Source organism: Colias eurytheme, chromosome 5 (genome assembly GCF_061535395.1).
Source record: "Colias eurytheme isolate Ceu_HAF_F1 chromosome 5, ilColEury1 Martin Lab GWU primary, whole genome shotgun sequence".
In the NCBI taxonomy this organism is placed as follows: domain Eukaryota; kingdom Metazoa; phylum Arthropoda; class Insecta; order Lepidoptera; family Pieridae; genus Colias; species Colias eurytheme.
In genome coordinates this window covers 2,109,490-3,233,944 of record NC_142984.1, presented here as the reverse complement: position 1 = coordinate 3,233,944, position 1,124,455 = coordinate 2,109,490, and the positions used below count along the sequence as shown (strand labels likewise).

The 1,124,455-nt window shown below is 33.5% G+C and overlaps 26 protein-coding genes, 12 long non-coding RNA genes, 3 other non-coding genes and 1 pseudogene across 110 annotated transcripts; 16 read left to right on the top strand and 26 right to left on the bottom strand.

Annotated features, from left to right (window-relative positions):
- Positions 1-1,300: 1,300 nt before the first annotated feature.
- Positions 1,301-51,466, bottom strand: Doa (CDC like kinase darkener of apricot). 8 transcript variants are annotated; one of them, XM_090101819.1, is made up of 14 exons: positions 51,310-51,450; positions 50,717-50,754; positions 48,884-49,023; positions 19,397-19,523; positions 9,312-9,393; positions 8,691-8,757; positions 7,584-7,697; positions 7,164-7,254; positions 5,783-5,962; positions 5,006-5,135; positions 4,240-4,384; positions 3,654-3,759; positions 3,175-3,322; positions 1,301-1,679 (listed from the first exon to the last, which is right to left on the bottom strand). In XM_090101819.1, exons 2-14 carry the CDS (start codon positions 50,717-50,719, stop codon positions 1,609-1,611), a joined length of 1,404 nt encoding a protein of 467 aa, XP_089957945.1. In that variant the 5' UTR covers positions 50,720-50,754; positions 51,310-51,450; the 3' UTR covers positions 1,301-1,608. The 8 variants fall into 8 exon arrangements, with proteins under 8 accessions (XP_089957945.1, XP_089957944.1, XP_089957942.1 ...); XM_090101818.1 differs by lacking the exon at positions 50,717-50,754 and having other exon boundaries at positions 51,310-51,466; XM_090101816.1 differs by lacking the exons at positions 48,884-49,023; positions 50,717-50,754; positions 51,310-51,450 and adding exons at positions 25,168-26,316; positions 27,483-27,599.
- A 5,346-nt stretch (positions 51,467-56,812) lies between these two features.
- On the top strand, positions 56,813-124,626 carry LOC149908356 (progestin and adipoQ receptor family member 4). The gene is made up of 6 exons (XM_090102259.1): positions 56,813-57,177; positions 74,618-74,842; positions 115,283-115,386; positions 117,837-117,974; positions 123,948-124,088; positions 124,355-124,626. The coding sequence occupies exons 1-6, from the start codon at positions 56,862-56,864 to the stop codon at positions 124,418-124,420; spliced, it is 990 nt and encodes a 329-aa protein (XP_089958385.1). The 5' UTR covers positions 56,813-56,861; the 3' UTR covers positions 124,421-124,626.
- Positions 124,627-134,681: 10,055 nt separating this feature from the next.
- On the top strand, positions 134,682-145,008 carry LOC149908355 (scolexin B-like). Of its 2 annotated transcripts, XM_090101811.1 has the most exons (7): positions 134,692-134,822; positions 136,960-136,986; positions 139,145-139,310; positions 141,573-141,726; positions 142,039-142,191; positions 142,544-142,681; positions 143,725-145,008. In XM_090101811.1, exons 1-7 carry the CDS (start codon positions 134,729-134,731, stop codon positions 143,881-143,883), a joined length of 891 nt encoding a protein of 296 aa, XP_089957937.1. In that variant the 5' UTR covers positions 134,692-134,728; the 3' UTR covers positions 143,884-145,008. The 2 variants fall into 2 exon arrangements, with proteins under 2 accessions (XP_089957939.1, XP_089957937.1); XM_090101813.1 differs by lacking the exon at positions 136,960-136,986 and having other exon boundaries at positions 134,682-134,822.
- Positions 145,009-147,171: 2,163 nt separating this feature from the next.
- drn (zinc finger AN1-type doctor no) lies at positions 147,172-175,906 on the bottom strand. Of its 6 annotated transcripts, none has more exons than XM_090101806.1 (6): positions 175,786-175,906; positions 173,635-173,785; positions 163,182-163,521; positions 159,945-160,109; positions 153,864-154,005; positions 147,172-148,759 (listed from the first exon to the last, which is right to left on the bottom strand). In XM_090101806.1, the coding sequence occupies exons 3-6, from the start codon at positions 163,278-163,280 to the stop codon at positions 148,611-148,613; spliced, it is 555 nt and encodes a 184-aa protein (XP_089957932.1). In that variant the 5' UTR covers positions 163,281-163,521; positions 173,635-173,785; positions 175,786-175,906; the 3' UTR covers positions 147,172-148,610. The 6 variants fall into 6 exon arrangements, with proteins under 6 accessions (XP_089957932.1, XP_089957931.1, XP_089957935.1 ...); XM_090101805.1 differs by having other exon boundaries at positions 173,635-173,772; XM_090101809.1 differs by having other exon boundaries at positions 159,945-160,094; positions 173,635-173,772.
- A 3,799-nt stretch (positions 175,907-179,705) lies between these two features.
- On the top strand, positions 179,706-193,102 carry beta-PheRS (phenylalanine--tRNA ligase beta subunit). Its single transcript, XM_090101804.1, has 12 exons — positions 179,706-179,917; positions 179,997-180,052; positions 180,202-180,356; positions 180,818-180,974; positions 181,529-181,705; positions 182,168-182,347; positions 183,088-183,263; positions 183,838-183,987; positions 184,701-184,833; positions 185,505-185,715; positions 191,504-191,650; positions 192,861-193,102. Exons 1-12 carry the CDS (start codon positions 179,860-179,862, stop codon positions 193,010-193,012), a joined length of 1,752 nt encoding a protein of 583 aa, XP_089957930.1. The 5' UTR covers positions 179,706-179,859; the 3' UTR covers positions 193,013-193,102.
- Positions 193,103-193,445: 343 nt separating this feature from the next.
- LOC149908352 (uncharacterized) lies at positions 193,446-195,791 on the bottom strand. Its single transcript, XM_090101803.1, has 2 exons — positions 195,396-195,791; positions 193,446-195,249 (listed from the first exon to the last, which is right to left on the bottom strand). The coding sequence occupies exon 2, from the start codon at positions 195,215-195,217 to the stop codon at positions 194,159-194,161; it is 1,059 nt and encodes a 352-aa protein (XP_089957929.1). The 5' UTR covers positions 195,218-195,249; positions 195,396-195,791; the 3' UTR covers positions 193,446-194,158.
- A 645-nt stretch (positions 195,792-196,436) lies between these two features.
- On the bottom strand, positions 196,437-197,668 carry LOC149908351 (uncharacterized). The gene is made up of 2 exons (XR_016456724.1): positions 197,428-197,668; positions 196,437-197,101 (listed from the first exon to the last, which is right to left on the bottom strand). It is a non-coding gene; the product is annotated as an uncharacterized LOC149908351 (long non-coding RNA).
- Positions 197,669-201,059: 3,391 nt separating this feature from the next.
- Positions 201,060-204,819, top strand: gfzf (GST-containing FLYWCH zinc-finger protein). The gene is made up of 6 exons (XM_090101802.1): positions 201,060-201,178; positions 202,678-202,831; positions 203,229-203,362; positions 203,784-203,850; positions 204,007-204,210; positions 204,657-204,819. Exons 2-6 carry the CDS (start codon positions 202,691-202,693, stop codon positions 204,810-204,812), a joined length of 702 nt encoding a protein of 233 aa, XP_089957928.1. The 5' UTR covers positions 201,060-201,178; positions 202,678-202,690; the 3' UTR covers positions 204,813-204,819.
- Positions 204,820-206,554: 1,735 nt separating this feature from the next.
- LOC149908349 (liver carboxylesterase 1F) lies at positions 206,555-214,522 on the bottom strand. Its single transcript, XM_090101801.1, has 12 exons — positions 214,301-214,522; positions 211,884-212,077; positions 211,678-211,742; positions 211,123-211,260; positions 210,705-210,873; positions 210,240-210,364; positions 209,957-210,026; positions 209,366-209,515; positions 208,845-209,069; positions 207,669-207,806; positions 206,966-207,269; positions 206,555-206,843 (listed from the first exon to the last, which is right to left on the bottom strand). The coding sequence occupies exons 1-12, from the start codon at positions 214,486-214,488 to the stop codon at positions 206,600-206,602; spliced, it is 2,010 nt and encodes a 669-aa protein (XP_089957927.1). The 5' UTR covers positions 214,489-214,522; the 3' UTR covers positions 206,555-206,599.
- Positions 214,523-222,905: 8,383 nt separating this feature from the next.
- On the top strand, positions 222,906-688,507 carry LOC149908338 (uncharacterized). Of its 50 annotated transcripts, none has more exons than XM_090101743.1 (7): positions 222,906-223,055; positions 223,142-223,376; positions 223,464-224,021; positions 224,105-224,179; positions 468,523-468,647; positions 469,035-469,115; positions 469,569-469,748. In XM_090101743.1, exons 2-7 carry the CDS (start codon positions 223,166-223,168, stop codon positions 469,731-469,733), a joined length of 1,215 nt encoding a protein of 404 aa, XP_089957869.1. In that variant the 5' UTR covers positions 222,906-223,055; positions 223,142-223,165; the 3' UTR covers positions 469,734-469,748. The 50 variants fall into 50 exon arrangements, with proteins under 50 accessions (XP_089957869.1, XP_089957886.1, XP_089957872.1 ...); XM_090101760.1 differs by having other exon boundaries at positions 469,035-469,138; positions 469,569-469,617; XM_090101746.1 differs by lacking the exons at positions 468,523-468,647; positions 469,035-469,115; positions 469,569-469,748 and adding exons at positions 526,882-526,989; positions 527,597-527,844.
- LOC149908348 (uncharacterized) lies at positions 231,000-244,908 on the top strand. Its single transcript, XR_016456719.1, has 2 exons — positions 231,000-231,278; positions 241,737-244,908. It is a non-coding gene; the product is annotated as an uncharacterized LOC149908348 (long non-coding RNA).
- Positions 302,374-310,557, bottom strand: LOC149908347 (uncharacterized). Its single transcript, XM_090102168.1, has 2 exons — positions 308,590-310,557; positions 302,374-302,625 (listed from the first exon to the last, which is right to left on the bottom strand). The coding sequence occupies exons 1-2, from the start codon at positions 310,519-310,521 to the stop codon at positions 302,374-302,376; spliced, it is 2,184 nt and encodes a 727-aa protein (XP_089958294.1). The 5' UTR covers positions 310,522-310,557.
- Positions 492,837-494,981, top strand: LOC149908346 (uncharacterized). The gene has a single exon (XM_090101792.1). The coding sequence runs from the start codon at positions 493,742-493,744 to the stop codon at positions 494,894-494,896; it is 1,155 nt and encodes a 384-aa protein (XP_089957918.1). The 5' UTR covers positions 492,837-493,741; the 3' UTR covers positions 494,897-494,981.
- On the bottom strand, positions 506,673-507,556 carry LOC149908345 (uncharacterized). The gene is made up of 2 exons (XR_016456720.1): positions 507,295-507,556; positions 506,673-506,862 (listed from the first exon to the last, which is right to left on the bottom strand). It is a non-coding gene; the product is annotated as an uncharacterized LOC149908345 (long non-coding RNA).
- On the top strand, positions 573,601-574,926 carry LOC149908344 (uncharacterized). Its single transcript, XR_016456759.1, has 2 exons — positions 573,601-573,842; positions 574,092-574,926. It is a non-coding gene; the product is annotated as an uncharacterized LOC149908344 (long non-coding RNA).
- On the bottom strand, positions 591,694-671,803 carry LOC149908340 (uncharacterized). The gene is made up of 2 exons (XR_016456722.1): positions 671,500-671,803; positions 591,694-592,278 (listed from the first exon to the last, which is right to left on the bottom strand). It is a non-coding gene; the product is annotated as an uncharacterized LOC149908340 (long non-coding RNA).
- On the bottom strand, positions 627,385-631,633 carry LOC149908343 (uncharacterized; annotated as a pseudogene).
- Positions 646,828-649,768, bottom strand: LOC149908342 (uncharacterized). The gene is made up of 2 exons (XR_016456723.1): positions 648,693-649,768; positions 646,828-648,431 (listed from the first exon to the last, which is right to left on the bottom strand). It is a non-coding gene; the product is annotated as an uncharacterized LOC149908342 (long non-coding RNA).
- On the bottom strand, positions 653,711-656,309 carry LOC149908341 (uncharacterized). Its single transcript, XM_090101799.1, has 2 exons — positions 656,030-656,309; positions 653,711-655,657 (listed from the first exon to the last, which is right to left on the bottom strand). Exons 1-2 carry the CDS (start codon positions 656,252-656,254, stop codon positions 655,424-655,426), a joined length of 459 nt encoding a protein of 152 aa, XP_089957925.1. The 5' UTR covers positions 656,255-656,309; the 3' UTR covers positions 653,711-655,423.
- On the top strand, positions 673,081-684,429 carry LOC149908339 (uncharacterized). The gene is made up of 3 exons (XM_090101798.1): positions 673,081-673,420; positions 683,054-683,326; positions 683,590-684,429. Exons 2-3 carry the CDS (start codon positions 683,080-683,082, stop codon positions 683,859-683,861), a joined length of 519 nt encoding a protein of 172 aa, XP_089957924.1. The 5' UTR covers positions 673,081-673,420; positions 683,054-683,079; the 3' UTR covers positions 683,862-684,429.
- A 6,012-nt stretch (positions 688,508-694,519) lies between the features above and the next one.
- Positions 694,520-699,747, top strand: LOC149908337 (uncharacterized). Of its 4 annotated transcripts, none has more exons than XM_090101796.1 (6): positions 694,520-694,597; positions 695,514-695,671; positions 696,910-697,114; positions 697,439-697,702; positions 698,578-698,736; positions 699,380-699,747. In XM_090101796.1, the coding sequence occupies exons 2-6, from the start codon at positions 695,546-695,548 to the stop codon at positions 699,577-699,579; spliced, it is 954 nt and encodes a 317-aa protein (XP_089957922.1). In that variant the 5' UTR covers positions 694,520-694,597; positions 695,514-695,545; the 3' UTR covers positions 699,580-699,747. The 4 variants fall into 4 exon arrangements, with proteins under 4 accessions (XP_089957922.1, XP_089957920.1, XP_089957921.1 ...); XM_090101794.1 differs by having other exon boundaries at positions 694,560-694,695; XM_090101795.1 differs by lacking the exon at positions 694,520-694,597 and adding an exon at positions 694,684-694,819.
- A 33,179-nt stretch (positions 699,748-732,926) lies between these two features.
- On the bottom strand, positions 732,927-736,172 carry LOC149908336 (uncharacterized). The gene is made up of 2 exons (XR_016456721.1): positions 735,934-736,172; positions 732,927-735,740 (listed from the first exon to the last, which is right to left on the bottom strand). It is a non-coding gene; the product is annotated as an uncharacterized LOC149908336 (long non-coding RNA).
- Positions 736,173-739,808: 3,636 nt separating this feature from the next.
- Positions 739,809-741,916, bottom strand: LOC149908335 (uncharacterized). The gene is made up of 2 exons (XR_016456718.1): positions 741,681-741,916; positions 739,809-740,877 (listed from the first exon to the last, which is right to left on the bottom strand). It is a non-coding gene; the product is annotated as an uncharacterized LOC149908335 (long non-coding RNA).
- An 18,668-nt stretch (positions 741,917-760,584) lies between these two features.
- Positions 760,585-771,904, bottom strand: LOC149908334 (uncharacterized). The gene is made up of 3 exons (XM_090102195.1): positions 770,982-771,904; positions 770,122-770,400; positions 760,585-762,592 (listed from the first exon to the last, which is right to left on the bottom strand). The coding sequence occupies exons 1-3, from the start codon at positions 771,121-771,123 to the stop codon at positions 761,787-761,789; spliced, it is 1,227 nt and encodes a 408-aa protein (XP_089958321.1). The 5' UTR covers positions 771,124-771,904; the 3' UTR covers positions 760,585-761,786.
- A 34,645-nt stretch (positions 771,905-806,549) lies between these two features.
- On the bottom strand, positions 806,550-808,459 carry LOC149908333 (uncharacterized). The gene has a single exon (XM_090102258.1). The coding sequence runs from the start codon at positions 808,439-808,441 to the stop codon at positions 806,852-806,854; it is 1,590 nt and encodes a 529-aa protein (XP_089958384.1). The 5' UTR covers positions 808,442-808,459; the 3' UTR covers positions 806,550-806,851.
- A 5,349-nt stretch (positions 808,460-813,808) lies between these two features.
- On the bottom strand, positions 813,809-815,681 carry LOC149908332 (uncharacterized). Its single transcript, XR_016456745.1, has 2 exons — positions 814,463-815,681; positions 813,809-814,062 (listed from the first exon to the last, which is right to left on the bottom strand). It is a non-coding gene; the product is annotated as an uncharacterized LOC149908332 (long non-coding RNA).
- A 5,439-nt stretch (positions 815,682-821,120) lies between these two features.
- LOC149908331 (uncharacterized) lies at positions 821,121-824,515 on the bottom strand. Its single transcript, XR_016456744.1, has 2 exons — positions 824,108-824,515; positions 821,121-821,588 (listed from the first exon to the last, which is right to left on the bottom strand). It is a non-coding gene; the product is annotated as an uncharacterized LOC149908331 (long non-coding RNA).
- A 1,296-nt stretch (positions 824,516-825,811) lies between these two features.
- Positions 825,812-825,882, bottom strand: TRNAG-GCC (transfer RNA glycine (anticodon GCC)). Its single transcript has one exon. It is a non-coding gene; the product is annotated as a tRNA-Gly (tRNA).
- Positions 825,883-861,687: 35,805 nt separating this feature from the next.
- On the top strand, positions 861,688-863,846 carry LOC149908329 (uncharacterized). The gene is made up of 3 exons (XM_090102194.1): positions 861,688-861,894; positions 862,343-862,502; positions 863,587-863,846. Exons 1-3 carry the CDS (start codon positions 861,688-861,690, stop codon positions 863,844-863,846), a joined length of 627 nt encoding a protein of 208 aa, XP_089958320.1.
- A 38,359-nt stretch (positions 863,847-902,205) lies between these two features.
- Positions 902,206-955,599, bottom strand: Scp2 (Sarcoplasmic calcium-binding protein 2). Its single transcript, XM_090102257.1, has 7 exons — positions 955,513-955,599; positions 943,350-943,374; positions 909,625-909,689; positions 909,376-909,428; positions 908,958-909,077; positions 904,057-904,269; positions 902,206-902,825 (listed from the first exon to the last, which is right to left on the bottom strand). The coding sequence occupies exons 3-7, from the start codon at positions 909,680-909,682 to the stop codon at positions 902,715-902,717; spliced, it is 555 nt and encodes a 184-aa protein (XP_089958383.1). The 5' UTR covers positions 909,683-909,689; positions 943,350-943,374; positions 955,513-955,599; the 3' UTR covers positions 902,206-902,714.
- On the top strand, positions 947,603-947,673 carry TRNAG-GCC (transfer RNA glycine (anticodon GCC)). Its single transcript has one exon. It is a non-coding gene; the product is annotated as a tRNA-Gly (tRNA).
- A 40,511-nt stretch (positions 955,600-996,110) lies between the features above and the next one.
- On the top strand, positions 996,111-1,022,235 carry CCHa1 (neuropeptide CCHamide 1). Of its 2 annotated transcripts, XM_090102255.1 has the most exons (8): positions 996,111-996,150; positions 1,003,357-1,003,470; positions 1,008,132-1,008,209; positions 1,014,901-1,014,936; positions 1,019,212-1,019,300; positions 1,020,664-1,020,752; positions 1,021,016-1,021,130; positions 1,022,040-1,022,235. In XM_090102255.1, exons 2-8 carry the CDS (start codon positions 1,003,371-1,003,373, stop codon positions 1,022,061-1,022,063), a joined length of 531 nt encoding a protein of 176 aa, XP_089958381.1. In that variant the 5' UTR covers positions 996,111-996,150; positions 1,003,357-1,003,370; the 3' UTR covers positions 1,022,064-1,022,235. The 2 variants fall into 2 exon arrangements, with proteins under 2 accessions (XP_089958381.1, XP_089958382.1); XM_090102256.1 differs by lacking the exon at positions 1,008,132-1,008,209.
- Positions 1,022,236-1,036,600: 14,365 nt separating this feature from the next.
- CCHa2 (neuropeptide CCHamide-2) lies at positions 1,036,601-1,063,882 on the bottom strand. Its single transcript, XM_090101738.1, has 6 exons — positions 1,063,841-1,063,882; positions 1,051,722-1,051,798; positions 1,039,738-1,039,808; positions 1,038,021-1,038,147; positions 1,037,365-1,037,438; positions 1,036,601-1,036,701 (listed from the first exon to the last, which is right to left on the bottom strand). The coding sequence occupies exons 2-6, from the start codon at positions 1,051,789-1,051,791 to the stop codon at positions 1,036,642-1,036,644; spliced, it is 402 nt and encodes a 133-aa protein (XP_089957864.1). The 5' UTR covers positions 1,051,792-1,051,798; positions 1,063,841-1,063,882; the 3' UTR covers positions 1,036,601-1,036,641.
- A 4,953-nt stretch (positions 1,063,883-1,068,835) lies between these two features.
- On the top strand, positions 1,068,836-1,068,908 carry TRNAA-AGC (transfer RNA alanine (anticodon AGC)). Its single transcript has one exon. It is a non-coding gene; the product is annotated as a tRNA-Ala (tRNA).
- Positions 1,068,909-1,069,298: 390 nt separating this feature from the next.
- Positions 1,069,299-1,070,273, bottom strand: LOC149908323 (uncharacterized). Its single transcript, XM_090101629.1, has 2 exons — positions 1,070,206-1,070,273; positions 1,069,299-1,070,003 (listed from the first exon to the last, which is right to left on the bottom strand). The coding sequence occupies exons 1-2, from the start codon at positions 1,070,221-1,070,223 to the stop codon at positions 1,069,485-1,069,487; spliced, it is 537 nt and encodes a 178-aa protein (XP_089957755.1). The 5' UTR covers positions 1,070,224-1,070,273; the 3' UTR covers positions 1,069,299-1,069,484.
- A 3,617-nt stretch (positions 1,070,274-1,073,890) lies between these two features.
- LOC149908322 (uncharacterized) lies at positions 1,073,891-1,074,881 on the bottom strand. The gene is made up of 3 exons (XR_016456743.1): positions 1,074,840-1,074,881; positions 1,074,617-1,074,746; positions 1,073,891-1,074,187 (listed from the first exon to the last, which is right to left on the bottom strand). It is a non-coding gene; the product is annotated as an uncharacterized LOC149908322 (long non-coding RNA).
- Positions 1,074,882-1,078,803: 3,922 nt separating this feature from the next.
- LOC149908321 (uncharacterized) lies at positions 1,078,804-1,088,458 on the top strand. The gene is made up of 4 exons (XM_090101731.1): positions 1,078,804-1,079,177; positions 1,086,670-1,086,898; positions 1,087,562-1,087,732; positions 1,088,179-1,088,458. Exons 1-4 carry the CDS (start codon positions 1,079,024-1,079,026, stop codon positions 1,088,456-1,088,458), a joined length of 834 nt encoding a protein of 277 aa, XP_089957857.1. The 5' UTR covers positions 1,078,804-1,079,023.
- A 1,997-nt stretch (positions 1,088,459-1,090,455) lies between these two features.
- LOC149908320 (uncharacterized) lies at positions 1,090,456-1,091,872 on the bottom strand. The gene is made up of 3 exons (XM_090102193.1): positions 1,091,820-1,091,872; positions 1,091,263-1,091,491; positions 1,090,456-1,091,006 (listed from the first exon to the last, which is right to left on the bottom strand). The coding sequence occupies exons 1-3, from the start codon at positions 1,091,870-1,091,872 to the stop codon at positions 1,090,842-1,090,844; spliced, it is 447 nt and encodes a 148-aa protein (XP_089958319.1). The 3' UTR covers positions 1,090,456-1,090,841.
- Positions 1,091,873-1,092,648: 776 nt separating this feature from the next.
- LOC149908319 (CDK5 regulatory subunit-associated protein 3) lies at positions 1,092,649-1,099,915 on the bottom strand. The gene is made up of 9 exons (XM_090101728.1): positions 1,099,707-1,099,915; positions 1,099,215-1,099,628; positions 1,098,847-1,098,999; positions 1,098,077-1,098,304; positions 1,097,539-1,097,664; positions 1,096,929-1,097,081; positions 1,096,415-1,096,608; positions 1,095,609-1,095,780; positions 1,092,649-1,092,777 (listed from the first exon to the last, which is right to left on the bottom strand). The coding sequence occupies exons 1-9, from the start codon at positions 1,099,710-1,099,712 to the stop codon at positions 1,092,706-1,092,708; spliced, it is 1,518 nt and encodes a 505-aa protein (XP_089957854.1). The 5' UTR covers positions 1,099,713-1,099,915; the 3' UTR covers positions 1,092,649-1,092,705.
- A 2,305-nt stretch (positions 1,099,916-1,102,220) lies between these two features.
- Positions 1,102,221-1,103,729, bottom strand: LOC149908318 (uncharacterized). Its single transcript, XR_016456742.1, has 3 exons — positions 1,103,157-1,103,729; positions 1,102,968-1,103,029; positions 1,102,221-1,102,893 (listed from the first exon to the last, which is right to left on the bottom strand). It is a non-coding gene; the product is annotated as an uncharacterized LOC149908318 (long non-coding RNA).
- Positions 1,103,730-1,106,628: 2,899 nt separating this feature from the next.
- LOC149908317 (leucine-rich melanocyte differentiation-associated protein-like) lies at positions 1,106,629-1,118,409 on the top strand. 4 transcript variants are annotated; one of them, XM_090101732.1, is made up of 6 exons: positions 1,106,629-1,106,781; positions 1,115,351-1,115,470; positions 1,115,551-1,115,691; positions 1,115,940-1,116,050; positions 1,116,483-1,116,632; positions 1,117,069-1,118,409. In XM_090101732.1, exons 1-6 carry the CDS (start codon positions 1,106,756-1,106,758, stop codon positions 1,117,307-1,117,309), a joined length of 789 nt encoding a protein of 262 aa, XP_089957858.1. In that variant the 5' UTR covers positions 1,106,629-1,106,755; the 3' UTR covers positions 1,117,310-1,118,409. The 4 variants fall into 4 exon arrangements, with proteins under 4 accessions (XP_089957858.1, XP_089957860.1, XP_089957859.1 ...); XM_090101734.1 differs by having other exon boundaries at positions 1,106,648-1,106,785; XM_090101733.1 differs by having other exon boundaries at positions 1,106,663-1,106,822.
- A 71-nt stretch (positions 1,118,410-1,118,480) lies between these two features.
- On the bottom strand, positions 1,118,481-1,123,839 carry LOC149908316 (immunomodulatory peroxidase-like). Its single transcript, XM_090101737.1, has 12 exons — positions 1,123,117-1,123,839; positions 1,122,459-1,122,702; positions 1,122,016-1,122,221; positions 1,121,488-1,121,661; positions 1,120,980-1,121,173; positions 1,120,467-1,120,668; positions 1,120,110-1,120,307; positions 1,119,720-1,119,903; positions 1,119,344-1,119,571; positions 1,119,202-1,119,265; positions 1,118,929-1,119,127; positions 1,118,481-1,118,750 (listed from the first exon to the last, which is right to left on the bottom strand). Exons 1-12 carry the CDS (start codon positions 1,123,310-1,123,312, stop codon positions 1,118,554-1,118,556), a joined length of 2,286 nt encoding a protein of 761 aa, XP_089957863.1. The 5' UTR covers positions 1,123,313-1,123,839; the 3' UTR covers positions 1,118,481-1,118,553.
- Positions 1,123,840-1,124,455: the final 616 nt, after the last annotated feature.

Sequence of the window (1,124,455 nt, the reverse complement as noted above, 5' to 3'; positions counted from 1 at the left end):
AACCATTTTTATCTTTTATAAATTTTACTTTATTTTATAGGTTGGTTAGTCCTAATTCAAATTTATTAGTTCTCTTGCCCATTAATTTATCTGGATGAAACCTGACTATCTAGTGCGAGTACTTTTGCGTTTATTGCAGATTTAAATTATAGCCGTTATTTAGTTTTTAGAATTACATAATATCACCTAATGGCTAATCTCCGTCATAAAAATTATAATTGAAACCTGTATGGTTATTGAAAATTAGCACATCACCTCTTGCAGGCAGCTTCACTACATTAATTCCAACAACATTAGTTCTACAAGAGCAAGAGTGGGTGCAAGAAGTGCTAATTTTCATTAACCCTATACAATGTAGTGTGCAAATCTTCAATTGATACGGACAATTTTGCTCGTCTTGATGCTAAAATTAAAAGTTTGTCGTCTAAGCAAACTATTTTCGCGTCCATGTCGTGGCCGTATCGTATAGAATATAGATTGTATAGTCGTATAGATTTGCTCACTTCATAAAATATTCGATAATTTCATGAAGCGGTCGCGTTTCATGAAATGATTTAAGATCAGCAGATCAATGGTAAGACATTGTTTCTCGATATGGGCAACAAAACGCGCTGCTTCATGAATTGACTAAGATTATATTTTGATGTTTTAAATGTGTGAAGAGAAATGTAGGGTGACTATTGTGCATTGTATGGGTTTTTTTATATTACTTTTTGTAACTTTCTACCAAAGTGATAATTTCTAGAGATGGGCCGAATATTCGTTTTATATTCGTTATTCGGTAGCTCTACCGAATATTCATATTCGGCTGAATCACCGGCACGGCAAAGTGCACAAAGTTTTTACTGTAAGACCCGTGTATTATCATGATTTGAGTGTAGTGTAATGAGGTAAGTATTTTAGCGTGTAGCTTTCTGATTTTGTCGTCACTGAAGCTTTATTTTCAATTATAATAGGTTGGTAAAAAGACAATAACTCAAGAAAATAATATAGGTATCTAGCTGTACCGAATATTCGGCCGAATGTTCGTATTTGGTGAAACCCATGTTCGGCCCATCTCTAATAATATTTTCTTAAAATAGATATGTTACACTAACGATTTAATGATCTGGTCAAACTATTTTGCCCACATCATGAAATGCGGCCATTTCATGAAGTGAATGAAGTAAGCTACGATATGGCCACAATATCCATATACATAATTTGTGCAGATGTAAAATGCATGTTTTCTATGTATCACTGAGTGTAAGCGTTGAGTATGTTTATATTATATTATGTAGGGTAGAAAATCAAACGACAGTTTAACTCAGACCAACAGTCTTTATTTCGAATATTTATTTATAAATACAAATTGAGAAGTACCGATTCACAACAAAATATTACCTAAAATTAACGTTCGACAAAATATATCACTTATCACTTCATTAATGTACAAGTTTATGATACATCGACAGCGCTTGGCGCGGCGTCGAGGGCGGGCCCGACACGTCGCGTCGCGTCACGTTACGTCACGTCAGTGCGCGAGCGCGGCGCGTCACGTGACGTCATGTCACGTGCGCGTCACGTGGCGGGCGCCGGGGAGCGGGAGCGACGTTGCCGCGCCGCGCCTCACCTGCTCAGCGAGTGCGAGCGCTCACGCGAACCGGAGCTCTCGCCGTTGCAGCGCCCGCGGTCATTGCCTGTACATAACATAACTTATTAGTTTCACATCTACAATGATAAAGTATCTCGCAAAGCACACATTTAGAACTCAAAGAAATAATACGAAGTCGATTCAATAGTTTTTGATATGTTTCTAAACTTTACAAAATAATGTTCTGTAGATTTTGCCATTACTTTTTCAAAATTGTTTATTACAACATACAAATGTTAAAAAAAATTACAAAGCTAGAATCTGTTTTGCAAGTAAACAACATTTAAGATTCTAACTTGAACATTGAACCTGCATTTAACAAATAAATGCATAAGGACAAATCTTTAACAAATACTGAACATGGTTACGACGAGGTACATGCGAAAAGAAATAATCAAAAAAATATTATATAACGAAAACAAAATCTAAGACTCAAGCTCACATTATAAGAGAAATAAAAATGTTATTCAACAGAAAGTATAATAACAATAAAGCCCAAATTATAAACACACTGACAACACAAGAAACAGTTTCATGTCATACTATGCTTTCAGTATGAATAACGAAACTTAATAAGCGTCTAACAATGATAATGAGTCCTGACCTAAGATACGATGCCCTTGTATACGGGTGTCCTATAACAAAGAATTTAGTATCAAAACTGCGAACGGGAATTCGCTAATCACTGTTTAAAATTTCAAATATTTTATCACAAGCTTTTTCTTTTGATAACTTAGCTCTAGTACCATGCAAAAGCAATGGTTAATTGCCATGTTTAATTTATTAGGGCGCTAGACAGGCACACATTTTTAGATCAATTATGATCTTACTAAAGACAATAGAATTACTGTACAAAGTTGATTGATATATAAATAGAATATGTATTATGTACAAATATTTCATATTAAAAAATTAACTCTTAAGAATTTATTTAAAATCTATATTGTTGTTGTATACAGTGGCCGGCGTGTATAAAATATTGATGAAACAAATATACAATGCGCGTACGCACAATCATGTCGACCAATCAAGCGACAGCTCAAGCAGAGGTTCGTGATCCCCACCAAGGTAGGATGCCCTTGTGCATGTTGCTACCAGGGTGAAACCTTCCGTTCTCCCACGCGTCCGCGTTAAGATTTAGTAGCCTTTCTGGCTAACATTTGGTTAACAACGGTTCTCTAACTACATCTCCATGACGTCATGGTACCGTCCATTCGCGCGGCTGTCGGGTACCGAGCGTGTAATAAGATCCCAGGCTGATAGATATAACTTTGCGTTCCGTACGTTTGTATGAAGACGGATAATGGTGTCTTCTAGAATATATTCTGTCTGCATAGAATATGTACTTTAACGCGACATTTAAGCATGTGTGCTCGCTCGTAAAACCACTTACGGCTATGTATGCGTGTTTGGCTCTGCTTGGGGCTGGAGCGTGTACACGCCGTGTACTTCGACGCCTTGTGATTAAGAAAAGTATCAACCCTACTACGTTGCGACCCTCCCGTACAGTGTCACGGGTCAGCGCCCAGGGAGACAGTTACCTAGCCGCTGGTGCGCGGGCAGTTTCGCAAAGAAGGGGTGCTTGAGCGCGTCCCGCAGAGTGATGCGCTGCGCCGGCTCGTAGTCCAGCATGCGCGCGATCAGGTCGAACAGCTGCCGGTGCTCCTCGCTGTTGCTCTGCAGGTACCTCTGCCGAAACGGAACAATAAAGTGTAAAATTCATACTCAATTAAAAGAAACGAGTGAAATAGCATATCGGATCATGAACCGATAAGATCATTTCCTACCAAAAAAGGTATTTTAGAAAGACAGCAGAAATTGGACACAGAGGTAAATTTTTAAGTCTAAATTATCACTAAGGCTACTTTGACCGGCAGTACAGCGCGAGTGACATTGCGGATAAAAAAAAAGGTTCATATAAATATTAAGTTGGAAAGAAACTGATTATTGGGGAAGAATTTTACAAACATATAAAAAAAAAAAAAAATTAAGAAAAATTAAAATTGAGAAAAAAACTTACCAAAAGTGGTTTACAATTATCTCTAACATATCTGCCCGCCGACGATTTTTCGTCCCAATCTAACTTGCCGTGGTAGAAATATTTTGTTCTCGTTTTCCTCGCCATTCTGTAAACAACGTCACACAAAAAATATAACTTCTAAAGGTCTAATTAATATATTCTACATATTATTTTAATTGTATTCATGGTTTTATCTCAAAATTGCTTAGCTTTTGTTTATCTTTCCCGTAGTAACGGAGCCACGTAAATATATTTATTCTATCTGGAGTTAGTCAGGAGGCTAGAGAAGGACGTTGACTATTAATACCATAGTGAAACCTCTCATTCCCTTGAGCGTTTCCTCTTTCCTCGTGAACCAAGGCGTGGGTAACAACTTCTATATATATAAAACTCAAATGTGACTGATATAGTGATCTATCAACGCATAGCCCGAACCACTGGACGTATCGGGCTGAAATTTGGCATGCAGGTAGATGTTAGGACGTAGGAAAGGATTTTCCCAAAATTCTTGCGGGAACGGGGAAAAACGGGGATGCACGGACAAAGTCGTGGGCGGAAGCTTGTTATATATAAAACTTATACACACCTGTAGGGTATAGGTCCGAGGATCCTCTCCATCATGGCGAGGTGTTCCCGGTTGTCGTGCGTCTGGAACAGCGTGATGCCGAGGTGCAGCTCGAACATTATGCACCCGATCGACCACACGTCGCACGGCTGCGACCACCCTAGTTCTGCAATGCACACATATTATAGTGTAACATATTGAGGATAATTAATAATAAAAATATAGTTATATGGTTTACGGTTTAATGTTTTTTTTGGAATTCAATAGATATTGGTCGACGAGCTGTGGGATTCCGTAATCTATAATATAAAAATGAATCGCAAAATGTGTTTGTAAGCCGCATAACTCGAGAACGGGTGGACCGATTTCGATAATAATTTGTTTATTATATTCCTTGAAGTACCAGGATGGTTCTTATATAGAGAAAACATAAATATGTACCACGGGCGAAGCCGGGGCGGACCGCTAGTTTTAAATATATGAGACATGAATCGAACACAAAAATATGGTTTTCACAATCCTAGTTTGCTTTATATAAATAATAAGGTGCACACAATTTTACTAAATCTACAAATTATAAGGCACATTTAAATCGATAACTTTAAAACACACTAAGACTAGCCTAATAATATCACTATCACTACAAATTAAATTCCGTTAACCGTAACAACACAATTAATACTCTTAATAACTCAGGCCCCGGAATCACAGACACAATAGAAAATTTATTGTGTCGTGGACCGATCGGGCCTCAATGGGTTAAAGTTTAAACAATAAAAAAACCCACCTAATATTACTTCAGGCGCCCTGTAATGTCTTGTGGATACTATAGTGCTGTGGTGTTCGTGGTCGAACGTCGCGCTGCCGAAGTCTATGAGCCGCACGTCGCTGCGTTTCACGCGCCGCAAGTCGTGCTTCTGGAAATAAATACATTATTCATATTAAATTATCTAAAAAATAACAATAATAGTCATTTATAACTAAACTAGAGGTCCGCCCCGGCTTCGCCCGTGGTACATATTTCGCAATAAAAGGTAGCCTATGTCCTTTCTCGGGTATCAAAATATATCCATACCAAATTTCATGCAAATTGGTTCAGTAGTTTATGCGTGATTGAGTAACAGACAGACAGACAGAGTTACTTCGCATTTATAATATTAGTATGGATTAAAGTAATTAACTAAAATACTGAATTGACTTTATCATATACTTCAATTTTATTATTGAAGTGAAACGTCTTTAGGTGTGTTGAGAATAAAATTTCATGGCAATACCGTCATGTCATTATGGTATCTTTAAATGTGAGATGACGATTTTGGTATGTATTTGAATCTTGCCAAAGAAGTTTCACTTCTGACATGTATGCTCGGCACACACACTCTCTTTTACTTTTGAGTAAAACTTTCGATAAAGTAATTTTCTTTCGCGGAACTAGATTTTTCTAAAATATACAATATTTTAGTAAAATACTGTTCTAAGCAGGGATATTGTATGTTCTATAATTTTAATTTGAACCGTTTATAATGTGTTATTATATAATAAGTCAATACTATTCTGTACGTACCTTCTTAGAACTACTATATACAGAGACGAGCTCATAATCACTATCCACAAACAGTATGTTCTCCGGCTTGAGATCTGTGTGCGTCAGTTTGTTGTCGTGCAGAAACAGCACGCTGTATATCAGCTGGTAGGCGATGTGCCGCACCTGCTCGAGCGGGTACGGCTGGTAGTTGTTGTCTTTCTGTTACAAACGAATATTATACGTTATTTTATTTAATACACACTATGATAATACATGCCAGTTTGATATATCTGTTCAGCACATAATAGGCACGTTATGTTATACAAATTATACATACTATAATGCATAGCGATCGATAAATGTACATTTGTAACATATTTATTCATTTTTTTTAATGGGCGCTCTTCACAATGGGCAGCATAGACCCAACATATAATGGTCGAAGTTTGCTGCCATTACGGCGATTTTGAATAAACATCTACAATGACGGCCGATCACCGACATTTAGTCCCTCTACAGTCTACACTATAGTAATTGCCTTTACCCCAATGGTGCCTATTGTGAAGAGGGCCCATAAAGATAAACTTTAGTCATTTAAGTCCCTAGTCACATATACTAGCTTTCCGCCCGCGGCTTAGGCCGCGTAGTAAAGGAAAACGGTTGGATTTCCGGAGAAAAAAGTCCTTTCTCGGGTCTCGAAACTATCTTTGTCCCAAAATTTCATCCAAATCGTTATTTAATGTAATGAGTAATTATTACTCGTGTTTATTCAACCCGATATAGCGCTGAATCATTATAACAGCTTGTTTGTGGCCTATAGGGACATGACAAGCCTATTATAAGGTTAATGCCAAGTACAGGGACAAATGTCTATGATGTTAATTAACTAGTTTTAAAAATAGGCTAATTATTTGAAATTTATAGTTTTTTGCACGCCTCATAAGCGAAGCGTTGAGGTGGGTACTACTGTCACTTCGCGCAAAACATCTGATTTTTCAAACTTTAAATGTCTTTATGTATCATACATTGCACTTGTAATTTAAATAGTGTTTGGCGAAATTAAACTTCCACTGTTGATTTAGAAATAGGCTGGAGAGAAAGTATGAGATTATACATAAACTTACTCATATTTTGAAGAATACGGAAGTCGAATAGATTCTTTTGTGAAGTTTGGTTAGCAGAAAAAAACCATGTCCCAAATTTAAAGTTTAAAATTAATACACTGTTATTTCCGTCCCATTTCGTAAACAAATATAGCATTCTGTCTATTTATACATCGCACACCTAGCGAGCGATACACATTCGCGCCCGCTTTTTGTGCGATTCGTTCGTCAACATTCTAGTCTAAACACGAGCGAAAAATATCAAACGAACCGGCGCGGCGCATTGACGCAAATGAACGATCGTCGAACCGACTCACCAGGAAGTCGAACACACTCTGGCCGAGCATCTCGAACGCGATGCACATGTGCCCGTGGTACTCGAACCAGTCCAACATTTTCACGCACAAACTGCAACAGATAAAATACAATAATCAATCACGGCGCGTCCATAAACACCGAATCGAGGCTATCATAGAGATTTATACGAAATTCTTAGAGCATAATGGCGAGCGGCAGACGGTATTTTTGTGTTTTCGTTGACATCGACTTCTTCGTTGGCCGGCCGCCAGCGCGGGCCATAACGTCGCATATAAACGTGCAAGGTCAAATATTGCTACATTCGCGCGCGATATACTGTAATGTCAGCGAATTAACAACACATCGGGTACAATACACGCAATACCAAAGTTCAACTGCACGAGTATTGTATAATTTTTAAGTATTGAAAGCGTACTTACTTCTTACAGTCTGGATCTATATCAGCTAACTTTTCTAATACATTAATCTCTAGTTTTGCAGCCTCTCTGTACTTCTCAACATTCTTTATTATCTTCAGAGCCATTCTGTGCTCCCTGAAAAAGAAAAACGAATCGTTTTTAACATCGTTTATTCATTTTACATATACAATTGTAATGCTAAAACACACCTGTGCGTCTACATTCACATAATCCAAAAATATACTTGCACCGGAGCGTTACGACATATCTAAAAACTTTAAATAAATTTTGCACAGAAAATTACTGGCCAGTTTTTGATGATTTGTATAATTCCAAAGCGTTATTTTCAGAAAGCCAGATATCATTTCATAGGTTTGCATTCATTCAATACAATTCAATTACAACATTGAATAAATATTATTGTATCTTATTGAATATTAATTTTAACTCTTACAAATATAAACAAAACTGAATATCAAAGCGAAGACAATCAAGTTGCTGGGGCAAGGGTCGATAAAATTAAATCCATTCTATATCGAGTTTGCAAAACAAACTGAATGCGGTATAAATAAATTTGCTATGCTGCCAAATGTAGGGATCAGTCTAAATCAATTTTATTGCAAAGCTGACGAAAGAGTTCAGTCTCTTTCCTTTACATAATGAAGATTCGTGGCTACAATGTGCTGTTGTTTTGCTCTGATGTTGAATGTATAACAAAACAACTGGTTACATTATTGCTAGTAAAGAGCACTGTTAGATGTATTGTGTAAACGAGCAGGTAATCCATACTAATATTATAAATGCGAAAGTAACTCTGTCTGTCTGTCTGTTACTCAATCACGCCTAAACTACTGAACCAATTTGCATGAAATTTGGTATGGAGATATTTTGATACCCGAGAAAGGACATAGGCTACCTTTTATTGCGAAATATGTACCACGGGCGAAGCCGGGGCGGAGCACTAGTCACAAATAAAAGTATATAAAAAGATATCATAACTGCACAGCTTAAGATATTTTATTAAAGCCTTTCATTAAATTTCATCACACAAATTATTTTATACTTCTTAATAAATATAAATCTAGTATATTATTTTTATAAAGGTATAAAATAAGCAAAATAACTTACATTTCCAAGTCTTTCACCTCAACCACCTTGCCGAACGTGCCCTCGCCAAGTGTGTCGATGATTTTGTCTGAAATTAATCATCGAAACGATTACTACATTGTTTTTCAAACAAAGTCATGATAGAGATTTGTCATTGGTTTACCAAAAAGTTTAACAAAAAATAGACAATAAATATAATAGAAAAATACAAATAGAATAATTATCATAATAAATTTTCAAATGCATAAATAAAAATCATACCAAAACCAATGCTTCCAGCTCCAACATGACTTTTAAATAAAAATTACTTTGTTTCTTGAAAATTTTTTAAATAAAAATAATAAAGCGTGAAAATGTATTTTTAAAATCTTCAGACACGAATATCTGATCTATGGGAGTTTAACTGTGGGATATATAAAAATAGTTCAATGATTTGATGTTTTACAAATGTGACACTTTCTGTTATGTATAAATGGATAGTTGTTCTAATCGTAAAAAGTGTAACGGAAAGATCAAATGGTTGTGTCGTGTGTGATGTGTATCTTCAGTGTATGGTGTGTGTGTGTTTGTCAGTGTGTACGTGCGTGTGTGTGTAATGTTACAATACATATAGCCGGTTATAGTTATGCTGTGGACACGAACATCTCGCTCCCATGACATAGCCGGGCCAGTAGACGAGGTGTCCATCCTTGTCGTCCTTGACGGAGGAGCGTGCCCGGGAGCTCTGCAGGCGCCGCCGCCGCCGCCGCACCGCGAGCGAGCCGCACGCCGCACCACGCCACGCACCAGCCACATGCCACGATGAAGCGCCACGCGTTCGCCACGACCCGAGTAGTGTTGTACCCAACAATCAGACAATGGAACGGTTGCCCGTCAGACAAGCGACATTTGGTATTGAGTGTCGTACATGCTGTTAGAGGGCGGACGGGTGGGCGCTGATGCGGTCACGCGCTTAGCGGACGCCCGAGCCGAGCGCACCGCTCGGGCGTCCCCCAGCTGCGCTGCTCGCGAGGATCGGGACGGGAGGGATGGGACGGGACGGTGCCGCACTTCACTCACACATCCATCCATCACACGACATCGTCACACATCATGGAATACCAGTGTCCACCCGATCGTTAACTATTATAGATTACGTTATAATTTTATCATCACCAAAATCACTTTACTAACTTTATCATTCGATGCTTCGACTGGACTCATTTTACGTTTCGAGTGTGAAAACACTTTCATACAGAATAAAAACATGTTAGACTGAATAAAATTCACGAAAAAGTTAAAAACATGCACTATCATTGCATTATTACTTCACTCGTAAAGTCGTCACTGAGTAATTGCAAACTGACATATTATACGTTACAGAGTACCCTCTCGCGATTTATTTTTTGTACACCTCAAATATTGACAATTTTTAACTTGAATTGCATGCATTTAAAGCGAACCATTCATATTGGATGAGTAGTAGTTTGATTTCAATTAAAGTATAATTCAAGTTTAAAAAAAATATTTTAAAATGTTAAATTTTACTTATTAGGAATAGGTACCTATGTAATAAACTTTTTTTTTAATTATTTATGCAGTAAAAATTTTAAGCTTGACAAAAGTCCAGTATTAAAAAAACACGGACCAGGTATAAATGTTAGCAGCACACATATGCGAAGGCGATTAGCTTGTGCTTACAGGCGGCGTGGCCGCGTGCCTCGTCAGGTGGCGGGGTCGCTGCGGCCTCTGACGGCTTCTCAACTCCGGCGGTAGTGCGACAACATCGCCTACGCTTATTGGTTCGGTTTTCTTTATCACCGTCGGTGCTTTTGATATTCCGTTGGGTTCCTTTTCGGTGATCCGACCGTAAACTTCATCTAAGTGAGCGTATTTCATTATGAGGCTCTGTATCTCTTTACGGCGTGTTTCGCGGTCGTTCAGAATCTGATCACCGACAGGCGTTTTGTCGTCATCGTCGTCGTCTTCATCGCTCGATGGGAAATATATTTGCTTTTGCCTTCCTATTTCTTTACTGGGCGAAGATGCAGGAGTTTTTGTAACATTTGTTTTAGAATCTGCATTCATGTGTTGAGGTGGTGAAACCAAATCCCTAGCACCACTTTGCAAACTAATATCCACAGGCCTTAAGGAAAGTTTATTAGTTTTTCGTTCCGTTTCACTTTTTTCAGCGCGTAGAGATCTTCTTTGATGTTTCCTGTACACGCTATTCCTATCTTTGCCAAAATTGGTACGATCTTTATTACTCAAGTCGAAGCCATTTTTCATTTCAGTTTTCTCATTCTGTTTATGAGAAGATAAACGTCGATCAGTCGTGTTTCTAAACGGCGTTTTGTCCCTAGTCTTTTCGCGGGAATACATGTTTCTTTTAAATGAATTTTCACCAAAAACAGCAGTTGTCAAACTCCTCATTAATCCCCTGCTAGAAAAGGCTGGCTCAGGTTCTAATGTTTTTTCTCGGTCTTCTATTTCCTTACGCGCTTTCTCTTTTTTCATTATTGCAATTTTGTCTAATACCGATGAGTATTTATCCTCTAAACGACTTCTAGTGCTCCCCAACATAAGTGTACTCTCTATATTATTGTTTGTTTCTTTCAACGGATATCGTTTGACAAGTGGCGATGACTTGTCTTTAATATGAGCTCTACGAAATGAGTCACTGCGGCCCAGAGCACTAAAACCAGACGCACTGTGAATGGGAGATGTTTTGACATGAGTTTTGGTCGAACCTAGGTAATTAAATGTGCGATCGTCACTCAATTTCTTTGTGGTCGATGACAAACCAGATGAGTAGGATTTATACGGAGAAATGTGTCTATTGTTTTCGTAGCGTCTTACATTTGTCAACGCGGGGTTTTTGTTTGTAAGCAAATTGTCATCATATCGAGTGCGTGCAGAACTTGTAAGCTTGGAATCAATAATCGGGTCGTTCTTTTCGGAAGGTCCACGCCGTGTGAGCCGATTCATAATACTCGAATATCCGTCGGAGAGCAATTGAGTCACACTGGTGGTAGAAGCCCGGGTGTATCGCTGCCGGCGTGGACTCGTCGCTCCACTTCCGCTCGTACTTATGCCGGCCATTGTAATTTAGTAATAAATCTTCAATTGTAATGAAACACCATTCACACAGGAATAAACACTGAATTCTTTCCAATCATTGTTACATGATAAACATATTCTATAAAATGGCACTGAGCGTGATGTATCACAGATTTTATAAGACAGAATCAAAATGGGACATAGCACTAGCCTCACTGTGGACCGGGAGTGGGCCTAAAGCGCGGTAGGTTTTGAGAAAGATCACTAGCGCAGCTGAGTACGGCCGTCGGTGCCAAGTAATGGTTGCGAACTAAAAATATCGGTAACCCGTGGGAGCGCCCTCCTGCGCACTCCGAGGTGCCGCGGCACGCGCATTTTCGTCGCATTACGCCCGTTATAAACATATTAATAATGTTTGATAAAACAATTCTGTATTTTTTTTATTCGAAAGCGCTAGCCAAACCGTCAATTATACTTTTACCTAGATATCTCAATTCATGAACTTTGTTATTTAAATTTTTAAATCATTTAGTCGCAAATAAAATTTTCAAATGGTACGTTTCTTTTAAACAACAATTTACAATTTATTAGCGATATATAACTTTATTTTTTTTTGCATAGACAATATGGGACAGTTTGACCCTTGTTGACACGAATGTGACGGGCATTTCCCCGCATGGTGGATCCGTGAGCCAAGTCTGTTTTGCCAATGAGCGAACGCTAATTGGGTTAGTGGAGCGCGTGTGAGCAATGAACAATACCGATATGCTTCGTATGCGCAAGCGGCATCTTTTCCAAGACATAACATTGCATCCCCGAGCCGATGTTATAGGTTAAGCGATTGAGTGAAACCTATTGATAGTAGCGTCTCGCTTATCGTTATAATAGATCGGACAAACAGAAACAATGAGGAACGGATGCGGGTATAAAAAAGCATCATGCGACGCGATGCGTGTCTGATGATACGTAACACGAATACTCTGCGTGCCATCTCACGCTTATCGTATTATAAACAAATATATGCAATTATTTATTTTAAACTTACTAACAGTATAATATTAATATTTACGGAATTACTAATATAAAATCTAATGTCAATAGCTGTTTTAAATGCTCACCGTGTTTTATTGTATTTCAATACTTAATTAAAGATATATATTTTAACGTTTAAAAGTGGAATGTTGTGCATTAATTTATACAAAGATAATTCATACGGTTTATATTATTAATTTATACGCTTGAGATCTCGGTAAAATCGTTCGGCCACCGTCGGAGGAACTGAAATATCACATTCTTCACGTAACAAAGTTGCATGCAGCAACTTTCACTTCTAAAGCAAACATTTTTCAGCTACATGTAACATTTTCTGTAAATACCGTCCTATAACGGCCTCGAAGTAATTGCTGATCAATATCAAGACATTACTTAAGCGAACACTTGATGAATTATTCTCGAACTGAAATAGAATTCACGTAATTTGCAAATAGGTATATAATAGCATTGCACTGTTATTCTTAGGAGTCAATTCATACCTCTGATATATAGTTGTCTTCATCCTCGTAAATAACAATAGAAACGCACGTGTAAAATAGATCCACTAAACCTTGGAAAATTTTCGAAACGCGTAATTTCATATTATTTACAATCCTATATAGGTTTAAAAACATGAATATCACAGATTTTATATGTGTATCACTATTATTCATAAAAGAAGAAACTTTATATAAAACTTTCATTCCGTCTTGAACTCCGTCAACGTACTAAGTCAACGGGTACAAATTTTTGAGCCAGCTGTACGAGACAGGGATTAACAATGACCGAGTAGTGCAGGTAAAAAGGGACGCAAAACTGGTATGCCGATTCCTTTTCACGCAAATAATAACTAAACTTTCTCATCATCAATGGACCAACAAAGCGTGACGTTATTAAGATTCTCAATAAGGTATTTCGATAGAATTATTTTTATTACGTTATTATTTTTTCGATGTACGGGTATTGATGAATAATTAAAACATAATATTTTTTGTTATCTGGTGACTATGAAATTAAATTGTCAATGACACGAGCGGGTACTCTTAGACGTATTTTTTATCAGAAAATATTCAATGATGAAACTGACCTTGCCCGCAATTTTACAACACGCACCGTCTACATCGAAGAAAATCTCCGCGACCATGTTGAGGAGTTTGGCTACATCGTGCCACTTGCAGCCGTGCTCCTTCAGGAACCTTTTATACAGTTCATAAAAGGACGCGAGCCGGAGGGGCATCCGCATGCGATCATGTTTCACTACCAATTCGGCCATTACCCTTGCACTTATCACTGCACTACACTGCACAAACTAAATCGGCGCACAGGGGGCGAGCGGGTAGAATGCCGGTTGATTCACAACTGTATTATGAAACCGTACGCTAGTAACGTGCGCTCCACGGTTCAACCGTATGACTGGAATACGATTATGTCATGTAGAAATATTTACTTAATCGGAATAAAAACATTTCAGTTCAAAAAGCTTCAGTATTATCAAACGTTTGCGTGTGACACTTCGCGTTGGTCGATGTCTAAATGTGAACTAAACCGACCGACACTTAAACAGACCAATTAAAAGACGAGGACAATCTGTAATGCAAGCTTTCGGTTGAAACAGGTTTTATCCGCGTATTGTTGAACAGTAAATACTCGTTAATTAACAACTATTTCCCATAACGCATCCAAGATGATGAGTAATTATTTCGGTGAACTAAAATGATTTAACTATAAGTTCATTAAACTTTGTTGTTGATTTTCTTAATTTTTATTTGATAACATCGTCTAATTTAACTTTTATCATCTTTCTTGAGATAAAAATAATATTTATAAAACGAATCCCGATAAACGTTATTTTGTAATAGTTGTAGTGTATGACCCGTACGGAGGTCCCCACATAACTGGTGCTTCATTATCGCTGCTAACAAGACAACTATACGTGATCAGAGTCATTCAAGCGCACTTGATGTGGGTTTACAGATGCATGCCCAACCACTATAGTGTATACAACACTATATTATCTAACTATAAATTGCAATTTGCACGAGCTCAAATATCTTTGCGTCATAATGAACTTAGAAAATACTGTGTTAGTTCGATGTATTGTTATGCTTATAGAAACTTTATTAAGTAATCTATACTAATATTATAAAGCTGAAGAGTTTGTTTGTTTGCTTGTTTGTTTGAACGTGCTAATCTCAAGAACGACTGGTCCGATTTGAAAAATTCTTACGGTGCTGGATAGCCCATTTATCTAGGAAGGCTATAGGCTATATATATCATCACGCTAAGACCAACAGAAGCGGAGCCACGCGGGTGAAACCGCGGAGCGCAGCTAGTTGTTTATAAGTGGTAACTACAGCCATTTTGCAAGCAAATCCATCTGTCATCGTATAAATGATGAAGTACGAAATGTATCGCGATAATTTATGGGAAAGTTGTGGTGGCGATGCCAACAGTTTAGGGTACAGCAAGGTCGGGCGGAAGCAATCGTTTCCAGATAGGTGTGTTTCGGTCGGGCGCAGCACATTTATCTCTCGCTATCGGCACATCGCCCGCCTTCGCCTCGCTAACGACTTTCGATAAACCCTCTGTCGCAAACTTGACCTCCACTCGAAACTTAATCTTTCAAAAGTTTTACACTATTTGCGATATGATTAATAAATTGCTATTCGGTTGTTTTGTCATTATAACTTTAGAATTCCAGTAACTTTCTAAATGCTCAACGATCACAAATAAGGTTTTATTTATTAATTGCGACTCACATAATAAATTAAATTAAGGATATAAATATTTTATTGGTCTATGGATATTGGATATTACGAGAGATTAGTCATATTAATGGAATGCTTTTTAAAATCGACATTCCTTTAAGGCCGCAGTTCGGAATCAAGAAACTGAATCATTTGTGAGTCCAATGTGAACTGAACTGGCTCTAACAAGTTTCAATCTAATGATTTTGTTTCACAATTCAGAACAATTGAAGACTACCAACACATTAATGAGAGTAGATTAGGAAAATGTTTTCGCGACTTTAATAATAATTTATGGTGTTATTATCTGTTTTGTTTTTATAGTATACAACCATATATAGTTTTATTATATGACGATTGACTGATTTATTTGCATCGTTATCTTTTCAGGTTAAAAACCAATATTATACTAGACGCCGACATATAAGTCTTTGTCTTCTTAAGAGTATAATAAATATGATTTATATGGAAACAATTTAAGATTATCAGAACAGTTATAAAATATGGGCGCGAATTGGATGTAAAGATGAAATATGGCAAAATATGGCACAAGGAACAGAAATAGAATTGAAATGCCATTTTTCCGATTAGCTAAAGTTAAAAATTCATTTATGGGTCAAGGTATACGCTTTTACAATAGAATTCCTCATAATATTAAAGAGTTTAGTAGTTCTAAATTTAAAACTTATATAAAAAATGTACTAGTTCAGAGAGCGTACTACAGTATTCAGGAATATATGGACGATAAAAACCCATGGAGGGTTGTCGCGAAAAAACCACAGGACAGTTCTTTGGCATGTTATTATAATATATGATGTTACATATGTATTTTGTAAAATTGTAAAACTGACATGATTTAAAAGAGCAACTATGGAGTTTCTTGCCGGTTCTTCTCCGTAGATACTGCTTTCCGAATCGGTGGTAAATTTTAAAATATGTAATGACGTTTCAAAAGTGCTTCTATAAGAAGTCTAATTGAATAAATAAATGTTTGAGTTTGAGTTTGAAAGAACAGCAAATTAGTGAAGAATCGATTTGAGGTGTACAATAAAAAATTTGGCGAGTTTGATTCAAAGCATTTGAAAAATCATAACAGTGAACAAGAAGAAGTATCGGCTAGGTGAAGGTGATCGTTGCTATTTCTGTGCGCATGCGAAGTTATTCGTTCAACGGTCATACAACTAATGCGTGGCGCCATCTAGTGATCGCCATTGGTATGGAATAGATGTGCCAGCTGCTGATCCTATTTCTGTCTTTATACACACTTTTATTAGCGTGATATTCATACAATACAAAATTGCGTTTTATATAATTTCACATCAACAATCGAGCGCACCGTGCAAGATTAATTTCATTAATCGATGCAATCTCAACTAATTTTTTTCCTTTTTAAGTTTCTAGATTATTATCTCGACAGGACAGTGTGTTTGTTTTTGAAGATGTAGCATAGACACATAGTCATTTTAGAAAATAAAAATTTAAGTGTTACGCTCTAACAAGAGAAACGCGGCATTAAAAATGATTTTTTTTCTTAGATACAGATTGGTTATCATAGAAAAGCCTTAAATGAACATCACTATCAAAACACTAGGTCGCACGCATAATTGTTTGTTATTTTGTAAAAAGAGCAAATAGCTGACCTCGACTTCTTTCGGTTGTTTCTCTGGTTTCAGTTGTGAGGGCTGCTGTGTTTCAACGAATGAACAAGATGGCTGTGCTTCTGGTATTTGTTGGATTTTGCTTTGCTGGGGTGTCTTCGATCCTTGTCCGACGTAACTCGCTTGTCCATCAGAATTTTGAACACATATTTGTGGTACACTTTGGTAGGTAATGTTAGATGTCGATGTTTTAGTCAACCAAGCGGGTGGCACGGCCGGCGGCTGCGGACGTTGCACCGCTGGTTTGAATGGTTTCGAATGTGGTACTTCCTTTGACGATATTGGGAATGAAGCGCGATTGCTGTGACAAATTTGATTGGTCGTTTTATTCAGTTCACTTAAATTCGTCACTTCATTTTTATTATTTTGCACTACTTTACTAACTACTAAATTTTCATTCACAGCCGGTATCTCTTGGTGTTTAGGTGGTGGTGGTGGAAGATGTTTAGGTGGTTCGTTCTTTGTCGGAACGGTGGCTTGTTTATTATGCCCTTCGTTACAAGGGGGTAATGGTCCATTGCATTCCAGTTTGACTTCACTTTTCACTGCCTTATTATCTTCTATGCACACAGGGGAAGGTTCATCTCTACTTTGGGACAATTCAGCACTATCACAAGATAATTCTTCTAAGCTTTGAGCTAAATCGAGCGCGGACGCTTCATGATAATCCGTAGAACATGTTGATGTATCCTCGCTGGTATCATCGGTACCACGTGTGCGTCTAGGCGAACTTTTACTACTAGGAACAAATGCTAAACTACTAGTTACATCAATAGATATATCACCATTTAACGATTCTTCTTCACTTCTAGTCGATGATTCTCTGTTAGGTAGAGTTTCTACATTACTTTGTTTACTGTCTTCGTTTAAGTGCAAAGGTGAAGCTGGTAATGCATCTGAAAAATTTGGCGTTTGAGCATCTTCATAATTATCGGTCATTGTCTCCGCACTTCCTGTTGTGTTATGAGTTGCATTATCACTATGTAATTCTTGAACTTTTCCTGGATCTACTATCGGCAAATTCATGTATTGAGGCAAAGCACAATCCAAATCATTCAATCTCATATATTGCACACCTTCTTCCAGGGGTATATCAAATTGAGGTGAATAGTATTCTAGTGTATTATTGTTGTTGCCGTAAAGTGTCCAAGGGTCATTAGAAGGAATTAACGGTAGCCCATCATAATATATACCGGTATTCATATCTTTATCCACTAATAGCTCTGGTTTATAATCCCAAGATGGTACGAATGAATCTTCGAACGCCATGTAGTTTTCAGGCATCATTACCATATTTTGGTTAATCTGAGAAGGATCGTAAGCGTAAGATCCGTCATAAAAGGGATTGTTGAGTACGAGCGAAGGTGGACATTCTATTGAAGAATTTTGTACCAAAACATCAGTTTCAAGATAAAGCTCATATTTAGATAAATCTGGTTCCGATCGCCTATAGCGGAATACGTTGTTGTTTTCATAATTAGCAATAGTAAGATCTGATATATCAAAACTTCTGGCACGGCGAAAGATATTGTGATATGAAAATTGCTCATCAATTTCATCTGGGATGTTTTGTTTAACACTTTCGTTGCATTGACTATCCGAAATCGGCACTCCAACGTTATTTATTTCTTGCAAACCATGCGGATAGTTAATTGATTCAAGGGCAGCATTTGGTGCTGCATTTTTTGCCACACTGTCACATGATAAATTATTGGGTATAAGAACTATGGGTGGAAGTGAAGGCGGAGGTCCACAAAAAAGCACATTGTTTGGAGGTTTACGCGACGGCTGGGCAGCCATGGCTCGCGCTGGCCGCCCGCGGCCGTGTTCAGCGAATAAACTTTTCACACCGGTAGCAAAACGCGCTGGGCGGCCGATTCAACTTTGCGACTGACTGAAGGCGAACAGAGTGACGAAGGCGAACGCAAATAGAACAGGCGCAAGCGTGAGGAGGTCGCCGTCTCTCGCGCACGTCTTCATGGACGAAGGCGCATGCGCACGCGCACTCTGATGCCAAACCAGTCCCCGTATTATCGTCCAAACAGGCACTGACGTTTACGCATTATTCTGGTTCCGGACTTTGCTTATGACATTATTTATATACGTACATAAGTTTATTACAGTCAGACAGACAGGTTCTCGGGTGGACACATGGTAGGTAAGTGATAGCGAGCGATAGGTTTTAAAAAAACATACATTCGTGCTTTCATACATCCACATAAATAAAGTGAACGGAAACGGTGAGACTCACCTGTTCAGGGGGTGACCGGGGAGAAGACTCGTCGCGATGATGTCTTCTACGCCGGTGCGAAGTTGGTGATCGCCGGTGATGTGATCGCTTAGATCGCTCATTTCGCCGCCTCCAGGAGTGCTCCGAGCTGTGAAATCAGCGATCGGTAGGCTATAGGGTTAGTGGTAAGGGGACACAATATTTAAGCGTACTTATAAAATACGAGGCAAGTTCTTGAATCTAATCTAGGAGTAAAATTCAGTTATTTTACTAACGTTAGCGACCGTTCTTCATAAGTACAATGTGGATCTATTTGGTTGTTCAAGTTGTCGGGCGGCGGCATGCAACATGCTAGCAGTAGAGCCCTAAGGGCAGGCCAACATCTGCGCGCCGTCCCTATGATCTTTATTATAGGCAGTTTTAATTCGACTTATGACAGCTTATCGTTTATGTTTACATCACATAATCTTAAATTAAACGTCATTTGTTAATTTAATAATACATATATTTAAAAGTCTGATATATTTCTTTAATTAAAAGCGAAAATTAAAATTGCAAAATAGTCGTGTACAATTGCGAGGTCGCCTTTAATAGCAGGTCGTGGATAGCACTTTTCTCAAAGGTAAATAACGATAAGATAAACGCTTAGCAAAGCAGCTGAGCGACGATGTTTGCAATGTCACCGTCAGGGACGAACCGCCGTGGACCACGATCGCGAACTGACTGCCAAGAGTTAAAAACCCGTGTCGCTCGCGCACTAGTTACAAGTTAAAAGGCTATGAATTATATTTTTTCACAACATAGCACCAGAACAATCACTCTACGTCATTCATTCTTATGATGATTTATCATTTGTCATTTATTTGCTACAAAAAAATGATATGCCTTAAATCGTATTTTTTACAACTCACCGACAAATACGAGAGGCAAATGGTTTAGCCACTTCAACAATTCTAATAAAACTTGCACTTTTTCCTTTCCTAGCGGGATATAACATAATATATTGATCGGAATTAATTTTGTTAATTTAATCTAGAGGATTATACCGAATTTCTATACGCGAGTGTTTGTGTCTTTACCCAAGATCAACGACGAACTGCGACAAGCCTATCACAGTATCAAAGCTAATGGTATTATGTTCCGCATAATTGGTTTATGTGATGCAAGAATACTTTAAAATATATGCTATTTATAAAAAAACGAATAATAATTATATAATCAAGAATTCACAACATGAGTGATGTAATTTAAATTATAATTACAAAAACAAGATGTTAGAATGATAGCTTGGGTTTGATAGAAATCAATGATAAGGAAATGAAGCTAAATTTAAAATGTTTATAACGGATCATAAATTACTCGTTTCAATAGATTATTCAAAAAAAAAATCAAAGCGGGACAAGTGTTACAAGTACGGCTGGTAAATAGGTCCAACATACATACATAAATAATGTCTACACGAGTGGGTGTATGCCATTTGCGAGGTGTAGTGTCACATTGTTTAGCGCCAACCGTGGACACGTTGAACTTGAAAGCTTCCAACGGACCTTGTAGGTAACATGTGATATATGGATAATGAGACATGTTAAATTCAATGCTTTGATCTTTTAGAATATATCCTTCTATACGCTCCTTGAGAAATACAGTTCTTAATTGAAATCGACTAATATTGTCCATAAGCTCTAAACAGGAAAATACATATTCTGGTTAATAGTGACGCGTACTAACTGTGATAACTAACCAGCAAATATGGAACACAGGAAATTCCGGCATTTGTTTTGCCTGAGGAATGTCATTTAATGTTTTGCTATTAAATAAATTTAAGTCCGAAACAATAACAAATTACGCGGCTTTTTGGTAAATCTTTTATTTATAATCTCATCTTATCTGGTTGAAAACCACATGAGAGCTACACTAACTACAACAGGAAAGCGTCACTAGTCTTAAAAATATCGTTAATTTTTCCCGGCTATTAGGTCAGGAAGTTAGCAGACTCATTTGAGTAATCTATGTATTAATAAGCAGAGGGTCTCCTCATTAGAATAATATCATAGTGAGCGATGACGGTGTCAAAGTCTAAACAGGCTACGCACGTCACACGATCCATCGCGAATAACAAGCAGCGGAACATTCACTTTCGACGACCAAACACATTTGTATTATAATGCGAACTCTGTCTTATGTATGGTTTCTTCGAAAACCGGCTAGGAGTTTTCTCTAAACGAGTCCGAGGGATTTTCAACACGATTCATCATCAGTTGATAGTAAATTTGGAATATTTAATACGTCATACCAAATTATGCAAGTAGGTATAAAACCCACTCAATTGAAATGCTGATTTTTTTGGTTGTGAATGCGTAAACAACATAACAACGCCCCGAACAAATATTATTTCTTTGTTTCCTACCTTTTACTGAATACTTAATTTTTATGACTAAATAATCACATAACAATCGCACTTAATTATATGAGTAATGAACATAATAATAATGAGAAAATATTTAAATTTTACTTAACCCTGAATTGTCAGATCTAGACTTTTGTGTTAGTAGGTGTCTAGGAAAAACGGAGATTTGACACAATTATAATAAATGTATGCATAACTGGACTGAAATTACGTTAAAAATAACGAAACAATGGCCGAATGCGAAACAAAGTCAAACTTTTTGCACAATTTCTACGGACTGTAACGCTTCTCAATGAGTAATTGTTTTGTTTTCTTTCATGCAATACTAAGGAATAACGGAATTCTTAATTACTTTTTCTAGTATAACAGGACTATTTCAGCATTAACGTTTTTTGTTTTTTGAAACCCAGATTAGAAAATGTAATTATTTAATCATGATAATGTTTATCTGTTTAAAAAGCGAAGTGAAATTATGTACATGTATTTTTAATGAATGTGGCACTAAAAATTACGAAATGAATATTATCCTGTGTCGTTAAATGGCGCTTACGAAATAATAATGAAAGGTGAAATCGATTTCAGGTGTAATCCGCGAATCGTGTTTATGTTGTCGCGACGGCCACTTTCTGTTCGTCTCCGCGACGATGGCTTTAAAGCTGCTTTACGATTTGTCAACAATACTACCACTGTAACATTTCTAAATCCACACGCCACTGTGAATGTAATACGCGGCGTATAAACGGTAGCTTTTCAATTAATCCACTGAGTTTAATTTTAAAGCGAGATCTATTTATGTACTACTAAAATGTGCAATCGTTACGCGGGCTGCCATTAAGTAAATTGAGCAAATGCTAAACTGAAAGCATTACTGAGGAAACGTTAATTTTCAATGCGGTCAACGCTCAACCGATATGTATTACGGTATCCCACAACGGTTCTTTATATTTAGAAACAACGAATACACGTGGTACCGCATTGAATCATCTCGTGTTCTGTTTACAATTCAATATTGGAGTTTCCTCATGCCATAACTGATCTCTTACTTTCTGAAGCGTTTCGGTAACGGAGAACATTTCGCGATTGCAGTCAATATTTTTGACATAAAGTGGAAATTTAGCGCGCGGTGACACTGACGGTTGAGGTGTCTCGAGCTAATAAGACGGCACTCAAAGGTCGTCGAGGCCCCGCGGTACGCAATCTCTACGCTAACTACGAGAGTGAAACGGCTGCAGCACAATGGCCAAAATCGATCGGACGACCGGTGCAGTGCGGGCACGGTTACGAAATCGAGAGGCAAGCTCTTTAGAGTGACACGAGCCATATCTGGTCAAGGACTTTGGTGTCCGAGACCCTATCGTTTATTATTTTTTTATGTTATAAATAATAACTTCTAAATTTTTCAGTTATTTGGTTCATGTTCATTTATGCTATTCCGGCTATAGGTAAATATACGCACAGTAAATATATACATGTTGTTAAATAATGAAATAAATAAATGTTATGGTGTGAGAGCACCGAATAATTAACGGGTCTGCGTCGGCCGTCGACTGTATGACTGGCAAGGCTACACCGGATGAGCGATTACTGTGAACCATGTCAACACTGCAGCCGAAACTAATAGCACGCCCGCGCCGCACTCGGGTCAATGACAACACTAACTGCCTTCTAAATGATTAAAAAGAGCCAAATCAAATTTAAATCGACTCCGTTTATAGCTGCTTGTAAACAGTCGAGATTAAATATTTAAATTATTAATCTATAAATTATTAATGTAAAGCCTAATAGGGGTATTTGAGACAATTTTGTATTGTCTAAGAAAGATGGCCAACAGTAAGCGAATACTTAAAATTATCGAGGCTCGCGGCACAATACTACTACAGAGAAAGTTGATTAGCCTGCGTAACTACGAGTTTTTACATTTTGTCAGATGTACGTGAATTGACCACTAATGTCGGTTCGTTAAAACACTTTGCATTTTCATCTTTACCAATTTATTTACGCAAATTGTGACACTATGTAAATCGTACCGACTTAACACGCTCGTCATGTTTGAAGAAAGTTATAATGGATAATAAAAAGTAATTTAAATGCAGATTACGATCGGGAGTCGGGACGTAGCTCGAAATAATAAATTATAAAATCATATGATGTAAGTGATATACCTATTAGTAATCACGCAATACAATGTGTTTATGTAAGAAAACTTTATTTCATTACTATTACACTGAGCACAAAAAATGTGTCATAAATAGTAAGTTAGTAACATAATATTATGTTACAATTACAATTTATCTACAGTGTGGATCTCTTTCATAATTTAATGTATAGGGTATTGCAACAAGTCGGAAATAGTCGAGAAGTCGCTTAGCAACAGGAATTCTGTCTAGAGAAAGACATAAAAGACAATAAGAATGAATTACGTCATGCCAACCACGTTGACAAATCCTTAGCGAGTGTTTAAACCAGGACGGGACCTTGAAACATTCACTAAAATGCTATCGAGACGAATCTTTTATATTATAGCTGCGAGCGCCCACGGGTTGCAAATACTTTGCTTATTATGTTAAAGTCTTAATGCCTCTATTATCTCTTTTGTTTTTAAACAGTTGAATATACGTATTACTATGTATTTGCAATATTAACTTATGATTTTCTCTTAGGTAACGTGTCCTAGATCTTTGGGACATTCGTTACAATGACAAGCTTGTCGATTGTAATCCTGATAAATTTTGATATTCAACTATAAGCGATAATGACTACAATAATGTAGCAATAGTTAGCGGGATGGAATAAAGCTCCGGCGTGGTGACTCAGTACCGCTTGTGCAACGCTTTTGCACAACCGGTCCGCAGACCCTAAGCTTGCTACTGTCAAAGTGCATAATGTTATTGATAGTTAAGATTCTATGTAGCTTTGTTGTAAAGCGAATTAGATTTATTGGCAAAACGTCCATTGGAATTTATTATTAAAGGATATTTAAATTATTATGCGAAATAGATATTAGTGGATACCGTCGAATTATTATTATTGAAACATCACGATCGCATTAGGAAGCTTTAAACGACTTTGCGACTAAAACGCAAAATATACAACATTTCTGTTCGCCAATGCCATCATTAGCTTTTACCGAAATGTTCATAAACGAAAAGTAAAAGTTCTAAAGTAGTTTTCTCTCTAAACCAGTAGTTACGCTGATGCACTCGAAACGTGGTCTGGCGTGTTTTATTTTATTATACTAATTATACAACTACGTTTATGTTACCGGGTTACTTAACTGAATTTATACTCCTTGATCGGATCGACGAAAAGTAGTTTAAGCTGACGTGAGGGATTGGCAAGGTGTTAGTAAAGGAATCGGTGATGCTATCTCCGGTATTGTACATACGATACGCTCCACTCGTGCTCGCGCATACTCTTCTGGAAAGCGGCGGACTTGGGCGTCCACGAGTCCACGCCGAGGTAGAGCGCCGGCAGCTCGGCCACCTTCACCTCCAGGCGCTCGGCGAGGCGCTGGTCGACGAGGGACTTGGGCCCGCTCGTGAGCGGTCTCTGTTGTTCCTTGCCGCTTCGCCGTTCCGCACCACTGTAACCGTTTAGTTTCTCGCCGTTGCAAGACGTCACGCTTTTTGGACCATCTGTGCTGAGCAATTTGCTCTTAACGGTGTCCACTTTACCGTAACTTTTATATTGCACTGATTCTGTTCCATTCGCGACTCGCGAATATTTCGTAGAATCATATGTTTCGCCGTTCAGACTTGATGAATATTCGACGTTCAGATTGATGTCTTCGTCTAATCGTTTCGAAGTAACGTCATACCCATTTCGTTTGGTGTAACGATCTTCATTGATATGTTTTATAAAACTACTTTCGAAACTAGTTTTACATTTAGGAACATTGTTAAGATAGTCGCTAAAACTTAAATCCTTATTGTGTAATCCTTTATCACAGTTATTCTTTAATGTTTCCTGAATATCCACACCGTTTCCGTTGTATCTTCCATAAGTAAAGCTAGCTGGCTGGCCGTTATCTATCCTGTTCAATTTATCCGTCCGTTCTGCTTCTTTGCTTTCAAATTCATGTTTGACGAGTGCAACACGCGAAACTTCTTCACTGCTCACTCCGTTTTTAAAGGGAGATTTTGTGATAAATTCGGCAGAAGCGATGCCAGCCCTACTGTGTTCAGATGGAACGGTCCAGGTGTCATGTTTCTTTTTGTCACTACTTTTCGACGACCACGCTTTGGCCAGCGCGGCTTTAAGCGCCTCTCTTCGTTCGTGCACGCTCACCCTCGGGTACTCGTGAATGGGAACAATAGCTGGAGCGTAAAGAGTCGAACGCGGTGTCGCTCGCGTTATTCGAAAACTTCTGAACTCCCTGTTGAACTCCGAATTCAGAGAATAGGCTGGTATTCTCGAAGTCACCATGTTGAGATCAAAATTTTCACTATCGGTAAAACTATGAACTAATCAATGTTTAATGCTCACAAAAAGTCCTTTTGTATAAACGAGCTCACTAAACACATGTCGACTCTACCTGAAACGATATGAGAACAGTGGAAACGTGTTGAACGACGTGGAAATAACGTAAACAGTTAAGTTTAAGGGAGCGTGACGCGATAACAGAAATGTTTATTTTCCATGTGATACAAACATGGGATTGTGTCAGTGATGGGCCGCGACCTTCGAGGTGGGCGGTGGCGTGGCGGGACAACGCACTGGTCAACGAACCGCCCCGTCCTGCTCGCAGCTTGCATAATGCAACGCAAACGGCTCGCCTTCCACATCTCTTATGCAGTAATGTTACTGGTCACGTTTACATTGCGTACATAATTTATTGTTTTCAACCCGAACATGATTCAATAGCCCGATATTTATTATGATAACGGCCGAGTAAAAGATGTAAGTATTCTGTAGTAAATATTGATAAAACGGCACATAAACGCTGGTTAAATATGTGGAGCAGTAATGCCGTATAAGTGCAACAAGTGTCGCCTTGATGTTGTCCCTAATATGGCTAGTCGCGGAGCTGCCATATGGCCCGCAGCCGATACATCCTCGCCAGTTTCCACTGCTGCATAGGGGGTCATTACTTTTTATGTAATCCAGCGATTAACCTCGTCGCATATGTAATGCACCTTGACATTAAATTTTCTGCAGTTTAACTTTTAAAGATAAAATTCAAGTTGTAAAATGTATTCATCATGAAATACATATTTGTTAAATAGAATTTAATATTTTTAAGACATAAAATAATCATAAGAATAAAAACAAATACTTTTCATAAATCAATAACACACAGACTAATTACTTATGTAGGCACTTGCATAATGAATACAAGTTATATTTAATTAAGATAACACAATCCCCTGTTTGTAAATGCATCAGCTATTGTTATGAGGCTATCAGTGAAACGTTAAAGTAAACATTTAAATTAATTAGTCCAACACGTTTCCACTAAGTGAAGATTCCGCTGAATCTCGTTCGACACATATGTAACTTAATCACACGGACGTAAACACCGATAAACACAAACATCTGCCGCGGCCGCGACTCGGCGGCTGTACATATTTCGTATCGTGAAGAAGTTTCACATAAATGAAACGCGATAATTGCGTCGGTATCGAAGGAGAGCTCGAGCAGGCACCGGAAGCGAGTGCAAGAGCGTCGGCCACAAGAGTATTGCGGTCGCGACGTGCATACCTTCTCGTTGCGCGCGCGAGAACTGCGTGCGGTGTGCGTGCACCGCTCTGACTGAACTGACTGAAGGGAGGCAACGCACGCTCGCGGCTCCGCGGCCACCGAGGACCCCACCGCCACCGCCTCTCTCGAGCGGTCTAGCCGGTCCGCCACAAGTGACTCTATCGCGGAGCACTACGGCCCGAATCGCAGGAGCACTGACCTTCGTACCGTGCCAACTTCTAAGCCAGTTTCGAGTGCAACCCGTGCTCTACTCACATTTCCAAGTAAACTCCCCCACAGACGATATAGCTAACAGGATCGTCAAGGACAGGAACGGATTCCTTGCCAATCTCAACAATTATCTTGATCGTTTACCGTCAAATGAAAACTACTTTTCGTTTTAGTATATACCGGAAGAAGTCTTATACAGTCGATAATGACCTAAATTAAGTTATTTTGTTGAGAATATCTTAATTCTTTATTTTATGTCTTGTTTTTAAACTTCAAAACCTTACCTCGTACATTATACGAAGAAATTAAATCAAGTTTATTACCTGAAACAAATACAATATATCATTAATATTAAAACATGAAGCCGTGATAAGAATTAGTGTACATTAGGTCAATTGAATTTCGAAACTACTCCATATTAATATTGTAATATTATGCATCTGGGGCATTAGAAAAATTTAATAGTGTGTGTCAAAAATAAACAGAAACCTAATTATTATTCTTAAGTAAATAACTAAATAGCTATAAACTTTGTACGGTCTGGAAGATTGTTACAATGTTAGTCTGTTCGAAATAATTAATTTATTGTATTTCCTCAAATCGGGACATTCAGCGCCTGCGGTTATAATACCTTGATAACAAATCACGTTTAAGGACAACTCAATGCCGACCCAATTAGATACATATTTTTAATGTTTTGCACGGTGAAAGTGGAACTTGCGAAACAATCCTTTAGGCAATTGATTACACTTCGAAATAAACATAAATCGTTACTACCTACGTGTACATCTGACGAATTAAACAGTATCAGGGTCAATACATACTTTCTTATTTCATATAGTAATGAAGCATACTAACTAGCGGCCTGTTGATATACTTTATTTATTTAACTTAAAACTTCTTTAAAAACGTATTCGCCGTAAATGTCTCTATTTGCTGTGAGAAATATAAACACTGCCTAGGCCAGAGCATTATTGCTAATTCATTGGTGAAGTGTGTCACTGCCAACGATTACATTATGCTCTTATGATTTTATTCCCCTTGGGGCTTTAAGTGCAACACTTGTGACCTATATGGTTTGACCATAAATAGATAAACTAAAAGAATTTTGCACTGACATTTGCAAAACATTATAAGACATTCTAGGTTACTTGATCTCGAAATTTCTCACGCGTTACTTTTACACTAGGAAAATTTCGGAACCAGTTTCTAAATTTTTTGGACAAAATTGCGCAACTTGCAAATATATATTCAATCAATTAGTACATGAGTAAATTTTATGAATCAACATCCGAAACAACCGTTATCTTTTTGATTCGTACCTGCTCTACGTGGAAAGAGTGTTCAACTTAGTTTATAATTTTTAATTCATCGCACGTTTTTATTGATAAAAAACAATCATGATAATTCAGTGAAACTAAGCAAATACAGAAAAGATAAAAATTTTGTCTTTTACAAGCAGGTATACCGTAATTTACAAAAAAATGTGTACAATACACAGGTTTGTTTTATAAACATAAGTACAAAAGTGATTGTAGCGAACTGCGTCAGTCACATCATTTGCCGGCAAAAAAACAAAGACACCGGAGGCGAGCAGCCGACAAACGGCGAGGTCCAATGACCCAAATGGTTCATTACTGGGGCGCTAAGACTAACGAAAGAAAAATCGGTCACCACGGCAGCGATGCTTGGTTCCGTTTTTTGCATTCTTTGTTAGGGCATATCATTCGAGACTTTAAACCCAGAATAAATTATACTTTTTTTTATTAAAGTATTTTACTCTTAAATCTACATCATATTTAACGCTGATACAGTGAAGTTTTAAAACATTGCTCTACAAGTATATAATATTTAGTAATACAGACGCAAATCGTCGTCCATATAAGGTGAGACCACCCGATTAATGGCGTAAAAAACTGAACAACATATGTAGCTCTATATTATCCGAAACATTTTAAACCATATCCGCGTCATGATAGCTACGAACGCATAGAATTAGTTCCAATCCGTAAATGGTACCTTAACCTGATCCGGCAAACACGAACTGATAATGAACCGAACCATTCTTCATGGTACCTTTAAATGGACTTCCCGAATATTGATCCTTCGAGCTTACAAATTATAAACTAACAAAAATCATATTCAAACAGTCACGTTTCGCGGTAATTAGGCTACATTAGCATACGGAGATGCTCATGTATTTCAAAAGTTAACACAATAATAACCGAGTTAAGAGTAACGGTCCACATTAATCATCGAGGTCAAAATTGGTCATACACCGAATACATATAACACATACATACTTTATTACTCCGATATTGATTCATCATCATTACGGGGACCGATAGTCATTGTACGCACTAGTTTCCACGCAATTAAGGTCCTGTGTCAATCACCTTTGAGTTTTTTGACACGATACGGAACTATTGCACAATTTATTGTTTAGTGTCATACCCGTTTAAATGTTCTTTCATTTAAAACTGGTACCGGAATATAACGTTTACATTCATAAACGTATTTGTCACTCATAAGGCTTTATCGAAACGACAGCGACATTAACACGGGCCACATTGTGACTTAGAAATAATATTATAAGTTAAAACGTTTAATCGTAAGCGGGACAGGAGAAAACAGTCCACCGACTTGCATTAAAATACCTTTCCCACAAAGACATACCCGTTGTGCTTCTGAGAAGAACAACAAAGATCCTGTACTCGTTTGTGATTCACGCTTCAGTCTGGTCTCCAAAGCAAAATAATACAAAAAGCTCCACTTGTGTCCAATAATATGGCATAATAAAGTATCGGATTACGAGTGTTTGCGCACTCTAGATTGTGAGAAACATTAAATTAATGGAATATTTATAAAGAATGCAGTATCATACTTTAATGTTAATAAAGCTATTCTTGATATGAAATTTATATCAGTCTGTTAAGCCTTTAAAAGGAACTTAGATTTATGAATCTTTAAGTATATTAATTTAAAAATAAAATTGCAGCGGAAAATTTTCTCTCCAGCGAAGTTATTTAACACTATTCTAATCCATACTGAAGCTAAACAGATTCTTCTTTTATTTTCTTCTGAACTTCCTTTGACGTTGGGTCAAACAAAAAACACCATTACAATAACATACATACAAAGTAGTTTTTTTAATTGAATACTTATTAAAAAATGTTAATAGATATATTTTTTGTCATCCTTAATCCTTCCAGTGAATTAGCTTATTACTTAACTAATGGTCTAAGGATAACGTCATCTAAAAAAGCAATAGCAATTAGGAACAGTAATTTCTCAATTAGTAAATCGTTTCAGCTAAACGAGAACTACTTTTTATGACAATTAAATTTGCGAATCTAATGGAGGCATTCCATCAATTAGGGCAGAAGGCTGTCAGCTTCGGGCTTACAGTTGGTTCGACGAAGCGGCGTGTAGGTGTTGGCGGGCCACATTACAGACTCTCATACTTCAAAATCACTTGATCCTATATGTAATTTACATTCCAGGTTTTCGGAACACTTGATCATATCGATTAGAATGCGTTACAAATTGATGCACACGTGGGCGATGTACAAAATTCCGAATCATCATTTAATAGCAAAAAATGTACTAAATGCTTGTTATTTATTAAGTAATGATTTCATGATGTGTAGTTACATTCTACACATTCATAAATTTGTGATGATTATCTAAAGCGATTATGTTAACGTTTAATGAGCATCGAAAGCATAAAAAACTAACACGCATTAATGAATAGGGTCATAAAAGGTACATGATGAATATTTTACCTATGTTTATGGTCATTGCCCTATCAGTAATTAGCACCTGCGTGGGCAGGTGACTCAGAAATCTTTTACTCATAATAATTAGAATAGAATAATTGTAATGGAATGGATTAGTTAAAGAAATGAATGTAATGAACATTTTTCAAGACCACTGTTTGACAAAAATCAACTTAACCTTTACCATCAAGTAATAAGTATATCAATTTTCAAAAATCGTTTATATTCATACAAAAAATACATACCACCTAACCAAGACACAAGCTTGTTAATGGTTTCTGATAAAAAAAGCAACTACTGGATGAGTAAGGCACACTCATTTACCGATAAACGGAAGAAGGTTTTTGTTCAATAACGATAGATTATAATATATTTCCTTTTACGTCATAGTGTAATTAATAATAATTAAAACTAGAGGCCGGAATCACGTCCAGGTGCAAAGGTAACTTTCGCTTATTAATATATCTCTGATAAAAAGGGAAATCATGTCACGTCCGATGACAAACGACTGCAGACAATGTGCAGCCACACGGAGGTGGATTATAATCAAGGTCACGGGCCGACACCGCTTCCAAAGACGTTTGAAAACAAAAGTGAACACGCTTTACGCACCGTGGATTTATTGCGATTACGCAAACAGAAAGCCTCCAGTTTCGAGGGTAATAGAACATTGACAACCTACGCGTTTCGACGTTCCACCTTCAACAATAAGTGTATATTGGATTTATGAAACCATACCTTGGAAACGCATGTACTTAAAGGTCTTGAAATAATAAATATGCTTATTACTATGCGGGTGAATTAACCACTTCATTCCGCGTGTCATAACTTAAAGAAAACTGTGCTACAATTAGCGCGCGGTCATAAAGCAAGCTCAACCACTTACCGACGAAAGGTGAACAATTCATAACAATTACATTCTGCTTAAGTTATGATTAACAAGCGGTCAACATAAAGTAAACCAGAAGCGGATAAATGCTTCCGCGTACGGACGAATTATCGAAAGATCGTTTGCAGTGTTTTAGTGCGACGACGCCTCCATCGATTTCAGCACAATACGTGGGCGGTCGATGCATTGCCGATCCATAAACGGAAATCTTGTTTACCTACTTGTCTTCCCTTTAGGATAACTGATATCGATGATCGGCGAAGCTTCTCATTAAATACCTTTACGTGAAATATTTGGAATCCTATATTTATTGTCTTAATATCCGCATACGCATAGATACAGATCGTCCTCGGATGTAAAATCTCACAGTAAATGTGCATTCGAGTGATGCGGGCTTATTACGTTATTGTATACGTTAGCGTTGCATGTAGAAACAACGACGTAAATTGGAGCCTATTATATTCGTCCGAAAAGGAAACAAATAGATCGATTAGCATAACCGACAGAAACCCGCCGCAGTGTGCCTTTATTTAGCGGATTAAACGAGTGAGATTTGCTAGCTCATACATTTACATGTATTAGTATAAGCTAGTAGTTACCTACTAGTTTTGCATATATTATCAATAAAATGTCATATCCTTGCGTACTAATCGAGCTAGTACAGAGACGCATATATTTCACAGTTTTATTTGATGCTAATGTGATAGAAGGAGAGGGTCAAAGTCATTGCTAACACATCGTTTGGTCATCTGCATAACTAACACAAAGAATTATCTATGACTCAGCTAAAGTACTTCCACGCTACTTCCTGACCGATGGAAGCTCATGCGCACGTGCGGCTAAAAAATGCGATAAAAAATGAATGATTGCAAATCGAAGACATATTGCTCATTATCATAAAATTTTATTAAACTAATTCTCATTTTATGGAATAAAAGATACATTTAAAATAATGATATCTGCAGCCAATTATACATTCAACGTATAATTGCAATTCTTGGCCGTAAGAGACATTTTTATTGGTGAAAGTATTTTATTATACTAGTGTTATTAAATCTTTGTTTTTATTATATTACAATAGCGCGCAAGTGTTTTTGATAATTTAGAATTTTGGGTTAGCACCAATCATTTGGCCCTGACTCAGCCGAGACTAACTGTATCAGTCTAGGTACCGAGTTTGTTCTAATTACCTACTTTTCGAGTTCAAATTACCTACATTCAAAACCTCTGTATAACTCAATGTCGCACTAGTTCATCTTTTGTACAAAGAAGGCTGTGATTATAGTTAAATGCAGGTCACCGTCGCACACATGTGTTTTGATGGCAGAATAATTGTAGAGGACGGCACGCCTTTGAATGGATTCGGAATATAAACTATAAATTAAGAACTGTAAAGAATACCTTACCAAATCGCATTTAATTCAATTCGAAATAACTCAGAACCGAATAGCCAATTTCGCATCATTTCGATGTAAAGATAATAAATTAAATGTTTTTATGCTGTTCTCCATTTGACTATTTTTATTATTTTATAGCACCACCTACACGTCTCATTACATATTAAATACAACTTTTTCTTTTAATTGCCCACATATAATTAAATATAAATTTTATGAATTTGTACCGCTTCAACGATACTTATTTAGTATCGACGTTACTGACGACATCATTCAGGTCTTTGGTGGAGCTACGATTTATTTTATTTGTTGTTTCAATCAAACGTTTAAAAACTGAATTGGATAAAAAGTAAAACTTCCATTCATGTGTCACAGCAAAAAAGCCTATGTGCTATTGAAAACACTTTCACGGCTCATAATATACGACAACAATGGCGGCTTTGTACATTTCGAGTTGAGCAGAAATAAAAGCAGATATTAATTATCACATTTGTGTCCGTGTGACCCACTTGTGTGAGGCACAGAGTACAGACATGAGCGCCCACGTATCCTCGCCGCAAGACAATGCTATATTGTGAGCGCGTCGGTTCTGCGAAACCTAATACATAAACATTACAAACCCACCCTTTAACTTGGCTCCGATCTTTCGATTCAAGCTTATTATCTCACCATAATATCCATTATTACTTTTCGCAAGGATTGTAAATGGCAATATCTAATCTGGCTCAATGAATGCGAAAGTGCTCGGTTGACTGCAGTAATATAAACAAAAGTAATACCTGTGGGTTAATGTTAATAAATGGATAGCTTAACATGATGTTGCTTCGCATTAACTTGGCGGTTCATAGCGATTAGTAAAGATGGATCTCATCGAAATATTATAACATTCATATATCAGAGATCATTGGGTAATCCATCCCATCTTTTTGAAACTTGTTTTAAAATAAAATGAATTCAAAATCAGCAGAATTTATAATTTCCTAGGAATATTTTTGTTGATGTAACATTTACAACTATTTATAGCTTTTTTCATAACACAATAAAACAGTATGTTTTTACTAATAGATAGCTTAATGTGGAATATGTATAAAGTCAACCGAAAATGTGATTACCTGAACACTTCGTTTTAGTACATAATAATTAACAATTAGGAGCCTACATGTCTGAAGCGACTAGACGGCTAGCCTTCGAAAACGCCTCCTTAGCATATGTGGATATACCAACTTGGTAACAAGCATTACGTAACTTAGTGTAATGCACTTATAGGCGGTAGACACTCGCGTACTGAACTCAACCAATATATTACATTAACAGGTATTTCTAAATTGGCAATAAAGCCAATCCGAGAAATTCTTGAATTAATTTACATTCGAACGCAAGACTTTAAAAAATATATCATCTTTTCGTTAACAACGTACCGTAAAGAACACTATTTCTAAGATACTTATTTATAAACGCTTGTCACGAACATAGTAACGAGATGTCCACGTAACCATGTAGCTGGTCTGATTAACTAGAATCTATACTAATATTATAAAGCTGAAGAGCTTGTTGTTTGTTTGAACGCGCTAATCTCGGGAACTACTGGTCCGATTTGGATAATTATTTAAGTTTTAGATAGCTCATTTATCGAGGAAGGCTATAGGCTATATATCATCCTGCTACGACCAACAGGAGTGGAGCCACGGGGGTGAAACCGCGCGGAGCTACTAGATAATTATTGAAAAAAAAAGTGCGAGTCGGACTCGCGCACCGAGGGTTCCGTATGTGATGTAACTAAAAATTTATGGTTTTCGTAATTTTTCCTTTATCTATGCTATAAGACGTTGCTTCGTACCAAATTTCAAGATTCTGAGTTCACGGGAAGCACCCTGTAGGTTTTGATTCCCTTGCAAGTGTCGAAAATTTGCGGCATAAACGGCTGTATCTTTTGATTGCGTTGGCTTAGAAGTTTGATTTTTTCACAGCTTCAAGGGACAGTAGACCTGAGTAATTGATATAAATTTCAGCTTCATACCTCCACGCGTTCCTGAGAAAAAGGGTCTTGACAGACGGACGGACGGACAGACGGACAACAAAGTGATCCTATAAGGGTTCCGTTTTTTCCTTTTGAGGTACGGAACCCTAAAAAGTAATAATACCAAATCATACAACATTTTTTTTAACAATGAACGATCGGATGGACCATTAACTTATGCGCATACTCATTTGGCACATTGGTTTAGCTCTCATATGAATACAATGACAAAACGCCTGATGACTTTTTCGATATTATTTTACAAGTTTTAGTTCAACCGTTATATTGTGCCCACGTACGTACAAGTTTACGTTACAAGCTTTTTATGTGATTAATTGAGTGGAATAATAACAGTGGAAATGTTTTGTTTTCTTTGTAATACTTTATGATATTGTAGTATATAAGTGAGGGTAGACACAAATAATATCACCGATCGTGTGTCAGTTTGTTGCCGTGAATAAAAGTGATTGCATCATCATTGTGTTTCAATATAAATTAAGCCTCAAACACCATAATTGGCGACCAGGATGATATTAAGTTAATTCCCCCACATCTTCGGTTAAGTTTTCTCTAAGCTTGAAATTCCCAATGAGAAAATATCGACATCATTTTATAATTCTACGAAATTAAGAGTAATCAACAAAATGCTATTAATTATAAATTTATGCGATGCGATTGCCAGCCTCTGGTAGCTTTCACTAACGCCCACCTCCTGGCGCAGGAACGATTGTATTACACGTATTAATTTACCTTCAAAATAAATATACAACGATAACACTATTTGGATTCTTTGAATTTATTTTCGGTCGGTTCCATTACGAGAGGACTTTGTTTTTACGATTAAAAGAGAGATCAACTTAATGCGCTTTTCAATTGAATAACATGTTACTTATATATTAAAATACGCGTTGAATATAGCATTCAAAAATTAACTGTAGTCATTACTGAAAGTAATACATAATAATGAAGAAAAATATGAGCATTGAGCATGTTGCAAGTTTCGTACAAAATTAATTAATTAGTCTTTTAATTAAAAATTTCTTTTCCAAATTTGATTGACATAGTAATAGCGAAAGTAAAAATTATGATACGGTTTATAATTCAAAGACGGAGAAAGGTTGTTTCGCGTCTTTTTACATATTTTGGCAAATTGCATCGCTGCTTAATTTGGCATTTTATCCGAGTTAGTTTTGGAGCTTGAAATTTAATTGAGGTTCAAACCTGTATAAACAATAAACATGCAGTTTAATTAATATTGCTTCGCTCGTTTTGTAAAAGTTTGCATGGGTCATTTCAAATATGAATTTGAAAGCATCAAAGAAAATATTGACTTGACGTTATTTATATTCTATGCACAATTTCTAGGTAGCGGTTAATGAAAAACCTGCCTAAAAGCTGAGACAAACAAAATTTTAACTACAAACTACAAAGCTAGTTGTATTAAAGCTCACTTTTTATGGTTGCCAATATTCTTTATTCAACCACCTGTACATTTAAGCCAATTTACTTTCCAGTATGATACGAAGTTCCACAAACAGATCATGTATCGAGGTGTGCAAACGCAGCAATAACAAGAAGCGGTTAGTATCCAATAAGCAACAGACACCTAGAACAATACGCTTGTGTTTTACCCGTTCTTGCAGCCGGTACTTTCTACAGGCCCCGCCCGTTCAACAATGAACAATCACATTATTATACTTTTTCCTTATATTAAGTAAAAGTAAACATTCGTCAGTTTTTAGAGAGCGTCTTGAAACACCTATTAATAATGCAATTTAGCTTGCAGCGTTTCTATAAATTATTTTGCAAAACTAAATCAGAAATATAAGATTTGAATAGCTTTATCATAACTAAGATTAATTCTTAGAAACGGACGTCGCTTTGAAGATCTTTTTCTTCAATCTGTGGAATAACCACTATGCAACACCTCTGCCATGACATACATCGATTTTTTGTTTAGGTACGTTCCACAAATCCTTTATACAAACGGCAATTAAGTAAAATACACAAAAGCACGAATTCGTCGAACACTAAATTTGTACTTATTTGATGATCGTTTTTATGCGACGAAGGTTTTTAAAGTGTATTTTATAAACAAGTATTGATATTTTAAATATAAACACATCTGCGTCGGGTCCAATCCGCTTTAATGAGCACTCAGTGAGCGTGAAACGATTCGCGGAGACAAAGGTTACTCATGTGTGTAAAGTGTCCAAGAAAAAAAAGCCCAACTTTTTAATTATAGAAATACTTTACGCTGTCAATATTTCTACAATCAGCTAAGCCAAATGTCAGTACGATAACGTACAATAATTTTTAAATCACGGTTCGTTTAACTCTCCAGTGAAAGGAGCGCGGTGTATGCCGGCAAGGTTCCGAGGTGTTTTTTGCCGTCGAATCCTTTCTCCGCGTTATCTTCAAAACAAATAATTAACCTCGCAAAAAACTGAGATTATTAAAGCCTACACTAGCTTTCGTGTCCCAAAATGGCGATAGCAATAACGATGAGTAATGAATAGAGAGCTGCTTTAATTCGCGCCGCTGCCTGCGCCCACGCTCAGCCGTACGCCGTGCATCCACTCGGAACAATGCTTACTGGTTTACTTTCTCGATTGACTCATACTGATACATTGTACAATTCTCGATATTCGAATTAGATTAATGCTCCTAATTACGGTAAAGTTCAAACCATAGGTCAACCGCTTTCCTGTATCGCTTTATAGAACAACAATCGAACGAGCTTTACGCATGTCATGTCAACTATTCAAGCGTAGCGAATGGTAAACGAATAAATTACCTGCCCGTAGATCATTGGATTGCGTCGTGTGTGAGTGTAGTTCTGTATTTGTAATAAGGTGCATAAATAAACACGGGTAGGTGTTTTGATGCCGTCGAATATTTAAATATGTAAAGTTAAACATTTTTGTTTGTTTGTAGATTTAAAAGGCGATACATTATAATATGAAAGAGTAATTTATTGATATGTTTAAAAATATTGCTACCAATAAACCTTCGCAGTGACCGTGGCAAGTACGACGCCCTGTGAAATCTGTTCATCAACAATAGGCACCGCGTCAGGTGAGAAATGAGTATTATTTATCGATCGTTCGAGATAGCGAGTAAAAATAAGAAAACAAACATCCGCGAGGACACAACGCGTACAATAACACGAACACGAAAAGTGGCCGGTGCGGAACACAAAGATTTACAGCTTCCGCGATGAGACCTTCGCCCACCGATCGGTTGGCCTTCACTTGTGAATATCGAACTGTTATCTAACTAACGAGTTTTCTTTATACGTGATTAAAAGTGAAACGTAAATAAATACTTAACGTTTGCATAAAACGATCGTAGCTTTTTAAGATTTACATAAGCTTGGATACTGGTTTTGTGTGATCGGAGATCTTTCACAAATAATAAGTTTAAATGTCCAAACGATTCATCGATCACCTTCTTTCGATCATTTAATTTCCTTACTACAATTATGAATACGTGTGTTTGTCTTTATTATGCTATGATCATTGTGTCTGAATGAGAAGATGAACACATCATAATGCGTACATATTTGAACCACTCCAAATTATTGAAACATGCGGGCTAGTATTTATATTTCTTCTAGTAAGTATATTTACCAAATTGATCATAACTAAATCTTAAATTACCGTGCAACAATTTGCTTGATATCAGACAAAATTGTTAAGCTAATAATTACGTTATTAGACTGAATTAACGTTTAAGTGTTTTGAACTTTATTAGTTAAAAACACTTCATTGCATAACACAATATTATAGTTGAAAAACAAATGACCTTAAATTGCATTTTCTAATAGCCAACCTTCATTTACGTGAATATCGAATAGCAATGGCCGACCACAAGTATTTTTTTACTAATGAATTATTTCGGATAATTTTCGTTTAATTAAAATATTTGAGTAGCTATTACAGGTAATCATTACATTGATCTAAATATGAACTAGCAGAGATATAGAAGTGATCGACGCACGCGCACGAGTGCATGCGCTAATGAACGCATGTCTCGCCGCTGACCCCCGACCCACGCCGGGTTCAACGACCCCCTCCCCCTGCGAGCCCTCAGCATGCACTATGCAGTGAGCACCAGGACAATGCGAGACAGCTTTATCATATCTAAACGAGACATTTCTCCCTTTCTTGTTGCGTATAAGATTCCAGTTCTTGTATCGAGTTGAATCTTGGAACTTTTGCGCAGGTTGCCTGGAACACGACTTTTTGAAGCATTTTATTTTTACATGATTCACTGTTGCACGCCTCATAAGCGAAGCGTTGAGGTGGGTACTACTGTCACTTCGCGCAAAACATCTGATTTTTCAAACTTAAAATGTCCTTATGTATCATACATTGCACTTGTAAGATAATACATACACACACATATTAAGAAAATAAAACCGGCCAAGTGCGAGTCGGACTCGCGCACCGAGGGTTCCGTACAAACCTGCAAGGTTTACAAAGTTGATTTTGTTACAGCTTAAAGGTATTATAGACCTGAGTATTTGTTATGAATTTCAATTTAATACCTCTACGCGTTTATGAGTAAATGGGTAGTAAGTGTAAAATTATTAAAAAAAAATATATTATGTGATGTAACTAAAAATTTATGGTTTTCGTAATTTTTCCTTTATCTATGCTATAAGACGTTGCTTCGTACCAAATTTCAAGATTCTGAGTTCACGGAAAGCACCCTGTAGGTTTTGATTCCCTTGCAAGTGTCGAAAATTTGCGGCATAAACGGCTGTATCTTTTGATTGCGTTGGCTTAGAAGTTTGATTTTTTCTCAGCTTCTAGGGACAGTAGACCTGAGTAATTGATATAAATTTCAGCTTCATACCTCCACGCGTTCCTGAGAAAAAGGGTCTTGACAGACGGACGGACGGACGGACGGACAGACGGACAACAAAGTGATCCTATAAGGGTTCCGTTTTTTCCTTTTGAGGTACGGAACCCTAAAAACACTATATTTAACGTTCATGATATTTTTGATGTCATTTTTGTTATTTAAACTAGTTAAAAAACAGTTTAAAAAAGTTATGTCTTGGACGTCCGTGTGTCTGTATGTGCGGATCCTTTTTCTTGTTAACACGATAGCGACCGAAATACTTTACTAATCGAGTCTTTTTTTTTCTCTTACGCTTGAGTATGCTCAGGAATAGAACCCTTTCATTTTTCAGGGTCTGATTCGATGTGGTTTAATTGTTATTAAATAAACAAAAACAATAATTAATAAATATTTATTAAAAAAAATTATGAGGCGTGCACTTTTGGATTTTCCAAATTATTTTTGATATTCTATTGCTGATTTCTATAGCAGTTTTTCAAGGTTCTAGGATACTTATGATAAACTTAAATGAATGTAATTTCAAATGATTCTATAACACAACTTTATTGGTGTGCATGGAGACGCCGCATTTTGTACATTATAGTCTTAAAATAGGTATGACCCTTTTTATGGTTATTTTTAATTTTGCACCAATTTTATCACCGGGGAAAAAGGGAAAGGTTTTGTACAAAAATAATTGAAGCGGAAGCGGTTTGACAACGACGCGGAAAATAATATAAATCTTACGGCCGCCGTAATACTTTAATAAGCTAGTTATGTGTACCATATTATCGTTAAGGTGTTGTTTCATGTTGGAAAGTTTTCCGTACATAATACGGCAGTCCGTACACTTAACTGGAAATTAAACTGGTACGAAAGCGTCCGGAAAAAAGTTGAGAATCTAATCTTGTTTATGGTTCCGTAGTTAATATCACACGGACAGAACAACAGCTAACAGTTAACCCTGTTCAGAAACAACATTTGTTTAAAATTTATTAATAAAGTTTTGTCATGTTGTTGTCGTAAAAAGTAAAAACACAACAACTTTTTTTTTGTATTATTATTGAGGAAAATATAAGGATCAAACTAATATTATGTGCTGTTTTTAATTTTGCTTGCTGATAGTTATGTTTCATTGCATATAAATTATTTGATAAATTGGTTGTTATTGTTGTGTTCCAGATAAAAATGAACACTGCGGAACTCCACCGAGATGTTTCCTAGGTATGCATTTACTTGCAGGTAGTGCTGCCGCACCTGCGACCAATTACACACAAACGGACATGTGCATTTAAAATAACGAGACACCGGCACAACCTGTCATCCGCCAAGTGAAACTTAGACGTCTTGCTGTTTTTGTAAACACCATCCAAGAAAATGCGACACCAAACGTGACTTTTGTTTACGAAAGTGTGAAGAGAGATAACTCCAGCTCGTTGTAAGTGCAGTGCGCTATAGGAACGAAGATTTTATTGCGACATTGTATAGGCATAAGTTCAACAAGGGCGCTGGTTTGGATACAAGGCGATCGTGTCCACAAGGCGCGGGGGTGAGCCGGGGGCTGCGGGGCGGGCGCAATAGCGAGAGGCACAATTCGCGATCGTAGGCGCAGGCGGGCCGGGAGTCAACGTACTGGGACCGGTTCACTAATCGCTCCTACACCGCACTCCTGTCTGCACCTAAACTCCGCTATAACGGCTCCCTAGTAACCGGCCACCAGAATTGCAACAATTCCAACTGCAGACAATGCAAGCGTTGGATTATGCATGAAAAAATATACCTTTTCTTATAATCTTTTTTTCAAAATATATAAATATGTAACAATAAAATTTAATTGTTACCTTAAACGATTGTCAAATACCAATAACAAAGTGATAACGAAACGTGGTTATGAAAATATACTGAACTGTATTTTATGAGCAAACATTAAAAATACAGTAACAAGAGATCGATATCGATACTTTTCATAGTTGCATAATTTGGAGTACGCAACAAAAAGCGGCGGACAATACCGCGTATTGATTTACCGTGGTCCATTGTGCAAGCTCTGCGGTGACGGAGATTGACGGTGACAACTGTCCACTATATCATTATGTCAATGCACTGAAAGTCGGACTGGACCAATTGTTCCGAGTTTCACTAAAACGAGCGAATTAGGCGTTCGACGGCGACGTCGTTTTGCAGAACGTGACAATACTTTATTGTCTGAATCACACGCTCGCTGGTGATAAGAAACTCGCGGAAATTGATGTCAACGAGTCACATATTATAAATCGTTCTTTATGTGAAAGAACAATACGCCCGATAGCGGACTGAATTCATTAGTCCCTTGTTTGTACATAAGTGATGTACAGAATTAATCGACAACACAAAACTTCGGCTATCTTTCTCCATCTCAATAATAAAGCAATCATCGGTTCAACGCTCACAACTATAAGATTCACAAATAGCTCTATTAATAGAATGATTTTTACGTCTAAACTCTGAACGTTTTAGATGAAGATTGAAACACCAATCGACCTATAATTTGGCAACAACTATCGTCTAAGTTTAGTACAGTGAAGTCGGTAATAGACTTATTTATTAATTGCGTACATACGGTGGAATATTTTGAAAACATTTATAATTAATCCAAGTATAGTGTATACTATTAGCGATATTGTTTTGATCAAACAATAGATTTTGTTAATTGTTTGCGATCACAAAAATTTGCAAATTGCATCACCATATCTACGATCTATGTACGAGTTTATTACAGACTATAACAGAGCTATACAGACATACAACTGTGATATTGGTATTACTTAAGTACACAACTTTTACGTCCAAACATATTTTATTTATAAATATAAAAATTTGGAAAATCCAAAAGTGCACGCCTCATAATTTTTTTTATAAATATTTATTAATTATTATTTTTGTTTATTTAATAACAATTAAACCACATCGAATCAGACCCTGAAAAATGAAAGGGTTCTATTCCTGAGCATACTCAAGCGTAAGAGAAAAAAAAAGACTCGATTAGTAAAGTATTTCGGTCGCTATCGTGTTAACAAGAAAAAGGATCCGCACATACAGACACACGGACGTCCAAGACAGAACTTTTTTAAACTGTTTTATAACTAGTTTAAATAACAAAAATGACATCAAAAATATCATGAACGTTAAAAATAGTGTTTTTTCTTAATATGTGTGTGTATGTATTATCTTACAAGTGCAATGTATGATACATAAAGACATTTTAAGTTTGAAAAATCAGATGTTTTGCGCGAAGTGACAGTAGTACCCACCTCAACGCTTCGCTTATGAGGCGTGCAATAAGGACAAAAACATTTGGACAAGCGAAATTTACAATGAAATTTATATCCACGGAACCAGACGGCCAGCCGCCGCGCCGGAACACTTATAAAGCTCTTATTTTATATCTAAAAGTGTTCAACTCGATCTTAGCACAATTAAAAAAGTGGTGTGCAATAAAAAAATATAGTGCAGTCACGATATCCTCGAGATAATTCGATATTATATGCGTGTCGTTCGAGACCATGATGGTACCCACAGAGTGAATTTAGCGATTTTGAATAGGCCTTTGTTAATTTAACAGGATATGAGAAACGACCTCACGTCAGTAATCCGATGCGTTCGTACGGGAGTAGGAAACGATTCTCGTAATGATCAATTACCTTGCGATCCGTGGTGTTTAGACAAAGGCGCGTCGAGCATAAGGGCACGAAGTAAGCTGTGAGCAATTAGGGAAGGTTAATGATAATTATCTACGCGTGACTAATCGTTTATCATGAAAACGTGAAACACCATGCATAATAATACAAAGACTAAAAAAGATACACATAAATTAAGTGAGCATAAATAACGAATCAGTCAGTTTGGGAATTTCCAAGTGTTTGGAACACAATAAATTTCCATTCGTATCGTTCCCAAACTGATACTGCACATAAATCGGACTTGCAGCGTACTGCCTCGCAACATCGAAAGCGTTTCTTGTTAAAACTCTATGCAGATCTCTCGACGGATAAAACAATGCTGCCCATAAACTGTAACGAGGAATAATAAATAACAGGATAACGAGTCTTGTGACAATCTAGTTTCGTGTGAAAATGAATACTTTTATCTATTTCACAAATAACCGTAAACCGACCTATCCAATTTATCGATAGTGTACGAGACAAGGTTAACAATAAAAGGTAAGTTCCTTAGTATCGTATCACCGTTTACATTGTTCCGTTAAAAATAAATTACAACTAATTTTATACCCCAAGGTTATGTCACGTTCGGTTTCCAATTCCATAAAAAGCTGACTGTGAAGGACTTTCAACTAGTTCAATAGCAGTTAGTCATTTGTTAGAAACGAGTTGAAATTTGAAACCAAAAAAGATTTTAAATTTTCAAGCCATATAATTTCCAAGTTAAATAAGAAGTCATCGAAAAATATATAATGCCACAAACTGCAAAGTTTCAAGCTTGTACAAATGGCGGAGCAAAAGCTCGAGTTACAGATGCGAGAGCTACGCTAGTCTCATTGCAAAAAGCTCAGCGTGGGTCGCCACTGCACCTACTGCACTTCTAGTTTTACTGTGTCAAGAACAACACCTCTTGTCCCCACCACGCGTTCATGCCACACAACTATTTTGTCACCTGCTTGTAAAAACTTCGATAAAAGCTAAATTCGCAAAGCTTCTATTTATTTCACTATGTTAATCTCAATTTAAAATCTACCCACGCTTGATATGTAAAAGATAAAAAGACAGTAATGAAGAGAATTAGAGACGAGAAAGCATATCAATACTCAGTGCGCACAGCAAATGTATTTTACCCATAAACCTGTAATACATGAGACCTTTCTATGACAATTTTAAACGTTTTCCGACACAAGTGCATTAAGCTTATAAAGTACCGTAAATACAACGGTACATCGCGCTGTAAACTCAAGGAACGTCGCCCTTCAGCGGTCAGTAATATTGCTTTCATTAAACAAGTATGTTTGAACCCATCCGACTTTCAAACGTATCGTGAGCGATGACGTGATTACAGTTAACAAACGCCAAAATAAAACAGCAAACCCAAAGATAACATAAAGATTGCCTTTTCGGCGGGCGACCTTCTCCAGGTCCTTGACATACACTGATTGTGAAAGAAATGACAAACCAAAACATGTCTAATGCACAATGCAAATATTGGAATACCTATTCGTGGTTTATTCCGAATCGGAACGTGACTCCGTGCAATAAATTACAGCATTCAGTCGCTATCGACAATTCTTGTAATTTACAGTTAGGCCCAATATCCTTGATTCGCACTCCAGCTGGCGATTAAAGAATCATTTTCGCAACACACATGCACGCAAATTACGGCTAAGTCTCAATTATAGTTGTCGGACCTTTGTCTGGCGAATAATAAATGAACTTTAATATAAAATCCATCAGGGATTTTATGCCTGTGATGAACACTAATTAACTTTACAAAACCTATTGTGGAATTCGTATTATATTACAGGTTACGTATGCCTAATGTTTCCTCATATGATTATTTGCTTTATTAAATAGACCAATTTATAATCCAACAAAAAAGGCACTACCATGTAGGGTCAACTCGAAATTTGTTCCGTGTTTTATTTGGAGTAGATTACGCATCAACATATCATATTGACAGATCGACAACACGAAATAATACAATACATTTACCATATTGAATTAGTCGACGGATACAATTTATTGGATTACCAAATACGAATCGCGAGAGGCGCCTCGTTTTTAACTTTATGCGTTTTTAGTAAAAACTTCCAACAATTTTAAAGAATGTTAACTGTGAACGTACAAACTGATAGCTTATTTATGTTATGCTTGTTAAATTAACTCAGCCTTGTTTAAATGCAATTGCGTATTGCGAAATATAACGTGCCCGTTGTTAAAACTTCGCCAGGGACTTCAAAACGAGTTTTATAGGCACGAATCCAAGGCTTGCGAGCGGTTAGGATAACCTGCCCTCGCAACAAACAACACAACCCAATGAAGCCATTTTGTACATTTTTTACTTCTCACACGTCTGACATTTATCATTTGTTATTAATTAAGTTTTATTTAAAATTATTTAAAAACACATAAAAACTCGTACATAACTCGCTTTGCTTGTTTAACTGATTGAGTGCGAGTAATAAATTTTACATTTAAGGTAATTTTGAGGGAGGTTTAATTTCAGGTCGTAGTTAAAAAGCAATTCGGGTATAAAATGGCTGTGTTAATTGGATTTACGCACTATCACGTATGGCGCTATAGTAATTTTTCCGTAAAAGGAGTGACTTAAGGAAACGTTTAATTTTTATGATGCGATATTTAGAAACTTGCAACTTTTACGTGCAAGTTATTAAATTACCGTGCCAGTTTCAACAGAACCGGAAATCTATTAAGAACCTTGTCTTAAAACTGGCGTGGTGAGACAAACAACGTTGTAACCTAATAATGTGACTAAATAAATATTACTATACTAACGTCGATGAAACCTAATCTTATGATTCATCTATTTTACAAATAATTGCACGTCGATAAAAATTACATTCCCACGGAACGCGATCCAACAAAAATACACAAACCTAATATTACAATTTGTAGCCGTCCTACCTTAATCATAACTGATTGACACCTTCGACAGGATCACAAAAACAAGCCCAACTTGAAATTTCGTATTCGCAGTTTTTATATCACAATAAATGACTTTATCCTTTGGCAGTGTGTCGTGGCCTGATTCTTGCGCGAATAAATCATCGCCCATCGATTGCAAAGTACGTAATTTTTAACTCATTTTACCCTTTTTCGATAAAGAGGGCGTGAGATCGAATCTTAACGGTGCATATAAACAATCTACATATATTAAGCGCATGTCGAAGTGATTACATCGCGACACTAAATTTGTATGGCAATCGCCAATCAGTACTTTGTTTACACTCATTTATTTTTCCTTATATAAACTGTCTATTTTAAGAAACGTGTTTCTTGTAGGGATAATTTTTACGTAACTTTTGCAATAATATCTCGGAGACAAGCAGAATGTAAATTGGTGACAATAAAACGCATTCGCGACTTACTTCAAATTGTTAAACAATATTTCTATTCCTTTCTAATATTATAAGGTGCGAAAGACGAAAGTGTGTTTGTTTGTTTTTCGTTCACCTAGCAACAGAGCGATATGGAGGTATGATTTAGTGTTTCGAGATAATCAGGAGGATTGACAGTGATATAGGATTCTTATACTTGTTATACTACGGTAAAAACCTCATTCCCAAGGGAGTTAGAATTATAAAAAAATCTTATGAACGTTCGTTGTTATTGTGAATTTCGGTTAAAAATAAAAAAAAAATCAACTAAACCAGACGTTTCTGAGAAATATTAACATCGGAAGTATTGTGTTCGATTGAGCAGGCCTTGGATTACGAGGAAAATCAAATCAAATATTAAACTATAAATTATTACTATATGGAATCTTACATGCAAAACTTAGTATGTATTGTGTTTTATCGTAAAGCTTAAGACACACAAAATCGCAAACTCATACGCGGGAATCGAACACAAATGTGCGAAACAATTCTTTCTATAGCTACATAGAATATTCTAGAATATTGAATAGTATTAGCGCGTCATTGACCGGCGGTAAGGCCGACCGGTTCACCCGGCACGTAGCCCCAGCCTGACTCCTGCCCCTAGTTCTCCAGTCTCCTACAATAGCAATGCAATTCCCGATACCGTAGTGCAAATATGGATTTACCGTATATGGACAAGCTTGTTTATAAATACATTTTCTTATTATCTAATCCTAATTATTTTGAAAACGTTCTATTATTACTTTTACTATACATATAATACTTTAAAAAATATATAAAAAAATTGCTAATGATGTCAAGAAATCTGAAACATTATTATTTTCTCCTACTTTCATTTATGTATATCACATTAATAAATAGTAAAAGATATAAAATGTTGAATTTAAAAATCTCCTTTTACTTTATTATATGCTAGAACATACATGATAATTATTATTAATTAGCACATTTCATCTTAAACTACTCAATAGTTAAAATTAATGATAGCGCCACCTATCGCATTATGAGCGAAGCACGACAACTACGACCAAACAGTCAACATATAGTTCACTGCGTCTCCCAACAGGTGGCGCTCACATCAGTGGCGCATAACTAAACCGACCTTGAGGTTTCACTATCACACCATATGCTACACACAACACCGATAACTCACCTATCACGTTCGCGACTTCTGCTGCGCTTCCTGTACGATTCCTCGCGCGGCTCGTCGTCCAGACGGCGCCGCTTCACCTCGCGCGACCGGGATCTCGACCGCGAATGCGAGGCGTAGTGCTTCCTTCGTGTGCGCGGCATCTGCAAACATTCGCAACACAATAAGAATATATGTATCTATAAAATAATATCTACTAGAACCCCAATGTACCATGAAAATGTATTTGATACTGTTAGCCATAGAATATTAGCATTTTGCAAGATTTGATTGCAATCTATTCTAAGTAAGCGATTTACAATTTCATGTATATTGCTGGTACTAAATTACTATATTATGCTTAAGCCAACAAATGTTACAGCTATTTAGTAACTTGATACAGCCAATATGTATTTGGCTTATGAATTGCAGTTATATAGAAAAGTTCAAAATATACCATGTTTGCAGATAGATTTGCAAGTAAGTGTTATAAGAGCCAATTAAGGAATGTTTTTCTTCCAAAATGCCAATAAAAACAGAACCGCTGACACTATGGAATGAAAGCAGTTAATGTTTGGCTTTTAATTTCATAATATCACTTGATTCCTGAGAACCGAATTGAGAATTAAAATAACTGATTTGTATTCGCCTAAGTCGATCCACAATAATTTTTTTTTTTTTTGATATAACTGCGACCAGGCAATCTGTTTGGTAACAATTGGCCTTTATGATCCACAATAATAATCATCTTTTCATATTATTTTAGTTGATGAGAATGCATTACATTATCTTTAATATCTCAGACTTATTAAAAAGATATAATAAAATACAACACACAAATACACAACTTTGTTTAAAATTAATTAATGACATATTATTATTATCAGGCTCAGGAATCAAATGCAAATGTATACAGTGCAAGCAAATTATTGAGTACACAAACAAAATACAAAGTTATCTAAATTATTCCTATACAAGAGACACAAACACAAAATCAAATGGCCTTCATGTTGAACCAGTCTTGCTATTGTCTATAAAAAATTAATATTAGATAAGCATATGTTTCTATCTTTCTGTATTTATAGTTTTCTTAAAATTCTGTTTCATATGCGCAAGTAAGAAACTGTATAATTTTGAGGTTTTTTGGACAAATAAAAACATTACAAGTCTGCACATGTATTGAAACCCTAAACCTGAATTTTGCAAGTGAACAGTTCCCTCGATAATTTTTCTTTAAATAAATGTAGCTATTAAGCAAATTTACATCTTTATATTCTCGGCACTTTAAGCAAAGCTTCACAGATGTAAGATTGTGTGCAAAACAGAAATTGTGATTGTATGTATTGATAAAAAATCATGTAATTAGTTTTTAAAAATCTATATTACGCAGTAAATATGTAATGAATTATGTCTCTATATTAATAGCTATTAAAACACACAAACAAGAAAATCATGACAATCTTTTACACATTGCGAGTAGTGATTATTAAAAAAGAAATAAGCAAAATGTATTTTCTTCAAGTAGATTGTGCGAGTATTAATGAATCACTAACATGCAAACTAAGAAATTAGTCTTTTTGTTTATCCAATTATTAAATAAATTTTTACATTGCAAAATGAATTGTTTAAATGTTGTGTTTTTCAACTGTGAAATGAACAGTAGGAAGTAAGTAATGACCTATGTGCATTATTGTTTGAGTTGCACAGTGTGACATTGAGATTAGTGGAGACTTCAAGCTATAATATGTTCTCCGGTCATGCAATGCTTATGCTTGTAATTACACCATCAATGCATTTGTCAATTCTCAGCATGAGATTATTATCAAATAGGAAAGTACCACATGTACTTTCACTTACCATTAAAATGTACCAAAACTCGTTCGAAGCAGTTTAAGCTGAAAAACATGAAATTGTTTAGACCAGTGTTTGGTCACGGTAACCTGCATAGCATATTTATAAACCACATGCACAAACTGCTCATCATTTTACATGTTATATCAATGCTTCAAAATAAATGGACGCGGATAAACTTGCGAGGCGGAAGAATAAAAATAAAACTGAACCATAGGTGTCATTTGGTTTCCTTAAAATGTTAACTTCAATAATCGTGTGTGTATGTATATTATAATTTAATATTTAATTAAACTTGTACGCAAAATATTGTTCTTACTAGTTACTATATAATTATGTACCTCGACAGCTGTAAATTATAGAAGCAGTAACGAAAGTAATAAAACTATAAACATTCCTACCAATTATAGCACCAATATTAAGTGTAAAGTATTATAGAAAGTATTTCCAGAACTCATTCAAAACAGTTGTCCGATTTACTACAATAACTAAACTAGATGTCACTATGTATTTACATGCTGACGCCATGTTCGTTCTACAGATCAATGGAGCCCTACGTACGCTAGTGATAAGAGAAAGCAAATAAATAAATAACTTACCCTCAATTCACGTAAATATTTTAATTTACACCAAAGCAATTGCGTAAAATTAGCAAGGCAATTCCAAGTTCGCGATGCAGAACCCTGAAGAATGCTTCTTCGCAATAAAGGCCCGAACATCGATCCAAACGAAGACGGCCCAGTATTTTGAAGGTTGGCAGCCGTGTCGTGACGTCAAAAGAATCAATACTCTTTCCTGTCAAATTAAATTTATCGTAAGCGTAAATGAATAAGACATAAAATTATTTTAATATTAAAATAAACAAAAAAGAAATAAGCTTTTATAAATATTGCATAAATCAGTTTAATTCTGATTAAAAAATAAATGAATACTTTTAACCGGAAGTAAACTTGACACTTGCCGCCATGTTTGATGCGTTCACTCTAACAACGTTCGGAAAAGAAAAGATGCGTTCAAAATAAAATTGCAATACATAATATATTATAGCAATTATATAAATATTGTATACTTATAAAATGTATAATAAAAATGTTTTTATTATAATATGAATAAGATTTCAGCATTTTAAATATTTCAATTTTATTTGTTTGTATGGCTGCCATGCGTCCTTAAATTATAAACTAAGGATATAATGATTATATGATGATTATAATATTCATTCACCTTCTTTTTTTATATTATTAACTATTATACGACTAGTAATTAAGTAATCCATAATATGCCCCTACTTGTAGTCTTACGCCTATGAAAATGTTCATGAGCAGTGGTAGCCTAAGAGCAATAAACCTATAGAGTACTTGTATCGAGCGTATACAATTTACATATATTTGTTTCTCTCTATCTAAAGAAAACGTCGTATGAAAGAATGAGATAGCTATAGACTACAAGCTACGTTTCAACATAGTCATGGCACCATTTTTAATTTTTTACTATAGGTACGTATTTAGATAGATAGAAGGTGATAGTGATGGGATGTGCTTCAATCGATAAAATCGTGAATGCATTTTGCATTTACGGTTTCGTGAAATAATAAATAATAAAAAAAAAACAAAATTAATCATTAATTTCAGTTGAATACATTATTTGTTTAATCCTACGAATATAATAAATGCGAAATTATGCGAGAATGGATAACTTTCTCTTTCACTGCTGAACCGATTACAATGAAATTTTGTACATACACACATAGGATAGGTTTTATACCGGAAATCCCACGTGAACGGGAACTGTGCGGGATTTTCTTTAAAAACGCGGGCGGAAAGCTAGTATATTTTAAAATAAATTTTAAAACTTGAAATGTAACTAATTTAAAATAAAGATGGAAATGATGATAAAGTTAAAGGAGTGAGGAGAAAGGCACAGTCAGCATGAATTTTAACAAGTTCATAAAAGGACAGTCTTAAAGAAAACATTTTCCTTACATCCTACTAATAAAGCGAAAGTTTGTGAGGATGGATGTTTGTTACTCTTTCACGCGAATACTACTAAACCGATTACAATGAAATTTGGAAAAATTACTTTTGATCCCGTAAATCCCACAGGAATGGGAACTATGCGGGGTTTTCTTTGAAAACGCATACGTATATTAAGTATGTATTTCAATAGTAGTTTCTCATCTATGAGAACTGTCATTTAATCAACCGTTTAATTTTCACATAGTTACACATTTAAAATAAATGTGTAAAAAAATTTCCAAATAAAAATTCACTCACACACAAATGTATTTATTATCTATAGGAACAAAAAAAAGCGTAAGCGTAAGATTGCACAATTCTTCTAGAGTATCCATCTTGAGAACACGCAGGCTCGAAATGCAGTGAACACAATCTACCAAATTTCGACGGCGTCCAATCTACACGTCTCATGTTTTATACCCATTTTTTATTTAGCTCTGGAAATCTAAAACAAAATGAATTTATTAATAATCTAAAAGAGAAACAACAAACTAAACAGATAAGTCAAATAAAACAACCACGTGGTATTTTTTATTTTCCTGCTGTAGAAAATTTACATCTATTATTTGCAACAACAACTACATATAAATCTGATATAAGAAACAAAATAAATAAATCAACGTTAATATGAAATAGATTTTTTGTCATAAATCGATAATATACGCTAGATGTGTTACAACACTACGGTGGTAAACAAAATGCCAAACGTGATAATATTGTGACATTTTTTAAAAATTATTTAATTCTTTTGTATTCCATAACCCCATAAAGTGGGTAAATGTTACAGTTACAACATAAACTTATAAAAAAGCGCTTGATAAAACCTTCAAATAGGGTTAGAACATAAATATTTATCAATTTGCTGAAAATCACTTACCGATGGAAAGATATTTTTTCATTGTTTTCATCCAAAACTCCCATTCGACTAGTAATAGCCGATAGCTAAACATACAATACTCATTTTAGCACACTGACAAATAAAAAGAAACACTATACACTTAATATTTTCTAAATATTTCGTTAAAAACACTTGACGCACTGAGCCCACCAGCTGGTTGGAAAACAAACTGACTGCCGGCGCGCTACGTTTGAAGACAGTGCAGATACTCTATCGCTATCTCAATCTGACTTATGCTGTTATTGACTAAGAGTAAGTAGATTAGAAAATATGTATTTTGTTCTGTCTCAATATAAGTACTCTATAGGTGTATTCCTCTGAGGTGGTAGCGTTTACCATCAGGCGCCCCATTTGTTGATAATATCAATTAATATTATTACTTACACAAAATAGCGCAATATTTACATAATATATATTTTTTAATTTTAACATTAGTTTTAGTAGTTACGTAGTACTGCTACCTACTAAGAATTTGTGATTTTACAAATGTTTTATGAACAAATTTTATACAAATGAACATACAAATTTTATAATAATTATTATCTTTACTAATATTTTATAGCTAAAGAGTTTGTTTGTTTGAACGCGCTAATCTCGGGAACTACTGGTCCGATTTGAAAAATTATTTCGGTGTAAGATAGCTCATTTATCGAGGAAGGCTATAGGCTATACATATCATCACGCTTCGACCAACAGGAGTGGAGCCACAGGGGTGAAACCGCGCGGAGCAGCTAGTCTATATAATCTTCTTTATCTCTATAATATAAAAATGAATCGCAAAATGTGTTGGTAAGCGCATAGCTCGAGAACGGCTGAACCGATTTCGATAATTCTTTTTTTATTATATTCCTTGAAGTACGAGGATGGTTCTTATGTAGAGAAAACGTAAATATTATGTACCATGGGCGAAGCCGGGGCGGACCGCTAGTCTTATAATATAAAAATGAATCCCAAAATGTGTTGGTAAGCGCATAACTTGAGAACGGCTGAACCGATTTCGTTAATTCTTTTTTTATTATATTCCTTGAAGTACGAGGATGGTTCTTACGTAGAGAAAACGTAAATATGTCACGGGCGAAGCCGGGGCGGACTGCTAGTCTTATAAATAAAAATGAATCGCAAAATGTGTTGGTAAGCGCATAACTCGAGAACGGCTGAACCGATTTCGATAATTCTTTTTTTATTATATTCCTTGAAGTACAAGGATGGTTCTTATGTAGAGAAAACGTAAACATGTACCACGGGCGAAGCCGGGGCGGACCGCTAGTATATAAAAAATGAATCGCAAAATGTGTTGGTAAGCGCATAACTCGAGAACGGCTGAACCGATTTCGATAATTCTTTTTTTATTATATTCCTTGAAGTACGAGGATGGTTTTTACGTAGAGAAAACGTAAATATGTACCACGGGCGAAGCCGGGGCGGACCGCTAGTCTATAATATAAAAATGAATCCCAAAATGTGTTGGTAAGCGCATAACTCGAGAACGGCTGAACCGATTTCGTTAATTCTTTTTTTATTATATTCCTTGAAGTACGAGGATGGTTTTTATGTAGAGAAAACGTAAATATGTACCACGGGCGAAGCCGGGGCGGACTGCTACTTTTCGAATAAATGTGGAGTGATTGAATTGTTTACCTCAAAGCATTTTGAAAATACTAATTATTTTAGTCAGTGCTAACAACTTAACTACTCGTAAGTTAAATCTACATAATATTAGATATTATGGTTCGTTTTTTTTACCGACTTCAGTAAAATGAAGAGTTTTTCAATGCGACTGTATTTTTTGGATTTGTTACCTCAGGATAAGCCTTTTGCATGTGTCAACCGATTTTGATAAATATTTTTTTATTTGAAAGTTGGTGCCGACTGCCGCCTATGTGGCCCTATTTCGTTTTTGACGATTTGGAGCCGGTTAGTTTCCTTTTACTAATAATTATTATTTTTAATATAAGTATACCTAATATTACGGTTTACTTCAATGTTTAATATGATAAATATTATCATATTAAACATTGAAGTGGCTGACTGGCTATATTTAATCAAACAAACCCGCCATCCTGTTACAAATGACCCGAAACACTGACACAAAATTTCGGGTAATTTGTAACAGGATGGCGGTTCTACAGGGGTCTTAGTACGCAATGAAAAAAAGAAAAATGATGGTCAGAACGCTGATACCGGATACCTTAAGATACTGTAAAAAAAACAACGTTGAGCTAGCTTCTTATATTTTTAGGCTTGAGAATAGTTAAAAGTAGTAGAAGCCAGTTAAAATTAAAAATACTTACTAGAAGTTGTTTGATATAATCCCATAAGATTACACAGATTCACTTAAATGTAAGATATGGATAAGATGGCTATCTTATGTATCGAATGTTATTTATCGAATATTATTATTTAAACAAATGCCATCATTGTTAAATTATTAATACACAAAATATGTAGTATAATTTTAAAATAAGGATAAATTAAATTACTAGAACGAGTGCGCTGTGATAACACAAAATATACTGTGCAAAAGATAAAACATTTGTATCTCTTTACCTTTTGATAAGACGGTTAAATATACAGTCTAATTTGACGAAAAATTTTGATTAACTTATATCTCATAAATAACCATCAGAACGGGACATGCTTAATCTACGATATATTGTATTCCATAACAGTCTCGGTCGTTGAATGTTAAATTAAATTTATGAAATTTTTTTCAACATTGTAAACTTTTATTCAATATGAGAAATAAATCTCTGTCATAACTCATAACCCTATCAATCAATCATGAAAACAATATAAATACACACGACCACGTGTTTCCAAACCTTTTAAATTGATGGCTATTAACAGTGGAGCGATTTTAGGAATTGCAGATGGTTCCTGGCGGGAATCAGCTGATAGGGTTTGCGCAGTGCGCAAATCTGCGGGGGAGGGTGTACGGGGTGGGCTCAGTGCGGCGGCGCTCCGCGGTGCGCGCCTTCCGCCCGGCTTACCGTCGCGCCGCTCGCACCCTCGCCACGCGTGCTCCGAGCCTCGCGCGGGCACATGTCACGCGAACGCTCCCGCGGTCACAGAACACCCTCTACATAATCCCTGCGAAGCCCCAAAGAGAACCCGTCTCACCCCCAAACTGTGATATGCCACTCTCACACACCGGAACATGCAGATAGCGCAACAAAATTCTTCCGCTTCTCTTGGCGGTCTCACTGTGATGTTATGAGATATTTATATTTAAGCGAAGATGTTTGAAATGTCAATTCAAGAGTTAAACGGGAATGGGCCGAAGAAGAGGAAAAAGTCGCTGGAGAATATCTGTGATAATGACGGGAAGGGAGTGGAGTTGAATGGCGAGGAGAAGGTGGAAGGGAAGAGAGATGGCTGTGAGCAGAAGGCTGTGGGCACCGAGGGTGTGGAGCTGCTGCACTGGCGCGACATGCCGCAGCACTTGCAGTTCAACCCGTACGTCCTCACGGGCTACCGACCCCTCCAGGACTGGGGCGGCTGCATTAGAAGTCTATTTTACTTCCACAATGAAACAATCAACATTCTGACTCATGGTAATGTATAAACATGTTATATTTCAATGTATTGTTATAGATGTTTACTCAAATAGTTACGTATTAAGTCTTGGTCAATCAAAAAACCAGTAGATTTCAAGTAGATATAAATTTCTTTACCAAGCAGTAATTTTTGTAAAAAATATTATTCACGTTTATCAAGTTTCAAATAAAACTAGAAGTATTTGCTCTTATTTCTAACTTATTTAATTTAGTGTATTGAAAATCAATTCCTTTTTAGATGTAAGTAATACAAATCTAGGAATTTGACTACAAGTACTAAATTACAAATATTACTTCCTTAATACAAAATTATGACTCAAGATCGAAAGGGTGAGTAAATAAGGGTGAATTAGGGAGGGTTGATAATATTGAAGGGCTAAATAAACCTTTAGTTTTATAAGAGTATTTTCTGCCTTCCTGTATTGTTAAAATAAACCAGGCATAAAATATCTGAATTAATTGACCCAGTGAACTTCGCACCGACCGCCGCGACGGCGGTCTAAGACTTTTCTTTATTTTAAGATCGACAAAATAAATTTGTTAAATAAGAACAAATTTAACATAGTGCAATCAACTTACATATTATTTAACTTACAAACTGTACATACATAATTACAAACCTTTCTTCTTTATAATATTAGTATAGAAGTATAGATTAGTATTTAACCCGAAAAACATAAATACATAAAACTATAAGTCACATGAAAGGTTATAGACGAATTCATTGCTATTTAGAGGTAAAATACGGCTACGCGTATTTACGGGCAATAAATTGGTAGCATTCGTAGCAGTGCTACGGGAGGGCACACTACGTTTAATGCATGTCGAGCTACGAGTTACGAGTACATTGAGAATCGTATTTATGGACCCTATTTCTTTCAAAGCAATATTGCATGGTTTTACATGATTTGCTATTGATAAAATGATCAAAGGATGTTCGATGAATGTATTGAGCAGCCGCTTAGGGATAGAAAATATTTTACACTTCCTGGAAAATGGCTCTATGGGAATTTAAACAAAATTGTCTTTTATTATTCAACTGAAATTCAGTGCTATTAACAGACAATAGCTGTGGCTTAGATTAAGGATTGGTCTCCGCGCGCGCGCTACGACTAGATACCGCCCCACCTAAAAACAATAGCTCTGTGAGTGCGGCAACTCTTTTCTGTAGTGTGTGTTAGGCAATTTGTAAAGACGCTAGTGTGTGTGAAGAATTGGGCTGCCAGCTACATAAATTTTACCTCATAAATGGGAAATCTGGCATCTTGAAAAGAAGTTTGAAAAATATTTTTTTCATCCTGACCTGGCTTGGAATCGAATCCATGAACATGTGACTCAAATCCACTTGCGACGCTACTATACTATAGTCACAAAGGTTGTTTAAAAGTAAAAAAGCGGAAATAAAAAAAAAACATACATATTATATGAGTCAGTTAAACATGGTTAAACAGAAATAAATTATTGTATTATACTTTTTTATACATGTGTTAGTAATAGTATTGAAAAAAAAAAGTTCAAATTATTGCTAAAATATTTCCTCAACCACGTGTATTTTTTTGGATATGCAATACGGCAACACTGAATGGCGTCGTATTTTCGTAGAAAAATTTTTCGAAGTAAAGGAGAAATTTCGAATAATACGATACTTAGTGATGGTACGTGATCCCAGTGTCTTTCTTATTTTTTGATGTATTATTTTTAAATAGTTTTATGACACAAATAGGCATTTTACTTCAGATTTTGTTCAAAATCTTTATAAATTATCGGTTCACCCTCTCCACACAATGCTTGTGACACGACTGGCTTGGGTTAAGTTGGGTACGCCGAATTCGGCGTACTATAAGTTGCCGCATTTTTCAAGTACGCCGGCGGTATCTAGTCGTAGCGCGCGCGCGGAGACCAATCTATAATCTAAGAGCTGTGGTCTGTTTAAGTTTTGTATTGTTCTATGCATTATAGTATTTTCTAGTGTTTGATTTTACGCGAGTAATACATTTAGAAATTAAAGACTTTTTAACGGATTTTAAACGCGATTTATTCATTATATTATTTTCCCGACGCTTCGAATACTTTACAGCGAGCGTGGTAACGGGGAGACTCTGGGAATTGTTCTATGCAATTAAATAAAAAGTAGAAATGCTAGAAAGATTCAAATTGCATCGATGATTAATTATTCTGCAGTTTGCTACTTAGATAACTTGAATAAAGGAAATATGAAAAGTAAAATAGCTATTTTAATATTTGAAATGAAAGCTTACTATTATGGTAATACGATAAATTCATCAAGCTATTACCATAAAGTTATTTTGTATTGCTAGCCTTAAATATTTGTGACAGAATTGCCATTATTAAAATGATTTAACAACAGCAACACCGACGCAAATTGAGTTATGGTTCACAATAATCGAGTTCAGCTATTATTTCGTACAAAATGCTCGTTTTAATGGAAATGGTCAGCTGTACAATAATAATTGTCTTTGATGTAGAAATACAAATTATACCATTTGTATTTCAATCTGGTAAAGTGGTTGACGCGTCAGCGTAAAACCGAGAGGTCCTGGGTTCGATTCCCGGTGGAGACGAAAAAAAACAATTTAAAAAATAAATTTAAAACGAAGAACAAAATGTAGTAAATAATTACTATTATTTTTATATAAATAAGATTTAAAATTGATTAACACGCTCAGTGGTTCAATGCCGCAACAAGACAGTTTATCGAAAACAACGATCAGCAACGATAATATTGAATTGATTTTGTAATTTCTATTTATTTACTTGATGGATTTTTAATTTGAAATAACTATGGCTACACGGTGTTAAATAAACTTTTTTGAATCTAATAAAAATACCTAATAATAAATAAAGAAAACATAAATAAGTTTCCTTGATCAGAGGGAATTTACGACTTGGTACTACAACAAAGACTACAAACACTGGACCGAGTCCGGAGACCGGAGTTACTTTCCTTTCCTATTATGTATTTCATTAAAAATCTCATAAAATATGAGTAGTGTTTATAGGTATTTTATATTCTTCTTTATTATTTTAAAGGAAAAAAATAATAATGTTATTAAAAAAAAATAGAAGCGCTTTAAGATAACAACAAAGTAAGTCAAACAAAGCTTACCTTAATTTTTATGAAAATATTCATAGAATTAAAAAATCAAAGAAACTAAAAATAGGTCACCCTTATCTCCCAAAGCAATGTCACGTAATATAAAGCACCGCTGTCAGGTTACCGCGGCGCAAAAATATTGGACAATTCTGTTGTCCTTAGATTACCTCAATGTTGGACCTTTCTGTCGCTCCGAGAGTAATGGAAAGCTTAAGAACACTTATTTACAAATGTACAAGATAAACTGCGGGTTTATTTCTCAATTATATTGGAATATTCAAATATTACTAAAATTCGTTGCTCTTACGTGTTTATTTGGAAGAGCAGTTCTGTTTTTTAGGACATAAGGGAATTTATTTCATACCTTCATTAGCCATCTGGCCTATGTGTTTAGGTTTACATGAAGGTCTGTGTAAGCAAGCTTTGGTTCTACGAAATTCATCAAGGACACGATTATAACATTCGATTCGTGCGGGTGCATGGAAACTGCATCTCTATCTATATATACAAAAAGTATATAATTGAATAAAGCAAATTTTAACTTCGTAGTGTTTCCTCCCCCAAGTGTAGCACCGACGTCACAAATATTGACCCTGCGCTTTGGGAATTGGCTATTTTCGCTTGCAAAGCTTGATAGCCATTAAAGGAATGGAAGTGTGAAAAACAAATATGATCTTTATAACCATTGATATAAAGCTGTTAATAAAAATAATGTGCGATTGCAGAGGACTATTTTCACTTCTTCGTGTAACAATAACACTTCATAAATATAAATTATGTCCCATGTGGATACAGGATCAACATCCTGTACTCCCTTAAATTGAATTGTTGAGTTTCAGCATTAATATTAGTATTTATAGGAGTAGAGATAAAAAAATATAGTAAATCTATAATTTCAAGAGTAAGATTCAACTTTTTAAAATAAGTATATAAAGTTTAAACTTTAATGTTAAATTTACTGATTTACATTAAAAATATTAAGACTATGATTAAGACAACGCAAAGATTACTTATTGACATAGCTCTTTCTTTGTATTAAATCTACGTAATAAATAATATCGACGATTTAAATATGTAGTACATTTTTTGCTATAGTTATATTAGCAAAAAACCGCCATCCAAACCTTAGCAAAAGTAACATTGATTTACATATAATATTGACTCAAAAATATAAAAGTCTTTCTAGTACCACCTTATATCAACACTACGGGTGTCTAATAAAGTATAACTCCTATGGCCCTATACCCTTATTTCAGCCTTGTGTGCTATTAACTACCTAACATCAACTCAATTATGCAGTGCTGTTCGATGAGCAAACAGCAGTCACACTACCGATCCAATTTATATTCTTGATAATCACTAGCTGACCATTGTAACCTTTCAGTCATAATGCCCTGGTCGATTACTTTAGTGACGCGTGAAAAATTGATTGATGCCTTACAATACTTTTTATTACTATGTTTTATGTAGCTGATTTCAAAGAAAGGCCTATTTGATATGTGTGTTTAATGGATAAAGGATGATTAATTTACGAACTAATGAACAAGAAACTAAGGTCGAATTTTATCGATACATGTATTGTACATTTGGGTACAATTTATCATAGTCAGCATACAGTATGTAAGGAACTCTTGATTTATGGCGTACACATGATTCAGTTTAAATATACATGCTAGAACAAATTTGATTAAAGATTATTGTAGGTTCGTGAGTAGATTAGTACCAAATACTATCTACTTACTTATATGTACGGTTCTGTTTGCCTTTACAAAATCAAAGAGAAAATATATTTTCAATTTATAATATAGTCAAAATTATTGGTACCAAAATAATACGCCATTTTTTACGTAGGCTTTTACATGCAGGGATGATTTATCTTCGCAAAGGAAGCGTATACAAGGGGCTGAAATGTAAATCTGATGCTCAGCTTGCGCGGAAATTTATATATAATCAAAGAGCTCTTTTATCGAGAGACCTGTTATCAATGAAATATGGTTTTTCATCTTCAGGATTTGTTTTCACTCCGCTGTACTTATTTCCGATTCGGTAAAGCAAAACGCGATTAAGGAAAGCAAAGTTATTCTTCGTAATTCTTTTTATCCTATCCCAACATTGAACGCAACAATTTATTTCTAGTTATGCAAGATTTTTCTCGCGATATTTCCCTGAAATAGCTTACGTTTACCCTTCCGCTAAACTATTTATGAGGCTACGTGAAGGCACCTCGACCATGATGTTATTAGAATAATTTACTTAGAATCGTATAATCTTCGATTGCGAGAACTGTTAGCATTTGAAAGCACCTTAATAATATTTGCGTTAATAACAAATATCTTTATATGAGCTCCTATCATAATATATGCAAAATAAAATCTTTGAATCTAACAAAATACGTTCAAGAAAATGTGTTTCGTATTGCACTATGAATAAATTTTATTCTCAAGGAGCCGCCAGCAATTCACAATATTATTTTGTATTCATAAGACCGGAATAAGGGCCGAGAAAACAATAACTATTGTTCTTCTCACAGCTTTTAGTTTTTTATACAAATGGCCTACGGTAAAATTGACCAAAAGCGTTCGGAAAATATCGCTGTATTTGCACAACGCTCCCGATAGTATTTTAACGATTATTGTGCTGCAGGGGAAAGCCACTTATGGTCTTATATTAAATTTAAATATATTCAAAGATACAATTTCAGAAAGCATTTTGTTAAAACCCTTCCGAAATTAGATAAAAAAATTATATCAAATAGGATTTGAAATTTTCAGCCAAACATAGAAATGATAATTGTTTTTTATTATGTTTATTGTAAAATAATAAAATAAATACGCTTGGAAAGACAAGGTTTATTTTTCAGCAAGACAAAGGTTGTCAAAAATAGTTAAAACTGTTAAGAGATGAATGAAAAACTTTAATTCTCACAATTGCGCACCACGTAAGACGAAGGTAAGGTACCTAAATACAAAAAATAAATAACCCATTTAAGTTTTCAAATGGTTGCGGAAAATTCTGGTATTCTTGTTCTAGATAAAATAAATTCCAAAGCATCCTATTGAAAAATTGTGCTAGATTTAACTTTATCTCCTGGCGCTCACTAGCTAATTGTCCACCTACTTTAGTATTTAATGTTCTTTTATTTCCGTACTTTACTATTTTTCGTTATAATGAAACAGTTTCAGATTGCGTGTTTTTGGATTACGGCTAATCGATTCACAGAACTTGAACACGTGAATCGATTAGATGAAGCGTTTCTCAGAATTTCAATACAATTTTTTCGAATTATTTTCTAAATAGGCTACAAATCTTCATCACATATCCAATGACACATTGACTAAAAAAATATCCTAGTCTATCTAGAACATGAGATTTCTAATTATAACTAGGGATGTAACGATACATGATTTTGCCGATACGATACCGATACCGATATTTGTGGTAATGTATCGGCGATACCGATACCGATACCGATATCGATGGCTTGGTAGAAAAATAAATAGTGAATTATGCATAAAAAGTTACCAACATTTAACAGAGACAACTGTTAATCGTATTCTTTTAAATAAAAATGCCAAATCAAAAAACAACAAAACCATTTATTTTAGTATTATTATTTTACAAAGTCAGCTAAACTTTAAGTAATACACATACAATCAGTACCTAATAAAAGCTTACTATTGGTAGAGTTTTTTCAGAAAACAAAGTGCGCACGCGCGGGCGGCCTCCGGCCTCCCGCATCGTTCATTGGGCGCGGGTTTTTGAATTTTTTGATATCAAAAAAATTGGTTGTTTGTAAAGTAGGTTTACGATCGAGAAGTTTACGTACGTGATAACATAATGCAGTGGCAGCGCTCGAGATGAGACGGGAGATCGGTCCGTCTCTCTCTCGTTATACCTGCGTTCGCGCTCGTGAGGTTTTGATGTGACACAAGTTTATGAACATGTCACCCGACTAAAACGATTTTAAAAACGTTATCACGTTAAAAATTAAAAAAATTCAAAATTATTTATTTCTTTCCTTTACATAAACAAAGGAGATGGTCCAAAAATGTGTGGACCAAAAACCCAGAGTCGATTTAGACAAATTGGTTATCATTGGCTTTATTATATTGCACAATTTACCCCACCGAAAAATTAATGCCCATATCCATGGGGTATAACAGTTATAGGGTAATAAAGTATATATGGAAAAATCATGAGTAACTTGTTATTTTTACCACTTTACAAGACAAGTAGTTTACAATGTAAGTTTGTGTATGTGTCTGCATGGGTGTGTGTGTGTGTGTGTGTGTGTGTGTTTGTGTAGCTCATTGTACAGTCAACCGCAGAAAGATTTGATAACAAAAATAGACATTTAATGATTTAGATTTTTTGGACACTTATTAGTTCCTTTTGGTGTAACATCTTTTTACGGTTGGCTTTACCTGTTTTGTCTCATATTATTTTTCAGTTATTTTTATTTATTAAAAAAAAAGAAAATGGTGGGAAACATATTTATTTATTTCAATTATTTAGGCTCCGAAACTACTGGACCGATGGCGATGGAGAGAGCTATGCTTGGAGTTTCCCTCCGTGATCGAATTAGGAATGAGGAGATCCGGAGACGAACCAAAGTCACCGACATAGCTCTCAGAATCCCAAACCTTAAGTGGCACTGGGCGGGGCACATTGCTCGCAGGACCGATGGCAGTTGGGGCGGAAAGATCCTCGAATGGCGGCCGCGAATCGGAGGACGTAGTGTTGGTAGGCCCCCCACAAGGTGGACCGACGATCTGGTGAAGGTCGCGGGTAGCCGCTGGATACGGGTGGCACAGGACCGATCGCGGTGGAAAACCTTGGGGGAGGCCTATGTCCAGCAGTTGACGTCCTTCGGCTGATGGATGGTTTAATAGTATACTGCTGTTGTAAAAACTGGTAAAAATAACAAGTTACTCATGATTTTTCCATATATACTTTGTTAGCCTATAACACTCATACCCCATGGATATGGGCATAAATTTTTCGGTGGGATAAATTGTGTAATATAATAAAGCCATTGATACCCAATTTGTCTAAATCGACTCTGGGTTTTTTTTTGGACCATCTCCTTTGTGATTGGAACACTCCTAGTAAGCAAATAAAATGCTTGTGTCAGGAGGTTCCGCTCTTCCTTAACACTATTACAGAAACAGAAATAAAACAATATGAATGAATACAATGCAAAAGCATAAAAGAAAAGAAAGAATTTAATAAAAAAATATCGGTATCGGTTGATTTATTATCGGCGATACCGATATATCGGCTTTGCCGATATATCGGCCGATATATCGGTATCGGTATCGGTATCGTTACATCCCTAATTATAACCATGAGCGGAATGAATAAAATTACCGACTTAAGAAATTAGAATAGTCAAGTAACACAGTTATAAGTTTGTTAATGTTTTCTTTCAACATCATAGAGACAATCAACGTATTCCCGTGTGTCCTATAAAATGTAACTATACGGTAACAAAGTATTGCTATTAAAAGGTGTCACCATCAACATTTATTCTAGTAATTTTAAGTAACAACAGGTGACTAGCAATTTCCCAACAAGAGCAGTGCAAAGTTGGCGCCGCGCCAAACATTATGTAAGCAAGGTTTTAGGTGAAGGCTGGATTCATTATTTGCGGTCCAACGATACATATCAGCGAAAATGGGATACATCCAACAATTATTCCATCTGATTGTGACGAATTTTATTTAAACATTTCAATAATTCCGATGTATTTTGTACGAAGTAAGTACATTCGAATACTTCGATCGTCTTCGGTCTTTGGACGACGTAAGTAGTAATAATACCTACGTATAATTTACGAGCGTTAATTGGGTTCGATAATGCCTTCTGAATATTTGTCACAATTAAATTATAGCAAATATTCAGTAGGTATTTCAGCAGCCAATTAAGGCTCGTAAATCAGGTGCCGTTTAAAGTATAAATTGTTATTGTTACGATGGTATTTTAGAAATGAGGGCGAGTAAATGGTTTTTTATAAATAAGGGGGAGGAATAAGCTTTTTATTAGAAGAGGAGGCAAACGCGTAGTCGTCTAATGGCAAGTAATCAGCGCCGTCTGTGAACACCCACAAACTTGCGAGTTGGGGATATGGGCTCCTTGAAAATTACAATGTTCCAAAATAACATAACTAAGCTGTTTCTATAGTTACATAACGGAAACTTTCTTCAGAAAATTATTATGGATGATCGCCAACTGTCAAAAGCGAAGCGGGAACCGACATATCTTCAATCGCGTATTAACTTTAAATATATGTATTTTGGAGTTAATTTCTTAATTAATACGTTATACTACACTGTTCGATTAACAAATCGTTGTACACATTGTTCTAAATAGCGCATAATAGCTGTAATTAGTACGTCTATTAACGCGACACTGCTGTGTTTAAAGTTATGTATGTAACCATCACATTTAACGACATTTTCAAAGTGACGATATAACATACAAAACTTCTATGGATTAATCAGTTTGATAACTTTTGGAAACAATTTATGAAAATTGCTCTATCTTCATACTAGCTTATAATATATTTTTAGCGTTTTGAGATTTTGCTTGAGGGTTACGATTTGATTTTCGAGGAGCTTTCAATAGATCTTTTGTTTGATAATATTTTAGGTTATCTTTTGCTTCAGTAAAATTAAGTGCATAAAATTTAAGCCGATATTTTATAATGCGATATGCAATTCTAAATCTTGTTTCTTCATTGCAATATATGTGTTTTGTATATGTACCATGGAAAAGAGGCTGGCTATTTTATATATAGAGAAATAATAATCAGTGTGTTACTCCTGTGTAGAATGAATATTGATAGAATGCACTTACGCTGCTCATATTGAGCGGGATTGTCGATATTATAATATAAAATACACATAGCCAGTGCATTACAAGTTTAGTCACGCTCGCCTAGAGATGTACCGATATCGATCCTAAACTTCTACGAATTTCATAACATGTAACAGAATTCTGTAGAATTTCAATCAAAGGGACACATTTGGTGCGGAAAGATAGGGATATTTATGGATATCCATTCGCATTGACAAGTTATGATATTGTGATTTTCTGATGATAAAATGTATTAGAGTTGTGCTATTTTTGGTATTGTCGTCCCTAAATAAAGCGTGGAGTTATGTGACTGTGATAGAATATTATATTTGCTTGTCATTATTACATACATATATATTACTAGCAGTCCGCCCCGGCTTCGCCCGTGGTACATATTTACGTTTTCTCTACGTAAGAACCATCCTCGTACTTCAAGGAATACATATAATAAAAAAAGAATTAACGAAATCGGTTCAGCCGTTCTCAAGCTATGCGCTTACTAACACATTTTGGGATTCATTTTTATATTATAGAAAGATTATGTAACACGTGTACTTATTGAAATATATTTCTGAACTACTGCATTCTATCCAATACATTTAAGACGAGCATTTGATAAGGTCTTTGTCAAGGTCTATTAATTCCTTTTAGCTAGTAAATTATGTATTGCATAATTTAAAAATGTCCTTTATAAAGTTTTCAAAAAGCGCTCCCTTAACAAGCGCACGTTCTAAGCTATTATCATCCAACTTATATGCAGGAGGAGAGTTGAAAGTTTTTACGGACTTCAGAATGGCATAATAGCCTCTACAAGTTCGCTGGAATTGCAATATTTCGCTTTTATTGTGAGCACCGAGCGTCGCTCTACACAATGTTCTACTGGGTTTTACTTCTCACTGAGCAACTCGAATGAGTGTTACTAGTGCATTACAAAGATAGCGTCCTACATACTGTCGTAAATATTTATGGCTTGACGGTCTTTTGTAAAATGGTCTGAGCAGGAGCGCAGTTGTCCTGGGCTAAATCGTTTATAGTAAAAGGAGCTGATTTCCTATTTGATAGAAAACTGAACAGTGAAATATATGTGTAATATTTCTGGCTCATACCCTACAATATAGAATTTCATTAAATAAATGAGATGTTAACGGAAGTGATTGTCAAGAGCTCACGAAAAATCTCTCAAGAAATTGTATCAATACATTTTATCATGCTATTATCCAAAAGCCTTGATACCTGAAGCAAAAATATTTTTCAATTTCAAATACAAATTACGTTACCCTACATATGTATAAGTCTTTCTATTTGCATCTTCTATGCTCAGCTAATTAAAACCAAACATTGGTTTCATGATATGTTTACCTACGTAGGATCGCTTATAATATCTGATACTAATATTATAAAGAGGAAAGGTTTGTATGTATGTATGTATGTATGTATGGTTTTCACGCATAAACTACTGGACCGATTTTGATGAAATTTGGCACAGATAATCTTTAGACCTTGAGAAAGAACATAGGCTAACTTTTATTGCGAAATATGTACCACGGGCGAAGCCGGGGCGGACCGCTAGTTCTATATATGGACATGTATTCCGTATTACAGAAATTGATTATTAATATGATATATTTTTACCTGCGTTAGGCGCATTAAGTTAAGGATTGGTCAAGTCATGCTCTGAGATTCGCCTATTTGACGGAAATTCGGTCAAAACTATAATTATATTAAAGACTGCATACCTGGTCAAATAATTGTTTGGATATTTCTAATAACGTCACGGATAAATGTATATTTTATGAGAGGCAAACACGCAAGCACGCAATCCCTCAATTCTGTAGTCCTCAGGACCTCGCATAGAAAATATTGTATTCATCATTTTATTGAAAATGCTTAGTTTCCGCCATATTCATTTATAGCGGTTTGAAAACTCACTTCACTCTCTTATATTATGAACTAGATTTCCATTTTCCACCCGCGGCTTTGCCCTTTTTGTCTAAAATATAATAAATTATACCTTCCCCTTGAATCACTCTATCTCTTAAAAAACTGTATCAAAATCCGTTACGTAGTTTCTAAATATAAGCATACACAGGGATTAGGGACAGAGAAAGCGACTTTGTTTTAAACTAGGTATGTAGTGATGATTATCTTCTTATTATAAAATAATCGAAAAGGGGTTAAATTCGATATATGCCCTTTTAACTAATAACTAAAGAGTAGCTCTGTCCTTCCTTACTCTGTAATTTGTGATGCGCTTGATATTATCAAATTATTGTCCCCCATTTTTACGTGCCAACAATGTTTCAAATCGACACGATGATTAGAAACGGATGGGTTTTTAATGTAATAACTAAACTATAACCTAATACTATGTATTAATCGTTGGAAGCTATCGGTTAATAAATAGCATATTTAATTTACTTATATAGAAAAATAAAGGGTTCTATCGTGTTTTTGCTTCATATTTTCTGTTTTCCTTATGTTCAACAACACAAAATCCTTACATAAAACTCTACATTAAAATTTTCTACTCAAAAAACTTGAAACTGGAACAAGTAAAAATCACAAGTTAAAAAGAACAGTTGTATCCACGTCGTAACAGTATAAATTTCACATGCAAATTCGCGACAGAATGAATATTCGTTCAGAAACTTGGTTAATGAAATTCTACGTTTATACTGAATATCAGTTTAGGAATTGGGCTCTCTTGCAAATAACGAGCTAACGAAGTAACGCTCAAATCTGTGCGGTTGCTATTCTGCTACATGGCTTCTGATTCTGTTCAATATTGTTTTGAAATTTATGTTTCAATAGTGAATATGGAACATGCCGTAGGATTTGGGTCACGTACGCATTGTGGATTAAAATGTAGAAGGCACGATTTGATGTGTTGTCCAAACAAGGAACGAAAAATAGGAAAAATAGGAAGGATTTATTTACGTGTTCATATACATTAGAAGTGACACAGAACATTCCGGACTTTCTTCAAAAATAAATTTCAAAATTAATCAAATGCTTATTTAACTACTTTATTTCTATCCAAAACTATACCTATCTAAGTTCTAACGTATATTTCCGATTATATTCCTAGTTTTATATGCATCAAAAGAAACACACTTCCTCGTTATTTCTCCAATTAACGAAACTAGGTAACTATTTAAAAAAGCAGTTCATAAGCGAAAGTTATAATATGCTAAAGCAACTTCTGCACATGCATCGGAATATAGGTCGTGGAGTTCAGTTAAAATGTTCTTAACAAGTTTTAAATACTAAGCTTTGAAAAAAAATGAATGAAAGTTTTTCAATTCCACATTAACGCTACTTTTGCTTTTACATTGGTATATACTGAATAAAGCGTACTTTTATTAAAATGGTTTCAATGAAAGGTAGGTAATAAATAAGTTTAATCAAAAAACCAGCTTTTACCAAAGCTTTTATTGCATTTTACAAAATTCATACAACGTATAAAAGAAATTAAACCACCATTGGCGAAAGACCGAAACGGCAGCAGATATCACATTCTAAAACCATTGTTAAACCCTTACTACTACCTATATCTTTACCTATATTTGGAATCTCTTTGTTCGCTTTCGGATTTTAACGAACCACTCATATGTGCATTCATGTGAATACATAACAGGATAAATCTTCTAAAAACATTCAATGTCTGACGATAAATCCTCGGCTTATCGTACAAAATTGGGAAATCCCATGTGCGTACAAACCTTTTATGTGTATAATTGGTTCTTTCTGAATATAGAAGTTAGAAGTGACAGTAATCTGTGGTCGCCTTTCAGAGATCACTGCATATTCATAAGGCCGCAATTTTTGCTATGTTTTATTTTATCCTCTCAGGTTTTTGTGACATAAAACAAATAAATAACCCTATTAATTTTTTATTTTGAACGTATATATCTTTTTTCACTTCACTTCTTTCATCTCTTCACTTATTGCTAAAGATCTGTCTTCAGCTAAATGGATTTAAAAATAAAAATATTAGAAGCTTATCTTCTGCATAAAGACAATTATAAAGTGTCATTACGTAATCAAACACTACACTATGAACCTTGTAATTATGGCACAACTTACAATACAACCTACATTCCTAAGTTCAATCGATAATATTATATGCAAATTGCAAGCATATTGTTATTTATTATTATAACTTTTTTTTTAAGTTTTTTGTGTTAGGCTATTAATATACAAAATCATGCAATCTGCTGAAATACGGCATCGTTGTAAAGAAAATGAATGTAGTTAATTTCCATACCTAAATAAAAATAAAAAAATAAACTCGGTATTAAGAATACTTAGGTTTCTAAATTCTAGAATAATAATTGCGCTTCCCATAAAAGTATTGTCGGAATTGGAGCACACAATAAAATAAAACTGAATACTCGTATACAGTCATTAACGCGCCAAACAAAACAGTAATAAATAATTAAACTTACATACCCTAAAGTCAAATAGTCGAGTTAATTTTTAATTGGCATCCAATTTGTGGTCTTGAAGACCACGCCTGTTGAATATTTAACAGTTACTAGACAGTTTACATGTAACACGCCCATGTTGTATAATCGTTAGCATATTCGGCGTTAAACTGTGTAATTAATAAATATTAGTTTAAATACTTAATTGTACTAAAATAACATCACTAAATATATGTCTTGACTCTTCACTCTTGTCGGTTATGCAATCTCTATCATACAACCTTATGATATAGGATAAAAATGTCACGTTTTATACAATATTTTTTTTTACGTTGTCTTTTGTATTTCTAGTGGAGAATTTTGTAGAAGCTTAAAACTTTTTCGTATTCGTTACGTAATCAATTCACTGAACTGAACCGACACCATTGTGGAGTATGGACTAGATGCATTTCACATTTGTTTCACTAATCGATTCTTTGTTCGAGCAACGATAATGAAACTTTTTGCTTCACATAGAGCTTTGCCTTTCGTTAGTCTCATTTGGAGATAAAACCAGGACCCATCGGTTCTACTTTCAACTTTAAATCCTGTATATTATATTGTGCTAATAATCGATTGATATAATCTGTAGTACCTATATAAAAATATAATGCTAAAGAGTTTGTTTGTTTAAACGAACTTATCTCAGGAACTGCCAGACCGATTTCAAAATTATCTCAATAGATAGACTTGCAATGGAATTATGAGCAAAACTTTAGTCAAATGATTTGACGTCATTGAGTAAAAAATATTCATTCTCATCAATAAAAAATAAATAGATTTTATGGCATTTTGGCTCGATAATATCTGCCTCTTTGAGATATCATGCCTCTTATAGTTATTATGATTGCTTGCGGTTTTCCTGATTCAATGTTGCAAGTCACGATTAATTTCAAGTCGTGATTATTTTATTTAGTAATAACAAAAAGGTAACTGTAAAAAGCGTCCTGATGGACTTTTGGCGTGAGGAAAAAGATATAAACATTACTGTACAATGTTAAAATTGCGATGACGCACTAATGAGTTTATAATTTTTAAAAGAGGATCTGAAAAATTGTAATGCATCATTTAGGAGGACATACATATATCACTTATAATAAGTTATCGATTAGGTTCCTTAAGTTTAATAGAAAATTACGTAGGTACGATTTATTAAAAAAAAATATTCTGTTCTTTTCGAATTATAAGAGGTAATTATTATTCCTTTCAGATTTAAATTGGTGAAACGGTGCTTTGACAAAAATCTTTCCTTATAATGGAAACGTATTGAATTTTAATGATTTGATTTTTTGTTAAGTGCAACATTAATTCAGTGCTGATATTATAAAAAACTAGCTGTGCCCTGCGGTTTTACCCGCAGTGCTCTGCTCCTGTTGGTCTTAGCGTGATGATAATCGTCCTCGATAAATCTAACACCTAAAGAATTTTCCAAATCAGACCAGTAGTTCCTGAGATTAGCGCATTCAAACAAACAAACATACAAACAAACTCTTCAGCTTTATAATATTAGTATAGATAAACCATTTTTACGAAGACATCTTTTAGTTGTAGTTATTTATTTCCACTAATTGATTTGAATTACTGGATCCAATTGTTCGCCATCTTATGCTAAGAAGTAAAGTAAAGAGCTAAGAAGTAAGAAGTGTAAGAATGTTTGTCACTCTTTCATGCAAAAACAGCTAAATGGATAATGATAAATGAATAAATGTAATAATCTAATAGTCTGCTAGTAAAAACTAACTATATCTCAAATTCACGATACTTTAAAGAATACTTTAAAGAGTAACAAATATCATTATGAATATAAACTAAATAGCGAATTCCCGTTCATCCGTTTATAATGACTAACCTAATTTAATTAAAAGCAGCCAGACAACAGTTCGCACTCCGTACTAAACTGAATTATCCGCTACTCTAACATTCTAGTGTCGTTTTGTATATTTAAATAATTATTTCACGGTAACTAAATAGTTATTTATTATTTCATCAAATTGATATATCTCTCTAGTACAGTAAGGTGTTTTAAATAGCGTATTTAAAATGAATAAAAATACATATTTAAAAATTATATTCATCACTATAAATCTTCACAAAAAATATTATAGGCAAAATATAACAATAGCGCTTTTCTGCAAAACCTTGAGCAACGAGAGCACACATTCACGCTTTATATTCTTAAAGATCATTGACGAGAAAAGCATCTTATTCTTTTCTAACAGCATAGAGGTACGAGCTGCTTGCCCCGGCTCCGACCAGGTTCATCTGCAGTAGAAACAAAAAAAAAGTCCCTCTTATTTAGGAATAGGAACACCTTCTGACAATGAGAAAAAAAAACATGCATTTAGATGATTAATCGAATGAATATAGATTGGTTTGAAAAGCTGTATCCAAGGGAACGGCAATAAAGTCGATAGCTTCTAAATCCATAAACCTTGGTACACACTTAGGCTAGACCGTTATCGGTATCAAACCCTATTAGCTTTGACTTTGAACTTTACAATAAAAGGGAAAAAACGTCAAAGATCATTCGCGTGAGGGCGTCGCTTGGGGCGTCGCGTGACTCGTTTGGCAATTCGCAACCCTCCTGTCACTTATCACCCTTTTCACTTGCTCTAACTGTTGGTGTATGGATCCATTAAAATGCTAACAATGTAAGCAACGAAACTAGGCAATGGAAAGTGGATTTTCCCATTTAGGCACGAAAAGCTCGGCGTAGATTGCTAAACCCTTTTGTAAGTTATGTTTATTCGTTTTATCGTACTTTTCTAATAGAGGTCATAAGTGAAAATTCTTTTAAAAATAATTATACATTATGTAATGATAACAAGTCTCAATACCTTGACATTATATTATTACCTATAATACCTATACAAAATAATTTCAAATACAAAAATACCCAAACCTTCTGACATCTATTGCAATAACGTACCTATTACAATATCTATTTATTCTGAGGTAGATGCTATTCAGACAAATTGTAATTGAAAATCGTTTCCAGGTGTATCGCTAGTGTTCATAGTGGCGGTGCTGCCAGGCCTGCTCCCGTGGGGCGGCGGTGGCGGCTGGGCGTGGTTCCTCTCGCTCTGCCATCTCCTCGGAGCCCTGGCGCCCTGGTGCGGCTCCTTCCTGTACCACCTGTTCATGAACCACACGAGAGGCGCCAGCTTGTACCATAGACTGCTGCAGCTGGATATGCTGGGGATTTGGGTCAGCCAGAGCATAGGTAAGTGGTACTGAATTTGTGGTTTATTGTTGTAGTACAAAATGGGTTGTAATATCTTTCGGAAATAATAGTAATTCACATTTTTGAATTTATTTAAAAGAATCAACTAAATGCTACATAAAAAACGTCGCTTGTACGATTTACAAGATCTAAAAATTATTATAATTATTAAAAAAAATGATTGTAATGCAGTGTTTTTAGCGACTTATTATATTTCATAGAATGTTGAAAATGAAAAGATCTCTATTTTCCACAAAATAACTAACTTGCCAAGCAAAAATTTCGACAAATATCATTTCAGTTTGTTTTCTGTGTGCAAAAATATTAATTAATAAAGTAACCAATGAAAACATTAGGTACATTACGTTCGTTCAATTAACTCGACACTTGTTTATTTTCCTTCCAAGATGCTGCAGTTTCGTTTGAACAGAGGTCTAATTAATTACCTTCTCCGTGACAGTTCATTTAATTAAAATTGTTAAATTTGTTATGAAGCTGGAAGTATTTAAATACGCAATAGAAAAGTTGCAAATTTAAATTAACATTAACTTTATTTATGTAGAGCAAGGTAAGGAAAAACACAATTATTATTTTACGAAATGAAATCATAAGAGGTATGAGAAGGGTATGAGTGACTATAAATCTGTTTCTAGAACATACGAGTTGAAGGAATATTTTTCCAGGTTTTGCATACTTACAGAGCCCCAAATTTGTTATTCTATTAATAAAAGGTACTTAATAGGTATTTTCTTCAGGCTGTAGACGATATCGGTAGGTATAATCCTTATTTATTTATAAATCAATAATATTCTATTTATAATCTGTGAACTATGATTACGAATGGTGGAAAATAATATCTATTGAATTAATGTGTTATTTGTGTAACTAAAATCCAATTAAAGATTTAAACTGAAATTTCATATTATTAACATGTCAAATATTATGTAAATAACAGTAACATTCTAGTTATACATTCCTATCGTCAGTGTAATATCTAGTTCGTAGTTCCTAACTCATGGAAACCGTTTCAGATGTAACGACTCAGAGAACACGCTCAGCAAATGTACTTGTAAATGGATAACTGAATTTCAAGTGATTTATATCCGTTTTCAAAGGAATGGCTTCAGTAAATATATGCAATATATGCAGTATATGCAATACGCGAATATTAATGTAGAAACTGCAAGAAACGAATAATTCTGTTTGTATTATAAATATATTTTAAACAGTGTCATATTAGTATATTTTTGTAAATCAATGTCTCGTCAGTTATATTTTAGAATAACTTTCAAGATAAGGATTATACTATACAGTGTAAAGTACTATTAGTTGTAATACTAATATGAATTAGATCTCTTTTATATAACGTAGCATCTCCAACGTCCCCAATAAAATGTCAGTCAAAATGGATTCCAACGTAATTCAAGCTAAAGATTTATTTAGGAGCTAACATTAGCCAAAAATATCAACGCTCTACATGTAAAAATAATATTATCTCAGTAGTGCCTATATATAATATCTGTGATAATACCGGCTCAGAATACCCTTCCCAGAGGATATAATGCGGGTAGCCGTAAAATGAGTACTTAATATTAAACTAGAAGGGTTCATCCTTGGTTCATCGCATTTGCGCTGCGGTCGTGGATGTTAGCGTATTTCTGACTAACATAACATTTGCTTTATAACTATATTTTTTTTTGAATAAACGAATGATTGCCGGCATAGACTGTTTGCAGGGCCAAGGCTATTCGCTTAGTGGGAATTTGATTTGTTTTAGTTTAGAAACAGTAATGTTTAATCAATAGTTAACAAAAAATAAAAAGCTTTCTAAAAAGCGCAGATTTTAGATAAACAAAGATTTAACATTTGACAAAAATTTAACATAAATCTCAAAGAAAGCTTCCTTAGACAGTATCTATGGCGGTGTTTGTGATTCTGTAAATCTGCAATATAAAAAGCTTTTTGTCTGAAAATTGTCTAAAAATTTCAAGTCCGGTGGTAGACAGGCTGTTTTGACATGAGAGGAGATCAAGCAATCAAAAAATTTAAGTGCCATGAAAGAAACGTTACTTTTAATATAAAATTTTTCACTACACTATAAGGCAATTTCACTATTTCACTTTTAATTTCATAAGCGAGCTCTCAACTATTTCTGTGAGCGTACAAAAACTTGACATTTTGCTTATTTACCGCTTTACATAATGAATACGAACTGTAGCACGGAACGCTCTTGACCTGACATTTACGGCACGTGCTAGCCGCCCAAAGAAACCAGAATTGGCTTACTTACAGACTAACAAAATCTTTAAATCCTAGGTACTAATATTATAAACGAAAGTTTATGAGTATGGATGTTTGTAACTCTTTCACAAATAAACTATTGGACGGATTTGGATTAAACTTTACAGTAATAAAGGTTGTGTTTTCATACGTTTCAATTTACGAGAGTATTACACATTTATAAATTACAGAGTATAACGCAATTAAATCGCGTTTAAAATCCGTTAAATTATTTATTTTACTGAATGTAATGAAGGTCATCAGAATAACACATGAAGATAGAAATACTTCATTTTGCCCATATGGTTTCGTCCGCGCGGCACAGCTAGTAAATTTATATAAAGGTTTATATCAAACAGTATTTATGTCTGTTACGATAACGAACGAATCACTGATTGGGTGGATATAGCGTGAGACGGGAAAAAAGGTTTTTGTCGCAAAATGAAACTAGAAGGTAATGAAATTGGTGATGGAGATTAGTGTAGAGAAAATAATCAAGAAAGTGGACATTATCTTTTTCAATATGTGAAATGTACATGATAAATCTACCAATTATGTATTACAGTATTTTATGAACTTACAAATTCTGTAATAAATTAATATGTATTTAAAAATTCTGTTTTGTTTTCAAACATGGATACTATTTTAGTTTGGTTATATTTTAGGCTAGGTAAGATTATATTTCAGTAAGAATCAGGATATTTATAAAGATTATCATATTTAAATAATATAATACTTATAAATAAAAACCACATCACTGTTTTGTTCGTGTTTCAATAACATGTCTTTCTAAGTGTAATTAGGATCTATGTTCGACTCCCGATGAAGACCAACTAATAAAAATCAAGTTATTTCACAAAAGTTATGTCACTTCAAGTTTTTTTATAGATGGTTAATGAATAATTATCTATAATAGGATAAAAGGAAAATCAATTTGTGAAGTCGTACCAATGATCGGGCTTCACGTAATCCGTTGAGAATATTTAAACTTATTCATTACCTTTATCGTCAGTTTACATTTAAAAATACTTTTCACAATTTATACGTAACTGCATACTTAAAACGCAATAATTTATTAGATTGTTACTAAGAGGGCCCTACTACTCCAAATTGTGTAAAATTTAGAAAGGAAATAAACTATTTTTATTTTATTTATTTATTATTGCAAAGTGTTACAACAATATTTAATATGACTTCAAAATATTGCTCAAAATCTTATCTTTAAGAAAAACTTTAAAAATAAAGTTAAAAAACGCGTAGATATACAATAAACCTGAAACAAAGGAACTACTTTCTAAGAACAATAAAAACCATTAGTGAGGTGTATTTTATAAATTATATTTACAAAGGAAAGTCGTTAACTACGTAATTTAATATTAATAGAGTTCGCTTTACAGTTTTATATAACAGAAAATTATCCTGCCTGCTACGGAAAGCTTTAAAATTATCTTCATTGTTTCCATTATACAGTGTGTGAATAAGTCTCGTGTCCCCGTAGTGGGGTAGGGGGCAGATGCATTATTCATAATACATCTGTTTCACTGATCGATTTTTCTTTAGGGACAAGTAGGTGATCAGCCTTCTGTGTCCTGCCAGACCGAGACATTTTTTTTTTTCGTCTCCACCGGGAATCGAACCCAGGACCCCTCGGTTCTACGCTCACGCGTCAACCACTGTACCGAGGAGGTGGTCAATTATACAGTAGTATGATATTAATAAGTGTATAATTTTGCAATTTAAAACGTAAAAAGATGGTCTGGAAAATTCGGAATTTTTTCGTATCAGCATTAAAAAAAACATTTTTAATTCGGATATTGATATTTTTTCTATTCGCTGTTGAATACGTTACCTACTTTACCCACGTCAACAGTTTATTTTTTTTGCGTATTTACCTCAAAAATTACCAACATTTCATATAACTAAACAACGTTTATCCGTTGATGTCTTAAAAATAAAGTTGTGTTGAAAAATCTTAAAATAAATAAGCTCGCTGACCCCAACGAGCCGTTGTATTGTCGCTGACGTTCCCGAGTTTCGTTCCAAAATAAAAGAGCCACGAAGCAGGGGAATGACTGAATGTAGGTCAGCTTAGCGCATCACTTACATTAGTGATGCTACCCTAACTTCTAATTAAGATTGTACAAACATGATGTTGATTCTACGAGATCTTGAAATGCCAAGAAAATATTATCTTTAGTAACATTAAGATTTGTGTAAATAATGTATATTTTGTAAATGTGTGAGTGGTGGTAGAGTCCTGAATAATTTGTTTTAGAAAATAAAAGAGAATTTTCGTATCCCTTCATGATTGACTTGTATTAAAGGAATGTAGCCCCGTTAAACACGTTTTTGTCACTCTTTATAATTAGTTTTTGGGACTGTTTATTTGAAATGACTAAAAGGAATTAAATATTTGCTATTTAAAGTATATTCTCGGCAGATTTCTGAATTGAGAATTGATTTGATTGTGGTTTGAGAAATCTTGTGAAAAATATTTTAACTATATTAGTTTCGTTTATAGAATCTTCACTTGTACTGATTTTGCTCTCTTTTTTAATAAAAATTTAATATTACACGTCTGCCCACAGCGTCTGCCCTTGACAAGTGGTGCATGCTGCTGAAAAAAAGTAAACAATTCTGATGAAGCCGCATTTTCACCCTTGTAATATGTAGTTTAAAAATAGTACAATACATATGTGGATTTAATCAATATCATAACTTTATTTAATAAACACTTGAGCATAAAATTCCATAGAATTTTAATAACATTATAACATAGTATACTTCCATACTTATTTTAATCTTTTGTGTGCTTAGTTTTGATATTTCAATAATGGAATTCCCCAAAACAATAATTATAAATACTTATTCCCTGTGCAAATGATTTTTCCTCAGAGGTAATTAATTAGATCATAAATACGAATATTGTAACTTATATAGACCGGGAGATACTGACACAAAATTTCGAGTCATTTGTAACAGGATGGCGGTTTTACAGGGTTCTTAGTACGCAATGACAAAAAGAAAAATTTATTATTAATTTATATAAGTGAAGATTTCCAACACCTAGATCTTTGAAATTTTGTATTTATATTCGTTGATCCTCAAACTTACAGGAAAAATAAGTGCCATACTGTTACAAATCGTTTGACTTTCGCTATTTTTCCGACGAGTTCGACTAACGCCCACGCGACTAACCCACCGGTACCAGCGTTCACACCATCATTTTTCTTTTTGTCATTGCGTACTAAGACCCCTGTAGAACCGCCATCCTGTTACAAATGACTCGAAATTTTGTGTCAGTATCTCCCGGTCTAATAGGATCATCTCGTTACTTAAAAGCTCAAACATCAAATTCATAAGCCGACAACACCAAAGTATATGTGATATGTCATAAATACCAATTATAGAGCAAATTAATGTGAATAAACAACATAATTTAGGGAAAAGATAAGCAGGCAATTATTAGCTTGGAAATTACGTGAATATAACGTTTAATCATAAATAAATTACATTACATTACATTATTTTAAGTAGGTTATTAAGTAAACAAATATCTACGATACCAAAGCAAATATAGTAAAACAATAAAAACTATTATCATAGGTAGGTATACATATCTAATATATTCTATGGTGGATAATAAACAACCATCGATGTTTCTTTACTTTCTACTTTCTAGATCTATTGTATTGTTTACGCAAAAATTTATGAATTTATAGATGTTATTAACTATTTCAGACTAGATAAAAGCACTAAAATCGTAAATATTTAATACTTAGCTACAGGAAACAGGAATATAGCCTGAAATAGATACAGAAGTGAAATCTAAATTTACTTACAAGATTTATTATAATGGTAATGTGATGGTGTATGGTAGGTACATATTTAATTTTTTTCTAGGCATCTAGGTATTTATTTATCAATTTATTTTTGAAGAATATCATCCGATTTATAAGGCTGGCTGTAAGGTATCTTATACTAGATACATATATTTATTATAATTTATTTAATATTTATGTACATATATGATATAAGGTATAGGTACATTTAAATTACCCCTTTTTAAAGTCGTTTAAACATAACCATCAGTGGTCACCACAGACTAATAATAATATACTACGTATACAAGTGGTCACCCAACTAAGCCTATATAACGAGGCACTTGTAAACTCGTGGATCGTAACTTTTATGTTTCGTTTTATTGCCATTGTTTGAGTTTACTTACTTTACTTAGTGTTGACATTATATTCTAGGCGAAGAAAACTTTAAAACCTGCATTAAACTTTACATTCATCGTAAAAAGTTTTTAATATAGTCCTAAGAGCGTTGTTTTTATTGTGTAATAAATACTTTTTTTATACATAGTAATTACAACTACGTTTAAAATTTAATAGTTTATACCTAGTAGAAAACTTTTGGGTAATATAATAAAATAACCTTTAAAACGGAATGGATAATAATTATGATTATATAAAATAACTATAATATGAGGTTGTTTATGTAATCACTGTAAATTATTAGTTTGTATAATCTATGTGAAAAGGTATTGATTTATTTTCATACACAGTTACCTAATTAAACCTACCATTTGTAGGAAAATACACAACTCTACAAACTACACAAAAAGCTTCACATTCAGTCATTATTGTGAGGAATGAAAAATGTCGCTTCATTCGCAGTTCTCGCTTTTACACAAAGAATCAGAGAGCAAAACATTTTACAACATTGACTAGCATTTTTCAAATAAAAGAAACATCAAACTGTCTTCAGTTATTAATTACGTAATTAGATCATTTGTTATCTGTTATGTCCCATTTTTCGTTGTTCCTTACCTGGCATGATATTTTCTACACTAATATTATGAAGAGGAAAACTTTGTTTGTTTGTTTGATTGTAATGCATAGGCTCATAAACTACTGGACCGATTTTAAAAATTCTTTAACCATTCGAAAGCTACATTATCCACGAGTAATATAGGCTATATATCATCATGCTAAGAGCAACAGGAGCGGAGTAATGCGGGTGAAACCGCGCGGCACAGCTAATATGTATTCCTTATAGATAAAATATAAAACGATTTATTCGAAATTTAAATTGAATGCGACCACTATTTTATGTCCGTTGTCGCTGTTATAAAACATGAAGGCCGTAAATATCGTATGCAGTTAATAGCTTGAAATTGATCTCTCTACAACTTATTTTTTCAACGCAATTATAAATGTTTTTTTTAGTGCAACTATGGAGTTTCTTGCCGGTTCTTCTCTATAGATACTTCTTTCCGAATCGGTGCTAACTAAATGTTAAAAGTATGTAATGACGATCAAGCGCGGATCCAGGGGGGGGGTCACGGGGTCATGACCCCCCCCTGGGCTAGGTCCACGACCTAAGTGGACCACTAATTTAATATTAACTTTTTTAAATTAACAAATTAATACTGTTCAATATGATGTTTTTATTGAATTTTGAGACAAAAGTAATATAGAATAATGAAATCAATTACAAACAGTAACGGAAGAGAATATAACAAAAATTATAGAAAAAGTTTATTAGGGTCGACCTGTGGTCGTAATTTAAGGACAAATAACATTTTTTTCGATTTAAAAAAAACCATAACTGCGGAATAAAGTGTAATGGTAAAGTTGTATGCAATTAATTTTTTTTTCTACAACTTTTGCTGTTACACTTTTCACACAAAACCTCAAATATCGAAATATCCCAGTTCGTGGATAAGACATAAAATAGCAATTTTTTTTTTCAAATGAACACTATAAAAAACAGTCAAATTACAACAAAAAATCGGCCAAGTGCGCGTCGGACTTGCGCACCGAGGACTCCGAGCAAACAAATTTTTTCATTATGTTGTATCTTACAATTTTGTTTAAAGGATTTTTTTCTTTATCTGTGCTTGTAATTGCTTAAGTCGTTGCTTTTAACCAAATTTCAAGACTGTGTTCACGGGAAGTACCTTGTAGGTTTTGATTGATGATACCCTTGCAAGTAGTTGCGAATTACAGAATATGCGGCTCTAATTGCTTTTTCTTCAGATTGCGTTGACATAGAATTTGAATTAGGGCCGATTTTTCAATGCTTGGATAAAACTTATTCGTCGAATAATGTATAAAACTACCATTTTAAAAACGTATTCTAATTGCCCGTATTTGACAGTTTAAGTGACATTTTAATATTATCGTGTAATACTTTATTGGACGGATAAATTTAATCCAAGCATTGAAAAATCGGCCCTTAAATAACAGATTTAAGTTATTATAGACCTGAGTTCTGATGTGAATATCAATTAAGTAAATACATGTAGACGTTCATGAGTAAAGGGATTGTAAGTTTAAAATTATTTAAAAATATATTTTTATTTAATTTAATTAAATAATTAGGGTTTTCGCAGTTATTACTACATCTGTGCTATAACACGATACTTTTTACTCAATTTCAAGACTGTGTTTACGGGACAGGGTGCAGCATTGATTCCCTTGCTAATGTCGAAATCCTACGGTCTACGGTCCCTTGATGCTGTGAAAAATTAAACCTTTTAGCCAACGCAATCAAAAGATGCAGCTGTAATGGCTGAAATTTTTCGACACTCCCTAAGAAATCAAAACCTACAGGGTAGTTCCCGAGTACACAGAGTCATGAAATTTAGTACAATCAAACGTCTTATAACGCAGACTAGCTTACCACCCGCGGCTTCGCCCGCTTTCTCTAAAACCTTATAAATTATATACTTGAATCACTCTTTCTTTAAAAAAACTGCATGGAAATTCGTTGCGTAGTTTTAACTTTTAAAGATTTAATCATACATAGGGACATAGGCACAGAGACAACGACTTTGTTTACTAATTGCGAAAAGCATGAATTTTTCCTTAGATTATAATATAAAAAAATATTTAAAAAAAAATTTAACTTACAACCCTGTTACTCATGAACGCTGACATGTATTAACTTGATATTCATACCAAAAACTCAAGTCTAAAATACCTTTACGCTATAATAAAATCAAACTTCTATGTCAACAAATCAGAAGATACAGCCGTAAATGCCGAAAAATTTCGCAAATTTCGACATTCGCAAGGGAATCAAAACTCAAAACCTACAGGGTACTTTCCGTAAACTCAGAATCTTGAAATTCGGTACAATGCAACATCTTATAGTACAGATACAGGAATAATTGCAAAAAATATATATTTTTCAAGTTTGTCTGCCTGTGAAGACCCTTTTTCTCAGGAACGCGTGGAGGTATCAATCTGAAATTCATACCGAATACTCAAATCTAACGGTTCCTTATAGTTGTGAAAAAATCAAATTTATAAGCCAACGCAATCAAAAGATACGTATAATGTTTGTACGGAACTCTTGGTTCGCCAATCCGACTCGCACTTGACCATTTTTTTAAATCTACGTATCAATTAAATTACCAAAATATAGCTTTTGAAAATTGACCACGTCTATGTGACCCCCCCCTGGCACTAAAGCTGGATCCGCCCTTGATGACGATTCACAAGTGATTCTAGGAGAAATCTTATTGAATAAATAAATGTTTGAGTTTTGAGTTTTGAGTAACGACTTTAGGAATATATGTATAAACAGTACCTAATTAAAAAGCTTATAGTCAGTCGCTACTCGCTACGCTATTTCTTAGTATTTTTTCAAAATCCAAAAATCAATTTTAAATTTTCAGATACATTTTTTAGATCTTTTAATTTTATAACTTTTATGTATTACTTAGTTTTATTTCTTAGGCCTTCACAAGCTTAAATTTATGTAAATTTGATTCGTCCTTTAGAATGGATCAGTTCCCTTGGGTTCCTATTTGACTACTTAGAAACTAAGTGACTAAAATCCACGATTGGAGAGCCCACTTTACTAACGAAACGACCGCTTAATGCCTACATTTTAATTAAGAATGAATTTTATAACTTTTTAATTCTCCTGTACCTATTATGAATGAATGAAAATACTTTATTTGCACCAAAACAAGGAAACAATACGAAAAAACACATACAAACCAACACGTACAAAAAGGCGGCCTTATCGCTAAAGCAGCGATCTCTTCCAGGCAACCTTTAGTCGAGGATCATGAGAATTACGTATTATCATAATTTACTACAGAAAATTACGGCCGGTTTGGCTACTTGCATATAGGACCTAGATAAGATTTGATATCCCTGTCGTATAGTTTCATACACTATCTATCATTTTAACTGACAGATAAGCCAAACAGAACATATCCAGAAGCTGCAAAGGCAATAAATCTTCCAAATACCTATGTATTACGTTTGCACCATATTACCATCTGGCATGAATCAATAGAAAATTATTTCTTTTTGGTTGAGAAACAGTTATGTTTAAAAAAAATCTTAAGGTAGGTACTTGAAGACAATACCAACTTGATAAAATGAAAATTCAAAAGAGATTCTAAAAGTATTTATATTAAGGATCACTTTGATTTGATTTATTTTGACTAAAAGATTAATTTTAAATTACACCTAGACTTAGTACGCACTCGACATTATTACAGGACAGTGAAATATTTCATTAGTTTGAATTTTCATTCCCACAGGGTTGAGGATCCTAATAATAGGTTTCCCTGTGTAAATACATAATTTAAATTGTTATCATGTAGATTACCTACTATGGCGACTATTATTTTGATAGGATATGAACATGCTTTTCTTGGCAATAAGGAAAGCACATTAAAAAATACCGCGTTAAGATATAATAATCAATTCAAGGTATAAGAATGTGTATTTCGTAGTGAATATTATCTGAAAATCTTTTGATGCAGACTCTAAAATATTCCTTATATAAAACTATTTCCAACGTTCGTATAATAAAAAAAAATCACATTTGTCATATCTGTATACCAACATACCAACCATATACCAACACAACATTTAGGTTGTCAAAATAAAGCACAGACTATAAATCAACGTCACTAAGGTTCAGGCACTGTGTTCAGGCATCTCCTAGACGACCTAACCTTACAATGGAGTATATAAATCGACTGTCACGTACCGAGCTTTCTGCTTCGATACCTTTTTCTATTATTTACTCAATATACAGGTTAATAAGCGTAGTATAGCCACAGATTACTAAATAGTTACTAGTATATGAATTAGTATTCACTCCAACGATATTACATTATTTGCTTATATTCTCGACAGTAATACATGGATTCTAGAATAATCTTTATAACAATAAATTAAAAACCTATTTTTGGCTATGAGCTATTCACTAATATATCAATGATCTCTTACGATAAAGATCTATCAAATAAGTACATATTATAAACTATTTCTGTCATAAAATTGTTTCATTCCATTAGAACCTAATCTCAATATTTTGACTAGCCTATAGATTGCGTATATAATAACTACAGGATAATATGTTAATTGTTACACAATTTTCTTTTATGTTTAAAACATATTAACATAACAATATTAGGTAAGGACATAACGAATGTATTTTCCTAAATTAAGCAATGAATAACCGCACCTCGGGGTAGAGAATTGTACATTTTGAGGAAAAGTTATTCTAAGAAAGAGATAATATTTGTCTTACATAAATATTTCATCATGTGTTATTTGTTATTAATAACAATAAAGTACCATATCTTCGTGCGTGAGTACTGTTTATTGTATACATTTAACCCACGTGTCGTATAATAGATACACGAGCCAATTATTTATTTCCTAATTTAAATATACGTGCATAACTTGAAAGTCACTATGTTATTATATGCAGTACAAAACTGAAGAATCATATACCACTAATTGTAACTTTGTCAAACTAGGTTCAGTTTAATTTTAAATTAGCCTGTATATGTCCTGATAAGTTTTATATTATGTTCAAGAAGCAGTTTTTTATATCGTTCCTTTTATCAATCTATCATTCTACTCATAAAAAGCTCACCTTATAAAATATAAATTTAAATCCAATGTTTTGTTACTGAAAAACTATTTTCATTAAAACTGTTAAGCAAACACGACTCAGCGGGAGACCGATATTAAACATTTACAGTTATCTCCCACGAGCAATATATCTTCACTACAAATGTAATAACTTTCATAAGCTTGGAAACTGTTATTTACCGCGATCTTATAACATAATATTGTAAACTTTATAAATTTATTAAGAGATTGGGTTGGGAGCGAATAAGTTGAATAAACGATGGACATAATTAATAAATGTTTATTGTTACACGATAATTTAGTAGAATGAATCATATAAGAAAATATAACTTGTAAGCTTCCTCTGTTACGGATAAACTCCAAAACTATTTAGCTGATTTTTTAACTATATTTTTTTAGTATTTATTCCGTGCTCACCCGGGCGGAGCCTGCGAGCGTCATGTAGGCTATATATTTTGTTGGCGTAAAATAATCACAACAAAAGGAGCTAATGAAAATTCACAATTACTTTTAGCTTTGAAATCTGGGTACACGATGAAGGATGATAAGGGTTAGGGTCGTTCGGATCGCGATATGTTGGAATATTTATTATTTATGTTTTCGAATCTGGGCTCTTTTTGAACATGAAAGTAGGTACCTACCTATATATCAAAAGGCACAAGCAATTAACGCTATTTTAAATGAAGTCTAAATGCTACGAAAATTAAGTAACACGTGTCGACTCCGTTAATTATAATTAGACGATAATTATCTTGATTGAACACATGTTGCTTTGATTATATCTGTATTTAATTACTCCTTGTGTGGAAGTTGTGACACGCATGAGCTAAAGCGGAGAGGAATGAAGCTTTCTTAGTTTCTGAGAGATATTGTATTCAGTTATTTTTATTTTGAAATTGAAATAATGATTATTGTTTTAATAAGCATAAAGTTAAAAATAAAGATTATTTTCCAAAAAGAATTTCACTTTTATAATTAAAAAAATTTAGGCGATAAAATATGTTAAGTATGAACACCTAATTTTACTAATTTTTGCAATTATTTACAAAACCTTTAGAAATTACCTACTATCGTGGGCTATATTTGTATAGATACCTACTTCATAATATATATTTTACTGTAACATTCTGTAGGGCAGGTCTTTATTGTTAATAACCACCATGCCCTATAAGGCTATATCTGAGAAAAGACACGAGTGATAGAAACAAATTACTTCATCTGAGATTGGAAATATCGGCTCTTTAGAAATAGAAAATAAAAATAGCAGTATCGAAGTGAAAATTATTATTAGAAAAGTTGCAAGCTAAGCATTTGGAGGCTTATGACGTCATCGTCTGCGGCTTTGGCATTGAATCTATATCGAGCAGGGTTGGGTCAAAATAGATCTATTATGTATTTGAATTCAATAGATTTACAACACAACGGCATGCGATAGTTACTAAGGTAATAAAATTGGACAAAAGCTTTTGTTCCTCTTATCTATACATATAATAAAATCGTAGGAAAGTCAAAACTGTACATTGAATATTTTTTTAAAAGAATACTTGATCCATGATCTATAATCGATATAGAAGCCAAAAATATAGTTTTTAGAATTTTTGTCTGTTTGTCGGTTTGTCTGTTTGTCTGTTTGTCTGTATGTATTTCCGGGCTAATCTCAGAAAGTACTGCATAGATTTACTTCAAATTTTGCATGAATATTCCTAAGAGGTCGGGTGAGGATAGTTTAAACATATTATCATGATATCACCTTCGCGGGAGGAGCTGTGAACCTTTATTTTTCTTACATATTCCGTGTACTACGACAGCGTACAATCTAAAGACTCATGTTTAAATGTTGGTTTCGAGTAAGCCATGCTATTATCTAGCTTTACAAAATAAAAACTATGTCATTTACGTAATTTGGGCAGAGAAACAGTTTAATGAATTTAGTAGTATAAAGACAAATTTGAAACAGCGCCATCTATGAGATTTCGTAAAAATCAAATCAATTTACATGTTATCACTACTGAACAACTGTTGAAAATTAATAATTTAAATATTCATGTTATTTATTTAACTCTTTAACCCATATCTTCCCTTCCCTATAAGGTGCGCTTATATTTCGTGTGAATATACTACATTTTTAAAAGTGAGGGTAGATGTTTATTATTTTAAGTCAAACTAGACACCATTACAATTAATCTAATATTGATTGTGTTCATTGGTTACATTTTTAATCTTCGTGTTTTATAAATTTATAAAGAATAGAAAAAATTCGATCACGAGGCGGGACTCGAACCCACATAATTTCGTGATCGAATGTTTCTATTCTTTATAAATTTATTATTTATAAATTTATATTTATAAAGCATTTGAATAAATAAATAAATAAATAAATAAAATTAAAATAAATGTCATAAAACCAAAAATATCAAATTCAATCTTCGTGTTTTGTGAATTTTCACCATGCGTTCCCACAAAAGGTAAGTTGTTACTTTTATAGGTATTTATTTTTATAATGATAGCAATTCATGTTTTTTATTGGTTTTATAATGGTTTTATATTACACTTTTAGAATGAAATAATAAAATGATGAATTCTTTTTGACTTTTACAAGATTTTGAGGTGCGTTGGGAACAGTAGTTTGTTGATAAAATTTTATTTGTAAGTAGCTTTTTTTATTGATTTACAATTATTAACGTTTGATTTTTTATTTACAGATTCAATGTTCATAAAATTATATCGCCTTTGGAAGACTATTTCTGCTGACAATTTTACAACACCACTTGAAAATTGATGATTTGATGATGAAGATAGTGGCAGCAAGGATTAAGTGGAAATTAGTAATCATCCGCTTCGTCAATTTTTGACTGAAGTTAATGTCCAACGTATGGTTCAATCATTGGAAGTATCTCGGGTAATTTTGGAGGATATTTTTCAGGAAGGAGAGGAGGGGCAGCCAACCACATATCAAACTACTACGTTTTAGTACCGAAAAAAATGTTATTGCCAAATGAAACATAAATTTTGCACTCACAACTGTACAAGTTATGATTTTTATTCTGACTTTGCTGTTATCTGATTATAATATTTATCGTTATGGCTATCGAGGTACCGACCGTACTGGGATGAGAGTACATGATATTATACCTACTCATCATCCAGGATTGCTTAGAGCATTTTCACACTGAAAAAGATGTTTTCTTTGAATCGTAGTTGCTTCATTTATTTATTTTTAATCATTTTACATAATATGTTTTATATTTGCCCATTTTCATTATATTTTATAAATAAAATGGAACCAACATAACTTTGTTGTGTAGGTATCATTTCTCTATTAATAATCCGTAGGCATATTTTCCGAGCACCCCATTTAAGGTGCGGTCCTGAAATTATAAAAAGTTAATGTATACTTTTGCCTAATATAAGCTCAAGATCATTTTTAGATAAAAATAACAAAAAGAACTTATTTATTAAAATTTAGTAGATAAAAGAAATTATGTTACGATTTTATAAGAAAACACAGTATATTTATTAGGCGGCGGTGATCTCTTCCAGGCAAAAGATATTCATCAGCTCAATAAAATTGAATAGTTGTTGTTAGTTATTCTTTAAATTCACTGATTGTAATGAGCATTTCCGCATGCAAGTTGTATCGTAGTTTAGATATATCATAGTTTTGACACATTACAGTTCCAACAAAACCCTCAAATTTTTGAGCAGAGTTGAGCAAGATAATTTAAAAAATGTGCTGTGTTAAGTATTATAGAAAAGGTTAGTTCGTTGATAATTATCATTTCTTCATCATTTACATGGGTGTTGTTAAATGTTAGTAAAAATAAACTTTGACTGTTAATACTTTTGTTCAGTATTTACCTGTATGATTATTGCTTGGTAATTAATATGTATATTTTCATGTCGTATAGCTAATTATAAACATAAGTGTGATGTGAAACTAGCTGGATTTATTTTTACACACTCACAGCCGATTTTATATTAAAATAGTGTAAATCATAATATTTTTTCACAAATAAAAATATTTCCTTTTTTCTGATGGTGTTGGCATCGAATTAAACCGCGCTGTCGTTTCGTTCACTAAAAGTGATGTTATGAGGACCGAATATGTAGCCGCCTCAACTTACGGAAACGAGAGTAACCTGCGTTGTCTGTTAGTTATTGTATAGTCGAATTTAACGTTACATGGAAATTGGAATCTAAATATATTATGTATACTTAGGTATATTAAATCTGTACATGAAATATATTTCCTAAATAACTATCACGGGGTGATTAGGGATCGACACTGATGCCAAAGAAGCAAACAGTAAAATTTTTGTCCGTATAACCGGTATAGAAACAAAAACTACTCGACGGATTTAAACGAAACTTGGTACAATTATTTTTCATATTCCTGAGCAGAGCAGTAACTCCATTTTTAAGCTTTCGTCGCGTGTGCAACCTTAATGGTTAAAGCTACACAGAAATCATGTATGAAAGAAATGTTCTCCTTATTATATAAAAAATATCTCCCGACATCATAAATGTCTATCTTTTATGGTTGACTCACAATAACACGTGTAACTTCCGATAGCTTAGGAGTTCGAAGCTTTCTGATTATATTTGTCTATAACACTCTCAGTCCGTTTTAACTCAATTTTTATTTTCATGCATCAGTGCCACCTAAAAAATCTTTATCTCGAAATTCGAGCAAAGCTAAGAAAATGAGAAATAAGAGTTCTCAAGAATCGTTAGAGGTATACTCTAGGCCGAAAACAACACGTGTTATGCCGAGAACCTGAAACCGCTTCACAACGAGAATTGCGGCTCACAGCTGACCGCGAACGGCATGTACTATCCCGTGAGACCGAAACCTTCACTGAGAGGGTATAACGTCTCACAGCTGATCACGGCCGTCACATTTTATCTCGAGAATCTGAAACTTTTACTCAATATGAAGACCGTTTGACAAATGATAGGGTGCACCATAATATTATTCGATCTCTTGAAGATGAACATGAGCATAAGCAATGACTAGAGTAGGGACGCGAATATTACAATTAATTGAGACAAAAACGATTATTAAGTTTGTTTAATGAAAGATTAAGAATTGAAACTATTCGGTCTCTGGAAACGGACGAATAGCGAGAGGCCCCTCTTACTGCAGACAGATTTCGCATAGTCTTAATGACTTAGAGGTAAACATAGAAGATCAATCTACGAATTCGGTGGTGGGGTCCGACAAATATAAAAGTGGGTTTTCTTATAACCTCACAATTGATTACAGATCATCTTCTGTATAGGCGATATTAACGTAGTATGTTATTTTTGTAATGCTTTAAAGTGGAGTAAGGAGTCGGCTTTCGTTTGAAGATACACCGGAACCTTTGAAATCACTACTTTTAGAGGAAGATGACGTGCAATCTAAACAGTTCTTAGACAATATTCGCTCTTATAGTAGTGCGTTTCAAATGATCCTTTGGTGCTCAACAATTATCAGAAGGTCCTTTCATGCTTACTTTTAAGATACCAGGTCAAGTTTACCATTTGATAGGATCCCTTTTGCCTGAAGGCCAACCTAAGTTTCTTTAAATATATTTTGTATTCGACTACAACGAATAGTCGAATACAAGAATTATCAATATTTCTCGAATTTAAAACTGAACTCATTTCACAATTTTAGAACATGTTTCATCAGGTTAATTCGTATGTATGCAGTTTTAAATCGACATTAGAAGCTTTTCCTCAAGATGGTGATATTTGTTATAAATGCCGATAGACGGACGTCTATCGGCACTCAGGAACTCCCTGGGCGTGTATAACGCCCAGGCCACAGTATTACAATTTTTCCTACAGCAGGGCGACGAATGTATTTTCGCATAGCAAAGGAGGGGAACTCGCGGGGGGTCAAGTGACGCGGGCCACGTACCATTAACATGCTTAGTTTGTGGTACCGAGCGCGAAAGAAAGTCATCGTGTTTTTGTTTTGTTACTATGTAAACTAACGTAATTTAATACTTAGGTACATATTCTATAACGGTGCGCTCAAACTGTTAATCTACATTTAATTTAGATTATTATTTGAAATACTAAGTAATGTAGAATTTAAATCACATTCCTTCATGTTTTCCTCAGATTTTCAATTTTCTCCGATTTTAAGATTTTCAGAGTGTTCAATTTTAATGTAGTTAAATTTTATAAGAGACAATTAAGAACATTCAAAAATAAAGTGTCACGTATTTTTTTTAAACGACGAATGACCTAAAACGACGTAATCGCGGACGAAGTCGCGGGCAACAGCTAGTAACTTTAATAATATTATAGTTTACCCATCTGATAAGTAACTTGACTGGCTGGTTGGCTTGGTTGGTAGTGGCCCTGCCTTCAAAGCCAGAGGCCGTGGGTTCGATCCCCACCCGGGGCAATTATTTGTGTGATGAACATAGATGTTTGCTCTGTGTCTGGGTGTTAATTATCTATATAAGTATGTACAAAATGGAATTTGTTGTCTATATTTTTAGGCAATTATTCATTTTCATTCAGTCGAACTTTTCCGGGATTAAACTCAAACTCAAACATTTATTTATTCAATTAGACTTCTTCGAGAAGCACTTTTGAAACGTCAATACATATTGATTATTTTACATTGTAGCATTCATATTATATTGAGCTATGTTTTATATTATAACTTTATTTAAAATAGTCTTTTCACAACGAACAATACAAAAACTCAATCTTAAGAATCAAGATCATTAAGTTCGCATCATTAGGAGAATGGATGGCGCCATGCCAAAACTTGCGCGGGAAGAAATGAACCGCTCTGTGAATGTGTTATGTTTCTTAAGGAAATTAGAGAGAAAAGTGTGTCGAAATCCCAGCGTAGTGTTACGTAATGTGTTCATTTATATCGAGACTATTTACACATTGTATAAGTATTTTACGGACCAAGTAATTAATATGGGTTTTCTTAATTCCCGAGTTTACAAAGGGCATACAAGTTAAAGTCTATATAAGTAGGTTCAAATACCCGGACATTAGGTACCCAAACCCTCCCCAGCAAATAATTAATCACCCCCTAAGCAGCTTATCAATTTATAATGCGTGGGCTGTGGGCATTATGAAATGTTTCATTTTAAACCTTGATCTCTGGCATTTATAAAATTATTTCAGTTGATGAAAATAAATCTGATTAAATTAACGAAAATATGGTTCAGTTATGATATAGTTATGTTAGTTTTATCCATTTGCATCCACACAAATGGAATTCTATTTTTATAATCTGATTTAGTTTGTAGGATGCAAAGTATAAGAAGGATGAGGTATTCATCTAGCTACAATATCTGATTCTTAATTCATCTAACTCTACGTCTAATAAGTTTTTTTATAAGCAATAAGTATGTACATACGTTGTATAACTGGATCTATAAATAAAAACTAGATACTAAATGTGAACAGGTAAGTAATTCTTAATTAAAACCAATATTTTTTCCTTATCAATTTAATATGGATAAAATGTGTATTATTATTGACTTGGAACAAGTGATTGAAATGTCTTTGTTTTTTTCAAATCAAGTACCTATGTCTTCTCAAGCTTTTGCTATTTCCTTGATGCGAAGGCAAATAATGTTCTTTCTTAATTTATCTATTTGCCTTTCTTCTAATGGTGTAAAGTATAAAAAGCAAACTACAATAGAGCCAGCTTATTTTTTAATTATTATGACGAGTTTATGAATCATGAATGAGAAACATCTGAGTCCGATTTTAAAAATGTTTATTTAATACTATATTATATATAGATACTAGCGGTCCGCCCCGGCTTCGCCCGTTGTACATATTTACGTTTTCTCTACATAAGAACCATCCTCGTACTTCAAGGAATATTATAAAAAAAGAATTATCGAAATCGGTTCAGCCGTTCACACGTGATGCCGTGACAACGCGAAACGAGTTTCATTTTTACACGCTTTATATTAGCTTCACCTGTATGTTTGTATGTTTGTAACCGACTTCTTTGGGCGCGATTTTGACCCACTTTAAACGGCCAGATTTCGTTCAAACTTTGTAGATTTATTGAGGACCGATGACAATTTACACTAATTTGATAAAATTATTCCATTTTTTAGTTCGGTTTCTATAAAAAGCGTGTTTTTTAGTTTTTTTAAACTATTATTATTATATATATATTTCAACAACTACGTAACAAACCGGACAAACAGTTCCGATTAAATTTAACAAAGTGCAAGCCCTCACCACTCCGAATAAAAGTAAAAATAAAGACATGGTGCATTAATATTATTTCTTGTTTCTGTACCCGTTATAATCTATGGTCAAAAATGGCTTACAACTTTGGACATTAGGAGTATGGGCATAGATAAGTAAATAGTTACTACGCTAAGTTACTATGTACGTGTATGGGCAGAGTAAATACAGACTGTATGGATTTAGCGACTAGGGAATAAGGGCTTTGTGCGTTCTGGTCTTGATTAATGTGTTCTGCGGAAAGTTAATGGTCAGAAACGATCGAAATCGACACTTTTGCGACATTTGCGATTGACTAAGCGGGCTATTCTCGTGAAAAATCGTGATAAGAGTATTAAATTGCAATGGAACAAAAAGGAAGTTACAGGTTTCGAGTTCCTGCTATGAGATCAAAAGCACGTTTATTAGAAGGCAAAAACATTGCAAATAAGATCGTGGCTCATTTATTTCGTACTAGCGGTCCGCCCCGGCTTCGCCCGTGGTACACGTTTACGTTTTCTCTACATAAGAACCAGCCTCGTACTTCAAGGAATATAATAAAAAAAGAATTATCGAAATCGTTTCAGCCGTTCTAGAGTTATGCGTTTACCAACACATTTTGCGATTCATTTTTATATATAAGATTAATTAGTATGTAAGTTTTCTGACTTCCAGACTATTCCGTACGACCTGTGGTACGACTACGTTTTCTGCTTATATATAATTATATAGTCAGTCCAGATGGAACTTTGGCATTATTTATTTACATATACAGCTGTAGCTATCTACTTTCTGTATGTTTTTTTTATCTTGTCTCATTATTTTACACGTGCCGTTTCCTTATACTACAATATTATTTCTTCTCAAGTCTGGGATTTTTTTATTCAGTTTCCACTTAATATTCATTCCGTATACAAAAGAGCATAAAATTTTACTACTCTATATGTATAAAGTTTTTCAATTTACATTCAATATGGCACGTAGGTAAATCCTTTACCGAGTATATTATGAGTATTACAATTGAGAACTGTGGTTTCCTAAATATTAACTCACAAATATATTATTACTAATTGAATTTACCAAAACAACCATACAACCAGAAAAAATCATTCCAATTTCTTAATAACGCAACCAAATTTCTAATTGTCCTGTCCCTATGAATGCTTAGATTTTTAAAACTACGCAACGGATTTTATTTATTTATTTATTTATTTATTTAAGGTCAGCCAACAGTTATCACATCAGTACAAGCATACAAAAAAAGATTACAAAATAACTTACATAAATGTAATAACTACTTAAAGGCTAACACCACATGCGAAATAAAACGGTTTACGACTTTACGGTTACATATTATGACAATAACTACAACGATTAATTTGAAAAAAATAAGTTAAAAAGAAAACAGTGATAGTTAGTATCTTACATTTAAATATTGCACGCCTCATAAGCGAAGCGTTGAGGTGGGTACTACTGTCACTTCGCGCAAAACATCTGATTTTTCAACCTTAAAATGTCTTTATGTATCATACATTGCACTTGTAAGATAATACATACACACACATATTAAGAAAAAACACTATTTTTAACGTTCATGATATTTTTGATGTCATTTTTGTTATTTAAACTAGTTAAAAAACAGTTTAAAAAAGTTCTGTCTTGGACGTCCGTGTGTCTGTATGTGCGGATCCTTTTTCTTGTTAACACGATAGTGACCGAAATACTTTACTAATCGAGTCTTTTTTTTTCTCTTACGCTTGAGTATGCTCAGGAATAGAACCCTTTCATTTTTCAGGGTCTGATTCGATGTGGTTTAATTGTTATTAAATAAACAAAAATAATAATTAATAAATATTTATTAAAAAAAATTATGAGGCGTGCACTTTTGGATTTTCCAAATTATTTTTTTATGTTGAGAACTATGAGAAAACAAAAAAAAATGTAAATAATTAACTTATAAATCTTAATTGACTTAACATTTAAAATTTATATAATAGTAAACACACAAAACTTGACCGAGACCAATGATGTTAATCATGAGACAAATGAAGCAACAACATTATTTTTAAATTTTGGAAGACTGTCTGAGAATATGTCTATGTCTATTGCACGATCTTTTGACAATTTGTTATACTGTTTTAAGAGCCTATTTATTGTGGCATTCTGACCCAGGTTGGTTTTAGATATTTTGGTCGAAAAAGGGGCGTATTTATCTACACGGGGCAACCTCGAAGGTGCGTTAATATTTATTCTCTCAATAAGAAACGGGCAGTCCAACAAACCATTAACTAATTTGTACAAAAAGCTCATGTCCAATAACTGTCTCCTGTCCGATAAACGATGGAGATTAAAGTGTTTTAATTGATTTTCATACGTCGGTAACAATTTTGCTTTATTGCATTGATACGTTAGGTGCCACAGGAAACGTTTTTGGATTTTCTCTAGACGCTTAATATGTACCTCGTAGTGCGGTGACCAGACTTGAGAGCAATATTCAAGACCGGGTCGAACTAGAGCCGAAAAAAGTTTGATCTTAGTTTGTGGTTTCCTGAATTCTTTTGTGTTTCTGATTACAAAGCCTAGCATTTGAAAGGCTTTATTTGCAACAGTGTCGATATGGGTGTTAAATTTAATTTTATTATCAAAAACAACTCCGAGATCTTTAATAGTGGTTACTTCTTCCAATATCTTATTATTTATAGTGTATGTCTGTGTGTTACTGAGTGTACTTCGCGAAAAACGTATATACTTACACTTATCTGTGTTCAGAGCTAAACCGTTTGTCAAACACCAGTCCACCAAGCGATTTAAGTCAGCTTGTAAATAAAGAGCATCGTCTTTATTATTTATTTGTTTTGCGAGTTTGAGGTCATCTGCGTATAGAAAACATTTACTGTATTTAAAAAGTGGTACGACATCATTTATAAAAATATTAAACAGGATTGGGCCCAAAACCGATCCCTGGGGAACGCCTGATAGGTTTGGAAAAGGTTGAGACGAATATCCGCCAACAACCACCCTCGAAATCCGACCGTTTAAGTACGAGGAAAACCAATTCAGCAAGTTTCCTGTGATACCAAAAGAAGAAAGTTTGTGAATTAGAGCCTTGTGGTCTACGGTATCAAAAGCTTTGCTTATATCAGTATATATGGTGTCAACTGGGATATTAGCGTCTACTGAATCCGTCAAAAAGGTCGCAAACGAGGTGAGGTTCGTTGTTGTGGATCGAGCTTTGTGGAAACCAAACTGTTGGTGTGAAATCAATTGTTTTATGTGCCACGTTATTTTTGGTCTTATCAAAATCTCGAACAATTTGCCAAAGACAGGTAGTATAGAAACTGGCCTATAGTCCGTCACAGATGTTGAGTTACCACATTTGGGAATGGGAACAAGACCCTAGACTCTTTCCATGCACTAGGAAAGATACCAGAAGCTATTGACTTATTGAATATAATTGAGAGGGGTAAGGAAAGGGCGACATGACATTCAACTGCAAATAAAGAAGGTAAACCATCGGACCCGGCTCCTTTATTACGGTCTAACTTTTTTAGGCCAATACGTACGTCACTTTCCGAAAAAGACAATTCAGCTAGAATATTGACTAATGAAGAACATTGTAAATTGGAATCATGATAGTGTAATGAAGTGGTAGAAGGCGATTTATAGACAGATGCGAAAAAGGATGCAAAGAGATTGGAGATGTCAGAACCATTAGAGGCCTGCCTGTCACCTAGATACATTGAAGAAGGATAGGTACTTTTATTCTGGCGCTTGTTTTTCATATGTGTCCAAAATAATTTTGGATTTTTTGATAAGGAATCCTCAATGTGCTTTATATAGTTCTTATAACAAGATTCAATTAATGATGCACAACGCTTTTTCAGTAGCAAAAAAGAAAGCTCATCCAAAGGATTTCTGTACTTAATAAATCTTTTTCGTATTTTATATTTTTCATTAAGCAATTTTATAAGTTCTCTGCTATACCAACAGGGATATTTTTTATGTTTGGTCTTACTTAAAGGTACGTGTTTCGCGATGGCACTTCTTATTATTTTATAAAACATGTTTACCATATCGTTTACGTTCGTTAGATCTGCGAATTCATTAGTCCAAGATATATAAATCTCTTTCCTTAAAAAGAAACCGTGCCAAGGCCAAGTTGAAAACTGCACAAACGGATGAAGCGCGGGCAAAGTACAATAGGATACGTAATCGTTGCAACGTATTGTGCAGAGACGCTCAGCGACGCCATATCCACAAATCCCTTGAGAGCGGTGATTCATCATCAAATTGGAAATTTCTGAAAAGCTTGGGGATTGGTAAAGAGTCTAATGCTTTACCTAATACCGTTGATATAAGCCAACTCAATATACACTTTACTTCATCTTCCTCGCTTGATCCTAATTTGAAACACCGTACTCTCAAAAATCTCTCCTCTCTTCCTACCCCTACTTATCCTCCTTTCCTTTTTAAGCAAGTCTCCGAACGGGATGTTAAGAAACACGTATTGTCCATCTCATCAAATGCTGTTGGCTGTGACCTTGTTAGCCGTACTATGATCATTCCCATCCTTGATATCATTATTCCCTCCCTCACTCACATTCTGAACTTCTCCATGTCCACTGGTACACTTCCTACTATTTGGAAAGATGCACAAGTCATCCCTTTACCCAAAAAATCCAACCCAAATTCCTTTTCAGATTACCGTCCAATTTCCATATTACCTTTCCTATCCAAAGTCCTTGAACGTGTAATACATCAGCAACTTACCTCTTTCCTGAACAAACATAATATCCTTAGTGATTTTCAATCCGGATTCCGTCCAGGTCATAGTACGACTACAGCCCTGGTCAAGGTCACTGACGATATTCGTGCTGGTATGGACAATAAGAAGCTCACAGTACTTACTCTTTTAGATTTTAGCAACGCTTTTACAACAGTGGACTTCGACGTACTGCTGGGTCTGTTGCGTGTACTTAACTTTTCTCCTTCGGTAATTGACTGGTTCCATTCCTACCTGCACGGGCGGAGGCAGCGTATCTTGGTGGATACTAAGTACTCATCTTGGTGTGCGGTCTCTGCCGGTGTTCCTCAGGGCGGCGTTTTGTCTCCTCTCCTCTTTTCCATCTTCATTGACTCCTTATGTTCCCGGCTGACGTCTCTGTACCATATGTATGCTGACGACTTACAGATTTATACCCAGTCCACCCTTGCTGACTTACCTAAGGCTATACATTTTTCTAATTCCGAATTAGCTAACATAACCAGCTGGTGTAACGAATTTGGACTAAAACTCAACCCAGCTAAAAGCAATGTCATCATCATCGGTAGTCCTTATCTAATTTCGGAAATAGACTGGGGTATTTTGCCAAACATCAAAATCGGTGACGTTGTTTTACCTTACAAAACGGTAGTCAGAAACTTAGGTGTGCTACTTGACCAAACTTTGTCCTGGACTCACCACATCCAGGAATTAAGCCGTAGGATCTATGCTGCTTCTGCTTCGCTCCGGCGGCTTCGTAACTTCTTGCCTATTCCTACCAAAATTACGCTAGCGCAATCCCTTCTCCTTCCTATACTTGATTACGCGGATGCATGTTTTCCTGATTTAGCAGTCGAGCATCTTGATAAACTTGAGCGTCTTCAAAATTTCTGTATTAGATTTATTTTCGGCCTTCGAAAATATGACCATGTCTCTTCTTTCAGGAAAAAGCTCAAGTGGCTCCCTATCCGACTTCGCCGGGATCTACACTATTTGCAACTACTGTTCCGTATCCTTTTTAATCCCTCTGCTCCTTCCTACCTCAAGTCCAATTTTTCCTTCTTGCACAATGAAAGCTATTCACTTCGCTCTGAGGACAGACTTATCTTGCGTGTTCCATGCCGACGCACTATGGCAAGTCATTCGCAGCAATTTCCGTGAAGTTATGGAATTCTCTGCCGTTAAACATTCGACAAGCCAGGACCGCTTCGGGGTTTAAAAATCTTGTGAGACAACACTTTCTCTCCGCTGTTGATCCGGATCAGTAACATTCTTTTATTATTTTACATGTATGTAGTAGTATGTGTGGTATTTATGTATAGATATGCATGGCATTTATATATATAGGTATTTTATCTAATATCGGTGTGTTTCCTTCAGAATATGATATATAATATTTATGTATATATATAATTTGTATGTATACCTACTTATCTTATTTATGTATGCGTCTATTTAGATTTATATTTATTATCTTTGTACATGTATGTAAGTATATGATATTATATATATTTAGATATATATGTATTAATTTATGTAGACACATGTTTGTATGATAAAAAACTCTTCTTTTCTTGGTTTTTCTTGCTATTATTATTATTATTTTATTTTTTTTCCTGTTCTCGTCCCGCGTACCTTTTTGCTCGTTACCTTTTACCGTGGTTGCCTGGAAGAGATCACTACGTAGTGATAAGGCCGCCAAGTTAGTTGTACTCTGTTTTTTAGCTGTAAGTAATTTTAAGTTTTCCTGATTGTACAACTAATAAAGTGTTAAATAAATAAATAAATAAATAAATAAATAGAGTTGAGTTCGCATATAATTTTATCGAAATCTGCTTTGTGGAAGTTATATTTATCACCAGGAGCTTGGGATGGAAGACTTGGACTACTGTAACAAGACAAAACAAACTCCAGGGGGGGATGGTATTGGTCAATATTGCTGCTAAGCACATACTTGCTTTCCTGCATATACTCAACGGTCTCCGTCGATAGAATTAAGTCCAGAATTTTACCTTGGTGATTCAATACTGTATTATATTGTTTTAAATTATTTAAAGCGGCAAAATCGATTAATGTCTGCCCTAGTGGACCAGGTAGAGAACAATACTGAGATGTGATGTTTTTATCATTAGGCCATAGTACCGAACTTAGATTAAAATCACCCATTATTAGTGTATTCTCGCGAGATTCTAAAATACGATTAGTGTTGTCAATAAAATGCTCAAGGATATGTTTTTGAACGGGGGGAGGTATATACACAGCACATATGCATAACTTATTTGAACAGTTCCGATTTCTATACAAATCAAGTTCAACCCATAGATCTTCGCAACCGCTCTCAAGCTGAGTTAATCTACGAGACTGGAAGCGCTTAGATATGGCAATCAGAACGCCACCACCTGATTTATTTTTGTGATATAAACTAGTTTCTCGGTCACGTCTATATGCCACATAGCGATCGTCAAATAATTCCGAGTCAAGTATTGTGTGGTTTAGCCAAGTTTCACATAGTACAATAACATCATAATCACAGCATAAAACGTTTCTATACAAATCTAATGTTTTAGTGCGCAAACCTCTAACGTTTTGAAAGTATAGGTACCTTTAGGGACGAGAATTTAAACAGAATAAACAATAATAAACAAATGATCAATTTAAAAAAGAATAAATAACCAGTTACAATGCATACAATTACTGATTACACAGACTATCTAGAGTTCCTGCCCCCCTATGCAAGTGGCTTTCTGTTAGCGTAGCGTTCAATAGAATAGACTACGAATGTATGAGATTGACGTAAGACGTATCTACAGCTTACGTCAATCTCATACATTCGTAGTCTATTCTATTGAACGCTACGCTAACAGAAAGCCACTTGCATAGGGGGGCTTGGCTGCGAACATGGATATATTCTGACGTATCGGTTTTACGCATAAATATGCGGCCGCTGCGCACCCACACGTGTTTATAGTTCAATTCCCTGGCTTTGAGGCGAGCTGCAGCATGAAGAGCCTTGTTCTCGGGGGATAAATTTTCGGTGACGTATATAGCCGACTTTTTATTTCCACCAAGACCCAAAAGACTGGAGTTCAATTTATTGTCAGGGTTTTGCTTGTTGTATTTTACGGTGGCTGCTAGAAATGCATCACGAAGACGGGGACTGCTCAGCCTAACCAGAATAGCACGGGGCCTCAAGCTTTTAGGGTCTTTCTTAGCGATTCTACTACAGTAAGATATGTCTGTATCGTTTATGGGGCATGCCACTACTTTGCTTAGTTGTTTTACTACTGTAATCAGGTTTTCGGACTTATGCTCGGGTACACATTGAACTTCTAAATTTGACGATCGCATGAGTTGGTCCAGCTGGATGCATCGCGCGGAGATGGTTGAGAGCTCGCTTTTTAATAATTCATTCTCTTTCTTTATACGTTCGATATCAATTTTGTATGACTTTATTTCGGCATTTAAATTTTCGAAGTGACTATTCATAAAAGAAATCGATTCGTGAAAATTTCGAATATCATCTTTCATTTCGCATAACTGGTTATTTATATCACTCTTAAAATCTGCAATGCAATTAGTGACAGACATACGTAGCTCTTCTTTTATAATACTACGCAAGTCCGAACGCGATATACAAGACGATCCGCAAGTATTCGCATCCTTATTCGCGCGTAGCTCAGTAGTAGTACCGCGCTTAGCAACGTTGATGTTAGAACGCGAGCCAGGCGAAATCGGCCGGATTTTGCTGTCCGAACATTGCATTATGGGTGCTATAACAGTTTTTTAACAAAAACCGCTATTTTACGGTACAATTTTAACTCAAACCACTTACACGTGAGAACAAAGTAATATCTTAATTTAAAGATAATATATTCAGTTCTACGATCATCTTATAAAAATTGTACGACGTCATACAAAATTGTCACTGAAATACGATTTTCCCAGCACAATGATCGCATAAAATGCAAAAAAATGGGGTCTAAACCGGTACACTTTTAAGAAAATTAAAAGCCTAATCTATCTTCTTACCTATAAATTATTGAGGGATATATAGTCCTTTATAGATTGTGATAATTTTTTTGTATCTAAATCAAAATTTTACTTCAATTATAAGCTAAATTAAAAATACTTGTCGATTTCTTCATACATTTTGCTCTCGCGGGTCGTCAGACCGCGCTCAGAAGCGCTCTTGGAAGGACGGGTGTATCGCTCCTCGTCCCAAAAATGAAAACGAATTAGAAAAAGATTATTGTGCGTATACTGTCGTTTTCGTGATTTGAAATATTTGATACTTTATAAGAGTAAACTGTATAAGTTTCATATTCCAGTTATTTGTAATTTAAAATTATGTTTTAAAAATTATGTTGACTGAGATCCTCTTTTTTTATGGGTTGTTGAACGGATTGGTGGGGTAAAGCAATTTGACAAAACTTAAATCCAAAATGGCGCCGACGAAAATTTGCCATCTTTTCGTCATGGGTGTCATTTTCATGGTTTTTGGGGTAGCTAATAACCAATATGAGGTCAAAAATAAAATCCAAGATGGCGCCGACGAAAATTTTACATCTTTTCATCATGGGTGTCATTTTCATGGTTTTTGGGGTAGCTATTAACCAATATGAGGTCAAAAATAAAATCCAAGATGGCACCGACCAAAATTTTACATCTTTCCGTGATGGGTGTCATTTTCATGGTTTTTGGGGTGGATATTACGCAATATGAGGTCAGAACTAAAATCCAAGATGGCGCCGGTGAAAATTTGACATCTTTTCGTCATGGGTGTCATTTTCATGGTTTTTGGGGTAGCTATTAACTAATATGAGGTCAAAACTAAAATCCAAGATGGCGCCGACGAAAATTTTACATCTTTTCGTCATGGGTGTCATTTTCATGGTTTTCGGGGTAGCTATTAACCAATATGAGGTCAAAAATAAAATCCAAGATGGCGCCGACGAAAATTTTACATCTTTCCGTGATGGGTGTCATTTTCATGATTTTTGGGGTGGATATTACACAATATGAGGTCAGAACTAAAATCCAAGATGGCGCCGGTGAAAATTTGACATCTTTTCGTCATGGGTGTCATTTTCATGGTTTTTGGGGTAGCTATTAACCAATATGAGGTCAAAAATAAAATCCAAGATGGCGCCGACGAAAATTTTACATCTTTTCGTCATGGGTGTCATTTTCATGGTTTTTGGGGTAGCTATTAACCAATATGAGGTCAAAAATAAAATCCAAGATGGCGCCGACGAAAATCTGTTATTTTATTTTAGTTTACTTCTTTATTATTAAGAAAATTACACCTATGACGAAAAGATGTCAAATTTTCGTCGGCGCCATCTTGGATTTTGGTTTTAACCTCATATTCGTTAATAGCTACCCCAAAAACCATGAAAATGACACCCATCACGAAAAAAGTCAAATTTTCGTCGGCGCCATCTTGGATTTTGGTTTTAACCTCATATTCGTTAATAGCTACCCCAAAAACCATGAAAATGACACCCATCACGAAAAAAGTCAAATTTTCGTCGGCGCCATCTTGGATTTTGGTTTTAACCTCATATTCGTTAATAGCTACCCCAAAAACCATGAAAATGACACCCATCACGAAAAAAGTCAAATTTTCGTCGGCGCCATCTTGGATTTTAGTTTTGACCTCATATTTGTTAAGAGCTACTCCAAAACCTTGAAAATGACACCCATGACGAAAAGATGTAAAATTTTCGTCGGCGCCATCTTGGATTTTAGTTTTGACCTCATATTGGTTAATAGCTACCCCAAAAACTACCCACACTTGCAAATGTGTTTGCTACGTAGGAAAAGTTCAGATTTAAGAGTATCCTAGGTAATGTGTTTATGTGACGAATACCTATAATTTATTTCATTCCGACTATTTTTCGGAATAACATACATTTACTAAGAATTGTATACAATGCCGGATTTAATACAGTGCCGGTAACATCATATGTATGATAATAATTCTACATTTCTTAAAAAGCTTTGATATTGTATACAATTCATAGATTATTATTCAATGAAATAATGATGTAAAATAGTCACACTTTTTTAAGTTGTTTGAATATACTAACATACTTATTAGGATCGTACCTACTAATAAAAGTAACAAAATGAATTTTTAAAGTTTCTAGTAATCTTCTGGAATCAATTTCAATAAAAATACATAATATCAAAAATTAAAAATAATATCAAGTATGAAGATGGTCTATAAAATGGAATGCGCTATGTTTACGTGAGCGTGATATTGCCGCGAACAAAGTTACGTCGTTAGATACCTAAATTTGAGTAACGCAGATTTGTGACAGCGTCCTTATTATAAAAATGTAATAATGTAGAATTACTGATACTGGTACCGATGACTCACTTGCAACGACGCGGACGCAACGATGATGCTTACGCAGAGTGGAGGTGCGAGTAGGTACGACGAATTATTTCTCGACACAGCGGCAGCCCCTCTCGTTTACTCGAGGTGAAGAGGAGCCTTCCTCCGCAAGCACAGCGCGTCGAGTCGCGCGCAAACGTAGTGATTATATTATCCTCTTTGTCGCGCTCGCGGGAAATTTATTTGCAAATTGAATTCGCGATACTACACAATGATATTATATATAGAATAAAATATCATTGATACTACACACCAATGCAGAACTTATTGCGAAATAAAGATGGGTTAAATTCGTATCCAAAATTTAACTAATTTTTAAAAAAGTTCCGAAACACGTCCGCTCTCGACAACGGTTGAATAGGGTTTTTGATTTTGATTTTATGTGTAGATAGAGACTAGAGTGGTTCAAGGATGGTTTTCTAGCCTTAGAAATCTAGTCATTTCAAATATTTTCGTATTATACGAAACATATTTTTTGGAGTCAATAATAGATTTTTTTATACATATAAACCTACTTATTCATAGAATAAAACTATAAACAGGCATAATAAACTTTACAATCAATTATATTTATCCTTCCTGGTTCTAATCCCAATAGAATTTCCTTGAACAATAAAACAATAAGTTGGTCTTGTGTTGTTTTGGTGTACGTCTCCACTACACAGTAATTAGTGCATTTCTATAATACATTCAGACAATATAATGGAAACATGTTAGTAATAAGACCCCAATAAAATCAAAGAGAAAGCAAAATAATAAAAATTACGATATAAAAAGTATAAAAAAAAAATGAGAAGTAACGTTCTTAAAAAATACATCGAGAAAAATACTTTTACTCAAAAATAAGGAATAGGATGTTATTTATAAAAAAATAAGCATAAAAGCTAGCGAGATAAATTTCAGAATTCATATAGACTACAAGCCCGCATAGGACAAAAATATGGGTCAAATGAACCACCATCTATCTATATCATGGACTGATTGCATATAATTCACATCTTTTCGTTCATAGCTTTTTTATTAGTTCATCAATTTAACGGAGTCCATTCCACCTGACTTCGACTTTCCAAGGTGATAATTAACCACCTCGAGCTTATTAATATTAATGTATATTTATATTTTATTATAAAAATATAAAGCAAACATTTCGTTATATGGATTTTTTTCTTTTTCAGATTTTTCCCCTTTGAACCAACGAAAATGTACGGCACATGAAAAAATATTATCTATGCATAAAATACTTTAAAAATAAATTTATTTCGTGTTGTGTCAAATGACCCCCTGGAGTGGGGAAAGAGAGGGGATTACAACTCTCGATTTTTTCCCCTTGTCCCCATGATTTTTGTACGGCGTTGCGGAATAATGGATTAAAAGCAGTATAGCAATAGTATGACACAGATGCCGTACATGGTCAAATGACCAAATTTACCCCCGGTAACTCTCGGAAATTAAATAAAAATTCCGACTTGGTGGACCACCATTTTTGTACGGCACTGAGCGGTTTCTTATTATTTTTAATGGATCTATCGATGGTTAAGAATGCCGTACAAAAATATATGACCAAAATTTACCGAGTCTACCTGTACTTTTCAATTCTCATCTGCACTCAGTTGGACAGCTTACAAGTGACGGCATAGTGATGAATCTTATTATTTTTTGCTCTGCTATCGTTCTAGATATGTCCCCTGGTGGTTCATTTGACCCATATTTTTGTCCTATGCGGGCTTGTAGTCTAATAGCACGTGCAAGCCTAATTGAACTCGCCTTGTTATAATTTCAACGTATGAAATTTTATCATATTATGAGTTATACATAATATATAGTATATTCTATTTATATAAAGTCTACGTCATGTTAGCTACGTCTCTGATAACAAGAACGTTTTTCCTAATAATTCTAGGATCTTGCTTAAAAGATCTAAGCATATGTAGAGCCAGACAGACAGACTACGGGAAGCAATTTGTTTTATTCTATATAGTGTTAGTGATGATGTACCGTGATAATTTTTCTTATGTGTGGAGCTTATCTGTCAGTTAAAATGACGAATAATTTACAGAAATAAACAGCACTTTATTGCGTTGTGAAAATGGCCTTTAAAATGTTCACCGCTTGTTTTGTTGTCAATATAAATAGAGATTGTGTATTTAGCAGTCAGGTAGTGGAAACGAACAAAAGCAAACGAGTAACAAACATTGTCCCGTTGTTTCAGTCGCACTGAATATTGTATCATGTATGAACAGCGAGTGTTCTTTAATTGTAACGAATATCCTCTGTATATTTACTAATCCATGCCTGTACATACAAAACCTGGTGGCTACTATGATGTCTAAAAGCAGTATTAATTCCAGTGTGATAATAATAAATCTTCAGTATGTTTTAAATACGGTTTTAAAATGTTGATACAATAATTTATAAAACATATGGAAAAAAGACGTGTGGCACTCCGGGACTGCCGCGGTAACGTGCTGGCCACGGACAATTCGCTATAGCGAAAATTCGCGCGGCGCGACCGGCGGCGCGTCTTGCGAATGAATCAAGTGTATGGAAATGTACTGGGCATGCCACGCGCAGCGGCGACCAGCGAGACGACCGGCGAATTTCCCCGAGCGAATCGCGCGGCACGACTAGCGATCGAAACAAATGTATGAGTTATTACGGCGCAGGCCACGGAGTCGAGCGTCAGACGCGGCGACTACTGCCGGAGTGAACTTAATTTAAAATAGTTTGTTTTTTTTTTCGCGAAAATGGAGACGGAAGCTTTTATTGCAGAAATTCTAGCTAGACCAGCTATTTGGAAGTCTAGCCACCCGCAACATAATTTTTCATCATGCCTATATTTTTCATATTTTTGTTGGAATTCTCCGTCTGTAACACGATTTCTATTTAATTCGTGTACTCTACTATATCTTCCAAACATTAAATCTTGAGCAAAAAAGCTGCTAATCTCCAAACAACTTCGAGCTAACTTTGATAAAGCCATCTCGTCTCCTCGTCTACACTGGTCGCGGCGGCCGCGGCGAACGCAACTGCCCGTGGCGTGCTTACCGCGCCGCGCGAATTGCCGCCCCGCCCGTCGCGCCGTCGGTCGCGCCGCCGGTGTCCGTGGCCAAGGTGTAAAGCTATTGCATGCTATGCCTTCAAGCCTCACCTCCGTGCCCGTCGGAGTGAGGAGCGTGAGGTTTTGTCGTTACGGAATTTCTGGATTAGGTTCCCGAGCTCAAGGCCCGCGATAGAAGCTATGCAATAGCTTAAAAAAGCCACATAGGTCATCACTTTCGCACACTGGAGTTAATAATGCTTTAAAATTTAAGACATCTGCATGGTAGTAGTTTATAAGTAGCTTATAAGGTTTATTAATATATTCATTAAAATTCCTGATACGGTGTGTCCTTTATATTGCAACTCCCTAATGCCATTTCGTAATACTTTTTTCACGACAAAGTTTCCGAATTGCATAGCAATTTCCCGTAACTTCGACACTGGTGGCTGGAGAATAACAATTATTTCTCGTTGTATTGTTTCAAGGTATCTGAGCTTAAGGGGCCAAATGAATGACTGAAAACCTCAAATAGGTACACTTAAGGCTTCTACATTACAAATGTTGGTTGTTTTTGATACAATTAAGTTTGAATTGCTTTATATCAGTCCTATCCAGTCGTTCTATTATTGCCATAGACATATTATATTGCTATTTATTAATTTTACGTTCTATTATTGCTGTATATTTTTTATATTTATTATAGCTATATATTTATTTTACGTAAAAAATTATAAGTAATATCTTCTCGTATATTTTAAAATAAGTTAAAACTGAAAATTTTCCATGTATATTTACTGCTCGTTCGTATTCTAGTATTTATTGCTTCCATGTTCTTTTAAAGATGAATAATTATTGTTGAAGGACATTGAAAGGAGATTTAAGACAGACAAATAGTTAGTCATTAGTTTTTAGATAATTTTTGTGAACATCAAATTTTAATTCTCAATTCCCAACTGAATGGACTTCCATTGTTGCAAAATTCGGCCATTTTAGTGTGAAGTGACAATAAACACGTAGCTAAATAATGGCGATTACCCAGTTGAGCAAACAATGTTAAGCTTCCGTATGTTTGCGATTTATGGGCTAATTTACATTCATAACAAATTATACTGAATGCCTAGTATGTACAAGAGTTACAATGCCATAGTTAACGACTTTATGTATTATACAATGTTATTTTAGCAACAAATATCTGAAGTACACTGCCACAAACTTATCTGACCCGGTGAAAAAAACTGGAACTACGTGCCGCCAGTAGTAAAAATCGACATCAGTGACACCGTCACCGGGTCAGGTAAGTTTGTGGCACTATACAATGGTAAATATTTTATGACAACTTATTTATTTTTTCGAAACCTTATGTATAAAAGTGCATTTACATCAAACGAGCGAATGCTCATTCTAACCCCACTATGTCAAATTCCTTTAGTGTAAACAAGCGTAGAGCAGTCTTTCGTTGTTCGTAGTGCGTTCGAAAAGATTTTATGCAATGTACTAAACAACACTGAATACGAGTTTTCGTTTACACAAAAAGATCACGAAAGAATACTCTTGCTCTAGCTCTAGCTCTATGTTCTTTTAATGTAAGTGCACCGTTATATGCATGTCAATTATTTTTTGTTATTGTACATGAGTGTTGAGCGCATTTTTTCCTTATTATAAGTTTAACTATCGCCTACTTTAAACTATTTATACTTTTCACACCATTGCATAAAGGTAAATTTGAATTTTGTAACAAATTCTGATACTTTATACGAAATCATACAATTCCGAAGAGATATTTACAGAAGAATATCAGATATTCAGAACTGTAACTAGATTTAAGATTACGTCTCCGTCGCAATTCAGCACTGTAAATTTATCGGATCCAACAGTGGTTTCGACAAACAAACACCTGAATCACAATGTTAGCTCTGTACACTATGTAAATGACTTGTTTCGCTTCACAGTTGCTTCTAGGTTCTATTTCGTACCCATATTTTGTACTATCCGCCCACTCTCAAAGAAAATAAGTCATAAAGCGCAGTGCGCCTGTAGCAATGGACCAAGATGTAACTCACAACTTTTTTATCCTGCGCTAAAATGTGCGAGGATGGTTGTTGTATTTGATTTGCATAATCGGGGTTATGCTTTTCTATAGAACTTAAAATGTTAATAATAATTTATCACTTTGGTTTAAAAAGAAAGTAAAGAGAGTTAAAATTCAGTCCTTTTGCCGTAATATGCGAACTATTTTTCCCCCGTGAGAACCAGGCAATACTGTAAGAGCACTAAATACCACGCTAAACTTAAATTTTATTCTTCCAGACCGTCTTGCTAAATTTACGAGGCAATAAAATGAACTTGTAAAAATGCACATAATATTGATTCCAACGAGTTTATAAGCTCAGCTACAGTGAAATGGAGTGCACTTCTAACATATAACTGTCCTACATTCCCAAGAGTTTCTGTGTTGTAGAAAATCCGAATGAAACGACTCGATAAGAGGTTCCGGGTTCCGTTACAATTTATTTATTGACACAACTTCTGAACAACACTTCTACGTATGCGAAAGTTTATTTCAAGTAGCGTTTGGATTTATATCTAAACTTATGTTTATAAAAGTACCTATACGGTAGGTGAAGCTGAAAATTTACAACGTGAATTACAGTTACGTTTGTAATGCATTCTACGAATTCAATTATACTTGTGTTTGGCATATGAAATGATGTCCAACTTCTTTGCAATCCTAATACACAATGCATTAACACATCTCAAAAGCTTTTGCTCTACAAAATCATATTTTATACCTGTATTCAACACCAGAAAAGGTCCAGCAATATACGGTTCAAATGGACATATTTGTTTCCCCGTCACAACCAGGAAGCTGCCCTGATTGATGCGATGTGAGCAATCACTTGCAATCGAAACTACTCTGGGCTGTCAATGGTAATGGACAAAGGTTCAGGAATAGTTTTTATTTATGGTTATGACTTATGGCTTATGGAATTTTCGGTGTTGTAGGAAATATAAGAGGGATAATATATAAAGCATATACGTATATAATACTATATTATAAAAAATAAGACGGGTTTTCCTTCCTGACGCTATAACTCCAGAATGCATGAACCGATTTCCACGGTTTTGCATTAGTTGGAAAGGTCTCGGGCTCCGTGAGTTTTATAGCAAAGAAAAGGTGTCTCCGGTGGCGAAACGGAGTTCACCCGGTTTGCTAGTACTTGATAGGTAAGGTATCTAAGTATAAGCGGTCTGAATATAAAATTTATAAAGAACTAGCTGATTCGACAGACGTTATGTCTTCGCGAATATTGTCAAACCCGTATAGTTTACTTGGCCGTTATTTTTCGCATTTTCTTAATTTATGGCTGAAGATTCTTAAGGTTTTCTTTCTTAAAATCCTTCTCCTGACAATAGCGAACACATAAATATAAGAATTATCGAAATCGGTCCAGCCGTTCACGCGTGATGCCGTGACCAAGGAAAATAGGGATCCATTTTTAAATATAGATAGAGATTTATAAATAGACAAGAAGATACATATTACACACATTTTCGTATGACAATTGTATGGAACAAGCCTTATTCTAAAACCTAAAATGCGTATGAGTAAAAATCAAACGTAATTTATGTTAAAATTTCAACATACACATTGTACAATCAAAGGAAGGATAAATGAGAATATTAGTTTAGAACAAAGTCATTCAGCATGACAAGTGGTTTCATGGTAAATTGAGAATTACATCAGAAAACGAATGGAGTTGTTCTAGAAAATGTCCACAAAGACGCTAGTTTATTATACCTAGATGTTAGTTACCATTATAATACAAAATATACTACTACAGTTCAAAGACATAATATATTATGTTTTATTCATTTTTTTTATAGGTACTTATGCGAAAATGTAGTATTGCTAAACAACCTTTGGGATTCAAAGTAATCGTATTATTTAAATCAAGTACAGTTATTGCACCGAATTTCATTCAAATCTGAAACGTATTTTCACGTGATTCCCAGATAGAATTCCCAATAGAACTTTGTTGAACAGGAATTATCTATTTATTTTATGAGAAATTTCAGTTTTAGTTTCAGAGGTGACAAGTAAAGCTTGTAACAACTGATCATTGTAAGTTGTATCTAGGTTGTATCCTACAGCAATCATTTACACTGGCAACATGCTTTCCTTTTTGTGTTTTTAGTTTTGAGGGTTTAAGTATACAAAAAAAAGCCAAGGTAACTAACAAAAAAAAACACTAGATAAATTTTTAATTTATGCAATTATTAGAGCTTATTATTAAAAGAAGATTAAGAAAAGTTATAATCGTCTGTGGCACCGGTCCAAAGGCTTAATCCCTCAACCCTCTCCAAAGCCCATCTTACCTCTTTTGAACGTCGTGCGAGGGATCGGATAAGCGTATCAGTAGGTACTTTTATACAATTTATAAATTTCATTTGCAGATAGATTTATTATTCTCTTCTCCATGCGATTTATACATTTTCCATAGCGAATGGGAACAAGAGTATAAATAACTACATATAAAAAAATAAGAGCGTTCGTTTTATTTTACGATAAGTATTATGTTTTTGATACTATTAATTTATAAAAACATGTAACCAATATAAAATTACAAAACAAATAAAGTAAGAACAAGCATTATATAAATTGAAAAAATATACCAATTTGCGCTTCCAATCGAGCATGAAAAAAATAAAAAGATTACTTACATCAGAATGAACCATTTAAATGGCTTGAAGATGAATTATAAAAATGAATTTCGTCACATGATTGATGTTCATCGCTTATTGGAAGGCTTATGAAAGCTGAAAATGATTTAGAGGAATTTCGAGTCTAATTTATCATATCCTTTATCTGAAACCGCTATTATTATATGAGTTGAAATTAAATTTAAATTATAAAAATATACTGGCCGATTTCAGTACCTCCTCCTTATTTTGAAAGGAGGTTCTCAAATCGGATTCGGTTAAAAATAACCACCAAATTCATGTAATCCTCAACAATTTAAGTTCTGTATTTGTAATTATTATCTGTTTATTAAATTAAATAGGGGAAAATTCCAGTTACTGATAATATGCATAGTACGTTATTATTGATTTCATAAAATTCTGCGAATACACAGTATCTCTTAAGGGGATCTCCGATAGCGTAGTGAGTAATAATCGTCTATAAACAAATTTTAAATGAGCATGTAAAACACTAGCTGTGACCCGCGGTTTTACCCGCATTGCTCCGCTCCTGTAGGTCTTAGCGTAATGACCTTTCTCAATAAATGGGCTATTTAACACCGTAATTTTTTTCAAATCGGACCAGTAGTTCCTGTGAATAGCGCGTTGAAACAAACAAACTAACTCTTCAACTTTATAATATGAGTATAGAAGTATAGATTAACTGTTTACATATTATTTTAGTAAACTTCAAACTACATTAATTATATGAACTTAGGTAATTCTATCTTTACCATCATCGAAGATCTGAGAAAAGATAGGTCACATTTAATTTACACTAGCTTTCCGCCCGCGGCTTCGCCCGATTTGTCTAGAACATAATAAATTATATACTAAAACCTTCCTCTTGAATCACTCTATTAAAAAAAACCGCATCAAAATCCGTTGCGTAGTTTTAAAGATTTAAGCATACATAGGGACAGAGAAAGCGACTTTGTTTTATACTATGTAGTGATGATATCCAAAAAAATCAACGTGCGTTTTTGGCTAACATGCATTGTATACCGTATAATTTAGATTTAACTGATTTATACGTATTGTTCTTAAAAATTTAATTATCTTTTGTTAACAGGAGCAATTCCCATGGTAACTGCGACGGTATACTGCGCCCCCGCACCGTTACGATACGCAGCTCTCGCCGTGTATAGCCTTGGAAGCCTTCTAGGACTGTACAAGGTATTTATTTTTCGTAATATCCTAGTGTTATGCTTAATCGATGTGGAATTATAATATACAATATGATACATTGTTATTCCTGTATGCTTACAAAAGTTATCGCATAATATCAAAACTTCCGTAATGAGAGATTTTGAAAACTTTTGAATGTTTTACTCATAATAATTATGAGTCAAGTATTTTAAAGGGAAAGGCATAATTAAACTTTTATACAATCACTTAAATATTAAACAGGAAGGAAGTAAAGAAGGAAGAAGGAATTCCTTACACCAAAATTACCGAAAATTTTAGCTCGAAATGACGTCATACAAAGTATATCTGAAAATAAATTGGAACGGGTTTCTACGATCGCACATCGTGTCCATGTTTCGTCACGGAACTCTTCAATACGTAATTCTGACGTAGATGGAATAAAAAAAGTACATTTGGGATAAACAATATCAATATTGTTTTCAATTTAACGGGTTCGAATGGGTATTTGGACAAACCGACATAAAGGAATATGGTTAAGCCCCGTGTCCCTTTTTGGAATTACGGCCAGATGCATATGGTGGGTATCTATTACACCGGTCTATTTTCTTGATCTTGAAAAGCTTTAGGTAGAACCTATAGCTTTTTTTCCAGTAGTAATCCCTCGAACTTTCACTTGTATATTGGTCCTACATTATACCTACCAATGTGCCGAAAGAGGGATTTTCATATGATTTTCATCGATTTTTTGAAGTGAAACTTGAGAGTAAAATTTCAAGGTCGCGTCATGGCAATGCCGTCACGTCATAGTGTAATGTGACGATTTTGATATCTTTGAATCTTACCAAAGAAGTTTCACTTCTGACACGTGTGCTCGCTCACGCTCTTTTTTTTAATCCTCTTAACTGTTGAACTATTATGTATCTAATTATAATCTAGAAAAAATTTAAACGTCATTAATACCCATTCCGGATGTAGCAATTAAACAATGACCATTTGAACACATACCTACTTATCATTCATATTCACAACAACAAAAAATCTCTATCGCCAAAATATTATCACTTGATTTATGACCTTAGATGATGACGTAGTTATTTCAAATAATGACGTTCACTCTGGCATTTTAAAAGCACCTCTTATTAGGATAACATCGTTCATGTTTATTGTTCAAAAAACATGTATTTTTATCAATAAAAATTAGCATATCAGATGTTTTTCTCACAATTGCCTATCTCAATATTTTTCCTTAAATATAAAATAATTAAGTTACATGTAACTATTAATATATTGATTTAAAAAAAACATGTCCTTTATGAACCAATTACCTACTATAAAATATCAAGAACATCCAGATTTGGAAACCAGCTGATTTTTTGTAAATTAAATATCGCAGTGCCGTTTAACCTTTCTTCCTTGTAAAATGAAAACCTGACATTAAACAGCAATAGGTAAATACCAACAAAGATTCGATTAAGCTCAGCTGATAAGTTGATTACTTCCTAGCCTTTGAAGATACTTTATCAAAGGAAAACTGCTAAATGGCCCAGAGTTCAAGATAATTGAGTTTAACTCTTCATTGCACTTGGGAAAGTAAAAATAAACAGTAATAATTATATTGAAACAGCTTAATTAATAAGTTGGAACTAACTTGCGTCATAAGTGAATGCAGGCTTACAACTGCGACGTATATAGAAAAACCAGCTTTCCGCCCGCGACTTCGCCCGCGTTTTCAAAGAAAAACCCGTTCCCGTAGGATTTCCGGGATAAAACCTATCCTATGTCCTTTCTCGGGTATCAAAATATCTCTATACCAAATTTCATGCCAATTGGTTCAGCATTTTTCAGCAGCAGCAGCTTTCGCATTTATAATATTAGTATGGATAAGAAAGTAATCATTGGGTATTTACCACGTATATTTACGGTAATAAAGGGCATTATCTATTGTATAATATAATTTTGTTATAAGGAAATCTAAATAGTTAACTGTATCCTGTTCTCCAAACTTATTGTAGCATTAGACAAATCAACTAATTTAGGATTAATTTGAAACGATCAAAACAGGCAAATTGAAGCAAATATTTTTTTTATATTAAATAAAAGGATGTCAATAGTTAATAATGTCATAAGCAATAATGATGCAAAGTTTGTCAACTGTTTAAGCTGAGAACTGCATTTCCATACCCGAAGACTAATAAATACAAATACCCTGTCTGGTAGAAGACAGAAGACTGATTACCTACTTGCAAAAAAACAGAATCTGTAAATTAATTTTCTAAATAATTTATAGTATTATTTAAATGCTTAGATAGGTACTACACCAGGACTCAAATATAAACAATTTGCAAATAATTTTTAAAAGGCTCTAAATACACATCCATGGTTTTGTTTAGCAAACGCGTCTGTAATCTTTTAACTTTTTAGACCAATAACGAGTACACAAATTATGAAAACAAGTTCAATAATATCGTTCCTTGCAGGCAATGCGAGCATGGTCACCATGGGAACGGCGACTATGCTTCGCCGCCCCATTCTGCATGCGGTTGCTGCTCGCCGGCGCAAGAGCGGCCCGGGTCGGGGGCGGCGACCCACATGCTATCCTGCATGTCTTCCTACAGGTAAAGTAACAGATATAGACTTGATTGTAGACAATATGAAAAAGTAGGACAATCCAAAAAATGAAAAAGAAAATGTACGCTATTTCACTAAGTAGTCAGTAGTAGAATTTACCTTGGCCTTTCTCTTGAAAAAGAAAGAAAAAACAAAACGAGTATAGTATGAAAATCATAATATGTACAACATTTTACCAATGATTTATCATAAACATTAAAAACTGAAAATCATCAATCTGGTTGAACTATGAAGATGCGCGATTTATCTTATGCAAATTTTATGATGTATTCGTCTTCATAAAATTCGCTTTAGGACATATGAATTTAAATTCCATTAAAGTTAAAATGATGAAGAGTTATAGTTTGTAAAATATAATGATTATTTCATATTTCCAAAGTAAGTTAAATATCCTATATAATTCAGGTAAGTTAATAATTTTGGAAACAGTAGAAACGAAAACGTCCTAATTTACTTTGGATGAATCATTACTCTCCTATAATTTCAAGAAAAGTAATTAGTACTATATTGTATTGATTATGACTTTCTCGTTCCATTCAACTTTCGAGTTTTATTCCTTTTTGATAAAATTAAACGCTAATAGCTCTTCCCACGCTTTCAATATCCAAAAGTTATTTAAGGTTAAGCTTTAATTCAGTTTAATTTAACATTTAAACGAAAAAGTTATTGGAAATTAAATTGACATCATCGATGAGATGTTTCTCTATTTCTTATAAGTAATTAAAATAATACGTTTTGTGTTAGTAAATATACATAGAAAAAATGCACAGGGAACTGACTTGAAACAAAAATATTTTTACACATTACAAAGGCTGTAAACCGCATTGCTACATAAGTATTGATGTGTGGACAGAATGAGGTCAACAGTTACGTAGTGGCCTGTGGCTTAGTTCAGTGAACCAATAAGGAGGAACAGTCACGGGACCTCCGGCTGGCGGAGGGCCAAACATTTCGACCTTACCCTTTGAAGACCCTTACATAACCCGAGTTCACCATGCACTTCAAATTTGATAATGATCTAAACACTACATGTCGTCTTTTTTTGTGTATTGATCGAAAACTAGAATTATGAGCAGATAGTATGCATCGTTTAGTTCTTACTATAGAGAATTGTTTGTCACTGTTGTTAGCTTTTACTCATCTAAAAGATTGAATGTGTGTTACTCATAGTCTTAAAACCCTGATACCATCATTGAGGCAAATAGACTATTGCTAAATCGGTAAATTTGCGTTTCGGTACTTAAAAATGATAGACTGTGCCACTGTGGCGAGTTCTAGCAAATGCAAGGGAACATGTCTATTTTGATCTGACTAATTCATACACTTAAATAACTTCGGAAAATCGACTCTTAACATAGATATAAATAGAATAGGGAAAAGGATAAAGAAGATGATCTCTTTGTCGATGGTATAACCCCTGATGACGTAAATGTGTCATAGTACGGTAAATATAGTACCACTTTAATATCTCCAATGAAGGTGCGGTAACGAGGTGTGCTAACTACTGTTTGTTTAAAATGAATTATGGCATGTGGTGTCCATTATATTGCCTGACATTATTACCGAAAATTCATATTAACACAAACGAAAGGGCTCGGTCACCTAGTAAAATATAAAAACGAAGCAACCGCCCAAATGTTCTTCCCAGAACTAGTCTCTAGAAAAAAGTTTTTCACTTATTATCATCACTACATAGTATAAAACAAAGTCGCTTTCTGTGTCCCTATGTCCCTATGTCCCTTTGTACGCTTAAATCTTTGAAACTACGCAACGGATTTTGATGCGGTTTTTTTTAATAGATAGAGTGATTCAAGAGGAAGGTTTATATGTAGGTTTATATACATCCATTAAATAGTGGAGAAGTACTGTTATTTTTGAGGTTTCTAATGTGATGTCGTAAAAAATTACATTTTTACCGCTTACATTGCAAACGCAGGCTGAACCCTACGAGTTTTATCAAAATAATGTACTAAGTATTATACACATTGAAAAGGTCTACAGAAAAGTCCGCGATGGTATATGTCTATCTCTTATGGATAACCCACAATAACTTTTTTTTGTCATTTACTTTTTACGACAAATAATGGCTAATTTTCGAAGCGATTTTAACCAATACAGCATTAATCCTTAACCAATTAAATACCTTGAATACATTGTTCATTTAATATAGATCTATATGGCCTTTTACACCGTATGATTTAAGTGAATATTTTCGAAGATATTACAGATTTAACAAAAACCGGCCAAGTGCGAGTCGGGCTCGCGCACAAAGGGTTCCGTAGCAGCAAATATAATAAATTACAGTTAAATCAACCTATCTCAAAAACTATAAGAGATACTTTGATCAAACCAAAAATCGTTGAAAGAGTTAATTAGCATGCATCACCTCTATTTTTTTTAGAATTTTATACCCCGTAGTTATAAAAATAGAGGGGGGGGGACATACTTTTTACGACTTTGAGAGCTGATATCTCAAAAACCGTTCACTTTAAGAAAAATGTTTTTTAGAAAACTTTATATCATTTTAAAAGACCTTTCCATTGATACCCCACACGGGTATGTACATCGAAAAAAAAAATTTCATCCCTCAGTTACATGTATGGGGGGCCCCACCCCCAATTCTTTTTTTTACTATTTAGTGTCATATTTTTGTAGCGGTTCATACAACACATATTCCCATCAAATTTCATCACTGTAGTACTTATAGTTTCCGAGTAAATCGGCTGTGACAGACGGACAGACGGACAGACGGACAGACGGACATGACGAAACTATAAGGGTTCCGTTTTTGCCATTTTGGCTACGGAACCCTAAAAATTGCGGGACGTAGGACGTAGCGTTTGCGGCGGTACCGGCCGGCCGCCCGGCTATATATTTTATACCCTTGCGAAGCCGGAGCGGGCCGCTATGTTTTTATATACAACGCGGTTCACAGTTTTTCTGTAGTGTATTTAGTATATTCTTTGGTATTTAGTATCAGCATTGCACCCGTGCGAAGCCGGGGCGGGTCGCTAGTATTTAATATTCCAGAGTTGGTATCTTGACAAAAAGGTCATATAGTCAAATATTCTTCAGACATAATTAAAAATACTCCATGAACCAAACTGCTCTCAGTTGAAATATAGGTAATTAATACTTTCCTCCAACAAGTTCAAACTCTACAAATAATTCAGGTATAAAAGTTAAAAGAAAAAATTTCTTTCGCATGAAAAATTATAAACTCTTTTTTAATAACGATTATTATTCTTTTATATGCAAAATTTTAACCTAATTGATGTCGTTTTAATGAATTAGGTCACGAGCTAAATTTTTAAAGTAAAATTGGAAATTGAATGTAGGTACTTTTTAATTCATTGAAATCGACGAACGAAAAATAAATTGAAAAAGTTTTACAATTCCGTCTGAAACGGCAATAAACTAACTAATATCTTAATTAAACTGATATTTTAATATATAACCGTTGAATCGAATAAACAGTTTTAAATGGCTTATTAATATCCGAATTAATTATACAATATACTGAGAGTGAAACGAAATTTGGTTGATGATATCTACGTGACGATACTGTTATATTATATTTTGATCATAGTTTAACATACACATACCTACTAGAAATTACTTACCTACCTATGCTTGTAATTATTATAAATCTTCATATCTATTATTTTTAATTAATAATTAATTTTACAAATTAAAGATTCTGAACACATATGAGATCATAAGATTAAATCAATGCCTTTATAGTATTAACTTAAAACAACTTACGATTTTTGCCATAGATGAAACGAAAAGATCCTCTGCATCATACACTATGAATACAAACTTCTAACCAGAACTTTACGTAACAGTTTTAATTGGAGTGAAGTTGCTGCTCTCCTCGATACTCCAACTCTTAAGTGTTGTTAGAATCGTTCCGTTCTCTGAATACAAACTATTTTATGAAAATATCTTTATATACTATCTTAGGATTGATAGATATTTGTTGATTCAATAAATAGCATAGAAAAGTATACTTGAAAAACGTTTTATTAGCTAGAGAATTTTCAAATTGCCTATTGAATAAAAAATTCTTACATCAGTCCACAGGCAAAAGGAAAATTTCTAAATTTGAAGCAAATATTCATGAATCAGAATTCAAAATATAAGTTGATGTAAATCCATATAATACTACAAAGGAAAGTCGCCCAAGGGATCTTTTGACCTTTAAAAATCCAAAATATCCCCGAACACTGTAGCGGGAAGCATCCATTATTAAGCAAGTCATGAAATATTAAGGAGACGTCATAAAATGAAACAGGTGCGTCTCAACTCGGCTAATGTTTAGTATTCACTGATCAAATTTAATGCCCCGCTGAGTAAGGAATACGGGACCCTTGTCAACTTCACGTTTGGCAGTATTAGGCATACCACAACCACTAATGAAAATAAACGCATACAAATGCGTAAATTTAACAGCCAGTAACTGGCTCCATTATTTTATTTTATGTTTTCTTTATTTGATTCTTTTAAAACAATGTTGAAAATTATATTATAAGACTTATAGCTTCCGCCCACGACTTTGTACGTGCATCCCCGTTTTTCCCCGTTCCCCCAAGAATTTCGGGAAATCCTTTCTTAGCGGATGCCTACGTCCTAACATCTACCTGCATGCCAAATTTCAGCCCGATACGTCCAGTGGTTTGGGCTATGCGTTGATAGATCACTATATCAGTCACCTTTGAGTTTTATATAATATATAGATAGATATGTTTTCTCCGAATATTAACTCGGATATACTTAATATAAGGAAGACACCCAGTGATATAAAAATTATTTTTTCTAGATTACTGGGAAAGGTAGATTTAGTTGTAATGAAGGTAATTATTATTTCAATGAATTAGGGTTTCGAACAAAAACTTCTTGTGTACGAAGATGCCATCACGTTCTCTGCAATCTATAGATCGTGCTATACAAACCACAGAGGGAAAATACAATGACGTCATATCCGCATATGTCAGGTGTATCGTGCATTATAGGAACTTGCACCAGAGGTAATTAATGTACTGGAATCAATTTTATTTATTATGTGCATTTGCTGTATTTGCCACTGTTTAATGCTATTCTAAATTTTTCCATATTGGAAGTCGTCGCAGTTTGCATTTTACCTAGATGTTAGATCCTAGACATACCCTGATGATTTTTAAAACTTTTGCAGAATTCCTGTAAGGTAGAATATAAAAATAGAAACTAGTATACTTTTATTGATTAAACATCGTTATTTACTTTTTTTCCTTGTGTGAAATAACTCTGGCCACAATTTTTTATAAGTTAAATTGTCCTTAAATTGTTTGAGGAAGCATATAAAAACTATTTGGACAACAAAATGTATACACAAAATCCCACCAAATCCCTTAGGGAAACTAATTGTGCACCGTAGGTAAATGGACATAATTCGCATAATAAAATCCCGTTTTGGGTCACAGGAAGGCAAAGGAATTCAGATGACGACATCAGCATACATTATAACTGTTTTGCTAACGTCAAATACCTAGTTTCAGCAATTCCGATAAAGACAGGAAATATTTGGGTTATTAATGGATATTCACCTTTTCATAAAAATGACAAACAATATGGTTTCTCTGGGAGCGTAAAAAGTGCTTCAAGAGCAAACTTAGATAAACTCATAAAAATACTAAGTATAATATTTCTAGAGGAATCTTTATTTACACGTAATATTTTAGAACCTAAATGCGGATCCTAGTTTATCTGAATACTTATCCAGTCGTCCAATGCACCACATAATAGTTAGCATTAGACTGAATGAGAAAAAAGGACAAGAAAGCAGAGCTTCTCCTCACAGTTTTTGTTACCATCAAGAAATATGTATTGGGTTACCATCCCTACAGTAGAAACGGATATTTACTCAACCATCTAAAGAGATAGAGAGACAAAATCTCTTTATATGAACCATTTGTTTCCAGGATGCAGTGTCCCTCGGAGGCGGAGTGATCGGAGCCCTCCACATCCCAGAGAAGTGGTTCCCCGGCTCAGTGGACCGCTGCTTGAACTCTCATAACATTATGCACGTTCTGGTTGTGCTTGCTGTGTACTCCATGCATCAGGTAAAATGTGTTACAAGGAACCAAAATGTTTGTATTTCATTAAATTTTCATTTAAAGGATCTTCATTTGCGATCATTATAAAACGTTTTAATTCATTTTTTTATATTAATTAAACAAAACTATATAACAATTTCACGAACTCTACTAAAGCTCTATTATGTAGGTACAGCGCTACACAATATGATTAATTACGATAATAAATTATATTATAAATAACAATAAATGCGATACGAAGATTTTTACTGGAATAATATTGTTTCTTTCAGGTGACAACACGAGACCTTGCGTGGATGTCGCGTGTGGACTGCCGCAGCCCCTTACGCCAACTCTGACGGTAGTTGGTGCTCGCCTGACTTCCCTCCCTCACCAAATCGAATCATCCAAGCACGATTCACCAAAATAACGAATAATTAAACAATAATGGGTAAAATGATAAATCTATACTTGTTAGTATAGGTTTGTCATTTTTACAGCGAAAAATAAATGACAAAAATGGAAAAAACTATTATAACGCCATAGAATAGACAGTTTGTTAGAAATGTTGGCTGTCCCAGTATCTAAGATACATTAATTTAAGTGATAATTACAAGAAATATTATTGCTAAGATTAAACAATAAAAATACATAAACGCATCAAACCACAAACATTACCGATTTTGACAAACATTAACCGAAAGGTGCCGAAAGTTATGAACAACGTCATATCTTTCTCACTTCATTTACCTCCAAACAAATGATGTAGTTCAAAAACGGAACTTGTAGACTCATTTACGCTTTTAATAATAGAATAAGGAAATAAAGCAATATTGTTTAACATTTAGAAAGGATTTAAAATTGATATTGTGCAATTAGTTAACAATATTTTTTAATAATGATAAGTTTTAGATGACAATATAATGGCCTAGGAATAGCCTCGTTGTTTTTAAATTCTTTCTAATGTTTTAAGTAATTATGGAAGCCACAATAAATATATAGTTCAAAGTCGCGGCGTAATAGCTATAGTGTATTGATAAGATTACACGTAAGGTATAAACATTAAATTGTAGAACATCTCCCGGAGACAAACATAACTTACATGTGTTAATTCGTCCAAAAATGCGTGAACAAATATTACAAAAAGAATAATAATAACGCGTGCTCAAAATTGCAATATATTAAATTGGCTTATCAATAAAATTAAACTTCCTCGTAAATATAAGATGAAATTAAGTATGAAATAACAACAATAAGGAAAACCGCTTTAGTGATTAGAGTCATAAAAACATGCAAAATAACACGTTTAAAATAGTTATACAATTTAGTGAAATTTAAAATTGTCTTCTTAATATTAGTCTCGATCTCTTAACTAGGTATCAATTTTATAAACGACCAATTGGTGTGTTTTGTAACGTAGAAAATTAATCGCTTGACAATCTTGAAAACATTTTTGGCCATAATTTTTTTATAGCTATATTAGTGTAGCCCTAAGTCGCGTAGTTAGATAGCAAAAGCAATAAATAGATTTTATTGTTAAGAAGTTTGACAAAAGTAGAAATAGCACACCCAATACCCATTACATTTCATTATGCCTATAACATTCAAGTGTCCTGAAATGAGGTGCGGTTAATAAATATTTATTACGATATTCCATGTTATATTATATCTATAAAACCTACACCTACATGTCAATATAAATAAAAAAATACTGAGAGCTACATTTCGCGCTTTCTGGGGCACCATTATTGTAGCCACACTTAGTTGGATCCTGAAAGGTTTATTAATAATACAATACTTTTGTCAAAATTCGGTTGTTTTACATTTTAATAAATAATAAATTATTATACATAGGTATATATGTAAGAAATGGCATAATTCAATGAATTTAGCCATCATTCCATGTCCAGTTTACGCAATCACTATACTATTACTTTGTGCACTACTATTGAACTAAAACTTGTATTTTTCGATCATATTAAATATTTATTTATAACGTTCATTAATCACAACTTCTTATTGTATTTTCAAAGTGGACATTTTATGTAAAATAGAACTCAAACATTTCAAAAATGTAATTTACAAATGTAGATTATTAATTCTTATTAAATTATTTATTAGACAAAATACCTACTTTACATTATACTGTGACAAGTAATTGTTGTAATTTATTAAAATTATTTAGGTTAAATATATGTTAAATTTTATTATAATTATAAAAACAGAAGCAACGACATGCTAAAGTAATATCGCAAAATACCCACACTAAAGTTTCAATATCTATTAATTTATTAGACTAAAATTCGTTTAAAAGTATTGAAACTCCAAGGGAAAAAAGACATTTGGAATACTTTCATAAAACTGACGGTTTAAAGAGGTTTTCTTTATTACCATAGTTATTTAATAAAGTCTCTTATGCATTGAGATAATATTACTACGTATGGAGGAGACACCACGAACAAAATCTGTGCGCCATTTTTTTGCTCTAACTAAGTTTTAAAAATTATTATCTAGTTAGGTACTTAACGATGAAAGTTATTCCTTTGCACTTTTCCGTATTATTTGTATTATTTGTGCAATATCGTAACACACACGAAGGCATGTTTGATGCGTTTCACTTTAAAACCATTAAAAAATACCGCTCAACATACGTCACATGACGTATGTTGAGTGGAACATAAGTGATGTAGGCGGTGTCGTCTCCATATTAATATTATCTCAATGCTCTTATGTCATATTTTATCTGTTCTTATAAAAAATGATGTGCAGCTTTTACATAAAATTAATGGTTTAGCTAATCTTAATATCTATATATAAATCTCGTGTCACAATGTTTGTCCTCAATGGACTCCTAAACCACTTAACCGATTATAATAAAATTCGCACACCATGTGCAGTTCGATCCAACTTGAGAGATAGGATAGTTTAAACATGTAGGTACCACGGGCGAAGCCGGGGCGGACCGCTAGTTGTAGATATGTAATGAGTCCCCCAGTCATAACTCATGATCATACGATCTGATTCACATTACCAATTCAAGGAGGTCTAATAATATGTAATTAAAAAACATCAAGTCACGTCCCTAACGCTTGCCCGTAACGTATTATCGGGTACGCCCATGACGTCTGATTTTCTTTCCGCGTGATGAAATAAATAAAATCATTGTAAATTAGAGGTATAGTGACGTACCTATACCGTATACCATCGTATATAATATCTCATACCTTGCATCATACCTATTTGTTTCCTTTTTCTGACAATTAACAGGTTGTTCGTGACAGAAATCAGGTTCCACGCAATATCATTGACCTCGAAGTTTCGTGTTGGAATAAATACTGATTTTGGCACTCAAAACTTGTATCAAGTTTCATATATAGACCAAAACATAGAACAAATGCAAAAACAATGACGTTTAAAGTTAGTCCTTAGAATCTCTGACTATTTTTAATGTGCTCATGCATTTTTTTTTCATAATAATTATGATAATGAATATTACAAATTGCGATTTAAAATCTATACTTATATTATAAAGCTGAAGAGTTTGTTTGTTTGTTTGAACGCGCTAATCTCGGGAACTACTGGTCCGATTTGAAAAATTCTTTCGGTGTTAGATAGCTCATTTGTCGATAAATCGTATATATATATTTATATATACGATTTGAATGAATTTCAAATCGTATATATAAATATGTAGGTAATAAATCACATTTACGATATTAATATTTCCATTCACAAATATAATAATAACAATAAAAATCCTTGAATTTATATTCAAGAACAGTACCTACATTAACATTGTGTTGGTTCCGGTGATTAGTCAAAATGTACTTACCTACTATAGACTTCGGAGAAATAATTGGCGAATAATACGGGAAAATGTGTCAAATATATCCTCGAAATTTGACAGGCGGGAAATTCTTAATCGTGACATGGCGATTTTTTTTAAATTCCGAAACCACGCAATAGAAACATCTACCTATGGTCTATACGTCTGCCAGTTTAGTTACCTACGTAGGTAGTTAAATAATAAATAGTATGGTTTCCTCCTACCCAAAATTGAAGTACCTACCTAGTATGTTTTAATAATTAATTTTATCGTTGAATGAATACGCTTTAAGAACTTTGTGTTAAAATAAAAGAAAATATCCTTTTTTACTAAACATTGTTATGAATGGAGATTAAACGAAATAAGCCTATGTGGTAGTTTAGCAATTAATACATTTCATCTCAACCAATTGTGTAAAAAGATATTAAAAAATAGAGAACGTATAAGCCCAATATGTATATCTATAAAGTAATCTATCAACGCACAGCCCAAACCACTGGACGTATCGGGCTGAAATTTGGCATGCAGGTAGATGTTAGGACGTAGGCATCCGCTAAGAAAGGATTTCCCGAAATTCTTGCGGGAATGGGGAAAAACGGGGATGCACGTACAAAGTCGTGGGCGGAAGCTAGTATCCTATATACATGGCATGTCTTAAAAAAGTATTATTTTTTTCCTTCATTTCGGTGGATGTTTATGGTAGTCACACGGTAGATATTATTCAGAAGTAGTCCCGACCTTGACAATGAATGACTAACAAATATCAACAGACTTTACCGCTAACCTGGGTCTAGACTTTATACACTGACTCAATGCAACCACAATATACAGACTGACAAACAGCCACGCGACAAGCATAGTAAATAAAGGTAAATATGACTAATAAAAACTAAGTCTACTTTATGGTATTCCGGAAAAAATCGGATAGAAAGCAATAAATAAATATAATTTGGAAAATCCAAAAGTGCACGCCTCATAATTTTTTTTTAATAAATATTTATTAATTATTATTTTTGTTATATTTTTGTTTTTTAATAACAATTAAACCACATCGAATCAGACCCTGAAAAATGAAAGGGTTCTATTCCTGAGCAAACTCAAGCGTAAGAGAAAAAAAAAGACTCGATTAGTAAAGTATTTCGGTCGCTATCGTGTTAACAAGAAAAAGGATCCGCACATACAGACACACGGACGTCCAAGACAGAACTTTTTTAAACTGTTTTTTAACTAGTTTAAATAACAAAAATGACATCAAAAATATCATGAACGTTAAAAATAGTGTTTTTTCTTAATATGTGTGTGTATGTATTATCTTACAAGTGCAATGTATGATACATAAAGACATTTTAAGTTTGAAAAATCAGATGTTTTGCGCGAAGTGACAGTAGTACCCACCTCAACGCTTCGCTTATGAGGCGTGCAAAAAGGATGCATAAATTAATTCAAATTACAATTAAAAGATTGGTAGACTTTTTGCTTTTTATTTTTGATTTATTGGTTGTAGAAAAAGAATGATAGTAGAACGAAAATTTGGAATAGAATAAGGTTTTATATATCTAATGGCTTTTTTATCTACACTTTGCCCGATTATTCATAAGAGTACCTTTCTAATTTAACTTAAATTATAATTTCATTCCTAAAAATAGGTCAATTATTAGGTAATGAACTTATTTACCTATTTCCTAATCTTATGTTTTAAAAAAGAGTGAGACTTAGTTAATAAAATAATAACGGAAATAAAAGCTAAAGGTTGTTCGCCCCTGAGGCCTTGTTCACAATAACAACTTTACAAAATTTTCGTCAATATTGATGAGATTACAATAAGGATTAAAAAGATATTAAATAGGAATTTAATCAATGGAATGGGCTCTCTGGATCATTATTTAAAAAAAAACTCTTAAATTCGCTTGAATAAATTTTAAACCTGGATAAATATCCGACGAAGCATATTGTGTGCTATAATGTCTTAATTTTAAATTTAAATATTATGAAAAGACATTTTGAAAAATAAACACTTGAAAACTTTACTATCAATATTATTATAATGTCGAGTGACACTTCGTAAATATAAAATCTTGATTGACAAAAGGGCTGGAGCCATTAGGAAGAAGATTGACAATTAAAAGTAATATCTTAAATATAATTTTGACTATGCGTTGTGAAAACTTACCGACGACTATAATTTATAATGATTATCTAATGAAAATATACTGATGCATTAAACAGAATAACATGCAGTTCTGATCATAGTAGTTGAATTATAGTTATGTGCATTAAATCCACGAATCAAGTATGTAATAAGGTGATAATCCCAATTACACTTATAAAGTTATAATTATTAATTATAGCATAAATATAATAATGAAATTAAGTGCATAATGAAACATGAATTCGGTGGAAATGTTGATAATGTAGTTGTTCAAGCACATTGTAATCCCTTTAGTCACTTATAGAACAAAGAACGACTCATCTTCATCATAAAGTGACTCACAAATTAATCAAGACATTGAGGTGCTTTTCCACTAATAATGTGCGAGGATGTGTAGTTGTGTTTTAAAGAACCAATCATATCGCTTCATTTAGTTCGAAGTTTGAAGCGTTTAACGTTTGAAGCGATACTATGTATTTACAAACACATTCCTCGCTACACACCCTCGCACATTATTGGTGGAAATGCACCCTTATTCTAAAAAATATAAATATAATTTGTAAAACACGATGAATCCTCTGAAACTAGTCATAGAGCTTGTGTATTGTGTACTCATGTCATTATTGAAAATCCATATCTTTGTAACACTTATGATTAGACAGTATGAAGCTTATAACAAAGGCAAACATTTTTATTATTTTTTTTATTTTTTATTTTAGAACTACGAGATGTTGTGATGTTCATAAATGTACTCAGAAATTTTTTGTAAAGTAATTTGGAATAACTATGTATGTGATACAATATAAATAAAATAAATCAAGGTCAATTTATTTTAATGAGCATGGGCGATAATGTAAAAGATGTGTAAAAGTTTGTACTTAAGATGATTAATGACTTACTTATTGTAATATGAAAATTTACTAGTTATGTTCGAAATAAAACTCTATATTAAAACTGAAAAAAAAAACACCAAAATAAATACTTATATATAGTAAAATCAAACATTTTAGTAAATTCACGTCTTAAACTTTATATTTTTCAACAATGTTTGTATTACGTATTGTAAAATGTTAAGTTAATAAAATTAAATGCTGTATTATGTTATGGAACAAGTAAAAAAACGGAGTAATTTTCATAGTATCCAATGTCACAATGCCCTCTTCCAGAGCTCCTATATCTATGTCGTTTTAAATATATATTCTAACCAATCTCGACTCAAGGGTTAATGTTTTAAACTCAGTAGCTTCCCTATAAAACATGCAATACATGAAATTATTAAAAATGCCTCTATTACATATTAACTTGATCCGTAACATACGTATATTAGATAACAAAATGTAATGTCAAATCAAAGCGACTATCTGTGTCGTCAGTTTTATGATACTCTTGTCTTGTCTTCACCTATTAATTATTGTTATTGTGTGAATTTAATTACAATACATTTCTTCTAACATTCCAATACAATTATCTTTGTTGTCGTTTTTCAATGTAATTGTAACACAATTCAAGACAAACTTGTTCTGCAGTCGATAACCACTATTATATTAATTTCTTATTCATTGCAGTAAGGGCCGATTTTTCAATGCTTGGATAAAACTTATCTGTCCAATAAAGTATTACACGATAATATTAAAATGTCACGTAAACTGTCAAATACAGGCAATTAGAATTTAGAATACGTGGTAGTTTTATACATTATTCGATGAATAAGTTTTAACCAATGAAAAATCAGCCCTAAGGGCCGATTTTTCAATGCTTGGATAAAACTTATTCGTCGAATAATGTATAAAACTACCATTTTAAAAACGTATTCTAATTGCCCGTATTTGACAATTTACGTGACATTTTAATATTATCGTGTAATACTTTATTGGACGGATAAGTTTTATCCAAGCATTGAAAAATCGGCCCTAAATTATATATAATTTCTTACATAGGTGATATCTAAAAGCAATATATGCAGTATTACTATTACTATACATGTTTTATGTATCGTTACAACAAATCATTCAAATACTAGTCTTTAATCTGTAATCGATTCTCTCATCGTAGGCGTTAAAAAGGGTATTAAAGTTTATTTGAATTTATATTTTGTTTTATTTACTCTGTATTATTTCCTATATTACTTATCTATATAAGTTGAAGAATTCATATGACATTTTTAACACACATTTGGACAGTGCAACGGCGATGGTTGCAATAAAGGGAAAACCGTAATCAACTGAAATTACTACATTTTCAATATCCAGAAAAATAGATATAATTTGTGCAGAAATATAGGTAAGTAAGTACCTAATCACAGTACAATCTCAAAATGAATGAATAAAATAAAAATGAATCGCAAAATGTGTTGGTAAGCGCATAACTCGAGAACGGCTGAACCGATTTCGATAATTCTTTTTTTATTATATTCCTTGAAGTACGAGGATGGTTCTTATGTAGAGAAAACGTAAACATGTACCACGGGCGAAGCCGGGGCGGACCGCTAGTGAATGAATAAAACAAGAAGCAATTTTAATACCTACCAATTAGTTTTGGTCTGTTACTAGGTATACATTGTAATCGTAACATGAGTATCAATAGTAGGTATTCACTATTCACTTCCCAACTATAAAGTCTTCTGCAATTACTGATAACATTAACATTGATAAGTACGTAATTACCGTTATTTGCAGAAAGCGGAAAACTTTACATGATAAGAATAACATTATACATTGGGAAAAAACATTCAAATGTGAATTAGGTTTTCACGTTATGGTTTAATGGACCATCGACAATTGAGACGAGGATATAAATTGCTTTAATAACCAGAAATATATTGAAAGAAAATTCATTTTTATACGTTTTCAATGTATCACGCTGATAATAGCTCTTTTTATGTCAAGTAAAACTCTGCTGGGGCTTCATTGGTACAGTGGTTACGCATGAACGTAGACCCGAAGGCAATTAAAACTTTAACTCTGGCAGAGCACTGAACACTGTCCTAATGAATAAGAAAATTAATAGTAAAGTCAATCTCAATTGACACATATTTCAATTAAGTAAAATCAAAGAAAAATCTACCAAAGACTACTAACGAGGCGCAGAAAGTGCACACACATTTCTCAAAAGAATTTAAAACTTTTACAAGCAGTTCTTTCACCAAATCTTTTCCTTCCTTATCTTTAAGGTAAGTTTAAGATGTGTCAAGGAAATATAAAAAAAAGACGGGTTGGACTCCGGGAGTGCCGGCAGAAGTGAAAACTTGATTATTAACGTTGAGCATGTTTGATATTTTGGAATGGTATCCGTCTTACGCTTTTCCGATCAGGTCACGTGTCCTGACGCGAGTTTAAGATTTTATACCCATTACAGAAAAAGTGCTCAACACCGCTAAAGAAGTTTTCACTTCAAAAAACTTGAAAGTATAATTTATAGATAACTATTTTTTATATAACATTAAATTTTCCTTTAGGGGTAGTAAAGATCCAACAATTAAATTGTGTTAATCTTTGACACTTCAAAAGCTTACTGAAAGCTGAAAGCTAATCGCACATTGTTTTGCTACTTATAATTAAAAAAATGTGCAGATGTTGCAAGGGAAATTTAGAACATACTGGCTTGCTATATAAATTTGAATGTTAGTACAATTCACAAAAATAAATTTAATTTATTTGTTTATTTTATTTCTTTAACACTTTATTACACATACAATACACATATTATTTTTATAAAATTTAAAAGTAAATAAGTACTCAAAATCTCACAGTTATTAATAAAATATAATTATGTAAATGAAACAGAGTTAGATATGAGCTTAATAAATAAAAACAACAAGAAATCTAGATACGTAATTTTTCAATGATATCTAACGCAAATTCCATTGGCTAATTTAGTTATAATTTATTTATTTTACAAAATTATAATAAAATGAAGTTGTAAAACAAGTGATAACTGCGTTAAAAACAACCGACTTCAAACTTGCACTTGCAACATTCACAATTACAGACAAAAATGCTCATAAAATAAAAACTACTGGGCCTATCCGAATAAAAATTTTATGGGACCAATTCGACACCATCCCGCATCGAACAAAAAAAGAATCACGTAAATCGGTTAAGAAACCTCGGAGTAATCGGTGTACATACATATAAAAAAAAAAAAAAAAAAAAAACATACCGGCCGAATTGATAACCTCCTCCTTTTTTTTGAAGTCGGTTAATTACTGAACATAGAATTTAGAAATTATAATTTAAATCCGAAAAACAGTTTCAATCAGTCGATATTTTTTTTTACGAAGAAGTAGATAATAAATATTTTTTTTATCTGTAGGTAAATATAATGATTTTAAGTTATAATATAATTTACAGTTTATAATTAATTTCGCTCTACATATTTATTAATTATCAAAAAATAAATAAAAATACCAGATCATGACCAGATCATAATTTACTCATTTCACACAATATTTTTAAAAAAATTTTTAATCTATATTTTTTTTATCCTCATTGTCAAAACGCGATACACAAAAAACGACACAATTTTTTCAAAATAATGACGGTACAATTTAATAATAAACATTAACAATCAATACGTCCTAATTAACCGAAATGCTCATTAGCGTTATCGTATATTCCTACGACATCGGACGTATATAATAAATAGCTTGGTATAACATACGGTGAACCAGTCTGTGTTGAACAACAAATAAAAATGTATCGGACAGCAGTGGTCGTGTTTATTGCGCTGGCGTCTTACGTGTCTTGCGGCGCGCGAATCAACCGGGTCCAACCTTTGGACAAGCCTTGTGAGTACATATTGTGTCTTCAGTGATAGTGAATGTGTAGTGGTACTTATCAACGGTAACGAGGGTGTCATCGTTTTGCATACGATATCCGATGTTAACGCAATTATGTGTATTTAACCCGAATAACGTGAAGGCTGAATGCCAAACAAATATTTTGTTTTTATTTTTCGTTTAGATTATAATATAGTGAAGTATTGGTTTAGGCGTAGTGTTACAAACACGTATAAAATAGTTAATAGATACTTAACGCCTTTGTCTTTTTAAATAATATTTAAATACCCTCTCTAAATTATCTACGTTCGATTTGTCAATTTAAAGGAACGGTTTGGCAAAATTGATTTCTTGTTGATATACTTTTACTCGACATGCTTATTTGCTAATACACAATAAAATAAGAAACTGTATCATTAGTTCTAAATTTAACGGATGCTTATAATAAAATATGACGAATCGGTACACATCAGTAAATATGAATAAATAATAAACAAACCCACTCGTGTTACAGAACACGACTATTTAAGGGCAACGATGACTCCACTGTTTGAATACTAACTTCTTTGTTGTTTAGTGATTTATTATGAATCCGTTAGGAGTTAGGACATTGTTTTGCTAATAAAAATAATACGCTACTTTAATTTTAGAAATTTTTTCCTGCAACCTAACATAACGGTTAATATTTGACTCTATTCAACTGACTACATGTGCATAAATAATAAATAAACACTTTATTGTACAATGCACAGATATAAAATACAATAACATACAAAAGGAATCTTCACCGTACAAATTGGCGGCCTTATCGCTTTGAAGCGATTTCTTCCAGGCAACCTTGGGATATAGGAAAATGAAAAGAGTGAAAAAGTGCATACAATCTATTGTATGAGTAATTTTATTATTCATATATACCGACAGTTTCTTAGATATTATGTAATGTGTAGTTTAAAAGTAATAAAATATAAAGATGGTTATTGTTATTTAAACTAAAAATATATTATTAAAGAAGTCAGTCTATCTTTGTAATAAATAATAATTAATTAATGATCGACGTCGATGAGGAATAACCTATTTTGTCTTTTTCGCCAGTTTTGTAAATTTTACTAAACTATGAAGCCATCATCAAAAAAATAACTGCCGTATTTACAAATTGAATATAATTGGAAAATCCATAATTTATTATGGAAAAAATAATATTATGACCTCTCTCTCATAGATTTTCATAGAAGTCTATCTGATAATTATTCATAGTACCTATTTAGATAATTGTAAAGGTTTGATGTAGACTACTAATCACAACATTCATTAGCTCAAAGTAATAATGGTTAATTGAAAAAGACATAAAATATTTGGAATCAATTAAAACAAATTCGTGTAATAGGATGATACTAAACTAAATAAATATTTAATTGAGAATACTATAGACACTAGAAGGTAGACATTCGTGATAGGTACCATAAAAAAAACAAAAAAACAAAATGTAAAAAATAACATAACTTCTGAAATAGGTCAATCATTTTTGCGGATAGTATTTATTAGATTTTTTTTATTTAATATGTATAGTATTATATTATCCGTAGTTAATATGTTCATTTGAAATCAAAATAGAAATTTTTACAAACAATTAAAAATAATTCAAAAAATTTCCTATAGAAAACACGCTACGACGATTAAAACTAACCATCAACTTGCTATGTAATCTGTGACAATTATAAGTATGCTGTCGTTACAGATCAATTATAATGCTATCAACGTATGCACATTCGAGTTTTTCTTTTAAAAGAAAAAAAACTTCTTAATCTTCTTCTAATTACTAACGTATTTTGTCTTAATTAAAAAGATACGAGTACATTTTTTATGGGAAATTCAAAAACAAGAATAAGTATATTTAGACATTTTACAATCTGGGTAATCTGAATATTTTCTGTAAACTGTGTATTTTGAGGAATAACTTTCTATAATGAAATAACAAACATAATTATACGCACTTTAACTACTTACCTTCAACTTTTTGTCAAGCTAGACTAAGCAAAAACGCTCCGAAATATGCTATAGGTACTTCCTCTTTTCTTATCCTCTTGTTAAAAAGTTACATTTATGTACAGTATTTCTATATAAAATGTATATTTTCTTTTATTTCTAGTGGTGGGGGTTTACATTATTCAGACTCGTAAGTTGCTTTCTGTGTTCTTTGGTTCTATACTAATAATACTTAATCTTATATATAAAAATGAATCGCAAAATGTGTTGGTAAGCGCATAACTCGAGAACGGCTGAACCGATTTCGATAATTCTTTTTTTATTATATTCCTTGAAGTACGAGGATGGTTCTTATGTAGAGAAAACGTAAACATGTACCACGGGCGAAGCCGGTGCGGGCCGCTAGTACTTAATATATCTACTTTCCATATTCTTACTATATCCAGAAAAATCCGAATATCACTACATAGTATAAAACAAAGTCGCTTTCTATGTCCCTCTGTCCCTTTGTATGCTTAAATCTTTAAAACTACGCAACGGATTTTGATGCGGTTTTTTTTAATAGAAAACTTTAACTTCAAGAGGAAGGTTTTAGTATATAATTTATTAGGTTTTAGACAAAGCGGGCGAAGCCGCGGGCGGTAAGCTAGTACATATTTTTTAATAGAACTTTAAGCCTTGAAATACTCTTAACATTGGATTTTTGCAACAACTTGCAAACTTACCAAACCTGATCTTATAAAATAAAGCTCTAGTCAAACCAATGAATATTGTGGTTGTTTTACAATTATTATTTGTACATTAACATGTCATCTAGTGCTTATTAATTTTAACAATTAGTAAGTTCATTATATTGTACAGTTTATTAACTGGATACCTCACATCGCAAGCTTTTTAATGTACTAATTATAGGACATGCATGTTAACCTTTTTTTAATTCTAATCCATCAATCATACTACATTATTTGACTTCCCATTGTTCACTAATTTAATAATACCGTTAAAAGTAAATCTAAAATGTATATAAACGATAATTTGTATGTTTGTTTCTCTATAAATCGAAACGGTCCTGAAACTGAACTTCATGACTTATTTCATTTGAATTATTATCTTTATGCATATTATAACGGTTCATTAGATGAAAACATTTAAGGAAATTTTATTTCAATCTAGTTGTTTTGATTACCTACCTAGGGCTAACTATGTGCTTTTAATTTCCTACAATATTTTGAAAAGTCTTCATCCATATAATCTGTCCTATAATAATATTATAAAGAGGAAAGGTTTGTAATTATGTATGTATGGATTTCACGCATAAACTACAGAACCGATTTCAATGAAATTTAGCACACATATAGAGGGTAACTTGGATTAACACAAAGGCTAGGTTTTATCTCGGAAATCCCACGGGAACGGGAGATACGCAGGTTCGCGCGCGAAGCGAAAACGCGGGCGAAGCCGTGGGCGGAAAGCTAGTATTCATATAAATAGAAAACGATCTAAGACACAATTATTGAAAATGATATGAGGATAAATAATTCGATAAAAATCTATATTTTTAATTTATTCTTTAACTAAAGCCAAAACGGTTTCACTGTTCACATGATCACGTTAAGTCTTCCAAATATTACCCAATACCGGTTTTTGTGAACCGCAATTAGCAAGAAACACGAAAGATACTGATGATCACGACATTGAAGTTAATTCTTGTTTCCCTTCGCTTTTCTCGAAAAATTGCGAAAATATCTCAAGATAATCGACAATGCTACTCTTAAGTTTGGACAAGCGTTGTTATTATTTTGTAAACTTTTAAATATATTTTTCCATAGTTGATATTTAAAAGTTTACAAATAATAGTTGATGCCTGCTCTTAGATTGTATTCTAAGAAATATATACACAGCAGTAATTAGACTCGACAAACACCTGCAGTTTAGCTTAGGTACTCGCAATCACAAGTACATCTCATTTGAGCATAAACGTCTCCATAATAACATTAGACAGTATTTTATCAATTATCAAAGAGAAAATCCAAAATAAACTCGATATCAATTAATCATAAGTGATAATAACTCGCCTATCGCACTAGTATCTCAAAATGTTGTTAAATTACACCATTATGTTTATAATATATGGGAAGTTGAATTATTATTTTGAAGCCTATTTTTCAAAAATCATCTCTCATCAATCATTTAGATTTTCATCATCTTCGTACAAACCGTTTACAACAAAATAAGAACCTTGCAAGTGAACCATCGCTAACAAATAACTCACCATTTTCTGTTTGACTTATCTGATAAGGGGCGATTTGATTTATAAATTTATTATAAAACTAGTATTTATATTTCAGGTTTACACGTAAATAAATGCAATCCGGACAAAGTCCCGCATCCCGTCCTCCCGCGGGACGATCTAAGCAAGCCTGTGAACGAGAGATATCCGTCAGCTGTGCTCTTTGGCAAGACCTGTGGGGGAACCATCATTGGTGATAAATGGATCTTATCAGCTGCTCACTGGTAAGTTTCATACTAATATGATAAACTAGCTGTTAGCCCCGGTTTTTTCACGTTTCGTTACGGGAAAACAAAAATAGCTTATGTTACTCGGTACATGCTCGGTACCAATATAAATTGTCCGATTAGATATTGAATTAAGTCGTAACAAATAAAAATATTCCCTCTATATCAAATTAGTATAGATACACATAATATATTGGCCAAAACATGTATGTATTTGTGGTACAATACAATTTCAAGGCTACATTAACGAGACGAAAATAATTGAATGTCATAATATGTAGCAAGATTTCATGCATATCAAAATGAATACTTGTAGGTACATAATATATGGTATATACCATACGAAAGATACATTTATCTCGAATGTATATTGAATATCAATACATATTAACACATTTGAGACGCATTTAAGTTAGATTATTGACTACGTCAGTGGTTTTTCCATGTTTACCACAATTTATTGATCCCACGAGAATGGAATAGTTATGTAATTTAATTAATTTATGTGGTCAATTATATTTATGTTTAAGTTGAGGACAATTTATTTATGTACCTATTTTTGAAATTATCCTTAAAATAAGGACAAATATTATTAAAAAAATATTTATGATGTACAAATTACATACTAAAATTAATTCTAAAATAAGATTTATTCCTGTTTGTCGTTTACACCTAAAGATATAAATGTTGCGGACTTATTAGAAGCGAATCAACCAAAATACTTGAATTTGCATTGAAAGAAATAGCAGGATTAGTACCTAATAATCAGTCAATAACCTTGTTGTATATATATTATAACACTAAAGATGAGACGCAGAGCATCGCCGGACCTTTCGATAAGAAGTGACCTTATGATAGCTTTTTCTTGGATGCATACAATATTATGTTAGTTTATCTTGAACAGGATAGTTTAAAAAAAATAATATACATAAACGATCGAACAAGGAAAACAATAACTGTATAATTACCATTCCTATCGTTCATAAATATACCGGCAATGAATAATAATTTAATTTACAAGATACATATTATAATTTATACCTGTTCATACGTTGCGTTGTATTTGTCGCAGTCAAATTGTAATATTTCGCCGATTACAAATGCTCGGCATTATGTAAAATGCTGAGGATTAACTTTTTCCAAAATTCTACAAAAAGACGGTCGCGAGCGGACGGAGCCCCACTTCTGTGTAGTTAAAAAAACACGGACCTAACCTAACCCACCCCCTTATCCAAACGAAAAATTTCTGATTACGAATTCTCGACATATTACAAAATGCCGAGTTTTGTAAACGGCGAAATAATACAATTTGCCTGCGACATACATATATATGACAATATATGTCGCAGGCAAATAATATTCCTATTCATTATATTATGTAGAAAAAGTAAAAAACACTTTGGTGCACAATGCACACAAAATTACCATTACAACAATAATGGTTTAAAACAAATGTACAATTTGGAGGTGTAAATTCATTCCAAGGCTTTTATGAACGTGTTTATTATGTATCCTTGTAAAAGCTGTAGCAAAAATAATTATAATAATATTACAATTAGTTATTAGCTTCTGTTGTGTATTATTTTCCACATAGGCATACCGCATAGAGTTATGTAACGTATTTTTTCTAGGTTAACTGAACATGCCAGTTTTATTTTCTATACAATCTATAAGTCCTCATCTGTAATCGCAACAATTTAAAAAATCACAATACACACAGACATGATGGTCCTAATAAATTTGGCAATGAAAAGCTGTTTAATCGACCGTAAACGAGGATATTATTAAATAAACTGCAGATAAAGCAGGTTGCTATGTAAAATAGGTTTCCCTCATTTTCATATTGACTAAAGGGTTTTATATGGTAATAGGTACTTGGAAATAAAACAATATTTACTGCAATCTATGCATGTTGTTATAATATGGAAAAAAATAAATAGTTAAAAAGCTATGATTTTAAGATAGTTTCAGAAAAAGTCTGACTAATAATGATGATATGACATGGGGAGTATGGCAAAAGAGGCGAGCTCGAATCCCACATCGTAATCGATATTATTCTATTTTTTTTTTAATGTCTCATTTACAAAGCATTAGTTAGAATGCCATAAAACTATGCCTCAAATACATTTTCGGAACGAAGTTCCGCGTTGTGAAAGGGGGCTAGACGGAAAAAATTGCAACTCACGAAAAGTTGCAACGACACTTTTTTACATTTTTTATAAAGGCTCGGTTATAGATTCTTAGTTCTATTGGTTACAGTACACTTTTCACAAGAGGGCGTGACATATTGGCGGGAACAAACAATACTGAAAATGGCAGCGGAATCAAAGCCCGCGTAAAGAAACTGCACATTCATCCGCGATTCTCTGTTGGCCCGTACTGGCTGAATACAGATAGCTACAACATCAAACAGGTATTTTATAATTTTACGGTTATTGGTTCTAATGACGTTCCCGGATAAACCAATAAATTATTGAATTCTTTTTTTTATTCTCATTTTTCTCGAATATTTTTTTTAATTATTCATTTCGAGGTTTTGTTGCCAGCTAAAATAAATTGGCTCTTCAAGATATAAATTTCCATCCAACAGAGCTTACCATACTCGATACTTCCTAATATTCTTTTTAGGTAAGTGAGATAGAAAATAATTATAAAACTGAGAAGCAAACAGATATCGAATATTATATTGTACGAAATTTATAGAAATATTTTCATAATCTTTTAGGTAGCTGCGCGATGGGACTTCCTGCTGGTCGAGTTAGAAGAGCCCCTGACCCTTGATGGCAAGATCTTAGCAGCATCACGTCTAGATGACGCTACGTACCACCATCCTGGAGAAACTGTTGGCTTTGCTGGCTTTGGCACTGCTACACATGGGGTGAGTGATAGATATTCAAGTGTTCTTAAGATCTGAGACAATTTTTACCGTCTAGAATTCTATCTTCGAGTTTTAGGTCTGCAGAAGGTATGGGGAGCATGCCAATTTTATAATGTTTGATTTGTTTTGAAGTCGCAAAGTTATTGGTGTTTTGAGGTCTATTATTTACAATGTGATCAAATAAGGATAATTACATAATATGTTTGCATGGTGTATCCATTATATTTTTTTTTCCTTTGCCTTACGGATCTAGTCGTGCATTAATGTGCCTACTTATAAATTCAATAGGTATAGGATATTCTATTTATTTATTATTTATACATACTACAATTATATATGTATATAATTTCAGGACGTAATGCGACCAGACATGCACGCGATGGATTTAGAGGTGCTATCTGACTCGGATTGCGGAGAACTGGTGGAGTACGATTCACAGGACATGCTCTGTGCCACGGGAAGACCACCTCGTTATGACACTGCTTGTAATGTAAGTACAGTGCCACAAACTTATCTGACCCGGTGGCAAAAACTGGAACTACGTGCCGCCATTTTGAAATGTCACATTTTCACAGACTTTTCATACGGAATATTTTGTTTATATAAAAGAAAGCGACATCAGTGACACTGTCACCGGGTCAGATAAGTTTGTGGCACTATATAATATCTATACTCTATACTTAAAATGGGAAATTTCTTTGGCAAGATTCTTAGACATCAAAATGCCATGACGTGACCGTTAAATTTTACTTTCAACGCGCCTAAAGAAATTTCACATCAAAAAGTCATATAATCATCTAATAATCTATACTAATTTACAAAGCTGAAGAGTTTGTTTGCTTTAAGGTACTAATCTCAGAAACTAGGTACTGGACCGATTTGAAAAATTCTTGGATTTTTAGATACAGATAGCCCATTTATATAGATCAAGGTATTTAATACAATCATCATCAAAAGAATAGCATCCACCAATAAGACGAAGCACCGCAAGATACCTACAGCTAATAAGAATTCTTATGTTCTCAAAACTTACACTGGCCTCCTTTGAAGGTTAATAACCGTACTGGTGATGTGTTGTTTGGTATATAATGCGTTGTCAAGACTGGTTCTCAAAATGCCGGTTACATCGCGATGACCTTCATTGGTGAAGTTGTGATGTGAATAATGTATGCAAAATTTATTTAAACTTCGATTCAGATTGGTATTGACTATTGATAGCCTAGTCTGATATTAATTTTTACTTGAAGTTTAAACAAACAAACAACACCAATCCCTAAATATTCCATGAAAATTTAGCGCAGGAATTGCGACCAAGCAGTTCAAACTGACACATTGGGGCTGATAAATACATAGTAATATTACATTATAAAATTTTTAAATCCGTTAGTGAAGCAGTTGCAAACCTTTTTATTATTTTTCTCTTTTATACCAATAACTTCATAGGTACTACTTATTTATATAGATGTGCTTTTGTATTATGTATATAACTAGGTATGTTATATTATATTAATTATGTTTCATTTTCTATTCTAGGGCGACAGTGGTAGTGGTCTAATCGACGAATTAGAGAAGCTTATTGGTGTAGCTTCATGGGTTGAAGACGACGCGCGTGAATGTAGACCGAAGGCCAAAATCTACTTCTCCAGGGTAGCCGCTGCAAGACCCTGGATTAAAGAAATAACCGGCATTTAAACAGAGTCTATACCAAAGATATAAAATAGTAATTTAAATATTTTTCTAGATTAGCGATTGCCAATGAAGGCAAAAAATTGTCTACGTCTTAACTGCATTTGCAGTCATATGACATTCCATATTAGGTTAACTTAAAATAATTGTTATATTAATTGTAAGTGACCATAAATAGACGTACAGCCATATTTTCTGTTAAAATTGACTACTACATGAATACGAACAAGTACTAGTTATTGGTTCGCTGTTGCTTTGTATTGTAAGAAAGTAAGCAGAACTCATGACATTATGAATTATTATAAGTTTAAAATTTTCGGAGTTGAGGTGTTCTCATAACTATGTATTAAATGTATTAATGTAAAACATATCGAAGTACATATTTGTTGTTTATATTGCGTAGAAGTTGGAACTAGCTAGTCATTTAAATTTCACTTAATTATATTCGAATCCATTAGAAACAGTTTCTATTTAGGTATAAGAAATCTATAAACACGTAAACCAGGCTTTACAAGGCTGTTTTTAATACAAATAAAGCTTATTATTGACATTTTCGTGGCAATTAAATAATTAGCCAAATGCGAAACAATTTTTTATATAGAAGTTGGTTAAAATTCCATTTTAAATACAATATACCTAGTACATTCGGGGAAATCCGGATGTCGGGTAATTTGTAAAATTCTGAATACCAAACCACGTTAGTTTCATCGTTTTATTGTGTGTATAGTGAATATAGTGAAGGTATCGCATGGAAACAAACATCTATCTATACATATTTGGTTAATTCATTTAACTACGTATTAATTACATTATTGCATTTACCCCGTCATCTGGAATTACCCTAATGAACCTGATACTATCTGACGCATATATAAGTACAAATGAAGGAGATTCTCTGAATCTCTGATACACTGAAATATGTAGATATGTTTACTATGAAGGTACCAATATCTTCTGTTCTATGTTATAATAATTATTACGATAAATATTTCGAAATTTACTACTTAAAACATATCAATGTTATAAAAGAAACAGATACAAAAAATCTTATTACTTATAAGTAATAAATAGGTTTGTACAAATTAGTTACATATTAGTTATTAATGATTTATGTTAAAATAAAACATACGTATTTATTTGACTATTTTATTTGAGCCCTTTGCATGTATAAGTAATAGGTTAACTGTACATAATCATATTTTAAATGGAATATTAATTTAATAAGAGTTCACATAACTATATCTGTCTGATGCTTTTCCTTTCCTTTTTCCATCCATTACCTATCTTTTTTTTCTTCGCTGAAGACTGAAGAACAGAACTTTACATTATATTATTCAATAAATAACACTGTGCTAACAGTACTTCGTGAAATCTCTGGTATTCTCATTTTACTGCAACATATTTCTTCCACTAACTATGTAACATACACGCACAGACATAATGTTTATATATCTGTGCATATACGTAACATATTACCCGAGGCTTCCCCTTGCTTTCCCCTTGCGTTAAGAAGTTGCCGCCAAAGAAGTCTCACGGTTAAGATAGGAACTAAATTTGACAGGTCAACCATATTATTTATGGACAGGAGTTGCCCCTCTACAACCGTGACTTGAACTCGATACAAAAATATGAGCTATGATCGTTGTTCAGAGGCTGGCATAGAAATACTTATACATATAGTTGTATATGTATAGTATACAACTCAAACTGGACTATGGATGGTAAATAACTGATAGAAAACCTAAATGTTATCATTGTTCTTTATCTTTTCGATACTCTTGTATAACATAAGTAAAGAAACATCCCTTTTCCATACCACAGAATACATAATAGTAGCTAAACGCTACTCAATGAAATCAATGAAGCGGCATTTTCTAAACCCTTTTTTTTTATTTTTAATAATTTCCCCATTTCTAGGCGCATTTGAATAAAATAACACTGGCACTGACAGCGCCGCGTCTACGAGACTTCTTTCGTGACGCGCGGAACTCGAAATTCGAAAATTAGCTTGATAGTAAAGTCATAGAAATGATCCAGGTATTCGGGAATAGCTGTGGGGAATAGCCTAGCATTCTAGATATTTTAAATATTACAAATTAAATTTTCTTTGATGAGCTAGCTATCCTACGGCCGGTTGCAGAGCTTCACCGAACATCAGTGCGTATGTCAGTCGCGCTTGTCATATGTATGGAAATACGCGTGAGTATGGTCGGTCTAGCTATGAACGGTTTTATGAATTTCCATACGTAGACAAGCACGACCAAGAAGCTTATATCTAATACACTGGAGATTGCACTATGACCATTAACTTGTCACAAGAAAATATAACCTTGAATGACGTCAGTGTTGTTTTTTGTCTCTTTCTGTGGGTGACCACACTGGTTTGTATATTCAGGATTTTTCGAAATAAAAAAAACTAAAAATCATGGTCTATAAATAATAACGACATATATTTTTAACAGTATTTATATTATAATATTAATGGTCAACTTACATGAATAATTATCATCTTTATAGGTACATACCATTTTAATTGGTAGAGAATGATAGTTTTAAATAACGCTTGATAACTTTTGATCTCATACTACGATTTTTTAATTAAAATGAGTGCTACATAGCCTTGGGAAAACTTCGTATTAGCAGTGGCAATACCAATTTAGGTGTGAAAGTGATAAAAAACAACAATTTTCTTGTTACACGTCAAATGTTCATACCGAAATCTCCAGTGTATAAGATATATAGTGCCACAAACTTATCTGACCCGGTGACAGTGTCACTGATGTCGCTTTCTTTTTATATAAACAAAATATTCCGTATGAAAAATCTGTGAAAATGTGACATTTCAAAATGGCGGCACGTAGTTCCAGTTTTTGCCACCGGGTCAGATAAGTTTGTGGCACTGTAAGCTTCTTGAGCACGACTGACGTACGCACTGATGGTCGGTGAAGCTCTGCAACCGGCCTACAATGTGCCAAATCAAGCTGTGAATCAAGATATAACCTTCTTGGATATAACATATTCTAGTTTTATGAATGCACAAAAAAGCAACAAATCCTGTCTATGAGATATCAGGAAAACATACAAAATAAAACTCATATTGCATTTATAGTATGCAACAGCTAAGCAGTTAAACAATGTGGTTATTTCCGCGGATGCTAAGCTATGTGTAGTTAATGTGCTATGAAGAGTCGCCGCTACGCCCCAAAGTATCTGCGCAAGCGATAAGGTCCATTATATCGAGTTCTTGTCTTTTTCTTGATGAGGATGAAAGGTTTCACGCAATAAAACAAGGTATGTTCTTGGAAATTTAATGACTTTAATAGAAGAATAACTAAATTAAAACAGCAAGATAGAAGAAAAATCATTCATTACTAACATCTTTATCTGATTATTTATCAAGCAAAAAGACCAAAATTAATCAATGACCTAACAAAATATACAACAAAAGTCATCAAATAATTAAGTCCAACCGATCGTGTTAGTAAACGTGGACAGCGATCGAAGCGGTACATATCTATTATCGTATTAACTTCACCACTAAAATGAACGAGTTACATAATACAACTTACAATTTTGAATAATATTGTGATTAAAATGAAAAAAAGCTAAATAATTCTTTCCTACTTATATAATGTGTAATAATATAAAGTGTCCGCTACTTATAAATGTATAATCTATCGATACGCTTACTTTAAAATTTTCACACACGAAGCGCGGCCCCGAGCGTGCGGGCTCCGCGCGCTTACCGACACACACAACGCGCTAACTCTACGCCTCACGCAGGTCGCAGACTGAGCAAGCGCTTCCCGAACCGAAAGTAAAGTACTAACAATTTGCAACGTCATCAAATCCCCGAGTCGCACGTGTCGAGTGTTCCGCGGAACACGAGTCAGTGAGCGCGTCACTTCTGTACAATTTACAAGCGGGCGACTCCCGCGCTTAGCTGGCACTGTCGAACCGGAACCGCGGCCGGAGCCGGAACAATGCAGCTTTTTTTGGAGTTTTACTTTTTTACAATAATATATAGTATTTATTTGTATCTATAATTAATTACATCTAATATTTACAATGGAGGTGAATGGACATATTCATCGAACTCTACTTATTATCTCGAAAAATTAACATGAAATTCCTACCCGAAATGAACATTATCTACAACTTTTTATAGTGACGAGATTGAGCAAGTCGTGTGGAGACAATCGGGCCATAAATGAAGTCTATACTACGATGTAAAACAACTTATAACTAAGGTGTCGTATGGAAGAGTTACTCGTTGAATATAATATTATAATATAGAAATATTTCAAATGCGTGTCTACATCTAGAATTTTAGAAATCTTTAAGTTCGTTTATATAAAGCAAATCAGTGAAGGCGAGTCGAAGGGTAGAGTTAAAAAATTTAAACACTCGAAAGATTGCATTAATAATAATTATTAACATGAATAGACCATTTGAAATATCAAGCGTCAAGACAACGTCATAGGAAAACAATATTAAATATTTGTGCTTCAGAACCCGTGGTTCACTTATGGCGGACGATTGCCCAATCTCCAAAGCAAAACTCGCGACAAATTAATCTAACAATAATGGGATCGAGTCTGCGTCTCTAGTGTACAGGGGTCCGGCCGGCACGAGTGCGGGGTCCGCTGGGTCAAGCGTGTGCCGGCGCGTGTCAGAGGCGAGACAGAGGCTCGATCCGTTAGCAGAGCGGGGCGGGGGGGAGGGGGGGGGGCTCATATCTTGTGTATCTTCTGCGAGACCACCACGGGGTTGTTGCGGCGGATCTCCTGCGCGCCGAGCTCCCGGTAGTCGAACGAGCAGTCGTGCTTGTCGCTGTACCGGTGCACGGCGCAGAACAGCCCGCCGCAGCGGCACTCGAACCCTGCAAATTTTAATAGTCACACATTAATATAGCGTACAGGCTGGTTGGAGGTACCTCCAACTTTGCACGGCGGTGTTTGCTTACATATGCGTCATGTTTATATGAAAACTGAGTGTGTAGTGTAGCGTGGAATTGTCATCCACTCAGCCATTTTTTGCAACGCGTTTTAGTACTTCAGAAGCTATCTAGACAGATAAATATTGCGAAAATTATTAAAACATTTTATTTTTTCATGCGTTATCTATTGAAGTAACTGCTTCGTTGATGTAGCGGTCGCAAAGATACGAGTGCCTGGATTCCCGGGATCAATAACTAATATCATGATAATTCTATTCATTTGCAGAAACTGTAACTAAGTCGTATGTACAGTCACGAGCAATAATATATGCCTAGGGGGCGATGTGCAAAAATATCTGTCACTAGAACTAATTCATTAATATCTGTCTGCCCGTATACAGCAAAAATATCTGACATTAGTAGGCAGCATAATAAAGTGGCATCAAAATTATGTGACGAAAATGTTACAGCAAATAATTGTGACAACCTCTCACGGCATAAATATGTGACATCAACTAGGAAGCAATAATATCTGACACAATTTCATATTTCTGTATTTTGCATCGATTCCTCATACAAATCTATACTAATATTATAAAGAGGAAAGGTTTGTTTGTATGTATGTATGTATGTATGGTTTTCACGCATAAACTACTGGACCGATTTTGATGAAATTTGGCACAGATAATCTTTAGACCCTAAGAAAGAACATAGGCTACCTTTTATTTCGAAATATGTAGGCGAAGCCGGGGCGGACCGCTAGTCATAAATATGTGACATCAACTAGGTGGCAATAATATCTGACACAATTTCATATTTCTATATTTTGCATAGATTCCTCACAAAAAGCATAAATATGTGACATCAACTAGGAAGCAATAATATCTGACACAATTTCATATTTCTATATTTTGCATCGATTCCTCACAAAAAGCATAAATATGTGACATCAACTAGGAAGCAATAATATCTGACACAATTTCATATTTCTGTATTTTGCATAGATTCCTCACAAAAAGCATAAATATGTGACATCAACTAGGAAGCAATAATATCTGACACAATTTCATATTTCTATATTTTGCATCGATTCCTCACAAAAAGCATAAATATGTGACATCAACTAGGAAGCAATAATATCTGACACAATTTCATATTTCTGTATTTTGCTTCGATTCCTCACACAAAGCATAAATATGTGACACCGACTAGGTGGCAATAATATCTGACACAATTTCATATTTCTGTATTTTGCTTCGATTCCTCACACAAAGCATAAATATGTGACACCGACTAGGTGGCAATAATATCTGACACAATTTTATATTTCTGTATTTTGCGTTGATTCCACACTAAAAGCACAAATATGTGACATCAACTAGGAAGCAATAATATCTGACACAATTTTATTTTCAATTTAATATTGAATTAATACAAAATAAATACATTTTATTTTAACTACGTTGTTTTAAAACATTATTACCATATTAATTAATATGTGCCGTCGTTGTATACTACATATTGTATGTCTAGATATTACATATATCCTACTAGTTTAACACCCGCGGCTTCGCCCGCGTTTTCAAAGAAAAACCCGCATAGTTTCCGTTCCTGTGGGATTTCCAGGATAAAAGCTCTCTTAAGCTCTCCAAGTTACCTTCTATATGTGTGCTAAATTCCATTTTCTCTTTTATTTGTGTGAAAGAGTAACAAACATCCTTACATGATACCTACTCACGAACTTTCGCATTTATAATATTAGAAGGATATCATATCATGACAAAATTAAAGTATTCTTAAACTTATATGAATGCCCACTTGGGTAGATCTATTTTATTTGAAGGTTCAGTGTAACCTTCATGTATTATTTAGAAATTGTTTTGTCACATGTTTTGTTATATTTGACGTTAGCGGCGTTTGACACGATTGCTCCGTTATTCATTTTCATTTACCTATAATTAGCCTATAATTTTATAAAAAAAAAATATTTACAAAATATAATGTGTCTTTTGTTCATATTCTTACCCCAGCAAAATACATAACACTAATTCAATAAATAACGTTTTGCCTTTTTTAAATCCTATCCTATCTTATCCTACTAGTCCTACTATAATCCTACTTCCTATCCTACTAATCTAGTATTATTAATGCGAAAGTTTGTGAGGATGTGTATGTGTGTGTTTGTTACTCTTTCACGCAAATACTACTGAACAGATTACAATAAAATTTAGCAGACACATAAAGGGTAACTTGGGTAGGTTTTATCCCAAAATTCCCACGGGATCGGGAACTATGCGGTATTTCTGTGAAAACGCAGGCGAAGCCGCGGGCGGAAAGCTAGTGTCACATATTTATGCATTTTGTGAGGAATCAATTATATTTTACAATACAGAAATATAAAATTGTGTCAGCAGATATTATTGCCTCCTATGTGACGTCACATATTTATGCTTCGAGAGGTTGTCACAATTATTTGCTGTAACATTTTCGTCACATAATTTTGATGCCACTTTATTATGCTGCCTACTAATGTCAGATATTTTTGCTGTATACGGGCAGACAGATATTATTGAACCCGTTCTTATGACAGATATTATTGCTAATCTGCAAATGGTAATATATTTATGCTTCTGACTGTACATTGTTACATATGTTATAAATAAAAATAAAAGATCTTTAATTATAACATTTTTATGACTTTTATTTTGAGTTGAAATAAGCTGGTTTTCCGTATAAAGTAATTAATACATCTTCTACTCATAATCTACACTCTTAAAGATCCCATTATTATAAGGCCAAATAGTTTTCCACCTAATAAAATATCCACATATTGTAAAAAACAAAATCACGTTTCGATACGAGCAATTTAATTAAAATAACGCAAAGCCGATTCAATTGGCCAAGTGAGCATTATCAATGTAGAGTAAACAGAGCATAGTCGTGAATTGATAAGCACTACTGGATGAAAGCGTTATGACGATAACATTATACGGCTGCCACGTGAGTCATAAAATATATATTATAATAAGATACACTGGAAGTTTTAATATCACGACTTGACTGTACCATGCAGGTGAGTCTAATGTCGTCTCTGTTACCAACAAACAATACAGAACCTCTTTGCTAATTGACGAGATTAAGAGTATTTTTAGTCTTGGTTCATTTGGCAATGTTGATTTAAGAACATTTAGAATAAACACGTTCACTGTGCATGACCTATCGGTGGGTCAAATCGGGTAAAAGTTCGCACGTGTATGACCCACGGCTGGGTCATACGTTGTAAGAAAACTTACAGATTTTATAACCTCAAACACGTGTATTTATTTACACGTGTTAACAAAAAGAATTAACATAAAACAAGACAACAATTTGCATTTACACTTATGGAGTAGTCTCCCTCATTTTAGATGCTCAGTGAACATGGAATATTGTAAATATATGTCATAATTTTTCAATCCTCTTTACGCACCGAGATAGTAAAGTTTCCATGGCGCCAACACTGATACGATTTAAATTGTCTAGAAAGTACTAAGTATAACGTCTTCCTGTAATCATGCGAAGCGTTTAATGATCGTATACCGTTGCAGCTGCATAAACGCACATTACTCGTATTAAAAACATCAATAACGAACAAAACTTTCCTATTAGTTAAGGTAACGTTAGCAAAAAAATAAAAGGGATACAGTGCATTTTACTTCGATATGAATCATTGCAATTCCTTGTAATTTCGCACGCTCTAATGCGCCTCTTAAATACTCCAACTGTTCGATAGGAAACGATCAAATTAAATATCGTTGGTAATCGATGCGTACCGAATACAAAACGCGGCGTGTTAAAGTAATAATGTGTAGCCTGAAATACTAGATATAGGTTTGCAAGTAAAATCAATAGTATTTTTATGTTCCTTGCACGAACTGGTGATGTTAGTTATATTATATGCAAATAAAATGCTCACAATTTATAAAGAAATCAAAAACTAATTAAAGTTTCCGACTATCTAACTTGTAGTCCTTTCCTTAAAATATGTATATTGTTTTTTTTTATTAACACTAACTCTGAACTAATGCTGTTATAATTCCGTAGAACGCATAAGTTAAGTGTTAAAACGTAAAACCAAATGAATATTTACTATATACACATAACATATACACACATAACACGATTACTTTAACATTGCATGACTATGTTACGTAAACGCAAAAAATAACTTTTCGATTATATTTTGCGAATTATGAGTTTAACCTAAATCTATATCTATTGCAAGTTTTTCAAGTTTATAATAACTAATATATGTAGTTATATTTAATAAAACGATTATGCCTACATTCACAAAGGTAGATTCATACTAATTTAATTACTAAGGAATTCGTATTTTTTATAGTTTAACAATTCTTTGGTGAAATAACCTAAACATATTACTTTCGCTTTTTTAAGTAGAAACGTAGCATTGAATTGAATAATCAATAAGATGTATGTATGTAAAACCAGCGTTGAGATACAATCTATCCCGTAAAAAGGATTAACTGCCCTCGAAAAAAAAAGACGGGTTGCACTCCGGGAGTGCCGGCAGAAGTGAAAACTTGATTATTATTAACCTTGAGCATGTTTGATATTTTGGAATGGTATCCGTCGTACGCTTTTTCGATCAGGTCACGTGTCCTGACGCGAGTTTAAGATTTTATACCCATTACAGAAAAAGTGCTCAACGCCGCTAAAGAAGTTTTCACTTCAAAAATTACGAAAAGAGACTCGACAACACCCGACTCGTAGACCCAACCCAGGACGATCAACGCACCATACAACAACTTTTACGACCGCTACAACCAATAGCGCCAAACAAAAGGGCAAACCGTGTGGAATGCGTTATAATATTGAATACAATTTAAAAACTAAAAATCACGCATAAGCTCAAATACAAACAAATTTTGTTTTGTCACCGATTCTTGATAAATGTACAAAGTTTTAATCAAATCTTTCCGTTTAAACTCAAAATCGAGTCTACAGGAGTCGTTCACATTCAAACATATGTAGAAAAAAGATAATTTACCTGTAAGTCCAACCTTCTTGCGGCACACGGCGCACCTGTTCTTTTTCTTCTTGTCCTTGCTGGGATCCTTGTCGTCCGCGTCAGTGTCCGACGCGCCCGTGCTCGCGCCGCTCGTGCCCGCCGCACTGTCCTCTTCTAATTTCTGCAAATAATTATAATTTATCATGAGTATACGTTATCCTGCATTATTTTCTAAACTATCAGAATATTCTCTAGAAATAATATCTAGAAAGAACCGGCAGTACCAGACGAAGTCGTACTATTCGTTTGTACAGATTGTTGTAAAATAATATCGGAGAGCTACTAAGCTCTTTTGTTGAGGTTATGTTATAAACCGTGTAATAATTGCATCATTGTAAGCCTCTTATTATTTTAATTAATCTATTTATAGACTGGATCGATAAGATTGCCGCAGAAAGTTCAAGATACAACAATGTAAACTGTTTAGTTATGAATATTTCGACTTTGAAGAGATAAGAGTGATTGACAAACCCGTTTTAGACTCTTTTTGTCACCACCTATATCTGTATTCGGTTCGTCTTTTACTGGTCGCGGTGAAGTTCTCAATTTAATATCTTTCGAAGTGCTCGTGTTCTCCGGCGGCGGATACACGAGATTGCGATCCTCCTGTATCTCGACAACTTTCTCTAGTCTACTCTCGCGGGATGGCCCATTGCGGTTCACAGACAGCTTGGTCGGTGGCCTTGTTTTATTTTCAGTTTTTGTTTTCGTATTGGCGCTATTCGATTCCGCCGTTTCTTTGGTGCCGTCTGGCGTCGGTAGTGGCGTGCTTTCGTTTATTTCGATGGACAATCGTTTATTCTCGAAACTCTTGGAACGTGACACGGCGACGCTGTCGGTGGCGGAGCTTTGGCTGTTATTGCTAGATTTGCTGCTCCTTCGCAACGCTTTCTTCAATATTCTCTTTCCCTTCGACTCTTTTTTATTGGGGTCATTTTCCATTATTGGTATTTAAATGCTTTTCATATTTGACATTGTGACTGAAAAAATATTCAATACACCAGTCTAGGTTACATGTTTACGTAAATATTTGAGAATGGAACGTGGTTTACCAGGTATGTATGTATTACAAAAGCGGCATTATTGCTCACTATTGTAAAATAAATGTTTCAAAAAACTGAATTGGCTTCATTTTAAAATATTTCAAGTTAGAAATTCTGTGAAAAATATATGACGTGTATAAAATATTTTTTAATTTTGTGATGTAAATCAAGACGTCATGTTGGCATTTCTATTTTCTAAATCTTTGCGACCAGCCATATTTATTATTCATGTATTCAGCCATTCCTAAGCGTCGAAATTATTTTATGACCTTTTTTTTACAATTTAACATAAAATGAATTTATCTGCATGTATACGCAAAATGGCGGAAATATAAGATAGAATCTCAAGTATAACAAGAAATGATTAACATCTACATGTATTATTACGAAATGACTGACTGGTAATGAATATTTAGCGAGATGGCGCTCGAGGTTACAATACAACCTTGCACATATAGCATGTTTATATTTTGGCAAAATATCTAGTCTTTGATCCAAAATTTAGACATTAATGACCCCAAAAAAACAGGAAATGTAAACATTATGTAAACTATTTTTAGAACTGTTTTTAAACATTGAAATCTGGATTTTAAAAGCATTTCTGTTTTTTTTTTCTCAAGATTGTAACCAACCCCTTGTAAATCATATATTCTCCCTTTTCCATCTAGTGTAATCCACGTCATATCTGGGTGTACAATTTAAATGTTTATTAAGGTTCATCATAATCTTATTTACCTACACGTGTATTTTAATAAGGCTATGTTTGTATGACTTACTTATTTGCAATAAACAGCTTATTAGACAATTTTAAAAAGGTCAGTTCAATTGATAATCTGTATAAATATTATTATTATTATAACAAATAATACTTTCAGAACTTGATCTAAACAAAAAAAATCATGATATGAGATAGATAAATATCACCTAATCTCTTATTGCTAAATTGGCGATTACTTTAATAATATTCTAGATACTTATCGATATTTTTTTAATTGCCTATTCTTTAGGAATTAACAATTTAAAAATATTAGCCTTCCACCATCTATTATTATCGAAAAATAAAATAAAATGCTAGACTTCAATAATACTGAAGAATAACACAGTGTAGCAACTTATATGTAATAATACATATGTATGTATATTGTATATGCTATATCTTACCTGATCCACAGACTTTATAGGGTACACCACCATTATGAACAAAGCATAACGATTATTATTTTCTTACTAACTTATATATTAATACTAACTATTATATAAAACAATGTAAGTCTCGATAAAATCCATAATCTAACAGTAAATTGGTACTTGTAACGTTCTTCAAATACAGTTGAAAGATATATTTTACTAAACTAAATGGATCACATTGTAAGCACAATATAAAGCTGTTTTCAACAGTTCTGTCTGAAGAGTCCAATACTTAAAAATGAGCGTAGGTGTAGCTCAGTTATCTACGCCAACCCACTTCAATGTCAACGTCCTTGTAACGTATTGCTCTAAAATTAATTTACTTTTCTCAACTAGAAATTTGCTAATAATCATTAGATATCACTACATGGTATAAAACAAAGTCGCTTTCTCTGTTTGTATGCTTGAATCTTTGAAACTACGCAATGGATTTTGATGTGGTTTTTTTTAATAGATAGTGTAAGTCCACACTGCGAGCCTAGCGCGGTTGCGACGGCGGGCGCGAAATATCAAACGTATGAAACGCGCTTTTGCGTCCACATTGAAATGACTATGGCGGAAGCCTAGTGCGACGGTAATGAGCGAGCCAGCGCGCGTAGTTTTCAAACTCTCCTATCCGCGCGTTCTGGCCACACTACGGGCCTAGTCAGCAAGCGACCCAATGCGCGGACGGCGGGGGTATCAAACCAGTTCGGTCTTGTCGCTCGACTTCTTATATTATATCCTTTATTGTTTTTCGTAAAATAGCGGTAAATACTTAATTGTTGAAGTGAAACTTCTTTATTTATAAGTGCGAGTCAATCTAAAACACTTATATACACCACAGTAATTTTGTAGGGTATAATCTCAATTCTTCATATAAGATTCACCCGTTATTCCTCTGTTTTATTTATTTCGTGTACAACTTCTATAATGATCTCATCTCAAAATCGGACTGTCCAGTAAAAATAGCAAATCGTCCAAAGTTTGCAACACCCGAAAAACGTCGAATCGCTACTTGAGCTCGCGCGTCGGTGTGGCCACCGAGAGCGCCCGCTCGTCGCGCCCGCCTAGGCCGCCGCCACCGCGCATTCAGTGTGGACGCACACATAGAGTGATTCAAGAGGAAGGTTTTATTATACAATTTATTAGGTTTTAGACAAAGCGGGCGAAGCCGCGTGCGAAGCCGCGGGCGATAAGCTAGTAGATTATAAAATGTCATTGTTTTTCTATAAAACACAGAGGTTCTAATATACGATTCTTGCTTTATAACTTTCTAGATGTATTTTTTAAGCTGATTGGGCACCATTATATTATGTATAATAAACAGGCGCTTTATCTTATTTCAATTGATTGATAAAAAACAAATTATTCAAAATAAAAAAAACAAAGGATTCGTGTCGTGAACGTTTTAAATGTTACATTCTTGGCAATCAGGTGCACCTTTAGATAAAAATCAATTCGTTGCATAATGTTTAACGACAAATTGCTGTTAATAAATAAATTTATTTTACTAGAAAATATTTTGACAGCACGAAAATGCAACACTATCTCATGGCGTTAGGATCAAAAAAGATAACTGGAATGTTTAAGCATCTGCCTAAATTCTGCCCGTTCCTAATTGATTCGGAGTATTGTTCCTCTACCTCTATTAAAAATAATTCATGACGCAATGTTGTGAAATTCTGGCCTCTAAATAGACATGTAGTCAATCAAAGGTTCGTTCGTGGCGATTAGGGATTTTATCATATAATGAACGTCTTAGCTCGTAAACCAATTAACATAATATATTTTCTTAACAGTAATCTCGTTACTAAGCAACAGCTATAGGCTAATTTCGTACAATTTTACAGTTAACGAGTGACGCGGTGTAATATCGACGGCGTGAAATTGAATCCACATTGGAATGGTGTCATGGTGTGACGTAAGAGCTTTACTAAACAGAAACCTCAGAGGAACATTACACAGGGCTTTTGAGTAAATATCATTTCTATAATAACATAGACTCTTTTGTGCTCTTTTATGTACATGCATCAAGGAAAAATGCACCGATTTGTGTGAAATTTGGCATACAGGTAAATATGGGTAGGTTATCTAATAATGGTTAATTTTTTATCACGTGAACGCAAACTGAGCTTGTTACTAAGAAGAATACAATGATAAAAGGGAAGATTTATTTAACTGACTACACGACTGATTGTTAACCAGATATAACTGGCATTCTTATCAATAAGCAAATCGCCACATAGAATATTATGACGTGATATTTGTTTCATATAAAGTTGTAAATACATATATTTTTAAAGCAAATTTATATTCGAAGTTAAAATTTCAAATCCATACTAATATTATAAATGCGAAAGTAACTGTCTGTCTGTCTGTTACTTAATCACGCCTTAACCACTGAACCAATTTGCATGAAAGGAGAATGGGCATTTTACTATGGAAGTTGGGCCTGAACCCTTGAGTTGGACCAATACACATGAGATATTGTTTTTATAATAGATCATAACACATACATAACGGGAAAAATATATATAAAAAAATAATCAAGCGGGTTTTTGTACAGTCACATCAAGTTTTATTTCTTTGTGTATAATTTTTTTGCAATAAATAACTGTTATAAGACAATGACAATATCTTTATGTTACTCCAATTCACTTTCACTTACAAATACGTACTAATCTTAAGCCTTCTAAAAACCGAAATACACTAATATTATGTTTTGTAACAGGTACCTATACCGTGTTTATTATAATTTAACGTAGTTAGACGTTTTTTGTGGTTAAACTCAGTCACTCCAGTGACATTTAGATTTATACTTACTTCACTCGAATTAAAAACACCGTTATTGTGCGCAAAATAATAGCCAAATAAATAAAACTTTTTGCCTTGACTGTACAAGAACCCGGTTGATTTATTTTTTATTTTATTTTTTTCGTAAGGTATGTGTAATGATCTATCACAAAAACAATATTTCGTGTGTATTGGTCTTAGCCCAAGTTTCAGGCCCAATTTGCCCATTCTCCTTTGGTATAGAGATATTTTGATACCCGAGAAAGGACATAGGCTACTTTTTACCCCGGAAATCCCACGGGAACGGGAAATATGCAGGTTTTTCTTTGACTGCGCGGGCGAAGCAGCGGACGGAAAGCTAGTCCAATATAAACGAGCCATTCGCATGTTCGATACGTGTGAATATCTCGTGTAGCGTGATACACACATCGGGTCATTAATTTGCAATGGCAGGCGGCGAGATAGGTAAAAGTTTTGCAAAGAATTTTACTTTTCATCAACAAATGTTGCCAAAGCGAACACGCCTTTCTAATGTGTATTGTATACGCGAGGCGTTCGCAATTCTGCGGTCTGCCACTGTCGTCGTGAACGATTACCAACAACTTGGCTTAGCAGTGTTTTTAACTGTAGGTACGTTACAAATCCCAAGCAGTTCCCATTTACCTACCTCTTTTTTCTTGATTCAAAAGAGTAAAAGGTAAACTAGAGCGACGAAATTCTATGCCGGATTAGGACATATTTTTAAATTCTCGTCGCGTTTTAATCTCGACCTCAGCATATACCAATGTGAATAAATCACTGTTTGCATGTGTGGGTCTACAGTGTATCCTTGTTTTTTGTATATAACCATGTCTACTCCAATGTGTACGAGCTCATGTGTGTGTGAGCGTCTTTAAGCCTGTGTATGCGTATGAGTATATTCGTGAGTTCGTGTGTCTACGTGCGTGTTTACGCGTGTTTATTTGTACATGTGTGTGCGTGTTTAGGTGTGTGTTGAGTGCTCGTATGACATATATGTGTGTGTACAAGCAAATATAAACAAAAGCGGCCTCACATCAGTCAGCGTCTGCGTCTGTGCGGGCAGCGTCGGCACGGTGGGCGCGGCGGCGGCGAGCGGCGTGGCCGGCGCGGGCGCGGGCACAAACGTGGAGGCGACAGGCGACGGCGTCGTCGCCGGCGGCTGCTGCTTCTTTTTCAACGCCTCCTGGAATTCCACGCGCTTACTTAGATGTAACTTCGTGCTCAATATCAATGCCTGAAGGTCACGGATCTACCCTACCTCTAAAAAAATAAACTAACGCTAATGGTTGAGTACATAGCATAGAACATTTCCCTAGGATACCAAACATGTGCATGTTTATTGCAACCACATCTATAGCAAAGCCACGGTTAGAAGTCGAGTATTGCCATTTGCCATTAAAATCTAAATCACAGCTTATACAGAGAAATGATAATACATAATACAGTAGCACCTCTATAAGTCGAATATCAAGGGAGACGCCAAAAAATTCGAGTTATAGAGTTTTCAACTTATGGAGGATTTCGACAGAGTTTGAGGTCTATTCTTAAAAATTTTGAATTAGAGAGGTAAAATAAATTAAAATTCAACTTACAGAGGTGACAAACATGTTTTTATTTATGACAAATCAACATTATTTCAAATCATTTTAAAATAAAAAATATGGCATTAAAAAAAGTATTTATTATATTATTTGCTTTAGATAATTTGGTTGTTCTCTAGCATTGTCTAATCTATAAAGAGCAGAAAATTCTTCTTCTTCAGAGATACTGGTTTGCTCTATAAAATTTCGTAAGGTATTCAATTATTCAATGCGGTTCTTGCCTCTTTGATGGAAACCTATAGAGCGCATGTACTATTCACATCTTCTATGTCATCTTAATCATTAGTATCGGTTTTCTGAGGACTTATCGGACTTAATGCAAACACGTGTTTACGTGAGTCATAAATTTATTATCGTATACTCCTAAAATGTTTTCTAAGAAACAATAGTGTAAGTACTTGCACTGTCGGCAAGTTGTTAAAGTCGGTAACTTATTATTGTTCGAAAATAGAGGTAATAAATTCCAAATGATCGAGTTATAAAGGTTGTAAAATAAAACGTTGCTACGTTCGAGATACAGAGGTCAAATTTAATTTTTCGAGTTATAGAGTGAAAATATGTACCAAAATGGCTTGGAGGGACTCGGTGATAATTTCGACTAACAGAGGGTCAAGATTTCAAGTAACGGAGGTTTTCGGGTTTGAAGGGAAGGGAACAAGACATTTTTTCGAGATTTGGAGGTTTTTGACTTATCGAGGTTCGACTTAACGAGGTGCTACTGTATATAAAAACACCAACTAACTATACCCGACTCACTAGCCTGTGACCGCAACGCAATCTTGTTTGTGGCCGATTGACCAGTGAGGCATTTATAAATTTTAACTACAGCCAAATTCCAAAGAGTAGCCAGATGGACGCACTCAAAATATCTGTCGTCATACTACTTATCACAAACAGAGAAGAGCTACAAAAAAACAAGCATTTTGTGTACATGAGCGTGATATAATCATTTTATAAATTATATTCTCCTTCACTTACTTCCTACATTAGAGACAAGTACTACCTACACAGGAAATGAAACTTCATTGAAACCATCATGCATATGGTGTTATCTGTTAACTGATTTATCATTAGTTGCCTTTTTTTTGTGTAGTACCTATATGAATTTTAAGTGTGTTGTGTACCGATGACAAGCCTACAATACAAGACACTATCGTACGAACACAAAGTAATATGTATTGAAATCATTCAAGTTGGCCATGGGAATTTTTGCATTACCACATATTCTAGAGAAACAAAGAAAATAACAATGACTACAACAATACCATTCAATATTAACATTTCAAACAGTAAAATAAGGCAACAGCATCAACTTTTAATTACGCATTTAATTTTATACTGATGCCAGTTCCGCACGACTATATTTTTTTTCCGTTGGGAAGTAAGAATACATTTTCGAAACGGCAAAAAAGCGTTAGCATTGAAGCTACTACGCATCAGCTGTCGCAATTACAAAGATTGTGGTTCGTGAACACCTTCCTGATCGTATAAGGCGAAAAGTCATCTATTTGGTAGCGCAGCCGCCTTGTTTGTTTTGCGTTCAGTGCCAAGTGAATTGTGCGTAAATAAAGCTACTGGCCTCAAAAAACAAGACACGCTCACAGAAACATCTAGAAATATATCGGGGACATACTTTAAACGTTAATCACTCAATTAAATGTTAAAAATCTCGAGAAAGCAGCTTGATCGTGTTTATAAAACTATTTTCGTAGGAAGTAGGCACTTATCGCTGCTTGGTAGCTTATACGTCATACCATGACTAATATTTTTCATCATAGTGACGTTCATGTGTTCATATTCTGGTATGTAATAACTTAGTATGACGTCATCGGGCGACATCACAGTGGTCAATTTACTGCTATAGTAGTAAAATTCAGTTATCTATTGTTTATCGTATATTTGAGCTAACTGAGTACCAACGCTTTGTCTATATTCAAACTTATAAAAACTATGGTCCCGACCCTTGAAGTCGATATTTGCTTTGGAATAATTTAAATAAATTTATATTTCTTTTCCTCCTAGTTCCAACTTGTTTATATGAATAGTACGCGAATTTATTGACGGTAAATGCTGTGTCATTTCCTGATTTTAAAAAGAGTGCTTGCTTATGTATTTAACTAAGCTGCGTGTCCTTAACGCAACACATCATGAGGTTAGTTGAATTATGATCTACCCTGTCACATGAAGCCATAGCCATACGTTATGTCTAAGGGTGCACTCACACACATCAGTCACCGTCAAGTCACCGATGACTGATCGGTGACGGTTCGTGTACGTATCCACAAACACCAGTCACCGTCATGTTGTCCGTCAGTCACGTCGCCGGTTTGACTGAATCATTGAACACATACATCAGGTTAGTCAGTGATTAGACGTGTGTCACGCTAGAGAACATGTAGCAATTGACGGTAGCACGACGCTGACTGAACTGAGACGTGACGGCACCGGGTGAGTGGGGATAAAAGTATGATACATGTATGGAAAGATTATTTGACGTGCCTGACCGGTGACGTCACTGATAGATTTCGTGCCGGCGACTGTCGTGTGGGAACAGAGTCATACTAGAACTATTGATACATATTTTTTTTTAATCCTGTCCGGTGACGTGCCGTGACGGTGACTGATGTGTGTGAGTGCACCCTAAACGAGATCAATATAAGTAATCTTACCTTAAAGCAAACTGAGCAGAGCCCGTCAGTGGACGGGTTTCCGTAGAAACCGCAACCTGAGCGGCACAAAGCCTCCATTGGATTCGATTCTCGCTCCATGGTTGCACAATTAATTTCACTTTTAATATAAAACAATAAACAAAACGTGTCCTCGTCGAGAGTACGATTGCACTATCAGTATATTGCACTTGTTCGTAACACAAAGTCTCACAATCACAATGTTCGATGCACTAAATGTTACAATTGAAACTCGATGATAACTCTCTTGCTGTCTTCACGGTTAGCGGCTGCCTCAGCCGATGAGCTGCGACTACTTTCTGTGTCAGGATCGTATTGGGCCCTGCGACAAACGAAAACAACAAATTAGCATCTCCGACGTAAATGAAATCATTATTATCTAATTACCGTGCGTTATAGGCCAAGCGATTATAACAGATTGGAACGATGTTCCGATGTCAATTTTATATTACCTACTGTAATTATGCCTATTAATAATTTCAAAGCAGTGACCCTCCCATGAGGGTAATAACTATAACAATATAGGATATGCGGGCATTTTATGAGTACAATAAGATATATTGCATGTATCATTCATCGGACACACGAAGACTCGTACCATCGAGCTATAAAATTGATTGTATTATAAGAAGCGTGTAGAATGCAACCGATTATTCCAATAGAAAGTGGTACCTAGGCGCTGACGGCTGAACACGATTTCGAGGCAAAACATAATATGCATAACGACAGGTTTACATAACAAGAGAGAGCTAAGGCCAAAAGTGGAACGTGAAACGGAGCACTAGGCCTACGTACAAGGTCCCATCGGCGACACCCGGTGACGATACCGTCTGTCTAGTTGTAACTAACACTCAAAACCTTTCCACGAAACGAGTTGATAGTTGTTACGTCATCTGCTTTTAGCCGATACGTTGCGGCTTGTATGCTACATGTATGTACATAGCTGTTAATTGATTGCGGTTAACCATACTGGTTAGTGTCGTTTGATAGTTTCGATCAATGGCTATGATAGAGCAAAAATTGATTGTGCAAACTGCTGTACCACTTACAAATTGATAAATGATAGGCTGTGTGGTTTCTAAATAGTTATCTGTCTGGTAGTCACATAACTACAGACGAAAATCGTGCGTAAGTTCGTTCACAATAAACGTCACCCAAAACAATTCGAGCTCCTGAACTAAAATCGGGAACAATCAAAGGAGATAGATATTAAAAAGTGTGGAATGTTAAAAGCGGTGAGCTATGAAGTGCACCAATTATCGCCACAATAATAAGTGAAGTGGAGAGTGCAGCAGACGAGGTCGTTACACTGGCCGCAGCTGGAGTCATCGACCGGCCGCACGGGGGTGTGCGCACGCGGCGGGCACAACTCTACACGTTATAGGCACTAATGTGGCAAAAAAACGTAAACAACAAACAAATCTTATATCTCAAATTCACAACAATTTTAATGCTGGTTGAAAAAAAAACAAATCTGACGCTAATGTACATAGGTATTGAGTTTGAGTTTATGGCATACGAGGAACATCTACTCTACACGTAAACATAGCGGCACTTCGATAAACATGATCAGTGATGCTAGACAAACAATGCAATAATGTATCTCGTATACGTGTTCGTGTACCAATAATAAAATAGGGAAATAAAAACAAGTTGTTTTTAAAAACACCGTATCACACCAACTCCGGGAACGTAATAAATAATGGTCATAAAACTGGTATCTTGTAGATTTTCGTACCGAATACTAAAACCCTTCCAAACTAATTACCTTATTAACATATTGGACAAAGTATAATAATAATAAAACAAAAACGATACCGACGAAATATTTTTAGAACGATGTGGTGCATAAAATGAAATGTTGAAAACCATACAAATTACAATTGCTCATTTATTTAGCTAATAATACGAAATATAGGAATTGTATAAGAATACGAGCAAGATAGCTCTGGACTGGACAAAGTCCGTTAGGTGACGCCATACACATAGATGCGTTATCACCGACCCCTCCTCCCGCTGATCGCGTGTTTATTTACGCGCAGCAATTAGCAAATAAAGAAACATCCAAGCCGCGTCTATGAAAAAAAACTTGCAATAATACTAGCTCATTTTCCTTCGATTTACAAAGATTTTCCTGTTGTCTTTTCAAGTTAGAAAAATCTACATAGTAGAATATTCATACTGGTGTCGAATGTGTTAACTTGAAACTAAATACAGTAAAAAAACGCAACCTACATCTTTTTATGAGCAAAACCACATTTTCTACCTATGAATCGTTAAAACTTAAAACAATATCAATTTATGTAGGGTCATTGCGCCTGTTCGCGTCCACATGCCTATTCGCGTCCATTTTGCGGATATCTTTTAGAAAATTCACGAAAATAAGTATACTTTAAGTAAAATTGTAATAAGAAAAATTTCCGATAATACCTCAATGTATAAGAGACATGCACACATATTCAAAATATGCCTGCGCACCGCCTATCCTATTTAAAAAAAATATTTAATTTTGGTTATTAAACGAGAGAGCTAAAACGCGCGGGATTTTGAGAAAAAAATAGTGCGCAGCGTCGCGTTTGACGGTAAGTATCTTATTGTTAAATGTGAATTTTTGAATATGTAACTGTTTCTTTACTTAGCTAACAAAACATGGAATAGTATGGATTATAAATCAGCTTATTTCTTTTACAATTAATAGCTAAAATAAGGTGGACGCGAATTACTACACCGAATTTGTACAACTTCCATTTTGCGTCCACGGTGGGCGCAAACTATACCTATAGTGCATAACAATAGAACATATTGCGTCCACATTGTTTTTCATTAAGTAGCAATGAATTGTTTGTTAAAATATGTAATTTAAAATAGATTGTAAATTTTTGACTAAGACTACAAGTTGATAATTTAAATTTTCATTCAAATTAGCAAATTTTATGCAATTTTTTTCATTTTAAAATGGGTTTTCTAAGAATGAGACTAGTATCTTTGAGAATGAGAATCAATAAGTCTGTGGTTAAGAAAATAATATAAACAAAAAAGAAATTGAATTCATTAGAAACTAAAAATAGGGTAGGTAGGTAATCTTAATAGAACTGATTATTATTTATTTACATAACGTAACTTTGTTTTTTGTTAATTTTTTTTAGTTCTATTAATGATGAGAAGATAAATATAAATAAGTTTTTCCAGTTTCCTTACAGTGAATTATATTAATAATAATGTTGATTTTAGGGTTCCGAACCTCAAAAGGAAAAACCGGAATCCTTGTAGGATCACTTTGATATCCGTTCGTCTGTATGTCCGTCTGCCGGTCTGTCTTTCTGTCAAAACCCTTTTTCTCAGTAACGCGTTGAGATATAAAGCGGCAATTTATATTGAATACTCAAGTCTACGGTCCCTTGAAGCAGTGAAAAAATCAAACTTAAAAGCCAAAGCAATCAGAAGATACAGCCGTTTATGCTGCAAATTTTCGCAAATTTCGACATTCGCAAGGGAATAAAAACCTACAGGGTACTTTATGTGAACACAGACACTTGAAGTTTGGTACGAAGCAACGTCTTATAGCACAAATAAGGTAATTATTGAAAAAATAATCATTTACAGTTAAAACATATGAAAAAAAACAGTTTATACAGGAACCCTCGGTGTGCGAGTCCTACTCGCATTTGGCCGGTTTTTATTAAATAACTATATTCGTAAATAAATAATTTATTAAAATCTAATTTTTATTTGCATTTATCTGATAAAATATCACCCAATATACTCTTAATTCTTTTTCTAAGCTGGTGGACGCGAACTGGTCCATGCGTGGACGCAAACTGGAATTTTTGGACGCGAACTGGGTAAAACGCCTAATTCTGCTATTTGTCTAGATAAATAAAAACCACATGATATTTCCAACACAATTGATAGTAAATCTTAAAATAGACTATGTAATGAACACGTTACATAAATTTTGCGTTGAAATTAGTTCTGGAACATTTTTATTTTCTCCTTCAAACTTTCCAACTGCACTAAGTGGACGCGAACAGGCGCAATGACCCTATGTCACGACCGCACTAAAACAACGTAGTCACACCACAACCAAAGACACCTACCAGCTGCAACCGATTTCTTTAAAAAATAATAATATTGCAGATACAAAATTTTAAAGTAGTTAATATTGTTCCGAATTAACTGTGCCAAGGTAACCAGCGCGATTAGTTGAAAACGTGATCTTCGATAATTTGTGAACTAGCATTACGATACTAACGTATTAGTTAAATTGTTATTTTTTACGATTACACGCCACGATTTTTCAATAGTTTTCGTAAGGATAATTGCCTCGTATACCTGTTGAATAACTTTAATTAAAAATATTCCTTTGTTACAACAGAAGGTTGCTTACGTGCAAGTCATATAAAGAAAATGCGTAGTCGCTTCAAGTAACTACGCAAATGTAAATATGAGAAATTACGACGTTTTCAAGATTTAAGCATGAAATTGGATTAAAGAAACACACTAAAAAATACTTTATGAAATGTCATCTGATGAGAAAACTCTTTTAAATTCTACCCTCTTTCATTATGACTGGCATGTGTTTACATTTATAACCATAACAAAACGGGAGCCAGAAGCTCTCGTTTCGTTTTTTTGGAAATATTATCAAAAAGCGCTAGTGATAACTGATAAGCGAAGAATAGTTGCGAGATCAAATTCATATTGTATTTTGATCTAGAAAAAGTGTGAGGATCTTCAGATGACGGATAAAAACTCTGCAGATGTTCCAAGCTGCGATGAATGTAGGTCAGTTAAAAACTGTCGTCTGCAAAGCGTCTTAACCGAATTATAATCAGATCTGTTGTTCGGAGAGACCTTAACTCTTAAACAAAATCCTTTGTGTACTAAGTTTTAAGTTTCTGGCACTTGGATTTATTATAATTTATAATCAAAAGCTGCCAGGACAGTTCACACAGACATAACTGTAAATACGAATAGAAATGACGCATTAAGAGAACTAGATACCTACCTGTTGCCTGTTTAAACGTGTAAATATTCAACAGTAAAGGCCGCTGCATACGTGACGGGATTTTACCCGGACGGGACGTGACGGGAAGTTTTGGAAACATCGTTGCATACAAAATGTATCCAAATACGCATATGTCACGGGAACATCGACGGGACGGGAACGTGGACGGGAAAAATATCGTCGCCGACGATGTTTAGCACGTCCCGTCCCGCACGTGCCCCGTCCCGTCCGTGATTTCGCTACGTATGCACAGTCGCTCCGTTCGTGCCGGAGAGATTAGTAGTGACGCCTTCCAAGTATCGAAAATGGACGACGAAAAACTAATCGAATGTGTTCGCTCATATCCAGCGTTGTATAGTATAGCGAACCCACAATATTTAGATATTTAGATATTGTGGTATTCCTAACTATACTTAGTCCTTTTCACCTATGATGATTCCTGTGACACTTCATCGTGTTCTGAATTACGTAGGTATTTTATGTTTAAAATGCCAAAATAATTTTAGTGCATAATATTTTTGTTTTATGGCGGCATTATTACCAAAAATATAAAAATGAAACATCTTAAGCTTATAAATCAAAAACAGTATTGTTTAGTTTAAATTCAAATTCAAATTTCTTTATTTGCAGAATGTAGATTACAAAGATGTTAATGTTTTCTTGACGGTCGTAGCTTCTTCGTCATCTAGAGCAATAGCAATTAAAGCCAATTCTTGAATTGAAAAATCCATCTTTCGTTGTTCACAACACTAGCACGTTAGATCAGAATCACGTCACGGTGCGTATGCGTTTGCTCCACGTTCCCGTTGTGAACGAGGCAATCACGTGCCCGTCCCGCTCACGTCCCGTCCGAGGTATTTTCCCGTCACGTATGCAGCGGCCTTAACTCAAACACGTCTTGTTTGATCAAGAAAAGTATCTAAAAGCCCCATAAGGTGCATTTTGGAAGCACATATCAATCGTTCCTTAACAAATAAATACATACATCAATAGCAACAGGACGCAAAGAACAGTTCCCTAGACGATGAATGCTATCTATAACTTTAAAGGTGTGCATGTGTGCGAGCTGTATCGTGAACGTCGGCGATGTGTGCGCAGTGGCCCGCTGACCCAGTTGCGAAGTGCTGCTACGCAATTCGAGCACGACTCGCTACCATTGCACTGGCATCGCATAACTAACGCCAAACACATGTCCCAAGCTATCCCAACCGACTCACACGTGTGCTAAATGTTTGAACGTGTGTGTGCATCCTCAGATATCGCATAACAGGCGATACCCCCCACGAACTTTGTTTAAAACTTTCGAAACTTATTCTTGTAATTGTTACAAGTGTAGAGTCAAGTCTGAAGTCAAGACCTCAGAACTATAAATGTGCCAACAGCCTATTTACGTCCTACGTCTATTGAGTAATAGATGCGACGCGACTGTAATTCCGGCAAATTAAATTCTTTATATGGAACACATTGTTGCTTCTGGACATTGATGATTGTTCACTCGTTCTATCAACTAGGAAGCTCAAGGCTATCGTTCCGCAAGACGAGCACGACACAACAGTTTACTTATTTCACATCAATGTGTACAATTTGAGTAAATGTGTAAAAAAAATAAAGATGAATAGTTTAATATTATTGTTAATAATGAAGAAAAAATACCAAAAACATCTCTATCAAAAGAACAAAATCTACAGACTTAATTAGAAACAACATCGTTGCACGAATAATTGACTTCATTACCTAAACATACTTATTCCAGTGAGTAGTAAAACTACTTTCGAATGCAATGTAATATAAACTATAAATAAAGCGTGAAAATCTAGCATGGAGAAAACTTGTTCCTTTTCATTAAGATACCGAGTTTCAGCGTACATTCATAACTATTTTAAAAATTTATTGCAAGCTCATGTTTAGCCTGTTTAGAACTAGATCTTTTTGATAATTATTAATTATGTACCGTAATAACTCCAAAAAAGTAAGAAAGTAATCAAACAGCTAAGAAAAAAAATGGTTAAACTCGAAATAAACATAGGCAGGAATCGTAAAATGATAACTGACCAAAATATAGGTCACGTCACGCCAGAACTGGAGCACTCGTGAACGTTATCATTGGCTCAATTGATCAAATTTAAAGCGGTCGAAACAAAATACAGGTCTGACCACTCGCACAACGGTATTCATAACGGTTACGGCAAAAAATCGTGCAGAGCAAAGAGAATCCTAAGAAAAATTAACGGGAGAGCTTGGAATCCACATCCATAATACATTTAACTTGATAAAATCCAAAGTAAAAATCATTCAAAATTAATCAGAAACGAAGCAAATTTCACTGATGCCTTCAATTTCAAAACAAAAATCCCAGAACTCGAAGTAAGGGGAAAACAACATCAATTTGTTATTAAACAGAAACGCAGAATCAGAAATACGCGGAACCTGTTTGGATGGGTGACGTCACACACTCGAGGAAACGTTTCTCGACAGTCTGTGCACATTCAAATAAAAAATAAACATTCATCGATCCTGTCATTTCGAAATAATCGTACGTGTTTCTCTAAGCTATCGTCGCATACTAAAAATAAACACGTCAGGGTCTCACGTTTAATCCCTTCCGCATAGTAGCAACATGGAAGTAAAGATGGGAAAATAAGGTCAGAGCTGACTGCACGGATTTACAAACAAAGTGCAAAACCAGAACAGGAAGGACAATGGCATTATCGTTTAGAGAATGCGTCACAACTAACAAATGTGCACAATGACGCTTCACAGACAATGGATCGCGCACGGCAAGATGGCCGCCGATCTGTCAGCTGATTGTGCGCACACGCAGCGGTAGCCGTAGCAGAGCTGCGAACTGTTCTAGATATCGCTCTCTCTTTCAGTGATGTGATTAAGCACTTTTTCAAAATTATTGTTTATAATTCTATGTACATTTAAAATTAAAATACTTCTTTATACTAGCTTCCGTAGTCACTATAAAGCTGAACTGAATCTACTCTACATCTAACGGGCTAAAAATGTTGATACGTACATTTTCTGCGTCCTATTTAATTCCAATATAGAGCTGACTGCAATAAAAAAACATCCTTTATTTCATACGCCGTATCATACATTTTTTTCTAGATTTTTCATTCATACCTAAATAACAGTAAAAATGGACTCGGTTGCTATTTCGTTAAAATAAAAAAATACTAAATAGTAAATAGCAACTTATTAAATTGTCATACCAATTTACAACAATTTTGTCGTGGACTGATAATGTGGTGGTACAAAATGTGTCAAGATAACATTATCAAACTTTTGATAATACCAGTACCACAAAATCATTAAGATAATATCTTCATAATGGGCGCCTCTATTTTCATTGGTTACTGCGTCGCAAACAATCAAATACATTGACATTGATCAACTTATTTACGTGTGTGGGTTAAATAGAGATCTATTTAGAAAACAATTCACAACACACATTTAAAAGGTCAATATAAATGAGCTGTGTATATTATATTTCAGTAAGAACGCTCGCGCTGCCGAGTTTTTAGCGTGTACATTATACACATGTGATTATATTATATTGTATTTAATCTGCATATTATAATTATGAACTACGCATAAACACATTTGAATTGAAAATGTAAGTCGCCCGTATAAAATTAGGAATCGATTTTCATGGCATTTAATATTGAAATATAAATCTACGGGGAAAACTGCATGAAAGTTCAAAGCAAGAAGGGCAGTGACCCTCATACACCAAGGTCATGGCGGCGGCCTTCAAACAACCTCGTCTAAGCTAGCACACAGCCTGCCTTCGGTGCCTCCTCACGACGCAAACGCATACAGGTATCACACACTCAACCACAAACCAGCATTACCTTCGAACAAAACAGTGAACCCATGGTCATGTAATCACATTCGAAAGCACTTCACAAACACGAATCACATATCACTGACGCATTTATGTGTAAAACAATGGCGTACTAATTGGCACTATTATCTGGCGATAAGATTGCTTTAGTTGCACCTGATATACTGGTATCGGCTTCGCAAAGGCGAGCTCCTACGCGCACGGCGTGCAGGCATGAACTGAGTGAAACAGTTTGCTCACCCGCACCCGACGTGCCGCCATATTCGCGTCACTATTCACACGCGCACGCACTCATCGATACAAACAAACCCAACCAATATTACAAAGCTGATAAACACATGCTACGCTCGTTCACATATCTCGATTCTCGACACTCAACAATCCTCACAACGACGCACATAGAAACCACACCAACCTCAGTTATGTGTTGCGCAGATACGAATGCTAATAATTTAATGACACACACTCTCGTGATAAATAACATTTTTTTACCAGAAATGAAAAAATAGAACTTCAATTATAGTAACTCCCACATAAACAAACGTGATTTTCCAACAAATTAAGACAATTCAAATGTGATGCTATAAACCGGGTATATTATCGTAAGGCTCTTATTATATTATGTTATTGAATTAGAATAAAATTTAATAAATGCAAAGACAAAGTTCATTATTGTTTTGAGAAAACAAAACAAAGTGATAAAGGAAGATAGCTCTTATAAACATAGGCATAAAGCCAAGATATTGGTATGGGTGCGACGAACGCAGACAAAGCCGCGACGTTGCGAGTCGTCGATCTCCCCCAAATTAGTCCTGGGCTAGGGCGCTGACCTTTGTCGGCCGCCACGCGCCCGCCACCGATTCTGATGTGAATAAATCTTTGCGACAGCCACCCCAAGTACCCACCTGGCACCATCCCTTGATTGATTCAATTCTATGTAAACAATTGCAATTAGGGCCCGTAAAATCCGCGCGGAACAACGACACGACTATCAACAAGGTCAATGAAATCGGAGCACGTGAAATTTTAATTTTAATATACTACGAACGACGTTGTTATAAGGGAACATGTGTATTGCGTGTTGCATGCATGTCTGCCAAAATATTTGGCACTGACAAGCTGCCGATATATCTGACACACAAAAGCCTGGCCAAGAGCTCTTTGATATAGTTTGAACTTGAAATCTTTATTGTTGGGTTAGTATATTTAAACTGCAAGATGAGTTAATTTCTTTGTACATATTTTAACTATTTACATGTCATCCTTGCAGTATTAGGGTGGAACAAAAGGACAAAGAGAGAAATTGAAATGACAATAAAACCCTCTGTCTGCAAGTTGGTCCAAATTTAAATATAACCTTTTAGTACACAGTATCTTATTCCTATTTTTGAGTCTTTACATGGAATTAATAAATAAATAGAAATGAATTTTTGTTAGATTAGGTTATTATAAATCTATAATCTATATGATATATCACCATTATAAAACCAGTTTTGAAAGGAAATTTTAAATTTGTGAAGTGATAATAATGTAAAGTTAATAATAAAGCTTGGATATTACACAATATTACATACCTGATGTTGAAAAAGTGAATTCCGTACTAGACAAATGTCTTTCCAAGTGCGAAGACCCTTCAGCTCACAACTAGGCGTCACCTCGACTGTGCAGTTAAAGTCAGCATCCAACGGCATCACAATGAATAGTTACACCACCTAAAACAACCACCTTCATGAGGACAAAAAATACATGTTATTACTTATTATAATTTATGATTTTTTGTTTAAATAAGGACCTTTGGAAACAGTTTAAAGAGGAGAAATCAAAAGTCTCTTCAAAACATTTACAAGATCATAATAGGGATTGGCCTTTAGATTTAAAATTACTTGATACAATAGATACATATTTGATTGTATTCAAATTCAAAATAAAAATATGTATGAAAAATCCTGATGACCCTGTTTAAAAAAATATTGAAATTTTAAACTTCCTTGAAATAAAGAGTACATGCATTTAATCCCTCAGCCCGCGGAATCACAGACATATAGATTTTAGATAGATAGATTTTCTATTGTGTCGTGGCCCGATCGGGCCGCTTGGTGGTCAAGGGGTTAATATTAAAGAGAAAATTGATAATCACATAAAAAAGTACAATATTGTTTACGTATATATTAGAAAGATAACTTAGACCCCTAAAATCCCCATTTGTTAAATTAAAAAGTTTTTTTTATCCAATCACAATATATCAGCTGACAGAGAAGAGTTGACAAAACAATAGGATAGGAAAACAAGCATGCTATATTTGTCAATAGTTTAAAAGGAATGAGCACTACACATTGACACAAGTCTCATGAATAATGACTTGTTGTTTCCTTCTATGCAAAATAAGCACAACAAAGATGAATTATTATTGACATATTTATAACAATGCTAGTACATTAGAACATCTACAATACGCTTTTTCCGATAAATGCAATAAATGATGCAATTAAATAATAAAGTTAATCTAACAAAAGTTTTGTGATATGATTGAGCAATGTGCTATTATTGAGAAATAATATTTAAATGCTGCATAGGTATTTAAAGTAAAAAAGAAACATAAAAAAATTATAAATGTTTAAATTTCTCGGTAATAACTCAGGCCCCGGAATCACAGACACAATAGAAAATCTATTGTGTCGTGGACCGATCGGGCCGTTCGGGGCTCAATGGGTTAAAAGACAATATTCCAAAGAAATAATAAATATTAAACAAGGAAAAACTATCTACAGTTATAGAATTATAATTATATGTTTCCTGTCAAATAGGACTTGTTATTTTTACAACTATTTTAGGTTAAATCAAAATACAACACAATAAAACCTAAATCAATAAAATATAACAAGCAATATGAGTCACTGGGAATCATGGGTAGTTGTTATGTTAGATTTCAATAACATTCTTAGACAAATAATATAACAGAATACATAGATTATAATAGAATTTAAGACAAAGCCTACCCTTAATATTGTGACTGTCCAATTAGCCAAAAAGAAAGAAATTTCTCCATTATATTCACCTACTCAAATGACTTCTAATTTAAATTAACATTTAAAACAAAGGCTTTATGTAATGAGTACACATGAGTCAGCCTGAAACTATAAATAAGTCCAAATAAACTTTGTTGGTTTTAAACATACAAGTTATAAACTTTTAGTGTGATATTGCATTAAAGAGGAAGTCTAGAACGATAAAGATTAAATTCTTGGGAGAATTCATAATTGGTTCACTCAATTCATCAATTAACCACTATCAAGTGCACTATTCAACGAGCAAGATTTCTACGATAGCATGCACCAAAGTACCATATATCCATGCAATAATATACTTAGCATGAATGCTTTTCAGAAGGTGGTGTCATGATCATAATGCGTGCAAATCTACCAATCAACATAAAAGCACTGTCATATCTGAAAATTATCTTCAAAATTCCAGTTACCACAAGTATAAGGTGCATGCCAACTATTGCAATGTTTATTTATTCCCCAGAAGCTGCGCTAAACGTTAGGATATCAAAAATATTGAAGAATATCGTTAATTGGCATTCACGAAGAAAATGGCGTCACATCACACAAGTCACGGAACAAGGTACAATTTCGTCATATAGAAACACATGTCACAATCACAGCAAAACACCACATAAAAAAGTATCATGCGAGGTTAGTCAATTTTCTTGATAAATTACTCACTTTGAATATGAATTCCAAAGAAAATCATCCAAAAACTTTTAAGACTGATGACAAGGCACTCCACTCACCGTTTGCAAAACCCAGACTACAAATCACGTGACCAAGACTTTTAGTATTGCCAGCTGTTAACTAGTGAAGTCTATAAAAATCGGTAATCGATAAATATTAACGTTAAATAACTATTTTTTTATAATTTATTGTTTGTTGGTTGTTTCCCCTTTCATGCAATAATTTTCAAATATTATAATCGAGAATTTAAATTTTCGTTGTCCTTTCCATTTACTTTTCCCGCCCTTTTTGCTGCAATTCTATTAATATTTCCATTCCATTTTTTAGAGTAGGTATTTTGTTTTGAAGTTAATGTTTATTTTTAACATATCTACCTAAATACCTAGTCTTGTACCCAGCACAAGACTAGGTAGTAGGTACAGCCATGGGGCTTCGCCCATGTAGTTTAAGAAATTTTATATACCTATAATAGCCCATAGCACCCTCTAGCCGGACACAAAAATTATACTATGATATCCCTCCGTTTGGATGTGAAATAGTGAAAGGACAAGCAAACACACTATCGTATTTATAACATTCTAGTAAGTATGTATTATGAATAGTATGTGGATTATTTACTCGTAATTATTGATTTATTTTGTTTCGTTATAAGGTTAAGTGTTTGTGAGGGAGGCGAATTACATTTATTTCAGTTCCGTATTTACTTAAACCCAATAAAACTGAGGCGAATCCATTATACCTATGCATTTGGTCTCCATAGGAAAGCATTTCTTCTGATATCTTAACTGAGGCATTGTTAATGAAGTGGTCTTAGCATTAACTCTCTTTTTTTTTATGCCATAGGATAGCAAACGAGCAGACGCGTCGCATGGTGTTAAGCGATACACGCCGCCCATAAGCATCCACTCCACTAGGAAGTGGATGTGTTGCTGTCCTCAAAGGGATTTGGAAGGAGTTAGGTAGAAGGGGCGAGGATGGGAGGGAATGAGGATAGGGAAGGAGAGGATGGGTAGGGGATGGGAAGGGATGTGGGCCTCCGGACCCCTCACTCACCGTACGGAACGCGACAGTAAACTGTCACTATGGCGCCGATATTCTGTGAGGGTGTGGTACCTTCCCCGGTGCGAGCGTGGCCCAATTCGTGCCAAAGCATGCTCGACTCCCACTCCTAATTAATATTGGTCAAATTTGCTTGTAACTTTACAGAAATATAACTTATCTTATACAATAGAATAACACATGAGCTATAGAAATACTTTTTGCCTACATACATACATTTTGCACGCATTACTTCCAAGTGTAACCGCGTGGCTTAGCAAGTCATACATAGTAAAGATAATATTCAGGGTTTAATGGTATATTAATATTAATAAAAAAAAGAGCGTGTGTGCGTAGCACACATGCCAGAAGTGACTTATTTGACAATATTCAAAGATACCAAAATCGTCGCCTTATGGCATGACGTGACGGTATTGACTTTACGCGACCTTGAAATTTAAAAAAATTACGTCATATCATGTATATTTGGTTGTTAATTATTCTCATGTGACTATTTCCGTCAATGTGAACACGTCCCTACTAGGGTTGTTGAGGATTCCTCTTCCGCTTCCTCATAATGAGGAAGTTCCGCAATATTTTGGGTTCCTCTACCGTTACCGCATCCTCAAAAATGAAAATAAAAAAATCCTCTTCCGCTATCGCTTCCTCAAAATTTAGAGGAAATTTATGAGGATGCTGATCCGATCGGGCGGCAAATTTACAAAGCCTATTTAAACTATGTATTTGAGTTACGAGTCGGACTCTACTAACTAACAAGAGTAGAGTCTTACCGCTATATTTATATCTGCGCCTAACATAATAATATAACATTTTCTCTCATACTCAGAAGAAACATATTTTACCAAATAATGTTTGTCAAAAGTGATTTTAAATTAAAAAACAAACAAGTTGTTTAAGCTTACATAATAAGTACCAGTTAGTTTTTTTTGTGGAAATCGCCTAATGTCGCTTCTGGCACTGATATAGATTAGGTTTTTTCTGTGGGTTTTTTCGAGTAATATGCATAAACAAAAGCTCATCTGAGTCCGGCTCGTGACTCAAATAGTATAGTACTTACAGGCTTCGTAAATTCGCGATCAGGCGAGCTAACCTCCCCTTACCTTAAACATCAATATGTAGAGACAGGAGAATGGCTTTTGTTTTAATTTTTAATTTTAAAAGTTTTTGTTTTTTAATTTTGATTATAATTTCCTATCATCCTCATCCTCATCCGCTTCCTCTTCCGCTTCCTCATCCGCATCCTCTTCCTCAAAAAAATATCCTCTTCCTCATCCGCATCCCCTAAATTTGTGTGTGAAAATTCCTCTTCCTCCTCCTCTTCCTCATAATCACTTCCTCAACAACCCAAGTCCCTACAACATAGCTGACACGACCGGCGCTTACTTAGCTTATCTACTACATATTATATACTTTCAAGCTACAGAAATTAATTATCGTACGTCTTCATTCGGTCGATCAAAAGCTATTGATGTTAATATGATAACCAGCGATATGAAATGCCCAAATCAAAATTATGGCGTTTCAGTGAGCTTATAATTACTGTCAAACATCGACCACACAACCACTAGACGCCTAATGTTAGCTTGTATGTACTAAGTTCAATCTGTCAACAACTTGAGGTATGGTGAAGCGGGGCGCTGCATTCTCATTGGCTAATTCAAGGTCACCAAATGTCCTAGAGATGAGACATAGTAAATTTGTATATCGATATATTTTGTATTCACATACTTTATCGATATAGGTATTTTGTATACACATACTTTATCATTGGAAATTGAATACGATGTTAATACATATTAATAAAAATAAGGCCAGCGTGAGTCGGACTCGCGACACTGAGGGTTCCGTACAAACAGGCTAAAGAACAACAAATCTGCAAAAAATCGGTCACCCATCTAAATTATGCCCCTTGCTTAACCTCGATTTTCATTTTTAGTGTTATAGTATTCATATTATTTTATTACAAAAACTTAACATTTTATATTATAATATAACTATGTTATGCAACGTCATTCATGTCATTAATTATAGTATAAAATCGCGAACCTAAATAGTTTTCGATAATTATTATTATCGATACAATTTACAATCACAACTGGTATGTCACTAGTTACACGTGCCACACCATAGAAGAAAAGGGATGCGTAATCAGGTGCATACGAAAGAAAGAGATGCAAATATAATCGACGCGCTTTGTCAATTGACCAGTACCAGCGTAAAAAGAACTCCGATAAAATATTGTTCGTAATAATATTTAAATTATACGCAAACAAACTATTTAAATATGAAAAGTAATCCCGTCCTTCTGCAAACTTGAGGTTTTACTCGTTTTACCACACCATTTAATACTACAAGGAGCCATTGTTTCTTTTTTTTAAAGGTTTTTTTCGGACGTGTTAACAGATCACGGAACTGGCCGAAACTGATAGTTGCGTTTCGTATGGCAGCGGTTATAACTTATAAGTCCTATTAGACACATGCGTTGACAGAAACAGTTCGTCTGTTATTAGGCGTCTAGTGGTTGTGTGGTCGATGCTGTCAAATAATATCTAAGGGCGTATTCAGAAAGAAAGCTTGAAACTTATAAGCGCTTATCGGCGCTTGTCATGTTCATATATTTTCCTGCGCGGGTTACCAGCACTGACAGGAAAATATATGAACATGACAAGCGCCGATAAGCGCTTATAAGTTTCAAGCTTTCTTTCTGAATACGCCCTAAGCCTTTAAATTCAAAATATATTATGTATTTAGAGATTTTTTTTTCGTGATTATCGGATTTTATTACATACATCTCTTGAAAATAGTGTCAAATATGACATACGTAAGATGACTGTTGTGATGTTGTAAGATGCAGTAATGTCAAACGTCAAATTCAAAAATACTTGGAAATAACCTAGAAAAGTACTCAGTATTTTTGCTTTTAACACGAATTAAACATTCATAAACTGAATTTAAGTGTATGTGAAAATATTTTAATTATTCTCAGTTAGAACATAAGTTTCCAATATGCCCACTATATCCGTTAAACGAGATTCTTTATTTGCTGCACTCGGTAGAACATACAGTAAGTTTAGTTAATTTAATGTGAATAACTTGTAATAGTCAATAGCCACTAATATAAAAATAATCATATCATTTTTCAGCCGATGACGAATTTCAAGAATTATGTTTTGAATTCGGCTTGGAACTCGATGAAGTCGTAAGTGGTTACAATTTATTACATCTAAGTTATTCTATCCCAATGTTATTTATAATTTTATCAGAATATATGTTATATTAATGTTCACATAATTCAGTCAAAAACTTCAAATTCTCATATGAATAATTTGTGTTATAATAAATTTTCAGACCACTGAAAAACAAATGTTGATGAAAGAGCAAGGAGACCAAGCTGGGGCCGGAGTATCGGAAGATGTTTTGTATCGGATAGACATTCCAGCAAATAGATATGATTTATTGTGTCTGGAAGGTTTAGTTAACGGACTACTTGTTTTCCAGGGAAAGTAAGCTATACTTAATATTATTAAAATGATGGGTTTTAGGCAGGAAAAAGTAAAGATTGATAAATAAACTTGAGATACTTTATTAGACGATATGCGTAGCACACAGGGTAAAGGCAGAAGAGAAAAATTATATAATGACAAATAGGTATTTGACATACACATTTTTTATATAAGTAAACTCCTTTCACCAACATAAAATCCCTATTTTTACTACCGCGATTTGATACCCTAATTTAAACTAATAATATAAGGCTGAAGCATGTGTTTGTTTGGTTGAATGCACTAATCTTAGAAACTACAGGTCTGATGTGAAAAATTCCTTCAGTATTAGACAGCCTGTTTGTTGAGTAATCAGTGAGCTATAGCCTTTTTATTGTCACACTTAAACCAATAGAAAATCAATGCAGGTAAAACCACAAGGCATAGCTACTTATAGAAATAAAATATTTTAAATGTTCTAGAAAGGCACCACCACAATATGAAATTAAGAAATATGAAGATTGTTACTCGCTACACCTTACACCCGCCACTGCACAGATAAGGCCATATGCTGTGGCCGCTGTGCTTAAAGGAATCACCTTTACTAAGGAAAGTTATGATAGTTTCATTGAGTTACAGGTATGTAACAAAAATTGATCTTTTAAAAAAGTTATAAAATTTTGAATGCATTTCATCAATGATTTGTCTAAAATGTAATTATGCAATAACATTGTCTACAAACTGTGTTTGATATTCCTTAATTAATCATTGATCATAGTAGAACATTCATTACATTATAATTTTTGATGAAAAGTGGCTGTGCTTAATTCATTAATTTAATAAAGTGAGGTTGTGTTTACTCGTTGCTATCTGCTGTCTGTGCTAATTATCAACTTGCTTACCGCCCGCGGTGTCACCCCCTTTGTCTAAAACCTAATAAATTATATACTACAACCTTCCTCTTGAATCACTCTATCTATTAAAAAACCCCTCTTAAAACTCAATTTCGTAGTTTTAAAGATTTAAGCATACAAAGGGACATAGGGACAGAGAAAGCGACTTTGTTTTATACTATGTAGTGATGCCATTACAAATCTCTCTCCAATAATAAACATTTAACATCTATAGTAAATTTTATTTCATCAAAATACTTTAAATCATAACGTTCATACTTACTACTTACCACATTCCAGGATAAATTACACCAAAACATTTGTAGAAAAAGAACTTTAGTGGCAATCGGAACCCATGACTTAGATACAATAAAAGGCCCATTTGTGTATGATGCATTGCCCCCAAATGAAATTAAATTTAAAGCACTAAACCAGCAGAAGGAAATGACAGCTAATGAGCTGATGGAATTATACTCTGTAAGTATAATTTTCATTTCATAAACTTTATTAAGTTTGGTGTAGTATCTCAGTGATGTTATTCCTCATAATTACGGTAAGTTTAATTTAACTGTAACTCTTAGGTCATGCTTTCAACAAAATGTTTCTAAAGCAAATACTTAGTTTATTACAGATAAAATTTGTGTTTGAAAAAATTGCATTTCATGTAACATTATGTGAACAAAAACCTTTCAAGTAATCGAAAGAAAAAAATATGGAGAAAAAAAATTATAATAAAAAAAATTATGTAGGAAAATAACCTATCGCATCCATCGTGATACATATTTTCAAAATTGTGTAAACAGGAATGACCCATCAATTGCTATATATACATAACTGTGTAAATTAAAAACATAACTAAATTTATCCTGGCCATCACAAGAACCTTATTTGTGAATTTCGCTCCAAAACAATTTCAAAAACTCATATTTTTTATTTCAGAGTCACGCTCAGCTAAAACAATACCTAGGTATCATCAGGGACAGCCCTGTGTATCCTGTAATTAAAGACAAGAATGGTGTTGTCCTCTCTATGCCTCCTATCATCAATGGAGATCACTCGAAAATAACATTAAACACTAAAAATGTGTTCATTGAATGTACTGCTACAGATCTCACTAAGGTATTTTTTTGCTAATTAATTATTATGGGTTAGTGGAAGTTGATAAAAAATTAATGATAAATATTGTTATTCAATTGTTTTTGTTGATAAAATTCATCTCTCGTGGGTAATATGCAAGCTTGAAAGTATTGGATTACAAACCAGAGAATTAAAAATAGAATTTAGCTAAAAGATAAAGTTTTGTCCCTCATAAATTGTAAAAAGACTTGTACCCATATTAATATATGTCACGTTTTCGTGATATGAACAACATCTGTGCACTAACCACATAATACATAATCTGAATAAGTAATCTATATAAAAATATATATAAAAACTAGCTTACCGCCCGCGGCTTCGCCCGCTTTGTCTAAAACCTAATAAATTATATACTAAAACCTTCCTATTGAATCACTCTATCTATTAAAAAAAAACCGCAACAAAATCCGTTGCATAGTTTTAAAGATTTAAGCATACAAAGGGACATAGGGACAGAGAAAGCGACTGGAATGGAGGTGTTTTTTTTATTTTATTTCTTGAAGTACGAGGATGGTTCTTATGGAGAGAAAACGTAAATATATACCACGGGCGAAGCCGGGGCGGACCGCTAGTTCAATAATACATCAGCTTCCCAACTTTACCCCATTGTGTAATCTATATAAACATTTGTTATATAGATTACACAATGTATATATATTGTGCATTTGTGATGAGAAAAATAAATAAATTTAATTTAATTTAAATATATCTTAAACTTTCAGGCGATAGTAGTACTAGATACAATTGTGTGTATGTTCTCCGAATACTGCACCAATAAATATGAAGTACAACAATGTAAGGTATTCGCTCCTGATGGCACATATGACCTCTATCCCAAACTGGAGTATAGAGATGAGATAATCAATGTGGATAAAGCTAATAATTATATTGGAATTGAGTAAGTTTGCTTTTAAAATAACTGATTTAATATGCATCAAACTGTATCTAGATAATCTTAATATATATAAATCTTGTGTCACAATGTTTGTCCTCAATGGACTGCTAAACCACTTAGCCGATTATAATAAAATTCGCACACCATGTGCAGTTCGATCCAACTTGAGAGATAGGATAGTTTAAACATGTAGATACCACGGGCGAAGCCGGGGCGGACCGCTAGTAAATTATATTCATTGCAAGTCAATTGTTGAGGCCACTAATCTTCTGACTAATTAGTTGGAAACACTAAGTTTATATTAAAATAAACTTCTATTTGTTGAATTTTAAGTCTATTGTATCACTCATAAGAAAACTATGCCTATACGCGTGTAGGCAGAGTTTCGCTGTGGACAATTTTGTGCGTGTTTGCGAGTGTGGTCGTTTATTGTACGTCAATGACCTTAATTATGTAAAGGAAGAATTATGCAAGAAATATACATCAACAAAATAGAAGATTTTCAAGATGTTTAATTATTCACACAAAGACTGTACTTAACAAAAACCTTCATTACTATTTATTTCGTCAATTTCAGAGAAGACGGTGACAAAATAGCCGCTCTACTATCTCGTATGTGCTTAACAGCTAAACATGAAGACTCGTTACTAACAGTCCGCGTGCCCCCCACCAGGCATGACGTCATACACGCGTGCGATCTGTATGAGGATATCGCTATTGCTTATGGGTGAGATTTAAAAAAGATCTGTTTTTAGTTATATTTTGGAGTTATTTTTGTTGTATGTTATTTGATATTGTATGGAATAGTTATTATATAAATCATTTCGTGTCAGTACAACTTCTATTGTCAATGTAATTTAAAAAAAATAATAATTGTGGTTTATTGCAGTTTTTAATAACCTTTTACAAAATTAGCACCCCACTTAATTTATTCGTAACGTAAAATGACGGTTTTCAGATATGACTCATTGTTTTTGTTTAACATTTTCACCTTGAAAATTACATGAACACCATTTTGATGATTTTTTGAAGTGAAACGTTGCGTTGAGAGCAAGAAGCTTATATCTTATACACTGGAGATTGCACTATGACCATTAAATTGTAACAAGAAAACATGACGTTGAATGACGCCTGTATGTTTTTTTATCCCTTTCACACCTAACTTGGCAAGTTGGTGTGAAAGGGATCAACCAAGAAGCTTATATCTATATAATACAATCTCCAGTGTATTATATAGATATAAGCTTCTTGGTTGAGAGTAAAATTTCGAGTTCGCGTCATAGGAATAACGTCACGTCAACGTCTGTAAGGCGACGATTTTGGTATCTTTGTATCTTGCCAAAGAAGTTTCACTTCTGATACGTGTATTCGGTACACACGCTCTTATTTATTTTGTAGTATACTGTATAACATACAATTTTATTATTTTCTTTCCTACAGGTATAACAACATACCCCGTAGACCATCATACGTAGTATGCGCGGGCGGTCAGCAGCCCGTAAACAAACTGACGGAACAACTGCGGGCTGAGTGCGCTAATGCGGGGTATACAGAAGCACTTACTTTTACTCTTGTAAGTTTATAGAAATGCATGAAAAATAATTTACAAAACAATTGGTTGTCTGTAAAGTCGGTTTACTGACGATAGTTGAACGTGACAACGTCCGATTGTGCTTCTTTGTCGCTCGTTCCGCGATCTCGCTTGCACTTCAAGCCATATGGAACGCCTCAGAGCGAGTTAACGCCGCATGAGTCATGTTTATTCGTGCGTGCAGCCGGCTATCGAATTAAAAGACGTTGTCACGTCAAAAAGGACCTATATAGACTATCCAAAAAATTTGATGCAATTATTTTTATACATAACAAGCAACACTTATTTAGGTACTCCTTATTTTAGACAAATAAAAATAAGTAGATGGCCCGGCGAACTTCGTACCGCCTAACAGTCAATGAATATCGTGTTACCTGTGTATGAATTCAACATTTCATTCAAATTACCAGATTTCTCCAAATTACTGAGTCTATGATATTTCTATGTTGCTAAACATTTTTCGGTTACGCGCCATCTTTTTCTTATCCCTACCACGCGTGATTCGACGTATTTTTCTTACGTGTGTACACTAGTACACGCACACATTTTTTATTATTTACATTAATATTCTTCAATATGAAAATAATAAGAATAATGTGTTGCATTTATTTATTAATGCCTATATTATTTTTCATCAATAATATTTTTTCCAGTGTTCACGAGAAGATGTAGCAACCAAACTTGGTACAACCATAGAGGAAGTACCCGCGGTACACATTTCTAACCCTAAAACTTTGGAATTCCAAGTGGTCAGGACATTACTTTTGCCGGGATTATTGAAAACATTAGCCGCTAATAAGAAAATGCCACTGCCTATGAAGATATTCGAGATCAGTGATGTTGTTGTGAAGGATGATGAAGCTGGTATGTAGAATAATAATTTTGCTTTTTCTGTTAGTGAACTTTGAACCTTAGAAACTTTCTCTTTATATTTTGATTGATAATTAATGTATACAAATAATAAAATTGGTGTCTCTATTTGTAGTGTGTAACCGATTTTTACGTATACCAAATTTACAAAAAGGTGTAATATGTGTGTTAGAGGATAACTTCCTACTGTTAAGTTTTGATCTTTATGATCTTTAGTCTGTACCGTTTTTATTTTTGTGAATTACGAGGTTTCCAATCGCGGCTTCACATGCGTAGTGATACTAAAACCTTCCCCTTGAATCATTCTCTCTATTTCACAAACGGCACCAAAAACCGGTGTGTTGTTTAATAAAGATGAGATTGCATAGGGACAGCGTCTTTGTTGAATACTAAGTAATGATGTTAATTTATGTTACCATGAGTGTTTTATTTATCGAAAAATCGTGATCCGTAAGATACTGCTAAAATTTACCCCCATATTTTTTTGTATAAGTATTATAATCTATCGAAGTACTTATAGATAAAAAAAATTATCAGGAAAAATTATAAACATTTTGGCATATAATCATGGTTGTATTAAATAATAATCAATACTAACGTCAACTTTCGTGAAACACTATGCCCAATATTACGATACTAGCTTCCGCCCGCCTTTCGCCTTTCGCCTTCCACCTTTGTACGTGCATCTCCGTTTTTCCCCGTTCTCGCAAGAATTTCGGGAAATCCTTTCTTAGCGGATGCCTACGTCCTAACATCTACCTGCATGCCAAATTTCAGCCCGATACGTCCAGTGGTTTGGGCTGTGCGTTGATAGATCTCTATATCAGTTATCTTTGAGTTTTATACAGGGTGTAATCGTTAAGTGTGCACAGGCGATTATTCTGTAACTATTGCAGATATCAAAAAACTTTAAACTGATATCGAAAGTACTTAACCTAATGAGTAAAATGGCTATAATAAATTTTTGAAAATAAAACGAGTAATATCCAAAAATGTTACATTAAATGCTCCCATACATTTTATTTCCCATACATTTTGTATTCATAGCAGATTATCAAAGTGACATCCTCATTGTGCAATACAATGAGGAGCTCTATTTGCAGTTTCGAAATGAACTTCCCTTCAAATTTGCGAAGTAATTTAAGCAGAAAACCAAAAAAAGAAAGGAAAAGCTAAAATTTTTCATATTAAATGTACTAGGTTGATCCAAAAGTAATGATAATTGGGTATTTCCTGTGTACTTACATAAAAATATAAAATAACTGTTTATTGCTTGCTCATGTACTCACTAAGTTATCACAAAAAAATCATATCAATAGGCCACGTTTCCAAGTATTTACATTAATTTGGGGTGTCATGGCCATATAACACCTATTGGCCAAAGCCAACCTCACCTGCTCGTGGTGCACCCTGCTGGTCTACAAACGAGGCTCTGGCGATTAGTTTAGAGTGGTAGAACTACAGCTGCATACAGTCTCTGTATGTAGCATGAACGGGCTGTAGTTCGTCCGGGGCAGGACCACTACCTCACAGGAAACCGGCGTGAAGCATAAATTTGCGTTTCGCATTGGGTAAGTGAGGCATCCGGAAGCCCATCTCCCCCCCCCCCCCCCTTGAAGCATCATGGCAGCGGTTTTAAACAGACATTTACCCCAGGAGGGTACCAGCTCCATCGATGCTGGAGAATCCCTCCCTGAGCAATCTTGTTCAGGCCGCCCTACGTACTCTGGGGAGGGCAAAATACCGCTCGTTACTTCCCTACCAGGCAAAAAGAGCAGAAAGACCAGCGCACCCCTCTCCACGCTCCGCGTTAACTTCTGCAATATCAGGGGTATTCACTCTAACATCAACGCCGTGCATTACCACCTCGAAACGGCGAAGCCGGCCTTACTGTTTCTAACCGAAACTCAGATATCTTCACCGTCAGATGCATCATACCTTAGTTACCCTGGCTTCAGCCTGGAGCACAATTTTTTACCCCGCGCTGGTGTATGCGCATATATCCGGGAAGATATCTGCTTTCGTCGCCTTGGTCATCTTGAAGGTAGGGACCTTTCCATCCTTTGGCTACGTGTAGAATGCGACGACCACCCGCGCATCTATGCGTGCCTTTATAGGTCCCATAGCGGAAATGACGAATCGGACCGACTCTTTGAGCACATTCAGTCGTCGGTTGACACCGTGCTTAATCAGACTCCTGCTGCAGAAATTGTTGTCCTTGGTGACTTCAATGCTCATCATGCTGAATTTCTCAAGTCACGAACAACCGACCACGCGGGTAGATCTGTACACGACTTCGCTCTTGCCTATAACCTCACGCAATTGGTATCATCGCCCACGCGAATTCCAGACATTGAGGATCATACGCCTTCTTTGTTGGACCTTCTGCTGACTTCCCACCCGGAAGGCTACCAGGTAAATGTCGATGCTCCTATGGGCTCTTCCGACCACTGCCTAGTCCGGAGTTCAGTGCCAATCTTGCGCTTACCTCGGCCTCCACGTGCAGGCCACCGTCGCGTTTGGCACTATAAGTCGGCAGATTGGGATGGGATGCGTACTTTCTTCTCATCTTATCCCTGGAGCCGAGTTTGTTTCTCCGCGAGTGATCCTAGTGCGTGTGCTGACTCTGTCGCCGATGTGGTGCTTCAGGGAATGGAGCTCTTTGTTCCAAACTCTGTTGTTCCCGTGGGTGGCAAGTCCCAGCCTTGGTTTGGTCGCTCTTGCAAATCGGCATCGCGCCGTAAACAAGATTGCTTCCAGGCCTGGGCCAATGCACTCGCGTCTAGTGATCCAAACGCCCGAACATTGAAAAGAGAATTGAACTCGGCCTCTAGGTCCTTCAAGAAGGCTATTGCAAGAGCGAAAGCAGAGCACATTGCTAAGCTTGGCGAAAGACTTGCCCTACTTCCTTCGGGAACTCGAGCCTTTTGGGCCCTCGCTAAAGCTGTGCAAGGGAATTTTTGTCAGCCGTCCCTACCATCTCTGCGCAGGGAGAATGACTCGTTGGCCCACACAGCAAAAGAGAAAGCCGACCTTCTTGGCTCTCTTTTTGCTGCTAATTCGACGTTGGACGATACAGGGTTCTTGCCACCTACCATCCCACGATGTGAAGCATCCATGCCTGACATTCGTTTTAGTCAGAGAGCAGTGCGTAAAGCACTCCTTTCCCTGGACGTCCATAAGTCAAGTGGCCCTGACGGTATTCCTCCCATTGTGCTTAAGATGTGCGCACCTGAGTTGGCTCCGGTTCTGACGCGACTTTTCCGGTACTCCTACTCTACAGGCGTTGTCCCGAACTCATGGAAGACGGCTTTAGTGCATCCGATCCCGAAAAAGGGCGATCGCTCGGACCCGTCCAATTATCGACCCATAGCTATCACTTCTTTGCTCTCCAAGATAATGGAAACCATTATCAATCGCCAGTTGCTGAAATATCTGGAGGAGCATCAGCTGATCTGTGACCGTCAGTATGGATTCCGTCACGATCGGCTGGTGATCTTCTAGTATATTTAACACATCGTTGGGCGGAGGCGATAGAGAGCAAGGGTGAAGCATTGGCGGTCAGTTTGGACATAGCGAAAGCCTTTGATCGGGTCTGGCACAAAGCGCTTCTTTCGAAGCTTTCTTCCTATGGGCTTCCCGAGAAATTTTGCCGATGGGTCGCCAGTTTTCTCACTGAGCGTAGTATGAAAGTCGTGGTCGACGGTTCATGCTCCGAACCTAAGCTCGTGAATGCTGGTGTACCACAAGGCTGCGTTCTGTCTCCCACACTGTTTCTTCTGCATATCAATGATTTGCTGCGCGTTAGCAGCATTCATTGCTATGCAGATGACAGTACGTGTGATGCAGTTTATGCCGGCCGAAGCAATATCTCTCGGGATCGCGTCATTGAGTGCCGGAACGATCTTGTGTCCGAAATCGAAACTTCCTTAGATGAAGTCTCGAATTGGGGTCGAATTAACCTGGTCCAATTTAACCCCAATAAGACACAAGTCTGCGCATTTACCGCTAAGAAGAATCCCTTTATCGCGACTCCCATTTTTCAAAGTACTCCCCTTAAAGCCACAGCCAGTATCGGAATTCTTGGTCTCGAAATCACGAGTGATGTGCAGTTCTCTTGTCATCTGGAAGGAAAAGCTAAGTTAGCTTCCCAGAAATTAGGTGTACTCTGTAGAGCGGGGCAGTATTTCACTCCGAGCCATCGCCTTAACCTTTATAAGGCGCAAGTCAGGCCGCATATGGAATACTGCTCCCATCTCTGGGCCGGTGCACCTCAACAGTATCTCCTTCCATTTGACCGAATCCAACGGAGAGCTGTGCGCCTCGTTGGCGAGCCAAGTCTAACCGATCGGCTTGATTCTTTAGCACTGCGTAGAGAAGTCGCCTCATTATGCGTCTTCTACCGCATTTATCATGGGGAGTGCTCTGAAGAACTGTTTGGAACACTGCCTGCGGCTGAATTCCACCACCGTACAGCACGTCACAAGCTCAAATTCCATCCATACCATCTGGACAGCTGGCGATCAACAACAGTTCGCTTTAAAAGAAGCTTTTTGCCTCGTGCTACGGAAATTTGGAATCTGCTCCCGCGGGCAGTGTTTCCAATGAGATACGATTTGGGGACCTTCAAGAAAAGAGCGTACACTTACCTTAAAGGCCGGCAACACACTCGCCATACCCCTGGTATTGTGGGTGCAAGTGGGCGACGATGTTCACTTAACATCAGGTGACCCGTCTGCTCGTTTGCCTGCTATTAACATAAAAAAAAAAAAAAAAAAAAAAAAAAAAAAAAGAATGTGAACCGTGCGTGCCAGAATTTTTGCCGACAAAAAGAAGAAACAACAATTCGACATTTAGAGGGTGAATTTCTAAATTCTTAATGAGATCAGGATAATTTTTTGGCACGATTTGTGACCATGGACATTACCCGGGTTCACCATGTTTATGCTGAAACCAAGAAACAATTAATGGCCTGGATGCGAGCTTCCAAAGTGACGATGAAGAAATTCAAAGTGAAAATTAGTGGGATAGATTAAAGCGGCAGTTTTTTGGGGCGCCGAAGTAATAATTTTGGTGGAATATTTTAAGAAGGTAGCCACTATGTTGGGCTCTTACTACACAGACCATATTAAAAGATTGCGGGTAGGTTAGTAAGGAAAAGAGACATGGCAAACTGCGGGCTTGAATGTTATTTCACCAAGACCACGCACCAGATCACAAAGCGTCAGTTGCAATGGCTGCCATTCAAAAATCGGCATTCCAAATGCTTAAACACCCACCCTGTTTATTTGCTCCTAGTTATTTCTATCTCTTTCCTGGGCACAAAAAACACCGTCTTAGCAAAAAATTTTAAGACGATAGCGAAGAGATGGCCGCGTTGAGGGGTTTTTACGGATGAAGTCAAAGATTTTTTTTCTAAGTTTTGGAAAAAAAATATCGAAGTATATTATCTAGTTAGAAGACTATCTAGAGAAATATTTTAACTGTAATGACCTGGTTTAATATTGATTATAATTACTTTTGGATCAACTCATGTACATGGGATAGTCATATCTCATACTAAATGTATGGGAGGGTTTCAAGTGAATTTTTTAAATATTTATCGTTTTATTTTTAAAAATTTATTATAGCCATTTTACTCATTGGGTTAAGTACTTTCAATATCAGTTTAAAGTTTTTTGATATCTGTAATAGTTACGGAATAATCGCCTGTGCACACTTAACGATTACACCCTGTATATATAGATTACGACGTTATAACTATAAAGGCAATGCTACACAGAGACGGGCGCCCGCAACGAGCGGCGCATATGCGCGGTGTACAGCGGGCGCGCGGGCGGCTTCCAGTTCGTGCACGGGCTGCTCGACCGCCTGCTGGCGCTGCTCAGCGTGCCCTGGCGCACTGCGTACTCGCTGCGGCCCGCGCAAGGTGAGCCCACTTCCAGTTCGTGCACGGGCTGCTCGACCGCCTGCTGGCGCTGCTCAGCGTGCCCTGGCGCACTGCGTACTCGCTGCGGCCCGCGCAAGGTGAGCCCACTTCCAGTTCGTGCACGGGCTGCTCGACCGCCTGCTGGCGCTGCTCGGCGTGCCCTGGCGCACTGCGTACTCGCTGCGGCCCGCGCAAGGTGAGCCCACTTCCAGTTCGTGCACGGGCTGCTCGACCGCCTGCTGGCGCTGCTCAGCGTGCCCTGGCGCACTGCGTACTCGCTGCGGCCCGCGCAAGGTGAGCCCACTTCCAGTTCGTGCACGGGCTGCTCGACCGCCTGCTGGCGCTGCTCGGCGTGCCCTGGCGCACTGCGTACTCGCTGCGGCCCGCGCAAGGTGAGCCCACTTCCAGTTCGTGCACGGGCTGCTCGACCGCCTGCTGGCGCTGCTCAGCGTGCCCTGGCGCACTGCGTACTCGCTGCGGCCCGCGCAAGGTGAGCCCACTTCCAGTTCGTGCACGGGCTGCTCGACCGCCTGCTGGCGCTGCTCGGCGTGCCCTGGCGCACTGCGTACTCGCTGCGGCCCGCGCAAGGTGAGTACACTTCATAAAAAATAATCTATACTAATTAACTTTTTTGAAGTGACTTCTTTAGCGGCGTTGAGCACTTTTTCTGTAATGGGTATAAAATCTGAAACTCGCGTCAGGACACGTGACCTGATCGAAAAAGCATAAAACGGGTAGCATTCCAAAATATCAAACATGCTCTACGTTAATAATCAAGTTTTCACTTCTGCCGGCACTCCCGGAGTGCAACCCGTCTTTTTTTCTTTCTAGGAATTGTATGTAATTCCCATAACGTATGAAGAGATATATAAAATGAATGCTTTCTGTGAATTAAATAAATAAAACACGTTGTTAAACTGATAATCAAAATAATCATCAGGATGTAGATTTTTAAGGAGCAATTTATGTTAAATCATTGCTTGTCGCTTCGCTTCGCTCCTCGCTGACCCATCTTTACACTATCATGTACATTTCCGTTGTTATTTAGGAAATGTATTGATTTCCTATTCCTATGATTCATTTCATACATTTCCAAGCAATTTTAGGAATTACATACATATGTTACAAACACTGTAAATTTAATCTAGATATTGCACCAATTTTGTATTATGAAAAAACATGCAAGTAAATAAGTGTTTAATTATTACAGATCCAGCATACTTTCCAGGAAGATGTGCGGAGGTTTTACTCCATGGTGATGTGATAGGGAAAATTGGAGTCATACACCCAAATGTCTTAGCGGCATTTGAACTAACTAACCCATGTTCAGCCGTTGAAATCAATATCGAACCATTTGTTTAAGTTTGTAAATGTTATATTTATGTAATATATGGGATAACCACATAATTTTGTCTATTAATTATCTCAAAATATATTTAATTTATCTGTTAAGTAGTTTTTGTAATCTCCTAAATTTTTACATACTCATTACATTAATAGATAACAACTGTAAACATTTAAAAAATAACAAGTATTTCAAGCTTATATTGCAGAATAATAATCTCTCCAAAATCGAAAATTCTCTCACCAGAAGAAAGCTACTTCTTTGTAAGTGACAAATGCTACATTTATAACCTTCAATTTTGCTTCAAATTGGGCAGAAAATATCAATTAATTATGTACTCAAATACAACTTTTTCTATTTACCAATTTCCAGTATTTTAGTATTAAGTAATTCAGATTTAATTTAAGTATAATTACATACACTGCGAAGGGGTAACATCAAAACACATAGTATCTTAAAATATTTAATGTAGATATAATAAACAACACAAACATAATATCTATAAAATCAAATTATGTATAAGTAGGCACTACATGTTAATTCGAAATTGTTGAATAAATAATATAATTTTTGATCTCTCTTTATTAAATCTAAACATTTTAAATTTAAATTCATAATCAATTTTATTGTTTCCTTATTAAGGCACTTTTAATTGACTAATTGTACACTATAACATACTTTTGAGGTTTTCTGAGATATACAAATGAAGCAAGTCTCCATGTTAATTAATACTTTTCAAATACTGAAATTAATATAACATTGAAACATCAAGTGTTAGTATTTTCATGCATCAAACTTTACATTCATTGCGTTAGGCCGCGTTTCCATCTGCAAGAAAACTTCCGCGAGAAATGTCCGACAGTCTGTCTGACAGCAACGTGCAAGTCTACTTGCAGGTGGAAACACGAAATTAGACTTGCAAGTTACTGTCAGACAGACTGTCGGACATTTCTTGAGGAAGTTTTCTTGCAGATGGACAGGCGGCCATATAGTTATATTAACCTAAATTCATATCGATGTCATGTCAAATATTCAATAATTAACATACTTTAAAATCGGTATTTTAAATACAATCAATACAACATTGTATCTAATGAGGTGGACGGATCTAAGTTGCTTTGTTTTATTGACAACCTATTTATAATGAGGTCAGATTAATGAATTTAATCTAGCAACAACTCAATGTTAAACATTTTTTGTAGCTCACTCCTTTTAAAATCTGGAGCAATTATAAATGGACACAGATAAAACGATAACTCTTTTAAATTAGGTGCACTAGTTTTTATGGCTTTCGCAACTTGCATTGTCACATGCAAACATCGGGACAAACTTAAATATGTCAAATACTGAAACTTATTATTCGAGAAGTATGCTAACAAGGCATTTGTCGAAAAATATCCGTGTCGCAATTTCAAAGAATGCAAGTTCTTTAATCTGTACAAATGGTGTAAACTTGAGTCAAACAGAGTTTTACATGTCATTATATGAAGGACCTGTAGAACCTTGCAGTTTGATATTGAACACACAATATCATCATTTAATGTATCTCCATATATGTGTAAAGCTCTCAAAGTGGACTGCTTGGTTCTTAACAACGATTCTAAAAAGTCTGCTGGTATATTTTTCATTTTTTCCATATTAATACTTACTAAATTCACACACAATAGCATACTATACAGACTGCTATGAGTCAATGCAAAGTTCGATAAAATTAATGTTTCTAAATACTTCAGTTTCTCAAATGGTAAATGATATACAAAATTACCGTTAGCATTTTCTGGATTTTGTACTATAAGAGAGTTTCGGAAACTCAAGAATTTCAAATGGGGCCAATAGCCAAGATCATCAAATATACAACTATCCACCTGAGATATGCTTATTTCTAAATGAGTTAAGTTAGGGCAGTAACTGATCAGGGAAGCTCTAACTTGGGAATATAATTTAAAATACTGTAGTTTTACATTTTTCAAGTATTTAGCTACAAAAGGTACAATGTTGTCACTAATTCTAACATAGTTCTTCATACATACTATAAGTCTAGTGTTATCCCAGATGCATGGCGTGAGACACAGTTGCTGCCACCTCACACAAACTTTTGATACAGCTAGCAGTGATTCAAAATCGATCATAGAAAATATATAGATGAGTAACTCATTAGGCAGATCATTTATAGTGAGGGTGTGATGATATGACTGTATATCAGTCATTTCAAGGTGCACCATCCTTTATTATTTCAGTTCCCACCTCGGTAGTCCTGAAAACGAGAACAACATAAACATCAGAGAAATACATCAACATAAAAATCTGAGTTTTTAAAGCATACTAAACAATGTTAAATGCCACTTATTGATTGTACATGTTGAATAGATGAATAGAAAATACAAATAACAAGACGCATACCTTGGGATTACCTTGCTTCCTATTCGAGAAAATTTTAGTTTTTGCCTGAGTAAAATCATAATTTTACCAACTGATTTTGACTGTTCAACTATGTATGTCCGTTTCACATGGTTAATTTACTGGTATTTGTAAAAAAATGCTTCATTTTTAGCAGCAAAACGACACATTAGGAAGAACTTTTCTATGGAATATTAAAAATAACTTTCATCGTTGACTTTGATCATTTGATGCTATTTTGGTTAGACGTTTACGCATATTGACGTTGACAGATGTCAGATTATTTAGTATTTATATTTTGAACGCATCGGTAAAGGCTCATCTTCACAAGCAGATGTTTAACTTAAAATTTAAAAAAATAGTTTTACCTGTTGTTAATTATTATCAATAAAATTAAGTGAATAAACCATAATAGTGCTAGCAAATTAATATATATATATAGTTTTATTCCATTCATGTTCCCTTAGAAAAGGCATGCTAGTAAAAAATATTTAAAATATAATTAGTTAAAAATAAAAAATACTGTCGAGAATAGTTCGAATATTATGGTTGAAAACTAAGGTTGAAAATTTCTCAGCTTTATCGATTTTGTTGTAGGTACTCAGTATATATTATGTAATTATAAATTAACTCGAGCAAAAACCATAGCCTTATAATTATTTACTGTTTAATTTAATAAGTAAGTATGTATCTTGTAATTTTTATGAAGACGATTTTATTGCTAATTTTGTACTTATCTATTACGTACTTACTTAGTACTTTCCGTCGCGGCTTCGCCCGCGTTTTCAAAGAAAAATCCGAATAGTTCCCATTCCCGTGGGATTTCCGGGATAAAACCTATCCTATGTGTTAATCCAAATTACCCTCTATATGTGTATTAAATTTCATTGCAATCGGTTCAGTAGTATTTGCGTGAAAGAGTAACAATTAACATACACATACACATCCATCCACACAAATTTTCGCATTTATAATATTAGTAGCAAGTAGGATAGTCGGATGGAAGCACAGACATACATGATGGAAGATTGACTCGCAGATAGATTAAAATATGCTTATATTTATTCAAAGTTCAAATTAAGTAAAAACAAGATATAAATTTTGCTTTTTGGACCTTTATTTAGCTTTTTGTATAAATAATTCGCATATTTTGTACGTCAAAACTTTGTGATGGTGTAAAACATCACTGCAGTAGGTACAATAGAGAATTTCTACTGAATTTAAACATAAATGTTGTTATAGTCTTAAGGATCATGAAGTAATAATAAGTACATTTTTTTTAAATTGGTTTCGAAAAAGTTCTAATTTTTTTTTTAAATTTTTTCAGCCTTTCACTGTAGCGCAGCGTAGATACTGCAATTTTTTCACCATAGGTATCCTTGCAATACGGTTAACCGATACACATCAATAACTATTCCTTAATTATCATCGCCAATCCTTTCCTTAGCTTTTATTCCTACGGCGGGTACGGCCTACGAAGTCACACAGGTAGCACTTAGCAGGCCAAACATCTTCAAATTTTCATGGGCTGTGGTGATCGCCAACGACAAGATATAAATGTTCCAATTACGAACTTCCTGAATTATGAATTATATTAATTGATCTTATTACTATAATATTCTTATTTTTTTATTTTATTCATATCCAGACACGCATCTCTTCATGAAGCCTAAGCAGAGATTACTGCAACAGTCCTCATTATTATTGCACTGAAAACAAAAATGTCAAATGTTGTATTCAGCTATATCCGTACAAAGATAAACTTATTTATTAATTTATAGTATTTTTATTTATTTATTGAAGAATTAGTTACTAGTGAAATTTGCACCTGAAGCTTGTTATACAAAACCTACTTACGAACAAATTCTATATTCTGAAAACCAGCAATTTTATTAAATTACGCGACACACCTTCAAAACTTCAAAGCGATTTTATACAATACAGTTTTTCAACTTATAATTAAAAATCTGAACAAGATCTTTAGCATGCAATAACTACTTAATAAGGCAGAATAAGAAAATAGTTAAGCACTTACAAATTCTCCAACTTGGGCACATCTGAAACTTGGGAATATATTGAAAACAAATATCTCAGGATATCTCATCACTCTATTTTCGTTTTTATTACTGACTTCTAATTCATTTGTCTCTAAACCAGCATCATCATACGGGTCATTTAAAAGTCTTCCATTTACACATCCAAAAGCAAAGATGCAAATAAACAACAAACAAACAGCACGTGGTGTCATTGTGAGCAATACTGGAGATATACTAAATAAGTAGGTACTTAGGTAAAATAATATTGCAAACACTATGATTCATATAAAAGAGGCTAGTAAAGTGTGTATTCGCTTGGTCCTCCGAAGGTTCCGTACGGTAGGGAAATACGTTTAATTTGAGATATGTTTTCGCAAATTTAAGAATAACAAAATAAATCAAATTGCCTAAATGTTGATTCACAAATTGATGATAATTGATAATGAAGTTAATTTTAACGTAGGCGTCGCGAAACATTACATTTTTGCTATTAAAATAGACGTAGGAACCTAATTAATATAATAATGATGACGTAACCATGGGCGTAGCCACGGTGGGGCAGGGTGGGGCGCTTGCCCCACCCTGGCTCTGACCTGGAAGGTACCTAACCAAATCTAAAAAATTTAGTTATCTAGGTACCAACTACAAAACTTAATATCCGTTAAAATATTCTCACTCGAAAGTTGCAGTCGACACAAACAGCTTGCGCTTCTATGTTGCATGACTTAAACCGCCTTTGGTGACAGAAAAAGTAGGTAGTGTATTACCGTTACCCCAAATAAAGCTGTTTTTATTTAGCCAAATTCGCACTAAATTTTCCATCCAATTTCACTTTTGTTTTAGGCTAAGGGTCACTTACTGACCATAAAAGCACAAAAAGCTGACAGATCCAGGTGGAGCTTCGCTCGCAATCTTAAATAAAAGTTTTTGGCCGATATCTCGGAAACTATCCACTTTAAGGCAAAAAATATTTGGATTTTTTTGAAGATAGTTAAATTTTACATCTTTTATACGTTGTAAACTTTTTTGTAAAACTTTTCGTTTACGATTTATGGCCTATTTAATGAGCCGGTTAATCGTTTTTGGAAAGTAACTCTTTAAATATTGGATTAATCAATGAAATGCATACATCCATGTTTTAAGATTACTTTATTTGAAACTTTTTAAAGTGAAACTTTTATTACATTGTCCCAAACTTTTTGGTCTGTGTAGCGCATGTCGCGTGACGGTCGAACCATACGATAATTATCGTACAAATACGATAATTTTGTGCCTAAGTTTCACTTTTACCGTGGTTTCATAAAACCACACAACATTTTTTTTCTAATGCTTTTTATTTAACGTTTAATGTTGGATTACCGGGCGAAAAATAGAAAAATTTCAAGGTAGGTATGTATGTTTCGTATATATGTATTTCGTACAACTAAATAATATTGAGTAGTTATTTTATATTGGATGCAAGAATAAAATGAAATGAAAGGAAAATATTTAAAAAAATGCACTAAAAAATGTCTATAAGTAAAAAAAAAAGATGTGTGGCACTCGGGGACTGCCGCGGTAAAGCTATTGCATGCTATGCCTTCAAGTCACACCTCCGAGCCCGTCGGAGTGGGGATCGTGAGGTTTTCTCGTTACGGAATTTCTCGATTCGGTCCCCGCGCTCGAGGCCCGCGATAGAAGCTATGCTATAGCTTAAAAATCTAAAATTTTGCCGTTTCGAAAACGGCGAAAATCCACTTGCATTGGAAATTTCTTCTTCGTTTTCATTACATCCGTAAAAATCTTTTGGCCTGCCACGTCACCCGCCGAGCGGCGGCATTTCTACATTGAATTGAACGTACAACAACTCAAAAAATATGGGCACTAGGAAAAATTTCAAACGAAAGTTGACGTACATGCATTTTATTGATTAATCCAATATTTTACGATTTATTATCCAAAAACGAGAAACCGTTTCATTAAATAGTCCATAAACCGTAAGCAGTGAGTTTTACACAAAAGTTTACAGAATATAAAAGATTCGAAATTCGACTTTCTACAAAAAAGTCAATGTAACTTTTGCCCTAAAGTGGATAGTTTTAGAGATATCGGTCAAAAAATCAAAATCAAAAGATGAGAAGCCGTTTTATGCTGCAAATTATCGCAATTTTCGACATTCGCAAGGGAATCAAAACCTACATTGTACTTCCCGTGAAGACAAAGTCTTGAAATTTGGTTAAAAGCACTAGTCCATTGAAATGTTACATTTTTTAGGCATAACCTTGCGTTTTTTAGAGGACGCAATTTTATTTTTTTGATGTGTAGATGTGTGTTAATCGTTTTTGGAAAGTAACTCTTTAAATATTGGATTAATCAATGAAATGCATACATCCATGTTTTAAGTGTGAAGCTAAAACCAAGTTTGTGGGGTCGCCACCCTTGTCCCACGGCCGCCATCTTGAAAATAGCGGTTGAAATGGTTTTTACGATTTATCTCAAACTATTTATATGATAAAAAATATCGTTAACATTATTTGTTGCAAATTAAATTCTCTACAACTTTGGTGCAGAAACTTTTTGTCGTAGAACTATAAATATAAAAGTTATAAGCGAAATTGTTCAGAAATTAGAGCTATTTATATCTTTCAATAAATTTTTTTTTTATCATTTTACGAGGAAATGATATCAGACCAAAAATAGTACTCACTTCGGAGCGCTGTAAAACCTTAGGTATTTACTTAGTGAAAAAATGTTGAATATAAAAGTTGTTCCTCGAAAAACAATCTACAAAAATAGTCTGATATCATTTTCATCGTAAAATTATATAAAAAAGTTTTATTGAAACGTATAAATATCTCTAATTTCTGAACATTTTCGCTTATAACTTTTTTATTTATAGTTCTACAACAAAAAGTTACTGTACTAAAGTTGTAGAGAATTTTCAACAAATAACGTTAATAATTTTTTTTATCAAATAAATAGTTTATGAGATATATCGTAAAAACCATATCAACCGCTATTTTCAAAATGGCGGCCGAGGGACAAGGGTGGCGACCCCACATACTTGGTGATAGCTTCGCATTGACCCCCCCCCCCCCTACATATAAAAAAACAAAATTGCGTCCTCTAAAAAACGCAAGGTTAGGCCTAAAAAATGTACACATCACTAAAATAAAATTCGCGCTTGGCCGGTTTTTTTTTTGCCCCACTCTGTGCCCATGGCTAGCTACGCCCATGGACGTAACGTAAGCTGCAGGCTGCTATCAATGTAAATAGGTAAACCACAGGATGGAAGAACAATACCTACAACTATTTTCCTTGCAGATCGAATGCAAGCAGACGGACATTAAAATAATAATAATTACCTAATACGTAACTACTTATGACAATAATAATATAAGCTCGCAGATTTCAGACTTAAGTATATTTTATTACTCGAAGACTTTTATGGTCTATTTCATAGATGGAAAATATTTATAGACCCGTAGCAGATGCTTAAATTTTAATAGCTTGGTTTAAGTAGGTATTACTTAAGGAATTTCTTCAAATAGTATCGAGATAAGAGTGCCTAGACAATTTTGTTTATATTCGACACTGAAATTAGAAAAAACAAGAGTCTATTTACAATAATAATTACTATCGCGTTACTTGTAGATTCACACGATTGAGCACACGAAGCAAGTGAAAGGCATGAGAAGTAGTGAGTTGGAAGGTCTGCAGATAACCGCACATATCTGTTGTTCATTTAAAAGGATTGTTTTATTACCAAAGGTATGTTTATAATGTTTAAGTATATAATCAATTTTGTTAGCATTGAAACACCCTTTACGAAAGAACATTTTACATTTTAGTGTAGGAGGAAAAATACCTTCATTGTCGTAATTTTTTATCTCATATATTTTGTGACCACCGAGTATAAGTAGGTAGGTACCTATTTAAATATCCTAATCCTAATCCTAATCTATACTAATATTATAAAGAGGAAAAGTTTGTAAGTATGTATGTATGTATGTATGTATGTATGGTTTTCACGCATAAACTACTGGACCGATTTCAAAAATTCTTTCACCATTAGAAAGCTGCATCTTTACTGAGCAACATAGGCTATATTGCATTTTCAAAAAAATTAGAGATCCTTACCAAAAATGCAATAATGTAACCCAAGGTGTAAAAAATTCCTCAATAAAACTTCTGTCATCGCGTGCGCTGCGGAATCTATTGAAGATAGAACAAAAAAATGTTCTACGGTATTATAGAATGGATCAATATCTACAAGAAAGTCCGCGATACCATATGTCCATCTTCAGTAGTTATGTTACTACAACAACTTTTTTACGTTTTCAAAGTAAAATGAAGTGCCGACAGTAATCAAACCATGTTTAAATCCATACACATATATTAATCCTTATCCCATTAAATGATGTTTTATTATAGACTGTTTCAATACCAGCAAAATACTTTTTAAATGAAAAGAATTGGATATTCCATTCAAAAGATATAACGAATTTTTAAAAGTGTCAATCTACAGAAAATAGTAGGTATACTGTTCGAGTAGGCCGTAGTGCGGGGGTCACGGAGGAATTCTACCAATATGCGTCTTGACGGAACACAGTGGGTTTTTGGTCGGTAGGAATCCGACATAACCCAGAGGCCGTGGGTATCTATGAAAGATTTCCCCACTAAAAAAAAAAAAAGGCCGTAGTGTGGGACGGGGTAAAGGTGATTTTCATGTGATTAAAAATTAAACCTATAGTCCGACCTATAGTAGACTTTTCACTGTAACGATATCGCTATCTATGCGGGTGAAACCGCAGGGCATTGCTAGTACTATTATAAAGGCGAAAGTTTGTATGTATGGATGTTTGTTACTCTTTCACGCAAATACTACTGAACCGCGGATTACAATGAAATTAAGCACACATATAGAGGGTAACTTGGATTAACGCATAGGATAGGTTTTATCCCGGAAATCCCACGGGAACGGGTTTTTCTTTGAAAACGCGGGCGAAGCCGCGGGCGGAAAGCTAGTAATAAATAAACATCGTTAATAATTACTTATACATCGTATTACTATTAAGTAAAACCTACTTGTTCTGCAAAATCTAAATATTTTACTATCGCAGGCTGTGTACCTAAATAAAGCAAAAACCAAATTTCTACCCCAACGTTTAATTTAAATTATGTATTTTATCAGCTTATCAGTACACTGAACGCCGGGTTTATTCCTGTCTCGTTAGCTATATTGATAACAAAAACTGTGACTATTCCAGGCATTTTATCAATATGGTGCTGAAACTATACGCTGTGTCTGATGGTCCACCATCGCTGTCAGTGCGGCAGGCGCTAGCTGCCCTGGATATACCATTTGAACTGATGGACACCAATTTTGGAGCTGGCGAACATATGACGGAGGAATATGCGAAGGTATCTTAACATTTGCCGGTTCTTCTCCGTAGAAACTGCTTACCGAATCGGTGGTAATTGGTAAAACATTATTAGTCTGTGGTAAAACTATGTTATGGTTTTAAAAAGAGCTGCTAGAAGAAGTCATATTATTGGGAGTTGAGTATTAGAGCTTCTATAAGCTTATTTATTATAAGAGCTGATTTAGAACAAATATTGAAATTGAAAAACTTCGCTACAAAATGTAACAAGAGAGAGGAGATGCTTAGGCCTAACAAAGTGTTAGATCTAAGTTATTCTTTGTTAAACCTTCATGATTACGGGTATTTGAACCACTCACAAATTTTTAATATAACTAAGTACATCAGATATTTTCGTGCTTCTGGATCAAGTAAGGAACCCATAAAACGTGTTTCAGATGAATCCACAAAAAGAAATTCCCGTTCTGGACGACGACGGCTTCTACTTGAGTGAAAGCAACGCAATTTTACAATACCTGTGTGATAAATACAAACCTCAATCTGAATTGTATCCAAAAGACCCGAAAGCAAGGTATTTGAAGATTACCTACATATTATTTTCAAAGTCAAGGTTTGAATACAAATGAAGTTATGGATAATAACAAAGAAACACCAAAGTAATGATTGCCAAGTACAAAACCTAATGTTTTATCAAAATATTACTAGACACAGTTAATGATCTAGTTACGTGTACAAATCTTTATCTGAGTCTTTACCATGTCTTTACCTATGTAATAAAGACTGCAGGAATAAAGAGATAATCTCAAGCGTAATTATCAGGCAATCCTTTATTTGCGAATGAAATCCTGAGCAAAGATATAAATCTAGCAGATCATAAATGATATTTGGAAGTTAATTTATGTTAATAATTATAAAAATTAGCCTGTTAGTATTTTTAAATTACATTTTGAACAAATAACTATCAAGCATTTTACATTTTCATTTTTCAACAGGGCGATCGTAAATCATCGTTTATGTTTCAACTTATCAACGTACTACGCAAACATATCGGCATATACAGTGAGTTTATCATATTTTTTTAAGTATAATGAAGAATGCAATTTAATTAGAAGTACCTACCTACATATGTCACGAAAAAATAACATCCCCTCTAATCCTATTTCACGCATAGAGTAGAGTAAGAACTACAAACTGCATAGAGTTATTTATTTTCAGATGGCGCCAATATTTTTCGACTACCATCGCACAGATTTGGGCTTGAAGAAGGTTCATATCGCTCTTGATGTTTTCGAAACGTATTTACAACGATTGGGAACCAAGTATGCTGCAGCAAATCAGCTGACCATTGCTGATTTTCAACTAATTAATTCCACTATGACTTTGGAAGCTATTGATTTCGATTTTTCTAAGTATCAAAAGGTATGTGTAAGAGCGTATACGCACTATGCGGGTAGCCGCATTGCGGGTAGCCGTCCGGCTGACCGCAAGCACAATTATGTACGTAATATTCATTTCTATGCGCACTGCGATGCGGCTACCGCAGACCGCACAGTGCGCATAGAAATGAATATTACGTACATAATTGTGCTTGCGGTCAGCCGGACGGCTACCCGCAATGCGGCTACCCGCATAGTGCGTATACGCTCTTACACTGTTGTAGATACCGTCATAACGATTTTTCACCAATTAGAAATTAAAAAATACATTCGTTAGGTCCCAAAAATATAGTTCATTTAAAATTGCTCAATATTTTCAAAGCTATTGAAAACTTATGAAGCATATGGAACGAGTAGGTAACTATCAGAATAAATAAAACAAAAGTATTTTCCTGAATACATGATCATTTATTTTTAACATTTTTACAGATTCATAAATGGTATAATACTTTTAAACAAGAGTATCCAGCATTATGGAAAATCTCGGAAGATGCCATGAAAGAAATACAATATTTCGCGGCAAACCCACCAGATCTATCCCACCTTAACCATCCTATCCATCCAATAAGGAAAATAAATAAATAGAAACCAAGTTTAGTAATAATTGAAAAGCCTATGTATATAAGACTTAATATATCACAATAAAATATAAAAACAGTTCAACCTTCAAGAGTTTTTTGTTCAAATTTAGCCAGATCCGGAAACACATCTCTTCATATACCCTAAGCATGAGTAACTGCAACAGTCCGAATGATATGTGCACTGGAAAATATCAATAGTTATAAAATTATCAATTTAAATACATAATCCACTACACTGTGTAAAAGTAAGTATTATAGTTTATGTATATTAGAGGTATATCGAAATTAAACCACAATAGGTAAGTAGTACCTACTATACAGCAACATAATAATAATTATCATCTTATCGAAACTTCTAAATACGTAGTAATTATATACTAAAAATTCAAAACACAGAAACAACAGCACTGATTCAATTTAAATCTGTAAAAAAATCCTAAAACTAAAACATCTATTTTATAAGTACTACAATGCCTAATTGTGAATGGGTAAAAAAAGCTACTTACAAATTCACCAATTTGGGCACATTTTGCATCGGAACCAGCAAATACTGGCGGAACTTTTACTTCATTGCTTTCGATTCCAATATCTGACAAATCTTTTGTTTTAAAACCTTGGTCATTATTTGGGCCCCCACTCACGCACGCAATAATAAGCACACACAAAAATACTACACGACACATCGTAGTGACTGAGACTAGTAAGTAGTAGGCAATATAAAAAAATTCCGATTTATAGTAAATGGTTTGTTTACGATGGGCATACCTCACATACCCGCATATGCCTAGAATAATTGATAAGATTACACAAAGACTAACCACAGGCTGTACTAAACAATAACAAATTGACTTTCCTTATGCAGTATTGCTCATTTAAGAATTTTATAACTAACATCGTAGTCAAATTGTGGGCATTTTCAAAATAACTGAACAAAGGTATTCAGATTTTGTAGTAAAATGTATGCAAGTATGTAAAATATGTAATACTAAACGTGTACTTAGTTACGAAAATTATTTTATTTTGCCGAAAATTTACAGCAGTAGGTACTAAGCTGCTTTATAAAAACGAAATGGTAAATAAATAATAAAAAAGAAAGCGAAATAATAATAGAAATATTGAACATGCTGTATCTGATCTTGTAATAGATAATTTCTTTCTATCAATTAACCTCATTTCGTTTTGCAATACTTTTGTTTCCAACATAATAACAAATAAGTACTGATTTTTATTTCGATGACTAACATACATATTATTTGCTTACGCTTGGTAATCAAAATGTGCAAACGTACTTACTTAACCTTATCATAACACATTATATTATCTCGGTCAACAAATTGAAGCATTTGTCAGTATTTTGCGAAGTTATAAAATTTATAAAATTTAATAATAATTTTAAAAAGTTTTAATGTATGTATTTTTAATGTCAGAGAACAAGCAAATGGGCCACGTAATGTGTGGTCACCACCGCCCATAAACATTAGTAAGACTAGTCTCTAGTGGTGTTTTATCTTTTTCAGGTGCTTTGCCACCCTAATATGATTGAAAATACCTATGTTCTATCTATACAGCTTCGTATATTTAATGAATAATTAATTAATGTAGGTGCTGGATCGTAAAATTACATATTATGTAGACGTTAATTTTTTCAACTTTTTGTAATGTTTTTTTTTTGCATGTGATTTATGACTAGTTTACGAAATGAATCAAGAACAGCAGTGACTAATAGGATTTTAAATAAAAAAAAGGTTTGCATAAAAAATATTTTATTTTCGAAATTTTTAAGTTTTAAATTTACATTCCAAATGGATTAATATTTCCTAATCCAAATGGAGAGCTTTGAGGTTTTTTGGTCTTTGGTTTTTGATTTAGAATGCCCAAGCCATTATTGACGAGTGGAATGTTTCCAGTCTGGTCTACTTGCATAGCAATGGGTTGGAGTAACGTCGGCAACTTCAGAATATCACCGAAGAAATTCTTACAAAGTGCGTCAGATAGCCTATCAGCAATATTTCCCCAGAGACCTATTTGGCAGAACCTGAAAATATTAATAAAATGGTTAAACTATGTTCAAATCACATAAGCTAAATTATTTGGATTCTCAGTTCTTTCAATGATTATTTCAGCGAAACCGAAATTAAATAAAATAAAAGTTTTTACCTAAAGTTTTTATCTAGCGACATTGTTTCGCCGATCTTCAAGTACTGTTCACCTTCAGGCGCCATTGAAAATGGAAGGAAATCAAAAATTTTATTGTCCTTTGTGTCGTTTGCTTTCAAGTTTCTCGCGAATTGAGCAAACAGTCCAACAAAGCATTCTCGCACTTTGGCATCGGTTTGTGAAACCCTTTGCCCTAAGGACCTGCCATTTTCATCTAGAGGCTCAAACAGATAGGCCAGTTCATCTCCATGTGCTGGGCCTTTTGCTTTTTGTGGTTTGTTACTTACAGGTTCATCTCCATCCTCTGCGAGGTAAAAATTTTACATATAAATAAGAATACTACCAAAAGTGGATGAAATAGATGTCAGATAAGCTTTTAAAATGGATCTTGTAATAATTAATTCTATTAACTCCTTACGCGTGTGTCAATGGATTTATTTAAACCTCTAAACTTTAGAGTCTAAAGAGTAATTTATCAGAGAAAATACACATCATTTGTAACCTGTTGCCGTAGACTCTATAGTCTAGCTGCTAGCAGAAAATATATCCAAATTTAACTAAGGAAAACAATTGAATAAGAGATTTTTTTATATAGTCCCTTTTGAGTTTTGGCTACTTGCTAAAATTTACACCAGAATAGACAAACTTTCATGGGGAAGCGGTAATAAATATCATAAAAAACCTCAGGTAGCTAAAAACTTACGAGTTAGAGCGATGCCAGGTACGAAATGTGATCCCTTGCTCAAATTGCCGACATGCTCGAAGCTGTACATGAGTGCCGGTGCACCTGCTTTCCATTCCTTGACACTTTGGTATGCAGGGAAGTTGAAAAGGGCGTCACCTGTTGATAAATTCTACCTTAAAACTTACTATTTTTTAACTTCGAAAATCAAAGAATAGATTTTAGAAAGGAACTTGCCCGGGCTTCATTCTGGTTAAAACCGGCATAAAGCCTATGCTACTCGCACATTACTCGTTAATGTTTCTAATGATAAAATAATTTTTAAGGTCGAACTAGTAGTTTTTGAGATGAATCGTAACAAACAAACAAAATATCTTTCATCTTTATAGTACCTACATACCTACATATTTTTCAAAAATTGTGTGAGTAATAAGAGTTGAATACTTATTCAAAAAATCCACTTTCAAGTCGGTTTGAAAATTAAAAACTTAACTAACTATAAGCATGATAAAAAACTTAAACGTGCTCTTAAAAATATTGTAAGCCGAGGTACCTACTCGATAAATATTTAAATAACAATGGGTGTAAAAGGGTCCATACCCCAATTTGAGTCCCTTTTCGACCCCTATTTGGGACCCTTCCCAATTGAATATAGAATAACAATCGAGCGTAACGTAACAATATATGTACCTACCTAGCTGTCCGTTATTATTAGAAATTGTTCAAAAATACATTACTAAATTTTATAAGTGTGCAAAAATACATTACTTACTAAATTTTATAATTTTTTAACATCGAGATAGTATGTACTACGTACATATATCTCGATGTTTTTTAAGAAGTTGCATTTTGGTAAAAAAATAATACATATTAAGTACTAATGGTAATTTTAATTTTGCTTTTACTTTGTTAAGTTTAGGCAAATTAGTTAGGTAGGTATTTCTTAAACTTACCTACTAATTTTTAAAATTTTGACTATTTTCGTGAATAAATTGAAAACCTATAGTATTGTATTGTACCTATTGGTATTGTAGGATGAGTGAATACCTACACAATGTCGGAGTATATTGTGGAATATAGTCCTTACTAAGTGTTACTAAATATGACCGTCTCCGATACAGTTTTCGACTAAATCTCCCGATTTTTAACATACCTACGTTATTTCACACACCACATAAATTATTCTTATAAACTGACCTGTAGCTTCAGCAATCTCAGTTAACCCGTCAATAGTGTCCAGTGACTTATCAAACAAAACTTGATAATAATCAGGCAATGGAAGTACACTTTGCACTCCGGCTAATTTGAGAGGGTTCAGCGCTTGTACCTCTTGCAGTGTGTTCTTGAGACCTCCTATAATATCCTTCTTTATAAAGTCTTGGACAGATGATAGTTGGTCAGTGAGGAACTTCGCGTATTTTCCTGTAAGTTTTTTAAAATTGTTTTTCATTTTATCACGTTAAAGGTGTGCTTACCCGTAATTTAAATACGTAAGTACTTATGATTTACTATTGTACTTAGATATAAGATTACCTATCCATTAAAAAATATGTATCTAGTTGTTAAGCATTTTTTACATAAACAAGTTAAAATTTTAGACACTCTAAGACTCTAAGACTTTAGTCGCTTAGATTTTTAAAGCAAAATAAGGCTAAACATTAGTAAGAAAACAATTGCGAAATCATATTGCATTTTTTTAATAAGATTATTATAATTACCAAAAACAGCTCTCGATGTTTCAGCCGACGTGACACCAGTCAGCATGGGGCCAACTTGATGCTTATTCTTTAGAGCTGCTCCTGGATATTCTTGCACAAAGGTTGGGAGACCACGGTAGTCCTCTTTACCTTCTACACGCACACCCGAACCTATACATTTGTATCAATAAATTAATGAATAAGTTAATTTTAAATTTAGATAAGTAGGTATATGTTCTATATTCCACAAGTCTCAGATTATTGAAATTGAATTTAAAACATATTCAATAGCATTATTCAAACATAAATAATGCTATTGAATATGTTGGAAACAAGCCTAAAGGGACAGAAAAGCTGTTACTTTTAATTAAAATGTTGGAACGAAGTTTTGGAACGAAGTTCCTTATTGCGCGTTATGGGGGCTAGACAGAAAAAAATCTCAGGAAAAGTTGTAACGACACTTTTCCTATAGTAAGCTATTGTTAGCTGTGCGGCGTGCGCACTGCGCATGTTTCTCTGACACTCCGACTGAACTTCGTTCCATCCGGGTGTCCCTTGACACCTCTCAATTTTTTATAATAATTATAGAAATGACTATTTTCTTATTCTTACCTGACCTTCCAGATATTTCGTCCAAGAATGCTTGTGTATCGGGCAAACTCATTGTAATTTCTTGGTCAGCCTGTAACGATTTAAATTTAATGTCTTAGCGCTATAATTACAATCATTTTAAAGGTTTTTCTATTAAAATTATTTACTCGTATTTATCGCTCTTACTAACTAGGTACTATCCTTCCCTGTATTACCATAAACATTAATATCTTAATTAAAATAAAAATAAATAAGGTAAACCATTATCTTTTAATATCAATATCATTGTTATTTACAATTTTACCTGAATAATCTTCTCATAAGGTAACTTCCTGAGACACATGACAAGTCTTTCAGCGGGCTCTGGTGGACAACCGGTGCGTTTGGCTAGCTCCTCCGCATGCTTCTTGGGGTCAGATTTAATGGCGCCTGTTAATAAAATCGTGGCTTATTGTTTCTGCTGGATCGAAAGGTACTTTTTTTAAATAATAGTAGTGTTAAAAATGCACACCTAAGTTCTAATAATTATGTAAACAGTCAAAGCAGTATAATAGATGTAACAAAAAATAATTAAATCCCTTAAAATGAAGGCCGTAATTGCCACGAGAGTACGTAAAAATACGTAGAATGTAGACGTGGATCTTTTTTTACCATCAGAAACGCGATTTTTTGAGCAAATGATTGATACCTTACAATCAAAGTTTAAAAATCAGTATGGAAGACACTACGGAAGAAACTGCAGTATATACCTGCATTCCCGATACATTACCTGGTGAAAGAGGAGCTCCAGACAAAGCAGCTACGCCTGTAGCTGCGCGACCCTCTCTTGGAGTTTCTGATGATAAGCCCAGGAGTGATGCAGCCCTACCACCAGTACCTTGACCCATAACTACCATTCGGGAACGATCACCACCAAAGAATTCTATGTAATCGTTTATCTGCAATTGTAAATTTGTGTGAAATATATTCCTGGTAAAGAAAACAGCCGCTTCTGATAGAATTATCATATTTCAATATTATAAACTACAAAATAGGGATCATAGCCATTTTATTGTTTTATTTAACTGCCGTTATTGATCGATTTTTTAACTTTTAAATCCCTAATAATTAAAATATCAAAAAACAGGTTTAATGTTGAACAAAATAAGAAAATTCAAGTAGGTAAGTACATAATAATAATTCCTTACCCACGTCATAGCGGCGCGGAGGTCGAAAATACCAGTATTACCAGATGCATCTCTTTGTCCAGTACTTAGGAACCCTAGGGACCCTAAGCGATATTGAGCTGTGACTAGAATTGTGTCTTGTTGAACAAAGTGTTGACCCTGGAAACGAAAAAAAAAAGAATAAGAAACAATATTTCTCCAATTGAAATAACACAGATATTATAAGAGTCATTAGCTAAAGACAACAATATGTTTTCTTTTTTGTGAAATTCCATAGAATTAATTTAACATTTTCTAATCATCCTATAGGTACGTAACTATAGCTATTATAAAACGGATAATAATAATATACTACCTATACCTAATTATTAAAAAATGTTGTGTGGTTTTATGAAACCACGGTAAAAGTGAAACTGTTCGAACGGTTCCGAACACTGCTTTGTGTAGCGCATGTCGCGTGACGGTCGGCTGCGGAGTAGGTATACCTACTCGGCAGCCGCGATACACGCGACATGCGCTACACAGACCAAAAAGTTTGAGACGATGTAATAAAAGTTTCACTTTAAAAACTCTTACCCCATAAGGCGAAATGGAGCCTGTTTTATAGTTACCGCCATGGACGAAAAATATCACCGGGCAACCTGAAATAGACATTATTCAAATTCATAAAAAAAAAATATTGTCCTACTTAAAAGAATTAGCTACATAGTTAATTAATAATATTAGCGTGGATTCTAGGTGCTTTAATAATCTGTAAAAAAGAATTTAATCATGAGCGTTACCTTGTTCCTCTCCAGGCATTTTCGGCGCAAAAACGTTAAGGCACAAACAGTCTTCATTCCCAATGATCCTTCCAGAGCCCCTTGGGTCCATCTGGGGACACGGCGGACAATTGCTCGTAGCATTGATCTCGCCAGCTAGGTACCTTCTAACTGGTCGTTGGAACCGTCTAGGGCCGACGGGAGGTTCTGCATATCTAAAAAAAGTTAAAGCTATTTTGAGAATGATCTAATACCTAAGGGATTTTATGAATTATTGAAATCGTTAATTGAACGAGATATTACTACACAAAAAAGTCACCTAATAAAGATTTCGCGGTGTTTCACTTTCCTGGAGCCTGTGCCTTCCCGATACAGTACAAAAACTAAAGTTTAATAAATGACCTAGTGAAGCTTTAGATGTTGCAATCGCATTAACTTCCACAAAAAAAATCTGGTCACATGCTGTTTAATAATATGACGATAGTGACAGAAATTAACAAATTTTTAGTTCAAAGTGATAATATGAATTCTAAATAAAAAAATCGCATATCTATAGTTGGTCCAAATGTAATAAAAGGTTTTAGATAGGCGAACAAACTCCGAACAGCGGAAATGATTAACTATCAGTGCTTCCGTTTAAATCTAATAATTTGTGAAAAAATATCAGAACTGTTTATATATTTAAATAGATTGTTTAATTTAGTAAGTAGGACCAGAATAAGATGATTTCAATCGTTATTTTATAAATAAATAAATATTTCTGGACAATTTGCACACACGGCACGATCTGATCCCATACTAAGCTTTCGTTTGTGTTATGGAAACCAGATGGATGATAAACATACATATATATAATTTTAAATAAATAATTATATAGATAATAATTAACACCCAGACACAGAGCAAACATCTATGTTCATCACACAAATATTTGCCCCGGGTGGGAATCGAACCCACGACCTCTGGCTTTGAAGGCAAACGGCTTCGAAACCAAGCAAGCCAACCGGTCAGTCAGTTAGTCAGTTATAATTTTTAAGATTATAGTATCTTCAATATCTATATCCATACTAATATGTATTATAATTGCGAAAGTAACTCTGTCTGTCTGTCTGTTACTCAATCACGCCTTAACTACTGAACCAATTTGCATGAAATTTGGTATAGAGATATTTTGATACCCGAGAAAGGACATAGGATAGGTTTTATCCCGGAAATCCTACGGGAACGGGTTTTTCTTTGAAAACGCGGGCGAAGCCGCGGGCGGAAAGCTAGTATCTTATAATTCAACTAGGCACATTTAAATTCACCCCGGATCATTTAAAAGACACGAGCTACTCTCCTAGTGAAAAAGTATGACTACAAACGGAGACTAGAAAAACCAATCTATCCATTGCTCCACCGCTTTAACCGTTTCAATTTAATAAAATTTAGAATTAAAAGACAAAAAAAATCTATCATACTCACAGATCATACTCAATTACTATTTTAATATCTTCTTACTCTACTTATATGATATATCATAATATGTCTAAATTTAAGAACTTAAAACTTAAGTAGGTAAATCTCGTCTCTTCCGCTTGCAATCAATGTTAATTGTTATCTCTCATGTTCGGTGGAACCCTGGTGGAACCAAATAAGAAGGTAAGTGCTGCAGTATAAGTAGAGTTTAAGTACTAACTCCTGTCATTACGTATGTACATGAAAAAATATAAAAAAATCCACAGCCTCATTTTTATAATTTTGAATGAGATGCTTATTTACATATGAATATCATTATTGGAAAAGTAGCTGAAAAGTGACTTCGTGATTGGACGAAGTTCCCATGGAGGTGAGATATTTCGTCGCATATAAAACCTACATTCGTTACCCTTCATTGCCCGTCCGATTAGGGCCCTTCTGGCCTCCTCCACTCAAGCGACAGCCCAAGCCGAGGTTCGAGATCCCCGTCAAGGGGGGACGCCCTTGTGCATGTCGCTACCAGGGTGAACCTTCAGTTCACCCCCGCGTCCGCGTTAAAATGTAGAAGCCCTTCTGGCTAACATTGAGAGACACCACAAAAAAAATACCCTTCATTTTTTTTTTACATAAAAACATCATACCTACAGGTATGATGTTTTTATACCTGTAGGTATGATGTTTTTATGTAAAAAAAAACAAAAGTGTTTGGAAATAAACGTAGAGGAAGAAAGATTTGTTAAGTAATAAACACACTTTCGAGTTTCGCATAATTTACAAAATAAGTAAGGCACGAAGAAGAAGCGTTAGTAAGGATTGGTTAGAATAGCATTACTTCTCCGTTAAATATATTTTTGAGCATATCATATGAACCTATTGGACTTTCCAGTACTAAAGAACCTCTAGCCTCTTAAAGATTTACTTTCAATTGAATTTAGAACTAGTTATCAATGATTCTTAAATTAGTTATTGATTTAAAATACCTGATACCACTAAACGTGTAATAACCGAGTCGATCGTCCTTATTCCCCTCGATCCTTGCGCTGAAGCCATGCCGCTGTGTGAACACCACTGCAGCGTCAGGTTCAGGCGGCGCAGCTGGGTTGCCGCCGACCACCGCCTGCGCAGGCGCAGACAACGCACACACCAGCACGCACAGAAGCCAAGCCATCACTACAGCTTTATTTATCCTTCGCCTGCGGAACTCGCCCACGCAACTCAATTGCATCCCCAAATCTGAGCTTATCATTTGCGTGTACACATCGCAAATTTGAAAGCGAATTTATATTTGATACTGTTATGAAATAGGATATTTCTATTTGATTCACGCGCTGAGTTCCCTGAATAATTTAGATCAATACCTTTCTATTTATATTTTCTTTTTACAAAATCAGTATTATAACGTTAGGTTTTACCTTTTAGAGAATTAGGAAAAAATTTCGGGCCAAAAATTATCCATCCAGCCACCAAAGCTTGTCTCACAAATAAAACAAATCCAAAATACGGAGGACCTCTTAACCCTTAAATACATCAAGCAGTTCAAGTTGCAGAGCGCAAATTCTTATTTAATTCATTTATTTATTTATTTAATTATCTATTGCACACACAGAAGAAATAGATATACATACATAAAGAACAGTAAAGAGGAAAATATGTACAAACGGTGGCCTTATCGCTAGGTAGCGATCTTTCCTTTTTCTTGAGCAGTCGGATAAAAGGATGTTAAATGTGCACAAAATAAAGCTCTTACACATTTGTCATTATCATTACCTACTCTGTGTTATTTAAATCATTGCTCTTTCATTACTCATGGCTCTGTATTATGTAAATTTATTTTCTTGGTATTTAACCACTTAAATGTTTATCCTCTGAGGTGACCTTCTTTTTTCGCAAGTCGCAACCGTGATTATCTTGAAGGCTCCAGCTGCCAGCACACCATTATGATTTACATAGGTTTTTTGTATGTGGTAATTAAATTACAAGTATTTTATAGTTTATTTCTCTTATAAAGTTTCATTTGGCACACTCATCTCGAAGACATACCTAATCAGAAGAATCCGAAATGGAAAAAAAATAAAATTAGCCCCTAATACCAAATCACTATCACTACATAGTATAAAACAAAGTCGCTTTCCCTGTCCCTATGTCCCTATGTCCCTATGTCCCTTTGTACGCTTAAATCTTTGAAACTTCGCAACGGATTTTGATGCGGTTTTTTTTAATAGATAGAGTGATTCAAGAGGAAGGTTTATATGTATAATAACATCCATTAAATAGTGGAGAAGTACTGTTATTTTTGAGATTTCTAATGTGATGTCGTAAAAAATTACATTTTTGACGCTTACATTGCAAACGCAGGCTAAACCCTACGAGTTTTATCAAAATAATGTACTAAGTATTATACACATTGAAAAGGTCTACAGAAAAGTCCGCGATGGTATATGTCTATCTCTTATGGATAACCCACAATAACTTTTTTTTGTCATTTACTTTTTACGACAAATAATGGCTAATTTTCGATACGATTTTAACCAATACAGCATTAATCCTTAACCAATTAAATACCTTGAATAAATTGTTCATTTAATATAGATCTATATGGCCCTTTACACCGTATGATTTAAGTGAATATTTTCGAAGATATTATAGATTTAAAAATTGCGGGACGTAGCGTTTGCGGCGGTACCGGCCGGCCGGCCGCCCGGCTATCTATTTTATACCCGTGCGAAGCCGGAGCGGGCCGCTATGTTTTTATATACAACGTTCACAGTTTTTCTGTAGTGTATTTAGTATCAGCATTGCACCCGTGCGAAGCTGGGGCGGGTCGCTAGTAAAAAACAAATAAATAAAAAGCCTTCCCTATTGAACGCCGAGAGTGAGACAGCACGCTAGTTTCTATATAAAAAAGAGACATACATATCCAGCATATGAGCATAGTCCTTCAGTCGAGGGCTTATATCAGATCGATTGATCGATTGATTGATTGATTGAATGATCGATTGATCGATATATCGATTGATCGATTGATCGATTCTTGATTGATTGATCGATTGATCGATCGATATATCGATTGATTGACTGATTCAATGATCGATTGATCGATTGATTGATCGATTGATTGATTGAATGATCGATTGATCGATCGATTTATCGAATTGATCGATTATTAATTGATCGATTGATCGATTATTGATTGATCGATTATTGATTGATTGATTGATTGATCGATTTATCGAATTGATCGATTATTGATTGATCGATTGATCGATTATTGATTGATTGATTGATTGATCGATTAATCGATTGATTGATATATCGACTGATCGATTGATCGATTGATTGATATATCGACTGATCGATTGATCGATTGATAGGTCGATTGATCAATTATTGATTGATTGATTATTGATTGATAGATTGATTGATCGATTGATTGATTGATCGATCGATCGATTGATCAATTGATCGATTGATATATCGATTGATCAATTATTGATTGATCGATTGATTGATCGATTGATTGATTGATTGATTGAATGATCGATTGATCGATATATCGATTGATCGATTGATCAATTATTGATTGATCGATTCTTGGTTGATTGATTGATTGATTGATCGATTGATTGATTGAATGATCGATTGATCGTATTGATTGATTGATTTGATTGATTGATCAATATATATCGATTGATCAATTATTGATTGATCGATTATTGATAGATCGATTATTGATTGATTGATCGATTGATCGATCGATACATCGATTGATCGATCGATTGATTGATTGATTGATTGAATGATCGATTGATCGATCGATTGATCGATTGATTGATTGAATGATCGATTGATCGATTGATCGATTGATTGATCGATTATTGATTGATTGATTGATTGATCGATCGATACATCGATTGATCGATTGATCAATTATTGATTGATCGATTATTGATAGATCGATTATTGATTGATTGATCGATTGATCTATCGATACATCGATTGATCGATTGATTGATTGAAAGAAGAAAGAAAGAAAGAAAATACGTTTAATCACAAATACTTTTACAAATTTTTGACTTATAACTAAACACTTAACATGGAAAAAAATAAATCTTAAAATACAATAAATACATTCAAAATATCTTAATATCGTATTCGTGATTAGGCGGACTACTCAGCATTTGCCTCTCCGTATTAGAGGAGAGGCGCCGGTTTTCAGTAGTCCCCTCGACTTGCTACGCTTGGAGCATCAGAACGGTCTTCTTGATTAACGTAATTGATTGATTGAATCATCGATTGATTGATCGATTGATCGATTGATTGATTGATCGCACGACGTATAAAATAATATCACCGCAAATGCTACGTCCCGCAATTTTTAAATCTGTAATATCTTCGAAAATATTCACTTAAATCATACGGGGTAAAGGGCCATATAAATCTATATTAAATGAACAATGTATTCAAGGTATTTAATTGGTTAAGGATTAATGCTGTATTGGTTAAAATCGCTTCGAAAATTAGCCATTATTTGTCGTAAAAAGTAAATGACAAAAAAAAGTTATTGTGGGTTATCCATAAGAGATAGACATAATATACTATCGCGGACTTTTCTGTAGACCTTTTCAATGTGTACAATACTTAGTTACAATATTTTGATAAAACTCGTAGGGTTCAGCTAGGGTTGCCAACACTTCATCATCAAAATATAGTATTTTCCAAAATAAGGTGTAAAAAATATAGTACATTTAAAAAAAAATAGTATTTTGTGGGAAAAACAAAAAAAATAGACAAATATATATTTATTTTTATAAAAACTATATTTTTTAAGCTATTGCATAGCTTCTATCGCGGGCCATGAGCGTGGGAACCGAATCCAGAAATTGCGTAACGAAAAACCTCACGCTCCCCACTCCGACGGGCACGGAGGTGTGGCTTGAAGGCATACTTTACCGCGGCCGCGGCAGTCCCCGAGTGCCACAAGGCTTTTTGCACTTCTTGCACTGTGTAAGGCGATTAACACACGGTGCCGCGTGCCGCCGCGGTTGGCGGTGAAGCGGTTCTCAAGTTGCATTGGCTTCTATTAAATCCGTTGATACCAAACACTGTATGTGTGTTTGGTATCAACGGATACCAAACACACATACAGACCGCGCGGTCGCGACCGCCCGACCGCGCGATCGAACGGTCCGTTCCTCGTAGGGCTTCACTGCCAACCGCCGCAGTGCGCGGTGCCGTGTGTTAATCGCCTCAGCTTTTAAATAATAGTGTCAAGCTTTGTCACATTCAATTTTTAAATTTATATAAATCAAAAGCTCATTTTTTATTAATGATACACTACTTCTGTTTCTTTCCTCTCGCCACTAGTATATGCGCAATAGGTTATATGACTTAGCCATCTTAACAATTAAAAGGCGCGTTCTTATTTCTTTTAATGAAGGATTTGTTTGTAACATTTGTCGGTGTTGAAAATATAGTATTTTTGCGTACTATATATGTTTTCAACAGTATATAGTACGCAGACCCGAAATATAGTACAATACTATATATTATAGTACGGTTGGCAATCCTAGTCATTCAGCCTACGTTTGCAATGTAAGCGGAAAAAATGGACATCACATTAGAAACCTCAAAAATAACAGTACTTCTCCACTATTTAATGGATGTTATTATACATATAAACCTTCCTCTTGAATCACTCTATCGATTAAAAAAAACCGCATCAAAATCCGTTGCGTAGTTTCAAAGATTTAAGCGTACAAAGGGACATAGGGACAGAGAAAGCGACTTTGTTTTATACTATGTAGTGATAGTGATATCGCCCCTTTTACCCATTATATCGTTGCACTAGGGTATATTTTATAGTTAGTTCTTAACATACCCGTATATATTATAGTAAGTACTAGCTTTCCGCCCGCGGCTTCGCCCGCGTTTTCAAAGAAAAACCCGTTCCCGTAGGATTTCCGGAATAAAACCTATCCTTTGTCCTTTCTCGGGTATCAAAATATCTCTATACCAAATTTCATGCAAATTGGTTCAGTAGTTAAGGCGTGATTGAGTAAAAGACAGACAGACAGAGTTACTTTCGCATAATATTAGCAATATTAGTATAGTCGAGCCAATTTAATAGGCAACATTTGACATCTATCAACTTTATCTTCCATGAGAGGTAACCTGCTTAAAAACATCGATTAAAGTGAATTAATCGATACGGATTTGAAACATTTGTAAATCGAATTTATTAATTTATGATGATTTTTGTTTACAAGTAATCAATGCATTCGATTCTAGATGTCAGATCTCGATTTTTAGAGTAACATCTCTGGTATTTAAAAAGAAAAAAGGTTTATTGACACAAAATTGTAGCGACGTCAGTTTTTCAATTCAGAAATTGTTTATTATGTTTAGAATGGTTCATCAGTAAAATGAAATCTTAAAATTACTTGTATCGGTCATTATTATCACAGATAACTATATATTAGTCAGAGAAGATTATTATTATAAATATGTAATCATTATTGAAAAAAGTTAAGCAAATGTGCAGATCTAACAGAAAGAAATATCATGTTATTCTATGTTGTCGTTACTAGGTTACGTTGTTGAATTTTGTTGAACTGTCAAATGTTGCCTATTAAAATGGCTCTACTATAAGTATGGATTGCTCTATGGTTCTTAAAAATTAAAAATAACTAGCACAAAAACCGTAGGTTAAAATTTGCACGATTTCGTGACAAAGCCGGGAAACTGACAACACTTGTGTGCAAAAATATTTTATGTAATATTAAACCTTAAACGTTTGGAATAAAGTCGAATATCACATACATTCCAATAACATTTGCACAATATTGTCCATCTCGTTCTGAATGCGAGGGATTTATATTTCATGAGTTAATTTAATTTGTATTTATTTATTTAGTTTGGTTAAAAATTGTTAAAACTTAAATATTTGTGGATTTATAATTTTAAATAGGTGTTATCAACTTTACCCTACTCAGCTGCGTATTTAATAAATAGGTTTGGTATAAGAAGTATAATTCAATTACTTATTGGAATATTATGTAAACGAAATTTAATTAATGCCTTTGATTGTGTTAAATCAATAAAATTATAAATATATGTATATATTCTTAAATTCTTATACCTAATTATTAATTTAAAAATTATTGTTATCAATGTAAGCAAACTATCTAAATGAATAAAAGACCTTATTAAACTCAATCACATTTATTGTAACGCTTAATCTACATAACCGTTCATTACATTATTACATACCGTCATATCCTCCAACATTGCCTTTCCAGCCTATCTTTGCCCAAATAGAAACTTTAACTTTCCCGAGTGTTTATGTGGAGTAGCATGACATTTAAGACTTGTTTTGTTTTTTGGTAGAAAATTAAAGTCTTTTCTCGCAACACTGATCAGATAGCACATGTATAACGTCAATCAGTCTGCTGCTACATGTCGACAAAAAAGCAGGTGTTTTGGTGGTGCCAAATTTTTCTAAAAAAACTTGTCTCTGATCTCTGGGAATCAATTATTAGAATACGTGAATATTTCTTATTATTTATTAAACTAGAATATAAAAAAGGAGGTTATTTGTTATTTCCAAGCAGAAATACGTAGTATTATAGGAGTTTTGTCGCTGGGCAATGTTAGGTTAATAAACGTAGTGTGACCTATCCCAACATTGCCCAATCGTTTTGAGGTGCTAGGGCTGACACATTTTTAACAGACTTCTCAAATAGGTAGCAAGGTAATTTTTTTTAGGTATAAATTAAGTACACAGCATGTTTTTTCTTTTAGGTACCTAGGTAGGATTGTACGAGTATGGATGCCTACCTAGGTACTTTTAAAATGTTTAGTAGAAGTTACGTATAGGTACATAAATATTCATAATTTCAGTTTCATTTTAAAGATATACCTAGAAACATGGACGTATAAAAAAAGACGGACGCCGTATTACGAACAAACAACGTGAAGCCACCATAGTAAGCTAGCGATCGTGTAAAGACAATAAAAAAAACACGCACACACTCTCACCATAGTAAGCTAGTCGGCCGCCATTACGTCGTGAACTACCGACTGATTAACTGCGTCACTGTTTCACAAAAAATATTTAAAATGCTGTCTTGCGTGGTTAAATGGTGTCGCAACAGTACAATTTTAAATAACAAAACACGAGGGATTACATTCCACAGGGAAGCAAGTTATTTCTTTTATGTTTTAATGACAAAATTATTACGGCAAAATTTATAGAAAAAAATACAGCCGCCATTGTCAACAGGACAGCTGTTGCCATGGTAACATGGCACACACACATGGATGTTTCGCCGCCATTACTAGGCCTCACTCAATGTTTAGGCGATATACCGTCCGTCTTTTTTTATGCGTCCATGCCTAGAAACAGTACGAACACAATATTATTGCATGTGTACCTACCTATTACTTGTTACCCACCTACATATTTTATTAAACTTAATTTTTTCATCCTTTACCTAGTTGATTTTTTTGTGACAACCCTAAACCCTACAGATTTTTGTATGAAGATTGTGAGAAAATTACACCTAACTTTGCCCATACAATTTAATGAAGATCTACTTATTTTGGATCATTTTTTGTAAGAGATTCGGCATCTTTGTCTTGTCTTGTACTTTGTCTCTTAAAAACAGCTACGTAAGTCTTAAAATGGCTGAAATATTAAAGGTGGGCAAAGTTGTATACTTTTCCACCTTACTTCGCCCACCTCTTTCTTCCTTATTTTTAGAGAAACTATTATGCTGGGGCCACACTAACGTCTAATGTCTAATGCCCTTTATCGCGATAATTATTCCGATAATTTTTAAGGCGTTAAGTGGGTGGCTACACTTGAACGGTCAACGTGAATGCCGATTGTTGGCGATAAAAACGGCGTTAATTTTACTAAAATTCTAGCAAGATGGACGTAGTGTGACCGCTTCATAGCGTTAATTCTCGCGATAAAGCTATCGCCTCGCCAAACGGCAATGTTAATGCCGTTGTTAAATAATACTGGCTACACCTAAAGTTAACGTCCATTATCGCGTTAATTAATGGCATTTCCCGTTAGTGTGGCCCCAGCATTAAGAATATGATTATTTCAAGCTTATTTCAAGTATATCTATTCATTCTAAATTCAATTCCCTACTCAAATAACAGCATCAATTCTGTCCATATTTTGTTTTTTCAACAACCTAATTGTCAACTAAACGCACTAGACAATATACACAACTAAAAATGATTTAATTTGTTTGTAATTGGGTTCGCTATATAAATATAATATTCCAAATTAGTATAGCTACTTCGAAAACTGTTTTGAAAACCATGTTCGAAAACATCTATCAGAAATTAATTCTTTTTCAAAAGCATGCTACATCACCTAATGTCAAAGTGACAGTGGCTGAAATTAAAATACTTTGAATGAATAAAATAAATATTTTATACTGCCTCAAACGATGTGCATTGCAAAACTAAACGTAAATATATTTTTATTATAATATTTTATATTATTTAAGATTTTTTAAAATATTTCTAAGTTTCGTGCACATTTTAACGCGTATTACCACCCTGTGACGACACACAGTACGTCGTTTTGCGTCATCATATAGCAAACCGCAGTCAAACCGGGTGGTCGTGGGATGAAATATTCGTATTAGAAACTTTATATTTTTTTTTCAAATGTTTCTAATATCAAATATATAAAAAGTACAAATATTAGGATAGGTACGTTGCATTGTGTTGTTTATATTGTTAATAGCAGGTATGTGAATTTGTGATGTGATTATTTACGGTATTGTTCTTTGTTACAGGGCCCTCTAGCGCACGCCGCCAACATGGCGTCGGACGAACAATTTTCGCTATGTTGGAACAATTTCCATGCGAATATGTCGGCAGGCTTTCATGGCCTGCTGTCAAGAGGAGATTTAGTAGATGTAACGTTAGCTGCCGAGGGCAGATTATTACAAGCACACAAATTAGTTTTATCAGTATGTTCTCCATATTTTCAAGAAATGTTCAAAATGAATCCTACTCAACATCCCATAGGTAAGGATTATTTTAATCTGGCAAGTGAAGTGTATTTTCCATCTTATAGTTAATGCAGTGAACTAATGTGATTTTCTTTGTTTTCAGTATTTTTAAAAGACGTTAGTCATTCGGCTCTAAGAGACTTATTACAGTTTATGTATCAAGGTGAAGTTAATGTTAAGCAAGAAGAATTAGCTACGTTTATTAGTACCGCGGAACAACTTCAAGTTAAAGGTTTAACCGGTAATCAAAATGAAGAAAGTTCCACGCCATCCAAACCAAAGCCGACGTCGAGGCCAGGCCCGAGGTCGTCACAACAAAGGCAACCTGTTATGACTAAGATAGAGACTGAATTAGATTCTAAGCCCTCCTCAACTCCAGTAGCAATTAAGAGAACAAATAGGCCATCAATAGCGTCAAATAACTCTTCATCATCTCAAAGTGGACCAGCGAAACGGAAATGTGTCGATCCCTTGGAAGCAGGACCTTCGGGTTCAGCGAAAGAGGAATTTGTCACGATACCGGACGAAGATGAAAATAACGCTGTGGCACCGAAAATGGAACCTGAATTTGTTAACGAAAGTATGTGGGATGAGGACGAAGATGGCGCTAATAATGACGAAACGAATTTCGGCGAAGATGATTCGAATATGGAAATGTCTGGTAAGTTGTTTTCTCATAAAATGTGAATAGTCCATCAGTCGTATATTGCTTTACATATTTCTAACAAACATTATTATTTGCAGGATTTGATGGCTCGGCGACAGGAGATGGTACCTTGACTGGGGGAGGGGAGGGTGGTGCCGTAGGCGATGCACAAGGTAGGTTTTCAGCCCTTCAATAAATAGAAGCTACAGTCATTTTTCCTATGACTTTGGCTTCTAAAGATATGTTACATTTTAGCGAATGGATCTTTTTAGTTTTTTTTTAATTTTTTAAACTTAAATTTTAACCATAGATTCATTTGCCCCTTAGAATAGTGTGAAATTTGTAAGTTAGATATAAGCTAGTTTAGTTCATACATACAGTATATTTGTGTTACAGGTATTCTGTTCTGAATAAAGGTCACGCTTTATAAAAGCGTGGTCTTAATTGATATGGTACGGTAACGGTGAAAGGTAGTTCAGTTGCGAATATCTACAGGTAAAAAGGTACGGTTCGAGGTAAGGTACGGTACAAGTTAAAATAGTACGGTACAAGGTAAAATGGTACTTGTATAATGTTTTGTAAAATGGTACTTTTGTGAATGAAATGGTATCTATCTGGTAAAAGTAGAGTAAAATTTGTTCGATAAGTTGAGCAAATTTAACTCTAGGTAGTGTTCCAAGCACACTAATAACTGAAATGCAAAGGCGTGTACAGCATCTTTTCGTACCTACTACAAATGCCTGTTTTGGTAGGTATGTTACGGCAGTTTTTAGGTGCTGTGCATACTCTTGCCCCTTTTGGACGGTATTTTGAATGTAGTGTTAATAGGTAAATATCTAGGACGGACCTAGGAACAAAATTAGTGCAACCTACTATGGTATGTGTAGGTTTGTGCATTTTTTGTAGATCCGGTAGGTAAGTGAAAGTATGATCAACTAGCGGGACAAGCTGGACTTCAAAACGAAATAAGTGGCCTATTTGCTACACCATTTAGGCCGCTTGTTGAAAGTGAAACTTCTTTATCGGGGTTGGACAAAAATTGAGTGAAACATTTTTGCGTTACGCCTTAGGCGATCCTCACACTGCCCCGCATCACGCTGCATGTTGCATGTCGAAGCACCTACGCGCGTTCCTGCGGGAGTGCAGATCTGCATCATCGTGCGGGTTTTTTGCGCACTCACGCGCGTAGGTGCATTTGTAGATTCACGCACGCGGCGCGGCGGCTCTCATTAATCATTTATTCGCCGTTCTCTGTGGTGTGAGCATCACGATAGTTTTGATAAAAATGGTTAATAGTGTGGAACTCATTCAGGACGCTGCCATTATACTAACTGTTTGGTTTTTGTACAGTCAAATTAAAAGAAATCGTGCCTATAGAAGATACTGGGTACATCCTTATTTACAAACAAGATTTTTAAATGGGTCATTTGTTAATAAATCGATCGATATAGAGATCCATTTTCTAACACATACGTCACGCCCATTCAAAATCACGCGCGGCACTGCGGGATTCGGTGTGCCATACCTTGTGTCTCGCCCCGCACCTACGCGCGGGGATGCATGTTTCTCCGCGTGTATGCGCGTGACCCGCATGAACGCGCGTGGTTGCATTTTCAGTGTGTTGGACTGTGCGTGTTTTCTATACAAACGGAGATACTTACAAGTAACGTTAAACACGCAGTCACGCAACATGCAGCATGATGCGGGGCAGTGTGAGGATCGCCGTACCTACGCGTGACATTTTTGCGTTACGCCGTACGCGTGACATTTTTGCGTTACGCCATACTCTTGACATTTTTAAGGTCATAAAGAAGTTTCACTTACGTGTGTAGGTACACTAGTACAACCTTTACAACGTTATCTTGAACCTTACGTTAACCTTACGTTATTACGCACTGGCGACTCTGGCCCAGATTCACAGTCGTGACTTTAGGCGATCCTCACACTGCCCCGCATCACGCTGCATGTTGCATGTCGAAGCACCTACGCGCGTTCCTGCGGGAGTGCAGATCTGCATCATCGTGCGGGTTTTTTGCGCACTCACGCGCGTAGGTGCATTTGTAGATTCACGCACGGCGCGGCGGCTCTCATTAATCATTTATGATTTATTCGCCGTTCTCTGTGGTGTGAGCATCACGATAGTTTTGATAAAAATGGTTAATAGTGTGGAACTCATTCAGAAGGCTGCCATTATACTAACTGTTTGGTTTTTGTACGGTCAAATTAAAAGAAATCGTGCCTATAGAAGATACTGGGTACATCCTTATTTACAAACAAGATCTTTAAATGGGTCATTTGTTAATAAATCGATCAATATCGAGATCCATTTTCTAACACATACGTCACGCCCATTCAAAATCACGCGCGGCAGTGCGGGAATCGGGATTCGGTGTGCCATACCTTGCGTCTCGCCCCGCATCTACGCGCGGGGATGCATGTTTCTCCGCGTGTATGCGCGTGACCCGCATGAACGCGCGTGGTTGCATTTTCAGTGTGTTGGACTGTGCGTGTTTTCTATACAAACGGAGATATGTACTTACAAGTAACGTTAAACACGCAGTCACTCAACATGCAGCATTATGCGGGGCAGTGTGAGGATCGCCTTACCGCAAAAGAGTCTTCACAAAGTAAACCGAAGTTTACTTTCAACATAGGTATTTAATTTCAGAGACAATTGCTTGACTTTCCTTAGAAAAGTACGGCCTCAAAGTAAAGAACAGGCACACCCCGGACACTCCATACAAAATATCGTTTTGACAGTCACACTGTAGAGACTGCAAATGTGTGTTAACGCTTTATGGTTGGCACATTTTTGACTAGCGTAAAAAAAAATCGCGTTTTTCTGATGAAATACATCCGTAAACAGCACAATATCTAACCAATTTCTACGAAAAACGATAATCACAAATCCAAAATAATAAAATTAAGTACTATAAGTCAATTTGATTAATGTTGTCAATCTTCGTTGCGTATCGTCCCTGTAGAAAACTCATCAAAGTGCACATTTTGCGATGTGCACTTTGAGTGGAGATTTGGAAAAATTGTTTAAAAATGAAAGAATCTTTTGTTTTGCGTAGGTTATTTTCTTAAAAAATATTATCAACCTTTAAAGTAGGTACACTGAGGTACACTCTTACTCAAATAATTTTCTATGATCATAATATAAAAGTCACCCGAAAGTATTAAAAAAAATTGTGAGAAAGATTTACCTAGTTACTGCAAAATCATTATAATTTTAATTAAACTGCATAAACACTACATTTTTTTTTTAATATAAAAAGTCCCTCGAAATCATATTCATTATCATTAAATAAGGAAAAAAAATATTTTTTAGCAAAAAGTTCATAATAAAGATATGATTGTAATTTTTCTTACAATTTTTTTTAAAACTTTCGTGTGAGTTTTTATATGATCATCGAAAATTGTTTAAGTAAGAGTTTACCTACAAAGGTTGATTGTATTTTTTAAGAAAATAACCTACGCAAAACTAAAGATTCTTTAATTTTTAAACAATTTTTTCAAATCTCCACTCATCATAAAAAGTGCACATTTTGCGAAGTGCACCAATTGAGAAGTGCACCAGTTGCGAAGTGTACCATTTGAGAAGTGCACCAGTTGCTGAGTTCACCATTTGAGCATGGTGTACAAGTTGAGAAGTGCACCAAATGCGGCAAACCCAATACATCACATAGCTTGAGTTGCGCATCTTCCTCGCACAGCTTATTTTCCAGGGCGCCTCTGTAACTAAACGCAGCGATAAGCTAAACGTAAGCGTGCTTTTCCTCCAGAGATGTGCGCAAGTATGCTACAAAAAGGTAATAGGTATGCTATGAAACTATATGACAGTTTCCACCAATGCTAAGTAATCTATGTAGCGGTGCGAATGATGTGCTATGAAGATGCGCAGGAGGCATGGCTATGCCATGTATTGATAGTAGGTGCTCTGCACATAACTGTACCCATAACACGCATCCATAGCACGCATCCATGGCAAGCATCCATAGCACACATCTATAGCAGTTAGCACGCATCCTTTCAACAAAAAAAAAAAACATATCTAGCTGAACCAGCGTTAAAGACATTCCTCGGCTCCTCGCTACATATCCTCGCACATTATTGATGGAAAGGCACCCTTATCGACATAGCTACGATTAGCTGATAGTAAGGTATGTAGACTAGTCCATTGAAAAGTTACATTTGGGGTTGCAATTTTTAGAGGACGCAATTTTATTTTTTTTGATGTGTAGGGGGGGTAGGGTTGCCAACACTTCATGATCAAAATATAGTATTTTCCAAAATAAGGTATAATATAGTAAAATATAGTACATTTAAATTTTCAAGATGGTGGCCATGGGACAAGGGTGGTGACCCCACAAACTTGGTTTTAGCTTCACACTGACCCCCCCTACACATCAAAAAAATAAAATTGCGTCCTCGAAAAAACGCAAGGTCAGGCCTAAAAAATGTAAAATTTCAATGGACTAGACCGTTTCCACTGACAGTCTATTTATCGGTGCGATAAGATGTGCTATGAGGTTGCTTTTCTACCAAAGATGTGCGATTATGCGTAGCGATGTATGTGTACCCTACATTGAAATGCTTATGGAAGCGGAGCATTACGTACCTATATGTCTCCATTAGAAATTAGAATGTTGCACATAGATATTATGATCGAGGAAGTGATCAAGCCATGAAGTTATTGTTATGTGTTACCGGTCCTTGATAAGTTTATAATGTTTGAATATAATCTGTCCGTTAAAAGTGGGTCACAGTCAAGTTTAAGAGAGTCGGTTACATACAAATATTCAGGGGGAGTGTTAAAATGGGGAATTCTACTTTTAAATAAAAATTAAAACAGTAAAAATTGTGTTTTATTTTGAAACTGATAAAGGCCCTTGCCGGCAACAGACTCCTTGAGGTATATGTAGTATTTAGTGTTATTGTATAACATTCAACATGTTTTATTAAAATTGTCAAACCCACCTGCCCGTATATTTCGCAAATTTTAGCCAAATCGGTTAAAATAAAACATCTATACGTATCCTTACTACATAGTATAAAACAAAGTCGCTTTCTCTGTGCAAGGGATTTTGATGCGGTTTTTAAGCTATTGCCGTAGTATATTATTATTAGTCTGTGCTATTGCATAGCTTTTATCTCAGACTTTGAGCGCGGCGACCGAATGTAAAAATTCCGTAACGAAAAAACCACGCGGGCCGCGGCAGTCTTCGAGTGCCACATGTTTTTTTTTAATAGATAGTTATTCAAGAGGAAGGTTTTAGTATATAATTTATGAGGTTTTAGAAAAGCGGGTGAAGCTGCGGGCGGTAAGCTAGTAATATTTTGTTTGATTGTTTGTTTGTTTGAACGCGCTAATCTCGGGAATTACTGATCCGATTTGAAAAATTCTTTCGGTTTTCGATAGCCCATTCATTGAGGAAGGCTATAGGCTATATAATATATCATTACGCTAAGACCAACAGGAGCGGAGTAATGCTGGTAAAACCGCGGGGCACAGCTAGTTTATGACTATAATATAGTTAAATAAAGATTAGCTTACCTCGTTTAATATTAGAAAAATTCTGAAATGGTGAAAATGGTAGATATATTTTCATTGTGTATCTCTATTAGAATCGGCGATCAAATGTTTTGTTTGATGATATATTTGCTTCACTATAGTTATAGGTATTAACTATATAGCTATAATCACAGACTAATAATAATATACTACGTATACAACTATAATTGAACTGAAATCACCAATAAATTTAAGAGGACTTTCCTGAATGGAAATTGAAATTTAGGAAAAAAATACAAGTTTTATTTTACAAACACAATTCCTATCGGTTCCATTGACTCCACTAACATTTTCACTCGATTTTACAACCGGTTCCGAAACATCGTAGGATTTAATATTTTATACAAAAGTTCGCGGTTAGGGTAGGTGAAAAACTTTAGCGATAGATTATTATTTATTATCACATTAATAATAATTATTATAAGTATGAAACAGATTCAAAATTTTTAAAATATCTATCATCGAACTTAAAATTAAAATTCTGTCAAATTAATTACTAGCCGACGAGAGCCGAATATATAGGAATAAAGGCGATAGAATATACATTGGCCATAGAAAAAATAAATTTCTATTAAAGATTATAAATACATAATTTAAATAAGGAATGCTTTAATGGCTTTATAGAAATTCTTTATTATTGACTATTTTATTTCTTGCTTATTTAAGCACATTAAAAGGAGAAATACCTATTAAGTGCATATAATAATAAATATTAATTAAATATAGAGAGTAAATGCGCAACACTACATACATTATGTAATTTAATATTAAATAGGTACTTAATCTATTCATCGCTAGATGGCACTACGTGCATAACAGCCGAGGGCTTTTATATAAAAATCAAATTCAGTAGATAACAGTAGATGGCGCTTAATTTAGAAATAGGTACATAACTGCGTTACTTGTATAAAATTTTGCCTTATTTTATATTTTTATTTATTTTATTCACAAGAATCTGACATAATAATTATTGTGTGTATCCACTGCGTATCGCTAATTTTAAAATAAAAGTTAGTTTACTAACTTTTTTTATATTTTAGATTAAGAAATATATGTATTTCTTTTGTTTAATTTGATACCTTTAAATATATTTTGTCAAAGTTGATATTGTTATTAACTTAGATGTACTTAATAATTATTATCAACTTATTTTTCATATAAATTTAGGAAGCTTAGAACGTGATTGATTTCACATTGGTTGCATTCGATAAATTAAAATTTTGAACGAAATAAAATCGATAACAAACTAAATAATTCATATAGGAATGATCACAGATCACTGTATCCATTCCACAATTCATCTCATTCAAATTTTAGAGAGTATTATAAAATTATTATGTGGTGCGTAATAATGTATCATGCGCGTAATGGAACTCAATTCCGTTATTTGTGGTAGTCGTCTAAACGCCGTGAATCTATGGTAGTATTTGTGTCACTTCAGATTGTTTACTATTTTGAGTATTATTTCTATTGTAACTATTTATTTTGAGTGTATCATCTCTAAATACAAAAAGAACATTAAATAAACGCAGCATATTTATCGTTTTTACTGAAAATCTATTGAATTTTGCATATGAGTGAATTATACGTGTGAACGTGTTTACGTCTCAAAGTTTGGTGTTGTTTTGCAAATAATTGAAGTGTTTATCAGTGAATGGGTGAAATAGTGAATGTGTTTTATGGATACCCTTTGGGTATGTAGAAATTTATTTATTTATAGATCTGCATTAATGGGGAAAGTCGACGAGCAAGTTGACGACATGCAAAGGAATATACATGTTGTCAATCTGAGAATTATTTCATTCTTATTTTATTCTAGAAGTTGTTTTTGTTGACGAATGGCTTCTCTTTCGTGTTCTTATTAAATTTCTTTTACGATAGCTACACGTATTGAATCAACCTCTAATATTTTCTCTAAATACTTGTCAGCTTGTAAACATAACCTACAAATGACCATTATCATTTGAAACTGTATGAACTCTTGTTTTTGTTAATGCTACTTTCATGCTTAAATTTTTTAATAAATAACTAATTATTTGGTAATATTTTAACATAATGCTTAATATTGGCTCAATTAAATAGTAGTACTCGTGATTTAGGAGGAAAGATCTGTAAAGTCGTCTCTTTACACTGAAGTGATAAATAAGTACAGTGACACTGTATTTTATTTAAAAAAGGCAAATACAACAATATACACAAAATAATACAACCTAGGTTTGCCTCTCTATAGCTGTAACTGTATTTGTATGACAAGTGTCATAAAACATGAATTTTGAAATTCTAAACAGTAGGTAGTAAAATACACAATTTGTTTGCTTATTCTTTTATGAAAGCATTTTTTAATATTAAAGTTTATTCAATGATTATGAAATATGTTGAAACATACAGTACTAAAAATTTTCATTAAAAAAAAATCAATGCAACCATTTATTTATGTTATATTCATAGCTTAAATAATCTTCTTCATATAGCAATCAATTTAATGTAATTTAATTGTTATTGAACCATACCTAATCCTTGAAATCTCAGCTGATAATATCAATAAAATCTATCTTTAAATAAATAATAATACAAAATTAAGATCTTCCCATACTAATTACTTAACTGTTTATTTTGTAGTTCAATAACATTCATGAATCATGACATGCATTTTAAAAACCGTAAATACATACATACATACAATAAATATAATTTTTATTTAGGTTAATACTGTATTATATTTTGATGTAGACATATTATATAAATAAATAAGAAAATAAATATCTAATAACTATCCTGAATATCAAAACCTACACAGGTTAAGTAAATGAATAATTAATTATTATACCTACATATCTACTTTATAAAAGTTTCACGGAGTATCTTTGGAATTATCCGACAGATTAGATCTTCTTGGTCTTACGCTCTCTCCAAATCTAAACTATAAAACCTTTATTGAATCCAAAGCAAGTGTTGCAGCAAAGAAGCTAAGTATACTTGCCAGGGTAAGACAGTACTTTACACCGGAACAGCTTCTGAATCTCTATAAAGCACAAGTTCGGTCGTGTGTAGAGTACTGCTGTCACCTATGGGCTGGAGCTGCAAATTACCAACTGTCAGCACTTGATTCAATCGAAAAACGAGCGAAAAGGCTTATTAACAATGACGTATTGGTCAATTCTAAATTGACCTGCCTCGAGCATCGTCGTAAGGTTGCCAGTTTGTCGGTATTTTATAGAATATTCTTTGGTGAATGTGCCGAGGAGTTACACAACTTGATACCGGCATCACCTTTTCACCATCGAACAACCAGACGCCGAGCAGATTTCCATCCTTATGTTGTAGACATCCCTAAAATTCGCACAAAGCGATTCACGTCATCATTTCTCTTGCGAACATCTAAGGACTGGAACTCTCTACCGAATACAGTTTTTCCACCTTCTTACAATCTATCCAAATTTAAAGCAAATGTGAATAGGCACCTTCTAGGTAAACATGTTCCAACCTAGGACGCGTTGTCACTTACCATCAGGTGAAACAGCGGCCAAATGTTTACCTATTCATGAATAAAAAAAAAAAAAAAAAAAAAAATAAGTCAGGTATTCCTTCCTGACGCTATAACTCCAGAACACACGAACCAATTTCCACGGTTTTACATTCATTGGAAAGGTACGGGCTCCGTGAGGTTTATAGCAAAGAAAAGGTGTCTCTGGTGGCAAACGGAGTTCGCCCAGTTTGCTAGTTAAATATAACACAGCAGCTTAAATTTTAAGCTGCTGTTTGTTCATAACAGCCAGGGCGGCTACAATACCATATCCATATTTGTCAACAGTGAGTTTCGCTGTTGGTCACTTTTTAAAAAAGAAACACCTTTTCTGATTAATTTGAAATCTGGCTTAGGGATAGAATAATAGTCTGGATCGGTAAATAGTCTACTTTTTACGAAGGTACCATGCAAGTTACGCTAATGGTTCTAGCTAGTATCATGATATTAAATGAAATAAATATATTTGTTCATTTATGTTTTCCATGAAGTTCAAAATTTTATAATGTACATTAACAATTCAAGTGAAAATTGTTGAACCAATTTAAAATCTTCTTTCATCAGCAGAAACAATACATTATTTCAAAGTGATATAGGCATTTTATTGTGCTTTTCCTCATTCCTCAGCCTGGTTCAATCTGGGCGGAGCTGGGACGAGCAACTAGTATTATTATATTAATTTAAAGTGTTATGCTTAACTTTATATCTTATTCTATACTAGCTTTTTGCAGGTGGCTTCGCCCGCTTTAAAAAAAAAACCTGCATAGTTCCTTTGGGATTTTCTGGATAAAACCTATCCTATGTGTTAATCCAAGTTACCCTCTATGTTCTAAATTTCATTGTATTTGTGTGAAAGAGTAACAAACGACCATACATACATACTCAGAAACTTTCGCATTTATAATATTAGTAGAATTTTAATTGTTACATTCATAAGTATTAAAAAGAACATTACATTCAGATTTTAACTGATAAGTATAAAAAAACACCTAGAAACCTATTCAAGGTGTCATGACCTTTATATTTGAACTTTATTTGCATTTATAATACTTAGAAGATGCCAGGAATCATGGGATTACAGTTAGTTTTTTTTAAGATAAGAGCACTCTTTTAATTATATTTCGAACTAATAATATATTGTAAAGTTGAAAAATTGTAATAGAAATATTGTACATTTATATGAATGTAGACATTTGTCATGGGTTCACCCATAATTTTTATAATAAAAAAATATATAAATATTCTGGGTCTTCAGCTACCTACATCGCAAATTTCATTGTAATCGGTTCAGTAGTATTTGCGTGTAAGAGTAACAAACATCCATCGAACCATCCCCACAAACTTTCGTATTTATAATATTAGTAGGGATAGATGTTACTTATTAAATATATCTAAGCTGTCCAATGGGAAAAAGTTAAAAATCAATCAAGTAGGTTTGAGCTAATTTATAATGAACTAGCGGGCGGCCCGGCTTCGCTCGTGGTACATATTTCGCAATAAAAGGTAGCCTATGTTCTTTCTCAGGGTCTAAAGATTGTCTATGCCAAATTTCATCAAAATCGGTCCAGTAGTTCCAGGTCCATACATACATAAGAAAGAAAGAAAGAAGAAAGAAAGAAGAAGTTACAACATTAAGGAATATATGGAAGATAAAAAACCCATGGAGGGTTGTCGCGTAAAAACCACAGGAAAGTTCTTTGGCATATTATGATAATATACAGTTACATATTTTGTAAAATTAATTTGTAATACTGACATGATTAAAAAGAGCAACTATGGAGTTTCTTGCCGGATCTTCTCCATAGATACTGCTTTCCGCATCGGTGGTAAATGTTAATAATATGTAATGATGTTTCAAAAGTACTTCTCGAAGAAGTCTAATTGAATAAATGTTTGAGTTTGAGTTTACCTTATATAGAAAAAGTTTATGAGCCATTCCAACCTGTAATCTATCTCTGTCACAAAATTCCAATCTGGGTTTTATATAAATACTAGCGGTCCGCCCCGGCTTCGCCGGTGGTACATGTTTACGTTTTCTCTACATAAAAACCATCCTCGTACTTCAAGGAATATAATAAAAAAAGAATTATCGAAATCGGTTCAGCCGTTCTCGAGTTATGCGCTTACCAACACATTTTGCGATTCATTTTTATATATAAGAAGAAGATGTGAACAAATCGAACATCTACGCATCCTCTAAATCCTATATTTATTCCTTACAGCTTGTTATCCTTTTAAAAAACGACCAATCATCAGAAACTTTATCGAAACTTATATTCAATAAGAATAATAGGCCAAGATTTATTGGTTGCTGGAGTACTGCATGACTCGATAAGAGGCAAGAGCGCAACGAACGTAGTTTATAAAGAGATTTTAAAAGTTATTACTTATTTGTAATGTAATTGTTAACTCGAAATTTCGGTAGGAAAATTTTAAGCTATTGCACAGCTTCTATCGCGGGCCTTGAGCGCGGGGACCGAATCCAGAAATTCCGTAACGAAAAAACCTCACGCTCCCCACTCCGACGGGCACGGAGGTGTGGCTTGAAGGCATAACATGCAATAGCTTTACCGCGGCAGTCCCCGAGTGCCACACGTCTTTTATTAATTTTCTGTAAGGTTAAATGAGATTTGACTCAACTTCCGCCCCCTAAAACATCTCACGTAATTTATGGACGCCCCCTTACTAGCTATATGTGCTAGCAGGTGAAGCAATGGTGTAGCAAAGCAATATTCCATTGTTTTTATCACTCTATAGTTTTGATTATTTTTATTGCATTCTTATCATCCTTACTTTTTATCTAATGCCGTTGAATTAATCCATCAGTTAATTCATAAAATATGTTTGATGCCCATATTCTTAATATTGCTGTAAATAGCTGTATATATTTTTTATTTTATTGTGAGATTTATCCACAATTCTAAAGACAATTACAAAGGAATTCAAATTCGATCTATTCATTATTTTATTGAACTCTACAAAATTTTGTTTGCTTACGTAAATTTCTCCATCTATAATTATCGCGTACAATCAGGTAATAATACCATGAAACTATCAAATTCTGATCAGTTTTTGTTTGAAATTTATTGATATTTTGAACTAAACATCACGATTTGCCGGGTACTAGTTATAGGTATTTTACGTTTGTATGCCAATTAGGGCCGATTTTTCAATCCTTGGACAAAACTTACGCGTTATAAAGTAATTCAATTTATTTTATAGACTACAAGCCCGCATATGAAAAAAATATGGGTCAAATGAACCACCACGGGACATATCTAGTACGAAAGAAGAGCAAAAAATAATAAGATTCATCACTATGCCGTCACTTGTAAGCTGTCCAACTGAGTGCAGATGAGAATTGAAAAGTACAGGTAGACTCGGTAAATTTTGGTCATATATTTTTGTACGGCATTCTTAACCATCGATAGATCCATTAAAAATAATAAGAAACCGCTCAGTGCCGTACAAAAATGTTGGTCCACCAAGTCGGAATTTTTATTTAATTTCCGAGAGTTACCGGGGGTAAATTTGGTCATTTGACCATGTACGGCATCTGTGTCATACTATTGCTATACTGCTTTTAATCCATTATTCCGCAACGCCGTACAAAAATCATGGGGACAAGGGGAAAAAATCGAGAGTTGCAATCCCCTCTCTTTCCCCACTCCAGGGGGTCATTTGACTAAGTACGGCTTCGGTTCCAAAACATTATCTAGCACTCAAAAGTACTATTAAAAGCAATGCCGTCAAAAAATAATTGTTCTTTTAAATGTATACCAATAATCATCTTAATTTCATCGAATTCTTGATATAAAGAGCTGTAAGGTCATTTGACCCTGTACGGGAACTTTTTTTTTAACATGATATTGTAAAATTCAATTGTTGTATAGTATTGCCGTTCAAAAGAAACCGTTCTAAAAAAAGTTATAGAGAAATGCAAAACCAGAAATTTTGTTAAAGTTTAAACATCGTAGATTAGTGAAATATAATAGTTTTCTTCACTTTATTCGTTGTTTTAAATAGTATTAACATAGATAAATTAGGAAAAAACGATGCCGTACATTTTTGTGCAGACCACATCTTTTAGGCTGATGAAAGCGACGAAAGCAAAATTTTAAGGGTGCTTTATGGCCATTTGATACAGTACGGCATTAACATATTTTTACCCAACTACGGCAAAGCAAAAGGAGGGTTATGGTTTTGACAGGTCATGTATGTATGTTCATCTATTCCCTCGTAACTTCTAAACTACTTATCAGAATTCGACAAATGACATATCATTAGAAGCGTCTGAATTGTTCACTGGATAACCAGCGACCAGCTAGCTAAAGGCTATATGGGGTTTCACAAAATCTAATGTGGCGCCCTCTAGCGGACAAAACATACAGAGTAAAAAAATAAAGTTAAGATAAATATGCCGTGTTTGGTATCATTTGAAAGCGCTTTACTTGTACATTTTGAATATGTATATATTACTAGCATTTGTTTGTGACTTTACCTGTATTCATGGACTGATTGCATATAATTCACATCTTTTCGTTCATAGCTTTTTTATTAGTTCATCAATTTAACGGAGTCCATTCCACCTGACTCCGACTTTCCAAGGTGATAATTAACCACCTCGAGCTTCTTAATATTAATGTATATTTATATTTTATTATCAAAATATAAAGCAAACATTTCGTTAAAAATAATAAAAATGTACGGCATCGTTTTTTCCTAATTTATCTATGTTAATACTATTTAAAACAACGAATAAAGTGAAGAAAACTATTATATTTCACTAATCTACGATGTTTAAACTTTAACAAAATTTCTGGTTTTGCATTTCTCTATAACTTTTTTTAGAACGGTTTCTTTTGAACGGCAATACTATACAACAATTGAATTTTACAATATCATGTTAAAAAAAAAGTTCCCGTACAGGGTCAAATGACCTTACAGCTCTTTATATCAAGAATTCGATGAAATTAAGATGATTATTGGTATACATTTAAAAGAACAATTATTTTTTGACGGCATTGCTTTTAATAGTACTTTTGAGTGCTAGATAATGTTTTGGAACCGAAGCCGTACTTAGTCAAATGACCCCCTGGAGTGGGGAAAGAGAGGGGATTGCAACTCTCGATTTTTTCCCCTTGTCCCCATGATTTTTGTACGGCGTTGCGGAATAATGGATTAAAAGCAGTATAGCAATAGTATGACACAGATGCCGTACATGGTCAAATGACCAAATTTACCCCCGGTAACTCTCGGAAATTAAATAAAAATTCCGACTTGGTGGACCAACATTTTTGTACGGCACTGAGCGGTTTCTTATTATTTTTAATGGATCTATCGATGGTTAAGAATGCCGTACAAAAATATATGACCAAAATTTACCGAGTCTACCTGTACTTTTCAATTCTCATCTGCACTCAGTTGGACAGCTTACAAGTGACGGCATAGTGATGAATCTTATTATTTTTTGCTCTTCTTTCGTACTAGATATGTCCCGTGGTGGTTCATTTGACCCATATTTTTTTCATATGCGGGCTTGTAGTCTATTATAAATGGCAGTGCTGCGTTGCCACAATCCATACTAATATTATAAATGCGAAAGTTACTCTGTCTGTCTGTTACTCAATCACGCCTTAACTACTGAACTAATTTGCATGAAATTTGGTATAGAGATATGTACTTTGATACTCGAGAAAGGACATAGGATAGGTTTTATCCCGGAAATCCTACGGGAACAGGTTTTTCTTTGAAAACGTGGGCGAAGCCGCGGGCGGAAAGCTAGTTACCAATAAAGTATTACACGATAATATTAAAATGTAATCTGTAAACTGTCAAATACTGGAAATTGGAATACATTTTTTATATGGCAGTTTAATACGTTATTCGACGAATAAGTTTTAACCAAGATATCTATACTAAGAGCTAGCGCACACGAGCAACTTTGTCTCCGCAACTATTTTGTCTCTCCCGTCAATTTGTATGGGGAGTTGCGTCGCTACGTGCGCGCACTTTCATACTAGCCCATGGGTGGAGAGACAAAATAGTTGCGGAGACAAAATAGTTGCGGAGACAAAGTTGCTCGTGCGCGCTCGCTCTAATATTATAAAGAGGAAAGGTTTGTATGTATGTATGGTTTTCACGCATAAACTACTGGACCGATTTTGATGAAATTTGGCACAGACAATCTTTAGACCCTGAGAAAGAACATAGGCTACCTTTTATTGCGAAATATGTACCACGGGCGAAGCCGGGGCGGACCGCTAGTAAGAAATAAAATAAAAGGTAGGCACAAATAGCAGTTATTACATATTAAACAAGTCTGTAAAAGCCAAAGTTAAAACGAACTGTTTTGTACTGAGCTTAAAGTTAGAGAAGAGCGGTGTCCGGCGAACACTGTATTATACCGTTACGTGTAATTATGATTATATTTCCTACATTCGTAGTAGTTATTGATCGACATCTTAAAAAGAAGTAAATGATTTTTTTTATTAAATATAACTTATGTAATAATCAATGATGTGATACTATGTGTGTTTTGTTCCTTTCTTATTTCAGAGAAGAAGAGAATTACGATCGAGATTGAAACATGAATATTTTTTTTCAATGTTAATTAATCTATACTAATTATATAAAGCTGAAGAGTTTGTTTGTTTGACCGCGCCAATCTTAGGTACTACTGGTCCGATTTGAAAAATTCTTTCAGTGTTAGATAGCCCATTTATTGAGGAAAGCTATAGGCTAGCTATATATATCATCACGCTAAGACCAACAGGAGTGGAGCACTGCGGGTAAAACCGCAGGGCACAGCTAGTTAATTATAAGGTTGATATTTAATCCAAAACATATTCCTCTGAACCTTCTATAAAGTTGAAGTTTACTTTAAGCTTATAAATTACTTAGCAATAAATAGCCGATTTTTTTCGTCGTTTTATTAATTGAGGTAACGACGAAGTGGATTGTTTTTAATAAATGAAAGGCGTAAAGAAGTAGAAATAGCACTAGACTGTACGCTCAAATTAGAGGGATTTTGGAATTGCACGTGTTGTGTATTAAAGTTTCCTTATTACTAAGATCGAGAAGATATGCACCCTTATCAGAAAAATTCAAGACCTAAATTATAACTTTATTGTATTTATTCATAGATAGATAAAAGATAGGTAAGGAAGGTAAAAAATATACCTTTCTTACAGAATGTAAATGGCTCGATCAAATTTTATTGGTCCGACGGTACACGCATCTTGTCCCTGAACGATAATTAATAAACATGAAATCATAAAGAGTTAAATTGGTTTTAATTATTTTCTTTTTAATATTTTCTAGCTTTATTGTGAACAATATATTTTATTAATTTGTGCGTAGTTTCATGGTTGTCCAAGAGACTAAATGCTATTTTCCAGTACTTCCCCAAACCACAATGCATTAACAAACTTATCACGACCATAAATACTAAATAATTTGGAAAATCCAAAAGTGCACGCCTCATAATTTTTTTTTAATAAATATTTATTATTTTATTATTTTTGTTTATTTAATAACAATTAAACCACATCGAATCAGACCCTGAAAAATGAAAGGGTTCTATTCCTCAGCATACTCAAGCGTAAGAGAAAAAAAAAGACTCGATTAGTAAGGTATTTCGGTCGCTATCGTGTTAACAAGAAAAAGGATCCGCACATACAGACACACGGACGTCCAAGACAGAACTTTTTTAAACTGTTTTTTAACTAGTTTAAATAACAAAAATGACATCAAAAATATCATGAACGTTAAAAATAGTGTTTTTTCTTAATATGTGTGTGTATGTATTATCTTACAAGTGCAATGTATGATACATAAAGACATTTTAAGTTTGAAAAATCAGATGTTTTGCGCGAAGTGACAGTAGTACCCACCTCAACGCTTCGCTTATGAGGCGTGCAATACACTTCTTGTTTCAGTTCATAATTATTGACAACAACACATACAAACAATTTTTTTTATTGGATATAATACGATTTTCAGGCATTTTACTTTTGTCTCTCGGACAACCGTAATTTAGTTATGTAACCAAAACACAGATGGCGCGGTCGATTCCTAAACAACAAGCCAAACACTTAACTGTCGGGCTCAAACGCCGTTTTGATTTGTATAAAATCACGGCAACAGTCGTCCGAACGATGTTGGTGAGTGTGGGTTGGCTCAGCTTTATTGTCAGTTCGTCGGACAACTGTGATGTACTTGATGCAATGTTATCAATTATACTACACGAGATGAGCTTTTATCTATATTTTAGTGTAAGCTGATATTAATATATAAAATAGCAATAGTGAGTCATCAGGCTCAAAATTTAAAAAAATGTCCCGAGGACAACAAGTCACTTGGACAACCAAAGTAGTTGTCCCATGGACAGTTTGGTTGTCCCTGGGACAGTAATTATTAAAGAGTAATTATTTAAAACTTACTTTAACAGTTAAATAGTTCTTCTTCTTCTTTCTCAGCCCGGTTTAACCCAAAGTTGAGTATAGGCCTCTTCATGGGCACGCCAAATAAAATAGTTCATGTTTTGTTTATTACTCGGCTGTTTCGGGAAAACATTTTTATTACGCGATTTTATGTCTAGTTTAATTGTAATTTTTACATTTTTTAGATAAGACAATGGGATTGTTGGAGGAAAGAAAATCAAGACGCTATAGAGAAAGCCTTAAAGCAGACCCAGATAAATTGGCTGAACGGAGAAGACAAAAAAGGGAAAGTTATCACAGAAATAAAAAGTTGGTTGCGGATATGGAGCTGGAGGAAAAAAGAAAGTGCAGAATAATTTGGAAATTGCGCAAACGACAACAAAGACGATGAACAAAAGCTCTTTGCAATATTATTAACGATACACCGCCCAGTTCTCCATCCATTTTGCAAGAAATCAATTTACCTCAAGATCGACATAAATGCACTCCACCACCCTCTTCTCCTGCTGCGTCTTTGAACTCCAGAAATAAAAAAAGAGGAAGAAAAAAAAAATCTAAGGGATAGAACCAAGTTATATAAAGAAAACTTGAAACTAAAAAATTAGACAAGACAACAATTATGAAGGAAGGTTTGGGGTTCGCAAAAAGGAAATTTCAAGCCAAAGATAACATTACGCAGAGAAGATTCAGAACTTAGAAAAAAATTCAATGTTTCTTTTTGAGGGATGATGTATCGAGGAATACCGCTGGAAAAAAAGAAACCTAACTAGGGGCAAAGAGAAAGTACAAAAACGTTACCTTTTGGACTCGTTAAAAAAATTATTCAAGGCTTTTAAGGCTGAGAATCCGGGCGTCAAATGTTCATATTTCAATTTTACAAAACACCAGCCCTTCTACATACTTAGACTGACAATAAATAGAAGAGAAATATTGTGTCTTTGTAAAACACACCCAAATGCCGAACATAAATTCAAGGCATTAAGACGAAAAGGAGTCATTAATGCAATAGTCACTGGCGCACTGATAATGGAAACAGTTTGCAACAGCAATCAAAAAGATTGTATGTATGTATGGAGTCTGTGTACAGTGTCACGATAAAGAAATAAAAATTAACAGCGAAAATGTTAAAGGCAAAATACAATGGTTGGAATGGGTGCGAGAAGAGGAAATCTATAGTCTATAGTTATGATATAGTATGATCTATAAGTTATGAGAGTAAACTATTTGACTGATTAGTAAAAGCTGTTTTATTGTGAATTCTAAATGTGAACCCTGATAACCATATCAAATGTCAGTAAATTAGGTATCTTTATATTGTTTTTCATACAACACAATAATTACCTTCTAATAATATAATATTTCAAGGTTAGATGGTGGTCATTATTGTTTGAACAAACAAATAATGTCCCATAGACAACCAAATATGTCTTCCTGACAACTAAGATGTCCCCATATGTAAATCACATCATTCAGTTCATTCATTCAGTTTTATCGAGAATCAGTTCATTTTAATTAAGTAAAATCAATAATACAATACGTAACAACATCGCCTTAATAGTTTTTTTGTAAAAAATATCACTATTTCCGCTTTACTGAAACTTTTTGAAGTGAAACTTCTTTATCGGGGTTGGAAAAAAATTTTGTGTAACATTTTTCCGTTACGCGCCATCTTTTTCTTATCCATTCTTACTTTACAGTACATTATGTGATTCGACGTATAGTACGACGTATAGTTTCACTTCTTACGTGTGTACACTAGAACACGCACACATTTTTTATTTATGAAACATTATTTGGTTGTCCAAAAGACATCATTCGTTTCGATTTTAATAAAAATATTTCGTATTTTGCATGTACATAGAACAAATATCAAAATATTTATTATTAGAAGAATTTGTAGTACTACTGTGTAAGTTGTCCAAAGGACATTATTTCCCGTGAAAAGATCGGTTCGTGAAGTTAAATCCACAAATGTATTTAATCAACATCATTGCTGCTTATATTATCTTAATCTACGAAGAATCCTCTTCTAAATGAAATAGTAAAATGCTGAAAATGAAGTAAAAAAAATAGGAGAAAATTATGCTCGGGAGCTTTAAAAATTGATTGACCCAAAGAAATAATAAATTGTTTATTGTGTAAATTTATTTTGTAGTGTTTTAATTTGACAAACGCCTTTAGATAGTATAGAATAAACAATAGTATAGTATATATAGTATATAGTAGTAGGTAATACCCATTGCTAACAGGCCTAATATGAAGGGTGGCACTGGATGAAAAAATAGACGCCTTTTGCTGCCAAGTAATGTTTGCCTATCGTTATTGTTTGAAGTGAACCAGATTTGTCAATTACTGTGATACTTTATGCCTATTTTTGTATCGCATAGAATATAGATAAAATTACAAAAACTTTGACTTAAGTTTTTGTAATTTTATCTATATTCTATGATATATTGAAGACGTTAGTTGTGTAAGTACTCTTATGCTAGGCGTCCATTAGAGGCGGATCGGGCCGGGCCGCATCGCAACGGGCCGTCTCTAATGGACGCGCTGTTTGCTCCTGCGTCCACCTGTACGGGGCGCGGTGGACCGCCTAGGCGGATTTTATCTAACAGACGCTCGCCGCTCACATCCGCCTGCCTGCGTCCACTAGACGGGTCGGGGCGGGCCTGGCCGCAGCGCATCGCCGGCAGAAATCCGCCTGCGAAGCGATATCCGCCAATGCGTTGAGGCCCGCCCCGGCCCGATCCGTCGCTAATGGACGATGTTTCATACAAAACATAGGCCGGCGTATTTTTGCGTTGCGATGCGGCCCGGCCCGATCCGCCTAGTGGACGCCAGCCATTAAAGGTACGTTGTTGTATTGTAGAATTATGTTGTGTTAATATTTTTTCTCATAGACTTTAGTTAATAGTTTAGATTTAGACGTCCATAATAAATAAAAAATATTTTTTCTTATAGATTATATTTTTACTACTACATACTTACTTTTTTTAACTATGTACTTAAAATATCTATATAATATAATTAGTACATATTTACTTTATTTGTTAAAAACGTTTCATTACTTTAATTGTAACAATAAATATGTGTTTAATACTACGAGCTTTGTTCAACAAAGCTTTCTATTTCTATTCAAGATAGTCATCATTAAATAAAATATTTAAAATTTAACTTCCTTTTACCATTTTCTTCCATTGTCTTGAAATACTTTAGGGCCGATTTTTCAATGCTTGGATGAAACTTAATCGTCCAATAAAGTATTAAACGATAATATTAAAATGTCACGTAAACTGTCAAATACGGGCATTTAGAATACGTTTTTAAAACGGTAGTAGAAAAATAAGCCCTATGAGAGAAAAAAGAAAAATAATAGTGAGATAGAGATAATAATATATCGGATGATTCATTCATACATCTGTCGTTTGATTAATTATGTGAAACGTTCAATATATATTTATTTATATAAAATTACAATACAAATTGTATTGTACTACAATATCTATCAGCGATTTTTTAAAATAAAATATTTTATGATATTAAGTATGTAGTTTTATTACATTTGCAAAAAAAATCTCCTCAATAACTTTTGGTGTATTTTCAGCAATAAACGCTAACGTGAAAATTATTCAGTTTTAGGTACGGTAAATAGTAATAACAAAGGCGATCTGCATTTCATTCAAACGAAAAGTGGACACCTTCAACTGATCTATGAGCCCTATATTTTTGTGACGGACAGCGTGCGGAGCGGACGGACCTTCTGGCGGTGCATGGAGTACGGGAAGAGATGCCGAGCGAGAATAACCTCTAAAAACAATATCCTTAAAGTTACAAATCCGGTTCACAATCATTCTGACAATCACATGCGGAAAATCGCCCGAAAATATGATCTCGGTGAAGTTGTCACTTGCCCTTCCGTGTGATGACTCTCTTATTTACATAGCAGCATTTCTATCTTCTTTTATGTATGGATTATAATTTGTGTGTATTTAAGCAAAACAAAATAAGCATGTAAATATTTTGATGCTGTATAAAAATAATGTTTTCTTTGCCTTCTATCCTCTGCAATATTATTTATTTCGAGTGAATAAACGGAACTTGAACATGATAATAGTCAGATCGTAGCTTTAAGCATTTAAATCGAGAACTGTGTAATTTTGACGAGTTCCGTTAATTAAAGCAATACAGTTATGAATTACCATAAACTTATGAATGTGATCGATTAGCATAATAAATGTAGTTTAAGGTAAATTTGTTATTTGGGTAGTTCTACAAAGTATGGAAGAAACTGAGTCTCATTTCGGCCCACATTTTTTTAAACGTTCTGTTTGCGGAATTAAGTCTAATGACAAGAGTACAACGTCTCTAAAAGTATATAGAGCGGAACAGACAAAATATCTAATAGTTTTCGATTTATGACCATTTTAAGGAAATCAAGCCACAGGAAACTGAGCAGGTCACCAGGAAACTGAGAAAAACAACAAAAATCGGTAGAGATTAATGAGATCAACGTTTATTTATCATGTTTTACATGAATTTGTATTATTAAATAAATTTTTAATGGTACTAGTACCTTTAATAATAACGAAAAATAGCTTTATCTTGGCTTACATACTAATTCTATATTTAAAGAGTCTTGAACAGGAAGTCTATTCATCAAATGATCATTGAGCATTAAGAATTAAGTAAAATCTTCTTAAAGATAGTTAACAACATGAAAATAATGAAGTCTGAGACTTAATGACACTTCAACCTAGCATTGTACTTAAATCTAGTAAAAGAAAATAATAAAAAAGGTAGGTATTAATAACTTTGGCGGTTGAAATTGATATTTTTTATGGCATTCAAATGCTTTATAAATATAAATTTATATTTCTATTCTTTATAAATTTATATTTACAAAGCATTTGAATGCCATAAAACAAAAAATATCAATTTCAACAAAAAAAAGGTCGTGTTCCATCGTTACAATATTGTATTCACTGAAAATTGTTTCATATTGGTTGAGATGGTTGTTAATCATCTCAATTGATGGCGCACGGTGTGTCCCTTAGACACATAAAACTGAAAGAATAGAATAAATTCGATTGCTCTGGCGGGTCACGAGTGGCTGAATTGGTCAAGCATCCGCCCCGGAAGGGCGCGAAAGGATGAGGTTTCGAGTCCCGCCTCGTGATCGAATTTTTTCTATTCTTTATAAATTTAAACTTTGGCGGTTTCAATACTATATTATTTTTATGCTAAATTTTAAAATCACAGTCAGCTGAGGAGTCAGGGCATGTGAACAATATAGAATCGCCTTTAATGCATCCATCATGTGCCCAATTATTGCATACTAGACACTGGAACCAGTCATTTCCTGTAGTATCTTCGCTGTGAGACCACCATAGATAAGGCACTCACAGTCACTGTATTTATTTTCCTTTCCATTTTTTGTTTCATTTTGTTTGCCTCTACATTTCTTGGAATTCAATTTTCGCTTCTGTTTTGAGTCTTTTTTTTATCGTAGTCTGTATTTTTTCTTTTTCAGCAGCCAATCTCAGGGGATCTATTTTTATTTTTTCATACCTCAATTTCTAGCTTTCCTTTGGTTTCACATTTTTTTCTGTACAACAAAATATCATATTTAGTGTTCAAAATACAGTGCAATGCAACCAACTTTATTTTACACTTACATGTCTATAATCATTGTTATTAGACTATTAAAGACATATAAGTTAAGTTGTAGTATAAACACCTACAGTCAAAATAGTACTAGGAACTGCCAAGATCGGTAAAAGTAATGTTTTATGCTTTTTTCCGAAGTTTCTAAAAGATTACGTGCATACTTTAAGATGACCATTACCAATACTAATTATCTGTAGATATTTAATTACGACAGCTACTCAAATGATTTATTTCATTAATTTATACGTAGTTTAATATTTATAGGTAGAAAGTTTTAAATTATCTTACGCAGAAACAATGTTTTAGTGTGAACTTATCAGGATCCTGGATGGTCCTCAGTATCCTGGCTTTCAATTTGACAGGAACCTGAGACCAGGATCCTGAGAATATCTGTCTAATATTAAAAAAAACATATCAATTTACAACATTTAACCAGAATTAAGCAAAACTAGGCCTTTGCGTCAGCATCTTACGTATCAAAACGCTATATTTCCTAATATTATTTATTAATTACGTAAAAAATATCTTACCAGGATCCTGGGAACTTCACTGATTACGACACCACTTTCCTTACTCACCGCGTCGGGCTGATTGTACTACGCGCTAGGTGTGAATAACTAGATGATATTCTTTGTCTCTTTCGTACGTCTGATTGACTCAGCTGAACGGCAGCATCGCACGGCAAAAAACCTAGCTGTTATTTGCTTATTTTACATGAACCAGGATCCTGATATGAAAGCGTGGGGACAAAATGTTGACAATATTTTTTTAATGTTTTTTTGGGAAAATAAGATAATAATTATTCTACCTAGCAAGAAAACACAGTAAACTCACCGATTTGGCTTTCAAATTACCTTGATACAGAAAAGTAAATAAATCAGGACGAATTTAAAACCAGAATTTGTCCGAGGGACAGTTCAGGATCCTGAGAATTTGACACTTTGAACAAAGATTTCGTGGCATAAATAAATGTTTTTTTTAATTGTTTTCAGTGACCAACAAGAAACAGCTTTAAATAACAGTATTCCGTACAAATTAATTACTTTGAAACGTTTTTTTAGGTATAATTTGGCTGAGCCGCTAAAAATTCCTTACTTTGTAGAACTACCCATTTATTTTGATCGGGCATATCGCTCGCGTGTATGTCACTACGGTAACACGACAGGGAGCGCAGGGGGCGAGGAGGGCGACGTGCGGTACACGGTGACGCAGCGCGGGGCGCCGTGCCTGGTGATCGACGGCTTCGGCTACGTGGCCCGCAAGCGGCGCGGCCCGCGCGTCTACTGGACGTGCCGCGGCCGCCGCCAGTACGGCTGCCCGGCGCGCGCCCTCACAGCCGCCGGCCACCTCGCCGGCCGCTTCACGCTGCACAACCACCCGCGCCAACCCGTCGCCGAAGCCACCCGCATCGAAAGCCTCATTGAAATCGTCCAAGTCAACAAGTAACACGCGGGCACTCGATTGAATCTTTTGAGTCGTCAATAAAGAGGATACTTTTGCAATCAGTTTTTTATTCATCCAACATTTCCCCTATCGTGAGAATTGTCAATGCATTCGTTTGTATCGAACTATCGTAGCTTATTGCATGCTGTGATTAACATATTAACACGTCGCATGGGTATATGGAAAGTGACCGGGTTGTGTTTTGCAGTTGAATTCGTCATATCGAACCGCGGCCGGCGGCATATGCGTCTCGGTGGGTTTTCGTTTTATGCGGAGAAAGTTTTTCCGGAGAAGAACAAGGTGCGTTGGCGGTGCACGCGGCGGACGTGTCGCGCCTACGCGCACACGCTGCACGATCGCATCTTCGCTCTGAGCAATGTGCACTCTCACGAGCCTCCGGCGCAGCTCCCGCAGACCTTTCCCACTAACGCTCACCGCTCGTTCACGCATGCCGCTCTCGCCACGCAGGCCAAGGCTATCCTCAATGACTAAGACATTCCAATTTCCATGATCACAATCGACTTATATATGTCAGGCGGTGGTGTGATGTGTGTTGACTTTGCTATGGAATCGTGTATATTTAGCGTATGTAGAAACTAGAAATCTGACGGACGGTCTACTAGGTTTTAAAGACACCGAGAAATCCCTTTTAATATGACAAAAGTTTATGTGTTCAAATGCTATTTGAAAGTCAGTTATATTTCACGTCTGGTATGTTACCTTTTTAGGTTTCTTTTTGACGATTTAATGATTTATTTTGACATTTAATGGATAATTGCAGGAAGATATAACATGCACAAAATGCTCTTTTTGAATACTCTAGTCAAATCTAGTCAAACACGCTGTAGTTTAGTAGATATTTAAATTATTTATTGTAATCGACTAACATCGTACTAAAAGGTATCTAAATCTAGTTTAAGTGGTATAGGTTGGATTGCTATTAACAATATGTAAACATTTTGTAGCAATAATGAACGAATTTCATCGAGTTACTCACGATAATAATATAACAAACTGCATTTGTATTACAATAAAAATAATCAGTAGATACGTAAATAATGTAATTAGTATCTATTTAGAAAATAATTGTAAATATTGAAATAAAAAGTAATAATTAGTTATATCACCACGTAATATTTGGTGATATTCGCTTAATGGTTGTAGACAGAAATTCATAGTTGTAAACTAACATATTAATAATTGTAGTTAAAGCATTCTCACTCAAATAAACAATGTTGCGTTGTTTTAATTTTATATTTACTTTCATACACGACAAATCATATCAGATTTTGTTATGAAAATCTGTAAACGTTTTGTATATGTCTAATATATATTGGATTTTCAGAGAGTTACGTGCGTTTATGTGTGGGGCCGGGTGGACGGCCGCGGTTGTGGGTCAAAGGCAAGAGTTTTTACGCCGCCCATACGATGCGGTCGGGGATCGTCCGCTGGCGGTGTACCATGGGCGGGTGCGCGTGCAAAGCTTACACACAAAAGGGGAAACTGCATAAGCTAGTCGGCGAACACAACCACGCCAACCGATGGAAACGAAAGCCCACAAACAAAACGGCCGGCCCGTACTCCGGCACGGGATACGTGGCTAACTCGTACTCACTCCCGCACGTACCGCAGCTAGACTTCGACAACTTCGATCCTAACGCCTGGGTGACGCCGTACTAGCATCAATTGTGACCATTTTTGATAATCGTAGTATACAATATCGTCTCGAAATTATTTACGATATTTTTATAGACTAGTCATAGGTTAAGGGAATTCGTTGACGAATGGACGTGCAATCTATTTAGAGTCTAGACGTTTTTTAAATATTTTATAAATAGATCGATTTTCAATAGTACTCTATGAAATACGTGGCGAAAGTCGTACGTCGTAAGTAAAGTATTCGGCTCAAGTATTATTTTAGTCATAGTGGTATATTTCCGAAATGTGATATATTGAAGCTCAGTTAAAATGATCTCATGTTATTGAACAGATAGCCATAGTGCCAAATATTGAATTTGTTGATTTGTTTGCACTGCCATATTTGTGTGGAAATGTGATAATAATTTCGAATGAATTACTTTCTAGTAAGAAAATCTATAAATTTGATATTTATTTATCCTTTAAAAATCATGTTTTATCAACTCAGAGGGAAGAGGAATATTGCCATTAAACAAAATAAGAGATGCAAAGATTAGACGATGTATCCGAAGGTATTGTCGTGCTTCCTTCCCACTTGTATCTATTTTATTGTTAAATTATCGAGTAAGATTATTGTCTCTTAGGTGTGCCATTTATAAGAATAAGGTTTACAAATTATGATGCCAAATGATTCTTTTTAGAAAATTATGTAGTGCCAAAAGTTTTCGATACCATGAATTTAAATTTAAATAAATTAATTTTTAATTATTGTTACGAACTTTTTTTGTCTTGTCTTGTAATTAATAGGCTAGTAGAGCAAATTTCATTGAGTTACTAAAAGCTTAATAAATAAATTTAACTAAATGATTGTTTTATTGTACATTATCCAGCTTAAATATAAAATTTGATAAAAATTTCGTGTTTTGTTTTAATTTTACCTGTTATTCCTTATAAATAAATGTGTATTGTGTATTTAAATGTTATCATCCAGTATAATATATCCATATTTAAGTAGTAATAAGTAAAACGTTAGGTATAATTATGAAAATGCCTTTATTTATTGCGATAATATATACATATTTTAAAAGCATTTTTGTAATAGCTTTTCAACTTTTTAAGGGCACAAATTAAAATGATTGTATTTTTCAGCTCGTTTCATACGTGCCGGAAAAGGCAGGCTGCTTCTCCACCGAGGCTATACATTTCGACTGAAAAACAATCTAGCGCACGGACGCAAGCAGTGGTACTGCTCATCGAGGCTCACGTCGCGATGTCTGGCGGACGTGAACACCGAGGGACCGGAAGGGTTCGAGCGCATAGTGCGCTCCCGCTACTCGCACAACCACGCGCCGCCCAACGTGCGCCGCTTCGCCGACGGCCGCTACGTCGTCCGCACGCCGCACCAGAGCGGCCACCGCGCCCCGGCCCCCTACGACCCCCACAACCAGCTCCTGCAACTGCAGCACGCTCTGGCTCTGTACGCCGCTCACGCCACGGCGACGGCCACGGCGTCGGCGGCCGTCAACGCGGCCACCGGGGGCAACGGCCAACAGCCCTCCCCCAACTCGCTCCCGGCGTCCACCCAACACGCGGCGACGGCTAAACCGCTGCTCGTCGATACTCCCATCAAGGAGGAAAATTAATCAATTCGATACGAATGGCGATGACTCGATGATTTTTAGCTCTCTTCGATTTCGTCACTTTAATGGCTCTAGATCACAATGCATTATTGCTATTTGCTATAATTATCAAATTCGAACAACGGATATTTTAGAAACGGTTTTCAAACGAAATTTAGTGTATAATTAATGATAGAGTAATTTTATTATTTCTTAGGTTATATGGGGATAGGAAGGAGTTAATATAGAGAGATGGCTTCGTTGGATAGTTGATATCGGTAACGTGACTGTAAGTGGAATCTTTCATGTCGGATTTAGATGTTGTGGTTTTGAATGTTGCGACTTGGTGAACAACTTGTAAGTGGTTAATGTCGTAACGTATTCTAGGTTAGGCGGTCTTTTCGAGGTCTAATGTTATCCGTATAGGTGTGGGTTATTTATGAAATGGATAGGAAATCGAAAGCGTATGTGTAAAAAAGATTTGAATGTGGATATCTAAGCATGGCATTGCCAATAGAGTTAATCATTAAACAGTCTCAGTGCAAGTACCATGGTTTGATAAGAGCTGGGTTTGTTTGAATGACGTGGACTTGTGCTGGATTATTGAAGTGATAAACAAAACAGATATGTGCGATTCAATGAGTAATACAGGTGAACAGCAATCAGGTGATCGAAATTCGCTTAAGATATTCCACATTCAAAATGTTCGTATTCGTGTCAAGTTTAGGTAGATGGTTAATATCCGGAAATGGCTCATTTTGGCGTTTGATTTAGAAATTTGGCTCAATCCACCTGGGCAGCATCATAAGAGATGGCGCTTTTGGACGTAGGACGGTAAGGCAAGTTGGACAACGTGAGGTAGGTAGTTTCTCGAGAAGGACCGTAGACAATTTGCGATCGGAACGGGTGCGTAGGCAAAGTCTGGCGGCCGCGGTGCCGTCAGAGACGTGAAGGCGACTGATTACGCGAACTCGGTTCAGATTAAGCGATAAGGATCCCTCGACTGTACTTAGAAATATTTTATTTATTTTGAGAGTTTATAACTTTACACGTTTCAAATATTGCTACTTAGACATTAGACGTCCGCCTCTTTATCTATAAGAAATGCATTAGTTATTGTAAATGTTGAATGTTCCAAACCTACCTTCGAGTGCTGACACTTGCACGACACTCGCTGAGCGCAGACGTCGACCTATGTTGTACTCCTTAGGATGGATTTAAGTACTTAAGGTCACTCATCTACCTCTTCACTTTTTATACGGGTTTTACAGATTAGTTTAATTATACAATTTTATATACATGAATAAATACTCAGAAGCTTTACTCGAGTAAGGTGTTTAGGTAAGTTAGGCTAGGTTTAGGGTAAAAGGGCGCGTCGGGGCGGTTCGCTGCGCAGGGTCCGGCGCGCTGCTAATTATTATTATTACCTTATATTATTGGAACTCATCTACCTCTTTGAATAGTTTTAACTCGTACTGGAATGTTTGCTGTTGATGTCTTAAATGTGAATAGGCTCTCGAGACTGTTGTCTAATATATTTTATTGATTGTTTTCGAATGATAATTTGTTACTTATCGAAATAATTTTTCAATAATATAATTGTCATACGTATTCCTAAGACTCTGATTTAAGTACAAATTTTACTATTTTTTTTTATTGTTATTTAAATACTTTAGGTTTTACAGGGTCTTTGCCCATTGTGGACGATACAGCCTCCAAAATGTTTTATCTAGACTTATGTAGTTGTAGTTCGTGTCAAATGGTGAGAAATGCAATTATTGTATGATTAGATATTAGATTTAAATATAGACCTAACAGTAGACTCGTTTCAGCGGCTGGTGTAATAATAATTTGAGACTGAGACCAAAAAACATAGAGTTAATTAGAATTAATACTCCTGCACTTCACATAGTATACTGTTAATTAATAATAAATAATTAATGACCGTTTGACACGTCCTATCGTACCTGACCTACATATGAATACCAAACAACGACTCGGGCTGTGGCGAAAGTTATTACGGGTAGCAAAATGTAATATTTTTGTATTTATGCAAATTAATAGTTAATGAAATCATGTTTGCAGTTTCTTGCAATAAATAATATACAAATCAGAACCCTTTGCTTATGAAATAGATAGATAAAATCATGTTTGTGTATTTATTACGGTGGGTGACTTAAAAAATACGTTATTTGTCAATTAAGTACGTGTGACGGGCCGTACGGTGAAATGTTCCAAAATGTTGGACGTAGTTTCTAGTTACGAAGTGTTACGACTCGCATACCTTAATTATATATTTCACGTGGAATGTATATAATATTCAGAATCTCATAGAATGTACTTACTCACATTCGCCACAGTCTCCTACTTAGGGCCCAGTTAATGTAATTTATTGCGTCTACTTTATCTACCTCATTTAAATCGTTACTCTTTGTACCTTCGAGTCTTATAGTGTAATTTTTGTATTTACCATTATAATATTAAGATTTTTTGGGTTTATGTATGGGGTATGTTTTGTGAAATATTAAATCGTACTTATAAATAACCGCGAGTTTTATTTACATTAAACAATCGAGTGTTTTATTATTTTCCTCGTGGTGGTGGTAATCTTAATGAGGTGGTTTGCTGGTTAAATTCTAACTATGTTGTATGTAGCAGGGATTAAATACTTGAAATCGCGGCGAGGCAAGATAATAATGATGGTAAATACGTTTCCGTTCTGCGAGGAGTCGAAACTGCGGGATAAGGTGATATGGAGGTGCACGTCGAAGAAGACCAACTGCAAGGCGCGTATTCACATGCTCGGTGCCAACGTGGTGGCAGTCAAGGGCCTGCACAACCATCCGCCGAGAGCCTCCACATCTTGATGGATTATTGAAACTGTTTATGACCTGTCCATAAAAACTGTTGTCAGACTCAGAATAAACTTTTTCTGCATCGTATAAACTTTATCAAAATATCGGTTTTAGTGGTCAGTTTTGATATTCATGTTGTAATATTAATTCTCTGTAAGAGTAATAAACTATATATTTTTGTAAACGTAAATTTTGGTAAAATGATTGTTGCGTATCTTATACAAATTGCTCATATTGTTACAAGATTTTCCGAGGTTTTACACCGTCGTAGGTATATACGAGACGGATATTACTTGTTATTGTTAGTGTTTTACATAAAATTAGTAATCATTTTTTATCTATATTTACAATATTATAAATGTTTAAGATAAGACAATAATGAATGAATATATTAAGATTGTGATTTAGCTGAAAAGACATCCACCTCTAAATGTTTAGTTAATTTTAGGCATTGGATTATTTCATTCCATTTCGAAGATAATATTTGGGTGCTGGTGATAGGTAGGACTCTATAGATGACGTACTAAGTGCGTGCATCAGATTTTTGAAGTTCATGATATTTATTTTCGATAATTAATTAATATAAATGGCAGTGATCAATATTGATGGTCAAAATATGATGTTTATATCGTACGAGGTATTAAATTTAAAATTATAAATTGGTATATAAGATATTACTTCTAATGTACTTATGATATTAATCTCGGTTTAAAAATTATGTTAATGTAGTGTTTACGTAAGTGCCTTATGTGGGACCATATATCAACACAAATTGGAGTTGTGTACACGATACATTCCTTACAAGTTTAACTTCGGCTTTATAATATGCATTATCCTACGATTTAAGTTTTAATATTTTAATATAGAATAGACTTCGTTGATTTTAATAAGAGTATTACTCATTAAGGATTTAATATTAAATATAATGTTTATACATAGTCGTCTTTTTTATTTTTTTTGTGTATGTTTTTTATATCCCACTCATCTATTTAAAAACTGCATGAATAGAAGACGTTAAATACTGAATTCGATTATTTATGTCTGTCTTGGTTTGTCCTGTTTTCAATTATAACAAAAAATGTGAAAATATAAAATAAAAAAAACATATACAATTTCATTCTTCACAAAAATGACTCTATTTTTATAATAATCATTTTATTTTTATTTTGTGAAATGTGTTCTTTTTAGAAAATATAACAGCAGCCTACTTTTCATCTGGAAAAGGAGGGAAGATACTAGTTCTTCAGGGTTACACATTCAACCGAACGACCAAGAATAACTGGAGTTGTTCCCAAAGGAGACATCGTAAGTGTACAGCTAAAGCAAAAACTAATAATAAAGGAGAAGTGATTGACTTCAAAAACACACACACTCATCCAAAACCGAAGTTCTTTAAGAAGAGTACGGGAGACCCTATACAGATTTAGCAGCCAGCCTCGGTTCATAGAAATTAAATAAAAAGTTCGATTTATGTAACGGTGCATTTACATCAAACGAAGATAGAGCAGGGGCATTCTTTCGTGATCATATTTTAATGTAGGTAAACGAAAACTCGTATTCAGTGTTGTTCAGTACATATAAGAACATTGTATAGAATCTTTCCGAATGCCCTTTGAACAACGAAGGAATGCCCTACGCCCGTTTACACTAAAATAATTTGACATAGTGGGGTTACAATTAGCTCGTTTGATGCAAAAGCACCGTTAGATAAAATGTAGAGCATATGCATCTTTCGAATGTTATATATTGTGGAGCAATTAAACAATGTGTGTCACGGTTTAGTTCAGGTTAATTCAATTATGCTTTTTATATATTAAATGTTCATACAGACTGCTCGTGTATTTTTTATATAGAATTACATATAAAGAAAATTTAAATTGTTAAGAATTTTAAGGATTTTCAATATACAATACTTAATACATAGAGACGTGGTTGTGGTGCTTAATCGAAGCAAACCTCGTTTTAATAACTAAGATTTTGTGTCAGCTGGATGTTGACTGGCTATAAAAATCGTTTGTGATGGTACAAATGTCACCCATGTAAAACCCAAAACCTATCTACATATTTATTAAAGGGTATTTAAAAATGACAATAAAAAGTAAACTTTATCATGATAATTTTATGAATACTTTTTGTAGTTTCGATTGCGATCACCTATATTATGTAGCAGGAATGTTTATTTTACACTTTTTTTTCTTTTAATATTGTAATTCGATTTATTTAGTACATATCTAACTGTTTTTGTGTTTTCGGTAAAATAGCACTGTATGAACATGAATATGAGGAAAATTGTATCAAATAGAATGATTGTTGATTTATTGTTATAATACGTCGGCAAATTTAATAAGCGACCGATAGTGTGATTATAGAAATGACGCATATAATGTAAAATAATGTTTTGTTAATGTACGTATCTATGATTTGGGAATTGGCTGAATGAGAAATATTCATTTGTGATACATTGGTTACAGGGATTTAGGAACATGCTCAAAAGAGTTTAGAAATTATTTTTGGAATAACTCTATGGTTGAATTGATTATATCTCAATTTTTGTATCTAATTATAAGTACCTATTAACATCATGTTTATATAAGGAAAAATAATATCGTAGTTTCCTGTAATCAATGACTTGATTCTTGTTACATCCCGAGGGCGGAAATCACGTTAAACATTTGTTTGGTTTAAAAATAGTCACACGATATTGATGTTATTTTCCTTACTTGGTATTATTTTCAGTAATAACGTGTATTCATTTCTACTTTTGGACTGTGTGAATTCTATTACATTTATTTTTTCTTCATACATTTTCTAAATAACAAAATTAAATAAATTTTCTCATGAAAATAAATAACTGATTTGATTTATATTTTGTTCAAAATTACACTTAGAAGATCTCGGGATTATATCCATTGGAAGGAAAGAGTTACGACATAGACCCTTACGACATACAGTATGTTCAAACTATGAAATGGAAATAAAATATTCCGGTTCAGACTTTAGCACTTAATTTACTTTCTCGTTCTTCTATGTATTTAATTCTGTGCCTATTGTAACAAATGTTATTATATTTCAGAGGCGTTCTTTTTACCGTCTAGAGCTGGCAAGTCCGTGCTGATATTTCGCTCCAATAAATTTTGGGTGAACAACCAGTACAGGGATAAATTGAACTGGGCGTGTCGGGACAAGGACGCTAAAGGGTGTCTCTGCAGGGTCCAAACCACGTTGAACGGGAGATTCATACGCATCAAAGGTGGCCACAACCACGAACCAAACTTTACCCCCCAAAACTTCGACTCTCCTAACCCGGCTGAAAAACATTTCTCGAGAGTAGAATCAGCTTGCATGAAATACCTCATGCAGCAATAGTCTCTAAGTTATTTACCAAAAATAAGTCCTACACATAAGATAGTATAAGTGTCGTAGGTATTAGAGAGAGTTATTTTTTGATACTACAGTGGCTTCGAAGGCTGTGACACAGATCCATGATCAGAATTTCCGAAGATGACGCATTCCTTTTGTAGCTTTAAGATCTTGTGTTTTGTATTAAATTATTTTAAGGAGTTCCGTATTAATATTATGGAATGATTGGTTCCATGTTTTAATTCACTCTTAAAATTTTAGGCGATCCTGGTCTATGATTTTTTTAATGCACGATAAAATAATGTAATATATATATACAATATAGGTATATTCACTTTATATTTGGAAATCAAATGAAATGAGATTTATGAGTTAAGTTATCCGGAATAACACGATATGTTCAATATACTTAAAAGCCCTTGTTAGCAAAATAATTTTTCAAGTGTGGATCTTTAGTATTACTTCATTAATATGCGTGTTAAGCAGAACACGGCCAATTAAAAGTTTATTACTTATTTACTTGGAATCTTGCGAATCGATAAAAGTGAAAATTTATGTGAAATCTGACAAAATGTGCAAATCATTTTTAAATTAAATCCATCGATTCATAGTAGTTATTATTTATTTAGACATTTTGCATTGTGTGTTTATAATAATAATGTTCTAATGTTGTAATGTTATAATAGATATTCTATGTAACAATAAATAAACACAATTTATAATTGTAAGTAAAAATAATTAATGCGTCAAAAGCAACCAGGGTCAATTAGTTATGTGGAATCTCGTAGATAAGAGTATATTACGAAATATAATTTTGTGTAGTTTTTTATATAAACAAACATTTTTATCAATGTCAATTTAGTGTTCGCTAAATTCAAAGGAAATTAATAATAATATTCCGTAACAAACAACGTAGGAACTGATAATAATTAATTGTATAACTTCCTCAATAAAATACGCGACTTTACCCACTGTTAGCATTGATTCGATCAACGTGATTTTTATACCAGGGGAACGGACTTTTTGTCTGAAAATAAAATATTGAAATAACAAATAATGTTTTTTTTGTTTGCTTTGAGAATCTTTTAAATTTTCCGAAATTTAATTTGACTACTGTATATTTTAGAAACAATCTTCATGGACTTTACCTATTTCGTTTGTAAAATATCTATGTGATCATATTTCTATCAAATCAGATCTCTTATAAATTGTATTTTTTATTGCGATAATATAAAATAGTGAACTTTTTAAAACTATTTTATTGACCACGCTATTTTATTGAATCATGTTAAAATTGATTCATACAATTGTTGAATATTTCTATTTTATCTGATTTATTACGCCAAATAATTTGATCACAAAACATAGAAATTGAAAAGTTTTAGTAGTTACAAAGACAAATATCAGAAAAATATTACAAGTGAAAGAATTGGGTCTCGAGGAGATACAAGAGAAGGCGACGTTAAAAGCCAAAGCGACGCGAGGAACACTGTGAAGAGCCGCCTGCGCATGAGTCAATTGTATGTACATACATATTTGTTGTTCACGTAATTAATGCATATGGTGTGTGGAAACTGATAGAACTCATAAAATTATACGATAAATATTATTTGTATCGTTTTGGTATTTATGGATGTGCTAAAATAATATATCATCATAACTGAGGTTATTTTTAATTTGGTTACTTATTTCATTATGTACTTACTAACATATTTTGATTGACTAAAAAATATTATAATAAGGAAACCAATGATTTTTAAAAACCAATAGAATGTCGTTAACTTGGTACTTAATCTATTATTTTCTCCATTTTATAAAGGCCGCTGCGACTGCTTTTTCACTGAGATTTTGAACTATTTAACTTTTCGAAAATATGCTCAGACTTTCGTAGATAAAAAGTCAAAGAGTGTGATTACAGTGTACTGGACGACGTCGAAACTCGGCAATCCGTTGCTGGTGTTCAATGGAGAGAGGTTCAGGCGACGGGGTCCTATCGTAGAGGGTAGAGGAAACTGGCTCTGCATCAAGTCAGATAAAGGGTGCAAGGCCAATGTCACCACGTATCTCAATCACATACTTTCCTTCCGCCATTCGCACGTGAACCACGACATCATCGGTTACAAATACAGAAAGAAACCCCGGAAAACGCAAAAAGAACATGAAGCGAAAGCAGCATTTTGCAATCAATGTTTCTGATATTATTGGTCTGTGATTTTTTAGAGTTAAGTTTTAGTCATGTTTGGGACACTATTGTAATATTGTTTTTTAACTGAGTTGTATAACAATTCGCTTTGAACTCTAAATTTTATTAATGTGATTATTTTTATAAAAGCTATTGAATCTTGAAGGATACGCAATTATGTTTGTATATTTATCGGTTTATTTCCGTGCTTACCAGAGAAGTTTCGATACTATCGCACGAGAAAAGGGAATCAAGGTATCCAAGTGGGCGCTCACAGGTTCAGCTTCAGCGGTCGAGCCGTGACTGGCAAAATGCGGTGGAGGTGCTCCCGAAGCGTTCGGTGCTCCCAAAACGCTCGGTGTCGCGCAGCTGTTCATACATTCGGCACAGAATTAGTGCAAGTCAATAGCGACCATACTTGCGGAAATGCGTCTATGCATTGAACATTTTTCTTGGTATATATCGGAATCAGAACGTTTTATTTTTTTGTATTTTATAGATATAATATTGGAAGGCAAGAGAAGCCAAACTAGTCTACTTACATGTTTTAATAAAATACAACTTATGTCTAAAAACGAAAATTTTTATTTAATTAGACCCGAGTAATCCTATTAATAATATAGAGAGTAGATAGTAATTTTTATTTTTAACCATATAGCTGTTACATGAGGATTCTTAGTTGCAGGTACCGTAACTCCGGCAGAGACAACTCCAACTTTGGGCCTACCGTTTCCGTTCCCATGCTTCCCCGGGCAGTTTCGCTACTGTCTCAGCAAACGTGGGAAGCCAGCTATAGAGGTCGGCGCCCACAGATTTTGTTTCAACGGTCGAGCCGCCAGCGGCAAGGTGTGGTGGAGGTGCTCCCGGAACCCGCGCTGCCGCGCCGCCGTCCACACGTTCGGCCTCAGAGTCGTTCAGATGAACAGCGCTCACACGTGCGGCGTACGTGCCACTCCCTTGAGACCCATGTTCTAAGTATTAATAGCTCTCTATATTTTAAGACTAAACGAGTCAATTTATCTATCGACCGCCGGTACAATACGATGTTGGCACGGAATGTATTCTCTTTGTCTAGATCTCGATGTTAGAGTTGGTTTAAGAAAGGCTAGAATTAAAATTGATGAAGTTATTTTTAGCGGAATGTTAAATATTGCTTTTGTGCCTTTCTAACCGGCGGTCGCTCTACGCTTTAGGTATACGATTTAAAGGGTGTAAAGATCGTTCTTCGCTCTTTACCGTCTCTTAACTATACGCTCTCCAAAGAGATTAAATTACGTTAATACGAGTATGTAGCTTGTTAACATGGTCAAAATGAAGTATACGAATCTATTAGATGTTAGGATATGACCGTTTGTGAATTGACTGATCTCGGGCAAGATTTACCTCATATTTTATTTACGCATATTACAAAACCTTGCATTATGACCGTATTTTTCTAGGAGAATTTAAGAGGCAGCTGTATTCATTATATTGTAAAATAAAAATTATATTTTATTCAAAGAAAATTTACATAGATGTATTTTTAAGAGTCTTGCCTATCTCAGTGAAGATCTTCCCGCAGCGGTCCTAGGTGTAGTTCGATGTACAAAGTGATAGTTTCTTATGATATCCTAAGTATTTTTATACATTACTTTTACATATTTTTTTACAATTTTTCGTGATTTGTATATATATATGATTGTTGAGTCTTTGAACTCCGGACGGTTGGTTTCGGTTGCGGTTATACGAGGTCGGTAGTTGTTTGTTCGCGAAGAAGTTGAATCGAGTCATGTCAAGTGTACGATGTTAGGATTTACTGTCACTATTTGTTATTGTAGATTGCATTTATTGATCTATTTAATTAATCATAATACTCAATGTATACGTTGTAGATTTAAGTTTTTGTTGTAGTGAGATTTTTTATATTTTTAATTATTTTATTTTTACCCCAAGTATTTAAACAGTTATGGTACTTAATGCCTCGTTTTATTATGAATAAAGTTTAACGTACGGCTGTACTTACACAAAGATTTATATGGACGTGTTTACCAGATTTGTGTTTACCATTTTCTATTATGTACCAGTTAACAAATGTATACGACTACTGTGAAGTATTATTTTTGAAGTATTATTTTATGTATTGTGATAAGATGTTTTATATTTAGTTGGAATGTATAAGATAACGGATAGAGGTAGTGGAGGCGAATGTCGCCCGAGGAGAATGTATACGCTATGTAGTGAGTATGTAAGTGAATTACTTCACTGTATAGGTACAAAGAAATGATTATATTGTGCTGATGTAAGACGGTTTTTCATTTGATATCTACGATCTTCTAAATTGATTCTATTTTATCTTTGCTTCTCGCAAAATATAAGATAGAATAATACAAACCTTTTTTCGATCACTATTAAGTACAACCACCTAGAATAAAACAAAAAAATTAAGAGCGAGGCCATCTAGATGTTATATTTAGTAGAATAAAGTTCGTGCTAGAAAATGTGTCTCGGTAATTTTTTTAATTTTTAATTAGCAAACTTATTACCAGGTAAATACATTCTGACTCTACCTTATGTATTGGGCTTTTATTTTAGCGTATTTCAGGTTACGTTCATATAGTCATAATGGTGATTGTTCCAGGGTGGTTTTACATCCGCTCTGCTCGAGGCGGGCTACATTTAGTCGCCGACGGCCACATATTTTACGAAGACGGTGGTTCCCACCCGAGGCGCGTCACCTGGCGATGTGCTCGTTCCTATCAAAAGGCTGAGAGGTGCCAAGTAGCGTTATGTTTAAGAGACGGTAGGCTTGTATACTTTCGGGGCTCCCACAACCACCCGGCTACGTACAACCCAGTGAAACACGAGTCTAGAAGGTTCGAAGTGGACCCGATGGGCAAATATAAGATAGTGGAGAGCTGCGCCCCCAGAGTCGCGGCCCCGTCTATACAGATTCCTAGCGTGCCGCACGCCGCCCTGTTCCTATAGGCCTGGCGCGACCTCCTAGTTCGCGGTCTTCTCGATGGTAGACCCTGATTGCGTCCTAGGAGCGTCGCCGTCTTGATTTAATCTAGTAAGGCGCGTTTCGCATAGTTATCGTTCCTCATACTGTACTCTCTATATTTTTCTCGAGGTCTGGTATGCCTCTGATTGTTTATTTACACTATTTATTTTATCTACTAAGCTTTAAGTCCGAGGCGTCTCAAGATTCCTCTCGATTGCCTTGTACCGATGCCTTAGGGCTGATATATTAGGGTGTTATGTAAATTATGTAATCGATATCTATCGTGGGTGTGCAATATTCTCTTACCAAAAATTTTAGATTATGTATACAAACTATAGCTTTAATGTTAGCGTAGCCGTCTTGTTAAAGCTTTTTTATAAAATTCTATTTATTGTCCGCGGTGTAGGGTGCGGCAAGACTGACGATGTTATTAAAATACTGCATTATTTATTAACTGTATTTAGCCGTTGACGATACTATGTAGATGTAATGTATACTGGCTTACGAAGAATATACGAGCGATAGTTTTTATATTAGAGTCTTATACGAGTATATATACTTGTCAAAGTGTAGATGTTAGATGGAGTAGCTTCCTGTTACTCTCATATTTAGTGATATAATGTATTTGTATGATCTTCCACCGATTTCCTAATTGATAATATTAAGGTATTAGTAACAACATGTATTAGATGCATATTCTCGTTTGCTCTACGTACCAACCGGTATTTAGTGATTAAACTATCTACCTTCCTTTATTATAAAACTGTTACTTTTGATATAATGTATTGCTAGTCTACGAATATTATTTTGAATTTATAAATGAAATGAATACTCGAAATATTTGTTTCATTTATCCTAGTATTATTCTATAGTTTGTTACCTTTAGTTATGTTGGCAAATGTTTGATGCAGTTTTGTTTCCGGGCGCGTCACTGCAAGAGGGAGATTCGTTGTTGAAGATGGGAGGCTTCTGGTACAAATTGGATAATTGCTATAGGACTAAGAGAAGATGGACGTGCGCACGAGGTTGTGGAGCTAGAATTCATACATGTGGCAAGCGTGTGGTGTTCTCTGGTCTGCGACACCGTTGTAGGAACGTTTTAAACAATAGTATATGATATATGACGCTTATATGGTACTTTGTAAGTGCAGCAATTTTCTTGGCGCAGGGTTGCGGAAACCAATCGGAGTGGAATGCTAGTGATTGTTCGCTTCCGTAGCTCTGGGTTGGGGTAAGCTTTAGTGGACTATGAGCTAATGTATAATTGCGGTTGTTACGTAATTTAAGTTCTGTAATACTCCACGTGATTTGATGTTAGCATTAAATTGCATGTTTTTTATGAATATTTTTTTACAAAATATGTTCTTAGAGTTACGATGTTATGGATTGATCCATTTACCTCAATATATAAAAGTGCCTTTTTATGATTAAGGTTATAAGCTTATATAATTTCTTTAATCGTATGTTTCTGATGTTTAGTTCAATTATTTTTATGTTTCGTTGTTATACCTCCTCGTATCGGATATTGAGTGATTTTTGCAGTATTCTAAATTCTTCTTTATTGTATGTATTTTGTATATAACATATATGTTATAAAGAAATACAGTAAAAGCAATTTAAATCTTGTTTGTTTCACATTCACTTGCATTTCTAGCTGGTAACAGTGTCTATTTAATTGAATATAGGTAGTATCTTTAATTAATTTGTACATTTAATTCAAATTCAACAAAACTAATACAGTTGTATGTTACAGTTCAAATTATTTACAACACAAGAGGATACCCGAAGTTGGTCTGGGACGGGTATACCTTCAGAGCGCACAATGTGTATCGAAATCATCCGAAGGTTTTGTGGTATTGTTCCGGGAGGGGCAAGTACCATTGTCCTGCGACTGTGAGGACGTTCAACAGGGAGCTGATCAGCTGCAACGGTGTGCACAACCACGCCCATTGATAGTTGCAAAGCCTATGATGTACAGATTGTAGGTTTCTGACCTTTTCAGGCCTATTCCCTGACTGTAGAAGCAATGGTCACGGCTAATGTCGTTGAAATTACTATAATAATAGAAAAAAGAGCGTTTGTGCCGAGCAAACGTGTCAGAAGTGAAACTTATTTGGCAAGATTCAAGGATACCAAAATCGTCGTCCTGCTCCATGAGGTGACAGTATTGCCATGACACGACCTTGAAATTTTACTCTCAACGTGCCTAAATAAGTTAAATTAAAAGATTCGAAAGTTGATAAAAATAACATTGATTCCGTCTCTTTATAAGGTGTATGTAACGCTCAAACGGTAGCAAAAGTATTTGTTCAATTTGTGATCAATATAACGTACAAGGAAAAGGAGCGATTAATTTACAAGTCATGGTTATAACATCAAATTCGACCAAGTTTTATTATTGGTTGGTATCATGCACGTTTTTGCGATGAAAATTATCAGAAGTAAGAATTTAATTCATAATGTATTTTTTAATATCGTGTCGGGCCGAACCTTGTTAAAAATTAATGCAGGGTTACAAAAGTCAAACATAACCTTTAATTTAAGTTTATACTTTTTTATACGTCTTGTATTTAATTTATATGAAAAATTTTATTCCTATTTCAATCATGAAAGTCGTAACGTAATATATAAATATTGTTGTACATATGTAAATTCGAATTAAATGATTTAATTGAGTCCAGTGTTTGAATCTAAACCGTATCGTAGTGTATGCAAAGTCATTTCTGCATGTTGATTATGTCGAATGGGTTCAGAGGAGGCGCCGGCGGTGTACGTGCCGTCGCGGACCGGCAAGTCGCTGCTGTTGCACGAGGGCTACACGTTCTACCTGAAGAACCTGCAGTCGTACGGCAGGAAGCAGTGGTACTGCTCCTCCAGGGACATGGCCGGGTGCCGCGCTGACGTCATCACGGCTCCAGCCAGGAGCGGCGAGGGGGATATCCTCTTCCTTGTCAGAGGACGACATATACATGCCCCCCCTAGTTACTATTTCACCCCCGATGGCAAGTACGTTAGGCGTAAAGATATCTATCATAGGTACAGGTAGCGCGTAGTGTTTTTTTTGTCGATTTTTTTTGGAATCTTAATATCATGACAATTTTTTTTATTTTTTGTGATAACTTTTTTTGATCTACTTATTGTTTATTTTTTTCTCGATTTTTTTTATATATTATGACGTATTTTTTTAATGCTTTGTATCTCGTGCTAACTGTAATTAATTAAAGTACTAGTTGGAGACAAATGTGCGGCTGTAAATAGAAGAAATATTGTTACGGTTTTGAACCTTATGAAGTTATGACTTACGATGTATTTCATCGCATAATACCTAGAGTTACTTTTACTAAGCATTGTAATACACAAAAGTTCAATTAAAATAAACATACAAACTTGAATAAAGTTTTTATTCGTTAATGAAAACATTTTTTCTTCCACGAGCGTTATTACCTATAACGTTTTTAATTTGGATTTATGAATACCGCATACTCATGTTTACGTTTCAGCTTAAACGTAAACTATTATAATTAAATGCTTAGAACGTAATATAAATAGGTCAACATTTAACGCAATCGAATCACGAAACGCAGTAGAAGTAATTCACCGTTCTCCGTCTCAAAAACACAGTGTAATGGTCGTAAGGGCCCATTAAAATTGAAGTAGTTTTGCCGATACGGTTGCAATATCATTTATATACGAGGGGATATGAATTGCGCAGTTGTGATGGATCAATACGAGCTACAAAGTTATGAAAGAAGAAAGTTCGGCAGGGCATGGGGATCGCATGGGCGTAGCCTGCTGTCTCCCGCGATACAGCCTAGTTACGCCCTGTATGCCCTAATTTTGACGTACGGCCCTTTCTTGGGACGCTTGTGTGCGTAGGCCGAGAGGAAAACGTTCCTCTACACGCTACTTCCGTATTTTCGACGATTCCTACGAACTTTAGTTGCGTCATACGTTGAGTACGAAATGTGGGTCGGCTTGAATGTTTATGAAATGAATAATAATAACAAAGTGTTACGCTTTTTGATCGCTGATATTATTCTATGATATTATTATACGATAGCAATGTATGCTTTGTTGTTAACTGTACTGTGTAGGTGGTCGGTTTTGAATGTGTTTATTATGATTTGAATGAATTTATGAAAGGCTGAAAAAGTGTTTAGATACCCATTTGAAATAAGCTTCTTTATACATAACAAGAAATATTTATTGAGATTATAAAACTTGGATTTATTTTTATTATTATATTTACTTTTACAATTGCTATATTATATTTGAAATGAAAAGCAGACCTCGAATATTATATCAAAACATTGATCAAAACATAAAACATTAATCTTGAGCATTCCTGCAGCCGTAAACTAAAGATTTTCTCTGAAATGGCGCATTACATAAATCAAACCGTAGTTATTTGTAGATGTGTATGAATTAGGGGGTTGTCAGTAGCGATGGCCTAGGTCGCTGCGTAGGCCGTAGGGAGCCGGGTGGGCGGTGGATAGGGCTGCCACATTATTAAATTCAAAATTATGAATATTAATATTTTATGAAATTAATTTCTTTTTTTCAAAACTTTTTATTCAGACCTTATTTAATTCACAAAAGAATTTTTTCTTTAATATTTATATTTAACTACACTAATTATTTTAAAAGCTACCACTTACAAAATAAATAACACTGAAATCAATGTATCTCACAAAGCAATAAAAATACATATAATAAATTTATTAAATCTCGCAAGTGGCAGTCCTATTGGTAGCACGAGCTCGCGGGCACGCGAGGCATGCGCGACGCGCAGTGATGGTGAATCGATAACCAGCATCCCACCGCGCCACCACCCCAAATATACAATAACGCTTCCGCGTCTTTAATGGACGCTATAAAAATAACTTTTTCGCGATGCCTATCTGTGCATTTTATTTGGTTTTTATTTTAGTAGGCGATGAAGCGGTTTGAGAATAGAGCTTGAATATAGATAAATATAACTAATGTTTGACTTGATTTTAATACGCAATTTGGTTTTTGTAAATGTTAGTTTATAGAATAATTATACTCGTGTTACATGCCCAAGTTTTAACCTTGTAATATATTGAAACTATAAAAACATGTGAAGTAAAAAAAAGGTCTAAATAAATAATATCTAAAAAAATACACACTTATTTTTTACTTAAAACAGGAATATTATTAGTGCCTTCAACTGACGCACAGATCTTAGTTTAGTTTTAAGTATTATAAAAAAAATTGCGTCATGTTTCCGGCCTAAGATTCCACGCGGGTCTAGAACCGGATCACTTATTAATCTTTACTTTCCATCAAACGTCTTAGTGGCCAGTTTAAAAAACAAAATGTTCGATTTTGGAACGCATTTATTTTTAAATTTCGATCATAACTGTTATTATAAAATAACTGGTTGATATCTGTTCTCGTTGTAGCGGTGTGAAAAAAAACAATAAGTTCGATTTTTGAACGCTTTTATTTTTAAATTTCATAAATGTTATAAAAAGTAACTGGTTATGTGTTATTGTAGCGATTGTTTGTGAATGGCGGCTTCGATCTCGATGGTTGGAGTGGCGGCATTGGTCAGGGGTGAAGGTCCATTCTCCCAGCTGTAGTATTGGTGTGGTGTTGCTGAAGGCCTGTGACTGCTCGCTAACCAGCCAATTGTAATGCCTAAAACAAGAAGAAGTTCTATATATAAATAACCTTTCGCCTGTTCCTAGAACAAGAAGTCGTTATATGAGTTACTTTTTACCTGTAATATCGATAGACGGGTTATAGAAAATAGATGTAGGACAATTTTAGGGTTGAATTATGAAAGATTTGTTAGTAAACACAAAGTTTAGATAGCGAAGTTATTGTAGTTCCTGCTAATCACGTACGGCTTGAGAATAAGGGAACATTCCGTCCTTATTTTTGTTTTTACAGCTATACTGGAATAAATAGTATCTGCCCTCGTTATATTTTTAGCGAAATCTAATTTTATAAGGCTTAAAATATTATCTTTACCAGTTTTTTTTTTAACTCGTTGTTACTTAAGATACAATAGTTTGCATATTATCAAATCGATTTTCGAATAAATTAGCTAGGCTTGCAAATATATGAGAAATTAGTTTTAAATATATTATTCAAGTTTCACATGACATTTTTTAAAATACTTACTGTTTATTAAGTAATGAAACCACAAACCACATAACACTTATTATAGGTACATTCATAAGATATAGTTACGTTAATTTATTTTAACATTAAAAATGATAATTCATAATAAAATTATCATATTATACATTTTTTCGTATCATTTGGAGCAATCTCGAGCCATGTGAGATTTAAATAATGATATGCCTATGATAATTTTTTCTGTTGTTTTTAGAGTTTTTAGTCAGAAATATTAGATTTATTATAGTAAAATGTTTAATTAACAGATTAATTTAATCAAGTCTTAGACTGGTTGGCTTGGTTGGTAGTGGCCCTGCCTTCAAAGCCAGAGGTCGTGGGTTCGATTCCCACCCGGGGCAAATATTTGTGTGATGAACATAGATGTTTGCTCTGTGTCTGGATGTTAATTATCTATATAAGTATTTATTTAAAATTATATATGTATGTTTATCAGCTATCTGGTTTCCATAACACAAGCGAAAGCTTAGTGTGGGATCCGATCGTGTGTGAAAATTGTCCTGAAATATTTATTTATTATTTCCCACTTTATTTTGAGTGACTCTACTCTCTATATTATTAACCTACATTATTAGTACTGAAATACAGTTTATTTTCGGTTCATTATAATACATGCTTTGAGGAATAGTTTTAAAGGGCATCGCCCTAGATACATAGACATGGGGTTATAAGTAAATCCACCGTTTTAAATAAGTATTTAGTTAAGTAAGAATGAACGTAGGTTTCGGAAAATTTGCTGCTTTATGTTTTATAGGTGTCTAATAAAATAAAATAAATATCTAATATATCTAATATATATATTATAAAGGCGAAAGTTTGTAAGGATGTATGGATGTATGGATGTATGGATGTTTGTTACTCTTTCACGTAAAAACTACTGAACCGATTACAATGAAATTTAGCACACATATAGAGGGTAACTTGGATTAACACATAGGATAGTTTTTATCCCGGAAATCCCACGGGAACGGGAACTATGCGGGTTTTCCTTTGCAAACGCGGGCGAAGCCGCGGGCGGAAATCTAGTTTAAAATAAACTCACGTTACATTAAAAAAAACTCGTAAAATTGAAAAAAAAACTTAGTGTCCTTTCTACAATTACTGCTACTTATAATGTAATACTAAAACCTTCTCAGACCTTAAACCCTTTAGAAAAAATCCTAAATTGTTCTGAGTTGTAAGTACACAAATGATAAAATAAAATACAAATGCGGCATTCTTCAATCTATATTATCTTATTGTAGAGTGAAATTTTTCTTAGGATCTGTATCCAACATTATTGTATGAATAATAAATTATAATACAATACAAGATTGTATATTTCCGATGAATATATAGAGAGAATCAATTCCGCTCATTCAAAATGTGTACTTCCTATTTTCTCTTTTGGTCCTAGACAAATAAACGGTCTCGGGATTGTTTGCAAACTAAACTCAATAAATACTCATTTTAATAACAATTTCATTTCTTTCGGCTGTATAAACTTAACAATATGAGACGAGTCGAATATAAATCATACAAATATTTATTTATTTATCATTAGGTACATCAATTACTTTTATAGGCTTAACCTAATGCGGTATTGACTTACACTAAAAATTTACACAAAAACTAAACTAATACCTAATAAAACAACTTAAACTAACAAACTAGATAGTAATCTAAGAAATAAATTAACACGATAATAATATATGTAAAATGGTACATCTATACTAATATTATAAAGCGGGAGAGTTTGTTTGTTTGTTTGAACGCGCCAATCTTAGGAACTACGGGTCCGATTAGAAAATTTTTTTCGGTGTTACATAGTCCATTTATCGTGGAAGCCTATAGCCTATATATCATCACCCTAAGACAAACAGGAGCTGAGCAATGTGGGTGAAACCGCGGGGCACAGCTAGTGTAACATATTACCTTTGTAAGAATATCATGTTTTTTTTTTGAAAATATCAATTAGATATGTTATGTGGTTTGTGGATACAGTTAGAAGAAAAAAATCCTATATTATCTTACTTGGAACTTGTCTTAGGGATGATTTTTCAATCCTTGGTTAATACTTATTCGTCGAATAACGTATTAAACTACCATTTCAAAAATGTATTCTTTGCCCGTCTTTGACAGTTTACGGGTGACATTTTATATATTATCGTGTAATACTTTATTGGGCGGATAAGTTTTAACAATGGATTGAAAAATCGGCCCTTAATTAAGAAGAAATAATTCCTTATTTCGTGTTTTATTTAATGTGAACACAAGAGTTTTGTGTTTTTCAATGTTACATGATCATTAGCTATAAATATAAAAGAGATTAATTTGCTTAAAGCATTTGCCATAATATTATGTTAAAAATATTGTAATAAATTATAATATTATATTTTATATAATTGTCCTATTATATTTTACTGATACTTACAGTTTTAAGCAGTATTATTAAAAAAATAAATGAAAATATCATTTAGCTATGTATGAAAGAAGTTTTATCAATGTGATGTTAAAATACGAGTATATCATTAAATGAATACATATATATTAAAAGTACCTGCATAATAAAATATTTGTTTTTAAGTACTTGTCTTACCTATTTATTTTCTCTACATTTCTATACTATATACAATATTATATCTCTGTTATACAAGTATCTATATGAATTTGAATATTAAATCTATTCCGTTACATATAACTGACTATACTCTCCTACATATTGACTGACGAAGTATTACTTGTAGTTACTTCAGTTATACATAACTAGATCCAATACAATATATCACTAACTTATTTTATAAGGTAGGTACACTGTTTCAACAAACTCCCTTCAAAATGAACTATAACATTCAATTATTTACAAGGTGGTGCTCGCTACCTATACACGCCGCGAGGGGGCAAGCTATTGTTCTACAAAGGTAATACCTACTTCGTTAACTCTAGAAAAAAACAAGAGAAGGCAAGAGTTCTGTGGTACTGCTCGTCGAGGAAATCCCGCAGCTGTCCAGCATCCATATTAACCTTACATGACAGGGTGTTGGGCCAACCACCCATGCACACGCATCCACCGAAGATGTCAAGCATGTATGTAAGCGAAATGAAAGATTGTAATTCATTATCGTAACAAACAAGGAATTAGCTTTTTATAAATGTGATCAATTTGCTAATTGACTAGGCGTGCCGTTAATGTTAGTCTGCTAGAAGTAGGCTATGTTTTGATTTCGGTAATAACGAATGTCATTTTTGAGGTCGTTTAACTTGAGTGTTGTGTCATCTACGGAATTTATTTTATGGAAGAGTAATATTTTAATGTAATTCATTTTTATATGTGCCAAAGTAAATTGTGTTAAATAGCTATGTTTTAATACGGGTAGTTAGTTGGGAAGTGGGTTTATATTAGATAATGTAATTCAATGTTCACACCGGATCTAGTCACATTTTCTTCGAATTTTAACGCCGCCAAATACCTATGTCACAGTATTACAATATTATGGGAAATATGGTAATACTGTGCCTGTGTTATGTAGATACGATGTTGTTGAATTGAGGTTAATTTAAGTAGTATACATTTTAATTCCAAATATTTAAGCTAGTCAAATGTTTTCGTGGTTAACATGTATAATTAGATTTAAGGAAGATGTTGTTTATATTAGATAGTTTAATAAGTAAATAATGTAAGTCAGTATTTTTTCAAATTTTCTGCTTATTGTCACAAGTGGAACCTTTTATCTGAGTTTACTATTATTTTCTGTATAAACGTGCCAAAGTTACCAAAACATTAAACATAAAAGAATCTTCTAATGTATCGTGACGCAAGAAATACTAGTTATTATAAATTGTAATATATTTATTTTGAATACGATGTTAATCGTGAATAAATCATTCTTAATATATACCTACATTATCATTGTTTACCATATTTATATTATTTACCGTTTAGTAAAAAGGGTTTTTGCCCAAACATTATACTTTACTGTATTGCAGATGCATGTGATATATTGTAGTTCAATTTGTTAATAGACCTTATAAATGATTACATATTATGTGCCAAATTGTATGCCAAAAACTTCTTACATTCGATTATAATTAAATGGTTCAATGTATGAACATTTTTATTTCTAACCCTCACCAAATGTCCTATTGAAGAATTTTACCTGCGTATACTGGGTATAAAAAAAGATGTCTAGACATCCTGGCTTTTGATGTGTTTCTATTTGAAGTTTTTTTGATGAATACTGTGATTGCTTCTAGGGTCAGATGCAGGTAGGGAATCCCTTGCATCCCTAAAATAGTACTTTATTCACTGGACCTAAAGACTTTCATTCGTTGGGATCATTCTAAAGGGACTAGTTTTTACCTACGTAGCCTTAGGCGAATTATGCTATTGAAATTTAAATACTGCATCCGAAACATGGTTACAATAATTGGGCTATTCATTATTTTTGTAAGTTAAATTCTAGCTATACGGGGTATTTGATTTTTTGCAGATTTAAAGTTGACGATATTAAGAATTCCTTGGAAGTCATTTTTTTGGAGTTCTTTAGAAAATAATATTTGTCTATGTCTAGCTCGGTTTATGTTGTATGGTTACCTATAGACTCCAATATTTTGTAACTTCTAAATAGTATGTACATTTTAGGTAACTGTGTCTCATTTAGAAATCAGATATCTTATAATATTTTTCATAGCATCACAATATTTCCATGATTATTTTTATATAAATAGACCCTGGAGCTATGTTAAACATCAACAATAACAACTTATCTCATAATCGTAAACAATATAATTGAGTTTATTCGAAAAATGTTGGAAATTATAATGTTTCTTTGTCAAAATACGTGTAGGATGTAGAAAATATTCTATTTCTTGATGTTACAGCTTGGACAATTATATTGACATAATTTGAATTTCATTTAAAACGTAATACTTGTAAAGGTTTTGAAATTAAGCTTTTCTGTAAGGGTTTTGAAAGGTTCATTCATTATGTAACAGAGGTTAAATTATAACTGACGCTTCTGTACAGGTTGATGAATAAGTTACTATGGTTTAAGAGATTTATTTAACCCATTGACCACCGTAAGCCCCGATCGGGCCACGACACAATAGATTATCTATTGTGTCTGTGATTCCGAGGACTGATGGATTAATATGAAATCAATAGCAAGACTCAAGAGTATTAAAGGAACTTAGTAACATAGCTTTCCGGCCGCGGCTTCGCCCGCTTTGTCTAAAACCTAATAATTTATATAGTAGTTTGATTCGTATTTTTTAATATATAGAGTGATTCAAGAGCAAGGTTTCTCTTCTATCTATTAATAAATACGAATCAAAATCCGTTGCGTAGTTCAAAAGATTTAAGCATACAAAGGGATATAGGGACAGAGAAAGCCACTTTATTTCATACTATGTAGTGATGTTCGTTTGACAGAAAGTATTCAAATAAACCGTGTGTATCGTTCCATGAGAATGCCGGCGAGTTATTAGTACCGAGGCATTCACATCAAGAGATCCGTTACTTCTTGTTCCACATACTCACTTGTTTCATTAAGATGACGTGGAAAATCGACCTCAAACACCATGAATAATTAAGTCGATTTACGTTGATATGAGTATCTTTGTACCCCGCAAGGCCGCAAACAATCTACAGATTGTTATAATACATTATGAATTGTTTAAGTTACGTTCTGTATGAAGGAATTGTAACTAAGATAGTATAGAGATTTGAGATGAACTTTTATGGGTTTTGGTGGAAATGGAAAACAGCGCCCTCGAGCGACGGTCGGCGAACCATCGCTGTAAGATGTTGAAACTGTATCGGCGACGAAAAAACGCATCAGAATTTAGATAGATGGCGGCACCTGTATTTTAAGAGCGTGGTTTTGCTTTGATTTCGGTTTCTAGCTCGAAGGACTTGTATGAATTAATGTGTTATGTATAATTTTGTCTTTTAAATTGAAACTTTTATATCTATGTACATCGTGAAATTAATCATTTATTACTATAGGTACAGATATATCAATGAAAAAATAACTGTTTTAAAAGTAATGAATAATTTATTTAAAATACAAAACTTGAAAGGTCCAGGGGGGTAATGTGAAAAAGATTAAAATATTGGAAAATTATTTTCAAATTATTATCATAAGAAACAGAAATACAGGACTAGCTTATAGCGAAACAAAAATTATTACACAAATTGTTTTTCTGTGAATAAGTACTCTAAATGCCAATTAAATAGGGATATAATATAATGTTTAGTCAATAATATCACTTCAAGATCAGTAATAAGCCAAGTACTTTTAGGTTTCCAGATCGTCATATCCCGCCGCGGCAATCCCATGATAATCCACGACGGTTTCAACTTTATCCGCGAGAGGACGTCCGGCGTCCGCGTGAGGTGGGTGTGCGGTAAGAAGCGAAGGCACTCCTGCGTGGCGACCCTCACCACGGTCGATGGGATCATCGTCAGGGCGTATGGGATGCACAACCATAGCTAGCATTGGGCCCTATTCAACACGCATTTATTAGCTGCTATAGGCAAATATCGTGTTTATAGGGAAATATACAATGTTTGAGTGCTTGTAATCAACTCTCTTAATATGGGTTTCTACACAATAGGCAGCATTGGCCCAACAAATCGTCGATGTTTGCCGCCGTTTGACAATTATGAATAAACATCTACAATGACGGCCGATCATAGACATTTAGGCATAGACATTATAGTGTTTGCCTCTACTCGCCCAACGATGCCCATTGTGATTAGGGTTTGACTCGGTTTGACTTTAACGGAGAGTTAATTCAATATTTGTTAAGGAGAGACAATACAGTAGTTTAATCATGTTATTAAAGAGTGTTATTTTAGGAAATATTTACAATATTATTATATTGTTACTCGGAATTGCTTTTAAAAGTTTTATGTAGGGAACGTTTCTGCGTGAAAAGGAACGGAATTGTGGTGTTTTAGAACTTAGATGATAATCATGCAGTGCCTCTGTAGATGATATTTTTGTAACTATAAAAATCACACTAGTATTGTACTGTCATGTTGACGAGTTTCTAATATTAATTAATGTAGATAACTTCATTGGAATCCACAAAATTTCAATTTGCGAAACAGATAAATCCTAATGACTTTTCTGTTTCTTTCTTATGGAAATTTTAAAGGATATTTATACAATTTTTTATCATCATAATGTACATTTGTCGTCTTATTGCGTTTTTTCATGATCATAATAGATGACCATCAAATAATATTCTTGTAAATTGTTTGTAAATATGTAGTTGTTTTCTAGGATGATATTGTCAATTTGCTTAATATCACATATTGGAGACGAAGTTGTGAATATTTTTTTACATTCCATTTCTTAATATGCAGCTGTTTATATTAAATTGTAATAAAAACGAGATAATATGTGAACCTAGAATATAAAGCGGCGTAATATAATGCAGGGTTTATATGATTAAGGGCCGATTTTTCAATGCTTGGATAAAACTTATTCGTCGAATAATGTATAAAACTACCATTTTAAAAACGTATTCTAATTGCCCGTATTTGACAGTTTACGTGACATTTTATAATATTATCGTGTAATACTTTATTGGACGGATAAGTTTTATCCAAGCATTGAAACCATAACTAGAGTAATTTTAAGTAAATTGTTTAGTCATTAGATGTCAGATCAAAATATATTTATGTATGTATCTTTTTATACAAGTTAATAAATATGTATTTTAATTTGATTTCATTTGGTTTGGTTTTAAATTGTAACTAACAGAAAAGTGTATGTAATATTGTTGTATATCTTTCTTCTTATATATAAAATTCTCGTGTCACAATGTTAGTCTGCATACTCCTCCGAAACGGGTGGACCGATTCTCATGAAATTTTCTGTGCATATCGGGTAAGTCTGAGAATCGGCCAACATCTATTTTTCATATGTACCACGGGCGAAGCCGGGGCGGGCCGCTAGTTTCAATATAAAATGAATTAAATGCTTGTTATATTATTATACTAATAAGAGAATTGTACATATGTAATTTATATTTTTAATAAAATAATACTAAAAACACAGAGTTTTATTTCTTTTATCCATTTTAGATACAAATGTAGAGCAAACATTTAAGTTATTAAATCCATACAAAACTGCTGGACCGATTACAAAAATAATTTCTCCATTAGAAAGCTGGATTGTTCTTAGATGACATATAACGGTGCATTTACATCAAATGAACATGGAGCTAGAGCTAGAGCAAGAGTATTCTTTCGTGATATTTTAGTGTAAACGAAAACTCGTATTCAGTGTTATACAGTACTAGCGGACCGCCCCGGCTTCGCCCGTGGTACATATTTACGTTTTCTCTACATAAAAACCATCCTCGTACTTCAAGCAATATAATAAAAAAAGAATTATCGAAATCGGTTCAGCCGTTCTCGAGTTATGCGCTTACCAACACATTTTGCGATTCATTTTTATATATAAGAAGACAAGAAGAAGATTAGAACATTGCATAGAATCTTTTCGAACGCTCTAAAAGAATTTGACATAGTTGGGTTAGAATAAGCATTTGCTCGTTTGATGTAAATGCACTGTTGGCTTAATTTAATTAATTAATTAATTTTTTTATCCTGAAAGAACCGCGGGGGCGGGGGAGTTACAACTCGATTGCCGTTAAAATGAATAATGCTTTTAAGCATTCTAATTTATAGAAAGAAGAGTAGTTATGGCGATCTAGAGATCCTATCCTAGGATCTAGAGATAATTTCTAAATGATGATGATTGAAATATTTTTTTATTTATATTATTTAAGATTTTATATAACCATATGTAATTAAAATAATTAAATTATAATTATCCAGGTAGAGACAAAAACAAATTCAAATCATTAAAATCCGTTCAGCCATTCTGGAGTTATAACTGGTGTAGGTGACTAACAAGATTTATATGTACCTACTTACTACTTACCACTTTAAAATTAAAATGAATCTGCATATAATCTACAACAGATTAAACAGGGGCCTTAGACAAAGTAACAATTAAAAAACGATATCGAAGTTAGAAAAGGCAAAAATGTATGGGATTGACATACGCCGCGTTAGATCACGTGGTCTATCTAATTTCAATCCCATACATTTTTCCTTTTCTAACTTCGTTATCGTTTTTTAATTGTTACTTTGTCTAAGGCCTCAGGTCACCTACGAAGACTACCCTACCCTTATGGGTTTAGTATTGTTACTAGAGCGGTATAGGTATTCCACCGCCCTGGGTAGCGGGTATACCGATCGGTACGCGATTAGAGTCTCTATAATATAGTATGTAAGAGATTTAATCGCGTGCCATCGGGATACCGCTACCCACGCCGGTACGGATACCGCTGTAAAAGCCGCTGTAGTTTGAATTGGCCTTTAAATTTAAATATAGTTATAGTTAGTATTTCTTTAGGGTTAATTGTAGATTTTTTTTTTCAGATTTGAACGATTTCGTTCGAGGAGTGACGCGTAAATTTTGTTTTTATGATTTAGAAATGGCACTTCATCATTGTTCAAATGATTAAAGAACCAATGCATTAATGAAAAATAACGTTAGGTACCTTTTTTGTTGGTACATAGTATATTAAGATATCCTTAAGGACTGATTTTTCTATCCTTGGTTAAGAAATCATATTGGTCGAATATCCTGTTAAACAACCATTGTAAAAATTTGTTCCGATTGCTCATTATTTGTCATTTTTCAGGTGATATTTTATATTGTTCTGAAATATACAGGGTGGAAAGTTTGAATGGAATGAAAGAAAAGTACTTGAAATATTAGAGGTAGTAATTTTTCATCCTGTAGGTATATTTTATCGGTCGGTTAAGTTTTAACCAAGGCATGAAAAATTGACCCTTAATAGTTAGTAATTTAAAGTATTTTTGAATTAAAACTGCTTCTGTGATAATCGTTATAGCTTGACAATAATGCAATTGTGAATTGTGATTTTTGAAGAAATTTTGCTTAGTATATAAGAAATTAATAAATAGATTATTTATGAAATTACGGGATTCATCTGCATGTAAGATATAATTTTTGAAATAAAGCCATCTTGTCTTCTAGTTCATTATACGATTTGATATATTTTTATAGTATACTAATATTATAAAGCTGAAGAGTTTGTTTGTTTGAATGTCTTAATCTCAGGAACTACTGGCCCGATTTGAAAAATTCTTTCGGTAGATAGTACATTAATCGAAGAAGGCTACCTATAGCCTTCTACCTATATACTACCTATAACCTATAGCCTCTACCTATAGCCTACTATATATTATCACGCTAGGACAGGAGCGGAGCAATGCGGGTGAGTCCGCGGAGCACAGCTAGTACAAGATAAAACTTTGTTCTTACATTCAGTATTATGCTTATACCGCTACAGGCTTAGCCTTATATTTATTATATTCCGAACACAGTAGGGTAAAAGTGGGATAGATGCCCTACTTTTTGAAATAGCCTCATAATTTTAAATACATGAATCTTATACGAACACTTTGTATGAATATAGCTAGGTTAATTATCTGTTTTGAATTACTATATATATTTTTTATCCTATCATTTATAGATAATGTGTAATAAATATTTTTGTAGAACACCTTTTTTGAGGATAGATGCCTACCTAGTTGGATAGTTGCCCCACCATGAAAATACTAAGGAGGATAGATGCCTGCAGAGTGGGATAGATGCCTTACATACTCTATAAACGCGAAATCTAATAAAATTAATATGATAAACCAGCAAATGTCATGTTAACATAGTTGTTCTGTTGTCCAAGAATATACTTGCGCTCGCACTCCTTCTTTTCTTTTGTAATTTCGTGGCGTGGTTCTCCTACAATCAGTATAAGGACAGATCATTAATAAGTAAAAATACATAACAAAAAAAGCAAATTAAACGAGTAAAATCGGTTAATATAGAGAAAACCTCTGACGCAATCAGGTAAAAATATAAACAGTACTTGTGATTATCGATAATAACATGTACATATGTATTGAGGGATAGATGCCCTTAGAGGCCCCTAAGGGCATCTATCCCTCGAAAAAAAGGGGCAACTATCCTTTTTGATAAGGATAGCTGCCCCAGTATTTTTTTTATTAAATAAAAACAAATGAGCCACTATTTTCACTTAGATTTGTACTTAATGAACCAGTGTATAGATATAATAAGAAATATAGTGAAATTTATTAATACTTATAAAGTTATGCAAAGGCAAATATCAACCTTTTTAAATTTTAACGTGTTCGTGAAGTTCGCCGCGGATATTATAACACGCACTAGCGAAACACGTCTTCACCAAACAACAGCTCATGCGTACGCGAGGTGCGGGATGATAGGAGCTCCTATTTAAATCATTAATTCGTAGTCACGACTCTGGGAAGTGAGGTTTTTTGAAAATGAGGCATCTATCCCCGTGCGGCATCTATCCCACTTTTACCCTATTGTACTTGCCAGAAATTCGTGTTTTTACTAGAGTTTTTACTACAAATTATATGGTTTTATTGAAGTGAAACTTCTTTATCGGGGTTGGAAAAAAATTAGTGTAACATTTTTTCGTTACGCGTGACATTTTTCCGTTATGCGCCATCTTTTTCTTATCCCTACCACGCGTGATCCGACGTATTTCTGTAAAGTTGCATATAGTAAATTATTTTTTGAAAAATAAGGTCATAAAGAAGTTTCACTTCTTACGTGTGAACACTACTACACGCACACATTGTTTATTTTAGATTTAAGTGTATAAGGGACTTAATACATATTGTAAGTTGTAACTGATAGGTATTTTTAAGTACATTGGATGCAATAAGATTTTTTTATCTATACTAATATTATAAAGAGGAAAGGTTTGTATGTATGTATGTATGTATGTATGGTTTTCACGCATAAAGTACCGGACCGATTTTGATGAAATTTGGCACAGATAATCTTTAGACCCTGAGAAAGAACATAGGCTACCTTTTATTGCGAAATATGTACCACGGGCGAAGCCGGGGCGGACCGCTAGTAATAGATATGTTTGAAATGTAGGATTTGAGAAAAAGGCAAAATAACATTAGAGGCATTTATTTCGTGAAAAAAACTAAATTACTTATTATAGGTAGTATAATATAGATTATACATTATTATCCATAGTTAATCAGTAATATTATAAATTCGTGTTTGTCTGTTCGTGTTTGTCTGTCTGATACGCTTTAATTAATAAACTACAGGACTGATTTGGATGAAATGTTCAATGAAAATAATTAAAGGGTTGTGCGTATTTTTTTAAATAACTTTTGGTTTGGTCCATAGTGCACAACTAATTAATTTAAGATATAGTCATATTTGATTATTACAAATGTAACTGATTTAGTAAAACACCGAAGATATCTAGTCCTCGCAATTTATTATTAGTTCCTAAATTACTTATGTAACGCCATGTAAAATATATTTTTTTTATGAACAAGTGCCAGTTTAGATATATTGAACAATTATTTTAATGTACAAGATATAGCTATTTTTATATTGTTTCATATGTGTTGTTTTTTATTTGTAGAGCTTATAAAAATAAAAATGAAAGAAATATGAATTGTTTCTATTTATCCTATTCCTACCCAAACTAATCAAAATATTAAATATTAAAAGGGAGTTATGACGATTACAACAAAAACTTTATTATATATAATGCATTTTTAAAGTCCACCAATTGTTTAAGTTGCAAAACACATTTTAAATAAAAAATAATAATACCTAGTAGCAGTAGAGGTACATAGTAAAGTTTCTCTTGTCAGAAATAATAATTTTGTATAATAATATTAATTAGTTCAAGGGTATACTTTTGTTGATATCCTACCAAAATTAAAAGGAGACGAAATAAATGTCTACTGAACACTGAATAAGGACTCTCTTGCATTATTGTTTAAGAGAAATCAATCTAAAATTGTAAAAAAATACATGCAATTTCACTATGAGCAATCCATTAATACCCCCATATTTTTCAGAGTACGAAATCTTAACATGTGAGCCTCAACTATCAGCGTACATGGCTCGGCCGAAAGTCGCCTATGTGATGAGCAAACGGGGGGGAAGACAGCTCATCAGAGACGGCTACAGATACCACCTGAAGAGGAGGAACAAGTATGGTTACGTCACCTGGAGATGCATTCATAGAGGAGTGTGCAACGCCTACTGCATAGTCGACAGTGACTCAAGGTTACTCAAGGACGTTTTTATACACACGTGCACGTGATTTTTACTTTTTTATCACCCTGTTTATATATTCTGACTTCACTGCGTCTTTAAGGGCCGATTTTTCAATGCTTGGATAAAACTTAATCGTCGAATAATGTATAAAACTACCATTTTAAAAACGTATTCTAATTGCCCGTATTTGACAGTTTACGTGACATTTTAATATTATCGTGTAATACTTTATTGGATGGATAAGTTTTATCCAAGCATTGAAAAATCGGCCCTAAATATGCAATAGAAGTGCCCCGTATTCAAGATAAACATTTGATGACAGTTGATCGAAAATGTTTCTGGAAGCTTTGTTCAAGATACGTTGTCAACTCAGCTACACAATTTAACAACAAGGTTAACAACATGTTTTTCAACTTTGTTGTTAAACAAATATTTACCGTGAATAAGGGCAATTGGTATGCTTTAAACTTTAAAGTGTTAATTTTGATCGGTATAATATGGTACTAGTTGTTCGTTAGTTTTGAGTCTCGTTGTTTTAATGATTATATTAGGTGGCATGAGGCATAGGCCAATGGAATCCTGCCAATTTTGGGAGTTGTATAACCGGTTTTTTAGATATTGTTTTAGGGTTCTGAAGATGAATCTAACATCAGTTTATACGTATGTTATGTACATGTATTTGTTTTTATTTTTATTGGAGAAAGATTTGCAAAACTGTTCTATAATAAAATGTTCATTTTTTGAATAGGAAAGGCAGGAATTTATTAGACGCGTACTTACTAAGTTTTCACTAGCAATGTTAGAAAGCCCTTAATCGAAATATTATGTCACTCTTTAATAAATACATATTAAAGAGTAAAATAATAATGACAACGTGAAAACATTGTCTGGCAAGAAGTACTTCGTTTCCATAAAGCCGGCGACTCATGTACCTGCCGCAGGGGCAATATTGGAACAATCTCGGTTGGTTGGAGCAATTTCAGTTGTTCTCTACATTACCCCTGCTTGTCTATACACATCACAATTAAGGAGCCAATTAAGGCAATTCCAATATTGCCCCTGCCGCAGGTAGGTGAGTAGCCGGTTTAAGACATATAATATAACTTATAACGAGTTTAATCATTTAAACATATCCTTTATAATTATTGATTTATGAAGTTTAGTATTTTTATACGACATGTAATTTTTTAAGTTATTTGTATCAAGATTTAACTGTATAGTATAGTACTACTAATTATTATAAAAGATTTTTTATTGAATTCGAATGTTAAGGTTTCGAACAAAAGATTAAGTTTTTACATAACTAATGCAAGTTTTTATATAACAATCTAGATTCTCGATTTATAAATACTTTATTTACAATATTATAATGAATAAAATACTATTATAAAAATTGGTGGTACTTCTGAAATAATGACAATTAAAATGGTTGAATCATGAGTTATTAATTAATCCAAATATGTATAAAATATATATTTAATACTTTTTTTTTATATTTGTATGCATAAGTTTATGTTAGGCATAAAATATAACTTCATATAGTTATAATTTCGTTGTGATAAATTGGCCCTTTATGATGAAATCATGAAATGTTAAAAATCTTTTGAATTTTTACGTCACTTTAATGGTTATAATTAATATAGTTTAGAATAATTAATTGAATATTTTAAAACACTCGATTAAAGTTTCTTATTTTATAAATGTGCGTTATTACTGCTAAATCTGCCTTAATATTAAATACGTTTACGTTTTCTCTACATAAGAACCATCCTCGCACTTCAAGGAATACAATAAAAAAAGAATTATCGAAATCGGTCCACCCGTTCACGCGTGATGCCGTGACTATATATACGTATTTAATATTATATTATACAAAATATATTTGACAGAACCAAAGCAAAATTGAAAACCTTTTAAAAACATATCATTCAGAACTACTGTTTCGGATTCGCATACTTACACATAGATTCAAATTATGAATTATTTTTAAGTGATCATTGTGAATCAGATTCATAATATTATGATCATATTCACCGAAAGTGACCATTTTATCCCCGCTATTCATTTTTTCGTCGAGCATATAATATAACAGTACACTTATTACAGAAGACATAGTGATGATACCGACACGTAGAGGTAGAAACATTATAATGTACAAGAAGTATACATTCTCGCAAATTAACGACTCTATGCATTGGTACTGTTCCTCAAAAGTGACGGGCTGTAAGGCGAGAATCCAAGTCGCGCCAGGTGGGGAAATATTACGAAAGCACTTAGAGCATACACATGCACCGCCAAAATATATTATAAGGAACGAGATGTATATTAAGCTATAATTAAAAAAAAATTAGGATATCTTACGTGATTGATGTAGAATCATTTAGCATGAATATTGGTTTCATATGCAATTTAATTACAATCGTAATTAAGTAAAAGTATTTCCTAAATAGTGTAGTTGTACCTAGTGAGTGTATGATTGTGTGAATTTCAAAAAGTTTACTATTTAATTTTAAGATTTTATATTTGCCTCAAATAAATCCTCACATATAAATAAAAAGTCAATACGCATTGAAGTTATTTTATTTTCAATTCATCTATAAATACCTGTGAATATGCGCGGAATGCGTTGCTAAAATTTGTTCACGTTACAGATGTGCAATTCATCCCGACAGAAAAGGGGAAGTATATTCTGGTGCTAAAGGGTTTCACGTACTCGCAAGTCGGCGGGCGGTTCTTCTACTGCTCCTCGAAGCATATGGGCTGCAGAGCTCGGGTGAGGTTAATATCGGGGCGGTTGGTGGCCTCCTCCGACGCGCACAACCACGCGCCGCCGTCACACGCCCGCTGCGGCAATGGAGCCTTCGTCCAGCTTCGACCGCGCTCCCAAGCTCTCACAGTTCCTTCGATAGCAGCAGCCATCCTCCCATCTCCTCTCACCTCCCCGAGGGCCGCCTCCCTGGCGCTCCACGCCCTCAACTTCCCCCGAATCGCCCCTAAAACTGATCTCTGGCATCGGAGCGCCTCCGAAGAGAAGAAAGAGTAACGGTGCTATCACAACTATAGATTAATGTTTTTATAGTTTTATATTAAGTTTTGTAATTCGGTTCACCATGAAATGGTCATCCTCAGAGTATGTTATGATCCGAAGACTTGTGATGTGATGTTAGATTGTTGTTCGTTAGGATGACATCGAGTTGAAGTTAACTTATTTGATGATCTCTAAATTTTATCCTTTAAAAGCTACGCTGTAATAATAATAAGCTTAGCTTTTAGTGATATCTCAACGATACGTAATTTCGTGATATTTTTAAAGAATTATTATATATGAGCCTTATTCCTTCTATAGAATTTTTATAGGTAGACGTGTTATTTTTATTATAGTCTGTATATATTTATTGTATTGTTTTATTATAGACTGCTTCTTATTAAATTTGCTTGAATCAAATTTTGCGTGTTTTTATTTTTCCCGGTATGGGACCTATGATTTTTTTTTATTTAAAACTGTACTATTTTGCAGTATGATTTGAATAATTGATATTTTTTGAGAAAAATAACCGTAGTTTAATGGACTTATAATGTAGAGTAAAAATAATTTTATTTCATAAATATATTTTATTTATTGAATTAACTACCAAAATGTTAAGTACTTATTTGCATTTTTATTGTATTCAGTGTATTCATCTGAACTTCTTCAGATAGGAAAAGATAACTAACATATAAGCGTTGGAAAACTGTCTGTATTTTCATGTTTAATTTTTAATACATGAAATGTTAAAACTGTCGATTGTTTCAAGGACTCGGCTACTTCCAACCGAACGGCAGAAGCGGCAACATCGCCCTCATGTACAACGGTGAAAAGTTCTTCAAGAATTACGAAAACGGCCAGAGAATCTCTTGGAAGTGCGGCAAACCACGGTGCATTGCGCGAATAAAGACCTATGGGAATGAGATTGTATGTGTGAAGAATGAACATTGTCATGTTTAGACCATATGTTTTTCTATTTATAAAGCACTAGTTGTGCTCCGCGATTTAACCCGCGTGTCTCTGCTCCTGTTGGTCTTAGCGTGATGATAATGAGCCTATAGACATCCTCGATAAATGGGCTATCTAACACCGAAAGGATTTTTGAAATCGGACCTGTACTTCCTGGGATTAGCGCGTTTAAACAAACACGCAAACACTTCTGCTTTATAATATTAGTATAGATTTATTTCTCAAGGCAGGCAAACTTAAGGCAGGGTTTAACATTAAGCGCGGGTTCTCTTTAATCTGGTTTTGTTGTATTTCACATAGGCAACTATTAAAGAGGTTAGACTAAGGTTAGACTATGTTTAAATTGTTTTGTGGTGAGACAATAAACATCAAATCCATTTATAAATGTATGTACATGACATGTAAAAGTTTACATCAATAAAAAAGTTTTCGAGATTAAATATGTTGTGAATAATGAATGAATGAATGAATGAGAACTTTATTGTACACACCAAATTACAGACATTACATAAAATAGAATACACATAAATTGCACAATGGGCGACCTTATGGCTACAGAGCCATCTCTTCCAGGTAACCCAACCAAGGAAAGCAATGACAAAAACAACGAATACAGGTAGGTGGTGTATACTGAAGCACTGAAGCAATAAAAAAGATAAAAAATAAATAAATATGTATAATACGTACTAATAGATAAGAGAAAATACATAAATATATAAGGTCATCACTTAATTAAAGATATGTAGTAATTAAAAAGCAAGTTTTTGAAAGCATCGATGGAACTCGCTTTGCGTATAGCTATTGGTAAGTCATTCCATAGTCTAATAGCCTTCACTGTAAATGAGGAATTGAAAAATTTAGTTTTATGTATGGGTACATTAAGGAGATAAGTATCACTGGATCTCAGATTTAGTCCGTGGTTACTTGCGTACTCAAAGTTGTTTTTTAAGTAGGGTGGGGTTCTGGGATCGAATAATATTCCATACAACAGATGCAGCACATGAGCATCCCGGCGATATCTGATAGGCAGCCATTTCAGCCTGCGACGATAAGCAGAGACATGGTCATACTTACGCAACCCGAAGATAAAACGGATGCACAAGTTCTGAAATCGCTCAAGCTTATCGAGCTGTATCTCAGTAAGGTCACAGAAACTGACATCGGCGTAGTCGAGGATAGGGAGAAGGAGTGATTGTGCTAACAAAATTTTGGTCGGAATCGGAAGAAAGTTTCGTAATCGCTTAAGGGAGTGGTATGCCGCAAATAGTTTTTTACTGACATTTTTCATGTGTTCATGCCAGGAAAGTGTAAGGTCTATATGGACACCGAGATTTTTGACAGACGGACTGTAAGGGATCTTAGTGTTGTCAACGTAAATGGAAGGTAAATTATCCCACACGATTTTAGACATGAACTGCGGACTACCGATAATAATGGTTTGCGTTTTGTGGGGATTAATTTTAAGGCCGTACAGCTTGCTCCACCTAACGATAAAATCGAGATCAGTATTAGTTGAGTTTATGGCTGTAGGCAAATCAGACAGAGGAAAATGCGTATAAATCTGAAGATCATCAGCATACATGTGGAACCGGGATGAGATGTTGTTCGTAATGGAGTTAATGAAGAGTGAAAAAAGAAGAGGAGAGAGGACGCCGCCTTGTGGTACACCTGCAGTCAGATAACTCCAGGATGAAATGGATTCGTCTAGCTTTATCCTCTGCCGGCGACCATACAAAAAGCTACGGAACCACTCTAACACCGAAGCAGAAATATTAATAGAACGCAGCACACTCAGAAGTACGTCATAGTCAATACAGTTAAATGCATTACTAAAATCAAGCAAAGTTAGTAACGTGAGCTGTTTATTATCCATACCTAACCGGATGTCATCAGTTATTTTTACTAAAGCAGTAGCCGTACTATGCCCGGGGCGGAAACCGGATTGTAGAGGATTGAGTATGGAATTCGAGTTAAGGAAGATACTTAATTGGTGATGGATAAGTCTTTCAAGAACTTTAGAGAGGAAAGGGAGAATGGAAATAGGACGGTAATCGGACAGTGAGCTAGCATTCAACTTCTTTGGGAGTGGGATAACATTTGCATCTTTCCAAACTTCAGGGAATGTGCTGGAAGAAATAGAGTGGTTAAGGATGTTGGTGATAGTAGGAAGGATGATGTCAAGGATAGGAACGATCATAGCACGGCTAATGTTATCACAACCGACAGCTTTAGAAGATATGGATAATATGTTCTTCTTAACATCGCATTCGGTGAAAGGTGAAATGTTGAAAGGTTGTTTAGAAGAAAGAGGTAAGGAAGAAAGGAAATCAAGGGTAGCCTGTTTATCGACACAATCAAACAGAACGGGAGGAGTGGAAAAATGTGTATTTAACTGGTCGATATTCAGGTTCGTAGACGAGGCTTTAGGTTGTTTGCCTACTCCAATCGTTTTGAGAAATTTCCATACAAAACATGGGTCACCATTTTCAATGGATGTATGAATATGGCGGCGCTGTGCATCCCGGCACACAGTATTGAATAATTGCATTGTATGAACTACTTCAGAGCTATAAATGCCCGAATATAAGTGTATTTTATCACAATGTTTCCCGATATTTCAGTCGCGTCCATATAAATAATCTTCCCTTTTATTATCAAAAATTCTGACCATTTCGTTTTTATTCCATTCACTGTTTTATACGTTGTATGAAATATTTTCATGAAAGTATTTTTTTTTATTTTTACTTTTGAGTGCTATTTTGAATTTAATGTTGCTCTACTCTAACGACTCCATTTCTTAACTATTCACTACTTATGATTTTCTTTTATAAGTTTAACAAGATGCGTTTTATCTACCCTGTGCTTTCAGGAACGGTATGGTTCTCGAGAACCCGCTACGGCAAACCCCTGATGTGCATTGGGTTGTACAGGTTCTGCGTGCACCATCAGCTAGCTGGAAAATGTACGTGGCGATGCAACAAGCAGTCCAAGGGGTGTAAGGCGAAGGCCTTGACTGTGGGCGATCAACTGGTCACCTATGAATTTAATCATAATCACTGACTCTCTTGTGCAATACGACTATGTACTCTATATGAAAAGTGTTAAACGTAATCACTGTCAGCTGTTATGCTGAAGTTAATCATAATTATTGACATTCTTGTATAATGTACTCTATTTGAAAAGTGTTAAACGTAATCACTGTCAGCTGTTATGCTGAAGTTAATCATAATTTTTGACATCCTTGTATAATGTACTCTATTTGAAAAGTGTTAAACGTAATCACTGTCAGCTGTTATGCTGAAGTTAATCATAATTATTGACATTCTTGTATAATGTACTCTATTTGAAAAGTGTTAATCACAGAATTTTTCGGGTATTTTTATATAATGAGACTGGGTAGGTACAATATTTGTTGTGTGTGTGTTTTTGATTGGTTCTTTTGGATTGTCTGAAATACCGTTTTAAAACGGCTACAATTGTAACTTATTCGTAATAGCCGAGTTAAGATCGTTGTGCAATCTACCTTCGTTGAAATTGTTTTTGTATATAGGTAATTATGTTTTAAAACATAATATAATTTATAATAATAACAAAACATAATATATATTTCCTTTTCATTGGCGTATTGTTGAATTATTATGTAATTATTGTAAGAATATATGTAAGGATTCAGAAATAAATATAAGACTTACAGTATTATTTGACTCCCAAGTTGCTTAATAAATAATGATTGTGAATCAATAGACGGTTGAAATAAGTTACTTTTTAATACGCATTCGCAGAGAGTAATCGAAATCTTAAACATATCTTATGTAAGTATTACAAAAATTACATAATACAAAATTTCGAGTTTATTTTTCTTTTATTATGCACTAGTTTTACTATTTTCTAATATTCTCCTCAATCGTATTTCATCTTTCAGATTTAGACTCTGTTGAGTATTTTTACAGTTCAAGCAAGCGGGGCAATCCTGTGCTAGTTATAGGCAAATATAGATACAAGTTGACAAAGAAAGTTGGACTTCGTGACCGCTGGTTGTGTATTAGAACAAATTATAGATGCAATGCATTTGCTATTACTCACGATATGCAGTTAGTGAAGATGGTCAATGCACATACTCATTGATTGTAATTTGGGTTTGATTTTACGCGGGCATTAGTAGGAATAAAAGACTTGACGGATTTTAAACGCGATTTATTCGTTATTTGTTCAGAGGTTTTGAACTCTACATAAGCGTGGTGAGATGTTAGACGTCTTGACGGTAGTAAAATATTGGAACTACCTCCATCTATTTCTTTTGCAGTCAGTAGGTACGTCAAAAGTCTTCATTTCTAAATACTAATTGATGTAATGATAGATAAGCCTTTCGAATTTAGCATTCCATTAAAATATAAAAATTATATTTGTTTTGTTTATTAATTAATATGGGTATTTTAAGGAATAACTTTGTTATATTTGTGGTTTTGTAGACACGTCAGTACTCAAATCTGACTGTCCTAAAATGTATATTATTTGTTGCTGATGAAAAATTTGTTTATAAGATTTATGTTATGATTTTATAAGTGTTAAAGTTTGTAAATATTAAAATAAAACGGTCCAACCGAATCATTCCATCCCTAAATATTTTATTATAATAATCTTTTGAAGGTACCAATTTATTATTGAAATATTGAACTAAAAAGCATACAAAATTGTAAAAATAATTTTTGCATCTAATTACCTACGTATAAGAAATTTCATGGCTATATTGGCTCATAAAGTTTTTATAACGAAATCCAGTAAAGTTTTTCATTAAAAAAAATTGTGTAATTTTCACTATAACTACAAATTACTTTCACTAATGTAACTTTTACCCCATCATTTAACATATTTAATACCATATATAGGTCGGGTCATGTAAAAAGAACGCTGACGGTTAAGCTGCGCATTGGCGATTTATTGGTCTATTTGGTGTTATGAGGTGGTATAAGAATAACAAATATGAAGTTGCGAAGCCACGACTCGAGAGCCTACTTCAACAATAAAATAAGCAGCAAATAACTTTCGTGCTAAACTCAGTACATGCCAAAACACACCCCATCACTTTCATCCAGCGTTCTTTTTACATGATTCGCGTTATAACTTAGGGTACGCGCAGACAGAGAGCGTTCTGCGTTCCGCGTTCTGCGTTCTGCGTTCCGCGTTCTTTGTAATGTGAAGGATCTATAGCGCCGGCGCACACAGAACGCAGTTAGACCGCGGCGGTCATTCGGAACGCTTGCGTTCTCGCGTTCTCTGTACAGAATTACAAAGAACTCGCGTTCTCGCTATGGCTGGTCCGTCTTCTCCAATTGGTATCTTGTTTTTCTATTTCAGATTTTACATAGTCATGTAACTCATTGAAGCTATTTATTGTCATTCGAAAATAAATACAAAATCTCTCTTCGTCTTGAAGCAGCTCAGGGATAAGAATACTAAATTCTCCCATATCATCTCGTTTCGTGTTGATAGGGTGTACCCAACATTTTCTATTTTTTTTGACTCCTCTAGACTCCACAAAAAGCAAGGCTTCATCTTCGGAAGATGAACTTTCGAGAGACATGTTTCACGTGCGGAGAGTCACGAAATAGAACGCAAATGTCTTGAACGGCTCCTGTGTGCGCTAGAACGCAGAACGCAGAACTGACGAACGCAGAACGCAGAACGCGTAACGCAGAACGCTGTATGTCTGCGCGTAGCCTTAGACAGTATGTTTAGACAAGCATTTTACAATACAAATTTATTTCAGCGTTCGAGTCGGCAGACGCGATCAAATTCACAAAAACGAAATACGGTAATCCCACTATAAGTTGGGGCAACTTCAGGTTTATAAAGAAGCTAAGACGTGGCATGAAGACATGGTGGGAGTGTTCTGCTAGGAAGAGCTCTGGATGCAAATGTGTTGCAGTGACTGTTGATAATAGGCTCATGAAATTAAGCGGATGGCATAATCATTAATGTATTGGTAAAAATAGAACGCAGATCATTTAATTTAAAATTTAGATATTAATTAAAGCTGGCTACTCATGTACCTGCTGCAGGGACAGTATTGGAACAATCTCGGTAAGACGGCGGTCAGAGTAATTTTTTTGTTCTCTAAGTTGCCTCTATTTACACATCACAATTATGGTGCCAATTAAGGATACCAATATTGCCCCTGGAGCAGGTAGGTGAGTAGCCGGTTTAACAAGACTTATTTAGAACATTGAGATAATATTACTACGTATGGAGGAGACACCACGAACAAAATCTGTGCGCCATTTTTTTGCTCTAACTAAGTTTTAAAAATTATTATCTAGTTAGGTACTTACCGATGAAAGTTATTCCTTTGCACTTTTCCGTATTATTTGTGCAATATCGTAACACACACGAAGGCATATTTGATGCGTTTCACTTTAAAACCATAAAAAAAAACCGCTCAACATACGCCAAATGGCGTAACATAAGTGATGTAGGCGGTGTCGTCTCCATAATATGTATATCTCAATGATTTAGAAGAGGTTTCGAATCGCCAAATAGGAATAAAAATATTTCGTTTAGAATATCTTTTGAATCTTCGAATACAAAATATGATTTACCACCGGCTCGGAAAGCAGTTTCTGCGGAGAAGGCAAAACTGCGGAAAAGATATTGTAATGAACATACAGGAAGAGATTTTGTTTGTGATTTGGGTGAAATTTTATTCAATACTCATGATTAATGTGCGTTTATATTATGAACAAAGTTAGATATAAGTATTAAGAAGAGATGAAAATAAAAATCATTTATGTTGTACAAAATCAAAATGTTAAGTATATGTGACAGTTTTAGAAAAAATATAGCTCTCTTTAATAAAGTAAGTTAATTTTTAAGATGAAATTAACTTATCTATTAAAAGTTTCATGGTAGAAAGCTGTCTTGACACGACAAAGTTATAAATGCCATATGCATAAATATAAAAAAAAAAAATAGATTTCATGTCATACAGTCATAGTACCCATTATACAACTTTTGAGTTGTTTTATTGAAGTGAAACTTCTTTATCGGGGTTGGAAAAAAATTTAGTGTAACATTTTTTCGTTACGCGTGACATTTTTCCGTTACGCGCCATCTTTTTCTTTTCCCTACCACGCGTGATTTGACGTATTTCTGTAAAGTTGCATATAGTAAGTTATTTTTTGAAAAATAAGGTCATAAAGAAGTTTCACTTCTTACGTGTGTACACTAGAACACGCACCCATTTTTAGATTGAATTAGAATTGATCTTATTGCTATATGACAGTAGTTTTTAGAAAAATATCAAATTATCATGACCCTGTCTTTAGGAAACATGTTTTAAAATATTTAAGATTAAGGATAAGAATCTGTCCTCACGAACTCTGTACCTACTTACTAATTGATTTATATCATGTACAAATTTTAAATATTTATAATAAATAAATAAATTGACATTCCAATTAAATGCAGTGTTATTTTTAGTTCATGTGAGTTTAATAGTGGTAGTTTTATCTAATAAATTTATAGGAGGACCCTTTTTAAAATACCAGGACACTTTTACGTACATATAATATTTTATAAAACAATATTGTTTCATATTTTTCATATAAAAGAGGTAAAAATAAAAAAAAGTTATACCCCTTATTTTAATAATTTAATTCTAAATATTATATAAATAATCTAGAGTAATAAATTATTGTATAACGTGAACAAATATTACAAATTATTATTCGTCGTTTGCAGAACCAATATTCGGGCTATCTCAACGTGGTAATCTCGTAGTACAAATCGGTGAATGGCGCTTCAACAAACACGCCTGCTGGGGGTCCAAAGTCCGTTGGACCTGTATCAAGAAGAAATCCGGTTGCACCGCGGCTCTAACTACAGTGGACAACGTTATTGTGAAGACCCTTGGCGCTCACAATCATTAGGCTTACATTACTGCTTATGTTACTCGCTTTGAAGAACTGTAACATAGTATAAAGAGAAACGTACACAAGCTTGACGCACGCACACAACGCTGCTCGGTTCCTACTCATGGACCGGTTTCGTGAGGGCCGCGCCATTTCTATCAGTGGTCGGTGTTTGTTTATACAATTATTTAAAATATCAATATGACAAGTGACAACTCTGCGCCTCGCGAGTTTAGTCACCCTGCGTTCCTAAACGCCGCGAGTCGGCCTACTTCTCTCTTTATACTATGACTGTATGCTATAGAACCAGCAATGGTTGATGATTTAGAAATAGATACGTCTATAGTGGACTACAGTGATTTGTGTGGTAGGTAGTGGATTTTTAGGATACGCATTTTCACCGTTTAATAATTGTCTATATCTCGTTATTCGTTCTATGTTAAGAATAAAAACTAGGTACCTATAGTCCATTGAATGAGTCCCTCCAAGGGGGGTCTAGAGTGCGTGAGTTAGTAACGTAAGATGTTTCTTCGGAAACATGTCAAGAGTCCCTAGGTAATAAACATACTAAAACCCCGGGACACTAGGAGGAGCCCCGGAGTGGGGGGAGGGGGGAAATGAGTCCATTTTTTCATTTTTCGCTTAAATCTCAAAAACGGTACATGTTAGAGAAAAACTTTCAAGGAAAAGTTGAAAGGCCATAAAGTTATCTACAAGTTGTACCTAAATCATTTTTTCCTATATCCTACCGTTTCTGAGTTATAGGCAGTAAAAAATGATTTTGGCTCAAACAATTTCCCCATACTACACATCAATCGATCAAAAAATATTTATTTCTTCCAAAAAACTCAAAAGTGCAACTTGTGACCGGTACTGATAGATTGCTCTTAATTAGGTCTATAATTGGTAAAATAAACACATTGCTCCATGGAAGCCTTTAGGAGGAATCGATTGTCAAATATTATATTAGGGTAGTTTGAGTTACTGAACTTGAACTTTTTATTTTTTTTTCTTCCAAAAAACTCAAAAGTGCAACTTGTGACCGGTACAGATAGATTGCTCATAATTAGGTCTATCATTGATAAAAATACTAGATTCCACCACGGAGGCGTTTACGGGGAATTGAATTTTATTAGGGTAGTTACGATACTTGAACTTTTTATTTTTTTTTCTTTCAAAAAACTCAAAAGTGCAACTTGTGACCGGTACCGATAGATTGCTCATAATTAGGTCTATCATTGATAAAAAAAACCAGATTCCACCATGGAGGCGTTTAGGAGGTATTGAATTTTATTAGGGTAGTTACGATACTTGAACTTTTTAACTAACTGTCCTAATAAAATTCAATTCCCCGTAAACGCCTCCATGGTGGAATCTGGTATTTTTATCAATGATAGACCTAATTATGAGCAATCTATCGGTACCGGTCACAAGTTGCACTTTTGAGTTTTTTGGAAGAAAAAAAATAAAAAGTTCAAGTATCATAACTACCCTAATAAAATTCAATTCCCCGTAAACGCCTCCGTGGTGGAATCTAGTATTTTTATCAATGATAGACCTAATTATGAGCAATCTATCTGTACCGGTCACAAGTTGCACTTTTGAGTTTTTTGGAAGAAAAAAAAAATAAAAAGTTCAAGTTCAGTAACTCAAACTACCCTAATATAATATTTGACAATCGATTCCTCCTAAAGGCTTCCATGGAGCAATGTGTTTATTTTACCAATTATAGACCTAATTAAGAGCAATCTATCAGTACCGGTCACAAGTTGCACTTTTGAGTTTTTTGGAAGAAAAAAATAAAAAGATCAAGTTCAGTAACTCAAACTACCCTAATATAATATTTTGACAATCGATTCCTCCTAAAGGCTTCCATGGAGGAATGTGTTTATTTTACCAATTATAAACCTAATTAAGAGCAATCTAATAGTACCGGTCACAAGTTGCTCTTTTGAGTTTTTTGGAAGAAAAAAAAATAAAAAGTTCAAGTATCGTAACTACCCTAATAAAATTCAATTACCCGTAAACGCCTCCGCGGTGGAATCTGGTATTTTTATCAATGATAGACCTAATTATGAGCAATCTATCTGTACCGGTCACAAGTTGCACTTTTGAGTTTTTTTGGAAGAAAAAAATAAAAAGATAAAGTCAGTAACTCAAACTGCCCTAATATAATATTTTGACAATCGATTCCTCCTAAAGGCTTCCATGGAGGAATGTGTTTATTTTACCAATTATAGACCTAATTGAGTATTTGAATAAAAAAAAATTATTGTTTTTTTTTATGTATTTTGAAACTTTATTATTAATAATATTGATATTTAATGCAAATAACTTACAAAAAAAATTTTTTCCGTTAATTATAAGCAATTAAAAATTGATGAAATTTAAGTTAGAATCACGTGACTAAAAACGCGCCGTGACTGGTCACCACAGTTGTGACGTCATAATGTTATAGCTATTATTAACTGCAGTACATAGCGTTTACATACGATTTGTTAGTTGGTTCCGAATTATGTAGTTATTTATTTATTTATTTATTAATACTTTATTGCTCTTAGAATCATTACAATAATACTTAATCTAAGGATACATTACAACAATTGGCGGTCTTATCGCTATTCAGCGATTTCTTCCAGACAACCGGACGTACGGAGAGAAATTAAATTAGAGGAAAGGTGAAGGGTAGAGCATAAAATATATATATATTTATAAAAGAAATAAAACAAATATAACACTAAATAAATTACCTGCGTAAAGATATGTCCATATAATATATATAATAGATACAGTATTAAATATATATTCACAATCAAATAAGAATATGTTACTTACGTAACAATAGTATAATATTCATACATATAATATAAATAATTTATATTAAGTACAGCGAGAGAAATGATAATTACGCACCAATGCTTTAAAACTTGATAAGGACTGTGCATTAGTTAGTTAGTTACGAATAATATTCTTGATGTTGATATATTTATGATCACCGATTTTTGTCAGGAGTTGCCTTTGTAGTATTCGTACATAATGGTACAAAACGATAACTTTTGAGGTTCGCCATTTTTAATATAAATTTAAATAATATAATTAACAATTAATATAATTAATATGTAATTTAATAATGACAACAAAATTAAATAGATCAAAACACTGTATTTATTATTAACACGCTTTTATTAGCTTCACCTGTATGTTTGTATGTAACCGACTCCTTTCGAAGTTTCGACTCGATTTTGACCCACTTAAAACTTACGGATTTTGTTCAAATTTTGAACACTTATCAAGGTCCGATGACAATACAATAATATCATAAATTTATCCTGATAAGGATCGCTAGGATCAGCTTGAAACATATGTTTGTAAGTAACCAATTCTCCTTTCGATTCGATTTAGACCCACTATAAACCGACGGATTTAATTTAAATTTTGTATACTTATAAAAACCCGGTAACAATACAATAATTTCATGAATTTATCTTTTTATCCTGTTTAGTTTTTCAAACTATATTTAATTTTCTATCAACTGCAATGAGTGAAAACTAACATTATGACGTCACACGCGCTCGGGTGACGCTTCGGGAGTTGTCGGCGTGTCTTCGGTACTGGATTCAAAGACTAATTTTTATTTTGAAATAACTTTTGAATTATTGCAAAAAAAATAAAAATAAAAACAGTTTTGTTATAAAACTAATATGTAATCTTTCCATTTATCACAAAAAAAAAATTAATTCAAATACTCAATTAAGAGCAATCTAACAGTACCGGTCACAAGTTGCACATTTGAGTTTTTTGGAAGAAATAAATATTTTTTGATCGATTGATGTGTAGTATTAGACTAGAGTAGATAATTTTTGAAACAAAAAAAAATCGCAGTTGGATGAAACCCATTAGAAAAGGAGGGGAATATGATAAAAATGTAAGGAAAAATAAATTACGGTCAATCCGAGTTCGGGAAGCGGGAGGGGGGAGCTTTTAAGAGAAAAAAATGGTTTCTCTCGATTTCCGACAAAACTACAAGTCCTATAGAAAAAATTTCAATGGCAAAGTTGTAGGTAATTAAAAGTTCTACAACTTTTGTATTCACAATTTTTTCACATAACCTAAAAATTTAGGTGAAAAATTCAAAAAACCAAGTTTTTGGTCTTTTATTTCTATCTACTTCAAAATTTATTTTTTTTCTACGAAATTTGGTGGAAACTTACTTTATTATGTCTCAAATACACTGTAATTTATTTGATTGAAAATATTTATTTTTTCGCCTTATTTTGAATTAATACCAAAAAAACAACCTAATTTTCAATCGAAAAGTCACCCGTCAAAATATCAGCTTTTTTCAAAAACTTGGGGTGCCTTTTATTCATTGAAATCTCTACTTTCATATGGTGTAAAAAAAATAAACACCACCATAGTAAATGTTCTCAGGAAATGCATACAAACAGTCTGAAAATTAGCTTTTACTAAATCAGGCACACTTCTGAAAATTAGCTTTTACTAAATCAGGCACACTTCTCGAACTACCTGAAATGTTTTTATCGACATCATTTTGCTTTTGAATATGCTGTTAAATATTAAACTTAGAACAGATAATTATTTTTCTTTTGAAATATTACCGAAAAGCCGATACAAGAGAAGATATAGAGTTCGAGAAGTGTGCCTGATTTAGTAAAAGCTCATTATCACACTGTTTGTATGCATTTCCTGAGAACATTTACTATGGTGGTGTTTATTTTTTTTTACACCATATAAAAGTAGAGATTTCAATGAATAAAAGGCACCCCAAGTTTTTGAAAAAAGCTGATATTTTGACGGGTGACTTTTTGATTGAAAATTAGGTTGTTTTTTTGGTATTAATTCAAAATAAGGCGAAAAAATAAATATTTTCAATCAAATAAATTACAGTGTATTTGGGACATAATAAAGTAAGTTTCCACCAAATTTCGTAGAAAAAAAATAAATTTTGAAGTAGATAGAAATAAAAGACCAAAAACTTGGTTTTTTGAATTTTTCACCTAAATTTTTAGGTTATGTGAAAAAATTGTGAATACAAAAGTTGTAGAACTTTTAATTACCTACAACTTTGCCATTGAAATTTTTTCTATAGGACTTGTAGTTTTGTCGGAAATCGAGAGAAACCATTTTTTTCTCTTAAAAGCTCCCCCCTCCCGCTTCCCGAACTCGGATTGACCGTAATTTATTTTTCCTTACATTTTTATCATATTCCCCTCCTTTTGTAATGGGTTTCATCCGACTGCGATTTTTTTTATCTTTTCATTATTTTCAAAGGCTTCTACCCCAGTCTATATGGGGAAATTGTTTGAGCCAAAATCATTTTTTACTGCCTATAACTCAGAAACGGTAGGATATAGGAAAAAATGATTTAGGTACAACTTGTAGATAATTTTATGGCCTTTCAACTTTTCCTTGAAAGTTTTTCTCTAACATGTACCGTTTTTGAGATTTAAGTGAAAAATGAAAAAATGGACCCATTTCCCCCCTCCCCCCACTCCGGGGCTCCTCCTAGTGTCCCGGGGTTTTAGTATGTTTATTACCTAGGGACTCTTGACATGTTTCCGAAGAAACATCTTACGTTACTAACTCACGCACTCTAGAACTTTTTATTCAATGGACTACTACGTATTTTGACATTATAACTTATAAGATACTCTTTTAAAATAACGAAATTAAATGAGGAATGCAAATAATGCACCGATTCTAGTGATTAGTCAAAAGTAAAACAATATTGAGAGTCTATCTCCAATATCCTTGGCTATTTTTATATTTTTGCCTTAATTCTATTTAAAATTGGTAAATTAAGTATCTACTGGATTACATTATTAACCACTAGCGGTCCGCCCCGGCTTCGCCCGTGGTACATATTTACGTTTTCTCTACATAAAAACCATCCTCGTACTTCAAGGAATATAATAAAAAAAGAATTATCGAAATCGGTTCAGCCGTTCTCGAGTTATGCGCTTACCAACACATTTTGCGATTCATTTTTATATATAAGATTTAGGTACCAAAATTAACGATAAACACATTTTAATTACATAATTCTATATTAATTCCGAAATTAATCGTTGAAAATGTTGTTAAAAAAATAATTGAATTTTGGGAAGCAAAAATTTTTGTCAAAGACAAAATAATAATTTCAGTGATTACACATTTTGTAGGTCGATAGAGAAGAATATAATATTCTGCTTAATGTTTATGGTTAGTCGATAATTATTATATTCAGGTACACATATTTGCACGTTTTTTCGTATAGATACTATAACAATAGTATTATAATAACTAGACAGCACCATAGCCACTTCATATTAACTTCTTAATATTCCAAAAAGAGGTTCATAAACAATTTGTGCGTTATATACGATGATATTGTAATTAAAAAGGTGTATATAGGTAATGTGGCTAATCAGCCACATTTTACTACACTTGTTTCTTTTTTGCACACGACAATTCGCATCGTGCTATCTCACTCCGACGTGTAATAGAGTGTGCGTTAGTGTCCCGTTTTGAAATACCTTTTGCACGCCTCATAAGCGAAGCGTTGAGGTGGGTACTACTGTCACTTCGCGCAAAACATCTGATTTTTCAAACTTAAAATGTCTTTATGTATCATACATTGCACTTGTAAGATAATACATACACACACATATTAAGAAAAAACACTATTTTTAACGTTCATGATATTTTTGATGTCATTTTTGTTATTTAAACTAGTTAAAAAACAGTTTAAAAAAGTTCTGTCTTGGACGTCCGTGTGTCTGTATGTGCGGATCCTTTTTCTTGTTAACACGATAGCGACCGAAATACTTTACTAATCGAGTCTTTTTTTTTCTCTTACGCTTGAGTATGCTCAGGAATAGAACCCTTTCATTTTTCAGGGTCTGATTCGATGTGGTTTAATTGTTATTAAATAAACAAAAATAATAATTAATAAATATTTATTAAAAAAAATTATGAGGCGTGCACTTTTGGATTTTCCAAATTATTTACTTATACTATCATTGGTTGAATAATTATAAGAAGTAGATAATTTTTTTCCTTGTGTTTTTTAGAAGTAATTTAATTGAAACTGTTCTAATCGAAGGGTCGATTAAACTGCTTTTTTATTTTTAATTTAAATCATTTTTCTTATTTTTTAAGATTAGCGTTACGTTTTAGTGGTATATTTAGTTTTTTATTTGTAATGTTATGTCATTTATTTCAGTATGGCCAATTGGCAATATGTTGTCGATATATTTGTGAGATTGTTGTCCTAGATTAGATTTATTTGTTTTAAATGTAATTAAGATGATATGTATAATCCTATCGTATATGTTGAAATATACCTAATCATTGATCAGCAATAAAAATTTACTTGAATATTATTGTTTCACTTATATCATAAGTTTTAAACGGTTAGTTGCAAGTTGGTGATATGCATGATTGTTTATTAAAAATAAATTAAGAGACGAGAGAGCTTTAGATTTTATCCAGAGTTTTTTTAAAATCATATCTGAATTTCAGCTCTACATTAGAAAGATACTTCATTTTAATGAATAATCTTGTAATTTTTCAGATATTTTTATATCTTCTATTACTGCTAGAAATCTATATTTTATATGTAAGTATCTATACTTATATAAGTAAGTTAAATCACATAAATTAATACTACGACATAAACCCAAACCATTCACTATGTAGAGACCGTATCGATCAAAAATAATTGTAAAGATTTATAAACCACCCTAGATTAAATAAATTATAGAAATAATAAACAGCAATTCATGCTATCACCAACTTTGATTACATATTATTCGAGCAAGTATTAACATGGATCTTCGTTGCAGATTTGAATCCAGTGTTCGCACAGTCGCAAAGAGGGAACCCAGTCATAATGATTGGACAGTTTAGGTTCAACAGAGTGAACAAATACGGGAGTAGAACGAGATGGGTCTGTGTGAAGGCCAAGGCTGGGTGTAGAGCGTCCCTGCACACTATGGACAACGCTATAGTACGAGTGTGGGGCTTCCATGATCCTGTCGCACATATTAGTGCGAATAGATTCTGAATACGAGGACTGAAATACCATATTTTCAATAGTAGGGGGTAAGATTGAACAATGTGGAAGCTTGGAGGCGCATCTCGAATGTTCTAGAAGAGTACACTTTATTAAATGAACTTGAATACGAATTCGATATTGGGGCAAGATTATTCAATGTCAGAATCGTGATTCTCAAAAATCAAATATTCAAGAACAATTTGCGATACTATCTATGCACGTTGTTCGTAGATTTAGTACATGAAAATGGTATATTTTTTTGCTAGATATTAGACTGATTAATTATGTAAAATAATTTGATTCTTGATCTTACCGCATAATCGAAGTTTGCAGAATCGAAAGCATATACATACCTTACTGTAGGTATAAGTAATGTAAATAGAGCAGTTACTCGGAATTCATTCTGAATTCTGAACTGATAATTAGGACAATTTGAAAGGGGGCTCGATCATATGTTAATACTCCATATTGTTTATAGCCGATATAGTTATTTAGTCCTATAAAAACTTCTTAATTAGATAATAAGGAAACGTAACAATAATTAGTATCAAAGCAAAGCTGGGATTTATAGTATTAACTAGAAATATATTTGGATGTTGTAAAATGTTTTGAAGGGTTTAAAATTATGTGCAAGTGATATTTGGTACATACCTGTTTTGTTATAACATGTTTTTAGTAGGTGTGTAAATTTTTGTTTGGGGAAAAGGAATAGAAATTATTATGTCAATTTAATATTAGGTATAATTATTAAAAGCAAACTTGAGAGCCATAATTAGTGTTTATGTTGCATATAATTTGAGATAACTTCAAACAAAATTTGTTCTTCAATGAGGAACTACTTTGCAATAATTATATAAAATGGTGCTTTGTATATCAAATTAATTAAATATAGAAATCAGTGAGAGGCTCGAATAAATTGAGTAATTAAAGTTCTTAAGCTTTATCAGCAATTAGATTTAAAACCAATTTGAAATACTCCAAGCAATTACGTTAGGTTTAAAGAAGGTAGTGTAAGCAAAATTTCCCTTAGAACGTACTAACACACGGTAGAGGCTACTTCAGCACTTGTCGCAACTTGCCGTTCGTCTGTTAGAACGCTTATATGAAAAAGTGAATTTATTTTTGTTACTTTATTTAATAAATCAGAGAAAATCATTAGTTTTAACTTTTAAGAGCTATTTTATAGGTTTATAGATTTTTTATATTCATCCTAGTTATCAGTTGTTTATTATATACGTCCTAGTTTATGTTACTTAGATTTTGGTGATGGATACTTACATAGTTGATAGAAAAAAGCCTTTATTCAGTATTTTTCGTGAGTAATGTTTAACACGTCTCACGTTTTATTAACCGATGGTTAAATAAACTTTACGTTTTTGTAATATTTTTTTATTCTACCGCCGCACCAAGTAGTTATTTCTATGTTTTACTTTTGCGTATTTACTCCAGATTATTAAAGAAAATAAAATGTCCCATACTTCATAATTTATTTATGAGGGTCTTTCGATAACTGGCTACTATATCCCACTTCATTGGGACCTTTAAATTTTATTATAGTGAAGAAGTTCGGGTGTTTCTTAGAGAAAGCTGTACTATTAACTTTGCATGAAATAGTGACAGGGGCTCACTATCTCCAATAAAGTGAGCCCCTGACACTATTTCATGTAGTTTAGCTATTTGGTAAAGCCTACATGAAGTGTCAAGGAGAAGTTATAATATTTTTTTCTTTCTTTCAATTGCTGTTGCATAACTTTCTATTTTGATGTTATGATTGCTCTGGTATAAGGTAATAAAATTCCAGTGAAAAGTATAACGTCGAGGAGAGGGAAAAAGATGTTGGAATTCAATGGGTTCCGGTATTTTCTATCCCACGAGTATGCGAGGAAAAAGCGTTGGAGCTGTGCCTCTCGTACCCACCGCAGATGCAGGGCGCACCTACTGATGTTCGATGGCGAGATCATAAAGTATGCTTTGAAGCACACCCATGCCGCGCACTATGAGGATTGAGATGATATTCTGACACCAGGGGAACCTTTTCTTTCTTTTATTTGACTATTATGCAATTAGAGAACTGAAATTGCTCCGAAAATTGTTTATAAAGAATAATTGTTTCGTATCTTGGGTATACACAGAAATTAGTAAGTTTTTTTTTTATTGCATGTAATAAATAAGTAAAGAAATATTTGAGCAATTTCCAAAGGCTTGGCATGATTGGTGTTTTTATAGGTAGGTAGGTTTCAGTTTTCAAACCAGTTTGTTATAAGATATTAATAAATTGAATAACATTTACTTATTTGTTTTATTTAATATATGTAGTTGAAATAAATATTAATAATATACGCAATTATATAGATGGAATATACGTATATAATATACAAAATTGTGTTATTGTATTTCTTCTTTACCCATTATGTATTTTTATTATCCATATGCTACAATTATTTATGAATAGAAATAACTAATATTATTTTTCAGTGCCGGTGTTCGGGAAAACTCGTAGAGGCAATAACATGATAATCATTGGGCAGTATAAATTTAATTTGGTATATAAGTGTAAGAGTTCCGCGAAGAGGATGCGGTGGCAGTGCTGTCGGGTCGGCAAGGGCTGCAAGGCGCAAATAACAACGGACAATGACGTCATCGTACAGACTAAATACGACCATAACCATTGACAAAACCACAGACGAAATAAGAATAGACAACGCAATAATGTGCGGCAAATTAGGTTAGATTTTGATGTGAGGATATTTTTTTTTGTTCGTCAATCGGCAAGTAGATTTTTTATGAAAGTATTAATTATAAACTATTTAGGTATTACTATGCTAAGGCCATGGACGTATAAAAAAAGACGGACGCCGTATTACGAACAAACAACGTGAAGCCACCATAGTAAGCTAGCGATCGTGTGAAGACAATAAACACGCACACACTCTCACCATAGTAAGCTAGTCGGCCGCCATTACGTCGTGAACTACCGACTGATTAACTGCGTCACTGTTTCACAAAAAATATTTAAAATGCCGTCTTGCGTGGTTAAATGGTGTCGCAACAGTACAATTTTAAATAACAAAACACAAGGGATTACATTCCACAGGGAAGCAAGTTATTTCTTTTATGTTTTAATGACAAAATTATTACGGCAAAATTTTTAGAAAAAAATACAGCCGCCATTGTCAACAGGACAGCTGTTGCCATGGCAACATGGCACACACACATGGATGTTTCGCCGCCATTACTAGGCTTCACTCAATGTTTAGGCGATATACCGTCCGTCTTTTTTTATACGTCCATGGCTAAGGCCTTAAAATTACCTTGGAATATATACTAAAGTAAACTTAAGTAGCCTAAGTTAAATATCACTAAAGATAACTATATATCTTATTAAATGATTATTTACCGTCAAATATACATTCCATATTATTTTTTTGCATTTTGTGTTGAATTGTCACTTATATTTTATAGGAATTAAATTAGTGTCGTAAATACCAATGCGCAAGCGGAATTTCTTAAAATAAAATACTTAATATTAGTAAAGAATAGATGATAATTAATGAATGATGATATCGTTGCATTTGAGATTAAGCTGTTGAGGAAATATAAGTTTAACCATAGAGTTTAACCATATATAAATGTTGAATTTATATTTTTGGTTTTATGGCATTCAAATGCTTTATAAATATAAATTTATAAAGAATAGAAATATAAATGTACAAATTATACCACAAGGCTATGCTATAGACAGAAATAGTAAATATTATATAATAAATATATTTTACAATAAAGTTCTTTACATAAATAATATTAATACAGGGCAGAAATTATCAAATATGCATATTGCATCAAATATGCATAGGTAATATAACTTACCAAAACAAATATCATAATGTATAAGTAAGTGTTTTCTTTTCAATGTATATGACAATCTATATTATAATTTTTGAGGGTTATTATTATATTTAAGTTTTAAATTAGACGAAAAGATTTTTTTTTTTAGTTTTGAAAGTAGCTTTTCATAATATTATGTTTGGACTATATCGAAATATCTTATGACTATGCGTAAAAAATGTAGTTTAAGAGTCGACGACTTTCAAAAAGACCATCAGTTACCAGTCTCAAGTGAATAGACAAATTTAAGTTGTAAACTTTAAAAACCAATTACATTCCATGTTTAATTTTTAATTAGTAGGTACTAAAAAGTAAAAACTTTTAAATTTTATAAAGGCCTATTCAGATAAGAGTGGTATCCGCGACCACCGTGGGTATAGCGGTATTCCGATGGGCACGCGATTAAGGGGAGGCTCCCTAAATTTTATGTGAATTTGCATTAATATTATGAAACAGGCACACATACAATCAAAATGGAACTTTAGTATATGATTTAATGGGTCTTTTTCTTTCGATGTACAAGACAGTTACGTAATTGTAACATTTATTTATTTATTTATACAAAACCATTCCTATCATTACAGTTTACCCAATGCGATAGGGAGGTCAAATTTACAATACAATTTTTCATTAATACAAAAAGAAAAAAAAAAATACATTAATTAAGATTATAATATACAACCGCTACAATTATGTTTGAAATTCTAGTCAAATATTATAATGATTAATACATTATATATAAAGCTGAATAATTCATATTTTTTAATAATGTCAAATTTAAAACATATTAAATTAAAAGTTAAAAACTAAATTTAATTCAAAAACGCAATATTAGTACATAATATAATATAACAGTATCACAACATTGATTTAAGTACACTTAATACAGTTTTAGATAATTTCCAATTGAAAACATAATAATATTCCATTAATAGTCAGAAAATAAAATTCATTTATAAATCCAATATTAAAATAATAAAACAATAAAAATACATCAATTTAAATAAAGCCACTCATTTCTCAATAATTTAAATAAGTTGTAAAATCTAACACTGTATAATATGTTAGATTTTGGGACTAGGAGTAAGCAATAAAATTTAAAATAATCTTTGTCAATTCACTAAAATTATTTGAAAAAATGTCAGACTTACTGTGCACCTCATTGACAACATGGATGGCCTTTGTCAAAGGGGCTCTAGACAGTAAATTAGTTCTGGCCTGGGGAACAAGTAAAAGCGGCGGGCTTCGACGTTTCCATACATATGCGTCCGGTACACAGAAACTAATGCTTCGTAAAACTTGCGGGTTCTGGTCTTTGCCCCGTAGTATACGTATCAGTATCAGTGCAAGTTGGCACTCCCTTCGCACTTTTAAATCGTAATATCCTACCATTCCGAGAACAAAAAGAGTAGGATACTGCAAAGGATAATATGGGTACACTGCATAAAGTTTCATGTATAAATATCTTAAAAATTTATTTTGAATTCGCTCCAACATAAACGAATATTTTTGTTCATACGGAGCCCATACAACTGAACCATATTCAAGATGGCTTCTTACCAGTGCATTATATAGTGATTTGATAGTTCCGATATCGGTAAATTCCCGTGATTGTCGCAATATAAAACCTAGGTTCCTATAAGCCTTTTTGCAAATGTTTACAATATGATCAGAGAATGTTAAATCAGAGTTGAAGTATATCCCTAGATCTCGTATTTGAGAGACTCGCTCTATGCAACTCGACTCAATATTATATTGGTGAAGTAGCGGTGTTCGAGTGCGAGTGAAACTCATTACATAGCATTTAGTTGTGTTAAAATAAAGTTTATTGCTCTGACCCCATTGAACAATTCTATTAATGTCGTTCTGTAAAAGTTTACAATCCATATAGTTTTTCACATTCATGAATAATTTTAAGTCATCCGCAAATAGTAAGCAGGTCCCGTGTTTAATCACTTCCGGTAAATCATTAATCATTAATAAGAATCCAAGAGGTCCTAAATTACTTCCCTGGCTCACGCCTGACCTAGTGTAATATGGTTCAGATAGAAAGCCTTTGTAATCTACATATTGTTGCCGATCTCTCATGTAACTCACAAAGAATTCTAATAGCTTTGGGGTGTATCCTACTTCAGCAAATTTTTTTAAGAGGATGTCATTATCGACTGTGTCGAACGCCTTTCGAAAATCAAAATATGCAACATCCACCTGGCCTCCAGCATCCACCGCCGGGATCAACTGAGTCATGAAACTTAGGAGGTTTGTGGCAGTGCTGCACGCTGGCCGGAACCCATGTTGCTCGTCCGAAAGCATTGGTCTGATTTGCTGCTGTATTCCACTATGGAGGGCTGCCTCAAATACCTTCGCAGGTGTCGACAATACAGCCACGGGCCTATAATCTCTTACACTGGATCCAGTTTTATTTTTGGGAACCGGGATGACACGTGTTATTTTCCAACGGACCGGGAAAGTAGCAGATTTTAAACAAATATTAAATATATAGAGAAGGGGTTCGACTAACACTCTGCTGCAATCCTTGAACAGAAAAGCAGGTATACCATCAGGCCCTGCAGAATGCTTTGGCTTCAAATGTTTTAGCGCATCACTTACATCTTTTTGGCTAAAAGCCTCCACATGCACTCGTGCGCAAGATACTCCACTGGTCGCCGCCGCCGCCGCCGCCGCCTTGGCATCTAATCGTGGTGGTACGCTGCTATACACAGACTCAAAAAATTTCGCAAATTGTGCAGCACATTCCCCATCGTCTAAATGTTTGTTATCCTCTATAATGACTGTTTGATTCGGCGTGCCTCGTTTAGACCGGATATATTGCCATAAAGATTTCGGATCCCTTTTGAACTGTTTTTGAATTTTATCCCTATGCAGTTTATGGGCAGTCTCTATTGCTGTTTTTATTCTAGATCTATATGCAGCAAATGCATCATAATCGGTTTTTAGTTTGGATATTTTATATTTTCTATGTAACCTAGCCTTAACTTTAATGTCATGTATAATATTTTTCGTGTACCACTCCGGATATTTATATCTCATATTTGTTTTGAATTGTTTTTTCTTGGGAACACATCTATCAAAAATATCATACACTTTCGCATAAAAAAAATCTAGCGCCTGTTCTACACCTTCCATTTTATATAAAGGATCCCACTCAGTAGACGTTAAAAGTGCGTACATCAATTGAAAATCAGCCTTATAAAAGTTCCATTGTAATCGGTCATTTGTGAACCCGGCGGAGGCGGGCTGGGTGGTGGGGGCGGCAGCAGCGCTCGCTGCAGAGGCGCGCGCGCGCAGCCGCACCGTCAGCGGTGGATGATACGCGTCCGCAGGCACTAAAACTTCATCCGCTGCAACTACCTCAATTCCATCGCTAAAACCCGAGCACAGAACCAAATCCAACTGTCGACCTAAACAATTACATGTTGAATTTTTTTGAGTGAATTGACAATAAGTCATAAAATATTCATAATAATTATTTATATTTATTGAACTAGAATACAGATTAAAGTCACCTAACACAATAACTTTTTCATATTTACAACATAATTCCTCAATTTTCTTAAATAATACCATATACTCATTTTCTGAACTACTTGGAGGAATATATACAACACAACATAAAAATAACATTTTATTACCTAAATGTACAGTTGCACAAACCATCTCGAACACGCAGGAGTCTATCGCGACGCCGGGCGCGCGCACCTCACGTAGATCCAACCGCTGTGTGGCCACGAGAAATACGCCGCCTTGCTTGCGTCCGTCATTGCGGTCGCAACGTAGAATTTGATATCCGGGGGGAATAATTTCTCTATCTTGTATAGACGGACTACACCCAGATTCAGTTATAGCAAAGAGATCTGCATTCAATAATTCAATATTCACTCTAAATTTATCCAATTTCGTACGTAAACCCCGTGTATTTTGATAGAATATTTCAAACTCAGAACTTGGTTTATTCATTCGCTTTTTTATTGGATTTTCGAAACCAAATCCATTCATTAAATTCAACATTTACAGGCCAAATTTCAGCTTTATTCAATTTATCAAACATCTGCTCCGGTATGCTGATAATAAAAGATGCATAATCTCTCTCGATTTTATGTTTGATTTTTTCAATTTTTATAGAAACATCAGGACCACATACCGATTGCACGTAAGAAGTTATGTTTTCAATAGTGGTATGAGAGTGTAAGCGCCACACGTGTAAATGTTTCTTACGTTCAGTGCCCTTTAACGCCACAATTGACTCGTTATTACCTTTAGTCACATAGTTCTTGGTTTGACGTCGCTGAGTATTTTTATACGGCATTGATTTAAAATTAGTATCCGCGCTTTGTTCCATCATGTGCTCATCGATTACATCCGATCCATTCATAGATAAAGCCGATAAAGTCGCCGGTTTAGTGGCCACACACTTATTTGTATTGAAAACATTCGTACTTTTAATTTGACTTGTTATTTTGTGACTTAATTGTGGGCTATTTTGCTGATGGACAGTTTCAGCGAACGAACGAGAGGAAATCAGATTTTCCATTTCGCGCGATAATTCACAATTTTGATTATTTATTTTTGTGATGATTTTATTTTCAAGTACCTTCATAATTGCAATGATATTAGTTAAATCAGTTGTTGTTTGTGTAACTACATCTTGCAAATGCTTTAGTGTTTTTTCGTGGCTATCTAGACGGGTTATTATATCAGAACGTAGTCCTCTCAACTCTTCTAGTAGCTGGAAATCCATGCAAATAGTGGTAGGAGTTAATTGTGAATTAGTGCCGCGTTTAGTGTTAACATTACTTTTTGGTGTTGTGAATAAGTCTATCTTTGGATTCTCATTCCTTACCGAAATATTATCAACATTAGATTGTCTAGCATTCGAATACACACACAGAGGACATGCCCATTTTTTTTTGAATTCATGAGGAAGCTCAGTGTAGGTGGTTAATTCCATTTGAAGGCATCTGATATCATATTTTTTCTTACATTTATTGTTGGAGCATTCCAAGAATAAGTTATCAGGTATACATTCCCGACACATATTACAATTTTTTTTATTAGACATATTTATATTTGATTCACACAAAAACACTGAGACAGCTGTTAACCGTGCAATACTTTGATAGGTGGATTTCACTATTCCGGGTGAGTTTAAATCGTGGTTATGCCCTTTTCCAGACTTTTTCGTTGTATTCGATGCTCATGATTTGGTGAAATATTCAAGTAAGAGGAATTTTGTAGATAATTTTCAAAAAACTTTTAGCATAAACTTTCGAGTTCAAACTATTTGCTTTCACTTCGCCAACACCAATAACTGATAATGTACTTTATAGATATAACACTTTACTTTAACTTGTGACAATTTATATGAATAGAAATACTTTATTTTGATTTTAAAACTTAATTTTTATTCTGAAGCTGATTATAACGAACGTTACGCTAACGCGCCCTCTAGCAATTTTCGCTCGATTCATTTTTTATTCAAAAATTATGCCTTTTTTAAGGATTAATACATTTTTTTAAAGATTTACTTGGAATTTATGTCTAAAATAAATGTTAACAGTAAGAAAATAGAGTTTACTATCGAATCCCAAGATATGTTTTCTCTAGATCAATTATTACTTTAGTTATAAACGAAATAAGAATTGAGACTTACTTTTCGAGCTCGAACGCGATCAAAGAGCGCACGCGATATTCAACTTTATTACATCTTTATTACGGCTCTTAGTGTCAAAAATTATGTTAGGGAGCCTCGTCTTAATGTTGGTATTTTCTTAGTATTATGTTTTTGAATACTTTAGTGCCTTAAATAAATGGTATGAAGGAAGGCTAATAGATATTTGATAAATGGATATCTTATTAATTTGTTAGTGTTTAAATTCCGATTCGTTAAATATGGACATGACTATATGTTTTTTTTAATATGATGTGGTCTAGATTATTCAGAATGTATTTTTTTATGAGAAAATGTGCTTAATATTTTGTAAGTTTTGCTGTCTTGGATTAAATAATAAAAATATAATGGACGTTTTATTGTCATACTGAATGGATATGAAAGTTTAGAAAGAAGTTTTTAATAATAGAGATAAGTTGTTATAAATATAGGTAATGATAGTGGATCCCACGGCTTTAAACTAAAAATATAAATATTTTAGTAGCAGATAAAAATAATTCAGTTAGATTAATGAGATGAAAAATTCTTAATTTATGAATAAAACCATATTTTGACTGTTGAGCTAAAAATATGTTATAATTTCATATATTTCTTGTTTAAAATCTGTAGAAGTCAAGTACTTAGATACATTATTATTTGACAATCAAAGAGATGAAATGACAGGACTGAAGACAATAATTAAAAAAAAAAATCTAAAACGATTTAACGATTCAGATTTATTCAAACGCTTAAGGAACATCGGTTGATAGCTGATAATATTATATAGATGATAGCATAAGAGAGATACCCGACTGAAACAAATAAATATTTATACTACAACAGGCTTTCTGCATAATATTTCTTATTGACGAATATTTATAGAATTTATTTCAGATGTACCAGCAAAGTTTTCAACATCCAAAAACGGGACGCAAGTCATAATTATGGGCCCATACAGGTTCAATAAAGTTCGCAGCGCTGGCCCACAGTTTAGATGGAGGTGTACGAAGAACCCTAAAGGGTGTAGGGCACTAGCTTATACATATAACAATAGGATCATAAGAGCTGATAGGAATCATAATCATTGAAGGTGAGATGTTTGTACGTGTTACCTCAGATTTGCAAGGGTGCTTACAATTTAGTTCTGTTACTCATGATTAGAGTGAAGGAATAAGAATGATATTTTGTTAAACTTATAATTTTTTTTATTAGGTCTGGAGTATCATTATCACCGTCCGGTTTTTTAGTTAAACGAAGGCAAATTGTGACTTATGAAAATTAATGAATAAATGCGTTTTGCTATCTCAATAAAATGTTTTATACTAAATGTTAAATATATTGATTGTTTAAATAATTTAGTTGTTTTATTTAATTTCCCTTATTTTATCAACCCACCACGACCGGCGTGAAGGACTGAAAATGTTATTAATTGGAATAGTTACTTGATAACAATTTTTACATATTCTTCTTTCCACAAATTTTGTCAAGTTTTATGTTAGTTGATGCAACAGCGATGTGACTATAAATAATATAATGTACATTACTTACTTCTCTTATAAGCAACTGGTGCATCTATCACTGCCACATTTCAATATTGTTTATATAATACATATATACTAAAGAACGAATATTATATTCTCTTAAGGGCCGATTTTTCAATGCTTGGATAAAACTTATTCGTCGAATAATGTATAAAACTACCATTTTAAAAACGTATTCTAATTGCCCGTATTTGACAGTTTACGTGACATTTTAATATTATCGTGTAATACTTTATCGGACGGATAAGTTTTATCCAAGCATTGAAAAATCGGCCCTAAAACAAATTGGAATTTAAAGATTTATATTTTCAGAAATTACGTTCGTACCCTCGAGAAACGGTAAGAGCATATTATGCATCGGTAAATTCCGATACGGTGTGCACGGGACCCGCGCGAGGGACCATAAGATAACCTGGCTGTGCACCAAGAAGTCGATGGGCTGTCGGGCGAAGGTCGTCACCTTTGATGATGAGGTCATCTCTATGACCACTCATACGCACGATTGAATGCATTGAATGTGTAAAGCTGAAATTATTATAACGCGCTTCATTAAAGAAACGAATCTTCAATGGCGGCCACAGCTGCCACTGACATATTATGGTAGGGTCAGTAAAAAAGAAAATAAAAATAATGTAAATGGCTAATTATTTTATTAATTATTTCAAATTGTTTATTGACAATCTTTTTTGTTATTGTATTTGTGTATTTATATGAATTATCATATTAACGTGTACAGAATGCAACAAAATCCCCATAATACTTGTAATGAGCCCATAAAACTGAACAACTTTTCCCAAAGAACATATTTTGTCAAATTCCAATAAAACGATATTTACTATCGCAAATACATAATTGTCATTGTAAATTTATGATAAAAACTATTATAGGGAAAATCAAATACGTGATTTTACTTTTCCCTATTTTTTGCATGCCGTACGGCCGTGCGTAAGCGAGAGGGCATAAGCGCCGCCATTTAAGATTAGTTTCTTTAATGAAATGCGTTATAACTTATACCGCGTTACCGGGAATTAAAACTTTACTTTTCATAACATTATATTTTTAATCGGGTAGATGACGTGGGTAGTTCCATAAGCACTTAAACCAGAAAAAGTAATAGTTTTTTGTTGAATTTATGTTTTTAATTTGTAATGTTAAATAATGTTTGTTTTATTTAGTGTACAGTAGCATTTTATTTAGAAAATATTAAATGTTCATGAATGCATGAATGAAGGCACATTTTTCATGATTAGTTATGTAAATAAAACGGATTTATTATCAGGGAAACGGATTAATTTTATTACTTTGGTTGCATACAAAATTAGTAAAAATGCTTAATTGTAATAAATAATAAATATATTTTTGACTATATCTGTGTATTGATATTTTTGTCATTAAATAAAGCGCATCACACACGGTGAAGATAATGTAAAATATATATTATCTTAGAGCATAAAGATACTTAAGATACTGTAATATTTTATATTAGAGAATCTTAACATAAAATATTATAGTATCTTCACCGTGTGTGATGCGCTTAAGAGTAACCAGGAGATAGAAATGGTACTGCTTTTTTGCGTTCTTCTATTCATTGTGTTTGAAATTATAAATGTGTTCTTCTTGCACAATTTTCAGTATATTTCGATTCTACAAATAGAGGCAGTCAAGCGCTTTGTATGGGCCAATATAGATACAATAAACACAGTTCGAGCAAGATGCCAAAGTCCCGTTGGAACTGTGTTAGAGCGAAGTTTGGATGCAAAGCAACTGTTCTCATGATAGATGATGTGGTTATAAAGGTTTTGAATGATCATAATCATTGAGCGACTTTGGCGCGTCCGTAGCTTGAGTTCAGCATTGTACAATAGACGAGGAGCTGCAATCGTTACAGTATGTTGCCACATGCATATTATGATTTATTCTAATCACTTACGCCCTTGGTATTTTTATATGGAGATTCCACGCTGCTGAAGTCAGATAGACGAAGCGCTGTAATCGCTTCCGTATGTTGACACATGTGTTTAACTTACTCATGATCAAATTTTACTTTCACACAAGTAATACTGAAAATATTGTTCTGCTGCTTGTTAAAATAAAACGAACAGATTTTTTAATATTAGTCAAAATTAGCTCCACATTTTGCCGTGGATGTAAATAGTAGGCTTTAGGGTACGGTAGGATACGTAGTATGTAGTAATCTTCTTCTTATATATAAAAAGGAATCGCAAAATGTGTTGGTAAGCGCATAACTCGAGAACGGCTGAACCGATTTCGATAATTCCTTTTTTATTATATTCCTTGAAGTACGAGGATGGTTCTTATGCAGAGAAAACGTAAATATGTACCACGGGCGAAGCCGGGGCGGACCGCTAGTGTAGAAATAAAAAGAGTGAGTGAGTGAGGTAAGAAGTTATTCAAAAGTAATAAATCTGAAAAATTAAGTAATAAGTAAGCGAAAATATGAAATGTAGTCAGTATTGATAAGTTTAAGTTAAAAAATTCTAATGTTCTTGAACATTTCTGCATTTGCCATACGATCTTCACTGTAGGTACAACAACACTAGTTATGGACCAATTAATGTTTTTAAAAATTTAATGCATGCTATATTAGAGTTTCGGAGCTATTAATTGAACTCATATGGAAGTAGCACTGTTTTTATTTGTTATAAAATTGTATTAATTCATCGATTAATATTTATACCAATGTATAATTAAAATGGACCCCAATTATATTGTGCTATTATTGCGAATATTGTATTTTTTTTACAACCGAACCCATTTATAATTCTGTCAAATATATCATACCAATCAATTCTGGTTTCAATATTTTTTTTTTTTTTATAAAATCGCCCCTAATACCATTTATAATTCTGTCAAATATATCATACCAATTAATTTTGGTTTCAATATTTTTTTTTTTATAAAATCGCCCCTAAAGATACTTTACTAACAAGCTATTCCTTTACAGTGAGATTCGAGACCACCCGCTTCGGCAACCCAGTCATGGTGGTCGGCAAATACCGCTACAATAGATGGAGCTACAGCAGAGGCAGCCACGTGCGGTGGACCTGCGTGAAGAACCAGGCCGGTTGCCGGGCAACCGTCACCACCGTGGACAACGTCATAGTCAAGCTGAAGAACTTCCACACACACATGTGATCGGGGATGTAGTAGCGACAGCTGTATGGAATATATTCAATATAAACAGTTAAGACTCAAAAAATTAAACGATCAAAAATGTTCGAGCGTTGTGTAACACTAAACATTTTATTCGGCAATCCGTTTCATGCAAATTTGCACCTTATTTCGTTGCAGTAATGTTCAAAGTCTATTGAGTACGGTCATTAGATAACTCTGCCTCATAGTGTAGGTAGAGTTTTGCTTTGGACATTTTTTGAGCTTGATTGTGAGTCTAGTTATTTATCGTTTTTCAATGATAGAATTCGAATGTTTGGTGAATGTTTTGTTTTGGAGATGAGGTGGCGTTGACCAATGGCGTTTCGCAAATTTATTATATCGTAGTATTTTGATAAATGCTGCTCATCTGTTGGTCAAATATGTTTGTGTGTGTGTATGTGTGCAGTCACAACTATCTTTAAGATATTTTTTATTATGATAGCGGATTCTATGGTTTGTCTACGAAGTAATATTTATAAATGGTAACTATTATTATTCAAAGTATCATTTTATAGTCTTTTATTTGAATCACAGGTTGTCGATTTAAGTCGCTGTTACCGATAAAGTTGTCTTTTTTCCTGTATACATAATTATGTGACTAATGTAATATTATATTTTTTGTATTTTTCTGGTTGTCAGCAATAACTATAATTATGCTCTTTCAAATAATCAAGAATATTTTTTTTGAGAAATTTAAATATAAGGGTAGCATTTGGGTGTAAGTATATAAATTGCTTTAAATAAATGCAAGATATATAATATATTTTAAATGTAGTATTTCATAATACTAGCAATACTCAAAATGCTTTTACACAATATAATTTTAAGTATGATGTAATTCTAAACAGCCACATTATTATCAAGTATTTTACTGTAAATTGTAGGTATTTGTGATATTAGTAGATTTAGGAAAACCGCAAATATATTAGACATATATTTTAAAGTTCAAAATAATTATCTATGAGTAATATAGTCAGTTTTTCATACTTTTTGATGCTATTAGCGTTAATTGCATTTATTAGTATTTTTAATTGTCTAGTTAAGCTTATATTAAATAAGAAATAAAGTTTGATATTTTAAAACAGTATTATAATCATATAAGAATGAATATAGAATAGTAATGGATAAATATATCTAATAATAGTGATGGGGTGAAATCTTCCTTGCCTAGTTCTGTGTAATTTGCTAAAAAAACTGTCTCATTTTGTATTGTCATATGTATCGAAATACGCGTGAGTATGGTCGGTCTAGCTATGAACGGTTTTATGAATTTCCATACATATGACAAGCGCGACTGACGTACGCACTGACGGTCGGTGAAGCACTGCAACCGGCTTTACATTTATACAGTCATATTTATATTTGCACCATGTAAGCATTGTGTAAATTTAATGCTTCCAATAAGTACGAAATAAGTCAATGTTTTTAGTCTTATTCAGAGGAAAGTATTCTTTTATAAAATCGTTCTATAAATCGAAACCCTGGTCTCAGAGATGCGGATAAACTGACTCACTAGATAATTTGATTGAATAAGTAACGTGCAATTTAATAAGAAGAAAATCGCATGGTGGGTTTTAAGGAATGATATCTAAAATGATTAAAACAATTTGAAAAATGTAGATTGTGACGATTTATGTGTACACAATTAATATGTATATTTTTATGTGAGACTAGGCCGGTTTCACACTTGCTGATAGTCTATTCGACACTTTTTGACATATATAATACCATAACACTATTATTTATATATACATATTTACAAGCTAAATATAACATATCCAGAAGTTGTGACTCCAGCCATAAAGGTCTGTTTCTCACTTCTCAGTCATTTTCGTAAACCAGCAATAATAGAATGTAGCTCTATCTCATGCTATTCGGAACAAAAGAAAGGGACAACTATACTGTTAGCTCGAAATTTGTAAATTATTTTCTTAGAATTTGGCATTGCAGGACAATGATGTTTCATGCATGGTAATGTGATTATGCTTTTACTAAATATAGTAAAACGAAAAAGTGAAATAAACATTTGAATATGTATTTGATTTGATTTTGATTTCATCTAGGTATTCAAATGTAAAGATCCTATAATGCTAGGCGTCCATTAGAGGCGGATCGGACCGGGCCGCATCGCAACGGGCCGTCTCTAATGGACGCGCTGTTTGCTCCTGCGTCGACCTGTACGGGGCGCGGCGGATCGCCTAGGCGGATTTTATCTAACAGACGCTCGCCGCTCACATCCGCCTGCCTGCGTCCACTAGACGGGTCGGGGCGGGCCGGGCCGGCAGAAATCCGCCTGCGAAGCGATATCCGCCAATGCGTTGCGGCCCGCCCCGACCCGATCCGTCGCTAATGGACGATGTTTCATACAAAACATAGGCCGGCGTATTTTTGCGTTGCGATGCGGCCCGGCCCGATCCGCCTAGTGGACGCCAGCCATAAAGAAAACGAATCAGACCTACATTTGTGTTGTAATTTATTAAGTTGTTAAGAATTAGGAAACAAAACTATAATTTAAAGATTTCTTACTGACCGGTTGGCTTAGTTGGTAGTGGCCCTGCCTTCCAAGCCAGAGAGTCGTGGGTTCGATTCCCGATCGGGGCAAATATTTGTGTGATGAACAAAGATGTTTGCTCTGTATCTGGGTGTTAATTATCTATATAAGTATTTATTTAAAATTATATATGTATGTTTATCAGCCATCTGGTTTCCATAACACAAGCGAAAGCTAAGTATGGGATCAGATCGTGCCGTGTGTGAAATTTGTCCTGAAATATTTATTATTATTTTATTTGCTTCATTATTTACAAAGATTTTAATTAACGAAATTGTCGTTTTAGGTGCAATTTTCAGTATCTCTCGGAGAGGCAACCCAGTCATACAAATAGGCGATTACAGGTTCAGTAAAGCGACAGGTTGTCACGGACCAAAAACAAGATGGGTCTGCATTAAAGAAAAATCAGGTTGCCGAGCCAAAGTTTATACTATAGAAAATCTGATCGCTAAATATAACAGTAATCATAACCATTAATATTGATCGATACTATGTATTTTCTATTTAATGAAAAACTAGTCTTAATAGCACTGTTATTAAGCTATTGCATAGCTTTTATCTCAGACTGAGCGCGGCGCGGCGACCGAATGTAAAAATTCCGTAACGAAAAAACCTGACACGGGGGGTGTTAGGTTTTTTCGTTACGGAATTTTCCAACCGGCACAGCGATGCGATGCTATGCAATAGCTTTACCGCGGCAGTCCTCGAGTGCCACACGTATTTTTATATATTTTAAAGAAACGATAGACATGCGCCTTATGCGGCTAGAAAACAATTCTAATTGTATATCCATACTAATATTATAAATGCGAAAGTAACTCTGTCTGTCTGTCTGTTACTCAATCGCGCCTAAACTACTGAACCAATTTTCATGAAATTTGGTATGGAGATATTTTGATACCCGAGAAAGGACATAGGCTACTTTTTATCCCGGGAAAATGACGCAATCCCGGAAATCCCACGGGAACGGGAACTATGCGGGTTTTTCTTTGACTGCGCGGGCGAAGCCGCGGGCGGAAACCTAGTATTATATAATTATCTACATTATTTGTATAATTTTTGGTAATGAATTTTTGATCGTTATTTTGTGTGTATCTACAAATTGGAATAGTAAACAAGAATAAAAAACTACAAAATGATTTAATACTTATTATTGCAAACCATGATTTTACTATTTTTTTGAGAATTAATTTGAGAATTGATTTCAATATAACCTATTATAATATAACCGTTTGTTTTAGTGATATTCACTACATCTCTGCGAGGTAACCCACTTATACAAATAGGTGATTATAGATTTAAACGGAAAACTTCATCTGGAGAACCCAAAATAAGATGGGTGTGTATTAAGGAGAATTTCGGTTGCAGAGCAAAAATACTAACAATAGATGGTGAAATAGCTAAATATAACAGTATTCATAACCATTAAAGATTATTGTATCAATATGTGTTTCTTGTTTTCGTTTCTGTTTAGTACTTAATTTGGAAGTAACTAGGATGTTTAGAACACCACTTACGCTTAAACGAAATAATAAATATGTAAGTACATATATAGGAATTCAAAGAATTGTACAAAGCTATATCTATCTACTTTTATTCTTCTTGATTATTATTGATTCAGTAAAATATGGAATAAGAATATTATTAGGTAAGCAGGCAAATAAATAGGTAACAGATAAGGGTGTGGGTTAGGTTAGGTTCGTGTTTTAAGTACATAAAAAGGAGCCCCGGGGCTCCGTCGCCTCGCAACCGTCTTTTTTAGCACTATAGCATCCACGATGCAAACTATACACGATCAGTACGCCACATTCGTGTATGCATTGTAATAACAGATTTCAAAACAGCAATACAATAATATAAACGCGAGCAATGGAAAGACGGCGCGCTTATTCCGAAATATACACGATTAGTCCGCATGCGTACTGGCGCTGTATGTTTTGGAGCGCTATTCTTACTTACTTCACTACAAAGTATACGCGAGTATTTGCGTACTACTGTTGTATATATTGTAAGAACTTTGTAAAAAAGTTATTTTCAAACTATACGTGATTAGTTTCACACCGTTGCGTGCTGGCCTTGTATAGTTTGGAAATACGCATCGTTGCCGAGTATTCCATCATTATAGGCGTTGTTAATAATGTTAATAGTAAACTATTTAAGACGTTGTAATGAAGACTGCTATTTGTAAACTAACTTTGATTATTATTATTTATTAGCTTCAAATATTCTGTATCAAAAACATTAACTACGAGAAAATTAATTATGTTAATACTTACTTAGATGTTAGTTTATGTGCCTATGTTTTTTACCTATAATGTACCAATTGTTTTAGTGATATTCACGACATCCCAAAGGGGTAATCCAATTATACAAATAGGCGATTATAGATTTAGAAAGGCTAGTGGATGCAAAGAACCTAGAGTAAGATGGCTATGCATTAAGAATGGAGTTGGTTGCAGGGCAAAAGTTTTTACATTCAATGGTGACGTAACTAAATATAACAGTACACATAACCATTAATTTTATTTATTTTTTTCTGTTTTTTTCTGAATACGAGTAAAATGTTAACATTTATATGGACGATGAATTTTTATTTCTTGACTAGCTTTCCGCCTGCGGCTTCGCCCGCGTTTTCAAAGAAAAACCCGCATAGTTCCCGTTCCCGTGGGATTTCCAGGATAAAACCTAGCTTATGTTACTCGTGGATAATGTAGCTTTCGAATGGTGAAAGAATTTTTAAAATCGGTCCAGTAGTTTATGAGCCTATTCATTACAATCAAACAAACAAACAAACAAAGTTTTCCTCTTTATAGGTAATATTAGTGTAGATTGGTGTAAAAGATTGTTACAATAACTGGAAATATAGATGTGCCTTATTGTTATTAATTTGATTTTTCTTTCTATTTTTATCTTCAACCTTTCCTGATTCTGTAACTATTCTATTGTAATAGTAACACAGTCTGTTCATAAACTTCTGTGAAAATCTGATACCAAAAAATATATCTTTCCTCTATTAAAAACGCCAAGGATTCTACGAAGTATTTACTATAACAATGTTGTTTTAGGTGCGATCTTTGCTACATCCAAAAGGGGCAACCCAGTTATCCAAGTAGGCATATACAGGTTCAGGAAAGCGTCCGGCAGTATTGGAGATAAAGTAAGATGGGTCTGCATCAAGGAGAATTCAGGCTGCCGAGCCAAAATGTGCACAATCGCAAATGAGATTGCTAAATACAATTATAATCATAACCATTAAATGTTTTTGTACAATTTTGTCGTTTCCTATGTTAAATAAATTGTTAATCTTCTTATATATAAAAATGAATCGCAAAATGTGTTGGTAAGCGCATAACTCGAGAACGGCTGAACCGATTTCGATAATTCTTTTTTTATTGTATTCCTTGAAGTACGAGGATGGTTTTTATGTAGAGAAAACGTAAATATGTACCACGGGCGAAGCCGGGGCGGACCGCTAGTTCATAATAAATAGTATCTAACAAGTAACAGTGCTTAGAACTTTTTGACGTGACAACGTCTTATAATTCGATAAAGCCGGCTGCACGCACGAAAAAACATGACTCATGCGGCGTTGAGGCGTTCCATGTAAGGCTTGAAGTGCAAGCGAGAGCGCGGAACGAACGACAAAGAAGCACAATCTGACGTTGTCACGTTCAACTATCGTCAGTAAACCGACTTTACAGACAACCATTTTTTCGTTGATTGTGGGGTCAATCAACTTTTTAACCGACACTACCATGTCCCAGCTGCTTTAGGTCTCAAATTACAGAAAATTAAAATATTTCTTTAAAAATATAATTTACATTTAGGTTGATACATGAATAATTATTATAATGCACAGTCAATTTTGATAATAAGCATTAGATTTACAGAAAAAAAATATGATAACTCTGTATACTATTTCTCGCCTCCCATGTAAAACGGAGCTGTCCCCAGAGAGGATTTCGATAAAGAGGTAAATATTTTAATAATAATCAAATTAACTTCGAAGGTTGTTGGGTTTTAATTTTAAATGGTCAGGATAAATTTACCATGTGATGCGACAATTAATAGGGTGTTACTTAAACAATGTCTACTGAGTTACTTGTATGCTGCGTTACTGAAATGGTAACACTAGAGACAAATTTGGTAACTCCTGAGACAGTAAATGAAATTGTGATGTGTTTTGTGTTTTATGGTGAGGTATTAAGTCACGTAATTACTTTCAGATTACATCTACTATGGCAGTATGGCGTTAACGGCGGCAGAAAAGCAGAAAAGATATAGAGAGAAACTTAAAAAGAATCCAGAAAAATACGAAGAGGCTAAAAGAAAGCACAGAGAACTGTATCATAAAACTAAAAAACTGGTTAAGGACTTGACTACAAAAGAAAAGCGTAATGCTAATATTATTTGGAAATTGCGACAGCGGCAATACCGCAAAAACAAAAAAAAACTTTAGAAAATCTCATGGCCACCACACCTCCCAGTTCACCAGTTTCCAGTTTACATGACATTTTAGTAGAGCAGCATCAACAAACACCACCAGCATCACCGGTAGTAGATTCAGCTAAAGTTAGGGGTCGCAAAAAAGTAAGGAAAGACCGAAGTAAGGTTTATAGGGAAAATGAGCATTTGAAGAAAGAAATTTCAGATTTAAAAAGAAACGTTGAAAAATATAAGAAAAGGGCAAGTAGAAAAGCAAAGACAGATTCGGGAGATTTAAAAATATTTAAACGAATCAAAGAAATCCTGTGAAAAATATGACATTTTGGCTAACAGCATCAAGAAAAGCTATAAAGAGATTAAGAAACGAAGTTCTAAATAATTTTGTCTCTGGAGTTACCAAATCTGTCTCTAGAGTTACATTTTGTCCCATAATTTATAAACAGTTGTAATGATAATTAATGTATTGTTGATTTTCTAAGAATTGTTATTTTATTTTAATCATAATAGTAGAATATTGCCTTTGATCTCAGAAAATTTAAGCAAGTTACGGTATCTTGAAAAGATACAGATATAGATAGAGAAAATAAGCATGTTTATGTAACGTTGGTAACGCAGCATACATGTGTTGTTTATAATTTAAGGTAAAACAGGTAAAATGATTACCATGGCATAGGTGCCAAATGATGTGATTTTGCATGAGAAAATAAATACACTAAAAAAATATATTAAAATGATTTCTTTTTATTTATAACCTGATCAATTTTTTAGTAACTATGAAAAAACCATATTCCATTATGAAAAAACACAGAAAAAAATGTTAACCTATTTTCAGTGTCGGTAAAAAAGTTGATTGACCCACATGAGATTTAGTTTTTTTTTAAAATTGAGTATAGTAAGAAGTCAATTATTATTATACTGTTACTTCAGCCAAGTAACAATATGACTGTGTAGTTGATTTGGTCCTTGATTAGAATAACTAATTTCGTCAATTCAATAAACAATTTCAGAGTGCGTATTCGCATTGTCCAGTCGAGGTCGTCCCATTATGAAGGTAGGGAGGTATAGGTTCAACCGATGGGGTGGCAGCAAGGGTGCTCTCACCAGGTGGATCTGTGAAAAGGACTACCAGGGATGCCGCGCGAGGATGACGACCAGTGGTGATGAAATAGTCAAGAGCCTAGCTAAACACAATCATTGATGTTTGGTTTAGTAATTATAGAATTAAATTGACACGAGGAGACAGTCTGTTATTTTCAAAATAAATAAACTTTTCTTTCTTTCGAATCCCGTTTTTCTATTGAATAGTGTTTTTAATGACCCCTTATTTTATGAAAAAGATTGCACTTTTATGTGTTGTTGATTTTAAGATACCTAAACGTAAATTATGTCAATGTACACGAAAATTTCTGACAAGAAACAAACAAATAAGATTAAGTTGACAAAAGCTTATAAAATTGAACAATTTTTATATGTATTTTCTAAGTATATGCAATTGATTTCAGATGCTGTATACATAAGCTCTAGAAAGGGTAATCCAATGATACAAATTGGAGTTTATAAATTTAGAAAAAAGAATTCTCATACCCCAGCTAGGTGGGTTTGTAATAAGGAAGATTTTGGATGTCGAGCGAAACTTTCGACTATTGGCGAAGAAATCGTTAATATGTATAATGTACATAATCATTGAGTATACCCTGTTGCATGTAAATACAGGCATGTTTTCATTTAAAATTATTTTGTGAAAATGTATGTTTTATTGAACTGTTTGCTAACTACTGTGATGAGTGATGGAACTGCTTATAGGTTATTAATCTTTTAAATAAAAGCACATGCGCATAATAAGTTCTATGTACTTAGTCACCTTAATGTTCCAGGACCTTTATTTATGCTTTCGTTTCGGGGAAATCCTGTATTATTGTATGAAGCATATCGGTTTAATTCCAGTACAACAATAGTAATAATAGCACCTTAAGAAAATTCTGCGAATCTATGAAAGTAATACTCATCGAGCATATAGCATCGTAGTTTAAAGGGTATATTTTATATCAATTTTTAACCCACGCGTAGGATGATGATATTCTTCAAGATTTAATCAATCAATACCAAAGTAGATATATTAAAGGCCCAGGATGCAAAATACTAAAATTATACAAAATTAATATTTTTTATCTCTGCCGATAAACATGTTTCGATGTTTCAGAGCCAATATTCGACTCTTCAAGGAATGGCAGACCAGTGATAAGGGTAGGTCCCTACCGTTTCAACATGTGGAGCTTGAGTAGGGGGAAGCCCCGCGTTCGGTGGATCTGTGTGAAAGTGCACTCTGGTTGCCCGGCAACCATCGTTACATTCGAAAATGAGATCATTAAACAAACACCCCATAATCACTGAAGATTTGCCGGTTTCAGCTACTGGATATGTTATGTTAAGCTTATTGTGCTTTCAAAATGTTAAATATGTACTTATTATTACGCAGTACAAAACTTTGTCTTCGGGACATAAGATGTGATAACGTAATATTATACGGATAAGATTTCACCTGATAATTTTTTAATAGATCCGATAAAATTTGAAAGAAAAAATACTAAGTAAAACTACTAATATAATATTTATCATGGAATTAAGCCGAAGGAGTCTATGGGTGGAGAGGATCTATAGAATGCAAATATAAAATAGATCGTAATATAAGTGATAAATGTTTAGAATGTTATAAGTGAATGTTATGTTATAAGTGATAAATGCTTAGAATATATTATTTTAGTAAGTGAAGTGTCAATTGTTGTGAAGCGTTTGTAATGTGTGTTGACTAATTGTGAATAAATCCTGGTTGAAATACTCGCAAAAATGGAATATGTGCTCTTAAATCTATACTAATATTATAAAGCAGAAGAGTTTGTTTGTTTGTTTGTTTGAACGCGGTAATCACGGGAACTACTGGTCCGATTTGAAAAATTCTTTCGGTGTTAGATAGCCCATTTATCGAGGAAGGTAAGGCTATATATCATCACGCTACGACCAACAGGAGTGGAGCCACGGGGGTGAAACCGCGCGGAGCAGCTAGTTCTAGATATGTACTCATACATATTTATAATTTATAGTGACTCAATCAAATATACAATTAATAAATCTAGTTTTTTTATTTATTAACCGCTACAGTCTATCCTATTTTCTTAAAACAATTGGCGATATATTAAATATAATGGTGATCTTTTTCTTGTATATGACCAAACTGACTTATTGCTTGTCCGACTTGAATATGACAATACCGGAATATAGTGGCGAATGCAGTAATTCCAAACAGTTGATAATTAACTATTAAAAAGCGATGCATCGTGCTAACTATAATATTATTTATCCAGTACAAGAATTAATAAATAAAATATAAACAATTTCAGTTGCCGCTTACACCCTATCACGGTTCGGCAAGCCAGTGATCGAGTACCAAGGACACAGGTATTACAAAAACTCCGGGAGTCGAGGGATGCGACTTCTATGGCGGTGTGTGAAAGCGAGGAGCAAGTCATGCAGGGCAACGATACATACTGTGAACAATATCATACTAAGCCTAAATAACCAACATTCGCATTGATGTTGCACGAAATTGGTAGATAGATTGTATTCTTATGTTATGAGACATTGGAATTGTCGCTTAAAGGAATTTTTGTCTCGATTTTGATCTCGTTGGAAGGCCTCACAGAGCGAGCAAGAATGCGCAAATGCTTTCTCTCAAATAAAAGTGAATAGATCTAATCGTATCGGGTAGTAAAATCCGTATTGCTTCGCGAGGCTGCTCGCTCTGTGTAGACCTACCTTTTATTCACTTTTATTTAAAATAAGACAGTGCGCGCACGAGCAACTTTGTCTCCGCAACTATTTTGTCTCCGCAACTATTTTGTCTCTCCCACCTATGGGCTAGTATGAAAGTGCGCGCACGTAGCGACGCAACTCCCCATACAAATTGGTGGGAGAGACAAAATAGTTGCGGAGACAAAGTTGCTCGTGCGCGCTAGCTCTAAATGTTTAAAAGAATTATTTTTACACATTCAACATATTATATGTATATATTGCTATGTAGTCATTGATACACCAAAGAATTGATTAAGGAAGGTAAATATTTGTTTATGAATGTTCGAGTCTTAAATGTTTGATTAACAAATGTTTCTCTATACATAGTTCTCAGATTTAGGGCTGATTTTTCAATCCTTGGTTAAAACTTATTCGTCGAATAATGTATAAAACTACCATTTTAAAAACGTATTCTAATTGCCCGTATTTGACAGTTTACGTGAACGGATAAGTTTTAACCGAGCATTGAAAAATCGGCCCTTAGAGTGCTATTTTTATTTATGGATCTCTTTAAGTTAGAAATTCGTCATCGTATTCTGAATTGATAATATGATAGTAAAGTGAATATAGCAGTATTAGTTACCAAAATCAATGAAACCATTCCAGAGACTCGATATATTTTGTTTATTGTCAGTATTTACTGAATTATTTTTTTTGAATTGATAGTTGATAATAAAAAAAAACAAGAGATGATCACCTCAAATATTAGGTATTCAGAAATAATAAGAAGTCAAATAATGTTACTAGTCCCAATGTGAATTAGAAATTCTGGCATCAATTATTTGTAAAATTATTGCCAATAGTGTAGTGTAAATAAGTTAGATGTTTAGGTTTTTAAGTCGAATTTATGTGAATATCTAGTCATTGAGTTAAGTATTATTTATATAATTTTACTAGTGGTCCGCCCCGGCTTCGCCCGTGGTACCTACATGTTTAAACTATCCTATCTCTCAAGTTGGATCGAACTGCACATGGTGTGCGAATTTTATTATAATCGGTTAAGTGGTTTAGGAGTCCATTGAGGACAAACATTGTGACACGAGATTTATATAGATAAGATTGTAAGTCAAACTTGTCACTTGCATATTCTGCAGTTAAAAATATTTTAACATTCCTCTTTTTGACGTGACAACGTCTTATAATTTGATAGAGCCGGCTGCACGCACGAAAAAACATGACTCATGCGGCGTTACCTCGCTCTGAGGCGTTCCATGTAAGGCTTGAAGTGCAAGCGAGAGCGCGGTACGAGCGATAAAGAAGCACAATCGGCCTTAAGACGATGTCACGTTCAACTATCGTCAGTAAACCGACTTTACAGACAATTAATTTTTAAGTTTTAATTGGTTTTGTAATAAATTTCTATTGCAATTTCATTTTGTTGTTCTTCTTTCAAGTTGGTACAATCCTACAGCATTTTACAAATCCCCTCTCCCTCTCCCTCTCCCTCTCCCTCTCCCTCTCCCTCTCCCTCTCCCTCTCCCTCTCCCTCTCCCTCTCCCTCTCCCTCTCCCTCTCCCTCTCCCTCTCCCTCTCCCTCTCCTTCTCCCTCTCCCTCTCCTTCTCCCTCTCCCTCTCCCTCTCCCTCTCCCTCTCCCTCTCCCTCTCCCTCTCCCTCTCCCTTTCCTTTGGAGGCCTTTGTCCAGCAGTGGACGTCCCACGGCGGAAACAAGCAAGTGATATTATTTCATAATTCCTTTCAGCACCAATGTTCACGTTATCATGTAGAGGTAAACCCGTGCTGGTCTTCAGAGGCTATAGATACGGTATACACACTCGAAGAGACGAGACCGATATCAAAATTCGCTGGGCATGTACCAGCTCCAAAGATGGACGACGCTGTAGGGCTTTTATCGTCACCTCGGATAACTATGTTGTCAATTCTGGCGGGAAACACATACATTGAATGTTTATTATATATTGCATCACAAACAAATAATTGGTGATTATACGAACTTACCTGTAAGTGAAGTTCAATCGAATTTTCATCTGGCTTCGTCTTTCGAGATTAGGCTTGCCAGGTGTCCGGCTTTAGCCGGACATGTTAGGCTTTTTGCAGTCGCGTCCGGCCAAATATGTACGTGTTTGGCCTGTCCGGCTTTTGTCAGGCTTTTTGTCAGAGTGGCGATTCGTACGACGATGGGCGGACGAGCGCCCGACCTGAACGAAGATGACTCTGACTTTAAAAAGCTGTTGGCACATCAGAAGTGGACCTCGTATTTTAAATCATTTAATAATGAAGAATTTTATTCGGAACTGCTTAAGTTGGCAGAATATTATTTTGCAATACCAGGCCACAATGCCAACGTTGAAAGAGTTTTCTCTTTAATAAACGCCCAGTGGACAAAGGAACGCAGTAGACTACAAACAGATACAATTGCTAAGATGATGTTCTTGTTATGCAATTTAAAATTAACATGTAAAGAATTTTACGATATGATTTCTAAGGAAAACGAAATTCTTGACAAAGTAGGTGCAAGTGCCAAATATAAGTATAACTAGATTTTGTTATTTTTTAAAGATTTTAAATTGTTCTATAAATACCTACTATAAAGTAAATTCTTACCTAGCCGTAAAATTAATATTATCTTTTTGTTACTTTCCAGAAGAATGATTATTTTTATTTGTTTTATTATATTTTTTAGTTTATAGTATTAAGAATGCCAAAAGAGAGCTATATTCATTTGTTTTTTAGTTTTAATAATATTTAATTATCTACAAAAGACTGATGATCCATTTGTAAGTAAAACTGTAATAGTGTAACTTAATAAACATTTCAAATTCGTAAACGAGTTTTTTTATTATAAATATTATGTCCATCTTTTAATAAATATCGAATATCCTCACTTTTCACCACGTATAAATACTTTTTTCAACAGCCCAGCTGTAAAAACATTATGTTTGGCAATAAAAAAAACATGTTCGGCTTTTAGGCTAAAATGTCCGGCCTTATATAGTGCGCAGTCCGGCCTTTGCATTTTATGGCCTGGCAACCCTATTCGAGATAAGCAAATGCTATTATAGTACATGTACTTAGTAACGCCCAGCGATCGCCATTTGCTAATCTCTCGGACGAAGCCAAGTGTAAATTCGATTGAACTTCACTTACAGGTAAGTTCGTTTCACCAATTATGTTTGTGACGCAATATTGTTATGTAATAAAGGATGTTTTTGTTATGGCCTTGAATTTGTACTTATTAAGTGGCTTCAATTTGCGAGAATCAAGACTTTTGAATGGATAAATGCTACTTCATTTATATCTTAGGACGAGGGAACTCTCTAACGTTATTTTCACTCTTTTTGTTGTTATGTTATCTAACTTATATTTTATTTCACATTGTTATAAGTCTATCCATTCTAAAACTGTATTGACATCGGATACCAAAGAGGATAGAAGAGAAAATAACACATTTAAATGTGTAAAAGATCCTGGACGTTGATATCACTATGTTCTGGGGACCCTTTAAGGTTATTGATTTTGTTGATGATGATTATTATTTTGGTGCTTTAGAAAAGTTTTTTATTAATAAACAGTTTCACACCAACCAGTAGCTCATAAGATAGTAACTGTTCTATTGTTCTAGAATTGTAATCTATACATTGTTTACAGGATCTACCCTCGAGAAGACGGCGCGCGGGAATCTGGCTAAAATCTATAACGGGTATAGGTATCTATTACATAATGTCAGCAGTAACGGCTACAAGATGACGTGGAGATGTGACAAATGGAGGACCGCTAAATGCCGAGCGTATTTTACCACGATTGATGACCAGGTCATCAGAATACGGGAGAATCATAATCATTGATGTGGTGTTTTGTTTATAGCTTCCTAGGGCCGGCGCAGATATGGCAAGGCGCAGCGAAGCGTATTTCCCATTGTTAAACTATTATCGACATTGATCTCATTAAAATAAAATTCAAAATAAAATAACAACAATTTATTTCGGGGAGCATCGAAGCGTGACACGCGAAAAGTAGCGCGCTGCGCTTTTTTGAAAATTATTTCAATGAGGACAATGTCGATAATAGTTTGACAATGAAAAATGCTCTTATAAATTAAAGACCCCAATCGCGTTTAAAATCCGTTAGTCTTTAATTTCCAAATGTATAATACTCGTGTAAAATCAAACACAAGAAAATACAATATAGATTATAATTATGAAATCGTCGCATATATTTTTGATCGTCTGGTTGTGGTGGTGATGAAATTATTCAGTAAATTTTCATGCACACGAGTGTAGTTTTTAAATCGGCTCTTTAAATAAGTTACATTCATGAATATATTATTATATTCATGAATGTAACTTATTTAAATATAAATTATTTAGTTTATTATGAAAATGTTTTATATGAATAAGTATTTATTGCTATAAAATTATTTAATTTTGTAATTAAATATAACTCGAATTAAATATATTTACACTATATATTTTTTAAAGTGTAATAATTGTTTTATAATGTAATTTTTATTTGTGACGCATTATTTTATATTAATACTGCATGGATTGTAATTAAGAAGTTTTAAGTAATATGTAATTTAGTTCAAATAGTAGTAACTTTCCAGAATTATAGTTACAATTATATAAAATTATATTGTTTGAGTTCGTTTGTTGAAAGAGTGTAAAATAAACATCTATTGCAATACAAAGTACATTTTTTTAGTAATACAATCTTTATATGTATTTTAAGTTCACTATAATACCACATTTCGATACGATATTCAACATCAAACAAAAAAAAATACTAATACAGTATTAACTTTGTAGCTTCTCAAGAAAAATCTACTAAATCTATCATAATTACCTGACGGTAAGAAGCACAATTCTTAACCACCTTCCTATAGATAATAACAAGGAGACCATACTAAATTGCTACAAAATCTACTTCATGTTACAGTGGTAGAATTCCAAGTGTCCAACCAAGGCCATCGAGTACTATATTACCAAGGCTATCGCTATAACAAGCACTATACATCAAAAGATAACCTGAGGACCACGTGGATCTGCGTCAAGAAGAACTACGGTTGCCGGGCAACGGTATTAGTTATGCAGAATGTGGTCATCAAAGCCGTGAAGAATCATATATGCAGTCACCTGCCCTGCATCAAGCCACATGTGCAGGCAATTCTGAACCGTAGTAGTTAGGTGATAGAGTACAATTTTGCTATGTGTTTAGTGTGATACATATGCTGTTTTGTATTAAAGTGCATTGTCGAATGTAGAATTGATCTCGAATTTTCGATTTGATGTTTGTAAAAAGTTTGGGTTTCGAGCTTTGGAAAAGAAACGCACAACGGGCTCATTAATTAGCAACTACTTTCTTCTTGATGAATATTTTCATTTATTTCTTAGGAATGTTAAAGTTAAACTCAAAAAGTTAAGTTTAATATTAAACTCGGTTTAAGATATGTACTTTATTATTAAGCGACAAAATAAATTATTGTAAGATTGTATTTATATTTGTTTGTTAATAAAATTCAATTTAAACATGAAGTTTGTTGATTTAATTATATTACATACTAGTGGTCCGCCCCGGCTTCGCCCGTGGTACATATTTCGCAATAAAAGGTAGCCTATGTCCTTTCTCGTTTATCAAAATATTGGTTCAGTAGTTTAGGCGTGATTGAGTAACGGACAGACAGACAGAGTTACTTTCGCATTTATAATATTATATATATAGTATGGATTGTATAAAATTTACCTATACATTACTTAAATATAAAACATTTAGAGCCTGAAAAAAATACAGCTCATATAGTAATAGTAAGACATCGAAATTAAGAAAAATAAATCGTATTATTTAAAGCTCACAAGAAAATCTTCAGTAATACGAATTATATAAAACTTATATTTTGGTTGTATTATTCAAACCTACATTTTACAATTTATCTGAAAAAGTATATTAAAAATGTAGTAAGGATAGGAATTGTTTACTCAGTCATACCAATAATATTTTAAATAGGTACATCGTTTTCAGCGAGTTGAATTTCAGGTACATAATATAATAAGCATTTTCGTTTATTGTGCACTTATGTACCTACCACATAATAGTGTGCATGTGTGCATGTGTGACTCCTGAAACGCAAATTACTTCGAAAATAACAAATTGCTTAATTTGCTACGACCGCTACACAACGCTACGAAAATTTGCTACGTAAAAAGCGAAATTGTATCTCAGTTTCCATCATGGAATTTTAAACCTTATTACATCTAAACATATGAATAATAATACTCATCAAGTTTATTGTTGCCAGATATAAAGTTTATCACGTCGAAACACGGGAGACCAGCCCTTATGTACAAACAAGTAAAGTACAATTTGGCTCGCAGCAGTGCGAAAGGGGAGTACTGGAGGTGCGTCAAGAAAAGCAACGGCTGTCCTAGTACCGTTCACACGTACAAGAAGGTTTTAATCCGTTCTAAGGAAAAACACAATCACGGGTAGGGATAAGGATTAGTTTACATTGTTTTATGATTTTTGTGAAATAAGATACGATTTTTTTTGTTTGTGTTTGAATTCAACGCGCGCTTTTTATTGAAGGAGGTTTTATTCAACAGAACCTCCTTTAATGTAAAAGTCTTCTTAGTGTGATAAATCTAATAATATATGTTAAAATTGTTTGATGAGATTGATTTCATTGATTCATTCGTTTTGTTTACAGTAATGTTACTTATCCTTTAAAATTTAATATATGAAACAGGGAATACAATAAAATCGTTGTAATTGATTGACGTAAGATGTTTTATGTCACTATGAGTTTTTGTATAATTTAGTTTTAAAACTATTATATTACCTTGTAATCTAAGTTACCTATTATTAGAAACCGGTGCTTTTGCAATTGAAACGTAAGTGTAAGAAACATTTTTTAATATCTTATTTCAATTCGCATAATTAAAAAAAACATACCTAATAACCATCTATATTTATTTTATTTTATATCAAATATCCTTTATTTCAGAACCGCACTACATTCAAACTCGTAATGGGAGGCCCATACTGATCCTAGGCCCTTATCGCTTCCATAGACACAGTAGTTATAGAGAGGGCCACCCAAAATGTCTGTTTGTTTGCGCGAAATGGGGCGTGGGGTGCCGCGCGTCTGTCACTATATATGACGACATGATTGTAAAGCAGAAGAGAGAGCATAACCATTAATTTTGATGTAAGAGTGCTTTTTCACCAGAGATGTGCGAGGATGTGTAGCGGGGAATGTGTTTGTAAATAACCAATAGTATTGCTACGAACGCTAAATGAGGCGATATGATTGGTTCTTTACAAACACATCCCTCGCTACGTATGCTCGCACATCTGTAGTGGAAAAGCACCTTTAGGCGCCTGTTTATATAATGAACAAATGAACATCGATGTTTGCCGCAATGACGGCGATTATGAATAAACACCTACAATGACGGCCGATCATAGACATTTAGGCGCTCTACAATATCGGGATTGCCTCTAGTCGCCCAAAGCTGGCCATTGTGAAGAGGGCCCATAAGAATTTAATGGTCTAAATATATTTTGATAGATGTGTGCAGTGTGTGTATATAAATGTACGCTTGTACTAGTGTATTACGTAACCGTATGTCATATTTTGATAATTTCATATTATTTTGTGTGTGGTTTACCGGGACGATATTATTTTACTTTGTATTACATTTTTAACGATTTAAAAAGCCATGAAGGATTATTTGTATTCGAAAAACCCGTTAATTACATATTTATTGAATTCGTTATATATGCATTTGTGCTAATGTTATAATAAAAAAGCATTTTTATAAATAAAATACTGAACTATTTCTGTTATTTTTTAAAAATTAACTCAATTGTGATTACCTAAGTAGTAGGAAAATGTATACTAAAATAATACAAAATACGCATATTTCCTAAAGTTGGAAACTGTTATATAATTAAAAGTCTTTATGTTTTTTATTTGCACTAGTTGTGATTCCCGATCGAACCTGCCGACCAAACGAAGTATTTCTATAGCTCATGTGTTATTCTGGTACACAAGTTACATAAATGACAAGTATCATCAAAATCCGTTCAGTAGTATTCGCGTTAAGTAGTTTATAATAATAAACTATACAGTAAACCTTCTTTTTGAATCACTTTATCTAATACTAGCTTTCCGCCTGCGGCTTCGCCCGCGTTTTCAAAGAAAAACCCGCATAGTTCCCGTTCCCGTAGGATTTCCGGGATAAAACCTAGCCCTTGTTACTCGTGGATAATGTAGCTTTCGAATGGTGAAAGAATTTTTAAAATCGGTCCAGTAGTTTATGAGCCTATTCATTACAATCAAACAAACAAACAAAGTTTTCCTCTTTATAATATTAGTGTAGAAAAAAACCGCATCCAAATCCCTTACCTTACATATAAGTAAAAAATAAACCGTAGGTACAATAAACTGCGATATTTTAGCAATGTCTCCTATGCTAGGAAATGACCTGTGTTATAGTAGACATTTATCCGTCCGTTGATACAAGTAGGTATTAACAATAACAAAATTAATTATTGTTAAATTCAATCTTAATATATATAAATCTCGTGTCACAACGTTTGTCCTCAATGGACTCCTAAACCACTTAACCGATTATAATAAAATTCGCACACCATGTGCAGTTCGATCCAACTTGAGAGATAGGATAGTTTAAATCTCAAATCGTTTTAGAGAAAGCGGGCGAAGCCGCGGGCGGTAAGCTAGTAAACATATAAATATTTGTATGCCAATTTGTTGGCGAATTGTGCGGTCGTGCCATAAATTTTATATTATTAAATATAATTTTATAAAAACTGTTACCACAATTCTGACAAATAAATTTTAATTTCATATCATTTCAAAGGTGTTTCTTGATCCACAGAGGTGATGATTACGGTTTCCCGCCGAGGGAATCCGGTGGTTGTGTACCAACAACAAAGATACAATCTATCTCACTACGGGGTGAACGGGGCAATGTACTGGCGCTGCGTGAAGCGGAACGACGGCTGTAAGAGCAGTCTGAAGACCTTGAACAATTTTCTTGTGTGTGTTACACATGATCACAACCATTCTGGTGAGCGACATAAGGTTAGCTTGCCGGCTCCGCATAGTCAAAGGGAGTTCTCGTAATGATAATGTGTTTCACCGATGTAAAAGTTATTATATATTATCTGTAAAAAAAACATTCCGTTGTGATCAAAAAAGAAAACAAAACCAAAACACTTGCACTTTAACGATTTGGGGATAGGTACATTAAATAAATAAATAAATTAAGATTTAAGATCTAGGACTAGGGATTAGGCTCGCTGAAAAATTGTTTTCTCAAATCCAATGTGCAATTTTTTGTTAAAAGTGACGTGTGGTATCATTCATATTGAAGTTTATAATCAGTACATACTAGTCGTGACCTAATGTTAAGAATTAGTTTTGATCTAGAAAGGAAATAGGAGTCTTGTTGCATTTTAAAACTTGGTAACATTATGTTGGAGTTTAATTATTGATAAAAGATGAATTGTATATATGTAAATACAAATTGCATAATACCTATTTATAAGCAAAATTACATTCTAATGCATTTTCAACTATTACTTGGACTATTAACTGTCTGGGTGTTAATTATCTATATAAGTATTTATTTAAAATTATATAAGTATGTTTATCAGCCATCTGGTTTCCATAACACAAGCGAAAAGCTTAGTATGGGATCAGATCGTGCCGTGTGTGAAAATTGTCCCGAAATATTTATTTATTTATTTAGTTATTACTATACAACTATTTTGGACTTCTTTATAGGTTGAACAAAGTCTTATAATATTCATGTTTGAATAAAATATGTTTTTTGATTGAAATATGCCCTTAATATTGCAAAGCTGGTCTTTGAATGTGATAAAGCTCTAATTCTCGACTTTTTATTATATAGGATTGATTTTTAACTTAAAAGTATATTAGGTAGAGACGGCCCTTGCATTTTGCAAAACTTATTGTTCGCATTTTAAACGTACTGTTTTCGATTGTAGTATTTATAAGCAAATAAATATTGTTACGTTGTGTTTTCGTATTATTCATTTATCTTACCTTAGTTACTATCAGAGTTATTTTTCAAGTTCAGTTCAACCCTTATAAAGCTACGATTTTAGCTCTCAAAATCATGGGTTCTTTCTTAAGAAAAGAAAAAATTCGATCAAGAGGTCTAATTCAAATTCGCGCCTTTCACCTCAAAATGAAACGACTGTTTCCAAATAGTTAGTAAATTTAGTATTTTTAAATATTCATCTTAACTTTGTAACAATATAGGACGCATCAAAAAGGGTTCAATTTTTCAGGTATAAAATACATAAAATCGAAAAGGGGGTATCGTCTATTGCTAATTGGCGACAGGCGGTATACAAAACATCGGACATACAAATTTTACGATCGTTCAGTGAAGCATTCTTGGAGGTGCGTGAGGCACAGTAAAGGGTGTCGTGTGACCGTCATAACGGTAGATAATCAAGTGTTCAAAGTTTCTAATAAACATAATCATGATTAAAATTTCAAATTTAAAAAATAATCGTAAATATTATTAATAACTAGCTGCTCCGCGCGGTTTCACCCCCGTGGCTTCACACCTGTTGGTCGTAGCGTGATGATATATAGCCTATAACCTTCCTCGATAAATGGGCTATCTAACACTGAAAGAATTTTTCAAATCGGACCCGGTAGTTCCCGAGATTAGCTCGTTCAAACAAACAAACTCTTCAGCTTTATAATATTAAAGTATATATTGTATTATTCAAGCAAATCTAGTCAATCTAGTCTTATATTGTATTTTACAATTTTACAATTAAAACAAGTATTATAAACATTTTTAAATCTCATTTAATTAATAGATTCTAGATATTGTATCTTAATCTGAAAATTTTCTGGTCACACGTAGGTATCATTGTTGCCTGGTAGAGATTGCTGTTTAGCAATAAGGCCGCCTTTTGGGTAAATTATGTTTTTGTATTTCTACTTCTTTTTGCATACTATTGTTTTCTCATATTTTGTTCAATAAAGAATTATAAATAAATAAATTGTTAGTACTAGTGCCATAGTACCTATCTTATTCAATCAACTCTAAAGTAATGGTACCTAATCTGTAATATTAATTACGGGTAACAATGTATAATCTATATAATAAATAAATAGTTGACGCCAAAGATATTTCATTTATTAATGTAGTATATGTTATTATGTTTTGTTTATTTTTGTTTCAATTATATTGCGTTTATTTCTGTTTGTAAGTACACTTAAAAAATATACAGTCACTGACTTACTATACTTTTTAAGTTTGCAACTTTAAAGTCTACTCAGACTTTATAGTAACCTTTAAGCTGCTTGTGCAGTTAAGCATATATTATTTTTCTTATTTCCTAGAGAAATATCTGCTTTCAGTGAAGTAGAGGTTTTTTTTTAAATATTGTACAAAAGCATACTATAGCACTATATATATTATACATATATAGAGATAAACTACGATAACATGGCGCGCCCCTCCAAATTACTGATTCAATGTGTGTAGTGACATCCTTACGAAGGAGTTTGTATGTAGTTGTACGTATTCGTCTTTAGTACTTTACGTCCAGATTTGTTGGTCAACTAATCATAAGTTGCCGAGCGCCCATGACAACGCACGTGTCGTTTTCATAGAATACGTCAGTGCAGCGCCATTACTAATAATAGATAATGAGCGATTAGAGCGTTACTAGTCGAGCAACAAATCCGTGGATTTGTTTTTGTTTGACGGCCGTCTCATTACGCACACATGCAATACAATATACAATAATACAATACAATACAAAAAGATTTATTGAGCCAAACAACACAATGATATGCTTATACATTCAAGACACCATTAAAAAATACAAAAATAAAAAATAAAAATTACAAAAATAAAATAACATGCTAACAATCGAAATTACATCTGACATATCAAACTTGCATTGTAGCTACAAAAAGGCCCTGGCTCAGCATAAATGTTGCAGAGGCAAACTCCACAACGCTGGTAATTCTGCCAGATACCCACATGGCTAGTTTGCGCCTCTAAGATAGAAGGAGTGTGAAATCAGATAAATAATAATAAGTATATATACAATAAATATATAATGAATAAGTTATATATAGGAGACAATATTTTTGGTCAAGTTTATGGGTAGTTTAGTATGTGTTAATTATGAAATGAATAAGCAAGCAATAAGTAATAACAATTTAATAGAATATAATTTTGGATACGTATAATAGGTATTGGGTATTGTCGAAGAATATTAAATTACTAATGTTGGAATTTTAGCAGGAACGATTTGTAAGTGCGACGAAAGTTGGACTTACACTTAAGATTTTTTATTGGAGGGGGGATATTATTCCAACATTTCGTCGCGCTATATTTGAATGACCCACGAAAGGCTGAGGTTTTATGCTGCGGAATGGAGAGTTCGTGAGTTCCACTCCTTATTTCACCCCTACTAGCATCTTTACGCCACGACAATTTAGTATAGAGATACCCGGGCTGCTTAGTATGTATTGTATCGAACAAAAGACAGGCCAATAATAACTCTTGCCGACCCTTCATCTTTAAAAAGTTGATGCTGTTTAGGAATGGAGTGACATGTGACCTAGGTGGAATGGTTACGCAGAATCTTGCACAGGAATTCTGGACTCTCTGAATGAGGCGCTGTACTTTTCCTGTTAAGCATGGTCCGTAAACGGGAAGAGCGTAGTTTAATTTAGAAAGCACAATGCTTTCACACAGCCTTATTCGTAGATCGACACTCAGAAAAGGTCGAATATTATAAAGGACTTTGAGTCGATAAAAACAGCTACTAACTAGCTTAGTAACATGATCTTCAAACCTCAACTGACTGTCGAAATCGATGCCCAAGTTTCGAGCAACAGGAACCCGTTCTAAAGGAATAGAGTCTACACAAATACTGATATCTTCTTCGTCCAAGTGGGAGAATTGCTTTTTAGAGCCAACAATAAGATATTTGGACTTGGTTGGGTTTAGAACCAGTGCGTTCTTGCGAGACCAATCGGAAATGCGTTCCAAGTCATCGTTCATGTTACGGGCACATTCTCCTATCCGAGCTCTATCCACAGGTATATAAATTTGCAAATCATCAGCGTATAGATGATACTGACAATTTTTTATACAAGAGGTGATATCTGCCGAATAAATGATGAATAAAAGAGGCCCAAGAATGGAACCCTGGGGGACTCCTCTATTCACAGGGACAAGTGACGAAAGGGCACTATTTCCGTCATTTTTCAGCAGAACCACTCTCTGAAAACGATCTTGAAGATAACTATTGAACCAAGATGAAGAAATACAATCGAATCCATAGAAATTAAGCTTAGAAATGAGAAGTGAGTAATTTATACTGTCGAAAGCCCTAGAAAAATCGAGCAGAGTTAGAATTGAAGGTTGACCATTATCACGAGCAGAGAGCAAGTTATCCACAACATCAATCAAGGCCGTTGCGAATCAAACATGCGTTGTGAATCTTGGTGGTGCATTGTAAATACTTTCACAAATACTTTCAAACGTTTTGAATTTTGGAGGGGCGCGCCATGTTATCGTAGTTTATCTCTACTACTATACTATACTGTAGCACTATAGCAATTTCACCTTACTAATCTGCGGATTCTGAAAACGTCTTATATTTAAAAATTAAAGATGTTCTTATATATTAACTCGAACTAATATTTCTATAGTTTCAGGTCCTCCACAAAATAGTACAGGACATATTCCGAAGAAACTTACAAAAACTCTACGCTGCATTTTATGTCACGCAAGAGTCCGCTGGCAATGTAAAAAGTGTGAAAAAACATTATGTATTAACAGACAGTGCTTTGAAATATTTCACCAGTAACACTGCTGTACTCGAATAAATAAGAAATAGACGAGAGGTTATTTTTTTTCGGGTTTTTTTTACTTTTTTATGTAGATTTAGTTTGTACACGTGAAATAAATATTTTTAAAAATATCGCATGTGTTTTTATTTTTGTGTTTTCAGGGATCGGTTTATGTAATACTAACCGCTTGTCCCGGGTACTCCCGGTTGACCAGGGATAAAGAGTGTAAAAGATAGCGTTTGTCACTCAAAAATAAATCTGTGTACTGATGGTAGAATTTTTCAAATCAGTCCCGTAATTTTGGAGCCTATTCACTTGTAATAAATACATAAAAACATACAATCAATAATTTCCTCATCATAATATTGGTGTAGATATATTGAACAAGCTAAATTATCTTAAGGGCCCTCTCCACAATGGACAGCGTTGGGCGAGTAGAGGCAATCACGATAGTGTTGAAGACCTAATTGTCTATGATCGGCCGTGATTGTAAGAGTTCATAATCCCCGTAATGGCAGCACACATCGACGATCATTTGCTGGGCCAATACTGCCCATTGTGAAGAGGGCCAGTTAGATAATATTATGTTCTTAAAAAAATTTCACAGGTAAAGTCTTCAATTGTCTATATTAGACCCAACCTATGTCTTCCTTGGTTTCAGGTTTTTCAGAAAATAGTATAGGACATTTTCCTAAGAAAATGGAAAAACGCTTACGATGTGTTATCTGCCGTGCAAGAGGATACTTTCAATGTAAAAAGTGTGTCAAAACGTTGTGTATTAAAAGACCATGCTTCGAACAATATCATCTTTGATATTTTTTCACTCTTTTCTAAATAAATTTATTTTGTAAATAATAGCGAAATATTAAAAAAAAACACAGGTGTTTTTATTTTGTCGGTTTCGGAGGGTAACAATACCTATGTAGGTATTTAATAAAAAAAAAGACGTGTGGCAGTCGGGGGCTGCCGCGGTAAAGCTATTGCATGCTATCAGCTATGCCTTGAAGCCACACCTACGTGCCCGTCGGAGTGGGGTGCGTGAGGTTTTTTCGTTACGGAATTTCTGGATTCGGTCCCCGCGCTCAAGGCCCGCGATAGAAGCTATGCACTAGCTTAAAAAATGAGAATTATCGAAATAATAAGATTTTATTATTTTAAATTTATTTTATTGTCAATCTAGTTAATAGTCTGGAATTTTATAGCCAAATCAAACATGACTTTCGCATAATACACTAGAGTAAATAATTTTTGAAACAAAAAAAAAATCGCAGTCGGATGAAACCCATTAGAAAAGGAGGGGAATACGATAAAAATGTAAGGAAAAATAAATTACGGTCAATCCGAGTTCGGGAAGCGGGAGGGGGGAGCTTTTAAGAGAAAAAAATGGTTTCTCTCTATTTCCGACAAAACTACAAGTCCTATAGAAAAAAGTTCAATGGCAAAGTTGTAGGTAATTAAAAGTTCTACAACTTTTGTATTCACAATTTTTTCACATAACCTAAAAATTTAGGTGAAAAATTCAAAAAACCAAGTTTTTGGTCTTTTATTTCTATCTACTTCAAAATTTATTTTTTTTCTACGAAATTTGGTGGAAACTTACTTTATTATGTCCCAAATACACTGTAATTTATTTGATTGAAAATATTTATTTTTTCGCCTTATTTTGAATTAATACCAAAAAAACAACCTAATTTTCAATCGAAAAGTCACCCGTCAAAATATCAGCTTTTTTCAAAAACTTGGGGTGCCTTTTATTCATTGAAATCTCTACTTTCATATGGTGTAAAAAAAATAAACACCACCATAGTAAATGTTCTCAGGAAATTCATACAAACAGTCTGAAAATTAGCTTTTACTAAATCAGGCACACTTCTCGAACTACCTGAAATGTTTTTATCGACATCATTTTGCTTTTGAATATGCTGTAAAATATTAAACTTAGAACAGATAATTATTTTTCTTTTGAAATATTACCGAAAAGCCGATACAAGAGAAGATATAGAGTTCAAGAAGTGTGCCTGATTTAGTAAAAGCTAATTTTCAGACTGTTTGTATGCATTTCCTGAGAACATTTACTATGGTGGTGTTTATTTTTTTTACACCATATGAAAGTAGAGATTTCAATGAATAAAAGGCACCCCAAGTTTTTGAAAAAAGCTGATATTTTGACGGGTGACTTTTCGATTGAAAATTAGGTTGTTTTTTTGGTATTAATTCAAAATAAGGCGAAAAAATAAATATTTTCAATCAAATAAATTACAGTGTATTTGAGACATAATAAAGTAAGTTTCCACCAAATTTCGTAGAAAAAAAAATAAATTTTGAAGTAGATAGAAATAAAAGACCAAAAACTTGGTTTTTTGAATTTTTCACCTAAATTTTTAGGTTATGCGAAAAAATTGTGAATACAAAAGTTGTAGAACTTTTAATTACCTACAACTTTGCCATTGAACTTTTTTCTATAGGACTTGTAATTTTGTCGGAAATCGAGAGAAAACATTTTTTTCTCTTAAAAGCTCCCCCCTCCCGCTTCCCGAACTCGGATTGACCGTAATTTATTTTTCCTTACATTTTCATCATATTCCCCTCCTTTTCTAATGGGTTTCATCCGACTGCGATTTTTTTTATCTTTTCATTATTTTCAAAGGCTTCTACCCCAGTCTATAAGTAAATTGTTTTGTTTCAGAATTTGTATACACAAAGTCACGGCGTGGAAAGGCTCAAATACAAATGGGAAAATATAGATTCAGCCGGCTCAGTAGATACAACGATAATTCAGTAAAAAGCGTATGGGTGTGCACGAAGCATGATTCGTGCTGCCGCGCGTCCATCACCACGGTTGATAATGTAATAATTTCAATAAAAAATAAGCACACACATCCTTAAGGGATGAAACTTGAACGGGAAATCACACTGTTTTTCGAAATGGATACGCGGTTGAATAAAAGTGATTTCTTTATATGATTTATTTATTTATTCCCAAGTAATTAACAGGTTTTAAAGTTATGATTAGTTGTATGCAAGATATTACATGTCTTTCAAATTCTCACAATTTTCTATCTAGTTCTAGATGTTTCTTATTAAGCTATTGCATAGCTTCTATCGCGGGCCTTGAGCGTGGGGACCGAATCGAGAAATTTCGTAACGAAAAAACCTCACGCTCCCCACTCCGACGGACACGGAGGTGTGGCTTGAAGGCATGCTATGCAATAGCTTTACCGCGGCAGTTCTCGATTGCCACACGTCTTTTTTCAATTCTCTGATTAACTATCAGGCTTAGTTTTTATTTTTTTCCTTCCATATACCTTTTATGTATAATAGATCACGTGGGTGTAAATTCTTGCAAAAAATTATTTATTAACTTTACTCATTGTAAAATAAATTGCATTTTTTCAGATATAACTTTTATCACGTCAAGCAGAGGAAAAACATTAATTGTACTCGGAAAATATAGATATCATCGACATAGTCGGTATACTGAAAATTCTTTTAAATGTTTATGGGTATGTACAAAACAAAGTAGATTTGGCTGTCGGGCGACGGTTACAACAGTCTGTAATAAAGTGGTCAAAGTAAGTTACGTACATACTTGTGACTAATAACGAAATGGTAAATAAATAAACAGTTGAATAAACGTTTTTTTTTATAGTAACCCTAGCAAAAGACCTTCCCCGGGGGCCGTGGGTATCTATGCAAGAGTTCCCCCTGTATTTTGAAAACTAAGCTTCTAAATACAAAAATATTTCGTATACATACCGAGGATATATACAATGCCCCTAATATAAAAAAAAGTATTGTTTTTAAACTTACTAATAAATTGAATATTTTGCAGAAAGAAAAGTTTTAAATAAAAAAACAAAAAATCAATTAAGAAAACAAAGTTTGGCTTACAGATGTTTTAGGGAAAAAGCAAATGCTAGAAACAGGAAATTTTTAGACAAGATGACTCCTGAACAAAGAGACATCAAACGAGCTAAAGCTAGAGAATATTATTATAGAAAGAAACATAATATCTAAATATTTAAAAAGTAAATATAGTAATTGTACTTATTAACATATCTATAATTGTATTATTTCTTGGTCAAAAAAATACATGTGATATCAATATTTAAGTTGTTTAAAAAGAGCACGTTAGAAAATACTCTGAGCCTTTAAAAACCTCCATTTATTTAGGACCAAGATGTACGTATATAATATACAGGTATAGTTATAATTCATATATGTAGTTCAATTGTCAGGCAGAATAGAGGTATGAAACTTCTATAATATTACATATTATCATGGAGTGTGTTCAAAAAAATAAAAAATAAACCGGCCGAATTGATAACCTCCTCCTTTTTTTTGAAGTCGGTTAAAATGATATCTTCCGCTGTATTAACAATGTTGGTTGTGTGAACAGCTTTCTCACTTGTCCCTCGTCGGCAGAGGTGCGGGTGCTGGTCGGACTGACCGATGTTGGATTACAAAATTAATTGTATTGTAAGTGTTGATTGTTAGTGGAATTTACGGGACGCCGCGGCCGTGGTCGCTAAGCGACAAAACCCTTGAAAAATAAAGAATAAAAAAAAAAAATGCGTTTATCTCCCTAAATACCTTTAGGTATACCAAATACCAAATAACTTTTACTGCTTTTCAGAAGAAGATTGGACGATACAAATAGATCCATATAAGAATACATTGGCACATTTGCTCCGTAGAGAGAAGGCCAATGCTCGGAACAGGAGATACTTGGCGAAAATGACCCCAGAACAGAGAGAAGTAAAACGAGCGAAGGCGAGAGAATATAGAAGAAGAAAATTATTGATGAATAAGTCAATATAGCTCAGAAGATAAGCAATAAAGTATGCAAGCAATAATAAGAGTGAGAGAAGTAGGATAAAAATATGGCAATGAGAGACGCTTTAAGGTGCTTTTCCACCAATAATGGGCGAGGATGTGTAGCGAGGAATGTGTTTGTAAATATTCTAAATAACCAATAGTATCGCTTCAAACTTGAAACTAAATGACGCGATATGATTGGTTCTTTACAAACACATCGCTCGCTACGCATCCTCGCACATCTCTGGTGGATACGCACCCTTAAATGTACACTAATGTTACACACTACATGCCTAAATTTAATATTCTTCAGTAATAAATAGAAAGGCTTATTAAACCGATATTTTTTTGGATTCCTGATCATTGTAATGACTGCCACCGAAATATAACTATATTTTATATATACTATATTTTATAAATAGTAGCTTTTTAGTAGTAAACAAAATATAGCGACAAAGTATTTTAATATGAAAATCTTGTTTTTTTTTTTTATTGAAGGAACTGTGGAAATAATATTTGTTCTATATTGCAGGATTGGTGATCACGAAGTCGCAGCGGGGCAAGCCAGTGTTGCTGTACCGTAACTATAGATACAATATCTCCTCTCGATCTTACGGAGTGACCAAACAATGGTTCTGCTATAAGTGGAGTAAGGGCTGTAGGGTCTTCTTGACGACCATCGACGGGGACGTCGTAAAGATGGCTGATAGACAGCATTTGGATGTTTGCCAGTCGTTTCGGAATTGATATGTATTTAAGGAATATACGACGACGCGGTTGGCGCAGTGGTAAAGTAACTGCCTACTGAGCCGACGGTCCCGGGTTCGATCCCCGGTCAGGGCAAATATTTGTGTGATGAACTCAATTATTTGTTCTTGGGTCTGGGTGTTATTATCTATCTATGTATTTATTAAATACTAGCTTTCCGCCCGCGGCTTCGCCCGCGTTTTCAAAGAAATCCCGTTCCCGTGGGATTTCCGGGATAAAACCTATCCTATGTCCTTTCTCGGGTATCAAAATATCTCTATACCAAATTTCATGCAAATTGGTTCAGTAGTTCAGGCGTGATTGAGTAACAGACAGACAGACAGAGTTACTTTCGCATTTATAATATTAGTATGGATTATATTTATCGTCGCCTAGTACCCACAACACAAGCCTTAATTGAGCTTACTGTGGGACTAGGTCGATTTGTGTAATGATGTCCTATAATATTTATTTATTTATTTATTATTATTTATATCTGTCGCTGACATCTAGTTGAATCATTCGGTGAACGCGCTAGGCATTCCATCAAATAGCTGATTCAACCAGATCACGGCGACATATCTAAGTGAACGTTGAAAATTATTTTCATAATAAATGTTTTTCATAGAGTTTAATCGAATTAAATAATAAATGGTTTAATAAATAAGATTATTTATTGTACGAACACTTACAGCCAGGGTGGGTAATTTCCTTTTCTTTTTTTATAAATTTATAATATTACCGTAAAATGTAATAAAATATACCTAATTTCTTTACAATCATTGTTTGAAAACAAATTATGAAAAGTTTACGGAGCATATAGAAAGTGAAGTCCCGTGTCCCCTAGTGGGGTAAGGGGCAGATGCATTATTCATACATCTGTTTCACTGATCGATTTTCTTTAGGGACAAGTAGGTGATCAGCCTTCTGTGTCCTGCCAGACCGAGACATTTTTTTTTTCTTCGTCTCCACCGGGAATCGAACCCAGGACCCCTCGGTTCTACGCTCACGAGTCACGCGTCAACCACTGTACCAAGGAGGCGGTCATTACGTTACATTATTATAGGAAGGGATGATCCGGAGCAAGGTTAGTATTTTACCAGCAATATTCGTATTTATAAGTATGTGTAAGTCGTGTAACGTAATAATAATTAACATTGTGAGCAGCTATTAATACTTTAGTATGTACCTCTTCTTTCTGTCATAGCCTTTTTTCATTTCTAGGTACAAACAGTAAGCCTACTTTAGAAACTCATGAATGTTTTAAACAAAATGCAACTTTAGAACAAAACTCCGTCGATACCCAATGTGAAGGTCAAAGCATTGTGGATGATACACTTTCCTGTACGCAGATTGATACTAAGCTAAGGATTTTGTTTATAGGTTTGAGACTTAATTTTTGTTGTTTTTTGTTTTAGATGTAAATCAGGAATCAGAATGTAAAGAAAATCTTTATTTCGAAGATAGCGATGATAGCTTAAAAGACCCAAATTTCGAAATGAATTGTAATAATAAAAGTTCAAGCTCAGATAGTAGCTCTAGTCGTCTAACAGCAAGAAAGCGTGTTAGACGAGATTCCCATTTCTCGGCTATGGAACAGAAGCAACAAACGCAACCTTTTGCAACTATTGAAACTCCTGGGCAATCCGGATGCATGATAGAAAACGATGATCAGACTCCATCTACGTCTAAAGGTATACTGCAGCGAAGGATGTCTTTATCCTCCAATTCATCTTCATCGACTTCCGATTGTAGCAGTAGCAACAGTAGCAGCAACAGCAGTAGCAGTTCTAGTTCCAATTTATCCAATTCCAATGAGGTATTTGCCTCTTTGCCTAGTGAACAAGAAAACGTCGAAAATGAAGTTTCTGAGCTGGCTAAGAGTCCCATGCATAAATCTACTAAAAAACGTAAATCCTGCGTTGACGAATGGTTGACAAATAAGGCAAAAACAATGAGAAATACCGGAAAGCCTTACACTTCTCGTTCTAAGTCAAGAAAAAATATTCCTGCAAGATCTTTAAAACCTCCGTGTGGTGAAAAATGCAAATTAGAGTGTTCTAAAAAAATAACGGATGCCATGAGAACTAAAATATTTGACTGTTATTGGCAATTAGGAGACTTGTCTCTACAGCGCAATTTTATTCATAATCATATTAAACCGATCATCCCTGCATTCAGATTTTCCGTTAAAGCTCAGCCCAGAAAAGTTAACCACAGTTTTTATTTTGAAGTTGATGGACAAACTATTCGAGTATGCAAAACTTTTTTCAGAGCAACATTAGATATTAATGATCGTGTTATAAGAACTGTGATTGCCAAGTCTGAAGATGGTTTTTTGAAACAAGATATGAGAGGTAAGCACAGTAACCATAAAAAAGTTGCGGAGTCTATTCGACAGGGTATAAGAGGACATATCGAATCAATACCGCGTATGGAATCCCATTAAATACGAAAAGATTCATCGAGGGAGTATATTGATGGAGGAAAATCACTTAGTGATCTTTACAGAGATTATAAATCCCTTTGCGAATCGAATGAAGAGCCATATGAAAACGAAACTTTATATTCAAGGATATTTAACGGAGAATTCAATATCAGTTTTTTTAGCCAAAAAAAGATAGGTGCGAATTATGCGTACGATATGAAAATGCTCAAGGAAGCGCGAAGGAAAACTTAGAAGTTGAATATTTAAAACACATTGAAGAGAAGGAACTGTCTAGAAAAGAGAAAGACGCAGATAAAACAAACGTTGGACCAGATAATATTGTCGCAATTTACGACTTACAGGCTGTGCTACAACTTCCACGAGGAAATACGTCTATTTTTTACTACAAATCCAAGCTTAATACTTTGAACTTTACTATTTCACAAATAGGTAATGATAAAACAGATTGTTTCTTTTGGCATGAGGGAGAAGCGAACCGTGGAGCTGATGAAATAGGATCTTGTGTATACAAGTTTATCGAAAATACACTCCTAAATTACGATGGACCTGGACTAGATCTGATATTCTACTCCGACAACTGCTGCGGTCAGAATAAGAATCGGTTTATTGTTTCTGTTTACTTGATCGCATTATTGAAATTCCCTAAAATAAGACGTATAACGCACAAATACCTAATAACAGGCCACACACAAAATGAAGCGGACTCCGTGCATTCTACAATTGAAAAGCAAATTCAGAAAAGACTGAAATCGGGTCCAATTTATGTACCCAGTCAGTACGTGGAAGCGATAAAATGCGCTAAGAAAAAGGGCAGACCCTACGCCGTAACAGAAATGGCATATCGTGATTTTTACTCTCTGAAGCGTCTATCTGAGGACATTGGAATGACAAAAACATTTAAAATTTCCGAAATAAAAGTTTTTAAATTAATGCAAGATAATCCTACTAAGTTATTTTACAAAACTTCTTATAGGATGATCAATATTCCGAAACAGTTTTAACACGAAAAAAAATCTGAACCAAATAACTCTGAAATTGGCCTACAGATCTAAACCTAAACTCAAAGAAAACAAACTAAAAGATCTTCACGAATTATTAAGAAATAATCACATTCCGCAGTCTTACGAATCTTTTTATAATTCCCTTAAGTAATGTTTTGTTCCAAAAGATTTCTGATAATTTTTGGATTATTTACGGGTTGTTACTTGTTTTGATTGATATTGATTTAATTTTTAACTTAGAAATCAAAATATTTAAATTTTCATTCAAGAAGTTCCTATTTTAGTTCCTTTTAGCTGATTATTATAATATTATAAGTATTGTTACCTGCAATTTGCTGCATGAGAGTTTAGACATAAGATTTTTTTGATAAGAAGTTTATTATTTAGTAATACTTTGTAATAGTAAAAGTAAATTTAAACATTTTTATAAATAAAGTTTAATTTCTTCATCCTATAAAAAGAGTATCATTTCCCAAAATATGTTCAATTTCCACAAAAAAAGAGTCATAACATATCCGACATTTAATATTTCTTGAAAGTTGCTTAAAAAAAAATTATAATTCTTCTGAAAATTTTATGCTATGTGAAGTGTTAATAAACATATTATTTGTAAATAAATTTTCAGTTATTTAACTCTTATAATTTTTACATTATCAATGCAGTAAATAGTAAAAAATCTTAAAAGTCTCGTTATCTCGAATTAGTCATTTTTAAGTTATGACACTTTTTTTGCCGGGCAGCGACATAATATGCATCAAAAATCTAGAATAAAATACATATTTTACATTTCAGATCCGATTTTCACGTCATCGAGATTCGGTAAACCGGTAATAATGATCGGTAAATACCGGTATAATCGGCGTTCCAATGCGGGACATGGCACGGCTCAGTGGGTCTGCTCCAAATGGACGAAGGGGTGTAGGGCGTCCCTTATAACGTTAGAAGATGAAATTATTTTAAAGAAAAATGAACATATTCATTAGTACTTTTATGTATTGTTTTAAATTTATGTTGTAGCGGTTAAAACTGGTAAAATGAAGCAAGGAAAAACTTTGATTTAAATTTTTTTCGCTCATATTGGAATGATGTTTATTGTTTTAATATTTTCATTGATATTGATGTGTATGTGTGTAATGTGTGTCTTAATATTTTGTGTGTTATATTATAAAATTAGTACGAGAATAAAAGTGATATAACAGGGAGTTAAAATAATTATAATATAATAAATTAAAGATATGTATTTCCTTTTGTTTATTCATCGATACATTATGAAAATCTTATTTTCTTGATCTTAATGAAAATTATTGAAACAAAGAACAACAATAATTTTATCGAAAGATTATTTATGATGAGTTTGGGAATCGTATAGCCGAAATACACACTTATAGAGGGATTATTCGTTTATCTAATCTACCTCTATTTGTATTTTTTTCAGTTCCTATTTTCACGGAATCGAGATTTGGAAAACCGGTAATATTGCTCGGTAAATACCGATACAACCGGTACTGTCGTTCAAAGGAACCGAAAGTGCAGTGGGTCTGTTCCAAATGGACTTCCGGGTGTAGAGCCTCGCTATATACTATCGATAATGAAATACTTGATAAGGGTAAGGAGCATACACATTAGAAACTTCTTTAGGCGCGTTAAAATTTCAAGGTCGCATCATGGCAGTAAGGCGACGATTTTGGTATCTTTGAATCTTGCCAAAGAAGTTTCACTTCTGACATGTGTGCTCTACACAAACGCTCTTTTTTAAATTAGTTATAGTAAGAGATCCGATTTAAGGTCGTATATTTTATGAAATATAAGCATATGCATATTTGTTCATAAATTATATTTGATTTGATAAAAAATAAGTCTTATCTGGTTATCAGATGGGTGAAGATCAATTTTAATCCGGATCTAAGACTATAATTAGATATCAGTGGAAAGTATGTGACTTGTGAATTTTCATGAATAATGTTTTTGTACCTACGATTTGCCAACTATTTTTTACGCTGTTTTTTACCTATTAGTAATGTAATGTATAGAAAAATTTTTGTAATTGATATTACTGTATAGATAATATAAGTATTTTAAGAAGTGAAATGTCCCATCATATTTAAATTATTATCTAGTATTATAAGTGTGTGTATTCATCATCTTTTTCTTTTAATTATTATAATAAATTTTAAAGCATTGTTTTATTATTTTCTTATGTAATAAATCTTCTTATATATAAAAATGAATCGCAAAATGTGTTGGTAAGCGCATAACTCGAGAACGGCTGAACCGATTTCGATAATTCTTTTTTTATTATATTCCTTGAAGTACGAGGATGGTTTTTATGTAGAGAAAACGTAAACATGTACCACGGGCGAAGCCGGGGCGGACCGCTAGTTTACTTAATAAACACAAAACTAGTACTTCTTTCACGATTAAAGAAATTTTGCGATTAAATCGCGCTTTAAGGGAGAAATAATAAAAAAAGTAAAATAGTGTAATCTTGAATATTTGGAGGTAGGTACTTAATTTTATTTTTATTATGTGATAATTACATAGTCCAGGATCCATCGCCCATTTTTGCACGTGATCACTATCAAGCTAATTTTCCGTGAGTAGCTTTATTACACGCTTTATATTAGCTTCACCTGTATGTTTGTATGTTTGTAACCGACTTCTTTGGGCGCGATTTTGACCCACTTTAAACGGCCAGATTTCGTTCAAACTTTGTAGATTTATTGAGGACCGATGGCAATACACTAATTTGATAAAATTTTCTATTTTTTAGTTCGGTTTTCTATAAAAAGCGTGTTTTTTTAGTTTTATTAAACTATTATTATTTTGATGAGACATATCATTGAAATTACTGACAATGTTTTCAGATACCTATAATTAGACATGTGTGAACTTGGCTCATTTCACAGCCCTAGCAAATAATAGAAACTTATTTATTTATTACTGTCGCATCGGTGTTTATTTGCATTCTTATTTCTCTTTTCACCCGCAGCTTCGCCCGCGCAGTCAAAGAAAAACCCGCATAGTTCCCGTTCCCGTGGGATTTCCGGGATAAAACTTATCCTATTTCCCGGGGTAAAAAGTAGCCTATGTCCTTTCTGGGGTATCAAAATATCTCTATATCAAATTTCATTCCAGAAGAATACGCTGCAAGATATAAAATTTATTTGGAACGAAATAATGCAAAAAGAAAGAAAGTTGCTGATATGGCTTAAGAAGCTGAACTACAAAGATATAAATGGCGGGAAGCAAAGCGTAAAGCACTTGCTAGAAGATAGAAAATATATCTTTGTGTGTGAAAGAGTGAAAATATAGTAAAAAGGATAGTTAAAAATGTTGTTTTATTTAATTTTTAGGGTTTATAGCGTTCTTTTATAATTATTTTATAAAGAACTAGCTGACCCGACTGACGTTGTCCTGTCTGTTCCGAATATAAACGATCAAACGCGTAAAGGGTTCTAATTATCTATTAAATAGCGCCATCTATTATTATATACTTAATCTAATTCAGTGAACGACTACGATTTACGACTATAAACTGAGCTGTAACCTATCCTATCTTTCAAGTTTGATCAAACTGCACACGGGGTGTAAATAAAATTTAAAATCGCTACAATAGTTTTGTAGGCCATCGCGGACAAACAAAGTGACACGTACATTTTATATATAAAGAAGATTATAACATTAATGTTTTCGTTTATGTTCAGAAGCGGTCTACACGGTCTCCCGGTTTGGCAGACCAGTTATTCAGATCGGCGGGATACGGTACAACCTACATAATCAGTCGAAGGGAGACCGCGCGCATTGGCTCTGTAACAAGCGACGGTCGACCGGCTGCAAAGCGTCTGTTATTACCGTCAATAATGTTATTGTGATAGCTAATAATCAACATAATCATTGACGGTGGTTAAGGTTGAAAAGTAACTGGGATACAAGTTAAATGGGAATGGATCTCGTAGACTTTGTTTAGGGACGATTTTTTAATCCTTGGTTGAAACTTATCCATCCAATAACTGGTAACTGCGAATGTCAAAAGTCGGGCAATTACGACTAGTACCTATATATTTTGGAGTGGTTGTTGTATTACGATATTCGAAAGTTTTAACCAAGTATTGAAAATCAGCACTAATTCGTTGTGCCATTTTGTCAAGTACCTACTAAGCTCTGTGTTGATTTTGTTATGGTATATTTAAGACACTTTTGTCCCAAATAAGTCTTCCATATTGTAAAGATATTAAATGGCAATATTATGGACTGAAATAAAACTATGTTGATAAAATGTTAAATAGTTTCTACTCTTATTCAGTGAACAGGTGTAAGAATGGTTTAGAGGTAACAGATAATTATTGTGACTATCAAATAATAATTTGCAATAAAATAAATTTACGACTATAAACTGAGATGTAACCTATCCTATCTTTCATGATCAAACTGCACACGGGGTGTAAATAAAATGTAAAATCGCTACAATAGTTTTGTAGGCCATCGCGGACAAACAAAGTGACACGTACATTTTATATATAAAGAAGATTATAACATTAATGTTTTCGTTTATGTTCAGAAGCGGTCTACACGGTCTCCCGGTTTGGCAGACCAGTTATTCAGATCGGCAGGATACGGTACAACCTAAATAATCAGACGAAGGGAGACCGCGCGCATTGGCTCTGTAACAAGCGACGGTCGACCGGCTGCAAAGCGTCTGTTATTACCGTCAATAATGCTATTGTGATAGCTAATAATCAACATAATCATTGACGGTGGTTAAGGTTGAAAAGTAACTGGGATACAAGTTAAATGGGAATGGATTTCGTAGACTTTGTTTAGGGACGATTTTTAAATCCTTGGTTGAAACTTATCCATCCAATAACTGGTCACTGTGAATGTCAAAAGTCGGGCAATTACGACTAGTACCTATATATTTCGGAGTGGTTGTTGTATTACGAAATTCGAAAGTTTTAACCAAGTATTGAAAATCAGCACTAATTCGTAGTGCCATTTTGTCAAGTACCTACTAAGCTCTGTGTTGGTTATGTTATGGTATGTTTAAGACACTTTTGTCCCAAATAAGTCTTCCATATTGTAAAGATATTAAATGGCAATATTATGGACTGAAATAAAACTATGTTGACAAAATGTTGAATAATTTCTATTAAGTTCGATCTTTTTTTTTCGTCTTTCTATGTACATATTTTTTGTCCTCATGAACATGCACTAATGCTAAGTTATTGTAAAAATACCAATGTTAAATCCACTCGATGTCAGTAGAAAAATAAAATAACTTTGGTACCTAAATTATTTTTATACTTATACCTAATAGACCGGGAGATACTGACACAAAATTTCGAGTCATTTGTAACAGGATGGCGGTTCTACAGGGTTCTTAGTACGCAATGACAAAAAGAAAAATGATGGTGTGAACGCTGGTACCGGCGGCTTAGTCGCGTGGGCGTTAGTCGAACTCATCGGAAAATAGCGAAAGTCAAACGATTTGTAACAGTATGGCACTTATTTTTCCTGTAAGTTTGAGAATCAACGAATATAAATACAAAATTTCAAAGATCTAGGTGTTGGAAATCTTCACTTATATAAATTAATAATAAATTTATTTTTCAAGTATGACAGCACTTTTTCCCCCTACTAGAAGTATGGCAAATTTAATAATGGTCACATTTTATCAAATACTCTCCAAAAAGCCAAATGCAATACTGGTACAAAAAGATAGGCGAAATAAAAAAAATTTGCAGATTTTCGGCGGTATGGCGACCATTTGGAATCGTCCGAAAAGTATGGCATGGCGATTTTCGTAAATGGCTGCACGACGATGGTTACCTGTGCAAAAGTTAGCTTGGTACAAATGGTTGAATAATTGTTTTTTTAAATCAACACATTCGCGTCGGTATGGCGGGCTGTAAGTCATACCGGAAAAGTATGGCATGACACTACCGCCTACTTCTTTTTTATGGGCTATCGGTAAATTCTAAAATTTTTGTGTTACAAATCGTTTGACTTTCGCTATTTTTCCGACGAGTTCGACTAACGCCCACGCGACTAACCCACCGGTACCAGCGTTCACACCATCATTTTTCTTTTTGTCATTGCGTACTAAGACCCCTGTAGAACCGCCATCCTGTTACAAATGACTCGAAATTTTGTGTCAGTATCTCCCGGTCTATAAATAGTGAATTATATGACATATTAAATGATAGTGTTAAATTAGAATTGTGAAGAAATAAGGAAGATGGTATTTTTGTTGGGAGTACTTTGCATATTTTTCTTTGCAAACTTTTAAGAATATAGAGCCTTATCATTCACATTCGCAACAAATTGATATTTCTTGAACTTACGCAAACATATTTATTTAATTGTAATAGATTAAGATTTAAAATAAATACACGATTAAGCATTGTCAAGTCTTTTGTGTAAACAATATCATACCATAGGATATATACTCACTCGACCTCACACTGCGTGTCATTTTGGCATGTAACAATTCGATTTGTAATTTCAAATTGTTTCCAGACTGTTCCAGGATATACATAACATCCTCTAGGCGTGGCAAGCCAGTGATAATGCTAAATGGGTACAGATACAACAAGCGGATCAATCAGACCGGCCCTAGGGCACAATGGATCTGCTGCAAGTGGTCGTCCCCTTACGGCTGTCGAGCATCTGTCTTCACTTTGAATGACGAATTCCTAAGCATGAAGAACAGCCATAATCATTGAATTATATCGTATATAACGTTATCGCAGCATGGCTGGCCAGTGATAATGTTAAATGGGTCTGCTGCAGCGGCTTTTTGTTTCTGTAGACACACCAAGCGTCTGCAGCAGACAGGGCCGAAACAGGATGAAATTGTTTGGATCGATAAAACATAAGATGTTGTTAAACGTAACTTTATTAAAGTGTGAATATAGTGCTAATAACTGTGTTTTCTTTCTTACAACATGTATATAGTAGAAATGTATTTCGTCTTTTTATCTCTTATAAATCACGTTCATTGATTTGGCAATAACAATCTTTCTGGTGATTAGTTTGAGAATTTTATAGAATTTTATACGCAAACCATTTTTGATAAGCATTTAAAAATATGAGTTGCTTGTTCCTTTTGAAACTTAAACCCTAATATGGTCGTCACATTATTTCCTATGCTTTCCGAATTGGCGTGTTTTCTACATGCCAGACCAGACCATATTTTGGGCATCACAAAACGTATATCGAGATTTAAATTGATACAATCATGCTCATCCATATTCTAGGTATAGTCTTCACAAATTCACGCTGTGGCAAGCCGCTAGTGTCCATCGGTGGATATAGGTACAAGAAGAACAACAGAAGCAAAGGTACTCGCTCCATGTGGTACTGTACTAAGGGGAGACACGCGGCTTGCAAAGCGTCTGTATGTATGGTTGGAGACCAGGTGGAGTTCTTTAAGAACCTGCACACGCATGAGCCTTTTGATTGATGAGTGATATGTGGGACTAAGTGAACTAGTTCATTAGTAAATAAACGGGTTATGTATTCTGATATACATAATGCGAAGTGACTTTGGCGAGACGTGCGCAATGGGATACTGTATCGCGAATTAAAGGCAGAATATGTCATGAGTAGAATTTCTTTTACGTTTTCCACATTAGATAGAAGAGGTTCACAAGGTACATATTATATTTATTTATTTTGAACATTGTTAAAAAAATTAAATAGTAAGTATTTATTTTATTCTAGAGATTCATTCAATATTATCACATAATATGAAGTTATAAATAAAAATGTTTAGAGACATGAATGTTTGTTTTTTATTTTAATTGTATGATAATATTACGAGGGGTCTTAGAGGACGTGTAACTAGTATTTATTTTTTGACTTATTACCTCATCGATGTAAAATAAAGTTTTAAGTACGGACTTGTTGATTATTATTTATCTAACGTTAAACTTTAGTAGATATCAGCATTTAATTGGGTTTTATTTTAAAATTTCTAAATCAAATTCGAGTTAATATTTATGATTTACATTTTTGTTTCTTTAACACGTTACGCATGTACCGGATCTAAAGCACCCGGCGCTTGAATTTCCCATCGTGCGGCTAAGAACACACGCACACGTTACCGCACCGCAGCGTTAACTTTTAGCAGCCCGTGTTGGGATCGCATACGAGCGTATCGAACGATCGAACGACAAAACATGGAGGCGTAAAGATCCAATAAAAGATAAGATAATAAATTTATCTTTTCAGGACCTGCATCAAAACCAAATAAACATCTACTGGTTGAGGGTGTAAAGAACAGAAGTTGTACTGGATGCTTTATAAGACTCCGAAAGACGAAGCTATCAAGTCGCGATGCCTCTAACAATGTTAAAAAAGTGGTCACTGAATGCACAGAGTGCAAAAAAACTTTTTGTTTGGAATGCTTTTACGAAAAGCATTATAGTTTATAAATTTCTCTTCAATCGTGTTTTTTTTTACCATCAATAAATTAATAACTTTCAAAACAATCGATATTTTTATTCCCCATCCCCAATAAGCACAAAATTTCTGAAATTCAGTACGGCACCGGGAGCATTGAACCTGTATTTTAAAATGGCTATAGAGCCTAAACAAGGCAAGCTACTACGTTTTCAGATTTATGATATTCTGCATTTATAGTATTCAAGGTAAAAAACCATATATTATATTTTGGCATGAAGCCAAAAAACTGATTTAAGTTTCTCTATCGTTACCGGGTCTAATAAACCCTGTACCGTCACAATGAAAGTTTCAGCATCGGGTGTGCAAAATCGCTACCGCAGCTAACGTGTTAAAAATGAACATATTTAACTATAAAACATATACATTGAATACGTTTTAAATTTTAATTCATACTAGCAACTAGCAAGTATGAAACTGGCAAATATTTCTAGCCAATCTTAAAGCCCTTAAAGTCATTATCTAAGAAGTAGAAACAATAAACCGAAAGTGTAAAAATATTTATTTTATTACAAGCAATTGATTTTCAGATGCGATGTTCATTAAAACGCGATACGGCGGCGAAGCTTTAATGGTTGGAGGTCACAAATTTTATAAGAATAATCGAAGTACGGGTCTTAAGGCGACCTGGTTCTGTGGCAAGCGCAAGCACGGCTGCCGGGCGTCACTAGTCGTGTCCGCTAACACTATAGTATATGAACGGAATACACATGATCATAATTGAAAATAACTTTAAACGAGACATAATATGTAAAGTAAATCAGTTGGGGGGGCCCGGGGGGGCCCGGGCCCCACGGGGCCCTCAAATTTAGAGGATCAGATAATCTTGATACTGAAAATATTGAAAACAGTTTGACATATTAATATCGTAGAGGTGGATATTTCTTTTTTTGTTTAATTGTATAAGCAAGTTGCAGTGTCGTTCACTTTATTTTTGTTTCATAATAGACGTCAAACATTCGGTTTTTCTTGAAATGAAACATCTTTATCGGGGTTAGAAAAAAATTTAGTGTAACATTTTTTTTTACGTTACTTGTGACATTTTTCCTTTACGCGCCATCTTTTTCTTATCCCTACCACGCGTGATTCAACGTATTTCTGTAAAGTTGCATATAGTAAATTATTTTTTGAAATATATGGTCATAAAGAAGTTTCACTTCTTACGTGTGTACACTAGTACACGCACACATTTTTATTTTATTTGTAGTTACTTTGACCATAGTTAAAAAAGTGCAATATGTAAATATAGTGAAAATGAAATTAATAAATACAATTAAGAAATTAATAAAATAGTTGAAAGGTTTCGTTTTCACATTTAGGATTATTTTCAGTGTAAATATATATTTCGTTAGGGCGCTTGTGCACTACAAGGAATTTTACTGTCCGGCATTCCGATTTTTTACGGTCCGGTGTGGCATGAAAAAACCGATGAATTGCTTGTGCACCTGTCCGTCTTTACTCGGATCAGTGCGGTACAGTACAAGGAAGTATGGCGGTATAATGCTATCATAAATGATTGTTTTCGCATTTTACAAGAAACGAGTAAAAATATAGAAGGTGAAATATTATATCTATTACTTCGTTATAATAAAAAGTAAAGTTCCGTAAGAGATTTAAAATGCGTGTTTCACTTATTTATTTTAATCGGTGACGAGGAGCTAAATCTATTCCCACTTGAACTTTAACTTACCAACACTTACTTAGATAATAATTATAGGTCAATAGGACTTCTCAAATCTCATTGCCAGCTAAAAGAAAGTAAAACAAGAGCTTGCTTTCAATTGGCATATGCAATAAAAAGAGTAAAATCCAAGCAAGTGAGCACTCGAAAACAATTATACCTACAGCGACTCGTAAACTCAAAAAACCATCCGGAATAGGGAAAAGTAAAATGTCGGACAGTAAAATTACATAGGTGCACAAGCTAGTATTTAGATTAATGGCGTGCCATACCGGACCGTAAAAAATCGGAATGCCGGACCGTAAAATTCCTTGTAGTGGACAAACGCCCTTATTCAATTTTTCTACGCAAAGCCATACTTACAATAGTGTAGAGGAATAATTATACATAATGGCAGTGAATAGTGATATATGTTAATAATGAGATCTTGTTATAATAAGAATTGATTATGTTTAAGTTTTATCTAGTACGATTAGTTTTTTTAAGAAGAAGTTTGTCAAAATCTGAAAATTAAATCGAACTTTTTCACAATATCGATTTTAGTTGTGTCTTTTATCGAGTTTACTTTTAAGTTGAAAAATTACTCGAACAAGTTTGTTTCGAAAACAAGAAGAGTTTAAGAGAATAAAGTTAATTATTGACATAGGACCTTTTGTAAACTACTTAAAGTTCAGTTCTCATAAACAATTCATAAACTTTGTTACAGTACCCCGTTTCACAAAGTCCCGGTACGGCAAACCTGTGATTCAAATTGGGATGTACAGGTTCAACAGGAACAACAGGAGCCACGGACTTCGTGCGCTCTGGACCTGCAGTCGCATCGGCACTGGTTGCAAAGCGAACATAACCACTATTGAAGACACCATTGTTAAGCTGAAGCTCGATCATAACCATTAGGTTATGACGTAACTAGAAGATGGGTCATAACTATTAGGTTATAGGAAATTTAATTCAATTATAACAACAGGAGACATGGACTTCGTGCGCTATAGACCTGCAGCCGCGTCAGCACCGGCTGCAAATCGAACATAACCACCATAGAAGACATTATAATCATTAGGTTATGACATAACTAGAAGATGGGCCATAACTATTAGGTTATAACTTACTAGCGGTCCGCCCCGGCTTCGCCCGTGGTACATATTTTCGTTTTCCGGGATAAAATATAGGCTATACGGATTCGGAAGAATCCCTCTAAGTAATGGTAAAAGAAATTTTGAAATCGGTCCAGTAGTTTTTGAACCTATTCAATACAAACATACAAAAATACAAAGGTTTCCTCTTTATAATTTTAATATAGATAAGAAATTTGATTTTTTTGTTTTTAGTTTTATATTATAAAATGTAATTTAGTTATATTACAATGCCTTTCTTATTTCTCTTTTTTTGTCGGTTTATTTTGGTTTTCTTTTAATAGTTAGTTTTATGTTTAAGTTTAAAGTGTAATATTATTGCTTTGTTGAAGTAGATATTGCCATAAGAAATAAATAAGAACGCGATATTTTAATTCAAATTTTATCCTTTTATTTATCTGTCCAGTTCTATCGATTTATTCGAATTAAGAGGAGGCTCCTTAAATTTTATGTGAATACTAGCGGACCGCCCCGGCTTCGCCCGTGGTACATATTTACGTTTTCTCTACATAAGAACCATCCTCGTACTTCAAGGAATATAATAAAAAAAGAATAATCGAAATCGGTTCAGCCGTTCTCGAGTTATGCGCTTACCAACACATTTTGCGATTCATTTTTATATATAAGAAAGATTATGTGTATTTGCATTTTTGATCAAAGAGCGTACGCGAGATTCAACTTTATTACGGCTGTGTTAGTGTTAGTGTCTAGCACCGTAGCGGTATAAGTGGTATAACCGGTCTCTCAGTGCCAGAAATTATGTTAGGGAGCCTCCTCTTAAGCATAAATAATTATGCAACCTATTATGAACAATTATTATTTGTTTTGCAGACGAAGTTTTCTTCACAACCTCTCGATTCGGGAAGCCGGTGATGTTGATGGGCAAGTACAGGTACAACAAACACATCAGATGTCAGGGTGTACGAGTTTTGTGGAGGTGCAGCCGGATCGGCAATGGATGTCGCGCAACTGTAACCACCATTCAAGATGTTATTGTTAAACAAAATACTGTTCATAACCATTGATGTGTATTTTGAAACTTAACTTACCACAAAAAATGTTGTGTGGTTTTATGAAACCACGGTAAAAGTGAAACTGTTCGAACGGTTCCGAACACTGCTTTGTGTAGCGCATGTCGCGTGACGGTCGGCTGCCGAGTAGGTATACCTACTCGGCAGCCGCGATACACGCGACATGCGCTACACAGACCAAAAAGTTTGAGACGATGTAATAAAAGTTTCACTTTAAAAACTGAAATGTAAGCGCGGGTTCTCTTTCATCTGTTTTGTCGTATTTCACATAGACTACTATTAAAGTGACAGATCCCTGGTTTCAAGTTAGACTGTGTTTAAATTATTTTGTAGTAAGACCATATTATTTTAAAATTACCTACTTAAATAAATTGATTTGTTTTGTTGATGAACTATAATGATCATAATTTTCACTAAATCAAATAGTTACCTATTTTATTTGATGAATATTATTTTTTATTGTGCCAGAATACATGTTCAGAAATTAAAGACGGACCTTTTAATTAATACATTTGAATTGTTCTTAAAATAATTGCCACTGTGAACTATTTTTAGGACGTGTTTCATTAAGTGTACCTACAAAATTTGAACTTTATACCTACGTTTAAGTTCATCATTCAGTTCATTCAGTTGCATCTATACATATAATAAACATAAACTTATTTTTATTTTTATTGTGTTTTAAACCTAAGTACTTCTTTAACTGACTTCAAAAAAGGAGAAGGTTCTCAATTCGGCCGGTATTAATTTTTTAAGGGCTGATTTTTCAATGCTTGATTAAAACTTATCCGTCCAATAAAGTATTTCACGATAATATTAAAATGTCATGTAAACTGTCAAATACAGGCAATTAGAATACGTTTTAAAATGGTAGTTTTATACATTATTCGACGAATAAGTTTTAACCAAGGATTGAAAAATCAGCCCTAAAGGAATCATTACTTCGTGAATAATTCATAGATATTAATGTTGATTTCAGTGCCCTATTACACAACATCACGATTTGGAAACCCCGTAATGATGATGGGAAACTATAGGTTTAACAAAAATTCTAAAAGTCTAGGTCGTAGAGTTCTCTGGAGGTGTACTCGTGTGGCGAATGGATGTCGTGCATCAATATCCACTTTAGAAGATATTATTATAAAAAAGAATTTAGTTCATAACCATTGAGTTATACAACGACATTTCTTGGGATTTTTTCAGAACAAATAATAAGCTCATCTATATCACTACATAGTATAAAGCAAAGTCGCTTTCCCTGTCCCTATGTCCCTATGTCCCTATGTCCCTTTGTACGCTTAAATCTTTGAAACTACGCAACGGATTTTGATGCGGTTTTTTTTAATAGATAGAGTGATTCAAGAGGAAGGTTTATATGTATAATAAGATCCATTAAGTAGTGGAGAAGTACTGTTATTTTTGAGGTTTCTAATGTGATGTCGTAAAAAATTACATTTATTCCGCTTACATTGCAAACGCAGGCTGAACCCTACGAGTTTTATCAAAATAATGTACTAAGTATTATACACATTGAAAAGGTCTACAGAAAAGTCCGCGATGGTATATGTCTATCTCTTATGGATAACCCACAATAACTTTTTTTTGTCATTTACTTTTTACGACAAATAATGGCTAATTTTCGAAGCGATTTTAACCAATACAGCATTAATCCTTAACCAATTAAATACCATGGATACATTGTTCATTTAATATAGATCTATATGGCCCTTTACACCGTATGATAGTGAATATTTTCGAAGATATTACAGATTTAAAAATTGCGGGACGTAGCGTTTGCGGCCGCCCGGCTATGTATTTTATACCCGTGCGATGCCGGAGCGGGCCGCTATATTTTTATACCTATACAACGTTCACAATTTTTCTGTAGTGTATTTAGTATCAGCATTGCACCCGTGCGAAGCCGGAGCGGGTCGCTAGTAATATATAAAAATGAAACCCGTTTCGCGTTCTCACGGCATCACGCGTGAACGGGTGGACCATGGTGGACCGATTTCGATAATTCTTTTTTTTTGTTATATTCCTTGAAGTACGAGGATGGTTCTTATGTAGAGAAAACGTAAATATGTACCACGGGCGAAGCCGGGGCGGACCGCTAGTGTATAATGAAAACATAAATGTCTATCAAATTCGGCAAGCTGTTGTTTGTTAATTGTTATAAATAACAAGAATTAAATTGATAATAGAAAATGTCTGGATGAATTTTTATTGTTTCTGTTTTAATTTGTGTGACATATTTAGAGTAAATGAGTTTTGTAAGATAATTGAATTTTGCAAAAATACTCTTACTTAGAACATTTTTCCATTCCTATTACTGCTCGTACGTTGAATGCTTTTAATTTCAGTAATAATTCAACATTCAGTAATAATATTGTATTACCTAAAATTCCAGTCCTAATGTTTTTAGAACTACCGTATTAAAATTATATAGAGTAGGTAAGTGATCTATCTGTTTATTATCTCAGCTCATTTTGTGTGTTTTCTGTTTCCTTATATAGATTTATGTAGGCATACTATTCTATATCTGTGTCATTGTTCACCGTTCATTGTAATCTGGTTCCAAAACTACGGAAGGTCCACAATATGTAGCATCTCTTTATTTTTCAGTTCCTCGTTTCACGACCTCTCGGTACGGGAAGCCAGTTATACAAATAGGCTATTACAGATTTAACAGGAACAACAGGAGTCACGGTCGTCGTGGACTGTGGACGTGCTGCCGGACAAGCGCCGGCTGCAGAGCTACCGTCACTACTATTGAGGATGTGATCGTCAAACATAAGAATATTCACAACCATTAGTTTTTGTATTTGTGTGGTAATTGGCATGAGTGGCTAGAATATTGACCCGACTCGTCAGTCTGTCTATGAGGTTGGTCTACATATGAAATTGTTATGTGATTATCAATGTGATCCTTGATGACGAATGTTTATGTATGGTATATGTTTTTACAAAGGCATAGTTTAAATGTGTTTATCAATTTTCTACAGTACAAGCTCTATAGCATTTTCGAAGCATTGGATTTGAATAAATGTTAATGTTATTTGGTTCGATCGATTACTTTGCTCATGTTGTTTAGATATGTCAATTATTAATTAATTGTATTCATGAAGCCTTATAAAATAGTTATAATAGATAAATTGTACAAATAAATATTTATTGCCTAGTATATTAGTTGATTGACCGCCTCCTTGGTACAGTGGTTGACGCGTGAGCGTAGAACCGAGGGGTCCTGGGTTCGATTCCCGGTGGAGACGAAGAAAAAAAAAATGTCTCGGTCTGGCAGGACACAGAAGGCTGATCACCTACTTGTCCCTAAAGAAAATCGATCAGTGAAACAGATGTATGAATTATGCATCTGCCCCTTACCCCACTAGGGGACACGGGACTTCACTTATATTAGTTGATAAGGCAGATGCGATGTACAAAATCTTTTTTTCGTTGATATGCAACTATAAATATAAATACGGAAAATTATTAAAAAAGTGTTTTCTGTTTATAAATTGCTTCACGTATCTACAATGTTATATATAGTATATAAGTAATAACATTCTTTTTTTTCAGTGAAATTTGGTCTATCACAGCGAGGGAATCCCATAGTGATGGTTGGTAACCAACGGTTTAAGAAGACATCAGGGTATGGTCTGAAGAGCTGGTGGCACTGCATCAAGCGCTCGACGACCAGCTGTTCAGCCAGCATGAGTCTCTACGGGAATGTTATTGTTAAAGTTAATTTTAATCATAATCATTAATGCCTTAAACTTGTTTTAAATATGCTTATCAGGTTACATATATACTTATATACAGGGTGTAATCGTTAAGTGTGCACAGGCGATTATTCCGTAACTATTGCAGATATCAAACACTGATATCGAAAGCCCTTTACCTAATGCCCTTTACTTCTATGGGAGTGTTTGATGTAATTTTTTTATATATATCCCGTTTTATTTTTAAAAAGTTATTATTGTCATTTTACTAATTAGGTAAGGGGCTTTCGATGTCAGTTTAAAGTTTTTCGATATCTGCCATAGTTACGGAATAATCGCCTGTGCACACTTAACGATTACTCCCTGTATAGGTATTCAAGAAATGGTCAATTATTTACTTAATAATGCTGAGTTCGTGGTGTTCATTGGAGGAATGTGTTATATTCATTGCTGTTTTGTTCATTTTTTTACTAAAATGAAGTTGGATTTGGAATAGCATTGCATAGTCAAATATTGTAAGATAGAGTTCAATTGCAATGTTTTAACAGAAATAACTCTATTGGTCTTCTAGAATTAGACCTTTTTGCTACTTTTACTTTGTGTGATACATTGTAAAATATATTACAAATATTGCCCTACCTTGCCTGAACGTAAGTTAACAATAGAAATAAATAAGTTGAAATGCAACAGAAAATTAGAGGAAAATATTAATCTTTTAACCCTTAATTTGGCAAAGAATAAAATGTAATAAAATCAATTTTATTTTTATAAAAATTTATTGTAGACATTTATAGGTGTTCCAAAAAAATGGTAAAAAAAATATAGGAACTTCAGATTTCCTGAAAAACAGTGTATGTCACAGCATACATTGCCAAGTGCCGATATTCATTGTTGATACCGTTTTAGAGACATCAAATCGGCTATGGGATCGTATCTGTACCGCAAACTCCAGTAATCGGTGTACGATGGCATACTAACAACACCCATTATAATATGAATTGCTAAAAAATCTCGCAATTCATCTTCGGTCAAGCCAAGAGAGCGCCCAGTTTTGAATACTGCGTATGAGTTTGTTTGCTCTACGATGTCTACTAAAACGTCAGGGGAAAAGAATTTATAGAAATAACTGAGTGAAGTTTCGTTTAATATGTCGGTAAGATCTGAGTCTTCTTCTACAGTTGCCTTGTGTCGAAAAACCGTTTTTTTCCACTGATAGTTCAGAGTGAACTTGGTGATTCGTCTAGGTCGTCTAACAGCAGAAACAGTGGGCTGTTGCGATCTGGTATTTCTGGGACGCGACTTGGAAGAAGCCCTTATGCGAGCTGCAACTAAGCCAGTTATGGAGCCACTTGCTGTTGGTTCAGGCGGTGCGGGGATTCAGGAAGTGCAGGGGTTGCTGGGAGTGACGGAATGTCACTCAGGATTGGAATTTTTTTACAATTTGGTTCTAGGGACGGGCTTGAATACACGCTTCGAAAAATTGGTGTGAGTCGAACATTCTGGTCGGGGGGGTCTTCATCATCATATAAAAAAATTGGGCCTTTCCATTGAGCTTATCTATAGAAGGTGCAGAAGAAGATGTCGCGGAAAGCGGGGTGCGCACACGTTATTCATCGCTACCGTCAGAGGGTGCATGCTCAGCAGGCACAAGCGCTAAAATTCTACCACCACGAGTTAGAAATTTTTGCTGTCGACAAAGAAAATAAAGCGTGCTATAAAACCAAGTATATAAAAAAAAGCATCCTCAAATTGGCAATGTATGCCCTGACATACAAACAAAATGGCGGGTGTTTCGTTACAAACTTGGCAGTGTATGTCACGTCATACATCATGTTAGTGATCAAAATAGAACCATTCAATGTAATAGAAACATCACAATTATTATCACACTTATTCCATTACACAATAAAGCATACATTTTAGTCATTACACCTGTCCTAAACTAAGTAATATTCATAATAATAGAATGAATACCTTGGACAACGCAGTTGACGTCCGCCGGGTAGCCATTTTTTTCAATTTATGTCAAAATAAATGTTGCTACATGTGTGTTTATTTTTTCCACCCAATAACAGATAGTGTTGCAACATAAGAATGTTAATTTTCCACACGGAAGATGTAATTATTTTAACAATTTTTTTTTTCAAGTTCATGTATGACGGTACATACAGTGCCAAATTAAGGGTTATGTTTAGAAACAAGTTAAATTTGATTATTACACTGATGTTATAATACCTACTGTTTTAAGTGTTGTATTATAGTTGTTTGATTTATGATGGTTATATTACTATAAACATTTACTAAATCTTTAAAATTTATGAATTAAAATATGGGACAAGATGTATATGTTAGGTTTGTTTATAAATTAATGCATTTTATTATAAACTTTATATGTTTTATAAATCGATTGTAAGTTTGAAAATGTTTTTGCAAATACGTAATGTTCTATTAATCAATACTTAATTTTTGTATGTTAAGGTTGGGTCGCCTAAGATCGGACGCATATGCCGAAAATTTTATACGTACTGTATTTTTTATTTTATTTCTCATGATTCGATGTCGTTTTTCTGTTGCGGTCAACTGTAAATTGATGACAAAAAAATATTGTTTAACCCCTAATTTTTTGGTTTGCGTAGATGCTATCTATCTAAGCAAATTTAGAGCCTAAAAAGCAGACTTTTTTCGACTTACCATAGTGAAGAAAATAACAGTTCGGCCGAAGATCGGACTATGTAGTATCTTCACTTCTATGCGTTTAATAATAATGTTAACATTAGGAAAACATCCGGACTTACGTCCATACATTGAGCATCAATGATTGAGTCCTCAAAAAATTTGACAAAGAAGTTTTTTTTTATTGCGTTTTTTTAGTCCGGTCTTCCCTCCTCATCCTAATTAAGTTTCTCAAACTTTTATCCTCCGTGTTCTAGGACTAAATAATGAAAATGTACCTAAGGTCTGATAGTCATAGCGTCATTGGATAGTTAAATATATTAAAAGTTAATAATTATTGCGCATTATTGCATAAGGCGCAGTCAAGAGCTAAACTTCGGTCCGATCTTCAGCATTGGGAGGGAAGATCGGATCTTGGGTTGTGAACGTCCTAGGCGTAATCAAAGTATACAGATGGAAAGAGGATTCGCTAATTCTGCCCCAAAATAATTAATTACATTATTTCAATGAAAGTACTCTCCACAATGAGCCATCAAAATTTTGTAGGTAAGATCGGATCGACGATTTTCGCCACAAAATACACCTTTTCTGCTGAATCACCTGTGTACACGTCCCGTCTGGTCGCTGGCCGGCCGCAGAGTGAAGAGAGGGGCAGAACAAAATGGCGGATCTAGTAGTGTTGGTAGCAGTAGAGAATATTGCCTAGTTTGCGAGTTATTCCATGCATCCGATCTTATGTCACATCCGATCTTAGGCGACCCAACCTTATGTCTTCTTTAAGGCCTATTCAGATTAGAGCGGTATCCGCTGCCGCCATGGGTAGAGGTATCCCGGTGGCACGCGATTAAATCTCTTACATAGTATATTATAGAGACTCTAATCGCGTACAGGTCGCTATACTCGGAAACCTACGCGATCGGGATACCGCTCTAAACTGAATAAGTGAATAGGCCTTTAATAAATAAGTGCCTTTCTAGATGTTATACTTGTTTATCAATTTAATTAAAATATATTATTTAGGAATTTTTAATGGTCTGTTTTCGAATAAAATACTCATAAAGATTGTGTTATAAATAAATTTATTAACTATTGAAAAACTTTATTACGATGTTACAGCCATTTTTTATTTTTGTTCTTTCTGTTTAACCTATATTTGTCTTAGTTCTATCGGATTCTATATTAACTTTTTATTATTATTTGAAAACATATTTTATATTAATAATATTAAGTTTAGTTCTGTATAATAAGTATTGTTTGTGAGTAATTGGTAAATGAATCACACGGAATTAAGAAAAATTCCATTTCAGGAAATCAAGTGAAACCAAAGAAAAGTGATCACGTCCTTGAGATTAGCACTAAGCGAAGGAATTGTGTAGGTTGCTATGAGAAGCTGCGGAGGACCTTCACTAGTAGTGAAGTGAAAAAACGAGTTAAAAAAATAAAGAAATTTTGTAGGAAATGTAATCAAACGCTGTGTATGAAATGTTTTGATGACAGGCATAAATAAATTAAAACTACTATGTGTATTGTGTATACTATGTGTATAATCTTGTTTTATTTTGCTATCCCCGTAAATTACCTTACTAAAAGCACTGACTATAGTGCGGTTCAGGTTGTGGTTCAAGTTTCGTTTGTTTATTTCATCATCATTATTTCATCTCCTGTTCGAAGCCAATCTCAGGAAATTGGGTTTGAGGGAATTGCAACAGAACCAAAAAAACATTATATATTTTGTCTTCGTAAAGTTATAGCAATTTAATCTATCTCGCTGCTGGTGGGTCGAATAAGACCTACCACGCATAGTGGAAATATCAGGGGGGGGCACATTTCGACCCACCATCACTAAATGAACGAATTATTATTATTAATATGAAATATGAAATAAAATATCTTAATACTTAATTGTTTTGAGTAATATACCTTTTTATATTCTTCTCTACCTTTCTACTGTACCTTTATATATTTTTCTTAGACTACAACTAAGTTTACCTATTGTTTTATTTTGCAGATACAAAACGGGCTCAGTTTTTACGTTCAGTACGTGGCAACCCAATAATGTTATATGATGGACATCGGTTCAACTACAGGACGGATAGGAAAGGGCCTCTAGGTCGATGGGTCTGCGTCAAGAAGTCCAAGGGGTGTCGGGCCACTGCCTGTACTGCTGGGCACGAGGTTATCGAATATAGAGATGACCATGACCATTGTTAGACCAAACTGATCATTGATAGATTTGTTAACGTTAACACGGCGCGATGGTTGATTTTATGTTTTATGTTTTTTGTTCCCTATTATACAATTAGCGTTAATAAAATTCTATTAAAAATCGTCAAAAACATTCATGTAATGATAAGTAATATAATAAGTAATGTTATAAGAGAAATAAATACGATTTAAGTAAAATAATGTTTTGTTCAACTCTACCAAAGCGGCCTTCGTATATTTTAGATTTAAATTTAAAATAAATAGTTATAATTACTTCTTAAGGGAAGGTTCCCTAACATACTTTCTGGCACTGAGAGACCGATTAGACCGCTACGGCGCTAGACGCTAACACAGCCGTAATAAAGTTGAATATCGCGTGCGCTCTTTGATCGCGTTCGAGCTCGAAACTAAGGCGCGGGTCAAACACAAGCGGCGCGGGCGCGGGCGTGCCATAAGCGCACCTCTTGAATCTGTTTTGCACCACGTCCTTCTTATACATTTTGTATGAAAGAATTTTGGACAGGCGTCGAGACGGCACGCCACGGTTGTGCCAAGGTTGCGCCAAGGTTGCGCCTTTCCAAAATTATTTCATACAAAATGCCAATAGCGCACCCGATGCACGCCGGCAGCGCGCCCGCGGCGCGCCGCGCCGCTTGTATATGTCCCGCGCCTAAATCATGTGTGACTGTTTCAGAATATTAATGCAAATTCACATAAAATTTAGGGAGCCTCCTCTTAAATAACTAATTAATTTATGTTGACTTCGAATATTTTGTCGATTAATATATAAGTATATTTTTATAATGCATGTTTTTTGGTAAGTAATAAGGTTTATAAATTGAAATGTCAATTTAGATTAGTCATAAATGAGATTTTTTTCTTCAATTGTTATTTGTATGAGATATAAACACAAATATAACGTAGGTTTAACCTCAGTTTAAATAACGGGTATATTTAAGTTTAGTGTAATTATTAATAATAAGTTTTAATGTATGCATTGCATTTGTTTTACTTTTAGTTTTGTTTTACTTTTCTTTTGAAATTTAATTCTAATTGGGTTTTAATAATAGGAATAAAGAAAAGAATAAAAAAAATATTAAACATCTTTAAATCTATATGATTGAAATATTTTAAAATTTGTAAAGGGTTAAAAATAAAACGTTTTTTTTAACGTTGTTTTTTATTTTAATTGTTAACGCAAAATAACAGAAGTTAAACCTAGATTTAAACACAAATAATTTAAAAATAAATACTTTTAGATTCAAAATTTAGTACACGAATTTTTTACCATAATTTTTCTCATAAAAATACGAAATGACCCTTTTGTCACACGTAATAAATTCTGAACTTGATGCTTTAGAGTTTAGAGAATAAATTTTTGAGCACAAACAATAATTTTGAATATAAATTATACTAAAATAACATTTTATTATAGCCTACTTCGGCTACACGGCATCTGGTAAGCGGTGTCTCGACATGCACGGCTACCGGTTCACAGTCCACCAGAACGAAGGTGTCAAAGTGCGGTGGAGGTGTGTGAAGAAGAGCATTGGATGTACTGCTTTTGTACTTACTATTGATAATATTATCATACGGACCCGGACTGTACATACACACTAGTTGAATTGCTAGCTTTCCGCCTGCGCTGTTTGAAACTTGCTTGAGAAGCATTAAAACGATTTTCAGCAACGCATTTTATTATATGCGTTGGTGAAAATAGTTTTTTTTTATGAATCTATTGCGAACCGACAGACGCGGCAAAGGACTTTGTTTTATACATGTTAGATAATGCGGGCTACTCACATACCTGCAGCAGGTGCAGTATTGGAATTGCACCCTTAATTGGCTCCTTAATTGTGATGTGTATGGGCAAGCAGGGGCAATTTTAAGAACAGCTTAAATTTCTCCGACTGCCGAGCAAGCGAGATTGTCTGCGGCAGGTGTGTCAGTAGCCCGCTTACCTATTTATACACCGTAAATAAACATGTCGGCTAGGTAAGCTTGCTACTGATGAATTTCTAAGTGGTTCTTTGAATTTATTCACAATTAACAAATTACTAACAGTAAATTCTTTTAAAATTGTTCTTTTGAAAGCAATAAATAGATATTTAAGTTATATAGTCGCCCGCGGCTTCGCCCGCTTTGTCTAATACCTAATAAATTATATACTAAACCTTCCTCTTGAATCACTATTAAAAAAACCGCATCAAAATCCGTTGCGTAGTTTCAAAGATTTAAGCATACTAAGGGACATAGGGACAGAGAAAGCGACTTTGTTTTATACTATGTAGTGATAAATCGAGACAACAAGATAGCTTCTCAAGTATAACTGAGCAGTATTGATGCTGTGATGTTTTTATAGTCTCGAATTCAGTTTTAATTCTACGACTAATTAGTGCTTTATGTGGACACTGCCATGAGATATGTACTAACTTTAAAAGAAATTTTAAAAAATAGAATGAAAATATTCAGGAGTACTCTTAAAGTATCCCACAAAATTTATAAAATAAAATAAAATCGATGTTGTATTTATAATTTCAAATGAGTAATTGCGGTGTACCGTGTATTTAATTTTAAGTTAAGCTAAAATTATTATTAGTATTTTATAAATCTACTCTATACCTGGCAAAGTACTTGAAAATATCCTATTTATTTGATCTCGATATGTAAATAAAATTAATGAAAATATATTATTTATTAAAATTATAAATTATTAAGCACGAACCTCGTGAATTTACGCTCTATGTACCTATCTAAAGATTTAATATTTATTTATTATTTTTTTATTATGTGTTATTTTTTATTATTATCTTTTAATTGTGATAAATGTAAAATTTATTCACACTTTATATTAAAATTATAATTTAAACGAGGGAATTATTTGGTAAGTTATATTCTGAACATAAGAATAACGATTAAAGGATATTATTAACTTTTTATTATTATTTCATTATGAGTCAATTGTAGTGTGCCTAAATATGTTTACTCTGTGATTAATAAATTTTTAATCACGTCATGTTGATCAGTATCTTTTCCTTAAAATTCAAATCAAAGTATTACTTTTCTTCTCTTATTCAGAATTCTTATTAATTATTATATAAATTATTATAATTTGGCTTGTGTAAATTATTATTTGGGAATTTTTATTAATAAAATAGTTACCATAAACAGTTTTTTTAAATGATCCGTTTCTCCTAACATACATACTTCATTTACCAATAAACATGATGTTACGCTATTGTTGAGTTTTAATATTAATTTGTCAAGATTTTCTCATTTTAATGTGTGTCTCGTATATTCACATATTTTGGATTCCATGTCAACAATTCTTCGCTTCGCACACCCTGTATAACGTTAAAAAACAACAACGCTCAATAAAATTGTCCTTTCAGAGTTGATGCACGCGATACTACGCGCGCGATTCTGCCGCGAGTCGACCAACATCTACATAGGGGGGCACAAGTTCTTCAGGCACTCACGCTCGCTCATGGGCAATAGGATCCGCTGGACCTGCTCCAAGAAACACAAGCTGAAGTGTAAGGCATCAGCTGTAACGATAGACGGTGTTGTCGTGTCCACTACTGGGCTGCATTCGCATAACTGACTGTATTGTACCCGTTTTGTGAACACCCTGTAGTTATGTTTTGTTTGATGTTGTGCTGTTTGGTGTTTGAATGAGGTGCGGATTAAACAAAGTGTTTTGAAAAAGTTATGTGGTTGTTTGTTAATATTGATTTTATTAAGTATGTGTTAGAAGGAAACGTGTTTATTGTTGCGTGTGAAAGAGAAGGACGGAGCATAACAGCTGCTGTGGGGTAAGCATGAATGAAAGCGATCGCACATGCGAAATTTACATGTTTTAGAAATTCAACTCTGCGCGAGAATAAGTTTGGAGTACAAATTATTAATCTCACTAGGAAGAAGATGAAATAGTTTTGTTAATAATAATAATATTAAAAGTACAATTCAAAAAGTTTTTTTAGGTTATTTTAGGTTGGTAACATAATTTTTTTTTATTCTACCGAGTTAAGTAAATTATCTCGATTAGTGCTACTAGAAAGTGATTGTGCTAGATAAGAAATACAATGTCGAATATCGCAAAACCATGAAGTAAGTAAGTTTGGTTTTATATTATTTCCGTTTTATATATTTTTTGTTGTTTTTAATAAACAAAAATTATAGACATCAACAAATGCCAAAATTCTACTCCAAATTAATCTTGATATACAGTGCGTAGGGTTGTCTGTCTTTATCTATCACATGGGGAAAGCGCACGCGCACTCAGCAGCTGCTGCTATGCTGCGTCTTGCTCTTTCACACGGAATAATGTATGCAACTCTCTCTTTCTCTCTCGTGCGCAACTTAAAATTTTTGACTACCAAGAGCTTGATCGAATTTAAAGTGCTTTCATTAATTGTTTAATTATAATGTGTTAGGAAACACATACGAATAGATATCCTGAAAACATAGGCAACAGCGTGTTTTTCTCAGAAGATATTATATCATACACATATTTTACATACGGTACCTAATATAGATTTAGTTTGGTGTACAATTGAGCTTAACTCTAAGAAAAAACATGAATTTTAATTCTTATTTTACTCTACTGCTAATGTTAAACACACATTTCATTCACATAAGGGTAGTTCGTGAAAGAGACAGAGACAGAGACACAAGACGCAAAGCTTATTTTTTGTTGATAAGTTATGTAATGTTAATTATAAGTGTTTTCTTAAATTATGATTCTGTAGTGGAAAGGATGGGTATTTTAATGTACAGTATTCGTTTAGATGAGGACCACGAGGTATATAAAAAAAAATCAAAAATCAAAATTTACTGATTACCTACTGGAAATGTCTTATGCAAAAATTGTTTTGTCGTATCGTTTTTTTTGTAAATAATTACCACTACACATAAATTAAACATTCTGTAGCAGAATATAGATCATAGAAATAGAGTCCAAAATTATTATAAGTGATTGAGAAGTTTTTACTGCCTTATAGTGCTTTTAAGAACAAGGTTTAGCGAAACGTTTTACTAAGGAGAATACATATTTTTATATCTAGTTTAGTATTGTGAAACATTCCACTTTTTCAAGAGTTGTTCGTATTTTTAGATGGTATTGATTGTAATATTATCGAATTCTAATAATGTTACCAAAGGAGCCTTTTATTAAATATTGAAGTTGGAAAATTTTCGCAAAATTTTTACTAAGGTGTCAAAAATTGAGGATGTTTTTTGATTTTACTCTATGTTGTATTGTTGCGATTTGAAGATGCACCTTTTGGATTTATTAAAATTAACTTTGTTAAATATTCTTGGAAGTATTATACTTACAATATGATTGGCGTATAAAATGTTTCATATTTAATGAATCTTTTCAAAAATTATATGAAACAATCTCAAGATTAGATTTTTTATATTTGTATTAATTTTACATAGACGTGTTTCAATTAGCGTTAATATGTTTATTTATTATTTAACTTCTGTATATACACAGGGCTTGTTGTAAATCAAATTGTTTTAATAAACACATTAAACGTATTTGTTTTTTATTCATTAAATATTTTATTATACAAATAAAAAATAATAAATTAGAATTTGAATGTTGATAAAAATTGCCTTGAATAGAAAATATGTTTTCTAATATGTCTACTATAGCCTATATTTCTACAGAAAGCTAATATATATTGATATTATTGATTTCAAATAGTGCAAATAATCTCTGTTTAAAATATGTATGCTACGATATGATGTAAATTCATAACAGTTTATTATTTTATTAATGAAGCGCGTACCATCTTAGACCACATCTTAGCTTTCCATTAGGCGAGATTGTGGTCAAGCGCTTCCCTATCTACCAAGAAAAAAAGACGTGTGGCACTCGGGGACTGCCGCGGTAAAGCTATTGTATGCTATGCCTTCAAGCCACACCTCCGCGCCCGTCGGAGTGGTGAGCGTGAGGTTGTTCGTTACTAAATTTCTGGATTCGGTCCCCGCGCTCAGGCCCGCGATAGAACCTATGCAATAGCTTAAAAAACTTGTTTCAATAACTGATATATTCTTTCAGGAGAAATAATCCACACGAGTAGAGGGGTACATTTCCTATACAACTTCTACACGTACAACCGAAAGCAAGTGGCCAAGAACAAAATGTGGCGATGGTACTGCTCCCAGTACCACAACGGTTGCCGGGCAACCCTCATCACCACGGTGGACAACTATGTATCAATGGACATTGGTTCACATTCACACCCACCGCCAAATATTCACAAGTTGAATGACGGAAGATATATCTTCCTTAGGTCGAGTGTTGGATCTGTTCGGTAGTCTTATGTTTTAGGCCTTAGGGTGTAAGAAACAGATGGGAACATAATTCGATAGGTTTTTAAGAAATTAATTAAAAATAAATTGTTTAACACATGTTAATCTCTACAATCCCTTCTTCATAATTTTGCCTGATTTTTTGTGAAAAAATCCTTAGGAAAAGGTATAAGAAAATATCCAAGTTTCATCTCCTGGCCGCGATAGTTCATCACGACGCCAACTTTACAAATCCCTTTATAAATATAATACTTACCTCCGAATTACAATATGGCAAATATTTTTAATTGATTTCCTGCATGAAATGAAATGCAAACAACCTGTATCTCATGCCGCAGTTGCTCAACGCAAAAGTCTCACAGGTAAATAGATCAGTGACTTATAATATTACATACATCAACAGCAATAATCAAAAAACCATTATTTTCAGTCTTCTACGTGTATAACCGACAAGGTAAAAGATTGGCTATTTGCAAAGGGCACACTTACTATTGCGGCTTCCAAGGCACCAAAACTTGTATATGGAGATGCACCAGATGGGGCCAGTGTAAGGCCAGGTTCATACTGAGTTCATATGGTGATCTGGTGACGGGACAGTTCCATCATACACACAACCCTCCTTCGTATGTCATTCAAAATGGAATGTATTATAAGGTGTAAAATGGAGCACCCTGTAGATGTTGGATGAGTGAATATTAATTTATACTAATGTTATAAAGCTGAAAAGTTTGTTTGTTTGAACGCGCTAATCTCAGGAACTACTGGTCCGATTTGAAAAATTCTTTCGGTTTTAGAAAGCCCATTTATCGAGGAAGGCTATAGGCTTATCATCACGCTCAGACCAACAGGAGCGGAGAAATGCGGGTGAAACCGCGGAGTACAGCTAGTATGTGATATGTATGGGTTAATACGTAGTGTTTTGTGTAAATAGTGTAAATGTATGTAAAATATGTTAATTGTACTATAATGGAACATCCTCTAAATGATATGTGTATTTATGTAAATACACATATAATGTAAAAGAGTAAATGCATACAAATATTTAAATTTCTATTATAATGATTTACAAATACATTTTAAGAAGTATTGGCGTATGTCTTTCAGTTTACACTTCTTTATTATATTAGTTAAGGTTATAATTATGTTACTGACCAAGCCTATATATAAGTTCTATGTTTTAAGACCAAAATATTCAGCAAAGCAGAATATAAAGTGGCCAATTTCCTGTAATTTGTGTGCAATAAAGAATATATATTAAATAAATAAAAATTTTCAGTGGAATTTTTCCCGAACTTTGAAGGCAAAGTGCGCGCACTCTTAAACGGATACAGCTTTTATGCAGACGAGAGAGGGAAGCATAAAACCTATTGGCTCTGCACCAACTCGAAACATTGTAAGGCCAGGTTCACAACCACGAAGTCCGGGATACTATTCTATCTACCGGAGATAGTGCACACCCACCCGCCGCCAATATATGTCATAAGAAATGGTACATTCATTAAGATATCGAATGGTCCATCCAATGAATGCCTATGAAATAATTATTGATAATGTATTTGTAAGTGTTATAGGTTAATGTTGTTGAATATAATAAAAAAGAAATATACATTTAATTGAAATAAAAACAAAATCAAATTAATCAAATGATTATGGGACTAGTTAATACTATGTTTCGGTTGTCGGTACTTTCTGCTTTTTAACCGAATCCAAAAAAGGAGGAGGTTCTAAATTCGGCCATTTTTTTATATGTTACTATATGTATGTCTATAAATAATTATGTTAATACGGAATGTAAATTAAACATAAATGTTATTTATACACTAAATTGTACGTAAACTTTAAGTAAGAATCATGTAAACAAAAAAAAGACGTGTGGCACTCGGGGACTGCCGCGGTAAAGCTATTTATTGCATGCTATGCCTTCAAGGCTTGAAATTCAAGCCGTGTCCGTCGGAGTGGGGAGCGTGAGGGTTTTTCGTTACGGAATTTCTGGATTCGGTCCCCGCGCTCAAGGCCCGCGATAGAAGCTATGCAATAGCTTAAAAAAATTAATAAAATAAACACATTGAATTTATTATTGTTGGTCGTTACAGTGTAGATGTATGAAATTACGTGCGATGTATGTGTGGGTGTTGTTGGTGTAGATATTAAATTGAGTAATTCTGCTTATGTGTGAGTATACTCGTTCATGTGTTTATACTCAAAGAAGACATTTTTTTTTTAAATTTGTTCTTGTCCATATTAAGAATTAGTTATCATCTACCTATAATACGTTAGAAATATGTACCTGATCATTGTTAAAGTTCTATTTACTAAGGTAAGTATATGAATTTGTCAATTCAGTAACTTCTGGATATAGTTAAAATATAGATATATTTCTTAAGCTTTCTACATTAACATGAACAGATGACGACATAATGTATCTATACGTATGACAATGAAACCATTAAAGTATTTGATTTAAAACGTGTTTTATTAATGTATGCATATACTACAATTTATATAAACAACAATATATTATAATATAGAACTAGCTAACTGCCCGCGGCTTCGCCCGCTTTGTCTAATACCTAATAAATTATATACTAAAACCTTCCTCTTGAATTACTGGGACATAGGGACAGAGAAAGCGACTTTGTTTTATACTAGATATGTAATGATTTATTTATATTGCTATCAATATAGTAGTAGTGAGTAATACATACCCGTACCTGAGAATTGAAAGTTATAAGGGTCAGTTCATATCTAACGGAATATGCGTCGCGTATTATCGGTCGCGTAACGCCAGAACTGATACATAAATGTATAGAAAAACACTCGACCGTTCACACTCGCTGTACGCTCGACGCATTACCGTCCCGTTGAGTGTTTTTCTATACATTTATCAGTTCTGGCGCTACGCGACCGATAATACGCGACGCATATTCCGTTAGATATGAACCGACCCTAAATGTATGATAGATGTTAAAAACTTATTTAATCTCTTTGTTCCAGTAACATTTTTGCCCACTGAAACGGGCAAGATAATTGCATTAGTGAACGGTTACTCTTTCTATGGTGATAATAGAAGGAAGACGAGAACGTACTGGAACTGTTCTAAATCAAGGGTGTGCAAAGCAAAGTTCACGACAAACGAAGAAAGAGATATGTTTAATTGTATTTTAGAACATACACACAAGCCGCCCTTGTATGAAATACATAATGGAGTATTTATAAGAATCAAGAGGCGATGAGAAATTTTCTCAATAGATGGCGTGGGGTGTACTTTGTGCAAATAAAATCAACTGTCGAAGAAATTCGATTGCTCACGCGGATTCATGTGTGGCCGAGAGGCTAGGTGTTGCCGCGGTATGGCAAAACGACGTGGATTCGAATCGCCTCGTGATCGAATTTTTTCTATTCAATTTCTATTCTTTACTATTGAATATCATGGGGTGATGGAGAAATGCTTTAATTTACTTATGATTTAGTTGGACTTTATTTCTGTGTGTGTCATTATTTGGGATTATTTTTGTACGGAGATTTATTTTTATTTACGGGGTTATTTTTTTGCGTAATCATTATTGTTTTTCCGCTTCTTTTACTATACGCAATAAATAAAAAAATACTGATAATGTTACGTGATCTTATTGATTTGTTATGTGAGAGAGTATGAATTACGCGGATAATTAATTCGTAATTTCAATATAATATGTAAAAATTAAAATAAAACTTGCATACCGTATTGGCGTGCATAGTACGAAGTACTTGTCTTTAATATTTATTTAAGAGGTGCGCTTATGGCACGCCCGCGCCCGCGCCGCTTGTGTTTGACCCGCGCCTTAGTAACTTCGTTACATCCGAGTGTTTGACACATCTCAAGTTTTATTTTGTGAATGCTCAGTTGACTATTAATTTGGAATTCCTTGAACTGATGTGGCAGATCTGTTTGGGCTTGTGGGAAGTGGTCATTCCAATTAAATAAATTTGTTCACATGTAACGAGTTTTCGTTAGAAGTAACACAAAAGTGTAAAATTAACTGTGAAGCAGTTAATGCTTATACTGTAAATGATTTTGTTTAATAAATAAGCATTAATTTTGTATCTGATTTTTAATAACTTATTGATTTAAAACTATAACATCGTTAACAATTATAATAATGTTAATATATATTAATTTCGATTAAACTGTGATAAATATTTTTGGTAATGAATGAAATTCATAAAACCGGTAATTTTCAGTGATGTTAGTGAAGAATAAATTCGGGAAGGATATGGCTATAATAGATGGATATACTTATTATGCCACGAAAAGAAACGTGTCCATACAATGGAGGTGCACCCGGGGGCTACCGTGCAGAGCTCGGTTCACAACGGATTACGAACTCAAGGTTAAAAGTTCCTGCTATGTACATGACCATTACCCACCAAGAATGGTTATTAAGAATGGAATGTGCTTTAAGGTGTAGTAATAGTGGTATAATTAAGAAATAAAATAAACATACACTAAGGGCCGATTTTTCAATGCTTGGTTAAAACTTATCCGTCCAATAAAGTATTACACGATAATATTAAAATGTCACGTAAACTGTCAAATACGCGCAATTAGAATACGTTTTTAAAATGGTAGTTTTATACATTATTCGACGAATAATTTTTATCCAAGCATTGAATAATCGGCCCCAAGACTTCTATCATGATGTCTTAGGGCAGTATTAATTCCAGTCTAGGAAAATTATGGGGCTAGACGACCGCGCTCTGCCATTCTGCACACTGGAATTAATGTTGCTATATGACGTCAATGTAACCCGCCAGGTATGAACAAATATGTCTCTGTTTTGTAAAGAAAATATTTGTTGGAAAAATCTCGGTACTTAAACCTCATATCATTTTAAAGGATCGAAAAATTTGACGTATTCAATAATTCTAGATTTCTCTAATTTTTATATTAGCATAAGATGTACTTGGAAGCTTTTTATCAAATGAAGCATGTCTCGGTATATTAGAGGTACCTATGTTATATGTTTGTAAACCTCTACTTGCTATCGGTTTTTCTGTTTTAATCATACAATAGACATATTAAGAATAAATAAATGCCCATTAAGGATTGTTAAATTGGTTGCCGTCAAAATTATTTCGGTCTTGCTTTTATTTACAGACTAATTTAATCGTATTTTATATAATGAAAATTAATATTTTTGTTATCCTGCGACTACATAAATCTAAAGGTACCCACTCATGTTTAAATGTAGCCCAATCCTAATTAAATCAAGAATAATAAATTGTATTTAAGATAAGATTTATTTATGTATCGTTGTATCGATGTATTCATCGAGTTTTTACGATGTGTCAAAAGTGTATGTAAATAGAGGATCACAAAAGTATGGAAATAAGATGAAAGATCTCATATTATAGACGAGCGGTATTAGCTATACGCGAAATAAAACTAATTTAGAATCTGTCTGTTGTTTTATTCAAACCAATCGTTTGGTGAAATGAATTATGAGAAAAAATATTTTTAAATAGACCCGCCTCTTCGCAGTTCATTTCTTAATTTCAGTTAATCCTTTCTGTACCTACGCGTTCTGACATAGGTAGTCTAAACAATAAGAGTGTGTGTGTCGAGCACACGTGTTAGAAGTGAAACTTCCTTAGCTCATTTAAAGATACCAGAATCGTCGCTTTACTCCATGACGTGACTTTGAATTTTTACTCTCAACGCGCCTGCGAGTTTCATTTCAAAAGCGCTACTGTTACTAACAAGCACTTTAAATTTCAGTTCGTCTTGTGTTGAATAAGGCTGGGAAAAGACTAGCGTTGCACGAAGGGTTTACGTACTATTGTTCATCTGACGGTGCGTCCACCATAGCCTGGAGATGTACTAGAGGAAAGCTATGTAAAGCTCGACTGTTGACTACGAAAACCTTGCAAGTGATTCGGTCGAAATTTGTGCACGAACATATACCGCCTAACTTCATCATTCATGAGGGAGTGTGCCACAAGATTTGATTGAGGTAAAACAGCGGTTTATAAGGCTGTTAATCTTCAATAGTAGTCTTCTTTAATAGCTGTTAATCTTCTATAGTCTATACTTTATACACATTATAACTGAAAAAGACAAGGATTAGATAGCTTGAGTAAAATAGCGTAGTAATGTTGTGATTTGATTTTCAAGTTGCCATATTGTATATAAGTAGATATTCTACTGAAGTAGTACACATTACAAGTTTTGTGTTTTTATAATATGTGACTCGAAACTGGCTGGATAGTTTTGTCAATAACATTTATCTTAATCTTAATACTATTATAAAGGCGAAAGTTTGTATGGATGTATGGATGTTTGTTACTCTTTCACGTAAAAACTACGGAACCGATTACAATGAAATTTAGCACACATATAGAGGATAACTTGGATTAACACATAGGATAGGTTTTATCCCGGAAATCCCACGGGAACGGGAACTATGCGGGTTTTCCTTTGAAAACGCGGGCGAAGCCGCGGGCGGAAATCTAGTTTTTTATAATATTTAAAGATGCTTTTAATATCCATGTAAACGACTCAACATTTAGAATGGTTACTTGTTAGTAAATATTAGATACGTGTTGTAATTGTATTGAAGCTAGTAGCAAATCGTGTAAATTTTATTTACACATAGCAGTAATTCTCTTTATTTTTGGATAGTAGACATATCATTCTTGAATAAATTAACGCTTGTACGTTTGAACATGGTTTGTACCTATTTATTTTCATCCAAATGTTATTTTATTGGAATCTTTGTAGAAAAATTGTTTATTTAATTTCACAATTATTATTGTGAAATTTATGTTCATAAGAAAAAATATAAACCTATAATGAGCAGATGAATATTATATAGATTATACTCTAGTTATAACTAACTGTTGTGAAGAAAGTTAGTTTTCTTGATATTCAGAGATAACAAAGAAGAATTTTACAAATTGTACAAATTAAAACTTTACGGTATTCAAATAATGTTTCTATTATTAAAATAATTGTGGACATAAAAATATATGAAACAAATTATTCATAAGGAAGTTTTTTTTTTGTAATGCGAAGTTGTTTAGATTTGTAAGTTTCTTAATTAAGTTAATATACAATAAATAAAGACGATTTATAATACATGTACCTACATATTATTTATTTCACGTTTGAATAATTTATTTATTTATCTTAGAACTTACTTTATTGCTCTTAGAATTATTACAATAATACTTAATCTAAGAATACATTAAAACAATTGGCGGTCTTATCGCTATGCAGCGATTTCTTCCAGACAACCGGACGTACGGAGAGAAATTAAATTAGAGGAAAGGTGAAGGATAATCTAAATACTAGCACAACAGCTTAGCTTAAAATAGCTTTATACAAATACATATGTATAAGTATATAATATATCCGAAGATAACAACCTCACAAATTATTTTATTACATAAAATGAAATATGAAAATGTTAGTGTAAACTTAACAAGAGTACAATGTTTCTTGGATACTTTTTAACTTAATTGATTTTTAATTTAAAAAATAATTGTATAGTTTGTAGATACATACTTTTCGATCGCATGTAATAGGTATAATGTATATAGGTACTTCAAATTTCAGAAAACCTATTTACATTTCAGTCACCTGGGTCCGTAATCACAGGGGAAAGACAATGAGCATTTACAAAGGATATATCTATAGCTTCGACGGATCTAATCAATTCGTACAACAGTGGAGGTGCATCCTTAATCCCTCTTGTAAAGTACTGTTTTGTACTCAGAAGGGAGGAGTGGTGGGGGTGACGGGATCACATGAACACCCCCCACCTAAATATATGTTGCAAAGTGGCATTGTTTATTTGTAAGATGTTGTAGGAGTTTAGTAATATTGAGGCTGGGTATTTTAACTGAAGGTTATCAGCAAATTGTGATTATCGTCAATTTTCTGTTTCAAATGTATCATTGAAATGATTTATAATTATATATTGTATCGATGCACTACATTATTAATAAAGAATGTGTTTTTTTTTAATTCCCTAATAGTTCTTGGATTAATTTTTAGAGCAGCATGTAAATTATAGGTTCGATGTTTTAGTAAGTACATGGTAATACGACACGAACAATAGACACTTATAGCTTGACCGCAACCGCTGTACCGCGCCCTAGGTATGTGCGTAAGGCTGGGACCGGGTAAGAAAGAGCACGAGTTAGAAGTTAGAACGAAACGGAACGGTCGGTACTCGTGCCCGCCTCACCACTCACATACCTATACAGCGGTACAGCGATTGCGGTCAAGCTATAGTTGATGTGTGTTGCATGTAAATGTTCTTCAATTGCTTTCAGTGGAGTTCGTGAAGAAGATCAACGGGAAGCAGCTGGCTGTACTCAACGGGTACACATTCTACCAAGACGGGAAGAGTGTTGCTGGAACCTTCTGGCGATGTACCAATACCGGTCATTGTAAGGCCCGGTTCATATTCATGAACAACGGGCAGTATATTGGAAAATGTAACTTGGATCATGAGCACAAGCGCCCTTCATATATTATACGGAATGGAGTGTTTATGAAGGTGTAAAGTTTAAACTGTAGAGGATCCAGAAGCGCGAGCATTTCTATGGGAATTTGAAAAGCGCCCCTACCGTGCGTAAAAGGAACTAGTTTTGTATATGTAATAATGACGTCATTCTCTCGAAGACGATACGAATACTTGTCGGTAGTTTTTTTGCTCGCGCTTCTATATGTGAATTTCAATTATAACTATGCTTGGCTTCGTTCGAGACACTAGTAAATAGTGTTATGTATATAAGTATATTTAAGTGTATATAAATATATATATATTTAAGGTTGTTTAGTAAGGTCAGAATTGAACTACGGGCTTTTTCGCTAATACCTATGTATAAATCTTACATTTTTTCCATTACTTTTAAGTAAATTGATAGTGTGATTAGGCTTAATGTTACACTATACAATCCATACAATCCATACTAATATTATAAATGCGAAAGTAACTCTGTCTGGCTGTCTGTCTGTTACTCAATCACGCCTTAACTACTGAACCAATTTTCATGAAATTTGGTATAGAGATATTTTGATACCCGAGAAAGGACATAGGATAGGTTTTATCCCGGAAATCCTACGGGAACGGGTTTTTCTTTGAAAACGCAGGCGAAGCCACGGGCAGAAAGCTAGTAATGAACTAAAATTCAAATGATGAAAATCAATAAACTACTATTGTGCGGACCTTTTCTAGGATAATCGTTGTCTTTTTCATGACTTCGGCTGATAAAACAGGCAAATATGTAGCTTTTATGTCTTTGTTATTAAAACAACAATACTGTCTCCTGATATTAATCTGGAAATCGTCTAGTAAGCAATTATATTGAAGAACCAAAAGATTTTTATGCATTTAATTTGTCGACTCGCATGTACTCTTTTCTTTTTATTAAATAATATTGATCTTGAAATATTTTTTTCATGCTCTATTAATATTTTTATTATTATTTTATTAATTACATTACCATACGAATCAACACATTATTTAATTTTTTTTCAAGATTTAAGAATAAAATTTTCATATATTTTATAAGTACACTGCTGTGCTGTGCCCGGCGGTTTTACCCGCATTGCTCCGCTCTTGTTGGTCCTAGCTTGATGTATATCCATACTAATATTATAAATGTGAAAGTAACTCTGTCTGATGTTAGTGAACTTAGCAGATCATTTTTAGCAGATCAAAAAAAAATGTGAGTTCTTATCGCGTGCAGTTGAGTTCTACAGTTCCTGATACTTTTTAGAAATAGTTCTGGCGTTTTTACCTTAACAAACGACATTTGAAAAAACCCGACCTGGACCCGGCTTAACGTGATGCTAAGACGTAATGCTACGACGTGATGCTACGCTGTGATGCTACGGCGTGATGCTACGGCGTAATGCTACGGTGTGATGCTACGGTGTGATGCTACGGCATGATGCTACGGCATGATGCTACGGCGTGATGCTACGGCATGATGCTACGGCATGATGCTACGGCGTGATGCTACGGCGTGAAGCTACGGCGTAATGCTACGGCGCGATGCTACGGCATGATGCTACGGCATGATGCTACGGCATGAAGCTACGGCATGATGCTACGGCATGATACTATGGCGTGATGCTACGGCGTGATGCTACGGCATGATGCTACGGCATGATGCTACGGCATGGTGCTACGGCGTGATGAAATATGACATAAATAAATTTTCTAGTGTTTCATTTTACGTGAGTATTTCTAAAAAGTATCAGGAACTGTAGAACTCAACTGCACGCGATAAGAACTCACATTTTTTTTTGATCTGCTAAAAATGATCTGCTAAGTTCACTAACATCTCTGTCTGTCTGTCTGCTACTCAATCACGCCTAAACTACTGAACCAATTTACATGAAATTTGGTATAGAGATATTTTGATACCCGAGAAAGGACATAGGCTACCTTTTATTACGAAATATGTTCCACGGGCGAAGCCGGGGCGGACCGCTTGTAGCCTATATAAACCTTCCTCGATAAATGGGCCATCTAACACCGAAAGAATTTCGGACAAGAAGTTCCTGAGATTAGCGCGTTCAAACAAACAAACTCTTCAGCTTTATAATATTAGTATAGATTGACACTGCAATATATTTCTATGTGTGCATTACTTTTTAAAATACAAAATTTCATAAAATATTTGTTTCCAGTCATGATAGTCTATAACTCGCAAGGGCATACAGTAGCAATCTACGACGGGTACACATACTATAGAGTAAAGCCGCATCTACACAAGTGGCGATGTTCGACCAGCGGCTACTGTAAGGGGAGATTGATAACCAACGAATATAATGAAATCGAACTGTTCACGGTGAATCACACACATCCTAGGATTAAGTATGTTATACGTGACGGTCTTTTGATTAAGTCGGGTAGGTGATCAATGATTCGTCATCATCATCAGCCAATATACGTACCCACTGCTGGAACACGGGGCTCCTATGAGGGTAAAGGCTATCTACCACGCTGGCAAAGGGCAGGTTGGCAATTGTCACATGTAATCGAACTATTGATTCTTCGACATTCGTTTTCCTCACGATGTTTTCCTTCACCGTTCGTGCAGTGTAAAGAATAAAGTGTAAACAATATGCGCAGATAAATTGAAAATTCAATATCGCTTTAAAGGCTGAGGTCTTTACCATTGAGCCGCCACTACTTATGATTAATGATTGTAGTAGGATTATGTAATCAAGCTTGGACGGATACGTCTTATCGCTAGGCGGGTTCACACAGAGCGAGCTTCTCGAAGTAATTGCTGCGCGAAGTTGTTCGCTCTGTGTGGATCTTCTTATTACAGATATTCGATTCAAACATCAAAACCATGGCTATTTAAAGTTTGTAAGAATTTATATTATAGATATAATTATAATTAAATAAATATTTTTTTTAGAATTTATAATAATAAGAATTAAATAAGTTTTTCAATCAGTTATGTTTTTTTCACTTATCGTTTATAAATATCTCTCGATTATGCGATCGTGATTAATTAAAAACAACCTTTTATTTCAGTGCAATGGGTCAGGAAGAAGTGTGGCAAGCCTCTAGCAATAATAAATCAGTTTACGTTTTACTGTGGTATGAAATCGAAGTCTACTAGTGCGTGGCGATGTACTAAGGGAGGATTATGTAAGGCCAGGTTTACACTGATAAACGGAACCTCGAAGATTGTAAGAGCTGATCTGTCGCACGATCATCTACCGCCTAATTTTCTTATACGTGACGGGTTTTTTTTGAGAATGTGATTGTTTAATGTTTTGTATTCACATACTATATGAATATGATCTTTATCTTGTGTAATTCTTACTTTTTATGAGTTAAACGAATAGATATCTAGTGCCATTGTATAGGGCAATGTAGGCGGAATTATTCATCTGAAAACAAAAATAGATATTAGAAAAGGAATAAATAATGGGATTCGATGTCTCATTATTAATCGATTTCATGAAACTGGTTTTTTTATCAGTATATAACAGCTTCGTTGCGGAATCCAAATAATAAATAACTTCTATCTATATTTGCTTTTATTTTACTATTGATACTGTTTTGATTGATGCTTATACTCGCCTTGTTTTGATCGTTGACAAAATGTGCATTCCTTTTTGCCTCTTGTAGCAAGTCTCACAATGAAAATTTACCTTTACTATCTTTTTTTTTGTATTTATTCATTATTATTTATTTGTCCTGACACGCATCTATGTCACAGATCCTTTTTAACAACAGCTTCGTAGAAAATATTTTGGAAAATAGTCGATTAAACTCTAGTGGTCTACCACTAAACTCTAGTTTATGGTGGATAAATAAGTACAGGGTGTTTCTTTATTTTCAGTGGAACATCTAATTACTGTGAAAGGGCACGAACAATTACGGGTCGGTCGTAACAAATTCTACAAGCGCGGTGACAGAGGTGGTAGGACCCGGTGGTGTTGCACCAAGAAGTGGTGTCGCGCCGCCCTGTATACCATTGACTCTTTCATTGTGGCGGCGAACGGTGAACACACACATGACTGGTAATGTATTACGTATATCATATCTATACTAACACTTGCAACCAAACAATTCGTGAACTGCGTGAGCGAATAATAAGAGAAAAAAATATAATAATAACAGGTTTATCAGAGAATAACTCCAATAATTCAGGACAAGATACAAGTGAAATTAATTCCCTACTCTCTAGCATAATTGAAAACTGCCCACAACCGTCAAAAATATTTCGGCTCGGTAAATTTGTACCAGGCAAGAACCGCAAAATTAAGGTATGTTTTGAAGAACCACAAACAGCTAAAATTATACTCCGCAATAAAGAAAAATTTCCAGAACACATCAAGATTTATTCCGATCGCACTCCCTCTCAAATAAACTACTTCAATGAGATTAAAAATGAACTAGAAAATCGTACTAAAAATGGTGAAAAAGACTTAATCATTAAATTTATAAAAGGAGTCCCTACAATAATCCATATTCCAAAAAACTCCAATCTCAATCAATAAACCCAATTATTAACAATAAAAAGTCTATAAACGATAATGTCACATACCAAATAGAAAATGACTATGGATGTCTACAATTAAATAAATCTCGTATTAACTTCTTTTACACGAATATCCGCAGTATACGAAAAAAAGGCAAATTTGACGAATTGAAGTCTATAATTGGAAGCATGTCCCGTACTATTCATGTTATACTCTTAACAGAAACATGGCTCAAATCAGAAGAGGAAGCAGTTAAAATGCAAATTCCTAACTACACACATTACTATAGCTACCGATCTGATAAAATCGGTGGTGGAGTCTCAGCCTATGTACACAATGATTTACAGCATAGCTTAATTAATTCTCTCTATGAAAATGGTAATAATTACCTTTGGATTAATCTAAAAAAATATGCACTAGACATAGCAGTTATTTACTATCCTGGCGATAATAATCTAAAATCTTTTTTGTCATCATTTGAAACACAAATACAGAATCACAACAGGGCTCTTGTATTTGGCGATTTTAATATAAATTTGTTAAAGGCTGATAAAAGAACTAAATTATATAAGGCTGTCATAAAAGAGACCGGGTATAAAATACTTAATAATATTGAAGAAAAATATTGTACAAGAGAAACGGCTACATCTAAATCTATTATCGATCACATAAGCTCAAATTTAATAAATGACAAATTCCATATGACAACTATTGATACTTCTTTGTCTGACCACAAGCAAATAATATTACAGTTAAAAAAATTCAAGCCACCTCCAAAACAGAAGATGAAATACGCGGCTATTGACTACACTAAATTAGAAAAACTGATTACGACAACATCTCATGAAATACCTGACACCTATAATGCCCTTGAAGATTATATTGTAAATGTAATTAATAAAAGCAAAATCACTAAAACGAAAATACTTAACCTACCACAGAAAGACTGGATTAACAAAGACATATTACTATCTATTAACAGGAGAAATTTAAGGCTAGACCCGGATAATGAAAAACTGAAGATAATGTTCAAAGAGAATAAGAAGATCACTGAAGATAAAATCAAAACTACGAAAGAGACATACTACTATAAAGAATTTACTAAGTATAACAAAGACCCAAAGAAGACATGGACCCTTATTAATACTCTTGCAACAAACAAACTTAAAAACTATGATAGTCCCCATAAATTAAATTCTGAATTTGGTCCAATTACAAACATTTCTGATATTTGTAAAACATTTAATGAGTTTTTCTCCACAGTTGGTCCTAACCTTGCAAAACATATTCCAATCAGATACCACAACAACACAGTTCATACATTACCAATCATACATCATCATAGCCACTCATTATCTGCATTTTTACCGTGTAACGAAAAAGAAATAAATAATATAATTAAAAATCTTGACCCTAATTGTAGTACAGGCATAGATGGTGTGACCACTAAAGCCATAAAATCCATTAGTAAATTAATTTTAGACAAACTTACAATTAGTTTTAATAATCTATTATCAAACGGAGAATTCCCGGACTCACTAAAAATTGCTAAGGTTAGTCCCATCTACAAATCGGGAGATAAAATGGAAGTAAACAATTATCGTCCCATCTCTGTACTACCAGTGATTTCCAAAATTCTCGAGAAAATTATTTACAACCGCTTAAATGATCATTTGAATTTAATAAAATTTATATCTAACAAACAATACGGATTTCGGCCACAGTCTAATACATTATCAGCTACAATAGATTTAGTCACAAATATTAAACATAACTTTGATCGTAAAAATATTGCTTTAGGAGTATTCATTGATTTAAAAAAAGCATTTGACACAGTTAGTCACTCATTATTAATAAAAAAACTCGAGGCTATTGGAATCACTGGTATTGCACTAAAAATGTTTATTTCATATCTAAATAACCGAACACAACTTGTCAAAATTGGCAATACGCAAAGCGATCCCTTACCAATGACCTGTGGAATACCACAGGGATCGGTGTTAGGACCACTGTTGTTCTTAATTTATGTGAATAATATCCATGACATAGGCCTACATGGCGAAATTACCCAATACGCAGATGATACATGTCTATTTTATTTCGGATCCTGTATAAATAATATTATTTCACAAGCTCAGGAAGACCTCAACCACTTATTTGAATGGTTTCAGTACAACCTCTTAACTGTTAACGTATTAAAAACATCCTATGTTATTTTTAAAGCAAAAAATAAAAAAATTCCACCTCATGTGCCAATTACTTTGAATGGAATTCCACTTCAACAAAAAAGTAATGAAAAATATCTTGGTTTAAGAATAGATAGTGGCTTGTCCTGGAACATTCAAATAGACCATGTTAAATCTAAACTCTCATCCCTTGCTGGCTCACTTCGTAGGGTTGTAGGATGCCTTCCTAAACAGGTCCGCATAAATATTTATAATTCCTTAGTAAAATCACATCTTATGTATTTAATCGAGGTATGGGGAAGTGCTCCCAAATACAAACTAAAAGAGTTACAAATAATTCAGAATAAAATAATTAAAATATTATATCACTATCATTACCTAACACCGTCAATCAAAATTTATAAAGACACAAAACTGATGAACATCAAACAATTATATAAATATACAACATGTATTCTTATTAAGAAAATTTTAGACAAGAACATACATACAGCACTAACTTTCACGAAAAATAAACCAGCTTATTCTAAACGTAACACAAAGGATCTAGACATACCGAAGGTCAGGACCGGCTATGGACAGAAATGTATTACTTTTGAAGGTGCCAAATTCTATAATAAACTAAACAATGATATAAAAACAGCTGAATCGATTTATACATTTAAAAAGCGCCTAGCTGATCACATACTTAATGACCAATCACTTCTGGAATAAAACACCTACCTTTGGAATAGCTGTGCCCGGACGACTGTTAGATTATTTATTTACTTTGTTATGTTATTCTCATGTAATTAGCTTTAAGTCTTTAAATGAGAATAAATGATTCTTTAAACCTAACCCGGGCGAACTCCGTTTCGCCACCAGAGACACCTTTTCTTTGCTATAAACCTCACGGAGCCCGCACCTTTCCAACGAATGCAAAACCGTGGAAATCGGTTCGTGCATTCTGGAGTTATAGCGTCAGGAAGGAAAACCCGACTTATTTTTATATAGTAGATTATAAAGCTGAAGAGTTTGTTTGTTTGTTTGAACGCGCTAATCTCGGGAACTGCTGGTCCGATTTGAAAAATTCTTTCGGTGTTTGATAGCTCACTTATCGAGGAAGGCTATAGGCGTAGCAATGCGAGTGAAACCGCGGGGAACAGCTAGTAACTCTATACTGACTGATCTATCAACGCACAGCCCAGACCGCTGAACGGATCGGGCTGAATTTTGGCACCAGGTAAATGTTAGCACCTAGGCATCCGCTAAAAAAGGATTTTGATGAATTCCACCCCCAAGGGGACAAAATATCCTAACGCGAAGCTGCGGGCAATAGCTAGTGTTAAATATTGGTTGAGCAACAGCTGATCAATGTTGCTGGAAACTTTCTTGTTGGTGTTCCATGGCTGAGAACATTTTAACATATAGATTATCAAATCTAAACACGGAATGTTGCCAGTAACATAATATTGATAACAATTTGTCAAAATGTTTTTTTAACTTAAATTGCTTATTAATGGATGTAAAATAGTCTGTTGTCTTTATGTGCTAGTACAGGAGAATAATCAAATGACTATATTAAAACATTATTATTAAGCTATTGCATAGCTTCTATCGCGGGCCTTGAGCGCGGGGACCGAATCCAGAAATTTAGTAACGAAAAGCCTCACGCTCCCCACTCCGACGGGCGCGGAGTTGTGGCTTGAAGGCATAGCATGCAATAGCTTTACCGCGGCAGTCCCCGAGTGCCACACGTCTTTTTTTTTAATCTAGAAGAAGAAGACTAATATTTTATGTTCCTTCTTTACAGAGTTAAGCGTTTATATGACAAATACACAAAAGAAGAATGTTAAGGCCATGCATCGTTGGAAATATCGTTTGAAGTTGTTTTAGTTTAATGAAGGTTAAGGTCATGCATCGTTGGATATATCGTTTGAAGTTGTTTTAGTTTTATGAAGGTTAAGGTCATGCATCGTTGGAAATATCGTTTGAAGTTGTTTTAGTTTAATGAAGGTTAAGGTCTTGCACATGGGCGTAGCCACGGTGGGGCAGGGTGGGGCACTTGCCCCACCCTGGCTCTGATCTGGAAGGTACCTAACCAAATCTAAAAAACGTAATTATCTAGGTACTGACTACAAAACTTAATCCGTTAAAAAATTCTCACTCGAAAGCTGTTGTCAGTCGACACAAAAAAATGCGATCTAAACAAAAAGCTTGCGCTTCTACGTTACATGATTTAAACCACTTTTGGTGCCAGAAAAATTATTAGTGTATTACTGTTACCCCATTCAAAGCTGTTTTTATTTAGCCAAATTCGCACTAAATTTCCCATCCAATTTCACTTTTGTTTTAGGATAAGTTACTGACCATAAAAGCACAAAATGCTGACAGATCCAGGTGGAGCTACGCTCGCAATCTTACATAAAAGTTTTTGGCCGATATCTCGGAAACTATCCATTTTAAGGCAAAAAATATTGGGAATTTTTTGTAGGTAGTAAATTTTACATCTTTTATATTTTGTAAACTTTAGGTATGTAAAACTTTTCGTTTACGATTTATGGCCTATTTAATGAGCCGGTCAATCATCTTTGGCAAGTAACTCTTTAAATATTGGATTTATCAATGAAATACAAAGGCATTAATATATTATACATATGCATTATCCATTTATTAAGGTAAACTTTTTTTTCTAATCCTTTTTGAGTTATTTAACGTTTGGCGATAAATAGTAAATTTCAAGGTACCATGTATGTTTCGTATATATTTCGTACATATGTTTCGTATGTATTCTAAATAATATTGAGTAGTTATTTTATATTCGGATGCAAGAAACGGAAAATATTTTAAAAAATGTATTAAAAATTTTCTATAAGTAAAAAAAAAAATCAAAAATTTTGCCTTTTCGGAAACGGTGAAAATCCACTTGCATTGGAAATTTCTTTTTCGTTTTTATTACATCCGTAAAAAAGCTTTTGGCCTGCCACGTCACCCGCCGAGCCTCGGCATTTCTACATTATACGTGGAACAACTAAAAAAATATGGACACTAGAAAAAAAATTTCAAACAAAACTTGTAGAGAATACCTAAAGTGACCTAAAAACTATGTACATACATGCATTTTATTCATTAATCCAATATTTTAACGATCAAACAGGCCATAAACCGTAAATAGTAAGTTTTACAAAAAAATTTACATGGTATAAAGTAACCTTAATAAATGGATAATGCATATGTATAATATACTAGCGGTCCGCCCCGGCTTCGCCCGTGGTACATATTTACGTTTTCTCTACATAAAAACCATCCTCGTACTTCAAGGAATATAATAAAAAAAGAATTATCGAAATCGGTTCAGCCGTTCTCGAGTTATGCGCTTACCAACACATTTTGCGATTCATTTTTATATATAAGAAGATTAATGCCTTTGTATTTCATTGATAAATCCAATATTTAAAGAGTTACTTGCCAAAGATGATTGACCGGCTCATTAAATAGGCCATAAATCGTAAACGGAAAGTTTTACATAAAGTTTACAAAGTATAAAAGGTGTAAAATTTTACTACTTATAATTCCCAATATTTTTTGCCTTAAAATGGATATTTTTCGAGATATCGGTCAAAAACTATAAGATTGCGAGCAAAGCTCCACCTGGATCTGTCTGCATTTTGTGTTTTTATGGTCAATAAGTGACCATTAACCTAAAACAAACATGAAATCGGAAGTGCAAGGTTTTGCTTTATTTACTGAGTTATTTAAAATGGATCATTTTTCTATTTACATAGATCTTTATTTTATGGTAAAAAGGAATCATATTATTGTATTAGACAGATAAACTATATAATATAGGGATGAAATTTGCAACATAAACGGCTGTAGGTATCTTTTGTTTTGTTTTGATTTATTCATTATTATTTCAGCTTGATACCGCCACGTGTTCTTGAAAAAAAAGGTATTTTTAGACAGACAGACGCACAACAAAGTCTGCCTGTCGGTTTGTCTGTCAACACAATTTTTCTCAGGAACACGTAGAGTTATCAAACTGAAATTTATATCGAATACTCAAGTCTACGGTCTCTTAAAGCTGTGAAAAAATCAAACTTATAAGCCAACGCAATCAAAAGATACAGCCATTTTATGCTGCAAATTTCGACATTCGTAAGGGAATCAAAACCTACATTGTACCTACTTCCCGTGAACACAGAGTCTTGAAATTTGGTTAAAAGCAATATCTTATAGCACAGATAAAGGAAAAATTGCTAAAACATACATTTTAGAGTTACAACACAATAAAAAGTAGGTTTATTCGGAGCCCTCGGTGCGCGACTCCGACTCGCACTTGGCCGGTTTTTTTTTGCCCCACCCTGCGCCCATGGCTAGCTACGCCCATGGTCTTGCATCGTTGGATATATCGTGTGAAGTTGTTTAAGTTTGATGATCTCCTAGTGAATAATACTTTATGAGCTTTGCTTAACCTAAAAGTAAATTGTTATTTATTGAATGTATACTTACTTAAGTACAAATTATGTGTATTGATTTTGTGATACTAAAAGATAGATAGTCAAAAGTAAATTAGAAGATTCTTAAAAGATTTTTCTAAAATATTTTGGCGCCAAATAATGGAACTATGCAATCTTATTATTCGCTTTAAAACGGCATTTTTTATAGATACGTATGGATAAAGGACCATTTAAATCGAGACTCGTGTATTGTTTATGTACGTTTAATGACGTTTTGGAATATATTATTTTTATTTTTGATTTTCACTGAGTTGTTTGTATTAAAAATGAATCTTGACTTTTATTATCTTGTAGTAAACGTGGGTACAAAATCATTTAATTTTATAATTAGGGATTATACCATCCAGAAAACTGATTTCAACTGTTTAATTATAAACTTATCTTTTCTATTTTTGGCTGAGAAACAAATAAACGAAAGAACTTTTATTTTTTATGTAGTTATTTTATTTTTTAATGATCCTTCAACAAATATTACAAAAATTACCAAAATATCAATAATCCTGTTTTCGTTACAATAACTTATATAACTTTCAGCAAAATTTGTGAAGACAAAGAGCGGAAGAATTCATATGATATATCAAAAACAGAAGTTTTATCAGCAAGTTGAGGGTAAGAATAAAATTCGATGGAGGTGCACGAAGCGCATGTGTAAGGCTTTCTTCTACACTGTGGAAGGTGTCGTCGTTAGCACACAAGAATCGCATAATCATTGAAAATATGCATTATTGTCATCGCAATTCGCAATAGAGTCCAAATTGCGATGCAGTTATTGTGGAGATCAACTGATTTTGGGCCAAAATCCAGAGCGTTGGATAAACAAATGATGGTATACGTTTGCCACGCCATTATGGCGATTACGAATAGACATCTACAATGGCTGATCAAAGACATAGGCCCTCTACACTATCGTGATTGCCTCTACTCGCCCAACGCTGCCCATTGTGAAAAGGCCAATAAACACAGGACATGATGTCTCTCTCTCTTGACGGCACACGATCTCCACAAGAATAGAAATGTGTATAAATAAGTCACTAATAAAATAGATATAATCCTCGGTAATATACCTATTTGTTCTAGTCCAATTATAGTGATGTTTTTATATAGCACAATTGTTTAGTTTAGGCCAATATGTTGTGAGAATTATAATTTAAATAATGAATAGTTGTAATTTTTTGTGTATCAAGGCACATACGCACTTGCAATGTTGATGCAAAATTTCTAAGGGTTTTTCTAGTCATAGATAATATGTTCAATATTATATAATTAAATGTATAAATAAATGATTAAATTTATAAATGTTTGTTTACTAATTTTATATCGTTACTAGCGGTCCGCCCCGGCTTCGCCCGTGGTACATATGAAAAATAGATGTTGGCCGATTCTCAGACTTACCCGATATGCACAGAAAATTTCATGAGAATCGGTCCACCCGTTTCGGAGGAGTATGCAGACTAACATTGTGACACGAGAATTTTATATATAAGAAGATTATCTTAAATTATTTTTAACTTGTTCGTGTAATAGAAGGTTGTTTTAAGGTGGTGACGGTGAGTTGCCGCAGTTTTATGTTAACTCATCTGGTAAAAAGAAGATGTTTTTCAATGGTTTCTGGTTCAGAGTGAACAGAGAAGATCAATCTGTGAACAAAATAAGATGGCGGTGTGCATCTCACGAGCGGTTTCGGTGCAAAGCACTAGTGCATACTATAGATCATAACGTTGTTTATATGGCCAACGAACATACTTTTTTTGAACCAAAATAATCATTTAATCTAATTTATTGTTAGGTTTAAATTTTCAAAACTTTAAAGTCTCAGTATAGGTGTGGATTTTTCCACTCCAAAATGATATTTAAAAGATGCTATCAATTGTGAATTGTAAGCATGTTAATAAAGTTTGTACCTATTAAATATTTAAGAATATGTACATGATTATCACTAAAAATTAACTAAAAATTTTACGCCTTCCTATATCGATTCCACATTACGTTACTTCTAACGCTGGGAGGAACTCCACGCACAATAGTGGAGTAAAGTAATAAAGTAGGTAATAATAAACTCAGTAAAATTTACATTACTCAGTATATTTTAAACGACTATGACATTACAGGATTGAAGTGAATCTCATTTTTAGTACTATAATGTTAATAGCCTAGAAAACTTTGCCCGGATTTACCGGATTTGACAACCAGCCTAAAGTAATGGTTATTTCAAAAATAGCTTCAGCTTTTATTTTGTTTTAGGGCCGATTTTTCAATGCTTGGATAAAACTTATCCGTCCAATAAAGTATAACACGATAATATTAAAATGTCACGTAAACTGTCAAACACGGGCAATTAGAATACGTTTTTTAAATGGTAGTTTTATACATTATTCGACGAATAAGTTTTATCCAAGCATTGAAAAATCGGGCCTTAATTGTATTTCGTTTTAATTGAATTTTTGTTTTTCCCGTCTAGTGGTTCTTTCTTAATTCAACGGTAAATGAAATTTTCAGTTTATTTCACGAAATCCCGCCGAGGCAAGCCGATGCTGGTTTACAACGGTCGTACATTCGTAGCGAGACGTGTAAACGGCGATGTAGTTTTTTGGCGCTGTTCCACGCATTGTTGTAAAGGCTGCCGTGCGACGGTTAAGAGCTTTGGTGAAGAAATAATCTCCGTCAGAAAAGAACATAACCATTGAATTGGATAGAGTATTTTCTGAATAAAGGCCTATTCTAACCGGAGAGTTATCCGCTATCGCGTGGGTAGAAAAAACCCGGTGGGTACGCGATTAGAGTCTCTGAGTAATATAACTGCGCGTACCCATCGGTATAATTCTCCGGAATTCCCCTACTCACAGCGGTAGCGAATAAATCTCCGATTTGATTGAACCTTAAAGCTTTGAAACGTATTAAATATATTATGTTTCATAGTGTCGAGTAATCAAGCGGCAATTGAAATAAAATACCTATGTATTTAAGAATGTTGTGGTCGAAGTTTCTAGAATTCTTGAGCTATAGTCTGTCCACTATAAGAATTGCTTTTTGACAGCTCAACGGGTGATACCAGAAGTGATGTACAGAAGATTATCGATTGTGATACCATTTCAATTATAAATTCAAAATATTATCATAAACTCAAACTCAAACTCAAACATTTATTTATTCAATTAGACTTCTTATAGAAGCACTTTTGAAACGTCATTACATATTTTAAAATTTACCACCGATTCGGAAAGCAGTATCTACGGAGAAGAACCGGCAAGAAACTCCATAGTTGGTGTTTTAAATCATGTCAGTTTTACAATTTTACAAAATACATATTATGTAACATCATATATTATAATAACATGCCAAAGAACTGTCCTGTGGTTTTTTCGCGACAACCCTCCATGGGTTTTTATCGTCCATATATTCCTGAATACTGTAGTACGCTCTCTGAACTAGTACATTTTTTATATAAGTTTTAAATTTAGAACTACTAAACTTTTTAATATTATGAGGAATTCTATTGTAAAAGCGTATACCTTGACCCATAAATGAATTTTTAACTTTAGCTAATCGGATAAATGGCATTTCAATTCTATTTCTGTTCCTTGTGCCATAACAGTGTCTATCTCCTACTCTTGTGTGTAAGTCGGCGTTTTTGTGTACATGCAAAATATTATTAAATATATACTGTGATGGTACAGTAAGGATACCAGTATTCTTAAAGAGATCTCTTAGTGAGTCCCGAGCACGTAAATTATATATAGAACGAATGGCTCTTTTCTGTAAGATAAATATAGTTTCTATATCTGCTGCCCTGCCCCATAGTAGAATTCCATAGGACATAATACTATGAAAGTAGCTGAAATAAATCAATCTAGCTGTATCTTCATCGGTGAGATGCCTTACCTTTCGGACTGCATATGCTGCTGAACTGCGCTTACCTGCAGCGGTGTTGACATGGGCTCCCCACTGTAGTTTCTCGTCCAATGTTAACCCAAGAAATACAGTCGATTCTGTAGGGTGTAATACCTCCCCGTTCAAGGTAATATTTCTGCTTAACTTTTTAACGTTTGGTAGTAAAAATTCAACACAAGTTGTTTTTTTGGCATTTAATAATAAATTATTAGCAGTAAACCAGTCGGATATGTGTAAAAGAGCACTGTTCACTTCGTCAACATTTGGGTCATGCCTATCCACATTAAATATTAATGAGGTATCATCTGCAAACAGAACTATTTCACACCTATCCTGTAAATAATAAGGTAGATCATTGATATATACCAAGAACAAGAAGGGTCCTAAAATAGATCCCTGTGGAACACCAATGTTAATTGACGCACCGCTGGAACGTTCTCCATTAACAACTACAGTTTGTATCCTATCATGCAGGTATGAGGCTATGAGGTTCTGAGCTTGTCCTTTAATCCCATAGTGACTAAGTTTACGCAATAAAGTACAATGTTCAACGCAGGCAAATGCCTTGGAGAGGTCACAAAATATCCCCAAAGCATTTTTTGAGTTTTCCCATGCCTTATATATATGTGTTAGTAGTGCAACTCCAGCATCTGTGGTTGAGCGCCCCTTTGTGAAACCAAACTGTTTGGTGTGCAGCAAATTATTAGATGCAAAGTGACTAGTCAATTGGTTTAATATTAACTTTTCGAATACCTTACTTAATGTTGGTAAAATCGAGATAGGTCTATAGTTGTTACAGTCTTCTTGATCGCCTTTCTTAAATAGAGGTATAACTTTACTAAGCTTTAATAAATTAGGAAATGTACCATAGTCACAACACTTATTAAATATAAAAGCTAAATTGTTCGCAATATTTTCTATTATATTATTAACTAAATTTACGGACATTCCCCAAAGTTCACAAGTATTTTTTAAATTTAGTGTCTTAAAGGCTGTAACAATATCATTAGCAGTTACGTGTCGCAATTCAAATAATGTGCTGCACCCCGCAACATGGTCCCTCAAAAAGGTCTCTGCAAGTGCTGAAGACGAATTTAAACTATTAGTAATAGTAGCAGGGACACTACTAAAGAAATCTTCAAATGCAAGCGCAACATCAACATTTTTGTCAATAACCATGCCATTATTAACAAGTTTTATGGTATTACTTGATTTGCTTTTACCCATTTCACCATTAATAATAGACCAAATTGTTTTAACTTTATTATCCGAGTCGCGTATTTTATCTCTGATATACAAACGCTTCGCAGTAAAACAAACAATTTTAAAAGTTTTTGAGTAATTTCTAACATAACTAAGAAAAGATGGGTCTTTATTATATTGCTTCATACCATATAATTCATAAAGAATGTTCCTGCACCTATGTAAACTAGCTGTCGCCCATTTACTAAATGGTAAATCCTTGGTAATATTTAAAGATTTAACTTTAAATATTTTTTCAAATTCATTATGTACTAAATTAAAAAGATTATTAAACATTTCACAAGGGTTATTAGGAAAGGATTGATCATTTAGAACGGGCAGGTTTTTATTAATATTATTCCTAAATTTATTAATGCCTTTTTTAGTTATAGGCCTAACATTAATCCTTTTAAATGAAGGTATGCAATCCCATTCAAAAACTACTTTCTGGCTACAGTGATCCCGAAGTCAATGCATTGAGAATATTTTTCTCTAAACAGATGCAGTCACAGTATATATTATCAATACAGGTTGCAGAAGTAGGTGTAATTCGTGTGGGTTCGTTAAAAAGTTTATATAGATTAAATGACTGAAATAAATTAACAATTCGTGTAGCCGTTTGTGTTTGTAAGAGTAAATCAATATTAAAATCACCACATACTATAACTTTTTTTTTACTCCTGCTTAGATGCTTTAATATTTCTTCCATGACTATCTCAAACATATTATAGTCACTGGAAGGGGGTCTATAAACGCAAACAATAATATAACGCTCCAGCTCCACACAGGACAGTTCAATGGTCCGTTCTACAGAAAGACTAACAATGTCAGTTCGTTCTTTACATTTTACACTATCATGTACAAAAATAACAGAACCTCCGTGAATAGCCTGTGTCCTAAAGTATATACTTTTTAATTTGTAATTTTCAATATTTACTAACGACTGACATTGTTTAAGCCAATGTTCTGTTACACAAAATATTTTAATATTGTTATCATTCAAAAACAATTCTATTTCTAACAATTTGCTAGCATAAATCGAATCAGGTACGTAAATAATAATTACAACGTAAACGTACTAATGAGATATGTAATAATAAGACCACATATCTATGCATTGTATGTTAATAAAATAATAATAATAATAATACGGGCATTTCTCCGCAACTCGACGTCAAGCGCCTATTTTGCGTGAGAGAGGGAGGTGGGGGAAACCAGCTAAAATTGAAACCACCCGAGCTCCTCCATGAAGCCAAGCAGCTTGTGAGGGCTGCCAAAGGCTTCGGGGAGGGACCCGGGAGACCCCAGGTGTCTTGCCCTGTACTCCGCAACCCCCTTACATTCCATGATGACGTGGGCTGCCGTTTCCTCGGTCTCCATGCATGCTCTGCATAGCGGACTGTCTGTGATCCCTAGATTGAAGAGATGTTTGTTAAAGGGGCCGTGCCCTGTGAGGGTCCCTGTTATTACGCTTAGTTGCACTCTACGTAGGTTGAGAAGCCGACGTGCAAGTCTCGAGTCAATGTCCGGTAGGGCTTCTCTGGCTTGCTTGCAGTCAGATCTGCATGACCATTCCGCTCTCTGAGCAGTGCTAGTGAGCTGGGTAATCATCAACCGGGTCCAGCTAGCAGGTAGCGGTATAATGGGAAAAGGTCCCATGACCGGTGTTTCAGATGCCCTTCTGGCTAGTATATCAGCAGCATCGTTTCCACGTGAGCTACTGTGTCCTTTTATCCATTGTAATACTAGGGAATTTCCCAGGTCACATACCTTAGTAAGGGCTAAGTGACACTCAAGGGTCAACCCTGAAGTGAATTCATGGCTTTTGATTGCCATGAGTGCTGCTTTACTATCCGATAAGATCCGAATCGAATAGTTTGTTACATTTCTTTTATGCATTGTATGTTAAAACTAAACTAAATTAATATTATATTATTTTCTATTTTTCTATTTTTATTGGTTTCTATCTTACAATTTGGTTGTCTTTATGTTTAAATTATATAACATAAATATATATAACATAACATAATAGAAGAGTTTTTCTGTATCGGATATATTTTACAGAGTATTTCTATCGATTATTATAATCTATCGACCCACCATTGAATGATTCTGTGTAGACATCACTAAGTGGGCGGTGCCTGTCCATGAAGTACTATAATTATTTGTATGACATTTTAACATAGACAATACAATCCTTCATAGGCGTGAAGCTGTCAAAAAGCAAATAATATAATGGACAGAGTATAGTAATAGTAACTTGTAGTTAAGTTTTACTCGAATTGAGTTATTTTTATTTAAATAAAGCTGTTAAGCGTATAAAAAAGCGTTTGTACGCTTTTTTATTCGTATTAATTTGTTTCATGAGAAGCTTTTGTAGTGCTTATTTAAGCGGATACGAACCAGAGAGCGAAGAACTAAATGAAACCTTATATAGCTAATAGGATCTGTTTTCTAAATGTCGATATGTTTCAGTGACATTCGTAAAATCTCGGCGTGGTAAGCCATTGCTCTGTGTGGGCGGGTTCACGTTTTGCGCCCAAAAAGTGACGTCTGACAAAACCAGGTGGATATGTTCTACACACAACCATAGAAACTGCCGCGCTGTCGTGCACACATACGAAAATGTTATTGTTAAACTGAATAACAATCACACACACTAATGTAAAGTTTAGCCAATAAGCAGTCGTGATACTATTTAGTGAATAATAAGTGATAATAATCACATGCACTAATGTAATAGGTAGGATGTAATACAATATGAACAGTCTACGTGATATTTCGTTCCTTTCTATGTGAATTGAGATTTGTTTATTAAGTTTTTGCTAATGATAATGATATCTAGTCTAAGGTAGTAATTATCTTGTAAGAATATGATGAGATTCAACTATTATCTAAAGATTCAACTAATATCTATTCTACAGTAGATATACTATGTATAAAATATACTTGGTATGTTTTCTAGTTCCGAAATTTGGGAAATTAAATCATACCAAATCACTAAAACAATTCCAATTACTATTATAGGCGCGGCGTGGGAGATAGATCTTCAATGTGTTGATAAGATTAAAAATACTATGCAAATAACTCGTTTAATTATGTATCCCAAAAATGTATGTAAATGTATGGTCATAGAATAAGCTTAATATTTTACTAGCTATAAATATCAGCTAAAAATATATACTTACTCATAAAAAAAATTATATAATTTTGAATGTCAGTAATGAGAGAGTATTATTGATCCCTTTCATTACAATGTACTTTTAATTCCATATTTACGATATATACAAGTAAATCTACATTACTAAAGATGTTCCCATTTTCAGCGCACTTCGTGATATCCCGATATGGAAGCAAGCTGCTTCACCTTGGGGGATACACATTCAGAAAGAAGAAATATACTCACATGCGAGGCAAAGAACGATGGGTTTGTTCCACACACTTCACGAGAGGATGCCGAGCAGTTATTTACATGGAAGAGCAGAAAATTGTGAGCGTCAGATATGAGCATAACCATGTTCCAAGTAAACGAGAGTTTATCTAACGTACTTTATGAATTCACGCCTATGCCTTATTTTAGTTTTAAATCTTCTTCACGTTTTAAGCACTTTTTGTAAGTATGTCTTTCCAAGGGAAGTTGAATTTGCATTATTAGTTGTATAGCAAGAAATGCTTATTAAAATTAGTAATTTTATGAGAATACAAATTTTGATCATGCCTCACACTTAGGCATTTGAATTTCTTCTGTTAATTCGTTTGGATATGTAAAATGATTAATTATGATTTAATGCCCATTTTTTTATTATGAATCTTCCAAAGTAAGGTTTTTTGGCAGTTTTACTCGAAAGTGAAAGTGTCTGCAATATTATTCATTTTTTAACAGTCGAGGGTAGATATAGGTAAACCAGAATCTGATGGCAATTAGGGAAATCAAAATTTTGAGTGTGCAACCCTAGGGAAAATGGACTGAACGATCTTGATACTGCGTATTTTTTATTTTGTCCTCAATATCATTAGTTATATTACACAAGTGGATAATACTGTATTTAATAATGAGATATCCACGTAATATTATGTAGGTACTTATTACATGTATAATATACATATTACTTTTCTAAAGGTAATACATAATATTATGTATTACACACCTATATTTGAATATATGTAATATATAATTATGGCATGTGAAAATATGGATGTAATGATAATGCAGATCAAAACTTATTTACTATATTTAACGATTGTTTATAATTTTTTATAAAATAAAACAATATTAAAATAAAATCATGTTTATTTTCGTAAGATTTAACACATTATAAAATTGACTTGTACACCTTGGACTTGACAAATAGCGGAATTGGAAACTCCTGTTATAAGTTTTCATAAAATTATATTTTAATCAACAAACAATATTATATACCTATTTATAACATTTTAATTTAAAGTATCAAAACGGGTAAGTCCAATTTAGCAATAAAATCTTTCACGCGCTTTAAAATTGAAAATTGTGATGAGTTTGACCCTTCTTCATCGAATATTTTTCTATACACATTGTAAACAACACCTCTTGCTTGTGATCGCAGCGGTTTTATCGACATTTAGAAGATTTTGAAGACAAAATCCTAAAAATTTATCATCAAAACAAATAATTTGACAACCAATTTGATAGTTGTCAAATTAAGTTGCCACATGAAAATCTTTAATTTTTTAAATATAAATATGCCATCAGATTCTGGTAGACCTATAAGTGGTATATAATCATTAAAACTTATATTGAATTTATATTTTTATACGTTATTATGGATTTTAATGAATTATTTGACATACAAGTAAATTTTAAAAGATTCTAAGAAGGCACTTTTTATGGACATACTTCTTGGTCCTTCGAGACCGATACGTTTCGGTTAAAAAAATTGATGAAATTAAGATTTTTTTTAATTGTAGATTGTGTTTTTAAAATTGTTGTATGCGATAATACTCTTTACATGTATCAAAATTAAGAAAACGACAAGCGATGTGTGAGCTTGGTTCACTTTGGTTATTTTTTTATTATTTTGCTATGAATATATTGTGAATATACTATGTATGTAATATGAATGTATGTTAAATTAATTGTTAATATTACAATCGATGTTTTTATTAAAAATTCTTATGTATTTGTAGCTCTTATTTGTTTCAAACCATCTGAAAAAACACTAACACTTAATTTTACGGTTATATGAAGTATTGGCACTATGGTTGTTTTTTGTGTAAATAAAGTATTTTTTTAATAATTATGTTGAAATTTTGAGGTAATATGTTTGTTTTGTTTCAGGTATAGTATCCCGGGTTTCCGGTAAGTCCCTGCGATTCTTGTATGAAACGATTTTTGTTTTGTGATCTATTTCTGTAAGTATATTACTGGCATTTAAAAAATATTTTTTTAGCTCGATTAAATATATTTTGTTCATGTTTTATAGATGCAAATATTGGATGGACTCTCTGCTTAACAGTTTCGATGTAAATAAATATATTTACATGGTTCAGCGAAATTAAAATGGACTATTTTGGGAAAACCGAAGAAGAGATATCAGTAGATAAAAGCTTTATGTATCAATGTGAATTAAATATTTTTTTATACAGATCGTTTTTCATTTTAGTATTTGATGATCAATTAAAATATAAATTTTGAATGTAGTTTTATTGGACAGTTTACATTAATTTAATTTAATTTAAGAGTAAAGTAGAACTAGATTAACATTAACGATAGTAGTAATACTACATTGCATGAAGCTTTACTAACATCCATAAAATATTTTAGGCGAAAAAGCGGTTTTCATAACATCGATCAAAGGCAAACCACTGCTATTCCACAATGGATATAAATACTACATGAAGAAAGGTACGGGTACTAAGGACCCGCAGCGCAAGCGCTGGGTGTGTTCCACCCACGGACGGAAGGGATGTAGGGCTTCTATATCCACGTACAAGGACGTCATTGACCGCCTGAAGGACATGCACAATCACAAGCCCGCTGTGAACACCCTGTGTGAAAGTTCTGACGCATCTACCGCTTAAAACACTGTATAACCCGGCCAGATAAAGAAGGCATTCTATATTATACGTGTATAATCCGGCTAGATTCAGAAGGTTTCTAAAATGGTGTATGAAGTATTTCTCTCTCGCTCACTCAATGTATGCGCCCTACTCACACGCAAGTTCAATGACAGTTTGACAACTGAGCGACGCCATTTTGAATTTCTTTCTTTATCTAATTGAGTTATACATGTAATTCTTGCGGAAAAACGCCGATCTAATGTTATGTTGCAAGAGTAGGTAGTATAGTATTTAAGGTAGTATTTTCTTGCTTTTCAATAAGCTTGATAATGATATTATATTGCTCTCGAAGTTTTGCACATCGTATAAGGAATTAAGAATTTTCATCCATATTTTATTGAATGTTATAAGTGTTTTAGATAAATAAGGAAAATTATACGTAATTTTGCGCTTTAAATGTGTAGGAAACTAGATATTTAATACATTTATTATTATTTTTACTATAGATCTCTCTTATCAGCTCGATATAAGCTGTATCCCACCAAAACTTTACAAAGATGTAGTTACAGTAGTTTTAGTATTTAGAAACTCAAATAATGTAGGTATATGTTGTCTATCAATACAAAATTAATAAAAAACAAAAAAAAAATAATAAAAAGCAAAAAATATAAATAAAAAAGTCGGTAGGAATATAATCAGTCTAAATTATAATACACGTAAATTAGTTCATACAATTTGCGTGTAATTAAGAGTATATTCACTTTAGTAGTTGCGCTTATGTAGTTCCTAAAATGTAGTAGAAAGAGATAGGCAAAGACAGTACTAGTTATAATCATGTTTAAAGTATTATAATCAAAGATTATTCATAATTACAATTCTATTCTAGATTAGGGATGCTTGTTATTTCCTTCAATGTTAAAACAAAAAAAATTAATATTAAGTGTTTTTGCGTAGAAAAGTAGTTCATCATAAGGATGTTTCGTAAAATTAGATACAATAAGAACAATCGGTTTGAGAAATTCTTGTTAAGGTGGTTTAGTCTTTTTACGTAAGCAAAAAAAAAATAAAAAATAAAAAATATAAAAAAAAATGATTAAAATTAACATTTCAATGTTTAATAGTTGTAGGCTCTTTCAAATAAATGTCTATTTCTTATACTACATTATATTCAAAAAACGTTTCGGAAGTACTGATTGGGACGAATTATGAAGCTTTCGCCAAGTATAGAAAAGTTTAACGTGGAACATGTTTTCAAAGGGTTTACATATCGATAAGAAAAAAGAATCTGTATTTTAGTACCTCTGTATTTGATAGTCATCTCTTGGACTATGTATACGTAGATATAATTTTACTATAACACATAAAGATTTAAGTTTTAAGAATTTATTTTAATTTTATTTATTTGGTATACCAAAGCTTTTGTATATTTTGGAATTGTGATTGTTTTTATTTATTTAGAAATTTAGTTTTTAGATGGAACAGAATGTTTGTTTTTGGTTAAGGAAAGGTGTGGAGTTGTATTTAAAATTTTAATTAATTTTGATGTACTAATGTTAAATTGGTGTTGTGAACTAGTCAATAATTTCAACATAAAGGCCTATTCAGATTAGCGTAGTATCTACTACCACCGTGTGTAGCGGTATCCCGATGGCACGCTATTAAATATCTTACATAGTATATGATAGAGACTTTAATCGCATAACTATCTGAGTATACCGCTACCCAGGGCCGGGCGGTAGCGGATACCGCTCTAATCTGAATAGGCCATAAATATTCAAATAGTTTATCACTTATAATACCACAAGAGCTACAAAATTATCGGGTATTTTACGATAGGTTCGTTGCAAACAAATGAAGGAGTCAAGTTTTTAGTGAAGGTTAAAAAATCACGAGCGCGAAGCGCGAATGATTTTTCCTGAAAAACTTAACGACTTTATTTGTTTGCAGGGAACCTTGAGGGAAATGCCAGATAATTTTGAAGCTCGTGTGGTATTCGGGGGATTATTTTTCCGTCCCAAATGTCGGCCAATAATTTCACAATTGAATTCAACCTGTCAGTTTGACGTCAACGACCAGAGAAAATTTTCAAAAAATTATCAGTATAATACCATGTAGGTTGTACCACGTGACGTCGAATGGTGCAATTCTATTGGTCGATATTTGGGTCGGAAAAATAATCATTATAATCGCACATCGACATTCATTGTTTTAATGATATAATTATTAATTAAATGTTTGATGTCACAAATTATTGTTTAATTTTAGTAGCACTACATTAGGTAACTTAAATTAATGGAAACCACACAATTTTTCAAAATTCATTTGAATCTGAATTTTTTAGATAAACCATTAAAGTTTACGCCAGCTCAAAAAGCCAAGCTATTTAATGGATATGTCGCAGTATGTCTCTATTTCGCTTACGGTAATTGAATACCTCTCACCCGGACACCTAATCGTGTGTGCGTTACTGTGCCAAATTTGAAGATTGAATGTTGTGTTGATAACGAATGTATACCTTTGAACAAAAAAACATTTTCAGGTGCAAAACCAATATTTATGAAGTCAAGACGTGGTAATGTGATGATCAAGCTCTCTGGATATACCTACTCATTGCAAAGGAAGATGTTCATGGGTGGAATGGTAAAGAAACGGTGGCAGTGTTCAACTCATTGCGCTAAAGGCTGTCACGGTAGCCTGTGGACGTTGGACGATTCGATCTTCAAAATCAATTATACTCATAATCATGCCACTGTTTATTGATTGGCTGATTTTGGTTGCTTATAGCTTTTACTTCTAGGAAAATAAATAAAACTTCCTTTAAATGATGTCATATTTTTTTATCGGTCGATAATTTAGGAACTTAAGCAGAGGCAAATTACTTTTCCTTCCTTCCTTGTGTGGATGTTTTTGACGGTGTATCGTGCAGGCACAAGGCAGGCACTGATCAACTTTATCTTAACAGACATCGACGCTCAGTTTTTATCAAATTCAGCACCAAATCTAAGCCATATCTCATTTACTTAATGACAAAAACACATTTACAGGTGCAAAACCAATATTTATGAAGTCAAGACGTGGTAACGTTATGATTAAGCTCTCTGGATACACCTACTCGTTGCAAATGAAGACAAAAGTGGGTGGAATGGTAAAGAAACGGTGGCAGTGTTCGACACATGCTAAAGGCTGTCACGGTAGCCTGTGGACGTTGGACGATTCGATCATCAAAGTCAACTCTACTCATAATCATGATACTGTTTATTAATTGGCTGATTTTGGTTGCTTATAGTCTTTACTCCTAGGAAAATAAATAAAATTTCCTTTAAATGGTGTCATATTTTTTTGTACGGTTGATACTTTAGGAACTACAGCAGGGGCAAATTTGAAATTACTCTTTCTTCCTTCCTTGTGTGGATGTTTTTGACGATTTATCGTGCAGGCACAAGGCAGGCACTGATCAGCTTGATCTTAACAGACATCGATGCTCAGTTTTTATAGAATTCAGCTCTAAGCCTAGCCAAATCTAAGTCATATCTTTTGTATTTAATGACAAAAATACATTTTCAGGTGCAAATCCAATATTTATGAAGTCAAGACGTGGTAATGTGATGATCAAGCTCTCTGGATACACCTACTCGTTGCAAATGAAGATGAAAGTGGGTGGAATGGTAAAGAAACGGTGGCAGTGTTCGACACATTGTGCTAAAGGCTGCCACGGTAGCCTGTGGACGTTGGATGATTCGATCATTAAAGTCAACTCTACTCATAATCATGATACTGTTCATTGATTGGCTGATTTTAGTTGCTATAGCTTTTTACTTCTGAAATAAGAAATGATAATACTCGCCCAATGCTGCTCATTGTGAAGAGGACCCAATAGCTTCGTCTATGGCTTCTCCTTTATTTTTGTATGTATAACCGACTCGTTTTCGACCCAATTTTGTCGAATGTGTGGGGTGCGTGTAAATGAATATGTAGACACAGTACCTTTTGGGTTATGCACGAATTATACACACACTCACAATTTGTTTATCGTTTATTAACTAAAAATTAAAGGAGAAAGTATTAATATATTATAATAATTAACGGACACAAAAATCACCTTGAATATAAAAATATGAGAACAAATTAAAACACTGACAATAGGCGCATTCGGTTACTATGATCGAACTAAATTTAATTTAAATTGTGAAGAAACTTGATGTCAAGTATTACGATCTACCCGCTGGCTTCGTGATAATTTTTGTCGCGGCACGCATACTACGCAAATACCGCGACTATGTTATGGAATAATAAATATTATAATTATTTTGTATGAGTGTAATGCATGTCTGTATTTTTTGTGTTTTTGTGTAATGAATGTTTGTGTTATAATAAAATACGAATATAAATATGAAATAAAATATTTAAATACTTGTTGTGTGTAATATATACGTATGATAAAATACATACATACTTACACTAAAATATCGTGTGTTAGCCACAGAATGTTATTTTTATTTTCCATGTAACAATACATAGACTACACTTGGTTTTTGGAGTGTATTAAATGTATTTTGTAAGAACCTAGTTATTTAAGTTGTAGGATAATCTCTAGAAAAAAAAGATTAATCCAAATTTGAAAGGGTCAATGTGAATTAAATAATTTTAAATCTGCAGTTTGCTAGATTTTTATTACATGTGAGCTATTTGTAGTTATTGATGTACAAAATTGAAAGCACAAAATGTACTTGCAAGATGTTTTTTGTAGCTCATAGAGTGCTATGTTTCTTGACCACCGCTTTGCGGTATTTCTGTGACACCCTGTATTGTTATTAAAGTCATATTCTATAGTTTACTTTTAAGGCAAGTCATTTGAAGATATTATGTGATAGGCTGCCCAAAAATTTCTGCGGACGCGGTTCTACCGAATACCCGCGGCCCCGTCAATAAAGCGGCACGGTGGAACACAGTGGAGTTTAGTCGGTAGGACCCTGCACTCAGCAGGGTGAGTCCGACATAACCCAGGGCTCTTCCCCCGAGTGCCCTGGCCTAAATGCATTCTCCACTATAAAAAAAGGCTGCCCAAAAATTACCTATTATTTAGAAATTAAAGTTATAATTTGATAATATTAAAGTTTTTTACTGCACTGTAACAGTTACTTAAAATATATCCTATAATATACATGTCTTCACATTGAGCAACTACATATAATATGTTGTCAACTACAACTACTACGCGGTGTGTCCCTTAGACACATAAAACTGAAAGAATAGAATAAATTCGATCGCTCTGGCGGGTCACGAGTGGCCGAGTTGGTCAGGCATGACTCGAAAGGTCAAGGTTCAAGGTTAAAGTTCCGCCTCGTGATCGAATTTTTTGTATTCTTTATAAATTTATACATATACACATATATATATATATTTGATGTTTTATGAATTTGGAATTATTTTCATTCAATTAAGTAAAATACTTGTATAATAATTTAATACAAAATTATGATTACATGATTGTAATCAAGAAAAAAACTATCTAGTTGCTCTTTTAAAAACATGTCGAGTTAAATACGCAAAATCTACTTTATGATTGATTATTAAATAGATTAATTCTTTACAGAGGATTCCGCGCAATTCATCACATCACAACGTGGCAACGAACTAATATTACTATCGGGATATAAGTACTCGCTGCATTTTAAGAAATATAACAACGGGGAAGTCATAAAGAAGAGATGGCGGTGTTCCACACACGCGTCGAGAGGCTGTCGCGGGTCCCTGCTGACATACGACGAAAAAATCGTTAAAGTAAACCGTAATCATAACCATGGACCCGGTCAAATAAATAACTATTATACGGCCAATTAGGAATGTACCAAAGGACATGTCAAATATAAATATTGATATTAACCTACTAAAGGCCTATTCAAGCTACAGCTGTATCTGCTACCGCCGTGGGTAGCGGTATCTGCTACCGCCGTGGGTAGCGGTATCCCGATGGCACGCGACTAAATCTCCTACGTAGTATATTATAGAGACTAATCGCGTAAGGCCGCGGCGTACCGATCTGAGTACGGTAGCGAAAAGCCGATCGTTACTCGATTATGGGGCAGCTATGGTTTGGATAGGCCTTTAATTGGGTTGTACCTTAGGATAATTCAAATGTAATGTAATGGATATCCAATTCTTAAGGACATTTTGTAGAGGAGGGTTTTGTAAATAAAGTGATGATAGGAGCTAGCAACGTTGACAAAAGAGAATTTTAGTATAGTTGGTTCTTTGATATACTGTTTCTCTTCCTATTTCGGTTAGAGTCCGGGCTGTGTGTGTGGCTATGTGGTTGCGTTTATTAGTGCGCATCTTATCTGCAACCACTACCACCAGCCAGACAGCCCGGACTCTAAACGAAATAGCAAGAGAAACAGTATATCAAAAACCCAACTATACTAAAATGACTTTTTTAAAACGTTACTAGCTCCCGTACCATAATTTAAACAGTGGTATGCCACTTCAAATGTCAAATGACATAAGTAGTGAAAATATTAATTCTGTAAAAAGATTATGGAAAAATAAATCATTGAAATATTCTTTGGCAATAACCAAGGCACTGTTTTCAATTTTCTGCAATAACGCCGTTAGTACACCGACGCATTCGCGTGCGGCAGCGAAACAACGAAAAATCTGTCAGTAGTATGGCAGGTTTTCGCATATGATATGTCTCACTCTAGCACATAGATAGATGAAATAGTTGCGTCCTTGTCAGTATTGTTTCGCAAGGAACTGCGAAATGGTCATTACACAGACGCATTGCGAAAAAGTTGCGAAAACATTGCTGTTTACTAAGGTTCCGCAGATATTTCGCTACGCAGTAGTTTCGCAGAGATTCGCTGCCGCACGCGAATGCGTCGGTGTACTAACAGCGTTAAACACTTGATAAGTAGGTATAATAAACTTTTTTCGTATTTATTTTCAGCATGTTAACTAGGATCAGGCTTAGTATATTAAGGTATTTATACTTACCTACACGTGTATATAAAATAATTTAGTGTACTAGCTTTCCACCCGCGGCATCGCCCGCCCAGTCAAAGAAAAACCCGCATAGTTCCCGTTTCCGTGGGATTTCCGGTATAAAACCTATCCTATGTCCTTTCTCGGGTATCAAAATATCTCTATACCAAATTACATGCAAATTGGTTCAGTAGTTAAGGCGTGATTGAGTAACAGACAGACAGACAGAGTTAATTTCGCATTTATAATATTAATTAATTAATAGTATGGATGAGGAAATTAAAACAAAATGCTACTTATATGTACTTCGATGAGATATTTGTTTTTTTTTTACAAAGTGTCACAGTAACTTTAAAAAGTCAAATGAAATTGAAGAGTAAAAAAATGAATAAAATAAAAAAAAAAATACACTGCAACTACTTAAAACTGCAACTGCAACTTTCTCCAGCACTATTTTTATAATCCATTTACTTACCTTTTCACATTTACAGATTACAAAGTGAAGTACGTAAAATCTCGTCGTGGCAAAAATCTCCTAATGATAAGTGGTTTCACGTATTATTTCGCAAGCTCCTGTACTATAGGAGAGTTGACGAAGAAGCGGTGGCGCTGCATCAGGAGCAAGAGTTGCTCTGCCACTGTGTACACCCTGGACAGAGAAATTTTATATACCAACAATGTGCATAACCATAAACCCACTTGGAATTCGTAGATTTATAGTACAGGAGGTTGTAGATTTTTCGAGATGGAGATGGAAGTTTCGAGTTGAAATGGAATTTTCGAGATTGTTTTTTTATAGGTAGGATAGGTGGTTGATGTTGAGTTGGGAGTTTAAATCTTATAAATAGGTATATAGTTACAACTTTTGTGAGATATCTATCTTTTTTAATATTATGTCAACACTGAGCATAAATCACCTTTCGTATTTAATATAGCAAATGATGTGATAATAATATACCTAATAATAACGATCTATCAACCCTAATTGATTGTATATTTGAATAAATAAATTCAAACAGATAAAATGGTTTGGTTTTTTATCTACTACAAGTAGGTATATGATGAAATTATAACAATTTCCCTTTCCTTAATTTCTAATTAAATATGTAGGTAATCAAAAAATAGCTTCATAAATTATATTACGCATACTTAACTTCCATAAGATAAGAACTAAAACCGTATTTTCTTGCAGAAATCCCGTTCATGGTGTACTCAAAACGTGGGAACCCCCTACTTGTTCTCATGGGTTATAGATACTCACTAAAAGTCACGAAGCATTCTAGCAGTACAGTCATGCGCAGGTGGCAATGCTCTACGCACACAAACCGCGGTTGCCTAGCAACGATCATAACTCACGACCAGAATATAGTAAAGATGAAGAATGAACATAATCATGAGAGAAGCACTAGTAAGCGAATCAGTCGTAGTCTCCCGGTCTTTATGGATGCGTTGAATTGATTTTGATAGTGTTGTGACTTGTGAGGTAGAGGCAAGATTATGTTTTAACAAAGTTGCACAATTTTTACTTGATTTTTTTTTGTTTTATTGGTTGTTGTATAATATATTTCAAGAAACAAACGGCACAGTACCTAACTTACGATTTTGTAAGTTTTTTTAAGTGAAACAATTTAGTGTAACATTTTTTCGTTACGCGTGATATTTTTCCGTTACGCGCCATCTTTTCTTATCCCTACCACGCGTGATTCGACGTATTTCTGTAAAGTTGCATATAGTAAATTATTTTTTGAAAAATAAGGTCATAAAGTAATTTCACTTCTTACGTGTGTACACTAGTACACGCACACATTTTTTTTATTATTATTTTAAACTAGCGGTCCGCCCCGGCTTCGCCCGTGGTACATATTTGCGTTTTCTCTACATAAAAACCATCCTCGTACTTCAAGGAATATAATAAAAAAAGAATTATCGAAATCGGTTCAGCCGTTCTCGAGTTATGCGCTTACCAACACATTTTGCGATTTATTTTTATATATAAGACTAGCGGTCCGCCCCGGCTTCGCCCGTGGTACATATTTACGTTTTCTCTACATAAAAACCATCCTCGTACTTCAAGGAATATAATAAAAAAAGAATTATCGAAATCGGTTCAGCCGTTCTCGAGTTATGCGCTTACCAACACATTTTGCGATTCATTTTTATATATAAGACTAGCGGTCCGCCCCGGCTTCGCCCGTGGTACTTATTTACGTTTTCTCTACATAAAAACCATCCTCGTACTTCAAGGAATATAATAAAAAAAGAATTATCGAAATCGGTTCAGCCGTTCTCGAGTTATGCGCTTACCAACACATTTTGCGATTCATTTTTATATATAAGACTAGCGGTCCGCCCCGGCTTCGCCCGTGGTACATGTTTACGTTTTCTCTACATAAGAACCATCCTCGTACTTCAAGGAATATAATAAAAAAAGAATTATCGAAATTATGCGCTTACCAACATATTTTGCGATTCATTTTTATATATAAGAAGAAGATTACAATCTTTTCGATTACATTTACAAGTGTGACCCAAAAAATTTTTATAAATCTTGCCTCTGATATAACATTTCTTAGATATTAAAAAAAAGCGATTAGTGTTAATAATTTTGTGATGTAAGAGCCAGTATTTCGTGTTTGAGGACATTAAGCCAAATTTTTTTCTTCCAATTTTCATTACCTTTTGTGATGTGAATCTAACTTTGTATGGAATTATTTTTTAATCGGTGACCTTATGAAAAATTTACTTTACAGATAATAGCATAGTAGCGGTAATTTGGTGATTTTTTTATCAGTGGGTTTAAGTTCCAATATCACTACATAGTATAAAACAAAGTCGCTTTCTCTGTCCCTATGTCCCACTATACAATGGGACATAGGGACACAGATAGATAGCTTAAATCTTTAAAACTACGCAACGGATTTTGATGCGGTTTTTTTAAATATATAGTGATTCAAGAGGAAGGTTTTAGTAGGTATATAATTTATTAGGTTTTAGACAAAGCGGGCGAAGCCGCGGGCGGTAAGCTACCTAGTTGTAAATAGTTATTTGTAGGTATTATTTTCTAATACTGTAGATATATTATATGTGTGACATGCGAGCTAGTATTTATTATTTTATTTTATTTTATAATTTCTGATGTTTACATGTGCTGCTAAAGTCACAATTTAAAATGTAAGAGATATTAGAAGTTACATATTATTATTATATTACATATCTACAAATACAAGTTTAGGACAGGGATAGGTGCTTATTTTAATCATTTATTTATTTCAGGGCCGATTTTTCAATGCTTGGATAAAACTTATCTGTTCAATAAAGTATTACACGATAATATTAAAATGTCACGTAAACTTTCAAATACGGGCAATTAGAATACGTTTTTAAAATGGTAGTCTTATACATTATTCGACGAATAAGTTTTATCCAAGCATTGAAAAATCGGCCCTTAATCCCCTCAATATAATAATGCCAATAATAATGATTGTTTACGTCTTTCATTATAAATACTCATAAAAATAGATGATAGAGTATATTATGATCTGTGCAGAAAAATAATGTCTAGGAGTGTGTAACAGAGATAGAATGGTGTAGATCTTATTAGAGTAAGCGAGACGGGATGAGATATTAAAAGTAATTTCTTGTGGTCTACGAAGGATTACAAATTTTAAATTATATTTTAATTAGTTTCAAATACATATATGTATTCTATACTAGCTGCTCCGCGCGGTTTCAGTCCCGTGGCTCCTCTCCTGTTGGTCGTAGCATGATGATATATAGCCTATAGCCTTCCTCGTTAAATGAGCTATCTAACACCGAAAGAATTTTTCAAATCGGACCAGTAGTTCCCGAGATTAGCACGTTCAAACAAACAAACAAACAAACTCTTCAGCTTTATAATAATAGTATAGATTTAAGAGGCAGTTGTTAATTATATTAGTAGAGTGTAGAAAAGTTCCTTTTATTTTGTTTTGTTTTATTTTAATAATTGTAAAACAATAAAGTACTTACATGAAATTTATGCTCTGCCCCTGTCATAATATTGAGATATTAAATCATGAATTAATTTTCATAAAAATACTAGCGGTCTGCCCCGGCTTCGCCCGTGGTACATATGAAAAATAGATGTTGGCCGATTCTCAGACTTACCCGATATGCACAGAAAATTTCATGAGAATCGGTCCACCCGTTTCGGAGGAGTATGCAGACTAAGAATTTTATATATAAGAAATTCCCATGATAACAATACGATTAGTCTATTAAGAAAGATATAACAATTTGTTACAAATTAATGTAAAATGAGAAGAACGCAATGAATTTTTTTTTGAAAAACACTTCGGTATAAGGTATGATCTCAGTGCAGAAGTTTGGTATAACCTGCGCCAAAATATGAGCGATTATAAATAAAATACTAAATTGTACTGTCCTCTCATTTGTTCATATTATGCTATCCCGCTCGCACAAGTTAAAAGATATGTAAAATAGCATTATTTTAATTGAATACATTTATTACACGGATTATACTACGAAATGTAATGTATGTGTTTGTATTATTGTGAAAAATCAAGATCTAAAATATTTTACTGTTTGTGTGTAGAATTTTATTACGTAGCATTTATGTCGTGTTGTGTATAATTAGGTAATTTTTTAAGCTATATAAGCCCTAATAAACTTATTTAAATATATCTTTAATTAAATTTACTAAGAAATCATTTACGTCTTTTATTTAAATGAGAAATATAAATAATGAAGTAATTTTAGTGCATGATATACTCAATATTGTATTTTTGTTTCAGCTAGAATAATAATGAAAAGAAATGGGAAACAACTTCTTATACTTGGGGACCATGCTTTTCATATTCATAGAACTGTGACCGTCGGCGGTGTTGAGAAGATCCGATGGGCGTGTAAGCATGCCAGAAAGGGTTGCAAAGCGTATCTGTATACTATTGAAGGGGAAATAATAATAAATAATAAATTCAGTCATGATCATGATTAATTGATAAAAATGTAATATTTATGAGATATAAGATACAGGTATAATGATAAAATACTTTTTATGGGTTCTCTACACAGTGGGCTGCGTTGGGCGAGTAGAGACAATCACTTTAGTGTAGAGGGCCTAAATGTCTTTCTTCATAGTAGCCGTAATGGCGGCAAACATCGACGATCAGTTGGGCCAACGCTGCAAATTGTTCACCCATTAGTTAGATTGTATTTAATCGGCTACGCTTACTACGTGTCGTAGATCGCGCTACGACTGTTGAGCTACGTGTAGGCGATAACTACGATTCGTGATTTGACATTAGGCACACCGATGAACGACCCAAATATAAAAAAAAATGTAGTAGATAATAATTTTAATTATATGTTTAAATCAAATTTTAGAACATTCTTATTGAAAAATTAGTAATAGTAATAATAACAGGAATATGTTGTTCTGTTTAAATATTTTCAATGTTGATAGAACAATGCGTTTACATTTGTGTGTCGTTGGAAATTCATTTAATATTTATTAAAACCCGAAACACGGACACAAAATTTCGGGTCATTTGTAACAGGATGGCGGTTCTACAGGGGTATTAGTACGCAATGACAAAAAGAAAAATGATGGTATGATACCGGATACCTTAAGATACTGTAATATTTTATATTAGAGAATCTTAACATAAAATATTATAGTATCTTCACCGTGTGTGACGCGCTTAATGCTAAACATTATAATTTGGAAAAATGAAGTCCTGTATTTTAGTTTTAATTTCAAATCAAAGAAAATATATGTGATGAATATTGTTTATTATTGTAATAAAAGTTATTTGAAAAAAAAAAACTTTAATTTATTGTTTTCTTACCTACCACAATACACATTTGGGACTTACACATATTTTTATGTATAACTAGCAAATCGGGCGAACTCCGTATCGCCACCAGAGACACCTTTTCTTTGCTATAAACCTACGGAGCCCGAGACCTTTCCAACGAATGCAAATCCGTGGAAATCGGTTCGTGCATTCTGGAGTTATAGCGTCAGGAAGGAAAACCCGACTTATTTTTATAAAGTAGATTACAGGAAATCAATGCATACTTTTTATTATTATTTCCGATTGCCTATTATTAATTAATTTTTACTAAATTAACTGGAGTTAATACATAAATTGTAGTTAAATATGGATAGGTTTATAATATTTTAATTTTTGGTCAGGGGTAGATTTTGTATGTACACTGTCTGACAATTAATTGGTTTAAAAACAATTTAATGATTTCAGCATCAGCGTTGTTTGTCGTATCGCGGCGAGGTGGTACTCAAATACAGTACAAAGGCTATAAGTACTCTATACGAAAGAATCAAATAAAGAAAAAGAAGTCAAGCCACAAGAAGTGGTACTGTTCCAGCCATCACTCAAGAGGCTGTTCTGCGAATATAATCACTGTTAATGATGTCATTGTGTCCATACGTGGGTCCCATACACATGATGGGAACCTTGTGTCGTGATATTTTTGACATCGGCAATATTAAGTCTATGTGATTCATTTAAGACCGGCTATTCACGTGTCTACAGCAGGGGCAATATGAATTGGACCCTTAATTCGCTCCTTTGTGATGTGTATACGTATAGGCAATCAGGGGCAATTTAGAGAACTGAAAATGCTCCGACCGCTGACCAACCGAAATTGTTCCAATATTGCACCTGCGTAGCGGCAGGTACGTGAGTAGCCAGCTTAAGAATGTTAGTTATGAGAATCAACAAGTAGGAATAAAGTCGGCCAGTTTTGTTTGTTATTTTTTCTAGTCTTTGAATTTCAGCTAATTACAAAGCAAATGTGTTTTACTTGATTAAATTAGTCATTAGGTTGCTTTAATTTTAATCTCGTTTAGTTACCATACAAAGTTTTAAAATGGGTACGTTTTGTATTTTTTTATTTGAAGTAAAAACTCATTTTAATTTATTCACGATAAGCTCTCTCTTTTAATTTTGTGGTCTTGCCATAAATTTGTATAAATAAATAACTTGTTTTTAATGCATTCCATTTCTCGACGAGACAACAATATCCTACTACTATAATTATAAAGGCGAAAGTTTGTAAGTATGGATGTAGGTATGGATGTTTGGTACTCTTTCACGTAAAAACTACTGAATGGATTTGAATGAAACTTTACCACAATATAGCTTATACATCAGAATAACACATAGGATAGGTTTTATCCCGGAAATCCCACGGGAACGGGAACTATGCGGGTTTTCCTTTGAAAACGCGGGCAAAGCCGCGGGCGGAAATCTAGTATTGATATAACGTTACCAATAGTTACGATATACATACATAAGTATAAGGTCAAACTGTGTACTTATTATAAATAGAAATATTTTCTGAAAACAAATGAATCGTTCTAATAAATAATGAGTGTTAAATATTTGTTTTTAATTCCGCTCTCCCGTGGGTATTTCATTTGTTACATAGTATAGCAATTTTTAACATGGAATAAGTTATGATTGTAATGCTGTTGCTTTAAGTTTGAGGCATTTTTAAACAACCAAATTTCTAAATTTTACCACATAAGTACCTACCACACTGTAAACGAACGTTACGTATAAACAGAAAAAAAAACTCGATATATCTAAATCGCCTTTACTATTCCAGTGGAGTACATAACATCGAAGCGGGGGCAGCCCTTGATCCGGTACAATAAGTACACGTACCACGTGTCCGCTCGCAGCGCAGTGCGCACAAGATGGCGCTGCTCCACACACAACAGTCAGGGCTGTCGCGCGGCACTTACTACGGTGTGCGATCAGATTATACGCGCTACACACGAGCATACTCATCCGCCGACTAACTACTAAACTACTTTCGGGTGGAGTACATAATATCGAAGCGGGGGCAGCCCTTGATCCGCTACAAGAACCCGCTGTCAACGCTGTCCGCACAAGATGGCACTGCTCAATACACAACAGTCAGGGCTGTCGCGCGGCACTTATCACGGTGTTCGATCAGATTTTACGCACTACACAAGAGCATACACATTCACCGATTTATTAGTGTATGTAATTTAATAATTTTATTGTAAATGTTATGTACATATTTACTAATAGGTTAAGTAAAATATTTTATAATTATAATCAATGAGTTATACCTAATAATTTGTTTTTGTTATTACATCTAAATCGCTGCTGTTTATTATTATTTTTTTGAAAAATTATCATTTCCTATACTCCAGAAATACTGTCAATATCTACCTACTGTATTGTTTTCAGGGATGTCCACGGAATATAAAATGATACCAACTCGGTCAGGGAAGCACCTTTTGATGGTTCATGGGTACACTTACTCACAATTGAAAAACTCGAAGAACTTCTACTGTTCGAAGAAGGACGCGGGGTGCAAGGCAAGGGTTAAACTTACAGAGGACCAGAGGATTTCAAATGATCACTCTGATTTCCGTCACTTCCATCCGCCTCCACAATATATAATTACACCTAGTGGAAGTTACTATAAAATAAAGAGTTAATGTTTTATTACTTTACTAAGAAAAGTTATTCCTTTCAGTAAAATGTACTAAAAACGTAGTGGTTTTATTATATTGATCTAGATAAGATTATTTCGAAATGGCATAGAAATAATATAGTTACTTTTACTTTAATATCTTGACTGTGTTGTTTAAGTTTAATTTATTTTTTTATTGTATAATAAATAATCAAGATTAATTTTGTTAGTAAGAATTATCCAATTATTTTTGAAACAGTATTATATTTCCGAATGGATTACCTGTATAATATATATTACTAAAGCACTTTACCATTAATTGAATTTATTTTAGTAGGTTTACTGACGATAGTTGAACGTGACAACGTTCGATTGTGCTTCTTTGTCGCTCTTTCTGCGCTCTCGCTTGCACTTCAAGTCTTACATGGAACGCCTCAGAGCGAGGTAACGCCGCATGAGTCATGTTTTTTCGTGCGTGCAGCCGGCTATATCGAATTATAAGACGTTGTCACGTCAAAAGATTAAGTATTGAATAAATAAATGACGAAATGATAATGAATACAATTTCAAGGTCTAAGAATGTTTGTCATAAAGACATCTTTTCTTTTCTTATATCTACCTACTGTATTGTTTTCAGGGATGTCCACGGAATATAAAATGATACCAACACGATCAGGGAAGCACCTTTTGATGGTCAATGGGTACACGTTTTCACAATATAAAAACACAAAGAACTTCTACTGTTCGAAGAAGAACGCGGGGTGTAAGGCAAGGGTTAAACTTACAGAGGACCAGAGGATTTCAAATGATCACTCTGATTTCCGTCACTCTCATCCGCCTCCACAATATATAATTACATCTAGTGGAAGTTACTATAAAATAAAGAGTTAATGTTTTTTTTACTTTACTAAGAAAAGTTATTCCTTTCAGTAAAATGTACTAAAAACGTGGTGGTTTTATTATAATTTATATTATTTTAGATTAGATTATTTAGAAATGGTATAGAAATAATATAATTACTTTTACTTTAGTATCTTGACTGTGTTGTTTAAGTTATATACATTTTATTTTGTATAATAAATCACCAAGATTCATTTTGTTGGTAAAAATTATCCAATTATTTTTGAAACAGTATTATAGTTCCGAATGGATTACCTGTATAATATATTATATTATTAAAGTACTTTATCATTATTTGAATTTATTTTAGGGTCTATGGAAGCCAATCATGCAATTTCTATTTCTACGCAACTTTTATCAAAAATTCAATTAGCTTGATAAATAAAAATAAAGTAGGTTTACTGACGATAGTTGAACGTGACAGCGTCCGATTGTGCTTCTTTGTCGCTCTTTCCGCGCTCTCGCTTGCACTTCAAGTCTTACATGGAATGCCTCAGAGCGAGGTAACGCCGCATGAGTCATGTTTTTTTGTGCGTGCAGCCCACTGACCTCTATAACTATACGCTGGACAGGCTATTGCTGTCATTTTTTTGTGCCTATTTGAAAATCGCCATTTTGGCGCTGACGGCAGCAGTGAGGCCAGTGAGGGGGAATGGAACTAATACTTGTGATGTAAAACAAATGGTTTGTTATCGATAAAAACTTTTCTGATATCGACTACAATGATAGAAATATTACCGACACTATTTTTGATTCAGACTCAGATTATCCAGAAGTTAAACCTGTGTAAACAAAACGAAGCGACGAAATTTGTAATCTTATTAGTTCTCAGAACTTTCACCGGGGGCGCTTTTTTTTTTTATAAATATGTAAATAAATATTATAGGACATTATTACACAAATCGACCTAGTCCCACAGTAAGCTCAATTAAGGCTTGTGTTGTGGGACTAGGCGACGATAAATATAATATTTAATAAATACATATATAGATAATAACACCCAGACCCAAGAACAAATAATTGAGTTCATCACACAAATATTTGCCCTGACCGGGGATCGAACCCGGGACCGTCGGCTCAGTAGGCAGTTACTTTACCACTGCGCCAACCGCGTCGTCATCTTTGAATCGGCACAGCAAATAGCTGTCATTTTGTATGGGATAGCCAGTCCAGCGTATAGAGGTCAGTGGTGCAGCCGGATATATAGAATTATAAGACGTTGTCAAAAGATTAAGTATTGAATAAATAAATGACGAAATGATAATGAATACAATTTCAAGGTCTAAGAATGTTTGTTATAAAGACATATTTTCTTTTCTTATATCTAACTACTGTATTGTTTTCAGGGATGTCCACGGAATATAAAATGATACCAACACGGTCAGGGAAGCACCTTTTGATGGTCAATGGGTACACGTTTTCACAATATAAAAACACAAAGAACTTCTACTGTTCGAAGAAGGACGTGGGGTGCAAGGCAAGGGTTAAACTTACAGAGGACCAGAGGATTTCAAATGATCACTCTGATTTCCGTCACTTCCATCCGCCTCCACAATATATAATTACACCTAGTGGAAGTTACTATAAAATAAAGAGTTAATGTTTTATTACTTTACTAAGAAAAGTTATTCCTTTCAGTAAAATGTACTAAAAACGTGGTGGTTTTATTATATTGATCTAGATAAGATTATTTCGAAATGGTATTTAGTATCTTGACTGTGTTGTCTAAGTTTAATATATTTTTTTATTGTATAATAAATCACCAAGATTCATTTTGTTGGTAAAAATTATCCAATTATTTTTGAAACAGTATTATAGTTCCGAATAGATTACCTGTATAATATATATTATTAAAGTACTTTATCATTATTTGAATTTATTTTAGGGTCTACTATGGAAGCCAATCATGCAATTTCTATTTCTACGCAACTTTTATCAAAAATTCAAGTAGCTTGATAAATAAAAAAAGTCTAAGTATTAAGTTCAAAAATTAATACAGCACAATTTAAAGCTCTAATCTTTTTGTTATAACTATAAATTTTCCTTTATTTTCTGTACCTACAGACGTGTTATAAAGAAAATTAAAGTTTCAGTTTGAAAAAAAAATGTTTAGGTAAATTTTATTATTTTATTATTAGTTTAAATTATGTAAGTGATAGCAACGGATTATAAAAACGAAAATAAAAATAAACTTTATTGTAGAGTAATAAGTACCATTGTTGACCAATCTAAATTAATAACATAAGAATTAATGCTTACTATGAAACAAGGCATGTCGCAACCTTATTCTTAACCCGCAACCTTTTAAACATAGATTTTACATACCTTCCTAATTACAGGACCAATATTCACGACATCCGAGCGTGGTGCTCGCATGATCTCGTACCAAGGTTACAAGTTCCTGAGACAGTGCGAGTCGGGGCAGAAGACGAGGTGGTGGTGTGGGACACATAACAACAGGGGGTGTAGAGCGGTCATACATACTATTGGCACGTCTATAATACGCCTGAAGAATGTACACAACCATCCGCCGACGTATGGCAGATATGCGTTTTGATGTGTACTTATAATATTATGTCATGTGTTGGAATCAACCGCTCTTTTGGGCTCGATTGCAAATCAATTTCTTTTGGTTATTCGTTATGGTTGGAATGAAAGAAGAGTTTGGATTTTTTGCGAAATTAACGTTTTGCGTATATGCAATCGAGTTGAAGTCTATATGACAGTTCGAATAGGGGACAGAATAATTTTCTTCAGAGCACCTCAGAGCATATTTAATACTTTAATTGTGAGATAGTATGATGATAGAGAATAGTTTTTTTATAGTTTAGTTATTAATCCAACTAACTAAAGTTCCTTATTATTTACGCACAAAATGTATTCTATAGAAACCATTATTTAATATACAGAAGTATCACCTCTTTGTTTATTTAATTTAAGGACGTTTTATAAATCATATAAAGTAAGTCCTAAAACTGAATATTGTAAGGATTTTTTTATAATTTTCTTGCAAACATTTAAAGTATTATTTGTATTACTCATTAGACAATGAGATAGCCTCAGTATAAATTTTCATTGTTCGGGATGATTGAAATATAAGTTAATTGTATTGGTACCTTAAATAAGCATGAAACTAATGTAGCTTTTTTGGCATATTATGTATTAGAAGTAATATTCCTCATTGGCCTAATAAATATTAATATATTGTAAGAAAAATTCACTAAAGTAGAACCTATTCGTAAATAGTAACATATTATAGGTATATTATGGCCTTATGAGTAAAGCAATGATATTACGAAATGTGAGTAGATACATATATCATTTTACTGCATGTATTATACAGTGAGATTAGATGAGTAATTTCTCACATGAGTAGATAAATTGTACATGGTACAAAGCTTCTTAAGGACGTAAAAGGTTCTTACCTACTTACAAACTAAACAAAATTTATTAACTTACCTGTTGTAATCCTTTTGATGATTAAATTATGATATATTTTTGTAGCCACGCACACATACGTTGTGCTCCTGTAGAGCAACTGATTCGCGCGGTTGTAGGAAGCTTTGCGTCTGTACTATTTATATACTCACGTGGTTTATGCAGCTTATATTATTATTATTATATTATTATTACTCCTTTATTTTGAAAAAAAAAATGATGGTATTTAAAATGGTATAAATTTGCAAAGATTTCTTTTTTATATTGTTTATTAACAATGTGATTTTTTTGTCATTTATGTGTTTTGATATAGATATATTTAAGACGCTTGTGAAGAAATTAACCTTTTCTATGTAAGGTGGTTTGACTGTGGCTTTATATCTCTATAATTGAAGCTTTACGTACATATAAATAAATATAATTATAAATAAAGTTTGTGTCTCAATTGTATATTGCTATTGGAATTTGGATACAAAGTTGCCATGTTGGAACGGGTTCGAAATCCGCCTCGTGATCGAACATTTTATTTCCTTAAAACATCCCAAATGCAATACCGCACAAAAAAATCCAATCACCAGATTAAAAAAATATTTAAATTTTATACTTTCGTTTCATAATTGTTGTTTTTGTACAGGAGCCGTGTTTGCAGTGTCGAAGCGCGGGTCGAAAATTATAAATTTGCATGGTTTTTCGTTTTTCAAACATAGGTCAATTGGATTGAAAACGAGATGGTGGTGCCAATTCGTACGTACGGGCTGCAAGGCGTTTATCTATACTTGTGAAGATGAAATTATAAGAGTTAATGAGAATCATAATCACGTATGAAAAAATTGCTACGTATTTGTCAAAGTTTTTGCATGTAGTATTTCCACAGCAGGTCTGGAACATTCATTTAATTTGATTTAAAATTTCTGTAATGTAATGTGTTTTTTAAGGAAAAAAAATAAATAAAGCAAGCTGAAATTTCTAATTTTACTTATATTAAATAAATAATATGGGAACAAAAAAGAAACTTAAATTAAAAATTATAACGAATAGGTAGTGTAGTTTCATTGCGACTCCCATATTATTTCCAATCACGAATGTGAATTTTAAGTTTTATATCTTAAAGCTTAGTTTGCCATAACACAATAAGCTTAACTGTTTCCCTTACCTGGACACAACTAAAGCAGATCTCTTTTCAGAGCGCCCCACGTTCTTCACGTCAAAAATCGGGGCCAGAATCATGCGACTCCGCGGCTACTGGTACACTCGTCACTCCGTCTGCTCCTCCAGGGTAAAGTGGCTCTGCGCTGAGAGCCGCCATCGCCAGTGCCATGCCATCGTGGTGACCATCGGCTGCATGACGGTCGGCAAACATAATAAACACACACACCCTCCAGACACGAACCCACACTCGGATCTGCAATTGGTCGATATTCGTTCCTAGATTGTGATTGTTACGGTGATATTCCTAGTATGTATTAAATAAATATTTGAATTCCTTGGATTGATTTTTTCTTCACTTTATATTATGTTTATTTACGTTTTAATTTGAATGGAAGTTGATCGTGGTCTCGTCAATAGTTAACATTAACCCATTGCGCCCCGAACGGCCCGATCGGTCCACGACACAATAGACTAGACATAAGGCCTCTATAGACTAGATTACACTATAATGACAAAATCGTTAATAGTTTATAAATAATAATAAATAATAAATATTATAGGACATTATTACACAAATCGACCTAGTCCCACAGTAAGCTCAATTAAGGCTTGTGTTGTGGTTACTAGGCGACGATAAATATAATATTTAATAAATACATATATAGATAATAACACCCAGACCCAAGAACAAATAATTGAGTTCATCACACAATTATTTGCCCTGACCGGGGATCGAACCCGGGACCGTCGGCTCAGTAGGCAATTACTTTACCACTGCGCCAACCGCGTCGTCCGCGTTTTGTAATAGAGATTTATTAAATGTGTTCCAATTCCAATATTACCTGTATTTAAACGTTTTTTTAAATATTTGACGATGTAGAAACGAGGACGTCCTGATACACTTACAGAGATCTTGGGTTGGCTGGGTAGTAGGTACAGAAGTTCGATTAGTAACAGAGAAATGAAAAATATCATTCTTATTCGCAATGTTTATCCTTTTGCTTGTATGCCAACTTTTACTTTGAATAAAACACCAAAACATTTACTCATGACCAAATTATTGACAATAATTGCAACACACCCTTTCCCTTACAGATAAAGGGCCGATAATAATAAACACAGAACGTGGCACACAGATGTTAGTTTTCAACGACTACAGGTACGGTCTGCGTAAGCTAAACGGTTTGAAGGCATACTGGAGATGCGTGAAGCACAGCAGCGGTTGTCGAGGCACAGCCATCACCATCGAAGACAGAATCATAAGTGTCAAAGAGCACAACCACTTGTACTATTACAGGGGCATTTATAACCAAAGCAATGGCAAATTCTATTGATCTTTTATCCCTGATAGCTTTAATATTGGGATCTTTTTGATCCGCACCTTTTTCAATTATAGTCACAAATATAATCGTTAATGGGTTTGCTGTTTTATTTTTAATATTGTCAGCAAGGTTAATAAAATATTTTAACCCTGTTATAATGTTTTTTTGGCACCTTTCTATATTTGGTCACTCTGCCGTACGTTCTCTTTGGATAAGAGATAATATGTCACGTTATATTATTAACTAGATTTCCGCCCGCGGCTTCGCCCGCGTTTTCAAAGGAAAACCCGCATAGTTCCTGTTCCCGTGGGATTTCCGGGATAAAACCTATCCTATGTGCTAATCCAAGTTACCCTCTATATGTGTGCTAAATTTCATTGTAATCGGTTCAGTAGTTTTTACGTGAAAGAGTAACAAACATCCATACAAACTTTCGCCTTTATAATAGTACTAGATTTCCGCCCGCGGCTTCGCCCGCGTTTTCAAAGGAAAACCCGCATAGTTCCCGTTCCCGTGGGATTTCCGGGATAAAACCTATCCTATGTGTTAATCCAAGTTACCCTCTATATGTGTGCTAAATTTCATTGTAATCGGTTCAGTAGTTTTTACGTGAAAGAGTAACAAACATCCATACATCCATACATCCATACATCCATACATCCTTACAAACTTTCGCCTTTATAATAGTATTAAGATTAAGATTAAGATATTAAGATTAAGATAGATATTTAAGCAATGCTAATATTTCTCTTCTAGATGATTGTTGCTTTATAAAGACGGCAAAAGGTCATACAATTTTATTGGTCAGGGGCCACAAGTTCTCATTAAAATCACAAAATGGTGCGAGGAGGTGCTGGGAGTGTACAAAGCGCAGCTATCGTGGATGCAAAATGAACATATGGACTCATGATGATGAAATATTTCATGTGAAAGATAAACACAATCATCCTTGAATTGTAGAGTGAACGGGTACCTACTAGGGAAGCGCGTACCATCTTAGGCCATATCTTTGCCCGGAAGAGATCTTCCGGGCAAAGTTGCCTAGGCCTAAGAGGCAATTATGTACATATTTTTCTTACGTTAGAATATAGATTTTGGTTGCACTATACCTATGTATAGGTAAATATACCTATACCTATGTATAGATAAACCCTATGGTTTCCAGACTAGAACTATGTATAGATAAACCGGTATACATAAATGTACATATAGTTACTTTTTTGTCTTTTTCTTTTTCTCACACCTACCTACTCATAAGGGTTCTTTTCCACCAATAATGTGCGAAGATGCGTATCGAGCAATGTCTTTGTAAATAACCAATCGTATCACTTCAAACTTCAAACTAAATAAAGCGATAAAATTGGTTCTTTCAAATACATTCCTCGCTTCACATCCTCGCACATTATTGATGCAAAACACTCTAAAAATACTAATATATTGACGTGTCTTCTCATACGCTTACATTTATGTCAAAATACAGACATTTTACAAATTTACAATGTTTCTCTTCAAGATAAGTGTTATTTTGTGAAGACGGCAAAAGGACATACAATGTTAATGTCCAAGGGTCACAAGTTCTCATTAAAATCACAAAACGGCACGAGAAGGACTTGGAGTTGTACAAAGCAAAGTTATCGTGGATGCAAAGTTTCCATAAGGACTGTTGGTGATGAAATAGTTTTTAAGAAAAATGAACACAATCATCTTTAAAATAGAAAAACTATTGTATGATACAAAAGTTAGTCTATTTTAACGTAACGTAATTTAGATATAGTTGTATACGTTGTATATTATTATTAGTCTGTGGATATAGTAATAAATGAAAGAGATGTCTTATTAAAGTGTATTTTCTTTTTGTCTTTTTCTTTTGCTCATACCTACTCTTAAAATTACCAGCATGTGTTTTATCATAAACTAGCGGTCCGCCCCGGATTCGCCCGTGGTACATATTTACGTTTTCTCTACATAAGAATCATCATAATCCTCGTACTTCAAGGAATATAATAAAAAAAGGATTATCGAAATCAGTCCACCCGTTCACACGTGATGCCGTGACAACGCGAAACGGGTATCATTTTTGTATATAGAAGATATCTTATTTGTATGCCAAGTTACTTATGTTTTATAAATTTCCAATGTTTCTCTTCAAGATGAGTGTTATTTTATGAAGACGGCAAGAGGTCATACAATTTTATTGGTCAGGGGCCACAAGTTCTCATTAAAATCACAAAATGGTGCGAGGAGGTGCTGGGAGTGTACAAAGCGAAGCTATCGTGGATGCAAAATGAACATATGGACTCATGATGATGAAATATTTCATGTGAAAGATAAACACAATCATCCTTGAATTGTACAAGGGCCACAGGGGCTTAGGCCACATCTTAGCTTTCTAAGTCCGTCTGCGAAGAGATTGTGTTTCGGGGTTTGACTATAACATAATATATATTATATATTCAAGTAAGTTTACATCTACATCTCCTGTAACGATTGGTAATCCAGGTAATATCCTTAATCTGCGCACCATTTTATACATAATTTAATGGAGAGTAATTCTGTAACTGGTAAAAATTTATTCAAGAAAATTAAACCATAAAGAAACGTAGAAATAGAGAAAATAATAAATATTCCCCTTAATCAACACTTTTTTTCAGACACTTAGCTTGTGTAAATCTTAATTAATTTTATTTTTTACTAGCTTTTCATCCGCGGCTTCGCTCGCATTTCGAAAGAAAAACCCGCATAGTTCACGTTCCGGGATAAGACCTATCCTATGTATTAATCTAAGTTACCTACCCTCTATATGTGTGCTAAATTTTATTGTAATCGGTTCAGTAGTATTTGAGTCAAAGAGTAGCAAATAAACACATACACATCCTCACAAATTCGCATTTATAATATTTTAATAAGTAGGAATTATTAAGTAAATAGGATTAGCTGTAGATTCAGTGAGGAGATTGGTATTGAAAATGGATATTATTTATACTTTTTAGATAGGGTTTATGTTTAGTTTAATTTTAGGATATTTAAGGATTTAATTTGAATTTGAATTTTGATAAATATAATAAAAACATCATTATTATTGTACCTACATTTGTGCTATTACAATATAATAACGGATATTTTGTTCCATTAATAAATATTTTCCAACTTTCATCCACCATATAAAAGTATGCGTCAATTAAACGCATGATTATCGTTCGCACACACAAAAAAATCATATCAACGAACAAATCACACATTTCTAATATTTCTTTTTTAGATGAATGTTGTTTTATAAAGTCGGAAAAAGGTAATACAGTATTATTGGTGAGGGGCTACAAGTTCTCATTAAAAAGAAAAAATGGCGAAAGAAGAACTTGGCAATGTACAAAGCAAAGTTACCGTGGATGCAGAGTTACTATAACAACTGTTGGTGATGAAATAATATTAGAGAAAAATGAACACAATCATCTTTAAAATAGACTAACTATTGTATGATGTATCATATTACGTTCGTAGTGTATAAAGACATAGCTTTTTTTTACTTTTTTTTACCCAACTATTTCTGAAACGTTTCTGTTTCACGCAACTTTGCCCGGAAGAGATCTTCCGGGTTAAGTTGCCTAGGCCTAAGAGGCAATTATGTACATATTTTTCTTACGTTAGAATATAGATTTTGGTTGCACTATACCTATGTATAGGTAAATATACCTATACCTATGTAGGTTTCCAGACTAGAACTACGTATAGATAAACCGGTATACATAAATGTACATATATTTACTTTTTTGTCTTTTTCTTTCTCTCACACCTACCTACTCTGTAGGGTTCTTTGTGCGAAGATGCGTAGCGAGGAATGTCTTTGTAAATAACCAATCGTATCACTTCAAACGTTTAAACGCTTCAAACTTCAAACTAAATAAAGCGATAAAATTGGTTCTTTCAAATACATTCCTCGCTTCACATCCTCGCACATTATTGATGCAAAAGCACTCTAAAAATACTAACATATTGACGTGTCTTGTCATACGCTTACATTTATGTCAAAATACAGATATTTTATAAATTTCCAATGTTTCTCTTCTAGATAAATGTTCCTTTATAAAGACGGCAAGAGGACATACAATGTTAATGACCAAGGGTCAGAAGTTCTCATTAAAAACACAAAAAGGCACGAAAAGGACTTGGAGTTGTACAAAGCAAAGTTATCGTGGATGCAAAGTTTTCATAATGACTGTTGGTGATGAAATAGTTTTTGAGAAAAATGAACACAATCATCTTTAAAATATAAAAAAACTATTGTATGATACAAAAGTTAATCTATTTTAACGTAACGTAACTTAGATATAGTTTTAACTTATTGAATTTTTGGTGTATTTTTGTGCAATTGTAGCGAAGGTATACAAGTACATATTACATTCGAAGACACCTTTTTTTTTTAATGACCCTTTTTTACGCAATTTTCTGTAACATTTGACGTCTGGAAGAGATTGCTATCTAGTTATAAGTCCGCCATTTGAATATTTTTTTACGTTCTTGCTTTGTGTTCTAATGTATATAATAAGTAGAAATATTTAGATATAATAATAAATGAAAGATATGGGTTATTAAAGTATATATTCCTTTTTGTATTTTTCTTTTCTAGACTACAGGCCCATGTTGAAAAATACCCGCATGTGTTTTATCATAAATATTTGTATGCCAAGTTACTTATGTTTTATAAATTTCCAATGTTTCTCTTCAAGATGAGTGTTATTTTATGAAGACGGCAAGAGGTCACACAATATTATTGGTGAAGGGTCACAAATATACGCGGATATATTCAGGTAGTGGCCCGAGAAGTTCTTGGGAGTGCACGAAGCGAAGCTATCGTGGATGTAAAGCTACTGTATTGACTGTTGGTGATAAAATTATTTTGGAGAAAAATGAACATAATCATCTTTGAATAGAATAACTGTTAATACCTTATTGAATTTTTGGTGTATTTTTGTGCAATTATAGCGAAGGTATACAAGTACATATTACATTCGAAGATACCTTTTTTACGCAACATTTTCTGTAGCATTTGACGTCTGGAAGAGATCGCTACCTAGTTATAAGTCCGCCATTTGAATATTTTTTTACGTTCTTGCTTTGTGTTCTATTGTATATAATAAATAGAAATATTTAGATATAATAATAAATGAAAGATATGGGTTATTAAAGTATATATTCCTTCTTGTATTTTTCTTTTCTAGACTACAGGCCCATGTTGAAAAATACCCACATGTGTTTTATCGTAAAAATTTACGACATCACATTAGAAACCTCAAAAATAACAGTACTTCTCCACTATTTAATGGATGTTATTATACATATAAACCTTCCTCTTGAATCACTCTATCTATTAAAAAAAACCGCATCAAAATCCGTTGCGTAGTTTCAAAGATTTAAGCGTACAAAGGGACAATAGGGACAGGGAAAGCGACTTTGTTTTATACTATGTAGTGATAGATTAGCTGTAGATCCTGTGCGGAGATTGGTATTCAAATTGGTGATATTATTTATACTTTTTAGAAAGGATTTATGTTTGTTTTAATTTTAGGATATTTAATTTTGAATTTGAATTTTGATAAATATAATAAAAACATATATTTATTATTGTACCTACATTTGTGCTATAACAATATAATAACGGATATTTTGTTCAATTAATAAATATTTTCCAACCTACATCCACCATAAAAAAGTGTGTGTGTCAACGAACAGATGACACATTTCTAATATTTATTTTTTAGGTGAATGTTGTTTTATAAAGAAGGATAAAGGTCATACAGTATTATTGGTGAGGGGTCACAGGTTCTTGAACCAACCATATCGCTTCATTTACTTTGAAGTTTGGAGCGTTTAGCGTTTGAAGCGATACTATTGGTTATTTATAAACACATTCCTCGCTACACATCCTCGCACATTATTGGTGGAAAAGCACCCTAAAAACACTCACATACGCATACATTTATGCCAAAATACAGATTGTTCGGAATAGATAAAATAATTAAATGGTCACATTGATAGCGAAAACGCGATGCATTTTGGTACGGCCAACGGTATTCATATTAATTATTGTTCTTTGCATTCGGCGGACGGGACTCGGGAGCGCCAGTCAGTCTGCTTTGAGCGCCGCGCGCGACTAGTCGTGTATTTAGTGTTGTTATCGGCCGCCTTGGAAGTTATCTGCGAGCGCATCGGGAGCGTTATTTGTCGGCCCACGGATTTGTTAACTGACTACAGATGACCTTCAATGTTACGCCGCCGCGTTAGGCACAGCTATTGTGCGCAGGACGCTACAGTACAATTTTTAGTTACGCACAACTGCTGTGCGTAGGACGCGTTTTAAATGCGAAAAAAATACATTCAGAGTTTTTTAATTATATTCATCGTATGGTAATCGCGCTGACCGCGAGCTGTTTTGTGAAGTGTTCATGGCGACGGCGATGGCGGCGGCACAGTGGTGACGTATACACATCGTAAATTGTCTCTTTTGTATTAATCTTTTATTATCTATTATTCCCGTAAATATAGTTTTTCCTCCCCAAGGGGCCCCTATTGTTTTATACTATTGACTGACCGACACACCACATATTATGTACTCATTATCAACGCGACGTGGTAATCTCAGGTATGTACCTAGATTTAATTTAGATAAATGTTCAACTATAGTTATTTTTGGAAGGTGCGTATCGAACGGTTATTTGCCGATCCGTTCCTTGTGATACAAATTTTTGGTAGCAGAGCGTGGTTAATAAAATCCACCGACCTCTGAGTTATGTTCATGGGCCCAGCGTTATTAATTTTGGTTATAATAATTACGATTTTATATGTTCGGTTATGACATTATGTATTTTATATGTTCGGTTATAGCATTTAAATTGTCATACATGTAGAATGGTCATTTTTAGATTTAAGTTTCTCTATTTTATTGTTTTATTGCACCTTTGTACTTAGCCGTAAGTATTTTTTGAGAGAAGTTTGTAAAATAAAGTGATTAAGATAAATTCCCAAATAACAGATGTTAATCTAAGTATGGGTTAATCATAAAATGGGAGAAATGTCAATTTTTTAAAACGACTGTTGATTATTTAGGATATGTAATATGTGGGGGTAGTGTTCGCCAGTCAGAGGCAAAAACATTAGCTGTACGAGATTTCCAGCGGCCTACGACAGTAAAATCGGTTCAAAGTTTCTTGGGTCTGACAGGGTATTTTCGTAAATTTATACCTGGATATTCACTAATTGCCCGACTGTTGACTGTTTTACTGAAAAAAGATGTTAAATTTGTATTTGCTATGAGATAGAAGCCTTCGAGAAATTAAAAGCTGCATTAGTGTGTGAGCCTGTTTTAAAATTGTATCGTCATGGTGCAGAGACCGAGTTGCACACAGATGCATCTCGTTTAGGGTATGGTATGATATTAATGCAGAAAGATTGTTACGACCGCAAATTTCATCCTGTATATTATGCAAGTGGAAAAACGACCGATGCTGAATCTCGATATAGTAGTTATGAATTAGAAGTATTGGCTATTGTAAAAGCGCTAGAGAAATTTAGAGTGTATCTGATTAATATAGCGTTTAAGATTGTAACCGATTGTCAAGCTTTTACTGCTACTGTAAGTAAAGAGAAAGTATGTTTGCGAGTTGCGAGATGGGTAATTTTGCTTGCTGATTTTAATTATTCAATAGAGCATAGACCAGGTAAAAATATGCCACATGTTGATGCGCTTAGTAGACATTCCTTACCGGAAGTATTGTATGTTTGTGAAAATAACGATGGGTTGATTGCGCGATTGAGAAGTACACAAGACAATGGGTCTGGAAAAAAGCTACACAACAACAGATGTAGCAGCCGACGAGGACAATTGAGGGCAATTGTCGATACAGGATGGCCGAATGTTGAATGGTCATTTTTAGATTTAAGTTTCTCTATTTTATTGTTTTATTGCACCTTTGTTCTTAGCAGTATGGCCGAATGTGCAATGGGCATTTTTAGATTTAAGTTTCTCTATTTTATTGTTTTATTGCACCTTTGTTCTTAGCAGTAAGTATTTTTTGAGAGAAGGTTGTAAAATAAAGTGATTAAGATAAATTCCCAAATAACAGATGTTTAGATAAGATAGTTTAGACTTTAGAGAATAATTTGTATACGTTGGAACGAAGAATGTTGCGGGGTGAGAAACCCAGGTAGTAAGTAAGGATCTAATTGTATGGGACTCGAAGAGGCAGTCCCTATTTAACTTCGATGTACGACGGACGTCTGTCCTTTAACTCTGTCAATTTTTTATAATAAATACTCACTTTAAATTAACCGCCCGTAATTCCTTAATTATAACAACTTAATAAACATTTAGTGTCCTATCATATAAATTCCGATACTACATACATATAATATTTTACATACCAAGGTACAGATCTTTTATTAATTTCCAATGTTTCTCTTCTAGATGAATGTTTCTTTATAAAGACGGCAAGAGGTCACACAATGTTATTGGCGAAGGGTTATAAGTACACGCAGAAATCAGGAAATGGCGCAAGAAGGTCCTGGCAGTGCACGAAGCGAAGCTATCGTGGATGTAAAGCTACTGCATTGACTGTTCATGATAAAATTGTTTCAGAGAAAAATGAACATAATCATAATTGAAATATGATATATATGTCGTGGCCATATCGTAGATTTGCTCATTTCATGAAATGGCCAACATAGTTTGATCAGATCGTTAAATCGTCAACGTTTCACGATTTGGTCATCGACATTTGGCCAGATCGTATAAAATATAGGTTAGGTTAGACTTTAATAAACAACGCACGAGCCGAGCGAGCAAAGCGAGTGTGCCGCGGCAGCGGCCGGCGAGTGCCAGAAGCGAATCGCTTTTTAAAAAAGAAACAAAAATGATCGTGAAACGTTGACGATTTAACGATCTGGCCAAACTAAATTGGCCATTTCATGAAATGAGCAAATCTACGATATGGCCACGACATATAATATATCATCTTTAAAATACGATATACAGGGTGTCCCACTATCGGTATACTAAGCGCGAAGGAACTTCTAGTTTTGCATACACTGATCACATAAAAAATACCTAAACAACAAAATTATGTCAAAAAGTGTTTGCTAAATTTTTCCCTAAAATTCATGTTTTCTTCTCTAGCTTCGCGAAGCCGGCATATAACGCTTCTTGTCTATGAAAACATAATCTTAAATGAAATAATATGCTGTAATATTGCTATGCTATGAGTTGCACACGTAGGTACGCGGCACGCGCCTTTTTTAAGTGAACTAATTTTTATGAAATTAAAAATGATGTGACATACATAAAATGATGATATTGCACGATGATGGTAGAGATAGATTCATATCTTATATTCTTTATTCTTTCTTTTATTTTATGTAATAAATAAATGATTAGATATAATTTTAAATGGAAGAGGCAAGTGGTTGAAAGGATACCTTGCCTATTACATTTTTTCTTTGGTTTCTCTTACTCATAAATTCATAATATTAAAAAAAAAATTAAAAAATAAGTATGTGTTTTATTTAATGAATTTAATTAACTGTTTCCATGTATTTTGAAATGAAGGTAACTATGAGGTAGATGTCAAAATTTATTCCTTAGTGATCTGATAACATGATTTCTTACTACAGGTAGATAACAATAACTTTGTGATAAAAAACCCTTAACTTCTTAATGGTAATAATTTTGTATATTTCTTACTAGCGGTCCGCCCTGGCTTCTCCCGTGGTACATATTTCGCAATAAAAAGTAGCCTATGTCCTTTCTCGGGTATCAAAATATACCAAATTTCATGCAAATTGGTTCAGTAGTTTAGGCGAGATTGAGTAACAGACAGACAGACAGAGTTACTTTCGCATTTATAATATTAGTATGGATTCAATTGACGAGTACCTAATCATAATAATATGAGATTATGTTTTTTGCAGTACAAATAATTAATTCTGAACTAAGTATTTATATGTTTTCTTTTAGCTGCCAATTTTATAGAAACACCAAGAGGTCATTTAATATTGATGGTGAGAGGCCACAAGTTCACACTAAATACTCAAAGTGGTAACAAGAGGCACTGGCGCTGCACCAAACACAGTTACCGTGGATGCAAAGCGACAGTAATGACATTCGGTGATAATATTATGTTAGAGAGAAATGAACATTGTCACCCTAAGGATAAGAGACGTTATCCCAAGAGCTATGTCGATTGACTGTAAAAACCTAACCACTACAACGTATCGTACTCAAAGTATTTTAAGGTATCAGCGGGACGTTAAGGACCTGTGCACACCCGCACTCGCACCTGCACCTAACTTCTGAACCGCCATCGAACTGTACATACCTACGTGTAACTGTAACAGAAGTGCCAGGCAACAAAAAAAATTGTATTGGACTTTTTTTGGACTTATTTTGTTGTTCATGTTAATTGTTCATATGTACATATTTCCTTTTTCATGTTTATAATTGTATTATGCATTGTAATTTCATATTTTATTAATTTCACAATAAGGTTGTCCGCAAGGAAAAAATATTCCACGTGTAATATAATTTGCATTTACAAATTATTTTTTGTAATAATTTAATTTTGTATTATTCCATGATTGCGAATTATAAAGTAGGTATTTAAGTATACATTCGAATTAGCTTTACTAGAAATAAAAAATAAAACTAATATATTATGAATGTTTTAAACAAAATGAGATGTGATAAAATAAATAAAATTGAAATAGTTTGAGTAATTTTTTTTAACAAAAATGTAAAGTTCAGAGATTTGAACATAAAAAATGCATTTTTTGAAAAAATCTTTAATCGTTTCTTCCCCCCAAGTTTTATCGTTCGTTAGATTCTAATTGAGAGACAAATTGTATTATTTTACGCCCATATTTTCGATAATTGATAAATTTACCGAACTCATGTGTAATCACTACATCACTACATAGTATAAAACAAAGTCGCTTTCTCTGTCCCTATGTCCCTTGGTATGCTTAAATCTTTCAAACTACGCAACAGATTTTGATTCGTTTTTTTTAATAGATAGAGTGATTCAAGAGGAAGGTTTTAGTATATTATAATTTATTAGGTTTAAGACAAAGCGGGCGAAGCGGCGGGCGGTAAGCTAGTTTGTCATATTTTAATGAAGCGTAAAATTAAGAGCTCTTCTGTGATTGCTCGAACAGTTTAGAATGTTACGAATGGATATGCTTTATAGATTTACCACTAGAAATATGTAAAAAACAGTGTCACACAGAGGACGTTCTGTGTACCTCATCATACTCCATTATCCATACCTCCGTTTTTTGAAGTCGATGAAGTGTAATAATTTTCAATAGGCTTTCTACGATACAACTTGACCAAAGTGTAAGATACAACATCTGTAAGACTACTAATCACACCTTTTCTTCCAGATGCGCCGATATTCCAGCACACTGATAAAGGGCATCTAGTACTGATAAACAGAGGACAAAAGTTTACGCTGAATAATAAGCTGAATGAAAAACGGACGTGGAGGTGCTCCAAACATAAGTCCAGGAACTGCAAGGCGAGGGCCATCACCATAGGCAACGAGATTGTGCTAGAAGAAAATGAACACTCCCACCCGAGTAAGTGTCCCGCTCAATACAGGGATTGCCCAGTCTCTATACAAAAAAGAGCGTGTGTGCCGAGCAAACCTGTCAGAAGGATTGTGGGTTTTCTTTAATCTAATTATTTTATATAGGTAGTAATAAACTTTCAATCCATACTAATATTATAAATGCGAAAGTAACTCTGTCTGTCTGTCTGTTACTCAATCACGCCTTAACTACTGAACCAATTTGCATGAAATTTGGTATAGAGATATTTTGATACCCGAGAAAGGACATAGGATAGGTTTTATCCCGGAAATCCTACGAGAACAGGTTTTTCTTTGAAAACGCGGGCGAAGCCGCGGGCGGAAAGCTAGTTCTAAATAAAAAATCTTGGGAAATTCGAGTTTCATTTTTTTATCAAAATACATTTCATGTCCAAGTAAGCGATAACAATCGATAAACTGTAAGCATCTAATGCTTTCTTAATCATTATAAAAAAATCACCAATCATCTGCGAAATGCGAGAAAAGCAATAGCAACAGAAATAATTTGTTGACATTGAAATAGCAAATGAAAAGAGTCGACGTTTTTATAACTACTAGCTGTGCTCCGCGGTTTCACCTGCTTTGCTCAGCTTCTGTTCGTCTTTGTGAGATGATATATAGCCTATATCCTACCTCGATAAATGGACTATCTAACACCGAAATAATTTTTCAAATCGGACCAGTAGTTCCCGAGATAAGCGCGTTCAAACAAACAAACTCTTCAGCTTTATAATATTGCTAGTTGCTCCGCGCGGTTTCACCCCCGTGGCTTCACTCCTGTTGGTGGTAGCGTGATGATATAAAGCCTAAAAAATTATTTCGGTGTTAGGTAGCCCATTTATCGAGGAATGCTATAGACTATATATCAACACGCTTAGACCAACAGGAGCGGAGCCACGCGGGTGAAACCGCGGAGCGCAGCTAGTATAACATATTATTAATTATTATATAGTTGTATGAATGTAATTAATGAAATGTTATCTTACCATAGTAATCAAATAATTTAATTTTATGTAACATAATACATTATTTTTAGACCAAAACATCTTATATTTTTCAGGGATGCCATCGTTGTATTATGAAACTGAAAGGCCTCGTAAAGAGAATTTAATCCACGACGGGTATAAATATTTTAAAATAAAAGAGATTGGAAACAAAATAACGTGGAGATGTACAAAGCACACGTCCAGAAAGTGTAATGTGTTAGCTTTTACTGTGGGTGATGAGGTGTTTGTGAAGAAAACACATACACACTAAGTATCTTGTTCTTTTTGTCCAAATAAACCGATATATAATAAAACCATTCTTTTTTATACTTTATTTTTAACTTTTGTGTTTTAAATTTTATAATCTGTGTTTAGTTTGTAAGTTGATTGTTACAATGGGGCTGCCATGAACAATCGTTCAAAAGCCTTGAATAAATGATTGAAAAAAAAAATTAATTTCTTTTTATTGTACTTAAGTTCTTTCTTTCAAAAAACGAAAAGCTTTCAAATTGTCAGATAAAGACCAAAGGAGAATGGCAAACTCCCATAGGACTCTGGGCCTGATCGTTACACTGGGGGATTAAATAGATAAAAATATACAGATTCTATTAATATAATAATAATTATAGATCTGTTCTATGGGATAGCAGAGATATTGGGGTGTAAAGTAACAAAAATAAAGTTAGTTTGCTTGAATTAAATGCATAGCATTGCCTTTTTCTAGGTCCAGGTAAGTTTATTTTCTATCTACATTGTCTAGCTAATAATAGTGTAACAGTAGAACAGTCAGGTAATAGAAATATTGGATCCAACACATATTATTCAACACAAATTTTAACTTACCAAAACATCAACAATCACTAGTCACATCTTCTATAATATAAAAATGAATCGCAAAATGTGTTGGTAAGCGCATAACTCGAGAACGGCTGAACCGATTTCGATAATTCTTTTTTTATTATATTCCTTGAAGTATGAGGATGGTTCTTATGTAGAGAAAACGTAAAGATGTACCACGGGCGAAGCCGGGGCGGACCGCTAGTTTCTTATATCTTTTTAAATGGATGAATCTGGATTCGCTTTCATAATAAGACTAATCAATTCATAGAGTAAAAATAGACGATTAAGGCAATTTTGAATATAACGTTACTAAAACTTCACTCAAAAGTCAAACAACAAACATAACAAATCACTCATCACTGACACAATTATAATTAATAATTTGACATTTACAATAGCCAGCTACCGAAATAAAGTGTAAGATACAACAACTGTAAGACTACTAATCACACCTTTTCTTCCAGATGCGCCGATATTCCAGCACACTGCTAAAGGGCATCTAGTACTGATAAACAGAGGACAAAAGTTTACGCTGAGTACTAAGCTGAATGAAAAACGGACGTGGAGATGCTCCAAGCAGCGGTCCAGGAACTGCAAGGCGAGGGTCATCACCTTGGGCAACGAGATTGTGCTAGAAGCCAATGAACACTCCCACCCATAAAGTTGTTATAAGCGGGAAAAAAATCAATACAGGCATTGCCCAGTCTCCATAAAAAGAGCGTATATGCTGAGCTCACGTGTCAGAACTCAGAAGTGAAACTTTTATGGCAAGCTTCAAAGATACTAAAACGTGACGGTATCGCCATGACGCGACGTTGAAACTTTACTCTCAACGCGCCTAAAGAAGTTTCATTTCAAAAATGCTTGAGCTGTATAAATGTGAAAAACCTACATTTAATAATACAAATAATGTGTGGATTTTTCATTTAATTTCTAAATATTTAATTACTAAAATATGTACTTTCATTTCTAAATAATAAAAAAACTTGAGAAATTCATTGACTTGTTTCTATGTACTACGTACTAGAGAGGCCATCTGCATCACTACTACATTTTTTTCTAACACGAGTTAGAGTCAATCGTCTCTTAAACCATTTTTTTATTACATTGATTGGTTTTAATTGATAAGTTTATTCATATTTTTTTAATATGATAAACAATATTTATTTGTTACATTGATTGGTTTTAATTTATAAGTAATAATAGGTAGAATATTTGTAAATTGTATGACTCACTAGTCGCCCCGCGCCGCCGCGCTTGTCGCACAGATTTTGTTCGTGGTGTCCTCTCTATAATAATACATCAATGAGGAAATTCGAGTTTCATCTTCTTATATATATAAAAATGAATCGCAAAATGTGTTGGTAAGCGCATAACTCGAGAACGGCTGAACCGATTTCGATAATTCTTTTTTTATTATATTCCTTGAAGTACGAGGATGGTTCTTATGTAGAGAAAACGTAAACATGTACCACGAGCGAAGCCGGGGCGGACCGCTAGTTTTTAATAAAATACAGCTTAAGATCTGCGCGATTTTACCCGCGTGGCTCCGCTTTTGTTGGTCTTAGCATGATGATATATCTTCTTTCCTCGATGAACGGGCTAACTAACACCGAAAGAATTTTTCAAATCGGACCAGTAGTTCCTGAGATTAGCGTGTTCAAATAAACAAACACACTCTTCAGCTTTATAATATTAGTATAGATTAAAAGGTACTAATTGTTATTCCAGGTGCATCGAAATTCGAGCACACTGCTAAAGGCAATCTAGTACTCATACACAGAGGACAGAGGTTCACGCTCATTCAGCAGAATGATTCAAAACGAACATGGAGGTGCACCAAGCATAGCTACAGAAACTGCAAGGCTAAGGCTGTCACCGTGGGCTATGAAGTTGTGCTAGAAGCTAATAAACACTCTCATCCTTAAATTTGTTAAGCGAGAACAAATAAATACATGTAAACTTATGAATAAGCTTTTGTTTAAGTGCGGTAAAAAGTAGAAATAAAATTTTGTACCAAGTCGAAGAGCCCGTGGGAGATCGTCCTTCACCGATCTGATTATCAGATGAGACGTATTTTTTATTAAATATTTTTATGAACAAACTAGTGGTCCGCCCCGGCTTCGCCCGTGGTACCTACATGTTTAAAGTTTAAACTATCCTATCGCTCAAGTTGGATCGAACTGCACATGGTGTGCGAATTTTATTATAATCGCGTTAAGTGGTTTAGGGGTCCATTGAGGACAAACATTGTGACACGAGATTTATATATATTAAGATATGCCTAATTGCTTGCCTATCGAAAAGTTGTCATGGCAATTTTTAATAAAATTAACTTTTATCGATTTTTTTTTCATCACCTTAATACTTTTGATAACCAAATGAAATTTATTTGACTGATAGTTTTTGATACACAGAATATGCCTAGGTATGCTTGCCTACTCATTTCAGTGTATAACTACCTGGCAAGCAGGTGTAAACAGGTCAAAATATCAAAAACAATCAGTCAAATAAATTTCATTTGGTTATCAAAAGTATGAAGGTGATGAAAAAAAATTGGTCGTTTGTAAAGTAGGTTTACAGGTAAAGTAATTTAATATAATAAATATACATAAGTACCCGAGCAACCAATAAATCTATATACAGGGTGGCCGGTCAATTGACGTCACAAAAAAAATGTAGGTCCGGTATGTTGTGGAGTATCCGAATCACCCCCATGTATGTTCCGCGATTTTTTATAGTTTCGGAGTTATGATTTTTTTTCGATTTTTTGAGGAATTTCGACTTGATCATCTTAAAAAATTTCTAAAAAAAAAAGCATAGACTTTTTAGAGTTTATTTTTTTTGCAACTGAGTTCCTATGAGTTGCACTTTTATGTCTAAAATAATCAGCTTCGTAACTTTGATGAAAGTTATGAAAATGTTGGTCTAAAGTTAAAAATTTACGTTCCGTGAATTATGACTTAAATTTTCAACTTGAAATTAAAAATCTAAACAGGTGACCTTATGATTTCTTAGTTAGTCTTAAAACTGCGCCAGACTCTCAGCTTTCATAATAATAATAATAAAGTGGTACTTAATGGGGGGAATTTGGCTAAAATTGGTCTTCAAAGACAGCAAGGTGGAAAATTCTTAAAATTAGCCAACTGATTAAAAATAAATTTATCATTCCTACGGCTAATTTAATGATTAGAGAATGCTGAAAACCTATCGTGTTGGTTGGATAAGGAAAGTTATAAGTAAGAAGTAGATCATAATGTAAAAATAATTTAATATTTTTTAAATTTACAATAGATGTTCAAAGTGGCCACCTCCAGCAGTATTACACATTGTACACCTTGGTAAGAAACGGCAACTTTTACCTGCAATAACAATGGGCTGAAAGGATAAGAGACCGTATTGCTATCTCTCTCACTCTCGGTGGCGTGAGGGGCCGAGCGCAACCGACCAAATCTAATGCAAAACAAGTTTGTTAGTTACCGACCTCAGTTGTGCTCACATTGTGTTTATTGCTACTCGTGTCGCCATTTTATTACCCACGGACTCCGCCGCTGCTTACTTGTTTGACTACTTAGCTCGTTTATTGGACTGTGTTTTGCATTGTGATTTGGACTTTGTTTACTTGGAAGTGTAAGAGATGAGTTACACGTTAAGTGAATATGCAGAAATGCATTATTTTTATGGAGTTGCACGAGGAAACGGCGTTGAAGCAGCGAAACTGTATCGCGAACAACTTCAACGCCGTGGTGGACCACAACCTCTGCGATATCCCGACCATCGTGTTTTTATTAACACACACAACACCTTGATGGCAGGCCGCATTCCTGGCCAACGCGGCAATCGTGAAGGAATCTTTAGAGCAGACCTGGATCGCACAGAAGTGGTGCTGGAAGCAGTTCAGCAAAATCCGTCTACGAGTACGAGAGCTATAGCTCGTGCTTTAGACATCCCAAGGACTTCTATCCAAGCCATACTACACGATGAAGGATACCACGCGTTCCACTTTCGACGAGTCCAAGCTTTACAGCCGACAGACCACCAATTGCGCATTGATTTTTGCCAAACCATGTTAAGAAAAGAGCAAGATGATCCTGGATTTTTTAATAAAGTTTTATGGTCAGATGAATCAAGATTTGAGCGATCTGGAATATTCAATATTCATAATTACCACACGTGGGCGATGGAAAATCCACACGCTGTGAGAGCTTCAACCTTTCAACATCGTTTTAGCATTAACTTGTGGTCTGGTGTCCTCAATGGCGAACTAATTGGTCCGTTTGAATTGCCGACTAGACTTGATGGAGCAACCTACAGAAACTTCTTGGAAAATGAACTTCCATTGTTGCTGCAAGAAGTTAATCTCGAACTTAGACGCACTATGGTGTTTCAAAATGACGGCGCACCGTGTCACTACGCAACACAAGTCCGAAATTATTTAAATGAAACATACCCCAACAGATGGATAGGACGCAGTGGACCAATTAGATGGCCTCCACGCTCACCTGACCTCAACCCCATCGATTTTTTCATTTGGGGCTATTACAAGGAAATAGCATACGCCCGAGAATGTTCGAGTGAACAAGAGCTGAGGCAGAAGATTATAGAAGCCAAACGTGTTGTCAAGGAGAACAGAGAAGCATTTAGACGATTGAAACACAATTTCTTACGAAGGTGTAGAATGTGTATTGCTGCTGGAGGTGGCCACTTTGAAAATTTATTGTAAATTTAAAAAATATTAAATTATTTTTACATTATGATCTACTTCTTACTTAAAACTTTCCTTATCCAACCAACACGATAGGTTTTCAGCATTCTCTAATCATTAAATTAGCCGTAGGAATGATAAATTTATTTTTAATCAGTTGGCTAATTTTAAGAATTTTCCACCTTGCTGTCTTTGAAGACCGATTTTAGCCAAATTCCCCCCATTAAGTACCACTTTATTATTATTATTATGAAAGCTGAGAGTCTGGCGCAGTTTTAAGACTAACTAAGAAATCATAAGGTCACCTGTTTAGATTTTTAATTTCAAGTTGAAAATTTAAGTCATAATTCACGGAACGTAAATTTTTAACTTTAGACCAACATTTTCATAACTTTCATCAAAGTTACGAAGCTGATTATTTTAGGCATAAAAGTGCAACTCATAGGAACTCAGTTGCAAAAAAAATAAACTCTAAAAAGTCTATGCTTTTTTTTTTAGAAATTTTTTAAGATGATCAAGTCGAAATTCCTCAAAAAATCGAAAAAAAATCATAACTCCGAAACTATAAAAAATCGCGGAACATACATGGGGGTGATTCGGATACTCCACAACATACCGGACCTACATTTTTTTTTGTGACGTCAATTGACCGGCCACCCTGTATATACTAGCGGTCCGCCCCGGCTTCGCCCGTGGTACATATGAAAAATAGATGTTGGCCGATTCTCAGACTTACCTGATATGCACAGAAAATTTCATGAGAATCGGTCCACCCGTTTCGGAGGAGTATGCAGACTAACATTGTGACACGAGAATTTTATATATAAGACTAGCGGTCCGCCCCGGCTTCGCCCGTGGTACATATGAAAAATAGATGTTGGCCGATTCTCAGACTTACCCGATATGCACAGAAAATTTCATGAGAATCGGTCCACCCGTTTCGGAGGAGTATGCAGACTAACATTGTGACACGAGAATTTTATATATAAGATAAAAGAAAGTCGTGTTAGTTACTCAACTTATAACTCAAGAACGGCTTAACCGATTTAGCTGAAAATTGGCAGGGAGGTAGTTTAGAGCCAGGAGAAGTACATAGGATACTAAATATGTACCACGGGCGAAGCCGGGGCGGACCACTAGTTAATAATAATTAAAAGCTATTTATTATGCATTATTTCAATGGAACTGGTTCCTATGCATTTTATCATTTTTTTATGCTATTAAATAGTTCGTATAAAAATTAAAAATTGACCTTTAATTCTATAACTCATAATAATAAGTTATTATTATCCGTAGGTTTCTCACTCAGTCGCCCTAGACTCCGGCCGTCTGGCTACTCAGCCGGAGCTTTTTTTTTCAGCACCGCCGCGAGGCGAGATACTTTCCCCCCCCCCAGTTATTATTATAGTTATACATAGTTGCTAGGATAATATTCTGCTGAAAAAAAGCGGAAGACAACTACAAATAGATATACATATTTAATATTATTATATCATTTTATGAATGTAATTAATGAAATATTATCTTACCATAGTAATCAATTTAATTTTAAGTAACTTAATACATTATTTCCATACAAAAACAGTAGTAATATACGTCTTATATTTTTCAGGATTGCCATCGATATATTCTGAAACTGTAAGGAGTGGAGGGAATTTAATTCACAACGGATATAAATATTTTAAAGTGAGAGAGATGGCTAACAAAATAACGTGGAGATGTACAAAACACACCTCCAAGAAATGTAATGTGCTCGCTGTTACCGTGGATGATAAGGTTTTTGTTAAGAAAACACATACACATTAAGTTTTGTCCAAATAATAAAAAGAAAAAAAACTAAAACCCAACTACGACAAAAAACGGCGCTGAAAATGTATAAAACAAGATTTTCAGAATACTGAACTGAACAAAGTTGCTTATGTAGTTGCAAGTAAATGGACACAGTAGACTCTACCAAGATGCCTTCGTTTTAAATTGACAATAATGTCATACAATACTATTCTGAAGTATGCAATATTCACTATGTTATTCGACTATTTTTGCTTCTATCGAAAAAACCTCACGCTCCCCACACCGACGGACACGGAGGTGTGGCTTGAAGGCATGCTATGCAATAGCTTTACCGCGGCAGTCCCCGAGTGCCACACGTCTTTTTATTACATACTAGCGGTCCACCCCGGCTTCGCCCGTGGTACATATTTATGTTTTCTCTACATAAGAACCATCCTAGTACTTCAAGGAATATAATAAAAAAAGAAATATCGAAATCGGTCCACCCGTTCTCGAGTTATGCGCTTACCAACACATTTTGCGATTCATTTATTTATATTTATTTATTTATTTATAATACTTCATTTTATATATAAGAAGATTTGTAGGTACTATTTTGGTGTTAAAGTATATTTGTGGCGCATAATATTTACAAAAGTTAAATTGATGAACTAATAAAGAAGCTATGAACGAAAAGATATGAATTATATGCAATCAGCCCATGAATACAGTCACAAGCAAATGATGATTCTTGTACAGACCTGATTATTGTTGCTATAACTACACTAATAAACTATTTATGGACAAAAAAACATTGATTTTTATTTAACTAAATTATAGTTTAGTTTTAAGTCTTTTATTTTATTGTATACTTAATAAAAATATATTTCTTTCTGGGCCGATTTTTCAAAGATTTATTCCTCAAATAACGTAGTTATTCGATAGATAAGTCCTATTCGTCTATTGAAAAATTGAATATTTTGTTAACTGAAGAATAAAGTCTATCTAGCTGTTTATCTGGGCATTGAAAAATCGACCCTCTATCTTTCAAAAAAATTAATTCGTTAAATTGTCAGAAAAAGACCAAATTAAAATATGAAATAAAATATGAGTCATCAAAATCACCCAGTCAAATTGAGAACTTCATCTTTTTTGACGTCGGTTGAAGCAGTCATATAATTGTAAATACATTTGGAAAACGATACAGTGGTTTTTCTTTATCATTCACTAGCTGCTCCGCGCGGTTTCACCCCCGTGGCTCCACTCCTGTTGCCCGTAGCGTGATGAAAGCCTATAACCTTCCTCGATAAATGGGCTATCTAACACCGAAAGAATTTTTCAAATCGGATCAGTAGTTCCCGAGATTAGTGCGTTGAAACAAACAAACAAACAAACTCTTCAGCTTTATAATATTAGTATAGATTTAGACCTTAGTATTTTAAATAAGAAAAATCTTTATAATTGTATCGGAAGGTTAAGTTTAGTTAAATATATGGAAACTAGATTCTACAGATAATAATCTATACTAATTGAGTTGATAATATCAGCACATTTTATCTATAAAAGCATAAATAATCTACAACTGAAAAATAAAATTTGAATACAAGTTCAACAAAATATAATTTTCAAAGGTCAATAATAAATCTTAAACCTCTTATAGGAGTAGTGTACATAAGGACAAAAGGTACAACACAACACATAGAACTCGACAGTTACGTATACAGTCTACACACAACGACCGGCTTGAAGGGACGGTGGAGATGCTTGAAGCAAAGGAAAGGGTGCAGAGCGGTTCTCATGACGTACGGTGATGAAATTGTTTCGGTCAAGAGTACACATAACCACGACCCGTAATCCGGTGAAATCAGACATAATCAGAGCCTAATTTTGGTAGGTGCAGAATAATGTGTCTCTTTATATCGTGATATCTCAGGATTGGTAATTTTTGGTAAAGAAATCATGGGAGATGATTATTGTAGAGAATTATAAGATCTAGAACTCTCTAGTTTGAGGTACTTTTATATAAAATTTCGAGAAAAATCGAGAAAATTCGAGAAAAATCTATAAAACCCCAGCTCCCCACCAAAATTTGGCTCTATCGGAATTATCGTTACTTCAAATGTTTAATTTGACAGGGTTATAGGCAAATTGTATAAAAGGTTGTGCACATTCCGTGATATTATGCCATATAGTATCGCTTCAAATGTATTCTATATACTTTTGTTTTAAAATATTATTTTTATACTTGTCCAATGCGTAACAAAAATATTGTTCTCGTCGTAGCAATATTTTCAGTGAGTTATTTTTATGTCGGTCTTAATATCTATTGATAATTTAAATTTATTTTGCATGACCTACTAAATATTGAATTTATATAACGATCTCAAGTAATATAATATGTAACTAAATAGGAATTATACACAGCTACAGAAATTTCAACTTTATAGCTATAATTCTTCTTCTAAGGGCCGATTTTTCAATGCTTGGATAAAACTTATCCGTCCAATAAAGTATTACACGATAATATTAAAATGTCACGTAAATTGTCAAATACAGGCAATTAGAATACGTTTTTAAAGTGGTAGTTTTATACATTATTCGACGAATAAGTTTTATCCAAGCATTGAAAAATCGGCCCTTACTTTTGTTTAAATTTGTATTATTTTGTAATTTACGAAATTACGTTAATAATTATTAAAATTAAAATTATTATTTTTTAAATTATTTTGCGATGATAAAACAAAATGGATTGAAAGTATCCATAAATGCATTTGTTTCTGTCTATCATCATCATAACTACATAGTATAAAACAAAGTCGCTTTCTCTGTCCCTATTTCCCTATGTATGCTTAAATCTTTAAAACTACGCAACGGATTTTGATGCGGTTTTTTTTAATAGAGGGAGTGATTCAAGAGGAAGGTTTTAGTATATAATTTATTATGTTTTAAACAAAGGGGGCGAAGACGCGGGCGGAAAGCTAGTTATTTATAAAATAATACTTGTAATTGATTGTTGATACGTAATTAAGTTTTTGATCAAGAATCATATTATGTTGTTTTGTAGTATTTTCTACTATTTTGTTTTGACGTAAATAAATATAGTATTTATTAAATAAAGTTTATATCCATTGAGGTATTATTACTACGTATAGAGAGGACACCACGAACAAAATCTGTGCGCGGCGCGGGGCGGCTAGTGAGTCATACAATTTGTAGATATTCTGCCTCTTATTACTTATAAATTAAAACCAATCAATGTAACAAATAAATATTGTTTATCTTATTAAAAAAATATGAATAAACTTATCAATTAAAACGAATCAATGTAACAAAAAAAAATTAAGTATGAGACGATTGACTCTAACTCGTTTTACAAATAGTGTAGTAGCGATGTCCTCTCTAGTACGTAGTACTTAGTAACTCAATGTTTATATCACGGTATTATTGGCGAGCTTGTTGATATCAGGAAAATGTTATATTGTTATAAATATATATTACGTAGAAGACGCAGAATTAAAGGTAATCGTATATTATTGTGTTTTTATTTTTCCCAAGAATAAACAAAGTATCTCGGCAATTTATTTTTTATTAATAACTTTATCACATGTCTATGTAAGGGCAGTATGCTTACCTGTTAAACAGATAATAAAAATATTAATTTATTCAGTTCATTTAAAGAAAGTAACTATATTTTATAGATTTTTAAATAGTTTAGGAATAGAAATCGCTGTATTTTGAAAATTATTGTGATAGTACTGGTCTTTTTGTGTTTTAGAAGATTAAAATTGGTTTAATATTTCTTCACAGATTTCTACTTCGGACCAGGGGAAAATGGTGGCACGGTGTTCTACTACCAGGGCTTCAGATTCCACAGGAACTACGTGAACGGTGACAAAGTATCATGGAAGTGCAACAAGTGGAGGTGTAATTACCGAGTCTTAACATTCGGTAGTGACATTGTATCGGTGAAGAACACCCATAATCACGCTACCAAGGTGTGCACAAATTTTGGAAAACCAGGGGAACATGTGAGGAAAATGAAATAAAGTACCAAGAGAACATGTATGGGGAGGATGTACTAGTCGATTTGTATGGTGTTGAAATGTAAATCTTAACACCGATTTAATAAAAGTGACATTGCGTCTTTTGTGTGATATGGACCAAGTCATAAGGGGCATTTTTATCACTAATGCAACCAACAGCAAGATATGTTTGTCATTTCCGATACAGTTGTATGTGATATTTCTTATTATTTTCTATCTTTAATTGTCTTCAAATAATTAAAGTAAGTAAGTTAAGTAAGTTATTTAAAAAATAATATGTTCGTCTCGCTTATTGTGTGTATACTTACCTTTCTGTAGAGCGGAGCGGTATGTTAAAAATAAAGTGAACTCTTAAATTATTGTATTAATTGGTATTTTATTTCTATCGGACTTCGAATCGATAAGTCCGGGGCTCGAGTCCAAGCGAGCGCGCAGGAAATAAATCGATTTTTCAATTTATCTGCGCATAACATCACCACTGCTCGAACGGTGAAGGAAAACATCGTGAGGAAACCGACATGTCGAAGAATCAAAAGTTCGACGATATGTGTCATCCGCCAACCCGCACTTGGCCAGCGTGGTGGATTATGGCCCGTACCCTCATAGGAGGCTCGTGTCCCAGCAGTGGGAACGTGATGATTATTTCTATGTTTTATTTAACATTTTAATTATTAAAAGATTTGATTAATTACATTAATTTTCTATCAATTCCTCGTGCATATGGTTTTTGTATACACATTTGTTTGTTGATTAGATAGGTTTTATTATAATAATTACTGAATCTTTAAATTTTCAACAAATATAATATTAGGTATTATAATGCATTGAAAATATTGCTTTAGCTTTTTTTATATTCTTACTTAGGTACACATATATAAAGTGAAACACACAATGTAAAATTTATTGTTGTAAATAGGTAAATACTTAATAGTTACTCTACACTTTAATAAAAATCACATCATTCGAAACGGTATTAAAACCGATGTTTCTTTCCAGATCTAAAACCGGTGTTCGCGCAATCGCAAAGAGGGAACAAAGTTATAATGATCGGTAAATACCGGTTCAACCGTGTGACCAAACACGGTATGAAGTCCAGATGGGTCTGCGTGAAGGCCAAGGCTGGGTGTAGAGCATCCCTACATACTATAGACAACGCAATCACCAGGGTGTGCGGCACCCACAACCCTATCGCCCATATGAGTGCTAATCGATGTTAAGTCTTATTACTGTGCAATAAGTATCAGTTTAGCACAACGTGCTGATTTAGTTAAGGTCGGTTTCGCTGTGACCGGGTTTTAAATATTTTATGGTTATGGTTGTACTGTTGCAATTAATTGCACGGACTTTAGCAATGATGTTGATATAAGTTCGTATACACGTCCATTCGTTTTTGTTATATTTTTCGTAGAATAAATTTATTGACAATAAATATTATACTTAGGGCCGATTTTTCAATGCTTGGATAAAACTTATCCGTCCAATAAAGTATTACATGATAATATTAAAATGTCACGTAAACTGTCAAATACGGGCAATTAGAATACGTTTTTAAAATGGTAGTTTTATACATTATTCGACGAATAAGTTTTATCCAAGCATTGAAAAATCGGCCCTTAATCCAAAAATGTTTAAGGTATTCGTCTAATTGTAAGAAGTGGTCTGCAAAAAATCCTCCATAAAAGCAATAAGGTATGTTTTACTTATTAATGTAATGTTATAATAGTGTAATATTATCATGTTATTAATATGTGCTCGTTTTATACATTAATTATTAATAAAAATATATTAGTATTTAATGCTAATAAGCAAGTGCACACTGGACAAATCCTTTTTAATATGTCACGTAATATAACAATATTTAGAAAGAAAAGAAAACAATAATTGTATAAATTAAACCTGCACAAATATTAGATGTTATAAAGCTTTTGTTTCCTAGGAAAGCATATAGCGGCCGCAATAAGACGGCCATCTTTACGGTAACATGTGGAAAGAAAGTATTCCTAGGTCATTTATGTATTATGGAAAATTTATTAACTTCTTGCATATTGAAGTAATTTAATGATTTTATTGTTACACTAGTGGTCCGCCCCGGCTTCGCCCGTGGTACATATTTACGTTTTCTCTACATAAATAATAAAAAAAGAATTATCGAAATCGGTTCAGCCGTTCTCGAGTTATGCGCTTACCAACACATTTTGCGATTCATTTTTATATATAAGAAGATTTTATATAACAAATGAATAGGTATTATGCAAAATATTGTATTATTGTATTACTAATATATAGATATACTGAATTAACGACGGTTAACATAATGTTGACTTTGACATAATTTCATTACTATTTTTATGGTCCAGTAAGCTAGAAAAGTAATCCACTAAGGGCCGATTTTTCAATGCTTGGATAAAACTTATCCGTCCAATAAAGTATTACACGATAATATTAAAATGTCACGTAAACTGTCAAATACGGGCAATTAGAATACGTTTTAAAATGGTAGTTTTATACATTATTCGACGAATAAGTTTTAACCAAGCATTGAAAAATCGGCCCTAAATCGTGCTCTTAAACTAACACTACTAATTAAAAGTTTTTCATTTATATGTTAACATTTTTTATATATTATTTGATAAGTAATCGTTGTGAATTTCTCGAGTTTTATTAAATTAAATAAAGGGTTTTACCTATATAGCTTTTTGTTTCTTTTTAACAGAAGGACGACTTTTGCGTGCAAAAATTTTTTTATAAATTATAAACTAAATGTGCGCTTAAACCATGATTTGTTCATATCATTGTTGTTATTTATTAATAAAGAAACTGGTTTGAATCTGAAATTGAAACTCATCCTGAATTTAGAACCTTAAAATTCTGCAACTTATTGTTCCAAAAAGTTTTACTATAGTAAAAGTTAAAGTCTCACACAGTCTACTTGCAATAATGATTTAGGTAATTATAATGCATTCTATGACATCTATTATAAATATACTGCTTTACCCAGATATCGAGGTTTACTTCGAGCCCTCCAGGAATGGCAGAAGAATTCTCTGTATCGGCAAACAACGGTACGGCTTGTACAATGAACGGCTGGACAATCAAACAAAATCGTGGATCTGTACCAAGAAGAACAATGGATGCCGAGCCCGCGTTGTCACGCAAGGCGACCTAGTGTTGAAACGATACAATTTTCATTGTCACGAATAATTAAATAATTGACATGTCGATTATCTCAATGATATTGTAGAGTGCGTTTCACGAAAGAGTTCCCCTGCCGTTATGTTGGCATACCTGACTGTCAAAAACGAAAATATTTTTTTTTATTAAAAAATGACAGAGAAAATATTCTCCTTTCTTCATGGCCTTATCCCGTATCTTACGGGGCCGGCTGCCTAGGTAGAAAGGTCGAGAGAAAGGTACATAGGCTAAATACGCTCCGGGAGCGACACATTGAAATGTGGCAACTTAGGAATTGACAGTTGTCTCTTTCTCCCTTTCTCTAGTTGAATCATGCCATCTTACTTGTGTCAAATCGTGTGTGAATTGTGTGCAATGTTTGAAGATCGAATGATGTGTTGGTATCAAAAAGCTTATATCTAATACACTGGAGATTTTTTATCTCTTTCACACCAAACTTGGCAAGTTAAATAAAAAAACATACAGGCGTCATTCATCGTCATATTTTCTTGTTACAAGTTAATGTTCATACTGAAATCTCCAGTGTATTAGATATAAGCTTCTTGGTTGGTATCCTATCTACTCCTTTTTACTTATAATATCATTGTCTCGTATTTATTTCTATTGTCACAAATAAAAGAGTTGTTTATGTCTTTTACTATAAATATTATGTCTCTCGATGTACGAATTTCAATTGTAACATATAAAATAATTGTTAGTTAAGTAAATTGTGGGTGGGCACAAATTTATGTGAATTGTTGTAAATAAATGGAATATTTACAGGATGTTAGTATTGTTTATATTATTTACATATGACCTAATCGATTACCCATGTTAATTTACTATCACTTTCTCAGACTAATTAATTGATTCTGGACTATAAAATATTTATTTAATTGTATAAGTGTCTCAAATAATCTTATTATCTAACAGTATTTTTTGGAGAGACCGCGAAGGGGCGACCGGCGTTATATTTTAACGGCTTCAAATTCACTCAACATAGTTCGAGTAAAGGATCCAAAATAAGATGGGTTTGCTTCCGAGTAAAGTTCGGTTGCAGAGCCACTGTGGTTATGGAGGACGATGTTATAATAAAAGTATTAAACGGGCATAATCACACGCAAAATATGACTCATAGTCAAGCTACGCATGGCTCTAATCCTACGACGTCGCATGGCCATAATCTCAACGCATTGACGTCGCATGGGAATAATCCAAGTGATATAATATCGCATGATAATAATTATGCTATGCGGGATGAACGATATTTGATGGAAATGTACGAACGGTATTAAATATTGTATAAATTGTTTACATGCTGTATACAAAGTTCTTTTTCGTTTGACATTTTTTTTATTTTTGATGAGTTTTTTGTAATTGTTGAGTTTAATTTGGCAGCTCTTTGCGAACCATCAGGTACAAGTATAATTATTGAGTTTCCTGATTATCAATACGGTATTAGTAATACGACATGTACTTACCCATATATAACAAACAACCACTAGTAATTAGGGATTAAATTTTTATATGGAAAAATAAAAAATACGAATGTACCTTATTATTATTTAACTACACCATATTATATATTAAAGTAAAAAAAAAAAACTTTACTTAAATATTTAGGTTTAGCTGTGACTTGGATAAAAATATATTATGTAATAGAATAGAAGATTTCCAATCTATAGCATTCCCTTTCGTTTGACTTTATTTTTCATATTACTGTGATTTTATTTTTAGTACCAGTCTTCACTACATCTAAACGAGGAAAGCCTATCATACAAATAGGTAAATACAGATTCAAAAGAACAAGTCATGCTTCAGAAGATGCAGTAGTCATTCGATGGAGTTGTATTAATGACTCTTCACGATGTAGAGCCAAACTAAAAACGCATAATAATGAAATCATTTTTTCTAATATGGACCATAATCATTAATGAATATTTTTTTTACGTGAGTTTCTCTGATTACTATTCTGTTCTCATATAAATTTAGGACAAGGACACAAATGATTGAGGAAAAAGGATGTATTTTTCATTGGACTTTTTCCTATAATAAATTCCTAATTATATTGTTTGTTTTATTGAGATATTTTCACCTTCGAAAGTCATGTAGTAAGGTTGAAGGAACATCAGTCATATGAGCTATATTTCTAAAGATGTTCGAGGCCTCTGTGGGTGGTATCATTTTCCTTATTCTAGTCCATCCCGTATTCATATTTTCTTATTTTTTAAGCATTTACAGAGACTTAATACCTAGTTATTATGGTGGTTGCTCACTGCATCAGGTACAAGTATAATTATTAAGTTTCCTTATTTATCGATACAGTAGTCGTATTACCACAGAATACATAATAGTAGCTAAACGCTACAGAACGGACACTCTCCGCCTCCCGCCAAAATTAAACACTTACCTCACCCCGCACGATCAGGCTAAAAATGGTCCACATTTTTCTACAGGGACCATACGCAACGAAGATTGACAACATTAATTTCATCAGAAAAACGCTTTTTTTTAAGCTAGTCAAAAATGTGCCCACGATAAAGCGTTAACACACACATTTGCAGTCTCTACAGTGTGACTATCAAAATGATAATTTTGTATGGAGTGTCCGGGGTGTGGTATTACTAAAATACGATTAATAAATAATGATATACGACAAACATACCAAATATTATAATTAGGGATTAAAATTTTTATATTGAAAAATAAAAAATACATACCTTACCTTATTATTACCGTACCTTATTACATAGTAAATAAAAAAAAATGTATTATAATTGGTTTAGCTGGCTGTGTCTTTTAAAAAACTATATTAGAGAAGATTTCCAATCTATGGCTTTCCCTTTTTTGTCAATTCTCTTTCGTTTGGCTTTTTTATTTTTGGTGTAACTATGATTTTATTTTTTTTTTATTTTTAGTACCAGTCTTCACTACATCTCAACGAGGAAAACCTAGTATACAAATAGGTAAATACAGGTTCAAAAGAACCAGCCTTACTCAAAAAGATGGAATGATCATTCGATGGAGTTGTATTTACAACTATAAACGATGTAGAGCAAAACTAACAACGCATAATGATGAAATCATTTTTGTAAATATGGAACATAATCATTAACAAATATTTTTTTATTTGAGTTTCTCTGATTAATCTTCTGTTTTCATCAAGTCTAGGACTAGGACACAAATGATTATTAAAATGGATGAAAAGATATGTATTTTTCATTGGACTTATTTCTATAATATATTTCTATTTATATTGAGATATTTTCACTTTCGAAAGTCATGTTGTAAGGTTGAAGGAACATCAGCGAGTCATATATTTCTTACGATGATCGAGGCCTCTGTGGGTGGTATCATTTTCCTTATTCCAGTCCATCCCGATCTCATATTTTCTTTATTTTTTAAACATTAACAGAGGCTTAATAATATTATTATGGTGGTTACTCACTGCATCAGGTACAAGAATAATAATTATTGAGTTTCCTTATTTATCGATACAGTAGTCGTATTACTAAAATTCGACAAATAGGTATATGTGTAATAAATAATGATATACAACAAACATACCAAATATTATTAGGGACTAGCGGTCCGCCCCGGCTTCGCCCGTGGTACATGTTTACGTTTTCTCTACATAAGAACCATCCTCGTACTTCAAGGAATATAATAAAAAAAGAATTATCGAAATCGGTTCAGCCGTTCTCGAGTTATGCGCTTACCAACACATTTTGCGATTCATTTTTATATATTAGGGATTAAAATTTTTATATTGAAAAATAAAAAATGCCTACCTTAGCTTATTATTACCGTACCTTATTACACAGTAAATAAATAAAACTGTATTATAATTGGTTTAGCTGTCTGTGCCTTTTAAAAAACTATATTAGAGAAGATTTCCAATCTATGGGCTTTCCCTTTTTTGTCACTTCCCTTTCGTTTGGCTTTTTTATTTTTGATGTAACTATGATTTTATTTTTTATTTTTAGTACCAGTCTTCACTACATCTCAACGAGGAAAGCCTATCATACAAATGGGTAAATACAGGTTCAAAAGAACCAGCTATGATCCAAAAGATGGAATGATCTTTCGATGGAGTTGTATTAACGACTCTAAACGATGTAGAGCAAAACTAAAAACGCATAATGATGAAATCATTTTTGTAAATATGGAACATAATCATTAACAAATATTTTTTGAAGTGAAACTTCTTTATCGGGGTTGGAAAAAAATTAAGTGTAACATTTTTTCGTTACGCGTGATACTTTTCCGTTATGTGCCATCTTGTTCTTATCCCTACCACGCGTGTTTTGACGTATTTCTGTCAAATTGCATATAGTAAATTATTTTTTGAAAAATATGGTTATAAAGAAGTTTCACTTCTCACGTGTGTACACTAATACTCGCACACATTTTTTTTTACTCTCTGATTTATATTCTGTTCTCATCAAGTTTAGGACTAGGACATAAATGATTATTAAAAAAGGATGAAAAGATATGTATTTTTCATTGGACATATTCCTATAGCATATTCCTGTTTATATTGAGATATTTTTACCTTCGAAAGTCATGTTGTAAGGTTGAAGGAACATCAGTCATATGAGCTATATTTCTCACGATGATCGAGACCTTTGTGGGGTGGTATAATTTTCCTTATTCCAGTCCATCCCGTTCTCATATTTTATTTATTTTTACACATTTACAGAGGCTAATAGTTATTATGGTGGTTGCTCACTGCATTAGGTACAAGTATAATTATTGAGTTTCCTTATTTATCGATACAGTAGTCGTATTACTTAAATACGACATATACGTCTATCTATCTATACATATAATAAAATCGTAGGAAAGTCAAAACTGTACATTGAATATTTTTTTAAAAGAATACATAATCCATGATCTATAATCGATATAGAAGCCAAAAACATAGTTTTTAGAATTTTTGTCTGTTTGTCTGTTTGTCGGTTTGTCTGTTTGTCTGTTTGTCTGTATGTTTGTCCAGGCTAATCTCAGAAAGTACTGCACGGATTTACTTCAAATTTTGCATGAATATTACTAACAGGTCGGGTCAGGCTGTTATATACATATTATCATGCTATCACCTTCGGGGGAGGAGCTGTGAACCTTTATTTTTCTTACGTATTCCGTGTACTACGACAGCGTACAATATAAAGACTCATGTTTAAATGTTGTTTTTGAGTAAGCCATGCTATTGTCTACCTTTACACTATAAAAACTACATCATTTAAGTAATTTTGGCAGAGAAACAGTATAATGAATCTTAGTAGTATAAAGACAAATTTAAAACAGCGCCATCTATGAGATTTCATTAAAATTAAATCAATTTACATAATATTAACGCTCCTTGGAAAAATTATGATGTTGGTGAGGTTGTTTTTTTTTAAAGTTAAATAAATAATTCATATCTTCCCAGAGTCCATTTCAGGTGCGCTTATATTTCATGTGAATATACTAAATTTTTATAAGTGAGGGTAGATGTTTATTATTTGATGTCAAACAAGACACCATTACACAAAGAGTATAGTAACTATGTATAAGGCCATTACAGTTATATAGGTAATAGACGTAGTATTTGTATTCTCTTTGGGTAATAGTAGATAACAGTGATTGTGTTCATTGGTTACATTTTTAAAAATCTTCGGCTATTTTTTAATTTTCGCATTCTTGCGTTCCCACAAAAGGTAAGTTGTAGCTTTTATATTTATTGTTTATTATAATTATATAGTTATACTCATGTTTTTAATTAGTTAAAGTTATGACAAAATAAGAAAATGATGAAATTTTATTTTTATGTATAACTTTTACAAGACTATATTATACGCCCAAAGAAGGTCACTTTAGTTCTTGATAAAACTTTATTTGTTAGTAGCTTTTTAATAAAATTAGGTACTTATCTTTTGATTTTTTTTTATTTACAGATTCAATGTTCATAAAAATTGACGATTTGCGTGAGGATGTAGTGGAAATTAGTAACCTTGCGCGTGGTCAATCAATACATATAATAAAATTCTAGAAAAGTGATGTCTGTACAATAAAAATATGTAAAAAAAATAGCAGGGGTTATTATTAAATCGATCCCAAACCCAAAACTGTAGTTATAATTTTTTTTGTCTGTTTGTCTGTATGTTTGTGCACGCTAATCTCAGAAACGGCTTATCCGATTTAGATGCGATTTTCATTAATATATTGTGGTAATCTTCATTTAACATTTAGTGTTTATTTCATGTTAATCGGTTCGTAAATAAAAAAGTTATGACCATTTAAATATTCACGGCGAACATTTGTAAGGCATTCTATTGTACACTATACAGTGTACGATAAAACGTAAGTTATCTGTTATACGCTACAGTTTTTCCTTATAAATGTCCAGGTGATCATATCGAAAGTCCTCAAGAAGGGGTCAAATTAGAATTATGCTTACTTCTAGGTAAATTTTATACATAAAATGTCCTTTAAATTATGTCGTATTATATTTTTAACCCCCGACGCAAAAAGATGGGTGATAAGTGTTTGACCGCTATGTGTGTCTGTTTGTGCCACCGTAGCTCGCTAACTGCAGGTAATACGAATTAGATGCGTGTTAGGCAGCATATTTTCCGACGCTGGTTCTTAGATAAAGTGTATCAAAATCGGTTCATCCATTTATTATACCTAGGTATATACAGGTAAAAGTGGGAATGTGGGAAAAAATATTAGTTATATTTTTATCCAATTCGGTTTATCCATATATTAGATTACAGCGGTAAAAGTGGGAATGAACAATAATCGAATGTGATCAAATAATATACTCAAGCGCCATATCAAAATATAAAAGAGCAACGTGTTTTATCGAAATCGGTTCATCCGTTTATTACATTTAGGGGTGACAGTGGTTAGATAAATAAACCAAATGGAGCATCAAACGCCAGGATATGACGTGTACATAATACATATAGGTATAATTAGATAATATGGTTTACATCAAAATCGGTTCTGCCATTTACTAGGTGTGGAAAGAGAAGGGTTGAAAGTCTGTGAAAGAAGAGGGGGATATGGGAGCGGGAGGATAGCCACACCCTGGAAATTTTGAATTCTACTCAAAGCCACATAGGCCTGGCTCTTGGCAATTTTTTTTTCCTAAAGATACCACTTCTTTTGCCACTGTGATCCATTACAATTTGTGCACGGTTACGGCCCAACTTAAAAGATGTCAAGGAGCAACAAACTTATAGATATCAATATGATGTAGGAATGTAATGTAACCGCAATCGCCGGTACAGCCTGAAAATCAGCGCTGCTTTTGTGCAGCATTTTGCTGAGGCTGTCTCCGTTTGCCTAATTGTAAGATAAATTTTATAATGTGTTTGGCTGTTTTTTTTTTGGCAATAAATTTCTTTTCTTTCTTTCTTTTTTTTTCTAATATGGAGGTAGAGGTCAAAAACTCACTTGAAAATATCACATGAAAATAAGAAACCGAAGTTAAAAATTTAAAAATTAAAAAGAAAAACCCAACGCAACGAAGGAAAAGGAATAAATAATAATTTTACAAACTTCCCGACGATCTTTAAAATTAAGTACCATTATAAAAAAGAATATAATTGTATATGATATGATAATGATGGTATGGCAGCCCCGATGACTTTGTTTTTTTTAAAGTGAAACTTTTATTACATCGTCTCAAACTTTTTGGTCTGTGTAGCGCATGTCGCGTGACGGTCGGCTGCCGAGTAGGTATAAAGCAGTGTTCGGAACCGTACGATAATTATTATCGTACAAATACGATAATTTTATGCCTAAGTTTCACTTTTACCGTGGTTTCATAAAACCACACAACATTTTTATTTTTATAAATATTTAAAATGGTATTTATTTTTAAAGATCTTCGGGAAGTTTGTAAAATTATTTATTCCTTTTTCTATGCACTTTTCTTCGTTGCGTTAGTTTTTTTTTTAATTTAATTTTTATTGCACGGTCTAAACGGTTTAGTTACTACAGGCGTGAGACAGGAAAGATCTGAGCGCTGAGACAAACGTCAAAACGCAAAGGAATAGAATCCGCTATCGATACTAATTATTGTCATAAGCGTATGATGTTTTGCTAAGGATTTGTTCACCTTACCAACGACGACGACGACCACGAACAAAATTTTCATCCAGTCGTAATTTAACAAAATTGTGCTAAACACAATTAAAAATAAATTATTAAAATTTCCTGTCGTTCTGGTGATTGGAATTTTTATTTTTGAGATCAACGAATGAAAAAATAGATTTTTCGTAGAAAAAACATCATACGCTTATGTCAATTAGTATCGATAGCGGATTCTATTCCTTTGCGTTTTGAAGTTTGTCTCGGCGCTCAGTTGCTGCATGATATATTGTCAAAAACATCCATACAAGGAAGGAAGAAAAATAAATTTGCTCCCTTCCCTCCTGGTGCCTAAAAATAATATGACATAATTTAAAATAAATTTTACGTAGAAAATTAACTAGGCATTTATTTTTTATTTTTTAGCTCAGTTTAGTAATAAATTTTACTAACAGTTCTTTTAATTATTTATGGTAGTACGTGTTTATTCAATAAAAGTTAAGTAGTCACCTACTATGCAGTCACTATTCCACGCGGACGAAGTCGCGGGCACAGCTAGTGTGTAATAAATAATGATATTCAACAAACATACCAAATATTGTAATTAGGGATTAAAATTTTTATATTGAAAAATAAAAAATACCTACCTTACCTTATTACACAGTAAATAAAAAAAACTGTATTATACATAATTGGTTTAGCTGGCTGTGCCTTTTAAAAAACCATATTAGAGAAGATTTCCAATCTATGGCTATGGCTTTCCCTTTTTTGTCACTTCCCTTTCGTTTGGCTTTTTATTTTTGATGTAACCATGATTTTATTTTTTTATTTTTAGTACCAGTCTTCACTACATCTCAACGAGGAAAGCCTATCATACAAATAGGAAAATACAGATTCAAAAGAGCAAACCATGCTTCAAAAGATGGAGTGGTCATTCCATGGAGTTGTATTAAAGCCTCTACACGATGTAGAGCCAAACTGAAAACGCATGATGATGAAATCATTTTTGTAAATATGGAACATAATCATTAATGAATATTTTTTTACGAGAGTTTATCTTATTACTATTCTGTTCTCATATTAATTTAGAACTAGGACACAAATGATTATTAAAAAAGGATAAATAGATATGTATTTTTCATTCGACTTATTCCTATAATATATTCCTATTTATATTGAGATATTTTCACCTTCGAAAGTCATGTTGTAAGGTTGAAGGAACATCAGTCATATGAGCTATATTTCTTACGATGTTCGAGGCCTCTGTGGGTGGTATCATTTTCCTTAATCTAGTCCATCCCGTTCTCATATTTTCTTTATTTTTTACACATTTACAGAGACTTAATAGTTATTATGGTGGTTGCTCACTGCATCAGGTACAAGTATAATTATTGAGTTTCCTTATTTATCGATACAGTAGTCGTATTACTTAAATACGACATATACGTCTATCTATGTGTAATAAATAATGATATTCAACAAACATACCAAATATTGTAATTAGGGATTAAAATTTTTATATTGAAAAATAAAAAATACCTACCTTACCTACAGTAAATAAAAAAAACTGTATTATACATAATTGGTTTAGCTGGCTGTGCCTTTTAAAAAACCATATTAGAGAAGATTTCCAATCTATGGCCTATGGCTTTCCCTTTTTTGTCACTTCCCTTTCGTTTGGCTTTTTATTTTTGATGTAACCATGATTTTATTTTTTATTTTTAGTACCAGTCTTCACTACATCTCAACGAGGAAAGCCTATCATACAAATGGGTAAATACAGGTTCAAAAGAAGAGGCCATGCTCCAAAAGATGGAGTGGCCATTCCATGGAGTTGTATAAACGACTATATACGATGTAGAGCCAAACTAAAAACGCATAATGGTGAAATCATTTTTGCAAAACTGGAACATAATCATTAATGAATATTTTTTTTTTACTTGAGTTTCTCTGATTACTATTCTGTTCTCATATAAATTTAGGACTAGGACACAAATGATTATTAAAAAAGGATAAATAGATATGTATTTTTCATTCGACTTATTCCTATAATATATTCCTATTTATATTGAGATATTTTCACCTTCGAAAGTCATGTTTTAAGGTTGAAGGAACATCAGCGAGTCATATGAGCTATATTTCTTACGATGATCGAGGCCTCTGTGGTTGGTATAATTTTCCTTATTCTAGTCCATCCCGTATTCATATTTTCTTTATTTTTTACACATAAACAGAGGATTAATAATTATTATGGTGGTTGCTTACTAACAGGCGACCCTCGAGTCTCTCGATCAGTAGTCACTACGTCAGCTAGTACCTAATGCGAATATTACCTACTTGATCTCTTTTCAGAATTTACGTTTACAACATCCAAGTTGGTAAGCCGGCTATACAAATGGGCAAGTACAGGTACAACAAGTGGTCTGGCAGTAAGGGCCCAAAAGGACGCTGGGTGTGCACCAGAGTGGCCATGGGCTGTAAGGCCGTTGTCGTTACTATTGATTATCAATTAATATCTTTTGTTAATGAACATAATCATTAATGACTGTAGAATTAACCGTGTCCATCTTTTAATAGATACGATGCTTTATAATATGTTTGACTTTAAGAGCTTTTTATTTATATATATGAGCCTCTCGTCGCGACTCCGCCCGACCGGGATGAAACAAAATTGATTAATAAAAGTGGTATAGATTATTTATTTATTTAAGATTAAATTTAACCAAGAAAAAAAGAATGATGGCATGAATCCTTATTGGAAAAAAATTTGAACACCTTTTATTATTATATTCGGAAAAAATAAATTTGAGGAAAGCTAATCTAAGAAGTAAGTGGGTGGAATAAAAAGAGATCTCTCTTTTCAGACGAACCTATATTCACAACATCCAGGCGCGGTAAGCCGGCTATACAAATGGGCGAGTACAGGTTCAACAAGAAGTCTAGAAGTAAGGGCCCTAAAGCGCGCTGGGTATGCACCAAAGTTGCCATGGGCTGTAAGGCCCATATCATTACTATGGATAATAAATTAATATCTTGCGTTAATGTACACCATCATTAATGAATGTAGAATTAACTGTGTCCATTTTTTTTTAATAGATATGATGCTCAATAATATGTTTGACTTTAAGAGTTTTTTATTTATGAATTTACAAGGCGCTCGTCGCGACTCCGTCCCAACGGGATAAAACAAAATTGATTATTAAAAGTGGTAACTATAGATTATTTATGCATTTAAAATTATTTAAGTTTAAATAAATAAAAAAGAATGATGGGATGGTGATTCTAATTGGTAAAAAATTTGAACACGTTTTATTAATATATTCGGAATAATTAAATTTAAGAAAAGTTAATATCTAAATGTAGAAGTGAGTGGAATAAAAATAAATCTCTCTTTTCAGACGAACCTATATTCACAACATCCAGGCGTGGTAAGCCGGCTATACAAATGGGCGAATACAGGTACAACAAGTGGTCTGGCAGTAAGGGCCCTAAAGGGCGCTGGGTATGCACCAAAGTTGCCATGGGCTGTAAGGCCCTTATCATTACTATGGATAATGAATTAGTATCTTTCGTTAATGAACATAATCATTAATTATTGTAGAATTAACTGTGTTGAAGTTTTAAATAGATGCTGCCTAATTATGTGAGGGCTTTTTATTTATGTACTAACAGCTCGTTGTGCCCGACCGGGATAAAACAAAATTGATTATTAAAAGTTGTACAGATTATTTATTTATTTAAGATTATTTAATTTTAAATAAATAAAAAAGAGTGTGTGCCGAGCACACATGTCAGAAGTAAAACTTCTTTGGCAAGATTCAAAGAAATTATTTAATTGGTAAAAAATTTGAACGCGTTTTATTAATGTATTCGGAAAAATTATATTTAAAGATAGCTAGTTCCTAAATGTAGAAGTGAAGTGGGTGGAATAAAAATAAATCTCTTTTCAGACGAAGCTATATTCACAACATCCAGGCAGGGTAAGCCGGCTATACAAATGGGCAAGTATAGGTACAACAAATGGTCCCGCAGTAAGGGCCCTAAAGGGCGCTGGGTATGCACAAGAATTGCGAACGGCTGTAAGGCCCTTATCATTACTATGGATAATGAATTCGTATCTTTCGTTAATGAACATAATCATTAATTATTGTAGAATTAACTGTGTTGAAGTTTTAAATAGATGCTGCCTAATTATGTGAGGGCTTTTTATTTATGTACTAACCGCTCGTTGTGCCCGACCGGGATAAAACAAAATTGATTATTAAAAGTTGTACAGATTATTTATTTATTTAAGATTATTTAATTTTAAATAAATGAAAAAGAGTGTGTGCCGAGCACAAATGTCAGAAGTAAAACTTCTTTGGCAAGATTCAAAGAATTATTTGATTGGTAAAAAATTTGAACGCGTTTTATTAATGTATTCGGAAAAATTATATTTAAAGATAGCTAGTTCCTAAATGTAGAAGTGAAGTGGGTGGAATAAAAATAAATCTCTTTTCAGACGAAGCTATATTCACAACATCCAGGCAGGGTAAGCCGGCTATACAAATGGGCAAGTACAGGTACAACAAGTGGTCTGGCAGTAAGGGCCCTAAAGGGCGCTGGATGTGCACCAGAGTTGCCAAGGGCTGTAAGGCCCGTATCATTACTATGGATAATGAATTAGTATCTTTCGTTTATGAACATAATCATTAATTATTGTAGAATGATAATGAAATATTTTTGCATGTGGAATTGTGTGTTGAAGTTCCAAATAAACGGTAATATAATGGTACAAAATTTGAGCGCTTTTTATTAATATGTTTCGAGATTATATTAAGAAGAAGGTAAGGAATGTAGAAGTGAAATGGGTTTAGGTCAGCATAGCCACAATGGAAAGATGCTTCTTGTAATTATTAAATTCAAATAACCGCATATATAAGAATGATTATTTTTCCGACCCAAATATCGACCAATAGAATTGCACCATTCGACGTCACGTGGTACAACCTACATGGTATTATACTGATTATTTTTCCGACCCAAATATCGACCAATAGAATTGCACCATTCGACGTCACGTGGTACAACCTAAATGGTATTATACTGATAATTTTTTGAAAATTTTCTCTGGTAGTTGACGTCAAACTGACAGGTTGAATTCAATTGTGAAATTATTGGCCGACATATGGGACGGAAAAATAATCCCCCGAATACCACACGAGCTTCAAAATTATCGGGTATTTTCCGATAGGTTCGTTGCAAACAAATGAAGGAGTCAAGTTTTTCAGGTTAAAAAATCACGAGCGCGAAGCGCGAGTGATTTTTCCTGAAAAACTTGACGACTTTATTTGTTTGCAGGGAACCTTGAGGCTATAAGTGCTCTTATGTATTTCGATACTGAAATATTATGAACAAAATTTATTGAAATTATTTATTGAAATTTTTACTAATTTTGGTATTTACATATAAATTGATTTCCAATGTTTTATTTAAGTCCTTTGTTTAACAAAATGGTAAATGGTTAATAAATATGATCCTTTTTAGGACATGAATTGATAAAATGATAGTTTGAGAATGTTTACATTGTTGTATTTTTATTTGTTATCTACAAGTATATCACTATCACTACATAGTACAAAACAAAGTCGCTTTCTCTGTCCCTATGTCCCTATGACCATTTGTATGCTTAAATCTTTAAAACTACGTTTTTTTTAATAGATAGAGTGATTCAAGAGGAAGGTTTTAGTATATAATTTATTAGGTGTTAGACAAAGCAGGCGAAGCCGCGGGCGATAAGCTAGTTTTGACAATAAAAGATATTTTTTTTTAAAGGCATCCGCCATCACAGGTTGTTCGCGCCACTTCTGGAATATTGTCCAGAGACATTATTTACATTTTTTTTTATTTACAAAAAAACAATTTATAAAGACATAATTAATTAAAAATAAAATTATTTACATTAAATACATAAATTAAAATACAAAATTAAAAATATTAAAATACTGGGTAAATAAATACAATAAACGCTACAAAAATTCAAACTATCCCATAATATCACAGAATCACACGCCATTGTTTCGCTTATTCACTACTTCTACAATATATTTACAATATTTTAAGAAAGTACACTTGTCCCCCAGGGCGGAAGGCAGATTCTCACCCGTCATCGCTATGCCCAATTTTTGCTCAATAGCATATCTATTGCTTGCAAAAATTGGGCACTCGAGTAACAGGTGAGGAACCGTCTCCTCTACTCCGGGCTGACATAGACACGACGGATTCTCCTTCAGCTTGACTAAGAATATTTTGTTTAAACTTGAATATGGTTTCAGAAGCTGTGTTCACGATGTCTCGTAAAGGGAAGACAGTCCTACAGATTGGGAACTACAGATTTCGACAAGTACAAAGCAGAGGGCCGGTGACGCGATGGGTTTGCAATAAGGACAATAAGGCAAGCGGCTGCAGAGCCAGGATAATGGTCATAGATGGTCGTATTATGACACTTTCGGGGCACAATCATTAAATAATAAGTAATAAATAAATATTTCATGACATTTTTCATACACGGCACGATCTGATCCCATACTAAGCTTTCGCTTGTGTTATGGATGTCTGATAAACATACATATATATCATTTTAAATAAGTACTTATATAGATAATTAACACCCAGACACACAACTATGCCATGAACACTTTTTGATGGGCAAGCGACCATATGCATAATTGTTTATATTACATTTCATAAATTATCTGGTTATGAGATCGGTCTATATGCCGCGGTCTCCTGTACTATTATCGCAAAGCACCGTAACAATGGAAGGGTGCTTTGTCGGCTTTTAAATCTAGTTATACTTCGTCATCATTTCCAATTGCATTATTTTATCTTAACAACTTAACTGTCCCTATATAATACAATATAAAACTGGTCCACGTCCATCAGTTTTTTTTCCATTAAGGTTAATTACATTCACATTGTCTTAATAAATTACATTTTATAAAAATAGTTATGGGTTTCATTTATTTTATTCAATTTATATTTTAGCCTCATATATGACTCATGAGCGTGGGATAAAAAAAATTCTTTCCCAAGTTCAATGAGTCATATGTGTACACATAAGTATAGACAATAAAACTTGATTGATTGAGTTTCAAGTTGCTGTAATAAATGCTAGGTGCATTTACAATGATTTGGCATCACAATGTCCTAAATTGTCTGTTTTGCAAGAACAAGATCATTTAGTTCGACATTTTCTAGGGCCAGCAGCGAGAACTACAGAAAGTAACGTGCCTCAAAGACTTTCGCTTTCTCTGACTCCCAGAACTTCATTTTCTAGTTCATCTTCTCGCCATAGACTTCAAGAAATTCCGCGTAATACTACAAACAATAAGTTAGTTCGAAAGAGATGTACCGGTTGCTATGAAAAATTAAAAATTCAAGGGCAGTTGGCTCGAAAAGCTAAACAAGTGCACACAGAGTGCAAAGCATGTAAAAAAGCATTTTGTTTGGATTGCTACAACGAAAAACATGTGTTGATTGGTTCTCCTACTAATACTTACAAATTTAATTAAATTAAATTTAATTTTTGTTTTATTTCGAACAAATAGGAACAAACCTACCACAGATAATGTATAAAACTTTTGGGAAAATTTATTTCAATTTCTTGAAGGTTAGGTTTTTCGACACACGTTCACGTAATTATATTTAGTATATCACTCCACGTTCATTAAAAATATTATATACGCCAAAGAAGCTTGAAAAAATGACAAGTCTCATTCCTATAATACATAATACATATATTATAAAGGCGAAAGTTTGTATGGATCTATGGATGTTTGTTACTCCTTCACGTAAAAACTACTGAACCGATTACAATGAAATTTAGCACACATATAGAGGGTAACTTGGATTAACACATAGGATAGGTTTTATCCCGGAAATCCCACGGGAACGGGAACTACGCGGGTTTTCCTTTGAAAATGCGGGCGAAGCCGCGGGCGGAAATCTAGTAATACATATATTAGATACTAATATTGTTAATGCGAAAGTGAAATTGTTTGTTTTACGTCGCAACTGCAACGGAGCAATTATGGCGAGGCAATTTATGCTATTATTATATTATTCATGTCTGGATATTTAGGAGATAAGAATTTAGAAAGTTATATACGAAATTTGTTACCACGGTGAAACATATCATTGCCTTAAGAATTTCTATTGACTACGCAATCGAAACCACGGGAAAGAGCTAGTTTAGGAGTAAATGTTAATTGTAATGTTACTCACTGATGCTGATTCTAGTTGAAGTTAAATTAAACTGAATGTTATTTTTGTAAAAAACATAATTAACTTTAAAAAAAAAGTATTTTCTTTTACCACCTACATATTCCCCGAATAACATTATGAACCGAATTTGCTCTATAAAAAGTATGTCTAATAACATAATGAAACCGCTTTAACTATGACAAAATATAGGTAAAATGTATACAAAAGACTAACAGAAATAAATATTTTATGTAATAAAATATCCATTGCTTTTGCATTTTTAATTTTATCAAAATTGCTTAAAAAAATCCCAAGATATCCTCTTTACATAAATATATAAGTGTTCACACATGTGCAATAACCAATTTGCTTCCAGTATATTTCGAGATGACGTCATCGGGTAGACGTTCTCTGCTCATGGGAGGTCACAGGTTCTCAGTACACCAGAATGAAGGGGTCAGAGTGAGATGGCGATGTGTGAGAAAGAAGAGAGGGTGTACTGCGTTTGTCACGACTCATAATAGTATTATATTGAAGGCACGTCAAGTACATAACCATTATTAGGAAGATTTCAACACGTGTCAGAAAACTTCTTTGGCAAGATACAAAGATACCAAGATCGTCGACTTACTCCATGAAATGACGGTATTGACATGTTGCGAACTTGAAATTTTAAACTCAACGCGTCTAAAGAAGTTTCACTTCTAAAATTCCTATCCATAGGTGGAAATAGAATGTTAATCGGTGCAGAAGTTAGTTGAGTTTTTGCGAACAGGCAGACAGACGCGAAAGACTTTATTTTATAATATATAATAATAATATGGAGTAAAAGTATGTTTGTATCGATCGCCATTTTTGGGACGTAGGTGATAGAGATTTTTTGTAAATGAGATTAGATTTTAAGTTGTGTTTTCATAGGGTTTATTTTTCCTGGTATAAGGTACCTATTGGGTAGTTACTTTTTTTAAGAATAGTCAACTTTATACTTACACTAGCGGTCCGCCCCGGCTTCGCCCGTGGTACATATGAAAAATAGATGTTGGCCGATTCTCAGACTTACCCGATATGCACAGAAAATTTCATGAGAATCGGTCCACCCGTTTCGGAGGAGTATGCAGACTAACATTGTGACACGAGAATTTTATATATAAGATACATAGAGAACGGATATATCTACTGTGAATATAGTAAAGTTGAATGAAGCTAGTCCTTGTTATATGTTGAAGATGTTCTATGACTCGAATATAAAACATTGACAGATCCATATCTTAATACAAAATGAAAATATTTATATTTGTTATTTATTAGGTAAAATCTGAGAATATTGTATTATGTTACTTGTTAATTTATCAAACACACATATTTTGTTTTATACATTTAATTAATTAGTGCACATACTATGTGCACTAATCTTTTGTAACTATGTGCCACATAGTTACAAAAGATTTCTCCACTTAAAAAAGGTATCAACGGATACTTAGAGATACATGTATCTGTTATTGTTTATCTATTTTATTTATATCTATTTTAAAATTATTATATTAAGATCTCCAATCATTGTGTGATTCCATATTTCTAATACATAAAGTAGGTAGGATAAAAGGTATAGAGGTATTTAATAGACATATAGAAATTATGAACTTGTCTTTGTTAGGGCCGATTTTTCAATGCTTAGATAAAACTTATCCGTCCAATAAAGTATTACACGATAATATTCAAATGTCACGTAAACTGTCAAATACGGGCAATTAGAATACGTTTTTAAAATGGTAGTTTTATACATTATTCGACGAATAAGTTTTATCAAAGGATTGAAAAATCAGCCCTTAATTGTACAAATGTAAGAATCTGTGTACCTGAATAGTTTAACAACTACCTATGTTAGATAGTTTGGGATTATTATGGAAAATAAAGAGAAATGTTACATATATGTTTTATTTGTTTTTATTCCAGATTTTAAAAATTATAGGATCTTTAAAATATACAGTCTGTTGCAACTTGCATATAGCATCTTTCTTTATTATAAGGTGCAATTGTAGATAATATAGCAAAAAATACATATAGTTTTAAGTCTTAAATGATATATGCCTAATTTCCTGAATATGTTAATAAATAATACATAACAATACTAAACTAGTACATATTTTCAGGTTTACTCTGCACGCTATTCCGCGGCCGCTACTGGGGAGACGCGACCAATATATACATAGGGGGACACAAGTTCTGCCGGCACTCCCGGTCTCTCACAGGCAACCGTATAAGATGGACATGTGCTAAAAAACACAAGCTAAAGTGTAAAGCATCTGCTGTTACTATAGACGGAGTTGTCATGTCTACTACAGGGTTACATTCTCATGATTAACGTGCACATTTGACTATAATATTGTCTATAGAGCAAGGAGCCTCCCGAAGCAATTTCTGCGAGAAGCAGTTCGGTCTGTGCGGAGCTGTCAACGCGTGAGCCGTCATTTTAATCGGCCGCCGTCAGCCGCCATTTTTTTAATTACAGCATACGTCAGTTAAGGCCTGTTCAAACTAGAGCGGTACCCACAGCGGTAGCGAATACCGCTCTAGTTTGAATAAGCCCATACATTTTCTTCGGCCAATGAATGTCCACATAGACCGAGCTTCGAGCAGCAATTGCTTGACGGGGCTGCTCGCTATGTGCCTTGATTTTTTTAATTTTTCATAAGCTATTTATACTAATTTTATGTTGTTGTTCCGTGTGCAAAAACATTACTTTCCCATGACGAACGCCTGCTTTTGAATATGAATGGAGTTCTGAATTTTAGTTTATAGGTATGTTTGTTTAATACACAAGATAAAGTTAGATATTAAGTTTGTGTACTATTTTTAATCATTCACTATTTTTGTACCTTATTTTTGCACGAGATCTCTATATTATCAACATACTTAGATTTTTTAAAGATACAATTGGAAGAATACTTATTTCTTACACAGTATATATTAATAAGACTATTTTCTTTGAATGAAAGTATTTTTCACATCGTATTTCTCAAAAGTATATGATAGAGTTGCATTAGAATGACGAACTTATTCTGTCTTTAAAATTTATCACAGTGTTCCTTGTAATCGACAGGAATCAATAATACATACTACATTATTTACTAATAAGATCTACCTATAAGTTTTAAGAGACATATTGGCAATAAGAAAAATTATCTAGTTTTGCCAATATCAAAAATCTTTATACATACTTTTGATAACAGTGTGTGTTTAAATTTCTATGACGTACCTATATTCAGGGTGTTATAACGAAGTTTAAAAGATTGGTATGGGTATGGGAAAATATGACGATGTCACGACAAAATAGGGTTATTTTTTATTATCTAACTTAAATTTTCCTATAATAGTGCATTTACATCAAACGAGCGAATGCTCATTCTAACTATGTAAAATTCTTTTAGTGTAAACAGGCGTAGAGCATTCTTTCGTTGTTATTAGATCGTCGAAAAGATTGTATGCAATGTTCTAATACTGAACAACACTGAATACGACTATTCGTTTCCACTAAAAGATCACGAAAAAATGCTTTTGCTCTAGCTCTATGTTCGTTTGATCTGCACCGTTATGTATTTATATATTTGTATGTATATTTTGGAAAATTTGCACTCAAGTCTGCTCTTATTTTTAAAAATTGGTTGTCTGTAAAGTCGGTTTACTGACGATAGTTGAACGTGACAACGTCCGATTGTGCTTCTTTGTCGCTCGTTCCGCGCTCTCGCTTGCACTTCAAGCCCTACATGGAACGCCTCAGAGCGAGGTAACGCCGCATGAGTCATGTTTTTTCGTGCGTGCAGCCGGCTCTATCGAATTATAAGACGTTGTCACGTCAAAACTATCCTCAATGGTAGTATTTTTTGTATGATCAATTGTATTTTATATTGCTAAACCTTAATCCATTTGTTATAAATAAGCTGTTATTATAAGGGCCGATTTTTCAATGCTTGGATAAAACTTATTCGTCGAATAATGTATAAAACTACCATTTTAAAAACATATTCTAATTGCCCGTATTTGACAGTTTACGTGACATTTTAATATTATCGTGTAATACTTTATTGGACGGATAATTTTTATCCAAGCATTGAAAAATCGGCCCTAAATAAAATATTACAATGACTTTAAACGTTGGATTTAACAATGTACAATATTAAAGACCATATCGATAAAGTATTATATTTTTATATAGTTTATTAAAAATAATTTAACATTCCAAGTTTAAATGTTTGTTAATTGTATCTAAGCTATTAATATCAAAAAGAGCGATATTCTTGTTACATATGATTAAATATAATGTCCTTATAAATTAGAATTAAAATTAAATAAGGGAAGTCGTACAAATAAATTTTAAATAAAAAACATGACGGGTTTTACAAATAGAACACATGAAAGCAATGACATTGTAGGTTAATAATAATAATAATACGGATCTGCTACGAACATAGGGTTCGTAGCAGATCCGTAGCACTTTCGAAGTTCCCACGTAGCACAGAGATTTGCTGCCTTGGTTGTACTATTATAAAAACTTTTTGTGTGATATTCGTAAAATTTGCTATAAGTATCCATTTAAATTTTTAAAGAATTTGTTTTCTAGCATGTTAATTAAACCTTAAAAAAATAGACTAAACAATAATAATAGTTGATAAATATTTTTATAGATTTAAGGTTTTATAAAATATTTGATTCAAGTTATGTCGTGACTAAGAGTTATTTTTTATGAAAGTATATTAAATATTTATTTTAAAAGCACTGTTTTATTCGTATTCATTCAGATGTTGTTTTTGAAACTTATTTATAAGTGTTAATTTATAAATTTATGCATTAATAAAGTTATAGTTCACTTAATTATTTCAAATGAATTTAATTATTGACTTATTTTTCAGTAAAGAGCACTATATTTATAAATGAGTAGATAATATAAAAGTGTATTAAAAATTTCATCGTACATACAAAAAATATAATATGAATAAGAAGAAATTTTTATCACATAAAAAATCGTACTAGTTAATAAAAGGAATTGATTTCAGGTGAAATAATAAAAACATCAAGAAGCCGTCACTTCTTCTACAAAACCTTCACATACAATCGTGTGCGAAGAACACACAACAACTGCTTTAGATGGTACTGCTCTCAGTACCACGCTCGTTGCCAGGCAACCCTTATCAGCGACACTGATAACGTTGTCATAGTAACCACCGGCCAGCACAACCACGCACCGCCTAGAGTGTATAAGATCAACAGCGCCAATCTATACGAAATTTTGCATGTGAAATAAAAAGGAAAAGTATTGAAAATAGTAAAAAGAAAATTATTTCCTGGCTTGCCACGATAATGCTAACAATGTGTACAAATTGAAATTTATTAATAAATAGATATTTTTAAATGAAATTATTTATCCTTCCACCTACATTTTTAATACCTATACCCTAAAATTATATTATTATTGGGTATAACATTTATTATATAACTAATTTTAAAGATTGCGCTTACCTCAGTAATTTCAATTTTTTGTGCATATTTTTCATAGAAATATTTAACATAATTTCACTCTTTCTATTTAAAAACGTCGTCTTAATTTTCTCCAGATTATGAGCTGATTCCGCGAGGTGAAAGGAGTTACATCTTACGAATTGGCCATCATACATTCTCGACCAACTATAATTCATCTTCAACCGGAATAAGTATCTGGTACTGTTCTAAAAGAAAACGCAGGGCCTGTAAAGTGAGAGTCAGAATGGTGCACACACACATCATGGATATCAGTGGCACACACACACACGAGTAGAACGCACGCATACCATTCTATGGTATTATACAAGTATATTTATATTAGTACTAGCTTTCAACCCGCGGCATCGCCCGCGCAGTCAAAGAAAAACCCGCATAGTTCCCGAGGGATTTCCGGAATAAAACCCATCCTATGTCCTTTCTCGGGTATCAAAATATCTCTATACCAAATTTCTTGCAAATTGGTTCAGTAGTTAAGGCGTGATTGAGTAACAGACAGACAGACAGACAGAGTTACTTTCGCATTTATAATATTAAGTATGGATATAGTATCTATGTACAGTATATGTAGTTTATGTAGTACTAGCTTTCCGCCTGCGGCTTCGCCCGCGTTTTCAAAGAAAAACCCGCATAGTTCCCGTTCCCGTGGGATTTCCGGGATAAAACCTAGCCTATGTTACTCGTGGATAATGTAGCTTTCGAATGGTGAAAGAATTTTTAAAATCGGTCCAGTAGTTTATGAGCCTATTCATTACAATCAATCAAACAAACAAACAAAGTTTTCCTCTTTATAATATTAGTGTAGATGTATATAAATTCTTTATTTTATATTTTTTTTGCGCTCTCCTTATTCTTCTCACATTTCCTTTCCTACCCGGTTGCCTGGCAGAGATTGATGTGTGGCAATAAGGCCGCCTATTGTGCAAAATTTTTGTACCTTATTAGATTGTACTAGATTTCCTACATTGTTTTGTACAATAAAGTGTTATAAATAAATGTCCATAATCCACCACGCTGGCCAAACGTGGGTTGGCGGATGTCGCATGTCGTCGATCTTTTGATTCTTCGACATGTCGGTTTCCTCACGAGGTTTTCCATCACCGTTCAAACAGTGGTGAGCATCAACATGCGCAGATAAATTGAAAAAAATATTTTTATTTATTACCTGCCAACCTGCACGCTCGCCTGGTCTCGAACCCCCGACTAAAACATATGTAGATAGGTAATATTATGAACTATGGGAGTGTTTTTGTGTGTGGAAAAGTAACTGGAGGATTTTTTTGGATCTTTCTTGTAGTGATACACATATTATTTTGTAAAGAAATTAATATTTATTTTCTCCCACCTCTCAACCCTCAATAGTCTTAATTATTTAGAGAATAATAGTTCAATATTAAAATGTGTTGCCAAATAGAAAAAAATGTGTCGTATTTCTTGCCTGTCATTGTTAATGACGAAAAATTATTATAACAATAAAAAATAGATGTTTAAATTAAATAACGTTTTTTATTGTATTGCTTCCTATGTATTTATTCAAACACATTGAAATTGTAATAGGACTCAATCATTAATATAATGTTCGAATTAGAGTAAGTAGCTTTTATGATAAAAAAACACTAATAAAATTCAATAAAAAAGTTAAAAAGATGTAAAGTACTTGTACCTTTTTGAAGAAAATTTATTAATAATCCTACTTTTAAAATATGCTATTGTTAGACGTGACTTTTGATTTATATGTGTAATTGTCATTGTAGTTGTCATTATTTCATGTCTGAACATGCTTAGCTGTCGAATACTATAAAAAGCCGCTTTCCTTTGACTCGTAGCGTCCCGTCCGACTTCCGCCCGCCCTTCCGGCCTCCTCCACTCAAGCGACAGCCCAAGCCGAGGTTCGAGATCCCCGTCAAGGGGGGACGCCCTTGCGCATGTCGCTACCAGGGTGAACCTTCAGTTCACCCCCGCGTCCGCGTTAAAATGTAGAAGCCCTTCTGGCTAACATTGAGAAACACCACACAAAAAAAAAAGACTCGTAGCGCATTCGTACTAATCGTGCCTAGGGGCTCGGATGTTGTTTATACGACGCTCGACCCAACTACCCTCACTTTGCTAATAGTCGTTGACTTTCTGCGATTTGTTATCAACTGCCTACATCAATTAGGTAGCTGTGTAGAATCGCAGTTCATTCTTATTACACTCAAACTAATATTTAACCCGGCCTCGCGTGTTATTTCTTACACTATATTTAAATTTCATTGTTAATAATGATATAGAAACGTAGTTCTTAATATTACCAGTTAAAAGTAAATAGTAACATAACCATAAGTTATTTATATACTTATGTGATTTACTCTGAATTATCGTTAACTACTTATTTAATTTTCAGCTCGTTACATCACGTCGCGTCGAGGGAAGCCCCTCCTATGTTACAAGGGGTACACCTTTTGCGTGCACAGCGTTTACAAAAACAAAACTAGATGGGTCTGTTCTACCCATAGCTATAGGATGTGCCGGGCGTGCTTATATACCTTCAATGGTATGATTATACGGGCTAAAGATGCCCACTATCATGCTTAATAAAGACTTTGGTAGATCATGTGGGTTTTCTTTTAGTTACCTATAGTTTAGTGTGTTGGTTTAAGATAAATATTGCGATATTAATAAATGTAATATTTTTTCACAAGATAAAATCGAAAGGAACATTACATGTTGTGTATTAAATGTATTAATGTACCTAATGTTAAGGTTTATAAGTATGTTAATATGAAAGATTATAATAATCTACAGAATGTAGTTGCTAAAGTTAACGAAGCAAGTGATTACTGTCAGTATAACTAAAAGTAATCCATCTTACTTCTAACTGGGTCTGACTTACTATGTGCACAATATACAGATACAATCAGTAGGGAAACTTCATACAACACGTTCGAAATGGCTCACGCACACAAGCAAGCATGTCTAAGGGTATTCTTATACCTGACATTTGTCATAATACTCTTACGATTCTCGTAAACACGCTTGCTTGTGTGCGTGAGCCATATAGAACATAACGTATGAAGTTTCCCTACTGGTTGTATCTGTATATTATGCTATGGGTCTTGTTATATTCAAACTCAAATACTTAAAAATGTTTAAAATCTTTTTCAGATCAAATAAATTTTTCGGTTGAGGAAGTCAGATCGAAAAAGGGCAAGACAAACTTGAAAATCGGCAACTGCACATATTACAAGCGACCTCTGAAAGAAGGGAAGGCTCGATGGTGCTGCACCATCAACAAATACTGTAAAGCAACTGTGTATACCTCTAGAGGTGTTGTTATAGGCATCCATGACTGTCACAATCATGACGTCAGCAAGTGATGGCTAAATGTATGGGATGTAGGACGCGGATGAATAATTTACACCACAGTAAAAAGAGAGAAGTATGTTATTTTCGAAAAAAATCCCGCGTTTGTACGTATGCGGAGCGCTTGGCTAAAACTAGCTGGCGTAGTCAAAGAAAAACCCGCATAGTTACAAAAATTCTAAAAACTATATTTTTGGCTTCGGTATCTATTGTAGGTCACGTCTCAAGTATTTTTTAAAGTGAAACTTTTATTACATCGTCTCAAACTTTTTGGTCTGTGTAGCGTGTACCGTCACGCGACATGCGCTACACAAAGCAGTGTTCGGAACCGTTCGAACAGTTTATCTCTCGTTATATTTGTAAAAAGTTATTATTGTCATTTTACTCATTAGGTTAAGTACTTTCGATATCAGTTTTAAGTTTTTTTATACCTGCAATAATTACGGAATAATATCCTGTGCACACTTAACGATTACACCCTGTATATGACAGGTATAGTTATTTATATGCTTTTTGACGTGATAACGTTTTTAAAATCGTTTTAGTCGGGTGACATGTTCAGAAACTTGTGTCACACCAAAACCTCACGAGCGCGATCGCAGGTATAACGAGAGAGAGACGGACCGATCTCCCGTCTCATCTCGAGCGCTGCCACCAATAAGACGTTATCACGTAAACATTTCGATCGTAAACCTACTTTACAAACAACCAATTTTTTATTTTTCTAATTTTATTTCTAAAATTTTATTTACTAAATATTTCGCTTTTTACCACTTGGTTGCCTGGCAGAGCTCACTCATATTTTCTTTTTATTGTTTCTTATTATTTAATGACTGTATTTCAATAAAGTGTAATAACCTCGTAAGGCCTAGTGACCTCATATGATGATAATCAGTATTCCCTTTCCAGCCAAACCGTTTAATTACGTATCGTTACTTACCGCCCAATGACCTCATCTGATGACATATTTGAATTTCCCGCACGAAATTGCAAAACTGCGTCTACCACCCGAATTTTTTGCTTGAACGTACTTTGATCGCTTGCACGAAACCATACAAAGTACTAATTTTGATAAATAAAATGATGTATTTTTGTAATCTAGTTATATTTTGCTAATAAGACGGCTTTGGCATTTGGTAAACACTTGAGAATATTTTTGTGTGATCAGATGATGACATTGGGTTATCACCCAATGTCATACTAATTGCATTTCTTTTTATTTGGTATCATGTGATTAAAATGGGTCTATATTACATAATAATATTAAATTATTGCAGAATCGAGTGGTAAACGTAAAAAAGGCAAACCTTCCCAGCTCCCATCGAAAAGGCTTCAAAAGGCTGAAGCAAAGCATATGCCTGTTTTTGTTGAATCTCAGTCGAGATGCCGACATTGTCATTATAATAAGAGTCGTACTCGATGTAGCACATGCAACATCAGCTTATGTTTAACAAAAGACAGGAACTGCTATATGCTTTTCCATGAAAATTAAACTTTGCAAGAAATCATAGATTCCTACAACTTTGAAACAATTTGAGTTTCGTTTTTATGAGAGAGAAGACTTGATTTAAGGTTTTTGTTGATGTTTAAAATTAAAATATATAATGTTAATTGTAGAACAAATTATGATGTTATGATGTTGTGATGTTAGCTATCTTGTCCTGCGAGGTTGCTGGTGTTTTACAAGTAACCCTGTATACCTTCTATGTGTGCCGGGCGTGCTTATATACCTTCAATGGTATGATTATACGGGCTAAAGATGCCCACTATCATGCTTAATAAAGACTTTGGTAGATCATGTGGGTTTTCTTTTAGTTACCTATAGTTTAGTGTGTTGGTTTAAGATAAATATTGCGATATTAATAAATGTAATATTTTTTCACAAGATAAAATCGAAAGGAACATTACATGTTGTGTATTAAATGTATTAATGTACCTCATGTTAAGGTTTATAAGTACATATGTTAATATGAAAGATTATAATAATCTACAGAATGTAGTATGCTAAAGTAAGTTAACGAAGCAAGTGATTACTGTCAGTATAACTAAAAGTAATCTATCTTACTTCTAACTGGGTCTGACTTACTATGTGCACAATATACAGATACAATCAGTAGGGAAACTTCATACAACACGTTCGAAATGGCTCACGCACACAAGCAAGCATGTCTAAGGGTATTCTTATACCTGACATTTGTCATAATACTCTTACGATTCTCGTAAACACGCTTGCTTGTGTGCGTGAGCCATATAGAACATAACGTATGAAGTTTCCCTACTGGTTGTATATCTGTATATTATGCTATGTGTCTTGTTATATTCAAACTCAAATACTTAAAAATGTTTAAAATCTATTTCAGATCAAACATATTTTTCGGTTGAGGAAGTTAGATCGAAAAGGGGCAAGACAAACTTGAAAATCGGCAACTGCACATATTACAAGCGACCTCAGAAGATAGAAGGGAAGGCTCGATGGAGCTGCACCACCAACAAATACTGTAAAGCAGCTGTGTATACCTCTAGAGGTGTTGTTGTAGCCATCAATGACTGTCACAATCATGACGTCAGCAAGTGATGGCTAAATGTATGGGATGTAGGACGCGGATGAATAATTTACACCATAGTAAAAAGAGAGAAGTATGTTATTTTCGAAAAAAGTCGCGCGTTTGTACGTATGCGGAGCGCTTGACTAAAACTAGCTTTCCGCCAGCGGCTCCGCCCGCGTAGTCAAAGAAAAACCCGCATAGTTACAAAAATTCTAAAAACCAAATTTTTTTCTTCGGTATCTATTGTAGGTCACGTCCACGTCAAGTAATTTTTTTTAATATTCAATGTAGAGTTTTGACTTTCCTACGATTTTAATATATGTACGTGCGAGGTTGATATCTTATATATAAGATATCAATGTGACAAGGGACAACCCTGCGCCTCGCGAGTTTAGGTACCGTGCGCTCCTAAACGCCGGGAGATGGCCTACTTCTCTTTTTTTACTGTGCTTACACCGTTCAATTGTGAAAATTAGTGAGATGAAACACAACAATGATATGTAAAAGTGCGTTAAACGAATTTAAATACTTTTAGCAGTTTTGCTAGCCATTAAATTTGAGGATAAAATTTGAGGATAAATGATTCAATTATTATACCGTATCCTTTTTGATCCCATCACTCCTTCCTACCTTAAGAATAACTTTTCATTTCTACACTGTGAAAACTACTCTCTCCGATCCGTTGACAGACTTATTTTGAGTATCCCATCTCGGCACACAAACTTCTATGCTGTTTCGTTTACTGCCTCTGCTGTTAGACTATGGAACTCCTTACCACTAAAGATAAGACTTGCTCCCTTTTTATCCTCTTTTAAAAACCTTGTTCGAAAACATTTCCTCTTATCTGCCTTTAATTCAGAATAGTAAATTTAGTGTATGTATGTACATTTAATTAGTATAGAATATATTAAATTATACAGGGTGTAATGTGTGCACAGACGATTATTCCGTAAATATTGCAGATATCAAAAAACTTTAAACTGATATTGAAAGCCCTTTACCTAATGAGTAAAATGACAATAATAACTTTTAAAAAATAAAACGGGAAATATCCAAAAAAGTTACATTAAACACTCCCATACATTTAGTATGAGATATGACGACGCGTAGCATCACGCCGTAGCATCACGTCGTAGCATTACGTCTTAGCATCACGTTAAGCCGGGTCCAGGTCGGGTTTTTTCAAATGTCGTTTGTTAAGGTAAAAACGCCAGAACTATTTCTAAAAAGTATCAGGAACTGTAGAACTCAACTGCACGCGATAAGAACTCACATTTTTTTTTGATCTGCTAAAAATGATCTGCTAAGTTCACTAACATACTGACGATCGGCTCGCGCTCAAGTTGGCTCGCGCGGTACGCGTACCCCAAGAGTGAACGCGTAGCTGCAGGTATGAACTAAGCGTTCCGGATACGCGTATACTGACTACGCGTACCAGGCTACGCGCAATCCGTACGCAGCTTCAGAGTTCCCTAATACGAAATTATTAAAATACTTTATCGTATCTTAATTCCGGGACAAATCTATACTAATATTATAAAGCTGAAGAGTTTGTTTGTTTGAACGCGCTATTATCTCCGAAACTACTGGTCCGATATGACAAAATTTTTCGGTGCTAGATAGCCCATTAATAGAGGAAGGCTTTATATCATTACGCTAAGACCAACAGGAGCGGAGCACTGCGGGTAAAACCGCGGGGCATAGCTAATAAAAGGATAAAATTGTATCCGAATATTCAAACTGAAATTCTGAATTCTGATCTTAAAATTTCGTCAAAACCTAGAAATGTTTGGGAACTCTAGTCTTATTTTTTTTATTTAAGTATTATTTTAATTATATTATATTGTTTTAAAAATATGGTCCAATTATTGTTAAAAGATAATATATTGTTATTATTTTACTGTCTTTAAATTTTCAAATGAAAGGTAAGATTTCTGAAGTTTTAGTATTTAAGTATAAAAAGGTATTAGAGTTAATTTAAATTGTGTTTCACAGGTTATATTATTATGAGTTAAGTAAGTTTTGAATTAGTATGCATTTATATATAAAAATAAATATTTAGCACATTATGTTGTATTTTCTATGTTATAGGTTTTTCTTGTATGTCTGTCAAAATATATTAAGCTATTGCATAGCTTCTATCGCGGGCCTTGAGCGCGGGGACCGAATCGAGAAATTCCGTAACGAAAAAACCTCACGCTCCCCACTCCGACGGACACGGAGGTGTGGCTTGAAGGCTTGCTATGCAATACAGCAATAGTTTTACCGCGGCAGTCCCCGAGTGCCTAACGTCTTTTTTTTATAACTTTTAATTTGAAATTTTTGAATAAATAACATTCTACACTAAAGTTTATTATTTATTGGACAGATGTTTCTTTCTATCATAATCATTCAATAATTATTTAATTCAATTGAAATAATCTAATTTCTTGCCGGTTCTTCTCCATAGATACTGCTTTCCGAAACGGTGGTAAATGTAAAAAAATGTTATGACGATTCAAAAGCGCATTTATTTATCCCTTTTGCAACGCGCGATAAGGATCTTCGTTCCAAAATGATTTAAAATATTATCCATGCCAATTTATACTTATTATATATTTTTATCGGATTATTGGAGGAGGCTTATACCGCAAAAAGCGGTCCTTAATATATTTAATTGCATGCTGTTAAATTTAACTAAAAATTGAATTGTAATAGAAATAAGAATAATGCAAATACTAACCATACTAACAAAAATAAATTATGTAATTAGATGTAAGTAAAGGAATAAATAAAGGCTATTATTATTATTATATATTTTTATCAAAATTTTTCAGCAGAACCAAAATTCATCATATCCAACCGAGGTAACGTCATAATGCTGCTCGATGGATATAAATACTCAGTAAAGAGGACAATTAAGTTAGGTGATAATGAACGAAAGAGTTGGTACTGTTCCACTCGCCATGCGAGGGGGTGCCGGGCGATATTGCACACCTTCGAAAATGTCATATATAGTATTAAGGGGAAACATAACCATGATCGAGTTGTTAATGATTAAATGTTCAAAATAGTTAGTTTTTTAATAAAAATGAAAAGGAGAATGACCACGGGTGGTATCGGTAAAATTTTAGTTGTGCCACGTATTCGTGATATTGTTAATTCCTATTTGTATTTTATAATGATCATATGTATCTATTAAGTCTTAATTATACCGGATAAATTGAAATAATAGTAAAAGTTTGTGTTTTGAATCATGTATAACCACGTATGGAATCGGTAAAATACTAGTTGTGTCACATATTTGTGATATTGTTAATTCCTATTTGTATTTATAATGAGCATATTTATCACTATTAAGTCGTAATTATACTGAGTAAATAGAAATAAAAGTAAAAGTTTTTGTTTTGACACATATATATCTATCTCTCTTGCAAGAGTCCTGCGTCATCTGTCATTGTGTTCGACGCATTGTTCGACGTTATTTATTTTGAAATAATGTTTATTACGATTTACTTTTCACATTTGTCTTGTAAATTAAAATATTATATAATAAATAAATAATAAATGTAAAACTTAACGTTCATCGTTAGTTTAAACTCGATAAAGTATTTTTTTAAAGTGTTGAATAACACTATTGTTCTATTTTAATTGTCGCGAACTGCGGCTTATTTACATAAAAACTTTAATCGTTTCAAAAAGTACTAACATCAAGCTTTAAATTGAGCTATATTTCATCTTGACACAATAAGTTTGATTGTGATACCAAGTGCCATAGTAACTTGGGCAATCTCCTTTTCCAATTCTGTCTCTTTTATTTATAATTTTAATAATCATAACAATAACGAGATAAAAATAGTTATTAAAAATCTTAACATCGTTATATTCAGACAATGATTTTGTGAAACAATTACTTAGATTTTTCTCGTTCATCTCTTTTTAAAGACTTAAAAGTTAAAGTCTTTATATATACCTAACCTATCTATTCTATGTTACATTTAAAGCCCACAGGTCACAGTCACACAGGTTGCCTGGAAGAGATCACTTCTAAGTGATAAGGCCTCTTTTTTTTTTTTTACGTTGGGAAATGCATTTACGCATCCCCCTCTGCAGTTTTCCTGCGTGAGGGGGTATGTGGGACTCGCGAAAGCCATACCCACTAAAACCCAACGGTGGCCACCGATCACCTTCGGCGGCAGGGGTTAACAGCCAGGCCTTGTACCCCCACCGCCTAAGTGATAAGGCCGCCTAATAAACTATACTTTTCTTCCTTTGCTTTGTATAAATTAGCAATAAGTTTCCCATGTATAGTTTTAGTAAAGAGTAAAAAATAAATAAATAATTCTTTCAGGCTATCAATACGTAACGAAGGAAAACGGCCGTAGGCTGCTGGTGATCAACGGTGAAGCTTTCACAGTCCATCGTATGATAAATCTCCCAAGTGGCGTGGTAAAAATTCGATGGTTCTGTAGAAAACGATACAATGGCTGCAGGGCGTATTTGAATACAATAAATGATGAGATTTGGGATTTGAGCACTATACAGCATAATCATTAAAATAACTATTTCGTTGTTGCGAGATTGAAGAAATATGTTAAATTAATTTGACGATAATAAAAGAAGGATTGAAGATAAATTTGTGTCTTTTTGAGGTTTTACAAGATTTGCAAATAATTAAATTCATAATAGCATCCTGTAATTGTTATAAACTACTAGAGGTCCGCCCCGGCTTCGCCCGTGGTACATATTTCGCAATAAAAGGTAGCCTATGTCCTTTCTCGGGTATCACAATATCTCCATACCAAATTTCATGCAAATTGGTTCAGTAGTTTAGGCGTGATTGAGTAACAGACAGACAGACAGAGTTACTTTCGCATTTATAATATTATAGTATGAATAAGTGGAGTCGTCTATGTACTAACGTAATTATATCGCGTTTCAGACATAAAAATTATAACAAAAAATAACGGTCGCAAATTGCTCATGTTGGGCGGTCATGGGTTCACAGTAAACTGGGTGAAGGAGATCAGTCCGGACGTTATAAGGACCAGGTGGTTCTGTAGAAGACGACACTGGGGATGCAAGGCGTATCTTTACACCATCAACGATGTAGCATACAATATGATTACCGCTGTACACCACAATCACTAGGACTATCATGCAAAAAAAGTCTTGAAACTTCGGGATAAATAACATAATATAAATAATAATATTATAATATGTAATTTCAAAATGCCTTGGCCTTTAATTTATATACTCCTAACTTTAAACACTTAAAAATATGACGCTATTAAAAATTTTATTCGTCATTAAAAAAAATTTAGTTGCAACACGGTTTTCAGTGGTCCCTCTCTGTAGTGATTGGAGCGGCAGTACGTTCGTAAATATATTACAGCTAATTTGAATAATTAAAGACATACATAAACAGATATTAAACAGAATAGTCCCAAACTGATCCCTGGGGCACACCTGCCCCCCTAGTCAAGTGGCTTTCTGTTATTGAGATTGACGTAAGCTGTAGATAAACGTATCTACAGCTTACGTCAATCTCATACATTCGTAGTCTATTCTATTGAACGCTACGCTAACAGAAAGACACTTGACTTGGGGGGCTGATAGGCTTGGAAAAGATCGCGATGAGTATCCACCCACAGCTACCTTTTAACTCCGACTATTTAGATACGAGGATATCAGCATGTCACTGAAAGTTACTCTTATACCATATAAAAGAAGCTTATACCATATATATATGAAGTTTGTAACACTTATTTTATTTCCAGAGGCCAAATTCATACAATCAACTTACGGTAGTAGACTGCTGGTGTTGGAAGGCTTCAAGTTCTCCATCCACAGGCGAATAAACACGAAGACTCGCTGGCGATGTTCTACGCACCATCGCAAGCAGTGCAATGCTGTAATTCACACAATTGATGACGTCATCGTTAAATGTAACAACACGCACACACACCCGCAGACTGTGACGTATTTACAAGGGCAGTGGTTTAACATATGATGAAAAATATGACATACATAAACGATCAATTTCAAATTCAAAAATCGTTTTTTACGGCCGGCCGCGGCGGTCTAATGATAAAATATATAGCCAAATGAAATGGTTTTTTTTTATTGTATTCCTCAAGCTGAATTCCTAGTGAATATATATTTATTTTCATATTTAGCTTTGTATTATAATTATTTTGACTAATATGTACCTACTAATATGACACATAGCAAACTACTGATCCCTGGGGTACACCTAATAGGTTTGAAAAAGGTTACGATGAGTGTCCACCAATTTAACCTTTGAACGCCGACTATTTAGATACGAGGATATCAGCAAGTTACTGTAAGTTACCTTTATACCAAATGCAAAGTAAGGAAGTCTGTAAATATAGACATTGTGATTCACGGTATCGAACGCTTTACTTTTATCAGTATATATTAGAGTCTACCGAATCAGTCAAAGAGGTCGCAAATGAGGTAAGATTCGTTGTCGTGGATTGAGCTTTTTGGAAACCAAACTGTTGAATTGATATCAATTGTTTTAATGTGCCACATAATTTTTGGTCTTATTAATATCTCAAAATTTGTAACACTACTATTATTTCCAGGGGCCTCATTCATGCAATCAATTTACGGCGGTAGACTGCTGGTGTTGGAAGGCTTCAAGTTCTCCATCCACAGGCGAACAAACACGAAGACTCGATGGCAGTGTTCCACACACCATCACAAACGGTGCAATGCTGTAATTCACACAATTGATGACGTCATCGTTAAATGTAACAACACGCACACTCACCCACAGACTATGATGTATGTAGATGGGCAGTGGTTAAACATTTGATGAAAAATATGACATACATAAAGAATCAAAACGGGTCAAGAAAATTTTGTCGTGGCGCACATTATTTATTCTTTGAATTCGATTTTTGACGGTGGTCTAATGATAAAATATAAAGCCAAATGAATTGATTTTTTTTATTGTATTCCTCAAGCTGAATTCCTAGTGAATATATATTGTTAGACAAAAACTAAAACAGCGCCAATAGAGGGGTGACAAGTGGTGGCGGATTGCAGATAAAAGCGCTGGCGCGCTCATTCGCGGCACCATTCGTCGCGAGTCAATTGACATACTACAACTCTGCCCGTTTGTGAAGTCAACTGCCTAGTTATTTTCCTTTGTATAAGATTTATTTTTTTACTGTAACGTTTTAAAAAATTATTGTGGAATTAGTGTAAAATTATTTTATAATTTTGTATTTTGTATTTCGTGTTCTTGGTTTTAAATTTAAATGGTATTAGTGTTAATAAAGTTATTAACGAGTTTTGTAAATAATTGTAACGTTGTGTTTTTTATTTCATTCCCACTTCTATTCCTAAATTCAGAAGTGGGATAGTGATTCTCACGCGTCCTTAACCGTTTGCTTTCTGAAAATGGCAGTTTGACTCTTCAAACGAATTAGTTCATAACACTTTTAAAATTACCCTCAATAATACTTAATCTCTAAACCTTTTATTCTGTTTCGTTTAAGTGAAACTAAAATAGTAGTAGTGTGGCTAAGTATATAACGCAAAATTTTGGTGAGTATATTCCAATCATTTGCTATCTAAGGAGAAGCGAGGTTCTTATCAATTTATAGCTTAAAGCAGCTTTGGTATAATTGAAGTATTTATTTAAGCCCTTTGTGATTTGTGTTTTGTTAAAAAATAAATTACAGCATATGATTTCATTACGCTTATTTCATCTTTGTATAGTACGATACGTATTTTTTTAATGTACCCGCAACTTTGTTTTTTTTTATTAATACGTTAACGAAATACTAAGTGTGTGTTTTTTTTTTCCCTTCATATTTAACTTTTATCGATTCCTTATATCAACATTTTCCTCCATTGTAAAAAAAAAAAAAAAAGAAATATTTACGTACGAGATGCCTAATAATAAGCACAAAGACCGAAGCCGTTCTAGGAATCGTAGTGCTACACCTCCTATACGCAGCCGACGACGATATAGTCCTTTCAACGATGCATTAACACAACAAATGCAACAAATTTCAGATAGGATAAAGTCGTTAGAAGAACGTCACTCTTCTCCGTCGCGACGAGGGTCCAACACTGGCGGTGTGACAACAACGCCGCCGAGGTCACGGATCGTCGAGGCCGTCGCTGTGCATCCGGAGTCTGCGGCGCACTCAGGGTCGGCGGTCCCTTCTTCACCGGGACATTCCGGGAGCGCCACAGTCGGCTGCGATCGTAACGCTACTAATCGTATTGTTGATGCTATACGATCAATCAATACGACGGTGAGGTTGAGCCAATCTTATTACATTTCAAATTTTGATCCGAGTATAAACGATATAGAAACCTGGTGTGAGGAGGTCGATTGCGCTAAGGTTATAAATCAATGGAATGATAATGAGTGTCTATCTCGTATAGGTAATTGTTTAAAGGGAGATGCTAGGACATGGCTCAATGAATGGGTAACATCAGACCGTAGTTGGAGCAATTTTAAAAAAGAATTTAAACCTTTGTGTCCTAAGAAACCTGATATCGCGAATATTTTATATGACGTTATGAGTACCAATTCTGATAAATACCTAACGTATGCAGATTATGCTCGTCGCTCTCTTCTTAGGTTGCGTGTTGTTAGGGGGTTAAGTGACGAACTTATATCTGCAATAATAATACGAGGGATTACGGATCCGCAGATTCGCGCTGCAGCCATTAATGCAAAGCTAACGACAAATGAATTGGTTGAATTCTTTTCAATTTACGTTAAATCCAATTCCTCCTCAAACAGACATTTTGATCACAGGTCGCGCTATGATCGTTCTTTAAAATCTGAACATGTAGTAAATAATCGTAAACGACGATTTAACGAACAGAAATGTTTCTTGTGCGGTCAACATGGTCATACGCAATCAAATTGTTCTAAAAAAGCTAAGTCGATTCTTTCTAATCAAAGTAATGACCATAAATATCTTTCTATTAATAATTCGAATAAATCTGTATTGTGTGATTTCTGCAAAAAGCCCGGCCATAAAACTGAGGCGTGTTTTGCAAAATTAAAGTCGGGAGGCACGTAATACAAACAATGTTAATTTTTGCGAAGAAAACCCGGACAGTAAGAATAAAGATTGTTGTAGCTGTCATCCAGGGAATCCCAGTCGATGTCTTTGTCACTTTACCAATAGAGTTTAATGAAATTACTTTAGAAGTAGATTTACACGTAGTTAGTTCAAAATTGATGAATACACCAAATCTACTTATCGAATATTTGGGACGTACGATTAGTCAGGGTCAGGTACGACCGAGTGGTCAAAAGATTAAAGCTTTGGTCGAAGCACCGATTCCAAAGACCGTTAAACAAACCAGACACAAGTTATTTTCGACGTTACATAGCTGGCTTTGCTATAAAGGCTGTGCCTATTACAAAGTTGACGAAAAAAGGGGTACCTTTTATTTGGAGTAGTGAACAAGAAGAAGCACGCCAAGTAATTATTTCTCATCTTACCAGTGAACCTGTGTTAGCTATGTATGATCCGGCTTTACCTATTGAAGTTCATATAGATGCCAGCTGTATAGGATATGGTGCAGTGCTTCTTCAGGTTCATGAAAAGGGGCATAAGCGGGTGGTGAGTTACTTCAGTAAACAAACTCAAGGTGCTGAGCCAAGGTATCATTCCTATGAGCTGGAAACTTTAGCCGTTGTAAAGGCCTTGCAAAATTATAGACACTATCTGGTTGGTGTTATTATTTGTAAAAAAAAAAATACATTGATCATTGTTTGATATGTATAACACATAAAAACGCACATTTTTCCAAATACTGTCTTTTGTAATTTGTATCCTATGTTTGGTCAAGATTCCACTGAATTAAAAATATTTTTTTATAATGTTATCTCTTTGTTTGGGACCCCTAAAATTATTTGTGGCAGATCGGGGTCGAATGTTTCAGAGTTCAGAAATAACAAAACTTTTTACTGACTTGGGCATTGACATGCATCTCATAACACCAGAGATGCATAATTCAAACGGGCAGGTTGAACGTTATTGTCGAACCTTACTCAACATGGTTCGTATAGAATGCAATCACCGACAAAATGATTGGTCTGATGTCATATGGCGACTACAGCTGGTTCTGAACATTACAAAACAGAAAACTATAAGCTTTTCACCTCTGAATCTATTGGTGGGTATTAAAGCTGCGTGACCTGTTTTACGTAACCTCATTCGTGACATCGCACTAGAAGGCTCTCGTCCCAATCGCGACGCATTACGAGAAATGCGTAGACAACGTGTTTCTGAGCGTTTAAAAAAAAAAATATAACCAACGTTGGCAAGACAAAACTGTGAATGCTAGCCGAAAGGCATCACGGTTATTTGAAATTAATTCTTTGCTTTTTGTTATAAAACAGGTTCAAACAACTGGCAAACTCGACTCGGGTATGCGCGGTCCATATCGCGTGGTCAAAGCGCTTCCCCACGGCCGATACGAGCTGCAGTTACTGGCGGGCTCTTATGGCAAATCGACGCCAGCTGCGACAGAATTCATGGTGCCGTGGCGTGGGGAGTGGACTCCTGAGACATGTGCTGCGTTTTTTAAGGGTGAGCTGACCCCTAATTTGTGATAAGCGAACGTCGTGCCTATGTCACAAATTATAGTTTTCCCATGATAAGCTAACGTCGTGCCTATGTCATGTGGTTATTTTATTTTCTATGTGTAACGTATAGTATGCTAACGTCGTGCCTATGCTATACAATTGTCTTGGACTCATGATAAGCTAACGTCGTGCCTATGTCATGTAGTTGTTTTATTTTATATGTGCAATGTATAATATGCTAACGTCGTGCCTATGTTATACATTTGTCTTGGACTCATGATATGCTAACGTCGTGCCTATGTCATGTGGTCGTTTTATTTTATATGCGTAACGTATAATATGCTAACGTCGTGCCTATGTTATACGTCATTTGTTTTGGACTCATGATATGCTAACGTCGTGCCTATGTCATGTGGTCGTTTTATTTTATATGCGTGAAGTATAATACGCGAACGTTGTGCCTATGTTATACTGTCATTGGTGTCAGAGATAGCGAACGTAGTGCTTCCTCTCTGTGTATTGCGCTTACCTGTTATAAGGGGAGTGTAATGTTTATTAGTTGCTAATATTTTATCATTAATCCTTCCCAGATGCTGCCAGTATTGAAGATGGGGAGTCCACAAATGACCCAGTCGTTGTTGTTGAACCTGCATCAGGCACTTAGAGAGGAGCCTGTACTTCTCCGCATAAAACAAAGGAGAACGAGGACGTCCTCCAGTCAGGAGAGGCCGTGTTAGACAAAAACTAAAACAGCGCCAATAGAGGGGTGACAAGTGGTGGCGGATTGCAGATAAAAGCGCTGGCGCGCTCATTCGCGGCACCATTCGTCGCGAGTCAATTGACATACTACAACTCTGCCCGTTTGTGAAGTCAACTGCCTAGTTATTTTCCTTTGTATAAGATTTATTTTTTTACTGTAACGTTTTAAAAAATTATTGTGGAATTAGTGTAAAATTATTTTATAATTTTGTATTTTGTATTTCGTGTTCTTGGTTTTAAATTTAAATGGTATTAGTGTTAATAAAGTTATTAACGAGTTTTGTAAATAATTGTAACGTTGTGTTTTTTATTTCATTCCCACTTCTATTCCTAAATATATTTATTTTCATATTTAGCTTTCTATTATAATTATTTTGACTAATACTAATATGGACACATAGTAAACTACTGATCCCTGGGGTACACTAATGTACTGTTTAAACTGTTGAAGTGATATCAATTGTTTTAATGTGTCATTTCATTTTTGGTCTATTAATGGTCAGCGGACAGGCAGTAGAAACTGACCGTAGTAAACTAAAACAACTAACTAACTGTAGGATAGTCAGTCGCAGCATTTGACACATTATTGTTGTACATTGTAACACTAATATTATTTCCAGGGGCCATATTCATACAATCAGTTTACGGTCGTAGAATGCTGGTGTTGCAAGGCTTCAAGTTCTCCATCCACAAGCGATTAAACACAAAGACTCGCTGGCGGTGTTCTACGCACCATCACAAGCGCTGCAATGCTGTAATTCACACAATTGATGACGTCATCGTTAAATGTAACAACACGCACACACACACCCAGACTATGATGTATGTAGATGGGCAGTGGTTAAACATTTGATGAAAAATATGACATACATAAAGGATCAAAACGGGTCAAGAAAATTTTGTCGCATGATGTTTGATGCGCATGTCCGCGTGGCTAGCAGAACACCAATAACACTTTCCTTTGTTTATTCGTTGATTTCGTTTTTTGACGGCTTTCTGATGATAAAATTATAGCCAAATGAATTGTTATTTTTTATTGCATTCCTGAAGCTGAATCCCTAGTATATATAATATATATATACATATATATATATTATATATATATGAAAATTAAATTACATATATTATATATATATACAGGGTGTAATCGTTAAGTGTGCACAGGCGATTTTTCCGTAAGTATTACAGATAACAAAAAACTTTAAACTGATATCGAAAGTACTTAGCCTAATGAGTAAAATGGCCGTAATAAATTTTTAAAAATAAATCGAGAAATATCAAAAAAATTATCTTTAAACCCTCCCATACATTAAGTATGAAATATGAATATCCCATATACATTTAATATGAAAGATTTTAGCTTTCTTTTTCTTTTTTGGTTTTCTGCTTTAATTACTTCGCAAATTTGAAGTGGTTTGATTTTCCACGCTTTTTCCGGACATTTTCACGCATTTTCCAGATATTTTCCGGGGATTTTCCGAGCATTTTCCGGGCATTTTCCACGCTTTTTTCGGACATTTTCACGCATTTTCCGGATATTTTCCAGATATTTTCCAGGCATTACCCAGGCATATTCCAGGGATTTTCCAGGCATTTTCCACGCTTTTTCCGGACATTTCCACGCATTTTCCGGATATTTTCCAGGCATTTTCCACGCATTTCCCAGACATTTTCCGGACATTTCTCAGGCATTTTCCGAGGATTTTCCAGGCATTTTTCGGATATTTCCGGACATTTTCACGCATTTTCCGGACATTTTCAAGCATTTACCGGATATTTTCCGGTCATTTTCACGCATTTTCCGGATATTTTCCGGATATTTTCCAGGCATTTTCCAGGGATATTCCACGGTTTTTCCGGTAATTTCCACGCATTTTACGGATATTTTCCGGACATTTTCACGCATTTTCCGGATATTTTCCAGGGATTTTCCAGGCATTTGCCACGCATGTCCCAACATTTTCCAGACATTTCTCAGGCATTTTTCGGGGATTTTCCAGGCATTTTCCAGGGATTTTCCAGAAATTTTCCACGGTTTTTCCGGAAATTTCCACGCATTTTCCAGGGATTTTCCAGACATTTTCCACGGTTTTTCCGGAAATTTCCACCCATTTCCCGGATATTTTCTGGACATTTTCACGCATTTTCCGGATATTTTCCAGGGATTTTCCAGACATTTTCCAGACATTTCCCATGCATTTTCCGGAAATTTCCACGCATTTTCCGGATATTTTCCAGACATTTCCCAGACATTTTCCACGGTTTTTCCGGAAATTTTCACGCATTATCCGGATATTTTCCAGGCATTTTCCAGGGATTTTCCAGACATTTTCCACGGTTTTCCGGAAAATGCGAGGAAATGTCCGGAAAAAGCGTGGAAAATGCCTGGAAAATCCCTGGAATATGCCTGGGTAATGCCTGGAAAATATCCGGAAAATGTCCGAAAAAAGCGTGGAAAATGCAAGGAAAATGCTCGGAAAATCCCCGGAAAATATCTGGAAAAGGCGTGAAAATGTCCAGAAAAAGCGTGGAAAATCCCACTTCAAATTTGCGAAGTAATTAAAGCAGAAAACCAAAAAAAGAAAAAAAAAAGCTAAAATCTTTCATATTAAATGTATATGGGATATTCATATTTCATACTTAATGGGAGGGTTTAAAGATAATTTTTTTTATATTTCTCGATTTATTTTTAAAAATTTATTACGGCCATTTTACTCATTAGGTTAAGTACTTTCGATATCAGTTTAAAGTTTTTTGTTATCTGTAATACTTACGGAAAAATCGCCTGTGCACACTTAACGATTACACCCTGTATAAGTATTTTTTTAATTTTCATATTTAGCTTTCTATTATTATTATTCTGACAAATACCAATATGAGGCACAAAAAGTAAAATACTATAAATCGAAAGAAAAAATCACGATCTAAGGTTACCCAGTGAATCACTCAATAACCAACCTAGTAATTTCTTATACTACTGTTCTAAATTATCCGCTCGTCCCGGCTCCATTCGGGTTGATCCGGGATAGTGATAAAATAAAATATAGCCTTTGATTCTCACAGACCGTAGCTAACGTGGCTTTCTATTAGTAAAGAATTTTTATTGTTTATTGAGCTTTTTGGAAACCAAACTATTGAAGTGACATTAATCGATTTAATGTGCCATATATATTTTTGGTCTCATTAATATCTCAAATAATTTGCCGTGGACAGGCAGTAGAAACTGACCGTAGTAAACTAAAACAACTAACTAACTACTAACTGTAGGATAGTCAGTCACAGCATTTGACATATTATTGTTGTACATTGTAACACTACTATTATTTCCAGGGGCCACTTTCATACAATCAGTTTACGGTGGTAGACTGCTGGTGTTGGAAGGCTTCAAGTTCTCCGTCCACAGGCGATCAAACACGAAGATTCGCTGGCAGTGTTCTACGCACCATCGGAAGCGGTGCACGGCGACAATATACACAGTTGATGACGTCATCGTTAAATGTAACAACACGCACACACACCCACCAAATGTGATGCATGTAGATGGGCAGTGGTTAAAAATGTGAAAAATATGACATACATAAAGGATCAAAACGGATCGAGAAAAATTTGCCGTGGCGCACATTTCCGCGTGGCTGGCAGAAGACAAATCATAGTTTCCTTTGTTTTTTCGCTGATTTAATGATGAAATATACTGCCAAATAAATTGTATTTTTTATTACATTCCTGAATCTGAAGTCCTAGTTAATATACAGGGTGACTGATAATTCGACGTGATCCTTCAAAGGGGTTATACTAGAGGTCATTTGCAACAAATTAGGTCCAGTTAACCAGCGGTCAAAAATGGATGGTTATTGAGCTATGACGGATTTTGATATGAAAATTTTCTGCCTTTTTACCAAAAACAATCAATTACGAAAAAACTACTACACTGTTAACATTCAATTGATATTTTTTTGAAAGCCGAAGAATGAGCGATCAGTTTAAAAAAAAATACTGCTCTATAGTCAGACACAAATGTTGACATTGGACGTAATATTGTTGTACATTATAATTATTATTTCCAGGGGCCACATTCATACAATCAGTTTACGGTGGTAGACTGCTGGTGTTGCAAGGCTTCAAGTTCTCCTTCCACAGGCGATTAAACATGAAGACTCTCTGGAAATGTTCCACGCACCATCACAAGCGGTGCAAGGCTGTAATTCACACAATTGATGACGTCATCGTTAAATGTAACAACACGCACACTCACCCACAGACTATGATGTATGAAGATGGGCAGTGGTTAAACATTTGATGAAAAATATGACATACATAAAGGATCAGAACGGGTCAAGAAAATTTTGTCGCGGCGCACATTATTTATTCGTTGAATTCGTTTTTGACGGTGGTCTAATGATAAAATATACATAGCCAAATGAATTGATTTTTTTTATTGTATTCCTCATGCTGAATTCCTATTGAATATATATTTATTTTCATATTTAGCTTTCTAGTATAATTATTTTGACTAATACTAATATGGACACATAGTAAACTACTGATCTCTGGGGTACACTAATGTACTGTTGAAACTGTTGAAGTGATATCAATTGTTTTAATGTGCCATTTCATTTTTGGTCTTATTAATGGTCATCGGACAGGCAGTAGAAACTGACCGTAGTAAACTAAAACAACTAACTAACTACTAACTGTAGGATAGTCAGTCACAGATGTTGGCATTAACATATTATTGTTGTACATTATAACACTACTATTGTTTCCAGAGGCCACATTCATACAATCAGTTCACGGTGGTAGACTGCTGGTGTTGCAAGGCTTCAAGTTCTCCATCCACAAGCGATTCAACATAAAGACTCGCTGGTGGTGTTCTACGCACCATCACAAGCGGTGCAATGCTGTAATTCACACAATTGATGACGTCATCGTTAAATGTAAGAACACGCACACACACCCACCAAATGTGAAGTATGTAGATGGGCAGTGGTTAAAAAAGTGATGAAAAATATGATATACATAAAGGATCAAAACGGATCGAGAAAAATTTGCCGTGGCGCACATTTCCGCGTGGCTGGCAGAAGTCAAATCATAGTTTCCTTTGTTTTTTCGCTGATATAATGATGAAATATACTGCCAAATTAATTGTATTTTTTATTACATTCCTGAAGCTGAATTCCTAGTTAATATATATAATATTTATTTCATATTTAGTTTTGTATTTGTTATTATTCTGACTTATACCAATATGACACAAATAGAAAACTATTGGGAATATTGAAAAAATAACGGTCAAAGGTCATTCAGTCAGAGTATATCACTCAATAATCAACCTAGAATCTTCTTATATACTGTTCTAAATTATATTACTTTATCAACTCGTCCCGGCTCCACTCGGGTTGATCCGTGATAATAATAAAATAAAATATATATTTATACAGGGTGTCCCACTGTTGGTATACTAAGGTCAAAGTAGGTTATAGTTTTGCATACACTGAGTACGTAAAAAATACTTATAAAATTCCAGACGCATTTTTTTTCAAATAGATGAATTCTTAAAACTCTATGTGTACACCCATAACAAGCAACCCGCCCAACTTTTCCACCAGCACGTGAGCTATCGTTTAAGATTATGTTTTCATAGACAAAATGCTCACATTAGAGAAGCGGTATATGCCAGCTGCGCGAAGCTAGAGAAGTAAACATGGATTTTCAGGAAAAAATTTGCAAAAAAATTTTGACGTATTTTTTTTGTTTAAGTATTTTTTACGTGATATGTGTATGTAAAACTACAAGGTCCTTCGCGCTTAGTATACCAATAGTGGGACACCCTGTATATTTATTTAGGACAACTTTCAAAACAGACACATAAATGATAACTATGTTATTAATAATGATACAATAATAATTTTTTTTTTCTTGCCCCCCCAAAATATAAAAACTGTATATTAAACAGAATTGGTTCCAAGACTGATCCCTGGGGCACACCTGGTAGGTTTGGAAAAGGTTGATACGAGTATCCATCAAAAACTACCTTTGAACCCCGACTGTTTATATACGAGGAATACCATTTCAGCAAGTTACTCGTTATACCAAAGGAAGAAAGTTTGTATATAAGGGTATTGTGGTCCACGGTATCGAACGCTTTACTTATATCAGTATATACCAACATTACAGTGTCAATAGGGATATTGGAGGCTACCAAATTAATCAAAAAGGTCGCAAAGGAGGAATTTGTTGTTGTGGATTGAGCTTTGTGGAAACCAAACTGTTGGGAAGATATCTATTGTTTAATGTGCCACGTAATCTTTGGTCTTATTAATATCTCGATTTACCGAAGACAGTCAGTATAGAAACTGGCCTATAGTCAGACACAAATGTTGACATTTGACGTAATATTGTTGTATATTATAATTATTATTTCCAGGGGCCACATTCATACAATCAGTTCACGGTTGTAGACTGCTGGTGTTGGAAGGCTACAAGTTCAACATCCACAGGCGAACAAACATGAAGACTCGTTGGCATTGTTCCTCACACTATCACAAGCGGTGCACGGCGGTTATTTACACAGTTGAGGACGTCATCGTTAAATGTAACAACACGCACACACACCCACCAACTATGGTAAATGTAGATGGGCAGTGGTTTCACATGGGATGAAAAATATGACAAACATTTTTATATGTTTTATAACATTAATAAAATAAAATAAAGTTAATTTGGCTCAACAAATCCCAGATAAAATTTGTAGGTATATTATTTTTTTTACCTCATAAGTTTAAACAATGAACCCCTATGCCAGGTTAAACCTTTGTTATAGAGGTCATTCAACCGTCCATAATACATGAGATATTTATATTATGTACTTTACAATTCGCATGCAATATATATATGCAGGTGAAAATATTAAAAAATAACTTTAACGTTTTGTATACAAAATATAATTAAAATAATATCTCTTATCTCAACAGATGGCTCCTTTAGGCGCTTACAATCAAAAGAGTAGAAGAAAATCGATTGCTGGGATGGGATTACGGGTGTCCGAGAGGCTAGGCGTTACTGCGAAAGATGCTGGTTCGAATTCCACCTTGTGATCGATTTTTTTCTATTCTTTAGAAATTCACTGAGTGTTGAATTATATTTCATTTTTACCAAAATATTTACATGCTTAATAAATTTTTATTGTACAAAAAATGATAACGTTAATAAAATATTTTTCATCAATAAATATATGCTCCTTGTAAAACTAAACTTGTTTTGTGTTAATTGTTTAGTATCAATCACCTTAAAAAACTAGTGGAATTATCTATTAACTCAGCATATTGCATTTTAGAAATGAAACTTATAGTCAAAGAGAACGGTAGTAAACTACTCATGTTGGGTGATGATGGATTCACAGTACACTGGACGAAGAAGATGGGTGACGACTGTGTTAAAACCAGGTGGTTTTGTAGGAAACGACACTCGGGCTGCAAGGCGTATCTCTACACCATCAACAATGTACCATTCGATTTGAGAACAGTAAAACACAATCACTAGAACACACTACAATTGACGTACCGCACATGTGTAGCTGACGGCGACCACTCGCTATAGAAATTTCTGCGACAAAATATAAAAAAGAGCATGCTGAGCACACGTGCCAGAAGCGAAACTTATTTGACATGATTCAAAGATACCAAAATCGTCGCCTTACTACATGACGCGCGTCGGTATTGCCATGACGCGACCTTGAATTTTACTTTTGACGGCGCCTAAAGTTTCACTTCAAAAAGTCGATCAAACAGACACACTGGCATTGTTCCACGCACTATCGGAAGCTCAAGGCGATAATTCAAACAGTTGATGACGTCATAGTCAAATGTAAGCGCACGTGGTTTGGTGTACGATATATTCTATGGTATATCTTTTATTATATGAATTGCAGTAAGATATATGAACTTAGTAGGACAAATATACTTAAAAGGAAAGATGAGACAATACCTCAGCTAGCTAGCATGTGCGCTATGACAATAATTTCTCACGTCTATAACATTTATATCCATTTCTCTATCGCAAGGCATGGCAACATGGCATCAAATACTGGTCGACGTCTTATGTCAAAAGAAGAGATTAATGACGTTAACAAACAATCGAAATAATTTTGTCCACAAAACCTGACATGCACGTAAAATGTTATCGAATAAGGGCTGATTTTTCAATCCTTGGTTAAAACATATTCAAATAACATAACTACCATTTCAAAAATGTATTCTAATTGTCCCTATATGACAGTTTACAGGTGACATTTTAAAATGTTTGTGTAATACTTTATCGGACGGATAAATTTTAAACAAGGATTGAAAAGTCTGCTCTTAATCACAATTATTGACACAGTATTTTGTTTTTACTGAATGTGAAAAAATATCATTTTTGTTTTAATTCCAATAACATAGAAAAATATTATGTGAGGGTAATTTTTAACTAGGTAACTTATGATTTTTTGTTGTTAGAAATAAATTGATTAATAATAAATATCTAATTTTGTCTGTGGCAATTCCTATGCCGTAAGTGTCAAAAATTTAATGAACTAAACCTCAGAGCAATAAACCTATAGAGTACTTGTATCGAGCGTATACAATTTACATATATTTGTTTCTCTCTATCTAAAGAAAACGTCGTATGAAAGAATGAGATAGCTATAGACTACAAGCTACGTTTCAACATAGTCATGGCACCATTTTTACTATAGGTACGTATTTAGATAGATAGAAGGTGATAGTGATGGGATGTGCTTCAATCGATAAAATCGTGAATGCATTTTGCATTTACGGTTTCGTGAAATAATAAATAATAAAAAAAACAAAATTAATCATTAATTTCAGTTGAATACATTATTTGTTTAATCCTACGAATATAATAAATGCGAAATTATGCGAGAACGGATAACTTTCTCTTTCACTGCTGAACCGATTACAATGAAATTTTGTACATACACACATAGGATAGGTTTTATACCGGAAATCCCACGTGAACGGGAACTGTGCGGGATTTTCTTTAAAAACGCGGGCGGAAAGCTAGTATATTTTAAAATAAATTTTAAAACTTGAAATGTAACTAATTTAAAATAAAGATGGAAATGATGATAAAGTTAAAGGAGTGAGGAGAAAGGCACAGTCAGCATGAATTTTAACAAGTTCATAAAAGGACAGTCTTAAAGAAAACATTTTCCTTACATCCTACTAATAAAGCGAAAGTTTGTGAGGATGGATGTTTGTTACTCTTTCACGCGAATACTACTAAACCGATTACAATGAAATTTGGAAAAATTACTTTTGATCCCGTAAATCCCACAGGAATGGGAACTATGCGGGTTTTTCTTTGAAAACGCATGTATATTAAGTATGTATTTCAATAGTAGTTTCTCATCTATGAGAACTGTCATTTAATCAACCGTTTAATTTTCACATAGTTACACATTTAAAGTAAATGTGTAAAAAAATTTCCAAATAAAAATTCACTCACACACAAATGTATTTATTATCTAAAGGAACAAAAAAAACGTAAGCGTAAGATTGCACAATTCTTCTAGAGTATCCATCTTGATAACACGCAGGCTCGAAATGCAGTGAACACAATCTAGCAAATTTCGACGGCGTCCAATCTACACGTCTCATGTTTTATACCCATTTTTTATTTAGCTCTGGAAATCTAAAACAAAATGAATTTATTAATAATCTAAAAGAGAAACAACAAACTAAACAGATAAGTCAAATAAAACAACCACGTGGTATTTTTTATTTTCCTGCTGTAGAAAATTTACATCTATTATTTGCAACAACAACTACATATAAATCTGATATAAGAAACAAAATAAATAAATCAACGTTAATATGAAATAGATTTTTTGTCATAAATCGATAATATACGCTAGATGTGTTACAACACTACGGTGGTAAACAAAATGCCAAACGTGATAATATTGTGACATTTTTTAAAAATTATTTAATTCTTTTGTATTCCACAACCCCATAAAGTGGGTAAATGTTACAGTTACAACATAAACTTATAAAAAAGCGCTTGATAAAACCTTCAAATAGGGTTAGAACATAAATATTTATCAATTTGCTGAAAATCACTTACCGATGGAAAGATATTTTTTCATTGTTTTCATCCAAAACTCCCATTCGACTAGTAATAGCCGGTAGCTAAACATACAATAGTCATTTTAGCACACTGACAAATAAAAAGAAACACTATACACTTTATATTTTCTAAATATTTCGTTAAAAACACTTGACGTACTGAGCCCACCAGCTGGTTGGAAAACAAACTGACTGCCGGCGCGCTACGTTTGAAGACAGTGCAGATACTCTATCGCTATCTCAATCTGACTTATGCTGTTATTGACAAAGAGTAAGTAGATTAGAAAATATGTATTTTGTTCTGTCTCAATATAAGAACTCTATAGGTTTATTCCTCTGAGAACTAAACCGGTTTTGCAACATCAGTTTGTCTATGTATTGATCATGGCACGCATATTATGAAAGTTTGCATAATTATATACATATATTGTTCACGAAAACTATTTATTAATTTAAACAGCTCATTTTCGAAATTTAAAAATTACAATTAATTAAGATCGTATAAAAACCGATGGATCAATATCATTATCCATTTCTGAACGAAAGCGACTGACGGGGCCGCCATATTGGCAATTTGAAGGATGACATTAGGTTTTTGACATTAGAGAGACGTTGTAGGTAACGGGAAGTGATGTCATAGTTCTCTTTTAGTTATTTTCAAAAAAATCTATGATTGGAATAAAAGTGTAAAAGTGTGATTTGGAATAAAAGTTGTGAACGTGTGAAAATGGTTTTGTTGGAGTTCTCTGGATGGTTCTCTTCATTTTGTGTCCCTTGCGTGAGATATATCGCGTATGCTAAGTCCTACAGATCACAATCATTATATTCATGTTACAGGTCATTGTATAGATAAATAATTGTTCTTATAAATTGTATATATAATATATTAAACAAAGTAATGTATATCGTTTTTTATTGGGAGTTAAGTTATTTACAAAAACTTTTCTTCTAAATCTTAATTTTCGTTCGCTATCTATGCTTGATGTTCAAAAACCTACCCGTTGCACAGTATACTGGATAAAGACTGCAAGCTTTTACAGGATTCATAAATTGTATGTTTTTATTACATTATGATTTTAATATATTCAACACAAATATTCACTTTTACTTACTAATACTTTACTTTACTTACTACTATTTACTTACTACTACTACTTTTAGTTACTACTATTTACTTACTAATACTTCTAAATGTTGTAGTATGTACATACATAACATCCGCCAAAGGAGTTCGTCTGCTAGTCGTAGGAGGATATAAGTTCTGTATACACAAACGCAGAGGCCTGCGCATGCGTTGGCAGTGCGCAACTCATCATAAGAAGAAGTGCAAAGCTGCAGTACACACCATTGACGATTTCGTTGTTAAATCTAATACAGAGCATTGTCATGCACCCAATGTTATGTACATGAATGGCGAATGGTTTCATATTTGATTAAATTAGAAGAATTTATGTTGTGTGTTATTTTGGCAACCTTTTAGAACTAATGCTGGTTTCTATATGATAGAATAATGTTGATAGATGATGTTTCTATTTTATATCATACGTCTTATAAAAAAATTCTAACAGTTGTTCATTTTGAGTGTGTTATAAGTTAATAATAGAATAATCAATCCTCTGTTTGAGTTCGTTCAGTGCGGTATCGGGTTGAAAATATTGCAAACGCATGAATCTGTTGCTGTCTCGAGGGAGGATTTCATACACATATAAATTTCGCCAGTAGGAAAGGGACAAATATATTCACTGTATTTGTGTCGTCGAATAGTAGCCATAGAGATAATAAAAACGTATCAGGTGTTAAAGACCCGATACTCGATGACCCGATAGCCGCACTTAAATTGCATGTCATTCTGTTAGTGTTGCCTTGTGAAGAATGAAACAAAAATGACTAAACTTAATCTTATAGAACGTTTTATACAAAAAATTATAAATCCTCTTACAAATTCTAATAGATACTCTACGCTTCGTGTACGTAAATACGGATGACGAAATTAAAGAAACAAATTACCATCGCATCGAAAAAGCTGATAAGAGAAGAAATTGCAATGGCTGTTATAAAAAGCTACGACTAAAATTGAACTGCAGAGAAAGTGCCAGAAAGGTAAAAAAAGTAATGACCTATTGTCCCCAGTGTATGAAAACATTCTGTAGAGGTTGTTTTTATGAGACTCATTGTGCATTAAAACTTTGATAAATAAATAATTTTAATCTTAATATCGATGTTTTATTTGACAACACTAGTAACGAATCGATTTTATTAACAGTTTGTACTGATATCGGGTTGTTAAAACCTCACACTTTACTTTGTTTTTTTTTTTAAATTCTAAGACTAACTTCCAAGATATTCAACAATCTTAAAAATCCAGTTATAGAGTTATATATATATCTTCAAGGCAAAATGCGGAAAAGGTCGTTTAATCCCGACGAACATTATAAAATTTAGCAACAGACAGCACCCCATAGGCCCATACAGCACTGCTGCACCAATGTCAAACGTATAGCATTAGCCGAGAAAGAGACAGCACGCTAGGTTCTATATGAAAAAAAGAGACATACATATCCAAGTTGGGTCATTTGACCCGAATTTAATTATATCGTTGTATATAACCTATCCTATAATTTCAGCTCAACCCATTTTCATAATGACGTCTAAAGGAACCCGCATATTGGTTTTATCTGGCTATAGATACTGCGTGCACACACAGAGCATGGACCAAAGAATTCGCTGGCGTTGTGCTACCCATCATAATAAGAAATGCAAGGCCACGGTGTACACTATGGAAGATGTAATAATAAAATCGAACGATATACATTGTCATCCACCCCATGTTTTCTAAGATTCATTTTTCTATTTTTAACACGCTTTCATTAATTTTACCAGTATTTTTAAACGGACAGATTTAAGTAAAGACCTACATTTGTAATTATATAAAAAAATAGTATTTTTAAACTATATAATATATTTTTATTTTTGAATATAAACTAATGTGATTATTAAATGATTAAATGCTATTAAATCCTACATCGAATATACTCAAGTATTTTTAAATTCCATTAAAAACTAGCGGTCCGCCCCGGCTTCGCCCGTGGTACATATTTACGTTTTCTCTACATAAAAACCATCCTCGTACTTCAAGGAATATAATAAAAAAAGAATTATCGAAATCGCTTCAGCCGTTCTCGAGTTATGCGCTTACCAACACATTTTGCGATTCATTTTTATATATAAGACTAGCGGTCCGCCCCGGCTTCGCCCGTGGTACATATTTACGTTTTCTCTACATAAGAACCATCCTCGTACTTCAAGGAATATAATAAAAAAAGAATTATCGAAATCGGTTCAGCCGTTCTCGAGTTATGCGCTTACCAACACATTTTGCGATTCATTTTTATATATAAGATTATTCTTTTTTTAACAAGTTTTTAATAATGAAAAAATATACAGGCGTAAATAAGTTTAATTCTTGTATGATTCAAGGTCTCCTTGAAAAAAGATGTTCAAAACAAAGTTTACTGAAACTCAAGAGAATGTTGAATATTGGATCAAAAATAAAAGGAATTCCACAAAAAAAGTACCGGTGTAAAGTTTGTCCACGATCGAAAGATGTTAAAACTGTGAGATACTGCAATTTTTGCAATACACCCATGTGTCAGAAACACATGCAGTTAATTTGCAGTTCTTGTTGCGATAAATAATTGTTTTGTTAATTAATCCTGCAGTTTTTCATGGAATAAGTATGTTAAAAACTATTTTTGTTATTTGAGGAAATATCTCAATGACTAATAGGCTGATTATTTTAATATAATTTTATTTTGTAATTAAAACTAGTTATTACAAACTATTTTTTATTTATCTTCAAACAACAAAAACAAAATGCTAGTATAATTCCAAAATCTAATGTTAATTAAATAAAAATGTACGCGGCTGCGTCCCCTTTGTCTAAAATTAAAAATAATACCTAGGTACCTACCTACTTAACTTTCCTCGAAAATCTATAAAAAAGGTAAAAAACGCTTCTAAATCCGTTTTTAACGAGCTATCTAAGCATACACATGACATACACACTTTATACTATGTAGTGATATATTCTATTCTCCGCAGGGCCGGTGTTCAAAAAATCATCGCGCGGAGGCAGGGTATTATGCATGTATGGCTTTAAGTTCTATAAACAACGCTCAAGTGGACTGAAGAGCAGATGGTTCTGCAAACAAACCCGTAAGGGGTGCAGAGCCAATGTGTACACTTATGGTGATGAGGTCGTCAAATATAACAGCAATCACAATCATGAGCCAAATGCTGATGACTAGACTTTAGAAGTGAATCTTCTGCAATTCCATCACGTCATGGAGTAAGGCAACAATTTTGGTATCTTTGATTCTTGCCAAAAAAAGTTTCACTTCTTACCCGTGTGCTCGGTACACGCTCTTTTTTATTATAAATGGGAAAGCGCTTTCAATCTCGCCTGATATTAAGAGGGGGCATAAAGCAAAATAACCAATCTTCTATTAGATGATACGTGTAATATTCAAGACCAAATCTAAAAAATAAAATATATATCAAACTAGATGATATGTTCAACGATTCTGTTTAATCAAAAACATAAAATATTAAAATTGACTCGATAAAAAAAATCACCAAGTTAGCTCTAATTTTCACACTTTTACGTTTTCTACTTGACATGGTAATACTAATTATGATTTTTTTTTTCATAAACAATTATATTAAAACATTTACAAGATATTTGTAAGAGCATTTTGTGTAATTACTTTTAGTTTTGGTTTTATCTGCGATAAACCACTTTTGGCGCTCTTTTTTTCTCGAGATAAAACGTTTGGTTTTGTCACAATAAAAGTGGTTTATCGCAGATAAAACCAAAACTAAAAGTAATTACACAAAATGCTCTGACAAATATCTTGCAAATGTTTTAATATAATTGTTTATGAAAAAAAAATCATAATAAGTATTACCATGTCAAGTAGAAAACGTAAAAGTGTGAAAATTAGAGCTAACTTGGTGATTTTTTTTATCGAGTCAATTTTAATATTTTATGTTTTTGATTAAACAGAATCGTTGAACATATCATCTAGTTTGATATACATATATTTTATTTTTTAGATTTGGTCTTGAATATTACGTGATATTACACGTATCATCTTATAGAAGATTGGTTATTTTGCTTTATGCCCCCTCTTAAGATGAGATCGCCTGGTATTAGATAAGATGTGATCTAGGTTAATATCCGCTTACTCTACTCTTGAAAAGATGTACTCGTCGGGGAACACAGACTCAGGAAGCATGTTCCAGTCCCTTGCGGTTCGGATAAACTATTGTCTGCAGTCGAACCGCTTAGTCTGGGTGCATGGAACGTCTACTGTATAGCGATACCTAGAATCTGTGGAAAGACGTCTAATAGTGTTGTATATATGAATGACTAGCTTTAGCCCACAGCTTTGCGTGGTAACGACGTCGAGCAGTTGTCGATCGTTCCTTAATAGGTAATGCGTACAAATATGAATACTCAATTTTTTATATCACTGTATAATTTTTAAGCAAAGGTAGTTTTATATATTTGTACAGTCAACAGAAAAAGTATAGATAACTGTAATGAGTAAATATATTGATATTCCTCTAGTTATGACATTATTCCGTAATTGTCTTAGTGAATCTGAATAAAAATGTTCATTTTATACATACAAAGATTTGTGTTTTGTTTGAAGCATTATCATGTTTGTCGTTACTGCATTTTACCTCCATCTTTTTATTTATACATATCGACGTTCTATTACGACGTCCACTGCTGGACAAAGGCCTCCCTCAAGGGCTTCCAGTACCGGTCACCGGCGGCCTGCATCCAGCGGCTCCCTGCCACTCGGACCAGGCCGTCTGTCCATCTTGCCGGAGGTCGACCTGCGCTTCGTCGCCCAGTACGTGGCCCCCATTCCAGTTCCCCCCATATATTAGCAATACACTTACTTACTTACTTAATATCCTAAGGCACCTAGCTGGGTTAAAGGGCGTCGACAATACATCGCCCTGTATCCCGATTAGGTATACACTGTGCCTAATAATTATCCTTAAACTATATAAATTTTCTACCCTTCATCTGAGTTACTATGTACTACGCCATAATACGTCAATGCCCTTCATAAAGATTGTTATTATTGACTTTAATTTAAAAATGTATTATTGTTGCAGGTTCTACAATTATACACAACAAGAAAGGCCGAATGAACCTTATTCATAAAGGCTTTAAGTTCATATTGAAAAATCAATTTGATACACACAGCGGAACAAAAAGCACATGGAGATGTTCGAGGCATAACTCGCAAAAGTGTAAAGCGATGGCTGTTACTTTAGACGATTGTTTGTTGTATGAGAAATTCGATCATTGTCACAGGCCACATAAGTAAAATAAATTTAATTGTAAAACTTATAACAAACCTAAAAATATTTGAACAAAATTATATTAATGCTCTTAATTTATTCTGGTATTAAAATCTACGTTAATCTAGGGTAATATAAGATTATTTTTTTTATTTTACAAATTAATTTATACAGGGAAACCCTGAATAGTAATAATGAATAGTAATAAAAAAAATCGGAAATTTGCCGGGAGGTGACCCAACCACCATTACTGGAAAATCCCCAGTGTATATATTTTTTTGCTTTATTTGTGTGTTGAATTGTGTATATATTTTTTCAGAAAAAATAGGTGATATTTTTTCTAACGAACCTTTATTCTAAGTAACGAACATTATAAAATGAATGAATTTTATGAAATAAATTAACCTTTCACAACGGATTTTTTATTTATTCCTCCGTTCCTCCACGGAGACAATTTAATAAAACGCTCTCTCTCTCACTCTGTCACGTCCCATACAAACGACAAAGACAAAAATATCACTGGGCGTAAACCATTCTGATAACTAACATCTCGGAGCATTATTATTAAAACAAAAGAACAGTATTTTAAATAATAAAAAATATTGTAACCGAAGTCACGAAATCAAAGCTCCATTAGTATACTTCATACTCAACATTTTATTTCCAAGCAAACGTTAAATTACCCAAGTTACTAACCGAGTTTCATTTGCAGATTTGAGCCCTGTCTTCGCGCAGTCACAAAGGGGCAACCAGGTGATCATGATTGGACAATACCGCTTCAACAGGGTCACCAAAAATGGCAACCGGTCGAGATGGGTCTGCGTGAAGGCCAAAGCTGGCTGCAGAGCGTCTCTGCACACTATGGACAACGCCATAGTACGAGTGTGGGGTTTCCACGACCCTGTAGCTCATATAAGCGCTAATAGATTTTGAAACCGGCTATGTTGCATATTTGCAACGGATTTTAATGTCAGTTTGATGTACATTGCTCGTTTTGTACGTTATGGGCCCTCTTCATAATGGGCAGTATTGGATCAACAAACAATCGTCGATGTTTGCCGCCATTACGGCGGTAATGAATATATTATACAATGACGGGTGATCATTGACATTTAGGACCTCTACACTATCGTGATTGCCTCTACTCGCCTAACGCTGTCCGTTGTGAAGAGGGCCCATTCACAGCAATGCAACTCAAACTGAGCGACGCGACGCCTTGTTAAGGCATTTTTGCCTTATTAATTATATCTATCGGCATTATATTTAATAGGTAACAATCATGTCCTCTAACATTATCATTAGAAAATCTAGTTGTTCTCTTTTCATTTAAGTTTATTGTTCTATAGCTTTTTAATACGTATTATTTGTTAATGATCAATTATGGAATTTATTATAGAAATATGATAGATATTGGTATTTTTATTAGTTTTATTACTTAACCGAAAATATAATATGTGAAGCATGTCACTGTGTTCTGTTTGTAGGCATGTCCATTTAATATGTAACCTGAACATTCATTTATTAACAATGATTATTACAGATTTTAAATTGACCACATCCAAGAAAGGGGGACCTGTTATAGTTGTAGGCAACTATAGATTCAGAAAATTGTGGCGTCAGAACAAATATGGCGACACGACTAGATGGGTCTGTGTAAAGGACACTCTGGGATGCAAGGCCAAGGTTCTGACACTGGATTCGCAGATTATCAAAATTGATCATAGCCATAACCACCCTTAAAATGATTTTTAAATTTGTATGCACTATAATATAATATAATGTCATCTTTCATGGGACACTTTGTGCGTAAACTTGTCCATTCAAAGCGACAGGTTTACGCATAGGGTGCCCCGTCAACTGATGATAGTAGGTACTCTAATATTTACCTACTAACATTAATTAGCTTTTAAGTCACGTACTAACATCAATGGATCCCTGTCATCTAATTGTTTAAATAAAATAAATAAATAAATAAATAAAACATGAGGAATTTATCTTTGTTGATGTTGAAATGTTGGGAAAAACTATTGTTTTATTCAATTTGATTTGATGTTTTATTGATATTTAGAAACTTAAGGATAATATAATTTTTAATATTTACAGCCTGTTTTTTTTTTCTCGCATGTGACATTGCACGCGAGTTTCCATATATCTATACTAATATTATAAAGCTGAAGAGTTTGTTTGTTTGAACGCGCTAATCTCAGGAACTACTGGTCCGATTTGATCGATTATCGAGGAAGCCATTAATCGAGGAAGGCTATATGTCATCACGCTAAGACCAACAAGAGCGGAGCCACGCAGGTGAAACCGCGGAGCACAGCTAGTTAAGATATAAAAACTATATGCAGTATTTAATGAGAATTCTAACTAGGAAGTATAAATAGATTCATATACATATCTAGTGTTTTTTTAGTAAATTACATTTTAAAATGGATTTTTTCAGATTTGATATATTCCGTGACACAGCGAGGAAAGCCTATTGTAGTATTAGATCAGTATAGATTTAAGAAAGCAAGTCAACAGGGCAAAACGGGAATTATGACCAGATGGGTGTGTGCCAAGGATTATATAGGATGCAAAGCTAGACTTTTTACAATCGAGTCGAAAATCGTTGATATTAATAACATTCATAATCACGATTAATAATTTACTTCATTTTTAATTTGATTTTAGTTGGCGTATTTTTTATTGAGAATTCAGAAAGCAAATAAAGATATTCAATAATTGTATTTGTTATTTATGCCCAGACGGGCATTCAAGTATTGGAGCTCGTGCCGAGCGGACGTGTCTGTTCGAGTCTTATATCAGTCTCTATATAAGTTTGAGTTTAGATTTTTTAGTTTTTTTTAACTATTATTATTAAATATCTATATGTCATCACGCTAAGACCAACAGTAGCGGAGACACGCGGATGAAACCGCGGAGCACAGCTAGATAAGATATAAAAACTATATGCAGTATTTAATGAGAATTCTTACTAAGAAGTATAAATAGATTCATATACATAGTGTTTTTTTAGTAAATTACATTTAAATGGTTTTTTTCAGATTTGATATATTCCGTGACACAGCGAGGAAAGCCTATTGTAGTATTAGATCAGTATAGATTTAAGAAAGCAAGTCAACAGGGCAAAACGGGAATTATGACCAGATGGGTGTGTGCCAAGGATTATATAGGATGCAAAGCTAGACTTTTTACAATCGAGTCGAAAATCGTTGATATTAATAACATTCATAATCACGATTAATAATTTACTTCATTTTTAATTTGATTTTAGTTGGCGTATTTTTTTTGAGAATTGAGAAAGCAAATAAAGATATTCAATAATTGTATTTGTTATTTATTGTTATCTTGTTATTTTTGTGTTTTGTGCAATAGAATGTTATATTATAATATAATACATATTATAAATATTACTGGCTGTTGCCCGCAGCTTCGCCTGTGTGGAAAAGATAATTTTTCAAACTTTCAGCCCCTATTTTATTGCCTTAAGGGTAGAATTGATCAAAATACTTTCTTAGCGGATGCCTACGTCCTAACATCTACCTGCATACCAAATTTCGGCCCGATCCGTCCAGTGATTTGGGCTGTGCGTTGATAGATCACTATGCCAGTTAGTAAGTCACCTTTGAGTTATCTTCTTAATATATATAAATCTCGTGTCACAATTTTTGTCCTCAATGGACTCCTAAACCACTTAACCGATTATAATAAAATTCGCACACCATGTGCAGTACGATCCAACTTGAGAGATAGGATAGTTTAAACATGTAGGTACCACGGGCGAAGCCGGGGCGGACCACTAGTATATGTATATATGAGCGGTATGAGTACTAATTTATGTAATGAAATTGTATAATTATATCATAACAACAAGATGTAATTGGAACGAAGTTTTGGAAGCGAAGATCCATCCTTATTACTAGGAAGCAGCCAAATCTTGTTTAATTTTTTTTACATTACATAAAAAGGTAATATTATATTATAGCATTATTCACATGTTTTAGGTAATCTCAGGATCACCAAATCGCGCCATGGCAATGACATGGTCCAATACAAAGGCTATAACTACAGCTATCGAAAATTTGAAAGCACTGACTATAAGAAGAGATGGGTATGCACCAGCTGGGCCAAGGGCTGCAGAGCTTTCGTAGTTACAATTGGACATGCGGTGGTGAGACAAGGGAATCCACATATACATTAATACTTATCGGAGATACCTGATATTACCGAACGCAAGCGCATAACTCACGAAGTGCACTTGGACATGGCCGTGGTAGCGGACGGGCATTCAGGTATTGGAGCTCGTGCCGAGCGGACGTGTCTGTTCGAGTCTTATATCAGTCTCTATATAAGTTTGAGTTTTGATTTTTTTCACAAAGAGTTAATTTTTGATTTAAATTATTGTCAGTGTTAAATACCGTTTTTGTCTTTTGATGCTCGAAGTAACCGAAGATGTCCAATGTATCCTCTATATTGGACATCATAACCAGCCCATATAGTCCTAAAATACAGCCGGAGTTGACATACTTTTTTATACCTGAGGTTACCATGATGTCCTTTAGCAGTATTTTTTCCAGTGTGCGAAAGTGATGGCGCTAGACGATCTATATAGCGCTGTCATTTTTCTACGTTGGCAATAATTCTGCGTTATGACTGTGGGCTGGAATTTTAAAGAATGTAAGAATCTAACCTCTCGGCTATAGACTACACACACAAATTTATTTTTGCAACTAGCTTCCGCCCGCGACTCCGTCCGCGCGGAAAAATTATTAATTTTTTTTCTACGTATTTTTCCGGGATAAAAAGTATCCTATTTTATGCCCAGGATAATAAGGTATAATTATACCAAGTTTCATCGAAATCGAACCCTTAGTTTTCACGTGATGCCTTCACATACAGACAGACAGACAAAAATTTTTTATATCACATATTTGGGTTTGGTATCGATCCAGTAACACCCCCTACTATTTATTTTTTCAATATTTTCAATGTACAGAATTGACCCTTCTACAGATTTATTATATGTATAGATAACCACCTGTGGAGCAGTTTTTAATTTCTATAGAAAGGAAGCGACAAGAAACTACTTCTATTGGGTTTACATTGTAGATTTGTTTTCACGTGATGTTCAAGCTTATTTATAAAAAGTAAGTAAAAAGGTATTAAAATCACGAGGACTGATTTTATCTTACATTATGCACGTACGACTAGAGAAGGTATAGATTTTATAATATTTTTCCTAAATATCTTAATTTTGGTTTAATAGTTATAAGTACATATTAATAACTAGCGGTCCGCCCCGGCTTCGCTCGTACATAATATTTACGTTTTCTCTACATAAGAACCATCCTCGTACTTCAAGGAATATAATAAAAAAGAATTATCGAAATCGGATCAGCCGTTCTCGAGTTATGCGCTTACATTTTGCGATTCATTTTTATATACATATAAAGAAGATGACCTATGAATGGAAATAGTGAAATCGTCAAACATATTAAAGTAATAAATACAATAATAACTGGATTTCAATCATTGCTTGTGGATTCAAATGTAATTTAAATTGCAAAAACAAATGAAACAGAAATATTAAAGACGCACAGGCGTTTTTTTTATATTATATAAGTATTATAAGTTATAAATATAAAATCACGATTAAATGACTGAGTGTAAAGGTAAATAAAGATGTGATATTTGCATTAAAGTTAATGTCAAAATAAATTTATTTATTTCATAGTTGGCCTATGTCCCTTAGCAAATTATCTAAATGTACTCTAATTCTACAGATTTTTAATATGTTTATTATAAAAGGTCAGTAAAATATGTAAAATTATAGTTCCCAGGTTCACAACATCCCGGTTTGGTCAGCCTGTGTTAGAAATAGGCAACTACAGGTTCAACAAAAACAACTCGAGTCGAGGGGCAAAAGTTTTATGGACGTGTAGCCGGAAAAATATGTGCAGGGCGAACATTGTGACTATCAATAATATTATAGTTAGAAATAATTGCAACCATACTCACTAAGATTTAAAAATAGTTTAATAAAAAACCTTTAAAACTTATTGATAAAGAAAGTTTTGTCAAAGAAGTGCTTTTCATACCTACCCTTTAAAAAATGATTACTGTGGGTGAAGTAAAGAAAGAAAGAAAGAAAGAAAATCATTTTTATTAGGTACACCACATAGAACATAAATATAACAAAATTAAAAAAATAACACGCAAAAAAAATAAAGACTAATGAACAAAAATAATTTAACTAAAACACGATAAGAAATTTGTGTGGCGACCTAAATGGTGAGGCCCTCAGCAAGTACTTACAACTTTAAGAACTTCTCCTATTCAATGGATTCCCTTATTTTTGTTTTTGCTATAATATCGGTATTTAAGTCATAATTGCGTAAACAAGAAGAACGGCAACTTACTATTTAAAATTTTTGAAGTGAAAACTTCTTTAGCGGCGTTGAGCACTTTTTAGGGTTCCGTAGCCAAAATGGCAAAAACGGAACCCTTATAGTTTCGTCATGTCCGTCTGTCCGTCTGTCCGTCTGTCCGTCTGTCACAGCCGATTTACTCGGAAACTATAAGTACTACAGTGATGAAATTTGATGGGAATATGTGTTGTATGAACCGCTACAAAAATATGACACTAAATAGTAAAAAAAAGAATTGGGGGTGGGGCCCCCCATACATGTAACTGAGGGATGAAATTTTTTTTTTCGATGTACATACCCGTGTGGGGTATCAATGGAAAGGTCTTTTAAAATGATATAAAGTTTTCTAAAAAACATTTTTCTTAAAGTGAACGGTTTTTGAGATATCAGCTCTCAAAGTCGTAAAAAGTATGTCCCCCCCCCTCTATTTTTATAACTACGGGGTATAAAATTCTAAAAAAAATAGAGGTGATGCATGCTAATTAACTCTTTCAACGATTTTTGGTTTGATCAAAGTATCTCTTATAGTTTTTGAGATAGGTTGATTTAACTGTAATTTATTATATTTGCTGCTACGGAACCCTTTGTGCGCGAGCCCGACTCGCACTTGGCCGGTTTTTTATTCTGTAATGGGTATAATATAAAATCTTAAACTCGCGTCAGGGCACGTGACCTGATCGAAAAAGCGTAAGACGGATGGATATCAAACATGCTCAACGTTAATAATCAAGTTTTCACTTCTGTCGGCACTCCCGGAATGCAACCCGTCTTTTTATTAATTTAGCTATCATAAGTATTAATAAACTCTTAGAATGGTATAATTCTCTTCAAAAACAGTTTTTCATTTATTCTTCAGCTTTGCAAATTTATTTTTCAAAGAATACTTTATTTTTTTAACAAGATTTATCTGGATAAATCAAAATTTAAGGTACAGGTACCTTAAATTTTGTTTATTTATTATCCCAAAAATAGTTTTTTTTTAAGTGAAACTTTTATTACATCGTCTCAAACTTTTTGGTCTGTGTAGCGCATGTCGCGTGTATCGCGGCTGCCGAGTAGGTATACCTACTCGGCAGCCGACCGTCACGCGACATGCGCTACACAAAGCAGTGTTCGGAACCGTTCGAACAGTTTCACTTTTACCGTGGTTTCATAAAACCACACAACATTTTTTTCGACTTTCCTTGCTTCATTTGCAGATGAGGAAATTAAAAAAAAATCAAATATGTTTCAGAGCCTAGGATCACAGTATCTCGGTTTGGAAATCCTGTACTAATAATGGGCAAATATAGGTACAATATGAAGATGGGATGCCGTGGGCCAAAGATCACCTGGAACTGCTGCCGAAAGAACACTTGCAAGGCCAGCATCATCACCTTTGATGATGAGATCGTGAAAACTAAATTGGATCACACACACTGATAATAATTGTAAATATAATAAATACTTTTTGAGATTCTTTAGATATTAGCTTATTTTAATAAAAGTCACGGAATCACTGTTAGCCGAGAGGGTAGGCGTTGCTCCGGTTTGGCAAAAAGACACGGCTTCGAATGATTGATGTATTTTATTCTTCAATTATATAGGATTTGAATGATATAAGACGTATATTAATTTCACTTGTTATGCTTGTACGTATTAATTTATTTTAATTATGTGTTCATATAGCGGTGCATTCACATCAAACGAACATAGAGCTAGAGCATTTTTTCGTGATCTTTTAGTGTAAACGAAAACTCGTAATGAGTGTTGTTCAGTATTAGAATGTATGCAATGCATTGCATAGAATGCTTGTTTAAATTAATTTGACATAGTGCGGTTAGAATGAGCATTTGCTCGTTTGGTGTAAAGTGTAAATACACCGTAATATAAGATTGAATAAAAGGTGAAGTATGTACTTGTATTCAGCACCATATATCTGTCAACTGTGTATTCAGTAAGAAATAAAATACTTTAATAAGATTTAAAGTGTGCTTTCAGCAGTCCTACTAGTATTATAAAAGCGAAAGTTTGTGAGGATGTGTGTGTGTTTGTTACTCTTTCACGCAAATACTACTGAACCGATTAAAATGAAATTTAGTACACATATAGAGGGTAACTTGGATTAAAACATAGGATAGGTTTCATCACGGAAATCCCACGGAAACGGGAACTATGCGGGGTTTTCTTTCCACCTTTTAACCTTGTGATCGAAAATAAAGATATTCTTTTTACAAGTTTTGTTTATTTATTGAAATTGCTATATTATTGTGAAGTATTTTTTTATTCATTTATTTACGAGCTTTTAAATGGTGATAATATTATATTAATCACATAATATTATACGATTTTAAATAAAGAGAAAATAAATATGAAATATAACCTGCATTTCATGATAACGAAGCATCGAACCTAAAACTTATGTGTTTGTACATTTGTACCATCAAATATATTATGTCCATATTAAAAATGAATAAATCTTTACAGTTGTGTACACAATGACGAAAGCCGGTAATCCAGTACTGATCTTAAATGGATATCGTTTTAACAGAGAGAAAATGTTGAATTTTAAGGAGATCTGGAGATGTGTAAAGAAGAACAGAGGCTGTAAAGCAAGGCTTTGGACGGTGTCCCGGGTGGTGGTGAAGGTCCTCCAAGATCATAATCATCAGTATGAAGAATAAAATCTATACTTATACTTATTACTAAAAATATTATAAAGCTGATTTTTTTTGTTTGAACGCGCTAATCTCAGGAACACTGGTCCGATTTGAAAAAAATATTTCGCTGTTACATAACCCATTTATCGAAAAGGCTATCATCACGCTAATACAAACAGTGTAGAGGTGTAGTTCCCGAGATTAGCGCGTTCAAACAAACAAACTCTTCAGCTTTATAATATTAGTATAGATAAAATAGATAGATGCAGGGAAATACTGGGCTTGTGATGCTACCTTAGAGGCAATGGCTTGAGAGATATGTTTATTAGAACTAATGAAAACCTTAAGGAATTCTATTCTAGGTTGTAAGGTACAGCCTAGTAGTGGGAAACTCTATGGGAAATTTAAAAGGTTTTTGGATAATATTAAATTCTTATTTTCTACTAAATTGCAACTAAAGCCATTGCGAATATTATCTTGTAGATTCCAATCTGTTTTGTGAACGGTACAATTGTACGGAATCTCTTTTGTACAAGTTACAATGTTTTATTTATTATTAAGTACTTATCCAATGTTAATATTTAAATTGCTTGGTAGTTTAAGATATTATTTGTTAACAATGAATAAAATAACTATTAAAAATGATCTATTACGTAGGTAGTGTATTATTTTTTCCTCCCTTACTGCAAGCATATTTGTATTAGTAGTAACTGATTTCTTGGTGACCCCTACATAATCGTATAATATTATGTGATTAATATTAAATGCACCGCAATATAAGATTGAATAACAGATGAAGTTCTTCTACTACATTTCTTTACGGGCTTAAATGGTGATAATATAATATGTACCATCAAATATATTATATCCATATTAAAAATGAATAAATGTTTGCAGTGGCATACACTATGACGAAAGCCGGTAATCCAGTACTGATCTTAAATGGATATCGTTTTAACAGAGAGACAATAATCAATTTTAAGGAGATCTGGAGATGCGTAAAGAGGAACAGTGGCTGTAAAGCAAGGCTTTGGACGGTGTCCCGGGTGGTGGTGAAGGTCCACCAAAATCATAATCACCATTATGAAGAATAAAATCTATACTTATACTTATTACTTAAAATATTATAAAGCTGAAAAATTTCTTTGTTTGAACGCGCTAATCTCAGGAACTACTGGTCCAATTTTACTGGAAAAATTATTTCGGTGTTACATAACCCATTTATCGAGAAAGGCTATATATCATCACGCTAATACCAACAGGGTGGAGCACTGCGGGTAAAACCGCGAGGCATAGCTAGTCTGTATTTAAAAATGTATACCTGTTTCCCAGTCACCGATATCGATAATTCTTTATTTTTGCATTTGTTATTGTCAAGAAAATAATCTTTTGAAGAATAGTTAAGAAACTTGCTACATTTAAAAATAAGAACATTTAACGACTATTTTCGCAATGGGCAACGGCTCAACAAACCATTGTCGATGTTTGCCGCCATTTTGGCGATTATGAACAACCTACAATGACGGCCGACCATAGACATTTAGGCGCTCTACACTATCGTGATTGCCTCTACTCGCCCAACGCTGCCCATTGTGAAGAGGGCCCATTAACTTCACGCGTTTGAATGTTGGCGGAGATAGGGCGTGTGTCGTGTCAGCTAGTATTGTTGTTATTATAATAGATAAAATAGATAGATGCAGGGAACTACTGGGGTTGTGATGTAGTCTACTTTAGAGGGAGAGGCTTGAAAGGAATGTGACTAATGAAAACCTCAAGGAATTCTATAATAGGTTGTAAGGTAATACTGCCTAGTGCTCTGGACTCTTTGAGCATTTCCAATGGTTTTTGAATAATGTTAAATTCTTATTTTCTGCTAAATAACACTGAAGCTTGAATATTATCTTGAAGATTCCAATCTGTTTTGTGAACGGTACAATTGTACGGAATCTCTTTTGTACAAGTTACAATGTTTTATTTTATTATTCAGTACTTATCCAATGTTAATATTTTATTTGCTTGATAGTTTAAGAGATTATTTCTTAACAATGAATAAATTGAAATTAAAACTAAAAAAAATAACTATTAAAAAAGATCTATTACGTAGCTAGTGTATTATTTTCTCCTCCCTTACTGCAAGCATATTTGTTTTAGTAGTAACTGCCTTCTAGGTGACCCCTACATAATGAAAATTTATAGTTTTGTGGCATTGGCTTTAAACTCAATATAATTCCATACACACGAGCCCGGAATTATTTTGAATTTAAAGAGGACCCAGAGTTGCATGACGTTCGTCGTGTCCTGAAAAAAAATTGTTCAGTTCATTAACAATTTTACTTTTAACGAACTCATTAGCTTAGCACAAAACTCAATCAAAATTTACATGTATTAAAATTTATTTCCTTTCAGTGTTATACTACAAGCGATGCACAGGAAAGAAGTTAGCAGTTCTAAATAACTACACGTACTCCTTCCAGAGAACTTTTGATGCCAAAGATATTTGGGTTTGCTCAAAAGGTTGGAATTCATGTCGGGCACGATTTTATGTGGATAAGGATAATCAGATACACAACGCCGAGTTGGAGCATAACCATAAGTCATCGAAGTACATTATTAAGGGTGGAATTTTTTATAAACTGTAAATGCGTGCTTTAAGTAGTCCCTAGACTATTAACATAGCATGCGTGCGTGAATTGTCATGCTGAATGGGTGTCAAACCATGCATATTTCAACAGTTATCGTCCAGCCTGATAGTGCTGTTAGCTATATGTACTGTTTGTATATCGTTCTCTTTTACAATACATGATAATATTTATGTTTTGGTGTAAATTTAGTTATAACAATAAGCCATTGCAATTTTAACATTATTCAATATAACAGTAGTTATTGACAGTATAGTACAGTGTCTAGTCAGTACTGTGTTCCGTCAAGACGCATATTGGTAGAATTCCTCCGTGACCCCCGCACTACGGCCTGCTCGAACAGTATACCTACTATTTTCTGTAGATTGACATTTTTAAAAATTCGTTGTATCTTTTGAATGGAATATCCAATTCTTTTCATTTAAAAAGTATTTTGCTGGTATTGAAACAGTCTATAATAAAAGATCATTTAATGGGATAAGGATTAATATATGTGTATGGATAACATGGTTTGATTACTGTCGGCACTTCTATTTACTTTGAAAACGTAAAAAAGTTGTTGTAGTAACATAACTAGGTACTGAAGATGGACATATGGTATCGCGGACTTTCTTGTAGATATTGATCCATTCTATAATACCGTAGAACATTTTTTTGTTATATCTTCAATAGATTCTTCAGCGCACGCGATGACAGAAGTTTTATTGAGGATTTTTTTACACCTTGGGTTACATTATTGCATTTTTGGTAAGGATCTCGAATTTTTTTGAAAATGCAATATAGCCTATGTTGCTCAGTAAAGATGCAGCTTTCTAATGGTGAAAGAATTTTTGAAATCGGTCCAGTAGTTTTTGCGTGAAAACCATACATACATACATACTTACAAACTTTTCCTCTTTATAATATTAGTATAGATATATGTACTAGGTTTAATTTTTATTATCAACCCGGACTTCGACAGCCGGTAACAGCCTCACAAAGGTAATTTTGTGAGTGCTCATGGGCGGTGGTGTCACCCACAGACATGTATCACCTCATTAGGTGATCTACCTGCTCAGTTACCTGCTCTTATATAAAAAAAATGTTAATATTTTATTTGCTTGATAGTTTAAGAAATTATTTGTTAACAATGAATAAATTGAAATTAAAACTAAAAAAAATAACTATTAAAAATGATCTATTACGTAGCTAGTGTATTATTTTTTCCTCCCTTACTGCAAGCATATTTGTATTAGTAGTAACTGCCTTCTAGGTGACCCCTACATAATGAAAATTTATAGTTTTGTGGCATTGGCTTTAAACTCAATATAATTCCATACACACGAGCCCGGAATTATTTTGAATTTAAAGAGGACCCAATGTTGCATGACGTTCGTCGTGTCCTGAAAAAAATTGTTCAGTTCATTAACAATTTTACTTTTAACAAACTCATTAGCTGAGCACAAAACTCAAGCAAAATTTACATGTATTAAAATTTATTTCCTTTCAGTGTTATACTTCAAGCGACGCACAGGAAAGAAGTTAGCAGTTCTAAATAACTACACGTACTCCTTCCAGAGAACTTTTGGTGCCAAAGATATTTGGGTTTGCTCAAAAGGTTGGAATTCATGTCGGGCACGATTTTATGTGGATAAGGATAATCAGATACATAACGCCAAGTTGGAGCATAACCATAAGTCATCGAAGTACATTATTAAGGGTGGAATTTTTTATAAACTGTAAATGCGTGCTTTAAGTAGTGCCTAGACTATTAACATAGCATGCGTGCGTGAATTGTCATGCTAAATGGGTGTCAAACCATGCATATTTATACAGTTCGCGTCCAGCCTGAGAGTGTAATGACACACTAAGCGTTTGCATCACAGCAAACGATCATGCTGCATGTTCGTTTACCTTGCAGGATAGAAAATAAAAAGTAGTATCGATCAGCTAATCGATACTACTTTTTATTATGATGACATGCAAACTCGCTGCAAGCAGCTGCCGGCATAGAGCATGCATGCATGCATCCACGAAATGTATGTCATGCTGTATTAGGCCATTCTCCCATTACGATATGCACAGGTGATTCAAGTATCCTGCAAGTCTCGGAGACTAGTAGCCGCGGAATATCTCACATACATTAGTATGTAGGCTCGCACACTACGCTACCGGTACCTAAACTCAAGCAAAATTTACATGTATTAAAATTTATTTCCTTTCAGTGTTATACTTCAAGCGACGCACAGGAAAGAAGGTAGCAGTCCTAAATAACTACACGTACTCCGTCCAGCAAACTTTTGGTGCCAGAGATCTTTGGGTTTGCTCAAAAGGTTGGAAGTCATGTCGGGCACGATTTTATGTGGATAAGGATAATAAGATACACAACGCTAAGTTGGAGCATAACCATGAGTCATCGAGGTACATTATTAAGGGTGGATTTTTTTATAAACTGTAAATGCGTGCCTTAAGTAGTCCCTAGACTATTAACATAGCATGCGTGCGTGAATTGTCATGCTGCATGGGTGTCAAACCATGCATTTTTATACACTTCGCGTCCAGCCTGATAGTGTAGTGACACATGTTGTTTGCATCACAGCAAACGATCTAAACGATCATGCTGCATGTTCGTCTACCTTGCAGGATAGAAAATAAAAAGTAGCATCGATCAGCTGCCGGCAGAAAGTTTGCATGTCATTCATGCATCCACGAAATGCATGTCATGCTGTATGATCTAGGGATAATTTTATATTATGATGACACGACAGTAGAATTGAAGATTAATCTATAGTAAAACGTGTTTTGATTGCTATTATCAATACTCATGTTCTAATAAGAGAAAATAAGTTTTTTGACAATATTAAAAACGCCGTGACAACCCGGGCGAAACCGGGCAGCAGCTAGTTTCAACACATCCCGGTTGAGATCTTGAACATCTTAGCAAAGTTTGAAAAAATAGTAAAACTAGTACATAACTATTTCTAATTAACTATTCATTTTAATTAATTTTAGTTATTTTTATTTTTCTTTCGTATCGGTAATAAATTTATTTTCTTTCTCTCAATTATGTGTTTTATTTATCATTAGAACTTTCTTCAGTCCATGAAGTACTTGAACTCACAATTAAGGTACTGAACAGCTGTTCATACGTTAATTGTAGTTCTGAATGACACACACGATAAAGAACTGCAGTACATCATAAGCATACATTATTTAGACGTAGAGTATACGTAGAAATATTACTTAGTATTAAGACTAGACATATACCTAAGTAGCCTAACAGTATACGTAGACTAAGCCTATACGTCGATATTCCAAACTGAACTCAGCATACTAAAACTGTTTCAGTGGAATTCGTGCGCAAGGTGTCAGGGAATAAAATAGCAATAGTTAACGATTATACGTTCTTCTGTCATCGAAAACTGGAGAGTGTAGACCACTGGAGTTGCACATATGGCTGGAGCTGCGGCGCTCGGTTCTCGCTCAGCAAAGACCAAGTCATCATCTCCCGGGCTTTCCTGAAACATAACCACGATCCTCCAAAATTCCACATCAAGAACGGAGTACTGTTTAAGATTTATAAAAAGAATTAGGTGATAATTTTCTAGTCATGAGCCAATATCTATTTTTAAATCAAATGTTCTTGATGTAGTTTTCACTTTTAACTGTTATACATTATAGATGTAGTTTTTTTGAACTTTTTTTGAAACTGATCTTGATGTAATTAGTAGCTATTAAGAAGAAAATATTTGCCAAAGAAAGTTGTTAATGCGAAAATAAATGGTCAGGGCAAAAAGGGCCAGATAATTGGAAAAAATAACAAAAAGGGTGTGAAAGTATTGAAATGGGTATCTACCCAGATATAAGAAATGTTTTAATGTTGACTACGTGCAAAGATCATGACGATAAACTAATAGATACTGGGAAAAAGAAGAGAGGAACTAACGAAAGCATTAAAAAGCCCGGAAGTGTTCTAATGTACAATGAAACAAAAAAAGGAATTGACTATAGTGACCAAATGTCTTCGTATATACAACATTAAAGAAAGGAATTAAGTGGTGGAGGAAAGTAATAATGCAGCTAATATTTGGTACAGCCCTTATTAACGTCTCCTTGGTACAGTGGTTGACGCGTGAGCGTAGCACCGAGGGGTCCTGGGTTCGATTCCCAGTGGAGACGAAAAAAAAAATGTCTCGGTCTGGTAGGAGACAGAAGGCTGATCGCCTACTTGTCCCTAAAAGAAAATCGATCAGTGAAACAGATGTATAATGCATTTGCCCCTTACCCGACTAGGGGACATGGGACTTCACTTTATTAACGTCTGGATTGTGTATAATTCAATTAATGGTGATAGAAATAAAATGCCAAAGAGACTATTTGTGGAACAACTTATTGAAGCTTTTACAAAGAAGGACTTGTATGTGGATACAGGTAATTTTCAAACATCCTAACTACTCGTTATAATAAATATCGTTAATAGAAACGTGAATGTGACATGTTGAGTTTTCTTCAAATAGGTTGATAATCATGATTACTATTAGTTTGTTTGTTCACCGAATCAACGCGCGGCAAATCCAAAACACCCAGTAATCGGTGTATGGCTCATCAAAATTTAACTATTGCCCAAATCAACCCCACTCTTCCCTACTCTAACCAACTTTACCCAACTCTACCCGAGTCTATCTAACTCTTACCCTAATTTACTCAGCTCGACCTTACTTTTCAGAACCCACTACAAACAAGACACATCATCTCGAAAAGGGATCAAAGAAGAGGAGATGTGTAGGATGTTACGAAAAACTCCGCACCTTCTTAACAAGTCGTGAGACCGACAAAAAAGTAAAGAAAATTGTCACAGAATGCACTGTTTGCAAAAAATATTATTGTTTGGCCTGTTTTAATGAAAAACATCCATAAGTTTAATAAATAAATACAATTAAATAAAATCGATATTTCTTTTCCCATCACTAAATTATATGAAAAACTACTATTGTTCAGTGCGGTATGGGGTACATCAGACCCCACATTTTATTTTACCCATAGAATCTAAACTAACTAATCTAACCACGGGCGGCGGTAGATTTAGGTTAATGAACTCATTGTAAGTAAAAATCACGACAAAAGCCGCACAATTTGTCTTATTTGGCGCCAAAAAATGGACTATGGTCTCCTACGGGCGGTGAGGTTTAATATGCCTCGTGCCGCCACAATCTCTATTATAGGACAAGGTTTAAAACGACCCGTAACGCAGTAATGGAAAGTACAGATATATTTGTGCCGCTGGGAACGTGTTAAGGTGCATTGAGCATAAAATTTCAAGATCAATTTTCATAAAGAGAATATAAATTTCAAGGTCAATACTTAAATCATTTTATAGCCTTTGGCTAATGATTTAAGTATCTGTAAATCTTGTCAAAGAAGTTTCACTCCTGACACGTGTGCTCGGCACACACGCTCTTTATTTACATTTTAATTATTTTCAGGTTTCGAGTTCGTGTTGCGCGGTGGAAAAGGCTACGCTATACGAATTGGTAAAAATACATTTTCGAGGAGTTATTGCAATGACTTTGGCAAAAGTATCTGGTATTGTTCGAAGCCCAAGAAACTGGGATGTAAAGTCAGGATCAAAATGTTAAACTACGATATAGAGAACATCAAGGAGGAACATAACCATGGCTAGAATCGTAACTATTCCTAAATAGTACATAGGAAACAAAGTAGGTTTTCGCCTCTGTCTGTTTATAACATTTTCAATCGTGCAAAGAAATCTTTTAGCCTACTGTTAAGACTTATTCAAACCAGAGCGGTATCCACTATCGGCATGGGTATGGGTATTACGATACGCGATTAGAGTCTCTATAGTGTTCTACGTACGAGATTTAATCGCATATCTATCGGAATAGCTTGTTTTGTTTCAAGTATAGTAGGGATAATATCAGTCTATTCTTTTCACAAGGAACAGTGAAGTCCTTAAGGATATTTTTTATTAATGTTTATAATGCCCGTGAATATATTATTAACATTTTCTTAATGAAATAATCGTTTAATGCTTTAATCATGTTACCTCTAATATAATTTATAAAACGATTACTGGGCAGTTTATTTAATTTTGACCTGTTCTAAAAACGCTTAAAAGAAATTATTTATTTGCCTAAAGCGAATATCTTATTATTATAAGAAAAAACAATACAAGAATCAAATATACATGTGTATACAAGAAGTATTGCTTACAGCGGTAATGATAATGTCCCGACGCGGTAAGGTCAACATAAAAATCGGCGACTACACATTCTACATGCGTTCCAAGGCTGGCGCTGCAGGGAAAGAGCGGTGGTGTTGTACAAGCAACAAGTATTGTAAAGCAGCACTGTATACCGTGGAGAACGAAGTGGTCGCTATTCACAATGAACACAACCATGGACCGTTCAATCCACGCTTCAACCCGACCCAATAGTATTTTATTTATGTTATTTATTACTCTCTATAATAAAGCATGGGAAACTTATTGCTAATGTATACAAAAAACAGTATAGTTTATCTGGCGGCCTTATCACTTAGAAGTGATCTTTTCCAGGCCACCTGGGCAAAAGGTAACAAGCTATAAATAAATATTTCAGGAAAATTTCACACGCACGATCTGATCCCATACTAAGCTTTTCGCTTGTATTATGGAAACCAGATAAACTGATAAACATATATAATTTTAAATAAATACTTATATAGATAATTAACACTCAGATACAGAGCAAACATCTATGTTCATTAGACAAATATTTACCCTGGGTGGGAATCGAACTGGCACTCTAGCTTGGAAGGCAGGATCACAACCAACCAAGCAAACCGGTCAGTCAAGTATCTATTGGTAGATATAGTATAGAACCGAAAGAGTAGAATATGTCGATAGCTCTGGCGGGATGACGGGTGGTACAGTGGTCAGGCGTCGCCCCGGAATGGCAAAAAGACGCGGACTCGAATACCGTTGAGTTACCAATTTTTTTTTATTTTTCTCAAAAATTTCTCATATAATAATATAACCGTGCAATATAGTGAGACAAGCGTGGAACAATATACAGGGTGGAATTTTTTAATGCCACTTGGAGGGGAAGTACTTTTTTTACTGTATATAAAAAATCCTACTTAAAATAAACATTCCATTCTTTTTAAATACATTCAAAGATTTCCGAAAATTTGTTTGCCATTGGAATCGAACCGACTAAAATCTTCAAATTACCTAATTCGTTTCCCGTCCAGTATATGATGCTTGCAAGCGCTTTCTTCCAGACAACCCCTCTTCCAGATAAACCCCATAATAACAACAAAATGGCATCTGTTCGACACTTATGAATGTCTCATTATACATATTACGTTACGTTACGTAAAAAATACAATTAAAAGTAATTCCAAATATTAGTTTATTGAATAAATTATTTAATTATACATTACTGCTAGTTAAGCTTTAACTTATTTTAGTATTTATATATTTATATGATTGTAATACATTTGTTTTAATAAGAAAATATGAATTTAAATAGGTTAAACTTTCTAAAATTAATAGGTATTTCAATGGTTATTAAAATGAAGTTATTGTTAAAAAAACCCTTTTAATCATTTTTAATTCCACAACATTTAAAGTTTTAGTCTTCATAATATGTAAATCACTTCTTAGATATACGATTGTTACAGTGGAATTCGTCAAGTCGCAGAGAGGAAAGGCCCTCCTCAGACTCAACGGTTATACGTACTCCCTAAAGAGTGCATCAGAGTTCAGAAAGAGGTATCGCTGGGTCTGTTCCACCCATAAGGTGAATAGATGCCCTGGAGTGCTACTGATTACAGAGGGAACGATTGTAGAGAGCAACGAGAATCATAATCACCCGCCGAAGTTCGATAAAATGATCCCTTATACTGATACACTGCCTTGTTTCTTTACTACTTAGAGCAGGGGTTCCCAAACTGTGCACCGCGGTGCCCTATATCATAGCGTCATAAAATGATATACAAGATTTAAAATTTGCTACGACGCGACGATAGATTCTTACGTCATGCGCATCGCCTTTATCGTGTTTTATTTTTCTTAAGCCTTACTTTTTGATTTCTCGTTAAATTCTTTTACAATAAAGAAATTGAGTTAATATTTTCAATTGCACGCCTCATAAGCGAAGCGTTGAGGTGGGTACTACTGTCACTTCGCGCAAAACATCTGATTTTTCAAACTTAAAATGTCTTTATGTATCATACATTGCACTTGTAAGATAATACATACACACACATATTAAGAAAAAACACTATTTTTAACGTTCATGATATTTTTGATGTCATTTTTGTTATTTAAACTAGTTAAAAAACAGTTTAAAAAAGTTCTGTCTTGGACGTCCGTGTGCGTGTATGTGCGGATCCTTTTTCTTGTTAACACGATAGCGACCGAAATACTTTACTAGTCGAGTCTTTTTTTTTCTCTTACGCTTGAGTATGCTCAGGAATAGAACCCTTTCATTTTTCAGGGTCTGATTCGATGTGGTTTAATTGTTATTAAATATTTTCTCTTACGCTTGAGTATGCTCAGGAATAGAACCCTTTCATTTTTCAGGGTCTGATTCGATGTGGTTTAATTGTTATTAAATAAACAAAAATAATAATTAATAAATAATTATTAAAAAAAAATTATGAGGCGTGCACTTTTGGATTTTCCAAACTATATTTATTTTTGTTCTTCTCTGTCTAACCTAATTTTCTATTCTTGTATTGTATGTACCTATATCGACTGTTTTCTTTTCTAATAGCTAGGTTGGGTGGGTAGGGCGTCGCGTCGTGACAAAAAACTTAACATGAAACTGCGCCGCGAGCTGAAAAAGATTGGGAACCCCTGACTTAGAGTATAGTAGTATAGTTTCGGTTGGGTTTATAATTATATATAAATAATTACCATCTCGATTTCGTTGGCCTATATGTTGCAGTATAGATTACAACGCCATCTAGCGATACAACTACCGAGAGAAATGACAAATGGCCTTATTTTGTACTAGATTTCCGCCCGCAGCTTCGCCCGCGTTTTCAAAGGAAAACCCGCATAGTTCCCGTTCCCGTGGGATTTCCGGGATAAAACCTATCCTATGTGTTAATCCAAGTTACCCTCTATATGTGTGCTAAATTTCATTGTAATCGGTTCAGTAGTTTTTATAGTGAGACAAGCGTGGAACAATATACAGGGTGGAATTTTTTAATGCCACCTGGAGGGGAAGTACTCTTTTTACTGTATATAAAAAATCCTACTTAAAATAAACATTCCATTCTTTTTAAATACATTCAAAGATTTCCGAAAATTTGTTTGCCATTGGAATCGAACCGACTAAAATCTTCAAATTACCTAATTCGTTTCCCGTCCAGTATATGATGCTTGTAAGCGCTTTCTTCCAGACAACCCCCCTTCCAGATAAACCCCATAATAACAACAAAATGGCATCTGTTCGACACTTATGAATGTCTCATTATACATATTACGTTACGTTACGTAAAAAAATACAATTAAAAGTAATTCCAAATATTAGTTTATTGAATAAATTATTTAATTATACATTACTGCTAGTTAAGCTTTAACTTATTTTAGTATTTATCTATACTAATATTATAAAGAGGAAAGGTTTGATTTTTTGTTTGTTTGTTTGTATGAATTGAATAGGCTCCGAAACTACTTGGCAGATTTGAAAAATTCTTTCACTGTTGGAAAGCTACATCATTTCTGAGTGACATAGGCTAGGTTTTATCCCGGAAATCCCACGGGAACGGGAACTATGCGGGTTTTTTTTTGAAAACGCGGGCGAAGCCGCAGGCGGAAAGCTAGTATGATATATGATTGTAATACATTTGTTTTAATTAGAAAATATGAATTTAAATAGGTTAAACTTTCTAAAATTAATAGGTATTTCAATGGTTATTAAAATGAAGTTATTGTTAAAAAAACCCTTTTAATCATTTTTAATTCCACAACATTTAAAGTTTTAGTCTTCATAATATGTAAATCACTTCTTAGATATACGATTGTTACAGTGGAATTCGTCAAGTCGCAGAGAGGAAAGGCCCTCCTCAGACTCAACGGTTATACGTACTCCCTAAAGAGTGCATCAGAGTTCAGAAAGAGGAATCGCTGGGTCTGTTCCACCCATCAGGTGAATAGATGCCCTGGAGTGCTACTGATTACAGAGGGAACGATTGTAGAGAGCAACGAGAATCATAATCACCCGCCGAAGTTCGATAAAATGATCCCTTATACTGATAAACTGCCTTGTTTCTTTACTACTTAGAGCAGGGGTTCCCAAACTGTGCACCGCGGCGCCCTATATCATAGCGTCATAAAATAATATACAAGATTTAAGTTTAAAGTTTGCTACGACGCGATGCGACGATAGATTCCTACTTACGTCATGCGCATCGCCTTTATCGTGTTTTATTTTTCTTAAGCCTTACTTTTTGATTTCTCTTTAAATTCTTTTACAATAAAGAAATTGATTTTCAATTTTTGTTCTTCTCTGTCTAACCTAATTTTCTATTCTTGTATTGTATGTACCTATATCGACTGTTTTCTTTTCTAATAGCTAGGTTGGGTGGGTAGGGCGTCGTGACAAAAAACTTAACATGAAACTGCGCCGCGAGCTGAAAAAGATTGGGAACCCCTGACTTAGAGTATAATAGTATAGTTTCGGTTGGGTTTATAATTATATAATAAATAATTACCATCTCGATTTCGTTGGGTTATATGTTGCGGTATAGATTACAACGCCATCTAGCGATACAACTACCGAGAGAAATGACAAATGGCCTTATTTTGTACTAGATTTCCGCCCGCAGCTTCTTCGCCCGCGTTTTCAAAGGAAAACCCGCCTAGTTCCCGTTCCCGTGAGATTTCCGGGATAAAACCTATCCTATGTGTTAATCCAAGTTACCCTCTATATGTGTGCTAAATTTCATTGTAATCGGTTCAGTAGTTTTTACGTGAAAGAGTAACAACATCCATACATCCATACTTACAGACTTTCGCCTTTATAATAGTAGTAGGATAATATCCTGGATAAGCATTGTTTTTCGATTGCTTGCATTTGACCATCCCACTCCACTCCGTCTACCAAACTCATGATGTAATTTATTTTATAAATCCTTATAATTATTCAGAAATAGAAGATAATGTTCATTACTGATATACAGAGTATATTAATGTTTGTGTTCAATGAAGTGAGAATTCACTTTTCTTTAAAGTTTGCTGTTGTGTGGAAAAAAATGTGTTTTTTTTTTTGTTATATTAAAAGTATATTATTATTGTATGTAGTTTAATTAACTACACAACTATATTTTTACCTTAAATATAACGAGACAGGTAGTTGTAATGTTACTTCATATTTATAGAATGTTTTTGCAGCTTATACTGTCCTACTTTCTAATGCGTTAAAATACCTACTTTATAATATTTCATAATGCGTAAAACCTGTGAATAGTGAGATTAAAAACATTTTTGTTGTTATTTACTCGTTTATTTATCCTTTTTCTTTATTATTTTCGTTATTAAGCTATTGCATAGCTTCTATCGCGGGCCTTGAGCGCGGGGACCGAATCGAGAAATTCCGTAACGAAAAAACCTCACGCTCCCCACTCCGACGGGTTCGGAGGTGTGGCTTGAAGGCATGCTATGCAATAGCTTTACCGCGGCAGTCCCCGACTCCCGAGTGCCACACGTCTTTTTTATTCTTGCAGTCGTTATCACTGTTTCAAAATCTAATCATTTTCAAAACCATTCGAGCAAAAAGCGTAACAGACAATCAGTCTGACAAAATAATCATTAAAGTCTATTAGCTTACGAAGAATCAGAACCACATCTAATTGCGAATTTACTTTCAGTACAATTCGTAAGATCGAGGACCGGGACGCGTCTGCTAAAGCTCTGTGACTACACGTACTACGGAATAAAACGGGTGGGAAAAACAAGATGGCGCTGTTCCACGCACCAATGGCGTGGCTGCAACGCTTCCGTCGTCACTGTAAACGACCAAGTCATGGCCATTACTGGCCAACATACTCATTTCCCTAAGAATTACGTTCCAAAAATGTATAAATTAATGTGTAAAACGGAAGAAACATAAATTGTTTGATGTTTTAGAAATTTTGTAAAATAATTACAATAATTGTAAATTTTTAATTAATTATAACAATTATAATTAATATTTTAATTCATTTTAACTTATTTCTTATTTATGTCAAATCATGAATTTTTAGATTAAGATTAAATTTAAGAATATGGGATTTGGTTCGAAATGACTTTTAATTTACTTTAAATTTTCTGGCTCCTCTTTAATATCAATGGTATGAACTGGTGTAACTTAGTCTAAGATCTGGTTTATTTTGTATTTGTTACTGAATGCAATGTGTGTCTAATAAATAAATAAATAAAAATACGTGGACTTTAGAATTCCCTGAAGATATTACCGTGTACGGTCTAATCAAGGGCGTTTTCAATAGATTTGTTTTATTTAGTAACAAAATTTAAATATAATTAGTTAATTGTAATTTTCACTTGGTAATGGCACTATAGTTTTATGAAGATTTTAAAATTGGTAACTGCAATGATTGATTTTTGTTTCAGATCCTCTCAAGTATTTAAGAGATACTGAGTAAGGTAAGTTATAGTTAGTATTTTTTTTTGATTCAGTGGATTTTTCTATGCTAATTAATTGATATTGAACCTTTTCCTGTGTAATTATAAATGTAAATTTAATATTACACCTCTTGTCTTATCATAATATTTATGACACGCCACCAAATCTCTGTTGTGTATTTTACATACATTTGTTGATTACTTATGGACTTTCCATTTGTTGATTACTTATATGGACATCAATGACATAATATGAGATATGGATAATTTCAGACATCAATCTCCCAAAGCAAAAGAGAAAACCAACGACAGAAGAAATAATACAATAAAAGCGAGAAAAGCTAAAGGCTAGGCTATGCTAGATTAAAAAGCGGTTCAATTAGATGGGCCTACCAATTAAATATGAGAAAACGTAACGATCAAAAGAAAAAGAGTGACTGTGCCGAACAGACGTGTCAGAATTAAACTTTTTTGGCAAGATTCAAAGATACAAAATCGTCGCCTTACCCCATGACGTGACGGTATTTCCATGACGCGACTTGAAATTTTACTCTCAACGTGTCTAAAGAAGTTTCAATTCAAAAAGACGAAAATGATAAGTGATAACTGATAAGAAGAGGCGGTGCATGACATAGTCAATGCAAGAAGAAACGGGATATATCATTATCAAAAGAAGAATTTTCCAAATACAGAGAACAAAAAGAGAGAAAATTGAGAGAAGCAAGAAACATCTAAAAATATTTAAATAGCTTGCGAAATAAAATTAAATAAATGGAACTTTAGAAACGCTATTGATATTTTTATTTTTAGATTAAAAGTTTCAGTTTCATGCCGACCCTGTTGTTTATTTGTGTAATGATCAATCTAAATTATTGAACCAATTATTAATATTAATATTGGGAAGTAAAATTATTTATTACATAAAACATTAATAATCATCACATTATCAAACGTGTGTATGTGTATACATATATGTTTAGGAACCAAAAGAAATAATTTTCAAAATCTTTTCCCTTAAATGTAATAAGAACTTACATGAAATTAATCATAAAAAAAACCTTGTTATTAAAAAAAATGTATGTAGCCTTACCAGTTACAAACTTAATTAACAAACAAATTACATCCAGGGCCGCGATACATGCAATCAGAAAGAGGCGCAAAGATATTATACATGAACGGGTTCACCTTCTACAAACACAGAAGTTACGGCTTGAAATCCAGATGGTACTGTCGACAGTTCAAGCAAGGATGTAAAGCGAACTTGCACACGTATGAAAATGAAATAATTTCTTTGAATAATAATCATAATCACCAGGGCGGTATTCACCCTGCTGGGGGCCCTGGGCACAGAGTAGTTGCTTGCCTAGCCAATAGAATTAATGTTTAAGTAGTGATAAAAATCTTCCTGCGCCTGTTATAAGAATTATTATGAACAACATATAAAGCAAAGATTAAGGATGTCTGCGATTATACACCGTTTTGTTTTCAGTAAATTTACATCGACTTTTATATGCGATTCTCTATACATTGAAAACTTCATTTTAAACATAATTAAGAATTTATAGAACCTTTCTATGGCGTTTGATTTGATAGGAGAGAGACAAAGTATTAAAAATAGTTGAAAAAACTTCTCAATCATTTGTAATTAATTTAGTTTTTGTTCTATTCCTTATTATACGAAGGATGACATGCCAATTACCAAGTTACATCTAAAAATATTTAATAGAACTGCTAGCTAACCCATACCCGAAAAGAGTTTCGATAGTAAATACTGGCTATAGTAGAGTAGCTTTAGGGGGGCCCTATGATCATTGCCTTGGAGTCTTGCCCATAGCATTAGAGTACCCGTATATTCTATGCCCATAGCGCCCAGTTGTAAAGACGGGCCTGATATAAATGTAACCTCTGTGAATAAGAATATTGATAAGGTAAGTATGTAAAGAATCATGTATAGATAATAGACAATATTTAATAGTAAGTCTGAAAATGTTGTTTTATTTAAATATCTTCCTCGTAACATTTGAAATGATAAATTATTAATAAAATGTGTAATAACATAATATATTTGTTTTTATTTGATACTAACTTTGTGCATGAGTAAATTGAATTACTTTTTATTTTCAATTCATGTTTAAGTAGTGACAATAAAATCGTCCTACGCATGTAATAATAATAATTATAACCAATTCATAAAAAGCAACTGCTAATCATGTCATACCAGTGATTATACATAGAGCCACTATCACGACTTCTAGTTAAGTTCCTTTTAGCTTTGTCAGTTAAAATATAAGGACGTATCAATTATGGACTATGTTAACACTAAGGATGTTTTCAGAGCTGATATTCAAAAAAACGCAACGTGGCAATAGCGTGATGATAATAGGCGAATACAGATTCAACCGCGTGGATAGTAATGGCATCCGATCTCGGTGGACGTGTGTGAAGAAACCATTTGGCTGCAAAGTCACTATTATCACAATTTCGAATGAAATTGTCGTCACTAAGAATGAACACAACCATTAAAATTATTATTTATAACATAACAAGTCGAATAAACAAGTTGACACTATTTGCGCTGTCTTTAGGAAGGCTTTGGATAAAATCTCACTATTTTGCTCTCATTATCTTGCTCCAAAATTTAGTAAATATGCACTCTATTCATTGTTCTTGAAGTTGATTTTGTATCAAATAGAACGTCTATTTTTTGTTTTCGCTAATGTCTTTTATGTTTCGCCCCATAATATCGGTCAAGGTTCGCATTTAGGTCCTGTTCTTTAAGCCTCTAAATTGTCACCTAATTTTATTTTAATTTTTGTATGGAACCATGTATTATAAATGCTATTATTAAATGCTATCATAAAATAAAATATTACATGTGTATGTATATTGACACGGCCCGTCCCCGGCACGGTATATCGTGAATCCCGCTTTACTGTAAGATTGTTTTAACACGTCATGTTGTTTTCAGAGCTGATATTCGAAAAAACGCAAAGTGGCAACGGCGTAATGATAATGGGCAAGTACAGATTCAACTGCGTGGATAATAATGGTATTCGATCTCGTTGGATGTGTGTGAAAAAGCGACATGGATGCAAAGTCACTATTATCACAATAGCGAATGAAATCGTCCTCGTTAAGAATGAACATAATCATTAAAATTATTATTATTTATAACATTACAAATCGAATGAACAAACTATTTGCGCTGTCTTTAAGGAAGCTATTGATAGAGTCTCACATCATATTATCTTGTTCCAAAAATTAAGTAAGTATGCACTCTAATCATTGTTCTTGAAGTGGAATAAATTTGTATCAAAGAGTACGTCTATTTTTTTATTCTCGTTAATGTATTTTATACTTCGTCTTATAGTATTATATCGGGTGTCCCTCAAGGTGCGCATTTAGGTCCTGTTCTTTTTATATTCTTTAAGGCTCGAAATTGTCACCTAATTTGTTTTTTCTTTTTACTTTTTTATGGAACCATGTTGTTTATACGATACTATTATCAAATATATAAATATATAAGATATATGTATGTATATTGACACGACCCGTCCCCGGCGCGGTATAGCGTGAATCATGCTTTATTGTGAGATGTTCTTAACACGTGTTGTTTTCAGAGCTGATATTCGAAAAAACACCAAGTGGCAACGGCGTAATGATAATGGGCAAGTACAGATTCAACTGCGTAGGTAAGACTGGTATACGAACTCGGTGGAATTGTGTGAAAAAGGGACGTGGATGCAAAGTCACTATTATCACAATTGCGAATGAAATCGCCGTCTTTAAGAATGAACATAACCATTAAGATTATATCTGTAAATTGTTAGTTCATAGGTACTTATTACTGATTTACTGATTCTTACAATAGTCGCCTGATTTGTTTTTAATTTGAAATTGATATTTTTAGTTTAATGGCATTCAAATGCTTTATAAATAGAAATTTATAAAGAATAGAAAAAATTCGATCACGAGGCGGGGGGATCAATATTGTAGAGGTATTCACTGAAAAGTGTTTCATATTGGTTGAGGTGGTTAATCATCTCAATAGATGGCGTGCGGTGTGTCCCTTAGACACATAAATCTGAAATAATAGAATAAATTCGTTCGCTCTGGCGGGTCACGAGTGGCTGAATTGGTCAGGCATCCGCCCCGGAATGGCGCGAAAGGATGCAAGTTCGTGTCCCGCCTCGTGATCGATTTTTTTCTATTCTTTATAAATTTATGTTTTTAATTTGTTTATATTTTTTTTCTTAAGTAGTTGTAGTTTAAGCAAATACGGTAGATGTAAGCAAATTAGGGAATGCAATCCCGACTCGAGATTGCAAATTCGGGATCCCGCGGGATTAGAAATATCAATCCCGCGGGATCCCGGAATTTTCGGGATCCCGTCTAATTAAAAAAAAAAGTTGAATTCAGATGACTGAAAAAGCTAATAACTGCTTGTTTGTGATAGGAGGCCATCCATAAATTACGTCACGCGAATTTTAGAACTTTTCAACCCCTCCTTGTCACAGGTTGTCACATTTTTAGTACCCCGTCCCCCCTAATGTGACGTCACACATTTTTCAAACCTATACAGGTATCTAAAAATAATCAAAAGAAAACAGTTATTTTCATTTTTTTACTTATTTTTACTTATTAAATAATCTTAGATATCGAAAATTTTAAAAATCGTAAATTTTTGTGTCCCACTTGCATTACAACATGACTCTAGGAATTAAATGTTGTTACGTAAGAGATAATCTTATAGCGAGAGTGCGAAATTATTAATAAATACAAATAGGTAGGTAGATTAAAAATTTTCTGTTCAAAGTTTTTTGCTCACGTACAAATTTCGTTTCGTTTTATTATGTCACGTCACAAAGCTTTTGATCCCCCCCTGCCCCTTGTCACATTATGTCACATAAAGATGATACCCTCCCCCCCCTATTAACGTGTAACGTAATTTATGGATGGCCCCTAGTGAGGTTAACTAAAATAACATGTTACTCGAAAGAAAATAAAAACCTTTATTATTTGATTAAATAACCAAGAAAATAAAAACCTTTATTATTTGATTAAATAATAAAGGTTTTTATTTCTTCTTGGTAAGTTCTTGGTAAGATTTTACCAACTAAATAATAATCAGGTTGTAAGGAAATTAACGTAGGTAAATTAGGTAATCCAAACAATAAGCCTATTTCAAGGGAATTAGTAAAAATTAGGAAAAATTGAAAAGCTTGCGCCCCGAGTGGTTGTGTGTTGCGTCGCTGACCACTGCCGCCCAATCCCGTCAATCTCGAACGGGATCTCGTCATATTATGCGTCGGGATTGATCCCGAAAAATTACACGAGATCTCGCGAGATCGGGATCCCGCGGGATCGGGATTGCATTCCCTAAAGCAAATTATAATGTAATCACCGATTCACAAATAAAAAGCTTTTCTTCGTTATTGGTTTCACCATAATATAGTTAATAGCAGATTTCATAGCTTGTGGATGTGTTCTGATTAGCGTATCAGTCAGTTAATATTATATATAATACTTAGGTATATGAAAATTTAGCTTAAAAAGTGTTAAATTGGCTATCGTCTACTTTACATGTATAAGAAAGTATACCTATTTAATAATAAATTGTATTAATATAGTATTAATATTAATATATATGAAAGTAAGTAATATGTATGAAAGTAAGAAGTATTTGTTAGACACATTAATAAAGATAACTACGGATAATATAATAAGTCGTTTCTATAAATTTATTATACAATGACAAGAAACAAAAAAAAAAGACGTGTGGCACTCGGGGACTGTCGCGGTAAAGCTATTGCATGCGCCTTGAAGCCACACCTCCGCGCCCGTCGGAGTGGGGAACGTGAGGTTTTTCGTTACGCAATTTCTGGATTCGGTCCCCGCGCTCAAGGCCCGCGATAGAAGCTATGCAATAGCTTAAAAGAATCATAAGCTAAGCATAATTATAAGCATAATTTATTTCATTACAGAATATTTTTTTAAAACGACGAAAGCAGGAAAATCTTAACGGTCATAGATTTTACAAAGTTAAAGGTAATGAAGGACCCGTTATTACCTGGTTTTGTGTGAAAAAACACATATTACAATGTAAAAAGAAATTGATTACGAATAACGAAAAAATTGTGATGGCAATTCATGAACACAATCACTGAATGAAAAACCGAGTTTTTTCTACTTTAGTTTAACATTTAGATATATGTACAATATTAGTTAATTCTTAAATAATGTGGGTAACTATACATGAATTACATTTAATTTATAGTTAGTATTACGTTATTTGTATTGGTAAATAAGTATAAAACAATATGAGAAAATAAAAATAAAATATACAAGTTACATTGACGTACCTATACTAGACTCATTTGTTATGAGTAAGCCTAAAAGTGTCCGAAGCTAAACTCTATTTACGACCATAAAAGGCAGAGTTTTCTAATTAGACTTTAGAACATTGCTGTCACGAAATAAGGTTTTTATAAAAGGCAGCTCGAACATTTTTAGGCAACCCTTTATAACTTTTTAATTTTATATTATTGTATTAACATTACATAGTTTATTGCAAAATAATGAATGAATCTAATTAAGTAATATAGTATGTGTAATTTAATATAGTAGTGAAAAAAAATAATTTAGTATTCTATTAAGTTTTTTTTTACCTCTCCCTTTCTATACAAATATCTTACAACAATCCCATCATAAATAAATAATACCATATTATTTAATATCGTTACAGATCTCGCTTATACAACGTCACAAAGAGGAAAACCTATTTTAATTGTAGGTGGGCATGCGTTTTACAAAGGCAAAGATGGTAAAGGTCCCGTAGTACCATGGTACTGTACGAAGACACATACAACACAATGTAAGATGAAATTGAAAACGCATAACCACAGAATAATCTTAGTTATAGGTAAACACAATCACGGAATGTAACAGACTAGCTGCACTCTGCGGTCTTACCCGCAGTGCTACGCTCCTGTTGGTCTTAGCGTGATGATATATAGCCTATAGCCTTCCTCGATAAATGGTCTATCTAATAAAGAAAGAATTTTTGTAATCGGCCCAGTAGTTCCTGTGATTAGCGCGTTCAAACAAACAAACTCTTCATCTTTACAATATTAGTATACCTAGATTACTTTTACTTACTTGCTTAGTCAATGAAATAAGTAAAAAGTACTTAGATGTAGATAAGTTTCCAACATAAGATTCGGTCTTCAAAAACAACGATTAGACGTCAAAGTCGGCATGATTCAACTATTGTGAACGAAGAGACAATTACTAAAGTCAATTCTGGCCAATTAGCCACATTTCAAGGTGCCGACACCTTTCTATTTAATATGATACTTGCCTTTGGTTGTGTAAAGTGTGTGTGTGTGTTACTTTTTTCTTTTTTTCTCCTCTTTTAAGTTTGAGTCTAAGAGAGTGTGTCATATTATTTATGAGTAAATCCTATAACAAGATGTGTTGCATAATCTGTTTGTATGTATTGAATTTTCCAGTTTCTATTACTTACATAACAATGTGATCAAATAAAAATAAATCTGTGCTTTCGAAACTTCTTTATTGTGTAATTTATTGTTCCAAAATTTCATATTAATAATCAATAAACATAATTTACGATCCTTATAAAACTACTGTATATTATTATAAAAAGCTGTTGCTGCTGTCGCTGTCGCTGTATGTATGCTTAAATCTCCGCAACAGATGTTGATGCGATTTTTTTTTAAAAAGAAATAAGTAGGTATAGTGTGATACGGAAGGCTTTAGTTTATCTATATATATAAAACTCAAAGGTGACTGATATAGTGATCTATCAACGCACAGCCCAAACCACTGGACGTATCGGGCTGCATGCAGGTAGATGTTAGGACGTAGGCATCCGCTAAGAAAGGATTTCCCGAAATTCTTGCGGGAACGGGGAAAAGCGGGGATGCACGTACAAAGTCGTGGGCGGAAGCTAGTAATTTATAAGATTTGAAGCAAAGTGAACGAAGCCGCGGGTAGACATCTAGTATAATATATTTAAGTTTTGAAATTAAACCCTTTTTCCCTCTTAAATTTAACACTAATCTTAACTTAGATATTCATAAAATATTTTAGTTACAGAATTCGTTATGTGTACAACGTCACAAAGAGGAAAACCTATCTTAATTGTGGAGGGACATAGGTTCAAAGCTAAAGATGCTAAACGGCCTGTAATTAAATGGGATTGTCTGAAGAAAGAGTAAAATAAGATGAAGATCTATTGATTAAAATTAGTTAATACAATAATTGATTTAATAACATTTAGTTGTATAATTATGAAATGAATGTGTTACCGGCTTTATAATGTACAATTTTTAATTACTTAATAAAAAACAATAAATCTGTAAAAATGTATAGAAATAATATCAAATACGCAGCTATTGTACATAAGTCATGGATGTGATCCTGTATACATAATAATGTGTTAAAATAAATAAAATTTAGTAGTTAAAAACCAAAATTCTTAGCATGAAGCTGCGTCTACGCTAGGAGAGCCGAGCACGAGCGGAGCACGTGCCGAACACATTTCGTCTAGTGTGGACCAACTTACAAGCCGAGACAACACACGATGAAGCCGAGAACGGCTCCGCTTGTGCTTCGCTCGTGCTCGGTTCGTTTAGCGTAGACCCGCCTTGATAAATAAAAATATGAATCGAAAAAAATTTTTGTTCAAAATTACGTAATTTTAACCTTTCCCTGATATAACCATTTAAAAACCAAGATCAGAAGGTATAAATATAAATAATTTCGTTGCAGGTTTATTTTTTGAGATATCACAAAGAAAGAAACCTGTTCTTATTGTAGATGGATATCGGTTTAACAAAGTAAAAGAACTTAATGGACCCGTAGTAAAATGGAACTGTGCGGGAAGATACACGACACAGTGTAAAATGAAAGTTAAGACGAAAGGTCAAAGTCTATTCTGTAGAATTGGTGAACACAATCATTGAATCATATAACCGACCTGAGGGCAGAGATAAATGGCAAAACGCAAAGGAATAGAATCCGCTATCGATACTAATTGACATACGTACGTCGTTTTGCCTAAGGATTTGGTCACCCTACCAACGGCGACGACCACGAACAAAATTTTCATCACCATGATGTCTAGCAGATATAGACTACAAGCCCGCATACGAAAAAAATATGGGTCAAATGAACCACCAGGGGTCATATCTAGAACGAAAGAAGAGCAAAAAATAATAAGATTCATCACTATGCCGTCACTTGTAAGCTGTCCAACTGAGTGCAGATGAGAATTGAAAAGTACAAGTAGACTCGGTAAATTTTGGTCATATATTTTTGTACGGCATTCTTAACCATCGATAGATCCATTAAAAATAATAAGAAACCGCTCAGTGCCGTACAAAAATGTTGGTCCACCAAGTCGGAATTTTTAATTAATTTCCGAGAGTTACCGGGGGTAAATTTGGTCATTTGACCATGTACGGCATCTGTGTCATACTATTGCTATACTGCTTTTAATCCATTATTCCGCAACGCCGTACAAAAATCATGGGGACAAGGGGAAAAAATCGAGAGTTGCAATCCCCTCTCTTTCCCCACTCCAGGGGGTCATTTGACTAAGTACAGCTTCGGTTCTAAAACATTATCTAGCACTCAAAAGTACTATTAAAAGCAATGCCGTCAAAAAATAATTGTTCTTTTAAATGTATACCAATAATCATCTTAATTTCATCGAATTCTTGATATAAAGAGCTGTAAGGTCATTTGACCCTGTACGGGAACTTTTTTTTTAACATGATATTGTAAAATTCAATTGTTGTATAGTATTGCCGTTCAAAAGAAACCGTTCTAAAAAAAGTTATAGAGAAATGCAAAACCAGAAATTTTGTTAAAGTTTAAACATCGTAGATTAATGAAATATAATAGTTTTCTACACTTTATTCGTTGTTTTAAATAGTATTAACATAGATAAATTAGGAAAAAACGATGCCGTACATTTTTGTGCAGACCACATCTGTATTCATGGGCTGATTGAATATAATTCACATCTTTTCGTTCATAGCTTTTTTATTAGTTCATCAATTTAACGGAGTCCATTCCACTTGACTCCGACTTTCCAAGGTGATAATTAACCACCTCGAGCTTCTTAATATTAATGTATATTTATATTTTATTAGAAAAATATAAAGCAAACATTTCGTTATATGGATTTTTTCTTTTTCAGATTTTTCCCCTTTGAACCAACGAAAATGTACGGCACATGAAAAAATATTATCTATGCATAAAATACTTTAAAAATAAATTTATTTCGTGTTGTGTCAAATGACCCCCTGGAGTGGGGAAAGAGAGGGGATTACAACTCTCGATTTTTTCCCCTTGTCCCCATGATTTTTGTACGGCGTTGCGGAATAATGGATTAAAAGCAGTATAGCAATAGTATGACACAGATGCCGTACATGGTCAAATGACCAAATTTACCCCCGGTAACTCTCGGAAATTAAATAAAAATTTCGACTTGGTGGACCCACATTTTTGTACGGCACTGAGCGGTTTCTTATTATTTTTAATGGATCTATCGATGGTTAAGAATGCCGTACAAAAATATATGACCAAAATTTACCGAGTCTACCTGTACTTTTCAATTCTCATCTGCACTCAGTTGGACAGCTTACAAGTGACGGCATAGTGATGAATCTTATTATTTTTTGCTCTTCTTTCGTACTAGATATGTCCCGTGGTGGTTCATTTGACCCATATTTTTTTCATATGCGGGCTTGTAGTCTAATACATGTCTGTGAGCAGTATTCATTCTAGTGTACAAAAATGACAGAGCTTTCCATCCAGCCATCCCTTTCCAACATACATTAATAATTCTTCAAGACAAGGTTCACCAATCTTGCCCAGATTTTATTGAAATCAACCGCTAGTAATTTAACCCCTTACCGCATACAAAGCCATATATGGACGACGAAGTTCATGATTTTTTTATAGGCTAACTATAAACAATATCCAAAAAAACTACCTTACATCTTAAACAGCATTTAATTGAGAATTGAAACGTAATTAATTTATACAATGTAAATGTTATCCATCAGATATATTATAGATTTAGTCTAGCGCGTGCGACGGTTTGGGTGCGCGGAAAAAACAGTGATTTTCAAATTAAGATTTCAATATCAAAAAGGTGAGTAAAGCCATGAAAAAAAATATTACTTCATTCTTTAGTCTTTCTAAAATAAGGTAAAACATTTGTTTTGGTTGATTTTTTTTCTTTAATCATGTTTTTTTGTAGTTTTTCAAATCTGTCATATTTGGCTTCGTATGCATTCCGTCCAAAATATTTTATGCCATATGTGGCTTGGTATGCATTCAAGGATACCTTCACTGATTGTTCAGGAATGGATACTGGACACTTTTATCTCACTGCTAAGCATGTAAATATCATATCATCATCAATAAATACAGACTCATGCTATATGCCGCTGTATGATTTTTAATTAGCCGTTTCAGAACAAATGCGAAAGTCAGGGAAAGCTCTTATTACCAAAAGACGTGGTCGTCTCTCAAAAAATTAGAAACATCGGCATCTCTGGAGTCTCCTCAGTATTCCTGACTCGCCAATTGCCGCAAAAAAGCTACGAAAAACTCCTGCAAGACATCTAGATTTTCACTTTGATTCTGTACGATCTGATGGGATTAGTCATTACCCAATTTGGAAGAAGAACGCCCGTCAGCTATGCCTATATTGTTCCAATTTGGTTCCTTCACGTTATGTGAAAAATATAACGTGTTTTTATGTTATAATGACAAACGTAATTGTTTTAAGCAATTTCACGAAGTATAAGTTGGCTGTGATTCTGGGTGTTATTTAGGTATCCATATAAAGTACTAACATTTCGCCCGCGGCCTTTCCCGCGTTTTAAAGAAAACCCCGCATAGTTCCCGTTCCCGTGGGACTTTCGGGATAAAACCTATCCTATATGTTAATCCAAGTTACCCTCTATATTATGTGTGCTAAATTTCGTTGAAGTCGCTTCAGTAGTATTTGCGTGAAAGAGTAACAAACAAACACATACACATACATCCACCCTCACAAACTTTCGCATTTATAATATTAGTAGGATAGGATTTATGTAAAGTATATGTAGTATATCAGTTGACTTAGCATTCAGGATACAAGCCTAAGTTTAGTTTGGGGCTTAGCAACCGTGTGTATGAAATTAGTCCGGAATATGTTTTTATTTTATTAATTAGTTACTTTTTTCTAATTGCATATGAAGCCATATATGACAGAAAAAATACAACAAACACTGCATACGAGTCCATATATGGCGCCGTTTAATATTTTCTATAATATAAGTAAATAATTTTTTTTCTCAATTTGATCTCATAATGTAAGGTCTAATAAACACTTTTTTGCAAAAAAATAATTTTTATTTCATCTCCTTAATAATTCATGCAATAAGGGGTTAAAAATATTTTAATAGTTATAGCGTAAAGGTTAATTGTTACAGTATTAAGGTATATTCCATGTTGTCTAAAAATGATATATGTTTGTGATAGATAGATATGAATTATTATATACTAGCGGTCCGCCCCGGCCTCGCCCGTGGTACATATTTACGTTTTCTCTACATAAGAACCATCCTCGTACTTCAAGGAATATAATAAAAAAATAATTATCGAAATCGGTTCAGCCGTTCTCGAGTTATGCGCTTACCAACACATTTTGCGATTCATTTTTATATATAAGAACTAGCGGTCCGCCCCGGCTTCGCCCGTGGTACATATTTACGTTTTCTCTACATAAAAACCATCCTCGTACTTCAAGGAATATAATAAAAAAAGAATTATCGAAATCGGTTCAGCCGTTCTCGAGTTATGCGCTTACCAACACATTTTGCGATTCATTTTTATATATAAGACTAGCGGTCCGCCCCGGCTTCGCCCGTGGTACATATTTACGTTTTCTCTGCATAAAAACCATCCTCGTACTTCAAGGAATATAATAAAAAAAGAATTATCGAAATCGGTTCAGCCGTTCTCGAGTTATGCGCTTACCAACACATTTTGCGATTCATTTTTATATATAAGACTAGCGGTCCGCCCCGGCTTCGCCCGTGGTACATATTTACGTTTTCTCTACATAAGAACCATCCTCGTACTTCAAGGAATATAATAAAAAAAGAATTATCGAAATCGGTTCAGCCGTTCTCAAGTTATGCGCTTACCAACACATTTTGGGATTCATTTTTATATTATAGATTAGATTATGTTCGTGATAGTGATAGATAATGTGTTAGTTTCATACGATTAAGATTTTAAACTATCTTGTATGAATGGATCTGGATATGCGAAGATAGTATCTAGTCAACCGCTTTATGTATTAATTATATGTAATGAAAAATAGTCATATTTACTGCTGTTTCCATTAATAAAATGTATGTAGAAAGCATGTTCTTTCAAAACATACCTAGAGCTTGTGTCTGCAATAAAAATCACTTCTTCTCTGTTAAATATATCCTATCGAAATAATTGTATTCCACGTAATTTCTATTTCTATGTACATATTTAAAAAAAAACACGAACATTCCCTAACCCATCCCCTTATCCAAACCAACAACTATGCTAAATGACGTTCGGTCATGATGTTGATTCAACAACTTGACGAGTTGTCCTTTAGTCATTCAATTGAATGTCGTCATTTTTTTTATTGGGAATAGGGAAGCGCTTGACTACAATCTCGCCTGATGTTTAGCTTAGATGTGGTCTGAGGTGAAACGCGCTTCCCTAGAAGGTACTTGTTCACTCTACGTCATTTCATGAACGCGCTAGTCATTCAATTAAGTAGCAGATTTAACCCGATGACTGCGACCTTTACATGCTATGTAACCATAAAATAAGAATAGCTTCCAAAACGATTGATCGAACGATCCATCTATTAAAAGGTGCAATTTATAAACGAATTCTTCATTTACCAGAAATGCAAGTTTAAAATTTAATCGTTTTTTGTTTTCAGAAATTACCTACTCCACATCAATACGCGGGAACCCTGTGCTTATAATAGGGAAATACAGACACAATTTATCTTTTGAGAGCGGTCCTCGGAAGCGATGGATTTGTGTGAAGAAAAACGACAAATGTCTAGGCAAAGTTATGACCTACGACGGCGATATCATTTTACAGACGGCACATAATCATTAGGCTGCGTTTACACTTTATTTGCGAGGATGCTTTGCGAGGGATGTGTTTTTAAAGAACCAATCCTGTCGCTTTACCTCGCCTCGGTCAGCACAGCTCTGGTGGAAGCGATACTATTGGTTATTTACAAATACAACGCATCTTCGCACATCTCTGATGGAAATGCACCCTTAAGGCTGTGTTGCACCATGTTACTTTAATAACAAACATAGTTACGGTTAGAAAATATGAATTTTATACATGAACATCATTTGACAATTTTATACATGACGTCATACTTTTTACACTAACCATAACCGCTCACGTTTCACCCGTTAAAGCTATTGTTATAAATAACTGATATCAGAAGCATCAGATACAAAATAAAATGTGATATAACTTGTGACTACGATAACTTAACTATGGTAAAGTGTTTCTGGTGCAACACATTTCGCAGTCAATATAAAAGTCATCGTTACTGTTAAATTTTTGACATTAATCATAACTATGTTTAACTAAAATGTGTTCCAACCAAACCTAAGAATTTCAGAATATTATAAACTAAGTAGGTAAGAGTATACTCGTAAAAGATGGCGTGGCTCATGTAGATAGGTCGTGGGAAGTCTTCGTATTTGTTATATTTGATAATTTGAAGTCCTTTGAATTTTTGTTTAAAGTATATTTCTCATTCTATTCGTATTGTCTTGTCACGTATTTGAATTGTAAAAATCAATTTATTTCATTTCATTTCATACCCAATAAAATTTAACTTGGTGTGGTATATAAAATTAATAATAAATAAATAAATAAAATTTTTATTATTTGCATTTTCATTATTTGACCTATTCACGTTCATATTACTTGACTTGTGTTTTTTTTTAATAATAATCATATTTCAAATCCATTCCGATTTACGATTACACTTCAATAAACTACAATTTCTTAAACAACCGTGGTAAAAGTTACACGTCAGACTTTCATTGTAATTTCCTGAACTATAAAAATAAAATATAAATTACCGTAAACCATTATTGAACATTAATATATTTTTTTATAGAAAAACTGATAATCATAAATCCCATGGAAAAGATGATCCGCTACGAAGGGCATAAGTACAGACTTTGCGACAGTTCTGAAGATGAAGAGAAATGGGTCTGTACCCAGTGGGAGAGTGGCTGTAGATCCTTTATTGTGACCCTGGATAACTCCATAACTTCACTGGGGAATGAGCATAACCATCAGGCAGAAATATAATTTAACAAGTACTGGAACGAAGTATCGCGCATTGCGAAAGGGGGCTAGACGGAATTAAGGCCAAAAATTATTACGACACCTTTAGCTATAGTTGTATAGTTGTAAGCCGTGAGGCGTGCGCGTGTTTCTCTGTCTGTCTCTCTCTCTCATAGAAACAAGCCAGTTATTATAAATAGTAACTTCGATCCATTTTATGTAACAAAAGATGTGAAATTTTACTTCCAAAATTCAATTCTGAATGTTTTATTTCTGTTGCAAATGTTTCGTACAAAGAAAAGTGAACACTTGGGTCTAAAGATTTTCAAAATTGGACGGAAAACGTTGATAAAAATTAATATTAATTTAGATTCTATTTACCTAAGATATTTGTGGTTGAACCACAAGTTGAAATAGGCAATAATGGTAAAGTAATATTTTGATTAAGTGTGTTAAATTTAATTTCATGTTTTATGTATTATCCTATTGGTATTTTTAATATCATTAATGTTTAATGTATTTAATGGAAAAACAACCAGCACAAATATATTATAGAACTTTAAGTTTCAATTTGTTTATTAGGTAGGTTACACATATCTTTCTAAATTTTTAGCATTTCATATAAAAATTTGCTTTTAAAACATTTTCAAGGAATTGTATTGATTATTTTTCCGACCCAAATATCGACCAATAGAATTGCACCATTCGACGTCACGTGGTACAACCTACATGGTATTATACTGATTATTTTTCCGACCCAAATATCGACCAATAGAATTGCACCATTCGACGTCACGTGGTACAACCTACATGGTATTATACTGATAATTTTTTGAAAATTTTCTCTGGTCGTTGACGTCAAACTGACAGGTTCAATTCAATTGTGAAATTATTGGCCGAGATTTGGGACGGAAAAATAATCTCCCGAATACCACACGAGCTTCAAAATTATCTGGCATTTCCCTCAAGGTTCCCTGCAAACAAATAAAGTCGTCAAGTTTTTCAGGAAAAATCACTCGCGCTTCGCGCTCGTGATTTTTTAACCTTCATTAAAAACTTGACTCCTCATTTGTTTGCAACGAACCTATCGGAAAATACCCGATAATTTTGAAGCTCTTGTGGTATTATAAGTGAAAAATTGATTAGGTTGTCATTGTAAGCTTAGAATTTAAAGAAGAATACTTGATTTGTTATTTTAGAATTAGTTCTGACAGAATTTTTAACTTTAAGAACGCTATTTTTTATAGAACAAAAATTGATATTCGAGTAATTACATGTCTTTTTAATAATATTATGATTCCCTAATAAATATTTCTTCTTTTTGCCCTAGTAAATTTTTTAACCTTGCCTTTCCTATATTTGTTTAAAACTCATTGTTATGCTATTAATGTATATAAGTGGTGTAACTAACATCGACGCCCCCCGCGAATAATCCGGTAATGACCTATTACGGGGTTCTTCATGTTATGCGTTTTTCGGCATCTAGAAGTTAAAATACACCATGTAAATTTTTTTCAGAATTTTTCTATCTTTATTTACGAAGATATAAAAAACTACGCGTTTATTCCATAACATAACATTAAAATGTATTTGAAACGAATAATATGGTTTTAGATCTTTACGAAAAATAATATCAATATGATTTGACAGTAAACGTTGTTACGATATTATTCAGGTAAAAAGTTTTCTACATTATTTAATTAAGTGCTAGTACAGGCTTATTCGGGGTTTTATTAAGAAATCGATTTCCCGCTACTTTCATTATGGAGTGCAAGTATGCAAGGTATTTTTTTAAACACTCTTTCTATTACTGAGCAAATGATTTACACAGCCTTAGAAAAAATTAAAAGAGATGAAAGTTTGATAGATAAACGAGGCAGGCATCAGAATAGACCACATCGAAACCTTCATCTTCATCTTCATTAGATGCTGGTCGTCCGACTCAGGTTCTACCTGCTGCCCAAAATAAGCCCCCATCAGTATGGCTTCATGCCACAGAGGAGCACCGAGGACGCCCTCTATAGACTAGGTAGCCACATCAGAAATAAGAGGGAGGAGAAGAAGATTTCTGTTGTGGTATCTCTAGACATAGAGGGAGCCTTCGACAGCGCCTGGTGGCCAGCCATAAAGGTGCGGTTGGCCGAAGTTGGGTGTCCGGGTAACGTAAGGCGGATGATCCGCTCAGCAGATACCTGAGTGGAAGAGGTGTGAAAGTTAGGTATGCGGGTGTGGAAGTGAGTAGAGAGACCAACAAGGGGCGCGTGCAGGGTTCCATAGGTGGGCCGCTCCTGTGGGACCTCTCGCTGGATCCTCTGCTGTGGATGTTAGAGGAGATGGATGTGTTTTGTCAGGCTTTTGCCGACGACATTGTGCTAGTGTTTGATGGAGATACTGCTTTAGAAGTAGAGACGAAGGCAAACTGCACATAGAGGAAAATTGACGAATGGGGTGTCAGTCATAAACTAAAATTCGCGCCACACAAGACATGTGCCCTGCTCTCGACACGAAAATTAAAATTTGTCAGGCCACGACTTGTAATGGGGAGTGTGGACATCCAATATTTCGAAAGTATTAAGATACTGGGCCTTACTATATTGATGGCGGCCTGACGCCCATGTCGGGAGCGTTTGCAAAAAGGCAATCGCCCGTTATAAGCTATTAGCAAGAGCAGCTAAAGTAAGTTGGGGGCTTAACCCCCAAGTAGTTAAGACTATACAGGGTGTCCCAAAACTCAACGTCAAGCCAAAACGGGGCGACAGGATTGATTGTAACCATCATGAGAAAAATCTAAAAAAAAATCTATCCCATGCATTTTGAAAATTATGGGCATTTAAGAAAAACCTAAAAATTTGGTCAACCTGTAACTATTTTTCGGTTATTGTGGTTAATTTTTATTATTTTTGTTCATTTAAACCTTGGAACCGTAACCCTAAATAACATTTCTAGAATTACAGTAAAAAATAATGACACAATTGCCCCAAGTTTCCTTGAATTGAAGACTATTTGTTAAACTATGAATTTAAAATTTTCTAAATTTGTCGACTTTGACGGCCCCTCCTTTAAAAAAAATGTACTAGAGTGCCTTGGCAAGTGCCATTAAAAGTTGGCGCATTTAATCAGGATTGTAAAATAGTACAATATTTGTTAGTTTCATACAAAAAAAAATGAATAAAAAAATAAAAACCTCAAGTAACCCGATTTTTGCTAACCCATTTTACTCAATTAAAATGTTTTTTATTCGCAAAAACTCTAGGTAGGTTCTTAATTTTACGGCAAAATGATGAGAGAGATAGACAGTGGACATGTTTGCCATGAGTGAGCGAGACAGATAGTGACGCCACGCAGTGAGACGAAGATGCGTCGTTTAAACGAGTGCGAATGAAATAGATACAGACGCCATACCAAGCAAATGGCTACGCTACCAGTTTGACATCAGTTAGTACGTTTCGCTCATTCGTCTACTGCGCACCTTTCCGTATTCGCTTGTGTTGATTTAGTACTGACAACTTTGGCTTCTCTTTTTGGACTTGGATTATTGTGAATTGGACTTGTTGATTACATACCGGCAACTTTGGCTTCTTTCTTTTGGAATTGGACTTTGGTATTAGCATAATACCCTTGTTATCTACGATGCCTACTCGCTATACTTCACAAGAATATGCAAACATGCACCTCATTTATGGGGAATGCAGATGCAACGCAAGTGCCGCCGCTAGACTTTATCGTGAAAGATATCCAAATTTAGAGCGCTATCCGGATCACCGCGTGTTTGTTAATGTGCACCGTTCACTCACGGAGAGCGGCCATTTCCCGAATCAAATGCGGGCTGGAGGTAGACCTCGCATTCCTTACGAGGAAGAAGTGTTGCAAGAGGTCGCAGATGACCGAAGTATTTCAGTTCGTGGAATTGAAGAAAGAACGGGAATACCCAAAAGCACAGCACATCGTGTTTTACAAAGAGCCGAAATGCATCCGTTTCACGTACAACGAGTTCAAAGTCTTCTCCCTCGAGATTATCCTGAAAGGATTTCATTTTGTAGAACAATGCTACAGAGGCATAATGAAAATCCCCAATTCATCCAAAAAATTCTCTGGTCAGATGAATGTACATTTAAAAAAGATGGCTACATAAACTTACACAATTTTCACGAGTGGCATGTGGAGAATCCACATTTAATGCGAGAAGACAGATCCCAGTATCGCTTTAAAGTAAACCTGTGGACCGGAATTTTAAACGGCAAAATTGTTGGGCCTTTTGAGCTGCCTGAGAACTTGAATGGCACGAATTACCTACATTTTTTACGAGAAAATTTACCAACTTTGTTAGAGGACGTACCACTAGCAGATCTTCGCCACATGTGGTATCAACAAGATGGCTGCCCAGCGCATTACGCAGTGCAAGTAAAAAATTTCCTTGACCAGAAATATCCGGGAAGGTGGATTGGACGTTCAGGCACTATCTCGTGGCCAGCCCGTTCCCCAGATTTAAATCCCCTGGATTTTTTTTATTGGGGCGTTCTCAAAGAAAAAATTTATTCAAAGCCCATTGAGAGTGTAGCCGATCTGCGAGAACGAATTTCTCAAGCTGCTGAGGACATCAACACTCGAGGATATGCCCGGCAAATAAGTAGATCTTTTTTAAGAAGATGTAGGGCGTGTATTGAGGCTGATGGCAAACAATTTGAACATTTGTTGTAATAAATAATGTTATTTCCCTATCTGACTTTTATTTCAATAAACCTAAAGTAAACTAGGTCAAGATTTTTAATTATTTTTTTAATTTTACTTACTTTTGTTGACTTTGGTAAAAGTGGCGTCACTATCTGTCTCGCTCACTCATGGCAAACATGTCCACTATCCATCTCTCTCATCATTTTACCGTAAAACTAAGAACCTACCAAAAGTTTGTGCGAATAAAAAACATTTTAACTGAATAAAAAGGGTTAGCAAAAATCGGGTTACTTGAGGTTTTTATTTTTCATTCATTTTTTTTAGTATGAAACTAACAAGTATTGTACTATTTTACAATCCTGATTAAATGCGCCAACTTTTAATGGCACTTGCCAAGGCACTCTAGTACATTTTTTTTAAAGGAGGGGCCGTCAAAGTCGACAAATTTAGAAAATTTTAAATTCATAGTTTAACAAATAGTCTTCAATTCAAGGAAACTTGGGGCAATTGTGTCATTATTTTTGACTGTGATTCTAGAAATGATATTTAGGGTTACGGTTCCAAAGTTTAAATGAACAAAAATAATAAAAATTAACCACAATAACCGAAAAATAGTTACAGGTTGACCAAATTTTTAGGTTTTTCTTAAATGCCCATAATTTTCAAAATGCATGGGATAGATTTTTTTTTAGATTTTTCTCATGATGGTTACAATCAATCCTGTCGCCCCGTTTTGGCTTGACGTTGAGTTTTGGGACACCCTGTATATATCGCAGTTATATAACCGACTATATTGTATGCATCAGCAGCGTGGGCACCCAAAGCGGAAAAGATGGGGGTCCAAAAGAGGCTTAACACCGTTCAACGGGGTTTTGCCCAGAAGATCTGCAGAGCATATCGGACTGTCTCCCTGAACTCTGCGATGCTGTTGGCTGGGATTCTCCCTCTTGAACTCAGGATACTCGAAGCTTCGACGCTTTATGAGATCAAGAGGAGTGTGTCGCACCCGGCGGTGTTGAGGGACAGGGAGATGGAACGAATGGCACCCGCGATACGGACCCACATACGGCAGAGCAAGTAGAGCTGGGGTTTGGCTTGATAGATGCCTATGCCGACGTGGTGAACAGCCACGTCTTCAGGGTCTATAGGAACGGCAGCAAGATTGCGGCCGTCGAGTTACGATCTATTTCCTGTTTCATTCGTCAAGCGTATTTTGAGACAGGATACGATCAGCGAATGGGACAGGAGATACGATGTAGGAAGAACGGCCGGAGTCGCGAAGCCCTTTTTCCCAAGCGCTGCTGCTGTATACAAGGTAGTCGCGAAAAAGACATCACACACCACACCACACAAGTACTGACTGGTCACGGCGGATTCGCCTTCTGTGAGGTTCTGATGAGGATTCTGATTACATTTTTAACTGTAATAGGACCATAGTATAATTTTCATGACTGTGTAATCATGTGTAATAGTCGTGTTTTCAGTGCAGTGTCTATTTTCTATGATAATAATAACTATCGTGTTTTGTGAAACAATCCAAAGTTGTTTCATTTACTAAAATGTCCTGTATTTCATAAAACATACTATAATAATCATCAAATAATACTTAAGTAAACTATTCGAATAAACAGTAATAGTTATAACAATAAAATGTACGTTACTGTTCAACAATCGAATAACCAAATAATAGATTATTACAAATGTTCAGTATACAAAACAAACAACACGAATATTAGCGCAACAAGATTTTACTGTTGCCGTCGAAAATATAAATTTACACGAACAATATCGTAAGTGACATTACTGACCAGAGCTTGACCTACACTAGTATAGTAAAATGAATCCAGTTAAATTATAACGAAGCCCTTGGGACTACTTAAATTTTGTTGAAATAACCAGATAGCTGAAAAAATTAGCTTCCATATGCGATATTAAAAGTCTCTGATACTTGTTGTTTAATGGAGTTATTAAGGAAAAATGGTTTTTTATTTTTCCTGAACATTTACACTTTTACGATTACCGGATTATTCGCGGGGGGCGTCGACATGATTTTCTTTAAAAAATACTAAACTAACGAAATAACGTTCTATTTTTCAGACTGTTTCATATTAGAATCGGGTAAAGGTCATCCAGAGTTGCAATATCAAAATAATCGCTTTGGCTTACATTACACATACGGTGAAAAGCAAAGATGGCGCTGCAAGCAACGTATGAAGGGCTGTAACGCGTCACTCATTACGAGCAACGAAATGATACTTAAAGTGAGAGGAATACACAATCACTGACTGAAAAAAAAGAGGAACTACGTGACAACCCTGTCAACATTGTAATGGCGCGTTTACACATTTTGCGTAATGCGACGCGATGAGCGAAGCGAATAACGAACACGCATATTATGTAAACTGCACTTAAACGTTTATAATTTTTAATAAATGTAAAGTGACATGGTTCCACAGACTTAGCCTAATCTTTCATTCTTTTCTTCAAATTTTGTTTTAAAGTAGATACTTTTTTTTATTTGTGATTGTCCATCTTAATTAGAGATAATTCTTCCAGTTTTGCTTAAAAGTATTTTTTTATAATATTGTGAATGATAAATAAAACATCTGAATTGTTTAAAATACAACTTTGTTTCATTTTCGAATGGCCTTATTCCCACAACAACGTTTTATCCCATTAATTTTACTGAATAAAGAAAAAAAACTTAATAATGAAAGGTAAAAACTTAAACATGGAACAAATAATAATTTTTTTCCATGTTTTCATGAATTTAAGTATATGGTGAAACTTAACTAGTCACATATTTTAAATCTACTTTTAAAACAAAAGTCAATAAATTGAATAATAATAATTCGTTTTTAAGAAAACAATTATTTCTGTACGTCAGTCTTTTATCTCTCTCTATATATTATGTAATAATATATTGATAAAAAATATTCTTTTTCAGTGGAAATATTGGAGAAGAACGGCCGTCAGATATTGGTTTTTGGAGGGAATTGTTATTCATTGCATTATTCCAATAATGTAAGAAGCAGATGGCGCTGTAAGGGACGTATAAGAGGTTGCAATGCGTCGCTGATTACGATCGACAAAAAGATAGTTAAGATAGGAGGATTACATAATCACTAATAGAATGTACTATCAATAATTATAGTATCGCTCGCGTTGTCAATGAAAAATAAGGAGTTAATACAGAGTGGTAACGCCAATATAATTAAAATAGTAAATGAATAAATTAAATGTTTATTATTTCGTGGTGTATTCCTTCATCCTTCCCTACATACGAGCACAACCAATCACCGCGCGCTTTTTTAGCGCCCGCCGCGTCCTACTGGACGTGAACGTGACGTATGTCACTAATGACATACGACAGTACTCATCGATCTTTCACGAGGATCGGAACTCAACCGCCGGAGAGCTTTCACGAGGCTCTCTAGATCTCAGGCATTGTGCTTTTGTAACACCCCGGGGCATCCCGTGCCCCGGCCCTTGGTCGCGCTCACCGCCGCGTGTGTGTTCGTGTGGAGTGTTTGGACTGGACCCGTTCTTGCCCGGCGCGAGCTGGAGGACCAGGAGGTGATTTAATAGTAGGTACATTCATTGTGAAATAACTATAATATACCGCATAGATCGACATTTTATTTATTCCGCCCGTGACATTAAGTTATGCGTATATTTTTATTAAAATAGTTAGTTAAAACCATATTCATATCGTTTATCCGCAGTTATAACGCTAAAATCATTATAAATCGAACATATTACACCATATTTATCTACCCGCACTCGAAATTTATATCGTTATCGAGTACATTCCGCGATCCGCTGTTATAATCCGACCATATTGGAAATACATACTCGGTTCTTGTTACGCTTGCGTCACTCACCTACTTTATTTGGTCGTATTACTTGTTATTGTAACTTGTATTGTAACATTCACGGTTTGAATAGGTATATACTTTTGTTATTAAAAATGCCGCCTAAGAAAATGACTAAGTTACCTGATAGTGACGCTTCGGATGTTAATGATTCGGAAGATATAAATGATTCGCAGTTATCCATGTTATTAGCTAAACGCGAAGTTATATTCGAAATGGTGCAGTGCAACAAATGTATGATTTGTCTTTAAACGTTCATAACAACGCTGCGCTTATGGAAAGTTTCCTTGACGAGTCCGCACAGATAGAATCATTACGTGAAAGATTTGAAAAGTGTTTAGACGAATACAATACTCGCTTATTATTATTAACACCTACCGCGAAACCTGATTATAAAAGCCTCGTTGCATTCGAGTCTTTATATAGCAGAGTTATAAGAATTAAATCTCAATATTCGCAACCAAGTCCGTCACACGGAGATATTAATAATTTGCATAAAAATAGGCTTAAATTACCGCCTATCGAATTAGTACCATTTTCGGGTGATATTCGCTCATTTCCGCTGTTTCTTTCGAATTTTGAATCAATTGTTCATAACAATCCCGGCCTAACAGATGCCGAGCGTTTATATTATTTACTAGCAATGCCCTGCGGTTTCACCCGCATAGATAGCGATATCGTGACAGTGAAAACTCTACTATAGGTCGGACTATAGGTTTAATTTTTAATCACATCAAAATCACCTTTACCCGTCCCGCACTACAGCCTGCTCATTGTATTGATCAGTATACCTACTATTTTCTGTAGATATGTAGACACTTTTAAAAATTCGTTATAATATCTTTTGAATGGAATATCCAATTTTTTTTAATTTAAGCAGTATTTTGCTAGTATAAAACATCATTTAATGGGATAAGGTGTGGTAATATATGTGTATGGATAACATGGTTTGATTACTGTCTGCACTTCTATTTACTTTGAAAACGTAAAAGAGTTGTTGTAGTAACATAACTACTGAAGATGGACATATGGTATCGCGGACTTTCTTGTAGATATTGATCCATTCTATAATACCGTAGAACATTTTTTTATTCTATCTTTAATATGTTCCGCAGCGCACGCGATGACAGAAGTTTTATTGAGGCGAAGGTGTGTTTGTGGGTTACAGTTACAGATGAGCCCAGCTTCCAGCAACATTTTTTCACAAAATTCAAAAATGGTCGCTGAACTTCGGCGGGAGGAGTTACGGCCCTGCCTTCATACGAAACTGCTGAATACTCCGTTCGCACGGGAATAGGATGTGGGTGCGATTTCCCTGAATTAGCATCCAAGTTTACGTCTTTATAATTATTAAAATGTATAAATTCATTCTTTAACTCCGGTCTGCATCGTGGAGACATGGGTGTAAAAGTCTCATTTTAGCTATTAAATGTAGTTTTTAAGTACATCTGAGTTTTCTTTAGGGGCCTCCGGCTGCGGGAAATGTAATTCGTTCGTAAACCAAGAAATAAATAAATAAATTATATTGTGAATGATAAATAAAACATCTGAATTGTTTAGTTTAACTTTTTGAGACATGTTTTTGTTTCATTTTCGAATGGCCTTAATGCTTACCAATTTTTAAAGGTAAAAACTTAAACATGGAACAAATAATAATATTTGTTCAATGTTTTCGGATTTTTAGTTTATGGTGAAACTTAACTCGTCGCATATTTTAAATGTAATGTACATTTAAATATGCGACGAGTTAAACAAAAGTTAATAAATTGAATAATAATAATAAAAACGAATTACCTATTAATAATAAAACAATTATTTCTGCACGCCAGTCTTTAACTATCTCTCTATAATATATTATTATGTAATGATTTATTGATAAAAATATTATTTTTCAGTGGAAATATTGGAGACGAACGGCCGTCAGATATTGCTTTTTGGAGGGAATTGTTATTCATTGCATTATTCCAATAATGTCAGAAGCAGATGGCGCTGTAAGGGACGTATAAGAGGTTGCAATGCGTCGCTGATTACGATCAACAAAAAAATAGTTAAGATAGGATCTTTACATAATCACTAAAGAATGTACTATCACTAATAGTATCAATCGCGTTGTCAAAGAAAATAAGAAGTTAATACAGAGTGGGCAGCCTCGCGAATCATTTTCCGCACGAACTACTTCGGTCAGTATGGACCTCGGGCGAGGAAAATGGCGGCTCACGCGTTGTTCTCAGCCGACCCAGGCCCACACTGACCGAAGTACTAACAATTGCTTCGCGAGGCTGCTCGCTTTTTGTGCTTTTTGCAATACCGGCTATTGTCATACGTATGTCAAATTTTTAGTATAACGCCATCTATGTTTATATAAATTTCCAAGTGATTCAATTGCACATCATAATGGATATCCATAGGAATGTTGTATGTAGTTCTAGTTATAATTTGTAATAATAATAGCGAAGTTAACAAGTTTTGGATATGTTTTTGCTTAACTAGCTTATCAGTTAGTTAAAATTATAAAAAATATAGGAAAATATTAAGTATGCCAAAAAGTTTCATAGTTTTGCAAAATTATTTTGACTGGCGAGTGTCGCTACTTATTGTTTTTTTCCAGTAATATATTTTTACAAAAAACTGAATATACACACGTGTAAAAACCTGTAATATGTATTCTTTTGTTATTTAACCTAGCCTTTTTGGTCACCGGTCCAGATAATTTTTAGGCAAATTTTATATGTATCTGTTTGTTTTTTTTGTTAGGTAATTGTGCAACTTTCTAGGTATTTAAAAAATTATTATAATTGTACGAGCAAGCACGTCCAAAGTGCAATAAGGCGCTTTGCTTGCATATTTCGTAATTCAAATTGTTTCCAATATTTCACACTTTATAAGTTTATAGGTATTATATTAAAATTAGTTCATCGTCGACGGTCATTAAGAGTGGTACCTACCTTGCGTGACTCATCCATTTTATAGTTAATATATTCCGTTCATTACAACTTACAATAGTTTAAATAATTATTTTATTTCTTACTAGCAGTCCGCCCCGGCTTCGCCCGTGGTACATATTTACGTTTTCTCTACGTAAGAACCATCCTCGTACTTCAAGGAATATAATAAAAAAAGAATTAACGAAATCGGTTCAGCCGTTCTCAAGTTATGCGCTTACCAACACATTTTGGGATTCATTTTTATATTATAAGATAAGATTATATTTACGTACGTACTACACGTACGGGATAAGCCCGTACAATAATACATATACCTATTATTAAAAATGTTACATAGCAAAACACAATTTTATTAGGAGACTTATTTTCGTTTTATGTAAATATAAAATTTTAATCATAAGTTTTAAATAAATCATTGATATCTACACACCTTGTCTTTATTCTTAAAAGCTAGAAACTATAAGAACATACAAGCGTAATTGGTATACCATAATAGAAAAAATTGTTTACGTTTTCTCTCCATAAGAAGTAAGAACCATCCTTGTACCTACTTCAAGGAATATTATAAAAAGGAATTATCGAAATCGATCCAGCCGCTCACGCGTGATGTCGTGACCAAGGGAAATAGGGATTCATTTTTATATATAGAGAGATAACAAATCATATCTACTCAATTATTTATTATAATTTAGATAACCCTGTGTGCATCATGTGCATTTTAGGTAAGGTGTAAATTATATCAATGTATTTTTTATACCTCAATGCCTTACTTACTTCTAAGCTTAATCAACAATCTATACAAAATCTTCTCAAAACTGTTCAATAATTACCGACTTGAGATATGAAACACACAGACATTTTTTTTTTACTTTTATTTAATTAATATCGATATTTTATTAATAATTTACAGATGGTGTCTTCGAAACAACAAAACGGGGGTTTCGAGTACGACACGGCAATCATATATTTACGAGACAATACAAAAGAAACTTAAAAACAAGATGGCGGTGTGTCAAACGAAATGGCTGCCGCGCGTTTGTCATTACAATCGGAAATACAATAGTAGGGTTTTTGGATGAACACAATCATGATTAATTATTTTTTATATAGCGCGACGTACGACCAGTTGCTATGAGTTCTGTTTAATTCGTAGATTTCTAAAATAAACTGCATTGTCACGGAGGTAACATTAAGACTATGTGTAGAAAATATTGTAGTTTTATTTTATTTGAAAAAATCTATAATTCTGAAATTTCGTCAACAATATACCTACCTAAAGTTAAAAAAATATTCCATTTATTTAAATATCCATTGAGCGTCTGAGAGTAAATAGCAACTTTATTGATACCCAAATATACTTAAAATGACATATAACTAAAGTTTCACAAATTTTCAGTGCTATTCTTTCAAAAAAATAACGGAAAACAAGTGGCTATAGTCGACGGGTTTACCTTCTATGCAGCAGCTGAAAGTGACCTTAGAACTATATGGAGATGTACATATGGGCCTAAATGTAAGGCTCGGTTCACATACACGTACGATCATGTCATATTACGACCTAACTTCTACCATATACACGTGGCGCCCAAATACGCTATCAACCAAGGCATTTTTGTGCGTATGTAATTTAATAGTCTAATTGGAACGAAGTTCCTTATCGAGTGTGTGTGATTGCGAAAGGGGGCTTAAAGGGCTAAGACGGAATTAAAACCAAAAATTGTAACGACACCTAGCTGTTGTAAGCCGTGCGGCGTGCGCGTGTTTCTCTGCCTGTCTCTCTCTCTCATAGAACTTCTTTCTATCTCAAGTTTTCTTATTTATTTCTTAAGTTTGGTTTCCACTATTTAAGGTATACTGAATATACTTTGAATCTCATGGGAACTAAACCCCTTTGTATTAGACATTGCGTTATTAAATTATTTTTTGCAATAAATTACTTAATTTACTATATTGTAAATAAATTAGATATAATGTTGTAAAAAATATATACGGTTTCTGATTGTTTTTACTTTTACTTTAAATAAAAATGTCAATTTAATATACACATTCAACTGAATCTAAGTAAGATACATAAAATTGAATTACGAAAAATGACTTTAATTAATAAAAGTTTTACGTAGGTAGGTATAATCTTTTTATTTGTTTTCATTTAAAACTAAGATAACATGGCTTTTTATATTGAACATACCTACTGCATATTTTTTTCTGAAGATATTTTTATTTTTCCTATCTTCCTCACCTTTTTTAAGTACTATTTTTTAACTTTGACATAGACTAACTTTGGATTTTGACTGTAAGGATTACCATTCCAAATCCAACCTACCAATAATTTCGGCACTAAGGTCGTATTTTGCTTGCAGTGAACCTGCAATTTGTTAAGAAGAAGAACGGAAAAGACCTGGCTATCATCAACGGATATACGTTCTACTGTCACAGGAAGAGTCCCAAGAACCAGATCTGGAGTTGCACAATGGGATGGAATTGTAAGGCTCGTTTCATGATCAGCGTAGATGGGGGGAAATTTACGAAAACCTGCTTGGAGCATAACCACCAACCCCCGACATATTGTATTAGGGATGGCGTGTATATTAAACTTTAATTCTGACTAGAATTTAGTACTAGGAACTAACTTGGGTTACTTCACGGGTAATTGAAATAAATTCATAGTTAAATAAAAATAAAAATAAATTTATTTGTTTCAATAAAATTTACATAATAAAGTTACATATACTGCATTGACCCCACGACTAAAGGCCTATGTTGAAAAAATTATGGGTCATTTGAACCACCAGGTGGCCTATCTAGAACGATATAAGAGCATAAAATAATAAGATTCAGCACTATGCCGTCACTTGTAACCTGTCCAACTGAGTGCAGATGAGAATTCGAAAGTTTATAGGTAGAGATTTTTTCCCTTGTCTCCATGATTTTTGTACGGCGTAAAGTGTTTTTTCAACATGGGCCTGTAGTCTATAAAGGGGTTATGAATTTATAATATGTGTATTGATAAATATATGGATGCTTAAGCGCGTCACACACGGTGAAGATACTATAATATTTTATCTTAAGATACGGTTATATTTTATATTATAGTATCCGTATATTATAGTATAGTATTTATTTTGTCATTGCGTACTAAGACCCCTGTAGAACCGCCATCCTGTTACAAATGACCCACAAAATTTCGGGTCAGTTGTAACAGGATGGCGGTTCTACAGGGGTCTTAGTACGCAATGACAAAAAGAAAAATGGTGGTCAGAACGCTGATACCGGATGCGTTAAGATACTGTAATATAAAATATAACCGTATCTTAAGATAAAATATTATAGTATCTTCACCGTGTGTGACGCGCTTTAATGTATGTTATCAGATCAAATAATTATTGTTTTTGAAATAAAAATTGGTGTATAAAATATATTATATTGAGTTTTATTTAATTGCAGACCTAAAATATTGTTAAAAAATGTAATAAATATAATAAAATGTCCTCAATAAATACTTATTAATGCACAAGTTTTCATCCTATTATATCTCTTCATTACCAATAATATTTGCATTTTCATAAAACAAATGAGAGTTTAAGGGCGGCAGTACACGGACCGCTTTAAGCAGTTGAGACCGACGGCTTGAAGCCGCGACCGCGCGGTGAACGATGGACATTCATTCACTGCCTTACATGGAATGCTCGAGCCCTCGCGACCGCTTCAAGCTGTCAACTGCGGTTTGTAGCGACATGACAGCTCGAGCAGCCAACGACCGACCGCTCGAGCAATCCGTGTGCCTCGCTCAGCTGTTAACTGCTCAAGTTGCCCGTGTACGGCCGCTCTAACAATAACACAAACTAAACGTACAATATCCTTGCAGCGGAGTTCCACATAGGCCCCAAAGGGACGCAGCAAGTCCTCTACCGTGGTCAAAAGTTCTATAAACGTGGGGACAATGGTGGCAAGGTCAGGTGGTGCTGCACCAAACGGTGGTGTACAGCTGTCATCTATAGTGTTGGCAATGCTATCGTTAAAGTGAAAGATAAACATTTTCATCCTAGTACGAGGGGATATAATAAGGATAATATGTTACAAAGAATTTAAAGTTTGTACAAGTGATGATAAGACTACGTATAATAAGTAATGGAACAAATCAAATCAACAATTTTTTTTTTTATAAGAAAATTAATAATGTATCACATGTGAACAAAATTGTTTATGAATACAAGTGGTTAGAAGAAACAATATCACCTATCTATATCCATACTAATATTATAAATGCGAAAGTAACTCTGTCTGTCTGTCTGTTACTCAATCACGCCTAAACTACTGAACCAATTTGCATGAAATTTGGTATGGAGATATTTTGATACCCGAGAAAGGACATAGGCTACCTTTTATTGCGAAATATGTACCACGGGCGAAGCCGGGGCGGACCTCTAGTATAAAATAAATATGTAAAATGGTTTTTTTTTAAGAAATTTGATAGAATGATCACACGTGGAACATCTCTTGTTATTTTTAGAGTTTTCTCTTTTAGTGTTAATTACTTAAATGATTTTCTTGTATACAGATAAATATTATATCTAGGTACCATTAATTAGATACAAATTTAAATGTATTTACTGGTAACAGTAGGTAAATAAGTAACCTACAGTGTTATTACTCGCTAATATTTTATGAGAGTTTATTTTTTTAATTGTAAATAAATTGTTTTTTTTTAATTGGAAACAAATTTATTTTTTCTTGTATTAAAAGGAAAGGGATGGTATTGTATTATTTGTATTCAATTTATTCCCGAATCGATTTATTGATGAAAAAAAGTAATGGCACTATTTTATGTTAATTATTTTAACCAAATATATGATAAGGTAAAATTGTTTTTCTTTTTCAGGTAATCACAATAACATGCAGGAAGAAATAACGACACATTTCCCTCACACATCTCTAGTGGAAAAGCACCCTTAGATTATATCTGTATCTTATCTGTATAGGAGACATATACGGAGAAACTTTCAACTTTTATAAAATAAGGAATGTCTGGCCGTCTGCGTTGTGGGCTCTAGCTCTATTAGGATTTGTCAACTAATTTTAATGCGAATTAGGGATCGCGCATACATACAATTTTCGAATCGACTGAACAATTTAGTCGAGTTGAGTACTCCTCTTGAATTCTACACTAATCTGTTTAGTCGATGGAGATGCGCATACAATCGTGAATCGATTTCAGTCTAAATAGACTTACATAAATATGTCCCGAACAAATCTAACAGTTATGCTCTACATACGTTTTAGGGCTGATTTTTCAATTCGTGGTTAAAATTTATTCGTCGAATAACGTATTAAACTGCCATTTCAAATATTTATTCTTATTGCCCGTATTTGATAGTTAGAGGTGACATTTTAATATTATCGTGTAATACTTTATCGGACGGGTAAGTTTTATCCAATGATTGAAAAATCGGCCCTTATAAAGAAATAAGAAAATTCGATTCCACTTCCAATGCGAGACTGAAAGTTTAGTCATTTATATGCGCACTTTAATGCGTTCCAATAGGTATACAATGAGCGTGTGATCGATAGTTGTCCAACTTTTTAATCAAAAGCGAATCGATACAGCTTATTGACTTTTTTATCGATCAACTATCGAGTTGGGAGTATGCGCGCGTTCATATATTGCTATATACATAAGAGACACAACAAAATAGTTATTCAGCTAAAATTTGTATGTATGCGCTAGCCCTTATTTGCTGGCAATTACACAATGGATCAGCGCTCTGCATCTTATTTACAAAATTTTATCAAATCTTTTCGTGTACCACAAAAGCAAGTATACAAGTAAATAAATAAATTCGGTTTTCAGCTCGACGTTTCGCCCCAGGGCTGCAGTTCATAGAATCGCAACGTGGCAACCGGCTAATCCTGCTAGACGGCTACAAGTACTACACAAAGCGGCAGACCATAGTGGGTGGCATGGATAAGAGATCCTGGCACTGCTCTGCCCGCGGTTGCAGAGCGCTACTTCACACTGTTGACGACGAATTGTACAAAGTTAGAGGCTCCCATAACCATGATCCTGTCTATTAACCCCATAGGAAACAAAATGTGTACTAGGTTTTACCGGCTCCGCTCCTATGGGTCGTAGCGTGATGACATAGCTATATGTTGAGCCGACTTGTTCATGCAAAATTTGAAGAAATTCCATGCAGTACTTTTTAATTTAGCCGGGACATACATTCAGACAATCGATAGATCACCCCAAGTATTATTTTAAATTTGTTCAATGTATATTTTTGACTTTCCAACGTCTTTACTAGGAATATGTATAGAATTTAAAAAAAAATACGGTGATCATAAAAACAGTCCTATGACCCCTTTCTACACCGTCAGCTCACTCCCCAGTCCCCACCCTTGATCTTCGATATGATCATCTAAAACTACACAAATTATTTCCGCTTATAGTAAATTTTTGGATTAATTTTCTCGTATTACAAACGCGCGTGAACAACGCGTAACAAGCAGAGAGATTACTTTTAGATTAATTTAGTTGAAAATGATGGTAAATTTTATTTTTTTAATTAGGAGCAACAATGACAGGTGTTTACTGGTTGACGTTCGCACAGGGAAAAAATAGGGTTATTATTATAATGTATTTGTAAGGTTGCGCTAATAAATATTTAATATTTTCTTTTGATTTTTTATTTGTTTGTATATTACTAAATTGTCCTTTTACCGATTGAAATTGATATTTTTGGTTTTATGGCATTCAAATGCTTTATAAATATAAATTTATAAAGAATAGAAAACATTCGATCACGAGGCGGGACTCGAACCCGCATCCTTTCGCGCCATTCCGGGGCGGATGCCTGACCAATTCAGCCACTCTGGCGGGTCACGAGTGGCCTTTTACCGATTGTTTAATTATTCTTGTACTGTGCGAATTTTGAAGTTCCGAATCAATTTAATAAAATACAGAATGGTAATAAAAAAAACTTCCCAATCAAATCATACAAAATGTTCTTTTCCAGAGACAGCAATGTTTGTTACATCAAGAAATGGGAATCCCCTGCTTCTTTACAACAGTTTCAGATATTATTTAAAAAAAGCGAGAAAAGCAAAGGATCCCATGAGATAGCGGTGGGTCTGCGCGACCCAATCGTACAGAGGCTGTACAGCTTCTATAATTACGTACGATGATGTCATTATAAAAACAAAAACGATCCATGATCACGTGGCAGACAAATGAAAACCAAACCGACACAAATGACGTCACTTTCCCGTACTAGTCATAATATGGTAAAAAGATGCTCCCAATTAAAATGTTCGCGCGTTCATATATTGCTATAAACATACTTATGAGACACAACAAAATAGTTATTCAGCTAAAAGTATATGTATGCGCTAGCCCTTATTTGCTGGCAATTACACAAATGATCAGCGCTCTGCATATTATTCACAATATTTTATTGTCATCTTTTCGTGTAACACTAAGCAAGTATACAAGTAAATAAATAAATTCGGTTTTCAGCTCGACGTTTCGCCCCAGGGCTGCAGTTCATAGAATCGCAACGTGGCAACCGGCTTATCCTGCTAGACGGCTACAAGTACTACACAAAGCGGCAGACCATAGTGGGTGGCATGGATAAGAGATCCTGGCACTGCTCTGCCCGCGGTTGCAGAGCGCTACTTCACACTGTTGACGACGAATTGTACAAAGTTAGAGGCTCCCATAACCATGATCCTGTCTATTAAGCCCATACGAAACAAAATGTGTACTAGGTTTTACCGGCTCCGCTCCTATGGGTCGTAGCGTGATGATATAGCTATATGTTGAGCCGACTTGTTCATGCAAAATTTGAAGAAATTCCATGCAGTACTTTTTAATTTAGCCGGGACATACATTCAGACAATCGATAGATCACCCCAAGTATTATTTTAAATTTGTTCAATGTATATTTTTGACTTTCCAACGTCTTTACTAGGAATATGTATAGAATTTAAAAAAAAATACGGTGATCATAAAAACAGTCCTATGACCCCTTTCTACACCGTCAGCTCACTCCCCAGTCCCCACCCTTGATCTTCGATATGATCATCTAAAACTACACAAATTATTTCCGCTTATAGTAAATTTTTGGATTAATTTTCTCGTATTACAAACGCGCGTGAACAACGCGTAACAAGCAGAGAGATTACTTTTAGATTAATTTAGTTGAAAATGATGGTAAATTTTATTTTTTTAATTAGGAGCAACAATGACAGGTGTTTACTGGTTGACGTTCGCACAGGGAAAAAATAGGGTTATTATTATAATGTATTTGTAAGGTTGCGCTAATAAATATTTAATATTTTCTTTTGATTTTTTATTTGTTTGTATATTACTAAATTGTCCTTTTACCGATTGAAATTGATATTTTTGGTTTTATGGCATTCAAATGCTTTATAAATATAAATTTATAAAGAATAGAAAAAATTCGATCACGAGGCGGGACTCGAACCCGCATCCTTTCGCGCCATTCCGGGGCGGATGCCTGACCAATTCAGCCACTCTGGCGGGTCACGAGTGGCCTTTTACCGATTGTTTAATTATTCTTGTACTGTGCGAATTTTGAAGTTCCGAATCAATTTAATAAAATACAGAATGGTAATAAAAAAAACTTCCCAATCAAATCATACAAAATGTTCTTTTCCAGAGACAGCAATGTTTGTTACATCAAGAAATGGGAATCCCCTGCTTCTTTACAACAGTTTCAGATATTATTTAAAAAAAGCGAGAAAAGCAAAGGATCCCATGAGATAGCGGTGGGTCTGCGCGACCCAATCGTACAGAGGCTGTACAGCTTCTATAATTACGTACGATGATGTCATTATAAAAACAAAAACGATCCATGATCACGTGGCAGACAAATGAAAACCAAACCGACACAAATGACGTCACTTTCCCGTACTAGTCATAATATGGTAAAAAGATGCTCCCAATTAAAATGTTCGCGCGTTCATATATTGCTATAAACATACTTATGAGACACAACAAAATAGTTATTCAGCTAAAAGTATATGTATGCGCTAGCCCTTATTTGCTGGCAATTACACAAATGATCAGCGCTCTGCATATTATTTACAATATTTTATCGTCATCTTTTCGTGTAACACTAAGCAAGTATACAAGTAAATAAATAAATTCGGTTTTCAGCTCGACGTTTCGCCCCAGGGCTGCAGTTCATAGAATCGCAACGTGGCAACCGGCTAATCCTGCTAGACGGCTACAAGTACTCCACAAAGCGGCAGATCATAGTGGGTGGCATTGACAAGAGATGCTGGCGCTGCTCTACGCATAACGCCCGCGGTTGCAGAGCCCTACTTCACACTGTTGACGACGAATTGTACAAAGTTAGAGGCTCCCATAACCATGATCCTGTCTATTAACCCCATACGAAACAAAATGTGTACTAGGTTTTACCGGCTCCGCTCCTATGGGTCGTAGCGTGATGATATAGCTATATGTTGAGCCGACTTGTTCATGCAAAATTTGAAGAAATTCCATGCAGTACTTTTTAATTTAGCCGGGACATACATTCAGACAATCGATAGATCACCCCAAGTATTATTTTAAATTTGTTCAATGTATATTTTTGACTTTCCAACGTCTTTACTAGGAATATGTATAGAATTTAAAAAAAAATACGGTGATCATAAAAACAGTCCTATGACCCCTTTCTACACCGTCAGCTCACTCCCCAGTCCCCACCCTTGATCTTCGATATGATCATCTAAAACTACACAAATTATTTCCGCTTATAGTAAATTTTTGGATTAATTTTCTCGTATTACAAACGCGCGTGAACAACGCGTAACAAGCAGAGAGATTACTTTTAGATTAATTTAGGTGAAAATGATGGTAAATTTTATTTTTTTAATTAGGAGCAACAATGACAGGTGTTTACTGGTTGACGTTCGCACCGGGAAAAAATAGGGTAATTTAATTATAATTTATTTGTAAGGTTGCGCTAATAAATATTTAATATTTTCTTTTGATTTTTTATTTGTTTGTATATTACTAAATTGTCCTTTTACCGATTGAAATTGATATTTTTGGTTTTATGGCATTCAAATGCTTTATAAATATAAATTTATAAAGAATAGAAAAAATTCGATCACGAGGCGGGACTCGAACCCGCATCCTTTCGCGCCATTCCGGGGCGGATGCCTGACCAATTCAGCCACTCTGGCGGGTCACGAGTGGCCTTTTACCGATTGTTTAATTATTCTTGTACTGTGCGAATTTTGAAGTTCCGAATCAATTTAATAAAATACAGAATGGTAATAAAAAAAACTTCCCAATCAAATCATACAAAATGTTCTTTTCCAGAGACAGCAATGTTTGTTACATCAAGAAATGGGAATCCCCTGCTTCTTTACAACAGTTTCAGATATTATTTAAAAAAAGCGAGAAAAGCAAAGGATCCCATGAGATAGCGGTGGGTCTGCGCGACCCAATCGTACAGAGGCTGTACAGCTTCTATAATTACGTACGATGATGTCATTATAAAAACAAAAACGATCCATGATCACGTGGCAGACAAATGAAAACCAAACCGACACAAATGACGTCACTTTCCCGTACTAGTCATAATATGGTAAAAAGATGCTCCCAATTAAAATGTTCGCGCGTTCATATATTGCTATAAACATACTTATGAGACACAACAAAATAGTTATTCAGCTAAAAGTATATGTATGCGCTAGCCCTTATTTGCTGGCAATTACACAAATGATCAGCGCTCTGCATATTATTCACAATATTTTATTGTCATCTTTTCGTGTAACACTAAGCAAGTATACAAGTAAATAAATAAATTCGGTTTTCAGCTCGACGTTTCGCCCCAGGGCTGCAGTTCATAGAATCGCAACGTGGCAACCGGCTTATCCTGCTAGACGGCTACAAGTACTACACAAAGCGGCAGACCATAGTGGGTGGCATGGATAAGAGATCCTGGCACTGCTCTGCCCGCGGTTGCAGAGCGCTACTTCACACTGTTGACGACGAATTGTACAAAGTTAGAGGCTCCCATAACCATGATCCTGTCTATTAAGCCCATACGAAACAAAATGTGTACTAGGTTTTACCGGCTCCGCTCCTATGGGTCGTAGCGTGATGATATAGCTATATGTTGAGCCGACTTGTTCATGCAAAATTTGAAGAAATTCCATGCAGTACTTTTTAATTTAGCCGGGACATACATTCAGACAATCGATAGATCACCCCAAGTATTATTTTAAATTTGTTCAATGTATATTTTTGACTTTCCAACGTCTTTACTAGGAATATGTATAGAATTTAAAAAAATTACGGTGATCATAAAAACAGTCCTATGACCCCTTTCTACACCGTCAGCTCACTCCCCAGTCCCCACCCTTGATCTTCGATATGATCATCTAAAACTACACAAATTATTTCCGCTTATAGTAAATTTTTGGCTTAATTTTCTCGTATTACAAACGCGCGTGAACAACGCGTAACAAGCAGAGAGATTACTTTTAGATTAATTTAGGTGAAAATGATGGTAAATTTTATTTTTTTAATTAGGAGCAACAATGACAGGTGTTTACTGGTTGACGTTCGCACCGGGAAAAAATAGGGTAATTTAATTATAATTTATTTGTAAGGTTGCGCTAATAAATATTTAATATTTTCTTTTGATTTTTAATTTGTTTGTATATTACTAAATTGTCCTTTTACCGATTGAAATTGATATTTTTGGTTTTATGGCATTCAAATGCTTTATAAATATAAATAAAAAAGAATAGAAAAAATTCGATCACGAGGCGGGACTCGAACCCGCATCCTTTCGCGCCATTCCGGGGCGGATGCCTGACCAATTCAGCCACTCTGGCGGGTCACGAGTGGCCTTTTACCGATTGTTTAATTATTCTTGTACTGTGCGAATTTTGAAGTTCCGAATCAATTTAATAAAATTCAGAATGGTAATAAAAAAAACTTCCCAATCAAATCATTCAAAATGTTCTTTTCCAGAGACAGCAATGTTTGTTACATCAAGAAATGGGAATCCCCTGCTTCTTTACAACAGTTTCAGATATTATTTAAAAAAAGCGAGAAAAGCAAAGGATCCCATGAGATAGCGGTGGGTCTGCGCGACCCAATCGTACAGAGGCTGTACAGCTTCTATAATTACGTACGATGATGTCATTATAAAAACAAAAACGATCCATGATCACGTGGCAGACAAATGAAAACCAAACCGACACAAATGACGTCACTTTCCCGTACTAGTCATAATATGGTAAAAAGATGCTCCCAATTAAAATGTTCGCGCGTTCATATCACTACATAGTATAAAACAAAGTCGATTTCCCTGTCCCTATGTCCCTATGTCCTTATGTCCCTATGTCCCTTTGTACGCTTAAATCTTTGAAACTACGCAACGGATTTTGATGCGGTTTTTTTAATAGATAGAGTGATTCAAGAGGAAGGTTTATATGTATAATAACATCCATTAAATAGTGGAGAAGTACTGTTATTTTTGAGGTTTCTAAAGTGATGTCGTAAAAAATTACATTTTTTCCGCTTACATTGCAAACGCAGGCTGAACCCTACGAGTTTTATCAAAATAATGTACTAAGTATTATACACATTGAAAAGGTCTATAGAAAAGTCCGCGATGGTATATGTCTATCTCTTATGGATAACCCACAATAACATTTTTTTGTCATTTACTTTTTACGAAAAATAATGGCTAATTTTCGATGCGATTTTAACCAATACAGCATTAATCCTTAACCAATTAAATACCTTGAATACATTGTTCGTTTAATATAGATCTATATGGCCCTTTACACCGTATGATTTAAGTGAATATTTTCGAAGATATTACAGATTTAAAAATTGCGGGACGTAGCGTTTGCGGCGGTACCGGCCGGCCGCCAGGCTATCTAGATACGAAGTCGGAGCGGGCCGCTGTTTTTATATACAACGTTCACAGTTTTTCTGTAGTGTATTTAGTATCAGCATTGCACCCGTGCGAAGCCGGGGCGGGTCGCTAGTATTGCTATAAACATACTTATGAGACACAACAAAATAGTTATTCAGCTAAAAGTATATGTATGCGCTAGCCCTTATTTGCTGGCAATTACACAAATGATCAGCGCTCTGCATATTATTTACAATATTTTATCGTCATCTTTTCGTGTAACACTAAGCAAGTATACAAGTAAATAAATAAATTCGGTTTTCAGCTCGACGTTTCACCCCAGGGCTGCAGTTCATAGAATCGCAACGTGGCAACCGGCTTATCCTGCTAGACGGCTACAAGTACTACACAAAGCGGCAGATCATGGTGGGTGGCATGGATAAGAGATCCTGGCACTGCTCTACGCACAACGCCCGCGGTTGCAGAGCCCTACTTCACACTGTTGACGACGAAGTATACAAAGTTAGAGGCTCCCACAACCATGATCCTGTCTATTAACCCCATACGAAACTAAATGTGAACTAGGTTTTACCGGCTCTGCTCCTATTGGTCGTAGCGTGATGATATAGCTATATGTTGAGCCGACTTGTTCATGCAAAATTTGAAGAAATTCCATGCATTACTTTTTAATTTAGCCGGGACATACATACAGACTGGATTGTAGATCACCCCAAGTATTTTTTTAAAAATATGTTCAGTGTATAGTTTTGACTTGTTACGTTTTTACTAGAAATATGTATCTATAGATTATAAAGAAATTTACGGTGATCATAAAAACTGTCCTTTGACCCCCTTTCTACACCGTCAGCTCACCCACCCTTGACCTTCGATATGATCATCTAGACATGTCAAGGAATAACTGTAGAGATTATCAAAACTACACGAATTATTGCCGGTAATGGTCAATTTTTGGCTTAATTTTCTCGTACTACGAACGCGCGTGAACAACGCGTAAACAGTCCACATTCAAGTTCGCGGAGCTTCACGGCACTAATGTAGAGCCGCCATTAAGGTTGGTACGTGAATATGTTTAACAGAATGTACTGTATGATGTATCTACTTTAGGACACTGTCTACACGTCGAATGAATTACTATTATTTAAGTCTTATTATATTTTGTTTCATTCATATATATTTAGGGTAATTTAATTATAATTTATTTGTAAGGTTGCGCTAATAAATATTTAATATTTTCTTTTGATTTTTTATTTGTTTGTATATTACTAAATTGTCCTTTTACCAATTGTTTAATTATTCTTGTACTGTGTCATGTGTGAATTTTAAAGTTCTGAATCAATTTAATAAAATACAGAATGGTAATAAAAAAAACTTCCCAATAAAATCATTCAATATGTTCTTTTCCAGAGACAGCAGTGTTTGTTACATCAAGATATGGGAATCCCCTGCTTCTTTACAATGGTTTCAGATATTATTTTAAAAAAGCGAGAAAATCAAAGGATCCCATGAGAAAGCGGTGGGTCTGCGCGACCCAATCGTACAGAGGCTGTAAAGCCTGTATAATTACGTACGATGATATCATTATAAAAACAAAAACTATCCATGATCACGTGGCAGACAAATGAAAACCAAACCGACACAAATGACGTCACTTTCCCGTACTAGTCATAATATGGTAAAAAGATGCTCCCAATTAAAATGTTTTGTTTGACTAGTTAGTTATAAATGAGATAATAATTGTTCTTGTCAATTTCTGAATATTAAAACTGTTGAAATATTGAGTTTATATACAAAAGTTTCTCCTTTTTAAAGCTATAATTTATTTCGACATTTTCAAGTATTATTTATTATCGTCGACCTTTTTCTTATCGTAAACATTTGGTAAACTAATTATAAGCCCTGTAAGTACCACGTCATTTGAGTAACACATGTTCACAACTTGTGAAGATTTATATTATAGTTTCTTAGTAGTAAAGAAACTAAATAGCCAAACACGGTCATAAATAAAAGTGTAATGTTGAGTGTTGAATAGACCCTTAAAATTTAACACAATAAGTTAAATCTTTTAGCTTTAAGAGTTAGTTCATATTGTACCTTCAAAGTGTAAAGACATACCTTCGATACTCTATTTGAAGATAAATAAAGTGACTATCTTCCTACAACAAAGTGCTTGAATTATTTACTAAAATTAATCACACCACTATCCATAATCCCAATAGGTTATGGGCCCAGGCTACGTTGTTGATTAATTAAAATACAAATTTTATTGAGAGGAAGAAAATTAAAATTTCAAAGTGCAATTGAAAATTAGTGAATGTATCGTAAGTAAAACATTCAGAGTGAAGATAAAGATTTTATAAACAATATGGAAACTATAAAATCTAAAAGAAACATCCAACCTTTCAACGGTGAAAATTATAATATATGGAAGTTCAGAATCCGCAGTCTCTTAAATGAACTTGAAGTGATTCATGTAATCGATAAACCAGCACCAGCGAATCCTGACAGCAAGTGGAAGAAATCGGAGTCAACCGCAAAGAATGTGTTAATTGAATATTTGTCCGATTCGTATTTAAGTTACGTGAAACCAGAATCGTCGACAAAACAAATTTTTGATGTACTAAACAATATCTTCGAAAGAAAAAGTGTAGCAAAACAAATTGGAGCTCGGAAGAAATTATTTAATTTGAAGTTGGAAGAAGACACAGATTTGTGTAAACATTTTATGATGTTCGATTCTTTGATATCGGAGTTAGCATCAGCCGGTGCGACTATCTCAGAGGTTTATAAAGTGACTCAACTATTGCTTACTTTACCACCTTCTTACAATGGTGTTATAACAGCCATCGAGACTTTGTCAGAAGACAACATCACGTTAAGTTTCGTGAAAACAAGATTATTAGATCATGAAGTTAAACTTGTTAATGAAAGTCTTGACACAAGTAAAATGGTTCTACATGTTGAACAGAAAACTAATGAAAGAAAACGAAATAATAAGGAGCTTAGAAAACGATCGAAAATACGTCGTGGAATCGTCAAGCCGAAACAAAATGGTATAAATTATAAAGGGCACATTAAGTGTCACAATTGTGGAAAAAGAGGACATTATAAAAATGAATGTCGTAACTTCTCGAAACGCTTTAAGTCCAAATCAAGTACAGAAAGACAATGGACAATTCAAACCATTCAAGCTGAGCCAGTGATTGAAGACAGCTTTGCATTTATGGCTGGAAATTTTCAGTTAACAAATGCAGGAAGTGAAATATCCTTTTAGCAGTTAGTAAGACAGCTGACAGTGAGGTGGAATGATAAGACGGCAATGACTGGTAAGCCGAAATACAATATAATATAATAGATATTATCTATTCTGGAATTTTCGGTAAGTTATACTTTATTAATTATTAAAATAAAGATTCTAATTCCGAATATAAATATTAGCATCAGTGACGAGGTCAAATAAGAAAAGATAAATTTTATTAAGTTTGATAAAGTTAAATTATCTAGTAGCTAATAGATGACATTAAACGAATAAGTAGATTACTTTGTGTAAAGCTTGTATAAACAATAAACAAGTAAATGTCATTTAATAAAATACTGTAAGTATTAAGAAATCAGATGTTTATGGTTCTCATGATTAAAAAAAAATGAATAAATAATAATAAAATTATTTTGTAATGTTTATGATGAATTTACTCATAAGAGTGTAACATATTTTATGAGAAATAAATCTGATGTATTTTAAACCTATTTACTGATCATGGTAAAGAAAATTTATTATATTTATTAAATGAAAAGCTATGTGTTAATCTCAGTTGGTGAAAACTGAATGAATATCTATGTGTTAATCTCAGTTGGTGAAAAACTGAAGTGAATAGCTGTGCGTTAAACTCAGTAGATGAAAAACTGTAGTAAATAGCAGCTATACGTTAAACTCAGTACCTAGACGAAAAAAAAAAAAACTGTAGTCAATAACTTTGCGTTAAACTCAGTAGCTAGTCATCGATAAAATAATAAGGCAGAAGGCTATCGAAGTATTGAAAATACAAACAATACAGTGCCTCAAATTTTATGACACACAGACAATTAGTATTAACAATCAAACCGATATATCAGATAGATATTAAAAGCCAAACTTCATCTAATGAAGATGATTATTAGCCGTTTGATTATTTACTGTGCGCATAATACATTGTATATTTACTCCTAATTCATATGAGATAATTGAAAATAGGAATGATGCTTAACAATATTCTTTATTTGTAAATAAAGCTTGGACTTTAGTACCAAAACCAAGTAGTACAAATATTGTATATAATGAAAATGGATATTATAAAGAACGATGAGTTCGGAAATCCATAAAAGTGTTAAGCCCGTTTAGTTGCTAGAGGTATTAGTAAAAATATCGGTTGCAACAATTTCGAACGTAAGTCTTTCAACAGCAGCATGGCTGGTTAGTTTACCAGATTGATTAAACTGCATTTATGTGGTCAGTTAATCGTATAGTATGTTAAAATACTTCAGGGTGTGAAAATTGAAAACACTTGTGACCCCGATTGTAAATTAAACAAAGCATTAAGGTAGCATATTGCTTAATGGAAGTTGCCAGATGTTGAATTGAAATATTTGAAAAGACTATTAGAAAAAGGTTTTACAAATTCTTATAAGGATCGATTCATGTACATACTGAATAGATGAGATATCTCTAAGATATTTATACTGAATTAAATGTGAACGATCTAGTGATTATAGTGAGTGACTATTGTTGAAAAACGATGCAGAATTTAATGAATTAATTTAACATGGGTGATTTAAAAACAGGTTAAATTCTTATTAAGCTTTAGAATCACGAGACAAAATAATGTCGTAAAACTAGATCAAAGCACAGAAGTAAAAATTAAAACCGTATGAAATAAACTTAGTACAACGGGTGATTAACATGTTCTTACATAGTTAGAATTCAATTTAGATTTTGAGGCAATGGAATCCAATGAGAATTACGATGCTTTCGAATTCTTATTGGAAATCTAATGTATTTAATTTCATGTACAATGATCTGACTTTAAATATAAGCAGACATGTGAATAAAAATAACAAAGAACTTGATAATGTTTAAAACGAGTAGATATTTACAAAGAATTATAATTTCTAAAACTAAATATGTAAAGGAAACATATAAGAAGAAATTGATAAGATACTTGATTCTAATTGGTGAGGAAATGATTAATCCTGAGTTTGAAAATAAAAGTACAACAGATTATTTCTTCTAGTTGTATGATTGATGTACAATATGTACAATAAGGCAGGCATGTGTGATAGGTTCATCTACAGAAGCTGAATCTATGGCTATGTATGAAGCTGTCAAAGAGGCAATGTGGTTAACAACTTTAGCAGCAGGTATAGACCTGGAAACTAAAGAACCTATCTTAATATATGAAGATAATACTGGATGTATTAGCATAGCTAATAATCCAACAAGCCACAAAAGATCTAAACATATTGATATCAAATATCATTTCTCTCGAGATCAATGTGAGAAAAAGACAATAATTATTAAATATATTTCAACAGGTGAACAAATTGCAGACATGCTGACTAAACCACTACCGAGGTTGAGGTTCCTGGAGCTGAGGGTGAATATGGGGCTAGAAGATTAATAAATAAATAATAATTGATATCTCGATGTAAACATAAACTGTAAATTCTCATTGATTTATGATCTGATAAGGTTTTTCTGGGTTTCCCTTATCGCGAAGACAAATGTCGGATCATTATGTACACGGTTAGTAACCGTCCCAGCAAGAGTATATGAAGGGTATGTCGATAGTTATTAAAAGTATTGTATTCAACTTGTAAGTTAAGCGTATCTTATTGTATATAATAGCAATTTAAGATGTAACTAGTAAAAGAGATTAACTTTTGAGGGGGCGTGTTGAAATATTGAGTTTATATACAAAAGTTTCTCCTTTTTAAAGCTATAATTTATTTCGACATTTTCAAGTATTATTTATTATCGTCGACCTTTTTCTTATCGTAAACATTTGGTAAACTAATTATAAGCCCTGTAAGTACCACGTCATTTGAGTAACACATGTTCACAACTTGTGAAGATTTATATTATAGTTTCTTAGTAGTAAAGAAACTAAATAGCCAAACACGGGCATAAATAAAAGTGTAATGTTGAGTGTTGAATAGACCCTTAAAATTTAACACAATAAGTTAAATCTTTTAGCTTTGAGAATTATTTACTAAAATTAATCACACCACTATCCATAATCCCAATAAAAACGTTAAAACCTTTAATTTCTAAATACTCGCGTAAAATCAAACACAATAAAATAAAAAATGTCTCTTTTCCAGCAACATTCTTGACTCGCGAGAACGGTAGAAGAATCCTTTTTTACAATGGGCACGTGTTCACAGTACAATTCACCAAGAAATACAGTGATGGTACTGTAAGGACCAGGTGGTTTTGCAGGAAGCGACGTTTGAGGTGCAAAGCCGCTCTGTACACTATTGACGATGTCCTTAACTATAAAGAGGTTGTTCATAACCATTAATTTTTATGCCAAAATTTATATTCCGTGGGTCAAACAACGACCATTGATTGTTCAGTGTTACTTTAAACCTACTTTTATGCATACCTACTTTTATATATTATATAAAAAATAAAAATAAAATAATTAATATTTTCTTTTGGGTTTTTATTTGTTTACATCTTATTAAAATGTTTTTTTTTTCCGGTTGTTTAATTATTCTAGTACTGTGCGAACATATTTTGAAGTTCCGAATCAATTTAAATAAAATACAGAAAGGAAATAAAAAAAAAACTTCCAATAAAATCGTTTGATATGTTCTTTTCCAGAGAGAGCAATGTTTGTTACATCAAAAAAAGGGAATCCTCTGCTTCTCTACAACGATTTCAGATATTATTTTAAAAAAGGAAAAAATCCAAAGGATCCCATGAGAAAGCGGTGGGTCTGCGCGACTCAATCGCACAGAGGCTGTACAGCTTCTATAATTACGTACAATAATGTCATTATAAAAACAAAAGCGATCCATGATCACGTGGCAGGCAAATGAAAACCAAACCATCACAAATGATGTCACTTTCCCTTGCTATTCATAATATGTTAAAAAGATGCTCCCAATTAAAATGTTTTGTTTGACTAGTTATAAATGAGACTATAATAATTGTTATTTTCAATTTCTGAATATTAAAACGTTCAAACCTTTAATTTCTAAATACTCGCGTAAGATCAAACACAAGCAAATACAACATAATATATCTATTCCAGCAACATTCTTGACTCGCGCGAACGGTAGAAGAATCCTTTTGTACAATGGGCACGTGTACACAGTACACTTCTCCAAGAAACACAGTGATGGTACTGTGAAGACCAGGTGGTACTGCAGGAAGCGACACCTGAGGTGCAAAGCCGCTCTGTACACTACTGACGATCATATCCTTAACTATAAGGCGATTGTTCATAACCATTAATTTTTAATACCTACCCATGTGTTTGTGTGGGCCGGGGGTCAAATGCCTGAATAAACTGCTCAATGACCACTTTTTCTATATACACTATGCACTTATCACTTATGCTTTTTTATTTGATTAAAAAATATTATCATTCATCTTTTTTGTTGGACTAAGTTGTACGAAAAAAACTAATAAAAAAGTAACGACTATCTACCTCTTAGTTTTATTTTTAACCTGAAATAGTTTGATAAGATTTAAAACCAAAATATATTCCCTCTCAAACCTCAGAAAATGGACATACTTGACCGTTAACATTCACATTTTAGCTCAATACGTAATGTCCAAGAAGGGACGATTGCTGATCCTCTTGAACAACTACACATACTACGGCAACCGTTCATCAGCGAAGTGCAGATGGCGATGTTCAACCCACCAATGGTGTGGGTGCAACGCCGCAGTCATCACCATGAAAGACTCCATCATGCTTGTGACCGGCAAACACACACACCCGCCAAGCAATCAGAAGAGCTACGTTAGTGCTAATAAGTATAATATTAATAGATCCTAATTCACAGTGCTTAAAAGTATTTCTACAATTCGGTACTTTTGTTAAAGTGGGCGCCAATGTAACAAAATGTAACGTTACAGTAAGGGCGGCCGTACACGGACCGCTTCAAGTAGTTGAGACCGATTCAAGTAGTTGAGACCGCTTCAAGCCGTCAACAACGAACAACCGCTCGAGCTACTCGAGCCGCCCGTGTACGGCCGCTCTTAGAGGCTTCAATAATGTATTCTTTCCATGTTAAATTCTGTGTAATGCCTATTATGTGTACCTAATAGCTTGTAACTATTTTATGGTGCATTTAAACATTCGTGTTCGCCATTCGCTTCGTCCTCGACGATACATTCGTATAAGAGTTTCGTCGTGTTCATACATTCGCGCGACCCTTTGATTCTGAATACGAAATACTCTTTTAAAACAAATATGTACGTGAATCTCAAAGTGAAAAGTTAGTGAACTACATGTGCGCCTATAATTCGCCTCGCTATTCGCACGAATGTGTAAATGCACCTTTAGAATGAGTTTCAACTTTATAGTAACTACAGTCGTTAAAAATATTGTTAATTAATTTGCATTAACATTATTTCTTGTTAAACTAAGACAAACATAAACATAACATTCTAGTTTCATATTTTATGTTCCAATATGTATAAAATACTAGCAAACTAGGCGAACTCCGTTTCACCACCAGAGACACCTTTTCTTTGCTATAAACCTCACGGAGCCCAAGACCTTTCCAACGAATGCAAAACCGTGGAAATCGGTTCGTGCGTTCTGGAGTTATAGCGTCAGGAAGGAAAACCCGAGTTATTTTTATATAGTAAAGATATTTATAATGTTCACTATTTAAAACATTGTGATAGCTTAAGTCCTATTACTTATAGATAATTTATATCAATATAGATCTGGAAAGGAATTAACTTTTGTTTCAATTTTAATTTTTTTTATATAATTTGATTATAATATAAAATCAGTTCTGCTAATTATTTTTAGAGGATTAAAATGAAAGACACATAAAATTTAGAATTCATATTTATTGAAATTCTCTCGAAAATTATTATACAATAAAGTATTAATAATATTAAACTAATAATAATAGTAAGAATCCTTCCTACACATACTTGCCAACGCTACTTTGACTTTACCTAAAAAAAACCTTGAAAACCGCCTTCAGAGTCTTACTCATCGCCGAAGAGTTGCCAGGTGTTCTATCGTTTACACTTCGCCACTGAATTGCACAGCATTATCCCTGCTTTTGCCTTTTTTTCAACGGACATCCAGGCGCACTGCAGGCTACCATCCTTACTTGTTGGAAATGCCGACTGCTCGCACTTCTCACTTTCGTCCTCATTCTTAGTGCAAACCGCCAAGGAGTGGAACTCCCTGCCAGCGTCTGTCTTTCCAGAGAACTACAGTATGGGTTCCTTCAAGAGGCGAATAAATAGGCATTTTCTAGGTAGACATGATTTACCACCATAGATCGCGTCACCGCTTTCCATCAGGTGGGACTGTGGTCAAATGTCTACCTATCCTAATGTAAAAAAACCTACCGTCTTATTTTTATACTTAGTTGACATTATCAAACATTGATTGTTCAAAATCAGGTTCATGGTTGTGTTCATTTTTCTCCAAAATGATCAAGTTATCAGCAGTGATGACTACGGCCTTACAGCGCCGGTAACTACACTTTGTGCAGCGCCACCTACCTTTGGCGCCTTTCGTCGTATGTAGGGAGTATTTATGGCCCTTGAAATGCATTATTATATTCCCCCTGGCGTTCTGAACGAATAATGGTGAGTCTGTAAATAGAGAAACAAGTTTTTAATTCATATAAAAGTTGAATACTTACTGATGTACTGAATGCCTATATTTTTATCACAAACGGCACGATCTGATCCCATACAATGCTTTCGTTTGTGTATGGAAATCAGATGGCTGACAAACATAGATTTTCAAATAAATACTCTTATAGATAATTAACACCCAGACACAGCAAACATCTACGATAATCACACAAATATTTGCCCTGGGTGGGAATCGATCCCACAATCTCTGGCTTGGAAGGCAGGGTACTACCAACTAAGCCAAACGGCCAGCGTCTTTCCAAACTATACAAGGCCCAGCACGCAACGGTGTGAAACTAATCACGTATAGTTTGGAAATAACTTTTTTACAAAGTTATTCCAATCAATACAACAGTAGCACGCAAATACTCGCTTATACTTTGTAGTGAAGTAAGTAAGAATAGCGCTCCAAAACATACAGCGCCAGTACGCATGCGGACTAATCGTGTATGTTTCGGTGTAAGCGCGCCGTCTTTCCATAGCTCGCTTTTATATTATTGTATTGCTGTTTTTAAATCTATTATTACAATGCATATTGTGTATGTAATGTTGCGTACTGATCGTATATTTTTTGTATCGAGGATGCTTTTCTACGTTCCCGCCTATACTGCACGACTTATAAATTATAATTGAGAATAGTGCTAAAATGTAAGAATCTAATAAGTCCAGAAGAAGACAGCTGCGAGGCGACAGAGCCCAGTTGCGGGGCTCCTATTTTTGTGTAGTTAAAAAAAACAAGAACCTAACCTAACCCATAGGTGGGTACCTATCAAATAAGGGTTTATCTGTTACCTATTTATTTTTCTAAGCTTACCTAATAATATTTTTATTCCATATTTAACTGAATCAATAATAATCAAGAAGAATAAAAGTAGATAGATATAGCTGTACAATACAAGTCTCTGATTAGGTACCTATATATATTTATTATATTTAGTTACTAGATTTCCGCCCGCGGCTTCGCCCGCATTTGCAAAGGAAAACCCGCATAGTTCCCGTTCCCGTGGGATTTCCGGGATAAAAACTATCCTATGTGTTAATCCAAGTTACCCTCTATATGTGTGCTAAATTTCATTGTAATCGGTTCAGTAGTTTTTACGTCAAAGAGTAACAAACATCCATACATCCATACATCTGTACATCCTTACAAACTTTCGCCTTTATAATAGTATTAAGATTAAGATTAAGATATATTATGTCTTCTTAAAGAATCGTTCGGTATAGACCAATTTTATTTATAAGCAATGTACCTATGTATAGGGTGTATTATGCGAATTTATTTTAGAAATATTAGAATATTAGATATTTTGCGTACTGACTCTCAACGCGCATAAAGAAGTTTTACTTCAAAAGAAAAGAAAATGAGATAAGACAATGATGAATATAATATACAAGTTCGAGAATCTTTTTACAAACGAGTCCATACAAATAATATATTATGTAATAACAATACAACTGTCTTTAACATTTATCATATGTTTAGTCTCAGATTTTCCTGTAGGTATTCATAATATCTACTGTACATTATATACTACCCGCATTATCAGCTTGATATAAAAGAAAATTATTTATTTATTTATTCAAAAAACACACACTAACATTACAGTTTCCCAATACGATAGTGGTTTTACATTTAATTGGTTACATTGAAATTATAAATATTTAACATACAAATAAAGACATTATCACTTTTTATAGCATATTACAAATAAAGCTACTCGCGTGAATTCATCCCAATTCCCAAGTGCAACAAAATATATCCGTTTTGATTGCTATTTCATTGAGTGAACGAAGTGCACGCGTCATAGGTGCCTGACGGCTGACCTAGCAAGTTGGTGCGAGCGGACGGCACCAGCAGCATTATAATATACTTTTGTATTAATTATAATTGAAGCTTAAAAAAAGTTCAAGAATGATTTTGCGTATGTCATAGGTATTATTAAGATTCATAAAACTTAACACTAAGAACTTTAAGTACTACTATAAAGTTTAGAATTCATATTTATTAAAATTCTCTTGGTAATCATACAATTAAGTAATAATAGTAAGTACTAGGTTTCCGCCCGCGGCTTCGCCCGCGCACTCAAAGAAAAACCCGCATAGTTCCCGTTCCCATTCCCGTGGGATTTCCGGGATTGCGTCATTTTCCCGGGATAAAAAGTAGCCTATGTCCTTTCTCAGGTATCAAAATATCTCCATGCCAAATTTCATGAAAATTGGTTCAGTGGTTTAGGCGTGATTGAGTAACAGACAGACAGACAGAGTTACTTTCGCATTTATAATATTAGTATGGATTAAACTAATAATGAATTCTTACCATTTACTTCCTACCCATACTTTCAAACGCTACCTATTAAATTTACTTATTTTACGGCTTATTTCTTTCTACGCAATTAATGTAATTGGTGTAATACCGTTTTAATGATTATAAATAAATAAATTCTATACTTCGGTGAAATACAAATATTGGGAACACGTCATTCAAAATTAGGTTCATGGTTGTGTTCATTTTTCTCTGAAATGACCAAGTTATCAGCGGTGATGACTACGGCCTTACAGTGCCGGTAACTACACTTAGTGCAGCGCCACCTACGTTTGACGCCCATCGACTATTGTAGGGTGTATTTATAGCCCTTGAAATGCAAGCTTATATATACCCCCTGGCGTTCTGAACGAATAATGGTGAGCCTGTAAATAGAGAAAGAAGTGTTTATCCGTACTTAATATTATAAATGCGAAAGTAACTCTGTCTGTCTGTCTGTTACTCAATCACGCCTAAACTACTGAACCAATTTGCATGAAATTTGGTATGGAGATACATATTTTGATACCCGAGAAAGGACATATACTACCTTTTATTGCGAAATATGTACCACGGGCGAAGCCGGGGCGGACCTCTAGTTTCATATAAAAGTTGAATACTAAATACTTACTGATGTACTGAATGCCTATATTTTTTTTTTCACACACGGCACGATCTGATCCCATACTATGCTTTCGTTTGTGCATGGAAACCAGATGGCTGACAAACATACATATATAATTTTCAAATAAATACTCTTGTAGATAATTAACACCCAGACACAGCAAACATCTACGGTAATCACACCAATATTTGCCCTGGGTGGGAATCGAACCCACGACCTTAGGCTTGGAAGGCAGGTTCACTACTAACTAAGCCAACCGGCCAGTCTAAGCCAACTGGCATGTTATTATCTTAGCAGTTAGTCTATATTCATTAGCAGGTCCATTTTCTAACGTTCGCGAATGGTACAGTACATGTTCAAGATCAATTTCTGAAAGCTTAGTAAGTCGATATCAAAAGTCAAATACAAATAGACTATGTAGGTAGATGAACATAGACGATTGAAGAGAACAAAGTATCTGCTTTTGTGAAAAATTTGATTTTAAGACATTTAAGGTACTGCCTTTTACTATTTACTTTTTAGCTTCAAAGAATTTTCTATAGCTTGGCAGAATACAGTATCCTTTATAGGCAAGAAACTACACCAAACTATCATCTCAGTGGAAACTTATTCTAATAATATAAAAAAACTCAATTACAGAAAATATTTTTTATTTCCATCATTACAAAAATACTAATTTTTATGTCAATGTCGACGCTTATGCTAATTTCAAACAAATAAGCGTTTTAACAATCTATTTCTATAAGTATAACAACAATTTAAGTTTATATTACGTTATTTGGGTGCAACTGAACAATCATTAGAATTTACATAATGGCCTATTCAGTTTAGAGTGGTATCCGATCGCCGTTACGCGATTAGTCTCTATAATATGTAGTATATTATTATATTAATATATTATAATATGTAGTATATTAATATGTAGTAAGAGATATATCGCGTGCAATCGGGATACCGCTACCCACGGCGGTACCGGATACCGCTCTTATCTGAATAGGCCTTAATTTAAGATAAGTACTAATCATATCTAAAAAAAAATTAATTTAATGAAACATAACAATGGTTTTATTTGGAATGTTTAATGGTAACCTACTGCACATTATTAAGTATTGTCATTTAAAGTTTTTATAAGTTGAAATCACATCATAATGAACTTTAAGTACTACTATAAAATTTAGAATTCATAGTTATAAAAAATTATCTCGATAATTATACAATTAAGTAATAATAGTTTTAAACTAATAATGAATTCTAACCTTTACATCCTACCCATACTTTCAAACGCTACCTATAAAATTTACTTACCGGCTTATTTCTTTCTACGCAATTAATGTAATTGGTGTAATACCGTTTTAATTATTATAAATAAATGAATTCTATACTTCGATGAAATACAAATATTGGGTACACGTCATTCAAAATCAGGTTCATGGTTGTGTTCATTTTTCTCCGAAATGACCAAGTTATCAGTTGTGATGACTACGGCCTTACAGCGCCGGTAACTACACTTAGTGCAGCGCCACCTACCTTTGCCGCCTTTCGTCGATTGTTGGAAGTATTTATAGCCCTTGAAATGCATGCTTATATACCCCCTGGCGTTCTGAACGAATAATGGTGAGTCTGTAAATAGAGAAAGAAGTTTTTATTTCATATAAAAGTTGAATACTTACTGATGTACTGAATGCCTATATTTTTTTTCACACACGGCACGATCTGATCCCATACTATGCTTTCGTTTGTGTATGGGAACCAGATGGCTGACAAACATACATATATAATTTTCAAATAAACACAAATAAAATCTTGTAGATAATTAACACCCAGACACAGCAAATATCTACGGTAATCACACAAATATTTGCCCTGGGTGGGAATCGAACCCACGACCTTAGGCTTGGAAGGCAGGTTCACTACTAACTAAGCCAACCGGCCAGTCAAAGCCAACCGGCATGTTATTATCTTAGCAGTTAGTCTATGTTCTTTAGCAGGTCCATTTTCTAACGTTCTTACGAATGGTACAGTACATGTTCAAGATCAATTTCTGAAAGCTTAGTAATCATCGATATCAAAAGTCAAATACAAATAGACTATGTAGGTAGATGAACATAGACGATTGAAGAGAACAAAGTATCTGCTTTTGTGAAAAATTTGATTTTAAGACATTTAGGTAGATACTACCTTTTACTATTTACTTTTTAGCTTCAAAGAATTTTCCATAGCTTGGCAGAATATACTTTATACTCAAGAAACTACACCAATCAAGCATCTCAGTGGAAACTTATTCTAATATAAAAAAAACTCAATTACAGAAAATATTTTTTATTTCCATCTTTACAAAAAAATACTAATTTGTATGTCAATATCGACGCTTATGCTAATTTCAAACAACTAAGCGTTTTAACAATCTATTTCTATAAGTATAACAACAATTTAAGTTTATATAACGTTATTTGGGTACAACTGAAAATCATTAGAATTTACAGTAAGGCCTATTCAGTTGAGAGCGGTATCCGATCGCCGTTACGCGAATGGTCTCTATAATATACTACGTAAGAGATATAATCGCGTGCAATCGGGATACCGCTACCCACGGCGGTACCGGATACCGCTCTTATCTGAATAGGCCTTAATTTAAGATAGGTCATCATATTATCTAAAAGACAATTAATTTAATTAAACATAACAATGGTTTTATTTGGAATGTTTAATGGTAACCTACTGCTAAAAGAGACTCGAAAGATTATCATTAACAAAAATTATCTAATATAAAATAATATATATACCTACCTTTAGTAAAACATAAATTACTTGATACAATATCAAATTGCTTTGAAATAATGTGATTAAAAACACGATACAGATAAAACTAAATAATATTACGACAAATGTACAATTGATAACTTAAAGTAAAATAATTAATTCTTATAGTTAGACGTAAACATGTTTTTTCATAGTTTAAATTATAGGTATATTACTTACACAAAAAAACAAATATTAAATTATAACCTAGGTAACTATTAGAATGCTAGAATAGCTTGTAAATTTTAGAACACAATAAAAATCTACCAAAACAAAAATGTTCATAATGAAATTGATTTTCTTTGAATCGGACTTTTTCACTATTTCAAATTACATGAAGGCACTTCAATTTTTAATTATGCATCACGAGTATATAAATTGCACACTTAGAAATAAGAATACATATATAAATTTACACTGCACATAAATAATAACAAACTTTGATTAAACGCTTTTAAACAATTTAACCCAAAACAATTGAAAAAATAATACTTATACTTTAACGGTCTTACTAATAAAATGTTACCCATTCGCTATGCAATGGATTAGTTATTGCAATAACCTGTCTTGTTTTTATGATTGACGTTTCATGTGAGCAAGAGCAGCAATAAGTGAATAACTATACGCCTATGGTTTTCTTCAACACCATACTACAGCTCTTCTACAGCTATAGTAGAGCCTATTTTTTAGCTATACAGCTACTATACAGCTATAATAACGCATTAGACTGTATAACAATGGGCCCGATTTTTACTTATAGAGGTTGTATAAGCGCTTATACAGCCCTTGTACAGCCTCATTATACAGACTGTGGCATACAAATAAAGTAAAATACAGCTTCTATACAGACTGTCGTGCTGCTTGGGAGGACACAGCTATGGTAGAAAATGGTAGAAATTTATCCATTGTTTATCTTTTTATTAGTAAGGCCGTTAAAGTTCCCTGCACGTATCGTGATGATACATAGGTACCTATACATACACGATTAACGATTTATTTTTTTAATTAAAAAAAAAAATTTTATAATTACAAAGCAGATTTACCAAATGTTTGCTTCATATCGATACGTTCAAAGAATATAGAGCCGTTAGATGGTCGACTACACATAGCTTTTAGAAGTGAAACTTCTTTATGCGCGTTACGAGTAAAATTTCAAGGTTTCGTAATGGCAATACCATCGCGTGACGGATTAAGGTAACGATTTTGTTATCTTTGAATCTTGTTTCAGTTCTCATACGTGTGCTTGGCACACACGCTCTTTATAAAATATTTATTTCGTTAAAAAAACAAACCGTGAACTTGAAGACTTTATCTCAACGCGCCTAAAGAAGTTTTACATCAAAAGAAAAGAAAATGGGATAAGACAAAGATGAAAATATACAAGTTTGAGAATCTTTTTACAAACGAGTCCATAACATACAAATAATAATTTAATACAAACTGTGTTTTTAACATTTAAAATGTTGAGTCTCAGGTTTTCCTGTATTGCATAACATCTACCTACATTATATGTATACTACCCGCATTAACTTGATACATAATAATTTTTTTTATATATTTTTCTTCGTCAAAACTATATTTACAAGCTTATGCAGTTCAAGAACATTGATTTTTGCGAATTATTTGTCATATTATCATTAAGTATCACTCGAAGACATGGGATTTAAAAGCCAGGACATATTATGTGCTTAATACCATGATAGATTAAATAAATACATAGCACTTATATATGTTACGGCTAAAGGTAGGTGAGAACATAAACTTAAGATTAGCCGGCTAAACTTAGGTTTATTTTCGACGAGGTGTTAATGTTAGTTTGTTCTATCTTTAGCCGGCTAAACTTAAGTGTAACCGCAGGCCCGTGGCTAAAAATGTCGGGGTGGGTAGATTTGGTTACTATAATACATGTAAGGAACAGGGCGAGTGTTTTCTGGCACTTCGCCGGCTGCTGCCGCAGCACGCTCGCTGCGCTCGCTCGGCTCGTGCGGGTCTTAAGAGTTCTAACCTAACCTAACCTAGCCACCAGCTTTCTGCCCTGAGTCGGGGTGGGTAGATTTGGTTACTATAATACATGTAAGGAACAGGGCGAGTGTTTTCTGGCACTGTGCGGGCCCCTCAAGCCCTCCACCGGCCCGGCGCTAACCAAATCTACCCACCCCGACATTTTTAGCCACGGGCCTGCGGTTACACTTAAGTTTAGCCGGCTAAAGATAGAACAAACTAACATTAACACCTCGTCGAAAATAAACCTAAGTTTAGCCGGCTAATCTTAAGTTTATGTTCTCACCTACCTTTAGCCGTGACATATATACATAGTACTTACTTACATATTTTAGATACATTCGTATTTCTTTTTGTAATTCTTTGGAATTTATTAATTACATTATTTATTTATAATACAAAAATTCGAGCATTTAACACATATTACAATACAATTGTTAGGATATCTCAACAGCTTCACAACTTTTTAAAAATTGAGGGTAATAACAATAATTGTCAATTATTAAAATATTTTATTAGCACATTATGAAGTATTGTCATTTAAAGTTTTTATAAGCGTTCTAACAGACGAACGGCCTCTGCCGTTCACAACTTGCCGTTCGTCTGTTAAAACTCTAAGTTGAAACCATCACTTCATTATCAACTTTAAGTACTAGCTACTAAAGCGTATAATTGAATACAAAAATTAAGCATCACTTGAATTTTCTGGAACCGTCATGTTTATGAACGTTATATATTTTTATTATAGCGTCGTTTAGCGTCGTCAGTTTTGCTTTACAACCCTTATCGCATTTATTACAAACCCAATGTATTTCTTGTTTTTGGTTTATATGTTTCGACCGCTTTTTGAATCTGTGCTCGCCTAGCATAATAATGGCGTTCCCTTGTCGAGACCAGCTGTATTGTGGCAACACTCCTAAAAAAAACCAAATTATTAAACCTTTAATTATTAAATAAAAAACCGGCCAAGTGCGAGTCGGGCTCGCGCACAAAGGGTTCCGTAGCAGCAAATATAATAAATTACAGTTAAATCAACCTATCTCAAAAACTATAAGAGATACTTTGATCAAACCAAAAATCGTTGAAAGAGTTAATTAGCATGCATCACCTCTATTTTTTTTAGAATTTTATACCCCGTAGTTATAAAAATAGAGGGGGGGGGACATACTTTTTACGACTTTGAGAGCTGATATCTCAAAAACCGTTCACTTTAAGAAAAATGTTTTTTAGAAAACTTTATATCATTTTAAAAGACCTTTCCATTGATACCCCACACGGGTATGTACATCGAAAAAAAAAATTTCATCCCTCAGTTACATGTATGGGGGGCCCCACCCCCAATTCTTTTTTTTACTATTTAGTGTCATATTTTTGTAGCGGTTCATACAACACATATTCCCATCAAATTTCATCACTGTAGTACTTATAGTTTCCGAGTAAATCGGCTGTGACAGACGGACAGACGGACAGACGGACAGACGGACATGACGAAACTATAAGGGTTCCGTTTTTGCCATTTTGGCTACGGAACCCTAAAAACAGCTTTTTTAAACATGAAATATAAATAGAGATAAATGATAAAGGCTGTATTCAGTTTCAAATTTATTAACTAATTTTTTTTACAGGTAATTACAAAAGTAATATTAGTTCATCTGAATTAATTTATTTAAATATCACAATATACACATAAAACCGTATACCTATATACACATACATATACTCTTTATACAAACACAATCTCATATTTACAAAGATTCATAATTTATTATTTCTCAAAATATTATTTTAAAACTCATGGTGATCTGTGCTCAATATTACAATACTATTTAACACAAACGCATCCGAATGTTATAATATTTAATTAAGTATTATTATAGTTAATAAATTATTTATAAATGATCTTTAAGGCTTATAAGTATGGGTAACTACTGAAAAATACTGTGAACAACAGATCAACGAATTCAACAAGATTCTGTGTAAACAAAATAAATGTCGCGTGAGGGAAGTATGTACATAATCTTATCTATATAAATCTCGTGTCACAATGTTTGTCCTCAATGGACTCCTAAACCACTTAACCGATTATAATAAAATTCGCACACCATGTGCAGTTCGATCCAACTTGAGAGATAGGATAGTTTAAACATGTAGGTACCACGGGCGAAGCCGGGGCGGACCGCTAGTAAAGATATAAAGATTTCAATTATGTTTAGTGACATATTTACTTCCACTGTACCACTTACAAAATTCCCCCATTAGAACCACAAACAAGAAGAATCACATTCTTGAAAGATATCATAATATCATGCACAAATATTTAAAAAAATACATAATTTGAAATAACGGTAACGTGAACATAATCTCGATGATCCAAATTCCACATCAATTTTCTTATCAGAAATCGTACATATTATATTATCTCAACAGCATTCCCTTTACACCCAGTGCATTGAATATATCAAAAAAATACAACACCATGCCTATTCTTGGTAGTACCAAATACACAGTTCTTACCCAACTATTTTTAAACAAATTGTTCTATCATGGATTATGATTATGACATATATTTCTATAAAACGGTATCCCGGAATGTGTGTGTATGACTGCTTTACAGCCGAAATAGCTTCGTCGACTGCACTGCCACCTTTCCCTGTCATTTCTCACGTAGTGTAGCGAGAATTTATACCCATCTACGATCATCATGGTCCTTTTATTCTTAGAGATTGTGTAGGTCACTGTAAGGTACAAATTGGATGATAAAATTATACTTATATACTTATAGTTTTACTTATTATAATAAAGTTAACAAATGATAATGCAATTTATTAAATTTGATAAGTATTAATATTATTGGTAGAAAAGAATATCTTTAAATTAATGTTGTTATATATTACGACTTCTATAAACCAGTAGGTATGGGTAAAATATTCTACTTTAGATAGTTGAACTGAATTTATTTACAACCAAAGAAAACGTTATACACTAAAAAGTACTTAAAAACGTAAATAATCTTAAAAACAAAAGGAACATTTAAATGCTAATCACAAACGTAACTTATAAACTTATTAAAAAGTTAACAAAATTATAAACAATCGAGTTAATACTTATAAGGAAAAGAATCACTTTCATCTACTTTTTATTCGAATCGACTAGATATTATTATTGTTGAAGTGAAACTTCTTTAGGCGCGGTGAGAGTAAAATCAATACCGTCACGTCCACGTCCACGTAAGGCGACGATTTTGGTATCTTTGAATCTTGTCAAAGAAGTTTCACTTCTGACACGTGTGCTCGGCACACACGGTCATTTTTTGTTTTAATTAAGATTTAGTACAGAAACCCGCCAAAACAATGACTCCGTCTATTTCGAAGTAATTTAGCAAACTCGTGGTTATGATGGCCTCCAACGTGGACTATCTTTAGCCCGCTTGTTTTAACAATAGCTCTACAGCCTTTATGCAGGTGCGTGGAACAAACCCAACGGACGAACATCTTGCATTCCGTCTGTTTGTAATACGAGTAGTTCCTGTACAGGAGCAGGGGCTTCCCCTTTTGAGATTTTGTGAAATATGCTCTTTCTGTAATGTAAAGAATAGTTTAGCTTGTTCATAAACAATTATTATAAACTTATAGTATTACAGGTAATCAATATGAGAGTTCTGCAGTAAAATATTATAAAGAGGAAAGGTTTGATTTTTTGTTTGTTTGTTTGTATGAATTGAATAGGCTCCGAAACTACTTGGCAGATTTGAAAAATTCTTTCACTGTTGGAAAGCTACATCATTTCTGAGTGACATAGGCTAGGTTTTATCCCGGAAATCCCACGGGAACGGGAACTATGCGGGTTTTTTTTTGAAAACGCGGGCGAAGCCGCAGGCGGAAAGCTAGTGGTTAAATAAAATATAAAAAAATACGTGTGGCACTCGAGGACTGCCTCGGTAAAGCTATTGCATAGCATCACATCGCTGAGCCGGTTGGAGTGGGGGGTGTTAGGTTTTTTCGTTACGGAATTTTTACATTCGGTCGCCGCGCTCAAAGTCTGAGATAAAAGCTATGCAATAGCTTAAATACCTTCATGTAACATACTTTGTACTCTACACAATATTACCTCTGATTCCTTATATTATTATGTAATTTTATGAACGAATATTTGCGAATTATCGTATCTAATAATATCACGGTTTCGTCATTCCTCTAAATAGGATTAAATATTTTAAAAACATTAGTTTTTTGTCATAGGGCCTTGAACTAGTACCTACAAGCCTTCAAGGTTTTATAGGTAACTAGCTTTCCACCCGCAGCTTCGCCCGCGCAGTCAAAGAAAAACCCGCATAGTTCCCGTTCCCGTGGGATTTCCGGAATAAAATCTATCCTATTTCCCGGGATAAAAAGTAGCCTATGTCCTTTCTCGGGTATCAAAATATCTCTATACCAAATTTCATGCAAATTGGTTCAGTAGTTAAGTCGTGATTGAGTAACAGACAGACAGAGTTACTTTCGCATTTATAATATTAGTATGGATAGAAATTTAGTCGCTATTGTTTAATTTTGAGAGCTATGTTTTAAACTAATTGTATACCTTTATAAGGCGAATACTTTAAACCATTCGAGTCCACAGAGTAATTAAAATAAAAAATAAACATTTTTTTTATTATATTTTATTTCAATACATAACAATATTTAAAATAGAGAGCTAACTGTTTTAAACTGATTGTATACCTTTATAATGGTCCGGGAGCCAGCAGCAGATTTTATGACCAAGTTCCTCTCAAGCGGTAATTAGTAAAATGCATCAAAGTACAGTATTATGAAGCCTCGTGAACGTCAGCTGGAGCTCGGTTGGGGGGAAGAGCGGTTGTAGCCTCCCGTATCAGCTGACGGTTTTTCCACCAAGATACAGCCAGCTGACATATATATTTATCCACAGTTACATATAAGCTATCATCAGGTAAATTTTTGTTTGAGAGGAAATAACGGAAAATAATTTTTTCTTTAAATTTAACTTTCATGTTCGAGACACCAGCTGACGTATAATACACCATGTTGTAACCAGCTGACTATTTTTTTTCGTTGAGATATTGGGTTAGCTACAATTTGACAAATTTTTAGCTGAGAGGAAATGAATGAATGAATGTATTTTTTTTCCTATGTGCGTGGGAGGCTACAACCGCTCACCCCCCCAACCGAGCGCCAGCTGACGTTCACGAGGCTTTATCATACTATACTCTCATGCGTCTGACGAATTATCTCTTGAGAGGAAATAGTTAACCAAATTTGCACCTGGCTCCCTAACCATAAGGCGAATACTTTAAACACCATTCGAGTCCACAGAGTAATTAAAATAAAAAATAGATATTTTTTTTATTATATTTAATTTGAATACATAACAATATTTAAAATAGAGAGCTAACTGTTTTAAACTGATTGTATACCTTTATAAGGCGAATACTTTAAACACCATTCGAGTCCACAGAGTAATTAAAATAAAAAATAGACATTTTTTTTATTATATTTAATTTGAATACATAACAATATTTAAAATAGAGAGCTAACTGTTTAAAACTGATTGTATACCTTTATAAGGCGAATACTTTAAACACCATTCGAGTCCACAGAGTAATTAAAATAAAAAATAGACATTTTTTTTATTATATTTAATTTCAATACATAACAATATTTAAAATAGAGAGCACTATAATACTGAGATTATACGTCACTATATTTTGTACTTACTTTAATATTTGTCGTAAAATATATCGCGGCAAGTTAAATAAAGAGATCAAAATCGTTTTATATCACATTCAAAGCACCTCGTTATTTGATTTACTAAACTTACCCTTAATATATATATTATATGTATAAAAAATTCTTCAAAAGGAATGTTTCAAAAAGTTAAAAACTATAATTTCCAAAATAAAGGTACAATATATTTTCGGAAAATCAATAGAAAGATGAATAATTGCGCGAGTTTAATTTGAATCATTCCCAATGCTTAAATATAATTATGAGAATAGCTGATTCTTAATTTTGAGTTTTTAAATGAATATTCAGTAAGTATATATCTTTAAACTACTTAAAATTAAAAGAAGATAGTTGGATAGTATTTAAAACCGTACTATAACCGTAGAAAAAAATAAAAGTTCAATTACGGTACGTAAACACGAAGTTACAAAAATATCACATCAGATAGGTAATAAAAACCGAAAACATTATGCTACTTAATAATCTAATACCTGCTCTTAATATTATAATTTAAATCACAGCACAGGCAATATAAAATCTTATTTATACAAAACTATCAAAACACGAAAAATTTATTACAAAAATTGTGCTCAAAGAGTAAAGAGGGCTACACACACTCCTACCGCAGGGACAATCTCGGTTTCGGCGGTCGGAGAAATTTCAGCTTTTCTCTAAATTGCCCTTGCTTGCCTATAGGTACACATCACAAGTAAGGAGCCAATGGTGCAATTCAAATATTGCCCTTGCTGCAGGTATGTGCGTAGCCCACATAAAGACTACCTACCTAACAAATACATTGTCATACAAAAAACTCAGTTGGCGGATGATTATGATGGTTCCTCGCGAACACCAGTCGATTTCGCACCGTGTATACCTTGGCCTCACAGCCATGATGGTTGTGCGTATAGCACGACCAACACAACTTGGTCCCGGACCGCCATAACTGTGTAAACGTGAAGTCGCCAAGCTTCATGAGTCTCTCGCCGTCCCGAGAGCACATGAACTTAACTGTAAGTGAGATTGGTTGTAAGCTTTCGACTCAATTGTCAAATGTTGCAAACGATAAAAAGTATCGTGTCCACAAAGCTATTGGGTTCATTTTGCTTGTAAAGGTTATGTTTTAATTGTTAAGATAAACTATATTCATCTGCTAAATAATAGGAAAATGGCTATTAAGTATCATTGTTGGAAGATAAAATTAGGCTGCTTAAACTATAAAATTTAATAATCACAAATGAAGGTAAGTAGGTACCTGTAGGCTACAGACTACAGTGCAAAAAAATATTCTACTCGGCTATAACAAAAACAAAGTTAAAACTATATAGCATTTTATTAATCACTATCAAAAGAAAAACAACTTTGGCATACCGGGTAAACATGTTGTAAACAAATGGGTTTATTACATTTAAGACAATAATACCTTGTTTTCTTGTCTTTAGATGTAGGACAGGCTTTGCATCTCACTATTTTACCCGTTTTTTTCGGAGGAGGGTAACTCATGGTTTCCCCAATATGCTCGTGGATCTTTTGTCGTAATCCCCTGGGAATGTTTTCAGCATTCTTCCTCGATTGAAGATAACCAGTTAGCATTGTGAGACCGAGTTTTCTTATAAAATCACGCGGACTTGTTTTCGAACTGGTGTTTTCACGATATACAATCATACTATTTAGCGCAGCTATATTTATGACTGCATAAAACACTGATAGGGGCCAGTGTTTACAACTTCGTGACACATCATATTTAGAACACAGCTCATTTACGACATTCACGCTAGATTTTGTAGAATCATAGAACGAAATTATTTCTGGTTTCTGTTTATTAGAAGGTCGAGTGGTTTGATCATTATTTCGGGAAGATAGTATCACCACCACTTTAGATTTCTCAGGCTTATAAGACACAAGGGTCAAATCTTTATGGAACCCAAACTGGGAACCGTGAACTTCCTTGCCTCGCGTCTTTAAAAAGTTTTTTGGTATTTCCTTTTGGCTTTTACGTAAGGCGCCAGTCGATTTAAGATTATGATTTTCTTGTAGATGCTTCACCAGAGGAATGCTCGTAAACCGATTTGCAATTGTAATGTGTCTATTACTCTTAGAAACAGGCTGCACCAATCTATCCACAACATCCAAACCTTCATCACTCTGTAGTTTATCAGATTTATTACTTGAATATATTTCGAGATTATAGGTATATAAATATTTTGTATCAACCATAGCATACATTTTTATGCCATAATTACCTTGATTAGTTGGTATAAATTGCCGAAAAGGACACTTACCGCGGAAGGGTACTAGCTTCTCACCGATGGTGAGGTATTCACTCGGAGAATAATTATTTATACAATTTGAAACGAATTCTTCAAAAATACATCTTATTGGAGTAAGATTATCTATTTTCTTTATTTTCTTACCTTCTTCAGGTGATGAATCTCCGAAACGCAAACAACTTTGCAAAAAATAGAAACGTTGCATAGACATGGTACTTCTAAAAACCTCAACACCAGTACCATCAGTACGCCAGAAGTCGTGCAAATCTTGTCGCTTAGAATTGTTTAGACCTGCTAAATACAACAAGCCCAGGAACGCCAACAGTTCGTCTTTTGTAGTTTCTTTTTCTTTCGTTGTATTTTCACGCGTTTGCTTGCAATTCGCTAATATTTTTTGTTTAATCTTAGCGTTCGTGTGGCAGACTATATGTTCTAACATACCATCAGTTATAAAATGTCTCCAACATTCTATTTCTGTGTTCGCACTTCGAGCTAAGGGCTGTACACCGACATTTTGTATAGCACTTTCTGTCTTTGGTTTATCGTTAGTCTGAGGCGGGTGTGAAGACCATTTAGTCGTTTTATCTCTTCCGATATAAACGTGTTGGTTATTGATTGACAAAGCTTGCCCATCACTATCACTCCATTCTTGTTCTGTATCACTTGTGTCTTGACTTTGCTGTGAAACATGATCAAATTGTTCCTCATCAGAACTGAGTTCATTATCACTGGTCAAAGTTTCTTCAAATAAAGCTAATAGTCGTCTTTCCTCCTTTACGTAAGAAACTGCAAAAAGAATTGGTTATTTATATTAAACAAAACTTTACGTTATAACTTTAAACTTATATGAACTCTCCCATCTCCATAATAAAGAATATAAAATGTAAGTGTTAGGAACTATAATAAAATTGAAGCGATTGAAACTCAGTCACTCGTCTGAAAATTAAAAATAAATTACTTCTACCGAATATGGCAATGTCGACATATTCGGCTACAGTCTTATTACCTCGTCACGTGCACAACACTGGTCGCGTGCAGTGTACCGCGCAAAGTGGTAAGAGATGCCCCGTGCATTACGTATGTCGTATCGTTACAAGGTGTTAAAATCGTTCAACACTGAATGAAAATTTTGTTTATTCAGTGCGGTACAAGGTCTACGAAGGCATTAAAATCTTTCATCTAAACCAAATACAAGATAATTCTTTTTCACGAAATAGAAGTTTAAGAAAAGGGTATTTCTGGATTTGTTAGCCACTATACGAGTTAAATTATGAACTTTAAATGTTTTTGGTATTACATACTCGATAAACACGTTTTTTTTTTAATAAAACTACAACTAAATTTATTGTTTTTATATTTCTATAAATATATTTATATTTCATTAAACCTACCTACAGCTTGTATGAACTACCTTAAATAAAATGCAATTAAATTAAATGAAACAATTTGCAACAATTAACAATCGAAGTTAATTATTTTACCGAAAAGGCATACTTGCCGTACTGTTCGTATTCTATTTACTATGGCGCCGGCAAGGGACCGACTATGTTGTGACTAAAAACACAATTTATACCGATGTACAGTGAAACTTGGTTAAGTGGGACCTGGATAAGTGAGAAACCTCCATAACTGGAACTCATGCTGAGGTCCCAACACTTTGGCACTGTATTACCTCTGTTAGTGGGACGAGGTATACCTCTATATCTGGGATTTGTTCTTTCGATTTATCATCATAGTTACCTCTATAACTGAGACAGCGAGTAAATTTTATATGCATAAACCTCTGTAACTGAGATAACATTGTTTGCTTACTCATTCTTATTCTACCCACAAATTCCACACGTAATTCCAAGTACGTAAGTACAAATTTTGAGCTTCAATTACCTTCAGTTCTAGTTTCGCTTTACTATCATACAGATGTTTATTTGAAAAATGTCAAAACGAAAGCTACAATAGTTATCACCCCTCTGTAAATGAGACAGTTATTTATTTATACCTGTATATCTGAGACACTGGGTAAGTGGAATACCTCTATAAGTGAAACGACATTGCAGGTCCCTTGAGGTCTCACTTAACCAGGTTTCACTGTATATAGAAAATATACATATTGATATAACAAACAGGCAAATCTTATAGCTAAAGCAGTGATCTCTTCCAGACAACCTTAACTCAACGAAAACCAATGAATTAATGTTATATGAACTAAAACTAATTTACACCCCATTAACAATAATATTACAGACTATTATTATTTAACAAAGAATTTCATTTTCCATTGCATCGTTTACAGCACAGCAAATATAATCTTATAACTTCCTTCGACACATTACAGTATTTGGTCTTAATTTTCGTTTCCATAACATCTCTATCTGCATGGTCATATATTAAATGCATTGTATGCAGTACACCAAACAGTTCTTTTGTATTTACATAAAATTTTATACTATCCGTCTCTCCTTTCGGCTGTATGAGTCTTTTTATCCCGTTCATGTTCAAAATATCGTAATTTGCAAGGAATTTATAATCCTCGTAGTTTTTATTTCGCTTATTCTTCACTTCCATTAGTTCTCTAATAAATTCTTGATATCGGCTTTCGTTCATGAAATAAACACTATTGTTCTTTCGACTCATCAATTTATCTAATTTCTCGTTAAATTCTTTCTTCATTGCAGTCACATAATTTTTCGTGAATTGTAAATATTTTTTCTCTGCAAATAAACAATATTTTTATGAATCATGTAATGTAATTGTTATAAATATTAGAAGTTTTATATTAGTTATTTACCATACTAAACTGATGAGCAGATATTCCTTTTATAAATAAAAACACTTTATATTCCACAACATCAATTTTTAATATCTTATATTCATGTAAGTATAATAAATAATAACATAGTTTAATTACTTACAAATAAAAATTTGGAATGAGATCAATTTTCATACAGAGATCAAATTCATATAAAATAAAATAAAGATTTTTTAAGGTATTAGAAAAAAACATAACAGTCAAGTACCTTGCAATTTTCCAATGAAAATTCAGATTAAAATTTGATTATATGTACATATTAAGACATACAAAGAATAAGATAAACACTGGATAAAAATATATAAAAGACCATAATATGATCATCAGGAATTAATAAACTTCTTAAATTCTGCTTCTATTGAATATTTGAGTGGAATTATAACCGTATTTATTGCATAACAACATCAATTTAGATTATGAATCAGCTTCTACATATAATTAATATAGTATCTACAAAATAACATTTAGGCGCATGATAGCAAGTTGCATGAATATAGTTAAGAGTTCTTACAGACGAACGGCAAGTTATGAACGGCAGAGGCTACTTCAGCCATCGCCACATGTCGACGGCAGTCGTCGAAGCGTCGGCGGCAGCAGTTAATATGTTGACGGCCGTCTACACGCAAAAACGGATGCCGTCAAACGTCAAAAGCTTGCAGTTTGCCGTCAAAAGTCAAACGCTTGCAGTTTGCCGTCAATGTCAAACTGCAAGTGTCGCCACTTGTTCACTCTCTCCGTTCACAACTTGCCGTTCGTCTGTTAGAACTCTAAATTTACATTTAAACTATTCATACTTTTAACATGATAATTTGTATGATATTCATTTTAGTTCAACACATTTATAGCTATAAGGGCTGATTTTTCAATCCTTGGTTAAAACTTATTCGTCGAATCATGTATAAAACTACCATTTTAAAAACATATTCTAATTGCCCGTATTTGACAGTTTACGTGACATTTTAATATTATCGTGTAATACTTTATTGGACGGATAAGTTTTATCCAAGCATTGAAAAATCGGCCCTAAATATATCAACATCTTATATTTAATCCACATAATAATATAACAATTTTAAATTTAGTCTTAAAACAATTATAATATAGATTTGTAAACATGATACAAATTTGTATTAGACTCTACAAAGAGAAAATAAATATATTAAAATTGTAACAACTGAGAAACATAACACAAAAAATATACTCATTATACCATAAAAGAGTAAATAACTAGTTATGATAGTTTTTTTAAATAAATTTGAATACAATAATATAACAACAACATTATCTTCAACACTTCTTAATCCCTGTAATTCTTATTACCCTTTCCAATAACAATTTTTACTTTTCTAGTTACAACATGCATTTATTTATTTAAATGTGTTATCTTATATATAAAATTCTCGTGTCACAATGTTAGTCTGCATACTCCTCCGAAACGGGTGGACCGATTCTCATGAAATTTTCTGTGCATATCGGGTAAGTCTGAGAATCGGCCAACATCTATTTTTCATATGTACCACGGGCGAAGCCGGGGCGGGCCGCTAGTAATTTATAACATTTGAAGTACTTAAGTACTACAGTAACATTTTTTTCACATTCTTTTATGTAACATAGAAAATTCTCCTGTTGTTGTGTTTTAAGTTAAACTATTGCTTGACCAATTATCATGAAAGTTTGAAAACATTGGATAAGTATGAGAATCAGACAATATCTGTTTTTATAGCCTTAGGTAATAAAGTAAGGCAGTACAATGTTTGCCGGGTCAGTAGTTACATAATAAATTTCATTTATATAATTCATTGATCATATTGCAGCTAACTTTTATTAAAAATTTCAATAATAGATCATACAATACTTTCAAAGATGATACTACATATATTATAACATTATTTACCTCTAGAGGTCTGCCCCGGCTTCGCCCGTGGTACATATATCGCAATAAAAGGTAGCCTATGTCCTTTCTCGGGTATCAAAATATCTCCATACCAAATTTCATGCAAATTGGTTCAGTAGTTTAGGCGTGATTGAGTAACAGACAGACAGAAAGAGTTACTTTCGCATTTATAATATTAGAATGGATGTGTTATTTCAAGAGTAAAAACTATAGATTTTAATTGATTCTGTATTGATTCATCATTCACCATTGTTATTGTAACAATATAACTTTATCACAAATTTTAATTTCAATAAGTACAATTTTTTTTATTCTACATGTTGTCATTCAAATACATTATTTTTCTTTATACCACAACCTCTCAGGTATCCACCCATTTCTCTTCCTAATATCCCAAACCTTTTTTCTATAATATAATATATTAAAACAGCTAACGGCCTAACTAATAAAAAGTAAAACTATGGATAAATTTCTACCATTATCTACCATTAAGCTGTGCTCTTGCTCACATGAAACATCAATCATAAAAACAAGACAGGTTATTGCAATAACAAATCCATTGCAAAGCGAATGGGTAACATTTTATTAGTAAGACCATAAGAAAATAACAGATAAAAATATATTTTTAAGATATATCTTAAAACATTTCAGAGATATAATTTGAGCTAGAATAGACATAAATAACATAACTTATATTCAACGACTATAATTTTTTCTCAATTCTCTTAAGAATTCTCTTAAATCTATAACATTCAATGTAAGTAGTACAGTCTTCCAGTATTTTCAATATTTAAAGTTGATTTGTAATAAATTCTGGACACTTACCTTAGTAAGACTACCAGTTTTACATTAAACTCACATTTATATCGCACTACCATGATCTTAGTGAATGAGACTTTTTAAATTCCACAATTATAGTTCGAATTAGATTGAAATCACACCAAGAACACTATAAATCACTACTATGAATATTACACAGGTTTCTCGACTAAATATCTTTGAGATTACATGTAAAGCACGAAAAAGACTAATATTCTTTTAACGCTATATATAAGTAAATAACTATTAATTTTTACATGCAGAATAAAAATGTTAATCACGAATATTGTTTGTTGTTTTATTTACATAACCTCAATATCGACTGTCAAATATGAACTGTCGCCTGTCAGATTATGAAAACTGATTGTGGCATATCTGCCAAAAAATCGGATACACACACTGACATAATTTTGTTCAGAATATTATTATATTATGTTTCATCTACGTCTATATAGTTTACATATGGATCTATTTTATTGTAATTGCAATGATTTGGATTATTAATTAAATGTAACTTATTCGTGATTTGTTCACTATTAAACATTATTCTATTAAACGAAAAAGAATTAATTAACATTGGTAATGCATCTTTGTTGTTTAAAATATTTAGTAGGGTAGAGGTAAGGAGATTTTACCAGTAGAACTAGTTAGTTAAACGTGCGTAGACAAAACAGTTTATACATCTCCCATTATTTTTATTTTTTCTGATCTGAATATCTTCACCTTTAAATAAAGTTGACAGTATAGGTACCAAGTTTTTATAAATTAGCCACTACAATAATCGCCACTATCGGCGAGAGGTGGATCATGGATGTGGTCCACATTGTATCGTACGCCCCTTCCACGAGAATCCAAATGAATCTTTGCCCTACATCCCATGTGCTGTTTGGAACAGTACCAATTTCCTGAGGAACGGTTTTGAGAGAAAGTATATCCTCGGAACACGAGTATATTCTTCTTGCTCCTTTTGGAAGGGATAAGTACGTATTTGAAATCTAAAAAATATAACTACCATGTAATCCTGCCCAAATTAATGCTTTCTCATTATATCTATAAAAACGGATAAATAAATACTTTTTATTTATTAATAATTATTTAAAAATAAAGGATAGTTTCCTTTAGCAAATTTTGCTATCTCCAGTATTTTAGGGAACTTTCTCTTATTTTTTAACTTTATTCTCGCAGATTTAGGATTTAAATAATTAATACAAGTTTTCTGTTCAGATTAATTTATTCAATTATTTAGTGAACGGATATTCTTGATTACATATCTACAGTTTACATAAGATAAAAAATTAAGATAAAACGACACACTAACGCACAAACGATTCAAAGTGAGATGGCATGATTCCACTATCGTTAGCGACAAAAAACTGAAGTAAATGGTGGCCAATTAGCCATATTCCAGATGACATGCTGCTCCAGGAGTGCTAATAACCTATCTTCGCCGTTTTACTTTTCAATATCTATCCTTTTTAGTAAGATTTTGACAATTACACTTAAAATACCGTCCATCTGACATTTGTCTCATTGTAGGTGGTTCGTGGTTATGTAGAGTATTATATTGCACAATGTAGTCATCTTCAATTTTCAGTTTGGCTGGACACTGTCCTCTTTTATATTTTGAACAATACCATACTGAACCTTTAGCCTTCGAAAACGTATAATTATTTAGCAGTACTAGGCGTTTGTTGGCTTTGTTGACGATATAGTTGAAATTAACTGCAAAGAGATTCAGGATATAGTCTATGTACAAGTAGATGGTAGTAAGAATTTTTATATTGATATCCTACTACTATTATAAAGGCGAAAGTTAGTAAGTATGGATGTATGGATGTTTGTTACTCTTTCACGTAAAAACTACTGAACCGATTACAATGAAATTTAGCACACATATAGAGGGTAACTTGGATTAACACATAGGATAGGTTTTATCCCGGAAATCCCATGGGAACGGGAACTATGCGGGTTTTCCTTTGAAAACGCGGTCGAAGCCGCGGGCGGAAATCTAGTTATATAATACACACAACAACAAAGTCTAGGAATATTTTGTATTGTAGGTACAAATATCTAAAAATATTTGAAGAATTTTGTGATATTGTAAATGGAAATTATGGAATTTAAGATTATGGAATTTAAGATCTTTAATAAAAAATAAAAAACACATTTTTTTTATTTTCATTCAGAATGTTAATTTTTCTCACCAAGGTGAAGGTGGAATCTTGGATGATAAGGATATTAATTTCTCGTTAGAAACTATACATTTGGCTAATATTGGATTTTTTTTCCAAAATCTAAATTATCAAAGCTGGCAGCATACACATAAATTTACCAAATAAATCGGTTGTTTTTAATCAAAATTGAATACCAATATCTTAAGTATGAGTATTTAAGGTAATTTCCCACCAGAATATTTCCAGATTTGTATTTATTTTTATACTTTATTCTCGCAGATATAAGATTTAAATAATAAATACAACTTAATTTTCTGTTCAGAGTAATTTATTCAATAATTTAGTCAACGGATATTCTTGATTACACATCTACAATTACTATATGTAAGTAAAAAAATTAAGATAGGTTACCAAAACAATATGAGATCTTCAAAAGAGGCACACTCGCGCACACACGATTAGATGTGAAAGTGAGATAGCATGATTCAAATACGGTGAACGAAAGAGGGACAACTAAAGCGGTGGCTAGTTAGCCATATTTTGACGTGCCACTTCCGGAGCGCTAATAACCTATCTACACCTTTTTACTTTTCAATATCTCTCTATTATTTTTAGTAAGTTTTCGTTAGTTACAGTTTATAATACCGTCCATCTGACATTTTTTTGATAAAAGGAGGTTCGTGGTTATGTAGCGCATGATATTGCACAATAAGGTCATCTTCAATTTTCACTTTGGCTTGACACTGTCCTCTTTTATATTTTGAACAATGCCATGTTGAACCATGCCTCGAAAACGTATAATTATTTATCAGTACTAGGCGTTTGTTGTCGTGGCTGATGATGTACTTGAAATCAACTGCAAAGAGATTGGAGTTATAGTCTACCTATTACGTACGTACGTACGTACCAATTAATAGTACCTACGAATTTCTTTTTTAATTATTATTTTTTTTTATTCAATAAAAAAATTCTGATTGTATTCAGCACACACCCTTATCATTCGATCAACAGATCTTTTTATATAATTAAAAAATACATGAAAGTACATTTTTATTTTTATTTTTTATTCACATAAATTCCTTACAGCCATTACTTATAACAACGAAACGATTGAGACAATGTATACATAATAGGAAATACAATTGTAAAAATGACATTCAATCAAATATGAAATAAGAAACTACAAAACATAGTGTTGTATTAGATACATAATATTTTTGAACAAAAAAAAATGTCAGAACTTTACTTTTAAATGAGGCGACATGTCAGGCAAGTTTCAAAAAAAATTAATATCTTCACCCATAGAATCAAATTGAGAACTTTGAGAAAATTTGAAGTCGGTTGAAAAATAATAGGTATAGATTGTCTAATCTAAAAATGAACGCCCCTCCACTAAACTTAATTGTTTCAATGTGTGAGGACAAATAATTATTGAACCACTTTATATGTGTGCGCGCGTCGATTCTACTGCAAAGTGCAAACTTTGACACTCGCGCACTGATTTGTCAACTAATCGGGCGATCAGTTCAGGTGCCTAGCATTGTATGGCGGGGAGAGCGCGCTATGTACGGAATGACACGTCCGTTCTGTCGTGCATCGCGTCATTTATGCACTAGTTGGCCAACTGGTCCTGTCGTTCGGGCATGGACGGGACTGGAGGACTGAACGACCAATGAGGCAGACCAATTTGTGTGTATTGCGTCTATACACGTACTTTGAATGTGAGCGTAAACCCAGTGGAGGGGCGTTCATTTTTAGATTAGACAATTCTTACATTTGACAACTTTTTTTAATATGGAACCAAATAACGGTCCTAAGCCCTAGATTAGTATGTAATTCTAACTTATGGGTTACTAACATAGAGACTAGAGAGATTATACAATTACTATGATTATATGTACCATAAACAGATTCTTACAATGAGATTACGACGTGCTCGTCTCTTAAGCCCTTAGGCGCGGGTCAAACACAAGCGGCGCGGGCGCGGGCGTGCCATAAGCGCGCCTCTTCAATCTGTTTTGCACCACGTCCTTCTTATACATTTTGTATGAAAGAATTTTGGACAGGCGTCGAGACGGCAAGCCACGGTTGTGCCACGGTTGCGCCGCCTTTCCAAAATTATTTGATACAAAATGCCAATAGCGCACCCGAGGCACGCCGCGCCGCTTGTATATGTCCCGCGCCTTAAATGGTGCATTTACACATTCACGTTCGCTATTCGCCTCGTGGCTCGACGATATATTCGACGAAATATTCGTCTTCTCTTTGAAGTGCAAAAAAAGAGCGTTTGAGCTGAGCACATGTGTCAGAAGTGAAACTTCTTTCGATTCAAAGATCTTCGCCTTACTCCATACGTTATTCGCTTCGCTATTCGCTCGATTGTGTAAATGCACCATCGAATGTATTACTTATTTATTTATTTATCACAAAATACAAAACATCAATACGTGAGTAGAGACATGAAAATTACTTGTATGTATGTAGATGAGCCGAATTTTGATTGACTTACAAGTTACGGCATGTGAACGACAAAAATAGTTAACTACTACCTACATTTTTTTTCTTAATCACGGTAAATTATACTCAAATAGAAATAAATCCAACTGGAATATTACTTCCTTATGGACTAATAATATTAATAATTACTTGCTAACAATATTATAAATGCAAAAATGTTTTTAAATAGTAGTGCCATACAGGCGCTATATTAAAAATACGACATGAAAATTATTAATATATATTCCTAGACCACGCGAGCGAAGCTAAATTAAAATTAAAATGTATATAAACATTAAAATTAAAAGTATATATACAAAATCAGTCAAAACAACTCCAACAAAATGAATACAAAATATATCACAGCAAAATAGGTAAGTACATTTTCTAACAATAAAAAAATATAATAATTATAATTTGACTAAGGGCCGATTTTTCAAAGCTTGGATAAAACTTATCCGTCCAATAAAGTATTACACGATAATATTAAAATGTCACGTAAACTGTCAAATACGGGCAATTAGAATACGTTTTTAAAATGGTAGTTTTATACATTATTCGACGAATAAATTTTATCCAAACATTGAAAAATCGGCCCTAAAACATAAATAGCACACTTAAAGTAAAATAAATAAAATTAAATGAATATCACATTAAATTAAATTGAAATTCACAAATACTTTGGCATAGTCAGTCTTAATAATAATACGACCTCCACACTGTATTGGTATAATACATGTCGAACCGCTCTCTTGGCGGGGTATAGTCTCGACGTCTATCGTAACCCCACCTTCTAGAAAAATCGACTTGGTATCTGTTCAAAGCATCCAGAAGCGCTCTTCGTGAATAACCCAATAGGGAAGCCACAACACGCTGAGAACGGCCATCTTGTATCATTTGTATAGCCCTATATGCTGTCTCTCGATCCATATGCCTTCGAGTCCTTGGAGCAGTTCTGACTCTGGGTCTATCTGCTAAATAGTTTAGTTAATGTTAATATGGCTTCAAAATCAGATTAGATAGACTCATGAGGTATCTACGATAAACTTAAAATAAATTATACCAACTACTTACTAGAATAAATGGACCAACACGACAAGTAGGTATTAGCAACCTCAGGTTTAAAATATTCTATACAAATATCCAAATAAAGTGTCCTTTAATGCATATAATGATTTCAAAATAATGAAACTTAATATATTAATATCTACATTTAATTTTTATTAGCAATTAAAACCTGATGCTTTAATTCGAAAGTTTATTTATAAGGTTTGTCATGCTGACCGCATGCTGACCGTCGGTACCATATCGATAAAGAAAGCCGAAATGTATGAACCTCTATTTAGCATTAGCTATCTATAAGCATTCGCACTGATGCTCGTGTGCTTCAAAGACGTTCATGCGTTTCGACTGCCGACACCGACGGTCAGCGAGCGATCAGCGTGACACTGAAATCAGCATCTAGTTTTAGAATAACGCTGAACTGAAAAGCGCTGACTTGTCACCGACAGTCTGTGCGGTCTTCAGTGAGCCTTGGCCTCTGTCTTCTACTCCTACTTCTTTTCCACTGCGGGGACATATGCCTATGAGGCTAGTTTGATATAGTATCCATGTTGTGTCCTAACGTATTGCGGTGGCACGTGGTCGTGATCGACATCTATCATCTTGGTAATTTTGTCATCCTTGATACGTAACCTTGCTTTGCATTTCGGGAACTTGGAACACCTCCAGAAGTATGACCCCGCTACCTTATAAAACGTGTATCCACCGAATATGATCAAACGATTATTTTTGTTTGTTTGTATATATTCAATTTTCAAATCTACAAAGAAATCTCAATTATTTTAATGGGAAAGGTATTTGATATTTAAATGTGTAAATGAGACAGGTTTAACTTAACATTATAGGTAGTGTAATTATTAATATTATGGGCTGTTAATTCCAAATTTATTATATTTATTAATTACTTGCAGTAATAAATTGTAGCATAAAATAATAAAAAAAAGACGGGTTGCACTCCGGGAGTGCCGGCAGAAGTGAAAACTTGATTATTAACGTTGAGCATGTTTGATATTTTGGAATGGTATCCGTCTTAACGCTTTTTCGATCAAGTCACGTGTCCCGACGCGAGTTTAAGATTTTATACCCATTACAGAAAAAGTGCTCAACGCCGCTAAAGAAGTTTTCACTTCAAAAATAAATGGAACGAGTGAAGTGAGTGTATTTCATTTTTATTACTTATTTACTAATCGTATAAAATTCGATTCCATAAAGATACAACAATAGAAAGTACTTATAACTTAACCATATTAACTTCGTAAAGCGGTGCATTTACATCAAACGAGAGAATAGTGTAAACTGTAAACAGGTGTAGAGCATTCTTTCGTTGTTCGTAGTGCGTTCGAAAAGATTCTATGCAAAGTTCTAATACTGAACAACACTGAATATGAGTGTTTGTTTACACTAAAAGATCACGAAAGAATGCTCTTGCTCTAGCTCTATATTCGTTTGATCTAAATGCACCGAAAGCAGAATCTTACGAGCAACAACTAGAATTTAAAAAAAGGTGTGCATGTACTAGTGTACACACGTAAGAAGTGAAACTTCTTTATGACCTTATTTTTCAAAAAATAATTAACTACATGCAACTTTACAGAAATACGGCAATCACGCGTGGTAGGGATAAAAACAAGATGGCGCGTAACGGAAAAATGTTACACTAAATTTTTTTCCAACCCCGATAAAGAAGTTTCACTTCAAAAATATTCTTCAAGTTTTAATAATTACATATGTTTTCTTGCATATAAGCCAGACTTAGTTTTGATTAACCTAGGGCGTTCATGGGGATGCTCATAACATAATCTGGTCAACTCTCCATCCTTGATTCGTATCTTGGCTTTACACTTGGGGCCCTTTGAGCATTTCCACGTGTAGGAGTCACTGACCTTCGAGAAGGTGTATCCGTTGAACAAAACGAGAGTAGTCTTTGGACTTACTTTAATATATTCAAATTCGGCATCTGCAAGGAAATATTTAAAATTACTTTCCTGATACTGATGTACTTTGCTATTTATTTAAATTCGCATAATACACCCTATACATAGGTACATTGCTTATACATAAATAAAAATTGTTCTATACCGAACGATTCTTTAAGAAGACATAATATATCTTATCTTAATACTATTATAAAGGCGAAAGTTTGTAAGGATGTATAGATGTATGGATGTATGGATGTTTGTTACTCTTTCACGTAAAAACTACTGAACCGATTACAGTGAAATTTAGCACACATATAGAGGGTAACTTGGATTAACACATAGGATAGTTTTTATCCCGGAAATCCCACGGGAACGGGAACTATGCGGGTTTTCCTTTGAAAACGCGGGCGAAGCCGCGGGCGGAAATCTAGTTACTACTATACATTTAGATGTACCTATAGTAGTATGTGTTTTTTTATCATTTTCGATACAATAATAATAGAAGAATTTCTTGAAGGATCTGTTTATTGATTCGCAATATACAGATCCATCAAGAAATTGATTTATAAACCAATATAAAAGTTAAGGGGAAGAACCAGACAATTTTTAAGCTATTGCATAGCTTCTATCGCGGGCGTTGAGCGCGGGGACCGAATCGAGAAATTCCGTAACGAAAAAACCTCACGCTCCCCACTCCGACGGACACGGAGGTGTGGCTTGAAGGCATGCTATGCAATAGCTTTATCGCGGCAGTCCCCGAGTGCCACACGTCTTTTTTTTTCTAATAAAACTACTTAATCCTGGCAAGGTCATGATGGAAAGCCTCTTTATTTTTCTTGAAATATATTTTTTTACTACTATAACCCATAAGCATCGTGCAGGTTACTTGAATATATTTGTAGAAACATGAAGACAAAAACATTAACTTACTACAAAAATAAATAGTTTGGAAAATCCAAAAGTGCACGCCTCATAATTTTTTTTTTAATAATTATTTATTAATTATTATTTTTGTTTATTTAATAACAATTAAACCACATCGAATCAGACCCTGAAAAATGAAAGGGTTCTATTCCTGAGCATACTCAAGCGTAAGAGAAAAAAAAAGACTCGATTAGTAAAGTATTTCGGTCGCTATCGTGTTAACAAGAAAAAGGATCCGCACATACAGACACACGGACGTCCAAGACAGAACTTTTTTAAACTGTTTTTTAACTAGTTTAAATAACAAAAATGACATCAAAAATATCATGAATGTTAAAAATAGTGTTTTTTCTTAATATGTGTGTGTATGTATTATCTTACAAGTGCAATGTATGATACTTAAAGACATTTTAAGTTTGAAAAATCAGATGTTTTGCGCGAAGTGACAGTAGTACCCACCTCAACGCTTCGCTTATGAGGCGTGCAATATTATAACATACATGAATTTATAAATGAATCAATGCGTTGTTATCAAAAACTATGTAATAATTCATAAAAAAGGCGCTATTATAAAATTTAATTCATTAAAATAACTTATACATAATAATAATCACAAAGACTAATACTTTTTTCGAAATTTCGAAATCTCACTATCCAAACTTATGCATATTCCGTATTTAATGTTTTTTTTTATCCACAACAAATACATCTAACGTTAATTTTTAAATACTTCAATTAACAATGAGATCAGAACTTGATTTATTATTTTACCCACACCTTCAACATTTCAATTTACCATTTCATCAAAAAAATTAAAAATTAATACATTTAAGGGTCCGTTCACACAGACCGGGAGAGGAGAGCAGATTCTTGTCACGATGAAACAGAGTTTTTAGTATATGTAGTACCTAAGGTTTATTTTTGCGTGTGAACTGCTTTTGACATTAAGAATGCTTGATCGCGCTTGGTGTGAAATAATAAGAGGAGCTGACCGGCTCCGATCGCGTACTTTTTCTCGTTCGCGCAGCCGTTCGGCTCCGATTGCATGCGCATCCGCTTTCAGATAGCTTCCAGCCGGTCTATGTGAAATAGTTGGCGGCTCCGCTCCGACCAACTCCAAGCGTATAATATATGATTAGGTCTGTGTGAAAAGAAAAATGCGCGCCGATGCTCTCCGAGCCGGTCTGTGTGAACGGACCCTTAATCTTCCGTTTTCAACCAACATCTACAAAATAACTAAATGCAGTTATAGCCCGTTTGAAAGGTATTCCACTTAATGCTCTCAGGTGTGGGTGGAGCATGATTATGCTGTAAATTGACGTCAGTGATGACGTCATCCTTGATCCTAATTTTCGCCTTACACGAGTGGGCCTTTCTAGAACATCGCCAGTAGTAACCATGGTCGTTTTTGGAGAAGGTATACCCTTGTACTTTGACAAGGCGACTACCACGAAACGTAGTTATGTACTCGAAGCGAAGGCCTGAAAATATACCGAATTAAATGTACCTGACATATGTGTACATAATTTTTATTAAACTGCATTCGTATTTGTGTATATTATTTTGTCAGAGTAGTGGGAAAGCTTGGAAAGTGATCAATTTAATTATTATACAGAAAATTTATATTAATTCATTATAATTAATAATTTTATAACACCATTTTTTATTAACGATTTTTATTTATTTATATACTATCTTCTCTATTATTGAAATACACACATATGTTAAAAACTACATATTAATATTATGTATTAAAAAGAAGAAAATTTCCCTATCTCTAACAATCTCAAAACAAATATTAAAAAATACTCAAATTCACAAATTTCTGTACACAAAAAAGTACAAACATTACGATATTTTAACATATCGCCCATTGGCTTTCTTGAAGTATCGCACAGGCTCATGGTTATGATTTAAGGAGTAAAAAACCAAATGTCCCTGGCTATCAAAACGGAGTCTCGCTTCACACTTCATGGACGCTTTTTTGGCGCAGTTCCAGTACCTCCTATCGTTGGTTGTTTGGCTAAACGTGTGGTTATTAATTAGCAACATCGGTCTCTTCCCATTTTCAATTTGAATATATTCATATTTAAGCCCTGAAACCCGAGTGACGGTGATTATCCATTATAACACAAACTATTAAATTTCATACACTTTAGTAAATAAAATATTTTTGAAGTGAAAACTTCTTTAGCGGCGTTGGGTATAAAATCTTAAACTCGCGTCAAGACACGTGGCCTGATCGAAAAAGCGTAAGACGGATTTTTTTTAGCCCTTATATTCCATGCGTAAGACGGATACCATTCCAAAATATCAAACATGCTGAACGTTAATAATCAAGTTTTCACTTCTGCCGGCACTCCCTGAGTGCAACCCGTCTTTTTTTTTTACAAAAATATCGTCATTATACATTCTCATCATCATCATACAATCCATAAAGTATCATCAAACGTCTATTTAAATAAATAACTAAAATGTATCAGTAATTATTCACAAAAATATTTATGCTAATAACTGCCCCCTAGTCAAGTGGTTTTCTGTTAGCGTAGCGTTCAATAGAATAGACTACGAATGTATGAGATTGACGTAGGCTGTAGATAAACGTATCTATAATTTACGTCAATCTCATACATTCGTAGTCTATTCTATTGAACGCTACGCTAACAGAAAGCCACTTGACTAGGGGGGCTGAACCCGAAACGAAAAAGTGGTAAAACACCTCTTGCCCTGAAGTAGTTACATTTTTACATTGTCTCTTTTAAACATTTTCCGATTCCATAATGACATAAGAATTAGAATTTAGATCTACATTAAGTTATGAAAGAAATACGGAAATATGTATTAGAGATAGCGCGCACGAGCAACTTTGTCTCCGCAACTATTTTGTCTCTCCCATCAATTTGTATGGGGAGTTGCGTCGCTACGTGCGCGCACTTTCATACTAGCCCTTGGGTGGAGAGACAAAATAGTTGCGGGGACAAAATGGTTGCGGAGACAAAGTTGCTCGTGCGCGCTGGCTCTTACAGCTTTTTAATTCAATTAAAAAAGGTAACTAAAACAAACAATATGTAAAATTTTAATTTTTTATTATCTCCTAATTATCACTTACCAAATATTAAAATGAAATGTAATAACTACGATAAGTGATGTGTGTTCGTGATGACTTTATGAAATATGTACCTACGTAACATTTACCACAATTTTTTTAAATATGTACTTATATTAAGATTTTGAAATGAGTTTCAAATTTAGGTAACACACCAATGTTTTGTTAAAATATTAATTCACGTCATAATATTCGTAATATATAATTTACATTAGATACTTAAAATATCTATTAGACAAAATATTATCGACTTCTCAGTGTAGCTTGAAGGAGATAAAAATTAAAAAATAAAATTTGAAAATATCTCACTAATAAAAAAATATTAATTACCTACATTATGCCATGTAGAATCATTCAGAAAAAATCTAGATAATAATTTCAGCTTCAGAACGAAAAATTATTAAATCTGACTTTTAAAAATAAAAAAAATAAATTGGATAGCTTACACTCTCCAAAGGTAAGCATTCTTATTATGATACAAACAATATACTTAAACAGCGTTTTTAAAACTAGGTTAAAATCGTGTTGATCTTCGCATCCTGAAAACTTATTACACAGAATACATATTATGTTTATCTTTATGTAGTAATTAGAAGTAGACTGAATGTAGTGTATACAGTAACTAGTAACGGTCTCACTAAACACATAATTACACACATGCACACACCAACACATGTAAAAGTTTGAATTATTACATTGAAACTATTTACAAAACTATGGTGTATAACCTCTAGAACATTGTAAAACGGGATGCCACAGTAACCTTTTTTTTATTATACATACAAGACAGCCGTTGCCACAAAGACATTTTTAATGAACATCAAGATTTATATCTTTTTTATTGTAAGACTAGGTATTAATTTTCTTTGAGAAGTGACTAATCCTCAAGCTTGATATGATGACCAGTTGTATCTCTATAGAATCGTGGTGGGGCATGGTTATGTTTTAGAAAAGAAAACACCAAATTCCCGCATGCATCAAAACGTAACTTAGCCTTACACTTCCTAGATGACTTTTTAGAGCAATTCCAGTATCTAGTATCAGTGGTCGTTTGGCTGAACGTGTACTTGAGAAGAAGCAACACTGGCGTCTTCCTATTTTTCACATTTATATATTGAAATGGCAACCCTGAAAACATTGACGTGGTTAGTAAAATGTGGACTAGATGTTTATTAAACTCTGATGTAATTATTGTAATGAGCTGTCTTATGAAATACACCGATATAAATAGTCGACATTAGCTTAATTAAAACTCGTCTCTTCATAAACCATTAAAAAGACTTAAGCTTGCTTAAATAACAATCCTGTCGAGATTACATGTAAAATTGTAGGTAAAGAACACAGACATGTATGTAGAGAACATAGAATTTTAATTAAAATATAATACAGCTTACTAAAATTAAGTAAAAATAAATAATAATAGTTAAAAAAAAAAACTAAAAAACACGCTTTTTGTAGAAAACCGAACTAAAAAATAGAAATTTTTTATCAAATTAGTGTATTGTCATCGGTCCTCAATAAATCTACAAAGTTTGAACGAAATCTGGCCGTTTAAAGTGGGTCAAAATCGCGCCCAAAGAAGTCGGTTACAAACATACAAACATACAGGTGAAGCTAATATAAAGCGTGTAAAAATACGAGCTACGAGCCACAACCAACTTTAATCCAATTTTAATAAAACACCCTTCTTCGTGATCATATATTTTGGTGGTGGATGGTTATGTTCCAGCAAGTGTTCTGTGATGACGTCATTCTTGATTTTGATCTTGGCTCTGCAATTTAGGACCGTTCGTTTTGAACAAAGCCAGGAATAGGAGTTTTTGTTACTTCTTGTGAATGAATGCCCTTCACAAAGCGCCAATACTGCGTTGTTGAGCGACTTAGCATAAGTTAATGTCAATCCTGAAACAAAAACCGTTAACCGTAATTATTACATTGTGTAGAGGAAATCCCGTCTGAATTCAGCTTCTGATTTCAGAGAGCTTAAATGACTTTTCAATTTCATACATAGTAGGTTTGTGAAAAAAAGTCTAAAGTAAGTTTAAAGAAGAATTAAATATAATCAATCTAGATTACTTAAGATATATACTCTTTAGTCAATACAAATATATATATAATTTTTTTTTTGGCAATAACATTTCTTAGGTCACAATTAATTAGTGCAAAGTTTTGGGAGGATGATTATGCTCTGACAGATAATACGCTATAGCGGTTCTTTTTTGATTAGTCATCACTTTGGCAAAGCAGCCTTTTGAAATTTTCCTAGAGCAGTACCAAAGGGTGTTGGATCTGTTGTTTTTCGAAAATGTATATCCGTCGATCTCCATGATCACGCCACCACGACTCGTATTTATAAAACGGAATGGTACTGAAAAATAATTATTATAAGTGTCATGGTATCAAACCAATATATGAACCTAATTTAGCCATATATGTATATTATGAACTGTAAGATACCCACGTAAATTGTTTTCAACTATAAATTTACATAGATAATAGGACCGTGTGAAAATAGAAAAAAACATCACGATGACTTAACTACTTCGATTTATTTTTCTTGTCTTATGTTGTTTATTTGAGATATTGCTCGAATCAAAAATAATTATTATTATTAATTCCTTTAACCCCTCGTTGTGGAGCGCGGCCATCGTGGAATAGGCGCATCTGTGGGACCACACTGTGGTTAATCCACAGACAGATCCCGGTGAAGTACACTTGTGCTTTTTAAAGAAAAGTACTAGAAAACTTTAGAAATAATTAAACCTCATAAAATTTCTGACTATATAGTATTCACATGTATGAAGTTGGTATGAAGTGAGCTAGAAAAATAAGCTTTAGTTGATGGTCAAAACTCAAAAATATAGCACTATTATCTGTCAACTACTTTTGATTATTATAAAAAAAAAAAACATTTTTCAAACCAAATTTAGTTTAATTAAACCTTACATCTATTCGTAATAATATAGCTAAAAAGCTCATACACCATGCGTACATATTTTTTCTACAAAACACGTCCAAAAGTTTTTAGAAAAAAAAGTCACTTGACTTCTTGACTAAAGTTGGGCTCATGTTCCATGGTTTATTTTACGTGATACAAAGCTCAAGTGTCTGGAATATTTAATATTCAAAAACATAAGATTATATTTTACTAGATTACCGCCCGCGGCTTCGCCCGCGTTTTCAAAGGAAAACCCGCATAGTTCCCGTTCCCGTGGGATTTCCGGGATAAAACCTATCCTATGTGTTAATCCAAGTTACCCTCTATATGTGTGCTAAATTTCATTGTAATCGGTTCAGTAGTTTTTACGTGAAAGAGTAACAAACATCCATACATCCATACATCCATACTTACAAACTTTCGCCTTTATAATAGTATTAAGATTAAGATATTAAGATAAATACCATAAAGCGTGGCATTGTTCAATCAAATAGTCTTTATTTTATGAGCAAAATAGGATTTCAAATGAACGTTGAAATCACGACATTGGAAAGACTCGAACTTCTTGGAACCTTTTGTTCTGTGTTTGAATTGAATTAATAATTCAATAACTACATTGTATTTCGAATAAAACTAAAGAGAAGCAAAAGTACATACCAAACAAAAAATGTGAAATATAAGAAAAAAAAACAGTACTTTTAGGCGAAAAAACTGTGTGTGAGTAGTGTGTTTCTGTATACTGTGAAAAAAAGTTAAATGTGATGTTGCTTAAAGCACGTGTAAGTATAGGCATAAGGCCACGTTGCATCCTTCACAGTAATTTGATGTGCGTTTTTTACAAACACCGCAGCGTCGACGCAGAGGCTGTGCTCGTTTTCCTTCAGACGAACTAAAAGGTGGGTACTCTGCCGGGAAATGTTGCGCTGTGGGTTGCATTTTTTTTATTTTTATTTATTTTTTTATTTGAGTAACACCACATCACACATAATACGAAATATATATATATATATATAGAATATTACAATTTATTAATTTATTTATTAAGGCTCATTAGCAGCTGTACATCGATGAAATTACATAAAAAATACACAAAAAATATAGAACATGATGGACAACCAATAAAAAATGAGCGCTGCATGCACTATAAAAAATACGTTACAACACATTCAACATATTCTAAAATAATCAGTTAATAAATTATAAACAAGTAAAAATTAATTCATTTTATCATCAATCTTAATTCATAAAAAATAATAATCAAATTAAATAGTGAAAGAAGATTCTATTATCAGTGGTTGCACAGACGAGAGGTTATTATTATAGCATGTCTAATGTTGGATTAAAGGTTATTTACATATAATTTAGGGCCGATTTTTCAATGCTTGGATAAAACTTATTCGTCGAATAATGTATAAAACTACCATTTTAAAAACGTATTCTACTTGCCCGTATTTGACAGTTTACGTGACATTTTAATATTATCGTGTAATACTTTATTGGACGGATGAGTTTTATCCAAGCATTGAAAAATCGGCCCTTAAAGTAATAGAAAAAAAACCGTATCCGACCTCGTGATCGATTTTTTTTCAATAATTTCTCAGGTCACTTTACACTAAATGATAAAAACCATCAGTCCCCTTATAGTACTGTCTTGGCGGATGATTGTGTGTCTTTTCCACTAAGTTTACACTACCGTCCTTGTTAAGACTGAAGCGAGCTTGGCACCCTGTCCTCATCTTCGTGGAGCACTTAAGGTATCGTACTCAAGCTATTTAGACCTTACTGAGGAGCACCTTAACAAATTGGAACGTCTTCAAAATTTTGCAATTAGATTTATCTTTGGTTTACGTAAATTCGACCATATCTCCGATTTCCGCTCACAGCTCAGATGGCTTCCTATCCGTCTTCGCCGGAATATGCATATCCTTTCCTTATTATACTCCATCCTTTTTGATCCTAGAACTCCTTCCTACTTGAAAAAAAGATTTGTGTTTATGGGGTCTTCTCATGAACTCAATCTCCGTTCCTCCGACAATCTTACGCTTTGTATGCCTGTTCACACTTCCAAATTCTACGATTGCTCTTTTACCGTACAAGCCGTAAGATTGTGGAACTCTCTCCCAACAACGATCAGGCAAGCCCAATCTTTATATAGTTTTAAAACTCTTGTTAAGAACTATTATCTATCTCTCTAATGCTGTTTGTCTATGTTCTTTGCTGATTTAGTTATCTATTTATGTAAATTTATTTTCCTCTCTTCTAATATTTGTATTCCTATACTGCTCATTTCTCATTTGTTTTTGTATAATATTATTTGATTCTTAAGTATATGTAATCTATGTATAATTACAGTTTCTTGTATAATGTACGTATTTATGCACTATCTACCTTTTTACTGATTTATTTTTCCTATACCCCAAGGTTGCCTGGAAGAAATCGCTTTTAAGCGATAAGGCCGCCAAATTGTACATTTATTTTAAGTTAAATATCGTTTTTTGTAAATTTTGTTTTTGTGTGCATTGTACAATAAAGTGTTTTCTATTCTATTCTATTCTATCGTTTCCCCACACCAGTGTATGCAAAGGAGTAATTATCTAACACTACAATAGACCGCTTCGGATCTATAGGCAGAATTTTGTAGGTTACTGTAACAAAATGTCAAAATGAAGATCATTTTAACAAATGGCAATAGGAAAACCAGTAATGAAGGCTATGGAATTAAAACTATCAAGTTTGAAAAATAAGCTTTATTAAAAAGAAAATTCAAACTTGAACTAAAGTATGTATAATGTACGCGTACCTACGCGTTAAGAAAAGAGGAGTCTTTTCTTAACGCGTACATCTATACTAATATTATAAAGCTGAAGTTTGTTTGAACGCGCTAATGTCTGGAACTACTGGTCCGATTTGAAAAATTCTATCGGTGTTAGCCCATTTATCAAGGAAAGTTATATATAATCACCCTAAGACCAACAGGAGCGAAGGAATGCGGGTGAAACCGCGGGGCACTGCTAGTTACTTATAATTTTATAAAATATCCTATCCAAGGTAATCTACATTTTTTTTATTCACATATAATTGTTTTGTATTAAACATGCACCATGGATAACTGTTTTGAAGCGAAACTTTTCTAGGCGTATTGAGAGTAAAATTTAAATGTCGCGTCATAGTAATACCGTCACGTCATAGAGAAAGGCTACTATTTTGGTATCTTTGAATCTAGCTAAAAAAGTTTCACTTCTGACACACATTTTTTCACATCACAGACGAACATACCTCCCACCTCGTACTTTCTGTAATTTATACGGTGGATGGTTATGCTCGTTATAAGCTAAAACTATTTCGTCTTTCCTGTTCAATTTCAAACGAGCCCTACAGTTGATACTCGATTTCTTGGGACAATAGAGGTACAGCCTTTTCCCATTCTTATCTCTTGCTCCACTAAATGAGAATATATAGTCTTGATACTTTATAAGTGTCTTGCCATCTACAAGAGTTATTTGTTCATATTCCATACCTGTAAATATAGTTTTTATAGTAAGTATTAATGAATCTTATCTACGAATACTAACACTCCGGTTTTATGAATGGTGATTTGAATTGAATTTTTCACATTATATTTTGATTTTAAGTAGGTACTTATTAGACACCTTTTTTTTTTTCAATATAAATCCTTAAAGGTAACTAATATTTAGGAATAAAATGGATAATTTACATTTATTTTTATTTAAATCGCTTTGCGATATCATCGCACTGTTAAAACAATAATATACAGCCACTTTATAATGATTTACAATTTACTTAGTCCTACTTAATAATATTATAATCTCAATATGTATATTAATCTATTTTTATTTCGGTAAATGTGTCAGGTGTTACACGCATCTTTTTTGGAGGTATGAAACCCTATATTGAAGTTTTTGTTAACAATATCCCTATATTGGCGCTCTGTAAAAGCCCCTTTTAAATATTTTGTTGCGTCAAACCATTCATTGTATAAAGAGAACATACGCCTTATACTTAAATTTCCGTCTAAATATATCTTATTCGACCCCTCTCTGCCGGAATCGGACTCGACTGGTAAAAATGTATTTACATGATCACAAACACTACGTTCTATTTCTTGTCAATTACAATCTTGTGGTTATTATGTCTGCCTCTTTTATCGATTACAACCGAATCAAAACCATCGAATTTTTGGAAAGCTGTCCTAACAATCATTTCACTTATAGCCAGAGTATTTAAAAACATAACTTTGCACACAGCAACTGTGTTATTTGCAGAGGCGTCTGACGTAGACGGTATGGGTAAAGTGTACTTGTAAGTAAATTTCCGAAAATTTGGTTGACACTCACTATTGCATCGACGTTTCTTAACCTTACGAGTAAATGTAATCACAAACGCCCACTGTTTCTCCTTGTTGCCCAGACTCCAAAATCTTTTAAAGCAATCCAGTCTTTGTTCATGAGTAATTTTATCAACACAGTTGTATCGACATTTACAAGGCTCTCCCATGACCTTTTCGTTCACAACTTTACCCTTCCTGGTTACATATTTTTTTCCTAAGTTGGTTAACCGTTTTCTTTTTACGTCCGACAATGATTTCCTACAATGCTTGCGTTTCTTTCGTCCCGTGGGCGGCACAAGACTGGTATCGGAATCAGACGAATAACTTTCTCCACCTACAGCGCTCCGCAATGGTGATATTGCCTCTATGGTATCTACACGAGTTATTTTTACATATTTCAAGCCTGTAAATAAATATTGTTTTTATAGTTGGTACTAATGAATATTATCTATGAATACTAATACTCCGGTTTTATGAATGGTAAATTGAATTAAATTTTCGATGATATTTTTTTTTATTTTATAACTGATAAGTAGCAGGTACCTATTAGTAATTGTTTTGTTCAATAAATAATAAATGCTTAGATTATGGATTGGTCTCCGCGCGCGCGCTACGACTAGATACCGCCGGCGTACTTGAAAAATGCGGCAACTTATAGTACGCCGAATTCGGCGTACCCAAGCCAGTCGTGTCACAAGCATTGTGTGGAGAGGGTGAACCGATAATTTATAAAGATTTTGAACAAAATCTGAAGTAAAATGCCTATTTGTGTCATAAAACTATTTAAAAATAATACAACAAAAAATAAGAAAGACACTGGGATCACGTACCATCACTAAGTATCGTATTATTCGAAATTTCTCCTTTACTTCGAAAAATTTTTCTACGAAAATACGACGCCATTCAGTGTTGCCGTATTGCATATCCAAAAAAATACACGTGGTTGAGGAAATATTTTAGCAATAATTTGAACTTTTTTTTTCAATACTATTACTAACACATGTATAAAAAAGTATAATACAATAATTTATTTCTGTTTAACCATGTTTAACTGATTCATATAATATGTTTTTTTTATTTCCGCTTTTTTACTTTTAAACAACCTTTGTGACTATAGTATAGTAGCGTCGCAAGTGAATTTGAGTCACATGTTCATGGATTCGATTCCCGGCCAGGTCAGGATGAAAAAAATATTTTTCAAACTTCTTTCCAAGATGCCAGATTTCCCATTTATGAGGTAAAATTTATGTAGCTGGCAGCCCAATTCTTCACACACACTAGCGTCTTTACAAATTGCCTAACACACACTACAGAAATGAGTTGCCGCACTCACAGAGCTATTGTTTTTAGGTGGGGCGGTATCTAGTCGTAGCGCGCGCGCGGAGACCAATCCTTAATCTAAGAATAAATGGTTGTAAAAATTGCTAACGCGATCACATTTTATACCTCAACAATATAATTTTGTATCTGTTGCATATAGACAGTTATATTAAATATGGTATTATATTATTTTAATAAATATAGTGGGCAACTCGGTACGGAGGCGTGAGACATTCGACACCGCTTGGACAGTGAGGACGAGCCTCAGAGTTGTGTTATATTTATTATTTACTGATACTAGTTTTTTATTATATATGTACTAGCTTTCCACCCGCAGCTTCGCCCGCGCAGTCAAAGAAAAACCCGCATAGTTCCCGTTCCCGTGGGATTTCCGGGATAAAACCTATCCTATTTCCTTTCTCGGGTATCAAAATATCTCTATACCAAATTTCATGCAAATTGGTTCAGTAGTTAAGGCGTGATTGAGTAACAGACAGACAGACAGACAGAGTTACTTTCGCATTTATAATACCTATTAGTATTGATAGTATATATGTACTAACATACCCGAATACAACAGTATCATAATAAATAACTACATCTTCTTCTTTCACATATTTTAATGCCAATCATTGTCTTACACAAACAAAGACGAATTCACACCATTAGGAGAACGAAATAAACCGATATATTGACACATTGAAAATTCAAATATTAAAAAAATAATATACATATTATAAAAAATTACACGCGGGGCCGGGTTTAATGTTAGTTTGAATGGAATAAGAATGTACTGCGATTCTACACAGCTACCTAATTGATGTAGGTAATTGATAACAAATTGCAGCAAGTCAACGACTATTAGCAAAGTGAGGGTAGTTGGGTCAAACGTCGTATCGTCGTAAACAACGTCCGAGCCCCAAGGCACGATTCGTACGAACGCGCCACGAGTCAAATAGACCGGACTCTCAGTGGAGTTTCGTTTGCAAAAATCGCGGACCTAAATCTGACTTCTGATATATATTGTATAGATCCCAGACATCCTATAGACAGATGTTGCCAACCAGTTTTGTGGTCCCCCTGCCCGCACCCCGGTAATTAAATATGGCATACAAAGAAAAAAATAAAAATTTCCAAAACATGCCGTGTGGGGTATCAAATGAACGAGCTTATTGAGTAGATCACGAATATATAGCATACTATATACATTTCTTACACTTTCTCTAAGATTTTTTAGAAAATTTACGAAAATGGTCCATTTTTGAGTTAACTTTAAACCACTATAGATTGAAAACTCATGAATATATTTTTTAAATTATTATTTTAAATAATTAACAATAGTCCATTGTTTACGATTCAATATTTCGTACAGTGAAATAGTTGCATGGGGGAGTGGGGGGAGCATTCAAAGATGGCGAGTATATTTTCAAGTTCATATAGTATATAGTTATTTTCATCAAATCCACCACATAGCTCACTTATATTATATTACGAACTATTGAATCATAAACAATGGACTATTGTTAATTATTTAAAATAATAATTTAAAAAATATATTCATGAGTTTTCAATCTATAGTGGTTTAAAGTTAACTCAAAAATGGACCATTTTCGTAAATTTTCTAAAAAATCTTAGAGAAAGTGTAAGAAATGTATATAGTATGCTATATATTCGTGATCTACTCAATAAGCTCTTTCATTTGATACCCCACACGGCATGTTTTGGAAATTTTTATTTTTTTCTTTGTATGCCATATTTAATTACCGGGGTGCGGGCAGGCGGACCACAAAACTGGTTGGCAACATCTGTCTATAGGATGTCTGGGATCTATACAATATATATCAGAAGTCAGATTTAGGTCCGCGATTTTTGCAAACGAACATCTCCTTGGAGCCTGCTCTAAAAGGAATGCGGCATTTTATAGTATTCGACAGCTAGCACATTTTGACAGAAAACAGTGACAACTATAATGACAACTATTCATCCACAAAACTATTAAATCAAAAGTTACTTCTTATAATATAAGTTAAAGTTGCAACCAATTTGTCTCTTAAAACTATTCATAGGTAAGTCACAAACTACTAAAGATTATTTCATTCTAATGTATCTTCCGTTAGACAATTTTTTTAATATTGGTGGTACATGATTGTGTTCAGCATTAACCATTACTAAATTTCCAGCTTTATTAAGTCTCAGCCGTGCTTTACAATCAATGCTCTGTTTCCTCGAACAAGAGAGATATAATCTATTCCCTTGGCCGTCTCTCCGTCCACAAAACGAGAACGTATAATCTTGATACTTGACGAGAGTCCTCCCATCTATGAAAGTTATCGTCTCATACTCGGAGTCTGCGGAAAACATATTTTAATATATTAAAATAACAATATCCAACACATAGAATATATTATTTATAATTTATATAATTATTAATTAAAGATATAATTTATATTTAACTCGATATTGATGGAAGGGATTGAAATAAAAAATCCTTGACATACCGACAACACCTTCAGTTATATTTGTGTTTCATTTTAGGAGCCTTATTAAACGTACAAGTGCTGAATTCGTATCGAACTGTCATTGAATCTTGAAAGACTATTTAATTTTAACATATCTTCCGTTCGATAATTTCTTTAGTAATGGTGGAACATGATTGTGTACAACTGCAGTACCCGCTAATATTTTTCTCGCCTTATTTAATTTTAGTCGTGCTTTACAATTGCTTCTATACTTAGAGCAAGTGAGATAAAACTTATTCCCATGGCTGTCTCTCGGTCCAGTAAATGAGAATGTATAATCTTGATACTTGATGAGAGTCTTCCCATCTGCCAAGGTTATGGTGTCATACTGACATGTTGCTGAAAATATTCAAAAAAAGAATATTTTATTTATTAGAACGCCGACAGACTGTCGGACATTTCTTGCGGAAGTTTTCTTGCAGATGGAAACGCGGCCTTAGACAGTTAAACCAGTCATATCCTACCCGATAATTCATGTAAGTACCTACAACATTTTTTAAGACTACGTATTAACAATTTATTATTTTATTTTATTAAATTATTTGATTATTTTATTAAATTAAACACTTATCTATATTAATAGTTACTACTATGTGTAGCGTGGAAGTAATGAATTTCAATAAAAATCCTATCACTATTTTTTAACAGTTCACACAAAGACAGGAATACATCTATCAAGTCAGCTAGTGTTCTATAACAATCAATTGGAATTACTTACCTTAAATACCCGGCAGCCCTATTCCTGGCTACGGTTGCGATCATAGCGGTATCCATCTTCTAGCTCTCATAGGATTTTGGGAAATTCATGAGGATTTCACTTTACTATTAAAATAAATTTGACATACGCAAGTTTTTATTTATCAAATTCCCTATTTAAAAAGACATACGGTGATAAAATTTTACACTTATAATATATATATATTAACACTACATCACTTTAAGATATCTCCCGTTCGACAATTTCTTTAGTAATGGCGGAACATGATTATGTTCAACATCAGCCAGTACTATTTCTCCTGCCTTGTTTAATTTCAGTCGTGCTTTACACTTGCTCCTAGACTTGGAACATTGTAGGTATAATTTATTCCCGTGGCGATCTTTCGGTCCAATAAATGAGAATGTGTAATCTTGATACTTGATAAGAGTCTTTCCACTCATTAAGGTGAGCGTCTCATACTGGGAAGCTGCTGTAAATATTCAAATTCAACTATTTTATTTCATGAATAAAATAGTTAATAGTAGTAGGGCCAATGTGGGTAATAGAAAACAAGGACAAAAAAAATGTATGCGTGTACTAGAGTACACACGTAAGAAGTGAAACTTCTTTATGACCTTAAAAATGTCACGAGTATGGCGTAACGCAAAAATTTCACGCGTATGGCGTAACGCAAAAATGTCACGCGTACGGCGTAACGCAAAAATGTTACACTAAATTTTTGTCCAACCCCGATAAAGAAGTTTCACTTCAAAAAAATGTGTGCGTGTATACTAGTGTACACACGTAAGAAGTGAAACTTCTAGATGACCTTATTTTTTACTATATGCAATACAAAGAAATACGTCGATTCACGCGTGGTATGGGTAGTATAAATAATAATTCTTTTAAATTATTTTAACATTTAGTTAAGTATACTTCCTATTTCTGTTCATTAACATTATCATTGAATCAAATTTACATATGCATTTTTTTATTAAACTTCTTTAGTGCAAACGATATAAACCAAAACGTGACACTAACGACTACTGAATTTTAAAATATCTCCCGTCCGATAATTTCCTTAATAATGGCGGGTCATGATTGTGTTCAACATTAGCCAGTTTTGTTAATGCTCCTGATGTATTTAGCTTTAGTCGGACTTTACAATTACTCCTATGCTTGGAACATCGTAGATATAATTTATTCCCACTTCTGTATCTCGGTCCAGTAAACGAGAACGTGTAATCTTGATACTTGACGAGAGTCTTCCCATCTACGAAGGTTATCGTTTCATACTCGTATGTTGCTGAAAATATTTTATATAATATTTATAACGCGTTTGATTAAAGAAACGAATCTTCAATGGCGGCCAAAGCTGAGACTGACATAATATGGTAGGGTCAGAAAAAAAGAAAATAAAAATAAGAAAGTAAATGGATAATTATTTTATTAATTATTTCAATTTGTTTATTCACAAACTTATTTTTATGATGTTTGTGTATTCCAAATTAAAATCCCCATAATACTCGTAATGAGCCCATTAAACTGAACAACTTTTCCCAAAGAACATAATATTATTATGTCAAATTCCAATAAAACATTATTTATTATCGCAAATACATAATTGTCATTGTTAATTTATGATAAAAATTATTATAGGGAAAATCAAATACATTTTAGTTATTTCACTTTTCCCTATTTTTTTTGCATGCCGTACGGCCGTGTGTAAGCGAGAGGGAATGATAAGCGCCGCCAATTAAGATTCGTTTCTTTAATGAAATGCGTTATACCCCGCCATATCATTATATTTATGAACAAATTTCTGTTCTTCCTTCACATTATCATTCGATCATGATGATAAGTTTCAAAGTGACCACACAATAAAAAATCGGTTTGTTTGGTGCGTGAGTCCGACTCGCACTTGGCCGGATTTTATTTACCTACTTTACATTTAATTATACTTACTATTAATGTTATTCCTCCACATTATCATTCATTCAAATTTTGACATAAAATTCCTTTTTTTATAAAAATTCCTAAACGATAATATAATACTAAACCTAAATCTGGCACTAACGACTACTTTAATTACGAATATAAACGTATCTCCCGTCCGATATTTTTTTTAGTAATGGCGGAACATGATTGTGTTCAACCTTAGCCGCTACTATTTCTCCTGCCTTATTTAATTTCAGTCGTGCTTTACAATTTCTCATAGCCTTGGAACATTGTAGGTATAATCTATTCCCGTGGCAATCTCTCGGTCCATTAAATGAGAATGTGTAATCTTGATACTTGATGAGAGTCTTCCCATCTAAGAAGGTTATCATTTCATACTCGTATGCTGCTGAAGATATTTAAATTAGTATATTTTATTTTATTCACACAGTCGTGCAATCTAAGTAGTTTATCATCTTATACTTTGAAATACTTATTCATACATTTTCTTAAGATCAGGTATGTAATGATCAACTTGATAATCGTGGAAGGGATTTAAATAAAACAAAAGATTTCCAGGCACACAGAATCTTTACTTATGTTTATAAAATCAAATAAAAAATAATTAATAATTATAGACTTAATACTAGACATAAGCGTGGAATAGTAACATAATATAGTAAGTTAACAATAATAGCTTTTTTTTCGCCACTTATGTCAAGACCTAGATTTTCTATTTCGTTAATTACGACTTATTTCAATAGACATTAAAAAAAATATTATTATCATTCACTTAAATTATGACATAACATGCATTTTTTTATCAAAATTCTTTATTTTAACGATATATAAACCGAAACGAATACTAAACCGAGCTTAATTAAACGATATAATACTAAACCAAACTTCATTAAACGATATAATACTAAACCAAAATCTGTCACAAACGACGATTAAATTTTAACGTATTTCCCATTTGCCAATTTTTTTAGTAATGGCGGAACATGATTGTGTTCATTTTTAGCCATAACTATTTTTCCTGATGTATTTAGCTTTAGTCGCGCTCTACAATGACCGTTTCTCTTGGAACATGCAAGATATACTCTATTCCCTTTGCTGTCTTTCCGTCCGCAATATGAGAACGTATAATCTTGATACTTGAAGAGAGTCCGTCCATCGATGAAGGTTATCCTCTCATACTGGTAGTCTGCTGAAAATATTGAAAGTAAATATTATTAAAGGATGTTAAGAAATAAAATAGAACGCTTAACGACTACTTAAATTTTACGCGTTTGAAAGTTCGCCCGAAGACAGCACAACATCTATCAGGTAAGTTAGTATAATAGTAGTATACAATCAATGGTAATTTCTTCAGGACATTTTCTAAGGCACTTAAGATAAGTGGAAGGGATTGAAAAAAATAATTTACGAGTACATTTCTATATTCTCTATTTCATTTAATAGAGCCTTATTCAACATGGAAGCTCTAGATTTGTATCTATCTTCAACTTGGCCATTTAAATAAATTTGACATAATATATGCAACTTTTTTCAACTGAGCCACAATCTAAATTAAAGACATTTTATAAATGTCCCGTTGGGTAATTTCTTTAGTAATGGTGGAGGATGATTGTGGTCAACCTTAGCCGCTACTATTTCTCCTGCCTTATTTAATTTCAGTCGTGCTTTACAATTTCTCTTAGACTTGGAACATTGTAGGTATAATCTATTCCCGTGGCAATCTCTCGGTCCATTAAATGAGAATGTGTAATCTTGATACTTGATGAGAGTCTTCCCATCTAAGAAGGTTATCATTTCATACTCGTATGGTGCTGAAAATATTTAAATTAGTATATTTTCGTGCACGGTGCAATCTAAGTAGTTTATCATCTTATACTTAGAAATACTTATTCATACATTTTCATAAGATCAGGTATGTAATGATCAACTTGATAATCGTGGAAGGGATTTAAATAAAACAAAAGATTTCCAGGCACACAGAATCTTTACTTAAGTTTATAAAATCAAATAAAAAATAATTATAGACTTAATACTAGACATAAGCTTGGAATAGTAACTCAATAAAGTAAGTTAGCAATAATTTAACAACAAAAGCATTTTGTTCGCCTATTATGTCAAAACCAAGATTTTCTATTTCTTTAATTACAACCAATTTCAATAGACAACCAAAAAAAAAAAATATTTCAATTGACGAAATCTAAAATCTCAACAAAGTTTTTATGGTGACTCATGCCGTGAAGCTCCGTGAACAGGCGTGAACGTGAATGTGGAGTGTTTACGCGTTGTTCCGGTGCATTCGCGCCTGTCCCCCGATCAGTGTCGGTATTGTGACCCACGACAAAGGAGTCGCACCTTCTTCACGCGGCGTGCACGATTACACATCCACATTCGCGGCCCGTGCCTAATATATAAACCATATATAACAACTCATATAATAATTATTATATATATATCACCCATAGTAGGTAACAGAGATTTTGGCAGTAGCTTCTACGTCCATTTCACAGCGGTTTTACGATCGAATGCGAGTATCCTATGAATGTGGACGACACGACTTATAAAATTTTAATTACCAAAAGAAGAGAATTTGCGTGAAGTACTAAATCCTAACTAATATTATAATTTATGCTAAACTAAATCTGTCTCTTCTTCACGCCTAAACTACTGAACTAGGTACTATTATTCTTTTTATAATTTTTTCAAGCCGAAGCGTGCTGATCTCTCACATTATTCTAATTTACTTTATAATATCTCCCGTCCTGTAGTCTTTTCAATACTGGCGGTTCATGATTATGGTCCACATTAGCAGCTATTATATCTCCAGCTTTATTAAGTTTAAGTCGTGCTTGGCAATGATTGCTCTGCTTCTTAGAACAAGAGAGATACAATCTCCTATCTTTCGGTCCATAAAAAGAGAATGTGTAGTCTTGATACTTGACCAGAGTCTTGCCATGTAAAAATCTTATTGTCTCGTACTGTAAATCTATTGAAAATATATATACTAAATTAATCAACTTTTCTTAAAATTGATTTGTGTGTTGTACTCGTGGAAATCGGTTAAAGGGTTTGAATAATGGACTAAAATGAAAAATTAGCACATCGAAGTAAATTTCGTTTGATCTGTAATATACATATTCTTAATTCATTTAGGGCTTATTTTTCAATCCTTGGTTAAAACTTATTCATCGAATAATGTATAAAACTACCATTTCACAGAATACATAATAGTAGCTAAACGCTACAGAACGGACACTCTCCGCCTCCCGCCAAAATTAAACACTTACCTCACCCCGCACGATCATGATAAAAATGGGCCGCATTTTTCTTCAAGGACGATACGCAACGAAGATTGACAACATTAATCAAATTGACTTAAAGTAATTTTATTATTTTGGATTTGTGATTATCGTAGAAAATGGTGAGATATTGTGCTGTTTACGGATGTATTTCATCAGAAAAACGCGAGCTTTTTTTAAAGCTAGTCACAAATGTGCCAACCATAAAGCGTTCACACACATTTGCAGTCTCTACAGTGTGAATGTCAAAACGATAATTTTGTATGGAGTGTCCGGGGTGTGACCATCTTAAAAACATATTCTAATTGCCCGTATTTGACAGTTCACGTGACATTTTAATATTATAGTGTAATACTTTATTGGACGGATCAGTTTTAACCAAGCATTGAAAAATCGGCCCTTAATAGTATACAATACTAGAATAACAAAATACAAAACTATTTATGATTATTTTATAATATTGAAGCCCAGGAAAGAAGCATATTTTTCTGTGTTCTTTAATTTCTGTCTTGAGATAAACTCAACAGCTTACAGAAAAGGTAAGATCGTGCAGTTTTAATCTATTTTAACGTACATTCCATTTTTTAATTTCCTTAAAATTGGTGGCGCATGAAAATGGACAGGGATAGCGGATAAAATATATCCTTCCTTATCTAACCTTATTCGCGCTTGACAATTTGTCGTCTTCTTCTTGGAACAGTACAAATATAAAACATTCTGGTTTTTCGATCCATTGAATGAGAACAAATAATCTTGATACTTAATGAGTCTGGCCCCACTAGTAAGCTGTATTTCTTCATAACCTGGTTAAAAGGCTTTCAAAATTAGAATGTTAATTTCTAACTAAAAAAACCTTGTGTAACAGAACCGAATACTTTAATAAGTAATAGAGTAAAATGAAAACACACAATTTTATTTTGATTATGTTTTTTCACTTATCAATAAATTACTTATAGATATAAATTTTAAATATCGTAAAATGGTCTGTTTCATCTTGTGTGAGGTACCTACTGCTAAAATAACATTGTTTGTAGAAATTTTACAGTGAGAAAATATTAAACCAAACTAGCACTATTTAATTTCTTTCATATCGTAATTGCGATTGTATTAAGAAAGAAAGAAAGAAAGAAAATCATTTTTATTAGGTACACCACATAGAACATAAATATAACAAAATTTAAAAAAGAAATAACACGTAAAAAAATAAAATAAAGACTAATGAACAAAAATAATTAAACTAAAACACGAAAAGAAATTAGTGTGGCGACCTAAATGGTGAGGCCCTCAGCATATGTCATGTCGACATGGTCGGCATAACGCTGGTTTTCAGTGCCCCCCACAACACAAAACAGGGCAGAAGCCCAAAGTGTCCCCTAACCGTGACTGTTGCTAAATATATACAGAAAAAATAATAAGTATTAAATAGAAACAAAATCATCTACAGAATATTCATATATATACTATAATGGAACATATAAAAATAAAAACATTATAATAATAATAAATAAAAGTAAAGAGATATATATTATATACTTGAAAATACTTATAAAATAACATTAAATAAATGTATATTAGCCCGATATACAACGCAACTAGGCTTGTTTGACGAATTCGTTTATCAAGTGTGCTTTATATTTATATTTGAAAGAATTTTTTGACACTGATTCACGTATCGGCGGCGGAAGATTGTTCCAGCACTTCGTTGCGTTGTATACAAAACTACCTCTAAAAGCAGTTGTATGGAACTTTGGCATAAGTAGCTTGTACGTGGACCCTCTTGTTATGTACGAGCCTTTTCTGTCACTCATCCACCCAAGCTTACAGTAAAGGTATTTAGGCATCTGGGATGTTACCACTTCAAAAAGCATGACAGCGAAGTGAAGGCGTCTGCGTCGTTCCATGTTGAGCGTTTTTGCTTTGATCAGATATGGCGTAACGTGATCTCTCGAAGGTATGTCCCAACAGAAACGAGCGCAGGCGTTCTGAACGCGCTGTATTGCAGTCTTAGTTTTTTTAAGCAATCTTGTACCGTACATGGTGTCCGCGAAATTGAATTTCGAGAGTATAAGTGCCTCGCACAGCCTTGAACGTAAGGGTGCGGTAATGTAGGGTTTTATACGATACAACAGCTTTAATCTATAGAAACAGTTTGAAATGGTGGTATGAATGTGTTTCTCGAACCTCAAATTTTCATCGAACACGATCCCAAGATTGCGAGCTTCCCTAACGCGTTCAATCAACTGCCCCTCTACACTGATAAGCGGATTATATCTCGCCACTTTTTCAACCAAAATCGGTGTTCCTAATAACATAAATTTGGTCTTCGCAGGATTAATAACCAGAGAGTTTTTCTCCGACCATTTTGAAATACGCTGAAGGTCTGAGTTTAATTCGGCAATAGCTTCAACAGTTCGAGATGGATGAAAAGATATATATAATTGTATATCGTCTGCGTATGAATGGTACCGGCAATATCTTATTTCGCGCGTTATATCCGTACTATACAGAATGAAAAGTAGGGGACCCAGGATGGAGCCTTGCGGAACTCCTCTGGTCACGCTACTTTGCCTGGAATATGCAATTGAACCATCTTCCTTGCGGATGACTACAGTTTGAGTACGTTTGTTGAGATAACTACCGAACCAGCTAATTGTTTCCTTACTAAACCCATAGTACGACATCTTGGATAGAAGAAGCGGAATATTGATGGTGTCAAAAGCTCTAGTGTAGTCAAGGAACACAACAGCAGTACTCATGCCCGTGTCTTGCGCCTTCAGGATGTTATCTACAACTTCAGTCAGTGCAGAGGCAACACCACGTCCCTTCCTGAACCCTGACTGCAAATCGGATAATACTCCATTTTGCTCTAAGAACTGGATTAACTGATTGTGTACTATCCTCTCTATCACTTTCGAGAGACACGGAAGCACACTGATCGGCCTCAGATCTTTTGAGGTCAATGGATTGTCATTTTTAGGTATAGGATGTACCAGTGCACTTTGCCAAAGTTCAGGAAACTGATGCGTACGGAAGGACGTGTTTATGATATGCGTGATGACTGGCAGGATTTTGGAGGAAGTAAGTTTTAACATATCCAGGGACATGTCATCGACTCCAACTGCTTGAGACTTCAAGGTTTGTAAGGCTTTAAGTACAGTGTTCTCATTAACAGATTTTAATGAGAAGGTGGCGTTACAGTACCGGTGAAATTCGTAATAAGTCAACGTCGATAGGTCAGATTTGTTGTTGCCAGGAACATTAAGAAAGTCACAATTTAATTTATCGGGATCATTGAAATGCGATGGTAACTTATTATCCTTTTTAGCTTTAATTACGACTTGTTCCTTAATGTGCTTCCACAATTTAGGCGGGTTATTGATATTACTATTAACATAATTGTCAAAGTATGACTGCTTTTCTCTATGCAGAGCCTGGCTGACGATACTTTTTAGTTCTTTGTAATATGCCTTATGTTTACCTTCTTTACTTCTTCTGGCTGTAACTTGCGCTTCGTCTCGAGTTTTCATCATCAATTTAATGGTATCAGTAATCCATGGATGAAGCTTGCGTTTTACATATTTCACTTTTCGAGGAGCGTGATGATCAAAAATTATTTGGATGTATGTTGTAAGAATCTTAACCATCTCATCAACATTATTCATTTCCATAATTGTGTGCCACCTTACTTCTTCTAGGGTCGCTTCAAAACTCTCCATGTCAATATCTTTCAGAGACCTGTACGTTATCCATCTAGGGATATATTTGTCCTTGGGTATATTTAATGTACAAGAAACAAATGCATGACTGCTCAGGGCGCTGACATGCTCAACGACAACGTGCGATGCTGCAATATTCGTGCATATCAAATCCAGCAACGTCTCGCTTTTATCCGTGAAGTGTGTTGGTTCAGATATAAGTTGAGTGAGATTCATCGTATGCAAAAAACTCTCAAGTTTGGAGAAAGAAACGTGTTGCTTATTTAAAAAGTTAATGTTGAAATCCCCTAAGAGCACTATATTGTCGGACCACATGAAGGAACCAAGAGATTCGATCAAGGCATCCAAAAATATCTGAACATCGAGCCAAGGAGGTCTATATGCTGTTCCCAATACAACCGTTTTACCCTGAACTGTGGTTTTCACCCACATTTGCTCGACTTGCAAGGTTATAGGATGTTGCAGTGTTTTAACTACCATACCCTCCTTCACGTAAAATCCAACACCGCCCCCGCGATTACGGATACTTCTCGAGCGTGGTATATGTCGCAGCCTATAGCCGGGAACAAGTGGCGCACGACCCTCTTCACCCTCGCGAAGCCAGGTCTCGTTGACCGCCAGTATATCCACCCGAAGTCGGTCTAGTGCGACGACAAACTCATCATGATGGGTTCCAAGAGAGCCAGGATTGATGAAACCAACCTTTAATTTATTTTTAATACTGAATGTGACTAATAATTATTGAATGTACAATAAAGTTTATACTATGGACAAGGTAAATGAATAACACTATATTATGTATAATACTATTAATACTGTTTGGGATAATAATAATATATACTACGATAAATGTAATAGTGGCTTTTATATGATTAATGAAGATTATTATAACAATTAATTGATGGGTAATATGAATAACAATGTAATATACGATAACGTTTAAAATATAGACAAGATAAATGGATAAAACTATAATACTCTGTATAAATCTGTACGTGATACTGTATACTATAATAAATGGAATATTTGTGTTTATAGTGTCACTATAATTAATGAAAATTATTATTTGAATTAAATGCTGGATACGAGCGTCGTACATTAAGGTGTGATTGTCACAGCATAAACTTATAAATCGTTTACAATACCCAAAACATGAATGCTCGTTTAAGACAATATTATATTTATTATTACGTACATAAACTTTGTCTTTTTTCAATGCCATGTTACACAGACCTTGGTCGCCACCCAATAAACTTAATACAATTATACTACAAGTGCTTATTCTATATAATATATTAACACAATCTTTGTTGATGAGATACGTACGCAATATTAAGACACCAATATTTGATACATTATTTGTGTAAAAAGTACCAAAAACCACAACATGAATTTTTATATTGTTATATAATATCTTAAATGAAAACGAACATCCATTACAATAAAACCGTGACGTAACCGAAGCCATACTGTTACAGCTTGAAACTATATAATATGCATACACATAGATCATCACGCATTCATACTTACAACCCAGAACAATGTATTATAGTAAAACCACTATGTACTTCTTAGAATCTTATTTATTAATGTATGAAAAAATGTTATTTATAAACAACTGTACTATTTCTTGAGAATATTTTGAATTCTCTTATCAGGAATCAAACATTTCAAAACAATTTAAGACGAAGTCGAGATGTCAGTTATAACGTGCTGTAAAACATTTCAGAACATAAACAAGATGTCGATAATTATCATCTTAATGTAATCAAATCCAATTAAACTTTGCACAAACTTCCATCGATCCGCCTTATAACTTTCGGAGGTTCATGATTATGAAAACCCATTCCTCTTGCTTCATTTCCTACGATTAAAACAATTGCTTTACAGCCCTTGGCCACCTTCTTCGAACAATACCACCTTCCCTTACTATTCTTTACTTTTCTATAATAGGTATGCCCCTTGAAAAAGAGAATATTACCCGTTCCACCTCTAGATGAAATATATTCTAGGTCTGAAAACGATAAGGCTTATTTTTCATTCATTCAATTTTAACAACACACTTTCATCGTTGCCAAAAGGCCGAGAAGCAAAAAAAATCACAATTTTTTGTTAACAATCATCATTTCATTTATTTAACTCCAGCATGCCTAAATATATTTATTTATTAGAAAATACAAGGGCATTGTTACAACAATAGTACTTGTATATTCAATATTCATCAAAATCATTTGCCAAAGCCAGATACAGTGGAAATTCTCTTGAGGAATCAAAATAGAAACAATAGCTATTTCTTCTTAGGGACGAGAAAATTTAATAAATCACTGACACGTCCAACGGGATCGAATGATTCCGATTCTTCAATCTCGGTGGGAAACTTTTCTGGATAATGTTTTTTGTAATGTCGATAATAGCGGAGGAAATCAGCGTCGTCTGAAGGTGATTCTGAAACAAAATCCAAATCTTTTGATATTTTTTTAACAAAATAATAAACTTCTTATTGGGTCCTTTAAATCATGCTCTGAAATGATTTGTAGACGTGTAGATGAAGTAGGTAAGCATGAGAATTGTAAGTTTTTGAAATGAAATGAAATGAATTTATTCGCATTCGCATTTTGTACAACTTTGGGGCACTAATTGACGGATTTATTCTAAAAGAAATCAAATTCACCTTATAACGTTGTACAATTTACACAACATTAGTTAAACAGGAAAACAATAACATATACACACCGGCACAATTAGCGGAACAGAAAAAAAAGTGAGACTATGAGATAATAACGCATATATTTGACGAAAATGTAATTATACACAAAATAACAAATTGATTAACATCTTTTAACAACGACTTTGAAAAGTCTTCGTTATTTTTTATTGAAAAATAAAGAAATTTGAAATTATAGAAATTTTTAGATGATTATGAACCATCACAAAAAATAAAAAAAGTAGGCAGTAAATGATTTAACAATAAAATTAAAGCAAAATTAATAACGAGTGTTTCCCCCTCTTGCTCTGATTACGGTTTCCATTCGTCTGGGCATGCTACAGATTATGTTATCGATGATTTCTTGAGGCAACCGCTCCCACTCCTCAAGTAATGCGTTTCCAAGTTCATCCAGATTGTTGGGGGGTGACAGTCTGGATTTAACCCTTCTTTTTAGCAAGTCCCAGATATGCTCTATCGGATTCATATCGGGGGAATTTGCTGGCCACTGCATCACCGGTATACCTACGTGGTTCAGATATGCCTGTACCGATTGTGCACTACAAGCACGAGCATTATCTTGTCTTAGAATAAAGTCGTCACCAATAAATGGGGCAAATGGTACATCATGTTCTTCTAAAATGTCTCTGATGTATCGATATGCTGTCATGGTCCCTCCTGTGACTATCACTAACTCCGTGCGAGCTCCCAAACATATCCCTACCCAAACCATAATCGAGCCGCCATCATAAGCCACTGTGTGTTCAAAATTATACTGTATGTGGCGTTCTCCTTTGCGTCTCCATATTCGCTGTCTCCCATAGATCTGTTTTAAAAGTACTCTGCACTCATCAGTAAAGAGAACCTGCTGCCATTCGTTCAAATCCCAGACGATGTTCTCGCGCATCGGTTTCTGTTCCGCTAATTGTGCCGATGTGTGTATTTAAAGTTTGTATGTAAAAACTAATTTTTGTTAGGGAAGTATTTAAATAAAACACGTGCTTTACAGTTTACCAATAATTTATTATCATTTTAAACTATCTGTCTGGTACAAGTAGTTATTAATTACTTATAATTTAAATTAGAAAGTAAAGTGTAGGAATGTCCATAAATTAAGTGAGGCGTTTTTGAATCAATTAGGTTAAAAAAAACGTTTCTCAACAACGTTACAAAATTACAAATATACGATCGAATAGATAAATATTCGTATCTAAACTCTTACAAGTTTACCATCATCAGTACGGTGGAGGTCTGGCGGTGGATGATTATGTTCCCCCTGTACAAATGAAATCAGCCCTTCTGGTGTTGTCCACAGCTTGCTCTTACATCCATTTAACCTTCTAGAAAATACCACCGATTGTTACTATATGCGCAGTTGAACGTGTACCCTTTGAACACTGCAATGTACTTGCCACGTTTACTGGGAATATACTCAATTGTGTCTGAAACAGGTGATTTGATCGTTACCTCATAAAACAAGTTTTCGGAGTGGCTTTCAAACATTCGTTAAATAAACTCCATTTACAGTTAATTCATTTACTTGTTGCAAACAATCTAATAGCCATTTACTCCCTGCAAATACTGCACGTTACTTAGAAAGTTCTGGTCAAAATCCTAAAAACTAAACCGAATATAGTGTGCCATCATGACGTCTAAATAACTGTGGAGGCAGATGGTCGTGTGCACCAATTTCTGTAACCTTGTTTCCCAGCAAAAGAACAACAGCTTTACAGCCTTTGGACTTTTTGGAGCAATACCACCTTCGTCTATTGTGGATTGCAAAATATGTATATCCCTTGTAAGCCAGCTTATTCCCTTGTCCACCTCTACAAGACATGTATTCTACTTCTGAAACATTAATCCCATATGAGATTTCATCACCAGCATCGAGTTTTTCATACAATTCAATCTCAAGTGTATTACAAGAATATGTGACTAGGCAAGTGAAGCCAATAACGAATATCGAAATTATTATAAATCTCAACGTCAATTGCCCGTCGTTTTTATTTTTAAATTAATGTGTTTTTAGAATGGCTCCCAGGCATTCGTAAAAAAAACATCATTAAAGCTTAATTATTTTATTTGTAACTAATCTAATTTAATAATTAACCTAATTACTATTTACTCCCTGCAATGTCTGGACGTCTTTAAGACAGTCTTGGTCAAAATCGTAAAAACTAGAACGTATTTAGTGTACCATCAGGACGTCTTAATAACTTTGGAGGCAGATGGGGGTGTGCACCAATTTGTACAATATGGTTTTCCAACATAAGAACAACAGCTTTACAACCGGAGGCCTTTTTGGAGCAATACCACCTTCGTCTACCATGCATTGTGAAATATGTATATCCCTTGTAAACCAGCTTATTCTCTTTTCCACCTCTACAAGATATGTATTCTACTTCTGAAACATCAACGCTATATATAATAAATCATCAACATAATCACAGAGTCTGCCAAAATACACTTCACGTTCAAGCATGTAGATTTTCAACAATATTTAAAATAAATAAAAAAAAAATAAAAAAAAGTCTAACGAAAATCAGAATTTCCAATAATATTATTTATTTTTAAAATTACAATCTCCAATTATCTTGAAAACAAATACCTTACGATTCAATGTATTGATTCTACAAAGGTCTAAAAAGAGAAATACAAAGATAATTCGGATTTAAATATATTTTACACTAGTTAAATACATTTTGGTCATTTTTTATTGTAATAATTACAATTTGTAATGATAAAAACAACAAAGCACATGGGACATACTGTTTTAACACATATTTTCTTCCAAACCTTAAACATTAATTCGGAAAATACTTAAGTAAGTATTATGGTTACAACTTTTAACAGAACTTATTCAAAAAATACCAAATATTTGAATAACCGAGAATTAAAAGGTGTTTTTTACGTTTCGGAAAAATGATTATTTTACAAGTAATAGGTAAATATGAGTAAGTTATAAAAAAATATATTAATAGTAAGTAATAAAATACACAATAACGTATAAACCAAATGAATTTATTAATACCTATCTTATTTCCTAATAATAAAATACACTAATACAGCAAAACAAATAGAATACAGTAGAACAAATCAATATACCTATAGTAGAACGCCGATTATCCGAATTAATTGGGACCGGGTTCGATTCGAATAATCGGAAATTCAGATAATCCATACTAATATTATAAATGCGAAAGTAACTCTGTCTGTCTGTCTGTTACTCAATCACGCCTAAACTACTGAACCAATTTTCATGAAATTTGGTATGGAGATATTTTGATACCCGAGAAAGGACATAGGCTACTTTTTATCCCGGGACAAAGACGTAATCCCGGAAATCCTACGGGAACAGGAACTATGCGGGTTTTTCTTTGACTGCGCGAGCGAAGCCGCGGGCGGAAACCTAGTTGTTCATATGTTCAACAACGGTATCCTAATATAACATTTATTTGAAGAACTTATTATTTAGACAAATCTATTTATGGTAATGGGGCAGATGCATGTGTATTTTCTGGTCAATATTCCATGAAAGCCAACTAGGCAATCAATGTTGAGTAATCTTTCACACATCACATTTTAATCAGCCTCCAGTCTCCACCGGAGTTTGACTTGAAGTCTTATTATTTTGGACGTTTATACATTAACCTCTCTACCAAGAAGGTCTTCATCAAATGTCATGTTGTTTGAGAAGCCACCTTTTGCAAAATGGTCTATAGTAATAACAACGTTGCAACCATTTTTTTGAGAGAACAACAGCAGATGTAAGCGACTAGTCAGATATAAAGAAAAACGAACTGTCACATGTAGCATAAACTTTTTAAATTTTTAACAAACGTAGTTCTACAATACTAAGAACAATTATTATAGAGGTATATTAGCAAAAAAAGTCATAACTGTTGTAATATACCAGCACTCGAACTTGTTACCGCAAAACAAAAGAAAAATTTATTGGTTTTATTTTTTTAAAATAAATCGCTGACCGATTCGGATAATTGGCGCTTCGGTAATTTGGCGTTTGACTAATCGGCGTTTTACTATAATATCTTTTCTTGTTATAGTACCATCAGTATTTTTCACAAAAGTCGGAGCAGGATGATTATGTTCTCCGATATCTAAAATATCATTGCCTGTTAGAATGACTCTGGCTTTGCATGTAAGTTTTTTCGAACAATACCATCTATTTTCGCTTTTCATTCTGGCGTAACTATGTCCTTTATACACCAGCAAATATTTCCCACGTTTAGACGGTATAAAGTGAAAACCTGCAAAATGTTGTAAAACCGTCAACATCTATAATTTCAGTAGCATATTATAGTCTAAGATCCCACCACAGGATTAGTGCGTTCACAGTTTTTTTGCTAAACCCAAACTTTTATTTTATGTATATTTATAATTAGGAGAATATATATCGACTAGGTTGCAAGTCAAAATTTGGCCGCAAGCATTTATTATTAAATTTATTCACAAAAGTAGGTAGGTAACCTATTAAACCGGCTACTGACCTACCTGCAGGAGCCAATTACCTTAATTGTGATATGTATATAGGCAAGCAGGAGCAATTTTTTTTACGAGAACAGCTGAAATTTCTATCTACATTTATGTATCGTCCCGTCAGAAGCCGTAAACAGGACTGGTGGGGAATGATCGTGTGTACCACATTGCTCCACGTACTCTCCTGTAAACGTTAACTTGGCTTTGCACCCCGTTGCTTTCTTAGAGCAATACCATCTGTTCTTTGTCCTCATTGTAACATAAGTGTGACCTTTATACAGCAGTAAGCGACCGCTTCCTCGTCGACTCTGAATAAACTTTACATCTGGAACATAACGTACCTATTTTATTTTTCACATGTCACATTGTTTTTAACACTTGTGAACAATTTAATTGTACATAATTAAGTATCCGTCTAATAAATTATCCGCGTTATTTCTTGTAATTGAAAACATGTCATGATTTCGAATTCATAATTTTGCTTGTTATCTTCCAAATACTATCGACATAAACAACTAGGCAAATTAATTTCAAATATTGAAAGTCAGAATTGCAAGCCAATATTTTAATAGACACTCGATAAATCACATCATATTTTACAGTTAGTTAACTAGTACCAATTAGTTTATACCAAATAAATATTTTCGCATAAATAAAGGATCACTAATAACCCCGTGTTTTGAACGGCGACGTTATACAATCAAACTTTTCTAAGGAAAGGATTGGGATCCATTTATCCGTCTTATTATAAATGACGAGCAGAAAAATAATACTGTAGTGATGTTGAACTGTCGATTGAGCTCTAATTTATTCACTATCTACTATACCAGTAAATGTATGCTTGTTCTGCGTAATGTCCATTTCATCCAATACATTACTCTACAATCAAGAGCTCACAAAAGTAGTAAGTTCTACAATACTAAGAACAATTATAGAGGTATATTAGCAAAAAAAGTCATAACTGTTGTAATATACCAGCACTCGAACTTGTTACCGCAAAACAAAAGAAAAATTTATTGGTTTTATTTTTTTTAAATAAATCGCTGACCGATTCGGATAATTGGCGATTCGGTAATTCAGCGTTCGACTAATCGGCGTTTTACTATACATACTATCTTTTATACAAAATTCGGAGCAGGATGATTATGTTCTCCGATATCTAAAATATCATTGCCTGTTAGAATGACTCTGGCTTTGCATGTTAGTTTTTTCGAACAATACCATCTATTTTTGCTTGTCATTCTGGAGTAACTATGTCCTTTATACACCAGCAAATATTTCCCACGTTTAGACGGTATAAAGTTAAAACCTGCAAAATGTTGTAAAACCGTCAACATCTATAATTTCAGTAGCATATTATAGTCTAAGATCCCACCGAAGGATTAGTGCGTTCACAGTTTTTTGCTAAACCCAAACTTTTATTTTATGTATATTTATAATTAGGAGAATATATATCGACTAGGTTGCAAGTCAAAATTTGGCCGCAAGCATTTATTATTAAATTTATTCACAAAAGTAGGTAGGTAACCTATTAAACCGGCTACTGACCTACCTGCAGGAGCCAATTACCTTAATTGTGATATGTATATAGGCAAGCAGGAGCAATTTTTTTTACGAGAACAGCTGAAATTTCTATCTACATTTATGTATCGTCCCGTCAGAAGCCGTAAACAGGACTGGTGGGGAATGATCGTGTGTACCACATTGCTCCACGTACTCTCCTGTAACCATTAACTTGGCTTTGCACCCCTTTGCTTTCTTAGAGCAATACCATCTGTTCTTTGTCCTCATTGTAACATAAGTGTGACCTTTATACAGCAGTAAGCGACCGCTTCCTCGTCGACTCTGAATAAACTTTACATCTGGAACATAACGTACCTATTTTATTTTTCACATGTCACATTGTTTTTAACACTTGTGAACAATTTAATTGTACATAATTAAGTATCCGTCTAATAAATTATCCGCGTTATTTCTTGTAATTGAAAACATGTCATGATTTCGAATTCATTTTTTTGCTTGTTATCTTCCAAATACTATCGACAATAACAACTAGGCAAATTCATTTCAAATAGTGAAAGTCAGAATTGCAAGCCAATATTTTAATAGACACGCAATAAATCACATTATATTATACAGTTAGTTAACTATTATAGTATTAGTTTATACCATAGAAATCTAAATAACAAGACACATAGAAGTGCTATGATGTCATAATTAGTATGAAAACCACTGTCGCCAAAATCCACACATTTAAAACGATATCTAGACAGTTCACACAAGTAAACTATGCCTTTTATTGGACAGCTTCATTTTAATGAAAACTAACATAAATAATAAATTTCGCATTTTAATATGTACCCTAACTCACGACTTCACGGTTTATTTTAGTATAACATCCCTAGGTACGTAAGATGTTTTGTTTCCTTTTGCTTAGAAACTTCAAATACGAAAAAGTTCGGCTACTCGACAACAGAGGGCGTTAATTTTTGATAGATATAACTTTTAACCTCAATGCATAGAAATAAGGTTGAAATTTCATTAACGTTCATTCAACGCTTTAGTGATGTAAGACTTCATCAGCCTTGTTATCGATAGTTAAGTGATAGTTAACAAATAAGAAATATATAGTTGTTGATTTTAATACAGTGGTAGGCTAATCTCGTGGGCCCACGGCAGACTGTACATATAGGTATAAGAAATAAAAACATGTTATGTACTTAAATATTTATTTATCTATATATACAAATAATTTGGAAAATCCAAAAGTGCACGCCTCATAATTTTTTTTTTATTAAATATTTATTAATTATTATTTTTGTTTATTTAATAACAATTAAACCACATCGAATCAGACCCTGAAAAATGAAAGGGTTAAATGAAATTCCTGAGCATACTCAAGCGTAAGAGAAAAAAAAAGACTCGATTAGTAAAGTATTTCGGTCGCTATCGTGTTAACAAGAAAAAGGATCCGCACATACAGACACACGGACGTCCAAGACAGAACTTTTTTAAACTGTTTTTTAACTAGTTTAAATAACAAAAATGACATCAAAAATATCATGAACGTTAAAAATAGTGTTTTTTCTTAATATGTGTGTGTATGTATTATCTTACAAGTGCAATGTATGATACATAAAGACATTTTAAGTTTGAAAAATCAGATGTTTTGCGCGAAGTGACAGTAGTACCCACCTCAACGCTTCGCTTATGAGGCGTGCAATAATAAAACAGTGTCTGTACATTATATATTTAAAAAAATGGAGGGGGTTTAGAAACTGAGAGTTTAAATTTGAAAATCACGAACACCTGATGCAGAACCGCGCCAGACCACCAAAAATTATAAGAGTTATAACAATTACTTAATGTACGTCTTTTTGTTGTGACATTGAAATTATCTTCTTTGAAATGTTTTGAACATATCCTACTATAGCCTGTAGGGAACCAATTTCTTTTCCCAGTCGCGGATATCCATACGTCCTTGGACGGCGTTGTGGAAATCTACAAAGAATATATTTAACATAAAATAGTTTTGTCAACCTAAGCGAAGAATGTCCTTTACATTATGGCATTATTGTATATTTAATTAATGTGATTCTGTATCGACAGTAAAATTGTCCGAAAATGATTGTATCGATGTACTTAGTTTAAAAAGTTATATATATCAGTTATAAAAATAAAATAGAATTCAAATTAAAATATAATCCAATTATTCCATCAGTCGTCATATTACGCAAAAAAACATCGTAAAATTTTAACACATCACATCACTAGCTTGCGACTATTTACTCTTTATCGTTAACAATGCAGTACATTGCTTCTTGTAATTGTCATTTGATAACATCTGGCAGTTATAACAACCGACCTGTCAGATGTTGACAATAGTAAAAGGCAATGTATAGCTAAACGTGATGAGAGGAACGGTTGACTGTGTCATTCGTATTGTTTGTAAATATTGTTTAATTTTAAGGAAAAACGGCAATATTTATAAACAAAAATACTTGCCGGTGAAACGTTATTCCTTTATTAGTATAATTACAATTTATGGAAGAATTTCCGCACTGGGAAATGCTGTAACACACCATGTTTACTCACGCACGTGTCAGAAACAACTGAACAAGCGACCACCAAGCGACGAACAGACTTGTGGAATGGTAACCACCTGAGCGGCGACAATGTCACGCGCGCTTACGACTTCTAGTGTCTTGTTATTTAGATTTCTATGGTTTATACCAAATAAATATTTTCGCATAAATAAAGGATCACTAATAACCCCGTGTTTTGAACGGCGACGTTATACAATCAAACTTTTCTAAGGAAAGGAGTGGGATCCATTTATCCGTCTTATTATAAATGACGAGCAGAAAAATAATACTGTAGTGATGTTGAACTGTCGATTGAGCTCTAATTTCTTCATTATCTACTATACCAGTAAATGTATGCTTGTTCTGTGCAATGTCCATTTCATCCAATAAATTGCTCAACAATCAAGAGTTCACAAAAGTATCTACTAATTCACATTTCACCAATCCAAATCACACTTTAAGAAGTCGTCCTGCCTCCATCACCATGTTCTAAATAATTTAGGAGGTGTATGATTATGAACTCCAACAGCCGTAACTGAATTGTCAACTAAGATAACCCGAGTTTTACAGCCTTTATTTTTCCTCGAGCAATACCACCGTTCTCGATTGCCCATTGAGGCAAACGTGTAACCTTTGTAGAGCAATTGCCGCTTACCACGATTGGATATAAGAAACTCCACTTCTGTAAACACCTCTTATTATTAGACTTATTTACCTTATTAGACAAACTCATAGTGAGTACTTATAATTGAAGAGGTTATCTATTGTTGTAGTTAAAGTACAACTGTCTCTCATTTACGCTTGCACCGCTAGTCTTCATCTTCGACATAATATGAAAGAGGTTCTTTTTTCATATGTCGAAGATGAATATTCTAAATGGGTATAGTTACCAAACTGGTATTCTTGGGTACCTATATGAAGGTATTTTGAATTTTTAAATCAAAATATTAAAATGAAACACTTAATGTGATCAATTATTCCTTTATTTTAATATTATACCTCAGCTATCAAACACTCTAGGGGTGATTTTCCACCAAAAATGTGCGATGATGTGTAGCGAGGAATGTGTTTGTAAGCTCTCACACATCATTAGTGGAAACGCACCCTTAGCATCTCGCCGTTTTCCAATCTAGCTATATATGGCGGGCCGTGATTATGCTCACCAATAGGGATCAAACAGTTATCCACCTTCACTATTCTAGCCTTACAGATTTTTTTTTTGGAACAATACCATCTATTTTTATGTATATTTGCATACGTGTGACCTTTGTACAGAAGAAGTTGCCCTGATCCACGATTTGAAGGTATATATTCGAACTCTGAAAATACAATATATGTAGTTATATTTCATTATAGGTACATAATGTGAGACAGGATCGTGATCTAAAAAATATACTTAATCTTAAAGTCACATATTTACTCACACGAACACAAATAAATCAATCGTCATATAACCTTAAATGAGATTTATACAAATTCTAAAATTGTATTCATATTATGTTAACAATAAATTTAAATATTGTTATAACAAATGCACAATCTCCATTAAATATAACCGCCATATTGAAAGAAACTGAAGCTAACAAATTCTAGCGCAGTCAACGGCTCGAGCAGTCAGTGTATGCCTCACGACCGTTCGCGAGCCGTCGAAGGCACGATGGAATTTCGTCATGCAGTTGACGGCTTGATGCGGTCGCGACGGCTCGAGCAGTCATGTGTACGGCGGTGAATGAATGTCTATAGTTCATCGTGCGGTCGCGGCTTCAAGCCGTCAACTGTGCGGTTTGTAGCGACAGCTCGAGCCATCAACGACCGACCGCTCGAGCAGTCCGTGTACGACCTGGCATAAAAGTTGCACATTCTTTATAAATCGGCTTGTCATACAAGCGATTTTGTTTAAAAAACAATTTGGTTTGCGTCAACATATACGCAGAATTCCAGTCGAAGTCCTGTACAGAACCGGAGGGGGATGACCATGTTCTCCTTCCTTTGTAACCTTTCCATCCACTATCGTGAGCCGCACTTTACACCCAGCTAGTCACTTCGAGCAGTACCATTTGCATTTGCTATACCTTGCGAAGGTAAACCCCTGGTATACGAGCATCTGGCCCTTACCTCGATGTGAGGGAAATAACTCGTATTCTGTAATGTGTTGCGTAATACAGAATTAAATGTTGAGGCTAAAGTATCATGGAAATTGTCTTTCTAAGTCAATTTAGTAATTATGCCTTTTAATAATAATAATAAATTTAAAGTGACAGTGGGGATACAGCGAGCAGTCCTGCTGGACAACGTTCGGATAGTCCGTAGGTTCCTCACTCAGTCGCCCTAGGCTCCGGCCGTCTGGCCACTCAGCCGGAGTTGTTCACAATACCGCCGCGAGGCGAGATACTTGCCCCCCCATTAGAATAATTTGTTCTTTGTATTCTTTCTCAAACTATTAGTACGTCATAGTTATTAGTTCTACGGAATTTTACTTGGCTTCGTATAGCATAAGTGTTCCATATGCTTTAAACTTTTATTATAAGGATAAAAATTATTTAATCCAATGTGTTTTCCCTTGGTTTAACAAAAAAAAAATCCTAGTTTAATATATTTTATTACACTGATAACACAAACGCACCTAATTATACATAAACTGTACCAATACTTGAATTTACTGTATTCACTTTTTTAAATTATCCAGAAACCTTTATGTGATATTTTCCAGAAGTGACGTATTTCGGAGGCTTGTGGTCATGACTAATTTCGTACAGAAGTATTGACTTTTCATCTTTGCCTAAATGTATTTTCGCCTTACAGCCTTTAGATTTTTGTGAGCAGTACCAATGTTTCGGGGTCATTTGGGAGAATGTGTATCCATCTACCATGAGTAGTTTTTTGTCACCAACCAAGGTTATAAAACGAAAATCTAAAATAACATAATACATTAATTAGGGGAATCACAAAGATATTGTTTTAATTTTATGAATATTTCCATAGCTAGTAAACCGCAATAAAACAAAATGAGTCTTTGTTTTACCTGTACTGCTTCCTTTTTAATATTAGATGTTTTAAATAATTAACTTCAGAATGTAATTTTAACCATTTATTTGATCACTTTTGACTTTATAAATATTATTAGAACTAAAACTTAAAATAAATTGATTCAAAAATAAACGTCGATAATTAATAGTGTACATCATAATTATTAATAATCAACTAAAATAACGGCTGATTGGTCATTTATAAAAACAACAGAACAATTCAAAGAAAATTGTGAAGAATCATGTCCTAATGATATAATTCCCTATGGATCTAAACATTTTCTTAGGCGGATGATTGTGGCAATCAAATATTTTAATGATAGCTCCTTGAGTATCCAGATGAATCTTCGCTTTACAATTAGGGTGATGAGTTGAACATATCCACCTATACACACTGCCTTTTGCGTAAGTGAAACCGTTAACTAGGATTAAATTCTTCCCTCTTTGCGACAGGACTACTTCATATTGTATAGCTGAAACCATTTTTTACGTGGCATTAATTCGTAAGAAATTTGTGGTTGGGACTAAAGCAATTCTTATTTATTCGATTTTGCATACATATTTTGTTAGGGTAAAAATAAAAGTTATATGAACTCCAGCTTAAATCTTAATGGATATATAGTTACATTCGTCTTAAGTAATAAATACACATTTAAAAGAGACAAATATCTTAACATCAAACTTAACACAAACATATTGAAAAACATCTAAGAGTTGAAAATTCATAGTAAAAAAAATATTTAATATTATCTTGACATACGTTTGATATTTTTTGAAAATTTTTAGGAAAATAAAAGTGTCGACCAACGTTTAGGCACAGAGTACATAATAGTAGCTAAACGCTAGTGAAGGAAATTCGATCTTGTGTATACCGTAAGGCGTAGGTAAGCATAGAGGAAGGTATAATTTATGTAAAAGTGTAAATAAAAACATGTTAATTTATTAATATAAAATTTAATTACAAATTACAATACGACAAAACCAAAAAAAATCATCATTCATAAAATCATATAGCAGTAGAATACATAATAAACAGAAATATTGTTAACTTAGCAGATGAAAAAGAAGAAAATTTAATGATTTTCTTACTTATTTTTTTAGGAATACCAACAAATATTGTTCTTTAGAGCTAGCGCGCAAGAGAAACTTTTGTCTCCGCAACTATTTTGTCTCTCCCATCAAATGTATGGGCTAATAAAAAAGTCTCCCGGGAAATGCATCGCTACGTGCGCGCACTTTCTTACTAACCCATAGAGTTGATGGGAGAGCCAAAATAGTTGCGGAGACAAAAGTTGCTCTTGCACGCTAGCCCTTAATATCTAAATATAGTAAAAAAACAATCAAACGTTTGACGAAACGTCTTTGCAGAAGCTATTTATTGTTAATTTCCAACCTTATGATATATACCATCACTGGAGACATGATATTTAGCTCGAGCGTGTGTATGTTCTCCAACACCGACCGTTAATTTTCCATCATCCGTCAAATGAACGCGAGCTTTACAACCAGAGTTTTTTCGAGTGCAAAGATATGTGATTGATCTGATTCCTTTATTTCTTGTACTACTTTTGAGAAAAGTGTATCCGTCTATCATAAGAGGGGTCCTGTTTAGAGACGTCCTTATAAATTTATACTCTGGAGCTGCAATTTCATTTATTATCATTCTTTACATATTCATAAAAACAACAGCAATAATTAAAATATAAGACTATCCAGAAATTGTGAATAAGTTTCACAAGCTTTGGATGCATATTGGAAAATTTTTGGATTTAAAAAAAGTCGCCTAAAGTGTAGGGTTAATTCAAGTGAGTCTTAATTTATTTATAAGTACTTAGTGTGAATAAAAAACAATCATATAAATTTATTATAATATAATATTTTTATTACAAATTAGGTAAAATACGCTACTATTTAGCAGTACAATAGATAGTAAACAGAAATATTGTAAAGTTAGCAGAAGAATGATGATGAAAAAAACAAAACTTGATGTATTTTTTTTAAGTTTACGAACAAAATTTTTTCTTTATTCTCAAAATATAGTAAACAGTCAAACGATTGATGAATTAATTTCTTTGCAGAAAACTCAAAAGCAAAAAAAACCGGAACCTTTAAAAGATCTGAATCCGTAAACACAGTCTTGGAATTTGGTAAAAAGCAACGAGCACAGATATAGGATAACATTGTTAAAAACTTAAATCTAATATATCTAATATATATTATAAAGGCGAAAGTTTGTAAGGATGTATGGATGTATGGATGTTTGTTACTCTTTCACGTAAAAACTACTGAACCGATTACAATGAAATTTAGCACACATATAGAGGGTAACTTGGATTAACACATAGGATAGGTTTTATCCCGGAAATCCCACGGGAACGGGAACTATGCGGGTTTTCCTTTGAAAACGCGGGCGAAGCCGCGGGCGGAAATCTAGTCTAGTATATTATAAAGGCGAAAGTTTGTAAGGATGTATGGATGTATGGATGTTTGTTACTCTTTCACGTAAAAACTACTGAACCGATTACAATGAAATTTAGCACACATATAGAGGGTAACTTGGATTAACACATAGGAAAGTTTTTATCCCGGAAACCCCACGGGAACGGGAACTATGCGGGTTTTCCTTTGCAAACGCGGGCGAAGCCGCGGGCGGAAATCTAGTAACATAATAAAGAGAGGGTTTGTTCGGTACCCTCGGTGCGCGAGTCGGACTCGCACTCGACCGGTTTTATTTTTAATTTGAAAGCTTATGATATACACCATCTTCAGACACATGGTATTCAGCTCGACCGTGTGTATGTTCTGCAACAACAATAGTCAGTTTTCCATCAGCAGTCAAACGAACGCGAGCTTTACAACCGGAAGCTTTTCGGGTGCAAAGGTATGTGAAAGATTTCATTCCTTTGCCTCTATCTATTTTGAGAAAAGTGTATCCGTCTATCATAAGAGGGGTTCTGTTTTGAGACGTCCTAATAAATTTATACTCTGGAGCTGCAAGTTTATACAATATTAATTAAAATAAATTAGTAAAAAATCGACTAAAGTATCGAAGAAAATTATTTGCGTTTAAGTATATTGCAATTGTACTAAAAATACATACTTAGTTATATATCCACAAGGATTTTTGCTGAAATGATATCTTGCTCTATATCAACATTTCGAAAACTACAGAAATAAAATGGAAAAAAATATACCTACTCTCTTTGTCATAAATAATATCTAACTATTAAGTTTACCATACTTAAAACCAATATAATATTTTTTTACAACTTTTTTATTATAAGTATATATTTACAAAGAAATGATCACATCAAACAATGTTCACGAAATTCGTCGTTAGTGACACATTTTTATACACATATTTTTTTTTATTTAAGTAACAAAACAATCATATCATTATGAAACCAGTGTGTGGAATTAGTGGGTCACTAACTTAAATTTCCATGGATAAAATAAAAAAAAATCATATGTCGAAAGGAAGGCACTTAAAACTTGACATAGAACTACCATATAACGACTTACAATCAATTTATTTTCCGAAAAATTCTCACACAAGTTAATTAAAAAAAGACGGGTTGCACTCCGGGAGTGCCGGCAGAAGTGAAAACTTGATTATTAACGTTGAGCATGTTTGATATTTTGGAATGGTATCCGTCTTACGCTTTTTCGATGTCACGTGTCCTGACGCGAGTTTAAGATTTTATACCCATTACAGAAAAAGTGCTCAACGCCGCTAAAGAAGTTTTCACTTCAAAAAAAATTAACAAAACATATCAAAGTCAATTATTCAAACAAAAAATAACGCTATCGATCTCTTTAGTAACTGACTAGTAACTAATAATATATTTGGCGATCCCATACTACGTATCGGAAAAAACAAAGTAGGTAATATAAAAAGCAACTAAATAAATCTCTGCCACTTACTTACTTAATTTGAATTATATTTTCCTATAGAAGGACCCAACACGCACGTATTTGGGGCGAATATGGTCATGGTAATCTCTAATTGCTACTACATTACCCCTATTGTTCATTTTGATTCTACACTTGCACCCTCTAAATTTTTGGGAACAATAGTACATATTCTTAGCATGATTGTTTGCAGCGAATGTGTATCCATCGTGCATGAGCAATCTAGAACCGTTGCTTAAAGTTATGAATCCATTTCCTGGAAATAAACGAATATTTCAGACAGCTTAAATTAAATAAAGGTAATACAAATTATTACACAGAGGAATCTCGCCAAAAAACTGAGTTTATTTTCTTGTTTGTTAGTAGAAGAGCCGTGGGAGATCGTCCTTCACCGATCTGATAACCAGATGAAACATATTTTTATTAAATATTTTTTATAAACAAATATGCTTGCCTATCGAAAAGTGGTCATGGCTATTTTTTATTAAATTAACTTTTATCGATTTTTTTTCATCACCAACATTTTTTTTACTTTTCATAACCAAATGAAATTTATTTGACTGATAGTTTTTGATACACAGAATATGCCTAGGTATACTTTTTTTCACCTTTTTTGACTTACCTGTTTACACCTGCTTGCCAGGAAGGTGTACACTGAAATGAGTAGGCAAGCATACCTATCTAAAAAACTCACAATATCAAACGTGTAACTCACAATATAAAATTCTCATTCTATGCCAACTCTCGAACGTTATTTCAAACCATTTTTATTTTATAAAAGCATGTAAAATAGAAGTAAAACTTTGGTTGAGAATCGACTATCGAATGTATTATATTAATGGGCATTACATTTTAAAACTCCCGATTCAGCCAGTTTATGTTATTTTATTTTTTACTACTTATAAAATTTCTCACAGACACACATTACACACACAGTACACAATTTTGCACAGCAATATAAATTTAAAGAATATATCACTAGATCCCACACTACACTACACACTGTATAACTTATTAACTTAAAATCCTATGATAAATTCCGTCAGGAGTCACGAAATACTTTGGCGGAGTGTGCGCATGCTCCAACACAGATCTATCAGAAATCCCGCCTATTGAATCGAAGTAGACTCTAGCTTTACATCCACTGTCCTTTTTGGAGCAGTAATAATGTTTCGATTTACAATTCTGCGAAAACGTGTAACCGTTTACCATGAGAAGTTGCCTATTTCGAGGCATCTGTATTATTTTATATTCAACTGAAAATTAAAATTGATTAGAGGTATAAATATTCTTTGTTACGTAAAGTTAAATGGAAATTTTCTAATTAAAGTGCTGTTTCAACATAGTGCCATATTATGTATGGGTGTATAGGAAAATACAGGAATAAATAGAAATATGTGAAAAATATTCCTCAATTTCCATATTTTTTTTTATTTTTTAAAGACTTGCTATATTATCAAATTCTATTTAGGTGAGTATACGTATTATTTTTTGGTAAATGAATTCTAGAGTAAATGAAAATGTATTCAAAATATAAAAAAATCAAGATTCGAAATTATTTATTTATTTTATTTACATTAGATATTAAACTAACACTAGGATAAGATTTTACTAATACTATATGGGCTATGTGGCCTGAAATAAATGAATTTTACTAATTTGTGATTGGAACACTCCTAGTAAGCAAATAAAATGCTTGTGTCAGGAGGTTCCGCTCTTCCTTAACACTATTACAGAAATAAAACAATATGATTTAATACAATGCGAAAACATAAAAGAAAAAATTACTTCAGAAAATTCATCCCATTCCAAGAATCGTCGTCAGGATACTTAAATAAAAAACTCACAATATGAAACGTGTAACTCACAATACCTAATAGTTACTATTTCATTCTCTTTTGATCTTCCGTATGTAGTAGTCTCCGGCACATTCATATTCTGGACGGCTGTGCATATGATCGCCTTCAACATTCAAGATATTCCCCATTTTATCCAGTCGTATTTTACTCTTGCAGCCTTTCTGTCTTTTGGAACAACAATATATTGTCTTTTTTCGGTTGTTGGCACAAAATGAGTAGCCATGGTACAGAAGGAGCTTAGAACCATTGGATAATGTTATGAAGATGTACTCTGTAATAGTTTAATTTTATGAAAAAGCTGAGGATTAAGTATGAGAATAATAATTCTAAGTCCCTTGTAACGTCGTCGATACGATAACGGCGATCACGTGTACGATATTTCCAACGTCACACTTCGGACATATGGTACACTTTTAAAATTGGCGGTAAAACTTCCTTTTCCTGGGGATATCCCATGCAGGATTTTGCAATCGGAATAAAGAAATAAAAGAGGTACATAAAATATTGTTTAAAAACTGTAATCCAAAGCTTTTTTAATTACAATGACTATGGTTCGGTTGTATATATATTATTACATGGTTTGCGGTCATCTTGACGAGCGCTCTACAATTCCTGCTCTTCCTCTTGGAGCAATACCACAGTATCACATTTTTGGTGAACCGCGCCTTATAGTACGTGTAGTTATCGAGGGTCAGTAAAGCGCCACGTAACGTCGGAATAAATCCGATACGACCTGAAATGTCAAATTTGGATATACATAGAACCTTTTTTATAGGCTACAAATATTTGTTTAAAAAACTTATATTTATAAAAAAAACTTCGTTTTTTAATTAAAAAAAGGTTTGTATGAATTGTCTATGTTGTTGTTGATTATGCAACGTTAAGACCACTCAAACATAATATCCGGGCAATAAAAAAATCAGAGCACAAATTATTTCATGGTGATAATGAGTACCTAGTAGCTACCTATTATAAAAAAATAGAGTAAAAAAATGTGTGCGTGTACTAGTGTACACACGTAAGAAGTGAAACTTCTTTATGACCTTATTTTTCAAAAAATAATTTACTATATGCAAATTTACAGAAGTACGAAGATGGCGCGTAACGGAAAAATGTCACGCGTAACGAAAAAAATGTTACACTAAATTTTTTTCCAACCCCGATAAAGAAGTTTCACTTCAAAAACAGGATTGAAAAATAGAAAATATTGTATTATTTATTTAAAATCCAACGTAAAAATTCAGTGAATAAATGAATGTATCCCATTTTAATACCCCACTGAGAGAGTAATTTTCCACACAGTTTATAGTTGGCTAAAATCATCGGAAAATTTCTAATAATTGTTATAAGGTTTATTTAACTTCAAAAATTTACAAAAATTTAGTATTTATGAATCGTAATAAAGAAAGTCAAGTACATAATTTGTCTCGAAAATAAATAATAAGATAGAAAAATTAAGGCACCTGTTACGCGTAAAGTATGTAAATTAAGCACGTTAAATACGTCAATGTATAATCAAGAAATCCTGAAATCCATTAAAAATGTTAACATCAATTAGTACGCCAGTTACACGTTCAACGAATACCTCGGTAAATAAGTATTTCTATGCGGAATAAAGTAAATACTTTACGTGTAACACGGGACTAAACTTTCTTGTCTACTAACAGAGCATTTACATCAAAATCGAACCGAATACTGATTCTAACCCCACTATGTCCAATTCTTATAGTGTAAAGAGGCGTAGAGCTTTATTTCGTTGTTCTTAGGGCGTTCGAAAAGATTCTATGCAATATGTTCTAATACTGAACAACACTGAATACGAGTTTTCGTTCACACTAAAAAGATCACGAAAGAATGCTCAAGCTCTACGTTAGTTTGATGTAAATGCACAGTTAAGGCAATTCAACCCCTCAAAATATTTAATTGCAAAATTATGGGTGATTGTCATTAAAACAAGTCAAACAATAACTCTTTTTACAGACACTGCATTCAGTTTTAACTCTCCTACATTTATTGGCAGCTTCAGTACTTGACAATGTAAAACGAAGATTTTTATAACACGCTGCACATCGCCGCCACTTCGAACACTTTACCAGATGATGTCTTTTATAGATTTTAGGCTCTGAAATAACAAATTTAGTTGTTTATTTTAATCCAGCAATTCGAAACAAATAGCAAAAATAACAGTTGAAAATGATTGATATATTATGTATGCTTACAATAAGAGATTGATAATTGACCAGCACGGTGGATTATGACCTGATCACTTACGGGAGGTCCGTGTCCCAGCAGTGGGAACATATAAGCAATTTGACGTATGATGCTTTTTTTATATGAGATCCCAAAGCAGGATTAGTTTTTTTGCTAAAACCAAATTTTTTTGTATATTTATAATTAGGAAATTATTTATCTACTGGGTTACCAGTCAAAATTTGGCCGCAAGCATCTATACATCTTTCTTCTTTCATATATAAAAATGAATCGCAAAATGTGTTGGCAAGCGCAAAATGTGTTGGCAAGCGCATAACTCGAGAACGGCTGAACCGATTTCGATAATTCCTTTTTTATTATATTCCTTGAAGTACGAGGATGGTTCTTATACGTAGAGAAAACGTAAACATGTACCACGGGCGAAGCCGGGGCGGACCGCTAGTATATAATAAATCTGTAGAAGGGTCAATTCTGTACATTGAAAATATTGAAAAAAATAAATAGCAGGGGGTGTTACTGGATCGATACCAAACCCAAATATGTGATTAAACAAATTTTTGTCTGTCTGTCTGTCTGTCTGTCTAAGCTTCTTGAACACACACAACTACTGACAAAAATAATAATAAAACAAATATAAAAAAGACCTGCTTTTTTAATTAAAAAAGGTTATAATAGAGAATATTGTATTATTTATCTAAAAACCAACGTAAAAATTCAATGAATAAATGAAAGTTTTCCATTTTAATACCCCACTGAGAAAGAGTAATTTTCCACACAGTTTATAGTTGGCTAAAATCATCGAAAAAAAATCGAAATTTTTAATAATTGTTATAAGGTTTATTTGACTTCAAAAATTTACAAAAATTTTGTATTTATGAATCGTAATAAAGAAAGTTAAGTACATAATTTGTCTCAAAAATAAATATGTAATAAGATTGAGAAATTAAGGCACCTGTTACGCGTAAAGTATGTAAATTAAGCACGTTAAATACGTCAATGTGTAATCAAGAAATCCTGAAATCCATTAATATATACGTAATTAAAAATGTTAACATCAATTAGTACGCCAGTTACACGTTCACGGTTCAACGAATACCACGGTACATAAGTATTTCTAGGCGGAATAAAGTAAATACTTTACGTGTAACACGGGACTAAACTTTCTAGTCGAAGACTACTAACAGAGCATTTACATCAAAATCGAATCGAATACATACTGATTCTAACCCCACTATGTCAAAAAGAGTTCTTTTTGTGTAAAGAGGCGTAGAGCTTTCTTTCGTCGTTATTAGTGCGTTCGAAAAGATTCTATGCAATATGTTCTAATACTGAACAACACTGAATACGAGTTTTCGTTCACACTAAAAAGATCACGAAAGAATACTCTAGCTCTACGTTAGTTTGATGTAAATGCACAGTTAAGGCAATTCAACCCCTCAAAATATTTAATTGCAAAATTATGGGTGATTGTCATTAAAACAAGTCAAACAATAACTTTTTTTACAGACACGGCATTCAGTTTTAACTTTCCTACATTTATTGGCAGCTTCAGCACTTGACAATGTATAACGAAGATTTTTATAACACCCTGCACATCGCCGCCACTTCGAACACTTTATCAGATGATGTCTTTTATAGATTTTAGGCTCTGAAATAACAAATTTAGTTGTTTATTTTAATCCAGCAATTCGAAACAAATAGCAAAAATAACAGTTGAAAATGATTGATATATTATGTATGCTTACAATAAGAGATTGATAATTGACCAGCACGGTGGATTATGACCTGATCACTTACGGGAGGTCCGTGTCCCAGCAGTGGGAACATATAAGCAATTTGACGTATGATGCTTTTTTTATATGAGATCCCAAAGCAGGAATAGTTTTTTTGCTAAAACCAAAATTTTATGTATATTTATAATTAGGAAATTATTTATCTACTGGGTTACCAGTCAAAATTTGGCCGCAAGCATCTATACATCTTTCTTCTTTCATATATAAAAATGAATCGCAAAATGTGTTGGCAAGCGCATAACTCGAGAACGGCTGAACCGATTTCGATAATTCCTTTTTTATTATATTCCTTGAAGTACGAGGATGGTTCTTATACGTAGAGAAAACGTAAACATGTACCACGGGCGAAGCCGGGGCGGAACGCTAGTATATAATAAATCTGTAGAAGGGTCAATTCTGTACATTGAAAATATTGAAAAAAAATAAATAGCAGGGGGTGTTACTGGATCGATACCAAACCCAAATATGTGATTAAACAAATTTTTGTCTGTCTGTCTGTCTGAGCTTCTTAAACACACACAACTACTGACAAAAATAATAATAAAACAAATATAAAAAAGACCTGCTTTTTTAATTAAAAAAGGTTATAATAGAGAATATTGTATTATTTATCTAAAAACCAACGTAAAAATTCAATGAATAAATGAAAGTTTTCCATTTTAATACCCCACTGAGAAAGAGTAATTTTCCACACAGTTTATAGTTGGCTAAAATCATCGAAAAAAAATCGAAATTTTTAATAATTGTTAAATAAGGTTTATTTGACTTCAAAAATTTAGTTTTTATGAATCGTAATAAAGAAAGTTAAGTACATAATTTGTCTCAAAAATAAATATGTAATAAGATTGAGAAATTAAGGCACCTGTTACGCGTAAAGTATGTAAATAAAGCACGTTAAATACGTCAATGTGTAATCAAGAAATCCTGAAATCCATTAATATATATAAGTAATTAAAAATGTTAACATCAATTAGTACGCCAGTTACACGTTCACGGTTCAACGAATACCACGGTACATAAGTATTTCTAGGCGGAATAAGGTATATATACTTTACGTGTAACACGGGACTAAACTTTCTTATCGAAGACTACTAACAGAGCATTTACATCAAAATCGAATCGAATACATACTGATTCTAACCCCACTATGTCAAAAAGAGTTCTTTTTGTGTAAAGAGGCGTAGAGCTTTCTTTCGTCGTTATTAGTGCGTTCGAAAAGATTCTATGCAATATGTTCTAATACTGAACAACACTGAATACGAGTTTTCGTTCACACTAAAAAGATCACGAAAGAATACTCTAGCTCTACGTTAGTTTGATGTAAATGCACCGTTAAGGCAATTCAACCCCTCAAAATATTTCATTGCAAAATTATGGGTGATTGTCATTAAAACAAGTCAAACAATAACTTTTTTTACAGACACGGCATTCAGTTTTAACTCTCCTACATTTATTGGCAGCTTCAGCAGTTGACAATGTATAACGAAGATTTTTATAACACCCTGCACATCGCCGCCACTTCGAACACTTTATCAGATGATGTCTTTTATAGATTTTAGGCTCTGAAATAACAAATTTAGGTGTTTATTTTAATCCAGCAATTCGAAACAAATAGCAAAAATAACAGTTGAAAATGATTGATCATTGAAAATATTGAAAAAAATAAATAGCAGGGGGTGTTACTGGATCGATACCAAATCCAAATATGTGATTAAACAAATTTTTGTCTGTCTGTCTGTCTGTCTGTCTGTCTAAGGTTCTTGAACACACACAACTACTGACAAAAATAATAATAAAACAAATATAAAAAAGACCTGCTTTTTTAATTAAAAAAGGTTATAATAGAGAATATTGTATTATTTATCTAAAAACCAACGTAAAAATTCAATGAATAAATGAAAGTTTTCCATTTTAATACCCCACTGAGAAAGAGTAATTTTCCACACAGTTTATAGTTGGCTAAAAATCATCGAAAAAAATAGAAATTTTTAATAATTGTTATAAGGTTTATTTGACTTCAAAAATTTACAAAAATTTAGTATTTATGAATCGTAATAAAGAAAGTTAAGTACATAATTTGTCTCGAAAATAAATAATAAGATAGAAAAATTAAGGCACCTGTTACGCGTAAAGTATGTAAATTAAGCACGTTAAATACGTCAATGTGTAATCAAGAAATCCTGAAATCCATTAATATATTATATACGTAATTAAAAATGTTAACATCAATTAGTACGCCAGTTACACGTTCACGGTTCAACGAATACCACGGTACATAAGTATTTCTAGGCGGAATAAGGTATATATGTACTTTACGTGTAACACGGGACTAAACTTTCTTATCGAAGACTAATAACAGAGCATTTACATCAAAATCGAATCGAATACATATACTGATTCTAACCCCACTATGTCAAAAAGAGTTCTTTTTGTGTAAAGAGAGCTTTCTTTCGTCGTTATTAGTGCGTTCGAAAAGATTCTATGCAATATGTTCTAATACTGAACAACACTGAATACGAGTTTTCGTTCACACTAAAAACATCACGAAAGAATGCTCAAGCTCTACGTTAGTTTGATGTAAATGCACCGTTAAGGCAATTCAACCCCTCAAAATATTAAAAGGCTTATTACACTACCCGATATGAAGGGTCCTGCATCCAGGGTGGGCGTGTACCCTAGTTAGTGTGGCGCTTATTACACTTCTCTGCGAATTGGGCCCTAACTCAGTTTATACGAGAATGTCTAGAAAGATAAACGTATTGTTGCATTTTACATTATGCCGTCTCATTATCGAAACTTCAAAAAGTTGCTGTAGCCGTTGTCGCAATAACAAATATTAAAAAAAGAAATAAGAGAAAGATCTGGGTGAAAGAGTATTTGCGATTACGTGAAAAGCTTTCAAATATGCAAATACTAAGCGTGCTTGAACCGGGAGTTATATTGAATTAATTAGAGTAGGTGCAGAACAATTTGAACAGTTGTTGAGTTTGGTGACACCTTACATACAAAAGCAGCCACTCCACGCACTAGTCGCGGGGCAACTGAGCTCCCTAACCGCCCTAAACGTTATTACATTACCCAATCTGCAGGGCGCTTAGGGAGCTAGGCAGATCGGGCAGACCCGATCGCCCTTAATCGGGACACTAACTCCCTAAGTCTTATTACACCACTCTTAGTTAGGGTTAGGGTCCCTAAAAATTGGGTGGTCTAATAAGCCTTTTAATTGCAAAATTATGGGTGATTGTCATTAAAACAAGTCAAACAATAACTTTTTTTACAGACACGGCATTCAGTTTTAACTTTCCTAGATTTTTTGGCAGCTTCATTACTTGACAATGTATAACGAAGTTTTTTATAACACCCTACACATCGTCGCTGCTTCGAACACTTTATCAGGTGATGTGTTTTATATATTTTGAGCTCTGAAATAACAAATTTAGGTGTTTATTTTAACAACTAGGATATAAAAAGCCAGCAATTCGAAACAAATAGCAAAAATAACAGTAGAAATTGATTCATATAGATATGCTTACAATAAGAGATTGATACTTGGCCAGCGTGGTGGAATACCAGGAGGTCCATGTCTCAGCAGTGGGAACATATATGGGCTGATGATGATAGTGATGAAGCAATTTGATTTTAGACATAATTACATGATAGAATGGCGAAATTGGAGAATAAACTAGGTATTTATTTTTGTCTATCCAAACATCAGAGAAATTTATTAAATTGCATAGAAACTGTAGAATCTTTTGAAATTTTGATTTTTATTGTAATTGAAGTTAACTAAGATTAAATAAAATTAAATAAAATTGCTAAGTTTTTCTCTGTAGAAATTGAACAGACAACATGCATCTACCAATTGCCTATTCCAGTTAATGATAGATAAACTTTATAAACAGTGATATTTTATTGAATTATCCATTAACGTCTATTAAAAAAAAATTAACTGATTAATTACGATAAAACTTTACCTGTAACAGGCGCCTTAGATATATTTTATCATGTGATTTATAATTATTAGGGTTCCGTAGTCCGACAAGGAACCCTTATAAGATCGTTCAGTCCGTCCGTCCTAGTCTGTCACAGCACAATATCTTCTACGTTTAGTTATGGATGGATTTGTATTAAATTAGGTTCAAGAATATTTTGGATATGGATCTCAATTTTAAAAATACAAAAAATGAAAATTCCCCTTTTTAAGGGTACCTCCCTATACATGTAAAGGGGGGCTGAATAATTTGTTTTGAGCGCACCCCCTTGTATGTTGTGTGTATTTATAGATCATTTGAAAGGTTCAAAAAAAAGTAGTAAGGCACTTCAATCACTTCCAAAATAGCTTCATACTTTGTGGCTCATGGATGTTTTTCGTTAAAACAAGTCAAACAATAATTTTTTATACAGATATTGCATTCTGTTTTAACTTGCTTAGCTTTAGCGGCAGCTTCTTGACTTGTCAAGGAATGACGAAGTTTTTCATAACATCCAAGGCATCGCCTTCTCTTTGAACCCATTTCCAGATGATGTGTTTTATTGATTTTGGGCTCTGAAATTATAAATTTATCACTCGTGGTTGGTTTATTATACTAAAAGCTTTGATTATAATCAGACAACAAAGCCCACATACAAAAACAAAAGCAGAATAGATGTGATATGTACTTACGGTGGCCAATTTATGTAACACTAGCTGTGCTCTGCGGTTTTACCCGCAGTGCTCCGGTTCTGCTGGGCTAAGCGAGATGATATACAGCCTATAGCCTTCCTCGATAAATGGGCTATCTAACACCAAAAGAATTTTTAAAATCGGATACTGGTCCGAGATTAGCATGTTCAAACAAACAAACTCTTCAGCTTTACAATATTAGTTTAGATATAGAATAAGGAGTTGTAGCCATGTGTCATTACATTGTCTAAATGTCAGACAAGTACATAAATTTGTGTCGAAACCACAGGCAGTTTTGACGAATTAATTTGATTGTATTTGTTGAAATTTAAAAGAAAGAATTAGAAACATCTGCCATTTGTCTAAGCCAAGTAATCAGCTGATCAGTGATCATACATACTCATAGTATAAATTTTAAAAACTTTACAACTGATAAGCTTTAAAAGTATAATAATATGATGTTTTTTTATCGAATAATACAGTATTTATTAAATATCTAATATTTCATTTCATTAAAAGTATGAAATTGTGACTTACCTTTTATTAATATCTAATTTGATTTTGACATACATTTAGACATCACATGTAAACCTCATTGACAATTATTATTACCTTATTGCTCAATATAATTAATTTGAACTTTTTTTTTTTAATCTTTTTTATTAAGGGATTTTTGTCTTATAGGACGATGACAATCCCATCGTACCTTGTATACAAATATTTAACACTTAATAAACTATATTTTAAATTTAAAGTTGAATAGCATTCTAGCTGCATCAGAGTGTGGTGCAGCTAGAATGCTAATTTGAACTTTTGGTACTGTATCTCTGCAGATGTAAACCAATGTTTTGTCTCAGTACCTACTACACAATGTTAGGAATCGAATACCTACTTAAGATATGTATAACATAGCACTCAGGATCATCACTTGTCAAATGTAATGTTTAAATCTGTCCCATAATAGAGAAATATTGAAATATGCTCTCCGCAGCTTACAGAGAGAAATTGAAAATTAAGGTATAACACATATAGTATTTCAGGCAATTTCACACTTATATTAATAACATTGTAACCCATGAATATAAAACAGACATATTATGTAGACAAGTGTTGTATAGAAATAACTTTTTTAAAACTCATTACCAATCATATTTGTATATGTTATGAAGTAGGTTATATACACAACTTAAAAGATACTCAAATAGAAACAACTAATAAAATATTAGAGAATTTTATTGAAATTACCAAAACAGTTGTTTACAAATGACATTCTTACAGTCTAACACTTACCCCATCATTTCTTATTATAGTATTTGCTGATGTATTTTATTATCACACACACTGCACTATAAAACTAACACTCACACACAATAGACACAATAATGTTTAATTGAATTCGTTTAAATTTTTCTACATGTCTGATAATAATATAGGTTATGTTGTCACAATATATTTATTATAAGTCATATCAGTTTGTACAATTGAACTGCACATTGCGAATATACTCAAAATTGATATTTTGTAAAATTATACGCGTTTTCCCATAAATACAATTAGAACATTTTTCTAAAGTTTGCAAACAATTATTTGACAACTTGCCATAACAACTAGTGTTGTACTAACTACTCTCCAGGCTCCACTGATGTCCGATTCTGTTAATAATTTATGAAGTATATTTAAAATTATCGGTTAGTAAACCGAATAATAATAATTACTATTATAGGAATTAGTTAATTACCATTTCTCATTTCCATAATACTCGGGTACCACCAGAAGGACAGTACCCGGATCTTTGGAAGGCTTACGTGGGGACACGGATCCAACACGCAGAGGCCCTTTCGAGAATTTTAATGTGTTGTGTATTATTACTCTTCCAAAAAATATTTATTAACTGTGCCAAAACAGCTCGCAGGTGTCATGGCGTAGGCGTGACGTCACACTTTGGTAAATACGTAATTATTTTTACGCATTGCGAAGAAATTTAAAAAAATATCTATTTAATATGTGTTTAAGAAACGAATTTCAAAGTTTATAAGTGGTGTGCAGTATTGCAGTGTGAATCCACATAAAAATAATGGTCAAAAATGTGTTAGTAATTATTTTAAGCGAGAAAATAATAAGAAATGATTGTATAAAGTTGTACGAACCATGTATTCGTGAATTCGCAATTATATTTCTGTTCTGAGTCGATAAAGCATACGTGAAAGTTGAAACAATAGAAAATAAATAAAAATGCGTATTCTCAACATATTCATAACAACAAAAAACATCTGACGTGAGTTGTTTACTTAAGCGTGAGGTCACGCGTGTTTTAGTCAAAATGGCCAACTGCAGTATTTCAATGTTTTATTTTATTGATAATCTCATTAATCTTAATGTTTTTAAGATTTCTAAGTCACTATATTATGTAATTTATCTATCATACATTTTCCCTTAAAAACATGTCGTCATGCCTATTGTAATAATTTATTTGCATTTTGAATAAAATAAATTCAAACAAGAGTTTAATAAAAAAAATGTTGTGTGGTTTTATGAAACCACGGTAAAAGTGAAACTGTTCGAACGGTTCCGAACACTGCTTTATACCTACTCGGCAGCCGTCAGCCGACCGTCACGCGACATGCGCTACACAGACCAAAAAGTTTGAGACGATGTAATAAAAGTTTCACTTTAATAATTTAATTTTCACGTTATTATTTACGTATGAAAAGGAGCAGGTGATCCTCTAATGCATTTCTCAGATATAATTTTTGTAAGGTTTAGTAAAAACCGATACTTGAACTTGATAATTTTATGAGGCTACAACACTAAGTCATTGACGTTTCTCGACGCTAGAAATAACCTCAAAATTTTTATTGTTTATTTTGCGTGTTTATATTAAAAATAATTATAATTATGTACTCTAGTTTCAAAAAAAAACATACAATGTAAAAATAAATTTAATATAAAGGTGGTGCTATACACTTGTAGTGTTTAGGTACAGACATAAAATTGATATCTTACTAGATTTCCATCCAAATATTTTCCAAACATATTTAGAAAAAATTTAAAAGAACTGTGATGATGTGTTTTAATTTGTGTTTCTTATCTTAAAATTAAATCAATGTGAATCAGTATGTGAAGCAAAATGGTGTTATTTGTGATGAGTGGTAAATTACGGCATTCTAAATTTACACACGAAATGGCGGGAATTGCAAATGAACAAATATAGGTTAGTATTTTGGCTTAAAAATTTGTCGATATGAACTGTAACTCTTTATTAATCATGGTCTATAGTTCTATACACAAACCATTAATAATCTAGAAATAGATTTCGAATAATTTGTTCAAAGTTGAATAAGCTGTCATTATAAACTGAAATTGAAATATTCTTCAATTTATTTATCATTGTTACTAGATAAAATTTAAGCCAGTCACTGTTTTTGTCTTTTTCAATTCACTGAATAATAGTTGGAACAATTTTCATGTCCATGTTAAAATTTCTAAAAAAAGTCAGGGTTTTTGCAGATTTCTTTCATTCTTCAACCGCCACTAGAACAGTTTCCATGGAAAATAAGAATAAATGCTATTCCGTCCTTTTTTGTTATACACTTTAAACTCATTATGATGTTGTTTTTTAAATGTTTAGTCAACTTGATTTTTTTTTAAATTAAATACATTTTGGTTTTGGTTTACTCTTTATAACGCACCATTTACGAGGCGGGTACATACAGACCAAGCTGCCTCAATTACTTTACGAGATTACTGACTCTGACTGTTACAAATAAACATGTAAATGCCTATCAAGACAACAACATAGTCAACAACAATAACATTATTGTTTTTATAATCAGCTTACAAAACTAACTTTTGAGGTGTCGAATTTCTAAGAAATATCTGAGGTATAAACAACTGTTAAGCTTTTGCTATTGTTACATGCGTAAATATGCATGCCAGTTTTCTTACATTACATTGTCTCTAGGATATTGTCGATATCAGTTATTAAATGCCCTATCATCATCTATTGTGTTCTATCAGTCGTAATCCTTTAAAACTTAAATAGTTATTAAATTTATTTTATTTCTCATCACAAATGCACAGTATATATATAGTTATTATAATTATTGTTATACATAGATAAGGTATCCAATTGAAATTTGTAAATTTGCATGCTGTGTCTACATCCAGAAGGTTATAAATCAACTGCATGATAGTACATAATTAATAGAATAAATCACAAACATTTGTAACCAGTTTTGTAGACCAATAAATAAAAAAATAAAAAATAAAACTGATTCTTAAGCATAAGCAACTTCTCTTTTAATCCTACCAAAGTTGTATAGTTACGTTTACGTGTACTCCTGAAAGTATGTTAGTAGTAGTTTTGTCAATTAGGGTGCATTTTCACCAACAATGTGCATGGAATGTCTTTTTAAAATACCAATAGTTAGTAAAGCTTCATTTACGTCACCTTGTTCAGCACAGCTTAAGTGCTAGGTTTTTGCGCATACAATACAGTATGTTTATAAGTTCTATAATTTTGAGCAATGCATCCTCGCACGACACATTTTCACAGCACATGTAGCCATTTCACATTATTGGTGGAAATGCACTTTTATATGCAATCTTGTGTGAACTTTTCATAGCATGTAAATATTTGACATGTAATTTTAGTTTATAAAAGAGTACTACACTTTTAATCCATGTAAGATTTTCTTTTTTTACAGGTGAGTTGCACCTGCTGTTTTTCACAAATTATATTAGGTAAGCTTTCTTAGATTGTATATTGCATTTGCCTGTATTGCGAAGAAATATGGTATTTAATAATTATTGTTGTCTATGTCTAAGTGCTTATGCTCAAACATGCCTTATCGAGCCTAAGCAAAAAGTCATATTTTGAGGTTTATCCTTCGTTTATTTTCTCTTATATTTTTTGACAAATTCAAAATATATTTGATGAACTCAATAAGAAGGACTCCTGTTCCCCTATGTGTCCATTTTTCATTAATAGTTGTGAAATTTGCACACAAAGCCTACAAACTAAAAAAATGTCTCATAATAAAGAAAAACATAGCGGCACAGAAGTGTATTTATTACTTTTAAAACATGTTTCATTAAAAAAAGTATTAATAAATGTACAATCATAAATTAAACATTAAATTGAATGCATGCTCAGTGTGTAAGTAGCTATATGTTTTTAATTTTATTGAAGCTGTAAAAAAACATTTTCTATTTAAAGGTCTTGCACTCAAACCTTACTTATGGATTAGTAAGCTTAGTTTTTAAGGACTAGTAAGTTTTTTTATTTTATTAAATATTAAATGTATTAAAAAAATATATCCACATTATACATGACTGCTGCAACTATTAGAAAGATGTGTTATTTTGAATAATAAATAATGAGATTATCCAACAAAGAGATGGAAAGATAATGGACAAAACACTAATATAATATAATCTACTGTGAATATGTCTTGAAGTAAATAAGGCATTCATATATTTGACATCAAATTTTGCGAGGAATACACCCTGTATATTTCTCGCTATTGGAAATTATGTGAGGTTGTACAAAGTATAATTTCATATTATTTTTTTAAAAGAAATAAGACATTAAAAATAACTCATTGTGCATAGATACTCTTTCTTAACAAAACAAAAACCTTACTAACGAATAATGATTAAACACTAGCTAGTATGGAGCATTCTTACCGTAAAGACAGTTTATTTATTTATTTATTTATTGACATAGTGTCTTCAAGATATTTATGTTTATTCGTAACGAAGCTCTATCTTCAGGTGTTCAAATAATACCATCAAGAAAGCGGTCTAAAAATTCATATGGATTACTATTTTATAAAAAATATATGTACTCAGTGCGTTATAAAAGGGGAGAGAAAACGTATTGGACGTGCTCTAGGCATCAGAAGAAAGGGTGTAAAGGGTCCATAAGGGAAAATTTCGAATGGTTAATTCATTTACGCTTCATAATCATCCTAATCTAGATCTACCTATCGATTTACGTAATGTACAGTATTTGTTATGAATACATTTTTACGAATTTACTAAATGCTAAATCTATATATATATATAATGCGGATTCCTATAAGATAGTAATAAAGGTTTGGTTGAGTTTTATTCATGTTTTTTCATACGTATCCTGCGAAAGGTACCCAATGAAATCCTAAGGTATTACTTTTATTACCAGATAAGTTTAAAAATTATGATAAACATGCTTCGTGGTGTGAACGAATGATACAAAATTGTGCTAAGAAAAATTAAAGAACTGAATTTATCTATAAGTAATTCCAACTTCGATTAGGTTGTTGATTTGCTCCATTGACTGACATTGCAGAAAATATACATTTCATAAAGTCAAGGCGGGGCAACACGCTTCTCATATACCAACAATACTCGTTTGCGAAGAACAGCGTCAGCCAACGCGCTGTATCTTGGTGCTGTTCATCCCGATGCTCTAGAAGGTGTCCAGCTCAACTATCCTTGAGCAAAAGTGGTGTACTGACCGTAACAAGTGAGCATCATACACATCCACCACCCTTGTTCTACTTGAATAGTAAAGGAGAATACGTAAGAACCAAACAAGATGAAAATGAACAGACTTTTACTCAATGATAGAGCACGAATAAGAATTAGACAAAGCTGGGTTAAGACCCAATTTTAATGGCAGATTACATTTTACAACAGTGAAGCAGTCCACGCTTAATTTTTAAGTAATAATGTGAACTGTTCTAATACAAATGATACCATGTTACCCGGTTACTGCAGTTTTTATTATGTACTATAACGACGATCTTTACAACAATACAAACAATACGTGTAAAAATATATATCTACTATACATATAATATATTTTTCGTTCGCCGGGTTTGCTAGTTTTTTATAAATGTCTATTTATAAAATTTATATCCAAATTATTTATCATTGTTCACGATATGTTTGTCTTCTCTAATTATTCTTCATCAAATTATTTCGCAATATGTACTAGTACTGACTTAAAAGTGACTGGATCTGCGTAAATGTTAATGTACCTATAAGTTTTAAGAATTGTGATATGAAAATAAACAACGGACTTCCAAGATTGGAATCGATCTCCAATCATGAAGAATATGAAAATATGTTAGAGAATCTTTTTTTTATTTATAATTTAGATACAGAGATGTTTGGTTTTTCAGAAATACATTACGTTGAATCAAAACGGGGAGGAAAATTATTGTATCATAATAAATATACGTACTCAAGAAAACATGATACCAAAACTGCTACATCGTGGGTGTGTACATCTAGGAATTCTAAGAAATGTCCTGCTCAGTTGTCTTTGAAAATTGATGGGACAATGGTTTTTATTAACACATTACACACGCATAAACCACCAACAGTGTTTAAGCGTCTGAATGGGCTCTATGTCAAGTAAAATTTTAAAATTTAAAACGGCTCTTTGCAAGATTTTGTAATTATTTTTAAATTTTGGGATACCTACTCTATAATATCAGACTAGCTTCCCGCCATAGGATATATAATATACAAAGTTCTCAGTTGGATCCTATTTGAATCTTAATTTATTTGATAGATATTTTTAAAGCTCTGCATAATGTGATTATGACAATATTTGTAATTTATTAATAAGAGTGTTTTTGTTATCATGCTATGAAGGACGAGTTACTGTTTTACGTTACTTGTCAATATTATAAATTAACAACATGACTAATATTGTATAACAATTAACAACATATAAGCATTTCTTTATTATGTAAAACCGTTGTAATCTAAGGAAATAAATTTTATTATATACCGTCACAATATCGACCACATTTTGATTCATCTGGTGTTAAAAAGAGCTCCTTGGAAATTAAAAATGCCCAAGAAAAGTAAAATACAATTTCAGGTACAGCACGTACCATTTGATGATGAAAGGCCATTTTAGGACATAAAAAACATCTTTAAAATGCATATTTTCTTCGAAATGCTATCAGGAAACTTTAGGAACACGTACTGTTTTTTGTGCGAACCATTTTTCATACTCGGCACTAAACCTTAGCTTTTTAAACAGCTTTTCGAAGTTTTCGAATTCGCCAAGAGAGAGTCAAACAATAGAGGTTATTGATAATTTTTACCAGGACTAGTTAATGCAGTCTAATTATTCCGCCTATAAATCTTATGGTATTTACCCCTTTTTTAGATATGTATGATTAGAATATCTCCATATTTTCTAAATCATTTTCAACATTTAACGCATTAACAGGTTTTATAACAACATCAAACCGTGGTAAAGCGAAACTGATTTACTACGATTACGCCTACAACGTGAGTTACGCTTCGAAAAGGGAGAATTTAATCAAATGGTACTGCTCGTCAAGGATATCCCAAGTGTGCAAGGCCAGTGTTACCACAGACTTTAATAACAGGATCATTGCAGCTGTGGGAACACACACACATGCAAGCAATTCTGGTGATACCAGGCTGATAAACAAATGCAACGTTATATTACCTTGAGATACTTCGTGTAGAATGTCACAATCAGAGGGTTTTATAAGTGACCCTTTTCGGCATACTTCAATATAGATGGTATCTCTCTAATGCTTGATGTGGTATGGAGACTTGTTAAACTTCTTTTTAGAAGGATTTTAAATCATTGTAGATATATTTATTGTTTTTATGTTATTAATTTATTATCATCTATCTAACAAGCGTCATATTTCAGTTGCGGTATATTGGAAACTGTAAACAGTCAAATTCTTACAATATAATTATATTGTCTGCTTTATTTATATACCTATTGTATAAGAACTGTTAATCATATTGCGGTAGATTTTTGTAAATAATAGTCTAGGATTATACCGAAAATGCTTAATATAGTAATAGAAACTGAATGTGTGTTGTACAGTGTACTCTACAAATTACTTTCAATATATTCAATGGGAATATCGTATGGTTTTTTATTGTAAAAAATAGTTAATAAATACGTGAACGTGATCAAGAAGCCTTTCGGCCTGGAATATCCGAAAATAATTCTAAATCGAAATAAAGAAAATATTGATTATGGAGAGCTAACACCTAACATTTGATCATATTTCAGGGCCAGTTCTTATCAAAGGATCCAAGAAAAAGTATATGTTGCTTTATAGATCTCATACATACAGCAGATGCACGATTTCCAAAAAGGGTGTGGTTTGGAAGTGTACAGCTAGCAAGTCGGAGGGGTGCAAGTCAGTTCTAACCACCGATCCTAACCTGAACGTTGTCCAGGCGAAAGAAAAACATAATCACGCGAAGCCTGATATCGATGCTAAACCTAAACACGTTTATTTTTCAATATAGAAGTAGAATTAAGTAGATCTAGTATGAATCGTGGCGTAATTTACTTAAATGTATGTGTGGTCTGTACTGATTTTAGTGGAGCGCTTTTTTTAATACTTTTTAAGAAATTGAAACTACTACAATTTCACAAGGAAACAATTGTCTAGACTAGGTGTATCATAAATGCTCTGAAATATAGGCCTTAAGTGTAATTGAAATAATAAATCTAAAATCACACTTCACAGTGACATTTTAATGACAATGTCATCGCGTCTGTTTTCATTTTGTTGCCGGCTGCATTCGTTGTTTGATTCGTGTTAATTTTTTGGTGTTTGTAATTATATTATGTATAAAGAATAATGGCAGAAAAGAGAAAACGTGTGCAAAATTTATCTGTCAACATTTTTTTTAATCCTTTGATCTTTCATGGTAAATTCACGTTCGCCTTAACAAACTTCGGTTATTTTATAATTCTATAATATCTTCAATTGCTTCTTAATATTTGTATCGTCGTCGCTATCCATTTTTAATACGTTAAATAGGATAATTAACTGTCACTTAAACGTTAGGGGGTCGAATATTCACCCCCTAAATTTAAAGGGCTACCTAACGATTTAGGTGACACTTATCTGTCGGTGAAAGCAAATTTTACGTTAGGTATCTCTTAAATTGACTTAGGTGACACTTAAATTTTACGGGTCGTTGGTGAAAACGGGAATTAGTCTAAGGTATCATAATCTATGTTTTATTAAATAGAAGGCATTTAATTTTTTAGTTTTGTAGAAAAAGTCCAGTACACCTACGTACGGTATATTGTTTACTAGCTTCCGCCCACGACTTTGTACGTGCATCCCCGTTTTTCCCCGTTCCCGCAAGAATTTCGGGAAATCCTTTCTTAGCGGATGCCTACGTCCTAGCATCTACCTGCATGCCAAATTTCAGCCCGATACGTCCAGTTGTTTGGGCTGTGCGTTGATAGATCACTATATCAGTCACCTTTGAGTTTTATATATATAGATTATGGTTTGGTTATATTTTATAATTTAAGTCGATTTAAAACTTTAAAGTTTTCAAATATTATATAACTTAGTATGATATCAATTAATAAATTACTTGAATGATATAGGAATATTAGCTTAATTAAAAATATTTTTTTTATACTTAAATATAACTATCTGCTTATTTTTAAAAGAAAGACATTGATATAGGTACCTGCTTATTCTACCTCCATTTATTTTGATATAATTTAATTATATAGTGTTTAAGATTAATACTTTAATATGCTTTTTATTTTCATTCACACCAAATAATTAACCAGCATCCATTCAAAGAACTCAATATTTTTCCACGTAAAGAAAAATGGAAAAAGTGGGTATATTTAAAAGTACCAAGAAACAAACAAGCACGTAAGTATGTCCGCGGAAATCGAAAAAAGTACAAATAGGTACATAGGTAACATAAAACTACAAATCACATAGAGAACAATGACTTCAACTCCAGGTTTATTTTTAAATCTCCGAGATTAGAGAAGATACAGTCTAATACTAGATACCTATATGTATATCATATTTTAAATGTATTTTTATACCTATATTTAATATAATTTATTACGTAATCATAAAAAAGTATTGACAATATTTCCATATTCATCGCTTTGTTATTGGAATCTGCATCTCTTGGAAACCATTAATGAAGGTAAGAACGTACTTATTGGATAATTTCGTGGTAAGTGTGTACTATAATTTTTATGAGATTTCAAATGAAATAGTCTAGCTAGCGTATTATCAAAACTTAGTTGCAAGTGTAATTTTCCAGTAAAAGTGGTGACAGCAACCGACGGCGCCAGTATCTTGATGTTAAATGGGTATTCCTTTACAAATCCCTCGCCAATATCTGGTGGGGAGCGCTGGTACTGCTCAGGCAGGATACCTTGGAAATGTACAGTGTGTTTACATGTAAATGACGACTACGAGTTCGTATGTATATCCCATGAGCATTGTCATGATCGACCGGTCTATGAGATCACTCCGGATGGACTGTACTCTATGACGGCACCGTGAAAATCTCATAACCTATATAAGTCATTGCCTTTACTTTACCTGAATTCTCTTGATCGTGATCAAGAATTGTTTTTAATGTATGATTATTGTACATTTTGTATACGAATGTTATTAAAATGTAACTACAAATTATTATTATAGATTATAATGAAATTTACAATTGTATAAATTACTGTGTGTTGTGAAAAGATTATATCATATTACATATTCGCGTTTTTAGAATATTATGCTTATATTTTTGCAGCTACATTGTTGTAAATATTTTGTCTGGTCGTATCTCAATAAATATTTTAATTGGACAATTTGTGTCTTTAGCAGTCATCAATGTTGTTTTCCTAATTTGTATTAAATTTTTAGAATGAATGATGGGGTGTTTTTTCCAGGTTTTAAATATGAGTTCGTTCAGTCGTATCATCGTGTACACCCAGTTCTAATGATTGACGGGTTTACTTTTAACCAAGTGTCAAAAGATGGTCGTTATTGGACCTGTTCCAAGCGGAGTTCGGTTAAATGCAAAGCTAAAGTGCGCTTTGACAAAAATAAACAACTAATATTATATGTTAGAGACCATAATCATCTTGCTGGACCCAACAGATATTTGAAGAATAGTTCAGCTTCTTTGGAAGGGCATTGGCTTGCCTAAATTCATGAATTTTGGTTATATTGAATGTCAGAGATTACAATTATTGTTCAAAGAAGATCTACATCATTATTTAATCCATGTTTATGCAGTACGTAGGTAAAATAATGAATTGGTTTACCATGAAAAATGTTTATATACTTACTATGAATGTGTATTAAATTAAATAATTATTATACGATTGTATTTATTTTCCTTTGTCAAACAAGTATTAAACAGTTTAAACTGTAAATACCTGTGTATCTCATTGCTAAGACTGGAAAACTAGTAATTTTACGATCAAATTAAATTATTGCTGTAACAAATTTAAAAATAAACTTTCCTCTTTCAGTTATCGTAGTCACGATGTCGACTGGCAGCAAGTTTCTCATTATCAACGGGCATACATTCAGAAAGGAGATAAGCGTCAACGGAGCTACGACTAGATGGTGCTGCATCGAGCCTTGTCCGAACAACTGTGACGTCTACGCACACGTCAACGACAAATTTGAACTTGTGTGTATAATGAATACACACAACCATGAACCCACGCTGTGTCGCATGTTTCATGATAGGATAATGTAAATAAATTTTACCATCGCCCAGCGCGATATATTTTGCGGTCCTTTTAACACAATTTTTTTTACAATATTGTAATTTTTTTTACTCTAGTACGTAAGTTTTTAGGAAGGATAGTTTAGTTGATTAGTGACATAATAATATGTTAAGAGTCGAAATGCAAGTCGTGTGTTGCATATCACGTACAATTTTTAATAAATTTTATTTTTACATTTATGTTTTATTTTTCCGTATGTAAGGTAGTTTTAGATAAATTCTATATTAGCTTTTATCTGACCCTAATATTTTTCTGCAGAGGTGGTGTATGAAACTACTGAAGAAATGACAGTGGAAGATGATGTCATACTATTCCTGGAGTCATATAATCGAAGGACAATAATGCAATATGGAGGTTATCAATATCACAAAGGTCATAAAACGAAGCTAGGCGTTCGCTGGAAATGTGTTACGAAAAACTGCTTGGGATTCATTTTTCTGAACGATAACAATGAGATCATTGCGACGTCTGTCTCTCATAACCATGACCCGCCGTCTTCCTTGGAACCACAAGTAGACTCTGATGATAATGGTAAGATTCAATTATTTATCAAAGTATTTATTTACCTACTAAATATTTTTTTTATTCAGTAATGGCCCTAAAGTCAAATCAAGTATGTTTTTATGTGAGGATCTTTGCACACACGTACAACTATGTTTTTATCATCACCTAAATCCAATTTATACATTTTTTGTTTTGAGTTTTTCTGCCTATACAATCTAAAATGAAATTTTACAATTTGAGATTCTATTATATATTCTGAAATTGGTTAAAATATTATTTTCTTGTTCCAGACACCGCTATAGTAATAACATCACGCAAAGGCAAGGAAATGTTATTATTCCGCAACTACACGTACCGAAGGCAGTACGACAAAGGTAACAAGACACGCTGGGTCTGCTCCACCCAGAAGAACTGCCGAGCGGTGGTGTTCACGGACACTTCTAACGTAATAAACTCCGTGTTTGAGGAACATGACCATGATCCTCCGAAGTATTACTTGAATCACAATCACGTTATGGATGCGTTGAGGGACCCGATCTTATTTGAGTCTTTAAAAGATTAAGATAAAATTGTAGAAATGGGGGGTTAACTAGGCAAGTTTTAGATAATTTATCGCAGTATCTTATACAGAGTTCGAATGCTTTTTGTGTAACTAAAGAGAGGTACAGAAAAAAAGATGTACCTGTGCATTATGTGCGTTTAAAGACCTATTTTGATGTATGTTGAAAAGTAATTTTCATTATCCGACTGCGCTGTCCTAGAAGTGACTAAATAAAAATGATTCTATCCTCTATCGAAACTTTTATGTAGTAGGACCCAGTGCATCAAATTGTTTTTTTTTTTGTAATTTTCACGCAGTCTAGTAGTCTTATTCGTATAAGATGAAATGTATAGGTGATAATAATATACAAAATGTATGATGTAAATGTTAATTACGTGTGCAAAAAATACGTAAGTTACACAGTTACAGTTAACAATAGGTAACAATTGTCTATATTTTAAGCTTGATCACTTCTCAAAGCCAAAAGCTTTGTAGTTTAATTACCCTTAGTAATTGAATTTCAAATTTAAATCTATTGTAAGGAGTTGATGTAATAAATTATTTTTATTATAATACAATAAATGATTAAAAAGTACACATTGTTATGATTTTTCCAGAAATATACAGTAATTTTATTCCCTTATTTAGTTGTTTCAACAGACCTAATTGAATATCTTCTTGGAAATGTTTTTTACAGCGGTTGTTCAGACGATGTCCAGGCGTGGTCGACCGTTGTTGTTACATAAAAATTATACATATTCGAAATACCCTTATCGCTTGAAAAGAGGTTGGCGTTGGTACTGCTCCCGTGTTAAGAATTGCAAAGCGCATTTATTCACGACAGATGATGGTAAAATGGTCGCCCTAGTAGGCCATCATGATCACATGTAGAAAGATTTTAAGAAACACTTTGATTGTGCATTTTCATATCGTGATCGCCATTCGCTTTGTCACTAGGCGTAACATTCGTATACGAATATCGTCGCCAACGACTGTTCACCCTTTGGTAAGTAGTAGACAACAGGTACAAGTTCCTGTTCAGTGTTCGTCTTTAGTGCAATTTGATTCGTGCCAGAAATACGCTCTTATTTGCGAATACACGAATCACAAGGCGAATAGCGAATGAATTGTTTACATATGCGGGTTCGTTATTCGCACGAATGTCTATGCGCCATCAAATGTTAAATTGTTTTCAGTTGATACTCGCTTTTGTTCAAAAAACAACTACCTACTGTTGTAAATCCTGTTCTGTAATTTTGTATTTGAGTGCAATATTTGTAAAATATGTATCATGTTAGATATATTTTTGATGAAAATTAATTTTCATATTCATGGTGTTTAGATCTATTGTTTAGACTGTTTAAATGTTATATTTTATTAAAGTAGGGAAGAATCTATTGTTAAGATAATATGTACCATAATTTATTTATGACTACTGATTTATCGAATTCTGCATTTACAATAGACTTAAGTAATATGATATTGTAGATATTACCTATAATTGATTACAATTTTCTGGACATCAATAAATGTCTAAAATGGATTATTTTTCATACAATATCAGATCATTGGCTGAAATGAATGGCTAATTAAATTTATTGTTAAAAATAACTTTCAAAGTCACTTTATTGTTCCACAGTATAAACGAATATACAATGTAGAATGTATACTAAAAGCAGCACAAAACAGTATATTTTTTTTATAAATACAATGTCATGAAACCATTCAGTTTGGAAATTTTCAAAAATAAACAGCCTTTGGATACAATATTAATTTATTTGTGTACCCACATACATAATATTAAACTTCAAACAATCATAATGCAAATTTTTTAATATTTAATAAAAAAAAATATTATAATTATAGTGAGGTAGAAATTAGGAAAAATGAAAACAAAATAGATACAGTTATTAAGGAACGCAGATGAAGAAGATAATATATTCACTAACAGCACTTATATTCACGATTTTACTTACAATTTTATTAATAAGATAAGAATACACCCATAAAAATGTACAAAATATCTGCATCATTAACTTGATTGTAATTTATTCAGTCTTAAAAACTTATATTACATGTTCAAATAAAATCAATATTATTCTAAAATTATTAATTAGTAATTACAATTAAAAGAGGTAGTTAGTATCAAAAACCAGTCTTACATCAGTCATATGAATTGAGCATCTTAATCAGGTACAGACAAAAAATCAGACTTTATCCTACAATCTATCTAGATACAATTAACTTACACTTATTTTCTATAAGACACTGTATAAGGTCATTTAAAAGATAAATTAAGTAAATGAACTATTACACTATGATAAAAATTGCTTTCATTACAAAATATAAGGTAAATTGTGCATTGTATTGAACAATCAGTCGATTAAAAATGAGGTAGAGAATAAATTAAACAACTTTAAAGGATCCATCGTTTCGCCGATAGAAACCAGGTGGGGGGTGATTGTGTTTGTTTCTTACTCTATCTACCAGTGTGGTGGTTTGAGCTTCCACAGATATTATATCCACGAGGCAACCAGTTTTTGTCCGCGATGTGCAGTACCATTGCTTCTTTCCATATGCCAGTTTGTTCTTTAATCGGAACGCATATCCTTCGTGAACTAGGAGAGTACTTCCTTTCCTCGTTGATATGAAGCGAGCCTCTGTAAAAAATGGTTATAGTTAGTCTCCAAATCAAGAGTCAAATTTTTCTTTTTTTTATAATATAATATTCACTCTTGTTACTGTTGTGTGTAAAAATTTCATTTGATAATTTAAAATAACAATAATGGTTTGATGATTATATGGTTAAGGGTGTACAATAAAACACAAATTATTTAAAACATTTATTAATCAACACAATTTAACACTTTTTGGTAAATTATTTAGTTACATTGTGTAGGTACACTAGCAGATAAAACGTTATTAGCCAATTTTCTATTTTATTTACTAACCATTGAGATAATATTTAATATGGAGATGACACCGCCTACATCACTTATGTTCCACTCAACATACGTCATGTGACGTATGTTGAGCGGTATCTTTTAATGGTTTTAAAGTGAAACGCATCAAACATGCCTTCGTGTGTGTTACGATATTGCACAAATAATACAAATAATACGGAAAAGTGCAAAGGAATAACTTTCATCGTTAAGTACCTAACTAGATAATAATTTTTAAAACTTAGTTAGAGCAAAAAAATGGCGCACAGATTTTGTTCGAGGTGTCTCCTCCATACGTAGTAATATTATCTCAATGTTACTAACTAGTAAATAAAAATTTAACATGACTTTCCATAGAAGGTAGGTATGGACACACATGTAAAGTTGTTAATACAAACATATCATTACACCAAAATAATTAATGTTTACTAAACATCCTATCACAAACACGAATGATTGATATTTATTGAAACATGAAGTAAATTTCTGTTAAAATATATAATTGAGTACACGTTAACAAACTGAAACATGGCACCACAATCATATTAACATCACAAATCACTGATCACAACAAATTTTAAGTTTTAATTTCCACGCTTCGTTTATTAAAAATACAACGCAACGCGTTACGCGTCACCTTCAAATTCCACAATAAACGTCAACTGTCAAATTAGGATATTTTTAAACCTGACAGTGACTTATTTTATAAAATATATTTTTAATATTAATTATTGGCTACGTGCCCCTTATGTAATGTTTTACCAAGGTTTTACCTAGCTTCTGCATAAAATTATGTAGTTATTACCACTTCCCACTCTTAAATTATTTAATAGTGTAGTTATACTATGGGGATGGAATTGACAGATTGAAACTAATACGTAAATCGAAACGGACAGCGGACTCACTGTCAAACTTTCTATCCAATTATTACGAATTAATAATTTCTGATTTCATAATAAATTTGTGCGGTTTGTGAATAAGTGTTTTTGTTTTAAATTATAATGTGTTGTTTAGATTTAAAGTTGTAGTGTAAATTCAATTATTTTGTGTTTGTTGCGTACAAATAATTTAATTTTTGGCATGACAATGAACTGTGAAGTAAAAAGATGTAAACAATGCTAATTTTAGCTAAAATGTGACTGTTGATGTCTTGGAGAACATGTAATTTCATATTTAATGAAACAAATACCAAAAATAAATAATAATAATTTAATTAGGGACTTATTAGAAATAATAAATACTTAAATTACTTAAATTGTATCATAAGTTTTTTACCAAATTATAAATTTATAATTATTGTGAGCTAAAATGTGTAATATTATTTAAAAAAGACAATAAAGCTATTTGAGTTATCATATTCGTTTAATTTTCCTCCCAACCCATATTAATAATAAGTATCAATTAACTATTGAATTTTTAATAATCGTTTCTGTTATTTCAGGTATATTTATAAATACGAGGGGTAATTCGAAATTGTTTATTTATCAGAATCATACATTCAGATTCATGTACAAGAAGGCGTATGGAAGTCAGTTATGGTACTGTTGGTACTTCTTCAGTCGGTGCTGTCCTGCAAAGCTGCGGATAAACAATTCTGGGAAAGTCACAGAATGCATCGGAAGACACAACCATGACCCTCCAACCAGCTGGATGACTCCAGATGGGAAATCCTACAAACTCCCTACTACAGAGAATAATATGACAAAGTGAAATGTGGTTGTATTAAAAATGAGATTCTATCAATATAAAAGTATTTCTTTAGTTCTGCTAGAGATGTTGGAAACGCTAGATCATTGTGTATTGTTGTTTATGAAGTATTCATTAAAATTGTTCAATATAATGTATGTAAAGTAATCTGCAATAGGGTGAGATAGGGCAAATAAATATTAATATTCTAATAAAAAAATCGAAACTGACTTAATGCCCTTAAAGTTTTTTAATTTTATCATAAAAAGTTTTATCTTGCCTTGATGCAAATTATAAGAATGTTAAATCAGATATGACTGTATTCAGTGTATTGAACATTTATCTAATTAAGTATTTTTAATTAATTAGTTATCAAATTATACTAACCAAATAACTTTATATTTGTTGTACCAAAATTAAATGTTTAATTATATAATATTTCTCACATGAAATAATGAAACTGCCAGTTTATCATGATATGAATTACCTATTGAAAATGTTAACTAAGTTATTACTTAAGAATATAAGTTAAGTCATTAATGCATTTGTAAAATAACTTATAGAAATATAATATATCAAGTTCCTCATATATTAGAGTATAAATATAACATGAAACATGATCAATTTTGTAAACTTACATTGTACTTGATATCAAGTAAAATTGTAACTAATGCCTTAATTCTTGTCCCAAAGATTTAAAATATTGAAGTTCCAGAAAATATATATATTCTATTAACTGAAACATGTGTTTAAATATACCCAATAGTGCATCGAATTTTTAATATTTTCCCTGAGGCTTTAAACCAGTCTTTCATCTAGTCACAACTCACAAGTATCTCTCTTAAAGATACCTAGATGCTGAAAAAAATCCCCATTAAATGTGCCTATTGGTGAAAAGGATTCATATTCATGTCAACTTAATATAATCCAGTATTGACAAAAACCGAATAAATAAATTGTTCTTATAAAAAAAAACATTTTTTTTTCAAATCAATAAACTTTTTAATAAAAGTTCAAATACGTGCATGATCATCAAAATGATGACAGTATTTTTTTAGTCTATGGACTTTGTATTAACAACAAATAATGTGTAAAATATTTGATTGTACAATCAAGATCTACAGTTAAATCAACCTTATCATTAATTAATTATTTAATGTAACTGATAATAAGCTGACATCACAGTGAATCCGTTGTTATTATATTGAATAGGTATTTATATAAATCTTTGCAAGTCTGGCGTCAGTTTATAGTGCGCAATTTTTTATTATATTAAAGCTGTTTAATTTACTCTATGCACTTGTATATCGCGCAATTTAATTTTTCCTTACAAATCAATCTATCACATTCTACATCTTGTTTTTATCTGTGGGCTGTGGCCCATCTCAATATTTTATTACTTATCTGTACTAGATTAAAATCTTAACCCGGTTATTTTTACCGCCTCTTTTTAAACTTATTAAGTAAGTTATATTAATTATAAAAATTCCAGACGCATTTTCAAAAATATTTATTCTTAAAACTCTTATGTCTTGTACAATGAATCTGGTGGTGCACAAAAGACAGGGATTGGGAGTCTTAAAATACTTTCATCATATCAACAATCGACATGCGTCTCTTATCTTTAATTTGTAAGATTCACAAACCAAGCAGACTTTCTCATTGTCTTTTAATAATATTTTTGTGTTGACTAGACTAGCCGACGCCTCATTCTCACTTCATTTGTCTCATATAAAAATAGAATGACAATTTTGCGCAGCATCTTATATACTAGCGGTCCGCCCCGCCTTCGCCCGTGGTACCTACATGTTTAAACTATCCTATCTCTCAAGTTGGATCGAACTGCACATGGTGTGCGAATTTTATTATAATCGGTTAAGTGGTTTAGGAGTCCATTGAGGACAAACATTGTGACACGAAATTTATATATATTAAGATAAGATAGGTAATCCATCTTCAATCATTAAGATACTAGGTACTACGTACGTAGTTATAATAGCTCAATGTCTTCAATTGAAGTAGTCTTAACACTTACCTATCTGATAAAGAAACGTAATCGAAACTAGTTCCAACTTAAACCGTAACATAGTTAGATAAGTGAAAACGTACTAAGTTGCAGTCCTAAATTAATATTTGGTATTTAAAAAACCTTTCTTAAATTATATTATGCATTGAATACAAATATGTACCTAAATTAAAATTCAATTTATTAGTACTTACTTAACAATGTTGTAACATTGTATATAGAAATTCATATACATACCTACATCCGATTAGCTGTTTTTGCATGAAAGAGTATCCATACCTACCACAAACCAAATATTATATCCATACATCTGCCGCGTTTATAATAATAGCTGTAGGAGTACATAATAGGATGCCCATGATGGGGAAGAAAAGAAATTTAGTATAAACATACCTACTTACCTGCATAGGTCCTTATACACATATTTTTATTTATTTATTTATTTAATTAACTATAATATAAAATATATAGGTAATATAAAAAAAATAATATGTAATTTTATATACTTATATTGTAAGTAATTTCGTCAATGCTACATGTAAATCTATCAATGGTGTGTCCGAATTGTTTACCAAATATGTATATATAACTATACTCCAGTTTTATTGTTCGACACATGATAGTAGAAGTGGGCCAGCCGCAGACGACCTTGAGACTGAGAGTTGTCGATTACACACTCGTGCGAATAACCACAACGACCTTTAACCCTGGTCGTATCTAAATTTGAAAATAAAATTTGAAGAATTTTTAAAGTGAAACTTTTATTACATCGTCTCAAACTTTTTGGTCTGTGTAGCGCATGTCGCGTGTATCGCGGCCGCTGCCGAGTAGGTATACCTACTCGGCAGCCGACCGTCACGCGACATGCGCTACACAAAGCAGTGTTCGGAACCGTTCGAACAGTTTCACTTTTACCGTGGTTTCATAAAACCACACAACATTTTTTAAATAAAAAACTTGTTTCAATTTAAAATTAAAACCTAAACACCTAGTTTCTAGTTTCTACATAACAAGTTTTTTATAGGTACCGCCATAGGGTACCGCTCAGCGACAAAGTCCAAAGCCCTTTGCAAGTTCAAAAAAAATAGCTTGATTACGGAGAAAAGAACTACTTATCTGTAAAGCAGAATGAAGCCGAGGTACCCAATCTATGAAACGATCTTTGTACTCCTAATTAATCATTTAATTAGCATACAGAATAGGTATTTCGTTATCTAAACTCACAACGAAATGGTCCACTACAATAATTTTCAAGTAACGTAAATACCAACGTAAAATGAAGTATTATTATCTCGCATGTGTTACAAGTAGGTACAACATACGTCATAGGGAATGTTAAGAGTATGTACGGTGTAAAGTTCATTTCAATATAATTTGGAAAATCCAAAAGTGCACGCCTCATAATTTTTTTTTAATAAATATTTATTAATTATTATTTTTGTTTATTTAATAACAATTAAACCACATCGAATCAGACCCTGAAAAATGAAAGGGTTCTATTCCTGAGCATACTCAAGCGTAAGAGAAAAAAAAAGACTCGATTAGTAAAGTATTTCGGTCGCTATCGTGTTAACAAGAAAAAGGATCCGCACATACAGACACACGGACGTCCAAGACAGAACTTTTTTAAACTGTTTTTTAACTAGTTTAAATAACAAAAATGACATCAAAAATATCATGAACGTTAAAAATAGTGTTTTTTCTTAATATGTGTGTGTATGTATTATCTTACAAGTGCAAAGTATGATACATAAAGACATTTTAAGTTTGAAAAATCAGATGTTTTGCGCGAAGTGACAGTTAGACCGGGAGATACTGACACAAAATTTCGAGTCATTTGTAACAGGATGGCGGTTCTACAGGGGTCTTAGTACGCAATGACAAAAAGAAAAACGATGGCGTGAACGCTGGTACCGGCGGCTTAGTCGCGTGGGCGTTAGTCGAACTCGTCGGAAAATAGCGAAAGTCAAACGATTTGTAACAGTATGGCACTTATTTTTCCTGTAAGTTTGAGGATCAACAAATATAAATACAAAATTTCAAAGATCTATGTGTTGGAAATCTTCACTTATATAAATTAATAATAAATTAAGTTTTCAAGTATGACAGCACTTTTTCCCCCTACTAGAAGTATGGCAAATATAATAATGGTCACATTTTATCAAATACTCTCCAAAAATCCAAATGCAATACTGGTACAAAAAGTTTGGCGAAATAAAATTTTTTTGCAGATTTTCGGCGGTATGGCGACCATTTGGAATCGTCCGAAAAGTATGGCATGGCGATTTTCGTAAATGGCTGCACGACGATAGTTACCTGTGCAAAAGTTAGCCTGGTACAAATGGTTGAATGATTGTTTTATTTAAATCAACACATTCGCATCGGTATGGCGGGCTGTAAGTCACACCGGAAAAGTATGCCATGACACTACCGCCTACTCCTTTTTTATGGGCTATCGGTAAATTCTAAAATTTTTGTGTTACAAATCGTTTGACTTTCGCTATTTTTCCGACGAGTTCGACAAACGCCCACGCGACTAAGCCACCGGTACCAGCGTTCACACCATCATTTTTCTTTTTGTCATTGCGTACTAAGACCCCTGTAGAACCGCCATCCTTGTTACAAATGACTCGAAATTTTGTGTCAGTATCTCCCGGTCTAAGTAGTACCCACCTCAACGCTTCGCTTATGAGGCGTGCAATAAACTTCTTATTCATTAGCTAATTAATCGTGAAAATTAGCATATCATTTTCAGAGTTTATTGATAGTATAGATAATAATTAAAGCTACACCTACTGTAACTTACGTATACGTTGAATATACCTACTAGGTAGGTATATAAAATAATAGAACCTACTTTAATTTGGAATACATATAAGTATTCAATTTTTAATCCGACGAATTTTATAAAAAGTATACTTTTACGGATAGTTATTCGTATTATCAATGTAATAAGATGCACTCAGAATATTGATAATAACACAAACACTCCAAAGATTAAACTATATTTTATTTAAATAATATTTAAGTAAGTTAAAAGACGACAGCTTCAGAATATGTTAATTGTATAAAATGTTCAAATTAAATTGTACTCAATCAAATTAAAACGATATTATTGTAAATAGGCAATGTAGGGAAGTAAATTAACAAAAAGTCAACTAGTAAGAAAAAACATATACCTAACTACCTATTTATTCAGTATACATACATTATTTGGTTAAAAATCATAGTAAAAAATTATAAATGAAAAATGAAATAGATTAATTTTATGATTGGTTAACTATTAAATAATTAGGATTGCATGGTTTACACCTTCGAGCTCCGTCGGCGTCTTAATATCAACAATGGCCGCCATCTAGTGGCCAGTAGCAGGAAACAGATTTTACTCAAATTTATTCCTTCCACATGATGGTTTTTTTTATACAACATTTAAAATCTAATTAAAAATAGCTATATTTAAAATTTGCCTTAAGCATAAAAAGTAATTACTTAGCGCATATTTAATATGAAAATAATCTTGAAAAAGGAATGTGTCGTTTATACTTTTCAATATGCGTTCCATTATGCGCACCGTTCGCGCCTATTTTTTTTGGTCTTTAAAATAATATCGATCCTTATAATTTTACTGGGTTTAAGTTTCGCAAAAAGGTTATATTTGTCTATTGTAATGTTGTGTAAATATTCGAATATATTTAATATTCAAGTTAAATTATTATTGTTTTAAATTTTTTTTCAGTTTGTTTTCAACATTTTATATTATCTGAGGCCCGAGTTGTCAATTTGTAAATGACAGTTGACGTCAAGACGTCAAACGTGTTTTTGTTTCGTGTTTGGTGACTACTGACTAAAGTTCTGTTTATTTCACAATTTACCATATTTTTTTAATAATATATCCGAAGCGGTTTTGTTCCTTTAAATATATATTATACCTTATCATCTCACACAGGCTGCGTATTGATGAACGACGTTGTTTTTAAAGAAATAATGGATATGGAGAGGATGTTACATGGTTATCAAAATTGCAGGTGATGACTTGGTGCAGTGTGTTCCAACGAAGAAAGGGCACCAGATAATGTTCCAAGGATACACTTATGTGTTTAAATGTAAGCTGCAGTGTGGAGCTGAGCAGTGGTGTTGTTCTTACAGGCAGAAAACTGGTTGTATTTCGGTCATAAACATGCAAACTTACGGTGTAGAAGTTGTAAGAGATTTCCATAATCACAAGAAACCTATGTTTGGGGACTAGTGGTTTAACATATCTATAGTGTAATGGCAATAAAGTTTGAACTTGCAAGCATAAGTATAAAATATGTTAGAAATTGTGTGTAAGTAGCAGTTATTTTCCTGATCATTTATACTATGCTATGGCATTTGCAATAATTGCGACAATACTATTATGATAACTTTTGAGTTATTGTTTATTTATGGAAATTATTTAAATTAAGTTAGAGCATTTTTGCCTACTATAATAGGTCTAGGTGTAGCATGTTATTTATAGAATTTTTTCCTTATTTGAAAAAGATGGGGTTTAATAATTTTCATTAGGTACTTTTAATATTTATATTAATTCAAAACAAAGTATTATCAATTAATATAATTAGTTTGCTAAGTTCTCCATTAAGCAGATACGTAAAATATTTTGTAAAAATCAGTATTAAAGTGTGAACCAATATGCAGTATTTTATTTATAGTTTTGTCCATTTGTACCTAATAAAACTTTATTCATATACAAGTAGTTTTATTCTTCCAAAAACCCAAAGGAATTAAACAGTAAGATATTTGGATAAAAAGTTTGTATACATTTATATAACTACTAGCGGTCCCCGGCTTCGCCCGTGGTACATATGAAGATAGATGTTGGCCGATTCTCAGACTTACTCGATATGCACAGAAAATTTCATGAGAATCGGTCCAGCCGTTTTGGAGTATGGTAACTAACATTTTGACACGGGAGTTTTATATTTAAGATTTTCAGTCATACAATATTACCACTTAATTAAAACAAATTGTGTTTCACAGAAAAGTTACCAGAGTGGGTGCCGATATACTTTATGGTGTTAAATGATAATAAATACAAGTGTAACATATGTGACTCTGAGGTCGATGTTACGGAGAAGTGTCTGGAATTGGTGATTCACTTGCAGGGGTCTCATAAGGAAGTGTATGAGCTTCATAAGGTATATTATTTTATTTAATTATAATATAATTGTATTATTCTTATTTTTTAGTTTAAAGACTTAATAATACCACAAGAATCAACTTTTAACATATTATATGTTAAAAGTTGATTCTTCATATTGTCACGGATAAAACAAAGTTAGGTACAGTTTGGTTCAAAATTAATGGCGGTTCGGAAGTCAGGTGCAGGTTCAAGTAAGTTCAAACTCAAACTCAAACTCAAACATTTATTTATTCAATTAGACTTCTTCTAGAAGCACTTTTGAAACGTCATTAAGTACATATTTTAACATTTACCACCGATTCGGAAAGCAGTATCTACGGAGAAGAATCGGCAAGAAACTCCATAGTTGCTCTTTTTAATCATGTCAGATTTACAATTTTACAAATTACATATGTAATAATATCATAATATTATATTATCATAATATGCCAAAGAACTGTCCTGTGGTTTTTACGCGCTCCATGGGTTTTTATCTTCCATATATTCCTTAATACTGTAATAGGCTCTCTTGACAAGTACATTTTTATATAAGATTTAAATTTAGAACTACTTAACTCTTTAATATTATGAGGAATTCTGTTGTAAAAGCGTATACCTTGGCCCATAAATGAATTTTTAACTTTAGCTAGCCGGAATAATGGCATTTCAATTTTATTTCTGTTTCTTGTGTCATAACAATGTCTATCTCCTACTTTTGTGTGTAAGTAAGCGTTATTATGTACATATAAAATATTATTAAATATATACTGCGACGGTACAGTAAGGATACCAGTATTCTTAAAGAGATCTCTTAGTGAGTCTCGAGCACGCAAATTATATACAGAGCGTATGGCTCTTTTCTGTAATATAAATATAGTTTCTATATCTGCAGCCCTGCCCCAAGTAAGCACATTAGGTAGGTACGTTAGCGAGACGTTAGGTACCTTAACGTCCCGCTCATATCTAAAATTGTTTTCTGCGCATCGGATCATATGATGTTCAGAGCCGCCATTGAGTTTGAATTGTACTGTATCATAGAACTAAAAATATAGATAAGAAGTGTCTTTACATTAAAATTACCTTTTATTTGAAATCTGCTATTTCTCCACCCTAAAATAATTTAACGAATAATGGAATATTTATCCAAAATAATTCTTAAACGACTTCACAATGACATAATTCCTTTTATTTACAAATTATAGATATTATATTATTTTGGATATACAAGTTATAAAAATATAAATGACTTTCTAGGATAGTTCCGATGCAGGTGTCGGCTACCAAATTGAGTTTCTACAATTTAGTATGAAAGATGTCGATCTCAAGAGTGATTCGGTAATTTTGGGTGAGATTTGTGAAACACCCGCAGTTCTTAAGGATGCTCCGAAGGAAGAATTGGACCAATCTGACTTTTTATTACTTCCCAATAAACAAGAGGAAAAGCATACAGCTATTTTAGGTATGTATAATACAGTGTGTTTTCTAATTTCTTACATGTAGATTAGTTAAGGTCTATAGAAATGATACCTTATGATTATTACTAACATAAAATATTCATAGTAATTTTAAATTAAAATTAACATATTCCTTCCTCATATTTTTGCGGCATTTATGAACTATCTCATTGTTGTAAAATTCATACTTTTGTAATAATTCTTATATATTCTACTTAAATTAATTACCCAGTCTTCAAGCTGTATTTAGACATTTAAAAATAATTTAATTAACAGAAAACATTACACTTATACCTGTTATATAAAAAACAATTAATAATTATTTCTAGAACAAAGCAGAAAACGGAGTTGGGTGTGGAAATATTTCGAACAATTGACCAAAACAATATACAGATGTTCGTTATGCAGCGTAGTTCTTTCAATAAAAGGCAGTAATTCTAACAACATGAATAGACATATAAGAACGCGGCATTCGGCAGTTTTCGCGTCAGAAATCTCTACGAAAGGCGGTCACGATGATGACGTCATAGATGACAGTATCAAATGGGACACTCCTAAAGAAGAGAGCGTGGAAAAAGTGGCGGGAAGTGCACGTGAGTAGCTTTTTGTAGTTTTTTATTGATTAAGCAAAGTTATCTGACTGTAATTTGCTTCAAGAATTATCAATGAAACATTTTTTGAAGTGAAAACTTCTTTAGCGGCGTTGGGTATTAAATCTTAAACTCGCGTCAGGACACGTGGCCTGATCGAAAAAGCGTAAGACGGATTTTTTTTAGCCCTTATATTCCATTCGTAAGACGGATACCATTCCAAAATATCAAACGTTCTGAACGTTAATAATCAAGTTTTCACTTCTACCGGCACTCCCGGAGTGCAACCCGTCTTTTTTTTTTGGATTAACACATCAAATCTCTCTAACCTATATATATGTACAGGACTTGATTGAATTACTAATTTTACTAAACTAGCCAATAGTATATGCATGATCAAAAAAGTGACAAAAAATAATAATTAAAAAATCTCCTTATTATTCTCAATCAAATTAAGACATGACTATCTCTGTATGAGCATTTCAGATAGTATTTTTCAATGATACTAAAAGGTATACTCAGGTTATGCACCACCAATAATGTATTTACATACGGCAAAGTTATCGAATCTGTTCTTTCACTCGCACACATACAATAGCTTACACCTCGTTCGCTCTCCTCCACGAGTCAGGCAATTACCTGACATTCTATTCTGGAGCATATTCTATCTATAACTTGTCTACACTAATATTATAAAGAGGAAAACTTTGTTTGTTTGTTTGATTGTAATGAATAGGCTCATAAACTACTGGACCGATTGATGAAATTTGGCACAGATAATCTTTAGACCCTCAGAAAGAACATAGGCTTTTCCTTTTTTAGCCGGGGCAGACCGCTAGTAATCTATAACTTAACAAACACCAGTTATTTACCCATAGGATCAAAGAAGCCCAGACGCAGTTGGGTCTGGTCGTACTTCAGCCTGGTATCGAGAACTAGAGCTCGATGCAAACTTTGTAAGCGAGTGATCAGTCATGGCGGGAATGCAACTGGCAATATGAACAGGCACTTGAAGATTGTGCATAATAAATGGGGAGGTGAGTCTATATTATATTGTTGTAGACAGTAGCTTCACTACTTCAGTGTTTTTTCGATAATTGGCTTGATAATTTTGAAAGGATTGGAAAAAAAATCGATCATTAGGTGGTACACGAACCCGAATGTTTTTGAAAAAAAAAATCATTAATAAGCATTTAAATACTACAAAACTAAATACTCAATAATTTGCTTGATAATGGGAAAATTTTCTAAGAGATTTCGGTTTTTTTCATTAGTTTGAAATCGTGTTTTATAGTTACTTTTAACTTTTAACTTTTACTGGAACTTTTAAGCTATTGCATAGCTTCTATCGCGGGCCTTGAGCGCGGGGACCGAATTGAGAAATTCCGTAACGAAAAAACCTCACGCTCCCCACTCCGACGGGCTCGGAGGTGTGGCTTGAAGGCATGCTATGCAATAGCTTTACCGCGGCAGTCCCCGAGTGCCACATGTCTCTTTTTTTTCATTTATATGGCTATACATAACTAAAATGCATGTGAAATATAACAAAAAAAAAAAAACACAGACAGCGTGTGACGTGACAAACGTTCCATCTCGCTTCTTCACACTATCTCTAGAATTTGCTATACCCATTTTTTTTTCTAATAAAGTACAAATTATAACTGTCAGTTTGTTTTTCAGACGGCAGCCATTGGGTCTGGAAAGTATTCAACGTCGGCGACAACACGTATTCTTGTAAAATATGTCAATACGAATTTATAAAATTCGATGACATAGAGAATAGCATACAGACTATACTAGATCATTTGAAAAGCGAACACAGCGTCGTTTCGGGGTCACAGATAATAACAAGCGCTACATTTGAAGTAAATAATGATTAGTGCGATTTTAGTTTATGGGTTGCCAGGAATTATACGTAAAATAGTGTGTTAGGTTATTTAGACTCCGGGAGTGTTTACTTCAGTTGTCTCTTTCGCTCACTATAGTTGAATTATGCCATCTCTTTTTGACGTCTAAATGTGTGTGCTTTAGTACGCCGTTTTTGAAGATTTAATCACTTCTTTTTACTTATAATATTATTTATTACATACCAGTTATATCCAAAGCTAGATAATGGAATACTAGCTTTTTTCTTAATTTTTACCAAATCGGTTTTATGTTTATAGTAAAAGACATATTATTTATTCACTTTTGTGTTGAAAAATTAGCCTATTTATTTAATTAGAGAGATTTAATATTTTTTATGAGAATTTAACTGTTCTTATGCAATTTAATATGTATTGCTTTAGTTTTGAATTTGTTTGGCTATGAGTAAAGAATTAAAAAAATCACACTTATGAGTAAAATGTATCTTATTAGACTACAGGCCCGTGTTGAAAAAATTATGGGTCATTTGACCCACCACCTGACCTATCTAGAATGATATAAGAGCATAAAATAATAAGATTCAGCACTATGACGTCACTTGTAAGCTGTCCACCTGAGTGCAGATGAGAATTCGAAGGTTCAGGTAGAGATGAAAATCTCTACCTGAACCTTCGAATTTCTCGGTCGGCATCTGTGTCATACTATTTCTATACTGCTTTTAAGCCATTATTCCGCAACGCCGTACAAAAATCATGGAGACAAGGGGAGAAAATCTCTACCTGAACCTTCGAATTCTCATCTGCACTCAGGTGGACAGCTTACGAGTGACGTCATAGTGCTGAATCTTATTATTTTATGCTCTTATATCATTCTAGATAGGTCAGGTGGTGGGTCAAATGACCCATAATTTTTTCAACATGGGCCTGTAGTCTATATGAGTCATTCATTTAAACTTGATTTAAAAATGTAATAAATTAAAATTGTTTTCAATTGTGAATAAATGAAGTTAAGTATTTAATTTTTGTGTTTTAGGCTTCAATTGTAATTAAGAAAATATTAAGAGTAGTTAATAATTTTCAAAGAGAACTATAAGTATTTTGCCATTTAAATATATCTATAGGCGATGGGGCCAAATGTTAAGCATAATTAATTATGGTTTATAAAATATATTCTGTACAAAATCACCTGTATTTTCTGAATTTCCTTTGATTTCGATCATCTTAAATATATATTGGTGTGTCGTCAAAGCATCATAGAGTTAATATATTCCTTTTCATTTGAACATAATATTGTTAGAGTTATAATATAAATTAAATATATTAATCAAATGAATATGGTGATATTAACATAGGATATTGTATAGAAAAATCACAACGAAAATTCATATAGAAACATATTTAGTGTTATTATATTTCGCCTGTAAACCTCCATATTCCTTAACCGAGTAAAATTAATATATATGTTATTTGCGCATTTATATATTTTAGATTTAAAAAAAAATGTATGTTACCAAAAAAAAAATGTTACGATCAGAGTGCAAATACAATAAACTGTTACAAACAATTAACAAAATCTATTGAAAGTAAACCAGTGTAATTATATTTCAATTATTTGTTATCAATAATGTAACAATGTAATACGATAAAGTGACAATTGAAGAAAAGACGTGTGGCACTCGGGGACTGCCGCGGTAAAGCATGCTATGCCTTCAAGACACACCTCCGAGCCCGTCGGAGTGGGGAGCGTGAGGTTTTTTCGTTACGGAATTTCTCGATTCGGTCCCCGCGCTCAAGGCCCGCGATAGAAGCTATGCTTAATAAAAAACAAGATGGAAGACAGAGAAACGGGAAGTCTTTTGACAAAGACTTCGCGTTTCTCTTCTTGTCATTTGACAATGACATTTCCCGCGTATTCGTTCGCCATTTTTTTTGTTTTTCTCCAATTGTCGCCTTGCCGATAAGTTATTTTGAAAGGAAACTCGCATAATGTAACTGTAAAGCCTTAATATTTAAGCGTCTTTGACTCTTTGATTCGCAAAATAACCAAGGCTTGGAAATAATTTAATTTTTAGTCATAGTTACATAGTTACTCATTGTAGATAGTAGAATAATTTGTTACTTAATGCTTCGCAGGTAAGGCGCACATAGTTTGTGTTATATTTAAAGGTTTTAGATATATTTTATAAATAAATATTATCATTTTCTTGTTTGTTTTATTGTAATTTTCACCAAATCAAAAATGCTAAACAATTTGATGATATATTTTGTTAAGTGGCAATTAAAGCGAATGAAAAATTCTATTATCATGACTCGATTTTTGTGATATTGTTGTCCTGCAGTAATCACGAGGATTAATATGTAATCCAGAGTGGTAAATACTCGAATTAGCTTGGGAATCAATTTTATTAGCTCAGACTACCAGACTACCCTTTTTCAGTTGTTGTTTCAGGAAATGTATGGTAAAGTTGACGGAAAACGCGCGATCTACATATATAATCCACGAGACATATTACGTGAGTATAACATTCGAACGTTGTATTGTTTCTAGTGCACAATATTCATGTGTTATCTATTGGTATTACATCGAATAAAGGTATTGTTATGTTCAAAATTATCATTTTTATTGAAAACTATCATTTTCATTGTGAATTTGTAGAGAAAAAATGCACCCGAGAAACGGGCTCAAAATCTAGTGTTGACTTAAAGAAAGAGACGACCAAGACCTTAGCTTCATCTGCATCAGAAGCGCCTCGTACGTCGTCTGTTGGGCGCTGTGTGCAGTGCGGACGAAGACGAAATAGAAGCACCCGAAGACGTTGCCATGGATGCAACAAATATATTTGTCCGGATCATTCCAGATATGTGTGCATTTCATGCTTGAAAAATTGTAATTAGTCATAAAACAATTGTGAATCGACACAACTTTGAACACGCAAGTGAAGTCGCGGGTGAAAGCTAGTAATTCATAAATAAGTAGGTGTTACTGATTTTTGATCTCTGTGTTCTTAAAAGAATATTGTGATAATTTTCTTTTGAATAGTAGATACGTTTTTTTTTAATATAAATAAAGAAAATTGCATAATTATGAATTTTATTTCAAAAAAACTAATACGGTCTACATATTATGTAGTCCGTGCGATCTCTTCTATCATCCTAATTTTGTAGAAAAAAGATGCACTCGTGAAAAGGGGTCCAAATCCACCCCAACATCTAAAACATTAGTGCACGTCGTCTGTTGGGCGCTGCGTTCCCTGCGGAAGAACTCGCCATTACCAGAAGACGCTGCCAGGTATATCTACCAAATACAGTGTGCAGACCACTCCAGTTTTGTATGCACTTCATGCTTAGAAAATAGTTCGTAAATATAAGCTACAATATAGGGGAGACCGAGGGGTTTTGAAACAAAGGTGAGTTGAAACAGTCCCGATTTCTCGGAACCTAAAACCGTTAGCGATCTGGAATCGTTTTTTATAACCACCTCCCACAACCCGCTATCGCGTCAGTTTACGCCGATGACGTCAGTTGTGCAGTTGTGTAGTTCTGAATGACATGTGCCGAAAATCGCTAAAAGTAAGTATTTCACGAATTTTTACGATGCTCGTACTTTATTAGTGGTTTTGTATTTTGGGTTGAATTATATACGTTTTGAAATCTCATTATCTATAGATTCATGAAATATACTTGGTAAATTTGATTTCTGTGTATTTACTGCTTGATCGTGATTTGAATAAAAATTGGGAGGTTTTTTCTCACTGAGGTGTTTTGAAACAGACTGTTTCAACTCTCCTCGGTTTAAATTTAACATCTGATTATAGCTAAGAAATAAAAAGTACAAGGATTAATGCATTTTATTGTTGATTTAATGTGTTTATTTGTTTCAACATCCCTACTGAAGAAACTAAAGCAAGAAAAAGATCAAAACCAGGCAGTAAAACTAAAAAGGTTAAGGTTCTCAAAAAAAGAGAGGAAACGAAGAAGGTGATGAAGGAGAAGAGGATTAATCCTGCTGCATTTGCTGTATGGAGCTATATTCAAACTACTTGTCCGATTAATGTGTTTCCAATTGATCTTTGACATTTTTTTCGAGTATTTTTACTTAAATAATTTATAGTACTGATTGTAATACTTAAAAAAATTACTGATAGTTAATAACTATTTTATGTCAAAGATTTAGTTATATAAGATTGCAATAAAACATTTTGTTGATTCGACTGATTATAATTGATGTTACGCATAAGGCGTCATGTTAATTTTTAGTAATTAACGAGTTTATTATTTGTATTAGACCTACTTGACTGATATGTCATTAAAATATTACTAAAAAGGTTATTGATTACTTGAAAAGATTGATTTTAATTAAAACCTTTAAATCAAATCATCATTTTTATTTTGCAGCTCCCATTACTACCCAAAATCGTAATGTTTCAACTCTCCTCGACCTCTGTTTCATCTTACCTCGGTATGAGGAGAGTTGAAACAAGTTGACTTGTTACGGTTAAATCGATTTTTCACCACATTTTTTAAGGCTTACAGTTTCTTTTTGCTAACCATTCGCAAGTGTATAGAATAACCTATCGATTGGTACTAGTACCTCAAGATTTCTGATTATAGTTTGAGTTATATTAAACAAAACGTGAAAATTGTTTCAACTCCCCTCGGTCTCCCCTACCTACTGATATTTTGATTCCTATACAAAGTGGTTTTTAAAATAATTATATCGATTTGGAATCCGGATAGTTCCCGTTCCCGTGGGATTTAGGATAACACCTATCCTATGTCCTTCCCCAGGTGTCAAGCTATCTTTAAACCAAATGTGAAGTATTCCATGCAGTACTTTCTGAGTTTAGCCCGGTCATACATACATTATACAGACATTCATTAAAAACTATATTTTTGGCTTCAGTATCTATTGTAATGTAAATTACGCCCCAAGTATTATTTTAAATAAATATTCAATGTACAGTTATGAATTTCCTACGATTGTATTATAATATATGTTTAGATGTATATATACCTACCTATATATTCGCATCTGAAACTATACAAATTGGATTTGCCATCTCCAGTATTTCTAGTACTTTCCCTCCAGGGCCCACCCCACACTGAAGGTATATTTTGGTAATAAATAATGTTTTAATAATTCAGAGAAATTTCTTTGTATAGGAAAATTATGTTACGAAAAGTAAGGTATTCAGTAGGTACTGAATAGCCTTGTCATATAACCTAAGTATCTTAGTTAAGTTAATCATAAGTTACTGTCTAATATTTTTATTGATTTTACGTAAAATATCATTAAAATTATTTTATTTTCTTGAAATTTCCTTAACTATTAGCAAATAGAGATGTATAAATTATATAAATTCTAAAATTCGTTGTTATCTATTAAATTATTATTGTTACTATGTAGAGAGAAATAAAACACTTAATATAATTTTGACTAGTTTTATTCAAAAACATCCAATTACATCAAATATTTATTTTTGGCAATATCCATACATATAGGTAACAGTACACAACCACTTCATAGTAAGAGGTAGGGAGGTATATTCATTGTATCATGATATACTATCTTTCTATACAAATATTGTACATTCTAATTTCTAACCTAGTAATTATATTATATTAATACATAAATTAGTAACAAAATTAACTATTAAAATAAGCTATAATATTAACAAAAAAATACGTGTGGCACTCGAGGACTGCCGCGGTAAAGCTTTTGCATAGCATTGGCATTGCATCGCTCTGCCGGTTGGAGTGGGGGGTGTTAGGTTTTTTCGTTACGAAATTTTTACGTTCGGTCGCCGCGCTCAAAGTCTGAGATAAAAGCTATGCAATAGCTTAACAAAAAAGATGTAGCGACCAACAAAAAACGACAAATTATAAATATATATGGCAAGACCCAAAGTGCACAATTTTGGAGTCATTGGACTAAAGGAGAAGTAATAAATGAATTATTTTACATTTTTTACTCTATTCTCATGTGTGTTTTCTATTGCACCATAACAAAAAAATAGTACCATTTTTATTTAATAAAATAAATACAAAAACATCACCTTTCTTAGCTATCGTTATACATTTTTTTTCTTACAGACATATATTTAATATTAGTTATAATAATATTACGTTATTCTAATTTTATATGTAAAATTAATATTTATATCGATATTTTTTAATTAAGCTTACCCTGTATATGATAGGTTCAAAAATGTACAAAATATCATTGTTCAATTTAGAATAACTTCAATACTGATACATAAATATAAACCAAAATTTCTGTAATCAACGATCAAAAGCAATCATAATTATTAACATATTGTTAACGTTTCTTCATTAGAAATAATTTACAAAAAAAAACATTGCTGAATACATACCAACATAAAAAAATTGTAGAATAAAATACACAGCATATGCAATATATATGCATATTATCAGCTATAACTTGAGTTTTGACACAATTTTTGGCAACACATCAAAATAATGATTTGTGTTTAATATTTCCATTATTTTCATTACTATTTTTTATAACCATTGATACACCGACAAATATATGCCGAATCTTATTTAGGAAAAAATCATTATCTACACTTTCAGAAAATTAAATAATATATGATTTTAATTGCCTTCTTACAAGTCGAGCAAAACTAAATAAACCTAGGATATATCGTGTGTGTGTGTGTGTATGTGTATATTATACATATAAAATCAATAGCCAGAGGCAACTACGCTATATATGGTGAATCCGAAATATATTAGTCGACATATTTTGTTAAAAAATACCACCGGACACGGTACAATGTACACCTTTATTTAAATTATATTTACAGTGTAATTACTTAACATTAATTCTAATGATTTGTAAATTTCCGCAATCGATACGAAAAAAATATTTTTCATGACAATCTGATGCATGTTGATATATGTACCAATTAACAATAAAAATATTACAACCCTGTTATTATTGTTTCAAACGTTGAATTCACTAACTCTTGAGCTGTTACAACTATTTACAATAAATACAGCTTATTATATCGTATTTAAATCGTTTAATGTCTATTTTAGACAATTTGTACTGTATATCATTTTATACGCTAGGTTTTGGGCAAAAAGGGGGTAGGAATAAAATACAGGGGCTTTTTAATATCTTTTCAATTCACATGGATATAGATTTATCTTTTAATTTAATTAATATAGAGACAACATTTTGTTTCGAAATAAAAAAATTGTCACACAATAAATAAAATAATATTTTTTTCAAACAATATACAAACATCTCATTCCAATTTAAGCATTGATAGGAGGTTTCGGGCCACAATTATGTATGCTTTGTATATAAACGATCCTGCCTCTATACGTGTGAAGTGCTGCCTTACACCACGGCCCCCTGGAGCACCTCCATCGAATCTTACCATTCCTCGCGCATCCATTAAATCTGAACCTATAGCCCCCCACATTAATGCCCATTTTCCCTTGCTTACTCAGACAGTACGACGCGAAAGAATCCGGCCCGGAGATGGTCACTGAAACAAAAAAGAAGGTTAGATTTGGTATTGAAACTTGTAGATTGGTCCATTTTCTTTCACTTAAGACTATGCGTAGCTTCTTATAGCAATATTTTCTACGTATACATTGAAACAAATATTTGTCATTTACCCTTTAAGCAATGTGTTATGAGGGCAAACACTGGGTTTTAAGAATATTCTCTAGCGATGCTTTTGGACAGTGTAGACCAAAAGGAGCCAATAGGGTAGCCAAGCCAACTTATACTGGACTATGGTCCCGATCATTAGGTACATGACATACGATTTGGCCACCGCATATTGAATTAGCATATCGGTGCATCAAACGAACATAGAGCTAGAGTTACAGCTAGAGCATACTTTCGTGATCTTTGAGTGTAAACGAAAAGTCGTATTCAGTGTTGTTCAGTATTAGAACATTGTATCGAATCTTTTATCTTAGAACACACTAAGAACAACGAAAGAATGCTCAACGCGTGTTTACACTAAAATAATAATTAGATATAGTAGAGTTAGAGTTAATATTCGCTCGTTTCATGTAAATACACCGCATTAAGAAGGTACACAGGGAAATAGTAAAACATCTAGATATTTTTAATTCTTTATTAATATAACATAAGAATTATCTGAAAAATAACACATGATTCATACGATCCGTTATCCGTGATCCGTCAAATCATTGCATTGAACAAAATAATTTCTAATTAACAACATTTGTCGCCCAAATTTTCAGAAAAAGGTGTAAATTCAAAATCAATTCTTCCATTTTTTTAATATTTTGCGCCATTTTCTTTACTTATCATGCCTATAAAAGGGCAGGTACTGTGTATAATTTTAATTCCTTAAAAATTATTTTACCTGGCTTTAACTAATCCTACATTTTCAGTGAAATTTGGCGTATCGAACCGGGGATTTCCCGTCGTGTACGTCGGTAAACACAAGTTCATAAAGCACGAAGCATATAAGGAGAAAATTCGTTGGACTTGCAACAAGCGGATACAGCTGGGGTGCAAGGCTAGTCTCACCACATACGACAATGTTATAGTCAGAAGTTGCTTAGCACATAACCATTCGTAGCATTTACTTATTGCATTTATTAAGGTGCTTTTCCACCAGAGTTGGCGAGGATGCGTAGCGAGGGATGTGTTTGTAAAGAACCAATAGTATCGCTCAAATGCTAAATGAAGCGATATGAGCGTAGAAAATGCCTATATATTGGGAATGATATCAATCAAAATGTATCTAATTATTATGTCAGCGTTTGTTAAGTTTCTGGAAACGACTAGATTATTTTGTATATTTGGTAGGTTTTAGGCCGCCTTTCCATCTGCAAGAAAACTTCCGCGAGAAATGTCCTACAGTCTGTCTGACAGCAACTTGTAAGTCTAATTTCGCGTTTCCACCTGCAAGTAGACTTGCAAGTTGCTGTCAGACAGACTGTAGGACATTTCTTGCGGAAGTTTTCTTGCAGATGGAAACGCGGCCTTAGAATGTGTTGTGAACTTTTATTATACTACTAATTAATACGGTATTCTCGGTAGAACAACCTTTGCCAGGTCACCTTATAATATAGAATTTGTTAATAGATCATGGTAAATTTGTGAATAAATAAAAGTGGATATTTTTTATGCATAAATGACGATTTAAAATTTTGTTTAATAGCTAATAAACTTGAATATAATAAGAGAATGTTTACATTGATCGAATTTAAATTGAAATTTGTAAATTTAGTGCCTTATAATGCCTGGTAAATTATATTTATACTAGAAATATATTTTGTAATTCCTTGATAGACTTATCATAGATATAAGGTCCAAATTTGTTATGTAGAATTATTCGTTTTATATATTCCTCATTTAAGCAAAATATTCAGCACAAGAAAATCTTAATATTGTGGAACGATTTCAACGTAGATAATATTATTATATAAGTTTTAACTGTGTAAGAAATGTTTGAATAAACTTTGTTTTACCTATTGGCTATGTTTTATTTGCTTTTTAGGGATATACCGTATATATGAATTTTTATAAACACTTCAGGTATATGAAAGTGTTATGGTTGACAAGTTAATCATTATCACTATAAAGATTAAATATACTGCATATATTTAAGAAAAGCGCAGTCCCCAATTAAAATAGGTTAGGTTGGAAAAATGAGATAAATTAATTGTCAAAACGTTTATTTGGAAAAATCATACATTAAGTTTGATAAAAAAATCACGAGACATGTCAATTAAGGCGCGGGTCAAACACAAGCGGTGCGGGCGCGGGCGTGCCATAAGCGCACCTCTTCAATCTGTTTTGCACCACGTCCTTCTTCTACATTTTGTATGAAAGAATTTTGGAAAGGCGTCGAGACGGCACGCCACGGTTGTGCCACGGTTGCGCCGCTTTTCTATAAAAGAACTTTGGAAATAGCCAATAGCGCACTCGATGCGCGCCGGCAGTGGCACGCCCGCGCCCGCGCCGCTTGTGTTTGACCCGCGCCTAAAATTGTTTTATAGAATTTTCGGGATTAAAACACTGAAAGAAATTTACTGTAAAAAATATAGTTAAGTAAGTATTTAATTTTTTATTTTTTATTGTATAAGTTCAAATAATACCCAAAAACAGAATAAACGATTCACAATACACTTAAAACTAAAAGCATACATTTAGTAATACAAATAGAAGTTATTCAGAGGATTTATTATCTCCCTCTCCATCTTCCGATTTTGATGCAAGAGGATCCTTAGCATCACTAGCAGGATCCACTTCATCTTGTTTATGATTTTCTTTTTCATTAGAATTAATATTATCAGAAACATTATTTTCGTTCACTACAATATCATTAGGTGTAGCGCTTTCCTTAGCCTTTTCTTCTTCACTCTTATTTTCCAATGACACAGTATTAGATATAACGGGAGCGAATATGTGTTCTGGATTTACAGAATTTTCAATATCAATGAAATTGAAATTTGCCTCGTCATCCTTCACAGTTTTACACTCTGACGTAGATACAGGAGTCTGATTAGTAAATTCAAAGTTTTGTTGAATACAAGACTTTCTTGTATTTTCTAGTTCCATTTCTTCACCATCTGATAGTATTTCTATTGGAGCTTCATCTCTAACGACCTCAATGACGTCATCATCAGAGGTATTACCACTATCTATTGTTTCTCTGGCTCCTGTTGTGATAACGTTCGTGCTGATTCCGCGAGCTGAAAATATAAAAAAGTAAGTATCTTTCTTGAAATTTATAACAATGGGACAATCGCCAATGAGCTTATCGTGTAAACAAGCATTATTAATTGAGAAAATGATTGATAATACCAAATAAAACGTTTTAAACACGTTGGTGTTGCCTGAGGCCCTCAGATGATGCATAGTGAGGAATGAATGATTAATAGAGATTTATTTGTATATACTCAACTTTTCTCTAGTAACAGACACATTCAGTAGATGGCACCAAATTGTTATTTATATAATGATTTTATTGAAATTCGACGAAGAGCAACAATTATTCAGCTTGTGAAACAACATAACTGAATAAATCAATAAACGGTATTTATTCATAATAAGTTTATTAGGTACCTATATCTACAATTGTACTAGCGACGGATTGTATATATCCAAATACAATTAATTAATTAATAATAACAACAATTAAAATCGTATATCATCTTCTTATAGAATTATAAATTAAATGTACAAAAACCTTAAACAACTATAATCTGTATAAATAAACAAATAAAAACGTAAAAAGACAACTATTATTGCTTTTCAAATTACCACAATTTGTACCAAATCAACCGTACTCAATGAGGATACAATAAATTAATAAAAAAATAAAAAGTTCCTATAATAATACTTTACCTACTATAAACCCTTAACTAAGACCCATATTTACAAATTACATCTGGAGTTGCATTAAAAGCTCCTCTATTGATGGAATAACAAAAAAAAATTCTTATCCATAAAAAAAATATTAACTAATATGTCGAATAGTAATGCTATCGAGTGGACATCAACAACAAAGGATATATCTCGATCTTAGAAAACGATGAAGCTAGCTTTCCACCCGCGCCTTCGTTGTGTAAAACTTAACAAATTATAAACTAAAATCTTCCTAGAAAAACATTGCTTTTGCATGGCCTATCTATTGATGAAAACATAATTAAAATTGGCGCTACAGTTTTTGAGATAGACAGTGATAGAGTTTTTATTCACGCCCCAATAAGAGCTTACTTCACTTCATAGACCACCTAGTCATAATAAATTTGCATCCCAGGTTCTTTCTTGCTCCAATACGAAATTCTTCTCTTTATCCTCAATTGTGCATACTTCAGCGGATCTTGTTTTATTCGTCTGTACCTCGCTCTCTCTGCAATCTTCTTTCTTTGCAACACCTCCTCTCTAGTCATTTTTTGACGCTTTCTTTGTCTATCTGCAAATATTTTGTATTTGTATCTATATATAAAATTCTTACGTCACAATGTTAGTTACCTTCCTTCGAAACGGCTGGACCGATTGTTATAAAATTTTGTGTGCCTATTGGATAGATCTGAGAATCGGCCCACATCTATTTTGCATATCCGTGATAAGAGTAAAGCAGAACAACGTTTGCCGGGACAGTTAGTTACTAAACTATAATCTCGATGCTGCACATGATTAATTTACAAATCTGAATAAAACACAATCAACGTTTATAGACCTTTTATTATAAATTTCGTGTCTTTTATACAAGGAAAAAATCTATATATATTAAGTACTTTCGAAAAAATATACGCGTTTTATTGTGTTAGAGCTTTCGGCTCTTCTAGTTAACAACAAATATGAAACATTATTTCCAATGTTAAAAAAAAAAAACTTATCAACAATATCCTCTCAATTATATAAATACTCAAAAATTGTAAAATCTGCTCAAACACAATTTGTTAAACGCAAAATCTTCACTCTGGAGTTACTCATAAGTGAGTGTGTTCTTCTGAGGGATATATGTCGCCGCTGATAATACGAATTTTACATTTACACCCATATTGCAGTCTCTTGCTGCAGCGCCAAAAACTCCTGTCTGACTTTACATAATCCAAGTGAAAACGGTGCTCTCCCAGGATGAGGATTTTGCCTCCCCTGGATGTCTTAGAAATTATACCTGCAGATAAAAATATCAGTTAATCAAGACAGTTTATCGATCCTAGATCGAGACCTATTTTGTCTAGAATTCGGTACGGTTTAATTAATGAAAAAGAAGTTGTATAGTCAGCGTTTGTTGGTGCATGTATACTTATAAAATGTTAGACGCATTTTTTTTAAAAAGATGAATTCTTAAAACTCTATGTGTACACTCATAACAAGCAACCCGCCCAACTTTGCCACCAGCACGTAAGCTATCGTTTAAGATTATGTTTTCATAGACAAAATGCTCACATTAGCGAAACGGTATATGCCGGCTGCACCAAGCTAGAGAAGAAAACGTGGATTGTTGACGTAATTTTGTTGTCAGTGCATGCAAAACTACAAGTCCCTTCGCGCTTAGTATACCAATAGTGGGACACCCTATATACAACACTATTGTGAATGATGCTACTAGGAACACCAGGCAGAAAGAAAAAGAGAATTGAAATATAAAGTGTAAATACTATATTAAGATCACCAATTCTAGCTGTTCCTAGTAATAGATATCGTGTGTATTGAAAATAGTCTCCGGGTGATTATGCTCATTATTCAGGATGACAATTTCGTCATCTATCGTGTGGACTTTAGCAGTACAATCAGCATGTGTAGCGCACTTCCAGATCTTTTTCACATAGTTTAGACAATATGTGCGACAGATGAAAGCGTAGCCGCCTATTACCATTTGTCGTGTGCCCTTCGTTGACATTCTGAAGTAAGCTGGAATAGGTATATATAGGTAGGTATAGATATAATATTTGGGTTAATTTAGAGATTTTAAAGACTGGCAATGGTGACTTCACATAACGATATTATAGTTGATCCCTCTAGTGACCGTGTTTTTTAAGCCTTGAAATATAATATGTATATGTAATCATGTCAACGTGAGTTTTATTCATATATTTATACTTCATATTTGTAAATTTGGAACGTTTGAAATCACAAATTAAATATTTAATTCAAATTCAATTAATACGTTAACGGTTTAGAACTTTTATCTTACCCTATGATTTATTAAATGTCTAATATAGATAATGATAATGCTTATTATTTGAATAAAATTTATTACACTATAACAACTTTATTTTTCTATTCTAACTCTGTTATACATAATTTATTCTAATGACAAAGAATCAATAAAATTTATATTTTTATTATTATTTGACCTAGACTTACATTTTTTTTCTTTTATTTTTGTATTGAAGTAAGTGAAAAAAATACTCCTTTACTTATGTAAAGGAGTATTTTTTCTTTGCAGATATGCAGATATTTTTTCTTTGCCTTATGGATTGCAGATAGTTTACAATATTTGAACTTAAAATTCGCCAATTAAATATCATTAAATTAATTTCTAATATGATAATATCCAATAATGTCTCGTTGGCCTTACATAACTATATTCGGATCATTTCGATCAGTAGCAGGGGGTTTTCACTCCGAAGTTTAGGTATGTTTCGCGCCGTTGCCGACTGAGTTGGCAGTCGAGCGCGGGTTGCCTCATGCCTGCCACTCACCGCCCGCGCGCTCACTGCCTTGGTTGCGTGACGAGTGTTTGCGTAACAATGATAAATCGACAGCGAGTACCAACCCTGAGCTACCATACAGCTAGCTATTATTTATGCCTAAAGTTGACTTATGTTAGGGAGTGAACATTCTGTACTTAGTACTATTATATATTCTGTGTCAGTAGTTACATTTTATAAAACTTGCCATTAGAGCTATAATACTCCGGTGGATCGTGGTCATGTTCTGCACCTAGAGTGATCTCGTTGTTTTGTGTATTCACATAAGCCCTACAGCCGTGCGACCTGCGCGAGCAGTACCATAATATTTTGCCTGTCCGAGTCTGCCATGCCTTCTTGAAGGTGTATTTCTGATACATCAGCAACGGATTCCTTTTTATCCTGGATGGTATGAAACGTACTGTGAAATTAATAAATAATATTATGGAGTGTGGATTATGCTATGGAAATATATTTAAACATCTTGGGATTCTAAAACTATGAATTCTAAAATGCATTTCAAAAAATCAGTTTTCATTAGTTTTTTGTGAGGTCATCGCCATGTGGTCCCGTTTTAAATGACATTTTTGGGTCCATATTATACATATTAGGGTCTTCTAAAATTGTCTCAGAAGAAAGTCAAATATACAACAAAACAGATTGTGACCTAATCTAGGTATACTAATATTATAAAGCTGAAGAGTTTGTTTGTTTGTTTGAACGCGCTATAATCTCAAGATGTACAGGTCTGATTTGAAAAATTAATTCGGTGTTGGAAAGCACATTTATCGAGGAAGGCTATATATAGGCTATACGCTAAGTGCAGGTCCACACTGCGAGCCTAGCGCGGTTGCGACGGCGGGCGCGAAATATCAAACGTATGAAACGCGCCTTTGCGTCCACATTGAAATGACTATGGCGGAAGCCTAGTGCGACGGTAATGAGCGAGCCAGCGCGCGTAGTTTTCAAACTCTCCTATCCGCCCGTTCTGGCCACACTACGGGCCTAGTCAGCAAGCGACCCAATGCGCGGACGGCGGGGGTATCAAACCAGTCGGTCTTGTCGCTCGACTTCTTATATTATATCCTTTATTGTTTTTCGTAAAATAGCGGTAATTATACTTAATTGTTGAAGTGAAACTTCTTTATTTATAAGTGCGATTCAATCTAAAACACTTATACCTATACACCACAGTAATTTTGTAGGGTATAATCTCAATTCTTCATATAAGATTCACCCGTTATTCCTCTGTTTTATTTATTTCGTGTACAACTTCTATAATGATCTCATCTCAAAATCGGACTGTCCAGTAAAAATAGCAAGTCGTCCAAAGTTTGCAACACCCGAAAAACGTCGAACCGCTACTTGAGCTCGCGCGTCGGTGTGGCCACCGCGAGCGCCCGCTCGTCGCCCCCGCCTAGGCCGCCGCCACCGCGCATTCAGTGTGGACGCACACTAGGACCAACAGGAGCGGAGACACGCGGTTGAAACCGCGGAGCACAGCTAGTTATTTATATATATAATAACATTGCATACATAATTAAAATAAAACATTGGCCATATTTATAAAAAAAATATATTTCTTTAAATTAACACAACCTCAACAAATACGGTATATAAAGTAAATATAAATATATGTATTATTATGTTATATCAAATTTCTTAAAATACATTCTAAATTATTCCTAAGGTGACAATAACTTGTTATAAATTATTATATTTATAATAACTAAATATTTACGGATATTCGTATTAAATAACTTTTCCAGGAGCAACGCTGTATCTAGTCATAAAAATTCTATCGTCAAAATCGGTTCCCATAGTCCCCAAGTGAGGTAAGGGGCAGATGCATTATACATCTGTTTAACTGATCGATTTTCTTTAGCGACAAGAAGGTGATCAGCCTTCTGTATCCTGCCAGACCGAGACATTTTTTTTTCGTCTCCACCGGGAATCGAACCCCGGACCTCTCAGTTCTACGCTCACGCGTCAACCACTGTACCAAGGAGGCGGTCAAATGAAATAACGGACGAATAAAGCTTGGTGAAACAATTAGTCCACTTCTTAGGTCCCTAATCGTTTTATTCAAACGTATCTTCAGGCTTATCTTATTCCAGGATATTATACTGAAGTTTATCCATTTCCCATTGTATTGGAGGATCATGGTCATGAGGAGACGCAGCCAGCACCTTCTCACCCGAAGTATTAGCATATGCCTTACATCCCACTTTCCGTTTAGAACAATACCATACAGTCACTCCATTCTTGTTCAAACGTTGACGTTTGTAGGAGAAATTCTTGTGGATCAGTCTAGGATGCTTCCCGACAAAATCCATGATGAAGACCGCTGAAATATGAATATGGGTATCATCTATACTTATAATTTAAAGAAGAGTTTGATTTTGACCTATGATCTCAGGAACTACTGGCCGATTTCAAAAATTCTATCATCGTATAATATGTGTGTCATGGGAAATTTAAAAAGTAATAAAGTAGGGTATAATTCGAAAAAGTGCCTCAAAATCTATAAATTTTTCTAAATTCCCGATATAATACAATTTTTAACAAAATAAGTTGTGTAACATCAAATAGACATACCTGTCGTGGTTCTGAATTGACTTGGTGGTAGTTGAAGGAAAAGGTGCATTCTTTGAAAAAAGAAACTAATTTTCTGCTTATTCATTTTGTTTATTTTTTACTATCTATTGCACTAGACATTGCATTTTATATTATTTTATTATTTACATAACAAATCGATAACAACTATTACGGGGATTCACACATGTAATATTTCTCTGTGAAATCTCACTATATATTATGTGTCTGTATTTTTTTAATAACATCACTTATGTACATAATCTAATCGAAAATCTATAATATAATCAGGGCCAAAAAACGAATATTGTACAACTATCATGTGATTTTGCTCAACGTTGAACACAGATATAGGTAGCACTAGTATTTACTCAATGAATGTAATCAATCAAAGAATAAAAAACATACACACACAAATTAACTGAACCTATTTATACATATATGTATATTAAATTTCTTTAATATAAATACTTACACATTTATTTCAATAAAACATTATGTACAACATACAAGGAAACATTAACAACAATTTCAAACATAATTCAATCATACGTATTTAAAATTTAAAATGTATGTGCGTTTTATAGTAGTCACATTTATATATTTCGTTACCCCAAATAAAACACAAAACGATCCTCAAGACATTAATAAATACATCAAATTAGTCTATCTAACCTATGGATCATTTGATTTATGATCACATCTCAAGGACCCTATAGATATTCCTAGAACCCTGGGTCAGCTAACTCGCAGGATCATGGTCATGGCTGGTCACCGTGAGTAGTTCTCCCATGAAGGTGTGAGCATACGCCTTGCATCCCAGACCTCGTCTAGAGCAATACCATACTATTTTGCCGTTGCAGTTCTCCCTCTGCCGTTTATAGGAATAATTGTTGTGCACCAGGCTTAGGTGCTTCCCTTGTCTCGATGGTATGAATTTTACTGTAATTATGCATTGTAAAATATGAATCAATAAAAATACTAGAAATTATACCAGCTTTTATGAAATTTTGCTTCAAAGACAGAACAGACTAAGTTATCTTTTTAAAAATGTATTCATCGATCGGGTTTAAAATTAGATTGTAGTAAGTTCAGTTTTAAGTTATTGGGGCAAAAATAATTATCATTTAAGTTTTGCAAACTTGTTATGAAAATTTTGAAATTAAAATTATTCAAAATTAGTCTTGCATCCAATTGAAAATGTATTAACAGAAAATATATAGATACTGTATGATGTCGTAAAAGATTTATTAACAATTAGCGTTTTTTTTTTACATAAAAAATCACATAATATTAATAATAATCATATATATATGCAATTTTTTACGAAATTACTTGTGTAATATAAAATAGACATACCTACCTGTCGTGGTTCTGAATTAACTTGCTCATTGTTGAAAAGATAGAGGTGCATTTAAAAAAAAATCAAAATTTCTGCTTATTTATTTTGTTTATTTTTGACTATCTATTTGACATTGCATTTTGTATTATTTTATTATTTACATAACAAATTGATCATAACAACCATACGGGCATTCACACATGTAATATTTTTTCTGTGAAATCTCACTAGTATTTTTTCACTTCATTTAAGTACATAATCTAACCGAAAATCTATAATAATATAATCAAGGCCAAAAAACGAATATTGTACAACTTTCATGTGATTTTGCTCAACGTTGAACACAGGTAGATATAGGTAGCACTAGTATTAACTCAATGAATGTAATCAATAAACGAATAAAAAACGTGCTAATGAAGGCAGCATTAGACGATTTTATTGTATGACATTTAATTAACTGAACCTATTTATACATATATACATATATTAAACTAGCGGTCCGCCCCGGCTTCGCCCGTGGTACATGTTTACGTTTTCTCTACATAAGAACCATCCTCGTACTTCAAGGAATATAATAAAAAAATAATCATCGAAATCGGTTCAGCCGTTCTCGAGTTATGCGCTTACCAACACATTTTGCGATTCATTTTTATATATAAGTTTTCTTCAATATAAATACTTACACATTTATTTCAATAAAACATTATGTATAAGGAAACATTGACAACAATTTCAAACATAATGACATCATACGTATTTAAAATTTAAAATGGTATGTGCGTTTTATTTAGTAGTCACATTTCTTTATTTTTTTACCCCAAATAAAACACCATACGATCCTCATAAGTCATTAATAAATACATCAAATTAGTCTATCTAATCTATGGATCATCTGATTTATGATCACATCTCAAGCACCCTATAGATATTCCTAGAACCATGGGTCAGCTAACTCGCAGGATCATGGTCATGGTTGGTCACCTTGAGTAGTTCTCCCATGTAGGTGTGAGCATACGCCTTGCATCCCAGAGTTCGTCTAGAGCAATACCATACTATCTTGCCGTTGCAGTTTTCCCTCTGCCGTCTATAGGAGTAATTGTTGTGCACCAGGATTAAGTGCTTCCCTTTACTCGATGGTATGAATTTTACTGGAATCATGCATTGTAAAATATGAATCAATAAAAATACTAGATATATACCAGATTTTATGAAATGTCGCTTCAAAGACAGAACATACTAGGTTATCTTTATAAAAATGTATTCATCGATCGGGTTGAAAATTAGATTGTAGTAAGTAGTTCAGTTTTAAGTTTTTGGGGCAAAAATCATTTAAGTTTTGCAAACTTGTTATGAAAATTTTGAAAGTAAAATTATTCGAAATTAGTCTTGCATCCAATTGAAAATTTATTAACAGAAAAGATATAGATACTGTGTGATGTAAAAGATTTATTAACAATTAGCGTTTTTTACACAAAAAATCACATAATATGTGTATAATCATATGTACATATTATGTATTGCAAGTGAACACAAAAATGAATATATATTAAAATTAAAATAACACAGTAAAATTGTTATATTTTCAGCCATACATGCATTTGTGACAAATATCAAGTTTATGTTCTCCACACAATGGCTTATTACACTTGCAGCATACCACCCTAGTCATTCTTCGCTTTTTGTAGGAACATAAAGAACAGGTCCTTCTCTTTTTAACGGGAATTTCATCACTTCTGCTTTGTGACTCCAAAGGAGGAATTTGTTTTCTGTCCGGTACAGTCAATATTTCAATGATAGAGTTACGAAGACTACTCTGAAGGGTTGGCATCGTTAATCTATTCTGCAAATGCGGTTCAACCAACTTATAATGAACGCTCTTTAAATATTCACGCATTGGTAAGGGATGCTTCGTAGCTTCTAAACAATTCATTTTATATATTATGTAACTATTCACAAATGCAATGGTGAGCATTCTGTAAAACAGAGTTATTGGCCATTGTTCAGATTTTCGACTGCAGGAAATAGCAGAGTACATTTGCTCCAAGCTCTCTACAGCTCCTCTGGTTTGGTTGTAAAATTCTACAACTGTAGGCTTTTTGGAATTTTTGTTTATCTCTTCTTCACCACCACAGGTTGATAGGAAGAATGTGACTTTGTGGGACTTTGGTTTGTAAGAAAGCAGTGTGACTTCATTATCATAGCAAAGCATAGTAGTTCCAACATTTCTTGCACGATGGTTTTGTAACTCTATTGGAATTTCTTGTTTGTTAGCTTTTAGTGTCCCAACTGAAGTAAGATTAAATGGTTCGTTTACCAAAGTTTTAGCTAGCGGTAACGTAGTATACCATTTGTCCATGGTAATGTTCCTATTTGTTCCATGGATAGACGTTGTCAACTTTTTGACGTAATATTCACCCAGTGGTTCTCCATCTGTGTCATTAAATTTACCCAAATAGGGCTCCGCATCCACCATATATTTTGTAGAACTGTCTACTAACATTACAATTTTAATGCCATATGTAGTCGGTTTTTTGGGAGAATAGACGCGGAACGGACACTTTCCTCTGAATGCCAATAACTGTTCATCAATTGTGAGAAAGTTACCAGGCTTATAATTCTCCCGACATTGAGACATGAAAAGATTCCACATTTCTCGAAAAGGGGCAAATACATCAGTCCGTTTCCGTTCATTGCGCATATAAAAATCGCTAAATTTTAGGCAACCTTTTAGGAAATCAAATCTTAAACAAGACATTGTGTTCCGATATCTATTGCCACAAAATGAAACGTCAAATAACTCCTTTATTGATAAATGACTGTCCTTCATTGCTGCTGATAAAGTCAGAATTCCAATAAAGGCTCTAATTTCTCTAGCATCTGTTAGGTTTTGAGTAGCATTAGCTTTTTTGTATTTTTTATTCTTCTTGATAATTTCTGCATTGGTGTGAGTTACAATTGTTTCAACTATATTATCAGTAATAAAAAAGGAAAAGCAATTGAAAGGATCAACTTCATTTTTACAAGCTTCTACTGGTTCAGCGGTAATTTTGTCTCTACTTCTTTGGGTTTGTGGCGGTCTTTTGGTTAACCATTTGTGATTATCCTTTCCGTGAAGAGTGTTACGTGAGAGTTTCATAATTGTATCGCTTGTCTCTATGGAAGTGTTTATTGAAGGAAATGTATGAGATCCATCCTCTTCATTTGAAAGTGATTTTAGATTCATAGAAGAAATTTCATCGTCAGTGTCAGTTTCATAAGTGGGATCCTGAAAGAGATTGTCTTCGCATTCACTCCCAGATGACGCTTTCTCATCGCTGTCATCTTGGAATATAAAGTCACGCAAAGGATCTAAAATAATAAGTATACTAACATTAATATCCATAAAAAAACATTATAATTTTCTTAAAATTCAAACCTTACGTTCGAAGGCAATTTCTCCCCAAGATATATTGTATTAATTAATACAACTGATTGAAAGATATCCACTTTATCACAGGTAGGTATCATTAAATAAATATTAACACTTTTATAAATGAATTGAATACGGAAATTAGATACATCTTGGTAAATAATATTTGCCATGGCAATTAATATCAAGCAATAGACACAAAACCTTCCTATTACAATAAAACACTAATATTTTGGTAATTATTCTCTATATTATATCATACATGAATTAGACTAGATAGTATACATATCCACAGCAACAAGATCAAGTTTCATAATTGCTAAAATTTCATTTTAAATAGCTTAACTAAAGACATAGTACGATATGTAAATACGGTCATTCTTAACGCTATCTATGAAACAATAACATATGTACACGGGAATATCATCCTCAGAGAGTTAGAAATAAGGATCAGATTTCTTAGCTAAAATTGGTAGGTTTACTGTACTGTGGCATTATCTTGATCCACTTTCCGTTGGTAAGTTGGTGGTATATCGGTGGTGGGTGGTTGTGTTCAACTTCACCAGTTGTGTAGACGTTATTAACACTGTTCACGATGGCCTTGCACCCACTATGTCTATTGGAACAGTACCACAACACGCCTCCTTTCAAATTAGAGAACCTCAATTTGTAGGTGTATCTTTTGAACATGAGCAGAGGATTTACGCCCTTGCGTGTTGGTAGAAATTTCACTGTAACAACACAAGCGACGCAGTTCAAGTAAGGTTGAAAATTAAATGCTATGACAATGATAATTCTGTTGTAGCAATTCATCGAATCGATAACATATACTTATAAACAAATATACGTACAATTTATATGCACACAGTTTAAGCGTTTAAAATATTAACACATTCCCTGCGCCATCATTATCAAAGAACTTTCAGCTGGTTCTTTGGAGACCTAAAAGATTTCGAAACTTACCAACCCTTTGGTGCATTTGAGACCTAATCAGTCTCCTAAGGATACAGTTTTGAAAATAATTTATATCTTCCAGAAAACAATGATATATATTTTGAAGTTTTTGTGGATGAAAGATAGTCTATTGTTTTATATTTTGCTAGGTTCGCACGCAGTTATGACATTTGAATAAACTACAAATACAAAAAAAAAAAAAAATTAGATATCGATTGTATCTCGTACCGCAACCGAAGATAGTTCAATATGTGTAAAATAATATCTCAGTTGTCGATTGAAATAGTTTTATTAACTATGCAAAGTGTTTCTCATTAAAACATGGTAAGCACATTGATTGCTTGCATTTCGCGCATATTATGGTAACAATTCGTTTAGTTTTTTTAGAAGCGTCAGTGCTATTTAATGTGCGTCGTAATTTTTCGTAACAACCCACACAACGTCTTTTTTTGTCGCCACGTTGGAAAATATGATTAGTACATCTTCCTTCGGGGAATTCTGTAATAAAATGCATTATATAAATATACAGTATGCAACTATGTCAGTGAAATAAATGCGATGGAATCTAATTTTATTAGTTTTTCTAATAGCGAAAAGTTATTCGTGTGTCTTATGTATATTTTTGTTCTTAGGCTGTTGTTGCTTTTAGAAATACATGGTGGTATTAAATTAAAGCTGGATTTCACAGGTCTCTTGTAAGTTTATTATAGCAACGTTTTTGTTATAATAACCGAAAATTAGGCTACCAGAAACTTACCAGAGAGATGTGAATTCCTCCCGTGTGTAGTATAGTGCTTACATAATTATAACACTAGCATTAGAGATAAGTAGCAAAGAAACCACCACCACCCACCAGAAATGCTACTAAGCTAAGACATTCTCAAAAAACAACCAAAAATGTTCCGGCAATCCACAGAAGAAGTACATTAACGCGTTTCAAACACAAAAAAAACCACGTGAAGTCAAAAAAAAGGCATGCAGATGTTAGTTGGAAATAAAGCCTCTTTAAATTATGTTATTTGAATTGTACCATAGAAAATTTTTGTACAGTAATTTTTGTAGTACCATTCACTTTCTAATCCGAGTTCATAGTTTGACCCAGGTACCATCCTTCGTCTTCATATAATTTGGTGGCATATGATTGTGCTTTATATGTCCAAAGGTGTATATCTCATTCTTGCTTTGAACAAACGCCTTGCAGTTGGCAGCCTGTCGGTTGGAACAGTACCATACGGCCACACCTTCGTTCAAAATTCTTTTTCTCATGAAGGTGTATTTGTTGAACATTAACAGGGGATTCACTCCTCTGCGTGTTGGCAACAATTCAACTGAAAACACTCGTGTGTTAAGGCCTGTTCAAACCAGAGTAGTATCCACTACCGCCGTGGGTATCAGTATATCGGTACGCGATTAGAGTCTCTATAATATACTACGAAAGAGACTTAATCGCATACCCATAGGGATACTGCTACCCACGGCGGTAGCGGATACCGCTCTTGTTTGAATAGGCCTTTAATTTCACTATATATATAATAAAAAACGATTCGCTTTCCGCCGCCTGTGTGTCTGTATGATCTTTAAAATTACGCAACAGATTTCGATGGAATTATTCGAATGGATAGAGTGATTCTCGAGGTTTCAGGCAAAACGGGCGAAGCCACGGGCGGAAGCTTAGTCTAATATAATTTCTTGATTTTGATTTACGTGAACCTGTAGAATGTAGGCTTTATAATGGCTTTATAAGAGGATTTTTAAAATAAGTATAAAAATATACAAATAATATAATATAAGACAAGTCATAAAAACACCAATAATAATTTACATAATTTAATTAATTACCGTATGTAATTACATACATATTATTTAAATTAATAAGTACGCGTACAAAACACTTTTCAAAGTATTTTCAAAGCATAATAGGATCAAAAATGGTTACTAACATTTAAAACGTACTTAGGTTATCACATATTTTAGGAGAAGTCTTCAATATTAGACAAATCAATGAAAGACATAAAATAAAATACCTTTTTATATTTTACATGTAAATAAAAAAGGCAAATAAACTTCATCACATCCTGGATACATTATAAAAAGCAAAATATATAAAAAATAATAAAAATTGTCGTAATAAATATTGTAATTTGTGCTTAATTTAAGGCTAATTAACTACGATTTATTAGATTTGTTACTAAAGGTTATCACTGAAATTTAGGACAACGGTATTTATCAAAAGTATGGCGTTATTTTGACTTAGGTACTTAGTATAGTATGAAAATACGAATCAAGAATACCAGAAAACAATTGCATAGAAAGTTGTCATTTAATTGTTAAATTTTACCTTAATTCAGTAATAACAATATAACAACAGATGTTGTTAGTGTATTTCATCACAATATTTTTAAGTTTAAAAGAGAGTAGAAATCACGATAGTAGCCATATCCATTCCACCTATGCATTTTCGATACCTTCTTTTAGCTACAACTACATAGTTTATTAAACCATGCTATTATAAAACCGTTGTCCAAATAATCTTGAGATTTAAAAGTCATAAAACTGATTTTCTCCCGCCTGTCCTCCAACATACTGCGGGAGCTTCGGCGGCGGGTGATCATGCGGTTTATACGCAAAGACCCTTGTACCAAAACTTATTGCGGACGCCCTGCAGCCTTTCAACCGTCGAGAACAATACCAGGATATCCTTCCATCGGCATTTTTCTTCTGATAGCTGTACGTGAAGCCGGCGAGAAGAAGCAATGGATGCTTGCCACCTCGCTTCGTCCACAGAAACGTTCCTGAAATATGGGCACACTGAATATGGAACACACAGTCATTGTGCTATTGCTAAGGAAATATATTGGTGGTACTTACACCAAGCAGATTATTAAATGGCGTATCTTTCAATTCAGAATAAACCAATATACGTCATGTAGAGATAGCGGTTATGAAAATTCGAATTGACTACATATATTACATATTTAAGTTCGCAGTCGCTTAAGGCCGGCTACTCACGTACCTGCAGCACCCTTAATTGGCTCCTTAATTGTAATGTGTATAGGCAAGCAGGCACAATTTACAGAATAGCTGAAATTGCTCCGACCGCCGCGCCGTGCAACCGAGATTGTTTCAATACTGCGGCAGGTACTTACGTGAGTAGCCGGCTCAAGTTTATTAAAATTCGCATGCCAGCTGTGACTGGCGAATTGTGCAGATCATGATTTGCTCATAACACCTCTGTATCATACTTTTATGCGAATAAATTCACTTGATTTCATATCAAGTTAAATCATTTTATATTTTCATACAATTTGCGAACACTTCATGAAATATTGTGTGCCTTTGGACATATTGTTTCTGTTGTTTCCAGAATACTAATTTAAAATAAGAAATATGTACACTGATTACTTGTTTCACTTAGTTTTATTAAAAATATAATTTTACACACAAAAACTCACCAAACACTAGGTTTCTATCATTTGTCTGTTTCATTCGAAACATATTTTATTTCGGTATTCTTGAATATAAAATAAAATTCATTTTCAACACAAGCAAACATTATTAAAAAAATTATTAATTATTACAAAAGAAAATTATACCTATATATTTATAGCATAGGCATTAGCCATAGTATAAAGAGAACAAGTAAGTTATCTTCGAACAAAGGTACATCGCGCCGTTAGTATGTACGCGGAGCCAAGTGTGTGGCCAAGCGGCCACGCCCCCTGTTCATGTACGTACGCAAGCTTGAAGCACGCACACAATGACGCTCGGTTCCTTCTCATGGACCGTTCTCGTGAGGGCCGCGCCATTGCTGTGAGCGGTCGGTGTTTATTTATACAATTATTTAAAATATCAAAGTGACATGTGACAACCCTGCGCCTCGCAAGTTTAGGAACCGTGCGCTCTAAAACGCCGGGAAATGGCCTACTTGTTCTTTTTATACCGTAGACCGTCCAAATAATTCAATTCTGAGTGTTTAACCAACCGAACCAATCAAACCTACCTATATTTTACTTAACTTTAATATATTTTCCATCAGCCAATTTACGTAATTTACACGGTAGATGCGTATGCTCATCTCTGGCGTCTAATATTTGTCTATTCTGGTCAATAAGAATATAAGATTTACAGCGGTTTGTGCAGCGCCATCTCACGCCAATTTTCGACGCAAACCCAAAACAGTAGGTATACCCGCGGTATAAGTAATACGATTTACCGTTCGCCATTGTTATAGATTTTACATCATCTGAAAATTATAAGTGTTTAGAAATTGAAATTATATAAAGAAAGCAAATATGTAATTTTTCAGAAAAGCTTATGAAAAGTTGTATGATGTATCTAGGAAAGGTACAGGGATGTATTAAATTTTATGGTTCTCTTAATCTTTGGAAATTTTTCATAAATAGTCTCATAGTTTGGAGAGCAAATATTTATAGTCATGTAAATTAGTCATGTAAATACATGACTATAAATATTTGCTCTATAAAATATAAAAATAATCTCTTTATAAATATAAAAAAAAAATTGTGCGTGTACTAGTGTACACACGTAAGAAGTAAAACTTCTTTATGACCTTATTTTTCAAAAAATAATTTACTACATATATGCAACTTTACAGAAATTGGTCAAATAAAGTTAAATTAGATAAATTTTAATAAAAGGCTTTTATTATACATGACTACAAATTCTACAATTATTTCATTTTAGCTTATTACTACTAAGATTATATGAAATTTCATTAATTGTAATAGAATTATTACTATCATTGATGTCGTTATTATATTTTTGTGTTATTAATGGCTTATGGTAACTGAAATACGAAACATATTGTTTACATTCCACAAAATTATACTAATTAAATTATTATTAATTATTTATTATCGCCATTGTATACGGCGTTACTCGTACTCCGTCACGAAACGTACTAAATTGGCCCAAGTATATTGCAGGAAAAGATAATTCCTCCGCGTGTTCGTCAAAAAGTAAACTATGTGGAAGATTTTTTTCTCCTGGGGCTAATCTTAAATATTTTTCTTCCTTCTACATCAATGTTTGCTGCTGAGATACCAAACTTTCTTCGATTGGTATATGTTCACTTATTTCATCTTGAGGCGCAGCATCATGTCATTGATTTCAAAAAAGGATTCGTCAACCTTCATATCATACATCCATACTTAATATTATAAATGCGAAAGTAGCTCTGTCTGTCTGTCTGTTACTCAATCACGCCTAAACTACTGAACCAATTTTCATGAAATTTGGTATGGAGATATTTTGATACCGAGAGAGAGAGAGGAGATGCGAGACATAATATATGACCAAATGAATTTCGAAGAAATTTCTTTTGAAATTCATCATGAGCCAGTTTGTGCCGATGAAAATCCGTGTATGGTGCATAATTAGTTTAATGCTCTAATCGTTGAATTAACGTTGACTCAACCAAGTTCTGACTTTGGCTAATGTGTTCCGAGATCTTCGTTTTTTTTTTCGGATTCTATGCTCTTGAACACGCTCTGCGGCTGATCTTTTCTGTTTTTGATGATTCACCGTTAGAGTATCCATTTTTTTCCGAGCTCTATACTCCCGCATTCGCTCTGCAGCTGTTTTTGGATAACCAGTGTGGATTGAAGAAACATCACTCATTGCTTGAGTTTCATTCTCACAGACATGGCTTGTAGTAGCGACTAATGCACTGAGTTGTGAACAATAACAATGATGGACATCAACTTGAACAGTAGCTGCATTTGAAGTTTCCTCAGGATTCATAGATATTTACATCGATAAATCTAAAAAAAATGGTCAATTAATTTACTATATAAATTATTATTTATAATATTGATCGTAAATAACTGAAAAACTCTTACCTCCTGAACGGATCTTCGCTTTTTTTCGGATTCTGTATTCTCTGGTACGCTCTGCGGCTGATTTTTTCTGTTTTTGATGATTCACCGTTAGAGTATCCTTTTTTTTCCGAGCTCTATACTCTCGCATTCGCTCTGCAGCTGTTTTTGGATAAAACTGATTTTCTCCCGCCTGTCCTCCAACATACTGCGGGAGCTTCGGCGGCGGGTGATCATGCGGTTTATACGCAAAGACCCTTGTGCCAAAACTTATTGCGGACGCCCTGCAGCCTTTCGACCGTCGAGAACAATACCAGGATATCCTTCCATCGGCGTTTTTCTTCTGATAGCTGTACGTGAAGCCGGCGAGAAGCAGCAATGGATGCTTGCCACCTCGCTTCGTCCACAGAAACGTTCCTGAAATATGGGCACACTGAATATGGAACACACAGTCATTGTGCTATTGCTAAGGAAATATATTGGTGGTACTTACACCAAGCAGATTATTAAATGGCGTATCTTTCAATTCAGAATAAACCAATATACGTCATGTAGAGATAGCGGTTATGAAAATTCGAATTGACTACATATATTACATATTTAAGTTCGCAGTCGCTTAAGGCCGGCTACTCACGTACCTGCAGCACCCTTAATTGGCTCCTTAATTGTAATGTGTATAGGCAAGCAGGCACAATTTACAGAATAGCTGAAATTGCTCCGACCGCCGCGCCGTGCAACCGAGATTGTTTCAATACTGCGGCAGGTACTTACGTGAGTAGCCGGCTCAAGTTTATTAAAATTCGCATGCCAGCTGTGACTGGCGAATTGTGCAGATCATGATTTGCTCATAACACCTCTGTATCATACTTTTATGCGAATAAATTCACTTGATTTCATATCAAGTTAAATCATATAAATTTATAAAGAATAGAAAAAATTCGATCACGAGGCGGGACTCGAACCCGCATCCTTCGCGCCATTCCGGGGCGGATGCCTCACCAACTCAGCCACTCGTGACCCGCCCGAGTGATCGAATTTATTCTATTCTTTCAGTTTTATGTGTCTGAAGGGACACACCGCGCGCCATCTATTGAGATGATTAACAACCATTTCAACCAATATGAAGCACTTTTCAGTGAATACAATATTGTAACGATGGAACACGACCTTTTTTTGTTGAATTTATATTTTTGGTTTTATGGCATTCAAATGCTTTATAAATATAAATTTATAAAGAATAGAAAAAATTCGATCACGAGGCGGGACTCGAACCCGCATCCTTCGCGCCATTCCGGGGCGGATGCCTCACCAACTCAGCCACTCGTGACCCGCCCGAGTGATCGAATTTATTCTATTCTTTCAGTTTTATGTGTCTGAAGGGACACACCGCGCGCCATTTTTCTATTCTTTATAAATTTATATTTATAAAGCATTTGAATGCCATAAAACCAAAAATATAAATTCAACAAAAAAAGGTCGTGTTCCATCGTTACAATATTGTATTCACTGAAAAGTGCTTCATATTGGTTGAAATGGTTGTTAATCATCTCAATAGATGGCGCGCGGTGTGTCCCTTCAGACACATAAAACTGAAAGAATAGAATAAATTCGATCACTCGGGCGGGTCACGAGTGGCTGAGTTGGTGAGGCATCCGCCCCGGAATGGCGCGAAGGATGCGGGTTCGAGTCCCGCCTCGTGATCGAATTTTTTCTATTCTTTATAAATTTATATTTATAAAGCATTTGAATGCCATAAAACCAAAAATATAAATTCAACAAGTTAAATCATTTTATATTTTCATACAATTTGCGAACACTTCATGAAATATTGTGTGCCTTTGGACATATTGTTTCTGTTGTTTCCAGAATACTAATTTAAAATAAGAAATATGTACACTGATTACTTGTTTCAATTAGTTTTATTAAAAATATAATTTTACACACAAAAACTCACCAAACACTAGGTTTCTATCATTTGTCTGTTTCATTCGAAACATATCTTATTTCGGTATTCTTGAATATAAAATAAAATTCATTTGCTGTTGCAAAAATTATTAAAAAATTATTAATTATTACAAAAGAAAATTATACCTATATATTTATAGCATAGGCATTAGAACACGCTCTGCGGCTGATCTTTTCTGTTTTTGATGATTCACCGTTAGAGTATCCATTTTTTTCCGAGCTCTATACTCCCGCATTCGCTCTGCAGCTGTTTTTGGATAACCAGTGTGGATTGAAGAAACATCACTCATTGCTTGAGTTTCATTCTCACAGACATGGCTTGTAGTAGCGACTAATGCACTGAGTTGTGAACAATAACAATGATGGACATCAACTTGAACAGTAGCTGCATTTGAAGTTTCCTCAGGATTCATAGATATTTACATCGATAAATCTAAAAAAAATGGTCAATTAATTTACTATATAAATTATTATTTATAATATTGATCGTAAATAACTGAAAAACTCTTACCTCCTGAACGGATCTTCGCTTTTTTTCGGATTCTGTATTCTCTGGTACGCTCTGCGGCTGATTTTTTCTGTTTTTGATGATTCACCGTTAGAGTATCCTTTTTTTTCCGAGCTCTATACTCTCGCATTCGCTCTGCAGCTGTTTTTGGATAACCAGGGCGGAATGAAGAAAGATCACTCGTTGCTTGAGTTTCATCCACACAGACATGGCTTGTGGTAGCAACTGATGCACTGAGTTGTGAACAATGCCAAGGATGGAAATCGACTTCAACAGTGATATCATCAACATCAGTTGTCGATATTTCTATCGTTGAATCTAAAAAAAATAATTTATCAATTTACAAAAAAATATATACATATGTCGGGGAAAGATGTAGAATGTGAATCTATTTTCAAGCTGTGGGCGTTGCGTTGGGTAATCGAGCAAAGAAACACCATACAATACAATCACTTTTAATACGATCACTTTTAACAACCGTTACGTTACACATTACAGATTAAAAATAAAACACTAGCAAAGAAAAGGTTAACAGTTCCAAGTAGTGGAAGGTCCGAACTCTTCGATGTTCGAATGTGAAGTGCTGTCCCGAGGGCAAGCTTTCACGGGCTAGACCCGGTACAAGCATGAAGTAAGCCGCCAACTTCACTGTACTGGCAGCACAGTGCCTCACGGAACTCGTGCTTCAAATCGTTTTACATCATACACATATATTACAAGTGTTTACGAGAGTCATAAATTTATTATCATATACTCCTAAAACGTTTTCTAAGAAACAATAGTCAAGAGTGTACTTACATTGTCAGAAAGTTCTTAAAAGTCGGTAACTTATTTTTGTTCGAACAATAGAGATAATAAATTCCTAATGATCAAGTTGTAAAGGTTGTAAAATAAAACGATGCTATGTTTGACATACAGAGGTCAAATTGAATTTTTCGAGTCATAGAGTGAAAATATGTACCAAAATGGCTTGGAGGGACTCGGTGATTATTTCGACTAACAGAGGGTAGGTAGGGATTTCAAGTAATGGAGGTTTTGGTGGTTGAAGGGAAGGGAACAAAACATTTTTTCGAGATTTGGAGGTTTTTGACTTATCAAGGTTCGACTTAACGGGGTTCTACAATTAAAATTAACAATTGAGTAAAGATATAATATATTTATAGGCAATACAGGGAACTTTTCAACGTGGTCTTTTACTCAATTGTGTTACACTACATTTTTTTCCAACCCCGATAAAGAAGTTTCAGTTCAAAGAGATCTTGTGACCGTAACAATTTATTTTTATTTTAAAAGGAAATGAAATAATTCAAACAAAAAAAAAAGTTTCAAACAATTTACTGTAAATTATGTATATGAATTTACTACGAAGAAAGAAAAGAAGAATATCTAATAAGACTAATTATTATTCGTTACAATCAAAGACATAAACAAAACATACTTCTACTAATCTAAAATATCAAAATCTAGTGTCGCGGCGTTGGCAGAACAACGGTTGTCGGGACAGCTAGTAATATAAGAAACAGTTAAAAAAACACGCTTGAATAAAATCTTGAAATTATTGCATTGCCACCGATTCTTGTTAATTGTAGGTGCAAAGCTTGAATGAAATCCGTCCATTTGAAGTAAGTCAAAAATCGAGTCTAAATGAGTCGGTTACATACAAGATATAGGCATAGATAGTATAATAAAGAGAGCAAAAAAGCCATCTTCAAACTAAGGTACATCGCGCCGTTTGTATGTATGCGGAGCCAAGTGTGTAGCCAAGCGGCCACGCCCCCTATTCATGTACGTACGCAAGCTTGACGCATGCACACAACGCCGCTCGACTTCTCATGGAACGTTCTCGTGCGGGTCGCGCCATTGCTGTGAGCAGTCGGTGTTTTTTTATTATTTAAAACATCAACGTGACATGTGACAACCCTGCGCCTCGCAAGTTAAGGAACCGTGCGCTCCTAAACGCTGGGAGACGGTTTACTTGTTCTCTTTATACTATGTATTAGCCGTATACTGTAACAGACTGTCTAAATAATTCAATTCTGAGTTTTTATCGACCAAACCAATCAAACCTATATTTTACTTAACTTTAATATATTTGCCATCAGCCGATTTATAGAATCTACACGGTAGGTGCGTGTGCTCATTTCTGGCGTCCACTATTTGTTTATTATGGTTAATAAGAATATAAGATTTACAGCCGTTTGTGCAGCGCCATCTTTCGCCAATTTTCGACGTAAACCCAAAGCAGTAGGTATACCCGCGGTATAAGTAATACGTTTTACCGTTCACCATTGTTATAGTTTTTAGTTCATCTGAAAATTATAAGTGTTTAGAAATTGAAATTATATAAAGAAAGCAAATATGTAATTTTTCAGAAAAGCTCATGAAAAGTTGTAGGTAGGAAAGGTGTAGGAATGTATTAAATTTTATAGTTCGCTTAATCTTTGGAGATTTCTCATAAATAGGCTCATAGTTTGGAGAACAAAATATATTTATAGTCATGTATTTATAAAAAAAGATCTTGTGACCGTAACAATTTATTTTTATTTTAAAAGGAAAGGAAATAATCAAACAAAAATAAAAGTTTCAAACAATTTATTTGAAACTACGAAGAAAGAAAAGAAGAATATCTAATAAGACTAATTATTATTCGTTACAGTCAAAGATATAAACAAAACATAGATACTTCCTACTAATCTAAAATTTCAAAATCTAGTGTCGCGGCGTTGGCAGAACAACGGTTGTTGGGACAGCTAGTAAATAAGAAACAGTAAAAAAACACGCTTGAATAATAATATAAAATCATGAAATTATTGCATTGCCACCGATTGTTGTTAATTGGCTAAGCTTGAATCAAATCCGCCCCTTTGAAGTAAGTCAAAAATCGAGTCTAAATGAGTCGGTTATATACAAGATACAGGCATAGATAGTATAATAAAGAGAGCAAGAAAACCATCTTCAAACAAAGGTACATCGCGCCGTTTGTATGTATGCGGAGCCAAGTGTGTGGCCAAGCGGCCATGCCCCCTGTTCATGTACGTACGCAAGCTTGACGCATGCACAAAATTCCGCTCGGTTACTTCTCATGGAACGTTCTCTTGCGGGTCGCAAGTCGCAACATAGCTGTGAGCGGTCGGTGTTTGTTTATTATTTAAAACATCAACGTGACATGTGACAACCTGCGCCTCGCAAGTTAAGGAACCGTGCGCTCCTAAACGCTGGGAGACGGTTTACTTGTTCCCTTTATACTATGTATTAGCCGTATACTGTAACAGACCGTCTAAATAATTCAATTCTGAGTGTTTACCGACCAAACCAATCAAACCTATATTTTACTTAACTTTAATATATTTGCCATCAGCCGATTTATAGAATCTACACGGTAGGTGCGTGTGCTCATTTCTGGCGTCCACTATTTGTTTATTATGGTTAATAAGAATATAAGATTTACAGCGGTTTGTGCAGCGCCATCTTTCGCCAATTTTCGACGTAAACCCAAAGTAGTAGGTATACCCGCGGTATAAGTAATACGTTTTACCGTTCACCATTGTTATAGTTTTCAGTTCATCTGAAAATTATAAGTGTTTAGAAATTGAAATTATATAAAGAAAGCAAATATGTTATTTTTCAGAAAAGCTCATGAAAAGTTGTATGATGTATCTAGGAAATGTGTAGGAATGTATTAAATTTTATAGTTCGCTTAATCTTTGGAGATTTCTCATAAATAGTCTCATAGTTTGAAGAACAAAATATATTTATAGTCATGTATTTATAAAAAAAAGATCTTGTGACCGTATTAATTTATTTTAATTTTAAAAGGAAATGAAATAATCAAACAAAAATAAGTTTCAAACAATTTACTGTAAATTATATGAAACTACGAAGAAAGAAAAGAAGAATATCTAATAAGACTAATTCCTATTCGTTACAATCAAAGTCATAAACAAAACATACTTCCTACTAATCTAAAATTTCAAAATCTAGTGTCGCGGCGTTGGCAGAACAACGGTTGTTGGGACAGCTAGTAAATAAGAAACAGTAAAAAAAAACACGCTTGAATAATAATATAAAATCATGAAATTATTGCATTACCACCGATTGTTGTTAATTGTAGGTTTAGCACCTGTGACAACCCTGCACCTCGCAAGTTAAGGAACCGTGTGCTCCTAAACGCTGGGAGACGGTTTACTTGTTCTCTTCATATTATGTATTAGCCGTATACCGTAACGGACCGTCTAAATAATTCAATTCTGAGTTTTTACCGACCAAACCAATCAAACCTATATTTTACTTAACTTTAATATATTTTCCATCAGCCAATTTATGGAATGTACACGGTAGGTGCGTGTGCTCATTTCTGGCGTCCACTATTTGTCTATTATGGTCAATAAGAATATAAGATTTACAGCGACTTGTGCAGCGCCATCTTTCGCCAATTTTCGACGTAAACCCAAAGCAGTAGGTATACCCGCGGTATAAGTAATATGATTTATCGTTAACCATTGTTATAATTTTCAGTTCATCTGAAAATTATAGGTGTTTAGAAATTGAAATTATATAATGAAAGCAAATATGTAATTTTTCAGAAAAGCTCATGAAATGGAAATCTAGGAAAGGTGTAGGAATGTATTCAATTTTATGGTTTTCTTAATTTTTAAAGAAGATTTTTGGTAAATAGTACTTTTGAAAAGAAATATTTGTACTTATGTATTTAAAAAAAAAGATCTTGTCACCGTAACACTTTTTTTATTTATAAGGAAATGAAAGGTCTCAAATAATCTACTGTAAATTATATGAAGCTATGAATAAAATAAAGAAGAATATCCTGCACTAAAGTGCAGTTTTTCTACGTAAAAGTTAGTTGACTAATTATTATTCGTTACAAGCAAAGTCATAAACAAAACATCCTTTTTTTTCATTTAAAATATAAAATTCTCGTGTCGCGGCGTTGGCAGAACAACATTTTTCTGGACATAAGAAACAGTTAAAAAAACATGCTTAAATAATAAAAAAATCATGAAATTCTTCAATTGTCACCAATCCTTGCTAATTGCATAAAGCTTAAATGGAACCCGTCGGTCGAAAGAGTCGGTTACATACAAAATACAGGTGAAGCTGATAAAAGCGTGTTAAAATCTATAATAAGCTATTTAATCTTCACATATCTGCCATTAGACATTAAATAGAGTTTAGGAGGTTCATGGGTGTGGTGGTTGGCCTCACTCTCCACCACTCTGTGGTTTCTATCCAGTATAATGTATTGGAAACATTCCCTGGTATGTGTACACCGCCAGCGCTCTTTCGTCTTGGTCTTGAATCCAAAGCTAAAGGTGTAGCCGCGATACATGTAATATGTTCTACCATTTATAAAAGTTATCGCCTTCAATTCTGAATCTGGAATCAAATGTCTATGTGTGAATGCGGTTTTGAAATTAAAAATATCTGATCATTGCCTCGTAATCGACCACATTTTGTGGTTAGTTACAAATTTGTGATAGAGAATTTAGTATACATATAATCTGATTAAATAAAAAAAGTGACTGAGTGTTTAACCGACCAAATCAATCAAACCTATAACTATATTTACCTATATATTAGTTAACTTTAATATATTTTCCATCAGCCAATTTATGTAATTTACACGGTAGGTGAGTATGCTCATTTCTGGCGTCTAATATTCGTCTATTCTGATCAATAAGAATATAAGATTTACAGCGGTTTGTGCAGCGCCATCTCTCGCCAATTTTCGACTTAAACCCAAAACAGTAGGTATACCCGCGGTACAAGTAAAACGATTTACCGTTCGCCATTGTTATAGTTTTTACATCATCTGAAAATTATAAGTGTTTATAAATTGCAATTATATAAAGAAAGCAAATATGTAATTTTTCAGAAAAGCTCATGAAATGTTGTATCTAGAAAAAGTGTAGGTATGTATTTATAAAAAAAAGATCTTGAGACCGAAACAATTTATTTTTATTTTAAAAGGAAATGAAATAATTCAAACAAAAATAAAAGGTTTCAAACAATTTACTGTAAATTATATGAAGCTACGAAGAAAGAAAAGAAGAATATCCTGCACCAAAGTGCAGTCGTTTCTACGTAAAGGTTAGTGACTAATTAATTATTATTCCGTACAAGTAAAGACATAAACAAAACATCCTTCCTTTTAATCTAAAATATAAAATTATCGTGTCGCGGCGTTGGCAGAACAACATTAACGCTTAAATAATAAAAAAATAAGACGTTTGGCACTCGGGGACTGCCACCGGCCGCGGTAAAGCTATTGCATAGCATGCCTTCAAGCCACACCTCCGTGCCCGTCGGAGTGGGGAGCGAGAGGTTTTTTCGTTACGGAATTTCTGGATTCGGTCCCCGCGCTCAAGGCCCGCGATGGAAGCTATGCAATAGCTTAAAATCATGAAATTCAATTGTCACCAATCCTTGCTAATTGCACAAAGCTTGAAAGCGGTCGAAGGAGTCGGTTACATACAAAATACAGGTGAAGCTGATAAAAGCGTGTTAAAATCGATAATAAGCTATTTAATCTTCACATATCTGCCATTAGACATTAAATAGAGTTTAGGAGGTTCATGGGTGTGGTGGTTGGCCTCACTCTCCACCACTCTGTGGTTTCTATCAAGTATTATGTATTGGAAACATTCACTGGTATGTGTACACCGCCAGCGCTCTTTCGTCTTGGTCTTGAATCCAAAGCTAAAGGTGTAGCCGCGGTACATGTAATATGTTCTACCATTTACAAACGTTATCGCCTTCAATTCTGAATCTGGAATCAACTGTTTATGGTTAGTTTTATCTTGTTGAATGCAGTTTTGAAGATATTTTAAAAAATATCTGACTAACGTCTCACAATAGACGAAATTTTGTGGGTATTTACCAATTTGTGACTGGGTCATATAATCTGATTAAATAAAAAAAACTATGATTTCAAATGAATATTTAATACATAAAAAATGTACCTACTGACATTTCTTCAACAACCGATGAATGTTCCCATTTTTAAAATCAATTTATATATATATTATATATGTATATATATATATACCAATAAGAAAGGTATGAAAATGATGATTATTTTTCTACGCGTAATTGTATCTTTTCGTTTTGATTTATGATATATTATATGATGATGGCACCTTTAATTTGTGATTATTCTCCAAGTTTAACCGGAAGATTCGGAGCTCAAGTCCTAGAGACTTTGAATAAAAAAGTCTTAGTGTGGTGACGCGCTGAATATACGCCCAAAACTACTTAAATTCCGGGTCAATTTATTTTCGGTGCAATCGTCTTTCTTGGAGGCAAATCTTTCAAAGGCATATAAAGTCCGTTCATACATCTCACGAAGTTTTTCGGCAGATGGTTATGCATTGCTGGTTCTTTGACTACTTCAAAAGTTTCATTGTCCACTAAAATAGAAACGAAGCAGGAGCTAGTTTTTATGCACCTCCATCGCTTCTTGCTACCCGAGTCTTTGACGTAGTAGTAGCCGTTATACTGTAAATACTTCTGATGATTTATGGTGACAATGAATCGCACTGAAAAGAGAAGATCAATTATAACATACATTTCAAAACAGTAGTAGTTTTGGTATAAAACTAAAATATTATAGAAACACACAAATTAGATTAAAATTTATTCATATGTGTAGGTACATACAATATTTAATTGGTTGCAAATAAAAATAACACGAGTTATATTTAAGCATAAAACAGTATCAACTCAATGAACAAAAGACAAAATAATAAAGAATTATGTAACGCAGTAACTTTTGCTGATTTATAGTTGCAATGAAATCCACTGAATAAATTAAAAAAAAATTTAGTCATCACTTATCTATGATAATAACAACACCACAAAAGATAGTACAGAGGAAAATAAGCTTTAACACCTTCAAACTTCAGGATATTGGAATGGCGAAAGTTATAGATGACAATAAAAAAAGGTTCCAAATTAACAGGAATATAATTGATGTAATAAAATGAACGTAACATTCTTCCACTGATAAGAATACAGTCAATAAAACTATATCCAAAACTAAATACAATCCAATAAAAAACTTAAGGAGTGTCAAGGGACGAGAGACACAGACAGAGAAACACGCGCACGCCGCACGGCTTACAACTAAAGCAAAAAGAGTCGTTACAACTTTTCGTCTGAATTTTTTCCGTCTTCCCTTTCGCAACCCCCGATAAAGAACTTCCAGCAAAATTCGTGTGAACGTTAAGAAATATTCACACATTTCAGAATCGTGGCAATTGATACAGTTCATTTTCTCTTGCCTTTAAAAATAAATGTCTATGCCTCACTCGTACATAACCAGTTGGAGTCTCACAAAACTTGGCAGGTGGATGTTGATGCGGTTTGCTCTCTCTAGCTACAATCAGGTCATCACCAGCTAGTATTGTTCTATAGCATGATTTCGTATTTATGCACCTCCATGCATATTTCGAATTGTTCACTTTTGAGTAAAAGTGGCCGCGGTATTTAAGTAACATCTTCCCATTCACTAAAAGTATTGGAGTCGCTAAAAGTGAAACAAATCAGTTATTGTATCTCTCGGATCATATAAATATAATTAAAATTTTTTGTCTTCTTTATACTTCCTTATAGTACTGTCTATATTAAACTAAAGTGCATATGTATTACAGTACATAGTAGGTAAATACTATTCCACAAAATGATTTTGGCTTATGGATAATCTCCATTATACCTAGTTCATAAAAACTGCCTTTTTCTACAGTTATTTATGCTTATCTGCGTCGTATGTCACTTTATTATATTCAATTCAGATTATTTTATATTTATTTAGATATAAAAAGAAAAATTAACAAGTAACACATTTTATGAATCCTCTTCATTCATTCATGGTTCAGTCTTACCTGGTAACAGTTGAAGAATCAATTTTATTGAAATTTTATGCAGTTTTCAGACTTGGTCCAGGAAAAAAAACAATTTCTACGGGTTTTAAAAAGAAAACTAGATCAATTAAAGATTTTAATATTTTTATTAAAAGTTACTAAAATATAAAATAAATTTACTCAAATATTAGGACCGATTTTTCAATGCTTGGATAAAACTTATCCGTCCAATAAAGTATCACACGATAATATTAAAATGTAACGTAAACTGTCAAATACGGGCAATTAAAATACGTTTTTAAAATGGTAGTTTTATACATTATTCGATGAATAAGTTTTATTAGCATTGAAAAATCGGCCCTTAGAGCGTATACGCACTATGCGGGTAGCCGCATTGCGGGTAGCCGTCCGGCTGACCGCAAGCACAATTATGTACGTAATATTCATTTCTATACGCACTGTGCGGTCTGCGGTAGCCGCATCGCAGTGCGCATAGAAATGAATATTACGTACATAATTGTGCTTGCGGTCAGCCGGACGGCTACCCGCAATGCGGCTACCCGCATAGTGCGTATACGCTCTTACTCATACAAATGTTTAATGACAGTCTGAATTAAAAGAATCGTCTTCAGTTTTAGTCCTGTACCGAATAGGAATTGGTTCTGAGCTAAAGGTTTCCTGAACACGTTTTTCCGTAACCTATAACGTTAAGAATTTTCTTTCCACTTATCACGATGTAGCTTCTGCTCTTTTTGCTTCTGATATGGGTTTTATTAGATTATTTTCTTTTTTTTTCAAATAATTCTTCTTTGTTCTCTAGCTTTCTGGAGTAATTCAGGGTAACTTTTTATGAACTCATAACGTCATTGTTGGCAAAGACCCTCCTGAACGAGTCGTTCTTGACGAGTTTTTGGTCTTTTAGATTGCGTTTCGCCTATAATAAAGCATTTATTTAAAATTTTTCATTCCTACCCTCCACGGTTCAAAAAACTGGTTAATATCATATGTTGTACTCTAATACTTCTTAGACTAGTTCCATAAATATAATAACCTACACGATTAAATCACAGGTATTTTTGAGATCCTGAGGCTCAGTGTAGTTTACTCTATACTGCTATCACTTTGCTCTCTTCTGACTTATCTGGTATCAGTGCTTTATAGCCCTTAAATTAAGTAATAAATTGTTCACACGTGAAATCTAAATAGGTACATAACAGTATAATGTAACAATAATAAATTTATAAATTCAGGCGATCAGTGCAAGTGACTTGCTGTTGGCCGGTTTATTTTCTACGTTTCAATATGAACGTGTTTTATAAGACAATCTGCTATTTATAAATCTATATATATTTGCATCAGAATATAACAATCATAAAATAGACATCTCATGGTGTACTAAAACGGTGGATCTACAAGATCTTTCCACGCGTGTCGTTTTTCCTTAAAATATTGGTAGTTCAAGTCGAACAGCAACGGATGGTTATGTTGGTGGCTAGTTTTCATCACCACCATTTTACTATCGGTGTACACGGCTGCAGAGCACGAGGGGTAGTGGGTGCAACACCACCTAATGAACGTCTTAGCACTGAACTGTTTGTAGAAAACGTAACCTTCGTAGAACATCTGCTTGCCATTCACGTACGGTCTGAGAACTGAAATCAGAGATTATTGAAATTGAACTCGGCACAGAACAGCCGCTTAGTATGTAACAGTGCAGACGAAAGTAAGAAGCGCGTGTCTATTTAGCGTAAGTTATTGACTAAATGAAATATTTTAGGTAATAAATAAAACTAAAATTATATTTAGAATCTTTAAAATACTTTTATTCACAACAGAACACATGAGCTACTACAATTACAATTTATTTTCTACTATACAAATACAAGGTCTCACTTCACTATACAGGGCTTGTAAATCACCAGCAACCTCGCAGGACAAGATATCTAATATCATAAGTAACAACATTTGTTCTACGACTATTGGCATAACGCAATAAATTATTTTTAAGCTTTTATTGTACTCTCCTAACATTTGTAAGTCTATGTTCTATTCATTATCGAAAGGAAGACGCGACGCCCTCTTTCCCCTCTCGTTCGCTTCTTGTTTACGTAATTTTTGGGATGCGCGTAGAGTTTATAATGCATTTAAGCGGAAAATTAAATGAATATTGATTTTTGTATGAAAATAAAATCTAACAAATTATAAACAAAAGTCGTAGAACAAAATTTTGTTACTTATTAGGTATGTTAGCTATCTTGTCCTGCGAGGTTGCTGGTGTTTTACAAGTAACTCTGTACATACACTACATTAACACAATGTAAGACCAACAAATACCTCTTACAGCATCTAACACATCTAACAGAAGAAGAACTTAACAAAATAACTGTATACCATATTATGAGACCAAAGTCTTCAAACCCTGAGCCACCATTATCTTACTCACAACTTTATATACCTTCCATCCTGTAGCATCCGCAGTTGCCTAACCTGGTGGTTGTGTCCCTTGGTCGTCTTCATCACAACCAAGTTTGCATCAGTGTTGATCGAGCAGCTGCACTTCGGCCACATGGTGCAGTTCCACTTGGTGAAGTTCCTGCCATCGTATCGCTTATAGAAGCAATATCCTTGGAAGTAGAGTTGACTTCGCCCCGAATTTAGATGTATCAGCATTGCTGGAATGTTATAGCCCTATTTTTAGTGTGTCGATTCTATTGACTATCCTTGAAAGTATATAGGATATTTTTTACAAGGAATATTGGAAGGTACTGCTTACAAGACTTATAGTCTTTGATTTTATCGGTGTAAGATGAAGATGCTTTAGTGAAAGTTATTTGTTTATTAAAATAAATAAATGGTTGATTACCATAATTTGTTTTAATTTATAGAACCTAAAAGTGGGTCCGATAATAATTATAGAATCAAAAAGCGTATTATCACTGCTATTTATAGTATTTTACACATTTATAAAATAATTTTTATGTAAATAAAGCACAATTTAACGACAATATCAATTACATCGAAACTATCAGTATAAAGTACATATTTGATCTTCACTTGTCTGTTTGATACGTAACTCACAAACAACTAATCAAAAATAATTTCTCCATTCAAAAGGGACTTCTGCAGTTAACGAAACTTTATGCTAAGTTAATAAGAAGCTTATTGAAAAAACTAGCAATATTGAAAGAACGTCCCGTCGCCACTTTTGCTCATTCTGTCTATATTGGGTGGCATGTGTTGATGTTCCGAGATGATTTTTAACACCCTCAGGTTAGCGAGATCTGAGTGTATCGTAGCTTTGCATCTGGGGTAGTTAGTGCAACTCCATCGAATGTGATTCTTCGTAGTGTAGAGTTTGAAGAAGGTATACCCGCCATAATAAAACTGGTACTTGCCGGAACGCCGAATGATCATTTCGCCTGTAGAAATAACAATAGTGTTGGTATTCAAATTCCTCTCAAACAGTCGAACATACACACACACACACACACACACACACACACACACAACTACTGCATGCCCTAAATGTTATTATAAACCTTCTCTTTAATTCTTCAATTTGTCCTTACTTGTTCTGTACTTTATAAAAATAAGTTAACCTAACAATACTGGCTAAGTCTGTAGTGGATGGCGTCGATCGTCTCTAGCACAGGTGTATTCCTAGTTGAGACGATCGTTGTGTCTAAATTGTTTTGTATTTATGTATCATTCCTAAATAAACGATTTAAGCATAGCTTCTATCGCGGGCCAAGCGCGGAGACCGAATCCAGAAATTCCGTAACGAAAAAACCTCACGCTCCCCACTCCGACGGGCACGGAGGTGTGGCTTGAAGGCATAGCATGCAATAGCTTTACCGCGGCAGTCCCCGAGTGACACACGTCTTTTTATTACTATAGACTATTTTTTCAGGCAAAAGACATTCGGTATGTGAATATGTGGTCAATATTTGGTTATGAGCACAGAACATTTCAACATTTTATAATGGGCTCTCTTTACATTGCGTTGTGCGAGTAGAAGCAATCGCGATAGTGTAGAGTAATAAACTAAATGTATGATGATGATGATCGGCCGCCATTGTAAAGGTTTTTCATAATCACCGTGGCGGCAAACATCGACGATCATTTGTTGGGCCAACTTTGACCATAGTGAAGAAGACCCATTAATTATTAAAGAAGAAAAATTGTATTATAATGTTACTATTTGGGTTATCATAATGTGCGATGTGTAATAAAAGAAAATGAATGTCATGTTACGAAGTATATTGTTTTATTAACCTAATTTACACAAAATATTCTTATTCTAACTTTACAAAAGTTGTTATTATCTAGAATTAACTATCCTAATAATATATTCCTACTATTATATTCCTTGGACAGTATTATTTTTAAAATTAAGTTTTCCTACAACAACACCGATATAGAAAAATACTCTTTATTAGGAAATGACAGCTAGATCAATTTATTCCTTAACTAGCTGTGCGCCGAGGTTTTACCCGCGTTGCTCCGCTCCTGTTGGTCTTAGCGTGATGATAAATAGCCTATAGATTTCCTCGATAAATGGGCTATCTAACACCGAAATAATTTTTCAAATCGGACCGTAGTTCCTGAGATTAGCGCGTTCAAGCAAACAAACAAACTCTTGAGCATTATAATGTCAATATAGTACCTATACATACAGTACATACATATAGATAACATCATGTTTTATTTCAAAGTATTCACACTATTTCTTTTAACATCTTTCTTGATATATATAAATCTCGTGTCACAATGTTTGTTAACCGACTTCCAAAAAAACGAGGAGGTTATCAATTCGGCCGGTATAATTTTCCTCAATGGACTCCTCAACCACAAAACCGATTATAATAAAATTCGCACACCATCCGTGCAGTTCGATTCAACTTGAGAGATATTAAACATATTGAGAGATATATTAAACATTTAGGTACCACGGGCGAAGCCGGGGCGGACCGCTAGTTACATAATATAAATCGACTAATAAACTAGACACCAAAATTCTTCACACTCGCGTATACCGTCCGTCGTTCAACCGTATAATCTGCCGAATCGGGTGATTGTGGTCCGTTTTGCTCTCAATCAGAAACCCCTTCTTATCCACAACTAAGAACGCTGTACACCTTGGGGACATGGTGCAGTACCACCGCTGGTAGTGCTTGCCTTCCGCCTTTCGGTAGTACGTGTAGCCGTCCAGGAGAGCTTTTATCTTGCCATTCATCATCGTTATAAACTGGACTGTAATTGTAGATGGATAAGGTTTAGAATGTGACAATTTCTTATTGAAAGAGATTTGATGAGTGGTTAATGTGAGTAACAATGATATTACCCTTGAGTAATTTAAAACAATTTTCGATGATATTCTTTATTTTCCAACACCAGTTATTTACAGGTAAATAGACACATTACAAAAGTCAAAAGTTATAAACTAAGAACAAAATATTTTTTTAAACTTATACAAACTTAAGTGTCACTTTCGTTGCTTCGAGCTCGATGTTCTTTATTCCTCGTTTTTTCTTCGTTTTTTCCAGTCTTCAATAAAACCATATTGTAAAAAGAACATTATAATTCGCTAGTTTAGCGCGCTTTTGTGCCTTTTGAGAATCGCATGATAATTTACATTATTCCTATATTAGCAACAAATCCTAGAAACGGGCAAAATAATAGAAATAAGTAAAAATCACGACGTTTATTTTTAATCAACAATATTTACAATATAAAAACTAAAATTTTGTATCACAAATTCAATTTATTTAAAAAAATATACAAAATAAAAGATGCTATGTAAATTCAATAAATTAGATTAAGTAGAGGTAAAAAATATGTAGTTTAAAAAAACTAAAAAACACGCTTTTTATAGAAAACCGAACTAAAAAATAGAAAATTTTATCAAATTAGTGTATTGTCATCGGTCCTCAATAAATCTACAAAGTTTGAACGAAATCTGGCCGTTTAAAGTGGGTCAAAATCGCGCCCAAAGAAGTCGGTTACAAACATACAAACATACAGGTGAAGCTAATATAAAGCGTGTAAAAAAGATTCATTATTATTTATTACATACAATATTCCACAGTTCAGTCAAAAAAGTAAAACTTAACAAAGATCAATTGCGTATTTTAATATAAGTACCATCAGGGCCTAAAATTAATGTGTTCGGAGGATGTTGATGTTTATTAGTAACTTTTAGCACATATAGATTCTTATCAACACGGATGGTAGCCTTGCACTTTGGATGATGCGTGCAGAGCCATCTCTCGGAGAACTTCCCACTGTAAGACTTGAAGTAAGTCTGACCGTCGTAGTACAGCGGGGTTTTCCCCGTGGATAAAGTTATAATAGAGGCTGCAATATAAGAATAGAAAATTAACGTCTGCTAACTACATTGATATAATACAACTAGCTGTGCCCCGCGGTTTCACCCGCATTGCTCCGCTCCTGTTGGTCTTAGCGTGATGATATATATATAGCTTATAGCCTTCCTCGATAAATGAACCGAAAGAATTTTTAAAATCGGACTAGTCGTTCCTGAGATAAGCGTGTTCAAACAAACTCGTCAGCTTTATAATATTATTAGTAGGTATAGATTGAATAATAGTTTTTGTGAGAGTATCTATACTAATATTATAAAGCTGAAGAGTTTGTTTTTTTGAACGCGCTAATCTCAGGAACTATTGGACCGATTAGAAAAATTCTTTCGGTGTTAGATAGCACATTTATCGAGGAAGGCTATATATCATCACGCTAAGACCAACAGGAGCGGAGCAATGCGGGTGAAACCGCGGGGAGCAGCTAGTTTCTAATAAAGCTTTTAGGGCATATAAGGCATTTAGTAAATTTTATTTAATAGAAATTGGCTGCAATAGAGACTAGATTGACTAATTTTTTTCATGTTCAAAAACATACAATACAAAAAAACTGTTATGCAGAGAACATAATCAAATATAATTAGTATTGTACAGCAGTTATCAAGAAACTATTTTTCAACGAACAAACAAATAAATCATATTAGTCCATTGAAATGTTACATTTTTTAGGCCTGACCTTGCGTTTTTTAGAGGACGCAATTTTATTTTTTTGATGTCCCTACACATCATTTTATTTACTGAATTATTACTGAATTAAAGTTGTAGAGAATTTAATTTGCAACAAATAATGTTAACATTGTTTTATTATCAGATAAATAGTTTAAGAGATATATCGTAAAAACCATTTCAACCACTATTTTCAAGATGGCGGCCGTGGGACAAGGGTGGCGACCCCACAAACTTGGTGATAGCTTCACACTGACCCCCCCTACACATCAAAAAAATAAAATTGCGTCCTCTAAAAAACGCAAACCCAAATGTAACTTTTCAATGGACTATATTGTCAATGACAACAAAGAAAAGCATTCTGTTTAGCCCTTTATTCAATATTTACAATTTTGTACAAAAACTTATTGTTATTTTAATTTAATGTTTAATTAGATTCCAAATCTATGGAGAATCTTACTATATTATTACTAATTATAGTATATATACCTACTTAAACAGTAACTAATATTAAAAAAAATCACCAGTCATTGGCAACTACGTTTCTTAAATTGTGTAAGTAGTATAATAGAAAAATAATATGGCAAAATAATAGTGTTTTGAGAAATGCCTACTGACTGACTCCACAAATGTCTGAGGTACTGGGGCCGTATTAGGACATCTTATTTCCAGGCAGTATACGCTCTGAATTGAACTGACTGGCAAATTCTAATTGAATGGTTTTAACTTATAAAGTTATAAGCCATATCTGTAATCATAATATGAATTTGCCAGTCAGTTCAATTTACGGCGTAAACAGTCTGGAAATAAGAGGTCGTAAATACGGTCCCTGGTGTTAATAACGAATAAGTGAAGAGCCGAAAATTAGATCTTAAGTAATTATTTTTACACCAAACTATTTACAAACAGCGTTTTAGAATGACGGTATGTCATAGTCCTTTAGAACTTCTAAAAGTACCTACTCAATTACTAGCTAATAACAAAGTATCAGAACATCGTATGATAACATAGTATACTTTCTGTCCGCACACAAATGATAATGAATCGAAGGGCTCCTTAATAGAACCTCTTAAACAAACTCAATGGCCTGCTAATACCCCCAAAACATCAGGTGACCGTATTAGATCTTAACGTATGTAAATAGAAAGTGATACACACAGCGGAATTATCTTATTGTAAAATAAGGACACTACCACCTACGTCTTTGAAGGTGGCTGGTGGTGATGGATCGTATGATTTTTCAGTAGAACATTCTAAACAAAGTCAATGGCCAGTTTACCATTACCCCCAAAACATCAAGAAAACATATTAAAACTTAACATATTTCCCATCAGGACACTTCAAAAACTTTTTCTTGGGATGAGCATGTACCGTGCAACTCTTTAAGATGCGGAGGTTGCTATCCACGGACAATGATGCTGAACATTTCGGGTAATGGGTACAAAGCCACTTCTGCCCTTGCTTCGTGCTGTACCGGTAGAAGAAGATATACCCATCGTAGTATAGGGATTGCTTGCCGTTCTTCTGTTCAATTAGTTTGGCTGGAAAAACCATGTTTTAGGTAGAATAAAATTGATAATTGAGCAAAAAGACACGCTAAGGCCATGGTCAGGAAGTTTGGTTAATGAAACAAGAAATATAAACGTATTATTATTTAATAAAAGATATATAACAAATATGTTTTTCAAGAATTTTTATAACCAAAAAATTATATACTTCGTTCTATTTTTAATTTTTAAGGCCAGACTTAAACAATTAATTGATAACAAAAACAAAATAAAGATTAAATCTTCCATAACCAGATTGGTAGTCGTTTACCATCACGCAACCCACCAGTTGCCCGCTTTTACATAAAATGGTGTTTCTACTCGCTTTTTCCATTTCACGATCCTCTCATTTTCATAAAGTGTCCATTCGCGCACTTAATCAATTCGCACGCCTTATGGCAATGGATACTAGCATTGGCTTCAACAATCCTGTCTTCTACCGTGAACAGATGTGCTTTGCACTTGGGGAACCTCGTGCAGTTCCACCTGTGGCCCTTTGAGTGCTTGTAGCGGAAGAAGAAGGTATACCCTTGATACAGGAGACTTGATCTCCCGTCGACCATCTTTATGATGTTCACTGAAATGGGGGAATTTATTTGAATCAATACAATCAAATACATTATTCTAATCAATATCTTTTAGGAGAACTTTTAAATCGTAGAACACAATTATTTTCTACACCGACCAGTCGTTCAGTCGGCCAGCACCAATTTCTGTAGTTGCTCTGTTTCTTGAAAGAGTTATTAGATATTCAATAACTATACTAAAATAACTATATTATACTAATATTATAAGCAGGTTGTGATTATGAAATCCAAAAACTTGTAATCTCTGAATCTTCACAACCGATTTTAAAAATTCTTTTACGAAGGAAAAGCCATGTGTGCCAATATCTGTGTCACATGGTATATGTAAAGCTTTTGTTTTAACTCTCAATAAATTTACCTCTTTACAACTTAGGGATACAGAAAATGAATAAAATTCGCAAATATTCTACAAGACAGTTTTAATCATAAATGTTACGCACACTATTGCGAAAGGCTATTTTGTTAGATAAATAGGATAATTAATACATAGTATAATTAGTAATTTCGTGACATCAAAAGTCATCAATACAAACTATCAATCTAGTAGGAACTTCATAATGGCTATACGCATGTAATGGGAGCTTAATACGCTAAATATGTAATGACTAAAATAATCTTATCTTAATCTTGGATGTATGGATGTATGGATGTATGGATGTTTGTTACTCTTTCACGTAAAAACTACTGAACCGATTACAATGAAATTTAGCACACATATAGAGGGTAACTTGGATTAACACATAGGATAGGTTTTATCCCGGAAATCCCACGGGAACGGGAACTATGCGGGTTTTCCTTTGAAAACGCGGGCGAAGCCGCGGGCGGAAATCTAGTTTAAAATATAATGGAATTATCTTTGTTCCAGCATTTCAAAAACATTATTAAAAACTTGATCATTTGCTTCTAAATCACAATGCAAATAATCTCACAATCATTCAAATCTTAAATCAAAATAAACTCAACTTAAAACACTATACATTTATTATTTGTGGCAATGAAATGTTATTATCGTTTCTTAATAACTTTCAAAAAAAATAAAAAAAATTGGTTGTCTGTAAACTCGGTTTACTGACGATAGTTGAACGTGACAACGTCCGATTGTGCTTCTTTGTCGCTCGTTCCGCGCTCTCGCTTGCGCTTCAAGCCATGGAACGCCTCAGAGCGAGGTAACGCCGCATGAGTCATGTTTTTTCGTGCGTGCAGCCGGCTCTATCGAATTATAAGACGTTGTCACGTCAAAAATAAATAGTCTCGCGAGTTTTGCACGCGGTACAGTAGGTACATATGTATTTACAAACTACATTTATAACACTATGTTTAGATACCTATCACTAACACATTCATCACATCACACATCTACTTACTACATTTCATAAATTATTCCTTTTGTAAACATTTTATTATCATCCCTGCGGTAAGTGCCAGCCATATTACTCGTGACGTAGGCGTTTACTTGGCGGGAGGCGGTGTCCGTTCTGTAGCTGTCTCTTTATCACTCACGATAGTTGAATCATGCCATCTCACTTTAACGTTTAATCGCATGTTCGTTAGTGTGCCGTTTTTGAAGATAGAATATTGTCTTAACCTACTTACACCTTGTTATTTATACTTATAATATCATTGAGTAATACTTATTAAAGTTTGTTATTTGATGAGTTTTCCTTCAGACTTTATAATGAAACCCGTTAGTCGATCTAAGGTAGTTCGGCTTTGGATGACAATGTTTCTCCACCGATTTCACCAACCGTCCATCATAAGATATTATTAAATAAGATCTGCATATTGAGGTTTGTGTGCATGAGTATCGAAATCCATTTTTCAGCTGACGATGCCGTCCGAACGTGAACCCATTGAACATGAGAAACTTCTTTCCGGATTTTAATATTATTTCTTGTACTGAAAACAGAGATTTATTGATTATTGTGTGTTTCAAATAATTAATAAATCTTTTTGAAGTGAAAACTTCTTTAGCGGCGTTGGGTATAAAATCTTAAACTCGCGTCAGGGCACGTGACCCTGATCGAAAAAGCGTAAGACGGATGGATATCAAACATGCTCAACGTTAATAATCAAGTTTTCACTTCTGCCGGCACTCCCGGAGTGCAACCCGTCTTTTTTTTTAATAAATTTCATATTCGATTATATTCATAAAGTGACGCTGACTTCAAGTTTAGTTATAACTGTGTAGTGTAAGTCTTTCTATTATTTCTATAAAACTTTTGCAACATGTAGATTTTATATTAGAATTAAATAATATTTTTTGTGATAAATTACTTGTATTTAATTGTATTATTTAATCCTGATCTTTAAATGATGATTAATTCATCTAATCATATAAAACTGATCCCATCATGTAAATATGAAATTTTATATGTATAGGCGAGTAGGATTAAAGTAAAAGATTGTGTGATAAATTTTTTTCTTTATTTCATAAAAAATAGTCGTCACCATAGCCAGTTTCATAACTCTTAGATATATTCTGTTAAAGGACATGAACCAAAAACCCAGATCGTCAGGAATGAAACGTATACCAATGGATTGGCATCGAAGTATTGTTAGTAAGTAATGTTACCAAGCAACTCTGAAATCGTTATAGTATAGGAGCTAGGAGCAAAATGAAATAAGAAAATCGTTTAAAAAATATACTATATACTCTGCTATGTTTATTATTAGTAATTCTATTTACACAAAGACACTTAGACAGGCTAAGGAAAACAAAAAATAAACTGTATAGTATAGGAGCTAAGAGTCAAAAAAATAAAGTAAAAAATCGTTTGAAAATAATAAAAACACGTTATGTTGTGGATTAGAGTATCGTTGTTATTCGTTTATTTTTTAATGAAGTCTTATTTTGATAAGTTTTTATGATATTATAACTCTCTATAATAACAACGAAATTCAAATCTAGTAGCCCATGCAAGATAGTATATAATACCTATAATATGGGCACAACTACTTAAAGCGCACCGTCCATGTATGCAACTACAATGGTACTCCGTGACCGCGGGACTATTATATCCTTTATAACAATAATATGTTCTTGAAGTAGTTCTTGAATGTATCCTACATCATATGTGTTTTCTTCCTCTTCATTAAAATTCACACTTTCAGGATGCACTTCTATTGAGTGCACACCTGTTATACACACACGCTCTAATATTATGTTCGCAGCAGTACGATCGAGCTAGTTTTACGTGGTATGTACCGATGGCAAAAACGAGCGGCTCATCAAATGTCATCTTTGGAAAATCTACAAGATCTGTTGCCTTCATCCTGGAACCTGGTAAAGGTAATATTCCTTTGTGCAAACGGTTTTGATCGACATATTCGGCCAGTTATGTCTATTTATGTTTCTATCGATCTTTTCAATGAAGTTCGCGGTCAGGTGACTTTCGAAATACGATTTTTGCGCTGCGTTACCAAGCGCTGCAGCTATTCCATAGTCGGTCATTGCCGTGGCTAAAGCGTTATTAAAATATTTGTAAATAAATATTTTAAAAACACGTTTTCCGTTTACTGTCTCTACCACCCATCGAACCAGCGTCACTAGTCTGAATTTATTAGCAGCTTCAGTGCTCAGCTTTCATGTCTGCTTAATGTTTGTGGCGTGTAGACCGTGAATCTACATTCCTCTGCATGTGCATCGCCGCAAACCCCCTATCTAAAACCTGATGTCGTCGGGATAAACAGTATATAGATATATGGACAACACAAAATACTGTTGCACATAGACAGTTCTTAAGGTATGGAGAATCTGAAATAATGGCAATTTAATATCGAACCAAAAATTATGCAGGATTCACAGCTCTACAGTATTGGCAATAATGTAGAATATACATCATATTGCCTCCCGTTATCTTAGCTATTCCAATACTATTTTACTTAATTTAGGCCACAATATTGTTTAATTCACATTATTTTCTCATAGTAACCTTTGGTATTTTTCCGATACTTGGGAGGTGGATGTTTGTGACATTCCTTCATTTTCAATATTTTACCATCGTGCGAGAACGTTATGTACGAACCGCATTTAGTTCCGACGGTGCAGCTATATCTGTACCCACATCGTAACATGTGATACATTTTGTATGTATATCCGTTGACCAAGAGGAATTCCTTTCCATTATGCAATGTTATGGTTTCAACTGAAAAACGAAAATAACAATTTACTCAGTGACTATTGTATGTTTCGGAACGGAACCAAATAAATTACTTTTGACGTGACAACGTCTTATAATTCGATGGAGCCGGTTGCACGCACGAAAAAACATGACTCATGCGGCGTTACCTCGCTCTGAGGCGTTCCATGTAAGGCTTGAAGTGCAAGCGAGAGCGCGGAACGAGCGACAAAGAAGCACAATCGGACGTTGTCACGTTCAACCATCGTCAGTAAACCGACTTTACAGACAACCAATTTTTTAATAAGAAAAAATATGTGTGGCACTCGAGGACTGCCGCGGTAAAGCTATTGCATAGCATCGCATCGCTGTGCAGGTTGGAGTGCCGGGGGGTGTTAGGTTTTTCGTTACGGAATTTTTACATTCAGTCGCCGCGCTCAAGCCCAAATATTTTTAATAGCGTAATAATAGATTTATGAAAGCTACAATAAGCACGACTGTAAATTATTGTAATACGAAAGTTTTGACAATCTATATATATCTATATAAAAGAAAGTCGTGTTAGTTACTCCACTTATAACTCAAGAACGGCTGAACCGATTTAGCTGAAAATTGGCAGGGAGGTAGTTTAGAGCCAGGAGAAGGACAAAGGATACTAAATATGTACCACGGGCGAAGTCGGGGCGGACCACTAGTAACTATTTATTTATTTATTTATTTATTTATTATAAGGTACCTTACAGCTAGTGATACAATTATTGAGATGAATAAATACTAAGCTACGCCAATTAAAAGGTACACCAATAGGTAGTAAAAATAATATACGTATGTGAACATAATACTAGTATAAGAATTTTACAAATGATAAGAGAAAAGATTTAATTTTTTGTAGGTATAAGTAAGCATTGATCAAGCCCAATAAGTATTTATAAAGTAAGGAAATGTTTTAAATATCTTCGAATTCAAATAAATTAAAACCAATTTAATGTAAAATTAAGTAAGACCTGGTAAGTAGGATGTGATTGTGTGTGTGTGTGTGTGTGTGTGTGTGTGTGTGTGAAAGTGCGTGTATGAGAATGTGTGAGTGTAAAAAGCTAATGTATTATATTATTATGTGAGCTGAGCTTCAGTATTAATTAATTGTAAAATTTGCTTTTTGAAACTAGTACGTGATAAATAGAAGGGATCCACAGAAGAAAATTTTTTATTATAAATGTCCGGGAGCCTGTGGAACGGTGACTTTTTAGATAATTAGTTGATGTAGCCGGCACGTGGAATAGGCGTGTGTGGCGAGTACGCTGTGTGGGTACAAGATACTTTATATTTTCCAACGCTGTGGAATAGTCAAACTTGTTGTTCACGATATCGTATAACAACATAATGTCTATTATATCTCTCCTATCCTCCAAAGTATTTAACCCATAATGTGAGCAAGCCTGTTCATAATTCAACGAATAATTTTTTGTTTTATAATTCATTTTGTTCACAAATATTTTTTGTATCGCTTCCAATCTTTTAATGTGACATTTATATTGCGGTCGCCAGATCACACTTGCAAATTCGAGAACACTACGTACGTAGGCAAAATAAAGAACTTTCAAGCAAGTAATGTCGTTAAATGGATCAGCTTGTCGCAAGATGAAACCTAGATTTTTGTAGGCTTTATGAACAATAAAATCCACGTGCGTACGATATGCAAGTTTGACGTCCAGAATCACACCTAGGTCCCTAACTGAAGTAACAGCAGGTATAGATTCACTATTAATTTTATAATCAAAACAAATAATATTATTATTTCTATTCCGGGTAAAACTTATTTTTTGGCATTTTTTTATATTAATTGATATTTTATTTAATTTATAATAGTCACTTAATCTATTAAGATCATCTTGAAGACATTGACAATCGTAAGAGGAAGTGACTTTTCTGAATATTTTTAGTAACTAATAATATTGTATCTATCCGAACAATAAATAATTACTTTTGAATATCTTTTCAATATTTATTTATAGCTTTACACACACAACACACATTTTGTTAAGACACAACACACACATAAAACTAAAATTATCGTTTACAATGCAGTGCTTTAGATAAAAAACAATTCAATTACATTCATAGCCATTTCGTTATAAAAAAGTGACCAAAAGTTAGGACGTACACATTATTTAAATTAGATTAACAAGTACCAAATAAAAATTATATTATCAAGCCGTTCTCAAAAATCTTATGGTTATGACACAGTATTACAAAGGAAATAATACTGTGGTTATGAGAACTAAATTTACTCAGTACGTATACTTATAGATAGAAAAAAAAATAACAGATAATATTAGAAAAAAACAATGACAAAAATGCAGTAGCGATTATAGAGCATGTCAAACATTGAGCTTAGTATATTTTATAAGCTTCAATTTTTTTATAATTTTATTTGAAAGAAAACTTCAAATTATAAAAAGAATTTAAAATTTCAGACAGTAAGAGGAATATGCGAGCCCTTTCCAGAGCGCTGAGACAAACGTCAAAACGCAAAGGAATAGCATCCAATATCGATACTAATTGACATAAGCGTATGATGTTTTGGTAAGGATTTGTTCAGGTTCACCCTACCAACGACGACGACGACCACGAAAAAAATTTTCATCCAGTCGCAATTTAATAAAATTGTGCAAAACACAATTAAAAATTTAAAATTAAAATTTCCTGTCGTTCTGGTGATTGGATTTTTTTATTTGAGACCAATGAATGAAAAAATAGATTTTTCGTAGAAATGGTGGCTCCTAGAAAAAAAATGTATTTGGAGTTTTTTATAGATAATTTTATGATCTACAATTTTGGTTTGAGGTGATTATATGATTAACTTACCGTCTCGGCGAAAATCGCAAAGAACCTATTTTTTATTACTTACTTAATTGACCTCGAAATTTTTGAAGTGAAAACTTCTTTAGCGGCGTTGAGCACTTATTCTGTAATGGGTATAAAATCTTAAACTCGCGTCAGGACACGTGACCTGATCGAAAAAGCGTAAGACGGGTGGATATCAAACATGCTCATTGCTCAACGTTAATAATCAAGTTTTCACTTCTGCCGGCACTCCCGGAGTGCAACCCGTCTTTTTTTTCATACTGGTGTATGACGGGAAGTTTTAATATTTTATTTTTAACAAATTTTTTGATGGGAGTTTTAGTCGTGGTCATCGTCGTCGTTGGTAGCGTGACCGAACCATTACTAAAATGTCATGAGCTTATGTCAATAATTAACGATAACGATTCTATTCCTTAGTGTTATTCTATTCTCTGACATTAGTCCCGGCCTGCAGTTCCTTTGAGTAAATGTCTGTCGCTCGCTACCTTAACATATATCCCATCGGATGTTTTATAATACTGTGGACGCACATGATTGTGTTTTTCTACGAGCTTCAAGATCCTCTGAGAGTCCGACAATACTAGGAATGACCTGCATTGCCTTGTTATCGTGCAAATGTATCGAGCCCCTCCTTTTACTGCGTAGTGTTTCGTGAAGGTATATCCATTCACCATGAGGAACTTTTTCCCATTTGCCACCGTGATTTCTTTCACTGTAATATACGAAAATTCTTTTCATATTATACGTAAAACATTACATCAAATTCTGTTGAGATTTCAGTCTCTACGATAACAAGAAAACAATTATTTTTTCAGTGTGTGATAATAAAACATAAAACACAAAAATACCTGGAAATTTGCCTGTCTATAGCAGTATTACTTTACCCTTACCCTTCATCACTTATTTATCAATAACTCGCAGTCTTTACTGTGTTATTATTAGCAAATTATTAACGGAATAGATTTTAATTCCCTTAATTCATTAATTAATTATCAACTTTTTATCACCTTGAATATTATATCATATAGGAAGACGAAAAAGCTTTGTCACTTTATATAACGTTGAATTTAAAAATCTAAACTTACATTACATTTTTAACATTCTCTACACGTTTATAAGTATTAAAAAACATATTAAAAACACATTCTAAATAATAAAAATAAAATAAAAAATCATTTATTGAACCAAAATACATTACACAAAAAAGAGGACCCCAAACTCCTAATATAGCTTTCGCTGTGTTTCAGGAGCCTTCCCGATACACTATACAACAATAATATAATAATATATAACTGTATACAACGTTCAATAGCAATACAAAAAAAATCTATTTAAAACAATTTAATTCTATTAACCGATTTGCAAATATATAATAAATTTCTAAAATAATTATTAGATTAGTTAATTAGTATTATTTCATTAAAAAAATGTTAAATCTGTATGTAGGTAGTATATTATGTGTGTGTGTATGTGAGTGTGTGTGAGGTGTGTGGGTAGGAATGTGAGTGTTTGTGGATATAATGCTAGAGTGGATATAAATAAATAATAAGATCAATTTAGTGGGTCAGGTTATTTAATTTTTTATATAAAAAGAACATAATTTCATATAATTTATGAGTATAATTTACTTTGTATGAGTAGAAATAAATAAGTGCTCTACGTCTGAATATTCAAGTGATAGCAGCCATTCTTTTAGTTTGTATTTTATTTTATGATTGGTGAGATTATTATTATTGGTAAATACATACACATATATAATTACCCTAAATTAGAGATAACACTCAACACACACACACAATCATCTATATTATCTTAACAATTAACTATAATATTAAGGGCTTTCTTCACAATGGGCAGCGTTGGGCGAATAGTGAAAATCACGATAGCCTTTGTATGCTCGGCTGTCATTGTAGATGTTTATTCGTAATCGCCGTAATGGCGGCTAACATCGACGATTATTTGTTGGCCCAACACTGCCCACTGTGTAGAGGGCCCATTATGTATCTATATGAAAAAAAAGACGTGTGGCATTCGGAGACTGCCGCGGAAAAGCTATTGCATAGCATGCCTTCAAGCCACACCTCCGTGTCCGTCGGAGTGGGGAGCGTGAGGTTTTTTCGTTGCGGAATTTCTCGATTCGGTCCCCGCGCTCAAGGCCCGCGATAGAAGCTATGCTTATAGCTTCTATCGCGGGTAGTAATAGCTTAAAAACAATCTCAGAGTCTGACGCCTACATATTATATTACTTGATTATAATTTCACATACAACCCATCAGCTGTTCTCATATACTTAGGCGGAGGATGTTCATGTTTTTCCACAAGCTTCACTACCGTACCATTGTCTATAACTATACAAGACCTGCATTTCGACGTCAAAGTACATATGTACCGGACCCCTAATCTTGTACTGGCATATTTGGTGAAAGTAAAACCATTGAGCATGAGAAATTTCTTTCCGTTGGTAAGCATGATCTCTTCAACTGTAAACAAAGATATAACCCCGTAGTAAGTAAAAATTGGTTAATATCGTATAGGAGCTAGCAACGTTGACAAGAGAGAATTTTAGTATAGTTGGGTTTTTGATATACTGTTTCTCTTGCTATTTCGGTTAGAGTCTCCGTTACTAGCTCCCGTACCGTATTCTATTATTTTTTTATTTTTTTTTATTGACGATACGGAAGAGCTTGACCACAATCTCGCCTGATGTTGAGCTGAGATGTGGTCTAAGATGGTACGCGCTTTCCTAGAAGGTACCTGTTCACTCTACACTTGAAGACCCCCATATTGTACTCGTCGGGGAACACAGATTCAGGAAGTATGTTCCAGTCCCTTGCGGTTCGGATAAAATTATTATTTTTAATTTATTATTTATTAGTTTAAATAAACTGAATGAACTTGGTATTTAAAAATTATGGAGCAGGTCACAATAAATAAATTGCTTTGTTTCCCTTCTTTATTGGTATTGAAAATTTAAATAAAATTATTACCGCACAAAAGCTCGTGATACTTAATACTTATATGTATGTACTTGCAAACGAATGCATGGAAAAAGCATTGGGACTCCGTAATGCAATCAGGATAAATGAAAAAGATAAGTGCATGCACTCATATTTATTGACGTATTTGGATTTAAAAAGCGAAAATTATTTAAATTTTTCTTTACAAATTACGTACCGTCAATAACAACAAACAAACTGCCTTAATTTTGGCATTTATTCTCCAATTAAGTCGCTAACCAATACAACTATGAGGTTCACTTTATTAAGAATCCGTTGGAAGTAAGTCATGGAGCGCTTTTTACATCATTTTATTTTGTTTAACTTAAAATACAGTCCGTTCTCATTCTTCATATATTTGGGCGCAGGATGCTTGTGTTTCTCCACCAGCCTGACTATTTTCCCTTCCTTTGATATCGTCGCGAAGGATCTGCATGTTGACGTCAAGGTGCATTTGTATCGGATACCGACTTTGGACTCAATGATCTTGCTGAAGGTGTAACCGTTAATCATGAGAAACGTCTTGCCGTTCGTTAATGTAATTTCAGTTGCTATAAAAACAGAGAGGTTTACATTATTCAACTAAAAGAAAAGCTTGAGACCTTTGAATTATTTTGTGCCAGGACAAGAAGCTTCCACCGGCAAGGAAAAATTAAAAAAAAAACCTTTAGCAAAAAGGTTTAGGTTTTAAAGTTATTCATAAAAATAGAACTTTAAAACGAATATCGTAGTCAATATTCCTTGAAGCATCGAACAAAATTTAATACTCGTATTGGCTTTCGTGAACTAATTATATTTCTGTTAGGGCCGATTTTTCAATGCCCAGATAAACAGCTAGATAGACTTTATTCTTCAGTTAACAAAATATTCAATTTTTCAATAGACGAATAGGACTTATCTATCCAATAACTACGTTATTTGAGGAATAAATCTATTTGCCGCTCCAACGGCCAGATAGCGCGCTATTCGACTGTTAGGCGTTTGAGTTGACAACTGACGCGTCAAATTTGAGATATTTTCGTATGTCATAACATAGAGCGTAGAATTATTAACAATTAAACCTCTTTCTATATAATTATTATCAATTAAAATCATATTGAAATTGATGTTTTTGATAGTACTGATGACCATGCCATTGAAAATTTGCCGAACGCTGCCTTTAAGTATGTCGTTTCCATCGTAAAATATATAAATTGAAACACAAATTTAACCAAACTCTTTACTCGAATCAAAACAACAATCAACAATCATAGAAGACAAGTGCACTCCTGACGTGAGTCATAATGACGGTTGTTGACAAATTGCAAGATTTGACTCTATCCCGCTCTAACCTGACTAATTTAATATGTTTGTTTCGCCACTCCGAGAGCAGTGCTGCCAATATGGAAATATTTGGTCAGATAGTTATTCATCAAATAAATCACGATTGAAAAATAGGCGAGCCGTAATGAGTTAGATAAATAATTGAATAAATCTATTCGAGGGGTAGTTATTAGACTGTTTATCTCGCGATTGAAAAATCGGCCCTTATAAAAATATCTAGTTATAATTTGTGAGCATAATTATCATACATTAACTACTTTTAATTTTATACTCCATACTCAGTGATACAGTAATTCAGTGCTGCGTGGTTCGGTGGAAGGCTCCTCTGGTATATAAAAATATCAAAAAGCATTGTCATTCACATTACTACAAGTTCGTTTTTGACGTGACAACGTCTTATAATTCGATAGCGCCGGCTACACGCACGAAAAAACATGACTCATGCGGCGTTACCTCGCTCTGAGGCGTTCCATGTAAGGCTTGAAGTGCAAGCGAGAGTGCGGAACGAGCGAAAAAGAAGCACAATCGGACGTTGTCACGTTTAACTATCGTCAGTAAACCGACTTTACAGACAACCAATTTTTTTTTCCCAATACTATTAGCATAACAACAAGGACAAAATACCATTTAGCTTGTACTTTTATAAAGAAATCAATTGCAAATGGTCGTCGCTTAAACTGATTTTAAATATTTAATGAGCGTGTGAAAGGACATATGAATATCATCAATTTCATATAATTATTTTGCATTAGGTTTCAGAGCGTACTTTTTCATTTCATAGGCATTATACTGTAGACTTAGGTGAGGGAATAACTAAAAAAAAATTCATAGATATTTTATTTGACTTTAATATAAATACAACTTATTCATAAATTTCCTTACTTCTATACTAATATTATAAAGAGGAAAGGTTTGTATGTATGTATGGTTTTCACGCATAAACAACTGGACCGATTTTTATGAAATTTGGCACAGATAATCTTTAGACCCTGAGAAAGAACATAGGCTACCTTTTATTGCGAAATATGTACCACGAGCGAAGCCGGGGCGGACCGCTAGTTCGCTATAAAACAAACTTAATACAAATTGAATTAAAACTTATTATTTAATGACAATCGGACACATTTCACCGAAAGAATTAAGAAAGACCGCATACAAAGAGAAATAGTAGATAGAAAAACACGTCCGAGTGTTCCCGGGACTATTTTGGTCTAAAGTTTAGGTTTTTCATATCTAAAATAATCACCTATTTATGATTTGCTAGTAGTCATATCATCAAGGTACTTGAGAGTACACACACAAGCACTCACGTTTTATAAAAAATACCACTGTTTTCAATTCAGTTATGATATAAGGACTAAAACGAGAACCACCCCTCACAAAGACCGACTTTATCACTTTCGCAGAAGCAATTTACCGTCGCGACCACTTACGGCAAACGTTTTAAATATTACTGACCACGATAACGCTATAGAACTGTGTCTAACTTAATCGAACCCTTCAAGTCTTTGATGTTTTTTTAATACTGTAGTTCTAAATAAAGCCCTTAGTATTCCCTAATTTATTTACACCGTATTAGTTTCAAATATACGGGAATCTTCATATACCGGTGAAAATTAGCCCTTGAGGTTATATTACAGAATCTATACAGTACTGAATATTATAAAACAGATTTTATTAAATACCTTAAACATATTATCGATAGCTCCTGCGCATAGTGAGTCATCTGAAAATGTATTATTTTACATCAGACTGTATCAAACAATTCTTACAACTTTTAGTTGATGTAATAGATTATAAGTAGTTGATGTTACGACAGCTAAGCTTCGGTTCATTGGGTATGCCGTATGCATAAAAGTGCTGAACCACAAAATATTAACCTTCGGATATGTAGTTGACTCAGTGTGTGTGTTATCAATCGTGATTCTACCCCTTACACTTGGGCAGAGTAAATTCCTGGATCAAGCCATTCTTTGTTCAGCTTAAACATCTTAGGAAACGATAAGGATTCATCCAAATTTACGACTTGAATATTTGCACGCGTAATTAGCTTCCACAGATGTTTCAACGTGGTCAATTTTACTTTGTATCAGATGAAATAATTTTTGGATGCTTTAAACGTTTTCCTCGTTTGTCAGATTCTATAAATCCACTACTACTATCAAACTTTCTTATAGCTGTGTATGCAAAATTAAAACTTATCGAGAGGGTTCTTCCGAACATTATCTTGCAAACTGGTATTTTATTTTCATTAACATTGTCATCTGGTGGTATTTTCGGTAGACTATATTTAAAAGTATATAGACGCTTTGATTTTTCCGAGGTAACACGCGCTTTTGGTACTTTCTCAATATATTTAGTGATAAATTCCCACTGACGCCTATGATCTCCAATGCTCCAAAATAAATCAAATATTTTCTGTCGACTCTCTTCTGAAATTTTATTATAACATTGTTGACGGCAGCTTTGCGGACAAGGTGGTTTTAATTTTTTTCTAGGATTTACTTTTCCTTTTCTACTAATATACTCCAAACCTCTGTTAACTCTATATTTTCTTTGGTTATCTTTCGATTCTAGTCTATGTATTTTTCTACTTTTTTCTTTCATAACATCTGAACGTTTTTGTTTACTACTTGACGAACTCGGAGTACTAGGTGGAGATGCGATATCTTCCACGTTAGAAAGAGAAGCCGTAGGACTATCAGGAATTGTTGAATTTTTGTCAATCGTATACGAAGTAAGTTCAGTTACAAAGACAGATGAAGCATTTCTTTTTATTATGGACGATAAATTGTCTAAAATTGGTGCATTATCTTCGCAGTCAATATCATCAAGTATTAACGCTTCATCTATTAGGATATTAGCACGAGTAGGTAATGGCCAGCCTGAAATTAAATATTTCGAAAGAATTTAATAAAATTATATCTACGAAAGTATATCTACAGCACAATTATTTTACCGTAAGAGCGAGCGCGCACGAGCAACTTTGTCTCCGCAACCATTTTGTCTCTCCACCCATGGGCTAGTATGAAAGTGCGCGCACGTAGCGACGCAACTCCCCATACAAATTGAGGGGAGAGACAAAATAGTTGCGGAGACAAAGTTGCTCGTGCGCGCTAGCTCTAAGATTATTTTATTGTAAAAAATAATGTTTTTAATTTTATGGGACGCTGCCTTGGACGCTACATATGTATCAATTTGTTTTGACATCCAATTTCAAAAATAAAAATCCAGTAATTGTAAATTTCTAGGGCGGCCGCACACGGACCGCTTCAAGCAGTTGAGACCGACGGCGTGAAGCCGCGACTACGCGGTGAATTATAGACATACATGCACTGCCGTATACGGACTGCTCGCGCCGTCGCGACTGCTTCATGCCGTCAACTACGCGGGTTGTAGCGACAGCTCGAGAAGCTCGTGTACTCAGCTCGCAGTACGCTCAGCCGTTAACTGCTCGAGCTGTCAGTGTACGGCCGCTTTTAAATCTAAATACTCAATAAATGAAAGGCAGTTCATTTAATTATTTTATTTGTAATAATTTCCCATAAATTATTTGACAGAGGTGCGTACTATAATGATATTTAACTGACCTATTTATATGAAAAAGCGACTTATTAAAACCCATTCTTTGTCATTTCTAAACAAAATACATATATAAATTATACGATAAAATTGTATATAATAGCCAATTTTCTAGTATAATTTATATACGTGTTATGTGTGTACGATTTACTTTTCTACAAATATACTCCAAACTTAACTTACTACTTAAATCTATATTTTCGTTGGTTATCTTTCCATTCTCGTCTACATAATATTTTTCTTTTCAGAGCGGCCGTACACGGGCGGCTCGAGCAGTTAACGGCTGAGCGACGTACACGAGCTGCTCGAGCGGTCGGTCGTTGACTGCTCGAGCTGTCGCTACAAGCCGCACAATTGACGGCTTGAAGCGGTCGCAGCTTGAGCGGTGCGTGACGGCTTGGGCGGCTTGAGCAGTGCGTGTACGGCAGTGAATGAATGTTCATAATTCACCGCGCGGTCACGACTTCAAGCCGTCGCGTCGGTCCCAACTGCTTGAAGCGGTCCGTGTACGGCCGCGCTAAGACTCCTAGCCATAGTTGAAATAGCGTCAATCGGATATGTATTAAGTTGTAAAGATAGTTACAAAGTATTTCTTTTTATTTATAGATGCCGAAGATGTTAGTGGTTTATTGATGTGCGTGATTTCTGATGGCGAATCAAATAAACGACGATAAATTAAAGCCATGGATGAAAAATTATCGAAAACTGATCCATTATCTTCGAAGACAATATCATCGAGTATATCATCAAGTATCGGCGCTTAATCTTTAAGGAGTTTTGCGAGTACACGATCTACAAATGACCAGTCTGAAAATAAATATTTTAGTTAAAAAAGAAAAAGTACATCGTGTCATTATTTTTTGAAGTGAAACTTCTTTATCGGGGGTGGAAAAAAATTTTGTGAGACATTTTTTGCGTTACGCCGCGCGCGTTACATTTTTTGCGTTACGCCGCGCGCGTTACATTTTTGCGTTACGCCGTACTCGTGACATTTTTTTTCTTATCCCTACCACGCGTGATTCGACGTATACTTTCTCCAGCGGAGTAGGGATATCGTATCGTTTTAACTTTTAACGTACGTCCTACCACTTTACTTGACCGTTTTCTATTGCACTCGTATTTATTTCCAACGCTCTATGGTGACGTGATAATATTATATTAAAGTGATCAGCACAATCAAAGTGTTTATTTTAATTATTCTAATTCCAGTGAATTTAAAAAAAAAAGTAAGTAATTACATATCTTTTTCTAATACTTAGGTGTAATTATGGTATTTATTTTTCTAAGTTATTTAAAATTAACCTCACTTTTTGATTGTATTTTTCAATTTTTTCAATTTTATTATAATATGTATAGATAATATGTATAGATACACTAGCACGTGGGTGGAATTATGTATAAATTTTTTCTAATACTTTAATGTTATTGTGGTACATATTTATTTTTCTAATTCTAAAATATTTACAGTTATTCTCAGTTTATGATTGAATTTTTTAAAACACCAACACGTGGGCGTGATCATGTTATTTATTTTTCAAGTTATTTAAGCTTAACCTCTGTCTTAATATGTATATATTATGTACTATGTGCGTCATTAATTTCTGACTGTTTCGAGATTTGATGCAAAATAAAACAGTGTGTAAATAAAATTAAACAAATGAGTAAAAGTATAATTTCATAGATAACACGTTGAGAAGTTCCCTGTATAAATATATATACATATCTTGTATAAATACATACATAATATGCCTATAGATCTTTACTCAATTGTTTTATTTTATTGATTTTTTACAAATTTTATTTAAGTACACACTATTTTATTTTGCACCAAATTTCGAAACAGTCAGAAATTAATGACGCACATATTATACCTATATACGTTTTAATATAGAATATTTTTTATTTTACAACCTTTACAACTTGATCATTAGGAATGTATTACCTCTATTGTTCGAACAAAAATAAGTTACCGACTTTAAGAACGTGCCGACAATGTAAGTACACTATTGTTTCTTAGAAAACATTTTAGGAGTATACGATAATAAATCTATGACTCACGTAAACACGTGTTTGCTTGATTGGTGTCAGGTGTTCAATTATAATTTTATGAATTCAAAATTTATAAGAATAAACCTCAAACTCTCTGTCCAATCAAAATCCGCCTAAGTCGAAATCCTTTATAAGCTGAAAACGGCAGTGGCCGGCGTAAATATTCAAATAGGTAGCGAGGAGCGAAGCGACGAGCATCTGAGGTTAACTATTGAACTACCGCACGAGCCGAGCGAGCGAAGCGAGCGAGTTGCAGCAGCGGCCGGTGTAAATATTTAAATAGGTAGCGAGGAGCGAAGCGACGAGCATCTTAGGTTAACTTTTGAACTACCGCACGAGCCAAGCGAGCGAAGCGAGCGAGTCGCGGCAGTGGCCGGCGTAAATATTCAAATAGGTAGCGAGGAGCGAAGCGACGAGCATCTTAGGTTAACTTTTGAACTACCGCACGAGCCGAGCGAGCGAAGCGAGCGAGTTGCAGCAGCAGCCGGTGTAAATATGTAAATAGGTAGCGAGGAGCGAAGCGACGAGCATCTTAGGTTAACTTTTGAACTACCGCACGAGCCGAGCGAGCGAAGCGAGCGAGTTGCAGCAGCGGCCGGTGTAAATATTTAAGTAGGTAGCGACGAGCGTGTGACTAACGTATTTCTTTAATATTGTATATAGTAAATTATTTTTTGAAAAATAAGGACATAAAGAAGTTTCACTTCTTACGTGTGTACTCTAGTACACGCACACATTTTTTTTTCTACAATTCATTTACACAATAAGTTAAACTGGCGAAATCATAATCCCATTTGATATATACTGTACGCCAAGGCTTTCGACATAGAGTACAAAGATTTGTTATGCTCATAGAAATCCAAATGATTTCTATGGTTGGGCCCTGGAGGGAAAGTACGAGAAATACTGAAGATAGCAAATTTGGCTGAAAGGAAACAATCCTTTATTTTTAAAAATAAATAGAACTGCATTCAAAGATTTTCGAAAATTCACTTGCTTCGACCGGGAATTAATAAATGAAAGGCGCGTAGTAGGTACATTCAATAATTTTATTCTTGACAATTTTACATAAATGATTTGACAGAGATACTATAATTAAATTTAAACTGACCTATTTTTATGAAAAGGAGACTTATTAAAACGCATTCTTTCACATTTATATACAAAACATATAGGTTTAAATTATACTATAAAATTGTACATAATAGCCAAAAACACAGTAGGACATACAAACAGTATGTAAACAAGTTCAATTATTAAATCAATGGGAGAGAAAAAAACTGGGAACGACTATTTTAAGGCAAAAAAATCTTTGAAGACGTTTAAGGCAGATTATACGACCGTTCTACACCCGCTGCTCGAGCAGTTTACGGCTGAGCGGCGTACACGGACTGCTCGGGCGGTTAGTGTCAACGGCACGATGGAATTTCGTCATGCAGTAGATGGCTCGAAGCGCTCGCGACTGCTCGAACAGTCATGTGTACGGTAGTGAATGAATGAGCATAGTTCTCCGCCCGAGCGCGGCTTCAAGCAGTCGGTCTCAACTGCTTGAAGCAGTCCGTGTATGGCCGCCCTTAATATGATGTAAAATATTTTATGACGTTTAAAGCATACGTCATAAAATATTTGTTATCTGTTGGTTTTTGCTCCAAATGTAAATAGAACTATTTTAACATATACAATTACCGGTATTAACTGTTGTATTCAAATAGGTTTTCCCATAGTAACCCTGATTTCTGATGTCAATAATATTATCTACTAATGTTCTCTCTTGGTTCTCTCCTATTTTATGATTACCGGTTATCAACATTTCATTACACTTAATAAATAATTTAATAACTTAATTGAATAATTTAACGTTGCCTTTGATGATTATTACCTAATATCGATGCACATATCTGAAAGGTCAGCTTCGTCAACATACTGTTCTTGTGCTACAGCACTGCATTCTACTACACCATCTATACGCGTTACTTCTTACGGTTTCTTCCTTGTAATATAAATTTGATTCTTCGGTATCACCCAATCTGGAGGGGGATGATTATGCTCATTCTTCTCTTTTATTATTATCCCATCTTTATTAATATGTAGGTGGGCATGACAGCGTTTGCTCATGCGGTTTGAGCAAGCATATCGCTTTCCACTATCAGCTATAGGCCCGTTTTTACTGAACGAATAACCCTTGTAGATTAACACCTGTCTCCCCGCCATTGTGGTGCAAAAACGAGCTGAAATATAAGAAATGTGTTAAAATACTAACACTGACTCAGAGAAAAACAAATCATATATTTCCTTCCAGAAAAAATAAAGTAAACTAGCTAGGTGTTTTAAATTGACTGCTGGTGATTAGAAATTTACTTGCCATAATTATTATTTGTTGAATGTTATATTTATTAAAACACGGATAGCGGATAATTAGTTCTATATTTCCACAATACTCTGAATTATTTATAATAGACATTTATTTATTTATTTAATTCATTAAGGATCACCAACATGACATACACTGATACATAGATAAAATACATACAGACATACAATAATTTTCTTAATGACGAACGGGAGAAAAGGCCACAAAATATCTTAACATATAATATGAATTATCAAATTAAGACAAAAGTCTTCACCATGATGTACTATAGCAGTATTATTTTCAGTGAAAAGTGTGGTGCTAGACGACCTTTGTTAATTTTAATGTTTAATTGATTCAATGAAAATTACATTTATATCAAACGAACATAGAGCTACAGCTAGAGCAAGAGCATTCTTTCGAGTGTTGTTCAGTATTAGAAAAGTGCATAGAATCTTTTCGAACGCACTAAGAACAACGAAATAATGCTCTACGCCTGTTTACACTAAGAGAAATTGACATAGTGGGTTTAGAATAGAATAGACATGGTATGCGGGCAGCACAATCATTGTAGGTACAAACCTACGCCTTAACATAAAAACCATTTTTCGTTATACAAAACGAGGCTGGTTGATGATAATTATGGGATGTGGCCTTCAACACCACTCCATCAGACGTCATGTGGACCACCGCGGGACATTTTATCGAGGTTCGGTAAGCGAAACAGCTGTATCGCAACCGACCCTTGCCGGCCGTCCCGTGCCGTCGGAACGAGTAACCCTCATATACCAGCACCTTCGATCCAGAGATGGTGTTGTAGAGTTGAGCTGAAATAGCAGTATGAATATTATGTTGATTTTCGTTTGCAAATACGTACTTTTATTTAGGTATAAACGATATAAAGGTTGGAGGTGGTAAGTTTAAGTAAAGGGCCTTAGACTGCATTTAAAAAGTATTGTCATTATATTACGTACTGTAATTGTTGGAATATTTTCGCCGTTTAAATCTCGGCAAATCAGATTTACATAAAAATTTATTTTAAGTATGAGTCAATCAGTGTTATTTCTCGTGATGCTTCCAACTAGAGTAATCACTGTTTAAAAAAAGAAATACTCTTTTCCATCCTATATTTCCTCTAGCTTATACATTTAATAACAATATAAGGGGAAAGGAGAATGGGCATTTTAGTATGGAAGTTGGGCCTGAACCCTTGAGTTGGACCAATACACATGAGATATTGTTTTTATAATAGATCATAACATATACATAACGGGAAAAATATATATAAAAAATAATCAACCGGGTTTATGTATCAAGTTTTATTTCTTTGTGTATAATATTTTTTGCAATAAATAACTGTTATAAGACAATGAATTCACTTTCACTTACAAATACGTACTAATTTTAAGCCTTCTAATACCCGAAATACACTAATATTATGTTTTGTAACAGGTACCTATACCTTGTTTATTATAATTATTCAACGTAGTTAGACGTTTTTTGTGGTTAAACTCAGTCACTCCAGTGACATTTAGATTTATATTTACTTCACTCGAATTAAAAACACCTTATTGTGCGAAAAATAATAGCCAAATAATCTCAATTATAAACAATCAACTTTTAATATGTGTCCCCACTTTCACAGGTGCAACATTTAGATTTTAAATAATCTTTTAAAAATCAGGAAGGTTCACAATTATACCATTGTAGGTGCATCCGGATTGGCTTAATCCTCCCAGATCATAGACAAAAAACAATTAATTATGATATATTTAACGCATACCTATTATCTTTGTACTCCGTGGAATAATTAACAATGGACTATTGTTAATTATTTAAAATAATAATTTAAAAAATATATTCATGAGTTTTCAATCTATAGTGGTTTAAAGTTAACTCAAAAATGGACCATTTTCGTAAATTTTCTAAAAAATCTTAGAGAAAGTGTAAGAAATGTATATAGTATGCTATATATTCGTGATCTACTCAATAAGCTCTTTCATTTGATACCCCACACGGCATGTTTTGGAAATTTTTATTTTTTTCTTTGTATGCCATATTTAATTACCGGGGTGCGGGCAGGGGGACCACAAAACTGGTTGGCAACATCTGTCTATAGGATGTCTGGGACCTATACAATTGTATATCAGAAGTCAGATTTAGGTCCGCGATTTTTGCAAACGAAACTCCACTGAGAGTCCGGTCTATCAGTCATTCATTTAACAAAATCACATTTTTTCGAATATATTTTGTGTCCATATCAACTTCTATACATGTTCCTTCATCTTTTTTTTACATAATCTATTTTTTTAGGAAATAAATAAAATAGCAATACGACATAAATATATATAATAATACGACATAATAAAACATAACAGTGGTCTAATTTCAAACACATTTTTCAATACGAAACTGTTTCTTATTTAGAGTTACTCAGAGCTTCTTTTTTAGCTCGATATTGAGAAGAATATTTCTTCCATCGTTGTTTAGCAGCCTTATGTTCCCGACTAGTCATATCTTTGACTAATTTAACTGTACCCTTTTCTATTTTCTCAAGGTACTTTTGATGCCCCTTTTTCTTAAACTCTTCCCATTTTTGAGGATTCTGCTTTAAACGTTCATATCTCAACCGTTCTGCTATTCTTTTCTTTTCTAATCTTTCTTCTCGTGATTGGATTCTTTTTATTGCATATTGACACTGTGAAATTAAATCTGCAAAGAAGAAACTTAGTATAACTACTTAATATTACTTTATTAGGTTTGAATAATTCGCTGTGATGTATATCGAGAGTTTGTTTTCATGTTTTGAAATTATAAGTGAATTATAAGTTTATCATTGTAAGTTTTAGCTTTTAACCTAAAAAACAATCTGTTTCTTATTTTCTTTCAATGCTTTCATAGAATTTTGGTTGTTTTAGGGCCTATTTTTCAATGCTTGGATAAAACTTATTCGTCGAATAATGTATAAAACTACCATTTTAAAAACGTATTCTAATTGCCCGTATTTGACAGTTTCCGTGATATTTTAATATTATCGTGTAATACTTTATTGGACGGATAAGTTTTATCCAAGCATTGAAAAATCGGCCCTTCATATATTTTATATACTAAGTTCTATACCTGGTTTTATAATTCTAAGTTATAGTTTTAAAAGAAAACACCAGGTGTTTTACTGTTCGTGTTTACAGAAGATTATTATTTTAAAATGATGAATACACAAACTACAATATAAATTCTTAATGCTAAGTACGAATACTGGAACATAAAATTAAAATGTAAAAATATTGTAAATTAGGAGTTGTTTGAAGTTATTGACGAGTGTGTGGTGCTTTTCCACCGAGATGAGAGATGTGCGAGGAAAATGTGTGGTGCGAGGATGCGTTGCAAAAGCTTGCAATATCTTCTATTGCTCAAAATTATAGAACTAATAACCATTCCTCAAACACATTCCTTGCACACATCTCTAGGTTGTTTTGTCTGCACAAAAACCTATAACCCAAGAGCCCACGACGGCCAGACATTCCTTATTTTATAAAAGTTGAAAGTTTCTCTGTATATGTCTCCTATAAAGATAACAACGACCAGCGACTATCAAGTTTGGGTTGTGGTTACTTTGGCAGGAAACAAGAAATGTCTGGCCGTCGTGGGCACTCCATCTACTAGCATAGCTGAGCCATTTCCACTAGAGCTGACCTGTCGAGGCGAGGTAAATTGTCTCTTTACAAACATGTCCCTCGCCGCACATCTTTGGTGGAAACGCAGCCTTAACAGATGAAGTGATGTTTATACAGTGTTTGAGGATATCCTGTACTTAGGATATTGCTCTTTTATTTTCGTAACCATATCCAAGCTACAGTTTCTATGTGAAATTTTTCAATTCGTAGGTATAGAACGTGTTAAACAAAGACATGATGAATATAACACTAGAATTAGTTCTGCTTAAAGTATTAGTGTCAATGCTAACACCTGGTTAATCGGAAGCCTATCGGAGTCCATAAATTCTAAATTACTAGACCGAAATCGGTCTCAAACGTTTTGACTATCTATAGAAGTTTTATGTCTAAGAAATACAGACTAATATTTTTCCTAGCATTGATTTCAGAACGGATATAACTGAAATAACTAGAGAGCTCACCAAATAAAATATATAGAAAATACCAGGTGTTCAACATTAAGAGATTATCAGGATTCTTAAAAATTAATCGAAAGAGACCTATACATATGGTCCGGGAGCCAGCAGCAGATTTTATGACCAAGTTCCTCTCAAGCGGTAATTAGTAAAATGCATCAAAGTATAGTATTATGAAGCCTCGTGAACGTCAGCTGGAGCTCGGTTGGGGGGAAGAGCGGTTGTAGCCTCCCGTATCAGCTGACGGTTTTTCCACCAAGATACAGCCAGCTGACATATATATTTATCCACAGTTACATATAAGCTATCATCAGGTAAATTTTTGTTTGAGAGGAAATAACGGAAAATAAATTTTTCTTTAAATTTAACTTTCATGTTCGAGACACCAGCTGACGTATAATACACCATGTTGTAACCAGCTGACTATTTTTTTTCGTTGAGATATTGGGTTAGCTACAATTTGACAAATTTTTAGCTGAGAGGAAATGAATGAATGAATGTATTTTTTTTCCTATGTGCGTGGGAGGCTACAACCGCTCACCCCCCCAACCGAGCGCCAGCTGACGTTCACGAGGCTTTATAATACTATACTCTCATGCGTCTGACGAATTATCTCTTGAGAGGAAATAGTTAACCAAATTTGCACCTGGCTCCCTAACCAATACGAAATCAATTAAATATGTATGTTGTCAATGATAATATTATGTTCTATAGTTGCTCAAAATGTTACGATTAAAAATTAGAACACGTTTGAATTTGAAACCGAGATCCCGAGACCCATTTATAAAAAACTAGAGGTCCGCCCCGGCTTCGCCCGTGGTAAATATTTCGCAATAAAAGGTAGCCTATATCCTTTCTCGGGTATCAAAATATCTCCATACTAAATTTCATGCAAATTGGTTCAGTAGTTTAGGCGTGATTGAGTAACAGACAGACAGTGTTACTTTCGCATTTATAATATTAGTATGGATATGATTTTTGTTAGTTAGAGTGTGGTAAATGGTGGACAAAAGCCTATTTATAATGTACAGGAATAAAGTATCCCTTACAAATATTATACTTCGGTCGCGGATGCTCGTGATCTTCGTATATTTTTAATATCTCGTTGTCCTTGGAAACATGGACGAAAGCCTTGCACTTCGTGGAAAACCGACTACTGCAGGCATACCGGTAGCCCTGTTGACCTATTTTTCTGTGCCTGCTGTAAATGAACCCTTTCATCACTAGGACATGACGACCATCAGGCTTTGGGAAGAAACCGTCTGAAAGTGAAACATTTCTTTTTAAATCTCTATTAAGAATATTATTAACTATTGTACAAAACATATTCTATTTATAGGTATTTGATTTTTCTTTTTAACAAATTTTTCATAGATCAAAAGTACGCAAATTAGAGATATTTCGAACCTTACAGAATGCTTGTGTCTAAAAATGTTGAAAAGCCATACCTACCTAGTAGTCTGTTTGAAGTGAAACTTCTTTAGGCGCCTTGACAGTAAAATTTCAAGGTCGCGTCATGGCAATATCGTCACGTCACGCGGCTAAATAAGTCTTATTCAAAGATACAAAAATCGTCGCACACGTAAGGCGACGATATTGGACTTTTTATCTTGCCAAAGAAGTTTCACTTCGAGCGAGCGATGTTAGAGCACCCCAATGGGGTATATGCTTGCTGTTCACTTCTAACACGTTAGCTCGGCACACACGCTTTTTTTTATTTGTATTTCAATAAAGAATATGTGAACATATTCGGTTAAATAAAATCAATTCCTTGTTTAAAAAGAATCGGTTTAAGCAATATGGTACTCGTGCGCCAATTCGAGTCGATATATTAGAGCAGGCTCCAAGGAGATGTTCGTTTGCATAAATAGCGGACCTAAATCTGACTTCTGATATATATTGTATGGATCCCAGACATCCTATAAACAGACGTTGCCAACCAGTTTTGTGGTCCCCTTCCCCGCACCCCGGAAATTAAATATGTTCGTACAGTGAAACAACTATTTCACTGTACGAACTATTGAATCGTAAACAATGGACTATTGTTAATTATTTAAAATAATAATTTAAAAAATATATTCATGAGTTTTCAATCTATAGTGGTTTAAAGTTAACTCAAAAATGGACCATTTTCGTAAATTTTCTAAAAAATCTTAGAGAAAGTGTAAGAAATGTTATAGTATGCTATATATTCGTGATCTACTCAATAAGCTCTTTCATTTGATACCCCACGCGGCATGTTTTGGAAATTTTTATTTTTTTCTTTGTATGCCATATTTAATTACCGTTGTGGGGAGAGGGGGACCACAAAACTGGTTGGCAACATCTGTCTATAGGATGTCTGGGATCTATACAATATATATCAGAAGTCAGATTTAGGTCCGGTATTTTTGCAAACGAAACTCCACTGAGAGTCCGGTCTATATGGAGAAATGTCCAAATTATGTCATATGTATGTGTAATACAAGCTGTGAATACAAGTAACAACTTTCTGTGTAACAACTAACTATAATTACAAGTTTTTGCTATAAGTAGTTGTTATTGATGATAGCGACATCTGTTTTCAAATGATAGAAATATTATTTTAATATAAAAGTACTTAAAGGGCAGCTACCACAATAATAAAACAAGATGTATATAAAATAATTTTATTAATATTACGATTCAAAACGGTCATGTAAATAAATAAGAAAAAACAGTATGATATTGGTACGTATTTACGTACGTAGTATTTATTTGAACGAGACCCTGAGAGTCGTCAGTCCGACCCGCATTTAACCGATTCGTAGGTACTTTTATTATTTCTTTTAATATTATATGTATTGTAATTTGTAATGGTACATAAAATTGTTAAATTAATAAACTATTTCCTGTTACTTTTAGGAAGTTTCATTTCATTTCAGGGCTATTTAGTAATTTCAATTCACATGAATAAACTTTTTAACCTAAATTAAAACTAAAAAAAAATTGGTTGTCTGTAAAGTCGGTTTACTGACGATAGTTGAACGTGACAACGTCCGATTGTGCTTCTTTGTCGCTCGTTCCGCGCTCTCGCTCGCACTTCAAGCCTTACATGGAACGCCTCAGATGAGTCAGAGCGAGGTAACGCCGCATGAGTCATGTTTTTTCGTGCGTGCAGCCGGCTTTATCGAATTATAAGACGTTGTCACGTCAAAAAACATTTACAATTTGTCAAATTGTAAATGCTAACGTTACTGCAGAATTTTTTTTTTTATAATTTTATAATATTATTATTTATTAAATTACAAACTTGTCAGCTTTTTGAATCTATAAATTCTAAATAACTACAATGAATTTTCAGTCAAATAATTTCGTAACCAATTGAAATCTTGTCAAACCCCGAAGCGGGCACTCGTAGGTTGGGCTGGTCAAAACTCAGATCTGGCATAATGACTTTGTCAAAACCCAAATAAATGTAATATTTCGGCATTTTCGTCAGTCGTTGTCTTAATGCGCGTGCGATTCCTATGCTGCGTTTGCCTACGCCCGAGACAGCTGCTGACTTCAGTCAAGGTTGAAATTCAAATGTATTTCGACGATTGCCCGATAGCTTTTGCCAAACCCAAGTCCAGTCCTTCCACGAAGCGATTGTGTTTCTGGACTTGACTATAATATATACGTATATATACAGAACAGAACTACCTATTCTAAGGAGCTCATCAATTACTATACACATTACATTTAAATGTATCCTATGTTCAACATTGTGGCTCTTAAAATTGATCAGCAGAATATGTGATATTATTATCAATAGAAACATATATTGTGATTACATTATGATAGATACATTGAAGGTTGTCAATTTAATAAACATTATATTATGTACTACAGTTGCTCAAAAAGTTACTACGATTCAAAATCTGGTAAAACAGAAGAAGAATTAAAAAAAATAAAATGACCCTTGGAAAAATATACCTCGGTAACAAAAGCCTACTTATATATAGGAAGAAGAAATCCTTTACATATATTAAACCTCGGTGGTGGATGATTGTGATCCTCGTGGACTTTTAATATCACGTTATCCTTGGAAACGTGGACGAAAGCCCTGCACTTCAAGAACCGACTAGTGCACGCATATCGGTACCCCTGGGAACGTATTCTACTGTGCTTGCTGTAAGTGAACCCCTTTACCAGTAGGACATAATGACCATCCTTCTTCTGGTAGATACACCCTGAAAGTTAAATAATTATATCGGTTATCGCATATTGTTAGACGTAACTTTTGATTTAATATTTTTGTGGATGAAAATTTGTCAATATAGTTGTCACTATTTCCTGTCCAAACATGCTTAGCTGTCGAATAATATAAATTGCCGCTTTCCTTGGAATCGTGGCGCATTCTTACAAATCGTGCCATGGTGTTCAGACGTTGCTTATACGACGTTTGACCCAACTACCCTCAGTTTATTAATAGTCGTTGACTTGCTGTGATTTATTATCAACTGTCTACATCAATTAGACATATTTAAGAATTAAACTGAATTTCATTTTAAATAGAACTGTAGATTGGAAGGTAGATCATGGATTATGAATGCAATGTTCCTATTCATATTCGTAAAAATTGAGACCTATTGTTTGTTCCAGGAGCATTTTATTAAACACCATTTCAGAAATAAGAAGTACCTAAACCTTCATCAAAATTGCCTTGAATAACAAAGAAAAAGAGTAGGGTCCCGGATATAGGAACATACATATATGGGCTGACGATGACGAAGAAAGAAAAAAGTAACTTCCTAATAACAATGTGATTAAAATAAAACAATATTTGCACATAAGAAATCATTTGATTTGGCTACCACAAGTCCAAGTTCATCACATACTAAGCAAATAAACTAATTTACGACGATATGCTTCAGATACAACTGAAAGAAAGAAATTTTAAATAATTTGGAAAATCCAAAAGTGCACGCCTCATAATTTTTTTTAATAAATATTTATTAATTATTATTTTTGTTTATTTAATAACAATTAAACCACATCGAATCAGACCCTGAAAAATGAAAGGGTTCTATTCCTGAGCATACTCAAGCGTAAGAGAAAAAAAAAGACTCGATTAGTAAAGTATTTCGGTCGCTATCGTGTTAACAAGAAAAAGGATCCGCACATACAGACACACGGACGTCCAAGACAGAACTTTTTTAAACTGTTTTTTAACTAGTTTAAATAACAAAAATGACATCAAAAATATCATGAACGTTAAAAATAGTGTTTTTTCTTAATATGTGATTATTGTATGTATTATCTTACAAGTGCAATGTATGATACATAAAGACATTTTAAGTTTGAAAAATCAGATGTTTTGCGCGAAGTGACAGTAGTACCCACCTCAACGCTTCGCTTATGAGGCGTGCAATTGGTAAAAGTTTATCTTTGTTGAGGTTTTGCCTTTATTTGCACATGTGAATACCTGTTTAGTTTGTACATATTGTACGATATTGGGGATTTATAACTAAAGGGATAAGGCCGGTTGCAGAGCTTGACCGACCATCAGTGCGTACGTCAGTCGCGCTTGTCATATGTATGGAAATTCATAAAACCGTTCATAGCTAGACCGACCATACTCACGCGTATTGACGTATTAGTGTCATAGTCATACACATTGTTGATGCGTATCGTCAGGACCGATGGTACGCACTGATGGTCGGTGAAGCTCTGCAACCGGCCTAATACAGCACGATAAAAATACACAATCGATCAGTACACCTCGGCTTGTTTAATTAATATAATTATTCAATAAAAACTTATTCTAATTTACAGTTTGCCAGGCAATTTTAATATTAATGTACACAAAAGATTTAGCAACCGTATAGCTGAACTAGGACAATCCCTGTATTCCAGCTTACAACACTATCTCCCCTGAGTTACAATAAATCAATAAACGTAAATATAATTAAGTAGTCAAACAAAATAAACTGTATCGCCTTTCAAAATGATATTCGGCGGATCGTGATTATGGACCAGATTCATTTTAGTCATCTCCAGATCCTGTGTAACATGTATGTATGCTCCACATTTCTTGGAGATGAGCTTCGAGCACGCATATCGAATGCCTTTATTGCGAACAGAACTGTTTTTGCTGTATGTGTATCCCTCGTAGAGCAATATCACCTTACCCTTAGAATTTTTGACGAAGCGAGCTAGAATGATAAAGAATATTTATATTGAAACTACCTGACCCGACAGACGTTGTCCTCTCTTAGTTATGAATATGAACGGTCAAAGGCGTAAAGGGTTCTAATAAATAACAGCGCCATTTATTGAATACTTACGGATCTAGTCAGCAGCTGCCGCTTTAGGTAAGAATCGTCTGTCAAATAATAGACAAATAATAATAACTTCCAATAAAATAATTTTGAGACTATAAACTGATATGTAACCTATCCTATCTTTCAAGTTAGATCAAACTGCACACGGGGTGCAAATCAAATTAAAATCGGTTCAGTAGTTTTGGAGTCCATCACGGACACACAACGTGAGTCGTGACACGTACTTTTATTATATGTATAAAGATATCAAAACTGGCATAAGTGGTGTAAATGACAGTGCAAGCAAAGATGGGCCTAATCCTTGTGGGATACAAAAATAAAATATTATTCACTATTAACGCAAATCAAAGGCATGTGTTGTGGGTACTAGGCGACGATAAATAAATAATAATAATTTAATAAATACATATTTAGATAATAACACCCAGGACCCAAGAACAAATAATTGAATTCATCACACAAATATTTGCCCTTACCGGGGATAAAACCCGGAACCGTCGGCTCAGTAGGCAGTTACTTTACCTCTGCGCAAACCGCGTCGTCTAAAGAAGAATTTTAAGAAGAATTTTAAGTAAGCGCGAAGAAGAATTTTAAGTAACAAAATGACCCTTGGAAAAATATATCTCGGCAACAAAAGCCTTATTCTATAAAGTAACAAGAAAACCTCTACATATATTAAACCTCGGTGGTGGATGCGTGTGGTGCTCGTGGAATTTTAATATCTCGATATCCTTGGAAACGTGGACGAAAGCCCTGCACTTCGTCGTGACCCGAGTAGTGCAGGAATATCGTAACCCTTGGTAACGTATTTTACTGTGTTTGCTGTAAGTGAACCCATTCACCACCAGGACATAATGACCATCCGGTTTTGGGTAGAAACACCCTGAAATACTATAAAGGTTATCGCATTTTATAAATTAACTACCTACCTGGAATCTACATGTTCTCATTCTGAATTTATATTGATTTTAGTTTAGACCAAAGATGAAACTATTCCTAAAAATCCTTCTCACGACCTGAGTTAAGAAAACATATCATAACGTAAGGAGTATAATAAAGTCAGTGCTTAGTTATTTAGGAATTAACATATTATAATAATGGTATTATTGCTGTAATTTGGAAGATAGTTCATGGAATATGAATGCCATGTTCCTTTTGATACTTGAAAAATTCTAGGAGCGCTTTGTTAAAAACTATTTCAGAAATAAGAAGTTAACTCCTAGTTTCTTAAATAGTATGAAAATCTTCATCAAAATTGCCTTGAATAAAAAAGAAAAAAAGCAGGCCCGTGTCCCAGAAGTGGAAACATGCGTGCTGTAAGTGCACCCTTACACCACCAGGACATAATGACCAACAGCTGAACATGATGAACGCAGAAGAAAAGTAACTTAATAATAACAAGATAAAAATAAAACAATTTTTAGAAATGAGAAATTTTTTATTTAGCCAACCACAAATCAAGTCTTACACCATAGTTTTTGTTTGTAATCAAATATTTTATACTAAGAAATAAAAATAATGATGCGGGCTACTTGCCAGGCTGCTTGCCACGCGTCTGATCGTACCATAAGTAAATCTACCTACGTTACAATACACAGCTGATGCGTACAAATACGTGATCGCTACACATCGTAATGGTACGTTCAGACGCGTGGCAAGCAGCCTGGCAAGCAGCCCGGCAAGCAGCCCGGCAAGCAGCCCGTGCGCTTACGGTACAAACAAACAAACAACTGCGCATGCACAAGCAGTATGTTTGCATGCTTGTGCTCGTTGAATGTCACGAATGCAAACGTCTGAACCCACCATACGGTATCGGGGAATTAATTAAAAGGAAAACACAATTAATATAATAATTCAAACAACAATAATAATATCATCTCTCAAAATGATATTCGGTGGATCGTGATTATGTACTAGATTCATTTTAGTCATCTCCAGATCCGGTGTAACATGGATGTATGCTCCACATTTTTTGGCGGTTATCTTCGAGCACGCATATCGGATGCCTCTATTGCGAACAAAACCGTTTTTGCTGTAAGTGTATCCCTCGTAGAGCAATATCACCTTACCGCTAGGATTTTTGACGAAGCGAGCTAGAATGATAAAGAATATTTATATTGAAACTACCTGACCCGACAGACGTTGTCCTCTCTTAGTTATGAATATGAACGGTCAAAGGCGTAACGCCGTAAGTACACCTACGCATTCGCGTGCGGCAGCGAATCTCTGTAAAACTACTGCGTAGCGAAATTTCTGCGGAACGTTAGTACACAGAAATGTTTTCGCAACTTTTTCGCAATGCGTCTGTGTAATGGCCATTTCGCAGTTCCTTGCGAAACAATACTGACAAGGACGCAACTATTTCATCTATCTATGTGCTAGAGTGAGACATATCATATGCGAAATCCTGCCACACTAGTTTTGGAGTCCATCGCGGACACACAACGTGACACGTACTTTTAATATATGTATAAAGATGTCAAAAATGGCATAAGTGGTGTAAATGACAGTACAAGCAAAGATGGGCCTAATCTTCGTTGGATGGGATACAAAAAAAAAATTATTCACTATTAACGCGGCACAAATAAAAATCGGTGACAATTTATTCATTCAATCCATTTATAACTACAGTTACTAGTGTTAAAATCACATATAGCGATAATATAAGCTTCAACCATTGGTAAAAAAAAAACTTCTCACCAATTACACGATGACGATAAAAAAATTGCAAACATAAACTGACAAAATCAGTTAAGACAGAAGAAGAATTTTAAGAAACAAAATGACCCTTGGAAAAATATATCTCGGTAACAAAAGCCTTATTCTATAAAGTAACAAGAAAACCTCTACATATATTAAACCTCGGTGGTGGATGCGTGTGGTCGTGGACTTTTAATATCTCGTTATCCTTGGAAACGTGGACGAAAGCCCTGCATTTCATCGTGACCCGAGTAGTGCAGGAATATCGTAACCCCTGGTAACGTATTTTACTGTGTTTGCTGTAAGTGAACCCATTCACCACCAGGACATAATGACCATCCGGTTTTGGGTAGAAACACCCTGAAATACTATAACGGTTATCGCATTTTATAAATTAACTACCTACCTAGAATCTACATGTTCTCATTCTGAATGTATATTGATTTTAGTTTAGACCAAAGATGAAACTATTCCTAAAAATCCTTCTCACGACCTGAGTTAAGAAAACATATCATAACGTAAGGAGTATAATAAAGTCAGTGCTTAGTTATTTAGGAATTAACATATTATAATAATGGTATTATTGCTGTAATTTGGAAGATAGTTCATGGAATATGAATGCCATGTTCCTTTTGATACTTGAAAAATTCTAGGAGCGCTTTGTTAAAAACTATTTCAGAAATAAGAAGTTAACTCCTAGTTTCTTAAATAGTATGAAAATCTTCATCAAAATTGCCTTGTATAAAAAAGAAAAATCGGAGGCCCGTGTCCCAGTAGTGGAAACAATCTTGCTGTAAGTGAACCCTTTCACCACTTGGACATAATGACCAACAGCTGATCATGATGAACACAGAAGAAAAGTAACTTAATAATATAACGAGATAAAAATAAAACAATTTTTAGAAATGAGAAATTTTTATAATTAGGCTACCACAAATCAAGTCTTACACAATAGTTTTTGTTTGTAATCAAATATTTTATACTAAGAAATAAAAATAATAATGCGAGCTACTTGCCGGGCTGCTTGCCACGCGTCTGAACGTACCATAAGTAAATCTACCAACGTGACAATACACAGCTGATGCGTACAAATACGTGATCGCTACACATTGTAATGTTACGTTCAGACGCGTGGCAAGCAGCCTGGTAAGCAGCCCGGCAAAAGAACGGCAAGCAGCCAGCATACAAACAAACAAACACGGACGCATGCACAAACAACATGTTTACAGTACTCCAAAAGTGATAATGCGCATAGAAACCTTCGTCACTGTTCGGCAGCTGTCATATTCCCGGAGCGTCCGAAGACGATATGTATATAGAGTGGTTAAATGCTGAGTTGGTCAGGCATCCGCCCCGGAATGGCGCGAAAGGATGCGGGTTCGAGTCCCGCCTCGTGATCGAATTTTTTCTATTCTTTATAAATTTATATGGTTAAATGCATTTTCGTCATGCATAATTTAGTAAAATTTGTTTAGTCAAATGAAATACATTTTGGAAATACGACAATTAGCGAAGATTTGCATGCGCATTATTAATTTTGAAGTACTGTACATGCTTGTTCCCGTGCTTGTGCTCGTTGAATGTCACGAACGCAAACGTCTTAACCATCATATGGTATTGGGGAATTAACTAAAAGGGAAACACAATTAATATTGATACGTAAATGAAAGGCGGGCTTCAACGACAGACTGATTAATTTTAAAGAAACAGATTTACCCTCAACCATAACAATTAATTTGTTACTTCTTTTATTTTTGGGACACCCTGCATAATACCGTTATACAAATATAATACCTAACCAACAAAAATAATTGTATCGCCTTTCATAACGATATTCGGTGGATTGTGACTATGGACAAGATTCATTTTAGTTATATCCAGATCCTGTGTAACATGTATGTATGCTCCACATTTCTTGGTCTTCAGCTTCGAGCACGCATATCGGATGCCTTTATTGCGAAGAGGACCGTGTTTGCCGTATGTGTATCCCTCGTAGAGCAATATCATCTTACCGTTAGGATTTTTGACGAAGCGAGCTAGAATGATCAATAATATTTAAATGTGAAAAATTACATGATCGGGCAAGAAAAGGTGGGCCTAATTGTGACCTTAAGTGTGGCTTTAAGTGGCCTCCACCTCACTTACTATATGAGAATAAAATATTATTCATTATTAACGCGGGAGAAACAAAAATCGGTGAAAATTTACTTATTTAATCCGTTTAGCTTCAACCATGGGTGAACAATAAAACTTATATTACCAATTTCAATTAAGGGAACAATAAAAAATATCATAAACATAAAATCTTAATATATAGGTATATATATATATAAATCTCGTGTCACAATGTTTGTCCTCAATGGACTCCTAAACCACTAAACAGATTATAATAAAATTCGCACACCATGTGCAGTTCGATCCAACTTGAGAGATAGGATAGTTTAAACATGTAGGTACCACGGGCGAAGCCGGGGCGGACCACTAGTTATAATATATAAATCTCGTGTTACAATGTTTGTCCTCAATGGACTCCTAAACCACTAAACCGATTATAATAAAATTCGCACACCATGTGCAGTTCGATCCAACTTGAGAGATAGGATAGTTTAAACATGTAGGTACCACGGGCGAAGCCGGGGCGGACCGACTTAGTCCATTGAAATGTTACATTTTTTAGGCCTAACCTTGCGTTTTTAGTGGACGCAATTTTATTTTTTTGATGTGTAGGTCAGTGTGAAGCTAAAACCAACTTTGTGGGGTCGCAACTCTGTCCCACGGCCGCCATCTTGAAAATAGCGGTTGAAATGGTTTTTACTTTTTACGATATATCTCTTAAACTATTTATCTGATAAAAAAATATTTTAACATTATTTGTTGCAAATTAACTTCTCTACAACTTGGGTCCAGTAACTTTTTGTCGTAGAATTATAAATAAAAAAGTTATAAGCGAAAATGTTTCTAAAATTAGAGCTATTTATATTTTTCAATAAAACTTTTTTTATCATTTTACGAAGAAATAATATCAGACCATTTTTGTAGATTGTTTTTCGAGAAACACTTTTTATATACAACATCACAACAATTTGCAACAAATAATGTTACAAATGTTTTTTAATCAGATAAATAGTTTAAGAGATATATCGTAAAAACCATATCAGCCGCTATTTTCAAGATGGCGGCCGCAGGAGAAGGGTGGCGACCCCACAAACTTGGTGATAGCTTCACACTGACTCCCCCTAAACATCAAAAAAAAAAGAAATTGCGTCCTCTAAAAAATGCAACCCCAAATGTAACTTTTCAATGGACTAGCTAGTAAAATTATAAGTATGAATAACATTGAGTGTCAAAATGTTTCATCGGGATACTTGCAGATGACCTACTTGATGATGCTAGTAATAATAAATTGTATCCTCTTTCAAGAAATAATTGGGCGGATCGTGATTATGAACCGCGTTTACTTTGGTTATCACTTTGTCTTTGGTAACGTGTAGGAAGGCACCGCATCGATTCTTCGAGAACAATTTGGCACACGCGTATCGAGTACCATTGTCTCGCAATCGCCCGTTCTTGCTATAAGTGTAGCCGTTGTGAAGTACAATCATCGTTCCAGTGGATTTTCTTACAAAGAGTGCTGCAAAAAAAACCTATTATGTAAAACGCAAACGTAACTGACAATTACTCATCGATCTACCTAAAACCTACTGAACCCATCGTGCTGTGGCAGAAAGCCACTATAATGAAATGAAATGAAATGTAGACATCCACTAAAAAAGGATTTTGATGAACCGCCTACCCTCAATGAAAATTCATTTTGATACACGGGCGAAGTACGGTAACTACTTGTAATTATTTTCTAGTAAGTATACCAGATTTTATTTTCCAAATCCATAGCAATTAACAAAAAGTTTTTGGAATCGGGAAAATATAAATTTTTAATATTGCAAGTGGGGAATTTTCTACAGCTATTAAAAATCTTGTCTCTTAATTAAAATAACTGCAATTTCAGAGTTTTTCATTTTATTTCCAGTTTTACTATTGCAATACGAAAAACATGTTTGTAGCATTAAGGTAACTATGTACATACATTACAACTTCACTGTAATTAATGATTCAACTCAAAGTTTTTTTCATAAATATCGGCGGGTTTCTGAACTGAGTAGGTATTTGGTCTCAAACCATACTTAGCTGTTTAAAATATCTGACATAAGTTCTCTTAAACCTGAATATAATTAATAGTAAATTCAGAAACCAGTCGTTTATTATTCACCACTATTATATACAATTCAACAAGTTTTATTCTAATAAAAACGTCAATTACTTACGTAGAATTGTTTCATCAAAAATATTCGATAAACATAAACAGAAACTTAAACTGTTTTATATTCATAAAAATCTTTTACATTCTTTTGTACCGAGCTATCACTTCTTTAAGTGAAAATCTCTAGATAACTATATAATCCCCAGAGATAATATACGAAGGGCGGTTGTGGTTATGTTCCAGAAACGTCTTCGTGACAGTCTGGTCCTTATCAACATGGACGAAAGCCTTACATTGCTTTGAGTGGATCTGTGAACACGCGTATCGGAAGCCTTGGTTTCTCACCCTACCGTTCTTACTGAACGTGTAACCATTGTACAGTAAGATGACGGTACCATTATGCTTCTGGACAAACCGGGCTAGAATCAAAAGTATAATTGGATATTATGGGTCAAATACAAAATCTGTCTTCATTAAAAAAATAAATGTATCTGCATAAATTTTGGGAATCAGCCTTTATTTGAATAATTATATACATCTAAGTAGATAAGTTGATTGTTAGTACATAAATTAGTAAAGAGTTATTTGTTTTTTTTTTTATTAAGTATCTCATCGTTAAAAATATCGTAGTCTTTCATATCCTAAATAAAAAAAAAAAATATGTATAGTTTTGTCTGGTCACAGAAAATACCCAATTTGTTCGTTAAAAACAAAATCTAACCTATATACCTAATCACAGAATAATCACCCGTATGAAATGTTTATTTAAGGCATACGTAAGTGTAGGATATCATGAACAAGAAAATCTTCTGTTGTTTAACTAAATAACGTTTCTTCTTATCTGTTTTTTGTGTTTTATTAAGCTATTGCATAGCTTCTATCGTGGGCCTTGAGCGCGGGGACCGAATCCAGAAATTAAGTAACAAAAAACCTCACGCTCCCCACTCCGACGGGCGCGGAGGTGTGGCTTGAAGGCATGCTATGCAATAGCTTTACCGCGGTAGTCCCCGAGTGCCATAAGTTTTTTTCAATTTATTTCATCACTGAGTGCATCGTGAAACCATCTTACGAATTCACTTCTGTTAAATGCCCTCTAGGCAGAGGCGGCTCGCCCTAAGGAGCGCTGGTGCAGTGAACTCCCATAAATAATTATAATAAAATCATACTTCTTAATTTAAAATCAATCGTAATCTTTAAAACTACTGTTAATACCAATGAATATATCCATCATTCCATCATCCCATACACCTGTATAATACCTACTGTATTATGTAACGCGCGAAGAAGTGCGCTCACGATTGCGCTCCAATGAAAAAAGATTTAGTACATTTCCTAATACGAAATCCAATAGGAGTGAAAGAGAGGGTTTTGTCAGAGCCCTGCGCGTGAAACAAAAGATTTTCTATGGAAAAGTACCAAAATTCGGAGCGCCGCACCTGCAAACGTTGCCGGTTCGTTTTTACCGCCCGGCAGGACAGTGATTGCGCGCGCGGCGCGACGTTGCCAGTTTCCACTTCTTTAATATAAACAAACACTCGAGTCAACTTCAATGCACGCGCGCGCTTCATGCAATTTTCTAATTTTAAATTATAAAATACGTGTTGAAATAGCATGTAGTTATCAGTATTACTTGTGAGTGTTAAAATGAACAATAATTATAATGTGGCGTTCATTAAAAAGTGTGATAAAACGTTACAAATTCGGCTTGAATGTAAAGCTAAGGGACCGCTACATGATCTTACGCAAATATGTACGACAAAAACGAAAACATATACGCGTGTGTTTAAATCTGAACAATATGTGAAAACACCGTGGTTGTGTGGTTGTGATGAAAGCAACAAACTATTTTGTTTTCCGTGTCTTTTATTTAAAGCGGGCGCGGCCGGCGGAGGTGAGAGTGCTTGGACTGAAACGGGCGTTGACGACTTAGCTCATCTTTCAATCAAGATGAAAAAACATGAAAACATTCACATTCTCGGTACCATTTGTTGAATGAACTGCAATTGGCGTCTATCGGACGACAAGACATTCGTAAAGCACTAGATTCCGCGTACCGAAAGTCAATACGCGAGTTCAATGACCGTGTCGATGAAAACAGACATATTTTACGAAGGATAATGGATTGTGTCGTATTTTGTGGTGCATTTCAAATTGCTTTAACTTTCACAAAAAAGTTATAGATATTTTTGCACACCAAAAAGAAAGACGTATGCATTTCCTTTATAAGTAATTTTTTTTTTTAATAAATTGTACTGATTTACACCATGTATTTTCAGTGTTTTATTTCAAGTGAACACCCATAAAATTTTGTCACGAGCCGCCTCTGCCTCTAGGCAATATGCACCAGATCCGTATGAAGATAAAATAAGTACCTTCAAGTTAACGTCTTAATTTTTTATTTCACATAAAAAATATAAATTTGACCAGTACTGATAAACTAAACCGCATATTTTACAAACTGCATTTAAAAAAATAACCACCGAGGTCCTGGGTCATCTTGCAGGGGGGTTAAATGGAAAACATACCATTTACGAACAGTATTTAGTTACTGAAGCTCACATGCATGTATGCCTTACACTTGTTGATCGAACTACAGCAGGAGTATACAGAACATCTAGAGTTGCGAATGGATCCACTCTTGGAAAACGTATATCCTTCGTAGAACATCAACAACATGAGCCATTGCTCATTATGAAGGTCGCTGCAATTCATAAGGACAAACAATTTGAGTGTTTTACTTTGAAATCGACGTGATAGCTTGGTAGATATTATCAATGTTAAACCAAAGTTTAAATTTATATTTATTCATATTTGATCGATGGATGATAAAAAAAAACAAAAATAACAAACATTGCATATAATATTTATTTTTACCACAATAGAACATTTTCAACACCGATTATAATGAAAAAAAAATACATTACAAGATAGAACTTGAGCTACCGCTCACATAAGTAATACCGTTTTCGTCACAACAATTTTATCTCTAATATCTATTTGGCTCAAAATACTTCCTTATATGCCGAATGTATTGACATTTATTTTTTAAGTGTTAAATGATGAAGAAAGTGATTTTTCCTATGAAACATGTTTTTTCAACTATAACATATATACTAACTACACAATATGACCGCCTCCTTGGTACAATGGTTGACGCGTGAGCGTAGAACCGAGGGGTCCTGGGTTCGATTCCCGGTGGAGACGAAGAAAAAAAAATGTCTCGGGCTGGCAGGACACAGAAGGCTGATCACCCACTTGTCCCTAAAGAAAATCGATCAGTGAAACAGATGTATGAATAATGCATCTGCCCCTTACCCCACTAGGGGACACGGGACTTCACTCACACAATATGACAAAATGTAAATGGTAACATAAAATGGTGGTTTCCAATTACTCTAATGGTAATGATGTTTTATCTTCAAGAAACACTAAATGATAAGTTTAAAGACTTGCAAAATACAATAAAATAAAACCTATTTCCTACTTACCTATAGTAAAATGAAGAACAACGTGAATTTTGAGAACCCAAAACAATTGACCATTTATGGGAAGAAGAAAAAGGAGCATAAAAATATTTTTTTCTTACAAAACTTTTCTGGTATTAGATCAAGAGCCCACGACGGCCAGACATTCCTTTCTTTAATAAAGTTGAAAGTTTCTCTGTATATGTCTCCGATAAAGATAAGAACGACTAGCGATTATCAAGTCTGGGTTGTGGTTACTTTGGCAGGAAACAGGTAGTAAGGGTGTATAAAATTGTACCTAACTTTCATTATAGTTTAAAAGCTAAATTTTATATATGTTACTTGGGGACCTATAAAAAGATGTTACCTTAAGAGCCAGACAGTTTTCATGGTTCTTACATCTAGCCAGACACATTTAAAAAATAACTAACATATCATCAAATTCACATAACTACCTAAAAGCGTAACAAATATGAAATAACCCACTAAAAATATTAGTTAACTATAATTATTAAAAAAATAATGATGATGGAATTTCACATATCCCGATGACTTTTTTATTGTGTCATCGAGATACGTGAAATTCCATCAACATAAGTCCCCGTAAAAGATAAGTAATAACATTATTACTTATATATTATACTATTATATTTTTAATAATTATAGTTAACTAATGCTTTAGTGGGTTATTTCATATTTGTTACGCTTTTAGGGAGTTATGTGAATTTGATGATATGTTAGTTATTTTTTAAATGTGTCTGGCTAGATGTAAGAACCATGAAAACTGTCTGGCTCTTAAGGTAACATCTTTTTATAGGTCCCCAAGTAACATATATAAAATTTAGCTTTTAAACTATAATGAAAGTTAGGTACAATTTTATACCCCCTTACTACCTGTTTCCTGCCAAAGTAACCACAACCCAGACTTGATAATCGCTAGTCGTTCTTATCTTTATCGGAGACATATACAGAGAAACTTTCAACTTTATTAAAGAAAGGAATGTCTGGCCGTCGTGGGCTCTGGATCTATGAATTTTGCGTAGCATACAAACTTCGTGTCGCAATTTTAATTGACAATCCGTCTAAAATTGTTCAGGCATAAGATCGCCTTCTTCATTTTTCGAATATAAGACCCATTAGGGGTCCGTATAAAGCCGCAGGGCTCATGATTGTGTTCGTCGTTCACGTGAGTAATGGTGTTGTCGGGAGCCACGTGCACGACAGCCCGGCATCGTCTACGTCTAGCAGACGAGCAGCCGTACCTCCACCCACCGCTCTTGATACAACTGCCTTTAGAGAAAGTGTATTCGTTGTATAATAGTAATTTTGCGCCAGACGTTAATTCGATGAAAACAGCTGTAATATTTATACATATATAGTTTATTTTGTTGAAGTAGACAAAAAATTTGAACTTTCCAAATATTGGTTACATTGTATAAAAGGTTACTATAATAATTTTGGTCGTAGTTTAATTTTGAAAATAACTCAGAGTACACACATATACCTTTTACTTGTGTCAAGCTATAAAAAGAGAGTTTGGATATTTTAACACTTCTATATAGCTGAGGGGGATGAGCGACGTCCACGCGCAAAAAAATATTCAAATATTTCGTCGTTAAAATATTTATTTAACATATTTCCTAATCACACGTAGGCCTCTAGGCAAATGGCAGAAACGCTAAAGAATATAATCCGCTATCGCTATTAATTGACATAAGTTTATCACGTTTTGGTAATGGTTCGGTCATACTACCAACGAAGATGATGACCGCGACTAAAATTTCTAACCAGCCAAAATTTGTTCAAAATAAAGCATTATAATTTCCTGTCATTACGATACTTTAAAACAAAAATTTTTCGAGGTTATTTAATAAAGAAATAGTTTTTTTTTGCGATATTCACCGAAAGGGTAAAATTATCATAATATAATAATCTTTGACCAAAATTGTAGATCATAAAAATATTTATAAAAAGATTAATACATCTTTTCCAAGGAGCCAGCGTTTCTTCAGAAACCTATTTTTTATCCATTTATCTCGCAACGTTCTTTTACCAAATTTCTACTGAAGTAATTATCCTGATTTAAATATTTAGTTACGAATGTAGGTTCCGTCTGAAATTTTGACCAATTTATGAGGAACATGGCTATGTTCTTCGTTGCCTTCTAAAATTTTGTTTTCAAATGAGACGATTAGGTAGGCCTTGCAGTTTTTACTGATGTTACATGAGCAAAGGTATTTAGAGCTTCTGTTGCGCTGATTTGAGCTCCTCTTCGAGAAAGTGTGCCCTTCGTGTAGAAGTAACGTTGCTCCCGATGTTAGTTTAATAAATACAGCTGCAAAACATCCATGATTTTAATGTTTTCATGTAAAAAAATCAACCCTAACAATACATACATAAAAACCCTTCTATTTCTGTCAGGTTACTAAAATAAGAAAACTTTAATAATATTTTGCATGTACACAAAAACACCGACTTACACACAAGAGTAGGAATAGACACTGTTATGGCACAAGGAACAGAAATAGAATTGAAATGCCATTTTTCCGATTAGCTAAAGTTAAAAATTCATTTATGGGTCAAGGTATACGCTTTTACAATAGAATTCCTCATAATATTAAAGAGTTTAGTAGTTCTAAATTTAAAACAGTGTATATAAAAAATGTACTAGTTCAGAGAGCGTACTAAAGTATTCAGGAATATATTATGTACGATAAAAACCCATGGAGGGTTGTCGCGTAAAAACCACAGGACAGTTCTTTGGCATGTTATTATAATATATGATGTTACATATGTATTTTGTAAAATTAAATTGTAAAACTGACATGATTTACAAGAGCAACTATGGAGTTTCTTGCCGGTTCTTCTCGGTAGATATACTGCTTTCCGAATCGGTGGTAAATTTTAAAATATGTAATGACGATTCAAAAGTGCTTCTATAAGAAGTCTAATTGAATAAATAAATGTTTGTGTTTCAGTTTGAGTTTGAGTTTGACTCTCTCTTCTCTACTTCATAAGCTGAGGGGGATGAGCGATGACCAAATAGTCAAATATTTCCTCTTTAATCCGTCAGTCCTCGGATCACAGATACAATAGAAAATCTATTGTGTCTCGGCCCGATCGGGCCGCTCGGTGGTCAATGGGTTAAAATATTTATTGAAAATGCCAAAAATACACATGAATTAATTTTGCAAAACACAACTTCACAAAGAAAAAAAAGAAGATGACTGAAGTAATTATCCTGATTTAAATATTTAGTTACGAATGTAGGTTCCGTCTGAAAGTCTGATCAAATTAGGAGGAACATGGTTATGTTCTTCGTTGCCTTCTAAAATTTTGTTATCAAAAGATACGATTAGGTAGGCCTTGCAGTTTTTTCTGAAGTTACATGAGCAAACGTATCTAGAGCTTCTGTTGCGCTGATTTGTGTTCCTCTTCGAGAAAGTGTGCCCTTCGTGTAGAAGTAACGTTGCTCCCGATGTTAGTTTAATAAATACAGCTGCAAAACATCTATGATTTTAATGATTTCATGTAAAAAAAATCAACCCTAACAATCGCAATACATACATAAAAACCCTTCTATTTCTGTCAGGTTACTAATATTAAAGTCAAAAACTTTCTCTTAATATTTATTAAAAACATATCTCAAATATGTAACACATTATTTAAAATTCACAAAACACAACTTAAGAAGGGTAAATTCATTATTTATAATGCAGAAAATTTGACAGTGTAAATCACAAAATAAGATAGCAATACATCACAAATTGGAATCTATTAGATAATTATGCCCAAACGGATCTATCATAGGAAGACAGTATAGAGACCAAATAAAGAAAAAAAAATAACTGAAACGCAGCCTTAGGCTAGGTGACATCACGTTATTTTTGCAATAACAAACATGTTAAAGTAATCGTTATCTTAATCTGTGTTCCCCGACGAGTACAATTTGGAGGTCTTCAAGAGGAGAGTGAACAGGTACATTTTAGGGAAGCGCGCTCCATCTTAGGCCACATCTCAGCTTACCATCAGGCGAGATTGTGGCCAAGCGCTCCCCTATTGTACAATAAAAAAAAAAAAAATCGTTATTCAAAATATGAGTGGCGTTTGAAAATTTTATAGAGAGTTTACACTTTATTTTATTTTATTTTCTTTATTGGAAAACATACAGAGACAAAGACAGAGCTATATAAAACAAAACAGATCTTACTAACTTAACACTTAATATAACCGCTCGTGTTTCACCGATAAAAGCTATTGTTAACGTTTAATAACTGTAAGTTTAACTAAGACTTTGATTATTTTAACTATGCTTAAATAAACGCTGGTGCAATCTATTTCGCTGTTACTGTAAAAATCACCGTTACTGTTATTGTTAAATTGAACATTAACCTTAACTATAACTTAAAGGTGCAATCAAGCCTTAGAAATTAAAGACTTTTTAACCCATTGAGCCCCGAGCGGCCCGATCTGACCACGACACAATAGATTTTCTATTGTGTCTGTGATTCCGGGTCTGAGTTATTAACACGATTTTTTTCAATATTTTTGTTTGAATATTTAACTATAGCCGCATATATAATCCGTCGGGAGCTCGTAACAGCTTACAAGGCTGGTGGTTATGATCATCGCGAGCTACCAGGATAGTGTTGTCAGAAGACACGTGGAGGTAGGCCTTGCATCTACTGGACATTGAACTGGAGCATGCATACCTCCAGGCGCCACAGCGAATTTGGCTTCTCTTCGAGAAAGTGTACTCGTTATATAGAAGTAAAGTTGAACCGGAAATTAATTTGATGAACGTCGCTGAAAATCATGAATAAATATTTATTTATTTTTAATTTCTATATCTTAGGTAAATGAGATAATCGATGGCCTATATCGTAAGCTTGTCTTTTATACCTTTAGTAGAAGATCCGAACATAGGTCGACCTTCACCGGCGTGATAATAGAATGAGACCAATTTTATAATAAATGTCTATTAAAAAATCTATTAAAGATGGGTTTGCTGAAGAAATCCTGGACAGGACATTTTAATTAATTTTTAAAAAATTTTTACGCCGGTGAAAGTCGACCTATATCTTAGACCACTTAAACAATTGATATTATCAAAAAGTATTGGATTATCAAAGTGCAATCGACTCTTTCTAGTATAAGAACAAATAAATTGTCTATCATGAATATTTTTTACCTCATAATCATCACTTTCTCAAGGACTCAATACTATATTACTATGAAAAAGTTATTATAAACTTAAAACAAAAAATAGGTCAATCAATTAAGTAAAGAATGTGTGCTTAAGACCGCATAGCAGAAGTGAAAACTTTATTAGGCGGGTCTCTACATAGCGAACAGCCTTACGAAGCAATTGCTGCGGCACAGTTCGGTCAGCAGTTGTACAACAAATCAAATACACGAAAACTGAAACACGAATTTTTCGAAACACAAAAACAAATACTCTTGTAATTTGGAAGCAGCATAACGTTTTTAATGGCAAAAAACTTTGTTGAAAATTAAATTCTGATACGCATATACGATTCATCGTCGAATTTCACGAACCTAAAGGACTTGTGGTTATGAATATCTTTGGCAAACACAATAAAATTATCAGAAGAAACGTGTAGATAAGCCTTGCAGCGTTTACTCGTGTGCAGAGAGCAGATGTACCTCGAGGCGCCATCTCGAATGTTCTTGTTCTTTATGAATGTATACTCTTTGTATAATAGAACAGTTTTGCCAGAAATCAATTTGATGAATTGAGCTGAAACAAGGCAATTTATCGGACAGTCATTTATATTTCGGAGTCTTTGTTCTATATTCAAATTGGAATTTTAACTTATTAGAAATTGTCAATGTGAGTTCACCGCAGTGGTATTGGCATCTTGAAATAACACTATGAATTCATTAAATCTTTTATTATTGTATATATTTTGGACATTCTTTAAGGCATTGTTAACATTTCCAACAAATCCTGTTAGGATTTGTCACGCTCGAATATAAAACCCATTAGATGCTTTCATCAATCTACAAGGAACATGGTTATGTTCCCCACCCTCGTTTAAGACGTGATCATCAGCAGAGACATTGAGGTAGGCTTTGCAGCGGGTACTCATTGAGCAGGTACATGCGTACCTTGATCCTCCATTGCCGATATGTCTTCTCTTGGTATAAGTATACTCTTTGTGTAGGAGCAGCGTGGACCCAGATACCATTTTGATGAATTGTACTGAAAGTTAGAATTTAAGATCAACCAATTACTGCTTGTCTGATACCACTGATGAATAACTGTGATATTTTTAAGGCTAACGTATCTTCTTATATTTTCCTTAAAAACAACGCTAATTTATTGTATTGTAATAATAATGATAATAAAAACAAACATTGGAATTTCTACAAAATGATGAAATATATTGCTATTCAGACTATCCAGGCAAAGACGGATTATAACAGATACTATAATATCACTTTACTGTAATCAGATTCACAAAAAATATTTCACATATTTTTTTATGTAAGGGGATGCAAAAGAGCCGACGCATCACCTGATGTTAAGATACAGCGACGTACCAACAATGCCGGGAATATACAATGTATAAGAATTTGTAAACCACATTTATGCACACAAAGCTTCTTTATTTACGGATATAACCATATGAAGTTTCAAAAAAGTTCGATGGCTCGTGGTTGTGTTCATCGAATACTGAGAGAATGAAATTATCTTTGCTAACATGGAGCTGTGCCTTACAGCCTTTACTGAAGGCATTCGAACAGGTATATCTCGACCCATGCTTCCTAATGCTGCCTCGCCGTGAAAACGCGTAATTGTTGTAAATAAGCAATTTCGTACCGGACACTAAGGTAATGAACTTCGCTGAAAATATTAATTATGTTATTGAGAATGAAAGAGAAATTATTAATAATTAAATCATAAGTAGAAAAAGCGCAAAGAAAAGATAAAAGCGTTTTGTCTTGGACAAAATAATGGAATTGAGTAATTTCCAAATTGGATTAGGAAGAATCTTAAACGACTGTTATTCCAGGTATCTAAGAAGATGGAGTATTTCATCTTCTTTTTAATTGCTCATTCTTTTGAATACATACATAGATAGGTTTATGAAAAGGCAACCGTTTAAATACAAGTCAAGTTTAATAATATTTATTTAACAGCATTTTTATGACTAGATGACTAGATTTATGACTAGTACAATATGTAATACAGCAATGATATAAATAAATAAATATTATAGGACATTATTACACAAATCGACCTAGTCCCATAGTAGGATTAAGGCTTGTGTTGTGGGTACTAGGCGACGATAAATATAATATTTATAAATACATATATAGATAACACCCAGACCCAATAACAAATAATTGAGTTCATCACACAAATATTTGCTCTGACCGGGGATCGAACCCGGGACCGTCGAATCAGTAGGCAGTTACTTTACCACTGCGCCAACCGCGTCGTCGTTGTCATATAAAATGAATAGGTAATTAGATTTATTTTAATAATGAAATAACTTTTCAGAAATTGTATGGCGAACCACTTGAACGCAATACATAATACAAATTTCTTGAATCCAACAATATATTATGTCTATTTACTATTATAAACTTTCTTTTTAACATTTTTTTAAGAATATAATAAATATAATTTTCTAATATAAAATTATATCATCATCTGTCCATATATTTATTCGTACAGGAAATTTTTATATACAAAATATAATTATATAAGAAATAGATTCCCTCATTTCAAAACGCTCCAACCACGAACAAATCCATATTCTGTGAACACAAGTTTAACCGGTGCATGGTTATGTTTCACACGTACGGACGTAATCTTATTATCCGGGCCAACATGTACGCGGGCTGTACATCCCGAGTTTTTGGTAATATAACAAGTGTATCGAGTCCCTCCATTGCGTAGGTTTCCTCGTTTTGAGAAAGTATGATTTTTGTACACGAGCACTTTGGCCCCGCTGATCAAGGTTACTAATTTCGCTGCAATAATTCATAAGTGTTAAATTTGGGACTTTTCAGTAACGTCAGCGAATTTCTTAAATTGAAAATATTTTAAGGAATTTCAGAGATTTATTAAATATTTTTTTTATGTAATTAATTATATTATCCGTTTATTACAATATAATATTATTGTAAAGTTTTACAAACTTCTTACACTTGGGGAAAATATACAGATTTCCAACAGTGTAGGAAACACTGGTAGCACAAGTGAAAGATGGAGTTATAACACAAAACTTTAAAAGTGTACAAGTGCTAAAATAAAAAACTATTTATTGGGAATGCATGCAGAACAATACTGTTAGGCTTTGCTGATATACGTCGTCTAAAAGCGTCGGTGATATTTTTCTGTATTCAGTCGCGTGTCGGGTTTTTGTCCCTTCGAACATGAGTGTGATGGTATAGGATATGCACTTATTATGTTTGCGCACATTTTGATTTATTAAAAACCCGACATAACGTTGTTTACATGATCATAATTCAAGAAAAAAAATACTATAGAAAGCTTTCACCGCAAGGTCGGTTTTTTGTAGTTTAGGGCGTGTCCACATGTACACGGCACGGCGCCGTCAACGCGCAACGATGCGATGTCGCGGCGCGGCGCGGTGCGTTGCCGCGTCGTAGAAATTAACGTTGCCGTATCGTAAAAATTCACATCACTATGCCGCAACGTTACAGGGCACGGCAGCCTTGGCAGAGAAGTGGCAGTCTGTAGCACAGTGTGATCAGATTTAACAAAATTCTGCGATTTTAGCAGAATATGACCCCCGCAGAAATTCTGCTAGTTGCTTGGTTAATCTGCTAAAATATGCTAAACATTTAAAAAAAATCCTGAATTTCTGCTCTGCTGAAGGGTGGCCAAGGCAAACACACCAACAAAAACGTTACATAAAATGGAAATGATAGATTTTTCTATGTTTCTAGCACAACTATTTCAATGAAACCTAGTTAACTTACAATAAATGTTGAATTATGTTAAGATTATTAAGATTCTGCTAAAAATTGTCAACTTTATCTATTGTGCGGCGTATTATGCTAAGCCCTAAATCAGGGTTCATATTCTGCTAAAATCGCAGAATTCTGGTAATTCTGATCACACTGTGCTACAGACTGCCACTTCTCTGCCAAGGCTGCCATGCCCTGTAACGTTGCGGCATAGTGACGTGAATTTTTACGATACGGCAACGTTAATTTCTACGACGCGGCAACACACTCCGCCGCGACATCGCATCGTTGCGCGTTGACGGCGCCGTGCCGTGTACATGTGGACACGCCCATATTCTCGAAATCACACCCGTATGTGTTTCCACCGCACTGGTCTGTTGTATTCTTAAAATCACACCCGTATATATCCTAACGGCGTCTCCGTGTATGCTAGCGGCTCATGGTCATGGCTTCCCTTCACCTCCACGACCACATTGTCCTTATCCAAGTACACGTTCATCTTACAATTCTTACTGTATAACGCCGAACAGCAGTACCTGGTCTTGCCATTGGACAATTCATTCTTTTTCGAGAACGAATAGTTTTCATACATAAGTAATCTGGCACCGGTTATAAGCGTTATAAATTTTGCTGAAAATTGTAATTTATCTGTTGTAAATATAATCGGCTTTACGAATGAACATAAGAGAATAGAGTATAAGAGAATTCCAAGAATAGAGAAAAACATGACAAGTCAAAAATGGTATATTTTATAACATGGATAACTTTAAAATAACGATCTAAAACAAGTTTTATACCATCGGTGGTACCCTCATATCAAGCTTAGTACTTCTAGCATGAACATTCAGTTATATATTGTATTTTAATTCTCAAATAAGATTCAATGCAATGCAAATAAAAAAAGTTAAATAAAAAAACATTTAAATGTTTGAAAAACATTTGTATTAGGAATTCTGCCAATTTCATGTTTCGAAACATAATCTAAACTTATAAATAACTAATACATTGATTTGCGGACAGCAGACATATATTACATTACTACTTCTTCTCAAAAGACAAAAACAATTATTTCTTTAAATACAAAAGAAAAAGAAGAGCGCAAAGAGCTGTCATAAAGCTGTGCAACTTTCTCAGCAGCTGAGCTGTACCCGTAAGTACTATGATATCTTAAAGCAGTATTATTTCCAGGATGGAAAAACGACAGCGCTGCATAGGTCGCCTGGTACCATCACTTTCCTATACTGGAAAAAATACTGCTATAAGACATAATGGTAGCCCCGTGTACTGTACACCGAGCTCTAGGTTCTAAGGGTCAGGCAGCTGTTCGTTTTAAAGGTTGTGCTAACTATTCACAGAAAATTAAAAAAGGAGCAATTGTGCCGAGCCTACGAGTCAAAAGTGAAACTTATTTGGCAAGATTCAAAGATGTCGAAAACTGACTTCAGAAACTGTCGCTTTACTCCATGACTTGCCGGTATTGCCATGACGCGACCTTGAAATTTTACTGTCAACGCGCCTCAAGAAGTTTCACTTCTAAAAAGAAGGACTTAAACTAAATAATTAAAAAGTAATGTATCCCAGATTACCGATATGTGAATGTCTTGTCCCCATGATTTTATACGATATATTAGCCGCCGAAGACATTCGTTCTCATTGAAAGTAGTAGCTATGTCTGTTCAAAATAATTTGGTACATGCATAAACTCTCTGTAGCTTACTTGTATCTTCTTATGATCTTGTCTAAACACACTTATCATCTTCTAACAAAATTATTGTCAATGGAATCAAAAACTTTCTTAACTAATACATATTTGATATCCTCTTTAATAGTTCTGGTGGCTCGGTATGTTTAAGGAATTCTTTTACTGACGGCTATTTCTGCTGCATCCTAACATATCCTAATTTTGTTTCTACGTATCTCGCCGGTTCATGAGTATGATCAAGTCTGGTTTCAATCACGACATTATCTTCATTCACATTCAAGTAGGCTTTACAACGCTTTCGGAAATGGGCAGAGCATCGATACTTGTATTTGCCTTTCGTTAATACGCCTTTCCTGGAGAATGTATAGTTTTGGAACATGAGCAGTCTTGACCCAGACACTAAAGTTATGAATTTCGCTGAAAGAAATTGTTTTTCAATAAACTTTTGAGTTAAAAGTGAAGTCCCATGTCCCCTAGTGGGGTAAGGGGCAGATGCATTATACATCTGTTTCACTGATCGATTTTCTTTAGGGACAAGTAGGTGATTAGCCTTCTGTGTCCTACCAGACCGAGACATTTTTTTTTCTTCGTCTCCACCGGGAATCGAACCCAGGACCCCTCGGTCAACCACTCACGCGTCAACCACTGTACCAAGGAGGCGGTCAAAACTTTTTAGTTAATATTATTTAATTTTTTTCCTCTATCGGGTGCAGTTATAAACAAAGAGAGGACCCAGATGGTTAGGATTGAACGTTATTTTTATCCGTAGACAGAATCGTCAAGTTAGCTTTTTAAGAAGGCTAATTGCATGATTAAATGCATTCAGAAACAAATAATTACCTAAAAACGTCAGTCTATAAGTTTGCATATGAAATAACCATCGACCATATCTTTGAAGCTAGAACCTACTATAAATGATTCCAGATTTTAATAAGTTTAATGAATTCGTAATAGTTATTAATATTCACTAGTTGTTACTCAATTATTTACTTTAGAATTAGAATCTCGTGTATATGCGCAGGTCGTGCGTGTGAATGCGGATTGCGGGTCTAAAATGAAAACTCATCATCGTCATATTTGTTATAATTTAAAATCAATTAAAAATAGGACGGTTTTAACAAAAACAATATTTTAGGCTATCTCTCGAAATGCTTATTTAATAAATAAATAATAATCTCTAAATTACTGTTTTGTTGGTGATGATGTAGATACCTCACATAATATCTACTAGGCTTTATTGACTTAATTTACAAATTCTACATTTAACCCATACAAAAACCAAGATAATATAAAACTATTTTCTTATTATTATGTCTCTCTTCATAATACACGGGCTCCACCAAAAGAAATATTCCCGGTGCTTTAGAAGGCTTACGTGGGGACACAGGTCCAACACGCAGAGGCCCTTTAGAGAATTTAATGTGTTGTGCGACGCCAGCCGCAGCCTTTTTTTTTTTATAGTGGAGAATGCATTTAGGCATACCCAGGGCACTCGGGGGAAGAGCCCTGGGTTATGTCGGACTCACCCTGCTGAGTGCAGGGTCCTACCGACTAAACTCCACTGTGTTCCGCCGTGCCGCTTTATTGACGGGGCCGCGGGTATTCGGTAGAACCGCGTCCACAGAGACGCCAGCCGCAGCCTGCCCATGACTGCACTAACTATAGAGATACAGTCCTGGGCAGTCCGCGGCCGATGTAGGACTATTGAAGAAAATAATGGATATGAATTATTTTTATGCAGTCGAAACACATTTCGAGATTTAGCCTTATAGAACTCTATAAACTATAAATATAAAATAATATACCTTCATAAAGGTACGCAACAAAATGGAATGTAGGTACATAAACAATAACATATAATAGGATAAGAATAAAAAACGAGATTCTATAGAATAATAATAATTCTTACGAACGTAGTTCTATCACATTAAGAAACCCGGTTATCTATAGATCTAGGATCATATATGGAAAATTAAAATATTAATTGAATCGAATACTTATACATGAGTGTTTTCAAATTAAATTACGATCTTCTCAAACTAGATACATACATCATACACAGGATGATTGAAGCAAAGGTGCCTAAAGCAACTTCGACGCAAAAAAATAACAAATTAAAAACAAATAAATAAAAAAGTGCTACGTTTCATATAGCATTGTTATTTGAAGATGCTTTGCATAATATTATTTAGATGCATCGTGATATGAATAAAAATATAAAGTAAAACCTTAGTTTATTAATATGATAAAACTTTAGGCCACTTACAAACGTCAATTCATTTCCATTGATCAAATTTTAAAAATATAAAAATTATAGTATCTTTGAACTATTTTCTCTATACAATTACATATCACTATTTTCTACGTATATATTAAGCTCTATGCACATTTTCTAGCGGACAACGTACGTGAAACAGGGCCTTTAGACAAACGTACGTAACGCCATGGAATAGAAACTGCTAACGCTAATTATTGACATAAGCTCATGACATTTTGGTAATGATTCGGTCACACTACCAACGATGATGACAACCACGACCAAAATTCCAATCTTACTGAAATTTGTTCAAAATAAAATATTAAAATTTCGCGTCATACTGGTACTCGAAAAGAAAAAAAAATGAGTACAGTTAATATAAAAATAGGTTTTTTGCGATTTTCGCCGAGACGGTAAGTTACTCATATAATTACCTTTTACCAAAATTGTAGTTCATAAAATTATCTATAAAAAACTTCAAATACATTTTTATCTAGGAGCAACCGTTTCTACGAAAAATCTACTTTTACATTCGTTGAGCTCAAAAAAAAATTCCAATCACCAGAACGACAGGAAATTTTTAATATTTTATTTTTAAGTGTGTTTTTCACAATTTTGTTAAATTGCGACTGGATGAAAATTTTGTTTGTGGTCGTCTTCGTCGTTGGTAGGGTGAACAAATCCTTAGCGAAATATCGTACGCTTATGACAATTAGTATCGCTAGCGGATTCTATTCCATTGCGTTTTGACGTTTGGCTAAAGGCACTGTACTGTCTTCTTTACCATTCATATTTGTTACGAGTACATAACTATACTCAAAGTGCATATTTTTGACTAGATAAAAGATCTTGTGATGTAATTTTATTCGTGTGTTCGTAGCACTATCTATGGAATGTTTTTAGCAACTAGATAACTAAGAAGTAAGAGAGAGACATAACAAAGGACACCCTTAAGGCATATTCAAACTGCAGCGGTATCCGCTACGGCCGTGGGTAGCGGTATCCCTATGTGCCCATGCGTATACCGCTACCCACCGCTGTAGTTTGAGTAAGCCTTAATATAATTAATTCTATCCAACCTTAACAAATGAACACAATCAAGCTTAACACATCTAATTTTCATCACAAGCTAGCAATCAATAAATTAAAAATAAAATATATTTACACTATACACATTATTTACACCCTGTATCATATAATTATAACTGTACTAATAACGCTGAATTTGACTAGAATGTTTAAAGCTGACTAGATAAAATTCTATTTCACATTTATACAATACTGAATCATTTAGATTTTCTTCACCAAACAAATTGTTTTTATTACAATTCAATTATTTGATTTTTTATTAATAACGACCACCTAAAAATTGAGACTAGATACGTCATCATATTGCACTATTACGTTTAAATCACCTAAGTGTATCTATATTTATAGAGCGGACAATAATTTCGTTGTAAAACGCCATACCGTACCAACCCCACAACGACTAGGCGTAAAACACTTTTAAAGTTCGTCTATCAGCTACGACTTCCTCGTCATCTCACTGAGTGCTGGATGCGTATGCTCCATGTTACTCCTAATTATTGTCAAGTCATCAGCTAGATGGAGAAACGCCTTACACTTGTGCCACCTGTTCTTGGTACAACCCCATCTGAAGCCGTGTCTGGTGCGGCTCTGCTTGTAATATGAGAAGTTCTGGAAGATCAGACGCTCCTTGCCTCGTGCAGTCATGAAGATGTTCACTGAAATATCACGTACATGTTCATATTCAGCTTTGGATTGCCCTTATTATGAAAATTAGATTGGCAATGTCCTTAGAAATAAAGACCATTGAAGATACGAAATTGAACGTTATTCAGAACTAAATAAAATTTAAAGTGCCCTAGCTGCAATGGTTTTATCTTCCATATGATATGAAACTGAATTGATTACTCTAGTTTTCAAACTAACTGCCTACCTATGCCTGCACATTTGTAGATACAGTATAACATTTTAATATTTCGCTTAGCAAAATGTATATACCCTAGCATCATTCGGTCTGCTATTTATAATTGTAAATAAAATTATTTTACCTATGTTGATGATGTATCATTACATCGATGCATATACCACGTATCTGGCAAACCCATTAGATCCTCATACTTTCTTCTATCTCTTAACAAACTCAAGCATTCTCTTTTAAAGACAAATTAAACAATTAATTAATTTATATTTTAACATTTATTATACATATTCACATACTAAATATGTTTTTATAGTTTTATGTATGTCCCTTTCTTTGACTTGACATAGTTTGGTTTCGTGTGTGTATGACAATATAGCACTTCTATGTGTCTTGTTATTTAGATTTCTATGCTTGTTACATATATTTATCTTGTAACGTAACAAAAAATATATTTAACACACAAATAATTAACTTGTCTTCTACAAGTAGGTAGTAGCTTAGTTTTCTACATATTTTTTTTTTCTTTTATATTAGGCTATCCATTAAAATTAAACACTGAGTCAGAATACATTATTTATTTACGCATTTTATTTTTATTATCGAACTAGAGATTATTACAGTACGTGTGGAAATATATTAAAATTATTACGATTATTTTAGATGGCGTTTATAAACATTTTGCTAATTAATTAATACAATATTGTATCAGAAAGATATCAGAGCTTTTTTCACATGCTATAAAATTACTACACCAACTTCAGGCAGATTTTTCATCATCTAAACAGTTATTCTTAAAATAAATAACATACTATCCGATATCCTACAAACGAAAAGAAAGAGGATGTTTATTAGCTAGATAACTTTAGGTGAAGGATGAAAAATCAGCCCGTTTCTACTTTCTTATGCCATGGTGTCACCAATGTACCGTCAATTTTATTAAAATGCCATCAATATATACAGATTATTTCATCCTTGCATAAAATTACGATTAAAACTACCAACCGTTTTGTTAACTATAAATTTTCACGATTCAAGCACATTCTAACTTAGCTTTACTTAATTAGCAATATATTATGTTTTTTTTTTCGACATTTTTGCAAGAAAAGAAAACCTTCATCTTATTCTACTATTTACTTCTATATTATTAACCAAACCATTAACATCACCGCTGTATAGTGGATTCGTTTATCACTTACCACTAACAGGAATTACCATGAAGTCTTAAAGCAGTATTAATTCCGATGGAAGAATTACAGAGCTTTCTATAGCCATCTAGCCATCTCTTTTCCATGCTGGAAATAATACTGCTTTAAGATATCATGGTAACCGCGAAGACTTGGGTTTGTTCCAAATTAATCACCTTTTCATACAAAATCTAAGGCACGGGTCAAACACAAGCGGCGCGGGCGCGGGCGTGCCATAAGCGCACCTCTTGAATCTGTTTTGCACCACGTCCTTCTTATACATTTTGTATGAAAGAATTTTGGGAAGGCGTCGAGACGGCACGCCACGATTGTGCTACGGTTGCGCCGCCTTTCCAAAGTTATTTCATAAAAAATGCCAATAGCGCACCCGATGCACGCCGGCAGTGCGCCCGATGCGCGCCGCGCCGCTTGTATCTGTCCCGCGCCTTAAATATCTGCTATTCCAATATATTCAGTCTAAAATGTCCTAGATATCTTAATGACCTAGCGTCCTAAAATATCCAGCATAACTTAAAATCTTTATTCATACATTATTGATTACATACAGGATAAAACTTCAATAATTATTTACGTCATTACAATTTAATAGAGGCATATTAGATCAATCGATTAAATAATGTAATTTATTAAATTAAGTCGAGTTGCCTTGCTTCCATGATCAAATCATGAGATATTAAAAAGTATATTACAAAATGTTTCTACTCTACTACTTAATTAATATGTAAAAACTTTACGTAAATAACACTGTTGTGAACAAGAATAGATAATCGGGAAGATACAGATAAAAGTAGACAGTTATTAAACATTAAAAAACACCCTTAACATATTACATCAATATGTTCATATTAACCACAACATAAGGAGCGTTAAATTTGCCTAAAATTGCCATTTGAATCCTGCACAATTATCGATTCCTGTACTTCAATCGTTACATTGAACCACACGCAAAACTGTCAACATTACAGGCAACAATCCATACTATAATATTATAAATGCGAAAGTAACTCTGTCTGTCTGTCTGTTACTCAATCACGCCAAAACTACTGAACCAATTTTCATGAAATTTGGTATGGAGATATTTTGATACCCGAGAAAGGACATAGGCTACTTTTTATCCCGGGAAAATGACGCAATCCCGGAAATTCCGCGGGAACGGGAACTATACGGGTTTTTCTTTGACTGCGCGGGTGAAGCCGCGAGCGGAAACCTAGTTTACATATAGAACGTCTGAGTTTTACTCCTACCAATGGCCGGAGGCTTATGCGTATGGCAGATTGTTGGCGCGTAGACCACTCGGAGCTGATCGTCGAGGTGCAAGTACGCTGTGCACTTGGCTCTGCTGTGCCTCGTACACCTCCACCTGGCTGCTGCAGCCTTGCTGAGCTCCTTCTGCTTGTAGAACGTATAACCCTTGTAGTAGAACACCTGCTTCCCTCGATTCCCACGCGCCAATGTGTAAATTTTACCTGTGGGTACAACATTTTAGTTCGCACCTTTTTTAAATTATATTTTCGCTAAGTATTTAAAACTACATATAGCAGATAATCAATCAGTTCATTATACCATTAATAACCACAATAACATTCAATAATAGTTTAGTAACATAGTCCATCTGTTAGTAGCACTTACCATATAGTAAAGGTTAATGTGGTTAGTGAAAATTAGGTGATCACGAAATATTACTTACCTATTTGTCACCTTATTCAATGATTAAAAAGGTAAAGAAGTAACATAATTTGGAATGCTTAAAACACTTCAAACATTACCTAGTAAAGGAAAAGAAGAAGTATTTATTTTTCTCCTTGTGTCTTTCAAATTATTACGCGTAAGAAAAGTCTTTAGGAGACCATTGAAGTGATTTCATTTTTTAATTAGCTAGGTCAACGTAACAATTTCGAGTTTTAAAAAGGGTTAGTTTATGGTAATAGAAAATTTTATCGCTTGCCCATAATACGTATATTTTTTAACAAAACAAATGTTTAATTAGCTTTCGTACGAAAAAACATAATAACAATAAGTTAAATACAAATAATAATATCACAATTTCTTTAAAAGAACTTAATACTGAACGTGTTGACTAGACATAAATTTAACATTAATAATATCGATATTACAAAAATCACAGAATATAAACTTAATCATCTAGGATAGAATACAGGGTTTGATAATTCCATAGGAAACATTTTTATACAAGATACTCCTGCAAACATTAATAGCTTAGTACTATAACAATTGAACAGTGACTAGTTTAATCGTATGTATTTTCCATCATCTTGTTTTCGAAATCGACTGGGTGGGTGTTTGTGTATTTCCCCACCATACGCCACCACTCGATCATCAAACGTTGCATGCACATACGCGTTGCACGTTGATCTACTGCAACACCATCGGTTCAGCGGAAATGTCTTCATAGTGAGTCTAAAGTAAAACGGATACCCATTGACCATCAACAATTTACGTCCAGTTACCAACTCGATAACCCGGCTTTTCACGGAGATAATTTCTTCTGGTGTTAATTCTTCTGAGACAGGCATTTGTTGTGGAACTGATTTTGGTTGTGGTTTTGATACTGCTTTAGAAACTCGTTTGGAAACTGGTTTTGGAATTGATTTTGGAACTAATTTTGGAAGTGGTTTTGGAGCTAGATTTGAATCTGGTTTTGTAGCAAGTTTTAAAACTGGTTTTGGAGCTAGCTTTGAAACAAGTTTTGGTGGTATTTTTCTAAGTGATTTAGGAAATTGTTTTGGAACTCGTTTTGATTTTTGTTTTTGAATTCGTTCTATTGGTACTGCTGGGACTGACACAATTTCTTGAATGATAACTGGAACTGTTTCTGTAACTTCATCTTGAACATTTTCTGTAATCGATGCTGGAAATGCTTCTGGACCTATTTCAGTAACTGCTGCGGAGAATGCTTCTGGAACTATTTCAATAACAGATTCTGAAAATTCTTCTGGCACAATTTCTGTAACTGATGTTGGCAATACGTCTGGAACAACTTCTGTTATTGGTTGTGGAAATGCTTCTGGAACAATTTCTGTATCTGGAACTTGGAATGCTTCTGGAATGATTTCTGTAACTGATGTTGGGTATGCTTCTGGAACTACTCCTGTTACTGATCCTGGAAATGCTTCTGGAACTATTTCTGTAACTGTTGCTTGCAATGTTTCAGGAACTATGTCAGTAACTGATCGTGCAAATGCATCTGGACCTACTTCTGTTACTGATTCTGCAAATGCATCTGAACCTACGTTTGTTACTGATTCTGAAAATGCGCCTGGCACTATTTCTGAAATTGATTCTGAAAATGCCTCTGAAACTATTTCAGTAACTGATGCTGCAAATGCATCTGGATCTACGTCTGTTACTGATTCTGGAAATGCGATTGGAGGTATTTCTGAAAATGCTTCTGTAACTATTTCTGCAACTGATTGTGGATATGATGCTGGACCTAGTTCATTCACTGTTCCAGGAATTGGCATTGGAATCATATCTCTAATTTCTTCAGGCACCACCATTTCTTTGACGGCTTTAAAAACGGAATCTGGCACTGCTTTAAAAACGGATTCTTGTACAGCTTCTAAAATGGAATCTGGCACGGAATCTAAAACAGAGTCTGGTACTGCGTCGAATACTGAATTATGAATTTCATCTGTGATGACTTCAGAAACTACTCCAGGGAAATCTACTGCCATTACATCTGGCACTGCTCCTGGAACTCCCATACCGTACGATTGGTATTGTCTATGAAAATCTTGCATTGCATTTGCGTCTGACATTACTTCCATAACTACTCCACTGAGCGGGTCATAAGCTGAAACGTCATATCGCATAATTATCTACCTTGTATAATCTATTATGTATTTTAATATAACAATTTTCTACTTTTTAATTTCTTTCAATTTTCTAAGTCTAGATCGAAGTTTCTAAACTACTACGATACTTGACGCTTCGGTAAATATTTTAATGATTGCAATCATAAATAAAAACATATTTATTATCAACGTATTTGTATAAATAAAAAACGCCCAACACGTACTCTTTCTTCTTAATTTTGTTGGTATAGCGTGAATTACATTTCATTTACATTTGTTGCTGACATGACGTTCTTTTATTTTAAAATCGTAGGCTATATGAAATGAATTATAGACAAAAAAGTTGTACACATACAATATTTTTATTTGTAAATCCCATTTTTACATAATTACATCATCTGAAGTTATAATCTGTAACATATATTTGGTTCATAGTACATAGCACAGCAAAAACATTAAAACTTATTGACAAACATGAAATCAAAACAATCTAAGTATTTTAAAAGATCATCCAAATTATTGTTATTCCTAACTGGAAGTTTATCAGGTACATTATGCCTCACTGGTTTTGTTTTTGCATTCCTTTGTTCACAATAGAGAAAATCTTTGAAAATTAATCACTACAGGAATTTTTTTAAAGAAATAAAGACAAAATCAACGACACATAATTTGAATTGTACCGAAAGTACCTCTCTGAGAGGGATTATTTACAATAGTTTCACCCTGTAAAACATTTAAAGCCTCGTATTCATGGTGAACATTTGTTGAGCAACAGTTGACCACTCCTCGACAGCAAACATGCGTTACGAACTCTGAACCAATATTGCCAGCAGCTCCTCAACAAGTTGATTCGACTTAAATGTTAACCATGCAACCGGAGCTTTACTCCCTAGTCCAAGAGCTTATGACTTGCATATAAATGTCCTGACTTTAGTAGTAGGGTCACCGCTAGCGGGAGGGGTGTGAGTGTGGCATATCGACGGCGCATACATGACCCTCAGCTGGTGGTCCAGATGCAAATATGCCGTGCACTTCGCTCTACTGTGGCTTGTGCACCTCCATCTAGCTCCTGAACGCTTCCTAAGATCCTTCTCTTTGTAAAATGTAAAACCGTTGTAATGAAACACTCTTTTGCCACGAACGCCGCGCGTTATTTTGCTGTCTGCAAATTTAAATGACTGTAGTACCGTATGGCATTAAAGCTATGGCTGGATTAAATAAAGTTGGATTTTTTTAAATTATTTATTCTCAGGCGTTTAACTTGATAGATTTTTCTTTATTTGACTTCTTATGGTAAGATGTGATGTGTTATTTTTAAGCTATTCCTTGTTGTTTTACATCGTTTAAGAACTTTTGAAATATCTCAATTTAATATTTTCCCTTACTTGCAATTGACATAATTTGATACAAACATGATACAAAGTTTTAAATTATTTATTCATTATAACTTATTCTTAAATCATATCCTTGATTGTAAAAGTAAAAATGTGATCATAATGCGTTTACCTTAAAATTTTCAATTTTAGAGTAATAATATTAACATAAGACAATAATTCAATTATATAATCGTTAAAACAACCAGACACACATAAAACTATTATTTTCTATATATTATGTAGTTAAATGCATTAATTTTTCAACTACTCCCTTTAAAAAAAACCGGAATCGCCAAGAGGTGGCGTTAAAACAAACATTTATGATACGCCAAGATATTATGTGGTCTACCTTTCCCGGTTAAGTGCAAATTAAAAAAATATAACTATAGTACCCAATAAATTAAAATAATAAATATACATAATTTTATTTAAATAATATAAGTAAACAAATGGTAAGTACTACTCATACTAGATGGCACTTCACAGTAATGATAGCCACGTCAACATAAAGAAAATTCATACTAACCATCAGGCCCCGGAACCACAGACACAATAGAAAATCTATTGTGTCTGGGACCGATCGGGCCGCTTGGGGCTCAATGGGTTAATACAATCTGAAAACTGTTTCACTAACTATTAGAATCCTAATTTAAAAATAATAGTCCTTTTAGAACATGAAATTAAACTAAGTATTCACATTAGTATTTATACTCCATTGAAAAGTTACATTTGGCGTCCTCTAAAAAACGCAAGGTTAGGCCTAAAAAATGTAACATTTCAATTTACTATTAAGAAAACTGTAGCAGAAGGACAGCTAAACGTGACGTCACATATGCTATCTAAAACTACTCTTCTAATTAGGGCACCTCCTCTTTATAAATCGCTTGCGGCTGAAACATACTAAGATCCAGCCCACTATCTGGAAATATATTCGCCAAACCTCGCACAGGTAAAGAGGAGTTACACCGCGCAGTGATTGCCTTTTGATACAACCCTGACTGTAGTTTGATGAGTATTGGCGGGTCATGATTATGGATATTCCCTGTTTTCATTATATGCATATGTTTGTCCACGTACAGAAATGCCTTACACTTCGCATAGCACGTGCACAGCCACCTGGCTTTGGCCGCGGATTTACGCTGGATGTAGAAAGTGTAGCCGTTGTGTAGGAGTTGCTTCCTGCCGTTCATGAGGTGTATAATCTTACCTGGAATAGACAAACGAAATGCAAGCTTTGTTGGATTGCGATGTGCTGTTAATTAATATTTGGTTAAATGCTTTTTTGCTGTAGTAGATTTCTTATAAGAAGTATTTTTATATTACTTTTGCACTAGTAATCATTTTTTAATACATTTAAAGTAGATTTAAGCAGAACTTTTCTTCTTATTAATCAAGAGGTTAAACATTAGGCATCACCTTCATGCTTAGTTCTTTTATATTCGTTTAAATCCAAAAGGTTTTCTAATAAAATTAACAAACACATCGAAGTACTTAAATACTTTATTGCTACACGACAAAAAGATACAATTAAGCTTCGTAATACAAAATAGCGTTAAAAATTAAATGCAGTCTATAAATGCAATGACGTGATGTTAAAACGAGATCCAAACGAGATACATTATCACAAAATCACACAGTCCTTATTATATACTAACGTTTCATTAATCACAAACTTAATACTGGATACGTAATCATTATCACACTGATATAGGGATGTATATATTGATAAGCAAGAGAAGAATAGACTTATATTAACGTTTACTTTCTTCTAGGCGTAGGCCCGAGATTTTTTTATCAATTATGTAAATATAATAAAAATAAGTCGGGTTTTCCTTCCTGACGCTATAACTCCAGAATGCACGAACCGATTTCCACGGTTTTGCATTCGTTGGAAAGGTCTCGGGCTCCGTGAGGTTTAGCAAAGAAAAGGTGTCTCTGGTGGCGAAACGGAGTTCGCCTGGTTTGCTAGTGTAAATATAACGATTTCTCAGAACTAGATAACTTTTAAAGTAAAACAGATGAATTCATGAATATAAAACCCGACGTGAGTTTAAATCTATTCTTCTCTTGGATATCGAGTCATACATACCTACAACATATCAAAAAATTAAAAATTAAAATAAATGTGTATTAAAACCACGATTATCATGCGATATACTACAAGGCACTTTGATGATTATGATAAAATATGATGATATAGTTCATCGCTAAGTACGAGTAAAATCCTTAAAAATATAAACTTAACTAAGATTTAGTTGAATACACCATGGTTAATACTAAACCACAGATTTTGCCAGATGTGAAAAAGTACATAGGAAAAAAACAATCTGAGGCATCAAAACGAGCTGCAATACTTAACTGTGTAAAGATCACACTTTAAAAATAATCAATTGATATATCACCGATATTACATAGGGCCGATTTTTCAATGCTTGGTTAAAACTTATCCGTCCAATAAAGTATTAGACGATAATATTAAAATGTCACGTAAACTGTCAAATACGGGCAATTAGAATACGTTTTTAAAATGGTAGTTTTATACATTATTCGACGAATAAGTTTTAACCAAGGATTGAAAAATCAGCCCATAGTCTAATAACCATAAAAATTCGATAAAAATATTCAAGCAAACCATTCGATTTATCTTCAAAGCCATTGAAGTGTTTTTCGCATCACTTTTGTCTCAATTAAGCATTAAAATTATTTGTATGATCATAAGGTTCTAAAATTCTGCGTTTCAATAACCCAGAGCATGATTTTCCGTTATCCGTGTCGAAAGAATTAAAATGTTCTTGCATATCCATTTTACATCAGAATAAGTGGTTTAATATGAACTCAAGTTAAATGCAGTACCGTTACATTACAATACGCAATATTTATTCCTAGATCTCTACTTCAAATGCAAGATTTCTTGTGCTCATATAAACTTATCCAAGTACAGTAGTAAATATACTTAGTTAATAGTGTACGATTGCTTCTACAATAAAATGTACGACTAATTCCCTTAAAAATACATGTGCAGTTTTAGGCAATGTTAATATTATAAATCTAACATGCAAAAATGTATGTTCTACATAATAGATGCAGTATTTGTATACCTCTTTATAAAACGTAGCCTAAACTTTAGTAAAATATGGTAAATTCTTAATACAATGATCTGTTTAAAATCACAGAACCCATAAAATCAAATAAGGAACTTTTAAAAAATTGAGGCAAGATCAGCGTCCTGCGTCAATTATGAAGCAGTACAAATCATAATAAAAAATAAGCAAAAAATAAAACTGTTAATACAAAAATACATTATGTTGACCTAATATGAAAGCACACTTCATTTGATACAGTTAAATTATCATTATTATCTTCAAATAATTGCGTGATGGTTTACCACTGTGATGTTTATTATAGACCTACAGGAATAAAATGCGCAAGAAAACATAGGAACTAAATCAACTTAAAAATACTTCCAATTTTTAGTACACCTTTAGTAGTTATTGTAAACGCTATGAGCTACCAAATAATCATGCAAAGGAGTTAGGGAGGGAGGGGTAACTAGCTGCGGGAGTCCATTTTGCTTATCTTTCCTCTCCTCTTTAACTATAGGGTAAAGGTAAGGGAGTCTGGGATCCTTCTTCACGCTGGGTGGATGACTGTGAGTAATGCTGGCTTTGAGAACTTCCAGCTTATCAGTGATGACGAGGTGAGCCTTGCATTTCCACTTGGAACCATAGGCAGTGCAGCTCCAGCGATAGGCGTTACTTCTTGCTTTGAGATGCTTGTAGAAGGTGAAATTGTTCAAGCGCAGATTGATACGACCGTTCGGGCGAAGGTAAAATTCAACTGTTGACAAATATTACCGTTAGTACCTGATTTTGATGGCTATGTAGCATGCATAGAACTATTTCAATATACGATGCATCATACCAGATTCATTGCTTTTATTAATCACGTCACAGGAATGGGAAATTGTAGGGTAGTTTTGAATTGGAATCAAATAAAATAAATCCCTAGATTACACATTTAATCCTTTCCTTAGCTTATACATCTAAAACAGTTCAAAACATGATTAAATTGTAAGCATGGCATTAAAAAAGAAAAACAACAATAAAACGAAATAAATAATAATAAACAAACACAAAAACAAATGTTAGTTTATTTATATTAAAATTATTGTTATGTTTAAATAATCTATCCAATTCCACCTTCTCTATTGACTTCTTCAATAAATTATCTAATTTCAGTTTTTAGTTTGTTATTTTTCCTTGCCTGCAACAAAAATAAAGTTCTGTAAGGAATTGAGTAATTATCACAAAACATTTTAGTCGATTATTATAGCATCGAATATTTTATTTTTTGCAACCTAAATAAACTGTAGTTTATTTTAATAACTTTTTACTTTTCAAATGTTATCATTATTTGGTTTCTTCTTTTGTACATCTCATCTTACGATCTGTCGAAAATGTGAGTCCGATTCCAACGTCTGATAAAATATAGTGTATAAAACATAGTGTTTGGATATTCATATAAGAAATCACAAAATGAGTATATTAACGAATTGTCTAGTTCCCACTGTTTAATGCACTTAAATAGTACCAAACTCTTAAAATTGTCCCATCTGTCTTCAGCACTTTCGCCTCATATAGAAATATCACAAACATGTACTTACATTCAACAGATTCTTCTTCACGTTATGCAGATAGTACGTCGCATACGGCGGGTGCGTGTGCTGAATATAGGCACGAACCACCATCATATCGGCAGACACATGCAGGAAACCCCTGCAGGACCTGGATCCCATCTGGGTGCAGCTCCATCTGAAGCCATCTCGCAGCAGCTTATGTTGGTAGTACGTGTAACCATTCAGCATGAGCAGGTTCTTCCCGTTCCGACCCTTCACCATGATTACTAAAAGCAACACTCTTGTTAAAAAAAATACGACGACGAAAGAGTATTTTCTCCATCAATAACTTATTACCAACAATGGCTGATGCCTTCAAAAGATTAATGATAAAACCACGAAGAAAGGTTGCTGTTAACATAATGTAACACTTTTGTATTTATTTAATATTCGCAATAATTTCAATAAATTTCAACTAATTTGACACTGAGCAAAATTCCCAAGATTTAGAACTATTTACATCAGAATACATTACTATTTAGAGATCATAAATTGTATTAAAATATTAACAGCCGGTTTCTGAATTAAGAATTGATTTTTATTACGGTTTGAGAAAGCTTACCTCAGAATAAAGAAAATAAAAGTAGGATTTGAGACGATCTTACCACCAGACGTCAAATACTCAATTCAGAAACTTAGCATTCCGTTAACCTAATCAGTTGTCCTTTTCAGGAATATACCGTTCATCTACACTAATATTATAAGGAGAAAAACCTTGTTTGTTTGTTTGATTGTAATGAATAGGCTCATAAACTAATGTACCGATTTTAAAAATTCTTTCACCATTCGAAAGCTACATTATCCACGAGTAATATAGGATAGGTTTTATCCCGGAAATTCCACGGGAACTGGAACTATGCGAGTTTTTCTTTGAAACCGCGGGCGGGGCCGCCGGCGGAAAGCTAGTCTTTAATAAAACGAACAGCCGGTTTCTGGTAGACGCACAAAAGTGTTGCCATTCATGACAAAATTTGGCGGGAAATGCGTATGGTCTTCATTCTTTCTGATCAGTTCTCCCGCGTTACTAATCGTGAGATGCGCAGGACAAGCCTTGGAGTATTGGCTCGAACACTTCCACCTATAACCTTCCTTGACGGGATAATGTCTCGCGAACGTATAGTTGTTAAGCATCACTAACGACTGTCCTCTTTGGCTGTTGATAAAACGAACTGAAATACACAGTTTAAATGTACATTTTATTATTTAGAGCAGAGGTTTTAAATTCCTGTAACTGGTTGTTTTTCTTAGGATTCTTTAGAATACGATTGTTTGTTTTAACAGATTGCGACATGAAATAGGGGGAAGTCCCCTAGTACCGGACACTAACAGGCAACAGCCGTACAAATAAAAACTTGCTTATTCAAACCTTATGCAATGAATAGATATGATTGGAATAAATAAAGAATAAGGATGTCATAATTTCTTACAAATAAATTTGGAATAACGTCGATGTAACTATGCTCATGCTATGCAATAGGAGCGAAGCGGCAACGTAGCAATTCATTCACAAAATTATGAAAAACATCGAAATTGTCTACGGTTAAGTCTTGGTGCTGTCATTTTGACGCTCGTTTGACTTCGTCGAATTTGTTGTGAAGTTTCATAATACGATGTTCTGTTTATTTATTTTTTAAATATTTATTGTTAAAAATTTAAACATATCATTAAATATGCAAGCAAATGAAAGAGAACGATATTCAATATCTGGAGAATAGAAGATAAACCCACCTTGAGATAGAGAGTTACACAATTAAATATATTACAAAACATACAACTCCAGGCTTAGAAGATTTATATTTTCAACGAAAGTTTATAACTATATTATTGTGATAAGTTTAGAAATAAATTTTATGTATGTATGGTTTGGCGCATTCCGTAAATAAATAAATCATTATAAATATCAAAAGGGTTTTTCATAATTTCGTATGTTTTGACATTTCATACAAAATTTTCCATGTCAATACTTAATGAAATTATTATAATAATTCATTTATTTATTGAACATCCTTGGTCCACTTGTTATAGTCCTTTCCACCTAAGATGATTTCTGTGACACATCGATTTTTGACACGTGTAGAGATGTCGGTTACTGAAATCGTATCAATTGTTTCCGATAATCGATAATATTCTATATGGAAATGAAATCGATTTGAATAAAGTACCAAAATTAGTTTTTTCGGCATTTCGCCAACAATTAACTAAGGAAACTTAGCAAACAACAGCAACAAAAAGTCAACAATAACAATTAGTAACAATAACAGAATACCACGTAAAATATCAATATAAAAATGCAATTTGTATACAAGGCTGACGCACTCGTACAGACGATTGACTCGATTGACAAATGATCACAAGATGGGCGCCGATTATATGATTTTCCAACCCTATGATTTTTCAACGATCCATTTCATGTACACGAATTGCGTAGGTATTATATTTTTGTGTTATTTTATTTTATTTTTCATTATATTAAACTAAACAATACTGTTTTTGATATATAAGCTTAAGATGTTTCATTTTTATATTTTTGGTAATAATGCCGCCATAAAATAAAAATATTATGCACTAAAATTATTTTGACTTTTTAAACATAAAATTCGTAATTCGGAACACGATGAAGTGTCACAGGAATCATCATAGGTGAAAAGGACTATAGTAACAATATTCTTATCCTAGGTTAGTAACAATACAAATTTTATTCTAGTTAATATGTCAGACGCATTATTAATTTGCTCAACTTTTTCTACTTCTCGTATTACTCTCATTGCTATTATCTCAAATTTAGATTGCAAATTGCTTCTAAAACTTATAAAACACAGCACAATGTACTAAAAGATAGGTTATACTCGGTTATGTCAGACTTATTCTAGGGTGGTAGCCGGAATAAGGACGGAATAGCATTAGTATGAATACTTTTTACGAAGTTATACTAGGTTACATATTTTATTTTGTGTTTATTTGTATGATTTTTCCTTATTCTTAGTTTATTCTTTGCATAAAATGTTATAACTCGTTTATTTGTACGGCTGCTATGGTTGTGTAAATAAAACAAAAAATTCATTCATTTTCATTTTTTCTGCCAGTTTTTTGTATGGTGATTGCGTAAAAATTTCACTTACTACGTTCACATTTTCTTTTTCGAGCCACTCCTCATTTTTGTGCTGCGTCTAGCAACGGCGATAAGTTATGGACCAAAACTTGTCAAGCTTATAAAATAAATGTTTGTCAAATGGATAGATTCCAGTACATTTGAATTCAGCTATTGGCTCAAAAATTACTATTTTTTAACATATTTTTAACGGAGCTAATGTTGTTATTGTGTCGTCTAGGTACTCAGCAGCAACTTTTAGGTACTTTTGCACGTAACTGACACCAGTTTCATCACAGTTATAAATTCTTGAGGGTATGAATTTGTACTGTGTCATCAGCCGTTCAACATTGTCGTAGAATAGATCCACTTGTGGTTTGTTAAAGTCAACGGCACGCATCATGCTAATCGATTCCGGTGATCTTAGTGAAATGTCTTTTCATGAAATCGTGGTAAAAATGCTTACCAGCACTGCCTTTCTTTTTGTTGGATAGATGAGGGATCTTCATGACTTCAGCTAAGTCCTAGTCTAACTTCAGAAACTCATTTTTCATGAGCGGCAGAAGATGTTAGCGAACCTACCCAACTTTGGTTCCATCTTTATTGCTTCGCCTTCATTTAACGCCTTTTTACGAGTTATTTTGTCATGTAAAGTGCTTTTGGGGATATTATATCGCATTGCAGCTTGTCGTATACTAAGTTCTTTAGACAAAACCTTGTCCATAGCAGTTCGTAAGTTCTTCCACGATGTTTTTCTTTTCTTCTTTTCCATTTCAATTCTCTTTGTTTTTCTATACTCTAAAACAAACTTAAATAATTAGAATAAATAACGTAAATTCTGACAAGAAATATCAATATGTTTGCCGTCCGGTGCTATGCGAAGACGTGTCCGGTGCTGACACTACGTCGACGGTGCTGGTACTTCGTACATTAAGTGTACCTACCTACCAAAATTGTTTAAAAAGTCTCATAATATTATACCAGTTTCCAGGTAATAATAAAGTATGTACTACTTTTTATTTTTAAAAACCATTGCAATTGCAATTGCAAATGCATTGTATATAAATGTGCCTGAATCATTTACCTCGAATTTTACGTGACGCTGTGATTGCCGGCAAAAACAACTAACACTTGCTCCTGTCGTGGCGACGTGACCTCGCGCGTTACTGGCGAGCCGCGGCGCCTCTCCCTTTACTTATAATCCCTCTCCCTTTCACTTGCATTTCGAATCGAGCATGTTTATACTGGCTTAAATAGTACGAGTGTCCGGCACTAGGAGCCGTCCGGCGTAAGGGGACTTCCCCCTATATAATTAAAGTAAAATTAAAATTGAATGTTTAAATGAGAGTTGAAAAAAGTCATAAACTAAAGGAAAAAATAACAAAAAGGAAACATAATTTCTAATTTGTATATTCATGACCCATATAACAATAAGACTCGAAATATAGAAAGTTATATATATATAATTTTATATTCAATTTGGCACAGGATGATATTCATCAAAAGTGGGATGACTAGCAAAGTAAGTTAAACTATATTAAGTCTATACTATAATTTACTCTACAATAAGTATACATTTGAGCGTAGTGCTTGGGAATATGTATTATATATAGTATATACGATATCTACATTTCTCTTAAGACTCTTAGAGTTATTACAGACGATCGGCAAGTCGACGGCACTCACGGCAAGCGGTTACCTGTCGACGGCAGCCGTTGTCACCTGTCTACGGCAGTCGTCGACGTATGGACTGCTGCCGCCGTCGCTTCGACGACTGCCGTCGACATGTGGCGACGGCTGAAGTAGCCTCTGCCGTTCACAACTTGCCGTTCGTCTGTTAGAACGCTTACAAACAAAAAGGTGAAGTCGAAATAACAGTGTGATTCTTCTCTATATAAGTACATAATAAAACAGCAAGAGAGCTGAAACTGGCACTTTAACTTAAGAATAAATAATACATCACGCTCAGATAAGTAGGTAAGATCAAAACATTATTAGAAGAACATATATAGGCAGTGATAGAATAAAAGCTATTGACATGGTCACTTGTCCTACTTAATGTATCTACCAAATTCATTCTTAATAAAAAATATTCATTTAAGCCATATAACTACGCGACAATACATTTTTAAACATCTAAATATACATACAATTATAAACCAATTATTAATTAGTTAATTATCCATTATTTAGAGGACTGGAATGAATTTTCTGCCAGAAAGGGAAAATTAATGCTATGTTTGAGCAAATTAAAACCTTCTAACAAATTTCCACATCTGTTTATCAAATGTAAGCTTCCCTGTAGAAATCCTTTGCAGCCGGTTATTTTTTTTTTTCTTAAATTAACACGTATTAAGTACCTACAGTACAACGCGGTCACATTAACTTGACGCATCGCTGGAATGGCAGAACCCGCCTGCTTCCCCCCGCATTCCCTTAGCTCGCCCGGCAATCGTCAGTATGGTTAGCATCTCTGTTACCGATACAAAATAACGTCATCAAAGCCATGCCGCATGGCTTCGATGATGTCATTTTGTCATTTTGCCCATGGCCCATGCGTCAAGTTAATGTGACCGCGTTGTAAGAACTGTCTTTGACCTTTATACAAATAATTATTGCCCATTATTCAAATAAATATACTACAACTTATTACTGACGAGAGCGTATTATGCATATTTCTATACTACATACTCAATAAGTATAAAACTAAAAGCCTTGGTAGTATGGCAAGAACGATACAATATACATTTCAAACAACACAGTTAAAACCTATCAATTAAAACTGGAGAACGACACCTATTTATTGCTTCCATTAATATCTATACCACACATTTACGAAAGGCTTGTGACTACTTTTATGGAAAACATATGGAACAAACAGTCTAGAAATATGGAAACATACAACAAACGTATATTCTAGAAAACGCCTTATGGAAGAGGGTAGTATGAAAAAATGAGTCACATTCAGACGTCACAGTTTTGTCATTAGCAGTGTCATTAGTCAGAGGATTCCTCTGCTAAAATATTTCCAGTAGCTACAGTTCTACTGACGACGTGATAATTGGAAGTTGCGACGACGAAGCATCGCATCAGTCGTTGAAGTTATACTTGGTGTAGTTATCTTCGTGATTGTGGAAGCCCTTGTGTTTGATGTAGCGGCCCTCGACCGTGGTCTGCACGCAGCTGTTACACCCTAGCCGCTTCCTGTCCCTGCAGGTCCAGTTTATCGTGTTCTGGTAACGGTTGTTTATCCAGTACTTGTTCTCTTTGAAAATGAGCACCATGCTACCGGTCCGGTGCGAGGGGAGATAGTAAATCTCTGAATCTGAAACAAAACCTAGTTGTAATGCGAATTCTACCTTTATTCATTGAATACTCGTAAACAAAGTCACAAAAAATGTATAATTACCAGATTTTTTGTGACTTTTATAGCATTTTTTATTCAAAATGTTACCAGGATTAGGATAGGAATCCAGGAGTAATAAAACCAAGCGATTAAAATAAAATAGAAATCTATTTGTAAATTGCTTTAACTCGTATACAAATAAAACGTCCACATATACGAGAATAATATATTCTAAAAAAATGAAATTCACAATATTAACCGATCTAAACTAGCAGGTCCCTATCAGAAACATCTGTAAGACTTGTCATTGTATAACCATCAATAAGTACATTTATTACATCACATGATTACTATAAAATAAAATTATTATAATATATAACAATATCTGTGTTACAACGATTTGTGTATTCGACTGAAGTCTTTTTCGCGTATGAACCTTCCATCGTGGCACTGTCGGAGGCGTGGGGGATAGTGTATGTGTCGTCCTCTGAATATGGATATATAGTCTCTGCCGTCATAGCCTTTATAGGTTATGACGTCAGCTCTGCAGCCATGGACATCCCTGGATGAGCAGTACCACTGTTTCTTGCCGTGTGCTTGATGATTCTTCATGTAAAACGTGAAGCCATTGAGGATGAGAAGCCCAGCCCCCGTCCGACCAGCTATGAACTGTGCAGGCACTGTGAGCAAAACCGAATATTATTACCTTTTGTACCAAATACCTTCACCTTAACCTTTAGTAGAAGTATGCAACATTAGTCTTAACTTTAATGGTGCGTACTTCCAAAAATTAAAGTATGCTTTTTGTCTGCATTCAATAACAAAAAACATACTTAAATTTAATGATAGAAGGCAAGGAATGGGGAAGGGAAAATAAATGATACACAATCCCGTAATTCTTTATTTGTTTTTTTTTCAGGAGTTGGGGTTTAAATAAAACACAAGTACAAGAAACATCATTATTTTACAATAATTTTTTGTAGATTTTAGGGATTTGATTGTAAATGTTAATTAAAGGTTTAGAAATAAAAAACAAAACTTATTTTTCATATACCTCCAGTTGTTTTTTCCCTGTAAAATTTCTTAAAATTTTTTTGTTTAACATTTTTTTATTTTTTACGAATACGCGAAAAAAGTAATGGCACTATGGTTTCTTTGAAACAATTATATAAAAACAAGAAATTCCAAAAGCGGTGAATGATATCCTCAATGTTAAATATTATATTGGTCTATATGTATGAAAGCTTTTTAAATAACCGTTTTATTATTCAACTTTTATTTTGACACCATAAAAAGATTCATACCATTTGATATATTTTGTGAAATGTTCTTAAATGTCCATTACTTGGAAAATAATTTCATATTTCGTAGAACTCAGTAATTATACAAATATCTTAAACTAAAACTAACTTAATTCCTGTCAATTTAAGTTTTCTTATCAATATATCTTTGCCTCGCACAACACACACATACACTTTGATCATCAGGAATCGAACCTGCTACCAATCAAATTAATCTCGTACATAACATTTAAACTAAGTAGGATTTGAACCCACTATACTAAGACACATTTTTTTTATTTACCAGGAATTGAACCTAGTATACATTCAATAAAACATGTTTCTTATCAGTTATAGTTCGGGAATCGAACCCTATACTAATAACAATAGATATTCTTCTGCTTAACATCTTTATTCTCTCTTTGCTAGAAATAGATGAAATTTCACCAGGCTTCGAACCTGGTCAAACTATGAAGACTTCATATAAATCCTAGAAAAACTTTAAAAACTTATACCTTAGTATTACAGGAATCGAACCTGTTGCATTTAAATTTTTAAACATTCTAAATGAGCTGGGATTTGAACCCAACAACATTGTTAAAACCGACAATCTGTAAAACTAATCGTTCAGTGTGATAATGATCAATATTTGTCTGTTAGCCGTTACTGGGAATTGAACCCAGGACTTTTCTGTGATGGTTATATATGAACCGCGATTACGTCAAAACTTTAACTGGGGCTTGAACCCAGCAAAAAATTAATTATATAAATCTTAATACATTTTTTTTTGTAGGAATCGAACCTACTACCTACTTTTATTATTTCTAAAGAAGCCACTGTAACCAAGTATTACATCAAAACTTTAACTGGGGCTTGAACCCAGCACAAAAGTAATTATATATAAAACTTAATACATTTTTTGTAGGAATCGAACCCACTACCTACTTTTATTATTTCTAAAGAAGCCGCTGTAACCAATTATACATCAAAACTTTAACTGGGGCTTGAACCCAGCAAAAAGTAAAATAAAATTTAATAAACATACTTTTTGTAGGAATCGAACCTACTACCTACTTTTATTTATAAAGCAGTAACTTCCAGGATTCGAACCTGGAAACATCACTTAATTATCAAACCATATTTAAATCATAAGATGGGAATTGAACCCAACATAATTTTTCATTTGAAACTTTAAAATAATATTCTACATTGTATACTTTCAATTTTACCCAAGAATCGAACTTGGTATAAAACTATATCCTTTATTCATTCATTCAACAAAATCAATTTTCATTACTATTTTCTTCAGATCACTGCAGTTGTTCCATATTAACAATATTATATGACCATAAACGATAATATTAAACATTTACCGGGGATCGAACCTAGTAAATGTCCTGTCATAATACTGAATACCATTTATAGAACACTTCTTTTTTACTTACACTATCGCATAAGCAGTTTATCAAACATAACCCGGAATATTATACTTAAACATATTCTAAATAATTATACTTTGCCGACAACATTACAAATATAAACGTTTTAATTGAATAGTTTAAGATAAGGTGTAATTATCAAATTTCTTACCTTTTGACACGATTCACAAAGTGATATGAGTCTCGAGTCAATATAAAAGTGTTTTTATTTCAACTTACAATACTTATAACAAGTTGACCAAAACTACTAAATAAAACCATGACAGAAAATTTGTATAAACATGGTATGGCTTGCAATCGCTATGTTTAAATGAGAAACAACGTATAGACCAACTATATTGAAGGTATCATCTACCTTTATATACTTGAAAATGAATCAAAACAAAAACTTTTTAAGTAAAATAAACACTTCAAATGACTTTTAAAGTGTGAGATACTTTTGGAATTCCTTTAGCATAAAACTTACTTGCTATTACTCACCAAACTGCCGACTGGTACGGGGTATAAAACCCCAAAATTTGGTAAAAGCGGGAACAAAAACTAACCTCAACACATAATAACACTATCACTTTTTTCACTTACACATTGATAACACGATAGATTATAATGCACTATATCAATAAACCAAACAATTAACACTATATATTATCAACATTAACCCATTTTATAGAGAAAAACAAACACAAAACAGCGATTAACAATTTGACATTCCTACGTTTTAACAATATACAACGATTAGAGAACACTTAATGCACATTCACTTTGCTTAACCGGTGGTGTATTTAACTACGTAGTCATAATACGCGAAAAACTCGATCTCGACGCTTTACGCGGAGAAAAATTAACAATAAACATTGTAAAACAACAGTTATTTGGCATCGAGAGAGTTATTTTGACACTTCTGAAGTATTTTTACCATAAATACTGACGTGCGTCGTTTCTATTTTATGTTGTTTGTGTCAACTACATGCCTTTTAAAGAGTGATCATAGACAATTTTAGAAGGAGGTAGCAAAGTTTTAAAGAATTAAATTTTCAAGCGAGCTAGGGCTTCACATAATTATATAGCAAACCACTCTATATATTAACAATCCATAATTCATTACGCATTGTGATAATTTTTATCATACATGATACATAGCCCGGACAGACAGACAACGGGAAACGAATTTGTTTTATTATATTATGTTCTATGAAGTGATTTTGCTGCTAAGTTGCATTTTTTTTTACTTATATATAATAAGACACAATCATCTTATTTTTTATGCTAGTATGATCAACTCAAAATTAATTTTTCAATAGATAGTTTCCGTGGTTTCTGGGTAAAATAATTTATAAAAAATCTTGTTAAGCTATACTGCTATACAGTATACATAAATAGTAGAACACCTTCACATTGTCGCGGAAAAATTCCAACCAATCAATACCTGCGGCCCCACGGAACACAGTGAGTTTTAAATCAGTAAGAATCTGACATAATCCACGCCCGCTGCTTCTTCCCCGGGATATTATATAATATGCAAGATTACTCCACTTAAAAAAAGGACACCTGCACATAATTGTTAGATTAATAATTACATATTGTAAATTTAATTATATACAGCGTATACAGCATAATTTATATTATAATATTATTTCAGTATTCATTTCATGTTAAAGTAAGTATGAAGATTAATAATGATGAGTTCTTGTTTTTCAGGTTGAACAATATACGCTACATATTTTTAATATAATTATATACCTACATTTAAGCAATTCAGATTTTGGTAAGAAATCGATTTTTATTTTCATTTTAATTATTTTAAAACATATAATTACCATACGACTAAAATATAGTAGCGACATCTCTTGGGGAGTAGCAGTATAGGATAATTGTCATTTTTGTATCAGTGACATCTAGTGTGTGTTATAGGAACTGCCAGTAAGATTATTCATTCGCTAACATGACGAAACTAAAACAAGTTCATAGATGGCAGTGTTTTAAAATTGGACACAAAAATTGTTTGGGATGTTTATAAAATATTATAACAATAATTCACGATGGAAACAAGTAAATATTATTGATTAGGTAAATAATAGGAGGAATTATAATATATTATCTCTATAAATAATACAAATAAATTATAATAGGTCAATGTTTATTTTGAATAAAAATAAAAATGAATTAAAAAAATAAAAAGGAGTTTGCATCGGCCGGGAATCGAACCCGGGCCGCCCGCGTGGCAGGCGAGCATTCTACCACTGAACCACCGATGCTTGTGGATAGTAAGTGAAATTATGTAAAATATGAGTAGGTTTATTAAAAACTTCTATGTATATTCAATATACATACTATGCCGCGCGGTTTTACCCGCGGACGAATCTGCAGGCAAGATCGAATTCGAGTTTAAAGTATTTCATGTGTTATTTTGATGATATATTATTCTGATATAACTTTTATTAAAGTACAATTTCACTTAAATCCAGCCTTCATTCGAAAAAAGGATGGAATGGACCATCCTTTTTTCGTAACAAACATACCTTTCGCATTTATAATAATATTAGCAGGATTATTATCTTTTAGTCGAACTTGTTTTCTTTTCATTTTTCTTTGTAAAAATATAGACATGTTGTCCAATTTTTGATTATTTTAGTAGGGATTTAAATTACAAAAAGTTAGTAGGCACTTCCTTAACAAAAACAAAATTTCATAAAACTAATGGCGAAAAGAAAGAATATTTATTAAAAACTAAGATAATAGAATCCAGATTTCTAAGTGATTACTATTGAGACTGTAGGTACTTCCTTCTGATTATTCTGATGTTTTGTTTAAGCTTTAAAAGGTTCATTTTAAAAGATGAATGCGTCTCCTTGATATTTCTGAATTCTGTTGCAAAGAAAAGTCACTTTCTAAAGTTAAACTCGTCTTACGTTGCATTTACATCAAATGAACGAATGCTCATTCTAAACCAATATGTCAAATTATTTTGTGTAAACTGCTCTGCGTTCGAAAAGATTCACTTATAATACCACAAGAGCTTCAAAATTATCGGGTATTTTCCGATAGGTTCGTTGCAACAAATGAAGGAGTCAAGTTTTTAGTCAAGGTTAAAAAATCACGAGCGCGAAGCGCGAGTGATTTTTCCTGAAAAACTTGACGACTTTATTGGTTTGCAGGGAACCTTGAGGGAAATACCAGATAATTTTGAAGCTCGTGTGGTATTCGGGGGATTATTTTTCCGTCCCAAATGTCGGCCAATAATTTCACAATTGAATTCAACCTGTCAGTTTGACGTCAACGACCAGAGAAATTTTTCAAAAAATTATCAGTATAATACCATGTAGGTTGTACCACGTGATGTCGAATGGTGCAATTCTATTGGTCGATATTTGGGTCGGAAAAATAATCTATGCAATTTTCTAATACTGAACAAAATTGAAACGAGTTTTCGTTTACACTAATGTTTAATGTCGTTTACACTAAATATTATGAAGGAATGCTCTAGCTCTAGCTCTATGTTCGTTTGATGTAAATGCAGCGTAAAGAGGCAAGGAAAAGTTGTAGGTAAATTATGTTGTTTTTTTATTCAGATAACCTTGAACTGAATGTGTGTAGTGGCTCTAGTAAAATAAAATTTTGCTAATGTTTCAAATCGGACCCAGTAGTTGCTTCAGCTTATACGTAGACAATATTATACCTCTACCTCTAGGTATCTATTTATTATAGTTTAAAAAAAATGAGCCTGCTAAATAATTCGTAGTTACTATGATTTTATCTCTAAAACCGCAATAATTTGTTCTTAGCTAATTCGTTAAGTTCAATCTTCTTATATATAAAAATGAATCGCAAAATGTGTTGGTAAGCGCATAGGTAACTCGAGAACGGCTGAACCGATTTCGATAATTCTTTTTTTATTATATTCCTTGAAGTACGAGGATGGTTCTTATGTAGAGAAAACGTAAATATGTACCACGGGCGAAGCCGGGGCGGACCGCTAGTTTATAATAAAATTTATAAAGGCCTCTAGTGGGAAAATACCTACATAGTTGAATTATTTTATCGCAAACTTATTACACATTTACGTAAAAAGCAGACTTGCAAAATATACAATATATTTGAAATATCTTCAGTGGCTTTATTAAAGAGCCAGGTCCCTTGTGTAGACCTTCGCTATCTTTTCACAGGCATATTTTTATACACTTTGGCTTCAATATATTTATATTTTAACACACAATGAAAAGGTTAACCTCTTGACACGTTTGTAGGATTGCCAAGATTTATATAATATTTTATTGTAAATCGTAGTATCGAATACTTTTCAAGATTAAGTTTTTTTCTGTAGGTATTGCGGTAAATCTATATACATATATAAAACTCAAAGGTGACTGATATAGTGATCTATCAACGCACAGCTCAAACCACTGGACGTATCGGGCTGAAATTTGGCATGCAGGTTGATGTCATAACACTCATAACGTCGCGTAGGCGTCCCCTAAGAAAGGATTTTAGAAAATTCATCCCCTAAAGGGGTAAAATAGGGGATGAAAATTTGTATCATGTAAATTTATTTTTTCCACGCAGGCGAAGCCGCGGGCAACAGCTAGTAATATATATATGAAGTATAGATACCTAATATTATATGAAGGTAGGTCCTATATCCTTTGATGCTTACCTTCTCACATTTGTATACATTTATCACTCTCCGTAGGTTGCCTGAAGGAGATCATTTTTTAGGGACAAGGCTGCAGTTTTTGTTTTATAGTTTAATGTTGTCTATAGATAATTTTTGTAGGGTAGCAAAATAGTTTTCAAATAATTAATATTTTAGGACTTAGGTAGGTTTACCCTATTAAAAATATACAAAATTGATATTATATTTTGTGCATGTGTACCTAATGAATGTCTGCATAATTATAAAATACTAGCGGTCCGCCCCGGCTTCGCCCGTGGTACATGTTTTATAGCCTGTATTGCTCAGTGAAGATGAAGCTTTCTAATGGTGAAAGAATTTTTGAAATCGGTCGAGTAGTTTATGCTGTGAGTTTATGCGTGAAAACCATACATACATACATAATTCCAAACCTTTCCTCTTTATAATATTAGTATAGATAGTCTGAGCATTTTCCTTTGTTATTGTAATTTTGTTACAAAGTTCACAAAGTAAAGAAGAAACTATCATAAAAACAAACAAAACGGAAACAGATCCATATTTGTATTTTTAAATAAACACCTTCAAGTATTTCTATTTGTTCAGAAACTGCATCGAAAGCAACGTGCATGGAATAACATTCCGTGTCGTTTGCTTTCATAACACAATAAAATATTATTCTACGTTCTATCTAGAACAAATATTTCATATTTGAGTACATTTTGAAATAGCTGTAGAAATATGAGAGGTAAATAATGTAGTCGTAATCTTGTAATAATAAAACTATAAATAATAATTTAAATTAAATAAGAAAAAGAAAACAGGCACTTTTATGAAGTACCTACAAAAAAAAATTGAAATTAAATTAATAAAAGATATAAGATTTTAATTTTCAAATATAAGCTACTTTTTGAAGGTGAAAAGGCTTAAATAGTTATTTTTCATGTCATCACCATTATAATATATTAGGTATAAAAAAATACATAATATATCTAAATCTAGAAATTAAAGACTTTTTAACGGATTTTAAACGCGATTTATTATTCATTATACATATTACGTGGTCACGGGGAGACCGTGTCTCTCCGTGACCACGCTCGCTGTAAAGTGTTCGAAACGTCGGGAAAATAATATAATGAATAAATCGCGTTTTAAATCCGTTAAAAAGTATTCACTAAATTATATGAATTAGGTGTGTGTCTTAAGTTTCCACAGTAATAGACTTCAACATTTATAATATAATACAAGTAACTCTTTGATATTAGCATCTATTCCACCTACATGATAGATACATCGTCTATTGAAATGGATAACAAGATTCTTCGAACTGAAGTTCAGAGAATACTTGCTATAGGTACACAGCACATCATTAGTTTGAATTCAAAGTTTCTGTTACATCAGTACCTTTAACAAGGAAAATAAAATGAAATAATATATTATTTTAACTTCACATTTAGTTATTTTAATGTACACTAGAGAAATAAAACACAGATCGTACTTCATAAATAATTTAATAAATAAGGCATATATATGTATACCAAGAAAGTTCACATATAGCTATTAATTGATACAATTTTAATAAGTATATCTACTGTGTTTTGTACTAAAATAAAAATTTGCTAGTCTTGATATTATAATATCAATACATACTGTCTTGAAATAAATAAATAAATAAATACCTATTGTGATAAATCATTATTGTCGTCGGTGTCCTGAAAATAACAATCTGGTTTGATAAATTGTTATGGAAATAATATTTCCAACAGTTACAGATACTGTTGTTTGTTATAAAATGTACCTAGGTACTTAGACACCAGTTTGCTAACATAGGTTATCACATTATTACAATTTATAATATAATTCTGTGAATTGTGATAATATTATGATATATAATACCCGGATAATGAATGTACTTACCCTAACAATTACACAAATATTATGTAATTTTCTTATGTTTGATTTTACGCGTGTATTATAAATTTATAAATAAAAGATTTTAATGGATTTTAAACACGATTTATTCATTATATTATTATTATCCAGACGCGACGCGGACGTCACGAGAAGACAACGCTCTAAATCGCGTTTATTATCCGTAAAATCTTTAATTTCTAAATAAATATGGAAAATAACCTCAAAAATACTAAAGTAATATTGTCAAATAAATATAATATGCATCTAAATCCAAATTGAAGATTGGAACTCCATTTATCGGAATGCAATTTCAATTTTCGATGTTTCATTTGAATGGCATACATTAGAATGTTCTCGAATGAAATGTCAGATTTCATTTCTAGGAGTTTCCTTCATTCCGATACCTGAATAATGTGAATTTGTTATAAGTAGCTTTTATCGGACGTTTCTTTTTCTATTTTAGTTTTATTCGTATCTAGTTATGATATGAATTATATAACAGACAAAAAAACTCAGATTAAAAGATTTTTATTACATTTGATGTGCATTTAGATTGCAGGTACCTATGTATGCGTCGCTCGTCATTTTGATGACAATTTTTTAAATCTTGTTATTACCTTTAATATTGACACTAAAAACATAATTTAAACTTAACGTAATAAGTACCTAGTAAGTAAAATATAGCCATACTTTTGTAAAGCAATGATTTGAATGCAAAACATTTAATAATCCCACACGTAATAAATTATTCCAATGAAATGTAAATCGAATGCAGATAACGTAAACAAAAATTGTGTTTGTGAATTCGTAATTAGTGCGAATTAAAAGCTGATGAAAATAATGCTTATTTTGTATAAAAAACATTGTTTGTCTTTAAAATTTAATAAAATACCTAATGATTTCTTTTTGTCACTTCACTATCACTACATAATATAAAGTCGCTTTCTCTGTCCCTATGACCCTTTGTATGCTTTAATCTTAAAAGCTACGCAACGTATTTTAATGCGGTTTTTTTAATACATAGAGTGATTCAAGGGGAAGGTTTTTGTATATAATTTATTAGGTTTTTGACAAAGCGGGCGAAGCCGGGGGTGGTAAGCTAGTGTTACATTAAAGAATCAAACCGTATAGTAGGGGACGTTCCTTAAATTAAGTAGGCACCTACGTATGTACCTATTATATTATCTGTGCTAGCAATTAAGTACGTATTAAGTAAGTACAATTAAGGTCTTAAGCACCTTATTATCTGATACAATTTTCTTCGTATTGTAAGAAAAATGGTAAAACAACGTAGGTAACTAATAGTAATAACTAGTACTGTAGTTTTAATAATATTAGCAAGATTTTTTCTAATAATTTTTTCACGTCGTAGCATCACGTCGTAGCATTACGTCTTAGTATCACGTTAAGCCGGGTCCAGGTCGGGTTTTTTCAAATGTCGTTTGTTAAGGTAAAAACGCCAGAACTATTTCTAAAAAGTACCAGGAACTGTAGAACTCAACTGCACGCGATAAGAACTCACATTTTTTTTTGATCTGCTAAAAATGATCTGCTACGGGAAGTTGGCAGATCATTTTTTCAAATGTCGTTTTTTAAGGTAAAAACGCCAGAACTATTTCTAAAAAGTATCAGGAACTGTAGAACTCAACTGCACGCGATAAGAACTCACATTTTTTTTTTTGATCTGCTAAAAATGATCTGCTAAGTTCACTAACATACATGGTTGATTGCACTGCCCATAAGTGCGAGGGAGACAGATATATTTCAGAGAGTTCCATACATTAGCTTTTTATTTTCGGCAAATTTTAACAAGAACATCTGAATCGTAAAACGAAGTGTTTTGACTTTTGATAGCAAGAATAATAGGATAGAGCTTAGTCGTAAAGGTGGTTTGTTTGGCAGCACTCCAAAGCAAGATGAGGTTTATCTCTTATCTACTAGAAAGATAGGTTTAATATAATATATATGTTATAGTCAAATCCCGAAACACAAACTCTTCGCGGAAGGACTGGTTCATCTTAGGTTTGGCAAAAGCCATCGGGCAATCCTCGAAATACATTTGAATTTCACCTTTTGACTGAAGTCAGCATCAGTCTCGGGCGTAGGCGAACGCAGCATTGGCATCACACGCGCATAAGATGCCTTAGCTAGACAACGACTGAAGAAAATTTATTAGTAAAAGGCCGAAATATTACATTTATTTGGGCTTTGACAAAGTCATTATGCCAAACCTGAGGTTTGACCAGTCCAACCTACGAGTGCCCGAGCTTCGGGGTTTGACTATAACATATAGATATATACAGGGTGTAGGTAATCGTTAAGTGTGCACAGGTGATTATTCCGTAACTATTGCAGGTATCAAAAAACTTTAAACTGATATCGAAAGTACTTAACCTAATGAGTAAAATGACAATTATAACTTTTTCATAATGAAATATCTATCTGAGAAATATCTAAAAATTTGACTATAAACACTCCCATACAATCTGCAATAGTTACGGAATAATCGCCTGTGCACACTTAACGATTACACCCGGTATATAGATTTCCATGTAATCATGATCCTGACTTTTTGTTTCTTTATTCAAGACAATAAGACTAGAATAGAATAGAATAGAATAAGAATTTATTCGCAGTAAAAATCAAACACATAAACAAAAAAAATACACAAGAAAAATAACAGTTTACTACGAAAAGGCTATGGACTCAGCATATGGTGGAAGCAATGACTAAAAGGCCAGTGCTTTCACCGCTGTTTTTCAGCCATAGCCTGTTGTAGCCACAAATGTCACACGAGTTGATACAACAAAAATTTTGTTATTAAAATAAAAGTAAACAAACTAACAGCATTTCTTATAAAACAAACATGCAATACATTAGGAAAACAGGTAAAACAATAAAAAATAAACAACAAAAAAATGGAAAATGAAAGGAATGCAGGATAATGTTTTATTCCGTTTCTACCGGTGGGATACATCGATACATCTTATATTAATAATAATTAATCAACCACACAATTATATCTAATAGCCAGTTCATTCATACCCGGGTGAAATAATTACTATTCAAGTATTTAAATATGTAAAAACACAATATAAAAAAAAAAAATATATGTATTATAAAAATTACCCATTCATCAACTAATTCACTGGGCACTGCTCTTTTTGTTTTATTAATAAATAGCTTTTTAGTTTAGCTTTGAATGTACCAAGACACCTTGATTCGCGTATAGGAGGAGGCAGGTCGTTCCAGCATTTACTAGCCCGATATTTAAAACTACCTCTAAATGCAGCTGTTTTATACTTAGGTATTCGAAAAACACAAGAGAAAGGCCTTGATTTGCAGAGCTTTTGGCTTCGTGACCAAGTTAATTTCTCATAGAGGTAAGGCGGTGAATGATTATTGACAACACCATGCAAAAGACTACAAAGATGGAGCTGTCTACATGCTGACATCTTTAGTATTCCTGCTTTATTTAAGAAAGGCGAAAGACTAAACTTTTTCTTTATCAGATAATAGAAAAAAACTTTACATTACTTTTCAGGTTTTTTGCAGTTAATTTTTTTTTCTACTAACATAATATGAACATTGTTGTTTTGAGTCCAAAATAAATGTGTAAAAGTGCAAACATTTTTTACTATAATTTATAATATACGCTTAAAAATCAAATGTATCTACCGACAGCATAGCTAAAATCACTAAAAAGCGTCATATTATTCATCCGACTTCACAGTACCCGTAAAATTTAAATATAAAATGCTAAATCACACCATTGAGAGTAATAAGAACCCTTCCCGGACGTTTCTGTGAATCCTGAAACGAAATTATCACTGTAACCTTGATTTTATGCAAATTGACGCGCTCTCTGTTTTATCTGTGGTCTGCAACGTAGTATATTATACTCTGTGGTATGCTATAATAATAAAAAACAATCCTTAAGATTTTTTTAAATCTTTATTATATTAAAGAGTGTTTGATATACACAAGCCTTTATAAAGTGAAACTATTTTATTGTCACTGATCCTTGATTAGTGTACAAAGTTTGAATTAAATCTGTCCATTTAAAGTGTGTCAAAAGGCGTAGCATCCGCGTCGATTACATACAAAGATACAGTTCAAGCTAATACTAGCGTTTATCTACTATTATGTATTCTGTGCTAATACATAGAAGCGCAATACCGAGTTTACATACGACTTACGAGGATACATACAAACAAAAACCGCATGCTTTACTAGCAGCTGTGCCCCGCATTGCACCGCTCCTGTTGGTCTTAGCGTGATGATATTTAGCCTATAGCCTTCCCCGATAAATGGGCAGGGTCCTATTGGAATAATTATAGGAATAATTATTCCAATAGGACCCGTAGCTCCTGAGATTTGCGCGTTCAAACAAACAAACAAACTCTTCAGCTTTATAATATTAGTATAGATAACAAGAGCTTCCTTTATCATTAATAACACGCCGATAGATAAACATTTGATATGTTGAACTTAAACTACTTTAAAGTTCCCGCATTATCAGCCACAAAGCGGAGGAAGTTTGCCAAAATTGAAACCAGGCCGTAAATTTACGTCAGGCGACAAATTTCGTGTGCGTGCGTTGTTAATAGCTTGTTTGATACCCTATTTTATACTGGTAGTGTATGGAGGACGATATTCCTTGTGAGGCTCAATATAAACTATGGTTTGATATAATCGAAGTATATTAGTTTTGGGGATGTTGCCCATTCGGTAGAAAAATAACTTCTTAGTTCTTACTAGCTTAAAAAGAAACCATCTACGTATTTAAAGATCTATTAATTTGACGATTTTATTGACTGCAGCTGAAAAAGAGATGGGTGTTATGTTTCTGGTGTTTATTTTACTTTGGGGGTACCTGCATACATGCGACTTATTCGCACTGGTCACACGAACGTGTAAAATGGCATTTTTTATCTCTATCATCTAAAGTCTAAACCATTGAACCAAATTTTAAGAGACAAATCCAAATAGTTTACGGTTAGTGTACAATAATATTTTTTCCTAATCAATCATTTTTAATAAGCTTTGTAATAACAGTTAGCTCAAATTATTTTAATCTAATAAACACGACACAAAGCAGACGACATTTTCAAAGCATCTAATTTAAAGCTACCCTTGAAATGAATGCAGTGACTTCGTAATCCCATTAACGGCCGATTTTTCAATGCTTGGATAAAACTTATCCGTCCAATAAAGTATTACACGATAATATTAAAATGTCACGTAAACTGTCAAATACGGGCAATTAGAATACGTTTTTAAAATGGTCGTTTTATACATTATTCGACGAATAAGTTTTATCCAAGCATTGAAAAATCGGCCCTAAGAGGCGCAAATAAATTCTATTTGCCTTGTTACTTTAGATAAATTGCATTTCTAACGAGCTTGTGGAATATATTATTTTAACTTCATAGATTTGAATGATATTACTTGTATTTATTATCTAAATTCTATATATTATGTTACGGGCGTAGGATCTTATTTCCTTTTGCTTTTAATTTCGTAAACAAAATCATTCCTATACATTATAGTTATAAGTAATTGAGGTTAGTTTATCAATAAATACAATGAAATACACAGACTAGATTTCCGCCCGTGGCTTCACTCGCGTTTTCAGAGAAAAAACCTGCATAGTTTCTGTGGGATTTCCGGGATAAAAAGTAGCCTATGTCTTATTCTGGGTCTTCAACTACCTACATAACAAATTTAATTGTAATCGGTTCAGTTGTTTTTACGGGAAAGAATAACAAACATCTATCCTCACAAACTTTCGCATATGTAATTGTATTACATACCTAGTAGGATAAAACAATTTTACAGTGATTCTAAACACGTGTGCACAACGTCGTTTTTGTTTTTTGTATTTGCATAATATAATATTATACTAAACGCGGAAACATAAAGTCCGCAAAGTGTAAATAAACAATAATTTAGACAAAATAATGAGTTCACTCAATTAGCTGACCTGATAAATCAGGCAATCGATCAAGTGATCAGAGCTGATGAATTGGTACAGATGCTAAGCCCTTGGTAATCCATTATCAACAGCTTAGGGCTGGTGTTAGGGTTGCCACTACATATATTTAATTGGAGTGTTAAACTGAATTAAAAAGTTCGTATAAATTGAGATTAAAGTAACATTTTAAATTCGAATAAGTTTTATTTGTTGAAATTTTGTAAACTTGGTGTCTGTTTTGAACTACTATAACTTCTTATATTATATAGGTATCTAGATGTAATAGCATCGTAGATTTTTGTAGTTTATGATAAAATTTATCAATATGTTTAGTTTTAGCTTAAATACGCGAAATAAAGACTAGTAGGTATAGTCTATAGAAACCAAATGAAGACTTTATTGCAGTTTTAATAGAGATCACAAGTTTATGGGATAATCACTAATTTATATGTTAAATAATTGATGAGGTTTGAACCCTACATCAATTTATACGTAAAAATTTCGTACAAAATTGAAGTGACTGTGAGTACGTACTCAAGATATCAGAAGAGCACCGTCAATTTCGATAAGCAGTGAAATTATACAAATACTACGTCCTTTTAAATATACTTCATTCATATATGTAATAGGTCATCTACTCTTATATATTTCATAAATAATATGCGATCCGTATTAATATCTTTTTGTTTCGTATAATATCTCCATTATGATAAAATATTACTTGAACTACTGATACTTTGCTCACTTAGATTTGTAATCAATTACATAATTACTTATTCTCAGACCTGCCATATACACACAAAAATAAATTCTTTAAAATTGATCAAGTATGTTACGAGTGGAATTTTTGTTAGATTTTAAGGAATCTTAAAAATATTTATTAAAATTGTATATTAATCTAGAACTCCGGTCTGCATCAAGCAAACATCGATGTATTTTTATTTTTAATTAAATGTGGTCATTTCAATTTTTTTTGGGACCTCCGGCTGTGGCGTTCGTAAATAGTATTTACCTATTAACTCACAATGTTTGTAATATTATGAGTTGCCACACGATATTTTTTTATGCGTCGATTAAAAGGAGCCTGATATCATAAGAACGATACATAACACGTTCCTAAAGAATTTCTCAGCATGTCAGCATTAACATTACAAAGATAATGGTAAATTTCACTCAAATAGGCAATAAGAATAATGTAGTGGCAACCCTGGACAAATGATCCCAACGCGACCGTTTGTACCGTTATATTTCTTAAGATAAGGAAACATATATTTTCTGGAAGGGAAACCGATAAGGCATGTTACCTGAACCACAAATTGGGGGCTTTTTATGGTGTATGGTGCAATTATTTTACTTATAATAGTCTAAGATCCCACTGCAGGATTACTTCGTTCATTGTTTTTTGATGAAACCAAAATTTTATGTATATTTATAATTAGATAGTAAATATACATACAATTTTGGTTTCATCAAAAAAACTATGAACGAAGTAATCCTGCGATGGGATCTAGTATGTACTATAAATGGTGAGGCTAGATTAAACTCATTTTATTTTGCACTCTGATCATTTTTATAATTAGATAGAAATTAGAATCCAAATTTATCTATGAATATGTACATATTATCAGTTTTGTCAGGCAACGAACGATTTGAACACGGAACGAGCAAGCAGCGTTGCGACGACATAAATGATGCAAACCTATTTATTTTATACTAGCTGTGCCCTGCGGTTTTACCCGCAGTGCCTTTTGGTTTTAGCGTGATGATATATATATAGCCTATAGCTTTCCTCGATAAATGGGCTATCTAACACCGAAAGAATTTTTCAAATCCGACCAGCAGTTCCTGAAATTGGTGCGTTTAAACAAACAAACAATCTCTACAGTTTTATAATATTAGTATCTATAGATTCAGATATTATATTAATTTTATTAAAAAATACTGGCTTTTAAATACGTTTTCTTCGTGTTTTTGTTTTATTATTTTATAGTAATTCCACTGTCCACAAACTTTGTCATTAATTAATGTACAAATATTGGCAATCTTTGCTTTCCTGGGATAATTTTTTGTAACTTATTTATGGGCATATTACGTGTGTCCATTTATTTAGCCTAGTTCTGGTAAAACTGTTACGGATAGGTGAATAAATTGCCTCTAAGATGGATGATGCAATTTTCTTGTACAAATATTTATTTTATATTTGTGTTATAATGGGTCCAGCTTACATTTAACGTTAGAATACCTTATACTTATTGACTTATTGATTTGTGCTGATAAGTTTAGATTGAAAATCCTACGTATAAATAAATAAAAACGCATTTTTAATTATTCCACTATACGTATACGTATTTATACCTATAATGTTTACGTGTATGTTTATATCTGTGACTGAATTGTAGTTTCTGTACAATTAAGAATATGTTGTGTTGAATAAATTCGTAGGTATTTCTAGTGATGAAAAAGTTTTCAAAGCGAAAGCTTGACATTGAACAATTGTCAGTAGAGCCTACGCCTACAGAGTTACAAAAATTTACTACAGATGGTTTTATTCTGGTACTATTTCGTTCAGAAACTTACAAGAGTTTAAAGCCAAAAAGAAAGCTTTGTCAGAAAGTAATCGTAGGAAAGGTTTTCTTGTTTTTTTTGCTGAATTTGTGGAAATGGGAATTGTTACAATTTCGGCCACACCTGGGACTCATAACGTTGTATTATGGCTTGCTTTGTTATTTATTTTCGATACTTCAAATTTATTTTTCTTGTTAAGGTATTTTTGTGAAGTAACAATATTAAATTATGCTTAGTTTCATATTTAACCAAAAGGACAAATTAATTTTTTTTTTACATAATTTAATAGCGCATGTAGTTTATTCGATATTTTATAATTAGAAACACCTCTGGATAATTTATAGCCAGTTTACGACTTAATTTCAGCGATTTGCAGAAATAATACATGAAATACTTATTTAAATAGTCTTAGTAAATATGTATAATATGTAAATGTTCCTATATAGAATCTAAGAAATAATACTAAGCCTTATTTTATCTTCCACAAACATCATCTAACGACATATAACTAGGACGTACGCTACGTTCACACGGAGCCACGATTTGCCGAATCATTTTCATCAGGAAAAACAGAATGTTGTGTTCACACAGCACCTCTTGCATTGTCGTATCGGACGGTCTCGTATCGAGATCCCCTATGTTAAAACCATCCGGCTCTTTTTTAGCAAGAGCGTGTGTGTATGAACGTATGTATTCAAACTCAAACTCAAACATTTATTTATTCAATTAGACTTCTTTTAGAAGCACTTTCGATCGTTATTACATATTTTAAACATTTACCACCGATTCGGAAAGCAGCATCTATGGAGAAGAACCGGCAAGAAACTCCATAGTTGCTCTTTTAAAATCATGTCAATATTACGATTAGGTAAAGATTCGGATTATTGCCATGTCTTGAAACTGAATGCATGTGTGACCTCATTAATTGAAATACAACCAAATCCTGCCAAAAACCGATACGGTAGAGACACACTCAGCACTGTGTGAACTTACCGTTACACAAAAATATGACTTGTTTGGTAACTAGCATTTGTTATAAGTACTATAAGCCTTAGAATTAGGACTTTGTCCACAAAGTACAAACGTCGGAAAGCAGTAATGACTACAAATTATATAAATTGCTTTGACTTGTCTCTTTTTTTCAGCTTTTGTTTTTCTTTGGTAAGGCCTAATGTTTGAGCTTTGTTTCATTAAAAATGTAGTCGTAATTATTTGAGACTTGGGTGTTGAGTTCTGGTTATTTTAAAACGTCTGTTTATTTGATTTATTAGTACCTACAAAGTGAGAATATATTTTTCACAATACGTGTAAAAATGATGTTTCTTATAAGTTATAACATTGAATATACGCTCGTTCAAATAAATACCTACATATTAAATTTCGTATCAAGGTATTATAAACTATGTGTTAGAAATCAAATCATATAAAGTTAAAAATCTATATATATAAATGAAACTCGTTTTCCTTGGTCACGGCATCACGCGTGAACGGGTAGACCGATTTCGATAATTCTTTTTTTATTATATTCCTTGAAGTACGAGGATGGTTCTTATGTAGAGAAAACGTTAATATGTGCCACGGGCGAAGCCGGGGCGGACCGCTAGTAACATAATAATAAGATTAGATAAGGTTCTACTTCACAAATAGTATCACGTCGTAAAAGGACTTGGATAAATAAATGCGATCGGACCCGAGGATAGCTTCAATCCTTCTTAAAGATATATTGAACAATAATAAAATTCCAATTTTTAACTGAAAATTTTAAAGGAGAGTTTATTTTGTATTTTCTATTATATATTTTTTTTTATGTCAGAGCAAGGAAAGGAGCAGATGGGCCACCTGATGTTAAGTGGTCACCACCACCCATAAACACTTGTAACACTAGGAGTGTTACAGGTGCTTTGCCGGCCTTTTATGGACAAATAAGCTCTTTTCTTGAAGGCCCCAATGTCGTAGTTGTTCGGGAACACCGCAGGTGGCAAATCGTTCCACAGTTTCACCGTACGCGGAAGGAAGTTGCGGGTGAAGCGGACAGTGGTGGAGCGCCAACCATTAATCAGATGGTTATTATATTATTCTTTAAACTATAGGAAAATGCGTATAAAAATACTTGATCATTAAAATATGTTACCTTTCGTATACAGCATGCTTTCAACAATCTCAAATCACAATTATTGACTATCTCTATGTTTTGTCTTTACAAAATCAGTTCAGCATTTTTACCATGTAAGCGATATAGAAAATCATAAACATTCTCAATTGAATGGATATTACACGTAATATTTTTATTTAACACGCTTTAAATAAAGGTACATAATATGTATTATAATTATAATAAATGAAACAAAGTATCAAAATTCACATCATCAGCGTAAAAGGTGGCCGACATTTTTCTGCAATTCTGCAGCCATGAATGTGGTTTAAATAACAGTGTATTATTTCATACGTTACTAATTGTTGAAACGTTCATCCAGCCGAAAACACACATATTTTATGATATATTGTGCCCCGCGGTTTTACCCGCATTGCTCCACTCCTATTGGTCTTAGCATGATATATGAGATATATAGCCTATAGCTTCCTCGATAAATGGACTATCTAACACTGAAAAAATTTTTAGCACCCGCAGTTCCTCAGATTAGCGTGTTCAACTAACCAAACAAACATAAATCATATATTCAGCTTTATAATCTTCTCTATATATATAAAATTCTCGTGTCACAATGTTAGTTACCATACTCCTCCGAAACGGCTGAACCGATTCTCATGAATTTTGTGTGCCTATGATCTGAAAAAAAAAGACAACATCTTCATACCCCTAAGTTATAAAAGTAAGGTAGAACAACGTTTGGCGGGACAGCTAGTATTAATATAGATATTATGGAGCACAAAAATATGCGTAATAAATATTAATGTTGGGGACACATCTGGCCAAAGTCAACTTGTATATAAATATTTACTTTCGTACGAACTCATAAATAAACCGCTTTCATTCATATTAACATCATCCTAAATAGATGTCTCATGTCTTTGATTTTATGACCTTATGTTGTGCTTTATAACAGAAATAACACGAGATACTTAGAACTAAAACTTTTTAAAGCATTATTTTTTAAACTATATCGTTAATTGATCAGTTGGCTTGATTGGTAGTGACCCTGCCTTCCAAGCCACTGGTCGTGGGTTCGATTCCCTGCCAGGGTAAATATTTGTGTGATGAACATAAGGTGTTAATAAAAATCTATATAAGTAGTTATTTAAAAATTTTAATAACATATATGTATGTTTATCAGCCATTTGGTTTCCATAACACAACCGAAAGCTTACTATGGGATCTAGATCGTGCCGTGCGCGTGTGTGAAAAATGTCCTGAAATATTTATTTATTATTTATTGTTGAGATGACACTTCCCACCAATATTAAATTTAATCTAATATAGATGTGAAAAATACAGTAAAAGCAATTTTGATTAATGACGAATCTCCATTTCTTTTAAAATTAAACTTGTAAAAAATAGCAATCCAGTTAAAATTGAACGTGATTTTTTCCTTTAATATCATTCTGAATTAATTTGAATTAATAATTAATGGACGGTTTCATTTGATGCAACTTTCGAAACGGAATAATTGATGTAAATTCATTAAAATTTACATAGTATCGTTTCTCAAAGGGTAATTAATAATTAACTTTACGGATATATACTCATCTTTTGTTTACGTTAATTTAATGTAGATATAGGTAATTTTACAAAAATATCTGGCTTCTAGAAATAGATTTAAAAACATTTGATACTAAATTAATGTGGTAATATATATTTTAAATCGAGATCCAATATCAATTAGTAAAAATCTTAAATCCATTATTTATAACTAGCTGTGCTCCGCGGTTTTACCCGCAGTGCTCCGCTCCTGTTGGTCTTAGCGAGATGATATTTTATTGGGCTATCTAAAACCGAAAGAATTTTTCAAATTGGACCAGTAGTTCCTGAGATTAGCGCTTTCAATCAATCAAACAAACATACACTTCAGCTTTACAGCTTTATAATATTAAGTAGGTATAGATAAAATTAAAACAGTTATTAGATACAACTCTACCTCTCCACTAAATATCTATAATGAAGTTAACCAATTCCTCGTAAAATCTATTGTAAGATCGAGCAAGTCGACCGCGATGCAGCAATTCCAGATAGCGGAAATTCGAAATACTTTTTGTCTAGTATCTAGAGAATTCAATAAATATCGAACAGTATTGTATTGCAGATACGGTACGGGCGACTTTAGGGTAGACATGTTGCGATTGCATTGTAAGCCGTTTTAGGTGATTGTTTTTGTATTGCACGCCTCATAAGCGAAGCGTTGAGGTGGGTACTACTGTCACTTCGCGCAAAACATCTGATTTTTCAAACTTAAAATGTCTTTATGTATCATACATTGCACTTGTAAGATAATACATACACACACATATTAAGAAAAAACACTATTTTTAACGTTCATGATATTTTTGATGTCATTTTTGTTATTTAAACTAGTTAAAAAACAGTTTAAAAAAGTTCTGTCTTGGACGTCCGTGTGTCTGTATGTGCGGATCCTTTTTCTTGTTAACACGATAGCGACCGAAATACTTTACTAATCGAGTCTTTTTTTTTCTCTTACGCTTGAGTATGCTCAGGAATAGAACCCTTTCATTTTTCAGGGTCTGATTCGATGTGGTTTAATTGTTATTAAATAAACAAAAATAATAATTAATAAATATTTATTAAAAAAAAATTATGAGGCGTGCACTTTTGGATTTTCCAAATTATTTATTTTTATGAACTTTCAGGTTTTTTATAAGGACACTCAATTATTAACATGGATTCGTTTTTATATAATTATTATCTACTGCATAAGTCAATCTACGTTATACTAGAATTGTAAAAATAAAACTAGACTAATAGGTAATATGTATGTTCTATTTAATAAGAAATATATTAAGTTATACCTAACATTGGAGCGTAAAATGGGATTCAATTCGCTTCACTGAGTGCACACCACTAAGTGATATTATAATATTATACCAGCTGCTTATCCCGGCTTTGCACCTGTTGACCTGGGATAAATAAATATAGGTAGCCTACTTGATGAAGATGTAGCATACTACAGATTTTTTATTTAAATCGTATCTCATGACAGTCTATCTTCTTCTTCTTTACAATATTAGATTAGACTAGCTTCCGCCCACAACTTTGTTCGTACATCCCCGTTTTTCCCCCGTCACGCAATAATTTCGGGAAATCCTTTCTTAGCGGCCTAGTGCCTACGTCCTAACATCTACCTGCATGCCAAATTTCAGCCCGATACGTCCAGTGGTTTGGGCTGTGCGTTGATAGATCACTATATCAGTCACCTTTGAGTTTTATATAATTATATAGATTATTACATAACGTGGTAAATTTCAATGCTATTTTCATCATAGACGGTAAAGTGTTATATTATATTGAAGGATTTAGTCGTGTTTAACGTATTGAACCTATAATGATTTGCTATATAAACGATTAGACCTATCTCTATCCTTAATTTTTAACGAAGTTCCCAAAATCGACCACGATTTCCAATATAATGTAACTAGCAGTGCTCCGCGGTTTCACCCGCGTGGCTCCGCTCCTGTTGGTCTTAGCATAATCATATATAACCTATAGCCTGCCTCGATAAATGGGCTATCTATAACCGAAAGATTTTTTTAAATTGGACCAGTAGTTCCTGAGATTAGCGCGTTCAAACAAACAAACTCTTCAGATTTATAATAATATAAGTAAAGATTAATTTTTTCCCCTACTATTGTAAATTACATCTATATTTATATCAGAAGAAACGACGATTATGGACTTAAATATTGAAACAAGAAAACGGACAATTAATTTCGGCACATCCGAAATCCAGAGGGAGCGTTTTATCAAAGGCTTTGTCAGTTTTTTCTCGACGACATTCCGTAATGAGCTCTCTGCCGTTCTGTACATCTGAACCTTTTTATTGGACGCCATTTTCTTGAGGACTTTTCACTATGATGATAGGAATTATGAGCAAATGCAAAATACTTTATAGTTATTAACTATTTATTGTATAAATAATAGGTATTGAATATGTACTTCTTAGTTATTTTTATTTACTGTATTTTGAAATGTAGGTATAAGATAGGAAAAAGGTAAAGCACAAGGGCGAACTTATCTCATCAGCAATCTCTTCCGGGCTGCCTTCCGGCTTCTCTTAGGTAAAGAATAAATAAAATAAATGTTATTTGTGAAATAATAGGTACTATTATTTCACGCTGGGGTTACATATTTTATCGCATACACAATGAAACAATTTGCGGTAAATTCGTTTGTGTTCTGTATTTTCTTTAAAATCATTGAATAAAGAAAAATAAAAGAAAGGTCGGTTGTTCAAAGAAATACCTTAAAAAAAAACCTGAATGGAAATTGGAATGAAATAATTCAGGTTTAAAATAGGGGATGAAAGCATTTGTTGTATGTCCACTAGAGCAATCGCGGATATACAGATTACAGTACCTTTTCTAAAAGCTATATCTTATGCTAATGCGAGATTGGTCATGTTCCATATATAAGCAATAGATTTAATCTGTAGATAATAGAAAATACGATAGCATTCGAAATTACCGTTTACATTTAAACAAAATGCAACGAATATGAGCAAAATAGGAAGCAGTATTACAATACCACAGTATTGCATGCGATTATTATCCGTTAAATGTGATTTTCAACCGCTCCAGTTCATATCACGAAATCTCATATTGCTGTGTTCAGAAAAAGCGACATTATTACATTTTGCGGTACGTGTCGCTACGAACTAAACGAAATTAAGTTTTTCATTGTATCAACTTTTGCACGCGAACTATGTGACTATGGTCGGATGAAATGTTTCATTTGTTTTATAAGCTCCTAGATACATGTTTTCATTATAGTCTGAATGTTCTATCGTAAAACTTCGTTTTCGTTGCAAGGTGGTACTTAATTAAATTTATATAATAACTAGAGGTCCGCCCCGGCTTCGCCCGTGGTACATATTTCGCAATAAAAGGAAGCCTATGTCCTTTCTCGGTTATCAAAATATCTCCATACTAAATTTCATGCAAATTGGTTCAGTAGTTTAGGCGTGATTGAGTAACAGACAGACAGACAGAGTTACTTTCGCATTTATAATATTAGTATGGATGTATCAAATATGACTATTATGTAGCAACAAGGAAATTATAGATAAATAAAAAGGTTAACAAGCAACATTCGTTCCTAAAAAACGGCGCACTGCGTTACACACGATTAATCAAATAATGGCAAGTTTCGATTATAGTGTGCAAAAAATGAGCACCAGAAGGAAAACGTAGCTAATTAGCCACATTTGACGTGCAACATTTTTGCTTATATTTATAGCAAGGAATGTTATTTATGAAATAAAAAATGAAGCTACATTACGACTTCCGATATTAATTTAATTGTATATTCGAATAAGGAAATGCCAGATGCAAATATTTTTACATTTCTCGCCAGATGCGCTAAATAAATGTAAATGAAAATGCAATAACGAACCGCAAATCGGAAATAAGTTGATAGAATTCAATTTGGATCGGAGAGAATGTTTGAAATCCGGGCAGATATATATGATTTTTGCATTTATCCCGACGGTGAGATGGATTTCTCTATCATTATAAGACTTTAGGTATTTCTTTGAATTAAGGAAATTGAAATGAATGTACTGAGTATTGTGGTTAAAAATACTATATTTAAACTAGCGGTCCGCCCCGGCTTCGCCCGTGGTACATATGAAAAATAGATGTTGGCCGATTCTCAGACTTACCCGATCTGCACAGAAAATTTCATGAGAATCGGTCCACCCGTTTCGGAGGAGTATGCAGACTAACATTGTGACACGAGAATTTTATATATAAGAAGATTATAGTTTTACACAGGAACTAACATAATAAAAGCAATAGATATCGTTACCTATATCTCGTGTAGGTAAATTCTATTGATGTACCTCTATCATTATATTATATACACCTAATAAATAAGGATGAGTCATTAGAAAAAAAAAATATTTTATTTCATGCTATAATCTCATTGCATACCTATCAGCTATGACGTAAAATATCAAATATTGTATGTTTCTCATACATATAACAAGGCATAAAACAAAGTCACTAAAACAAAATCACTACATAGTATAAAACAAAGTCGCTTTGCCTGTCCCTATGTCCCTATATATTCTTAAATCTTTAAAACTACGCAACGGATCTTGATGTGGTTTATTTTAATAGATATAGTGATTCAAGTGGTAGGTTTTAGTATATAATTTATTTGGTTTTAGACAAAGCGGGCGAAGCCGCGGGCGGAAAGCTAGTATTTAATAAATCCTATATTCCTATTAGAGTAGGCACTCAGGTTATAATAAATAAATAATAAATAAATAAATATTCAGGACAATGTTCACACACGGCACGATCTGATCCCATACTAAGCTTTCGCTTGTGTTATGGAAACCAGATGGCTGATAAACATACATATATATAATTTTAAATAAATACTTATTAGATAATTAACACCCAGACACAGAGCAAACATCTATGTTCATCACACAAATATTTGCCCCGGGTGGGAATCGAACCCACGACCTCTGGCTTGGAAGGCAGGGCCACTGCCCACTACCAACCAAGCCAACCGGTCAGTCAATACTCGGCCATTAACCCCTTTCAGCGGAATATTGGAGTTAACTGTCTTGTAATTGACTATGAACTAAGCTTACGCTTAATACTCGGATAGGATTAAAAGTTTAAATTGATATTGCATCCATAAACTTTATTAAATTATCTTTTCTTTAATGGTTCATGGATTCATTTATGTTTTAAATTAAAAAAATGAGCGTGTGAGCCGAGCACAGTTGTCAAAAGTGAAACTTCTTGGGCAAGATTAAAAAATAAAAAAATCGTCGCCTTACTCCATGACGCGACTTTGAAATTTTACTCTCAACACGCCTAAAGAAGTTTCACGGCAATAACGATCAATGCATACTTTTATTGATAAACAAAATTTACAATAAAAATAACATTTGAAACTAGTAAATTATCGACATGAAAGTACAATTGAATAAAGGTCTTCTGGAAAAATATTAAACGCAATTTTTAAAGAATAAATGTTAAGGCTGTGTCTAAAAGTCTAGCTAGCCTGAGGCTATGAGAAACAGTGCATTCTTAAGAATAACTGTCGTTGAATGTTCTCTGTAATTGGTCTGTCTAGTGACACTGGAATGTAGATATTTCTTTGAGGCAAAGGCACGTCAAGTTGTTCAGTCAAATGGTTAATTTAAAAGGGAATTTAAAAGCATATAGCGGTGATACCGTGATGATAGAGTCATAGTTATTAGAGGGTTATTAATAAATCTTATCTTATATATAAAAATGAATCGCAAAATGTGTTGGTAAGCGCATAACTCGAGAACGGCTGAACCGATTTCGATAATTCTTTTTTTATTATATTCCTTGAAGTACGAGGATGGTTCTTATGTAGAGAAAACGTAAACATGTACCACGGGCGAAGCCGGGGCGGACCGCTAGTATTTTATAAGAAGTTATAAAATTTATACTTAATATTGTTTGAACGCGCTTATCTCGGGGACTACTGGTCCGATTTGAAAAATTATTTCGGTGTTAGATAGCCCATTTATCGAGGAAGGTTATAGGCTATATTATATAGGCTATGTTATAGGCATCACGATAAGACCAAGAGGAGCGGAGCCATGCGGGTAAAAGCGCAGGGCACAGCTAGTTGTCATATAAAAAGTAAAAAGTATATTTTTTTTAATGTTTTAAATCCGAAGTATATTTCTATATATGTGTAAACCTGATTAAATCCAAATACCAACTGTTTTATTCATTTTGCACTGACTTTTATCATTACTTAAATGATTTTTCATCAAAGAGCCATCTTTCTCTTAATACTATTGAGTTTTCAAACTGTAAAACATATTACATTGATATCCCACTGAAGATACAATAAAACCGAATAAATTTTACTGCCCGCGTAAACGGTAAACCGGATCTCGCAAACAGGGGACTGTAAAATTTATTTTGTCTACGTAATTTGGAGTTTTAAAATGTTTTACATCCTTCAAGCTAGTTCTTTGTTATATTGTTGATGTGTTATAACTACATCTTGTAAATTTTCTCTTGTAAACAAAAGAAAGCGTACTTTTAAGTCACAATGTTTCATTCGTGTTCTGCTATTTGATTTTCGCGGACTTTGTACCTACATTTGGAAAATATAGGCCTTATAATAGGTAGAGAAATGTGAAATATGTACTATACTTACATAATATATATTTTGTCAACATGCTCCTACAATCATATCTTATATACAGAAAGGTTTAAAACTGAAACATATTTCTATTTTAAACAAAAATAGTAGTGAGTTGAACTGAAAAAATAGGAGTGATTGACATCATTCGTACGAAAACACACATAATTAATCTGGATGCTTATCTATGTATATGTATTGGTAGATACGGTTTTTGGTACATTTAATTATTATTGAAGCCGAGTAGTGTGATAATATTGATAAATGGTTTGAGTTAATTCATGATCTACCGGTGTGTCTTAAATCATTTTAATACACATGCATCACAATATAGTGCATGTGTGTGAGTTATAGGTATTAGCACAATTGAATAGGTACCCATTCTCGTAAACACGCTTGCTTGTGTGCGTGAGCCATTTCAAACGTTTTGTATGAAGTTTCCCTACTGGTTGTATCTGTATACTGTTATGTAATGTGCATGCACCCAATTTATCTAAGATTCACAGAATCGTAAATTTATATTACTTCACAAATTTTACTACAGCTCAATCCATACTAATATTATAAATGTGTGGGAGCAAGGGTTTTCAATTTCTATGTACCTATCTTATATGTTGGAAATAAAGTTATTGTTTAAAAAAAAAAAAAAAAAATGCGAAAGTAACTCTGTCTGTCTGTCTGTTACTCAATCACGCCTGAACTACAGAACCAATTTGCATGAAATTTGGTATAGAGATATTTTGATACCCGAGAAAGGACATAGGATAGGTTTTATCCCGGAAATCCTACGGGAACGGGTTTTTCTCTGAAAACGCGGGCGTAGCCGCGGGCGGAAAGCTAGTAGTATATATATATATATATATTCACGAGTTATCAAAGAAAATAAAAAATGATACTCACAATCGAAAACTTTGCGGTATTCATCGCAAAGGAAAAGCAATAAAAATATGATTCTGTTAAAAGTATTTTTATAAAGAAATAATAAGGAAATAACTTGGACATTTCCTTGTTTTTCATTTGTTTTATTTGTGGTGAAGTATGATAATTCAAAAAGTTTTAATTTATTGCGTTTTGTACATTCAAATTTTTCATGAGCTCGTGTAGGAATGCAAATGGGCAGACTATTTACTTTTTGAATCTTTTGATACTCTTATAACTGCTAAAATACTGCAGCTTAGTGCTTCTTAAAAATAGTAGTTGTTGTATGTGTAAAAAGCTATAGTTAGACGAACACAACAATCGATCTTGAAAAACGGTAGGTACACTTACGCACACACGATTAGACGTAAAAATGGCATGATTCAACTATTATATATATTACTAGCAACCCGCCCCGGCTTCGCACGGGTGCAATGCTGATACTAAATACACTACAGAAAAACTGTGAACGTTGTATATAAAAACATAGCGGCCCGCTCCGGCTTCGCAAGGCATATAGCCGGGCGGCCGGCCGGTACCGCCGCAAACGGTACCGGCCTATGTCCCGCAATTTTTAAATCTGTAATATCTTCGAAAATATTCACTTAAATCATACGGTGTAAAGAGCCATATAGATCTATATTAAATGAACAATGTATTCAAGGTATTTAATTGGTTAAGGATTAATGCTGTATTGGTTAAAATCACATCGAAAATTAGCCATTATTTGTCGTAAAAAGTAAATGACAAAAAAAAGTTATTGTGGGTTATCTATCCATAAGAGATAGACATATACCACCGCGGACTTTTCTGTAGACCTTTTCAATGTGTATAATACTAAGTACATTATTTTGATAAAACTCGTAGGGTTCAGCCTGCGTTTGCAATGTAAGCGGAAAAAATGTAATTTTTTACGACATCACATTAGAACCCTCAAAAATAACAGTACTTCTCCACTATTTGATGGTTGTTATTATACATATAAACCTTCCTCTTGAATCACTCTTTCTATTAAAAAAAACCGCATCAAAATCCGTTGCGTAGTTTCAAAGATTTAAGCGTACAAAGAGAATAGGGACATAGGGACAGGGAAAGCGACTTTGTTTTATACTATGTAGTGATGATTATATCGTGAGCGAAAAACGGACAACTGAAATAAATTGTGGCCAAGATTGTAGCTAATTAATGGAGTGCTAATAATCTATCCATATAATATCATTGTGTAGTGTATGTGAGTGAAAGAGAGGGAAGTATTATGTCATCTCTTGCGCACGTGCAACGGTGACACCGCTCACACAGCTCAGTTGGCTGCAGGCGGTCGGAGCGAGAGGTCGTGTGCGTCTAAGAGCCGATAATAGGGAAGGACATACACTACATTTTTGGCGACGAGGTAAATCGGGAATAAATGTAAGTAATTTTTTGTTGATAATAAAAAAAAAAATTACAAAACAAACAAAAAAAGGGAGGAAATAGGTGTGCTGTGATAACTATTGAACTAATTATATCCACAGTCAAGTTACATCGAAGGGAATATTAAAGTTAATAATAATAGACACACATACTTATTTTAATTATGATATTTTGTGCCGCTTACATAAAAAAAAAATACCCGCACAAAGCAATAACATGTGCGTGCCTCCGCGCCGTAGAAAACAAAGGTTTCATTTACATAAAGATTTAGCAAAACCTCTTAAATAATTGTAGCCAGACTATGATATATAAAAAGCTAGATACGTTACCCGCTCTCTATTTTGGCAAGAAAAAACTCAGCTAAGTGCCCGAGTTTCACTTAGTCACGCACCATTCAGCGTCGTGGCTGGACGTTCTTTTATATTTTAATCGGCAGTTGTTATTACGAAGTACATGAGTGAGACATGTATTATGTCTCGTGCGTGAGAGTAAAAGAGAGAACAACTGTATTGGTGATAATGCGTTAGTAAGTAGGTATGTATTAATAACGCTGTTTTTGTAGCCAGAAGGATAAAGTAGGTGTTGTAAAATGTTTCTCGTATACATAACTTCACTGATACCAAATACCAATGCATACGCGGGCTGTCTTTATTGCTCGAGCGTATGGTGCCTGTATGATAAATACACTGTACAGTGTACGGGTATACAGCTAGCGTCGTCCAGTATGTACTCACGTAGTCATTCATAGGACTGTAACTGCGTTAAGCGAGATTAATTTATGTGATATTTTGTTTAGTCGAGGCTGTAGATTATTATTTTGGGACATTTGATTACATATAAATTTATTAATACTGATATGTAAAAACCTGCTTAGAGGATTGGTTAAACATGATTAAATGAGCTAAGAAGGTTCGATTCCCGATCAGCTCGGAATAGATTTGTCTGGTTACAAAAAATATAATTATACCAAATACCCACTTATATCTTATTTTAATTACTCGATGTGAAGTTGCATGAGTATTATTTAAGATTTTTCATTATTGCATAAAGAAGTAATTAATGGTTATCATCATGGTTATATCAGGAACGTAAGTTTCCTGGACAGGCTAATATAGTAACATTATGGAAGTTCTGATGTATGTGTTTCGATGGTGATGTGGACCACGACAAGGGATTTCTAAAGTTGTTGTTGTTAAGCTATAATTTTACAAGATGAAGCCTGACAAAAAAAGGGTAACGTCCGTGTACGTACTTTGAAATGTGTTACCAGATGATGCCTGGTAGTACAGGAAAAAAACGGGTGATGCCCGTGTGTACTTTGTACTGTGTTACCAGATAACGCCTGGTGGTCAAGAAAAATCGGGTGACGCCCATGTGTATTTTGTAATGTTATACCAGATGATGATGCCTGGTAGTGGAAAAAACAAAAATCGGGTGACGCCCGTATGTACTTTGTAATTTTATACCAGAGATGCCTGGTAGTCGTAATATAATTACAATACAGGTGATGCCTGTAGTGATGTGATACGGGTGATGCTCGTATAAAATGTTTATATTTTGGGTGATGCCGATATTGCGAATTCATGCACTTACATACGCGATTTTAAAAAAGATGTGATAGTTAGTCATCATTTCATAGTGTTTCTTCTAATATGGATTGTATCTTCGAAAATACTTACGGTTAGTATTGTTATCCAAATTAAAAATGGAATAACACAATTTTAAGAGTATAAATAATAAATGCTAAAATATTTACAGTAGGTAGTTTTTATTATTCATAATATCTAAAGGTGACTTAATATTTTCGTAAATTCATAGCAGATTTTGTTAAACAACGAAAGAATAATCATAATGATAACAATGCCTAAAATATCTGCGGTAGGTATTGCACATATTTTAACCGACAACTATAAAGTTAGTCAGGTTAAGTGATTGTTACATAATAATCATAAACAGAGTAAGGTAATAAAACAATGAATATTCGAAAACAAAAATAAATGGAATGAGAGACATACAGAGTAGTCTCAATATTCATTATTTCAAACTAGCCACCTGGCAGACGTTGTTATGCTCTTTCGCCATTTATCGGTTCGTTAAACGAATTGGAATATGAATATTATCCGGATTGGTTAAGCCGATACGCGCCGCGCGCCGAGGTTTGAGTTTTACACTTGGCAACATATTTGGCTATTCATTTTTATTGTATATACATACTATGTGGCGTTGTAGGTGAGGTGGAAACAAAAAAAAAAATAATAAGAACTGCTCACCATACAGTCGACAATTAATTTAGTTAATTAATAAAATAAAATACAAATATCAGTAACAATAAGAGCCGTGGTGTGCCTAGGTCCAAACCCTCCGGTAGGGCTCTTACTGATATAGGTGGACGTAAGATGGAGTGCGCGTCTCGTTGCGAAGGCTAGGCGGTAGGGTGTCGTTAGGGTTGGTCGCTGAATTCCTTCAACAGGAATTAAGGAGCCGAAGCAAGCAAGACGTAGAAGGATTTCCTCAGCGGCAATCGTAGCAATGTCGTACTACTACTGAAGATGGGTCTTAAGCGGTATGTAGCAGCGTATGAGGTTCCTTATCGGAACGTGGCAAGGACGCGACAATTCCCTGCGCGGGAACGTTGCGGGTATGTAGAAGCTTTCTAAACGGAACGTAGCAGTAGTATAACACTACTCCCTCAGCGGAAATGTAGCACCCCGGTTTGGGGTTAGGTATAACACACTGTTAATCATTACATGTTGGAACGTTGAAAACGACTTTTACGTAATTTATACAATAATATACCGTGAAAGACAATAGTTGGACAATAGACAGTTGGCATAAAATATGAATCGTTAATTGTTAATAACTAGCAAACCTGGCGAAGTCCGTTTCGCACCAGAGACACCTTTTCCTTGTTATAAACCTCACGGAGCCCGAGACCTTTCCAACGAGTGCAAAGCCGTGGAAATCGGTTCGTGCGTTCTGGAGTTGTAGCGTCAGGAAGGAAAACCCGACTTATTTTTATATAGTAGATTACTTTGATACTTAGATAGTGTATAGTGACAAACAACCTGTCAAATATACACTTAAAATTTTTAGATAGATAATAAAGGTCAATTTCAAGACGAACATTTAATGTAAAATAAAAAATGGATCATAACCACATCATACCGCAAATATTGGTACCTATATGCAAGGTATATGTAAGAACCATGGTAAAATCATACACCATGTGCATCTAGTTATTACTATATTAATAACGACTGTTTTTAATTTAAAAACACCAATTTTATAATAGACGAGAAAATCAGCAACACAAACATCAACGTGAATAGTATTATAAAAGTCAATACACTAATAATTTTATTTACAAGTTTAAAAGTTATTAAGAATTTAATAAGATTTACAACGTAGTAATTCATATAAAATCCAAGTTTTAATGGTGGTTTGTAAGACTGGTCTGATTTCATATTCATAAGTAAATATTACTTACGACGTAATACATCTTTTAAGAGCTCATCTTTTGAACATTCAATATCGCACCTAATGCATTAACACCGCTGCGAAAAAATAATGGATATCGTACTAGAATGAATAAAAGATTATCAATTAAGAAATACGTTAAAGATTTCTTATCAAAGCAAAAAAAAAAAAATGTATTATCGCGAAAAGGTCACCATTCGTGCCTTAGTCAGAATATAAATTCCAAGTATTAATCTCTAAAATATTGAGGTGGTATAGTGGTATTGATTTCGAAATGCAAAATTGAATATTGTAAATTCAAGTTAATTAATTTTTATTGATTGTTACAGTTAAATTTGTATTACTGATTGTTACAGTTAACATTGTACAGTTAAAAAAAAAATAATATGTATCCAACTAAGTACTTATTTTCAGACCATTAATGTGTGATTAATGTCTAGCCACTATTATTGTCATTAAGTTATCTTTATCTTTTTCAAGTGGCTATTAAGTTGTCAGTAATACAAATACAAATGTTATCATAAGTAACAAATAAAAAAAAGTCATCAACAAAATGATACATTTTGATTCGTTTTAGGTTCGTTACATTTATTGAATTTTAAATACCTATGTGTTATTAATGTAATAACCATACAATGAACAACACCGCGTGTGTGTTGAGGTTACAACTTACAATAAGAAGTATAAAAAAAGAAATACATTATTAATCACGCTTTACTAAATATTCATTATTGTATTGTCAATAAATTGTTGTAATATTGTCACTGAAGTTAAATCTGTACGGTTTGGGTAGGTCCTAAGCGAATCGAAAAGAATCGGTTGCATACAGTCATACGAACATACAGGTGAAGCTAAAAGCGGTTCAATAGAAGTCAATGGCACAGTATAGGTAGTATGATATTGTACTGTTGCAGAGCAAGCTCCACTAAGACTATAATTCTGTCAGAGTGGTTTATACCCGAAAGTTGGTATTTAAATAATTGATAATTATGAACCTTAACATTGTAATACTATGTATCTGTATGAATTAAATATTTTTAATGCGCTATAAAAAAGGCTGCCACTTTCTAGCCTCTAAACTATCGCCCAAAAATATATCATAAATCGCTTTATTACGATATGAAAGAGAGACGGACAAACGAAGAAATAAACAAATCTTCCTTGTGCCTAAGGATCATATGATAAGTTGTTGTTGCTTAAATAAGAATAAATAATGAACCAATTATGTTTGGTTAAAATTTTGCCGTATAATATTTATTATATTATTTAGGGTACAGATATATATACATATTATATTACATTCCGATTTTATTAGGTATATTGAATTAAAATCGGAACATATATTGTTTTAGTAACGAAGTACATATATACAGAATATAGATATTAAATAATAACCGAGCATTTAAGTATGTACCCAGTCTATAGGCATTTCACTTGGTAATAATTGTACCGAAGTTTTACTTAGATTGTTACTAATCCAATTATAAGGTCTTTTGCAGCTATCGTTTATTTATAATTTTAATATGTGGGAAAATGCCGGTGTGTGATGCCGGTGCAGGTAAAGTGAATTAAATTATGCGTCAGAAGAAGCAGCATTCACCTCTTCTAAATGACCTGGAGTGCAGGTCATCATAAATAGTGAGTGAAACATATCAACAAGGTAGTGCAATAGTCATGTAAGGAAAAAATAAAACAGGTACAGTACAGGTACAGTACAGGTACAGTTAGTCAAAAGTATAGTTAAGTTACAGAAGGAACATAGTTTAAACATTATACCTTACATATACATTAAGTTACTGAAAACGATTTCGTCCCATTGGTTAATAAATAAATGATGACTTAATAAACTTAAATATAAGTATACAACTTATTCATGATAGATTGTCGTATACTTAAATAAATTGTCATTATTGTTATTATAAATACCTACGTAAGATGTTACATTTCTATTTTCTATGATTTTGAAGGAGCGACTATATGCCTATACATATATTCTTGCCGGCTCTTCTCTGTTGAGGCGGCTTTCCGAACCAGTGGTAAATTCATATTTTGTCCTTATATTGACGATTTTAAAATGTTTCTGGACGAGGTCTGGTTGATGAATGAAGGTTTGAGTTTGAAAAAATTATTAATTAATATCGATTTGAATACATATATTGTAAAAATTATTATAATTTTGAATATACATATACTTAATGTAGAAAAAAAAAGAAAAAAAAAATGAAAAGGAGAGATGTTGCATATAGATAGAATTATATATTACTAGGCCAGGTGACACATTCTACTCTATCACTGGTATGGAGCGGACGTGTCCCTGAGTTGTGTTTACTAACTGATACTGGTGCTTAGGTATAGACTAACATACCCGAATAGAACATAATATTTTATTTAATAAAATTAATTGAACAAATTAAAAATTTCTAAAATAAAGGAGGGATGTAGTGTATGTGAGTGAAAGAGAGGGAAGTATTATGTCATCTCTTGCGCACGTGCAACGGTGACACCGCTCACACAGCTCAGTTGGCTGCAGGCGGTCGGAGCGAGAGGTCGTGTGCGTCTAAGAGCCGATAATAGGGAAGGACATACACTACATTTTGCTTTTAACTTACCTGAAATTTCGTAAGATTAATTCTACTGTTTTTTCTTAGCATCTGCATCATAATAAATTTCACCTTATAAAATACTAGCGATCCACCCACGGCTTCTCCCGCTTTTTCAAAGAAAAACCCGCATAGTTCCCGTTCCCGTAGGATTTCCGGGATAACACCTATCCTATGTGTTAAATGTTAATCCAAGTCACCCTCTATATGTGTGCTAATTTTCATTGTAATCGGTTGAATAGTATTTGCGTGAAAGAGTAACAAACACACACATACACACCCTCACAAACTTTCGCGTTTATAATATTAGTAGGATTAGTAGAATAATGACACAGAAAACGCACATTGTGACAAATTGCTTATCGTGGTGAGGCCTCACAATGAATAATAGATTCACTTTGGGGATAACCGATTGCCAAAATAAAAAGAGCTGTCTAGGTATATTTTTTATTTATAAATGTACAGAAAAAATGTATTGTTTTATGTGAAATACAGTTTTCGGAGGTTTTTTGATTGATTGATTGAAATAGGAATATATTTAGTAGGCAACATATCAACAAATAACAATGATTATTTTTCCGACCCAAATATCGACCAATAGAATTGCACCATTCGACGTCACGTGGTACAACCTACATGGTATTATACTGATAATTTTTTGAAAATTTTCTCTGTAGTTGACGTCAAACTGACAGGTTGAATTCAATTGTGAAATTATTGGTCGACATTTGGGACGGAAAAATAATCCCCCGAATACCACACGAGCTTCAAAATTATCTGGCATTTCCCTCAAGGTTCCCTGCAAACAAATAAAGTCGTCAGGTTTTTCAGGTAAACTGAACAGGCAAAAAAAAATATTATCCGACTTCACAGTTATAAGTTACTAGCGGTCCAGCCCGGCTTTGCCCGTGGTACATATTTACGTTTTCTCTACATAAGAACCATCCTCGTACTTCAAGGAATATAAAAAAAATAATTATCAAAATCGGTCCACCCGTTCACACATGATGCCGTGACAACGCGAAACAGGTTTCATTTTTATATATAAGTTATAATACCAATTAAATAAAGGAAAAACAAATTTGATTCAATTTGTCATTTTTAGGTTAAAACTTAATAATAATTTGAACCGCTCTTCATAGAAACAAAACCAAGACGAGAAACAGACGAGTTACTCGAAGCGAAGTTAACAAACGTTTTTGTTATCTCATCCGTTATACTAGTTCGTGACGCATTGTTAAACTCATGTTCCACTGAACATACATCTGTATGTATGGATGCAGGATGTTAGCGTAAATACTGTAAAATATGTTTTGAAGAGCTACTTTCGAGAGAAATTATTTTTAAGTAATTTTTGAAGGGTTGAGTAATAAGAGAAATGAAGTTTGATTATGAATGTATACTGCGATAACAGATGATTATACCACAGTGCAGAAAGAAACAGAGCAAGCGACAAACGTTAAAAATGATTCGACTTTTCGACATGATAATTGATATTCCTATTTTTTATTCCAACCTATTTGCGTTTAGAAATTTACCTAAACCATTCTAAATACAAATTTGATGCACCAAATTGTTGATTTTCCTCGATATTTCTAGATTTCTGAATATAAGCATAAGTTTAAAAAATTATGAAACCACGGTAAAAGTGAAACTTATCGTACGGTTCCGAACACTGCTTTATATCTACTCGGCAGCCGACCGTCACGCGACATGCGCTACACAGACCAAAAAGTTCGAGACGATGTAATAAAAGTTTCACTTTAAAAGTAAAAAGAAACTCATTAGAAGTTAACGTAAAAGTCGAGTGCATGTTTCTAGGTAATTGAATAGTGCCTAACTCTGCGTATTCACTGAAGTTGGAAGGAACTTTGAGCACTAACATGTTCAAAGCCTCATGCAGTGTAATTAGGAAAATCGATGAACTACTTGAAACCTAAGTAGTAAGTATATGTAGTGTAGATATGTTGCAGGCTTTAGAAATTCACAACTCTCGTATGCTTGAAATATGTACTATACATTCTACACATGAGTTACTAAATACATTACCTCAAGTGATACAGATTTATTATTGTACAATATGAATTAATATTCATGTAAATAGGTAAAACCATCTTACAATTATTTAACGATTGCAGTTTTAAATAATTTGGAAAATCCAAAAGTGCACGCCTCATAATTTTTTTTTAATAAATATTTATTAATTATTATTTTTGTTGATTTAATAACAATTAAACCACATCGAATCAGACCCTGAAAAATGAAAGGGTTCTATTCCTGAGCATACTCAAGCGTAAGAGAAAAAAAAAGACTCGATTAGTAAAGTATTTCGGTCGCTATCGTGTTAACAAGAAAAAGGATCCGCACATACAGACACACGGACGTCCAAGACAGAACTTTTTTAAACTGTTTTTTAACTAGTTTAAATAACAAAAATGACATCAAAAATATCATGAACGTTAAAAATAGTGTTTTTTCTTAATATGTGTGGGTATGTATTATCTTACAAGTGCAATGTATGATACATAAAGACATTTTAAGTTTGAAAAATCAGATGTTTTGCGCGAAGTGACAGTAGTACCCTTTTTTTTTTTTTTTTTTTTTTTTTTTTTTTTTAAGTGGGGAAATCTTACCTAAGATACCCACGGCTCCCGGGGAAGGAGCCGTGGGTTATGTCGGATTCCTACCGACTAAAACCCCACTGTGTACCAACGCGCTGCTTTAGACGGGATGCGGGGACACTATCGCAATCTTCCGCATGTCCCGCCCAGCAGTTGCCCGTTTCCAGGCCCTCCGCGAATTGCCTCTTTCCAGGCCCTCCACCAAATTACCCACCACGAGGCGGCGCAAGCTGGAACACGAGCTCACGCCACCCACTCGCCGACGATGGATTGTTCCCCGTTCCATCATCGGCGTTCCCCAAACCCCCGACCCCAGCACCGACCAGCCGGAGGGCGCGCGCCGAAAGGCCCCACGAAACGTGTTTCACGCGTCGAAGGACCCTCCGGCGCACTTTTATAGAGGTTTCCCTCGCAGCCCCCACCTCACACCAGAGATGGCGGCCCTCGGTCCGGCCCCACGGACCGGATTACGAGTTGGCAGACGGCTGTCGCAGGACAGCCGCCGCCCCACACCCACCTACAGGAGTCACCGCATGTCACCAAAGTGACGTGTCGGGATCCCGCCCCTTGCTTTGTTGGTAGTCAACACAACACGCGCGGCCTCTGGCCGCCATCCGCCGCCGCAAAAGCGCGGCCCCCTGCCAGTCAGTCGGAACGAGTCCCAAACGAGCCCCGATCGACCTTCCAACCTCATTTTTTCCCAGCCAAATCGCCAGGCCGCGACCGCTGGCCGCCATCCATCGCCGTACCGCAACGGCACCTGAGCCAAACCTGGCCCCCCGGAGGACCCTAGCTAGCTAGCCGGCCATCCAGCCAGCCAGCCAGCCAGCCGGACAACCAGCCGGTGACAGCAAGCCAGCCAGCCGCCGCCCAAGGCAGCCGGCCAGCCAACCGGTGGAGCAGCCGGTTTCAGCCAGCCTGCGAGGCAGCCGGTGTGACCAGCCGGTTCCAGCCAGCCCGGCCAGCCGGCCTTCAAGCCAGCCAGCCAGCTATATGGATCCCTGGCCGTCGAGCCGATCGAGTCGTCAGACTACAGACCGGCCGTTCAGCCCCTCCGCGTCCAATTAGCTTCACCCAGAGTACACAGTGTACTCCGAGCTACTGAGCCCCCCCGGCCACGACAAGGCTTGGAACTGATGGGGGGGAAGTGACAGTAGTACCCACCTCAACGCTTCGCTTATGAGGCGTGCAAAATTAAACACAATAGAAAATTGTGAAAAAAAATTGTATTAAAATTTTAGAGTAGTGTCTAATAGATGGTGATTTCAATTTAGATACATGTCACTTTTATAACATTAAATAATCAATTGTTAATAAATAAAGAACACTAGACAAAGACATGATGACAAACCATCCATTAATAATAATTTATAAACAAACCAAATAAGATAAATAACACCAACAGTTTTGAACAATCGCTTTCTAGAGGCAACTAAAGTAACATAGAATGTCACACTACAAGCAAGTTGTTATTTTAGTGGTACTCTTAAAATTTAATACAAATATCAATTGTGATAAAGGAAACAAAACTAATCGAATTGTTATAGCTGAAAGAAAAACGAATTCAACAGTTATAGATAAGAATATCGAAGAATACAAAATGACTTATAAAATGGCTAAATCTCTTGGAACAGTGACTACCAATTTTCGAGATGTAGGTGTGAGCACCGAGGATCAGAAATTCTACAGTATTTGTCCACATTTCAAAGAAAATAAGTTAAATATACACAACATGGTAGATGTGTGGCAAACTGTTTATTATCTAGCAACGGAGAAAGTGCCGTGTTTTAAAATTCTTATAAGATCATTAAGTACTATCGTAAGTATATGAATATCTATGACAATAATATTATCCATACTAATATGTATTATAAATGCGAAAGTAACTCTGTCTGTTACTCAATCACGCCAACTACTGAACCAATTTGCATGAAATTTGGTATAGAGATATTTTGATACCCGAGAAAGGACACAGGCTACTTTTTACCCCGGGAAATAGGATAGGTTTTATCCCGGAAATCCCACGGGAACGGGAAATGCGGGTTTTTCTTTGACTGCGCGGGCGATGCTGCGGGTGGAAAGCTAGTAATATTATAATGCTAAAGCTGTTTTATAGTAATTGTAGTAGACTGTTCAAGTATGCTATGACCAATATAAACGGATCATGATTAAAAAAAAAAAAAAAATAAGCCTTTTGAGAGCAGACGACGAATACGTGAAAGTATTAGTCATTTTTACATGTCTTTGAAACATAATGCTCATTTCAGGAGAGGAAGTTAAATGCGCAGAAATATGGATCGTTTCAAAACAAAGTCTTTTGGGATAATTGTACGTTGGAGATCAAATCGGAATCAGCTACAATGAAACATTTTCTGCAAGAGACTTCTTTAGGTCATGGGATATTACTTAACGTAATCATTGAAATTGGTAAGTGGACTTTAGCCTTTTTGCTGATATAAGTAAAATATAATAATCTAGTTGTTCATAGAAATAAAATAAGTATTTTACAATGACTACAACTAAACTTTTAGTTATACTAGCTTTTGCCCACGGCTTCGCCCGCTTTGTCTAAAACCTAATAAATTATATTTACTAAAACCTTCCTCTTGAATCACTCTATCTATTAAAAAAACCGCATCAAAATCCGTTGCGTAGTTTTAAAGATTTAAGCATACAAAGGGACATAGGGACAGAGAAAGCGACTTTGTTTTATACTATGTAGTGATTTATATTTGTATATTGTGGAACAAATATATCTAAATATTTCTCCATTTATCATGACCACTAAAACTTGGCAAGATTGTGACAAAGAAAGTCAAAATTCATAAAGCCCAGATAGTCGTAAATTTCCTACACTCGACATTTCATAACTCAGCGAAATTATGCCCCAAATTTTCCACTTCGGGTGCATTTGTTGCAGTTTCTTTAAAGAGAATTCGTGAAACATCTGAAAAATGAGCTGGTGTCTCCTTGATGAGTTTCGAATGTAAATAAGCTGGGTGTGAACGTTTTGGATAAAGTTTGCAAACATTTTTAGTAAAGGATATTGTCAGATAAGAACAGTATTCAAAGGTTTAAAAATATGCAGATTAAGAGAAAATATTTAGGTATTGACGTTTGAGATATTTTGTTGATTAAAATATCAATAATCGACTTACGTATTGTAAACAAAATATTATTATTTTATAGCGTAATAAAATAATTTCTACTTTCAGCTGTTTAAAGTCTGTATTAAGTACTTATAAAATATACTTTTAATGATAAAAAAATGACTTTGGAATTGACTCGCGATAAAATATAATATCGCCAATGCTTCTCAGGAATAATGAGCTTCCTGTTGGTGACAGAATTTTTTTGGCAATATTTTCGTATTTTCCTTACAAACCTTTAAAATACCAAAATACAAAAATATATCTATATCACATAACGAGTAATACATAGGCATCGAGTATATCTAAAGAAGTCTGATAATAATTAATTAAGCAGTTTTTATTTACCCTTCTCTTTACAGGAAACGAAACAAAACTGGCCATCGACGGTCCAGACCAGTGGTTTGTTCAGCGGAACTTGCTGCTCATGAAAGACTGCTGTTCTGGTGATGTGGTAGTTTTTGCGAGGGTACCCTTCTTACCAAGAAAGGACGTGATCATGGAGGGTTTAAAGCTAGTAGGTGGTACGGGTGGCAAGTATACCTGCGTGGATCCTGCTACTAGCTCCCATTACAAAGATGTGGAATTTGAGATATTTGGTGATGTTAATGAATTTATATGAAGGCAATATAAAAGTTCCTTGATATTGATTTAAACATATTATTGTGTATTATATTTTGTATATGGGTGGAATACTAAATAAGTGCCTGGATATTTAATGTAATGAAAAATAAAATGTTAATGCTATTCATTTTTAATCGTTAATGCCATAATATTTTCTATTGAAAGATTAAAGATAAGCTTGCATACTTGTCGATACAAAGTGATCTAAAAATGTTTTAGGTTTTGTTACTATGTAATGTGTCTTATTAAAGCTCTTTGAAGCAATGTTTTATTACAGGAAACTAGTTTAGCACCCGCGGCTCTGCTCGATTGCATTTTAGATTTGCGACGTGGAAGTCGTCTATCATTTCATTCTTTTGAGGTTGAGGTTGTCACTTCAGTCGTTTCATTTGTATACCTGAAATATATAAAGCCGCTACATTATAAGTTATGAATATTAAAAAAATAAGGCTTGTTGCCGAATTTTAACGAAAATTGAAAATTATAATTGCAACAAAGAACACTCGTTACGAAAATAAACCAACAAAGTTTACGAAAAAATATGTTTTGCATTATTTTTGTAATTAACAACCATTATTTTTATCCTATCCCTGGGAAAGGACTACACAATAAACAGGGATTTACCGACCCTCTGTGAATCTCCTTTATTCAGAGTAAAAGCCCTCCAGGAGGGAATTCCGACGATAACTTCAAATTTATGAACATAATAGCTGTTATTCTGATGTTTTCCTTAGATTTTAACCCCTTTACACATGGCGGAAGTAAATAATATTACCTCTTTGGAAAATGAATATTACTTAAAATGTAGGTTACAAGACTTTCGTTTTGGCTTAAATTGTAATATACTTGTAAATAGTACTTTTGAAGAAGTTAATTTAATTGAATAAATATTTGAATTTGAGTCAGAATTTGAGTGGCATAAAATTATATTCATGAAAATTCTGTAATTGCTTTGGTTTATTATATAAAATTACAGGAAGCAAAGTATGAAGACATTGGACATAAAACATTAAGAGCTAAATTATAAATATTATAGAGACGAAAGATTTCTTTGTTTCTTTGTAATGATTCAACTCTTAACTTCTTAACCCATTTTTAAATTCTTTTCACATTATCAAGCTGCTATTTATCGGATATTAAGTCACGGGCTATATTTTTATTATTTCTTCCTGGTTATCCCAGGTGAAGTCGAAACTAGCAAATGTGGAATTTGACGCAATCCAAAAGGAATAATAAGCAAATACAGATGACAGTACTTCCACCTACGACAAATCTTTTTAATATCTATATATAAATCTCGTGTCACAATGTTTGTCCTCAATGGACTCCTAAACCACTTAACCGATTATAATAAAATTCGCACACCATGTGCAGTTCGATCCAACTTGAGAGATAGGATAGTTTAAACATGTAGGTACCACGGGCGAAGCCGGGGCGGACCGCTAGATAAGAAATATACAGCATTAATCGCGCGTTTTTCACACTTTCCAACAATGTTTTCGCAAAAATTTTTACAAAGTATGAAAATACATTTCTGCAAAATCTCGAAGGGTAAATGAGCGTTCGTTTAATCAGCAAAGGGCTGTGCAAAGTGGGTCAATGTGATCTAGTGGTGTTATCACTGCAGACCTTTTTGTATTGTAATTATGTTAAATGGGGTTGGGATTCAAATTAGTTGATTAAAGTAAAATTCGACCTAATTACCTGGTGGGTAAGGTGTTTTATGATCTAATATTATGATCATTTACATAATAATAGTGTACATATTAGGTATTCTTTCGTCAGACTTTGTTTCTTAACTTTGTTTCTTTTCTTTGTTTCTTTGTTACACCTTTAATAATCACGTAGCAGGCATGCAACGATTAGTCTTTTTTAAAGAAGAAGAAGAAGAGAAGAAGATGATGTCTAAAAATTTAACTAGAAATAGAGAACACAGTTAGAAAATTAGATATTATCACATCATCTTATTTGTTATTTAGACCGTATATGAGCCTTCAACCTATAATATTGTTCATTTCATTCTACGCAGAATCTAATGAAAATTTAAAACCAAACTGCGCCCCATAAATGAAGACATGAAAATAATAACGTCATAGAACAATTATTATCCAATCTAGAAGTGCAATGCATATAATCCCAGTTGACATTACTGCAGTCTATTAGATTTGAAACTCACAAAGACTATGGAATTCTTCAAAGGGTTCACTGAAGCGATTATACACATAAATGCTCATAGTTATTTTATAATTTGAATATATTTTCATTTCAGTAGATAAGAGATGTGTTTTGTTATAAAAAGGAATAGCTTGTTAGATTTAATTCGTTTAAGGATAATAATTCATTTAAATATGTTAAGCCTTTCGTTTATATTGTAGATTTTATGATACTTTGAGAAGGTTATTTAGTGTCTTTTTCAAAACAAATGTCTATAAAAAATTTATTTATTAAATTTTTGCTATAAAACAAAGTAACAGAATTAAATTGGCTTGGAAATAAAGGTTCATCTATAATCTATACTAATACTAATATTGTAAAGCTCTAGATTTTGTTTGTTTGTTTGAACGCGCTAATCTCAGGAACTACTGGTCCGATTTGAAAAATTATTTCAGTTTATGGAGGAAGGCTATAGGCTATATTATATCAACACGCTAAGACCAAGACGAGCGGAGCATTGCGGGTAAACTTGCGGGTCACAGCTAGTGGATAATAAAACTAAACGAAAGGACTCTTAATTAACCATATGAGGAACTAAGATGCACAATGTTCGCTTTACACGAGATTTATGGCTTTCCATTATTTTCATTTTATTTTAAATATATGCCACGTTCATATATCGGAGGTCATTACATAAAATGTTAGAGTTAAAGAGGTACTTTATTTTTAGTGCGTTCCCGCGGTTCGCACCATTTGTTACAAAGTTGTAAACTATTGTCTATATTCTTATATTTTCCTACTAAAATAATGATAAAATAACAAAAAAATTTAACGGATGCATTCGGGAGGTTCTAGTCAGTAAGAAACAAAAATAATAATAGAATAGAGTTTTCCACAACTTCTGTATACATAATATTATATAAACTAACAGTCCTGGCCAGCATCGCCTGTAGTATACATATTTATTTAAAACTATATATATAGTTTTAAATAAATATGTATACTATATAAATATGTATATATATATACGTGATATCAAGTTTTTTTTTTTTTTTTTACTTAAGATAGGGAAGCGCTTGACCGCAATCTCGCCTGATGGAAAGCTAAGATGCGGTCTAAGATGGTACGCGCTTCCCTAGTAGGTACCGGTTCACTCTTCTAATAAGTATTTTTGTTAGAAAGTATTTTTGAATTCGGTAGAGTAATTCCCGAGATTAGCGCGTTCAAACAAACAAACTTTTTAGTTTTTTTTGTATACTAGCATACTAGATAATATCTATATTATAGATTACATTAAATATTTCTACATATACTTAATACTGGTTAATCACATACTTTTTTACCACTGCCACATTATCATATTTCTTTGCTTACAGAAAAACCATTTTATCCTATAGACTTCTTTAGTCCAAACGTAGTTAATAACATTAGCTTTGTGCTGATGTTGGTCTACAGATCGAAAATATCTTTGGTCTCAGCTGTCTGGAGCTATTCCAGTGATTTATAGCCGTCCTGCGAACAATAGTTACTTGTTTGTTAAATATCTTCTTAAAAATGAAGATCAAAACGCAATGTATTCTCAATTTATTGTGAACTTTACAGAATCTATAATATTTAGGTTCTATAAAGTAACTTGTGTATTTTTTAAGCTATTGCATAGCTTCTATCGCGGGCCTTGAGCGCGGGGACAGAATCGAGAAATTCCGTAACGAAAAAACCTCACGCTCCCCACTCTGACGGACACGGAGGTGTGGCTTGAAGGCATGCTATGCAATAGCTCAGTCCCCGAGTGCCACACGTCTTTTTTTTGCTTCTTAACCCTACAGTAGTCGCGTATCTAAAAGTGACGTGGTCTACTAGGGTAGGTATGAATGTACATCGATAATAATTATGAAAATGGTAATATATTCAAACGTAAAACAAATAATAGTACCAGGCAAGCATAAATCTTACAAATATAATCGCACAATATACATGCAAAACATTTTAAGTAACACAGGTAATGGGAATTGTAAGCAATCCGATAAAATCAATCTTCAAATATGAATATTTTATATATATTCAAATTTCGTCCCAAATTCATGCGAATAATTCGTAAGTATGCATGTAAAATTAACTTGGTTATGGTACTGAGCGATCGGCTCGTAAATTGAACGAGCAATATTAGGTTTTATTAGCCTGAAAACTTTACTATTTTATATTGTAACTCGAGTTTTGTGAGACGAGAATATATATAGTTGATATTGCTTTTGATAATATTAGTTCATATTATTGTGGAAAATATAACCAACTAGCGGTCCGCCCCGGCTTCGCCCGTGGTACATATTTACGTTTTCTCTACATAAAAACCATCCTCGTACTTCAAGGAATATAATAAAAAAAGAATTATCGAAATCGGTTCAGCCGTTCTCGAGTTATGCGCTTACCAACACATTTTGCGATTCATTTTTATATATTAGAGATTACCTGCTTTACACATGTAATCTTTTACATTATGACCTTTTGTCTTTTGCCTCTGAAACCCAACAATTTGTACTTATATCACAGTATTAACTGAGTTAATTCAAAAATAAAAACAACTATAAAATGGAATTTCTATAGGGTAATGTAATTTTCCTTTAAGTGTGTATATATTATTGCGATTGCAAGTATCAATCATACAGCAATGCAACTGCATTGCTGTATGATTGATGAAATACTTCTAACTAGAAGTATTTTTGTTAATTAGAGACCACAGACTGGGAAGTTTTAATCACATTCATTTGCGACCATCGGCTTAATGGGTCTTATTATGGCTTGGTTATGGGGTTTTTCTAGTGGAGTATAAGAAATGCATCTATTAATTTAAATACCTAAGCTCAAAAGTTAGTGTAAGTACACTAACTTTTGAGCTTACAATAATATATTAAGTAAATAATACAACATTACTGAACATTACAGATTTTTTGAAATTTTACAACAATTTTCATATCAAGAGAAGGCAAGAATGGCTGGTATGGATAAGCGTTAAATAAATTACGTATCCCAAAATTTTGACAAGAAACTGTATTATATCTTCGTTAATATTACAACGTTCGTTAAAATTACTATATACGTATACCAGATTTCCGCCCGCGGCTTCGCCCGCGTTTGCAAAGGAAAACCCGCATAGTTCCCGTTCCCGTGGGATTTCCGGGATAAAAACTATCCTATGTGTTAATCCAAGTTACGCTCTATATGTGTGCTAAATTTCATTGTAATCGGTTCAATAGTTTTTACGTGAAAGAGTAACAAACATCCATACATCCATACATCCATACATCCATACATCCATACATCCATACATCCTTACAAACTATATATATATTAGAATTAGATATATTAGATTAGATATTAGATAAAGGAAGCTCTAATTATACTACTGCTGTTCAGCTACCGTGAAACTGTAGCGAAGCGAAGGCGAACCGTTAATTCATAGTTTTAACCACGCTGTATTATCTTCAGTTTCTCGGGACGTTCATCTTGCTACACTCATTAGCCCGCTTGTAACTGCATCCTAATTATACAAGCTGTGACATAGAGGTATAAAACTGGAAGGAGCAACGTCATTATTTTATTAAGAAAGAAAGAAGAAATTATTATTAGGAAAAAATAAGAACGAGTAACTTTTCTAGCGCTGTAGGTGTGTACCGACGCTGATCGTTTCGCATTAGGTGTCTCATAAAAAAAGATATTTCAAATAAATAATACTATCTAATATAAATAATAAGATTGAATTATCTATGACCTATATATAGCTTCATATGCCGGCTTTGTGTATAGTATTAATTTACTTTTAAATATCTAAAATATAATCTGTGTCCACTGAAAAAACTCTGCTTCGAAAACAAAGCTTACTGCATAAGAAGTAGGAGCTTTGCGCCTAATCTGCATGTAAAAGTGACACGATTGGTAATTGCTCTTTCTATTTCTTGTAGAATCTGTGGTAAAGAGCTTGTACCCTATGAGCAAACTCTGCGGAAATTTATCTTACAAGCTACGAAGAAACTTTGATACATTTCTGTTTCGAGTTCAGAAACATGATTATTTAATTCAGGGCAACTTTAAATGTAAATGCACAATGCTTCACAAGAAATGATTTTGAACATTTGTTATGTTTTCTGTTGTTTCTAAGGATTTGTAGTAAAACTTTTTCTTGAGTGTAGTGTGAGTGTGAATTTAGATTTTTTATAAATTAAAAAGTTAAAATCACAGTGCTACGTCGTAACTGATTTAAAGTATGAAGTTTTTACCAAAACACTTTTACACGTTTATACTTTATTGGATTAGCGTCATTGTTATACATAAATTATCATTAAGCAGAAAATGTGCACTGTTTTTAATACAGTTACAATAAATGCATTTTTTTTTCATTTTAATGAAAATAAACATTAACAGCCGTACAAATAAAAACTTGCTTATTCAAACCTTATGCAATGCATAGATATGATAAGAATAAATAAAGAATAAGGATGTCATAATTTCTTACAAATAAATTTGGAATAACGTCGATGTAACTATGCTCACGCTATGCAATAGGCGCGAAGCGGCAACGTCGCAATTCATTCACAAAATTACGAAAAACATTGAAATTGTCTACGGCTAAGCCTTGGTGCTGTCATTTTGCTGACGCTCGTTTGACTTCGTCGAATTTGTTGTGAAGTTTCATCATACGATGTTCTGTTTATTTATTTTTTAAATATTTATTGGAAATAATTTAAATAGGTATATCATTAAATATGCAAGCAAATGATAGATAACGCTATCCAATATCTGGAGAACAGAAGATAAACCCACCTTGAGATAGAGAGTTGCCAAATAACTGGTACTCAAAACATACAACTCCAGGCTTAGAAGATTTATATTTTCAACGAAAGTGTATATTATTGTGATAAGTTTAGAAATAAGTTTTATGTATGTATGGTTTGGCGCATGTTGTAAATAAATAAATCATTATAAATATCAATTTAAGGGTTTTTCATAATTTCGTATATTTTGACATTTCATACAAAATTTTCCATTTCAATATGTACGTAATGAAATTATTAATTTGCTCAACTTTTTCTACTTCTCGTATTACTCTCATTGCTACTATCTCAAATTTAGATTGAAAATTGCTTCTAAAACTTGTAAAACACAGCACAATGTACTAAAAAGATATGTTATGACTCGGTTATGTCAGACTTATACTAGGGTGGTAGCCGTAATAAGGACGGAATAGCATTAGTATGAATACTTATTACGAAGTTATACTAGGTTACATTTATTTCGTGTTTATTTGTATGATTTTTCCTTATTCTTAGTTTATTCTTTGCATAAAATGTTATAACTCGTTTATTTGTACGGCTGTACAAGTTTTAACAATTCATATTAAAACTTGATTATGATTGATTCGCTTCAGACAGGCTTTACCTTTAAGCGCGTCACACACGGTGAAGATACTATCATATTTTATCTTAAGATACTGTTATATTTTATATTACAGTAGCTTAACGCATCCGGTATCAGCGTTCGGACCATCATTTTTCTTTTTGTCATTGCGTACTAAGACTCCTGTAGAACCGCCATCCTGTTACAAATGACCCACAAAATTTCGCGTCATTTGTAACAGGATGGCGGTTCTACAGGAGTCTTAGTACGCAATGACAAAAAGAAAAATGATGGTCCGAACGCTGATACCGGATGCGTTAAGCTACTGTAATATAAAATATAACAGTATCTTAAGATAAAATATGATAGTATCTTCACCGTGTGTGACGCGCTTAAGGCCTTAGGTAATAATTAATCTTCTCTTAAATTAAAGAAACTTATCTGTAATCAAAGTCAAGTAAAGATGCGCTTTTACCTGAATTTTTTATATTTCCTCATCTAATACTAAAATCAATACACACTGAAAGTTTCCTTAAACTTTTCCCATTTTCTCCACGCTAAAATTCATCCAACTATCTGGCAAGTTTAACAACTTTTAAAATACTTCACATCTTTAAACCTAGGTGTTAAATCAGGTTAATATTTACTAGACGTGGAGGAAAATTCAAGTTTACTGTTTCAGCGTATTAAAACAGTAATAGAAAAAATCATCATAAATATATATTAGATTCTCAGACTTACCCGATTAGTTATTTAGTTAGTAATATATATTACTACTATTGATAAATAACTAATCGGGTAAGTCTGAGAATCGGCCAACATCTATTTTTCATATGTACCACGGGCGAAGCCGGGGCGGACCGCTAGTCTTATATATAAAATTCTCGTGTCACAATGTTAGTCTGCATACTCCTCCGAAACGGGTGGACCGATTCTCATGAAATTTTCTGTGCATATCGGGTAATACTAAAATATGTTTTTTCTTTTTTTCTTGTGTATAATTTAACGCTACATTTAGAAACTGAAGACATTTTAAACAATTTTATGAATCAATCGCGTTTAAAATCCGTTACAATAATTTGAAAATAACAATGGTCCATAGATATTACAAGCGGTTAATACTTCAAGCTACTAGGTATTAGATATTACAATATATTATTTACTACAATAGAATACTATTATTAAGCTATTGCATAGCTTCTATCGCGGGCCTTGAGCGCGGGGACCGAATAAAGAAATTCCGTAACGAAAAACCTCACGCTCCCCACTCCGACGGGCGCGGAGGTGTGGCTTGAAGGCATAGCATGCAATAGCTTTACCGCGGCAGTCCCCGAGTGACACACGTCTTTTTTTCTACTAAACCTAGTTATTAACACACCGATTAATTTTCAAATACATATTATATTAATTGATAACCGTCAAAAACCACAAAACTAATTTTAAAACCTAAATATCTAATTGACTCTATCGTTTTAAATGTTTAGCTTTTTTATTGAATCAGAATGAATTAGGGAATATTGAATAAAATCTAAAAACGTCTAATGGAGTGTAGAGCAGGTGCATTTTATATGCTATCGATTTTCCTCCACTTACGAGCCAATTTACCTTACCTTGTTACTTTTTGTGTTCGTCGAATAAAATTAAAAAGCGATTAAAATATATATTAAAAAGTACCTTTTTTCATATCTACTTATAAACTAATAATGTTTTAATTTTTTTTTCTTACAAAGTTGAAAGTCAAACGAACTTATTACTGAATACAAATTTATATGAATGTAATTTTAGTTACGACTTACGACCAGTTTGTTATTACTATTTTGTAATTGATTTGTACGAAGCAAATTCTTTAGGAAAGCAATGGCGTATATTAAATTGCTTTAGTAATTTATATATTTTTAGTCTATTTGTAATAAAACAAAACATTTAGATAATAATCACTCTTCATTAAAAGGCATTTAAACTTTTTAAGCGTTTTTACTTCAGAAAAGCAAACTAAATGTAAATAATACGCTTTAAATTTTCTTCTGTATCACATAAGTAATCCTCCATTACCCAAATTTTCCCGATTAAGAAAATCCACGTGAGAAATCCCAGTTTCTAGCAAGAACAATGAAATTCGGTTTAGATAGATTTATCTGATAATGTGATTTATTTCACGTTTTATTCCCATTTCGCGTTACAGCGTGTTCTCTTATGACCTGAGTTTTACGATAAGTTTAATTTTAGTTCCAATGTTCTTTTATATTGGAGATTAGTACTAAAGTGTAGTTACGACTTCGGTGTTCTTTTTGTGTGAAGTCCCGTGTCCCCAAGTGGGGTAAGGGGCAGATGCATTATTCATACATTTGTTTCACTGATCGATTTTCTTTAGGGACAAGTAGGTGATCAGCCTTCTGTGTCCTGCCAGACCGAGACATTTTTTTTTCTTCGTCTCCACCGGGAATCGAACCCAGGACCCCTCGGTTCTACGCTCACGCGTCAACCACTGTACCAAGGAGGCGGTCTTGATGACTATGACTATGACTTTGGTGTAGGTAATTGTAAATCTACTTTAACTCAAACTCAGACATCACTACATAGTATAAAACAAAGTCACTTTCTCTGTCTCTATATCCCTATATGTATGTTTAAATCTTTAAAACTACGCAACGGATTTAGATGTGTTTTTTTTAAATAGATAGAGTAATTCTCGAGGAAGGTTTTGGTATATAATTTATTTCGTTTTAGACAAAGCGGTCGAAGCCGCGGATGAAAAGTCAGTTTACTTATTATAATGAAAAGTCAGTTTATTATTATTAAAACATTACTTTTTAGAAGCGCAAATTATTGGTCAAAATATCGATATAATTTAATATTTACCAATGGTTTTCGAAGCATGCATAGGAGTAAAATATAGATCCTTCATCTGATCTTGTTCTCTCTTGAACCTATGAAAAGGTGAAGAACAATTATACATGACATAAACATTATGAGAGCTGGTCAAGAACCTTCTAAAACTATGTTTATATAACCTTTGAAGACATAAAATTTGAATAATATCCAAACATTCACGTTTTAGCAACTCTGTAACTATCTATAACTTTATGTAAATAAAGGGTCCTATAGGGAATTATTTAAAGGTACTGAGTGCCATAAAATAGTACCATTCGACCACTGGCTCATTCTTTATTCAGAGCATCGAGGACATTGAGGCCGGACGGTCATCTGCTTATATGCTGCTTATTTTGCTTCGTTTCTCGTATTGTATTATTTTGTGCGACATGACTTTGTGGGTGTAATCTCAATTTCCAATTTTCTGTTTATTGTGTTGTAAACTGTTTTATACTTAGGTACAATTGTTTTATGTTTATGAAGGTCATCTAAATACGAGTTTTAGGCATTAATCCATACTTAATATGATAAATGCGAAAGTAACTCTGTCTGTCTGTCTGTTACTCAATCACGCCTAAACTGCTGAACCAATTTTCATGAAATTTGGTATGGAGATATTTTGATACCCGAGAAAGGACATAGGCTACTTTATATCTCGGGAAAATGACGCAATCCCGGAAATCCCACGGGAACGGGAACTATGCGGGTTTTTCTTTGACTGCGCGGGCAAAGCCGCGGGCGGAAACCTAGTCCGTTATAAAATACTGTCGAAGAAGTAGAAAAGAATCTATTAAGAATATTTCTCATATGAAAATACAATTGAAAATTCTTTAACGCCTCTTTAAATAAAGTAGAGTCACTAAGAACAAGAAAAAACATAGAAAAATCGCTAATGTTCACTGCTTCAAATCACACCTTATACATCTGGCTATACAACTGACTGTCACGTCTCCAAGCTTACAACACGGTTACGTAAATTTTAAACATCCCTTTGAGCACTCAGTAACAACTGACGCAATATCAAAGTGTGTGCTACAGATTTAAGGTCGTTTAAGACTATATCTAACATCGATGCATTGAATTTTTATGGAGAAAAAAGAATACGCGTAAAAGAAGGTAAGTGAAACATAAAAAAAGTATTTAAAAGCATTAATCTTATTTTAACTCCTGCTAACTGTTGGATGCACACTTTAGAAGTTAAATATAATTGGCAATATTAATTTTAATTCCCAATGCTATAATTGCTATAAGCTGTAGAGAATAAATAGACGCAGCGATTTTATTTCGGAATTTATTAGTTACTCAAACCAACACTCCAAAATAATATACAATAATTATTGTAGAAAATAATTTACATTTATTGTAAAAAATAATCTACAATTATTGTAAAAAATAATCTACAAATATTGAAGATTATTTTTCCGACCCAAATATCGACCAATAGAATTGCACCATTCGACGTCACGTGGTACAACCTACATGGTATTATAATTTTTTGAAAATTTTCTCTGGTCGTTGACGTCAAACTGACAGGTTCAATTCAATTGTGAAATTATTGGCCGACATTTGGGACGGAAAAATAATCTCCCGAATACCACACGAGCTTCAAAATTATCTGGCATTTCCCTCAAGGTTCCCTGCAAACAAATAAAGTCGTCAAGTTTTTCAGGAAAAATCACTCGCGCTTCGCGCTCGTGATTTTTTAACCTTGACTAAAAACTTGACTCCTTCATTTGTTTGCAACGAACCTATCGGAAAATACCCGATGATTTTGAAGCTCTTGTGGTATTATAAGTGATTATTGTGGCGTTGGTTGCCGACTTTTCGTGACGAAAAAACATTTATCCCAAATCTAAGATTGATGATTATTTTTAAAAACTAAGCATTTCCTTTTCAAAACAAAGTTTGCTCGTTACGAAAAAAGCAACTCATTGATCACGACTTTGTTTAGATTTTTGTTAAATCGACTGTTTTTAAATGTTTTTGAAGTGAAACTTCTTTATCGGGGTTGGAAAAAAATTTAGTGTAACATTTTTTTGTTACGCGTGACATTTTTCCGTTACGCGCCATCTTTTTCTTATCCCCACCACGCGTGATTCGACGTATTTCTGTAAAGTTGCATATAGTAAATTATTTTTTTGAAAAATAAGGTCATAAAGAAGTTTCACTTCTTACGTGTGTATACAAGTACACGCATACATTTTTTTTAAAACAAATTAGTTTAAAACATAATGTATAGGAATTTGAGCATTTAAAAGTATATAAATCGTTTATTATCTGTTACTAGCGGTCCGCCCCGGCTTCGCCCGTGGTACATAATATTTACGTTTTTACATAAGAACCATCCTCGTACTTCAAGGAATATAATAAAAAAAGAATTATCGAAATCGGTTCAGCCGTTCTCGAGTTATGCGCTTACCAACACATTTTGCGATTCATTTTTATATATAAGATATATAAGAAGTAAGATTAACAATATAATATTTCACATATATTTTTAATCTTACTTCATAATTTGTATAAAACAATTTTTTTTCGTTTCATTTCTGTTTAAGACTTATTTTATTATTTTATTTATTAACGGTTAGTCGTATCAAGATAACAAAATTAAATACTATTATTATACTATGAAAATATGTTAGAGTAGTATACTATAATTTAAAACCAGCATATGAACCAAACATTTAACCTCTTTCCAACCACTACAGACAGTCTTTCTTCCCGCGCACTACAGACATCTGGAACAAACTCCCTCATGCGGCTTTTCCAAACGGCTATGAACTGGGGACCTTACTGCCGGCAACATACTCACAATGTCTCTGACACTGTGCGTACATATGGGCGACGTGGAGCACTTACCACCAGGTGACGCGTCTGCTCTGTTGCACCCTATTGCATAAAAAAAAAAAAACAAATTATTTTATCTAAAGAGATGAACGTATGAAGAGGCTAAAATCATAACCGTAGCTTCACCGTATTTTCAGGTTAAAATTACACGCTACGCAAAGTATAAAACGCGATGCAGTATTAAAATACGAAGCCAGTGTAATTTAATTTGGAAACAGGACTTGAAACTTTCTATACAAAATATAAGAGCGAAATTGAATTACTGCCGGGAGCTTAAAGATAGGTCCTGAAATATGTAATCTTGAAAATAGCTCTTGCTCGCTGTTAATATTTTGCTGTTATATATTTGTGTTAAAGCTTTCTATAATTTTGCTCGTTTAAGAACTGTAGCTTTTTTCAATCTATAGATTCCGATGTTTAGTTTGGGAATAGTTAAATTTTTATAATAAACAAAATTTCCTGGTGGCTTTTCAGGATATAAGGTACCGATTTGACAGTCGCCTTGTGTTTTTACTAGCATGGAAATTGACATTCACTATGATAATATTAAAAGAGCAACTATGGAGTTTCTTGCCGATTCTTCTCCATAGATACTGCTTTCCGAATCGGTGGTAAATGTTAAAAATACTTATGTAATGACGATTCGAAAGTGCTACTAAATAGTAGTCTAATTGAATAAATGAATGTTTGAGTTTGAGTTTGAGTTTGATCCAGATGTTTTTAATTATTCATTGTTAATTTCACAGCTATGATTGTGAATATTCTACCAGTGAAACGAAAACCTAAGAATAACCCATACTGAAAATGAAAAACAAACATTTTGCTAGTTTTCAATCTAAGTATGTTAATGATTATTTGGTAAAGTTTGAAGCAAACCTGTGTTAATCCACATGTATTAGTAATATATACCTCTATCATACACATAACAACGCAGGCACTCGCCTTTCACCAATAAATCCATAACCATTACACGCTTAATTGAATTTGGCATTTCGGAACAAAACATGATCGATTTCAATATGTCGACCAAGCACAATAGAAACTTAACAATGGCAATGTTCACAAGCTTAACCATTCAATTTGTGGAGATTTCTTTAGAAATATAATTGGGTTCTTAAAAACTATAGATATATTATTATACTATTATTATATTTTAGATTTTAGAGATTTATGAGAAATTTTTAAAGAGTACAAAAAATTCGATCGCGAGGCGTGATTCGAACATACATTGGCAGAAAGACGCATGTTCGTATCCCGCTTTGTGATCGATTGTTTTCTATAATTTAAAAAAATATTACTATTAAACTAAATATAAAATTGTAGAGAGAATATAACGATCATATAATTTAAGGTTAGATTTAAAGTCTTGCAGCGTATTTGGATTTAATATCACGTTGAGAACTATAATCTCAGACAGTTTCATCTAAGAGCTTCCGCTCGTTGCCTTTCATTTTGCGATTAATTGCACTGGTCTGTAATTAAATACTCCGTAAATAAAAATATAGAGAGAAACATTATGAGTTCAACATGGAGATAGATTCTTCTTCCACAAGTTCTAAGGTTTCATTTGTTTAGTTAAAAAACGTAATTTAAAATTATCTTTTGTTAGTGATGACTTCCGCTCTGTCTTATATAATATACTAACCGCGGTTTCACCCGCGTAGCTCGGCTCCGGTTGGTCTTAGCGTGATGATATATAGCCTATAGCCTTCCTCGGTAAATGGGCTAACTAAAACTGAAACTATTTTTCATATCGGACCATTAGTTGCTGAGATTAGCGCGTTCAAACAAACAAATAAACTATTCAGCTTTATAATATTAGTATAGATATGTGTGGATAAAAAAAACGTCATATTCAACTATCTTCTTTTAATGAGTTATCTTTTATCTATAACATATAATAAATTATAAATTGTACCTAAATGAAAATAACAATGAAAACATTTAAAATAAGTTTTCTTATACATTTTCACACTTTCCAGTCATTTTTTTTTCTGGCTTGTTTTTCTATGCAAGTTAAATAAGTCGAGCTATTTAGTGTATATACGTATATAATATAATACGAGGGAAACATAACAATATTTATTCGAAAATTAACAACATAACAACAACAATGGAGTACCTATTCTAATATGTATGTTGCAAAATGCACAGATACATATTACATAGATAACATAGTGCTTAAGCTTTGCTTTATCAAGATCCACCGAGGTTTTAGGACGGTCTCTGTTCTCTCTGATAATTAATGCTCTGTGCACGGCTTTGTATAAAGATGTGATTTGCAAGTTAAGTATTTAATCAAGGGGTGAAATACATAAAATGGCCAAGATTAGATGTCCTTAAGCATGTATTTATATTTTATATACCTTTAAAAGTACCAGGTTAAAAGACCTACCTTTTAAAAGTTAGTCGGTTTGATGCATTTATAGTTATTTATAAACCATACCTATAACCAAACTATTTCTTTTAATTTCCTAATGTTTAGATACTATTACTATTTCCAAAAGAATTTTAACGATTTCATCCACTCGTACTAATTACGTACAAACTATAATTAAAGGCCATACAAACTGATGACATATTTTATAACTTTAACTAGCTTTCCGCCCGCAGTTTCGCCCGCTTTGTCTAAAACCTAATGAATTATATACTAAAACCTTCCTCTTCAATTACTCTATCTATTAAAAAAAAAACCGCATTAAAATCCGTTGCGTAGTTTGAAAGATTTAAGCATACAAAGGGACATAGAGACAGAGACAGCGACTTTGTTCTATACCAACTATGTAGTGATTCCCAAAATAGTTAAAGTATAAGTAGCTATCCACCAGTGATTTGGATTAAGTCATATATAAAAGGTTATTTAAATACCCATTAAATTTTAACAAGCGTCAGTAGAAATTAGAAACAGACATTGTATCTTACTTTCGCGAGAGATTAATGTAGTTTCATATTTCTGTTGAAGCTATTAATTAACAAAATAACAAAATGTAATTATTACAATAATCTATACTAATATTATAAAGCTGAAGAGTTTGTTTGTTTGAACGCGCTAATCTCGGGAACTACTGGTCCGATTTGAAAGCGGAGCACAGCTAGTATAGGATAAGAACATAAGTGTCGGTTTCATTTCTAATTATGTTATTACACACGCACCGTTTCAAATTATAGGAATAAATAATAATATAAATACGATATTTACCAATAATACTGCATTATTAACAAAAAACGAAGATAATATTATATATGTAGCGAAGGTAGAGAAGGCATTATTCATTTTAATTTTAGCTAATAATTTTAGCTAAAGATAAACTCGACTGCAACACTCCGCAACGTTAAAGATACAATAATTCGGGGTACAACTTAGTTACAATAGCGTCTTATTAAAAGTTGGTCTTGTTACAATAGGTTTGTACCAGTTGTCGTATTACGGTCATAAAACTTGCTCCTTGTTCTATTGTTTTGTTTATTACGTAAATTTGAAGTTTGCCTTGTAGTTTAAGATATTACATAGGTATTTTACGAGTATATTATTTATACGTAGTTCCGTTTTTGCACGCCTCATAAGCGAAGCGTTGAGGTGGGTACTACTGTCACTTCGCGCAAAACATCTGATTTTTCAAACTTAAAATGTCTTTATGTATCATACATTGCACTTGTAAGATAATACATACACACACATATTAAGAAAAAACACTATTTCTAACGTTCATGATATTTTTGATGTCATTTTTGTTATTTAATCTACTTAAAAAACAGTTTAAAAAAGTTCTGTCTTGGACGTCCGTGTGTCTGTATGTGCGGATCCTTTTTCTTGTTAACACGATAGCGACCGAAATACTTTACTAATCGAGTCTTTTTTTTTCTCTTACGCTTGAGTATGCTCAGGAATAGAACCCTTTCATTTTTCAGGGTCTGATTCGATGTGGTTTAATTGTTATTAAATAAACAAAAATAATAATTAATAAATATTTATTAAAAAAAAATTATGAGGCGTGCACTTTTGGATTTTCCAAATTATTTTTATTTACAGTTGCATCTTAACGAATCTTCTGTTAGAATTTAAATATCAAAACTGGTTAGTTAGCCCAGTAAAATTCGTAAACTGAACTAATACTGATTATTATTATTAGTTCTTTAAATGGTGTTTTAATAAAATGAAATAACATTTCTTCACACCTCATGTTATTTTTTTTAAACAACAAATGAAGAACAAATGAAAGTAAGAGACAAAGAGGCTATCAGGGGCATTATCAATAATTATTATCTCTATAACGACCTAATAAAAAAGAAAACCAGTGTTTTCTTGTTGGAGCGTAGGATCGGTTTAGGTCAGATCGTTTGTACTTGTAATCAGTATTTAGGGACACGAACCTACTTCTCAAATGTTTGCAAATGAGAAATCTGTGAAGCTTATGTGATGGAAAATAAATATTGCTAAATGCAATTAGTAGATAATACATATATTTATTAAAGAAGGTAAAATTTGTGCACTATTGTTTGATCTTTATAAAAAGCTGTGTAACAGAAATAATATAAACGATGTGACTATCTGTATGGGGACTGTACGAATAAATTATATTTATTCGTACATTATTCGAATACATTTATACGAATAAATTATACATACATACATTTATTCGAATAAATTATATTTATTCGTACATTTATTCAAGTATCATCAAAATTATTCGTACGACTTTTGTACGAATAATAATAAATTGTCAAGTACCCGTATTAATAATTACTAGATTTCCGCATGCAGCTTCGCCCGCGTTTTCAAAGGAAAACCCGCATAGTTCCCATTCCCGTGGAATTTCCGGGATAAAACCTATCCTATGTGTTAATCCAAGTTACCCTCTAAATGTGTGCTAAATTTCATTGTAATCGGTTCAGTAGTTTATGCGTGAAAACCATACATACATACAAACCTTTCCTCTTTATAATATTTGTATAGAAAAATTATTCGTACGATAACCGTATTAATAATTATAAATTGTTCATACAGTACCCGTATTAATAGACTCAGCCTAATATAAATTATATTTTTCAATAGGACAAATCAAGTATCTTATATTAAAACCCTGCAAGTATCACTATAAAAACGTATTTATCTATAGATATTGCCCAAAATCAAGAAAAGAAAATACATATTATTTAACTCCACGTTATCTCCTATTTACAGATAAATAGAAATACGCACAAATGTTTTTCTATTTGGCATTTTCGTACATTTATGGAGCGATAACACATCTCGAGAAGATTTAGATTCAACGAATGTTCTGGAATTCCGATGATACGCATTGTCATGATTGTTTATTTCAAATTGATCCTTGGTTACATTGATTTTGAGTTTAGTTTTAAGTGCTATTCATGGTGCTTATAGGTTGTGTGATAATGTTATACTCTGGAATGAAGCTTAAATTTTTTAATGGCAACGTATATAATAGAACGTATATAATAGTTATATTATATACGTTAAAATATAAATAGGTTAGAAACTAAATACCGGAATGTTTTTTTTAAGGGAAAAATAGACCTATAGCTTTTTTATCCACATTCCCTTTTTTATATTAAACAACCAAAATGATCTTTTTATATAAAATTAAAAGCCTCTGATTAAAAAAAATGTAAGTATAATAATAAAATTTTATAAAGTCCAATTTGTATTTATTTATATTAAGTTTAATTAAACTCAAACATTACGCAGTATTTACGTTAACTTGCTTGTTTCATTCCAAATTGTAATGATGTTAATTTTAAATTTAATATGACGGTAGAATGAGTGTGTAATTAGGTATTTAGTTCGCGGTATTTACAAACATAAAATCTATGTATTAATAAGTATGATTTTAGTAAGTTAATGATAATTTGCTTACTAAAATTTATATATAGCAAAATAGCATTTATTAACCGGACTTATATTTTTCATTCTACGTCTTTCAAATAATAAACGATTTAAAAATATAATCGAGAGCTCTCAAAGAAAAGTACTAAAGCTACGAAGCGTAGCCAACAGTAATTTCGTAGAATGGCGCTACGTGCGGGCGTGCTACGAGAGATGCTACGCACCTATCTAGCACTTTTTATCTGGAGTAAATTCTGCCGTATATGGCAAGTCTTGATTTAAAATTGAAAACCGTTTATAAGACTCATTATATTACATATTACATTTACATATTACAAAGAAAAAAATATATTTAGGTTTATTAACTAGCTTAAAACTTAGTATAAAACTGTATTCCTTATCGAATAATATACATTTTTAACTCATTTACATCGTTTGATTTGTTTATAGAATAGCCTTTTCCCCCTTCAACATCTTTCCAATATCAACATTTCTATTTATTTCTAAAATATAGAGCTATCTTTGCAGAAAATAACACTTACATAAATAGCGCTGCTGTACCAACACTATAGATTACGCCAAATAGCAATGTCCTTTTAATCCCCAGAGGTATTACGGGACAAATTTCCAGCTTCCAGATGGAAAAACTTGAGAGATTATAGTCAATAATGTATTGTTACTTTTTTGTGATGGCAATTTCAAAGTGTTATCAAAATTGTTTCTGAAAACCTACTTATAATACCAAGATTTAAAAACAAATAAAATACATTTTACAATATGGTATAATATTTATTTTTCGATACAATTTTGCGTATATTACAAATATTTTGTATAATAAATATTTGGGTTAAAGTTTTAAATTATTTAGAACCTCAGTGAAACCTAGTATAATGAAAAAAGTTTTAGTCACAATTAACTACACAAACTCGAAAGAAAATCGGTCAGTAATACAGAAGTAAACTGCATTTACCTCACAAGTTAGTTAAATACTATTTATAGATATAAATGTTCACGATAATATCTCTTCGGAGCTGGTTAAAATAAAGAGTAAAAAAAGAAATAACTAAAAAACAGAGATTATAAATAAAGAGTAAGATAAGATAAGTAACATAGAGTATAAGTTAACCACAGAGTATAAATCCGCTAGACAGGAAGGTCGGGATGTCTTTACTGTACCTAAAAGCTCACTGATAAACTGGTCTTAATGAACTAATAGCTGTATTCTAGGAATAAATTAAAACGATAGATATAGTTTTGAAATGTATCTCTACTTGTTTTGTAGTAGACAAGTGGGTAAGTAACTTTACTTTGTATTGAATAGATTTTTTTGTATATTTGTACTAAAAAGGTATGCGACGATTTTGAAAATTCTTTCACCATGATTTTTGTGTCAAATTGGGGATGAAAAATCAAATGTTTAAAATGGTGTTTTAATAAAAGAAACTAAAGTATTCAATTTATTTTTGCTTTTAATTAGATATCCCTGATATTATAAATGCGAAAGTAAGAGTTACTTTCGTTATTGAGTCTGTATGTCTGTCTGCTACGCTTTCCCGCTTAAACCTCTCAACTGATTGTGATGAAATTTGGCACAGCCAATCTTTAGACCCTGAGAAAGAACATAGGCTACCTTTTAATAAACACCACGCGTGCGAAGCCGCGGGCGGAAGTATATTTCATATTTCAAATAAATTTAAATAATATACATTCTAATTGAGGTGTTTGCGTCTAAAAACAATTTCAAAGTAATTCATGCAAAATGACGTCACAAGCGACCGGTTGAAGTTTTGCATTGCAAATGGTGCTGCATTCAGTGCAACATATTTCAGTTACGGCCTTTCATAGTGTGATGGCTTCTATTGAAAACTAGTAAACATATTGCTACTATATTGCCTGAACTTTGCTATCTGGAGAATAGTTTTTGATATCGAAGTTGAAGATATTTTTTCTTTAAAAAGAAGGTCACTTTTCTCTCCATACATTTTTTTACCTACAAGTCTCAAACTAAAAATAACAGATGTTTAAACTTAATATACGTGTTTTACATTGGTCATCATAAAAATACTTGCACTTATATTGTTGGTCATGTATTCTTTAATTATAAGCTAATTTTATAAGCATATACTCCACTGAGTCAAGAATTTGATATGTCACCTGTATCCCATACCTTTACATATAGGACGTGATGTAATATCTTATTACAAGGGTACTTGAATCCATACTAATATTATAAATGCGAAAGTAACTCTGTCTGTCTGTTTGTTACTCAATCACGCCTAAACTACTGAACCAATTTGCTTGAAATTTGGTGCGGAGATATTTTGATACCCGAGACAGGACATAGGCTACCTTTTATTGCGAAATATGTACCACGGGCGAAGCCGGGGCGGACATCTAGTATGATATAAACTATCGTCCCATTGTGTGTGTAATTGAGATTGTAAAACTATGATGAAGGAAGGGTTAAAATATTCAAATTAAGTTAAATTATCTCTCTGGAAGCCTTTAAGTTATTATATTGATAACTTCGCCATAATGTCTTTTTAGTACCAGGCTACCTGAAAACAGCTTAATTTAAGCTAAATTATTTTAGTTTTGACATAAAAAGAAACAAACACCTTCTTTCGTCAATTAAACTATCTATCTATCGAACTAATACCTAATTAAAAAACGTTGTAAAATTCTTGATGTTTTTATTACATTATAGTGGCTGTATCTATAGGCTGTATCTTATTGCTTATTAAACAATTGGATTTGACGAAAATATAACATTAAAAGAATTATCTTGCCCATCAAAGAAAATAAACGTTTTATTAGTACATTCAAACACACTAACACTAATACAAAGCAGATGTTACGGTACATCTGTTACACTGATCGATTTTATTTGCGGGCAAAAAGGCGGGTTGTTGTGCCCAAGGGATCACGACTTTGTTCGGATCTAGTTCTATTTATTTTTTAGTAAGTCAAGTAAAGGTTAATGCTTTAGTTTTGTATCATTTATTTACGTAGACTTTTATAAAAAATCACCTTTGAAAGATTAGGAAAGTATTATGTAAAATATTATACTTATACAAATGAAATAAATAAACATAGGAGATTATAAATTACTAGTGAGTGTGTGGTTTCAGCTGTCAAAAGCAAGAAATTCTATAGATTATGTATATCACTGCCAAGTATCATCAAATTCCATCCAGTAGTTTTTAACAAACACACATACATCACTACATAGTATAAAACAAAGTCGCTTTCTCTGTCCCTATAATATGCTTAAATCTTTAAAACTACCCAACGGATTTTGATGCGGTTTTTTTAATAGATAGAGTGATTCAAGAGGAAGGTTTTAATATACATATTATAATTTATTACATTTTAGACAAAGCAGGCGAAGCAGCGGGCGGTAAGCTAGTAGATAATATTAATAGGACTACTAGGTAAGCCGATCATAATATTCTGAGTGATGATAATCGACTTGTTCAAGCCAAGAGCCATAATATTATGTTCAAATTTACAAGAGATTTTTATGGGCATGGTTCAAATTACAATTTTTTCTCCCCAAATAAATTAAACCTTTTAGCTTAAGCCATGCTCAAGACCGTGATAAATAAAATATGGAAAATATTCGCCATAGTGGTTTTAGAGTAAAAATTCAAATAAGAAGGTGTGGCAGATATTTCCCAATATAAAGGTTAATGTTTAGATCTCAAAGTAAATAGGTAAGGTCATGGTAAGGTATATTTCCCCACGGCAAATGATAATATAAGCCAGAAACAATCACTGTCAACATTTTTCGCATACATTTATTACTCAATTTGCAGGAAAAATTGTGGCCAAGAAAGGAATTTTCTTGGCTAATCGGGCTTGAGATTAAAACCTTGTGACAGTGTTTATAAGGGTGAAATTTGAAAAGCATAAAAGTGACGGTTTGAGGCTTGAAGAAAAATTTACCAATATGCATGCTTCACTCGCTAGCGCTATCGACAGGATTAAAATTGTTATGAAAACATTTTTGGACTTTGGGAGATTTTTGTACACGGAGATCGGACAAATTATGATTTTATTTTTATGAAATATTGATTATGTTAGTTTATGTCATTTCATGAAAGTTTTTTTTTAGAAAACCATCCATGTCACATGTATCATAAACTCAAACTCAAACTCAAACATTCATTTATTCAATTAGACTACTATTTAGTAGCACTTTCGAATCGTCATTACATAAGTATTTTTAACATTTACCACCGATTCGGAAAGCAGTATCTACGGAGAAGAATCGGCAAGAAACTCCATAGTTGCTCTTTTAAATCATGTCAATATTACATAATATGTAACTTATATCTAACTACATAATAATATATCATAATATGCGAAAGAACTGTCCTGTGGTTTTTACGCGATAACCCTCCATGGGTCTTTATCGTCTATATATTCCTGAATACTGTAGTACGCTCTCTGAACTAGTACATTTTTTTAACATAATACATATTTTGTATTTGAGTTTTTATTAATTATTGATTTTAAATTTACTTTTTTTATATAGATTTTTGTCATTTCCTTATTTTAAAGATAATTTTTTCAATTATAAAATATATAAATAAGATTTGCGTTAAATATAAATAAATTTCGTTCATAAATTTAATTATTCCATGCAGAGATTTCTCGAGAAATCTAAGATAATGCAATTTATTGTAGATGAGTTGATAGCGCGCATGCTTTTGGCACATCCGATAAGACTTGGCCCGATTTCAGTATGTTTTGCCAACGCCATTTCATTTATATTTCTGTACAAAATGATATAAATTTTTCATTTTGAAATTTATTTTCAATTGAACTCAATTTAGAATTGTTTTCTCAAATTTCTATACCATAACCTACATGTGAATTTTTCAGATTGTGTAAAATATAAATATTGTAAAATATTAGTATTCCGTTATCGATGTTCCTTAAAAAATATCAATTTCTTATTTCTCTACTCTTGTTTTTCCGACGGTAAGTAAATTTTTGAAGTGAAAACTTCTTTAGCGGCGTTGGGTATAAAATCTTAAACTGGCGTCAGGACACGTGACCTGCGAAAAAGCGTAAGACGGATGGATATCAAACATGCTCAACGTTAATAATCAAGTTTTCACTTCTGCCGGCACTCACGGAGTGCAACCCGTCTTTTTTATATTTTATTAGAACCAAAAGGTTTGACAACTTTAAACAAACAATATAAATAATTATCACAACAATTACTAAAAAGATGTATCCATTAAATAAGTTATGATTAAATATTTAGCAATACATACTTACACAATTCTTCCCCCTTTATAACCTGATTTAAACACAAATATCTAAAGACTAAAATACCTTTATTATATATATTATTCTATATTCTCGCACCATTTCACAATCTATGCTATGTATGACACATAACATGAAAGCCTTTGGTATCTCTCTTATCCGGCAACACGTAGTCAGATCACGCCCGCTTTACTACAAACATGTGAAAATGTAACAGATATTATATTGTCGGTTTATTTTGAAGTAATATCTTCGAAAGAACGATCTGTAATTATAATTGGTTTATTATTTGGTGTATCAATGTAGGATCAAACTGAATAAGTATGAAATAGAATAAAGTACATGGTTTATGCAACAAAATATAATGTTAATTTAAACAATTCATGAGGAATTGACGCTATTTCTAAGTTTATTTTTTATGAAGTAATGTAATTTGTTTACCCTATGTAGGAGGGGGGAATTATTAAGAATAAATAAAAAATAACAAAGACAGACCCTGTTATAGTATTTATGTTTATTTAGGTGTAAAATGAATATACCGGGAGGAACATAATAAACCCGAAGCTTGAACATGAAAACATCTACATTATTATAATAAACTAGCGGTCCGCCCCGGCTTCGCCCGTGGTACATTTTCTCTACATAAAAACCATCCTCGTACTTCAAGGAATATAATAAAAAAAGAATTATCGAAATCGGTTCAGCCGTTCTCGAGTTATGCGCTTACCAACACATTTTGCGATTCATTTTTATATATAAGACTGGCGGTCCGCCCCGGCTTCGCCCGTGGTACATATTTACGTTTTCTCTACATAAAAACCATCCTCGTACTTCAAGGAATATAATAAAAAAAGAATTATCGAAATCGGTTCAGCCGTTCTCGAGTTATGCGCTTACCAACACATTTTGCGATTCATTTTTATATATAAAGATGTGTACATTTATTTACTTCACCTTCAGCTCACGGTTCTTCCCAATAAATACACAATAATCATCACGTAATAAAACTATAATACTCATTTATTGTATTTGTGTACCTAAAACAACCACGGCATGCAAACAATCTTTATTAAATGTTGGGGGGTTAAAACGATGTCTTAAAGCAGTATTACTTCATGTGTGAAAAACGACAGGCATATAGGCATATAGGTCACAAACATAGCGCTATCTTTTTCCTATTGTGTAAATAAAACTGCTTTAAAACGGCATGATAATCCACTTGGACATTTGAAAATGCAATTTTACCATATTATTTACCTTGCTTCTCCGCGTAGCCATAGGAAATTCCATAGGAATGAGATTTTTCACCTCGATTTTGAGTAATTTATGTATTTTTCATTGTACTTACTAACCAAAGCAGCCTTTTAGATAAATCTTTAAATTTAACAAGCACAAAATGGGCTAATCACATAACAGTGGTCTCTTCCAGGCTCCTCAAATTTTTGAACCATTTACAAGCACGTCCAGCACCATTTTCTTCACAATCATGTCCGGTAAGTTCTCTCTATAATTTACGAACTCCACATTCCAAAGCTTTACCTTGAAGGAGGTCGATAGAACAATCTTAACTAAACCTGGATAAAAGTTACTCCTTGTAATGCCATCTCGTCTTATTTGCGACGCTGTAGATTGTACACAATTGACCCAAAAGACGTTGTTTTTCCAGGACACTTATTGGTTACGAGTATAAAGTTGTTTATGACCTTTTCTTATACGTAATATACTTGCACAATAATTGTATAAGAATCGATCAAGCCGATTTGGTGGTGTTTGGTTATAAAGACAGATAATACTTAATAAACAAATTCTTTCTTTATTTGACAACAAAAAATATACATGTACATGCAATTATGGGATAACTTACATATAAGTAAAACATAAACCGTAGCTGTAGGTACAATTAATTGCAATATTTGAACAATGTCTCCTATGCTAGGCGATGTCCTGTGTTACAGGAGAAGATTGAATATGAAGATGAGATATGAAGATTTTAGATACAGGTAATAAACGGTGTGCTTTTATATGGTCACAATGATATTGTTAAATATAAACACATGAATTTTATTTAAACATTATATTTATGCAAATAACAGTATTTCATAGAAAAATGTAGATTTAATACTTTTATGAACTGTTTTAAACGAACCCAATATGAGTCATAAATAATGAATAATATCTGCAGTTCCTTTTAATTTACTGCCCGCAGCAGCCAAAATTCAATAAGTATAATTATCATCTTAATCTTAATACTATTATGTATAAAGGCGAAAGTTTGTAAGGATGTATGGATGTATGGATGTTTGTTTCGCTTTCACGTAAAAACTACTGAACCGATTACAATGAAATTTAGCACACATATAGAGGGTAACTTGGATGAACACATAGGATAGTTTTTATCCCGGAAATCCCACGGGAACGGGAACTATGCGGGTTTTCCTTTGCAAACGCGGGCGAAGACGCGGGAGCAAGCTAGTAGTTCATATATTTTCTAGGTACTTTCCTTGTCTTTATGTTTCTAAATAAAATTTTGCATACTTTTTACTTTTTTACAATTATGTAAACAGAAAAATGTAGAGACCGTGTTATAATAACTTCATTCACATAAATGACTTTTCAGTCATAATATATCTTACACGATATAAGAAATATACCCACAGTTTAATTACGTCTAGAACTATGTTGAAACATAGATCTTTCAAGCAAAAAAACGTATAAAAATCTATGTAACTCGAAACATTGTTATGAATAGAAAATATTGATCACGAGTCGGAATTCGAACTTGCGTCTATCAGACATGATGTGAACTTATGATAATTTTTTATACCTATTCTTTAAAAATATTTAAATATTACAATACTATAAAACTAAAAACTGTATTGAAATTTACATTAACTGCAAAAGTTACCCTACTGCTCATTTCATATCTCCTATTAAAACTAACACGAACCAAACTTCTACAACCATGCCAAAACGAAGAACATGCTCCCAATTAGCCTTAACAAAGATCGATAAAGCCTCGTACACAATGTAAGTTTCCAATCGTATTACCAAGGGTAATGTCAGAATGAGATTATCTGCACTCAGCCTAAGGTTGCGTTTCCACCAGAGATGTACTGATATTGCTGTGGATGTGTTTGTTATTCACCAGTCATATTCACTAGTGGAAACGGACTTAGTTAAGATATGTTTTTTTATATGGAAGGATGTGTGCTATGGATGCGTGCTATGGATGTGTGTTATTGATGCGTGCTATGGATGTGTGCTATGGATGCGTGCTGTGTGCAGAGCGCCTACTATCGATACATCGCATGGCTCGAGTACTTACTCGAACAGCTACTCTGCGGCGGCGCATCTTTATAGCACCTTACTCACACCGCTACATAGCTTAGTATCAGTGGAAACAGTCACATAGTTGCATAACATAGCTATTACATTTTCGTAGCATCCTTCTAAATTTTCGGGTGTCTGGCAGAAATCGCTTACAGCGATAAGACCGCCCTCTGTATATGTTATAACTTGTATAGCTCTTATTTTCTGTATTTAGTGTGCAATAAATAATTTTTCATTCATTCATTTCATAGCTGCAAAGCACATCTCTGGTGTAAAAGCAACCTTATTCCCAGACGGAATTATTCTAGAGCATCTTTGACGCGACCACTTATAGTTGTAAAGTATGAAATGTTTTCCATGCATATTTTAGAACTATCAAGTGGATAATTTCTACTACCCTAGAGACGGACATATGAATAAATGTTTTTGAAATTGCATAAAGATGATTAAGTTATGTTTATGACAATTTGAGTTGTTTTATTTATCCGGTTATTTATACATAAATATATAATACGCTTGTTTATATAGCGACATTAATAAATAATAAAAATCGTTTATTTGGAAACAATAGATACATAAATACAAAACAAATTAGACACGACGATCGCCTCAACTAGGAACATTCCTGTGCTAGAGACGATCGACGCCTTCCTCTCCAGACATAGCCAGTATTGTTTAGTTAACTTATATACTAGTAGACTTTACATATTTTATAAAGTACAGATAATTAGAAACAAATTAAGAATGATATTATTTACTTCGTTACATTTACGTTAATTCATGTTTAAGAACGGTAAGTACCTATCTACCTAACTTTATTTTTTATATATTAACTAGGTACATGTAATAAATTTTTGTCAGCGATATTTTATTATTGAAGAATTCAACAATTATAATAATTAAATTATCAGTTAAAAGCAAATGACACAGTTAATACAACAGAACAGAGTAAAAGGGTAACAATTATCTGTTAATAGCCTCTCTTTATATCTAAAGTAAGGTTATATTGTATGACTTATTATTGCTATTATGAACAGACACCGAGATTAAATTCATACTAATTATGTGAAAAGTTACTCTTTCTGTTTGTTACGGATTGACTGAACTGAATCTAAAGACGTTTTATAAGATTAAATACGAAATTTATTCATGTAATTGCGTTTCAAAAACTTTACGAGGAAATTTTTGTTTTGTTTTTGTTGAATAATACTTTAGTATAATTATAAACGTCGGAATGAAAATAATGTAACCGAGTAATAAATGCATTAAAATATATGTACATATTACTCTTAAGTAAATTTTTATTCATTGAAAAAACAAAACTTGAAGGAGATGAAATGATAGACATTTTTTCAAGTAAACATTATTTTTCATGTATCTATACTAATCAGCTCTTATTGGAAATATCGGCTGAATTCATGTTAGAATGAATGATTTTCCAAAAACATAAATATTACTAGCGGTCTGCCCCGGCTTCGCCCGTGGTACCTATATGTTTAAACTATCCTATCTCTCAAGTTGGATCAAACTGCACATGGTGTGCGAATTTTATTATAATCGGTTAAGTGGTTTAGGATTCCATTGAGGACAAACATTGTGACACGAGATTTATATATATTAAGATGACTATCGCGTAGTCAGTTTATCATATTATATAGACTCAGTTTATCACAAGAGACTTATCTAAAACTATCCACAACAGACAGACAGACAGTTACTAACCCATTCCATGCTGTCAGAAAGCTTGATTCAAACAAAATACTCTGGAGAGTTACCAAATGCAGTTATAATATATTGACCGCAATTTCTCAACTTTTTCCATCTCAGAGCTTGAAATTTGTCCAAAAATACCCTCGGGAGTCTGTAGGACACTCCCGTGATGCATAGAGGTGCCAAATGGCTGCAATTTATCAGTTTTCATTGCAAACATTACTGCTATTCGTTGTTAGTGCATTGGGTTAGTAAATAAAACTTGGACTTTGATTTTGGACTTTCTTTTAAGTTATTTGTTGGGTATGACAAATAATTCTTATAGATTTATATTTTACACTAGCTGTGCTCCGCGGGTTTACCCGCAGTTCTCCGCTCCTGTTGGTCTTAGCGTGATGATAATATATAGCCTTCCTCGATGAATGGGCTAACTAAAACCGTTCCCGATTATTAGCACGTTCAAACAAACAAACTCTTCAGCTTTAAGTATATATAAAAAAGGAATTTTAGGGTAAGAGATGTTCCTAAATTGGAGCGACAGAGTTTTTCATAATTAATAAGCTTTAGTTAATCAATCTATCTTATTGTCCAACTTTAAAGCAAAAGGCCGCCATTTTCCAATTTAATTCACCGGACAAGCGATGGCTAAATCATAATTTTATGTTCCTGTATAGAGCAATGAAGATATCCTTTAACTTTAGAGCAATTACAATATGTTAAATTCAATATTATTGTTTCATCGACGCAAAATAATTAAGAAGTTTGTTATGCATGACAAACTTCATTTGTTTTAAACCAATTATTCCACATTTACAAAGCGCAATAACAACCACATGAACACAAGAAATAGAATAATTTTTCCGTAACCCGTTACCTGCGAATGGTGACACTTTATCCAGCTGTCACTTGTCACGTAGCACGCCGACTGGCCGGAGATTCACGCACGAAATGGCATGACATTTCACAGCGAAGCGGCATTTGTATGCACGTAGCGTGTCATCGAGTAGGTTTAAAAATTCATGGTGTCGTTTTGAAGGCGGCGTTTTGGTGTTAATCGTCACGTAAACTGTTGTAAATTGAGTGAGAAGTCGAATAGGAAGCAGGACCTTCTAAGCTTCTTGTGATTGAAGATAGTACCTAAATAAGAAGAAAAAAATATTTATTTATTGAATAACTACTACCTAACTTACCTATTAAATATATTCTCAAGTTTCAATAAAATCATCATAAAGTGGAGGTTTATCACATAAGATGGCCGTCAAGGCTTGTTTTGATTGATATTTTACATATTTTTTAAGAAACAAAAGCTTTTTTGCATTCATCCAATATTGCTATCTAGTTTCCTTGTAGGTATAGGTTGAAGTATATTCTAAAGTGAAGATAACTATTCCCAAAATTACATATATATTGTATTTTTAATAATTAAATGAAAATGAACTGACTCTGTGTTTTATTTACTCTGTGCAAACCCTAAATTCCGATAAGCCTTTAATTAAAAGTTTGTCTCATGAACTGCTCGTATAATAGCAATATGAAAAACGAAATAATCTAGAAAGCTATTTAGAAGGGGTTAAATGTGGGGTTAAAGGTAATCTTAATTGTGATTGTAAACTATAGCCACTTTTCTTGGATTTACTTGGTTTGAAGAATTTCAATTTAAATAAAATATGCAATTTAGATTTGTCAGTTATTTGTAGGTGTATTGAATATTATCAAATTTGTTCAGATTTTAACCGGAAAACGAAGATTTTTGTTTAGATTTTTTAATTCCACATTGTTTGACAATTTTTTCATTTAGATTTTATCAGTTGCAGCTGTAGTATTTTTTTTAGCACTTTGAGTGATCGTATCATATGTTTCTAAAACAAAACTCTTTTCAAATTTTGAAAAATGTAATTTCATAATTTTTCTTCGTCATCCAGGTGTTAGATTTCAGGTATATCATGTCTGTTAAACGATCTACTAATATTATGGACGTAATATAAAACATTTTATACACAATTAAAACGTTTTATTCGAAACGGTAACACATGGTACTTAATTGTTCCAAGTGTATAATAAAAGGAATTGGGCGTTAAAATAAAAGCAGTAATGTTCCTAATGCTTTCATAATACCAGTAGTGTACTTCATACTAATATATATACTTATTTCAAATTTCAAATTCATTTATTAATTGCTTGAACACGTACATTAAGCGTACATTAGATGTTTTGTATTACAAAGTATACAGTGTTCGGTACTGCTGTTCGGTGTTTGGTACTGCTTCAATATTATATTTATACTTACTAATATTATAAATGCGAAAGTTTGTGAGGATGTGTGTGTGTGTGTTTGTTACTCTTTCACGCAAATACTACTGAACCGATTACAATGAAATTTAGCACACATATAGCGGGTAACTTGAATTAACGGCGGCGAAGCCGCGGGCGGAAATCTAGTGTTATATAAACTTGTAATATAAACGTGCTCTTAGTAGAATTAAATGAAGCTTCTAAAGTTTTAAACTAGATCTTAATTTATGTCCGTTCTTAATTAACTGTAACGAGATGAGTTTTTAATATTTTCGAGTTATAAAGGCTATTTTTGGTACTGCTTTAATGATTTGTCCTTTTAGTATTTCATTACTGTAGATTAAATTGTCTTTGACATTTTGAATTTCATTCATCAACTGAGTCGATTAGATAGAAATATTCAGTGAAACACTCAAAGATTATTCTGGATAAGATTTGTATCACTATCTTTCATTATAAATGGTTCTAAAACTAGGCACAAGTATTAAACATAAATCCATAAATTCTGATGTTAAACTAGAATGAATATACACATGATTATAGACTAAAAGAAGAAGAATACCTACAATCTACATACATTAAAGTAACAGTTCATGCTACCACTTTTAAGGCCAGTTTTTAAAGTACATTTTGATTATAACATGATATATCAGCCTAAAGAATAGAGAAGTAGAGCCTAGGCCCTAAACTATCAATTAAAATCAACAAATTTTCGAATATTCCTATGTAAGATGTATGTATGTTTGTTTGTATGTTTCAACAATTTAAAACAATGTATGTATGTATGTTTCAACTAGTTTCGATATCTGCTAGAGTTAATCATGTTTTAAACAACTCAATAAGAACAGTGAATAGATATTACATATTTGTTAAAAAGTATACACCAAAATAACAAAAAGCACATCATAAATAGTAATGACATTCGTAAAAAGATTAGAAAATGTATTACCCAATTACATTCGGACAGAAAATCAACATGCGCTTAATATGAAATGTCACGTGAAACAAAGGTCAGAAAATAAAATTACCCCGGGAGTATTTGAAAAATGATATAAGGCTCGGAGGCAATAAATAAATGAAAGATGAATGTTTGCTTTACGAGTAATATGCAAATAGCGAGTTTTTGGTAATTTTGTTATTTTTAGGGTTCTTTACCAAAAGAGCAAAATATGTCCGCCCCTCTGAAACGAGACTGTATCTCTTGCACCGTGAGTGAAATTTTTGTAGATGTAAATTTCTGTTGCTGCTACAAAAAAAAACGATATTTAGCAAAAATCGGCAGGGTCATAAATTGGATGGGTGACATATTTTTTAAATTATTTGTACGGAACCCTTAGCTTCACAAGTACGACTCGCACTTGACCGATTTTTATTCCCGTAAAATAATTTTTACGTATTAAACGGACAAGCAGGTACTTTGTGCAGACAAAAGGCGGATCCTGAAAAAGCTTGGACAGTGTAAACATGGCTCAGCCGAGGAAAATTTACGCCTTCATTTTCCTCGGGCAAGGCACGTTCAGACCACAGGTCGAGCTGTTTCGCGCGCAAAATGCTTCGCGAGGTTGCTCGCTCTATTTGAATCACAATTTTGTAAATAGTGCGTCTACATAATATATATTTTCAGCTATGCATGTATCTTTATATATAGATTTAAGGGCAATTTACTAAGTAAACAGTACCCAACGGCTCGAATACTATAACAGCGAGTTTTGTCACGTTCAGTGTGTTCGTTATAAAATGCAGGAATCCCATTTGAGATACGTAGTAAAGTCAAAATGTCAATATTACTTTTTTTATTAACCTTTAGAGAAAAAACGTGACGTTGGACAGTGGACAAGAGTTCTGGGATAAGTTTTTGTGATAAAGGACTTGTAACACTAAGGGCCGATTTTTCAATGCTTGGATAAAACTTATTCGTCGAATAATGTATAAAACTACCATTTTAAAAACGTATTCTAATTGCCCGTATTTGACAGTTTACGTGACATTTTAATATTATCGTGTAATACTTTATTGGACGGATAAGTTTTATTGCAAGCATTGAAAAATCGGCCCTCAAGAGCACATCTGTTTCTTTAATTGAAATTTCTTTAGGAAAGATTTTTGATACAATTTACCCACTTGACATTTTGATGCAAAATATATGTGCGAACGGTTTATTATTTTTTCTGAACAAAAGTTCAGGGAAATATGGATAAATGCTACGCTTATATTACTAGATAATTGGGCAAGCGCTTGACCACGATCTCGTCTGTCGGTAACATAGTTGGTAAGCTTAAGATGCGGCCGATAGAGCAGGGCGCACGAACCTTTTCATTCTTCTTTTAAAGACGTCCTAAATTATATTCTAACGAGAAACGTATCTTATTTTTATTTGTAAAATGATTATCTAATAAATTAACGCTCTTCACCCTTCGTCCTTTAGTGTTAATAAAACACAAACACTAAAAGTAACGACAGAAGTGCACAGAGATTGTAGCTGCCAATCTAAGTCTAACAGGGGCGAATAAAACCTTATTGTGCGCTATAAATTTGCTATTACGACACGATAAAGTGCTTAAATAAAATAATAATGTACTGCGGATTTTACGAGGGGTTTGATCTTGATTCAGTTTAGATGTTGCGCCAATAAGGCCTTTCATTTTCGACGATTTGAACATTAACTAGAACGGGAGAAGGTAAAAATATGTAGAAACTTAAGGACATTTTCTGGCAAAACAATATTATACTGTAGATGAAAATAAGTAAGAAAATGATGCTCTATTTATAGAATTATCATAATTATTCAAATCTTAATATTATCACTTGTGCAACTAAAACTATTTTAGTGCGGTATATTCTGTAGCCTATTTCAGCCACTTATCCAAAACAACCCTCAAGCAGTATATTTTAGCTCTGCCTTAATAAATAGATAGTTTTTTAACCTTCTAACGCCGTTTACAAAACACGCAATATAATGCATATTCATCTTTTTAATCTCTCACAATTGTGGCATCAAAAGTCTCGTTAAAAAGTGAATTTCCCTAAAATAAACAAAGTAATAAACCGTGAAAATAAATATATTTATCGAATGCACAATATAAATCCCTGTCACATACATGAATCGCATTGAGTTGACTTCGAAATGATTTATTCTTCGCATACATTAGCTCTGGTTGGAAAGATACATTCATTTGTCATAATTTTTCATACCTGTTTATTTACTGAATAAAGGGGTATCATTTGTCAGGTTTGTGAACCGTACTATTAGTTTTCATAAAGAAAACCGCGTAATGTAGCTATATTTCAAAAGTCTGTATGAAGTAGCTACCTACTGATATTAGAATATCAGATAGACTACTGAAAGTTTTAGATATACCTAAATTCAACTTTGATGGCATATTATAATAATTCAAAGTTTACATTTGAATGCGCGTACCTTAATTTCTCATACTTACATAATTTCTGTGTAAAATAGGTTCCAGATTAATTTTATACTATACCAAATCTGCCTATATTTAAGAGATAATTAAGCATATCCCTTCTAGGCAGAATGAAACAACGATCAATAGAACTTTTTTATAGTATTTATTTACAACTAGTGCTCCGCCGCGGCTTCGCCCGTGGTACATATTTCGCAATAAAAGATAACCTATGTCCTTTCTCGGGTATCAAAATATCCATATACATTTACCAAATTTCATGCAAATTGGTTCAGTAGTTTAGGCGTGATTGAGTAACAGACAGACAGACAGAGTTACTTTCGCATTTATAATATTAGTATGGATGTCGCATTCCTTTTTACCCGACTACGGCAAAGCAAAAGGAGGGTTATGATTTTGACAGGCTATGTATGTATGTATGTATGTATGTATGTATATATGTATGTATGTATGTATGTTCATCTGTTCCCTCGTAACTTCTAAACTACGTCTTATCAGAATTCGACACATAATATATCACGAGATTACATAATATATCTACCGTAGCACTTTGACAACGTGTGACTACGCCTTTCCAGACATGAAAATTTATCTCTACATAGTGGAATTCTGAAAATCTTGTTTTATACTTTTTCAGCGTCGTTTTTTGTCGTAGTTGGGTTTTAGTTTTTTTTACTTTTTATTATTCCTTATTATAAAATGATTAATGTTTCAAAACACACTCCATTCGTTAAGTATGTATGTATATTATTATATTTTCATTTCATTTCATGATTTATTTGTCAAATCAAAAATATATCATGTTATATTAACTACAACAATATGTGAGCTCAACTACACATCTTAATATATATAAATCTCGTGTCACAATGTTTGTCCTCAATGGACTCCTAAACCACTTAACCGATTATAATAAAATTCGCACACCATGTGCAGTTCGATCCAACTTGAGAGATAGGATAGTTTAAACATGTAGGTACCACGGGCGAAGCCGGGGCGGACCACTAGTTTGCATATAAATTACTATAACCAAAAAACTAACAAATTCTTATAAGGAAGCTGCCTATATACTTTTCCCTAAGTATACGTTAGAACTGTTTATATTTTATTTAAGTTAAATTCTTCACCAAAAATTTAACATTTGAAAAAAATGTTTGTGTAGGCTTAAAATTTATTTGCATAAATAAATCGCTTGATTCAGAATTAATCACAAAATAATATAAAATATTTTTCAATCAATTCGAAGCCAAACCTTATTGGTGCCAAGCCAAGGTTTGATGAAATACAAATATTGATTTACAATCAGCTGAATAAATATAAAATGATAAATCAGTTTGCAGAGGGGATAAATTAAATTGAATTTTTTGGTATGATAATTCGGAAGAAGAAATAATATTGTTATGAATTGCGTCTGTTGTTCTTATTGATTTTTGTTGACTTTAATAAATTCTTGAAGATGAGAAAAAAATCGGTGACCAGACGGGATTCAAACCCGCGTCTTTCGCCCTTTCTTTAGCTTGTCGAACTTGTCTCTAATAAGTAACGTATCTTTTTGCCTTTACATTGAAATATTTTTGTGTACTTTGTGATGCCACTTTTAAGCCATGAACCTAGCGAAGACTTAATTTTAAAGAATTTATTGACAGACATCTTCAGAGGTCACTTCCCGTTTCAAATCTTTTACAACAAAAAAAATAATTTTTCAAATAGGTCTCGTCTTCGAGTAATAGAAGATACATATATGTATTATAAAAAAAGGAGAAATAAGAACTTATTTTTTGCGATGGCAGTTTAAAATATATTTTTAATACTTACAACCAAAATAAAACTTTTTTATGAATTTTTTTTTATCTTGCCATAATATTATACATGTTCATATGTTTGTATGCCTTTCCCTTCGTAATTCCAATGTAAACACACATTGTGCGTAGCCCGTAGGCTCGTTTGCTTTTTGCCTAAAATGTTTATAATTAATGGTGTTTTATGGGATAAGTTTTTGTTCGCCTTGCGGTATGGTGTTGTGTCACACCATCATAATTCTTCTCATTAGATAAAGGTCTTATCTAAGAGTTTAATTATTATGCTTAGAATAAATTGTCACAGTCCTCGTGATAAAATTTTTTCTATTCTTTATAAATTTATATAAAATATTTATTTTAAAATTATTGGGACTTCTAATATAATTCAACTATAATTTAAATGTTCTAGAAGCCTTGAATCTCTAAGAAGAAGCACTCAATATAACGATGCTCTCAAAGTCTAATTTTGAAGTCAATTATATAAATGGTTATTTTAATCAATTTTAGTTGAAGACATAATAAAAGTTTGCCCCCGAGACCCTAGCGTGAGCTAATTTTAATAATTTTAAAACTTTATCAGTGTTAACACTATTAATAGACAAATGAATTTAAAGTCATATTTTTAGGATAGAGTAAAGATTGTCGTAGTTATCGTATAATTTACCTACATGCTATTTCGCAAATTTTAATACTATTTTTTTTTCATAAATTTACTGTAAGCATTAACTAAACAAATACTTCCACAATTTCATATAGCACAATATAATCAGCTGTTATTTTGTCAAAACAAAAATAACCTTAAATATTAATTCCCAAAGGTATATTTTGCGCTACGGTGTGATAGTCAGGCAAAACCATTCCGTTGTGTTATAACTTGCGGTAACTTCAAAAATGGTTGGCAAATTAGGGTAATTTTCATGATGGCCTCAATTCAACCGCATAAATTCAACTTTATATCTCTGCTTTGTGATAATGTTCTTTAATATGAGTTCTTTTTGGAAATTTCGTATTATGACTTTTTTCGAAGTTTTCTGTTGATAAATGTACCTCTGATGGTGATATTTATGTGATTAAAAGTTGTATGGGTGTTAACTGTTTATGTTTCAACTCGAAAAAATGTTACTCCGTAATTTTCTGTTTGGAGAAATGTATCTGTGTTATTTATAATTGAATATTATGGATAGTACTAACGCTTAAAAGATTCTTCAATCTCTACGCTAAAATCTGATATAGGTAACTTATCTTCTGTACAATAGGGTGCATGATTATATTATTGTTTTAAAAAGTTTCTTATTCTTATCTTTTGTGTTATTTAAACTATTGTGTATGATTATTGTTCAAAAATATTAAGTTTATGTTTGAGTGTATACTGTATAAGGGGGATGTTAAAATAAAACACACATTGGAAGGACATTAAATCATTTATTTCAATTATTTAATTATAATATATACATACAATAAATTGATCTAGGTGTGTAATAGCGGATTATAATGATATATTTTAAAATTTCAAACAAATACTTAAAATTCCAATAGTATATAATAAATGTTAAAATTGGAATTGCATATGCGTCGATGGCAGTTATCTTAATTTCGACAATATTAAAATTAAACACTATTAAAATGAATTTAAAACCACAATTACAAATACATTCGTAAACGTTCGTTGTAAATAGCTAAGATTGAAAATTTCTAATTTGAGCTTTAAGAGGATGAAAACGAGTCTAGAAAGACTATAGAAGAGTAAATTACACTAATAGGTACATTCTGAACACCACGCAAAATTAAAATGTAATAATGTTGACGCAGTCCCCGCGGGCGTTCATTATTTCAGAAAATTTAATCCAATTGTGCCCGCGTCGGACTCGATTTAAAACGGTCCTCGAATCTAAATGGAATGTTCTAGATCTTTCCACGGGTTCCCTTTAGAAGCTGGTTCTGCCGAAAATGAAGTTTCCTGGTGCGTTAGGATCCTCGGTGGAGAAATACTCCTTCCAAAGTTCCTGGAATTCCTCCCAGGAGACGTTCGCCTTGCCCTGTTGGAGTGAAATACATGTTCTCAGAAAATTTAATTAACGGTTGTGTTCGTATAAATCTCAGCTTTAGAGTGCTTTATGCTGTGGTACATAAGATTGCATTTCGCTTGGCTTATTTCTACAAAGCGTTAAATTTTTGCTTCAATTTCTGAAAATATACGCCTGATTAAAATATGCTTATCAAGGGAATCCCTTTGTTATGATTATTTTTCATATATTACACAAACATTTATGTTTCGGCACGAATTTAGTGGCGCACACACGAGGCTATGAGCCTCTGAAATATACGGAAATATACTCTGTACTGTTTAATATTAAAAAAAGAAATCATAAATTTGATAAGTATGGGGTTTAAAATTAGTATAAGTACTACATTAAATGTGCGTTTATAATATTTTGGTTATATTTATATAACTATGTGTTTGCCAAAAGAAAATATTAGATATGCTATTTTCTTATTCTCGTAAAATTAGGGATCGTTGAAAGTCGAAGTATATTCTAACTATGCTATAAACTATAGAATGAGGCGTAGTCACGAAATGTTGTGTTGAATGGTGGTATAAAACAAAATTAATGATTTCCGTTGAAGTTTCTTGAGTGTTTATTTACTTTTGGTTTAATATTTATTTTGATAAAATAATAAGTAAAACGAAAAATGAATTAAATGTTTAATCTGTACGAAATAAGGTTTTTTTAAGAGATGATTGCAAAGTTTTACATTTTGATAGATTATTATGATCATTAAAAAATAATACCTATATTGTTTTTATCAACTTTGAACTTCTGTCTTCTGAACTAGATGAGATATACAGGGTGACTGGTAATTCGACGTGATCCTTCAAAGGGTTTATACTAGAGGTCATTTGCAACAAATTAAGTCCTTCTAACCAGGGGTCAAAAATGGATGGTTATTGGGCTATGACCTCGTTTGTTGCAAATGTCCTCTAGTATAACCCCTTTGAAGGATCACGTCGAATTACCAGTCACCCTGTAGATAGCTATATCTATACCCTAGAAGACGTCAAAACAATTTGCATACCTAGTATCATTATAAAACATTACTTAGCCATCTTGCCAAAAGCCACATTGCCCTGTCTTCTGCACAACGTTATGACCAGTATCATAAGCCCTAAATATGTAGTTAATATTTATTACATAGATCTAAAAATCTTTTTATACCTACTAGTAATAAGTATGTCAAAAGATCTCAATACATAGATAACCAAATTACCTTAGCCATCTTCCCAAAAGCGGCCTTACACTCCTGCGGGTTGATGCCATACGACGAGCACACGGTGGTGAATTCATCACAGTCGATGGTCCCATCTGCGCTGGCATCCTCCAGTTGAAACATGAAGTGGCAGTACTGCTGCTGCCACTTCAGGGCTGCTGAGGGGTTCTGCGCGTAGTCGTTCCACATGGACACCCATTCTTCTACCGACACCTGGGGGTTTATAAGACCTTTAATAGCGTGAACACAGGTAATTATTGGTTTATATGAGCTTTTAAGTAATTTTCCAAGTTGACAGAAATCATATAATAAAATCGCTCTGGTGCGATGTGACAGAGAAACAAACACACTTTCGCATTTATAATATTAGTAAGAAAGTATATATTGCTAGCTTTCTACTTGCATGGTCAAAGGAAATTCCTGAGGGAGAGGTTTGGGCGCGATACAAATAATATCTTCTTATGTATAAAAATGAATCGCAAAATGTGTTGGTAAGCACATAACTCGAGAACGGCTGAACCGATTTCGATAATTCTTTTTTTATTATATTCCTTGAAGTACGAGGATGGTTTTTATGTAGAGAAAACGTAAATATGTACCACGGGCGAAGCCGGGCGGACCGCTCGTTTAATATAAATATCCTAAATATTTGTTTTAGTGTCGCAAAACGACTAATCCCTTAAATAAATGCTGTTTCTGTTACATAAAATTCTTAAATGATCCTTAAGAAAAAGTTGCCATAAGAGAGACGTAGACTAACAAAAACATTACTCATATAAAATAACTCTGTCATATAGCAGTTAATCTTTCCAAAGATCTTTAATCCCAGGACATTAAAACAACATTAGATAGAAGCGAGATAAAATGGTACGTCGTAAAGTAACTCGCTTAACGGGATCCAGTTTATTTAGGTTTTTCTATCTGAAACCTATTTTATCTGTGCAATACTTTAATCTGGTGATAAAACTGTCTGGAATGTTATTGTAGTAGTATACAGGCTAAATATAGAGCTTTTTAATATGTTTTTGTTAGATTTTATCTATAACACTTGGAAATAAGGGATATTCTAAGTTAGAAATCATAAAAATACTGAAATTAAATAAAATTGTTCAAAACCGTGTAAAGTTTATTTATTTATTTATTTATTTATTTATACAAAACCATTCCTACCATTACAGTTTACCCAATGCGATAGGGAGGTCAAATTTACAATACAATTTATTCATTAATACAAAAAGAAAAAAAAATTACATTAATTAAGATTATAATATACAACCGCTACAATTATGTTTGATATTCTAGTCAAATATTATAATGATTAATACATTATATATAAAGCTGAATAATTCACTTTTTTTAATAATGTCAAATTTAAAACATATTAAATTAAAAGTTAAAAACTAAATTTAATTCAAAAACGCAATATTAGTACATATAATATAACAGTATCACTACATTGATTTAAGTACACTTAATACAGTTTTAGATAATTTCCAATTGAAAACATAATATTCCATTAATAGTCAGAAAATAAAATTCATTTATAAATCCAATATTAAAATAATAAAACCATAAAAATACATCAATTTAAATAAAGCCACTCATTTCTCAACAATTTAAATAAGTTGTAAAATCTAACACTGTATAATATGTTAGATTTTGGGACTAGGAGTAAGCAATAAAATTTAAAATAATCTTTGTCAATTCACTCAAATTATTTGAAAAAATGTCAGACTTACTGTGCACCTCATTGACAACATGGATGGCCTTTGTCAAAGGGGCTCTAGACAGTAAATTAGTTCTGGCCTGGGGAACAAGTAAAAGCGGCGGGCTTCGACGTTTCCATACATATGCGTCCGGTACACAGAAACTAATGCTTCGTAAAACTTGCGGGTTCTGGTCTTTGCCCCGTAGTATACGTATCAGTATCAGTGCAAGTTGGCACTCCCTTCGCACTTTTAAATCGTAATATCCTACCATTCCGAGATTGATTGTATTGTTGATGGTATTATACAATTGTGACATAATCGAAACGAAAGTTTTTCACTAAAATATGTTTACTTGTTTATTACTACGATGAAATAAATTAAACTTTGTATAGCTGTATGTAATACATATTACCCAAAATCTATATACCAAGTTTTGCTTTGTCGTAATAATACAATAAATTATTAACCTTTCCCTATCTTAATACATAGATAAAATTGATCCATCTTAATACTATTATAAAGGCGAAAGTTTGTATGGATGTATGGATGTATGGATGTTTGTTACTCTTTCACGTAAAAACTACTGAACCGATTACAATGAAATTTAGCATACATATAGAGGGTAACTTGGATTAACACAAAGGATAGGTTTTATCCCGGAAATCCCACGGGAACGGGAACTATGCAGGTTTTCCTTTGAAAACGCGGGCGAAGCCGCGAGCGGAAATCTAGTGTATAAATAAAAATTAAGCTTTATTGTCCAAATGAAAGCCAACTGCGAGCCATTCCAGTGAAAAATGTGTTCAGAATGATTAAAGCGAGACTGATGGGATTAATTTTTATGGGTAGTCCAGTGATAAATGGGCTACCGCAACATTTTATTTTATGGGTTCCGGCCCGCCAAATTATGGGGTTAAAAGAGACAAAAACGATTAATATAAACCATTTTTCTTTTTTGTTAACGTAATTTATAGATTTAGGTATGGATTATGCGACATCATAATACTTTCTGATCATCTAAAAATATTAAGGTAGTATTAGATTCTAAGCAGAAAGTAATATAATAATACTTTCTGCTTAGAATCAATCAGAATCTAAGCAGAAAGTATTATTATATTACACTACCTGGGCTCCGCGGTTTCACCCGCGTGGCTCCGCTCCTGTTAGTCTTAGCGTGATGATATACAGCATATAGCCTTCCTCGATGAATGGGCTATCTAGCACCGAAATATTTTTTCAAATCGGCCCAGTAGTTCTTGAGATAAGCGCGTTTAAACAAACAAACTCTTCAGCTTTATAATATTAGTATTATCATAGACTAATAAAATCAAGGTATTATAGATAATCGACAAATTAATCACACCTACACCATCTCCTTATTAAATTTATCTGTAGAAGTCCTTATTATTTTAGTACAAAGGAAACAATTTTAATCCCTCTTATCATCCCATAGGACTTATTTCGAATAGCATTTACAAATCCTCTTTACGATCAACTGATGCCACTCTGGGACCATGAATATCGATTATTATACCACGTGCTGATAGTAAATGTAAATCCCATAGAGGCTATGGAAATATTATGTGGATGACGTTTTTATTGATGATAAGGTGCTGCTATACTATTGTCAGAGGTTCCCGGCTTAAACACAACAATTTTGCAGTCTTGTGTGTAAAAACACAGTGTTTATGAATAGTCGTGTTGTTAAACAACCGATACTTATCTTTCTTATATATAAAAATGAATCGCAAAATGTGTTGGTAAGCGCATAACTCGAGAACGGCTGAACCGATTTCGATAATTCTTTTTTTATTATATTCCTTGAAGTACGAGGATGGTTCTTATGTAGAGAAAACGTAAATATTATGTACCACGGGCGAAGCCGGGGCGGACCGCTAGTAAATATATAAAAGCATATTTCCTGATAAATTACTAGCCATTGCGTCTGATTGATCAAATATCAAATCCTACATAAATTTTATAAATTACTAGATTTCCGCCAACGGCTTCGCCCGCGTTTTCAAAGGAAAACCCGCATAGTTCCCATTCCCGTGGGATTTCCGGGATAAAACCTATCCTATGTATTAATCCTAGTTACCCTTTATATGTGTGCTAAATTTCATTGTAATCGGTTCAGTAGTTTATGCGTGAAAACCATACATACATAATTACAAACCTTTCCTCTTTATAATATGTATTAGTATAGATAAAATTAATGCATGTTCAAAAATACATATTAGTTGTACGTATTGCCATAATATAAGCAAAAATCAACACGGCCTTTTTTGTAGATTTTTATAATCACAAATACCTACCAAGTCTATTAATCAGGTCCAACATAGCTAAAAAGCTAATTTCTCACATCATTACCTACGTAATTTAATTTGGAAAGGGTTTCCCAAAAAACATAGAATTTTGCCTCTGAATAACATAACTTAAAAATAATTTACCTCATCATTTATTTTTAGAAACGATTATATTATAAGTTTTCTCCGTAAGATGCTAAGAAATGGTCGTATAAAGGTCACGAATCAGCTTGACATGCTAGTGTAGGGCCATCTACTACCAAGTGATATGGATTTGCAGTTGGATTGCCATTTTCCCGCCTAGATGTAGAAAACTTGAGAAAAAATTTCATGCTTTGAATAAGGTTTGATTTAAGAGGTCATTATAGTCAGTAAATAATGTGAACAAATGAGAAAGGTACTTTTGAACGAGTAAATGTTATATAATTTATTTTGACGTATTGAACATATATATGTAATTTTACAGCGAGCGTAGAAATCATATAATGAATACATTGTATTAAAAAACTCATTAAATTTCTCAATTTATTAATATCAATGTAGAAGTAAACGGTAACATCACTCTACGACCAATATTACTCAAATCAATGCGTGTGAAACCGCGGGGCGTATCTAGTATGTAATAAATAACTAAACTAATAAATATAAAAAATTAATGAATATAAGGAAGATGAATATCCATGGAAGGTTGTCGCGTAAGAACCACAGGACAGTTCTTATTCATCATTAAGTTAAATGTAATATTGACATGATTTTAAAAGAGCAACTATGGTGTTTCTTGCCGGTTCTTCTCTCATAGATACTACTTTCCGAATCGGTGGAAAATGTTCTAGAAGAAGTCTAATTGAATAAATAAATGTTTGAGTTTGTTAAAAAACAGACATACCTGTCCATCTTTATTGGAGTCAGCTCGTTTTCTAAGCCCGTCCCAGACTTGGATCATAACTTCGTGCGTCTCTGAGTGCTTGGCATCGCCGGGCTTCCAGCCGCGAAGGCTGCAGATTTTCTGTAGAATATTATATGTTAGCGTTTTATAATTAATGAGTGAAGGTCTTGAATGTGGAATGTTCTCGACCGTCGTCATTAGAATATTTAACAGCAGATAACCTATTTATTATTCAAAATTAGGAAACACTTAAGTCACAAGACAATCATCTAATTTTCTTTTTCGGCAGAAAGGAATTATTAGTTTATAGTATTGTTGAAAAATATAAGAATTACTGTATACTAGAACTTTTACTTTTACTTTTGTCTTTTACTTTTTATTTTTTAGATATATTATTATTATGAATGTTGCACGTTACCTCTATGGCCAGCTCGAAGTCTTTTCGTTCAATGGTACCGCTCTGATTGACATCTAGAAATAAGATGTTATAATTAAAAATCTCTCATTAAACCGTTATTCCATTGAAATATGAACTCAAGAAAATACTAATATCGTTACGTTATTAGGTACGTTCACTATTTATAACTCCGACCTGTTTTAAATTACTAGATTATGCTAATTGTGACAGAACATAATACATAATACGAATATAATAAAAAAAACTTACCAAAGAAAACGTTGAAGACATAGAGGAGCTTCTTCCGTCTGAACTCGGAGATGGACATGTTTGATCTGTAACAAAGATAAATCTATTTAAACACACAGATTCAGCATCGTATCATAAATTTTTATTTATCTTTAATTTATTATGGTACGTATAATAAGTGCGTAAAGAAGTGCGTGTAGTTCATTCACAATAATCCAAACTGCCTGCTTTTATTTTACAATAAAAGTTTGCAAGCAAATATCAGTGAGATAATATAAACAATCATTGTAACTTTTCGTAAAAATCCTAACTGTTAAGCCTCCTGTTACATCCTGTTACAACAGCTGACCCGATATTTTGTGGGTGATTTGTAACAGGATGGCGGTTCTACAGGGGTCTTAGTACGCAATGACAAAAAGAAAAATGATGGTCAGAACGCTGATACCAGATACCTTAAGATACTATAATATAAAATATTACCGTATCTTAAGATAAAATATTATAGTATCTTCACCGTTTGTGAAGCGCTTAACAGTGCAATAAATGTTTGATAGGAAAGTATAAACTGTACAATCAAAACAAGCTGTCATGTCATGTCCCCAGGCTTTATCGCCAAAGCAAAGTCGGTGGCAAAGTTTCACTGCAGTCACTTCAATTACTTTACGTATTGGAATCATGAAATTCATACATCGATGTGAATAAACGGCATTCATCAACTTTCACTCGCTTTCAATTAACTTTGCTATAAAAACATAAACGTTATGAAAATTAATTGCTTCAAGCGCTTGAATTGTACGATGTTATTTTTTCTTTTGAGAATTTTTATTTTCATAAAAATCATGTTTTTGTGTTGTGCTTGATGAGGTTTACCTTTATTGTCATGTAAGGTTTTGTTTAGGTCATAATTATTGGCTTAATTAATTAATGTTAATGCATCTAAATCCATTGTGTAGTTTTAAAGATTTAAGCATTGGTACATCGGATATAGGGACACAGAAAGCGACTTAGTTTTATACTATGTTGTGAAATGGCAGTTTAATTACCCTTTCTGTTGCTAAATTTCATGAAATTGCGCAACATTTAATTGTCTAGTAAGGAAATGTCCTTACTAAACAAATACTATGAAAATCAACGTGACTCAAAAAAGTATGAAAGAGTAGAGTTGATTTTCAACAAAATTCCTACACTTTTACTAAAACATAACGCGATACTCTATGGTGATATTCAGAAATATTTTATCAATATCCAATCGGCACCAGGTGTTCATAATCACAAGGGTCGCTTAGCTACACAGGTAATAGTTTTGGGCAAAATTTATAGCTGTTTGGTACTTTATGGCACTATGCGAGTTTCTATAACCTATTGATTTTGGTCCTTGCGAGATGTTTGGTAGTGTACTTGGTTGTGTCCTTTGAAAATTGATGAAGGTATGTAGTGACTAATGAAGAAGTTCAGAATTTAACTGCGTAATTATTTTGGTTTAATTATTTAAAAAGAAAAAGACTAATTTATCTAGTTTTATGAAAAGGTACACTTTGTTAAAACATAAATATCAAAATGGCAATTTTGTAACTAACAATAATTAAAAAAAAATCATTTTCCCTACTAAGTAAGTACTTCGTTAGTATTTTTGTCTTTAATAATCACAATAAGCTTCTGTGTGAAGGAAAACGATAGAAAAAACTAAATTAAATTCTTTGAAAGTTATGGAAAACAGTTTGTTCTTATGCATAGATACGTGAATTGCGAAATACAAACATAAACTTTACTCTAGTATGGCGCGAATGTTGTCTACAGCTGTGCCTTTTTTATAGGTTTAATATACAATTGTTATCGCTAATATTAATGGTTATTTTAATGCTATAAACTGCTTTTTAGCTTAAAGTGTGGAATTTGCTTCCGGAATTCCTTAGGTTTTGATTAAACTAAAAATATAGAGTAATATGAACTTGATTGAATTGTGTTCAAAATAAGATGGAAATTATAATATGAATTATTTTATCAAGTATTCAATTGCTTCACTTAACATCTGCTCATTATTTAAATAAATGGTAGCACCAAATAAAAACGTCTAAACAATAAAAACAAGTAAAAGTAAAACTAACTCAATTCGATTCTATTATATTTTAGGAATTATAATATTTCCTAAATTGTGGAAATAATAATATGTAATAATAATATTATATCAATAAGACCCTATCAATAACCTTAAAGTAAATGACATCATAAACAACAAATTATTAAAATATGCGACACTTATTTTCCATACAAAAGGTACATTCCAAATCTATCTTTCCAAATGAGTAGCTTTGTCGCCTCGCAATCAACGTGCAGGCTATTCTGTTTCAAATGAACATGGGTTGTGGTTTTCATTACGTCAGTAATGTTAGGTGCTGAAATTCTCTATACGCCTATATTTCCTGTTTATGAGCCATTGAGTCCACGAGTATAATTAGGGAGGCCTCTGAGCTATTGAAATGGCGTCTCAAAGTCCTTTCTCAAACCCCTTGGTTGAACTATTTTTATGGCTGTTGTGATAGGCTGGTATGTTTTTGTTGGATATTGGCACTATTTGTTCATGGTGTTTGGATTTTGAATGGATATGATAACCTTTTTGTTGGTAAAATGAGAAGGATGAATTAAATTGTACCCTCGTGTATTATTATGGAGTTTGTAACACTTTCGTAAATTATCTCTATCGCCATTACCATCTCAGCTAAGAACGTATACATATAACATATTATATTGTTTTATAACATAATATAACTAAATATTATTTTAACTACATAATTATGTAGTTTAAATTGTGACGGAAATTAAACGTTTCGAGGAAAGATCTTGAAGTGAAATTAATGTTTTTAGTACTCAATATTCTTAGCTGTTTCCTTGCTACGAATACATATTCTAACCTAGAGTTCCCATATACACAAACCAGAATTAAACACACGAGACCAATATAATCAAATCACGTGACACAATCTCTTTGCTGGCGGTTTGCGAATTAATGATACAGCAGGCCAAATTTCCATTTCGATTCCCACGAAAATAAGATCTCGGAGGGCAGAATGAAGGAATAAAATCTCACGTGAGGAAATTCTCCTTCTTACCTTATATTTAAACTTAGGAATTTTCTATTATTTTGTATTTTACTAGCTGTGCTCCGCGGTTTCACCCGCATTGCGTAGCCCATTTATCGAGGAAGGCTTTAGGTTATAGCCTTCCTCGATAAATGGGCTATCTATAACACCGAATTTTATTTTCAAATCGTACCAGTAGTTCCTGAGAGCACGTTCACACAAACAAACTCTACAGCTTTATAATATTAGTATAGATTTATTCCCTAAATTTGACTTTTGGGAGATCAAGCAAGAGATCAAGATACAGCATGTTGAATTTAAACGTTTATAACCTATTCTGTAGCTTGGTTCAATGCTAGAGATCTCTAACAGGAGTCATCAAAGTGCCCACATAAATATTCCATAGTGGCTTACATAGCTCGCATCACACTGTCATCTAACAAGGGATAGTACAAACTATACCACAAAGAGACATTGGGTCTCACTAAATACGCAAACCAGAGCTTTGTAGCATTACATTACATTAGCTTTCGTTGTTGTTTTACTCGTCATCAACGATCGGTTAATAAGGTCCATTATTCTAAGAATTATTAAGTACGCAAATGTCAAATCACCGTCTTTGTTATGATAATTTTTGTAACTTTGTGAACGCTTGTATTATTGTGAATAATTAGTTTATATTACATAGTGGGAAGATATTATCGTCTAAGATACAGGCTCGGCCTAGTTTAGACGATAATGTCCATAGTTTTAAGTATTGTGTTTATATAAATTGAGTGGAATACACAGTGTAATTGAAGGTATGGATAAATAAAGATTTTTATTATTTTTATTATTTATTATTTTTTATTATTACAGACGAACTAGCCCAAGCGATACTACAATATAGGTATATCTTCACGAGCAGAAAGGGATAGTACAAACTACAACATCATACCACAAAGAGACATTGGACCTTACTAAATACGCAAGCCAGAGCTTTGAAGCATTACAGACCAGTACTAGCCCCAAAGATCTTATACTACAATATAGGTATATTTACGAGGAGCGTTCAAAACTCGGAACCGTTATGTAACGTTTGGCAAGGCAAGTACGATCGATAGCTTCACGTAAACTTTCAGACATGTTTGTGTAAGAAAGTGTACATATGTATCAGTATTGTGTACTTCGAAATGTGCTTAGCATATCCAATATGTTATTGAAGAGAAGACGCCAAATGCCCCCTAAATATCTATTCTGGCATATTTTACAAGATGTTTTGAGAACTTTTCTAAATATAGGTAATGGCACAAATAATCCATAATGTTAATTTTTAGGTGTGTTAAAAATAACTAAATAATACTATTTTCACAAATTAGTCTAGAATATTCTCGGTTTTCATGCGTGTTGGTAATTGCTATGACTATCATAAATTGCCCTGGTACAAGACTTCGCAATCTTAATCGCATGTGAAGAATCTATTTTGAGTAGCAAGATTATTATCTTCAGTAGCTCTTTATTAGCTTCCTTGGAATATAATACCTTTCTTTATTTATTATACACTAGCGGTCCGCCCCGCTTTTCTCGTGGTACATGTTTACGTTTTTTCTCCATAAGAACTATCCTTATAGGTCAAGAAATATTATAAAAAAGAGCGTGTATGCCGATCACACAACTTCTTAGACAAGATTCAAAGATACCAAAATCGTCGCCTTACTTCATGACGTGACGGTATTACCATGATGCATCCTAGAACTTTTACTCTCAACGCGCCTAAAGAAGTTTGACTTCAAAAATAATTCACAAAATCGGTTTAGCCGTTCTCGAGTTTTTCACTTAGCAACGCATTTGGCGATTGATTTTTATTATATAGACTTCTAGTATCTTCAGTTTTTCAAACAATAATATATCCTTACGCAAGACTCAAAATTAACTGTTATTTTTAAAAAATTTAAAAATATTCTTGTATAAACTGCCTTACAAAATCATGTTCACCCGCAAGCAATACATTCTACTCGCTTGTCTTTATAAAAATAAATAAACTGTTATCTTTTCAAAGTTTAAAGTATGTTATCTCAAAATGAAGTTATTCTGCTTGAAGTTTCAACATTTAGTGTTGTTGGTGATTCACTTATCTTTTTATTGTGTGCAGTTTCTAAAGAATGTTCTTTATTTTTATTTTTGGTGCTCCTTTGTAGTAGGACAGAATTTATTTTGTGTCTTTAATCAGTATTTTTGAAGTGAAAACTTCTTTAGCGGCGTTGAGCACTTTTTCTGTAATGGGTATAAAATCTAAAACTCGCGTCAGGACACGTGACCTGATCGAAAAAGCGTAAGACGGATGGATATCAAACATGCTCAACGTTAATAATCAAGTTTTCACTTCTGCCGGCACTCCCGGAGTGCAACACGTCTTTTTTTTATGAAAGCTTATTAGGAATCTTGGTTTAATATTAGAAATACTTGATACATCATTAGTTAGTATTATATATAAACAGTTCTTTTAACGCCTGGATTATGGTAGGGGTTTGCATACTTTTCATAAAAAGATAGATGACATTTGTAAATCAGAAATAGTTAATGACTAGCTGTTCCCCGCGATTTCACCCGCATTGCTCCGCTCCCGTTGGTCTTAGCGTGATTATATATAGCCTTCCTCGATAAATGGGCTATCTAACACCGAAAGAATTTTTCAAATCGGACCAGTTGTTCCTGAGATTAGCGCGTTCAAACAAACAAACTCTTCAGCTTTATAATATTAGTATAGAAGAAAAGTTAATAAAGTATTACTCTACTCAAAAATAATTAAATATTTTGATTGCTAAAAAATAACAGAATGAAAGAATAATAACAAGGCGTTTGTTTTAAACTAGAAAAGAGACTTATCGTTAATTATAAAAATAATTCGATACAACGGTCTGTAGAGATTGTTAAGAAACAGTTTTATAATTTCCAATGAATAAAAAAGTCTAACAATTCAATATACAAAAGATAATGATTCTCTTAAAAAGTTGAACATCTTTAAAAATATAATTACGCAAATTTTTATACGCTTTCGTTTTCTAAATTGACGTAAAAAGGTCAACTTCTTATTTTATTAACAAAGTACTTTCTTTTTTTCATAAAATGAGTTTTTGTATCGAAAAATATAAGTATCTAAGCATACTGAAAATAATTAATCCTGCAATATATTTTAATGTCATCTACTGTTCATCTAATGATAATACAAAAATAATAATTAAATCCAGGATTTTCATTTTTATACCTCTAAAATTAACTAACCAGAAACAACAATACCTCGAAGGCTCAAACAATACTAATTACAATCAAACTACTATTCGATACACATGAGTGTACACATAATTATACAAACTAATTTGCATGTTGTAATTAAATTTCAAACTACAAAGTAAATGATAATTATGAAATCACAGTATGAAATAGACATGTAGTAATTGAGCACGAGTTCATCGGTGAAATCATTATCTGTTGATAACAGATGGTTGGATATTAATTATTATTGGTAAATAATATGTCAGAATCGACAGAATAATCGCTACGTCATCGGTGTACAATAAGCAACACAATAAGCAATGAAAACACAAAATATTTTCACCCTTTTTTTAGTGCAAAACATGTTTAATTAAATCATGACAAAGTTCAAAACGGGTTCAAAACTCCATTTGTTTAATAAATCTGAATACATAAAATAGAAAAGTAAATTATTTTATTAGATAATTAATTAATTGATGATTAACTCACTAAAATATCAACGCACAGCCAAACTAGAGAGCATTACAATCATCCAATTTGGCAACGTACTGCCTTTTACAATGTAGGTAAGTACTAAGAAAGGACTTTTAGACATTCTCCACTTATGAAGAACTACATCGATAAAAACGTAGTACATAGGAACGCATTCACGGGTAGAAATCTCCTCGAATAGGAACTGAACAAAGCAAATGGAATGTCAGGCGTCTTAAAACTCTGAGCAGTTCTTGACAATTTTTAGCTTGACACAGTTTTGGTATATAGACCGGGAGATACTGACACAAAATTTCGAGTCATTTGTAACAGGATGGCGGTTCTACAGGGGTCTTAGTACGCAATGACAAAAAGAAAAACGATGGCGTGAACGCTGGTACCGGCGGCTTAGTCGCGTGGGCGTTAGTCGAACTCGTCGGAAAATAGCGAAAGTCAAACAATTTGTAACAGTATGGCACTTATTTTTCCTGTAAGTTTGAGGATCAACAAATATAAATACAAAATTTCAAAGATCTAAGTGTTGGAAATCCTCACTTATATAAATTAATAATAAATTAAGTTTTCAAGTATAACAGCACTTTTTCCCCCTACTAGAAGTATGGCAAATATAATAATGGTCACATTTTATCAAATACTCTCCAAAAATCCAAATGCAATACTGGTACAAAAAGTTTGGCGAAATAAAATTTTTTTGCAGATTTTCGGCGGTATGGCGACCATTTGGAATCGTCCGAAAAGTATGGCATGGCGATTTTCGTAAATGGCTGCACGACGATAGTTACCTGTGCAAAAGTTAGCCTGGTACAAATGGTTGAATGATTGTTTTATTTAAATCAACACATTCGCGTCGGTATGGCGGGCTGTAAGTCACACCGGAAAAGTATGGCATGACACTACCGCCTACTACTTTTTTATGGGCTATCGGTAAATTCTAAAATTTTTGTGTTACAAATCGTTTGACTTTCGCTATTTTTCCGACGAGTTCGACAAACGCCCACGCGACTAAGACACCGGTACCAGCGTTCACACCATCATTTTTCTTTTTGTCATTGCGTACTAAGACCCCTGTAGAACCGCCATCCTTGTTACAAATGACTCGAAATTTTGTGTCAGTATCTCCCGGTCTAATAGGTCTGTCTGCTATCTTTAAGTCTTTAGACGTTTAATGTGTTACAAAATATGTTCTTTGTAGTTTATTTTTATCACGGTAAGTAAAAGTTTTTAAAAAGTTTTTGTTAGGTATGTTTATGTTTTGAATAATTAAATAGTTTATATCAACATCAGGTTAAAAAAGCCATTTTTCAGTTAACAAAGACAAAGGATTTATTTACGATAAGGTCAATCTTCTTCATGCAGGCCGAGTGCATACTTATCTGAGCACATAGAGTTATTGGATTATTTAATGTTTCTGTACTGTTATTGTATATTTATTTTACATCAAACATGACTTGTTTTGCTATATTATTAGGCATTTATGATCACGTGAAGATGCATGCTTCTATTGCTGAAATTTTATTACGATGGTAAGAATAAAATTACTTGCGTACTAGGTACACCATAAATTCATGGGCAAAATGTCGTATTCTGTACGATGAATAAAAATAATACTTTGGTTATTCAATAATAAAAATCCTTTCCTATAGCACAAATGTTTAATAAATTAAAGGGTAAATCCCAGCTATGACCCCAACGTAATTATATTAAACCCACGTGACTACGACGGCGGCCATCTTGATTGATGGATCCAAAATTACCTTATATTTGCCGACTAGTGTAATAAATCTTTGAGTCGATAAATTTAATCTGATTTGGGTTAGCGATATTAAAAATTCCTTGTTACATATTATACGTGTAAAATTATACTATGTATATTAGTAGTAGTACTTCTAAAATATGTGTTGGTTGTATGGTGCTTTTGTATGAAGGGGTTGCAAAAGCGGGTGTCAATAACTATTGGACAGTGAGCATAAAATAAATGAGTATATTTAAAGAATGTAAATCCGCCTAAAAGCGAATGAGAAAAAAAAATAAAAAAGAATAAAAATTATAATATATTTAAGTAAACAGTTATCGATAAACTATTGCGACTTCTATTTTAATTCATAATTAGTATGCCCCTCAATGTATTGTCCAAAGTTATACTGTGACAATTTTTATTTTTCCAACATAGATAAGTAAGTAAATAGTTGTTTATATTTGTCATAGCTAAGCTCAAAAACGATACAACCGTTTTAAAAATACTTTCATCAGCGAAAAGATTTGCCTAAGGTAGAGCTACAATGTTCTCTCTTTTAGTTTTCATCCCAGCTCAAGCAGCTAATAAAAAAGACTAAGCTTTTAAGAAACTAACCAAGTTTTACTAACTTTACTTTCTTATTAAAGTTTCTGTTGACAGTATCAGTTCCTACTTCCTACATCATTTAACTTTTTTAACAAGGTGCGTATAGTATCCTTGCTCATTTTAACAAGTTGCGTAGGGACATCCTTTTTCCATACATTTTCAAATAAATGAAACGTAATATTTGTTTATGATTTTCTTATTCAAGCTTACAATTACTTGCCATAAATTTCTTTAAATCGAGACCCGTGCCTTATCGAAGTTGAAAATTTGTGTATTGCATGTTACATGCGACGTTGAATGGGAAAAAGAATTGATTGTTCTTATCAAATCCAATCATATTGTATGATTTGACATGCCAATGCCTTGAAGGTTTGTAAACAAAGAAAATCATGAGAAAGTAGAGGTAAATGTTTTTCGTTTTCTTCTAGAATCAAAAGAATCCTACTTAATATTATAAATGCGAAAGTTTGTGAGGATGTGTGTGTGTGTTTGTTACTCTTTCACGCAAATTCTACTTAACCGATTACAATGAAATTTAGCACACATATAGAGGGTAACTTGGATTAACACATAGGATAAGTTTTATACCGAAAATCCCACGGGAACGGGAACTTTGCGGGTTTTCCTTTGAAAACGCGGGCGAAGCCGCGGGCGGAAAGCTAGTATTAATATATTCTTCTTAAGGTGCATTTACATCAAACGAGTGAATGCTTATTCTAACCCCTCTATGTCAAATTATTTTAGTTAGTTTTAACAGGCGCAGAGCATTATTTCTTTGTTCTTAGTGCGATAGAAAAGATTATATGCAATGTTCTAATACTGAACAATACTGAATACGAGTTTTTGTTTACACTAAAAGATCACGAAAGAATGTTCTTGCTCCAGCTCTAGCTCTATGTTCGTTTGATGTAAATGCACCGTTATATGTAGGTATATAAATTAAATTCTTAATTAGATTTTATGTAGTACCTATTCCTATACTTTACCTTACCTATAAGTATTTTTTCAGGACATAATCATAATATTTTTCATGCCATTGTAAGTTTGTAATATAATAAAAAAAGAATTATCGAAATCGGTTCAGCCGTTCTCGAGTTATGCGCTTACCAACACATTTTGCGATTCATTTTTATATATAAGATTTATATATTTAATACCTACCTTAAATGTCCTTTGTGCTATATGTAACTTAATATACAAGAACATACCATAATATTTCAGAGAAGAGAGAAATATTCTTGCTTCAAAAGCTTTTTCAAATGCTAATGTTTCTAATAAAATCTAAAATAAAGAAAATATTTCACACCCGCTGTATTTACCGACATTTAAAGGAGTGGTTTAAGAAACTAGTTCATTTTATTCATAAAATCATAAACCATTTTTCATTTAAACTTTTTATTTTAATATTTAATCCAAAAAGGTTTTATATGTCGTGTTGTACGTATACATATTGATTGTTATTTTTTATCTGAAGCTTGACTTATAATTATTTTGTGTACACCTTATTATTAACAGAACTCTCTATGTAAAATTTATGTATATGCTAAAAGAAAGCACATACAGAATTTCTTACTAGCACTTCTCTGTAAAAACTTCTTTCCAGACCGTTGTTAAATAATATGAAGGAATAATGTTGATTAAAAAAATGTTCGTAAAATAAATAAATATTCGAATATATAAATGCTTTAGTGCATATACCAAACGTTATATTCGTAGCTGGAAGGTTCACCCTTGAGAAGATAAGCTTTTTTGTCCTTATTTACTATTTATATTGATGAATGGGTTATCCATATCCTTACCTAAACCTTTGTAAACCTTACCCTTAGAACCCTTCTTCTCAATATATAAATTGCATGATCTTTATCGTTTAATAAGACACGACTAAAAATATTTGTATTATATATTTTACTCCTGTTTTTAGATCCTACTAATATTATAAATGCGAAAGTTTGTGGGGATGGATGTGTATGTGTATGCAGTGTATGTTTGTTACTCTTTCACGCAAATACTACTAAACCGATTACAATGAAATTTAGCACTTGGATTAACAAATAGGATAGGTTTTATCCCGGAAATCCCATGGAAACGGGAACTACGCGGGGTTTTCTTTAAAAACGTGGGCGAAGTCGCGGGCGGAAAGATAGTTATAACAATAATTCTGAAAGATTGCAAGAGCTGATAAATCTTTGATGATCTTTGGTACTGAATATACTACATAGGGTTGGTCCAAATTCAAAACGTAACGACCTTTTAAAACGTAAAAAGTCTTTACAGTCATTAAATTTAAAAAGTAGGTTGATAATATTAGAAAACAAATTTAGTGTTTTACTAAATCTATACTAATATTATAAAGCTGAAGAGTTTGTTTGTTTGTTTATTTGAACGCGGTAATCTCGGGAACTACTGGTCCGATTTGAAAAATTCTTTCAGTGTTAGATAGCTCATTTTTCGAGGAAGGCTATAAGGCTATAAATCATCACGGAGGTAAGGAGTACCCTACTAATTATATAGCCAAGCCAAAACGTTAATGGATGGATTATCACCATAAAGTAAAGGTATAATTATTATAACAGCTTTAATATGATGTTTTGTGCCTGATTGTTTTCTAACTTCTAAGTTCTAATGTGCATTTCATGTAATCGATGACGTAAAAAAGTTACGACCGAGTCGTGAAATGCGGTAAAAAGCTTTTTACAATAAATTATACATTTTATGATTGGCGTAACTTGATATAAGGTATAATTTTTTTTATTTCCTTATAAAGACTAGCTTTCCGCCTGCGGCTTCGCCCGCTTTCTCTATGATAAATTATATACCAAAACCTTCCTCTTGAATCACTCTATCTATTAAAAAACCGCATAAAAACCGTTGCGTACCTAGTTTGAAAGATTTAAGCATACATAGGGACAAAGAAAGCGACTTTGTTATATATATTATTATGTAGTGACTATACACAAATTTTTTATTCACATTTAATAAGCTTCGATATTGCTAATGGCCTTTTTCGAAAATGTGTTTGTAATCATTGATTTTGCTCTTCCATTTAATATTTAGAGAAATAACACATTAATTAAGTATAATAAAATAACACAGGATTAACCAGTTTACATTTTATAAGTGAAAAGCATTTAAATTATTCTTAGGGCCGATTTTTCAATGCTTGCATAAAACTTATCAGTCCAATAAAGTATTACACGATAATATTAAAATGTCACGTAAACTGTCAAATACGGGCAATTAGAATACGTTTTTAAAATGGTAGTTTTATGCATTATTCGACAAATAAGTTTTATCCAAGCATTGAAAAATCGGCCCTTAGTAATATAATTCATAAATCAAACAATATCGAAACGGACAAACAAATCTGAAGATCTTTTTCATTATTTTAAGGCCGTATAGTCTTATTACAGGTAATACCCATTATACAAAGTAAAACTTTAAATGCAATAGAATTTTGTTATAAAAATGTTTACGAATAATTTAATCATAATACTTCACAATTTCTATCGAATTACCCCAATTTATGGCAAGTTATTACACCTCTGAATTAAAATAGCGTGTTTACGTTTTCAACGAAGGTCACGATAACCTGAGATGGTAATCTTAAATACGAACTGTTTAGCGGTCAATATTAAAAGGTAAGGTATATAGCACTAGGTTAGACACATGACTATGCTTACTTGTTTTGTAATTTTGCTGAATAAATAAATAAATATTTCAGGACAATTTTCACACACGGCACGATCTGATCCCATACTAAGCTTTCGCTTGTGCTATGGAAACCAGATGGCTGATAAACATACATATATAATTTTAAATAAATACCTATATAGATATTTTACACCCAGACACAGAGCAAACATCTTTGTTCATCACACAAATATTTGCCCTGGATGGGAATCGAACCCACGACCTCTGGCTTGGAAGGCAGGGTCACTATCAACTAAGCCAACCGGTCAGTCGAATTAAAGAATAACAACTTCATGAGTGTTTAACTTGTTATTTTACGAGTATTTATTGGGAACTTTTTATTTATTAGATTAGATTTATATTAGCAATGGTTTTATTTTCACCGTTAAATATTTGAATCCCGTAACCCTTTCTTCTGTATCTAGCTTTTATTTGTTGTCTTATTCTCATTTAGCTTTATTAAGCTACTAGATTTCCGCCCGCAGCTTCACCCGCGTTTTCTAAGAAAGACCCGTATATTTAAAATTCCTGTGGGATAAAAAGTAGCTTATCTCTTATTCCGGGTCTTCAGCTACCTAGTTACATACCTACTAAATTTCATTGTAATCGGTTCCATACATCCATCCTCAGAAACTTTCGCATTTATAATATTAGTAGGATTTACTAAAACCGTATATAACCAAAACGTACTTAACTAAATTCTCAACAAACTTTCCTCTGAATCTAAAATTACAAAGAATCACTAATACATGAATAATGAATTGCTACTCTAACATGACGACCGCCTCCTCGGTACAGTGGTTGACGCGTGAGCGTAGAACCGAGGGGTCCTGGGTTCGATTCCCGGTGGAGACGAAGAAAAAAAAATGTCTCGGTCTGGCAGGACACAGAAGGCTGATCACCTACTTGTCCCTAAAGAAAATCGATCAGTGAAACAGATGTATGAATAATGCATCTGCCCCTTACCCCACTAGGGGACACGGGACTTCACTTTCACTTTCACACTCTAACATGATATGAAGAGGGTTCAAAATAGTAGAGCAATTAATTAGCCACACACGGTTCTCTATTAAAATTCAGTCGCATAAGCTAGACTCGAGAACGATCCCGATAACAATGTTGCAAAGTTTTCTTTCACAGTTTCCTCTTGTATAAGTTTTAAATGCAATTTAATATTAGCTTCTTTGGAACTTAGAGATTGTGTAGGAATATTCTTGTTCATATGAGTAACTCTATTCGAAACTTTTATTTTTCTTTTGATATAGCTGTGCTGTGAATTTAAAATCGATTTTATCGTGGTATTCGACGTGAAAATTTTGTAAAATGGTTAAAGATTGAGCTAAGAACTAAGGAGTCTAGATTTCAGTATCTGGAGGAGACTAAATACAAAAAAATCTTGATCTCAAAGCACACAGAAAGCTGGTACCTAAAGATAAATTAGGTATGTGAAAAAGTTGTGAAATTATCATAACCAACATATAGATTTCTGGGTGAAATTAGAAACCTATATAGGTATCGTAGCAGGTGGTATTTCATATTATTATATGAAATATTTCTTATAGAAATGTATGTATATTGTTTCATGCCATAAGGCTACAAACAAACTTCTATAATAATGCTATTTCCTGCCTGCTTGTATTGTAATGTATAACGGACGTGTCTAATGTTATGTAGTTAAGCAAAATTGATTTGGCTATATCGGTATATTTTTCAGAGTGAATAACCCTTTGCCATTGTTAAACAGTTTGAGACAAAATTAATTATTAATTGAAAATTAACATAATAATAGTCTCTGTCACAACACATTATGTTACCATACAAACATGGGGGTGCCTCAAGGACACATCCTTAACCCAGCATTATTCCGTACAGTCAATAAAGAGTTCTATTCCCAAGTTACCTTCTTGAATAGTTCCTTTTCGAATCGGTTCACGTTCATTAATATTCAGGATCTCGATCTAGACGCTGTTAGAATATCGGAACTAGAGCCAGTAAATAAATTCAATTTGTGTGGTCGCAATCAAAACTAGAAAGCTTCCGAATACCAAATACTCCAAATAGCATTAACGATTCGGATTTACATTCATTTATATGGTTGTCGATGGTTTCAGATTGCTTCCAATAAATTGAACGATCTAGAAGTGCATTAAGTGTGGTTTAAGTTTCAATCATTAAGGTGGTCATTTTAATTTTCTTAGATTTTCAGTTCATATTAAGCAGTCTGTTTTTATTCTGACAATAAATAATAATTGGTATTTTACACTGAGTGATTTTCCGTGTTATGTTTTAATTAAGTTATAAAATGAAATGGAAGAGTCATGCCGTATGTCTTTGGCAGGCTGTCATGTTTTGTTAGTGTCCCCTAGGGACGTAATAAAAACCTATCCAGGGCTTCACAGTTGTCACACACGCGAAGAAAATATCGGCGAGCAATGATATTGTAAGTATTATAGTAGAGTCACATTTGACAGTTCAACAAAATTCAACAACGTAACCTAGTAAGGACGGCATAGAATAATATATAATTTTAATCGATATTTTTAGGCAAGTCACCTCTCTACGAAGATAAAATTGATAGACGACAAATGTTGCCTATTAAATTGGCTCCACTATAAGGTGTAGATAGATTATTTAATTATAATATCATTGTTGGCGAACTTTATACCTTCCATCGTGTTATATGAATGCTTTTGCAGTCCCATATTATAAAAGGAAAATTTATATTCGTACGTGATCGTGTTCAGAAACCTGTCGAAATATCCAAGTGGCATACTTTGAATGTATTGTTGGATTCGTGCATTGAAAAAGGTTTGTATAAACACGGAAGGTCGGGAGATGGGACCGATAGGACAGAATTTATGATACATACGTTTTTGTTAATGGAATACAAGTGGATTTTGGAAATGTTTCCTTATTCGTATTACGTATATCCGTGTTTGAAGGTTTTGGAGTTTTTTATATGATAATATTTGTGAAAGGTGTAAGTGCTTTTTGGAATGGAATAGAATGAATATGGATCAGAAATAACTGTTTAACTTTTTTGTTCCGTATTCAATACACAAGTCATCTTGCATAGGTATATTTATTTATACAATTTTTAATGAAGTACCTTCCCCAGCAATTTACTTTTTTTAATGTATTTTTCTTTATTACATATGTAAAGATTTATAATAATACCTATAAATATAAATAATATGATGTTTTTTTAAAAAGGATTTTAAAATTTAAATAAATTTATATACACCAAATTGTTTATAATCTAAATTAAATCATTCATCTTTCTCTGAACAATAACGCAATTAATTGTTAAAGTTAAAATAATAAATTGTAATTACAAAGCATTCCAGCTTCTCGGCCTTATTATTATATTTCCTATTACGTAATAAATTACCTTTCACAACATTAGAATAATTAATTTTCGTTGCTATTTTAGAAATATTAAAAGGTACTTAATTTCGTAAGATTTGCCTGTTATTCGTCATAGATAATAATAATATGATGTATTCAACAATAATAAAAAAAAATAAAAAATAAAAATATCTTTATTTCACAACCACAATTACAAAATATACAAAAACGATGGTCCCGTACTAGACTATAGTCTGTATTACGGGTACCGATGTCCTTCCATGTTACAGTTGAGAAAATATAGTGACGTAATTTAAACAGAGAATAAAGTAAAAAAAAAATATAAATATATATATAATGTAAAAGTTGTGTCTGTGGGTGTGTTTGTGAGCGATGAGCGTTTGTAATAAAACTTGGACTTGTCCTCAATGGACTCCTAAACAACTTAACCGATTATAATAAAATTCGCACACCATGTGCAGTTCGATCCAACTTGAGAGATAGGATAGTTTAAACATGTAGGTACCACGGGCGAAGCCGGGGCGGACCGCTAGTTAGGTTATAGATAGTAAAAATATATTCTTAGTGAATGTAAAATTCCTATATTTTACGTAAATGTTTGCCATTCTCTAAAACATATCTTTCCTACACAGGGAAGGTTAAAGCTTCTTTACGCCCGCGGCTTCGCTCACGTACTTTACTCGTTATCGCAGGACCAACGTTTCCCATACTAATGTATACGCCATGTTTTCTTTGAAGATGTGTTTTCGAATCAAAAAAAGTTTCCTATTATCTACGAGTGTACAAAAAAGTAATACAAATCAAGCAATTATAATAGTCGTGTAAAAAATAACAGACGCACATTCAGACTGAGTTGATAATAATATTTTTATACATTTTAAAAGTAGTTATACATTTAGATTTATGGTTATAAGGTACCTTAGGTAGTTTGTCTGTTACAGGAGTTAGCTACAAATTTTTAAAACGACGGAATACCGCGCATATAAATAAAATAAGAAAGAGACAATTTCATCTAACCTTTATAGAGCCATCCGATTTATTGTTAGGGTGTACACCTAACACCAATAATGTGCAAGGATGTGTAGCAAGGAATGTTATGTAAATACCCAATAATATTGCTTCAAACGCTAAACGCTTTAAAGTTCAAACTAAATTATAAGGTGGAAAAGCACCCTTATTTAATTTAGAAGTATAGGAAAGTTTTTCTAATCCCATTGACGTGGTGTCGCCACAGTATACATTTATTTCCGTAACTACATTCTTACCTTCACACGTAAATAAATGAACAGAAGTATCCCCCCTGGGATAGTCGTAACACACGTCAGCTCTTAATTAAAATTTATTTAGTTCGTAAAATAGAAGTTTTGTTTTAAAACATCACACAACGCATTTGAACATTAATTTGTCGTCTACATAATTATGGATATAAAAAATAATTTATTTTTATTTTTACGGGTCGCCATGGTAGTAAAGTAAAAAAGGGAATTGAGTAAGTCTAATGCTTGATTATATTTATTTTATTATACATTCTGGATTATTTTTCGGCCTTTTACTTCGTGATTTCATTTTGTTTCAGAATAATTTCATACATTTTGGTGCGAGGATAGAGATAAAAAGTATGACTGCCTTTTAACGGTTAAGTCTGGTGAAACGAATGATTTGTATAATAAAAAGTCCCAAATTATATTTAATATTAAAATTACTCACTACTTATTACTCTAAAAAGTAAGAAGAAATTCCAAAAAAGGCAAAGCACCTGTTCTCTTCTTTTTGAGTATAACAAGTGTTTATGTGCGGTGGTGACCACTTAACATCAGGTGGCTCACCTGGGGTCACAGTAGAATTCCAACCAATACTCGCGGCCCCATCCGACGGAACACAGTGGGGCTTTAGTCGGTAAGAATCCGACATAACCCACGGCTCCTTCCCCGGGGGCCGTAGGTATCTTTGGAAGATTTCCCCACTTTAAAAAAAAACCGGCTATTTGCTTGCTCTGACATAAAGAAAAAGTTGAGTTACATAAAAATTCAAAGTCAGTAGATAATCACCGCGACATCGTACAATTAAAATACTTCTACCGTTAATTAAATAAAATGAAACAAGCACATGTTACAAATAAACTTTGTACAAGCAAGGTTACTGCCAAAATAAACTTGAAACTTGAAGCTTCCGTACTGTTTGCTCTGACAAGTTTGAGTAATTACATAAAGTTTTAATGTTAGTTTCTGTATAAATTACATTAACAACTACGTTTTATGCCATTACTATACATACTGTACTTATATAAAGACGGAGAGTTTATTTTTATTTGCTTGAAAAGTAAGCGAATCGGTCCAGGAATTAATTTTTATGTAATAGAATAAGGTTTATATTCCACTAATAATAATTTTAAATAACCAATCATATCGCTTCATTTAGTTTGAAGTTTGAAGTGTTTAGTGTTTGAAGCGTTTTATTGGTTGACAAACACATTCCTCGCTACACATCCGCGCACATTATTGGTGGAAAAGCACCCTTATACCTGACAAAAAAAATTAATATCACAAATTGCAAATAACAATTTCATTAGAATAGAATGTCATTTAATTAAAAAAAAAGTATGTTAAAAACAAAAACGTAAAAACAAAACCGGGATCAAAGGAATTCAAATTTAAAATTCCGAACGATGAAGGTGCGTTTACATTATACACATACATAATTCGGAAATATTACAACGTACTTAAAAGATAAAAAAGAAAAATGCTAAATAGTAACAAAAGAAATCGAGCTGTAATGATGGCCTTTGTTCTTTGTTCCTTTTTATGAAATCTGTGGTTTTCCTCTTCACTACATAGTATAAAATAAAGTCGCTTTCTCTGTCCCTATGTACCTATGTTATGCTTAAATCTTTAAAACTACGCAACGGATTTTGATGCGGTTTTTTTTTAATAGATAGGGTGATTCAAGAGGAATGTTTTAGTAATTTATTATGTTTTAGACAAAGCGGGCGCCGCGGCGCGGCGGAGCTAGTTTGAAGATAAATAATTGTCACAGATTACACTGTAAATAATGAAGCAGATATTTCTTCGTGTGTATAAATAATTAAGATTGCATATTTTGTTAATCTTCAACGAAAAATCGTTTAATTTTTCGTATCTAAGATATGCCAAGAAATAATTGTAAAAATAGTCGTGGATTTGGAACCTGTTTCAACAATATATTATTATTTTATGACTATTTTCAGTACAAGCGTACTCGTAGCTCTGTGTGACACGCCTATTTTCTATTTGCTTTTTTATGTCAGAGCAAACAAACCTGATGTTAAGTGATCACCACCGCCCATAAACACTAATTGTAACACTAGAAGTATTGCAGGTGCTTTGCTAAAAATATTCAAACACAACCTAATACAATTCTTAAATCTGAACCTCATCTAATTAAATAAACTTCCCACGATTTTCATCAACTTGCAAGAAAATCCCGCGTTTTATGAAAGTTTGAGCTCAGAGAGCAATCTCATTTGCTTGGTAAGCGTTTCACAAATCTCTCAGAAAGGGTTCAATTGGAGTTTCCGCGATACGATTGAGGTTTTTGGGATTCGCTTTGTAAGCGTATTGTTATTGGCTAACAATGTCTTTTTAGTCTTTGCTTTGTAAACACGTATTTAAAAATCAGTGTAGGAGTCAACAAATTTTGCTTCAGTATGTTTTATTTCAAAATTTTAATTTACCGTCGATTGAGGAATAAGAAAAATATTAAAGTAAGGAATATTGAAGGAAGGGTGAAGAAGTAAATAATATAATAACCAATTACAATAAGGGATGGGTTAAAAAATAAACTCCATTGTAGACAAGTAAAAAGAAAATATAAATTACGTAACAGTAACTTAATTAAAAGCATGCAAACATTTTTTATGCAATACAAGGTAAGTATAATCTAATTCAATTGCATACGATTGAATTACATTCCTTGTATGGAATTTCAAATCAAACATATGAATAGTTTACCAAGGGTATGTATGAAATCAATCAGTATTCAAAGTTAACATACAGTTCTAACCCTAACTAGATCTTGCATTGAAAATTCACTATTCGATTATTCACTGAATATGATCTGAATGAATAATTGAATAGAATAGTTATTCAACCGATTGTTGAAATTCTGCGAGATTGTGGCTTGTAATAACAGTAGTTAAAGTTAGATATTGAGTGTTTTATAAATCAAGAATTTATTGCTTGAAAGGTATAATTTGTATGTTCCAGGTGCCTTATACTAAGTTAAGGAATAGATTATAATATAATGGATTAACAGACGTCTCTTATTCATACATGATTTGACTCGTAGACACTAAAGCTCTACTATTTCATTCATTACTATCAATTAGAATTTTTTTATAAATTTTAAATATCTTTCTGAAACCCTAGCTACTGGTAATATCTAAAAGAACAAACAAACAATACAGTTCAATTTAATTCTATAATACGTCTAGAGCCTCATAAATAATCAAATACCAAAGCTATTTTCATCCTATTCACGATTCAATTCAAGTCAAAGGAATAATACAATTATTCCTAAACAAAAACATTTGAAACAGGAGCTATTTTCTCCAGCTCATTTGCATCCCGGGCTGGCGATTTTTAATTTGACGTTCCCGACCCTTGCCAGAGCAATTAATTCGTGTAATTATACAGGGTTTATGAAGGGTAAAAACAATATTTGCTTTTTATTAACCGCCAATAGTTCAGCATAATATGAAAAACGTTTCAAATATTGATCTGGTGAAATTTAATACTGTTAAGTGCATTCTGTACAACGTTTCTTAGAATATTGATATAGTGAAAATTTATACTGTAAGTTAGCCAGCTGTTATTCAAAATATGCGAAAATAGAAATAATATTTGTATTTCAGAATTGTTGTAGCCGAAATTATGGTCGGGAAATCTTAAACAAAGACATACCTATCAGAAAAATACACTATACGCCGATCGTACTTTTATAAAAATAATAGTAATCATTTAGTTGATCTTAATATATTAATCATAATCATTTTATTCGCGTTCGTTTCATAATTATTAAAAAAATATATATTTAAAAGGTGTATCTGTGGCTAACACACGATATTTTAGTGTATGTATTTTATCATACGTATATATTACACACAACAAGTATTTAAATATTTTATTTCATATTTATATTCGTATTTAATTATAACACTAAACATTCATTACACAAAACACAAAAAATACAGACATGCATTACACTCATACAAAATAATTATAATATTTATTATTTTATGACGGAGTCGCGGTATTCGCGTAGTATGCGTGCCGCGACGAAATTATCACGGTCCCAGCGGGTAGATCGGAATATTTCTTCAAGTTTCTTCACAATTGTAAAAGTAACGGTTCGATCTTAGTTACCGAATGCGCATCTAGTCAGTGTCTTTTTGTTCTTGTATTTTTATGCCCAAAGTGTTGCTTGTATCTGATAATCGTCTCTCTCCTTCTGTGCGGAGATAATAAACGTTAAAACTGTGAGTGTGTGGTTATTTGTGCATCACCCAAAGGTACTGTACCTAGTTTAATTAATATCAATTATCACGCACCCCACAAATTGGTGACCCCTCTGAACACTATATATATAAAAACTATGTCCAGTGCAAGTGATTCCGAAAACGCTGATCGAGTTAATACTCAAGCGCGAAGGTGCGTCAAAATGGCGGAACGACCGTTGCACGTGTCGCCCGCCCAGCAACCATCTGTACATTTACGGATCCCACCTTTTTGGCCTGAAAAGCCTGCAATATGGTTTGCACAAGTTGAAGGGCAATTCGCTATAATGAACATAACTGACAATACTACCAAGTTTTATCACATTCTGGCCATATTAGATCGACAGTATGCGGTCGAGGTCGAAGACATCCTTACCGGCCCTGCTGATTATATTAAATTAAAATCGGAATTAATAAAAAGATTATCCGTGTCTAGAGATAATAAAGTGAAACAGCTGTTGATGCACGAGCAGCTGGGATTACGCAAGCCGTCACAATTCCTGCGGCATTTGCAGCATCTAGCTGGTCCCGAAATTCCAGAAGATTTCTTAAAGACAATCTGGACCAGCCGATTACCTGCTGGATTGCAGCCGATCGTTGCGTCACAACCTACGCTGTCCCTGGACGCCCTGGCTGAGCTGGCTGACCGCGTGTACGAGATCGCGGCTCCCACTACTCATGTTGCAGCGACTTCTTCATCGCCATCTTCGGCAATGGACGACTTGGCACGCCAGGTGGTGGAGCTGACGCGCCAGGCGAGCGCGCTATCCACCCAAGTAAGCAGTTCCCGACCCGGTCCCCGTGTGCGCAGAGATCCCTCTCCCCATCGTCGCCAACGGTCTTCTTCTCGACGGTCCCACTCTAATTACCGGCGTTACCCTATCTGCTGGTATCATAATAAACATGGCACAAAGGCTAACAGATGCATTAAGCCATGCGACTTCAAGGCATCGCACGACACGAAACGCATACGACACTCAGTGATGGCGACTAACGCCTGCCCCATTTCCCCCGGTCGTCTTTTCATTACGGACCCCACTCTTAATGTTGAATACCTGATAGATACCGGTAGTGATATTTGTGTTTTCCCTATAAGTGCTGTGTCTGAAAAAAGATGTAAAACTAATTATCAACTGTGTGCTGCAAATGGTTCCGTCATCGATACTTACGGTTACATTCAATTAAACCTCAACTTAGGCTTACGTCGCGTTTTTCCATGGCGTTTTGTTGTAGCTGACGTCACCAAAGCCATTATTGGTGTAGATTTCCTTTCACACTACCAAATTATTGTTGACGTAAGTAAAAAACAATTGATCGATGGCTTAACCAATGTCAGCAGCTCAGCAATAAATTGTAATTCAATTAATTGTAATATTTCTAGTGTTAAGGTTGTAACTGGTGGTGATAGTAATTATCATAAAATTTTAGCGCAATACCCAGAACTAACACGCCCCGCTGGTACTCCAGGTATTGTCAAACACAACACTACACACCACATTCGCACAACTCCTGGCCCTCCTGTCTCCTGTTCTCCTAGGCGTTTGGCTCCTGACAAACTCAAAATAGCAAAGCAGGAATTCGAGGCTATGATAGCTAACGGGACAGCCCGTCCATCTGACAGCCCGTGGTCGTCTCCGCTTCACCTCGCATCGAAGAAGGACAATGGATGGCGTCCATGCGGCGACTACAGACTTCTCAACGCAAGAACGATACCAGATAAGTATCCGATCAGGCACATACAGGACTTTTCACACTGTCTGTCTGGTTGTACTATCTTCTCTGTCATAGATTTAGTTAAGGCCTACAACCAGATTCCTGTTTTTGAAGGCGATATCCCGAAGACAGCAATCACCACACCCTTCGGTTTGTACGAATTTCCATTTATGACCTTCGGACTTCGCAACGCAGGTCAAACTTTTCAGAGATTTGTCGATGAATTGACGCGAGGCCTAGATTTCTGTTATCCTTATCTTGATGACTTCCTGATATTCAGCAGATCAGCACAAGAGCACGAAGACCACCTGCGCCAACTCTTTACCCGTATGAGAGATTATGGTGTTCTTATTAACACAGCCAAGTGTGTCTTCGGCGCTCCTAAGGTAACATTTCTAGGCTACGAAATCTCTGAAAAGGGAACCAAACCTTTGGACAGCAAGGTGCAAGCCATCGCCGATTTTCCTGTCCCAAGAACTGTTCGAGAGCTTCGAAGATTCTTGGGCATGGTTAATTTTTATCGACGTTTCTTGCCCAATGCTGCCCAAATTCAAGCACCTTTAAACGCCTTGCTTGTAGGTTCCGTCAAAGGTTCTCATCCCGTGGTCATAGAAGGGAATTCGCTGCAGTCATTCCAAGACTGCAAGAAAAGCCTTTGCGAAGCAGCCCTGCTCGCTCATCCTGCCAGTGAAGCTAAATTAGGACTCGTCACTGACGCTTCAGATACAGCGATAGGTGGAGTCCTACAACAGCTTAAGGATGATGATTGGCAGCCGCTCGCATTCTTCTCGCGCAAGTTGAGCCCGTCACAGGTAAAATACTCACCATACGATCGAGAGCTCCTTGCCATCTACGAGAGCATAAGGTACTTCCGACACATGCTGGAGGCTAACCATTTTACGATCTATACTGACCACAAGCCGTTATGTTACGCTTTCCACGAGAGGAAAAGTAACTGCACGCCGCGTCAGTATAGACACCTCGACTTTATCTCGCAGTTCACAACCGACATACAGCATATATCAGGTGCAAATAATGTCGTCGCTGATACTTTATCGCGCGTATGTGAACTGCAGAGGCCGGTCGATCTAGAAGAGATGGCAAGGTTGCAAGCTACAGATCCTGAGCTCACTGCGCATCTCACAGGTGAATCATCTCTTCGCCTAAAACGGATGAATTTACCTGGAAGTCGCACTCAACTGTACTGCGACGTCAGTACACCGACTCCCAGACCTTTCGTCCCTACACAACTGCGTCAGCAGGTTTTCAATTGTCTGCACTCATTGAGTCACCCAGGCGCAAATTCATCAGCCAAGCTCGTTGCACAGAGGTTTGTCTGGCCTTTAATGCGGAAGGACTGCCGCGAATGGTCTAAGGCATGTTTGACCTGTCAGCGCTCGAAGGTGAACAGGCATGTCGCGTCACCTATTGGTACGCTCGCTTTACCTTCAGCGCGATTCAAACATGTCCATATAGACCTAATCGGCCCTTTACCACCTTGTGGTGATTATCGGTATTGCTTAACAGCCGTCGATCGCTTCACGCGATGGCCGGAAGCTGTACCACTTACCGACATCACCGCAGAAACTGTCGCAAAAGCTTTTGTGTCCTGCTGGGTAGCCCGTTATGGTTGTCCAACCGACGTCGTTACCGACCGCGGTGCACAATTTCAATCGGCCCTATTCCAGCAGCTCGCTAAGTCTATCGGTTTCGATCACCGTAAGACAACCGCATATCACCCGCAGTGCAACGCTTCCACAGACAATTGAAAGCCGCAATTACCTGTCACGCTGACGCAAACTGGGTAGAAACACTACCTCTCGTGCTTCTCGGCATAAGAAGTGCTGTGAAAGAGGATCTGCACTCCTCCTCAGCTGAGCTGGTTTTCGGTGAACCACTTCGCCTACCAGGTGAATTTTTTGGTCACGACACTTCGTCTTATACTACCGATATCACCGACTTATCAGCTCGGTTGACAAATTTCGTCAGGAATATTCGCCCAGTACCAACTCAACATCATGGTAAGAAAAACATATTCATCTACAAAGATTTAGCCTCATGTGGTCACGTATTCCTTAGGGAAGACGCACTGCGCGGCTCTTTACAACCCGCATATTCAGGGCCACATGAGGTCATTTCAAGAGATCACAAATTTTTCAAAATTAAATTAAAGGGGAAGTCAACGACGGTTAGCATAGACCGCCTGAAGCCAGCCTATTTACTGTCGTCTTCTCCCGAAATCCTTCCTTCTCCCGCTCTTCCACCTCCCGATCCTCCCCTACCTCTTCCCAGTGCTCCTGTGGCATATACCACTCGCTCTGGGAGGAGAGTTCACTTTCCAGACTTTTATCGCCCTTAACCCGGTCTCTGGAGGGGAGTGATGTGGCTAACACACGATATTTTAGTGTATGTATTTTATCATACGTATATATTACACACAACAAGTATTTAAATATTTTATTTCATATTTATATTCGTATTTAATTATAACACTAAACATTCATTACACAAAACACAAAAAATACAGACATGCATTACACTCATACAAAATAATTATAATATTTATTATTTTATGACGGAGTCGCGGTATTCGCGTAGTATGCGTGCCGCGACGAAATTATCACGGTCCCAGCGGGTAGATCGGAATATTTCTTCAAGTTTCTTCACAATTGTAAAAGTAACGGTTCGATCTTAGTTACCGAATGCGCATCTAGTCAGTGTCTTTTTGTTCTTGTATTTTTATGCCCAAAGTGTTGCTTGTATCTGATAATCGTCTCTCTCCTTCTGTGCGGAGATAATAAACGTTAAAACTGTGAGTGTGTGGTTATTTGTGCATCACCCAAAGGTACTGTACCTAGTTTAATTAATATCAATTATCACGCACCCCACATATCGCAAGCCCTTGTGAGTTTTAAGGTCGCAGACAAAGGGAAGTAATTTTGTGTGTAAACAAAAAATAATGGGGCTTTTTGTACAAACATTTTTAAAGATGTGAACAACGTAAATAGATGTCAGGACGGTGTCTTAGTATTTGTGTTGTAGATACGAAGGAGGGATGGGTAATATGCTATTATATTATTTATATACTAACTGTACCCGGTAATCCGACAGATTTTGTCCTATATTTAGACCAATTTCTTTAGTTTTTTTCGAGAAGAACGATTGTTCTGACAATAACGAACACATCACAAAATAACTATCGAAATCGGTCCAGTTGTTCACGCGCGATGCTAGACCAAGGAAAATAGGGATTATTTTTAGGTAGTATAGAGATTTACGTGGTTATAATAGACATATGTTTTTTTTAACGTTACATTCATTATTATAATGACTAATTGTTATTTTCAGTACCACATTTTCTGCGTCTATGACGGTTATATCATTGCGGAAAAATGGTCTTTTCAAAACGAAAATTCATTTTCATACACATTTATTTAACAAAGGATAGGATAGGATCGAGGAAGAAAAAGTAATTTACCTTCAGGCAACAACAGTACTTGCTCGTTATGGCCTGAAGTAACAGGAAAATATTGACTTTAATTCCAATTAAATCGCTTTTCTATCGGAACGGAACAAAACATGGTTTTTTATCGTATTGTTTCCTTGTTTTGGTGCGAATGAAGTATTTTCATTCATTCATTCATTCATTGTTATTAATCCCTATTTCCTTTGACTTTGACTTTCACAAAATCACTCGAAATAACTAGCTGACCCGATTAAAATCATGTCAAATGCACAGAGTAAAACAGTCGTAAAAGTTTTATTAAATTTTCTAATATTTCGCTATTTTGAATTGTTTCCTTTCGTAGGTTCCTTATTCTTACAACAACAAAAAAATGGTCAAAATCGTTGTTATGTGTAATGTAGTGTACGTATTTGTACTTCCTTACTTATACCTTATTCTATGCATATTATTAAAAAAAATGGAGACCTTCCTAATTATAATATATTGTGATATAAACGAAGAGATATTCCGTCACTAGTCGTACTTTCATAAAAAAAATCTTCATCTGCCCGTGACCACGTTCACCGCAAAATGTGCGAAACGTCTGGATAATAATATAATGAATAAATCACGTTTAAAATCCGTTAAAATTATAAGTTTGTTCAATATATTATTTTAAATTTAAAAGCAAAGCAAGCGTATAATATAATACAAATGTGGTTGACACAGCAGATTCGTCGAATTGTTGTTTTCAAAGCATTTGTTCCAGAACATTTAATATGAAAATGTTGCTAAATTGTTAAACGCATGCATTGGTGATAAACACTATCTGTATTTAGAATGTATTTAGCTATAACAATGCGGTTATGCTAGCCCAATTTGAATATTAATTATTGTTTGATCAAATTAGTTTCTCGTTAAGATAATGATCTACTGTTAATATAAATGAGTACATGAGGATGTGTTGGAATTCCAGCATAAACAAATCGATATTCTGATGTGAATTGGCATAAATTAAACGCAAATCATGTATACGATTGTTCGTTTGTAACAGGTTTTGTCAAAATATTCATAGGGGATTTAAAAATAAATTAACCAGCAGAAATATACATCCTTGTTACTGAGTGACCTGGGCAATAAGAAATATTTAATTTACATCCTTGTTACTGGACATGGGTAATATTTAATTTTTTATTCAGGACGAGTGACTAGTATAGGTATTATAATCAATTTGTAAGCTTCCCATGCGTGGCGCCCGGATAAAAAGTAAAAAATGGGATAATCCAGGGTAATTTGTTTTCCATACTTTATAGAGATCCGATCACCGTTTTATGCGTGAAAGAGCGACGAAATCTAACGATGTTCACAAATTTTTACGTTAATTATAATATTCGAAAGATAAATCCATACTAATATTATAAATGCGAAAGTAACTCTGTCTGTCTGTCTGTTACTCAATCACGCCTAAACTACTGAACCAATTTGCATGAAATTTGGTATGGAGATATTTTGATACCCGAGAAAGGACATAGGCTACCTTTTATTGCGAAATAATATGTACCACGGGCGAAGCCGGGGCGGACCTCTAGTAACATATAAAAATCTTGAATTTATGTGTAGTACGAAGATTTTTGTGTATGTTTGTATGTTTCGCAGTAACGTGACATATCGTAGGTAAATGGGTGTATAACTCAAATATTAAATGGCAAGTTAATTAACAAAGTTTATGCACATGCAGCGTCCAATATTCATTAAATTAAAACACTCATTTGACGTCCAAATGGAGCTCACAAAAAGGCTTTTGTTTTACGAGAAAACATTAATTTCGGGACGTGTTCTGTGTAGTGTGTACGCTTTAATAGCAGTATGTTAATTATGGTAAAGAGGATTATATCTTATTTGTTTATATATGGAAAATACTGTATATTTTGGAATTTATAATATAACTTATATTGTTATTTTATGTTTTAATAATAAAAGCTCATAGCAACTGTATTCTGGCGTTAGTATAAGTTGTCATATTAAGGCTGCAGTCTAGCAAAATTGCGTTTTCAACAAGTTATTTGACAATTTTTTCCCGGGTAATGAAATGATAAACTGATTTTTTTTTTCTTGTTTATCAATTAGTGTTATATACGCAATGCGCCTGAATTTTTTCACATTTATAAAGTTACTTTATGTTACCTTAATCAGGCCTTGAAGATAAGTCTCTTTCCCCCAAAGACATTTCGAGCTAAGTTTGTGCACTCACTACGTTGCAACCGATTACAATTTACACAATCTGATCAGCGCATTATTATCCTTATATAGTCGTTATTAAAAACTGCTGAATACAATTGCCGAAAAACTTATGATTTTCTTAATTAAAACGTTATAAATTCATTAAATTTCCCATTTTTTGCCTTACAAAATCTATTGATAAATACTGCTAAAAGTTATTTTTTACATTAATTTATTCGAGTTGGTTGAAGACCAATGAGTATTAATCCTTTAAAAAATTTTTTTTTTGAATTTTGATAATTCTTTAAATATTAAAAAAATATTTAAAATAATTAGGAAAAATCCTAGCGAATTTCTTTAGTCGCGCTCCTTGGGCCGGAGCGTTCTGACGTGTGCTCTACGCTCGATTTTCCTTCATACCGAAGTGAAAGTTGCTCTTCTTCATTAAATTTAATATTTTTGTTAATTGATTATTTTTATCTTAGTTTTGTGCAAATATTCGTATTTTTAAACATTTGATTTCGATATGGAAAATAAACGAAAAAAATACGCGTGTACTACTAGAAAAAAAATTATCTTCGAACATAAAGTTAATGAAACCAAATAGATTGCAAAGGTGATTGGCAACAATTTCTTTATTTTACGGGGTGTCAGTAAAGGGATGTATATTTCTTTAAAACTAGTAAGCTCATAAATTTTCTTATAATATAATTTTTTTGAAGTTCCAAAAATGTTTATTTTTCGTTTGAGAAATACAAAATATAATATAAACTTGTATTGAGAACTTGAACTTCCCAAGTTCATCCGGGGAAATCCCCATACGGGGAAAATGATTTGTTTACTCCAAAATTGATCCGAGGTGTTTTAATTTTTTCTTCTAGTCATTTTCAATGTAGCGGCATGTTGTTTGATTATTAATCTTGTAACTTAAATAACAGGATGTTGGTTTTATATTCTGATCTTACAGACGCGCTGACAAATTTAGTCCGCCATTTCTAGTTTAGTCTACCAACTCTAAGTACCAATATTAAAACGAATGGATTATCATCACATCATCAAAACTCAGATGTAATGGAAGATCACAATAACATAGAAAATTCAATGGGTATTGAGAACTAAACAAACAGAAGTAACAGAGACGCGAAGAATAAAAAAAGAGGACGAAAACGATAATTCGTTGATGCTTTCCCTTTTCGACGTATTGTTAGGGTACATCACCAATCTGCAAAAAACAAAATTGATGATTCCCAATTGCTGATTAAAAATGAAAAACAAATAATCGACAACAGTGGTGAAAATTTGCTGATCGCAATGAAACATCCTTCAGTGGTAGCAGATTTACTCATTTCAAATGTATCGGTGAACAGCGTAAAGGAGAGGAGGACAGGTAAACATTATGAATGTGGATGGTGGATTGTATACAGGGTGTAATCGATAAGTATGTGCAGGCGATTATGACGTTATTATTGCAGGTATCAAAAAACTTAAAACTGATATCGAAATTACTTTACCTAATGAGCAAAATGATAATAATAACTTTTTAAAATTATAACGAGAAATATCTAAAAAATTTACTTTATACACTCCCATATCAAAAAGGCAAAATGGGACTAGTAGAAGTTAAATGTTTGTAGAAGTTAATCTAATTCCGGCAAAAGATATGAATGCGGAAGATGCGGTTAAAAAAAAATTAATATTTGAAATACAATGCAAAAAATAAAACTTTTGTCATAGATAAGAATCATGACTATTTTTTCTAAATTCAGGGACAACTAAACGTTGCAGAAGCAGAAGTCTGCTTATTTGCTGTTTGGACTGGAGTGAATAATTGGTTAAAAATAGAATATATAAAAAAAAGTATGTAACGTTTAGGCAAAATAAAATGATGGACCATTATCAAGATTTTACATAAATTGCCTACTGTCAGAATTGATTGATTCGAGACTTCAGCATTCGATGCCCATCAAGGACTCATCCTATATCATTCAAGCGATTGAAAAAAAAGAGATAAATCCAGTGCAACCGATAAAGCATCAGAATGCTAGCAAAAGATTTATTAGGTTTATCAATATAAATCTATATATTACACATAATATAATAAATCTGTAGAAGACGCGAAGACTGACATCCGCGCGGACGGAGTCGCGGGCGGAAGCTAGTCAGAAATAAATATCTTTTGTTTTCATTTGCGTATTTTTCTATTTTATAATTTTTTAACACAAACATTACATTTTTTTTATTATATACAAAATTTGTTTATCCGTTTTATTAGTTAAACTGAACAACTTTCACTAAGAAACTTAGGTCGAAAAAAATGTATAGAGTTATGCATTTTGTATGGAAAGCTTATTTTTTTTTATATTTCGTCCTTTCTTTGTAAAAGTTGATCAGATATATAAACATGAAGTTGAAGATATCAATAGAAAGTATTCGCAAATTTTGTGTACTGATAAAAAAAAATCACCCGGTGTAATTTTCACGAAAATTGTTTCAAATTGTCATTTTTGGTACTTATTACGAATATTAAATTATGCATACGAATGATTTAATTTTTAAAAATTAAGTGGAGCAACTTTCCCTTAGTACATTTGTATTATTTACATATAGGATGACAGGATGCATTTGTTTGCACTACTAGACCAAGCCCTTAAGAAGGCGTAAACTTTTAACATAGACACCAGTTTTCAAATAAAAAAAAAAGCATAATCTAATTCACCCAGTCAAAAATTCATCTATTGAGAACCTCCTTCCTTTTTTTAAGTCTTTTAAAAACGCTGCAAAATTGGAAAACATTCCTTGTATTAGAAGCTGAAATTATGCGATCGGTTAATAGAGGTATAGGTATAGTTTGCATAAGGGTCCAATCAAAGGAAATCAAACTTACAAAGTGATCCCAAGGGATGATGAATCAACAACTGAATTGGATTAGAATTTTATTTAATGTTTGATTTGAATTCTAATAGCATTTGAATATTTTGATTATTTCGGCGTAATTTATTTGATGAAAACTTTAACGTAAAACCATGATTATCTATACTAATCATATAAAGCTGAAGAGTTTGTTTGTTTGAACGCGCTAATCTCAGGAACTACTGGTCCGATTTGAAAAATTCTTTAGGTGTTAGATAGCCCATTTATCGAGGAAGGCTATAAGCTATATATCATCACGCTAAGACTAACAGGAGCGGAGCAATGAGGGTGAAGCCGCGGAGCACAGCTAGTCAGGCATATACATTATACATCTCTTCGTCTTCGTACACATGAACATTTCGACTAAGAAAAGTCTGTCACAAAAACGTTCAAAAACATTCTTACTTTAAATTTTCCTTGCTATAAATTTCCACCAGACTGGAGGCTATATTAACACGTTCTTTGTAACACGAACACGTTTTAAACTGCTATTTTAAATGACTATTTAGGTTAATGCAACTTAAACTGCTTGAGCTCGAGTGCACTGAGATAAGTGGAAAGCAAATTGTAATCCGGGAAATCTCTTTTTACTTTTTATTTATAAGAATGAGGTACTTAATATTATAAAGCTTCAGCTCTACAAACAAACAAAACTCTTCAGAGTTTTGTTTGTTTGAACGCGCAGATCTCAGGAACTACTCGTCCGTTATAATTTAATCATTATATTTTAAACAATTACTTACGTAGGTAATACAATATAAATCTAATAAATCTCGAAACGAGACAATAGGTGTTAATAACCTTATAAAAAAGTACTAAGCACTTTGGAAAATACAATAGAAAATTATTTATCTGATCAAGGCCTTGTCGAAAAATAATGTCTGTTCTTTTTAATAACCAATTCTAATTCTTAGGAAATGTTATCAAGTAAAATGTTCTCATTATTCATTGATAAGCAGATGTCCCAAAATGAATTTCATCACAGATTAAAATTGTTACAGATAAAATATAATTTCCTGAAATTGGAGGACGGACTGAGAAACGAATTTCCTTACAAAAATACAATACTTTTTTGTTAAAGTGAAATTTTATGTTTTGTATAATATGCTGTAATTATGTATAAGTATAATTCGACTGAGTTAAGGAATAATCACGGCAACAGAAACTACCTTAATACATAGTACGAAAATATTTCATCACATAAACAATATATTTCACCTGTGATAATATATTTTATCAGTTGATCAGTACGTATTGAAAAATATTCGAGCGCCAATAGACCGTACATTAATTTTTTTTTAATAAAATAACAATAATAGGCATACAATAGGTATAATAAGACAAAAATTACAACGTATTTATAAGAAACTAGAGGTCCGCCCCGACTTCGCCCGTGGTACATATTTCGCAATAAAAGGTAGCCTATGTCCTTTCTCGGGTATCAAAATATCTCCATACCAAATTTCATGCAAATTGGTTCAGTAGTTTAGGCGTGATTGAGTAACAGACAGACAGAAAGAGTTACTTTCGCATTTATAATATTAGTATAGATACACACAAAGCGCTAAACTTAGACACTTGTAAAAAGCCTTCGGATAAAGTCGAAACATTATTAATTCAAAATATTCACCAAAAAGAAAAGTCACGTAAAATATTTTAAACACTCCAGATAAAGTACTGAAAGCAGTAAATAAAAAATTCACTTACGTGTTTTCCGAAGAGCGTCAAGTATCTGAAAACAAAAAGAAACGTTAAATATACATACTTATAAAACTTTTACACAAAGTTTATTTTTAAAGAAAGAGAGCTTTTATTTTCCAAAAAAAAAAAAAGACACTGCCGCGGTAAAGCTATTGCATAGCATGCCTTCAAGCCACACCTCCATGCCCGTCGGAGTGGGGAGCGTGAGGTTATTCGTTACTAAATTTCTGGATTCGGTCCCCGCGCTCAAGGCCCGCGATAGAAGCTATGCAATAGCTTAAAAATGTTTTGGTAAGTATTTTTTTTAAATATAATATGCATAATATTTTACTAACATTTGTAACACTAAAAAATATAATCTATATGTCACGGCTAAAGGTAGGTGAGAACATAAACTTAAGATTAGCCGGCTAAACTTAGGTTTATTTTCGACGAGGTGTTAATGTTAGTTTGTTCTATCTTTAGCCGGCTAAACTTAAGTGTAACCGCAGGCCCGTGGCTAAAAATGTCGGGGTGGGTAGATTTGGTTAGCGCCGGGCCGGTGGAGGGCTTGAGGGGCCCGCACAGTGCCAGAAAACACTCGCCCTGTTCCTTACATGTATTATAGTAACCAAATCTACCCACCCCGACTCAGGGCAGAAAGCTGGTGGCTAGGTTAGGTTAGGTTAGAACTCTTAAGACCCGCACGAGCCGAGCGAGCGCAGCGAGCGTGCTGCGGCAGCAGCCGGCGAAGTGCCAGAAAACACTCGCCCTGTTCCTTACATGTATTATAGTAACCAAATCTACCCACCCCGACATTTTTAGCCACGGTTACACTTAAGTTTAGCCGGCTAAAGATAGAACAAACTAACATTAACACCTCGTCGAAAATAAACCTAAGTTTAGCCGGCTAATCTTAAGTTTATGTTCTCACCTACCTTTAGCCGTAACATATACATATAATAAAATCGTAGGAAAGTCATAAGTTAATAAAAATATTATAGCCATCTTGTAATTCAATGAAATGTTCATATGTTTTTTTTTATTATGAATAACATAAATAAATACATTACATAGTAAATAGGTTACTTTACAATATCTACTAGGTGACTATATAAAAAGGATAGGTCAAATCTAGTAATAGATTTAATATTTGTTTTTAACTTTCATACCTATTGATAACGACTAGACCACTTCACAGCCTCTAAAGATCGAATTGAGAACCCTTTTCCGTTTAAAACGTTAAGGATATCCAATAAAAATCGTGATTCCAATAACAGAATGTGTGTTCAGGACACAAGGCCCTTACAAAGGCGGATTATCATAATATAGGATACGGTATACCACTTTCAATAATGCTGAGGGCTTATTGATTTTCAAATTTATGTGCATCTTTGTTACGTTAAATCATAAAGTTAGGAATTGGTTAAAGTAAGGCAAATAAGGATAAAAGACGTTAGCTTTTCCAATTTGGAAATAAATGTATACTTTTAATTTTTTATTGGGGTTGCGCGAGTGACAAAGGTTTGCTCTGAACTCTAAAGGGACAAGGGAAGTACAATTGTTTTCTTCGATTTTTTTTTTAATTTCATTTAATCACAAAAGTTCTTTCACAATGATGATGATGATTCAGTGCTGTTTAATTTAACATTTATTTACGATAGCATCACGTATTTGAAAGGTTTCAACAACATTTTGTATAATTATTAAGAAGATATTAACATTGAATGCATAGATGATAGATTACTAAGTAGTTATTGTTCATCTCCACACAGTATTAAACAAAGTTGCTTCTCGTTGTGTCTGTTTCTATGTATGCTTAGATCTTTAATTACACAGCAGCTCCTGATTCGGCTTTTTAAAATAGATAGAGTGGTTCAACAGGAAGGTTTTACTTATATACTAACTAGCTGTGTTCCAGAATAAATGGGCTATCTAACACTTAAAGGATTTTTCAAATTCTAGCAGTTCCTGAGAAACGCGCGTTAAAGCAAACAAACTAACAATTTCTTTATAATATTAGTATATTCACTACTTCATACATTACACATATATTATAAACACAGTCAAGATAAAACGTTTTGGTAGGTACTATCATAGCGCCCTTAGGCCTTCCAACTATTTGAACATTTCACCCCAAATGTGTTTGTATGTTTATCGCGTCGCATTTGCATACGATTCCAAAGTGGGTTCCAAGTTGGCACTTATCTTGAATGTATTTTGAATATTCATACTTCACGGGTATTTATGTGAAAAAACTGATTGTTTGGAACTTAAATTTATTGAAATAGAACAAATTACAAAGGTTTGATTCAAAGATGCTATTTTGCGTAAAGTAGGCATTGTAGATAACATTGATTTTAGATAACATTGATTTTAGTCTTTGTAGTTGGCACGTTTAAAAAAATATTCCCACAGGACATATTGCACATCCAAATAATATGGAAAGAACAAAAAATAGTTTCCTAATATTATAGACGTTTATTGAAATACATAATGTATTTTATAACGATGTTACGCTTCCGAGCTTAATACTCCTTCGGTATGTCTGCAAATAGGTAGTAGGAACTTTTTTACCCCCAAGGTTTATAAATGTCCTAGCAGAATAACGATAGACGGGCTAGTAATATCATTAAGTATACAGTTTTATACAGAAGTGAAGTTAGTGAAAGAACATGTAACTTGCCAAGTTAAAATGAGATGACTCTACTTTTTAAACTTGTTAAAAATTGTTATGTAATACTGCACGTTCTTATAAAATTATCTGAAGCTTCTATTACGATACTAGTTTTATCTCACGAAAAAACACGGTAAAAATTTCATCTCTTATTTCAACCGCTGGGTAACTATAGAGATTGATTTTTTTAACTATTTGTGCTGAGCATTCGAGTAATTTTTTTGACTTTGTCCAAAATGTTGCTATGATTTAGTCGTGGAAACGTAACAAAAAAATGTCATAAGTATTGATATGAAGATTGTTTGGAAAGATTTCCTCAATAAGAAGATTAATAAAAGAACAAATATTATTAATATTTTCACGAGATCTGCGAACACGTTTCGATAACAGTTTGAGTTTGAAATTAGTTTCCCTAACTCCTTACTTCTTTGAATTTATTGCTCACGTTATATCAGAAGTTTCTGAGTGCCTAACATATATTTTATAAGGTTATTTATACACATATTCTTGGTTAAATAGAACAAGGACAATTGATTAGGAATAAATGTGTAGTTTTGATACGCCATGTTCAATTATATTAGGAACTAGCCGTCTAAAAAACTAAACTACCTTTGAGGGGTTAAGTTTTTTTGAATGAATATTCAAATTTGTTGCTAAGCGTAAAACTTGAGAACGGGCTCTACCAATTCGGCTATTTTTTACCTTTTTGTTATGGCACGAGAAAGGTTCTTATCGAGAAAAAAACCCTGAAAGAGGCAATAGGGCAGAAAAACGTCTAGTTTATGCCACAGATAATATAATAAATACTACCTATAGTTTATACTAAAATCAATAACGACTAAATACGTAATATTATTATTTTTGTAAGTCGTATCACTTCGTATTTTTACTTTCATTCAACATAATACAAATAATGCTTTTCACTACATGAAATGAATTAAGTGTGGAAAATAATTAATATTCAACTCGTTATATATCCGTAATTTAATACTGAATCTGTATTCAGTATTAAATAACTTTGTCATTTGACATTGTGAATTTGTGAGCTCGTTTAAAAGTTATGGCTGACTTTAATGAAACGTGAAGTAAAAATATGGAGTGTAGGTCAAAAATTATTATTGTTTAAACTTAGTACATACACATTTTTAGTTGTAAATAAAACTATTGGTTGTTGATTGCCCATACTCTTAATGCGGTTTCTGATCAATCCAGTAGAAATTAAGAAATTGTAAAATAAATACATATTTTATAGATAAAAATTGTACTTATTGATATTTCAGCTCTATGAGAAATGCAATAGCCCAATAGGTACCTATTTTATGTTTTCACAAGTAAAGTATATGTCCAAAAGTAAGTCCTTAATAAAAATCTATAATTAGATAATATTAATTATATAAAATAGATAATAACAGTAACAAAAATAAAACGTTACCTATCAATTCTTCAACAGTTGCGCAAATAATCGTGACGTCATCAGGCCATTCACCTCATATTGAGAAAATTGAGATAATATCATCATTACTTAAATACGAATAAAGTGTAGAATCGAGTGAAAGTAGTGAATTTATTTGAAACTATTACATGTTTCGAATTGTAACATCAAGCATCGGTGGTTCAGTGGTAGAATGCTCGCCTGCCACGCGGGCGGCCCGGGTTCGATTCCCGGCCGATGCAATAATCTTTTCTCTTTTTTTATTAAATTATTAAATTTATTTTTAAATAAATTTTATTTCGCAATAGCCATGAACAATTTATAAAAATTGACTTAACATTTATTATAGGTACTAATTTTTGATGTTCTATTATATACGTAATACGGAATTAGTATATTTCTACATTTTTACTAGATTTTGTATTTTTTTTGTTATCTGGGGTTTTAAAATTACAATTAATTACAAAATTTTTATATCAACTGACTGCGAATTAAAGCTAAAATATATTATGTCAAATTATATACCAATTGACGATTTTACAGTGTGCTGTAATTCTTCAAAGTGCTGACTGAATTGAACATTATAATTAAAATCCATCAAAGTGGCTTACTGATTGGCATTCCATATCAAGCCTTCTACGCCTTCATGGCTTATCAGCAATCTGAGCATCTCAAAAAGCGCATATCTCTCAAAGGGAAGATATCATCAAAGAGGTCGAGAGATGAAGGTCTTATTTTATTTATAGCACAGATAATATTATACTATAATATAGAAAACTAAGTTTCTTAATTAATATTGCGCTCGATCATAGATTGAAAAAACTTATAAAGATTGTAGAGACATTATTTATCTTTGAGAAGGCTCATTTTTAGTGCCTTACTAAAAACAATAGGGTAGTATGTACGACGTACTAACGTTACAATTTTTTTAGTCTGTTATTACATACTTTTTAATTCAAAATAAATCACTTACCTTTTTCAGTAAAGATGATCTATTATGGCAAAAGTATCACCCACTCTACAAGGAGATAATTCAATTCATAATAAATGAATTAACAATTATTATTAGTTAATCACAAATCGAGATATTATTATGCTCGAAATATGCAATATTGTATTAACAACAGGCAACAGGAAAAGATATAAGACCTATTTTATCAAAAGCTTGTACCTATATAATCTTGTAAAAAGAACGCTGACGATTTTTTGGAAATAAAGATTATTGTTGTTGTTGTTGTTGTTGATTAAGCTGCGCATTGGCGATTTATTGGTCTATTTGGTGTTATGAGGTGGTATAAGAATAACAAATATGTAGTTGCGAAGCCACGACTCGAGAGCCTACTTCAAAAATAAAATAAGCAGCAAATAACTTTCGTGCTAAACTCGATACATGCCAAAACACACCCCATCACTTTCATCCAGCGTTCTTTTTACATGATTCGCGTTATAAATCTATACTAATATTATAAAGCTAAAGGGTTTGTTTGTCTGTTTGAACGCGCTAATCTCAGGAACAAACTGGTCCAATTTGAAAAACTATTTTTTGGAGGAAGGCTTTGTATCATCACGATAAGTCATAAGACCAACAGGAGTGGAGCACTGCGGGTAAAACCGCAGGGCACAGCTAGTTGTACATAAACTTACTGTAACTATTTACAGCTGCATTGTTTAATTTTCACTTGTCAATGTTAAAGTTTGTCGAACGTCGACATTAAGTTTGCCAATACTTTGACAGATTTTGCACAGTTGTCAAGAGTCTTCAGCAAATACCTAATGGGAGTCACTGCCTATTTTGAATAAAGTAATTTTCTAAGTGAGTTATAAAATCCGGTAAGGCTTTTCGCATTTAGAATATATGATTATGTACCTATAGTTGAAAAATAAATAAAAATAATATTCGCGATAAAGGCAACTCGTATTTAAAACTTATTTAAAATGATCGAAATTACGAGCTATGCTAATATTTTTATTTTTAATTGAGAGAACTACCACTAAATTTCATAAAAAATAACGTATCAAGGACTTGTTTTCTTCCAAAATTAATGCAGATTTTATAAAAATAAACACTTGACTTTTAACCTTAATTTTTCATATATTATTACTGCAAACGCTAACGGTAATTTCTTCAAGATTTTAAACATATTTTGAGCGTTAATTAGAAGCAATTAATATGTATCTTAAAATGCTAAAATCCATTTAACTAAAATAAAAGCTCATAATTATTTTGTAACTAGCTGCTCCGCGCGGTTTCACCCCCGTGGCTCCACCCCTGTTGGTCGTAGCGTGATGATATAATATAGCCTATAACCTTCCTCGATAAATGGGCTATCTAACACCGAAAGAATTTTTCAAATCGGACCAGTAGTTCCCGAGATTAGCGCGTTCAAACAAACAAACAAACAAACTCTTCAGCTTTATAATATTAGTATAGATTAAGTAAAAACAATAAATTGATACAAACAGAAAATGTACAAAAAGTAATGTAAATAATCAAAATACTTTAGTAAGTAGCTCATAGATACCTATAATATAAAAATATGCTGTCTATAATCTTATATATAAAAATGAATCGCAAAATGTGTTGGTAAGCGCATAACTCGAGAACGGCTGAACCGATTTCGATAATTCTTTTTTTATTATATTCCTTGAAGTACGAGGATGGTTTTTATGTAGAGAAAACGTAAATATGTACCACGGGCGAAGCCGGGGCGGACCGCTATAGTTCAATATAAAAATTAATTAGGTATAATAATTATTTTAGTCTTACAACATTTAAAAGCACATATTTCGTTAAAAAATGGAACTTGATAATATTTTATACCGATGCACATTATTTGAACCCATGCAATCACACTCTATATTTCAACACGGTACCAAGTAGATATCGTTTTATCAATGAATACACCATTTATCAATCAAACTATCAACTACAAATGCTCTTTGAACAAGAAGTGTCAATCTTTCGTTTTATGTGCAGTCGTTTTTCCAATTAAATCTAACCTATAATTTTAAATGTGTATTATTATTTGTCGATCATGTTTAAACTGTTCTACCGCTTTAGATAAACTAAAAGTAGGAAATTTTGTTAATGGTTTTAAGGCTAAGGCAGAATTTTAGGTAAGTGTTTTAAAAATATACTGCATTAATTTGATTCTATTTGGATTATTTGTTCAATTCCAACACAAAAGGAACAAAAACATTACGTATAAAATCACATTAGGTACTGTTTTGAAATCTTATAAAACTTTTACTGAAAGCATTCAAAAACGAAACTCAGAAATAATACGAATCGGCAAAGAATCTCGATATCGTTACGACATTCAAAAGCTTGCAAAAAGCTATTTCGTATAAAATTATTAAAATTCAACGAGCACTCCCAGGTGCTGAAGTGTGTTAGAACCGCTCCAATTTATTCTTATTCTTCCTGGCAATCGCCTGGCCCATTTATTTTTATGGTTTTATTTAGCACACTTCAGTTTTAAAAATCTTTATAAATGGCCCTTACTTAAGCTCGCGACAGGCAATATAGAACAGTCAAGGATCAGGGTGCGTTCATTTTTAAGGAAAAACAGCGTTAAAATACGATGTGCATTAAAAAAATGTTAAAAAAGTATGTGTATATGTGGGTGGTCCTATCCTAAGTCGTTTTATATTGAAAACTAGCTTTCCGCCGGCGGCGGCTCCGCCCGCAGTTTCAAAGAAAAACTCGCATAGTTCCCGTTCCCGTGGAATTTCCGGGATAAAACCTATCCTATATTACTCGTGGATAATGTAGCTTTCGAATGGTGAAAGAATTTTTAAAATCGGTCCAGTAGTTTATGAGCCTATTCATTACAATCAAACAAACAAAGTTTTCCTCTTTATAATATAAGTGTAGATGTGTTGAAAACGACGATTTTTAACGGTTTTGTTTTTTTTTGTAAAAGAACAAAATACTCGACTGCCGCCGTTCATATCAAGAATAAATTAGGTAACTCTTTATTTTAAGATAGCCGTAAGAATTTATAAAAAATATTATTAAGTACTTATTAAAAAAATGGTAATCAAATTCAAATGCATTAAGTTTTAATTCGATTTTCAGAAGATTCGCGTATTATTATTATTACATACTAGCTTTCCGCCTGCGGCTTCGCCCGCGTTTTCAAAGAAAAACCCGTATAGTTCCCGTTCCCGTGGGATTTCCGGGATAAAACCTAGCCTATGTTACTCGTGGATAATGTAGCTTTCGAATGGTGAAAGAATTTTTAAAATCGGTCCAGTAGTTTATGAGCCTATTCATTACAATCAAACAAACAAACAAACAAAGTTTTCCTTTTTATAATATTAGTGTAGATGTAGACTTATACATAGCATAGATGAGGAATAGATTTATAATGATACCAGAGGAAACTCCCATTAACCGATTTATTACATTCTGTAAACACTAGGTATTCTTTATCTAAGTTTTCCTAAATTATGAATTAACCTTATTCTTAGCAAAAGAACCTTTTTTTGTATCTGTTTACTAGTCTTTTAAATTTATAAAAGTAAAGCGCAGTTATGTGCCAACCCTGACAGGATTGTTGCAAATAACAAGGATGCAATAACAACTACCAATTGATAGAATCGTACTATGTCGTATGATCTGTACTATTATACAATCTATACTAATATTATAAAGTTGAAGAGTTTGTTTGTTTGTATGAACGTGCTAACCTCGGCAACTACTGGTCCGATTTGAAAAATTCTTTCAGTGTTAGATAGCCCATTTATCGAGGAAGGCCAACAGGATAGGATCAATGCGGGTAAAAACACGGAGCACAGCTAGAAAAATTTATTTATTTGATCAATTGCAATATTATTAGATTCGGGAAGTCAAATGTCAATGTGAAAATATATAAATTACGATTACAGATTGCTATTTTGACCGAGTGAAGTTCATGAAATATGGAACTGAAATTTTTGGTGTTCGTTTGAATTTTATTTTATTTTTCACCACTTACTTGGGCTTGTCTTATTTCACACATTCATAAATATTCATTCACATTAGAAAACGGAAGAATTGAAATAGTTTTATAAGCTTTTTGTTTTTGACCTAGATTTTCAGCTGAATATTAAATAGTTATAAAGAACATTACACAACATTATTACAATAGACATATCATCGAGCGATAGCACACAATCATAATTACAATTTATTCCCACATTTCCATACAAATCGCCAAAAACATTCCCCATACATCAACCAAATGAAATACTAAAGGGGTACCAATAATACATTATGACGTCATCAAACTAGGAGTGATATCATGCCTCGTAAACATTTGATATGGAATTATTAAATTCTTTCTCGTACAAAACGTCCAGTATTGCTTTAATTAAAACAACCAGTCAAATGGGTTGTACATGCTGTGTTTTATGTAAGACTGTCGCGGTAGCTTCGATCACGTAACTTTTTTTTTATGATAAACTAGCTTACGGCCCGCGGCTTCGCCCGCTTTGTCTAAAACCTAATAAATTATATACTAAAACCTTCCTCTTGAATCACTCTATCTATTAAAAAAACCGCATCAAAATCCGTTGCGTAGTTTTAAAGATTTAAGCATACAGGGACATAGGGACAGAGAAAGCGACTTTGTTCTATACTATGTAGTGATGATGAAGAGGTAAAAGGGACTTTGTAATTTTAAACATTATTCACGAAAATTTGAGATAGGTAGGTCGTTACTAGTTAGGTACCTTGTGCAATGCATTTCATTATACTATTTGTACATTTTTAAAAGTTATATTTTGAGTATTCTGGTTTCATTATTAATTTTTCATTGTTATTAATTTCGACAAGAATTTATTTTCATTACTTCATTATACAGGGTGTAATCGTTAAGTGTGCACAAGCGATTATTCCGTAACTATTGCAGATATCAAAAAACTTTAAACTGATATCGAAAGTACTTAACCTAATGAGTAAAATGGCCATAATAAATTTTTAAAAATAAAACGAGAAATAACCAAAAATGTTACATTAAACGCTCCCATACAATTTATTTCCCATACATTTTGTATTCATAGTAGATTTTCGAAGTGACGTCTTTATTGTGCAATACAATGAGGAGGTCTATTTACAGTTTCTAAATGAACTTCCCTCCAAATTTGCGAAGTAATTAAAGCAGAAAACCAAAAAAACAAAAAAAAAAGCTAAAATCTTTCATATTAAATGTATAGGTTGATCCAAAAGTAATGATAATTGGGTATTTCCTGTGCACATAAAAATATAAAATAAATGTTTTATGCTTGCTCATGTAATCACTAAGTTATCACAAAAAAATTATATCTACAGGCCACGTTTCCAAGTATTTACATTAATTTTAATGTGAACAGTGCGAGCCAGAATGTTTCCCGACGAAAAGAAGAAACAACGATTCGACATTTAGAGGGTGAATTTCTAAATTTTTAATGAGATCAGGATAATTTTTTGTCACGATTTGTGACCATGGGTGTTACCTGGGTTCACCATGTTTATGCTGAAACCAAGAAACAATCAATGGCCTGGATGCGAGCTTCCAAAGTGACGGTGAAGATTTTCAAAGTGAAAATTAGTGGGATAGATTAAAGCCGTAGTTTTTTGGGACGCTGAAGAAATGTGGAATATTTTAAGAAGGTAGCCACTACTACATAGGGCTCTTACTACACAGACTAAATTAAAAGATTGCGGGTAGGTTAGTAAGAAAAAGAGACATGGCAAACTTCGGTCTTGAATGTTGGTTCACCAAGACAACGCACCAGATCACAAAGCGTCAGTTGCGATGGCTGCCAATCAAAAATCGGCATTGAAAATGCTTGAACACCCACCCTGTTTGTAAGATCTAGCTCCTAGTTAATTCTATCTCTTACCTCGGCACAAGAAACACCGTCGATATAAGAAATTTTAAGACGACAGCGAAGTGATGGCCGATTTTGAGGGGTTTTTGTAGATGGAGTCAAAGTTTTTTTTTTTCTATGTTAAGGAAAAAAAATATCGAAGTATTATCTAGTTAGAAGACTATCTACAGAAATACATAATTATTTTAACTGTAATGACCTTGTTTAATATTGATTATCATTACTTTTGGATCAACCCATGTACATGGGATATTCATATCTCATACTAAATGTATGGGAGGGCTTAAAGTTAATTTTTTAGATATTTCTCGTATTATTTTTAAAAATTTATTATGGCCATTTTACTCATTAGGTTAAGTACTTTCGATATCAGTTTAAAGTTTTTTGATATCTGTAATAGTTACGGAATAATCGCCTGTGCACACTTAACGATTACACCCTGTATAAGTATTATGATTTTTTAAAAGTGCCAATCAAGAATATTTATTTATAAATTCAAATTTGTTTAAAGGACTTTTCCTATGTTATTTAGCAATCCACAATTGTAAAAGAACGAAATGCAATACTATTATTTTTCCTTACAACGGGTGGTCTTAAAAAGGGCGGGGCTTTTACATACTGATGTAAGTAATTTACATTATTATTGAAATACTGTAATTTTATTGAAAAACTCACCAAAACGGCACACCGCAAGCAAATAAATAACAATTAAAAACTTTACCCTAAATAAAAACTTACAAAATAAGTTCTTGTTACATAATCTATGTAATGTTTAAAAATAAAAGAACGGGAGTAAGAGATAATATTTTAAACCGTAACAAGATATGAGTTACGAAACGTTCGCAAACTTTCACATACAACCTTATGAAAAATTCCTTCAAACTTTGCACGATACACGTTGAAAGGAATCAAAGTTTTACACATAGAAGTTAAAACTGAACATTTGACAAGCCTTTGTTTCTTGCCATATAAAATATAACGTGAAGAAAATTATTCCAATAATTAATTATATGATTTATAGAGTTTAAATTTTGGCATTTCAAAGTTCTTAAAAAGTTTTTTCTAACTATTTTCGAACAGCATGGAACCTTTTTACGCAGTCCAAAATTTAAAATTCGAACACTTCAAAATAAAAAAGAATATAAATTATTCATATAATATTTTGTTACTGGCCGTTACGTTGTAAAAAAAAAAATAAAATTCGAACATGGAGGCCCGCTTACCGTTTAGAAGTCAGTCGGCTGCCGGCGGCCGCGTCACAACGAATAATGCCGTGCGGCGGTCGGGCCCCGACCTAAGCTAAGTCTACGTATTGCAGTACTGAAGAAATGGAGACCCAAAGATTGATCGCTATTGCCCCAGGGGTGTTTCTGTACATCTTTTCACACCACAAATCGAGTGAAGTTTTAATAGAAGTCGATTAACAGGAATGACTTGTGGAAGTAGTTCGAACGTTTTATCACCGTTAAGGATGCTTTTTTTCCTGTAAAAAGCTTTAGGTAAAAATTCAATTTAAAATCGAAGAGCATTAATTGTTTACTATTACATTCATTCAAATATAAGGACTTTTTACATTAATGAAATATGTAATTAAGTTAGATAACAAAAATTAAAGCTAGTTTTAACCATACCGCCCTCTCATGCTATACTTAATTAAATCAGGAGAGAAAAGGAATATGAAGAGTAATTATAAACCAACCTAGAAGTAATCTACAGATAGAAATTTTTGGAAAAATGTTTTTTTTTTGAGCTTAATGCCGTACCTACTAACTACTACGTATATAAGCCGTACGTAGTACATATCTATACTAATATTATAAAGCTGAAGAGTTTGTTTGTTTGTTTGTTTGAACGCACTAATCTCGGGAACTACTGGTCCGATTCGAAAAATTCTTTCGGTGTTAGATAGCCCATTTATCGAGGAAGGTTATAGGCTATATTTCATCACGCTACGGGCAACAGGTGTGGAGCCACGGGGGTGAAACCGCGCGGAGCAGCTAGTAACCCATATAGTACTACGCAAAACTTATTTGTTTTTCATGATTCCTCATGTTTATATTACGTGATCCTGCCACACGCCATCGCATTTTAGTGAAGGTCGATCTAAATAATCTACGTATATTGTATCATTCTATCCAGCCTCAATTGAATAAACACCGACCGATTTGTATGAATAATAAAGGTATATAATATATTATGCGCACGACTTGATACGAACCACGGGTTGGTTTTCCTGTAATAGAAAGAATGTTGAAGTTTTACGAATGTTTATATTAAATGCACAATTATTGTAGATAAATAATAATAAATATAGCTAAGAGCGGAAATAATACTTGCTTAGTATAAAATATACAATTTATGAACAAAAAAAATTGTGTCTATGTAGTATTGGAGAGTTTTTAGATGAAATTGTAAATCAAAATTATTTTGCAATATAGGCAAGTCTACGTATTGCAGTACGTATACCAGAAAAGAATTTGTTATTATATACCGTAGGTGAAGAAGCGGGTAAAAATATATTAAAATAATTGTATTTTTTTTTTAATTTCTTCCATAATTTCCACAAACACGAAAATTGTATCAATAATATTATCCCTTGTTTTTACCATCTTCAATTGAGTACACATACAAAAGTTTCGTTTCTAATTTTAAAAATTGCTTATGCAATTGAATTAATTTTTATTTTTATTTTTTCGTCCACACCTGGTGCTCTGCGCTTTGTCTTTCCGCTTCCGGCTTCCTCCAAAATTAAGTTTGAGCCATAAAAAACAAAGACAGGGGAAAAAGAACATTATTCTCTAATTTAAAAAGGTTGAGTTTAATATTCATGGTATGTTTTAAGGAACTTTCTGGGTTCCGTAGTTTTCAAGAATACAAATTAAGCTTTTTGGTGACTAAATTTTTCGTGGGTAGAGTCTTTTTCAGTCTAAACTACCTTTTCTAGGTATAAAATATTTCATTTTAATTCACTGTTATGGTCAACCAAAGGGAAAACTGCTTTTATTTACGATTAGTTATGAATATTTTTAGCTAGTTTGGTTTCAGCAAGATTGTACAGAAATACTAGAAATGGATCTTTGTTTAACTAAGTATTAGGTACTTATGTAAGGGTAGCGTCTAAATCTGTTTATTCAGAAAAAACTAGATTCTTTATGCAATCGGTTGAGTTATCGATGTAAGAAAATCGCTGCAGAGATGGATAAACATACATTAAAATATAATTATTATATAAAATTGACGCATCCTAAAATAATGAAATACAATTCAAAATTTATCAACCTTAAAACACCTTATCCAATTTCTGCTGAAAATATTAAAATTAAATTATGGCTGATTGTATATTTTCCCCAAGAACAATATCCTTGAAATACGTACTCGATGGTATAATTGGATCATTAAGAAGGTACTTTTATAACCTCACCTAGGGTGTTATTACAGTAGTGATGTGCGACTTTAACGATAAGTTGTATTTATTTTATACATATTTTACTTTTGAAAAAAAAAGACATGCAACAGAACTTAGCTATCTACTAGGCACAGTGCGGACTTATTATGTAGTGAATTATGTTGGCAGATAACTTTAAATTAGGTCGGCAAAACATCTACATGTATTAGATATTAGGTGTGGTATTGAAGTCAAATAGAATGATAGATTTTGGATAAAGTAATTGTTTGTATTATACATACGATGACTCTTACATGATTCACCAGAAGATGGATTTATAAACACATTTTTTAGAAAATCTCCAAAAAATTTAAACCTCCATTTATTTCAACGGTAAATTTGAAATACAAATTATATAACATATCGATAAACCGTCACATCACTAAACGTTTAGACTAACGTTTATCGATAAGGAGCCAATTAGCAGCTCTAATACTAGCTGGAGAGGATTCGATCCCACAGAAGGTACCAAGAGATAGTTGTTAAGATGTTGATACGATCAGATTGTTAAAAGGCATTATTTTTGAAGAGCTTCTAAGAATAGGGCTTAAGAAAACGATCCCTGTATGTTTTTTATGAATTCTATAATGTCCTTTTGTTGGAAATTAGAATATAGAGAATTTGGTAATATCAATATCTACCAATCCATTTTGCTAAAACAAAAAAGATAGGGCCATGTCCAAATTGCGAATGCGAAGATAATTTTTGTTCTTCTTTACAGTTATTTAATATTAGAACCGGTATTTCTAATAATTATTTATTTTTAAGAAAACTAGAAGAATTTATTGTTTACTTCTATTTCTGTTTATAATATTATCACCTCTATTTCAGGTAAAAGGTCATCGAAGGATTAATTATCTAAAAGAAGCGATATTTAAAAAAAATACAAAAACTTCTGACAAAATGTAAAGTTGGCATTAATTATTTATTTGAGTGGGTATTGTTCCTCGCCAGAATTATCAAAAAGGAAACCCGTATCTACAAATAATTGAAGACACTAACTCATTTGGTCTCGCATTTTACCTCGCAAATTGTTAGTACACACACACGTTTCAATTACCGTGTGTAATGTAAATCTTCCTCGTTAATTAAAACTATCTTATGTGGCTGTTTCAGTAGCAGCGATTAGCGATAAGCAAAGCGAATCTAGAATGATCTCTATGGAACTTTCTGTCATTTTTACAGCAAGCAGTGGTGGAGAGGCGTTATCTTTCTGCAAATGTTTATAGGCAGAGGTGGTCGCTTACCATCCAGAGGTTCACCAGCTAGTTCGGCAGCTCTGACATAACGTATTACCTAACGAATTACGAACACATCCAAAGCTATGTTTTCTCTCTACAAAAAATATAATCTTTCGATCTGAAGTAATGTAGAAAAAGTAATTTCACTGCAGAATTCTCTCATGTGTCTGCCATGTGTATGTGTAGAATGTAGATATGTCTGTCATATACCATCTTTCTACCATCGGCGACACAGAAATTGAGAAAAGAGTGATAGATTAAATATTGTTGAAAAATATAATTGAACTCAAAACTGAACTGAACTCAAAACTCACAGAAGTTACCTTTCCCTGACACATATACCGAAATATACAACAAAATTAAATCGCTCTCGCTTCCTCCTATACACAAGCAAGTACTTCGTAAGTCTGTAAATCCGCATCTGATGCAAAGTCTCGACACAGCCAACAGCCAACAGATGTTAATTGGACGCCAGTCTGAGAGAATATTCGAACTTCATCAACTGAACAGAGAAGAATTGTGAAACACGTGTGATGTAGCGATTGTGTGAAGTACCTACTGAAGATTTACAATAAGCCTAAGTAATTGTTGACTTAGGTGTATTGGAATAATGTGGTTCTTATACCGACATAGCTTAACTAAGGTTTTTAATTCATGGATAACTTCTATCTCATTCAAAAAGGAATTTGATAATGTTTTTCCATATATTAATAAAATAGGACATTTCAGCGGATGTCGAATGCGATTTTACTTACTTGTTACCCGACCCGTTGTGTACCCGACACTTCCTTTCTATTTGTAGTTCAAATATGAAATAGTAACTGCCCCGAGAACTCTAACAATGAATGCAACACTGAAATTAATAAATACTCAAGTTAAATTATTAATTGATATTATTGAAACTCACTACAAAAATTGAATACAATTCATTATGACCCAACATAAAACATTCAAACTACCGCAAACAGCACTCAAAACTAACAAGGAACTTATAAAAATTTTATCGACATCAGTATAGTTACAAAGTAAAGTTTGTATTTCATGAATAATTGTAGTTGCCATTCGCAATACATGTTGGCACAGTACGAGGGAAAAATTCATTCGCACGGTTTAAATTTACGACAGTTGACATTGGTGCGACGTTATTGTTTTTAAAATTATTGTTATTGTATGGAGCTACTATGCAGTGACACCCAGTATGGATATACTGAAGTTTCATGTCCAATAGTGGGGTAAGGGGCAGATGCATTATGCACTTCTATTACACTGTTCCATTTTCTTTAAGGACAGTCATTTTTTTCCTCGTCTCTACCGGAAATCGAACCCAGGACACCTTGGTTCTACGCTCACGCGTTAAGCAGTCTTAATAGGTTTGTTGAAAAGTATCAATGTAAGCGGAACTATTATTAAAAGTATCAATAATAGACAATAGTCTTTGTCCAAACTAAATATATGTTATTGTATAAGCCTGTGACGAATGCTTAAATAAACTTCCTGTAAGCTAGATTTTTTTCTCATTATAGTAAAAGCTTCAGTATCCTTAAGTTTCATAAGTGCATGGGCTTTGCAATGGCTTACGATTTGGTTATAAAGGTAGAGTACGAGCATAATAAGATTGTTTCTGTAAAAATAACACTTTTCGATCGACTCGTCCTTATGGCAACAATTTACATAGGATAATATGTCAAAATGAATTGGAGCCTATTTACAAATAATGTTTTACAATTTATAAAAAGATTCGATTACCAATAACTTAAGAATAAGTACTCCAATAACGTGAACAAAAAAAAAACTAAACACATAGGCATTCCCAAAGCAGACATTTAGACAAGGCATCACTTGACAGGTTTTCCCCATTATTTTAAGATGTTGACGCAAAATACGCAATAAAAGTGTATTCATCTTAAGTGTTACGTAAATTTGCATGGTTGAAAAGTTTTTTATAGTAGTCTTCTCATGCTATTGCATAGCTTTTATCTCAGACTTTGAGCGCGGCGACCGAATGTAAAAATTCCGTAACGAAAAAACCTAACTCCCCCCACTCCAACTGGCACAGCGATGCGATGCTATGCAATAGCTTTACCGCGGCAGTCCTCGAGTGCCACACGTATTTTTTTCTATTGCTAATTGCCTTTAAAAACAGGGATACCACTTAATTATTATAGGCCTGTTAGCATAATATAATAATACTACTCCTAATTCTACTGATATTATTTAAACGCCTAACCCTACTAATAAATATTCCTACTAATTATGTTGTATTCCAAAATCATAAGACTTAAAAAAATTACATAAGCTTTCATTGTTTTTTATGTTTATTATTAATAAATACGATTCTAAGGAAAAGTCTATAATAATAGACCATTTTTAAATTGCCATTTTTTTCAACCCTATATTCTAGTGATCTCAATAAATACGCGAATACAAACTGTATTCAAATCTACTAGTTTAAAATTTATTTCTCGTTCAAAGTAAATTTATCCAGTATAGATGTAAATTGTATCAAGGGAATAATTTATTTGGACTCTGGTCGTGTTAAAGTGTCGTTCTCTGAATACATTTAACTTCAAGCTTAGGAAATACTACCTACTATGTATATTTTTTAGAAATACATAATATAATAAATAAAAAAAAAGATTATTTTTTGTTTGTTGGTTTCGAATTAAAAACCCGATTTTATAATTATTTTATTCTTTGTAAGTTACATCTACAGCGTGGAAATTTTCGATTGGCCCTGGAGAAAGTACTTAAATACTGAAGATAGCAAATGTTGCTGAAAGGAAACATTCCTTTATTTTTGCTGTCTTCAGTATTTAAAGTACTTTCTCCAGGGCCCATCGAAAATTTCCACACTGTATAATGAGTAATATAGGATACCTATAGGATATCTATAGGTCACTGGTTCAAATCCGGCTCAAAGCATCACGATGTACGGGGTTGTAGGGCCCGTACAGAGGAAATAAAAGAATCAAGTACAAAAAGCCTATATTGCCTTAATTCTATATGGTTAATGGTGATGGTCATGAGTATGCGCGATTGCTGTGGTGATCGAATGCGAAATAATGAAATATGTACTAAAACGTCGCGTGTTCGCGTAAAATGCTGACAGCGCGCAACGTGATGTACGAAGGCCGTACAGGCGTACATGTATTATGTTTTATCCCTATGAACTGGTGTAGTTAAGCGTCAAAATAATGTTAAAGTTACTGATTAAATTAATTATTAATTGAAGTATAAATAACTAGGATTTAAATTAGATATTTTATAACATGTTTACTTTTACAGTGTATGTGAGCGCTAGTAGGTCTTTATGTAGATTCGCTCCTTCTTTATAAAAATACATAAATATATTGTTATTGTGAGTATGAATAAATAATCGGGCTTTGAATATCTATACGTGGCCCGAAAACTGGTGTGTATTTGACGGCTCACCATTTCCTATTCAATGTTTCATTTATTTTCCTATTTTCATTGTTATCTATTCATTTTAGACGTAAAAAACCTAGTTGAAGGCTTAAATGAATTAGAGGAATACATATTTAGTATGACTATAACGTTTTAATAAACAAGACACGAATCATTTAGGAAACATGTCTTTAATTAATAAATATAATATGTATGAGGTGTAATACTGATAGGTGTACTTCAAATTTAACTTGTTAAGGTGCTATTATAACCAACCTATTGATTACATCATATCAAACCTCTATTAAATTCGAATAGCCCTCGGCATCGGAAAATTACAAGTTTCGATATTACCCTTAGTTCCTAATTACTTTAATTTTACCCTACAAATGGAAAAGATATGACATATTTACATATTATATCACTACATAGTATAAAACAAAGTCGCTTTCTCTGTCCCTATATCCCTATGTCTATGCATGCTAAAATCTTTAAAATTACGCAACGGATTTTGATGCAGTTCTTTTTAATAGATAGAGTGATTCAAGAGGAAGGTTTTAATATATCATTTATTATGTTTTAGACGCGGCGGGTGAAGCCACGCGCGGAAAGCTAGTATTATAATATATACCTAGATCAATTACTTGAAAAATTCATTTTTGTTGAAGTGATAACATTTTTGTTTTCAAATCAATAGGTATACCTACCTAAGTAATTAAAAAGTTTGATAAAAGCTCATAAAAGTAAATTAAACTATTACTTTGTAGAGAAAAATTATTGTAAGATAAAATATTAGCTTACTACTAGTGAAAATTTTAACGCGATATTTTTCCACTGTTGATTTTTGTTCGCTCTTCAATCTACGGTTTTTTATACTATACAATATCTTTTCTGTTGGGCACATAATAAGTATTAATTTCAAGTATTTTGGGTCAAAAACAACCTTTTTTCAAACACATGTGTTAAAATGAAAAAATATTTTTATAATATAAGCGAAAAATTAAAAAAAATATGTCGTTACTAGTATTAATTACGCTTTGCAAACCACATTTGACATTTCATATAATATGTATTTAAAACCACAAAGCTTTTAAAGGTTCTTACCCTATTAATGGGGATTAAAATGGGTTCATATTATATAAATGACATTTTAATAGGTATACCAAGACGAAGTAGGGCGTAATTTCTATAACTAATTATATTTAGGACGATAAAGTTAACACAAAATATATCGGAATTTTAAGGACCCTGAAAATAGAGTCTAATATTACTTCTGTGGTCAAATTGTGAATATTATACTCGTCACTGTTAGAAAATTATAACATACTTGTTTACAACGTAATTATAATCTTAGGAATTCAAGGTACAAATTTAAAGGTAAGTAATATATATTTTATTATTTAATCCATCAGTCCTCGGAATCACAGACACAATAGAAAATCTATTGTGTCGCGCCCCGATCGGGCCTTACGGTGGTCAATGGGTTAAATGTGTTTCAGTTAATCAGCTATATTCTTTAAATTCTATAGTTTTTTAACTGCCCTATCTCAACATAATGCAGAGAAGTAATTTTAATGAAAATAACGCATATATACGGAATTTGCTTAGCAGGATCCAAGGCATCAACGTTAACATTTGGCACCAGGCCATGTAGAAGTTATTTGTACTGACATCCAAGTATATTTCAAATGTAGCATTTGCTTTCTCGTTTATATAAGCTGTTTAAGAAAGTCTTCGTGAATTACTTGGAGAATTTCAGCTCGTTGTTTGGTGGAATTTGAGAATAATATAGCTGAATATAACATTATACAGCATTTTATTACATTTCATATATTTATTTATCCTACTAATATTATAAATGTGAAAGTTTGTGAGGATGTGTGTGTGTGTGTGTGTGTGTGTGTGTGTGTTATTCTTTCACACAAATACTACTGAACCGATTACAATGAAATTTAGCACACATATAAAGAGTAACTTGGATTAGCACATAGGATAGGTTTTATCCCGGAAATCCCACGGGAACGGGAACTATGCGAGTTTTTCTTTGACAACGCGGACGAAGCCGCGGACGTAAATCTAGTCTCCGTATATATTATTATGTAAATTAGTCCTTTTTATAATGATTTTACAAGCTCCTAACATATGCATATCCTTTTTATATGTTCCATTTTTAACAAGTTTCAAACTCGATCACAGATCAAAGCTTTTTTTCAATAATGTAATGTAAAGTAAATTTAAAGTCTTAATTGAAGATCTCTATAGGAAATCCAGTGAAATAAAATAGCTAATGATATTTAAAATAACAACTTTAAACATACCAACAAAATAATGAAATCATAAACAATAATTTTCATGTATAACTGAAAACTTTAAACCTAAACTAACTTTTCCAAACAAATAGTTAAACCATTCTCTATTTGGAAAATTCATACCACACTAAAAACCAAGGTGTGTTTTCATTTCATGAACCTAACCACATTACATGTTCTCTTGAAGTTTGAACAACATTTTCATTAAGTTTGGTCGTCATTAAGTTAACGTCGCATTCTTTTTATTGGCCCGGTTTTACCACGTTTTGATAATGTCGTGCCAATTTTACACTTTTTGACGTACAATTTTATGATTTATTGTAATTTTATTTGATAACATTGTTTCCTTTATAATACAAATATTATAGGATTCAAAAGGGAAATCATAAGATTTAAAGAATTGTAACAGTTTCATGTACGATGAAGTCTGAACAAGGGAAGTCAATGAAGTCGGGCAACGTCGCATAATTTTTATAATACCATGTTCTGATAATGTCGCTGATAGTCTTTTTTAGACTTTTTGACGTAAAATTTCAGACATTGTAATTTTATGTAACTGAAACGATTTTATATTTCTTTGTATAAACGAATTCGTGTCGTTTCGTTTCGTTATATAAAATTATATAACGAATTCCTTACACACGAATCCAATACCACAGCAAAACGAACATCAACATAAAAGAGCTTTACAAACATTTTTTTTCCTGTAAAAAATAGCTATATTCTCCAATAAAAGTTAGCCACAACCGCATGCAATTAATCGAGCGTGGAATGAATTCACATCTGTCGTTTCACAAACTTTCCGTACCTGAATAATTGAGTATTGACCGAAACTTCTGGTTACTGTGACATGGCTTTGGTGATTCGGTTTGTAGTATGATGTCGCCTTGTATATTCATAAATACAGGTATGTATATACGTGGTATATAATTTGATATTGGATTGCGTAGAATAAAATGGTGATTGCCGCTGTTTTGACTGAATTTATTATGATTATGAAAAAAACCTCCACCTGTACCTACTAATAATATGCAAATTAGTATTATTGGTACCTATACCGCAGTAGTACAGTATAAAATGATAACTACCGATGGTTTATCAAAATTTTAATATGATATTTAACTGAAAATTAGCTTACATTTTTAACTACGAAAAATGTAAGCATAGCTATACATACATAGATACAGATTACAGAATTTATTTTATTTGTGTATAGGATATCTTAGTCATAAAATGTTCAATTTACTTAAAAACTTTATAAATACCTAAATACTTGCCATTTACCTACGGAACCAGTATTATAATTTAATTTATGAAAAGGTTTAACAATGTACTGAAGTCTGGCTTGCCACTTGGCAGAGGTCCATAATGCAGTCGCATGAGCGCGGTCTATAGTACCACCTTTTTGTGACGTAGTCGGTTAACATAATTAATGATTGTAATTACTTGCCATTTATTGGGTCATGTTAATGATTGAGTTGCGGCAAACTGTATTTTATACTCGTATACGAACTATTTTACCTGTTAAGATATTACCTGTAAAGTTTTATATACGTGTAGGTATTACAGAAATACCCCGCGGTTTTACCTGCATTGATCCGCTTGCATATATAGCCTAGACCTATATAGCCTTCCTCGATAATTAATAGACTATCTAACAGAGAAATAATTTTTCATATCGACCCCGTGGTTCCGGAGAATAACGCGTTCATGTAAGCAATATAATTATTATTGTTAAAGCTTCAAATAAACTCTCCTTAAGCGATCAGTGAGAGCCTTATAAGAATTTTTTTAAAGAAGTTACGATGCAAAATATGCGCAGATTAAATTTGTATTGCCAGCTTACTTGTAGTCTCGGAAATAACAACAGACTAGTTTACGTACCTCGAAAAACAAATTTTGAAGCTATGTAATTTTATCCCTCATTGCTTGAGTTAAGGTCCAATAAGTATATTTGTCATTGAGATATACATATGGAGACGACACCGCCTACATCACTTATGTTCCGCTCAACATACGCCATATGGCGTAACTGCACGCTCATTTTTTATTTGTTTTAAAGTGAAACGCATCAAATATGCCTTCGTGTGTGTTACGATATTGCACAAATAATACGGAAAAGTGCAAAGGAATAACTTTCATCAGTAAGTACCTAACTAGATAATAATTTTTAAAACTTAGTTAGAGCAAAAAAATGGCGCACAGATTTTGTTCGTGGTGTCTCCTCCATACGTAGTAATATTATCTCAATGATATTTGTTAACATTATTTTACGTAAGCACAATACCATAGTGAAAACATGAACTATAGGTATAAATACATTTAAATCGATAAACAAAAATTTCAATTCTCTTCTCACACTGAATTAGTGTTTATTTTTTGCATAAACACGCAGAAGAATAATTTCTCAAACGATTAAGTACGGTACTCGATAATTTTTAAATGTCACGTCAACTGTCAAATACGGGCAATTAGAATACGTTTTTAAAATGGTAGTTTTATACATTATTCGACGAATAAGTTTTATCCAAGCATTGAAAAATCGACCCCATCATAACTATACACAACAATACAATAATTTACAAAACTATTTTGCGTTTACAGGCTTAAATCGACAGAAAAAGACCGGTGAAATGTATAGAACACAATAGCAATTTATTTCTAGCAATCATGGCCGCGCCTTTGATTATGGGGAAAAACGCAATTCATTTGAGCATTAGAAAGAAATTTTATTATAGAAATGGCTACATGCAAATTACAGGTAACGTACGTCGCAGGTCTTTTGACATAAATTGTACTATTCAGGTAACATGAACCATAAGCATTTTCTTTACTTAGGCTAGTAATTGACTTCCTCGTTACCCTGGTCACGTGGGGGATAGTTACTGGCAATAGTTCTACAAACTTTGGACATTTTCACAGTTTAGTAGCTGCTCTGAATCTTTTAGAGTTGTGTTGGTAAGTATACACTATGTTGAAAAATATGAGCGTTAGAATGATCACTCTTCGGTCGTCAAATAATATGATAAAAAAATTGTTTTTTTTTCCGCAGTTGGTAAGTAAAGGCGTAGATAAGCAAATAACTACGAGCCTTTAGAATTTAGATTCATGTGTTCGCTTTCCGCGGGCGAAGCCGCGTATTATTATTACTTATTATTCACCACCTTTTCTAAAAAAAGGACGGGTTGCAATCCGGGAGTGCCGGCAAAAGTGAAAACTTGATTATTAACGTTGAGCATGTTTGATATTTTGGAATGGTATCCGTCTTACGCTTTTTCGATCAGGTCACGTGCCCTGACACGAGTTTAAGATTTTATACCCATTACATAAAAAGTGCTCAACGCCGCTAAAGAAGTTTTCACTTCAATAAACGTTAAATAATTTTTTTTGCCTATTAATTTGTCACAATATAAATTCACATTTTTACATATTTTTATTTATAAAACATGCAAAATATCCCCTACAACTTATCTAATGTATTCCACTTTAAGCATCTGAATAGACTACACCCGTTTATAGGATCTGCCGAAGATAATGACGAGCAATTTAAAATTTACAATACATTAACTTGTAGCTTGATTATACCTTCCTACATTCCCGTATCCTTGGATACTCATTTACATATTATGTGAAAACTAAATAATGTACTAGTAAAATGTATGAGTATGTATGTATTAAGCATTTTAGAGACGTTAAATGTTCATTTCAGGAGAACATTTATAATTTATATTGTTTTATTATGCTCTTGTGTGTCTGTCTATGGTAGTGTAATTCTTTAGTACGTCGATTTAAATGTATATTTCTTTTAATTGAATTTATCATAAGTGTAGAGATGTTCTAAAGTCTAAACTTTCTTTACTATGTTTTTAAGTTAGTTGTCGTTTCCGATAATTTATCTGTCATTAGAACAGTATCGTCTTGATAATGCAGTTTAAAATTAAAACTTTTAGTTGTGTATATAGATTCAGTAGATAGTATTTTCTATTATACGTGTTTATCGATATTTTTCTCTATTACCATTAATCATTATACCGTATTACAAAGTGTGTGCATGATAGATTTAACCATTCATTCCGAATTTATAGGATTAACAGTACTTTTGGATTTCTCTTTCATTGAGAAACTTTTCAATTAATTCCCATGCGACGTAATCTTCGAAAGAAAGTCTTTATGTGAAAAGGAAATACGAATTGCGATATATCAAAGGTATCATTAATCTAATAGCAAAAAGGTGCCACGTGGAGTTGCTTATCATTCCATATAATTATTTCTGCCAGCTTTTTTAATATTTTTACCTGCTTATTATGTGTTTCGTAATCCTAATGATATTTCTAAAGAGGCAGAAAACATTAAATACTTAAACAATAATACGGTTGAGAGAAAAATGGGAGAGCAGTTTGCTATCATTTTTAATATTTCTATAACATTATTATGTATTTTGGATATTATTATGGTTGCCTTAATAATAAAACATTGATTGCGAAAGTTTGTAATGATGTGTGTGTGTGTGTGTGTGTGTTTGTTACTCTTTCACGCAAATACTACTGAACCGATTACAATTAAATTTAGCACAAATATAGAGGGTAACTTGGATTAACACATAGGATAAGGTTTATCCCGGAAATCCCACGGGAACGGGAACTATGCTAGTTATACTTTGAAAGCGCGGGCAAAGCCGCGGGTGGAAATCTAGTAGATAATAATATAATACACTATATAAAGCATCGATCAATTTGATTTTGTTCAGTATAAATTACACTGGTCAACAATGATTTTGTTGCCCTGGATGTGAAAGTGGTTTCCAATAATTTAATGCATATTATATATAAAACTATTAATGGTTTTGGTAGATTGGCTCTAGTTTTTTTTTAATCCTAATTTTCTTATTAGACTCTAAAACGCAGCATGAAATAGAAGGTATATTTGTTTAACATCATTTATTTGTTACAAAGTTTTACTTATTGTTTTGTTTTAGTATTTAATTAATTCAAATGGATATAAAAATAGAGAAAAATCATTAAAACTAATGAAATAGTACAAGGAAATAGATTTTATAAGCTTCTCTTCTTAGTTAATTTTGGAACAATAGTTTGGTTATGGACCATCAGTAATCTGCCATCATGTGACGATCCTATATACCTACCCTGATACCTTAATTCCATAATTTTTAATGCGTTCTTCCTGTTTCTCACAGAAATTTCGCAGATTTACTGGATCCAGGAGACTGTGGGGAAAGTGTAGCTTTTTGTTTGTATTTGCTCATAAAATAATGAAGTTTTTCAACAACTGTTGTGCAATTTCTTTACGATTTGGTGTTTTAAATTTACCTTAAATAACCAATACTATATCTGTTAACGCGTGACTGTATTACGTAATGAAATACTGATATAATATTTCTTAGACATCTTCACTCGACGAAAGTCGGTACAAGAATGACTCGCAACTGCAAACGACCGTTATTTATAGGACGATCAAAACAACTATTCGAGTGGCGTGACTGTGTGAGTCAGCGCAGGTGTTATTTGTGTTGTTTTGATCGTTATTTTGAATATAACTTGTAATATTATTATTATTTGATAATTAAATGATTATTAATACTTTTATCCATTTGATTATTATTAAAATAATTAATTAAGTTCATCAATTGATTTACTTTTAAAATATAATTTTATCTTTAAATTAAACGCGCTAACACGGCCATTCTGAAAAAAAGCTCGTGCTCTGAGCGGTAATTCAAAACTCAAAATATCAATGATATAATTCACTTCAGCTGGTGACATTCCGACTTATTTTAAGTAGTACATTATATTCAAATTATTTGTTTCTTTGTCCAGTTGTCAGGCTAAACCACTGTCTGGATCCATACTGACAAGTGACAATCAGGTTATTATTATTTCCCGCCCAGTTGTAAGACTAAGTCACAGAAAACCCGTACAGACAAGTGGCATTTAATTCTATTATTATCTGCCCAGTTGCCAGCCTAAGTCACAGAAGACCCGAACAGACAAGTGGCATTCGATTGTATTATTATCTGCCCAGTTGTCAGACTAAGTCACAGAAGACCCGTACAGACAAGTGGCATTCGATTGTATTATTATCTGCCCAGTTGTCAGACTAAGTCACAGAAGACCCGTACAGACAAGTGGCAGTTATCATAATTAGTTTCCAGTACCGCTAACACGGTCATCTAAATTTGGCTTTGGTACTATTCTTACACGTACATAGGACACAATAGTAGTCTAGCAATTGCTTTTACTTTTCGCTTCATAGCAATCATTGTCGAGTATTATTGTGATTTACATAGGATTCGATAGCTCAACGAGTTTTTCCAGCTGCGAACAGCGGCTTCTGTATCTCATCTGTATCTCAACTCTCAAGTGATAACCATAAGTCCTGGAACATAATTAAAAGTTAAAACACAAGTTATATCCGGCTTGGCCATTGTAAAACAATAATACAAAACGTCCTCGTACGTTCATTTGAAATGAGTACGGCAATTTATCTCGTGATGTCAAAACACAGTGTATAACACAAACATAACCGCTCGGCCAAACTGACCTTCACCATCACATCCATACGATGAACTCAAACTCAAATATTGATTTATTCAACTGAACTTCGCTTAGAAGCGTTTTTCAATCGTCAAAATACAGAAAACCACAATAGCTTACACTGGGCGCCATCGAAGGCACCACATTGGATTCAAATTCCCTAGGATCAAAACATTATTTGTGACATAAGCACGTCGTTCGCTTACCACAATTAAAGGCTCAAATATCCTGGACAACCGCCCGGATTGCACATCAGATTATAATATTGATGAACTACATTACCGTTATTCCACACTACAAACATTTACTTTCCACACCACACAACGCACAAGAAAACACACATTGTGCGAGTTCCTTCATCCTTGTTTACTTGAAGTCAATTCAATCCAATTTTTCGTAGATTGAAGTCCACAGTGGTATACTGTCATGATGGTGACAGTGACAGTTGCATACTGTCACGTTACACGTAGTATGATGGAAGAATTTGTGCCAGCCTGCCAGGATTCCGAGTAAGGGCTGGTTCATCTTCTACTTCTGATGTTAACGCGTGACTGTATTACGTAATGAAATACTGATATAATATTTCTTAGACATCTTCACTCGACGAAAGTCGGTACAAGAATGACTCGCAACTGCAAACGACCGTTATTTATAGGACGATCAAAACAACTATTCGAGTGGCGTGACTGTGTGAGTCAGCGCAGGTGTTATTTGTGTTGTTTTGATCGTTATTTTGAATATAACTTGTAATATTATTATTATTTGATAATTAAATGATTATTAATACTTTTATCCATTTGATTATTATTAAAATAATTAATTAAGTTCATCAATTGATTTACTTTTAAAATATAATTTTATCTTTAAATTAAACGCGCTAACATATCTCTCCATAATTTACATTCAGCATCAGTTATACAATTTTGTTAAATTTTCATCTTTTATCAATTTTCGACACGCCCGTCCTCCAGGGCCGTCGGGTATTCTTTTTATACTTATAGATTCCCTCAAAGGCCTAAATTCTCATATTTATTAATTATTCCTAATGAATTTGCTTTGTCTAATTCTATTAATAAAAACATCAAGGGCATTTCATATACCTATCCACTTTGCTGACCAAGTGCTACTGGGTTTCTTCAACTCAATACAAATTGTTGTTCATAAAAATGATTTTTTTACAGAAACCATTTATTATTCTGATATTCGACAGTCAGTTTTATAGAATAGGGTTATGTCTGAGCGAATAAATGTGCAGAAAACGTAATTCACCAAAAAAATAAACACTTGTTAGTAACCCGTATTCTGAAGGGCCGTAAGAAAATTTAATATATGAAAATCCAAATTAAAAAGAAACTAGAGCCAATTAAATAATTTTAATGATTACATCCGCAAACTGGGTACTTGAAATATATAAATCTGTAGAAATATCCAGGGCAACAAAAAAAAAATGTTTTTTTGTTGAGCTGTGTTATATTCGTCAACTATAAATACCTGAAACAGTTCAGTCGCTAGAATAATGGCGGTGCGAAGCAGTTAACAAAATCAGGTGCCGTGAAATAACAACAATAAAAGTTCATATATTTCATAGTGATTCAATGCACGTTTTGTTTTTCCTTTTATGTAGCGGGATAACTTTATAGCGATATTATTTATTACTTCATTTATATGCAAACAACTATTGCTATTATAGATTTCATTATAAAATTCATAATCAACGTTCCCAAAAGCGAAAGAAGTTCTCAATTCGATTGTGGTTATTTTTGGTTTTATTATTCGATTGATTTTGAGACCAATTGGTTCCACTCTAGAATCTAGTAGAAAACTAGATTGGTTCCTCCTCTTTAGGCATTTAGATGCACATATTTGTAGAAAATGTTTATTTTAGTTCTATATCGGTATATAAAGTATTTAAAATCCCAATTTATTAATAAAACTTTTCGTGTATAGCTCTAAAATTTATTCAAAATAGGCTGAATAAAACCTTAAACTTGACTAATCGTGTTACAACGTTAGCAAATGTTCTTACTCTTAATTGCCCCAGAAACGGGCTCAGTGTAAAGGAAAGATAAAAAGGAATTGATTACCAAGTCTGGAAAAAGTGTAAAGCCGAGGTATTTCGATCTAGGACGCCTCCATCCATCCAATATAAATGATAAAACACTGTCACCAACTCACCATCAAACTTATATAACTGCGTAAGTTTAAACATATAAACTGTTGATTTATAATTTTTGCTTTGTGTATGTGTATACATTTAAGGAAGTAAAGTAAATCTTTAGTCTACTTTTATTGAGTTAATTGAGTTAATTTGTATTTTATATCATTACCCACTCTTTTCATCATAAAATATTTCGCATCGTCGTAAAAGCTACAACTAATCCAGTGTAATGATAACTCAGTAACTATGCTTACTTATCTACTATTACTATTTTTATAACAAAACATACTACACTTCTGTGCTCAATATCCTGAAAATCAAAGCAAAAACATAGCTTTAATAGCAAAGGTAAGCTTGAAAAAATTAAATCGAAATATGCCTCCAACGTATAGAGGCCGTTTCCATAAATTGAATCTGCAAAGTTTTCTCAATTATTTGCCCCTTTTATTTCGTAACTTTTTCATTCCGGATTTGCGAATAAAAATTTAATAAAGGAAGTAGGTATTCTGTTCTTTACGGGATTCCAACTTTTTACATTTATTGGATAACTCAATTCAAACATTTATTTTATTTTTATGCTTGATTTCGTAGCGGATATTTGATACCTGGTGATCTGCTCGAGAATTAAGATTTTTTTAATTCTAGTAAAATAATGTTATGCCTCAATCAACAATCATATAGGTTGGTGATGATATTAAATATTATAATACTTTTACCTTAGCTTTGCGCCATCGGCTTCGCTCTCGCAATCAAAGAAAAACCCGCATAGCAAGACAAACAGAAAAAAATTCTAAAAACTATATTTTTGGCTTCGGAATCTATTGTAAATCACAACTCAATTATTATTTAAAAAGAATATTCAATGTAGATGTGGTAAAAATACCTGTTCATAATATTAGAACTTAACTATTATTTGAGAAAGATAGACATGTTACTTCTGTACCTTTCCTTACTTTCACGCTCTCATATTATGTTTTCATATAATGAGATGTCACTCACAAAAATGTTTTCCTTTGCAAAGATAAATACACATTTGAGATAGAGCAGATATAAAACATAGGTTAGAATATATTATTTTAATGTTTGTTTCATTTATGATTTGTGCAGTTTTTTAGAATTTAGAATGAAAGGACAATTGCATTAAACATAATATTAAAACAAAAAGTAAAAAATTAAAAAATATTTATTCAAAAATCAAGCATAATCTCGTTGAACTTATTACAATAAAGCTGTTAGCACAGTAAATATGTAGTATACTCTATACATCATTTGAACCAAGATCAACCAGACCAACACAAGACTCGTGGCCTGTATTGTGAGCATCAATACAAAATATAAAGAAACAAACAAAACTAGACATGGATGTAAATGAAATGCCGATTTATTAATGTTTTAGAGATAAATTGCAATTGATATATTATTCTTTATGATTTATACTATTAGATGAAACTTAAATGAACAAAAAATAAATAAATATCAAAATAAAAAATATAAATAAATAGATACTTTTTATATGTGTGCTGAATAAGAAATGCTTGGGGGTAAAACTTGTGAGTAAGAGCGCTAGATAATATCATTCATACATTTAAACTAAAAATTATTAAATCTATTACTAGTTAACTGAAAATTAAAAATGATATTGTTTATTCTATCTTTTAACATACGATAAGTATTTTACTTGTTTTAATAATATTTTATCACAGCATCGTGCAAATACTCACACATTTTGTATCATATACAGAGTATATAACATACCATTAAAACCTTTGATGTTTCCGTCAAAGCCTCTTCCTCCATTACATAATTGTCAACAGGGTTGTCACAACTTTGAGTCTTACTTACTATAAACTCGACTTGTGACAGCCCTAGCTCATATCCCATACGTGTTAGGCGCGCCGCACACCAGGCATACACTTGTGTCTCGATAATAATTGTGGCACCACATTTGAAACCCGACACATTTATCGCCCCCATATATTTGTACGCGAGCACGCACACCAAGGAAACATTTGTAGCGGGCGCACTTTGTGGCGAGACGTTGTCCGCGCTACACGAATTAAAGATCGAACACGTTTGTTATTTGTGGCGCCACACCAAGAAATCGTTGTCATCAGACGATGATGTCGACATTCTCAAAGCGGTGCCACGCTACAAATGTGCTTCCGATGTGCGCATATACAATACATTTGTAGCAAGCTGAATTGTAGCGCATTGATTGTGGCGATGTAAATGTTGGATGCATGTAGCATGTGGCGCTGGTGTGCGGCGCGCCTAAGGAATTTAGTTGCCATACGTGTGTCACCTCACTGCGTCAGCTCTATTGTTCTGTCTAGATGCCTTTCCCGTGCTTTGAATAGCTGTATAATAATTATTAAAATAAACCACTGAAACTAGATAATGCTAGTTCTTATGTTAGTTAGATTGCTCATTCACTTGCCTAGAGCTTGGGCGTCTCTCCTTTCAAACAGAGTTACTTATAATCACTACATAGTATAAAACAAAGTCGCTTTCTATGTCCCTATGTATGCTTAAATCTTTAAAACTACGCAACGGATTTTGATGCGGTTTTTTTAATAGATAGAGTGATTCAAGAGGAAGGTTTTAGTATATAATTTATTATGTTTTAAACAAAGTGGGCGAAGCCGCGGGCGGAAAGCTACATATTGTAGTAATATATTATGCTTAAATAGGTATGATTCAATATTTTATCATGGACACAAAATATTACCATCTTAGAAAATATGTAAAGTTACTAAATAGATATGAACACAAGACTGATAAAAACATTACCCTCTTTTAAACAGTCAAGTAAAATGCTACTTACACAAAAATTTAGATAAATGCAGTCACTAGCTTTCAACCCATACATAAAATAGCAAAATCTTTGCCTCTACATACTCCTTCTACCATGATAAGTACTAGTTTAGTTTATAAAAACACTAGCTTTCCGCCCGCGGCTTCGCTCGCGTTTTCAAAGAAAAACCTGTTCCCGTAGGATTTCCGGGATAAAACCTATCCTATGTCCTTTCTCGGGTATCAAAATGTCTCCATACCCAATTTCATGCAAATTGGTTCAGTAGTTTAAGCGTGATTGAGTAACAGACAGACAGACAGAGTTACTTTCGCATTTATAATATTAGTATGGATTTCCTAGTTAAACTTAAATCTGAATATTTAAAGCTATGTACACATTGCACTATACAGTGTAGACTAAACTACTATCATTACCATTTCCATAGATTTAAGCTTGACTAGATATCCTTTTAAATCCTATAATAGTATTTAAAAAAAATCTTAAAGAATTAAGTTTCTTATTTGTGGTGCTTTACAGGCGTTATACAGAAAGAAAATGAAGTTCATTTTAGAACAAACAAAACATTATAAGGTTATATTATTTTTCATTATAAATTGCCTTTGGGCAGAAAGTATATTATTAAGTAAAACGGAAAATGTTGTTGCATAACATTAATTTTGGTTTTTAGTTGATATTAAATAATTAAATCGATGTATCTGTAAATAAAGTGCAAATTTTTTCAGCTAATTATTATTCCTACTTAAATATTTTTTTTAATATTTACTAAATATTTTTTTTTTATATTTAGATGCGGAAATTAATCAATACAAAAAAATACGAAATTAACTCTGTCTGTCGGCCTGCCTGCGTGCTCAAGTCTTCGCGCCAAAACGAGTGAACCGATATTGATTAAACTTGCAGAAACGTAGTTTCAGATCTAAGATAGGATAAAGAATTGGTTTTCATCCCGTGTTTTCGGTTTATCTCTATGGCAAAACCGCCTACTACGTAGTAACTATAATTTTTATAAATAAATTAATTCAAAAACATATTTTTAAATACTTTATCTTCCATTTTAACTATATCCAGTATTTTCTAAATCCCTGCCCAACTAAACTGTTATATTCACGATCAGTCTCATCAATATGTATCTACATATTCTATCATCACCGAAGCTTCCAGAAACATAATAAACTTTAAATAAAGGCTTCCGCTTAATTAAGAAGCTTGGCATCGCTCCAATGAGAAGATTAGGCTTTTCCTGATAATTATATTTTAGTAGAAAGTGTCTTCATAACGGTCGGAAGTTGTTTGATGTTACTTTAAGAATGTAAAAGACTCAATTTCATTCATCCTATTAATCCTATTAATTTTTAATATTAATATTTTATCCTTTTATCCATCAAATAGAAATATTTTATCCTTGTTACCTCTGTTAGCTACCACCATCGAGAGTTTCGTACATGAAATTATTGGGCGTCTCATCAAAATAAAGGTACTCACGAAAAATTAGCTTGATAGTAATCACTTGCAAAAATGGGCCAAGGATCCTGGACTATTTGATTATGAATTTCGAATGCTTTTTCATTGAAGTGGATTTTTGTCGATACATTAATCTGTATTACTTCAAAACATGTTTCATCAAACTAGTAAATTCAAATGTCTTTCAGTGTTAATGCACCACAAACAAGCAATACCCGATAAGCAAGGGATGGATATTGGCAGCTTTAAACGCTTGTTCTATATTATTTGACAAACATCTTTGCTACAATAAATTCACTATATTGTGTGCACTTTGCTGATATCTTTCTCTAAAGTCTGGAATTGGATTTGTATGGGTACATTTTAGTTCTCTGTGTTTTAAGAGAAGGTAAATAAATTTAGAAAGAGTTTATGAGCATTTTTTCACATTCGTATTAGAATTAAAAGTGGATTTTAAATGTTAATAGTATCTTCTTATATATAAAAATGAATCGCAAAATGTGTTGGTAAGCGCATAACTCGAGAACGGGTGGACCGATTTCGATAATTCTTTTTTTATTATATTCCTGGAAGTACCAGGATGGTTCTTATGTAGAGAAAACATAAATATGTACCACGGGCGAAGCCGGGGCGGACCGCTAGTATAAGAATAAAATCGGTCTCTTTTGCGATTAGACAGATGAGATTTTTTTTTTTTGGATTAGAGAATTTGGGCCTCACGTCTAGGGGAAGCTGGAGTCCTCAGTATAACAGTATGTTAAATTTGTACTTGGCTTACAGGCACTATATGAAAAAATATGTAAATATATTTCTAAATTTACAAAAAATGGGAAAGGAGCAAATTCGTATAGTTCTGCAATTTAGCAAAAAGTTCATAATAATTAAATATATATTTAAACATAGGTAATATATTAATTTTCTGCTTAATAAAAGAGACCTTAAACCAACAGACGCAGACATTTAAAGTTCTGCTCTCTAAACATCAGAATTAGTTCCCAACTGACGTTTACTCACCAATAATTCAGAAGGTCATAAAACTAAGCCAATAAGTGCAATGTTCCCAATAAAGTATGAAGGCTGTTGCCATAAACTGTGTATTGCACCTCATAAACTGAAACGACTTGAGTGAAATTACATAACAGGCTCAAATTACTATGTTGGCAGTATTTTTGTACGCTTTTTTAACCTTTTCACGTTCAGGACGTTAAATTTACTTGACCTGATATTTTTACGATTAGTATGCTTTAGCCCAATTACTATTATAATATTTCTAGGTTTCCGCCCGCGGCTTCGCCCGCGCAGTCAAAGAAAAACCCGCATAGTTCCCGTTCCCGTGGTATTTCCGGGATTGCATCATTTTCCCGGGATAAAAATTAGCCTATGTCCTTTCTCGGGTATCAAAATATCTCCATACCAAATTTCATGAAACTTGGTTCAGTAGTTTAGGCGTGATTGAGTAACAGACAGACAGACAGAGTTACTTTCGCATTTATAATATTAGTATGGATAACTGGATCGAACCACACTCTCTATTTAACTGTTAATGTTGTAGCGATGGACATTTCTCGTAAAAAAATAATGGTATCTCCTGATTCAATCCTACTTACGTAGCCCTTACGTAGCCTATTTCAGTTATCAAATTAATTCATTTATTATTATGTAAACAAATTTTACAATTACAAATGCTGTTAAAAGTTTAGTATAAGTATTTCATAAAGAACAACAGAGCATCTGGGCATTTATAAATTTAATTTATACAAATAGACACAAATAACAATAAACTAAAAACGATACAAAAATATTAATGGAAAAATGAGAATAGAGTTGACTATTTATGCGCAAAGATTTGATATAGATTTGTGTAACGATGATAGAGTTTTACTTTCCTTTACATATTAACCACCAAAACACTTTTATACAAATTTTAAATCCATACTAATATTATAAGTGCGAAAGTAACTCTGTCTGTCTGTTACTCAATCACGCCTAAACTACTGAACCAATTTTCATGAAATTTGGTATGGAGATATTTTGATACCCGAGAAAGGACATAGGCTACTTTTTATCCCGGGAAAAAGACGCCATCCCGGAAATCCCACGGGAACTATGCGGGTTTTTCTTTTACTGCGCGGGCGAAGCCGCGGGCGGAAACCTAGTAATCTAATAAAAAAATATTATTTCATAAAATTTACATCAAACACACTTATACAAAACTGACAATTCCCCTTCACACGCCATCTTTATAATATTTCACTGCAAAATTAATTGGATTGCGTCGGGCTTTAAACTGCGATCAATTGAAGCTTCGTGATTTCACCGCTATGACAAAGGGTGGTTATTTGATATGTCACGTTCAGGTAAATGTAATTTTATTCGATATATATTCCTCTCTGATGTCCCGTATTCCATTTGATGCTATCTTTTGTAGACTCCAATTCTGCGAACAAAGTTGACGTAAAACCTTTCATGTTATTTTTTAAATTGATATAAAAAAGGGACTGATGCTTTTTATATAAAAATACTAGCTTACCGCGGCAGCCCGCGGCTTCGCCCGCTTTGTCTAAAACCTAATAAATTATATACTAAAACCTTCCTCTTGAATCACTCTATCTATTAAAAAAAACCGCATCAAAATCCGTTGCGTAGTTGTAAAGATTTAAGCATACAAAGGGACATAGGGAAATAGGGACAGAGAAAGCGACTTTGTTTTATACTATGTAGTGATTGGTACACTACTGATAGTACGGTTAAATTCAGTTGTAAGAAATCACGTATAACACAGAAAATATTTATAAAAAAAGATAATTAAAAGCTCACGTCACTGCCCTTTCTTACACACAACTTGCCTACACTAATTTATTAACTTATTTTCTACTTACATATTTATCATAATTCCCAAGCTAATAGCTCTTGAATTGGTAACTTAAGCTCTCCAATTCATAATTATAAGTTATAGACACACTGCCCTAAGATCTTGAACTCATAAAGTAGCATTTTGTCTCAATAAAATATGATATATTATTTCAAGAACGTAGCTATAAATCTGTTTAATTCGGTCTAATAGGTAGAACTTCAAACGGTTCTTACGGTGCATTTACATCAAACGAACATAGAGCTAGAGCAAAAATATTCGTGATCTTTCAGTTTAGGTAAACGAAGAGTCGTGTTCAGTATTAGAACATTGCATAGAATCGTTTCGAACACACTAAGAACAACGAAAGAATTCTCTCCGCCTGTTTACACAAGAATTTGACACAGTGGGGTTAGAATGAGCATTCGGTCGTTTGATGTAAACGAAGAAAATCACATAAACTTAAGAATACTGTTAGGATTTAGAAACTTGTGCTCTCTCTATTATCTGTTTTAAGATTCTAGTTTCATATAAAGTTGTCTATTTAACCGAAGCTATAAGAGTTTCTATGTAAGTAATAGCTGTTCTGACTTCTGTAGCAGATATTCAATGTAATGAAACGGCTTTTAGCCTTTAGGTCCTGAGTTTTTCATTCGTGTTTGATCTTCACTCACCTAAAGTTGTTTTTATATATTAAATAGTAAATGGATTGAATATAACTTCAGAAAATATTGTCTGTCTTATTAATGAGGTGTAGGTAAATTGTTGACGTAAAAACACACAAAAACATATCAAGAGCGTTTACATGTTGGATCTACTTATAATATAAGCATGTAAACATATTATTAAAGGAAATTCAAGCATCAAATACAGAAATATAATAATCGTATCCTAAACCTGCCATAAAACATGTCATTAAATGATTGTTCAACTAAAAAGGCGAGCAACATAAAAATAACGTAACGACACCCGACAAAAACACCTCTTAATTCTTATAACGAACCCGCATTTAAAATATCTTGGCAAAAGATTGAATGAGCTCAGCCAAATGGCGGAATTTCCATTGAAGGCTGTTTTTCAGGTTTTTGAAACAATACTTTACTGTAATCGTGACTCTTATTACACCACGGTGAATACATTGAGAGTTAAAGCATTTTTAACCATATAAACTTCCAAAAAATGAAGCTTATATTTTTTTTGGAAATTCTTAATTATATTTAACTCGCTGTGGGTTTTATGTTTTTATTATTTTCTTTGTTAAATTATCAGACCTCTACAAAAGTTGGTAAAGCTAATAAACTACAGAATTTGTAATATTTCGATAATTTTTTTATAATACAACAAAGTTATTCGAATTTTTCTACCTTTACAAAAGCAAATTTTTTAGAACCATGAAAAAAAGATAAACATTTTTACTACTTATTTGATCACGTGTTCAGACAATACTCCTTCACATTCCACTACAGACTACAGGGATTATTCATTTGAACCGAGTTGCGTACTCAAGTTTAAATTGAGTGAGCTGGCTGTTCGCCAAACTGACCGTTACCATAGTATAAAGAGAACAAGTATGCTGACTCCCAGCGTTTAGGAGCGCACGGTACCTAAACCCGCGAGGCGCAGGGTTGTCACTAGTCACGTTGATACTTTAAATAATTGTATAAACAAACACCGACCGCTCACAGAAATGGCGTGGCCCTCACAAGAACGGTCCATGAGTAGGATCAGTATATGGATCATCAGGTCCGATGTACCTTTGTTCGAAGATAACTTACTTGTTCTCTTTATACTATGCCGTTACTGTGTGTCTGGCCCATTTCCCCTACAATTGTAACTTCCTCATTCGTTAGCCTACTAATTACATTTTGATTCCGCCACGTCCGCTCCAATTATAACAGAGTATGATCAAATTATGTATTCAGGGGCTTCTCAAGTCTTAATTTATATGTATGTAATAAGTACCTACCTTATAACCTGTGAATCACAATAAATAATTTTGAATTTGAATTTTTGTACAAAACGAATCAACTAAACATTTATGTTATATGAAACTTTTTCATGACTTAACTACAATATTCAAACAGCCTTTCGTAATATAAATAATCATAAGTTTTATCTTATATTAAATTATCTTAATTACATTCATTAGAAAATCTAATTAGACCGACACAGACGTAAAAAGGTCTGGCATAGCAATGCTGATTACCTAGTTATCCGTAAAGAAAATCGGTCAGTGAAACAAATGTAAAATGCTAATCTGGTTACATCGCAGCATCCAATCGAATCTTTTTGGTTAAAAAAACTTCACGTAAAAATGTAAACTCAAAGATCGCATAGCGAATTCTAATCAAATAAATATCGCACGAAATGTAGTTCAATTTGCAACTAAAAGTGAATTGAGCTTGCAAATTTTTCAAAGCCCAATTTGCAATTACAAAATGGCAGTTTTGCATAGCAACTGATGCTTTGAAACTGATGTTGTTTTAGACAAACTAAGCGACATTCTAGGTGAAATTTAAAGGCAATTTCTGTATTTGAATTACGTTTTGGTGTATCTGCTCTTTATCATGACGTACACGAAATATATTTTTTTGAAGTGAAACTTCTTTATCGGGGTTGGAAAAAATTTAGTGTAACATTTTTTCGTTACGCGTGACATTTTTCCGTTACGCGCCATCTTTTTCTTATCCTTACCACGCGTGATTTGACGATGCTATTTTCGACGTATTTCTGTAAAGTTGCATATAGTAAATTATTTTTTGAAAAATAAGGTCATAAAGAAGTTTCACTTCTTACGTTTGTACACTAGTACACGCACACATTTTTTTAAGTTCGTTTCATCAATATTTAATATTCATAAAAATTAAATTCAAATGCCTGTTAATGAATCTGCCAATTATACAAAAAAAACGCATGATTGGTAAGTGGTAAGCAATTAATACTTATACTGTTTTGGCATAGAAAAAAATGTAATCTAGCAGGATGTAGGCTATATATTAAACACATAATGAATAAAATAACGCGTACAGAGTCGCGTAGAAAAACTAGTATATCTCCATCTTCTGGCCACAATTTTCATCTTGGGTGAAGTTTGTGTGCCTTGTTATTACCATTGGGCAAATTATAGTTATAATTGCTTAATTGACTTCGTGATGAACGTGATTCAATTAGCGCCGAAGCTTCCTCAAATACCCTCCAAACTTAAATAATTTACGAAATCACCAACAATACCTGGAAATATGAATATTTCCGAAGATTCTAGAAGGTACTGCCATCTCATTTTATGAATATAAAACCTTGCGTGTATATAATACGCCATCTTTACCAACATGTAAATATTTGTAGCACGCTACGCGCGCTGCTACGAACGTAGCACGTTGAAGAAATGAGTTGAAGTTTAAGACGTCAAGAACTAGATGGCGCTGTAATAAATTTGATAACTTGTAACTATCTACGTGCGTTTTATTATTATATTTTGAGCTACCGTTTTATGCAAGAAAGTTTTTATGACTGTGTATCCACATCAATATTATATCAATATTATTTTATTTCATAAGATATCTACAATAATAATTTTAAAAATTGTATTTTCTCGTGTATATAATCAGTAATGTGATTCATTAAATGTAACAATCATTTACTATAGTATGGTTTATAAAAATACATATTTATTCTTTTACTAATAGTCTTTCAGCTAAATCAAACCATTAATAACGATATTTATTATTACAAAATTAATTCATAGAAGGCGCTGAGTTGGCAGAAACTGTATCTTAAGGGTTATTGTGACTACAAAACACAACTTTGCACAATTAGAGGGCGACAAAACTTGATATATTTCGCCTATACATAAGTTCATTAATTAACTTACTCAATTATATTTCAAAGTAATAGTCATTGAAATTGTGAAGTTAAATTCATGTACTAACTACCGGATTCGTGCATAATAATGAAAATAACATATTTGTGATACATAATATTTACAGCACTTTAATTCATTATTGTGAATTAAAATATTCGAAATCAAAAGTCCTAACGAGAAGCTGTGATAATAAAAGAACAAAATAATTTTTGTTTTATATATTTATTTAATTAGACTTCTTCTAGAAGCACTTTTGAATCATCATAATATATTTGTAACATAACCGATTCGGAAAACAGTACCTATCTATGGAGAAGAACCGGCAAGAAACTCCATAGTTGCTGTTTAAAAAGTAGTACATAAATGATATCATATCAACAATATTTTAATAATATATTTTAGTTCCCTTAATTTTCAGACGAATATTCCACAATACATTTTTTATGTCTATTTAAAGATCGCCTTCGTACATACTAAAAGCCAAGTTCTTATGTCAGAAATGACCAATAAACAGATAATAAAAACAAAATGGCGTCGATCCAGATGCCATTTAAACACAAGTGCTTTATTAGAAGGATGTTATGACGTAAATAGTGAGGTCTTAAAACATATTGTAAGGGGAAGGGGTGAAGGGTGACAAAATGCAGATTGATACTACAGTATTTATTGAGTGAACGTATTATACTACAGAGTACTGACAATTGTGGTGCGCGCCGTGCTATCAAAGTGAATCCCAACAGGGGTGGAAGTCCACTGTGATAGCAACGGGAATATATGGGTACTTGACACTAAAACGTCTCAACAAAGGTGAAAGCGTATAGCGTGCGTGTATCCAGGCCCTAACCGGAACGGAACCGAACAAACATTTGTATGCGGCCGAAGGTCACTATTCTTAGTGAGATAAACGATAGCGAGATCTAAATATCGTGATACGACAGCTGGTGCCATCTAGTTGTGAGTGCGGTCAACTTGCATACATTGTGTTACAGATTCTCCCCCTCTGTCCATGAAGTCGACCCGACGAGTAGGACAGGAACAGGAATGTAGCTTTATTGACGATTCTTGCGTGGTCTTCCTCTAGGTCTAGAAGCCTTGGTCGTTATAACTTTAGCGTCTATGGTTTGCTTCTTAGGCCTTCCTCTTTTTCTAATAGGTAGAGTGGGTTCTGGCACTACGGCTTCTTCAGAACGATATCTCGTTAAAGCCGAGGCATGATACACACCAACAGGAGTCTTGGAATCAGTGCTTGCTAATTCAAATGAACTAGGACCACGTCGGCGTAGTATAATATAAGGCCCATCACGGCGAGGAGCAAACTTCGAACTGAATCCCTGGCTGGCCTTGCTCAATGCATGGGTAGAAGCCAATACTAAATCACCAGGTTCGTAATCAGGGCAAGCTTGTCTCTTCTTGTCCACGTACTCCTTCCTCTTTTCTTCTTTCATTTCTTGTACTTCCCGTGCCCTAAGCAGAGTGTCTGCCATCTCGAGTAAGCGCGGGGTAACTTCTTTGATAAAGTTATCATTCTGTATTATCTCACGGAGATCATGATTCACATCATCCGGCGTCCTCAATTCACGTCCGAATGTTAGATACGCAGGCGTGTACCCAGTGGAACAGGATGATGCCGTGTTCATAGCAAAGCGTATACTAGGTAGCCTCTCTGCCCATGTATTATGATTCTCCTCTACTAAAATGGCTAATTGCGTTTTCAGATCACGGTTCCTTCGCTCAACCGGATTTGTTTGAATACAAATGGTACACTGGTGTGAAACCGTGTTGAATATTAAGGCAATACGTTAATTGTTGCATGACAGAGCTCACGAACTGCGTGCCGTTATCGCTGATAAATCGGCGTGGAGTGCCATATCTCAGTATAATCTCATCAAGGATTACTTTGGCACAATCATCAGCAGTAGCTCGTTCTAAAGCAAATAATTCTACCCAACGCGAAGCGACGTCTTCGACGATGAAGATCCAGTTTTGGTTCTTGGCAGTTCGGGGCAATGGCCCGAATAAATCAAAAGCGACCACTTCGAATCGATGATTGCTAGCTGTGGTCTGGAGCAAACCGGCGGGCTTTTGGTTAGAAGGTTTGTAACGTTGACATTGAAGGCAGTTGCCGACATAAGTCTCAATATGCTTCCTCATCCCCTTCCAGAAGTATCGTTTGGCAATGCGTTCAAATGTCTTTTCCGCCCCATAATGTCCAGCAATTGGTTCATCGTGATAAACACTGATGATACTATTTTGCTCTTGTTTGGGTATTACTAGTTGACTGATTCCTATATCAGTATCGGGACTGTAACGGTATAACAAGCCGTTATTCATATAGTATCCCTTTCTACTCCAATATTCTCCGTTTTCTGTATTATTTCCTTCTAGGCATTGTACTATCTTGACAACTTCTTCATCTTTTAGCTGCTCTGTCCTTATCGTTTCTTTACTCTTCGCTGGCATGTCAACCACTACTGTACATAGACCGCAGTCCGTTTCTGTTTCAGGAGTACAGTTGGGTCGCGATAAAGAGTCAGCGACAACATTTACTCTGCCAGAAATATACTTAATAGTAATGTCGTACGGTTGTAGAAGAAGAGCCCATCGGGCCAAACGCCCACTTGGCGATTTCAACGACATGAGCCATCTAAGGGCCTGATGATCCGTCATAATCGTAATCTTACAACCTTCTATGTAACCTCGAAATTTATTAACCGCCCATACCACCGCAAGCGCTTCACGTTCTGTCGTGGAGTAATTGCGCTCTGCCTTGTTTAGGAGACGGCTTGCATATTCAACGGGGTGTTCATTTTCACCCTCCCCCTGCACCAAAACTGCACCCAAAGCGTAGCTACTAGCGTCAGTTTTAATTGTATATGGTTTGGTTTCATCCGCTTGGGCAAGAACTGGGGAAGACGCCAAAAGCTCTCGAAGCTTTGCAAATGATTTTGTTTGCTCTTCTTCCCATTGCCAACAGGCATTTTTCTTGGTCAGGCGAGTGAGTGGTTCGGCAATCTTAGCGAAAGCAGGAATGAACCTTCTGTACCATGAACACATTTGTACAAAACTTAATAAATGCTTCAAGTTTCGTGGAGCAGCCATATCTAATATGGCACTGACCTTATCAGGATCAGGCTGAAGACCATCAGCCGTAATGTAGTGCCCTAAGTATTTTACTCTTTGGCAACAGAAGTTACACTTCTCTCGATTGGCTGTAAGGTTGAATTCCATCAGCTTATTGAAAACATCTTGAAGATCTTTGAGGTGGTCTTCAAACGACGAAGACATGACTATTAGGTCATCCAAATATACCATCAACTTTATGTGGCTAAGAGAGATGCGGAAACGATCCATCATTCGTTGGAACGTAGCTGGAGCATTGCGTAGTCCGAAAGGCATCCTCCGAAATCTATACATTCCAAATGGGGTTACAAATGCTGTCTTATCCCGGTGTTCCTCTTTGACACTAATTTGCCAATACCCAGCTCGTAGATCTATGGTGCTCATGTAAGGAGCAGGCTTAGCATTATGGAGCAGGTCATCCATCCTTGGCATGGGATACGCATCTGGTATTGTAACTGCATTCAGTTGTCGGTAATCTACGCAAACTCTGGTGCCTCCATCTTTCTTGGGGACCATCACTACTGGTGCAGCCCATGGGGAAGAACAGGGCTCAATAATATTTTCTGTCAGCATCTTCTCTACTTCATCCTTCAGGATTTTTGTTTTCAAAGGTGAGAGTCGATAAGGTGGGACCGAAATCGGTTTCTGATCTCCGGTCTCGATCGAATGTTCGAAGTCTTTGACTGGCCTACCATTAGGCGTAAATACGTCAAGATTACGATCCAGAAAATTTTTAATATCTCTGACATCTATCGATGATATTGAGGTTTTTGGGAAGAGATTACTCTCAAATTCACTTAAGTCATAGCCCTCATCATAATTTTGCAGATTGGTTATGGCATCTTCGTAGAGTGCATCTAAAAATGCGGAAGATCCGCCAGGGGACTCATCAAAGCGTCTCTTCCTGGGAGGAGGCGTCGGAATGGCTACCTTTATCAAAGGACCATATGGGCGTGGCATGCAGTCTTCGGTGTTACTTTCTTCGGGTAACGAGGGCGACAAGGATATATCGTCAGATGTGACTGTTGCAAGCTCGACGTTCCCAAACTTGACAAAACTCTCTGGGTAGAGTTCAAATTCCTGTGATGGATCTTCAAGAAAGTGCCATGTGCACTGCGGCAAGTTCATCACAATGTGAGCATCTTGTATAAATCCAACTCCAAGTAGGGTTTTATTCCTACGCGACTCAGGTAAAACCAACAGGGTTGTGAGGATTGTGCGATCGTTAATTTTTATTGGAGCCTGTGTTACTAAAACGTTTTGTCGTTTATGGACACCATCAGCCAACGTTATTCCGACTCCTAACTCCTTGAACACATATCCTTTCCTTCTGAGCTCGCAATATAACGAGTAGGACGCTATACTGGATTTGGCACAGCTATCAAGAAAGACAGCACCGGTAATTCCATCAATGTCGACATATACTACTGGCCGATCCCTGGTGTCAGCGGAAGTAGATATGGCGCAGAAACCAACATTCTGGTCGGGGCGCTGAGTTTTACTGGCGTGGCACGTCGGACAGTTGCTTCGCACTACTCCAGGAGTACCACAGCCGTAACAACTGAATTTGGGTGTCGATGGTGAAGGGAACTGGGTAACTGCTTCTTTAGCTTCAGTTTTCGTATCTTTTTGCGGTACATTATCCCTGTCCCTTCGGGCACTTAACTTCTTACAGTTCTCTGTATTATGGCCAAAATTCTTGCAGAATCTGCATTTCATTTTACGTGTGGGGACTAGTCGGGCATCTAACTTGTGTTCAGTAGGCTTAACTTCATTTGAACGAGAAACACCGACTTTCTCCTCAAGGACATGTTCAACCGCTTGAGCCGCCTTTAAAAGCTGGTTGAAGTTCCTGACGTCAGCTCGAGGAATCTTTTCGCGGATATCAAGGCGTAGCAAATGATAAATCATATCTAACTGCTGAGTTTCTGGATGGCCTGGACTAGGTAATTGAGAAAAGAGCAGTCGCTTGCGTCGTACAAAATCCTCAGTCAGTACTCCTGAGATCTGTTTCTCTTGCATTATGTCGGAGTACAGCAGATATGGCTCACGAGTTGGCGCGAAGTTTTCGCGCAGGCGGGTTTCAAAGTCTGACCACGAAGTCACATCCTCCTTTACTCCTAACCACCAGACTCCTGCTTCACCCTTAAGCAGCAAGGGGAGTTCGTCCAGAGCAGTCTTGTCACCCATATCAGCGGAACGCTTAAAAATATTTATAGCAGACAGGAAGGCTTCGACTACTTCGGCATCCTTTACGCCATCATAATGGTAATTGCAATTTGTAAAAGACCCTTTTCTAACAGGCTGCGCGCTAGGAATCCTTTCCAAAAGCTGCTGAAATTGTTCTGGAGATAACATCTTCACAGATTTTTCTGTACTTTAACCGTTGTAAGCCGTCCGGAGCGTGTGACGTAAGTAGGTTGGTTAAGTTTGGATGATTTTGTTATCTCAAACCCTCTTCCACTCATTCATAAATAATGTAGGTCGTCTTTCGTAGGCGTCGTAGCGCAGGCGAACGTTGTCTCGTAGATACTCTACAGATCTCGTAGCACGTCGTAGCACGGTGACGTCACGTCGACAGGCCTCACGTCAGGGCGCCAGTTGTAAGGGGAAGGGGTGAAGGGTGACAAAATGCAGATTGATACTACAGTATCTATTGAGTGAACGTATTATACTACAGAGTACTGACAATTGTGGTGCGCGCCGTGCTATCAAAGTGAATCCCAACAGGGGTGGAAGTCCACTGTGATAGCAACGGGAATATATGGGTACTTGACACTAAAACGTCTCAACAAAGGTGAAAGCGTATAGCGTGCGTGTATCCAGGCCCTAACCGGAACGGAACCGAACAAACATTTGTATGCGGCCGAAGGTCACTATTCTTAGTGAGATAAACGATAGCGAGATCTAAATATCGTGATACGACAGCTGGTGCCATCTAGTTGTGAGTGCGGTCAACTTGCATACATTGTGTTACAATATGAAATATGACTTTTTTAATGTTTGGTGAGAATTTTCTTTGCATTTTCTTTGCCTAAATTTGTTTGCCATAAACAGCAATGAATCAACTACTATTTGATAATTTTAATATTTCATGTAAAACGAAGTTGCAAGATTAATAATTGTAATTTGTAACATATTCATATGCTTCATTAAAATATTTGATTAAGGGCCGATTTTTCAATGCTTGGATAAAATTTATCCGTCCAATAAAGTATCACGATAATATTAAAATGTCACGTAAACTGTCAAATACGGGCTATTAGAATACGTTTTCAAAATGGTAGTTTTATACATTATTCGACGAATAAGTTTTAACCAAGGATTGAAAAATCAGCCCCAAAGTGGACCTTTTTGTACTAACTATAGTAGGTAATGTAATGATTATTAACGTACAAATACGAATATTTAAATTTAAAACTATATTATAAGACCACAATTGAAGTTATTATGAGCTAGAATTTAGATCCAAAATAAAGCAGAAATTATGCTCTTTCTAAATGGTTCATGCAACCTTTAGTAAATATAGTAGAATATAGCTAAATACTAGAATTAAAAGAAACAGTTACCATTATGTTCGACATAAGGGAATGGAACAGGAAACGGAAAGAGTAAGGGACAGCATAATGACCTACATTCTACAGAATGAAAATAGCATATGTAAGTATGTATATATGCTATATATTAGGACCTACATTTTAAGAACTAAGTATTTTGAAAGTACTAATGACGTAGTACTAAACAGAGTAAAATACTAATATAGATAGCTTTTCAAAGTGTTTCATTCTGGAATTCACAGAACAGAATTAAAATTTTATTGGTTAAGAGGGTTTACGCGGTCCGTGCGCTGTTTGGCTCAAATATGTGATTTTTCAAACCAGATTGTCCATCAACCACTTATCTTACAAACATATGAATTACTAATAATTTTAGGAAATTTTATTGTCTATGTAGTTAGTTAAGAGTTTTTTTCAATTAATACAGTATTTCTGAATACCATCAAGATAACTGAGCCGATGATTACTTGATTTCACTTTTAGTGTCAATTTCGAAGCTAAAAATATCTGAAATTGCTGACAGATCTAACACACAATTATTTTTAACTAACTGCAAAAATCCTTATTAAAATAGTTAGTTAAAAGATTTTTTTATTTTGGACTCCTAACTTACGAAATTAAAATCCGAACAATGTGAATTTTTTTAGAAATTATAGTCGACAAAATGATTATTTTCACCAAGATATTTGACTTTATTGAATATAATTTATACATATTGCAATAAAAGAATGTCTTACTTATAAGATAAAATTTAAAAAATCAACTAAGGTACCTCTATTATTTTTCTACAAATTTTTTTAAAGTACTATAAAACACTGCGCGCGACCCGATTAAAATCAGTCGGCAGCGAGCCTTTCCAGAGAGAGGACATGTTGCTCGGCGCTCTCCTGCGGACCTATGCTGTTCATAGTAAAAGGATAGCGCAAGCCGCGATCTATCGTAATAGATCGCGGAGTTTTTGACTTGCGTAAAATAGAATATGCGCTCTTAACGTTTAACGAATATTTTCTTTGAAAATAAATACATACACATTGCAAATCGCACCAATATATATTGTTTTATAAAACTAATTCTATTTTTAGCGATTTAAACTTTATTTAAAGGAAACTATCAAGCGCCGCCTTCGTGTAATTGAAATATGAGCTTAACTTGTTACCGTTATCACAATATTAGATAAATAAGTCAGACTTAAAGAAACTACTCGTTTCTGTAATTATAAAAGTTCATAACAAACCTCTTTAGTGTTTACAATAAATACACTGTACTGTTTAACTTTAGAATTGTTTGTGGGCCCTGATTAGATAGTAAAAATATTTATAAATAATAATAAAAAATAAATATAAATATTATATTTATAAAAATTTTGTGGATTTTATTAGCTTCAAATAATGCCGCGTTATCGCTCATGCCGTAGGTCTATTTTACTTTCGTAGATCCCTTCGTAGCAAGCGCGTAGACCATCTACACTCTCAATAATAACTAAATATTTACTGTTTCTTTTTTTATGAAATGTGAAGACAATCATTAATATTATTTACAAAAACTATTTGCCCTACAAAAGGTATGGTTTGATCAAAGGGTGATCTTCGAATATGTATCGATAACGATGTCAAAAAATTATTACTAATAAGCTCACTTTTTCACTGTTTATTTGTTTATATTTATGTTATTTATTACATAACTTGTATAAATGTATAGTATTTCAAAAAATTTTATATAATATATTTAATTTATTGAATTCAAATTTTATTTACGTTTAAAATGGAATAAACTCTATTTTATTTAATCTAAAATTTATTTCTAGGTTGTAGTTACTATAATCATACCATTAAATAAATAGATAGGTTGATTTCTGTTAATTTAAAACATTTAATGGGAACGGGGTTTCTTACAGCAGATTTTAAAATATAGTGCAGTGTTTGTAAGAAAATCAAACTCGCCATTTATATCGAAGATTAATAAATTATTTCTTTTTTGAAGTGAAACTTCTTTAGTCACGTTGAGAGTAAAATTTCAAGGTCGCGTCATTGTAATACCGTCACGTCATGGTAAGGCGACGATTTTGGTATCTTTTTTTGAATTTTGCCAAAAAAGTTTCACTTCTGACACGTGTGCTCGGCACACACGCTCTTTAGTTTTGACAATATATTGTATCAGTTGTTACTACACTACGTTGTACTGTGTACAGTACGTTTCGTCAAATTGCACGTGGGATCCTAAAATAACTAAGTATGAAAGCTATTTAAATTTATAAAATATGAGTATAAGATTAATGGCTTTTCTCTACAACTTGATCTCGTTAAATACGTCTCGTCTGATATTTTATATATAATAATAAAAAAATAATTTAATATATTATTTATACGTGTATAGTAACTTAGCACTAACATCATGCAAATCCATCATGTTTTGCACAGGGTTTCTGATGTCATCGTACTTCATAAATGAGATAATTTCGATAAATTGTATTATAATTAGACATAGAAAATTAGTTATTTCAATAATATTCGATTGTATTCAAAATATTTGCCTACATGAACCAGGCATCTGAATGAATCATATGTTTCATAGTACAGTTTTAATAGGGTACCTGCATATAACACAAAATAATTCCCTTTTTAGCCAGTACTACTTCAATTTACAAATAAGTCATCAAATATTTAACATAACATTGAATTTAAAAGTAAAAATGATATCGCCCTGGTATTGCAACGACAATTATGTTATCATAAAAAATCCATATAACTAAAATTCAATTTTAAAGTGAAACTTTTATTACATCGTCTCAAACGTTTTGGTCTGTGTAGCGCATGTCGCGTGTATCTGCGCTGCCGAGTAGGTATACCTACTCGGCAGCCAACCGTCACGCGACATGCGCTACACAAAGCAGTGTTCGGAACCGTTCGAACAGTTTCACTTTTACCGTGGTTTCATAAAACCACACAACAATTTTTTTATGTTTAGACATAGTTGTGTATGTGATTCACAGACACTTTATTCAATAAAAAACTAAACTCTAAATAAAAAAGGCGTTATTAGTCGCCAAAATACATTTTACTTTCACAACAGCGTTAATTCGAGGCTCCAATAGAAGCGCGGGTAAATACGCGATCGTTGTTAGCTCAAGTTGTAATGTATGCATAATTTCATGTTTATGCAGTAATTTTAGTTCTGCCTACATCACTTATGATTTGTAGTCCTTGAACCTTTATACGGTTTAACTGATATATGCTTAATACGAGAATATCTGTTGCTAGTTGAAAATCGCTATATATTACTAGCGGTCCGCCCCAGATTCGCCCATGGTACATTTTTACGTTTTCTCTCCATGAGAACCATGTTCGTACTTTAAGGAATATTATTAAAAAAAAAATTAACGAAATCGGTTTAGCCGTTCTCGAGTTTTGCTCTTACCAACACATTTAGCGATTCCTTTTTATTATATAAGATATTAAATTCCCATGTCACAATACCATACCATACTACTCCGAAACGGCAGGACCGATTCTCATGAAATTTTGTGTGCCTATTGGGTAGATCTGAGATTCGGCCAAAATATATTTCACATACCCCTAAGTAATAAGAGTAAGACTGAACAACGCTTGTCGGGACAGCTAGTACTATACTAATATAATAAAGCTGAAGAGTTTGTTTGTTTGGACGCGTTAAACACACGAACTAGAGGTCCGATTTCAATAATTCTTTCAGTGTTAGATAATCTATTCATCAAGAAAGGCTATAAGCCATATATCATCCCGCAAAGAGAGACAGGAGCGTAGCAATGCGGGTAAAACCGCGGGGCACAGCTAGTATTCATAGAAAACCTCATATAATCATTTTTTTGTGGTCATGATATAAAGGACATTCCATTTTCTTAAAATATAAGTAAAATGTTAACTTGTAAACGTAAAAGTAACGAAAAAGCTCATATTGGCTAAGCCGTTTTAAAATTATTACGCTTAGCATTATGTTCATGATAACGAGAGGCAAAACGATTGTTTTGCACGTTTATATTTTCCTATTTGAAATTTCAATTTTGAGTCTTATATAAAGTTGAAAATCATTAAATACTACACGAAAAACATAATTTTATATGTTTACAATCTATTTATTTAAAACTATCGGTCCGTCCCGGCTTCGCTCGTGTTACATGTTTACGTTTTCTCTCAATAAGAAACATCCTCGTGCTTCAAATAAAAAAAACAAAATCGGTTCAGCCGTTCTCGAGTTTTGCGCTTACCAACACATTTAGCGATTCATTTTTTTATATAGATAAACACTTTTTACTACTTATTGATATTAAATAGCTCTTTATTTCCCCATTTTTAACATACATTGTAAAACTTATCGCACCAAATATTTATTTCGTCGGCTTAATGCAAACTCATATTTTCATACGAACCGCTATTGAGTGGATTAGTTCTGATGACGTGAACAAAATAATGACATGTTTAACAATTACATTTTATTACACGATAAGAAGCAATGATAAAAAACCAATAAACTTTCAGAGCTTTGTAAATTCACTACATTTTTCAGTGTAACGCCGATAGCTAAATAGGAAAAACTAGAGATATATTCAACATATAATTCTATATAACAAAACTCGTGTGAATAGTTCATAAAATACTAGTATATCTTATGGGACAATTGATTATAAATGCCTTAATTATAAACAATCTAATAAGGAACTGCAATAATCAATACAGATTTCGTAGTCTTTTGTGAAATAGTTTTTAAAGATTTATAAGATATTTTCATATTATAAAGTAAATATTTATAAGTATTATTTTCATATTATAATAGAAAAGTCCGAAATAAAAAAGCGTAATTAGAAACACGTAATTTTTTCAGATTTAACATAACTTATTTTTTTTTCTCAATTAAGTCCCAACCAGAACCTCATAATCCTACATCCACTATAAAAACACCAAACTATTAAAATGAAATACAAATTATCCCATAAATAGGAATAAATATGAGAACTTAAGTACGTAGGTGCGTTGAGTATATAAGGGAGCGAGTTCGACTCTACCGCCTAGACACCTGTGCGTCGCGATCAGTGCTGCCTGCTTGTCGTGAGTTTGTACGTGTTTTTTTAATTATATGTAGTTTTATATTATTGTAAAAGTATTTTTTATGTTATTTTAGTAATATTTAGGTAAATAATTGTATAATAAATATAAAAAACAGTTTTTCCGGTAGAGTTCAAAAATGAAATACTTTTGTAGAAACTTTTGCTGAAGAACAATTTCTGATAGGTTTTAAAAAGTTTATGTACGTAATTTAGGTTTTTTTTTTATATAAATTGTATCGAGTAATAACAATAATTAATTTAATAAAATAATGTAATAATTTAGACTACTTTATACTAAAATCATAACTATAAATCCAATTAATAATATTATACAAAACTTTAAAAGCTCGCTCTACGACTTGTCTTGTAATTGTAAAGTTTAACTAAGTTCTGTAAAACAAATTTAATAATTACGTTTAAATAGATAATCTTATGAATATATTTATTGTTTTATGCGCGTGATATAAAAAATAAGATAATTTACTTACATAGTTAGATCTATACATAAACCTTGCAGACACACTCCAGAAAAAAATATTTAAGTACCTTTAGTTTCACTATTTCGTTTTATTATTTATAGTTTATGTATTATAAATATTTCCTTTCGAAGTTTAAGTTTATAACTATGCCTCCTAACTAAATGAATACGTTTAATTAAAATAATTTTAATTTGAACTAAAAGAAAAATCTTCTTAAACGTTATGAATTTGCAAAAAATAGGAAAGTCCTGGATGAAAATAATATCCTTACTAAATGCTAACTTTCCAAGAATTAATAATAAATTAAAATTTTATTAAAATGTAATGAATAAAATTAAAGGATTTCTACAGAAAAGGCCTACTATAGTTAATTTAAATAAAAAAGTCTATTTCAGCTAGGAATTACTATAAAAGTTATATGTATATACTAGAGGTCCACCCCGGCTTCGCCAGTGGTACATATTTCGCAATAAAAAGTAGCCTATGTCCTTTCTCGGGTATCAAAATATCTCCATACCAAATTTCATACAAATTGGTTCAGTAGTTTAGGCGTGATTGAGTAACAGACAGACAGACAGAGTTACTTTCGCATTTATAATATTAGTATGGATATTTCCTTCCGATATTCAATTGTCTATGAACTCTATAAAGAGTTACGAATTTATATTCATTGTTCTTTATTATACCTTATATCTATTTTCTATCTTCATACATAAAAATTACCGTTTGAAACGATCTCGTAAGAGAGCGAAAATAATTTCACATATATTTTCGTATCCTTAGTATAGGTGTTAATATAATGAAATAACAAACAACAAAAAGAGTTATATATTTAGAAACTTTATATAAAACTGTATGTAGTATTGGCCATAGTTTTTAGTTATTTTCAATCGAGATTAAAAAGCAGTTTGGTAAAAATCCCTACTAATATTATAAATGCGAAAGTAACTCTGTCTGTCTGTTACGCTTTCCCGCTTAAACCTCTCAACCGATTTTGATGAAATTTGGCACAGACAATCTTTAGACCCTGAGAAAGAACATAGGCTACCGTTTATTGCGAAATATGTACCACGGGCGAAACCGGGGCGGTTTTATAAAAACTAAAAGTCTCGATCCATTAAAATTACTTTTTACTATGATCGCGAAAAAAACGATGTACAAAAGTTGAAAATTTGAGGTTAAGGAAAATTTAAATAAATTCCACGAATTTGTCAGTCAATTAGAATCCCTAAATATATTTTTTTGTTGTTTTTACCTATTTATAAGCAATTCTTTTTAAAGTTGACACCCCAATCACGCAAATATGCCACAAACAGCTCTTTTCCTGTCAATATAAGTTTTGTTTTTGGGTTGTCTCTACCTGAATTAAATTGGTTTATGTTGAACTTTTCTATCAATAAATAAAAACTATAGTTAAATGCAACTATTACTATATTTAACCTGTAATAATAATGCTTACTGGAGCGTTAAACTTCTAACTATAGGTACCTATTTTAACATGAAAAACTCTTAAAATTATCCTCTTCAATTAAAAGTATTTCAAGCTTAACTCGCGACAATATCAGTTACTTCCTCCACTAAAAAGCAGGGAAAATTAAAAAGTATATTGCTGCCACTGGTTTTTCTTTCATAAATATATCTCTAATATATAAAATGCCGTCACAATATAAGTTATAATACTCCTCCAAAACGGCTGGACCGATTCTCATGAAATTTTCTGTGCATATCGGGTAGGTCTGAGAATCGGCCAACATCTATATTTCATACCCCTAAGTGATAAGAGTAACGCAGAGCAAAGGACAGCCGGGACAGCTAGTAAACATTTATAAACACACTAGCTGTGCCCTGCGGTTTTACCCGCATTGTTCCGCTCGCCTATAACCTTCCTCGATAAATGGGCTATCTAACACCGAAATAATTTTTCAAATCGAACCAGCAGTTCCTGAGATTAGCGCGTTCAAACAAACAAACAAACTCTTCAGCTTTATAATATTAGTATAGATAAACAAAGGCCTATACTCACATCGATGTCAATTCAAATTAATTCAATTTCCATTGCATACGATTTTTTATTTTACTCACGGGAACGTAAAAATGAAATTAATGGATAAGGATAGATGAAAATACTTTTTTTAACAAATTGAAAAAAAATACGAATAAACAGTTGACACAAGTTAATATGTATTGTATTAATTGTTTGATTTTTACAAAATAAACTCAAAAGGTAAAAGACATAAGTTCAAACCCCTGCTTCGAGTAAAAGAAATATATTCTTTAAAAATTGATCAATACATTTCGCTATACTTCCTTATTTTTATAATTAATCACATTATCTATATGAAACTAACAAATATTATAAAAATATTCTTCTTTTAACAAAAATCTGATAGTGCACATGCTATGTAGGAGTTTCAGGAATTACGAAAGGAAAATAAGACAGCTTAATAAGACATAAGCCGCTTTATTCAAGTTTACTGAAGTCATTGCTTTTTATATAATTTATTTTTTAAATCTTGTATGACAAATGTACAATAATTAAACCTAAACTAATACAATAACATTAAAATAATTATATGGAATGATTAATCTATTGAATTAACCAACAAAATACGACCATGTCTCTTCATTCCGCAAGAAACTCAAGTGGCTCAAGTGACTTGCAGTTACTTTATCGTGTCCTTTCGATCCTAAGACTCCTTCTCCTACCTTAAAAATAAATTTGACTTCCTGCATTGTGAAAGCTATTCTTATATATAGCTATTCTTCGTTCAGTGGATAGGTTTGTTTACGAATCAATAGTACAACCGTGATGTACTGTATTCAAGATAATTAATTTTCAAGCAATCTTTTCAAGATAATTAAACTATCTGTATTCCAAATCGTAGCCAATTTAGTTCAATAATAATTATTAAGTAGGTACTCAAAACATTGAAAAATCAAACTCAAACATTTATTTATTCAATTAGACTTCTTTTAGAAGCACTTTCGAATCGTCTTTACATATTTTTAACAATTACCACATTAAAAATCAATCCGTTAAATCTTTGTAACAATCGTTCAAACAAGCCTTATAGGTATTAATGTAATTAGGTAATAAATAAATAAATAAATAAATAAATAAATAAATATTATAGGACATTATTACACAAATCGACCTAGTCCCACAGTAAGCTCAATTAAGGCTTGTGTTGTGGGTACTAGGCGACGATAAATATAATATTTAATAAATACATATATAGATAATAACACCCAGACCCAAGAACAAATAATTGAGTTCATCACACAAATATTTGCCCTGACCGGGGATCGAACCCGGGACCGTCGGCTCAGTAGGCAGTTACTTTACCACTGCGCCAACCGCGTCGCGTAATGATTTCTTATAAACGTTTTCTTTAAAATAAAATTTTAATTACAATAAGTATCATATACCCGGTTGTTAAGCAGTTGATCTATTTAAAGAACATTAATCATAAGCATTTAATGACAGTGACGATATTTTGTTAACATAGTATTTAATGCCTAAATTAGGTACTCACTTTTTAAATTACATTTACTTCTTACTAGCGGTCCGCCCCGGCTTCGCCCGTGGTACATATTTCGCAATAAAAGGTAGCCTATGTTCTTTCTCAGGGTCTAAAGATTGTCTGTACCAAACTTCATCAAAATCGGTTGAGAGGTTTAAGCGGGAAAGCTTAACAGACAGACAGACAGAGTTACTTTCGCATTTATAATATTAGTAGGGATTTAATTTTTATTGCATAAAATTTCAATATTTTTCATTAGTATCTAGTAGATTTTCATCATCTACTTTACTTTTATTTAACCTTTAAGCAACGCACGATTTGTGTACAAATTCCGCTAATCCTTTATTCTGTCCATTTATTTGATCTGGCGTTTATAGAAATGCAGAAAAAACACGCGACGATTCTTTTCTATGCGAAATAGACTGTCAGTGAAGACATGCGAACGCTTTGTCTGTATAAATGTTGTTCCTTTGTGCGTTCTGCGGCGCCGGTTGTAAGCGACTTTGTTTAAAATATGACCTGTCACTTTGGTCATGGCATTTTTTTTAAATACGACCTGTTACTTTTGGTCATGGCCAAGAAGCTTATATCTAATACACTGGAGATTTCAGTATAAACATTAACTTGTAACAAGAAAATATGACCTTGAATGACGCCTGTATGTTTTTTTATCCCTTTCACACCCACTTGCCTAGTTAGGTGTGAAAGGGATAATAAACATACAGGCGTCATTCAATGAGACGACGATTTTGGTATCTTTGAATCTGGCCAAAGAAGTTTCATTTCTGACACGTGTGCTTGGCACACATGTTATTTTTTTAAACGTTTGTTATTTTTTTAATGATAATTAATGATTTAGTATATACCGAGAACATAAATGACTTGTTATTCCATATTAAACTATCGGTGATAAATAGAAAAGATGTGATAAAAACAACGCAGTATAAGACATTTCCCTTCCTATTTTACGACTATAATATATAATAACTGAAATTTTACTGCCTGTCATTAAGCCTTGGGATGCTGTATTTTTTATTGTTTTCCGGTCACAAATATGTTTGAACTATATAAGAAACTAGCTTCCGCCCACGACTTTGTACGTGCATCCCCGTTTTTCCCCGTTCCCGCAAGAATTTCGGGAAATCCTTTCTTAGCGGATGCCTACGTCCTAACATCTACCTGCATGCCAAATTTCAGCCCGACACGTCCAGTGGTTTGGGCTGTGCGTTGATAGATCACTATATCAGTCACCTTTGAGTTTTATAATATAATATTATATAGATTGGTCTGAAGTCATAATTAGAACGAGACGTTAATAACTTATGAAGGTTACTTCCATACAGTGATGCCTAATGGGAAATAGACTTACAGATTGATGTACTTCATTTTTTTAATATAAAATTAGGCAAACGATCATCGCCTGGTGACAAGCAATTCTACAGCCCATTGGCAACTACAAACGTGCCCGAAGATGTGTTGCCGAAATTTTTACATTACTTCATATAATTCTAAAGTATTTATTTAAAATTTTATGAGATATACCCCCCTACTAAATTAGCTACGAAACCTTTCTCTCCATTACTTTGTATACCACATTTTGACGTCAATTTTCTCCTCGAAAATGACCTTATATAGCTATTAACTATGTAATGTTAATTTTCAAATCACAATAATATATGTAGAACTATATAAATTTAAATTTATAGAGCCTAAAAACGTAATCGCTTATAACTTAACACTGAGATATAGCAGCTCATTGCGGATCCGAGATGGGATGCGATTAAAAACCTTTATGCATCTTCGAAACAATAAGACGACGGAAACTTATTTTCTGCTAACTATTGAGAATTATTTGACCTCTGAATGTACACATAATTTCTTACGTAGGTATCGTAACTACATAAAATTATGTTTTTTTTTAATAATACCTAGTAAAATTATAAAGATACATGTTATCTGATTTCGAAAATTATTGCAATGTTTTCAATGCACATGCATAGTATGAGAGAAGAAATAAAAAAGAGGCATTTGTTTATGTACTGCAAAAATGAACAATTATTCGATGCGCAAAAAAACCTTTTACAATAAAACGAACTGCAACAAAAACATCTAGATCATGGGGAATTTGGAATATAAACAACATTAAAAAAATGAAAACATCAGCGAGTTGGTTTTTTATTTTTTTAATGTAATTTGCGCAGTCATCACAACTATTATATTCAGTGAGCTATCCTGGATTATCTATTCTAATATATTGTTATTTTGTTTAAGAAAACATAAGCTTCAACCCACAACTTTACATGGTTGTTGTTATTCTATATTACAAACTGTTGGCTAACATGTTACTTAAAATAACCGCTAAATCGCTTTAATTTAAGAAGAATCTACATCCACATACCTAAAGTTTTTGTTTACTAGCGGTCCGCCCGGATTTGCCCGTGGTATATGTTAATGTTTTTTCTCCAAGAACCATCCTCGTACTTCAAGGAATATTATAAAAAAATATTTAACGAAATCGGTTCAGCCGTTCTCTAGGTTTGCGCTTACCAACACATTTGGCGATTCATTTTGATTATATAGATTAGCCAAAGATCAGTCGTATCGTTCAATATAATAATAAATAATTTCCATAGTAACAATTATCATTAAACTCCTCAAAATTAGAAGTTTATTATTCTAAAAGCGGCCCAAACCCAGCGTTATTATTATTTTTATTCAAAACAATCTGCTTATAAAATCAAAGATTGCTTATTCAGTATTTACAGAAGATTGTTTACTTTATTATTGTACTGACTTGGACCTTGTCTTAACAATAATTTGAATTATAAACAAAACCGGTAAAATCTGCTGTATTTGTGGGTCGGTGTAATGTTATAATTGACTTGAAATGAGACTTAATTTGCAGTTTGTCATACTCCTACAGCGCATGCAAATTTCTTATATGTGAATGTAGTTAAAGGGGACTTATACATATAATTTTATGATATCCATGACTTCTTTTTCTAAACCAATTACCTTAACATTTCAAACAAACAGTTTTACTTAACTGAATGTACATGTACTTCTGCTACTTAATTGCTCTACTGTATCTACTTATTCCTACAGCTCTTCTTACACGTCATAATTTTCCAATAAATTAGTTACATCTTTTCCATTATCAGCACTTTTTCTCTATATTACCTACATTACAATTATAAATAGTTTTGTTACAGATAAAAAAGCAGCAATGCAGAAACAGAAATCCCCCAAGTCATGCCTCCCCAGCGCGTCTGCCACGGCCTTACTAATCATTCTACTGATCGTCTGCCTCACTGAGGGCGCAACAGGTATGTCCTTATAAGATTACGACTGAAGCAACTAATGTATTACCATGGTCATGTAAAAAAATTGTATGTCAAAATTTTGGCGCGAAACGAAGATGACGTTTGTGTTTTTTTTTTTACTGTGCACTAATCAAAAAGGATCATAAAAGGAGGTTGAATTAGATTGTTTTTTTTTAATAAATTGCAAGGATTAATTCTTTAACATTAGATACTTACGTACATTTTAATAGTAGCAAAGTACTTTATGTCACTTTTAAACGAAACATGAAAACAATATTGAATAAATTATATTAATTATTTAAGAAGCTCTATCCGTATTACTGTTTGCTAGCTAAAAAAGGCTATAATAGCTATAAGCCAAAAAGTATTTTTAAATAAGTTCCATTCGGCTAGGAATAGTTCTTATAATGTTAATTTACTGCAAATAACATAGTTTTCTTACGCTGGAAATGGAACTGTAATAATATTATCTTTCTACGAAACAGTTGCTGATTAATACATTAAAATATTACTGAGAATCAGTAAAAAATAGTTTGAAATTAGAGTTTAATTCCAAAATAAATATATCTAGATGTGTTTTATCATAGTTGACATAATATAATAGAGTCAAATGTCGGATATTAGTATGAAACATATTTCATAATCCGTTTTTATCAGAAATAATATCCATTAGGCTCTTTACAATTCTGGAAGACAATTTCATAATGTTCTAATTATATTTTTCCATTGTTAATACTCCTCTTTTTGATACATAAGGATACAATATTTTCGGTATTTCGCCTTCTAACCTTTTCACCGTTTTGCGAAAATCTGAAATGTGTCACAATTGTATAGAAAAGTTCAGTTCAAGACAAAATTAGTATACACTAGTTAAAAAATATCCCAAATATTCTCAAGTCTAGTCAATCTGTATATTTTTTTAAATTATAAAATGGCGTGAATTGCACGTTTCTAGAGCCAATTAATTATTTATTTTTCAAAAACCGTTAAATATCATATCGAAGTTACAACGCTTAGGTAAAACGTAACACTGAACCTAATTCTTTTAGTAAAACCTAACACTGAACTTTAAAATTAAGCTGAAACGAAAAAAAAAGACGGGTTGCACTCCGGGAGTGCCGGCAGAAGTGAAAACTTGATTATTAACGTTCAGCATGTTTGATATTTTGGAATGGTATCCGTCTTACGCATGGAATATAAGGGCAAAAAAAAAACATCCGTCTTACGCTTTTTCGATCAGGCCACGTGTCCTGACGCGAGTTTAAGATTTTATACCCAACGCCGCTAAAGAAGTTTTCACTTCAAAAATAGGAAACAATCTATTAATTTTATTAAGGATATTTTTTCGAATAAGTAGCAACACTCGTAGGTATATTATGTGAATTGTTAATTTTATTTTAAAAACAAACTAAGTCGGGACGTGAATAAAACTGTGTTCTACGAATTTAGCACCTTATCTTTTTGGGATATTTAAAAATAATCACGTACTATATGTAAACAATTATTAACTTATAACTAGTTGTATTGTTTTGACAAGGGAACCTTCGATTTGGGAACAACTTGGTAACTTTGTGTTTTTTTGACGTTCTCTGATTTCCAACGAAACACAGATTCAATTATGGGAAATTGTTTTATTAGTTTCCATTATCTAACACGTGTAGACTTATTTAGTTTTATTTCTTATAAAATTTGGTAGTAAGTTGCTTGATTTATTTTTATAATAAACTAGCTTCCACCCGCGGCTTCGACCGCGTAGTGTTTTGATAAAAGGTAGCCTGTGTTCTTTCTCAGGGTCTAAAGATTGTCTGTGCCAAATTTAAATCGGTTGAGAGGTTTAAGCGGGAAAGCGTAACAGATAGACAGACAGAGTTACTTTCGCATTTATAATATTAGTAGAGATTGATACTTTACCTTAGCTGGACATAAATAGATTCGATAAAAAGCTCTAATGTTATCATTTTCAACATATAAGTACGTACTTACTTTGAATTTTATTTATTTAAGTACACGTAAGATGGACTCTATAGTTTCACAAAAAAAATTAAGCCGTTTATTTAAAAAGCGTTCGAAACGAAATTTGCTATTTATGCTTTTTACACATATTTTTTTTTCCAATAAATAAATGAAATTATACCTTCGACTCTTGCAATTTTTATCAATAATATTCACCTGACTTTTGTAACAGATCTTTGTGGACTATGTTATGTAGGTATAGTATATACTTAATTCAATAAAAGCATTCATATTACTATTATCGTAGTTCAAATTTTAATGAAATATCTGTAAGGAAAACATGGAACTTCCTTCTCGATAGTTGACTCAGCTGAAACTGGTCAACTAGTCTGCTATGATAGTAAAACGGTTTTAAATCACGACATAAAATGAAAGTTTTCATGATGACGTTCAACTTTATTATTTAATGCAAGTCTGTTATCTGTGGTTTTGAAAAATATTGAAATATCGTGGAAATATCCTATTTTACTTTTGATTCGCCTGAGTTTTGACCTCGTTATTTATAGTTTAGTTATCTATATTAAGTTTTATTTTTTTTATTTTTTATTCTTGTAACTAAATTTATTTAAGCACTTAAAATAACAGTAACGTAATTATATAAGTTTTCTTGTGCATACTTGTAATTGGTAAATAGTAAATACATCATAGGTATTAATATTCGTTAGTTGTTTAGATTTAATTGTTATAATTTTTATGTGTACTCTGTTGGTATGTCTAAATAAATAAATAAATAAGTTGTTATTAATAATAATAATAGTTGGACTGTCTATTCTTACAAATTTTTATTTACTTTGTTGGAGTAATTATATTCATTGACTGCCAGCGCTTACGTTTGACAGATGATTAAAAAAAAGTTTAAGGCGGGAAATTCTGTAACTGTCAAAAGTGTATCATTCTCGTTTTACATATAATTTACTTCTATTCAATTTAAAACAGCATCACGTATGAATACAAATTTTATTTCTATTTTTAATTCATATACCTAGTATGAATTAAGAAATAAATCAGCCCGTTTAACGCTGGTTAATATTTGAGTGATATTTTATGTCGCCGTTAAAGTCTAATATGATTGGCCCTCTCCACTTTACGAGCGGACAAATATGTATCGTGCTGTAATTAATTTAACGGTTTAATCTAACTTGGTTTATCTTTAATCCTGGTTTTATTTTTACTGTGGAATTGACTTTAATTAACAACTAAATGTTTTGTGTTTTTTTATTATACTTATTGATAGGTATAACTTATTCGAATATATTGAATGTTTTTAATGAAATCTGTCTGTTTTAAGTAGCTCAAAATCGAGTCTAAATAAATCGGTTACATACAAAAATACCGCTAAAGCTACAATGTGTTAAAAAAGGTCGCGAACTTCATGGTAAATGCCATTTCCACAAATATTTTTAAACGTATTGAGGTAGGTCTACACGAACGCGCCACGTAATGGGTTCATTACACACGGAGGGATTTGTGTATACGACCTTACATTTGTTCTTTTAATATTGTAAAGTGACGTTTGCACAGTGTACAGAAAATTGATATTAAGAAAGATGGAAAGAAACGGAAAAGATATTGTTTCATGTATAATGCTGCATAATATAACAACACACTTAAAAATAGAGCTCAGAATTGAAAAATAAAGAATTGAAGAAGAATATGTACCAATCTTTCCCTCCAATAATTGTTCTAAAATGAATTACTTGTGTGCAAGATATATAAAAGATAATAAATTAAAAATAATATCACAATATGAACCCTTACCATAGACCTACTTGCAACTTATCTTCTATAAATATCAAAATGAACAATAATAGAACAAAATTGTAAAACACAATTCCTCATACGAAACAACACTAAAACCACCTCAACAAATTTAAAAATCCTAAGAGCAATGACATTCCATAATGCAATGTTATTTCCTACAGTAAGTCCACATTTCTAAATTCTAACATAATCGGCTTTCAAATGAGCCAATTCTACTTTCCACTCAATAAACAGACGTTAAACCGCTTGACGTCTTGCTCATATCGATGTTTATTATTTCCAAGTTCTCGTCATATTGCGAGATCAGACAAGTGGCCATTTTTGCTTATTACTTGAAAAGCTACTTTTTGAGATGGTTAAATTCAAATGTTATGAAATATACAATACACACTTATGAAATTGTTTCTCAATAATTTTTTTTGAAAACAGGAGTGTCTTTTTAACCGACTTCAAAAAAAGGAGGAGGTTATCAAATCGGCCGGTATATATATTTTTTGTAATGAAAAACCAACATTTAATTGAAGAGTGTATGTATGTAAATTGTTTCTTTCACCACAATTTTAAAGCGTCCTAATACGTTTAGAAGGACAATAATAAAGTGTAACTTCTTTTATTTTTAAAAATTTACTTTTAGAAAAAGATCGACCATTAATATGAAACTTTTGTATACCTAAGCTTATCTGCTAGCTGCGATTTTGGTATGATGTAAAAATATTACATTGATGATGATGAAGTTGATATGATTTATAATTAATAACCCTAGAAAATTAGTTAATTTTAAAATAATACCTAACATAAAATTTTACATTCGGGTGATTTTGAATATAATATTGAATATCTCTTCAAATTTTAACTCTACTCGTATAATTATGTTATATTTTGGTTCACAGAACAAAGAATTAATAATAGGGGTAGCAAGTCGTCCCATCTTATACAGAAAATCAACGGATGGCGCAGCCAACGCGGAGGTATGAAACTGTGCTGTTACACTTGGCTCATGTATACTCATGTTTCTTGACTTGGCTCATGTTTCTTGACTCTCATCTCATGTATGTTGACTTGTTTGTTGTCTTGGCTCATGTATACTGACTCATGTTTCATGACTTAGCTCATGGTTCTTCATCTCATGTATCTTGACCATATCTTGACTTCTTTCCTATCTTAATATGTTCTTTCTCTTAACTCATGTTTCTGGACTCATATATTTCATGTACTTTAACGAACTTTTTCACTCTTTTTCCTGTTATTTGTTCGAAATTCATTCTTGAAATCATTGTACTTTCAATGGTAAGTAATCTTCTATGTTTTTGTTAATCTGTTTAATTGTTTTATATTCGTGAATGTCTGTTCCTTGTAGCTGTTCTTTCCGGAGCCTCGTGTCTCTAGCACAGTGTAGTTAACGCATTGCACTGTAGTTTGAATAGAGGGCGAAACAAATGCTGCCTCTATTATTCATTACACTACGCTTGTAGTTTTTTCAAGCTTGTACACAGGGTTATTATCATTTCAACCATCGGTCAGGCAATTATAAATATGCATGCGTTTGCATTTTATAAAATAGTGTAATATTTTCACGGAACCAGCTAGCCTTGTTGTGAATGATTCTGGGAAAATTAAATACAGCCCTTAAAATTGAATTATTCGAAGTGCACTGCCAAGGCTAGCTTCTAGTTAAACATTGAAGTAATTACCACAATATATTTCAATACTTTTTTGTAAATAACTTTTAATAGTTAGTCGCATTATCGCATAACTTATTAAATTTATTGTATAATTGTTTTTCACAAAATATAACTTTAAAATAAACATACAAAGCCTCATACAATTTTTATTGTATCCAGATATTAACATATTTTAGAAACGATATAGTTTATAGTTAATAAATGTCACTGTGTCATTAGAAATAATAAAATCATCAAATCGTTCCGAGTTTACTAGACACAATACTAGACATAATATGAAAAATACACCGCCTCCTTGGTACAGTGGTTGACGCGTGAGCGTAGCACCGAGGGGTCTTGTGATCGATTCCCGGTGGAGACGAAGAAAAAAAAATGTCTCGGTCTGGTAGGACACAGAAGGCTGATCACCTACTTGTCCCTAAAGAAAATCGATCAGTGAAACAGATGTATGAATAATGCATCTGCCCCTTACCCCACTTGGGGACACGGCACTTCACTTCACTTATGAAAAATGCAAAAATGCGTTTCAATCTCTAATATGTCTAAGAAATAATATTTTAACCCAAAATATAAAACGTATAAGTACTTATAATATGAGCTTCCGGACAACTAAAAGCTATCATAATGCCGATTTAAATTTTGAAATGATCTGATTACCATAGAGAATTATAACACGCAATTTAGTTTTCCAATTGTGTTGAAAACTAATAAACACGATGAAGCTTACTTATGCACATATATTAACGAATGGATATTATATTACTCTATCCTATATTAATCTTATGGTTTAATTTATAATAACGTAGATAATCAAATTATGATATGTGACAACAATCACAATATAATTTACTAAAAAAAATCATTTTTAAATGCAGTACTTTTGGCATTTGATTTTTTTAATTGAAAATATTTAAATTTACCTAAACCGAACAATAAATCCGTTACTTCCCTTATTTATTACTGAAAATATTTGTATTATTTTATGAGCCCGTTGAAAAGTCAGCTGTAGAAACGAAAATAGCACATAATATTTTAAAAAACGTTCTTGACTACCTATAAAAAAATAACACAACACAATTGCATTTCCTTATCCCATATTCATCCCACTTCATCTAATACAATTCTAAAGAGCCATAAACAACTCATAAAGTGAAGAATAAAAATTTCCCAAGCGGTTAACACTAATGCAATTCTTTCAACATATGCAAAGGCGTTTAAAATCCACATGAGTGGAAACTGTCATGCGTTTTACTTATTTTGTTCAATTATTTCAAGATAACGCCTTATTCTTTTGAAACAAGAGTTCTTTTATGGGTTCACTTGTTTAGTGTATCATGTTAAGTAAATGTTAAAGCTATTGTTAATAGATACAATTAAAGGTACTCAAGAATTATCATTTTAAATTAAATTTCTCGAGAATTGAAAATCAAATGACTCTACCTTTTTATTTCGGAAGAATGGTCGTATAGTTTTTGAGTTTATCGAACACAGTCAAAAATACATACTAAATCTTTCCCCTGAATAAACGAAGATTTAGAACTGAAATTAGTTGAAGTTATTTGAATAAAAAAATGCCCACAAATACGTCGTTTTTTACTCGCAGGTATCTAACGAAATATTAATTACACTTTATTAAACATTTTACGCCTATACCTGTCCCAAAAAAGGAATATAACGTATTTATAATAGTCCGTTTTCTTATGGGAAAAGGTATACATTTTTGAGTAAAGCAATGCCATTTGGTACGAATGTTGTACTCGTCCACCTAAGCCCAAATCGCCTGGTAGCCAGTGTCTACTCCCCGGCAGAAGGGAGGGAGGGGGGTTTATAGAACAGAGCGCCCGGCGCTCGGAAAAAAAATTCTGGCGGATTCATTTGGACCTTTGAGTCGAGTTTGGTGTCGTTATCAGGTAACTAGATGATGCCCGATTCATTCCCCATACCAGTTTTCTAGGGTTCCGTAGCAAAATATGTCACAATCTTTAAAATAATAAACTTTTGGCAGTGGCAAAATCCAAACAAACCAGTATATTTTTATATTTTTGTATCAAACTTGGTTTATAAAAAAATACTATCTGAAAGGCCATTTCATGCAGATTATAAAAACATTAACATGTAACATATATCTTACCATTTTCAATGTGAAATAAATTATAGAAAGTACAGAACGTTCGTCAGCGCAGCGTAGGGGACGGCTAATAGACCCGAAAAATAAGCAATAACATAAAACAAAAACCAGTCAAGTGCGAGTCTGACTCGCCCATCGAGTGTTTCGTACTTATTTGTCCTATACCATGTTATCTTGCCTGGTAGGACCTGGTTAACTGATACACACACACTTTCGTCTTTATAATATTAGTGTGATTTTTAATCATCTTTAAATTATAAACGAAGTCAGGTAACATTGTTAAAAATAAAGATATATAATAATAGAACGTTTTTGTATTAATAATAATGACAACCACCTCCACAATTACATAATTCGGTACATTTGAGCTGGCGTATAAAACACTTCAATCTGGAATTGCAAGATTTCACGCACCGACATCTTATCAATTCAAAGCTTCTCTTTTCTTTGTATTTCAGATGGGCAAGGAACATTTTGATTATTTTAGGTCCCTAAATATATACAGCCTGTAAAACTGCCCTTAAGGTGTGTTGTTTAAGGGCAGATTCTGTGGGAGGCAAATTTTCGATTTGCCTGTCCGTTTTTGTTAAAAATTTGTTTGCGACCCTCATTTACTGTCACAGCGGGGTACAATGTGAAAAACAAACATGTACTTATAATAATTATAAAAAAATATAAGTTCTGGATAAGAGTATCCTTAAAATACCGTGACCGTCCTTACCTATCATGCATTGTAAATTGTAATCACAAACTTTTCAATTTCACTGTCTGCATATTTGCCACTGTAAAGTGCTTCAAATCCTCGTGTGACATTCGGATATGCCTTCCATACCTCAAATGCAGGTGTACCTATAGTTCTTTTAGACCTTCTACCTTGGAATACATGATATTCTGTATTAGCCATATCTGTCGACTGTTCTTAACATTATTTTGGCTTCTACTACTATATCGTGTGTTCCAAAGCTAGAAGGTCTAAAATAACTATAGGTACACCTGCATTTAAGGTATAGAAGGCATATCCGAATGTCATACGAGGATTTGAAGCACTTTACAGTGGCAAATATGCAGACAGTGAAATTGAAAAGTTTGTGATTACAATTTACAATGCATGATAGGTAAGGACGGTCACGATATTTTAAGGATACTCTTATCCAGAACTTATATTTTTTTATAATTATTATAAGTACATGTTTGTTTTTTACATTGTACCCCGCTGTGACAGTAAGTGAGGGTCGCAAACAAATTTTTAACAAAAACGGACAGGCAAATCAAAATTTTGCCTCCCACAGAAGCTGCCCTTAAACAACACACCTTAAGTTTTACAGGCTATATATATTTAGGGACCTAAAAAAATCAAAATATTCCTTGCCCATCTGAAATACAAAGAAAAGAGAAGCTTTGAATTGATAAGATGTCGGTGCGTGAAATCTTGCAATTCCAGATTGAAGTGTTTTATACGCCAGCTCAAATGTACCGAATTATGTAATTGTGGAGGTGGTTGTCATTATTATTAATACAAAAACGTTCTATTATTATATATCTTTATTTTTAACAATGTTACCTGACTTCGTTTATAATTTAAAGATGATTAAAAATCACACTAATATTATAAAGACGAAAGTGTGTGTGTATCAGTTAACCAGGTCCTACCAGGCAAGATAACATGGTATAGGACAAATAAGTACGAAACACTCGATGGGCGAGTCAGACTCGCACTTGACTGGTTTTTGTTTTATGTTATTGCTTATTTTTCGGGTCTATTAGCCGTCCCCTACGCTGCGCTGACGAACGTTCCTGTACTTTCTATAATTTATTTCACATTGAAAATGGTAAGATATATGTTACATGTTAATGTTTTTATAATCTGCATGAAATGGCCTTTCAGACAGTATTTTTTTATAAACTAAGTTTGATACAAAAATATAAAAATATACTGGTTTGTTTGGATTTTGCCACTGCCAAAAGTTTATTATTTTAAAGATTGTGACATATTTTGCTACGGAACCCTAGAAAACTGGTATGGGGAATGAATCGGGCATCATCTAGTTACCTGATAACGACACCAAACTCGACTCAAAGGGCCAAATGAATCCGCCAGAATTTTTTTTCCGAGCGCCGGGCGCTCTGTTCTATAACCCCCCCTCCCTCCCTTCTGCCGGGGAGTAGACACTGGCTACCAGGCGATTTGGGCTTAGGTGGACGAGTACAACATTCGTACCAAATGGCATTGCTTTACTCAAAAATGTATACCTTTCCATACAAGCATGCCCATAAGAAAACGGACTATAACTCCTAATTATATTTATATGAATCTACTGAATCTTATAAATGTTATTACGATGCTTTCTAAATACCTGATGGATTTAGAAAGCATCGTAATCAACTAAAATTCTATATGGATCTCGATACTACTATACCAGTTGAATTGTCAGCGTTATTTTATCAACCAACTACGTATTTAAAGAAAAGTAAAGAGAAGAAATAACTTTAATAAATAACAATTTTACTTCTCACCTTTGAACAAAACTTGTCTTGTTTTCATCAAAACACATCGATCGCTATACGTTACATCAAAGTGATAGGTTAATGTCTTCGCTTATTCGATAAAGGATAGAAGCCATTCCTAGTGCATGCGTTTTATGGTCTAATGCAGTGGAGTGCCCTGCCTTGTGTACGATGACTAATAACCTAATAATAGGCAATAATATAGACAGTATTCCTAAACAATGTGTTGTATTTGAATTTGATATTTCAGTATATATTGAAGTGTCAGTTACAATTATTACTTTAGATCGGCTAAACGGTTTTTTTAAGTAGTGTTATTTAATACAATTATAACTAAAAATTGGCTGAACGATTTTTAATTATTTATTAAGTAATTTGATTTGTCTCCACTGGGATTAGGATAATACCTAATTAATGACATTTTGGAAAACACACTCAGCTAGTATGGAAATAGCAATGATTATTTTTCCGACCCAAATATCGACCAATAGAATTGCACCATTCGACGTCACGTGACAACCTACATGGTATTATACTGATAATTTTTTGAAAATTTTCTCTGGTCGTTGACGTCAAACTGACAGGTTCAATTCAATTGTGAAATAATTATTGGCCGACATTTGGGACGGAAAAATAATCTCCCTCCATTCATTCCATTTCCCTCAAGGTTCCCTGCAAACAAATAAAGTCGTCAAGTTTTTCAGGAAAAATCACTCGCGCTTCGCGCTCGTGATTTTTTAACCTTGACTAAAAACTTGACTCCTTCATTTGTTTGCAACGAACCTATCGGAAAATACCCGATAATTTTGAAGCTCTTGTGGTATTATAAGTGAATATCGTAATGTATTTTGGAGTATAATGACTCTACCAAATACGGAAAGTATTGCCTTGTATTCATTATCGTCAGGGCAAATAAAACGTACAGAAAATTTTGTCGGGCGTAGCAAACGCAAACGGAACTAGTAACTAATTTCATAAATTACTTAGTAATTAATTGTATAAATTCTATAGATGAGATCATGAGAGAAATCCATACTTAATATTATAAATGCGAAAGTAACTCTGTCTGTCTGTCTGTTACTCAATCACGCCTAAACTACTGAACCAATTTTCATGAAATTTTTATACCTGAAACTAACTAAAAAACCTGAAACTAAGTAAAACTACTTTTTATCCCGGGAAAATGACGAAATCCCGGAAATCCCACGGGAACGGGAACTATGCGGGTTTTTCTTTGACTGCACGGGCGAAGCCGCGGGCGGAAACCTAGTACTGAATATTTGTGTAATATTTTTAGCGGCTTTCATGACACGCTCTCAAACTGTAAAATTATTATTATTTCAGGATCCTGTTTAAGCTACGGACATTCTTGTTGGGGAGGTGAGTTTATTAATATGTAATTAATAGTTTTAATAATATTAATATTATAAAATCATGTTTTTTCAATCAGTTATTGTTATAATTTGTAAAACATTGAACACTCTCACTCTCGCTCAATAACGTTTCTATATAATATAATTTTGTTGTCTTCTTTTGGTAATTGTTTCCAATACATGAACAGCTATTGCATGAATAAAAAACAAAAATTTAAACAACACCGTATAAAGGTACGGCCTTACTAATAAAAAGTTAAACAATGGATAAATTTCTACCATTTTCTACCATAGCTGTGTCCTGCTCTTGCTCACATGAAACGTCAATCATAAAAACAAGACAGGTTAAGAATAATGTCCAATAATATTTATTTATTTATATTTATTTATTGCAAAGCGGTAACATTTTATTAGTAAGACCGGTAATGTTTTATTAATTTTCGTCACATGCGCAGTAAAAACAAATAAAGAGCTTATCAAAAGACATTATTGACAAAAAAAATATAACAATCATTATAATTGCAGATTAAGGCATTAAGTTTATTGCCTGCAATAGATTACATCGACGATTACTTTGATAAATAACTCATAAATCGACATGACAGGGACAACTGCATTTTCCCATACGAATGCAATGGAACTTTAAGTTAAAAATAAGGTTGTTTATTATTGTAACATCAATATCTGCACTTAGCTTAACCAATTATTGTGCATTAAAACCAAAGTTTTATTGATACTAGCAAACCGGGCGAACTCCGTTTCGCCACCAGAGACACCTTTTCTTTGCTATAAACCTCACGGAGCCCGAGACCTTTCCAACGAATGCAAAACTTTACACTTAGACTTATTTTTATATAGTACATTATAACACACATAGTAATATTATAATGTTCAATCTTTTTCTCTATCTATGTTTCACTTTTTTTTCGTTAACATATAAACAAAAAATGACATAATACGTAAGGTGTTCTATCTTTTTCTCTACGTTATTCATTTTTTTCCGTTAACAAATAAACTAAAAATGACAAAGATAAATCACTTGTTAAATCTAATTAATTTAAAATAATGTAGGTATGTTTAATCATACTTATTCCTGATATTGTGTTGCTTTTAATCATTCAATCTGCTATTTCTTAAAACCTACAGTTCGCGAAATTAAAGCTAAAAAAGCTCAATATCAATCGAGCCTAATTACAATTGCTACGTTTTCCAAATGATGCGAAGATCCCTCATTGTCTATTGTTAAGTTCTAATTTCTAAACGAAACGTATTTCCATTTCTGAAATTTCATGGATAACATTTTCATTCATAACCAATATTAGGAAAATTTCACAAAACATTTGTGCTAGTTTTTGTAAAAAGTAAAAGCTGTAAGTTCCCTTTTATTGTGTTTTTTATAAAAAGACTTGGATATAGATATTATAACTTCAATACTACTAAAATTCTCAAAAATTCTCCCGCCTAATGTAAAACGAGTAGATATCTGAACTTAGACGCAAAATTTTTTATTCTGATATTGTTTACACAAATCATATCATATAAAATATTTTTTATTATAATAAATAAGGAAACCTAAAAATATAATGAGTTTATTTATAAAAACACCTTAATTGACATTTACCTGATTCATTTTTAATCATGGCGGACATTATAATCTCATCATTTCAAATTATTTCGAACACGTCTAAGCGTTTCCCGCCAAAATGTGCCACGTATGAATATTTATATGGCTAATGAATTAAATACAACACCCGCTAATCCTAAGATTACATATGAATCGGGTAAATTACCTTTTTATTATAGTAAAGGCAAATAACCCAAATATAGAACAGATATATGTATAGAATATCTTAATACTATTAAGTATAAAGGCGAAAGTTTGTATGGATGTTTGTTACCCTTTCACGTAAAAACTACTGAACCGATTAGGTACAATGAAATTTAGCACACATATACAGGGTAACTTGGATTAACACATAGGATAAGTTTTATCCCGGAAATCCCACGGGAAGGGGAACTATGCGGGTTTTCCTTTGAAAACGCGGGCGAAGCCGCGGGCGGAAATCTAGTTAACAAATATAGAAATATTGAACGGTATGCCAGGCTACTATATGCTAGCTATGCTAGGCTATGCTATGCATACACTAGGCTAGTAATCACCTCTAGAACAATGTTTTTGAAGGATTTTGGTGTAGGTTAAAGATTGCAATTGTTACTAACAAAATAAGATAGAAAAAAAAGATATTTCATTTTTTATTAATAACTCGAAAAATATTAACAAGCAAACATAGTGATTACGAATCGAATGAGCCATCGCTCATATTTTTAGGACTTTTATCTATATTTTTCACGTTTTTGAACTTGTCTAGGAAATATGGGATTAAAAAGACTAAAGGCGGTATCTAAAATGTTTGTATTGTGATTTAATAATAGAAAGACGTATTATATTGTTACTTTGTAAGACATATATATTTTACGAGTACAAAAAGTTTCTTTTAATAAAGTAATAAAATATCTAAAAAATCCAATTATAAGAAAAAAAAATTGAATATAACCATTAATAAAACTGAATGCTGATTAATTTTAAACTTTTTATTAGAAAGCTAGATAATGATAGACTTAAAACTTTGTAACAGACATAAATGGTCTTCAGGGAATATATTTTTTATAATTCGCCCCACGTAATTGTGAGAATTAATATCATTATTTTAACGAGTTCTATGCAATACATTATTATTTCACGGAACATCCTACTAATATTATAAATGCGAAAGTTTGTGAGGATGTGTGTGTGTTTGTTACTCTTTCACGCAAATACTACTTAACCGATTACAATGAAATTTAACACAAATATAGAGGGTAACTTGGATTAACACATAGGATAGGTTTTATCCCGAAAATCCCACGGGAACGGGAACTATGCGGGTTTTTCTTTGAAAACGTGGGCGAAGCCGCGGACAGAAAGCTAGTAATAAATAAATACGAGATACAATGTAACATGCTACCTACGCTACATACACATATAGAATACCTATGGATTAATTTTGCTCAATATTAAAGATAAAGTAAAAAACAAAGCTTTTCTATATTATTATTATTTATTCACTTTGAAAAAAACTGTAAAATAAAACACAGTTATCTAGGTACGTCCTACACATCTAAAAGTATAACTTAACATACCTATACATCTTATAAATCATCACTACAGAGTATAAAACAAAGTCGCTTTCCCTGTCCCTATGTCCCTATGTCCCTTTGTACGCTTAAATCTTTGAAACTACGCAACGGATTTTGATGCGGTTTTTTTTAATAGATAGAGTGATTCAAGAGGAAGGTTTATATGTATAATAACATCCATTAAATAGTGGAGAAGTACTGTTATTTTTGAGGTTTCTAATGTGATGTCGTAAAAAATTACATTGTTTCCGCTTATATTGCAAACGCAGGCTGAACCCTACGAGTTTTATCAAAATAATGTACTAAGTATTATACACATTGAAAAGGTCTACAGAAAAGTCCGCGATGGTATATGTCTATCTCTTATGGATAACCCACAATAACATTTTTTTGTCATTTACTTTTTACGACAAATAATAGCTAATTTTCGAAGCGATTTTCACCAATACAGCATTAATCCTTAACCAATTAAATACCTTGAATACATTGTTCATTTAATATAGATCTATATGGCCCTTTACACCGTATGATTTAAGTGAATATTTTCGAAGATATTACAGATTTAAAAATTGCGGGACGTAGCGTTTGCGGCGGTACCAGCCGGCCGGGCCGCTATGTTTTTATACTATACAACGTTCACAGTTTTTCTGTAGTGTATTTAGTATCAGCATTGCACCCGTGCGAAGCCGGGGCGGGTCGCTAGTATACAATAATTATTGATTACGAATTTATTTTGGCGGGATAATATCGTTTCGTTCTGATCATATTTTTTATCCACATCCAGAGATTTACATATAAATAAAAAAAGACGTGTGGCACTCGGGGACTGCCGCGGTCAAGCTATTGCATGCTATGCCTTCAAGCCACACCTCCGCGCCCGTCGGAGTGGGGAGCGTGAGGTTTTTCGTTACTAAATTTCTGGATTCGGTCCCCGCGCTCAAGGCCCGCGATAGAAGCTATGCAATAGCTTAAAAAGAGATTTGACTATTAGAAAACTAACAATTTCTCCACCTTTCTATTAATTATCTTACTACCAGACATTAAGTCTGTCTATTTATAAATAAGGCTTATAAATAGAAAATTAATTGAACACTTTAATTTTCAGCACACGGCAAACGATCTGGGAAGCCGCCCGCATCGGCCCCTGATTGGTTCATCACAAGGATGTTACGTCGCATGGCTAATAATGAAATGGTAATTTTTATTAAAGTGAAACTTTTATTACATCGTCTCAAACTTTTTGGTCTGTGTAGCGCATGTCGCGTGTATCGCGGCTGCCGAGTAGGTATACCTACTCGGCAGCCGACCGTCACGCGACATGCGCTACACAAAGCAGTGTTCGGAACCGTTCGAACAGTTTCACTTTTACCGTGGTTTCATAAAACCACACAACATTTTTTATTTATACTTTAGGTATTGCTCAAGATAATTTACAAATTGAGACTTAGCTTAGGATACATTATTTTTTGCACTACTAATCAAGTATTTTTGTCCTTTTTTCAAGTTATTTTTTATATGTTAATTTTCTTAAGTTAATTTGCTTATAAATATAAAATGCAAAATAATAGTCATTTTTCTTAACATTATAAATTTATTTCTTGCGATTTGGTTGAGTTGAAATAGGTATGTATTTTTCTAGTAGTGAAATAATTTTTGAATATGGTCCAGCAATTTTTGTGTGAAAATATTACAAACTAATAATATCAGCTTAGATTTAAACGTAATGGTTAGGGAGCCAGGTGCAAATTGGGTTCATTATTTCCTCTCAAGAGATAATTCGTCAGAAGCATCAGAGTATAGTATTATAAAGCCTCGTGAACGTCAGCTGGCGCTCGGTTGGGGGGGTGAGCGGTTGTAGCCTCCCACGCACATAGGAAAAAAAATACATTCATTCATTCATTTCCTCTCAGCTAAAAATTTGTCAAATTGTAGCTAACCCAATATCTCAACGAAAAAAAATAGTCAGCTGGTTACAACATGGTGTATTATACGTCAGCTGGTGTCTCGAACATGAAAGTTAAATTTAAGGAAAAATTTATTTTCCGTTATTTCCTCTCAAACAAAAATTTACCTGATGATAGCTTATATGTAACTGTGGATAAATATATATGTCAGCTGGCTGTATCTTGGTGGAAAAACCGTCAGCTGATACGGGAGGCTACAACCGCTCTTCCCCCCAACCGAGCTCCAGCTGACGTTCACGAGGCTTCATAATACTATACTTTGATGCATTTTACTAATTACCGCTTGAGAGGAACTTGGTCATAAAATCTGTTCCTGGCTCCCGTACTATAACTTAAGATTTTGGAGGACAACGGCATCTATGATTACAACATACATTGCTAAAATCTAATAAACCGCCATCTATACAAACACTAGCAAACCGGGCGAACTCCGTTTCGCCACCAGAGACACCTTTTCTTTGCTATAAACCTCACGGAGCCCGAGACCTTTCCAACGAATGCAAAACCGTGGAAATCGGTTCTTGCATTCTGTAGTTATAGCGTCAGGAAGGAAAACCCGACTTATTTTTATATAGTAGATTATCATTTTACAGCATAACACCAACAACTTTGAAGTGAATCACGACGACGCTGACGACATCTTCCGGGTGGTTATAGACGACTCGTCGGCGAACAGCCCTCTGTAAGTTTTCCTTTTTCGGTATAATTGTTATACGTGTGAACAATAGATGGCGCTGAAATAAATTACAGTTTAAAAAAGGTTCACCTTTGCACTACTAATCAAGTATTTATTTAATTTTATAATTTTGTTGTATCGACCATAAATGCCGATTTCCTTTGGGAATTACCTACTCCTAAAAGTCAGTAAAACTTAAAAATGAATGGCTTACGTTTTGATAACAGATAGATAATTATATATTTTTTTCTTTTTTTTCACTTTTCCAGAAAAGACAGCGAAGAGCTACCACTACAAAACATAGACGCAGCATCAAAGTTACCCGAGGCGAAACCAATGTTGGACGACGATTTACTTACAAAAATAAAATTATGGCAGATAATGGTATGTTCCATACTAAAGCTTTAAATATAATAATAATTATTGAACAAAAAACTAAAACGTATTAAAATAACGAAAACTGGACAAAATATATTATGAGACGAGCCGCACTAGGTTTTCAAATAAAAAAAGAATCATTACAATCGGATTACCCTTTCGAAATTCCTGACATAACACACCCAAAAAATACATTCGATTTAAGAACTCCTCCCTTTTTGAAATAGGTCTAGAAGAAATACATGGTAATTCTTAACTCTATAATAAATCGAACGATTAGTTACTATTCTGGGTTATGACAGTATCTATATAACATTTCTTATTTCTTATCTGTAAGAGTAATCCCGTGCGATTAAACCCACATGTTGCACAGCAGCTCAATTTTCTTCTTTACAACGACATTTTAAAAGGTCATAATAATTACCTACAACACAGGTTTATCTTCTGTTAAAGAAATACTTCGCATTCATGGTATAGGAAAAATTAAATTCTATCTTTGTCATCGATTATATTAGGTGTGTCATGCCACAGTTCGATTCGTTTCTAATTACGCCCTTAAGTTTAAAAATACTAACTATTCATCCAACACACACATAAAAAAATACGTGTGGCACTCGGGGACTGCCGCGGTAAAGCTATTGCATGCTATGCCTTCAAGCCACACCTCCGTGCCCGTTGGAGTTTGGAGCGTGAGGTTTTTTCGTTACGGAATTTCTCGATTCGGTCCCCGCGCTCAAGGCCCGCAATAGAAGCTATGTAATAGCTTAAAACCCATAAAAATCTGTTAAGCCGTTTCGCTGGAGTGTGGTCACAACACTGATATTTGAATTTTGTGAAGTATAAAGATTTCGTTCATAAGTGCCAATGTTCCGTAGTTTTTGACGTATCAAAAATTAAGTTTTTTTTTTGTTTCAGCGAGTTGCCTCACAAGACCACTAAGCTACACAATCGACTGAAGAGTTAGTACATCATATTTATACGAATACTCTTTTATCATCACCGTCAGTTGTAGGGCTGGGTTACAATTGACTGTCTGTATCATATAGTATAAGATTTCTAAAAACATATTTATATACAAACTATTATACTTCAAATGTCTCTTAATATTTTGAATTTTAAGCGCGTCACACACGGTGAAAATACTATAATATTTTATCTTAAGATACTGTTATATTTTATATTACAGTATCTTAACGCATCCGGTATCAGCGTTCGGACCATCATTTTTCTTTTTGTCATTGCGTACTAAGACCTCTGTAGAACCGCCGTCCTGTTACAAATGACGCGAAATTTTGTGGGTATCTATATCTATATCTATAGTATCTTCACCGTGTGTGACGCGCTTTACTCTGTTCGAAAATATGGAATATAGTAGCTCAAATATAATATATATGTATAAGTACGGATATAAAAGTATACTTCATTGTTGGTGTTAAATAGGAAATCTGTAAAATAAAGGCAAATTAATTGTAATGTGTTTTTTTTTTATTCTCATTTTTTATACCTATTACCTTCTTGATACACAAATCTCACTTATTTTAAAACTATAGCTTACCGCCCACGGCTTCGTCCGCTTTGTCTAAAACCTAATAAATGATATACCTTCCTCTTTAATCACTCTATCTATTAAAAAAACCACATCAAAATCCGTTGCGTAGTTTTAAAGATTTAAGCATACAAAGGGACATAGGGACAGAGAACGCGACTTTGTTTTATACTATGTAGTGATACTGTTTTCAAATAACATTTAACTGAAAGATTTGAGTAATTTCGAAAGGGATTGGATTGTGTTGTAATTCAAAGTGACGAAATTCTTCAAATATACAGTTCGTCTCAATTGAATAATTCAACATTAAGTTAGTAATCTTGGTAGAAAATACTTATCATAATTTATAATTCTAATTACATTAGGTTTAAATTATTATCATGACGATTATTTTCTTATTGCAAGTACCTAGTTCATTATCATTTTCTTTGTTTCAAAATAGCAGTGAAATATTATACATAATCCTACCTATTTAAAGATTTATATCATTTTTTGATAAGCTTCATATAGATTTCGAGGGAGATTCTAATCCAAAATTAACAAACACGGCCATGTCCAAAGGCCTTATAGATAAAAACACAAAATAAGCTACAGCATGTAGGTACGAAAGAGAGGAAGTTGGATATAAAATTCCCAGATTTGTACCTTTACACGATTAATAAAAAGTCTGGGTCATGAAAATAATGTCTGGGTCACGTATGAACGCATGAATTCCACAATATTGGTATGAAAATATTAAATAATAATAGGTATAATCGGTTCTGTATCTTTTGAATTTTAAGAAGTGCATACTTCAAATTAAAGTTCTACTACCTACGTAGATATAGGTAAGGATGTTCACTCAAAAACGGCGAAACAGATTTTAATGATTTTTGTTGTATCACAATACATACAAAATGTAAAATTTGAAAAAATTTCGAGAAACCTGAGCGCAGGGAGCAGCTTATAAAAGATAACTTCAAAATAAAATATGCAAAGCATGTCTGGGGAATCGATAGTATTGACTCAGTTACAGAATATTTATAGGCTTAAGGTTATTTCAATTTGAAAGATTATTTCAAAACCACCTGAAATACATAGTTTCCAATTTTTATGTGCAAATAAAAACAGCAAACAAATTGAACCAAAATATTCAATACAAAAATGTTTATCGTATCTACCTATAGGTGTTCAAAGTTAAGTTGCTTTTACACATTCGCTAATTTTGACTCCAATCCCCTTGCAAGTGATCTTTCTAATGGATCCTTCTAACAATACAGTAAGTTCAGTAAAACTACAATAATTTGTTGTAATGACGAGTTCGCTAAAAGCATTCTACCCCTTCCAGAGGATCAGAGTTCTAATTGCGTATACCCATTGGTGTATAGAAGTAAAATATGTATACCAACAGGTATTTTATTCTGCGCAATTTCTGGTAAGCAGTATCCTCTTTATTTTTATATACCCTTACTGATATATTTTATATGTAAGGTTCTATTGGTAAAAACAAGGTTTAATAAAATCAATAGTAAGTAAAAAGTAGAGCAAAGGCTCTCCGTTCACTGTTATTCACATCAAAGATTTAAAACATAGGAATAAAGTACTATGAAGTAAAAGCTTATCCAAAACGTTTTTTTCTTTATAATCCAATCTTCGATTTGTACTTCATTGTTAGCAATAAATAATCACTTTCCTTATGAATGTAATAACTTAGTTTTTTTTTTCCTAAACTTTTAAATTGGATTATGCCTCTCGTATAATATGAAGGCGGGTTTTCTCATCACATCATGCTTTTCCTAAGCTTTATATGACTCAAATATTTATTTATTTAAACTAGATAAAAATCGCTTGGAGTTGTTATAAGATTTATATTGTACGAATTACCACCGCTTCAGAGAACTGGCTTATAAGTTTTTAATTGTGTGTACATTTACGTAATTAATAGTTTAAAATAAAAAGTTTCTTTAATATGCTTCCATTATGACGCGCAGACGGTCACCATTGAGAACATTGTAACAACTAACACAAGATCCCCTTCATACTAAGATGTGCTCATCTCCCACTTGACACTAGGTAATGACGTCTTTAATACATGTGACATAAGCATTGTTTTTCTATATCAATCCCTTATATTTAAACTAAGATAAACATGCCTAAACAAATAATAAGTAAAAATAAGAAATATCTAAATTCTAAACCAATAAAAACTGACGATAAGAATGAATACTAAGAAGAAGTTACTTCGTATTATTTGTCTTAAAAAAATCTAGCGCTCAATATAGAGCTCTATAAGAGTTCATTCGTTAAAAGCTAAATGTAAAGTCATAAACAGCAAATTCATCGACACAGCCTGAACGCAACATGCCGCGACATTTAAATTGCAAAGTGAGGCGCCACTCGTTAAATCTGATTCTCCATACACGGATATAGAATTACTTAAAACAACAGTAAGGTACAATTCGATTCAAACTAAATGGCTGTTCGGAAGTTAGGTGCACCGTGCAGGTGTGAGTGCACACGTCCCTTAACGTTCCGCTAATACCTAATTGTTCTCTGCGCATCGGATCGTACGATGTTCCGAACCGCCATTAAGTTTGAATCGAACTATAATAGTCTGTATTGCATGGATTAGGAATAAAGGGTTGGGCCACCTGATAAGTCCAACAACGAATAAAACCAATATAAACAACACATTTTCATGTTTATTTCTGTCACTCATCGATCAAATTAACATTTAATCAGATGCTAATAATTAATGTATCTACCCATCAAGTATTTATTCTATTGCCTGTGCTCATGCCTTAATAAAGAAAATATACAAGATTTTACTTGCTGCAATAATTAATTATAATTGAAGCATTTTTTATGACACTGTCGTAAGTATTAAAAATCGCCTGTAAACTGATATTAAATATTAATCGAATCGCTTCCAGTAACGCTAAATCATTGAGATACGAAATTGAATCATAGCTACCTCGATTATCCGTACTCCTAAACACTAGAATGGTATTCATTTCAACACTCCAAGCTTCCGTGTTCGATGAATTTACGAATGGAAATAAATTTTGGTGTTAAATTTTTAAATTTTCATATGAAAATGTGGAGATGTTTATTGAATTTGCTTCTTGTTAAAGATTGCATCGGATTTTAAACATTCTCTTTTAAACACGCAATCGTTATTGATACCTTTTTAATCTGTCTTCGCAAACGAAAAGACGTACGTAGCAAGAATGGAAAAATATATAGGACTAATGATAAGTTTAATAACGAAAGTTTTTATATAATACTAGCTGTTGCCCGCGACTTCGTCCGCGATTACGTCGTTTTAGGTCATTCGTCGTTTAAAAAAAATACGTGACACTTTATTTTTGAATGTTCTTAATTGTCTCTTATAAAATTTAACTACATTAAAATTGAACACTCTGAAAATCTTAAAATCGGAGAAAATTGAAAATCTGAGGATAACATGAAGGAATGTGATTTAAATTCTACATTACTTAGTATTTCAAATAATAATCTAAATTAAATGTAGATTAACAGTTTGAGCGCACCGTTATAGAATATGTACCTAAGTATTAAATTACGTTAGTTTACATAGTAACAAAACAAAAACACGATGACTTTCTTTCGCGCTCGGTACCACAAACTAAGCATGTTAATGGTACGTGGCCCGCGTCACTTGACCCCCCGCGAGTTCCCCTCCTTTGCTATGCGAAAATACATTCGTCGCCCTGCTGTAGGAAAAATTGTAATACTGTGGCCTGGGCGTTATACACGCCCAGGGAGTTCCTGAGTGCCGATAGACATTTATAACAATCTTATATTAATATCACCATCTTGAGGAAAAGCTTCTAATGTCGATTTAAAACTGCATACATACGAATTAACCTGATGAAACATGTTCTAAAATTGTGAAATGAGTTCAGTTTTAAATTCGAGAAATATTGATAATTCTTGTATTCGACTATTCGTTGTAGTCGAATACAAAATATATTTAAAGAAACTTAGGTTGGCCTTCAGGCAAAAGGGATCCTATCAAATGGTAAACTTGACCTTGTATCTTAAAAGTAAGCATGAAAGGACCTTCTGATAATTGTTGAGCACCAAAGGATCATTTGAAACGCACTACTATAAGAGCGAATATTGTCTAAGAACTGTTTAGATTGCACGTCATGTTCCTCTAAAAGTAGTGATTTCAAAGGTTCCGGTGTATCTTCAAACGAAAGCCGACTCCTTACTCCACTTTAAAGCATTACAAAAATAACATACTACGTTAATATCGCCTATACAGAAGATGATCTGTAATCAATTGTGAGGTTATAAGAAAACCCACTTTTATATTTGTCGGACCCCACCACCGAATTCGTAGATTGATCTTCTATGTTTACCTCTAAGTCATTAAGACTATGCGAAATCTGTCTGCAGTAAGAGGGGCCTCTCGCTATTCGTCCGTTTCCAGAGACCGAATAGTTTCAATTCTTAATCTTTCATTAAACAAACTTAATAATCGTTTTTGTCTCAATTAATTGTATTATTCGCGTCCCTACTCTAGTCATTGCTTATGCTCATGTTCATCTTCAAGAGATCGAATAATATTATGGTGCACCCTATCATTTGTCAAACGGTCTTCATATTGAGTAAAAGTTTCAGATTCTCGAGATAAAATGTGACGGCCGTGATCAGCTGTGAGACGTTATACCCTCTCAGTGAAGGTTTCGGTCTCACGGGATAGTACATGCCGTTCGCGGTCAGCTGTGAGCCGCAATTCTCGTTGTGAAGCGGTTTCAGGTTCTCGGCATAACACATGTTGTTTTCGGCCTAGAGTATACCTCTAACGATTCTTGAGAACTCTTATTTCTCATTTTCTTAGCTTTGCTCGAATTTCGAGATAAAGATTTTTTAGGTGGCACTGATGCATGAAAATAAAAATTGAGTTAAAACGGACTGAGAGTGTTATAGACAAATATAATCAGAAAGCTTCGAACTCCTAAGCTATCGGAAGTTACACGTGTTATTGTGAGTCAACCATAAAAGATAGACATTTATGATGTCGGGAGATATTTTTTATATAATAAGGAGAACATTTCTTTCTGAATACATGATTTCTGTGTAGCTTTAACCATTAAGGTTGCACACGCGACGAAAGCTTAAAAATGGAGTTACTGCTCTGCTCAGGAATATGAAAAATAATTGTACCAAGTTTCGTTTAAATCCGTCGAGTAGTTTTTGTTTCTATACCGGTTATACGGACAAAAATTTTACTGTTTGCTTCTTTGGCATCAGTGTCGATCCCTAATCACCCCGTGATAGTTATTTAGGAAATATATTTCATGTACAGATTTAATATACCTAAGTATACATAATATATTTAGATTCCAATTTCCATGTAACGTTAAATTCGACTATACAATAACTAACAGACAACGCAGGTTACTCTCGTTTCCGTAAGTTGAGGCGGCTACATATTCGGTCCTCATAACATCACTTTTAGTGAACGAAACGACAGCGCGGTTTAATTCGATGCCAACACCATCAGAAAAAAGGAAATATTTTTAATTGTGAAAAAATATTATGATTTACACTATTTTAATATAAAATATATGGCTGTGAGTGTGTAAAAATAAATCCAGCTAGTTTCACATCACACTTATGTTTATAATTAGCTATACGACATGAAAATATACATATTAATTACCAAGCAATAATCATACAGGTAAATACTGAACAAAAGTATTAACAGTCAAAGTTTATTTTTACTAACATTTAACAACACCCATGTAAATGATGAAGAAATGATAATTATCAACGAACTAACCTTTTCTATAATACTTAACACAGCACATTTTTTAAATTATCTTGCTCAACTCTGCTCAAAAATTTGAGGGTTTTGTTGGAACTGTAATGTGTCAAAACTATGATATATCTAAACTACGATACAACTTGCATGCGGAAATGCTCATTACAATCAGTGAATTTAAAGAATAACTAACAACAACTATTCAATTTTATTGAGCTGATGAATATCTTTTGCCTGGAAGAGATCACCGCCGCCTAATAAATATACTGTGTTTTCTTATAAAATCGTAACATAATTTCTTTTATCTACTAAATTTTAATAAATAAGTTCTTTTTGTTATTTTTATCTAAAAATGATCTTGAGCTTATATTAGGCAAAAGTATACATTAACTTTTTATAATTTCAGGACCGCACCTTAAATGGGGTGCTCGGAAAATATGCCTACGGATTATTAATAGAGAAATGATACCTACACAACAAAGTTATGTTGGTTCCATTTTATTTATAAAATATAATGAAAATGGAAAATATGCCTACGGATTATTAATAGAGAAATGATACCTACACAACAAAGTTATGTTGGTTCCATTTTATTTATAAAATATAATGAAAATGGAAAATATGCCTACGGATTATTAATAGAGAAATGATACCTACACAACAAAGTTATGTTGGTTCCATTTTATTTATAAAATATAATGAAAATGGAAAATATGCCTACGGATTATTAATAGAGAAATGATACCTACACAACAAAGTTATGTTGGTTCCATTTTATTTATAAAATATAATGAAAATGGAAAATATGCCTACGGATTATTAATAGAGAAATGATACCTACACAACAAAGTTATGTTGGTTCCATTTTATTTATAAAATATAATGAAAATGGAAAATATGCCTACGGATTATTAATAGAGAAATGATACCTACACAACAAAGTTATGTTGGTTCCATTTTATTTATAAAATATAATGAAAATGGGCAAATATAAAACATATTATGTAAAATGATTAAAAATAAATAAATGAAGCAACTACGATTCAAAGAAAACATCTTTTTCAGTGTGAAAATGCTCTAAGCAATCCTGGATGATGAGTAGGTATAATATCATGTACTCTCATCCCAGTACGGTCGGTACCTCGATAGCCATAACGATAAATATTATAATCAGATAACAGCAAAGTCAGAATAAAAATCATAACTTGTACAGTTGTGAGTGCAAAATTTATGTTTCATTTGGCAATAACATTTTTTTCGGTACTAAAACGTAGTAGTTTGATATGTGGTTGGCTGCCCCTCCTCTTCTTCCTGAAAAATATCCTCCAAAATTACCCGAGATACTTCCAATGATTGAACCATACGTTGGACATTAACTTCAGTCAAAAATTGACGAAGCGGATGATTACTAATTTCCACTTAATCCTTGCTGCCACTATCTTCATCATCAAATCATCAATTTTCAAGTGTTGTTGTAAAATTGTCAGCAGAAATAGTCTTCCAAAGGCGATATAATTTTATGAACATTGAATCTGTAAATAAAAAATCAAACGTTAATAATTGTAAATCAATAAAAAAAGCTACTTACATATAAAATTTTATCAACAAACTACTGTTCCCAACGCACCTCAAAATCTTGTAAAAGTCAAAAAGAATTCATCATTTTATTATTTCATTCTAAAAGTGTAATATAAAACCATTATAAAACCAATAAAAAACATGAATTGCTATCATTATAAAAATAAATACCTATAAAAGTAACAACTTACCTTTTGTGGGAACGCATGGTGAAAATTCACAAAACACGAAGATTGAATTTGATATTTTTGGTTTTATGACATTTATTTTAATTTTATTTATTTATTTATTCAAATGCTTTATAAATATAAATTTATAAAGAATATAAACATTCGATCACGAAATTATGTGGGTTCGAGTCCCGCCTCGTGATCGAATTTTTTCTATTCTTTATAAATTTATAAAACACGAAGATTAAAAATGTAACCAATGAACACAATCAATATTAGATTAATTGTAATGGTGTCTAGTTTGACTTAAAATAATAAACATCTACCCTCACTTTTAAAAATGTAGTATATTCACACGAAATATAAGCACCTTATAGGGAAGGGAAGATATGGGTTAAAGAGTTAAATAAATAACATGATTATATTTAAATTATTAATTTTCAACAGTTGTTCAGTAGTGATAACATGTAAATTGATTTGATTTTTACGAAATCTCATAGATGGCGCTGTTTCAAATTTGTCTTTATACTACTAAATTCATTAAACTGTTTCTCTGCCCAAATTACGTAAATGACATAGTTTTTATTTTGTAAAGCTAGATAATAGCATGGCTTACTCGAAACCAACATTTAAACATGAGTCTTTAGATTGTACGCTGTCGTAGTACACGGAATATGTAAGAAAAATAAAGGTTCACAGCTCCTCCCGCGAAGGTGATATCATGATAATATGTTTAAACTATCCTCACCCGACCTCTTAGGAATATTCATGCAAAATTTGAAGTAAATCTATGCAGTACTTTCTGAGATTAGCCCGGAAATACATACAGACAAACAGACAAACAGACAAACCGACAAACAGACAAAAATTCTAAAAACTATATTTTTGGCTTCTATATCGATTATAGATCATGGATCAAGTATTCTTTTAAAAAAATATTCAATGTACAGTTTTGACTTTCCTACGATTTTATTATATGTATAGATTTTTCGGTGTGAAAATCGCAATTCAACGAAATATTTCGCTCTATAAAACCATTAAATTTCACCTCCTCTGAACCTCTACGATAACTTCTTAAATTCATAACTCAATTGAATCTTTTCTCTCTTACTTAAAACTTGAATCTAAAAAGATTAAAACACTGATTAAATTAATAAGTGTCGCATTTTTAGAAGTTAATTTTACTCTTTTGTTTTTGGTTTAAAATATTGCTGATATTTTATAACTATTCCCGCCATCATTGTACCAACAGATTAAATAAGCGCGCGAAATTCAAATTAGGAACAAGACTCATTTGTTTTTTTTTTGCATCCAGAAGCAGTTTACAGCCAGTATTTTTCCATAGTGATGTTACCTCGTGTGTGTGAGTCTATATGAGGATCGGTCCTCATTTCCCTATTACAGCTAGGCTCGTTGCCTCGCAAATACCGGAAACGGCAGGCTGAGTCCGTGTGCTTGTTACATTTTTATAGTTCTATTGCATTTTTTTTTCAATCGACTTTAAATAAAGGTGGAGGTCCTTGAATTTATTTTTTTATATTGTTACGTAAGAACTATTGACTGGGTGAAGCGATTTGATGATTCTTGTTATGTTTGAAAGCTAGTGCTTCCCAATAAAATAAAAAACCATCATATCGAATATACATTTTTATTGCAAATTTTATACCTTATATTTATCGAGCACATTATAAAATAAAATTGATAATGTTATCTGGTCACTATATTATATTATCGTTAAAGTGGTAGGTAACATATTCATCGCGCTTTCCTCTTAAAATAACATTTCGTAAACTTTTTACAATTATACAAGTTTGAAATATTCCGCTAAGAATATCATAAACGGTATAAAGCACGTCTAAAATCCTTAACGAATTCTAAATTGTACATCAAAACAAAGTATCTGTATAAATTGTTAAAATTCAATTATCATTGACGATACTCCAGCTGTAAATAGGTAGATACTAACTGTAAATTAGCTTTAAAATACCGTCTCATTCCACGGCATTCTTGATACATTACGCTCGTTAAATGGAGGAAGAATTAATTTCTCTTAAGCCCGGGTCAATTGGCGCAAGGGTTACGATTGTTTTCAGATTTTATCTGTTTTACCTGTGTGAATCGTTTAATATTACTTTTTTGTAGTATTTTGGCAAAGACTATATTTTTTTATGGTTTTTGAGACTGGGCATTGTGCAGGATGCTTGCGTATTTTTTACCGTTAATTTTTTTTTATTTATTTTTGATACTTAAAGGCACACGCTAAAACTTATAAGTAGATACCTTTTAACCAATTATCGATCTATTAAAATAAGATATAGCCCAGTTTACGCCAGCGGCTTTCAAAATACAAAATAATTTTTAAAATCGATTGAATTTAGAAATTAAAGATTTTAACGGATATTAAATGCGATTTATTCGATATTATTATCATCCCGTTTCGCATACCGTGCAGCGAGCGTGGTCGATTGAATTTTGAGATTCATCACGAATTACATGTCTTAAGGATTTTTCACTTTCAATTGGGCGTCAACGTTTATGTGGTTCCTTTTTTATTTATCCTAATATTTTAGATTAATCACGCGACCGAAGTCGTCGACAAAAAGCTAGTAATTTTCACCCACGACCCAAACAATAAGCCCATTGAAAAACTTCTGTATCGAATCATTTAACCACAATTATTGTTACGGTAAATAAACATTGCAGCGTATTCTGTTAAACGCTTTAATTTGACAGAGGAAATTTTCCCCTTTATTTCAACAAGTTTTTAACTCTTTCTTTGTAATTTTTCTTGCTACAGCTTCAAGAAAAATTTAAATTGCGAGGTTAACTTTTGTTTTTTAATTCATTTCTCATGATTCGTAAATGTTTTCTTGGCGAGTTGTTTTAATGATAGTATTTTTAGGCACACGAATAATTCTTAGCGTATTTTATTAAAGATTTCTTTTGCATAGAGTATTTCATTTAACTTAAGTAAATCTGAACCAGAGATCCCAAAATGACGGAGTACCTTAATTCGCAGTTAATTTTTATTATTAAGTCGTATTTTTAAATATAAAATAGTAGGTACCTAACTTCTTATAAATCCAAAAATAAATAAATAAATAAATGGATAATTTATTTCGATTTTTGATTTTGACTGCAGCGGAGGTTTATTTTTTAGTTTAATGTCGTAATTATACACATTAGATGAATATTAGAATATACTCAAATCCCTTTTCCTATAAAGATGCCTACATGATAATAACAAATAGTTCTAACCAATGATTCATAATTAACACACCGGTCCCTTCACACAGAGATAAATTCACTTCTAGTCAAATTATAGATTACCTACCTTTAGCGAGCTAATTCGACATGTGATTACGTAGAAAGATTTGTGTGTCGGTATATTGTTACTCCAAAAGTTTTCTCATATAAAAACAAGAACGAAAGTGGAATAAATCCTTTCTATTATTATATTATCTATCTGTATTATTTATCACTCATCACATGAATTTTTTTTTAAATAATAGTATAAAACATTTTGATACTTTTTTTAAATAGATAGAGATTAAAGAGGAAGGTTTTACTATATAATTTATTAGGTTTTAGACTAAGCGGGCGAAGCCGCGGGCGGAAAACTAGTTACTTATAAAATATTAAAATACAATAAAGGCTTCCTTGTTGAAGTTGGGACGGGCAGCTAATGATAAATACAAGAAAAATATTTCTAGTCTTCTGCAGTTCTATTTTTTCCCAATTCATTAGTCTAACAAAAATGAGGTCACAATGCTAAAGACCTTTAATGCAGCGACCACTACTTTTTATGCTTTTTAATTTATTAGAAAATTTATTAGGAATTTAACAATTGAATATTAGAGCAGGCTCCAAGGAGATGTTCGTTTGCAATAATCGCGGACCTAAATCTGACTTCTGATATATATTGTATAAATCCCAGACATCCTATAGACAGATGTTGCCAACCAGTTTTGTGGTCCCCCTGCCCGCACCCCGGTAATTAAATATGGCATACAAAGAAAAAAATAAAAATTTCCAAAACATGCCGTGTGGGGTATCAAATGAAAGAGCTTATTGAGTAGATCACGAATATATAGCATACTATATACATTTCTTACACTTTCTCTAAGATTTTTTAGAAAATTTACGAAAATGGTCCATTTTTGAGTTAACTTTAAACCACTATAGATTGAAAACTCATGAATATATTTTTTAAATTATTATTTTAAATAATTAACAATAGTCCATTGTTTATGATTCAATAGTTCGTAATATAATATAAGTGAGCTATGTGGTGGATTTGATGAAAATAACTATATACTATATGAACTTGAAAATATACTCGCCATCTTTGAATGCTCCCCCCACTCCCCCATGCAACTATTTCACTGTACGAAATATTGAATCGTAAACAATGGACTATTGTTAATTATTTAAAATGATAATTTAAAAAATATATTCATGAGTTTTCAATCTATAGTGGTTTAAAGTTAACTCAAAAATGGACCATTTTCGTAAATTTTCTAAAAAATCTTAGAGAAAGTGTAAGAAATGTATATAGTATGCTATATATTCGTGATCTACTCAATAAGCTCTTTCATTTGATACCCCACACGGCATGTTTTGGAAATTTTTATTTTTTTCTTTGTATGCCATATTTAATTACCGGGGTGCGGGCAGGGGGACCACAAAACTGGTTGGCAACATCTGTCTATAGGATGTCTGGGATTTATACAATATATATCAGAAGTCAGATTTAGGTCCGCGATTTTTGCAAACGAAACTCCACTGAGAGTCCGGTCTATATGCAATTTTGCTCATCTTTATTTGTGTCTCTATCAAAATGACAAAAAAATATTGCTAAGTATTAAAGAAAGAGTGTGTATGCCGAGCGCAAGTGTCAGAAGGGAAACTTCTTTGGCAAGATTCAAAGATTGAAGAACGACAGACAAGAACCAAAATTGTCGCCTTCATCCATGACGTGACGGAATCGCCATGACATGTCCTTGAAATTTTACTCTAAACGCCCTAAAGAAGTTTCACTCTAAAAAATATATTATAAAAAATGTGTAGGTATGTATGTATAAGAAATATTTATATGTTGTGCAATATTCAATGTATTTTTTCCGGAAACAAGGAACGGATGCTTATTATAAGATGCTATACTAATGTAATAAATAGGGACATCCCCATTCTATTACTTGAGAAAAAGGTCACAAGTCAAACAACTAATAATGTCATTTACTAGTATCTAACCTCTGCAGTCCTTCTATCATAAAAGTATTGACAAAAAATCCTTCAGATAAAAAGTTACACACGCTACAAAATTAGTTTAACGTAAACTTAAAAAGTTGTCACAGGAATCGGAACTAAATTCGGAATACAAATTCAATATAGAGTCAAACTAGCTTTTTGCCTGCCGCTTGGCCCAATAGAATAATACCATATGATCATCTTTTGGCTTTAAAATTACATTAAACTATATATTTCATTATTCAATGAGATCTTTGTTTCTTTAAATTTCAAAAAATACCCATTCAAATCGGTTCAGTGCTTTATGCGTAAAGAAAAGACAGAAAGACATTACAGATTACTTACACATTTATAATATTAATAGAACTCTATATTACCAAAGGAAAGTTGTATAGAGTCCCGAATTTGGTAAATATATATTTGGAACCAGTTTAGTTTTGTTGTTAGTGTGAGCGTGAATTCATAGATTTCATTCATTTCGTCTTATTAAAGGTGTATTATAGAAATAAAACAAAATACAATGTCTAATAATTTATTTAATAAAACAAAGTCACTTATCAACTCTAAAACTACTCTACAATTTTCGTGTGATGGTAAACTTATGTTTTACTCCATATTTTATTTAAGAACAAAGAATTAAACATTCAAGTTAAACAACAATAGATTTTTTTAATAACATTTTGTCTTAAGAAACAATTATCTGTTTAACAAGAATAGAATATGAAAAAACAAATAGATTATAGAATATAATTAAAAATATATCAAGACTAACCCAGCCTTCTATTATTTATAATTTATATCTAAATTTAAGAAAAAAAACAACTCTTAATTGACAATAAACATTTTTAAGTTTAATTTTTTTTACGATTTTCGTTAACATGTTTTTAAAAAGAGAACAGTCAGTAGAGAGTATCATTTTATTGAAATTAAATAAGATTTATACAATTAATAATAATGTTGTTTTGCTTGCAATTCGTGTAATTTTGAAAAGTTCTATTTTAGATGGGTACGTAAGTATGTCATATATTATGTATAACGAAAACATGATACAAAAAATAATATTTTTTTGTAATAACAATTTCCAATGACTTTCCTTTAGAACAAGCACATTTTGAAAATTTATTGAAAATTTTACAAGAAAAAAAAGATACCCTCTTATTATACATAAAATTCTTATTAAAATGAAGGGATCGTAATTTACAATGTCTCGATATAATACCCGTCTTCATTCTGTTGCGACCGTCGGAAATTGTCCATCTGAAAACAAATATTATATCTATACTAATATTATAAAGAGGAAAGGTTTGTATGTATGTATGTATGTATGGTTTTCACGCATAAACTACTGGACCGATTTTGTTGAAATTTGGCACAGATAATCTTTAGACCCTGAGAAAGAACATAGGCTACCTTTTATTGCGAAATATGTACCACGGGCGAAGCCGGGGCGGACCGCTAGTTAGTTATAAATATATTAGAAAAAAATATTTACTTGAAATTACTACTTATGTTGCATAATTAAAAAATATAAACATTTATAAGTGAAACTTCTGTAAGTGCGTTGAAAGTAAAAGTTTCAAAGTTGCGTCATGACAAAACCGTCACGTTATGGAATGTGGCAACGATTTTGGTATCTCGAATCTTGCCAAAGAAGTTTCACTGTGCTCGGCAGACACGCTTTTTTTTATACAATTTTAAAACACTAGAAATTCCTTTAAGTAACACGCTACACTGCAAGCTTTGCTTTAAGAAAGCTTGCATTTTACAAGGAATCGATACCTGACACAAAAAATATATTTCTATTTCAATTCGCATTAAAGTGGTATATAAATATTACGATTAGACTCGTTTACTTATTTTTTTAATAAAGCTTACATCTCATTTATTGTAATATAGTTTTTTTGTAAGTTACATACATACCCAATGTTTTACGATGTTCCGCAGCTTCATCCTCATAACATCTCGCACACCATTGTCCTCTCGGTCGTAAACACCTATTGAGTATTACAATAATTAGTACATACTTGTATAAACACAACAAGACTACCTAAATATTTATAACAGTAAGCAGTTTTATCCTCGGAAAACTGAGACAAAACTAGTCTCTACATTATTATCTGAATTATTAACATAAGACGAACTATTTTTTTGAAGTGAAACTTCTTTATCGACATTTTTCCGTTACGCGCCATTTTTTCTTATCCCTACCACGTGTGATTCGACGTATTTCTGTAAAGTTGCATATAGTAAATTATTTTTTGATAAATAAGGTCATAAAGAAGTTTCACTTCTTACGTGTGTACACTAGTACACGCACACATTTTTTTTATAGTTCGACAGCAAGAACCTTCAAAGCTGAATAACATAAGGAAAACATTATTTCTTTAAATTACAGTACAATAGGAATTAAAACTCTCTAGATTCTAGAGGATGGAATGATCAGCTGCATTATGTACCTATGAAAAAAAGTAACAGCTCTACATCTCTTTTATATGGCTACTTTCAAAATATTTAAGAATAAGTTCATTTTAATAACCTTACTATCCAAAAACACTCAAAAAACATTATATCCTTACCACCATCCCTTACAGGTATGATGTCATCACCAGAAGGCAGGATTCCGTAACCAGAGTGAGGGTACACGGGATGTGGGGCAGTTTCTTCCTGACCTAGCTGACGACCCATTAGCTCTGAGCTGGATGGCTATGGAGACATTACAAAAATCATTGTAGTATATAGACTCTCATAGAAAAGCCCCCTCCCCTTGTAAAGAAGGTGGCGGACGAACTAAATTTTTAAGCTATTGCATAGCTTCTATCGCGGGCCTTGAACGCGGGGACCGAATCCAGAAATTGCGTAACGAAAAACCTCCCGTTCCCCATTCCGACGGGCGCGGAGGTGTGGCTTGAAGGCATAGCATGCAATAGCTTTACCGTGGCAGTCCCCGAGTGCCACACGTCTTTTTTTAGTTTTACTGATCGATGTTGTCTACGAACAAGTAAGATAACCTCATCTAGGTTCCTTAATCCTTAGCCTTTCCTTAGCCTTATGCGTCCTGAATGACCAAGAACTATTTTTTTCTTATGTTCGTAATCGAACCCTGGACGTCTGGGTCCTTGGTACGTGTACTATGTGGCGTCGTATTGCTTATATTATGTAAATATTGCACTTGTTAAGACTTCAAGATAGATGACGAATAATTGATTACTTATTATTCATATAATACAGACCAATTAAAACAATCTGTTATTGTAAAGAACAAGGGCATAATATTATAGGTAGATAAACATTTATGATTTACAGCAGCTATGACATAATATAATTATTAGGTACATAATTATTTTCCTATCCTCAAATTCCCTGTAACATTTATAAGTAAAATAGTTGCATATTACAGTTCAGCCGATGGCGATCAACAAGTCAAACTGAAAGTTTGTTTGTTTGTTATGTTTACCGATATATCACGTGACCGCCGACCTTGGCTGGTAAACGGGAGTCGACTAATAACTTGTGCTTTTTGAAATTTTATTTCACTATTAGATTATATTATTTTAAGATAATATAAAAGTTGTAGTAGCCAATAATAACTTTATTTTTTATACTTGTGAAATATTATATTATGATCTTGGTGATATTAATTCAACGTTTGAATCAATAAAGTAACCTGATATTTTTTTAGAAACTAAAAACTCTTCGTAAGTGGAATTTAATTCTCGTTTGTATACCTATAGGGATAATAATTAATTATTAATAATAAACTCTCATTTAGGGCCGATTTTTCAATGCTTGGATAAAACTTATCCGTCCAATAAAGTATTACACGATAATATTAAAATGTCACGTAAACTGTCAAATACGGGCAATTAGAATACGTTTTTAAAATGGTAGTTTTATACATTATTCGACGAATAAGTTTTATCCAAGCATTGAAAAATCGGCCCTTATTGGGATACAGTATTCATGTAGAGACAAAAAATATAACATACTATCTTCATTGTCAAAACGCTTCGGTACATCTATAAACGTAACCTTATAATATGTTTTCAGAGGTATTTAACTATTTAGGCTATTGGCTAAGGTCTATTAACTAGACATACTTAAAACCCTTGAAATTTCTTGCAAGTTCCAAAGGTCAATTTGTTTATTAGGGCAAATATTTTATGTAACTCTTCGATCAACGATGTAATATTATATATTTTGAGATACATTTATACTTTATTGTTTCATTCTATTTCTATATAGAGAAGACGAGGCAAATATAAATTAATAAATAATCAAAATTCTACAACTTACATTGATGGGTGAATCACCAGACCTTTTTCCGTGACCACCGAAGCAAGAGTGACCAAATGCTGAACATCCACCTGTAAAAAAACTTTATTAGTAACCAAATATATTTTCAGCATTAAAGAGGTATTTATTTATAATATGTTAGATAGATTTATAAACTGATAATCAAAGTCAAACTAATTTTTAACAAAGCGACAGAATCATAGTATGTACATCTTTACAAATATCAGAAATTTGAAAATATCACCGCAATTTTTAGATTTTAGGATTGCGATGTAACAGCAGTACCAAATAACAAATGTTCACTATAAAAAATACAGTCGAATTGAGAACCTCCTCCTTTTTTTGAAGTCGGTTAAAAATACAATGAAACATAAAAAGCTCAATTAAAAGAATCATTTACGCGCCAAGCTAGTCCGTTATAATTTAAAAAGACAATTTAAGTATTCATGGCGCATTATGTTAATGTTGACAAACATCGTCCCTGTTTCCTGCACATTCGTTTGTTTCGTTATATATGCGGAAATAAAAAAAAATATTTATAAATTCTTTATAAAGCTCTGAAAACCGACAGAATAGTGATTTCATACGATGATACAACCAAATGAAAGACTTGACTAGACTACACGCTCATTTAAAATAACGATTAACTTAAAAAAAATCTAGTAAGTATGAAGAATGTAATTTAAAAAAAAATTTTTCATGTAAATAAATATTAATGTATTTATAATATTTAATTTTATAATTTATCTACTTATTACCATTACATACACAAAAGTTTCTTTCATTTATATACATAATATCAGATTATAAAAGTATGAATTCTTCTCTTTCATTAATAATTTTTGCATTTTTCCAAATAATCAATATTTTTGATTATTTGATCGTCATACCTTCATGATTCAATTAAATCGACATTAAAGTTTACGAACACTATAAAGATTTCTTTAAAATAAAAACTAAACTAAAAATAACGAAGCAAATGCAAAACGGACGCGCTTTTACCTTATAATAACCTAATTACTCTATTGAGACATCTACAGGAAATTAATTCTTGCAGACAATAACCACAATAGTCGAGACGTCCATGGCCTACATTACGTATAATATGTATAAATGAAACATTAGAATACTATTTTATTGAAGTGAAACTTCTTTATCGGGGTTGGACAAAAATTTAGTGTAACATTTTTGCGTTACGCCCATAGAGTTACGCCGTACGCGTGACATTTTTGCGTTACGCCGTACGCGTGACATTTTTGCGTTACGCCATACTCATGACATTTTAAAGGTCATAAAGAAGTTTCACTTCTTATGTGTGTACTCTAGTACACGTATACCTTTTTTTATTTCTATAAATAACTAGCTAGAAGAAGTTATATCCTATTACCCCTTATTCGGGTTTTCTCTCCTTTTGCAATAACATAAAAAAATTAAGCCGAGGATTGGTCGAACCGCTCTCGATTTTAACGCGTAGCGACACATTTAGCTATTTATTTTTATTACATAGATTTAATAATAATAATTTATATATTTAAGACTAGCTTCCACCCGCGACTCCGTCCGCGCGGAAAAATTAAGATTTATTTTTTTTCTACGTATTTTTCCGGGATAAAAAGTATCCTATTTTATGCCCAGGATGATTAGGTATAATTATATCAAGTTTCATCGAAATCGAACCGTTAGTTTTCACGTGATGCCTTCACATACAGACAGACAGACAGACAAAAATTTTTTTTATCACATATTTGGGTTTGGTATCGATCCAGTACAACACCCCAACACTATATAATATAGTAGGGGACTATTTATTTAAAGTGAAACTTTTATTACATCGTCTCAAACTTTTTGGTCTGTGTAGCGCATGTCGCGTGTATCGCGGCTGCCGAGTAGGTATACCTACTCGGCAGCCGACCGTCACGCGACATGCGCTACACAAAGCAGTGTTCGTACCGTTCGAACAGTTTCACTTTTACCGTGGTTTCATAAAACCACACAACATTTTTTTTTTTCAATATTTTCAATGTACAGAATTGACCCTTCTACAGATTTATTATATGTATAGATTTAATAATAACGAAACTTAAAGTCTAGTAGTAAACTTTATAAGTTTCTGAAAACAGTAATTTGTTAATCTATCACGATTTGAAATGTCGCTTTTATTGAAAACTAGCTTCCGCCCGCGGCTCCGCCTGCGTGGTGTTTTGATAAAAGGTAGCCTATGTTCTTTCTCAGGGTCTAAAGATTTTCTGTGTCAAATTTCATCAAAATCGGTTGAGAGGTTTAAGTGGGAAAGCGTAACAGACAGACAGACAGAGTTACTTTCGCATTTATAATATTAGTAGGGATGCAATACACAGCAGTTTAGTTATAATAGTCCGTTTTCTTATGGGCATGCTTGTATGGAAAGGTATACATTTTTGAGTAAAGCAATGAAATTTGGTTCGAATGTTGTACTCGTCCACCTAAGCCCAAATCTCCTGGTAGCCAGTGTCTACTCCCCGGCAGAAGGGAGGGAGGGGGGGTTATAGAACAGAGCGCCCGGCGCACGGAAAAAAAATTCTGGCGGATTCATTTGGCCCTTTGAGTCGAGTTTGGTGTCGTTATCAGGTAACTAGATGATGCCCGATTCATTCCCCATACCAGTTTTTTAGGGTTCCGTAGCAAAATATTTCACAATCTTTAAAATAATAAACTTTTGGCAGTGGCAAAATCCAAACAAACCAGTATATTTTTATATTTTTGTATGAAACTTGGTTTATAAAAAAATACTGTCTGAAAGGCCATTTCATGCAAATCATAAAAACATTAACATGTTACATATATCTTACCATTTTCAATGTGAAATAAATTATAGAAAGTACAGGAACGTTCGTCAGCGCAGCGTAGGGGACGGCTAATAGACCCGAAAAATAAGCAATAACATAAAACAAAAACCAGTCAAGTGCGAGTCTTACTCGCACATCGAGTGTTTCGTACTTATTTGTCCTATACCATGTTATCTTGTCTGGTAGGACCTGGTTAACTGATACACACACACTTTCTTCTTTATAATATTAGTGTGATTTTTAATCATCTTTAAATTATAAATGAAGTCAGGTAACATTGTTAAAAATAAAGATATATAATAATAGAACGTTTTTGTATTAATAATAATGACAACCACCACCACAATTACATAATTCGGTACATTTGAGCTGGCGTATAAAACACTTCAATCTGGAATTGCAAGATTTCACGCACCGACATCTTATCAATTCAAAGCTTCTCTTTTCTTTTTATTTCAGATGGGCAAGGAATATTTTGATTTTTTTAGGTCCCTAAATACATATATACAGCCTGTAAAACTGCCCTTAAGGTGTGTTGTTTAAGGGCAGCTTCTGTGGGTGGCAAATTTTCGATTTGCCTGTCCGTTTTTGTCGTTTTTTTGTTAAAAATTTGTTTGCGACCCTCATTTACTGTCACAGCGGGGTACAATGTGAAAAACAAACATGTACTTATAATAATTAAAAAAAATATATAAGTTCTGGATAAGAGTATCCTTAAAATATCGTGACCGTCCTTACCTATCATGCATTGTAATCACAAACTTTTCAAAGAGAAGCTTTGAATTGATAAGATGTCGGTGCGTGAAATCTTGCAATTCCAGATTGAAGTGTTTTATACGCCAGCTCAAATGTACCGAATTATGTAATTGTGGTGGTGGTTGTCATTATTATTAATACAAAAACGTTCTATTATTATATATCTTTATTTTTAACAATGTTACCTGACTTCATTTATAATTTAAAGATGATTAAAAATCACACTAATATTATAAAGACGAAAGTGTGTGTGTATCAGTTAACCAGGTCCTACCAGACAAGATAACATGGTATAGGACAAATAAGTACGAAACACTCGATGTGCGAGTCAGACTCGCACTTGACTGGTTTTTGTTTTATGTTATTGCTTATTTTTCGGGTCTATTAGCCGTCCCCTACGCTGCGCTGACGAACGTTCCTGTACTTTCTATAATTTATTTCACATTGAAAATGGTAAGATATATGTAACAAGTTAATGTTTTTATAATCTGCATGAAATGGCCCTTCAGACAGTATTTTTTTATAAACCAAGTTTCATACAAAAATATAAAAATATACTGGTTTGTTTGGATTTTGCCACTGCCAAAAGTTTATTATTTTAAAGATTGTGACATATTTTGCTACGGAACCCTAAAAAACTGGTATGGGGAATGAATCGGGAATCATTTAGTTACCTGATAACGACACCAAACTCGACACAAAGGGCCAAATGAATCCGCCAGAATTTTTTTTCCGAGCGCCGGGCGCTCTGTTCTATAACCCCCCCTCCCTCCCTTCTGCCGGGGAGTAGACACTGGCTACCAGGCGATTTGGGCTTAGGTGGACGAGTACAACATTCGTACCAAATGGCAATGCTTTACTCAAAAATGTATACCTTTTCCCATAAGAAAACGGACTATAATAAGTATAGCGTAAAAAAGTTTTTCGTTGTTTTTTAATAAAACCATATAATATTAATCTTTATCAAAAGCATTAGGAGTTAATTTTTCTAAAAGGCTTTTACGTACCTACCTCGTTACTCTTTAAAATAATGAACATACATAAATTGCTTTTTTGTTTCATATAAACTAACAAGACTATTTGAAACAATCAGAGCTGAAAGTTACGGTTTCTGCATTAAAATAATCCGTCATTAATTACGCTTTTGTAAATCCTAGATCTTTTATCAAAGTTATCGTTATTTCAACATAAACATTCATAACTAAGGCCCTATAAAAATAATTTCTCATTTTTAACTTCAAAAGAATAAAGTAGTATTATAGTTTAATAAAATGTTCAGGAACTAGATGTAATGTTTAAAATTTAAATGATTACTGTCATTCATTTGAAATCATATTACTTATTCATGACTAAAGTTCGTTCTGAGTTATAAAAAGTTTGCAAGTTTTCAAATTTTTCTACTAAATTATATTTCAAAATATATGACATCTTGAAGATGATATTCCTAACTTATTTTATAGTGTATAATCTCGTGCCTCTTTGAAAATATTTAATTCGCGTTAAAGGTTAAAAGTTCACATAACGCAAAATTTCGTAATATTCATACATGCTGTATTTAGGTACTCTAGGTATATAATTTTATTATAAGTGAAATAATCATAATCATAATCATTTATTCACCATAAATATAAAATTAAATGCATAGAAATCATTATCTTAAATTAATTAAACATAAAAAAAAAATCATAAAGACTGAAAAACCTTACACAGTCGATTCATATTCTCAACTTCCGTAAAAGTTTAAAAAGCTCAGTAACTCTTCATTTCATACGCACCAAACAAAAAGAACTAGAGTAGTTACCATGTAAAAACTAAAAGTGTAATAAATAAACAAAAACTCTATATTTAAAATACTAACGTGAATTATTCTGAAATAAAAACTCTAATAGTCTTTCTTTTAAACTTTCTCTTTAAATTAAAATACTTAAGGATAAATAAGTTCATAATCATGTTTATTTCCGACGAACCACATCGCAGCTTAACCTGCGTTGACCCGGGATAAAAAGTAGTTTTGGCTTCTCTGCAAAGATGAAGCCTTCCTAATGGTAAAGTTTTGTTTAAATCAGATGAATTGTATTTAAATTAAATTTGCAACAAAAAGTTAAATCTATATTTTTCTAATAATAGTACCTACCTAGTAATAGACTACAAATTACGCTATTTATTAACAACTAGCTGTGCTCCGCGGTTTTACCCGCATTGCTCCGCTCCTATTGGTCTTAGTGTGATGATATTTTTGAGTAAAGATAGCCGTTAGCCTTCCTCGATAAATGAGCTAACTAATACCGAAAGAACTTTTCAATCGGACCAGTAGTTCCTGAGATTAGCGCGTTCAAACAAACAAACTCTTCGGTTTTATAATATTATACTAGTATAGAATAATGAAAACAATATCACAAAAACTAACTTTTATAATAGCAACGATTGTACGTTACAATTAAGCTAATACTCGTACTTCTAATACCTCCCTTGGAACACTATATCAATTCTGCAAACAGCATTTTTAACCTCAACGTATGTACACAGGGCGTTATTTGGACATATGCTTTACTGGGACCTTGTGTACACAATACGTATTAGAACCTATGGTAATGTTAAGACGTGAAAATACTGTTTTAATTCGGGTACAATGGGATACTTTTGTTTGCTTTGGGAAAACATTGAGACAGAGATATATTTTTGATACAGCAGAAATATTTCACAAAAACGACTAATTACCTCCTACCTACCTTTTTTTAAAGTGGGGAAATCTTCCAAAGATACCCACGGCTCCCGGGGAAGGAGCCGTGGGTTATGTCGGATTCTTACCGACTAAAACCCCACTGTGTTCCGTCGAGCCGCTTTAATGATGGAACCGCGGGTATATTGGTTGGAATTCTTCCACGACCACCTCCTACCTACCTAAATATTCTCTACTCTCTCATTTAAACTACTTTTTCTAACTTAAACTGCACTGTTATTAAGATAAAACATATGACCACAATAAACATAGTGCAAAGGCGAATAATAAACGTATTAATACTAGAACAATAATGCAAATGGAATACCCAGGATTAATTTAAACCTGTGGTCCATTGTATGCGTTATATAATAGTTAATATTGCTTGTGACTGTCGGATTAGCTGTACCTCTAACGAACCTTACGGTTTGGCACTTAATCCAGTTACGAACGATGTTACACAATCAATGGGCTCGCTTGACAAAATATTGCTGATTTGCTGATACAATAAACATAATTGTTGATGGAGATTGCAATATTTTAGGAATGTCAAAACTGTACATTGAATATTTTTTTTAAAGAATACTTGGGGCGTGATCTGCAATAGATACGGAAGCCAAAAATATAGTTTTTAGAATTTTTGTCTATGTCTGTTTGTGTGTCCGGGATAAACTCAAAATGCACTGCATGGATTTACTTCAAATTTGCTACATAGATAGCTTGAGACCTGAGAAAGGATATAGGATCCCGGAATTATCCCGGAAATCCCAATCCTATGCGGGTTCTTTAACTACTTACGCGGGCAAAGCCGCTGGCGGAAAGCTAGTATGTAATAAGGTGGATCGTTAAATTAATTTAAAAAGGGATCTGTGTTCTCTTCAACGTCAAACGAGATAAAATAATAATTTCTTAGAAAAACTATAAAATATGTCTCATCAGAGAAACCATCATCTGCAGAAAAACAAAACAGGATAAATTAAATTAGTAATTAAATAATTGGTCGCCCACAACTTTTATGTATATTTAATGTAACTTTTAAAATAATGTTAAAATCATAAAAAAGTCGACACCAGTAAAATAAAATTCCTTTAATTAAATGCTCTATAAAAATATACGTCATAACTCTTACCACACTATACCAAATAACACATAAAAAGCGCAGTTCCTAATTATCTAAAGATTAAAAATGCTATTGCTAAAACATCATTAAGGAAGTGGAAAAACAAGGGAAAAATTGCAAGCAGAGACTATAGTTTTATTGCTTGAATGTATGGAAAAAGGACGAGTCGTGAATTATATGTATTTGCAATTGCTTTGACGCTCAATAAAATAGAATTAACATTACTATTAGTAAAGTGGACATAAAAATTATTCTGTAAAGGCTATATGTTATTTAACATTTAGTTTCTCAAAGCCTCAACAAAGTCAATCATGGTAAATGTGGAAATACTTGAAATGTGCCAAAATAATGCCGACAAATCTGATCAAAGCATCAAAGTGACTGTAAAGATCCATTAAAGTGATTAACAGATGTTAAAATATCGAATTTAAAGTACCTAATACCTAATATATTAAAATTATTGAATATAGAACTGCTGCTGCATTCTCTTTTGAATGATAAGATTAATAATTCTAAAGAGAATTAATAAATAGATTAATAATTATTATCAATTAAGATGCTATGAATACACGCATGAAATTCTATTTACGTCTAGACCTGGTCAAAATCGTACATCGTAAGTTGTCCTAAAAGCATCTCATCCGAGAGTCTATGAGCAAAATAGGTGATTCAAAATCAGCGACATGGAAGGGACAAAGCAAAAAGTGACTTACTCGTAGAACAACGAATAGTGTTGATGTAGGGTAAAAACCTGTGACATTTTACCTAGCATTTAGTATTAGGTCATTTATCTTGGCTGGAGTAGAGTTTCTTGCAAAATCTTAAGGATTTGTCACAATATATTTTATATCCTTATTCTTCTCACATTTCCTTTCCTACCAGGTTGCCTGGCAGAGATTGCTGTGTAGCAATAAGGCCGCCTATTGTGCAAAATTTTTGTACCTCACTAATTAGTACCACATTTCCTATATTGTTTTGTACAATGAAGTGTTATAAATAAATAAAATAAATAAAAATATATTATATATTATGGTTTTATGGTCAATTACCTCGATTGATTATAAATGTTTTGGTTTTATTTGTCTCTAAAGTCCAACTAAACGTGAACGGAAGTACTTAAAATACTGTATTGTAATTTGACACAATTCTTTAAAACAACAAAACTACACACAAAATATGTTCTATAAAAAAATGCATTCAAAACTCTCCACTTTAATAGAAATTGCGTAACTCAACCTTTTTAAAAAGATCAAAAACAACGCCGATTACAAATCCTGGTTAACGCGGCAGTTGCAAAGTTCCCAAATTGATAACAACACGTCTTTCGTACACAAAATTCGCAAAGATACAGATAACACACGTGTTTATTAACTTTTATCCTCATGTACTTGAGGTGATGTTACTTGAAAAAGTTTCGGCTCAGTATAAGAGGCTGGCTGAGTTATGTTTAATAGGAGGAACACGCATCGTAATATAACACTATCGTCTCTAAATATTTCTTATAATTTGATTTTTTTATAAGTTACAGTTAAAAACCGTATAAAAAAGCATTTAGTTTAAACTAAATACATCTTAATCTTAATCTTAATACTATTATAAAGGCGAAAGTTTGTATGGATGTATAGATGTATGGATGTTTGTTACTCTTTCAAGTAAAAACTACTGAAACGATTACAATAAAATTTAGCACACATATAGAGGGTAACTTGGATTAACACATAGGATAGGTTTTATCCCGGAAATCCCACGGGAACGGGAACTATGCGGGTTTTCCTTTGAAAATGCGGGCGAAGCCGCGGGCGGAAATCTAGTAGTTCGATATAGGGAAACCGCGTTGTACCGAAAAACAGATTTGAACACATCAAATAATTTTATTAGATAACTAGATTTCCGCCTGCGGCTTCGCCCGCGTTTTCAAGGGAAAACCCGCATAGTTCCCGTTCCCGTGGGATTTCTGGGATAAAACCTATCCTATGTGTTAATCTAAGTTACCCTCTATATGTGTACTAAATTTCATTGAAATCGGTCCAGTAGTTTATGCGTGAAAACCATACATACATACATAATTACAAACCTTTCCTCTTTATAATATAAGTATAGATAAACTAATTTTACGTATTGACAATTAGCATCTTAATTAATTGGTCTGAATATTTATTTTATATAAAACACATGTAAAACATTCTTCCTTTTCAACAAGTGGAAAATCCTATAGTTATGTTACATCGTTAATGGTAATCCATACTAATATTATAAATGCGAAAGTAACTCTGTCTGTCTGTCTGTTACTCAATCACGCCTAAACTACTGAACCAATTTGCATGAAATTTGGTATGGAGATATTTTGATACCCGAGAAAGGACATAGGCTACCTTTTATTGCGAAATATGTACCACGGGCGAAGCCGGGGTGGACCTCTAGTTAACAATAATTATTGGTTCTACAGTTTTCATTCGCTCGATCTCGAATATCCCAACACGTTTCTTAATAATGCTTTACAGGAACTAATTACATCTGGGAGTTGAAATCCCATATCCATGAAGGATTGAAGACGTAAGATTTAAACGACTTTCCTTAAGTCGAAATAAGGTGATTTTCAAAAGTATAGGATTAAAAGGTATCTATTTTGGTCCCTCATCTTTAATTTATATTATACTAGCTTTCCGCCCGCGGCTTCGCCCGCGTTTTCAAAGAAAAACCCGTTCCCGTAGGATTTCCGGGATAAAACCTATCCTATGTCCTTTCTCGGGTATCAAAATATCTCTATACCAAATTTCATGCAAATTGGTTCAGTAGTTAAGGCGTGATTGAGTAACAGACAGACAGACAGAGTTACTTTCGCATTTATAATATTAGTATGGATTTCAATCACGAATGAGGTAGGTATATTAATTTTATAAAAAAACCCTACCGAATAGATCACGGATGTAAAAATATCTTTCGTCCTATTCTCGAAAAACTAATTCATCTTATTTTTTCACCATGAGCATACATAGGTACTTCACTCAACCGACTAAGCATTTTCCTCTGTGTGATTTATGAAGATTAGACCTTAATATAGACCATATAGATAACTATCAAATTTAAAAAAAAAATTGGTATGGAGGAAAATAAGCAATGGTCATTGGTATATCAATACAGTCACGAAATAAGTGCAATGAAGTCATGGGCTAAAAGCTAGTGAAACGTGAAGAAAAGTAAAATGCACTAGCAAGAGGTAACAATACAAAATAGAACGAATAATGCTGTAACAATGTGTTTGGTTTATTTATAAGAAACCACCGCTTTTAAGTTTGAACTAATGCAATGCTCTCAATAGTTATTGATATAATTTAAAAGAGCAACTATGGAGTTTCTTGCTGGTTCTTCTCCATGGATACTGCTTTCCGAATCGGTGGTAAATGTTAAAAATATGTAATGATGATTGAAAAATGCTTCTAGAAGAAGTCTTTTTGAATAAATAAATGTTTGAGTTTATGTTGTTTAAACTTGAAAGTTCATGGCGTAAAATGTGGCATTCTATAAGGTATACTTCATCTTTATATATTGTTTTTTGTTACACAAACCTAAAAAATTATATAAAACATATAATTAAACATATTTTACGTAAGTACAAAGTTTTGTTAACACAAAACAATCTCTGTGTGTTTAGAGGCATCATTTGGTAAAGACGTAAGATTCTTAGAATAAACAATAGTTGTGAAAGTTAACTATAATAACTTCCATTTAGATCTAAACTTTTGCCCGTTGTTTACAATCTCACTTGGTTTTAAAAGCAAATATCTAGTAAGTAGATTTTCCTTATGCAGGAAATTTACACCGGCTAAACTAAGAAAAGACGAGCCAATTTTGCATTTGATTTGTGTAAGTGTACATATTGTCAGATATAAACAATAAATACAATAAAATAAATTATAAAAATGTCCATTTCAATTTCATAAAGAAGAAATAAAATATTAAAACTTTATCCTTTGAGTTTAATTTAACGAATACGCGGTACACAAACACAATGTTTCTTTGGAGTTTCAAACGTTAAATAATATGTATTTCAAATTAAAAGCATAATGAATTAAAAAAAAGCTTAACACAAAAACCGGTAATTCGCCCACACATTTTGTATTCAATCTTATTTTTATACATTCCAAATATATTGTTATCCCTTACCACAAATGAAGGGTTTTGTCTCATTACGAAAACTCGCAAGTTAAGTAATTTTCAGTTTGTAAAGGTCTAATCAAGCGGAGAGAATGTATTGTGCGATCGTGTATTTTAATATCAACAAATCTTACTTGTAATCATTTCTTGAAGGTTATTTAGCATGCATGAGTTTTCATTTTAATTATATCGGAGATTGTATAGTTTAAGACTATGACAAATATATTATTATTCATCAAAAAGCATAAACTTATTTATATACCTAAGTAAAGATATGTAATCAAGGGCTTGTAAAAAAATTGTCTATTTACATTTCAGCTTCCTTGTTCAAAATCATGATTTTATAATAAACAAGACTGAATCTGGAGATAATAGATTTACAGAAATAAATATAATAAAAAAAACTTACGTTTTGCACTAACTCCAACTGTAATTACAAGCACTGCGATGATAGAGACTGCCAACAGGTTCTGCGCCATTTTAATTCTGCAACAAAATATCAAATGTAAAATAATGTTTAACTCACAATATATTAAAAAAAATGTAGGCAAATGGTTTAATAACATCGTTATATTGTTTTGTGTAAACAGCGATTTTTATTATTCCCGCCAAAACTAGAATAATAATATGACGTTTGCTCTACTTTTTTTTCTTTGTACAACAAAATTATAATGGCCAGTATCAAGTCTTCACGAATTATTTGCATAGTCTATAAATATGTTAGGTACTCATAGTAAATCTTAACATTCTATTCATATTACTTAAAATCTATAACATATTTTTTACAAATAAAATAACGCACAACGTCTTTGTTAAATTACTTTGAACTAAAAAGGCTTCATCAATAATGGCTACTAAAGAAAACTGACTTACGTATAAAACAATTCGTGGTCAAAGTTACGAGGTTTTGTTCATTACAAAAGGGAAATTAATTATAATATCTATTGTTCAAATCTTAGAAACAAAAATGTATCAAATGTCGTTAATTTTATATTCAATCTAATCATTATTACAACTACTAATATAGGCATATTATGATGTACTAACCGATATTAAAAAAAAAGTTAAAACAAATATTATAGTATTTTGTGCATGCAACACCAATCTAATAAAAATCAGAACAGTCACAAACGTGGAAGTCAAAAAAGAAAATTACTCAGTTAAACTTCGTGTCTAATCTCGATCCTCTTAAAAATTATGAGATGCAGCTTTAAAATATGAATCATCGGATTCACCTTCTCAAAAGTTCTGATAAACCGCATACAAAATCCTATCCTATTTTAAAGTCGGTAACACTGTGTAAAATTCGGCACATTGTCCATAAAACTTAATGCTATTATCCCGTATTAAAAGTTCAATTAAGCTTTTAACTTACGTCAACCTGTGAACGGTAAACCAAAAATAAATTAATTAATGGAAACGCTTTATAAATTGTTTGAAAGAAATACTTGTATTCAATATAAATGTTTCATAAAATGATGAACGAATGAATTTTGAATCTGTATTTTTCATATTTTGTAATATTTAGACAATTTTCGCCTGGCCGTTAAATCTTCAAAAAAAAAGTCAATTTTCGAATCTACGTTCAAATTTGAATTAGGTAGATAGTAACCTATTTAGTAATCTATGGTAGAATCTTACGTAGCTTTGTAAACAATCATTGTAATTGAATTAAAAACACTATCAATTTATTATAATACCTACCAAATTCACACACCAATTATCAAAATGAATCTCCGATTCCAATAACTGTCATACACTTTATACGTAATGGATTAATAAACAAACGTGCAAAATCTCGCAACACATGTTTGTGACCGCAGATCCGATTGTATCTTCCACGTGTTCGGGCCTTTGATGACGTATCTGCTGTTACATCTGATTTTGTTCAACGGAATGAAATGACCTTTGGACTTTCTTTTAATGAATCGAAATATTAGGTCAAAGTTGAGGGAAAGTTGTCTATTTTTAATCTTTTATGGTTGAAAGACAAATTTTGATATTAAATGTATAAATTGGAGTTCAATGTACTATTTACTAACTCGATTTATTTTTCCACTTTGTTTACTTATATACGTATATAATTTATATATCTCTTTGCATCTTTACTAAAACCGTTAATTTCAAAAATATCTAAGAATTATATTAATTTCATTTCATTTTTATTGATTGCGGTCAGTCTTTAATTTACAAAGTGAGAATAGAGTGGGTGTGCCAATCAATTTTTCAAATTGAAACTATCAATCACAAAATAAATTGATAAATGATATATATTTATACTACAATGTTGCTGCAGAATATTTTTCCCTGTTTTATAACGAATAATATATGTATTAACAGAAACGCTTATTAAGATTTCTTAAAATATAGTAATTAAATAACATTCATACAAATTAAAGCTATGAGTTGGAAATTTTCATTCATATTAGCATAAAAGTTGAGTCCTCAAATCAGTTTATCCCATGTTATTCTAATAACAGATTTAATCAACTACTTTACTTTTTTGCATCGTAGACTATTTTTTAATTTAATTATCATCTATTTTAATATTTATAATAATTAATTGCTGCGAAAAAATATGAAATTATTTTCAAGTTTCGATAAACATTTTTAGGTTTCAGAACGTTCACAACATGTTGCCAGTAGTAAGTGTAATAACAATTATATAATTATACAAGGTTTACTCATTGGTTATTAGTCAAGTTATGAATAAACACGTATTCAACCCTTAATCATTGCATAAGTATTATGATGTTTAACAACTGTATAATATGTTTTTATTAGTAAGACTGTTAGTGTATAAGATAAATATAAATCCAAGAGAGTGGCACAGGCACCTAGCCACGTTAACAAAGTAAATAATTATAATAAGCGCGAAACCGTGTAGTTTCATATTTAGATTTAGGTTATCCCGAGAGAGGAATAATTTTAAAAGGATAACCTTGAAGTTAAGTAATGCAACGCTCCAAAAATTGTTAATTTTAATGTTGGGTGTAGACTGTAGAGACGCTTTACTCTCGTTGAATTCATGCTACTCTAAAATAATGTACATATATGTAATATATTATTTATAAATAAAAAATCAAGAATTTTAAAAAGTTAAACGACAATTATCTAATTAAATCTGTATGTTTCGAAATTTCTGAACGAAATTTTTTTAAACCTGCCTTTAGTGCTAAGGCTTTGCTGTCTCCAATATGATTTAAAAAGTAATTAAACCTCTAATACCAGAAGCTAGCTATCCACTAACTATTAGTAGGTACTAGAAATAAATAAGAGTAAACTGAGCAATAAGACAAAGAAACACGAAGCAACAAACTTGAAAAGAAAGCAAGAACAAAGAAGAACGAAGCAAGTGAAAGGTCACAAATATTTTGGACACAAATTGTACATATCTACTACGAAATTACAATACAAAATATTTCTACAACTGATAATATTATACAAAAATACGTGTATTTCTTTTGTACCTGAATAATTACACTATCCTTTGGTATACAAATATCATTCCTAAACAACGTACTTTGGAAGTTACTTAAAAAAAGATAAATAGGTATGTGACTTTCATCCCCGCTCTCCGCTACCAAATAATAGACGTCCTATTTTAAAGAAATTCGCTTCTTATTAAATAAGTTATTATTATTTTGAAGTACGTTCTTATCAAGTCTTAAATTTCCTAGTAGATTTCCACAGTGAACTCCATTGGAAAGACAGATTTCCAAAATCAACACGATGCAGGGGTCACGTTATTCTGGTCACCGCGACCGGTACGAATAGTTAACTTAGTTGTTGCTGGTCCCAATCTGATTAGATTCATGCTCGAAGTCACTCTGTCAACATGTGGGTATATAAATGGATCACCAAATACGCCCGATCAATCTGTATATTTGTTTTGACGACTTCCTAGTTACAGGTTAAAGTCTTTGAATGTAAACGCTTTTTTATCTGTATTTTTGTAATAGAAAGATATACTGTTTTGTACGTATTTTTTAGAAGAAAATGAAAAAGTTTTGGCTCTAGTATTTCGATAATGTTCAGTGTTTAAATAATATAACAATTTTAGTAACATGTTCTACTTAGATTATTGTCATTGAATAATAAAATAAATCATCTATCTTTTCATTCTAATACAGTATTTAATTTTCACATGTACACAGGTTACTTAGGTACTGTAAGTGAACATCTAAACAAGCTTAGTTGATTCAAATAGTTAAAAGCGTGATATAAAATTTTTATCACAAGTCTTCATTTTGGCGCGAAAGCATGAACTCTACGGCCATATTATGTTGATATTATGAATACTAAAACATCGTAAAGCAGCCAGGCTTTTGTCGTAAAGTGACAAATAATGTACTCATGTGTATAGAGATAATGTTTAATGCCATTGAATCGACTTTACACGCGTTTTATTACAAATCACGCTTGTAGGTCGTCTTAAGTGATTTATTTACCCTTTAGATTCTCAATGTTTATGTCAGGCGTACTTTTTTAGATGAAGACGTATTGCTAAAAAATAGATTTAAAGTAGCCAAATTTATTTGTTTGTTATAGATAACCTATACGTACCTATAATAATCTATATACCTACTGTAGAATACATAGATATGATGAATAATACATATAATCTACCATATTATAAACGCCAGTGTCGTACCTCCATTTTTATGCAATAAGATTACTAACATAAAGTAAAAAGTTAACATTAATTAATTAATGTAAAATTAAAATTAATTTAACAATTAAACATTTAACATTTAATTAACAATTACACAATTTAACATTCGCCATAAACAATTCAGAAAAAAGTATAAAATCCTTTAACTTCAAAATAAATCATGAAAAATTCCAAACTTCGACTATAAATACGTATTACAATTTATTCTTTAAAACAATGTAAGCGAAAGTTCTGGAGGTTTGAAAATAAAACAAATTTATGTAAGCATCACAAAATCCTTGTTGATATACATCTGTTTGGGAATTTGTTAAAATTTTTACCGTTGCCTTTATACATACATACTTTTTGCTTTTTTTTTTTATACATACATACAATAAGGGTGCACTCACACACATCAGTCACCGTCACGGCACGTCACCGGACAGGATTAAAAAAAAATATGTATCAATAGTTCTAGTATGACTCTGTTCCCACACGACAGTCGCCAGCACGAAATCTATCAGTGACGTCACCGGTCAGGCACGTCAAATAATCTTTCCATACATGTATCATACTTTTATCCCCACTCACCCGGTGCCGTCACGTCTCAGTTCAGTCAGCGTCGTGCTACCGTCAATAATTGCTACATGTTCTCTAGCGTGACACACGTCTAATCACTGACTAACCTGATGTATGTGTTCAATGATTCAGTCAAACCGGCGACGTGACTGACGGACAACATGACGGCGACTGGTGTTTGTGGATACGTACACAAACCGTCACCGATCAGTCATCGGTGACTTGACGGTGACTGATGTGTGTGAGTGCACCCTAATACTTCAACTTAACTTAGGTATACGTCTCTACAATTCATTAAAATAATTTCATATAGTTATTGTTTTATTAATACTTATTTCATCTATCAGAACCAAACATAAAACAATTAAATCTTATATATAAAATTCTCGTGTCACAATGTTAGTCTGCATACTCCTCCGAAACGGGTGGACCGATTCTCATGAAATTTTCTGTGCATATCGGGTAAGTCTGAGAATCGGCCAACATCTATTTTTCATATGTACCACGGGCGAAGCCGGGGCGGACCGCTAGTAAATTATAAGAAGATATATTTTATTGAATTTTTCGTAAGTTTATAAAAAAAATAATTTCAATATAATCATTTTCACTCAATATCTCTACCATCTACGAATCGTTCCCAAATTAGATAACTTAGTAACAATAGTAACCTTTAGCTACAGTAAATAATAGTTTCCCTTCAATATCCAAAACTTAAGGTATACCAATTTATAGGCTGTGATATTTAAAATGTATATAATTTTAGCTAGCAAGGTAAATTGGGTAATCTTAATTTCTATTTTCTTTTTTCCAAACTCACCGTTCATCTTGATGCGTTTCTCTACAAATCTATTAAAACGATTTTTTATGTATACCAAAAATAAACTCGTATTCAGTGTTGTTCAGTATACGAACATTGGATAGAATCTTTTCGAACGCACTGAACAACGAAAGGATGCTCTACGCCTGTTTACACTAAAAGAATTTGACATAGTGGGGTTAGAATGAGCATTCGTTCGTTTGATCTAAATGCATCGTTACAGAATATCATATAATATTACTAGCTTTCCGCCCGCGGCTTCGCCCGCGTTTTCAATGAAAAACCCGTTCCCGTAGGATTTCCGGGATAAAACCTATCCTATGTCCTTTCTCGGGTATCAAAATATCTCTATACCAAATTTCATGCAAATTGGTTCAGTAGTTCAGGCGTGATTGAGTAACAGACAGACAGACAGAGTTACTTTCGCATTTATAATATTAGTATGGATGAACAATAATGTAAAGAACAATATAGCAATTGACACATCAGTCGCGACACTCCCGGGAGGAATATAGCCTTACAGATAACAAATGCTGTGTATTCCTTAGCGATTCTTGCAGTATAAGTGCTCAAGATCCATTAGATACGTAATATATTTTGACAATTCCAACACGATAACCTTTAAAATATGTTTTAAATTTATTAATATTGAAATAAAATACTTCTAGTTCTTGCTGGTTCATTTTAACAAAATACAGGATCAAGATAATATCGTTACAAAACATTATAAAGTATGTAAGTGTGTATGTATGTATTAATATGTAACTTTTACTCCTAAACATAAGCATTAGGCACCTACAATATAATTATTGTCAAATCAAAGCCACGAAAATTGTATGAAGCAAGCACAACGTAATCTAATAATACCCTTCCTTAAAAATAGTCTTCAATAAACATAAATATGAAATGAATGTTTTGAAGAGTGCCCAGTTATTTATCGGCCTTGAAGTTAGGTTACTTCTTTAATAAATGATATAAAAAATCGTACATTCAGAGAGACGCGTGGGAACTCCCTTTGCTATTTTGAAAGTATAATTCACGCAATGAAATATAGATACTGATCTTTATCTCTGGATAAATCCCGAGAAATCGTAGCAATGTAACCCTTTGTAGGTTATCTGTTTGGTAAAAAGTTCTACTTGATATATTTTGGGCATAAATATGAATGCCGTATATTCTGAGAAACGTAATGGCAACGGTGCAAGAAATAAGAGTACTTCTAAAAACTCATGAAAAGTTAGTTAAACTATCAAAACCATTCGGTTATCGTTTATATTAAAAAAGCAAGGACCCAGTTGTATGGGAACATTGCTTCGCAAGAAGTCATACATTTTTTTAAATATCTTCCATATATAATTTAATGTATCGCAGAGGAATGTTAGTTACATTATTCCTGTCATGACAAGGAAGACAGAGTGTGTCTTTCTGTAGGTACTTGTAACTCAACTCTCCTTAAATTTAACAATGTGATATTTTTACCTGTATAATAATCGTTAGTCATCTAACGTTGCGTTTACATCAAACGAACATAGAGCTAGAGCAACTCGTATTCAGTACATTGCATATAATCTTTTCGAACGCACAGAACAACGAAAGAATGCTCTACGCCTTTTTACACCAAAATAATTTGACATAAAAGGGTTATTTTTTTTTATGCTATAGGACAGCAAACGAGCAGACGCGTCGCCTGGTGTTAAGCAATACACGCCGCCCATAAGCATCCACTCCACTGGGAAGTGGATGTGTTGCTGTCCTCAGGAAAGGAGAAGGATATAAAAGAGAGGGAAATCGTTAGGGTTAATTTGGAGAAGCCTTAGCTAGCAGCCGGTTTTTTAGGTATTTGTAGGTCTCCATGTTATAAGAATTGAGTTAGTAGTTAGAATGAGCATTCGCTCGTTTTATGTAAATTCACCGTAACAGGTAGGTATAGATCGTTCTTAACAAATTAAAGCACACTTAATAGGTATTTATAATGTCACTAAGTTTTTAAATCACTGTACATTTCCAATCATTATTTTCCATATAAACTCATAAATTTAAATGAAGTTTAAAGCCCGGATCTCAATTGCAAATTAACGTTGATGTTTGTAGAAATTACGTAGAACAATATGCAATAATATGAATACTTAAAAGTCTTTAAAGTCAACATTGATCCTTGAATAAATTAGCAATTTGTTCGTTTAAGCATTTTTAAATTCACACGTAGTTACGTGAATCTAAACCATAATTATTAAGGACAAGTTTCAGATCCGTTGAACTTTCTCTGAACGTTTTTTTACATAAATAGCAGATTCCAGAAATCGTGGATAATTATCCACGACTTCGTACGAAACAATAACTCTATTATTCTTCTGTGTAGCTCATACATATAAGTATGTATAATAACGAATTTCATGTGAATACGTCTAGTTTTCAAAATGTCGCATTTGGTGTGATTAAAAATATTTTAATTTCTAAAATATAAATTGCTGTTTAGGCTCTTTTTATTGACTGCTCACAAAATTGATCACATACCTTCCGTTAAAATAATAAATTTAAACAATAAATTGACGTTTAAGTTAAATTGACTGGCCGGTTGGCTTGGTTGGTAGTGGCCCTGTCTTCCAAGCCAAAGGTCGTGGGTTTGATCCCCACCCGGGGCAAATATTTGTGTGATGAACATAGATGTTTGCTCTGTGTCTGGGTGCTAATTATCTATATAAGTATTTATTTAAAATTATATATGTATGTTTATCAGCCATCTGGTTTCCATAACACAAGCGAAAGCTTAGTATGGGATCAGATCGTGCCATGTGTGAAAATTGTCCCGAAATATTTATTTATTTATGTATTTAATATGCACTTTATGTCAAAGGAGAGTAGATATAACTTTATTTAGATAGGTAGGTAGTTTTAAACTTGTTGAATGTTAAATTATCTATTCCTTGATCCTTTTTCTTTACAGAGTTACTTTATCACAACATTAACATCGATATCTAAATTTTCCCATTCATAAAGTGAATGGTACATGCAAAAGAATATTCTGGAATAATGTTCCCATATTTTATACGAATTTGCGAAACAAAAATTTAAAATACGACGCGCACAAACCAATCCAATTTCATTCGTATGAACGCATATGAGTAAACGGCTCTTTATGAATCTCTATTAGCAATACAAATCCATTTTTATATAGCTTTAAGCTTTATGATAATGGAATATTGTAATAGATAAGTGTTATTAAATATTTATTGTGCTAAAACTATTAAAACATTGTGTGTTTATTGTAAAGCTTCTAGAATGTATCCAGGTTTATAACAAAAAAGCAATTGTAATAATTTGATAATTAACACTAAATAATTTTTTTTTTCTTTCCAATAAAAAGACTTATGTTCATGTCCTTATTTTTTTAAGAATTTAGTATCGCAGTTTTAATGTTAATACCAAGTTAATACAGTCCTTTGACATCCTATCTTATCCTATCCTTTCTTACTTATCTTATATATAAAATTCTCGTGTCACAATGTTAGTCTGCATACTCCTCCGAAACGGGTGGACCGATTCTCATGAAATTTTCTGTGCATATCGGGTAAGTCTGAGAATCGGCCAACATCTATTTTTCATATGTACCACGGGCGAAGCCGGGGCGGACCGCTAGTAATATTATAAATGCGAAAGTTTGTGAAGATGGATGTGTATGTGTATGTTTGTTTCACGCAAATATTACTGAACCGATTACAATGAAATTTAGCACACATATACAAGATAATTTGAATTAACGCATAGGATAGGTTTTATCCCGGAAATTCCACGGGATCGGGAACTATGCTGGTTTTTCTTTGAAAACGCGGGCGGATCCGCGGGCGGAAAGCTAGTCTTTCTATATTTTAGTTTGTGGTTTTAACGCGAATTCGTGTAAGGTTGACAAAACGTGAAACTGACATGCATCATAAATCCTGAAACCGGAGGACATGTTGCTGTACAAACTTAATGCATATTAACGACAATTAGTAAAATAAACTATAATTTTAACGTATCATTCGTATTTAGCGTGTTAAATATATTTTTCTTTGTAAAATTCATAACTCATACCGATACCTTCAAATATTTTTAAATTTTCAAAATCATTGTTTTAATGCGATAAAAAATGCTAAATTTGAAATTTCGCAGAATTGTTTAAATTTAGTTGTAATGAGAAAAAGAATTGTCTTTATCAAATTTAAAGTGAATTTACACTACGATTGATTATTTAGTGAATTTATGTTCTTCGTTTATTTCAATGGAAATAATATATTATTATCTATATCTTCTTATATATAAAAATGAATCGCAAAATGTGTTGGTAAGCGCATAACTCGAGAACGGCTGAACCGATTTCGATAATTATTTTTTTATTATATTCCTTGAAGTACGAGGATGGTTCTTATGTAGAGAAAACGTAAACATGTACCACGGGCGAAGCCGGGGCGGACCGCTAGTCTTATATATAAAAATGAATCGCAAAATGTGTCGGTAAGCGCATAACTTGAGAACGGCTGAACCGATTTCGATAATTCTTTTTTTATTATATTCCTTGAAGTACGATGATGGTTCTTATGTAGAGAAAACGTAAATATGTACCACGGGCGAAGCCGGGGCGGACCGCTAGTTAACAATATTATTACAACTAACTTACCTAATTACGGACATTTTGAATATGCCGAAATGAAATTTTAAGTCAATAGAGATATTTAAGTAAATACAGAGAATTACAGATGCCGAACGGGAACTGTATTACCTAATTATTATTCATTAATTGTTAACTGTAATTAAAGGACTATAAATATATTAAAGTAAAATGGATTTTATTTTAGCCTCACTTTTGATTGAGATATTGTTATCAACATAACTAAACATTTTCTATTTCTTTATCACTACATAGTATAAAACAAAGTCGCTTTCTCTGTCCCTATGTCCCTTTGTATGCTTAAATCTTTAAAACTACGCAACGGATTTTGATGCGGTTTTTTTAATAGATAGAGTGATTCAAGAATATAATTTATTAGGTTTTAGACAAAGCGGGCGAAGCCGCGGGCGGTAAGCTAGTGTATTATAAATTGTTACTTTTCTAAAGATTTAACCAAGAAACAAGTCCCGTTGCGTGAAATAGATTAAAATAATAATTGAAGAGAAATATAAATTCTATAGCCTCAGAGATTTTCTTTTTTAAACAATATAACATCCTCTATTTTTCCGTATATGCTTTACTAGCTTTCCGCCCGTGGCTTCACCCGCTTGGTCTTAACGTTAACAAATTACCTGACCGCCGTATTTAGTGTAAGTTATATTTAAGTGTTTGTATTTCTTGTTTTTTTTTTATCTTTAAGTGCAATAAAGAATGTATAAATAAATAAATAAATTATACACTAAAACCTTCCTCGAGAATCACTCTAAAATCTAAGTAGTAATTTTAAAGATCTAAGTATAGAGACACACAAACAGCAAAAAGCGATGATGTGTATTACGAATTAGTGATGTTTTCTTATTATTTTATAGATGTTTTAAATAAAACGTAATATATCGTAGAATTCTATGAAAATCTATGCCACAACTTTTGCACATCGCTCACCTTTAAAAGAAGCAACTTATGACGTTAATTCTACTATTTTTAAAGTTAAGAAAGTTACTCACAAACTATTATATTGTGGGTACTTTATCTCATATTATAACGAAAATAAATATTATAGTAAAAACCCGTATATGAAGTTGGAGAACTTGGTTGTTATTTTTTATTAATTTTAAAATACAATGTGGCTACTGGTGGCTACAATCTTTCACCAAAAATTAACTTTTAATGAGAACATTCTTAAAATGCATTTAATAGCCAATGATTACTTACAAAAGAGTTTTATTTTAAAATTAGAGTTTTATTATACCAAATTAACCTAATATTGAGGTAAAAAAATATTTTTCGTAAATAAGAATACTTCGAGCGAAGAAATGCTGAAAGTTTTCGATCTAGTATGTAAGAATTACTTGTTGCTTTATTTGTTTTAGTTAGTATAATATTATTATCACTTAATTATATTTATTAGGATTTATAAGTTATTCAATTGTATTTGTATTTGTAGATAGATATTTATTTCACTCATTTTATACAGAGATTATGCCACAAAGTAACGACAAAAGTTAGTTTTACGTTCTTGATTCACTTCATATCGTACAATTTTAAAGAATATTTGAATCATACATTATTTTTGTATTTGAATTTTTGTATTACAAAAATTACACTTGATGCTTAAAACTTTTGGAAATTCCTTACTACGTTTTTAAAACTTTATTGTATTATTCGCTTTTATGCCATAAATTATGAATTAAAAATTGAAAAATCCTACAACATTATTTTTCAAAAAATCTGATTAAATATCCAAAACAAATTCTATTCTTAATTTTTTAATTTACAACATCCAAAATCCTGGCTGCACGCATTTAAAAAAAGAAAAATAAAACTTCTACTCACGCCAAAAGTGCAGGTGCTCGTTCAGGAACCACTAGCAGCGCTGCTACCACGCAAAGTACGATGGGGCGGGCGGAGCGCGGACTTTTAAAACCCGCCCATAGATCTAGTTAGCGCGGAGAGCGTGGGACGAACGTACGTTAGATATAACATGTACCTATACGTTTATAGGTATTGATACATTTTAAACTAAATAAGTAATGTTGTAGTGCTGGTGTTTAAAGCACACATATTATGTGGATAGTAACTATGGATAACTTATTTTGAATCTTTTCGTTCAATATCAATACTTCCTCCTCTTATAAATATAACAATCCCTTTTTATCAAAAAATTATTAAATAGCACTTAACGATATACCCTAACATTGTACTAGTTATAATTTCATCATGATATAGATGTATGGCTCTCTCGAAGTTATCAATTACGATTGTTCTTAAAACAAATCTGTAATATACTTAGCTACGTTAAATTACTAATGAAGAAATAAATAGCATTTATTAATCATAGGTTACACTTTTACACAAATATTATAATATCTAACTACGTACTTAGTTATCGATTTAACAATACATAAGATAAATAAAAACTGTAATATTTTAACACAAAATCTATCAGCTCTATACATTCGTAGCTCTACACAGAAAGCTAACTTCAACCACCGACTTCAGGGTTTAGGGGAGGAGCGAGACGGCGCATGTGCCTCTCGCTCGCACACCATACACACTCAAGATATTAAAATTGCAATCAGTTGATTATGGAGTTGTTATTCAGTTGATTATAGGAAGCACTCGAAGCTTTTTAATTACAGCCGTTATCACAGATCTGTAATGATTCCCATAGGTTATTTTGATTTTTCAATCTGGAAGCTAACAAACTTTTGACAGCCTCGAGATATCGTTATTGTTTTGGCGGGAATAAATTGTTAATTATGACTTTTATCGTGACGTCATGAAGTACCTAATTATTGCAATTGTTATATTGCAATCAATGCTTTGATAACATTATATTAGGCAAAATATATAAATAGAATATGTAAGTATTAGATGAATAGTAAATAATATGAAAATACTAGCGATCCGCCCCGGCTTCGCCCGTGGTACATATTTACGTTTTCTCTACATTAGAACCATCCTCGTACTTCAAGGAATATAATAAAAAAAGAATTATCGAAATCGGTTCAGCCGTTCTCGAGTTATGCGCTTACCAACACATTTTGCGATTCATTTTTATATATAAGACTAGCGGTCCGCCCCGGCTTCGCCCGTGGTACATATTTACGTTTTCTCTACATAAAAACCATCCTCGTACTTCAAGGAATATAATAAAAAAAGAATTATCGAAATCGGTTCAGCCGTTCTCGAGTTATGCGCTTACCAACACATTTTGCGATTCATTTTTATATATAAGATTCTCGTGTCACAATGTTAGTCTGCATACTCCTCCGAAACGGGTGGACCGATTCTCATGAAATTTTCTGTGCATATCGGGTAAGTCTGAGAATCGGCCAACATCTATTATTATGTACCACGGGCGAAGCTGGGGCGGACCGCTAGTAACTGTATAAAAATAGTCCTAATGTACTTCGTTATTGATTTCAGAAGTAATAAATTGATAGAACTTTTCAACGTATATAATTTAATATGAGTTTATAAAGTTTTATAGTCAATCGTAGTAATTGTATAAAAACACATTAACAAATCAATTCTGTTTGTAACTTCGTCATGCTTAATATTTAGACTATAGCTAGATTTGAATAAAATTAGGTACATATAATACTAGCTTTCCGCCCGCGGCTTCGCCCGCTTTGTCTAAATCCTAATAAATAATATACTCAAACCTTCCTCTTGAATCACTTTATGTATTAAAAAATCCGCATCAAAATCCGTTGCGTAGTTTGATAGATTTAAGCATACAAAAAGACATAGGGACAGAGAAAGCGATTTTGTTTTATACTATGTAGTGATATTCATATACAATCCAGAAAATCTGCTTCATTCCTTCAACACCTAACTATCTAGGAACTTACGTATACTAAAATAATTAAATTACCGTCGAAACAATGCATTTAACTTCGTGGATTTACTTTAGATAATTCGAACAGTTTACAATTGAAGCGGTTCATTGGATCTTTGTGATACTGTAGTCAAAGTGACTAATGCTACACGAACTTGAAGTCAAAATAAATATTAGTGGTTATATTATATGTACATATAAGATTGATTATTGATATATGTATTTAGATAATAATATGTAACTTCATGAAAAATCCTGTTTAATATACCTATAACTAGGTAAATGGAAGACAGCTGGTTAAGAAGGCCACTCATAATTTTTATTTTTTATATTATAAACACTAAATTACGTTATTTATAAATACAAAGAAAATAAACCAGATGTAATATTTCAATGGTCACTTCAACAACTTAGAAATCATGTTTAAATTATATTTATGGTTGATTAATAAATCTCAGTTTCAGTGGCCACTACGACTTGATGTATGTCCGGAAATTCAAACGAGTAAATAAATATTGGTAATAATTATTACCTCTGGCTTGGAAGGCAGGGCCACTACCAACGTAGCCAACCAGTCAGTCAAAATAAACTACCGGTCAGTCAATAGAAAACGAAGATAAATAACACGCTCATTGGATTATCTTGTATTCATATTTAAAATCCCCTGTTATTTATGCATCCTGAAAGTTTTAGAAACAGATTAACCATATCGTAGATACAATTAAATTGTAATTGCTTCTGAAGACAGTATATTATATGCATTCACAATTCACATATACTTCAAGGTACCATTGTCCAATTTAAACGTTGGACACTGGGCGACAATACTGTATCATTTGTTACTATCACAATGGAACATTATTGTAAGATACAACTACATTAGTGGACCTCAGAGTGAATAAATAGCATTCATCATACAGGACATGTAAGGGGGATTAAGTGTACTGTAAATTCTGTAATCTATTTGTTCAATTCCTTTTAATGTATTTTTTGGACAAAACATTACGAATAAGAGATGTATGACAGAGTCTTAAGCTAGTTGTTTTTTAGAAGTATGTGTGTAATTACTACAAAAGTAAATTTTAAATATCCAACGTATTGAAATGTTTATCCTACTAATATTATTAAGGCGAATGTTTATTACTACATACTTCACGCCATAACTGCTGAAGCGATTTTAATGAATTTTGGCACACACATAGGATAGCTTTTATCCCAGAAATCCCACATGAATAAGGGGTTTTTCTTTGAAAACGCGGGCGAAGCCGCGGGCCGACAGCATGTTTTATTTTGTTTGACTTTTTATTGTTACAAATAAAGGGGCGGGATATATAGGTTGTACTTAATGGAAAAGTTCTGTGATAATGCCTAATTGTAATAAACGGTTGATAACAAATCACAGCTAGTAATAATGATTACATTGTTGATAATAGATTTGCTTGGGTTAACTAAATAGAAACCAACTTTAAATGGGTTGAACAGCTGTACATATTTTAATTGAATCGTACCTACTAAAAAAAGAAGAAAAATACAAATCCTTCCTGTTACTGTTGTACGGTGTACCGTAGTTTCGATGTACCTATACTGGTTTTGTTACCAATTTTAGGTCTACTAACTAAATATTTAAACTTTAAGAAAAACACTCATTTTGGTTTGGTAATCACTAATCACATACACTATATAATATTATAAATGCGAAAGTAACTCTGTCTGTCTGTTACTCAATCACGCCTTAACTACTGAACCAATTTGCATGAAATTTGGTATAGAGACATTTTGATACTCGAGAAAGGACATAGGCTACTTTTTACCCCTGAAAATAGGATAGGTTTTATCCCGGAAATCCCACGGGAACGGGAACTATGCGGGTTTTTTCTTTGACTGCTAGCTAGTAATAAATAAACATATCTACAACATTTTCCTTAAATTTCAACAGAATGAACTATTTAATTTGGCGAAAAATCTAACACGATTTTAAAAGTTTGTCGACGAAAGCGTGAAATTTACTGAAATTATTCCGTGAATTTCACAAATTTGCATTATATTGTTAATATTTAGTATCCCAAAGGACGTCGTCGACATTTTAGAATTAGCCATGATAATTGTTGCACAAACTTTTTATGATTTTTTTACTTTTTCGTGTCCAAAACGGTTATATTTTCTATTCATATAAAAGTTATTTATCTGATGTTTGATTTTACGCGAGTATATTTCATTTAGAAATTAAAGACTTTTTAACTAAGACTCAATGTGTCTCCCCGTGACCACGCTCGCTGTAGTGTTCGAAACGTCGGGAAAATAATAGAATTAATAAATCGCGTTTAAAATCCGTTAAAAAGTATTTAATTTCTAAAGTTATTTATGCTTATTATTCTATACATTAAATATTAGAGCAACAAACATTAGGTTTGTATAAGTAAATACTAGTACTAATTTTAAAGGGCTGGTAACAAAACAAAGGCTTTATAATTTACTAGCTTCCGCCCACGACTTTGTACGTGCATCTCCGTTTTTCCCCGTTCCCGCAAGAATTTCGGGAAATCCTTTCTTAGCGGATGCCTACGTCCTAACATCTACCTGCATGCCAAATTTCAGCCCGATACGTAGAGTGGTTTGGGCTGTGCGTTTATAGATCACCTTTAAGTGTTATATAAATATATATATATATATATATATATATATATATATATATATATATATATATTTCATACATCATCTATTAAACCTTTAGTAAACATAAAGAACTTTTGACGCACAATTTTTGACAACAGATTAAAAATAATATCAAGATTATATTACATACAATTTATAGCTAATTCTCATCAATTAAGTTACATAATACTTACACTATCCAAATGACCTTCATTATAAAATATTGCCTCATATCTTAAAACACAATTAAGGCTTTTCATTTCCTTTCACTTCTCTTGACTTGAAAAAAAAAATAACGGTATTAGGTCACTAAATTCGAATGTGTTACTAACGGGGGCGTAGCTCAGATGGTAGAGCGCTCGCTTAGCATGCGAGAGGTACCGGGATCGATACCCGGCGCCTCCATTCTTTTTTATAAATCCTTGACAAGAAATATTATCAAATCTATTCAGTTTTATTTTTTGAACATAATCCATTTTTATAGGATAAGAGGAAAATGGGGTATTAAAACTACAGCGAAATAACATTAATTTTACTAATAATGAAATAATTAAAGTAGTATATAACCACAGTCAGAAAACTGAATCCATATTCCATACTAATATTATAAATGCGAAAGTAACTCTGTCTGTCTGTCTGTCTGTCTGTCTGTTACACGCCTAAACTACTGAACCAATTTGCATGAAATTTGGTATGGAGATATTTTGATACCCGAGAAAGGACATCTACTTACTGGCTACCTTTTATTGCGAAATATGTACCACGGGCGAAGCCGGGGCGGACCCCTAGTAATAATATAAGGGCAAAATTGACATTGAACTTATGATTTAATACACTATTAAACCAAGTACTAGGCGATTCCTATATCCAACTTACGAATAAATTTCCTCGTCTAGCACATGTCTAACAAGATAATTTTACCAGCCATGCGACTGTCGCTCTTAATAACAGCTAACAACATTAGTCACCGACCATGACCATTCACAAGTCATTTTCATAAACACTAGGTTTCTCCGTCCTACTGTTCATCAGTTGCATCAAGTCCACCTTCTGCATTGTCACCCGTACGAGGTCCTTCAAGATCTTCCGTATATCCATATCCTGGGATATAAGGCTCTTTATATTATCCTTTGTGAATCCTAGATCGCGTCTCGCGAAGAATGGTGCGTTGCGGGCACGAGGCCGCGTCGGTCGAGAAGGTTCAATTTTCCTTGGCTGCTGGACTGGGAACGGCTGTCTCGGTTGATTCATTGGCATGGTTCTTCCAGAGTTTGTCTGTGTGCACTCATCCCCACAGCACATGGTACAACACATTTTGCACTCTTGAGGCTTCTTTGTGGTCGTGGTAGGTTCCACCGCTCTGAGCTGCAAGGGCTTTGGGGGATCCTTTTTGTGCTGGCAGTCTTGATAGTATAGGACGTTTTCTATGCTCTCCTCTGATGATGAATCTCTGTATCTCTTTCTACAGAGTATAAGTGATACGTGTAGTAATATAACTGCCTGAAAATAGATACACCATTTGTACATACACGTAATAGAAGATAATACTAAATATTTTTGACTTTAATTTTCATTCATATTTGTTTACTTACCTTTACAACGAAAACATTGCTAGTAATCCTCTGATTACGAAATACACGCACTCTAGTAAAATTATCATAATTTTAATATAAAATAATAATAAATAAATAAATATACGCACCACTTGAAAGGCTTGCATTCTGATTCAAAATGTTCGATGCAATACAGAACATATCGGGTTTGTGTTTTTGCAAACAATGAAGTGTTTATACGAACTCTGCTCTTGATACAAACAATTTCATACTTACATAAGTATAGATACTGAACATATTTTACCGTATCACTTTCTAGATACACTTTCCCAGACCCTATCAATAGTTTCAGTATAAAAACGATATTTTAGTATAAAAATATTGTAATATTTCACGTTAATTTTTCTTTCCCAAACTAAAAGAATCGCCTGATAAATATTTATATCTAAAGTTCGTTCTTGCACATACTTGATCAAAATAGAACAAAAACTACAATAATAAAATAGGACTTTATTAACATCTCATGAAAATATATAAATAACTGAATATCTAACTTCTCAGTCCCGAAATCAAATTCTTTGAAAACTACACTCGAATTTTATGGACAGGATTTTTCTTAGACGGTTCAAAAATACCATTTCTCCTGTACCATTGAACTTTTTCTACAATAGCACTGTATAATGGTAAATAAATATTATTTGGATTAACCTTTTTTTCTTCTTGCTCTCTTAGATCCTGGCAATAATAATACCACCATGGCAACACTAAGGATTTTCCCGCGCTATTTGACGCCATGAAGGTGCAGAAGTCCTTATTTGGTACTTTGAGGTTAGGTGAATTTCCTTGTAAATCGGGGAATATGGATGGTCTTGGATGGGTGTATCGTAATTTGTTAGCAGATAACCGTCGAAGCATTGCAATGTGTAGACATGATAGTAATATCATAACCTGTGAACAGGTACGAATCATTATAAACCATATTCTTTAGTAATGGAAGCACATTGGAATTTCCCGCCTTTTTGACTCAATCTTGAAAACTTGTAAAATGAAAAATATTAGCTTCCACAATTTTCACACGAAAAAATAATCATAAAATGAAATCTAAAATACTTCAAACATTAATTAAAGTAAGGAATAAACATAAACATATTGTTTCCTACATAACAGCTACCATATGAAGAAATTAATAAAAAATCATAAAAAGAGAATCAATTTACCTGGATATACATTCTCACGATAATATTTGATAGGTGTAGATTTACAACTTTTTTAGTTTAGGCGTTTAATTATCCAATTAACATAAAAATATAGGTAATAGCCGTTTACATTATTATGACAAATCCAGTAATTGTGTTTGAAATATTTATTAAGCGCTTTAATCAAATAAAAATTGTTTCATTTTATCTTGAATACAATCAATGAATTTCATTTCTTATGTTTTAAAACCGCTCTCAATAAATTGAAAATGTTTTTTATCAGGCGCTTATTTTTATTCAATTTTTATTAGAATTTTTATTACCGAGAATGTATAGAATTGTATTATGATTTAAAATAAGTTTAGACTCATTGACGATAAACATAGTTTATTAAATTTTATAAACAGACATCGTTACTGAGTTGAAATAAGTACCTACTGAATAAAGATACATAATATTATTTACTCAATTTTTCTTACAGGCGCTTAATTATTTATTTGTTTGTACTATAGTTTCGTGACATATTTTTCAGTCGGTATCATGTCGGTATAATAAATTTGTCCTACACTTTCATTGCAATTTCATAAGGACATTAAGAAAAATAAAATGTATGAAAATACGCTACATCGTTATTTTATTGCTCTCTTTAATGAATACATATTATATTATTACTATATTTCACCCTATTTTTTCGAATATAACAGTATTTACAAACAAACATTGAAAATTGGATCAATAATACAACATTCACATTACAATTCACAACGATACAACTTTAAAAAAGAACAAAAATGGTATGCAAATGATCTTTATTTAAAATAATGTTCACTTATTTCAACATTTCTTAAAATATATCAAGTTTAAGAAACGTATTGTATAATATGAGGAATAAGAGACGGAACATAAATATTGAAGTTGGCAACTTTCAATTGTATTTCGGTAACAATTAAAAGTATATTTGGGAAGTTTATTAAACTTTGAATAATATTTTTAAAGTATTCATGTTTCTTTAAATATATTCAGAGTAATTTTGAACGTGGATTTCTGTCTATTTGTTATGACAGATAATTTTAGAAACGATATAGTTTACCTTTAATTTGTTTATCTTTACCTTTAATAATTTATAATATAATGGTACGTTCAGACGCGTGGCAAGCAGCCTGGCAAGCAGCCCGACAAGTAGCCCGGCAGGCCGTGCGCTTACTGAACAAACAAACAAACACGGGCGCATGCACAAACAACATGCTAGTGCCCGTGTTTGTGCTCGTTGAATGTCACTTTGAAGTTCAAAGTTTGAACGCAAGCGTCTGAATCAGATATAAGCTTCTTGGTCTATGAACCCACCATATAAAATATTCTGTCAATTGAGAAGCAGCTGGCTGCTGGTATACCAGAAAAACAATTCTTAAGCGTAGAACTACATCTTGAAAATAAAATTGTATTCATTTGAGTTTCAACATAATGATACACACACACAAAATACACAAATAACGTTATTAGAGCTTTACATTACTTCCTTTAAAACTCCAGTTCTTCGAGAATCTTCTATTTTTCTTGAACTCTGCCAATTCTTCTATAGCCTTTTTGAAATACGGCTGTATAGTACTTGAAGTTGTTTTCAATGGAAACCCAGTTCTGGGTCCCGTAATCATTTGGCAGAAGAAGTACCACCAGGGTATCGGTAACCAGGGTATAAGTGGTTGTGATAGCTTCTCCTTGCAGATCTTTCTAGAAGGTATTTCGAGGCATAGTCGGGTTCCATCACATTCTGTATCAATGGGGATAGGACCTGGTGTGAATGGAGGGAGTATTGGACCCCAATTTCTATGGTATGCGAATGTTGTTTTTATATTGATAACCAGTAAAAGGATCATCTGAAATAAAGCAGAGCAGAGCATTGGAGTAGAACATAATTACTAATTCTAGATTCCTAAAATAATCCATACACCACGATGACGAGAAAATGTATGAACAGCGCATACATGATGGAATAAGTTTCTTTATTGTAACAATAAAGCCTTATAAATCATGTTATATTCCAAATGAGTATAGTATACGAAAATTGGACGTACTAAAGATGGAAATCTACTATATAAAAATAAGTCGGGTTTTCCTTCCTGACGCTATAACTCCAGAACGCACAAACCGATTACCACGGTTTTGCATTCGTTGGAAAGGTCTCGGGCTCCGTGAGGTTTATAGCAAAGAATAGCAGTCTCTGGTGGCGAAACGGAGTTCGCCCGGTTCGTTAGTGGTATATAGATTATAGGTACTTCTTGAAAAATATCCTTGAAGGAAATGAGGGATAGAAACTTGTATGGGAAATAACACTTGCCTAAAAATATCAAGTGTACGGGAATCATCGAGCATACAACGCAAAGTCAGATATGGAAAAAGTATTAGGGTATTAGGCAACTAAAAATAAATGCTTCAAGTATTATACTTGTACGTAAAAAACCATTAATCCTGGGGTAATAATAATTATTATTATTGAGACAAGGACTAGTTTTTAATTATTAAACGCCTTTATTGTTATTAAGAACAAAGCTTCAAAGCCTCCATTTTCATATCCCAGAGTGAATAGAAAATCTTTAGAGCTATCATTGAGATAATATTAATAATGGAGCAGACACCATGAACAAAATCTGTGCGCCAAGATGGCGGCGCGGGGCGCGCGAATGACGGCTAGACAGTCATAGATTATGCGATGTCACTGACTCACCGCTATAGAGGCGACACTTTGTTTCTTTCTGTCTATTTTATTGGGTGCCACTCCTTACATGCACGTTGACTTGAAATTTTCTTTGTACTTACTTAATATTTATTTCAGATATAAACTGACTTTACTACGCGGGGCTAACAATATCTGGCATATAATATAGGATGAGGAGGTTCAATATGGGCTATGGGAAGTTTCATTCCTTACAAATTGAGCCTTTTGAAGTAAAACTTCTTTAGGCGCGACTAGGGAGTAACTCAGATTTTTTTTCTGACGGAAGTAACGCTGTGTAGTTTCCGCCATTTAAAAATAATAATTCTGATTGGTTGTAAGTATATGTCATATACTACACGCTTCTTGACTTATACGCCAGCTAGTGGCAAATATCATAATCAATTAGGATTATTTATTTTCAAATTTTCAAACGGATCAATTGTGAATAGCAAAGTGAATGAAAAATTCAACAGTTTTAAAAACATTTTTTTTAATTGAAAAATTTTTTGAAAATCTCTAAATATACTTGTTTATTTATTACTTACTTTTAAAATAAGTAAATTAAAAATAAATTTTCTGACAATTGCGACATTTTATAATATTCAATAACAAGGTTATATTGACATGTGCGTAAAGGTTACACGCACACACTTTTTTTTAGAAAAAAAATAAAAGCCGTGTAAAAATTGTGTTTATTTATATTTAGTTCATCATCCTCAGAACATGTTCCCGGCTCAGAAATTGCTTGTATTGTTCCAGTACTATTGTAGCACACCTTCGGCTAAAATAAATATAATAATAATAATGTTAGTGATGGCTAGAATAATATTTTATTTGTTATACAAATCCGTAAAATTTTATTATTATTACTAACATCAATACAAGGAACAGCAGACTTCTTTAGAATACGCCTTCCGGCTTTTGTGGTATATTTATCCTCATCGCGAAAATGCAATGAACAGATGCTAGTTCTATCGGATGGTAACCATGTTTCTTCACTGCGGTTGTTTTGGACAAATTTTACCCATTTTTCCCTTTCTTCACGACCCAGACATGGAAACCTTGAATAGAAAAAATATTAATCTCTGAACTAGCGGTCCGCCCCGGCTTCGCCCGTGGTACATATTTCGCAATAAAAAGTAGCCTATGTTTTTTCTCAGGGTCTAAAGATTGTCTGTGCCAAATTTCATCAAAATCGGTCCAATAGTTTATGAGCCTATTTATTACAATCAAACAAACAAACAAAATTTTTCCTCTTTATAATACTAGTGCAGATAAATAAATAATAATTCAATTATAATACGTTCAAGTCAGTAGCTTATACAATATCAATTAAAATTGATTAAAATCAATTAACAAAAAAAAATTGGTGATTAAGTAATTGATTTTCATATTTCATGATTTCACCTTTTTAGGGTTCCGTAGCCAAAATGGCAAAAACGGAACCCTTATAGTTTCGTCATGTCCGTCTGTCCGTCTGTCCGTCTGTCCGTCTGTCACAGCCGATTTACTCGGAAACTATAAGTACTACAGTGATGAAATTTGATGGGAATATGTGTTGTATGAACCGCTACAAAAATATGACACTAAATAGTAAAAAAAAGAATTGGGGGTGGGGCCCCCCATACATGTAACTGAGGGATGAAATTTTTTTTTTCGATGTACATACCCGTGTGGGGTATCAATGGAAAGGTCTTTTAAAATGATATAAAGTTTTCTAAAAAACATTTTTCTTAAAGTGAACGGTTTTTGAGATATCAGCTCTCAAAGTCGTAAAAAGTATGTCCCCCCCCCTCTATTTTTATAACTACGGGGTATAAAATTCTAAAAAAAATAGAGGTGATGCATGCTAATTAACTCTTTCAACGATTTTTGGTTTGATCAAAGTATCTCTTATAGTTTTTGAGATAGGTTGATTTAACTGTAATTTATTATATTTGCTGCTACGGAACCCTTTGTGCGCGAGCCCGACTCGCACTTGGCCGGTTTTATTTCAATTAACAACCAGTCTATGCTTCTAAATATGTAAAATTATTATTTTATACTATAAAAATATACGCCAGCAAATATTACTAACAACACTTATTTCATGCCCAATGTCATATCTTAAATTTTTAATCTATGACAAATGACGCAAAATGTCGCCCGCCAAAAATTTTGTTCTAACTAAGTTTTAAAAATTATTATCTAATTACTTACTGATTGAAAAGTTATTCCTTTGCACTTTTCCGTATTATTTGTATTATTTGTGCAATATCGTAACACACACGTAGGCATATTTGATGCGTTTCACTTTAAAACAAATAAAAAAAAAACCGGCCAAGTGCGAGTCGGGCTCGCGCACAAAGGGTTCCGTAGCAGCAAATATAATAAATTACAGTTAAATCAACCTATCTCAAAAACTATAAGAGATACTTTGATCAAACCAAAAATCGTTGAAAGAGTTAATTAGCATGCATCACCTCTATTTTTTTTAGAATTTTATACCCCGTAGTTATAAAAATAGAGGGGGGGGGACATACTTTTTACGACTTTGAGAGCTGATATCTCAAAAACCGTTCACTTTAAGAAAAATGTTTTTTAGAAAACTTTATATCATTTTAAAAGACCTTTCCATTGATACCCCACACGGGTATGTACATCGAAAAAAAAAATTTCATCCCTCAGTTACATGTATGGGGGGCCCCACCCCCAATTCTTTTTTTTACTATTTAGTGTCATATTTTTGTAGCGGTTCATACAACACATATTCCCATCAAATTTCATCACTGTAGTACTTATAGTTTCCGAGTAAATCGGCTGTGACAGACGGACAGACGGACAGACGGACAGACGGACATGACGAAACTATAAGGGTTCCGTTTTTGCCATTTTGGCTACGGAACCCTAAAAAATGAGCGTGACGTTCGCGCCAATGAGCGAGCAAGCGACTGAGTGCAGTTACGCCACATGACGTATGTTGAGTGGAACATAAGTGGTGTAGGCGGTATCGACTCCATATTAATATTATCTCAATGAGAGCTATACAGTTTTTCTCTAAAACTTAAATTAATTTCGTTCACAGATAATTATATACTTTGACAACTATTTTTTATAAGTTATTCGAATTTATTATGTAGGTAGTTATAGTGAAATTTTTATATAACACGAAATAAAACCCAAATCACAATAATAATTTATGGAATTACGTAAAGTATGTATACCTACTACAAATACATACGTAGGTACATTAAGTTTATTTCAATTAAATACAGAATAATAATATCTTGATGATGATAAGAATTCCCTTACAAAATTTATCGTTCTTAAAAAAGCAGTAACCATAATTTAAGTCTACATAAAACATTTGTGGTAGAATAAAACATTTTTATATATTTTTTATTCAAATCAAAGTCCAGGGAAAAGGGAGGATTTTTGCATTATTGAAACAATTAAAAACATGTTACATGAGCGTCATTTCTTTGTTTCTTTGTTATTTTTCTTTATCCGATGACTAAAATTGATGGAACGTAATAAGGATAATAATAATACGTGGGATAGAAGAAAGGGTAAAAGAAGCACAGCGGTGAACATATTCGAATTTTCTTTTCTGTAGTTCCTTCATTTTTCTTCTCATCAGTAGAATTTGTATCAGAAGAAACAATTAAAAATTCTCCCATGAATAACATTGACACAAACAAAAATATGTACATTTTACGGTTCATTTCACTTCCCTGGCAACTTTATTCAATAGATTAAAAAAAAAAGTTTTGAAAAATAAAAAAATAAATCAAATTTCGAACAAAGTGCCAACCATGACGCGACAAACGTTGAGAAACATTTACGATGATTATTTTGTTATCGGTAAACAATTAACGATTATTGAATTACGACGAGCTCTTAAAATTTTACTTGTGAAATTGATGAAGACTTTAATTGTAGGTATGACAATTTATAAGAACCATAGGTAAATAAATACCTAATAGAAGAGACTAGGTTTTTTGGAAAAGAGTAATTCGCTGTATTTGTGCATGTATTTATTATTAGATAAGTATTTATTAAAATACTACTTAAATATTACTTGCACTATTTGTATATTTTATGGAGATAGTATATTGATGATGGTTTTGATACAATCTTAGGATTTTTTTGTATTTCACACAATACGTCACATCATTTTTTTTTTCAAATGCCACTCAACAATTACAATTTAATGTTTTAATCCAGTGATTGAATTTAAAAAAGTTTTTCGTCGTTTTATTTTCGATAAAACAAATCATATTTTAAAATCGCAAGGAATTGATTTTGCGTTTTAACTGGTAACCTGATATTTTCAATAATGTTTTTATAACCTTAAAAACCGACATACATACCCTTTTTATTGATTATTAAGTTATTTCCAACGAATGGGACATAAAATGTTCTTTTCATCTACATCAGGTGCGTGAATAAATTTCGTCACTTAACTGATTTTACGATATGTTTTGAAATAACAATGTTTTTATTAAAGCAAAATATATACCAGCCGTTAGTCTTGGTTTCGCCTGGGTAAAAAAAATTTATCGATAAAATAATTTTTTAAGTCCATTCAAAAGTCGCTAAATCGTGATATTCTTTTTAATAAATAAACTCCATAATTTTCAATGTAGGTAACTATTACAATATAGTAACAAACCACAAAAAAATGGACACATCGATTGCGCATTTCACCAAATAGCTATGTTGCGAAGAATAAAATGGGATTTATAGGCCTACGCCGCTTAAAATTAAATGTAGCAATAATTTCAAGATGTTATCGTAAACAAGCATCAAAAAATTATCTGGTGGCTGTATGGGCAGAGATCTGCGCTTAACGATTCACTACGCACGTTTGCGCCGCGCATGCGCCTTGCAAGCGCGCTTTTGGCGCCAATTTTTTATCTGCAATCAGTTTTTTTTTTTCCAAATGTCAATTTTATAATTGAATTAATTCATGCTAATTTTTAGTGTATAATAAATGTTAAATTAGTAAAATAGTAATACCTTTTGTTAAAAATGTTGGAATAAGTAACATAAAATTTTGGAAAAGTGATAATAAAAATGGTTTTGCCTGCTGTGATGGAATTCCCTGTGATAAAAATAACTTGTGTTTTTAATAGCATTAGCGGAAAGTGTAGATATGTTACCTTCAAAAATCTGTATGCGGGTTTAGCCATATATTTTATTTTAGTGCCATCCGTGCTCAGCCAATCAGGTGAGTTTAAAAATAAAATTACCTAAGTAATAATAATTGTACTCAGAAAATAATATTATTTATATAATATAAATAAAGTTCTAAAAACAGAAACATTGCATAATATCTATAACTGCTTTTCAACCGACTTCAAATAAGGATGTTTTCAATCAGACTGTATTTTTTAAAGTGAAACTTTTATTACATCGTCTCAAACTTTTTGGTCTGTGTAGCGCATGTCGCGTGTATCGCGGCTGCCGAGTAGGTATACCTACTCGGCAGCCGACCGACACGCGACATGCGCTACACAGTGTTCGGAACCGTTCGAACAGTTTCACTTTTACCGTGGTTTCATAAAACCACACAACATTTTTTGTTTGTTACTTAATAACTTGCGACTGGATGAACCGATTATGATGATATTTTTTATTTGATAAGTAGCTGGTCTTATTGTGATAATTTGGAGGCGGTTTAGTTTTTTTAAGTTATAAAATGTATCAAATTAAAACATTTTTGCATAACCACGTATTTTTAACTTTCCAAATACCACAATAGTAAAATCGAGCAGGTTTAAGTCAAACTTGTTCTATAAAAGTAATGGACAAGTGAAATTTAATCACCATGGTAATCGATTATATAATACATGAATATTTTTTACAAGCATTTATTACGTTTTTTTTTTTTAAGTAAATACGAAATTATTTATTGTTATAAATGATTAGGAATCGAATTATTATAATAAGTGGAAAACATTAGCCGAAAAATTAAGACTAATGAACAATTTACTTAAAAAACTAATATTTGAACTTGCACATAATAGGTACCCTATATTTTTTAGTAAAGAAATCAATTTCAACTCATTTATAGATACGATGTACATATTATCATGCAGTTATATGCAATCGATGTACTTGGCAATAAACTTGAACAGTCGCATTTCCTTATAATACATGGGTAATAAGTACTTATGTATCAATTGCATTTTAATCTCAACGAGATAGTTCATTACGTGCATACAGATGAGTACTAACAATTATGTATAGGTAATGGCCTATTTTGCCTCTCTGTGCATAAAAAATACCAAAGTTGATATACTTACTTATTTTTTTATAAATAAAATATAACATATCTGAATTTTATAAAATAAATAAAAATTGCAACTCCTGTGAAACTTTTTTGTTTAATTTGATAGGTAGGTACTTAAAATTTCTGTCCCTATAACCGCCTATAATTGTACAAAATTGGTCGGCAAATTTATGGACGAAAACCATACAATTTTTCTACATTGTACAGACACGGCCTATTGCATGGATGAACATTTACTGCAACTTTACACCATAATTATTGGGATCTGTGTTAGCTAACCTAACCTGTAATTATTCAGACAATGGTATGACCTAGTATCAGAATCATTTACAAATAACCTTGAACTTTAAAGACTTACACAATAGAACCATCATTTATCATACATAACTTTTTATAAACCTTTTTAACGAATTAGAATTATTGGGTTGATGTACAAACATGTGTTGAGAAATGTTAGCAATGGCCCTGATTGGATCTTCCCCGATTATTTATTGCAAATAACCATCTCAATTAGACGCGCTTTCTATTACCGCATCAAAAGCGGTTCACGCGTTTCGGGGTTATAGTAATTAGTACGAAAGACGAAACAGATCAAATGTAAGCCCTTCTTTCATAAAAATAACAAATATTTTTGCTGAAAATAACATATTTGCGATACTAATAACCTGCTTAAAAATATCGATATTTTATTAAATCATGTTTACACTTAGTAATCTCGAAATAGGAATAAATTAAAACAAAAAAATAGGTACTTATATAAACATCATGCTTTCAGTTGTAGGTAACACATAACACACTTATATATTTTCAAGGTCTGCTTGTGCTTAATTCTTCTAATTAATAATGCAACACAAATGAACATCACAATGGTGTCTTAATTGTATAATTAATATTTTAATGAGTAAAACATAAGATTAAACTATCGAAATGACTTATGAAATAGAACGTAAGCTTATGTAACTTTTTTATAATGCAATCATTATTTCCTAAGATACCTCCATAGTAAAAGGGCCATAGAAATGTGGAAACCAAAACAAAAAATTATTAGACGTTTTTTGTTCCTTGATTGTTTTCAATGAAAACTTATATTTTAACTAAATATGATAGAAAGAAAACTTACACTGTCTAAACTTTTTTAATAAACATTTATGACCACAACTTCATCTATATACATTTATATAAAACTCAAAGGTGACTGATATAGTGATCTATCAACGCACAGCCCAAACCACTGGACGTATCGGGCTGAAATTTGGCATGCAGGTAGATGTCGTAACGTAGGCGTCCCCTAAGAAAGAATTTTAGAAAATGCATCCCCTAAAGGGGTAAAATAGGGGATGAAAACTAATCTTTTCCAAAACCATGAAAATTAATCTTTTCCACGCAAGCGAAGCTGCGGGCAACAGCTAGTTTGTTATAAAGTCATCCTTTCAATCTACAAAAAAAAAACAATTAAAATAATCTTTATAGAAATATGTATACCTAGTCAACATAGTGTACCGTATTTTATGCAATCGTCTACATTTTCGTGCTTTTAAAAATGTACTTTTACCCGATGTCCGGTATAAGATGCCTTTCAACTACTATCTGATTGTATACTATGATTGCTACGTTTTTACGCAAATAGTTGCACTATAATAGATAATCTAAATGATTGTATGATTAGGCCGGAGCACCTGCAACGTTCCTATTGTTATAAGAGTTCATGGGAAGCGGAGGTGGAGCATCGTGACCCGTTTGCTATCTTGACCAAACTAAAGCTTATTCTTAGGATAAATAAATATGTATGTTTATTTTAGCACACAGACTTTGCAGACACAAGCAGTTAAAAATTCGTTGCGTTTCGTTTAGGAATATTGGGTATAAATGTAGATAAAAGTTAAGAGTCAGTTAACGGTAGACTAATTTGTAATCCACTTTAAGTATGCAGGTATAAAAAATAATGTTTTCATAATAAAGCAACATTATTAAATTCTAACATATCATTGTAATTCAGGTAACTGTACAAAATAATCAATAATCCTTAGCAATAATCATACCTTTTCCAGTAGTAACATGTAGTAAGTAACAAACAATACATCCTCTCGCGCAATAGATACCCACTATGACATTCACATTACCTTTCATTTATACTTTTACTATAGTATTAAATAAAACAATGTCACAGTATTGAAACCTTAACAGAAGAACACACTGTTCGATTTTTCATAGTTTAACATGCCCAAAGGTAAAGGTAAACTATAGGCAGAATACATAATAGTAGCTAAACGCTACTATAGGTATATCTTCGAAAAATGTCAAACATATCATGCAATCAGTCTGCTCCGGCAATAAATCAGTCCACCTTGATTCCATCATTTAAATTTACACGGTGAAAGTAGGTACTTTTATATATAGGATTCGCTTCGTTAATACTCAATAATATTACGATCCCCTTAAAAGTACAGACAGGAACAGAAATGTCAAGGTCTTGAAGAATCACTGAATGGTAATAGGTGTTTTAAATTATATTAACTAGGCAATTACTTCTGGTATACACGGTTAATAAAACAAAGGGTGGTCTATAATAAAGACAACGACTGGGCTGGGCAGGCTTTCTTGCTGTTTACATTTTAGAATCAAATATTACTAACTCGTAGATATTAGGGATGATTGAAGGACTTTTCTAAAGATAGGTACTCCTTATTATATCAGGAAATAAAGAAACACTCACACATTGTTAAGCTTATAATTAATTAAAAAAATCCGTAACGCAAATACCTAACACCCCCCAATCCAAGAAGCACAGCGATTCGATGCTATGCAATAGCTTTACCGCGGCAGTCCTCGAGTGCCACACGTATTTTTTTATTTATCTATTTTGTTAAATCTATTACATATTAGGCCTTTCAGAGAACTTTAATCTTTAATTTTATTAACAAACATTATATTACAACTTTAGCATTTCCAAAGATCTCTTCAACATGCCTTCGTCATTACCTTAAAATGCCATTACAATCATTTTCGATTCTTCGAAAAGTTACAGCTTCGTTAAGGAATTTCAAGTAGATTAAATTTGTTACCATGTAGGTGTATAAATAATTGTGGTAAACCAATCTGACTGATTAAATTATACACCTCGTGAATTGATGCTGACGTTTTTGTATTTTGGATTTACGTAACGTAAATTCCTTAAGGCAATTTTGTATTGTAGCCATTCATTAGTTTATTACCTTTACAAGGTATGGACTTCAAAGTGATTCACTTCTGTATTTGCCGAAAATTATCGTCAGGACTGTAGTTAATACCTACGAATAATATTATTGAGAGAAATATAAGATGGACAGACAAAAACGCAAAATTAACAGAAACTTAATAGATTTTGAGAATAGTAGGTCTCAAGTAGATATAGTCACACCCTTGAACAGTGATCACACCAGTCAAACAGATGCAATAAATACAGCATTTACAAGGACAAAAAATATCATAAATTTAAGGGAAGGACGCACCTTAATTAGATGAATAATATTATGTAGTGGGCTAAGCCCTCTTTAGACTCTTAAACTATGTAGTTTGTTTATGAATTACATATATGTAATTTTATTGTTATTTCAATTTACATATGATATGATATACCTAACGTATTCTTGATTACCATAATATTACTTGTAACATACTAGGCGCCTTTCACAGCGTTTCTCGCGAGAATTTCGCAATTATACTCCACTTTCACTGTCATATACGACTATAATTTAAACACGTTTGTGTAAATATCATCTTTAATAATAAAAATTATATAATACATTTATGCAAATTTGCAAAAAATATCATACGACACACCGAGACAACAAATAGTCCAATATCCAATACATATTTATTATTTTTTATTCACAACCCTAAACACTATTAATAGCCCACATTTAACTCAAACTTACGTAAATAAAAGCTTCTGTGGATAATACTCTTAACCGTAAAATAAATTCCATATAGATAAATGAATAGATAATAGACGAGTGCATAATTACAATGTTCTAATACAATTATTTCCAAACATTGTGTTAATGACAAATTTCACGACCGGCATAAAAATACACAAACACGCACAAAACGGTCGTTAAGAGCCCCATCTCTGATTGAATTATCCACCATGTGTTAGGAAGCTTTTATAGAAACCCATATTCTATATGTATAAGAATACACGATTAGGTATACTTTATTTTTCTAGTTTTAAAAAATGAAGGCAGTTCACATGTTGACTTTTTTGGGTTTGTTACCTTGGGTAGGTAAACGGATTTTGATGATTCTGTTTTTGTTTGAAAACTAATGCCTACGCTGGTTTAATTAAAGTTTGGTTCAGTTATAACCATTTGAAGGTGGTTTAGTTTTTTTTTAATATAATGTGCGATCTCCAAAGATCTTTAATTAGTTCAATTTGCCTCCGTAAGCAAAAAAAAGTTCATAAATTAAATAAAGGCCACAGTTCAGATCCATACCTTAAAAATATTATTATTTATTTATACTAGTCTTAATTACGAACGTTATGTAAGTCCGAAACCGCTTTCTTTAGCGGTCAACCGGTGGTATCCGAATAATTCGGCTAAAAAACTTTCACTCGCCAATCAAGTTCGCTCTCATAACGTTACAGATTTACGAGCATACGAAACATTTTTTAAAACAAGTAAAATATTATTTTTAATATAATAGACAGGTATAATAAGTACTTCCATAACATAGATCAAATTTTATAAATATGAACATACAAATTGGTTTGTTAGATTATATATCAGTTATTTACACTGGACCATTGTGGAAAACTATGTCGTAACTCCAAACTATAGTAGCTAAGTAGTTCCTGCAACTAAGACTCCTTCAAAAGCACTCGTGAAATGCAACAATTTTATCATCCTGGATAGACAATAACTTACAATACTTTGGTCAAAATTGCAAGCAGGTTTGGTCAAATGGAACCCTGAATGAATAATTAGTTGACCACAAACACGAAACAGATTATTAATAATATAGAATACATCAAAAATGGTCCAATTACATTGAAAATAACAACCTTGTATCACTCCAAATCGAACCTATGACTATAAACAACGCATTATAAGGACTATTTCTTAATAAAATTATAATAATGTGCCACGGACATTCAAAGCACCATATTAAGATATCGCGCAGAGAATATGTATTTAGAGATTACTGTAATAGGTGCCTTGACCAAAAACAAAATTTCGATAGAACTATTAGTTACTTAACTGCAGTTTAAACAAGGCGTTTAACTAGCACTAGGAATCTTGTTTAAACTGAGTAATATTTCGCAGTAGCTGAATAAACAAAAGGATTACTCATAACTTAGAATTTGCACTAAATTACGATAGAAGTCTACATAATATAAGCGAAGCACAGTTTTACTCCCAGTTCCTTTGTCTATGAACTCTATTTCTAAATCACTAAAAAAACACATCACTCACATAAAGTACAGTCAAAAATATAAAGAATCACATACCTATTATAAACATTACAATGTTACATTATAAGGCTATTCAGTAGGTACGTAATAGCTACTTAGTAATTCGTGGTATAAATTTAATGTATCAGTAATTTCGTCTATTTACAATTTCCTATTCTATTACACAGCTATTAAGCTTATAAAGTCAAGGTCACATTGTAAATACATTCGAAGCATTTCACCGTCGATTTCCATAGCCTGTTCCAACTTCCATCCTATTGTGTACTATCTTTAATCAAATCATTGTTCACATTATTTAGTGCGTAAACAGATCTAATTTCAATGGGCTATGTTACATCAGGCTATTATTTGCATATGATAGCTGTTTAATTATGTAATACAAGAGACATTCTTTATTTCCGTACTTTTATAATGTAATTATGAAATTATATATTTAGCTAAGTATATGAAACACTCTGTATTGTAACTTGCGTGCACAGTGTATAGAAGTATACAATTGTACCAATGATGTTATTTCATATATTATAAACATATTTTATGACATAGCCTTATTTATGTATTTGAATGCTATCGTATAAAGATATATCTGATTGTAATACAATACATAATTTTAGATATTATTTTTACAATGACTATCACGGATAAAAATAGTCGCTTTTTATACCCATACCACCATGTATTTTATGCCAGTAAACTTCGATTGATACAATAAAAATTATGAGACCTTAATAATTATATTAAATATACATGTCTACATAATTAAGCGTGTATACTGTATAACAAAATAAAATTAATGGTTTATCACACAAATTGTTTTTAACACACTTAGCTTCATCTGCATGTTTGTGTGCTGTCTTTCGAGTCGATTTTGACCCAGTTTAAACGGATTTTATTCAAAATTTTTACACTTATCAGTGACAATACAATAATTTCATACATTAAACCGTGTTATTTAAACCAATTATTTTCTTTCAGTTTGGCCGAAGCAGCTCACCTTCGAGCACATATACAACAACACACGCTACGCCCAGATCCGCCACACGCCTCGACCCTTCTCTCTAAACCCCAGAAACACGCATAGTCAAAAAACCAAAGGAACCGACTTAGGATATAATTACGTTAGAACTAAGAATTTGCTTGTCGGCTTCGCCCATGACCCCTTCAGGTATTCCGTGCCGGAGGCTGATTATTTAAAAGGTGTCAGGTCAGTAATATTCATTTGTAAGTATGTTTTAATTAAGTAAAGTTAATTGTTATCAATTAGTTACTTCAGTAGATAATTTCTTTTAATAACAATAGTTAAAATTTACCATGTGAATGTAATTTGTACAGATCTTAAGAAAAAATAAACTTAAGAGGGAAAACACAGGGACACCATTCATTTTAGCTTTCAACTCTGAACTCTAAAATTAATTCAACCAGATTTATTTATAAGTTTTTCATCATCACATAACATAACATCAACAAATATCTTCGACTGGCCGGTTGGCTTGGTTGGTGACCCTGCCTTCCAAGCCACTGGTCGTGGGTTCGTTTCCCACCCGGGGCAAATATTTGTGTGATGAACATAGATGTTTGCTCTGCGTCTGGGTGTTAATTATATTATAAGTATTTATTTAAAATTATATATGTAAGTATGTTTATCAGCCATCTTGTTTCCATAACACAAGCGAAAGCTTAGTATGGGATCAGATCGTGCCGTGTGTGAATATAGTCCCGAAATATTTACTATTTATATATTTATTTATCTCAATTAGTCATACAATTAGTCATCCAAAATCTTCATTATTATCGACATAAAACAAAACATGGACATAAAATCTCTCAAATTACAAGACATACATACATTTAAGCTTGTCAATTCCAGGGTAATAGATCCCAACCAATACATGAACAAAACAGACCGCGGCAAACGAGGTGTCCAACATCTCTACAACATGCTAACATGTGCTACCGGCTGCAATCCCATCTCCTACAAGGGTTATGGGTGTTACTGTGGGATTGGGGGATCGGGACGACCCACTGATGGGATTGATAAGTAAGTTCTTAATCCATTATGACATGAACTTTTTTATTTACAGAAAGGTTTTGATAAAATATTTTCAAGTGTGAGTAGGTGCGACATTCATTCGCAGCTCTAATTTCATTGATTTTTACCAAATTTGTACATAGAGCGACATAACGATTGTATTTTGGAAATTTTGCACCAATGATCCGATCCTATATACCTACTGCAGAAGAAAATAAAGCTCACATTACCCTTAATATGTATTAAAAAAAATTTCTTAATCAAGAGCTTGTAACATCTTTTAAGAAAAACATACACAACATCTGATACGTTAGACCTTTCCTGCAGGAAAATTATAATTAATTTCTTGACTTTAATACCAAATTCCACACACTCGATTTCAGGTACAAATCTGACAAGACATTAGATACACTTAACCTCGTACAAGCCTTTTATAATAATCATTTCTCTTTCAGCTGTTGTCGTCTCCACGACGAATGCTACGAGTACATACACTGTCCCTTCTACACAGTTTATTTCCAGCCTTACTACTGGACCTGCTATGACGGTGAGCCACTTTGTGCTCTGGAGAACTACTCCAACCGTCATCAGGTCATCAATAGCTGTGCTGGGAGGCTTTGTGAATGTGATAGACGATTTGCTATGTGTGTCCGGGAATATACTTGTCCTATAGGCAGGCCCTTGTGCAGGTCCTCCCCGTTTAGGCTACTACAGAATATCTTGATTGTCCCGTGATTTTGACGTTAAATTCGGATTAAATTAGCTTTTTTGGGCTCGGCATTTTGGGGTTTTTTGGTGGAAGTGTAAAATATTTCAAAAAATGTTAAAAGCCGTAAAAACTTGTTATTTACAACTGGAGAACTACTCCCACCGTCATCAGGTCATCAATAGCTGTGCTGGGAGGCTCTTGAATGTGATAGACGATTTGCTATGTGTGTCCGGGAATACACTTGTCCTATAGGCAGATCCTTTGCAGGTCCTCCCCGTTTAGGCTGCTACAGAATATCTTGATTATCCTGTGATTTTGATGTTTAATGTGAAGTAAATTTGCTTTTTTGGGCTTGCTTATGTTGGTGTTTTGGTGGAAAAGTGTAAAATATAAAAAAAAATGTTTAAACCAGTAGTAAAAAATTAGATTTTTTTCAAATGGAGAACTACTTCAACTGTCACCAGGTCATCAATAGCTGTGCTCGGAGGCTCTGTGAATGTGATAGACGATTTGCAATGTGTGTCCGGGAATACACATGTCCTATAGGCAGGCCCTTATGTAGGTCCTCCCCGTTTAGGCTGCTGCAGAATATCTTGATTGTGCCGTGATTTTATGATAATTTGAAATAGACTTTTGGCTAACTTTTCTTAAAAGTGACAAAATTTTAGCTTTAATAAAATGCTTGTTATCTTCGATTGAAATAATTGGTTATAGATCAACTAATTTTAAGCCATGCTCTTGTCTGACTAGAGTATAGTAGCTGTAAAAACTTTGTATAACTGTATAATAGATAAATAATTATAACGTTTATGATGTGTTTGTAAATATAAATAATTAATGAGTCTAGTCTTAATAAATAAATATGCCTAGTTTTTCCATTCAGCACGTGGTGTGAAAGACTTATAGGGCAACATTGATCCAAGACACTACTTTATTAAGGTTTTCTTAATACGAATGAAGATTAATTGAATCTGAATGTTTTTAATTAACCATAAAGACCTAAAAAATATGTAAATAATTAATTGTTTTTGTACTAACATTAATAATTGTAAAGTTTTATTTAGATAAGCGGGTAATAAAATACGTACTTAAGGTCTTTAAAATGTGTGATGTACCTATAAGAACCATATTATTGTAATTTTGTTTTGTAATTTGTGTAAATTACGATTTTATTTATTTTCACAATAAAACGATAAAGACAAATCTAGTTTCATTTACTTTCATGATACCAAATTTTTTCTTGCAAATCTTTCATAACATTATAATATGAGAATTAGAAGAAATCTATGTCCTCTGTTTCTTCAGCTACCTACATACATAATTTTATGGTAATCGGTTTAGTAGTATTTGCGTGAAAGAGTAGGTAACAAACATCCATCGTCTCCATCGATCCATCCTGACAGACTTTCGCTTCTAAAATATTAGTAGGAGACAGCTGTAGCTTACCTATGTTATATGTATGTAACTATAATACCTATCACTCACCATAATATTTACAAGAATAAATCTGTTCTTAAAAACGAAAGAACAACTTTTATTGCAATTTTAAGAATATCCACTGAATGGTATTGAGTTGTGGATTATGAAACTGAAAAGTAGCAGCCATAAAAAGTTAGTAATTTTTGAACTTAAGAGAAACTTTTGCATACTTTTTTATTTTTAAACGTGATCTCATTAGGGGAGATGGGCCCAAAGGGGGCACCTTACGGGAAAATTAAAAAAAATGAAGTTTGAAAAGAAGTTAATCCATTTATTTTTTTGCCAAAAGTTCCATTAATAAATACTTTTGAATGCTAAGTGGTTAAATTTGTCAAAAGTTAAAGTATATAATAATTATTAACAGATTACTAAAAGCCTACGATTGCCCGCTTTGCCCGAAAGGGAGGCCTAAAGCGGGCTTTCGTTTAGGGCAAAACGGGCAGTAGTTGGGTAAAGCGGGCAGGCCTGGATTTAAACAGTAGATTTCAAAATATACAGCCACAAATAATATATACAATAATAAATAGAGTAAAAGACACAAAAATATTTTATAAGTTATGTATTTCAAACAGTCATACAATTATTTTTAAATGAATATATGAAACAAAGGAACTTCTTAGGAGCTTTAAACTTTTAGGTACAATATTTCCAGATATGTATATCTGAAATAATATTTAAAAAAATAACGCCCTGTTTACAGTCTATCATTATTTAGTCTCTAATAAGCGATACAATTATTTCATATATATATTTTTTTATAAATCCTAAAATAATGTAATAGGTAGGTATACAAGTTCCAAAAATTCTTGTTTAGACAGCCCGTAAAATAAAGAGTCCATGTGAATACGTATTCCAAAAGCTCCATTTCTTGTTCCGTAGAAAAGACAGTAAGTAGTAAACCTACCAAGCTTTACATTACACGAACCCAATTTAAGATGTCTGCAATGTCGTTCTTGGAATCCCATATTTAGTTGTTACTTTTTTGACAGGTTTTCCTAACTCTTGCACTTCTCGTTTTGCTTGCTGCATAGTTGAGCGTTGCCATGAGGCTTGTGAAGTTTTACGCTTATATTTACGCCGTTTATAAGCGGTCATCTGAAAGGAAAAAGCAAATTAACAAAAGAATGTAGGTAACATTTTAGCGGACGGGGCAAAGCGCGCGCGTGCCCGCTTTACCCTGCCCGCTTTGCCTTTTTCGACATTTGAAAGGTTCAGACGAAATTCTACCTCAAAATTTTTAGACACGTGGTTTTTTATGGAACCAAAATATGGCCAGATAGCCACTTAATAACTAACAAATTTTGGTTAAAGGATTGTAAACACCAAAATAAAAAGAACACATATTACATACCTTGCAATATTTTTCAAAAATCGTCGAAAAACATTTATTTGTTGCAGCTTGTAAATGCGTGCTCGCAAGCGAATCCAACGACTGCCGCGAGGTGGGAGGGGTGTGGGGATCGTGCTCACGAGTCGCGCGCGCGCCATTATTTAAAATTCCGATACTATACTGAGTGCCCTCTTTAGGCTCTGTGCCCACTTTAGGCCCCTTTCCCCTACGCGCAGAGAACATGAAATGTCTGAAAGAATTTTATTTATTGAAGTTTTAGGACAAATGGTCTAGACTCTGGAAGAAAAATATTTGTAAGCACTTTTAATGTTTCAATGTTATTAGAACTTGACTAAGATCAAATTAATAAGATAGATCGACTGCACAAATTAAAATTGTAAAATTAATTTCATGCTTAATCGTTCTTATCTTGGCAATATCATCATGTAAAAATTAGGTTCTATTCGATTACAGAGATCTTCATTTTTAACGATACTGGGAGAGCATCGCGACTGCATTGTAAGTAAAATAAAATCGGATGTAGTCTTAAAATACCTAATATAGATTTAACTACAAACCTTAAACTTATTAAACCAGAATTATAAAATTTGTCGATATTTTTTCCGACCATTTTTTTAATGTGGTTACCTATACTGTGAATGTGATGATTATGTGCGTTTATAAGACAGAAAGAAAGAATGAAAATACAATTATTTGCATACTGCACTTACTTATACATGCGTACGAATAGCGTGGCGAATAAAAAAAACATACATTTTTACCCCCTTTTACGGCATCCGCCTCGCTATGCGCACAAAAAGTATGTGTCACTTTGTTTGTCCGCGACGGACTCCAAAACTACAGAACCGATTTTAAATTTGATTTGCACTCCGTGTGCACTTTGATCTGACTTGAAAGATAGGATAGGTTACATTTCAAAACAGGACAATGTCTGTCGGGTCAGCTACTATTATAGTATAGTATATACATTATATCCGTGTTATCTGTGGTATAACCTAACTTAACCAAAACGAATTCCAGATGGCGCCACGATACGTTTATTTTTCTTTTATAATATTATTATTACTACAACAAGTTTTAAGTAATGGCAACCCAGTACCACAAAACTGTATGAAAACTCGACGAGATGGAACCACAAAGATAAATGTACAATGTGTTATTTACTACCCATATTATTACCCCTACTACTATTATTATTATCCTTATCCATACTATTATTACCCGTATTATTACGTTTATGGATAAATAATAAGTTTGTTAAAGAATAAAACATATTTGACGGAAAACTTTTTTTTTATCTTAACTTAAAAATTACTTTTCCTGGCCTTTTTAATTGATATTAGTTTCATAAAAAAATAAAAAATCTATAGAAATAAAACACACAAGAACCATAAAATATAATATATTTCAATATATGCAACAATTCGTCAAATAATTAACATTTTACAAAAACTTCACACCTCCAATGATGTTGACGGGACGTCCTTTGTACTTTTTGGATATTTCCTTTTCAATCTGAAATAGAAAAAACAGATATATCTTAATATATATAAATCTCGTTTCACAATGTTTGTCCTCAATGGACTCCTAAACCACTTAACTGATTATAATAAAATTCGCACACCATGTGCAGTTCGATCCAACTTGAGAGATAGGATAGTTTAAACATGTAAATACCACGGGCGAAGCCGGGGCTGACCGCTAGTAGTAAAGTATTTTTATGTGTGTATTTTTTATATCCCTTTCTCTTGCTTCTATGATCACGATCAAACCTACTAGGTATATGCAACTTCTAGTAAGTAAGTACATATTAAGAAAGTATGTTAAAAATATATGAACATTTTTATGTTGACTGACTTGACTCGACTAAATTATTTAACTTTATTTATAAAGAAAATGAAAAAGTAAAATCTGTCGAATCGAATGAGCTTTTCATAGTTCAAAAAAACTACCTAGCAAAACTGAAACTCTATATATTATAGTTGTGTTTAAATTGTACCCATTTATTTATTTGCCTATTTGATTGTTCAAATATAAAATACATACATACAGAGGAAAATACTAGACAATCAAGAGTCACATTTTGAATAAAAAAAGAGGGGTTGCACTCCGGGAGTGCCGGCAGAAGTGAAAACTTGATTATTAACGTTCAGCATGTTTGATATTTTGGAATGGTATCCGTCTTACGTATGGAATATAAGTGCTAAAAAAAATTTCTCTTTAAAAAAAAATCCGTCTTATGCTTTTTCGATCAGGCCACGTGTCCTGACGCGAGTTTAAGATTTTATACCCAACGCCGCTAAAGAAGTTTTCACTTCAAAAATAAAAAATTTTAAACATACTATGGTATAGTATACAGGGTGTCCCAAAAAGTAGTGATATACTGAAGCTGGGAGGTAGAGGACTTAGAGGGCTATCCGAATCACCCCCATGTGTGTTATGCGATTTTTCGTATTTTCGGAGTTATTACATTTTTTTCAATTTTTCATCTATCGCCGAGTACGATGAGATTTTTATTTATGGTGACGTGAATTATTGCGCTAGATGCTTGATTTTTTTTGTGTGCTAAGCTGAAAGATAGGCCAATTCAGTATGGTAACATTTACTATCGTTAGATCTTCGAATAGAATAAAAAAAAGAATTAAATGCCAAGAAAGATAAAATTACCCAGTATGTTCATAACTTCAAGGGCCCATAAAAAAATAAAATCACATAAAAAAAGGTTTTCCATTTGGCTTTTCAAAACTTGCTCTATCGATCAGGTAGCTACCCTAAAAATTTCATTTTATTATTCTGAAGGCTTCAATCGAAAAATTGAAATCTAAATGTGGTAAGTGGAAAATTTTTATTAACATGATGATCATTAAAACCAATAAATAGGTGTTAAATTACCAGATTTTTTTTAAAATAGCCCCGCTGTTGCTCAATGCAAGTGCGACATCACCGTAAAAAGTTGTCTTTTTAATGTCTGAATGCTCTTTTATCATTTTTAATGGTTTCTTCTGCAACTATGAATTTCCGGGTTATTTCGTCCAAATTGTGGCAGTCTCTCGTCTTTGTAGTATTCCCACGGAAAAAATTCAATAGGGTTTATGTCCGGAGACCGTGGAGGCCAGGCTAAAGGGCAAAAATACTCTGAAAGATGGATTGGTCGTTGCAGCCTGCGCATGCGCCGGTGATGCCTGCTTTAAAGCCTGGCCTCCACGGTCCCTCGACCTAAACCCCATTGATTTGTTTTAATGGGGATACTAAAAAGACCTTGGCCACTTGAGAGAATGCCACAATTTGGACGAAATAACCCGGAAATTCATAGTTGCAGAAGAAACCATTAAAAATGATAAAAGAGCATTCAGACATTAAAAAGACAACTTTTTACGGTGATGTCGCACTTGCATTGAACAACAGCGGGGCTATTTTAAAAAAAATCTGGTAATTTAACACCTATTTATTGGTTTTAATGATCATCATGTTAATAAAAATTTCCACTTACCACATTTAGATTTCAATTTTTCGATTGAAGCCTTCAGAATAATAAAATGAAATTTTTAGCGTAGCTACCTGATCGATAGAGCAAGTTTTTAAAAGACAAATGGAAAACCTTTTTTATGTGATTTTATTTTTTTATGGGCCCTTGAAGTTATGAACATACTGGGTAATTTTATCTTTCTTGGCATTTAATTCTTTTTTTTATTCCATTCGAAGATCTAACGATAGTAAATGTTGCCATACTGAATTGGCCTATCTTTCAGCTTAGCACACAAAAAAAATCAAGCATCTAGCGCAATAATTCACGTCACCATAAATAAAAATCTCATCGTACTCGGCGATAGATGAAAAATTGAAAAAAATGTAATAACTCCGAAAATACAAAAAATCGCATAACACACATGGGGGTGATTCGGATAGCCCTCTTGGTCCTCTACCTCCCAGCTTTCGTTCATCACTACTTTTTGGGACACCCTGTATATAGTCAAATTGCATAAGGGTGAGTACTGTGAACATGCCAGCTTTAGTTATAGTTGAGCCAATTTAATAGGCAACATTTGACGTCTATCAATTTTAACTTCGAAGGGAGATAACCTGCTTAAAAACATCGATTAAAGTGAAGTAATCGATACGGACTTGAACCATTTGTCAATCGAACTTGAATCACATATCAATTTTAAAATTCATCAGGCGAATCCCTGTCCCAGTAATATACTTTCTTTCGTAAATTTAAGGATCAAAATAAGACAAGAAATAATATATTATTCTATGTCGTCGTTACTAGGTTACGTTGTTGAATTTTGTTGAACTGTCAAATGTTGCCTATTAAAATGGCTCTACTATAATTGACCTATACATACATTAGCCTGCAAGTCAATAGTCCGTTCGACCAATCTCGTCAACAGAGGGCGTAGTTCTATCGCTCTCTCACTCGCAGCTTTCTTCTTATCTGCCTCTCGCTCTGACAGACGCGCCATTTTGTCGCACATCGCTAACTTCTGCTGGAGTTGTGCTGTTAGTACGTCTACGTATCTGTTGAAACGGACATAATATCTTATTTGAAAAAAAAAATTGGTTGTCTATAAAGTCGGTTTACTGACGATAGTTGAACGTGACAACGTCCGATTGTGCCTCTTTGTCGCTCTTTCCGCGCTCTCGCTTGCACTTCAAGTCTTACATGGAACGCCTCAGAGCGAGGTAACGCCGCATGAGTCATATTTTTTCGTGCGTGCAGCCGGCTCTATCGAATTATAAGACGTTGTCACGTCAAAAAAATTAAATGAATATTGTAGTCATAATTCATTAACTGATTTTAAATCAACAACAGATTATAGCAATTCTAATTATGGGAATAGTAATTTTACCATAGGATTTTTTATATTAAGAATATGCATTATGTAAATAACATTATCAAATGCGCGTATTGAGATTTTTATATTAAAATATCATGGATAATTTGGATTGGTTTTTAAACCAATCCTGATGCTATCGCTATCTGTTCGTCCATATGTACGATTAGATCTTTTAAACTACGCAACGGATATTGATGTGTTTTTTATCTCAAGCTCTGATGATGATGATGTGATGTGATGAACTGATTATACAACATCAAAAAATGTAAATTTTTTGGTCAACAATGAATTTTTATTTATTTATTTATACTAACTTGTGCGAATGCTTCACATTATGCAAGTGCGCGATCTCCGGCGCCGTGAGCGCTCTACTCGCCGCCTGTACTGTATCCAACATGGCCGATAGTGCATCTTCGCTTTCAGTCGGCAATTGTTGTATTAGCGAAAACGTTTGGCTCTCGTTGGATATCATCGTTTCGTATACGCGCATCTTGAGGAAGGATTCCAGCTGTAAATGAGGGTAGTTAGAAAAATATGTTTTATTTATTTAATTTTTTTTTTTTTGTTTGGAGTAGTGAGTACCAAATAATATTCGAAATCATTTTGACTAAACTGTTGGTCCGCTAAAAGGCTTTAAATTTACCACAAAAGCATTGGAATAAACAATGCTAAAGAAGTTTCTTTTTTTTTGTGAAAACTTCACAGATTTAAAAATGTTTTTTTTTAAGCTCACTTTAATAATTCTTATAATAATAAAGTATTAAAGACATTTCTAGCAGACTTTTTTATACTTTGCGACTTTTTTTTGTATTGCCCTACGATACTAACTTCAACAAGCTGGTCTATGATCTGATTCCTCGTGCTGGGGTTGTCCAATAACGTGAGAGCCTCCCTACCCCGCGCCACCCCCCCTCCCACCCCTTGTTCCTCGATCACTATACCCGCGTCCGCTATTGATATATCCGCTACGGAGGACAGGTCCTACAAAATGATAATTTATAGACACGATATTTATTTAAATACATACTCAAAAAAATTAGAAAAAATAGTAATTGTAAAGTAAGAGTGAGAGAGAGAGTAAGATATTTCTATATAATCAATAATTTTAAAACATTTCACAATAATTTTGCGACAAGTCAAAAAATAACCTAACACAAAATAGACTGGTTACTGGTTTGATTATACAAGGATAGTTTTTTTTTTTTTTTTTTGTGCACACGCTACATTTATGTGTAATTGACAATTGTAACAAGCTATATGTGCTATGCGCTATATTTTCATGAAATAAATTCAGTTGGCTTGTGACACTTGTGTGTTTAACTTATACACACACACACTTACACACTTTTATTTAATAATTTATATATCTACATGAATTTCCTAACCCTACTTGTAACTTGTACGGTTCACAAAAAAACTTGAGAACTAAAAAACTCACAACTTCAGCAGGAGCTGCGTCAATATTGCCCCAGTCAATTTCACCGCCAGTGTCTCCATCTCCGAAATCTATTTCTGCCGATGCTTCCGTTGCACCGAAATCTATTGCATCGTCCCCAAAGTCAATCTAATGTTGGAAAATAAGTGATAAGTTTTCACTAAAACATGTCATATTTCTAAGGATTGAACTATTTCGTAGCATTATTAATTATTATATTAATTGTAGCTTTACAGAATATGAAGAAATATTTTCATATTTGTTTCACCATCCGTCTTACGCACAAGCAGATATTGAGATTTTTTTTATTATTGATTGATATGTAGCTTGCTTAACCAAGGTATTTTTTTCTCAGACCATTGATTATATTAATAGGTTCTATCTATTACAATAATTATGATACATTTGAAATAAAGAGAAATGAAAATATTTTTTAATTCAATTTGTGGGATATTTATTTTAATTTTGTCATTAAGACATTCAAATTAATTCTTATAAAATAACATTTGCTTTAAATAATTATCTCAATTAGTAAAAATACCTGATCACCAGCCCCCTGCTCGGCATCGTCCACCTCAATATGTATAGTATCAGGTTCCACACTCAACGGAGCCTCCCCATACATCCACTCGTACACTGTGGTGTTACCGTGCTCCACTATATATTGCAACAGCGGCAACACATTGGATGTATCGTCTCCGAGCATGTACTTTGTGAATGCAGAGTAAAGTTCTATGCTGGGACGGACGGGCTTGAGAGAACTGGCGATCTTAAAAAAGAGAGGTTCTATTATTTTTTTATGAAAATAAATTCATATTATAATATATTATTTTACATCTGTAAATATAAGGTTCTGATAGGAAATAGAAATATAGTGTTAAAAGTAATAGTACAAGATCCCACTGCAGGATTACTTCATTCGTAGTTTTTTTGATGAAACCAACATTTTATGTATATTTATAATTGGGAGAATATACATGAAATTTGGGTTTCATCAAAAAAACTATGAACAAAGTAATCCTGCTGGATCTTAGACTATAAATATGGATATATTATGTTATCAAAGTATAAATTTAAACTAAAATGAATATGTTTTATCTTTAAAAGAGTCTTGAAGGTAAAGAATATTTCGTGAATATCATGAAATAAATGAATACTTTAAAATGTATATAATATGTCAAAATGATGTAAAGACTTTTTAAATATCAAATATATGCATTTTTATATAGTTAAATAAAACTTTTTTTAACTTGTCTATGGTAGTATTGCAACGAACAAGACATAATACATTATTGCTTAAAAATTACATACCTCATGATATATTCCAGGAAGTTCTTCTAAACGCTCCACCAACTCCTTTTTAATTTTATCCCCTTTGATTCCCAATTGTTTGCAGAGATTAAGAAACTCAGTTTTTGTTGATGCTTCACTCTTTAAGTAATCATTCTTCTTCTTTTCACATTCCTTTAAACATGACATAATAATTTAATGTATGGTGAGACAACAAATTTCATGATTGACCGATTGCACATTAAATATAGTACAACAATTTTTTTAATAATCTTAATCAATTTAATAAAATTTAACATCTTTATCATTTTCATTGTTTCTAATAGATTTATCAAAAGTTATAACATTCCAAATGAATTCCAATAAGAATATAACATTATTTTACTCACAACTTGCAATTGCTCCTCTTTTGCAATCTGTTTCTTTAATCCAGGAATTTCATAGCTTATATTCCTGGCTAGCATTTGGGCAGCTTCAGCCAAGTAGAGATTATCTTTCTCGTAATTCCTTACCACATCCAGCCAGTCCTTCATTCTTTGTGACCCGTACCTTCCAAACAGATTCTTAGTATCTGCCTCAGTTTCCTTCAAAATCTCAATGATTTTCAAACAGTGAAAATAATTGATATAACTCCCAGATAGTAAAGCGGCTATATCATTGTGGGCAGGCATGTCTTGGATAGCATTGTTAATCTTTTCCCTTACAGGAAGAATACTCTTCGGCCATTCTTTATTTACGTGCCTTCTGCTCACTAACCAATCTTGAAGTTTTCCTATATTAATGTCGATGGGTATGTTACTCTCCTAGAACATAAATTAATTTTAAATTAAAGAGATATTGTGAAATGTGTGAAATTATTTATAACCTTTACGAATACTTACGTCCATTGTTAATGTATGTTTTGGTAGACGTACGGGATGGATACAGTTTACTTTCTTTATATAATAATTATTTTTACATTTATATTTCCATTTTATTTTATTATTTGCCAAATAAGTAAGTGACGTATGAAGAATTTATTTACTAATACCTGTTTGACATTTGACAATTACTTACTAACTGTCACTTTCACATGCCAAATCACCAGTCAAATGTCAAAAATTGCTTCCTGTGCTTCCAGCCTTGCTACGAGGAAAAGCTCCGTCACCAAAAAAAAGTTATATTAATAATTATTATCACTGTTGTGTTATTATTAGACATCGGATTATATGCACTAACAAAATGCCAAAATATGCACTAAAAAAGGCCGAAATATGCACTAAAAACGACTGATATGCCTAAAATATGCACAATACAAAATCAAGAAACCTTTATTATTTTTATATATTTTAACAAAGATTGTACAAAAACAGTGAATTTTTTTTTTAAATTAAGTATAATTTTTTGTGCCCATATATAACTACGCATTTATACCAAATTTTCAGGCGCAAATTTGTGACGTTTGTCACCCGCGAGCCCAGTGTTGCCACCTTAGACCTTTCCGGGCTAAATCTAGCCCTATTTGGAATTCAACCCGTGTTTTAAGTTTTTAGCCCCAAAAGAGTAATCTAGCACTATTTTGAATGGCTCAAAATTTACTATAATGATGATAATAATTCATCATTCTAAAATGGAGCCCATTTTGTAATTTTTTGCCATTTTACCATGCCAAAATAGAGTTAGTTTACTCGCTGAGCGTTCTGATTGGCTAATAAAGATTAGTCAACCAAACAAAACTCCCGCTACTTAACGAAATATGCATGATTGGGGAAAAAGGCTAAAATATGCACTATCGCCGTAATTAGAGAGTTTTATGCATTTGCATATGCAAATATGCAAATGCATATAATCCGATGTCTAGTTATTATCATATGACTAGCGACCCGCCCCGGCTTCGCACGGGTGCAATGCTGATACTAAATACACTACAGAAAAACTGTGAACGTTGTATATAAAAACATAGCGGCCCGCTCCGGCTTCGCACGGGTATAAAATAGATAGCCGGGCGGCCGGCCGGTACCGCCGCAAACGCTACGTCCCGCAATTTTTAAATCTGTAATATCTTCGAAAATATTCACCTAAATCATACGGTGTAAGGTGCCATATAGATCTATATGAAATGAACAATGTATTCAAGGTATTTAATTGGTTAAGGATTAATGCTGTATTGATTAAAATCGCATCGAAAATTAGCCATTATTTGTCGTAAAAAGTAAATGACAAAAAAAAGTTATTGTGGGTTATCCATAAGAGATAGACATATACCATCGCGGACTTTTCTATAGACCTTTTCAATATGTATAATACTTAGTACATTATTTTGATAAAACTCGTAGAGTTCAGCCTGAGTTTGCAATGTAAGCGGAAAAAATGTAATTTTTTACGACATCACATTAGAAACCTCAAAAATAACAGTACTTCTCCACTATTTAATGGATGTTATTATACATATAAACCTTCCTCTTGAATCACTTTATCTATTAAAAAAAACCGCATCAAAATCCGTTGAGTAGTTTCAAAGATTTAAGACGATACACGAAAAAAAATCCACTGCTTGGCGGGCGGAGTCTAATAGCTCGCTATCGCGAACGCGGGTGTGCGCGAAGTCATTCCAAAGAGGATATAATCACTACGTTTTAAGTCATTCTTGCAAACTCGCCGCGCTGCCGCTGGCCGACTCGGGACAAACATGTATGGAGTCGTCATACAGTTATAATATTGTCATACATTTATTTAATTGTTGATTAATTGCTTTTATTTTCTTGCTTATAAACAAATAATCTTCTTTTTAACAACTACTTAGACATTATTAATTTAGTAAGTTGATGTAAATGTTCTTGGATTATATCCTGTAACTGTGCCTTATATAAATAAATAAATAAATAAATTATTAATAATTATTATCATTTCGTAATGTTTACTTTATTACAAAATAATACAGGTTATAAATAATCTTTAAAATAACAAAAAATATTGTTACTCTGAAAAAATGAAATGGTACTCAATAACGCGGACTACTGAATTGATTTAGATAGAATTTGATGCTGACGTAGATATTACATCATGCCCAGAAATGAAAGGTACTATTTCTGAAAGAAGTTATAAACCCTAATTCTTCTCAGTCAAAGTCAAGAGTGGAAGATATCACTAATACAGTAAAACTGATGCGAAACTTTGGATGTTAATTTGTATATTTTTTTGTTAGTTGTTACTTAATCACGTCAAGACTACATTACCAATTTTGATAAAATATAGCTAATTGCCTGGATTTACACATAGGATACTTTTTATCCGAACTGAACACTTCTGTGGGATAAAACAGGATTCACGATATAACCTAATTCCACGCGGGCAAAGCCGCGGTCGGAATGATATTTTTTAAAATAAAAAAATTGTTTAAAAAAAAACACAAAATATATTGACGCATGTATTTATTTTTTGCACTCTATTATAATTGTAATTATTCATTACAAATAATCAAAATAAAATAGCCAGAACAAAGTTAGGCCCTGGTAGGGTAGGTAGGCAGGTACAGCAATGTGAGACGAACACTGGCTTATTTATACCAATAATAATGTATTATAAACATTAAATTAAGTTTACTTTCTAACAACAAAAATACATAATATTAGCTAATGTGAAAGCGAATCAACCAATCATCCCACAAAAATGAAATGTGCACACAAATATTCATCCAAATCGGTTCATGTCATTAGGAGGAGTGACTGCAGCGCCATCTTCCGGGCCCAATTGTGTTTCCAGATCACCCAGGAACTCAATTTAATATACTTACACAAAATTTTTCGAAATGAAAACTCACATTACTATGTAAATATGAATATAAACCTGTTTTATTACTAAGCAATTTCCCGCACAGGTGTAGTAAGTATAAATGAAATAAATATCAACATCAAATTCTTTATACAACATACTTATCTACCACCTTCTAAGAAATGTAATTCTTGAAATTATTTCGTATTTTTTTAAAATATAATACTACTCCAATGAGCTCCTGTTCCATATTATGTCCGCCATACTTCCACTAAGTTCACCATGATTTTTTATTTCTTTGCACTTTGTTGCTTTTTGCTAAAAATGGAATCATGCGATAAAACCAGTAGAACGTTGATAACATACATTTTTGACTGAATAAAGGTACTTACGAAGGAGTGGGTTCACATTGTGAACAATCAGTGGGTTTATTTTCCTTCTGGATTCCGGATTTCTGAAAAGATTATCTATGCTATAAATGAAAAAAATCTTACACATTCGTTATGTACTTAAAACAGGGGTACATATCAAACATCGTCTATAATACAATTATCATCAAATTAAAAATAAAACCAACTTACTTCATTAATTTGTTCCAATTGTAAGCATTCTTTTTCCTCCAACCTTTATGTTTCTTCTTCTTATTTTCTTTATTGTCCCCATTTGTCTCATATTGTCTTATCGTGTTGTCACCCTTTTTTACGATGGCGCGAGCGACACAAGTTCCCCGTGTGACGGCCGTAGCGGGAATGACTCGTGCAGCGATCGGGGTATGAAGGTACAGGGCGGCTCTCGCTATATTGGCTGGTCGCGCGCTAATTTCAAGTATTTCTTGTTTATTTCAAAACCATCGCATATTTCAAAATTCTAAATCGGTAGACGTATAGGTTGTATGTTTTATAGTTAATATCCAAAAAGTCGTAACTTTACGTTTGTTACTTTGAAGATGCCAGAGATTAAAAAAAAATAACAATGAGAACTTTGTATTTTTTTTCTATCGAGAAAATATCATGGAATCATGTTTCTAAAACGGTAGACGTATTGTGTTACTATTGAACTTTCTTGTCAAGAATTTTCATCACGACAACTTTAATAATATAAAAATTACGAAGGTTTAAAAAGGGCCGTAAATGTTAGAAAAATTAATTCATCACCTTAAGCGTACAAAGGGACATAGGGACATAGGGACAGGGAAAGCGACTTTGTTTTATACTATGTAGTGATTATCATTTTGTAATATCTTATATTAAGGATTTTACTACGACTTAAAAAAGAGAGTAATATGTCAATTTTATAATACGTTTATACGTGGGTTTCACGCATGAATTGCTGACCAGGTTTTGATGTAATTTTATAATAAGATAGATATAAGAATAAAACTAGGATGAATTTCTTTTTTGCACTTATAAAACATACAGCGCAACAATGTAATGCGCGAGCGAAGCAAATAGTGGACCGACAGAAAACGTGTTAATGGGAACATAAGCCAGTATTAGGAAAGAAACGTATTGTAACGTCTTGTACCTAGGTAATACGAATATATCGCCAGGACACATTTACGCCCCGAGATTTCGGTTGTATTTTGAGAAAAATATATATGTTAACCACCACCACCACCACCGTATTTCAAAGTGATTCAAATATATACATTATAATGGATCTTCCCGCAGGAATAATATAATATTGTCACTGCTTTGAAAGTTATAAGTAGCACATGTAACTCTTTCAACTCGCTTATTATCCCCAGACACTAAAATCTTAATGCATGTATTGGTATTTGGTAGGTACGTGAAAGAAAGACAAACGAACCAACTACCACACTTTCGCATCTATAGATACTAAAATTATACAGCTGAAGAGTTTGTTTGTTTGTTTGAACGCGCTCATCTCAGAAACTTCTGATTCGATTTGAAAAATTCTTGCGGTGTTAGATATCCCATTCATCGAGGAAGGCTATAGGTTGTATCATCACACGAAGACCAACAGGAGCGGAGATACGCGGGTGAAACCGCGGAGCACAGCTAGTCTTATATATAAAAATGAATCGCAAAATGTGTTGGTAAGCGCATAACTCGAGAACGGCTGAACCGATTTCGATAATTCTTTTTTTAATTATATTCCTTGAAGTACGAGGATGGTTTTTATGTAGAGAAAACGTAAATATGTACCACGGGCGAAGCCGGGGCGGACCGCTAGTTTATAATATAAGAAAGGATAAGGATAAATTAGTAAGGATACCTCATGTAATTTAACGCTTCATATACCAATCGTGATGTAAATCAATAAAAGTAAAGGTTATTAGCAAATTAACATTAAATTTATTGTTCGTTAATTACCTAATTGTATGTTCGTACATACACTTCGAGCATATAAAGCAATTTTGTTACAAAGTAACAATCAAATTTGTTTTGTATTTTTGCAAATAGTTAAGTAGGTAGTTAGGTAGTTAAAATAAATATATACTTACCTAAAATCATCTAAAGACTATTAGAACCTTAGATCATTAATAAGAACACGGGATAAAATTAAAATGTAGCTCTCATTGATAGCGTAAATTATATGAAAAGATAAGGCTATAGGCATTTAGGTATTATGTAGTAGGTTCATAATAACTCAATGGCTATAGGTAACATTAGTGCTAAGTAGCCAGTAGGTAGGTATTTATTAGTGTCCGACCGAAGGTTCGGTTTCGGTTTCGGTTTCGGCCGAGTTTCGGCCAAAAATCAAGTTTCGGCCGCAGTTTCGGTTTCGGCCAGAATCAGCCGAAACTTTTACCGAAACCGAAACTTATTTCGCAAGTTCAGTGAACTTAGTTCACACACGTTCACGCTCGCCTAACTTCGTTTTCCTCGGCAACGCTTTGACGGACGCTGTCAAAGCGTTGGTCGACCCATGTAAGCGTCTTGGTTGACCCCAAGAAGCTTATATCTAATACACTGAAGATTGCACTATGACCATTAACTTGTAACAAGAAAATATGACGTTGAATGACGCCTGTATGTTTTTTTATCCCTTTCACACCTAACTTGGCAAGTGGGTGTGAAAGGGATAAAAAAATACAGGCGTCATTCAAGGCCATATTTTCTTGTTACAAGTTAATGTTAATACTGAAATCTCCAGTGTATTAGATATAAGCTTTTTGACCCCAAGAAGCTTGACCCACGCTGGTGGAAACAATTTTTGATTATCTATGTTGAGATTGGAACTGGGTGTAATAATAATTAATATTATTTTTATATAAGAGGTACCTAAAAGAGACTGATTATTCTTCTAAGTACAAATACCAATCCAAAGTATTAAAGACTCTAATAAAGAGAAAGATCTCAAAATACTAATACTTAGTATTTAAAGCAGTAACAATTACTGATTTTACTGAGAACTTAATTTGAAAAAATAATAAAAATAAAAATTGTTATTATTAATATTTTAAACATATTATTTTTTTATTTTATATTAAATAAATGATTACAACATACTGTGTTTTCATTCCACGCCCTAATTAAGGCAAAATAATAGGTAAAATGCACCAAGGTTCAGTATTTTTAGAAATTTCATACTTGACCACGTGAGTTTCGGTTTCGGTTTCGGTTTCGGCCGAAACTGAAGCCACGGCCGAACATTCGGTTTCGGTTTCGGTTTCGGCCTGGAAACCAGTTTCGGTCGGACACTAGTATTTATATATTATAAAAACTTAATAATTGATTATTTTTGCAATAATTATACTTACAATGAATAAACTACACTATCTTTTGTAGCTAGGTTCCACCTACAAATGAGGATTGAATTAAGGTAGAAAATATATGTATTGGAGTAAATTACCGACTTTATTAAAAGGCTTTATCTAAAAATTTTAGTCGTAATACTGTGATTGACTCACTTATTGTTCTCATAATTATTTAATTTAAAAATTAATTGATCTTTATTATTACGACTTACTATGCGAGTTACACAACCTTAGTTTCAGCGGCTAGAAAAACCAGCCAAGTGGCTTTGCAATGATTGATTTCGTACAATATGTTAATTGCTACGATTCAATAAATAAACGGAACAATGCAGGTCACTAACTTTTCGATAAACGCGTTATCTACCCTTGTTGTAGCTTCAGTTTGATAAATACATTCGTGTAGACACGAATTCTGTGGTGTTGATAAACATATTAATATTATGTGCTAGTGTCAAAATGGTTGATGTGAATACTGAAAATTTGTAAGTTAGTTCTTCTGGAAATTCTGAAAGATACAATTTAGGTACACTTGTATTATAATACCGGTTATTTATATAAATTTAAGTACTGGTTACAATATTATTGTCTTTAATATAGGTAAGTAGTTAGATTGAGAAGTGATAGAAGTTTTGAACAAGAGAGTAGGTGGTTAACTTGAACTAAGATAATTTTTACAACACTTAGGTACAGTATGTATTATTAAATTAATAATCTTTTGACTTTATAATTATATGTATTAGAAATTGTAATTTATAAACACCAAAAATTAAAGTAAACGTTGTAGTTTTGAATGAAGTAAACGTTCTTTCGAATGAAATTGGTAGGATAATTAATTATTATTAAGAAAATTATCGATAGGTATGGTCATTGGTCATACAAGATCGGTACTTTGATGGCTCTCACTTGACAGAACCTTTTTTACGAAACCCGGTAAGGACACAATAAAGAAGTGATAGATCATGATAAATTACAATTTGTTTGATACTAGCCGATCGTCCCGGCTCCAAAGAGAAAAGAAAATAGGTACATAAAAGCAGCTTAATACTGCCTATGACATTCATTGATATAATAATTTGTAAGTTCGATTCCGTAGATCCAGATATGACACAGATTAACTACATTAACAAAATTGATTAAAATACTATGTGATAGTGTTTTCTATTGTTTGATTACACGCGAGTTTAATTATATTGACTAAAGTCCGGTCGCGGAGCAGGAAGAATTTCGTACATTAACCTGTTATTACCTGTCTCTGTCACTCCCTTGTAAAAATAATGTGTCTTGCTCGCACAGGTGCAATGACCGCCGTCCTTAGGGATTGTAAACCTTTAACATGAGAGCGTAAGGTTTGTGTTTGCTTGATTGGTGTCAGGTGTTCAATTATGATTTTGTGAATTCAAAATTTATAAGAATAAACCTCAAATTCTTTATGTCCAATCAAAATCCGCCTAAGGCGAAATCGCTTGTTAGACTAACGTATTTCTGTAATATTATTGTACATAGTAAATTATTTTTTTGAAAAATAAGGTCATAAAGAAGTTTCACTTCTTATGTGTGTACACGCACACTTTTTTTTATATAATATATCGTGGTTATTGAAAAAGTTAAAATGTAACTAACTAATAAGTATTGTAAATGAATAAAGGACATTTATTTAATAAATTAGTAAAAACATTTTCTCCTCCAAATATTTCATGTAAACTGCACTTCATTCAAAAATGTTTGTGACCACTGTCAGTAGGTAAAGAGGTCATTGTACGTTTGTACGAAATTCTTTCTGCTCCGCGACCGGACTTTAGTCGGGAGTCGTGACCACGCTCGCAGCAAAGTGTGCGAACCTCAGGTGCGAACCGTCGGGATAGTGATATAATGAATAAATCGCGTTTAAAATCTTGAATTTTTACTAAGGGATAGTCGAAGGGGATAGTACTTATTACATCTTTATCTAAATTAAGACAGCATTCTTATTTTACTCTACTACAGTGCGACACAAAAGAGATGAAAATAAATGAGGGCGCCACCGTCGCTCATATAGCAACACTGATACTGCGACGCAAGCGATCTTGATACTATAGAATAAAAATCCAAAAATCTATATAATATAATCTAAAATAAATACCGCGATTTAAACCGTTATAATTGTTTCATTGTAGCAATAGTGTAATTTAAGACAAAAATACATTAGTATTTTAATTGACCTACCTAGGTCAAATTTTACTTAAATGTATTTGGAATTAGTTATTTTATAAAAATCGGTCAAGTGTTTAGACTGCAGAGGCACACATAGAATCAAACATACAAACAAACAAGCATACATGCAGCTCAAATACATTACCCTCTTTCTGGGTCCGTCGGGTAGAAAAAAACAAGGCGATTTGAAAACCACATATTTTTATTTTTTTTTTGTAGATAAATTTTGTACATTAATATAATTCATCAAAATCTAAATATTCTACTCCTTCAAAGGACTGATCATCACTCTGTTTCGAAGTACTGGCAAGAGGGTACGGGGCATCTTCAGTATCTGTAAATATGATACAGTAAATATGATTTTTTTTCTTATGGTTTGATTGATTAATAGATAGATAGCTGTATGAAAACAGTTATCACTATACTATGTAGTAAAATCTAAACTAGGTACTTTATTTGAGGCTGGTTGGATTGGATATAACTTCTTGACTCAAATTGTGCTGGTCGCACTATAAAAACTAGTTTTTGTTTACATACAAATAACCTCAAATTAAATTGCGAAAACGTAATAATCGCCATACATACATACATTAAACACTCGTTACTAATGGAATATTCTATTTTACGTAGTACTGAGCAAAAATAAATGGAATCTCACCGGTATATTCTGCTGTACGTTTGTAAACGTTTTCCAAATCAGTCAATAAATTTCCAGCTTGAAATTCGGACAAACACCGAATAAAAACTTTATACACCACATCACGGACACCGCTACGTTTAACCTTTTTCATGATGTCTCCTTTTTTATTTAAATTTCTTGTTCTAAATAACAATTTTATCTCAATAATTCTCCACTTCACGAAAAAAACAACAAATTTTTATTCAACTTGACAGCTACATTGCCAATTCAGGGTTGCCAGGTAATGAAAAACGAATTAGTTCCAAAATAATTAATTTCATCTCTTTTATGTCGTACTATATAGGTAAACCAGAATCTGATGGCAATTAGGGAAATCAAAATTTTGAGTGTGCAACCCTAGGGAAAATAGACTGAACGATCTTGATACTGCTTATTTTTTATTTTGTCCTCAATATCATTAGTCACATTACATAAGTGGACAATACTGTACTTAATAATGAGATATCCACTTAATATTATGAAGGTACATACTTACATGTATAATATACAATTATACATATTACTTTTATACAGGTAATACATATTATTATTTACACATACCTATATTTGTATATTCATTACCAGTATGCCATGTGAAAATATCGATACTATAATGATAATGTAGATCAAAACTGCTTATAATTTTTTATAAAATGAAATAAAAATAAAATAAAATTATGTTTATTTTCGTAAGTATTAACAGATACACACATTATAAAACTGACTTGGACAGCTTGGACTTGACGAATAGCCGTATTGGAAACTCCTGTAATAAGTTTACATAAAATTATATTCTAATCAACAAACAATATTATACCTAGTTACCTACATATAATATTTTTTAATTTACGGTTTAAGACATTTATTTCTCAAAAAGATTACATTTGAATCACTTACAGAGAAATAATAATATAAATTATAAACATTTTTGCTCGCTTAACGTTGTACGTAGTAAGTAGTTTGTTAACACAAATAGAATACATCCAACAATAATAACAAAAAAATGGGCGGTAATTTTTATAAACATAATTTCAGACTACCCCAACGACATTCTAAAGATATAAGGCTTGTGTTCTAGGTAAAGATATGCTATTTTCATGAGATATAAAATTAGTTTAATTTTTGTTAACACTTTGTTTTTACTAAATATATAATATGTAATTTAATAGTAAAAGTATAATTTATAGGTTTTATTTATGTTTATTTTTTATATTTATTTATATATATTTTTTTATTATAATTATTTAGTCTAAAAGATGTTTCTTTAGCAATTTCTTGAAATTAGTTATCGATTTGGCTTCTTTAATATTTTTAGGCAATTTATTATACAATTGAACTCCTTCGAATAAGATACTCTTTTTCCCGTAACTTGTCCTGGTACAGGGCAGGGCTATATTGTTTGCGCGCCGAGTCATACGGTTTGTGTGTTGTATATTGGTGGAAAAGTTAATTAGAGAATGAACATTTTTAGTCAAGATTTTTTTTATTAACAGACATATATTAAATTGATAAGTTTGAGCCAGATTCATGAGCCGAGTTTTTTTGTATATGAGTGACGTGGGTGTTCGAGATTTATATTGAAATAAAGTTTTTATAATTTTATTTTGTGTTATTTGCAATTTTTTCAAATTTGTTGCTGATCCTGAACCCCAAACCTCGATTAGATAGTCAATATGTGACTTGACTAGGCTATTATAAATTGAATACCGCACTTTTTGTGGTAGACAACGAGCAATAGGTCGTAGCACGCCTATCAACGAAGTAAGTTTTTTACGTACTTTTTCGATGTGGGCTTTCCACGTGAGTTGTTTATCGAGAAGGAGACCGAGATATTTTTCTTCGTTTACTTTTTTTATCGTTACTCCGTTTATGGACAATGGATTGTAGGAGCCTATTTTCTTATTTTTTGCGGTAAAAATGATGTAATTGGTTTTGGAGGCGTTTATCGTAAGTAAATTTGATTGAAACCATCTGTTTAATATGTTAAGATCTTTTTGGGCTTGATTTACTACAATATCAATAGAATTACCATAGTAGAACAAGCATGTGTCATCAGCATATAAAGTAATATCTCCGGTTAATCCTATTTCGTGAACGTTATTAATATAGATAAGGAAAAATAGGGGGCCCAAAAGGGAGCCTTGAGGAACGCCACAGCTAATAGGTCTTTCTTTGCTATATTGATCATTAATTTTTACGACTTGATACCGATTTTTAAGGTATGATCGAAATATGTCATAAGCTAATCCGGTTATTCCCGCATTTCTTAATTTCAGTAGTAAAATTTCGTGGCTTACGGTATCGAAAGCTTTCTTAAGATCGACGAATACTCCAAGAGCTACCTTTCTACGGTCTATGTTGAGTCTGACATTAGTGATAAGATCCACCGTTGCTGCAATAGTATTAGATTTTTCTCTGAATCCGTATTGTTTATTAAAGAAAAATTTATTAGACGTGAGAAAACCGTTTAAACGGGAGTGCAAAATTTTTTCAAATATTTTTGACAAAGCTGGTAGAACTGATATTGGACGGTAATTACTGGGATCTAGTTTAGAGCCAGATTTATGAATGGGAATTACTGAGGCTACTTTGAGGGAGTCCGGAAAATAACCTTCTCTTAGGCATTTATTTATTATTTTCACCAAGTTATTCACTAATAAATCTTTTATATTTTTTATTACCCGAATGCTTATTCCATCCACACCTATAGCAGTATTTTTACGGAGACTATTTATTATTTTTAAAACTTCATTTTCAGTTGTTGGTTCTAATTTAGACAAGTTATTTGCAGAATTTGAGGGGCTTTTAAGTATTATTTTAATGTTTCTATGAAATTCTTTAGGAATGTCGTTGGCTAGTTGAACGCCTACGGTGGAAAAATAATCGTTAAAATATTCACAAATTTCATTGACGTTAGTTAATTGCCCAGAGTTAGTTGTAAGTTTCGTAATCACCGAATCTTTAGCCTTATTATTACATAATTTATAAATCAACTGCCACATTTTTGCAGGATCACTCTGACAATTGCTAAAACTTTTAATATAGAATTGACGTTTCGCCGATTGAATTTTGCTGAATACGAGATTTCTTTGTTTAACAAAAACTTCTTTCAGTCGTTCGTTACCAGGAGTTTGTTTCAGGTTGTACCACAGTTGGTTTCTGTGATTTATACTCTCAATCAGATCTTTATTTATCCAGTCTTTACTTGGTGGGTTTAAAAATTTTGTTCTTGTTATTTTATTATTGTTGATAGCGGCTGTCAGAGTCGTTTCAAATTGCTTGTAATCAAGGAATTCTTCTTTCGAAAATATGTTTTTGATAGTTTCATATAAGCTTGTGTAATTGATTGATTGGTATTGAACTCGTTTTAAAGCCTCTCGTTTGTGTCTATTCAACTCCTAATATATTTGTTTATGGTCAGAAAGTGAAGATTCAATAATAGAAAGCTGAAAGGTGTCATTGTGTAGATTAGTAAGAACATGATCCAGGATGGACTTTGAAGATGACATATCTCGCGTACAGTATTCAATACTAATTTTATTTAGTATTTTCATATTATTTTCTTTTCATATTAGTTTATATTCTTTTATTGATTGGTCGTTGCTCAGTAAATTTAGGTTAAAATCACCAAATACAAATACACGTTTTCTTTTCGTTAGATGTTGACTAAAATTTTCAAGAAATTTTTGAGTATTTGCTGCTGGCTGTTTGTATATAACTCCAATATCTAGGGAAAGTGAGTTCAGATGTACCCATAGAAAATGATTACCATCTTCAAACTGTTCCTCAAGAAATTCATGTTTTAGGCTATCATGGACATAAATAGAGACTCCTCCTCCTCTCAGTTTAGTTCTGTAATTATAGTAGTGCGAATATCCGGGTAATTGTAATCTTTTCGCCTGGTCTTCATCCTTAATCCATGTCTCCGTCAGCACTATCAAATGAACAACAGCTTGGAAAGATTCGACAATACATCTTAATTCATCTATTTTACCTATTTTTACTATACTTCTGACATTGGCGTAAAGAAACTTTATGGATTTGGTGTGAACTATAATGTCGTCGTAATTTTGACAGAGTTTGTATGTGATATTATTATTTTTAACCTCGGAATTTGCTGGATTTTCATTCGTATTTAGTTTTTTGGAAAGTTTTTTAAAATTGTGGGTATTCCTTTAATGTATTTGATGGTTAGATTTTTTTCTCCGTTTTCTGTACGCAATCGCAGTTCTTCTTGCACATTTATCATATATTGTTTCTGGATTGGTGTCTGGTCCCAATAGATTTTAATTTTGCCATCTTTAATTATTGATTTTTTTATCAGTATAGATTTTGCAATCTCTTGTGAAGAAAAACAGACTTTTATAGGACGTAGTTTATTTTCATCAAATTTTCCAAGGCGAAAGATTTTTACTGGTGCAGGACACTGTGGATTTATTTGAGATATAATTTTCATCACTTCGCATCTATCAAGCTCTCTCTTCTTCTGCAAATCTTCCATCTTTGATTCCGTAATTCCAACAATTATTATGTTTTTACTGCGTTCCAGTCTGTCTTGTACTTCATTTATAATGTTAGTTGAAGAACCCATTAAATTTGAACCTTCTGTATTTATGGATGACGATTGAAAATTTTGTAGAAGACAAACGTCATTTTCCAATTTAGTTACTTTCTGTTGGGTATCACCCACATTACTCGTTAAATTCTCTATTTGGATTTTCAGGTATTGGTTTTCAAGAGCTAGTCCGTCTGTTGTCGTTTTGATATCTGCAAGTTGATCTTTAATTGATGAAATATCATTTTTAATTGACTGAATACTATCTGTTTGCAATTTGCCAAAGTTATTCAATATATCAAGCATTTCCATTTTAAAATCTTTAAATTGCGATGCAAATTCATCTTCAGGCATTTTTCTCTTTCGTATTGATACATTTTTTTGTTCATATTCTGCTTCTTTAAAAGAAGATAAATTTGGCTGAGAGCTGCTACCCGCGATACTCAATGTACTTTTTGGTGAACGTAAAATACTCATTTTCGTAGAATTCAGCAAACTTAGTAATAAGATAACGCAAAAAATATAGCACACAATATTTATCGCTTCGCTCTTGCGGTATGCGCTAAGCTTTACTGCGGTGATGTATCGCACGGAGACAGCAGGACAAAGAAAGATGCAGTTTACGCAGTCCGTCTTGCTCACTACACTTATATTTTTGTTCACAGTTTGTTGACGGAAATTACACCATATTCTATTTGATTAAGATTTTAAATGGCTTGACACTTTTTTATTAAATTATAAGATTCACGTAAACACGTCTGTACTCAACGCGAGTCAGCGAGCGAAAAAAGTATAATTTAAAGTATCAAAACGGGTAAGTCCAATTTAACAATAAAATCTTCATAATTGAAAATTGTGATGTGTTTGACCCTTCTTCATCGAATGTTTTTCTATACACATTATAAACAACACCTCTTGCTTGTGATCGCAACGGCTTTTTCGACATTTTCGAAGATTTTATAGGACAAAATCCTAAAATTATTCATCAACTGCAAAAAAGACAAATAATTTGACAACCAATTTGATAGTTGTCAAATAAGTTGCCACATAAAAATCTTTTATTTCTTAAATATAAATATGCCATCAGATTCTGGTAGACCTATACCTTGTATGATATCCGCGAAGGGGGCTGGTGACCTGTACCTCAGACTTCTATTTAGTCTATTTCAGGCACCAGTTTCTCATAACGCTATCCTCTACTGTACTTTGTGTAGTTTAATTAAGTTTTGTAACGTTTTAATGTTGTGAGAACCAAATAAAGATGATTTATTATTATTTATTATTATTATACTCTGTGGTCGAATGGTGAATTTGATGAATGATAAGAATTTCTCTGTGATGATGGCTTTTGAATGATTTGACAATTGAGCATTTGCCAGTTGACTAATGACTGGTGACATGGATGGATTTGACTTTTGTGATTTCTATGTTGAGTGTTGACGTATCTTAATTCATAAAAAAAGTTTGTTTTGATTTAAAATAGCCTATTGGCCTAAAGGTAATATTGACCTACAAGATAAATAACTTTGAAAGGGGCATAGTAGTGGTAGTAAATAGTAGGTGTACCAAGCGATGCGACCCACAAAACTGTTGAACTATTAAAACTAAAACAAACATTATTTCACAGTATTTTCAGTGTTCCTACGAACCAGGATGAAGGTATAATAGCTGTGGATATCTCTAGCAACGTTCTGGTAGATTCTGTTACAGCTATGCCTCAAACATCGATAACTTCCGACTTAATAGAGTAAGTTTAATTATTCATTTTTCAAAACTTTGTTTAGATATTAATATATTCATTATGTTATTTTATGTTTTTTACTGTAGTGTTGATGATGGTAGTGCTGAAGAAGAGGAAACAACAAAGTTAACTTTGGCTTATGAGAGATTATATGAAGTACCAAGAACCATTGTTGAGAAGTTTTCAAACTACATCCAATATTTAGATATAAGTCACAATAAAATCACGTAAGTTGTGTTTATTTGTATATAGCTCATGTAAAAAAGTTTTTAACAATAAACCGAGTACCTATGTACTTTAGTTAAATTTAAATTTGTTTTTATACCATGCCAACAGTTCAAACTTTGATTATTTAGAGCATGTATCCTAAATGTGTGGTCTTGATATTGTGAATATACTTGGGTAACAAGATCTCGATTTTCATATACTTAGATTTATTGTTTGAAGAATATAGATTTTTTTGTTTTCATTTTAGAAATCTGGATCCACTAGTCCACTTCAAACACCTCACATCACTGATAGCTGATGATAATCCCATTACGGACACCAGCTTTTTACCGCCATTGCCTAAATTACAGTTATTATGGTATGGAAATATTCTGATTTGTTTTCCTTAAAATTTTTAAGAATTGCCTATACTAGATATATTCTTCTGTAAATATTGTAGTTAAATTTAAATTAATCTTGTTGCCTTTGAATTTCCTTCTTTTGTTTTTTGGATTTGTTGTTAAATAATAATTAATACTCACTAGCTTTCCGCCCGCAGCTTCGCCCGCTTTGACTAAAACCTAATTAATTATATACTAAAACCTTCCTCGAGAATCACTCTATCTATTAAAAAAACCACATCAAAATCCGTTGCGGAGTTTTAAAGGCTTAAGCATTCATAGGGATATAGGGACAGAGAAAGCAACTTAGTTTTATACTATGTACACTCAATGGATTAACTATAAATTGTGTAATTATTATTTTGCCTATTTTTTTAATTGTGTAACTTTTTAAAATAATTTAATTTCAGGTTAAATTATTGTAAAATAGCATCCTTGTACCCTTGGGTGGGTAAGCTAAAGGAATCATGCCCCAATTTACAATATTTATCACTAATGGGCAACCCTGCTGCCCCTAGCTACTTTAATGGAGGCACTTTTTATGAATACTTGCAGTACAGGTAATATATTTTGATTATATTATTATTTATTATCTAAATGATCACTTTTATATGAAAACACAAAAGTTTTGTATTTGCAACGAAGTCTTTAACATGTAAAATTTTTAGATGCCTTGTAATGACCTAAAAAATTTCCCTTACATTTTCTTGATTTTAAACGTGTCAAAGAACTATGCTAGATGAGATTGATTCTATAATATGTATAAATTTTCTTTTCTAAACTACACAATTAATTAAACTAAGGGCCGATTTTTCAATGCTTGGATAAAACTTATCCGTCCAATAAAGTATTACACGATAATATTAAATTGTCACGTAAACTGTCAAATACGGGCAATTAGAATACGTTTTTAAAATGGTAGTTTTATACATTATTTGACGAATAATCAGACCTATGTCATTATTATTACTTAATTTAATCCACTATTTCTTACAGACTCTTCATAATATCCCAATTCTCTTCCCTATACCACTTGGACGACAGAAAGGTCACAGAAGACCAAAGGGAAGAAGCTCAAAGGCTATACAAACGTCCATTCTTACAAAGAATAGCGAGCCCCAACTCAAGTGGTATAACACAACTCATGACCAGGTCAGTGTCATGGAACTCGCTTCAGAATAGATTGACGTCAATATGGAATAAGGATAAGCAAGATGCAAGGAATTTGTTAATCTAAATATAATCATATATTGTCTTAGTAATGGAATACGAAATTGTTGTTTTTTATAGTATTTCTTTTTTATGGCAACTCCAATTGAGGGATTCTGCCGTGTGTGAAATAAGAAATCTTTGTCTAATGTTACATGTTAATAAGTAGAAGAATCTTTTTCATTCGTTAAGAATAAGCTGTTATCCCTTCCCTACTAATATTATAAATGCGAAAGTAACTCTGTTTGTCTGTCTGTTACGCTTTCCCGCTGAAAGCTCTCAACCTATTTTGGTGAAATTTGGCACAGACAATCTTTAGACCCTGAGAGAGAACATAGGCTATCATTTATCAAAACAACACGCGAGCGAAGCCGCGGGCGGAAGCTAGTATTGAATAGAAATTAAAAAGGTGTTCAGAATTTAAAGCTTCATCGAATTTACCTGACCTTATGTTAAGAATATAAAAGTTTTGTAATTGATGTTATGAATTGAATGTTACTGTTTTGATTAGAAAGTTACTGTAAGTTGAATATTAATTATTGTTAACATCATATTAGGCTTAGGCCGCACTACGGCTAAACCGCCGCGATTTTTAAACGGGATTATGTGTTTCAAGGAAACAAATAAAAGCGACCTGAAGTGTGGTTTGTTCTCGAGACTGATTTTAAAAGCGTGGATTGCTACAAAATGCCCGCGGGTAAAAACTGTCAAAAAACGTCAACATTTAAATGTAGTGTGTCTATCTCAGGCGTATTTGCGGTTACAAGGACTAACACCTCGCAGAAAAAAAACCGTAGTGCAGCTACAGCCTTATTGTACATATATTTTGAATTCTCATTCATAAGCATAACCATAAACTGTTTATGGGTTTTAGGCACATCTAGACATATACATAGTCGTTAATCAAAAACATTTAAGCAATAATTTTAATGTTAGAATTTAGTAGTTAAAACATAGATTATGCCATAAAGTGTAGTTTTCTATAATCTATGGTCTTATGCTAAAATTGTGTCTTCCAATTTAAAATTCTAAACTTTGACGGGTACGAATTACTGTTATCTCTTTCGAATTTTGTAGTATTTAATGTTGTTACTATACAGGTTTCAAATAAATCATAATAAAATACAACAGCATTTTATTCAGAACCACTCTTAGTATTATGAGATTTTCTAAAAATAAATTAGTCTTCTAAATTAACAAAATATATTATATTATTAACAATTATAACATTATCTTTATAATAACAGATATGGTATTCTATTAATATTAAACTTAATCATAAAGTTCAAATTTAGGCCTCTTCCATGCCGTCAGATCCACAACGGGTATATTATCATAATCATCACAACTGTATTTGGGATTGTATACAGATTCTGCTTCAAATGCCTTTCTTTGAATATATTTCACTTCCTCCGTGTTGTCGCAAATTAGACGAGCCATCGATGCCTTTTTAATTTCTTTTAGTTGATCTGTAAAGATAATAAAAATGATAATTTTTAGGTTCTTGATGAAACAGTATTAACAATGACACTCTTTTATAACACAGGTCCCAAAATAGTTCCTTGCGTCACCCCCATCACAATTTCTATTGTTTCTTCTTATATTTTTAAAATACATTACATAGAAAAACAACAATACGATATCTACCTGGTGTAAAAGAATGCGGCATTTCACTGTTATCATAAAAATATCGATCTCCGATACGAGTTCTGTAGAACTGCTCAGCGACAATGCATTGAAACGTATAACCTAAAACGGAACCTTGTACGTCCTTTTCCATAGCACCTCCAACGAATAAATCTATATCGTCAACACACTCATACAATTGAGCAAGTGCGTTAATTCTCTGGAAATATTTAAATAAAATTTAAGTTGTGATAAATACGATGTATGGAACAAAATAGTATTTGTGTTACTTACATCTTGAGATATTTCGCCAATTAAATCTTGGAATGTCGTCGCTCTTTTTAGTCCACATGTTTCCCTATAACATTTCTTTTAGTTAAGTAAAAAGTTAAAATGTATATTTACTACTATTTTATCTCCGATATAATATGCTTACCTATAGTCATTATAAGAAGCGATCCCATGATCTCTGCCTCTCTGTATATCCATAGCAATAAGGTCTAACCCCCATTTGTTGTGCGATTTAAAGAGTAAGTTCGTCAATTCTCCAGTAACATATGGATCAGATTCTGCTGCTCTATGTGTTACTAAACCTCGTACAATATCATCAAACGAATCTTTGGAAGCTTCTACAAGACTTGGGTTGAAAAAGTAGTCACTTATCCTGTGAAAATTGTTCCAAATTTGTTTATATTGGTCATAGATCTTATAGACCTGCTTGATAATAATCTTCTGATAATGCTTCTTTCCTATAACTTTTTTTATAATTATTATTATTTACTTTTTAAACTTCAGATCTATTAAATACTCACTTATACAAATACGCTGCTTGGTATGACGCGGGACAAGCCATAAAGGAATCTGGTATCATTGTGTGAAGGAATCTAAATGCGCCAGCTCCAAATCCGTTGATGATTCCAGGGTTGACATCTTCATTGTAGTCTCGACTGTAGAGAGATGATGGTGCGATGCGGTAGTATCTTAGATAATTCTCGCCTAGAATTCATATTTGCGATATTAATTACAAGATGACTTACTTTTGCAACCGACGATATTGCTAGAAAATATTTGAAATACGTAATTATACCTAAATCATTAATATTGCTTATTTGTTAAACTTGCAATATCTTACCTTCTGACTATTAAGCTAATTTGTAACTTTTATCATTTCACGACTAACTATTATAAAACAAAATTCTTACCGAAGTTACAAGGCAGCCATTCCTGGTACGTAATATGTTGTATTTCGGCAATTACAACTCTTCTAGCCTCCTGATAAATTTTCTCATCCGACCACAGTGGGTTCAATGTACCCAGTATATCAGCGACGCGGTTATGCTCTCTTAACAGTAATGTGTGTAAAACTGCTAAAGTTGGCGTTTGGTTGATTCGGTCATCGCCTGAAAAATAGTGCTTTCGGTTATGAGGTGTTTCGTATTATCATAATAATTTTTTTTTTTGTTTAATTTGGAACATCCTTTTTCGAAATGTTTGATATGGCCATAGAAATGGTACAAAAATTATCATCATGAAATCTTAAAAAAGTCTATGTTGCTTACCTGCTAAATAACAAGGTTCCGACATATTTCTCAAGTCACAAGTACCTGCTTTATCATCAACAGATGGCAGGAAGCCCTTCTTACATGAGTTCCTTGTCTCCTCTTTGAGTCTTCCACCACATTTGGTTCGTAGTTTTGACGCTAGCTTATTATCTGATCCGTATATTACTGACCCGTCTAGGTAACTAGTCACTGTATTCATCTATATTGATTTGGAGTCAGGTTTTATGGTTAGTTGTCGTAACTTATTTATTAATGAATATTCAGAGTTGTATTTACAGTCGCATACAGATGTGAGTTGCATTTCTTGTGCAATATTAAAGTATCAATGAAATGACATTAGTAAATCTACTAAATTAATCTTCTAATAATATTTAACCAAGAAGTAATCTATTCTATTAGGAGTATTTTAATTTAAATCAAGAACCCACTAATGTAGAAAATTATTATATTATGATCAACGTTCATAAAAGTTAAATGCATCAAAAGTCCCATTTTACCAAACATTGTTACCTGCTCAGCATGGCCCAAGCTGCAGTCATCTATCGGGGCAGTAACGCTCCTCACAAAGTTCAGGCATTTAATACCATAGTACTGGTAGAAGGGATCATCATCAGGTACGCATATGGGTATGCACTTTTCGTTGAGCAAATCTTGAGGTAGAACATCTTGGCCGTTGCCGAGGCAGCACTGGATTCCACCTTCGTCTAACAATGTGTATGTAAATCCGATAAGATCGAGAAAAATTTTATTTAAACACACGACTTTCTTAATAGATACTATCAGATGTGCTTAAAGGGAATTTATTCAAAGCAATAACTTTAATAAATTGCACCAACTTGGTATATTTGATTTACAACTTGTCCAATAACTTGTTAGCAATCATAAGTTGAAAGTACTTATTTCAGCTCACCTTTTCAGATTACACTTATTGCAGATGATGACTTCGTTAACTAGACGACCTGATTGTATTTCTTGAACATTTTCTACGTGTACCATTATCTTTTTCCAATTTTTTTACCTGTTACATCCATGACCTTAGACATCAGGTCATGCGTGATGAACTGTCCCCACTGCATGTTGAGGTATGTGAACACATGGCTAGCTATCGGGCGGTCGGTGAACAGCCTGGTTGAGAGAACACGAGGGTTGGGCAACGGCCGACCGCTCTTAGCTACCGGCATTGCGTAGATTCCTGGATAAATCTGGCATTTGTATAAACTGGTATAAATATATTTCTAACATTGATCCGATGCTGTTAAACATAGATGCTGTATGAAACATGATGTTATGGACATAGTTTCAGTAATTTTTAATTGCTATTTCTAATTCCTATTCGTGATGTCATTTGCTCCATCGTCGTGATGGTTGCAAAACCATGTAAATTCAAATATGTATATTGCTATATTATTATTATATTTGCTCGTAAATGGTCATTAGGGGTGTTAGCATGTCTACACGAATTTTATTTCATATTGAATCACACATAAGACCCTAGTTAGCATCTAATGCCATAAACATAATATTATTTCTAGACGGAAAACATTACCATCAGCATATCTCGGTGTAGCTATTCGCGTGAACGGCGCACCTCGTCTACCCCAGGAGGGATGCTGCTTGTTATTGCAAGTGCCATCAATGCTACGGTACTTGTCATTGCAGCAGACAGGGCTAAAGGGCTTGCAGAATGTTTCTTTGGGACGAATGACGTGATGCTCCAAGTAGGAGAGAAATGTGTTCGGAGTTACGTTAGAGCTGAAAATAAATATTTTGAAGTAATGCTGCCTGTTTTGGAGTTACGAATACTCTTACAATGCTTACAGAATATTTTGAGATTAGAATATAATTTAATAAAATCTAGATGTTTCAATTACTAGTCAGGTCGTCTTTAATTATAAGGGTTATATTATTACGTCATCAAATATTTTTTATTCTTTTTTTTTTTTTCATTTCTTAGTATATTGATTAAAAATTTTGGTAAAGTGAAATTACCCCGAGCACATCTTCATTTGCAACAACTTCGTCGCTTTAATCAATTCGTTGGACGTCTCGGATGCCTTCTTCATATCATGTGGCAGTTCAGTGTAGAAGAAATGCAGTAGCGATGGAGAATACGACTCTAAAGTGATACCATTCTTGACTAGTTGGTTTCCCCGCTTTGCAGCTGTCTTCGCTAAATCCCGACCGCATCGCAGGCACTCGGAAACCAGGTCTGATGTTATGGGGCCTTCGTTTTCTGAAGGATTATAAATGAGAGCATATAAAGTTTATGAATTGACCTTCAACTTCGGTCCTGTGTCTATTTCAATGAAGTACACGACCGAAGACGACAGAAAGTGCTGTTAGTTTTTATTTAGATTTATGAAGACAGGTCAGGAAGGAAAAGTTACACCTTTTTATAATTATTATACAGAACTACGGCAATGCTGCTGGTATGATAACCAGATTAAGACCCAAACTAGATACCTACATCTACAAGATATATAAAATTATTGAAGTATATTTTATTGTAACTTGTTACATGTTACTCGTAGATTCGCTCATTACCAAAAACACGTAAGATTATTTTCTGTATGTATGTGTGCCATAGACAACATTCAAATTGAAACGGATATTTTCTCTATGTTCTGCACTCTATGTAACCACCTACCTTCAGAACTAGACGTGAACAGTTCCTTTAGTTTCAAAGTAGTGCTGGCCAATAAGGGACACACTTCACACACATCTGCGAACACGTCGTCAAGCAAACCCTCTAAACCACAGTTTATACAACCACTGACACTGGCACAGAAGAAAAGAAACCCAATCGTGCAATTAAAAAATAAAAATGTTCGAATCGATTTCATTTTTGCACAGATAATAAAAAAAACGTCTCAAAGGTACAATTTACATGACAATATTTTTACGAATTTTCTTTTCGAAGAAATACAAAATTATTTTGTTTGTTTTATTTTATTGATATTCGAAATAAAAGCTGTTGATAATATGCGACTGTGTTATGGTATTAAAATGTTTGTTGTGTTCAAAAGCAATGGAGTTGCATCTTATCGAGTCACGTATTCCTATTGCGATAATTACAAGAAATTTACATGTCCATGGCATCACCTGCTCTTTCCCAATCCTTTATCTTTGATTATTATTTATCTGATTCAGTGTTTCACACAATACCATTATATTGTTGACATAATAATTTAATAACCATAATATTATTTAATGTCGTCTTTATTGAGATATTACAAAAAAACTAACATTTTCGATATTATATTTTTGAAATAAGGTACCTAAGTAATTTAGCATATAACTATGGTACTTAAAAATAAAGAAAATAAAAAGCAATTAGTTACCAAAATAACATTTATTTCAAGAAAAACAATGGCACTTGGACAATGACAATTTTATTCTGTTGTAATGCAAGATGCAAGTAAATTAAAACTAAATAAAAGAGAGCACTAACTACCATAAAATTATGCAAATAGGTATTTTTTGTTTTTTATGTAATGTTGATCGTGGACTTAATGGACGTTAATATAAATTATAAGTGAAGGCACTTACTCATAAATAGCATATTTTTAACACGCTTTTATTATAAGCTTTACCTGTATTTAAACGATTCCTATAGTACACTTTAAATGGACAGATTTAATTCGAACTTTTACACTCATCAAGGATCTGTGAAAATGAAAATACAATAATTTCATGAGTGCTTGTTTTTAGTTTTTTGTTAAATGTTAAATTAATTATTTAAATTAATTAATGATTAAATAAAAATGCTTGCCTCATCTTCATTGTGTTTCTAAGGGGTTTTTGATTTTCCCACGTCAAAGCTCTCCTATTCGATATAAGATTAAATTCCTTTCATATCAACAACTTACCTGCACCATAATTTAATTCAAATTTAACTAAAACACGATTTATAACAAAAAAAATATTTAAAAGGTAAGGGAAACTAAGCATTTGAATAAATATATTTCTGTATCAGTAAGTAGTTC

Coding starts and splice junctions, on each gene's coding strand:
- Doa (XM_090101821.1), bottom strand. CDS start 18,945: ATGGCTGCCCAGCCGTCGCGTAAACCTCCAAACAATGTGCTTTTTTGT. Junction 7,255..7,583: donor ATAGATCCAGACTGTAAGAA/GTAAGTACGCTT, acceptor TATCTGTTGCAG/TTTGTGCGTGAAAATGTTGG. Junction 3,323..3,653: donor ATAATTGTAAACCACTTTTG/GTAAGTTTTTTT, acceptor CCGTTTCGGCAG/AGGTACCTGCAGAGCAACAG.
- LOC149908356 (XM_090102259.1), top strand. CDS start 56,862: ATGTTTGAAATGTCAATTCAAGAGTTAAACGGGAATGGGCCGAAGAAG. Junction 74,843..115,282: donor TTGGGTCAGCCAGAGCATAG/GTAAGTGGTACT, acceptor TTTTGTTAACAG/GAGCAATTCCCATGGTAACT. Junction 124,089..124,354: donor CTGTGTACTCCATGCATCAG/GTAAAATGTGTT, acceptor TGTTTCTTTCAG/GTGACAACACGAGACCTTGC.
- LOC149908355 (XM_090101811.1), top strand. CDS start 134,729: ATGTATCGGACAGCAGTGGTCGTGTTTATTGCGCTGGCGTCTTACGTG. Junction 136,987..139,144: donor GGTTTACATTATTCAGACTC/GTAAGTTGCTTT, acceptor TTTATATTTCAG/GTTTACACGTAAATAAATGC. Junction 139,311..141,572: donor ATCTTATCAGCTGCTCACTG/GTAAGTTTCATA, acceptor TATTGGTTACAG/TACACTTTTCACAAGAGGGC.
- drn (XM_090101810.1), bottom strand. CDS start 154,826: ATGGAAAATGACCCCAATAAAAAAGAGTCGAAGGGAAAGAGAATATTG. Junction 154,006..154,355: donor ACAAAAAGAGTCTAAAACGG/GTTTGTCAATCA, acceptor AATTATTTGCAG/AAATTAGAAGAGGACAGTGC. Junction 148,760..153,863: donor CAAGAAGGTTGGACTTACAG/GTAAATTATCTT, acceptor TAAAATTTGCAG/GGTTCGAGTGCCGCTGCGGC.
- beta-PheRS (XM_090101804.1), top strand. CDS start 179,860: ATGCCCACTATATCCGTTAAACGAGATTCTTTATTTGCTGCACTCGGT. Junction 181,706..182,167: donor AGCTGATGGAATTATACTCT/GTAAGTATAATT, acceptor TTTTTATTTCAG/AGTCACGCTCAGCTAAAACA. Junction 191,651..192,860: donor CTCGCTGCGGCCCGCGCAAG/GTGAGCCCACTT, acceptor TAATTATTACAG/ATCCAGCATACTTTCCAGGA.
- LOC149908352 (XM_090101803.1), bottom strand. CDS start 195,217: ATGGTGCACCTTGAAATGACTGATATACAGTCATATCATCACACCCTC.
- gfzf (XM_090101802.1), top strand. CDS start 202,691: ATGGTGCTGAAACTATACGCTGTGTCTGATGGTCCACCATCGCTGTCA. Junction 203,851..204,006: donor CAAACATATCGGCATATACA/GTGAGTTTATCA, acceptor ATTTATTTTCAG/ATGGCGCCAATATTTTTCGA. Junction 204,211..204,656: donor ATTTTTCTAAGTATCAAAAG/GTATGTGTAAGA, acceptor ACATTTTTACAG/ATTCATAAATGGTATAATAC.
- LOC149908349 (XM_090101801.1), bottom strand. CDS start 214,488: ATGGCTTGGCTTCTGTGCGTGCTGGTGTGTGCGTTGTCTGCGCCTGCG. Junction 211,743..211,883: donor AATGCCTGGAGAGGAACAAG/GTAACGCTCATG, acceptor TGTCTATTTCAG/GTTGCCCGGTGATATTTTTC. Junction 206,844..206,965: donor TCGCTAGATAAAAACTTTAG/GTAAAAACTTTT, acceptor TAATATTTTCAG/GTTCTGCCAAATAGGTCTCT.
- LOC149908338 (XM_090101739.1), top strand. CDS start 223,166: ATGGCGTCGGACGAACAATTTTCGCTATGTTGGAACAATTTCCATGCG. Junction 223,377..223,463: donor TCCTACTCAACATCCCATAG/GTAAGGATTATT, acceptor CTTTGTTTTCAG/TATTTTTAAAAGACGTTAGT. Junction 224,180..251,448: donor TGCCGTAGGCGATGCACAAG/GTAGGTTTTCAG, acceptor TGTATTTTTCAG/CTCGTTTCATACGTGCCGGA.
- LOC149908347 (XM_090102168.1), bottom strand. CDS start 310,521: ATGTTGAATTTAATGAATGGATTTGGTTTCGAAAATCCAATAAAAAAG. Junction 302,626..308,589: donor CAAAGCTATTAGAATTCTTT/GTGAGTTACATG, acceptor ATGGTATTTCAG/TCCTCGTATTCAGAATCTAT.
- LOC149908346 (XM_090101792.1), top strand. CDS start 493,742: ATGCCTAATAATAAGCACAAAGACCGAAGCCGTTCTAGGAATCGTAGT.
- LOC149908341 (XM_090101799.1), bottom strand. CDS start 656,254: ATGGTTTCAGCTATACAATATGAAGTAGTCCTGTCGCAAAGAGGGAAG. Junction 655,658..656,029: donor TGTTTAGATCCATAGGGAAT/TATATCATTAGG, acceptor TATGTTATTTTA/GATTTTCGTTTTATAACCTT.
- LOC149908339 (XM_090101798.1), top strand. CDS start 683,080: ATGACAGTGGAAGATGATGTCATACTATTCCTGGAGTCATATAATCGA. Junction 683,327..683,589: donor AGTAGACTCTGATGATAATG/GTAAGATTCAAT, acceptor TTCTTGTTCCAG/ACACCGCTATAGTAATAACA.
- LOC149908337 (XM_090101796.1), top strand. CDS start 695,546: ATGGTGTTAAATGATAATAAATACAAGTGTAACATATGTGACTCTGAG. Junction 695,672..696,909: donor AAGTGTATGAGCTTCATAAG/GTATATTATTTT, acceptor ATGACTTTCTAG/GATAGTTCCGATGCAGGTGT. Junction 697,703..698,577: donor AAAAGTGGCGGGAAGTGCAC/GTGAGTAGCTTT, acceptor ATTTACCCATAG/GATCAAAGAAGCCCAGACGC.
- LOC149908334 (XM_090102195.1), bottom strand. CDS start 771,123: ATGGTTATTAGTTCTATAATTTTGAGCAATAGAAGATATTGCAAGCTT. Junction 770,401..770,981: donor AATAACTTCAAACAACTCCT/AATTTACAATAT, acceptor TCTTCTTTGCAG/ATTTAATTTCACAGTGTCAA. Junction 762,593..770,121: donor AGCTAAAAAAGAAGCTCTGA/GTAACTCTAAAT, acceptor ATTTAATTTCAG/GCTGGCCATTACCTACTCGT.
- LOC149908333 (XM_090102258.1), bottom strand. CDS start 808,441: ATGCGATATGACGTTTCAGCTTATGACCCGCTCAGTGGAGTAGTTATG.
- LOC149908329 (XM_090102194.1), top strand. CDS start 861,688: ATGGCTAAATCTCTTGGAACAGTGACTACCAATTTTCGAGATGTAGGT. Junction 861,895..862,342: donor TAAGATCATTAAGTACTATC/GTAAGTATATGA, acceptor TGCTCATTTCAG/GAGAGGAAGTTAAATGCGCA. Junction 862,503..863,586: donor TAACGTAATCATTGAAATTG/GTAAGTGGACTT, acceptor TTCTCTTTACAG/GAAACGAAACAAAACTGGCC.
- Scp2 (XM_090102257.1), bottom strand. CDS start 909,682: ATGTCCATCTCCGAGTTCAGACGGAAGAAGCTCCTCTATGTCTTCAAC. Junction 904,270..908,957: donor ACTCCAATAAAGATGGACAG/GTATGTCTGTTT, acceptor ATAAACCCCCAG/GTGTCGGTAGAAGAATGGGT. Junction 902,826..904,056: donor CTTTTGGGAAGATGGCTAAG/GTAATTTGGTTA, acceptor TCACTCCAACAG/GGCAAGGCGAACGTCTCCTG.
- CCHa1 (XM_090102255.1), top strand. CDS start 1,003,371: ATGCAGAAACAGAAATCCCCCAAGTCATGCCTCCCCAGCGCGTCTGCC. Junction 1,003,471..1,008,131: donor CCTCACTGAGGGCGCAACAG/GTATGTCCTTAT, acceptor TTTGGTTCACAG/AACAAAGAATTAATAATAGG. Junction 1,020,753..1,021,015: donor TCGTCGGCGAACAGCCCTCT/GTAAGTTTTCCT, acceptor TCACTTTTCCAG/AAAAGACAGCGAAGAGCTAC.
- CCHa2 (XM_090101738.1), bottom strand. CDS start 1,051,791: ATGGCGCAGAACCTGTTGGCAGTCTCTATCATCGCAGTGCTTGTAATT. Junction 1,039,809..1,051,721: donor AGTTGGAGTTAGTGCAAAAC/GTAAGTTTTTTT, acceptor GTTTTTTTACAG/GTGGATGTTCAGCATTTGGT. Junction 1,038,148..1,039,737: donor CTGGTGATTCACCCATCAAT/GTAAGTTGTAGA, acceptor ATGTCTCCATAG/CCATCCAGCTCAGAGCTAAT.
- LOC149908321 (XM_090101731.1), top strand. CDS start 1,079,024: ATGGTTTTGCCTGCTGTGATGGAATTCCCTGTGATAAAAATAACTTGT. Junction 1,079,178..1,086,669: donor ATCCGTGCTCAGCCAATCAG/GTGAGTTTAAAA, acceptor ATTTTCTTTCAG/TTTGGCCGAAGCAGCTCACC. Junction 1,086,899..1,087,561: donor GATTATTTAAAAGGTGTCAG/GTCAGTAATATT, acceptor TGTCAATTCCAG/GGTAATAGATCCCAACCAAT.
- LOC149908320 (XM_090102193.1), bottom strand. CDS start 1,091,872: ATGGTCGGAAAAAATATCGACAAATTTTATAATTCTGGTTTAATAAGT. Junction 1,091,492..1,091,819: donor TCTGGTTTAATAAGTTTAAG/GTTTGTAGTTAA, acceptor AAATTCTTTCAG/ACATTTCATGTTCTCTGCGC. Junction 1,091,007..1,091,262: donor TTTTTGAAAAATATTGCAAG/GTATGTAATATG, acceptor TTTTCCTTTCAG/ATGACCGCTTATAAACGGCG.
- LOC149908319 (XM_090101728.1), bottom strand. Junction 1,097,082..1,097,538: donor ACGCAGCTCCTGCTGAAGTT/GTGAGTTTTTTA, acceptor ATCATTTTGTAG/GACCTGTCCTCCGTAGCGGA. Junction 1,095,781..1,096,414: donor AATGTGAAGCATTCGCACAA/GTTAGTATAAAT, acceptor CCGTTTCAACAG/ATACGTAGACGTACTAACAG.
- LOC149908317 (XM_090101732.1), top strand. CDS start 1,106,756: ATGGTTGATGTGAATACTGAAAATTT. Junction 1,106,782..1,115,350: donor GATGTGAATACTGAAAATTT/GTAAGTTAGTTC, acceptor ATTATTTCACAG/TATTTTCAGTGTTCCTACGA. Junction 1,115,471..1,115,550: donor ATAACTTCCGACTTAATAGA/GTAAGTTTAATT, acceptor TTTTTACTGTAG/TGTTGATGATGGTAGTGCTG.
- LOC149908316 (XM_090101737.1), bottom strand. CDS start 1,123,312: ATGAAATCGATTCGAACATTTTTATTTTTTAATTGCACGATTGGGTTT. Junction 1,120,669..1,120,979: donor GCTTGGGCCATGCTGAGCAG/GTAACAATGTTT, acceptor AAATCAATATAG/ATGAATACAGTGACTAGTTA. Junction 1,119,266..1,119,343: donor GCTTCTTATAATGACTATAG/GTAAGCATATTA, acceptor GAAATGTTATAG/GGAAACATGTGGACTAAAAA.